This window comes from Penicillium taxi (assembly GCF_028828555.1).
Source record: "Penicillium taxi strain IBT 34144 chromosome Unknown utg000002l_segment0_segment0, whole genome shotgun sequence".
NCBI lineage: Eukaryota > Fungi > Ascomycota > Eurotiomycetes > Eurotiales > Aspergillaceae > Penicillium > Penicillium taxi.
Genome location: NW_026643204.1, coordinates 52414 through 884301, shown reverse-complemented (window position 1 = coordinate 884301; position 831888 = coordinate 52414). Strand labels below are relative to the sequence as shown.

Below are 831888 nucleotides of genomic sequence, written 5' to 3'. Positions count from 1 at the left end.
TACCAAAGACTGTATTTGGAAAATGTAGATAACAATGATAAGACCTCGGGAGAACAAGATGATACGTGCAGATGAAGGCCATAATGAACGATATATCCACATTTAAACGTTGGAAGAATGGACATGTCAAAAGTACAGCTTTCCCATCTCGAGTCAGTGAATCCAATAGACGGCGAGAAGATAGAGCGAATAGCCGAAGAAGTGAAGAAAACAAAGATCAGCGGATGAGTTGAGCCCTCAGATAGCAGAGCATATCAAGAAACCAACTATTGCCAATTGTGGCAAGACAAAGAACAAAAAACGGTAATAAAAGCCTCCGTTGTAAGAGTCCAAATCATCCTCCATTTTTTCCCGAGCAAGAGCGGATTGATGCCGGAGCATCGTGGAATTATCAGGCTGCTGAAGGTGGATCTTCAACTGGTCGAGCCTAATCCTTTTGAAATACTGTGTCAGTAAATCTTGTTTCGATTCTCTGTAACTTATGGACCATACCTTTGGGAAGCCTTAGCCTCCATGCTTTGGGCATTGGAACCCGGTACGTTTGCGAAGCTGGGACCTCACGCCATGGCAAGAATCAGTTCCTCGGCTCGCACAGGGGACTATCTCTGGTTCTTTGATGGAACAGTTGCAATCGTAAAGGAAGATGTACTGGGAGCACATGATGAGGAAAATAAAGATGAGATGAGATAAGAAGAGCAAAGGTAATGAAGCTCGAAAGGATGATGTCTTTCTTGATTAGATTGAATTGAATTGAGCTGTTTGATATGATGAGACGAAGAAGGGGAATTCTTTCTGGTTTTATGCTATTCCGTGCTTTGTCAAGGGTTGTCTGCGGCAAGGCAGGATAAGGATGGAAGAAACGGGAACGGCAGCCGGTTCAGTCTTGCCATAGACATCCAAGGGTGCGTAGATAAAATTGATGCGTGATATGCATCAACTGACTGACTGGTCACTTGTTCGGAGACAAAGCCTAGTCCGAGAAGAGTAAACAAGGGCATTCTTTCGTCAGAAATTGCGAGCGACCCCTCTTGGCCACCACACCTCCAACAGTAGACAAGGTTGGCGGTTATGTGGATCACTAAAGAAGGGCAATGGTGGGTTCCGACTAAAGATTCCGGCTTTGCGCGCGCCCACTAGCGAGGCCAGGAGGGTATATCAAAGACCAGTGGACCACCGCGACCACTCCAATCGCTGACAGAGACCCACGGCTGTCATACATAGTTGACATCATTCCATATGGTCTCCACGATTTTCGTATCTGAACACCAATTACGCCTCCAACGTTCAACAAATAGGACGGCTCATCACACCAACACTTGAAGCCCGTGCAGGCGTGCCGACATAGCGTTTCACTCACATGACAGAATTCCACATGGTTCATAGAGCAGGGCAGCTGCCACAGTCTTGGAGAGTGGAGAAACCAGACAAACTGCATGACATGATTGTCATGGTGGCTAAGTCTAAGTATCTCGGTTCCTGCCGTGCCGGATCCGGGACTGCCTTGTGTCAAAATTGTTAATCCTACATTACTATTCTTGTAGACGAATGAGCAGCTTCATGAGAATTGACCAAGGCTTCATGAAACATAGTTGGAGATGATCCACCGAGATCGGATCATCCGCAGTTGTCCATATTTCCCCATTCGGACAATTTCACGAAGAGCCGCATTTTTCGATAGAATCTAGATCGACTGAAATCTCTCATGGGCGCAGTCATTGATATGCTAGTATGGTACAATGGAGATATCAAGGGAATATGCACTGTGATGAGATGAATATTTGTTGGTATGAAGCACAAGGCAGTATCGGTCGTTGAAACAGCCTTGTATGTTGTACTAAGGCTTATTAGCAAAAATACCAGGATATTCAAGAAGTGAAGATTACAGCCTATCAGTTTAGATTAGAGGAAAAAGATGAGTCATTAATGGGGAAGAAAGAAAGACCCGTACTTCTGGCACAGCGTTAGTTCGTTAACTATTAAATAAATACTACTATTTAGTACATGGCTTGTATCGGGTTGGAGGCTCGGGACGCGGCAGATCGACTTCGGAGTTACGGAGTTGAAGGCGGCAAAACACGGCGATAATTAGTATTGGTTACCCATATTCTCTATCCTATTCAATTCTAGATTTTAGGCGCCGTTGGTTCTGAGAAGCAACTTGAAAGGGGATCAAGTCCAGACTGCTATTGCCAAGTCGAGGGTCAATTCTTATCAACCTCTACATAACAAACATGGTTATTTTCTGATCAATAATTCACATTCTAGATAACCAACTAGCTAACGTGACACCCTGCCGTTCAGGGATGTTGACCAAAAAACAGAGCTGAAATCTATTGAACAGGAGGGTCGTATGCTGCTAGCTATTGAATCTCTGAAAAATTGCAAATATGCTTCGATCCAAGCTGCTGCGCACTCTTTTGAAGTTCCACGGTCAACGCTTCAAGCTAAGATAAAGGATGTTGAGAATTGGACTAAGAAACGACCACCATGTCATAAATTTACCTCTCTTGAAGATGACTATCTATAGGAGTGGATTATCTCTATGGATACAAGAGGCGCGGATTTTACACTATCTATGCTAAGAGATTTAGCGAATCTTCGACTCCGATCGCGTTCTTCAACCACCTCTTCAATCATCCTGTATCTGATTGCACCCTATGATCCTGGATCATTATGTCATGTTCTAAATTAGTTGAAGCAACGATTCAAAAATATGGTTTCGATTCGGAGGATATCTTCAACTTTGACGAATCGAGCTTTGCTATGGGTGCGAACATAATTCAAAAAGCTGTTACCTCTGCTAAATACCACTGTCGGATGGCTCATTCACAAGCTGGGAATCTCGAATGGGTCCACAGGTCACTGTTATTGAAGGTACAAGGGCTTTTGGAGTTGCTCTACCGCCATATATAATCTTCAAAGACAAGGTCTTTTCAACATTGTTTGTTTGACTTTCTACTAAAAGAAGCTGGTTGACGAATTAACGTTCCTAAAATGGCTGGACGAGCGATGATATTGGCCTTGATTGGTTGGAAAAGCATTTTATTCCAAATGTTAGGGCAAGAAAAGAAAAATATTGTCTTCCAGTATTAGATGATCACAGTAGCCATATTACCCCTGAATTTGACCAGCTATGCCAGAAACATGATATAGATTCTATTTGTTTGCCTCCGCATGCATCGCATCTTTTATCACCAATTGATATGGGCTGTTTCGCGGATTTGAAACGTTTATATGGAGAGAGGATGGCAGGATATGGGCCTCGGCATCGATCTAAAAACAAGATTTCCTAGAAATATTTCCTAATACAAGATATGATGCGTTCAAGAGACTGCCATTAGAAGCAGCTTTGTAGCTACAGGATGAGTGCCTTTAAATCTAAATCATCTGTTAGAAATTTTGGACATTCAGCTTGAATCTCTGGCCGTTCTAGATCCACCACCAAATCGACTATTGTCATCTGGCAGCGACCCTAACTGTCTCTGGACGCTAAAAAAGCTTACAAAATCAAAACTTCGGATCGTGTCTAGAATCTTCCTCTTCTAGACCTTCTTCCGATTTACCCTCTTCGCCTACAACGAGAGACATTCAGAAGTATTATGATCGGACGATTCGAACAGCTCATCATCTCAATTTCCTGCATGATCGATATAGTCATTTAGAAAAAGTGAACAAAAAACAGACCAAAAATCGGGCAGTATATAAGAAACAGACTACTTAGGTGCCCATAAAGATGGTCTAGAAAGGTTGGAAGATATTTATAAAGTGGTAGATGAAGTGGTAGAAATATATATCTGACATAGAAGCTTGTGGAGTAGCGGTGGTTTAGCCCTTGCTCCAAAACTACCTATTGATACGGGGAACAGGGACGTCCTAGCTAGTCTGCGAACCTAGCTAAATCATGGAGTATGGTAGATGCAGCCAGAGTCCGTCATCTAGGGGCTATGTGGGAGAAAGGAAGGAGAACCAGGGGGTAGCTCAAGAAGGTAAAGGTAGTCTGATGGTCTCATATCTCAACTGAATGCTTAAATACACAATCTCCACTAATGTCATGTGACCTAGTCCCCCACTACACTATCTACTACTATTCGGCGTTAGATAACCTGTTCTGGATGTGATAAGTACCAAGAGATATCATATGGATACTAAATGCCGTGATAGAGTTGTTTAGCCAAATTTAATTTATTTTGTGCTCTAAAATCGCAGTTAAAAATCGCAGTATTTTGGAATCCTGTAATCACGTTACTCCGTACTCCGCATCTAAGATAAACAGTTATCCGCGAAAAAGAAAGAATCGGGGATGTCGGTTAATAGATTGATGATGTCATCTGAATATACTCCTACTAGTTACTACCTATGATCTAAAATAAATCAGAGTCCGGACTTGGCAGTGGACAGGATCTTTAATAATAGGGATGATTGGCGTAAATTGTGAAGATCGGTAAGCTCTAGCGTACGTAATCATACGACCGAGGTTCCTTTTTGACTCTCGGCTTGCAACGGAGGTTTGGACTTGTACTGTGTACTTTATATGACCCACCTAGGTACCAAGGTGAGAATGAATCTGATTATCTGATTTGGAAATAACTCAGACCTTGAAGAATGACCAGTGTGACAATGTAAAAATACCAAGAAAGGCCAAGGCTATGAATTTGAAAGAAGTGATATTTGTTCAATAGTGACGTCTTGGCCGAGACTGTACTTTCCCCCTTTGTCTCCTTTTTCCCTTTTTTTTGTAGAGCCAAGAAATGCCCAGATACGGAGTATGGGAATCTCAATCCTTATTATTGCGGGGGTGACTCTGCATGTATCCACTTTTGAGATTCACTTGATCGACGCTTTTGGCCACAAGAATGCTCTCAGTGTACTCCGTACTCTCCAAATCTCACATATAAAGCTACCCTGATCTGACCCATGGTTCCTCTTTCCTACTAAACCTCTTTCCCTAGTAAGCTGTCACTTGACTACTATTTTCTATTCACATCAGCCATCTTCCATCTCCATCTCCCTCACTCGAAACTACTTTACTTTCTCCCCTCCACAGCAACTTCAGTCATCACTTAATTTTCATATCGACTCCAAATTGAACTGAATAATGGATTCCAAGGCCCCCGCTCAGAGTTTCCTTGTCCTCTCGGCCCCCAGCTTGGCTCCATATGACCCTACAATTGCTGCCAACAAGTTCCTGGTCTTGTCGCCCACTGAGTTTGGTCCTGACGCTCGTGTCTTCGAGGAGGCCATAACTGAATCCAACATCGTCGACCAGGACCTTGAGCTGCACCGCTCGAACAGCAATTCTTCTGCCTCAAGCCTGTCCACTGTGAGCACCATCACTGACACTCTGCCCAATGAGTTCCTCTACCTGGGCCACGGCAAGCCCAAGACTGGGCAGTAATTGCCTCGGCTCAACTACATTATGATTACTTCTCTTCTATTTCGATATCCACAAGCTTTATGACGACATCAGCGACCTCATTTCTCGAACTCATTTCGTTTCTTTACCTTTATGAATCCGACACACCCCATCTCCCCCTTTGATTTTCACATTTGGTTTCTTCTGGACTTTGTAATTCTGGAACTGAGAACTGGGGAATGAGAAACCCACTGGCCATACAAAATATGGACAGCAAACAGGGATAACAGCGTTATCTCACCTATGCAATGAATCTAGTTGCATTTGAAACTTGCCTTTTTTAAGATCTAGATTTAAATTATCCGTAAAGTACTCCTGTAATCAGTAGTCACTGCGGGGAAATTGATAAGTCACATTTAGTTCAGGATAAGCCCGCGCGTCGACACATACTTCTGCAGATGATAAGATATCCAATTTAGGGAGGACTTCCCCCATACCTGCCAAGTTGTGCCAAGGTTTGGGTGATCTCCGCCAAGATGTTGATATGAGATATAACCGTCTTGGCTGTGAGGCTGGGAATCTGGGCGTTGCACGGCAAAGGTCAGCTGGAGTTGCTATACAAGAAAGGAGTCAGGGATCTTCAAGACCAAGACCCTTAGCGTGTGGCAACCTTCAGGACTGCCAAATCTCCTGCTTGGTAGCTTTATGCATAATCCTTCATCTCGCAGAGTACTTCGTTTTCCCTGGGCTCACCCCCTTTCATCTTGGCATATGCTACACGCTGACCTTTTTCTACCTGGGATTGGTCAGTAGCATAGTTGATGGATATCTGGCCTCATCTGGAGTAGTTCAGGCCCAGCTGTGATCTGTATCTGAGATGACGAATTCAGGATTGAACACCCCACTTTGAAGATCTGAATTGCTAGCTGACGTAGTACAGAGTACATAGTTATGCTATTTTGATTTATCTTTTCTCGGTTAAATACGCCATATCTCCATCCAATTGCATTAATGCTCCTTTTTGGCTTTTTACATGATTATGCTTATCTCCGTAAGCTAGTCTTCGGTCGAACGGCTCTATGATCTCGGGATGTACACTGTACTTATCCTCTTTAATGTGAGCTGTGTCTTTTTTAGAAATTCAATTTGGGCCGAGTCTCACCAGGGTAGTTACAGATGTGTTTGGCATCCGATTTGTATGTTGAACGTCATAAACACAAGACCCTGTTTACTTTAAGACCGCTTACGGTCGGCAGACTTATGCCTTGGTAGTTTCAGAATGATCTAAATACTGCTTAGTGTGTCTATGTACGGAGGACTTTGGATTTGACTACAATTGTTATCTTTAGCTATGTAGATTCTACAGATGTTCAGTCAATGGGCTCTAGGGCTGTGGAATCCTATGAACTGTCTAGGTATCGCTGAATGTAAAAGTGAGGTGAAGTGCCGAAGTGAATGTGTGTTTAAAGTGAAAATGAAGTGAGAATCACCTAGTATGGCATACAACAATAATCGATCCACCCAACTTCAATGCCCAGGCGTAATATTTTCTCTCCTATTTTCCAATGCCTGGGTTCTCTATCATTAGGAGGCAATAAGATTTGTTACCTATGTATCCCCCAGAGAGTTGCCGATGAGCATCCATAATCCGTAACCCAGACTTTTTTACTCTTGCTTTTAGCTTAACGGGCACTCAATGTCACTATCACCGTCACTCTCAATTTCATCTGATTCTTATTCGACCTTTGAAAGTTGGAAGCAAATGCCGAAGACCTGGAACCTCCCACATGCATCCCTATAAGCAATAAGTACTCGCCACTCCCAGCTCTTCTTCCTCCTACAACAATTTTCCACCTTTAATCCCCCATCAACATCCTCCACCCAGTTACTAACTGCTTCTTTGATCACTTAACCTTTCCCAGGTTCTACGACAACCTTCACTTATTAACTTCGATGAGCAGACGTTTAATTGGCGATCACGTGGTGGTGCGTGCGTTGTGAGTCGTCATTACCTGAAATGGCAGAAGAGGTTGTACAACCATCTTCACGCATCGAAGGAAGTCGATGACCAAGTCGATGATCAGTCATCCCGGTCCTGAGGTTCATCTTTACACATCAATTTCCTTCAATGAGCAACCAGTACTCCCATTTAATAAGTTATCATGTGGCTTTTACGGTGCGTGCCATCATGACCTGAAATGGCAAAAGAGGTTCTACAATCATCACTGAAACAGCAACCGCAACCATGGAATAAAATCCCTAGTCATATTGTATTATTGGGTCACGTGGTACGTGCGTTTAGTACGTCCAGATGTCATCATATTTGAAGGCATTGTGTTGGATGCTGTGGCACCAGCAGGATTCTACAACATTCCACCGAAACCTTCATTTGGTGTCAATCAAGTGACACCCAAATCAGTGTCTTCTGACCTTGAGAAGACCAAGTTGTTCAGTTCGCCCCAAAATGACAGATTCCATACACCATGCCATGGTGCTTGTATCTTGACGAAATTTGAGATACCTTCCAAGGTGTGGTTGGGTCCGATGGGGAATGAACTCAAGTGAGAGTGAAGCAAAGGAATATATGGGGTTTAGTAACATCGAACGAGGTGAAAGTTATATGGGAGCTCGGCGGTTTGGTTGTCAGAAAGCCTCGCCAACATGACGAAGTGTTCGGCTAGTGAGAAACAACACGCCCGATAGCGATCGGAACACGGCGCATGGCATAAGACTACAGTGCCAATGCCACCAACCGGGCCTGGTTTACTCGTTAGAATAGGCCATGTAACGAAACCAGAAGATGATATCTCCACCAGACTTTGCAGACATAATGTCTTGGTGTTGTTTTTCCTGTACCACAGGTGAGCCTGCAGCAGGTGCACCAATCTGGGGAGAATATTTGCCATCTGTCCTGGGCTGGAAAAAAAGCGCACTTACTCTCTTCAAATCATCTTGTCTTCTTTGCCTGGGGGATGATGTTAGATGGCCCCCGTGGCATTGTAATAGGCTTAGAGCTCATAGAACTGTATTTAATGGAAAGAAAAAGCAAGAAAAGATTCCATCGATTATCGGAAAGCCGCCGTAGGCCAACTACTAAGTTCCAAAAATGGCGAATTAGGATAACCGACCTGGGAAGTATAAATGGAATAGACTTTGGGATGGACTATAACAGCCGAATAGTGTTGCCGATGAAGATCTAAGATTCCGAACCATAGCATTAAATGAGGGGAAGATAATGAAAGAACTCAATAGAGAGTTCATTGCGAGGCCATACGAAGCTAATTATTGTGTATCTAAAGACTAACCAAGGCCTGGGCTAGGTCTGATTGAGGTTATAACTTCCTGGTCATCTATATTGATAGATAAATAACCCTCATGGCCCTTTGTACCTAGGTCTAAGAATCTTGGACATAATGATGGTAATACCGACGTACTGGGCCTCAACAATCTATACTAAGCTAGAGTATAAAGTGGAGTCTCAATAGCGTGATTAACGGGTACCTGCTGTGGTTTACATTAGAGGAGCTAGAAACACTAGTTTAATAATTAAGTCACCGACAAGTCCCATATATAGGGCAGAGGCATAAAGTTGAGAGATGATGAATGTCGCCGAGGCAATTCCGAATACCCGCTTATTCGGTTGCTTCTGCCGTGTTTCTAGCGCAAAGTTAAGATCCGAGTATCCTGTATTACAGAATACCTACAAAGTAGATTTCCTCCGGTGGGGCTTTCCTTAATCAGTGCCGCCGCTTTAATGAGGGTGCTCACAGTCAGTTTCAAGGAGTAAATTTCAGTCCAGGTTCAGGCTCAGTAAGCTACTCAGCCTCACCACGTGACAAAACGCTAAGACCCAGGTGATGCTCAAGGCGGTAACCCGATTACATAATGGTCACTGATCCGCTCAAGGCGTGCTCAGTTCTACTCAGTGAGTAAAAAGCGGCAAGCACTAAAACAGAAGGGGAAAACCAAGAAATCCTCTACATACACTGTACATAGTTATGGAAGAAACAGAGGTAGGGTTGTTAAGAAAGGGACTCTCACATTCTTTGGGTAGGGTAAGTAATAAATTATGTACTCCAGTACTTCAGTCACGCGATATAACCCTAAGCATGAAACCCGCCACCCTGTTTACCCCTTGCAGATTAACCCCAGATCTCATCTAATATCTTAATCTTTATTTTTCAGTATGTTATTTCATAACAATATTCAAGTAATTGAACATGAAATAAAAAAACATATAATAATTTGAATCGAAGTGGACTGGACCATGGATATCGGGATATCGGGATATTATGAAGAAAGGCAGTACTCAGTCTGTACATACATAGCAACTTACGTTCTCTTTCCTAACTCACCAATTCCGGAGAAACGGAGAATAATAAACCGTTCGAGTCGTGTCTCAGTCGTTTTATTTGTTTCAATTTGGTTTAAATACGGATGACGTTTAAACTACAAGCGGTGTGTCCGTGCCATAATCGCCCTTTCTTATAACCCCCATCTTAGAGGAATTTACCTAGATAAATATAATTCTGGCCCCCATCAGGAATAGTAAACATTATCTATCATGTAGTTATCCTTGTATTCTGGTATCCTGGTAAAAATACACTCCTTACTCTGAGTGATAAATGCGCCCCTCAATCACGTGCCGCGTAATACTATAACGACGCTAGTCCGTGAACGGACCGCCTTACAATTATTCTACAATTCTACAAATCTACAATTTAGCAATTTCCCTAAGTACTTCTACCTCCCTCTCTCCTTGTACTGAGGAGACTCTACTTCTAATCAGAACCTGGATCTTGATTATCAAGAAGAGAAGCCTCCAGAGCTCAAAAGAATCCTTCTATCGCCACTCATCGAAGGTCGCTTCATCCCACCGGCCCGCTTTAGAGCCATCATCCGAGGATCCATCTTCACCTGTCCACCTATCGAGGGGCATACTCTTTTTTTTTTCCTTTCCACACCTTCCTTTCTAGCTGCTTGATTCCTTTCATTTGTCCTCCGTCGGAGTTTCACTTTATCATCACCAACACGCGTTAACTGTGCTGTTCGCGCAGATTAGACAGGGATCAGGATTCACGCCAAAAAGTTTCTAGAACAACAGGCTCACTGCCTGTGAATCCTTTCATCTTACAAACCCCCTTAAACTCTTCCATTACATACCAGATACGCCATACCGTCACCATGGCGACTCCTATCAATATCAACTCGAGACAGTCACCGCCGGGGCAGCAGGCTTCCAATCTAACATCTGCACTTCAGCGGGCAGGTAACGACCGTGTGGGCAGTATATCTCATGCCAGTGGAGGACTCGGCGTATTTAGAGCACCTCCTCCTAGAAAGGACTCGATCGGCGCCGCCACAGCGCAATGGGGAAACGGAACGAAGCCCATTACTATGTCGGGATCTGCCCGCGATAAAGGTCGCCGGGAATCTTTGGCCGGCAGCTTGGTCGGCGGTATGAGCTGGGGTGGTATATCGGTCGGAAGCTGGATTCGTGATGAGTGAGTGGCGCCAATAAATCTTCTTTTCCTCAATTCCTCGCCTCCTCATTGGAACATGCGTCGCGGGGAAATCCTGTGCGCGCTGAGGTTGTCGCACGACATGAAGACTGACCATGAAACTTTCCACCACAGCATCATCATGACTGGCACGTCGCCTTTCACCTTCCAGTCGCCTAGTTTCCACTCGTCATCATATTTGCCGAAGCTAGAGGCCAACTTCATGCGGGACTTTTCCTGCTGCGGTGTGACGTTACCGACGCTCCATGACCTATTACAGCATTACGAAGAAGCTCATGCCACAAAGTCGCCCAACCAAGGCGAACATCGCGCGAGCCAAGGTGATCACCGCGCGGCCTTGGCGGCTGCCGCCATTTCACAGCAACAGAGCCAGCAACATGGCAACCAAGGGCGCGGCTTGCAGAACGATCGGACCCTGGACATGCAGCGTAAGCTGGGTCAAAACACTTCCCTATCCCAGCATGTGGATCTAGACACTATCGACGACATGGAGTTGGACGAGCCCATGGACGACGGGGATGGCACGACTTCTCAGCTGTTCTCACCCCAGTTACGCGAAGGAGGTCAGGGCGGTTTTGGCAACCCCAACCAAGGCCCACAATTAAATCTCGGCATGCTTCCTAGCCGTCAGGGCTTCAACTCTCCTTCTCAACCAGGTACCCCGATTGGATCTGGACGTCCTCTTTCCCTGCAGAATAACCCAACCGTTTCTTCCGTCAACACTCCCACGTTAATGGCCAACCCACTACAAACATCTCAGTTCCGAAATACTCCTGATTCGTCAGGTCCTGGAACGCCAGCTGAAATTGATGAGAGCGTCGTAGGCGGATTTGGCGACCTCACTATGCAGAATAACGTCATGGGCCAGAATCAGGGTCAGTACGGACGTTTCGCCGGAAATAATGATATGGTCGATCTCTGCATCGACGAGCCAGCCAAGAGACTGTTCAGTCCAAATGGAGGCATGGGCACCCCGAACGCCCATTTCAAGCTCAGCGGAGCCCAATATGGCCCTAACAGTGACATTGCGAGACGGATCCGTGAACAGCAGCTTCTTGCTGGAGTTCCCGATACTACAACCATTCTACCCAACGAGGAGCCAAAGCCATTCCGATGCCCGGTTATTGGTTGTGAGAAGGCTTATAAGAATCAGAACGGTCTGAAATATCACAAAGCTGTGAGTATTCAATGATTATCAGATATGAACTCGGATCTAACATTCCCCTCCCTTCCCACAGCACGGCCACAATAATCAACAGCTACATGACAATGCAGATGGAACATTTTCTATCGTCAACCCAGAGACATCGGCCCCATACCCCGGCACCCTCGGCATGGAGAAAGAAAAGCCGTATCGCTGTGAAGTGTGCGGCAAGCGGTACAAAAACCTCAACGGTCTGAAATATCACAAATCACACTCACCGCCCTGCAACCCAGACTTCCAACTGGGTCGAGGTTTGAACCTCGGCGGTGGTGTGATGCAAGGCCAGAATATCAATGTGGCAGGAGCTGGACTCCCCGGAATAGGCGAGGAGGGCCTAATGTAATTCCAACTTGTTCAAGCATAATAACGCACAAATGGCCCTCCTGAATATGATATCTGGATCTGGATCTGGATCCTTTCTCCAGGTTATCTATGAAACTTCTCACATGATGACACGACCGGTGGAGTTTTGATCCTTTGTTTCTTTTGCTCTGTGGATCTTGTCCTGTTTCTTTGTTTTGCTTTTGTCTCGCTCGATATCCCCACTCGCCGTTCCCAGTTCCTGAGCCCCTCTCCCCCGTATTGGGGGACATGGTAATAGAGCTACTACCTGAGTGACCCTCAAGATGTCTACAAGATCTAGAAGATTTTGTCTGTTACCTTTCTACCATGTTTCTTCATATGTCTTACATGTGGAAATGATCAAGGATAATTGTTTTGATATCTTGTGCGATCTTTCCTGATGTTTCCTTCCTCTTCATGAATGCGTTCTGCACGGGCTGGCTTTCTTTGGATATTGATCTTTTTTATTCTTCTTTTTTCTCTTTCTTATTTGCTTGGATTTCGATTTCGATTTTGGTTTCGATCTCTCTTCTCTATCTAACCCGCAATACGGGTTGAATTCTATCTACACCCCCCTCTTGCGACCTTGTGATTTATTCAATCTTGATGCTTGGAATTTGTTGACAAATATCTACGGGAGCTTGTACGGGGCTTGTGGTGATTTACTGCATGTTCGCTTCTCATCCCTGAGGCGGGATTAGAACTGCAACGACAAAAAAAAAGTGTGGTTCTTCGGCGTCGGATCGTGTAGATAAATGGTTTTGATACATTTTGGCTTCTTTTCGTATTATCTTAGCTATTTTTTACAATCTTGCCAACTTTTCTCCACTTCTCTAGTAATAACATAGTCCTCCGCTGTTTTCTCGTACGTCTTTTCTAAACCTGGCAAATTTGGATTATTTTCATTTTTGGGTGAATCCAATTACCATTTCATTCTAGCCCGTTCCTCGCAGTTAGCGCCATGGACCTGCGAAAGGGCCCAGATTGATTAAAGTCATTAATCAAAGATCAGAATTCAAAACTTGTCTCTCTGGGAAAGCCAAAGGAAAGACGAATTGTGAAATGAAAATAAGAAATAGGAAATAAAAGTCAATATCGCTTGTACCGATCGTTTCAGGAGCATGAGAAAGACGGGAATGTTGATTTTCGTTCGTGCTTTGCGAGGCACTCGATGTAAAAGTTTCAGGAAAGCAAAAAAAAAAAAAAAAAAAAAAGAGAACGAGCTAGTGCAGTTGTGAGTTGAGTCGATGTGATGATGGTGAAGTCGCTTGTTGTCCTGTTTACCACTCAAATTCGCCCTGGCCCTTGTGGAAAAGATATCTGATTTTGTTAATAAGATCCTTTGCGGTCACGGCGATAGACTATTAACTTACTCCCGTCCATTGCTGGTAAGAATACCATCCTTCAGAGTACACTTCCACTTGTTCTTGACACGCTGGACCTTGTCATAGGTGCAAAGCATAACTTGACCATCCGACTCATCCGCATTTTCATTTTCATTGACCAAATCATCTGGGTCATCAAGGTCTGAGTTAATGGCATCTTCGTCTTCCTCCTCAGCACCATCAAACTGCCCAGGGATTCTAGGAGCGTTAGAGATTGCGGAAGAAGTCGACTTGGGGTTAAGAGCGGCAGCTGCACGGCGTGTTGCCGGGGCGGAACTCTTGTGTTCACTCAAAGGGCGGGGAAGACCGCCAGCTTCAAGGCCGAGCATTTGCTGATTGAGATGCTCGCGAAGCAGATGGTCACCCTGGCCATTCTGAGCGGCCTCTCTGCGACGGGCAACCTCAGCCTTCCAGTCGGTCAGAGGGTCATCACCCGCGCCATCAGTCTGACTGGGATGGCCAGGATCTTGCTTAATTCGGTTCTCAGGGGGGTAATACTGGGGGTAAGAGTGTTGTCCCTCCCGGGCACGAGCCTGGATTTGGCTCACAGAGTGTGCTGCGGCAGCTCCAAACTTCTGTTGAATATGGTCTGCAGCACGTTGATGGGCGGTATGGGCTGAATGAGAGTTGGGGGGTATATGATGCATGGTGTTTGTCAAGGGCATTCCAGTACCAGGTTCCATTTTGATGTGCGGCACACCCATTGGTTGTTGGACCGAATGAATGGGAGCCGAGTGGATAGGAGCTGAATGCGACCCTGATACAGAAGGCGCATATTGATGTTGGGATTGTTGTTGAGGGCGAGGTACGTTAGAGGGAACAGTGGATTGAGGAGGGGGAGGTTGTGAGATCTGCGCAGGAGGATCCCAAGGGAACTGGGCAACGTTGAGAGAGGACAGCTTCTTCTGCCAGGTCTATAACGTTGTCAGCGAGGGAACATGGGAATATGGGAACATAATATAATAATATAGTGTGTTTGGACGGACTGATAGACGGTCTGAGCCCACTAAAGCGGGTAGCGGCGGCAAGGTATATAAGAGGACCAAATGCTGGTTCCCCTCATAATCAGCTTCGCCCCCCGCTTTCAGCCCCAGAACCCGTCAAACATGATGCCATCCAAAACACACCAAAAGAGCACTGGTCAGATGAACTTGCCTCACGCAAATCAAGCAGTGTCTTCTGATCAACACCACTTTCCTCAAAATCAACTTGAGAGGAGTCGCAGACCTCCTGAATCACCTTCTCGAACACCGGTCCCTTCAGCGGCAATAAAAGTTAGCCATTGTTTTAACACAAATAGATCTGGGACTGATAAGCTCTGGTATGGTCACAATGGAAAGGGCACATGGGAGCATCTTTGCGACCACATGCGTACGGTAGGGTGGGATGAGATGATACTTACAACAAGCTGGTTGGACATGGTTACAAGAAGCAGGATTGGAGGTTGAGAGGCGTGGAAGTGAAGCTTATCTCAAAGTGCTTGGAATTGATTTGAGATTCACCGGGGCGTTTTGACAACCGAAGGTGACTTGCGTCGCAACGGGGTAGGCCGACCGTTGGAGCGTGGTTGATGATCGCAGCCTCGGAAGAAGCTCAGAGCCTTGGAGATGTGCAGGTTGAACCCAATGATGAAGTGAGGAAGTATTGGATAGCAAGCTGGGAAGGTAAAGAGGTGGGTGGGGTAGGATGCGGATTGCGCGTTGAGTTAGTGAAGGTGGAAGTCTATCTTCTACGGTCGAAATCCTACCTGGTCGCTTAGTCATGTGACATAACCTCACTACAACAATTTAAAAATGATAGTATTCTGAGACTGATTTGAATCACTTCTGAATTTTGCAATCACAGTGAATGGTAGATATATCAGGATTCAGTAATCAGTATCCTACATATCTTAAAGTCTTACTGACAGTTACTGTTCATTCATATAGTTGTACTTTTCTAGTACAATCTGTCAGATTTAAAACTCTCCCTGAACGATCATAAACCAAAATGCCGAAGTCACTGAGTTTTCAACAGTTATAACTTGTGGCAAACATAGTTGAAGGTCCTCATTTGGTTCGTGATTGAGTGCCCAAGTGGGTGCTTCGAATGTTTCAAGGGTTGGTAGTACTTGAACACTGAATATACACCTAAGGCTTCCCAGGTTTACCCTTAAAATGAGAAATTATAATCCAAGGTTGAAATATTCGGGCGAAAGCCATCGAGAATTTGTCGATGTAATCTCCGGCTACTTTTATATTCTATTACGGTTAAAGAGACTAACCAATTAGACAGAGCCGTGAAAAAGGTCCAAATATCCTCTAAATTTGTAAAATGTATGAAAATGCTAATGCTAACCCATATTTTGTTAATGCATAAACAAACCCCCTGGAATAACCTATCCATTGAATCCCAAACTCCGAAAGGAGACGACATATCGCCAGTCATCCCATTCCTTCATTATTCAAATTCCATCAAACTAATGACTTGGATGTGGCCTCTAGCCATGTCCAACTTGGCTCTTCTTTGCTTCGATTTCTGGGCCCTTCTACAACGACCCCGTGTCCAAATAGGAAGAGCCCAAATCCACGTCCATTCCATCAGAATCTCCGTCGCCCTCTAAAAGCTCAGTCGTGAGTTGCTGCTGAGCGGCCTTCTCGGCCTGGCTCTCTCGAACCATCTCTAATTCCGGGCCCTCAATAATGCGACCTTCGGTGTCTGGCAGTTCACAAAGATCCAGCAGTTCCGAACGAGTGAGAGATTTGAAACCTTCAGTTCGAACCACACGGCCCCAATGAGTCAGGCAGAACGAGGCAGCCCGACACATCAACATATGTTCGTTGCTCCGGCGAGATCGCTCCCAGACAATGGCTGCGTTTTCCACGTCAAGCTCGCGGGTCAGCCGGTGCACACATAAAAGACGAAGTTTTGGCATATCGTATAGATTTGACATGACCAGCATGCCGGCCACGTCGTCCACACTCGAGGGATTCTCGGGGAGCCCGCCAATGCTGTCTGTGTACAAGTAGTACAAAAAGGCACGTACTACCGAGTACGGTTCCGGGATATGCATGCACTTCGTGTGATATTCCGCCATATGTGCGTGATAGACACGCTTGAAATGAGGCCATCGAAGGAGCAAAAAGATCATATGGACATTAATGGGATCAGATGTGGATGGGTTAGTCTCCACAAATGTTGGCTGAGATTGGGGTGGTGACTCCGTGGGAGTGTCACTCCTAGAATGAGGATGGTAATCATCACGAAGAGCGGTGATGATGAAATCAGTACCGGATTCGGGATCATCAAAAGCGTATGCGAGATCCATGCCCAGACTACACACTGCGTCGCCAGCAGAATCCGGAGTTTCTCCACATTTACCATTGCCAAGAAAGCCAAATTTCTCGAGGTCGATGGAGAGAACCTCACCCATAGTGTTTTCGTCGGTGTTGGCCGCCACCACGCTTAGATTACAACCTAACAGCCATGATTTAGTGCCTGTTTCGTTCACTGCACAGTAGTGCCATCGGTATCCATAGCTTAAAAATTCAGTCCCGGTGGCTACCCCCTGCCAACGCAAAGAATTGAGGTCTAGAGCGGACAATTTGCAATCCTTCACTCGCACGATATCTGACGGTGTGGTGAAGTCAAGAAGAGCTCCCGATGCATATGCTTGGAAATGCAAGCCAGCAGGTAGTAATGGAACATTTGGACCGGACTGGAACTTCAAGCAAGAGATAGGTCCGGGAGCAAGAGGTTTTCGAATGTTGCGGACAGAGATGTTTGCTGAATTGGCGGTGTAAGTTCCAGAGCGAGGGGAAATCGGCTGCGATGGACTAGAAACGCGGGAAACTTTAAAACGAGAATTAGCTGGACGGAGTCTCGGGTCCAAGGAAAGACCCGTGGACCTACGTGAGGGGGTATTTCCGGCAAATGGTGGATAGTCTTTGAGGTCAAGCCACCAGATATCGGCCGAGCGCTCCAAATTGGGTCCTATTCCTCCAAATATCCAGATACGATTATCCCAAACCCACATGGTGTGATCAAATCGTGAAGTAAATCTCCAGCTGCGAGACCAGGTCCATGTTTGTAAATCAAGGTAAGACAAATCATCGAGGATGTTACTTTCTCCCGTCAAACCACCCACGATAAAGAGTTTATTGTCGTGAACGACAGCAGAATGTCGGGCTCTTCCGCGGGGAGAAACGGATCCACGAATTTCGGGCAAAGTCCAATGGAAAGTTCGGAGATCGAGAATAACGACATCAGCGAGGTGGTCACGGTGTTCATTTTCTCCTCCAAAAACAATCAACTTGTCGCCGTAGAGGGTGGCAGTGTGTCCTGCAAGAAGTCGAGATGTCAGACAAGAGATATCACATAGGGTAGGTGCAAAAGAAAACATACCCATGCGTACACCAGGGATATCACCGAAGTTGTCAACTAACTCCCATTGCATCGAGGTCAAGTCTAATCGGAGGACGTGATTGTAAACTATGACTTCGTTAAAACCATCAAGAAAACAGAAGGTAGATTGAAGAAAGGTGATGCGTAACAGTATCCTCCACGTGGTTGATGGAAATTATCAAATAAAAGGCTTGGAGCAGGCAACAAATCGGATAAATAATAGTTCAGGTACTCACCTTCGTCGGTAAACTGATCAAATCCACCAAATGCATAGATCTGACCCTCGAAATACGTCACTGAAGCACTAAGTAGGCATGCAGGTACATGTCCCGTTGTCGTGTGTTGAGTGGGATGTGTCGCTGTTGCTTGACCATTATCGGGGTTAGCTGGTAGTAGATATGCGTCCTGTTGTTGGTCCATTGGAAGGAAGGAGTGAAAACTCCCAATGGTGGGATTGGAGACGATGATTGAAGATCTAGCTAGCCCAGGAAAGTAGAACTTGAGAGTGGGTCCTAGCGGAACGAGGGGTGGTGGGGAGAAATCATATCACGCAGGAAGAATCAAGGCTGAGTTAATGAATTCAAGAGCCACGTGGGGTATTTGGTCAGTATTATTTGGACATGTAAGACGTAAGTTGCAAGCAAAGAGATAAGAAAGTGGACAAAGACTAGTCAAGACGAGTCGGGGTGCAAGACGATCAAAGCCGAAGTGGGAACATCTCGGCATGTCATGTGCGGCTGCCACTAATCCCAAAATAGTATAGCGTTTCCGTACCTGAGGTAACGGTTGCCCCGGGGATGAAGCTTGATACCGTAAGTAGAATTCTATTTATTCCTGGTTACCCTCCTCCTGCCTCTTTTCCTCTTCACCCAATCTCCATATTCCCTACTCCCTACTTACTACATTGTACTCTTTCTGCATTTAATTACATCTCAAACTACTTTTGAACCATCTTTGCATCAGTCTGTGGCAGGTTCCACTTTTTCAAACTATCATATCATCGGCATGGCGACTGCTTCGCTGACTACTCCTAAGAAGAGCCACCATGGTCTTTTTTCTTCCAAGACCGCTGGTGGACGCATGCCCTTGACTCCATCTCCAAACACTGCTCGCGTCAGTGCTGTGACCTCCAAGCCATCTGAAATTGATTCCCCTTTCACTCCTCCGCGTCCATCCGAGTCGGGCAAATCCCAGTCTCAATCTGTCTACGGAGGAAACCTTTCTTCTCACTTTGCCAAGTCCTCAGTCAAACCCACAAAGGCTTCTTCCAAGCCGTCTACAAAGCCATCTGTCAAGTCTTCAAGCTCCAGCTCAAGTTTGTCAAAGTCATCAGTCTCGTCAAAGTCATCAGTCTTGTCAAAGCCATCAGTCTCGTCAAAGTCATCAGTCTCGTCAAAGTCATCGGTCTCTTCAAAGACATCAGCCTCATCAAAGCCATCAGCCCCCTCCAAGTCGACGATCGCCAAGTCTACTCGGTCCGCCCACCGGGACTCCCCTAAATCTAACATCGCTCGAAGCCGCAGATCGCCAAAGCACCTGGAACTGGGCGTCTCCGATTGGTCTTTGACTGGTACTGGACCTAGCTCTACACAATCTCCGTCTAAGGAGCGTCCTCGTCGTGAAGTATCTACTCGTTCAAGATCCTCAAAGACGACTATTCGCATTTCTCACAACGCCGGCGACCGGTTCATTCCCAGCCGCACCGCGAGTGAAGGTCTTATGACCACAGGTGCAGCCAAGCCTGAAGAAGGACAGCGCCCGAAGACCAGTAGCAACGAGAGCTCAAGTGTTCTTGTCTCTGCTGCTAGCGCCTTTGACATCGGCGGAGGACGTGGCGGCGGCGCTGAGGACGCACTTACTGCTGCTATGGAAAACATGGGTTTGGAAGACAGCGAACCCACTAGCTACACCCGCCCTGCGCCCGATGCAGTGGCTTACGAGTCATCACTCGCAAACGCTTGTGGTGTGAACTTGAACACTCGTATCCTTGCATTCAAGCCCCCGCCCCCAGAGGCCTCTAAGCCTATTGACCTTCGTGCCCAGTACAACCGACCTCTCCGCTCTTCTAAGACTCAATCTGCGCAGTTCCGTCGCCGGATCCAGACTGCTCCCGAGCGTGTCTTGGATGCCCCTGGTTTGGTGGATGACTATTACCTGAACCTGTTGGACTGGAGCTCTGGTAACCAGGTTGCCATTGGTCTGGAGCGAAACGTCTATGTATGGTCTGCCGAATCTGGTACTGTGAGCTGTCTTCTAGAGGCTCCTGCCGATACCTACGTGAGCAGCGTGAAGTGGAGTGGTGACGGCGCCTACGTTGGTGTTGGCCTCGGTACTGGTGAGATTCAAATCTGGGATGTCGAGGAAGGCAGTAAGCTCCGCAGCATGTTCGGCCACGAGTCCAGAGTCGGTGTCATGGGATGGTCTAAGCACACTCTGTCCACTGGTGCCCGGAGTGGTCTTGTTTTCAACCACGATGTTCGCATTGCCGAGCACAAGGTTGCTGAGCTTGTCTCTCACACATCCGAAGTCTGCGGTCTCGAGTGGCGTTCAGATGGTGCCCAGCTTGCCACTGGTGGCAACGATAATTTGGTCAACATCTGGGATGCTCGCTCTCTCAGTGCTCCCAAGTTTACTAAGACCAACCACCGTGCTGCCGTCAAGGCTCTTAGTTGGTGCCCGTGGCAAACAAATCTGTTGGCCACAGGCGGTGGTTCCTATGACCGTCACATCCACTTCTGGAACACAACCACTGGTGCTCGCACAAACAGCATTGACACTGGCTCTCAAGTCACTAGCCTCCGGTGGAGCAACCACTACCGTGAGATTGTCAGCTCAAGCGGCTTCCCCGATAACTCCCTCAGTATCTGGAGCTACCCGACTCTGGTTCGCCAAGTCGAGATCCCGGCTCACGAGACCCGTGTCTTGCACAGCAGTCTGAGTCCTGATGGACAAATGCTGGCCACTGCGGCCGCTGATGAGAGCTTGAAGTTCTGGAAGGTGTTTGAGCGCAAGGCTGGAACCAGTGCCTCTGCCTCTCGGGACGGTCATGTTGACAGCAAGGCTCAGTTGACCAAGTCGATGACCATCCGTTAAATGTGCGATGAGTCTTTCATTATCTCTTTTTTACCTTCTAGTACCTTTTTTACTCTTCTTGTTACCTTATTTCCTTCTTTTCATGACTATTACCCGGTTTCATGGTGATCTTTGGAGCATTGATGGGCTGGAACATTTGGTGCGAATGAATTCTACATGGTGCTAATGGGGGGTTATCCGGTGTCATTCATCTATTGTTTGCCGTAGGCGTTGTATCAAAATTTGACTTGTGTTATGCTGTATATCTCTTTGACGTAAATGCGCGTAAGATTTGAATTTCGCTAGTTTTTCCTCCTGTGGTTTAGCGCTCTAATAGGCCGTCATATGATCTCCTCTCCGCGGGAATTGCTAATGGAGCAAGAGGATCGATTGAAGAACTAAATCTAGGTCGGGAACTAAATATCAAAAGCGGTAAGAGCCTTCCTCATAGCTTCTTCAGTATCATAATCATGGAAACTACCATTTCCTACGCCGATGGTAAAAGCTCTGGATTCTAGGCCGGGGTGATCAACAGTAATGTCCTATATAGTTTGGAAAGTGGAAGCTATGCTTTAAACTTGATACAACTCTTCGAGCGCTATCAAATCAGATCTGAATGATTCTCAGGTCACGTCATAAGTTTTTCCAAGGACTTCAATGCTCCTTCCTCTAAATCTCCAGCTTGCCATCGATACTTTCCTCAAATCTCAAATTACCCACCATGGTCTCTCTGCATTATAATTCTGGGGAAAAGCTCTAATGAAAATAAACCACCCGCAAATGCCTCTAAGCTCCCATCCAACCAGCTCAAGCTGAAGATCCAGACGGAAAATAATCTCCCTGAAAGCCCCGATCAACGAACCTCATTGAAAGATGTAAAGTCCGCGGGACAAGCGTTGAAGATTCTCAAAGAAGCTGCACATCTTGGAGAGCAGGAGTTTTGTGTTTTGACAGAAGTCACATCAAAACTGGGAAACTCGCTGTGGAACCAACTGGATTCCAAATATCCCGCCATTCACAAGACTTTCCTTCCTGTCCAGGGAATTTTCGAGATAAAGAGGCCGGGATGGGCACATCAAGTGATCCTACCATGGATGTTTACAAATCATGGTAAATGGGTTAAGCACTTGAACCTTTTTACAGACGCAGACCTGGAAGACCTGGAGATCCGGGCTAGCCCGATAGTCGACTTTACTACCGGACCATACAAAGGCATGCGAAAAGAACTGGATCTCCTGTTTGTATCTAGCCGGGCAACAAGTACTGCGCCAGGAAAGTCTCCTCTCCCATCAATCATGGTTGAAGTTGGATACTCGCAATCATACACGAGCCTCAAAGAGAATGCCGAAAGAATTCTCATCAGAGGGGCCCCGGAGATTGGAATTGTCATAATCATCAAGTCCTACACTCGCAAACGCGGAATAGCTGTTCAGCTAGAGGTATGGAGGTGAGATGCTGCCAACGTCCCATACTGCGCCGAGTCGCACGCTATTTTCCCGGTCCCAACTCCTCCTGAGCCACCTCTGTCATTCACCCGTGAAGACATTTTGGGCAAAGGAATTGTAATGACTGGCCGGCCTACTACAGATGTTTTCCCCTTCGACCTCAAACTACTGCGGAGAAAGATCCGGTCCTACCTCTAGCTCAACAGCTATTCCGCGTTTGCGAGTGTAGAATTTTATGATCATGACAATTCCAATCTCCGGGGCCCCTCTGATGAGAATTCTTTCGGCATTCTCTTTGAGGCTCGTGTATGATTGTGAGTAGGAAAACAAGCAGTGTCAAGCACACCCTTGATGTCAGTTAGGGATACACACGATATTTTTATCGTTCAATAATGTTGGTCCGTTAACGTCGACGGTCCGATAACGCCGGGCTGGCGATAACGGACCGTTTTTATCGGAGAGCCAGTTTAACAATCTCCAATATCTAAGTACCTGAATTGGCTCGATTTGATATGGAATCTATTCGAAGGTTCCAACGTCTGGCAGAATATCCCAACGACTTGAATGGACTTCAAAATTTCAATTTTTTAGCACTTGACACCGCATGGTAAATCCTAATATAGGAAAAGTCGGTCTTTGGCATCTTGTATTACCCATTCCAACCCATCATTCAGATTATTTCCAGTCATTGCGCTACATGGTAGAATTGTCCATTTATGGGTTTTGATTAAATCCAAGCCCAGGCGCTGCAGTATCTGTCAGTCCCAGTTCTGGAGGTAGGAAAGACGGCGTCACTTACCTCGCGCACTTCTTGCTCTGTCATACAATTCTCAACATCCGTTTTGTTTAAGAAAACCAGGAGACTTGCTCCCATGAGTCTCTGAGAAGATCACGTTAGGCTCCGCATCAAACAGTTTTCTGCGGTGGGGACAAACCTCCTCCTGGAGTAGACCAGCTAGCTCCTCACGACAATCATCCACTCGGAGATGATCTGTCGCATCAACAACCCAGACTAATGTGTCTGTCTTTTCAAAATAATTTTTCCAATAGGAACGAAGTGTTTTTTGACCTCCCACGTCCCCTGATATTATTAGCCTTGTCATAGTTCTCAAAGGCGATATCTTTACTCACAGATATTGAGCTTGTATCTGATAAAAGTTAATAAAAGTCCTGTCATATCTGGATCAGGGTTTCTCACCCCATAAAATCAATTGTCTTAATAATGAATCCCAGTGTTGGGCTGACTGTGGTGACATCCTCATTCATAATTCTCTTGACAATAGTTGTCTTGCCTGCATTATCGAGTCCGCTATGTTTAGGGTCAGTATCTATTAACTTCTTTAAATCAAGGTATTTGGTGAGCTCATACAGCATCAGAATTCTCATCTCCTTGTCCTTCAGACGGGCTTTGCGTAGTATTGACAGCATTATCACAAGATGAAATTTCCAGAATTAGATGGTTGAGTAATGATACTGCTGTTAGACCTCAAATTTGTAAAATTTGCAAAATTCTAGGCCGCATCAGTCATCAATTTAAGTTCTCATGCACTCAATTCCAAGGTTGATCTGAACAAAGAGATATAGAAGAATGTATGCTCCTGATATACCAGGTGAGCGATCAGCGGATAATTCTTAGTCATCGAGATTTTTCTCTTCACCGCCCTAGGAACTTTTTTTTCTGCTATTGATTTCTTTCGAGGATTTGCGCGGGTTGAGTTCGGAGATTATTCCATTCGTTCTTTTTCATTTTTGATTCTTTACGGGGCTGTAGAGGTCGCTCAATTCCAAAAGTTTTACTCCGACTCCTGTTCTCAAAGAATATCAACATCATGGCTCCTAAGGACGACGACTTTGTCCTCACGCTGTCCGACGAGGACATTCCTCTCGATGAGGATGAGGATAACGTCGATGAATTTGGAAAGTCGCCAGCTGTGGATAACAAGAAGCGCAAGCGTGAGGTTGAATCTACCAAGGACAAGAACAAGAAGCAAAAAAAACAAGCGAAAAATGTGAAGGGCAAAAAAGGCAAAGCTGAACCCGTCATTGAAGAGGAGGAGGATGAGGAGGAGGAAGAGGAAGAAGATGATATTGCTGAGACTGCTGAAGACGACGGTGTCTTGGATCCAGAGTTCGAATTTGACGTTGGCGGCTTGGCCAACAGCGGCGTAACTGAAGGGTTCGATGGATGGGGTGCTGGTGATGACAGAAACAATGGTCCCGGAGGTGATAAGAAGGCTGTCGATATTGATGATATTATCTCTCGGAGGCAGGTCAAAAAGGACGCGGCTGCTGCGAAGAAGCAGAAAAAAGCTGCAGTGGTGGAAGAAATTGTTTCCGAAGATGATGAGCAAGATGGCATGTCTGTGGACTTCGAGGATGATGAATTGATGGCTGATGATGCATTCGGCATGGGTGCCGACGGCCAGGAAGAAAGTGAGGCGGAGGGTCCCTCTGGCCCAGAAGATGAGGAAGATTCCGACAACGCCGAGGACAATAGGAATGAAGATTCCGACGACGACGACGACGCATCCGATAATGACTCTGTTGCCACACCAGTCCGTCACCCAGATGACGTTGGATCAGACCGCGAAGAATCCGACGTTGAGAGCGAAGTGGACGACGAAGAAGCCGAGAAGCGTAAAGCTTTCTTTGCTCCTGAGGAACAGACCGACGACAAGGTTTCCGACGCTAAGAGCACATTCCAAGACTTCAACCTTTCCCGGCCCATCCTCCGAGGACTGGCTTCTGTTGGTTTCACCGATCCCACACCTATTCAACGCAAGGCCATTCCCGTTGCTCTTCTTGGAAAGGATATTGTCGGTAGTGCCGTAACAGGTTCAGGAAAGACCGGTGCTTTCATCGTTCCTATCCTGGAACGTCTGCTATTCAGACCCCGTAAGGTCCCTACCAGCCGTGTCGCTATTTTAATGCCTACTCGTGAATTGGCGGTCCAGTGTTACAATGTTGCCGTGAAGCTGGCTACTTTCACTGACGTTACATTCTGTCAGCTCGTTGGTGGTTTCAGTCTCCGTGAGCAAGAAAACATTCTTAAGAAGCGACCCGATGTCATTATTGCCACACCCGGTCGTTTCATCGATCATATGCGCAATTCGCCCAGCTTTACAGTGGATACTCTAGAGATTCTAGTGCTTGATGAAGCCGATCGTATGCTAGAAGATGGATTCGCTGACGAGCTGAATGAGATCTTGACCACCATCCCCAAGTCCCGTCAAACTATGCTTTTCTCAGCTACTATGACAGACACAGTTGACAAGCTGATTCGTGTTGGTCTTCAGAGACCCATGCGTTTGCAAGTAGATGCCAAGAAGCAGACCGCTGTAACTCTGACTCAAGAGTTTGTCCGTCTACGACCGGGCCGTGAAGATAAGCGCCTTGGATATCTCTTGCATCTGTGCAAGGAAATCCATACCGGGAGAGTCATTATCTTCTTCCGACAAAAGAAGGAGGCCCATCGTGTCCGCGTTGTCTTCGGTCTACTTGGGTTGAAGGCTGCAGAGTTACACGGTAGCTTGAGCCAGGAACAGGTATGCTATTTCATCACCACTCCTCATTTTTCCAGTACATTTTACTGACCCATTCACCTAGCGTATCAAAAGTGTGGAGGACTTCCGCGATGGAAAGGTTGCTTTCCTTCTCGCCACTGATCTGGCGTCACGTGGTCTGGATATCAAGGGTGTCGAGACCGTCATCAACTACGAAGCCCCGCAAAGCCACGAGATCTACCTGCATCGTGTTGGTCGTACTGCTCGTGCTGGCCGCTCTGGTCGTTCCTGCACAATAGCAGCTGAGCCAGACCGCAAGGTTGTCAAGGCTGCCGTCAAGGCCGGCAAAGCTCACGGAGCCAAGATTGTCAGTCGTGTGGTTGACACCGCCATCGCCGACGAATGGGCCCAAAAGGCTGAGGACCTTTCCGACGAAGTTGAGGAGGTTCTAGAAGAAGAGAAGACGGAAAAGCAGATGTCTCAAGCCGAGATGCAGCTCAATAAGAGTGACAATCTCATGAAACACGGAGGAGAGATCATGTCTCGACCAAAACGTACATGGTTTGAGACTGAACAGCAGAAACAGGTATCACGCAAACTTGGCGCTGTGGAGTTGAACGGAACCGATGTTGCCAAGTCAAAGGATGGCAAGATCAAGCTCAGCAACAAGGACAAGAAGCGACTGGACGATGCAAAGATGCGACACGAAGGCAACGGCGGATGGAAGAAGGGCAAGGCGGAGCGTGATGCTCCTCAGACCAACCAAAAAAGTAAGGGTAACTCCAAGGGCAAGGGCAAGGGCAAAAAAGGAAAGAAATAATCCTGCATAGTATAGTTTTTTTATTTCTTTTGTATAAAATCACGGAGATTTGGCTTATTACGCATATCACTCGGCCATCGCCATCTGCTAACTGGAAGACCAGTTTAAGTCTATACTAAAGTAATTCCGAGTAATGAATGACATTGTATTATCCAACTAAATCAACCGAAACCCAAAAAATCCGGCCTTGATACGCATCCGGTCAACTGCTCTTGGCTCACGGCTATTCTTTAGCCGAAAGAGAAAGTCGCACCAACACTTCTTCATATCTCGATCTGCTAAAAACAGAGCTTGGCGCATATCCCCCGCGTTTAGCCTTGCCCCACGCTTTTTAGGCCCAAAAGTTCACCGGCAAATCCCCTCTCAGCCCTGGAGATCTCTCTTTCCCCTCACAAACTTGAAAGGGGTTTTACTTCAATGTGAAGGAAATATATCACGTGAAGTCGCCATGGTGGTCGAGGGAAGTCCTTCCGACCCTAACAGTGCCGATGTGCCTGTAAAGACGAGTTTACCGCGTAAGAGCGCCTTCTCGTGTGAGGCATGCCGCAAGCGCAAGGTGGGTGCAGCACTCGGCCAACGTCCGAAACTCGATTGACTAATCATTCAACAGGTCAGGTGTAACGGAGCTAGCCCGTCATGTTCGCGATGCGCTGCACGAGGGGAGACATGCGTGTATAGTTTGTGAGTTTGTGTCGTAGTCCCTTGACTTGGAATGCGACCGTTATTGTTCATGTATGCTGACTGGTTCAACGCTACTTTGCTAGAGCCCCAACCTTATCTTATACAAAGCAGCTGGAATCGAGAGTTTCTCAGTTGGAAGATGCAATCTCTGCGCTTCGAAGTCAGCAAGCTGAGGCCGAGACTAAGAAGGTGAGTTCGCCGTCTTCGGTCGCCGAGTCCAGCTCTAGCGCTGGCCGCAGAGTCAAAATCGAGCCGGATGATTCTCACGACCTTGCGAGGGAGTTTGACGGCCTAAATGTTGAAAATGACGGTCGCATTTCATTCCACGGACCAACCAGTCTGTTTCAACTACCCAGAGTGGTTGCAAATGAGGCTACATCGGCAGCGCATTTTGCGCAGGAGCTAGAGGCTCGAAAAGAGCGGCTGATCAACAGTGCATGGCGAGAACGGGCCTTTGAGCAGATGGCTACAATACCTGTCAGCATCCAACCACTTATCTTACTTTGTGAAGGAACATTAGGGCTGATTTCAAGTACAGGAACCTTTTCAATATCTCTTGGACTCTCATTGGTGCTGGATTCAGCCACTGTTCAACTTTGTCTATCGCCCGGCCTTCACGCGTCAGTTTTGACCCCCACAATACCCTCCTTGCAAAGGTACTGACCCACCAGCAGGTGATATGAAAGTCAATGGTCCATACTATTCAAATGGCTTGATGAATGCTGTCCTTTCTCATTCGGTTCGGTGGTGTAAATCAAAGCCACACATTGGCCCCCTTCTAGACGCTTACGATGGCGGCGCACAATTCTACAAACTTTCGCTATCTGGTCTCGTCGACTGTCTCCAGGCTGGCTATGCAGATATTCCAACCGTTCAGACATTATTACTTCTAAGTGCGCAAGAATGTGGTCGTGGCAATCGAACACAGGCCTGGCTACACAGTGGCATGGCCTTCCGCTTGCTGGATGACCTAGGTATTTCAATTGACAGTCGCAAATACCCCGGCGCGGCACAGCTAAGCGATGAGGATATTGAGATTCGCAATCGTCTCTTTTGGAGTTGTTACTTCTGGGATAAAATGGTTTCACTTTATTTTGGCCGGGCCCCATCAATGCAACATTCTCGTGTCAGCCCGCCGCGCATGATATGTGAGTACCGTACTCCTAAAGTTTTTATATGCTCATACAACTGACATCGACTTTAGTGGATGACACTGCTGAGACAGAGCTTTGGACTCCTCATGGTGTGACTTTCCCTGATGGAGCGCAATACCCACCCACACAGGCTCGTTCGACCTCGTGCTTCATGAAAATGTGCGGGCTGGCAGAGATCCTAAACCAGATTTTGATTCATATCTATGACCCAATGCGCCAAAGTACCGAAGAAGAATTCTTTGAATGTGTTCAAGAGGAATCTCAGAACCTTAGCGAATGGTGGAATGGAGTGCCAAATTATCTGAGGCTCGTGGCAGACGACCTACCACCATATTGCCCACCTAGTCATATTGTGACTCTGAAGTATGTTCTCAACCCTATTGATTCCCTGGAGTCATGCTAATTTGGGATCATACAGCTCTCTATATCATACTATCAACATTCTGCTCCATCGCCCAATTCTCTGCTCTCGAGAACTTCTGAAGACGCTGCAGGAGCCATACGATAAAAGCCATTTAGTCCAGTGTATGGCATCAGCGACTACAATTTTAGCCTTGTACGATCTGTACCGCCGAACCTTTGGAGACAACCATGTCGTCCTATCCCTAGCCTATGGTATTTACACAGCAGCATCGATCTTCCTCCTAGAGATCCAGGCCCTGAAGTACGCTGCCCCAGGTACACTGGATAAGCTCAAGTTCTGCATATTCGCCATGGAGCAGATCAAGACCTCAAGCCCCGTTATCACAACCGCGCTGAACCTAGTCTACCAAGAAATCCAAAAACTCCAAATTGACATCCACGGCAACACACTCAAAAATGAAGGCCAATCCCATTTACCTAACACACAAATAAAATTCCACCCCCAACCTCCCTCTAATACCCATAGCCAATCACCCTCCCTCAGCAACAACCCTTCTCGTCAAGTCTCCCCAGCTCAGCAGCACCAGCGTCACGAAAGCCGCAGTGCACTGAGCACACAGCCCGGCACGCCCTCTTCAAATAACGCACCCGCATTGCTACCGGACTATAACCCCTTCCAACAACATCCGGTCGCAAACTTCGACCTCTCATATGTGGGTGATATACCCCAGATGCCAACAACACATCTCCTAGGCGGCATGCCCAATGCGGTGATGAGAGTCGATGACCCTGATTCTTACGATATCACGCCTGAAGTGTTCGAGGCCTTTTCCTACGCGCAGCCAATCACTACTAATATGGCTACTTCCTTTGAACAAAATTGGAGTGGACAAGGTCCATAGAGAAATATAAGATTTAATGCAAGCTGTGGTTTGATAATGGATTGTTGATGGGGATTGTCTTTTCTTCAAAAAGGATCCCAACCAGAATCTCACAGAGGTCATTAAGTCGAGGGGCTCACCACTGAAGCCCGCTCAACTGGCAGATTCAAATGAAGGATATGACTAGATGTGCTTAGTGATGCTTCCCCGGATCTCTATTTATGCTGCTTTTGCTCTCTCCACTTTCACTCCACCTTCATCAATTTTGCGACATGGGATAGTCTAATATTATCGAAAGAAGACTAAAATATGGCAAATCATATTATTCCTCTCCTTCTGATTGGAAATAAAATTCAGTCTACAGAGGAATTATTATGTTTAGAGTGTTGTATCAAGTATTCCCCGGAGTAGAGAAGCTGACGTCATGGATCCTAGTATGAGATAAAGAGGCAAAACAAGATCCCTCTCATTCCCTTCTACAACTCTTGTTCTACTTTTTTACGCAGCCCGACAAGTCTACTGTCCAGCTAGATCAAATTTACCCAAAATGGAATCACACGCAGCTCAACCAGAGCAACCACCCAAGGAAGCCGCCTACACGCAAGCTGCCAATCCAGTCTCGCACAAACCTCAGGAGCAGCGCACATCAGCTTCAATGCAGGACGGTAACGCCGCATCCTCAACACGCCGCACTGCCTACATGCCCTCAAACGACGAAACTCGAGCTGCTCTAGACGCAGAACGCAAATCGGAGAAAAAGCGTATGCAAAGCGCTGCACCCGTTGATCTGTATTATGGGGTGGAACAACAGCCCGCTGAAGGCGATATTGCTGATGCAGTGAAACACAAGGGGATGGGTGGATTTGGGGAACAGGAGGATCTTGCGGCGGATATGGATCAAAAGCGCGCGGAACATGATCGCATTTTGAGCGAGAGGGCTAAGGAAAACCCGCATTCTGATGTGGCTGAGAGGGAGGCTGTTCGGCAGCGCAAGTTGCGTCTTGATAAGGAGATTGATGTTGAGGGGATCTTAAAGAAGGGAACATGATTTAATCTGCTTAGACCCTGATTATGTTGAATATGCCATTGCTACCTGGGTAGGAAGGAAAGGATACTTACTTCAACTAGTTAACTAGGCAAGGAATTTTTAGAACTTCAACTTGGCACAGCTACCAATGATCTTTTTTCACGACTACTCCTGTCCATAGAGGTTCTCGATAAGAGAACTTCGAACTTCTATATTTCCACATTTGAATAGTCGTTGACTGGTATTGAACCTCTGGATGGCCGCAACGGGTGGGTTTGTCCCTAGGTTTTGGTCATATAGCTAGGTATTTTTTGCTACTCTAAGTACAATGTAATACTCCTGGGGTCTATCCGAAAAACCTTTCGCTCTAAGGCAACCTTGGAAGTGTTTTCATTTTTCAGCGTTTCTATGGATATGCATGTCTGGGTCACAAAATAAAGGCATTTCCGTTTGATTAACAGATTCCATCTTTGAGCAAGCTAACTAGACATTACGATAAATGACAATTCCCAACCACTTCATTACTTACGCGGTATAGTATACTAAGCAAAGCGGCCTACCTATGATCATGCATTAACCCTCCGACCACAGCACCAAGAAATAGCATAAAATACTCAGAGAGGTGAAGCGTGCCTAGTCCCGAGAAGGCAAAAGGAGGCAATCGTTGCTGGAGAGAATCTTTCAGCATAAAGGTGTCTAGGCTCGAGAATAACCCTCCTGCTCTCCTAGCCTAGTCTCATCACAGCTCGGCCATGAGAAGCAGCCAAGGACGTAACACAGCCAACTTTGGAGAAGATCTGGACCTCGAGCGAACAAATTGCGCGATTCACTCTTCGAACCCCTGCTCTGCTCCAAATATGAAGCATCTTCGGTATGGTTTTAATTTGCCTATCAGCTGGGGATATATGGATTACGCCGGCCATGCTATCGCTCCGGGCAACTACCCTCCTTCTGGCCAGCAATGATTTTAAGGATAAATAAAACACATCTTCGGAGATTATAATCAGAGGAGATCAGTAGGAGTCTCGAACCTTAATTTATATTGCTGCTGTTTTGGAAAGTGCTGCCAAGGTCGATCGAGAGAATAAATGAAATGAAAACCTTGGAAGCAAAGAAAGATCAAGACCTCGGGACATTCATGGATTTATTTTGAAACATTAGGTATCTGGAGTATTTCGAGGCTCAATAAATCTACATACCTAGGTATATTGTTAATGTTTGCTTCATGGACTGCACATGCGTTCCTTCCAAGGGACCTCAGGATTCCCCATGAATATATCAATGGATATGTTTTTTTTGGATTAGTTACAGGGCATAAGAGAGGTATTAGAGAAGTCAGCCAGCCATCCAAAAGAAAGTTGCGCCTAGAAAATAATAAACATGGCAAGATGAAAACCGGGTATACAAGAAAGAAAGTGATAAGACTGAGAGGTAAGCACATCGAGAGCACCTATTAGCTTGACTTGGTTTTATTTCGCTCCGACTCATGAGAGCCAAAGTCTGTCTCAGTCTCAGCTTCAGTCCAGACAGACGCCGAAGACGAGTTGATGTCCTTAGTGCGAGCGCGCCACCTCAGATACCAAGGATAATCAAAGAGCTCATCCATACGTTCAATAGGAACACCCTTGGTCTCAGGCATCCAGATGCCGAGGATAATGATGCCTAGCGTACATATACATGCCCAGAAGACGTAGGCACCCCAAACATTCAGTGACACGAACATGTTGGGAGTGACACGAACAACGGCAAACTGGAAAAACCAATGCAGCGCCATGCTCACGGCGTAACATACGCTGCGTATATGCATCGGGAATATTTCTGTGCCGTATAATGAAGGGATTGTGCAGAGACCAATCGACCAGCCGATGGCGTACACGAAAACCGAGGCGATAGCTGCGTCGGAGGCAGACTTGTTATTGGCTGAGCTGGGTTGCAGTCCCATATAAGCACCCATGTAGATGTGGGCGGCTAGTTGGAGGGATAGACCTGTGATAGCACAGTTACGCCGACCAAATAGGTCGATTAAGCCCCAGGTGAAGGCCATGGTGAAGACTAGCTTAACAATTCCATAGGCACCGGAGGATATAAGGGATGTTGATTGGCCAGTCATGCCAGCATACTAAATATAGGGTTAGCATAATAGTTTGAGGTAAATTCTTGGTTTTCTCACCTCGAAAATGGTCGACACGTAGTATGTGATACCATTTCCGCCTGTCCACTGAGCAATGGCCTGTATGGTCATCAATAGCCAAAATCTCTGGCGATAGTTCGGATTAGCCTGGGACTCCTTGAAGGCCTGCCATTTCGAGATAATTTTTAGGCCTGCTCGCTTTGTAACTTCGGTGATTATCTCATCAAATTCGGCTTGAAGAATCTTATCGTCGATGGATGTGCCACGAAGACGCGCGAGAACATCCTTCGCTTCCTGGTGACGATGCTTAGAGATAAGATACGGAGGGGTCTCTGGACAAAAGAACGTAAGGCCGAAAATAATGCCGAGAGGAATCAATGGTATCGATTGGACTAGGCGATATTGGGTTCGTGTGGCGGCCATATGAATAGTAGCGCCATAATTAATAAAGAAGCCTATAGCGAACGAGTTTTAGTACTAGAAGTAGAAGGAAGAAATAGAAAGACACAAAACTTACCCATTGCGAGAAATCCAAGTAAAGTCACCATAGAAAGACCGACCGACAAGCCGCGCGTAGCGCGTGGCGCCACTTCTGACAGATATAAAGGGGAAACGACAGTTAGCAAGCCTGCACCTAGCCCAGCGAATATACGCGAAAAGAGTAATAAGCCATATATCCCCGATGAAAATATTTGGATGAAGGTCCCGATTGCCCACACGAGACATGCCAGACGGAACGAAATCAAACGGCCTAGTCGATCATTCAAATCCAAGCCACTCAACGCGCCGAAAGCTGCGCCCAAAACATTGAAGGAGGTTATGTTTGCTTTTCTGTTCGCCAGTCCCGTAGCATCATCTTCCCAATGTGATGAGTCTAAATTGTAGTCGGCTTTAAAGGAGGGAAGGAAAACGCTTGCGCTAAAGCCACCCTCATCGTAACCTGATAATAGTCAGATCTCAGGTTTTGTTACTTGTTTGATAGTAGATTTGGATCCAGGTCTGTCTGATGAGAAATACTTACCTTTCGGGATTGTGCCACAGGCGATGACGAAGATAACGAAGGCATAAAATGGGGTAGTAGTCCACCTAGACCGGTCCAACCATCGCATCTCGATCGCAAATTCGATCAGAATCTCCAACAGACCCTGAGGCTGTGAGGCCCTGTGGAGACGATCAAAATCCTGGGGAAATTGTGGCGCGGAATAAGTCGGCAAGACTTGGAAGGAGTATCAGAGGTGGGGGGTTTGAAGAACAAAAGTCTCGGGATCCCGTTTGTGCTCGGTCAACCTCCGTCCTTTCAACCTCCGTCCTTCCATACCGACACTGCAACCCTACCGACTATCACTATTAAATATCAAAGCGTTTCCCATTTCATATTTCAGGTTTCGACCGTGCTTTAGTCACTTTCTCCATACTTATAAATACTTCTCAGATCGTACGCAATCCAGCTTGGTTCTCTTTACCTTCTTATATCCTTTACTCCATAGTGGGAAGCCCTGGCTTCAACGGACGACTTCCGTTTCTTTTCACATTGTCTAGCTCATCCTCCCCCCGCTTATTAAACCGGTTCACCTGTGGGTCGGAGTCTAAAGCTCTTAGTGTGTTTGTACACGGCACACAGAAAAAAAATTACCTAGCGGATTTCCCTATTCTAGTAATACTGCAGTTCAAAGACGGACATTAACCGACCATGATACCCATCAGGACTAACAGTACAGTGTTTCGGAGTATCAGACTCTGCTCGGTGAGTTGGATCATTTATCCTTCTTCCCTTCAACTTCCTACTCTATCACCTTTACTCTGTTTCTCTCTCTCTCTGTTTCTCTCTCTCTCTCTCTCTCTCTCTCTAGCATGCTGATATCTAGTCAGTCACACACTCATATTACGAGTGCATCACGACGCCTCTCTCTTACTACTGGTCAACTTTATCTTCGTAGTGAGAGACGGTCAAACCATGTCTGGGCTCATACCAATGCTCCTGTGAAGCAGAGAGTCCCTCGCTGTTCATGGGACAGCCATATGCATGTTGTGGAACCGGAACAGTTCCCAATCTCCAAGACTGCTGCATATCAACCCTCAGCTCATACCTTAGCTGAGGCTTTAGAATTTGAATCCACAGTGGGCGTGGAGAACCTTGTCTTTGTGCAACCCTCAATCTATGGAACAGACAACTCCTGTTTACTAGCCGCCCTGTCCAAACTTGGTCCGTCCCGTGGCCGTGGAGTAGTTGTCGTTGACCCTGCGACTATCCAACAAAATACACTGAAAGAGTGGCATGCTCTCGGTGTGCGAGGCTTGCGGGTGAATCTTCAATCTGTCGGGAAGGTGATGGAGAAAGCCGAGCTGGAAGAAACTCTACGTCAACATGCAGAAATTGCTCGGCCTCTGAACTGGATCATCGAATTATATCTCCCACTCAAGCAGGTACCAATGCTAGAATCAATCGTACCACATCTTGATGTGACTGTCTGCATTGATCACTTTGGGAGTCCGGATCTATCTTCCATTCAAAAAACAGAAAGCACGCCTTTCGACCCATACACGCTTCCCGGTTTCACTTCTTTAATGTCATTAATACAGGGTGGAAAAACCTATATCAAAATATCTGCACCCTACCGATTGACGAGTGACGGGAACATGAATGAACTAAAGGCGATGGCTCGAGAATTTCTGTCTGCAGCCCCTAATCGAACCATTTATGCGACAGACTGGCCCCATACCCGATTTACTGGTGTCGATATCAATCCCTTTACAGAATGGTGTTTGGACCTTTGCGATCACGAGTCCGGACTGGCAGAGAAGGTATTTCGGAGGAACACAGAGGCAATGCTGAGCGTGAACTTTGACTAGAGGTCATTGAATCTCGGTTCTATGCTCAGCATATAGCATTTTTCAACTTCATTGGAGCGTTTGATGACTATTCAACATTTGCAGCATATTTGGCACTCTTTTCTCTCGCTCTTAGCTTTGCGAAGCTCCGCTTTACGGAAGCACAAGCACAATACCCCTTTAATTCAAACATACGCGGCAGCTTGTGCCCAATTATCCTGATAATGATATAACAATGGCATTTCTTATGTATTCCGATGTTTAATATTCAACGGGCATTATTGACACCGAAAAGTTCCCGAGGGATACCTAGGTTCAAGGTTCCTTCTTTCTTCGACTCGTAAAGTATTCATACCCAGTTATCAACATGACTCCAGCTATACGCCGCATCTCATCAAACATCAGCCGCATCCATGAAAATAACGTGGGAGGTGCAGATTTTTTTCTTTTCCTGTACATAAAAATAACCATTAGCCCATGACTTGATAAATACTGTTAGTCTAAGGTCAACTTACGATCGAATAGCAGCATGCAGGCCGCGATTGATCCTCACAGAGTTGAGGCTGAGTCAACAAGTCACCTAGAAGGGAATTTAGCAGGTTGCAACCGGTGTATCATTTGCACGAGTGCCCAAAGAGTAGACGTACAGTCGTTGGCCTCGTTGACCTTAGGGTTGTTCCTAGCTGACTTCAAATCACGACAGCAGTATGGAGACTGCACCATTCCTGTCTTGTCTTGCGCGAACTCGCAGTGCATGTTGATCTTTGTGGCCGACGCCAGAGCCAGCGTAGAGGCGAACATGATAGCGAGGCGCATATTGATGAATTGATCTTTACACGATGGATGGAGAGATTTTGGGGCCTCCAGATTGTGGAAGGTAGCCAATTGTTCGAAATTTAATGATCCTGGAAAATTTACGGTGCTGGAATGATATGTTGTATATCACGAGGGGCTTGTGGGTTTTCTAGGGTTCTTTGAATTACAGGACTACGTAGGAGCTAGTGCTGGCAATGTCTTGGTTCATGATCGGTATTTTCTTTGCCTCTATCTAGGATGGAGTAAATGGGGCCTGATTGGTAGAATGTTCGGGTCCCTTGCATTCTTGTTTCTTGTGAATGTGGTCGCGGAGATAAACAAGGATTAATGCGAGGACCTTGGAAGGGAGGATTCCAGGAATAAATTAATAAAGGGGCAAAGACACCTAGGCAATAAGTCTGCCTAGTTAGAGTCGTCTATACAGGGTGGGTTTCTGATAGTACTTGAAGAACTAGTTAATCAGCCAATCAATCCAAATGTAAGGAAGGGGATGTTGTTCCATCTTATGACAAGACAGGGGACCCCATACTGGAACATTCTGAGAAGCCTTCATTAAAGCTAGCGTAAGAGTATCAGGAGTTGCAGATATTGGATGATTCTGACCAATATCTAACATTTCAGGTTGCTATGAACGAGATAAAGCAATATTGTGCCAAAAAATAACACATTTCCAATACAGGAACTAAGGACTAAACGATATTTCTAAAGAACGAGGTAAAAGGTAAGTAGGTTACTATAACTTCCGAGTCGAAGAATAATCAGCCTGAGACAGAAGTATGAGAGTATAGATCTGACGACTACTCTCACACCACTCAAACATGAAAATCTCGGGGTTTCAATAGTACTAGCGGCGAGCAGTTAATTGAGCACTATTAACTTCCCGGAATTGAACTCACCAAATAAGAAATAAACATCCAATCAGTGGGTTTGTTGAGGCCCCAACAGGATTATCTAATCGATTCGCGCATCCCGGATCACCTGAGGGAATAAGCTGGGGTTCAATGGATATGACCCCCCTTTCCCCTCTTCTCAGCTTCTCTTCCATAACAAATTTTGAATCATGAAGCGCAGCTCTCAGAAACCAGACATGGATCGCAACGTATACATCCCACTTTGCATCTGTCTCATCTCATTCGCAGTCATTGCCTACTCCCGCTAGTGGCTTGACCATCGGCTATACTTTACTTCAGCCACCGCCCCCATACAACCAAACAACCAAACAACCAAACAACCCGATGAGAGATCACAGCATTGATTTGAGCACAGATGCTTGATGCCATCTCTACAAGTGAACTGGACGATACCATCACAGTCTCAAAATATTCTATACATCCAACTTGCCTTCATCGGCTAGATCTCAGACCTCGCCAGTGGCGCATTTGGTCGCAAACAGCGCCAGGGTAATTTATACTCTTGGGAAGGCTTCGTCCATTTATTGGCTTCTGGCACCTTGCACATTATCAAGACCACACGACCCTTTTTCACCATTTGCTTCCCACATATCGTCCCATGTCCACAGGTCACAAGCTCGAATAAGAACGCGAAGGAGTACCTTGAAAACGTGGCGACTTAAGAGGCAACCCCATCTTCTCTGAGTACTACGACCATACCCTCAACAGTCTCCCGGAACATACTCCGTGCTGAATCCACACCAAGATTCCAAATAACAATTTTATTTCCTTTGTTCATCTACATTGCTCATTAATGCTTTATAAATACCGAGTAAAATTTGTCGCTGCGTAATGCGTTCTTGAAGTATAAGATCCAATTATTCGTAAACATTGCGCCATAGCTTAGTTAGTGGAGCACAATTTATCTAGTCTTAACTAGAGATCCTGGATCAATCACGTGTATCTGCTGATAAATCAATCGGGGCCTCGCTATCAGTGGTATCGTCATCTCATTTTTGTCAGCTCTGTCGTTTTCCCTGTAAATACCAAATACCCCTCCAACCCCCACCTTCCTTCATGCTTCCTCGTTCCCTCCCTGCTCAATCATCTCGGATCGGCTTTTGTAGCTTTCTGACCCGCTCCTCCCCCAAACACATTCACACAGCTCACCGACACATCGTGAACCGAACTCTGGCAACCATTAATCGTCCGTCCTCATTTATTACGAGCAATCGCCTCTCCTCTATTTCCCGTCACTTTTCCTCCTCTTCTATATTTGAGGGCAACTTCTCCACCATGGCTCCCGTAGAGACAAAACAATACGACTATATCGTCCTGGGAGGTGGAAGCGGTGGTAGTGGTAGCGCCCGCCGCGCAGCCGGCTGGTATGGCGCAAAGACTTTGATCGTCGAAAGTGCCCGGTCCGGCGGTACCTGTGTCAATGTTGGGTAGGTTAGCTCTGTAGGTATAGCGCAGAGAAAATTCCCAGTGCTAACTGGGCCCGGTTTAGGTGTGTTCCTAAGAAGATGACCTGGAATTTCGGTACCATCAATGAGACACTGCACATTGGAAAGTCGTACGGCTACGACATCCCCGACAACATCAAATTCAACTACAAGGAATTCAAGGAAAAGCGCGATGCCTCCATCAAGCGTTTGAACGGCATGTACGAACGCAATTGGGGTCGGGAAGGCATTGATCTTATCCACGGCCGCGCTGGCTTCGTGGAGCCCAAGGTTATCGAGGTCGCCCTCGCTGATGGCTCCGGTACCGCCCGATACACTGCTAAGCACATCCTTATTGCCACTGGTGGCCGGCCTAGTATCCCAGATGTCCCCGGTGCTGAACACGGTATCACCAGCGACGGCTTCTTTGAGATTGAGGAGCTTCCTCCCAAGATCGCCGTTGTTGGTGCCGGTTATATCGCTGTGGAACTAGCTGGTGTTATGAACGCCGTGGATGTCGAGACCCACATGTTCATCCGTGGTGAGACCTTCCTGCGCAAGTTCGACCCCATGGTCCAAAAGACCATGACCGATCGCTACGAGGCCTCGGGTGTCAAGATCCACCGCAAGCACGGTGGCTTCAAGGAGGTCAAGCTTATCCGCGACGGTAAGGGCAAGGACCGTCTGATCAAGCTGATCAGCCATGACGGTTCTGAGATTGAGGTCAACGAGCTCCTGTGGGCTGTTGGCCGTGTTCCCGAAGTGGAGGATCTGCACCTTGACATCCCCGGTGTGAAGCTGATCCCCAGCGGTCACATCGAGGCGGACGAGTATCAGAACACCTCCGTAGAGGGTATCTATGCTCTCGGTGATGTGACTGGCAAGGCTGAGCTCACTCCAGGTACGTATAAATCATTGACAAAATCACATTCACATCTGACAGAGTTTTAGTTGCCATCGCCGCCGGTCGCCAACTTGGCAACCGCCTTTTCGGTGGTGCCCAGTTCAAGACTTCCAAGCTCGACTACGACAACATCCCGACAGTGGTCTTCTCGCACCCTGAAGTTGGAACAATCGGTCTCACCGAGCCCGAGGCTCGCGAGAAGTACGGCGACGACAAGATCAAGGTGTACCACACCAAGTTCACCGCCATGTTCTACGACTTCATTCCTGCAGAGGAAAAGCCCCAGAACCCTACCGAAATGAAGCTGATCTGCGCCGGCCCTGAGGAGAAGGTTGTCGGTCTGCATATCCTAGGTCTCGGTGTTGGCGAAATGCTGCAAGGCTTTGGCGTTGCCATTAAGATGAGAGCCACCAAGAAGGACTTTGATAGCGTCGTTGCTATTCACCCGACTAGCGCCGAAGAACTGGTCACTCTGCGGTGAAGAAGTGTAAAAAGAAAATATAAGAAAATATCATAATCTACTAAATACCAAATACACAAACCATCCATAACGTAAGATGTAATATCTAATATCTAAGAACAGGAAGCTGAAGGCTCTACCTTTTCAGCCCCCAAGCCAAAACAGCAACCCCAACAACAATTAAAGCCCACCTGGTCAACCCCCGCCTAATATGCAAATTGGCAATACTCTCAATACCATTCCCCTCATTAACATGCGGAAAAGGAATGCCGCACGGAACCTCCAATCCCAGCGCCTCACAGAGCGGCTCCCACCCATCCCTAGCGTCAAAAAACACCAACCTCTCCTCAGGGACAACCTCTCTCAACCAAGCTAGATGCCGTTGATATGTCAGACCAGTCGGCAACGCCTCGCCATACAACCGATTCCACTGCGCTGCCAGCAGATGCAGATACGGTATAAAGTGGCGCATACCCGGCAGGGGAAACAGGACAGCGCGTAGGAACCAGAACATCGTATAGTGCATAACGACATTCATACTTTTTTCCCAGCGGCCCACGTCGCGGATAGTGCAGATGACTTTGGCGTGTGGATATAGGAGCATCAATTCTGGGATGAACTGTGAGCCTGGAGAGTCGGTTATTGCGGCGTAGCCGTCGAGTTGGCGGTGTAATAGCGAGAGGACATGACTTTGACTTTGACTTTTGGCGATATCGTCTTTTTTAGAAGAATCATTGTCTTCTTCTTTAATCGCTAGCCAGGTCTTTAGGATGCTCATCCAGGTTTTTATTTGGGCTGGTGGGCCTAGCGTTGCTTGGGTTCCGCAGTGGAAGACTGGGCCTTTGAGGAGGATCTCGAGGGCTTTACTGAATGAGGCTGTCCCTGTGCGTGGGAGGCCGGCTCCAATGACTTGAATGGTTGTTCCCGATTGTGGGACCGATGGTTTCTGACCCATTGTGCCTGGGCTGTGTACCTGGTAGAAGAAGACTAATACTGACGGAGGAGGCGTTTGTTTACATGGCAGAAATACGTAACTTACTTGTTAGCTGTTCTTTTCTTTTTTTTTTTTTTCTAAAAATAGGAATAGGATCTAGGTATCTGATTGGATGATGTTTAATCATTGCTACATAACTAGTACCACTCTACATAGTACAGTTCGTACTTGGTGCATAATTTACAAAGCTATTGTCTCTTTTTCCTTGAAAATATTGGAAACTATCGTGATGGCACAAGGCTAACAAAGTGGAAATGGGGTACAATGTGTGGTTCAGGGGATGAATCCTCAGCATTTCAAAATCTCACAGATTTGAAAAGAAGATCAAGATGTAGAATAAAATGTCAGGGGACCGAGCCATGGTAGCATGGACATGGCGATGCATACAATCCCACTATTAAAAGCAGTGTTGAGGATGTGAAGCAGACACCGATTCTGAAGACGGCGCCTGCGCCGTTGCGAGTGCCCTCGAAATATGCTGTATCCAGGGATAATATACATCCCGGAGAAAGAAAATGTAGCTGTCAAGTCTTCCTATGATACTTCTTTGAATTCATCGTGTATGGGACTGGTAACCACCTGGTCCAGAGCCACTGCATGGAGAGCTGGTTTATCCACGCCGTGTAATTCGCCGCTTTGACGAAGTTCGAGTTGCTTAATGACCCATTTGGCGACCTCCTTATCCTCCATTGCAGAGGATGGATTTATTTCGGTCGGGGCAGTTTCGCTTTCAGCATCAGCGTCAGCTTTGGCCTCTGCTTCCTCGGGTTCCTCGGATTCCTCGGCTTCTTCGGTTGGAGGTCGCAAAAGTGGTTCGAGCCACGGGTGTCTCAAAAGCATGCTGTAAGAGGGGCGGTTCTTTGGGTTCTTATCAAGACAGGCCCGGACAAATGCGTGGGCCTCTTCCGAAAATCCACTGTCTGGGAGAGTGGGGGGATCGCCATGAACGATTGCCTTTTGAGATGTTAGAATGCGGCAGGTTAAATAGCGTCATAGATACTAGATACTCACGTGAAGCTGGCTGAAGATATTGGTGAATGTTTCCGGTGGATACGGGTATCTTCCCATGGCGCATTCGATGATAGACAATCCCAGACTCCAAATATCGCTCTGCACACTATATGTGCCTCCGCTTGTCGCGCCTGATTGTTGCATGCCACCACCTGCGATACGCTCTGGTGCCATGTAGCTTTGGCAGCCGATATTGGTCTTTGCGATGCTGGCAACCAAGTTTCCACTGACTCCAAAATCACAGATCTTGATCTGGCCCTTGCTGTTGGCCAGGATATTCGTAGGCTTCACGTCACGATGAATAATGTTGTGTTCATCCTTGAGCGCTTTCAATCCCATAACAGTAGACAATGCCACCTTTCGTAGGATATTCTCTGGCACACCTCCCTCGTAGATCCTGTCGATGGAACCACCGTCCATGTACTCGACGCACATGTACACTGCGCCTTCTTGGAAAAACGCTCCGTAGAAGTCGATGATGAAAGGCGAGGTACATCGGTGCAGAATATCCAACTCCATGATGATCTGCGCAAACTTGGCCTCATCCAATTCTAGCCGAATCTCCTTCATAGCCATAATTACTCCAGAAAGATTATCGGAGATCCCAAAGTCCGGACTCGGGGCATCCTGGCCTGGCGCATGGCTCACAATCCCGCTCAGACCCAACCCAGGTTTTCGAAGGTGTGGTCGGCTGTGTCGAACCTTGTAAACTGTTCCATAATTTCCTTTACCCAGCTCGTCTAACCGATCGACTTCATCGAGCGAGATCTTGAAACTGTGTCCAGAGGAAAACTCAACACCGCCGCCATGTAGAATGGCCTTATTCTTGAAATTCAAGGTCCCAGCATTCGTGTCGATAAATTCTGAGTATTTACTAAACGCTGTCTCCCCTCCATTCTGTTCTGCAGGTGCTGGGTCTGTTGATTTTAGAGATAGTGATGGTGGTCCGCCCGTCACGTCTGACAGCTTCAGGCCTGGCTTCATGCGCTTGGCGGCCAGACCCCCAATGTTCGGAGATGGAGCGTTGGACGCAACAGAAGGTACTGTGGGGGAGGAAGCCCAGTTCTGGCTGCTCGGTCGTGCGACCGGTGGTAGGCGACCGGCCAGCGCACCACCGGTTGGTCCATTATCGCGGGCGGTAGGTATTGCTCCTGTAGACACAGCATGTGGCAACGGACCTTGTCGGGAGAGGGAGAATGCTTTCATTCTTGCCATAATATCCTGGTTCAATGCCATAGTGCCAGTGGCACTCATCGAGGCCTGGGGAAGTTGCGGGGGTGCAGCACCCCGCCGAGCAGCATTGACCTGACCGAGATGTGTCGAAGAGGAGGATATGCCTGTGGTAATATCGAGGGACGGCAAATGAGGGGGAGTTGAGGGATGAAGAGGCTTAGGAACCTCGACGGGAGATTCGATTTCCTCAGCCGGGGAATCAGCTTCGGTGGGTTCGTGATCGTTTTCCATGTCGCAAAGATGAACTTTGAACTTTAGGGGCGAAATCGAGCCGACAACGAGGGCCGGTGCAATTGAAGAGTGCCGTCTTGTAGTTCGTCTGCACCGGATAACGGCGCTTTCGATGTAATAAATGAAAAGAGAGAGGAAATGGGAGGGGAGAATGTGGGGGAGGGGGAAAGGAAGAGGAAAGTAAGAATCGCGAAATATGTTATGTCACCCGTAAGATCCCCGCTAAGGCAGAAATGTTAAAGATGAAAAGAGAACTTGAATCCACCAAAGATACCTTTCTACTAAATGCTAATAGAAATTTATTACAATTTTAAATCAGAGATCGTCCAAATCTGCGTCACTTCGAATCTACTAAAACCAACTTTTTCCATAATTGAACTTCGTATCAACCGGGCGGACGAACCAGCCAATCACACAAATCACCACATAAGGTACTCTAAAAAGCAGGTTTTCTCTTCTTCCCTCTTGTCTCTTCTCTCTTTTTATATTCTTTACCGAATCATATGGTACGATATCATGAAACAAATCCTTTGATCTATCACATATACAGGCCTGATGTAATAACATTGACCTCGGTGGTCTTGGCGTCTACCCAATACATACTAGACTATATATAACCTCATCATCAACCTGGGTTGGGATATTGACCACCTACCTAGGTATGGTAATTTCAATCAACCCTCGAGGATACCCCCCACTAATAGGTGTCTCTGAATCCATGCCAATTTTACAATTAATCTCTATTGGGATTTCCACAAGCCTGGGGTACTCTGCGGAGACGGAACTGGTCCTCTGCATTGCGCGTCTTGATCTAAATTCATAAGAGATGCATGCAGCCCACCTTTCAAGTCATACTTATGTAGGTAGGTAGGTAGATAGTGAGTGAGTTAGGAAATAAGAAGTATCTTTTATGCAATAGATGGCAGTGAATGTTAAAGGTACAACTGATCGACGAACCCATTCATTTCTCCACCTGGGCATGCTAAGGGAATACCAGTAAATGAGCTAGGTGCATATCTTGATAATTTAGGCAAGATCAGGATGACTAGGTAGCTCCCAATGTCATGATCTGTCGGATCTGATGCTCACCTGGGTTGAAAACCGCCCTCTCGAGTTGCTAGGATTTAACGTCCAGACACCTTGGTATGAAGTGGGAAATATGTACTTACATTGCCTCCAGAGTTTCTCCCAAAAACACTAGGAGACTTGAGACTTGAGGTGGGGTGTGCAACCTCCCTCACCCAGCATTCTTGAATTACATGAACAAACTTGCGGGATGTATAAATATTGACTGGACCTTTAGCTGTGGGTACTGTAGATCAACAACTTTGAAAGTGGGGTGATTCGGAAGCAAATTTTTGTAGTTAGCCATGAGTTGGCCATAGAGATACATGGGTTTGCGGTACAAGAATCTTGAAATGAACTAACATGTCAAGGTTAAATTCAAAGGCTCAAATAGAAATATATTGAAGAAAGTTTATAGATTATAGATCGGAATAGAGCAACAAATTTCAATACAAGGGCGTGTAGCTCAGGGGTACGAGCGCTCGCTTTGCATGCGAGAGGTCCGGCGTTCAAATCGCCGTTCGTCCATTTTTTTTTGCCAATTTTTTCTCTCATAATTTATCGGTAACCAAAACATGTTTTCCATGTCTGTCTAGGTGTTATAGGGTATATCGATTCTTTTTAACCTACTACGTATTAATAACAAGAACTAAGTAACAAATAAATAGTACTGAAAGTTTCCAATAAATTTTCGTATGATATATAGCGGCCCGCTCCCGAAATTTAAGAATTTCTTTGTCAAAGCTCTGGCAAGTCGTCTTCAAGATCCCCTTTGTATTCTCAGCAATTTAACATGTATTTAAGCGTATATGTATATCTGTTTAGTAATTATGAAAAGCTTCCAAGGGTTATACATCCAAACTTCCACCTCAAACTGACCTTTCCACTTACATACAGCCTAGAGTCGACAACCTTTACCCTCCAACTTTCACGGTGAAGTTTAACCTCACGTCAATCTCACTTTAATCTCACCACTAATGGATAGCCTCAACACTCCAACCTCGACAATCTTCACCCTTTAACTTCAACCTACAAACCTCTTCAATAACTTCCAACCTTGGCAACCTTCAACTGTCACTTTCAAGTACAAGTCTCGAAGCAGCAATGCCGAAATTCCTCTACCTGTCCTCACACGAATCCAAGTTCTTAGATCTCAAAATACGAAGTGATAATGCAGTTTTTCCCGTCCACCATGTGATTGTATGCCTCCAATCTGAAGTCCTAACCGCCGCATGTAGATCGGGCTTCCAAGATTCAATCCCTTGACGGTAATAAGACAGTCATTGAGACGAAAGCTATGAACTAAATTTCTGGCTATAGAGGGCAACTAGTGAAATCGACCTATCAGAAGACAATATTCGAGTGGTTAAGTGATTATCCACTACCTGTATTGTCATAGCTATGACCAGGCACGAAAAGCCTCTACAAAATGCGAACCGTCTGCAAAAGATATGATACCGGCAGAAGATGCCGTCTGTATAACCGCAAGAAGTATTGCATTAAGCAGTTATAAGCGCAGCGAACGGCAAACTCGAGAAAAGGCTTGAAGAGTTTTGAGCCACGCCAAGTTTTGTCCAAGACGTGAGTTATATGGGTTCATAAAGCATACCAAGACTTGAGCGGAATCGTTGAGAAAGTGCTGCTCATATTGAAGGTCTATTTCTTAATTTTGGTGCACACACGCTGATTGCCAATGGTATATGCGAAGGTCATTTCTTCTTGAATACGCTTCTGGGTCTTCTCCGACAGCAAAATGAGCAGTTCTCTATGGTCAAGACTCAACTTGAAGACCAAAGTGCACTCGTGGGAAAAGATGAAATATCCGTTACTCTGGAATCTAAAACACCAATTAAATAGGGTGTAGATCAGATAAGTGTTGCTTATACTAAGTGGGTAGGTAGATCAGGGATATAAGGGAAAAAAGGGGTGATTATTTCACTTCCGAGACAGTAGTGCAGTGGATTAGACACTCGTATTCTGGTCAGCTTGGTTTGAGACGTAATGTCTCCATGAAATCTCCAACAAATGTTATTTTTTGAAAGTTTTCAATCTCCTACTGGAGCTTTCCAACATTGGAAAGTTACGATAGGAGTGGGTTTTTGCCAAGATTTATAAATCTCACTCTTTCCCTTCTAATTTTCTAATCATCTTGAAGTTCATTGGAATGATTTTCAATAACGCGTAATTTGTCATTTTGTCTGCTTTTCACGTCCTTTGACCAGCAATTCGGGGAGTAAATATGTGGGGCAGACAAGAGCCTCATTTCGATACACATCACGTGATGTGCATCATACTCAGGCTTTCGTGATTATGTCATTTTATACCTCATATGTTACCTATAACCTTTATAAAGGAAATAAAGTTGCAAATGTTTTTTTTTATTTGCTGTAGAGGAGAAAGAACTATGAATGTAGAAGAAAAAAAGAAAGAACGAAACTACCCTTGTCGCGTGGGGAAAAAAAGTGGACGAACGGCGATTTGAACGCCGGACCTCTCGCATGCAAAGCGAGCGCTCGTACCCCTGAGCTACACGCCCCTGAATTGATAATTTAGAGAAGCCTGATCTTATAATCCAATTCCATTATTTCTAGAAAATCATGTATAAAATACCTAATTCAAAATCATTTGTTTGATAGAAAAACATATGATGTTCATTTTCATTTTCATTTTAATTTGCGCTTTTGTGCTGTCTAGTATTTCCATCTCTTTGTTATCGGTAAATTTGTAAGTTTCTTCACAATTTTGAAGGACTTAAACTGGTTGCTTTAGTCGGGTATCCCGATACTCCTACGGAGTATTGCGGGTCCTGGATAACCCTAAGCAATAAGTAAATATTGCTTATTAAAACCAGACTGGTTGGCCATACTGCTGGTATTCATCACCTGCACCTCGAGCTCTTCGGGTTCATTCTTAAGGAAATGTGTGTTTATTTATTGTGGCATTCAATTTCAAAACCTAATGCACTTTTTCCTGATGAAGTCGGTGACTATGTTCAGGTATTTAGCCCCTTCTTAACAATTGAGTTGGTACCCCAGCCGTCTAACTCCAATATAGTCCGGTAGTAAAGAACGGAGGTCTCGGTCTTTTCCACCAATCTATAAGTGTCTGCGTAACCATCATTAGCATAAGACAGCCACTTAGCTTCGGCCGCGCCTTCTCGATACGAAGAGTTGAGTATTCTGCCGGTGCCAAGCTGGAAAGCAACCTTGACTTCTTTCAGAGTTGTTCGCTTTTGTATAGTGGCATTCATGTTGCCGAAGCCATTCGTTGGGGAATGTAGCTGTGCAGTGCTGTCTTCAAATGCAAGGAGGGCATAGTCACGACCAACGTTATCACCCTCCCTGAAATTCTTCGACATGTATTGATAGACTAAGCCTGTTTCGCTTGCATTTTTGCCTGCTCCGCTGCTTGGGGAGTCTCATCCGTAATGGAGTCAAAATAATAGCTGTGGGTCCGGAGGACATTGTCAAGGCTTGGGTATTCATCATCAGCAAGAGATCGACGCGCTCATGTTGTTGAAATGCTTCCAGAGAGATAAGCTGGCACAATCCCATAGCCCTTCACTGCTACTCCGAGACCCAACAAAACATTGAGTGCATCGCTAACAGTGTCGGCCATTTACACGCACTCATTATTCTCTGAGACCTTACAGAGAAGCTTGACAGCTGACGAAAAAGCAGAAGCATAAGCAAGCCTAAAACCTAGCAAATTTTAATCAGTCAGTCATAGGTATATAATATAAACCCAAACTAAGTGGGAACAGTACATACCCTACTTCCATAGTTGTCGTGGCATAAATTGCATATGCTATGGTAAGGCAATCTGATCGTCGCTCTAGCTGAGCTGGAGCGAGGTCTCAGGTAGAGATTTTCCTGTCATCATACATGGCCAATGGCTCATTGTAATGAGAAGGACCAGCTACCGCTGTCTGGGAGAGAAACAGGGTGAGAATTATTTGGAAGAGCTTCATTTCAAAGAAGCAACTATATGAATAGGCTCGTTGATCAAAACAATGACACCTAACAGGGAAACCGAAGAATTCTTTGAGTTTTCAAGTTTTGAAAATAATGGATAGTCATTTATCAAGGTAGTGGGTGATATTATACCTTCCTACGTCTGATAACCCTAGAGTGCGTCCACCTGGAGGACTTCCGATTCCGACCTCAGAAACGATGGATGCTTCATTTACAAAGTACACAGTCATTCTCCAGGGCTTGACACCAATACAAATCAAGCTTCATTCCGAGGTCGAAGATAAAACCTCTCGGCTAGTAGGTAGACTTAGCTGGCGCTGCGAAAGAACTGCTCTTTGTATATGTATGCTCTTCTTGATTACCCCCACATAGTGCACATAGTGCACATGAATAATCCACATGTGGTTGTCGGTGTCGGATTTGTATTAACGTGGATTTGTAAAGGGGCCTTTTAATGGATTAGGCTTACGGTGGGCGTTCTGTCTTTTCCCCTACTGTGTATGGTGGACCTGACTTCACCTTCGCAGAATCAGATTCCTTACCTTCTCTTCAGGCTCAAAATTTTATCATACTATCTCTCCTTCTAAAAAGTTGAGACTTGGAATATCGTCTAATCTTTCAATATACAGCATGGACCCAAGATCACCATCCTCCCCTGTTGACGCCCCTATGAAATCAGATAAGGCCCTGTCTGATAATCCGATACCCCCTAAGCCTAAAGAGCTTTCCATTCACAGCGATCTCGCGGGGTGTGTTTCTTATCTAATTATGCTTTTAACAAATTGACATTACTTATTATTCCTAGTTTTTTCGTTTTGACTATATTATCTTTTGCTATATATGACTTTAGCTGTTATCGATTTTTTGATGTTGATATAGACACTTGCCATGATTATCGCTCGTGGATTCTCCAGTTCATCATCACTATTTTTCCTGCAATTATAAGGGGTATAAAAAGTTACCGGAAAAGTACCTCAAAATCGCTATCCTCTGCTAAAAATCCCCATACGAAATCATCCGAGATACTGTCTGATAATTCTCCTATGCTACCTTGGCTTGGAGATCCTCTATTCAATAGCAATGCTTTAGGGTAAGTACTTCTGAGGTCTTGAAACCATGATTTCTAGTTAACCCCGCTTATTCTTTTAAATGTCATAGTCCTATCGTTTTTGTTATATTATTCTTCGTTCTATTTAGTTTCGGTTGCCGTCGGTTTTGTGGCATTGATTCAGAGACATGTCGTCAGTATCGCACATGGATTATTCGAACGATTGCTATTATTATTGCAATTCTGAGGGGCATAAGGAAATTCCGGAACAGGATCTAGGTGTTGGAAAGAACTACGTCAATGGATACTATTAGACTTAAGTAAGCGGAGAGTAGAGCTCGGCACGAACGCGAATACTACTTTGATGTCTATACACCTCAAGTCTAGACACAAAATTCAGGCAGTGAAACCTGGAATGCATATAGATGTAAGTCTTCTGTCTTCAGAACAATAAGTAATGCTAGACACTATCTAGATCAATCCTTCGAGAAACCAGTCCCATGTTCTGATATATACTCTTTCCGGAAGTAGTCTGAGTCGGAAAGTTATCCGAGGTCCTACATCTACAGCGTTTTATAAAGACCGAATCTAATCTTCAGCCTTGGACATATAAGACAACACCCCCAACAAATCCCAACTCCAACCTCCAACCCACTATCAGAACCCCTCAAAATGACCAACCAAATGCACAAAATAAACCACAAAGACCTGGAGATATTCGTCCGCGCAATCCTCACAGCAAACGGCACACCATCACCAAGTGCAGATATAGTAGCAAAATGCCTCGTCTCAGCCGATCTGCGTGGCGTAGACACGCACGGTAGTAACCGCATTCCGAGCTACATGGCGCGAATCCGCCAAAAAGTACTTGACCCAGCCGCGCAGCCAACCCTGCGCCAAGTAACGCCTGTCGTAGCGCAGATAGACGCGGCCAATGGCTTCGGGTTCGTAGCCGCGCACGCAGGGATGAAATCAGCCATTGAAATGGCTGCTGTCTACGGCATAGGCATGGTATCCGTCAAGCACTCGAATCATTTCGGGATGTCGGCGTGGTTGGTGAAGCAGGCTCTTGAGGCAGACATGATGAGTCTTGTTTTTACGAATTCGTCACCGGCACTTCCGGTTTGGGGCGGAAAGGAGAAGGTGATGGGTGTTTCACCTATAGCGTGTGGTGCGCCGGGTGGGAGGGATGGAAAGCCGTTTATACTCGATATGGCACCTTCTGTCGCGGCGCGGGGCAAGGTTTATAAGGCACTTAGGCGTGGCGAGAAGATCCCAGAGGATTGGGCACTTGATAAAAACGGGGAGAGGACTGACGACCCTGCGAAAGCTTTAGAGGGGGTTATGTTGCCTATGGGCGGGCCGAAGGGGTCTGCGTTGTCGATTATGATGGATGTTTTCTCGGGGGTATTTTCTGGGGCTGCCTTTGCGGGGAATGTTGCTAATCCGTATGATCCATCGCGGCCCGCGGATGTGGGTCATTTTTTGGTGGCTGTTAAGCCGGATTTATTTATGTCTATGGAGGAGTTTAAGGGGAGGATGGATTATCTTTATAAGAGGGTTGTTGAGTCCGAGAGGATGGCTGAGGTTGAGAGGATTTACTTTCCTGGGGAGATTGAGTTGGATATGGAAGAGTTGAGGCTTGTTGAGGGTATTCCTTTTGCTGAGGCTGAGGTTGTGAGCTTGAATAAGGAGGCTGATCTGGTTGGCGTTGAACATTTGAAAGTGCAGTGAGCAAATCTACATAGGTAGAGATACGTTATAGGGTACTATGGAGTACCAGTGTTTGGAATGATTAAGCATGTTGGAGGGTATGAATTAATCGTAATTTACATCTATGTACACCCGTCATGAAGCGAAGACTACCGAAACAAGCAGCAGAAGTGGATGAACCAAGACGCCAGAGAAACAAGATACTGTAGATGACTAGTGTCACAAAGAGTTTCAATTACCGTTCAAGTGAACCTCCCGTATGAAACAGAAGCTAAGAACTGGGATCAAATATGGAAATAAAGAAAAAACAGAGATTGATGGGAATAGAAAGGGGGTAGTAAACTGGGGATGCAAGAAGAAAAGACAAATTCTCTGAACAAGAACATAGGTTAGGTCCCACTTTACAGCCAGAGGTAATAATAACAGGTGAAGGAGATAAAATATGAATCACACGAAAAAGGGAGTAAGAGAAGAGAAGAACTGGGGAAATGGGACGCGACATTAAGGGAAATGTTGTTCTGACAAAGGAAATAACCATGCTAGATATCGCTAAACACCCTTCGGGTGAGAAGATCGCTCATGCATAGAATTGAGGGGGGGGGGGGGGGGGGGTATTAACGCAGGTGGGATGTTTCATGGGGTTCCAACCATCATGTCCATTCAAGAGGTTAAGAAGGGAGAAGGTTGGAGTCTGCGTTTGTTTCGGGGATTGGGGACAATTATTGACCCTCGCCGGCGCGGGACTTGGACCGGCGACGGAAAAAGTCCATCACCTTGCGAGCGGCACCAGAGCTACCAGAATGATGCAGGTCATACTCGTAGGCGTCCGCAAACTTGCGGTTATTCTTTTGGAGCACACCCGGTCCACGGGTGGTCCGTCCGGCTTGCATGGACTGACGGGGCATGCCATTGTACTCGTCATAGTAGTTAGGCTTGGATCCATATGTGTAGTTATTACCACCGTATTGGTCTTCGGATGGCTGGACTTGCTCAGATGAGATGGCTCCAAATGAATCATCGACCTGATTAAATTGAGATCCAAGCTCGGCAAACTGCTGATCGATATGAGCCTCGTAGCTAAGCTGGTCGGTGGTTTCCGAGTCCTCAGGTGCCTCATCTGAAGTTCTTTCGGCGACTATGCCCATGGTGTCCTGTGTTCCATAGCTAGTAGCGCGGACACGACCAGGAAGGGAACCAGTGGTTGGGCGGTGCTGGCCGCGAGGATCAATCGTACGTGGCGTTTGCGATGTCTCCTCAGGAGTCGGAGCTCGACCAGACGAGAATGCTCGCAAGGAGAAGGATGCCGGGAGGAGGGAGAATCGACGAGGTCGTCCTTCTCCGACTTCGCTCACCTTCCGATTATGTTGAGTCGAACGTCTAGAATCCATGGACATGCGAGAATCTTCGCGGGGAAGACCACCTTCCTTCATACTAACAGGGGGATACCGCTTGCTTTGACGGTTAGCGCGGGGTGCCGCATTTTGAGAGCTGCGGCCGCCGATGATTGTGCTGGCAGAGCGTCCAAAGAGCTTCTCGCCAAGACTAGAGACAGTGCTGGATCGCTTGTGGCTCTTGACTGGAGGTTCATGTCGAGGAGTCGGGTTGAATGCCGGAGGCAATTGCTGGGTACTGGGACGGCCAATGGAACCACTTTGTATTTGTGAGGGGTTCTGGGCAAGTGAGAATTGTCCACTCGTGGGCTGTGCCAAACGACCCTCAGTGTTTGTCGCTGTGACCATGGGAGCCACTGGTTGTCCATACGATCCCCGAGAAGGCAGGCGGCCACCATTGAAGGATGCCATCGAGCCACCCGTTGTGGGTCGAGCAGAGGTATGTGCCGCTCCAGTGATAGGTGCAGTGTCCGATGTGGACCGAGGATAGTGTGTGGGAAGGGGTTTGTCGTAGTTGATGGGTGGCTTGGGCCGAGTGGCTGTTGACTCGACTGGCTTCTCAGCTTCAGCTGCACGGCTGCGGGATCCTGAAGGTTCCGGCGTATACTCACCTCTGACTGTCTGTGACTGGGGAGCTACATATTCAACTTGCACTGTTCTGCGCTTAGCGTCACGGGACGTGGATTTATCACTGGGAGAGTCCTGAGATATATCTCCAGCATGGTGGCTGAGGCCGCCAACAGTAGATACACTTTGATGCTGTTGGTGCGTCTTGTGAGGTTCGCGAACAGAGGCACTGCGAGTGAGAGCTGGTCCATCAGTGGGAGAGTCGGCAGGGACCGCTGTTTTGGCAATGTCTACGACATTCGTTGTGCTGCTGGTAATGTGCGAGACAATGTGAGAGTACTCGCTCAGCCAGCTGTGACGGGCGACTTCGAACAAATCGGCACGTTTCCGTGGGTCAGGAACCAGTATCCGTCGAAGCAGATCGCGTGCATGAGGGGTAACGTATTCAGGGAAGGTGAGAGGAGTTGTGACAATGTATTTGTAGAGAAGGTTGATGTTATCGCCATCTGGATTTGCTGGATCGTCATCGAATGGAAGATAACCGGCCAACATGGCGTACTTGAGGGAAGTTAGCTCAGATAGACACAATCTGAAATCATATCAAACATACCAGAATAACACCACAGCTCCATACATCAACTTTACGTCCAGTGTAGAGAGAGTCGCTGACAACCAGCTCAGGAGCAGCATAACAAGGGCTTCCGCAGCTCGTTTGCATTAGATCACCCCGTCGGTGCCCATCGGGACCGGTTCGGTCCAAGCGCTTTCGTCGCACGTACTCCTTATTAGTAAGGTTGTATTCGATCTCCTCTTCTAATTGATCCGAGGCATCGAAAGTGTTTGCAAAGCCGAAATCTGTGATGATGATGTTGCGGTTGCGATCCAGTAGCAAGTTCTCTAGTTTCAGATCACGGTGCACAATTCCCTTCTTATGTAGATAGCCAACACCGGAGATTAGCTGCGCGAAGAGTCGACGAGCTGAATTGTCCTTAAGATAGCGGTTATTGAGAATGTAGTCGAAAAGTTCGCCTCCTGATGCGTATTCCATAATGATACCAATGTGGCGCTCGGTTTCCACCATCTCATGAAGACGGACGATGTTGGGGTGAGCGAGTTCGCGCAAGATGTTGATCTCACGGTAGATTTTCGGTAGTCGATTGGGGTTCGATCCCAGAGATTCTCTACGAATGAGTTTGATGGCGACCTGGATACTACCGTCTCTCTTCCATCCCAGCTTGACCTTTCCGAACTCACCCTCACCGAGGGTTTGGCCGAGAATGTACTGACCAAAAGCTGTCTCTTTCCGTTTGCTGTTGCTGTGATCCTGGCGACTGCGTCTGCGGGTTTGCACTTCATCTGGGTTTTCATTTGCAAATCCAGGGGCCTGTCTTGAAACATCTGCCAGATCCGCAGCCGTTTGTCGTGATTCCTCTCGCTCGCGATCTACCGTAGGGTCACTGACCATGACCGAGTTGATTACTGAGCTTGGCTCCTCCGGCAAAGCTCCGTGTCCAGAACCAACTTCGCCTTCCGAAGCTGCTCTAGACCTGCCTGTGTCTAATGCTGAGTCCTCCGGAGAATCTGTCTGTCGAGCGCGGCTCTTGCCGTTTCGGTCGCGGTTTTCCTTGCGATCGGCGCGACTGCTTTCGTGTCGCGAACTCTTATCTTTTGATGAACCGTTGGGGCTGCGGCGGGTGTGATTTGTTGAGGAGGTCCTGGGGGGAGGAACCGGGGGTGAGCCTAACATATCGGGGAAGTTGGTGCGCGCATTGTTTTGCACCAGAGGAACTGAATGTGACGAGGATGGAGGAGTATGGGCAGGAAGCGGCAGGGTCTGCGGGCTGGAAGTGCTCATAGCCGGTCGAAGCTGATTAGGACCGGCCCTGGGAATGGCTTTTTGAAAATTAGTATTTTCGAGCGCATCGCAAATATGTTGTCAGATCGACCTCACCTTTTGATTAATGCGCAGTGATCGAACACGATCTTCGCGGTATGAGAGGAGCACCGGCGTAAAGAATATTTTGCAGTCAATTGCAAGTGATACAATTGATGCGCAGAAACACCAAGGCCTTCCGGAGGTGGTTTGGCGAAAGGGTCGGGGGCTGGGCGATCGGTCGCACTCGCGGAGTGACGACTTCAGCCTCACGAAGCTGTAGATGAAAGTACAGACGTCAGCTGATCAATCCCATATCAATATGCTTATCGGCCAAAGATGTGCAATCTAATCAGGAATAGAGGTGGCCACTGACAAGATTCGATCGGAAGAATGGAGGGGAGAGGAGGGGGGGGGAAGAATGTCACGCCAGAGGTCGCGCTCAACCAAAAAAAAAAGACAGAATCAAACGTGCAGAATTACAAGGAAGCTACAGCCACAAAGATACAGACACAGTAAAGACGCGTTGAAAGGGGAGAAAATCAAAATCAAAAAACCTCCGAAAAGACGAAGAAGGAAAGCTGGGGGATAGTTACCTGCACTGCAGACTTGGGATCCCCTCACTACGTGTGGCAAGTTCAGATAGGAAACAAACGTGAGTATGTCTCAAACGCGATTGAATTCCAACGACAATTCCAACTTTCAATTGCAATTAGTGAACATGATATCTTAGCCAAGGGCTGAGAGGGGCGGACAGGGGGGCCGCGAGCGGAGGGCGGGAAGCACCGGTCCAAAGGTGGATGAAAAAGGGGTTTAATGGTAGAGTTGCGAAAGGAATCAACAGAAACAAAAGAAAGGGAGAAAGGAAGCCCTTGGAGTTGAGGGCGAAAGGAAGAAGGTGTGGAAGGAGGAGAGGTTGAGAGATATGAAAAGGGCTCCGGTATTAGTTTCGTTTAGTCTGGGGGAAGAGCGGGTCTCCGAGCTGAGTATGAATATCGATGAGATGACGATTCTTTTTCCATTTCCTTTCCAAAAAATTGTAATATAATAATATTTAATTATAACCAAATTCTTAAGCTCAGAACTACAGCTGGTCCGTTACTTCGGGAATAAAATGAGCAGTAGTTACGATTCTAAGGGGATTTCTAGTATAGCCAAAAGAGATGAAATAGCAAATATTCCGTGGATATAAACCTAGTCGAAAGCTCAAAGTTGAAATCTGGAAACGATATTCAACATCTACAATACCAAGATACTAAATTCCTAGTATGAAGTATAAGTTCAAATGAAGTGTAGTCCCTTGCCTTGGGCTGTGATAGAACGAAACGGGAGCGAGGCCCGATGGCTGATCCTCTATGGGGCCGGCATCTATTCTCCACTACGGAGGAAGGAAAAAGGGAAATAAAAGGGAAAACCAAGGAAAAAGGAAAAAAAAGAAGGATTGAAGAAGCGGAAGAAACGGGTTGATAAAAAAAAATGGTGGTCTGTGTATAGGGCTAAGAGTCTCAGATTTGGGTAGTCTAGGACAAGGACGGACTATCCGTTTCATTAAAAAAAAGCAAAAAAAGACAAGGGGAAAAAAGGGGCTTAGGTGGATTGACTTATTCTTTCGTTAGTTTAACTAGTGACGATCGTTATTCATACTCGATCTTGATAATTATCCGATCGATTGCTGACGCAGGTAGGCTAGGTAGGGCTAGAGTACTTCACTAGGCATAGGTAGTAGGATAATTATCATGATGCTATAGTAGCTGTCTAGGTACTCGGTTCCAAGGTACTTACTTCTAGGTAAACAAACCCCTGAAAAAAACAAGGCTCACTTGTTACTCTTCATACTTCCTGTGTGACCTGTATACCTCCTCTTGGACTAGCTACAGCTAGCTACAGGAATATTGAATACGAGATACGGAATATTCAGTATGGACAATGCTACTCCTATTCCCTCCTATCTCTATTTAAATGTATTTCGATCCATGGATTCAGATCTCCTTGAATCATGATCCAATGGCTAAGAAAGGGGACCCATATCGACCCAAGGTTCAACTCACGATCTTAATTGCTTACTAATACCAGTAGTACTAACTCTCCTTTCATCTAAATAAATAACTAGATTTATTTTCTGTTTAGTCGGAAAAATAGAAAGGGTATTTTAGTTCATATTATTATCTCATATCATAAGATGTCTCGTTTCTTAGAGTGTTTGGGGTCCACGCTACTCCGTAGTGCGGCATAACATATTAACATCCATACTCCACTGTAGTACTCCGTAGTTAGGTACAGGATCCACTAAATGGCACCACAACGTTTATGTAGTCTACGTCAGTATATGAATATTAGAGAGATAGAATAAACTATAAATTCACCTACTCGTTCATACCTACCTACCTTGCTATTCAATTGGATGCACAGACCTGACAACTGTCGATGTGTTGGCAAGATTGTCCGCTACTCTGGTTTAATCGGCTAATATCTCCATAAATCCTGATCGATTCAGTACCGTCTTAGACTACCAACTAACTAACTAGTCACTCTTGAAACAATTCAATCCCCACCTTTGCCGAAACCTTGAATTTTGAGCGAGGAGATCTTGGAAACCAGAATCGAACGAATCTGTCCCTCTGATAACCGGTACTCAAGGGTATAGAATCCAGAAACATAATAGAGTAAAATTCTTCATTCTCGCGCAAATCAATCTGTTGCCTCCCAATTAAGCCTAATGATGCCAAACAATAGATATCCTCCCATTATCTCTTCTTAGCGCGTTTAGCGATTAACACTTAACGCTTCATCCCTCCCAGTGATGTCGTTCCTGATGCCCCATACGCAGGTGGCGGTGTGGAGTTTGTCGATGGACGTCGGACAACTGGATTCCGAGCCCTAAGGCTAGAAGGGCCGGCTTCTGCATTGATCTGGGTCCCTTGAGGCAGTTCTCCACCGTCGCCAGTCCCGACCATCACCTGCTGCCCATTACGCATCCGTCCGACAACCATACCCTTAGCAACTGACTTGAGTAAAGCCCGCCGACTGACTCCGGTGGCATCGATGTACACTAGACCGACATTTTTGATGCCTCCAGTCAAGTTCTTCGCAACAGTCTCTGCTTCAGACCCATATCGGTGACCAATCACCGTACTGGCTGCTGCGGTACCAGTCAGAAGAACATTTCGTGCCCCCTCCTGGATACCGTCTGCAATAGTAGAAAAGGCAATCATCGACTTATTCAGTACACCTGGCTTATAGTTCGGTGGCGGATTCCTCTTGTCATGGTTGCCTTTGCCGGCCATTCTGGCACCCATCGCCTGCGCAATCTTCTCCACTTGCCCTACGGTGCGGGACGATAGACCAGCGGCACCGTTGGACAGTGTACCCACTTTGCGGACACGCGAGTGGGTAGCATCGGAGAACGTCAGTGGCTGCGGGTTAGGCTGCACTCTCTTCGTAAAGTTCTCTGCACCGCTCGAGATGGCATTGGCCAGATATGTCGAGGTCGTGACAATCAGCCGAGAAGCTGTGGCCGATGTCTGAACAATCGTCGAGTTTTGATATGCGGGATGGCGAGACATGGCCAGGTATTCTTCCGAGACATTGCTCACATTGACTCGGTTGCCCTCACCTTCACTAGGAAGTTCAATTCCAACGGGTCCTACTTAGGATAAGCAAGTTAGATCAGAAGTCAAGCGCAGGAGAGAAGTGATAATAGGTAGGCTTCACTCACGTTTCGATCCAGGCTTTACATCGGCATCCTCGACAACGTCATATCCATCGCCCAACTCTCCAACCACACTACCATCTTCCTCATCCACTAGTACAATCTTACCATGTGAAGCTCGATTCTTGCTGTCTGACGAGATATATCCCTCGCCAGGCGCGTATGCAGCTGGATTGTAGGCAGCGTGACTTTCAGTCTTCCGTGGAGAAGGAGCGCAGTCATGGAATGCAGTGCATTGCGCGAGAATAGTCTCGAATGTATCAATATCATCCTGTGTAACATTACTGGGGCCAGATCCAATACTAGGGAATTGAATGCGAATAAAGGCCCCGATCTCTTGTGGCATGTCCCAGCGGGGGATGAGATAGCTGTTCGGTGACTGATGAAATATTTGTGTATCCGCTGGCAATGCCAGGTCAAGCTCCGGGGGAAGATACATATGTAGATAGAAATCAGTCTCTGGATCATTCTCTCCCCCGGTGCCATGTGCATGTGGGATAGGTGATGAAGGGGTCGTCGGAACCATCAGCAACGAGAGCGGCTGAGGGCCAGAGGGTGTAAGTTCTTGCTCCTCGCCATCCTGGATGTGAAAAGCGCGGATGTTGTTGACACTGTAGAGCAGTCGGGGATCGTGTAAAGCTGCCATGACGATTTATTGAGGAAAGCAAATATATGCTGGTCAAGTGTGGAGAAGTTGATAAGGATAGATCGATGACGTCGTAGGTGTGCCACCTACAGTCCGAAATCCCAAAATCCCAAATAAGACGAGTTAGGAGTTTGTGAAGGGTGAAGGGGAGATGAGGGAGATGAGGGATTAATGGTAGACTACAAATTCTCCAGGGAAGAACGTTTCTTATGAACAGTCACCTGGCGCTAAGAACTACAGCTTCGCCACAGCTCAAATGCACCGCCACATCTAACGCCACAGGACATGTAACTCGGATCCACTGGATCTTGAACTCAACACTTGCAAGTTTATGATCTCGCATCGATTTATCCGTCAATACTGATTCAACAGTGGCAACCTTTCACGATGAAATCATTCAGACATCAATTTCCAATTTCTTTCGGATCCGCATTTTGAGCATCCGCCTCAATACGATGACTGAAATTCCCGAAAGCTCCATACATCGCACTTCTTGGCAACATAGTTATAGTCAAAGAGAAAGGATTTTTCATATTCTTTGAAAAGCAGCTGCGCAGCTTTGAAATTGTGTTTTGACTTTTAGGAAAACAAGAGTCATTTCTATTGTTCCTGGACTCCGACAAAGGACACAATCCGTGAATTTACTGACTTTATTGACCAGCGCCGTTCCGGATCCTCGATTGACCTAGGTTCTTTTGTCCTTCTTGACCAGAACTGATACGATATATCGCCAAATGGCACCATACGAGGAAGCTCGCTATTTTCACATATACAAAATCAATTCTCCGTCCGTAGCAATCACGTCTACGATGTTGAAAGTTGGACGGTAGATGACGACAATGCGGTCCACGAAGCTGGTCTGAAATGGCTTAATGATCAGATAATCAGAATAGCGAGTTCAGAAACACAGCGCACTATTGTTATTCTCACTCATTACAGCCCTGTGGTTGGGGACTCGCGAACTTGTTACTCGGGTGATCGGTATGCAAGTGACCTCTCGCAGCAATAATGCTAGATGAATCCTAAAGTGGGCTTTTGGGCTTTTGGAAAGACTGATAACAACTGTCTATTTTACGACAATTAGAGTGCCCGGAATTTGGTTCTCACTCACTTGCTAACAGACCAATTCGCCCCGGAGCTCACAGCGGAGTTTATATTTTACCATCTATCTGAGGCTGGCATTATCGGCTCCAAATCGCTTGCCGGCTGGTTTATTCCGTTTTTTCTACAAGCTTGAAGGGTTGAAGAGTTAGCCTTTGTTAAGCCATATGGTTCCACGTGATCGGCTGACCGGAGCCCCTCCCGATAAAGATACAGCGGGATCGGACCAAGTTCGCCGTCACTGAAAATAGTCGAGACTTTCCAATTGACTGATAAGCCCTCAATTCTCCCGTAGATTATGAAAGCTCTACCTTCGTTACCTATATACCAATCCTAAATCCAATTCCATCGGATCCTCTCATTACCCGTAAACCTGGAATTTGTCATTATTCCTCCAACTGTCTCAGGAGCAGTTGAATTTCCATTGAGCAGTTACAATATGTCTTTAAACAATTCTACCCCGAGCTCTCCCTCAACTACATCTGCCTCAACCACTCCTTCATACCTCATCATTGGGGCTGGTGTATTCGGCGTATCAACTGCTTATCACCTAATTCGGAAATATCCTAATGCATCAGTGACTCTGGTTGATCGAGATGCATACGATGCCGAGTCTCGAGTAGCTGCATCATGGGACTGGAACAAGGTTGTTCGCGCCGACTACGACGATATGATCTACTGCAGACTGGCTCTTGAGGCCCAAGACATTTTCAAGTCAGATCCTCTTTGGCAACCCTTTTTCCACCAGACCGGCGTCTACTGGAATTGCCGTAGTAACTATGCGCAAACCGTTATTTCCCACCACAAGGAGCTCGGCCGTAGTGATGACATCATTGCACTGCCTGTCTCCGAGGCCCGGAAACTTTACAACGGAATTTTCGAGAACGCAGATTATACCGGCGTCAAAGAAGTTCTCGTGAACAGGGCCAGTGGTTGGGCTGCTGCTGGAGATTCTCTTCGAGCTGTTACGAAGAAATGCCTCGAGTTGGGCGTAAAGTACGTGACGGCTGACGTCTCTACTCTTGAATTTAATGGCCGTGGCTCTTGCACTGGCGCCAAGACGAAATATGGCCAGACCTTGTCCGCTACGCATACTATCGTCGCTGCTGGTGCTTTTACACCCACATTGCTGGAGTGGAGTGCCGCCAAGAGCGGCAATACTGGTCTCCGAGCTGGAGACAGAATTGTGGCCGCTGGTATTACAACGGGAATGGCACAGCTCGACGCGGAGGGATATAAGAAGTATAAGGACATGCCTGTTGGCTTCCAGGGCTACACATCCGAGGAGGGTAAGTATTATTCGCCTTCATATATTGCATTTCCTAACTGTTAAAAGGCAAGCCATTCATTGGTAGCATTCCTCCAACCGCGGATGGAGAGCTTAAGTGGTGGGGATCAAAAATTTTTACAAACACGCGAGAGGTATTGCCTGGACGGTACATTTCCTCTCCACCCCCCACACATGACTACAACCAGTGGAAAGTTCCTGGACCTCTCAAGCAGGATATCATTGAGTCCAGGAATCTGTGGTATGGACCCGAGAGTGCGGATTGGAACATGACGAAGCACCGAATTTGCTGGTTAGTATCCCTTACCTCTCCATAGTATGAAGATCAAGAAGTAACATTAAACAGGGACGCTTTCACCACTACCTCTGACTTCATCATATCTCCACACTCTGCTTCCCGAGGACTTTACGTCGCAACTTGCGGCTCTTTCCACGGCTTCAAGTTCTTCCCTGTGCTTGGAAAGTATATCACACAGATGCTGGAGGGAGAACTGGAGCCTAAATTGGCAGAGAAGTGGGCGTGGGACCGACAGCGACCCGACTCATCTGACAATGTCGAGTACCCTAACTCTGAGATGAAGCATCTCTTAGGCTCGACTGCTAAGCTGTAATAGAGGAAGGAATTTGAAAGTCGGTTTCAATGTTTGCATGATATTTTATGTATCGGAATACGCTGAAAAGTGTGAATATAATGACTTCACGATTGAGTTTATAGTGAGATTAAATCCCGAGTTCCTCCCGAGGCGCTACAACACAGTAAGTCAACTGTAATTAGTTATTTAACTAGTTCATCGAGATTATATAATCATTCGTTTTTTTTTTAAAGTTGAAGATGATGTCATGTCTTGATCTTCTTTACCCAGGTCACTCAGAGATAAGATTGAAGCATTATCGAGTTTAGCCCTTAAATACAACTTGATGGCCCTTACAAGTTTATACTCCGTGCACGAAATTGGACCAATCATAATGCAAATGTCGATAGCATTAAACCAATCATAGATGCTCGATTGCCGTAACAAACAGTGCAAACTAAACCTGCCGCTACGAATTTTTGAAGATCGAAGCTTGATCTTTTGCTTGAGCAATTAACTGACGATAATTGACTGACGAGCCGAAATGTCTAGTGCTGACTTGACAATGGCCCAGCCGCTGCCTGAGAACAGTAGCGATGCTCCAGTACAGGCAGACGTCAAGCGCGCAGCTAATGTTGACTCCGAGCAGCCTCCTTCCAAGAAAGTACGGGTGGAGTCCAACGAACAAGACCGCTTCGAAGATCTCCGTTCAAGAGGCATTGCACCTATCAAGGCCGAGTATGGAATCTTCAACTTTCTACAACTGAGATCGAGACAATGTACTAACGTCCATTCAATTTTAGATACCTAATTCCCAGAGAAGAGATCCAAACCGAGGATAAAGCCGAAGATGCGGAAACGGGAGATGCCGAAAATGAAGATTCCAAGAAGGAAGCCAAGAAGGATAGACGGAAGAAGAATAAGAAGAAGGGCCAGAACACCAACCGGAGCTTCGGCTCGTCCAAAGATGCTAAGGGTCTTTGCGCGTCGCGAACTTTCGCCCCCGAGTTCTCCCCCGAGGAGTGTCCATTTGGTGATAAATGTCGATGGGAGCATGACCTACGTACCTATTTGAAGGAGCATAAGCGTGAGGATCTCACAACTATGTCTATCTGTCCCGTTTGGGATGTCCGAGGAAAATGTTTCTCTGGATGGAAGTGTCGCCTAGTTGGTACGCACTCTACAGAGAGAGAAACAGAAGATGGAAAGACAGAGCTTGTGCTGTTGGAAGATGAAGAACGCATTGCTAAGGCCAAGCCACTTGTGCCATATGCATTGCCAGATGGACAGGTTAACATCATCGCTAATGATGACAAAAATGCACTTACGCGGAACAAGATAGACTTCACACCCCGTGCCAATGCCTACAATAATTGGTTAAACGAGTCATCCCAACAGCTGGAGAAATTGCTGCATGGAAGACAAAAAAAGGAAGGGGAGAATGCTGAAGCGAAGGAAAGAGCCGACCAGACCGAAGAAGAAAACAAGGAGGCCAAGGAAGCCGAGAAGAAGAATGAGATTGAAGATATTAGAGCACAGTTTACTCAACCTCCTTTCCTGGCTTCTGAAAAGAGACGCATCTACTTCGGACCCGAGACTCCGGTCCTAGCACCCTTGACAACACAAGGAAACATGCCCTTCCGAAGACTCTGTACCGATCTTGGCGCCCAGTTGACCTATTCAGAGATGGCAATGAGTATGCCTCTGATCCAGGGTGGGAAGTCTGAGTGGACTCTGTTGAAAGCCCATGAGTCAGAAATGCTTCCACCTACCATCACTCACAGTGAAAATGTGGTTCAGGGTTACGACAACTCCAAGGACTTGAAATTTGGTGCTCAGATCGCCGCCAACAAGCCAATCCAGGCACTCAAGGCTACAGAGATTCTATCGAAGTTTACCCCGAATTTACGTGTCATAGATTTGAACTGTGGCTGCCCTATTGACCTTGTTTACCGTGATGGAGCAGGATCTGGTCTTCTCGACCATCACTCCAAGCTAGAGAAGATGATTCGCGGTATGAACGCCGTCTCCCAGGAAATTCCCATTACCGTCAAGATCCGCCTGGGAACCAGAGATAATCAGCCCACTGCGTATAAGCTCGTTGAACGCCTTATCCTTGGTGGTTACGAGTCTAGTTACCTCAACTGTGGCCCACCTGGTGCTGCAGCAATCACTCTTCACGGCCGGAGTAGACAGCAGCGTTACACCAAGTCTGCAGACTGGGGATATATTGCAGAGACCGCAGCTCTCATCAAACGTCTGAACAAGCAGACAGACCTGGTCACCGACACCGTTCGGGAACCCGATGCCCGGTACCAGCCGAACGGAGGAAAGACCTACTTCCTCGGCAACGGTGACTGTTACTCTCATTTCAACTACGATGATCATATTAACAATGCTGGCGTGGATTCCGTCATGGTGGCACGCGGCGCACTCATCAAGCCGTGGATCTTCGAGGAGATCCAGACGGGCCAATACCTTGACAAATCTGCATCGGAGCGCCTTGCTTATGTCGAGAAGTTTGCTAAGTATGGTCTCGAGGCCTGGGGATCAGATGAGCATGGAGTTGGCACCACACGTCGATTCTTAATGGAGTGGCTAAGCTTTGCCTACCGCTATGTTCCAATCGGATTGCTCGAGTATTTGCCCCCGAATATCCAGGATAGACCTCCTGCCTGGCAGGGTCGTAATGAGCTGGAGACTCTGATGGGCAGTGGAAACTACAAGGACTGGATCAAGATCACGTAAGTTGTTCTTATGCTTTTCAACATTTCAATGATATTCTATCTAACTATATTTACAGTGAAATGTTCCTGGGACCGTCGCACCCCGATTTCAAGTTCCAACCCAAGCACAAGTCGAACGCTTACGACGATGAGGCTGAGGGTTAAAATTGTTAGGCAGTTTGAAAGGAATTAAAGTCAAGACGGCCTCAGGACCGTCGTATTCTGAATTCGAGTTTCGACTCAAGCACAAATCGAGCGCTTATGATGAGGCTGAGGGTTAGCTTGCTAGTTAGTTAGCTCAAAAGGAATTGAGAGTTTAGTCCATCAAGACCAATGCTTTACTCGGTACCTTAGAATTTATTCCTTAGTTATCGAATACGTCAAGCGGGTCTTATCGATGATGAATGACAGCTTCTGATTAGGGCTGTCCAGATAATCACGTGATACGCTTCCGATGACGTCTACCTCCCGGGCAAGAAATAAAGACTGCAACTGCACCAGCGGGTCTTCCTCATTTTCTCCCTCTTGATTTGAACACGTATTTCTCGCTATTCCCGTCTTACCCACTTTCTCAATCTTCAATCATTTACCGTTAGCTTCCCTCTGACATCTGGCCTTTGTTTACTCAAGTCAGATTGAATTGGAGCTCTCGATTTCACCCCATACCCCCCTTTTGGCCATCAAATAATTTATCAGGTCTACTGAATACAGTCGCCAAAATGACTCTTTACTACAGTCTAGTAAGTTTTCATGGCGAGTCCTCTGGAACTATTATGCTCTGTCTGACTGGATCGCCGTGAGAGCGGTGGCAGCCTAATGGGAGCGATCAGCTCACCCATGTCAGCCGAAGCCGCGAGAATTTGCGGTGAAGCTTTCAAATATTATCACTTGCTAACATTGAAATTATGAATAGGTTTTTATGCTTCTGGTGTTTGAGATGGGAGTTTTCCTGGCCCTCATCATCCCTCTGCCATTCACCATCAAGCGTAAGCTCTTCGCATTCATCTCGGAAAGTCCTATAATTGCCAAACTCCAGTATGGCCTGAAGGTATTTATGAGTTATCCAAAGAATGGTCGTAAACTTCAACCTGACAATTTCTCAGATAACATTCATCTTCATCCTTATTCTGTTCCTCGACAGTGTCAACCGGGTCTACCGAGTGCAGCAGGAACTGGCAGCTTTCTCCAAGGATGGAAACATCGGGTGAGTCGCGCATATCTTGAACTTATATGAATAAAGCTCAAAAATCTAATCATTAAGCCGTCCCACCTACAGAGCCGCCCACCTGGGTACCGACCGCATGGAGGTGCAAGCCCGCAAGTTCTACTCCCAGCGCAACATGTACCTGTGTGGCTTCACTCTTTTCCTCTCCCTGATTCTCAACCGCACCTACACCATGATATTGGAGGTTCTTCGCCTTGAGGACCGCGTCAAGCTTTTCGAGGGTAACAAGAACGCTGGTGGCAAGGATTCCACTCGTATCGCCGAAGCTGGCTCTGTTGGTGAGATTGGCCGCTTGAAGGAGATCATTGCCGCCAAGGACCGTGATATCGAGACCCTTAAGAAGCAGTGCGAGGGTTTGACCGCCGAGTACCACAAGCTCGGTGACGAGGTTTCCTCTTCCAACAAGGGCGTGAAGAAGGACCTGTGATGTGTCTGTTCTCTTTGAGACCTGGAGATCAAATGCTATCTACGCTCGGGCTAATTGTCAATTCCACCCGAAGAGACCCTCTTCGGCTGCCTGATGTTATTTGTATCTCTAGTATTGAAGTGCTGATTCGAGGCGTGCTTTCAATATGGCTCCAGCCTGCGGTTCTATTACGAAAGTCGCCATGGTATTTGTCTTAAAAAGTGCTTATTCAGAAAGCACCTGCGAAATTTGCCGTAACAAATTTTTTTTCATTTTAAAGAATACATCTTTCTTTACGCAGGCTCCATCATAATCTTTCCTCCTTAAAGGGTCGTACACCGTATAATAAGCTGTTGTAGTTTTTGTTTGGCATAGCTGCCTATACTAACAAGGCCGGCCGTTGATTCGTCATCGGCAAAATAAAGCTCCGTCAAGCCAAGTGGCCCGTCCGAACTACATTCAGCTTCCCCCATTTCCTCATGCATTGTAAGAGTCGCAATGCTACTCTTACTTTCGTATTATTCTAATTTATTGGCATTATGAGGACCACGTTATCTTCCTTTCTGCCAGCTCTGCGTAAGATCCACGTTTCCAAGGTTCCAGTCATCTGCTGCTGACACTCATCTTAGTGGTATTACAGACATGCGCAGCAGCGTCAAACCAAGTTCCTTTGGGTAAGACTGCATCGGATGCAGGTACTGCTCAGGCTGATCACCAAGACTATGGCTTTGCTTCAGGAGAAACGGAGCCTTGGCCCGTGAGCCGTGAGTTCATCCAACCTTGATCGCGTGTGGCTCACCTACTAATATAGCTCTCATCTCCATCGCAGAACGAGTTCAGGATGCATGGGACATTCTTCAAGCTACAAAGCCCTCCAACTCCCAATTCAAAAAGCCTTCTGGGCTACTTGGGTACACTTTCTACTATGGCCGCGAAGCCTTCCGGACTCTATTCATGAACGGGCCCACCTCAGGCAAGACCGATCACAAACTTAGCGCGACTATCACAAGAGCCGTTAAGGAGTTGAAAGTAGCGGCAGAGGAGGACTACGACCCGGATGCGATGTATCTTCTGGCGGAAATGAACTTCTACGGCAACTTCACCCACCCGCGCAACTTCGACGACGCTTTCCTGTGGTACAATGAATTGGCAGCCCTCACCGGAAACAACACAGCGCAATCCATGGTCGGATTTATGTATGCGACCGGTATTGGTAATGCAGTTGAACGTGATCAGGCCAAGGCGCTGCTGTACCATGAATTCGCAGCTGAAACTGGAAATACACGGTCAGAAATGACGCTCGCATATCGATACCATGCAGGCATTGGAACACCCAAGGACTGTGATCACGCTCTCATCTACTACAAGAAAGTGGCCGACAAGGCCATGGCCTACTTTCGGTCTGGTCCGCCAGGAGGACACGCTATGTTTAGAGAGTCTTACCGCTGGGCGGATGAAGAAGGTGGTGTTTATGGAAAAGGAGCTAGCGTTTCAAGCGCCGGGCCCAATGCGCAAGAATCTGCTCACCCCAGTGCCGATGCTAGTGTGGAAGATGTTCTGGAATTCTTGGACCTGATGTCGCACAAAGGGGAGCTCAAAGCCACTTTTACTCTTGGGAAGATGCACTATGACGGTGCTCGTAGTATGCCCCGGAATTTCCCCAAAGCCAGGAACTATTTCCAGACCGTCACCAAGAAATACTGGAACCCTAAGGATGGGTCTGTTAACAAGAATCCACCGGAGGGACTTGAGAAGCTGGCCGCTAAAACGGCCGGACATCTTGGCCTCATGTATCTCCGAGGAGAGGGTGTGAAGCAAAACTTTGCCACTGCGCTGTTTTGGTTCCGTCGAGGTGTGGCCAGCGGAGATGCACTCTGTCAGCATGAGTTGGGGCTCATGTTCCTCCATGGCTATGGTGTAGCTCAAGATGCATACACGGCATCTAATTACTTCAAAGCAGCTGCAGATCAAGATATTCCTGCGTCGGAAACAAGACTGGGCGCATTATTCTTGGATCAAGGGGATGTGGCAACTGCGATGCGTTACTTCGAGCTCGCTGCTCGTTGGGGCTATATGGAGGCTTACTATTACCTTGCCGAGATGGCGAATTATGGCGTAGGAAGACAACGGCACTGCGGAGTGGCTGCTGCCTACTACAAAATGGTTGCTGAAAAGGCCGAGATGATTCACTCAGCATTTGGAGAGGCCAACTCTGCCTATGAGGCTGGAGACAAGGAAGGTGCCCTCGTTCCAGCCATGATGGCTGCAGAGCAAGGCTATGAATATGCACAGGCCAATGTGGCTTACCTTCTCGATGAGCAGCATTCCTTGTTCTCTCTAAATGCTTTCCTTCCATGGGCTGAGAAGGTTCGGTCTTCGCTGCTACGCAACACAGCACTGGCCCTGATCTACTGGACTAGATCAGCAAAACAGGCCAATATTGATTCTTTGATCAAGATGGGTGATTATTATCTAGCTGGTATCGGTATAGCCTCCGATGCTGAGAAGGCTTCGACTTGTTACCACAACGCTGCCGAGGCTCACCATAGCGCACAGGCTTACTGGAACTTGGGCTGGATGCACGAGAATGGTGTTTCAGTGGCTCAGGATTTCCACATGGCCAAACGATACTACGACTTAGCTCTTGACGCTAATAAAGAGGCATATCTACCGGTCAAGCTAAGTTTGCTGAAATTGCGAGCACGAGGATTTTGGAATCGCATCACCAACGGTGACATTAACCCAATTCGCGATGACGAAGGTGAATAACAGTTCTCTAACTATCTTTTCTTTAAATGTAACTCGCCTCTAACGATTTTCAGATGCTCGACCCCGTCGCACCCTCCGCGAATGGATAACTGCCTTCATTGCAAATGACGCGGCGGCGTATTATGAAGAGATGTACGAGCGGAGAGATGAGGGCGACGACTACTTGACCACACGAAGCCTCGACTCAGAGCACCATGAAGATGGCTACTACGATGACATGGACTTTGACGTTGACGAGAGTGTTCTCGAGGGCTTGCTCATTGTTGGATTAGCAGCTACTCTTCTCGTTCTGGTGTATATCCGCCAGCAGCATCGACGTAGGCAGAACGCGAACAATGCGAATCGGGCCAACGGAATCTGGAATGGGAACGAGAACGCAAACGTAGACGCAAACAATGCCAATGTGAATGGCGATCGTGGCGTATTCCCCCAGCCTGGCGACCCTGAGTTTGCACAGTGGGTTGCTGGCGGTGTTGGTCATTGATTGGCTATTTGTATCTTTGTTAAGACATCTTTCTCGTAGATAAGACTGATTACCAAGTCACGTTTTTCAATTTACCAGTTCCAGCATTAGTTGTAGTTTTGACGGCTTTCTCCGTCTTCTCAGCGGAGTTCCCATCATCAACGTCATGGCTGATATTTCACCCAACAAACGTCGTCGTATGAATGCTGAATCGGTACTCTCACGACCATTCAAATCACCACTTCGTCGACCTGTTCCACCTGCGTCTTCATGTGAAGTTCTACCATCAACAGAAGTGAGCACCGTCCCAGTGACTGCAAACGATGCCGTAGCATCGACCTCCACGTCTTCCACCGTTGACAAAAAGCCCATCTCTCGTCCTTTCCTGCCAATGCTAAAGAAACAGCCATCAATTGATCCAGAAATGAAAGAGCTACAAAATGAGAAACGCGAACTTGACGCACTGCTACGAAAAACACAAGAGGATCTCGATATGGCACAACAAGCTTTGAAAATCCGATCTTCAAACAAAGTGGCAGAACTGCAAGAAGAGATCGTCAAATGGCGACGCATTGCCCATAATGTGGCTGATGAAGTTTTCGAAAATGCACAAGAACGTGTGTCGAAGATGGGCGGGATAGCTGCTTGGAAGAAGCAAAACAAGCCTAATGCATCATCGGGATTCGGCTCATGGGGATTTGACGATGACCAACTGAAACAAGATCTTGCAGGAAACGGGGAGCAAGATGTCGATATATCGGATCAAACCCACGAGGAAGAAAAAGAGGAAGAAAATGAGAACGAGGTGAGTCTCATACAGCATCTATACTAGCCATTTACTTTAAGATCTAACTTATTACAGGAGTTTAACATGGGATATATGCTCAAGACACTCAATATTGATCCCAAGGCAATCGGCTATGATGTCGCCGGAGACAAGTGGATTCGGGACTGAAGTCTGACAGGGGATCAGACAACTTTAAGGGAGCCGAGAGGAGTCAAAGGAAGTAGTGAAGAAACATGAGATAAGGGGTCTGTATTCATTGATATGATATCGGGCCTATCATAAGTATCAACTTGTACTAAGTATACATTAGCCAGTGGCACCTGCTTATCCTTATCAATGAGTATTCTCCGCTCTCCCCAAACTCTTTCTCTTTCATCTTTCTCTTTCATCTTTCATCTCCCTTATGTCGCGCCCATTGAAACAGAGAGATATTGCTTGTGCCCGCTGTTTCCGTCTCAAGCGGAAATGTGACCATGTGAAGCCTTCTTGTGGCGAGTGTCGCCGTAAAAATGCAGAGTGTCTACCGACAAGATCGCACAGAGCTGGAGATAACATTACTGTTCCGCTTGCTTACCTGAAGGAGCTTGAGAGAAGGGTGGCTGAATTGGAAGCGACATCTCCAGTAACGGGCGGGAGCACACATACCGAGCTGCGTGATGTTGGAGTTCAAACTGAATCGGTGGTGGATGTTGATCTTGTGTCAATTCCCCATTGGATACCTTGGGATACTCCTCGGAATATGTCTCTAAATTGGAAAAAGAGTACGGATGAAGAAAGTGCTTTGATACCACTTGAAACACAACCTGAGATTATGATATCTCGAACGCCTTCAATTTCTCCTCCATTGACAGGTGAATTCGCTCAATTCAACGATGTAACAGTTGAATTTATTCGCATAGACCGTCCAAATCCAATATATCCTCTCATTGGTGCTGATCCTCAATGGCTCATAGAATTATATGCAAGTATATACTTTTCTATTTCCAATCGGGAATGGCCATTCCTCAATGAACCAGCCTGGCAAAAGTGGCAAAGAGAAGAAATTGGACCCGAAGAATGGCGAATTTTTTTCTTGAGAATGGTATATGCAATTGGTGCCTCACTTTGCAGCGCCATACAGCAAGATCCCGCGCATTCAGTCCGTTCAAGAGAAATGTACGCTTCGGCAATGAATTATTACCCACACGTCGTGGCTCAGCAATCTATGGTCCTTCAAGTTCAAGCATCGCTTCTTCTGATTGTATATGCCTTACATTCTCCATCCTCGGACGAGATCACAACTAGTGTATCCTCTATAGTGCCCTTTTGCACAGCGGCCATGACGGAGATCAGGAAACGCGCAATACCAAACGGGAATGGTGATGTAACCACCTCATCTGGTGAAATTTTAACGGAGAATATGTTCATTGCTTGTTTCATGTTGAACGTGATTATCACTTCTGGGTGGGATCAACCAGTCTCTGAGGCATACCGAGCTGTGGAAGAAGATGTCAGTAACCATTATACAACTAATCTACGTGCGAGTGAGCTGATTATTTCAGATGTGCATTCTGGGAGACACTATTCAAACCCCTGTCACTATAAACCCAGCCCTAGGTCATCTCTTCCGACTACGAAAAATTCAAGCAAATATCAAAAGATCCCGATGGCAGCTTTCCAACGGCAAAGATGCCTCAAACTCTTCACTCAAGTCCGCCTTGGATATATGGAGGAATGACATTCCTCGATATGGAACCTATGATGTTTCATCCAGTTTCCAGCACCCAAATTGGATGGTGAAGTTGTATGACTACAGTATTTTGATTCTGATGGAAGAGAAGCGTAATTTCCTGGACCATGAAGATACAGAGGAGATCTTCTCTGCAGTTGTAGAAGTCTGTCTCAACTTCCGGCGGTTGCAAGGAGAAGGACATGTAATGTGCTTTACTTGGTCTGCGGTAAGTGGGTTACTGTTTTAGGAGAGAAAACTTGCTGACAGAATTTACAGTTCGTATATCAATTTCGAGCTGGAATCACGCTCCTCTACCTGATTTGGGCGACAAGTCCTCTCACAGACAAATTTAGCTCCCTACAAAATGATACATATCAGTCTCCGGAAGCAATTGAAGCCTGCACTAAGAGCTTGACGTGTTTTGTAGATCGATGGAAAGACGCAACCCCATATTTGAAGGTATTTAGATTCTTGAAAGAAAAAACTTTGTGTAGCGTGAATACCACGCTTTTGGAATTTAGCAGTCTTACCCTTGCGGAAAGCGAGTCTTGCCTGGAGCTACTCAAGAGAAAGTACCTGCACAGAGCTATACTGGGGATGATTGAGGATATGATGTATGCTCCGGGAGAGTTTGTGCGATATTATGCTGTTTCAGATGGCTTTGATCCAGATATAGCTATACATGATGTTACGATTTGATTAATGATGACTAGATGGATATCTAAAGATTTGAAATTACCAACTTTCCATAAAAACTGGTGCATGTGAGCCTCAATGTGTTTGAAATATTTACAAGGCTGTGTTGTGATTATTGAATATATATCTGACCACCAAATCACAATGCATATCTAAAATGCTTTGATTGCATGTCTGTAATATCCTTGAAGCCGTCCAAGATCCCTTGAGATGTTGGATCACCCTCTGCCACATACTCAACAGAATCCATATTGGCATCTCTTCGCACATTATCACATTTCATGACAATATACAGCACGATAGAAAGCACGATAATACCCGCATAACAGATCAGAAGACCTGTTATGGCAGAATAATAGCGCGGAGCCTCGCGGGAAAAGAAGATATTGGCACCAGCAATATTCCCAGCTGCATAGACAGCAAACCAGCTTCCATTCGCGATAGCCCGTTTGGTATGACCGGCAATATTCGTCGACAAAATGTTCCAGCAGATAATCACTGGTGCTCCAATGATGTATTGCAGCCAACAACATCCGACTAGTGTCCATCGGTGATCTAGGTCTGTAAAGCGAATTCCTAACAGGCCACCAAATGGGATGAGACAAACTATAGCAAGAACAATGCATCTTGAGTTTGGAATGTATGTTGCAATAAGTCCACATATTGGCACGGTGACTGCCTCAAATGCACCTGTTGGTAACTGGAGGAGGGTAGCATAGATACCACTAAACCCGAACCCCTTAATAAGAGCTGAGCTGAAATTGGAAACACCTCCATTAATCTGAAAGCAATTGATTTAGTATACTCAATGAAGGCTTAAAGGGAATGGGATTACTCACAACACCACAGGCAATACCGATACCCGCACAACAGAGGACCTTCGCGTCGTATAGATTCTCTAAAGCTTGGTCCAGTTTGATCTTCCTGGTCTTTACTCCAATCATATTGTCTGCAACTCTTCGCACGGCAATGATACGCTGGCGATGAGTAAGAAACCTTGCTGAGCTCGGTGAGTCTGGCACGAGGATTAGGAACACGACGCTGCAGACAAAGTTGAGTAGGCCGATGGTTAGGAAAATGAGTTTCCAGCTATGAATGGAGGTGTCGTGGGTGTGGCCAAGTCCGAAGCCCAAGAGAGCTCCAACCATTGTGGCCATGCCGTTGGCGCTTAGCCAGACAGCCATGCGTAGAGGCTGCTCGGATCGTCTGTAAAACATTGACGTTATCACCATCACTATGTTCCAAGACTTATTAGTAGTTGGATTATCTCGGTCATCTAAGATGAGTAGAAAATCATCTACTTACTACATGGACTGACTCCTGCTTCTGCCATACCCAGAAGGAAACGTAGAATCAAGATTCCTCCATAGTTTTTGGCTCCGATGTGGGCAATCACTATTATACTCCACATTAATATCATACCACCCATATACTTGGCGATAGGCAACTTTTGTATCAACAAGTTGGCAGGTATAGCCCAGAAAAGGTATCCAAAGTTGAAGATAGCAGCAACCCAGGAGTATCGTTGACCTTCGAGCCCTAGATCGGGAATCATGGTATAAGCCGAGGCATAGTTCAGAGACAGTTTATCTGGCACAATGTCAGCATTTGTTGAGGAAGATGGAAGGAATTATGAGTTTATACCCATAAACTGAATGACATAGGTCACGTAGAGCTATAGCATGGAAAATGGTTAGAAATAGATGCACATGTGTACCCGGGGACCTAGGATGGAGTAGATCAACTAACAATCGGCATCAGTCTCCAGTCCAGAATACGAAGTACTTGAGCACCCTCTCGCTCTACTTCCTCGGTGGTAAGTTGTTCTGCTTCGAGATACAAATCGGCTCCAATATCCCGAACTTCCCCAGTGGCAACATCCTTCTCTACTGTAGATGGCTCTACTGATTCTTTTGACTCCATCTCCTGGCGTTGGACGTTGAAAATTTCCAAAGATTCTGCAGCCTTTCCCTCCTGCAGATCTTGATTTAAATAAGTTGTATTGTTATCATTGCCAAGGAGATAAGTTATGCTCTAGTTACGATAAGCTATGCAAGTTCCTGCAAGTATGTTTGCTGTTTAGCCCCGCTTAGATAGATTGGCGGACAACTCTCCGCCACATCCAAAAGACAATAAGTCCTCTTTGATTTGGCGCCATGAAAGCAGGTTAGAATAAGATTTAGGAAAAAGCGAATCAACGGAATATAAGAGTCCATTCGGCTCCATTGGCCGACTGTTGAAAGGTGTCCGTTTTTCAGAGATATTCAACATGGCCCAATCAAGCTCAAGCTCTCATGAAGAGATATGAATGTAGAAGAAATACTAGGTAAATGTGTAAATGAGATAATCCTTGAGATGAAAAATAGGAATTAATGCGCGCCAAAAGCTATATGTCCCCGGGAGGCATACTATCACCTTCTTCATTCTTATACGGCCAATTACGCCAACAGAGCTCCCGCTTGTCCAACTCTGCTTGCCGATCCATTTCCATGCGAAACTGTCGATTAACCTCCACTGTCTGTCTTTTCAAAATTACCCGGCTCGGTTCCACCTTCTAGGCCGATATCTAGGTGTTCTCTAACGCGGGATAGTAACTGCCCAGACTCGTTCCATTCCTGCGATTCTAACAAGGCAGCCTCTCATTCTTCATTGCTGAAAATAACTATATAAACCGCCGAGGTGATGCGACTCTATACTAACGGTGTCGTGGCTCCTACTAACATAGCACATATATTGATCAAATCTGCGTCCCAAGAATACTCTGCTTGTCGAATGAGATACTGCTGTATTCCAAGGTAAGGAAGTTTCAAGATATCTATTTTTTTGTCACCCATATACACCTGTTGCGGCTGTATAGTAGAGGTTGGCCTATTCTAAACGAAATAAGGCTGTATATTGTCTCTGCTGATCGAAATCCATCTTATCGAAATTGTCAGGGAGAAAAGGGATATGTAGACTTTAAGGCTAAGAGGAGTCGTGCTCACAGAATGCGGGATGACATAACTATATGAAGCGAGGGGATATTACAGCATCCTGCTAATCAGTGATACTAATGCTGATGCCGCCGCTTTTATGAGGGCGCTCAGAATCAGGGTCAGGCTGTTCCTACATTGCGTTTCGGTTTATCCTCAGACCGTGATGACGATTCAAATATCAACCGCCGAAAATCTTCGTTGACTGCGACGAATGAAGAAGTTGACGGGAAGTTATTGGTTATCCCCTCGTCTGTCGGAGGGAAGTGTTTTAGCGCCTACGAAAGTGGAGTAGAATATATCTTTATCATTGGCTGCAATGCCTTACCGCCCTTGTATTATAGTAATCCTTACCCACCAGCAATAAATCGTTCTGATTGGCTTACTGCCACATGATGATGATCTTGCTACTGTGTACGCGTTTGGTCGCGTTTTACTCTACTCAAGTCAAATTTACTATGGAATACGAAGACGACCAAGGGTATCCCTTTATCAGCTCATCTGTAGCTCCTTCTTCGCCGATCCGATAATCTTCATCACTCATTGACCCAGGAGAACTTAGTCTGGATGAAATGAAGTTGGATAGTAAGCTCAACGCGGGGTTTGAGCCTCTTAAGATGCCCTCTTTTGATGCGAAGACTGATCTACCAGATGGGATTCATATAAACCCTCTGAGCTTCTTTTTACTATTCTTTACACCTGATATCTTCTTATTACTATCTAAGAATAGTAATAGGTATGCAGCAACTCAGGGTGCTGGAGGACCTCACGCACGACCATGGAAACCAACGACATCAGCAGAGATTAAGATCTTTATTGCTGTTTTTATCTACATTAGTGTACATGTATCAAAAAATACTGCTGAAGAGGAGCTTTGGTCAAAAAAAGAGAAGTCTTATCACCTTCCACCTGACTATATCCCACTTACCCGCTTTAAGCAAATTAAGCGTTTCTTCCATATCTCTGACCCTGATCAGAATAGAGAGGATGCTGAAAAGCTAGTGCTTCGGGAATCACAGATGTGGTGGCATAAAGTAGAGCCTTTAGCGGGTCTAATTCGTGCTGCATCTTTAAAATACTGACTTCCATCAAGTGACATCGCTATTGATGAGTTAATGATTCGCTGCTTTGGCAGGTCTCAACACACTCTCAAGATGCCCCAGAAACCTATTTCTCAGGGATATAAGCTATTTTCTTCAGCTAATAAAGGTTACTGCCTTTTTTGGGTGTGGGTGAGTCGGACGAAATCAATGGTTGAAGTCAAGAAACTACCCCATCTTACCAACACTGCATCTATGGTAAGCTTTATGTTCTTAACATATCTATCAATCTTACTAATATATTCTATAATAGGTTGTCTATTTACTTGAAAAAGCTTTACCTCTAGAGCGTAATCAACATGCAGCATATCTTGACAACTTTTTTACATCTGTTCAGCTATTTAAGCGCCTTCGAAATCAGGGTATTGGCGCAGTTGGGACAACACGACCATATACATCAAGAGGGTGTTTCCCGAAAGCGCTACAGAAAATCAAGGACGGCAGTAATAAGGTTACAAAACTAAAGCGGAATGACCTTTATGCTGCGCCAGTTGATAAGGTCTTATGCTTTATGTGGCAAGATGATTAATATTGTTACTGGTTTAACGACCGTACATACTAGCAATAGAGCTTCAGACTGGATCACACGCCTCCGAAAGCGCCCTGGAAAGACCTCTACTAGTGCCAAAATCGCTAGGCCAGCCTTTAATGGTGAACCTATAGCAAAGCTTGATATCCCTGTTATTATTGATGATTATAATCATAACACGGGGGGCGTCGATATCGTGAATCAACTCCGTGTGAGCTATGAGACACAGCAGAAGTGCCTTCGCTCATGGTGGCCACTGTTTTTCTGGCTTCTTGATGCGTCTATTGTTAACTCTTATGAGCTGATGAAGACTGAGCAATTGAAGATAGGTATACCAGCTAAGAAGCTGATTACCCAGAAGGAGTTTCGCAAGCAGCTCTATTTACAGCTTTTTAAACTTGGTGCAGAAGAGCTGAACCCACCACCACAACCTACACCCAATGCAGTACATAAGGTAGTGAGACTTCCAGGGATGAAATACTGTATCGTCTGTTCAGAAGAAAAGAGATCACTCAAAAAGCTAGGGGGTCCAGGAGGGAAGGGAAAACCAGCTCAGACTCAGTGGGCGTGTCAGCTATGTGAGGTGCCCTTATGTAGAGATGACCATAAAACGCGGAAATGTTGGAAAAGCTTTCATGGGTTTTAATTGGCTAGCCTAGGTATTTATCTATTCCTTTTTCGGGTGTAATTATGGAGACTGTATTGGCAGAAAAAAATGCGCTAAAACACTTCCCTCCGACAGACGAACGTAACTTGATTTCGGCGGCCTTAAATTCCAGGCAATATTATTTTTCCTGATGTTTCGGGCAACATTTCAAAACTAAGCCTAAAATGGGTATCAAGTAGTTACGTAGTTGCACTTGCTGCCCTGTTTCTTTCTTCCTCAAACACGCGTCCGAATCACGATTAACTATGGAGACCGCCCAAGAGCTATTGCAAAGACCGCTGCGGCGCTGCCAGTGCTGCGAACACTTAATGGTACATCCAGTGTGTCTTCGCCTTCTATGTCAATAAACTTGTCGTTTTTCCACGAGTGGAATGATTTCTTCCAGGACGTGCTCCTTAAGTGTGCTGGAATAGAATTATCGCACATAATCACCTCAACAGATGATACTGATACTAATGAACTTTTTATTTTTGGTAACGAGATGGGCGTTATTAGTAGATTTACTAAACACATCTGCGACGCGGTTACTAAAGCACTCTCATCGGCGGAGTTGTCAAGGTTGCGATTTGGAGACTACCAAGCCTCTAAGCGGCCACATCAGAGCGAAATCCCAGATCTTGTGGCCATTTTACCTACTGGCAATATCATCGCTGTCGGTGAACTAAAGACTTTCTGGACCGTTTCCCTGAGATTAGCCCTATAGACGCGCAAGCTTCGAATCCTAGCCTTCGGAACCACACTAGCCATTTCTATGAGAGTTTAGGCTTCTCAAAGGCTATCATAAGCTCAGTTCTACTCAGTGAGCAAAAGCAGCGAGGGGGGGTGAGCACTAATTCGGAGGGGAACGCCAAGAGTTGGCAGACGTAGGTCGTGAATTCACCTGGGCAGTCCAAAACCATAGCCCTAGTGCTTGTACATCATAAACGACCAACCGCATATGTTAATAGAAATATCCGTTATTCTCCAAGAACTGATGGCTTCATACTATGTAAATTATTGGCGGTGTGGACTGTATGTATAAATAGTTGATATCCGGGAGTACGGGAAATCATCCGCAAAACATGAAATAATTAGTAAGAAGTGTCATGAATTGAACAAAAGGAGTTCCAAGTCCGAGAAAAGGGGGAGCAAAACATGGTCATTGCTTGTTATTCCACGGGTCCATCAAGTTCCAATGCCCAAATGTCTGCGGGTCGCGAACCGGAAGAAAAAGAGACTCCACCAAACAAGCATAAACAAACATTTCTAGACTAGTAGTACGGCGAAATTTGAATATAAAATGTTAAATGTATATCTCATTTGCAACAACTACAACTCAAATTAATTCAGATAAGAAAATATCAAGCGTAGATGACATAAGGGGAAGGGCGGTGATCGGGGGAACTAATAGGAACCAATGACAGCGTTCACTCCATCTAATTTAGGCAGGGCGGAGAACAACCCAGTCAGCCCTTTGCCCACCTTTCACTCTCTTCCCACGCTCTTGCACTCTCCCCATCCACCATATTACCCTGGAGAGATTAAAGGATTCCCTTGCTGCGCCGACGAGCAACGGGATAATGACGACTCCCACAAACCCAGATGGGATCGAAGACGTTAATGATTTCTTGTTGCGCATTAGGGAATTAGGTGATAGACGCGATAAAGAAGACGAGGAACGAACCAAGAAGCTGGAAGATGAGATTCTACAAGGCCGAAAAGAAAGACAAGCCCGCCGAGCTGGTAATATCCCCCTCTATCTCGTAACAATACGACTTGAACGAGACCCCGCACTGAAACACTTTTTTGAGCCACCTTGGAATTCTTGCTGACTTTAATACTAGAGCGAGCCCGATCCATTGCCGGTTCATCAGTTGCTGGTTCCATTTCTGGTTCCATCTCTGGTTCCCCTACCCTAAACCCATTGAGACTCAGTGCTTCATCCCTCAGCCACCCATCAATTGAGCCACCATTTCAGCTTGATCCAACATTGCAAACACCAGACCCTGAACCCGCAATGGAGCCTTTTGAAACTGGAGATAGCAGACGTGGATCAGTCCAAGATACAGAAATGGAATCTTCCCCACGAGCTGCACCCGCCTTCTCTCGCAGTCGAGCCGGAACCTTGTCCTGGCAGCAACGCCCACAATCGCGTGATTTTGGCAGCAGATCTTCAGCCTCAACATCCCCCACCCGCTCCAGTCATTTGCGAAATGCATCAGTAGCTTCGGATGATCGCCAAGTGTCTAGTGCCCGGTTTTCCCAGTCTTTTTCCATGAAAGATATTCCCACCTTGCGCCAGACCCCAGACCTAGGTCCAAATTCTCCAGCACAACAGAAAAACGAAGAATTTAATAGCCAAGTGGATTTGGGATTCAGTCGACAGATGACGGGCATGAACCGTGAGTCATCAGCAGAACCAGAGAAAGCAGAGGAAGAGCGTCCACGGACTGCGTCTACCATTGGCGATAGCAACTTCAGCAACAATCGGTTTTCAAGTGTATCATCAGTCTCTTTGGCGACTGGCCTGGGGTCTCCGGCTGCTTTTACAGATGCTCCAAAGCTTGACCCTTCGCAGGCCGATTCTGAAGAAGATCCTTTGCCTGCATCTCCCACTCAACGGCGAATGTCAGAACGATCTCGTTCCACATCCCCCACTAAAGGTCTGGGAGGGTTCGTCCAAAGTGCTATGATGAGACGCTCAGACAGTGTATCCAAGCGATGGAGCGCTCAAATTCCTCAAGGCCTTAGTCGATCAAACTCAACCGTCAGCAACCGTAATAGCTTTATTGCCCCGAGCCTTGCCAGTGCTACTGACTTGGCTCATCCCACGGGATCTGGGATCAACCTTGAGAATGACCAGCTGTCTGGCCAGCGGCCTGGATCTAGTCATAGTGAGGCTACCGTTCAACCTTCTGAGTTCATCGAGAGACCTACTACGCCGTCCTCCCGATTTACTGAGAACACACGATTTGGAACTGCTAGCCCGACCAGACCATCCTCTCGCCACTCCAGATCTGCAAGCTCGGTGACCGCAGACACCCATAACGGAGATTCTTCCAGTCCATTTGTCTCGAGAACCATGGACCCCAGACGATGGAGCCCTACCAAGGCCTCCTGGTTGGAGAGTGCTCTCAACAGACCTGAGTCCCCTCGATCCCAGAGACCACCATCTCAGTCTTCCTGGGCCCGTGATCGACAATCGAGAACTAGCGTTGATATGGGTCGGGTGAACAGTTTCAAGGAAGTGACTCCGGTGGGGCTGATGCGGACCACGCCAGGCGCAAGTTTCAAGCCTAATGTTGGAACACCTCCAGTTGTTGGCAGCCCTAGTCTCGAAGCGACTAAGCCGAAAGAGACAGTACCTGAATCACCCATCTCTGGGCGAAATGGTCATTTCAAGAAGCACAGTATTTCAGGAAACACATCGATTCTTGGTAGCCCTAGCCTTGAAGCCACCAGACCAATAGAAACGGTGCCTGAATCTCCAGCCTCCGTTCGAAGTGGAAAATTCAACAGAATCAGCATTTCTGGGACCCCTTCGATTCCCGGCAGCCCTAAAGCTTCCAATATAAAGGAAGTGCCAGAATCACCGGCCTCTGTGCGAGGTGAAGATACCAAGAAACTTAGCCTTTCTGAAACCCCATCGATACTCGACGCCCCCAAGCTGGAAGAAACCGTTTCGGAATCACCACTGTCTCCTGCATACAAAGAACCTGAATCTATCACACCAATTGCTGAATCCGTAGAAAAAGACACGGAGAGGTGTTCATCCGCTATGCCCGAGGCTGAACCGCATGATGTTCCAGCAGATCCAAACGATACCCAGGTGTCTGAAAAGACCCGGCAGCTCGAAAAGTCCCCAGAGATCCACCCAACTCGGAAGCCAGTTCCCTTCTCAGGAGCCCCAAAGCCAAACTTCTCGCTTCCTTCCCGTACCGCTATGTCGTCATCGCCCAAGTCTACAACGCAGTCTCCTGTTGTCGACTTCAGAGCAAATCTGCGCAAGCGCGATGTGACGAAAGATTCCGGACCGCAGAAAGAACCGGAATTCAAGAATGTCTTTGGGAAACTCAAAAAGACCGAGACTAGCAAATACGTTGCGCCGGATGAATTGAAGGGTAATATCCTACGGGGAAAAGCAGCGTTGAACTCGACAGGTGGCCCCAAGAAGACTGAACGAGTCGATGATTTTAGAAATAGTCTAGTTTTTACGAAAGAGGCGATGAAAGCCGCAGGAGGTTCTATCAGACGAAATACTGTCGGAAAAGACGACGAGCCGCCAAAGTCAACTGAGGAAGTACCCGAATTCATTGCGAAGCGCAACTACATCAGGTCGGATAGCATTCATAGCCTCCGACGGACGAATACCGATGAACGGAGTGCCACATCCAGCCCAACACGACCTTCGCTCAATGATGCTCCCATACTGCCGCTCGCTGTGGGACAGGCAATCATCACCAATGAGGATGAAATTCAGGAAACCTCTCGTGTCGTCTATACTGCAGCCTCAGATCTGCCGAGCTCCACCCTTCAGAATGAGTCCAAGGATATTCCTAATCGCGTTCAAACGACTGAGAACCCCGAAATCCCAGTTAATGGCCTGCCTTCAGCAGCCACTGCTACGAGTCCAATTACTGCCCGTAGAGGAACGCTTGCAGGCCGAATCAACCCCGCCTTAGCAGGCCTCCTTACGCGACGAGGTTCTCAGGCCCCAACGGAGGAACCTAAGAGGGCTTCTTTTTCCAACATCCCCTCTTCTGAGCCATCTGTGCCCCTCAGCCACATGACGAAAGGTCGTGCCAAGGGACCCAAGAGGCGACCACCACAAGAGATGACTTCACCATCCCAGTCAGTTGTTCAGGATCAAGAGGTTGGTGCTATCTCATCTCCTGAAAATAAAACATCACAGCCTCTCGAGCCGGAAGTTCCTCTGGAAACTCCGTCGCAGAGCGTAGCGGATGAAATCTTCGTTCTCGATACTGAACCTGCTCGAGCAGAGAGCCCTTTCCCCGAGCAAACTCCAAAAGTAAGCGTCGACTATCGGGAGAATAAAACACAGTCTCTTGACAAGGAAATTTCTCCGGAAAACCCCACCAATATCGTATCGGATGAACCCTTCGTTGTCAACACTGAACCAGCTTCAGAATGCCCCTCCCCGAAACAACTTACGGCACTTGACATCGACTTCCGGGAGGATGAAATCTCACAGCCTCTTGAGCCAGAGATTTCCCCAGAAACTCCCTCGAAGAGTCTGGCAGACGAACCTTTCGCCCTCGATACTGAGCCTGCTCCGGTAGAGAGCCCTTCCACTAAGCAATTCCCAGCAACGAAAATCGATGATCGGGAAGATGAACAATTTGAGCCTCTTGAACCGGAAGTTTATCCGGATACCCCCTCAAAGAGTATTGTAGATGACCTCTTCGCTCTCAATACTGAACCTGCTCCAGTAGAGAGCCCTTCCCCTAAACAACTCCCAGCAACGAAAATCGACGACCGGGAAGATGAACAATTTGAGCCTCTTGAACCGGAAGTTTATCCGGATACTCCCTCCAAGAGTATTGCAGATGACCTCTTCGCTCTCAATACTGAAGCTGCTTCAGTAGAGAGCCCTTCCACTAAGCAACTCCCGGAAACGAAAATCGATGATCGGGAAGATGAAAAATTTGAGCCTCTTGAACCGGAAGTTTATCCGGATACTCCCTCCAAGAGTATTGCAGATGACCTCTTCGCTCTCGATACTGAACCTGCTCCAGTAGAGAGCCCTTCCCCTAAACAACTCCCAGTAACGAAAATCGACGACCGGGAAGATGAACAATTTGAGCCTCTTGAACCGGAAGTTTATCCGGATACTCCCTCCAAGAGTATTGCAGATGACCTCTTCGCTCTCAATACTGAAGCTGCTTCAGTAGAGAGCCCTTCCACTAAGCAACTCCCGGAAACGAAAATTGACGACCGGGAAGATAAAACATTTGAGCCTCTTGAACCGGAAGTTTATCCTGATACCCCCTCCAAGAGTATTGCAGATGACCTCTTCGCTCTCGATACTGAGCCTGCTCCAGTAGAGAGCCCTTCCACTAAGCAACTCCCGGAAACGAAAATCGACGATCGAGAGAATGAAACATCACGGCCTTTCGAGCCTGAGGGTTTCGCGGAAACTCCATTAAAAACTTCTTCAGCTATTTCAAAGAGCATAACAGATGAACCGTTCATTCTCAACGCTGGACCTGCTCCAGTAGAGAAGCCTTCCCCCGAGCAGCTCCCGGCAATAAGCTTTGACGATCGGGAGAAGCCTATTGAGTCGGAAGGTTTCTCGGACACTCTTTCAAAGAGTTTGGCAGATGAAACATTCTTTCTTGATACTGAGCCAGCTTTCGTAGAGAATCATTCCCCAAAACAACTTACCTCGCAACCTCCCGAGACGGAAGTTTATCCGGAATCTACATCGAGCATAGAAGATGAACCCTTCTTTCTCGATACTGAATCAGCTCCAGAGTACTCCTCTAAGCAATCTCTGAACTCGGAGCCTCTCAAACCGGAAGTTTCTGCGGAAATTCCTTCAAAGAGCATGGCTTATGAGCCCTTCGTTCCTGAGCCTGCTCCAGTAGAGAACGAGCAGCCTCTCGCGAAGGAAGTTTACCCGGAAAACATCTCAAGCATAGAAGACAAACCCTTCTTTTTCGATACTGAATCATCTTCGGTAGGAAGCCCTTCCCCCAAGCTCCCAGCAATGAACATTGAAGACCGAGAAATTGAAACATTTGAGCCTCTCCAGTCGGAAACTTCTCCAGAAAATCTACCGAAAAGTATGGCGGATGAACCTGCTCGAACAGAGAGTCCTTCAATCGAGCAACTCCCAGCACTGAACACCAATCTGGATTCTCTCAACAGTGACTTTAAACTTGGAACTCCCGTTTATGATAAACAAGCTCAAGATGAGGCTTCACCTCGTGAGATTGAGTCACCAAGAGACATCAGCCCAACAAGCCATTCTCCTGTTCTGCCGGATTTCAGTTCACCTCCTGTCCCACCCAAACCCATCTCGTCATCGCCTGTACCTCCAACCTCATCGTCAACTCCCGCATTCATGTCTCAATGGGCCCAGCAATCCCGGTTCATTGCTTCCTCATCCTCATCGCCATCTATCAGATCCACTTTCAATAAGAACCAACGACCGACTCCCCCTGAGAAAGATCCCCCTCGCAGTCCGAGGAGTCCTCACATGGTTCCTCGCGTGATTATTTCGCAATACGAAGATCCACCTCAGGTGCTCCTCAAGTCGAAACATTCCCACACACTGTCTCGAAAGATGTCTGCGCCTTCTCTTGTTGCACAGGCGGCAGACGCTCGGGAGGTGATTGCCAGTTTCTTCAAGACCTTCCCAAATCCTCAGAGTCGCATTGATATCGATCCTCAGGTGGTGTTGACCCCCAAGCCGGATGAGATCAAGATCCGTACATTGAAGTTTCAAATATGGGAGCTTACGGGTGACGGTAAACGACAAGAGCTGCCCATTCACCGACAGTATGTGCTGTATGAGGGAAGCATGTATTTGTGCGTGCATTTGTTTGAAGAGTCAGATAAAAACTGCTCTCAGGTGTATCTCTGGTGCGGAGATGATGTGTCTGAGTCTGCGCTGGATGCCGCGCAAGTCTCCGCACGCAAGATTTCTCGCGAAAACGGTTGCAAGTTGGAAGTGGTTCGACAAGGCAAGGAGTGTATGCGTTTCATCCAAGCACTGGGTGGAATAATGATCACCCGTCGTGGATCCAGCTCCCGCACCAACTCATCTGCCTTGTACATGCTCTGTGGTCGGAAACACCTTGGTCAAATGGTATTTGACGAAGTCGACTATTCGCTGCGCAGCCTGTGCTCTGGCTTCCCCTATGTGGTATCCGCTCCATTCGGCAAACAGTACTTGTGGAAAGGCAAGGGTAGCAGCCCCGAGGAAACCGGTGCAGCCCGTCTCATTAGCATGGATCTAGGCCTGACTGGCGAATTTGAAGAGGTTGAGGAAAGTGAAGAAACTGAATGCTTCTTTCAAGATTTTGCAGGCTCTCGAGAAGCCAACCCTGTTATGTTTTCGAATTACTGGCAGCTCAAGCCGAAGTACGCCCATTTCCGCAGCCGCCTGATCCGAGTTGATCACGAATTGAGCCAACCGCCTCGTTTCTGGATGCGTCGCCCCGGTTCCGGCTCACCGGCTTTACGTCCCAACGACACTGTGCAGGAGATAGAGCCGTACTGTTACAGAGATTTAGTTGAGAAGAATGTGTATGTTCTGGATACATTCTTCGAAATATTCGTGTAAGTGAAGTTCATCGTTCATCTGATTTCCCCTTTCCCCCCCTCTAATATTCTATGTTCGGAAGTGACACATGCTTACTCTTTTACAGTATCGTTGGCGAACTAGCCACTCAAAAGCCAGCTGATTTCGCCTCGGCGTTGATTTTCGCCCACGAATATGGCATATTGGCCGCGTCTCTCGAAGATCGTCCATTTATCCCTAAGAGTCATGTCTCTCTTGGTGGCATTCCTGATCGATGCCAGAGCGCGTTCCGTAAGTGGAGCCCACGTTCTCTGCATGCTCCCTGCGTTTTCCCTCTCAACGTGGCTATCGAAGCTATCCGTTCCACTTAAGAGGTGTCTACCAAGCTGTATCTTTCTTCTCTTTCCCTGAATCCTTCTTTTGATCTTTTTGCATTTCTTACCTTAATTTTCTGTGCATACTTCGGCTCGTAAAGCATTTTCGGCTAGGGGATCTTTTGGTGTTTTTAACCATAGAGGAGCACATCTGGATTGTATCACTAAGATCTTGATTCTTATCTGTCAATACAACCTGTACTTTTTTTTGTAACCAATTGCTCACATAGGTTGTAGTACGGAGTGACATTGGAAGACCAAACAGAATTCTAGGGTTTTGAAATCTCACGTGTATTACCTGTAGATCAGCTGATCGATCATTCTCTATATCCGAAGCCGACATCGGCTTCTCGTTCACATCGAATTGCACAGTGATCAAGATTCAAGCAATTATTCAGATTCCAGTCTGAAGAAATGCCCGAATTTACAAGACCGAAGAATGTACTAAGTGTAGAGCCAAAGCAATGCAATTGAAGGTAAAGCGGGCTTATCGCAATGTCGCCATCAAATTAAGTGCCAGGTTTTAGTGCGGTTCATTCCCACCCTTCCCCCTCACCGATATTTTCCATAGATCAGACAATGTAATTTGAAGCATTTTTGGTTTCAATTCACCTTACTCACAGATTATGGACGCCTCCATTTCGCGCGAGCTATCAAAGCTCGATAACGCGTTGCCATTCCGCGTCTCTACGGATTATCTGCATCATACCTGGGCCAAGACTTTCTTCTCGCGGCCTGAACTTTACATCCGCCCCCAGAACATACCGGAGATCCAACAGCTGGTCACTCTTGCCCGCCGATGTCGACGTCGTCTAGTCACTGTCGGAAGTGGCCACTCACCATCCGATCTGACCTGCACATCGTCCTGGCTCGTGAACCTCGATGACTTCAATCGCATTCTGCATGTGGATACCGACGCGCGGACCGTGACTGTGGAGGCTGGTATTCGACTACGCGATCTTGGAAATCGACTCGAGGAACACGGGCTCATGCTGGAGAATTTGGGAAGCATTGATAGTCAGTCCATTGCCGGTGTTATCTCGACAGGAACACACGGAAGCTCGCTACGACATGGATTGATCTCCGAATGTATTCAGGCCCTGTCTCTGGTCTTGCCTAACGGCCAGCTGGTACGCTGCAGTGCCGCCAACAATTCTACTCTCTTCCGCGCCGCACTGATCTCACTCGGTGCTCTAGGCATCATTGTCGAGGTGACGATCTCGGCGCGACCTGCTTACAAGATTGCATGGCGCCAGGAGCGATATTCATTGTCGCAAGTCTTGCGCGAATGGTCGAACGGGCTGTGGACGTCTCATGAATTCGTTCGCGTCTGGTGGTTGCCCTATGAGAAGGGTGCTATCGTCTGGCGTGCGGATCAGACTGATCTTCCGCTGCGCGCCCCTCCCAGAAACTTTTACGGGGACTGGTTCGGCTACCACGTCTACCACAATCTACTCGCAGCGTCATGTTACTTCCCACGCATACTGCCGTGGGTGGAATGGTTCATTTTTGGAATGCAGTACGGTTTCCGTGCTGGGTCAACGGTTACCGAGGCAGTCGAGCCGGCGCGCACTGGTCTATTGATGAATTGCCTCTACTCGCAATTTGTCAACGAGTGGGCCTTGCCATTGAAAGATGGACCGGAGGCTATTAGCCGTCTCTCTGCGTGGTTGAATGGGGACCAAGCGACCGCACGCATCCCGTTTAGTAGCAAGGGTCTGTGGGTGCACTGCCCAATTGAGGTACGCGTGTCAGATACGAGTCGGAACCCCAACCCCCGGCCCTTTCTCGATCCGACATCTCGCGACGGCCCCACACTGTACCTGAATGCGACCCTTTACCGCCCATACCTCCGCGACCCACCGTGCCTGTTGAGGTACTATGAGGCCTTTGAATGGCTCATGCGCGACATGGGCGCGCGACCCCACTGGGCCAAGAACTTTACGACACTGGACTCGAGCGAGTTACATGGCCTGTACGGCGAGGACATGGACTCTTGGTTAGCAGTCCGTCGCGAAGTTGATCCGGAGGGCATGTTCGTTGGTGAATGGCATCAGCGAAATCTGCCGCTGTTTGAGCTGAGGGATCTGACTAACGAAAGCGATCGGTTGCCTCTCCTGGAGCGAGAGAGTGAGCGACGCAGGTTGGACGTGAGTGGCATGGGTGATGGTATTGAATGGGTTGGGGATCGTCGGTGGCAGGGCAACTCATTCGTGCAGGCGGAGAAGGTAGCCCCGTCTGACCACTCCCCTTCCAGTCCAGCGAGCAAAGAGAGCTTTGATTTGCTTGCAAAGGGTGAAGCCAGCATCTTGCTCCCCGAGCTTAACTCCGGAGCATGAAGGGAAGAATCGGATTCTTACGGGTAAGGGATAAAAGCGCCCCCGGTGGGTTGCTTCGGGTGAACCCATATGTACGAGGAGGGGCAGACACAGAAATGCTATCAAAGATTACATTTTCCCCGCTGATCTGACGCGAGTTCTCAGGTTGGTTTCTTGCTTATTGGATGGTGAAGTGTGTGAATCTTGCTGCAGCATGAATCACCCACGCCTCTTCTTTCCTTTTCCTTTTTTCTTCTTTTTTATCGCCCCTTGTTCTTTCGGGTCAATCTGACATGTTGGGCTTCGAAAATAACAAGAAATATAACTCAAAGGAGGGGCAGAAGAGGAGAAAATAGAGGGGGGGGGATTGACCCCGGGCTCGCTATGTTTCCTTGCAAAATCAGGTCATTTAGATCTGGTCGTTAGATATAGTCATTACCATGCACCTAATACATTTTATATGGACTCGTGGATCTTTTGATTGAAATCTCCAGAGCTATCCGTGAACCTGCTTCTGCTTAATATCAGACTTACACATACGCATCTCACCGATTACTATGATAACTAGGTAGATTTCATAGGCCGCCACGGATAGATGGGAGTTCAAATGTTATCTGCGCTAAATGAAGCCCTAGGATCAATAGTGTTGTTTCGGATTATTCGATTTTTGTTATCTTCTTTTTCCTTTTTTCGTTTCTTTTTTCTAACCGGGAGGACACGGTTCCATGTCTATTCTTGGTATAGTTCGATGGAGAGTAATAGTTAGACTTGGTACTATTGGTTAGGCTCAAATACCAAAAGCAATAGCTTGAGAGAGAAGAAGAAGCAGGGTTCATGCCACTCGGGCCGCAGTCAGGATGAATAAGAGATTCAAGTAGCGGTCACACAGGTTATGCCAAGGGAGAGAAGTAATAGTACCTCTATATTCGTTCGAGGTTCTGATTTGGGCTGCCTTTTGTGCCTTTCAATCCTCCACTACATAGGATGAATCTGATCTGGTGCATTGATCTCTTGTACACTTTTTGTGTTGCCTTTCAACCTAGGTAATAGTAGGCTATACCCGTATACCTAAGTAACGTGCGTAACTACCTAGGTACCTACTTAGATACCTAGGTAGTCATAACCACCGATGAGGGGATATAGACGAACTTGAACTTGAACTAGAACTAATATGGCGCGATCAATTTCCATTCCCGATATTAAAGTTATTGTTCATCAGTGATATCTCCAGAGCAAATATCAACAATAAGAAACCTCACTCTCCCGGGATCACCCATGGTCAAAAGTCAAGGCCAACCTCGTACCACGTTTCGGTGCATGAACAGGGATCTTATTACTCGACTTGATATTTAGTACTCTTAATATGTTCCTTTGCTCCTTCAGCCGCCAGACATCACACGTGCGTTGACCCTGGCTGGCTCGAGTGTGACAAGACGTTACTCTAATGTGAACAAATCAGATCGTGCTTTATCATAGAAGGTGCTGCCTAAATGATGACCTTCAATCCACGGCTCGGACCGTACGAATCGGAGTACAATTTATCTCTTTACTGATGAATTCTCATCCCTGCCTCGTACCTTCTTGACACTTGATTCCCCAGTTGACATTCTGACAAGTTTCTGACACCGCTTCCACGTCACCCTTCGGTATCTATACCCTTTCTCTCTTTCTCTTACATCGAGGGGCACTATTATTTCATGCTGATGCGGGGGAAAGTTAATACTTGTCAGTGAACAGTCAGTGGACAGTAAGAGTCCTTGATCTTAGACCCCGGCTTTTCTCTCTACACTGGAACCGCTTTGATAATCATGATCGCAAGCTCGTGTACTCTCGTACCCCAGCTGAACCTGTGTGTAAAATTCCATATTACCCCCACCTGCTTTTATTTTATTTTATTTTTCCTTTCTTTTCTTATTTTCCCTTTCTGTTGGTCCAAGCTTTGGCTTTGCCTCTATTCTGTTGATTAATGTACTGACCCCCCCCTCTTTCCTTCCCCTCACTTGCGCCTGCTTCTTACTCTAACGTGTCTTCCAAGCTGCTTCTGCTTCTGCTTTTGCACCTCCTCCTCTTGTTTCTGGCCATATACACATAATATAGCTAGTCATGTCGTGGCAACCCAAGCTTCGTCCCAAGGGCTTCCCACACAGCATCGATGATTTCGCTGTGGCATCACTATCAGAGCTGGAGCATCGCTCAAGGACAGACGAGAAACGTGATCAACGCGTCTTTCGGGTCAAGCGCAAGCATGTCCTGAAGGCATGTGATCGTTGTCGTGTAAAGAAGACGAAGGTATGTTACGGTATCAATTTCAGTACAGAAAGCACAACTAAACAATACCGCAGTGTGATGGCAAACAGCCATGCAATCGATGTTCGGTATATAATCATCCATGTCTTTTTCGTGAGCGAAAAGCAACACAGACCAAAGTGTACTCTCGAGGGTGAGTTTTCGGAAAACTCTCGGCTCGGTCCGTAACCCTAATATAGAGTTGATTAGGTTTGTGGAAATGCTCGAATCCCACCACTCGCTGGTTGTCAAAGCCCTACAAAAACTATACAAATTCTGCGTCAATAATGAAGGATTTCCGGGCGAACCTCTTGCCGAAGCTCCAGACGGACATCCCCTCACTCACGCGATCCTCGATCGATTAGGTCTGATCAAGCAAGCCGAGGAAAATGCAGACGAGCCAGATGAAGATTCTGAAGATCTAAGATACCTTCGATTGCTATCCACCTCGACCGAGTGTAGCGCCACAGCAGAGCCTTCCCCAGAGCCCACAACACCCCCCGAGCTCTCGTCTGCAACACTATCGCGTCCATCGATCTGCATTCCCATGACCACCCCTCCAATGGGACAGAATCCCCCAAGCTGGCAATGGGATATGCAGTCCGTACAATCAGCTAATTACAGCTACCCAGACACAGGATACCAAAACATGGTCCCCATGCCCCGTTCCTCCCTCAACTCGGTAGATCTCAGTTCAAATGATATCTCCCCACATAATGAAATATCCGCTGGGTCAGGGTCGTCAGGGTTAGGTTCTGTGTCTACGTCCGCGCCCTCAATATCCCATAGTCAACATCCAAACGACCAGGAATTTCCCTACTATATGGACGGGGGTGGAAGTGCGGCTGAAGGACAAGCGGATATCAAATTCGCCGTTCGAATGCATCCTGGGATCATACCTGACCATTCCCATCATTCAGCTCACTTGTCTGCTGAACTACTCGGAGACTTTCACTTCCAAGCCCAAGACTCTCCCTTCTTCCCAGGATTCACTCCTGGCTGGTCATTTCCTTCAGGATGAAGGACGTGCGTTGTTCCACGGAGAGCAAGGATTTTCCCTTCTATTCTTCCAGTCTTCTTTCCTTTTCATACTTGACGCTATTTAGCATTTCATTTCCCAGTTTTGATTCTATGTGAGATATGAATGAATGAGACACGTCCCCTATGGCTTCGGTTTTTTCGGACAGCTTACAAGGAAAGGTGTATTGGAAGTGGCCCAGCCCAGCCCAGCCCAGCCCAGCCCAGGTTCAGGCTCAGGTTCAGGTCCAGGTTCAGGCTCAGGTTCAGGTTCAGGTTCAGGTTCCCCGGTACTGGAAATACCCAGCAAGATACTCAACTTGATCATATTTGCCACTCTTACCTTTTCACTTCCTGTTTCCTATTTCCTTTACTTTCTCTTTCTGTCTGGGTTTCCTGGTATCTAGCCTGAGATACGAGACAAGAGACATTCGATCAATGCTAGCTTTCTCTTTTGCTCTCCTGGTTCTGATCAGGTAGCTTATGTTTTATAGATCTTTTTTTCCTTTCTTTTTTTTTTTTTTTTTTTTTTTTTTTTTTTTTTTTTTTTTTTTCCAACTGAGCGTCTATGGATTCGGTTCCAAGGTTGATTTCTGGTGGCATTGAAGGGGCGTCTATGGGTTAGGGTCATTATCAATAGATTATGCTGTTCAACATTGCAAGTGTTTTGCGTCAGTCATAGCAGTACGTACCTACCCAGTTGGGAACCTGAAATCTGAATCTGATCTCTTGGTATTCAACGTCATTTAGTATACCTAGGCAGGTACTCGGTGATAGAAATAAACTACCTGTCTAGGTAGAACCAAAACCTTAGCGATATCTAGGGTCAGCATCATACCAGAGTATCCATGAACTCAAGTCGATTTACCCAAAGCAGGTTTTTTTTCGAACGATTGCTGCGTATGTAGTGGAAACATTACTGTGAGCTAGGAAGGTTGCAAGGTTGCACATGTATGCGCTTAGAGGACCGTGACCGTGATCCTGACCATGACAGTATCAAAGACAAAGAGTCTAACTAGCTAGCTAGAATCATTGAAATAATAACCATGTTGTGGTAATGTAATGGTATTCCCTCTATTTCCATTGACATTCGTTGGATTCATCCAAATGCATACAAAAAAGAAATTTGAGAAAGAAGTCCTGAAGTGACCTGGAGACATATGCATGAACAAGTATTTTGGTTTTCAAAAAAAAATAAGATATAGAACATAGAGCGTATAGGGTAGAAAGGTTGGAAAATAGGATGAGAAAGGGAATAAAGAGCAGAACTCTAAGATTGAGGAGGATTTAACTCAATCATAGGAGCGTAGTTGAAATGTAAAAATGTTGCACAAGTCTCATGTGCAATCCGTCAATCAATTCGTCAAGGCTATTCAATCCTCAACATCCGTTTCCGTGTTGGTGTCGCTGGTATCGCCTGCGTCGCCATCGGTGTCACTCTCTTCTTCTGAGGAATCGGAAGTCTTCCTGTTCTTCTTCTTCGGGGCTTGACCAGTCTTGAGAGCTTGCATCTGGCCTGCAATAGAGTCTGTAAAAACAAAACAAAATAAGTACTTGGTTCCAAGGCGACAGAAAAAAAAAAACTTACCCTCGTCTGGTTCACTGATGTCGTCCTCCTCTTCCAAGGCTGCTGCCTGTGCGGGATCGTCGATGTGTAGAATAATTGGCAGCTGGGTGTCAAGACCCAGGTAGCTGTCGCATATCATATTCATGACGAAAGCAAAGTCACCTGCTTGCGGAGGAGCCTGGAACTGCATTTTGAGGGTCAACATGTTGAAGGTGGGCTTGCCGGCCTCGTCGAGAATCGGCTTGTCAAATGTCGTGAAGGTGAATGGGGGTACAGCCATCTTTCCCTGTTTGCCATCGGCCAGGAATATGTGCCAGCGGGGGGAGTGGTCGCGGGCGAGGTACGGTGCGTGGGCGAGGGGTGGTTGGATTTGTTCACCCTTTGCAGTGCCGTTCTTGGCTGGCTTGCGGCCCATCAGGGCGTCCAGGTCATCCTCATCGGGATCGATATCTGCCAGGTCGGCCTCGTTCACAGCGGGGATGTTGGTAGTTCCGGGAGGGATAAAGCGGGCCTTAACAACCAGCTGTACCAGACTGCTTGGCGTAATAACCTTCTCACCCATCACTTTGAAGAAGGCCTTGGAGACCTCCAAGGCAGGAAGTTGTTGTGCAACATTGACGGCTTCAGCCAGTTGCTTCTCAGATAGAAGACCGGGTCCTACGGTGCGCTTTCGTCGTTCAGCTTCGGGGAGCTTCATGAACTTTTGAACTGTGAGGTGGTCCTTGGCATGTTCCCCTTCCACAGACTTCGCGATTTTCTCGGTGAAGTTGGGAAGTTGCAAGAGTGGCGAAGAGTTTGGAGGAACAGCCTGAATAAGGTTCTGCGAAGCCATGAAGGCACCAAGAATCGGTCGCAAGTTACCAAATGCCAGAGAAATGGCGGTAAATGCCTCCGTCAGAGACAGAGCGACGGTAGATGACTCGTATTTTTCAGCCTCAAGAGAAGCATCATTCAATTCAATTCGGCCCAAGTAAGCCCACAGTAAGGCCAGAGCCTTTCGGCGAGCCGAATTGTCAATCTGCTTCAGTGTGTCGCGATCCTTTGCGGTTAAAAATGAGTTTTCTGCCGCCAATACCTTGGTCTCCAGCTTCGCAAGTCCAGCGTCGGCCCGAGCACCCTTGAGCATATCATTGAACTCCTCTCCCGATGACAGAGCGGCGATAATGCCATTGTCCGTGATGTCGTCCTTGTACTCGCGGAAGATATTCCCTGCGCTAGCCACAAGAACACGCTCCTTCGTGTATCGCTGCGAACCATACCACCACTTGCCGACGATGTAGGGTAGAAGAACACCCAGCAAAGCTCCGTAAACTAACAGCACAAATTTGCCGTTACCTTCCATGATGATGAGTTTGGGAAGCGCGATACCAATGCTGTAGCTCTGCTTGCCGTCCGGGTGACCAAATTGGAGGTAGTTGTTGCGAATTTCCTCGTCAGTCAAGGCTTTGTATGCCTTCGTGAGCTCCACAAAGCGGTCATTCAGAATCTCCATGGTTTCATTCTTGGAGGGATCCGGGCGAATTTTGTCGGGGTGGTAGATAAGGGAGAGACGCTTGTAGTGACGTGAAATGGCTTTTTCATCGGCGCTCTACAATTGTTCTGCTGTCAGTACATATCAAGATGAGTAAAATGTTATGACCTACCCGCGAGACACCTAAGATATTATATGGATCATAGAGCTTGGGGGTGGTTCTAGCCGTGATGATGATCAAATAAACCATCCATGCCATGACAGCATATCCAATAATCACGGTCACAATGCGCTTTATGCGGCGCTCCTTGCGCAGGCGTTTGCGCTTCTGCGCCTCGACGATGTCGGCATGTTGAGGCTTAAAATCTGTTTTGATGCGAGGAGCAGTTGTTTCAAGCTCTAATTCAGAGCTATATTAGCATGGCTACATATAGCTAAATTGGTGATTGGGTACCTTTGCTTGGTCGGAGGAGATTGTAGGTAAGAGGGAGAGTGACTAGACCGCTCAAAGTCAAGATGAAGAAGGGGAAGAATTGACCCTAGAAGCGCGTAAAATCAATATCAGTACATGATTGTACAGCATCTAGTAACAGTTTCTTAGCTCACCTGCTCATCATATGTGTAGTCTGACGACATCCTGCGGCGTGTTCAGCGGTGGCCGCCGCTGAATTGAAAGATTGTGTGATGCAAGTCGTAAAGGGCCGTTGATGGGCAAAGAGCTAAGAAAATATGATAGGGCTCTTTTTTAAAGAATCATCACAAGCATAACACTTGAGAAGCTTGGAAATAAAGGAGTGTTGAAGGGGATGACTTTTGATTTCTTGATCTGCTGATGACCGTGTCCTCAAGAAACAACACACCGCCTTCCTAGTTTGAACGTACCTGCCGGGCGGTGAGCAGAGGACAACTTGGCTTGAATTCCTTAATTAGACTTTATCAGTAGTTTTTATACAGATACTTGGTGAGAAAGTGAGAAAGAAGAGAGTGAAAGATAAAATGAAAGTGGCGAAGTCTTTGTTTCTATCTAAGTTTCTGAACCAGCCTAATATTTCAATATCCTCTCTCTTCTTCTTTCAAAGACCTCGCCAAGCACACCAGTCTGAATAAAGCTAAATCCAAATATTGACTCCATATAGTCTCGACTGTAATACGGAGTAATCACAGATTCCTCCCGCACTCCATTAAGAAACATCTGTTTATAATTGTGTGGTTTAACCGAGCAGATTTGTCATATGCACCCGTACTTTATTGATGCTGCATATGTAGTATAGAGTCCCTTCCAAGATTCTCGAAATCAGGTCCACCTGGTGGATATGTTGAGCTTGAACCTTGGAAATTTCCAAAAAGTCTACATTCTCAGAGCTGCCTAGGTAACGAGACAAAGAGGACCTTGGAAGTTACGTAAAAAAAAAAGAACAGTTCATACAGCCCATTGCCATGTTGTACCGATGCCAACGGGTTCACAGGTATCTACCTAGCCCTGAGGAAGAATGCCCACCTGGCAGATGAACCACCGGGGCAATTGAGGGACCGCCTTACCTATGTAGGAAAGGTGAAAATACTTGATGCAGAATAGCAGCTGCAAGGATGGGAAGCGGTGTGAAGATGACAAGTAGCTTTAGTGGTTTTACGAAAGGAAATGTGAAATGTTGAAGTAATTGATCTTTAATATTCATGAAGATAGATCTAGGTTTTTATCGGTTACTTGGTTTTCTGTGTAGTGGCTAGGCACTTCATATATACAGGTCCAGGGAAAGTAATCGATTTTGAATTTCGTCGACTTTTTTTTTTTTGCTTGTATGGGCTGCCAGACATTCACAGTAGACAGAACAGATCTGCGCTTTTCGGATGAACACACGGATTCACATCTCCAGACCCTCAAAAGGAACTCAAGCGACAGAATTGACTCAGACGAGTCAGAACTGAAGCGAACTCAACCTCATTGAGTCATGTCGAAGTGAGTCCGTGGCTCAATCTTGAGTGCAAATTATTTCCAGACCACATGGCTGGGTCGAAAAGGACCAATCCAATACATCCAGTGTATCTTCATTGCTACAAGTCAGAGACCCAGGTGTTCCATGTAGTCTGGCGCTCGTTGTCAGTGGTTGCAGGCTTGCGGCAATGTTGGCAAAGTTGGCAGAGGACTTGAGAGAGTATGTTCAAGAGAGCCGTCGATTGTGAATTCCTTTTTGTTGTTTTGAATCCAAATCATCAAGTTCATCGCAGTTGAAAAATGGATTTGAGTTTTCTTTTTTTTTTTTGTGGGTCGGAGTATGTACACGGGGTAAAAGGAGTGTGTCAATCCCCGAGAGTGCTTTCTGATGTACTAGATATTGAGTCAGGATGATTGTTGTTTGTAATGACGGATTGAAAGTACTTACGGATCGATGTAGTCAAGTCCCCCGAATACTTCTAGCATGCGGTAACACAGATTCACATCGTCGCCTGGCTCGCCGCCGAAAAGACGGCATTGCTCTGCTGCTGTAGGTTCACATTGGCTTGTCGAACACCCATAGTGCCAGGTAGGGGCAGGTATTGTCACTGACAAGCTCAGTGGAAGAAATGAGCTAGCAGATGATGGGTTCGAGCGTGGAGTTGTAGGGCTAGAAAGCTGGCATTGATAGATTGAAGACGACTTTTGGTTGCGTGTAGGACGACTGCGGCGTCGATTATGCCTCTGCCCCATAGTATAGGCGAAGGGGCCAAATCAACAGAACTTTTATTCGACCATCACCCCTAAAGAGGAGAGGTGGAGGGAAGAATCTGTACGTCGGCACCAGGGGGGGGATTGAATATTATTTATAAAAGTAGGTATAAAGTGAGTCACGCAAAAGAAAGAATAAAAGGGCATTTGTGACCCACTTTCCCTTTTTCTTAAGTGGAACCACTTCTCTTATGTGGACCTTGAATTACCCGGTAGATCATGTTAGGGGCTTAAGAATTAGCAGAAAAACGACATCATCACGAAGATGGCGCCTATATTATTATCTAATATTTTAACGCAATCCAATCGCAACATTGGCTCCCTCTTACTCATCATGGCGTGCTATAAGAAAATCTCTAGCTTGGTCACTTTCTCTATGATGCCATTTCTAATTACTTTAACATGAAACAAATCCATCAGGAAATTATGGAAATCAAAGTGTCAAAAATCTCATCCGAATCACCGATCCCGGGGCGAGATTTGGACGGAAACGCCATTACCGGGCATCCCCGGGTGAGGATCAGGCAACTGGGTCTTTTTTTTCTCTTTTCGTCCTCTCCTTTTTCTCCTTACACACAAATGAAAAATAAAATAAAAAGCATTGACCAACTGCATCTCAAGACTCGCAATTCTCCGAAAGGATCACGCTAATTCCCTGAAGAATTTTACTAAGGCAGCAAGAACCTGGGGGCATTTTATCCATCCTTTCACATTCTGACACACACACCTGGCAATCCCACGCGAGCAACATGCGTATAGAACATTCTTGCCTGGGATGTTGAATTCTTGAACCTGAAACTTGACTGATTTAGGCGTCCTCAACCTGAATTCCACTCCCTTGCAGGGACCCTCTCTCATCTGACATGACGTGTTCAGTAAGGTATAACCTCTGCTAACTTTTCGCTGTGGAACAACACAGTAGATGGAACTAGAACTTGACCTGGAACTGTGACTGGCACTTCAAATGTTTGGCATCTGAATACAAATTGCAGGCAAAAACGCCCTCAACACGCCCATTCAGCCCATTCAGCCCATTCAGCCCCTTCAGCCCCTCCAGCCCAGCCTAATCGGTTCATTTTTTTCTTCACCTTGTTCAATGGGCAGGATCAAGCGATTGGGAACACTCGCATCCTTACGTGCCCATGTCACATAAATCATACACCAACAATTTCAGACTTGTTATAATCGTCCCTACTGGCTAGGCATCGGTCCCTTGCACGTCCTTTACACGTCAAGGAAAAAAAAACTCAATTCCCCTCGCTCCACTATACAGTATTCTGAGATTCAAGGATTGACAGATACGAAATTTCAGATCTCACGAATCCACTCGTGATTCTAGACTATTCAGTGCCCACAAGTAATTTCAGATTCAGAGATTGCAAAAGGGTGCACGGTTACTGACGAGAGCAAAGCTTCATCTCTTCCTGAGGTCATCTTTGTACAGAGCCAGCACATAGATTCTAGATGTACTCCGTAATGTCCGTGTTCCGCACCCGATTATTGGTGAAAGTGTCAATCTTGAAACAATGCCCCAGACAGGTCACCTAAGTATAGTTGTGGGGCCAATTCGAGATCGACTTGACAGCAATCCTGAGGGCTTTGGCTTTGCGCTGTAGTCAAGTTCCTCAGCCTCGTTCAATAGGAAGAGTTCCCCCTGTAGTCCCTCTGCGCTATTAAATTTCGACCACCACAGTGCTTTCTCGTAGGGTTATGACATATTGGGCGTTGGGGTCCGGCTTGCCCTAAGAGGAATCCACCCCAATATGCGAGTTTCAGATCACACCCGAACCTTAGTTATGTCGAGTTTCACTCGTTGACGTGCAGCCAACCTTGGTTGTAAATATAGTATTTTGTTAGTGAAAACTGATTTTAAAGTCGGCCATTTCATGTTTCCAAGGATGATGTGGTGATAGTTCGACTCTTTTTTAGATAGGGGGACGCGTGCTGCATACCCTAGCTGTCTACCTGCAATTTCAAGGTTTATTCCGTCAACACTTGGCAACGGTTAGTCACGGATGGCAACTGCAGCCAGGTGGGTCGATTCCAAGGATATACAACCTCGAGGTAGATCAGTCGTAGATCAGCCTGGCTTCTTGCTTCCAAGGTTCTAAGGTTACGTAGGAGATACGTTTCTCTCGAGGTTCTCACTTAGCCGAAGGTACCTAGGTAGCGACACAAGTTGCCCTTCAATGTTTATTTATTTTCCAATGTTAATGAATCACATTTGAGTGTGAATGGATCAACATCCCAAGGCCCACCTCACCACCTTGTCAGTCCAGCACGATCCAATATTACTTACCTTCATAGGGTCGAATTTCTAGGCATCCATCATATCCATCCATTCTATTCTCCTCTAAATTTCTCAACATTCACTAGTGTTATCAATTCCCAGGGCTGGATATCGTAGTAGGGACTTCCGGAAGCTAGTACGACTAAAGGGATTAAGATCGTCAGGTCCCTAGGCCTAGGCCTAGGTAAAGTAGGTAATGAATCCATAAGATCAAGTAACTTTGGAACCTTGGAATTGAGTATAACATACAATAGGAGCCAAAACTCCTCACCGACCTCAGGTTATTAATTACTATTCAGTCCCAACATCCCACGGTTCCAAGGTTATATATCCATGGATGGTTAGCGAAAGTGACTCACACTTTCTGATTTCTAAATCATGACGCATCTTGAGGTCTTTACTCTCATTCTCAAGCCCAGTACTCAATGTGGAATCATTCATTACAAGGCTCCAAGGCTCCATCTCAAGGTTGTAGCTTCCAAGGTTGGTTGGGCTCACAATTTGAATCTACGTAGATAGTATGATTCGAATAGACAGCTGTTCGCTACCCATGTAGGTAGGTAGGAAGGTATGTAGTCGAGTGCAGCGCTCATAGTCGAAAGCCCTGAGATTCAGAGGTCACGGGCTGGATGGAGTAGCAACTTGGTTAATTCTCTCTAGAGCTTGATCTCACCTGAGTAATTACCGTAGTGGTCAAGGCGGTATTGTATGACAGAATGGAATGGGGTATGAATAATTGTTTGGGCGAACCCATCAGGTCCCAGAAGAACAACTGTGTCAACGTGCATACAGTAGTGACCGCTTTCGCCTTCCATATCGAATACATAGAGAAGCTGTTTCAAACCCTAATCATGTGATCCACTAATCCATATTTGGTTAGTATTGTATTTCAACATCTGTTCCAAGGTGAATCGTATGACTTGGAACGAGTAAAATACCAACTAGGGTGTCTATATATATTGTGGTACAGATCAAAACATACCAAGCCCATCATTAATAGGTCTGACTAATCTACTGCGCGATATCCCCACTAGTTAGTTATACAGAGCCGAGGCTGTCGCTTTCTATGTAATTTGTGAAGTTACCTGATGACGAGATGTAATGGAAGCTACGTAGTTGAAAAGGCGTTTGAGGGCAATATGGCTGACCCAGGACTTTGAGTAAATTCCCGTGTCTTTTGTAAAATCTCTTTCCAAAGAATAGGTAGGTATATTTAGGCTTCAGTTGTATCTAGCAATTCCCCAAGGCTTGCTCTATAGTAACGTCGAGTTGTTGTAATCACTGAAGCAGACTTATATGGAGGAAATATTGTAGTGAGATGGCCATTTTTCTCAAAACCATTGTAGGTATGAAGTTTTTTTACTGTTATTATTTAAGCCATCTAGTAAATTTAGCTATAGCCTGCCGTGCCCTCTTAGAATTGAGACGCGAGACCTTTTGACTGTCTGGCAGTTCTCCCTGGTACGAATCCTCTGCATCTTTCAGCTTCCCCTGATCAGAGTAGAGAAGACTAAGGTTGTTCACAGTAGTAAGAGTGGATGTATGATCCGGACCTAGGGCTTTCTCTTTGCCTGCTAGTGCTCGCTGGTACATCTCCTCTGCCTCCTTGAGCTTGCCCTGATCAGAGTAGAGATCCCCTAGCCCATGAAATGCCCCCATATACTAATGTTCTCATCATGAAATTTACCACGAAGAATGAAATTTGCATGTGGAATAAGCCGTCGCTGACACTTTGAATAATTCCTTTCGCTTGCACTAGGAACTGCACATCCGACTGATATCAGTGCTAGCTCACAAAGCTGGCTAGGAGGCACATTCTTTTTAGTGCTAGCAATATAAAAGCACCAGTCCTATACCACAGGATGTATTGCATAGCTCCCTTCTTGTTGCTTTGTCTCAATAAGAGAGAATTCGATAAGAGGCTTCACAGAATCTTTGAAAGTAAGTTCGCTTAATATAATTTCTTGAAGCCAGTCTGGAACATTGAGGCTATTAGAAGCACTTTGGACTAACTCATACCAAATGTCCCGATTATCGAAGTAGGCAAGCAGTAGGAGAAGCTCTGCTGCGTTTGGGGCTCGATTCTGGATCTCACGGTACGATATCATCCATGTCTGTAGCATGTTTCCTTACAGATATTGACGCATAGGTATCGATTTTGACTATAAATCTGACCATGATTGTTGATAGTATTCTAAGTACTGAGCGATGCTAGTGCCAGTCTGACGCATAAATGTCGCAGCGATGACAATCGCTAATGGCAATCCATCAAGACGCTCGGCGAGGGCAAGAGTATCTAATTTTATTAGTATCATTACAAAAATCTCTGTATCAAGTATCATCATACCTAGATTACCATCAGGCTTCTTAATAGTGTTGTTATCCGATAAACCACTATTTTTAAAGAGAAGCTGGATAGCTTCCGTCGAGTTAAGCTTCTGGATCGGAATAGATTCTCCTAGTTCAGTGAGCCCTGGAAGTCGAGAGGTGATAATAATAGAGCCATGATCTGCTGCGGGAAAGAACTTTCCAATATCATATGCACTCCCAACGCCGCTATTGATTAGGGAGTATTGATCAATATTATCAAAAATGATTAACCAACGAGAGTTACCGTCATTTGCTAGCCACTATAGTACTTGTCTAGCTCGTTATGCTAACTCCTCACCGATTGCCTCGTTGGTCTGCGATTGCCTAGGTAACCTAGGCAAGATAGAACTAAGTGATTGTAGGAGCGTGCTTCGATCTTTGCCACTTAACCAGAATATAGCGCTGTAATCATGTTTATGTTCTCGTGCGAAATGAATTGCTAGCTGTGTCTTTCCGATCCCACCAAGCCCATGAAGAATCGCGACCTTTCGTTGTTGGAAATCTGCTGGCTTGAAATACTGCCATAGACGGTCTAGCTCGGCTTGTCGCCCCACGAAATTTTCGATCATAGGCACTATAGTCAGATCAAAAGGTATTTGGAAGCGATTAACTAAATATATTTAGTAATATGCCTAAAAGGAGAAGAGAGCTTAAAGAAGAAAACTTAGAGTCCCTCACCAGAGTCTACTCGAGTATCTCGTGCTAGAGGGGTGATATCAATCTGATTGATTGGAACCACTAGAAGTAGCTCTTTAGCATAGGCTGCCGCCGCTGCTGCCGCATACCCTTGCCATTACTTATTCTTATGTGAGTCAGCATAGTCACATATACCTCGAATGACCACACATGGAAAATCATTCATGAGCCCCGCCGCTTCCATTTCCACACAGTATACACCTAACTCTTGAGCCAGTTGGTCTCGCCGTCTGCCATCTTCACCACCTGGTTCGCAGATGCAATAAGTCCATAATGAATGACTGGCTCATCATGGTCTCTCGAAGGTCGAGGTATCATTTTTTATTGGTCACAACCTGCACATGTATCATATGCACCATGATCATATTCCGCTTGGTATAAACAGTCCTTTTGGATGGGACAAGTAAAATTCGCGGCTTTTCGCCGTGGTGTCTTGATGTTGATGTCTAGAATAAATTCAACAACCCGACTATCTTCTGTAAGATGATGGGCTTGTAGTGTGGCAAGAGCAGATAGTAAAACCTTCGGGGCCGATTCAATATCCCGGTCCGCTGAAATCGACCGTCGTGTAACACTTTCCCAAGATCGTATTGGATCACGCCTCCAGATGTGTCCCTTGGCTGGCTCACCACAATATCGCCTAGTCGAATGTCTGCGTTGCTGCTTGGTACACCGCCACCAATACCGACCATAAGACCGAACCTGATAGAGTAGAAACTTGAGAGCAGCTGTATAGCCACTGTTGCAGCTGATACAGTGCCATATGCGCCACCTGGTAGGCAGGCAATAACGATGTTGTGTTCCCTGATATTGCCAAGAATATAGTTGTTTTGATCGGTTGAGAGACTCGGCAGGCTGGGATGGATTGCGTCCAACATCAGCTTCGCAGCCGCCATTTCCAGCGGCAGAGCGCATACTCATCCGACTGTGTAATCGTCATGAGATAGGGTGGCCATGCTGGGTTATATAATGATAAGTTCACGTGATAATAAAAGGTTGGTTTCTCATTTAAGGGTTATGGATGTCTGTATTCGCGTCACCACGAAATCTTAGCCTTGAAATGAATCTCAAAGTTTGGTAGTAGAGGAGTTGGAAAGTGAGGCTGAGGCATCATGATCTTACAGCCAATCATCTTCGTGGAGCGAGATGGACATGATTTGTGAATCTTCGTCTCATATGCGCACTGTTCATGTTTGATAAGCATCATCGCTACAAATACTATTGGCCATCGTTGATGTGGGAGATGGGAGAGGGAGGCCTAAGCAGATAGAACCGGATGTGATTAGCAAACATCTCTGGCGTCCAATAAGATCATAAAGGATGGCATGACGATGAACATTGGCGAGGATTACAATAAGCCTTACTGTCGATCGAGCCTTACACAGCAATATGCCGCTCAACGACTGCTATGTTTGCAGGGTTTCCATAGAATCTTCCAGCCTGGAAGATCGGGGTAAATGATTGTATATTTCATACTTGTATTTTAGGATTGTGGTATAAATTACCCTGGTCAGCTACAAAACGGATTAATTACATGCTATCCATATCTGGATTAGCGGATCACATGATTAGGGTTTGAAACAACTTCGCTATGTATTCGACATGGAAGGCGAAAGCGGTCACCACTGTACAGATTAGGGCACCCCAGAGAGAAAATTTTCTTTTTTCCTGAGCAGCCGGCATTTGAAAAGCTGCCACTTCCGTGTAAATAGTACAATACAAAATACGAGGTCGCGCGTTCGAAACTGAGTGTTTTCTTTCCCCCAACCCTGGAGTATCAACGCTTAAAAAGAACCTTAGAATGCTTTCAGCATATGCAATGGATGTCCACGGGTCTTCGGTCTTCGATTGAGAGACAAATCACAGCCTTGGAAGTACAGAGGTCTACGAGTTTAGGTATGCATGCTTTGGTTTCAAAGGTTAGACAACGGCAAGTGAACAGTTTGACAAATTCCCTCAATGGCTAGGGTCATATCTTCAGTAAAATTCATAAAAATGTCTATTCTGACCCGCGAATGATCGCAAGCATTGCCTCGCCCTTGGGTGCAGTGGTAAGATTCTCATAACCATTGGCAGTGACGAGAATATCATCCTCGATGCGCACGCCACCCATTGGGACATATTTTGCAGCAATGTTGAAATTGATATATTTCGCATAGGGCTGCTTGCGTGCATTGGCAAGAGCAAGTGGTGAGAAGTAGAGTCCTGGCTCAACAGTCACCACCATGCCCTCTTCAAGCAGAGCAGCGGAAAGGGTACATGGAGATCGACAGACGGGACTGATCACCGGTTCATAGTGAGCATCTTCGATGGAAGAATATGCCATGATTGATTTTCCGGATACATCGTGCACTTCGAGTCCAACATGGTGGCCTAGGCCGTGGGGGAAGAAAACCTTAGATGCGCCGGACACACGAATCTCAGAGTGCGAGCCTCTGAGGACACCAAGAGTCATGAGGCCATCAATGGCGATGTCGTGGGCCAAGTTATGCAGGGAAAGGAAACGGGTGCCCTTGCGTATAGACTTAATGCACTGTTCCTGCATGCGCTCCACAATGCGATAAACATCACGAGTGTAAGTATCAGGCCATTGACCAGTGAGTGGGAAAGTACGTGTTACATCACTCGCGTAGCAACTCCACTCTGCGCCTGCATCAAGACAGACAAGAGGCTTCGAATGGAGAGTCTGGTTATTTTGGCTGTAGTGTAGGACAGCTGCATTCGAGCCGGCGGCTGCAATTATTTGATATGCTTGATTATGGGCCCCATGTGAGATGCAGGTGTCCAAGAACGATCCTTCGATCTCAGATTCATTCGACATCTTAGAGATCTGCTGCAGAATCTTCCGATGGGCAAGATCCGAGATTTTGTTGGCCTGTCGTATCATCCGGATTTCATACTCATCCTTGACACCCCGGGCTGTATCAATGGCAGGAATAAGCTGCTTTGAGTCAATAGGGAGCTCGAATGATAGCCCCTCGGGAGAATCTGATTGATGAACCATATATATCAAGCTATTCTGCACTCGAACACTGAGCCAAGTCGCTAGCTCTGGCTTGAGCGAGGAACTATATAGAACACGATCTACATCGTATCGATCTTGCGCTTCCTCTCGTGTGAGGGTGGGGCCCATCCATATGGCCTGGTGAAGATCGAAATCGGGAATGTATAAAGTCAAGAGGTCTAAGCTGATATCGTAGGTGAGGGAGCAATCGGCCTCATCCACACCGCTGAGGTAATAGAAATATCGCCGTTGTCGAAATGGGCGCGACTGATCCGAGTCACGCCAGTTGACCGTAGGTTCGCCCGCTAAGAATATCAAGCCATGAGTGACCCCGAGCTTTCGGGCAACGTTGCGCGCATGTTGTTTTGCTTGGGCTAGGTTAGCGGACTGATCGATCGGCTTGAACAGAAGGGAGATGTCGCAGGGCGAAGATAGGGGATTCTGAACCTTGCGAAAAGAGCCCCCTCATTCCTAGAAGAAAGCCCTACCTGGGTATTTATCGCAGGAGGTATCAGTCACCGCAAGACGGATATGATAAGAGTCTATCGAATTAATGATGACGTCTTTCTCGACAGAATCGGCGAAACCCCGAGAAGTGACACGCATTTTTGTATGTACGAGGGGCGATATCACTTAGTGCTGTTTTTGGGGAAAGTAAGGAAGTAATATAGTAGATGAGGGGAAAGAGGAGGAAAGGAGCTTATCCTGAGTAGGGATGGTCCAGATACCGCCCATTCTACCGCCATTTCATAGCTGACAGGTACGGGGGGATACACACCGAAGGGCGAAAAAAAGAAGCAAAAAGTAAAATTGAAGAGCAAACTGAAAGTAATAAGAAGAATGGAATAGTCCGTGTAAAAAGAGTCAGAATATTGTCTCTGCTATTTCTCTTTCGTGTTGAATCGGAAACGTCTTAGATAACTGTTTTTTCTATCCGCCTGCGCCCGCCCACTTATCAACTCATCTTCTTCCAACACACCATCCTCAACTTCCCAACATCCATTCTTCTTGCGTTGAATAAGCTCCCTTTTGAATTTTGGTTTATTTGATAGTCGATGAACTATGCAGGGTCCTGAGGCAACGGGCCCCGCGCTCGCTGACCTACCATCCACCCTCAGAACGGTGATAGGTAACCCGACGACGTCACTCGGGTTCGTATCGGGAATTCCAACAGTTGAAGAAACCGCATCCCCCCTTTCGCAGCAACAAATCGAAGCCAATCTTCAACATGTTCTCTCGAGTCTTAAGTCAGACTATGGGGGTGGTCTGGTTGTTGCCGCTGGTGGCGATTCGTCCGGCTCGACCACCCGAGGAGTCGTAATTGGGATACTATCGGCCTTTGGATCAGCAGCGATCGCATTTCTCGTGCTTGCGATTTTCTTTTTCTTCAAATACACTCGTCGCGGGCGGATTATGCTCGATCGCATAGGCCGCCCGGGTGAGTTCGATGATGAGCAGGCGTTCTTGCGTGAGGAAGAAGCTGCTCTGGAAGCGATGGATGACTTGTCTCGATCGGAATATCTAAGAGCCAAGGGTAAGAACAGGAATAAATTTAATTTGTATAGTATGATTCGGCCTGCTAATTTCCTATCTTTCAGCCTTTGTTCAAGTGAATCCGCCAGAGTCTATGCAAACGGATATCTCCTTATCGCAGTTTCTCGCCATTCAGGAAAAGGGTGTTTCTGCATGGGAATTTGTGCCTGAATTGGAAATCGCAAACTGCTTTGTCCAAGCACGCACTGAGATCGAATTTGATGACTCGGAATGTAGCGTTCAGACGAACCTACCTATTCCAAAGCAGAATGAAGTCTACTACTGGGAAGCAAAGATCTACGAAAAACCAGAGGATACAATCCTTGGAATTGGTTTAACTACTAAGCCCTATCCTCTCTTTCGAATGCCTGGTGTGTATTCAGGTTAATCTTGATGTGTGATTTCTTGACTAACTATGTAGGCTTCCACAAAACATCTATTGCCTACCAATCTACGGGCCACCGTAGACATAATCAACCGTTCAATCCAACACCATACGGACCTCCTGTTTTCCAAGGCGATGTCATCGGTGTGGGCTACCGTCCCAGGTCGGGCACAATTTTCTTCACTCGCAACGGGAAAAAGCTCGAGGATGTGGCCCATAACCTCCGAACGCAGAATCTCTTCCCAACTATCGGTGCCAATGGCCCATGTACTATCCACGTCAACTTTGGCCAAATGGGATTTGTATTTATTGAGGCTAATGTGAAGAAATGGGGCTTGGCCCCAATGACGGGCAGCCTCGCTCCGCCCCCTCCATACGGAAGCGAACAAGGCAGTATTCTGCTTGAGTCAGGCCGAGAGAGTGCAGCTCAAATCTCTCAGCGAGTCTATCAGGCATACGCGGCGCGAAGTGGAATTCCTTTAGCCATCAGCCCCGGTCCTATTCGATCTCCAACTGAAATATCCCTGGCTCAGCTCGCCCACATCCCTTCAAATGAGGATGCTGGTGAGGGATCTAGTCGGTTTGCCGATAGAAATCTAAGTGTTGATGATATGGCACATGAAGATGGCGATGATGAGGTTCCACCTCCAGAATATTCCAGTCCTAGAGGCAGCCATCGGGGCAGTGACGCCTCTTTAGAATTCCCCGCGAGACCAGATAGAACCAGTCCTCTTCCTGACTATTCTACTGATCTAGAAGCTCAAAACCTGCCGAGTTACCAAGCCGTGGTAGATCGGGATTGGCCTGACCATGACGACAACTAATCTGGTATTTGTTTTTTTGTTACTCCCTCTTCCACATACCCCTCACGCTCATCTATTCATGGTTTCTTTTTCAAAAAAAAAAAAGATTGGCCCTCATTCGTTCTCTTTGTCCATTCGGTTTTTAGCGGGTCCCACAGACGGCGTTCCAGAAAACCTTGGGCCGGTTGGTGATTTTGGTTTTGAGTTTCTGCTATATTGGATCCATTGATTCTATACGAAGTCATGTATAGAGAGCATCTCTGTCTCTCTCGTCCCTCTTTTGCGTTGACAGCCGGTCTGTATATTTTGTCATCTAGCACCATACTACTCTGAATGTGCAAATCATCTATAAATATCTCATCTGGCTAATAAATCCACTTGCCATGGGAACTGATCAAGTCCCTCCGTACATATTCCCACAAGGTTGTTTATGTAACACCGATGAACGGCTGAGATTAGCTGTTTGATACAAATATTGATATACCCTGTCAACCCCCTGAAAAACATAGGTTATTCTTCATAGCTCAAATGCATCAATGTTTACCTCTGACCTTGTTTATGCGATTGAAAGAACAAAATTGAAAAAGCAACCTAGGAATATTGTAATAAAGCCTCACAATAAAGTGTTCACTGTCAATTAAATATTTGTACAATGTGTGTGTTACATGAATACTTGAGTATGAAAGAAATGAAACATACTATAGTGTACTTATGTTTAGAATTTCAAAGATAATAATAGATCAGATCCAAATCTGATATTCCTATCGTTATCTAGATTCGAGCCCCATTGCGATCGGACCTGGAGTAGAACTACTTCTATTACTACTTTAAATAATTACTTTCAAGATTCCAACTGACCTCCTATTTCCATAAAATCCAGAATCAAATTTCCAGAGTTTCCAATTGAAAATTGAAAAATTGAAAATTGAAAGCTGTGAAGGACATAGTACTACCCTCACAAAACCGCCCCTTTGTAGTACAAGGGAGGTCCAGCTTCCGCCCTGTCTGGACTCCGAGCTTACTTCTCTGCACCCTGCGCTCCTTCTCCCTATACATTGCCATCAATCCTGACAACCCTGGTTACAATTCCTCTGTTCAGTGTTCGTCCCCTGCAACCTTACAAACGGGTCTCACAGCCGAGATCGCAATCCCTACTACATACGTGTTGGGGTGCCGCCGCCGAAAATAGCCGCGTTTCAACATTTTGCGCCTGGGCTCGTAGCTCTCCTATTTTTGGTATCATACTATTATAACTGCATTCATCTCTCAACCTGCGACTCTCTGAGAACCGGGATTGTGTTTCACTGGAGCGGTGCGTCGGAGGTACAATGGCAGTTAAACCGGCGTTTCAGGTGATTGTCTTGGTAAGTGCTTCGTGCTTTGCATTTTGTTTCTGATATTGGGAATTGGGAAAGGGCAGTGGAAACTGAGCAGCCGGGGCCTGTGATATTCTCATTAGAATAATCTATCGATTATAGTCCGCTGGTCTCGGGATCTGGCAGATGAAACCTCACCACTGGGAATAAACTTGAACTGACGGATTGGATAGGGCCCTAATGGAGGACCTCGCGAAGACAAGGTGACTGGTCTACTGGTACGATCGACTTCAACAAATTGGTCTCCTGGTTCAGTGGTTGCAGTCGATGCAGGTACTCTTCTGGCCGGTATCATACGCCTAATCCAGGAGTTCATGGTCAAAGGGAGGGATAAAAAGGGCGCGATGAGAGCGGGTCCCTTCGCGGGCCTCCCCCTGCCCTTTGAGACCGCCGAGGCCAACGCAGCACATGTATTCCGTGAGATTATTGGCGCGGTTCTTATCACGCATCCCCACCTAGATCATATCTCCGGTCTGGCGATTAATACACCGATCCTGGAGGCGGGAAGTGGGCCAAAGCCTGTTGCTGCCTTGCCCTCTGCCCTATCCGCCATCAAAAATCACTTGTTTAACGATGTTATCTGGCCAAATTTGTCCGATGAAGATGGTGGAGCTGGTCTACTCACCTATCAGCGTTTGGTTGAAGGTGGAAATCCCCGATTTGGCAGTGGTGAGGCCAGAGGCTACGTTCGTGCCTGCAATGGCATAGTCACCAAGTGTCTGAGTGTCAGTCATGGTCACTGTATGCAGCGATTTAATCCTGCAACTGGCAGGCATCATAGAGCTGACAGTACGGTGTTTGCCTCTGATCAATTGATGCTTCCTCCTCGGAATCTGTCTTTGGAAAATGTGGAGGCTGGCTTCTACTCCCCTGTCAGAACCCCACTCAACATCCAACCAGCTCCCAAGGAGCCATTAATGGCAAGGGTAGAGAGCTCCGCATTTTTCTTGCGCGATGACAAAACTGGAAAGGAAATCATCATATTTGGAGATGTCGAGCCAGACTCGGTATCTCTTGATCCACACAATAAACGCGTCTGGAGAACCGCCGCGCCAAAAGTCGCCTCTGGTACACTCCAAGCAATATTCATCGAATGTTCATATAATGACAGTGTCGATGACGCCTACCTATACGGCCACCTGTGCCCACGCCATCTAATCGCCGAGCTAAAAGTCCTCGCCGCACAAGTCATGGAACAACGCGATCGAACCGCAGAGCGAAAAAGAAAGCGAGAGCAAGACAGCAAGGGCGAACTCAGCTTGGAGGAAGTAAGTCCACGCACAAAACGAATGCAGAAATCACGTACAAACTCCGTCGCTGTTGCATCGAGAGAATATCGAACACAGCGCGCTGCGTCTGGTTCCTGGAGTAAAAGTGCCCCTCCAGAAGTTATGATTCAAATTGAGGATCTGGAAGACCCAGATCCTGATCAGTGGGCTGATGCAATTCCTCTCCCATTGCACGACTTTTCGGTCTACATCATTCATATTAAGGAGTATCTTACAGATGGGCCGCCTCCAGGCGATCGCATTATAAGTGAACTCAGGGCTCATGCCAAGGAAGCGAATTTGGGCTGTGAATTTTTCCTACCAGATCCTGCTGAGCCTATCTGGTTATGAAGTAGGTATCGATGCCTGCTGTCATATCTCATCTTCTCGGGCTTCATTGCGGCGTTTCATTCTTTACAGAGGCATAGATCTGTGTTTAGTGGATTGTAAACGTTCCACCAGGTGTACAATTGGACAGGAAGGGAAGGCCCATGTTAGGAATACTAGTATCAAAATTAATGAATTCATATCGTCTCATATCATAAGGTTTCAACATGAGCCCAGAATCCACGACCTTGAAAGCTTCAAATCTTCAGCCATATTTCCTTCAGGTGAGTTATGGATGTATTCATCATTTTAAAGTTGAAGTCCGCGTCATACATTAAGCAGACAAGGCTGGAACAATAATCATTTGACTATCAAGATATAGAGACTAAGAGGGGTGATAGAGGGAGTGTATGAAATGGGGGTTAAGATATACTAAACGTCAGTATTGTTCAAAATGATAGCCTTCGAGATGATATCCTCCCAATTTGAATCAATATCGGAAGGAACACGGAGACCCTGCACAGAGTGCTCACTAGAGGCCGGAGGACGATTAGCCGGCAAATCCAGAATAGCCTCACCGTCACGGGCAAAGTCAATCAAGTTCTCTTCATCTCCCCATTCACCCATAGCCATCACACCGATCGGTACACCGCTGGCATGGTCATAACCAGCCGGACAGTTAATAGCAGGGCAGCCGGTGAAATTGGCCAACCAGACATACTCCATGTTCCGGACGGAGGTCTTGCCATCCGACAGACCACGTGTAAGATCTGCTTCGCCCTCGATGTGCCAGCCCGGGAGTGGGGTTGTTGGAGTGAAAATCATCATGCCAGGGTGAATGTCGAAGAGGTAGGCGAGGTGATACATGAGCAGAGTTCGCAGGCGTTGAGCTGCGAGGAAGTCTTGTGCTTTGATTTGGTACATGCCCATTGATACAAGCACTTTGTTCGGGGCTGTCAGGTGGCGGATCTGGCTAGGCTTTACGCCCGATGCGATCTCAGCCATGATTGTCAAGACATGAGCACGCTGACCTTCCATGAGGAAGGGGATTTTGATCTCGACTATTTCGTAGCCAATTTCACGGTAGTGAGCGAGTGCTGTATCGAAGACAGCGCGAACAGGGGCCTCGGCGCGGTCGATCCAGTCGCGAACAATTCCAATAGTCTTTGGTCTAGTGCGATTTGAGCCGGCTGGCGCTGGTTTCGGGAATTGGGAGGCGATTGGATCCTGTGATGCTGGGGGTGGGGTTGCCATAATCCGATATGCGAGGGCAAGATCGTCAATACTTGCTGCCATGGGCCCGATGACACCGACAGATGGAGCGAGACTAAGCGATGGCATACCAGACACACGACCGTGTGTCGGCTTGAGGCCCCAGATGCCGCAAAATGAGGACGGGATACGAATCGAGCCGCCGCCGTCTGCGCCGAGGGCAATGGGCACTAGACCGGCGCTGACGGCGTAGCCAGAGCCTCCTGATGAGCCCCCACAGTAGTATTTATTATTGTGGGGGTTGCGAGGGGTTCCGAAATTGGGATTGTTATTGTTTGTGTCTGTCATGGTCAGTTGATCGTATGGAAAGATCGAAGATTGACCTACCGAGTCCTAGCTCGTGCATAGTGGTTTTGCCAATCACAATAGCGCCGGCGTCTTGCCATTGCTGTACACACCAAGAAGTCGCATCGATTCCTGCCGTAAAATCAAGCTTCGTTCCCAGTGTCCGCTTGTAGCCCGTGAGGTGGACTTCGTCCTTGATTGCGACAGGAACACCATCGAGCGGTCCAAGCGAAGCTCCCTTCTGATATCGCTCCGTGGACGCCTTGGCAGCTGCGAGAATAATATTAACTTGGGACTCGAGGAAAGCAGTTGAGTGCTTTCCTGAGGGCTTGGTATCGCGCCGGATCAAAGGGAGCAAGGCCTCAACAACAACAGTTGGGGTCAGGTCACTAGACAAGTAGAGCGCATGGTAATCTGCCGAAGTGTAATAGGTATTAGGGCCTTTGCGCTTCTGGACAGTAGATTTAAATAGCGGATCGGGTTGGGCAGCTTCCACGGGAATCACAGTGGGATCGTTACGGCCAGGATACTGATGCAGATTGGGAATTTCGCGAATGATGTCGAAGCCCGCATTATTCCAGAAATGACTTTGGATGAAGCCAACATTATGAATCCTAAGTACACAATAACGGTTAGTGACATTCAATCAGTGGGTCTTTAGGTTTTGACTGACAGTGTTGCCTCAATGGCTAGCGGAATGCCGCGAAATACTGGAATTGATTGAGTCTCATTTTTGTAAGGCACAGAAGGACCCTCACGGGCAGAGGGGTAATTGAGAAAGTGATCTGTCATTGTGGGGAAGGGGAAAGCAATATTGGAGAATTGGGGATTGGGGATTGGGGATTGGAGATGACTTGAAGATGATGAGCGATGCTGTGGGGAAAACCAAGAAAAATAAAATGAGAAAAAGATAATTATCGAGCTCTAGACCATTGACTGAGGTTGGATGGAATGTTGTCACCTGATGCGACCATCCATTTGTTTTCACATCTAATCTGATCATCAATTCTCCCCTTACCCCTTTTCATGGAATTATTCCAGAGCAACCGACTGTGAACACATTTTACCACTGGAATTTTCATGGGAACATTCCCTTTGACCCTCAAGGGATTATTTTTCTAAATAATCGGGATCCACGATCACAGAACGCTTCTAGGCTCTCACGAATACCCAACACGGCTCGGAATGCGATCCGGGGAACCACTTAGTCTACGGTGATGTTCGGCCTTCAGCTTTTGATTAACCGAGATCATCTGTTACGCAAATTTCCTAACTCCGTATGCGCGTCATACTCCCGGTAGATCTTTCCCCCACAGCCCACAGCCCACAGCCCGCTCATCAAGTCAAAGCTCACTCCATGTTTATCTGCACGGTCCATTGGTCAATAAATCACATGACAAGGGAAAATACATCTATTTAATCCCCTGGGCACAAGGGCTCTTAGAAAGTGCTAGTTCGTATTTGTCAGATGCGATTTATCATTGGCTCGGACTAGCCGACTCGAGTCAAAATGGGCGCTCTGGCGCCATTTGACATTAGTTTAGGGCCGGTCTCAAAATTCAATTAAACGATTGCTTTGTCTGGACCTGACGATCAATCAGGGGTCTCAGCCTTGAAAATTACTAGATCTCAACCGCGGAGTTGGCGGCTCTTCATTTAAAGATTCTAATCAACTCGATAGATTACTGTTCAATTTCAGATCCTTACAAACAATGAGATTACTCACAATTCTTTCCAAGTTCTGATCAGAATAAGGTGAGGACCTTGCCTTTTCCTACCAAGGTAACCAAGGTAAGAGTCAGGGAATAGTTGCTGTGCACTATACTAACTAGTCAGGGACTACTGAGTAGCACCTCCACCAACTGTGGCAGTCTTCAACCATGGAACCCCCAGAGAAACGTTCCAACCTTAGAAGGTTAACCGCTACTATATTAATAACTATTTGAACAAGGATCTTTAATTAGGGGGCTATCATGCACAGGCTCACGACTACGTAGTGATTGTGGGAAACTTACAGATTGGTGTCACTTCGGTATCAGACCTTACAATCAGCCTTGGAACTTCTGGAACAATTTATTGTATCCAGGGGCTCCAGATCCTGGTAATAGTCCGTTTGCTTTTAGATAGATCTCTCTTCTCAATGAACGTGTCTTTTCCTCACGTAGGAGCTAATGCCTTGATGGGGCGTTGAGACTGGATTGGGCCGAAAATGGACATTTTAGTAATTCGTCGTTTATCGGCTGAGATTCTGGGCCGCGGAAATGACCTGCGGCAAATGGCACAATCTAATATGAGTTATAGTCTAGAGAAATTTCTAGTGTCCACCTAAAGATATCCATCCCAATAGTGCAAATAGTAGCATCGTCTCCTTGGTCCCTCTTTCGGCCCCAATCCCCACAGACTAACCAGGTCAAATCTGGAACGAAACAAGTTGAAACAACGATAAGATACTAGAGAAAACAGCCGCGGCGATGAGATTTACGAATCTTACCTAAGTAGGTAACTTATCCGATTCTAATCAAACTCATTTCCATGATATATGCAAGAGAAAAGAAAGGAAGAAAAGAAATTGGGAGAAAAAAAGGCGGAAGCCATGACTATAAAAGTATAGCTTCTGGTATCCACAGGGTTCATGCGGCTCTGGATTTCCGATTGGTTCTCTATGTGCTAGTAATGCCACTAGATGAGATTGTCTGTCCTTGAATGGAGTCTGGCGCCTGGCTTGTATGCCAGCGACGATCCGGAGAGGGTGTAATTTGTCATGTCATGCGCATCAAATGACAGAAATACCGTATTTAAGCCGCTTAATCTCCTGTAGCAAACCCCTACCTTCTGTTTGCGTTCCCTTTTAAAGAAATTTGTTGAGTAGTCAGAATTCAAGTCGCTGTCTGTAAGCACATCCTAATCTTGTTTTTGTTTTTCTTGTTTTCGCCTTGGCTGTACCCCCCCCTGCTCGGCTCGGGTATACAAGGGGCCAACCCATCACGGACAATATTTCTACCATACATGCTTAGGGTTGGTCACAGCAAAGCCCGATCTCTTCTGCCGGCCACTGCAGGATCCATGCTCCGCAGAAAGGCCATCTTTGCATGGGATTATTGGGGGATCGGACGGTTTATCATCTTGGATCTGGGATTTAGATTTTGGCGGCCCAAGGTCGAAGATCGAATATGAGTAGCAAGGACCGAGGTCCACCCAAAAAACAGGACTCTCGCCTGGGTACGAGAAAGGTCTCTCAGCTATCTGCTGAGCAACTAGAAAGAAAGCGTGCCAATGACCGCGAAGCACAAAGGTCGATTCGACAGCGAACAAAAGGGCGTATCGAACAATTGGAAAATGAGGTCTCAGCCTTGCAGATCCAGATCGCCGAGATGCGTCCCCGCAGTGATCGGTACGATGATCTACTCCAGCAAAACAACATTCTAGAGGACGAAGTTGGTCACTTGAAACGACAGCTGGCCACTGTCACTGGACGTGCGGAGTTTGCTGATAGCGACGAGAGCGCAGGCTCCTATCAAGGTCAATGGCAAGCAGAGGAGAGGCCTAGTCATGTCACGAATATGGGTCCGTCAACTACAGCCATGCTATCCCCTCATATTGGATCGCCTCACCCATCATTGACGGTTCCTGGAGCATCTTCAGCCGCACCACCTTCGAATCAGCCCTCTCATACCCAGGAATGGCAGCGATACGCCACACGTTCACCACATCTGAACGAGGCAGCCGATCCAGAATTTTCGAACAGCATGTATCCGTATTCGATGGGCGGACAGATGCATCAGAGCTCCGACCTTCGCGTGGCTGGCCCCCCACTTGCATTCGGGACGGGCAGTGTAGACCAGTCCGCAAATCAGTTTCCCTCTCCACATCGGTCTATACCGATCGCAATACCCGGTGGCATCTCAGATCAGCCAGGACGTTCTCAGCCCTATCAGCAACCGGGGCCACCATTTCAGGAGCCATCATCGCAAACAGACCCGGCCTACCCCTATCAATGGCCTTCGCACTGAGCTCGCAGTCATACTCACCGTGGCAAATGTATGTACACTGCAGTTGGCATTTATCCAATAAACCGGCTCTGCAGACCGGGCGCATTCTTAACGAGGATTCCTCCGTCAATGGCAGAGTCGCATCGTGAGTCTTTGAGTCCTTGAAGTAAGTCCAACCGTCCAAGTCATGAATGGATGCACATGTGTGATAGCCCTTGTCTTACCGGTCTGTTTTCCTAGTTCAAATCCACTTCTCAACCGATCATGAAAACAGCTGAACCAATGTCGTCAAAAAAATAAAGCCTGGAAATATGCAACCAGCCTCCTCGGCGGATCGGCGCGTCTCGGCTCGATGACACTCCCGGACTCCACTCGCCAAAGTCTATAAAGCACTAAATCGATCCACTGCTGACTGGGCCATCGATCAAAATGAGTGAATACTATTGGCTATTGAATAGAGGGAGTGTCACCGATTAGTCAAAGAATGTGATACGAAGGAATTGTGGCGCGGGAATGACAGCAGCAGGTCCAGGTGGACAACGGCCCGGCCCTACATGGTACGACGGTAATTCTCCCACCTAAGGTATCTGCTCAGACAGTCTGCTCAACGTTGGACCTTGTTCGATAGTTTTTCACAGCTAGAGCAGTTTCGGAGTTATCTAGTACATAAAAAAAGCCCATAATTAGTATAGGCTTCAAGGTTCTACATTGATCTCGGAGCAGCTAAAAAAAATTTCATTTCAATGTCTTTTTTTTTGAATTATCGCTTCAGTTAAGTGACCTGTTGTAAAGAACGCCTGAGTTCTGGCGTAGCACAGAAAAGGAAAAAGGAAAGGATATGAATGAGCCTTATCATCTCTAGTTTGTATATTGCTTCTGCAACAACTTGGCAATAGTCTGCAGCTGAATGTTGCTGGTTCCCTCATAGATAGCACCAATCTTACTATCGCGGAACATCTTCTCTGCAGTTCCCTCACGCACGAAGCCCATACCACCCATCCACTCCACTGCAGAGCCAGCCACACGACCTGCGACCTGCGAGGCGTACAGCTTGGCCATTGCGGCATCTTGCACAAATTCCTGCCCAGCTTCCTTCTTGCGCGCGGCATTGTAGACAAGGGCTCGTGCGGCGGCAATCTCGGTATAAGCTTGCGCAATCTGGTGCTGCATACCCTGGAAGTCACCAATTAGTTGACCGAACTGTTTTCGGTCGTTCCAGACATAGCTGGATTGGGTTTGTTAGAATGACATTATGAAATTAAGCTGAAATTAAGCTGAAATTAAGCGTGGTATTGACCTACCGCGCAGCATTCTCCCATGCACCAAGTGCCAGGCCGGTCATCTGAGCGGCAATACCGATGCGGCCCTCGTTCAAGATGTTGATGGCGTACTTATAGCCTTGACCTTCCTGGCCCAGCAGGTTGCTCTTGGGAATAATTACGTCGTCAAAGTTAAGCACACAAGTGCTGCTGGCCCGAATACCGAGCTTCTTCTCCTTCTTGGCTATTGAGAAGCCGGGTGTGTCTTTCTCAATAATGAAAGCAGTGATACCCTTATATCCCTTACTCAGGTCGAGATTGGCGAAGACAATGAAGATGCCCGACTCCATGGCATTGGTAATCCACATCTTGGAGCCATTAATCTTGTAGCCATCCGCGGTCTTCTCAGCCTTTGTCTGCAGCGCGAATGCATCCGAGCCCGAGACCGGTTCAGAGAGACAGAACGAGCCAAGGGTTCCGGTGCTCAGCTTCGGTAGCCAAGTACGGTGGGACAAGGCGTCACCGTATTTCATGATAGATGTATTGACCAAGGTGTTGTGGACATCAACCATCACACTGACACTGGGGTCAACGCGAGCCAGCTCCTCGATGGCCACGATAGCCGCGGTGAAGTTCATACCAGCGCCACCATATTCCTCGGGGATCTCAATGCCCATCAGGCCCTGTTCAAAGAGCTGCTCTACCAGCACAGGATCCATAGACTCAGCCTCATCCATGTCGCGTACTTTTGGGCCGATTTGCTCCTGGGCAAATTTGGAGACCGAGTCGGCCATTAGTGATTCGATTTCGGACAAGTGAGAGATTGGTGTTGGGGGGATGCTGGAGATATCAACATCCCTCTGGCTTGCACTGGATGAGAAGGCATATCTGCTAGAGACTCGAGAGGTCAGATTGACTTTTAGGTTCTTTGTAATGTTCAAGACATTAGGTCATACCTCTGGTAGGTAGATAAGCGTGTTGAAGCCAAAGTCAAACGAAGTGATGGGGCTGAGCGCAGCAAAGGCCTTAAAGCACGGGAAAAAGATGCCATGTTGACTGAAGGGAGTATATGAAGGTTGCTTTGGAAGGGAGGAGGAGCATTTACATCACAAGGGAAGCTAAAAAGAGCCTCGGTTATCGACGGGGCTGGGGATTTGCGGGGATTTCGGCCACAAGTGGGGCCGCTTGTGATCCGAGGCTGTATTATGTCATCTTTGATTATGCCCCATAGATGTACAAGATCAAGAGTATCAGGTACCTATATAACTCTCGCACCTCCAGGTTCACCTCGGTAAGTACCTAGCTACATACAGCTGCCATGATATGGATAGCAAACCATCATATATGAGGCAAAAATTCGTACTCTTAAGAATTCAACATAGCGTTTGATCTGGCTGTAGCAGCTCTAATTTTGACTTAGTAGAACCAAACAGTCTAGTATTTGAAATTAAAGCAAGAAATCATTAGATAATCCTGAGGTAAAGAAAACAAAGTCAACTTCGACCTCTGAACATCAATAAATCTAAATACCAGAAAGAGAAGATATTACTCTCTTCTGAAATCAGCCTCCATGCATTCCACGGATGCAGTCAGCCATAGATTGAGGTATATCATCTCTCCCCATGTGGACTTCAACAAGACGCAGTGGTGCGGACTTATCCTCATTGAAATTACTAGCTGGCCCAAACAGCGGGTTTGACAGAAGTGTTTCAAGCTCACCCTGCGTCCGAACACTGTAAGTCTCTACAGTACCAGGCTCAGGCTGGAACACCATGGGCAGGAGTTTGAAGTCCCAAGGCTGGATATCATTATAGCTTTGGCCCGTACCATGAATCGCACGCTCAACCGCATAACCCTCGTTGCAAACGATAAAGATGACTATACCTAGTTTTAGCGAACCATTGTGCTCACTTCTTGAGCGGTCATTTGAAAACTCCCGTCACCGGTGAGGAGAATGGTACGTTGAGGAGACGAGATTTTGGTTTCTTGCTGATCGCGCTCTGCTACGGCCGCACCGACTGCTGCACCTACTGCAAATCCAATGGAGGACCATAGCAGCTGGAACAGAGAAATGGTGCCGCGAGAGTGTCGAGTCCAGACAGCACCGAATAAAGAGGTTCCGACATCCATGGCGATGATGTCGTCTTCTTCCAGCCATGAACTTATTCGCTTCCACGTCCAGTCTTGTGTCAACAGCGTGTTAACGTCTGATTTTTCATACGGGGTATGTTCGCCTGGATCACTCAGTTCAAAGATAGATGGAGCATTCTCTCCGCCTGAAGAGGAAGACCTTTCACTAGACAGAGTAGAGGCATGGTCTGACCGTGATGAACAGATTCGGTCCGATAGTTTTTCAAGAACGCCATTCATACAGAGACCCGGGAAATTCACGTTTTTCATTTCAATGCCGTCTTTCTGAAATCGGATGACATCAAGATTTGCCAGATCGTCTTTGAATCCTCCAGTATTCATGCCTGTAGATCGTGATCCGATCAGAAGGATCAAGTCGCTCGATTGAATCTGCTGCTGAACGCCGACCTCCGAGGCACCTCCGGAGTATAAGCCACGGAAGGTTGACAAACTTTCATCGATGACACCTTTGGCCATAGGGAAAATATAGCAGGGCAGTTCTGACTCTTTCACAAAAGCCCGAGTTGATTGTAGGCTGTCATATTTCCCAGCTAAGCTGTCAACCAGGATGACTGGATTCTGGGCTAGGTCCAATCGTTCAAGAATGGCATTCACCGCTTCTTTCTCCAGATCCGGGGGATTGGAATTGATGCGTTGGAGATTGAGAGGGGTCTCAAGGGCTGAAGCATCAACTTCTACGCCTACAAAATCCATCGGCAAGCCAATATACACGGGATGACTGGACTGGTAGCATTGGATGATAGTTTCATCAATCAATCTAATCGCTCCAGAGGAGTCATTCAAGATAGCTACAGCACTGTAAATGCGCGCACTCATCTCGATAAACAGATCAAAGTAACCATCTCCAAGTGTATGATGCAATGGCAGCTTCTTCGCTTTGGCAGTGGTTGAAGGTAGTCCCACAATATGGATGACGGGGACAAGCTCTGCACTAGCACCAGCAAGTGCGTTGATAGCAGAAAGCTCACCCACGCCAAAGGTAGTGACGATGGCAGAAATACCCTTGACACGCGCGTATCCATCGGCAGCATAGCCTGTCAACAAAATCAGATATTGCCATGATAACCTGTCCAACACTAAAGGTACATAACAGCATTAAGCTCATTGACATTTCCAATCCATTTGAGTCCAGATAGCTCTATGTAGTCGAGGGCTGTCAGGTTGAAGTCTCCTGGTACGCCGAAGATGGATCGAATATTGATCTGATGGAGACGACGGAAGAGGTACTTTTCCAAAGTCCTGGTTAATATAGAACGACAAAAAACGATCTAGACTTACCTCGGTAAGATGCATGTTTGTTCGGATGGGACTTCGGGAGTCTGAAGTGTGATTTGATTTTTTTGTTATCGACTACTAATACCCTTGGACAGTTCTTCAATGTTTTATACCTGAATTTCACACTAGAACTAATGCAGAGATACCACAAATTCATATCAAGAATCAATCAAAATGTTTTTTTACACCATAAAGCTCTACTTATATTAATATCATGAAGATACTCGTGGATATCTGGGACTGAAGATACGATCTTGCAGGAAGAATGTAACCAGATTGCTTAATTCAGACCCATGCCGTAAGATCAACAACGCTTCAAGTAATTTTTGGCCAAATTTCATATCTGTAAAAGCCCTAGAAGTGATTCTTTTCGGCTCTTCTTGCATAAAGCTGCATATTGTTGGTAGGACAAGCTCAAAAGACCAACCAATGAGCCGAACAAAGGCGGGGCAAATCAATTTCATCATGATACCTATTGTTGCAGTTTCTTGCTACGGGATAGATATTTCACGAGACAGAAGTATGATACAAGTGCCCAAGTGAGTGGGAGCAGAAAATAATCAAAGAAGGCGACGGGAATGAAGTCTTGCATCTACGCATCAAAATGGCTTCTAGAAAGTTGAACGTTGATCTACCTGAGGATACAGTCTAGGCAATTCCTCAAGTAGGTGGTACTGTAGTTTCTTGCTCTAGTTAAATGCCTAGACCGTTCAAGTTATTGCATAAGGAATGATCAAAACCCACTTAAGTGCATATCACGCACCTGTTCACAAATCGAAGGCGGCCCTCCGCTCCACCGAGATATTTTCTTACCTTTCTTAAATTTGTAGCTTGGCCCAAATTTAATTAATACTTTGAGAGGTTTTAATACACAGAGCTTTATGTGTGGCAGAACTGTAGGGTTTGAAAGGTGTCCAATCTTTTGTTCTTTTGTACTTCAACTTGTACTTCAGATAAAGATCCTATCCAGAATTACTTCGTGAAATTCATATTGCATCATGTGTAAAGTGAGTTAGAATTCACTATGCCATATGAATATCCTCGGGCCTCCAGCTTCCAAGATGGCCTTAAAACTTTCTCGATCAGGAAAGGTAGGGAATTTGGACTTCTAGTTCTACTAGATGAGACAGGTCTGACTCGGAATCAAGTTTTGATCTCGAGAATGCTGAGTACGATCTGAACAGCTTTAAAATACTATATAAACCGAGAATTGTCAATTGATTCAATTCATGAGTACCGCATTTTACCTTACTATAAAAAGAATATGAGGCGGTAAGCTAAGCCAGACCGGGAAAAGAGTAAACACCCAAAGTTTCCCCGCAACTTTTTGACAATCTCCCAGCCATGCCGTACCTTCGTCGGCATAACCCACGCGAGCACGTGGTGGAGGGTCAAAGCACCAATTCCATACGCGCTCAATTCCAAACTCCCCCTACTCGACACACCCCCTCCAACCCAACCCGGAACCATCCCCCACCTTCCACAGAACCTCATGAGATAACTCCCGAAGTGCCTGCCATGGCTCCCCCGGGGTTAAACCCTTTCTCAATTTTCGGTAGACAGCGCAGACAGGCACCGCCGACTCCTTCTGTTGAATTTGAGGAAGATAACTATGGCGATGAAGTTAGCGAGCAGCCCACCGAACGGGTGGAAGATGACGAGCCCGATTTGACTGGGCAGTTTGATGACGCGGGTGAAGTTAATGAAGAGGGCGATTTTGAAGACTACGAGTCAAATGAAGAGGCAGACGAGGATTTTGATGATGAGCTGCTCGAGTCGGACGAAGACATGCCCGATCGCGGTAGGCGCCTAAAGACCTCTCTCCAATATTGACCTTGCTGACCTGTCCCGAGACTCGCCTCGGCCTCACCTGCGCGAGATCTCATCGCTCGCTTCTTGGACCCTTTCCAGCAATAAACCCGATTGCGGTGTTGCTGCGCTTCGAAGCCCTGACCATTCGCTGTACTGGCAGTCTGACGGACCCCAGCCTCACTACTTGACTCTCCATTTCGCCAAACTAGTTGCCGTCGTGCACCTGCGCGTCTACCTCGACTTCACCGTCGATGAAAGCTACACCCCTACTAAGATGGTATTTGTGGCTGGCATGGGCGGTAACGACCTCGTCGAGTTCGCGACCTGGGAAGGCGAGGGCGCATGTGGATGGGTCGATATCTCCTTGGACGGCGTTGGAGGCCGGGGTGGCGGCTGGGTGAAGGATAAGGCAGCGCGCCGTCGTCTTGGGACTCAAGACAGTGATGACGAAGATGGAGACGGTTGGGAAACAACTTACGAGAATGACGACCGCGACGATAAACGTGATCCCTACGCTGGAAATGTGCTCAAGGCTATGGTCATCCAGATGCGTGTGCTCGAGAACCACCAGAATGGAAAGGATACCCATGTGCGTGGATTCCAGGTCTACGCCTTCGACGAAAACCATCGCCCGGCTCGCGATAGATCTGTTACCGCTGCAGCTACTCCTCTTCGCCATGAGATGCGTGACGGTCGTCCTGATCCTTGGGCTATTCCTCGCCGAAGCGAGAATCCCCACGCTGTCAACCCCTCTGGAACTGCTCCGGTTATCACTGAACCGGATTGGATGGGCGAACCTATCATCCGTTAAATGTTGGGCTGAACGAGGACATTTCAAAATGGCGTTAATTGGGCATTACTGGGTGGGAAAACTTGAGTGGCTTTACGATACCCAGCTCCACTTCTGTTAGTTTTGGATTTCAAACAGGAACATTTTAGACAAGGATAGCATAGCAATGTGATCTATTTGTTAAATATTTCGTCTGTAGAGTAAACCTCTGTATGAAAACTAACATTTGAAATGCTTTAATCCAAAAGTCCAAGAGGGTATTCAATTTTTGTTCGCTACAATCGTAACATCTCTAACATCTCAAAATACAAGACCAGCCCCTTTCCATTTACTTCAAGAGCTTCTCCAGCTCAGCAGCGACAGCATCGCCGACCTCGACGGTCTTGGCGGTGCCGCCAATGTCACCTGTGCGTACACCAGCCTCAATGACGTTGCTGACGGCCTTCTCGATAATGCGAGCCTCGTCAATCATGTTAAAGGAGTACTGCAGCATCATGGCAATGGAGAGGATAGTAGCGATGGGGTTGACGATACCCTGGCCAGAGATATCAGGAGCAGAGCCTGGAGATCAATAAAATTAGCATGGCTCCAAAAAAAAGAGGAAAGAGATGAGCGGGGACATACCGTGGATAGGCTCGTAGATACCGTTAACACGGCTCTTGCCATCAGGAATACCGCTCAGACTAGCACTAGGCAGCAAACCCAGCGAACCGGGGATGACACTAGCCTCATCACTGATGATATCACCGAACAAGTTGCTAGTAACGACAATACCGTTCAGAGCACGCGGGTTCTTAATCATGAGCATAGCAGCAGAGTCAATAAGGTGATGACCAAGCTTCAACTGGGGGAACTCCTTCTCTATAATCTCAGTCACGACCTTGCGCCAAAGACGGCTAGTAGCCAGCACATTAGCCTTGTCCAGACTCCACACGGGCAGAGGGGGGTTGTGCTGCAGAGCAAGGTGGCCAGCGAGACGGGCGACGCGCTCGATCTCGGCGCGCGAGTAGGGCTCAGTGTCCATAGCGTAACCGGAGCCGTCGTCTTCCTTGCGATCGCCAAAGTAGATACCACCTGTCAGCTCACGGATGATGTTGAAGTCGACACCGCGGCAGATATCGGCCTTCAATGGCGAGCTGTCGACTAGCGAGGGAGCGGCAAAGTTACAGGGTCGCAGGTTTCCAAATGTGCCCATCTCCTTGCGCAGGCGGAGGATACCCTGTTCTGGGCGGACGGCGCCAGTTCCCCATTTCTATTTCGTGCAGTATGAGTTTGCTAGGTTTGTGGTCATAGTCGGGAAAAGTCAAACATACCGGTCCACCAATTGCGCCCAGAAGGACGGCGTCAGCGTTCTTAGCAGCCTCAAGGGCCTCGTCTGTCAGAGGGGATCCGGTAGCGTCAATTGAAGCCTGTCATGCGTTAGATTCCTGTTAGTCTTCTTTTTGTCGAGCTAGTTTACTCACGCCGCCGAGCAGGTGGTCCTGTAGGTTGAAAGTGACATCACGGTGCTTCTCGATAACCTTGAGGATCTGGAGATAGTGATATTTAGTTCTGAGCTATAAGTGACAGAAATGAATGCGATTCCTGACCTTGACACCCTCGGCAGTACACTATTAAAAGTTAGTTATTTTGTCCATACCACCAAACAGTTTCGGCAAACGTACCTCGGGACCAACGTGGTCACCCCCAAATACAACGACGTTATAGGCAGGCATTTTGGAATAGTTCAGGAGAATTTCAATCGGTGACTCAAGTAGATCGAGCGAGATGGAGCTTTAAGAAAGGCGGGATGCGGGCGAAGTTGGACCCCCGCCGACTCCGAAATCGGCGGCCAAAGGCAAATCACCACTTCCATGTCAATCAGTCATAGTGGTTTAATTCTAAATCATGTCCCGACGTCGGTTATCATCGGCATCATGTCCTAGTCCGAGGCTAGTCGGGCCACCAGTATCAAAATACGTGCTGGTTGTAACCTTGGAAGATATAAATTTAGCTTCTCAAGCCTGAAAGCTGTTTTTTTCTTGCACTGCTCCTGCCAAATCCTCATCCATTGTGCATATGATATACTGATAATACAAGGACATAATCAAATAAGATATAAAAGCAACGTTGAAAATGTTCCGACCAGAACAAAAATAATGCAAACATAAGTATAGGTAGACATGAAGCGCGGCATTAGAAGATGAAAAAGAAGAACACAACCCAGTGTGTACTGTACAGGTTCCCGAATCCTTCCAGAGGAGCCTTCTAATCGTGCCCCAAGACGCCTTTGAATAGGACTTGAACCGCTAAACCAATTCTTTCCGCCGGGATCTAGGGTCACTGCTACAGTCGGCCCCTAGACTCCTGAAATCACAGACCTAAGCTCCAAAGACATGCACGACTAGAGAGAGGGACGAGAGAAAAAGACGAAAAGTGGGCAGACTTTCTTGACTGGTTCTGGACCAATCTGGATAGAATCTGACCCTCTAGGGATATTCCTGAGTTTATTTCTTGCGGTTGGCACGGCGGGCCTCAAGATCGCCTTGTGCCAGCCACCGGCTAGCATTGACTAGCTGCACGACGTTGACGAACTGTTTGAAAGCCATGACGGGGAATGAAATTCCAGTAACAATCCACGGGAATGTGCTATCGATCTTGTTCGCGCGAGCCATCTCGAGGGCACCAGCGCTCCATGGGCTACCAAAAAGACTGTTTGCAGCGGGGACGGCTGGGCTTCCGGGTTGGATGGAGGACGGCTCGGGCTGTAGGAGAGATGGCGACAGTATGGGCGAAGAGAAGGACAAGAGGTAGAGTCCGATAAAAAATGCCTCATTCAGTGCGCAGCAGATGAATAGGACGACCTAAATAAAAATGGTAAGTATCGACGTCGAACATGTCACAGTCTTGATGGCGACCATACTCTGCTGTTGTAGTACTGATAAAGAATCCAGCTACGGGTAGAATCCACTTTCTTGTGGCTCTGGTTCGATCCACCCATACTGAGTGTGGCATACATATGCATGTAGTGACTTGCCATATCGAGACTAATCAGGGCCTGGAAGACGATCGCCCACCGAGGCCAAGCGGAGCTGAGAAAGACCAACAAGCAAGCCGTGGTGCAGCGGTCCGTGACCATATCGAGCACGGCGCCGAACGTCGTAGACTGGTTAAAGTATCGCGCAGCATATCCGTCTAGTGCGTCTAGCAGACACGATACAGTATAGAGAAGAGAACACGTGCGAGGGTGTAGAGGCATGTAATACAGCGACGCAAAGGTTAAGAAAACTCGAGAGTACCCTATTAACAAAATGTTAGAGCCAAAGGATCATGCAGCTGTACAATAAACTATTGGTATTCAATGCATCTTACCAATGAGATTAGGCGCGAACAAAAACACGTTTTCTCGAGGTTCGTCGCGCTCTTTCGATGCCTTCTTCGAAGGAGTTGGAGTGAGCACGGCTCCATTCCCTTCATCACTCTCTTCTCCTTTGGCAGCCAGAGCTGCTTTTTGCCGTCGTGTTCTAGCACTCATTTTGAATAGATATGGGGGATTGAAGGGATAATGAAGACTAGAAAAGGATAGTACATTAGGGGTGCTGATAAAAACATATGGTCTTGCTTATCTAAGCTGTTTATCTCCGCAGTTCCCGATGCCAACTGTCTTTCTTACCACTTTCATAACTATTACTTGGTGATTTTAATTGCATGTTAATAATTGGTCGTACAATTATTAGAACCACGGGATTGACTATGTAAGTCAACCTCTGAGTAGTTAGTAAGCTTTTGGGCGTGTCTCATAAGAGAAGAGCGTTCTAACTAGATCTGTTGAGTAACAATAACATTGGAAGTGGAGATGGAGATCATGCGGTTTTGAATAGAAAAGATAGAAATAATAGAAATAATATAGAAGAAAAAAAAAGACTGTCCAGCTAACTGGAAAAAAGAATAACGTAGGTTCAACCCCATTATCAGGGCTCAAATTATATACAAACATCAATTCATTGCTTATTTTACAAGATACTTCACCTCCGTGACCTGCGCGGATCAGTGGCCTCCTGTCGACGCCACTCACGAGACTCTTTGGTTCCCAAACTTCCAACCCCACCTTCTAGCCGACGTTCCCAGCCACCGAGTCGTATGACAAGACAAGTGGCATTATCGCTCTCTCTACTGACCTCGGTGGCAAACCGGACAACATCTGCAGCGCCTTGGTCAGGCGTACGGGCTTCTTTGATTATGTCCACGACTTCCTGATCTGGGAGTGTGCCGCTGATTCCATCGGACATCAAGACCAAGAAGGAAAATTCCGCTGCGCCCATTTCAACGCGCCGTACTTCCGGCTCGGCGGAGACACCAATGCGCTTAGATTGCACATCGCCGAAGGCACGAGTGTTTGCTAGTCCGCTCATGCGCTCCTCGCCAAATGAGTCGGTCACAAAGCTCGTGGCATATCGGCGCAGTCGGGCCGCTTCTATTGGGGATGAGGGGTGGTGATTGGATGTCAATTGAACGGCTTCGCCGTTAATGGTCGAGCAAAGTAGTGCCCTGGTGTCGCCCACATGCGCAATAAGTAGAGTCGAGGGACCGGCGGGGTGCCAGTAAGGCGTTGGAGTCGGAGTTGAGATCATGGCGATGGTTGCTGTGCTGCCTCCTTTGAATCGGGTGGGACCACCAATTTGCGGGGTTCGCCTCAAGCTGGGGCTGTGGAGAATCTCGTCTTCGTTCAGCGGCTTTTCAGCTTGGACCATGTCGTATTCCTTCTTTGAAGCTTGTGCTTTCACAAAATCCAAGTCGGCATTCAAGAAAGCATATTCCATCAGCTCTTCGATAGACACTTGGTCCTGATCTGTACGGGTGGCGTCCTCAGACCCGTAGTATTGGAATTTCGCAGGCTTGAATCGCTTGAAGTAGCCGCCGACGAGACGTCTCCATTGTTGTACAAGAAGCTTCTCCATTTCACCGATCCGCTGACGATTGCCCTCCTGCATCACGGGTAATGAGCCGATGAAAGAGGGTATCCGGCCCCCATTCGCTAAGTGAAGCTGGTTTTTCCCGAGACTAGAACAAAGTTCAAAATCGAATGCGGCATCTTGAATATACTCGTGCAGATAGTCCCTTAGGAACTTACTACATTCGGATCCACCATGGCCGTCGAAGACACCCCAGTAAAAGACTTGTGGATCCCCAGTGGCGGTTTCTGCGGCCCTTGTTTCGGGCGGGGGAGCAGATGAATCCCGATTGCGTGATCTCCTAATCGTCAATGATGTGGGGGGTCGTTTGGCAAAAGCAGGTATGTCAATCACACCGGCCTGGTATGTATCTTCATTGGAGACACGAGTGCCGCGAGCTGTTTGAGCTCCATAGTGGTGCTTGGCGCTGCGTAGAGGGATCCGGACCACTGTTGTTTCTCGGTATCCTAGTGACTGGAATGAGGGTGGGTGGGTTGTATCTCCAGTATGCGGTACTGATGCCGAGCGAGGAAGTTTATGGAAGGGAGAGGTCGGACCTCGAGTGTCCGGATGAAGCGATGACGACGGAAGGTGAGTGACAAAATAATCATGAAACTCTGGTGGGCGCTTTGTTCCAACTGGCTGCTCACCGAGCGCTGCTGCTCTCGAGCTGTATGTTTGTAGTCTCCGAAGGTGGATGAAGCCTGTTCAAAAAATTGTTAGGTTCTCAATCTTGGAAGTTGGGACCGGGTTGCACAAGCTTACTGAAACTGGCAGCTAAGGTCCAGACCCGACCTGTGGCTCTCCTAGCTGAAGTTTCAATCATGAATGTCCCATTGATTTTTCTCCAGGGGTCGGGAGTGTTGAAAGAAGGAGCTGACTTTCAAAGATCAATAGCGTAAGCGGGGACCCCGAGGTCGGCATTTAAAAGCGAGGGGCCCCGGCGGATCCATTCCGGGTTCTAAGCTAGCACACTATTTTTTGTTTATTTAGTCTACTATTTATATTTTAGAATATTTAAAGATTCAACAGATTGATTTTAGTTCTGGTTGTTAAAAAAGTATCGAAAAGGCTCCTAAAAAGAACAAAGGTGTGAGGTTATTGCATAGGCACCTACCATAGCACCCTCCGGAAAAACCGGGGACAAGAAGAAGTTCGATCTGCCAAAAGCGTGCCATGTTAGAACTTGGGGAAAAGTGAGAATTCATGTGTCTGGGTGATAGTTCGTAAATGATGGCTTGAGAGAAAAAAGGTCACTTGGAAGTGAAGCAGGGTGCGAGGTTCGGTTGATTAAATCGCGCGGGTTCGTGAAAACAGACTGCTATAGACAGCATCGACGACAGGTTGTGCGGTGATCTGCTTTCCGCCGAAGAAGCGGCCATTGAGGCCTTTAATCGCGTTCTCACCGCCCTGGACTCGGTCAAACTTTAGGTAGATATCACCTGTCGAGTTGGGGTCAAGCGAGATGTGAACAACACGTCCGTACTTTGCTTCGCACTCAGTGCGGACATCGTGCTCTAGTTCCTGTATCCAGCTTTCTCCCGACTCTCTGTATTGGTTTGTTAGCGGGTGAAATGAATCATAGGGTTAGAGGAAGTCATACTCGGAAATATCAAACATATTGCGAAGCAACACACATCGACTCGCCATGTTGATGTTGATGGGAAGTGGTTTAAGTTCGGTCTTGGGACGAGCAAACTTTTGCTCGTCCACGGTGGAGGGGGCGTCGTCGGTACGAGCGAGTTTCTTCATAAGGGCGTCTCGGCTGTAGTTCTTGAAGTTAACTCCAACCACGTCGGTGTCATCGAGAGCACCGGCGCCGGTGCCCTTCTCGTTATCTCGGCCGCCCGCACGGTCGAAATTGTTAGATCCACCAGCTTGGATACCACGACCTCCGTGACCGGAGAAAGAGGATCCCTGGTAGTTGGTGGGGGTTGCGGATGAACCTGCAGCACGAGTGCCATTCGCTTCTGGGGTAAACTTATCGTTACCCAGGCCAACACGGATATTGCGACCAGCCAGGTCAAAACCGTTCATTTTCTCTAACGCTTCACGTGCTTTGGCAGGGTCCAAGAATCTTGAAGACTTGTCAAAACGTAGAACGATATAAGGAGTCAGGGGTGGGGTGCCTACTGGACAAATGCGTAGCCTTTGCTCCGGCCAGTGTCATCTTTCTGCAACTGGACAAATTCAAGCTCGCCAAAAGGTTCAAACACGTTCTGAAGGTCATTCTCGGTGATGCTGAAGTGTACGTTACCCACATAGAGTCTGTGGAACGGCGCAGAATGGGATGGGGCGGAACTTGCTTCGGGGTTACGGGCCTGGCGGTTCTTTTCCGCCTCTGCAAGTTGCGCAATAATGGGAATGCCAAGGAGGCGCTGTCCGGTAAGCTGGATAGCCGGTCCCACGGAATCCTCACTTTGGAACTCCACGTATCCGACGCTATTGATTTGGTTAGAAACTTGACGAGTAGGAAGGGGATTAGGGCGGAGGTTTACCCTTTGGATCGTCCGCTAACCCGATCCTTCACGATCTGAGCATCCTTGACGGGACCGACTTGTTCGAAGAAGGCGGATAGCTCCCTAGAGCGGAGTCGGGAGGCAAGCTGCTGGACGAAGACGGTACGACGATCTCGCTCGTCCTCATTGACTACTTCAGGAGTATTGTTAGAATCAGTGGGACCTGGACTGTGGCGTCGACGGTCACCGTCATGACGAGAAGGGCGATCATCATTACGGCCACGGTGCTCACGGTGCTCACGGCGTGAGGGGCGCCAGTGACGATCATTACGCGGCGAGCGCGAACGGGCATGGCCGCCGCCGCGGTAGTAATCTCCGCCACGGTCATCACGGCGGTGGGGACGACGACGATCAGTCTCCCGACTGCGGCTTCGGCGACTTCTATGGCTTCCGTTAGCACTGCCATATTCGCTGCGTGGGCTTCTCAAGTCCTGGTCGCCGTCAACATCTCGATCACGGCGTCGGTCATGGCTGCGGGATCTTCGGCGGTCTCGGTCACGAGAAAGGTCACGGTTGTGGTGACCAGAGGGGTCAGCATGGGAGGAATAATCTTGCTCATCTGTATGGGGGACTGTATCGGTCGGGGCGGCAGTCGACTCAAGAAGGGCCTCTACGTCAAGGCCAGACATGGCGTGTGTCTGGGAAATAGTGGGTTAAACTATAGTTGTTGATGAATTGAGGTGTTTGGAGCACTTTTGGTGCGAAAAATGATTGGGGAAAATTGGGGTTAGGGAAGAGGGATGAAGCACCTGAAGTGAAGTGCGAAGTGAAGTGCGAGACAGGTGTAGGGCGAGGTGGAGTGCGTGGAGGTACAGCAATCACGTGACTTGGCTGAACTTCTTTTCAGAAGGACATTTATTTGCCACCTCATTTCAGTTACCTAGATTACATTCATTACTTAATTACAGAAATATAGAATTGTAGTAGATAACCATGAAGGCTAATGAATTATTATGTATCAAATATTGCACTAATAAGTGTTCACTCAGCCAGCTTCCTCTCCAGCCTGCTTTTGATAGTGGGCCAAAAGGAATTACCGTACATTAGGATTGTATGCAGATCATAAAAGGGAAAAAAGGCACCCAAAAACGCCGTTATTGCCAGTGTCATAAGTATGTTACAAGCTCAGTTCCCGACCATCCTCCCAATCAGAGACTCGTCGTAGAATCGTAATTATGAAGAGCTTGCCACCAAATGCAATGTTTCAAAACAAAAGAAAGTTCCTACTCAGCCTTAGGCTTAGACTCATCAATGTGTAGCGCAGTGCCAAACACACCATCCCAGAATTTTGTTGTGACACCAAATCCGTTGTCATAATCAGCGTAATGGTGTTGAAGGTGGTGCTTCTTGAGGGCCTGGTAATAGACAGGAAGACTAAATAATTGTTAGCTCAAGGTTAAACTTGATAGAGATCAATGAGAAACTCACTTGCGGTGGTGGAGGAAATAGTGGGTAAGGTCATAGCAGATATATCCGAAGATTCCACCACAGTAGACCTGCAAAGCTGCAAAGTAGTTGTAGAAGAAGACAGCGTGGGCCAATTTCCAGAAGGGGGCAGCCAGGACGACGAATAAGGTAGGTGGCATGACAAGCCTATATCTGTCCATTGGGAGATAGTGATGGATGCCATGGAGTAGGAAGTGAAGGCACAGACCGACTCGGTTATCAGGAAGATAGCTGTTAAAATATTAGGTCACATTTCGGTATTTAATTGGATTTCAATGGGGAAGATCTTACTCGTCAAGGTGGAACAAAAAGCGGTGCATGAGATACTCGATCAAGGACCACAGGCCAAAGCCAACCAACCAGTACGCAGCAGCAGCAATGGGGTTACCAAGGCCAGCTGTACCGGCGATAGTGCCATAGATGACAGGTGGTACCCATACGATAGGAATCACCCACCACGCAGTCTTGCTAAGAGGCTCCAAGAAATTGCCAAAGAGAGGGGCTGAAGCGCCTCCCTTGTAATGACGAGGCCGATGGATCTGATCCAGATAGAATCTTTTCTTAAAGCCACCAAACCAAAGTTGGGGTAAGAGGGGTCGGTTGAGATCCAAGAACTTGTGCTGCTTGAAATCCTGGGTGTAGTCGGTATCGATGGTCAAATCCTCCTCCCGGGACATTCCGGTTGAAGCAAAGAGGGGCTCCGATTCAGTTGAAATGTCTGCAGAAGCAGTCACCTTGCTAGCTCCACCAGTTGTGTCAAGGAAACCAACTTGGTAGTCTTCCAGGATATCGTAGGCGGCCTCACTATGCTTATGGGAAGCAGTGTCTTTCAAGATGTCGTTCACATCCTTGCCCGCATACTCCAAGACTAGATCACCACCACCAGGGTGATCCTGCACAAATTCTGTGACATCGTAGACTTTGCGCCCAATGGTAATGTAGCAAGATTCGGCGTTGTCGTGTGATTTGACATCGGCGACGGTAAAGGTCGGTAAAACGAGTCCCGGCATGGTGAAGAATTCGCTAGTCCAAAGCAAAACAGCAAGAAATATGAAGCGAAGAGGAAAGCTCGAAGATTCAGAAATTTAATGTGGATGACCTCAAGATCTTAAGAAGTAATTTACTCAGGGGCGTGGCGTGACAAATAAAGTTTCCGCTCCGATGAAATCGGCAGAATTTTAACATTTTGAGCAAATCCCGACTCTTTTGTCTCTTATTCTTTGATATTCATTCATAACTAAAATCAGGCCACTTTCATGCACATAATATCGAGAAATTTCTATTATAATTTACCTATGAGAGAGAGAGAAGAAGAAGAAGAAGAAACAGTCAACTATTTGAATATCATCTCAACGCTGAATCTCATTACATTGAAAGTAACCTGATCCTGATCCTGAGGTTAAATAAATCCATTATTCATGGATGAGATAGAACAATCTCGGAATCTCCGCCTAGGTAGCTACTAGTATAATATCCCCCCTTTAATGCCCTTTACAATATTTCCAAGGTCAGATGATACCTAGGTATGAAGCCTGCAATCCCTCCATATTTGGACAAAGTTGCTACCTCTGATTCCAAGGTTTATGGTTCTTTATAGGCTTTGCCTTGATACCTAACGCACCTAGATACAGGTACATAGTCCTGGTATAGAGCTTGAGGGTTCCATCATCGGCTCTGAAGGTCACCTGATGATTGACTAGTAGTTAGCAAAACCATCCAATTGTTGCTATTACCAATGTCCCTCCTCCGGTCATGTGACCATCAAGCAAGACAAAAGGCTACTTATCGTCGAGTAGATAGAGCATATTTACATCTTTTACCAGTAACAACTATCCAAAAAAAAAAAAAAAAAAGACCTCCTACATATTACATAGGTATATATATAGCGTCCACAGGTGACAGGGAACGAGTTCCAAGTATTTTGCAAACATCATTCTGCTAGCGCGCCGCATTCTGGGCATAATATCTCGCCACCTGTTGGAGACTTCCCTACTTAAAATACTGCTAGATTTACAAGGGTATGGCTAGGTTACGTAATAAGGGGACATCATTCTGGATCTTACTTCCACCGTCTTCCGAAGTTCATCCTCTGACCTCCTCCAAGTTGTCATTTAGCTCAACTAGGAATCACAAATATCACAAATGGAGCAATAGTGATCATCCTACTAAGCTGGCCAAAGAAATACCAGCTGACGGAACTTAGAAAAGTTGAGCGCTGTCGAATACGAGCATTTGAACTCAGTTCATGAAGCTATCCGGTATCGTCCGCGCGTGAAAGTGTCTCCGAGGTCTAGTTTTCATATCTGCATTGGTGATGCTGTGAGTTATCGCGACAGGGAAGGCTACAAATAGAAGGAATACCCAGATCGGAAATCTTTAGATCGAGTTCGTGATCACCCGTGAGACTAGGCTTTCTCACTGCCCCAGGGGTTCTCATACGGAGATGCTGGAGAAGAGGACGAGGAATCCGAAGCAGACCACCAGCCTGAGGTAGCCTACGAATATTACAGTGAAGATGAATCTACCATGACTACCTGCACGAGTTTTGGCGGCAGTGAGCGTTAATGGTGTTGCTACTATGAACAGTCCTTGGCGATTCCTGTTTGATATTGTGCGGATATAGTTTTGTCTGCATTTTAACGAATGATGCCTATAGTATAATCTATGGTGAGCTGGTAAGCCACTCCTACCAAGTATATAAATCAACTACTCTGTACCATATCACCTAATCTGATCAAATTATACATACTACCTAGGTACTTAGGTATCACATTTGCCAGTTGAGGCCAGTCTTTCAAATTCCAACTAGTTTTTCACGAGGCTGCACGTCGTATCGGCCCATGATCTTGATAAGTCTTGGCAAGTATAAGGATCTTAAGCACGAGCCTTGGAGGTTTAGCCCTAGATATCTTGTACCCGATTTTTGTCTCTGAATCCCTTCTTCCAACATGTATCAGGTCTTTGAGGTGCTCAGTTCTACTAGTGAAAAAAGCGGCAGACACTAAAATGGAGAAAGCTATGAACCAAGGTAGATTGACACAATAGACGGCAGAATGTCGGGGAATTATTAAATTATTGTAAATTGCGTGGTATACTCGATACATAGGTAGCGAATAAATATTGTATCCGTAGATAACATGATATTAGATAAGTAATGCATTAATAACGTCGGACAAATCAACCGAGCAAATCAAGTAAATTACAAGACAATAGATATCACCGAAATAGGTTAGATCGGGTATAAATGCCAGCCCAATGTCTTCCAGCCAATAACCAATCTCGCCCCCCATTTTTCCTCCTTTTTTAAGTTGTGGCACTTTCCATCCTCGATCCCATTTCCATGAAGATTATGTCCATGGATGATACAAATGGGTACAAACGGCTATAATTGGCCCCGCTTAACAAGTATAACAGTTGAATGCTTCGGAAGTCTATCCCGTATTTTGCCTCTACTTTACCCAACATCACTTCATATTCATCTTCTCACAAACTCAGCTCTTCGGAACGATCCGCATGATAAACCGAATCTGTGGGACTTGGCCTAAGGACCAATGATTAAAATCCATGAGAAGCATAGGATCGCTTTAGTGAATCCTGTCGGTGTGGAAATATAATACCTACTCCATACGCCATACAGTCCGCTTTTCCTAGGGGAAGACTCCAGGACCGATCGCATGTTGTGAACTATTAACTTCCTTTCTCCACTTGCACCAAATTAGTGCACGCATCATCGTTGAACCCCATTTCCCGACCTTCCGTACAATAGGGGCGGCCCAGAAACACCGAAGCCTTGGCCAATTTCATTTTGACCAAGGATTAGACGTAGCGCTAGCTCTAGGTGGGGAACCTGCAGCCCCGCTGAGGCTGTCCAGCTGGTTCATATATTGAAATGTGTCTCTTTCTTTCTTTCTCCTCTCACTCTCTCCACACACAAGCTACCTAGGTGTCTCAGTACTACTCAATCATGTCGGTGTTAGACTCTTCAGATAATCCAAAGAATCCAATTCTAGATTATATTGAAAATCTACCCTTGACCAAAAAGGGCCTTCCATATGGCCAACCTGTGGGCGTCCTGATGTCCCCTTCCCTCACAGATACAGCCTCAGTCCTACGAGTTGCCGCCGAGATTGGCCCCCACATAGCTGTGTTGCAGGTACAAGGGGATATCATGGACGATTGGTCAGATGATACCATTGAACAGTTAACCTATTTAGCCAAAAAACATGGCTTCATTCTATGGGAAGGCAGTAAAGTTCTCAACGCAACTGTCAATTTCATGGGCCGCGGAAATGCAGACTGGCAAACACGAATGACTCTGGCTCAGAATGTTAAGAAGAGATACGCCAATGGCTCCACTAAGATAGCAACCTGGTCGGGAATTGCTACCTCATGGGCACCTGGCGTGAAATTGGACGCGCAGGAAAAGGATGTCTTGATTCCTACGCTTCGCAACGCTGCACGTGAGGTCGTTGCGAAGACCGTCAAGACCATTCAAACCGAGATCTCGGCTTCAGAAAGTGAAGATAATACCCCAGAGGAGAAAGAAAGCGTATCAGTACCTCTGTCTCCGAACGCCTGGCAGGAATTCTGGCCAGGATATTCACGCAAATTATCGACAATCTCTGTCACCGAATCAGTCACTATGCAGCCTCTCATTCAACCAGAAGATGGTGTGCCACCTCCTCCACTGCTGGCCCGTGGCATAGCCCTATGCCTTCCAAGCGCCGTCGATACCGCGTTCACATATGAATTCCGACAAGCTACACTAGGAGCCGCATGTGCCAACTCAGACTTCGTCTTAGGCTTCATCAGCTCCGAGCCATTCTTCACCAACTATCGCGGAAACAGTCTACTGGACCTAGCATATCAAGATGGATCTGGAGTAGTGACTAGCACAGCAGGTCGTGACCTCCTTGCCTCCTCCCCTTACATGGATAAGCAACACTCACTCGCCCTGTTCTCCCTCCTCCCAATCGAATTATTCTACGGCTTCGACACAGATCCTATCCACACTCTGAATGGTGGTCCGTCACCAGATGATCGGCCTGAAAGCGTCAAAAAACTCTTCCACGTTGTTGGCAACGCATTGAAATTACGAGAAATAAGCCGCAAAGAATACGAAGTCGGCCAAAAGGACGACGATGGTACTCATAGTCCTAGTGTTCTACAAGTCCCTTTTGTTATCTTACCTTGATATCTCCCCCACTACCCTCTCTTGTCCCCTGTTTATCTACCTATGTATCTAATGTTCCCGTGGGATTGATAGCCATGAAACCCGTGTCCATTATATACATCCCCTCTCAATATCCATGTGCATTATATCTCAACCTTGGATTCTTGAAAGGTTGTTTGGGGCCTCTATTTTTGTCATTAACGTACGTTGATTTATTGTGGAATACTAGTCAAAAGCATGAGGCAAAACTGTTTCCTAGATTGACACCAAGTAGTTGAGTCAATAGATAGCGTAAACCAAGGGGCTAGGTACGGATTCTTCTCTTAGTTCTCAGCAACTTCAGGGGTTGATCCTTTAGAGACCGAACAGACTCTTGAATCTCAGAATCATTTCCCATTGCTTATAACTCACTCTCATCTCATATTCATCTTACCTAGATACCACCTCCAGGGCTTACCTACTTCACCTTACTTCCAAGGTTTCATTTGACTTTGATATGATCATTAGACATTATTTTGCTTTTTAAAAGTTTCATTTCCAAAGTTGTATCATATCAACTTCCTTCGCCATCTATTGGAAGTTAGTTACTGTGCTCTGCGTGTGCAAGAGACGAGTGCCCAAGGTGTATTCACCTCAAGAGCCAAAACTGTGGAAAGTCCATAGTGATCTGCACGGGGATGTTTTTTACCATTGACACAAGGATTAAGGGCTGTACCGTAATAGTCCATGGTAGTTATTAATAAATTCTTATATTTGAGGACTGAGCTGTATGCACTTTCGATCAGCAGATATTTTAGTAGTTAATTAGTTACTTATCTATTTAAATAGTTAAATATTTAACATCTACTATTTAATATTAGTCGAAGTTAACACCGCTTGGCACGTCACCTGAGAGCTAATTGTCATGTGATTATGCTGAGTCATTCTATAATTTCGGGAATTGAAGTTGGTGAATCCTAATCGAGATCTTGAGCATATAGCACTTCGGGAATTTGGAATTTGGAATTTGAATTTGAATTTGAATTTTGTAGACCAGAGTGGAATCTGACGGTTGGCTCTCTGATCAAATGCATCGCCCTTGAAGTTAATGAGAGCCCCACTCATCGCATATTTGAGTTGACACTCCCGCACAAGAGCTTGAAGCCTGTCTAGTTCTTCACTATCTGCCTATGGATATCAAATTAGATGATCCAACGGCAGAGACCGAAGCATCACTTGATTCACTTCCGGTTCATGAGAACAGAATTGTTATCTCACTTCATGGGGACCTGCTAGTCGAGTATATTAATCAGTCCACCACGATCAGCTGCCGCTGGCAAGTGAGCAGTCAGATCCTGGGAGATACTAGTCCTTACTTCAGAGCTCTGTTAGACCCGGAGAAGTTTGCCGAGGGCAGGTCTATTGTACAGCAGCAGCATGCTCAGAAGGACGGATTGAATCCGACTCTACCAATTCTTCGGATTCCCTACAGTCCTTTGTTTGAAATATGTGATTCAGGCCCCATTACGCTCTTTCTGAAGATTCTATGTCTTGACACAATGAGTGACTTGGAGAGAGTCAAATTTGAGACTGATCTTAAAAAGGAATCTCCAGCAATGATTGCAAAATTGATAAATATCGCCGAATGGTTTAATTCTCCAGATATTGTACGTGCTATTGTGACCAGAATTGAATATTCGTTTGGAAGAACCGCGGAAAAGGGTATCCATCACAAGAAGAAAAAATATGAGCTCTTGCACTTCAATACCGATACGGCGAGAATGAAAGAAGACACCATTCGACAAATAATTTTCATTGCGCACTTCATGGGAAACAGTACTGTCCTCAAAACCACTACTCATGTGTTGATTGTCGCTGGTTCAAGGCTTTGGATTGATGGATTAGAAGCTCCAGAAAACCCGGCGGATCATCTGCGATGGCAATACCTACCATATGGCATTGAAGGTAGGTCTCATGTTATGGCCCCAATTGTTCCACAATTAACTGGGATCTCAATCTAGAGGAGCTGTATTATCGGAGACAGTGCGTCCTAGGCACAATCACTGACCTTCAGGCTCATTTTCTTCGAGTCTATGGAGGCCTTGACGACGAAGATATCCAAACAAAACCAAAAAACACACGATCTCTTGGCGTCGGGTTTTCAACCTCAACCCAGACGACCCAGTTTCAATGCCGAGCAGGAATGGCCAACGGAAGCCAATGTGATATCTTCCAGCTGGGCCAACTCACACGATTCTTGACTATGCGTTCAAAAACTGCTTTCATCGGATCAACTATTTTAGATCCTGAGTTCTCTCTAGACGCTGTCACCGTTGGCGAGAAAACAGTGGAGTCACCATCCAGCCTTTCGTTCATTCTGAATTCACTCAAGTCTTTCCCAGACTATCAGATTGACAGTCACCATGGAAGCTGTGGGGTCAGACGTCGCTTGATGCCGATAATTCCATGTATTGAGAAATACGTGATGGATCCGCGCGCTCTTCTGGGCATCAAACCATTATTTTCCCCTTGGAGTAAATCTCCCAAGGACTTCACGGTAAACATCCACTTTGGCAACATTACCTCGATTGATTTTCCTGATCCTCAAACTGGACGGTCGACTCACCGCCATTCCATTGGAATCTTCCCCGAAGAAGATGCAGAGCTGCTCTTCACAGTAAAGAAACGTAATTGGGAAACATAGTGCCGACAATATCCATCTATCGCCACATTAAAGTATCACCTCAAAGCTATGTCACATGATATTTGATATGACGACATTGCATAATCATTCATTGAAAGTATAGATATGTCTAGACTTGGGATGCTCTTGCTTGAAGTTCTTGTTTTAAAGTAGTTCAACTAGGTACGGATGGGATTTTAACGGAGACAAAACATCCAACGTTCAAGTAGAAAATATCAATAACATTACAAGGTTACTTGTGTTAAGTGATACCTAAGTAACCAATTCAAACAATCTTCTACTGTTGACTTGGATCTAAAGATGCATTAAAATGCTATATTTTTTTGGTCTTTCTTTTTTTTTGTCGATTTGCTTTTAGTTGATTGTAAACTCCAGTTGATTGAATTCAATAGATAGGATCATTCCAATAAGAGCCCATGTCAAAATCAACGTTACTTCCAGCAGGGAAGAATGAGCCCGTCATCTGGCCAGTAGCAGGATCATAGGGAAAATAGTCATCATAAGAACTTCTCTCAGACTCACAAGTCTCTGGCTTCTGAAATTGCTCCAATATATCCGGCTCAATCTCCAATGAAACCGGTATTTCAAGCGGAGGGCCAAACTGATCCATGGGTGAACATGCGATAGAATCCATATCCGCATTAACAGAACCTGCAGTCGGTGTGACGATGGGCAAAACTGCAGATGGATCAAAGGTAACATCATCTAGCTCCACCATCTGGCTCGCATCGGTAGTCTTGGGAGCGCCGAAGAAAGAAGTGACTGACGACTCATCATTTTCATTATCCGAAAGCTCGCTCACATCGATACCGACGTGAGGAGCGAGGCGGCGAAGAAATCCATCACACAGCTTCCAGGCCCGCTTGGACGCTATGTTCGTCTTTGACAGTGTCGAAAGCCAGTCCAGTGCCTTTTTGGCCACCTTTGATACCATCATTGCCCTTTCGGGAACATGTTGTGCATGGAAAGCAAGTTCAAGGAGCAGGACTGTAGCTGCTTGCATTAGATAATGCAGTGTGCACCACCAAGGAGAGATATTGTAGAGCATGGCCGCGTCAGGGGTATCCGGAAACAGAGTGAGCATGTGGCATGCAGCCTCAACACACTCAGTCGCTGTCTTGGTACAGGACTCATGCGTCTTATCGCCCTCTGCAGATGCAGGATCGAGGCGACACAGACAGGGACGGGTAATCCCCACCTTGGTACTGTAAAACAGGAACGCCAGATTCATGCGTTGGCTAAGAGGGCATTGAGATGTCTGCGTAGAAGTAAAATCATAGGCAGTTGGAAGGTCCATAAACCACGAGTCCAGATCAAGCATCAGACTTCGAATAGTGAACTCAGTAGTAGCCCATGGGGACTGCTGGGCCTCTGGGCCGTACAACTTGACTGTCATTCGCTTGGCAATTTTGGTCAATGAAGTCAATTGCAGGAAGTAGAGCGACATGCACGGTGGAAGGCTCTTGAGATATTCTGTGCGGCTGATCTTCGTATCGCTAGCCGTAGGAGTTTCAGTGATGTCAGAGTCGGTCGATGAGTCTAGGTTGGCTGCAATTTTGCTATTGCTGAGTGGAACTCGATCCACCTGGCTTAAAAGGCTCCGTCCGGCGGTGCTAATCATGTGGGCAACATCGTCTTTTTGGAACTCACTTTCGTCGAAGGGCACGGGAAGAGGAGTTGTGGTAGAGCTATCTATTATGCAGGATGGGCGTCCAGTCATGACTGAGAGAAGGTGCTCGATGGTGTATAGGGACCACCAAACACGGTATCTGATTTCCTTGGACGTATCAGAAGTGCATGATCCCAAGTTCCGTAGATGGAGACCAAGAGCCAATGCTCCTCGAACTGCACTGCCAGATAGCTTCCAAGCCCTAGACAAAAAAGAAACTGTGAGATTAAGATTTAGGGTGATAACTCAGGTCATTACATACCGGTTGATGTGGCCGGACGAAATCATGTAAAAGCAGGCAAGTCCCTCCACCTGAAGCTGCTGGAGATCAGAATGGCGTAGAAATTGGCCCTCCAGCGACAAAGTCCTGGCCCGTCCGAAGTAGAACTCATGGTCATCCTCGCCCTCCTTCCAATCGGCATCTGTCAGCTGCCCAAATTTGGAAGCAATTGCAAATATGAGATTGAGTATGGAAAGCCACTTGTTTCCAGGATTGAGAGTCGGCTGACTGAAGAAGACCTGGAATTGCGATACAAATGTAGAGACTCCGATGATTGGAAACGACGGGTGCACGGAAGTCAGGTAGGTATTCAGCAATTTCGTAGCTGTTTCACACGATGGCACTTCAGATGCATCGCCTGGATCTGCAGCAGGAATATCCAAGTCATCGAGGTAGTAGTTCGAAGACGACAACCAGGGATCGCTTGGATTCTCTGGGTGAGGAGTCAGCTTTGGTGACGGTAGACCATTATTATACCCTGAGTTTGACATGCTCGCAGACCATCCTTCCACTTCATTGGTGACCTCTTTACTAAGATTTTGCAGCCAGGTGATCTCGGAGCTCTTCCCAATGAATCCCGTTGCGCGAGAAGTCTCGTCTCTGTTAAAGTCTTCTTCCGTGTGGTCGAGTAGCTCTGATGGAGCAACAGATGAGGCCCGAGTAGGTGATGATTCCAATCCCGACGCCGAAGTCCAGGAAAGCTTTCGTTCCCCTACTCCTGTGCCAGCATCGGAACTAAGCTCCAGACCAGAAGACGGCTCCTAGGTTATTTTTTTTTAGATATTTCTTGGTGATAACATATGGATCGAGATTCATACCGCTGTCAAAGCAATGTTCACAAGTTTCTCATCCGAAACGCCAAAGCGATCACTCAATTTCTTTATGACATCTTCATATGCCTGCACCTTAGCAGAAAGACTTGCAAGTTGCCTGCATAACAGAAGCTTTGGCGTTAGCTTCAGCTTAATAGTAACTAGCAAGAGAATCCTACCGCTTGGACTTCTCTCTCTTCCCATCAGTGTAGCAGCAAATAATGCCTACCTCACGGCAATTGCGACAGCCAGATTTATCTCCAGTGCACTTGGTCTTTCTCTGCCGACAAGACTCACATGCTCGACGGACATGACGACGGTGGAACCTGCCTGGGGAGGTGAAGACCGACTCAGCGCCTTCTGCAAGGCGCGGTATTGCCATCTTTCTAGTACTGATCTCCGTGTCAGCTCGTTGGAGAGGAGGCACCGGTGTTTCCTAGAGGATATTATTAGATAGCAGAACTTAGTAAAGCTCAACTGTTCTCATACCATGCTAGTCATTTGGTTACAGGTCTCTGCATCAGCGCATGATAGCTTGAATAGATTTTGCATGTCGTGCCATGGTGAAAACTGATTACCACTCATGATGAAAAGCATGCGACAAATGTACCAATTGGTGGCAATCTTCAAAGTAAAAGACAATTCAAGTCAGCTCAGAACCACGAAATGCTGTATTCATATACTTGCCTTTTGTAGAAAGAAATCAATGCTACCCAAGATGAAGATATCAGGGGATTAAAACCAAGCAGATATCAGTGAGTTTATAAAGTTTGATCCAATGATTGCTCCTACAATGGATGAACCTTGAGCATAATAATAAGCTTCAAAGTCTTTCAGTGGATGTATAGTAATGATGATACTCCAATTAGGTCTTCGTGAGCGATCAGGATGGCCACCGAGCAAAGTAAAAAGGGGTTCTCTAGCTGTAAATTTGCCTCCTGTGCAGTAAATAGTACCTGAGGCGAATTTAAGTTCTTCATGTGTGTGACCCTTTTTTGCCATCAACATGGAGCGTTGCATTAGATTTGATCGGGAAACGGGCAAGGCTTGTCTGGTCCATGGGATGAGTTCCCCAGAATATAATCAATGCTTCATGTTTGGCAGTAATAACCGACAGGCTTTGGAATCCTATGCTAGATCCATGGACATGAGCTAGACAAACAGCTATGCTTCATCAAGGAGGCGATGTGTAGCAACTTCGCCAAGGTTATCCAGCGAAGGAGATTGTTGTAAGGGCGCAAAGCTTAAAACGAGCTCGTAGAAATTGATATGCGATAGCTGTCATGGTCTAGACCCAGGGTACAGTGTAAATGTGACGTTTAATGGCGGTGGCACTCAAGTTGGTTGAACGTCCCTGGTTGAAGCTTCCCTCAACCATGAGATTCGACTAAGAGTCCATGGATGATCAGCAAGGCACGGAAAGCTACGTGAAGTAGATTCCGCCGTTCAATCGCCTCTGTTAGGACTCGCAAATTCATAATTCTGACGTCGTACATTACAGATGAGCGGATTCTGCTTCACGAGATTCCGAAGCTTGAAAAGGAAGGTGAGGCATTATTGAAGATGGATTTGAATTGTGTCAATTTTGTATGAAGACTAAGACACGTTATTGGGTAAAACGTTTTGCAAAGGGCAGAGGGGATTTAGGTTAAAAAACGATGTTGGAAGAAGAGAAAAAGAAATGCCAAAAACCACGATCCGAACGTCATTAGTATTCCAACTCTATACTGGTCAAACAGTCACTTATCACTCGATAAGGAAATTATCCGCAACGCTGCGGATATCCTTGGAGAAACCGGTAGTCTCGCCATCCATATCCAGTAGAGATACGTTCGTGACATCCACGTCGACAAATGGCTGTGTCTTCGAGAAGTAAACGCTCATTGGGAAGAACACATCCTCATCACCCTCGATAGACTCGAACTCAAAGCTACCAGACGAGTTTGATTCGTCCACAGCACCGATGTTCCAGTCAAGTCTGTCACCAGAGACTTCATAAATCGCATCGAAACTGGAAACGATGGGTTCTGATGCACTGTACGGGATAGAAACAACGACATCTTGTAGGCTTTCTGAACCGGTGAGCTCATACTCCACAGTTATGGTGGTCGAGTCAGCACCCTTGTTCACCCAGACAGTGAATGTAATGGGAATAATATCGGTGTTATCAGCCGAACTGGCCACACGCCACCGCAGAACACCAATAGAGTTGTTAGTGGGGAACCTCTTGGAGGTGTCTTTGAGCTGAATTGCTGAGGAGCTGGTGAAGAGGGCTTTATCGACATTGGGGTGAGTTCGGAACTGGGCGCCATGGGTAGGGTTGGCTTGCAGTTCAAGACGCAATTTGGTGAAAGAAGCGTCAGAGATACGAAGTTGAAGGTCGCCCTTGATTTCAACTGATTTCAAGGCACCTTCGCGGGAAAGCGTGGCAGAGATGGTTTCTGCGATGGTGAGATGGATAGGTTCACGGTCTACTGCGAGGGAATCGCGAGAAGAATGGGTTTCTGGCATGGGGGATGAGACTTGGGGAGTCACAAGCGGGCTCTCCTCCTCAATCTCGTGGCCCATGTCTCCTCGGACCTTCTCATAGATATCAGTAGCCTTTGACTTCTTGCCAAGCTGCATACCCTTGCCCCGGGTAGGAATGGGCCTATAATTTAATACGTAATTAGTTTCGGTGTTCTGTACCTGTGAGATCTCCAATAGAGAAGAACGGAACATACTTGGAGAAAGTCTTTGTCTTCTCGGCTTCATAAGAGTCGAATGTATCGGGGACTGTTGGACGCGACGGAGGTGTGTAGACGGGATAGGTTGGTGTCCTTGTGGGTACACCACGAGATGATCGAGCGGCCTCCTTGCGCTGCATCTCCAACTGCTTTGCCTTACGCTTGCGCTCTTCACTGGCCTCCAATTCTTTGTTCTGTTGATAGCGTTAGCTGAGAAACAACCACACCGTCGATAACCAAACATACCCGTTCAATAATCTCTTGGATTCTCTCCTCATGACTCTCCATCTCCAGGAAAGTCTTAATCTGAGAAAGCGATAGATTCTCCCTGTATCCCAGTGTCACCAACTCATCGAATGCGCTGAGGAGCTCGAAAGCATTGCGAGTGATCTCCCGCTCATCCAGGCTCTTGCAAATGCTGGTGGTGACCTGGGCAAATAGGTGCAAGCTGTCGATATCTTGGAGGATATTCGATTGGCGGTTGGTGATCAGAACAATGTACAATTCGTCCAATGGCTGGTAGACGAAGCGCACATTGTCTTGCTCTACAGTGGTGTGTTGGGTTCCCGAATCTGCAAGCTTTGGGAAAGAGGCAAGCAGGGCCTCAATGCGCGACCGGGCAATTTCCCGGAACTGACGCGAGAGGACAGCCTTGCCTCCACGAGTGCATATCGATGCTGCCAAAACGACCTGACGAGTGAGATGGTTAATTTAAGGACATAGTGGATCAAGGTCGGAGTATGCTGCATACCATGGTGAAGGGGTCAAATTAATTTGTATTAGACAGATAGTGAAATCTAGAAAAAGTGGTGGAGCTGTAGAGCAAGACTGGATGGAGCCCCTGTTGGTGTTGACGGATCAAGTCGCCGCGGGCAGCTACTCTGTTCTCTTTGAAGTGGTCTGTGCACCACACCCCCCTTCGCTTAGTCGTCCTACATTTTCTCTTTCATTCACTCAACCTTTCACATCATTGTATTCCCTTTCCAACCTTCTCTCATCCACACCCTCTCTTCCTATCACCTTTGATCTCTATCACTCTGGTTTCCTTTCATATCCGCACTTTGCGGAGGCCTGCTCATTTAGCCATTTTGAAACACGTGCCTGAATTTGTGGCATTGGACCTTTTGACGCGTCTTTTTTTGCCATGACTGCAACTTCTCTAGCTTTACCCACAATGGAAGTCCCTGCTGAGGAAATGGAGATGGCTTCTCCTTACCAGGGGCAGGCTGATGACTTTGATATTGACATCGACCTAATGGATGATCAAGAGCAAGATCACGCCTCAAACTTGGATAGCGAGATGATGGGAGCTGATGAATTTCACAATAACTCTCAACCCTCTCTTTTCCCAAATGATGTAAATGACGATGCTGACATGGCCGAGCCTTCTGCTGAAGGATCGATGGTTGATGCCGATAATGATGTTGAATTTCAGTACGATGACACAACATATGAAGCAGAAATGCAAGAGAATGATCATGATGAAATTTTGGACGCATCCCATCCTATCGTCCAGATTGAATCCATGTCCCATCTCGAAAACGTGATGGATGAATTTGAAGAAACTACAACGGAAGTAGGCCACAAATTTATCAGCGACGCCCAAGAATACCCCCCTCCAACTGAAGACACACCCGCCGAGACTGGACAACGAGAGACTGGACAGCAAGAGACTGGAAAGCAAGAGACTGGAAAGCAAGAGACTGGAAAGCAAGAGACTGGAAAGCAAGAGACTGGACGGCAAGAGACTGGACAGCAAGAGACTGGACAGCAAGAGACTGCACAGCAAGAGACTGCACAGCAAGAGACTGGAGAGCAAGAGACTGGAGAGCAAGAGACTGGAGAGCAAGAGACTGAAGAGCAAGAGACTGGAGAGCAAGAGACTGGAGAGCAAGAGACTGGAGAGCAAGAGACTGGAGAGCAAGAGACTGGAGAGCAAGAGACTGGAGAGCAAGAGACTGCACAGCAAGAACAGGCCATAGCTTCGGAAAACACCCAAGTGGAAAATACCCAGCCCGAACTATCCCTCATTCCCGAGAATACCGAAACCACTGAGGATATTACCTCTGGCGCCGAATCTAACAAGCCCGCGGAAGGCAATATTGAAGCCGCTCGAGACGGCACATCTCCCAAGGCCCTAGAGGGCTTCGAGGACCGTCAGGCTGAGCCATCCAACGAGGCGGAAACCGAAAGTCTTGTGCCTGTCGAGGGTGATGAGTTGAAGAATCAGCTCACTCATGATAACGAGTCCCTCCATCCGGTCAAAGTTTCTTACCAGGATAGTGAGATCTCGCTTTTTCCTCCCCTTGAAGGTGATTCTGCAGAGACATTCTTCTTGCATGATGAAGATCTTGCCTACAGCTCTGTCGGTATATTGTTTGAGTCTCTTCGCACAGTTCTTATGGGTAGTATTGCTGAGAGCGATATTCTTGTTATTGATGTCGATGCTCTCGGTGTCCAAATAACAGAGGTAGATCATATTTCCCAGATCATTATTTTAATCACACTAATTGTCGGATACAGGACTCCCAGCACACATCCAAGATCACGTTGTATCAGATTATAGATATCTACCTTCGACTGTGTCATAATGACGAGATTGAGGAGCCCGAAGCTCTGTACATCACCCTCACCAGTCAACCAGCAGCTCACTTGGAATTAGCAAGTCTCGAAGCTGCTGCCAATGAAGGAAAAGGTCTATCCCAGATTAGTCCTTGTGATTATTTCGAGGTTGACTCAACCTCAGAGGATGATACACAGTACATTGAGGAGGCCCATTCCGATCCTGTCCAACATGAGTCAGGTGTAGATTCAACTTCTCCAAAAGAAGTTTTGAATGGCGACGAGAGTCGTGGTGAGAGCCATGAAGAGGGCCAGGAGACCAACGTTGGACAGGAAGAAAATCTTCAGAATGATTACCAACTCGAGTCCGGGGATGGCCAGAATGACCCTGAAAGTGCTGTTGCAGAAGTCCAGGATGAACAAGAAACTTACCCAGAAGAAGAGACCGATTTCCATGAAGAAAACGCAACTTACAGTGATCGTGAGAATGACGAAGTGGGTACTCATATCGACGAGCTAGGGTCTGGATCCACGAGCACCCTTGCCCCAGAGGAGCAACCTGATTTAGCAGACGTCGCTGAAGATGGTTCCCAGCAAGATGACTTCAATCTTGAAACTGATCAAGGTTTTGATAATGAAGGTGTTGCTGGCGAAACTAAAACCTTGGATCTTGAGGCATCTGGCTTGGATGAAGACTTCGTTGGAGAGAATGACGAAGAAAATGAGAATCACCCTGCACCTACTGAGGGTGAAGATGCCTTGGATGAACAGGACCACGCACCTGAGTATGAAGATGCCACGTACATCTCGGCTGGCAACATCCCCCATCAAGAACAGACACCTGAACCTGAGAATTATCTGCTTGGTATTGCTGAGGATTTGATGAAGACCCCTGCTCGGGATCAGCAAGAAGATCTAATTGACTATGACTACGAAGACGAGTTCCCTGAGGATGACCAAAACATTCAAAGCATTTATGCTGATGTGAAGGGCTCCTACGATGAACTGTCTGGCAATGTTGAAACCAATTCTGATTTTGAAGATGGTGATTTTAAATATGGTGATTTTGGCGAGGGCATGGCTCATGACTCCGCCCATATTGACTCCAATGTCTTGCCCAATCCTTCCGCCAAACGGTGTCGAGTGGATGAAGAGGAAGAGGAATTTGTTGACACGAACTCGCCTGATATCAAACGTCGCCGATCCTAAATCACAGATTCTCTTGTTGCCGCATCACCCTTATTTGGGGTCTAATATTTTCGATCGCGATCGTCCGACTCTTCTGGGTAACCCTGGTTTACTGCTTTAACACGACACTCGACTACTAATTCAGATATTCATATTCCCCCGTTACCATTAATACAACGCAACAAGGGACTCAGCAAGGAACTGGATTCAAACTAACTCAATAGGTACGTTCAACTTCTTTTCCCCTTCCGACCGGGTCTTCGAAAACATCCTTCTCCCACGCCATCATGATCATTCCTCCGACAATCAGCCGCAACATTTTTCCATTTCCGACTTCCCCCCTTCTATTCCTCCATCATTATCTTCTTGTATTATTCCTCCCGGCTCTGTTTTTCTTAACTCCTGCGTGATACCACTTGCCGAAAAGTTTTGAGGTTCGATGGCTGTTTTCGGCCTAGTTTAGTTTGCATTCTCGTATGGGATTTTGGCGCATGGGTTTACTATCTCAACAGCTCTAAGGTTGGATGCGATGGAAATGGTTTCTACTTTTCAACTTGAGAATTGAATTCAAAACATCACAAAGTAGAAGATTTGTAGACTGAAATACGGAGTAAATACCGGAGATGAATACCTAGTATAGTAGGGTATGAGGCGACACTAGAGGGGCTAAGCTCCCATAGTATACCCACTTTATCGTGCTTATTTCTTCTCAACAATAATTAATCTTAGTAATCTTATTTCGCTTTGTACTATGTTTAGCCCGAAAACGGCTGAACTTGAGATCGATATGAAACGGCGATCGTTTGCTGATGGCCGAGAACAGCATCAGGGTCCAAATACTTCGGCTGAAACAGTGCATGGTCCAATGCAGCCCCTGCATCTGGGGAATATTATGCCCGAAACATGAGCACTTCTTTTTCAGCCGTGTTGGAAGAACATAAACTGCAAAGAAAAAGAATGGGACGAAAATAAAAAAGGAAAGTTAAAAAAAAGCCAGGTGTTTGTTTCTAGTGTAGCTGTTGGTCCTTGCTCAGCTTGGGGGACGCGTAAGAAAGATCGGCCCCGGTCTCGAAAACGGAACCCCACCGCACGCAGGCACATCTTACCCTCTCACCACCTTGCGACTCTATCCCCCGTCTCCCCAACACCATCATTATTGGCAGGAATCTTGGGCTGGCTCATATTTCTGTTTTTGCACTTATCACACTCGCTTCTCATTGCGAGCTCTTCACGCCCCTACGCCCCTACGCCCTTTCACCCTTCGCTTACCCGAGTCGCTCGTTTCTTACTCCCCGATCCGAATCCTTTGCTGGCATTGGCCTTTCGAGAGTAGGAGCCTTCCGCTCCTCGGTGACACAACTTCAACATGCTTCCAGATAAGTATGTTTACATCCGGGAATTTTCGCCTGATAGATTGTGAAGAAAATGAAGTTGTTAACGTTGCGCGCACTGCAATAGATATGTTGGGCTATTACTGGCCATTCTGTCAACAATGGCTATTGGTATGATTTACTTCCCTTTCAAGTATAAGAATACTAGCTAATCTCTTGGTACAGGTACAAGTTTCGTTATCACCAAAAAGGTCCGTACACCTCGACGATGCCGATCAAAACATTCAGGCTAGAGTTCGGCAACAAAGGCCGGTTGGGATTGTTGATGAAAATTGAAGTGCTGATGGGTTATAGGGCTTAATGCATGCCTCTGAAGAACATGGCTTCGCAGGTGAAGGATATTCATACCTGAAAAGTCCCATCTGGTGGGGTGGCGTTTCTACATGTAGGGCATTTCCGTGAAATTCAAGACACCATGGGTGGGGCTGACAACAGAACGAAAATAGTGGCCATTGGAGAAATTGCAAACTTCGCGGCCTATGCATTTGCGCCTGCGATCCTGGTGACGCCACTTGGAGCGTTAAGTGTTTTGATCGGGTAAGCATTCAGCTTCCGAGAAATAGTTGTCGCATCTACTGACGGAATCAAAGTGCGGTGCTTGGCTCATACTTTCTCAACGAACGACTAGGCATATTAGGAAAGCTAGGATGCGCGCTTTGCCTCTTGGGTTCAGTTGTCATTGTGCTCCATGCGCCCCCTGATCAGCCGGTCGAAACGATCGACGACATCCTCGAATATGCTGTTCAGACACGTATGGATCGAAATTTGAATGGCTGTTTGGTACATCTTCGCTGACACTCGGTTCTAGCTTTCCTCATATACTGCCTGACAGTCGCAATCTTCTCGACCGTAATGATCTATCGAGTCGCCCCGGTGTACGGAAAGAAAAATCCTCTCGTCTACATTTCGATCTGCTCCACCGTCGGTTCGGTCTCAGTGATGTCTGTCAAGGCCTTTGGAATTGCGATCAAATTGACCATCAACAACAACAACCAATTTGTCCACGCATCGACCTATGTTTTCGCCATTGTCACTGGCTTTTGCATTCTTACTCAAATGAACTTTTTCAATAAAGCGTTGAACTCGTTCTCAACCTCCATGTAAGTGGAAATTAAAAAAAAAAAAAATCAGCTTGTGCCCCATGCCAGATGTTGACGGAATTTTACTTTACAGTGTGAACCCTCTCTACTATGTGACATTCACTACTGCCACCCTTTGCGCCTCCTTCATTCTCTTCCAGGGGTTTAACACTACTGATGCGGTCAACACCATTTCTTTGTTGTGTGGCTTCCTGATCATCTTTACCGGTGTATATCTGCTGAACCTTTCGCGCCACGACCCGGATGGACACAGTTTGGTGAGCTCGAAACTGGACGATGAGGGTGTGCCAACGGATGGCATCGCAAGTTTTCAAACGCGGCGCTCAATGCAGTCCCGTCGAAGCACTGATCCTCATCGCCGGAGCTCCTCCAGCATCGCCTACTTGACTGGGCAAGGTGACCGTGAGGGACTCATCCACTCATATGACCTCGAGAGCAACGGGATCGGCTTGGATGACTTAGAAGGAGAGCCAGGGCCAACCTATGAGCAAGACCGCACAGTTCGGTATACTAAACAGAACAACCTTGTCTCATCACCCCGACCTTTCTAGCAGGACTTCATGAAGTCACTGCTATCCCTCCTGTTACTTCTCAGTTATCTTCGCATTTCTTTCTGTCTTTCCTTGATTCTCTTCAGGCATCTGTATTTTTACTGTTTCCAAAATACCCCGAATGGACTACGCTCGGTGAAACTCATACCCGACACTGGATGGGCGAATATGACTCTCTATTCTCTGGAACTTGTTTGTTATTTTGTTATTTTGGCGAGAGGCATCTGTATATACCGAGTTGTTCATGACTTTTCTTCGAAAATAGAAACGCATCTTCGCCCAAAAGTGGGGCCGAGTCCGATGATGTAGTGAGATCGATCGCAGGAACAAGTTTGGACTTTTGCCAGATTTTGTTTTCTTCCCTTGTCTTCGTCATTCCTTCAGTATCCATTATTGCATTCCATTCTTACTATTTGAGGTGATACTCCGCGCGATGCCCGGGCTCCTGCGGAAATTGGTCATTGTCGCCGCAGTTGACGGGCTGATTCTTCACGCGCACGGCATAAATGGTCCCCGCCATAGCAATGGCTCCAATAATGACGCCTCGTCAATCAAAATAAACTATAAAACTCACAAAATCACTGCTCTCTCATCTGCTACTACGGAGTCCCTGGAAAGCGGAGAATCACTAGACGCCTACGGGCTCGTCGGTCAGTTTCGACAGAAAGCGCAAATAAAGAACTCCGATCCTGACTCTCCTCGATTACCATAGGTTTCTTGTCCGTTGCATCCTCCTCGTTCCTCGTCTCCATCACTCAACGCCAGCAAGTCGCTCATATTCAAGGCCATCCCATCTATGCCGTCACCAACGTTGCAATCATTCCCGTTTCCTCCCAAGAAGATGCCACCCGCGCAATAGCTCAGGCCCGAAAAGAGGTTTCGCAGGACGACCCCAACCTTGACTCGGACTCTGAAGATGATATTCCAGACAATACCCCAGATGGTGCCGAGGCGGAAATTGTCAGCGCTCCAACCTCACCCGTCCACGAGAAGTTCCATTCGCGCGGTATGAGCATGAGTAGTATAGCGGAAGATGTTATTGGGAAGAGGTTTGGCCGATTTGCAGCGACTTGGCTGTCCCGCAAACCTCTGGGCTTGCCTCAGCCCGGGCCACTGGAGCAGGATGTCGCGGAGTCGCCGTTTGATGACACGCCCCGGGTATCGAATGATGGTTCTGAAGCCGCAGAGAAATCCACAGAGGCAGGTCCCTCTCCGAAACTTGAGGCTCCGTTTAGCGAGGACCATCTTCCGGGGTCCGATCAAGCGGCGAAGCTGTTGCCGAAGTTGTTGCGGTATACCAAGTTGTTGTTCGCATCCCATAACTTCTTCTTTGCATACGATTTCGACATTACGCGGTCATTGAGTTCACAGACAGTGCGGACAGATCAGATACCTCTCCACAGGGCTGTAGACCCATTGGTATGATCATGCCCTAGTTTTAAAGGAATTCCTTGCTAACACTGCCTTAGTACTTTTGGAATAGGCATCTTATGTTACCGTTCATTGACAATGGATTCAATGGCTTTATTTTGCCTCTTTTGCAAGGGTTTGTTGGCCAGCGAGAATTTACAGTGGCGAGTGCTGAGAACCAGCCCTCTGCCGAGTCTGATGGAGATAAGCCCACAGAAGGTCGAATCCTAGGCGAAACACAGGATGCAGAGGCTGTAGAAGCAGAAGTCGCCAAGCATAATTTCCTGTTGACGCTCATTTCAAGACGATCAGTCAATCGTCCTGGTGTTCGCTATCTTCGTCGAGGAGTGGACGATGAGGGCTATACTGCTAACACGGTCGAAACGGAGCAGATTCTCTCAGTGCCTGACTGGGATCCGTCGCATAAGACTTACTCATACATGCAGATACGCGGTTCTATTCCACTCTACTTCTCGCAAGCTCCTTATTCCTTTAAACCACTTCCAGTTTTACATCATTCTGCACAGACTAATCAACTCGCCTTTGAAAGACACTTTCGCGAACTGAGCCGGCGATATGGCAAGATCCAAGCTGTTTCTCTAATCGATAAGAATTCCGGGGAATTGAAGTTGGGTGAACAATATGAGAGATATACAGATACTTTCAACAAAGCGGGTGGGATTGATGGCTCTCTATTGCAGCTGGAGTGGTTCGACTTTCACAACGAATGTCGCGGGATGAAGTTTGAGAATGTGTCACGCCTGGTCGATCGCTTGAAGGATACACTGGTTGACTTCGGATACACCACTGTTCAAGACGGCACGACGATACAAAAGCAAAGGGGCATTGTGCGTACAAACTGCATGGACTGTCTCGACCGAACTGGTGTTGCACAGTGTGCCTTTGGTCAGCGGGCTCTTGAAACTCAATTGCAGAATGAGGGCATCGCCATCGACCTCGGTGGTGACTCATCGACTCAGTGGTTCAATACTTTGTGGGCCGACAACGGTGATGCGGTATCGAAACAGTATTCTTCCACTGCTGCCTTGAAGGGCGATTACACACGCACTCGGAAACGGGATTACCGCGGCGCTCTGAACGACCTGGGGCTAACGCTCTCACGCTATTATAACAATATTGTCAACGACTACTTCTCACAGGCCTGCATCGACTACCTACTCGGGAATGTCTCCACGCGAGTATTTGACGAGTTTGCTATGGAGATGCAGACTACCGACCCGGGAATCTCCGTTCAAAAGATTAGGCAGAACGCCATTGACACGAGCTGCAAGATTGTTATTAGTAGTCCGTCCGAAGAAATCCTTGGTGGCTGGACGATGCTGACACCCCGCGAACCGAACACTCTCCGGACGCTTCCATTCGAAGAGTCAGTTCTCCTTTTGACCGACGTAGCAGTGTACAGTTGCCGCTTCGACTGGGAGACTGACAAGGTCCTTTCCTTCGAGCGAATCGACCTCCACTCCATATCGCGCATCCGCTATGGCACATACATTACTTCTATTTTGACAGACAGCCAGTCTGACGAACGTACCAACGTGGGAATAGTAATCGCGTATCAGGATGGGGTTGCAAATTCCTTGCGTGTCAACACCCGCTCTCTTCAGTCCAATGTCCGATTAAGTACGCTCGAGGCCAGTGCTAATTCTAGCGGGGAGTGGGATCTCATCTCATGGCTTCGAGGTACCAAGCGCGATAACACACGGTTTGTCGCATTGAAGTCCCCTCCTGCCTCTAACCCAGCAATGAGTCCTCGTCTTGGACCTACTGGCACTGTGCGTGAGCTTGACAGGGTGCGCTCCATCTGCTCGGATATCGAGCGCGCAATGCTAGTCGACGATGGGGATGGGCAGAATACAGAGGCTTCCTCGATAGTTGAGCAGTCTGATATTATGTCTCTGGCAGATGCAAAGAAGCAAACTGGTATTCTAGAATATCTGATCTACGATGTTAAGAAGTTGGTTTGGGCTTGAGTACTAAAGGTACAAAAGGCGTTGTGAAGGTATATACAAAGCAGATAATGATTGGCGATTAAAATTTAGCAGCTGGATCATGAGGATTGAGGAATATCTATTTGTCAGTTAATCAATACATATTGACCTTGTAATATAAGAAATGAATAGATGCTGGTACCTAGGGAGTAGTAAAAATCAGGTTGCGTATTTTGCCTTGGTCATGTTATGGTGCGGCCCACCGCCTTGAGTCGATCACACGTCTCTTCCCTCCATTACTTTCCACCTGATAAAAAGTTTCTGGCGTTTGAACTTCTTTTTATTTCTCATTTCAAATTTACTGGATTTGTTTACCGAAACTCTTGTTTTCTTCCAGTTGGAGTGAACGTGATCTGGGAATTCAGTGAAGGGACCCGATCCACACAGTCTTAGCGGCCCGCGGGGCTCTTTGCACTTCCAATACTTTTACTCCTCGACTTTGCACTCTAGCATGGATTGGCAACCCCAGGATGAGCCATTGAGGCAGCTAGCTTGCTGCCTCAGAGATTCGCTCAATGGACAGGATCCTGCAATCCGCAGACAGGCCGAAGATGTAGATCATCCCATTCCTTTTTTTTTCCTAACATACCCTTTCCCCTCTTGTTCCCCCCTCTAGCTGAAAACTTTCAAGACAAGGGGTGAGAAGGCAAAGAAAAGATGAAAACTAATATTCACTATTTGGATTAGATGCTGGCGCACGCGACGTCTTCCCCCGATTATGTCAACTACATCACCTATCTATTTTCCACTCCGCAAGCCCCCCGGCGGTGGGCATGGACCAGGTCACCTACACCGTGGTGCGCTTCGCCGCCGCCATGAATATAAAGACCAAGCTCTACATGGCGTACCACACAATTCCGCAGCCGAGCTTAATTTTTATCAGATCCGCCGCATTAATCGCCCTGCGAGACGCTGATCGACAAGTGCAACGAGGTGCTGGTAGCATTATCACCGAGCTCGTTCAGCGCGGAGGTCTACTGGCTTGGCCAGAGGTTCTTCATGAGCTCCTGGCGCTCGTTGGAAATGCTTCTGGCGACACTTCCATCACTGGGATGGAAGCCTCAATGGATGCGTTATTTAAGGTCTGCGAGGACAACCGAAAGGTTTTGGACCGAGACTACCAGGGACAACGCCCGCTTGATGTGATGATTCCCAAGCTCTTGGAATTCAGTGTTACCCGTGACAGCGCGCGTGTGCGCGCCCAGGCCCTGAAGACCATTCACATTTTCTTGCCACATCAGCCCCAGGCTCTTATAGCCTCCTTGGATATTTTCTTATCGCAATTGTTCAATCTTGCCGGTGACAATGATACCGACGTCCGTAAGATGGTCTGCCAGTCGTTCTCACAACTTGTGGAGTTTGCGCCGGGGAAGCTCATCCCGCATTTGGATGGCATTGTGAACTATATTCTAATGCAGCAGCAAAATCAGGAGGACCCGGAGTTGGCTCTCGACGCGGCAGAGTTTTGGATCGTTGCTGGGGAGCAGATGCATTTGAAAGAGCCCCTGGAACCTCACATGCCCAAAGTCATTCCGGTTTTGCTCCGAAGCATGGTGTATGATGAGGACGAGGTGATAAATCTCATGGCCGATGCGGAAGATGACGCTGATGCGGAGGATCGAGCGGAGGACCTGAAACCACAATTCGCCAAGTCTAAAGCCGATCATCTCGCAAAGAAGCAGCAGGGTGGTGACCAATCGGATAACACAACCCCCACGGAGCAGCTGGACTACGACGACGATCTCAGCGAGGGGGAGATTGAGGATTCGGAATTTGGCGACAACCCCGAAGAGGAGTGGACCCTGCGGAAATGTTCTGCCGCCGCACTGGACATCTTCTCGAACGTGTACCACGACCCCATCTTTGAGATTATCCTACCTTACTTGAAAAACACCCTACGCCATGAGCAGTGGCCTCACCGTGAGGCTGCTGTCCTTACCCTGGGTGCTGTCGGAGAGGGTTGCATGAATGCTGTCCACCCTCACCTTCCTGAGCTTATCCCATACCTCATTTCTTTGTTGAACGACCCCCAGCCCGTTGTGCGCCAAATCACCTGCTGGTGTTTGGGACGGTACTCCGAGTGGGCTTCGCATCTTGCTGACCCAGCTCAGAAGCAACAGTTTTTTGAGCCGATGATGGAAGGTATTCTCCGTCGGATGCTTGACAACAACAAGAAGGTGCAGGAGGCGGCTGCTTCGGCCTTTGCCACTCTCGAGGAGAGGTCCGATGACAACCTGGTACCTTACTGTGAGCCTATTCTTCGTCAATTCGTTCAGTGCTTTGCCAAGTACAAAGATCGCAACATGTATATCTTGTACGACTGTGTCCAGACTCTAGCCGAGTGCGTTATGACCGAGCTTGCTAAACCACAGCTGGTGGAAATTCTCATGCCAGCTCTCATTGAGCGATATAACCAAGTCGACGATAAGGCACGCGAACTCTTCCCTCTGCTTGAATGCTTGGGCTACATTGCTGCCGCCTATGGCGATGCCTTTTCTCCTTTTGCTCCCGTAATTTTCCAGCGGTGTACCAAAATCATCTATGAGAATCTCGAAGAGTCGATGAGATCAGTCAATAACGAAGGGATTGATGAGCCTGACAAGGACTTCCTCGTCACCAGCCTGGACCTTCTTAGTGGCCTTATTCAGGCTATCGACCCCGAAAAGAGTGGCGAGTTGGTTCAACTCTCTCAGCCCCGTTTCTTCGATCTGCTTTGTTACTGCATGTCAGATAGTAATTACGAGGTCCGCCAGTCCTCCTTCGCCTTGCTAGGGGACTGCGCCATCAGTATCTGGCCGCAACTGGAATCATTTATCCCCAACATCATGCCTACTATTATCAAGCAGCTTGATTTGGACCTTATCCGTGACGATGATCGCCACACTGGTTTCAGTGTATTGAATAACGCTTGCTGGTCGCTCGGTGAAATAGCCGTGAATGAGAAGGCCGCTCTTGGTCCCTACATTGACAAGCTGTACCAGGGACTGTTGGGCATCATCAACAACGGGGAGATCATTGAATCAGTTAACGAGAACGCAGCCATGGCCTTGGGTCGACTTGGTCTTTGCTGCTCTGACCAGATGGCACCCCGACTTGGTGAGTATGCGATGCCTTTCCTCACCTCGATGAGCCAGATCGATTTTACCCGTGAGAAGGCATCAGCGTTCCTGGGATTCAACCAAGTGGTGATGAAGAACCCACAAGCGATGGAGTCTAGTTTGGCGGCTTATTTCCAGGCCATTGCCTCGTTCCCGACCAAGTCCCTTGCACAGGAAGAATATAGTGATATTCAGAACTCATTTCAGCAGGCGAGTTCAACCCCCCATTTTTTGGCAAGATATCAAACTAACCCTTCAAAAGGTTTTGCAAGGTTACCAAAACATGATACCCGATTTCGATTCGTTCCTTGCGCAACTTCCGTCTGCTACAGCACACAAGCTGCGTTCCGTCTACCAGGTTTAATTCTAGACTTGGTATTTCGACTTTATCCCTGCATCGATCACGCTCCGGTATCTCGAGAGTTGCGTGCAATGTTTTAGCTCCATGACTGGCGGCGCACTTCTTTACTTCTATCTCCAGCCCGGTGGAGGGACTTGTCTTCCATAACTCTAGTCAGCCGTGTGAATGTAGCGATTTATATTTCTTTCTTTTTCTGCTTCTCGCATTCCAGGTGTACTCAAATCTTCAATGAACTTCTTCATTTGATTTAAATAAAGGAGAAAAGAAGAAACAGGGTCAAACTGGCAATCCTCGGATGTGGTTCAATACCAATGCGAACAAGCTTGATCTTTCTCGACTGGGCGTTTATTTTTTTTCAATTCTGTATCTTATCTTACTCTTTTTTGCATTTGGCAAGCGCCTATGTAGAAGAGAGCTGGAAGCAAATCCAGTGAACAACTGGAGAAGAGTGGGGGGATCATGTTTTTGTGGTTTCTCTTGCATTTGATATCACCTGGGCAGGATCGGTTCTTATGCAAGTACGTTGCTTCGTGCTGGCTTTGCTTCTTTTCTTCTTACCATCTTAGATAGATAATTCAACTACATAGATTCCTTACTTCTACGCTATACATTACAATCTAGAACCCGCCATGAAGAACCACACGCAGCTGTGGGCGCATGGACTAGATGAGTAAATCCTGAAAGGGCCTATCTACGTATGTAGAATAGCAAATTTCTACACTAAATTCCTGCACATGTATCGAGTCGGTAAATATTCCTAAGTTTGTCTCTAGCTTCCCTTGGAATATTTTACTAGACTACCCCAGAGAATACTCCACCCAAGCTAGCTAGTAGCTACCTAGACATTTACTCAGGTTACCATGTGATAGTCTCGCTAGTTAAGGATAAGCTTATATCAAGGGGTATTACCAAGACGTGAGCCTTTCCCGAAACCGCTCTCCTTCGCGAGAATAAGTCTTGGCTGTCCTGCCTGATCGCTTGGCAAGGTCCGAGTTTAATTCAAAGGCAAGAATGGACCCTGAAAACCCTCCTTGAACTCTGTTTTATCCCTATTCCTGTCCGAGGTCATGCTTATCCGCTTCTAATTCTATTCAAAGTAGTACTGTTTCATGTTTCAGTCTTTGGAATGATGTCTGGAATCTTCTGCTTACTTGTTTAAGGGGGTTAACTGGGTGGTCATGATCATGGTCTTGGTCATCGATGGAATCGGTAAGATTTTCCTGTTTCATCTGAAGATAAAGTATTACTTGTACTACCAATTGGCCTCAGAATAGCGGTGCCACGCGAGCTGACTGATCCCAGGATCCAGGTTCCTGGTTCACGGGGCCAGTGTGCGCTGTGTACGGAGTTAGGCTATCCGGGGGTTTATTGTAGTCTTGATCCCCCGACTGAAAGTTAAGGCAATTCAGCCTCAGCTGCAGTGCCACTTGCATGAGGCAATATCCTTGAAACTGTTCATTTACTGGAATTGTGTTCGATCTTGCTGCTGCCAGGGACCAGGGTGGGAGGACAGCTAGGGCTGCAATATCTCTCTATACTTCAGCTGTACATCCCATTCCAACTTTGGGACCTTCTAAGATTCCAAGATTTGAATCCATGTATTCAAGGACTATTGGTTTTTAATACAACCCCAGATTAATATATTCTTTTTTTCTCAAACTGTCTCCAAGCCCTGGAGGTATCTTTGCATGCAGAATCAGTCCACTTCTTGGCATGATCCTTCCAACTAGATTTTGTCGGATGCATGCTAATTAATACCTTAGCCCTATCAAATGCATATGTGTCATCCATGTCAATTCAGAAGGAACGGCTCGCCTTTCGGCCAGATGTATTTGAGAGTTGGCAATACACCTGAGGCGTGCTGATTATCAAGCTTGATGTCCGTAGGTATTTGTAATCCCATTGTTCCAAGATTATAATCGTGCGAGTTACTGTACATCGGACTTTGCAGAAAAAGAAAAAAAAAAGAAAAGAAAAGGCTTGCATAACAGCGCTGTCAGACAGCGATGACAAGGTCGGCTCATTGCCCCTGATGACATATATGAAAAACATTACATCGCCCGGCCGAGCAGGCCGTTGGAGCATTTACCGACAAGGGTTATGTTACTCTCATGATCTGTAATGTATGCAAATGTAAATGTGCGTTTGGGATCAGGGCCATCGGGGAACACCTAGCCCTCCAGGGCTAGATTCCTTCACAGCAGTTAGTATGGAGGCATCCATCTAGAACCAGACCCATAGAAAGTGCAGAAGTGGCTTAGATTAGGCTTTCCATCAAAAAGGATACTATATGTAAATATGGGTGCATCTGGTATTTAGAAGTCTATTTTAGGGTTAGATTTCTGTATAGGACCCGACAGAGTGGTTCTATCCAGGTCTAGGATGGCTTAGATTAAAGTTGATTAGTGTGGCCTAGTCTGTGTTTTTTCCCCCTCAAACTTGCTACCATGTGTAGATATACATGTCATCAGGATTATGGAGGAAGATGCAGGGATCTAGCTTACAGCCTTTTTCTCATCTTTCTTTACGTAGACTCCATAGTCACAGTTCAGACGGAAGATGTGCCCCGGGTGGAGTCTAGGGGGCGATCTTTCCTCTGTGACCAATCAAATATGTTGTGTCAGCCAGACTAAACTATTCCTCTTTTGGCTTGCAGTAGCGAGAGGTCTTGGCTAATTTTGGCGAAGAGATGTTTCTGGTTTGAGTCCAGAAGGGATAAGGATATTCAGGATAATCTGATTTGTAGCCATGAAAGGCAGGTGTGAAAACCATGATTAGTAACATTATTAGTAACATGATTTCACTTTTGTCTTTTTTTTTTTCCTTTTTCGCTTAACAATAAAGTAGAAGAATAATAACAAGGTAAATGGCATTGGAACCACGTGTGAGATACATACTGCACCCTGGTACTGCATGCTGACCCCCTAATTTCTAATTTTTGAAGTTAGCATTTGTACATGTATAGGAAAATAAAACCTTTAGCCACACCGACATCTGACATATGTCTGATCCCCAGAAAACGTGGAGACAAGGATGAAACTGGCGGTCACTGTGTTACGGGAGTTCTATAAGGTTAGGGGTTAGGTTAGGCTAGGTAAGCCTGCTTATTACTCTGTACTCTGTACTCTATCTGTACCTTGGGTATGCATTCCCCATTATCTCGTTTGAGTTCCCCGACTTTGACTTCTTTTCCAGGGAAATACCATGGTCAATACTATATGAGACCATGAAACCAGAAAACCTTGAAACCTTGCCATGAAACAATAGACCACAAATAAACTACGAAACTACTGACTTGTACAACATGCAGCTTCGGCTGGCATTACTGAGTTGAGAGAGTACACGTTAAGAGATGGAGAGGATTAACAGTCTTGGAGGGTAAGATAAGTAATACGTATTCCATACGAACAAAATAGAATAAACCCAGAATAGCCCTAAGATTGACCTTCTCCTTTACCTAATCTGGAATAAGGTCTTTCTTGGTCTTTCTTGGCATTTGACGTTTCGAGATCCACTATTCAAGGGTCTTTGACTCTTTTGTCATTTTCAGTTTTATTTTTTATTTTTTTTTTAGTACGATCTCTCTTGTTTGAAGAAAGCAGCTAATTCCCAATGGTATGGTACTATGTACTATCCTATTTTTATTCTTATCACCCCTCCTTTTCATGACCCCTTTTTCCTATTATTGTTAGCCCTATGCGCTTCTCTCGCGCACGTACCAAAAGTCTATGATCCAGTATCCGGAGATCGAATATCGAAGATCTGGAAATGCTCCGCTTGGGTCCCAGCTTTGAAAGTATAGCTAAGATCTAATACAAGAAATGAAATGGATTGTGAAATTAATTTCCAAGCTTGATGGTAGTAATTGAAAGTAAAACCCCCGTTCTGGTCCTGTGGAGCTGTCTTAACTAGCCCCTCACTAGGGCTATCCTAGGTTGCAGAGGCTGATAGCTTTTTCTGATTTATTTTTATTTTATAATTTATTTATTCTTATTCTACTAATTCTATTTTACTGTTTTACTATTCTTTCCTCGATTTTATTTATATTACTCACCTTTCAACCTGCCCGTGACGCGATTAAAGCTCTCTTTGCTTTTGCTTCCTCACCCAAGTCTCCATCCAATCCAAGTCCAATTCAATCCCCAATCTTCCGGTCTTTTATTTTGCTCTATTTAAACTGCGCAGGAGCTCGTGTCTTCCACGTGGAACTACAATTTCGATCTATAAAAATCATCACTTTACCTAGACCCTACAATTTACCTCACATTCGCATTCTCACTCTATTACCCTATCTACATCTCTGATTTCCTTTTATTTCCTCCTTATTTGCGCAAAATGGCCGGTCCAGGCGGTGGCCCTCCCCGCAAAAGCCACACCAAGTCGAGGAATGGATGCAAGACTTGCAAGAGGAGACACATTCGCTGTGACGAGACATTTCCGCAATGGTATGCCAGTTTCAATCCAATCTTCAATCTCATATCTAACTTAACCTTCTACAGCCGCAACTGTACCAAGCACAACTGCAGATGCGACTATCAGGATATTCCTGCTGCACGGAGAAGCCCACCAGCACGACAGACTCCGGATCTACTTGTGACTCCCGAGGTCGAAAGACAAATCGAGGACTGGCATAGAACTGGCATTCCCCCATATCCAGAGCTGGCCCAGTGCCCAAAAGCGACATGGGCTAAGTTGTCGTGGGCTGAACTCCGTCTTGTTCACCATATCATTGGGCTTTCCATCGATCTACACAGGCAGGGGTTGAGTAGCTGCACTGTATGGGCTCAGAAGATGCCAAAGTAAGTCCCTTTGTTGACCCCGGTTATGTCTAGGTCCCGTGAGCTAATTTGTCAAGTTTCCTTGTTCTTGCTTTATCCAACGACTTCGTCATGAGCGCAATATTGGCCTTTTCGGCCTTTCATCTAGCTTTCCTCACTCGAGATCAGGAGACCAGGCAGTTGGCTTATCACTACAGAGTTACCGCTCTGCGTGGCCTCCAGACGGCTATTGGGTCATTCTCCAAGGATAATTGTGAGGCTATACTGGCAGCGTCTATTCTACTTTCATGGCAGGCAACTGAACGGTTAGTCTTGGATTTTCGGAACTGTTCATGATTCGCGTTGCTGATAAATCACTAGTCAAAGCTGGGTGTCATTACAACAAGGCATCTCGACTGTCCTCGAATCCATGCATCCATTCTGGAAGCAAGAGTCTGAGCTTGTCCAGCTAGTCGAGAGCCACAGGACACTCTGCGCCTCCGAATACTGCTTCTCCACCGACGAAGACTTGGTTCAGCTTGAGCAAACAGTCCACGCATTAAAGATCTCCCAAAAGCGCGTGTCCCATAAGGCAGAGTACTCGCAACGACTGGGCGAGCTGATTGAATTTGTGCAAAAATTCCGCAAAGACTTCCCGACCCAGTCCTCAGAGCAGACTATTGAACGCATCCAAGTTTTGCGCCGATGGATCTTTTGGCTCCCAGCCTCCATGTCTCGGAGTGGAGAGACCGATCTTAGCGCTCTGAGCATTCTCGCACAATTCTTCGCTGTCGGCGTGGCGTTGGACCGCTTCTATCCCGAAATGGGGGGTGCATATCTAGGCGCCCTGTCCATCCCTCCAATCGAAGAGATCCACCGTATCCTCGCAGCTCACAGCGCATCGGATCCGTACAATGCCGAGCTACGCCTAGCGCTATCATTGATGGATTTGCCCCTCCATATCGTGGATATCTACCGCAGCAGACTGGCCTGGTCTCATCCACACCCTTCTATAGAACACTACTCTCCCGCTCCACCAAGCCCCTATCACAATATGCACGAGTACCCCATGGCCTCCTCTTCTTCGCCCGCTTCTGCTTCTCCTTCTAATGCCGCATACACACCTCCTATCCAATCACCCCCGGCCGTCACAGTTGCCGGCTCTCCCTACCACCTCGCAGATACGGGCTATGTCTCCACCGTATCTTCTCAATCGCAATCCCACTCCCACTCTCACTCTCAAACACTCTACTCCTCCTCACCACATCTTCTTGATCACCACGATCAGCAGCTCCTACCTAATTTGAGTCATACATCCATGAATCAGCATCAGCATCATCATCAACATAATGCCTCGGCTTACACACCCCGATACGGCCATGGTCCTATCTGTGTGGAAATGCCCCACCATGACGGAACTCTAGGTCTTAATGTGGATTTATATCAACAGCCACATTCTTACAAACTGCCCGGGGCGCGTATGGACATGACTGCACTATACTGAGTACCTATCTACAAAAAAAAAAAAAGAAAAAAAACTTTCAATTTTAATGTGTGAAATATGGATATGGAGTTTACGATTTCTTGGGGTTGGGGAAATTACTCCCTACATCTTTCCTTCTCTGGAATTTGTTTTTATATACTGATTTATTCACCCCTTTTTCTTTTTCTGGTTATTTGGGACTGATACTGATATAATGGATACCCGGGTTTCATTAAACCTTTCGTTGGCATGATTAGGAGCATGCGTGCTATTATTGATTATCCTCTGTTATGTGATTTCTCCAAGATTCTGCGATTAATTTGAAAGGCGAAATGGTGCTAGACGGTGCCCAGGTGGTTTCAATGCATAATGGTCTCATCTCCAAGATTCTAATTTTACCAACCAATCTAAATTTCAAAACAAATGCAACTCAATCTCATATTCTAAGTTTGGAATTCAAGCGCGGAAACCTGAACTAAGTCGCTCCAGTCCTCTGGGGTAGCATTTATTCACTATCTATTTAGGGCTACTAAGAATAGCCTGATCAACAATCCGAAGACCGGCAAACTACAGTGTGCTACTTAAAGCCAATGTCTACAACTCTTATTGGATGATAGTCTCTATTCTCCCCGGTCCAATAAACTTTCAAAGCATCTACCAAGTGGAAGCCGGGATCTCGTATTCGGCTGTACCCATTTATGGGTTTATTCAGATTCATACCCCACTGTAAACGTTGGAACTGTTACGGGACTGTGGAGTAGGTATTCTTACCCGGGTATTTGGGTACGGGGTTTGTATTTGTCTCACGAGAACTGAGGTACTATTTCTACGGAAAATAATTCTAAAACTATGCCGCTTTTAGCTCGTTATTCAACTTCGGAAGGGGCATAGAAGTCATTTTTGAAAGGGTTTCGTTTGAGTCCCGTTGACTGACTCGAATCGTCTATCCCACTGCATTCTTGACAATTGAGGTATCTAGCATGACAGTTCCTTGCTCGAGAATGAGCTTCGACATGGAGAGAATTTATCGATTATTGCATGATTGTTGAAGAGCAAAACATCAAATTACAGCTAATGACGTATCCATGGATGCAACCCTGGGCATATGTTTAAGCTTTTTCTGGTCGAGTAGCACCTTGTGTTAAGTGTCATAGCATATTTGGCTGATATAGCATTATTATAGAAGGGTCAGTTGATAAGACAATTCACCAATCACCTACATTATGCAATGCATTATGCTGTGGCAACTTTTAGCTATATTTAGGTTTTGATGTTCTTGGCTTTAGGAGGGGTAAGGATGTTTAGGGCTGCAGCTCGAATGATCTATATACAGCCTCAACATTACAGGGTCTACCTGGGCATGGAGTCAGCCTTGGGAATATTAATAACTCTGATATCGGTACTAGGTAGCTTTACGTACCGTTTTTTCTATGCCGGGGCTTTCCTATTTCAGGTGCCGCCGCTTTTATGAGGGCGCCCAGGGCCAGGCTCAGTGAGTAAATTCCAGTCTAGGCTCAGGCTCACAGAGCAAAGACTATCTGAAAATGTGTATCTTCATATGATTCTTCATCTTTAACATGGTAATAGTTAGTACTATTTACACGTACGTCGTAGATAGCATGAATCAGTCTTAAAATTGAAGATTCGTAGTTAGCCATATATTTAGGTTACCACTCCACAGTATGACAGTCTAGGAAGGCGTTGTGTAGAACGGTTACAGTATTGCCGACACTACGAGGAGTATAGATGGAAATTCGTCCCTTAGTTAGTCCATCATGCTTACATCTACCTTCTTTTTGTCCATTCTGGTCATTCTGTCACAGAGTGCCCGCTGCCATTCTCACGAGTCACTGTTGTATGAGCTGTTTCTACGTCTCTTTATAGCTGAAATGGTGCATTTTAATTGCACTATGAGCGTTCCCGTAAACATTGCGTAGGTATGATGCCGTCGCCTAACTAGTACTAGTACTATCAGTTGTATTAGTAGCTGGCAGCTACCATTTCTTTCCAACAACACCCCCAAATCTTCACCATGGATGATTTAATACCATCAATCCAACGGCTTAATCCGTCCAAAAGCAACCAGGATGCTTCAGTAGTAGACATCGAGGTGTTGAAGCACCTAAAGCTGGACCTGGACAAGGAAGTTCACAGAGAACGGCGAATTTGGAAGCTGACCGGCCTCTTCGATCAAAATTATTGCGAACAAGGAGCGAAGATCGCAAATATCTCAGTAGCAAGCAAGCGGGTCGAGAGATCCATCTCTCAAAGCAACTATACTGGAAGAGATATCGACTGGGAAAGTACTGAGGAGGCAAAGAGACTCCTAGAGCAGATCAAAGCACACGAAGTCACAGAAAAGATCCTTACCAACCGTGCCAGTGAATTGTATGAATATAAGATGGGATGGACCCTTCGAGCCAGCTTCATGCGGCTTTTTACTACTTCTAAAATGAGCATCGACATCTCGTGGACTGGATCGGGCAAGAGAAAGCCTAGCCGGCAAAAAGACTTCAAGATTGCACTCATCGCTGCTCAGAAAGCCCGTCACCTAACTCATGAAAACATGTTATGGAATGCAATCACCGGACGTTACCACTTCGCTAACGAGATGGTGGCAGCGCATCTTTTCGCGTGGATGCACGGGCAAACGACCATGAATGCAATTTTCGGAAAAGGATATGACATTTTTGATCCCCGAAATAGCCTTCTTGTCTTAAGACGATTTGAAGCTTGATTCGACTTGGGCAAAGTTGTTATTGTTCCCGACTTGGATGAAAAGCCGAAATTATCTACGTTGCTTCGCTGGGTATTGACCTACCCACGGGGATATCGAATCAATATTATCGATAAAAGTTGGGACCAGCTTGATACTCCAATCACTAGGTCACCTGTTTTAACATGGAGGGATCTTGATAACCGTCGACTTGAATTCAAGTCAGACTTTCGGCCCGCCGCTCGCTTTCTTTACTTCCACTACTGTGTGCAAATCCTCAGACGAGCATGGCAAATGACAAAGGACACCGAACGCAACGAAGCCTCACGAGACAAAGCATCGGATATTCTGTGTGCCGAAAACGGCAAACATTACTGGAGCACACCTGGCCGTTACCTCCCAAAGAATATGCTGAAAGCTCTGGTGGAAGAGCTCGGCCATGGGTATGAAGACATCCTCAAGGGATATTCCTTAGATCGTGGGGATAACGATGCCTTGGTTGCACTTGTTGCCGGTCATACTACAGCCCGCCGCCCGCTGTGCCCATTCCTACATGAAGAAGAAGAGGATCAGACAGATGAGGAAGAAGAGTAAGGTCGATGTCTGAGCCAACAGACTCGGCCCACAAGCTATTCATTGTTGAGCTTCTATGAAACACCTGGAAGACGTAAAGAGAGAAAAAAAAAATCAATTACAGAATTAGCGTTGAAAGCTACTCACTGTCTACTCCTTGAAACTTTGAAAACTAAGGTTTGAAGGGAATTAAGGATGACCATACTTGAGCTCGAATTTCAAATGAACACCCGCGGACTAGGTATCTAGGTACCCGAGTAGAGTAGATATGTATATCATGGAGATATTATGTACAAAAGTCAGACGCATAAATCATTAAGTATGATCTCGGGACTAGAGCATGGCCACAATGGCAACGGCAGCAGCAGCACCTAGCGGGGCAGCAGTGGCCATTGGCCTAGTGACAGCCCCACCAGTAGCAGTAGCAGTAATTTTTACAGCAGAGGCCGAAGCAGTTGCAGCAGCAGTGTAAGCGTAGAGACCATCGGTGACAGTGACGGTTCTATAAGTGATCTCGTCAGCTGAAAGAGTAAGATCTGACTCGCTGGCAGAGGTCGAGATGGTGTATTTTTTATCAGATACTGTGAGGTCGATACTCAGGGAGCAAACGATAGACTCAGTGCTGTGAGTGAGAGTGCATGTCTCGGTGTAGGTCTCAATACCAGTAGCGCCCTCGGTGGTAATTGATATCGTACCCCAGTGGGCGAAGGTGTTAGGGCCCTGGACCATGGTGAGAGGGTGCGGGAGTGCGCACTTTTTGGCACCCTTTGCACAGCCAAGCTCATAGGTGGTGGCATACTTGTCAATACCGATGACACGGGCCGCAGTGCTGGTGTATGCGCCTAGGTTAACATTGGCTGTGTTAGCCGGAGCCAAGTAAGAAATGACAGTCGTGCTGTCGGCAGCAGCCAAAGCCACTAGTGCAGAAATGAAGGATAAGATCATGCGCATTTTGTAAGAGTTATTTCAACCTTGGAAGACTCGGTGGATACAGAGTGATTTTGCAGTGTTATGTGAGGGGAAAGAAAAGAAAAAGGTTTCCGGCAGACTTTATATGCCTCAATTTTGCTATGCATTCAGGACTAAGAAATCTTAGAGTTAATTTAAAAATTAGCCTCTTTTCCATCACGTATGGATAAGAAGACCTTGTTTCTCTCTAAAGCTCGTTTATATCGATGGATTGGGACTAGGGCTTACGATCAATGACCCCCTTTTTTCAAAACGTGCTCGAGAACGGACTTTTACCCGAAGTAAGGATCTCTTATCCATCACTCGTGACTAGCTAGCCTACTAGGTGCAAATTTGGATTTGAACACTTTCTATCTTTTCATTTGAGGATATCAACTTTGAAAGGTCAAACTTATATGCTCTTGGTCGTTGGATATTAGATTAGACAGAACTTTGGGGACCAAATTCGTTTGAAACATGGCTTAGAGCTCAGCAGAGCCTCAGCCCCAGGGCTCACCGCTAGGGTTCTACTTGGACCCTAAATCTGTTAGCTTCGCTTTAGCGCGAGCAATCAATGGTCCATTAACTATCCATATTTATCAGTATGCCCCATGACACAGCTGAATGAGTCAGAGATTATTCGCTACCAGGACACAAAAAGTTAGCCTGTCGGGGAACAATCTATCTAATTGAGTGATTTGAATGAAGAAGGAGATACGAGGGAATTGAATTAGACTTATAGACTTTATATCTAAACAAATTAGACGGCCAGTGACATATCTTTCATTGAGCTCGATGTACAGACAAGAGGGTTGAAACATATTCAGCGTGGCTTCCAGATTTCAGAAGATGAGGACATGCGAAACCTCTTTCCAAGCAATATCACTTACGTCATTATCTTTTATCTACACTTTTGCAGTATCCATAGATGCTCAGTAACTTTCATTGAATGAGTATAGCCCTCCTTCCCATGGAAGAAATCCTTCCCTCTATACTATTCACGCCCACTGGGCTTTTGGCCATGAATTCTGAGCATTTAAAACGCTGAACCAAAGAGAACCGAAAGCATTTAGTTGAAACCTATAACTATGCCTATATTTATAGCCAAGACAAAAGACCAGCAAGACTGACCCCACAAGGTTGATTCACAAGGCTACTCTTTTGGGCCTATCGCTTAGCCATCATTTTTCACCAACGTAGTTACCTCAGCATCCTAGCTTATCTCTTGAGCCTAAACATAGACACATAGGTGGGTTTGGATTTTGGGTTAGATATGGGTCCGGATATTATACCCCCAGGAATAGTAGACATCTGGAGTGATGCCAACCTTGAATTTGGTCAATAATTTTATTGAAGGGATGTATGACTGAGTCTTTTGGATTGAATATGATTCATTTCACTGCTGCAGAGCTAGCTATCAAGCTGTGTTGGACTAGATCTCGTCGGTAGTTGTTGCGACAAGATTACCAGTAAACTATCCGTACGGGTACCTGCATCTAGCTCGTTCAAGGCTGCTATCTTCTCTTCAGGTACAACAAATTCTGGATCTTCATTCTAGGAGTTCAACAATAGTGCTAGGATCTTTTTGCATATCAGATTTGAGCTTAACATTCTTTGGATGAAGAAGGCGATCGATCATTTTGGTATTGGCATATAGGTTGCACACACGCTCTACACGCTCTTGGCAGGATTATTCAAATTGTGAGTAACAAATAACCATTTCACGCCGTACGAAGCCTGAAATGCAACGCTCCACCTCATAGCTGTTGTTTGGTCTTCCGAAAACATGTATTTGATTGCATCGATAAGATAGATGTCGCTCCCTGCCAGTTCATTGCGAGTGTTTAAGTCTGGTGTCTGGTTGACAATGTTGACAATAGGAGGGTTGGAGAACCTGTTCAAGATGGACCTGTGCATATGAAGCCAATCATGGCTTCGTCCTTTCAGTTTCTCCAGTTCGAGCCTCAGCTAATCTCCTTCCACAAATGTCCTCTTGTAATAACCAAGTCTTCTTCGTCGAAGGTCACTTCTTCTAGTTTGAAGAAGGCTTGGACCATCACGTTGCAACCTGGATAATCAAGTATTGTTTTTTTTTTTTTTTGGATGAGCGCGGTCCACGTCTGAAGTGGGGTAGTCAGTAAAAAGAGCTAAAGGGACCGGGTGGGTCTCTTACCTTGATCGGTTTTGTTTTGGCAGGAGGTTGCTCGTTTTTTGCCTCGAGCGGCTTCACCGCCTATGCTAAATAGTTTTGGATGTACGTCCATTGTGCGCAAGTTCTGAAATGGATCTGTACATTGCAAGCAGGAATGAAACTGGACTGACTCAGATAAATAACTCCTGAGTTCATTTCGTTCCTTTCCCTATGTGGCAAGAATAGGGTATTACGCGGCAGGAACCCAACCACAAGTACCGTCTCAACCAGTTACTACCTTTTCACAAAAAATACTTCTCAATCTACTAGCAACCTTACCAGAAATCATGGGCGACTCAGGTGGCTGGAGCACTATTGAATCCGACGAGGTATGTCCATCCACAAGCTTAAGCTCCATCTCCTGCATCACAGCATCGGAATCTAACAAGTACAGGGTGTTTTCACCTCCCTCATCGAAACACTCGGGGTGAAAGATGTTCAATTTGAAGAACTCATTTCTCTTGACGCAGACACAGTCCGATCTCTAGGGTACAGAAATCCAACCCTAAACCCAAACCCCAATCGACAGACCACATAAACTAACAATCCTCCAGCCCAGTTTACGGTGTAATCTTCCTCTTCAAATGGACCCGTGAAGCAGCTGGTGCCAGAGCCGAAGCCCCACTAGACGGCACCTATGACAGCAACGCAACAGAAAACAACGTATTCTTCGCAGCGCAAACGATCCAAAACGCCTGCGGCACGCAAGCCATCCTCTCCGTAATCCTAAACCATGACGACATAGCCCTTGGCAACGAACTAGCATCCTTCAAAGACTTCACAACCGGTTTCCCGCCCGAACTACGCGGCGAAGCCCTCTCGAACTCGGAGGCTATTCGCACTACCCACAACTCCTTTGCGCGGGCAAGTCCGTTCGCGGATGAGACGTCCCGCCCTGTTGATGAGGAGAACGCAGCGGATGTTTACCATTTTATTGCGTATACCCCTGTTAATGGGACGTTGTATGAGCTTGATGGACTGCAGCCGCATCCTATTAGTCATGGGCCTTGTGACGGAGATGCGTTCCCGGAGAAGATCATTGACGTTTTGAGGAGGAGGATTGAGCGATATCCGGCTGGTGAGACGCATTTCAATCTCATGGCTGTTGTTAAAGATCCGCGGTTGCAGGCTAGGGAGATTGGGGATGTTGAGACCCTTGAGAGGGAGGAGAGAAAGAGGGCTGCATGGGCGTGGGAGAATACGCTGCGGCGGTGGAACTTTGTTGGGTTTATTGGGGAGATGATGAAGGGAGTTGTCGGGTTGAAGGACAAGGCTGATCCTAGTGGAAAGGCTTATGAGAATTGGGTTGAGGGTGCGAAGAAGGAGACTAGGAAGAAGTTGGAGAACCGGAGGTAGATTGCTTCTACTACTGACGTTCGCTGACTTTTGATGACAATTCTTTATTCATTCACTTTGATATCCATCTGAAAGGATGTCATGTCGAATATACTGGTGATAAGCACCAATCAAGTCTGCAATATTATCATCAACATTCATACATTTCCACTACCTAATAATGGTATGTGTGTACTGGTAATCATAACTACATAAGCACCGAGACAATCATAGTCTCGTTTAATAATCGATGATTCGTGTCTTGAGATGTTCCAGCATGAGCGGAGGCAGGTCGTCCGCATTGACAAGATTCATCGCCAACAAGTCCGCCCAGAAGAACATAGCTCGGTCCTGAGAGTAAGCAAGATAGTCAAACTCTTCTTCTTCGTCAATATCCGAGTCAACGGGAGGCCTTTTTTCCTCTCCGTTCCCATTGTGATGACCGTTCCCGTTCTCAGCGGCACTCATCTTTGCAATGCCTTCTTTCATGCCGGAAGCCTTGGCTTGCACGATACCCCATGCCACCCACTGTGCTGAGCACATCACGCGCCATAGGCGAGTCTGTCGCAAAAGGTGGCGCATCTCTAATTCTACCTCATCCTCTTGGGTTGTTTCGATCTCGGGGGTTGATGTTCCAGTATCGTCAAGGTCTAGATGGGCAATAGAAGTGCCGGTGCGACCCCGCATGGCCGGGGTGGCTAGCGGTGACACAACACCGCCTGTGACGGCAGGTCGGTGGTGGATATAGGTCCATAAGAACCGTTGCTGTTCTTCCGGAGTGGGATAGGTACGGTTGTTGCAGGCCCAAGCTCGCTCCTCGTCGTGATAATTGTAACACCACTCCGTCTGAGATGGTCAGATAATGATAAGATGAGAGTTTTAAGAGAGGCAACTTACAAAGTGGTTAGCAAATTCAAATCCAGCAGTATTGGCGGAGGAGTATTCAAAATCGATAACTACGAGCTGTTTATGCTTGTTGGCAGGAAGGAGGAGTGGGGATTCTGTGGCAGGTTCCATGCGCAGGAGGTTGCCATATTGAGTCTGAGGGGAAGTTAGTATATATGTACAATCCAAACACGAATAATATATCACATACATCGTTATGGGCGAATACAAGCTGTCGCTTGATCTCATCAATGCCTCCACAGCTCGCAATCAACCAGATCCGATAGTTCTCTACAGCTTTGCGGAATATTGCCCACGGTACACCACAGACGAAGCCACGTTGACGCCAGGGCTCTGTGGCAGCCTTGACATCATTTTCCGGGGATTCAAGCTCCTTATCCAGCCAAGTGGTCACTTGCTCGCAACGGTCAACCCATTTGTCCCAATTCATGAAGATCGCCGGGCCGCCTTCACGTTCTTCGTCTAGAAGCTCAATTCCATCGTGAAGCTCCCTCATCCGCTTTGCGATTTGCTTTGCTGTCTCTGGCTGCCGCAATTCCCCTGGACTGAGTGGACGAGCCTCGAAGAACTCTTCAAATCGACCGTTGTTGAATGTACCCAACATGCGAGGACCGATGTTCTTGCGGCCCAGACGACGTAGGATCTGCAGTTCTTTTTCTCGATCAATTAAGTGATCTACTTGAGGACCGTAGATACGTAGCAATAGCTTTCTGCGAGGGAAGAAAAAAGAAAGAAAGATTAGCAGTCAACTACAATGCGCCTTTCGAGTTCTCAAAAACTTACGGCGGAGGTTTTCTCGCAATCAATTGGGAAGAGCTGTTGTCGTTGTTCGCAACAGGTATGTGCTTTGGTGGCTTAACCACATATACAGCGTTGGTCAATGCGCCACTCAGACGAATGACATCCATGTCTGCAGCGTCATCCATAGACACTTTGCGCCAGCCCCTGAGCTGCAATGTGTGTGCAAGACGTAGAATCTCAGTTTTAAAAACAGTCCAAGACTCCTTGTCCTTGGCCCGTTTCAAGGAAACAGTGCTATCAGCCAACTCTTCATCCAGGGCCGTACTGCTTGGGTAGGCCAAGGTTTTGGAGTTGTCAAGCCAGGCATCTACGCTGGGCACAGTGGCTTCAACATCAGTGCATTCAGATTCAGAAGCTGACCCTCGACGAAGACCCCTATGACGACGGCGAATGACGCGCTTGGCGTATTGAACCGGCTCTAAGCCAGATCCTGCATATTGATGTAGAATTTTCTCCAGCATGTCTAGGGAAAAGGAGCCATCGGAGCTACGAGATTCGTCTCCAGTACCTTGACCCTCAGGAGGACCATCCACAGAGTCTACACCAGCTCCATTCCGCCGTGCCTTGCGTATTTTCCTTCTTGCCTTCTCGTGTTCCAGCCATTCGAAAACCTGATGAAACAAATTCTGTTGGGGGTCCTCGTCCGGGATCTCTTCTATGGCGGAGGTATCAAGTCTGGCGCTAGATTGGCTGCCGAGAGCCGACGACATTGACGAGGGGTGAATGGGCGGGCGCGCAGTTGTCTTGGGCACGGGGGCACGATACTGCCTAGAAGGTGTACTGTCCGGTGGGGGAGAGGCGGTCCTACTTGCATTTGTATTCAACAAGGCCTTGTGCAATGAAGGAAAATCCAGACCAGTTCCTGAAATAGGCAGGCAGTCTACACGGAATCAGTTAATGAGAAATCTAGAAACGCGCTTTGGTCAAGGTGGGCAACGACGTCACTTCATTCGGGTCACCGGATTTGGTGGCGCATGTACAAAGGGCCACGAGTGGCAAAGTGCGCTAGGATGTTGTTGCATGGGCAGTCGCAGGGGCAGTTCAAAAACAATTGCAGAGGGGCATTTATAAAAATACACTCTGGGAGAGTGGAGAGAAAGCCTACCTGTTAGCTCGGGCTCCCCGCCAGCACGGTCTTCCAGGGACGGCATATGCAGGGTGAACTTCGGAGATGGCACAGTGTCAGCAAGGGGTATGATGAACTGTGATTGAGTAGACCAATAGGTACTTTTTAGTTTGGCTAAGGTTTGTGGTCCGATTGAGGCTGAGAGGAGAAAAAAAAAGAAATCAGATCAAAGGGGTAAACGTGGAGAGAAGGTGGGGTAGAGAAATATCTCCTCCCAAAAAAGTCAAGACAGTATCCAGTAAGTATGGAGCAAAGCTTTAAATCAGGTCAAAGCGCAAAACTTGGAATATGTGTGTGAAAGCGGAACTAGGAGGAATTGAGGAATTGAGGAATTGAAGTATGGAATAAATTCAAAGCTTCAATAGAAATAAGAAGTGGCAAAAAGTGGCGCTTATCGGCGGTCAAGCCTTCTCATGTGACCCGACAATCGGTTGAATCTAGCAGATCTACAGATATTTAGCAGCTAGTTAAGCTTTAGATATCATCTTAGTCATCCTGCTTATCTTTAATCTACTTCATACTTCATTTAATATTTCGCCTTAATCTTGAATTAATTAGTAGGTAGTCATACCTTTAATCTTTATTTTTTAGAACTGAGTACTTCTAGGTTCTATGCCTGACCACTGAAGTATATACAGATAGGCCTGAACATGCGCTCAGTCATGATAACTTACGCTATACACCTTGAAGCCCCTCGAAGCTTCTTTCTCAGTCAATTTCAAGTTCCCTTGGCCGTAAACCTCTATATACTTGCCATTGGCATATTGCAAAGAATAGCCATGGCCATTCCCAAGGAATTTGATGCGCACAAACTCGGCATTGTCGCTGTTTGAAGCGTCCGCCAAGGAGCCGTTCGGTCCTAACCAGCGGCCATCAAGGGCACTGGAGACTTTGAAGAGTTCGTTTTCTTCGTCTTTTGAGTAATGGATGATCCAGCGCTGAGATTTATCTTCATGATTATCAGTGGCGGAAGTCGTGGTCAGTTTGTTGTCTTGGCCTTTATTTGTTATTGCTGACCCGCTCTTCTCGAAAACTAGGTAGCGGCCCTCGGTTAGGTAGCCAACTACCTCCTTGAAACCATCTTCGAAGTAGAGCGTATTTTCGGTATCGTTCTGATTGCCGTATGGGACTGTTGGTCGTTGGGGATTATATGTGGACTGGCAGACGGATGAACCGATGTAGACACCGTCACTGGTGGTCTCGGGAGTTTCGGCATCTGGGATTTCTGGAATGGAGTAGTTGGGCTGTCATAGTTGGTTAGTTACTCTTGATTAATAGAAAAGAATAAACTTACATTGTCAAAATCCAGGGCGTTGACAAGGTTAGACATGTGTTCTCGGCGCCAAGTCACCATCTGATCGGTCTGGACATTCTTATATCCTCTAGCTGTAAGCCACTGTTCTACAAACAGAATCTGGGAGTTGTGATCTGCCCGCTCGGTGAAGACACGATTGCCTCGCGTCCAGGGAGAGATCATATAGAAGGGTACACGGAAGCCTGGTAGATGCATCAGTCTTCGGACTTGAGAGCCAACTTCTGTTACGTACCAGGTCCCACAAACACATCACCGAAGTATCCAAGAGGGTCTTCCATCCATTCTCCAGGAGTATCTTTGGGTGAGTGAAATGGAGTGACGTGGTCTCCAAATCCTCCAGTCTCTAGCACCAAAATTAGACCTGCTTTTCGAAGAGACCTAAGAAAAACTCACCATCGTAGCTGATCATTAAAAGGGTTGAAGCGTACTTGGGGCTTGAAGTGACGGCATCAACGACCTTCTTCTGCAACCAAGCACCATCCTTGGGCTGATACGGAGGGTGCTCTGATAGTTCTGCCGGCCCAACAATGAAGCTAACTTCTGGTAGAGTACCATTGGCCGCGGCTTCGTAGAATGCATCTAGCCCAGTGTAGGACATTCCCTTCTTAGCAAGAGGGGATGAAGAGTTGGCCTTCTGGAACTGTTGAAACCATGCGAGAGGGTTGTCGTCGAAGTTGTTAGTGTCTTGATACAGTTGCCATGAGATACCAGCCTCTTCATAGAATTCGTATATCGTCTTCCATTTGAGGGGGTAGCAATTGATACCATTGCTATCACATCCTGCAAGAAAATTCTTAGATGATTGTCTCAATTGTCATGAATATAACTGGAAAAATCATACCTGGCACTTCATTATTATCAATGTAGACACCACCTTGGCTAGCATTCTGCGGGCCACCAGGCACGTTCACAGAGCCACTAACGAGAGTCACTCGATTGGGATTAGTGGCAGTGATTTGAGATTCCTATATAAAGTCAGTGTCGAGTTCAAATTGCCTCAACTCCACAGGCAATTCATACCTGATACATGTCACCGGAGGTCCAACCCTCTGCAATGGCAAAATGGATAGGAACATCGCTTCGTTTCAGATAACCCCAGCTCCAAGGAGTGTTGTTGCGAGCCCAGTGGTTGTTTAACCCACCATTGAGAGCTGCCTGATTGTCCTGGTAGCCATTATCTCCGGCAGCCATACACTGGATGGCATCTGTTGAGTTTCCACCTTGGTAGCCCAGGTACCAAGGCAGTAGAGAAGTGGTCTTATTTGACATTGATGGATCAACTTTTCTGGAATAGAGCAGTTAGATCCTCAGAAATCCAATTGGCTTTTGGCTGCGACTCACTGGTGCCAGACAGGCAGATTGTCGTCATTGACTTGAACATTTGGATCGTTGAAGCCTCGCACGCCAGCCATAGTGCCAAAGTACTGTCAACTGTATTAGATTCATACTTAATTCTTCCCACGAAATCAGAATCTGAGAAAACGTACTGTATCCCAAGCCCGATTCTCTTGCATAAAGATGACTACATGGTGAATATCCTTCAGCGAACCGGCATTGGCAGGCGCGATGCCCAGTCCAAGCAGAAGAGCCCCCAGACGCAGAGCCATAATGCCTTAACTAGAATGAAAGGGTTGAAAAGTAGAATATTCTCTGGAAAGAGGTCATCAAAGCTTTAAAAGGAATCATCAGACATTGTTGGAAATTAGAAGTCAAGTTAGGTAATGAAACCGAACGCCGAAGGAACCCCCGCACGTTTAACTAGGGGCGTGCATCCCTTGATCGACATCCAATCTATCTTCCCACGTGAAGAACTTCACTCCATTTTCATATCCCTAATAGGAAAGGCCTCGGTACCCAATCCGTCCTTCCACTTTTATTGCTACCTATACTACATTTACTAGTATTCATTATACTAGTTGTATGTCACCTACATTACACCTGCATGATCTGCATGATCTGATTGACTGGATACCTCGCATTATTTCTTCCTCTGTGGTCCTCTGTCAATTTCCGCCAATTTTTAGTCTGCTTGTTGCATGTCAGATGTTGCAAGGCGTGAGGTCAGAGCGGGACCCTGAAGTATCCCGGACGCTTAACCCGTCCATACTACGTACTTTATACTCCGCCTACCGCGGGATTTCCTATCACCTCTGAACAGACTGATCCTTAATGGAGATGCAGAGTCGACGTCGAAGGGCTGCTCCCATGCCGGAGCCACAGCTAATTCCGCCCGTAGCGCGGAATCGCCGCCCTCGTCCATTATTGATTTTGTTATTGTTTACCTCTTTCCTAGCATTGTTCTTTCTGCTTCTTCCGGAAAACTCGTTCAGCTCATGGACTACTCCATCACTGCATCATCAGCAATTCAATGAAGTGGTGTCCCGCCCGAGGATAGTACTTCATCCTGATGATCATGTGTATCGGCCGACGGTGACACAGTACTTCAATTGGAGCGTCACGTCGGGGTTGCGCAGGCCTGATGGTGTGTTGAAGCGGATATACTTGATTAATGGTACCTACTACAGGCCTGATATTGCTAAAAAAAAAAGACCTCACTAATTTGCGAGTAGATCTCTTTCCAGGTCCTACTATCGAGGCCCGGTCTGGGGACACTCTGATTATTACTGTAACTAATGATCTGTCCGAGGACCCAATTACCATTCATTGGCATGGCCTTCATATAGCGAGTAAGTAGTATTTCATGTCCATCGCACATTTGACTAACCAAAACAGATGATATGGATGGGGCCACAGGGGTGACACAAAGCCCTATCGTTCCTGGAGGCCGATTCGTCTATAATCTCACCATCCCCTCCGACCAGAGCGGAACCTTTTGGTATCATGCCCATGCTGGTCTTGCAAGGGGGGGGATGGCCTATATGGTGGACTAGTCGTTCATTCTCCAGCCTCCAAGTCTGCTATCCGCGGTCTATGGACTCGGAACCGCAGCGATGCTCAAAGATTTGGCTATGAGAAGGAACTTCTGCTCCTTATTGGCGACTGGTACCACCGTCCCGCAAAAGATGTGCTAGCCTGGTATATGACTCCGGGGAATTTTGGCAACGAGGTATGTTCGTGATTTTGAGAATGAATGGCCTTCTGACGATGGTGTAGCCCGTGCCTGACTCGCTTCTGATTAATGGAGCTGGTTATTTTGATTGTTCCATGGCAGTTCCCGCTCGTCCCTTGGACTGTATTGAACAGGATATGAACTCTTCTCTTCTTCACCTCGATCCTGATACTGCTTATCGAATCCGAGTCGTGAACACAGGGTATTGACTATCTACAAATTCGCTAAGATGGTCACTGACTTCCAACAGAGCCTTGGCTGGCTTCAGCCTGATCTTAGATAAAGAGAATTTTGATATTGTCCAGATGGACAGTGTTGATGTTGCCCGCGACGAGCAGCAACCCGATATCAACTCCGCCGGCATCTTACATCCAGGCCAACGCATGGATTTTGTGCTTCGCCAGCCACTTCACGATTACGACTCGTCCGTTATGACAGTTCAGCTAGACGAAGGGTACAAATGCTGCTATAAATTATGAAATCAGGGCTAATAATCTACAGATGCTTCAAATATGTCAATCCGGCATTAACACCACTCCAGTCCTTCCCAATAATTTACAAATCTACCTTCCAAAAGACCATATTAACACCAGAAACGCGCAAAAAAATCAATCTAGAAAAAATTCCTTCTAGCCCCGCTATCCTCAAATCTCTCCCGCGAAGGGCAGATCAGACACAAGTGGTCTACACCAAGATCCAAAAACTAGCCCGCAACCACAACATCCCCTTCGGATATTTCAACCAAACAACCTGGAAACCACAAAAGGATCCATTCACCCCACTAAGAAACCTTCCACGCAGTCAATGGGACTCGAATCAGCTTTCTTTCAGTACGCCTGACGCTGCATGGATAGATCTGGTCGTGAATAACTTGGATGAAGGTCCCCACCCATTCCATCTGGTGAATTTGCTTTCAGTTTCTCTATACTACATTATTGACTAACACCTTCCATAGCACGGCCATCACTTTTATATTCTTGCCATCCAAGAGCCATTCGGGTGGGGTTCTTACAGCCCTTTCGAAGACATCTTTCCTCCGGGCTTGGAGCCTGATGAACATAATGATGCAAATGAGCCTTATCAGCCGTATGACCTGGCGAAGGCGTCTCTTCGGGATACCGTTCAGATCCCAAGCCGTGGTTATGCTGTGCTGCGTTTCCGGGCTGATAATCCTGGTGTTTGGCTCTTTCACTGTCATATCTTGTGGCATATGGCTACTGGCATGGCCATGCTGGTCGATGTTCAAGGTGATCCGGCAGGTCAGATTGCACATGCCTCAGGATGAGGTGCATGTATTGTCTACTAATAAGATCATACGTGAAACAAAAGCGAAGAAATGCATTCAACTTTAATTTTGAGCCGAGTTGACTGGTGACAGCTACTCCTACTTATCTGACAAGAGAAAGCAAACTCAACGCTCCTAAGAATAAAATGTAGCGTAACATAATGAGGAGTTCGAGTTGTGTGTGATAGGAATATGGACCCGAAACAGCCCCGACACAAGAAGGGGTTTCCCAAAGAATGTGAACCGCCCGGGAACGCCAAACCCTGAATAAGTACCTACAAGAAAACAAGGGGACCAATAGGAAGGAGACAGCGCATAGATAAAAGAGGACAGACCGGCGTCACCAGGTTTGGTGGACGGAAGAAATGATTCAAACAGCAGTAGCCCACTCCACCACTTCCAGGGCACAAACAACGAGAAAGAGGGTAGATGGGAGGATCCTGAAAGATTAGTTAGCATAGATTCAATTAAATCGTAATATATTGGAACATACCAGACAACATAGCTCTGGAAAAGAATTTTGGACATGGCGCCTACGTAAACGTTGTTGATCTGGCAAATCTGCGCCAGTTGCAGTGCCGAGGGGGCACCGGTGAGAAGGAAGCAAACGATTATGAAGATGGGATCGTCCAGAATACTGATCGGCACAAATTTCGCCAGCAGAGCAAGGAATGGTGCCATGATCAGAGTCGGGAGTAGCATACGAGCCAGTAACGAGGCAATGATGAGTTTGCGCTCCGCCTTCGGGTGTTCAATGTCGGCAAGAGCCTCTTCGGGAAGGGTGTTCCGCGCGAGATTGGCACCCAAAACGACCAGGATGAGCGGTACGGCGACCTGGGCATTTTGCTCGACGGCACGAGTGACCGAGTTGCGGACGAAGGTACCCTTGTCGAAAAAGAGGTGTTGCAGGGCTGGGACCGAGGCCACGACTATAGCCGTCAGCATTGCCCATAGGGGCGGGTTCATGAAGCCCCACAGGCCTAGGAGAAAGCGGGAGATGCTATGGGTGGTAGCTGAGAGGGTCTTCTGAACCCGTGTTGGGAGGCTTCCAAATACGGCCGCTGCCTTCTTGCTCGCAAATGCCCGGGTCTTTTCACAACCGCGACGAATAGACGCTTTCCATCGTTGGATCAAGGTCTGCTCTGATTCTTCGGAGGTGGTCTCCACGTTGGGGAATGACATGATGTCTCCTGTGCTTTGTCGCGGAAGGAAAAGTCCAGTTGGGGGAGACCCGATTGCACTTGATGGCCTATCAGAGTGGTGATCTTCATCTCCGGAAGTAGTAGAGTTCGTTGAGGAGATTTTGCTGTATGAATATTTGCCAGTCCCAACTGGTGTTGCTTCCCCGGAGTGGAACCCATCGCTGGGCTCACCGTGACCGTCAGGGTTGAGTAAATCATCCGAATTCCGCGTTTGGACTAGTGGCTCATCTGGGTTGTCCGTGTAGCGTGCATGGCCCTGTTCGATACGTGACTGATCGGACTCGCTATCTTCCTCTAGGTATCGCTCCTTCGGGGCCAAAAGGACATGGTACCCCCAGCTCCAGCGTACGAGCTGTCCCAACTGTTGAAAGATAAGCAGATAAAGGATACCTCGAGCCGCAACTTCGTCGTCATTGTCGTTTGGTACTTGGTCCCAATGAAGGCCTTTAAGAGTCTTGGAGAGGGAGATGACAAGGGATATAGGGAGAGAGTTAGAGTTTCCAAAGACCTATATGAGAAGCATACATTAGGTTCCAGTAAATCGCGCCGAGGAGAGGTTAGACTTACCGCCATGGCCGTCACAAAGTTCGATTGGCGTTTCTTGAACCGACAGCACCTCGTCACCACGAAGGCGCAGAAGTATGAGACACATGTTTGAACGATAAATATTAGAGGAATAATGGCCAGGTCAGTGATTTTCTCTGCTGTCAATTGGGAGCCGAGCTTGATGAAGACTATGGATTTGGGTTAGTGATTGTAGGTTGATGCGATGGGATAAATCCACCTACTCAGGCATGGGGTGAACAAAATGACGTTAAGATTTGCCACAAATTTTTGAGCATCTGCATCGAAGAGTCCTTGTCTGGCAACGATGTAGCCTGGGAGAGAGACACATACTACCTCCAGGACGGCCTCGAAGACCAGTAGGCAGAGGTGAACGAATGAGGGGTGCTTGTTGTGCATACCAGCGCCAGTAGCCATTATGCTGCTAACGTCTATCTGGTCCTGAGGGAAGCCATTATATTGGAATGACCGAGGCGCAGTAAAAATGGCCATCGAGATTGACGGAGATGGTCCTTACAAGGGAAGTTGGTGGGAGGGAAAGAAAAAGAGGTGGTGAGATAAGCAAGATAAGTGATGAGCTAGCCAAGAACACGAAGGCAAACTTATTACTAGTTTGACCACCATTCTCGCAACAGATGAATAGAATGATATCTCAATATTACAGTGAATGTGGCGTAAATGGCGACAAAAGATATGCAGTATAACTATTCAGGTCAAGTGCGACTCTCTTGAAGGTCCAGTCCAGCGGTCCAATGACGCAAACACATAGTGTGGTCTGTGCTTTTAGCCGTTTTAGCTGCAGAGTCAAAATACCATGTTTTATATGAGACTATACAATAATAATTGATGATGTTTATGTTTTATGTTATTATGGATTGTCTTCTACCTTGAGAAGATACGGTAAAGCCGTGGATTTCCGAAGTGTTGGTGCCAAGCTCAGCTCAGCCTACAATGGACCCGCAGTGATCTACTCGCTTTCTCAAAACATGCCACGTCGGGGCAAACTGCTCAGTGGGATTCAGGCAGACATCTATGGATGGCTAGATCTCCTAAAACAAGGCAGACACAGCTGCACGGATCACCAAAATCACGGAGAGAGAGAGAGACAGAGGTCCGTGGAACCAAGTATATCGAAACAACAAAATCATTCAATTGTCTATAAAAGCAACATTTCCAAGGTTCCACGGCTGGTATAATACAAGGAAATCAAAAGAAAAAAAAATTAAAAGAGTTAATATGTAATAACCTTGGAATGGCCGGTTTAGGCTTCTTCCACAAACCCTAGCTTCTCACCAACTTTGATACGTTGACCCTTCTCAACACTCCATGTCCAACCGCCGGCGTTCTGGTCCGAATCTGCGTCAACAGATTTCTTGCCTAGCGGTGCCTCGAACACAAGAACGACGGTGCTTCCAAGTTGGAATCCACCCATTTCCTCGCCAGGTTGCAAAGGATGTCCATTCAAGGTCTTGCTAGCATGGCGGTAAGTGGCTTCCACGAACCCAGGATCTTTCTCCCCTCGCTCGGCCGCCTGAGCTGCGGCTAAATCAGCAGCAGTGTCGGTCAGCAGACTGTTGGTGCGCAATTCGGAGTCAAAGTTGATTTTTATCGAGCCCACATTGGTCGCGCCCACAGGTGTGTAACTAAAGAAACCCCAGCGCCAGCGACCGAGGAGCACCACACGCTCATTCAGAGTAAATAGACCTGGGAGGTGGCGTTGCAAATACGGAGACACAGAGTAGAGCTCACCAGCGAAGTGGCGGCGGCTCTCGACCACCCAGGCAGCTGGAGAGTGGAAGCGATGGTAGTCACCAGGAGCCAGGTAAATCACCATGTAGAAGAGACCGTGATTAGCAGCCGCCTTGGGCGCGTACCATGGGGTGCCTTCCCCGCGGGCCAGTTCCTCCTGAACTTTGGCCTCAGAGGTGGCCTTAGAATGAGTAGAGGCATCAATCGAAGCTTGTTTGTGGGTGTCTCCGGAGAGCAGGGACGGGATAGTATATGAAATTCCGTTCAAGCGTGCAAAGTCTTCATCAGATATCATGTTCTCCGCATCATTTTGAGTTCCTTCTGTCTTTGAATCAGTAAGCCGATTGCTGTGGTCGGCATGCGATGGTGTAGCCGATCCCAACAATGCATCCAAGCTGTAGGTCATACCCTTGACCTGCTCCACCTCATTTCGCTCAATCGTGCCGAATTGCAGAATACGACCGTCGGATGGGGATACTAGGGCTCGTGGGTCAGGGTCCAGAGGGCGCACACCGGGTTTCAGCTTGCGATAAAAGAAGGCTGCGAGGTTGGGATAGGTGTGCAGGTCAGGCTCCGCAACCTCACTGAGGTTGACACCAAAGACCCATGAGTAAAGCTTGAATCCAGGTACACGGAAATAGTAAGGTAGCTCAATTTCGTTGAAACGACCCCACCACCGCGACATGGCCTTCAGGGGTAGAGTGGATAGGAGCTGAACCTGCCAGGACCCAGTTGGCACAACTCGCGGGCGACGAGGTGGCCTTCTTCCATCTTCCCAATCTTCTCCAGCAGCTTCACGGGCTTCACGATCACGCTCTGCGCGCTGTGATTTGTAGAAGCTTAGAACTCCTAGCAAGCCGATGCCCAGGCCCACAGGGATGGGGTACCACTCCACCTTGGTATTTCGTAGGGCAAAACTCAGGCGAGATCCAAACCCACTCTTTTTGTTGTTTTCATGATTGTCTTGATATTGTCTCCATGATTTAGAAAAATGGCGCACGCTAGTCTTATGACGGGCAGTGGCTCGGAACGAAAGGACCTCCATGGATGCAACGCCCCCGGTTCGAGGGCAGTGGAGGAAATGGGATTTGCTGAGAAGGCACTTGGCCATCATGTAAAATCACTCCATGGAGACTCGGGTTAATCGCTTCCCCGAGGCTGTTTCACAAGATGTTTGGGACATGTTTTTTTCACGCGACATTACAATCGGCCTCACCGCCTTAAACACGTGTTATTGAATTGATCCTACCGCCTTCAGGCACGTGTATACTGCCTATCGCCACCTTGACATAATGATATTGTTTGTTGATCTGGATCTCCCCTCTTCACCCTCTTCTTATTTTCGCGCTTGACCTTTTTGCCTTTCAAAATTAGCCAACCCCATCTCTTCATTCTGTTCCAGTGAGCTGAACTAGTGCGGCTTCTAATCAGATATCTTACATCAGACCAGTGCCTAGTTACCACTCACGCAACCTGGTGCTACCATTTCACTGGATTCAAGCTCGCAAATCTGCCATCACTCCTTACCACCCCATTCTTCCTAGAGCTATGACAATCTAATCACCTACGCATCCCCGTACCCACCATGGCCCGCCCCACCATCGTGACATCCGATGCAGCTTCTGATCCTTCTACTCGTTCCACTATCACTCTTCATGTCTTGGTCCCTGCCCTCCCTCCCCCCAATAAATTCACTTTCCAAGACATCCTACTGTCCTCGACGGTTGATCAACTCCGTGATCGTCTCAAAGATGAAATTCCTTCACATCCCCCGTCATTTACACAGCGGTTGATCTACCTCGGTCGATCGATCGACCACCTTGGAACTCTGGCAGCTGTTTTCCATCCCGTTGTTGTATGTTTTTCTCCAATCTCAACGTTCTTCAACTTAACCTGAACTTTTCTAGTCTGAGGAATACACCATCCATCTTGCATTGCCACCATCTCTGCTGGACCGGAGCCTGTCCACCCCATCTCGCAATTCAGAAATACCAGTTACCCAAGTCCCATCCGTCAATTTGACAAATAATACGAGTGCCAGCCCTGATGGGCCATTTGTTAGTCCCCAGCCACTGCGTAACGCTCTTGAGACGCATGGACATCGTCTCAGGCCCCTCTTTAATACGAACCCAAACGATAGGACTACCAGGCGTTCGAGCATCTCTGGTGATATAGCAGCTCCTGACGCCCCTTCTGCTTTAGATGGTCATGGTGTGACAGATCTACCACCTGCATATTCCCATCTCAACCTTAGCCGTGCTCAAAACCTTAGCCAATTGTTGGCTCATATCCTGCAAATTGAATCAGAACTCGCGGTTGGTGTTTTGCCCACTATAGAAAGTCGGCTTCAGTTGCAGACCAGAGTACATGAATGCCAGCTCTCAATGGTGTCAAACCCAATAAACCACGAATTTATGCAACGTATCAGCTCTATCTATCGTCGTATCGATGACCTTTCTCATCCGGCTGGGATACATCAATTCGGACTGGATCCTGGAAGGCGATATTATTTGGCATCAGGCACCAATGGAACCCAGTCCCTAATCGTTCCCAACGAGTCTGCAGCCAATCCCGATGTTTTGAATTTACTGACTAGTTTATACCCCGGACGATTCAATGCAAATCTGGAACCGGCACCTAGACGTCTCGAACAAAACGTTTTCCGAGCGCAGCCAATCCCCGCCAATCAAGATCTTCGTCAGACAATCCCCGCGCAACAGAATGTTCCTCAGGTACCCCGTCAGGAAATTCCCGCCGGACAGAACGTTCCTCGGGTGATCCATGCCCGGCACCGCGGACGCTTCAATATTAACGAGGCCATAATGCGCCTCATGAGCCGTATGTGGCTTTTTAGCCAATTTATGCTTATTATTTACATGGCAAGCGATTCTGGAACTTGGACTCGTACTTTTATGATGCTTGTGTTTATGATCTATGCTTTGCTTCAGGCAACTGGCTTATCTGAGCAATTCCAGGGAGCGATAATTGCTCCCTTCCAGCGCTTTTTAGAACGACAGGCCCTTCGACCTGCAGCTCATCCTGTGCAAGAAGCGAGGCCCGCAAACAACTCCCTTGGTTATGTCATGGAGTCCATTTTGCTCCTCCTGGCTAGTCTTGTCCCGGGTATTGGTGAACAACGGGTCCAGGCTCATGCACGCTTGGAAGCTGAGCTTGAGGCCGAAAGGCTGCGCCAGGAAGTCGAGAATAATCAGGAAATTGAGAATCGCCAAGCTGAGCCTCCAGAGGAAGAAGAGCAGTGAAAACTCAGGAACCACACAAAACACCTTCAAAATGAGGATGTCCTAATATTATGACAAGCGATACCCCAGCCACTTTATCTTTCAGCTTTTTTGTCAATGGGTCGAACTTTATTCTCGGCAATCTTATGCACTTTCTAAAGATATCTAATTGATCTGAAAGAAAACCCTGCTTTGTTTTATTAAGTTGAGATAGTAGCGTCGTAAGTAAACCTCAATTATTTCAGAGGCTGATTGGATTTGAATGTATTTCTTTTATTTTAAAGTATTACTCCCCACGACTTTACTCCAAACTTTCCTTAGCGAACCCTTCATCTAAGCAGCAGACTTCTCCAGATCTGACGCCCATAAAGCTGCGCCGACCGTATTGGTGAATGAGAAAAGGATCGAAGCAAACGGAACCATCTCCAAAGCAGCAGCCGCAATTCCCATGCTATATAACTCAGTTAGTATGCGAAGATGAAGACAGATCCAACCAATACATATTGACCCACCCAGTGTACGCGGCCCGATTTTTATTCACCCATTCCTCTTGGCGGCGAGAATCCCAGGCTTTGAGTTGGAAATATCTTCCGTGAAGTCCTGGTCCAAGTCTCTTACCCTGCATAAACACATACAGAACTGTACCTACGACTGGAATCAGATTCAAAGGCAAGAGAATCAAAGATTTCAGGAGCGACCGAGGCATGATTCTGGAAATGGGCTTTGAGAACGCTTTTCCCAGCCTGGCCACTGCACTTATGCCTCCGAATTTGGGTTTGACCTCGCGTCCTTGAGCAACGAGGGGCTCCTGGCCTCGTGCGATCAGTGTAGCATCAAATGTATCCATCAAGGTTTCCTCTCCAACGAAGGAGCGCATGAGAATTCTGGTGAGAGTGGAACTTTCGGTGAGAACAAGCAAGGCTGCAGAAATAGCGGCCAAGGGGCCGCTGGTGAAAAACATGATTGCGAGCTGCGGAACGTAGGTGAAGAAGAACATGAAGGTTGTCACTCCCAGTCCAAGGCTTAGAGTTTGTCCAGCTTTGGAGACGAATGGTTGCCAGAGGTCTTTATGCATTGCGAAATAGAAAATTCCCTGTATTTCGAGGGTTAAATGAATAATTGAGATCTCTCATGGAGGCTTCGTACCTTGAATGGGTACAGGTAGGCACCTGACCTGGCGACATCCAGAGCAACTGTTTGGGCGTGTCTCGCCTCGTCCATAATGGCTTTCTCAAGTTTGTCAGGCATGGTGAAGGTGGGCTGTGAAGATTTAAAATGCAGAATGACGTTACTTGCCTTTATCGATAAGATATAAGATATTGCACGACCTCGGCTCTTATCACACCGCCCTAGATTTATAGGTCCAAGGTTCCCCGCAATAAACATCCTTGGTAAATCATTGTCACTATGCCACTGGACACCATCTATCTCACTCGCCATGGGGTAAGATCTTTGATTCTTCTTCGAGGGTCCAAGGCTTAAGCCTTACATATCTATATGGTCCTTGAGCCTTCCACTGTTCCTATACGCTAACTAACAGATACAGCACCGGCTCAGTTGGACAATAGACCTCCGCACAGGCATCTACAAATCACAATTTCCAACACCAACAGGGAATCCAGCCGATCCAGTACTGACATCACATGGTGTACAGCAATCTCATGAACTTGCGGAGCATATAGCTGGTCCTGACTTCCACCCAAAGCCCTTTCGCATCTATTCTAGTCCATTCTTTCGATGTCTTCAAACAATACAGCCCACAGTTGAGGAGCTAAAGAGGAAACAACAAGTTCCAACCCCCCTGGAAAGTCAAAATAATACATACGGATCCATTGATAAGGATGCAACTTTGGATGTTAGAATTGAAAATGGGCTGGGAGAATGGTTTGGCTCAACGAGCTTCTTTTACCATCCGCCTCATCCAACAACAAACACAATGCTTACACACTTCCCAACGTTGATTCCTCAAAACCCAGAATCAAAATATACCCCAATACTCCGGCCCTCTAGAAAAGGCGAGACAATCGCTCAACTGCACGACCGCATCGCCACTGTTCTAGATGGGATAATTACCGATCTGGATACAGAAATAACAGCCCTGGAATCAGCCCTTCCGCCCGAACAACGCCCCAGCAAATCAGTGCTGATCTGCGCACATGCGGCGCCACTGATTGCCATGGGCCGTGCCTTAACGGGCATCATGCCCCCGGACAGCTCTGAAGAAGACTTTCTTGTTTTCACGGCTGGGCTAAGCACGTTTCGGCGAAGAAATCACAGAGTTTCTAGATCTAGTAGCGCAGAACTTGGCGATTGTGGGCAAGTTCTGGCAGAAGAGACAGAGCTCATTCGTGCTAAGCGGACTCCGGATTGGAAAGGCGGACGTGGTGTTGGAGGTGGATGGGATTGCGTTGCTAATGGGGACTGTAGCTTTTTGAGCCAAGGTGCTGAACGTGGATGGTAAGTGTGTCGCTTTCTTGCTTATTCATATTCTCAAATGCGAGACTAATGATAGGACAGGCACTTCAATGGCGAAGAAGCTTTCAATACGGGTCCTATGGCACCACCATCGGAGCTATCTGCTTTTTCAGAGGCGAGTAGACCTGGCACAAAGCTTTGATTGAATCATTTTATTGAAATCTTTTCCTCTACTCGGAACTCAAGAGCAAGCTATCACTATTACTACGGTTAAAGTTGGTGATACAAAGTCGCAATGATATAGAGTAGATTTTGTTCAATGTTCATCTGTGATCGATGCCCTAATTCCTCAGAAACGCCAATTATTCGGCTTATAACGGTCAACAGGGATTGACGAACTAGTTATGCATCTAGTTATGCATAACTAAATAATCCCTGGTAAATATCTAGTTACCCGCGATCTTATTTCCTCACTGACATTCCATTGGCTAGTGTGATACCATACGATTCCCACTGTCACGTGCCAGATCTTATCTTTTCTCTTAAGAGTCATCATCGTGGATTTCAAGCTTCGGAAATATCAAGATCTGCTTTTTGAAGTGTGGGACTCTTTTTACATACTAAGATCAGTTCATAGAGCCTCATATGGATCATATTTGAACCGACAGACGTAAGAACGCCCGCGACCCAATCAGAGCCAATTGATTCAATTCAATCAGATAATCAACTTTCTGCTTATACAGCACCGATAAATATGACGACGGTGACACAAAGTCTGCCAAGTACTGCAATTGAGCTGTCAGCTCTAAACCAAAATGCCGAGGGTGAAAGACAGCGAAATGTGCCCTCAGCAGTCCTCCAACCAGAGCCAGAACAAGACGATGTCATGCAGCAATCTCTGCTTGCAGACTCGCAAGTTCCAGACGGTGGATATGGCTGGGTAGTAATTTTTGCCTGTGCGGTTCTGACGTTCTGGTTCGTCGGTACATCTTATACATGGGGTGTCATGCAAGCAGCTCTGGTAGATCGCAAGGGCTATTCGTCTTCGACACTGGCATTTGTTGGATCACTCAGCCCGTCTTGTATTTCGCTTCTGGCTGTGCCAAATGCAACTGTCGTCCGTAAAATTGGCGCGCGATTTACGGCGTTGTTGGGTATCACGCTTCTTGGACTGGGAAGTATTCTGAGCGGATTTGCTGTGAATAGTATCGCCTCACTATTCATTACTTGGGGATTTGTCGGTGGTCTCGGAACCAGCTTATGCTTCATGGTTCGTCTGGGTGTTTCTTTCTTCTTTGTTTCTGATTGCTTTGGCTGATTTATTTATTAGGTTGTTTCGGCAACCCCAGCACAGTATTTTAAGGTTAAACGTGGTGTCGCGAATGGCATTGTTTTTGCCGGTGGCGGCCTTGGTGGTACCGTGCTCAGCTTTCTTATTGATTCTCTGCTGTCAAGTATTGGAATCGCATGGACTTTCCGCATCCTCGGGTTTCTGATGATTGGAACTGGGCTGCCTGCCGCATACTTGATCAAGGAACGGGCACCTATCCAACGAACTAAGATGGTAGAATGGTATGAGGGCCTATTTCCCTTCTAAAGGAAAGACTACTGACTATTATAGGCGACTCTTCCGCGATTTTCGCTTCGTTGTTTTATTCTTTACGGGCGCAATTGGTACATTCCCCTTATACGTACCGACATTCTTCCTGCCTCTGTACACAAACTCTCTGGGCCTGCCATCAAGCGCCGGTGCAGGTCTAGTAGCCGCATTCAACTTCTCATCGGCCATCGGTCGTGTATCTTGTGGATTTGCGTGCGACAGGCTAGGTTCGCTAAACACGCTGTTTCTATCGCTTCTGTTTAGTGCTCTGAGCCTTTTCGTGCTATGGCCCGTCTCTACCTCGATTGGACCCCTGATTGCATTCGTGATCATCAATGGTGCAGCAAATGGCGGCTTCTTCTCAACTATGCCGACTGTTGTAGGTAATGTTTTCGGTTCTGCGCGAGTGTCTGTTGCTATGGGCATGATTGTTAGTGGTTGGCTTGGAGGGTACATCTTGGTAAATTAGCATTTGTCTCTAGTTGAGTAAGGAGCGATTATATGCTGACAATTCTTCATAATAGGGTGCTCCTATTGCTGGTTTCATTTTGAATGCTTCCGGTGGTCAAGAGAATGGAGTTGCTGCTTACAGGCCTGCTATCTTCTATGCTGGTTCAATGGCTACTGTGGCTACTATATTGGCTGGTCTGGTGCGTATGAAGGTCGATCGGAGAATCAAGAAGACTGTCTGACGTCGTAAGAACGACACTTTGGATTGGAGGTTTTGTACAGGCCACGCAGCCATCAGCTTACAAGATTGTATGGGAGCTTATATGGGATAGATCCACCAACGCCACTGCTCTGTCTACGATGACAAGAAAATGAGATCGTTGCTAGGATATGCAACTCTTGTCCTACGATTGATTCTGATCGGAGAGGACACCGAAGCGGAGATCTAGACACAATCAAGCGCATATTTCGTGTCCTGGTAGACAGATAGATGAATCTAGGTAAATGAATTATCCCCGTCCACCGGTCCGTTTAAATGCATTAACCGTGTCACTGCCAGTTCAAAAGTGCAGAAAAGTAGGCAGAAGAAAGTAGGCAGAAAACTCGTAAACCAAATTAAGAGTGATTGAAAGTGTGAAAAAGGATGCGGAAACTTCAAATTACTTTCTTGCTCTCACCTCGTTGAGAGAGCTCATATTAGATGTTCCAGGGTTGGTATGGATGGGTCGTGAACTGGTTACGTAACATACATGCAGCGTCTCGAACTCGAGCGCGTAGAACTACAGCGGACTACGATGTTTCAGTCTCAGTGTAAGTCCAAGATCATATTCACATTACAGAGTGACACTGAGAAGATAATATCAAAGCCTATACAAGGTCAAACAGACTTTTAATTTTTGTCCCAACGGCACAGTTGGTCTAATCTAGTAGAAGAAACCAAGGAGCTTGCCAGCAACGTGCTTGCGGCGAGCCTCCTCGTGGTCCATGATACCGGCGGAGGTAGTCAGGACAACGTAACCGAATTGACGGGAAGGAAGGAGCTGAGTGGCCCACTTCTCGAGGTCACGGAGCTGGACGGGGTAGCGGGGGTTGATGACACCACACTTGTTGAGACTGGAAAGAGACATTGTTAGATGATGATGGAAACTGGCGAGGAATGGAACATACCGGCCGTTCAACTGGATGACGATCTTGCCGGAACGGTGGTCATCGACCTCCTCGAACTCGCCAATGTAGCCTGAAGAAAAAAAAATAAAGTCAGTTATGTTGCGAGGATTTAAAAGTCGCCAAAAACAGGAAAGCGCCTGGAAACGTGTAAGATCTCCGCAGATCAATATATCGGACACTTAAAGGGCAAAGGTCGTGGGTTGATTGAGACCGTTCGCCTAGTTATCAGCCCGAAATGGGATCCTCCTCACAAAAACGGTAATACAGGATTATGAAAGAGAAAAAGGAGCAAAATTGGCGACTGAAAATTATCCATGAGACGTACCGTGCTTCTGCATGACGCTGAGGAACTTGACAATGACCTTGGAAGAAGGACGGATGAGAACCTGGCGCTTGCCGGCCTTCTCGGCGTTGTTCATGGCGTTGAGCGCATCGTTAAGGACGGAAGTCTTGACCATTTTGGCGGTATTGAATCGAGATTCTCAAATCGAAGATTGAAAAAAAGATAGGAGGTATCTACTGTCGAGAGAGGGGGCAAAGTCAGTCACAACTAGTCTTCAAGCATAAAGAGTGCCCCTTCCAAAAAGGAGTTTCTTCAGCCCGTGCCGGGATGGGAGATGCGTATCATATTGACATCCGAACACGAAGGAGCAGAAATTACCCTTTCGGGTTTTTTGAACGCTTCGTGCTGGAACTCGATATGATTTTCTCTCCCAGACTAGCTATGAGACTGATGAGTGGTCGGGGCGTTGATAGAGTACATACCTCGATGGATGGTCGGAAGCGGGTTGGAGAGGGAGAAGCGGAACTCGAGAGAAGTTTGATTGAACACCGTGCGCTAAGGGCTTTCAGGCGTATAAGCCCTTATCTATATCACGTGGTGATTACGCGAGATATAATAGTTTATGCCTGAGGCCTTAGTATAGGAGTCTTGCCACACCGCCTTTGCTAGAATGTCAAGCTGGACTGGAATGCCATCGAGTAAGAAAAATCTCGAGCCTGTCATCTTTTAACGAAGTGAGTAGGTAGTCTAGTCTCTAGGAGAAGTATATAGCATAGCAGCATGGATGTTGCTGGAGAAATGGGCAGAGTATAGTATACGGAGCATGGGATCAAATGCATAGCTTTTTGGAAGTGGCCTTCCTCGTAGGGAAAGGAACGGCATCATAGTTTGGGGGAGTTACATCAATTGGGCATACATGTATTTGGTGAATTTCGGGGGAGGGAGCGTACATGAGGTCTTGGGTTACATGAGGGGAATGCTAGTGAGCGCAAGGAGTCTTAGTCTAATTAAAAAGAGACTTGGGGAAAGGACAAGGAAATAGGTGGGTAAGTTGTGTAAATGTGTAACACGTTATTTCGCATGATAAAAAAGACATGAGGGGAATGGTAAGGGGAGGTGAAGGGTGAATGACAAAAAATGGAATTCATTCGATTGAGGCATCGGGGGTAATGCATTCATATGACGGGGGCTGGTGAAATAATTGGGCAAATGATCTCAGGGAGTACCAATCTCTGGATCTTGGAGAAGGGGAATGGGGATGGATGGGGGTTGATAACGAATAAAAAAGCAGTCAAGTTTACCCGTAGGTGAAAATCATCCTTGTCGACCATCAAGTACCAAATCAACACGAGGGCCTCAGGTTGCGCTGGGCCTTGACGTGTAAAGCCGTCTTTGCAGCTATTGCTTTCCTTCCAGACCTGTTCCCTGAAACTAATACGGGGATGGGAAAAGCTATTCATCCATACGATGAAAGCGCTAGACATGAATTTATGCCATGCCACCCAAGTTGACCTGGCGCTTGACTTGCTCACGAGTCCAACGAGCAGTCTCGATAGTCCGTGGGCTGTAGTGGCGGGTGGCGCGAGTCTCACGAATGAGGGAAGTGACCCAGTCATTACGGAAGAAGGAGATGAGCTCCCCGTTGGGGTAAGCGTCAGCAAGGTCACTATTAACAGGTTAGTCTTCAGATTGGAGATCATAATTCTTTAACGAAGTCACCTACCCAAGAACACCCATAGAGGAGCGCATCAGACCCTCGCTTCGGTTACCCTCTTGAGAGATGATGTGAAGCAGCTGGAAAATGGACTCGACAAACGGTTGGAGTTGAGTAACTGTAGATATCATTAGCATGACATATTCAATATGAAATTTTAAATAGTGAACGTACTCTGAGGGGTGCCCTTGTAAGAAAGGAGAATAGCTCCCCAAGCATCCATAATGCCCTCGCGCAGAGACACAATGTAATCAACCATATCCAAGGAAAGATCAGAGCTTGTGGTCACGGATGAGGCCTGCTGGAGGACTCCGCCAACAACGGACAGGTAGTTATCGAAGTGGGGAGTGCCAATAGCTTGGGCGATATCACCGAAGCACTCCAAAATAGCCGGCTTGAGCTGGTTGGTAGAAGTTCGGAGCACGTTGAGTAGGAGGTTCATGAACGTGTCGCAGAAAGGCTGAACTTTTTCGTTCAAGGCACGGGCAATGTCGCTGACAAGACCGATGGCCATGGAACAAAGACCCGTCTCATCTTGGTTGCCCAATGCGTTGTACAGGAAGGGTGTGAAGGACTCCATGTACTTGATGAAATCCTCATCCAGAGCACTGGCAACTGAACCGACAGTTGCGAAGACGGCATCCGGTACGCTGGACTTGGGACCAACAGTTGAGAGGGTCTCAAGCAAGACTTGCATGATACGGTCAGCCTGGGGTCTAATGTCACCCTCAAAGCGCTGGACAATAGCGAGAATAACGCTGATCAAGCTAGTCTGCATCTCCTCCAGGAGCATACGATCCTCGGTGTTGACGACCTGCTGCTGCATGGGAATGGTCTTCTGGAGACGCTGGATAATGACGTCCGAGAGAGAAGCAACCATGGCGAGGCTGTCATTGGCAGAGTTCATGACGAAAGAGTTCAGAACCTCATATCCAGCAGTACGAAGAGTGTTATCGGCATCCTGTCGCTCAGTCACAGCCAAGAGAGACTTGACACTGTCCTCGAAGTGCTTCGACAGAGGGTTGGTCTGGGAGCCATCATCGCCAGCGAAGCGATCGGCAACGTTCATGAGAGCCCAGCAGCAAGAACTGGCAATTTTGGGGCTGTTAGCAAGACCGTTGAAGAGGCAGGACATCAAAGGCTGCAGATGAACATCGGGGTCCAAAACCATTGGGCAGTTTTCACAAACGCGACCCAGAGCGTAAGCAGTGGAATCCCGGACCGAAACAGAGGTGTCCTCCATCATTCCCAGAAGCACGGGTAGAGCCTGCTTGATAAGAGGCTCCAGGACTGTGGGCTCGGGGCCATCCATAATGGCACCAAATGCAGCAACAGCAGCATCCCGGCGGTGCCAGTCCTCATTGCGGATGTTCTCCTCAACGAAGGCGACAACTGGAGTGATCACCTCACCAGTGACACACTGAGAGTAGAGCTGCAGGGCCTGGTAGGCCGCACGCGACACATTGTACTCATCATCACCAGCATCCTCGTCTTGGCGGCACATAGCCTGCAGCAAAACGGGAATAACCTCACGAGTGGCAATGCGAGCAAAGCCGAAGAAGGGGCGGGCCTCAGTACCATCCTGTTGAGCCTAAATATACGACGTCAGTGAGTTATTGTTCAAAACTTTGTGACACACAATCCCGCAACATACCTCAGCGTTGTCATCCTCAATGGCAATCTCCTCCTCGCAGACAGTGCACCAGAACTCGATGGCCAACTTGGAGACCTCCTCTTCCTCGCTCTTCATACCCATGATGCTCAAGCCAAAGAGAGCCTTCTCCATGTAGAAGCTCATCTTGTCGTAGTAAGCGCCCATGACACGGTTCAGACAGCCAAAAGCACCGGCCTGGACACGCAACTCATCAGCCTGTGTGGCCTCGCAGATGACCTGCATAATGTAGTTGCGCTCTCCCTCATTCTCCATGTTGGTGCGCACGAAATCGACGGCGTCACTGAGAGCGGCAATAGCGGCGTAGCGAACCTCCATGTTCGGCTCCTCGCGCCGAGCGCCTTGAACAACGGCAGTCAAGATAGAGTTGGAGTGGGCGGCCAAGCTGGCACGAAGGTCAGGATCTTGAGATTCACAGATGTAACCAATAGTAGCAAGAGACGACTGCTTCAGGGCGTCAGTTCCGCTTGCAACGTTCTGCACAAGAGTAGGCATAAGGTCGGGCCACTCATTTCGCGGCAACTCGATCGCGGCGATCGAAACAATCAATGTAGCAGCGGCATTTCCAGCTCGCGTATTAGGTGAGTGCAAGGACTTGAGCGCAAGCTCTTTAACCTGTGACTTGGTTTCGGGGTTGATCTGTTGGATCCATCGCTGCTGCACCTCCTGCAACTTGGCCTGGTCTCGGAAAGTGAATGCGTTTTTCAATGCAATACCGGCAGCGACACGGATGTGAGGGGGGCTGTCTTCGTTTGCCAGTTCGTGGCCGAGGGTAAGAAGGTAGGTAGCCTAGAGAGCGTAAAAACGGGTGTTAGCACTGCAAGGGCAAGGGTCGAGTATGGGGGTATTAATAGCATTTTGTTCAACTCGTTTCAGAGAAATGATTGAGATGACCGAAACGGATGGGGAATGGAGTCACATACAAAGTCGACCTCAGCGGCGTGGGCGAGCTGTTGCTCAGCGTTGGTACGTTCGGCCGCATCTGCAGGAAAATAAAGCCGTTAGCGATGATTTTCAAACTTTCAGTACTCCAGAAGAGGAGAACTCTTAGGAAGTATTAGGATCCAAGATCTACCTGGTGCGAGAGTGCTCTCCAGCACCTGACGAGCGTCCATGGTGGCAGGCGAGAGATGTGGGGGTGAATGAAGAAAAAAAGAAAGGTGAGGAAAAAGAAAGACTTTAAGCGCGTGCGGTGCCTTCTCGACTTAGGTGGACACAGGCACACGAATTAAAAGTCCACTTGGGGGTGTTGAGATGGGTGGAAGTTGAATCCCTGGTGGATGTGGAAGGCACGGGGGTTGTTTGTGGATATGACGAGGCATGCACCAAGTTCCTGCGACGGGACACAGAGAAAGAAGTAGGTGCCTTGGATGCACGACCAAGATAAGAGGAAAGTAAGTAAACAACGTAGAATCTCCGGAAGTGAGATAGACAAGTATTTTTAAGGTATTTGAAATTTGTCAAAAGAGAAAGCGCAGATTTTCATCTTTCGGAAAAGACCAGATGGGGGGATGAGGTTGTAGGTAAGTTGACACCTCAGGCCGAAGTAGCAAGATGATGCGATTGGTTGGATTGTGGTTTCACGTGACTTGTGCCTGAGGTGTCGACTTCCCTTGCTCGTCTATATTTTGTGTTTTTTTGCTTTTGTTCGACAACCAAAAGCCCATTTTATTCTATATTTAATTAGCGACGATGAGACCACCCCCTGCTTATATGACAATAAAATTTTATACAACATATGATATGGTGGTGTACCTATGTCTTTTGCAATAGTAATAAATGCCCCTCCATAGCATTTGCTTGTTTTGATTTTTCCTCGTTGAAACCTACACATTGTTCTCTCTGTGGCCCCAGCGACCGATCCGTTAGCCCTGGCCACACACAATCCTTTTTCAGTGGGGAATTCAGTCTTAGTGGATATGTCAGAACCTTGGGCAGAAATTTCTCTGTTTCTAGAATAGTCTACGGAGTAGAGTCAGGCAAGGGTTGACAATAATATACCAAGTAGAAGCCACATACCTAGTTAGTTCAGATACGTGAGTAGTTTATAGACCCTGAAGAAATTCGGGATAAGTACATACTTGAGACGAATAATATAATATAAAATTAGATATTAATCCGTTGGGATCAAAGTAATCAATACTATTCCACCTAGCAACACCTAACTTCGCCATGTTTAAAGCTAGTTATTCTCTTTATCCTCATTCTCCAAATCTTCCTTCATGGCTTCTTCATCCGGCCCTTTCAGTAGCTCTTCCGGCATAACACCATCCATATCGAATACATCATATCGGAATCCATCTCCATACAAAACACAAACAGCCCGTCGGCACTTCCGGCCATTGGTAGACACATGAATCGGTTTAGACTTGAGACCCGACACTGGGAAGACATGTCGAACCATGCCGGCGTCGTACAGCATCGACATTTCAAGTGCTAGTGTTTCAGTTTCAGGTCTGAACTCGGATTTCGTATGATGGGCGCCACAGGCAGTGTAGCCTAGTGTGAAGGGTTGCAGACCGGGCTCTTCGGATGGATGTTGGGCAGATGCGGGTTGGAAGGGGATGTTGATTAGATACGAGATTCCTTCTGTCCAGGTCATTAGTAGCTAGACTTGGACTTCATGTGGGAAAGTTTCAAAGACTTACTCTTGTCCATCCAGAGGATCATAAGGGTATCATCATCGACAAATTGTAGCTGTCGCACTTCTCCCTCGCCAAGGCTGAATGCTGACACAGATGTACTGCGTGTCGAACTAACGCCGTTGCTGGAGTCAAGTACGGTGCGGTAGATGTAAACTAGGTGCTTAGATGCGAATGATCGAGTCACGGCATAAATGGAGCAAGGGCCTCCATCTTCAGCCTCCTAAATAATTGTCAGCAAACTAAGCTTTTCAAATTCCCGAGCAGATCTCACTTCATAACAAATCTTGAGGTCCAAGATGCTTTGATCACAATCCTCATGGAGTGTAAGTGGGGACCGATGTAGAATTCCCCTGCGCTGTGTCTCAGCAATCTCCGCATAAACCTTTTCAAACTGAATTTCCAGCCGCTTAGTCAAGTCATTGAGCTTAGGAGAGTCCACCGTCGACGTATCACCACCATGATTCAGGAGCTTGCGTTTCTGAGCGAACAACAACTTGACTTGGTCGTAAAAGGACTGGTCATGGCCATCCGGAAGCCACTTGTCCGTGGCCGGGGCTTGAGATACAGGTGCTCCGAGCATGGGGAGCTGACGGATGTAGTTGCGCAGCTCACTTTTTCGAAGAGCTCCTGTGATGTATTTTACAGTGGTGGGAATTTCGTAAAGATCTCTTTTGCCCACAAGTTCTTCCATTGTCTGGCCGAGCGGGTCGCTGTTGAGAATGAGGATTTCGTGCCGGAGCCAGCGAGAGAAAGCGGCAAATTGATGAAGCTCCTCGTTAGAATGAATAAGAATTTTATGGGCCAGGAGATGCAGGCAGTCTAAAGTCTCAACGATGGCGTTGAGCTTGGGTGTGTCCAGGCCAAGTACATCGCTGAGCTTTTGAAATTTCGACAATCCAACCAGTCGGCTAAGAAGAATCTGGCTCCGCTCTAGTGCTGGGATGAGAGATTCGTGCGTCAATCGTCGAATGCCTTCGTAGCCCACTGAGACAGCCTTGTCCCATCTCGCATGTCCCTGAATTCTAGATTAGTAGCCATTCGTAATACCTGATATATTGCAGCATATCTCATACCCTCTCGCCGATAATATCAACCAGGAACTCTTTCATGGGCTCAAAGCAATTGCCCGTAGCAGCAAGGTGATAGATAGCAGTGGTAAAGTCACACTGACATTTTTCTTGCAAGTCTTCGTTAATGCTGCGGATAAACCGCGCCGGCAACTCCTGCGCATTCTTCCATTCTAATTCAATACTTCGCTGCACCTGGCCAATGTACCGTAGCAGATTCTGGAGCTGCGTAGTCTTGGACGCAAGAAGAGACAAGTATCGACCCGACTTGGTTATGAAACGAAGATCCAGTGTGATGAGGTCAAGGGGAGCACGGGAATTGCCTGCAGCAGATGATGCCAGCAAGGCATGCGTCGAGCTCAGCGAATGCGAAGCGTGGTTAAGAATCTGGCATGACTCGGCCAGTCCAGTCGAGTCGCTAACGCAGATTGTGCCGATTTCAAACCGATCAAAGATACGGAGGTGGATGGTGCCGTCATCGAAGCCGACAAACAGCACATCTACCGTATCACTAGCCTCCCGTGTAGATGAATGGAAGATAGAATCGATTGACGCAAGCGAGCTGAATAAATCTTCCCCCGCACCCGTCGCGGGCAATATACTCAGCTTAGGCAGAGAGCTTTCGATGTCCAGCAACGCGAGCTCCCTGGGCAGATCAGCTTTGAGCAAAGCAGATGCTCTTGAAGGATGAGTGCTCGTATCCAGCAAGTCATCAAGCGAGATGTGACCTGATTCAAGATGGTTTTGAGCGCCTTCACTGTCGGTGAAATTGACGCCCCATCCCAAATATGTGACTCTCGGCGATGTTTTGTTATCTGAAGTCTTCTCATTATCACTCGGTGCCTTGGTGGCAGGGTAGTGGTGCACTGTCTTTCCATTGTATGCGCTCATAATACGAATAGAGCCGTCTCCACACGCGACGGCGAGGAAGCGGCCGTTCGGCTTCCATGCAAGAGTTCTTATCTCTCCATCTTTCTCATCTTCGCCTAGGTAGGGATCACCTTTCCAAGAACCACTGAACAGTTGTTGCCCATTTAAACGGTACACGCTCAGCTCATCCTTCTCTGATGATAGAGCAATCAGGTCCATCGAGGGACAATAGGCCAGGGTGCTTGTTTTGCATGCTGCCGGAAGGGACTTCCCGCCGACTGCTGTGAGGTGAGGAACTTCAGGCTCCATGATCACTTCTGATGATTTTAAATTAAATTCCAGCCCATTCTGCTATAGAAATGAGGCGCGGCACTTCGTCAAACTTGGCTGATGAAGTTGTTGATCGCGGGTGGATCGCGATTCTTGGCGCGTTCCGAGGTTGTGTAAGTGTAGAATGATCGCATTTCTCGCAGATGTGAAGTAAAATCTAACATGACATACTTGGACAATTATTTCAATATCAACTGTCAATTTACTTCTGACGTTTCATTTGAATTATTTCGCAGGCTTAGAATCATTTGTTGAACTCGGTATTTGTAATTTCAAATTAAATTTGTACAGACACAACTAGTGACCAGCACCGGGAATGTTCTACAGATGTGTATATGCTTAATGCTATTTTAGAAGGGCTCTCCGTCCATCTCAACATGAATCATGTTCTCCAGATAGCTGAGTTCGTCAATAAGCTCTTGCATCGTCGCTTGACCGCGGAACGATGCTTCGCTATGTCGAGAATGTCCCCGATAGCTATATGTATCGGAATCGCCTCTATCAGGATCTGAGAGGACAACAGGAGACCCGTCTCGAGGCTCTGATAAAGACAGTGCCGTCATGGATTCAAGGGCACTGAATAGCGCTGCATGGCGTTTAGGATTGCTTTCAACTTCGTCCATCTGCTCGATGCCGAGACCGGGAGACGATAAGGAGACGGTAAGTTTCGGGAGTGACACGGCTGTCCACGGTGGAATATCGCCAGTTGCAGAGTTCGGGGATGATGGCTTGGAATGGGCGGTGAGATGTGGCGTGTTAGGCTCGGTATTCGTTGCTGCGTCGTTCGCAGAGTCGAGATCGGGTGTTTTCCAGTAGTCCACGGCTGGAGACTGATTGACCTGATTGGATATAGATGTGTATTTGAATACCATCGACCCGGGAGAGTTCAAGCCATCTTCATCATCGGTGTCATCAGTGCTCCATTCTGAAAATCTGCTCCCCTGGATAAGACGGGAGTGGATGGACTCGTCAACTGTGAGACTAGAGAAATGGCTGCGTAGGATCTCTTCACTCATCGCCTTATCAGTCTCATCGATCGCACGTACAGCTTCATCCATGACAGATGAAGGAGTATTGGGCAGTGTAGGTAGCCGCTTTCCATTAAAATCTGTCCAGGTCGGCGTCGGCAGATCCGCCGATTTCGGTAAACTCAGCGTATCCTTCATTACACATGTTTCATCGACTGTGCTCAGATCAGCACTAGCAGCAGCAACATTTGAAGATGATCTTCCGAGTTGTGGACGTGTGACCACAGTGAGGACACTCCGAGGCTGTGCTCCAGTTCCACCATTGGCCGTCAGCGCACGACGACTTTGAATAGTCGATGAATTCAAGTTGTTGGTGAGAGCAACTGGAGGGGAACCAACACTGGGATTGAGGAAGATGCCAGGGAAATTGCGATCCTCAATGGCTGGCTCCTGCTGGTCATGATGCCGAATCACACGGGACCGTGGGGGGAAACTGAGCGTGCTTCTTTTGACTTCTTGTTTCTGTAAGTCGCGCTATTCGGCTGAGAAACACTTCGATGCATCATCGCATGGACTGGAGATATGTTGAGAGCCGTGGCAGAGCGTTGGTGAGCACTCGACTCGGAGGTCTGCAGACGGGTCGGACTTGGCTTGGGTGGTTTCCGGGGGTTCATAAACTTGTCATCCGGGTTCATTGTACGATAATCCATATTCTGTGAGCTGTTGCTGTTCGAGCGGCCATGCGAACTATCCGGCAAGATGATTGGCACGTTCAGTACGTTCACCGGCTGTCCAGGAAGCAAAGGGCATTTGCTCGAGATTACCTCTGCCGGGTTACAGTATTCCATATCGTCGTTCAGCAAGTACTGATATCTGGTTAGCTATATCCTTTCGATCCATGGTCATACCAACCTACATAGTACCAATATGTTGCGCCCATCTTGAGCCCACCTGTACGCCATTGAGTCTGCCCAGTGGACCCATCACCCATGATATCTGTGATTGTATGACATCCACGCCAATGACCGGGTCCAATGCGCCTGTCCGGATCCATAGGATATGGCTTTGAGAAATTGTCCCATGATCCAAGCAATTTCACCGATCGGATATTGGGATTGGTAATTCTAAGGACCTGGTCAGCAAAGCAAGTCCAAACAAAGATAATTCATACTTACAATAAGAAAGTCATGAGGGTAGTAGATGTCATAGATGCCAAAATCTTTTGTAAAAGATAGACGAGAAAGGAAAAAGACAAAAAATAAAAGGGTTAACGGAAGCACCGAAAAGTAAGCAAATATGCAGATGAAAAGAAGGTAGAAATGATCAAAGCGAGGGACAAAAAACACCTGTGTAGAGTGCTGTATAAAGAATGCAATGCAATACAAGGCAGGAAAGAAAAAGACAGGAAAGAAAAGAAAGGGACACAATATTGAGTAGGAAAGAAGGCACACAATAATCAAGCCATTCGAGGTCCACTCAACCTAATATAGTCTGGTAAAGCACCATGCAATGGGTCAGAATCCAAGTAAACAAAATATTATGCTTAAAGACAGACAGCTCAGTGCAGACGGGTACCTGTTTCAGAGGTAATGACAGATCTAAGAATAAAACAGTTCGTGGCTCGTTTCGAGTCGAGGAATATGGACGAATAACAGTAATGGATCACAATCAAGCCATGACTGGATGGATCCAAGACCAAGAGGAGAGAGTAGAAGCGATTGTGCTTCAGGAGCCGCGGAGTTGAAGTATCACTATTTCCCAGCACACTGCAGGGCAGCGTAACCAATAAGCGGTCGTAAAGCCGAAGCGCCGTGATATTCTTGCGTCCAAAGCCTCGGCGCTTCCACTAGACTGGTTTGTTTTAGGCTTTAGACCTTTGTATAGTTTTGTGGCGGTTTGAAGAAGGTAGGGATGTCTGATAAGTTGATTCGGTGCGGACAGTTGTAGGAGATTCAAAGGAGCAGAAGGATTCCCAAGTTTTTCGATGCGAGATCGGCGGGGAAGACGCCGATCAAGTGGAGTAGGTACGCGGCACTCGGCAAGGCGCAACCTACATGTAGTAAGTACCTAGAAGGATGAGCAGAAGACGCAAAGCAGGGATGATCCTAGAAATCTACATACAGAGTAGTATGATAATCAAATTGTCAGTAGCACGGAGTACAGAATAGAGAAATTGAATAGGGGAGAGAGGTAAGGCGAACTCATGGTCGATCACTGCAAGGTACAAAAGCTAATTGCCACTTTGAGATTACTTAATCACCTCATTTAATTAAATTAGTTATCTAATTCGGATACAATGGAAACATCTTGAAACATTCAATTTAGTATGCATATATTTAGTACCTACTCCATACTCCACTCGGGCGCTTGTATTGTTGCGGCGCTTCTATGTTTCGTCTACACTATAACTCAATATCAACCTACACATAGAACCTTATAAATGAACCTTGAACCCTTTGAAGTTTCCAGGTTGACGCCTAACTATCTACAGAATCGAAGACAGAAAGCAAAATGAGCTGGAGATTGGAACCTTCAACTGTTGGAAGGCTTGGACAAACATATTGAGGTATTTATGTCTACCGGTAGGTAGAGGATGAATATATCGTAGTAAAAGCTTTGGAATTTACCGCCTACTATATTCAGTCTAGCTAGTACCAACAAAATTGTTGATCTAATATACACAGTAGATGATATTAAGGCCCGTGATATCATGAAAACATTGAATATGTATGAATAGTAGCTAAGATATTAGACTATCAATTGATCTTCTCGATTGAATTTGAATCAAAATGCTATCTTATACCTACCTTGGTAGGTAATTCCTTCGCCGATGCCCTAGATGATATTGTCGAGAGGAGTCTCATCTTCCACTGCCTTACATCCTTGAATACCTAATACTATACCTGAAACTCCAACTTACTCTGCTCAGTCAACCGAAGCTTTCTGATGTGGAAGTGGATGATATAATCTCGTTTATCTTTCAATCTAAAGAGACTCGACAGATGCCTTATAATGATCTTATATATCGTTTAGGGCATCCTGTTTTTATAAAGGCAATATGGAAAGCTCTTGCAAAGAAAGTATATCATCGACGTAGAGCTCTTCAAAATACTCCTATGGTTGAACGTGTACGGTAAGAACCTTGGAACGTGTTCAATAGACCTTCAATTATATCTACTGAACTAGGTATAAGAGGGATGAGGTGCTTTGGGCAGACGAGGCATGTGTAAGTAGTCTCTCTCTTAGGTATGTCTGCTCATATTCATCTATATCACTATCTATCTAAGTATATATTTATCATGATATCAATTCTATATAGGTAATAAGCCAATATAGAAATATTCATCGAATCAATGTCACTCGAAAAGCTCGTGAGCATTATAACCCTACCTTTAAGATATAATTCAAACCCGTTCTTTTTAGATGTTCTGGGGTTCATTCTACCTAGGCACGGTATAGAATAGTGCCCTGCGTTTTTGGAAAAGGAATGAGGGAATATTGATCAACAGTCTTATATTGCGAGGATGGTACCTATAATCGATGGAACTTTAGAATATTTGAGCTCGTTGCTTATCGAGATGGCTCATCTTCATTTATAATTCAAGGTCATGCTCTTGATCAAAATGCTCAGGTGACAATGGATGAGAATGATATTGAAAGTGATGTATCATTCTAATAGTGACCTCCCTTTTCACCTGAACTTAATCTTATTGAGAGATTCTGGAACTAGATAAGAGACTATATCACGGATAATCACATATCAGGTGATGGCAAGCTTCCTTGTGACCAACTAACTTCGAGCAGCTGTCAAAGATTGACACAGAAGTGTGGGATGCTCTTCCCGTTGAACTTATGGAGCTTAATCTTATGCACGCGTGCTGTGAGCAACTTATTCGAAATCAGGGTGGTCTTACTTCATTTTGGTATATTTCATGCTGTTTTTTGTTTTTGAGGTTCCAAGGTTTAATTAGTTTTCACTAGATTTTTATTATTTAAAATAGCAGAATTTGAGCTGCCAGAACCTTGGAAGTATCTTACTACCGATCCACAACCCACTACCTACCACAGTATGCATGCGGCCAAGTGGATTTTCTGGGACATCCGATTCTCATTTTCTCATTTTTCTTAACTTCATGCTCAGGTAACCACATTCTGGACAGATAGGTATGGAAGCCTCATAAAGGCAACATACCTAAGACCAAAGATATTTGGATAAAATAGAAAACACATCTCATCTTGCCTATTCAAGATCTTGGTATCAAAGATTTATAAGAGTTCCCCCTGATCAAGGTTACCTGCTCCCGATCATGAGCTTGCTTACATATTTGACCGAATAGGCGATAAGGCGGAGATAATGTCATATTTTAACTGATTTTCTCGTCTCAGCCCAGCAGGAGGTAGTATAGAATAGATTGTGATCTACCAATATTATCAATATTTTTTTTACTCACCTTGGGGCATACGGAGTACCTGCGTACTAAAGTCAAGAATCAGCATTCGAAGCTCTATTTTTCAAAGTTGGGTGTGATGCCGAGATATTTTAAAAATTGGAGAGGTAGTCTTGAAAAAATGAACGTACGGGCTAGAATTATACCCCTTCGATCGTGTTAAGGAGTTGCTGCGAAGTTTCCTCCTCGGCATCATGTTGATGAACTAATCATTGCCAAGAATGAGGCTCTGCGGGTGGCGGTTAGGGCTACAACGTCAATTACAACTACCGCAAGTAATAAAATGTTTCATGAACTGCCTAGTATGGTATTCAAGTGTGAAACTAACTAAATAGTCTCAAAGTGAACGCCCACCCACAGTCTCAGACTTTCATACCGCATACTGTTGGGAAGAAATATGGTAATAGTTGTTGTTTTAGCGCGAGGTTTTTTGGGACCCCCCAGAGCTTTTGCCTCTCCAAGCAAAAGCAATTGGGGTGTTGTAACTTTGATTTTTGATGGTTTTTGGCATTTTCGTAAAGGCATACTTCGTAATGCATATCGGTCATAAGAAATATTGGTGGTAAGAGGTGTCTTTGTTTCGGGATGTTTCTACCTCTCAGGCTCATTTATGATGAGCGTCCCCTCTGGCTCACTTTGGGAGGAGCGTCTCCCGGCTCTCTTTGGGCGCAGCTAACCCTCGCTGTTGCGACGGTTGAACATCTTCCGGATGTTCTTGCCTATGCGGGTAAAGCGGCGGCGGCCAGAAGACTGGTCCAAGACCCTACCAGATTGAACGGCGACATCCTCCATCTCGGGGTGCTGCTGGTAGATATCATCCAGGTTAGTGTCTGCCCAGGCGTGACTAGCCAAGGCAGGAGTGGACTGAATACCACTCAGGATGGCCGAAGTATCAGTCACGGGGGGAGAGAGCAGTTGAAACTGGACCGGAAGAGGTGGAACTGGCGGAGGGTTTGAGACCATGTTGGGACGGGCGTCTGACAGCTGGCCAGCTGACTTGGACAAACGTATTTCCTTCCCACTGTCGCAGTGGGGAATTTTACTTTCAGTTCGGGGAAGTTTCACTTCCCGCTCACGTTCGGCGCCGATAAGGGTGCGATCAGTCACGACCCGTGGACGGTACGAGTTAGCGGCCGGGAGGTTTGGGAACTTGGGTTCATCCGTACCCATAATGAGTCTATCCGCGTCCGGCGACTTGTACATAAACGCTCCGTACTGCTTCTTGGGAGCCTGTGCATCAGATCTGCTGGGCGAGTTACGAAGAATCGACGACAGTCCCGATGGGACTGCCACACTTTTGATCATGCGACGTGGGATAGGGGGGTCTTCAGACTGTGCGACTTCGGTATGCTGGATGCGATGAGGTTCGGAAACAGTACTCTGAATCTGAGTTCGTTGGCGGGCATTAGCCTCCTTCTTTGCGGCCAGTTCAGCCAACCAGATTTTGTCGTCATCTGTAACTGGGTTCATCGCCAATGGCGATTGTTTCATGCCAGCACCGCTCCAGAAGGGCTTGCGCTCTTCGAACTTTGCTTTCTCGATGACCGTTTTCTCAATGGCAGCTTTCTCAACGGCAGCTTTCTCAACGGCAGCTCTCTCGACAGCGGCTTTCTCTATGGCGGCTTTCTCCATGGTGGCTTTCTCGACAGCAGCTCTCTCTACAGCGGCTTTCTCCATGGCGGCTTTCTCGATGATCGTTTTCTCCATGGCAGCTTTCTTTGCGGAAGCCATAGGATTGATAACGATTTTGAAATCAAAAATGTCGCTGACGGCAAACTTCACAGTATGGGTAGTACCCTGGGCATTGTGGTTGGCGATAAACTTTTCAAGGAAGGCAGTTTCATCAGCAGCCAGCGAGTTTCTATGGAAGAACTGTTTGTGGAATAGCTTCAGGGCCAGACCATTTTCATCTCTTGTAACTGGAACTGGTGGTTCGCAACGAACATAGCTGTAATGAACTGGAGGATAATCATCCTCCGACAAGTCGGTGTCAGCAATGCTGGGATTGGTCATGTTGCTGTGATTAGATGTAGATGGCGGAATGCGTGAGTCGTTGGATGAAACACGCAGAGGTTGGATGCGCACAGCAGGGCTGGGTTCGTTGATAGGAGGATTGCAGTTTCGGGATGAAGTGGTTTCGATTTGAGAATCTTGACTCAATCCCAAATCAGGGCTGAGCCGCTCAGAATATGGAGAGGTAGGTGTGATAGAAGGATTGCGTGGGAAGCAACGTGGAGAGGGAGTGTGAAAGAAGGGTGGGGTGGTTGTGACGAGGGAATGCGACAAAGTATTATAGCGGGGTGTCATAGGTGTGTCTGATATTGAAGTGAGATTATTCAAAACTTGGCGCCCTTTTTCTGGCAACTCTTCCAATGCTGGGCGCTCCTCCATCTTACCACCCTCGCATCTACTCTCACTTTCGTGCTGTTGAATCACCAAAGCTTCAGCTGCCTCATTGAAAAAACGTTGGCAGGACTCCTCTGGAGGTGTAGCTGATGCGCTACTTTCTCCAGAACCTGCAGTAAAGTACTCAGTTGATGCAGTGTTCGGGGGTTCGAAGGTGCTTTTAGTAGAGAGCGATACCGAGCCAAGGTATCTTGGAACTCGGGGCAACTGAACAGACTGGGATAAATTATCATTGGAAATGACTGGCAGGGCAGTGATCATTTCAAAATTCTCGCCGGTCTCTGAGTTCTGCCCCTCAGACAACGAGCTGTATGCACTCGGGGTGTCAGATCCATGCCAGGCCAATGGGTGCGTAGGATACGCGATATCATTCGAGCCGTTATCTTGCTCGTATGAGCGCTCTGCACTTGGAATCTCCGGAACGTTGATCACAATTTGAGGATCAACTCGCCATGCTCGCGGGCGTGGAGCACGAGGTGACATGGGAGACTGTGGGCTTCTTGGCCCGCCCAGGCTGCGAAGGGCATATGCCAGTGGGATGCCGTCCGAACTGATGTTGCCTGGAAATATAAACTTAGCATTCGTTAATCTCTGTTTACGTGATCCTGAGATGACTTACCATCAGACAATTCTGATTCAACACCAGTGGAGACAGTTCGAGGTGAAGTCTCATTGGAAACAGCAACATGGCGCAACGAGTTTCGATCGGGGCTCACACGGCCTTGAACGAGAATTAGCATGGGTACTCCAAGTTCAACAGCTGATGTTGGGGCAATGTACTTTGAAGAAAGCCCTGGGGGGCGATGTATGAGTTGTGATGCATTGTCTTCAAATTGGGATTGAAACCCAGTTAGGGCTGAACAATATATATATATATATTTCAGCAAATCGTGTTCTAACCATCACCAGCGTCATACAAGAGATGCCTTGTATTGATTAAGGTCAGCAAGGAATAAATTGAGGATTACTTACAGTCTTCGGCACTATGCCAGTTTTGGATACTCGAAGATGATGAGCTGTCACGACTGAAGTAAAACGCTCTCCAATGAGGTCTGGAGCGAAAAGGCAAAAGGTTGCATGAATTAATAGGCGTGATTTGGAAGTCCACTGAGATACCAGATGATACCTCGCGCAAAAAAGAATCGGAAGAAAGAATGGAAGAAAGAATGGAAGAACGAAATTGGGAGAGGGAGTAGGAAAGGGAGTAGGAGGGAGAGGGAATAAGTTGAGAAGAAAGAGAAAGAGGAGGAAGATGAAGAAAATCAGGTAGAAGGTAAGCATCGCTCGCATAATCGACGCCGAGGTCGATGGTTAGAGTCGTGTCACAGATGACATCGTCTGCGCCAGCGAGGGAGGCGTCGACTAAGCGTTTGAAAGACCAAACATGACTGTCAGAGATCTCGCTCACTTGGCTTGGAAACAGCATCAATCGACGTCTGGGGCTATTATGACCGCTCAGATAAAAACTCCATGTTGGGCTCCAGATGCCTGAACTTCCTGAACTTGTATCATTTGGAGTGGCTTCTTTCTCAACGATGTGGGGTTTCTATACAGTATGAGCAAACATGTATAGATACAGTGGTCAAAGTTGGCCTACCTTGTGCAGGACCCAAGCTGCAGCTTTCCGTCCAATATTAATGCTTGATTTCACCTATAGTCTGAATATTTGAGAGACTCATTCCAATGCTTGATGCAGCTTATAATCAAGCGTTCTCAAGCCTAGTGCACGAAGTTTGGGCATTTGGTTTGAACTGACTTGTGTTTTGATTGCTTTTCTTCTTAGACGCAGCTTCTCTCTGAACGTCTTTAGCCCTTGTCTGTTCATGTTGTATAGCGAGTTTTGATGGGAGTCATAGGACTTCCCTTGCTGAGCTTTATGTTGACTTAGAGCGAAATTTCGCAGTTGCGGAAAAGAATGCTGTTCCTCCATAACCTGTCCAAATATCAAGTCAGTCAAATAACCACCCAATATTAAAAATCCAAGTTCAATGTCAACTTCTAAGATAAAGTTGGAATAAGGATGAATGATCCAATATAAAACATGTGTATCTTTTGGGATTTAACGGTAACAGGATCTTGAAAAACCGAACCTCTAGATGACTTGGGTTTCAAGGTTCTTGGATTGGGAGGAGCAATGGTCAGTTGAACGATACCTGTGTATTTGTTAACTTCGAATCATGGGTAAGATATTTGGATATCTGATGAGTGACGAGTATGCAATGCCAAATGATCAAGCTTTCAAGCAAGATGCATGCTCATGTTAAGGATAGGATCTACCTGTGTGAGGATGGAACAAAAGACGATGCAGGTGGGCGAAGGAAAGGAATAAAGAGATTATATGTGATTTCAAGAGCTATATAACGTTTTTCAAGGCGTCTGGTTGACGTCGAAGTGTTAATTGGAGACCTAGGTAGGCGGAAGTCGCTGGAAGTTACGTTCAATAGGTTTCAATCAGATTAATGACTATTATTATTGACTATCTGAGCTACCCCAGTAGTTGAGTTTTATGGAATTCGGAAGTATATATATGTATGATCTTCCAATGTCCTATTTTCCTTATATGAATATATAGATGAGGTTGGAACGGGAAAGGTTGCAGTTTCCATTCTAAGGTTCTTTTCAACTTTCGGGTTACATTTTCTTGTTAGCATATTTCTCTGTTTACCCATATGAGAAGCCCTGAAGTCCATGCTCCTATCGTTTAAGCCAATGTTGAAGTCGTCTTCAGATGCTAGTATCAACCTTGGAATTATTAGATTGAACATGAAGAGGATTGACTTGTCTTTCAAAGTTATTTGATATAAAATGGCTATATTATGCTGACTTTCCTATATCCTATCGCTCGAAAATCTGCGCCTAGATGATACAATCTTTAACCAGATAAAATTCAGTAACTCAAGCCTTCAGAGAAGTCTCACTTCCCCGCTTTCTCTTCCCGGTAGAACGTCCATTGGAGTCGGAGTCATCCTGTGCGATTTCACCAATATCATCACTTTGCCATTCACTGATTTCCCATTCTATTGTCGTTGTGTTATCGTCGCTTAAGCCCTTCCCACGTTTAGCGCGCATATGACGACCCAGACGGCTTCCTTCAACCATTTCTTCGAACCACGGGATTCCATGACTTTTGCCGTATCGAAAGCTTCGAGATAAAGGGTTCTGGTTATCGAAGGAGGGGACAATAACTGTCGATGCCGAACTATTCGATGGAGCAATGACCGCGGAAGTCTTTACGTCGACCTGAGGAGTCTCCTCCAGATCTCCTGGGAGGAGATTGAGTTCTTCTAAAGCATGCAGGTCTTCCCCGAGCAAGCTACCAATAGCAATGGACATAAACTCGGATTCCTCGCGAGGGTTCTCCGTCCAACAGGTTAGATGTGTTCCGCAATATCCACAGAAGATACGCTGTGTTTCCGGCGCATGGCGTGGTGTGAATGTGCGTCGGATGGAGGTGTGAGTCTCGTCAGGAAAAAAAGATTCCGTATAAGATTGATACCAGCCCAAGGGAACTCGCAACCAAGCTGTTAAGGGAGCACCGTGGATTTGACCTAGGTTCCATTCTTAGCTTCATTTATCACTATAAATAGCGACACCGGTCTAGAACTACACGTACGATTGTCTTGACTACTGTCAAAGTAGACCACGGCATGATCAGCCACATCACTGGGGATTTGGATGCTGTAGTGGTTGCGACCACAGGCGCATGATCCATGCAATGACTCGTGGATCATGTTGTACGGAGTACAAAGAACGAGGCGGCTATGCCGGACAAGATCAATCAGATGTGAGTGGAATTCAGAGACCTTTATTGGATGAGAGAAAGTTCCCAGAACAGAGGGATAAGATTGACCTTGGGATAGGACAAGGGGATGTCCGGTGGTGCCGTTGAGGTATGAGCGATGAGGGATATCAGAGGTAAAGATATTGCCAAATAATCGAAACCTAAGAGTCTAAGGTCCGATTCTCCGATTCCGTGGAATACAAATAGAGTCGAGGACGGAGAGAGAAAAGGGAGAAACAGAATAAGCAAAAAAAAACGGTTGAAAGCCAGAAGGAACTAGAAGTTGTAGAACAAGGCGTGCGGTGGATCCACTGACATATGACGTTGAACGTGCCAAGCCTCACCGAATTGGGTTTTTCTCCACATTACTCTTATCGCTTTCTAATCTCTCTTCTACTTTTTACTCTGCTTTCGCTCCGCATATCCTCCGCTCTGTTTTGAAGCTTGGGATCGCTTCATGCGATTTATATCCATTCATCTTTTTCAGTCGTACATATTCCAATAATGAATCCCGAAGACGATGACCGGTCCTCATCGACTCCCACCACATCGAAATCAAATTCGGCTCAAGACAAGGAAAAGCCTCGGCTGACCGATCAAGAGAAGAAAAACAACCACATCGCTTCAGAGCAGAAACGCCGCGCTGCCATTCGAGATGGTTTTGATCGCCTCACAGAACTGGTGCCCGGACTGGAGGGCCAAGGTCGCAGCGAGAGCATAGTCCTTCAAAAGACCGTCGATTTCATGCATCTGAAACTACAAGAGCGGAAAGACCTAATAGCCGAAATCGAAAGCAAAGGAGGACGAGTAGATGATTCTCTTCGGCCATCATAGCTGTTGCTTCCTGTCGCCGTTTCTTTTCTTATTTGATGATTGATGTTTCTACATACTCTGCATTTCCACTTTCGCTCCTAAATGGAGATTCTATGAATGTACGATTCACGAGTTCTGAGGTGGGCCTCTGACACTATTAAGAATGAATTATACCACCGATTCAAATCCATTTACCGTCCAGGTCATACTAATTATATAGACGTGTGGTTCCAATCCAACAATCTTGGAGGCTTCAATACGCACTTCACAGTCTGCATTCCATATCCTCCTAGTAGCTGACGTAGAGGGCCCTGGAGTAATAAAATAACAATTAGCCAACACTGATAGAAAAGGCAGCGCGTACAATTTGGCCAAGATCAGTCCCTCCATTTTTCTTAAGTGTGTATATCGCCTTGATGTCTTCCCATTCTTCATAAAAAGCCATTGATTACAGGCAAATACCCTCTTTCACCAGGAATTCTCTAATATGGGCTATTTATTCTATTATCCTTCCCGGTACTAAAGAAAGATCCTATAAATACTATCTATAACCTAATTCTATAGCTATAGATGTCAAGATATCACATCCGGCGCTAAAGACCTATTGTTACGGGATGAATATCGGGATGAATATAGGAATGTCGCTGCATTGATCTGAATGTTTATCAAGGAGGTCAAATGAAGGAAGGAAAGTAAGGTATGCCAGAGCAGGCTTTTCAGGGGTTCCGTCTGGTTCCTCGCAGGAGCCAGAAGCGTAGCACACTACATGGGTAGCGCATCGTATCGGGTTATCAATCCGTTGCACTCGTTGCGGGTGAGAACGGGGTTTAGTGGTCATTTAGAATAGATGAATAAGAAACAGGTGAAAAAAGGGGGCGATAGTAAAAAGCAGACTAATCATGAAGGTAGTTTAGGGGGTTTAGAAGAGATTCGGAATGGTATTGGTGGTGGGAATGATGGTAAAGTGATATATATACCTCATGCTGAAGTTGCTCAAAATGTGTCAACTGAAACTGATTTGCCTATAATGCCTAAAACTTGGCGCCAACCAACCTGTTCTAGGTGTGGCAAAATAGGATATAAGATCAACTAGTGTCGGAATCGTGTTATTTAGTCAATTTTATAGTGTTTTGGTTCTCAAATATGGGTTTAAAATTATATATATTTTTTGAAATCTTGATGTTCCAAACAAGCGGAATCTACGCTAAGAGATTGGGCTTAGTAAGGTCGTTGAGAGCCTTACGATCGTCAGGCAGACGGGGGTGGCGCACTAGTAAAATGGCGACCCTCTTTTGTCGACAGGTTACAATGGGAAGAAATTACAGTAAATAACCGGAGATTAACCAGTACTCTGTAGATAGCCACAAAAGTGGGTCCAAACAAGCGGTATTACCATAAACGAGAGTTGACTATGTCTACTAAGTAAGGATATTACTAGTCGCCACAGCCGCTCTCATCGCTTACGGCCTTCCATCCCCCCCCCCCCCCCTCCACCTGGAACCAGTCTGCCTCTCAATCTCAAAGCAAGAGTTCCATCCTGCGGGCTCGTCAGGCGACCGTAAATCAATGCTAGCAAGATGAAACTACCCTTGCTAGAAATCTTCTCACCTCGAAGAATGTCCAGGGAAATGGATATACCACTCCCATATCGGAGTGCACTTTCGTAGAATGAGCTAAAGGAAACAGAATATCCTGGACCACCTTATGGATGTGGATCAGCAGCGAGGCCATATAACCAGACGTTGAGTATCATATCATCTTCAACGTAATTCCCGGCCATCCCCATATAATTTTCAAAAACTATAAAATTTTAACCCCATATTTTAGAACCAAAACTCCAAAAAATTGATTAAATGACACGATTTGGCACTAATTGATCTTATACCCAATAGTATGCCCAATTTCTAGAAGACTACGCTCCTAGCTCCTATACGTAGCTGGACGAACCATAAGAGCTTCTTATCCCCAGGACCCTTTTCCTCTCCTCAATCAATTCTTCTCATCCAGAAGTCGGATCTCTACAGCGTACCAATTCCTATATTTATCCCGTAACATTAAATCTCTCAGAAGTCACACGAATATAATGGTGCGCATTAAAAGACAGAGCCGAGTCTAGCAATAGTTGCCTATATGCTAATAATAGCCTCAACCACTCCAGCGGTCTATTTATCTATAGGTTATAGTATAAGCCTCGAGATAAATACGATCAGTGATAGCTTTGAGAAAATTGAACTAGCGATATCAAGGATAGATCCGGAGAAGATATTCTATAAACCTGATTAGCTTTTATATATAGATAGTCAAAGATTTAAAGTAAACCTTGCAAACCTTCATACGTTAATTAAAATCTGCAGTCTTTTCCTGGACATCATCTTTCTTTTGACCACTCTCCACTGAACACTTTTGTTCGCTTACCCATCCAGCAAGGTAGGTATCCTGAAAAGTGGAAATCTACGCATTCGTTTTCACAGCTATGAACCTTGAAATGAGGCTCCAAGATTGCATCAACCTAGGGCATTGTGGTGGCTGTGACGGAACACCGCGACTGAGTATTTCTCGCAGAGCCTGGAGGAGGTAGCGACCAGCTACACTCCCGGAGTTGTCTTTCCAGAATTTCCTCATTAAAACAGTTGAAGCTTTGGCTCTCCAAGAGAGCGTGAGAGTGAGCGTGAGAAGAGTTGTCATAGTACGGAACCCACCAATCAGGCAATCCTGGAAACTCCCAGTGGGGAAGTACTTGAGACCTCCTGCAAGCGCAGACCGCAACTCCAATTAGACCCCTATACGACACGACAAGTCAAGATGTCAGACTCCAAAAAAGCCCTGCTCTCCGAAAATGAGCTATCAGACCCCCCGCCAGCCTATGATCCAACCACCAAGCCAACACGGGGAGCACCACTCCCACGCCCACCACCACTGAACCTGCCCTACCTAAACGACCTCCGCAACAAACGAGTAATCCTAGCCTCGCAATCCCCCCGCCGAAAACAAATCATCAGCTTTCTCGGCCTTCCAAACCTTGAAATCATCCCCTCAAATGCAGAAGAGAACCTCCCCAAAACACTCGCGCCGTTCGAGTACGTCCTCGGCACAGCAACCAAGAAAGCACAAGCCGTCTACTCCCAGGAAATGGACAATGAGGAAAAAGGCGAACCGGCCCTGATCCTTGCAGCGGACACAATCGTCGTCGATATGGTTGTTGGCACTATTCTCGAGAAACCGCGCTCGGAGGCTCATCATTTTAATATGCTTCGCTCGTTGCGGGACGCCAGGGAGCATAAGGTTTATACTGCCCTTGTTGCTATGGCTCCGCTTGCTAGTGCGCGGCAGCCGGGTTATGCTATGGAGGTTATGGTTGAAGAGACTTCGGTGCGGTTTGATGGGGATGTTTCGGATGATTTGATCATGGCTTATGTGCGGACACGCGAGGGCGCGGACAAGGCTGGTGGGTATGGGTTGCAGGGTCTTGGGTCTATTCTTGTGGAGAAGATTGATGGGAGTTATGATAATGTTATTGGGTTGCCGCTTAAGGCTACGCTGAAGATTATTGAGACGGTTATGGAGAAGGCGGATGATGATGATCAGTTGTTGGATGATCCATTGTTGGAGGTTGAAGAAGAGGATGAAGATTAGATGGTATACTGACTCAATTTTTGTGGGAATAGAGAAAAAAAAAACGGACCTCATATAATAATATATGCCCAAACTCAAGTGACCAATCAATATCTAGCCCTGGAGGTACCCGACTATGTAGTTTGGCTAAGAGCTTGAATTTAGACGACTGGAAAAATTGGAAAGAAATTGAATTTCAGCACCGGTTAGGTCTGTCAGACAAATGAAATGGTTTCAAACGACATATACATAGGCGGAACACCTGATAGAACAAAATAACCCAAAGAACCCTTTTCAAATCACTTAAGCGTTCCAGATCCGGCGGAGAGCCTCAGTGATACCAACGTCATTGGTCTCAAACTCGTACAGCCCAACAGCGGTAGTCAACGTGAAGCCGCGCAGGAGCCACTTGCAGAGGGCGTAAGTCTTGGGGACACGCTGGGGGCGGAAGTAGTCGACGATGCAGGCCCTACCAAGATTGTCAGGACGATATATAGCATGGAATATGCGACGCGGACTTACTGGAAACCAATGTGGGAGTGGGCAACTAGGAGGGTGCAGAGAATGGCGTCCGTGACGGGGTTGAGGGAGCCGGCGGCGAAGGGAGCGATAGATAGAGGGACCAGACCGACACAGATGGCACTATATTCTGTTAGACTTGCGCGACAACATGATGACATCTACAAGGACGAACCGCTCGAAAGTCCAGTGGTAGCTACCCTCGGATGGGTGAGGCTCGGGAACGGGAACGGGGTCGTTCACTATAACGAGACAATCAGTATCATACGCAATTGACGTTTTTATTGGTTTATTTTTATAGGAACGGATGTGTTTTCTGCGCAAGTTGCAGTCGAAATGGGTACAGTCGAGTTTCGGGTGGAGTAGATGTTGGAAATTTGGTATTAGGTCAAAACATACTGGTTCCTTCAATGGATTCTTTTTAAGGAAAGATAGGTTAGCTCATACATCCAAAAGACCAATCCTTCGCCTCCAATCTCGTTTTCCTTTTCTTCAATGTCGCAGGGTCTCTACTTACGAGGCGGCGGAGGCAGGATCTGCTTCCGGGCGGAGGCATGGAAGGCCACAATCTGCGACACGCCGACATTTTGGCGCAGGGGCGACCGGGTGGTCGTAAGGGTTTGCCGAAGCAGTGATGGGCGCGCAAACGAAGCCATCGTGACGAGTTGGTCAGAGAGTGAAGGAAAGAAGATCAACTTGTCAGGATGGAGTTGGAGCCTCGGGAATCCGACTCGGTATGTCATCGATTTGCGGGTCAGGTGATTGGTCAGGAAGATTCCGTCAGCCGACATTTGCCGATTCTGGGGTTATCAGTACGGAGTATAGCATGACTTAGGGCTTGACTTCTCTCTTATTTCACCATCGAGTTGATTACTTCTTTCACTATTAGATATTTTGAAATATTTTGTTCATTTTGAAATTACATTTCAGCTAAAACAGTTGTTACATCTCTAATCTGCCTTAACCGAGGCAACAATCACTCAATTCAAAATTCGTCGCGGTCATCATTTCAATCTCCCCTCCAAAGCTTAGAACTTCAGCACAGCCTTGCCCTTGTTTTTGCCGTAGAAGATACCAATGAGACCGTCAGCGGCATTGTCAATACCCTCAGTCTCGTGGGTAAGAGCCTTGAAAGAGCCCTCCTTGATCCACTTCTGCACATTGGCCTGGTGTTCCTTGGTGTAAACATTGGCAAAGCCCTCATCACCGACAATGAATCCACGCATAGTAATGCGCTTGGTCAGGATATAGGTGATGTTCTTGATAGGGTAAGGGGTGGTGGCGTTGTACTGGGAGATCATACCGCAGACGACGACACGTCCGAAGTTGTTCATGGCGTCGAGAGCAGCCTCAAGGTGCTCACCACCGACGTTCTCGTAGTAGATGTCGATACCCTCGGGGGCAAGACGGGTGAGAGCATCAGCGGGCTTCTCGTTCTTGTAGTTGAAACCAGCATCGAAGCCAAGCTCCTTGGTGATGAACTCGAGCTTCTCGTCTGAGCCGACGGAACCAATGACACGCAAACCCTCATGCTTGGCGAGCTGGCCAACCAGTTGGCCGACAGCACCACTGGCCGCGGAAATGAAGATGGTCTCACCCTTCTTAGGCTTGCCGATCTCGTACAGAGACGAGTAGGCGGTCAGACCGGGCATACCCAGAGCACCGAGGAAGACACGGATGTCCTCAATGCCGAGAGGGTTGTCCAGCTTGGTGATGCGACCGGCCACGTTAGGGCCGTCAAAGGCAACATATTCCTGAACGGGAGCATAGCCAATAACGACGTCACCCTTCTTGTAGGCGGGGACATTGGAACTGACCACCTCGAGGATGCTACGACTTTCAATGGGCTTGTTCAATTCAAAAGCAGGAGCGTAGGACTTGATGCTGGCATCGCGCATGCGACCACGCATGTAGGGGTCGAAACTGGTGTAGAGCGACTTCAAGACAACACCGTCGGCGGGAGCGGCGACATCAGGGCCGTATGAGGCAGGCTCGATGGCAAGGTTCTCACCGGGGACGGGGTATCCCTGGGGGAGCTTCTTAAAGAACAGAGCCTTGTTGGACATGATGGTGGTTCACGGGTATATAGAGAGGGATAAAGGAGTAAATTCAGAGAAGACAATTGTACAACATGGAATCCATTGCCTTATAAAGAAAAGAAACATAGCAGGACGGGGTTCAATTTGACCGAGGCCAATTACGAATCAACATAAATATGTCATATTATAAAGCAGACTTTGTCCGGATGCGGGCCGACTTCTCGGAGAAGTTTCTCGAGATGGTTATGGTTGATACTATAGAGGTCAATCTTATGTATCCACTCTTTAATGCTTTTTATTATGTACTACTACTATAATACTCAATACACGTATGATTCGTGGAAAACATCCTTACCTCGGCATAGAACTATGTAGAATCGTCTAAAAATCTAGACGGAGACATTTATGTAGTGGATCTCTCGGAGGAGCTCGAAAACAGGGCATTTCCGAACGGGATGCCACCCTTCTGGGTAATAGGATCCGTTGTTGCCTGTTGCACCATTAATTCCAATGTAAAGAACACTGTATTTCAAAGCACGGAGTATATTCCATTTATGGATTGGGTGGGTATTAATTTTCACGATCTTGATCTCTTTCCCTGGTTCATCGGCACCTGCACTAGTGTATTAGTAACGAGCTTAATTCTTACTGCTTACGATCCAGGTACTTATTTCGACTTCCTACACACTCAGAAGAAAAACAAGAATCAGATGGTATTAGTGAGTATTAGTGCTAAAACATTCCTATACTGATCATTCGATTCATGAAAGCCCTTCACTTCACTCAACAAGGGCTTGGCTATGACTTTCCAGCAACGGTGGCCGCTGCCTTCGACACGAAGTAATCACCGCCCTTAGCCATCTTCACCAAGAAATTGAATGGAACGAAACCAAAGATCTGTCCGGAGCCTCCAGTTGATCCCACAGGGACCATCATCATGATACTGTCTCCCTGGTCATAGGACTTCCGCGCCCCCTTGCCCAGGATATCGACCTTGATGTTATTTGCGGCGATCTTGGCCTGCTCGACAGCCTTGAGGCTGAGTCGCATGCTGTTGTTACCAATGTCGCCAGCAGCATAGATCGGTAGAGAGTCACCCACCACGCGCAGCTCTTTGTCGATCTTGACCCAGCCATCTGCGTCAAGGAATTGTTTTGGAATGAAACTATTGTTTGGGACATCACCGGTCGTGGGAATATACAACTCAGTGGAGAGAGTCTTGCCATTGTCAAGGGTAACGGTCCAAGAGTTCTCTCCCGAGGTCTCTGCTCCGAGAACTCGCGTTGATGTAATGATCTTGACCTTCTTCTGCTTGAGTTGCTTCTCCGCAGTAGAGCCAGCAGATGGCTTGAGCATAGGGAGCACGCGATCTGCCGAAGAGACAAGTGTGATGTCCACCTCTTGACCATTCGCCGCGACAGCCTCTGCAAGCTCGCCTGCTACCTCCACCCCAATGGGTCCGGCACCACCAATGACAATGTTCTTGACACTTTTGATTTTCTGCTGAGCCGCCTCGATAAGCTCCTTCATGTCATCGCGGTTCGAGTTTTTGAATGGAATTGATAAACCGGAGAGTTCGCCGATGGTAGCAGGAGTGGTAGATCCAGACGCAATCAGCAGGTGGTCATAAGTCACCGACTGTTCGCTACCACTCGAGGTAATAGTAACCGTTTTGGTGGAAGGATCGATGGCCGTCGCAGCGCCCAAAATAAATTCAAATGATTCAGCAGGGTACTGAGAAAAGGCTTCCTTGATAGGGATAAGGTACTGATCCGATTTGAAAGCTGAGGCTTTCGCGACGATACGAGGAGCGGCAATCATCCAGTAGAAGTATGAGGAGGGATTAACGAGCACAATTTTAGCATTAGGAACATCTCGTAGCAAGGCATGAGCCGCTGTCAAGCCAGTGACTGAAGCTCCGATGATCAAGACAGTTGGAGCCATGTTGAGCGATGGAAGGAGAAATGTGATGTGTTGTTTTCAGACAAACCTGGAGGCTGGTGGACCATGGGCCTTTTATATAGCACCCAGACCCCCTCCCAATCAATAAATTTTAATGCATTCTGACCCTCGCAGCTTATCAGGATTTAGGCTTTAGCCCCAATAGCCATTAGCTAAATAGCTTACCAACATTTGTAAGCCTTAAGCCAAATCGAAAGAAGCTTATGAATCCTTGGTCCTTCATATCGGCTGTCGGAATTTTGAGAATCCGACCTCATAATCTTCGGAGGCTTGGCTTTGGCTTATCCGACTAGATAATCTTATAGTGGATTTGGTACAGAAATTTCAAACGTGAATGAGATCATTATTTGGAGATAATCTTTTAAATTCTTTAAATTTTAGATAACAACAAACATACGGAGTAAGATCAAATAAGAGTTATTTGGCAACTTGGTGCCTCAGGCATCAACATCAAGTTTTTATCTTATCGATAACAGTCATGTGACTGTTGTTTTAATTTTGCGTTTTTCTTTGCGCGCGCTGGCCTGAAATTCTCATCATCATCCATCAGCTTTGAAATATCATCAAGATGTTCAGCGCTGTTCGTCGATTTGGTGTTGCCAGTGTCCTTAGGACATCTGTGCCTCGCACTCTGTCCGCTCGATGGGCACCACAATTGTTGAAATGGCAACCCAAGTCTGCGGCATCTCCTGCCCTGGTTCGCTCGTTCCAAACATCCTTCCCTGCCTTCAGCGAAGCCACTGCTACTCGCACAGCCGAAGAGGGTGTTGAGTCAGCTGTGCCAGAATTTATCACTGAGTTTGAAGATCTGAAGACGCAGGGATTGATTGATCCAACCATCATTCGCAACATCGTTGACTCCAAGCGTATGGGCTTGAAAACCATGACTGATATCCAAAGTCACACCATAAATCAGGCACTGAACGGTGAAGATATGTAGGTTGACACATGCTATTCCCCTCTTTTTAGCTCGATTCATTTAATAACATCATTTACAGTTTGGCTCAGGCAAAGACCGGAACTGGAAAGACACTTGCTTTCCTCGTCCCGACTATGCAAAACATTCTCAACGATCCTACCGTTACAAAGTCCCTTGGTAACAGCCGTCGCAGCTCTGCCAACGCATCCGATATCCGCGCCATTATTATCTCCCCGACTCGGGAGCTTGCGGAACAGATTGCAGAGGAGGCGAGGAAGATTGCATCCTCAACGGGTCTGGTTGTCCAGACTGCAGTCGGTGGCACCCACAAACGGAGCCACTTGCGGAATATTCAGAATGAAGGCTGCCATCTCCTGGTCGGCACCCCTGGCCGTATCCAGGATATCTTCTCAGACCCTTCCAGCGGTGTTTCGGCTCCTCGCCTCAACACCTTGATCTTGGATGAGGCTGATCGTCTTTTGGATGCCGGATTCTCACAGGAGATTGCTCAAATCCAGAAACTGCTTCCGGATCCTCACAAGGTTGAGCGCCAGACTCTCTTGTTCTCTGCCACTGTTCCCAGTGAGGTGATGCGGGTGGTGAAGCAGACTATGAAGAAAGACTTCAAGTTTATCAAAACTGTTCAGGAAAATGAGATTCCTACCCATTTGCGTGTGCCGCAGAAGATTGTGGTCATGAACGGATACGAAAACTGTCTGCCATCTGTCATCCAGATTGCCCAGGATTATAATGTACGCCGGGCGGAGGATCCCAGCCTGCGACCATTCAAGGCCATTGTCTACTTCAACTGCACTAGTGAAGTTCAGCTTGCCTCTGAGTTGTTCATGCAGCTTCCCCGTGATCGAGGCCACACCCTTTTGGGCTCCATGAAGTTCTACCAAATTCATTCGCGTCTCACCCAAAGAGGGCGTACCTGGGCTGCAGACACCTTCCGCGCGTGCAAAGAAGGTATTCTCTTCTCGTCCGATGTGACAGCCCGTGGTATGGATTTCCCTGAAGTCACCCATGTTATTCAGCTTGGTGTTACTCGTGACCGCGAGACTTACATCCACCGACTGGGCCGTACTGGTCGTGCCAACAAAGAGGGTGAGGGCTGGCTCCTCATTCACGAGGATGAATTCCAAAACGCTCAGCGAAAATACCGTGACTTGCCCCTCCAAGAGGCTGACTTGGCTGCTGCCACTCAGGATATGAGCCAAGACGTTTCAGCTGCCCCTGAAGCCGCAAAGGAGGCTATCGAGGCAGTCAAGTCAACCATGGCCGAGCTTCCCACCAACGTTCGGGAGGCTACTTATCGCTCTATGTTGGGTACATTGACCATGTCCTTCTACAGTAAGCGGGTTGCCATTGAAGCTCTTAACAACTTCGCCCTGCATGGAATGTGTTTGCCCGAACCCCCAATTGTCAGCCGTAATATTGCAATGAACCTTGGCCTATCCCGCTACAGCGAATTGAGAACCGGACATGTTCCCCGTGAAGATTCAGGCAGCTTGCGTTCAGGGTCATCCCCTAGTCGCGATTTCCGTCGTGCCACCCCAAGTGGTGATCGTCAGTCCTTCGGTGGACGTCGTGGCGGTTCTTCTTTCGGCGGAAACCGTGAGCGTACTCCGTTTGGCGGTCGCGACAACGGCCCCCGCCGCACTTTCTCTCGTGATGGACAGCGTGGTGACCGCGGCGGTTTCGGTCGCGGTGATCGTGGCGAGCGCTCATTCCGTCCCCGCCAGTCCCATTTCGACTTTGGTTCTGAATAAATGATCCGAAGTCAAAATTTGTGACAATTTTATTATTGACGCTACGCGGTGATCGAAAAAAAAAAAAAGATAGAGCTACCATCGTTGTTGCATTGGGCGGCGTTTGTGTCTTTCCCTGGGCATATATGTACAATACTCCCTTGTTGTGTCAATTATTCTCCTTCCACTTCTCACCTCCTGTTTTTATATCGCTACAATTTGGGACTATGATGGAGATTCTTTAATTGACAATTTGTCATATGTACTACTATGAAAGTCTATATTCCAGTGTATATTAATCGCATTTTCTCTCAACCCTTCAAACTGTATACACCTACCTAGGCAAGAAATGTACCCAAACTTCAAAATCTTGAATTCGCCCACCTAAGCCAGGTGCAAAGGAGATGTATATTCATTTACCTGCGTAGAATTTTTCGACATCTGAAGAGAGAAGCAATAAACAGTCAGTTAGGAATGACAAAATTGAAATACTTCGATCAATACCTAGGTAGCTATATCCAAATAATAGAACTGAAACAAAGAAACATCTACATATCCCAAACAGATTTACAATAACCTCCTAGAGCCACATCCTTTTTTTTTTTTTTTTTTCTATTTGCGAGCAATCATGTGTTCCCGAGCAGGACCAGTACCGATCCACTTGATGGGAACACCGCCAATCTCCTTCTCGATGAACTCGATATAAGCACGAGCATTAGGCGGCAGCTCCTCGTACTTAGTCACACCCATTGTGTTAGATTTCCATCCAGGAAGGGTAACATACTCAACCTGAATCTTCTCGACGACCTTTGAATCAGCCGGGAACGTGCAAGTCGTACGCTTGCCATTAGGCAAGATGTACGCAACGCCAACCTTGATCTCATCAAAGTCATCGAGGACATCCAACTTGGTCAGGTTCAGCGCAGTGTAGTGGTTGATAGAGTGCGAGTAGCGCGCAAGTACGAGATCGAGCCAACCGCAACGACGACGACGGCCAGTTGTCACGCCGAATTCACGGCCAACGCTTTGCAGCTTGTCGCCTTCGGCGTTCAACTGCTCGGAGGGGAACGGGCCTGAGCCTACGCGCGTTGTGTACGCTTTGATCACGCCGATTACCGACTTGATGCTTGATGGGTTCAGAGCTAGTGCTTGGACGGCTCCGCCGAGGCCGGTCGAGGATGAGGTCACGAAGGGGTAGGTGCCGTGGTCGAGATCCAGCATGAGGGCGTTGGCGCCTTCTACGAGGATGTTGGGCGAGTTTTTGTGTTCTTGCAGGAACTCGAGCTGATCGACGATGTAGGGAGCCAGCTTGGTGCGGTATTCCTAGATTTGGTTAATATCGGTGGGTTTATTTATATACTATGGCGGTTCCGTATTGTGCGGCTTGCATGTGCAACGCGAACCCCAATATATAGTCCCGTTTTCAACCTACTTTGAACCGAGCGATTTCTTCCTCGACATCATACGCGAGCTCGCCGAAGCGCGCGCGGTACGATGTGTCCAGAACACGGAGCTTGCGCTCGAATGTCTCCTCATCTAGAATCTCACCGACACGCACACCGCGGCGGGCGGCCTTGTCGCTGTAGCAGGGACCGATACCCTTACCGGTGGTGCCGACCTTGCGGCCACCGAGACCGGCCTCCTCGAGTCCGTCGACGACGGAGTGGAGGTCGAAACAGACGTGTGCGCGGTCAGAGACGAAGATCCGCTTGCTGGCGGAGGTGAGACCCTTGTTTTCGATCTGGGCGAGTTCCTTGAAGAAACTTGGGACGTGGAAAACGGTGCCGGCGCCGATGAGGTTAATACATGAAGGGCTGACTAGACCAGAGGGCAGAATGTGGAAGTCATAGGTCACATTGTCGTGAACGATAGTGTGACCGGCATCTATAAGTCGGCAGAAAGACAAAATTAGTCAGTGGCTCAATTCTTGATTTCTTCAAGGTCTCGCAAAAATTCGAGGAATAATTAGGACCCGGAAGAGGTACGGCATTAGCTTACTGTGTCCACCAGCGGCACGGCAACACAATGATGCCTGTTGCGAAAGCACATCTGTGATCTTCCCCTTTCCTGTAGATTTATATCAGCATTGAATCATCGACTGGATCATATGCAGTCGCAGCAAGAGTCGCACCTTCATCTCCCCATTGAGAGCCCAAAACGATGGAAACCATTGTGGATGGTTATCAAAGGCGAGTTGATAGGCGAGTTGATAGTATACAAAGCGTGGAGAAAGTGCTAATTGGCGAACGGGGTGAAATTGCTAGTGGCGGGGTTTGGGGAGGAAGAAGTCCGTCCGGCTTCGGATTAGCGGGGCAGATATCGATCTTCGTTGGTTCTCGGTAAGTCTTTAGGCGCTCAACACATTAAAGAAGGATCGATTGGAGAATATACTTAGTATTCTTTGATTGAATGGCGAGTTAGTATAAGCGTGGACAAAAAAGTAAAGACTACTTTTTTATGTGACTCACGAAGGATGGAGTGAATAAGAAATTACGCCGTCATCGGGATCGGTTTATGCCTCAGGCAGCTAGGGCAAGGTTTAGTCATTGACTAAGACGAAAAGAGTAAAAACGTAGAAGCTGATTTTGGAAACCCCGTCTTAAAGCCTTTGGAGGTATGAATAGTGTACATAAGCAGTATTAAACAGGCCAGATGGTGAGAATACCGGCAAGAAATCCATCAGAAAACCCCATTTAGATGCAAGCACCAACCCATGTTATCGTGATAATCGTAAAACTGAAGGGAATAGAAAGATTTACCATGGCCTAGACCAGGTTGCCTCCCTTTCGAATCCATTCCCGGAGTCGACCGAGGTCGAGAATAGCCTCGCGGTGCATCTCCTCTGCGACCTCCCAGTGCTTACGTACTAGGATGTCTTCTTCAATGCTCCGTAGGTAGGTAGCGAAGCCACCCTTGTAGCTTCCTGGGAGAAGCTCGTCGGTTTTCGAATCACCATCTTCACCTTCAATATCTAGCCTAAGCGAATCCCCGAAGGCGCTGATCCAGTTTGGCGAAAGACCTGTTTCGTTCGCTTCTTGTCGGGCGGTGAAATGATCCACCATGCGGCGATTAAATAAGTTCCAGTCATGCATGTATGATCCCATTGCCGAAACGTAGAAGTTCCACTTTTTGAGATCAAGTACTTTGGTCGCGGCTCCTGGATGGGGACTGACTGGGACTGGCACCGTGGGCCGCTTGGGAGGGTTAGGCAAATTGAGAGTCCGGGGCCGGATATCACGTTCGGTTGTTCTCTGTTGCTTTGCCTTTGACTGGAAAGGTAGCGTCGTATGGATATCACCTAGGTTGTTAATGCCGCCGTTGTTCGTAGCGGTAAAAGGTGCTGTATTTCCAAGATGGCTTAGATTAAAGGGAGGACGATGAGATTCTCCTGAGTTACCTTGAGATGATGGGGGCATCCTAGCGGCACTTGGGGGAGGGACGAAGGGATGCTGAGTCCTGGATTGAGACCCTTTAAAAGAACCTGGAGTTTCCATGTCGACATCCATGTCCTCTGCCTCCGCAGTAGGTCGACTAGGCTCGGGATGAATATTGTTATTAACTGTTTCTGCAGCCTCTTCGGCCTCGGTAGACACACTTGCTGGCTGCGGACCGGTTCGCGATCTAGTCGAGGGCTTTGATGTCCTATTAGGACTCCGCATCCCAGAGTTTGCGAAACTGCCCTCTGGACTCCATGTCATATTCCGCAACCTTTCAGCCCATAAGTCTGCACGGAATGATGCTGGTTGGAAAATGGGAGTTCCACCAGCTGGGTCACCAGTAGACAGTCCGGGTGTTTCTGATTTCATCGGTGTAAAATTAACTGAGGGCTCATTTGAGCTGAATTGCTGCCACCGAGTCGAGTCTCTAGCAGCGCCCTTTGAGTTTGAGTGGAGACCTAGATTATTGTCAGTTAGAGGGTGTCATAATCTCTAGAAGTTATCATCTTCGTCAAGGGGGAAAGCGCCATGTCCCGGGCAGAAAGGCCCGCAAAATAGAGCGTGCCTCCAAAAAAGAGACGGAACTGACTATGGACGAGACTTTTACGCTGCTGAAGGCGGCGATCCAGTAGCAGAGGGGGAAATCCAAAAGAGGAATGGTCTTCATGAGTAGGGCGATGAGACCTACCAGTCTCGGGAACAACACCCGCTGATTTCTTGCCAAGGCGGGACACGGGGACGGCCTTTGGCTTAGGATTTCTGGGAATTGATCCGTCATCTGAGTCTATTCCACTGGAGCTTGTAGCATCGGAGGCGTGCATTTGCGTGGGCCGAGCGTCGGACTTGTGCTGTTTCTTAGGCTTGGGATTCGGGGGACTTGAGCGGCTACTATGGTTGTTTTTAGTTGAACCAGGCGAAGGACGCGTGCTGTGAGGTCTTCCAAAGGTTGAGGCGTTAGAAAATAACGGGATATGAGTAATAGGGATGGAAGAGGTCATACTGGCGACTGAAACGGTCAGGCTGAGGATCTGGGTACGGTGATTTCTTTGCAGTTGGCGGGGGAGCAGAGGAGTAGTCATAGTACATGCTGCTTGGCCGGCTGCTTGTGTAGTTTGAGGTTCCACGGGCCATTGGCTCATCTCCGCCGGGAACGCCAGGTGCGAATCCCTGTCTCTTCTGGTGAGAATTTGGTCCCTGTGCCGGACGAGTGGTATTTCCATTCTCTTTAGTCCGCTCATACGCGGATCGGGGCCGTGTATTCTCATCATTCTCTGCATATGCCGATTTAGGACGTTGCCCAAAAGGCTTGTTATGCTGCCTGTCCGGAGTTGCACGCCCTGTCTTCGGATCGAATGATTGCCAGCCATTTGCACTAGCTCCTGTGTTGGCTGTATTGCCCGTGCTTGGGTTTCTCATTCTAGAGAATCCTTGCCATGCATCGGCTCTCGTATTAGCGTTGTCTTCCTTCGACCATTGGCGGGAATCGGCAGGACGCCAATTCGAATATCGTTGAGAACCAGTCGAATGTCCATCCGTTGGTCTTTCGGGCCGGCGAGGGGTGAATGGCGTTCTCGCTGGTTGAGGTTTCGGAGGCGCATTGCGCGGAGTGCTGCTCTTGGGCGGAGCAGGGGCCTTGCCATAGTTTGCGCGCAGTCGATCGGCGTCGTACTTTTCTCGTTGGATGGGATCGCTTAGGATTTCATTTGCGGATTGGATGACCTGGAATTTCGCAATGAATTCAGATTCTTTGCCTGGATTCCTATCAGGATGAAGTTGAAGAGCTAAATAGAAATTGATAAGTCCTGCCAGTTTTTCGGTTGCGTCGGGTGAATTATTTACCTAATTTGCGAAACTGTTTTTTGATCTCCTCGGCATCTGCGCCGATCTGCAGCCCCAGATCCGCATAGTAATTCCTGCGCAAGTCGATTTTCACCATTGTCGCGTTGATGCAGCAACGTGATAAATGATCAGAAATCAAGGCGCATTATCAACAATCGGACAAAATAATCGGTGATCACATGCATGCGTAGACTAGAATTTCAGTTCAAGGATTTCAGTTCGAGGGTATGGATACACCCTATGCGCGTCGCATGTGGAGAGAATTGTGCTTGTTTTCAAGTTGGTGTTTGGTGGGGGTCGAAGAAAATAAGTCCGAAATTAAAAAGTGGGTGTGTTCGCGAAGATAGGGTCGGTTGACGGGCTATATCGTAGGACGAAATCTCGATCTAGGTAAGCCCAGTGGAGTTGTAGTGCTTGAAATTGCGACAAATTGGAATAGTGCAATAATCCAACAGGTGATGAAGGTGGATGTTGGATCAAGGGAGGTTCAAGTTAGAGCGAGGGGTGCTAGTCTTGAGATCATGGGCACCTGATGAGGTTAGAAAGTCAGGCTGTTGGGTCCACGCGCAGAGACTTCATCTCACTCACAGGGCAAACAAGGCAGCACTCCTACCAAAAGAATGTAATAGGTCAACCCCTTTCAAGTGAATGTCGTCGGCATTGTATTGTGGACCTGGTTGGTGCGTTGTTTGTGGGGATGGAAAAAGCGGGTTTGTTTTGGCTGCTGCCCAAGGCATTCGCCGAGATCTATAACTAAGGCCAACGTTCACATTCTCCAACTACAGTTTGGTGATGCTTAGGTGATTATTGCTATGAAACACTTGGATTGAAATGTAAATGAATATGGTATTTGGAGCGGGAAAAAAATAACAAGCCCTTTTATGAAGTCATTTCTTTTTCCATAATTCTCTCTGTAACTATATAGACCCCGAAAGAGATTGTTGCGGAGATGGCAGACGCCAGAAAGATAAATCGATCAAGGAAAGAAAGACCAAGAGGAGTCATATGAAGAATCCCTTATACATCACTAGCAGCACCTGCCCCAGAACCTCCAAAGAAATATCCCTCCAGAATATCGTAGCTGGGATTTTCACTCCAGTCATGCTGGAAATCCATCGCCATGCCAAATCCTAGGTCGATTCCCACATTCTGATCTAGGTTATGATCGGCATTTAGATGTGGCTCCGTGGCCTGGGTTCCTGCATCCCAATCTAGGAAGTCAAGACTCATACCTGGCTGGGATTCTGGGTCTGCATATGGAGCAGGATGGGGTCCATTTCCCATACTTGCAGGAGAGCCACTTTGCTGTGGAGAGTTTGAGTAATAACAATGTGGCGGTGGTTGTGGTGACTCCGAATTTTCATACTTCAGGTACTCCACTGGGGGGTTGTGTTGAGGATATGAGCGAATGGGACGGTCTGTGGCATAGCCGCTATGTACTGATTCGGGATAGAAGGGCTGACCCCCCGGCCTATTGTCTGGACGGGGGCGATCGGCAAATGGTGCATTGTCATTAAAGAGATCCCCTAAGTTCATGTCAAACTTGGGGACCGGCCGTGCCGTACGGGCTTGTGCTGGTCGCCGCGAGGGGACTTGACCTCGCTGTCTCTGTTCCATCGGCGGACGACGTCCCAGTTGTAGAGATCCAGATGAGCTAGATCCTGAGTTCACAAGAGTCATGTCGACCTGAGATCCAAAACCGGTCGTTGACAGAGACATTTGGACCGTGGCCTTGCTCATCCGCTCAAAAGCATCTCGACAAGCTTCAGCTGGTGGACACTTGTGCATAAGATCCCCCAGAACAGAGGTTGCTGCTAGAACTGTAAAGTCAACCTCATCAAGAGTCTTTCCAATGATACATCGTTAGTATTATGAAGAGAGCGAGAGGGTACAATGTTACATACCAAATGACTTCGAACTAGCGGTGAATGCCAGATAGCATATAGAAAAGAAATTCCTATAAGGACTATTAGCACTGATTCAAAAAATCAAAAGAGTATTATTATACCAGCCATAAAAATATGATGTGTAGCCAGGTAGGTGTAGTTGACCAGCCGAACCCGGTGGAGCTGTCGATATATCCGAATCACTTTCTGACCGGCTTCTGCCACATTATGATAAACATGGTCTTCATCATCACCACCGTCAAAATTTGAAAAGGACGGGCTGGATACATCATCAGCCGGTGTCAACTCTCCAGCCAACTCAGCAGGTACAGTCAGGCTCTGTTGGTATAGCAAAATAATAGCTTGCCAATAGTTCAACTCCAGTAATTCGATGGAAAATTGCACGCCAGTATCTGCCCGTGTTGGAGCAGCACCGTGCCATTCTACCAAACGATTATGCACATCATGGCGCCATGAACGGAAAGAATCAAAGCCTTGCAAGAAAGGCGATGTAAGCTCAGCATGAGGAAGAATTATCGTACTATTAGGTGCTCGTCTTCTCGAGGCGCTTGCCTGCTGGTATTGGAGAACGTCGTGGATCTCGGACTGAAGTAGACGTAGCTTAAAGTAGTGCAAAGCTACATGCTTGTAGGTCGAAGCACCATCTGGAGGTGTCAATAGTCCAGACTTTGTAATATATTTGTCATCAATCATGGACGGGAATTCAGTGCTGATGGCCTGGTCGTTTATGCCAAAGGGCCGTCCAACACAGGTGGCAACGAGTCGGTCAAAGCTGTATACACACCACCACAGACGGCGGCGTAGATCACGCACCCATTCTCGTCGTCCTCGTTCGCGATCATCGATGCGCGATCGGACTTGATTGCCGTCTTTCGAAGTGTCAAGGCCTACACCATCTTCGTAGTGCAGTCCAAGATCGACAGCCAGGCGCGTGGCAACACCGACAATGTACCAGAGACCGGGAGCGACAGGACGCAGCAGGGCAAAGCTGGCTAGCAAAAGCACTGCCTGAAGTTCTTCCAACCCCCCAAAGCCCTCGCTCGATGAGGAGCCGAGGAACGATTCCAAGTGAACAATTGCAGATGCGTGATATTCTTCAGGCTGGTATTGATAACTAGACAGTCTCGGCCTCTTTGCCGTGGACGAAGCTCGATCACGACTCGCGCCGTTGTCCACATCAAGGGTTTCGGGCTTTTCCTCAAATATAATTCCCGCACCAATGGCAAAGACAATATTTAGAATATAAAGAGCTCGCGGAGAACGATACTTCTCTTGCATCTGATAAGTGCGGTCCAGCAGTTCCATAAAATCGACTCGGTGAAGAATCGGCATTTGAGGATTCGCGTGTTCAAAGTAAAGACCAATAAGCCTTTCAGCAAGCTCTCGGTCTGGGAAAGACGCCCGTTTCATCATTGGCCTAGTCTGTAGTCCGAAGAATGAATCGCGCATGGAACCCGCACCGGGACCGGCAGCAGCTGTCTGTGGCAGTCGCTCACCTGTGCGAATAGAGGCCCGCTCGGGCATATTTCCGGGGAGCGAGCTCCGGACTGCAGCAAAGACGACTCTTGCGAATGAAATGCCAGATGCTGACCCAAGATATCGAGGATCGGACGTCCCTTGCACCGAAACCATGCCAATATTTGACACGAGATTATTAAGACGCCAATTCTCCTCACTGGCAGAGTCTCCATCTCCGCGAGTTTGCTCTCCCTCTGATTTCACAACTAGATCATCTTTTGCGCTATTATTCTTTGATTTACCCGCGTCGCCAACCTGACCGTCGCTGGTTGTACATTGCGCCAGATAGCCTTCAGTTCCATTTTTGATGGCTTCTTCTTCGTCGAACGGGGCTGCTTTTTTGAACTCAATGTTATGTTGCGCTAATTGCTTTTCGAGATGGGCGACACGAGTCTCGAGGAAATATACGTAGCTGCGCGGGATTTCTCTCTTAGTGATAGGGTCGTATCCGACACAGCGGACTCCGGCTTTTTCACAGGATTGGCAGCGTGGGAGTCGTTGATCGCATCTATTTTTGCGCAGTCGACACCGATTACAGGCAGAGACGTTGCGGAAAGATGACGAGGCAGAAGCGACAGGCGCGGCTGGCTTGGGGACGTCAGAGGTCGTCGAGATAGCGGGGTCGATGTGGGTCGTTTCAGTGGAAGGATGCGGTCTCTTCCTCCCTGAGGAGACCGGCGACTTCGGCGAAGAGGCGTTAGGCATGGCAGGGAACGAGTGGCGAGAGCCGCAGATGTGCGATCATCTCTTGGCGGAGTGTGGTAGAGAACGCGGTCGGGTCACAGCGGAATTATCCCTCCGATCACATCAAGATTCATGGTATATCGGAGCGATTGGGACACGGAGGGCGTGTAATATCAAAGAATGGGTTCTTGCGATCTAAACCAGCTAAGAAGCAACTAGCCCGCACTAATAAAGGTGGTTGGCTTCAAGGTCGGTACTCTCCGCAGCGCAAACACGCTACGGTGAGATTATACTCAGAACGTGACGAGTAGGTATCTTTAGAAATTCATTAAACTGCGCTTTGAATAGTCGCAACAGTTCACACGACCAGGCTATACAACTGGTGTCATAGATAGTGAAGGGAGGTGGAAGATAAAAGTGTAACAAATAGTTAAGGTGATAGGCTTTGAAGTGGAGTCCCGGAATAACAAATTAAGGCTCAACAACTGACATATATTTCTCCGCCCCAGACTTTACTAGTCAAGAGAAGATCTATTTTAGATCGTCCAAGACTCAGTAAATTCTGGGCGGCAATTGGTGACTATGATTTAAAGCCCCATTGCAAGTGTTGTTAACAAGTGGAGTTGATATGAGCTGTCATTGGCGGAGACAATTAGGTAGAATGTAAACAAGAGGGAAAGATAAAAGAATTAGATTAGATAAATTACAAATACTGTGTAAGGGCTCCTACTTCGTCATTTTATTCAGAACGTTCATTGAATTCATGATGAGATCAAAGTAGGCAGAAAATATGAAATACCTAGAGCGAAGAGAAAAAAAACAATCAAATATCCACCCAGATGCATGAGTATCATCGTAACATAGTCCGTTAATGCTCCATGAGAAAACGCCGCCAAAAGTGAAAAAAAAAGGATAATGCACCCAAATCTATATCAGTTGCGCCAAATCCACTCGAATCAAGGAATGCTTTCGAGAAGGACCATGTATAAAAGGATCGAGTATCATCGTAGAGATCAAATGAAAACCGATGGTCAAAAATGCATCATTAAATCGCCATTTCCACGGGCCCTTCCGAAGATATCAGGTATAGTAAAAGGAAAATTAAAGCAATATGCCATTGAGCAGCTTATGCAGATCGAGCGTTTGAAACTTCATAATCTTGATCGATACTGGAGCGAAGAGAAAGAAGTCGTTGTTCCTCTTGCCCAACAGAGACCTCTGACATGGTCTCTCGCTTCATTTCCGCCTCGCTTTCTTGAGAGTCAGGGCGTTTGAAACGCTCCGGCTCAGGAGTCTCCTCCATCCAGAAACTCTCGATGGCGCCGGTGAGGCAAACCAAGCCACAGGCCCACCAGGCTAGCACAGAATACCCATTGGCAAGGCCCTTGGCATGCAAAAAGCCGGTAATGGTTGGACCAAAAGCACGGCTCAGGCTGGCAGTAGATGCAGCTGCACCGTTGATAGTGCCGAGAACCTTCGAAGGGGCGGAGTTGGCCAGCAAGATAGACGTAGCTGGGAAAGCGATGACCTGCAAAGTAATCTTACTGATCAATGCGAGGTATACAGCCGGCATCTGCAGTGCCGCAGGGAGAAGGATCAGATATGGTACTGCGAGATAAAGTGGCGGCCAAACAAGTAGAACGAAGCGGAAGGTACGCAAAGTTCCAAAGTTCTTGACGACGAATGGGAAGAGCCAGAGCTGGGCTACCATAGAGTAGATACCCTGTACAGCTAGCATGAAGCCAATGGTCTTTGTTGGTAGACCTAACCCGCCAGTGAACTTAAGTGGTAGTTGTACTTTATCATTGGATTCGGGGGTGCTCAGGAAGACCGGCATCAGCTGATCAAAAGATACACTATGACTGCAGGTAGAAGACGACACAGTTAGTTAATTGTAATAAATAAGATAAGGGATTTATGAAAGGTGCCAACTCACTATGCCAAAATACCGTAAGCAACGATAGTGAAGATGATTTGACGAGTAAACACTTTGATAGGAGCTTTCTGCCCCTCCAAGTCACACTCAGTTGCGACGTCATTAACAGGAATGCAGGGCGTTGATTCGGCACTTTCATAGTCGGGTGGGAGATCGCCGTAGGTAAAGTACTTTGTCTCCTTAACCCCCACGTCGGAATCGTCCGGAAGTTGTACTCGCGAGTACCAGCATTGGTTAATGAGCCATTGGCCCAACTCACGACCGGGGTCACGACGAAGCTTCTTCTCTGGATGGGTTTCTTCCAAAAACAAGAATCCAACCACAATGCCGCAAATCAGCACGACAATACACACCAGGTTGGGCAGCAGAAATGGAAACCGGTCGAAGAGGGTGTTACGCTGGAAGAAGCCCGGGTAATTCTCGCAAGGTTGGGCCAATGCACCGCCCATAGCCGGGCCAATGATTGATCCCAGGCACCACACAAAAGGCATGATCGAGTATGCCCGCGGCTGGTGCTCTTTGACCGTCACAATTTCTGCCACGGTTGTCTGAAGCACACCAATGTTGCCATTTAGCAATCCGCCCAGTGCGCGCGCAATCATCGCTGTTGCAAGGTTGGGCGCAAATCCGAATACAACCATGCTAATTGCTGTTCCAATCAAGCCCATGATGAGAACTGGTTTGCGGCCGATGCGGTCACTAACCCGTCCCCAGAACATGCCGGCTGTAAATTCAGCGAATGTGAAAGAAGAAGTGATCATTCCGGCGTAAATAGCGATTTTTTGGTCGTTATCCGTTACATGGAAAGACTCAACCATGTGATAGACGTAAGGGAAAATGGACATGAAAGCAATCGGCTCACAGATTCGGACAAGTGCTAGGAGAACATAATTAGTGTTTATTCTTACTCAACGTTCTCTTAGATTGAGCTGTATAGATCAACCCGTGGACAAAAGTACCAGCCGAGGTTACTTACCCAAAATGAACAGTTGTCGAATAGGAAATGTAGACCAGTTCTCGCCATTGCGCTGTCGCCGGCTTTGAAGACAAGCCGGTAATTGGAACATTATGAATATCAGATGAATAGTATGGATATATTACCAGTTGACAAGATGAAATGTCCCCGCCTTTTCAATATAGGTGGGGGAAACAACAAGGGCCACAATGCTGGCAAGAGATTACCCCAAGCTTCCACGGTTGTTCAGGGTCTTAAAAAGGTGGAAAAAAAGCAATTGGCCGAGTAAGGAGATTTGGTGGATGTTGATGTTAGATTTAGGGCTTCAGCATTGCTTGTCCCCCCTGCGGTTGGAAATGCTATCTTCAATCCGATAATGCAGGTGGTAGATCACCAGGTACTCAAACTATGAGACACCTGCAAGGAAGGTACAAAAAGACTTGAAGCTGACAGATCGAAAAAGGATACCCTTTGAAGCGGGGGATATAAGCTTATAAGATGTGGGAGTGAAAGAAGAAAGGGCGGTATCAAGAATGGAGAAGGGATCTATGAAGAATCTTTCCTCTGAGTATTGGAGTCTCGAGTAGAAAAGGCCTGGAGTTTAAAGTAGGAATACAATGGGGAAAGGGGAGATATTATATTAGACGAGTACATAGTGGATAGCTCCATCTATACTCCTCCGATGTGATCAGGCGGCAACGAACGAACTAAATCAACAGAGGAATTTCCGTTACAGCTGTACAGAAGGCCGCAGGATGCATAGAGCAAACATTGAATTCAGGAATAAAGACTAAACGGGGGTACGGCGTAGTGGGTCGTAATATTTTCGGGAATTTCATTTTATTTTTAAAAGGAGTTTTAGTATTTAGTATTTAGTTATTTTGAATTTTTGGGACTTTTTTTATTCTTTTTATTTTCCCGATTCTCTTGACAAAAAGGGCGGATCGGAATCATCCGACTGGGGGATCTAACCTTTTACAGATTTGTGATCTGTTCCGTCATGAAAATTAAAATATATGGAAATAGAGAAAAACAGGTAATACCTGAAAATAAAGGGGAAAAGATCGAGGCAAGGGAAGAAAAGGGTTGAGTATCGTCATTCAAACTCTGCGGGCCAATGGAAGCACTTCCGGATTCTAGGAGAGAACCCGATTGATGATTAGATTAGGGAATGCATTCTAGATTAATATCTACATAGTAGTCCTTATTTTCGAGTACTTATAAATACACGTTAAGTAGTCTACCTAGGTAGACGATGGTAGATAAGTTATAGGCTACTATAGTATAACTTCCTATACTACTGTCAGTGAGCCCCAGATAATAGCAGTTACAAGTTTCAGTTACTACTCTTACACAATACCATGACCCACAGCTGGGGAACTGCGCTAGGAATGTTCTCCCGTAAAGTGTACCTTCGGCTTTTCTCTTACTTTCTTCACTCATAAGCGTCTGATTTTAGTACGATGTAGTGAGATGATAGATCTACTTCTAACTTCCAGAAAATTAGGTTCATAGACACTAAAGGGACAGCTGAATTGACTGTCAAGAGTACCTTTCTTACCATGATGTTCTATTTGCCGTGGAAGAATTGGTAGAACTGTTATCATATCCCCCCTGTCATTCTGTTTGACCCACGATCGGTCCACTTATGGAGTCTATGGAGCCGCAGTTTTCGGGGAAGCTCAGCCGTCTTTCCACAAGCTTAAACACGTCGAAACTTGGAACTGAATCTCGAAGGTAAAAGAAAGAAATAAAGATGGAGCCCGGTGGAGTCAGCCTCTCTATTTCTTTCAAAGAAACAACACATCAAACAAAAACAACACTTAAATCATGTTTCGAATTGAATTTAGTCCAATTATGAGGTCTTGTTGCGGTAAGGCTTTTAGATGTCATCAAGCATGAGAAAATGCAAAATATATGCATAGATGTGCGTTCAATAACAATATATAAATTCAAGATAGGAACCCCAACCCGTTGTCTGTCATCCAGACTACTGGGACTGTAGCGTGGGACTGTAGCGTGGCCTTAAAATTCCGGACATAGCGTACCTTGAAACCGTTTATCAGAGAATCTGACCACTGATTATTGAGGATTTGATCATACGGAGGGAAGTATAAGGGGCGCTAATACCAGTGGATTCCTGTCAAAGCGTATACAATACTAAATACGGTAAGCCCAGTACAGAACTTATTTTTGGCGCCAAAGGCTTCTCGAAAACTTCCATATCAGCTGAGCTATCCACTAAATTCACCGACAATCTGGCTAAGACCCACTTATGGTAGATCGTTTTGTTTCTCGTTTCTTTTGTATTATATAAACTTTGTAAGCTATACAATTGTAAAGATGGACATGATGAGTACGGCAGTAGATACTACAGAACAAGTAATTGGAAATTAAGAAGTATAATGGAAGGAATTATAACGGATTACGGGAGACTTGGATTGTCGACCCAGTAGGTAGGAAGGGACCCAAAGGGGCTGGGGCTTGTAAGTGGGACCATTATAGAAAGAGTGCGTAAAGGAAGCCCTTGTACTAAAGACTAACAGGTCCGGAGTACTACGTAGTAAACGTAATAGAACCACGTGAGCCAAGCGGGGCTTGTAGCATCAAAACCGGTGAGATGTGCGCAAGCGTATAAAAGATAAAGATAAGAGATCATATATTATGCCTCCTTGGATAACGTCATTTTGTTTATAGTCCAAAGCTAGTCACGTCAGTTTCCCGCACTATTGTGTGCGAGATACTAGTCCACAGCAGTCCATTTACAAGCTCACTCACAAGCCCAGCGGGTGAAAACAACTACGGCTACTGATGAACGAGGGGTTTTTAAATGAAGGGTCCGAGGAATGGATGTAGTGGCCCAAGTGTCTCTCACTTTTCTTGTCATCATTTTCAAAGGCTAGAAAACAATGTTTCGTGAATTGTGAATTCAACGGAGTGAAGAAAATGGAGTATGAGTATGACTACGGGTATACAGAGTAGATCATCATCTACCACTTGAACCAATCAAAAAAGCACTGTACGAAAATGTACTGGAAGAGCACATCATTGATGATTGTCTCATTTATTCTACGGAGTATGCATGATGCATACAGCATACAGAGGGAAAGTTCAAGGCTCGAACTATAGTATCAAAGACGGGCTTAGGTATGAAATAGATTGATATTCCGAGCATCCCCGAGTATCCGTGCGTCAACTTCAACGTCAAGTCAATGTAGCGGTGACCAGAGACTAGTAGTGTGACATCTTTCTGTTTTCATGTGCATCAACAAGTTTCAACGACCATGTTCACCTTGATCAATGATATCAATTCGGAATGTTCGGAAAGTTAGGCCAAGGACCCCGTAAGATTAAGGCCTGACGGGCGGCTACGGGACGAAGTTCCTATTTTACGACTTCTTTTCGTTTTTCTTCGCTAAGAGATCCGTTCCAGTTCCGCTGCAAGGTGCATGATCCTGGACCCATACTCGGCCCTCGGCTAACAAGTAAACAAAGAGCAAGATTTTGAATTTTGACGCAGGTCAGGCAGAATCCTGGAGGTATTTGATACATAGTGCTAGGATAAAAGGGTTGCGGTGAGCTGCTTGGCAGCCTACTTTGTAAATTCATGCTCTTATCTAACTATTTGACTCTCCAAATACACTGAATGCATGACTCACCCCCGCTGCTCCCAGGTGCTTCTTCTGCAAAGAAGATCGATCAGATGATTTATCCGAATTCCGAATCAAGGCGGTGCTTCTCCCCACCCATTTGAGTCTGCACCGCCGGTAGCCGGAGGGGTAATACCCGATTGGAAATGAAACTAGGGCTGCTTTACTGCGTATGTAGGCAATATCAATATTTTGACCTCCATTTCTTGTTGCCCAAAGATCAAAGAAAAGACGGTGAGAAGCTACAAGTCAACTCTCATACACCGCATTGCGCAATGCTACACAATCGAACTTGGAAGCAGATTTCAAGCTTCCGTAGATTTGCGGACAGGTCAGGTGTCTAATATGTCCATGCATTGCGTTAGCCCACTTTCCTCGGTTTGGGTAGTACATATGTGTAGAAATTACCGTTGTCATATATGTCCGTCCACGGCCCTGAGCCAGTCTTCTTCACCGTACCTAGATGGATTCACCAGACTGGGTATAATTGTCCTAACTGACTGAGAGATTTTACCTCCGACCTCGGATCTGGACCTACTGCATTCCTTTCATTACGAGATGCCCTTCATTCCAGATAGCTATCCGGTTTCTGGATTACCTCATATTGCGCTCCATTTTCCATCCATAATGCCAAGGGGCCATTTCTTGATCAAAATATTGAGATATGGATTTATTGATCGCAACCTTGAAAACAAATAAGCCCCTGGCTCTAGCTCAATCCTGTATTGCACTTCACGACTCTTGAGCTATGGCTACGATTGGTCAATCTGCCACGAGCCCTAAGATATTACAGCATATGGATCGATATTAAATTGCCCCTGACCCAGCTCAAAGAAAAAAGGCGTATGATCGGCATCCAGCGCAGCTACCGAGGGCCAATCTCCCGGGATTTGACAGTTGCTTGGACCAAGTATACCTTCGGCAAATTCGGTTCATGACACGATAACTCACAAACCGAAGACGGCACAACGGAATATTTACCCTAATACTTTTGATAGGATAATTTATTCTCGATACTCCGCATTTGACTTAAAAGGCTGAGAGGGTGCTCGGGCCTTTTCAAGTATTGTGAGTGAAAAGAACCGTTTTGGGAAATGTGATGTATCAACAACCTCTCGGTGTAATGAATCAAATTCCAGTGCTATAGCCTATCATAGAATCGTTCGCCAGGCAAGAGCAGGGGTTCCTGGTGGGGCATGAAAAATCTTCAATGACAGGGGTGAGGGCGTTGAGAGAGATTTCAGATGTTTATGGAAGTTGATACCTCTTTATATCCGTGGGACTAATGAAAGTAGTCAGCTAGCTTCGTAGGCATCTCGGTCTATCTCGGTCTATTCAAGCTGAGACCTATTGCACACATCGATTAGGCTAAATGTTGAATGTTTAGACCAATTGAAATCTGGAATCGTGAATCAGAATATTTCTCGATTTGGAATATTCTTATAGGGCCTTGTACGTAACTTCCCGGTCCCGATCGATCGAGAAGGCGAAGTTAATCGTTGACAGGTAGCGGGGTAGTAAACAAGATCTAATACCTACGACGTATGTATATCCATATGAACCTTGGAATTTTCGGAACAGCGTCATTGAGATGATAGATCTACACAGTACAGAGAATTCCAAGATTTAATGCATTTCAATGATGCATCTAAGGTACCTAATTAGTTCTCCTTTTGTACCTCTATGGTAATCTTGCCACTTAACATGAGACCTCAAGGACCTGGTCTCGAACATTCAACGGAACGTATCTGCAGCTAGTAGACTGGGGGCGCAGAGTCAGATTCAAGTGGACCACTTTAAACACTTGCGTGGACCTGAATTGTTGACAGGTCCGCTGAATGCCGGCTTCTAATTACCGATCTAAGAAGTTAGCATCCAGACGGGGTTCGGCCAGGTACTATTTCTAGCACCAAGGTTGCAGAATAAAAAGTCCCAGTAGTGGATCGAAAGCTAACAGCCGCGTACTTCTGGAAGATGCAAAAGCACGAATCTCAAACGACGATTTATGACACTAACTGATTGTAGCTTAGGGCTTTGTAGATCTATTCAATCACGTGATTTACCGACAACCACCTCCGATTGTATTCCGTACTCCGAGCTTCCTACTTCTGTTTACTTTGTAAATCTGGAATTTAATGACCATGAAACCTTCCAACAACGGCCAAGCTTTGACTGAATTGAGAAACTGGTACGGAATCCCAGATTTACATCCGCGAACCAATAACAACTAATATAACGGTATAGTGGGGGTCTGGCCCGCCGTAACCGCCAGGGGAAGTTGGGTCCTCGGGTATATTGGACCATGGTTCATATTCCATTAGTTCTGGTATAAAAAGGACGTAATGCGTAATGCGTATAGTAGGTATTAAATACAGTGTTATCCCGTCGTTTCATACGGGTTCCTTCTTGACGCTTCCCCGACCAACAGGAACAAAGCCCACCCCTGGATCCCCCCGGTTCCACCAGTGGCAAAAGGCCCCATCGGAATGCAGGATCCAGTGCCGCGATGACGGGTACGAAGAAGCCCTGATTTCCTCTTTTCACTTTTTTTCTCCCTTTTTCAATTCATTTTTTCCTTAGTCATGTGAGGTCTTGATCTTGCAGCCACATCTGGGCTGGGTTCTATAGGTTCGTGTGGCGCAGCGCCCGCTTTCTTCTTAGTCTTTAATCTTTCGCTCGTCTACATTTGATTGGTCGACTCGTACATTGTACTGTATGTTTTTAGTTTGGGCTTTCTGTGTATGGGATTGAGGATTCTAACCCCCGATGCCTGGGGAAGGTACTAAGGCGCGTGAAATCCTTACCAGTTGATGAATCCAAACGCCTTACAGGTGCTCTCTCCTTCAGCTGGTACTAGTAGTTACTTGCACTAAATAAATATTAGTCTTACTAAGTCGATCCGTTTGTTCTGATTCCCTTGCGGATTTAAAATTTGACAATTTTTGGGCCCAGGTTAACTATTAAGCTGTAGTGCTTATATTGCTTAGGAAAGGGGCATTATTTTTTCAGCGCCACTCTTTTGCATAACTCTATACTCTTGTAAATATCAAGACCAAGAGCTCTTTAATTAAGTCTTCCCATGGATACTAAGTCTAGTTATTCGAGGACCAAATAGTCCTGCATGATACACAGGTTTCGAATTACTCAGGTACCTCCCAGGATTTCAAATTCTTTTGTACAAGTGTTGATAGCAATAGTCCTTAGTCGTTTATCTATATTTATCGGTAGACGCGGTACTTACTTCGTACACAAGTAGTTAGTCAATTTATGAAGTTGACTTAGTACTAGAACGCTAGGTACTTTTGATAGAAGGTATTACAGAACCTGTCGTTTTGAAATCTGACTGTAAGGCCAAAAGTACCTCCCAGCCCCAGTCCTACTTCTGATCGTACTTTTGCCATTTCTCTATATCACATACTTCGGCAATTCATCGTGTGATCAGCTCTAAGTAGGACAGCTGTGACAGTCGATCTTCTTCTCGAACTGTGGGCCAATCAAGGATTACCTGCCTGCATACAAAACCACAATGGAGCTAAATGTGGATGTTGCACTGTTTTGTCCTTTTTAGTCCTTGGATTTCATGTCACCAAGATCGATACAACCGATCCGTTTACCCTGGTAATAGCTGCAGTGTATTTATCCACTGTTCCATTGAAACCTAGATCATTAGAGTCTTGACTACAGTGGAAAATGCACATCGTGTTGCTCTAAGATTACGGATCTCCAGGGCTGCAAACACCTGCATATGTACCTACACGAAGTATTGAAAGGTTTTACGTTATGTCTATTTTATTGATCTAAACAATTACGTTATTAAACGCATCATACATACCTTAGTAAGCTTGATAATTGCCAACTTGGGCACAGGGAGGCAGTGGTGAGGCTACCAGACAAGCGAGTAGATAAATGAAGAAAAGTAAAGATAATAACAGCTAATGCTCGTTCGACCATGCCATACGTTTAGATCAGACCAACCAAAAATCCACGAAGCCCCTGTTATAAAATTAAGGCACGCCAGGGTAATCCTTGTTTCCCGGCATCCAGTCCAGGAGACGTTCTCATCGTGCTGATGCCCAGGCGAGCAAGGGTTTAGATCCCAGCTACCACCATGTCAACGGTTCCCGGTCAGTCCGGAGCTAGTAATTAATATAAACTACGACAACTAAAGATTATGCGAATCCGAAAAACAGTTTCAATGGCAAAAGTACAAAATGCACCGCCCAATCGGGTTTAATGTATGGCAAAAAATACAATTTGCTTTGGAGCTTGGACTAATCTGCAATGTGCCGGCCATCAACTTAAATCATTACAAACATGAGGTACGATCACGATCTAGAAGAATTTATTCCAAAATTTCCGTATAAAATTATATTTAATCGAAAATACAACCTGGAACAGTGCCGGGTGCCGAAAGTCTCCCACATCAGCTTTGAATCCATGTACAAACTGGGTCAGTTGCATCATGTACGTCAACGATCGAGAAAATCGACAACCTTGGGAGATAAAGTCTAGTGGTTAGTCTGGTGATGATGTGAGTGGAACCGTGACTAATGGAGCCATCGATAACCTGCTTAGCCAGCCTTGCTGCGTCCATGCAGTTACGGAAGACGCCTGTCATATATTTGCCCGATGAAGACAACAAATCCATGTGAGCATGTTCCGAGGTTGATGGCAGGTAGTGGCGATATGCAAGAAGATAATGTGCTGGCTTCTGCTAGCTTGTATTCTAAGTATTTCTGGAGATGTGCCTGTGGTATGATGCTGCATGTACTCCGTACTATTGTAGGGCTTGATTTGGAGGGTTGATGTCCAGGTGATGATACTACAAGGCTAGTACAAATTTCCAATAATCAGGCTGTATCAGGCGGCAATTGAGCTACGTCCTCTTCTTGGACCGACTGTTCTGACAAATAACTACCTAGGAGATATGCATGGCTCATCTTTTAGCCTCGAGTCGATACTCATGCCTGCAGTACGAGATTGATACAAGACGCTAGCTCACGAGGTTTTGACTCAAAGGCACGTATTTACCCGCTTATTCTATTGGAACACCATTGAAGTCGGTGTGAGCACGTGAAGTGCTGGCTGAAGCCTTTGCATTTGTGCATTGTACTGAGACCAAACACCGGACAGGACTCGTATGTATAATTAGTGGCGGTGAAATAGAGGACGAATTGGCATCCAATGACCAGCATCCGCTTTAATTCATGGCTAAAAATTTCCTGTTTCTAAGGGTTTACCCACCTCCAGAGCTAAGTATATTGACAGCTGATAGTAAGCACTTATGGTGTACGATGTGTTACTTGGAACACCTTAGACTACCTAGGATAGTCCAAGCAAAACTTGGAAAAGGAAAACTCTAACGGGGTTTGGTACCATTTGTCATAAGGTATAATTAATGAGCTGAACACTCTATCTGAGCCGTTCAGCTTCTCTTCTCCCTTCCAATGTTTCTTACAGAGTAAAGACGACTGACTCAGGATCCATGGATGCAGGACGAATGCATGAATTGTCTTGATAGGTCATACATAGTCATCATATGAGTCACACCCTTTAGCAATGACCTCGTCATATATCGCTATAATAATATTTGAAATACCGGAATTGGTGGGTCTACGGCCAAAAAGACGGCATTTAATTCCCGATGTCCTTCTCAGTCAGCTTTTGTCTGTGTGTCTTTAGGGCTTTCATCTGGTCAACATAATAGTCGGAGTAGAAGCACTTGACACGATCTCCATAACTCCCATTATCGAAATTGGCCATCGATGATGTACATCAAGTAAACTACCCAGCTTCATAGAACTCATGATTGTCTTCAGGGAATAGACATCTTGATGGCATGGAGCACTCCGCTTTAGTATCCTCAGTTCTACTGGAGATTTTATTTGTAGGACGACTAGTACGATACTTTCATAGGCAAAGGCCAAATTGAGCGTGGAAAAAAGTAACGAACTCTATCTTAAACATTTGGATTTCATTAGAGATCGAAGGACAAGTCAATCGCGAGCTTGGAGCCTACCGTCGAAGGATAACAGACCTTCCACGCCTAAGAGGTGAGAACAGAAGATTCGTTCTCGAGGTCCCCACCTCCACATTCAATATAAGATTCAAGGTCCGAGTCAAGATTTTCAATGATGGGGTGTCCCATATCATTTAAATTCAATGATAATACTCACGATTCTTTTACAACCAGAAGGCGGAATCTGATGAGATTATCGATCGTCAAATGGACTACCTAAGAACCCTTCAGTAACCTCTCTCGTGCTGCCGCCCGCATAGCTAGGTTCGACGAACGACTAGTATATAATAAATAGCCCTGGGGGAAAAAACCCCCTTAAATAGATCTGGGAGTCTGAAAAACGGGTCTGAATCAGTCGTTTCAATAATTTCAAATCTGATGGATTTTCACCTTGATCTTTATCTAATATTCCAAGTTATCCCATCAGGTAACCCTATCCTATTCTACAAACTGTTATGTATGCTCTGCCTACCTCATAACCTTAGAATATTTACCAACAGTAAATGTTCCAAAATTTCATTCAGAAATGGATTTGGCTTCGAGAAGTGAAGCTTACAATCCATATTAAAGTGGGAAGCACATGAGACATCTTACCCAGTTAAATGAATGTTTCCATTTATCATTTTTGAGATATTATTTTGAGAAGAGATTAGATCGCAGAGATTTCTCTCTCTTCAGCAGCCTTGGAACCGAAGTTCTCTGAATTGACATCTTAACTTTTGAGCAAATCGATCCCTTCAGCATGGGCTCGGGAATTGCAAGTCCGAGTATTCTTCACTATTCAATCTGTCATTCTCTCGACTGGCAAAAACGACAGGGTCAGTTTCAAAATTCATGCTTTCATCTTTGCCTGCTTCCGAATTTAATTGATCGTTGATATTCAAGGGTTAGCTAATATCAAAATATCTACACCTCCTAGGATTTAACTACAAACACGCCCACTATATTAATAGTTTAACAATTATCTTGTGGAGATGGCCGCCCTGCCCGCAATGTGGTAGATCCATGTAAGTCCACGCGGAAATTCAAACCTTTAAAAGAATATCGCGTCAAGATTTGGGCAGATTACTTTCAGGGTTTCAATCGGTATTTCCGGACGTTTCCAACTTAAGGGCCAGCAGTCTCAGGGTAAACATCAAGTTGGGTTGAGTTTAGAGAAGAACGTCTGAGGGAGCGATGTGGAGAGAAGAAGCTAAGCACCCTGAAGATTTGTACTCGATGGTGCCAAACTACCTGGTTGGGTAATGGATTGGTTTGATGGATTGAAACCTTGGAATGGTTAGAATATTATTAACTCTAGGGTGGAGCTAGGTTGCTATTGACGATTTTAGGGACGTCTCGAAATAGACTCGGTATACAGTTCACTCAAAGATAGGAGTAGACAAGGTAATAAACGTGGGGAACTAACCCAGACCCACCAACCTCAATGCTATTTCAAGATCCCGGAACTTCATGACTACGCATGCATTGAGTGCAATAATGGATAGTAGATGCTAATAGGAGCGATTTCAGTGTCGAATGTAAAGCTAGTGTCAACCATTTTTATAAATACAAAAATGGCAACTTCTCCAAATTGACCTGTTGAGGAAATAGATTGGTGGACCATGTTGATTGTCTGGTTTTCCTAACAGCCGGGGATAATGTTTGGGTCAACCTGGTTCATTTAGTAACTATGCTTCATTCTGCCAGGTGACACCGCTTTGAATACTAGAACCGATCTTAGTCACCGCCGATAAATAAATATGGATTATTTAGTTAGCGGTTACCTTATCATGTCAGGGGACAATTGTTGTCATACCCACGACGCTGTGAGAAACCTCCATTAAGTGCCTAGAGTGGGTCATACAAACATATCAAACACAGCCCTGAGCTGACATTATTATAGTACTATTCAATCATTTAATTGAGAACAAATATTCTATACAGAAGCTATAGGGCTGATATAAATCAAGGAATAAATTACAAAATAGAGAGGCATGTTTATTGCGGGGATATATGTTCGGCATGGCTGCTTACAACAAATAATAGCCTCCTAAGCATCACACCACTTCACTGTCCTTCGAAAATGGAATTCGCTCACATCTAGAGTCTTGTCATAAAAGTACCAAGTTTGTGAAGTTGTGGCTATATTCATCGCCCCCTATGAATCTTTCCTTGGCCATCAGTCACACGCTCTCTGTCATCGCCACACCCGCTTCTGACGACCCAATTTTACAATGCAACGACCAGCTCCTCGACCTCCTTTTCAATGAAACTGATGAAGCCCTAGAGCTAGCAGATGCAAAGCTACATGTTTTTCCTTTCAAGGATGTCAAGATCTGCTGGCGTCGACTGTACACTGACGCGTCTATCATCAAGGCGTGTTTTGTCATCATCAAAAACCGCGAATTAAGCCAACAAACTCGCAAGTCTGGTGCTAAAATTGACATTCCCCTACTTATACAAGAGGTAAAATGTCTGAAAGAATCAAGAATCAACCACCGGGCCACTTGGGTGTCCGAGGTTGTACATATCCTGGACAAGGCTTTGATTATGACGGGCGCACCGACACGGGAGAAGCTCATCGAGTCATTGCTATCCACATTGCAGAATGCTACAGAGGAGACAGAAGATGATGATATGCATAAGTATTCCGATCCACCGCAGAAGCGAAGGAAGCTATCATCACCTCTCTTCCCGCCACAATCTCTCCCTGAACCACGTCTAGAGCATCCAATCCCGCGCGTATCATCGCCATCCTTCGAATCCATTCAGAATCATATCCAAGATGTCCGCACTCCGCTCATCATAACCGATGATGTGAAACACTGGCCTGCCATGTCAACGCGAACCTGGAGCTCTCGCGATTACTGGTGGGCTCGTACGTTCAACGGTAGTAGGCTCGTCCCGGTCGAAGTGGGCAGATCGTATACAGACGAGGAATGGGGCCAGAAGATCATGGAGTTCAGAGAATTTGCCGAACGGTATCTCTGGCACGGTCAGGCACATAATGATACTGACGCTTCCACGGGTGATGGGGAGACTGGATACTTGGCCCAGCATGACCTTCTTGCCCAGATACCAGCTCTGCGGAATGATATCAGCATTCCAGATTACTGCTATATTGATCCCCCAGGGCCAGAGCCGGGTACGCCGGTATTCCTTAGCAAGCAGCGCGACCGCGAAGCGGCATTAGCCAAGCAGTCTGACCAGGATCTGCCAGCCACGGGCTGTGAAGATGAAGATGAATCAGCTACAGGCTCGGTCTTGGGTCTTCCTAGTAACCCCATTATCAATACATGGATCGGTCCAGCATGGACTATTTCACCGCTTCATCATGATCCTTACCACAACATCCTTGTCCAGGTGGTGGGGACCAAGTACATCCGATTATACTCGCCGCACACGCCCGCAGAGCAGATTCATCCCCGGTGCAAGGAATTGGTTACTTCAAGCGAGAAGGAGACGCACGGCATGGGACCTGGGTCTGAATCCGCATCAACGAATGAAGAGTCTGACGGTCAGAAATTGATCGACATGTCGAATACATCCAAAGTCGACGTGGCTGCGATTGAGCTGTCCCCTGCTGAAGCTGAACAGTGGGAGGAGCTGTGGCCTGGGTTTATGGAGGCGAAGTATGTTGAGACTGTTCTCCATGCGGGTGAGAGTTTGTACATCCCCGTTGGATGGTGGCATTATGTGCGTGGCTTGCGTGCTGGGATTAGTGTCAGTTTTTGGTGGGAATAATCCTACAAGGGCATACATTAGGACTTATTTTAGCCAAATAGTTTCATTTTCTATCTAGGTTTGTCCGATTATTGGCTTAGTACACCTGGCAATACGATACAATACAACAGTAACGTCTAGTTCCAACCTTCTACTAACTTATACAGAGTATTCTCTCCCTCAACATTACCTGGTAATACAACAAAAGGAACCACTCGACGCCAGGAAGTTGGCTCGTCGCACCGCCACAATGGCACACCAGGCACGGCTTGACCTATAACGAGCACGCTTGATATTCAAGCCTTTCGTAGCAGCATCTGAGGAAGTAATAACTCCTTATTAAAGTAAGCACTCCAGGAGAAAGAGCAATTATCCCCCAAAAAACATACCTTCGCAATAATACCGCGGCCGCACTTCAATGCGCTGCAAAACACCTACCAGCGCCTTTGCTATAGCCGAGCCAATATTAAAAGAAGACAGTTCGTCCGAGCCTGTTATCGGCTTCCGACTGTTCATAGCAAGGATATCCTTTCAAGCCAGGAGATTAGATTCCGCTTCTTGAACAATACTAGTAACAGCGCGCGCGGCAGTCTCAGGTGAAGCGATGAACTCTTCGGCCTCCATTTCAATGACAGCCAATTGACCCGAAGCGCCGAGACAGTCTCTAAGCACTTTGAGCTGGGCTGTAGTCTTAAGCACGTAGGGTCCTGCAAGTATCAGCCCGCCCGTCTAGCGGGGAGATGGGAGCTGCAGTTCTTCTACAGAAATGGGTGCTTTGGAGCGGATTCCGAGTCGGGTAGAGACGAAGGCTTCGCCTGCGCGGTAGAGGGAGTATTTCCTCTTAGGCTCGGCTGTAAGTTAATGAGCTTATTACCTCTAGATTGATATATGTGATTTATATAAGGGGACCAATTCCTACCTAAGAGCAAGGCGGCAACGAAAACATGCATATCCGATTCTGCGGCGGCATTTACAATGATCACGCCACTAGTAGGTGAAACGAGTAGCTTCTCGCAGACAGCATCCGGGCCACCGTGACGGATATTGTCCATAGTTACAAAATACACCTGGAAGAGGAATGAGAGCCTTATATAGCCAGTGAGGGGAGCAAGTTGGACATCGGAGAATGCCGATATACAATGGCAAAATTGCTATAGATACGAACCACTAAACATTTCGCATGTTAAATCATCCAAGATTAATTGAAGCAAGTTCTTCATAAAAGAGTCCAATTGATGATACTGAGATTCATTGGAGATAGATGGCTACAATCCTGATTATATGACACAATAAAAAACACCAAAAACACCAGGGCCCGTGCAGAGTTAAGATGCAAGATTGAGGATGAACGTGAGAATGCAAATAGATCTTGAAGCTCGCAAGAGTTAAAAATGCAACGCATAGGTCGTTGATCGTGTAGCCCTCATCGCTTACCCCCTGAGTGTCCTGTTCCCCTTCGTTACCATCATTAATATATCCGGATGTCCCCCCTCCCATGCCTCGAAACGCGTTTAAAAGAGTAAATGAGGTCGTAGACTGCGTAAATAAGTGGGTTTCACCAAGGATGCTTCTTAGCCCACCACTTCGCGGAGACTCAAAGTCTCCAGAAAGTTGCCGAGATCGTCCTTCCGTACTTCGACCACGCAGTGCTCGAAGCTGTCAATGCGGACGCGGGCTTTGGTATCATGGACCACTTCTTGGAAGGCAATACCAAATCGATTACGCAACAAGTGTCTCTTCCCACTCTGGTCTTCTTCATCTTCTGACTCGGATTCGGATGAAGACTCAGACTCATCAGAATCCTCTTCCTCATCCTCTTCGTCACGCTGTGCACGTTCGGCTGCTCGCTTGGCTCTTCGTTCAGCACGCTCTTTTTGTTTCTTTTCTCTGGCCGCCTTCTTCTTGACACGCTCCTCTTTGCGTCTTAACAAAGCAGCATGATCAACCACACCCCCACCACCACCAGTGCCCACAACCACATAAAGGTCGCGTTCCTCATCAAATCCAGCAAGCACGAGAGGAGTGCCGGCAGCTCGCTTTCGGCCCATCTTGTAGGTGTCTTTTTCACGTTCCTGGACTCTAATAGCTTCCGCAAGCCACAAAGCCAACTTGGTCAAAGCTCCCGCATTCGAAAAAAGCTTTACATCGGGTCCATCCTTGACGACAGCAATACGGAACGTCTTGAGATGGCGGATTTGATGCTTCGAAAGTAGAGAGGAGCCAGTTCGAAGGATAGCACGGTGGAGATGCTGGGCTAGTGGCAATGCTTCCATCAGAAGAGTAGGCGACTCAGATGTCAGCGAGAGGGCATCATATGCACTCCAGAATCGAGGTAAAAGACTAGTCATATCAGATTCCGCAGACCCTACTTCGTTCGCGGTCTCTGTTCGAGGGGCACGCCTGGCATCCCACGGTACAGATGCTTTGTGTGGACCAACTTCGAGTATGGCACCCAGAAGAACACCTACGTCGGTGGCAGAAAGACACGCCTTCCAACCCCAGCATCGAACGAAACCCCAACCTTCACGAGAACTGGCAGAACCTGCGGAAGCCTCGTTAGGAACGAGGCCGTCCAGACCATACATAGGCGCGTATTGGAGAAGCCGCCCTCGTAGCCCCCGTTTGAGTTCCATATCCATGTGCGTATAAAATTGATGACATTGAGTCAGGCTGATGCCCATCTTTGCGAGAAATTTGTGTAATCGTTTACGACCATATTCTGTCCAGACGTGCAGCTTCGGGGCAAGGAAAGGGCTATGAAGCATGCTCTCGTATAGTGACCAGTGCCGTACAAGCAAGAATCGCGGCTCAGGAGAAATTCGAATAGATGTGTCGGTAGGGGATCTAGCAGTCGTCGGAATGATACCGTTGATTTCACCCCTGATATCTCGATCGCGCTCCAATGGGTCTGGAGGGTTCAGTCTGTGTACTTCATCTCTAAGAATCTGACGAATATGTTCTCCCCGTTGTCCACCCCAACCCGCAGATCCTCCCGATTCTGATGTGTTGGAAATTCCTACACCAGTCATTGTTCGGCCGCTGAGCTCCAAGCTAGCGACACCGACAATCCCAAGCCAGAGAAGGTCATTGTCTTCACGGCCAAGTTCTGAGGCCAATGAGTATATTAGGGAAGAGATCGGCTCCGCATATGAGGTTCCGTTAGAGTAATAAGAGTGCAAAACGCCTTCTTGGTCCCTCTTGATCCCAATGAGGCGCCGTTTTAAAGCTCGTGCCGATGGCTGTTTTGGTGTCGGGGAGCCAGATGATTTTCTTGATCGCGTTGGAGATGAAACCAATGAAGAGCCCTGTAAAGCGCGTAAGTACCTAAGAGTAGTGGGGCGTACATGAGCTTCCTTACCGAATTACTTCGTACCCGTTGATGGGGAGGCTCATCGTCTTCATCTGAGCCGTCCTCATCTTCACGGCCAGACCATGATTTACGTTTCTTTCCAGGCTGCGGATCGTCGTCATCCATACCATCTTCACTCGCGTAATCGTCGTCGTCATCCACCTCGGGCATCTCCAATAATGCGTAATAGGCCTCTCGTTCCTTGCCCAATTCCTCTTCAATATCTCCATCGTCAAACACGATGATACCACCATGTTTCGACGTGTAGGCAGGAGTGATGCACCCGTTGTCTACTCCACGTCCGCGTCGACGTGCATTACCATCCATCTCAGCCATAGCAGAGTCCACACTGGGCTGTCCGCCAAAGATGTTCGCTAGGTTCCATGGCCGGCGCGAGTCGAACACCCAGATCTCCACACCACCAAAATCATCCCCTCCCTCCTCCGTATTATGCAAGGACAGAGTCTCTGCGAGATCGACTAGACCACCTACTCCAAGGCAGATCACCACACCTCCAGTGCCACCATTTGTAGTCTGCATCGGCCGAACCAGCTCCTCCCCTGCGCGCGACAAGTCGCCATATCCGGCGACAGGCTGGATCTTGTGGGGGATGTAGTCGCGTTTTAGTAAAGCTGTAAGGATCCGACAGGCGCACAGAGCATCAGGCTCAAGAGCCACAAGAAGAAGTACTGGTGGAGAGAGTGGGTGATGAGATCGGAGAAGTTGCAGGTATAAGTGAGAGATGAGCTGCCGTGGAAGATACATGGCCAACTAAGGAGGAGTTGAGATGCATGCGAGCATGAATAAAATAATAAGAATAATATAATAACAAACAAGAGGGAAGTAGAAGTTGTTTGGGGCCGACTTTAACATGAAGACGCGCGACGGAAGACGCGTTGGAAATTAGTGGTCTGTGCGGAAATTCTTTGGTCGCCTCGACACCGAATTATTCCAATCTCCCCTACTTCGTACTTCGCACTTTGCACTTTCGTGTCAGATCTATTATCTTAATTATTGTTTATTTGAATTCAAGTGCTCCAGTATTTATGACATCATGCATTTCCATACAAATAAACATATTCAATTTGTTTATTTATAGGTACATCTTAGATAGGCCTAGACAGACCCCTCTGTACTTCATTCGATGATTATACAGACTTCTGAAAAATAAGTCACTATTCAGTGAAAGGCATGTATGTTCTAGGAGTACTCATGATGAACGCCGAGCACCGATCATATGCTATTTAAATCAAGACAAGACCGCCAGAACGATAAGAGATTCAATCAGAACTGTTAGGCAGTTGAGCGACCTAGGATCGACCCGGCTACCCAGACTGCGGTACATACGCCCACAACAGATAACCCGACCAGTCGCTTGCCCCAACTACTATCATCGGTCATTCGGGTAGGCCCGATGGTCTTCTTGGGAGTCAATGGTATAGCTGAAGGGTTGGCATCGGGTTGTTGAGACGAGTTACTAAGAATGGACGCATACTCCTCGTCGCGCTTCTGCCACTTCTCAACTAGACGCGCGATCTCGGCCAGGTCTTCTTTGAGGGAACCTGGATCCGTCGCATTGGCGTTCTCGACTTCGACATTTTGGACATTGCCGAAGAAATCTACCACAGTACGCAGGCGGCCTTCTTGCTCGCCTCCGGGGAAAAGATCCCATCTGACACCAGGTTGTGAATGAATCTTCGACTCGTCGTACGAGTCAAACAGATCACCAAGATTCAACTTTGAGTTGGCGCTGGTCACTTGTGTTTCAAGGAACTCGAGCACGTAGTAGGTCCAGCGGTCGATCACGGCGACCCCGACGTCGTTGTCTGCGTGGTGGGAGTAGGACGATTGATCGAGTTCACTGGAACCTGTAGCCACAATGTTCGGTGAATAGAAATGTGTGTACATGGTGTTTGCCTGGCAGGTATCAATCATAAAAAGGAGCTCATGGTAACGTTTTTTCTCCCACATCTGTCCGAATGCGTCGGCCAAGTCCCATGCGCCAATCTCCTCCGCATCCTGGAACTTGAGAAACTGGTCACCACCGTGACCTGTCATGTATACTAGCACATTGCTTCCAGCATCCGAACCGAGACGCTTGCTACGTGGGACGTCTTCGTCCAGACGGTCTGTCAATAGTCGAATAAAGTTCTCCACTGTTACTTCGTAGCCCCTGTAGTCCACCTCGATGTTGTCGCCGTACAGATCTACTGCACGATCTGCATTGCTGTATACAGTTCCTGGGAAAGCATTGCGAGGGTTGCAGGCCATGTCATCGGGAAGCATCAGAATGATCTGGGAGTCGGGAATGCCAAGTCGCTTGACGGTTCGGTACAGCGAAAGGACATTGGCGAGATGGCGATAGTTAAACCAGAACCGAGAGGTGGAAACCAACACCGCCCAGTTGGAAGTGTGTTCAGCGGTTGCTGCACCAAGGAGCAGCAGTGCCAAAAATGCCTGCAAAAAGCGGAAGAAAAGGGTCATAGTGAAAGGAAAGGTCTAGATCATAGTCCAGAAAGGAGAGATAGCTTCAACTGGAGTAATTGGTTGAGAAGGTATGAGACACAAAGTAAAACAAGTAGGTAGCGAGCGAATTTCTCTGGCTGGATATCCAGACAGCACTCATGCCATCCCTGATGAGAGAATTAAGAGGTATGATATATTGACCTAAAGATGAAGCTGCAGCGCCCGTGATGACAAACGATACTCGAATTGGCGCCTGATATACCAGGTGTTAGCTCCCCGCGAATAGAGTTCTGGCAGAAAATACATACTAACCCTTTAGGACAGGCGGTATCAAAGGCGGTGTATTCTGGACAATAATACCGGAATAATTATCTCGTCAGATCGACCAAAGTACATCCACATTTTCCGCTTGCAAGGTTGTCCTTGACTATCCATCGGATTTTGTACAGGATCTTGCCAAAAGCTGTTGTACACTATTTGATCTAATTATTTTACCAACATGGCAGGAAAGAAAGGTGCCGAGAATTCCAAGAAGGCCGCTGGCAACGCCAGAGTATGTTATTGACCCCGCCCCCACCAACGACGTTATCAATTAACACTAGACAGAAAGCCGATGCTGCTGCCTCGAAGAAAGCTGGCGAGGATGCCAAGCGTGCTGCTGAAGAAGACAAGCAATGGTCTAAGGGATCAAAGAGCGGCGCGAAGAAGTATGTGTTTAGTTTTTTTTTTTTTTTTTTCTCTCTCTTTCTTTGGCAAGGTTACAAAAGCTAATATGACCTTCGTTTTTGCGCAACAGGGAAGATGCTGAAGCTAAGAAAGCCGAAGCTGCCCGCAAGAAGGCTGAGCGCGATGCCATGCTAGCCGCCGAAGAAGCCTCACAACCTGCCAAGGCCAAAGGTGCCAATGCGAAGACCGCACAAAAGAAGACTCGCGGCCTCGACCTATCGCAGTTGGATGACGCACCCTCAGGAAAGTCCTCTGCACTCAACGCCAGTGGTATTGACAATGCTCTGGACGCCCTCTCTCTCACAAACAAGGATACCTCCAAGGTCGAGCGACACCCTGAGCGGAGATTCAAGGCCGCCTATGCTGCGTTCGAGGCACGACGCCTTCCAGAGATCGAGGAGGAGAACCCAGGCTTGCGTAGACAGCAGCGTGTTGATCTTTGCCGTAAGGAGTTTGAAAAGAGCGAGGAGAATCCCTTCAACCAGGTGCACGTGGCGTCCAACGCTACTAAGGAGGAGATTGCTCAGGTCCGGGACCAGGAGCGACAAAAGACCGAATCCCGACTGAAATAGACTATTTCTATCCCACTGGACTTAACACTCAGAGTCTAAGACGAACCTGATGTACACTTTACACGACTTAGTTTTGAGGTCATTGTTTTGTACAATCAACAGCCATAGCCATGGCCGTTTAGCACTGCAAGGAAGATTACATTCAGTTGCATTTGTGAAGAATCTGAGTGGAATCTGAAGCTTTACATTAGCTTAGATGCATAGACATGGAAAATTAACGAATTGCAATGAATAAAAATGGGTATCGCCAAGTCAATCGACCTCGAGGAGCTAGGATTACAAGACAAGAAAAACGTTCATCCCATAACACCTCGCACATCCCAAACCTTAACAGACTCGTCATATCCGACACTGGCGCACCAACCCTCATTACCAAATAGACACCAGTCAACGCCGGTTACAAACTCAGTATGTCTGTCCATAACTCCTAGTTGCGTTCCAACCACTGGACCAGAGCGCATTGGATCTGAATCACCTACGTTTGATGCATCATTCCATACACGACAAGTCATATCGTAACTTGCACTCAAGAGAGTGTCTGGTAGATGCGGCGACCAGGCTACCTTCTTAACAGCAAAGGCATGACCTACCATACGAGATAGTGGTCCCTGTTGCGGAGCGCGGATATCAAATGTACGAATACAGCGGTCAACGCCTCCTGTGGCCACTACAGTAGGTCTATATTTATTCCAATCGTGAGTCAGAGCTTCGGATGGGGCATTAGTGTACGCCGGCTCCCCATTTGGATAGTTGGGAATAGCCTGCGCAATCGGGGAAGCGTGAATATGCATTTGGAGGACGAGGTGGTTGCTGGCCGATGCTGGAGTGCGAAGATCAAAAAGGCGTAAAGAAGAGTCAGTGGTGACGCATGAGAGCAGGTCGGGGTTGTGTGGGCTAAAGGCAGCTGAGTAGGTACAGCTGTGGGTTGGGAGGGTAAAAAGAGACTGCTGGCGATGTGGCGACCATATACGTATAGTGCCATCCCAGCTACTCGAGCAAAATGTGTCTTTCTTGACCATATTCCAGTTGACGCTGAACACTTCCCGGTTGTGTTCTCTCCAATTCATAATGGGGAAGTCATCGGCGGTGCAGTCGAACAGCTTAATGCTGCCATCACCTGATGCTGTCAGGACTTGGTTTTCGTGAAGCTCTGACCAGGCCAGGTCATAAAGAGAGTCTTGAGTGGTAAACCTATATAGAAGAGGTTCCAAGGTTAGATAAAATATTGAGAGTATTCCAGGAAATCCTACCATTTCACTGGAACAATTCCATTAGGTGTAAGCTCTAAAATGTAGACACGGCCATTTCCAACCAGGGCATAATTTGCCGAGGATGCAACAGCGAGTCGGTTATCAAAGAAGGGAGAGTATTTGACTGCGCAACCCTGGAAGCCCTCTGTGCGGAAGTCAAGCATAACGAATAAGTGATCGGGATGTGAATAGGCCAATCACTTGAACCTTAATCAACTTTCAACAGTGTTGTCTGACAACAGATGAAAGAAAGTATTCCGGTTGACATGGAAGAAAAGAAGTTTGTGACATTCCCGGTGGGTTTAATGAAAAACAGAGCGGGACTGCGGGGAGAATCAGTCAAATGCGAGCCGAGGCTCGTACCCGTAGAATATTGGTGATGATTTTCATTTATCATTTTGTAGGTTGACATAATTATTTTCTAATTTGATAATAATATTTACTTTGATAATGATTCTGCTGTCTTCATCATAGAACACCACTTGTGCTATGTCAACTCAAGGCTCTAGAGCGGTGATATAAGCAGTATTATAGGGCAGAACGTACTACAAGAGGTATAAGCACCAAATTTGGCCCTTCGAAGAAATAGTCAGATGGGCAAATACAGAGAAGATGAGCATAGCCCCTGCACTAAGGATGATACGCTCAATCAAAAAGAAGTCACCAATTTTTTTTAATTCAAAGGCCTTAATTAGGGTGTTATGAGGTTATTCCCGTTTTATTTAAAATACGAGGTTACGCGTTCGAAACCGACTGCACGCTTTTCTTTTCTTTTCTTTTTTTGTACTCAGACTAATAATTTAATGGGCATCTCGTATGGACCGTGATGAATATGAATCAGAATGATGGATACAACTATTGGCCGGTTTTGATTAAGGCTATCGAGGAGAATTTTCCAGATACTCGGTTTGATAATGACCCGTACCTCTCACTACCCGTCTTAAATGAGTTATATGGGGCTGGTGATCACTGTGGCATATACCAGGGTTGGACAATGCGCATTGGTGGAGTTACTCGAGGCTTTTGATGAGTTGAGATAGGTCAAATATTGGCGGAAAATCTTCGCCAAGGACGGGTCTAGAACAGGACAAATGGGGCATAAAGTTCCCCAGGTGGCAGAGATAAAGTGCGAAAATGACAAACAAACACATACATCAGACGATATTTGGAACAACTATAATTTCCGAATGTAGAATCGGAATTTTAGTCCATAATCTCAGGATTTGCAAGGATTGTTTTTAGTAGCAGGATCGTAGTTTTCCAACCTCCAGGGCTTGGAATACTTCTCTGCTCAATCACTAGCAGTTGATTTGTCCTGACAACCCGTTCCAAATACTGTGCAAGCCGCCAGATCTACGCGTATACCCCAAACTAATAATTTTGGCCTTCACCCTTTGGGCCACTTGCCCCGTATGTCGCAGTGCGGGTTGGATTGATAAGAGGTATGCCGCAAGACCGGCAACAGTTGGTGCAGAGAATGAGGTACCTTCCTTGCGTACAATGTCTGAATTGTCGGTGGAAGATGCACACTGAATTCCAAACCCTTGAGAGCTTGATCCTGCAGCGGAGCTGACAGTTCCTGGAGCTGAAATTTTAACCAAAGAACCACCTTGTGTAAACTTCGATGGAAGACCATCAATATCGACCGACCCAACCACAATGATATCAGGAAACTCTAGAGCAAAAAGGGCCGGGTAACGGTTCACGGAAGTTTTCCCATGCTGTCCACTATTCCCTGCAGCAATGACGATAACAGCATCTAACTCAACTAGCTGTTTAATCCGCTTTCGGTAGCCGTCTAGCTCTTTTTGACCCATGTTTGCTGAGTATTGGTAACTGAGGTTCACAACTGCCTGATAGTCTTTATCGTTTTTTCTTCCTGCTTTGATATCCTTGATGATAATTTCCAGGCCGGCTTCCATCCAACCAGAGTCACTTATATCAACAAAAGGAACCATCTTGAGATTAGCCCCCTTAGCAATACCAAAGGCTTGACCCACAATTTTGTCCGCAACACATGTACCGTGTCCTATTGGATCTGATATCGGTTTAGGTCGCTTCTTCAAGAGTCCAAGTGTTGGATACAGCCATGAGACAGTCCCTTTTGTCACACCAGGAGGCGCATCCCATGTGAACTCATCGTGATCAATGTTGATACCGGAATCGTGTACATATACAGTCACTCCTGAGCCCGCACCAGCCTGGAATGCGTAGTCTTCCATATGCCATGCCTGATAACCTTCAGGGGTTGAGACGAACTTCATCTCAGGACTGGCCCCGTTCTGGTAAAGTATGTCAGTGACGGCTCGCTTGGCATAGACGCTCGACGCATCATCCGTCACGTTCGTAGAATGTAGTGCTTCATCTTGGGCCTCAGAGTTGTCCAAGCCACGCTCGAATATTGCCAATGCCTCTCCAAAGGATTGAAGCTGGAAACACCCGGCAAGTAGAATGGCCGTATACGATATCAACATCTGTGAAATAACGCGAAAATTAGCCCCCAATTCTTCCAAGGTACTCAAGAAAAAGTCGTACCCTAAATGTCAAAAAATGTTAGGTATGATACCTAAGCAGCCCTGGAGGTACAGTCTTGGTAGAACCTTGGGAAAATTTGACTTGGATAGGTAGCTAGGTACATGTTCTTAGATAAGTAGCGAAATAGCCTTCAGGATGCTTCAAGGGGATCTATGTGGTATGCTACTCTGCTTATTACAAAAAAGAGGCCCAAGGATCAGTAAATGATATGGAAGCCCCATAATCCAAGGGATGTGTCCATTTATAGAAATGAGATGTTGAGCTTGATAGAGAGTTATGTTATTGATTAATATTCTGCCAACTCACTGCTCCTTCCGTTGTCTGCTATTTTTCTGCCATATCTCTACAAAACCTTTTCCTAATATACTCCCTACCAAAGCGTTTTTAGCAAAGAAAAAAAAGAATTAAATTAAGGGGATGTTATAAAACGATGTTTTCTACTGCGGTGGGTCTAGCGGAGCCTTATGGTTGTTGGCCCCCTTCACTGACCGCTTCTAGGGCATTGGCGCTTACATACTACCGCCTAGCTTTAGTGTAGAATGATTCAACACGGCTGAACGACCTTGGGAAACTTGGATTTGGATGAGTCTGAGCAGTGAACATCTGATTAACTAGTATGATGAAAAATATCAAAGCTGTCAGGAAAACCTACGTAAGTGTGTTTGGTATACTCCATAGTAGAAATCAATTGGATTATTTTTGATGTTTCCAACGTTTCTGCCCGGTAGTAAAACAAATACTAAGTAAATATTTATTTAGTATTTACTCTATGAGATCTGACTACGGATACAGCCCTGGAGAGTATATTTAAAGCTAAACCTGATTAGTTGAAGACGTCCCCGAATTAGGCTAGGGTAGTTGTCACAAGTAATCGGGAGGCCTGTTTCACCTCTATTAATAATCGTTTTATTTAATCATTAGTTACTAACTATCTTATGATAATGCTATTTGCGAGGCATAGTTGAACATCTGCCTGATTTTAGGCGCGGTGCACTAATGAGAGGCGCAAATTACCATACTTGTAGATGATTCTATCTGGTTCATTCGTGTTCCTCGATATGGCATTTCATCATTTCTTGTCAAATACTTCATTCGTAATGAATTTGTCACTCTTAAGTTTCTCAAAACGACCAAAGTGCCCGTGCCTCAAGGTTTCGGTTACAATATTGCTAGCGATAAGAATAGAAAAGTCGGCGTGAGCTACATAGTCATACAACAAATTCCAGGAGAGGTTTAGTATGGGAAAGGCCCAAACGAAAAACACGATGTCGACGAAAAAGATAAAGAGAAAAGAGAATATTCAGTACCCTAGCAGATATTCTGATTGAGTTCCATCGCAATCCCTTTCTAAAGGTTGGATCTCTTCACCTTGGACCTTTACCTTCAGAGCCACTTGTATCTGCTCTTCCTAGCGAACGATTTTTTGTCCAGAGCATGTGCGGGCGTTTAAATACAGCCAGCAACTATTACAGCTCATTCATAGAGCAGGATATGGCCCTTATTGCTGATGGCCAGTTATTTCCATTTTTTCTCGTGAATGCATATCTATTGTTTTCTTTCGTGAAATCCTACATCGGGGATTTAACAGCACATTCGAAACCAAACCCGACAGAAGATACAGAGTAGTTCTTTATCAAACATGTGGACTTTTCTTGGGATGAAACTCTTCTTTTAATTCATGGCACATGGGCAGCCTTTGGGCATGGAATGAAATTGGTGCAAACACCTTATGAACCTTCTCCAGACCTCGAGATTTATCAACAATATCTCCCAATCGTTCATCACAAAATATGCTTCTCCAGAATGCTCACCTTCTAGGAACTTCTTCTTTATTTTTGTAATTAAACTTCCAAGTCAGAAAATAGAAGACGGAAATATTGGGGAAAGTAACATCTACAGAGATGGGCACATAATATATGCGAAACCTGCGCCCTTAATAATAGCCCCCTCAGCGAGCATGAAGTGGCAACACAAGAGGGCCCGCAGATATGAAGCAAATCTGGCATGTTCAAACGCAATATCGAATTTCCCATTTATAGATGTTTATTAAAGATCGAATATCTGAATTCCTGTGGGTCCGGCAGGTGGCAAATTTCAGCGCCCGATCCTCTGAAACTAAGTAGTATTCTCCATGCATCTTGTCTATTCCATTTATATTTCTAAAAACTCCGTATGGATACCGGATAACTCTTGCGTGTCTTTCACCACTATCGTAGATCTAATTTGACATCTAAGTCGGTTTTACTGTGTTCTGGATATATTTCCTAACGTAAGCCACTTAGGTCTTGGGGGCAGTTCGAGATTACCAGCCCCGAGGATGCCTATGTGATCACCGATATTCTAATGTAGTAGGTTAGGAGATCGATTCAAATTCATGTACCTCATTCAGGTTTACAGCTCCAGTTGCATACCTACGTACCTAACTAGTCTTTAAATACTTACCTATATCTGTGAATTGAGATCTTTCGGAACGACATATACTAAATTTCCAGTTACGGCAGGTATTCTTAGTAAGCGACTAAGCGACTAAGCGACTAAGCGACCCACAAGGTTGGCTCCACAATCGGGAACTAGTTTACGTAGATCGTCGATAATTTCGATCTCCGTCACTTAACTAGTCAAGGCTTGCTTTTTACAATATGATGATAAAGTTGATATTAGATTAATTACAGTTGGAAGTGCATTCTCTTATTAATCACGATATTGGGGATCCAGATCCTACTGGGCTGAAGCAGACGTAATCTTAGCCTTGGCTTACTACCCCTTTGATCGCCCCGAAGGAACCTTCTATATCATGGTATCAGTGATAGAGTCTGCAGCACTTTACTAAGAAAGGAAACTGCTAGTTTATTCAGTGTCATATTAATCGCCATCTGAGAGGAAGAAAGTGGACTATACCACATGGGGGCCGGGCCAGCGGCGGCCATTGAACAATGAGCCTCATAGCCCCCACGTCAGCACTACATGATTCTGTGGATAGAGTAATTGCATGCCCATACCTGCACGAAAGGGCTTCTATTCCTGAAGGATGTCACTTGATACATGTACTCCACTGTAGCCTTCTCTCACCTCATAGCGTCCTTCCTAAATTTAGCCCCAGAAAAGTTTAGTCTTGTATAAAATATGATATTCCAGATATCGTGCACTGGTAGCTGGTTTGTACTCTGTAGTAAAATTCTGCATCGTCAATCTCAATGCTCTCCAAAGGGGCCTTTTTGATGCTGCTCCCCCTCTTGCAGGGGGTTAGCGCAGATTGGACTACGACCATTAATGCTACTGTCGCCGTGTCGAATGGCTTGGAGCCAGTTATAGACTTCACCACTACGGCGTCAGGTGTTACACATCACTTACCGACCACTGCATTGGGAACATTTAACCACAAGCATAGTCACAAGGAGGTTTTCACCACTGTCGTTACAGTTCCTGATGGCAAGGTTCCTGTCGTTCACTATATCACTAAGACCGATCATGAGAAACACTCCAGCCAATCTTCTGGAGGTGCGTTGTCCCACTCTAAAAAACATCCCAACCCAAAATATACCCACACCAAATATATCTCCCCAGGAAAAACCCATACCAAGTCTTCCAATCCAAAACATACTACCCCAAGAAAGACCCATACCAAGTCTACCAATCCAAAACATACTGCCCCAAGAAAGACCCTTACCAAATCTTCCAACCCAGAACATACCACTCCAAAAAAGACCCATACCAAATCTTCCAACCCAGAACATACAACCCCAACAAAAACCCATACCAAATCTTCCATCCCAGAACATACCACCCACACAAGGTCTGAAGACCTGAAGTCTACAGGCATGAAGACTGAGAGCCAGAAGTCGTCAAGCCCGAAGTCTAAAGGTGCCGCAACTGAAGGCTCGAAGTCCAATAGTCTAAAGTCGTCAAGCCCGCAGTCAACAGGTGGAACTACTGAAAGCTCGAAGTCATCAAGCTTGGAGACTCCAGGTCCGAGATCAATAATCCCAGAGTCTTCAACCACCGATACTTCCATTACCAAATCTTCAAGCACCACTCCTCAACTCTTGCCTGGAAGCTCATCAGCCCGGTCTTCTATAGTTATAGCCGCGGATCCGACAACCTCGACAAAGGCCGTCAACACACCGGCCGCAACTAGTACTCAAAAGATGAGCACCGCCAGTGAGTCGGCACCTACTGTTCGCGCTTCTAGTGCGCCAGCAGATACTTTGGATGACACTACGACTACTGCTTCAACTGCTCCCAAAAGCCAATCCAAGGTTGCAAGCACGGCATCGGGCTCTGTTTTTGGTGGTGTTGGCGTTGGAGGCTTGGGTTCAACGTCTCAAACAGACTCTGCCCTGCCTATAGCCGCCTCATCGGCCAACACCGGTAACGGATCCCAAGGAAAGACAGCCACAGCCTCTGGAGCAGCCACAGCATCTGGAGCAGCCACAGCATCTGGAGCAGCCACAGCATCTGGAGCAGCCACAGCCTCTGGAGCAGCCACAGCCTCTGGAGCAGCCACAGCTTCTGGAGCAGCTACAGCCTCTGGCACAGCCACAGCATCTGGAACTGATACGTCTGGAACTGGTACTACGACTGGAGCAAGTACCACAGCTGCATCAGGCCTTGCAAATGCGCCTGAGATCACCTCACAAACCGGTGATCTCGCTGCGTATGCACCTACCGGTACTCCAGTTCCCGAGGCATGGCCCGCCGCCGCGATTATCTCGTCTTCTGGTCTCGACACAGCAGCAGAGGTTGCTGGTGGTGCAGCCCTTGGAGCTCTTGCCGGCTCGCTTTTCAACAATATTGGTACTCTTTCTTCAGACCCTGTAAAGTATGCGAGTGAAGTCGGGACTCTTGGAAGCCAAGCTTCGAATTTTCTCTCTGGCATCAATTACTCAGGTTCTTCCCCTTGCTCTGGCACCTTGAAGAAGAGAGGTCTATTCAGTGCTATCAGTGGCATTGCCAAAGCTGCGACTAGTATTGGTACGGGTGCTGTAGGTGACGCTTTAAGCGTTGCAGGTGATGCAGCTAGCTGCCTCGAGTCACTTGCCGGTAGCGCAAAGAGCATCATCCCCGATACGGCGGAAGCTGTCACCCCAGATATTGAGGCCGAGGTCAAGAAAGCCGCTGAATATATGGACACAATGGGTAGCGTTGTGGAAGATATGACGAACAAGGCCAATGAAGAAGAGCAAAAGTCTCAGAGTGAGGAATCGCAGACCAAGACTACGCAAAGCAAGACTACGCAAACTCAGACAACTGAAACTACAACATCTGAAACTTCTTCCTCTTCTTCTTCTTCCTCTTCTTCGTCTTCGTCTTCGTCTTCGTCTTCGTCTTCGTCTTCTTCGTCGTCTCCAACCCCGACTTCGACTACAACCTCAGAATCCTCATCATCGTCGTCTTCATCATCGTCGTCTTCATCATCGTCGTCTTCATCATCGTCATCTTCATCTTCGTCGTCTTCATCTTCGTCTTCTTCATCTTCGTCGTCTTCATCTTCGTCGTCTTCATCTTCGTCGTCTTCATCTTCGTCGTCTTCTTCCACGCCTTGTTCATCAAGCACAACTTTCTCTGACTGCACAACATCCACTATCTTGATTCCCACTTACATTTCCTGGGGAAGTTTCACTTCTCCGTCGACCTCCACAAGTACCACAGTTACTTGCAGTACCGGCACTGCCTGCAGTGCCACCCCTACCTCGACGACCGTTACTACGACCAAGGCTCGAAGACTCTCGAGTAGGGTTAGTTCGACCTCGAGCAAGGTCAAGTCTTGCAGGCTAAAATCAGTCACTGCGAAACCATCAAGTGTTTCGGCATTCCCACTCACGTCTTCTCCTTTGTATTCTACTTCTACTGCACCGGCTACCAGATCGTCTGGTATATCCTCAAAGGTCCGCTCGTGCTCCGCCAAGTTCAAGACCCTTAGCGGCTCGTCGATCCCCTACTCGACATCGCCTCCGTCCTCTATACCAATGTCCTACGCGTCAGGCTCAAAGATTCGCTCATGCTCCGCCAAGTTCAAGACCCTTAGTGGCTCGTCGATTCCCTACTCGAGACTGCCTCCATCCTCGACACCAATTCCCTACGCGTCGGGCTCAAAGATCCGCTCATGCTCCGCCAAGTTCAAGACCCTTAGTGGCTCGTCGATTCCCTACTCGACATCGCCTCCGTCCTCGACACCAATGCCCTACGCGTCGGGCTCAAAGATTCGCTCATGCTCCGCCAAGTTCAAGACCCTTAGTGGCTCGTCGATTCCCTACTCGAGACTGCCTCCATCCTCGACTCCAATGCCCTACGCGTCGGGCTCAAAGGTCCGCTCATGCTCCGCCAAGTTCAAGACATTGAGTGGCTCGTCGATCCCCTACTCTCCGTCCTCGACACCAATGCCCTACGCGTCGGGCTCAAAGGTTCGCTCATGCTCCGCCAAGTTCAAGACGTTGAGTGGCTCGTCGATCCCCTACTTGCCGTCCTCGACACCAACTGCCTACGCGTCGGGCTCAAAGATTCGCTCATGTTCCGCCAAGTTCAAGACCCTGAGTGCCTCATCAACCTCGAGATCACTACACTCTTATGGAATTACTTCCTCGCCAACTGCAAGCTCGACAGCGATGACGACATCTACAGCAACCCTTCCCACTACCATCCCTATGTGTGTGATTCATTCAGGCCCCGATGTTCCCACAGCTTACTGCACATGTTCAACCACAACTGAGGGGCAGACCTTCTATGCCTCGACCAGCCTATACACCAACGGCCAGTGCTACGAGTACACCAGCTTCCCTACAGCGGTTACTCCGACAACAAGTACACCTGCACCTACAGAAACTACCCTGGATACGCCTTTGATTTACTCTACCGCTACGGATGGTCTCATTGTTTCTTGGGCAGAGGAAATCGTAGAACCTAGTACAACGGTTGGGTATGGCACTGCTGCGACGTTGCAAGTGGCCATGCCATCAGTGACCTCCCACAACAACAAGGGCGCGTACAGCTGCAAGAGTATTGGCAGTACCTGCAAGAATGCCGTTAAGCAATATATCAACGACGGAAATGACGCCAGAGTTTTCAACCAGTACACGTCTTTCGTCTCGGACGCTAGCAGTGGAATCATTGTGGCAGCAACTTTCGGCAAGGCCGGTTGTACAGCCCACTTCAAGTGCAATAACGACGACTATGGCTTTGGCATGACTGGAAGGCAGATCTATGAAGGGTGAGTCCAATGACCTTATATGTGTTTAAACGTTTCTAACCATTCTTCACTTTAGTGCTGAGTTCTTGTGGGACGAAGGCAGTGTTAAAAGCTGTGGAAGTGTATACTGGGACAACGGCTGTGGTCTCACAATGAACTACTGCACCAGCTGCAAAGAGAGTAACCAGTATTCTTAGGCAGGCACCTTTTAAAGCTATATAGCACGTCCAATTTTTGGATATGGCCTATTCACAGCTTTTGAATAAGCCTTATTTTAGGTGCTTTTCTTCAAATATTTCATTTCATTTTTCAAAATCATTTTTCTCTTTTTTTTAGATCGTTAAATACTAGGGCTTATTCTTCAAAATTCAAATTAACAGAACATGGCGCATTGATGTAAGCCCTGGAGCAATCAGGACATACCGGATAATTAGCATCTGATTGGCCACTATTTAGATTGTTAAAATTTAGAAGAGGGTGGGACAAAACCTCATAGGAAACAATGAATGAAAATGCATGCGTGGGTAACTAATGTAAAGTATTTCACCACTGAACGGGTCACACTACTGAACGGGTCACCCCACCAATTTTACGCGTCAGTCTGGTGTTTCCATTTTCAACTACCCACCATGCCCCCCTAAATGCTCTATATGTCCAAGACAAACAGGATCAGGAGAATAGGGTCTTATTAGCTTACCAAGCTTACAAGAATGGCGATATATCATCAATGCGTAAAGCTGCAGCTATGTTTAATATACCATTTTCAACCCTCCAACGCCGCCATTCTGGTGTCCAATTTCGTCTTGAAACACACCCACCGCAGTCTAAACTGACTGAATCTGAAGAGGATTCATTACTTCAATGGGTCGTCTCTCTAGATGATCGCGGCTGTGCTCCTAGAACTAAAGATGTTGGTAGAATGGCTAATATCCTACTCGCCGACCGCGGAACCAACCCTCCTCTTACGATCGGTAAAAACTGGGTTACTAGGTTTGCGACGCGTTTACCTGAACTTAAGACGACCTATTCAACACCGCGCGATTTTACACGTGCGCGTCAAGAGGACTATAATGTGATCAATAATTGGTTCAAACTGGTTGAAAACACGATCGCAAAATATGGTATCACCACCGACGATATCTATAATTTTGACGAGACTGGGTTTGCGATGGGACGATGTGCGACCGCGAGAGTGGTTACTAGAGCTGGTTATTATGGTAAACGCGCAAAAAAACAGCCTGGTAACCGGGAATGGGTTACTGTGATAGAGTGTTTAGGCGCGTCTGGTTACGCACCTCCACCCTGTATTATCTTTAAGGGTAAGGTGATGATGCAGAGCTGGTTTGCTCCTGATCTAGGTTTACCACCTAATTGGCGTCTTGAGATTAGTCCTAATGGCTGGACATCAAATCAAATAGGGCTCCGTTGGCTTGAAAAGCTCTTTATACCTGCTACTGCTCGTACTAAAGGACGGTATCGCCTTCTGATCTTAGATGGCCATGGTAGCCATTTAACACCTGATTTCGACAAAATCTGCCAGGAGCATGATATTATACCATTATGTATGCCTGCGCATGCGTCTCATCTTCTTCAACCTCTTGATGTTGGGTGTTTTGCGGTGTTAAAACGCTCTTATTCTCGGCTGGTTGAGTCTAGAGTAGAGCTTGGTTTTTCCCACATTAGTAAAGGAGATTTCCTAGAGATATATCCTACTGCGCGTATTGAAGCATTTGCATCTGCTTCTAATGCGTTTGCTGCAACTGGAATCGTGCCACTTGACCCTACTAGGGTGTTAAAAAAGCTTACTATGCGCGTCGATACACCACCACCACCACCCTCTATAGGAAGCGATTCAAGTCGAAATTGGACACCTAAGACGCCTAGGACGCAGAAAGATTTACGACGTCAACACCAAGCTATATTACGCACTGTATCTCGAACGCCACCAACACCATCTAAGAGAGCATTAGACCAGATAGTAAAGGGTGCAAATTACCTATATCAAGAGAATGCTCTCTTACGCCTGGAAAACAGAGATTTACGCGCCGCCCATGAGAAAAAGAAAAAACAAAAAGAACGTCCGAATCGTCAATTAACAGTAGTAGGGGGTCTTACAATTCAGGAGGGATTAGACCTGGTTGACGCGTCGAATGGTGGCCCTAAACTTAATGATGCCAATTTACAAGAGGGCCAGGCGCCTGTAAGGGCGCCTGTAACCCAACGCCGGTGTGGGATATGTAAGACACCTGGACATAGGAGGGAAACCTGTCCTAGTAGGCCCATTCAGTAGTTTTTTTTTACTATATTACATAGTAAATAATGGAGTTATTGGGATTCATAAAAATAAGTGGGTCAAACTGACCCGTTCAGTAGTGTGACCCGTTCAGTGGTGAAATACTTTAGTGGAATGCTGAGTAAATAACTAACTAACCAATTAAATAACAGATCAATCAGGTGATGATAAGGTCTTATCGGATACAACTTCTTTCTAAGGTAACCATTCAGTCATACTCAAGGATGGAGTTCAGCATCCATGGATGCATTTCTTGGAAGGAAAAGGCCACGGCTATCTTATACAGCTGAGAGTACAGTGGCTGATGCCACCGTAAACCATGAGAACACGAACCAAGATGGGGACGACTCTACAGACATAAAGCTGGCTATGCTAATGTCACTCCATCCACAAGTCAAGCAAGATGATATTCTAGATATTCTCGTCTCATGTGACGGATCTGTCAATGCTGCTTCGTCAATTCTGTCATCCCAGGGAACCTGGACCAATAAATCGGCCAAGAAACGCGCCACCCCAGGCTCCGCTATTGGCGTACAGACCTCTTTATCAGCTCATATTCTGAAAAAAGCCGATGATGGATCTCTTACCTCGATGCTGGAAACCCCTGGAAACAGAAAAATTATTTCCCCTAGGAAAGGACAGACCCTGCATTTGTTCTCTCCTGAGGATATCGCAGCCTACACACCCTGCACGATTATCCATAACTTTCTCTCGCCAGAAGAAGCGAATGCGCTCCTCACAGAACTCCTGGATGAATCAAAACACTTCTCCAGATATGAGTTTCAACTTTTCAATCGTACCGTACAAAGTCCCCATAGCGCAAGCGTATATGTCTCAACGCCTGAGGAATATCAACAGCAAACTTCTGAGTACACCTACGGCGGTACATCGCGATCGAATGTGCGCCAGGCCACAACAAACCTTCTCTCTGTATCGCCAAAAGTGCAGCAGACAGTAAACGAAGAAATCCAAAAACGCATTCGCGATGTGTATTCCGACGGAAAGAAACTAAGATACCAATCACCACATGAGTGGCGACCCAATGCAGCATTTGTCAACTGCTATGACGGACCTACCGAGAGCGTAGGATACCATGCAGATGAGCTAACCTATCTTGGTCCACACCCGGTGATCGGCAGTCTGAGTCTGGGCGTGGAACGAGAATTTCGAGTGCGCCGAGTCATCCCCGATGATGAACACGACAGCGAAAGTAAAAACAATGAAAGTATTGCTTTGCTCAAGGAAATCAAACCGAAGAAACTATCAGCGCCCACATCGGCTGTGCGCGCTGATGCCCAGGGGCAGATCTCCATCCACCTTCCCCACAACTCACTCCTCGTCATGCATGCAGAGATGCAGGAGGAATGGAAACACGCAATAAGCCCTGCCCAAACGATCTCCCCGCACCCGATAGCAGGAAATCGCCGCATTAATATCACGTATCGTTGGTACAGGGATACATTGCATCCTCGATATACGCCCCATTGCCGCTGTGGGAAACATGCCATTCTCCGGTGTGCGCGGCGTAAACAGGAGACGCGAGGGAGATACATGTGGATGTGCTACGCCGGGTATGATCCGGGTCAACATGGTTGTTCTTTCTTCCAATGGGCCGAATTTGACGATGATGGAGATCCGATCTGGGCCAAGGGACAAAAGAATAGTGATGATGCTGCTCCAGTGTTAACAAATTTTTCGACCTGAAAATAGCAACCAGAGAAATATCTCATTTTTTGTGGGTTAAGCAAAAACTGCAAGCTTCAGAAAAGGTCAATGCTTAAAATCACTTTTTTTGGATCCATCACTTCTAGACTGTGGAATATTATGCAATCTTTTCTCTGGTGACTGGGTAAGTATCGGACATGAAACTTGAAAATGAAAACTGATGGTAAATTGGAGTGATAGCAAAACTTAGCGTCGCTACTGATAAGAACCGGATCTATTTGCGTGCATACTAGGAAGCACTACGCGCAGAGTGCGGAGAGGGCCATAGTAGTTCATTTTCTTCTGTTCCAGTGAAATTCATTGATCAATACATTATACCTATATACATTTGGCTAGAATTGTATGTTAAATTAACTTCTGATTTAAACTTACCATAGCGGATGCGTCCGTCCCAACAAGTGCCTTTGATACGAGCATTCTTCGCATTTTAGTGATCGATAAAAATTCAGCAACCAAATGGAAACAATTATTTTGGAAGGGATACTTGTAAAGCATTCTGGACTAGATTATGACAATTAGAACGCCCTCTGTCCCTACTAGCTTCTTATATTATAGCTTCGGGCGTTTCCCCTTGTATCTTCTAATATCCCTTTTGAAATGCTGGCAATTACCCCCAGCCGCTTGAACGCTTGAACAATCCCACAATGTGCGGTCACTCGTCCATATTAGTCCCATAAGCAAGCTCCATCTCTGGCGTCGGTACAAAACACGCGTCAGCTATGGTCACAGCATCCCCCATCGAGAATTGCCCTCCATATCTGACCAGTAGCCTTTTCATACGCCATCAAGTTAGCGAGGAAAAACCTCCGTCACAAAAGTGATATGGTCCTTCGCTTCACCTCAAATATCACATACTCTTTTGGCAATCCTTAATTAGTGATAGTTGAATATCATTGCTGATTATATTCACCATCTCTCGTATCCGGGCACGCTGTACTAGATCCGCAGCTCGAGACATCAGTGGTGTCGAAGTGGGGAGGATTTCTTCTAAATACCCCAAGATAGCGACTGACTGGGTGAGAATTGTCTCAATTCCATCGCTTTCCCTGATTACGAGAATCAACGCCTGGAACGCAGTGCTTTCGTGCTCAGCAAAAACACCCTTAAGATGCATGGCAATCATCACAAGACTCGAGCATTTCGAACAAAAATGTGAAACAAGACGATATCTTTTTTCTCGTGGGTCTCCATTTTAGGATTTATTTGATTTGGTGGAGGGTTTTTGGTGTGTGATGAGTAGGTGTCAGAATGGCAGAGATATCAGGAGTTCCGAGACCATAAATTGCTGCTGACGACATCTGAATTAAAAATGCACAAATAAGATAGTATATGTTCTTCTCGTCTTCATTTTCATCTCTGAAACCCAACAGCTTGCGCTTGAATTCATTGTCCGTCGGTACTCCGATGAGAACAAGGATACCTGGAGCTGAGAGTTCTTTATACGCTGGTACTCCGTTTTTGGGTCCAAGTGCATCGGGCTTAGTTCTTTTTCCCTCTCCAATTTCACTTTTACGATATTTAATAGAAAACTAATCGTATCATTTAACTAGAGAAATGTAGATTATGCTGGACATGAGTTATTTAAGTCGTCGGCAACTTCAAATTTGACAATCTGTCGATAGGTGATCATGATCAAGAGCTTGGTTTCTATTGAAAGGATACTTATCGCTCACAAAAATCTCAGTCTGTATCGAATTCTTTAAGATCGCTTTCGAAAAGAAATCATCAAGTCCCCAAAGCCAATCGTGAAGGCATCCTTAGCGTCGTTCTCGAATCTCTGACCATTCTCGCCAGGCGCGAACGATAAATCGAAGGTAGTTATCAGTCTGGCAATAGTTGTTCGAATATTAAGTAGAGCTAAGGGTCTACCTATGCAACCGTAAGGGCCTATAGCGAAAAGGAGTCAGCACCTGTTATAAACTCATAGGAAAGGGAACCAGCACCTACCAGTGGAAAATGGCGCAAATGCGCTTTTCTCTATGATCAAGTCTGGGCGGGTCGACCAGCGCTCGGGGATGAATTCGCTTGGATTCTTGTAAACGTCTTTACCTAATATTATTATTAGCATACTCTGTAAACATAGCATTGATCTATTCACTTGAATACTCACTTCTTCCTAGCACATATTGTGGGCATATGACTGTGGTGTCCCCTGGAATAAATACATCACCGATGGTGATACCCTCTGGTGGAGTCTTTCGCTGTATTGTGGTTGGAACAACAGGGTGTAAGCGAAGTGCCTCGTTTATCACTCCATTCAGATGTTCCAACTTGGCAATATTTTCGTTTAATACTTCACCCGATGGCTCCACGTGCGACGCAAGTTCTTGTCTCAGTAATTCAATATGTCTGGGGTTTCGTGCGAGCTCGTAAATGATGGTCGATAGAGTGGTTGCAGTAGTGTCACTGCGCAGTTTCTATTAATATACGTAATTCAATATTGTAACTCGAATATTCCCAGTCTCACCTGCCGGCGACCACAATTAGCTGAGAATCACCACGTAGTAGGTCCCATTCTTTGCGCGTAGGTTCTTTTCCATTCAAAGGTGCGGATAGAGCTGACGTTATATCGGGAGTGGCTACAGGATTCTAGCCATAGGTCAATCGAATGATCAGAAGAAGAGGCAGTACTTTTTAAACGGGAACTTACTTCAAGTCGCTGCTGTATCTGATGAGCGCAGAAATCAATGAACTTCCACCAGTCCCGAGTCAATCCTGGAACTGCGGTTAAGAGCCTGAGAAACCACGCAGGAAAGCCAAAGCTTAGGGCATGAAAAGCATTCTTGAACAAGTCAATTGCTCCGTAGTCCTGATTTTCCAACAAGTCAAATGATTTCCCAAATGCCAAATCGCCCATAAAGTCAAAACTATACATGTTAAACCACTTTATGACGTTGATAGGTTGACCGTTAAACAGTATGATATGGTCTATTAACTTTTGTTGGTATTTCTGCAGTCGTTGCTCGTAGCCACGGAGAGCTTTGTCGCTGAATGCAGTACTCCACAGCCGACGTCTCTCGTCGTGCAATGATTTAACCCGAAGGGTATGTAACGAGACCATTGGCTGAGTCAGGTCATATAAAGCAGCTTTGGTACACTTTGATCCAGCGCCATGAACAAGACTGACAGCTTCTGGATGCGCGATAGAGAGGTAATTTGGACCGAGGCGAACAAATGGTCCATGCTTAGAGTGCAGTCTCTCAAATTGCCGAAAAGCATCGCCAGCTCGTAGAGTGAATGGAAGCCAAAAGTCGGAAATCTTGGCACCGAAAGAGCCAGGGAAGCGATTCAGTGGGCTCAAGAACAGGCGGTAAGATATTATACTAGAATAAATGCCAGAAAGGAAGCATGCTCCGAGCTTTAGGGCTTCAATCAAGGATGGTAAGAAGTCTTCTCCGCCAGAATTCAGAATAAAGGCAGCAAAGCCAATTGCGATAAAGAAGAATCCAGTATATGAAACAACATGCAGATGATGTTCTCCCCGTTGGAAGTAAGCGGGATGAGACAACAATCCAGCCAAGAAGGGGCCCGTGTATCTCCAATGGGCTATCATTCTCAATATTGGCCAGGTGGCTCTACACTTGGGACAACGATGGATGCTTGGGAGAGAGTTCACGCTCGTGGGGATGTCTTCAAAGCAGCTTAAAGGATTTCAGAATCTTGGAATTACTACCACCGCTTCCAATGAAAGACACTTGCATATAATTTGCCTCTTTTCCCTGTGCGGGGTATTACCCCAGGGGGTGACCTTGCATTGATTTGGTAATGGAATGTTTGCTTTTCAAATCGGAGATCTGTTCTTAAGTATTTACGTCATCGTACGCACCAGAACCTTAGAAACAGGCGAGGCAGATCTATCAAACGATATTTAATAGAGTACAATAAGCCAGAAAATGACAGCAAACGCGAATTTCTACCATGTGAAAGGCTAAATGAAGTCTACTAGACTTTTCATACTAATCATATAACCATTCAACGGCCCTTTGATAAGCTAATGATTATTCCTAAAGGGGGGGGGGCTTAGTTTTGACAACAAAAATAAGTACCGTTTGTAAGAGGGTACTGGTGCATGTTTTACGATGGATGCAGGTATCGATGAATATCACTGCTTGCAGAGGGAAGCTCTAGGTGGGGCTGGAGGTCTATCTAAGTAGGTCCCCTCACCGCTTCCTCCCAACTGGGGATTTACTGCAGTGAATCTTCGAGAACCCTCACCCCTTCCTTCTCTCTTCCTCCAAACACTACGGGTACAACCCGCTACCAACGTTCGGCATATAGAGTCTTGTATTAATATTATCGAATAATGACAATGCCCTCTGTGCTTAGTCAAATATGAGGGAAGTATAGAGTCAAAAAGTAAATTCCATTTCATGGTTGATGCAGAACGCCTTTAGATGTATAAAACTTGGCTTCAAAAATATGGATTCCCTCAGAAATAGTACGATATCTCTACGTACACACATCATACAGAGTGAAAACAGCGTATCTAGCTGCTACCATAGACTGGCTGCAACTTTGTAAGGTGTGAGCTTGTATCTACCGTTAGATAAACAAAAAATAGAAAATGAAAGCAGAGAATTTTGACGATTCAGCGTGGTATAAACGTAGCTAGCTAAGGCTTCAAGATAGAAAGTTGGGTTATTCCTGAAACACCGAAAAACCGAAAACACTCAACTCAATGCCGCTAGCCGTATATAGTCCATCAATTGCCGGTAAAACAAGTCTCTTCTCCATGATATATTCAGGCAGTTTGATTCGCGGCAGTCTGATTCGCGGTAATTTCTGTCCCAAATCTACTGCAGTAGGAAGAGGTACATTCACAGTAAGATCTTGTAAATATGTCCCCCAAACTTGACGGCAACCATGTTTCACTAATTACTTGGGTTTCCGCAGTCGTGTTCGTAAAATATACATCACATAGAGAACTCAAAGCACCGCCATATGAGCTCGCTGTGAGGACGGGGAGATTATATAAGCAGGTAGGAAGCGTAGTAGAATAATCTTCCAAGATAGATATCGACTGACAGGGCGCTATAGTAGGCATTTGTCGAATTTTGACATTCGTAAGAGTTGTTGTATAGATCTTCCAGGGCCACTTTGTATGTGTTGGTCAATAACGTCAAAGAATCATTGCTGATTTGAGTTGAAAATGATCCGGCCTCAAGAAAGTCACCTATATCCCATCCAGAAGTTGGATACTCGAGAGTATAGCAGAAGCCATCGATCACGGTACCACTGACCTTGTCAGAGCATTCGCTCGTTATGTAAGCGCCCTTAAGGATATAGTAGTTTACAAAATCAAGAGCCACGCCAGTCAGGGTCTGCAGGTATCGCTTGCTCATTATCTCTTCGATCTTACTCAACTGTGCGCTACTTATTGAGTAAATGAAACGTCCGTTAAAGAAGTTGGAAAGATCATTTTTGAAGTCACTCTCAATGAGATCGCTAGAGAATTTTGTCAAATTACCAGTTACAAACACATCTTCCAGTAAAGTTGACCGAGCAGCATAGAATTTTGTGAGAATTTTGGAAGCTATGGCACCAAGTTCTGAGGAGGTTTCGTCGTCGGCATCAACAAGATCGCTACTGACTTCAGAGGAAAGGCCCCCTAAGACACCAATAATACTAGATGCAACTCCGTATCCCTCCGCAGCACCAATCCAGGAGCTTGTTATACTTAACATTAAGCCGAAGTTGCCCAACAAAGTCGCCCAACTAAGGGGTTGGACAGTCTACGCTGGAAAGTCTTCTAATAATACGTTGACTAAGTTGGTAATGTTCAGGCTAGCTATTTAGAACGAGTCGGAAAGTTCTATGACGTATCGATGGAACATGGCAGAGACATGCTGCGTCCAGTAAACAGAAGGGTATAGTTAAGTCTTGGCATGGGTATGGGCGCACTTTTTTAATCGGGCAACTGTAGGAACCTTAGTTTCTAAAATAACCATCAAAACCTCTATAGAAAGTAGACTAATTAAGGCTCAAAAGCCCCTTTCTAATTATAAATTTATGTTTTTTATCTATTCTTTTACTCTCTTTAAAACAACTGTTTATTCACGCAAAAATACAACTCCTTTAAAATGCGTGTGATTTCGCTCTTCACTACTTTGTTTGTGGCTCTGGCTACTGCTGCCGATAGCACAACTGTCATTTCCTACTTCGCCGCGTCCTTTGAGAACTATTCCCGTCTAGGTGCATACACCAGCACTATAGCCCGAGTCATCGGCATTGACAAGTACGCTACTACCTACGAGGTAGGATGTGTGAAGAGTGCTGCAGAGTGTGGATTCCCGCATTCTTTGACGATGATTCAGGCCCAAACACTTTTGCCCATTGGGGTGTGGAATCAGTAACTACTGATGGTGCCACTGAGCTTCAGACATTCTTCGAAACATGCAAATTCACCCATTACACCGAGTCTATTGTTTGTGGATACAGTAATACAATCACTGTATTTGATTCAGTTGTGAGTTCATTCTCTCTCTCTCTAGTTCTGGCATCAATGTTCCGGCTAGTTTGGTCTCTTATAGGACTGTCACTGTTACCAATGGTCTTTAAGCTTTCACTGCTGCTGCTACTGCTTCAACTTCTGCTGTCACAATCACTGCTACTTCTTCAGCCTCTCCTATTCAGATTCCTTCTACGGGTGCGGCTTCTCAGGTGAACCCTATTATCACTGCCGCGCCATTTGGTGCAGCAGCAGCAGCTATTGCCGTGGCTATCTTTTAATCAACATGAAGCTTGATTAGACATAGACATTAGTACGGATGTGCTCAATAGTTACCATAAGTAATTAATGAGCTTGACCCTGGCCTTATGGGGGAATATATGGGCCAGACCCGTCAAAACTCCTGATTGAGTAGTCTTCGTTTTCTGCACCACAGTACAACCCTATATCATGGAATCATATAAAGATTTCAAGTTATTTAGAGTTTTTGGCACACATAGGTACATCCTTCTTAGTGAACTAAGATTGTATCTTTACCCTGGTCCGTAAGTTCCAACTGTGCACGGTAATAGGGTAGGTGGCAGCAGGCCATCATTCCGCGTACGAATGAAAGAAGCTTTTTTGATGCCAATAATCACGTCCGCCTCAAGCGAGTCATATCCAATAGAAAACCGTCTATATAAAAGCCACTTCAGCCGCAGATGTGTAAGTCGCTTTCAACAGCCGAAGTGTCTAACAGGAAGCTAAACTGAGGTAACCAATTATTAAACTTCAAAACCCAGATAACATAGAGACTAGATTTGTGTTGGCCAATGGGATATGGGACATTAGTCCGTAAATTATTGATCCTGCAAAGCCCCATAGACCAAAACTCCGCTGACAGAAAGAAGGCTAAGCTTTGGCTCTAAATAATTTTTAGTGGTAAATTAATTAACGTTCCACGGTTATCCGTGTCTTATCAGCACACTAAACACGTGTTTCCCGTGTTTAGTGTGCTGATAAGACACAGATACTTTGTAATTTTTTCTTGAGAACCATCCCCTATCACGGAGTATGTCGCTAGCAAGTGCATTAGCGATTTTTTTTTCTGGCTGTGTAGTCACCCTCCGAGGTTGGGTGTGAGATAGACACCTGCTCCAAGTTGCTGGCCACCTCTTGGCTGTGACCAGACGAGTGTTTTGGCTTTGGTGTAGATTGCAGCTTGAGCCTAGCACTCACTTGGTCAATGAGATGCCCTACGTGAATGGCGGCTAGAAGTTCAATGAAAGTTCTTACCTTGCTTACGGTTCGGTAACTGATTCTGTGTTGGTGTAGCCGCTGAAAGACCAACAAGAACTGCTAGAAGCAGTGGTTTCCATGTGGCCATCATACTTCCTAGCAAAGGAAGAGAGACATATGGACACCTAGGTGCAGTTTTTCCAAGGTAAATATGAAGTAAAGAGTACCGGAAAGAATTCATTACGCTCAAGTTTTTTCCAGGCCTTATAACGTTCAGCTGGGCTATCTTCGGCGCTAACTTGGTCTGTAGTACTACGACAGTCTGTACTAGAAGTCATATTAGACTATTACTTCTTCTCCTTGCTGCAATCCACTTCCTGATATGGATTAGCATATTACGACACTATTATCTCAAGCAAGATTTGACCCCCATGCTCACATTCCTAGCAATATAACATGACTTCTAGGACATACCGTCGTAGATAACCCATGATCTGACGTTCATGAGGTGAAATTAGTCATGGTTCAGAGTCTATCTGTCATGGTGCTAGCCTGGTATCTGTCGGAACATGGATATTGCAATCGTGCAATACCATAAACCCGGAACGGAACAAACAGACCCCCGAGTCACGGGGGAACAACTATATTAGGAACTCAAGTAGCTACATGAATCGAACACATTTCACACCACTTTGCACAACGTATATACTAAGAATCCAGGACGAACCATACCCTTTTCCAGTGTATATAGTGCAACGTGTGAACCCTGTCCTTTCAACGTAGTTGATCGACAGTATCAGTGATTTAGCGACCCACACACGTCCCTTTGTGGCGATATCCATTGAACTCCAAGGCTGTTGTTTTCCAGGTGTGCTGAATTTTGACCCCACAAGGATATATACATGGAATTACAGATCATACACTTCTTCGATTCACTAAAGTTATTATCAGGTGACGGGTCAGACTCATGAGTAATTAATTTGGGGTTTCTCGCAAAAAAGGCTTAAATAAAGTCAAGTAGCCAATTCGATGAAGACGATATCGATAAATATCACGTGACAGGCCAGAAGGTCATGTGGTCAGGGTCATAGATATCAGTGACTTTGCGACCCACTCACAGATAAGGCGTTATGACGCCTCGTGACCTCTACCTCCAACATCCTCGGCCCCTTCTGTTGTCTATTGTACAACCTCAGGACTCAGTAGAGATAATACGAATATGTCTATCCTTCGCCTCTCTACTGTACTCACATACATCGGTGCGGCCGCCGCGGCCACTGCCGGCCAAATCCCTCTCTACGCTCAACCGGCCACCGATAATACAGCTAGTCTCGGAAAGAAGGACCTAGTTTCCACTTCTGGACTGCAGGGAAACATTGACATCGATAATTTGCTATCACGCGCGAAGGAACTTTCCAAGATTGCTGATCTTGGCTACGACGAATACAACCATCCAACCCGAGTGATTGGCAGCAAAGGTATCTAAGCAAGCTACTTCGTGACAACTGTGAGCCATGTTTACTAATGGAAAATACTAGGTCATCTTGCCACCATTGACTACATTTATTCGACGATTAAAGAATTGGGCGACTACTACACTCTGTCGAACCAGTCGTTCGACGCGGTGACAGGCAATGTCTTCGAGTCACGTCTCGTCATTGGTCAAGATGTCCCGAAGTCAGCCACCGCAATGAGTCTTACACCGCCAACTGCCCACAAGGAGCCAGTCTACGGACCTTTAGTATTGGTTGCAAATGACGGCTGCTCGCCAAGTGACTATCCTTCCAATGTCGCCGGAGCCATCGCCTTTATTCGTCGTGGTAATTGCCCGTTCGGAGACAAATCAAGTGGCGCTGGAAAGGCTGGAGCTGTCGCTGCCGTCATATACAACAATGAGGAGGGTAGTGTTTCTGGAACTTTGGGCGAGCCAACGCCCGACCACGTAGCAACTTTCGGTCTATCCTCAGAAGAGGCTGTGCCTTATCTGGAAGCCCTGAAAAATGGAACCAAGGTTGACTCGATCGCTTATATTGATGCCATTGTCGAGAAAATCGAGACTGTCAATGTCATCGCCCAGACCAAAGGCGGAGATTCTGAAAACTGCGTCATGCTTGGTGGCCACAGCGACAGCGTGGCTGAAGGTCCTGGCATTAATGATGACGGCTCCGGCTCCATTTCAATACTAGAGGTGGCAGTTCAACTGGCACAATATGAAGTGAATAACTGTGTCCGCTTCGCATGGTGGGCTGGAGAGGAGGAAGGCCTACTGGGCTCTAACTACTACGCCAACCATCTTTCCCCCGAAGAGAACCACAAGATTCGTCTCTTCATGGACTACGATATGATGGCTTCGCCAAACTATGCCTACCAGATCTACAATGCCAACAACGCCGAGAACCCCGTTGGTTCTGAGGAGCTGCGCGTGTTGTACGAGGAGTTCTACGAATCCCACGGCCTCAACTTCACATATATTCCATTTGACGGACGTAGTGACTATGTCGGCTTCATTGACAACGACATTCCTGGTGGTGGTATTGCCACAGGTGCAGAGGGTGTCAAGACGAAAGAAGAGGCTAGCATGTTTGGTGGCTACGCAGGCAAGTGGTTTGACCCTTGCTACCACCAAATTTGCGATACAGTGGAAAATCTGAACCTGACGGCATGGGAGGTCAACACAAAGGTTAGTAAAACTCGAAAAACAGTTCATCTTTTGTTTTCATCTAACAGTAATATAGCTGATCGCCCACTCTGTTGCAACATATGCGAAGTCATTCGAGGGTTTCCCTAAGCGTAAGAGTACCGCCTCTGTCAAGACAACCAAGCCCCGCAAGTACCTCGGCCACCTTCTTGCCATGTAAGTTGATGGGGTCTAGCAGACAGTGTGGTTTATATACACTATGCAACTTGGCTACATAGCTGTAGTCTGCACGCATTTTTTTTGTAGAGGGAAAATGGGTGAAGAGAATATAGAATGTCTAAAGGAGTCCAGCTTAGACCTCAGTGTGATCTAGAAACTAATCCATGGAATTTCGGAATTACAATTTTTTTGGGTCAATGGTATATGAAGTCTCTAACTGCTAAATTACTGTCATATTTTCCTAGAGTGACTGGTCTTTGACTATATTTTGCCTGGGCAAATGGCTGCATCTCCGACTTTGTTCTGCCGCTCTCTCATAGCGGCATATTCAAGTCTCGTGTATAACTTGACTGCTATTTTGAATGGCGTCTCCTGTAAGAGTTCAGTAGATGAGGCGCTCTCTTCCTCTGCCCATGCTGCATATTTGTTTAAACCCATATAAGACGAAAAACGAAAGATATTAATTGATTAGTGGATACCCACTGAAGATTCAAGAATTGCCAAATCAAACTCTTCGCAATTTAAAGCAGAAGTTAACCTACAGGGTTTGCAGAAAGATACCACCTAATAGTGCTTTCTTTAACCTCATGTCCATTCTTTTCCAACCACTAAAGTATTTCCACTCATTCCATGGTCTCTTTAGGATTAGAAATTGAAGCCTGATAAATCAAACGAGGGTATTCTGAAGGCCTCCTAGAGAGACCGATTGATTTGATGACGTTCCCTTCGTGAAGGGAATTCGCTTATTTATAAAGGATAAAAGTAGGAATTTCGGAATGTACGACAGAATGAAGAGAAATTATGCGGCTTGGAGCCTTTAGAGAAAATTTCGAATGCGCAGCCATGTAAATACCTAGTCTGTTGATTCCTATTTCACCCCGAAGTTCTTATAAAATCTCTATTAAGAGAATTTGAAGACTTTTGGCATAGCATCTTCCGAAACTAAGGACAAGCAGACAGTATACTCTCGGTTAAAGAATTAAAACTTTTCAAGGTTAACATTCCAAAAACAGAGGATTTGAATGCAGCTTCTTATTCCTCGCTTCTAAGATCGTCATTGAGGTATTTCTGGAGACGAGGAAGAAAGAGAAGACGGGGCCATTTCCAGATTTCGGGCAGAGTATGCCACTCAAACGCTTCACGCCAACGGATTCAGTTCAGTCCGCTTCTAGGATATTTTAGCGAACTCCCGTGTAGCTGAAATCTAAAGTTATGTGATCTTATGGTATGCTAGTTTCTAAATATAGGCAACAAACAGACAATTCACCGCAAGGGTCCATAGTGGTTCCCGATCGTTAGCGGCTCTAAGAGTCTTTTCGTTCCTTACAATCAACGTCTCTGGCTATGATAGTGATCTCCGGCTATGATAGTGAATTGAGAATAAATTATCGATCAGTTCTCGGAAATATTTGCCAGTGGAGAAAAAGTGTGTCCAGGTATTTGGGGCTTCAATGTGTAGGAGGTAATCGGCCCCTTTCATAAATTACTAATTTATTACGGACCCGATCTCTTTCATATATCTGCCAAATGCCAGATGAATCCTTTAGCTCTGAGAGTATTTCTCGAAGATATTGTCTAGACTGCAAAGGTTGAGGTAGCACTGAGGTCTTCAAGAGCGATATAACATGTTTGGTGTTTTTGGCCCCTTTGTTCCTGGAGGAGCCGCCTCTCTGCCGCCTCGCACTAGAAATTCTGGTATATTCGATATTCTTTGTTCATACTACAATACTCAGTCAGAAGCCATGGATTCAGGATTCGCCTCTATCCATGGTATGATATATTTGGCCCTTGTCTCACATGGATGGATCTCTCTCTCTCTCTGCTCCTGAAAAGTCTAGCGCCAAAGAATAAATAACCTGAAAACTATGTATAAATATTCAGCGTACTTCCTGATTGTGCTTGATCCGTACTCGACAACAGTCATTCTATTTTGCCAACATGCTCTTCAAAGGAACTTTCTTGATGCTGCTTCCCCTCTTAGGGATCAGCGCTGCGCTAGATATGCCGACAATGACCAGTTGGAACCCTAAGGGCTCTTCAATGTGCAAGCACATGGGAGATCACTGTGAAAAGGCTGCCACAAATTACTCGTATCATAACAGCACGGTCTTTAAAGAGTACACGTCATTTTACGATGCTGCTACTAGTATCTCGTTATTTACTGGCAGCCATGATGACTATGGATGTGCAGCCATGTTCAAGTGCAAAGATGGCAAATATGACGATGGTATGACTGGAGAACAGATCTATAACGCGTGAGTTGAATATTGTTATGACTACTGGAATACATCTGTTAATTTTATTAGTTTTAAACAATTGAGTGCCTTGGGTGTCAACCAATGCGGATCGATCTATTTCGACAACGACTGTCACCTCACATTGAACTACTGTTCAAAATGCTCATCAGCAAATAACAACCCATAGACCGAACTACAGGAGAAATTCCAATAATTGATTTTTGGATGTATTATGAGGGGTGACATCAACAAAGGGCAGCTGAAGTCACAAACTTATGCTTTGGGCCTTGTTGGTGAAGTAGGCCTGAGATTTTTATTGCGGCAGGATGAAGTCATGTTTTTAAGCCAGATCTAAGAAGCGTTTGAGCGCTAGATAATTTGAATATTATAGAATTTGAGTGGATATCTAGGAATTCTTGAACTGCCTATGGAGGTATAAGTGTCGCTGCGACAACAAGGGCTACATGATTACTGAACACGAGCTGGATCACCACGCGGCTACCTTATCGTTGTCTGCCGCTTCCGTAGTATCTGGTTGAAGTTCTTTTTGCGGTTGAACTCGAGTCTGAAGTTCAGTCGCAGCTCTCTACAGACCAGTAGGCCATACAAGTCTGTCAGGGCTAGCGAGTTCCTCCTCCTACCTCCTGTTACCTTCTTGTCCCGCGCTATATCCTAGGCTCTTCTTTTCTGGGTTTGTTTTGACTGGCCTCCACAAGACCCCACTACACCTCCAGTGACCCCAGCCCAGATCCCTTCGCAGATAAGAAACTCTTCGACGACGATCCCGTTATGGACTCCGGAATGATGCGCGGTGGTTGTATATTAAGGAGGCTGGGGAGCAGAGCGTCTGGATGGCCACAACATCTGGATGATAAGAACATCTAGATGGTAAGAAAGTCTACGATAATAGACAATGAACACGATTTCTGATATTTCTGGAACTGGTCATCATGATTCAAAAACTGGTACATAGTTCCGTGCAAATTGTCGGTTTATCCCGCTGGTCCATATGCGTCTTAGTGTCTTGGCATGGCTACTCTCGAGGGCATAAACAGGAGAAAATAAAATTGGAATGACAGGTGAGCGTGCGATTTACCGTATCGCGTGGCTTTACGCTTAAGTACTAGTGTGGGGTTTCGACCTTTACACCCACACCCCCTTCAAAGTGGATCAAATTGAAGATGATAATTCGATGAAGAACTATGTACTTTGTAAGTCATTCGCTAATACAGTCAAAGGACTAACCGACGAAGGTAGTTTCAACTCAATAAGCGGTACATCCCAGGCCCTGGAGTGGCAACTAGACATCTGTGACACTACAGCACAGCACGATACTATTTTTGGTGCCAGCAGGATATATTCATCTTACCAGTCAAGAAGGAAACAAGCTTTGGCGTATCCATGTCAGGAAATGAATAATGGTGACACTTTATTTCAAGCTTGACCCCGCAGCCCTCAAAGTACTTGTTGTAGCGCAGCTCTGGCTTTCAGCTGTTCCCAATGGCAACATTGATATCTGAATTGATGAATGAATGAGAGGTGAGCTTATTTCCGATTTCCACGGAATCCTTGTAAGGCTCTAGTATCACTAAATGAACTCCCAGAATTCCTGAGAATTGCTGATGCTGTGACTGGCTAGTTTTCCTCACTAATCCCCTTACTGATGTCGCCGCCAGAAGTATATCCAATACTATTATTACTATAATTATTTGAAGTCACATCCCTGTCATTTTATACTTATCCCGAGGCCTTTTGTAATGTGAGGGGTCTCGATGACACTTGGCTCACTGCATTTGGTATCTGCGGACTGAGAGTTACTCAGTGAGCCTAAGCGCTAGTATATGTAGAGTAAAATCGCCCATGCATACTCAATCCCCTTTTCTGAGAAGTTCTTGCATATATTTGTTTTTCAAAGATCATCATGGCTGAAATCAAAAGTGAATATGATTATATCATCTGCGGGTAAGTAATAACCGGACTTTAAACTCTGTAGCTAACAAGCATTAACAAACGTAAATAGAGGCGGCACAGCTGGCTGCGTGATTGCCGCTCGCCTGGCCGAAAACCCCCAGGTCAAGATCCTTCTTCTTGAAGCTGGGCAGCACAATAAAGATCTTGAAAATGTTCACATGGCTGGCGGGTAAGTTGATAGCGACTGTTCCCAGCTGTTAGCCGGTCGCTAACGGACCAGGTGGTCGATGAACTTTGATACGGACTCGGACTGGAATATCATCACGCCACCTATGCCTGGGGTGGAGAACCGACAGGTGAAATTGAGTCGTGGCCGGTTCTTGGGAGGGTCTAGTGGCTGTAACGGGACTCTATGCCTTCGCGGTTCCAAGCAGGACTACGATGACTGGGGGATGGAAGGTTGGAGTGGAGAAGATCTTTTCAAGTACATGCGAAAGGTGAGAAACGGGTATCAGATCATGTTATGTCAGTAGCTAGTGAAGCTGATTATGGAAAAGGCAGAGACTTTCCACTCGAAACCTTGGTTTCAAGCGGATGAGAAAAGCCATGGCTCTTCAGGCCCTCTCCATATCGAGCCGCATGATCTTGCGCCGATCTCGAACTTGATAATGGACTCATTTGTCTCTCAGGGCTTGCCGCTGAATCATGATATGTTCAGCACGGGCGACGTTCCTCATGGATGTGGCCACGTGCCTCGAACTGTGTACAAGGGCCTGCGAACGACCGCCGCAGATTTCGTGACAAACCAGAATCATCGTGAGAATATCACGATCAAAACAGACACGACTGTTGACAAGATCACGTTTACCGAGGAGCGCGGTCAGCTCCGTGCTTCTGGCGTTGTCACAAAGACATCGGATGGTGTTTCGAGTGTTTTCTTTGCTCGTATGGAGATTATTATCTCTGGTGGCACATATTGCAGTCCTACTATCCTGCTTCGTTCTGGAATTGGACCCAAGTCCGAGCTGGAGAATCATTCAATTCCATGCATTGTTGATTTACCTGGCGTTGGAAAAAACCTCATGGATCATCTGGTATGTACCCCCTTTTCTTCAATCAACAAACCCGGCGCTGACAATAGTCTAGATTGTTTTCATGTTCTATGAAACCGAGAAATCCGGTCTCACAAATGACCTTCACGTCTACCACGACAGCAACTTCGAAAAGACATATCAGTTGTACAAGGAGAAGAAGACGGGCTTCTTGTCCTCAATGCCATTCGGTGTATTTGCCTTTGCCAGGCTAGACGAGCGTCTCAAAGATGACCCACTCTGGCAAAACGCACCGCGCTTGCAAGGCCGTGACCCGATGGGCCTGACTCCGAAGCAGCCTAATATCGAGTTCTTCACTACAGAATGCTACGGTGGCCCAAAGCAGTATGATCAAGTCCCAAAAAGCAACCAGCATGCTTTCGCTATGATTGCAGAGCTTTTTGCACCAAGGTCGCGTGGCTCGGTGACTTTGAGATCGAAGGATCCTATGGAGAACCCCATTGTGGACTGTAACTACCTGGATGATCCTTTGGACCTGTTGGTATTGAGCGAAGCATGTCGGTTTGGAAATGAGATTGTGATGAATGGATCTGGGACTAAGGATATTGTCAAGGGGTCTTGGCCCTCGGGCTTGAATTATCATACTTATAAAACACGGAAAGAGTGGATTCCTTATGTGAAAGAGCATGCTACGACTTGTTACCATGCTGCAGGTACTTGCGTTATGGGAAAGAATGGTGATAAAAATGCTGTACTTGACGAGAAGCTGCGAGTGAGAGGTGTTTCTGGGCTGCGAGTGGCAGATTGTAGTGTCATGCCCACATTGAATAGTGGCCACACGCAGATGCCGGCGTATGGAATTGGTGAAAAATGTGCGGATCTTATCAAGGAAACCTGGCAGGAGGAGAGGATTTTGTATTCCCGCCTTTGATGAATTACTGGTCCAGTTTGATTGGCAGAGACTAGGGTGGACGAGGGAGGACGTGGATTCATTTTCATAAATTTTCATTTGACAGGATGGATGGTTTAAAAGGTTGAATGAGACATGGATAATCCAACTCCAATCAGACTCCACCCTTTCAAATCAAAAACTACCATCCTATCAGGGAAGCAAAAGCAGGATTAATAATAATAATGAATAAACTGACGTAGTTGGTTGTGACCGTGGAGCACAGCCAAAGATTTGAGATGTACTCAAAAATCAAACTGTCGCCGGATAATGGTAAACGAGTTTTCGATGTGAACTGTGCTAGACGTTGGTAGAAGTGAATGCTTGTATTCAACACATGCAGTAAAGATTGGTTGAATCATTTCTTCAGGAGAGTCATCCATCAACAGGTAATCGATTTCAGTAATCAATTCTTGGATGATTGGATGGTTTGATTGTTCAGCCTGGTAATATGTATGCCGAAATGTAGCTGGTACATGAAGCTGAATCGGGACGGTCCAGGTTTCTCCAGGGCGAAGTGAGATGAGTCCAAAGTTCTCAATTGCTGACGTGATCTCACATCCCTCGTTGGGATGGATAAAAAGTTTCACGTCACAAATAGACCCTGGATGTATCCCAGTGCGAAGCTGACGAAAAATTTGAGAGGCCACTTGTACAAGAGGGATTTCTTTAGAGCCAGCACATGTGCCGACGTTGTTAGGGATATGGCACCCAAGGTTCAAAACTTCCTGTCCCACAGGGAAAAGAGAATGAGGAGTAACAGTGTGGATACCAATGGCTGGGTTGATTGAGGGAACGGACAAATGCTCTGGAGGTGTCGCAGAGACAAAAAATATATGACAAAATGACTGCCGCGGACAAAATGAGAATAAAGAAGAGATTTGTCGAATGACACTTCCAACATCGGAATAAAGACTTCCGCTCTTCAAGATCTGGTGTTGTGAAAATGTGTTCAGAGCGGTGCGGATAGTATCGATGGTATGGAATCCCAATAAGAGTAGCGGTTCATAGCCACAGCCTGCATTGGCATCCACATATGCTAGGGCAATCTTGTCGTGATTTTGAGTCAGGTTTGAAATTAAAACAGATGATGCTGATGTCAATTGTGCAAGAAGAGACAGAGATGGCTGGGGTCTGGAAAACAAATCAGTTTCACATATTGTTTGGAGAGGACAGAATAACCAATACAATTTGTCAAGGAGAATAATGATATCTAGTGGTGGATTGATTGAATTCGCTGAAAGTGGAGGAGAGCTGATATCCACAGAAACATGCACTTGAGTCCATAGAGATGTGGCAGACATGCCAATTTGGGTCCTCTCGGCTACTGATTGCACATTGGCACATGCAATGGGCAAGTTCATTATAGCAAGGGAACTGAAAGGCTTGGGTTTTGAGTGCCCATGCTTGTGCTTTTTCAACAATTGTCCATAGGCTGGTGCTGGAGATAGTAAATCGGCAGAGGAAACGGCAGAAATTGAAGACAGCAGCGGTCCATTCATGTTCCATGAACCGGAGCTCCAACGCATAATCAACCTTGGAGAAAACCAGTGTCCATGGTTGCTCTTTATCTCGGACTGAGATGGCTTGTTAGAATTCTGCGTTATCTATAACGGTCAGTAAAAAACGGGACTTCAAGGACAGAGATGAATTGAAATCACCTCGTCAACAAATTCCTCATCAAATGAGCCAAGACGCACTGTGTCTTGGGGGGCCTTGATTGCAGGTTTTCTGATCTTCTGGACATGGAGCTGATACATTGTGTCATCAAGAGATGGAGTTCTAGTTGATGTTGCTGGTCCGCTCCATCCGCTGCTCAGACTTGCACAGAGCGACGATTTGCGGCGAGGTATGAAAGGGAATGATCCCGAAGAGCTCATACTTTGGCTTCGCGAAACCTTCCGAATTGTAAGCGGCTCCGGAAATTCGGCCATCCTGACAATTGCTTTACACGTGCTTTCTTTCGAGGATCGACAGGCTCTGCTCACTCCAGTGCTGCTGCGGGGGTTTCTGTTCCTTCAGAGGCAGTGGAGCTCTCGATATCGGAGCGAGATACCTTCTTCCGCTGTCGACGTTGTCGGCGGCAGCAATGAAAAAGCCACACTTTATGAGATCGGGTGCTCCAGAATTCAGAACAAGCAAGGGCCACGGCAACAGCGCAAACAAGAATGACGATGGGAATCAGAATCAATGAGATAAGTAATGCAGCGCTTTTAAAATGCACGGATAAGGTATTGGTCATTTTGCTAGAATATGTAACATGTCATTTTGGGTGTCCTCAGTGGAAGTTCTTTTAGTTCTCGATTTCCACGTCCGGCAGGAGCGACGACACCCGCAGATCGTTGGGTATATTGGGCTAAGCACAGGCCATTATTTTTTTTGTTATGTACTATCATGAACTTACACTAAGTTCGCCATGTTCTCTTTCACCGAGCTCACCGTTGTGTCATCCAGCTGTGAGAAACGTATCTAATGCTTGTTAGCGCCTGTACAATCTGACATATGCAGTGGTCTTACCAATTCATCCCCACCCCCCGACCAGCGTTTCCAAAGAGAATTGGCTCAGAATGACTGACGGCTATTTCGTCCTGTACCCGTCTTACCCAAATGCCATCCCAGTGCCAGTCCCCAGGAAGTCGAGTCTGCGGGCTATCTCGTCTTAGCGTGCTTGGGGCGATACCATCCCGTCTATGAGCCCTCCACGCATGCCATGCTCCGGGGTTTGCTGCAGCCTCCACCGGCAACGAGTCCAGGACAGCCTCGTCGTCAAAAGTTGATCGAATATAATCCAATAGCTCTGCGACAGGGACCACAGTTCTCAGTTCGTCAAAATGATTCATGGAAGGCATACTTGAAATACGGGTTTCTGTGTTTTCTTCGCCTTCTTGGATATCTTGATCATCGATAGTATCACTCGGAATATCTAGTGTGGTAGTGACTTCGGGCTCTTCGTCCGGTGCCATAGGATCCTTTGCAGTTGTTTCTCCCTCATTCACGACAGTATTTGTCCCACTGACCTTCCGCGAAGAAGCTGCCGATGCCAGGTCGTTCCGCTTGGCCCGACCAAACCAGTGAGGGAATCCATGACGAAGACTGAAGCCACCGGGTGGTAGGCGCTCATCGTCTGTGGCACTGACTGGGTTATCGCTTGCTGAATTGGTGCTGAATGTATAAGTGGTGAGGGGCACGATCAATGGATGGAAAATATCTGTATTGAAGGTAACCGAAGGGGGTAGATCGGGGTAGACATCTGGGAAGCGGACTTGGAAGCGGAGAATAGCGGAGGCATAAGGGCCTACCATGGCGGTCAGTGACATGTCAAGGTTTAACAATTGACAATCATCATCTTCATTCACTCACCGGAGCGAACAAAAATCACTCCAGTCCACAGAGTTGGGTCGCCCGGGGCAAGGCTTACATAGACCCCTGGTGGTGCTGCATGTCGCAAGCTTATGCTACACAGAAGAGTCAATTCTCATTCCCTCTGATGTGGTAGATGATCTCACAATTCTAAATGGAGCTGCTGCTTTCTGACAGACGGAATGCAGGGTAATGTAGTAGTAGACATTGCAAATGAATTGAGGTCAAGCTTGCTCAATGTTGGGCGGAGAACTGCAGAGGCTCGGACAACATTCAACGCGGCTTATCGGGTCTTATCGCTAATCTATGTTCTTGGAACACAACCTCACGTCCAACCTTTACATCCTTTATAACAAATACCAACAGCTTCTTATTTCTAAGTTGCTTAAATCTCAATAATCGATTTCTCTTAAGCTCTTAGGTCGGACGATCAATCGTAAACAAATGCCGAGGTCAGATGAGAATGCGAGGCGAAGCATCACTTATCCGCAGTCCACACCCCGCTATACATAGGTACGATTCAATTCTATAGATCATAATCATTCTAATTCTGTTCTATCTGTACCAATCTATCAAGCTCTATTCCTGGTTGTAGCAGCCCCAAATACATCATTCCCTCGCCAACACCTTCATAAATCCCTCCTGCTATACCTTCAATCCACCAAGCGGCTAGACTTCCCACAACAGTAGCAACCCTGCCCTCATTGAATTTGCAAATTGCCGCTCCAACATTCACACTGTTCTTGCCCAACCCATCTGCAGCACGTAATATACTCGTCATAATTCGCTGAGTGACGTGATGCGATCGCTCGTATTCATAGATTTGGCGCAAAATAGACCTGAGATACGGTAAAAGAAACTGCACGATAATAAAGATTTGAATGATGACGGTGGCCAGAAACCTGTGCAGATAAGACTTGGAGCGTGGCAGCTGGTTTGTTTTCATTCCCTCTTCGAAGCCTATCATGTTGTGATGTGGGGATGCGGTCATCGATTCCTTGATAGTGGCTGGTAGGCGATATTGAAGCATTAATGCTTCCTCTTGAGTTAGGTCTTGAGGTAAAGCATCTAGCAGATACATTAGAGCGTTGATATAAAGTGATCGAGCAAGACGGCTGTCAGCCTGTGGTTGCTGTCCTTCATATCCAGCGTTTCGAAGGAGATTCAATGCTATGAACCTTTGTCAGCGGAGCGGGGTCATTGGACGCTGCATCAGCAGTGTTCTCACCTGGCAAGATTCTATTCCATCGTAAGCCAGAACCCTTTTCGTATTTTGCGGGAAACTCGCCCCTTTCGACTCCATCTGATCCAGAGCCAGAACTAAATGTCTGTGGATCGACGATGGTAGCTGAAGGTCGCTCGGCTTCAGCATCGACGGCATCAGGTAACCGGTCAAGACATGGAAGGTGTGGCTCGGATGAAGATATGAAACCACGATGTAGAGCCACAGATTCAACTCTATGAGATGCGTATGGCTTCGTATAGCCATATCTTGATAAACGACGTCGAATAGACGCAGGAATGAAAAATATGGGAAGCTTTGAGTACTCCATTGAGCCTTGGAAAGAGGGAGAAGAGGGTGCGACTAAGTAGAGGTCAAGGCGGGGAAATGAGGGACACATGAGATGATTTAGATATTTAAGATGTAGATTCTGACTGATAAGAGGCAAGTCATGCTGATATTCCCTTGAATCTCAGCCTCCAAGATTTATTCTCTTTCTTTTATTCTTGCCCATAGCTTCCCTTAATTCCTTGTTCACTTGTCTCAGAACGCTGGGTTCCTTCTACCTTGAGGTTTTACTCACGCTCCACTTGTACTCTGCAAGATTGATAATTCTCCGACTGCGCAGCGTTTCACATGAAAAATGTCATATCTTGATTTGCTCAAGTGGACATGTGACATAAACGAAACAGTAGTCCATTTGACCTTCTGAGTCTGCGATACCGCTGGCTTTGACCTCGCTTTGAGCCCACCCTCCGGCTTCCAATTGGGATAGCTATCTGGGACTGCACCTAGAAAATATTTGAGAAATTAAAAATTTAATCAAGTCAGGGGTACTTTCCTACCCAGGTGAGAACTGCATGACCATTCATAGAAAGTCTTTCACACATGTGCAAGCTCCAATACCTACTCTGTTGTCAAGATTTCGGAAACGATTGGCTGTCAAGCCAATATCCATGAAGACGACAGCTTCATCGAAGAGAAGATCTTTCTTGAGACCGCTGTGCCAACCATACTTAATCAATGAGGGATATGAATCTCGTATCAACAAGAGGGGATATAGAAGAGAAAAGCACTGACATTAGGAGAAAAAATAGGCATGTATTCATAGCCTGGCATGAATTTCAACAAATGTCAAAATTTCGTTGTAAAGATGACCTCGGGATATTCCTGACGTAATTCCTGAAGATTCCATTGAAAGTGAATGACAAAGATGACCTGAGGGTTCATATATTCGCCGTTCAGCTGATGTACCATTCATTCAACCCCTGAAAAATCAGGCCTCAGCCATCAATTACTAGAAGCCCACTCTCTTTGTTTCTTCCAGTCTCTTCCTCTTCAATCTTCAATGACTTGATCCATTTCCAATGAGTATTGTGAATGGAATTATAATATAATCCGACACTTCTAGGCATCTGGATTAGTGCCTAGGTGTTGTCTGTTGAGTTGCTAGGACTTGATATCACGTATAAAAGCTGAATATAATATTATACTCAAGACAAGATTAAAGTAGTTCGGATTTTATTCCGAATTATGCACAGAATTGAGATATGAGTGGAATATAAGCCAATGAAACCCAAGGAGGGAAAAAATAATGAATAAAGTGGATTAGTTCGGTAAGATTCAGGGGGCGGATATGCCATAAAACAAACTTTGTAGCCGAAGATGGAGTTTTTGTGCCGTTACCCGGTTTGGATCTTACCGCCGTATATGAATCATATCTTGATGGATTTGAAATTCAGAACCACTTCTCTCACGGAAACATCAAATGGCGGATGTAGAGAAGCATATTGACCCTTCTGATAATGAGGTCGATACTAATCTTGTCGATTGGGATGGTCCTGATGATAAAAACAACCCTTTTAACTGGCCTACATGGAAAAAAGGACGTCAACTGTTTTTGATGTCCTTTAATACATTCATAACGTGAGTTTGAAATTTCAGTCAATGTTTGGTGTGAATGGCGGTACTAACTATTATAGTCCCTTGGCCTCATCCATGTTCACTCCAGCAGTTCAAGATGTCATGAAGGAATTTAATATCAGTAATAGTATGCTGGGTTCCTTCGTCGTCTCTGTCTACATTTTGGGCTATTGCTTCGGTCCCTTTCTGATTGCGCCGCTCTCTGAGATTTACGGTCGCGTCAAACTGTATCACACATGTAACTTGCTATTCCTCATCTTTACCATTGCCTGCGCTTTAGCACGCTCCATGCCACAGTTGATTGTCTTCCGTCTTCTGGCTGGTATGACGGGTGTCTGTCCATTGACTATCGGCGCCGGTACCATTGCCGACATAATCCCCAAAGAAAGACGGGCTGGAATCATGGCTATCTGGGCCTTGGGTCCTACTTTAGGCCCGGCTGTGGGCCCAGTTGCAGGGGGCTTTTTAGCCGAAGCAGAGGGCTGGCGCTGGGTATTCTGGGTAATATCCATAGTGGTAAATATTTCATCCTCTTTGTTCTCATTTGCTTTGGGATGAATGTTATTAACAGTTTGATCTAGACTGGTGCGATGCTAATCCTGACATTCATCTGGTATCGGGAATCATATGCGCCTGTACTGCTCGATCGAAAGGCTGCTCGCCTACGCAAAGAGACTGGTAACCCCAAACTCCAATCAGTTCACCATGCGGGAAAACTCAGCGTTCGTGTTTTCTTAAGAGCACTGGCTCGCCCATTGAAATTGCTTTTCGGCTCACCAATTGTCTTCTTAATGGCTCTGTTCTCTGCCACAGCGTACGGCTATCTCTACCTGATGTTCACCACTATGACCTCTATCTTTGAGGACGAATATGGTTTCTCTCCTGGCGTTGCCGGCCTGGCATACTTGGGCTTCGGCGTCGGGTGCATAATAGGCCTGCTCACTACCGGCTTCGTCGCTAATAACATCGCCCGGGTTCATATCAAGCGAGGCTGCTTTAGACCCGAGTCCCGTTTACTGCCTATGATGGTCGGCTGCTGGTTCATGCCCGTAGGCCTGTTTTGGTACGGTTGGTCAGCCGAAGCACACACCCACTGGATTGTGCCCATTTTAGGTACCGGTGTCTTTGCCATGGGGTTGATGATCTTGTTTTCGTGTGTCAGTACCTATTTGGTCGACTCATATCTACGATACGCGGCATCTGCTACAGCGGCTAACACTGCTCTCCGATCACTGATTGGAGCTGTGCTGCCGCTAGCCGGTCCTTCGATGTATGCGACGCTTGGTCTGGGATGGGGTAATTCAGTGCTGGCATTTATTGCGCTGGTGTTGTGCTCCGTGCCGTTTATCTTCTGGAGATACGGCGAGATGATCCGAACACGTTTTCAGGTGAAGCTGTGATACCCACTAAGTAGTTTTAAAATAATGTTTTGATATTCTTTCTGCCATTGCATTTTTTAGACCAAATTCTACGTGCATTCGAAAAGGGTGGTGTTCGGCCATGAATTTTAATTGATCACAGATACAAGTGTTAGGCTAAGAAACATCTTGAATAGGCTTCCAAAGCTTAGAGTATAAGGATTGGTCTTGGGATAAGTGGAAGAGAGTTATTTGGAGTGATGAATGTTCGGTTGAATTAGGAAAACGGAAGTGTGACTGGTAGGTCTTTCGTCTAAACCGGCTTCACGAAAAATAGGGCCTTGAAAATCTAACATATTGCACCTTACGTAAAGAGTAAATGTGCCACTATAATATTTGGGGGGCTTTTTTTGTGGGTGGCCGACCGAAATGTGTAGCGATGGATCGAGATGGGGTCGAAAAATGGGGGTTATACGCAAAACTCTTAAATTGCTGTTGGATGATATTACGTTATATAAATCCTGAATGGTTTTTCTACAATAACGCTCAAAATTAAACAACGAAGAAATACAGAAGTGGTTTGATTAAAGTGATCGGCTGGCCGCTCTATACATCCATGGATGTCTAGAAAATTCTGGAAAAAGTTTATTTATGAGCTTGATCTTCGTATTGAAAAATGTACTTATCGTCTGAGGAATTCAAGGATCGATTTGAAGCGCTCACTATAAAGGAGTCGGAGAAGATACTGAGGAGAAGTTAGACAACCAACTTCATGAAGTCGATGGATTCAAGGATCAACGCTGTTATCAAGGCTAAGGGGTTATACACTAGCTAATCAAATTCATAAAATAACATGACTATTTTTTGAGCCATTTTTATTTATAACACTAGATTTTCATATCATATAATCAATGCATGGTTGTGTGGTAGTATATAACAAGCGGTGTATACATACGCGGGTGGTGTATACATACATACTAAGCATTACTTGGGGGCGGGTAAACGCTAACTTTTGCGGTATAACTATACGGATATGTAAGAGGATTCTGGCTACAAAATAATGATACGTTCGCCTAGATCTGACTAGTATGTGGGTCTTGTACTCCAAGTGTATCGATGGGGCGATTGATCAATTGAAAGCCCATTCAGCATCGGGATGGTGAGGTCTTGGTCGCAAATAGGTTATAACTTCGGGCCAATATTTTAGTATAAGGTTCCTCTTCAGGCCGCTCTTTAGTCCTCCAATAATTATCATTACCTTTCCTTTTTGTATTTTTCGTTCCGTGTGGTCAATTTCCGATCTGTGTTCCAAGTACAAAAAAGCATGCTTTTCTTTCCTACTGCTCTCGTTTTCTCTCTTTCCTTGGGAATAGTTGCCGCACATCCAAGAGCGGAGCATAAAAAACACCAAGAAGAGCAGCCTGTCATCGAAAGTCGTGCTTATAAAAAAGTTTTGTCATGGAAAGATGCTTTGGCAAAGGGGAAGGAACTAGACTGTGCAATGATCAATACAGCTACAGCGGCAGCAAGCTGTTTTAGCGGCAAAACAGTCCAGATAACAAGTGACTTTACTGAGTATAGTGACTTATCAACTTGGGGGTGGGAATCTGAGGATGCGGACCTTGATGATGCTTCTGGGGCCGAAAGCTCTGAGCCTTCCTTCTACGAGTCGCTTATCTCAGAAAAGACTTCGAAATTCATCAAATGGACCCAGAAAAATACCGTCACAGTGGATGGTGTTGTCTATGATGTAAGTGCCTCAAGTCACACTTCCATCAAGACTCTTTCATCCTAACATTTGAATAATATTTTGCAGTACACAATGGGGGAATATAACAATATCTATGATGTTGAGACCGGAACTATTGTTGCGGATAATACCAACAGTCCTGAATATGCTGCTTCTATCTGCCCTGTCGACAATCTTGTCAAGCTTCGAAAGTGGTCTGATGTAACATATCTAGAGTGGCAGAATTTATGCAACAAAGCAGGAACTTCGGTTGACAGCCTGAAATATTTGATTCGGAGTCTCATTCAAAACCAACTCACGGCTAGTATTATCGCACAAGCACTCGGAGAGGAATCAGACTTTGACGAGTGGAAGAATTATGAGGATGGTGTTACTTTTGAGCACGGTTCTGAGAAGTTTAATGCATTGCTTGGAACTCCAAATGGCTCGGGTTCTGCTTGGATTCTTATCCAGCATAAATCTCAGCTTGGGCTGAAGAGAATCTCGAAGATCAAAGTTTACGGTCAGCAAATTGGTGCTTCAATATGGGAACCTGGAATGTGGATGGAAGTTGAGGATGTAAAAGGAGATAGCCAGTCTTGAGAAGAGGGGCCCCTTTTACGATAACAGATAATCCTGGGCAGCCCGTTCAAGGATTGTATTGATATGTACTTTTATTCCCCTTCAGCTCTGAAGACCTTCAGATAGAAGCAGACTTTGAATGATCTCTGTTTCGACACTTCTGATATGGCTGGCTCCATAGTTGATTACTTCCTCTCGTCATCAAAGATCACTGCAGACCAATTTTGGCCTTTGATAGTATCTGTGTGGATTATTGGCAAATAGCATGATTGAATATGTACTGATCACCATCTGCTCTTATCTCCAATTCACTAATTATGAACGTTGAACCACTGAGCATGTGAGGCTATTATGGAGATCGCTAGCGCGTTATGTGCGCGCTGATACGTTTATTTCCTGAATAAGAGTCATGATTTCTTTCCTTTCCGCTTCTTTAGCAGCAGGGTCGTAACGCTCATTCTAATCAGACCAGAGAAATAAATAGCCGCTTCAATGCTTAGATTTGATAAACAAACCTCCCACTTTGGGCATATATGATACTTTGGTCCTAAATGTTTGGCACAGAGATAGAGATCACAAATAGTGCAGTCCCCATTTGCACAAACAGAAGGTCTGTCACAACCATTGATATCACAATACCAAATCGTCGTCCTTACGGAATAAAATGGCACAATCAAATGATACGTCTTAACTTTATCAATTATGGTCCTAAAATACCCTCCTATGTTATAGATGAACGTAATAAGCGGGCTGGGTCTAGTTGACATATGTCCTTTACTGACATATCGATCATAACGCACATACCTGTAAGACTTAGCACCTCGTTTAATTTTTCTAGCACTTTCAGCCACGGTTCCTGGCTTATAGATTTTATGGTAATATCCCCTTGTTTGTATTGGGATAAATCATAGAGGGGGTGAGGTTTATTTATATTTTTAGTAGTGTAATGATATAGACATCAATTACATCGTCTAGTTTTTCGTTATTTAGAAATACATCTCATATTTAGAAAGGATGTTCAAATACAGAATAACCATATAAGGCTTAGCATCTCATGTGATTAAGGTTTGAATGAGATTCTTAATGTTGTTTAACATGGAAGGCGATATCGGTCGCTACTGTACATTAACAATCGTTACTATAAAGCAATCAGCGCTCTTTCAGCCACCCCTGTGGCGCTGCTCATGATATTTGTGGTCTTTTGTGACTCGTCAAGCAATCAGAATTAATCAGTTGATTTAGACCTCTGCTTCCCAGTCTTCGTTGATTTCGTTGACTTCCCCTGGCTCGTCATATACCTACATATTTCTTCTGATGGATGTACGACGTTAGCTTCATACTGTGCACTGGATATTTGGAGGCGCGATAACCTTATGCGAGTTATGGCATAATAAATACGGTAAGATTGCAAATTCGTCTGTATGCGCAGCAAGGCTTCTTGGAAGAGAGACTGCTCAAAAAATAGCAATTTTCCAAGAGCTATGGAAAGATGGGATTCTTCGCCTCTTTTCTTCAGGCGAGCTTGAGCAACTCAGTTCCACTTTCGATTGGTATAGGTTCAAGCAGCCATGGATGCTAAGCATCGAAACAGTTTCCCTTTTTGGGTAAGTGGAGCAGTGGGTCCATCGTATCCACTAGGCTAATCAACACTCTCAACCCAATTAAACATCAAAGCTTGAAATCTATTCTCAGAGACCATTATTTCTTTTAGGACTTCCTTTCGACCTAAAATGATGAATCATTGTAGTAGGCTTGAACCAGACAAATTAAGGACATGGAAAGTGGGCCTGTAGAGCGAAGCTTACTTTCGAATGCGCCAACATCTTCCGTTTCAGGAATGCCGTGGGCATATTCCCATCATGGAACTCAGAGCTTTGCATATTTCTTTTATAGTTGCCCATAAGTGTTTCCTATCAAAATAGATTTTACTGTCTTCCTCAGGTATAAAGACGTTCCAATTTCCTCTCGAAGTCCGTATAATTCGTAACGAACTTAATTCCCTACAGATTCGGAACCGTATAGATCGAGTCCTATTTTCTTACTTTGATCCTTGCATTTATCAAATTGTTGAATTTACCACAATGGCAGTTATTACTACGGAGCACATCGCTATTGCAGAGCTGGTCATATACATTCCAGTAGCCATTCTCACGATATTCGTGGTCTTTCGTCACGGCTTTCACAAGCAACTAGGATGGATTTACCTCGCTATATTCAGTGGCATTCGGATTGGTGGCGCTGTCATGGAGATTTTAAGTCATAAAAATCCAGGCAATGCTAACGACAAGGAGTGGGCCCTCATTCTTCAATCTGTCGGCCTTTCTCCACTACTTCTGTCCACCTTGGGTCTCTTGAAAAGAATGTGTGTTTAGTGCTCAAATGATCTCGATTCATCTGAATTTTCTTAGCGCTGACCATTTTCATAGATTTGATGAAACATCCACTCATCTTCCTTCTGATTCAACCTCCACCAAAAACGTTATCCTGCAGATATTTGGTGCCATGCTTGGAATATTTGGTAAAATGTGAGTAATATCACGATTAAGAACTCTAAGGGTAATAAAGGATTGTCCATTAATCTTTTCTCGTTTACAGTCTATCAATATACAAAAAAAGAGCGACCGCTGCATCCCGCCGAAGCAAACTCGTCCAGCTACTTCACATCCCTGCTCTCATTGCTCTCATCCTAGCTATCAGCGGTGGTACAGATCAAGCGTCTTCAGACGCCTCTGATCAAGCCAGTGGGAAGACGGAGACTCAAGCTGCCATTATCATATACCTTATTGTCTACATTGTGACCTGCTTTTTATGGGTCATCTCAGTGAAGAATCTACAAGACATGCAATCAAGCCAAAAACGCATGTTTTTCTGTGTTTTTATCGCCTTGCCACTCATTGCCTGTCGTTTGATATACAGCCTTATCAGCGACTTTGGCCACAACTCCCAATTTTCTTTGGTTGACGGCGACCCGAGGATTCAACTCGCTATGGCTACGATTGAGGAGTTGATTGTCGTTTTCATTTATACTATTCTGGGACTCGTCACTCCCCGTTCCACTATCTCTCAGGCTGTTGGGGGTGGAAAGGTGCCAGCGGAAGCTCGGGCTTATACTGCTGCCCCTGTATACGACAACTCCTCTTATCTGCAAAATTCCCACTCACAGGCTCAGCAGATGTACCCCCAACAGTATGCGGAGCATCAATATAGATATCCTCAATCATACTCAAGAGAGGGATGATGATTTATTTTTGGAAAAAAGCGACTGTTTAGATTTCGTGGGATTTGTCAGGCTGCAGCGACTTGATCCGATTTAACTATAGTGTTTATTCTTATTGATCTTCTTACATCTATTCTAAAGCACATCGATTCCTATGCTCTAAGTAATATTCCAAAGTTACTTCCTCCGTATTAAAAGGACTCAGTGTGACTCGCGAGGTCAGCTATCAGGCCCTGGGGAAGGTTTTAAAAGGTCCCAATGAATTTACTAAGTTTTCACACGGGGCATGATTATGCATTGGTAATTAGGCAGTAAATACTGGAGACTTGTTCTCCGGCGATAACCAAGCTCTTGAATTCATTCCTCTTCGTAGTATATGCGCCATAGCCAGCGCCTGGTTGATACCCATGGAATGCCCAATTTTATCAAGACAGTCCGTAATCCATTTACGAAGTTCATACGATGCGAACCCTGTATTGGCGGCAATGAGCAGTGACCAGATCAGCGTAACACCTCCTGCGCCAGAGACTTCAAATGGACTAGAAGTATAATCCATGAAAACGGATCCCGATCTTGGACTTGTCGTACTTGCCGGGAAGAAATGAGGTGTTGAATTGCTGCTAGATGAGGATATTCCTTCCATAGATAGATGTTGAGGCATGTTTTGCCATGGTGATGGAAATGCTGAAATATTTCCAAAGAATGGATTCCAAAAAGAGGAGGAATCGGGTTGATCTCCATGTTCTAGAGTTGAAGTTTGAAATTCGGCACCTTCTTCTATACCTGCGCCAAGATGAAATGGAACGCTGGCGCATATATCTTCAACTAACTGGTGCAGAACCTGCAGGCTCTGATTGGACAAGTTCCTTTGTTGTTGCTGAGCAGTTTCATCGTATCCAGTAACATCTAGACCCTTCACAGTTTCAAGAATCAACTCTTGAATGAGGATTCGGGCGGCTCGGTAATTGTTCCATGCTTTGCTGGCAGCAAGATCATGGTAGACATGGTATTTATCGCCCCAAACAGCTTTTGTGATAGGCACACCGTCAAACATCGGCACTTTGACAACTCTGTAGCTCCATCGAGGAGGGACATTGATAAATATTGACATGAGCTCGGCATCAAGTGTCATTGCGGTGCGCAGTATCTCCCTAGGCTCTGTGATCTCCATGTTCTTCAATGCCGCATAGAAATCACTAAGCTTATACACCACAAGACCAAGGTGATCAACAATTTGGTCATCGAAACTCTGGCGATATTGCTTTGCGGTCTCTGTAAGCTTAGTAATCATTGGAGAGCTGGCCTTCTCGTAGTAAAGATTGCTAACGTTCTGAAGAAATTAAAATATTTAGAAATATTGTAACAGGCTATGCCGCTTCCTTCGCACGAGGTATCAGTGACTTACAATCTGCGCACGTAGCTGTGTGAACAATTCCAACCCCTCTGGTCGGGTCAATTGCTCTTCGCCCCGATACTCTATAAGCCTTGCGGCACCTTCCATGTGTTTCATCCAACGATCAATGAACGATTCATCGCTGCAGGTCATGACCTTCATTTAATTAAAAGTCAGCCAGTGTGGTAAAATTGACCACGGTGGATCTACTCACTTCAAACATGCCAAGTAAAACAACCGATCCCAAGATATCATCTCTCTTGGCCATGACTGGATCTCTCAAAGCGCTATTGGTCTGTGACAAAGCTGTGGTGTATTCTCGCCGTGCCTTTAACATCATCTGTGGAGATAGGCGGATATTGGATAAGGCTGCCATTCCAACGGCATTCAGAGCAGCATTGATCGCTGAGTTTCGCGTGTCACTGACCAGAGGCAGTAAATATGACATATGGCCACCACGAGGACCTGCTGTTAAGTAGTGGCTAAAGATATAAGACTTCGCCAGCTCCTGTGCTGGGTATGTAGGCATACGCAGTGGAGACAGAGACATGTCTCCACCTTCATCAATCGGTAGTGAAGAATTGCTTGCAACATGATTTTCAACATGGCTTGCAACAGTGGCTGTGGTAGTACTTGCAGTAGTGCTGTCAACAGTGCTTGCCTCAGCACTGGCTTCGGCACTGGCTTCAGTGCTAGCAATGACTGTTGTTCGCTTTTTACGTGACAGGCGTTGCGACCTGCGAATTACTTCATCATTCTGGTCACGAAATCCTAATTCGAAAAGATCTCGATACCCTGGACAATCAACCCCGGCTCGCATACACTGGGTGCACGCTGGAGACCCTTGATCGCACTGTCCAAATTATCAGCCTCATTCCTTAATCTGGCTCACCCCGCTTTTCAGCCAAGCATACCTTCAAACGACGACCACGACAGCGTTCACAGGCGCCGCTTGGCTTACCACGATACACCATCTAGGACCCTGTGGAGTAACGTTTAGAAAGAGTGTTGAACCACGCTAATTGCTGAAAGAAGCAGGGGATGCGGTTTATTCCGGAGAAGGACGTCGACTCTAGGAACACTTTATAAATTGATCAACTTTGGGAAATCACTTCGATGCGGTACAGCAGCCTAAAGTTCCCCATTTAGCCCAGCTGTTAAATCCCTGGAAGGCGGCTGGTGAGATCCGGGGGTTTGGTTTTTTCATTTCAATAGCACTTTCCACTTAAGGTAAGTGTTTCGACGCGGATCGGGATGTGATGATTGGTGAGATCTTACCGCTGACCACTTCTCTATTTAAGCTCAACTAAAAGGACAATTCTCCATAAACAGATTAATTTTCTCTGGGTAGTTTTTCAATTCTTTAATTTTCCATGGAGATAGGTTATGCTACAGGCGAATGAATATCTGCGTGTGGTTTTGTACCACTTTATCTTCGCAAGATGCGGGATACTTCATACCTGTCGATTGTGGCGCACTTCCGAAAATAAAACCTTGTTAGTACCGGTTGATAATGTTTGAGCTAATAAACCATGACTCAATAATATATAATAAGCCTTTGGAATGCCACACAAAGGGAAAATTAGGGCTTACGTAGGATAATTGTTCAATCCAAAATGGAGGGATTATAATCTACAAAGATTAAGCTTTTTTAGACTATACCTATCTTAAATGTTACATCACTATCTATTACTAGCACTATATAATAATGTCAGTTGGGCGAATCATGCTATTACTATAATGTTTCTGTTTTCTTTTCTTTTTTTTTTTCTTTTTTTGAGGAGGTAATTTCTATAGCCCTTGAATTCAAGTTCGAGGCGCTCCTTGACCGCGGCCTGAGTTTGAAGAACCCAAGGCTGATCGATAATGGCGAAACCTCAGCCAGAGCACGAACTGATTTCTTGTAGCGATCAACATTCGTTCCTGACCACTTCATGAACTGCGAGCAAAATGGCTTCCGGTACGAGTACAAAAGATATGATAGAAAGGAAATGGAATGCCGCTCAGCACACAACACAATAATGTTATATCGCAATAATATCAACCACCCTTCAGTGATGTTATGTTATGTGTCACCTGAGGTACCCATACAGTACAGCTATCCTAATAGGTACAGCTATATTGATGCATTACAGCTATATTCGAAAACAGATTCCCCTGGAACAGATACGCGTTGTTTTTCGGCCCGTACCCGAAACCATTCTAATCCGTATCTAGCTAGGTTGTAAATTATTATTTTCTGTCAAACGAGAACTGAATAGTGGATTCGTGCGAGCAAATAGGGACAGAGTAGTCAAAATATGTGTGTGTGTATTCGCTGCAGTAAAATTTGCTGCAGTAAAGAACGTATGAGAGCTGACTAATAATGCACTAAACTAAACTTGGAATCGGTCCTTTGACATTTTCTAAAAATCTGTCACTTTATTTCTAGTACGGCTACATGACGAATAGTACTATATTTTACACGAAACTTGATTACCCCCCACAGTAGAGATTTCATAATTCTGCTGCATATCACCGCCTATTGATTGATTGGCGTTAGCAGGGTTATTGGAATACGAACTTTAGATACGTGATATCACATTCGATAAACCAATGATTGTAGTTCTCCAAGTGCTGAAATGCTCCATGAATCACAAGGCGCATCGCCGCCAGGGTAAGCCCAAATAATTTCAGTCAGGTGACCGACCCCTCTTTTCTCTCGATCAACTGTTAGTCGTGGCTAGCGCACTTGGATATAAAGGCTTTCCTCCTGATTGATGTCAGTCTTATTATCTCACCTGGGCAGACCATGCACTGATATGATGAACTCGACAGCAAAATTTTCCGGCAATAATGCTGGAGTACAAGTTGGCCAAAATGACGGTCAAATAACCTGCAATTACTTCAACCAACCAGCTGATTCAAAGGTCAGCAATCAGCATCATCAGTAAATCCAAATATTATATTCTTGTGTGACGCTCATATTCATTGCGTATAGGTTATTAATCCTGAGCTTGATAAAATGCGAATTGAAGAAGAGAAAGGCGGCCTGCTTCGAGACTCATACCGCTGGGTGCTCAACCATGATGATTTCAAAAAATGGAAGAACACTACAGATGGCCAGCTGCTGTGGATCAAAGGTCAAGCTGGCAAGGGCAAGACTATGCTGATTTGCGGCATCATCGATGAGCTTTCAAGCACAGCTGTCCAAGATAATGTCAACATTGCCTACTTTTTTTGCCAAGCCACGAATAATCGTATTAACAGTGCTACAGCGGTTCTGCGAGGACTGATCTATATGCTTGGGAAGCAACAGCCTCTTCTCCAGGCCCATGTTCCTGCAAGTTTCCCTAACAACGAAAACGAATGGTTCATGCTATGTGGCGTCTTTCGGGAGATACTTCGAGACTCTGCCATGAAAACCACTCACTTTTTGATCGATGCGCTTGATGAGTGTACTATTGATCAAGAGAGACTTCTCAAATTCCTTGAAGAGCACTCAACTGGCTATTCACGTGTGAAGTGGATCGTTTCCAGTCGCAATTTGCTACGTATTGAGGAATATTTAGACAATACAGCAGGAATTCGGCTTCAGCTGGAGCTTAACGAGCACAATTTATCTGCTGCTGTTAGTTCCTTCATCGATTACAAAGTGGAAAAATTAAGATACACCCCTGAAAATAAAAAAACTGTCCATGATCATTTGACAAAAAATGCACAGGGAACATTTCTCTGGGTAGCCTTGGTTTGCAAGCAATTGAAAGATGTCCGGCCAAGACATCTACAGAAAAGGCTCAAGGATTTCCCTCCTGGGCTTGATGAATTCTACGGTCGAATGTTAAGCTTCATTCAGAACAAGGATGATGACACCGAGCTATGTCTGTCGTTGCTCGGAATCGTTACAACTGTTTATCGTCCTATCACATTGGATGAGCTATCGTTGTATCTTGATTCCCAAGATGAACTCACCAGCGATGATCTCCAAGAGATTGTAAAGCTCTGTGGATCTTTTCTTACTCTACAAACTTGCACAATCACCTTGATTCATCAGTCCGCACAAGATTTCCTCTCGAAGCATTTATTTAAAACTACTCCTCCTAATGGGATACAAGAGATACACTATTCTATCTTTTCAAAGTCTTTAGAAAGTGTGCATGCAAATTTGAAGCGGGATATATACAACCTTGGGAATGATACGGTTTCTATTAGTGAAGTCAAGCAGCCAGAGCCGGATCCACTAGCCACAATGCGGTATGCATGTCTCTTCTGGGTAGATCATCTCAATGACTACTTTCGCAACAATGAGACAAGTGAACAGATTCAGGATACTATGCTTCTTGATACTTTTCTTCGCCAGGACCTACTCCATTGGCTTGAAGCTCTTAGCTTGATTAGAAACTTGCCAGAAGGAGCTAAATCTATGCTAACGCTTGAAGGATTATTAAAGGTATATTCCCATAAGTGCAGATAATGTTTTGATCTAACTGGATTTTAGGCAAGAGCAAGAGATACAGAATTGATCCCTAGAGTCCAAGATGCGTACCGGTTTATTATATACCACAAGGCGATGTTAGAGGATTATCCATTTCAAGTCTATACTTCTGCAACATTTTTCACCCCGCTGGCAAGCATGACAAGGACTCAATTTGAGCCTAAGGACCTATCATGGATAAGTGGGAAACATATTGTGGAAGAAAGCTGGAGTGCGTGCCTACAGACGCTGCGGGGCCACGAAGATTGGGTCAATTCGGTCGTCTTCTCGCCCGACTCCACGCAGGTCGCCTCCGCTTCCGACGACGAGACCGTCAAGCTGTGGGACACCAGCAGCGGCGAATGCCTACAGACGCTGCGGGGCCACGAAGGTTGGGTCAATTCGGTCGTCTTCTCGCCCGACTCCACGCAGGTCGCCTCCGCTTCCGACGACGAGACCGTCAAGCTGTGGGACACCAGCAGCGGCGAATGCCTGCAGACCTTAAATGATTATGGTGACTCAATAATAATATTTGACACCATAAACTCATGTCTTCAAACTAATCGAGGTATTTTTACCTTACCTTTCCCCACAAACCTGGGATCTTCTCAAAAAGGTTTGGAAGAACCATACTCAGAAGGATTTGGACTGAGTTCTGATAGAACCTGGATCACATGGAAATCGGTGAATCTATTGAAGTTGCCATTGGTACACAACGTTTCAGCCGTTACTTTTGCTCGATCAACTATTTGCATTGGTTTCCAATCAGGACGATTCTTGATACTAAAGTCTGATTGATTATCACTAACTAGCCTTTTCTTCCTCGCAATGCAGTAGTAATATATGGACTTACAATATTTTCTTGTAGGTACTCCCTTCTATCTTTTAATCTGTTTTCAAAAAGGGGATATCTATACAAGACCTTTCGCCGCCTTGGTCACACTAAGATTCTATCAGCTTCCAGCCCCAAATTATCCGATTATGACTTGACTAATAAATATTTCATCTAATTAGATTACATTTGACTTCATGTTCATCTGTCAAATTAACACTAGTCTCGCATTTTACCACTCGAAACTTAGGATGAAACTATGCTGCAGAGTAGAATTTGAACGGCTCTGATATCTCTAGGAGAACAAAACTTCTATCCCGAACAAAAAGATATCTTAAAAATCAAGGCACAACAACCTAACCTGATTCCCCAACCTATTCCAGCTGAAATTCGGATTCAACTCCACAATATACCTCGAGCCAACCCTTCGATATCTCTTGTGTTTTTCAACTCGATCACGCTGATTTCCAAACCAAAGTGTTGGAACATGTGTATTGCAAATACGCCACTTTGACGCTGGAGCGCTTGGAGCTGTGAACTGCTTGACTATAAACGTCACGAGGCCGTAGCATCGGACGAGTATATATACTCGTTCCTAGCTAGTTTAGATCGACACACATCTACGCACTTACATACACTACGAATTCCCACTGTATCGGTCGAGTAATCTCCCATCAGGCTGGACTTGTGGAATGCGTAGCATTGTCCTTCAGGCGTAGTCTGTCGATAAGCACCCTCTCTTGATACTCGAGGACTATCTGAAATATCGTCTCTGCTTCATAGTATCGCCCGTCATAGCTCAGACAACTCCCACAATTTTCCGCAAGATTTACCTTTTCCCTACTACACTTACCACTTCTCCCCAGCAAAAGTAACATAGAAAGCACAAGTGACACCGAAATCAAAGCTATCTAAGCTTCACCTGTTATGTGAATTGCCGAGGAGCAACGAGAAGGTAATTTATATTGCGAAGTAGACTGAAACCGATATTTCACGGTTTGACAAATGCTTTTGTCTTCGAAGATTTTATCGAACAGCTTCTTCAGCGCTGTGTAAATTGGCCGAGACCAAGATCTGTACTTGTTATGGAAAATGCGTCTTTTTATCGTTCAGAGCGTATCTCATAGAACGTAGGTATTAAGCTGATAAATCTCCCGCCTTGGTCTTTGACCTGAATCAAATCAAGGAAATCTTTGCCGAGCTCAAGATCTTTATACCCTCAATATTGTGCGCAATCCAAGCAGGAAGTTCAAGTTTTGGCGTGATATCAGGCGCGGGCTCGTCTGACGCCATAATGGCCTCAGCGTCTGTGGCGCTCGTCATATTAAAAGAGAGGTTTCTCGCTCCATCTCGAAATGAAGTTAATGAGGTTCAGACAAGCAGGCTTCTGTAAAGAAAATTCTTTTCCTTATTGCTACATAATCCTCTGCGAATGATTTTAAGAGTTGTGGAGTTATGTCTGGTTCGTCTTTGGAAAAGTTAGCATAGGCCGCTTCTTTTCGAAAAAAAACTAAAGTCTCCATCTGCTGATTGTTGATGGTAGCCCGTCAACTGCAATTAGACAACTTACAGAGTCCAGATCAAGACAGAGTTCTCATATTTGTCAATCGTAGCGGGTGTTAACTCTTTATAGCATATAATATTGTCCTCTAATACTCGCTAGTGAAGCCACATAATGAGGCACGTGCAATAAGCTCATCAAGAGCTTTCTAGAGATCTTTAGGAAACATAGTCTTGAATGCCAGGGGAAATAACGAAAATTACGACAAGCCGGAATCAAAGCCCTAGTGAGCTACTTATCACCCTGGCATAGGTAGATGTGCATTGTGACGTCCATCATCTTGTCACCCCTTCTCACTCACCTTAAGACAAAAATTTTCGCCAGTTTAATTTTCAAGGTGTCTTGAGAATTGGTCGCGTAGAATAATGGGCTTAAGTACGGCTGAGCGGACGGGAAGCCATGTTCTCCACACCTTGTGATCACATGTGGAAGGACAGATGAGAAGTGAAACTATATAGATTAATAATTTTCACATCTACAGTGTGAGTGTTGTTTGATGACTTTCTAAGTCTTAGAATTTAACCACGTCGATGACTCTATTCGTATGCCTAGGTAGATCTCATAATCATACACCGTGTCCCTACATCGATACATGATTGGACTCGGATCTGTTCAGGCACGGCGCAGGTGAAGGCTTGTCGATGATCATCCACATCTGGGCACATGCCTCTTGATTGAGTTCGCACTCTATCCATATGTGTAGTTAGGTGGACTCTTTAGTTCGTACTTACTACGGCGTACTTTAGTTGAACGCCTAAGTACTGAAAGACCCACCTCGCAATGTTACAGGACTGCTCTCCTCCACTCCGGGAAATTTACCAGTGTTTCCTTCCCCTGATTGTGATTAGCTTTTTCTTGAACGCATGCTTCCGAGCCCAAGCCCCCTCATGGATTGATGAAGACTCGCGTTCTTGTAATTATGTCCGAGTCTGTCAGCTAAATCTATCCAATAAGACTAATTAGGTACAGGCATTATATCTCTCCAGGGCTTCCTTTATCTTGGCATATACTCCGTACTTCGTGATGGGTTTTTGATTCTCCAGATGTCCCAGCTGGACTATCTCGATGGCTCTTTATCCAACGCTCCAACGCCTCACTCGACTTCGGGACCCTTTCGGTCGGGTTAAAAAAGAATTTCATCTCTGTTTCAAGCCCCACTTTTCAGTTTTATTATTGAAGGGTCTAGGGCTATGAACATAATTTCCTTGACGCCTTGAACATTCTAAGGTTTCCGTTGAAGTCCGGAGTGGGCCTTGAAGGGTTAGTGCAAGGTGATGAATCCTGTACACAGTAAAAACAATGACGCAAGTCTATTTAGACGGCCCTAGTCAATACTTAGTACATCTGCAAGACTTCTGTTACCAATCAAATACTCATGTGGGTAGTTAGTACCCCGGCGCTGTCGGAGGGAGTTGTTGTAGCGTTTACCAAGGTGGAGTATAATATATAGCTATGACTGGCTAATGGCCCTGACCGCTTTTATAAAACAGTAATACTTACCCACCAATAATAAATATCTCTTATTGGCTATCATCGCCTGAAGATAATATAAACCCTCAAGCTTCTTTTCACTATTTTATATCTCACTTACCCGCTTTAAGTAAATCGAGAGCTCTGTCTATAATTCTGATCTTAATGAGAATAATGAGAGTGTAAAAACTAATGCTTCCGGAATCATAGATGTGGTGGCACAAAGTAGAGCCTTTGACGGGTATGATTCGTGCTGTGTCTTTATAACTCTGGATTCCTTTAAGTGATATCGCTATTAACGAGTTGATCACTCGCTGCTTTAGAAGATCTCAGGCTCTTAGCATACTCTAAAGATGCCCTAGAAACTTACTCCTTAGGGATATAATTCGTTATGGCTGGTGGTTGAAGTCAAGAAACTACCGCATTCTACCGAAACGGCCCTATAGCGCATATAGTAAATTTTCTCCTTCTAACCTTATGTGTTAACCATACTAATATATTTTATAATAATTTAAGCATCTACGTGAAAAAGCTTTATCTAGTTAAGGCGTAGCCAATATACAGCGTATCTTGATAGCTTTTTCACATCTGTTCAGCTTTTTAAGCACTTTCAGGATCAAAGTATTGGCGTAGCTGGGACAACATGACCAGATATATCAAAATGACGTTTTCCAAAAGCGCTCCAGACGATCAAGGGCGGCTATATCAGTGTCCCTTATGTAGGAATAACCAAAAAACGCGTGAATATTGTAAATATTATAATAGGCTTTAATTGGCTTTACTACGTATTAATATATCCCTTTTGGGTGTCATTGTGGAAACAGTATTGGCAGAAAAAGGTGCTGAAACAACTACCTTCAACAGCGCTGTCAACTTCTTCAGCTTCGAGGCTAACCCTGAGTAAACTTATGAAAACAAACAATTGGCCCTAGCGTTGTGGCAGGAAACATAATTGACTACTCCATAAAGACGTTTCAATTAAGTTGATTCCCATGGCCATGATAAACTGCCGCTAGTCTGATCGTGGTAAAGATTGAATTTAACTGAAGTGTCAGGTGGGGTAATATCCATCGGAGACCGTTGGAGGCCCGCTCTATATGGTCCTTTGTCTCAGAACAATCTTACTTAGTACCATACTTCCTCATGCCGAGGCGGGATGGCGGTATGAATGGGAATACAGCAGCGAAGTCGGATATAAAAGAGCACTCAATGGCTGCTCCTGGAGCTTTTGCTAGCAGAGAAACGGTAGAATCTATTCAATTCTACTACTCTTTGTCTTGCTTCCTCTTCCTTGGTCCTTAGCATGAGACTTTTCGTTTTGCTTCCCTTTGTGGCCTCCGTACTGGCAGCCAGCCGTACGACTGCCCCATCTGGGTCAATTGTAGTTGCTAAGTCGGGTGGCGATTATGACACGGTATGCATATGGAAGAGATGTGGTCTCTATAAATACTCACAGTGAAATATAGATCAGTGACGCCGTTGCGGCTTTGAGCACGTCAACTACAGAGGAGCAGATCATCTACATAGAGGAGGGCACATACAATGAGCAGGTCTACATTCCTCCTCTCGAGGGAAAGCTGTACATCTACGGTCAAACTGAGGAGTACGTCTTCTAATCCATCAAAATTCATCTCTTCAAATAGTAGCTAACCTTCAAATTCTTCAGTGATACATCCTACGCAGACAATACAGTCACTATCACTTACGACCTGAGTCTTGCGAGTGTATCTACGGATGACGAGTCTGGTACGAATAACGCCAGTAGTCTGCACGGCTCTACAGAGAATATTCACTGACTATTGATGCAGCCACACTGCGAAACTGGTCTCCTAAGACTCAGGTTTACAACATCAACGTGCAGAACACCTACGGCAAGGGTCATCAAGCTCTCGCTCTCAGCGCCTACAAGACTGAACAGGCATATTATGGTTGCAATTTCACCGGATGGCAAGGTACTTTTTATTTACAGAACTTCATCTTAAGCAGAGGGGCTCCAACTGACACTATCACCAGACACTGTCCTCGCTGAGGCCGGATACCAATTTTACGGAAAGTCATATATCGAGGGCGCTATAGACTTCATCTTCGGCCAGACCAGTAACGCTTGGTTTGACGGCTGCACAATCGGTGTTGCTGACTATGATTATGGAACTATCACTGCCCAAGGCCGTCCTTCCAGCTCCAGTGACGGATACTATGTTCTCAATGAGTGCACAGTCGAGGCCGCGTCCGGTCAGGATGTTGGATCGGGAGATTACTATCTAGGTCGCCCTTGGACAGAGTATGCCCGTGTAGTCTTCCAGAAGACCAAACTCAGCAAAGTGATCAACTCAAAGGGATGGGTTGAGTGGGACACCGATGAGCCCAACACTGAGCACGTTACTTTCGGTGAGTATGACAACTCTGGAACTGGTGCTAGTGGTACTCGTGCCAGCTTTGCCGAAGAGCTCTCTTCTGCGGTTAAAATCACTACCGTCCTGGGCAGCACCTATACGGACTGGGTCGATACCACCTACATTAGCTAAATTGCATGGTACCTAGGCGGTTCACACCGCTCATGGAGGCAATTGGAGAGCCGAGGTCGCAAACTGCAGTCTCGCGCTCTCTTGGTCGTGAATTGAGGCTTTAGATGATCTTTCTTTGACCATTAAGTTTTTTTAATTTCTTGCATCATATTCGTAAAGAGTCCCTAACAACTCTATGCAATGTAAAATTTGTTTTGAGAAGAAAAACCGCCGTAGTTAACCCAGTATTGTAAAAGTATAGGTATGCTTCTTAACCACTCACAAGGGCGTCAGGGGTAATAGTTGCGGTGTCAGTGGTAATACCATTGAGCAGAATGTCGTTCTCTGTGGAACTCGGAGCATCGTCATCTACCGACTGTTTTTCTTCCTTGGTCTTTGGCACCTTGCCTTTTGCAGTCAAGGCTCCATTCTCCAAAGCTTCCTCTGGCAGGGGTCGCACGTGAGGTTGACAAACCCACCAGGGCCGTCCATACTCCGCGATGGTGGCCTTTGACCCAGTAAGGGTGGCGTCTTTTGATTTCTCAAACTTCTCTGGTGATATCTCGTATTCCTGTAATCCACCCTTGATGGCTTTCTCCACAAGAGTTAAAACATTTTCGAAGGCAGACATGTCCCCGGGACGCGACATAGCAAGTGCATCCCGTACATCGGTGTGAGTTGAGACCATAGGTCGAAGCATTTGGAAAAGGTGGCCTTGCATGACGCCCAGACTGGCAGAAATGGGTTTCTTATCTTTATTTTTATTTTTGTTCTTGCTTCGCTTCTGCTTCTTTCGTGGTGGGCCGCCTTCATCTTCATTATCTTGATCTTCTGTCTGAGAGATCTCTGTCTCCTCCACAGGATCCGAAGGCAGGAAAAGTGGTTTTCTTTCAGGGGCTGGTTCTTCCAGAACGTATTTGTAGATAATATCCAGGTATCGTCGCAAGATTGCATCGATTCTGTAACCACCTTGACCGTCACGGCCTCGCCAATACTCGCGCCCTTCACTGCCGATCGGGGGTGGCTTGCTAAAGATTGTTGGGTCGGAGAGGTTTCCCTCCGCGCTCATTACGCCGTCAGCGCCTGTTACCTCGAGGCAACGCTCAAGGTCATCGTAATTGAGAATGTTACCATTGGCGAAAATGACAGTCTCTTTTGGTAGGTTATCGCGCAGGTAGCGAATGTAGCTCCAATCAGCTAAGCCTGTCTCGTGGCCCTTTTGCTCCCGCCTGCGTCCATGAAGAGTGATGATATTCGCACCAGCGGAGAGAATCATTTTCGCATACTCAAGCGTTTTCTCCTTGGTCTCTTGAATGCGAAACTTGGCAGTTATCGGCACTTCTAACTCTTTATGAAGCTTGTTGATGAGCTTATAGATCAGATCCCAGTCTTCTTGAAGGAAGGCACCGTAGTGGCCCTTCCTAGCGATGCCCTGTGGACAACCCAGGTTCAGGTCCACCGCATCACAGTACGGAGCCACAATACATGCAGCCCGCAAGAACTCATCTGGATCGTTGGCACAGAACTGGACGAATAGCGGCCGATCGATCTTTGGATTGCCGTCGAGGAACAATTCATTTGACTCCTCCGGATTCCCACTGGTTGTACGGGTTGGTTGGAAGTGTTGAGATCGCATGCGCGCTACTTCACCAAAAAGGCGCGCATGGTACATAGGAGAATAGGCTAGCAAAGGCTTCGGGTCGTCTGCTGGCATGAAGGAACGAGTGAGCATGCGCCAGGCCTAAAAACATGTAAATTAGCTTGACTTCGACAATTCCTTACTCCAATGATTGAAAGGTGAAAACTTACAAACTCTGAGCGATCAACCATCGGAGCAACAATATACTTTGGACTCCCAATACTTTCATAAAATTGTCTCCCCGATAGTTTCTCGCGGGGTGCAGGCGCAGAGGCCTCGCCGTTTTGAGCAACCTCAGTCACCATAGCATTGAACGTTCGAGTAAATTGAGAAAGGAAGCGCCCCAATTGTGGGGCGAAGCGTATTATGCGACCTATTTTGACTTGTCGGAAAGAAATTAAAAGTTTCTCTGCAGTCTGTTGTCTACGAATCTTAACATTTTTACTTATCTCGGTCTCGGAGCGGATTTAATATATGCCGTTATCTTATCGGACAATTTAGAATAGCGGTGTCACCCGGCAGAACGTAGACGGTAATATCATAATATCACCCCTGCATAAGGATGAGAATCCAACCGTTTTTCTTTCCTTTTCTCCAATATGCCAAAATCAAGACGTTGCCATTTTTGTAAAGTAAAAGGGTGGTTGATACTGGTCATGCGTTCGAAACCGAAATTGCGCTTCCTTTTTTCCCTCTCTATATCAAGGCGGTATTATGTGGCAGAATTGGCAGAATGATGGCATTAATCAACTACCGAGTCCTATTAGCTAGTATATAATCAGCTTAAAGCCTTTATTTTCCTCTTCTGATAAGGAACAGATGTAGAGGTATTTGCATATCACCTATTCTAATCAATCTATGGATATAATCATGGCATGTTCCATCCAAAGATCGGTTGCCATTTTGTTTAAATTATAAACTACTCAATTGTTTTGATACAAATGAAAGCGGTATCACTTGGCAGAATCACGGGGCTGTAATATAATTGGTCCCATCCACATGTAATCACATCTACGCGTCTTTGAATCAAACAGCCATGGATGTTTCAATTGGAGGTGGAGGTGAGTACTCTAGATTAGACTAAATAATACTCTATATATAATCTCTTCTATCTAACCAATTGAACAGCTCCACTTGCTGCCTCATTGTCGGATGACGGACTTTATGCAGCCCATGTCAACGGAAAGGAGTTACTTGTTTACTCGAGCCCTGACTCAGAGAATAAGAGAGTCCAAGTGGCAAAAGTCAAAGAGAACAACCTGAAATCAATCAAATTTTACTCTTCTCGAACATCAAATGACGTCAAAACACAGAATCAGAGCAAATATCTTCTTACTACCAATTATTCTCGCATCTCAATATGGCTGTTGGAACCGTTGCAGTTGCTTGCTGAGATTGAAAGCATCGAACCAGGGGTTCTCAACGTTGAATTTGGTGGCAATAACATGGAAATCCTTGTTTTCCATGCATGGCATACTAAATTGGCTATTCACTCGTTGGACAGCGGCCGAAGTTTGGTGATTAAGACGCCCAAGTTTACTCACCACCTTGGATTCGGATATCGCCCGCGTACCAGACATCTCGCGATTCTACTGAAGCCAGAAACGTCAGATCTGCTGACTATCCACGATCCTCATTCTTATGATGTGACCAACCGGGTAGTGCTTCCAACTGTGGATGCTCAGGGTCTGAAATGGAGTCCGGATGGGAGGTGGATTGCGGTCTGGGATACTGCGAGCGCTGGAACCAAAATCATGATTTTCACAGCTGATGGACAGCTTTTCAGGTCCTACACTGGACCAACAGAAGTAGATGATTCGGTTGATCTAGGAATAAAACAGATTGAATGGAGTCATGCAGTTGAACGTGATGGTGTCTCTGAAATTCTGGCTGTTGGCAAGGTGAATGGAAATATTGACTTGCTTGGGTCTCGAACGGTGCATTTCCCTTCCTATGATGCTATTTTCATGACTTTGACTAATTTCCCCTAGTTTTCTTCATCTACTACGCTCTCACATGTCTTCAGAACTGAACAATCTCCTCCTAACATCTGGCGTGAAAGATTCACAAGCCCACTTGGAGATGCAGAGTACGTGGAGGCCTCGAGCTCCTCAGCATTTCATATGAGCGAGGCCTCAGGCCCGTCACGAGGCGTGTCTATCATGACATTCAGCTCCGACGGAACACTACTAGCAACAGTAGATTCCCTCAAATCCAATGTGGTTTGGATCTGGTCACTGGGTGCCACGACTAGGCTAGCTTCTATCCTCGTGCATGAGCAACCCGTTCGTCAGCTTGCGTGGCATTCCTGCTCGCCCCAACTCTTGATTAACACTATTTCCAATACTCTGCCTTCTGTGAGATGGTGGTCATCAAAAGGGCAGCCGGTAATCTCACGAGTTCCTACTCACAAAAGTGAAAGTGGGAAGTATGATGTCAAATGGCTTGTTGGATCAGATGACGACTCGGTATTCTGGTTTGGGTCAGCGGAGGAATACGTTGTGGGGTATCTATCCGCTGAAGATGGGGGTGTGAAATTCGAAGTATTGAATTCAATAAACAAACAAGGTTATTCTAATTACGCAGGAAGTATGAGCCGATAGGCTGAAGAATAAAAAACTATTCAGATACCCAATATTTCAAGCTGCCAGATAGATTTCCATGGTACTTAAAGCAGTCTATGTACAATTCGTATGCTGTATATAGTAGTTGTACCTTGCATTAAGAGGTATGTCAGAACGTGATAATCTCAGCTATGATGTCCAAGATTTTAGCTCAGATTTGCCGACCTTTACGTCGTAGTTTCATCTTGGACTAAACAAAGTAGTACTTGCCATGGGGCGGGATGTGGATATAAGATTATATAATCTGTCCAATCACAGCTATCTACACTAACCGAGGGGAAGTCTGACTTGGGGCTTAGGGCTCACCCAGCTTAGTCACGCCCCACTGCCATTTTCGCATTTGATTCCCCGTCTGCCGTTGCTCTTTCTTTTCGAACATCCACCCAACAATCAAAATGGTATGTGGCCATACTATGCCCTCACTATAGACGCGAATTAACCATGTTTTCATAATAGGCTCCCGCAGCATCGACCGGTGGCAAGAAGCAGAAGAAGAAGTGGTCCAAGGGCAAGGGTACGCTATCATTTCCTTTTCCTATCGACATGATCCGACCGTGACAACGACCTTTCTACTTTGATCGATTTTCCGCCACAAAAACGAAAGAAGAACCGAAAATCGTTGGAACGATTGGACCCCCCGATGTCGAGATGGAATATGCCAATGAGCACCAGAAAAATCGCTAATTTATCTTCCGTCATATAGTCAAGGACAAGGCCCAGCACTCCGTCGTCCTTGAGAAGGCTACCTCCGAGAAGCTCAACAAGGATGTTCAGTCTTACCGCCTGATCACCGTTGCCACCCTCGTCGACCGTCACAAGATCAACGGCAGCCTTGCCCGTCGTGTTCTTGTTGACCTCGAGGAGCGCGGCCAGATCAAGAAGATTGTCGGCCACTCCAAGATGAACATCTACAGTGCGTTATCCTGAAATACTGCGACTCGAATGCGATTTACTAACTAACAACTTACAGCCCGCGCCGTCGCCGCCGAGTAAACGTTACGTCCCCTCGTCAATTTTTTCTCGCGGTTCTCTTTTCCTTGTTACGAATGATATCATTTCATATGGAAAGCTTCGGTTGGGCGTGATGCATGAGGTTTTATAGTTTGAGATCTCGGCATCGTGGAAGATTTCGCCCTCCTGCACATGTGTCAGGTAGAACGAATGGAATAAAAAAGTTACAAACTTCCAAATCTTCTCAATATTTCTTCTATGAGCTATTGAAGTAGTAGTTTTCGCCAACTTGTTATAAACCAGAGCAGCTGTAGTTCACGACCCCTCTTACATCTCACTCCGCTTCGGTCTCTTCTGCAGCGCAGCTTCACATAGCTTCCGCTTTCCAAACTCCGGATCTCGAGTCACATCAGCACCAACAACCTTTCCAGCTTGGAAGTAACGCTTGTGGTTCCGGAAGAACCTTTCCCAGCCGTCAACAGATGCCCATACATGGCTCCGCGCCTTCTTCAGCTCCTGCTGTCGGCGGATCTTCTTCTCACCCGAAGACAAGCTCTCGTTAGGCACGTCTTCGATCGGCATGAACATTTCCTCAACGCCAGTCATGTCAGGCGTGAGGTCTTCGTCAAAACAGCCCGTTACAAACGCGCGCGTAGCATCCCTTCCAGAAAAAAAGTTGTAGCCTCCGCCTGGACCGTAGATTCTCGGGTTGGCGGAGACGTCGAAGATGGATCCGTTCACAGCTAGGTAGATGGGGAGAGACTCGTCTACGCCATTGAATAGGGCGAGTTCGGCCGGTGTAAGATTTACAGGACCATTCTGGAATTTCAATTGTGTGAGTATGTTATTCTGTGAGGGGTGATCGATGAGGGGCGCTGTACAATGTAGTTCTTCACTACTGGCCACCGTGTGTACCAGGGCCGATAGCCATAGAGGAAGGATTCGCCTTGAGTGATGTAGTAGGAGAGTCCGGCGGTAGCAATGACAAAGGTAACGATAAGGCGGATAATATCCGTGACGCTGATGCCGGTGTCTTCAGCTTCGTGGCTTTTTGGTTGCGGTGACGTCTCGGGGGTGTTAGACTCTGATTTCACTGCGGGCTGTCGCTGACGCAGTTCCGACATTCTCGCGGGTTGGTGAGGGAATGAAAGGTGGGAGGTCCAAGTTTTGAGAGCCAGTGGGTTAGGAAGGTGGTGTGACTATCAATTTCGGGATTTTCTTAGAGCTCCATTCATGTGTCCATTCAAAAATAGATTCCAACTAATCTGGACGCCACAATGACTACACCGTACTCCTCGTACTACTACCATTACTTTGGATCTTATGAATAGCTACAATATTATGGAGAGAAAAAATTGGAATTTCTCATTCAGCTCATAATTTTACCCTATTTGCTACATTACATTGAGTTCTCGCGAGCTTATTCCAGTAGAGCAACTTCATCACCCACCTCCCAGCTGCGGTTGAACACATCGTTCAGAGCCTCTTGAAAGGTACGGCAGTTCAGGTCGATGAGACCCCGTTTCTCTTTAGCCTCGGGGTTGCGAATGACGGACACCAAGCAAAGGTATCTGGATCAAAAGGTTAGCGGGGCTCACAAAAAGTGACAGTTTCTAGCCTACTTGTTCATTTCCATAAGATGAATCATGGTCTCATCGTGCAGCACGACGTGAGCCTCAGCTTCTTGAATCTGCTCTCCTTTAGCCTTGCGCTCCGGGTGATCCCAAGAGTAAAGCTCGGAAATATCGACAATTACGTCGATGTAGTCAGAGCACATTTCATAGCAGGCCATGTCGACAGGGCGAGTGTCGGAGGCAATGTATATCTTGCTCAGGACATCAAAGAGATACGTCTTCTCAAAGCCACAGTTGTTGGCGACGGTGTTGATCAGATTTTCGAGGGTAGAGAGGTTAGGGATCAGTTTCTGAATGACCTTGCTAAAGGCTTCGAACACGGAGTAATCGTAGATGGATGTGAGGTAATAGTGGACAGGCGCATTCTCGTATCCGGCATCGCTGAGCTCGTCGGAAATCCGCTGCACAATGTCCTGGAAGGTGTCGGTGCGGTACTCATCGGAAAGTCCATCAACTTTGTGGATGAAAACTTCAACGTTGATGCCGGGGTAGTATTGCTGAACTGTCAAAATAGTTCTGTTGAGTCGTGCGACCGAGTCCAGGTAGTCATCCTGTGCATCAATGACCCAAACTAGTGCTCCAAGACTACCAAAGATGTCTTCCAGGTCAAAGCTAGGTTCAAGGTATTCGAGCTGACCCGGGAAATCCCAGACTTGAAAGTCCATGAAAGAACTTATAAAAACGTCAGCAAATAATTTGGCAACGTTTACGGTTCAAGATGACTGACTGAATTGAATCCTTCTGGATTCTAGTAGTTGACTCCAAAAAGAGAGTCTCATTAGGGGGCATTTTGTGAAACACTACACTGGCGATGGATGACTTGCCACTCCTTGGATCCAAGTTAGCTTTCGAATGGTTTCAAGAGAGTAGAATATAAGCCTACCGGCGAAGCCCCATGAGAAGAAGGCGGGGCTTAGCATCTCGGGCTTGGGTATTTGGTACAAGGACTGATCGGGGTGCCGGCGCACCAACACTGGTGTTTCCCTGTAATAGATTCTCAAGGCTTAGCTGGGCATTCGACTTGTAATGAAGGTAGTCAGGTAGTGGAGCACGATTATAGTCAGATCGGGGAGGGTAATTGGTCAATCGACGAATTTCCGTGACAGGATCAGTAGACAGGGACATTGTAACAAATGGGAACGGCATTGAAAAGGCATGTATATACGCTCAGGGAAATGGCGAAAGGGACAGAATAAGTCCATAGAGACTCAATCGCATCAAAATTTGATAAGAACAGCATCTTATCACATTTTAATGGAGATTGGACGCCAGAAAGTCAATACGCTCCGAGGATGCTAGCACCACGGCTCACTCCCGGTCATCACTACCGCTGATGGCGGTAGATTCTGATGGGTGTACATCCCCAGGCGCTTTGCTTATTCCTTTGCAGGGATTCCAGAGAACCCTCGGCCGGTATGGAAGGCGGTTATAGGCCTTCCATTATCGCCGAGTGAAAAGATTAGAGTGTTCCGGAACCAAGCATCTGTCTCACCCTCGATGGCGGTTTTGAACACATGATACGGTCGAGAGATATGAGAAATGACCGAGCCAAATCACCAGACGGCAAGGGTATTGATGGGAAATGAACATCGTAAATTTCGCGAGGGACAGGGTAGATCTCACCTCCATGAATCAATCCACAAAGTCGCGTTCCCAGGTAGCTTGCAGAGATTCTGTTGGTAATCAGATAAGGTTAGCATTATGTGCGCACTATGTACTCGTCCAAGCCAGGCATAGAGGTGTCAATGGATAGACCAAGTTTCCCGGGTATTCTACGAAGAAAAGGGAGCCCAGTGGAGATCAATTGCATGCGACTAACCGCCAATACCTGGACTGGGCCAGGATAGATGTGGCACAGGGATGGTACAAGCTGCAGTTCAGGCCAACATCTCCCCTCGATGCTGGATGGTGATGGGCCCAGGTTTAGTTGCGACACGAAGAAGAAGGTGAGGGATGCAAGATGCGACCTCGGGCGCCCCATCCTTATCCTTATCTTTATCTTTATCTTTATCTTTATCGCTCCACATATATTCCCATTGGTCATCAACACTATTTAAACGGTTGAATTAGTTAGTTACTTATTGCAACTCTTTGATAATGAATTGATGTCAACAACAACCTTGGAGTCTATCGAAGAAAACCCAGACAATATGACAGTGACCCCCAATAACGGCAGCATCCTCAAATAAACTACAACTCCTGCTAACTTCCGTATGACTCGGTATGTAGTACTAGGTATGAGATTGACTGATGGTGGCACTTGAGATCAGACAAGAATCCTACCTAGGTAGTGATGGGCGTAAACCTCTTTTTAATTTACACAAAACCTTTGGCCTTGAAAATTTTGAAAGAAATGGATGACCAGACTTCGAAAGACCTCTCGACATCGGAACCTCAGCCTTCAATCCTTATTGATCTACTTACGAAGTATATACATGTGCATATGCGAACATCAATTTGAGTTCTAAGGTTCCGAGTGTATTGATAAGTATGTATTCATGGGTAATCGATCAAGCAACCTGGATGGATATAATATTGAGAGTCGAGAGTCCCGAGGTCGTATGAATTTAATGTTGTATATAAAAGATGAGGTCTACATAGGGATGTGATATTAGATGAACTCCGATTATAACGGAGTATCGGGCCGGCATTCGCTCTCTTGCGCGCACCGAAGGCCTGCGCTAGTACCGGGCAGAAACAGACATCCAATAGATCGACCCGATCATATTGGCGGTGAATATTGAAACAGACGGCATTTCCACAACTATCCATGGATACGATGGAATGTACATCATATATAAAGCGTATTCCCCTGTCCTCTCTATTATAGACTATCCCTCCAATTGCTTTAAATTCAGGAGATAAACACCCAAGATGGTCCAATTGACTCCAGAATACTTGTCAAGCCTGAACCCGTTCACATACATCGGCATCACAGCTGCAACATACATAGCCTACAAATTCACCCGCCAAGCAACCCTCTTCCTCCTCCCCTCAAAGCTCCAACGCTACAACTCCACCGGCGAAATCAAGAATTGGGCTCTGGTAACCGGTGCCACAGACGGAATTGGCTTCGGCTTCGCGCAGGAGCTCTGCGCACGCGGATTCAACGTCCTTCTCCATGGGCGTAATCGCGAGAAGCTGGAGCGCCGCGCGCAGGAGCTCGCGGCTGAGTTTCCAGAACGGAAAACTGCTCTTGTAGTGCTGGACGCCGAGGGCGTGACGGGCGTTGTCGATGCTGTTGCTAATCAAGTTCGTGATGTCCTTGCTCAGAATGGGGGTGGCTTTTTGTCGGTTCTTGTTAATAATGTTGGCGGGGAGACGAAGCCGTTTCGGACCATTGATCGTCTGAGCTTTGATGATGTGAAGGCTACACTTGATAAGAATGTTTTGTTCACTGTTCAGATCACTCGTGTGCTTTTGCCTCTTCTTATGGAGGGGTCTGGACTTGTGTTGAATGTTTCTTCACATTCATCCTTGGGTATGCCGTATATCAGTGTTTATTCGTCATCGAAGGGATTCCTGGATACTTTTACTTATGCGTTGGCCGCGGAGTGTGCGGCGGAGGAACGCAATGTGGAGGTATTGGGCTTGCGAGTTGGGTCGGTGAGGACGGCTGGATATGATATTGAGACTAGTCTTTTTGTTCCTGTCGGTCGGACGCTAGCATCCTCTGCTCTGAATCGCGTTGGCTGTGGACGTTTGATTGTCTTTGCTTATTTCTGGCATTGGGTTCAAGGTATGGCGTTTGATGTATTGCCCCGGTCGGCCCTGGACAGCATCACTAGTCGAGTCATGAAACAGCTCAAAAAGAAGCACGAAGAGAAAACAAAATAAAAGTTTGCTTATGGTAGTGCACAATCAATATCTAATCTATCTGATCTATGAACTATCTGATAACAAACTCAGGCGTATCCAGCCAGGATCTGCTCCCGGTCACCAGAGCCAAACAGACCCTCGCGTGTATTTTGTGCACACTCAGTAATCCAGCTTTCAGGCGTGAATTTGTCGACAATAGCCTTGAAAGCATCTAAGGTGCAGAAAGTATCGTCGCCAGCAAGATGGTTCTCGGCCTTCGCTGCACATCCTGGAATGCGCACGGGGCGGTCGTTATAACGAAGACGGACATAGTGTTTACGAAGAGTCTGACGAGATTCCTCAGGAAAAGATGAGAGACTAGAGCGTGCGGTGGCAGAGGGAGCAGGTTCCTTGGGAACAGAACTACCTCCATGAAATAAGGACGAAAGAATGCTTGGCTTCTTGGGAGCGACTGGCGGGTTTGAGAATTCTTCAAGCATGGTGCCAGCGTCAGAGGTTCTACCAGCTTGAGAAAAGAGCTCAATGGCGATAGAAGAGGTGAATGGGGGCCAAGATTCGTTCTCAAAACCACCCAAACTAGTCAGGATTGCCGCAATGGTGGTGTCATGGCAGCCGCTCATAGCAAACTTGATTGACTTGGCTGCTTCTTGGTCAGCAGAATCAAGTGTTCGATTCTGGCTGCGCCATCCACCGTCCACAGCAGTGCTGACCATGCGGTCGACAACGTCACCCATGAGAGCACCAATACCCAACTTGCGGTATTCATTACTCTCATTGTAGCCTGCAAACCACTCCTCTACGGAAATCCGATCCATAATACCACGGCCTTTCTTGTCATAAAATTCAAACGGAAGCTTGGTGGCCGGCCCATGGGCATCGGTTGCATTGACGGTGTCCATGATACCGGAGAGACGGGGATGCGAGTCCACTGCAACATTTGGTGAGCTTTCAGGCATATATTTAGACCAGATCTTGTTCAGGTAGTCCATTTGCTCGGATTTGTTCCCTGTGCAACCGTCAGCTATAAGCATTTATAGAAAGAACGAACATAGTACATCTTTGTGCAGCACGATCAGCAAAAAAACGGGCCAGTTGTCTGAATCGTCGACAGTTGCCTTCGTTTGGAAATAGGGTTTCCTCATTTATAGCTCTAGCCCAGATTACGGGTGGCTCGAAGTCAAGGGTGCGTGCGCTGGACGGGTACATGCCCCAAAACGCCTGCTGGAGGGACTCAAGGGCACGGGGGATCGGTGTCGCTCGCAAGTAAATATCATCAGAATCTTCCTTGATTTGAGGCATAAAACCAAGCTGGTCAACATAGAGATGGCGTAGGCGCCGGCCCAAGGCGTAGGTCGTTTCGCGGCCCTTGTTTGTAAGTTCACCATGTTGGCTTGAGGCAAGGGTCAGCTCATATCTATAACACCATGGCCTAAAACTAACCATATACCCTCAATCTCGCCTCCTGCTCCAATAGCAACCAAGGATTCATCATTGTCGCCGAAGGTCTCCATCTTACGACGCCATTCAAATCCGTTCCAGGAGGATAGGTTTTCGCTGCTCGAAGCCATCTGAATCATGCGTTTTGCAACGCTGCAATACGGCCAGTCTAGAGCCAAAGATAAGCTATTGATTTGGGGGAATAGGACGTGGGAGCGGGTTACATGGACTCAGGCCTGTCTATAGAGTGCATAAGCATAGGCCCAATTGAAATTTCGGTAATATTTATTAACCGGGGTCTTACATTTTGGAATCGTGAAGAAACGGGCGTGCGTTCACCTGGGACAATTAGAATAATTCCGATGGGAAATATGAGCTTCCTTACCATGACGCAGGAACTAGAGACGTTAGTTACGTAGGCGGGTATTGCGGACCTGTCAACTTACGACTTGCACCAACTGTAGCTTCAGTCCTTTCGGATAAAGCTTCTCAAGCTCCTCCGAAGAGTAAGACTCACGGGGGATGAGCGTTGTCATGCTGGACTGCAAATGTGTGTTGAGGTCAAAAGCAGGAGCTCCTTTCTCATTCAACCAGAAGATGACATCAGGCGGTGAAGCCAACGGAATCGTGTGGGGGTGGGGGTTGACAGCGAAGTCAGTATGGTCGATCATGATTTCCAATTTGTTTTACAATTAACTACTGTATGGATCTAAAATATCGTGGAAAGCATTATAATCTACACGGTAATTATGTTTTTGAAGTAGAGAAAGCTATTGCTATGACTTGTCGATCGATATTCATGAGGTAAAGGCGATACCGAGTGTAGAAAGAAGAGTGGTAAATATCAATTACCCAAGTCTTCGTAATCGCTGGTCTCCCATCCGTCTTCACTCTCACTCGCACTGAACGCCGAAACCACAGGTTCTTTAGGTTCAGCTGCCACAGGAACATCTTTGGTCTTTTTGCTTTTATTTTTGATGATCGTTTTCTTCGCTGCCTGAGCTTTCAATACAGAGGTTTGAGAAGCTTGTCGCTCCAGAACCTCGATGAGCTTCTCCAGCGCCGGCGCATAGGCCTGGGCTAAGGGAAGGTCACTGACCTTGACCCTCATGTAGTCCATCGCAGTTGCAACCGGAGTGATGATACCAGGAACGTACAAGGGTTGTTCAGATTTTGAAGAGAAGCGGATATCGTCCGAAAGTGCCTCGCCGAACCCAGAGGAGCCCAATGGCTCTTCTGGGTCGTCCAATGGAATGTCGGTGTCTCTCGCTTCATCAACACGAGGGCAGTCTGTCATGGCTTCGACCTTGGGAGACGATTTAAGATTATCGTGCATCGCAGTACCAGCACGCTGATCAACGTGGGCAACCTTTTGGTACCGCTGGCTAAAGTGGGTGAGCAAGATGGAACGGGCGTTCATGCGCCGGCCAACTTCTAACGCTTCGCCAGTTGTAGAGTGCCGCTTTGCAAGAGCCGAGCCAGCCATGTCGTCCTGGAAAGTAGCCTCATGGATGAGTACCGTCGAGTCACGGCCAATCGAAGCAAATTTGCCAGATGGTCTGCAATCACCCGAGAAAGAGATCTTAAATCCGTCCGGAAAGACGAGAGACAAGGCTAGAGATCCACGACAGTGTTTTACGTATGTCGTGAGAATATCACTCAAGCCGGTAGCCGACTTCAACAGCGGTGTGAGAGGAGAAGAGTTGTCTTTGAAATCAAGGACCGTTCTGCGCGGTGGGATCAAAGGCGGCTGCCCAGCAATTGTGTGCCGGTAGGTGAATTCAGTGACAATGGAGGTCTTGGATGATCTAGGGTGAGCACACAGAGAAACCAGCTTGTGCGCGCCGTAGTTCTCCACAGCAGCATACTCCTCTAACCAAGAAATCATCGCGTCATCAGAAACGATAAACAGGCGCTTTTCTTTAAGAATCGCTTCCAAGTCGGTTTCCGGTTCGCTCACTGGAGTAGTGTCGGGACCATAGTTTTCGCGGTACCATGCCTTGATGACCGAGATTGTACCCAAGTGGTGGTCGGCATGCAAGTGACTGATCCAAATCATTCGAAGGTTTTGGAGCACAACACGTAGCTGCTCGGGCTCGAAGACTCGTTCGAGTTGACCCAGCGTGTTTTCGCCACAATCCAACAGGTAGTAACCAAATCCAGGAGCATGAATCAATGTTGCAGAGACATTGCGGTACTTGGAAGGCGAAGAGGAGCCAGTGCCGAGTGCAATGATTTCAGCTTCTGGGCTAGGTATAGTTTTCCTGAATTCCCTCAGCTTACGCTGGAAGTTCGGCTTGGAGACACGGGTGCGTATGACTGCCATCCGTTCCTCAACAGCCTTTGGGATTCTGAAGATAGTCTGCGCCGTATTCAGGCGAGTCATGACCTCGCTATCGTTGAATTTGTATTCCGGCTCCATGTCAATTATAAACCCGGGATTAAGTGGCTTGAATATAGCAGAATCATTGGATGCGGCGATGTCGAGTGAAGGTGGCGTTGTGGCTCGGACCTGGGGAAGAGTCACATTGTCATGGACAGGAATTGAGTAGCTGTCGCCTTTGAGGAGAGCAAGTCGAACAGCAGATGAGGCGGCATTTGTAAGGGCCAGGTAGTTTGGACAATAGTCCGCGCTGGAAACAGTATGTTCGCAGTGGGACATAATTGCTACAAACTCTCTCAGTTTGGGATGGTCGCCCACCCCCGGGCCAAGAATCCATACAAATGCCTTCAATTCGGTCATTACTGCGGGGGACTTCCATTCCGGTCGATTCAAGAGGGACTCGATGTACTCCACAGACGGGAGTTCCATGATAGCTAGGCCTTTGCCTGGCGTAGTCGGGTTTAAAACCATGTCGGAGGTGATAGTTTTCCCATCCATGGACTGGACACTCTCACCTCGTGTCAAAGCAGCAAATTTAGGGCCTGGTTCAACTCTCAGATCTTTAGCCTTTTTCACATCAAATTTACCGCGAATGTCATGGCCACGAATGATGTAGCAAAGGGCCTCTTTTGAAGGGGACGTGGGCGGCAGGCTGTCCACGTTAGCACCAGGCCATGGTCGTCGCACAAGTACATTGATTTTAGGCAAAGGAAATCCTTCACCTGGCTTCGGGCCTGTGTACACTTCGATGTCTTTTGTCTCGGCGTTGCGAACAAACAGAGCTGCAGGCATGCTTACATCTGCCAGAGGCATTTCATGGAGAGTGTCCTTTCTCCACTGGGAATTAAACATATCCGTAACAACAGACTGTCTCACCAAGTTATCCATGGTGTGCTGATCAAGACCATCCACGGATGTATCAGTCTCTTTGAATTCATCCAGACTCCTCTTTCGCGTGCTTTGCACCGAAGTGGTCTGGGGACTGTCTGAAGAGTATGGTCTAATCGGCAAGGCCCAAACTTTGATATTGGAATCGGACCAGGTAGGCTTCACGAAAGGATCCTTCAAATCAGCGGTTACTTGCTTCGCAATACTCTCAAAGGTATATTCCTTAGTGTACAAGGGCATTCCCTTGCGGAAGACGAATCGTCGAGCGGTCGCCAATGTGTGCGTCAGATTTGTGGATCCATGAATTGTCAAATTGACTTGCATCAGGTCAACATCTTGACCGACGGGCAGTTCCGGGGAGTTCTGTGTTTTCTGAGAGGGCTGGGGCTGGTTGACCGCTCGTCGGAGTGCCTTTTGCTCGTTTACCGACTGAATCGCTCCATTAGCCGCCGCGATGGAATCTGCCAAGGTCAAGATCACCCCGATCATACCTCCCGTGTTAGCCCATTCCGTACGTCCCGTGAGAAAGATATCAGTCAAGGAGGTGATCTTGATCCCACGTTCTGTGCAGGCCCGTTGAGTTCCCTCTGACAGCTGGCCAAAAAAGTACCGCTTGTCGGGATAGTGGAGAATGATTGTCGAACCGGGTGTGTCTGCTGTCGGGGTTGTGATCACTTGATAATAGTTCTTCATCTTCCTGGATCCCGCTGTGTATTCTTTGGGTGGATCAATCAGTGAGGAATTACAAACAATATATTGTTTGCGCCCGTCGGGGGATATAGTAGGAACAAGAATAGACTTGTTTATTGCAGCGGCGGCTACTTGATGCCGAGCTAAGATATCTTTAGCTGAAGGTGGTGGTCGAGTCCGAGATGATTTTGGTAGAATCTGAGATGATTTTGGTACCCAAGATGATCTAATAGTAAATACTGGAGCCACTCGTTCTGAAGATAGACGAGACGGTCTTTTTGGAGATGATTGAGGTGGTCGCTCTGAAGATGGTTTATCCCAAAATCTAAGCGAAGATGGTCGAGCTGAATGAGATTTAGCCGGATGTGACCTCGGTGAAGGTGGTCTAGTAGGTGGTAGGCGCTTAGGTTTTGAGGCAGATCTAGCAGTTGCGACGCGATTCAAGCCTGATGCCGGTCGTACTTGCGCTAGGGTGACGCGTAGATGTCTAAAAAGTGAACGGACTGCGCCAAAGTTTGCGGTAAACAGAGTACCGCGGGCACAGAGGGAAGCCAATTTGGCTATGAGGATATGAATGATAGGATAACTCCAGAGTCAAGAGGAAGTGCATAGGTTGAAACGGGACAGTTGAGGTCGGGAACTTTTTTTGCTAGATTTGCGTCACGGCCCACTTTTATCACAATCGTAGTCCAAAGCATTTGGCATAACAATATAATTGGCATTATAATTCTCTAATTTTGTTATGTAGGTAATTATGTAGTCTAAATCATGACAATCAAACTTATCATACTTGGTACAATAATTACCTGGCGCTTTTCCTTGATAAATCAGAGTGCAAACACTGCCATGACTAAGGTCATCTTTTAAGCTGAGCAGACATGAAATGATATCAATATCATAATGTAGGAATCAATTTTGACCTCTTGGCTAATACTTTATATGCACCAGCTTTGGAGGAACCACTACCAAAGATCCAACCGAAATCCCAGCCCAGGAGATGCACAAAAGTTGAAGACAGGAATAAGCACCGTGAAAAACTCCCTAGGGCACAGACAAAACCATAAGATAACTGATAAAAGATAGGAAAAGGGTGATGTACTTGTCTACTCGAGGTACATAACAAAATGAATAAGGGGAATATACAAAGAAAATGATGGTCAGACGATTGAACGCTAATGGGGATATCACTGTAAGTGGGATGTGACTGCGGAAATCCGCTCAAAGGCAGGGTTAATGCTGGAACAAAGGAAATCAAGACGATTCTGGGCATCAATGTGAGCTTCGATCGTGTTGAGATCAAGCTCAGAATCGGATGTCGTCTCAGCTGAAACGGTGTTGGAGATAAAATCGGGGGAGGAAACAGGGGATGAGGGGGAGTCCACAAAGAGAGCAAAGGCAGGGTCAGATTCATCAATTTCGACATCAGGATTGACAACACCAATGTCTAATTGCTGCATCTGTGCCTCTGGTAGGTCGAGGACGGGGGACTCTTTCTTCGAGCACGCAGGCATATATGGCGAGGACGACTTGCTAGAGAGGGCCTCGAAGTCAATAGCAGGACCTTCGGGAACCTCCAAGACTGCGAAAACAGGGGTGTTGCCATAGTTCATATCGATGCCGGAGTTCCAGCCTCCGGCGTTCAACATAGAATGATCAATGGCTTGATTGGGAGCCATGGTCATGCTGACCTGTGGGTTCTGCTGCATCTGGAATTCTTGACGCGGGACGTTGGAATCCTTCGGCGCGGGTGTAGGCATGGGTGGTTGAGGAGCGGCCTGCTGGGGCTGAGGTTGCTGGCGGGGAACGGTGTCGGGCATTTCGTTCAGAAAGTTGGCAAAATGAGGCGACCCCAAAAGCATACGGGCAAGGTCATTCAACCGCGCGTTTTCTTCGAATAGAGCACGGTTTTGCATGCGAAGATCGTGAGCCTCGTTGGTGCGGGCGGCTACTTCACTCTCAAGTTGACCAATGTACTCTATATAGACCTTGATTAGTTTTTTATTTAAATGAGCAAAACAAGATCCAGCCAAATCTTACCCTTACGACGGGAACGGAATGCGCGAGCAGACACCTTGTTCCGTAGTTGACGGCGCTCCTTACTGCTGAGCTTTTTGCCCTCTTCACTGGCAAGGAGACGCTCATCCTCATCCATATCGGCATCATCCTTCTTCGCCTTAGCCATCTGGGGCAACATAGACGAGCAGTCGGGAGAAGCCTCGCCAGCAGCGATAGCGTTCTGGCGCATCTGTTGAAGAAGACGGGAAATTCGCTCCTCAATCACGGGATCTGTTTGACGGATGGCCTGGTTGGATGCCTCCTCCGCGCGACGCCGTTGCATCTGATGACGAAGCATCTCGCTGTTCTTTTGTTGCTGGGCGGCCTTGGCAGCCATAGCAGCCTGCTGCTGATGCATACCAGGGTACATGCGACCGACCTGTGTTGAAGGACCGACCTGAGCCAGCTCATGGCCGCCGAGAGCGTTGGGGTCGACGTATTGCGTGCGGGTGGAGTTCGGCCCCAAGAAGTATGTGGTGTTCATGCCATCGGATTCCATATCAATTTCCGAGGGGTTCCGGGGTGGTGCTGTGTTAAAGTCGAATGATGAATCTTCACGCTTCATAGATGTGTACATCTCACCATTCACTGGATATCCGGGGTTGCCGCTGTTGAAAGTCATCTGGGGCACCTGGTTGTAGGTCATGGACAGCGCACCGGGCGGCAGTCCAGTCTGTTGACGGTGCTCCTCGTAGTGGTGACTGGGGGCTTGAAATGAGATTGGAGATTGTCCACTTGAGGCGTAACTGGCACTTCGAGCATCGCTGGCACTGTACTCTGTGCTGGGGATGGAGGGCTGGCCAAGCGCGACCTTGGGGCGGGCGGAGTCGGTCGTGTAGGTGATTTGGTCAAAGTTGATAAATGAGTCGATATCTTGTTCATAACTTGTCATAGTTGGCATAGGAGAAGCATGGGCTAAAGGGTGTTCAGCGAGGGTGGCCATGATGTGTTAAAACCACAGGTTGTTTAAGGCTTTTTGTGGGGGCCAGTGGTTTTATAGGTTATAGATTAAACTAGTAAGGGAAATAGTTCTAGAAGAGGGGCGTGTTGATTGATTAACAACGATAGTGTAGAAGTTGGTAAAGGGGAATAACAGGTTGAATATCGGAGACGGGGAATAAGGAGCAGTTCAGGATCCAGAATAGAAAGGGATTGCGTGGCCTACCGCGCTGACTCAGCGGGGCAGGTACTATTCAACCTCCTATTGGATCGATTCCTACTCTAGTGGGTGTATGTGGGAACCTTCACAGTTCGAGTGATGGGTCTACTCTTTAAGCGCGACCTATTTTCTGATTGTGATGAGCGCAGACTATTGATTGGCCTTGAAATATGAAGTACATGAGACTCTCTAATTCATCTTTATAGCTGAGAGCTGGGAGTACAATGATTCTCAATCTCAATTTGTTGAAGTATTTCCCTTCACCGAGACTACCGAAACTGTTTCATACTCAGCTAGGTACATATGATTTGTGCCCTATCTTATGCAGAGAGTAATTTGCTCAACCTCGGCTTACTATCCTGCTTTGGGCCGGAAGGTGCGGCGAGTCTCAAACTCAATTATTTCTGAATATGAAGTCCTTATGTGAATACTGTTTACATCATAGCTGTACAGAGTACGGAGTACTTTCATTGTGAAATAGCAACCACGCGGCCTCGAACCAGTGGATCATGAACCGAGCAACTTTGATCAGTCGAGCCACTATCAATGACGACTGACTGACTATTCTGAGCAATGTTAATTCAAGAAGTAGCAGGGCTAGAAGCACCCTAAAGCCTGATAACCGTTGGACCATTGGACTAATCTTATGCAAACTCGTATTAACTCGGAGCTAAGCTCATAATTGGATTTGATCTGCACCTGCGCCCCTACATACGCGGTATTTCACTATGTCAAACGTTAATTTTATATATTCTTTATTTTTACTATTAAATACATAAAAATCATGAAAAATAGGCTAAACTACGAACGATTACAGAGTAGACATCGCTTAAACATCGATACGAACACATGGTTTCATGGGAAGTCGGCAGAACTTGGCCAATCGGGAAATAGTGGACATTTAGGGTAACGGCAGTTTATAACCGCCCTTTGTCTCCTTCCTCTACCGGCCCTTGGACCGTCTGAAATACTGAAAACCGCGGGTATAATTTCTCTTTGTCGTGCCGCGGTATTCCGTATACTCATGCCAAGCTCCACCCGGCGGACTTCCGAACCCTGAAGCTACAAGTTGAAAATCTCAAACAGTTCGTATTAAGGGTCTAAACACTAGACATAGCGCCCAAACCCATTGAATTTGACCCTGATTTCGTGATTCAAAATCTGGTTGGCTGATAACGACTCTCCAGACTCTGGAGAATAGGATTGAGAATTCCAAGGTTGGAACTGTTTGATTAGTTACCTAGCGAATCGTTCTAGGATCTGGGATCTAGACCTCAGGACCTCACGACTCTTAACCCTGCATCCACACTTCTTAAATTCCTATTAGTTCCTGGGTATGGATTCTTTTTTCCTCGCTTCTAAGACATGTTGGAAACGGGTCCACTATGCACATTCGAGAACGATAAATTTTCACGTTCACCTAGGTACTGCATCTTACTCCAAGTGGCCAAAGTACGTAAGTGAAATTAAAATCGATCCCACTAGCGTGTTGGTTCTAGTAGCGATATGATCTAGTTAATATTATCCCTGGTCTCCGAGACGTCTACCGTGACAGCCTGGAGAAGATTTATTGCTGCCGCATTGACAATTCCTTCGTCTTCATCTTCCCGGAGATTTGTGTCAGAAGCTACTTGGCGACAGAAAAAAGCACCCAGTCATGACATGCCGCTCTCTGCTCCATGTGAGGCGTGCCAAACTCCACATTTCAGTCCCAAGCCTAGAAGGAACGTAATTTCCGCGAGATCATGTTCATTACACCTGGGGCAACCCCATATCTTTGGCGAGTCCCCGCAAAGATGGAAAAGCATGTTCACTTAGCAGCAGTAACATGTATTTTCAAGAGTTCGACCCCACGCGACCAAAATATCCGCTGTGAGTGTATATACGAAAAATTCGTTTCCTTCCGCTTTGAAGTTGTTTGATGTAGGTGATGTAAAGGTACTAAGAAGAGAATTGAGGTAACAATAAGAAGCCGAATGGGCCGAAGATGCCCAGTTGGTTAAATACTGTTCACCCCTTCGCGTAAATTAAGAATGGGAAAGTAAACAACCGGGCGGTAGATTCACATATTCGCAAATAGTGGGAAGTAGAAATTCTAGGTATTCAGCCTAGAAAGCCAGACCGTGCATCGATGCCATCGAGGCCTAGGCGATTCAAAGTGGATGGGGAAATTCAGTTGTTTATAGAGGACGTCGAGATATTCTTGAGGGAAACCTTGGCAGGAAAAGCAAGGTAAAGGTAAACTCGAAAATGAAGTTGAAATTTGAAGTGAGATTGAAGGAAGAAAAGGCGGAAAGAAATATAGAGAAGAAACAAATTTCTACCTAAGTAGAGCGATAACATCCATGAGACCACGGCATACCCGGTGTAAACAATGGGCCCGCGGACTACTCTCTAGCTACATGGCCAGTGGGCATTAAATAGGTGAGATATTCATAGGTAGGGTGGAGTATCATGGAGCCCTCATAAAAGCAGTGGCAGCTACCTGCCTAGTGAAATGGGGAACGCTCTAGGTAGCATAGTCAGAACGTGCAGGTCGATTCAGCTTGGATGGTTCAAGGATTATGTCTGTCTGTGAACTAGATAGACCTAAGTATCGGCGTGGTAGGAAGGAGATGAAGAAGGAGACCTTGGAGAAGAGAAGAAGAAGAGAAGAAGTCTAATGGTCTAATCACTGAAAAATATCACTTAGTTATGTTAACTATACACATCCTGCTTGGTCAGATCACACTGATCTCCCCACTACTCTAATTAGTATTTAGATATAGTATGAAAACTCCTATTGACGGGAATAAGTAGACCTCAAGACCTTAAATTTGATAGGACACCTATTCTAATATATGATAATATTTTTCAGACGGACGTACAAGTGTGTATGTGGCCATCACTTCCAAACTTGGAAGGTTGTGAATGTGAAATCCACACCTGGGCACTGAAGCCCCCAATATTTAAAGGTGAAGGATCTACTTTTAGACTCCCGTAGGGGCCCGGCCCACACAATTAATCAATTTAGTAGGTAGTGTCAGATGCAACGGATCTAATCAAAAATGATCTCGGGGTTATTTTTGGGGGCTTTTATGCCTAAGTATCCATATATGATACTGCAATAAAAGTGGGCAAAAATGAGTCTGAGGGATCTACTAGGCATTTGAATTGAGGCGAAATCTCGGAAATTCCTGCACAATTCCTCATAAACGAGCTAAGCCTTCCAATATTGCGAACCCTAGAGGCTCTTAGATTGATCAGGGCAAAAAATTAGCTGACCGATTGAATCTTGGAACATTATCAAACATCTTCAAGGCTGTTAAATTTATTTCAAACTAATATGGAGTAAGCATTTGAGATTATTTCTAACAGAAAAAATCCAACAAAAGTCTCCCACTGGCCGAGAAACAATAATGAGTTAAAAAGTGGCATGACCTGGAGAAGGTCGTGCCACCTATTCCAAACACAGGCTCGGTCACATTAATTAAGATCTACGCCTATGCAGGTTTTTAATTTACATTACCTGTTCGCAGTATATCCGATGCAATTAGCGGTCCTTCTAGAAAGATCTTTGCGCCCGGCTAGATGTGGTCCCAATTATCTAAATCCAACGATAGAGGTAACTTGGGGGCGAACATTAGTTTATAAAACTGAGATTCTTTGACCAGTTAGTCGCTATGTCAAAGATTGTGCATTCGGGAAAAGCGAGCTCTGACCATTATGTGGGTAGAAAGTCGCTATTTTCTGGTCGTGCTGGCTGTTATCGCCACAGTTCTAGTACTCGGAGATCCATCCGCAGGTAAGAATGTTCTTATTGGATCCTTTTCTACAATGGTGGTTTCATGTCCTAACAAAGGGTCAGATAAATCCATATCGTCTACCAACATGGCTGGCTTGCCAGAGAAACGAGATAATTGGGGGTCGTACAACTCGATATACGTTATCACCACCAAGGATGGCACTTCTCTAGCGGAGTTTAATTCCAAAGTCAAGGGGTTTGACAATGGAGCAGGGACGGAAAGTGTCAATGATGCTGTCAACTACCAGGTGTATAGTACCCGCCTCACGGCAGCCCAAGCCGCTGAGATGAAGAAGATTTCTTGTGTTCGATATGTTTGGGAAGAACTTGACCCAGATTATGATAACGATGATGACTCCGAAGATGAACGAGCTTTGCCGCCATTTTTGGAAGAGCCGTCCTTTCAGCGTCGAGGAAGTGGAGGCAGCGTTTCTCGCAAGGAAAGTGCCTCTCAACTGAAGTTGCTATCATGGAATAAGCCTGGAAAGCCTGGTGGAGATTATTTGGCTGATAGCAGCCTGGGGAAGGGGACCACCATCTATGTGATTGACACAGGGTTTAACCTGGCAGCTTCAGTAAGTCTTCATATGTTCTTGAATTTCGCCAATTTATTGACGAGATTGAATCAGGACCTTGCAAGCACCAATGATAGAAAGGTCACCCACTATGTGGTTGATAATGAAAAAACTCTCCCCCTTGATAGTTCCCTCACAGATGCGTCATGGCGGAAGCCCAGTGATATAACAGACTGGGGAGATCATGGTACAAGTGTTGCATGTGTGGCTGGTGGTTTGGTGTATGGTGTGGCATCAAAAGCCAATCTTCATCTAGTAAAAGCGAAGAACGCATGGAAAAAGCCCGGTAGCCCCTTAAAGGTTGGGCGTTACCAGCTAGCTGCATTGTCAGATGCATTTATTCATATCCTGGGCCACATCAGAACCAACTCAAAGGGGAAGGCTGTTGTTAATATGTCTTGGGGTAAGTCATTTTGGTTAAATATGAAGCTTGATCTCACGTTAACCTTCGATGCAGGCATAGAATCCTCCCAGGATGTGACAAACCTTCTTGACATGTTCATCAAGAACTTGGAAGCACTTGATGCTGTACCGGTCACCTCGGCTGGCAATACAGGAGATGAAGACGATAGCGGGTTAGAAAAGAAGGTCCCTACAAATTTAGGCACAGATGATAATACGCTGATTACCGTCGGCGGCACCAAGTCAGATGGTGACCTGTGGTCTAAGACCACGCCAAAAAGAGCTGGCAAGGCAGGATCAATAACAGTATATGCACAGGGAAGTAAAGTGACGACCCAGAATGGTGAAGGGGTTGTGAGCTCTGATCATTCAGGGACGAGCTTGGCATCGCCAGCTATTGTAAGTACCAAACATCACCCGTGGACTTCTTCTACCTGACTCCTTCTAATTATTTGGATAACCAGGCCGGCTTAGTTGCCTATTACATGGGACATGATGATTTTAATCACAATTTCAGGACCGGTCGTGTTGCAACAGATGTGAAGGATTTTGTGACCAGGTTTGCCTTTCAACGCGTTGAAAAGGTTAAACTTGCCAAAAATTATCCAAAACCAGACAAAGTGCTGGTTGGATATAATATAGCGAGAGGAGCTGCTCAACGTAAGAATCCTTCTACCTTTAGTTTGATCCATTGAGATGACTGACCTTCAAAAGAATGCAAAGTTTACAAGCGTGATGGTTTTCTCACACGTCGATGTGAGCTAGAGGATGTAACAACAGATTCACCTTATCTGGTTGATGATTGTGAATAGTGACTATGACTATAACATTTATATATATATACATATAGCTAGTCAAAATAAATATCCAATCTTCAAAAAAAGGGTTATGAGTTCATAGTTCTAATATCTATGAATTACGAAGACAATCGCAGCGATAAACTCATATAACAGACAATCACTCAGCTAAGTGGTTCAATTAAATGAGCTCCGCTCACTTCATCAATGGAATGTGCTTCAACCTAGCAGGTAAATCCATGCATATGTTAGATCATAGATGAAGATGCTAGATAGCAAAGTAGGGAACGTTACTTTTTTTGAGATCTTTAAGCCCTCCTCCTGGGCAGTCGCGATGATAGTCCTTGTCGCACGGCTATGTACCATACGATGTTTCACCGATTGGGAATATAATTTTGTATAGATAAAAATAACACCATCTGCACCATGTGGCCGGTAGAATGCATACTTCAGCGGGTCAGGGGAGACGTGAACAATCACGGAATCAAGATCAATTCCGCTGGTGGAGTTTAGGAAATTGATTGCTTCCTCTGAGACATCAATTTCCTATTCAGGTTGTTAGCTCTTTCTAACGGCCCTGAAGCCGGACTTACTAGGTGTAGAAGAGTCATCTCTTGCAGCCCTCGAAGGGCTGCTTTTGCCGAATCATCCACAAGCATGTCGAGGCCGAAACAGTAGCTACCTAGGTAGAAAACAAACTATTGTATTTCGAAAGAGCCGATCATATTTTAAGGCGAAAGCAATATTAAGGCCTCAAACATGGGGCGAAATACGGCTTAAAGCGGAGACAAAATGGGGCCAAAACATATTAACGGCTTTAAAGCTTATTACGTCAGCACAGAGACCCTTGAAACTCTTTAACTATGGGCTGTAAAGATTACTACTTTGGATCGAAGTTGATTGGACTAATTATTGCGTTAGAAGATGATTCAGATGAGCGCTTTCTACCAGGTCCTTTTCTTATACTAATCTTTAATACTTCCATACCTTTCACCTTCGCGGCTCATCGGTCCCTTCGATCAATTCATAAGCCTGATCTTGTCATGACCCACATCCATATGTACTCTGAACTTATGTTTGCGGGCGAATTCCTTGAGCAACCTCCTGTCTACAGCCTGCTAGCCCGCCTGAATTTTATTAACTATTACTCTGATATCTGAATCCTTCTAATGGTTCTGAATATCAGCCTATCCCGCCTGCGCGGTGACACAATGAGATCATGTTGCTTATGTGGAAGTATGTTCTCACTGTGTTACACTATAGCCTACGTGTGGACGTGGACAGAGGAGCAAAAGAGGAAAGAGATGTCTTCTAAGGAAGCTGAGCGGCGGCACGCTATCATGTGGCCGCTGACTAACTCTATGTGGCTAACACACTGAGAGGGATGGTAACACCTACCTAGAGGGCAAGTCGATAATATCCTGAAATCATATGAATTTTTACAAAAGAACGCTATATTTCGCAGCCTGTTTGCAAAAACTCTGTATAGACCTAGAGAACGTTCGACCGTTGCAGAATTTTATACCCAATTTGCGAACGCGGCTAGAGTGTAATTTCTGGATATCATCAACGTATCAATTTCTAGATTTTAAGGGTCAGATTTAGGAGTTATGATATAAACAAGACGATTTATAACAATTCTGCCTCAAAAAACTCATCAAAAACTTCGCTTATGCGGACGGCTGGGTATATCAGTGGGATCACAGGCATTATGGGGTTGCGGGGAAACCTAGGAAGTACAAGGCAAATGTGTTGGTTGTGAAGGGCATCAAATTGCAGCCATATTGCAGATATTTACTGTAATGGAAGGTCTTATCAGCCTGAGGCATGCTATGTTATTAGGTTTATTTGGGCAGTAATCAATCAATTCATTCACATTTCTGATTGGCCATCCAGACCTTTAAAAGTCGACTTTAGTGACTCACGAGTGCCAACTTTGGAATGCAACTAAACCAAATTGGGACCCCGAATGTAGTAAATTGACCCACCTTGATTCTTGACCTTTCATAATTCGATATCAGATTGCAAGATCGCGAGATCGAAAAGACTAAATGGGGTTTCCATGACTCACTATAGTAAAAGGTATGGTTTAATCCATGCTGTGGGGCGAGACCCTGAACCGAGGTAACCTTTAAATGAAGTATATCTGAACCGTCGTATCATTTGGCATTTGTCGGCTCAACTGTTCTAAGGTTGAGGTACGAACAAATTTCATCAGAATAGTTGAATAAATTCAACGATATATGAATGAAAGCTGTGCATCATCATCAGCTATGAGTTCACCCCCAAAGATCCTTGCAACATGCAAGCAAACTCGATTCCACCTTGAAGACAAGTCTTCATCTGAGGTTTGTGAGAGCCAACTCCCTGATATTTGAGCTGCATTTTCATTTCTTTCCAGATTGATGTAGAGGGTCTTGTAATTGCTGTTACCTCATCGACTCTAGAACCAAATGAAGATCCAACATCGAGAAAAACAAAGTCAAAGTCGAAGACTAAAGCTGCTGGACAAGAGCTTATTTCCGACGGTCACCTCCGTCTCAAGGCAGGCGTTCACTATGGGTTGATAGGAAGGAATGGGACCGGAAAGTCTAGTGAGAACCTTCCTCGGCTCTATTCAGTGTTCATATGCTGATACTTGTCTGCAGCACTGTTGAAAGCGATGGCTGAAAAGCTTATTCCTGGAATACCCCATGCTACGCGCATTGCTATTCTCCAGCAGACGAACGACAATGATGATTTTGAGAGTACCATAGGACCAAAGTCAGATAAAACTGTCTTGGAATCTGTATTCAGTAGTGATGAAGTTAGGAATGAGGCTGTTCGAACCGCCCATTGTAAGTATTCTATTTCGTTCGCGGTTTCACCATTTTAATGAATATTTAGTACTTTCTACGAGCTTTGAGTCGGAGGATCCTCTCGAACCGGTGCATGCAATCAGGAAATTCCGGTGTCAGCAGGCTGAAAAAGAGCTACAGCTAGCTCAAAAGAATGTCAGCCTGAAGAGCGGTGCAAGGGGTTTGCAAGCCAGAAAGGATCTGAAGACTGCTGAATTGAACCTAGATTCTGTACGAGAGTTGTAAGAAAATGACAGCCCACTCCTTTCGCTCATCATCTCACATTCAACAGACTTGCACAGGAACCAGGTGCTATTGATCCTGAAACAGTCCAGGTGGACACACAACATGCAGCTGATATGCTGCAGATGGTACAATCTCAGCTAGAAGACGTAAGTACCACTGATTCCAGCTCATCCCTCTAGCTGACAAGCTAGCAGATGAAACTTGCAGATATTGAAAAAGAAGCTCGTAAAGCACTTCTGGGCCTGGGCTTCAAACTTGAAGGACTTGGGAAAAAGGTCTCTTCGCTGTCAGGGGGCTGGCAGATGCGATGCAAACTGGCAAGCATTCTAATTCAGAGACCCGATGTCATGATTCTCGATGAGCCTACAAATTTCTTAGATCTTCTAGGAGTGATCTGGCTCGAGACTTACCTTAAACGAATGCGCGAGATTTCTGAGACTACAGTTGTTCTTGTCTCTCATGATCGTGACTTCACTAACACTATCTGCGAAGAAATTATTATCCTGCGAGATCAGAAACTAAATTACTTCCGTGGTAACCTTGCTGCCTACGAGAAAGATTTTGAAGATCAAAAACTATACCTAGGGCGAATGAGAGAATCACAGGAGCGTCAAATCGCCCATATGGAAGCGAGTATTCGGGAGAACCTGAAGGTCGGCAAGAAAACCAACGATGAGAATAAGCTCCGTCAAGCGAAATCTCGACAGAAGAAAGTTGACGACAGGATGGGTCTGCAAGTCAGTGCAAATGGAGGCAGGTTTAAACTGAACCGGGATTTGGTTGGGTATCACTTGACTAGCCGGGCAGAGATCGAGGTGCCGACAGACGAGAGGGGCGCGATGATGAGTATGCCCGATGCCACGGAGCTTCGGTTTCCAGGACCACTGGTTTCTTTAGAGGGAATTACCTTCCGATATGACAAGAATGAGGGAACGATTTTAGATAATGTCAATCTGGTCATTCATATGGGTGACCGGGTCGGCATCATGGGTATCAACGGATCGGGGAAGACTACTCTAATCCGTATCGCGACAGGACAAATCTCTCCTACTCGAGGTAAAGTCACGACGCATTCACGGCTGAAAGTAGGATACTACGGCCAACACTCTGCCGAAGAATTGCTTGAACGCTCTCGAGGTGAGCCTGGCCTGACTGCATTAAGCTTACTGATGGCCGAGACTGGTGGAGCACTCAATGAAGGTGAGGTTAGAGGGCTGTTGTCATCAATGGGATTATCAGGCCGCATTGTGTCTGATGTGCCAATAGCCAAGCTATCCGGAGGGCAGCTAGTAGGTTCACAATTTTGTTCCAGAGATTTCAAAGTACTCATATCTGATTCTCATAGGTCCGACTTGCTCTGTCACGAATAGTATGGAGCGCACCGCAACTTCTCATTCTTGATGAAATTACCACTCATCTGGATTTTCAAACCGTCACTGCCCTTGTGACAGCATTATCGTCATTTAACGGTGCAATCCTACTTGTTTCGCACGACAGGTTCTTAATCCGATCGGTGATTGAAGGTAAACAGGATATGGATCAAAGCCTTGACGAGAACTTTGAGGGGGTGAACGAGGAGAAAGTGGATATCAATACTCGATGCCGTTCAGTGTACGTTGTCAAAGCGGGCAAGTTGGTCGAGCAGTCAAATGGAGTAGAGCAGTTTGAGAAGAGCCTGGTGAAACGAGTTCAAAAGGGACTCTCAAGTTAATTAGCCAAAAGATGTTGGTCGTTGGTAGGATCACGTTTGTCTGTCTAGATCATGTGAACTCGCTGCCTAGTAGTGTACCAGTGATTTGAAAGTACGCTAGTTCAGTCCATTAAATACCCCATCCATTTCTTCTTCTCTCTTTCCTTTCTTCTTCACATATCTTATTTCTCTTATATTTGGTCCTGTCGACAACGCCCCTAGGACCGGGCAGGAGGGCTAGCTTTCCGAGACCATATGATGAGAGCCGTTTCCTATTGCCCATTCCCCTTGCCTGTTTCTTTTGGATCCTACACTTTGCTCTGTTTTTGATTTCTGTTATTATCTCTGATTTTTGTCTGCTATAGCGTGAGTGCTGTTTTTTTGCATTTTAACTATTTCATGCTTATATAGCCTCGAGCGGACGGTTTAAGATCGAAGAATCCGAAACTGATGTATCAAATTCCGAATTTTCAGTGGTAATAGAAGATAGTAAATAAATAACTAAATAGTTAACTTAGTTATTTATATTCGATGACTAAGAATAAGTCAAGCTCCACCTTTAAACAGCATCATTCTCGATCGTTCAACTACTACGGGCAACAACTCTGGCAAGCATGCTGTACAAATTGGTCTCACCCCGCCTACGGGCTCCCTCTGTCCTATTGACTACTGCACAGTGTCGCCTTCAAAGCACCAAATCCAACCCCACTCACTCTCTCCCCACGACCTCCGACCCCGATCTTCCCCACCTTACACAATCCCAAACGGTGCATATGACCCAGATCACCGAGAAGCCAGAAACCAAACGTGTAGCCACAGCTGCCTGTCAGGTATTCTTCTCGAATTCCAGACCATGGGAGCTTCTTCGACAGGGCAAGGGGACGCACAAGGGCGATGTTTTCAGTGTAGCTCGCATTGCGGGGATTATGGCTGCTAAGCGAACACCAGATCTTGTCCCATTGTGTCACCCTGGTATTGGGATTACAGGTGTGGAAGTGGACGTAGAGCTAGAGGAGCCCAACCCTCATACACAAGATCATGGAGCTATGCAGATCAAAGCGACTGTCAGCTGTTTTGGGCGGACTGGAGTGGAAATGGAGGCTATGACGGCTACTACTGGGGCTGCATTGACGGTGTATGATATGCTCAAGGCCGTGGACAAGGGCATGGTTATTGGTAGGGTGCGGTTGTTGGAGAAGCAGGGGGGAAAGAGCGGGCACTGGGTAAGAAGTTCCGAGTGACCTAATAGGCAGTTACAGCAGTGCAAGTAACTACTTTGTACTATTTACTCTACATCAATATGCTACACACCAAGCATCGTCTTTTAGGAAAGCTGTGGTCATCACTGTCGCCGCCAAAATTAGCCGCTCGCCCACTTTTTGTCGATACATATACAGACCACCTGCTCTCAGCCTTCATATTGCCATGGTAACCCCAGAGGACAGGTTCCGGCCCCATAGCTAGGGCTACTTCTGCCCAAGCTAAACCTCTCTTGCCAAAACTTGCAGCAATGTTCGGGATTAATATCAACTTTAAATAGTCAAGTTCAAAGGCACCACCAAGCTATTCTAGCTCGACTCAGATAAAGAACTCTCTATTCTGGCGAAACTCGCTGATCATCTCTCCCTCTTGCTGTTTCGACATGTCCCGAAGTGGACGATGTTATTTTCCCTTGCATATCCTTCCTTCTCACTTTATGAATCGTCACCATTGTCGTACAATTCAGTACTCTAAACTCCAAGAGATCGATCGGCTTGCACCGTTCGTTGCTCTTGCGTGGTATGAAGATCGAATCCAGTCCTTAAAAAGCCGCTTTCAAGTTTAATATCCTATGACCTGGGCGCGTTGTACTTGAAAGACAAGGAGTCTTGAGTGACTGCGTTCACAACTAAAGTACGTTTCAGACGGAACTCTAGCTAACAACAAACTCCTTCGATTTCAGTGGCTAGAACATCTTACTCAAGTTGTGGACTTTCTCAACCTTGAACTAGGCTTATTTTAGGTGACTACGGTCCGGCCGCCAGGCATATATTGATGTCTTATATTTCAGGCAGGAAATTACAGCAATTCTCTAGTTTAAACCCAGTACCTGTCCGAGCACCATAACCACCAATATATTGCACTCCGGAATCTGCTTATCGATCCTAGCACAAGAGATATCGTTCTATTTGACTTTGACCGTGCTGCATGTGGAAAGAAGCACCTGTATGATGATTGAGATGACGTTAGCAGCGTCGTATTCACACTTCACGAGTTTACCATGAACGATAAATTCTTCTCTGGTAACCCCACTGGGAACGGAATACCGATAAGGTACAGAGTATAGAGTGGAGCTGTAATCGCGAGCTAGACTCTGAACTAATTAGCTTTCGCACCTTTTTGAACAGAATCGGACGGTTATATGGATCGATATCTCAATGTGCCACACCGGCTTATATGACCCGATCTACTAACAGCGCCCTATTGCAGCATTTCATTCGAATTTGGCACAGAGGATAGAAAGCCAAACTAAGTAACGGGCCATCAGCCTAAACGCACCGCAATGAAGCTAGGACAGTATTTCTTTGGCTAGGAGAGGACACCACAGAGCCGCTTGTTGAACGCTGAGCAAAGTGCGAAATAGCCGAAAGTCACATTGAATGAAGAGTGAACGGAGGTTACCGCAGTTCTCACCCTTTACGACTTTAATTTCCAAGGCTCAGTCTTTACTTGGAAAAAAAGAAAAAAGGCAGGAAAGCCGAATCCACGGGAACTAAATACAACTTCACGTTGTTTCGAGCTCTGTGTTCTCATTAGTAAGAGAGACAGAAAACAAAACTATCAAGTTGAGAATCTTCAAAAGGATCTTTCAAAAAGACAGTTGAGGTTGAGTTTTATCGGTAGAAAAGAGCGCCATCTCCGACTTTTCGAATGGTCAGTATTAGGTACTTCTATTATGATTGATGCATTATATCGGCTCCTAAGTGGCTCATACTACACAGTAAGTAACTTACTAAGTACACAACATGAATAAAATTCCAACGTGGGGCTGATCTAGATAATTTTTTTCTCTCCCCCACAATCTTCGAGTTTTCTAATACTCTCAAAATGAGAGTCTAAAGACTTTTCAATCCCAAGGTTGGCGTTGTGAGGTTGTAGCCTGCTGCTACTTCCTGCTACTTGTTAGTTGGCACACCGACTTCTTACCCGAGCTTTATCCGGCATACACTTCACTTTTTTTCCTTCTTTTTTCTTGTCCCTCTGCAGGTCGGGAACAGGGGATGAAACTTCTGACAGGTCTCAGTATGTATGTGTTTCAATTACTTCTTTTTTGCCTCATGCATATTCTTACTGAAAAAGTCCCAGTCCCTTCCCACGGATGGCAAGGCCCCTTGAACAGGCTGGAAGGGCTATCATGGCTGTCTTGCCACCTTCTAATTTCCTAACACTACACTACATATATTTTATTATTACTTGTGTCGTTAGCAGCATCGTATTCTACCTTACATCGACACCATGGCGGAGTGTTTCATATACCGACTCAATTTTCCTATGCGTCAGTGCGATGACCGGTGCCGGCATGAATACAGTAAGTTAACTCGCTCTGTCTGGTGTAGTTATAGATTCTAACTCCTTGCAGGTGGACTTGTCAACATTACATTCGTTTCAGCAAGCGATTCTATTCGTACTTATTATTCTTGGATCCGTTGTTCTGGTCTCTAACGTTGTGCTGCTGGTGCGCAAACGGGCTTTCGAGAATAAACTGGCTTCAACTCTGGCATCGCGGAATGAAGCCTCAAGATCCCCTCAAAATTGCAAGTCTTCGGGCTATGACCTTGAGCAGCAGCAGAATGGTCATGCTCGTGTAAAGACTCTGGGAACGGAGGAAACCCAAGTCTTCTCTGATTACGGTAACCAGACTGAATGGAGGGATGACGACGAGATCACAATGGCCGATGTGCAACGTCACCATCATCATCCACATCGCGTATTCCCGATGGCCGGCGTTGGAGCCCGACCTGATTTGCACAATCACCCACGCGATGTAGTGCCAGTCACTCCTTGCCCTGAAGAAGCACCATACTCGGGATTGAAGGGAGTGATCCGAGGAACACAAAAGTACTTTTCTTCAAGAGGCTTGATCGGGCGCAACTCACAGTTTCACGGGCTAACTGCAGCTGAGCGGGACAAGCTTGGGGGCGTCGAGTACAAGGCGGTCTCATTTTTGACACTAGTTGTGTTTCTGTATCTGGCCATGTTTCTCGTCATTGGAAGTGTCGGTGTGGGCGGATGGCTGCAGTTGAACCATCCAGATATTACACGCACAAATGGACTCGATCCTTTTTGGACTGGAGCCTTCTTTGCTGCGTCTGCGTTCGCGAACAGCGGCATGTCGCTTTTGGATGCCAATATGGTCGCCCTGCAGTTGAAGTATGTGACATTTTGATACAGGAACAACTGTATACTGACTGCATTTTAGTGCGTATCCCCTATTAACCTTGGGTTTCATGATTCTTGCCGGAAACACGCTATATCCTTGCTTCCTACGATTGATCATTTGGACAATGAGAAAACTGCTTCCAGATAGACCAAACTGGCATTGTTGGAGAACAACTCTCGATTTTATCCTTGATCATCCCCGAAGAGTTCGTGATCATATAAATACAATACTCGGCTTTTTATTAACAAGACCAGGTTTATACCAATCTCTTCCCATCACGCCACACATGGTATTTGCTCGGAACTATTATTATCTTAAACGGTGTCGACTGGGCCGCGTTTGAGATCCTTGCCATAGGAAACAAAGAGATCGATGAACTACCCACAGAGTACCGCGTCCTGGATGGACTGTTTCAGGCATTAGGTACACATCTTCTTCCTTATCTTTTCTACAATTTCGAATCCAGCTAATCGAGTCTGTAGCTGTTCGCGCTGGTGGATTCTATGTCGTTACTATTGCTAATCTGCGACAAGGACTGCTTGTACTTTATGGTAAGTTGCTAGTCTCTGTCTATACATGATCATTATACTAACCAGCTTTCTAGTCCTTATGATGGTGAGTCGCACTGAATCAATCGCATATTATTCTTCCCACACGAAACTAACAGCACCATTAGTATGTCTCTGCATTTCCAGTGCTAGTGACGATCCGGTACGTACCAACACCTGGCTGTCCACACATTACAGAAAACTAACCTTCCAATCAGCAACACAAATGTTTACGAAGAACGCTCTCTGGGAATATACGCACATGACGAATCCCCTGACGAACCAGCAAATACGAGCCGCAGCAACGTGATAACAGATTTAATCCGCTACCACCTAGGCCGACCCAGCCTATCCGAAAAATCACGCGGCTACTTCGTTCACCAACAACTACGCTCCCAGCTAAGCCACGACATTTGGTGGATCGCACTAGCAGTGCTCTTCATCGCAATTGCTGAATCCGACCACTACACAAAGCAACCCGTCGCATTCTCGACCTTCAATATCATCTTCGAGGTCGTCTCTGCCTATGGCTGTGTCGGCGTCAGTGTCGGCTTTCCGGGGAAGAACTATTCTTTTTGTGGTGCTTGGCATCCTGTTAGCAAGTTGATTCTTGCTGCTGTCGCTTTGCGTGGAAGACATCGTGGTCTGCCCGTTGCCATTGATAAAGCTATTATGCTTCCTACTGAGTCTTTGGCGTGGGCTGAAGAAGAAGATGCTGCTTTGAGAAGAGAGAGGACTAGAGCCTGGGGACAGGATCGCATGCCTGCTGGGTCTGTTTAGATGTTCCGAGGTTCATTCTGAGCTTTGCATTTTGGTGGCTTGGTTTTGCTTAACGTTGCTTTTTACTACTTACATAGACATGATACACGACCGTGAATGAGGACTGAAGAATCAGATTAATGAAGATTAGAACCCAAAAATCCAATGAAAAACTAAAACACACAAACGCCATATTCTTTTGATGCGGAATTTCCCGATAGTCCAAGGTTATAGGTCAGACATGAAAGATATACACAAGGTTAAATAGAGCAAAGGAGGAGAACTATCTACTCAAACTCCATTTCATCCTCATCTTCTTCTTCCTCCTCTTCCTCTTCTTCGAGTTCCTCCTCGCTTTCCTCCTCTTCACCCTCGTCACTGTCATCGTCGCTTCCATCTAATCCAACCTTGCCATTCTCCTTCTCCTCAGCCCGACGCTTCTCATCTTCGAGGCGCGCCTCCTCGAGGATAGCAGCACGCTCCTCGCGTAACTGCCGCTGTGACTTGACAAAAGCGCCAAGAGGGGTACTCTCCCAATCCACATCCTTGAGGAAGTTATCGACCTCAATACGGTTGCGAGGGGTGAATGAGACGTTCAGACGACGCTCCTCGATCCAGCGGGCGTTAGCCTCAATCTTTTGCACAACCAAAAGAATCATTTGGTTGATCTTGGCGTTTTTGTTGCCGCCCGAGCGGGCAGAGACCTGCTTCAGCCAGCGCTTGAGTGAGACAACGACCGGGACGGAAAGTTCAGGGAAAGCGATGTGCTTGGACCACAAAACGAAGAACTCCGACAGAAGCTCGGCGACCTGCTCACCAACACCATCGTGGTAGGTACGCGAACGGAGGTAAGATTTCGGGGCGCGGATGGCAGTGTTGAAGTCGAGGGGCTTGAGAGTGCTGGACTTGGGAGCCTTGCGCATCTCTGCGGAGTTCAGAACCTCCAGGAGAGAGGACGCGAGCGGGATGTAGGTTCCAGTGGCGCGGGAGATTCGCAGCAGAGAGCGCGTGAGCTGGAAGCGGAGAGGGAAGTACTGTGCTGTCGGGATCAGGCGCATGGCACCCAAAGTAATCTGAACGACCGGGTAGATGAGGGGGCGCAGAGCGGACTGCTTTCCGGCCTGGGCCTCGACGAGACCGTCGCAGTGCTGTGAGAGCACACGCGACCAGAAGTCAAGAGAGTGGATATACTGCCAGTTGTAGATGGTTTTGTAGGACTCTTTGGAGGTGTTGGTAATGCTGCTGCGCAGGTGCATGGCCAATTGACGGATAAAAGTGAATCCAGTGGTGTATGCGACGTTCTGGTCGATACCCCAAATCTCTGCGGCCGAGTTCTTCATCAAGTTTACACCGGCCAGAGTATGCACAGTGGTGTTGCGGCTGCCCTTGACCACACCCTCGTAAGTAGTTTTGAGGACAGTCTCCTTGATACCTGCATCGCCAATGATCATAACACGGCGCAGCAAAAGGAAGGCAGTAATTCTGGTGGCATCGGCGGTCGATACATCAGCCCAAATACCGACAATAGTCTTGATCAAAGTCTTCAGAACCTTACGGAACTGCAAAAGGTAAGGCAACATGGGATCCATAGCGGCCAGAGTCATTTTGAGAGTCTTTGCATCCGAGAGATTGATCAGGAGATGGTGGACCGAGGAGGTGTGAGATTTGATCAGAGGAGTGAGAGTGTTAAACTTCTTCGAGTCAAGAGATACCCTGATCTTGCCGGACGCGGCCTCCTTCACAGGGAGGTGGTGCGCCAGAACCTTGGGAACGACAGTCAACGCGGTCACAAGCACTTGGTGGTAGACACTTGGATCGGAGATGGTGTATTTTTGCTCTGGGGCATCAGGGTCGTTGACGTAGGCTGCGGAACGGAATGCAAGAACGGATTGGCGCATAGCACGGATCGAGTGCTGTTCCTCCATCAAGCTTTGCCACTTCTTGACCATCTCAATGGTCAGAGTGTTGTCGATCTCTGCTACCTCATCCTCATCCTCTTCTTGCTTCTTGGCCTTCTTCTTCTTCTTTTTTGCTGGGCCCTCCTCTTCGGCAGCCTCACCTTCACTCAGCTCATCAACCTCAGCCAGATCGCCATGGTCAGCGAAGTCGAGTAGTTCGGCATCGTTTTCCTTAAGATACTTGTAGAACTCAGGATCTTTCTCCTTCAACGCCTCGAGTTGGGTATTGTGGTCATCGAATGCGTTGGTGCTGCTGGCATCGTCATCATCGCTTATAGCAGAGTCGGCAGCTTCGTCTTCATCTTGTGCTTTGTCTTCTGAACGCTTGCGTTTGCCGATCTTGGGGGTGATGTCCTTCTTGCTGGCCTTGTTATCGCTAGTAGGGTCAGCAATATCGAAGCCACCGGAGAAGAAGTCATCGACATTCATCTTGGCAAAAGCTTCCTTCTTCTTCACCTCCTCGGGATTCGGCTCGTTGTCTTCATCTTCAGCTTCACGGCGCTTGGCACTTGCGGCCTTACGCTTGTCGTTCAATTGATGGCGCTGCTTGATCTTTGCGCCGGCCTTGCGGCGCTCAAGGGTATCCTTGAGATGGTTCTTCTCGAACTTCTTAGTAGATTTTTTAGCCATGATGGACGATTGTCTGTATATGAGCTTTGATCAACAAGTCGTTGGCCGCTGGAAAGAAAAAAAATTTAGCTCGGGGACAATCAGCGGGACCGCTTTCGCGACCGCCTTTGGGGCTGCCGATAAGACCAGTCCTCCCCGCGCAGCTACTGCTATTAGGATTGTGATTTATTCTTGTTAGTTATTCAGAATGTATTCTCAGCGACCATTATCTTATGCTCCGACTCCCTACAGCTACACACCAAACCCTGCGCGGTCTGCTTCCATCAATCTAGATGAGGTATGAATCCCGTATGCAAGCAGCAACGCGGGGAAACCTCACCCTAACAAAGCTATAGGAAGTCAAGTTGGTCTCCAGTTCAGGAGAAAGAGATTTATACGAATCTCTCGCCGAGATATACAGCATAATTGTTACCCTTGATGGGTTGGAGAAGGCATACATCAAAGACGTTGTCACGGAGGCGGAGTATACCGAGACATGCACACGACTCCTGAAGCAGTACAAATCTAGTCTGGGGGATGAAACCGTGTCGCGCGAGTTCATTGATTTGGAAACTTTCAAACGAACATGGGGGGTAGGTCTCATGAGAGTGCCTTGACCATTTTAGGGTGAATGTCTAATCAGGTCACAGATGGAATGTCCTCGGGCGACTGAACGACTGCGAATCGGTCTTCCTGCGACTGTTGAACAGGCCTCGCATGGAGCACCCACTTCTAGTAGTGTGACAGCTGGGAACTCAGTCGGTGGTGCATCCGGCAGTCTAATTCTAGCGGCGACAGAGAACTTCATCACATTCCTCGATGCATTGAAGCTGAATATGGTTTCGAAGGATGCACTACACCCGTTGCTATCAGAAGTGATTCAGTCAGTCAACAAAGTCACTGACGGAGATTTTGAGAATCGCGGCAAAATCATTCAATGGCTGATTGCGCTAAATCAAATGCGGGCTACGGAAGAGCTGAGCGAAGACCAAGCACGGGAGCTGGCATTTGATATTGAGCAAGCTTATCAGGGATTTAAGGCTACGTTGAACTAACAAAGTCAGGTTTTCTTGCATTTGGCGTGGCGTTTTAGAATTCCTTTATATACCACTCCAGTATACGGAGTATCCGTAGTACTAGACATTCGTTGTCGGTTTTTTTAGGTGAAAGAAGAGTACTATCATCGGGTACGAATTACTCTCTCTACTATGATATCCATAGCACATCATGATACATTATAATTAAATACTCCGTAATAAAGTATTTCACCACTGAACGGGTCACACTACTGAACGGGTCAGTTTGACCCACTTATTTTTATGAATCCCAATAACTCCATTATTTACTATGTAATATAGTAAAAAAAAACTACTGAATGGGCCTACTAGGACAGGTTTCCCTCCTATGTCCAGGTGTCTTACATATCCCACACCGGCGTTGGGTTACAGGCGCCCTTACAGGCGCCTGGCCCTCTTGTAAATTGGCATCATTAAGTTTAGGGCCACCATTCGACGCGTCAACCAGGTCTAATCCCTCCTGAATTGTAAGACCCCCTACTACTGTTAATTGACGATTCGGACGTTCTTTTTGTTTTTTCTTTTTCTCATGGGCGGCGCGTAAATCTCTGTTTTCCAGGCGTAAGAGAGCATTCTCTTGATATAGGTAATTTGCACCCTTTACTATCTGGTCTAATGCTCTCTTAGATGGTGTTGGTGGCGTTCGAGATACAGTGCGTAATATAGCTTGGTGTTGACGTCGTAAATCTTTCTGCGTCCTAGGCGTCTTAGGTGTCCAATTTCGACTTGAATCGCTTCCTATAGAGGGTGGTGGTGGTGGTGTATCGACGCGCATAGTAAGCTTTTTTAACACCCTAGTAGGGTCAAGTGGCACGATTCCAGTTGCAGCAAACGCATTAGAAGCAGATGCAAATGCTTCAATACGCGCAGTAGGATATATCTCTAGGAAATCTCCTTTACTAATGTGGGAAAAACCAAGCTCTACTCTAGACTCAACCAGCCGAGAATAAGAGCGTTTTAACACCGCAAAACACCCAACATCAAGAGGTTGAAGAAGATGAGACGCATGCGCAGGCATACATAATGGTATAATATCATGCTCCTGGCAGATTTTGTCGAAATCAGGTGTTAAATGGCTACCATGGCCATCTAAGATCAGAAGGCGATACCGTCCTTTAGTACGAGCAGTAGCAGGTATAAAGAGCTTTTCAAGCCAACGGAGCCCTATTTGATTTGATGTCCAGCCATTAGGACTAATCTCAAGACGCCAATTAGGTGGTAAACCTAGATCAGGAGCAAACCAGCTCTGCATCATCACCTTACCCTTAAAGATAATACAGGGTGGAGGTGCGTAACCAGACGCGCCTAAACACTCTATCACAGTAACCCATTCCCGGTTACCAGGCTGTTTTTTTGCGCGTTTACCATAATAACCAGCTCTAGTAACCACTCTCGCGGTCGCACATCGTCCCATCGCAAACCCAGTCTCGTCAAAATTATAGATATCGTCGGTGGTGATACCATATTTTGCGATCGTGTTTTCAACCAGTTTGAACCAATTATTGATCACATTATAGTCCTCTTGACGCGCACGTGTAAAATCGCGCGGTGTTGAATAGGTCGTCTTAAGTTCAGGTAAACGCGTCGCAAACCTAGTAACCCAGTTTTTACCGATCGTAAGAGGAGGGTTGGTTCCGCGGTCGGCGAGTAGGATATTAGCCATTCTACCAACATCTTTAGTTCTAGGAGCACAGCCGCGATCATCTAGAGAGACGACCCATTGAAGTAATGAATCCTCTTCAGATTCAGTCAGTTTAGACTGCGGTGGGTGTGTTTCAAGACGAAATTGGACACCAGAATGGCGGCGTTGGAGGGTTGAAAATGGTATATTAAACATAGCTGCAGCTTTACGCATTGATGATATATCGCCATTCTTGTAAGCTTGGTAAGCTAATAAGACCCTATTCTCCTGATCCTGTTTGTCTTGGACATATAGAGCATTTAGGGGGGCATGGTGGGTAGTTGAAAATGGAAACACCAGACTGACGCGTAAAATTGGTGGGGTGACCCGTTCAGTAGTGTGACCCGTTCAGTGGTGAAATACTTTACTAATTGGTTAATGCCCCTTTCTGCCTTATAAGGCATCCAACGATCCGTGGAATCAAAGTGGGCCTTTCCTCTTTAGGATTTTCTTTTTCGTGGAGGCGATAGGATCCACAGATAAATCCCCAGTCACCGTTGCCTATACGATTGCCTCAGTCGATGAGTGTTGGATAAACTATCGAGTATTAACCATGATTACTGCTACTGACGAGCCCCTCCATGGTGAGTGATCCAATCCACACTGAGGTAAGATAGTGAACTGATAAGAGTCTATCAGTGCTGGACTTGCCCCAGATCTACCAAAAGCCCTCGGGAACGGATCTCTTAAAGACGCTAGCCTTGTTGGCCCTTCAACCTCGTTCGTTTGGAATCAGTGCTGAAGCAGTCAAAGGACCTGCGGTTCAGCCGGCTGGAGTGACTCGGTATCTTACCTCTATAATTTCGAGCCCACTGTCATGGCTTGATACTGAGGAGTTGCGAGAAGCTGTATGGGATGCGGCTGCTTCCCGCCTTAGCGAAAGGTCCGGTCGTACTGGTAAGTATATCCAGATAGAGCCGTATGTATAGTTGAGTCAAGCTGACAACGCCTGTTCGGTATAGCCATGCCAGCCATGTCGCGCATCTTCGACATTCCAACCTCTACTGGCGAGGAATACACGCTTACCCTGCACGAACCCTCCTCTCACATCAGATAATCTGGGTATGAAGACGTGGGTTTCTTCATACCTCCTGTCTCGTCGGCTGCACAATTTCTCCATTGAACCCTCAGCAGGTCACTCTACCACATCATATAAGAAACCGCTCCGAGCCCTGGAGCTTGGTTCCGGCACAGGACTCGTTGGACTTTCTTTTGCCGCTCTCCAGGGTAAAGCAGCTACTGTCCACCTAACAGACCTTCCCGAGATCGTGCCGAATCTCGCGCATAACGCCGCCTTGAATGTCGAGCTTCTCAATACTACAGACGCAACTGTGACAACAGGTGTCCTGGATTGGTCTGTAACACCATCGCCGCTACCCACAGCTGAAGAACGATTCGACGTGATACTCGCTGCCGACCCATTATACTCGCCCAAACATCCGCAGTGGCTTGTAGATACAATTCAACCCTGGCTAAGCCGAGGCCTTGACGCGAGGGTTTTAACGGAGATGCCACTTCGGGACGCGTATATACCACAGGTGCAGGAATTCCGGAAGCGGATGATGGACATAGGACTGGCGGTCGTGGAAGAGGGCGAGGAAATCGGGTATGATGACTGGGAGGGTTCCGATGGAGAATCTTTGGCTGTGAAATGCTGGTGGTCTGTCTGGGGTTGGAGCGAGAAGATATGACTGGACGAGACCTCGGGGGTTATATGACCATGTCGCACGATATGAAATCACGAATAGACGATAAATGATAGACCTGGAGTAGACATATATCAAGTTTTTCAGTGTTTAGACCCAACCTGTATTCATAGAATGAATCTCATTCCAAAACGAGTGTTTTCAGAATACGTCTCAAATTACCTTGAAATGATGGACACCCACGAACCCTGAAAAAAATCACGTGCCCTATGACGTCAATCAACCTCGCATCTAAATCGAAGGTTAATTTCCTGAAATTGTCAAAATATTCATGCTTGATGCTTCCTGATTCATATTCAACGTTGTAATCATTTCAAAAGTGATTATATATATATAAAATAGGCGAACACGTCTACGAGATTCCTGAAATACTTCAAAATCGCATGTCCGAGGGAAATATATATTCGAGTCTTTTAGACTCAACACCAGATCTCAGTGCGTTATTTACAGCATTGAAAAAGATACTACTTTAACCTTGGAATATTGTGCATCGACACAGTATCTAGGTATAAACTGCTCAGCGCTCATAATGATTGGACTTTTGGCCATCACTTCCATCCCCACTGTCACGGGCGTGTCTTTTGCTGTGACAGAGCAGCGAAAAGCAAACCAACGTCGCGAAGATGCGCGTCGAATGAAGAAATTCAACATCGACGCAGTATGCACAGGCGATACAGACGATGACCGGGATTTAAATGGAAGGAGAGTGGTAGTACGAGATGAAAAAGTGAGAGATCAGCGATCTATTTCCATTCATTTTGATTCAAGCTAATCAGCCCTCAGGTCTGGCTCGATGACCCCAATCCTTCCAAACGATCTATTCCCGCTTTCACTGCTTTGGCATTTTATATCGAATATCCGGAATTGGAGGAGACGAAAGGTCGAGATCGTGGTCTCGGGCTTCCTACACATGTCTCTGACAACCCGCCCCTGCTTAATTGGATCTATGCTGATAAGGATACGTATGAGTTGAAAACTGGGAATCGGTCGCAGAGCGTGGAGCATCTGGTTGGGCCGTGGGACTGGACGGAGGATGAGACGACGATTATACTCGAGGAGAAGGACAGATTCATTGCCGTTGAGGAAGAAGAGGGCCAGTGGGCTTTATACTTTGATCGTCACGGCGATGAATTGGCGCGTGTCTTGGAGGAACAAGGGAAGCTGGATAATGCTTTTGTGCCTGTTTCTATGGTGCGGAGTCCTGTGGAGGAGGAATAGAACAATACAGGACGAGTAACTATGGAAGTTCATGATTGAATGCGCTGATGATAATGATTACAAATTGGTATTTAACCCGGGTAGTAGACCTAGGCGAACTTTTGGATATTCTGGTATCAATGAAACATTTACTCGGCAAGACCATCCCAGATGCCTCCATCACTATCGTTGCCTTCTGCTGCCTCTGTAGCTTTCCTATTGCGACTGGCTGCAATGGCACCCTTCTTGCGGTTTTCCATGCGACGCTCAAAGCCACTCTTAGTACTGATTCTCATTGCGCGCGCATTCTTGCTATCCTCCTTGTCATTTCCATTTCCATTGCCGAGTTGACGCGCCTTGACACCGTGTTGCTTGAGTTCTTGCTTGTCCTTCTTGGTAAGACTTGGGAGGGAGTTGAGGAGCCACTTCTGAATAGACTTCTCGCTCTCTGGGGCACCACGCAGCTTTTCGCTGGCATCGATGACATTGGCGATACTCTTGACGTACGGAATGTCCTCTTTGGTGTAGTAGGTTACTGCAATACCACCCTCGCGACCAGCGCGGCCCGTTCGCCCAACACGGTGGACATACACGGCAGCAGAATTGGGAATATCGTAATTGACAACACCGTTGATCCCACGGAAGTCGACACCACGCGCAAGCAAGTCGGTAGTAACGAGGATCCAGATCTCGCCTTTGCGGAAGTCGCGCATGATATCTGAACGTTGACTATCGGAGAGGTCGGAATGCAACACGGCGATGCGAGAGGAGCCACCTGCTTCGGTAGGGATGTCGTATTTCAACTCGGAGTGGAGAGCAATTGCTCGAGGAATGGTTTGAGTGAAGATGAGGAAAGGAGGTCGGAGACGGACATCTGAAGCAGAGGCAGCGGCTGGGTGCAGAAGCTGGCGAAGACCGAGCAGCTTACCCTGCTCTGTTGCTGCGTAAACGAGTTTGTGCTCGATGTTGGGAATGGCCGAATCCTTCAAGCCAACAACAAGGCGCACCAATGGGTGTGGCGTCTTAGGCTGTTGCTCAAGATCTTCTAGGCGCTCTTTAATAGTCGATTGAGTGAGGTCTTCCACGTTAGAACCCATGGTAGCAGACCACAGACTGACGCGTAGATCGGGGTGTACACATGAGCGCCAAATGTTGAGGGTTTGCTCTCGGAATAACGGGTCCATGAGCACATCAGCTTCATCCAGAACCAAACTTCGCACCAACGGCAAATGTGCCATACTTTTTGTTTCATTAGCAGACAATGCATTTACCAGCATTAGAGGAGTAGTAACAAGGATATCGCTCTTTGTGATGGGAACGATGCTGGCAGCCTTCTTGGGGTTGCTCTCGGATTCCTCATCATCATCGGATCCAGAAGCGTCGCTGTCTTCATCTAAAACGTTGCCCTCGTCCTCTCGATCCACCACTCGCATGCCCTTCCTCATCAGGGTAATCTTCACACCAGTTCCAGCAACTAATTTCCGACCTTCGTTGACAATCTGGCTTGCCAGCTCTTTTGTAGGTGCCACAACTATCGACAGGATACCATGCTCGTCAGAATCAGACTTCGAGTGGTGGTGCCGAACGATCTTGTTAATCACTGGGATCAAAAACGAGAGAGTCTTTCCACTACCCGTCGGAGCAATGACCAGCAGATCAGGCTCCTCTTTTAGCAGCAGAGGTAGAGAACTCAGTTGTACTTCTGTAGGCACAGTAAATCCCTGATCGGCGACGTTCTCGGCGAGCCGGCTAGAGATTTTGTATTTGGATCGCAGCTCCTTGAAAGAAATTAGCGGCTGTGGATACATGCGTCTTGCGCGCTTCTGCTCCTTCTTGCTCAACACATGCGATTCTTCCTGCTTTTGCTTCTTCTTTTTCTTCTTGGATTCCTTCTTGGTAGGTTCAGACTGGGCCTGGATCTTATCCAAGTCACGCAGATCAGTGATTTTGATCTTGTGCGAGTTCAAAATAGTTCGGCGCTGCACTTCATCCATCTCGTCCTCTTCATCTGATTCCTCTTGATCAGATACATGATCCTGTTCATGCTTGGTCGAAACAGTGATCACAGCTGGAGTCGGCGCAGAACGTTTTGTAGAACTGAAGAAATCCAGACCAGCTTCATTATCTTCGGGATGATCATCTGCTACAGCATTGCGCTTTCTTTTCTTTCCATTCTGGGCTGACTCAAGCTTCTCGCCTTCAGCGGTGCGGAAGAGCTGTGGATTGGCAGCTTTTCCCGTTGAAGGAAGACGCGCGGCATTTTCTTTGGCCGGCGCAACAGCCGACTTGAATTTCGTCGACCTCGTCAATAATCTGAATGCATCCATGATATATGGAAAAGACCCTTGGCGGTTCCGATATTTTTCTGGCAGAAAAAAGTCGGGACCCGCCGAATGGGATCCGGGCCAATCAGATGGCACTATCAAACAGAGCAAAATACTGAGTGAAGTGATATACAACAAGAATGAGAACCAAGATGCAGATTACCTCGACCCGATCAAAATGAAACATTGTTGGATATTGACGAGGTTTGATGAATTTGGATGAAGAAGTGTGCGGCGTCTACAATACTGCTAAGCTCGAGTACTAGGGTATTTTATAGAGAGATTTACGTGACTTGGGAAGGAACGACCACGTGAAGGAAACGAGAAAAGAAATGCTTTCTATCTCAGACAACAGTTTTAATTCCATCGTCTATCATACATAGTACAGCGCGGCGAAAATGGTGACGGGGTAACAAAAGAAACAATTCACTAATTTAGTGGTGAGCCGGCTCGCCGCGGTAACCGATCAAGTTGAAGCGACCAATGATCTCGCCGACAGTGAAGAAACCAATGACCTCAGCGGTGGTGACGGTGGCCAAAGCAATCTCCTTCTTGTTGGCGTTGCGGATGCGGGCCAAGAAGGTCTGGGGCGAGGGGAGGTTGAGACTCTTAAAGGAGGTAGGGTTTTTGGCGACGTTGATCAAGGGCTGGAAGAAGGCCTGGAAAGTGGCCGAGGTACTTTAAAGGGTGTGGTATTAGATTTCATCCGGAACCTTGAAAGTGGTGTCATTCGACGATCTGGGTAGACTTACGGAGGAGTCATGTTCTGGCCACGGAAGACCAGCTTGGAGAGCTCAAGACCGACACGGGTATAGTAGATAGTCGGGGGGATCAAGGCTGGAGAGAAGTTCCATGTTAGTTCGGTTTCGAAGAAGAATTGAAGACGACGGGTTGGATGAGAAGTTGGATGTTAACAAGGAGAGGCCGGAATATATGAATTGAGATTTGGTCATTCTCAATTGATATCCAAACTTCTCTTTCCTGATTGTTCCAAATTTCTCCATCTGATCTAGGGGGCTAAGGAAAAGGGTATCTCTTACAGTCGACAAACTTGACGACCTTTCCGACAGGGCCGCCGACCTTGCGCAGGGCCGAGGCAGCGTTGTTGAGGGCAGGACCGGCGACAGCAGTGGCCTTGGAAAGACCCTCCTGAGCCTTGGAGGCAGCCTGGGAAGCAGCCTGGCTAGCCTTCTCAGCGTTGGAGGAGGCGTGTCTGACGGCGGTTCTCCGAGTCAGGAACTGCGATTGCCGCAGGACGGCACGGGTAGCAGCGGGCATCTTGAGGAGGGTGAGGGGAGAGAGAAGGAGCGAAATGCAAGATCCAAGCACAGATCACCCAGGGCAGTCGCTAGTGTAAGGACGAAAAAGTCCAATGGCGGTCTAGTCTAACGGCAACGAAGAACAAGAATCTGCGGGCCTGCGACTCGGGAACTTCAGGGAATTATGGTCACGTGAGCACCATCCGATTTGTGCCTGAGCTATACATATTTCCCAGGTAGGAAACTGAATAATATGGGAATAATATTTGGATATTGTTTGACTGGAAGACAAGATACAGGTAATTCACAATTGATAGGAATTATACAACCCTTAAACGTGGAAAACGACGTGGCAGTCGATGGAATTGTATGTTGTGATGTTATCAACTGCTAGTGGTGGGCACGGGCCCGAGTTCCACCAGCAACTATGAACACATCTTTCCACTTCCTCAACGGAGTACAAGCAACGATAACAACTCGACCATCCGTTTCCATGTGCCTGCTGAAATTGAAGCTGCCATTTATTGAGCAATGAACATGGCATATTTGGCATCGGCTGAAACTTCTCATACCGAACCTCTTCCTGTCGATCGAACTGGTCAAGTGGCCCCTGGGCACATCCCAATCCACACGATATCAAGTTCCGACATGTTAGCCATAACTGCATAAACTTCGCCTTACAAGTCCATTCAATTAGCAATTCATAGACCATCACATTGTTAGGAAACGATTATGTTTCTTGGCACCTCACGCTCATATGAACTGGCTGGGAGCCTGAGGCTGCACTCTTAATAAAAAAACTTCACTTAGACGTTTAGTGTGTCATTACTATACTCCGAGACTTGTGCTCTCAGATGGTCAGTGCCTGTGGGCTTTTCGACTTCCGCATAGCGCACTAACCCGTTCGTTGCAAATAGCGCAACGCACTCAGCGTTTGAAGGTGAAAGTTGCCATAAAAACTTCAATACTCATCAAATCCATGCTAAGCACAATTCAACGGTCTCGGGCATGACGAGCTCCAGATCACACATAAAAATACCATTATACTGCTTGCACTACGAATACATTCAACACACCCAGAATAAAGGAACATGCCTTCTTTATGATGAATCTTCCAAATTCCATGGTAGTATGTGGATGGATTGGTAATTTATTTCAGAAGGCTTCACTTCCTAACATCTCCGAAGCTGAATAGCGGAGGTTTCCATGCAGATGCGCAAGCCCTGGCGAAGAAGCTCAATATGATTGAGGGTGATAATATCGTATTATAGTACAGGCAACGAACATTGGCCACTTATACTGAGGCGAAAGTGACTAACAAGCATGAGCACAGTGGCCGCTTAGCTTAAGACCAGGAAAAACCATATGGACTCGTTCTTGGAACAGAAAAAGCGATGATTTCCTTGACCTGAACGTGATATTACTCAGCTAAAACAAAGTCTGCTAGGTCATGTGGGAATCTGGTTGTACAGCTGTGATTCTCGGAGAGAATACTCTTCGCTGGTAGCGCAGATGAGTTAGACTGAAAAGGTCAGCGACAGGGCCAACCCAGTTCTTATACAAGGCAGTGGCAAGGAGAATGTAGATCTCGGTGCCATAAAATGCCCATCGATTGATCTCCGGAAAATTAGCCACTTCTGGAATTGTACAACTTCAAACCACGTATACAACGTTGGAGGGATTGAATCTGCACTTCGAGTGAATCAGTGAGGATAATAGTGTCCATTTTACCGATCTTGAACAGAGAAGATGGCACCCAGACTTTATCAAGTTCTTATTGTCAAGGCTAGGTAGTATATGTGAAACATAGATTTAACCGATAGCCGATATACTTTGGGCAGGCTCGGGCCGACAGTTGGCCGTTCTTCGGGGTCTTTTGGGGTTCTTGTTAGGCAATTTAACCCCGCGGTTAAATCACTTGCCCCGCAACTCCACTTTTTACTATATTGATCACGAGTACATCCTTTAGTTCCTTTTATCCCATTAGTTTCAAAAGTATTAAAGTGTCCTTTCCGTAGAGTCCTCCTTCTCTTCCCATTCATTCCACTACACTTCTCTCAAGTCATTATGTCTGCTACAACTGTAACAAAGGCAAACATTGGTGTATACACCAACCCTAAACACGATTTGTGGATTGCTGAGACCACTCCTACATTAGAGGATGTCCAAACTGGCAAGGGATTGAAGTCTGGTGAGGTCACTATAGAGGTTCGCAGCACTGGTATTTGCGGGTAAGTCATCATGCTTAGTCCTGTATCCATATCGACCTAATTGAGGTTATACAGATCAGATGTCCACTTTTGGCACGCCGGCTGCATTGGTCCTATGATTGTCACTGGTGATCATGTCCTTGGTCACGAATCTGCTGGCCAGGTTGTTGCTGTCGCACCCGACGTTACCAGCTTCAAGATTGGTGACCGGGTTGCAGTTGAGCCCAACGTAATCTGCAACGCATGCGAGCCGTGTCTGACTGGTCGTTACAATGGTTGCGAGAATGTGGCTTTCCTGTCTACTCCCCCTGTCGATGGTCTACTGCGGCGATATGTCAATCATCCTGCCGTTTGGTGTCATAAGATCGGCAACATGAGCTACGAGGATGGAGCTCTCCTAGAGCCTCTCAGTGTGACTCTGGCTGCAATCGAGCGTAGCGGGCTACGCCTGGGCGACCCCTTGCTCATCACCGGTGCCGGTCCCATTGGATTAATTAGTTTGCTTAGTGCGCAGGCTGCCGGTGCTTGTCCTATCGTCATTACTGATATTGATGAGGGCCGTTTGGCATTTGCCAAGTCACTGGTCCCGGATGTGCGTACCTATCTCGTTCAAATCGGTCTTTCGGCGGAGGAGTCTGCTGCCGGTATTATCAACGCCCTGAATGATGGTAAGGGCTCTGGAACCGATGCTCTTCGTCCTAAGCTGGCTTTGGAATGCACCGGTGTCGAGAGCAGTGTCAACTCTGCTATCTGGAGCGTGAAATTTGGTGGAAAGGTCTTTGTTATCGGCGTTGGCAAGAACGAGATGACTATTCCTTTCATGCGTCTTAGTACCCAAGAGATCGACTTGCAATACCAGTACCGTTACTGCAACACTTGGCCTCGCGCAATTCGCCTTGTCCAGAACAAGGTCATTGACTTGCGCAAGCTGGTTACTCACCGTTTCCCATTGGAGGATGCACTCAAGGCTTTCGAGACCGCTGCCAACCCGAAGACCGGTGCCATCAAGGTCCAGATTATGAGCTCTGAAGAGGATGTCAAGGCTGCTTCTGCAGGTCAGGATATCTAGAATGTCTTAATCGGGAAGGTCCATGCGCCCAGGTGGTGATGAGTTCCATAAATCATGAATAATATTCATAGATGCCCTTGAGCACAATAGAGCGAAACAAAACTTCATTTTTTTGCATTTTTCCAAGTTCAGTATAGATTAAAAGATCAAGTAGCATTGCCTAGGCAGAATGAAGGGCCCTCGAGCTTTCATAGTCTTTCCTCATCTGGTGAATTACTTAAATAGTTCCTTCTGTATGAAGCAACTTATAACACGGTGACCCTGGTCTTACGTCGGGGTATTATCCTCCTGCATCCTGGAATAATCAACTTTAAAGTAATAAGTAGGCAAGGGATTCCTAGTTTGTTTAGGCCCTGCATGAGCCAAGAGGGATAAACCGATAATTCTCCGTCCATGATTTTCTTCGTATGGGGTAAGTATGATATAGTATGGGTAGTGCAAATTGAAAACAACCATCATGGGAACTGCAGCCTGAATTCCAGTTTATTTACTTGCAAACAGGGAACTTTTCCCACTTTAAATTCCAAAATTAATCCCAACCTCTTCTTATTTCTCACCTTCTCCTTACCATACTTTCCCCCTCACATTGGTAACACATTGTGATCACACCCAGCCTACACTGGAATACTTTAACCTCTCTTATTCCACTCACATCCCATCATTCATTACACCTTCAACGCTTTTCCAGTTGGATTTCCAACATGAAGAGAGTTTTTCTCTTCTTTGTGTCCCTCGTGGGCGCTGCAGTCCTGGGTCCCCGGTCTGGAATCCTTGACTGTCCTGGTTACCGCGCCGTTAATGTTAAGGAACATGAATTCTCTCTGGAAGCTGACCTCACCATCGCTGACGATGCCTGCAATTTTTACGGAACTGACATTTTGGACCTCAAACTTGTGTTTGAATATCAGTCTGGTCAGCTTACCTCACTGATCATCTAGATTCATGCTACTGACACCCGCTTAGATGACCGTCTCCACGTTATGATCTTTGATCAGAATGAGTATGTTTACCAGGTTTCTGAGTCGGTCTTACCCCGCCCTTCTACCGAGGGTGTTCACAACAAGGAATCTCCTACTCTTCGCTTCGACTACCAGCCTGATCCCTTCGGCTTCAGGGTCATGCGTGGTGATGAGGTACTTTTTGATACTACCGAAACCACTCTAGTGTTCGAGTCACAGTATCTAAACCTCCGTACCTGGCTTCCCGATGAACCAAATCTCTACGGCTTGGGTGAGCACATAGATTCGCTGCGTATGCCAACCACAAACTACACTCGTACTTTGTGGAGTCGTGATGCTTATGGAGTTCCTCCCAACACCAACCTGTACGGTAACCACCCGGTTTACGTGGACCATCGGTTTACTGGGACCCACGGTGTCTTCTTCTTGAACTCCAACGGAATGGATATCAAGATTGATAAAACCGATGATGGCCGCCAGTATCTAGAATACAACACTCTCGGTGGTGTTATCGATCTCTACTTCATGGCAGGCCCGACTCCAAAGGATGTCAGCAAGCAGTATGCAGAGATCGTTGGGTTGCCTGCTATGCAGAGCTACTGGACATTTGGAGTAGGCCTCAATCTACTTGGTTTCACTGCAGTACTAACCTCAGAAAGTTTCATCAATGTCGTTACGGTTATCAAGATGTCTTCGAGGTCGCTGAGGTTGTTCTCAATTACAGTCGTGCTAAGATCCCTCTGGAAACCATGTGGACAGACATCGACTATATGGATGAGCGCAAAGTATTCACGCTGGACGCCCTACGTTTCCCCATCAAGAAGATGCGTGAACTGGTTACCTACCTTCACAAGCACAAACAGCGATATATCGTCATGGTTGACCCCGCTGTCAGCCAGAGTAGTAGGTTCCTGCTTTGATCCCGTCGTACATTCTTGGTTCTTTTTGACTCTAATTTTCCCACAGATAATGATGCCTACAACCGAGGACATGATAGCCACATCTTCATGTACCATGACAATGGCGACATTTACCGCGGAGCCGTCTGGCCTGGTGTGACTGTTTACCCGGATTGGTTCAACCCAGATACTCAGGAATATTGGAACAACGAGTTTGACCTCTTCTTTGACAAGAAGAATGGTCTTGATATTGACGGGCTGTGGATTGATATGAATGAAGCCTCAAACTTCTGTGTTTATCCGTGCTCTGATCCCGTTGGCTTTGCTCAAATGAATGACTTGCCTCCCAGTCCACCGTCAGTTCGCCTTCCTCCTAGTCACCTGCCTGGATTTCCCGATGACTTCCAGCCAGAGAGCTCGTCTCAAAAGCGCTCGGAAGATGTCAAGAAGGTTGGCTTGCCTAATCGTGATCTCATCAACCCTGAGTATCAGATTGCCAACGCCGCTGGATCTATCAGTAACAAGACCATAAATACTGATCTTCACCATGCCGGCGACGGATATGCTGAGTATGATACTCACAACCTTTATGGATCAAGTAAGTCCTCTTCTTTCCACTTTTGAGTTGGCATGTCTGACTTTGAAATAGTGATGGGCTCTGCCTCCCGTGAAGCAATGCTCGCACGTCGTCCCGATGTGCGCCCCCTCGTCATTACTCGAAGCACCTTTGCCGGTGCAGGTGCCCATGTCGGTCACTGGTAAGTCAACAACACTCCACGATAATCCACGATGTCCCAAAGCTTTTGCTGACTCGATTTTTCAATTAGGCTCGGTGATAATATCAGTCAATGGGATAAATACCGCGGTTCGATTGCTCAGATACTGGCTTTTGCCTCGATCTTTCAAATTCCAATGGTTGGTGCTGATGTTTGCGGATTTGGTAGTAACACCACTGAGGAGCTTTGTGCCCGCTGGGCTACCCTCGGTGCCTTCTACCCATTCTACCGTAACCACAACGAAATGGGTAGTATCTCTCAGGAGTTCTACCGTTGGGATGTGGTTGCAGAGGCTGCCCGCAATGTCATCAGTATTCGCTACCGTTTGCTTGACTACATTTACACAGCATTCCAACGACAGACCACAACTGGAGAGCCGTTCCTCCAGCCCTTGTTCTACGTGTACCCCCAGGACTCAAACACGTTCGCGAATCAGGCTCAGTTCTTCTACGGCGACTCCCTCCTTATTTCACCCGTTCAAGATGTCGGCGAGGAACATGTCGATGCCTACTTCCCCCAGGGTGTATTCTACGACTGGCATACGGGCAAGGCGATCCGCAGCGACGGACAGATTATTCGTCTCAACAATATCGGCCTTACTGATATTCCTATCCACATCCGTGGCGGCAGCATTATTCCAGTCCGCTCTTCTAGTGCGCAGACTACAACTGAGCTCCGCACCCGCGGTTTCGAGATTCTTGTCGCGCCCGATATCAACGGCGTTGCCTTTGGAACCTTGTACATGGACGACGGCGACTCTTTGAAGCAGGACAGCACCACCAGTGTAGTCTTTGATTACTCCAACGGCAAGCTCCACATCCATGGCAAATTTGGTTACCAGGCCAATGTGGTTATCGAGGCTGTCACATTGCTCGGACAACGGGAGGGATCCGTCCGGCGTGATTTGGAGTTCAACCCCGAGCGACAGACTGTGACTCAACTCACTAACATTGAGTTGAACGGACCTGCCGAGGTTGAATTCCTTTGAAATTAATCTAATAGCAGCTTTTCGGGACTTGGTCAGACGTGGGTGCAGAGATTTCCAAAGTGTCTTCTTAGTATCTCCGGTCGGGCCGAGCCCTAAGCCAGTTTTAGAAGTATGTCTTAGGGCCTAAAAATGGAAGGATGATAGGATGTGAATACTACTCCGTAAGTGTGAGACAGTAACTACTAGTTAAATTAGCAGTGAATTATCAAGCTTAAAAAATCGATCTGGTGTATAAAAGAAAAATTATAAAAAAAAAAAAAAATTAAAAAGAAAAATTAGAAAGCGAATCATGCACAACTAAAAATGGAACCACTCGCCCCATGGTTTGGCTTAAGATGGATGACTGAAGCGAAGACCTATTAATAAATCCTAAGGTACGGGGTAAGGCAACGGCGGTACCTAGGTAAACCTTGCTCAGGACGTACTCCGGACAGTCCGTATGTGCAGTTAAACGGCAGAAATGAATTGAGTGGCTTGAACTGTTCAGCACGGACCGCAAGTTCGTGAAGTATAAAAACGGGAATAAGGGCAAGTCAAGGCGATGAAAGTAACAAGAAGCCAAGAAGCCAAGAGATAAAGGAGGTTGACTTTCTACCATAGAAGAAGGATTTCAGGATCTGAGGATCTGATCACAGGTTTCAGGAAGTGAAGGGATCTGAACAAGTGATATAGGCTACGGTGTGAGTGTAGGCATATGTACAGGTACTGGAAGGGAAGGGATCGTTTCGCATGTATTGAGTGGGGCCAATCATATTGTGAGTACATATGTACTCCTGAGTTGGTACGTTATCTACCTTGGTACTTGGATACGTTATACGGAGAAGTCCGTCTAGGTTGCCATATTAATTTTCTCACTAACATCCCTTGAGTCCAAGACTCTACCCATCTGGGAATACGAGGGATAGACTACTCAAGTAGTTAATAGACTATAGACTCATGTCTTGGTCCCTTCCTGCCTTCTCCTATCAGGTTGGACTGATTTGATCTACTAAATCCGGTGGCGTTGACTATTGGTCTTTCATCCAATCATGTTATATCGATCCCTTAAGGGCCTCAGGGCGCATTTAATCATCCCATTGAATTTCTAGCCTCCTGGCCAATCCCATCCACTCTCAGCCTCCTCTTTTTTATGTCTTCTCATATTAATATGACAAAATGGATCCATCAACCGTGGTGCCTTATCTAAACTTACACTGATCCACTCTTTCAGTAATATCTCTTAGACTCTAGGGCCTCTTATTTATTCCTCCATTATTCCCTCTGAGGACCCTTGTATTTTTTATTTCCACTTGTACCCCTGACTAGCGCGCATTATTTACTCCAGGGTTTTTATTCTCACAATGCCTTCTTTGTACAAGCTCGCTGCTGCTCTTGCCGTTGCCTTACCTCTGGCTTCTGCCCAAACATACACTTCTTGCAACCCATTGGAGAAAACATGTCCCGCCAACGCTGGTTCCACAGAGTCTCGGCTGAGCTTTGACTTTACTCAGGACTCTGCTCTTAAGCAATGGACCACTGCTGCTGGCACTGTCACCACTGGCAGTGACGGTGTCGAGTTCACATTGAACAAGCAAGGCGATGCGCCCACAATCGAGTCTGACTTTTACATCTTCTTCGGCGAGATTTCAGTGACTATGAAAGCTGCCCATGGCACTGGTGTCGTCAGCTCGATTGTCTTTGAATCAGATGACCTCGATGAGATTGATTGGGTAAGAAATTCTCCCCTTTCTTTTAGCCTTTTCTTTATACTTTGCGACTAACAAACCTTAATAGGAGGCTCTTGGTGGTGACACTACCCAGATCGAGACAAACTACTTTGGAAAGGGTGATACCACCACTTATGACCGTGATACTTGGCCATCTGTATCTTCTCCCCAAGACACTTGGCATACTTACAAGGTGTCATGGCAGAAGGATGCTATTACATGGTACATTGATGGTGCTGCCGTTCGTACCCTCCTCTACAATGACGCTACCCAGGGAACTCGCTTCCCTCAGACTCCTATGCGTGTCCGCCTTGGTATCTGGGCTGGTGGTGACCCTTCTAACGGCAAGGGCACCATTGAATGGGCTGGTGGCGAAACCGACTATTCCCAGGCCCCATTCACCATGTATATCAAGTCTGTTGAAATTGTCAACTCTAACCCGGCCAACTCATACGTCTGGTCTGATAATTCTGGCTCTTACGACAGTATTAAGTTGAGTGGTGCTGCTGCTGTTAGCTCTTCAAGCTCTACCTCTTCTTCCTCATCTACAACCACAAAGACTTCCAAGTCTTCAACTACTACTACGTTGGCTACAAACACCCAGGCTTCAACTACTTCCAGAACCACATTTGGCACAGCCACCACTTCTTCCTCTGATGCTTCCAGCACTGGAAGCAGTGGTTCCGCCACAGACTCTACCTCGGGAGCCACCACCACCGGCTCCGGCTCCAAAACCAGTTCCTCCTCTTCTTCATCAAGCTCAGGCTCTTTATCCAGTGGCACTGATGCTGCACCCAGTGCAACCCCTTCTTTCAACTCAGCCGTCACCCTGGCTACCAGCCACATCGGCTTCCTCTCCCTACTAGCCCTGGTTACTGTTTTCATCCAACTATAAAAGTTTGTTACGCATCTAATTACGTCTTATGGATGAAGCAAACTGGGCTGGATCCAGGCTTTTGAATGAGCGATGGCTTTGTTTTATATCTTTGTACCTCCTAAGGCCTTTTCATGGCCTTTAGTCATTTTGAACGGCCGCACGGATTCACATGGGGAGTTTTTTTTTTATCTATATCCATGTACCTATATCTAATCAGCACAATTATTTCTGAATCATTTATGTCTTTTAGATGGGTAGTACCTAGGTAGATGATGCATTGATCGGACTGCGGGATTAAACAAACTTGCTTAGAAAAGAGAAACGAAACAGTAGCAATCTTAGAAGCCCTTATTGGTCGCTTGTCACCTGGACCGCCTTCTCTTCTGTATTAATGCCGGATATACGTTCAAGGCTTGCTGTTGTAAGCAGGCGGTGCCGATAAGGAGAGGGCCCAGCGGCGATAGTGGACTTTATTATGGTTATGTTTTCCCTTTCTTTCCCCTCTCACACCCCATTTTTGCTATTCCACCAAGATTGGTCACAAGTATTTCATTTCGTGTGCCACTTTGGCGCCTCCTCTCTTAAGAGAGTTGGGGACGCTATCTCAATGGATAATCCTGCTAGTTATGACCACCTGTACCGAAGAGGCGCACCATGGTACCTCACGCGCCAGCTGGCCGAGTTTCATCACCTCCACAGAGAAGGTCATCCATTTAACATCCATGAAGCCGAAGTCAACCGCACTATGATGACCTACCTCCTGAAGAAAGATTTCCGGCTAGATGTGACCTTCGCGGAAGACCGTCTCACCCCCGCCATTCCCAATCGTCTGCGCTACATCTTGTGGATTCATAAGCTTTTGGATTCCACCACTAAAAACATTTCTCACGCCTATGATCCCAGTCGTCAAGTTTTTGGTATTGATGTCGGTACTGGACATTGCGCTATTTATTCTATTATGGGATGCAGGGTCCGTCCCAGGTGGAAGTTTTTGGGCACAGATATTGATGCGCAAAACATCTCCACAGCCCGAGAGACTGTGAAAGCCAACAATCTTGAGGACAGAATAACTATAATGGAAACCTCTGCCAGTGAATCATTTTTCCCGATGGAGAAATTTCCGGAACACAAGTACGATTTCACGATGTGCAATCCACCATTTTATGCTTCCATCGATGAGATGAAAAAACTGCTCGAGGAAGTGGATATGGATCATGAATCTGCCTGCACCGGCTCCCATGTGGAAATGATAACCCCCGGCGGTGAACTTGAGTTCATTAAACGCATGATTGATGACAGCCGAGCTGTTGGGGACCGCATCCAGTGGTTCACCACCATGATTGGACAGATGAGGAGCGTTAGACCTATAATCAAGTATCTTCAGGACAAAGGAATGACGAACTACGCCATATCGTGTCTGCAACCGCATGCAGAGATAAAGCGCCCAGTCATTGCTTGGTCCTGGCAGGATAAGCGCCCGCCCTCTGATTTTGCTCGCGACCTCCCCAATGTCGAAGGAAAGCTGCAGCCTCCCCTCTCGCAGTTTCATCTGCGACTGGTGCCAACTGCTCATACGGATGATGTCATTGAGTTCCTAAACAAAGAGCTCACCTCCATCGCATGGTTCTGGGAGTGGGACGAAAACCTTGGAGTAGGAGTTGGCTACGCCGAGACGAATGCCTGGGGCAGGGTTGCACGCCGAAAGGCTGCTTTGTCTCTTTCCAGGACTACTTCCCTTACAGAAATCCCGAAGGAAGTCAAATTCGGCGTCAGGATCTCAGTTAAGGAAATCCTCGTGAAAAAGAAGGGTGATACCCAAAACCAGGATCTTGCTAAGCGGGATAGCATTGAAGCTGACGATAACGATGTCAACAGCACGATAGTGAACCCGTCCGGTCTATCGGGGTTGGAGACCCCGACGGCAAGCCCCAACCCTTCGATCGACTCGAGCCCCGATTGTTACGTTCAAGTGACAATCCAATGGAACCAGGGTTACGAAAAACACATGGACTTGTTTGATAGCTTCCTTGGAATGATTAGAGGCAGGCTTGATAAAACGTTTGGTCTCTGTTAATTCTGATTATGGGGGGATTCATCCCTAATTTTGTATTGATATTGTATTATTATTGTCTAGATAGATGAATTTTGTCGAAGCAGTGTATGAATGAATGACAGTTGCTGGATTACTTTTGATATCTATCTATATTCTTCATCCGGATTCTATGATTGAATTATTCATGCCTTGAAAACATGTGAGATCTGCAGGCGCATGGTTCAATATACATAACATTTTTTAGAATCTCAATAACTCCATATCCAATGGCTAAACGGGGTAGTTAGATATTAAATTCTAGCGACAGTTCATACCTGCGATCTAACTTAATTGCCCAAGTTTCCGCGCTTTCCACCTCTCTTCTTCCGGTCGTGGTGTGCCTTCAACACCGCGCGCGTCTCAACCAGACTACGCTTGTTCTTGCTCTTTGCCTTGCCCAGGGTCATGAAGAAGTTCTTCTTGCGAGCCTTCTCCTTGTTCGTGGTACTCTTACCCTGCTCTTCCTTGCGTTCCCGACGCTTGGCTTCCTTACTCTTGTGCTCTGAGCGGTCCAACTTGCCCTCGCGAGCGTGAGCAATTCTCTCCTCGCGGGTTTGCTTTGCAGCTGAGAGGGCCGCGAGACCCTCGATCTCTTCGGCTGTCAATGGGTCGTCTGTGTGACGAGCGCTGAGGGCTTGTGCTGCACGGCGGGACTTGGAGCCTCCTGACACGGCAGCGTCAACTGACGCTTGAGCTCGAAGCTCAGCAAGCTTGGCCAAATCGGCAGGTGTGAGAATGCGGGTTGTGGCGAGCTTGGAGAAAGTAGACTCCTTTGTGGCGGGCTCCTTTGAACCTTCAGCGGCTGCCTTGGGTTCTTCATCATTTTGCTTGGTCTTCTTCGAGGGCCGGTCCTTCTCGTCTTCCGAGTCACTGAGGTCGATCTCAACGTCACTCTGGACGTTGATCCAATCGCCAGAATCATCACTGTCGGAGTCATCCTCGACATTCCAGGCATCCCAGTTGTCTTCTTCATCCTCATCCTCGTCATCCTCGCCGTCGGACGGAAGACCCTTCTCACGTCGCTTCTTGCGGCGTTCTTCTTCCTTCCACTGCTCCAGGAGCTCAATTCCCTCAATGCCTCCAGACTCCTGTTGGCCGAATCGTCGCTGTTCCTTGTCGCCGGCACGGAGGCTCATGGAAGCCTCCTTACCACGATCACGTTTCTTAAGCATCTGCGCGCCAACATCACGGAACAGACTGAGCAGACCCTTTGAGGCCATGATAACACCCTTATCTTTACTCTTCTTGTACATGACGAGATCTTGCAGCAAAGTCTCATTCATTGCCAGAGGCTGGCGGACACAGATCTCTCTGATGGCGTTCAGACCAGCAGTGGCGACTTCTCCTGCCGACGCCTCGGAGACGAACTCATTCGCGATCTTCTGGACCAGAGGCTCAAGAACATCCGGGGGCACTAGATCGTGAGATGCCTGTGCTAGGGATGCCAAGAAGGATGTGACAGAGGGTTGGCGAGGAGTGAGGAATTTCTGGAAGTAGGAGTAGAGCGACATAATGTGAAGTTTGTGCAAGCCAACCAATCGAGAGACCAACTGGAGAACTAGTAGTTTTTGCTCCAGATTCAACTTGGCCCTGCTGTTTTGCAAGTGCTTGGAGAATAGGGTCTCTGCAAATCCTTGCGGATCATGCAGTAGGTGAAGCGCAGAGAAGTTGAGCGGATGCGGTTGGTTCTTCTTGTGTTCCTTTTTCTTGTGAAGGGCCATGGCTTTCTGGGCGACACGGGCCTTCTTTTTGGTCTTCTTGTTGATGCCAAGCTGATGCTTGATGCGGGCCACATCCACTTCCTCGTCACTGCTCTCGTCTTCCATTTGCTCGCGCTCCTTATCTCCGCCAAGGAAGAAGCGTACTCCACCAATGATGACCTTCTCATTCTCAGACAAACTGGCCTCCTTCATAATCTCAACAGTCTTAGCATCGGTCCAGATTTGACGCTTCCATAGCTCTCGGGTCAATTTTATTGCCCAGAGGGCTTTGGATGAAGTACGATCAGATGTAACCAAGTTGAAGAGAACTGTCTGCATAGTACGGTTAAGCTTGTGGTTGGTGGTTTTCAAATTGGACATGCGAAGCTCAGAAAGAATCTTCTGGAACAGGAAAGCGCGGAGAGTCTTGCTGGGTGTCGTAATGAGAATCGGGAATAATGTATGAAGCAGCCTGCGACAGAGGTTAATTGAAATGAAATTAGTAGAGCTAAGAGTATGATACGTACGTTGCTGAATCGACAAGATCTTTCTTCTTGAGAAGCACTATGCTACCAACCAGCTTTTCTCTTAATTCTGGCTCCAACACCAAGTGATGCTGCATAAGCATGTCGATAAGCTGCTGTGGGAAATCTTTCAAGATCTCCGGGTAGCAATCGGCAACGTGAGAAATGAAATCAATAAGATCACGCAGCGAGATGATACCGGTGTCCGTGGCCGACGTGGGCGCGGCCATGAAAATTTCACGATGCGACTCATATTGGTAGTGTTGGGCGCGGAAATCTTCAATGTATGATCTAAAGCAATTCAAAGGCTTGTTAGTCTTGCTCGAAGGAGGTAATTTATTCAAATGGCTTACTTGGGATCACGGCGAATTTTGTGCTGCAGATTGGGCCTGTGATGAGAGTGTTAATAACCAAGAATGTCCCGCCATGGCAGCATTGACCGCAAGTCAAGGGAACTTACAGATCAGCCTCGACCTTTTCCAGAGCTCCCAGCTTTCTTTTCACCATCTTGACGGTATTGAGTGTGGAAGAAAATGGTGGTGAAAAGAGGTTTGCGGTAATTGTCCGCCTCCAAACTTTTTTTTTTCATCCCGTATCGATAAGCGACCCCAAGGAGTACCCGCTCAATATGGAGACAATATCGACCGCCTATTTAATTATCATTATAGCAATCTTTTATCTCAAATTTAAGATTTATATGTAACAAGTCTAGTTTCTACGTCTGCTGCTTTTATTATCTACTGGCTTCTCCAAGCGATCGAGAACCGGTCCGCAGTCAAAAATCAGACGGCTCTTGATATAAATTTCATTGCTTCGTAGGGGCCAAACATTTGACTGCTTGAGTGGGATAATCAAGGTTATCTAGAAGTTTAATGATACCTGGTTACAGAGAATTTGTCCTTTTTATGTGCAATTCACCAGCCTGGGGGCAGATAATTTCAAAATAGCAAGCGATCTACAGAATATGATACAACAAGGGGTATATGGACGACTAAGACATCAAGGCATAGCAAAACACTTGTGCTGCAGGGAAGAAAAGTGGGAGAGAAAGATGAGATACAGGGCTGGTTGAACCTCAGCTCTTCCTCCATCCTAGGGATTAAGACGGATATTTACGACAAAAGCGGATTAAGCACAATCCATGTCGTAGTCCAGGTCAACCTCTTCCCGCCGACGAAGGAAAGAAGCCTCTTCAAAGTCGCCATCCACCTCCATGTTTTGCGTAGTGAAACCTGGCTTGCGTGATAGAGGAATAATACGGCGTCCTTGTTGGCCCATGGGAGATAGTATGGTTCGCGAATGAGGATCTTGCCAAGAGTCCACATCATCGTCTTCCAGGTAAGGGAACTCGTCCGCAAATATATCATCTCGATTAAATCGCCGCTTCTGGCCGTTTATCAATTTTGGCATGGAAGCGGCTGACGTCGTGGACTCCTGACTTCCCGGAAGAGAATACGCATCACCATCATCAGTCTGAACGACGTGCGATCGTGGGAAATTAGAGTAAGGAGTAAGCTCGGTGTAGTTATTGTTGGTGGTATATGATTGAGCGGTTCTCGTCTCTGCCATTGTAACTGGTGGTGCAATCTTTTGCTCTTGCATGGACATCTGGGTCTTGTATCCATCGGCTACAGATTTGCGGACTCGCATTCCAACTGAGAGAAGCGAGGACTGTACTCTATCCGGCACTACCGGGGTGGCCGAAAAGGTAGCAGCAGCATAGTGGTGATGTGAGACGTCATAAGAGCGTGGCTCTGTGGAAGTTGAGAAGTAGGATGTGATAGGAGGTTGGAAGCGTCGGCGCTTAGGCAGCGTGCTGTTCGTGACCGGCATTGTGAATGAGAGTTTTGAAATGAGGGGTTGATAGGCCTAGATTCGAGGGGTAAAAAGGAAAAGAAAAGAATGCAAGGAGAAATGGAGTGGCTGGGAAAAGTGGCAAACGCGACGCGGGCGAAACGCGTCCCAGCCTTGATTAAGGGGGAAAAACCCAGACCAGCACTAATATGAATTGTGGGCCATCTTTCCAAGGCACCAAATATAGCTATCAATCTAACCTAATTAGGAAGTGAAGATCACGGCCACTTTTCCTGTCATTGATCATAGACAGCTCTCAAGCACAGATGCTTTTTTCTTTCTTTCAAGGATAAGAACTTGGAAAGTTTCCCAAAATGAATACCTCTCTGCATTTTTTAGCCATGTTTTTCTCTTCTTCATCTCAAACCTAAAGCCTCTCTGAAGGTATACACCACACTCTGATCGGTGCTCACTAGGTAAGCATGCAGGAGCCCTGGAGACAAAGACTTTCCGAGAGAATCCCACTAGGGATGAGGAAGCTAAAGGTTTCTACCAAGATATCGAGTATGAGACCGATGTGAAATTTTTATTGACAGTTGTTGCGGATAAAGTCACCTGGGCATTCAGGATGGTCACCGTTGCTAACCGTTGCTACTCCCTGTTATAGTTACGATGACAACCTTGGAGGAGACAATACTTTTAGCCTCACTATCCAGCGCGTACGCTTTGTAGAGTTTGTCTTGCAAAGTTTAACACATGAACACAGCCGTCAGAGGTCGAATGTGTTTGTCGATACCTTCCTTGTTTATTACCTTGCTTCTGAACGATGGGTTTGATGTGGCACCACCTGTTAATATCTAGTTAGGCTGTTATACATTGGATGGTGTCTTTTATCCTAATCACATATTCTACTTTGCAGACTTTGACGTATCAGCATAGCCTTTAGATATTGAAGGATTGTTGACGAGATCGAGTCCGACAAAAGAAGCAAAAGTAACTTACAACAGAACATTAGAAGCTTCTAACCCTGACTGATAATTTGATTTTCTAAACCATGATTTAGAATTGATGCTGACGTACCAATGATAAGAAATGATATCAATTTCACCACCGGGGAAATCAACCTTGGAGCCAGCGTGCCCCAGCCGAGAGTCACACCCGACTTTCATTACAATGAATTCAGTGACTGGAATTGAAAGTCTAGATCTTTTCTCTCTCATCTTCGTAGGTAGTGGTGGTATACCAATATTCACGACTATACGTAACCACGTGGGTATGCACGGAGTGCTATGTAGAAAATGGGGTTCGAAATGGAATGGCCCTTGAGGCTACATGATAGGTTTCTTGTCCCTCTACCTAAAATCTCTCTCATTTGGTTCCCCTTTATGAATCTTAGTGGCTTGATTTTGTAATCAGATTAGGACATTAGTTAGTCGTTTGTCCACGCTGGAGTCCTCTTCACTCTGCCCCTATCAAGAACCCTGAAGGCTACAGGTACGCTCGAAGCTAAGATCGAAGACTTGCCGGGCCTGAGACTGTCGAATTCTCCTGAAGCTAAGCCTACACGGCCATCGAGCTACCATGTTTGAATAGCGCTTTAGATAGGGCTTAGGGCCAAAATATCACGTGTCATATATAAAAATTCTAAGGAGAAAGCAGTTACTAGACTGGAGAAAGCAGAGTGATTAGACGGGGTGTAGTAGGATGTAGGCACCTATGTCTTTGTCCTAGCAATATCTAGCAGACTCGACGGGCGAAGGTCGAGGTTTAGGAAGAGTATCGTAAAGATCCCCACCATATCAAATAATAGCATCGAGATCGCGAGAGGGTTGGCTAAGAGCAAAGAGGAATGAAATTCATAATTTGAATTAAGAACACTTGGGCTTGATAATCTTAATTTTAATTTAAGGCAACCATAAGAACGTAAGTAACTAATGGAAACCTCGGATGTCATTAGCCCCGAGTGAGACCAGACATTTTTAGGTACGAAAAAACCCAATAAACCCAACACCAAACACACCCTTTACCGGTTGCTCTTGGCAACACGCTCAAGCTCGTCCTTCTTCTTGATGGCGTACGAGTTGGAGCTACCCTTGGCAGCGTTGATCAGCTCCTCAGCAAGGCACTGAAATTTCCATGTTAGTACAATTTCATAATGACTGATCAAAACGACTTGAAACAAACCTCAGCGATGGACTTGATGTTACGGAAGCTGGCCTCGCGGGCACCAATGGTGAGCAGAGCAACGGCCTGGTTGACACGGCGCAGAGGAGAAACATCGACAGCCTGGCGACGGACGGTACCCTGGGAACCGATACGGGTGGAGTCTTCACGGGGACCGCAGTTAACAATGGCGTCAACGGCGACCTGGATGGGGTTCTGGTCGGTCATGACGTGGATCTGGAGTAAATCGATTAGAATTGAGATATCGCGCAGAATTTGCATGTGGCGAAACATACGATCTCGAAAGCGTGAGCGACAATGCGGACAGCCATGAGCTTCTTTCCGTTGTTGCGACCGTTCATCATGATAGAGTTGGTCAGACGCTCAATGATGGGGCACTGAGCCTTGCGGAAACGCTTGGCGGCATAGCGACCGGCGGAGTGGGAGGTGTAGACCGGGGAGCGGATCTGGATGTAATCGCTGCAGACAAACAAAAAAAATCAGTATTTCGTTACCAAGCGAATTGGATCAGCCCTCCAAGCGTGATATCCTGTTCTGGTTGTGGTTTAGGCGAATTGCTGAGAAGAGATCCATCTGATTTCGAGTGTAAATAGGCGTGGCGTTGTGTGTGTGTGTGTTTGTGTGTGTGGGTATCCAGTTCTCATAAAAATGTATCGATGTGTCCAATAACCCCAAAGTTCTATGCCTCGCAATCACAGAAACAAGATATCGCGCCGAGAAAAGCAGATTTCGTTTGCGGAAAGAAACTCACGTCAGGGAGATGTCGCGGACCTCGACACTATTGAAAATTCTTGTTAGACGTTGATCTTGGCTCCTAGGCGTTGTGCATAGTTACTCACTCGCTGTAATCCCACTTGCCGAAAAGGCGAACGACACCATCAGCGACGACGTCCTTGGGCAGGACGGAGTAGGAGGCGACCTCAACTTCCCCGTTGTCAGACATGTTGGCGATGGATTCGTGGGAATGTCGTTGGGTGGTTGAATTCGTTGATTCGAGGCTCGACTCACGGATTGAAATTGGGTACGTTCGCTTAGGTCAGTGTGGTGTGTGGTGTGGGTCATATGAGTTAGGGCAGAATCAAGTCCACCAATTACGATATATACATCATGTGATCTGGACATCCTCCATTTTCTGCCTTAAGGCAGGAACTGCCCTCGACTTGGCTTACATTTCTTGGTACTTGTCTTGATTATTGCTCCAAATCAATTTCTGTTTTGAAGAGATAAGGATAGTACCATCTACTCAGTTCAATTGTGTACTATACTCGTGCAATCATTTTTCTAGGATGTCAACATTGTACAGCATACTTCTAGAACTAGCACTGTACATGTCAAGTATGCTTGGTACCTGAGAAAGACACAGTTTTCATCCTGACCAGTGACTCCGTACTTTGAACAAAATACCTTTTCAAGCAAACCTCAAACCTAGCTTGTATTTCTCTTCCGAAAATAGCCCTGGAAATTGCCTTCGGCCCCTCGTGTCTATATAAAGTTGGTTCAAAGGGTTGTCTGACCGCCCTTGGTGACGTTACGGCTGTTCGGCCCCGAGTCCAACTAAGACAAGACGACGACCTCTGGGAGTAGTCCACTCAACCCCCCTAATATTTCACAAAATCCAACAGGGGTCTCGGTGAATTGCGCCCCATCTATTCCTTCACAACTGTGGCTCAAGTCACTCTTTGCGATGAGTTAGTCGTTACTCACTGCGATACTCCAAAATCTCCCCGCGTTCGATCCACTTTCTCTTGAATTGATATCTTTTCCGAGCCCAAATGGCGGAAAACAATCCAGAGCTCCAGGCTGCACTGCGGCAGCTGGATCACGAATATGAGGTATGTAAATAAGCTACTGAAAGCAACCGCCAACACTCATGATCCTTGCGCTAACATGATCTCGTGATACTTACAGGAGGGCGATATTACTGAGAAAGGGTAAGCCTTCTCTCCCAGAATCCATATAAATTGAGCCCAAACCTTGGAGGCCCTGGAAACACAATTGTCACATCTCAATGAGAACGTGGACTATCGGATACGGGAACTAGCTAAACTAATCATATCCAAGGTATCAAAAACGACGCACACTTCTACTCTCGCAATTTCTTGGCCCCAACAAACCCCTCGGGGTCGTCAATTACTCCGAAGACCCGTCTGGTGACTCGTATGCAGCTCCTCCGGCTATATTAAATGTTCGACCGCCCACGGCCGAGTCTTCAATACCTACCATCGCATCTCCAACCTATGACGGCGGGTACGACATCATGCAAAGCGGCGGAGGGTTCGGGAACAGCCATGCTGACAGCATGGGCATGCATAGTCCTTCAACAACGCTAAATGCGCCTTACAACAGAGATAGCGCAAGATTGTCACTGGCTTTGGATCGGATGCAATCAGCTTCATCGTATGATTCACTCTTTCTCCCCAAGCCTCCGATCCCAGGCGGTCCGCCGCCCCCGGAGGACTCAAGAACCGCGACTTTGATGAGCCAAAACTACGCTTTCAATCCAGATGCTCAACCCGAATACATGGATGATGGTATGGGGGCCTTTGATCCTGCCTCCGGCGGAGTCACTCGACAATCAACTATGCTTGACTCACAACAGGGATTCTTCTCCGACTTTGCTGGACAACAGCGCGAAGATTATCGAGAGAGCTATGGTGGTGGGTTTCATCGCTATTCCCAGTCAGGGGAGGCCTTCTCGCCCACTGTCAATATGGTCCCGCCATTCATCCCACCTTCTGAACTGGCTCATGGGCCAGCTATCGAACATCTGTTGCCTCTAGAACCCCGTGATATCCCTTTCTCTATTAACGACCCACATGACAAGAACATTCCAATGTCAAATTTCGAAAACCTTCCCGCCGTCCTGCGCTACCGTGCTCGTATTCATGCAAAGCAGCCTGCTTACTGGGTGCTTGATAACAAAGGAAAGGAGATTGCCTCGATAACGTGGGATAAGCTGGCTAGTCGGGCAGAAAAGGTTGCGCAGGTGATCCGTGACAAGAGCAATCTATACCGTGGAGACCGTGTGGCTCTGATTTACCGCGAAGCTGAGATCATCGAATTCGCCGTCGCTCTCATGGGTTGCTTCATTGCAGGGGTTGTTGCTGTTCCAATCAACAGCTTGGACGACTACCAAAGCCTCAACCTGGTGCTCACCTCGACCCAGGCCCATCTAGCCTTGACCACTGAGAACAACTTGAAGGGTTTCCAACGTGACATCACCACACAGAAACTGAACTGGCCACGAGGCGTCGAGTGGTGGAAGACGAATGAATTCGGAAGCTTTCATCCCAAGAAGAAGGACGACACTCCTGCTCTTGTAGTTCCGGACCTGGCATACATCGAATTTGCGAAGGCCCCAACAGGTGATACGCGCGGTGTTGTAATGAGCCATAGAACTATCATGCACCAGATGGCCTGCCTGAGCGCAATCATATCGACAATACCCAACGAAAATAGGACAATTGGGGCCAAAGGCGAAACGATCGTCACTTATCTTGACCCAAGACAAGGAATTGGTATGATTTTGGGTGTTCTACTCACTGTATATGGCGGACATACAACCGTCTGGCACGAGGACCGCGCTGTAGAAACACCTGGTTTATATGCTCACATCGTCACCAAATATCGGGCAACGATCATGGCTGCCGACTACTCTGGACTCAAGATTGCCGCCTACAACTACCAGCAGGACCCAATGTCAACACGTCATTACAAGAAGAATACTGAACCCAATTTCGGGAGTGTCAAGATTTGCTTGATCGATACACTCACCCTCGATCCCGAATTCCACGAGATTCTAGCCGACAGATGGCTGCGACCTATGAGAAACCCACGGGCAAGAGAAATCGTCGCACCGATGCTCTGCTTACCTGAGCATGGCGGCATGGTCGTCAGTGTTCGTGATTGGCTAGGTGGCGAAGAAAGAATGGGATGTTCTTTAACCCATGATATGGACCCAGCGGCACGGGACAACGCCCAAAAGGAGGAAGAAAAGGCTGAAAAGTCTGACACCAACACCGGGTTTGGTAGCAGTCTGCTAGGTGGTGGCTCTCGTGTCACTGTGGCCAAGAAGAATACAAAAAACGAATTGAGTGAAGTTCTTCTCGATAAAGAAGCTTTGAAGAGCAATGAGGTTGTTGTTCTAGCCATGGGTGAAGACGCTCAAAAGTACGCCAGCAGTATGCCAAATGCTGTTCGTGTTGGAGCCTTTGGCTACCCGATTCCGGATGCAACTCTTTGCGTTGTCGACCCGGAGACGAATCTCTTGTGTACACCCAATGTTATTGGAGAGATTTGGGTAGATTCCCCATCCCTATCCGGAGGATTCTGGGCCTTGCCGAAACATACCGAGGCGATTTTCCACGCCCGTCCTTACAAGTTTGAAGAGGCCAACCCGACTCCCATCCTTGTCGAGCCCGAGTTCTTGCGAACAGGCTTGTTAGGATGTATTATCGAGGGAAGAATCTTTGTGTTGGGTCTGTATGAGGACCGACTGCGCCAAAAGGTAGAATGGGTAGAACACGGCCAAGAGATCGTCGAGCACAGATATTTCTTCGTTCAACATCTGACTGTCAGTTTGCTGAAGAAAGTACCCAAGATTCACGACTGTACTGCATTTGATGTGTTCGTCAATGACGAGCATTTACCAGTGATCGTGTTGGAATCCTATGCCGCCTCAACGGCACCTACAACTTCAGGTGGTCCTCCACGGCAACTAGACTCGGTTCTTCTCGATTCTTTGGCAGAGAGGTGTATGGAAGTTCTTCTTCAAGAGCATCACCTTCGCGTTTATTGTGTTCTCCTGGCAGCGCCAAACACTCTGCCTCGTGTGACAAAGAGCGGGCGACAAGAGATCGGCAACATGCTCTGCCGCAAAGAGTTTGAAGCCGGTATGATGCAGGCAGTGCATGTCAAATTTGGCGTTGAACGATCTGTATTGAATCTGCCTGTCGGTGTCGACCCCGAGGGAGGCATCTGGTCCCCTATTGCGTTGTCTTCGAGACAAGAGATCCTCGCCTATCAAGAGAAACAGTATTCTGGAGTGGACTATCGTGATGTCGTGATGGATGATCGCACATCTACACCTCTCAACAATTTCAAGTCCATTGTCGACCTCCTCCAATGGCGTGTTCAGCGCCAAGCTGAAGAATTGGCATATTGTTCTATTGACAGTCGTGGAAAAGAAGGCAAGGGCATTACATGGAAGAAGTTTGATATGAAGGTCTCAGCTGTTGCGACCTATTTGAAGAACAAGGTGAAGGTTCGACCCGGTGATCATCTTATATTGATGTATACCCACTCCGAGGAGTACATTTATGCCATCCATGCCTGCTTTTGTATGGGTGTCGTCGCTATTCCATTGGCGCCGATTGATCAAAACCGCCTCTCTGAGGATGCCCCTGCATTCCTGCACATAATCAGCGATTTCAATGTGAAGGCCATCATCGTGAATAATGATGTTGACCATGTCATGAGGCAAAAGCTTGTCTCACAGCACATCAAGCAGTCTGCACAAGTTCTTCGGATCAGTGTCCCCTCCATTTACAACACCACCAAGCCATCAAAACAGTCTCATGGCTGCCGTGAGCTTGGATATACCATGAAGGATGCCTGGCTTCAATCCAAGGCTGCGCTAGTGTGGACCTACTGGACACCGGACCAGCGTCGTATTTCTGTTCAGATAGGACATGACACAATACTTGGAATGTGCAAGGTTCAAAAGGAGACATGTCAAATGACAAGCATGAGACCGGTCCTAGGCAGTGTACGGAGTACTTTGGGTCTTGGTTTCCTCCACACTTGCTTGTTGGGTATCTACATTGGTGCTCCTACCTATCTCGTCTCACCCGTCGATTTTGCTCAAAACCCCATGACCCTCTTTGTGAGTCTCTCGCGATACAAGATCAAGGATACATATGCCACTAGTCAAATGTTGGACTATGCAATGAGTGCTATGGCAGGAAAGGGCTTCCAGCTGCAAGAGCTTAAGAACCTGATGATCTCAGCGGAGGCCCGGCCTAGAGTTGATATCTGTAGGTCATTCCCAATAACTTGAATTGCCCAGACTAACAGTTCTATACAGATGGCAAGGTACGATTGCACTTCGCCTCCGCTGGCCTAGATCGTACTGCAATCAATGTTGTGTATTCACATGTCCTCAACCCCATGATTGTGACCAGGTCCTACATGTGCATTGAGCCGATTGAGCTATCTTTGGATCTTCGAAGCTTGCGTCGCGGCTTGATCTACCCTGTGGATCCCGACTCAGACCCCTCTGCTCTTTTGGTTCAAGATTCTGGAATGGTCCCAGTCAACACACAGATCGCGATCGTGAACCCAGAAACATGTACCCTAGCTCATGTGGGAGAGTATGGTGAAATCTGGGTTCAGTCGGATGCCTGTGCTACTGGCTTCTACCGATCAAATAATGAATTTGATGCAGAGAGAATGAATGGCCGAGTTGCCGATGGCGACCCCAACGTGCCTTATGTTCGCACTGGAGATCTGGGCTTCCTTCACACTGTTACTCGGCCCATCGGGCCTGGAGGTCAGTCTGTCGAAATGCAAGTGCTTTTCGTTTTGGGGAGTATTGGCGAAACTTTTGAGGTCAATGGTCTCAACCATTTCCCAATGGATATCGAGTCCTCGGTGGAAAAATGCCACCGCAACATTGTCAATGGAGGATGGTGAGTATTTATTATTTTCAGTCTGAGGCTCTTGCTAATATTTTCCTTCTAGTGCTATCTTCCAAGCTGGTGGCTTCATTGTAGTTGTGGTTGAAGTTACTCGAAAGGCGTTCCTGGCATCTCTCGTTCCCGTCATCGTGGACGTGATTCTCAATGAGCACCAAGTCGTGGCCGACATCGTAGCCTTTGTATCAGCAGGTGACTTCCCTCGCTCACGTCTAGGCGAAAAGCAACGTGGAAAGGTTCTAGCATCATGGGTTACCCGAAAGTTGCGCACGATTGCCCAATTCAGCATCCGTGACATCGAGGGTGAAAATCCATTTGCCGAGCTACCCCAACATCGTGCTAGTCGAAGTTCCAAGCCCGGAAGCATGGTGGGCAACAGCGTTCGGCAGTCGACAATGAACCGCGATAGCGAGATCATGGCGTCCCGACCCCCAGCCGGAGTAGTTCTTGACGAGACTTATGTGCCTCAAGAGTCTTTACAAGTCCACCAAGAAATTCCGCCGCCAGTTCTTCCGGAGCTTGACTCTCTCGATCACCCAGATGCAGCGGCCGCTATACCTTATATTGAGGAGCCAAGGTCTGCTATCTTTACCGCTGAACATGATGACTTTTTCAACACTGCAGACCCTGGTCACGATCAGGCCGCAGGAGGCCGTGATTTCCGTTTTAGTTTCGACATGGTCAGTAATACGGAGCCACATGGAACTGATAGGCCCTCAACCGGGGAGAGAATCTCTTACTAGTAGCCAGATCAATGCAATCTACGGCGATGAAGTAGGCTCCTCCCACGATGAAATGCCCCGTTCAGGCACTAATGAGAGTGGAGTACTTGACGACTGGCCACAAGAGGCCCTAAAGTACCAGTCTAACTTGAGCGAGGCAGTTGCACGGAAGCCCCTCGATTAAACATTGAAGTCCAAAGCAGTTTGGTCTTTGACATACTTTATGCATTATCTTTGACACACGTTTGACATCCGCTTCTTTTTTTTAGAGTAAATGGGTTAGGGTGGATGATATCTGGGTCATATCTTGTATTTTCCCTCTTCAAGCATTATGACTACGACTCTCCCGGTTTACCCTTTTTTATCCCTTTACACTTTATCTCATCCTTCGAATACCTCATATGCCCTTTTAGCTGTTTTCCCATTTAAGCATCGTTAATGCTGTACATAGCCATACCCTATTTAGCCTATCACAAACCCTCTGTCAATTCGGCTAAGAGCCGCAATGTGACAAGAGGCTTTATTGCGATAATTCATATTCTCTTATCACGTAGGATATTAGTAGATTGCTTCTGATATGGCGAAAATAAATTCAGATTTCTCCACATAGAGTGTGGTAGTGTATATCACCAATATCCATTATGTATTCGTTGCTACAACAAATAAAAACACTTTTTATAGCCTACTGGGCTTCAGCCTGTTTAGTCAACTGCTCAATGTTGACCTGAGGGCCACCGTTAGCATTGGCCTCGGTAGTCAGCTGCTCAAGGGCATGAATGTCCTCGTTAGTGAGGGTGTTGGAGCGGACAGGGCGGAAAGGAGCAGGGGAGCCAGCTTGAGAGGTAAGGAACTAGAAAAGGTATAAGCTGAATGAAATGTGATATTTGGGCTGTATGGGGAACTTACCGAGCTAGCAGCACTGAGCAGGGCGATCAGACTGGCTTGGACAACATCCTGGTGGATACCAACACCCCACACTTGTTCCTTGCTACCAGCGGCAGTACACTGGATATATGTAGCAGCCTTAACATCACGGCCCTTGTTGCCAGATGAGCCACTGATTGAGTGCTCCTTGTAGTCGACAACATCGAGGTCGATTCCGAGGGAAGACAGAGCAGCTGCAAGAGATGAGATGGCACCGGGTCCAACACCAGTGATGGCGTGCTGGGTATTGTCGATCTCGACAATACCAGTGAAGCGACGCTTAAGGTTCTTGGTGTTGAGAGCCTTCCCAGGCTCCGATGGAGGAGCCGGGGACTGCGAACGATCTGTGGTAATGTTGTAATCGACTAGGTTGAAGCGGGGATTTGTCTTGAGGTGGTAGGACTGCTCGAAGAGGTTGACAATTTCGGCGGGCTTCAGCTCGCGGCTGAGAAGTTCGGTTTCCTTTTGTACGACCTTGCTGAACTCGACCTGCAGCGCACGGGGGAGATCCAGCTCCAGGCTGCGCAGGATAACCCATGCGGCGCCACCCTTGCCACTCTGTGAGTTGACGCGGATGACAGCCTCGTAGGTGCGGCCGATATCTGAGGGGTCAATTGGGAGATATGGGATAACCCATTCATCGTCATCAGTGGCATTGGTGTCCTTGCGAATTTTGAAGCCCTTGGCGATGGCATCCTGGTGAGATCCACTAAAGGCGGCAGAGACCAGGGATCCGCCGTAAGGCCATCTTTCATTCACAGGGATCTGATTACTTTCCTCCACAACCTTAATGACTGCATTGATATCGGAGAAATCAACATTTGGTGAGACACCTTGTGTGTAAAGGTTGAGGGCCAGGGTAACCAGGTCGACATTTCCGGTTCTCTCACCGTTACCAAACAGGGTACCCTCCACACGCTGGGCACCAGCCATCTGAGCCAGTTCGGCAGCAGCGACAGCACAGCCACGGTCGTTGTGTGGGTGGAGCGAGACAACAAACTTCTCACGCTCAGTCATATTTGTGCAGAAGTATTCAATTTGATCGGCGTAAACATTGGGGGTGGACATCTCGACAGTGGCGGGCAGGTTGAAGATAATAGGGTTCTCGGCAGTAGGCTCCCATGCAGCCTTGACAGCTTCGCAGACTTCAATTGCGAAGTCAGGCTCTGTATCCGAGAAGGTCTCTGGCGAGAACTCGAATTGCCATTCAGTGCCGGCCATAGATGGATCATCCTTTGTAATTGAGCGAGCATATTTGGCACACGCAACAGCCTTCTCCAGGGACTGTCTCTTATCCATTCCAAAGATGATTCTTCGGAAACAAGGGCTGGTGGCGAGATAAATGTGTAGAATAGCCTTCTTGGCTCCCTTCAGGGAGTCAACAGTCCGGCGAATGATCTCCTCTCGGCATGGGGCGAGGACTTGGAGCCAGACATCATCTGGAGTAAGACCAGGCTCCTCAACGAGGCGGCGGGTGAAATCGAAGTCGACTTGGGAGGCGGCAGGGAAGGATACCTCAATCTCCTTGTAACCAATATCAACAAGCATCTTAAAGAAGCGGAGTTTTTGGTCGCCATCCATTGGATCCGGGAGACTTTGGTTTCCATCTCTGAGATCAGTGCTGAGCCAGCGAGGCGCAGACTCGATTTGTTTATTAGGCCATGTTCGGTTGGTAAGGTTCAATGGCTTGTAAGGCTTATATTTCTTGGAAGGATCTTTGAGCATCGGCATGGCGGGGAAGTGGGGGATGGTATGATAAGGACAAAGAAAAAAAAAATAAAAGGACTAGAATTGTCCGGATATAATAAACGCAGTTATTTCGACCCAAGGAAAAGAATAACTGGTTCTTTTGAATATGAAAAGTGTCAGGAATGGGTAAGTGGTTCTTATGAGTCAAAACAGTCTGGAAATCATTTGATGACGCCGAGTTTTTCGGTGCGAGAGCGGAGAGTCACGTGGGATCCATTCTTAAGATCTGCTTTCTTACGGCTTCTAGACCTGCAAATCAACACAGTTTGGACTTGTAATTTTCTTCAAATGATATCCAACACCGCCAATTGATTAAAACTCCTAAAATTCCTTATTTGCGTGATTTGATCAATATAAATAAAGATACAAGACTATACTTCGGCGAGCCCGAACTCGGAGTTAGAATCAGGACTAAGCCGACTCTAACCGCATACTTAACATGAAGACCCACTGGCGCCCTTCACTTTACATATGCATCTCCCATGCAAAGCATTGATTAATTGACTCATAACATGGAATTGCTCCATGAAAGGCTTGAACATGAGGATGATACCTCAGGACTGAATAATTCTCTTGAGATATTGAAACATTGAGATATAATTGTACAGATATATAGGGTTAAGGTAGATTTCAAAAGATATATAATACAAACTCGCTTAAAAAGAACAATAGTATCACCGAGACCTCGACAGGTGGATTAGAACCCTGGAATGTTCGATTATATGAAGTTCTTCTCAAACTGCACCAACAGTGGATGGACTTGGTCCAGCTTGAGTTTGACAGCTCGTGGATTTTTCTTGGCGTCGTCACCCAGCTGGTTTTGAATGAGAGTATGGAACTCTTTCACGTACGCATCTGTCTTATTCTGCATTTGTCCAGTAATGTCAACAGTAATACCCCCCCTCGGCAACATCCCGAGAGCCTAGAATGAATATCAAATTATACTTCATCTGTTTGGCACGCTGGATCTTCTTGCTAAGGGTTTGAGCGCTGGTGTCAACGTCAACGAGGAAAGTGGAATCAACCGATGAAAGCGGGCGCGGCGACTCCGATGTACTATCATGAGCAAAAGCACGGAATCCGGCAAAGTCAGCCGCTGCTTTTTGCGCTTGGTGAATGACCGCTTCGTCCTGGTTGACAGTCAAGATGATAGCCTGTCGCGGAGACAGCCAAAATGGCCAATGTCCTCCTTGGTGCTCAATGAGAAGTGCCAAAAACCGCTCAAGGGAGCCGAAGATGGCACGGTGTATCATGACGGGGGTAGCTACTCCGGGAGTAGTTGGATTATAGTCCTCTTCACCCTCGGCGACTTGGTACTCGAGTCCAAACCGTTGAGGAAGGTTCATATCCAGTTGAATTGTCGAGAGTTGGTGAAATTTGCCAGCCTGATCTTGAAGCTGAATATCAATTTTTGGTCCATAGAAAGCACCATCACCATCATTTAAAGCCCATTCGCGCCCAGTGCTGTCCAATGCTTGCCGCAACTGGTTCTCTGCATTCTCCCACATTTCTAAGGTTCCAATGTAGTCTGTCTCCGGTCGAGTCGAGAGAACCAGTCGAGCCGGGCCTAGTCCGAATGTCTTCATAGCCATATCCACAAATCCCAAAGCTGAAGCAATCTCCGACTTGATCTGCTGTGGCCGGCAGAAGATGTGGCCGTCATCCTGGTGGAATCGACGCACGCGGGTCAGACCTGTGAGCGACCCAGAGACTTCGTTCCGATGAAGTGGGCTGAAGTCGGCATATCGCACAGGCAGATCGCGGTATGAGTATTTTTGCGACTTGTACAGTAGGCAGTGGCCTGGACAGTTCATTGGCTTCAGGCCATATGACTCGTCTTCGCCGACTTCTCCGTCTGTCTCACCGGTAGCACCCCGACCAGTGACCTCGTACATGTCATCTTTGTAGTTTTGCCAATGGCCAGATATCTCCCATAGTGACTTTTTGTAGATGGTCGGGGTTAGGACCTCGCGGAAACCGTACTGAAGGTATTGGGTGCGGAGGAAGGAAATGAGTTTATTTATGACATGTGTGCCATTTGGCAGGAAAAGAGGAGATCCAGGACTGTATATAGACGAAGTAAATAGCTCCTGGGATATACCCAAAGCTCGATGGTCGTTGGCTGGTAGTGTTGGAGCTCCGCTTGGGTTGTTGGCTGCTTCAGCACAAGAGCAATTGCGCTTTACAGTGGTTGACAGCCACTGAGCTCGTTGTGGCTGTCGTAGATTCCACCGAGTAATAAACCCCGTGCAAAGACGCGGTTGGAGCCGTGTGAGTGGGCGCATTGTTGATTGCGCCGAGAATCCGATTTCCTGCCGCGACTTTCTTCAACTTTTCCCACCGCTCTTGCACGATAAGGGCAGATCATTCTCATTCCAGCATTCTTCCAGCTGTGCTTGGAGATATTTGAACATTGTCATCGTACCTAGAACGAACTAGCAAAATTTACTACCTGAAAGACAAATTACCGAAACCCAAACTTCTCGTTGGACGGTCATGCTTACAGCGCGATGGCGGAACAACCTCGTACCCCACGTACCCCTCGCGCCTCAGGTTCTTTGGTGTTGGGAGAGTCTTGGGTGATGACCGACATAGCCTCTATCAAGGAGACAGACTCAAAAGAAAACCAGGCACCAGAAACCCCAACCCCGCAGCCGAGAGAGCGGCGTAAATTTAACCAAACATCAACTCAGCCAACAGAGTCGCCCAAATCCAGTTCATCGTTGTCCATGTCGGGTCCGGAACTCATCATGCCCTCAATATACGAAACCCCCATCTCAGAGGCATCTTGGGTAGCGCCAAATCTGCGCCCAAGAGCCCGACTATCAAAGAAGCAATTCAAGACCTCTCATCCAGGGTCGCAGCCAGATCAGCTGCAGCCTAGCCCTGTGATCGACCGTACAGACTCGGACTCATCAGTTCCAAAGCACCAAATCAAGCAGCAGAGTATATTCATAAAGCTCGAGGTGGTCTGTCGTCAGCATAGTGCTCTTATCCGCAAAGCGATCAACGCACTGCTGATAGCCCTCATCCTCCACCTCTTAGTCCTTCCTGAAATCATTTACCAAGCCCAAGACCTTTGCCGGCTTCCCACCTTGAAGACCATGTATCGAGATAGCTGCGTGCAATTTAACCCCAGTCCCTTCCAGTCCTATCCCTCAAACCCCAACTCCCCCCAACAAACCATCATCGCATCCCAGAAACATCTTGAGACCGTTTTTGATATCTCCCTCCGAAATTTTACTTCCCTCGCGCTCAACCTCAAGGAAAGTGAAAAGATGCTGCACGATCTACAAGACCACCTGGAGTCCAGCTTCCCGAATGTGCGCAATGCCCTAGATCTCGAGTTCCGAGGCAGTGATAAGGCTGTGCGGACCGCAGCCTGGGAATTTGACTCCCTCCGTGCGGATCTGCGCTCTGCAGTTGACAGTCTCGTTGCATCTCAGCCATCTCTTGAAACGAGCGGCTCGATCGCTCGTGATGCCCGGTCAGCAGCCCAGATCCAGCGACGTGGAGAGTATCTAGACCGGCTGCGATCACAGATCAGTACCAAAGCTGATTCTCTCGGTAACCGGCTCAGCACTCTCGATGACCACCTGGAAGCAGTAGATAGTATCATAGCACGCGAGGAGCGTAGGGCTACTTTGCTGGGTACATCGCACGATGGCAGTGGAACTGGCGCTGTAGCTGGATTGCAGGCTATTTTGAATTCTATATTTGTTTCACGTCCGTCCTCATCAGCAGAAGCGACTGGCTCAAATGACATGATGAGTGATGGCCAAATCCAGCCCGTGACTACTGTGGTATTATTGAAGCTCGCTACAACGCACCACCACCCTATTGCTGATTCTGTGCTCCATCTATCCCAGCAGCTACGTGATTTACGTCCTCGTCTGTCTCCTTGGTGAACGACCTCTATAGGATTTGGTAGATGAGACTAACGATAATGATGATGAACTTTTCTTTTCAGTCTAGCGATTGCATGCAATGTTTTATTAAAACCCATTCCTAGTATGCTTCATGAATCATTCCAAGATGGTCGATCATGTGGAAATGAACCTGTATACTATTTACCACCTAGATACGCAGGTGGGTACTAAAAAAAACCTCAATGCCACCTCCAGTGCTGTTCAGGTGAGGTCTCTATAGAACTGCTCATGTGCATATATGAACGGCAGTGAGAGGGATTATATTGGTTTCCCTGTCATAGGTGTAGTTTTAATGAATCATTGATTGTTATTTCTACTCAGGCAAATTCTAAGGAAATTCTAATATTTGAAACACGCATTCTAACAGTAGTAAATCGTCACTAAGAACATCACAAACGAAACTTACCTAGGTATGATCCTGAGGTCTATAACCTATTTAAATGTCAGATTTCCCGAACGCACGTTCTCATATAAATATAAAATCTAATGAGCATAACTACCACACCAGCCCTGGTATAGTAATCCCTGGTGATCACCTATAGCCCTCAAAACATACCGCGTCCTTGGTGAATCTCTCTCGGGATTCGGGCCGTTGGAAGCAACTTGTATCGATTTGCCCAAATTTTGCACACTCCCAATGAACATTTCCCAGTACACAGTTTTGTAGCACGTTAGATTGGTTGTCAAATCGTTCATTGTTTGTATAGCTGTCGGGAGCGACACTCGCTCGTTGCATGCAGTAAGTAAGCTTGTACGTACGTAATGCGAGAGTTGTAAGAAGTGTGTGTATTTCTATCTACGACTCGAGTAGAAATAGTCCTCGATCAGGCGATCGAGGATCCAAGTGCTGCCCAGAATTAGCTGGATACAGACAATAGCTCATCTGATCCTGCGGCGACATGGTGCGCGATTGTCGCGTACCGCTGAGCTACGCAGAACATGTTGTCGGCAGTGATGAGTCGGTCGTCTTGCTCTGGGATATCCGCGATGGCAAATCGTTCATTAAGAGTCCCTGGGCCAATTTCTTGTGTGGAGTGCCAAGAGAGGTAAGCCTTTTTGCGCTTACTATCCACGGACTCGTCTTTGATACCATTCATCGGTCTGGCCACTTGACTGTTGCGAGTGGCCTGGTGACATAATAGCCGCCTGGTGTAAGAAGTGCACAAAAACTCCGAGCACTTCTTTGTAGTCTCAGTCGCGGATGGCTATGATTTTCTCACCCCACTATTGATGTCTAAGTCATAAGCGTTGGCGTTGATCTTGCTACCATCGATCTTATCCATGATCATATCCTAGACGGAATTACCATTCAAAGAAGTGCTGGTAATTTGTGATTTTGAAAATCTCCGGTGCTGCGGTGAGAATGCCGTAGGGAAGTGAGTGGAGGTAGTCCATGCAAATGGGACACGTAAAAGTTGTGTCTTCGTTTTCCAGAATTCGGCTTACAACTGTTGGGCTCAGCATGTTTGCGTTGTCCACTTGATTCTCATCTGATTCTTCATCGCATGTGCTTCAGGTCGTGCACTTTGTTGAGCGTATGTGCTCTGCCTTCAAGAGGCCTTGGAAATGAGACAGGGACTTCGTTTTCACTGAATGACAAGGTCACCGATTTCTTCCAGGGTATCTATTGCGGACTATGATTCTGATACCTGCGCAAAGAGTTGGACGATCTCCGTCTCGAGCGTGGCTAAGAGTGGGTGGATGATAGTTCGTGAAGATTGGAAACATGGTGACATGGTACATCTCCATCTGAGTGTTATTATCCTGAATTTAGCAGCTCCTTGCATATTTCATCTTCAAACTTCACACGGCTTAGAGTATTAGCCGGCACCGTAGGCCAATTGATGACAATTTCTTCTAGCTGGTGAACGCATTCACCAAGTATGTCATGATGTTTAGTTGATGCCTTCGGCCTCGCTCACCAGCCTCTCCCAAGTAGGAGGGCGCGTAGCAATCCTTTCACCAAGTAGACAAAGACTTCGACCCAAAGCTTCACGCCGGGTGATCTCCAAGTCCAACCAATCTTCGCTGATACCTAGGTTCATTACTGGAGAATATCAAAGGCAACGGAGACTCTAAGATCACTGAACAGGAGACAATTTGACACTTGCCAGGGTAACTGGTACCTGATCGGGGTGAACAGAGCCTGAATGATTTCTTAGCAAAGTTCCTAGCATATCAAAGTAAACCTCGAAAATCGAGGGCTGGTGCTAATTAAGCCGCCTTGTGTTTGATATTGATTCCGATACAACATGCGTTCCCGACAAAGTCTTGATTCAGGAGCAGGGGTCCATAGATCTGCCAGCTCCGTAGTCTGGTACTGTGATATGTTGCGCTGTAGTCAACTGAGTGCAAGTCCTGGACAGCGACGGTGCTTGATTTGACACCCATTATGCTCGCCATATACTGGCTACAGCAGCAGCCGATTCACACTGCCGGGTTGGATCTGGTCGTGGAATGAGCTAGCTTTTCCATGTGACCAAATGAAATAACAATACGCTTCGAGTGGGGATCCGAGGAGAATTTGATTGCAGAGATAGCATCGGTAGGTAGCAATGCTACGGTGAATTGTTCTGAAAACAATCAGAAAATGGATGAGATATGGATAATCAAGTGGCGATTCAAAAGTAGAGTGAGCGTGCATCCTGAATTCGCATTAAGCCGCTCATTGGCGATGTGAGACCAAACATGAAAGCATTTCCTTGTAGTGAACGGACGCCCATCGATAAGAGAGAGGCCGGAGAGGTCGCTGATTGTCCCAGGCCATTATCAGAACTACAGTGCTGATCTTTGCACCTCCAACTTTTGCTGTAAGGAGCAGAATCCATATTGATCCTTGCACATGTCATAGTGCTCTCTTATGTATTGCTTTAATGTGTTATTGAAGAATTCAATGAGTAAAGTTGACGGGTGATAGTACAATGGCTTACGGCCTCCAGTTTGTTGATGTCAAATTCGCGAAGACAGCACCGTGTCGGCAATGAAAAGCAAGATTGCGCACCCGGAAGAAGCGCCAAGCTCATGTTGTTGTGCGAATTTTTGGCAATTTTGGCATCAAACTTGAGAAAAGAATAATCCAATCTCTGAATGTCATATCTGTGACCTCTGTAGCCGGAGTATCAGGTGTCATACCCGGCGGTATCATCATACCCCATGCTTACCTCATTCTCAGGCCCGAGCTGGTCAGGATTTCGTGAGTAATTTCTCGAATTTGGGCCTTCAGGGTATACTTCAGGGTAAAGTTCCAGTATAATTTGCCGAGGCCTTGGTATTATTCATATTGTGTATCTCCAGATCATGATCTGGTTCTGGTTATACCTATGCGTACTTGCAAGTTGATCCTGCATTGTGACAAACTCAAGTTACAAACTAGGCGGCTTGTCTCAACATCCTCTAGTTTATCGTCATATCGGACAGAATCAAATAATTGCCCCCAATATCAAAGTCATAGAAGATCGCTGATAGTTCTGTGTTGATGGTAAGTCTGCTTTGGTGGCTGTTCTGGGAAGACAGGATTCACGTGGAGCGAATATTGTTTCGTTGAACCTATTGCTGAGCTTGAGGAATAGTCTGGGATCCTCGTTGATTGATCACAATATGAAAGTGTTGTTGGACTTGCAAGAATCGAAGTCACTCCCTTTGGCACGCACGGAGCCTGGTATTCCAGGACTGTGCAGTCGCTTCAACTAGGTTCAGACCATAAAATACGCACACCACAGGTGAACACCGACAATCATTAGCCATGGGGAGGAAGATTCCCAGGTGTTGGAGTTCAAAGTTGCAAGTGGTCAATGACCTCGAGAGGTTGGCTAGTTGTAAGAGATGGTTGTAGTAGTAGAAGTCTCAAATGCTCACTGGCGGATTGAATCCAGTACCTCAGAAATATGTTGCTGTGGAGTTATGTATGATAACCTTTGAAATTCCATGATTGTGGGATGATGAGGAAAGAAGAAGGATGGGAGAAGATTTGAACTTATAGGAAGAATAAGAAGAATTATATGGCAAAAGGAGGATGGAAGTGAAAGTGAAGGTGAAGGTGAAGGTGAAGGTGAAGGTGAAAGTGAGGCAGAATGGAAGGACAATAAACCCAGAATATGTAAGGTGAACAGAAAGAGGTTCCAAAAAACTTTGAGAAGGCCTGGTACAACCTTCCGATATTGGAATGAAGATGTGATGGATATAAAAGGCAGATAGAAGATGTAAGAGAGATATTGAGGAGAAAACCCTGAATTCAGCGAAGAGTAAGGATCAACATGAGGAAATTGTTGATCAGGGAAGAAGATGTGAGAAAAGAACCTTGAAAGGAAGAAGATATGAGAAAAATTCCAAGGTTCCAATATTTGAAGAAGGATCCATCGACGCAATCACTAATGCGATTCCCATTTCGAATGAAAAGCCTGACACAGATGCAGTGTCTTGAAGACCGCTCGTTAATCTGTGCGGCAGCGGAGGCTATTACCGTCTTCCAGGCTAGGTATTAGCTTCCAGGATCGGGAGGTTGTTCCCAAGGTTCCAATGGTTCAAGTGGGAGATGAGTATAGTAGTAGAACTTCCAGGTAGCTACCGACTGGCCAGGTGGTAGATATGCCTGGGTAGTCAGATTTGGTGGACATTCAGGTGTCGGTAATCTGCCAGGATGGTCGTGGAAGGTAGTTGTAGTAGTAGAAGTTCCAGTTCTATTTGTCTGGTTAATATAGGTGTTCCAAAGGGTGGTCATGTGTTTATGTGGAGAGTGAAGGTGAAGGGTAAATGTGAAAGTGAAAGTAAAAGTGAAAGTAAAGTAAGAGAAATAGTAACTTTGTACATGACAATTGCCTACGTAGCTTCAAAATTATAAAGTCAAGATTTTGAATCAAATGAAGCATTTGATTCCCATACATTCATTCAAACCCACGTATTTTAATCAAACGAACCATCGGAATCTATCACTAGCTGGTCCATCCTGGAGATCCTCAGTAGGAATATCCTTCGCCTTCACATGCAAGCCCTCATCCCGATCTCTCCTTTTATTATCCCACATCATCCAGAACCCAAGAGCAAGAGTCAAAATGATACCAGTGCCCCCAAAAGCAGCCGTAGTAATCAATGCAGGAAAGTATTTAGGAGCATCTTGACTTCGGAAAATATTAGAGCTCACAACACCCATAAGATTGGCGACGGGAACCGCAATACTCGTCAAGATAACTCGACGTCCCTCGTTTGCGTTATTATTGTTGTACCATGCGTCTAATAGGACTGAGGGTGCTGATGTGCCCCATGTCATGAGGAAGGAGGCAAAATAAGCTACGCTTAGATCGTGCTCGACATCAATAGCTGCATAGATTATGAAGCCAATGAATGTGAATAGGAACCCGAGTGCGATGAAGGGAAATCTCCATCTAGTCCAGTCGCTGCAGAAAGCCAAGATGAGCAGCACGACTGCGCCTGAAACATTAGGGGCCACAGTGTATAGATTTGTCTTGACGGTGCTGTAGCCCAGGCGCTGAATAATGACCGGGAGGAACAACTGAACACCTTGGAGTGGCACACCAAGACATACTTGAATAGCGAGAACAGCCCAGCTGGTCCAGTGCTTGAAGACTCGGAATGCGTCGCGAATGTTCAGCTTTTCGTCAACGATGGAGGAGCTGTCGATATGTAGTCGGAGATATGCTAGTTCTTTCTCTGTGGGCGTAAGGAAAGTTGCTTCTGCTGCTGATCTTGGGAGATACCATAGTGCAAATAATGCAAAGAGTACAGTGCATGAACCCTCGATCAGGAACAGATAGCGCCATGGTGCTAGTGGGCCAGAGTGTATTTGGAACACTCCGAATGCGAGGAGTCCTGAAAATGCAGAGGCAATACTCTGAGCGGCATAGAAAATGGCCAGGCGGCGGGCCAGTTCACCTCGACGGTAGAAGCTAATATTGCGTAAGTTGATATCTAGCATCCGGAATAATGCATTTCGACTTACGTAGTTAAGTAGTAAATGACTAATGGGAAGAAAGCACTCTCTGCCATTCCCAAAAACCACCGAATTGCAAAGAGGCCGCTGAAGTTGAACACGGCAACTACTAGTACGGTGCACATGCCGAAAGTGAGCATCATACTTGGCAGAACGAGATTCGGGCCATATTTCTTGCCAAGAAGACCCAAGAAAGGTGCCGTCAGGACGTATGGAACGAAGAAGATACTGAGAAGAATATTGTATTGGTTGCCATGGAGGTGTAAGGTATCTACAATGGAAAGTGAGAATGATACCGTAAAATAAAAACTGGGGTACAAACCTTCAAGCCCTGCTGTTTTTGCATTTCCAAGATTGGATTTGTCCAGACTGTTGAATAAGTACATAATTGCCAGCACCGGTAGAATGAGAAGGTCGAATTTCCAGACCAACACCCGTTCAGCTTGAGGGTCGATATCGACACTTATAATAGTAGTAGGCGCATCTTTCTTAGCGGGCGACTCTAAAGAGGTCGACATGGCTAATACGGTAGATGAACCCCGAGTGCTTGTAATAAAATTCACATTGTAAAACTTGGAAGAGGGAGAACATCGATTATAAAATGCTTATCTGATGCCTAGAGACTTTATCATGAATTTATTGCTGATGAACGACCTAATAGCATGACAAAGGATCAACGGCCCATTATAGTTAACAGATAAGGCTCTTCCAAGGTTCTTAGCGCATCCTAGTGATAACGTGCTAAACTTGCCAATAAAATAGAAAAGAGAATGAATTGATCCACATAGATAAGTCAATCCAGATTCCCCGACTTCGGAGTGGAGTAGGGTTTCATCGAGAAGTATATACAGACTTGGAACGTACACGCCCATTTCTTGGCTTTTTTTTTTTTTACCCCGCTTAGATTAAGTAGCGAGGCTACTTTGAAGATAAGGCCATGGTATCTTAAGGGCGTTCTGACCTATTTAGGCTGGTATCATCCTCTCCTAGTATGCGACTTTGATTAATTTTATAGGCACAGCATACGGTCTGACGAAAGTTGCCAGATTATTTTATCGCTCTTCAAACATACATTTCAGAGCATCAGATGTCTGAGCCGCCCTGAAAGCGAACTTGAACAAGATATTGTTCAGGAAATTGTTTTTGTGAGGGTGAGGCTCTTCATTGACATCTGTCAATGTAACGACCAATTGGATGTTTAGTAGCTTCAAATTGAGATCTAAAGGGTTCCGCTGCGATCAATTCCAATACCTTTTGTTCTATCATGGCTAGTTTCTAGAAGATAGAGTAGTTGGTCAAGCCAAGTGGAAAATGGTTATCTAAACTCAAAACTCCGCAATTCTTTATTCTATAGAATATTGCTGTGCATGATCATACATGGCATGATACAGTGTAGTACATAAAACATGAAAGGGCACTCACTGGGTTGAAGACAAGTGGAGGAAAATAAATGCGAAAGAAAATGCACGTAGCATAAGGATATCTTCTAGAGCTCATCCTTTCGCTCATCTTCCGGGAAAGTCTTGGCCTTCTCTTTCTCTTCCTCTTTTTTGTCTACTTCGGGCTTCTTCTCCTTCTTCTCCTTCTTCTCCTTCTTGTCCTTCTTGGTTCCGCTGGTCTTTTTGGTCTTTTGGCCTGTGGCGGCAGTCATGCGCTCGTACATGCGGTTCAAGATACGGTCAAACTCACGCAGACGGTTGTCGATCTCCATGACTGTGAGGGCTGGATCATCTGATTCTGTGAGCGTGGCCTGGACCGAAAGCTGGGTTTCCAGCCAGGGCTTGGTAGACTCGTAGACCAATGTCAATGAGGTAAGATCGGCAGGAGTGAAGAGCGTGTACTTGGGTCCGGTAGGTTTGGCCGGGGCGGTGGACTTGGTGGTGCTCTTGGAGGATGCAGATGTCGAGTACGAGTCATCGTCAAGATCATCCAGGGGATCCGAAGAGGCGGCCGGGGTTGGACTGGAAGACACTGACTCCTCGGTGGTCGATGTGCTAGAAGCTGACTCAGATGAGTAAGCCTGCTGATCGATTTCAATCTGACTTTCAATCAACTGCTTCATGGATTCAGCGTTCTTAAGCGTGTCCTGCAGGAGAGCCACACGTGCAGGCCGATTGGTAGTTTCCTTGATGCGCTTCAGAGCTGGGTTGACAATGGACTTTAGCTCTTTGAGCTTAGACTGGAAGTCGGCTGTCTTAGCGTTGTCGCTGTCTTCGTAAAGCCAGTCGCTGGTCTTAGCAACCTTGTCCTGAAGGGTAGCCAGTTGGTCTTCTTTGATGGCCTTGGCAAAATCTTCACTCTCAATCAAATCGCGGCTGCGATAGACGAAGGATTCAAGTTCATTGAGAGCTTCTTCACGCAGAACGCGATCCCGATCGGAGGCGTCAAAGGCCGTCAGACGACTGTTAATACGAGCCCATTCAGCTGAAGATGGATCCTGAGTGCCAAGAACTGTTGATTTCAAGCCAATAGGAATTATCTCGAGTTTAGTCTGGATAGTGGCCTTCGCACTTTCCTTGGTGGAAGTGGTAGTAGAAGCGTCACTAGTAGAGGTTGTGGATGACTCTGTTTCAGACTCAAGAGTGATAGATTCAGCAGGCTCGCTGTCTTCACCCAATGGCTGTTGCTGATCTTTTTTACCAAGACCAAAGAAGCCCTTGACGTCTTCCACAATTCCTTTTTTCTCCAACTCAACAACACAGCTCACGTCGCCCCCAGTGACATCAGGAAGACCATCAACGGGACTAAGGCGGATTGAAAATTTGGCCGTGATGTTAGCAGCTGAGCATCCAAAGGTATCCTTGAGCTTGGCGACCGAGGCAGTAAGGTTCTGAGTCTGAACGCCAAGAATCGGCAGAGCATCCCCATCCTGCTGAATCTGCTGGTAGAAGCTAAACTCAAAGTCATCCAAATTCTTGATGGTGACCTGTTTCTCAGGACCAACCTGCGAGGTGGCGGTGAACAGCTTTTGGCTACGCTGTTTGCCATCTGATTCCCACTTCAGGATAACAGGGTAAATGGCAGCATCATGGGCACGGATTTCCTTGACGCGGAAACTAGGGCTGAGGGCGGCACCTTTGAATGCAGCACCAAATACAGCGGCCTCATCGGCATTGACATTGGTGCGGATTTTCTTAGATGATCCGCAGATTCTTTCCAGCTCCTTTTGAACAAAGGGAGTTCTGACGGCACCTCCGTGCAGAACAACAGAGTCTATGTCACTAAGTTTCAGTCCAGCAGCCTCAAGAGCAGTCTGTAAGGGCTTTTCAATGCGAGCGGCATGCCCGACAGCCATCTTTTCAAGGTTAGCGCGGCTGAGCTTGTACTTGAAGTTGAGATCCTCATCGTACAATCCCTCAAAGCTAGTGGAAGTTTCCGTGTTGGCACTGAGAACCTGTCGGAGTCTTTCGGCGTCTTTCCAGATGCGTGCCATAGTCTTTCCATGTGCCTTGACTTGCTCAGGAGTGACTTTGTCTTTGAGCTTCTTGTCCTCGACCAGTTTGGCAACTATATCGTCGACGATAAGATCGTTCAGAGAGTCACCTCCAAGAGACCTATCCCAGCCTGCTCCAAGAACATGAATCTCTTGGATAGTCTTGTTGAAGCGGCCGATGTCCTTGATTTGGCGACTCTGGAAGCGCAAAACACTAGCGGTAGTCGAGCCAGCACCCATATCGAATACAACGTGATACTCAGGCTTCTCGCCATTTGAAACGCTAGGGAAAGTACGGGCAGTGGCGTAGTTCAGTCCGACAGCCAAGCCATCACTGATAAGAGCCTCAATGTTGAGGCCCGCCAGTTTGACAGCCAGTTCAAGGCTCCGCTTTTCCTCCGCAGTGTAGAAAGCTGGATACGTGATGACGACATCACGAATGTCCGAGCCCTTGCCAGCCATTGCATCCGCATTGGCCTTGACCTCCTTCAATTGCATGGCCAGAATTTCTTCAACCAAGAATGCGTCCTTTCTCTCTGCCTCTCCGAGTCGATTACTGCGCAGAGCGACAGAACCGCGGTCATTGGGGGCACTTTCAAGTCTCAAGGCTGGATACCGGCTCCAGTAAGTTTTGATTGTCTCATCATCGACATTGAAAGGTAAACCCAACAACGTCTTTAGGTTGCTGTAGACATCGTCTGGGTACCGAGCCGCCAGGGCGAGAGCATTTCCACCGTAAAATCGTTCAGGGAAAGGTTCACTACTATCTCTTGTCGGCTTGAAGGCGATAGCAGCTGATTCTTTACGCTTGGAATCCTTGCTAAGCACAATCTCGAGGGGAATGCCGGGCTTCACTAGAGCTGATTTGAAATATTCTGTGCCGATATCAATACCGATGACGGCAGATCCAGCGGCGGAGGCTGGTCCAGCAAAACTAATGAGTAGAGTAAAGAGTGGTAGGATCAAGAAAGACAGGATCGATGTAGGTAGCCGATGCCGGCTCGCGCGAGCCATGGTCTGTGTGTTGTTGCTAAACAAGGGCCCAATTAGTATATACGGAATAGAGATGTTCAAGTCGATCGCACATTGATCACAGTATATTAAAAAAATAATTCCACTCAGAGTTTGAACTGCTCTGCTAGCTCGCCAAGAGGGTTTGTCGGTGGAACGCCGGCGTTGCGCCAGTCAGGAAGCGGATATAGTCGCCTCGGGATCGATTTTCGAGGAAAATCGAATGAAATTGAGTATGGACAGATTACCTCGGGGGTAAAAACGCTGAAGAAGAAGTCGCAATTATCTCAGTGATCGAGGGATTACAATGGGCCACTTGGCAAGAGAAACACAACGAAGCGCATCCATCTAAGGCCACGGGTCCGATTGCATGGATGCAGTGGGTTTGCATTGTTTGATTAATTACGTAATGGAACTACAACACGGCGCTACGTCATCTCAAGGAACATTTGAAAACGAGGGTTTATCCTCATTCATTATTACGCGCCTCTATATAAGATGGCAGAAGCTATTAGTGCAATTGATACACAGAGATTCAGTCTCATAGAACGTCCTTAGCCATGAGTACCATCACCCTGACCCATCCGGCATTTGATTACATTCAACTATTTCCATACAAATTCTGCAATTCAATTTGCCACGGCGCAGAAAATGAGCATTGAGTGTTTTCGTATTGCGTGCAGTCTGAAATGATTAGATTAGAGCCATTGCGATGGCGAGACCGGGGATAAGCCCGGCTAGAGATTTCTGGAGAGATGAAGCACCATTGAACACGGGCATGGTGCTCTCTGGAGTGGGTTGGACCAAGGGGGTAGACCAGACTCTACTGGAAGCCCCGCTCCCGTGTGGCGGCTCAGCGGGAACGACGACTCCTGTTTGAGGTGGAGGGGTGAGAGTGGCAGTGGTCCAGCACCAAGTAGTTGTTGGAGTCCTCGTCGTAGTAGGCATAGGCGTACCTAGTTCACAGTTTGCACATGGGTTTTTTTCTTTCGTATCACTACGAGCGACAACGACCTTGTCAGAGAAATTTCCAGAGACCACATCGGCATTGACCGCAGCCAAGCTAGCGCAGAGCAAAAGGATCAAAGTGAAACGCATGGTAAATGAATGGTGCGTCTCTGAGCGAGGCCGAAGGACGGGAGGAACCGTAGTGAGAGAGTTCCTAGCACGGATTTCTTTGGAGATCAGGAATCGGACAGGGGAATAGAGGGCCACATGGACATTTATACATCGAGCTCTCCACAAACTGCAGTACCTAGGTGCTTGATGTCAACCTTTTTTTCCATTTGAGTAGTTGTAATTGTCTCTCAAATTGTTTGGTACGAGAGACAATTGGAGGTCGAATGATTCCACTCAACTTAGAAACCCAACCAGAAATCACAGGATACAATAATTTTTGTTGCAAAGTTCTAGGTCTAGCGGTGATTTCTCGGGCCTGGGTAATCATCTCGGCTGGTGTGGTCAAGATTTTTTGTTCTTTACCCAGATCAGATCTTACTGATTCGATTAAGAAATAGACTTGTATAGTATGTATGTGGGAGCTAAAGGCTCTATGACTGCTGAGATTTTTTGGGGCGATATAGCGCCAACCGGGGTTGCCACAAGCTGAGTAGTTGGATAACTTCAGGCTGAAATATAGACATCACTGCTGTATTGATAAATCTTGGTAAAAGTCAGAAAGGTCCAATAACTCCTTCAACTCTATGCATCCAGTTTATCTGGCGGCCGTGTCAGAAGATGAAATTGAGGTCCTGAGGGCTGTATCCTGACAAGATGTGAGTAAACACTGAGATCCACGGCTCATCTAGAGCTTAGACAGCCCTATTAACTCCCTTCTATGGCTCCTGAAGCCTGGAGGTAACGTTACATACATGCAAAAGGATAAAGCAAAATAAACCACGGATGTTGAGATGTTGAGTTTGACATGAGCGAGTGCGTTGCATTTGCATCTACAACGGTTATAACCGGAAAAATAATCCTAGAAGACGAGATTATCGCGATTCGAAATCAGTAAAACTTTCCAGGTATCAATTTTGCTTGATTATCCGTCAAGGTTAATCCTGTTGTTTCGGATCTCTGCGTTATTTTGAATCTTTTAGAACTACGGTTCCTTGGGACTTTCCATAGATAACATCGGGAGCATTTTTGACATCGCAGTAAGGTAGTAAGGTGAAGAGTGAAAGAGTCTAAACAAGGCCCAGCCCTGGAGTTACGGAGAGGAACCCCTTGAACCTTTCTTGCATTTGAACTTCTACTACCCACTACAAGGTAATCTGAGGCCCCTCGCATGACTATCTAGGTGGCTAATTACTTATTAAGGCCCCAAATATTTGTTTCATACCTAGTTGTGTTCCAGAGTGCTAAGTATCCTCACATCTTGTGGCTGGAATAGTATCAATTATTGATGGCCCAGTGCAGTCGGGCGAAGCCGCCGGAGTAAGCGACAAAGTAAATTTAGTGCTTCATCCTCGTGCCTCCTTCGCCCGACAAAGGGACCTCCATCATCCTTGGGTTTATTGCCCTAAGCTGAGAAAGTTCTATACTTGGCTTTGTTGGTGGGTCCAGTATGGAAGGGTCATCAAGTTCTAATCCAGGCCGCGGGCATCTCGAACAGAGAGTAATATCCTCAGCCTTGGATCATTCAGCCTTGCAATCGCGTTCATTGTAGGTACTATTTACGTTTGATGAAAATAGTCAGTGGAAGGACAATTAAGTGTTATCTTTGGCACGCCGACTACGGGGCCGTTTCGGTGAAATCCTGCGCAAATAGTCAGGCGAGAAGCACTGCGCTAGAAATTATTGTGCCGCACATCATGATCATCGAAACTGGTGTTACCACCTATGTACAGTCTTTGACTATTTCTCCAACCTTTATGACCAAGTCACACTAGTGCATACTGGGAGTCCATCCGAACTATCTTTTTTTTTTTATAATATCTAGTGAAGTGGGTGTATTAGCTTGTAACTTTACATCTCACACCTCCTAACCCCACTGTAATAGTTTCCCTCAATGAAACACAAGTGGGCACCTCAGCATGGCGCCAAATTTAGCCGCTGCAAAGCACGAGTTTATCAATGACATGACTCACAGAGAACTCTCTGTATGGCAGATGTCACAGGCTGCTGGCTGCAGTAAGCGTACTCCGTACCATCTTGAGAATCACTTCTAATATACGGATTTTTGGCAGCTTCAAAGCACCGCCAAACAGAGGTGGTCGACCACGGGGCATCACTTCAGTCATGCTAGAAGCTCTTTACGATTATCTACTCGAGAAACCTAACTTATATCTCGACGAAATGGCGATTTTTTTGTGGGATGAGTTCGACATCCAAGCAACAAAATCTGGCACCAGCCGGGCTCTTGCATTCAAAGGCTAGTCAAAAAGTACCGCCCGAGTCAAGGCTCGAGGGCGTAATCAAGAATTAATGATGAATATACCCACTTTATCTCGGCTTTTCACTCATATCACCTTGTCTATGTGGATGAATCTGTGATAAAAGAATAGGCTTTAGGTAAACGGGTTGGTTCCCGCCAGTTCAAGTGTCTAAATTCTATCATGACCAATGATATCAGATACTCCCTGCATATTCTCAGGATGGCATTCTTTTGTCTCGAGTGTTCCGAGGCTCAACCGATGCATCTGTCTTTGAAGACTTTATTGAGCGGCTTTTCCGGCATTGTGGGAAATGGCCTGAACCAAAGTCTGTCTTGGCCATGGATAATGCATCCATCCATCACTCCGACCGATTACAGCAGATGTGTTACGCAGCCGGCGTGAAACTAGTATATCTGCCTCTATATTCTCCAGACTTGAATCCTATAGAAGAGTTCTTTTCAGAACTGAAAGCCTTTGTTCGGCGCCATTGGCATTTTTACAAGAACCCTAATCAAGGATTCGATAACTTCCTTGAATGGTGTGTTGGCACTGTTGGTACGAGAGGGAAAAGCGCAGAGGGATACTTCCGCCACGCATGTCTGGTTGTAGAGATATAGGATAGTCACGGCGGGATATGAGACCAACTTCACCAGTTGGCTTTCCTGCGGTCGTATGAGATCCTTGAAAACTCAGAAACCGTAATATATTCTAGATAAATAATCCTACTCAAATATTTTCCCTAGTGAATCCTGTGTTGAAGAAACGTAGTGCAAATGATACGTATTTCTCATTTTTCACTGCCTTTCCGTTGCCAATCATAAGAAGTTAGGAGCGTGTGGTAAGTTGGTACTATTTTTACAAAATATGAATTTTTGGATAGAAGATGGGACGATCGACCATCTCGATCATGGCCATCACCACTTATGCCAGTATCCTTGATATTAACTCAGTCATCCCATGAATACAAAAATTATATGCTAATAAGGAAAGCAACCTCGGCTAGTTTCAAGTAGTTTATCCTAGAATAAGCAAGCTTCGGCGTGCATGAAGTCACCTGATGGTGAGGCTGACGAACCCGCTATTAAGAGGGCTCACCATCAGCCTTCTCTAAGATATCACAAAAACTACGTATGACCGTGTTAAACATGAACGAGATATCGTTTAGCGGCGCAAATGAAGGGTTACAGGTGGGCATCAGTTACGCACCGATAAATATATCAGCTAGTAGGTTCTTATTAACTTTGAAATGGGTCCAGATTGTATTAGCTGACAGCGCCTTATATAGAGCCACTGGAGCCCCTCCCTAAGCCTCTATCAACCGTGCCGTTCCCGCACGACCCAGACTTTGTTAGTCGGGAGTTGTACTTTAACCAACTCCATGAAAAAGCCTCAAGCCCGGGGTCGAGAATAGTTCTCGTTGGACTCGGTGGTGTCGGGTAATGGCAGCGTGTTATATGAGCGTTCCCTTGATGCTGACTAGTTACGTAATAGGAAAACTCAACTTGCTATCCAATACTGCTACTGGGTTCGTCAAAAATCACCAGAGACGTGGGTGTTCTGGATTCATGCGAGCAACGCGGCCCGCTGCGAAAGTAGCCTTCGGGACCTTGCCGATCGAGTCAAAATTCCTGGACGTCAAGACCGCAACACCAACATTTTTCAGCTCGTTGGTAATTGGCTACAAGACAAATCGATCGGAAAGTGGATTATTGTTCTAGATAATGTCGATGATGACGAGCTACTCCGACCTTCCATGATTAATCAGAGTCTAACGAGTGACCAAAGCAATGTCTCAACGCAGCCATTACTAAGATACCTCCTCACAAGCTCAAATGGCTTTACCATCATCACAAGTCGAAACAAGACTATAGCGTTGAACATCACCGGTCACTCAAACATAATTGAAATGTCGCCCATGAGCAAGGCCGAGGCAGTCGATCTATTGCAGAAAAAGATAAATATACCAGCTGAGAGGGAAACGCTGGTGGATCTGGTTACGGCGCTTGAATTCATGCCGCTCGCGATTATTCAGGCGGCTGCTTATATTACGCATCGCTCACCCGGCTGCTCAGTATCACAATATTTGGAAGAATTTCAAAAAAGTGACCATGACGCAATACAGTTACTAAAGTATGAAGCTGGTCTTCTAGATCGAGACTGGGAGGCCAAAAATTCGATTTTATTCACCTGGCAAATATCTTTCGAATACATTCGAAGGATTCAGCCCTCTGCAGCAGACCTACTTTCTCTTATGAGCTTTTTTGATCGACAGGGAATCCAAGAGAGTGTTCTTCGAGTTCGACAAGACAGGGAGACCAATAAAAACTTAAGGCTACACAAGGGTCTTAGGAAGCTACTTAAGAGGTTTAAAGACTTGACTCATTCTTCAGATAAAGGTCATACTGTTATGAATGACGCCAGTGTCAATCAACGGTTTAAAGAAGACATTATAATACTTAATGACTTTTCGCTGATTTCATTCGGGGAGAACCGCCAAGTACTCATGATGCATCGACTCATTCAATTGACAGTGCATATGTGGCTAAATTCTCATGGTGAATTAGAGCGGTGGAAGAAAAGATTCATTAATAATTTATATCACGAATTTCCAACTGGCGGTTATGAAAATTGGGAACGGTGCCAACCGCTCTTTCCACATGTTAAAGCAGCAATGTTACAGCGACCAGAATCAAGAGACTCCCTACGGCAATGGGCTTCACTGCTTTATAGAGGTGCTTGGTATAGTCAGGAAAGGGGGCATATCGCGGAATCAAAGGAAATGGCGCTTAAATCAAGAGAAGAACGGCTAGCAAGCTTTGGGGCGAGGGCTGAAGAGACTCTTGATAGCAGTGCGATGTTAGCAACAGTATATCGACTTGAGGGGATGTGGAAAGAGGCTGAGCAGCTCGAGGTGCAGGTGATGGAGACTCGCAAGACGAAGCTCGGCGCGGACCATCCCGACACGTTGACCAGTATGGCCAATCTTGCATCGACTTACCGGAATCAGGGCCGGTGGGAGGAGGCTGAGCAGCTCGAGGTGCAGGTGATGGAGATAAGCAAGACGAAGCTCGGCGCGGACCATCCCGACACGTTGACCAGTATGGCCAATCTTGCATCGACTTACCAGAGTCAGGGCCGGTGGGAGGAGGCTGAGCAGCTTAAGGTGCAGGTGATGGAGACGAGCAAGACGAAGCTCGGCGCGGACCATCCCGACACGTTGACCAGTATGGCCAACTTGGCGTTTACTTGGAAATCTTCAGGCCAGCATACCGACGCTATTGATTTACTCAAAGCTTGTGTTGTGAAGCAGCAACAAATCTTAGGTCTCTCTCATCCTAGGACTAAGTCGAATTCTAATACCCTGCTAGAATGGGAAACTGATGCGTTAGATATCGACACGTGATTAATTGAATCAAAATTTTTACCATCTCCGTTATAAGCGCCTATTTGTGTTTTATATATTTTTTAAGTTTGGCGTAGAAGCCTCTGCAACCGTACTGACTGGATCAGGCCCAGCGTATTTCCACAAAGATTTCAGACTCAATCTCTTTAAATTATAGAAGCTATTTTCGGATTAAGCGGTACACCGCTCGAAGGTGGTCAGTCTATATCTCAAAGCCAAAGCAATCCTTTGAGCTGACGAGAAGTTCTTATTATAGCGGCCTACTATTGGTAATTAGTAACAATTGCATCGTTTTTCTACCAATCATTTGATATCCTCGATTCAAATCGATAAAAAGGCTATATTACGGTGATTATAAGCTACATATTGAGGTGAAACCAGTTTTTCAGCGTTGGCGATTCACTATTTGCTAATATGATGTTATGTATAGATTGAATCACTATCATTCTGATGGCAAGTATTTTCTATCCGTTGTTTCACCCAAAGGCCAATATCGCGTATAAACTGCCGGGCAGGACCTATTTCACGCCATTTTTCACAAATTTTTTGGATCCTGGTCCTCATAAACCTCTGTAAGATCGAGCCGGTTGTCAAGTGTCACATCATGTGCTTCGATGATATTATCCCTAAAAGCCTCGTTGCTCACCCTTGCCAGCTGCCAGTCGGTATATTCTTCTATAGCTACATCAAGTAGTCCATGAACCAGGATTGGCTCGACACTACTGGCATTAGCTAACGTGGCATCGTTAGCGGATAAAGTAGGCACTAATAGTTGAGATGATCCGGGTGGAAGGAAATGAATGTCGATTGGATGACACGTCGAACCGATTAATGAGTTGTCCAGTTTTCTTCTTTTTTTCGAGTCGTTGGTTCTCCTCAGCATAGGGCTGCTCGCAAACACTGTCAGAAACATCATCATGGGTCTCAAGGGCCCCTACTTGCTCCACGTATTAGCGAGCGCCTTTAAGTGATGCGTCCTCACTCTGTGGTGTCTCTTCCCCTCCGGATCTTGCCAGCAATATTGTCCTTCATGGCGACATAAAGACCCAGGACATCGCATGACTCGATACACATCACGCCAAACTGATTGCTGGCCAGATGCTTGCTCAGCATAAATCTGCGCGTCTCGGTCGGCCAGCATACGCGTGGTGACCGACGACTTACCTCTTTTGTCTGTTCTAGAAGAAAGGGGCCCGCTATCCTCTATATAATTGATCGATATCTGAAGTCGGATCTTCTTACCACGACGATATAGATGAACCCATGCTGGTAGCTATTTCTATACTGCTGCCCATTCCACATTAGTATCTTCAAAGTATTTGTCAATGTCTCGTTGGGAGTTCACTGATAACACCATGTCTGTGTCATCTAGTCTCAGCCGTCGGCTACGGGCTGTCGTTCGTCGTAGGACATTACCAGAACCATCTTTAATCTGTTCACAGTAGAAGCTAGGCAGTCGAGTCAGGTCTTTTTTTGTATCCTTCACCGCAACTCGATTATTCAATCTGACTCTCCACTCGATTTGGTAGTGATTATAGTCAGGTGATTGTTCGTCCCATAAACTTCCATCCTCAATTCGACTAAAGGGTGAAATCCAGCATTTTTAGACTGATATCCATGCAAGGATGAGCGTACATCAATTACGCCCTCGACATCGGGCGAAAAGCATGTTACTGGTGGCGTGTGTTCTTGGTCTAGGTAGCCAGGGGTGGGGGCATGCGAAGGAGTTCGTTCCCATAGGTCAGGTAGTTCAGGTTGGTATGTATCACCAATATCGGAAGGAGTGTACGTCATTCCCCTGAGGCTGAAGATGCCGATAAGGAGTCTAGTAGCATCATCTGCTATTAGCTTCTGAGAGGGGGTATGGAGCGGGAGTAAAGGAGAGCTATGGCTGACAAACTAAGTGCTAAGATAAGCATTTTCATAAGGAGGTCTACAAGTAATCGGGGACGTAGCCACCCAGAGTCGCACTGAGAATTTAGATCAGGGCATCCAGAGGTCCATGTATCCTATTTAGGCCCAGACACTCTGTCACTCTCTGATTTGAAGGCTAGAATGATGTGTTCGTACTGGAACGCGTCCATCAGCAATAAATTGTATGAGTTTTGCTGTATGGATAGGTGGGGGTCATAATTGCAATTCAGCCTGTGGTCATTGGCGCAGATAGCAAAATGATGAAGCATGTGTGGGCTTAAGAAGAGCCAAGGAATTGAAATGCTCATCACTCATCTCAAGGATTATGAAGTATAAAATCCAGTGCACTAGTAAAAAAGAGTTGTTTTATTGATATTCCACGGAGAATAACCAGGCGTGTAAATATCTATCAGCTCTTATAGACTCTTGGAATGCAATGATAGCCCAAGGTTCACTCTCACTTCTAGCGAAGAGTGAGCATGTTATCTTGAAGAGAGTAATCTAGTAGCTTGCCTAGTATCTACAGCCCTGGCTCCTGGTGTCAAAATCATCATGGTCTCAGAGCAAAGAATATATCTACTTCTACTTTGGGACTGCCAAAAAAATGTGACCAATGGCAGTCGTAATTGCGGAGCTTCAACCTCTCTTATTCGCTATAGATTCCCCACTTGTATATTTAAGAAATAACGTGATCAGACAAATCTTCCCACTTATCTCCTCCAGGAATACTTAGTGGCTTGATGAAGTTGGGAGGTGATTGAAGGACGCAAAAAAGTGACGAATTGACAATTTCTAAAATTCGTGTAACGAACTTGAGATATATTGGGAAATGAGAGGGAAGAGGGTAGTGAGAGCTTCCAACCTGGAAGTTTTTATATTGACTTGCTACCTGGATAATTTGCTAAATAGTCGATGAATTTACAAACTATCGTAAAGGCTGGATGTATGAACAGCATCAATAATTCTAATTTCAGAGAAATTCGATTACAGAGAGATCAAAGTCACTTTGAGCTGTTTGTTTCAAAAGTCTCCATCCATCTTGCGCCTAATCGTTCAATCATCATCGCCATCAGATCCACTACTCCACCCATCCTCGTAGGCTTCCCGAAGCTCGCCGAGTCCATTAACCATGGCCTCTCGCTCATCAACAGCCAGCGTACGCGCAGCAGTAGACTCCAGAGCCTTGATTCTCTCAGCTGTCCGGGTGGATGCCGTCAATGCAGCCAGAATTCTTAATCCCTCGCCTGGCTCTGTCTTCGGATAGAGTTCATGCGGGAAACTGTCCAGAACAGGGAAGCGCAGTGATGTGTGATAGCTATAACAACCATGTATTATTATACAGATCAAATGGCAGTATTCAAGGATATAAAAGGACTTACCTCTGAAGCATCGATTGTGAGTTGTATAGTCGGAGTTTGCGAAGGTGTCCAATATCGTTTCCCTGTGACTCGCTGGAGGTTCCAAACTCGCCTCCACGATTTACCTGTACTTGGTTGAAGATGTGCACAGTCTTATTGTGTTCGCCACCATAGGTGAAGTCAATGTCAAATTCAGTTTCCGGCTTTGATGTCTGCTCGTCAGTTTGAGATTCCTCCTTGTCCTTTGGATTAATGGTAGATTGTAACTCGAAAATAGTATGTCTGCCATCATCACCAGCCAATGAGGACTCAAAATCATGGTACGGCCGCAAACGTGACGGCATAGTCACTGTCTCGACAGCGGAGCTCAAAAGAGCGGTCGTTTGCCATTGTGATTGACGATCTACTTGGAGATATCCGGGAAGTTTCTGGGGGATATCAATGACAGGCACATAGAGCGAGGACTGTGGTGCGATTGAATATAATGATTTCGCTTTGCTCGTGTCCTTTTTTAGCTGACGATGCTAGTAAAATAGGTCAGCAGTTCGAATCTCTCTCTGGGTGAAGGATGAAACATACCCGTTGCACCTTGGTCCCGTCTTCAATGGCCCAGACCCAAATACTCTTCTTTCCGTACTCATCACGCAGTCGATCAATATATCGCGATGAAAACCCACCCCATGCATCATCTGCTCCAGTAAAGATCTGCAAAGCTCGCATTTGATCACACTCTTCGGCAAAAGGCCTGACATCCCGATCAAGTAGGTCATGCTCCTTGTCGAGATCATTGAAGAGTTCTTCACCAATGTTCCAGTCCTCAAATGGCATGATCTGGGAATTGAGCTCATAATCATTGATTTGGACAATGGAACGAGGATGATAAAAGACTCGGTTGAAGTCCGACCAGTAGCGCACAGTCTCTGATGTCAATTTCGGGGCTGTGGTGCCTTGGTCTAAGCTTTTCTGATAATCACTCTGTGGAATCGGTACTTGTCTCTGTATCACTTCCAGACCATCCCTTGTTTAAAAGATTAGCATGCATATTTACCAATTAAAGTAGGGATCGCCTACCAGAGGCCCTGGTCTGCTGCCGATGTCTCAATTTCATAGAGTGCATTGTACTTGCGCAGAGTACCAAATCCACCTTTGAGGTCATAAAGGACTGTCCGGGGGGTATAGGTCTCAGATCCATCGGCACCCACTCCTGGTCGGAAATGAACATCATGGTCGATATGTGACTCTTCATTTTCGCTGTATGTGAAATATGATTCCTATCAATAGATGAGATATTGAAGTAACCCATGCTGCGAAAAGAACTGTACCTGGAGATTCCAGAAATGAGTTGCCAGGTAGTTAGCCCGCTGGCCAAACTGTAGTGTGACAATTTCATGCATCTTCTGATGATCTTCGCAGGAATCAGTCGACCTTGCTGTTGATGTATTTCTTGAGCACGAGTCCAATGGCGCACAGACGTGACCTGTCTATATCACGCTAAACCTGATTTGCATTTTGAGTGCATTTGACTCACACGTGACCTGAATAGCTCCCGGTGTCCAGGGCAACGGTCACGTGAGTAGTCCCAAGATGGCAATAAACAACGGTCTGTGTGCTGCGTCACTCCTTTAACTAAACCCAACTTGATTTTGTCTTGATCACACAATTTTTATCGACTTGTCATGTCCCCATGACACTTCGAAGTTTCTTGTCAACATAGCGATTCTCTCGACAGGATGGCGTCTCCAACGCGTTTGTTTTTTAGCCCTTCAAAGGCCTTACACTCGATTTCGCCAGAACGGATGAATCAACAAAGTGTGCCCGGAACGCCCACTCTACCCTCCGAACTCTTATCACTCCACCATAAAAGTACAAAAGGAGTCTCTGAGGTTCAAGCCAAGGTCGCATTTCTAAATCGACTGGCAAAGGGTGGTGCTAAAGGCGGCGACGCGGCTTCCCCCACAGCAACAAACAATGCCGCGCTTCAACGGGCCATCATCGGTCGCGAAGAGGCCGAGTCATGCTTGGAATCAGTTCAAACAGACCTTGCCGAATCACAGTCACGAGAACGACGTATCAGCGAACGACTCGACTCACTGATGGAAGAATTACACAGCGCCAAAGAGCGCCAAATCCAAGAACGGTCAATCTTCGAAAAAGAGATCCGAAAATCCCGCAAAGAAGCCTTCCGCGCAAGTTCCACGGTAGTCAAACTGCAGGAGGAGCTGAACAATGCGAAATCAGAAACCAGGTCCTTAAGAGATGATGTCGCGGCAGAGCGTCAGTCCAAAGAACGGGCGAAACAAGAATCTTTCGAACGCGCCTACACCATTGCCGGTCTTTCAGAAGAACTCGAGGATCTAAAGGGAAAACTGCGATCTATGGAAGCTGCCAATCACGCTAGTAGTCTACAAGTCAAGGCCCACCAGATGCGCGGCCAAAACGCCGGGCGGATCTCGATAAGCGAGGGTGATCTCGCGTTTCTTGCGACTCCACGACGACCGAAGCGAGCCGCCGAGGACGACTTCAGAACCCCTGCGTCAGAATATGAGTCTGCTGATGCCCATCAGGATACGCCGCCAAAGCGACAGCGTCTATCGGAGATTATGCCAGCTGCAGATATGGACATTGAAGTCACCAACGATCCTTCCGGTCTCAATTTTGAAGCCATGGAGGAACTACAAGATGAATTGGACATTGAACGTCGTCGGAGAGTTGACGCTGAGGAAATGATTACCTTCATGAACATTGAGTGCCAATTTAAACGGTGCTCTTGCCGAGTTGCCGAGCGTGAGGGTCGCCGTTACGTTTTCGACGCAGACTACTTTAACAACATTCAAAGGCCCCAATTGAACGCTGACACTCAGGCCCGAGTGAGAGCTGAGGTTGAAGCTAGAGCTCAAGCCCAGGCGGAAGCTGAGGCACGGGAGCAAGAAGACGCCAGAAGTCAAGCACAGGCCGAGGCTGATGCCCAAGAAATAGAAGATAGAGCCCGTGCACAAGCTGAAGCTGAAGCACGAGAGCGCTCAGAAGCTAGAGCTAAAGCTCAAGCGGAAACGGATGCACGAGAACACGCAGAAGCTAGAGCCCGCGCACAGGCGGAAGCCGAAGCACGGGAAAAAGCAGAAGCACAGGCAAGAGGTAAGGCTGAATCCCGGGCTCGTGCTGAGGCTCAAGCTAAGGCACAAGCACAGGTGCAAGCCGAGGAACGAGCGAAAGCCGCTCGAAAGGCCAGGACCTTGCAACTTGACATTCACTCAAGCCATACGCCCGAATTCGAACCCCCACCGCACCACAACCTTTTCCATAACCCTAGGGTCAAGCATGAACTAACAGCGCCACCCGAAGTGATGCTGATGCCTGAAGAGCCGTTAGTCACTTTCTCGCCAGAAACGGGCACCTTTAAGACCTTCCCTTCTCCTCTGAGGGACAATTTCTGGCCCCGACGCACCGAGGACATGTTTGGCAGCCCCGAATCACCCATCCCACCACCCCATGCCCTTAACCAATGGCAGAACCCAGAAACCGCAAATAATGAAGATATAGAGGAGTCATTTACTCCAAGTAGTAACTCTCGATCGTCTGGAATGGCCCAGATTATTTCCGACGACTCCTATGAATCAGACCAAAAGCAGGGCGAGATCTCTCCCGACTTCAACCCCTGCAGAGAAGATGTCGAAAAGAGCGCGTACCACTCTAAACCCTCCACTCAACCCTCAACCACTATGATGGCTCCTCTTCGCGAAGGCACCGTGTCAAAGCCCTCTTCTTCCATTGTCCCTGATGCGCCAATCAACCGCGAACAAGCCTTGGCCCAGATCAGAGCGCGACGTGGTCGTGCTCGCACCAATCGATCAGTGAGCGCGTATGAGCCAACTGGACGAAATGCCGCGCCTGCTGCAACCACAACCACGTCCACAACAGCTCGAGGCGGTCCTCGACGCATCCCAAATCTCCGCACAGACGCAAAAACCGAGAAAGATCGGCGAGACATAAGTGCTCCCGTTCGTATGTTCCGACGGTAAACTTCAATGTCGTGGTCTAGCTGGCCTGCGTATATGAATCTTATGTCGTGATGTTTTCTTCAGCCGGTTCTTGTCCTTTTCAAAATACCCTGGCGCTGGTTCGTCTTGTTCTTTTCACCTTTTATGCTCTCTTTTCATGTTCTTTTCTCATGATATAGCATTTCTATGTTATCTCTTCTCCTGGTATTGCACGCAATAGCTGTGCCGCTGGTCGATGTCATTTTCCCATTATGGCACTCAGAATGAACTTGCGCATTTTATTACTTTGATGATTTTATCCCGAGTCCTTTTACTCAATTTCAGCTTCGGCTTCACTCAATTATCTCTTTTGTCATATTTGTCCTCCTCTGTACATACACTGGTTTTATTACTCTACACTATGCCATGATGTTTCTTGAAATAGTCTTTTCTCTACCTAAAGAATGTTTGACTCCCCCTAAGATGAAGCAAACATCAAGAGACAGTGTATTATAAAAAATCTGCATCATGTACAATCATTGCTAGGAGATCAGAGAGCTCAACTGAAAAAAAACCCATAAATCGGGACACATCAAGAGGCCTGACTGTGTCCGAAAACAAACATAAAATGACATATAGAATGTAAATGATAAACAGATATTCTACAAGATTAGAAGGCCACAGCACCGAATACGGGCACTATCAACATACGCAGAACGTCCCCACCAAAGAGCAACCAGTTCCTGTACGAAAATTCGATCCGTGGCACTCCAAACGTCAAGTCCCATCTCTGACATGTCTGCGATGGTGATAGTCACTGGATTCTCAGCATCACCGGCAGACTGGACCGAGTTAGAGTCATGTTCGGTTGTATGCGTGGCATGTGATCTGTGGCGTAGGATGGGGGTATTTTCGTCGTCGAAGGCAATAGACTGACGTGAGTTGAAACGAGTAAAGTCAGTGTCATCATCGGCTTCGTCGTTGAACGGTGCATCACTGTATTCCATAGTGCCTTCCTGGTCTGGATTGTCGGCGTCGTGACGTGCAATCGCACCGGCGAGAGTAAAGAATATCTGGGTGGTGAGGCGGCGGAAGTAGGCTACCAGCGCGATTTCCATTGGTTCGTGGGCGATATTTTGAGAGTTAAGGGGTTGACGGCTTGTTGAGTTAGGGTTTGGGTATGCAAGACTTTCCACGCTTGCCAGAAGTCGGGCGTCTTGTTCGGTTTGTTGCTCCTCTTCTTCTTCCGTTAGGCCATCGCGGTGCTCGCCCGCGGATGCCCACCAAATGAAGGACGTATAAGCTAGCCTGGTCCAAGAGAGAGGTTCTACAACTAAATTCGATGAGTAGGTTGATCTAGTATCGGATCCATCATCTTCTGTGTCTGGGGTCGATCTTTCGGAGGAGAATTGTCGGAGGCCTTGGCGAAGCATAGTGTAGCGGCGGGCATCTCGCTGCGTTGCCTTCACTTGAATGGTTTGATTCACGTTTTTCTTGGTGTTTGAATGGTCCATCAGGCTTATTTTAGGGAATACTCGTTCAGCGGCATGTTCGGAGTGCGGTGGAGGGAGAGCGACGAGTGTGTCGTAAAGCTCAGGCTTCATGCTCAAGACACTATCTGTTGTGCACGCAATCCAGCTAGGGTCATTCTCAGGAATCAATACGTCTCTAGAAGGATCAAAGGACGAGAGGTAAGGAATATCATGGATGCCGATATTGAAAAGTGGACGGGGGCGCAGTGGCGGAATGCCGTCAACTGGAAGGACCTGCAGCAGAGAATTTGGGAGGGATGCCAACAGGGATAGATCATAGACTTTGACTCAGGTCAATAGCGATCAAATATCAGATGTCAAAAAGAACATACCAAAGTTGCACGGCATATGCACTGGTGCTTCGTTCATGAAAAGAATTCGTTTACGCAACAGCGCTGCTCTGTATAACGGGAAAACCAATGGTCCAAAGGAATCGATGAAATCAGGAAGTGAAGAAGCCGGATGGAACGGTGTCAGGGCCGGCCTGGCCGTTTCCAACATCATCGTATCAGTTGAAGCGCGGGTTCGAGGATTTGACAGGTCGGGTCCGAATCGGAGGCTCAAAGGGGAATCAAGAGGCGACTCAGGGTCGGCAGATTCAGTGCCTTCGATTCGACATGATTGCCAATAATCAGATAATGGCTGTGTTTCTGCCATATTGCCCGCATACTTCCTGTTTGATGAAGGGTGTTAGCCGAGTGCATCGGTTGAAGACTAAGATAACACATACAATGTCAACTCCTTCAATCTTGAGGCGTGGAGCCAGCTCTTCCCAAGTCTTCCAGATGTTAATGGGACTAAAACTCCAATCGCAAACATATTAGCATTGCGCTCCGCTTCTGTTGCTGGTTGGTTAAGGAACGCGCTAATTCCTGCATATTGTTCGTGTACGAAGTACCTGGAAGCAGTGGAATCTGATTAGTATCATTCAAGAAAGCTCCGAAGGAGAAAGAGAAGTCTTACACCAGGTCTTCCGTCACGTTGTGTAGTCCAGATGGTAAGGACTTGTATTCGACCACCCCTTCAATTTCAACTATGCAGAATCCATGTCAGTAACTGCATTGCCTGACAAGCCACATATTTGACATGTCACCTACCTCCTGGAGCGGTTTCTTTCCACGAAATCACATAACTAAAATTCTATCGGCATCAGCGTATTGCCCCTCCTTGCCAGCTTCTTAGCACGTACCCAGCTCTGATGTCAAAGCGAATGACGAACAATGCGTCAATGCCTGGGGGAGAGTCCATTGTAGAATGGCGCGAAACGTCGATAGCCCGAGGCTTCCTAGACGCATCGGATGCCATGGTGGATGCCATGGTGGGGGAAGGATAACGATCGACGTGACGCCATCTAAGGAACCTGAACTACGTAGTCGGGCAATCACGGTTGAGATGAGGTGCTACAAAGTACGGCACCGCGGTTACATTTGTTTGGCGCCTGAGGCAGAAACTGATCTATCTTCACATGTCATCCTGTTCTGACAATTTGTGTGGTTATATCCTCTGAATCAGCTTAGGTAACTCTTCATATATCAACTCGAGAGTACTTTTGGTACCTACACAGGTTGGTTTTTCTCGTCAACTGGTGGATATTAGTAGCATATAATCCAAGTGGCTGTTTCTTATGCCAAAAACGAAACATCAGATTTTGAGGGCTTGGAAAATTAGCCCTATATTGATAGTTAGATCGCGATTTACGATGTCAACATCCATAATTACTGTGTATATCATCTTATTAAAAACATTCCACAAAATAATTTCTTCTGGGCAGCGTCATGCCTCGCGCCCATTGGCCCATCAAGATCCCTTTAGATCCACCATATTGCTGCACTCAGAACAACATGGATCGATTTAATTGAGCATTACAAGATCCCCTAACCGAAGGTATCAAAAGTTGATGTCTCGAGAGCCAATTGATGGTCATCTCCCTGCAACAAAATCAAGCTTTTGAGATCTAACTCATCACTTTACCATGTCTGCATCAACTTCCCACCCCTACTACCCACTCGGGGCCAAAATTGTTGGCTATACGCCTAACCAAACCCCATTGCTTGAGTTGCTTGTCTCTGCGGGTGGCGGGTGTGCAGTCCTGCTCGGATTGACGTTCTCCGTGGTCAGCTATGTGCGACCAACTCTGCGCATGGCGGATCGGATCGCTATCCTGTGGTTTGTGCTCTGTATGACCTTTCCCAGTCCATTAAAGAATCTAGGAAAACCTCCAAACTAACAGGTATCCAACGCAAAGCTGGGACTCTCCATTGTTTCTTCGAAGGCTACTTTATGATCAATCATAACCAAATGGCCTCGGCCCAAGACCTATTTGGGCAGCTATGGAAAGAATATGCACTGTCGGACTCCCGATACATGACCTCAGACACCTTGGTGCTCTGCATGGAAACCATGACAGTTGTAAGTGGACCAGCCACCAGCATTGACCCCAAAACCGGCTGACCCAAGTAGCTACTGTGGGGGCCTCTTTGCTTCTTGACGGCGTATCTCACCTCTAAGAAACACTCGCTGCGTCACCCGATTCAGTTAATTGTATGCATGAGCCATCTTTACGGTGATACACTTTACTATGCCACTAGTCTTTTCGATGACTTTCATGGAGTCCCATATTGTCGACCAGAACCATACTATTTCTGGCTATACTACTTTATGATGAACTTAATCTGGATTATCGTGCCACTTTGTGAGTTCACAGGTGATCAATGTATTTTCCCATATGAAACGTGGCTAACCTAGTACCAGACTATTTATGCGATAGCGTCTCACTCATTTCGGCTGCTATGAGGGGCCAAGAAGGGTCGAGCGGGAGGCGCAAAACCCAGTAGCGACTCTTCCGTCATTACCGTGCTACTAATGTATAACAATGTACCTTAGCTATTTAACTATTTAAATGGAGTATAACCAGTAGTTGAAAATTGATGAATATCTCAGACTGTGTTTCTACGAAACTTGTACATAATGCTTGTTTCGGAAGTGAGGTCGAGGGGGCTGGGGATAAGAAGCATAGACACATCAGCCTCTTAAATGCTTCTAAAAAGACCCCTAAAGGATTGGGATTTCAACCAGGATTAACCTAGGTGTTTAGGAAGTCGGTGTACAAAAGTACAGTAGGAAAATCAAGGCCAAGTCTTTCCAAGGCTAGAAGATACCTAGGTCCTATATAGGTCGTGATAACCTTGGAACCCTAGTACAATAAGTGGACCACCAGGTCATGGCAGGTACAGGAGACATTTACCTGCACAAATAATTCAAGGCCATCCTTCTCCCAATTCTTCGAGACTCTGGCTGTGGAATTTCTCCCCTTCATTCTTCGCCGTTTAAAGGTGATCTCTGGCGATGCCAAGAGCATCCAGACTCGTGCAGCCCCGAGCAGACCTGAAGACGATCAGTGCAGGCATGAGATGACAAAAGCAGTCTGACCTTTAAAATCACACGCGCATGGTGAGTGATGAGACCATTTGATCCTCACAAGCGCGGGTTGATTACGGAGTCGATCGGTTTCCCCGGCAGCCGAATTTAGCGTTGAGACTCTTATCGTTAGCTCACCGCGCCTAATCGCCTTGTTTACAACAATCCCGACATCTCGACAAAAAGCAAATGCTGCGCTTCAGTCGCTTCTAACCACATTTAGCTCTGTGGCGTTTGGTAGGTCTATGTGGGTCGTAAATATTGAATGCGTTCGCTGACTTGGCTCTGTTTATCTTTGACAACAGGCATTCGATGTCGCCTCCAGTGACGCCGCAACGTCCCTCCAAGGCGGGGGGAGATACACAATCACCGACTAGAATCTTGGCTATTGGGAAACCCCTAGCAGTCCATGACACCAACACAGTTCGTGCGCGGGTGCGAAACTGGCAACAACAAGGCGGAGGAGTGATCACGGTCAACGATGGGGTATGCGACGAAGAGAGCGGGGATGTCATAGAGGAGATCACGCCCAAAGCAAAGCCCAAACCGAAGGTCAGGGTTGAGAAAACAAAGTTCGGCGTTCCGGTTCAAGTCAGGAAACGCAGCAACAGCACACCGAAGAAACGAGTCATCAGCGATGAACACTGGAGAAAGAATAGATCTAACACACACATGACTACTCGCAACCTACCAATGCCGAAGCGCATCAACGAGTACACTACGAACGAAGGATCGCCGCGAAGAAAGAGACACGACAAAAATGATCTTTCTCCTCCCCGATCCAGCGAAGGTGGTAGTTCTAGATCTTCCGCTCGGGATGTGACGGAGATCATCACGATTATCCGAAAACCCGAGTCTGTGGCCGATAGCGACTTGCTGACAGACCTGTCAAAGGTCCCGGACAATATGAAAAGACGGTCACCACCTCCCGAAGATATCGACTGGACAAAAAGTGAGGCAGACTTCTCAGAGCTGTCGCGGAGACGTGCCCGAGGTCCTGCGAAACAGCCGCCCAAGAGTGGCATTTTTGCACACGTGCTGGATGAATCGAGGAAGATGTTTACTCGACCTGAAGCTGAGCCACCTAAACCCCAGCCGACCCAACCGTCAGGTCACAAGGTCGAGTCATGGCTATCAGAGACATCAGATCCCTTTGTGGATCATGATACTAAGAGTGTTATGCCTGTCCCCCTCGACATCAAGTCAGCAAAGGCCAGGCGATCCAGGAGATTAGCCGATGAGGAGACAACGAGCTCTATTGTTTCAGACTCCGAATCCCGTCCTAGTCGCTCCCACAGCCGAAAATCTAAATCTAGGTCGCCCAAAGAAAAGTCCCGCAAGTCTTCAGACTCAAAACCGACTCGAGCAGACACGGGCAAGAAATCACCCAAGTCCGCCGCTGCTAAAACCTCACACGACAAATTATACGAAGAAAGCATTGCAACTTCTGACGGCTCCGAAGTCTCCGGAAACAATGCGCCGGTGCCACTCGGCATCAAACGACCATTCCCTAGCACTGGCTACCATCGACTCTCGACCATCGTCTCCATAGAAACTCTCAGCTCTCATCAAGGGACTACATTATCTGCCGCCGATAATATCGTTACCGTGGAGCCGGGTCAAATTGACGAAGAAGCTGCGGAAGGAGAGGATCAGTTTGATCCTAATTCTCTCCCTGCAGTCTCGTCGCAGTTGAAAAGACGGCTCACTACTCACAAGGACTTGATGTCTGTTTTGTCAGTTCCTGCTTCAAGAAGTCGAAGCATTCGGTCCAATCGAAGCACTCGTAGCAACAAAAGTCGCCTAGCAAACGCAACGGTTGCGGACATTCTGAGTGAGCTCGTCTTAGACGAGGCAAAATATATGCGTGAGCTCAAAACACTCGTTGGCGGAGTGATCCCCGTACTTTTGACATGCGTTCTCTCTCGTTCCGACTCAGCTATTGCAGCAGGCTTGTTTAATCCTTCGCTGGATCCGAAGGATGACTTGAACTTCTCAAAGCCAATTGTCAATATGGGAGTGGCCATAGAGCGCCTCAAGGCACTGCACAAGAGAATTCCACAAAATAATGCGGATGCCCTACTTACATGGGCGCATGGCGCCCAGAGAGTTTATCGTGAATACCTCAAAGCTTGGAGACTAGGGTTCAAGGATGTCATAGTGAATCTTGCTCCCTTAGAAGAGGACCAGGCCAACAACGCTGATACAAAGAGCCTGGACGAGGGCATGGAGAGGGATCAGAATGGTGATGTGATTGACAGTGATGGCGAGAAAGTGGATGTCGCATACCTACTCAAACGACCTCTCGTACGACTAAAATATCTCTCGAAGAGTTTCAAGGGTATCAATATGCTTCAACCTTCGACAAAGGCCGAAGAGATCTCCAACTCCTACCAAGATCTTGTGATCGAGGCACGAAAACGAGCCCGAGATGAACGAGCAAGACTAGAAGATGAATCCGCTGCCAGTATTGACTCGACTCGCGCTAGGGATCCAATGACGCTGGGTGTTCTTCGAGACGTTAAAGTTGACCGCACTCGACGAGTCCGGGCTCGTGATTTCTTCAATTTATCTCTATATCACTCAAGCGGCCAATTGGTCGACTGCCGTGCTGAGCTGCTGTACAGAGACAATGCATCAGGCAATGGACCTGGCGGTGACTTGATGATCTGTGAGATCGATCATGCAGACCGATGGTTGCTTTTCCCACCTATTGATGTTCGATGTGTTTCGGCCCGTAATGGCGACAGCAAAGGAGAAATAGTTATCATGCTGCGCAGTGCCCCTGAAGATGAGAAATATTGGCAAGAGTTGATCTCACTGCGCATCGATGATTTTGATATTGGCGTCGAATGGGTTCAGTTGCTGGGCTCTGACCCTAACCCACCGACTCTATGCCGAAGCCAGAGCTTCATCAGCAGAGCCAAGCAACACAGATCTCGCAGATCTATTGATTCTCCCCCAAGAGTGCTCCCCATTGATGTTGATATTCCGATTGGAGAAAGACGACTCTCTTTAGGTTCCAAAGAACACTATTCTGAGTCAAGCACCGTGAGCTCATCTGCCACTGAGACTAGAAGCTCCCTGTACTCTACAGCTACCCGGGAAACAGACTATACTACAGGCAGCTCCGATATTTACGAGAAACAGAGCCGCACAGGCTTGTCTTCTTTGCCGTCTATCGCTACTCCAGAAAAGACAAGTGGGCTAAAACGATCCAAAGCCAAAAGAATATCGCGCTATGGGGAAAGTCCGTCTTCAGATCCCGCAACTCCGAAGCCTCTTGTCATAGAGAAGGAAAATGAGGATCTGCCTTCCGGTAGATTCTATGGCGAAGAAAGCGATTCTGGGCAGGACAGCTCCTATAGACCGAAGACACCTCAAAAGACACCCCAAACACCCCAACAACATGAATACCATGAGCCCGAGTCTCCACGGGTTTCAACGACGCCCTCGGCACGTCTCCCCCTCATTCCCAAGATTCGGAGTTCCAGTAGCCAAACGCATATTTCGGCACTGACCAGCAATGTAACTGACGAGGAAGAATATCCTCCCCTTAAATGTCTGCCGGAGCCAGAACCTGAGACTCGCAGATCAAGAAGAAGAAAGTCTCGCCGAAAGTCTGGAAAAGAGGATGCTCCTCCGCCACCTCCGCATCGCTTGCCCAGCTCTGGAGCCGGAAAACTATCAAACTCCAACACTCCAGTGCTTAGCCCATCCGGTCTTCGGCTTAAGCGACGTGGTTCATCCCCCCTCAAACACGAATATGAACCTTCCACAGCTTCTGATTCTTATTCAGAATCAGACTCGGATGCTTCAACTGTCCGCCACTACACGTACTCCTCATCCGAATACTCACGATCCGAATTTGATTCGGACGAATCTTACTCTTCGGCTTCTGACGATGATTTGGACCTTCCCAAACCCAGGCCATTCGCGGCCGCCTCATCCGATGCAAGTTCGCTGTCACCTTCCAACTCTGCCTCACAGGGTGGTTATCGAACTGTTCCGCTCCAACCTACCAAGTCATCGACCGCAATTGCATCACTCTTCGCTTGGTCAGACAAGGGGACCTGGGATAGCCTGCTCCCGGATGAATGCAGCATATCTATCAGCCCCGGTCTTATCGAAGCTTTCCAGCTGAACGCCGATTCTAACAAAGCGTCACCGCGTTCATCGAGGCCCCTCATATCAATGGAGCTCACACCACTCGTTCCCATCCGCCGGGGTACTGCCATTGACATCAGTATCCGATCGCCCCCCACTTCGCGGTCCACAATTATGACGAACAACAATATAATGTTCCGGTCTCGCAATCCTGATGAGTGTGACACTCTTTACAGCCTCATCAACCAAGCTCGCATCAACAATCCAACCTACATTGCCCTTCAAAACGCTCGAGGTTCCTTCAAAGAAACTCAGCTTCCAGCATTCGAACCTGCCACCAAATCTGGAGGCAGCTGGTTTGGTTTCCCGCGCCGTCGGAAGAGCTACCGCGCATCCAGCTCTCCACGCTCCCTCGCCGATGGATCAGAGAGTAGTGTCGGGAGTGTGAGCACAGCCTTTTCCGCCTTGAAGCGCTTTGGTGGTGCCAGTAAGATGTTTAATATATCCCGCTCAACAGTGACTTCCCGTGCTGGCCGCGCAGAAAGCATATACTCTGGCGAGGACGATGCCTCCCATCCCCCATCTCCACCTACACGCATTGGTGGGATTGCAGATATCAAGGGTGCCGATGGAATTGGCCTGTCCAACTCCAAAATCCGCATATACCTACGTGAATCTGCCTCCAAGTGGCGTGACATGGGCGCTGCCCGTCTAACTATCATGCCTGCACCGTCTTCTCAAACCTCCTCGCGCCCCGGCACCGCTGTGAGCGGCCGAAGCAGCAGTAGTGGCCACGGTGACTTAAGTGGCACATCCCCTCCTAGCTCAGGCGCAGCCACCCCAGGATCCGAGAAGCGTATCATAATCCGCGGCAAGACGCGCGGTGAAGTCCTTCTTGACGCGTGTCTTCCCGAAAGCCGATTTGAACGAGTCGCACGTACTGGAATCGCTGTATCCGTGCATGAAGAGAACAACGAAGGTGGCTCTCCTGCCAAGAAGGAGGGTGGAGTCACCACCAGCTGTCAACGGATCTACATGATCCAAATGAAGAGTGAGGTTGAGGCCGCTTATACCTTCGGTCTTGTGGGCAAACAACGGTACTAAGCCTGTGGGGTTCAATCTTGGAGTATTCCATTCTTTTTAACGTTTCTTTTTATATCTTGTGCTGATAGACTTTTTGGACGTTTGATTGTTCTCTGGATTTTGGTCATGTTTCTTCAAATCAAGGTCTTCTTGTGTTTATACCTTTTTCTATCCAAGCACATAGCATAGTATACATCTAATTCATTAATTAAACTGATAAAGTGTTATCCCATGAATGATAAATACTTTAAAAATCAATGGAAACCCTTAGAACTGCCACTATCCGATTCATCTTGGACAAGATGTTGATTGACCGTCTAATTAGGTACCTTCAAGGCTAGCTACTTCGGTTTTTACTCTCGAGGTATCACATCCACTCTTCTCTCTCACACTTTTCAGTGCTCGACACATATCCATTTTAGATTATCAAGTGTTCCACGTAGCTTACACAGGTACCAAATATATTCTACTGATAAAGTAATGTGATTCTATACTATCTAGATACCTTTGTATAGACATGGATACATTCCTTCTCAGCCCAGCTCTGATATTTCCGTCTTGGACCACCAAAATTCCGTCTCCTTTATTGCCCACTCATCTTTCACAAATTTGGCCGCAGGAGCTGGATGACCGCCAATCAACTCCTCATTCCCTTGACCAAATACCATAATGTGCGGATTATCCGCCACATAATGACCCCACTTAGGACGCTCGCTATAGCGGCCTGCTAGAGTATTCGGATCACCTGTACAAATGAAGCTGCATATATAACTATGCAAAGTCTCAGCCAGCTCTTTCTGCGACTCTGACACTTGAATGATTTCCTTATTCATAGTCTCATAGTTCTTGTTGTCGCCGTGGTTTGCTCGTCCTACAACTGTTTTAGGAAGAGCCCAGTTGTACAGATAAACTCTTACTTCCGGGGACGCGAACAGGGCGGATTGCCTAACTGGTGCAATGTAGGCGTAGTGTGCATATGCCGCTTCGATTCTTTTAAATTGAGGTCCCAGGCCATATCCTTCTCTTGTCTCGACATAGGGAGAATCTGAATTGATTCTAGGGTCTGGATAGAGCCTGTCGATGGTATCTAGGTCTGAAGACGACAGTTCCGGAAGCAGTTCACTCCAGAATAAGCGGAATTGTTCTGGTTTGGACATTTTCTTATCCACATACATCGTTCCCTCGTTGCTGCAGAATCCTGTCACAATTGGGACTTTGTGCCAGTGCCCAGCCTTCCATGCATCCAGTGGCGCGCGAGATATGATATCGCCGTCAATCACTGGCTGGAAAGCCCACCGGAGGGAAGGATTATATTTGTCGAATATCTTAGTCTGGGCCGTGGTAACTGTGGAACTTGGCAACGAGCGGAGAAAAGGGAAAATCTCCGACTCGGGAAGATCTGATGGAAAATTGACTTCTTTGAGGAAGTCTTGGAACTGTTGTTCGTGAATCTTCGCATCGTAGGGACGAACGGCCCTTGAAGTCGGAGATCCAGACTCCAGTATAACGCGATCGAACAAAGGCTTGACGTCCTCACTATAGTTCAGAAGATGATGACCAATCTATTGATATCGAATGTTAAAACAGGATAATACTTGGTTATCTACAATATCTTACCGAGTGACCTCCAGCAGATAGCCCAAATAGAGTGACGTTCGCAGGATTACCTCCGAAGTGGCTGATATTTTCTTGAACCCATTCAAGAAGGTGCACCTGGTCACGTAAGCCAAGATTGAGAATTCCCTCCTTCTTCGCCAAGCTCGAAGGCAGGAATCCCAAGGCTCCGACACGGTATCCAAAGCTAACACCAATAAACGGAAGCTCGGACCAAGCCACCATCGATGCAGTATTGTGACCTCTAGCTGATCCGCGATTGAAAGCCCCGCCGTGGATATAAACGGCGACAGGAAGTTTTTCTTTGAGTTCATGTCCAGTAGGCCGAAATACATTCACGGTCAAGCAATCTTCACTCTGTTCAGCAGCCGGCCCTTCCACGACAAAAACTTTGCCTGGGGCAATTGGGCCGAACTTCGATGCATCAATTGTCTCCTTGGACAGATGGACTTTCTCTGCTGGTCTGAATCGCCTGTCTCCGGTGGGTGGGAGGGCATATGGGATCCCTAAGAAAGCTTCCACGGGATGTGGAGATGTTGTCTCCAGGTGGGTTCCAACTACATGACCTTGGGGAAGTATAACAGAAGGGGGATCCATTTCGAAAGCCGCTATGAATAGTAAACTGATTGCGATGTAATGCTTAAGAGTTCAAGTGTCGCGGGATGCTTTTAAGTGGTTCTCTTCGGTGAAATTCCGTGTGTGGGCCAAGATTGAAATGACACCATAGTAGTTGGTAGATGTCTTATCGCAGAACGGTAATCACCTAACATCAGCTGGTATTGCGGAAGCTCCGATAAAATCGGTACTTTTTTATATCTCTAGTGAGAGTACAAAGTTGGGGGTCTTGCTTGCAGAGATTATGAAGATAACAGACAACAGCCTTCAATACCCCGTCATCTTTGTTTAATCTAATAGAAATCATGTTTCAGTTCTTCATCTCATTTTATACAACATTCAAAGCCCTAGTTATGGATATTGAGACCAGAAAGTCACATATCACGAATACAACCGAGGATACAGATATTGGTATCATCGGCCTACTTAGCCATACTCGACTCGCTTCCAGTCGACCTGGAAGAACGGTGTGATCAATCACAAAATCAAATTGTATCAAATTTGGGAGGCTATCATTGACCCTCAAGTCTAGATATTATTCTTTTTCACTGTTCTCAACAAGATTATCAATGGAGGCGTCACTAGTTTCGGCAAGCTGATCATCAAAGGCTTGACCCACGATGCCTTTGTCTGTTCCCTGGTACTGGCTATCCAGATGCCCACAACCATGGCTAGCTATACTAAGCGCAGTACAAATGCTGCTTTGGTGTTTTTGGCAGTCTGCGTGCGGATTCTTCTAATGCGTCAAAACAGGTAGCGAGACTTAGCTGTTGATGGAGCTGTCGACCCAGACTCACATACTGATGATTCAGCCGATCTAACCGATTTTGAAGTAAGCAATAATCTAGCGAAGACACCCATGGTCTTGAAATCATATTCTGACCTTCTCATAATCCACATTTCCGATGTGTACTTTGAATGCAATACAAGACTGGGGTAATGTAGGATTGTCTAAATAGGTAATTTTTTATTTTTATCCGGCCATTGGTCTTCAGCTCAAGCCTATCGAACCAACACAAAAGGTTAGGAGATATGAAATAGCTGGGTAAAAAATGCTTAACGCTATATATTTCTGTAATCTTATCATTCCATGGTATGTTTATTTGATGTATATAGTGGGGTTTGGCCGACGTCGGGATGAACTCCAACTCCCACGAATCTACCTTCCTGGCGTATATTCGCTTTCTTCTACTTAAGAACTGAACTACCACAATTTGAAATCAGATTTCTCAAGCTACTCCTTCTGATATCCCTAGGGTCTTGACCAATATAAATATGTCTATCTTACCTCCCTTTCAAGCTCAGGATATCCAGATTCAGCCCATATCCTGCGTGGAGATGCACACAGCCGGCGAACCGACCAGGATTATCTGGTCTGGCTTCCCAGACCTAACTGGAACATTAGTCAAACAACGAGACCAAGCAAAGGCAAAGCACGACCAGTTTCGTCGCCTGCTATTGCTAGAACCCCGCGGTCACTACGACATGTACGGTGCCATTCTCCGCCCCAAGACAGAACTCGTAAATGCTGGCAAAGCAGATATGGGCGTTTTGTTCTTGACAAATGCGGGTTTCTCGATGATGTGCGGGCATGCGACTATTGCTATGGGCCGGTTCCTCGTCGATACAGACGACGAAAGTATCTTTTCACGTCGGCGCCAGCTGGAATATGATACCGATTCTGGCACAACTCGTCTCAATTTACATGTGCCATGTGGGATTGTCGAGGTGACTGTTCCCACCCTTCCGACGGGCAAGTCTGATCCATCTCGACCTGTCACGTTTGTCTCTGTCCCGTCATTTGCAACGGCTCTCTCTTTAGAAGTTCCACTGCCGGAAACACACCGGTGGCCAGAACTTCAAGGTCGAGCCTCTGTTACGGCTGATTTCTCGTATGGTGGGACTTACTATTGTTTAATTAGCACTGAGGAGCTAGGATTCCCCAAAGGTTTGGGCGAGGTCGAGCTACAGAAGATGGATAACGCAACAAGGCTATTGAAAGATGCCGTGATAAAAAACGCGGCATTGGAGTACGTCTTTCGGCATCCTGAAACTGGAGATTTGGGCTTCTTGTATAGTGTCATGATCACAGATAGTCGTCTTGGCCATGTTGCTACGGCAGTAGATACTCCATCATTCAGAGCACAGCGGGAGTCTAAACTTGAGGAGACAGGCCTCTGTTTCTTTGCAAACCAGCAGGTCGACCGATCTCCAACTGGAGGGTGTGTTGCTGCGCGGATAGCTCTTGCGCACGCAAAAGGTGCTTTGAATTTAGGTGAAAAAAGGCTTTATAATTCGTTGATTACTCGCCGTTATCCGGCTCTTTCAGGCTTCTTGGGGTCTGTGTTTGATACTGCTGAAGATAAGCGGTCGGTAAGAGTCCAGGTGGAGGGCTATGCATTTTACACAGGATACCATTCTTTTGTCGTTGAAAAGGAGGACGGTCTTGGGGTGGATGGGTTCTTGCTGAAGTGATCAATCATTGAAAAGATCCAGGTCGTGGATATCCTGAGGTCTTATGTGAATGAACTTACTGCTGGTCTGAAAATTAGAAGATTTACCTACACAACCATCAATATAAGTGGCCATAATTGTATTCATTGATACAGTGATCATTAGCGGCCTCTAAACAGACAGACGTGTGACCCTATATATCAAATGAGGGAATGGCTGTTGCGCGAAACCATTCTAAATCCAGAAGCAGTTTATCCTCCAGGAGTCTGAGCATAAAGTTTCCCAACACCTCGCCTTGGTGAGAATTGTGGGGCTTGGATGTTATTTGTGAGGATTGGGAAGATGTCTCATCTGTCAATTCCCTCATTGTTCGTCGGCTTAGGAACTTTCTCACCGGCATCCCCTTTGTGTAGTTCGATATAAGCGTTGATGTGAGCGTTGCCTTGTGCTGCCTTCAATGAAAAGGCATATTTTGCTGTGCTAGCTTTGTTCAAGTCTGACAGCGGTCTGTCGGGCCAACAGCGCCTATTTTCATGACTCAAAGCACGCCACAGACTATAAGTACTTATATAGGAAAGTAGAAGTCCCGAAGATCGGTGACCTACTTCTGGTATTCAGTCTTGGCCAGTGCTTTCGCGGTAATGGCTATGATCACATAGTTCAAGTTTTGAAGGCCCAGCTGGTGTTGTTTTGCTGGACCTGGTTTAGTGGTATTTAACGGAGCTATAGTCATCCTGATGCAAGATGACAGAGACGTTAATTTTTGTTGCTTTGGTATGGGACCAAATTTGGCAGGTTCATCGTGTGCGTGCGCTCTTTGACTCTTGACTTCAAGATAGTGGCATAGTGGGCAGCAAGAATAGGGTAGTAAAAGAGGAAGATCCCCTATATACCCTTATGTTTCATCAGACATGTCCTTCAGCTTCATGATGAAGGAGTGATGTGTAAGGAAGAAAGAATATCATGAGAGAAGCACCTTCATATACCATTAGGTTTCTTCCAGATTTCACGTGCGTCCTTGTGAAAGTGAAGTGAAAGTACATCACGGAGCGTGTTTCTGCCGTTGATGTAAAGGAGTCAAAGCTCAGGCATATTTAGATGAAATCAATTTACTTAGATGTGAAAGTGAAAGTGAGGGTAAAAATGAAAACGATGAAATTGACACAATTATAGTATATCCAGACAATAGGCGTAGAAAAAGTTGAAAAAGTAGGTCATAAAAAAATCCGTTGCATGATCTTGAAGAAAAACTGAAAAGTATTGTACATCATATAGTAATGGGGATGGACAAGGTCTTTAACAAAAAATCTAGGGGTAATTTCTATAATTCTACTGAATTTACAGAACGAGTCCTCTATTTGGGGATCTCAATTCCGGCGGAGGCACCCAATAGACGCTTGATGTCACCGTAGATGGCGAACTGTCCAGCAGTGATACCACCGACCATGACGAGACGGGCACCAATACCAGAGAAGGAGCCACGGAGGCCAAGCTCCTTACCAATGGAGATCAGACGGGAGACAATACCCTGGCCGGGGAGACCCTGGGTCTTGTTGATCTTGGAGAGCATGGTGTCGGCAGGCTGGGAGACGGCGGCAGCGGCAAGACCGGCAGCGAGACCGGAACCCAGGTTGATAGCAGTGTTGGTAGAGTTGCTGACGTTGGCCTTGTCAACCTTGGTGTAGACGAAGTCAACGACCTTCTCGTAGACGACGAACTTGGTCATGGTGTAGGGGACCCTAGTGAGAATGTGAGAAAAGAAGAAATTGACATGTGATATCCAGATAATGGGATACTTACTGCTTGAAGAGAATGGGAGCGAAACCAGAGTAGAGAGCACCGAGACCCTCCTGGGAGAGGATCTTGGAGAAACCACTGACAAGACCGGAAGCGAAGGTAGGCTGGGAGACGAGACGGATACGGGTAGCCTCAAGAGGGCAAAGGGCAATGTCGGCGAAGAACTCGGCAATACCGGCAGAGGCGAGGTAGACAGCAGTGCGGTTGTTACGGGCATTCTCAGCACCGATGAGGTTGATGGACTGCTGCTTGAAGAACTCGTAACCTCCGAACTTCAGACCACCCTGGAGGAAGTAACCAGCAGCAGTAGGACCGAAACCAGTGAGGAGAGCACCAGCACCCTCGTTGCGGACAACCTGGCCGATACCACCGAACAGACCGCGGTTGTAGGTAACGGGGTCGAGCTGCATACGGGTCTTGACGCTAGAAAAGAAGAGCACATTAGGAAAACCCCATTGCCATGTAATCGTGGTGAAGACTTACACATCAAGAGGAGTGGCAGCACCGTGAGTGATGGCACAGCACATGGCACCAGCGAAGGCAAAGCGACCATAGAGCGCAAGGCCTATTTCAACGTGTTAGGAATTATAAGGAATACCATGGAAGTGATTGGGGATGTACCGGTGGGAGCCTCAGAGGGCTTGGTGACAGAAACAGCAGCCATTGTGAAGAATATTAACCGCGATGAAGGGGAGAAGGGACTGAAGCTTGAGGAGAGAAAGAGGAAAGGAGGGAAAGAATTGAACGGGATGGGTCTCAAGCCGAGGATTTTTCGGGTCACGGACCAATCCGGGATCCATCTACTGCGCAGCCATCGGTCATTGCCCGGTCAACCGCATTTTAATTAGTTATTATGCTAGGATGGTCATTATTTAGTACATAAAATTACTAACTTTTGTTATTATATGGATTAGTTATGAACAGCATTATCTTCAAATCTATTCAATCAAGAGGTTAATGAGAGAGATCATATTGGGTCGGAGCTTAGCAGTCCGAAAGTGTGTTTGTTTAGTTTCAGAACAGAATAGGATGTTTATTTACATCAAACCTCCATTCTAAGTTCCCTTCCTTCTCAAGAATATGAGACATTTTCATATTGCCGCAGTAATTAATACTTTGAATTTGAACTTACGGAGTAGTGGTGATTTTGCATAACTATACGTCACAGTGGATCTCGATGGGGAAAATTCTGATACTGTTTTGGCAATACTCGTCTCCGCCAATCATAGATCGCTATCTTTGTCTTATATAAACGCACCGATTGGTCAATTCGGATCGGATCTCGGCCATCAGGAACTTTAGTTTCTATACAATATACAGTTCAAGTATAGTAGTCGAAAATATTCAAATTTTTTTCACGAAAGATGGATAGAAAAGGATGAGATTTTAATTATAAATAGTTGTTCGTTCTAAATGCTAGGCTATTCCTCTATACCACCTGGGCCAGTAGGTACCTAGGTACATGGATGCTGCTCAAGGAGTTGACAGTCGAGACTTACCTAGGGCTATAGCCCGCATGTTTAAATTATTCACCTCTCGGAGCGATTAGGGTACGCAAGCTCTTTACATTCTTCAAAATAACTTGACGTTTTGCCTCTTCAGCTGCCTCTCGCTCTTCATCTGTCGGCACACCAAAAAGTTCCAACACGGGGCCAAGCGTCAGCGAGAAAATAATCGCTGTAAGGAAAAACCCCCTCTTATTCCAACATTTCTTGTCTGGTTTAATCTCTTTAGACTGTGTCCATGGAGATTGGCCCATGCCATCGAGATATAGTCCATATTCATGCCAAAGAACATCTATAGTGTTCCCGAAAAGATCCTCCCAGAATCCTTTGTCAGTAGTGCAGAAATTTGGATCTTGCAGCTCTTTCTCTGTATAGCCTTTTTGCAACAGTCGGTCATTAATCCGTGCAACGGCGCCTGGTCCAACCCACACATGCTCGAGGAATATCAAGAAATTGGCTGTGTAGACATACCCTTTATCCCAGTCATAAGTAAGTTGTGATGAATTGATTGGAATTCGAGAGAGTACGGCCCATGACTTTGCTTTCAAGTTAGACTCTAGCACCACAAACTCGGCAATTCCTTCAATAAGGCCTACCGGTGTATGCCATACTTGTATACTGCGCTTCTTTCCGTTTACCCACTTCCAGACGTTCTTCCACACATCCCAATGTTTCACGAATATATTCGAGCTGGGGAGAGGGTAGTAGTGCTGGTAGCAGTGTACAAGCTCATGGGTCATGACATAGGCTAGATAGTCAAGTAGCCTCGCATGGTCCATCCAGGTGACATTTAATCTCTCGAAATCTGACAGCTTGAGGTTAATGGTTCTGTGGTGATCATCACGGCTCTTAAACCGATCTGTCTTACCTACCCAACCTGGCTCCTCAGAATACACGAAACGAATAGCTATCGATGTAGTTTTGGGGATCGAACCTCTGAAATCTGTGGCCGGACTCAGCCCCTGTGGTGTGTAAAGAGTATTTGTGATTATATCTAATGCGTTAATGATGATGGGATTGAACTCGGGGAGAAGAGATATGCAGAAAATGCTGGTTTCTGGACATTTAACCATCACTTCAACTTTGAAATGGGGTGTAACGACGGTCATATAAGCAGCACTGTCGTCCGCTGGATCAACTTCGTTGGCGGAGGACATTGCCGCGAAGAGGCAAGCAATGAATATTTTGAACTGCATTTTCAGTATGGTACTAGAAAATTTGGGATTAATGATATACTCATCGGGCTGTAGGGCAACAAGTATTTCTTCGAGATTCTGATCAACCGAACATTGGGGAACCAAGGGAGTTTATACTCGTCGATTCTTACAGTAAAAGGCAAATGCGCCTTCATACTGTAAATATCTTTCAAGGTATTTTTCCCCTTTGTTATATTCATAAAGGAATACAAAGCTTGGTATAATAGATATCAGGATCAAGCCCTTTGAGAGGCCTAAGACACCCAAAATTGGATGGTTACGACGTCATTGTTCATTTGGTGGTCAAAATTGGAAAGAAAGAAAGAAATACAATGCCATTAGTCTATTTTGATTGATAAACCTTGAAGCTATTGAACTCCCAGTAGGCATTAGTGAAGTTGGCTGCAGATGTAGCTGCCCATGTTGTGCAAGTATCTGGACAGTTATAGAGATCTGTATAGTAGCTGGTAGCCGCAGCCAGATCACCACAAATATCAATATTTGCAATAATACTCTGGTTCTTGAAATGTGAGCTGATGTCACAGTTAGTGCTGGGGAAATCAGCCAAAGCTTCGCCCCATGATGAGGGGTCTGGTGTTGAGGAATTGGACAGATCGGAAGGTATGTCGCTGCGGGCGAACATCCACACTCGAATTCCAGCATCTCGTAGTTCCATCGCATATACCTGGAGAAGTGATTAGTGTTTTATTCATGGCTTTGGAAATAGGGCAATTCGTACACCTCCTCCATTCTTATTGAAGGCTTCCCCATACGTCGCCGTTTTGCCTTCGACACTGCATCCCGAGTTGTCATTGGCCGTGTTGAGGCAGTCTTTGTATTTTGCAGTACCCGTTTCTTTCCGCTTGACATTCATCTTACATCCGCTGGATGTATGCAGGGTCATTGCGTTTCCGTGTGTCCCATTGTTGTTTGACTCCATAACATCAATTTCACCATTATCCGGCCAGTTGCTGGGGTCGCTCAGCCATAACGCTGGCCATGTCGCACATCCATATGGAGCATGAACGACGTCGAATACAAATAATCCATTATCGTACGTGTTAGTAGAAGTAATGCGCACTGACATGCGGCCGGTTGAGTCACGCTTTTGATGATTTGATTGGCCGCCTTGGCCTTGCTGATTTGATTGAGATTGCTGATTTGATTGAGATTGCTGATTAGTGGTACTGGTTTGTGTGGAGGAATCGGATGTAGATGTGTCGGTTGAAGAGGAGCCGGTTAAGGAAGTATCAACTCTGAGCACGGCGGATGTCTCTGACGCATATGTCAAATTGTACTGCGATGCCGTTGCTGAGTCTACGTATCTTGAAGTTATTAGTTAGGGAAGTGGTGTAGATCTGTGATAACACATACTGTACAAAGCCATTGGTTGGATCGGTCGCGGTATAGTATTCGAAGTTGTCAAAAAAGAAGTACCGGAGTATGTATCGACCAGCGAGTAACTCAGTTTGGAGTAATTAGGATATTTATTGACCTTTGTGCCTTCAACTGCTCCCACAACCACGGCGACAATAATTATCACAGCGCAGGCAGCAAAGATAAGCCATTTTCGCAAGGACCAGCCTCGCGGATCAATACACGACCGGCTGGAAGTTTCTGCTTTCATTACTTCGTCGTAGCTTGGAGGGTTTGTCGGGGCTTCAGGAATATTATTGTATCTGGGGTTGCTGAAGTCGAAAGGAGAAGATCGAGCGTGTTCTTGCATGGGATATGCTTCGTTCCTCATTATAAACGTGAAAAGAGTGATAACGTATCTCCTTCACATAGTCTCAATGTGGAACAGGAATTTTTATTTATTTATTCATTCGACAACAAAATGTTAAGTATCTTAATGTTTGATCCAAACCTGCCGCGCCGCGTCATTCTCCACGCAGGTTCTCCACTATTGTAGAAATAAGTACGAAAGCTCTAGATTTAAGACAGAACACCTTGAGTTCTACTATTCTATTGGATCAAGCAGATCCACAGGTACCCAAACCTTGAATAGAATATGCAAGAACTAGAACAGGGATCTGTATCTGTGCACCCCCGAGTCTCCGACATTGCCCGTTGGGTACTGCTACACGACGACGGATAAGGTGTCAAAGTGGAGTGGAGTTTTTCATGATTCCTCAAATAAGCTTCCATGGTTCTAGCTTATGTATCTATGCTAGTTTAAGTATTTTTGATCAAGAAATCATCCATGCTTTTGCTACGATATGTACTATTATGGCTGGCTAAGTTGGTGAGTTGTTTGAGTGCGATAAAGACCTACGTCATGCCTTATCGTAGTTTTTGAAGTGTCAGCCTTGTCTATAAATAGCAATCAATACATTATTCCTGCTATGATTTCATGGTACAGAGTTCTCAAGTTCAAGTACCAAACAGAAGAGGAATCGGAGTTCATGTTCATACTGATTACCCGTTCCATTTAGGGTTCTGCTCCACGTGGTCTAACAACCTTATCGATTTCCTATCTGAGCCTGATATCTTCTTTTACATATAGTGCCCCTGCTGTCTACCTCCATCTATTTCAGTCCAAGATGCATATATGTTGATTCTGTGGAAGTTATCATTTACACTGAACGTGTCTGTGACTTTACCTAGGCAGAAGCTCTACTATATACCTACATAGGTCGGTACCTAGGTAATGTAAGTAGCTTAAAAGCATAATAGCTCTTCTACTTATGCCTGGGTAAGTAGGGGCTTTATAAAAGAATCGTTTCTGTTAATGATTTGACAAGGGCCATTCATAGATAATAGTCAAGTACCTAGATATCTTGATTATAGAAGGACATTACCCATCAATCAAATGTGAAAAAAGCCCTTCAATCTTGGAAGCCGACTTTCCGGTTGCTATCAGACGCCTTTTTTCGGCTTCTGGCGCTGTAGCTTGGAAAATTCACGCTTTGGGGCTTTACGGGGGTTGCACAGGATGGGGATGCGGCTCGGTATGCAGCGTTGGTGGAGGTTGAGCAGAGGTAGAAACTTATAGATGTTGGTTGGGATAGGGGAATACAGGTGGGCATTTTTAAAGGCATTTGGGGAAATATCTATTTTAAGTATGAGCGTTCGGATTGGTATGTACCTGATGAGGAGCCGGTTGTTAGTCCGTTCTCTGCTTGTTCGGAGGTTACCAGTGATTATTTGACGACCGAGTCGAGTGATTGGTAGGTGAAAGTCCATTATTGGTTGTTATGCGATAAAGTTTGTGTAATTCGGGGTTGATGTCTCTCGTGACTGTTCATGTCGAGTTGCATCGATGCGAAGCTCGATATCTGAGATGATCCACGAGCAAGCAAATGAGCTTCCAAGATTCTCATTACTAGCCCTAATATATTTTCTACTACACTGATTTGATGGTGACTATGCTAACATTGCGATATATAGTTCAAATTGAAGTGATGCGTCATCCTCAATAATGTAAATTGGAGAGTGAACACCGTGTAAGAGATTGGGGTATCACAACGATACACCCGATGTACCAACCTAGTACTACACACTATCCACACTGTACAGACTATTTCAAGTCATCTTGATAGTCGCAGCATTAAAGGATTTGATAGCCGCCCCCTCTATACTCCACTTACCCCTTTGTAGTTGAAGTAGGGGCCATCTACGGAGTCTCAAGTGAAGCTATCCTCAGCGTCGGTGAGAGAATCCAGGATTTAGGCCGATTTATCTAGGTAAACTAAGCAGCACTTAAGCTAGACACATCGGGTGAAACAGTGAGTAAATAATTCGAATATTCGCATTATCTATACTAAGGGTTCGTGAGAGTAGTCGCTTGAACGTAACATGGTATGGGCAAGGAATAAATATAGCCGAAGCTTCTGATACCGAGAACTGGGGTACTAGAAATGTGCTGAGCGTGAAATGAGGGTGAGAGGATAGAGATGCACCGAGAGGAGATGATTGATCGTCTACCGTAAGTTGGTGGCTCGGCGGATTTGGCCGAGGTTAGGGGCTAAGTTAGCGGCCAGGTTGGGGCCGAAAGTGGATGCTCGGCGCTTCGGAGGATGATAAAAAGACAAAACTCGTTTCAGGTGTGGCGTGAGGTTGCTCATCATTACTTCGTAGGGTGGAGAGAATGCTGATGCAGTTCAAATCAAATTGGCAATATTCATGCGTGAGGTGCAAGAGCCGCTAATAGGCGGGTGAAGGGTTGAAGAAGTCGCAGATTCCGGGGTAGGCATTCCGGAAGACTCCTGTTCTGATTCACGATTGTCATTCTCCCGCTGTGACTTTTCAATTATTAGTCGATGGACTGTCTGCTCGATCCAGCTCCAACCTTGCTCGGCCTCTGACTCTGGTTCTGCTTGTAGGGGCTCCGTTTGTGAGGGCTCTGTTTGTACGGGCTCTGTTTGTACAGGAGCATTGGTCGCCGTGACGTGGTCAACGCCTGTCTCGCTACCCTGCCAGATCCAGCTGCCATTGCTTGTTCCCTGCATATCTCCTGATACGTAAGCGATCATCTCCTCGTCTTGATCCATATCGTCGATATCGTTGTGCTGGGATCGACCGAGAAGATATCGGAGGAAGAACTCTAGATGCCGACCACAGGCTGCATTAATGGCACGGGCGTCGCCGATGGCTGCGAGCCCTTGAATGCAGATCATAGCTGTGGCGTACTCTTGTCGGAAGAGGAGCATAAGCGCGCAGCGCCAGATGTGTGTACAGAGAAGAGTTCCGGCCGAGGACGCGAATAGGGATAGCTTGTCCTCGGCGGGGATATTACGTATGCAACGCGAGAGAATATTAGCGGTGTCGGTAGCGATTAGAATGCAGTAGTCTATCGCGGTGGAGCGGACGGCAGGCTGACAGTCGGGGGATATGTTGTGACGGTGAAGCAAGAGTCGCGCATTCTGATAGTAGATGATAGGAAAAAGGGACCTGGGGTCAAGGTCCTGATCGGTCTTCGGATTAAGGTGCACAGGGAAGGTTGAAAGGCATGAGTTGAAGTGTCTTTCGAAGGTGTCAATTGTGACAGGGCTGATAGAGGGTGATTGAAGGTTTCGAGTGAGCTCGCCGATCGAGCGAACCATATGGATGGTTGCTAGCAATGGAGACGTTTGTTGTCCCTCAACGGCCTGTCCTTCTTCATCCATATATTGATCCTCGAGAGGGCAAGGAAGATCAATGTTGCAGTCATGATCGTTGATCAACACTGGCTTGCCCATCTCCAGAGCAAGCAGCCTGTAACAATGTAAGCATAGATCCTTTCAAATGTCAAGGAAATACAAACCTGTCCCAAGTGTATAAACCCCACCAAAGACGTTTTCGCATCTCCGCTTCTAGGGGAGGCCTTGAACCCGAATCAATGTGCAGCCCGATCTCTTGAGCCACACGCACCGCGGAACCAATCCACACCCAGCTCGAGGATTTGCAGTTGATCTCGTAGAGGAATATGCTCACTAGCAATGCCGCCCTAGCTCGATCCAGGATGAAGTTATCTTCCCACACATCAATCAAGCTACAGGATACCCGCATAAACTCTTTGCCCTTCTCCTCGCGATTGACTTCATTTGTATGAATTGCCCCGCATGCAAGGATCGCAAACAAGACAGCCGCCCATTCGCTTGAGACGCCCAGTAATGTACCCAGCCGATAGACCTCGGCGTATTCCGCGGCGAGAGTGGGCCAGTGAAATATCGGCAGTACTGAATGAACGTGGTTGAAATACTGAGCCAGGAGGTGATCGGCGACCTCCTTCGGTGGCAATTTTGGCGCATCACCGGTCACAACAGACTTCGAGACTAAATGTTTATAAGGTGAAGGCGCATTTACAATGTTGCGGCCATAATTGCCGATATTTTTTCGCACTTTGGAAAAATCCTGAGAATTGCCCACCCTGCGCCGGCGCAAGGGCTTGTAATCGAGGTCGGGTAATTTCAACAAGGGCTGTCCCACAGTATCGTCATGGTCCACACCTTCTGGGCGAAGCAAAAGGGATCTCAGATGCTGGAGTTCTTCCGACATGGAGGCCAACTGCCTTTCGAGATCTTGCACCTGTTTGATGGAGGACATTCGCCGATTTGTCTCCTTGGTAAATTGGCAGCGCACTTTTCGGTTGGAGCATTCCGTACAGCTTGCGGATTCCGAAGCGTCGCATTTCACTTTGCGTTCGCGACAGGCATCGCAGCTGGGGTCTTTGCGACGTTGTCGGTAGGCTCTTTTCTGCTGCAGATGCGCCTGGTTTGACTGCGCATGCCCGATCGGACTTGTTTGGAACGGACCCTGGTTTCCGGGGAAGGAACCCAATGGAGGGGCATCTGGAAGAGCACCGGTGTCGGTGGGAGAACCGGACGCGGACTCGTAGAAACGCGAATATGGAGAGGTTGAGGGACCTGGGGCAGGTGGTAATGGTAGTTGGTGTTGGGTGGTTGGTGGAGGTGGGCCCAGAGTAATTTGGTGGGGAGTTTGCGACATGGGCTGTAATAGATGCGACATCTGCATCCCACTATCGGGTCTACTTGGCGGAGCCGAGAGCATGACTCCAGGGGCCGAGTAAGATCCCGTCACGGACTGCACCGAGGGTAGTTTCTCGTACGAGCCACCAGGATTCTGGGGCGTGGTACGAAACGGAGAAGGGTGCATATGGGGAGTACGAGGGTAGTCCGTGGACTTCGAAATTAGAAGTTCACAGCGGTATCAAGTGATTGAAAGCCAAGATCAAAAGCGAGCGAATATGCGAGGTAGATGAAGATCGAAATCCGGATATTCGAGAAGAGAGGAAGGACTAGACTATTTCATGGGCGCTATCGCCACGAGAATGCCATACTCATTCGAGGTGTGATTTAGATTCACAGTTCAGATGAATATTGAGCGAGGTTGGATTGGCGGAGAATAAACAAATTAAGAAGATCAAGGCGTGGAGTAAATGCCGAGGAGCGAGGGCGAATAAAGAGGCGAAGATCGAAGAATCTGACGGTACGGGTACGAGTAGAGAGGGGGGGAAGAGGAATAAAAAGGGAATAAGACTACCACTAAGGGGCTAAAAAGGAAAAGGAATATCGACTACTCTTCAGTCTTCAGTATATTAAGATCAACGGTCTCCAGATCGCGGAGGAAGAAAGAAGGAACCATTGGATTTAGGAATCTTCAGCCGAAATGATACCTTGCAAGGTCAGGCCCCGTATATAATACCCGGTATGGGTATTTGTATTGACAGCCCCGGTATCCGAGATCGGCTGTCGATAAATACATGCAGTAGTTGAACGCATTGGCACTAAATTTCCGGGCCCACGTTATCCACATCTGACAGGACAGTAGTAGATATACATAATACAGTAGGGAGTAAGTGTACAAGGGTAGAATACATACTTAGGTAGATAAGTATTTGAGGTACATGTAGTTTCGGTACATAGGTACAGAGATAGCCCTATTACGATCTGTATATCTTACTGACCCGCTGTTGCATGGATGATCGACCTCGGAAGTTACGCGGACCACATGGTAACTTAAGAACCCGGATGTTGGCCCGAGTGGGGTTTAGTTAACTCAAACCACTTCTTACTTAGTAATTATAGGAGTCTCTTCTCTTCAGGACATTTAGCCCCGAGTGTCTTCCGAATTAGCTTTGCTGTATCATTGGGTCCGGAGCAAAGTGTCTTAATTCTAACCTCTTCTGTTTAGATAGATAGAACACGTCGGCCCGGAGAATTTATCCGTCTAATGTATTGGAGACAGTGTATCCCACAGCTCTGGGTCAGTTCAGCCTAAAGGCTAAGGGAAATGAAAAGACCAAAAAGAGAAAAAAAGAGAAAATAAAAAAAGGAAATAGAAAGGAAGATAGTCTATGTTAGGTGAAATCTCCGCTGATCTCCATTAATAGCATAGCCTACTAAGCCCTACCTTGGAAGGTTAGTCTTGGCATTTAATTATGTAATACACACGGCTTCCCCGCACCTTTCGGTTACCCGAAAGACTCAAGAGAAAAGACCCAAAGACCCTCTGATACATGATCGATTTTTTGAGTCCATGCTCTTTTACTTTCACCGAACACTTGATCTAGGCTCCACCCTCGCATGATCTCTCCCCGATGCCTCCCGGCATTTACCTTGGTCATGACAGACCCCACCCTACTGTCTCTGATAGACTACCTCATATTGGGGCTGAAAGGGAATCGACACAGGAAAAGCCAAACACTTCACGCTTCATCGGCATCATACAGGATCCATGGATGGTGCAGTAAGTAACATCTCGGTTCAACTCCTCCCAAGGTTTATCTGTATGTTTCTCGCCCCACAGCGGGACGACCGATCCGAGAAGCTGAAACAACGCCGGCTGCTAACCGAGCCTTTCCGATTTGTCCTCGTCCCGGACCTTTTGTCATTTCTGACACCCTGTCTATCAGAGACCGGAATCCTCCGTGAATTAGTCTAAATCGCGGGAGTCTCAGCTTAAAGGTTTTGCTGTTACCAGGAACCTTTGAAACCACGTATGATGGATCGTAAGAGCAGGATGATTGCTGTATGGAACTATATGATTGGTTTGAAAACTGTATTGCCCACTGCAGTTGCTATTAGTTCTGCTTCTATTCGCCCCCAATCGCTTAGCGAACCTTGTAAACTTTGTATATTGTACAAAGTACTTGCATGAAACATTTTACTTTTAACTTTTACATCGGCTACAAGATGAGATACACTAATGTACGGGGAACCTAGGTAAGGGAATGGTAAGATACGGAGCAGGGACGTCCGTATGTGAATTTGACTCTGGGTTTAAGATCCTAATACAGTCCTAATGCTAGTTGCCAAACTTACTGCAATGCGGACAGGGACAGCCTGGATCGACATAGTTAGCACTTCTCCAAATGGTCTGCAACTCATGAAAGCCAAGAGGCATTGGACTATGTTTTCCATTATACAGTTCATCCAGATTGAAGATATACCGATCCATTACATCAGCATATGTATCTTCGATTCCAGCAAGTCGCAGTCCTCCAATCTGCGCACATATCAGTAAAAGTCCGTCATGAGCTTGACGAGCTAGATCAGCCTCAAGCATCAGTTCGAGAACATCGATACATTCGATTATCTCGCCGATCCTTGCCTCCGTACACTGCGCTCTTTTAGCGCTGCGGCTTGGATCATGCCGTACTAGTAATGCAGTTATCATTGCTTTTTCGGTTTCTAATAACTCGCTGATCTCTGAAAAGGGTAGGCCATCTCGGTCCGTAACGCATGTTTGGTATCTGTTAATTGCGCTTACGATCTTTGATCTTTGCGAGAAGAAAGATTCGATGTTGGCTTCCATTTTGAGAGTAAGATAGAAGTCTGTTTGAATCTAGTGTAGCTGAGAAGATGATTCTTTCTAAACACTGAGTATGCCTATTTAAGGGCTCCATCATCATATCCCATTAAGGTATGCAAAGAGAACAAAGGTCATTGTTTGGCTAATTCAACAGGATTCACGTTACTTCCAGGGATAAAGTGCATTGTTCCACGAGTGAAGGCAGGATGAAGTCAGAGGAGACATTTGAAACCACTAACAAAGGCAGACTCAGAGTGACAAAGCCCGAGTATCCTCTTCCTTCAATGATATCATTACACAAAATCCCTCACTGTGACCAGTTTGAATGATATTGCAACCATTATGGAGTAGTACTGCATCAGATGGAAACCTTCATTACTATGTCTGAGGCCAAGCTATTGGCAAGAAGCAATATCTGATTTTTTATCAATGTAAATAGATACTCGGACAATTATTTCTTTTGTGCTTCCACTCTCTCAACAAAAACGTTCACAATCTGTCGCAATCCTTCCATTTCCTCCTCGACCGTCAGACCGAGTCCGTTAGGATCAATACTACACCCAACATAGACAGGCAACTTGATCCTTCGGGCGAGAATCTTGGCCACACGAGTTGTATACTCGATGCTAGAGGATGATGTGTAGAGTGTAGTTGAAATGGTGTTGTTTGATGTTCGCTATTCAAGGATTAGCGTTTCATATAAGATGCCGAGCTTTGTATCTATTGACTCAAGCAGATATTGACGTATATGACCGCGACTCACATCTGGCATAGCATAAACGAAGCTTCCCAGGGGCTTTATAGACCCAGCTGAATCTCCTGGTGTCGATGTTGTCAAGAAGACTGTAACACAGTGGCCCAAAATGGTCAAGTGAACATGGGCAGTTGTATGTAATGCTTTGGGCAACGGGAATGAGATCTCCTGGGGATGAAGATCGGGGGAGACCAGCTCCGTTTGTGGGGCAGCTGAAGCGATGGATGCCATCTTGCTTAAAGCTTTATGAAATTATTCAAAGTTGATAATCAAAGATTTTTATTAATCTGTCCAGGCGTGAGGTTGAGGAGATGGAGAAGTGAGGATTGAAATGTCCCGCGATGCGGCAAAAACAGATGATCCACCATCCCGCACCAACTTCCGAACCGCACTCACCTTCTCCATATTTACGATTTACCTACAAATTGGAAAATACGACAACTTGGATGCCAGTTTCTGGTATGGCAGATCCAACCCCAGATAATGAGGAGGAGTGGGCCGGTGAATTTGACCCCTTCGCGGACCCGGAGGAGAGACGAGTTCTGTTTGCCGCGCTTGACTCCTTCAGGTGCGTTGAGAGTAAAATACATTTATAGCGCTACAACTAAGACCTGACCTCAGGCAATATCGACGAACAGCTCATTTGAACACAACACATAGCCGTCGGCAGTCATTCTACGCTCTGCCCTCGGAGCATTGGCAGATGCTCTCCGAGCCGCCATTTTCTATTTTGGACCAGTTCAATAAAGTGGATGACGCTATTGATATCAATGCTGATATCGCAGATGCCATTGTAGCTGTGGGAATTCAATCCTTTGGTCTCTCTCCCAATCCTGACAAGACTGACTCGGCCCAAAATTGGCATGGCACAGCCACTTCTTCGGATATCAACAAGGCGCACTCCACCATCCGCCAGTTCTATCGCGATTGGAGTAGTGAAGGAAGAAACGAGCGTGAAGCCTGTTATGACCCTGTCCTTCAAGATCTGGTCCGTGAATTTCAACCCTGTCTTGATGCCGGTGAAGAGATCCGTGTTTTGGTCCCCGGCGCCGGGCTCGGTCGATTCGTCTTCGATCTCAGTCTAGCTGGATTCTCTGCCGAGGGCAATGAAATTTCGTACCATCAGTTAATGGCCAGTAGCTGGGTTCTCAACCATACCGATGGACCACTGAAACACGCACTCTATCCGTTCGCTTCTCATTTCTCCAACTCGAAATCGCGTAACCAGCAATTGAAGGAGGTTTTCATCCCGGATGTCCACCCTGGTATGGCATTGCAAGAAGCTGCGGAGAAGAAACAAGCAGTTGGGTCAATGTCCATGACCGCTGCGGACTTCGTTATACTGTACAACGAGCCTGACCAGAAAGAGTGCTTTGACGCGGTAACAACGGTGTTTTTTATCGATACAGCCCCCAATATTATTCGCTATATCGAAGCAATTCGCAGCTGTCTAAAACCAGATGGACTATGGATTAACATGGGTCCGTTGTTATGGCACTTTGCCGACAGTCCTCCCAAAGAGAGCAAGGAGAGCACAGACTCTACAGGGATCGGCGAGCCGGGCAATGTGGAGTTGACAGAGCAAGAAGTCCTACAACTAGTGGAACGTATGGGATTTCGCATTGAAAAGGGACCAGAAATGGGTAGTGAGTGTGGCTACATTCAAGACCCTGGTAGTTTATTACAGAACCTGTACCGGCCATCATACTGGTCGGCACGTAAGGTTAGAGAAATGAGATGAATTGTGCGTACTAATCACTAATCAGATAATGTGGGGGCTAAATTGGTAAACAAAGGTGACATGAATAAGATTAGAACAAGAAATTACTTAAGAATATTATCTAGACTGTCCAAATAGTAGAATAAGAAATACGATGAGGTAAGTGTAATTATAGAACTGAAGTTGAACTTAGACTTGAACTTGATCTGGTACTGAGTGGGCCATCTCAACTTCATCTACTCTGTACTGCCACTACTCCCATATTCCTTCGAGAATAGTCTGACTTGTTACTTCTCAGCCTCACGGAGTTAGCCCAACCTTGGAAAGGTCTCCCCTCCCCCCCCTTCCTCCTTCCTTTTTTCCTTTCTTTTTTGCCGTGCTGACACCGAGTTTTCATCCGAAAATCCCCACACCGTTTGTTCGTATCCCCCCTCCTTCTCTCGTTTCCCTTTCTTTCCTTTCTGTTTGAATTGTCGCGCGGTCGCCGTACTTGGACCTCATGAGCGCCCGCTTCAGAGCATTCGGTTTTTCCAAACGAGACAAGGACAGGAATAAAAACACGTCCTCCCCGGCTCCCTCTATCCCTGTCCACACAACTACCCCCTCTCTCACACCCGCATCTCCTCCTCCCTCAAATCGAAGTTCATCCAACGCAAGCGTCTCTATGAACAGCCAACACCCAGGGGTCCTTCCCCCAACTTATCAAATGAATAATCGACCTACAAGTCCTATGGTCCCCGGTCAGCAGCAGTTGGTCCAACACCCCGCTCCACTAAGCCACCACAATATTCCATATCAGCCTGGAGGTCTACAACAGCAGATGAATCCCCCTGGCTACGGTATGCAGCAATCACAGCAAATGGGCCAAGGCCACGGCATGAGTATGGCGCAGGGATTTGCGGCACGGAATCCCGCCGAGTTCCATAACACGGACCGGAACAGGGCGCAGCTTATCGTTGGTATCGACTTCGGTACCACCTTCTCAGGTGTCGCATTTGCCTTTGCGACAAACAACGAGGCCAGAGAAGACATTATCACAGAATGGCCGGGCGCAGGAACACATACCAAACAAAAGGTTTGATCTTATGTCAACAACTTCCCATTGCGTCCCCCCTCGCTGACCGTTTTGTCTCATTCTTTAGATTCCCACCGTTCTCTATTATGATCAGTACCAGAAAGTCGTGGGCTGGGGTCCAGATATTGCCGAGGCGCTGGCGCCCACCGGGTACCCAAAGCCTGGCGTGCAGAAAGTGGAATGGTTTAAATTGCAGCTGATGCTGTCTGGGAACACTTACATTGATCCTATCAACTTGCCTCCACTTCCCCCGGGTAAGACGGAAATCGATGTGGCTGCCGACTATCTATTCAAGCTGCGCCAGGCTATGCGGGCTCAATTACAGAAGACACTGGGTGAAGTCTTTACTCGTGAGGAGCGCAACATCCGGTACTATCTTACTGTGCCGGCCATCTGGAACGATGCGGGCAAGGCGGCTACCCGTACTGCCGCCATTCAGGCAGGTTTCCTGCGTGGAGAGGATGACAACCGTCTGACCCTGATCTCGGAACCAGAGGCAGCTGCCCTGTTCTGTGCTAAGACTGGTCTGCTGAACTTGAAGGTTGGCGATGCCATCCTTATCGTCGACTGTGGTGGTGGTACTGTGGATTTGATCGCATACGAGGTTGAAGAGGAGCAGCCTTTCAGTGTTGCGGAATGCACTGCAGGTTCCGGAGATTCTTGCGGTTCAACGGCTCTCAACCGAAACTTCAGCAACATCCTACGCGCAAAAATTCGCAAGATGAAGCTGCCCGATGGCTCTCGAACAGCTGGCAAGGTGTATGCAAAGTGTATCATGGACTTTGAGAACCGTATTAAGGCAGACTTCCGCAACAACGGCCAGAAATGGGCCGTGGATGTTGGTATCGAGGCAGACTTTCCCGATGCGGGAATTGAGGAGGGTTACATGACGTTTACCAACGAGGAGATCCTCCAGTGCTTTGAGCCTGTAGTGAACCGCATTCTGGAGCTGGTCCGGAACCAGATCATCGCTATTCAAGCACAGAACAAGCTGCTCCAGGTATATCAGTTCTCGTCATCTGTTTTGTGGCATGACTAACTTGATTCTTAGAACGTTCTTGTTGTTGGTGGATTCGGTGCCTCGGAATACCTGTTCCAGCAGATTAAGCTTCACGTGCCTCCCCAGTACCAGACTAAGGTTGTTCGACCCATGGACTCTGTGGCTGCCATTGTCAAGGGTGCTGTGACGGCAGGTATCACGGAGCGCGTGATTACCCACCGTGTCGCCCGTCGGCACTACCTGATGGCCACCCTCCAGCCCTTCAAGGAGGGATACCACCCGGAGCAGTACCGGGTACCCAGTCTGGATGGTCGTGACCGTTGCAAGTACACTCGCCAGATTTTTGTGCAGAAGGGCGAGCGTGTCAAGATCGGAGAGCCGGTCAAGGTCAGCTTCTTCCGACAAGTTGCCCCCGGTGCCACTCTCATGTACGAGGATGTGCTGTATGCCTGTGACGAAGACGTGTGCCCGGAATACACTAAGGATCCTCGTAGGTCATTTCTCCCTGCTTGTTAGGCTCCCGCTGACCCCCAATATAGGTATCAAGGAACTAGTCACTCTCACTTCGGACTTGTCGCGCAAGAATCTTGAGACCGACTTTGAGCGCATGGATACTCCTCAAGGTGTCTTCTACCGTGTCTACTTTGACATCTATTTGACCCTTGACGGCAGTGAATTCAGCGCCGAGTTGGTCTGCCAAAACGAGATTATGGGTCGCTGCCGCGCCAAGTTCCGTTAATTGGACATCGTATATACATTTCCCAGGAATCGAAAAGGTTGTGACTGGCACGGCCTCGTAAAACTTCTTCCAGATTTAAGCGTCTACAGTTTGCACTGGAGAATGGGCATTGTCTTCCCCTAAAAAACATGCCACAGCAAGTTCTTTTCGGATGATCGGAGGCCCTCGTATTATGTTTCTCTCATTTTTTTTTTTTTTTTTTCTCTCTGATTCTCTAGATACCTCTTTTATATTTGATTTGAATGATTTTGACGAACTGTGGTTTGAACACATTGCATTATTATTTTGTGACGAGTAAATACCGAGGTCCATGTAAATCATAGATCATACTCATGAGAACTCTGACTGTCAAGTCTCGAGATTGATGCTCCGACCGAATCGAGCGTACAGGGAAACCTTCAGCTCTTGCAACTCATCTCGCAATTCACTCAGCTTGTCCTCTAGCTTCGACACATCTGCATCAATCCGATCGGAAGAGGCCAAAAGCATAGATTGTGCGTCTTCGAGTGGAAGCTGGAAGAACGAGTCACCAATTTTGTATCTGCACCCTGTTAGATCTGGAATATCAGAAGAGAGCATAGATAGATATCCTTACGGTACGAGCTCATCCTCATCAGCGAGTTCAAGCTCCATAGAAACCTCTTCCAGATCCTCCTTATCTTTCTATAAGAAGAAAACAGTTAATATACAGATGTCGAGGGGTAACCTGCAAGTGCAGAGTAGGCGTGTCGACACGTACCTGCTTCCCCTTCAACTGATCCTCAAGCACAGTTTCACGCTGATGAAGCCGACTAAACCGATTGATCTTCTCCTGGTCCTCACGTCGGACTTCATTCTCTTCACTGCCAGCTGTAGCACCCTCCTCCTCTCTGGAGAGCTGATGAGAGGTGTTAGTTGTGATTCTTGAGCAACTGCTGCGGAATGGGCCCTTCGCCCCGCAATAAGTTGATAGATTTTGATAGAGGTTTGATGCTTACCATGCGTGGTTGGAGCATCTTTAAAGAGTGTGGGTTGGAGATTGGAGATATCTTGACTCTGAAGTGAAGAGGCTGTGGCTTCGGTGTGATGGTGGTCTGTGCGGCCCGGGGTTTTGGCGTTAAGTAGGCTTGATAGAATACTTTCTATAAATTGATATACTAGTTCTGTTTCCTCTTATGAGTCTGATCATATACTATCAGATATACTACTCGTATAGTGCTTTCTACCTATGAGAGCACAAGATGTAATTCTACGATAATATCATTTTGTCGGGTGACATCATCATAACTTCGAGAGACTTCATTTCTCAGTAGTAAAAGTTGAGTATTTTAGTACACATAGTAAAACATTCTAGAACTAGTACTTCTCTATGTAGGAATAATTCATTTTGTGCCTGGGTGTGACTCTGTACTGCAGCTACGGGTGAACCGCGTCGTCCGTCGGAGAACCGAAAACCGCGAACCCAAGTCTGTCATCTTCATCTTCTTCATCTCATCTTCAGCCACAACTTCATCCCACAATCTCCCACCAACCCCCGCATATATATATCTGATTTGGTTCACGTGTCAGATCTTCGACCTGAGTTCCATCACTCGGTGGCTCCTCCACAAATAATCTCTGCACATACTCACCATGCGAATACAATCCAACGCACTCCCGCTGTTTCTATCTGCACTGCTTCCCAGCTTGGCAACGGCTGTTACATTCGACTGTGCCCACATCAACACAGATGGATACCTCTACGACCTTAGTGCGCTGGGCGGCGTCCACCAACTCAACCATATCGTACTGAACGCGACACAAGGCTACACCCAAAATACCACCTACGTCTTGAATATCTGCCAAACTCTCGGCAAAGCCGCTAACCGTCCAGAGGGGAAATGCGGGCTGAGCAAGAATGGTAAGTGTGCTATCTCTCCTACAGGTCGTGGTACTTCTTTCTAATCTAAGCCTTTTTCGTCCAGTGTGTGGCTTCATTCACGATATTCCAGCGGACGGTAACGGTGACATAAGTTGGGGATTCCCTATCGCCGGGCTTGATCCCATGGGCCACGGCTCTAAAGACCCGGAGTTCACGCGACTGCAGAAGCTCGACGAGAATACTCAGGGTCTGCGTGTTAAGCTTTCTGGTGGTAATTACCGCAGTACCTTCGATGGTCCGGATCACCCCACTGCAGCTGTTATTGATTTCCAATGTGATCCTGACCGCTCTGGCCTCGAGGGTGTCAGCACATCTGAGGATGAGGAGGTTGAGGAGAAGAAGCTCGTCCGGCGAGAGAAGGAGAAGAAGCCGAGCAGCTTGCAGTTCAAGAGCTTCGGTGTCGAGGACGACGATATTTATGTCTTGCGGCTGGACTGGCAGACTCGGTATGCTTGCGACGATTACCAGCGCGGCAAGCAGGATAGCTCGAGCCACTGGGGTATTTTCACTTGGTTGATCATTATGTGAGTTTTTTTTTTTTTTTTTTTTTTTTTTTCCTCTCTTTCATTCTTTCTACTTGCCGAAGCAGAATCGGGAAATTGACCTTCTCTCTTCTAGCCTCTTCCTCGCTGTTGCTGCCTACCTCATCTTCGGCTCATGGCTCAATTACAGCCGCTACGGTGCTCGTGGCTGGGACCTTCTACCACACGGTGACGCCATTCGCGAAATCCCCTACATGCTCAGAGATTGGTTCCGCCGCGTGGTCAACACATTCCAAGGCTCTAGTTCTAGAGGTGGCTACAGTGCCGTGTGAGTTTACCGGCCATGCTTTTGGCATCTTTCCTTATATGGGATTTCCAAGTAGGCTACATCTACTTCAAAGCAGGATGACGTGTATGGGCATTATAGATGTGTGAATTATATTTCGGTTTGATGTAAGCTGTCAATGTGAGAATAATTGAATGTTATGATTTTCTCGGTCTTTGGAGAGAAAAATAGGATTTCTTCATCTGGACAGTTTGTCTGCAATTGATGCATGTAGCCATTGCGGTATATCCTGAATGGGTATGATCATGAAATACACTGTTCTACTACATAGACATGCATTCCATTGGAAGAGCATTAACTAGGACTCGTACAGTCTATAAGTCGGTGTAGCACACACGATCAATCCATGCTGATCTCGCTGGATTTGGTGAAACCGGTGGAGATTGCGCCATCGAAGCTAAATTGTTCTCATGAACTTGCTCTCTGGTACGTGGAAGTTGGCCAACGCAGATAAAATAATATAGATCAATTGAATAAGACGGGTTGTGCCACCATTTCGTGTCTGTCCTCGTCCCCGTCTACTTCCCTTCTCTTCTACCCCATACTCCCCTCTCTAAAATTATATGATATAACTCTGATCGCTCTCCCTTCTCTACCTTCCTATGCAGTTGGCACCTTCACGGCAAACTGCTTTAGATAAAGGTAGTCGGCCATGTTCCTGTCAACAGCTTCACGGATGAGACCAGCGCCCTTGGGGCCATACTTCTCCAACCACTCAGCATCATACTGCTCTTCAGTCTTGACAGCATGTTTCTAATAAAGCAAATTAGCCTTGAACTCGCCTCCCACGTCATCTAGAACAATGCTTCATCCCATCCTCAACCACTTACATGAACTCTCGCCACGAGACCCTTGGACTCAATAGCATCGTTATGGAAACCACGCCACTTCTCAAAAGCCTCGCATGCATACCGATAATCCTCCTCGGTATCCCACTCCAACAAATCAGTCGAATACGGCAAACCAACACTATCACAGAAAGCCTTGATCGTCGGCGCCGGTGCATCGAGCATGTCGTCCGCATCAACGACACAAATCTCATGCACGGTGCTAGCGTCCGCAGCCGATCCTGCTTCCGGCGAGAGCTCAGGTCGCGTCGCTACTCGCGGCCCGACAAGTCCCTGCGTCCGGAGATAGTCAAAGTGGCGACGCAGCTCGTCGTACCCGGCTTCTGAGGGGTCGTAGTTGAAGAATCCTGTCACTTTGTCTAGTGGCGGGATTGTGCAGCGGTAGTACGACGGCACGCTGTGGTGCGGGTCGCGGATCAAGAATGCGAAGTGGAATTTCTCTTGCAGCTCTCGCGGAATTACTGTTGGGTTGCCTGGCTCCGCCGCAGTGTCATACGGGTATGGAGTCTTTTTGATGTTGGCATGCCCGTTGGCATGCCCGTTGACACCGTTGGAGTGGCCGTTGGCGTGAGTAGTGCCGTTGGTACCATTCACACCATTGGTCTGGGGTTTATCGGTGCCTACACCACGCTTGAGGCGTAACAGGGATGGGGCTATACTCGCCGGCTTCCCATGGGGTGGAAGGAGATAGTGGTCAATGTCCTTGATGAAGACTCTTTTTCCCTATATGACGGTTAGTAACTCTCCATTTTTTACTCTATTTTCATGAGTCTAGTGCAGGTTCGAGGAAGAGTCGGACCTCAGATGCTTCACGCTCAAATCTCTCCATTATGGTGAGATATGTTGATTCACTGAATCCACTGTCCAGGCGGGCCTGTTCGTCATTCTCGAAACGGGTTGAGAGACGTTCTGGGCCATAGTAGAAGGCATCGCCGAATGGCTCATGGACACATTGAATTGTGTCTCTTTGAGTCATAAAGACCTACATATAGTTAGATGGTGGTTTTTATCTTTTTATCTTGTCCACTTACTCGTTCAAATGCTGTGGAGCAAGCGCGGGGGTGAGTCGCCACAAAAATAGGTTTACTGGCCATGATGGGATATTGAGTCGAGTATAGTATATATGGTATCGAATCGATACTTGAAGAAAAAGAATACTCAGCTGCAGGGCTAACCTCGAAGCGCTTGAAGCCGGGGGAAAACACAATGCAAGAAAAGAAAAAGAACCGACAGAAATAATATAACCTTGGAAAATCACTTTTGGCTAAGAAAAAATAATTCAGCGGATCCGGCGTTAAAACCGGGGGGTTTTTTTTTCTCTCTTTCTTTTCTACTATTATCATTTACAGATTCTTAACCCTAATCATGCTAAAGTACTTTTCTCTCTAATAGTCTATGCCCCATTGCCCCGCTGGATCTGTCTCTCTTCGGGAGATTCAATTTCCAAGGTTGGACGCGGTGAAAAACGGAACCTCTTTCGGCAGTGATTTTCTCGTCTCGTTTCTAAAAAATATCTGATCCGAGGTTCATACCTGGTAAAGCCTAGTATGTTGGATATTGACGTCATGATTGTTCTAGATCCCCAGCACAATAAAATACAGTAGTAGAAGAATATCTAAGTCATCCAGATCATACTGTTTTAAAGCGCCATTTGTGTTTAGGGCTGTTTGAGTCTACAGGGTTCAGGAACAAAACTCCAAGCCGTGATTGAATAAAATCTTGATGATCGCGGTATACGTCAAAATTAGGCTTAGCGTAGGGTATTGAGACAGAAAGTTGAAGTTGAATTGGATCATCCAGTGATATGCTATGTATATTTAATTGTCCATGTACACAGTAAGCGAGACTTGATCAGGGTCCGCTGTATTAGGCGGGGCAGGGAAGATCCACGTAAAGCTGCTTACATATGGACCTCGAGAATCGAGTTTGCGGATGGGCCATCCAGATACTAGATAGACTATTCAGGACTATCATCGCTGTAGGCAACGAAAGAGTCACCGCATAACGCAGAGTTCTAGAACTTATTACCACGCGACTTAATATGAGTCGGGATGTTTCTGAATCACAGGTCGACGTATGATGACATAACTATATATAGTCATTGACAGTCTCGTGTTCAAATCTAAATCCTTTATTCTCTGGAATGATGCGGAAGTAAAAGTTGGTGGTTCCGCTTGTCTTCACTAGTCTATATAAATCTGCAATTAATGCAGGTCCAGAGTGCGAAAAGTTAGATTAATATACAAATCTTGGAACCACCAATCTATCGGACAGCCGGTTGCCTTCGATAAACCAAGCCAAACGTGTATGCCTTCTATATCTCATCAGGCTTGAAAAACCATGCCACTCGGAAACTGTTGATATGCCTATAAGTTGTTCTGTAAGTTAAGGGCAATCTTCAAGAGAAAAAAAAATAGATATCATATACATACACCTCGCCAGCAGATTCATCATATATAATTTTAGCTACAGTGGACCGACTGGCGGTGTAATGACCAAAAAAACAAAATAAATCACAATTTAACTGAAGTAAACTAGAATAGCAGACACAAAACAAAGTAAAAACCAGCTCAAAAATACCAAATTTCTGCTCAAGGCGGTGGCGTCCAAACTTTGTACTCATTTGTGCCTGCATCCCATCGCGCATTGGAGATTTGAATGTTGTCTCCTGGAAGTCGCTCAGGTATATCTTCGATGCCGACCAGCCTGTATTCATACTGGGGATCAGTACGGCCCTGACCAAGAACTCTTTTAACTCTCCTCCTCAGCCTCTCTCTTCTGCTAGCTTCTGCCTCCAGCTCTCCAATTGCTCCACCTATGATACTGTTCTCCTGTTTCCATGGCCAACGTCTTTCATAAGTCTCGTTGCTGACATCGATGTCTGGTAAGATATCCATCAGATCATTTTTGTCAGTGCTAATATAAGCGTGTCTATCGCGCTCAGGTTCCGGTGCTGTCGCTTGGTAAAGCTGGCGTCGCATCCAAGGGCCGCTAAGTCTTTGACGCGGCTGACCATCTTCGGTTATTGAATCGACAGTCTGGTTGACAGCGCACCGTATTGGGGTCCACTCATCCTTAAGAAATCGGCGATTTTCATCGCCATCATCTGCTACCCTCAAGTTATACATATTGACTTCGACAAGGTAAATTGGCGTGGCAGTATTTTGTTGGCTTGCGTCACCCAGATAGGCTAAACCCATGACTTGCTCAAATGGCACACGGCTCTGACCAGGTAGTATGTCCGGAGGAGGAGGACCCTGGAGTATTTCTAGGTCATCTCTAAAAATCAGCATCACATCAGCCCCGGTGTCGTCCCTAAACTCCAGTTCAATTGGAGCGTAAGCACGTTCAGGATTTGCACTATTTGCAAGATCTGGACCGAGTCTGAGGCAAAATTCAAACTAAAAAGTTATGTTAAGTTGAAGGGAACATAAACACATATATGCTGAGATGACATACGCGAGTTTGATATTGATCATAGCAGTCAGTAATATGGGCTCTGAACAAACTCATGGGCTCAGGGCCATCAAGCTGTTCAGTTACGTTTAGCCATTCATGTCACTTGATTGAAACGAACATAAGAACTTACTCCTTCTACCCAAAACCCTTTATGTCCTTTATTTGCCCTATTGACTTCTCTAAACTCTTCCACTGTAAATTCCTTTGGGCCGCCAACTAGTTTTCCATGTGACCAGTAAGTAACCAATCCATCCAACTTGATTGTCTCCGACTTGTAGGCTTCTATAATAGCTTGGATATTGGAAATCTCCTCTAGAGGATCACCATCCTTCTTTGTCATCTCATGTATTGAGTCAAGGATCTTGATACGTTTTATCACAGACCATGGCAGCTTAAGGTCCTTATACGGGGCATACTGAATACTAAACAAATCAAAAATGTTAGTCGCCACTATGTTATCATAATCATTGCCTGGGTTCACCTCACTCGCGCGAAGCCTTTGCTCTCATAAGCACTTTAAGCCTGTTTTCGAAAATATAGGTCATCATATTTTCTTCGATTCTCTCATGACACCGTTGGATTTGCGCCTCTAGATCTTGAGGGTCAAGATCGCGCTCAAGATTGGTCCATCCTGGGGGTAGCTTGGTCCAGTCATTTAGAGGCTCATCTCCTTCGTATTTCCACCTGACATTCTTGGATGACTTGGAACTCTCTATCTGATCCTTATTTCCCAAGTCTTCATTTTTGGGAGCTGAGATTTTCTCCTTGTCTTTCAATACAACCTTAGGGGGCTCCCGTTGGGCAGTCTCGACCTTCCTCTTTATCTTGGGCCCTTTTCTTGCTTCCCTCTTTCTGTTTTTTATTTCTTTCTTCATGATGAATAAAAGAGGTGACTGACACTATAGTGTTCATGAGAGCAGAAACAAAATCTTGGAGATTCAACATGAGAAAGGAGAGTTGTCCAGGGTCTTTATGCACGAGAATATGCTGATATTTTTGTGTTGTTTTTTTCATTCTCTACTTTGAAAGCACTAGAATATCAAAGAGACCATAGATTAAGTGTGTTCATGGACATGTTTTTCTATTTTTGTTTCTTCGAAATCTTGCCTTCTTTATGCTGAAGCGCAGAGAGTAAAATCTTTATATGCCCAATTCTCCACCAAACAGTTTTCGACGAGTTATATTCCATTGTCTCTATGAGATCGAGGGCTGAGTAAATCTACCAAGAAACCAGGGACAATTAAGTATTGGAAATTACATGGTTGTCTTTGTTAGAACCTCATATATTTAAAGAAACATTCAGAATATTCTTTGAAGGATAGTCCTCATCTTATTTTGGTTCTCGTTGTACAGTGAGGTCCACGAGACTTAACCGATTTTGCACCTCGGTAATAGATCTGAGCATGTGATATGTATGTCGTATCAAGTCAGTAGAGTACGTTGAGATAATAAGAAATAAAGGAGTGATTCAGATAACCAGGATGGTGACGATGGACAATTAATCAAAGCCAGACTATCTTTAGATCTTGAAGCGTATTTGGTTGGTCTTATAGATGAAAGAAAACGATAAAAGAAATAGCAGCTTGCGCATAACATATCCCGATTCGAGTTTCAAGTAGTCATGAAGGGAAAATTAATACTTGAATTAGGTAGAAGATTTCTGTGGTTTACATTGTACCTTATGAGTGAGCAGTTAAACTACTGCGATATATAGATGCTCGTTTTGGTGTCACTCTTTGTCTCTACACCCCCAAGTTCTAGCTATCCATCTGAATTCTATTAACCAGTCAATATTTACTTGCCCCAAAAACTTAGTGAATCACTATTCCAGGCGAATGTTAGTGCCAGAGAGGAAGCCAAGATTTAAATAGTGAACTCATAACACTGGTCCAAAGAGCAGTCTGTAAAATGTCGCCTAGTGGTGTATCTCCGTTTTTTCACGATTGTGACCTTCACCTTCTCCCGGTCTTGCCAATGTCTATCAATAACCTCTGCCATACAGGAGGTGTTTATGATCTCTGCTAGTCGCCAGTGGCATTCTAGGAGGGTTTTTGATGGCAGAACTAGCTCCTCTGGTATAGCGTCATCATCAGTATCATATCCGTCAACGATGTCAGCCACTGCAAATTCCACTTTGTGGTTTTAGGGCATGCTTGGTTTTGCAAGGACAGAAAAGAGATTGTGATAGATTTTCCACAAGTCATCGTCCGTCGGGGCCTCCAAAATATCTCTGGCCAGGACCCCACGGCCGCCTAAGGGAAGCCAATCTACCATTACACAGAACGATTGCTTCAAGACGAGGTCGTCGGCACGGCTACCTGGCGGGGGAGTGGCTGATACCTTTCAACTCTTTCTTTGGTTTGAGCGGCCTGCAAATCTGGGTCTTTACCGTCATCAGCGGTTGACAGGGTTGATAGTCCTGATAATCCTCTTTGCATTTCAGTCACTTCATCCTGACCCTGCTTCCGGGGAGATCTTCGCGGGGGTTGCCTTTGTTCTTCTTAGCCTTGCCCATGGTTGGTTCAAAAGTGGCGTTTTACAAGAAAATTATTGCCAAAGAAAGTCTTGAGTTCTGTCAGCTGAAAACAACAGATCCAAAGGTTACGTGGTCCCGTGTGCTAAGCATTTCCTAGTACTGTTCACTAAATTTCAAACTATCACCACGTCTGAAAGTTAAAGCTGATCTTTCTAAAATAAAAGCAGATGATAGAGAGTAGCTCCATTAAGACCATTTCATTACTTTAAGCTGAGAGAGGGATCTACCTTGACATTGATAAGCTCCACTGCCACGGATACCTCCTTGATGATGGTTATCCTAGCTTAAGAAGTGATGTGGGATGAGTACTCGTGGGAGACCGACTTCAGCCAACTCCCGATGGAAAAGAGTTTTGGCTGGCCTATATTGCGCATTACTGGGATCGAGAGATTTTGAGGGTGCCTGCGGTGTCATCTCTTGCTCTTGAAACCCTCATGAATGCGATTGGTTACTTCCCATATTCATTTAAGTCTTGATCCCAGTATTCATGTAAATATGTTTGTTAGATTTGATCTTTGAGTCCTTGAGAAGCTGGGAATACCAGTTTCAGCCTTGGAAATTGATACTTATCCATCGGTTACTGCTGTTCCTCGGCACCTGAGGATAGATAATAGTTCGATTTTATAGAAGTATCTGTCTTCAACCTTCCAAAACTAAAAGTTTGTAACTCGTGCATGAATCATCTTCTATGTAGGCTAAAGTTCTGGATTGATACATCATTTCGTATCACCCAACTGTTTTTCCTTCCACCACCTTGCAATATCGCCAGTTTGCAAAAACTCAACCTCGCCTTCACGCTCCCAATCCTTCAGCCATCGAAGCATACGCTCCAACATACCAATTACATGAGCCATACCACTAGTATCCGGATGCATTAAGACTGGGAAGATAGGCTCTTCCTCGTTATCACGAATCCACAAGAATCGATCGCGCCACAGATTCTCAATTACCCGCACATCGACATACCCCTGGGAATTCTCTGTATGTGGGAGAAATTGCATAGGTGTCATGTCTTCCATGTAGTAGTTGCAGGGTACACAGACCAAGGGACGTCGATCTGGCACGGAGGATGATTGCTGAACGGGGTGCATCCATGTAGAAGCTGGTTTCGAGAAGTCGATTGGTTGAAGAGGGGGGCGCTTTGGTGCGAAGAAAGGATGGCAGTCGTGATCGGTGAGTGAGGCATCTAAACAGGTTTTAGCGGGTTGTTAAAAGAGAGTTCGAATGTAATTGCGAAGCGAGGAAGTCATACCATATTCAAATCCGAACTCTTCGAGGAGATCTAGCGTGGATTCACGCAGCTGATACAAGGGTGCTCGGTAGCCTACTGGCTTCTTACCAGTTAAATTCTGCGCAATCTCCATGCACTTTACCAGTACGTCACGCTCTTGCTCCGGCGTGAGTTGGTAGGCGCCCTCGTGTGCATATCCGTGTAATCCAATCTCGCAGCCAGATGCGACTACCTGCTTTACTTCCTCCGGAAAGCTCTCGGCGGAATGGCCTGGAATAAACCAGGTGCAACGATTGGAGAGATCTAGCTTTTTCAGCATGCGGAGCAGTCGAGGGACGCCGACTCGCGCTGCGAAAAAGCCGGATGAGTAGTCTGCCAGAACGTTGTCTGGGTGAGAGTCTATTCCAATGATCATCAGCTTGGAGATATTATAGCATTGAACGGACCATACTTGTACCCAGCCATCCCGAGACAGCATCTAGATCTATTGAAACGGCCACACGGATCTTGTTTCGTTTTGGCTTTGGTAGTGACGCAGGAATTGACTGTGTTGCTTTCGTAGCCTTTTTCCTACACTCGATGGCTTTGACAGAAGACTTAGTGGAAGACTCGGTGCCTTCAACTTGGATACACTGTCCAGAGATGTGTCCAGCTGCCCGCTTCGAGGCTAGAAATGCCATTGTACGGGCTACATCTGCCGGTGTGGCGCTTTTCTCGCCAGTGTTTTCACATGAACCGATTGAAACAGCGTTAATTCTTCCTTCTTCATTCAGCAGAACTATTTCATCTTGCACGCTTTTGAGAAGACCATAATGAAGACCAGCTTTTCCAGCAGCAAACCCGGTACTAGCTACAGCTTCGGTCACAATAATAGCTGGATTCGCTAAAGTAACTCCCGAAGCCGCCTGGTAGTCGCGTACACTTCGAAGGAAATGTTTAATGGCCAGGAATGCTCCGCGAACATTTAAGGTATAGTTCTTTTCCCATTCCTCTAGAGCCAGGTCCCAAATAGGATATTCATGGGAAGTACACTTATTTGCAGAGTTGACGATCAAGATCGTCGGGGTTCCAAAACGCTTCGCGGCCTTTTCGAAGCCTAATTGGATGGAGTTCTCATCAGTGACACCGCCATTCAGGATATGCAGTCGGGTAAACCTTTCGGCATCAATGCCGGAAAGTTGTAGAGGGAGGTTATCGTATGTTGTGACTCGGCATCCGTGATCTGTAGACGGTTAGTTCATTTCCAAGGGTCTTTTGCGGTGACAAGATAGGGCTCAATCTATCCAGCCTAGCTCAAAGTATCTACTACAAATATTGAAGCTACAAAAAAACCTACCCAAAAACTCTCTAACAGTCTCTCCTCCAATATCACCCGCAGCCCCTGTGATAAAAACATGCTGGCCTTCAAGGCCAAGGAATGATCTGGAATTGGCCTCCGACATTTTGCTTTCGATTTGGAATCGTATCAGTTACGAGACGTATCCAATTTTGAATCTACAGCCGTATATGGGTTTGGCGGTCGAATCCAAATCACCCACAAAGCCACGTGAAGTCTCACTTGAGATGACCGGATCTGCAAGTCATGCAGCCACGGAGTTTCGAGGCTCTCTCCGTAACGGATTTTAGTCAAATCTCTATCACCAATGAGAAAATTGGTACGGAGCAACGCCTGAATCAAGACAAGGTTAGATCGGTTCAGAAGTCTAGGTCTTTCGATCTCAACTGAGTCAATTCTGGTAGTCAAATCTGGCAATTAGGCTTTTCTTGGCGAGTCAATTTGGTATAACGGCAGGAAATAGGCTTCAATTAGGCTGCCGTAAGGCTTCCGTAAGGGCGGTTGAAGTTTCAATAGTTCACAAAGTCTGTATCTAAATCGAGACGTCAGATGGGTTTGCTGAGTCATCATTCCTTTGCACACAGTATTTAACGAACAATTTAACAAGGTAAATATTTAAATAAGGTATGGTGGTTACTAATAAAAAACAAAGGACTTAAACTTGAGATCTCACATCTTTCCGAGGGATTTCAAATTATCAAAGAAAGGTCTGGGTGGACCCGAAGATTTCCCGGTGAAATCAATAAGAAATGAGGCATCGGGAAAATCTACGGAAAGATCCAGTTTACGGGTTGATATAGTTCCAAGGTTTCTTGTATCACTGAGTAGGGCTAGATATAGATCAGAATCACGGACAGTGACCTGAAACTCCTTCTAAAGCTATTCTAATTTATCCAAGATTGCGGTCCGGATTGATTTTTTGGGTGAATAATATTCAAATGCTAAGTCCAATATATTTTAGCGCCTGAAAACGGCGCGAGAATGGAGCTCGCTAAGATAAATATAGAGGAATAAACCAACCTTATTTCCCGTTCCTTCATTTCTCCATTTCTCTATTATCAACTCCGCCCCATTTCTCCACTCACAGAAGTGGAAATAACTGTACCCGGAAAATCTTAGTCATAACTGTATATGTACCATGGTTGATACTTGTCTGCCGTAGAACGTGGGAAAATAGAGTCGTACTGAATAACAGTGGATCTTCAAACGTTTTATGACAGGCCCAGGTGAACTTTGAGTTTGATCCACACCGGGTGGAAATGAAGCAATTAATGAAGCGGGTTATATTTACTTTGCCCAGTAGCCTGTTCGGGAGACCTTCTATTGGGGTAGATCTGGAACTGGAAAGATTGGAATAGATCTTGTATATCCAATTTCTCTCGCTTCTAATGTTCCATTGTTGCCCAGGTGGATACTGAGTGAGCCCCTTTCGGGTCCAGGGCTTTTTTGGCTCAATCCGGCAAATAAGGGTGTCCAATATTGATAAGATCCACTCTCTCTCTGACGCAAGACAAGTGGGTGGATACTGTTAGAATTAACTTTGTCGAACGATATTTACATTCCGTAGAGACTATTGAGAATGGGTATAATTTATAATTCTCTATACAAATCCAGGGCTCTAGGTATTATCTATTGTCTATGAACAAGAAAAGGTGAGTAGTTTAAGTACAAACAAAAGGAAAAAAAATGACGGGTATCAGTCCCATGATGTCATGGTACAAGGCTCTTCTTTTTTCGGTAGGAGCTACACTCAGACTGGAGATTCCTGGCCGCGGGTAACGTGCGCGGTATTGGCTTCATAGTCTGATGGCCGCGAGTTGCGTTCCACAGTTACCGTAAAGTCTTGGCGTATCCGGAAAGCACGATCAGATCCGTCATCGCTCATATCTCGCTCGTGCTCGTCACTGTTGTGTACGCTGGCATCAGAAACTGCCGGCCCAGACTTGTCTAGATGCTGTTCATGAATGGCTACTGTGTACTGGAACTCCTCCATGTGGTGGTCTGCTGAGTAAAGTTGACTGACGGGTCCAAATGATCGAGAGCCCTTGTTGGTAGTAGTCCATGCACCTGACTTGTATTTGTCGGTACCCTTCTTTGATCCTCCGGTCCAGCTCTTGAGTGCAGGGAACACATCTCTCATGAGAGACCAGATCAATGGTAGATTGGTGACCAAGATAGCCACGGTTGCTTCGCGGAAGTACCAGTTCATGTAGACGTATGAAATGAGATCAGGTACCAGGCAGTACACCTTGTTCAGTACTGCGGAGACAATGACGAAGACTCCCATGCCGAACAGGAGTATCAGTACCAACTTCTGGCGCACCGGAACGCGGACCTGCAGCAGCAGTGGAATGGCTACTAGTAACATAAATATGTCTGCGGAAATGGAGAAAACTCCTTGAACGATTTCGTAGTATTGATAGGACGAGCATTGATCTGAAGGATGTTAGATCCATAGGCATGGGTACACTTCCAGAAGTGTGGACTTACAGTTTGTCGTAGGAACAGCCCAGTAATTTTGAATAGGTCGACAGATGAGGAACAAGGACAGCTCAGTCACAATAAATCCAAGTCCCACATAGATGGAAATGTAGTTGATCCATTTTCTCTGCGCTAATCCCTCGGTGATACGAGCATATATCACCAACATGCATGCCTTCATACCCCAGATACAGAGAATGAAAGCATGTTCTGACACAAACACCCATTTGCTGCCCTTTACTCGATCATTGCGTTCTTTTGCTGACATGCTTGAGATATTTGCAAGTTGGTCGTCCGTGAGCAAATTTGATCCTCCTCCAGAGGCCACTTCATTAAGGGCGACACAAAGTATGGTGTACCATACAACGGAAAACATCATCAAGTAATCGTCAACTTGGAGGTGTTGCCATCCCAAACGTCGTATACGGGCCGTACTGTTCAAAGGACGTTAGACAAGGCCGTTCACCGTCGGTAGCAATATCATATACCCACAATCTCAATACACAGCCAAATACACCAACGGCATACAGAGACCATGTCTCCCGCGTAAACTCACGACTGAATGCACCTCCAAGATTAGACATGGTGAAAGAGCGTGATTGAAATCGTTAAGAAACCATGAGGCTTATTCTAAGGGCAGCACCATGTCTTTTTAAGGAAGTTTCTTGGCTATTGCATAGATCTACCGAGAAAATTCCCCAGGGGAAAATCTATAGTGGATATTTACCAATAAATTAGTATTGGCCCTGTCCTTTCCGAAGTCTGTACTGTGTAAATAGGCTAAGCATACGCACAGATACATATTGGCCAGTGACAGTAAACAGCCGACCGCCTTTCCTTGTTTGAGTGGAGTTGAGAGTGAGCCATAACTAAACTGCAGGAAAGGATCCATGGACGTGGATGGATCCAGATCCTTGGACAATCATACTGCAATATTGAACCATTGAGGAAATGATAATCTGTGTCTACCTTGGCTCACCTCTCAGCTCTCACTATGGGTTTTGTATCCAGTAATAGGTAGGCCTTCAGTCTTGAGAACCTTGGAAGATTTATGATTCTTATACAATTTATAAATGGTACATGGGTTTTGTGGTAGTTCTTTAAAAATGAGTTTTCCCCTGTAGCTTGGCGGATTCCAGTGCCAGGGAATATCTAGGTACTGTTCCGTAGGAGGTAAGAAAAGATTGTATGAAGCCCCGATATAATTGAAGTACGCGTCTTTGTTAAGCTGTGGGCTTTCAAATTAATTTCCCCCTGATCTGACGGGAACTTTATTAGTATAGGTGATGTTTCAACTTTCTACAAGATTAGCTCTTGTAGAAGAATTGTGAGACATATCTAGGTAGATAGAGGCCAATATGTAGCCCCAAAGCCATCATAGATCGAGTAACCCAAGCCTATGAAGAATCTTGAAAAAGTAGAACTTCAATATTTGCCACACATGTATTTGTCGCGATGAGTTCGACGTAAAGTCCATCGGCGTATAGAACAAGTGGGGCATGTTGAGTAAGAAAAGTAATTGAGGGATTTGGATGGATTTATGGATGTGGACCCGGTGGATCCCTACATCCGGCATCTGGGGGTTTAAAATGATCTTTTTCATTTCTTTCGAATCTCACTTTATTAGTGTTGTCTGAGAATTCAATACTCTTGTCTTTCGTATCGCGCTAATCCTGGAAGGTACTTGATTAGCGAGTTTATGGATTTTTCACATATTGTACATTGCCCTCCAGGGTTCAATCTCCACATCACCCCATACTATGTACGTACTCCGCCGTATGCTCTGTATACTCCATACTGCTTCACGGATCCACTCGCCACCCAGGATCCAAGATCTACATAACCAGCTAGGTTAGATCATTGGCATTAATATCATCGGAGGTGGGGCTCGAATCCTGTTATACAATTCATGTACCGCATGGAAAAACCCCAAAAAGACATCTCCCTTGGGTCAAAGAGAAATCTCTGTTCATACTTTACGGTTGTTCTAGACTCTTTCCTACTTCTCTTTGCTAACTGCAGGTGATCAGATTTTTCGTTGTTAGAACCTATCTAGTCGAAGTAAATAGTAGTAGTCTAGTAGTACATAGAGCCCTAGAGATAGATCATTAGCAAGTTAGTGGATTCAAAGTGCGATTATCGATCCACACCATAGTTTGGCATTTCATGAGAACATGTCAGCTCCATCAAAACAATTACACGATTTATGATTACAGCAAAGATATATGCTTAAGTCCCTATCTTTTGAAAGGACCTAATTCTAATCTGGGTAGAGTAGAAAAATGTCTCCTGAAGCTCCCCTTCTAGGTAAAGCATTGCCTATTACATGTCTCGTTCGCCTGCCCAGATTCTTAAATATCCAATTAAAGGCCAGAATGACCCCACTTGGTCCAAAAAGGATATAGCCAGAACAGAATATAATTGGCCGTATCTTGACGTTGTGGATTTAGAGTCTTGATTAGAGTGGTTGGAAGTGTGGAGTTATTAATTTTCTGATGTACTTTAAGGTAATAGTCTTGCCTCGCTGCTGTTTAGAATTTCAGACTTCGGTCCCTTTTTCAAATCACCTCTTGACTTGTCGCTCGGGCATATTCCCACCCTATTCAACATCGATCTTGTTGACTCCCGGCAGGAGCTGCGAACTGCCTCATCATGTCGGCCGACATTCCCAAAAAGGCCCAGGTCTTCGAAAACACAGCTGATGATTCTCACGAGGGTGAACTTATCAACGCGTCTGGCCATCACCAGGAACTTGACAGGAACTTCAGCCTTCTGAGCATTTGTGCTGTGGCCGTGACGACTGGTAACACTTGGATTGCTCAGGGTGGTAGTGTGTTGGTGGCGTTGAGCAACGGTGGACTTGCAGGATGTATCTATGAATTGTATGCACCTCACCCAGCCTTCAATCTTTGAGCTTTCTCTAACTTTAAGTCTACAGCATCGCCGTATCTTTCTGCTACTGGTTAGTCGCCGCATCTATTGCTGAGTTAGCATCTGGTATGCCCTCAGCCAGTGGTGTATATCATTGGTCTTCCGTGACTGCCGGCAAATATGGACGTTTATGTGGCTTTTTTGCTGGTTGGTGGAATTGTCTAGCCTGGATTCTGGGCGCTGCCTCTATGTGCTTGATCATGGCACAACAGCTGGTGTCTATGTATGCGCTTATGCACCCTGGGTTTGTGGTGCACACATGGATGACATTCGTAACCCTCCTCATTTGCACTTGGGTGTGTTGCTGCATTGTCCTCTTCATGAATCGCTTCCTGCCCATGATCGGTAACCTCGGACTATTCTTCATTCTCGCTGGTGTCTTCGTCACTATCCTTGTGTGTGCCATTATGCCCCACGTCAATGAATTGCCGTACAATTCCGATTTCAACGTTTGGGGGGAATGGACCAACGAGACTGGCTACACTCAGCAGGGCTTCGTCTTTGTGATGGGTATGCTTAATGGTGCTTACAGTGTCGGTACTCCTGATTGCTCATCTCACTTGGCTGAGGAGATTCCCAAGTAAGTCTACTTTACCGTTCATTGTTCGTACCCTAGTTTTAACACCCTGTCTAGCCCGAGCCGTAACATTCCCAAGGCTGTCTTGGCACAAATGAGTGTCGGTTTCGTCACTGGTCTCCTCTACATGATTGCCATCTTCTACTCCATCCAGGATATCGACGCCGTCTCCAACAGCTCCTATAACTTCCCCCTCGCCGAGATCTACCACCAGGCTACCGGAACTCGCGGTGGTGCCCTTGGACTTTTGATCGTCGCCTTCATCCCCACCTTGGTCACAGCAACAGGATGTTTCCTTACAGCAGGTCGCACTCTATGGACTATCTCCCGTGACCGCGCCACCCCCTTCCACAAGTGGCTGGGCCACATCAACTCCACATTCCAAAACCCCTTCAACGCCACTTTTGTCTGCGGCTGCATCGTCACCATCCTGGCCTGCATCTACCTCGGGTCGACCACCGCCTTCAGCGCCTTTGTCGGATGCTTTGTGCAGTTGTCCAGTCTGTCCTACTTCCTAGCCATCTTCCCTCACATCCTTACTCGCCGCTCCTCGTTCGTCCCGGGCCCCTTCTTCATGAACAACTTGATCGGCTACATTATCAATATCCTCTCTTGTATATATATTCTCGCCTTCGTCGTCATCTTCTGTTTCCCTTATGCCTTGCCTACCGATGCTGCCTCGATGAACTACGCCAGTCTGATGACCGGCGGTCTGACCATCTTCGTTTCAATCTGGTGGTTTGTCCGCCGGGGCTCCTATGAGGGACCAAAGAATATTCCTCTAACAGATAAAGCCTTGCTGAAGGAGGCTCGCTGAATCTTTGCTGTGTTTTTTCGAAGTGCGGACACGATTTTCTTTGCAAATATAAATTATATTTTGTATTATATTTTGTTTTATCTCTACGACCATCACATGCAATTTCTGACGTGACCTATATGTGACTCTTCCATATATCGTTGGGCATGTAGGGCTGGGGCTCTGTATATATCACCTGTATGCAGGTGCATGATTTTATGAAGAAAGTCTCTACAAAATGACACGACTTCAATTTCGAAGCATTAATTAATATCAATATGTTTAACTACAAATTTTGATTCAAGATTTATAATATTATCAATTCTAATGATTCATCTAGTCGTTATTCATATCAGTCTATATACACTGCAAACCCCAACTCTTCAGCCTCTATCTGGGTATAATCCCTATGCAAAGTTCGCTGATGACTGAGAGAAACGTGTTCAAATCAACTACAACAGGAAATCAAATACCTCCAGGATTCTTCAAGGCATCATCACAGCTTAAGGCTCAACAGAAGGCTTGCTCAACCGTCGGCCCTGGTTCTCCTTTCGGTCAGCAGCAAGTGACTGCGCGAACTTGCTATTTTCGCGCACCTGCGGGCCAAACCAATAGAAGACGTAGATTGGTAGGACAATAAGACAAGACAGACATGCCAGAATCGTACTGGCGTATTCAACATGCCACCTGTCGCCAATGTTGGTGTACATCGGCGTGGCATACATGGCCGAGATACCAGCCAGAAGATCTCGAGCGAAGGCATTGCCACCACATGCTGATGCTGAGTAGACACCATATGCGGCGATCATATAGTCAACTGAAGAAAGGTAGATGGCAAAGTTGGCTATTCCAACCATAGTCGAAAAAATCATAGATGCGATCCAGGGGATACCACGCTCTTTACCGAACGAGGTCCAAGCGAAGCCAAACAGCCCGATGGGTTCGAATGGTGCGAGGAAGAGAAGCCACTTTAGACGACGTTCTGGAGATAAGGCATCTGTACCCTGCGTCTTGCGAATGTGCTCGTCTCGCCAAAACCAGGGGAAATAGGAGAAATATGCCAGGATGTAGGCGAGGTTGATTGGAATAACGGCCCATGCTTGTGCTAAAATCCCAAAGTCCCAGCCATCGCCGTATACGAGCGTAAAGCTCTCGAGGAAAGTGAAAATGAGCGCGTCAGAGAATCCGGATAGAAGGGATAGACAGAAGACGATCGGTTCACGGAGCAGCATGTGGAATGGTCGGATCCAGATCTTGCCTGCCTCTTTGAGGGAAACACGGGGATGTTTCAACTCGTTTGGACCGTAGATGTTAGGATCTTCTCCTGATTCTCTACGACGCTTTGCTTCCCGGTCGATGAGGATTGTAGATCGGCTCTCGGGCATGAAGAAGATGATTGCCTGGACAACGCCGCCGAAAATAAGTTGAATCCAAAAGAACCATTGCCATCCAAGGACTGAGAGGTAAGGCTATTAGAATTTTTCTTTTTTTCTAAAAAAAAATGGGATCTTGGAATTGCTTACATCGCTCAATCGGACCGCCAATGACTCCACCAATGCTAGTTCCTATGCAAGAAGAGAGCACAATAAAAGCAAGTGGGAATTGCTGGGTGTCTGACTCGTAGATATCGGCAATCAGACCAAGTGTCACACTACCACCGGCAGTAGAGATTCCGCCCTAAATAATGTTAGTTATTTCACACTCCAAGATTTAAGATGATTGTTACTCACCAGTCCACGAGCGACAACAATAGTACCCCAGTTAGGGGCCAAGGCGCAAGGAATTTGCCAGATGTTGATGAGAAACATAGACAGCTGAAGAATAGGCCAGCGACCAAACTCCTCACTCCATGGAGCCCACAGCTCACATCCAATGGAGTAAGTGATCAGATAGATCATCTGGCCAGTGCGAGCTTCCTGTGCACCGATATTGAAGGCCTTAGAAAGGGGAGTTACTGCATTGGGATAAACTGATGTATTGAAGTTCATAGACACTTGGACACATGCCACAGCCATCAGATATGTCCATTTCTTCCATCGTGGCCAGCAATAGCCCAGCTTATCATAGCATTCATGTTCCTTGAGTTCACGAGGCTGACTTGAAGGGATTTTTTCAATTTCTTTGTTTGAGTTAAGAGAGTCCTCTCTCAAGGACTCAGCTAAGGAGAGTGAGGCGGATTCTCGACCAGCCATTTTGCGTAGAGATTGAAAGATTTCATGCAGTACATTATGTTCCTTTATCAGAAAAACCGAAAAGTCAAAGATCTACTTTCATTATATCGTCATAGCACCCAAACCGGATTTACTGAGATGCTTTGACGATCGGTGGGGACTTTTATATGTACCTTGTACCACATTACATTACTTGAAGTGGATCTTCCGTTCTTCCTCCGTTCTCAGCATCTTCCCCGTGGTCAAAACTCAACTACTACCTGGTACCTGGTATCTGGATTTGAAGAAGCTGCTCAATTGGATGATTTGGATCCATCTCGCATGGCTAATACAAAGTAGTGTTTAGTGTTTTTCAATGTTCAAATGTTGTGCAGTTCATAAAGTCTTATCTTTAGGGCTATAAAATCTACGTCATCAGCCCAGTTCCACCTTTCGATCTTTTACTCTGACGTCAGTTCGACGCATCGGTTCCTAGGTTGATTATGATTCTATAAAACAGTTGCTTTCAAGTCCCGGAAGTAATCCGAAGTTCGGTTGAGTCCTCTATAGTTATTAGTCTACTGCTTGCGATCGCATTCCCGACAGATCAACAGTTAACAGTCAATAACAACTAACGTGAAGAATTAATTCGAGATTGCCTTCCTTACGATAGCATGAATTGTCTAATTAAGCCCAGTATAACATGCTCTACTTTGGCTGTATCTATACCAAGGATAACCTTGGAACCCTTTAGGTAATTGATTCCAATGTTGACATTTAAGGTACACGAATAAATCATAAGAAGTTACAACTTCCAAATTCCAAAATGGCCTCTCTAAATTCTCAGTACGCTCTTTCCCTCTAAGATGAGGTGTCAGCAAGGAGCCTTATGCCTAGGTGGTAGCTGGCTATAGTTCTAGGCTTACTAGTGTTTATGAAACAAGTATTGCTCTTGGTTTGTTGCCTAGGTGTACTTAAAAGTTGAAATTAGTCAGGCGTAAGTAAGCTATAGTCAAATCTGATATTCTCACTTGAAGTTGAATCCATCAAGCATTGACAGTAGAATATTGTTTTGCGATCGATTTACTAAATTGATCACGTGGTCACGCGCCGTGACTGATCGGTCGCGTTTGCGGAACAATCTCCAGGGCTTTGGTCTCATTTTCAAGCCACCATGGTTTTAAAACCCTTCAAACCTCTTTCCATCAAAAGACCTACTTCAGCAGAGGTCATTGATGTCGACAAATATCCAGCCAAAAAGCCCCGCCTACAAGAGGATGAGCCTGTGGTGACTGATGTGAAGACGCGGCCAGCACTGGGGGCTCGAAAGCCTTTAATCCAAGTCCGAAATATTAGCAAGGAATCTACAGCGAAGCCAGCATCAAAAGCGTCGATACCTCAAAATTTTGTAGGGGATGAGAGATTTTTCAATGCTCTCTGGTACGTTCCTAGTCGCTGATTTCTTTGCCCGCAACACAACTAACAATATTTCTCTTGGCTAGGAGAAAGCCGAGTACCAAGAAGAATAAAACCTGGGACGGCGATGGTGTACTTATTTCTCGTGCGGGATTCGTCACCTTGCGCGACATTGATGGCAAGGAAATGGGCAGGACTATGTACGAGCAGGATCTTGAGCCGGGAAAGATGCTGTATGTGAGTGGAAAGGAAGTAGAGGTCGACTCTGAAATACCTCGCAAAGTGTATTATGCCTCGAGAAACCTGTCGGTGGAAAAAAATCCGACCCCTTCATCAAAACCGTCGAAGAAACAGACTGTGTCGGTGTCAAAAAGAAGTGATGGCCAGAAATCATCCTTGAGCCGGACTGCTTTAGGGACGGAATACAGTGCAGCTGCCAAAAGTAACTCTGGTCTTGGCGCATACAAGAAACCTTTGCTCGAAGATACGGTGATGGCAAGTACAGGTTTAGAAAAGGTGGTCCCGCGTCATGATCCCACTGCACCTGGGGCATTGGTTATGCCGAGACCGACTTCGGTTCCTAAAGGCAAACAAATTGTCGACGTGGTTGTCGACCCTTTATTGACAAAGAGTCTCCGACCACATCAGCGGGAAGGTGTCCGGTTCCTCTATGAATGTGTCATGGGAATGCGGTCATTTAACGGCGAAGGTGCCATCCTGGCAGACGACATGGGTCTGGGAAAGACACTACAGACCATCGCTCTGCTATGGACCCTTTTGAAACAAAACCCCATTTATGGAGATGCTCCTGTGATCAAGAAAGCACTCATTGTTTGCCCGGTCACTCTTATCAATAATTGGCGCAAAGAATTCCGCAAGTGGCTCGGGAACGAGCGCATCGGAGTCTTCGTATTTGACGATAACCGCAAGCGTTTGACTGATTTCACGAGGGGAAAGTCTTACAGTGTCATGATCGTGGGATATGAGAAACTGAGGAGTCTGCAAGAGGTCTTGGCGAATGGTAAGATCGATATCATCATTGCAGATGAAGGTCACCGACTCAAAACATTGCAAAATAAGAGTGGTATGGCCATTCAGTCACTGTCAGCTATCAAGCGAGTAATTCTTTCCGGTACCCCCATTCAAAACGACTTGAAGGAGTTCTTTGCCGCCGTGGATTTAGTCAATCCCGGAGTCCTGGGCACCTTCAAATCTTTTATTCGGGAATTCGAGGTCCCAATTGTTCGGAGCCGACAGCCCGAAGCCACCAGAAAGGAGATCGAAAAGGGAGAGTCTAGAAACGACGAACTCAGGGAACTCACCACTAAGTTTATCCTACGAAGAACCGCGGATATCCTCGCCAAATATCTTCCCCCAAAATCTGAGTATGTGCTCTTTTGCAAACCGACTCGCCCGCAAGCCAATATCTACCGAAGCGTCCTTGCCTCACCGTTATTCCAATCTGCCATGGGAAATTCCGAGAGCGCCCTGCAATTAATAACAATCCTGAAGAAGCTCTGCAACAGCCCATCTTTGCTCACGGCCAAGAACAACGACAACTCCCCCAACGAAAATATGACCGCTCTCCTAGCTTCCCTTCCACCCAATCTCATGCGTCACTTCTCCCCGGCTGCAAGTGCCAAAGTCCGAGTCATGGATCAGATCTTAGATAGCATACATGCAAATACATCAGAGAAGATCGTGCTGGTTTCTAATTATACATCGACTCTAACCCTCCTAGCCAACCTACTTTCCTCTCTTGGCCTCCCATTCCTTCGTCTAGATGGAAGTACCCCAGCTCAAAAGCGCCAGCCTCTCGTGGATGAGTTCAACCGTCTCCCCGCAGCAAAGTGCTTCGCCTTCCTGCTATCCGCCAAAGCAGGCGGTACAGGTCTGAACCTCATCGGAGCCAGTCGTCTTATTCTCTTCGATGTGGATTGGAACCCTGCAACAGACATACAAGCCATGGCGCGTATCCACCGCGATGGCCAAAAGCAACACTGTCGCATCTACCGCGTTATTCTCAAGGGCAGCCTGGAAGAGAAGATCTGGCAGCGCCAGGTTACCAAGCTCGGACTGGCTGACAGCGTGATGGGGCACAAGGATAACGTTGCGCAGTTTTCTACTTCCGAACTGCAAGACCTGTTTCGACTAGATGAGGACAGCAGCTGTCAGACGCATGACCTATTAGGTTGTGACTGTGGCGGCAAGGGTATCCCTTCTTCTTCGGAGATTCCCACTCCAAGCGAAGAGCAGAGCGTCATAGACCTAGACTCGAATACCTCAGTGCTCAGTGACGCATCTGATGAAGACGGACCTAATTTCCCGACTCTGGTGAAAGCCTCCGAAGTCGATATGGAGGAACAGGAACGCTCGATCCACAACTCTTCCCGTCATGGCCGGAAACAGAAGGATAAAATGCATCAGTCTCTGGCGCAGTATGCTCATATCGACCCTGCTCTTCTTTCTACGGCTGAGGATGAGGAGGAAGTTGCAGCTGCTATTGATGACGACGTGCTCGTTGGACTGCTCAAAGATGAGTGTAATCAAATCGGCTACATTTTCAAAAAGACCAACGGTGCTGAAGTTGAAATGGAGAGTCCTGAAGCTGCCTCTGAGTCTTGAATGTGATGAGTTTGTTTATACTTAGGTTATTCTTCATATCGCATCCATGGACTAGAAAGTACATTGCATCATGTACGGAGTATGAAATTAAAGCTAGCTATATATGGATTTGTCGGCATTATTGAACTCATTTCAAATATCAATTCCATGAAGCTAAGTATCAGCCACTTTATAAATTGGTCAAATGTCTGTCCCACGGGTCTAGTCTGTAGCACTCAGGAGCAGGTGGTATCTTACAAATCATTGATACCAAAATCTAGAATGTCTTGATAAGATACAACTTTATGGTTTAATAGAAATATTTAATCGTTCCATATTTCTGTCTTTGCCTTTGAAGCTCATGTACAAACATCATATAACACTTCAGGTAAACAGGTCGGGATATGGATGACCTATCAAGGAGTACGAGTACACACAATTACAAGCGAATTTACAAGATTATGGACAAAAAAGATATTAGCCTATCTCTTCAATTAGACTTATCTAAACATATGATTAGACTATCAGCAAGTTTACCTAGTTGGAACATGAGTAAACTGCGGGCCTAAAACCCCATGAGCACAGGAAAATACCTCGAACACAAACAAGTGTAGGAGTATGCGACCACAGGAATGAGTCCACTCAGAGCTCTCCTAGAATGAGAGCCTTCTTCTTTCTACTCTCCAATATGAAGTTTTGGTCTTTTCGGGGTCGCGCTAGCCAGGACATCGCTTCACTCAATATTAATATCGGGGGCGGGAAGTAGCCGCGGCGTGAAGAGACTAGAAAAACAAACCTTCGGAGAAGCAATGTTGAGTTAAAAGAAAAGGGGGGTCTTAAAAGTTCGAAAACCTGTTGGTCTTTTTGAATGTGTTCTGGGTATCCAGATTTTCTTTCGGTGTGCTAAGGGTGGTGGACGAGGACGAAATTTGGATTAATGGGGACCAGCCCCTCGGTATGGGGCAGAAGGGGTATGATCTAGACTGGGGTCGAGGTGTTGGACATGGTGGTTGTGGGGCCTTGTCGCTTGGCAGAGCCTTGGGGGGAGATGTCCTAGAAAAATGTATATTAGTTAATTCGAATTACTGGGGCGCTGTTGAGTCGGAGTGGAAAGCTGTAGGGGGATGATTTTGCTTATCGATGTCTTGCTGAACCAGGCCTGAGGAATCACCACTTACCTCCAAGTCATTTATCTTGCGCTTTTGGCCGACTGGCTTAGCTTTCTTCTTCGGTTTGGGAGCGCAAGTTTCACCGGGTTCAAACACGTCGTCTGGCAAATCAAAGCTGGGAATATTCAGTAAGTAAAGAGAAGCGCTTGAAGGGGATTCGCTTACTTGCGGACATGGGTGACGGCTAAATCCATCACCTCGAACTGATATCCGGGCCATGACGTGCACATGGACTTGAAAACTTCGGAATCGGTGGAAATATCGAGAGATCGCGAAGCACCTAGAAAGAGTCAGCAAAGTCCAAAAAGGGGAATACGTCGAATCAGGTCCGCGCCAAGTCGATAGTTACCAGGTTCCAGCGGCTTCAACTCCAGGCCGATGTAGTAAGAAGTCGTGTAAACAGTCATGCCGTCGGCTTCGGTTTTCTGTTCTGTCGAGTTTGCCGTTCCGTTCGGAGTTGCATCTTGAGTAGCATCCTTGACTACACCAGTCATGCTGTCATCCTCAAATTTCTGATCGGGAACCGGGACTGCCTCGTTCTCTGCCCCGTGCACAGCAGCAGCTTGGTGTGCAGCATTGTTGACCTCGTCAGTCATCTCTGTTTTAGTACCTTGAGCTCGGTAAGAAACGGAGCCAGCTTTCACAGCATCCATCTCCTTGTCATTGTGGACATGATGAATTCGCTCGAAGCCCTTCGGAAATGGATGCGCTATGGCGATGATAGATTTGCGATCGAGGGCTCCGACGAGGTGTCGCAACTTCGATTCGACCAGACCAGACCAAATTCCTTCTGCTTCTTTGGTCTTGCTTGAGGCCGTGATACATAGATAGTATTTGTAATCCTTCGTGAAGAAATTATGCCGAACGAACAGGTCAGTCCATGGTCGTTTCTTCAAAAAGATCTCGTTGATGAGAATCCCACCTCTTCCAAGCTCCCGAAGGAGGACGGCTTTGGTGGACAAGGAGATGTTATGTGTCGCGCACATTGAGGGATAGGCCGGTGTAATAATCGGCATGAGATGGAATCGGTCGCCATGGTAGATCTATGTCAATCACTGTAAGCAACTATCGCACAATGGGTTCAAAAACATTGAGCTTACCGATGGGTTCCAAACTTTGATTTGAAGAGGTCCATCTTCAATCTCCTTGAGCATTACAGGTTGTGGCCAATTCCATTTCCTCATGATAGTGAAGAATTTGCTGACAATGACAGCGCCTGTGGCTTGGGGGTACAGTTGGCACACTCTCGCCACAAGCATAGCCCACGCGACACCTCCAGGGAAACCGACAATATTTGCATAGATTGCTCGACCTGCGTAGAAGATCAAAAATTAGTGTTTGAACTCGCGAAAAATCTGAGCAGAACATTAGAATGCCACTCACGTTGGGCCCAAAGTTTGACTGCACGCAAAGCCAGGCGAAATGTCTTCTGCTGCGGAACCAGTGCAAGAATTTCATCTGTGACTCGAGTTCCATTAAGCGATCTAACTTCTTTCTCATCCAATCCTCTCAAGTAGTCATTGTTTTTCAAATCAATATTCATGGGAACGGAAGAGATCAACAGTCGAGCGTAGATCAAATCGATGCTGATTCCAGCCAGCTCCAACTTGATGATGGGAACATACGCGTCGGGCACCGGCGTCATCTTTTCAATGGTCCCCGGTGGGGCCAGCTTCTCAAGAATGGGTGGGAAGTCGGAAAAGAAATCATCGATTAGCACATATTTCGGACCAACAACCAGGGTATCAATATCGGAACCTAGAGCAGCCAGTCATTAGCAAGTGACTTAATTGGTATACGAATCAAACGTATGTCCACTCACCTGGACCATAAACACCTAGGCGATAACTTCCGTAAGCAAAGACCTTTCCGCCAGCAGCCTCGATGGCAGCAGGAGACAGCCCCTTCTTGCGACAAACAGATTTGACAAATTCGACCGTGACGCGCTGCAGTAGTAAGAGCATTTGTTTTCTGCGCAAAGGTATCAGCTCCTATGTATTTAATAAATGCGACCTCTATCAACCTACCTACGCTCAGTCTCTGTCGGTGGTTCAAAATTGTTGTGAAGTTTGAGAGCTGCGATGAGATCATCATCAGCAGCCATTTCGTCCGCAGTAGGCAATGCGAAGGTGATCGAGGGCGTCACACCCCATTGTCGGGGAGGGGGTGTAGCCATCGTAGGGTTGAGCGATTAATTTCACGTCAACGAAGGTATCGAGACGTCGAACGTGCGAGGGAAGGAACCGGTTGGAGATTGGAGCTTCGAGATCAGATAACGGCAATTTCGTTGACGTCACGTGTTCAAAAACTCGCATCAAATCAATTGCACATACGCAGTAAAATTCTGGAAATAAGGAACAGCCGAGAGAACAACGAAAAGAATGGGAAGAATGATGTCAGAAGAACCTGGGAAGTGGTTGGAGACCACGCCGGCGCTCAAATCTCGCTTACTCATTAGAGATCACATGATCATTTGTGCATTTTTTATACTTCAAATTCAAATTATTCTAAAGTTGGTTTAAATTGCCTTCTAAGGTTAAATAAATGGGAAGACCTAGATTCTAGATTCAAAACTCTCAGCGAAGACTTTCTAAATGGGAACCGATCCTATCATTTATTATTATGACCATACGGTAAGTACCAAAATCACGTTCACAGTACACCTTCAAACTTCTCCGAAAGAGATGTGATACCATCAGGCTTGTTTTCCGAAAAGAAGCGGGACAACTGCTTGTCGAGCCAAATCAAATCCTCTTTACTATCACCGGGACCGCCTGCCCAGTCTACAAATTCAAAGCATCATATGTTAGCCAAGACTACGCAAGGTGGGCTGGAGTACTTACGTCCCCAAATTGAAGGGAAAATATCCAGCTTTCCAACTCCTGGTTTCATGTGGGAAACCTCGTACTCAGAATCCTCCGGTCTTTCAAAATGTTAGCCAGTATCTGCGACCAGTTCAAATAATACTTTGATCTTACGGGAAATAAAGGTCAGTCTTTCCTGGCAGCACTAATGTTCTAGCTTTGATTGAGGCCAGAGCCTTTTCAAAGTCTCCATTATATGGCTCCTGCAAAGAGACGTCGCCATTCTGCCAAGTCTGAAGCATCACCAAGATGTTTTCCGGATCTAGTCCAGTGTCAGCATGAGTTTGTTTGTTGATCGCAGCTCTTCATACCCTTCGAACAAGCCCATTTCTCCCAGAAATTCTGCATAAAGTCTTCGATTCCGGTGAATCCCAGGACTGTCTCATATAGCTTGTAACGATAGAATGCCTGGCTGAACCCCCTGTTGACAAGATAGGAGATCAGCTACGCTATTGAATAAACCATAACAGTGGGAATACCTACCATCCAGCATAGACTCTGCCCATGGCCTTCAGACCAATTTCCTTCTCCTCTGTGGTCCAAGTACGCACCTTGGAATCAGTCTTTTGTGCTCCGATTTCACCTATTCCTGCTGACCAAATGGATTTGACGCTCAGTAGGGCACTCTTGACTCCCTCGATGAACACTTTGTTGTGCAAGGAAGTTTTGGCTGCTCCACAGAATGGAACAGCAATGTCCATAAACTCTGGATACTGTGTCGCCCACTGGAAAGTCTGGCCAGCTCCCATAGACCAGCCAATAACGGCACGTAAGTGCGTGATGCCGAACTGTTTGGTGACGAGCTCATACTGGGCACGCACATTGTCATACAACGAAACTTTCGGAAATGGCCCCGGCTGATTAGATGGCGAAGAAGATTGACCGTTGCCGAATAGGGCTGGGATGATGATAAAGTACTCTTTGGGATTGAGTGTCTTATCTTCTCCGATCAGCCAGTAGTTGTCTGACAGTACTGAAGTGTTGAAGATGTTCAGTTAGTGAGAGGATATTGTACCAATTCATAAATAGACATACAGCCCGAGAACCAAGTTGGATAGACAATCGCTGGGGACTTGGGATCACCAAAGGTCTTGTATGCAATGTGTGCATCGACGATCTGCTCTCCGCTCTGCAGCTCCCAGTTCCCAAGCTTAAAAGTCTTATAATCCTCATTCGACATGGTGAATGTTCTTATTCTGAGGTGTAAATAGAGTGTTGTTGAGATGTAATTGTCTAAAATTCCATCTACCCTTTTATAAGATAACGACCCCGCTCCCTCGATCCTACTTTCTAAAATCTCTGACTACAGTTATTTCACGATTTGTAATATTTGCTTTGTCCTGGTTGCCAGGTGTAAATAACTAACTGACTAGTTATTTAACGACGTAAATAGTTATCTGATTTATAAGAACTGTTTTTTTTTCACGGAGCTGGGTACCAAATTAGATCTAGGGTGATCCACGGGTGACGCTACTACTGAAAATTGCAGGATTTGGGCGCTTCGAAAATATTCCGTAGATTTGAAATCAAGTAAGATGGAGAATAACCTTGGAATGGCCCCGTGTATATAATATTTAAGCTGTACAAGCACCAGGTCATAGCTGGCTCAAACTTCCACGTACTTAAACGCCCAGTCTCTAAATTGTAGGACGTGGGAGCTCAATGACATCTGTAGTGCGGCCATATGTAATCCCACCCAGCCGGCTGACAGGCTTCAGAATGTTCAGATCAATCACAGTCTGAGCTTCATCGATAGCATCCTCTCTCACCCAGAAGCGGACCCCCTCGATAATAGCCATTGCACTAGTCTTTTTGCCAGTTGATTTGCTTTCAAACTCCTTGATCTCGACCAGCTTGCCCTCAATCGCCAGGATAGACTCCTTGACACGAGCAGGGTTGACCACGGAGGTTGGAGCCTGGTGCAAACCAGAAACATCCCATTCAGAGGTTCCATATGGGGTATTGATAGAGGTTGAATTGGCAGCTTCGAGAAAGTGCTCAGATATAATATTTATAACACATTCTTGCGTCTCATGGAGGTTTTTCAAGGTGTCCTTGGGCTTCTCCAGTGAAGCAACAATTCCAACCACAAAAAGCGGTGGATCGTGATTGATGAGTTGTGCGTAGCTGAACGGAGCCAGGTTGGTGGTCTTTCCATCCGTAGACTTGGTACTGATCAGGGCGATGGGTCGTGGAACCATACCGGAGATCAAGAGCTTATAGTTGGATGAAGCCGGTCGCCCCTCTGCATTTGGGTCTATCTCAACATGATCCTTTTTCAGACTTTCACCACCGTCGTTTGCGCCGTCTCCTTGTTTCCATGTTGGGTTCGGGGGCTTGGTGAAGGTGACCTCGGCATCACGAAACTCCGGTCGAGAAGCTTGAAGCTTCTCGAAATCGGGCCTGGGTGCGGCCATGGCGGATTTATGGCTGAATAGTCGGAAGGTTTGGTAGGAAAGACAGCGTAGGTCGTAATTGGGTCTTGAACGACTGAGTGGTTGCAGTTAGCCAGTAGTTGTCTCAGTTGTCTGAAGCTGCCCCGCGTTTGGATGTGACGTCGCTCGCAGTGGTAAGCTGTAACACGCTGTCATTGCGGTAGAATTAACACTCACCGAAATTGATGTGTCACATAGAATTTTGTTGCTCTGAGAGATGCTGCGAGGGAAATCATTGAGGTTGTTGGAAAAGTGTCAACCTTGGTGGAAGCTAGCATTAGTTACAAAGAGCTTATTTCCACTTTGTGTTAGTTATATAGTGGATAAAGTGCGTGGCATTAGTACCGAGTCACATGTATTGGCATATCTCAGGAATGTTCTATTCTATTCAAGTCTAGATAGAAATGAAACATAATGCCCTAGCCCTAATTCAATAAACAATTAACAATAAAAAAGAAGACTCGACACAAAACGTGGAGAAGTAGGCTAAAATGCGGAGCCGAAATGTGGATGGATCTATACAAAATACACATCTTAAATTGTAAGATTGACAGCTCTTGACTCGCTTAATCTCCGATCGAAGTTCATCCGAGTTGATCTCATACCTCGATCTTTTATAATAGTACAGGTATAGGTATAGAATCGACAAAGAACAGAAGGACCTCATGACCATCAGATATTGAACTTCTAGTTCTCAATGGAATGTAATTTGTGTCACAGAATGAAAATGGAAACTAAAGAATAAAAAATAAAAAATAAAAATACCAGGCGGTCAAGGTTAAAGATGACAGGAAATTGCACGATCTTCTAAGTGCCTTTTCCTCCCCTCATCTTTCTACCCCCACGTTCTTATTCTCTTCTCTTCTATCCCTTTATCCCGTCTTTGTTCGTCTAATTCCACACCCTGACCCAATATAACCATTGCCGTTCTATGATTTAATCTGTCCCATATTATCCATAATCTGCCTAAGACCTGTCTGAAGCCTCTCCCCAACTCATAACCTGGGCTCATAAGCGCATGCCCAATGGGTCGGGGTCACGGCTGAACCCTCGCTCGCAATGAGCCTCTCTTCTCCCAAGAAGAAAAACGGCGGCAATACTTCCGGTCAAAGACAGATTCGCTTCGTCTCAACAGACGGCCAGCCGCAGACTAAGCGTCGCCGAGTTAACGCCGCGTATGTGAATGCGCACTCTACAGGTCAATTAAACATAGACTAACATCGCTCCGTTGCCTACAGCTGTCTTACCTGTCGCCGGCGCAAAATCAGATGTTCGGGAGAACAACCAGGTACGATCTCACTTGTATGCTCCGCAAGCCCTCGGTCATTGACTCATAGTACTATAAAGCATGCAAGACATGTTCTGACTACAAGCATGTATGCCTTGGGTATAGCGAATCAACCGCTCACCTGCGATCACAACCCGATTCCACGTCGCGCATGTCCGGCTCCAATGATCGATCAAAGCAGCACAGCTCTCAACTCGAGAGCTACTCCCCAGATTCAAAACTAGCTCCAACGTCTATACCACAAGCAGAATTCGGCGAACCACCTGTACAGAAAACATCGGACGCCAAAGAACCCCAATCATCTCTCAATGAGTCTGCGCGCATGAACAAGGAATTCAAATCGCAAGTAGTGGACGACAGTCCAAAAAGTAGTACGTTGCTCCAACGATACTGGAGGCTTTTCAGTACTCTGAATTTACCCTACCACTTCTAATTCCACTCCACAGACCATACATCCGTGACCTCCAGTAATCGTACGCATGTTCCATACTTTCGATACTTCGGTCGGACTGCCATTGTGCCTGGTTTCAAACAAATGGTTTGAGCATCTCTGTAATTCGTACGATTTAGATTTTCTGACCAATTTTAAAGGTTGTCCAAGTCCGAGGGTCTCGCAAAAGTAACCCATCCATGTCATCAGGTCAGTTTCCACCTTTAATCACCGTAGATGACAAAGTCGACTTATTTCAACAACTTTTATCAAAAGATTCAAATTCGCCGTTACGAAGCCCTAAATTATCTGATGCTCTCACTGGAATAAATGCCGTCTTGACGCACAATCACGACAGCCGCGATGCCAACACTATTCCCTTTTATGACCGTGATGATACCCTCCCAGTCTCTAATCTAGTTTCTCATTTGAGCGATCTCTTCTTCGATCATCTTGGCTGCAACTTTCCATTTCTTCAGCGTGGGCGTTTCCTTGAGGATCTTAATGAAAAGAATATGGACACCATGTTGGTGGATGCAGTCTGCGCCTTGGCCGCCAGGTTTTCGCCTCATCCACTACTGGGAGCTCCTCAGGCACCATCCATTGATGACACTCAACCCCCGACTGATATACACATGTGGAATCGAGGGCTCCCGTTCGCTCATCGAGCTATGAGTGCGGTTGTGGATTCATTATCATGTCCAACTCTGTCTGCCGTTCAAGCCTGCTTACTGCTGGCATATGAGCAGTTTGGCACCAATCATGACAGTGGTCTCTGGATGTATCTGGGTATCTCCATCCGGATGGCGCAAGACTTGGGGCTCCAAAAACATCAAGGCCTAAAGCATAATTACGGGCAGAAAGGTGTGACACCGAGTGAAGTCATGACTGGGCAAGCGGGTAAGCTACGAGAAGATCAGTATGACGATCTAGATGTCTACCAGAGTCCCCAGGCCTCTTCTCCCGTCGTGGGTGGTGAACGTGCACGAGAGCGGGAACGGGTGGATTCTTTCTGGAGTATATTCTTCCTTGATCGCGTCATATCATCAGGCACTGGACGTCCGGTCACCCTTCGCGATAAAGATATCGAATTGTGCTTTCCTATTCAGTCTGAATCACAGTTGGTAAATGGATGGCCTGCGCCCTTCCCTCCTTTGATTCGCATCATTCATCTTTATGGAAGAGTAACGGACCTTATTAACGGCATTCAAGACGTCAACCATGTCACTCCAGATACTCTCCAAAGATTAGCAGGAATGGAAAGCGATTTGACAGGTACGGCGCCCGATCTCTCTCGGGCACAATAAACTGACAAGGCTTTAAAGGGATATACCAGCGGCTATCACCAAGGCTTCATTTCAATGCGGCGAACTTCCAGGAATATGTGAAAGCACAAGAGGGTACCAACTTTATCCTTTTGCATTTCGTACGCCATTCCCTTTTGAGTTACTAAACAATTCTAACTTTCACAGTGGTTCCATACCCTCATCGTGCTTCTTCACCAACCAACTTTGCTAAATTCCTTTGGCGGAACGATTCAGCATCTCTATCCTAATAGCCGCGAGCTATCGATGTCTTCAGCCAAGACAATCGCCGATATCCTGTCCTTTGCGGAGCTTGTAGACGGGAAGAGCTTCATTGGTAACCCTTTTACAAGTCAACCGATGTATATCGCGGCTTGTGCCTTTCTAATGGAGAGTGCGTATTACGCATCGCCCTCACGATCTTCTTCGCCTCCGCCGCAACCATTGTTAACCAATCAATCAAGCGGCTTCGTGATGCCCGCAATGGAGTCTTTAAATGGTCCAGAAAGAAAGTCCGCTGCGAAACACATTCTTCTTGCATCTGTTGCAAGGGAAAATTACCAACGCTGCTACAAGGCGCTCAAGGCTTTGAACACGTATTGGAAAGGTACTCGGTACATCCTGACAGTGTTAGATCAGAAAGCCAAGGGTATTGTAGACCCTCTTCTTTATACTGTCGAAGATATGGAAAACACGGCAGCGAATACCCCAGCACCTGCCGGCTGGCTTGGTGGCAGAATTTTAGGAGACTCTATGGAGGCGCCTGAGCATTCTGCTGTGGCTGATATCCCATCACATTGGAAGTGGTCACCAAATATTGATCCTAGTCAAGGTAATTATATACTCGCTAGTCATGCTACCACTTTGATACTGATAAGTTTTGCAGCCATCGGATGGGCTCTTACTGGAACCACAAATTCTTCACAGCCTAATCTAAGTGTACTTTACCAAATGCCTACAGCGGAGGCTGAGACTGAGTCTGGACCCAGCAAGCTTCCATATTCGCCCCATTTCAGCCAGAACTATTCAATACCTGTTCCAACAACATCTGGTCCAAGCGCGAGTTCGTCCTTCCATCAAACTTCTGGCTCCCATGAGGAAGCCGTACCATCTTCCCTGGTAACCAACGCTAAATTCTCCCAAACTTCAATAATAAATCCAGACTCTCCCTATTATATGGGCATGAATGCACCCTTTGTCGACTCAACTAATCAAGCTTCTTTAACCTCCCATACACGGTATAATCAGAGTCTACGCTCCACACCGATGGAAAATCCACAACCGTATACATATCCCATTTCTTCAGCAATAGAAAATCATGATCCAAATAATGGACAAATGGGTTCACGCAAACCTGATATCCATTCTATGGGCTCACATGGTGGTGGCATGATGATTGAAAGCCACGATGTCGATATGAATTCTCTGCAACAGCAGGAATCTCAACCTCTTTCCAATGATGAGATCTTACCGTGGTTAGAATATTTACCGCAGGAACTTCTCGGCTTATTTGGGGATCAACAAAGTTTTCCTCTCATGAGCCCCGACGACACATCGCAGCCCCCTGCATGATGTCTGACTGACTTTCCACCTGTACATATATGGTCGATTTTAGCCAATTCTGCATAAATTTGCATCTTTCATCCAATGTCTTTTCAATATATAGTGACAAAGCATCTATCCAGCTGGGAATATCCTGGGAGTAAACTGAGGTGATAGTCATAACGGCCCCAAAGTTGGACATTGTCAAATGCCCGTTGTAAATTATTGGCTTAGAGCTGTTCACTATTTCAAGCGCTAGTCCCTAAAATTGATAATATGAAACTTATAAATCTGAAGAACTACTCATCTCCAAGACTAGTAGTAAAGGCAGCAGAGAAGACTGGAGCGGAGATCGCCGGCCGTGAAAGAACATATTCCTCCAGGATACAGTGTGCGTTTGTGCCACCAAATCCGAAGATACAAATTCAACAGATCAACAGGTCAACAATGGGTCCTGATCCGGAGCGAAAAACCGTTGAGCTTCTTTAGTAATGGGAACATATCTGTTGACACTTGCTCTGCGAACTTGGCCTTCGCCAGTCGACCACCACGGTATTGCTATGGTAGGAATATGTAGATTGAAAAACAGAGCCACCTTGTCTCTCAGGTTTTGGAAATGGAGATTAGGCGGCACCATTCTATTTTGTAAAGCTCAAGATGTACCGATAAGGCTTGCTAATCCTGCTGTGCTTTCGGTGTGGCCGATGACGGTCTTGATTAAGCCGACGATCAGCTTCTGTGCTGCCTAGGCTGCATGCGACCTAGTAGGGAACAGAGCGCTGGAAAAGCTTCGGCCTTTTGGGGATCATCAGCTTGAGTGCCTCTTCCGTGAGCATGGAAAAACTGGGGAAGGTCGTGAAAATTGTTAATAGGGTCAAGGCCCGCACGACTATAAGGTGATAGATATCAATACTTACTGAACCATGCCTATTTGGGACCGTCTATAGTTCTTAGTGTACCATGGTTGGGCCCGTCGACCCACAGAGCCTAATCGAAGCCCCACGTTGCCTGGGAGACGCGGTTAGACCATCATCAACATCTCAAAAAACGACCAGGATCCTAGCCTGAATCCTCCTACTTCCATCCTACTTCCTTTCTTCTATGCGATCTCGATGTCTAGACTGGGTAGTGAAACTTACTCATCTTCCGGAGCATGTCTCTCGGGCAATATCTTAAGCCCTCAGCCCTACGCTCCTCATAACAAGGACTTTCTCGCTTCCTTCGAAACCTCCCACCCTTCAGCCGGCGACAACGGATCAGCAATTGATGATGGTCAAATCTCAACACAAGGCTCTGAATACACTTCTTCTGGATCATCTACGCGAAATTCCACTGGTGACATCTTCGGTCGTGACTTGAGTGAGATCGAACACGCTAAATCAAGAGCATCCAGCCGATCGTCTCTATCTTCAATCCCAGCATCAGTCCTCGTTCATCCACTTGACCACAAAAAGCCGATCGCAGCCATGACTCTCCATGAGAAAATCACCGGGTATAGCCCAGAAGATGATGAAGCAAGCTTTGGCGGGTTCGACGATTCACACAGGAACATTCGCACCATCAGACAGCGCGAAGCCGTGTTTCGCAAGCCAAGCTCTGTCAGAGCTATGCAGATGTATACTGAGGATGAGGGCGAGGATGACGAGTACCTGACCCCACCACGTCGTCGACCCGGCATGCGGTCTCCGGGATCCTCGTCGCTGAAATACTACTCACCCAATTCGTCGCTCAAAAAGCCCAAGGTGAAGAAGGAGTATCCGCTTGTACTTTTGCATTGCAATCTGCTGCCGCCATCGCTGCCTGTACCTGGTGCCTCGGAGCCGTGCAATCAAAAGCTTGTCGAAGAGGTTCTTCCACTTCAGTATTGGAAGCGATGGCGTCGGCTGAGGGATAGAGTAGGGGCTGGAGTTATACGTGACCGGGGTGTTTTGATTTCCCACCCTGAAGACCTATACGATGTGCTCGAAGAGCGGCTACTAGAGAGTCTTGAACTGCAGCGTGCAAGACTGCAACAGGGCCATTTTCTTGGCCACGAGGAAAGTGCGCCCGGGTCAGAGGGTGAGCTCTCAGACAGAGATGAGAGTGAGACGGATGGCGAGCAGGGTGATGAGTGTCCCGACTGCGGTGGACATATTCTTCGACACAATGACGATCCTAGCCGCAAGTGGGAGATTCGTGTATATGCAGCGAACGGGTTGATGCGCGCTGGTGCCTGGGCCGCTGCGTGGAAAGAGATGGAGAAGGTGGATGTCGAAGTCGGACTTTGGTTGCCATCTGATGTACGACGAGCACTTGAGAGGCGACTTGCGGAGGAAATTCAAGTTGTCCCGGAGCAGGAAGTTCCTTCCCCTACGATACTTGAGGAGAACATGCAGCCACGATCAATCTCGGTCAATGACAAAGTAGTATTATCTGCAGAAACTCTTCCCCAGTCTGCATCGGAAACTTCTGGATCAATCTCAAGCCAAAAACCCAAGTCTGAGCAAGAAATTGCCTTGCAAACCCTCCTTGTCAACTACATCCGAGTTCTGGTCTGCGATAAACGCAATATTGCCATCTTTCTCTTAAGTGCCTTGGTAGTGTTTCTTTCCATCGGATCTCATCTCCAACAGCCTTTCCTATCTTCTTTGTCAGCTACGCAGGGGGCTGTTGAGACGACCGTTTGGGATATGGATACAGCTGAGTCTGACACGAGTCCTTCGGTTGTTGTGTCTCCATATATCGTCAGTGAACACGCTACATCTATCATAGATACTCATACCCCTGTGCTTGAGTCCATGATACCCTTTGAGACTATAGAGACTCTCATGGAACCTCATGCCTCCGATGGGACACACACCACTAATGAAGCTCCTGATATTGACGAAACTCCTGCTGTTGATGAAGTTCCCGCTGTTGAAGAAACTCCCGATATTGAAGAAACTCCCGCTGTTGATGAAACTCTCGCTGCTGACGGAGCTCCTGATGTTGAAGAAACCCCCGCTGTTGAAGAAACCCCCGCTGTTGAAGAAACCCCCGCTGTTGAAGAAACTCCCGCTGTTGAAGAAACTCCCGCTGTTGAAGAAACTCCCGCTGTTGAAGAAACTCCCGCTGTTGAAGAAACTCCCGCTGTTGAAGAAACTCCCGCTGTTGAAGAAACTCCCGCTGTTGAAGAAACTCCCGCTGTTGAAGAAACTCCCGCTGTTGAAGAAACTCCCGCTGTTGAAGAAACTCCCGCTGTTGAAGAAACTCCCGCTGTTGAAGAAACTCCCGCTGTTGAAGAAACTCCCGCTGTTGAAGAAACTCCCGCTGTTGAAGAAACTCCCGCTGTTGAAGAAACTCCCGCTGTTGAAGAAACTCCCGCTGTTGAAGAAACTCCCGCTGTTGAAGAAACTCCCGCTGTTGAAGAAACTCCCGCTGTTGAAGAAACTCTCGCTGCTGACGAAGATCCTGATGTTGACGAAGCTCCTGATGTTAACGAAGCTCATGCTGTTGACGGAGCTCCTGCTACTGAGGAATACGACAAAGTTTCTGCTGGCGATGAAACTCCCACTCCTCTTGATGGAACTAATTCAGTCTTTCCATCGGGTGCTCTTGACACCAAAACCGAGTTAGCTCATACTGCACTGCCTTCTCAGCCTTCGCCATCATCTCACTCAGATGCTGAGTCTACCAACTCTAAGACTGTCACCTCCACTGAATTGGAGGGAAAATCACAGCTTGAGACAGATAATGCCGATGAAAATGAAATCAATCAACGCCTCATGGAGCCATCCAGTGAGTCAGCTGAATAAGATTTTCTGTTATTGGATGTGTTTAGGAACACGATAGAAACGAAAGAAAATGAAATGACAACGAGTTATTTGTTACATTACGACTGGAATGACATGAGAACGAATGGAATTTACTTTTTATTACCGCAATTTCATATTTAAGCGTTTGAATTTTACTTAGCCTGCTACATCCTTGTCTTATCTCAATTTCTCCACCTTCTCATCTTCCTTGGTACGATAGTAGATTTCAGTCCTTTAACTTCGCGATTTAAGATGCATTCAAAATATCTAAAATTTCAAAAGTACCCACAAAATAAAATCTCAACTATCATGCTACTCCATCTTCAATCACCAGAAAGCATTTATCGAAAGGCAGCTTCTTTCGGCTAAAAACACATGCGCCACGATTCCCCTCAATGACTCCACAACCCACCTTTCTGCTGGGGATCCAGTGCAGTTAGCCACTAGTAGGTGTCTGGGCTATAGTCAATGTAGCGTACGTCCATGCCAAAGCGGCTGAGGCCACCCTTGTGAAGAATTTAATGTCTGACTTCAATGGAGTGCATTCATATGTACGAGAGAAAGGCAACCAACTAGGCTATTTTGGCCCTAATACTTGAATGGAATATTATCACGAGTTTACTGCCCAGGGAATAATCGCTCTCTTCGAAGCGAATCTTGCCAAGAAGAATATTTGTTCATTGCTCGTGTTAAGTCCCGCTGCATCATTCAGGACGCACTTCTTAAGACAGGAGGTTGAAACACGTGATATGATTGGGCCTACATAAGGTGATATGTCAGCATTCATGAACCCTTTTCTACTTTAGGTTAGCCCCGATGGGTCCATTTTCTAACTAAGGGTACTCCCGAGAGAAGGCGGAAGCTAAGATTAAACTAGTATTCTGTTTCCACTGAAATTTACCCAGTAATTATTTTGAATCATAACAGCTTTCAAAAAATCAAAAACTCCATTGTTGACAGGTCCGATTGGATATGGTCATTGGCAGCATGTCTTTCATGAAAATGAAAAAAGTTGTATTATTAACCATATCTTAGTATCCAGGTGATTCAGGACATACATGCTTGAAGTTGTGCATATGAGCCGCCTGAATGAAATCCTTGTTAGTCTGCAAATCACCACTGCAGGTATGACCACATCAAATAGGGCGCTTATTCTTTCCATACGACTTCGGGATGTATACCGCTGACATCGCATACAGGTATGGTGAATATACCCTTCAAGGCAGCGCCCTTGGAACTGGCGCCTGTCGCGTTAAGAATGGCCTTGAATGTGTGCTCTTCGGATTTGGCATTGTGTAATTGAAGCCGTCTGCTTTTTGTGAATCCGGAGCGGATTTGATAACATCATGACAGGAATTTATTAGCAGGAAAGGAAAAGATTTATTCAAAATCGCTTACATCGATTATGCCATTACCATATGGGTCAGTTCCCAGGTCAATTGCTTTGGGAGGCAAGGAATTACATTGATTCATGATTATAGTGATAGAAGAGTCCTCTTGCCGATAGTACAAGTACCATGCCTTGTCATCGCGGCACACGACGGTATCCTGGGGCACCAATACACTGGCCATCTACAGGCACCGCCACCCATGATAAAAATCTTTTGGGCGCGTCGGAGCTTGTTGATGGAAGCATTAATAAGCATGTTGGTCAAAGTTTTTGTGACTGTGTTCTTATCCATACCTTCAAATACGAGTAATGCACCACCTTGAAGGTAGCTGCTAATGTCTGACCCTTTTTAGGACTTGTCAGCCTTATTTATGAAAGTGAAAGACTCGAACACGCTGACGATGACGGTGCTTAAGAGATACCACATAGATCGGCAGATCTCTCAAATGTTTCGTCTAGGCTGTGATAATATAAACCAAAATGGTAACAAATAAGCTATCAAAAGAATAGAAGTTGAGAAATACTGCGTTCCAGAAGTCGCTGAGACCGATTCACTGTGGAATATTGAAGCAGCAGAAGCGAGAAAACCTGACAGGACTTCTCTGAAGCCAGAAAGAGCAAACCTAATGCCGAGATTATCAAGATATCCCTGAATCGGACTTCGGGATCTGTTGGAACCAATGGAATCTGGCCTACTGCAGTGAATGGACTCGGGAATAATGAAACAAGTGAATGGATTCGGGAAGTGAAAGAACTGGTGGAATCGGGGCATATCCGATTCCATCGCGGGAACTTAGAATAAACACGCATCTTACCGCACAATTTATTACACGTATAACGTAGTATTAATAATGCATCGAGATCCCTGTGAGCCGACAGGATCATATTGGGTTCGTACCTACCCAGATAGTACCTCTGGATGGGGTTATTGTGTAGAGATTTAGGTAAGGTTCTTGTCTCCCCACAAAACGAGACCTTGGAATTCTTCGGTCAGTTCGTAGATTTCTCGGTAACTTGCAGGCCAACGTGTAGGTATAATGATAATAAAAAAGACGAAGCTCACCGCCTTCCTTCATGTCTTCAGAAAGTGAATATCTTCATTCTAATTTTATTGCGCCCGGGCGAAATATCGGGTGAAATATAATTGCGTTATAGTGATGACAACAACGCAGCTCAACAGTGGAAATCAGCAAGTGGAGGGAAGGCCGCGCCAGCGCTTTAGGCACGTGCAGGATATTCAGGTGCAAACAGTAGCGTTCAGGGCATTCAGGGCGAACAGCCTGAACGGGCTGAAGACTAGGGCGGCAAGGGGCACTTTTCCAACAAATGAAGAAAAGCTGGTGAGCACAAACATACAACAGTATAAATTCACTCCTAGTCAAAAGATATTGTTACAAGATCCAAGGAGTTCGGCAGAATTCTTGAATAGGAATTGGCAGGATTGTCCTTAGCAATATCCCCTCGCTTTAGAAGTAATCATTGCTGGACGAAAGGCTGTGTGCTTTCTGGTATCTTCGAACTGTGGCGAAGTGCAGATACCAAGAGATCTGTTGTTTGGAGGCCCGATTATATCCCTATCAGCCTATCAAGTCGAGGTGGCCGAGTTCTTCTGCATTTTAATTGGTCAGTTGAGAGCGGATAAGTCAGTAGTAGCTTCTTCACCATATTCAACACTCTGTATTACAATAATTTATTTGCACATTTCGCTTTTACTGGTGAGTGAGGTCTGTAAGCTGGACGTCGGTGCTTTGAATAGATGTGATATTGACCCCATTGACAGTCACGAACTCCACTATCATCTCAATGGATTTTTCATAACTTCCGGACATCAGTGACTTTCTCGTCACGCCAGATAACCCTCCACGGGATGATCTAGAAGGAATAGACTATGTACGATGTGCAGCTCTACATAATTACTTGATCCACTATACCTGGCTCGCTGAAGGGCGCACCCTGCAAACTCTGAAAGACCAAAGCAGCAACTTTTTCACGTCCTCCGGGGCTGAGGCTCAGGCTGAAGCTCTTCGTCCAAGGCTTCATTCGTCGGTAGTATCTTTCCTTGAAAATGCCCTGGTATTGCCCTATGAGAAAATGGAGGATTATCTCCCACTCTCTGTCTTTGCATGGGCCATCGAATCTCCAACCAGACTTATCGAGGAATTTCAAGGGGATCTTCACGACCAGCCGGTTGACAGCTTGGTGCGATTGTACAATGCCGACACGCCCATATCGACTCTAGGGGACGATGGCGCCGTTATCTACCACCAACACTTCAATCGCATCGCGCTCTTCATGAGTGCCGATGACTTTGACCTCGCGTTTCCAGTTCAGGAGCATCCAGAAATTTGGACCTCACTAGAGACAATGCTCTCCCACTGGATCGACTTAATTCGTCTTGGGAAAGTGGTGGCTTCCCCTAATAAAGAACTAGCCCTATTCGAAATCGAGAAGGTCGGGCCCTGGGAGTGGCGGCCGTACAGCGAGGCCCAGGTTACTTCGTGTGTCGCCGAGTGGGATCAGCTGTGTCAATCTATCGAGGCGCGTATCCCGCAGGTGCTAAATGTACCATCATTGATCGACGAGACTTGTGCGACCGACCCAGAACCCCTAGCTACATCTATTGTCCTGGACGCCGCTTTACTACCTGACCCTTCTTTTGCGCGTTCCTTTTTGACGCGAGCGAGACGGCCCTGGTTCAAATACATCGCTCCGGGCCTTCTTCTACCCCCAGTCGACCCATCTGCATTTGTGGCAACGCAACCATTCGCCGTATTACCCCGCTCAGAGTACACCGTACCGCCAGTTTGCCTTTTACCCGCCGATACCGGAGACCAGCGTCCCGTCCACCTCGAGAGAATAACAAGCCCATGGCTATTGGAGCCCTTTTATTCAAGTTCCACCCAGACATGCAACCCATCCCATGTCCCTGCAGGCCTGTATAGTCAGGGAGTGGGGAGAAACTATTATGATATGGCCGAGGAGGGATTTCGGTTGTTGCTCCCGTTCACCTTCAATGATGGTTTTACCAGGAGTGCATACGCACGACAAAGCGATATGAGGGCTGTTGACAGGGACGGCGTTGGAGAGCTTTTTCAACATGGATTCAAACCTTTTGGTGGTGCTTACGGACGGCCACAACGACTGGAGCGTTTGCTGGATTGTTGGCGCAAGCTGGTTGAAGATGGGGTTTGGTCTGTTGGACCGGAAGGGGTGGAGGGTACTATTGATACTTTCAAGGACGCTGAGACCGACCGGTGGAAGGATTATCATATCCCTCCTACATGGTAGGTGTCCTACATATAGTGCCATCTCGTCTTCAATCTATGAGCACCTCACATGTGCAGTAAACATTGCAGCACTTAGGAGAATTTCTGTGATATATTCTGCTATGTGGTGGGAATGAAGGTGTTGGGCCTAAAATATGTATGTGAATGTTGGAAAACGAGGGAGATTGATGGAATTTCACGAGAAACATTTGAACACATGTGCATGCGACGAGAATAACGCACGTGCGATCTTCCTAATCCGACTCGGAGTCAATTCATGTTTATTCAAAACTGTTTATTTACAAATTCAGTTTCCACCCTTCAATTATATTCCCTTTTTACCCTGTCAACCAGGCTGAGAGCTACTCAAGGCGAGGACATCAATCCAAAAGAAAGATATGCGGAAAGCTCGATTGACCTATTGAACACAATAAGGGTGCACATACGGCGCGGGAGTCACCGTGCTCAAAACGCCTGCCGATCTTGTCTCAGACCCAGTCGTACTCGCAGCGCGTGCATAGGTCGGGACTCGCTGCCTGGCGCACCACCCGTCGTAATAGTGACAGTGGTGGGATCAACAGTCACCCTGTCCGGATCAGAGCTTTTAATTGGTTCCCTCGTCCACGACCCGGCACCTTGGTCGCCCATATACATATCAACGACATTACCATGCTCGTCCAAGATAATACGCACTTCTGCGCGTGGGTCGCCATCCTCGTAGATGATGTTTTATGTCCGTCCGTTAATAGGCTTGCCATCCAGATCGACAAAGAGGAGATTGTCATAGTCAAGGTCGAGAATGGCATCCTTTTTGCCATTTCCAAGTGATCTAAGGTCGGCGTGGCAGACGCCGGCAGGGTCGCTATCATCCTCATACAATATGTCGTTTCCGACAAAGTCTCTTTGGAAGACTGATGGTTGAGAGTCAAAAGGTCGGTATTGAGCGCTGGCTATCGGGGCTGGATTGACTTCCCAGGACTGTCGAGGCCATCCATACGCATTACCGTACATACTTATCATCATATTCCTGTCAGCGATACATTGACTAAGTAGTGAAGTTGGGGGAGGGAAACATACGGGCCATCGTCAAGAACGCGGAAGCCATGATCAACAGGCGTGGAGGTGCTGATAACTCCACCTTGGTCGGTGTAAGTGTATATAGCCCAGAAAAGCGAGTTTGCCGTTTGATCATCGAAGCCATAAGCATCTATGAAGTGCTTTGCATTGCCAGAACCACGACCAGCGGGTAGCGGCCCGAGCTCCCTGTTCAAGGTCAGATATGATTGCATCATGACGGTAGGTTGGGTGCTACATACCAGGTTACAGGTGGCCCATCGTCAGCAATCTTGCACTTGCTAGAGCGGTAGGTCGAGCAAGGTCTCCATTGCGCCCTCTTCCAAGCCGAGTAATCACCGCCCTGTCTTTGATTCGCAGGACCATTGACTAGACGACAAATCTGCGGAGCGTTCTTTCTAGATTCCTTTAGGTCGCCCATAGGAAACTCATCAACCTGACATCGCCATTGGGTTTCTCCAGCTGGTTTTTGCTGTGCTGCACTTAGGTATGCCGCTATACGCTGCTTTTTCTAATGCAGTTGGTTACGATCAGTACCGCGGCCAATCCCCGGCTGGACATGATAAACAGTCTGTCCGTTGAGCAACTTGTCGATCCCCCACCTTTGGTTATCACAAACCTCATCCCAACCTATGCTATAGCGGCACGTATATGTAACCTCACAATCGCAGCTAGTTGACGTGTCACCGCCGTTAAAGTCGAGAATCGACCACTGGCCATACGCAGTTCGGCCCGTGACTGTTGTTGGGACGCCAACATTGGGTGTAGACATGGATCCGCCGAAAAGCCACCCAACTATGTTGTAAATAATTGAAAAGCCGATGATAGCAGCGGTAGCGATACCGGCAGCGGCCGCAGTAAGGCACAGTGCCCCCTCCGAAATAAGGGATAGCCCGAAAGTCAACACTGCTCCCAAGGCGGACGGGATAACGTCAGCGATGTAAAGAGCGGCCAACTCAGCGAATATCAAGGGAATACCACGTTTGTCAATGGCATGGCCACCTGTATAGAGACTCAGACTATGAGCAGAACCGCCTCGCTTGCTGAGCACAGTCGTCGACGTCCCATAGAGCAAGAGGTTGCCTGAATTGGTGATCGAGGAAGGGACGAATCTAGTGCAGCAATATGCTTGATATCCACCCGTGCAGGTCAGGTCTTGAAGCTGCCCTCCATCGTTGAGTTGATACGAGTTTGTACTACGGGCGACGATTGTGGCGTCGGGGTCGGAGCATGCTGGCGAGCAAGGCATTCCCACTCCTCTGAAACCCTCCCATTGACAGGTGCCCATCGAAGTTCCTGGGGCGCAGCATAGTGTCTGGACCTCGTCCGTATCACAAACGGGATTCTGCTGATAGCCAGCAATTTGACCGCGGGCGGCAGTTGCGTCGAAATACCCAGATGTACAAGTCCCTCCACAGAGTGACCAGTAGCAACTAGAGGCAACAGCGTTCTGTAATGAAGCATTGGCCATCTGTTCTTTGTATAAAGCGGCCGCTGCCTCTGAAACCCCGTTCGCTGTACCGATGCCCATCAAGTCGTTCATACTATCGCCAGCTGTGTTGTTCTGGTCGATTGACCACTAAGAAAAGCCTTGATTGGATGTTCTTTTTTCTTTTTCTTTTTTCTTTCACGAAAGGGAATGGGAAAAGGTGGTAATAGTAGTCTCTTACAATCATGATATCCCCAAGGCACAGGTTATTAGCAAAGGATATCTTCTGCTGCATTGTCACACCGTCGTCAAAGCTCACCCACTGGTTCGAATCAAAGGTGAGCCAACGGACTCCTGCAGTGGCATCATAGGATTCAGTTCCTGTTCCGGCCGCCAGAAGACGTTTAATCTCGGCGTTTGAAAGCGTTCCGGATGATTTCGTACACTCCCCTACATTACCTCCGGTAGTGAACTGGCATACGCCATTGGGAGTGGTGCAGGACGAATCAGCAAGCGTAAAGGAGCGTCCATACCACCCCAGTCCAAGCACAACCTTAGATGAATCAACTCCTGCCCTCCACAGCAGGGACAAGCCGTCGTTGATTTCAGTGAGGTTGGTGTGCGGGCGGATATAAGGCCCCGTGAACTTGTTGCTCGAGTCCCAGACGCCATGGATGTCGTAGCTCATGAAGTTGAACCAGTCGACGCTAGCCTCCATGTTAACAACATCAAAATGCTGAAGGTACCAGTATGAAGATGGAAGTGTAGTACTGATTCCCAATCCGCTACCGAATGAAGCCCTCAATTCAGCAAGGAAAATTGGGAAGTTGGCGAAATCGGCTGCAACACCGCCTCGATCGTTGGCAGCAGGGTATTCCCAGTCAATATCGACGCCATCAAAGCCGTATGTCTGCATGAAATTGCGTAGGGAAGTGATAAAGGTTTGACGATTGGCTGAGGAGCTGACCATGTTGTGTGTCCGGTGTATTGGTTGCATCATTGAAAGACCAGCCGCCAATTGACAGCCACGCTTGCAGTCCTGGTTGCTTTGCCTTGAGCGCCGTGAAACGTGAATAAAGGGCGCCCGCATTCGAGTCCATAGGCGTGATCTAAAAGGTAGATGGGTCGAAGAATGAAAAGGCAAAATTGATGTGCGTCAGACCAGTTAGCTCGAGGTCTTCAGGTGTAAACACATCACATGGTCGCTCCGTCGCCCAGCTCTCATAGTAGCCGATGCGCCGCGCAGATGTAGAGCTGCCACCACTAGAGCAAGAAGGAGTCGGTGCATCTCCACAACCACCATACCCTTCCTAACAACCAGTGCCACAGAAGTCATCAGTACTACCGCCTAGGAGGTAGAAGAAGCGTCAGCATCTACTCTCAAGAATAGGCTATATCCAAAAAAACGTGAAACTTACAGAATCCATATTATGAACAACATACGTTCAGTGGGCATGTTGCGTTATCCGTGTTGGCGTATTCTCCACACGGAGCTTTGGCGTCACAGTTGGAAATGCAGACGTCGGCTCCGCAACTCGAGGGCGCGTAGGAACAAACACCAGTGTTTGAACAGCATGCCCCATTGGTACAAGGTACTCCAGGTGCGCAAGTACCCACTGGAAGGTCTCTTTTACTCAGAGAGCCAGAGCCAGAGTCAAGGTGGTCAAGTCTTAGTCCCGGATGCTGAGACAATTGCCGAATCAGGCCTCATTCTCGAACTTGGGTTTGTTCTTTGAATAGGCCTCGTAAAGAGGCGGCAAGGCTGAAGAGGAGTTCTTTAGCAACTAGGGTGCTGGAGTGAACTTCGGCAATGGTGTCGAGTGGCCGCGTCGCCCATCGTGGTGCTGATGACCTTGGGCAATCCCGCAACTTGCGAGAGCAAGAAGCGCTGGCAGAAGAATCTGCATTGAAGCTACTGCCAAAGCTCAATGCTGAAATGGTATCAGTGAGGGACTAGTGAACAAAAGCCACTATGGGCTTTGTCGTTAAAGACTTTGAAACAGTGGGACAGCAACCTCAGCCTCTGGAAAGACAGGAGTAAAATTTCTTTTAACCCAAATACGAGGTGGGATGACGGCAAAGAAAAGGCTAGGAGCTAGTCGCATGCCAGCGCCCTTCATCTTCCATCGATGGTGGATGCATGTCCGCCACGCGCCATCCTGGTCCTCGAACTACCACCAAATTGCCCAAACGAGCTAGTTCCCCGAAAGGCCCTGTAGAGGCTTGCGCTAAGGGCTGAAGTCAAATGGTCCCCGGTAATTAGGTACAATCCGCGGAGGTCCGGACCGGTGTGAGTATAGTCATATTCTCGTACTCGATCGTTCCTGACGGCCCCGGGGGCGGAAATAGAGGGGCTTGTAGAAAGCGGACTCATACCGACGGAACATTTTGAAGGGGTAGCCGTACTCAGAGCAGCGCTAGGCCAAATAAGGTCATTGGGCATCACTTCTGGCTCGTTCGGCCTGTTCATGATAGGATGACTCGTGTAAGTACGGGAGAACATCGGTCTCGCTTCAACCAAAACCATCCATGACTGACTGACTACCTTGGAAGCATCTGCGAAGGTTATCTTAAATCTGACAACGCTTAGCTGAAACATGCTATGCAACCTTTACATGTGCAAATGTGACATTGGACCCTTGTTGAACCCTTGCTGGACCCTTATTGGACCCTTGGGAAAATTCTTTACCCAACTGCTCGCTTCACAATGCCTATAATAAATAATACATGGAACCTAGGTGTTTGCAGGATATAATTGTGTTTTGGTTTATACACTTAGCCCTCTTTTCTCCTTTATGGTGGATTCAATTCCCAATGTATATATATATGTGTCGGTACACCTGTATCAAGTGTGGAATAGCTATTCGATAGGCTAACGCCCACTTCTGACACCTATCGCAGGTAACGCTTTACGCCCCTATGATATCTATGTGTCCTTTGAAGTGGTTGTAAAGTCTGGGTTTCATTCTTAGTTTGCTATCTATCATAAAGTAACAATTTGATCACATGACTGCTTTGTTCCATATTCCAACAATATGTATTGCATAATTTGATGCCGAAGTAACCAATTGCACAAATCGAATCTCACATGTAATATAATATGGCGTGTTGAGTTGTCAACAGAGCACGCATTATTTTCAACCGTGGGCCCAGTCATGTTTACTAGGTACATCTGACCTCCTGACTCGGATTATCGAGTTCCATGAAATGCATATCAGAGTTGATAGATTGCGGGGTGGGCCAAAAAGAGCAACAAAAAATTTTATCGAGGTCGTGCCCGGGATCGAACCGGGATCGCCAGAAGACAGAATAGTAGATCAGAATCTGGAATGATAGCCATTACACTACACAACCTGAGGTGCTTGAGGGCTCGAAAATATTAGTCACTTTATTTGCAGGGAAATGCTACTTCCGACGTCAAGGTTGAGTTATTGTTGAAACCTGAGATTATTGAGACTAAAAATTACTGCCCTTGCGAAAAGTTTTCAAATTATGATCTCAACTTCAAGTATATAGAATATTCCTAAGTTTTTTGTTAAGTACCATGAGACAACTGAAATATAACCCCATAGCTCAATGTAGCAATTCGAATTGATTTTTTCTAGCATTAGTGAGCAGTCGATGAAGTTCCCACGGGCGGTCACTGATTGACTAATTATTTCGAGGAAATAAAAAAAAAAAAACGTGCGCAGGAAAAAAGGTCGTGCCCGGGATCGAACCGGGATCGCCAGAAGGCAGGAAAATAGATCAGAATCTGGAATGATAGCCATTACACTACACAACCTGTTTTGATGACAGAATTCAAAAACATAATTATATATACTTAGATAAAGAAATCTGACATTCAGTACCTAAGTGGCTCGGCAACCCCATGCAGTGATTCCTAGGCCACGAATTGTTTCCGTTGACGGTTTCTCTAAGATATTAGACTATTTGATAATTAAATCACTAACTTTAGCAATTAATTCGGATATGTGAATATTTTTAGCTTCGAACAGAGTCATCGGATTCAAGTATCAATATTTTCTACGCTCCTTCACCACCTCAGGTTGTGTAGTGTAATGGCTATCATTCCAGATTCTGATCTATTATTCTGTCTTCTGGCGATCCCGGTTCGATCCCGGGCACGACCTTTTTTATATTATTTTTCAGTCATTTGGAAATCGTGGACCCATTTTCATTTTTGTGTAAACAGCGGGTGAATTGCCTTTTGCGGTTAGTTTAGCCTTTTCAAGTTTGGCAATATGTTATGTAATCATAATCCCTTGAAAACTGCCCTGCACCTAGGCCTTACTTAACTACGTTGGAATGTTCTATGACTTGGTTAGTTTTAAATTCTTTTATATCTAGAATTTTAAGTAATAGGTACTTTAGAATCGGCATATGCCTTATTTTAACATGACATCTGGTCCTCTAACATAGTCATGGCGACTCTAGAGAACTGTCTCTAGTTAATGCAAATATTACCATATTTTTTTGTCTATTTAGGTAGTTTCTGCCCAGATACCGATCTAGATACATCTACCCTGAGTAAGTGTAGGTAGATCATGGTAGATGGAAAAAGTCTACCCATATGGTAGTTTCAGGTGTAGATAACACCTAGGTAGTAATAGTCTCATGAATATAACTAGACTAGTCGGAATCTTTTCTTTGCGATGACTTCCTCTAGAGTTGTAGTTCTTAAATGACTTACAGGAGCACCTGTGAATTGCAAGCTATCTTTCAGGGTTAGAAGTAATTTTATAGTGAAACCTGGAAATATGACACAACCTGTCAAGCTGGGAGGTTGAGTAGTGAAAGATGATGCATTATCTCTATGGGACTATCCCACTATCTAGCCTGGGTTAGCTGAAAATCATGTAAAACACCTAGTATGGACATCATCTCTATAGTAAACTTGGAACCTTGGAAAGTGTAAAAAACCCCGGCAATTCCAAGGTCTATTCGGAATTTTCATGTCCGTTCCATCACCGTTTTCATCACAAGAATTACAGTACAAAACCTCCAGGATTTGGAAGTAGCTTCCTAGCTATGGATTACTCAATCGAAGAACGTCATACATGAATGGCTACGGACTTCCAAGGTCCTCGCTCACAGCGTCCCTTCTTTCACACAAATTCCTCCAGGGCTGTGATTAATTGACCTACCTAGGTAGTTCATGAATTATAGCTCCGGGAATGTATTCGTATTGCAAATCTCCCGAGGTACTTAATTAAACACCTAAGCATGGCCCACGATTCCAGGGTTTAAATATATGAATTTGAGTGCTCTTGAGGCCAGGCGCTAGATGAAAAGTATTAAAAAGGCGAAATTAAGTATGGGTCCATAGATCTCCATCTTGCCAGATATAGATTCCAAGGTTCCAAGGTTCCAAGGTTGGAAATGTATCTACAGCTGGGCACCAGCCCTGGAGAGCTGTAGGTGTTGTAAAAATCCCACCTACCTACTTAGCTAGGCTACTATCTAGGCCGACTTGAACAGTTACTCACTAGTACACCCCTGGGCGGATTTCCGAGTTGAATATTTACTTAATGTCGTGATTGTGATAGGTTGTTACTTTATATATACCTGTTGTGACACTCAAATGGGTAGAAGGTTGAGAGTAATATTCTGGGGTATAATTGTTGCGACAGCCGAGAAACAAGGCCATCAACAGACGGAAAGTATTTCGGCCGAAAAAGCTTCTGCCAAGACAGTGACTCTGGAACTAGATTAGTATATCACGGCATCCTTGAACGATACGCATTCATCGCAAACGACACCCTTGAGCGATGCGCATTCGCGACAGTAATGTCCCGTCTTCACCGTCTCTTCTGTCTCGAACGAATGTTGACATTCGTCCAGGGCAGAGGGGCACCCATATACTATAAGTAGCTAGTTCTTTCATCAATGAAAAAGCAGACTTCACAACAACCACAATATTCAGTACTGTAGAGACCACTACACTTGGTGGTTTGTCTACGGTGTTGAGTAGTGGTTTGTTGAAGCTCACCAACTCCTTTCTACTGCAGTAAACTCCAATTCCCTTTTACTGCAGTAAGAACTCGAGCACCGTTCTCAGTTATCGGCGACTAGCTAGCTACGCTCGCTAAGCAAGCGACAATAATGGTAAAAATTGGCCACTCTTCATCAACCAACGGTTGTGTAGTGTAATGGCTATCATTCCAGATTCTGATCTATTATTCTGTCTTCTGGCGATCCCGGTTCGATCCCGGGCACGACCTCTTTTTGCTTTTTGCTTTTTTTCCTTTTAAAAACTTTCATTGGTTATAAACTAGTAACGCGGGAAAGCCTACGGCAGAAAACCCACCAACAAATTTTTATTTGACCGATCCCGGGAAGGAATTGGCGGGAAATGTGGCGGAAGCCCTAAATGGACTGATTACTATTTTGACATTAGCCAGACTGTACTGTACTTCCTCAGCTGAACTTGAAACCAAACTCCCATTCCAGTCCTAGAGGTTTCAGTTGAAAATACAAGGTTTTGTTGATGTTGTATAGCATTGATTTTGGTTCTTTCTCTCATTTATGACAGTATACTTAGCGATCGAACCCTGAAAAGTACAGAAAACTAAGATATATGCTCTACAGTCCGAGACGGACATGTGCCAGCTCTTATGAAAGGGTCGGAGGATTAGAACTAATACCTATTTTATAACCTTTCCAGAGTGATCCCATTCTGCTCGATAAGCCTAGAAGCGGATAAGCTTTTGTTTATACTTATGGCTGTTTATATCGTAATTTAGTAAGACTTATTCCTTCTGTAACTCTAAGAACTGTGTTACTTTGAAAATGCATACAAGGCCAAAATAGGGGTGCTTAAGTATGAGTTACTGGAATGTAATAGTAATGGATCAACAGAAGTTAATCGCTACCTCTGGCCCCATCATAGAGAGTATAGCTACCCAGGTGCACAATGTCAGCTGCATATCCATGCTTCTAAAGTTAAATATATGACTCAGAGGAAAATAGTAATGGAAGCTCTTAAGAGAATCATGTACCACTTCCAATGTTCCAAGAGTAATTCATGAGGTTAATTAGGATTAGGGCTCACCCGTGCCCTACCAGGATGTTACTCAAAAGCCTGATATTATGCATTCTGGCTATCTCTACGTGAGCCTCTTCCTTCAATACAGAAAGATTTATCTAGATAGGACAGACCGATCAGCAAGAGACACAGCTCATGGACTCATTTAGCGAATATATTGAACTCGGCACCTTCATCTCTCGTCGACCCCATTTTTCGAAAATATTTTCATCAAGCGCTCGATCAGCTATCTTTGACTTATCTTTACTTTCATTTAATATTCAAGATCAAAAGTGATAAGTCCTAACTACAAAACATTGATTCAGTGGTTTGAGAAACCATTCGAATACAACCGTGGTAGCTAGAGATGATATATCACACGCCTCTAGTAGCTCGAAGCTGGTCAAAACATATATGGTCCCAGATATTGACGATCTAAAAGACGATTTTACAGTTGCTTCAGAGTGTTCGAAGAGGAATCAACTGGCAGAGATGTTTAACGAAATATACTAGGCGTATCACCTTTCATAGTCGTTTGCAAAAAAAGTTCGGACTTGGTGGGCTTGATAAGGGAAATCCTGCGGTCAGCTTCGTCAACTGCGATAGTATAGGAAATGCAGCTGAATTTGTGATATCAATGAAAGCACTTGGTATGGCGATATTATATGAGTATACGCATTGAAAGAATTTGATGTCACCTTCTTTCGCGAGGGAACGAGCGAGTTTGTTAACGAACCTTGGGGATACCAGCAACTTGATATGAGAGAGTAACGGTTTAAAGCGAAGTTCAATGCTTATAAGGTCTTAGCCTAAATAATAGCATATATAGCTGATTTGCTCTAAAATTGTTGGCTAATTCCACGTATGGTGTGGAGCGGCACTTCCTGAACTCCGCGACTTGTCCATACTCAAGACTCTTGTTGACGTCTACCACCTCTCATAACATGGCGCGCTGTCCCAAGACCATCCCTTTTAATATTTATCTTCTTCCATCGCCAAGTCTCTCTCGATTTTCAACGTTGCTCTTACTCCCGCTGCCCATTTACCGCCTTTGGAAGCCAGAGATCTGTCGGCACGGTGAAGAACATTCACAAGGCCGTCGTTTTAAATATGATCGGATTAATGGTGCAGAGTTACTTGAAAAGTATGGTCTAGGGGGCTATCATCCTATTATGATAGAGATGTACTTCGCGGACGATACCGTATCGTTGATAAGCTGGGATTTGGAGGTTATTCGACCGTTTAGCTAGCCCTGGATACTTACATGCACCGTTATGTTGCTATTAAAATTTGTGTATCAGATTCAACTTCTCTAGAGACCGATATTCTCCGAACTCTTGCAAAACCAGGACATGATTCTATCCCCACTCCACTAGATCAATTTAAGCTGAATGGCCCCAATGGAACACACATATGCCACCCTATGACACCCGCACGATGCAATCTTCGAGATTTTTTCTTTAGTCATCTTTTTCCTCTCGAAGTTACGCGGGCGCTGTCAGGTTGCCTCACGCTAGCTATTGCATATATGCATTCCCAAGGTTATGTTCATGGAGGTAAGTGATTCTATAGTTGAGTTTATTGGTGGCCCGATTCGTTCTCTATAGCTAATATCCATAGCATCTTAATCAGATATCCATCTCCGCAATATTCTTGTTAAATTACCATCGAATCTTGATCATCTTTTGGTTGAGTAGCTATACGAAGAGTATAGCGAGCCTCAGACAGTCTCCATTACGCAACGTGATGGGAAACCGCTTCCACCAAATGTTCCAGCGAAGGCAGTGATACCACTTTATCTTGGGAAGGATGCAAATGAGTTCTTTTTGTCTAACGCACACATACTCCTGGGTGACTTTGGGGAGGCTTTTTCTCCATAACTGGAGTGTCGCCGTGGGAAAGACTGCCACACACCATTAGCAATGCGACCTCCGGAAGCCCAGCTCGAAACACGATCGCCTCTTTCATATTCAGCAGATATCTAAAACTTGGCCACAACAATATGGGAGATGCTTGGCATGAAGGCAATATTCAGTCCCGAATTTGCTTCTGCAGATGTGCACCAGTATCCTTACAACTGACACCACTCTAACACCACTCTGACACAAATTTATACATCTCCTATTTATCTAGACATAATCTTCTTCTCCTTCCTTTATTTTGACTATCATTTAGTATTATGGTATATAACTATTTCGTTATTGTAACCATTTATACCCTGTCACTATTTTGAGCCTGATACTATGGCACTAATGCTTTGGTAGTTAATTAGTTGTTGAAGTTGTCATGGTTTTGTTTTGTCTTAGTGGCATGATTGTAATATGGTAGTGGCAAAAGGACTATATTTCCCTTATTGGTATATATAGTTATTCTCAGGTGCTTAAGCCGCAACGAAGTCCCAATGTCAATTCAACCTTTTCACCAACATTGAATTCTTGATCAAGTCCAAGGATAAAATGCTGGATCTTCAACAACCTCAAGAGCCGCTGACTGATAGTCCAACCGAACCTCGGAAGTAAATAGATCATGAGTACTCGCCATGTAACCAAAAAGTGACAGCAATTCAAGTTTTACTCAGTGCAGAAATGAGAGAAGAATTACATCAATTGGCCCGGATGGTCTAGTGGTATGATTCACGCTTTGGGTTAATATCCTAACTGTGTGAGGTCCCGCGTTCGAATCGCGGTTCGGGCCTTTTTTTTCTTTTTTTTTCTTCTTCCCTGTTAATTCCTTAAAATGCAACGTTGTTTGGCATGAATGATTTTATTAAGAAAGGATATATTCACTCACCGGTGAAGTAGCTTTTGCTTGTTTATTGTTGGCGGTCGCAGGCAATTCGAGCCCTAATCATTTACTTACTTAGCCTTGAAGGACCTCCCCATGACTTTAAATACCTAGAAGATCCACAGGAACATGTAGACAAATAGGTAAATGATTTTTCAGCTTGACTTTACAGGTTGTTAGTTATTGTGGTATGTACGGTTCTTGAGCATATTGTCGATGTCAACTAACTAGTTGCCGATACTTTAGAGCAAGCATATGCCATAATCCAGCTGACAGTAAGACATATTCATTAAAAAGCCTGTTAAAATCAGAGAGGCGTAGGATAGGAGGACTACATCTACACAATTTATTGCCAAGAAAGCAGTTAACAAGGGTTATCCACTGGGTCAATGCTTCAAGTAGAACTCCCAGTAAAACTTCAATCAGAGCGGGGCATGCTGAGACCAAGGAGCCAAATTTGGTGTGTGAGTGTGCGTCGACGTGGGGCTTGAAAAGGTCAGAAAGAGCAAGACTTGTATATTAAAGAATCAGCTAGGGAGTAGTAAATAATCAAGAGCCGTATCGAAGCTCATATTATATTGCCTCAAACATTACCCAGTACGATATAAGGTTATCGCAATTATCATCAGTAGACAGTAAAACAGAGTTCTTGACCTCCAAACTAGAATTCCTTGAAAAGCCAACAAATGCTTCCACTGTTCTCTGCTTGAAATTTAGTTACCTATAGTCTGGAGCAAACTATGAATACTCCAGACCGGCAAGTTTGCCCCAGGCTAGCCATATTTTACTCCAAGGAAGCAATTGCCAAAACATGTGGGAAAGTGAGACGGATTATATGCAGATTGGAATACCTGATCTAGATGGTTCTACTCCGAGATCGCAAAAAATCACATTTACCCCACTAATCCACTTTTAACCCAAATAGGTTTAGCGTTGACATTGGAAGGGCGTGAAGTTGCGTGTCCTTGATTCTTGACACTATGTTTGCTGATTAGAGGCTAAACCCTTAGTCTTATCTGATTATTCAGCCTTGGACTCAAAACCATAGTTCCTCTGGTCAGACCGACTCTTTCCTTTATCTCACTCTTGGTTCCCTATTTTACTTTCTGATTCTCCATTGAGTAACGAATTCAAGTTGTAGCCGAGATTGTCTCGGTCGCTATGGAATATTTCGACTTTGAAGGTGCTTCTTCGGTTCAGTCGAACAACCACAGTGATGATTTCGCCTCTATGGACCATGAATTTGAAGCCGAAGAGCGGGCTGCCAACTTACATTTGATGCTCGAAGAAGGACCATTGGAATTTCCCAATGACCCGCCCGCCCCGGCTACAACTGAGCTGCTCATGGGCGATACTAGCACTGAGGCATACCCCATGCTTCGCGCCGAAGAACCTTGTGACTTGTGTCAACGTTTGGGCTTGGATTGTGTCATCCCTAAACGTGGAGTGATGCATAGTAATGGTGGTTGCACCTGCTGTATCAGTCTCTGGCGTGAATGTAGCTTCACCCATGCCAAAGCCCGCGGGAAGTTCCTTCACACATTACATCCAGTGTCCGAGAATGCCTTCATCTCCACGGGCGGTTTGACTGGAAAGAAGGTGCTCAAGTCAGCAATCACCCATGGGGATGATTCAGATTCACGATCTCGTCGATTCTCACGCGCGGCCGCCAATATCTTGAAGGCTTGGCTCCGTGAACACAACGACAATCCTTATCCCACCGAGTCGGAAAAGTATGAGTTGCAGAACACAACTGGTCTCTCTAAGATTCAGATTTCAAATTGGCTCGCCAACGCTCGAAGAAGAGGCAAAGTTCGTCCTGCGATTGGGGCTGATTTGCCAGTGCCTGGCACGGAAGCCGTCAACATTCCAGGTCAACAAGATAGAGACCTGTCTCTTATGACTCCCCCTTGAACGTTGGAAGTACTCTCCCCCCGAAAACGAGCCGGCTGCGATGACAGATATTAACCGTGCTTTGGCCAACCCTCCTTTCGATCCATCCCGCCCGCGCCGTCAACCTTCAGGTCACGTGAGGCACCGTCATCCGGGGTCTAGTACCAATGACTCAAGCCACGCGAGTTCTGAACATAGAAGACGCCCTTCTGTCAGTAGTTGGGATACTAGTCATTCATCCATCTCTGACCTTTCATTTGCTTCTGCTTTTTCCCATCGATCCTCAATTGGATCAATGGATCGAAAGGAACGTCGTCGCCGCCGCAAGGTCTCAGTCCCAGTCGATACATTGAGTCGCCAGAAAGCTCGCGCTTCTCGTCCTTTCCAATGCACTTTTTGTACAGACTCCTTTGCTGCCAAGTATGATTGGCAACGTCATGAAAAATCAATGCATCTTACTCTTGAAAGGTGGACCTGTTGTCCCCATGGCGGTGTTACCGAAGATCAAGGTATACTTCGTTGCGTCTTTTGCTCTGTAATCAATCCAGACCGGGATCATTTGGAAACACACAACTACATTGACTGTCAAGAGAAGTCAATACAGGAGAGGACTTTCTTCCGGAAAGATAATCTGAATCAACACCTTCGACTGATGCATGGTGCAAAACTTCAACCTTGCATGGAGAAGTGGCATAGCAGTACCACCGATATAAAATCTCGTTGCGGTCTCTGTGGATCTATGTTGAGCACCTGGAAAGACCGCGTGGACCATCTCGCCGGTCACTTCAAGAACGGAGCCACCATGGCGCAATGGCAAGGCGACTGGGGCTTTGAGCCCCATGTCCTTGCGCATGTGGAGAATGCCATGCCGCCATACCTCATCGACTATGACTCAAAGACTCCCAACCCCTGGACTACTGCGCAGGCACAAGGGGATGATGTATCACCCAGGTTAAACGTCCCCAACGATGCCAACTGCCACGCACGCCTCTCACGTGAGCTCGGCGCGTATATTCAAAACCAAAAGGCACAAGGTGTCATTCCAACAGATCATATGATACAATTTGAAGCTCGCCGAGTCATCTTCGAGGGTGACGATGACCCTTGGAATCAAACTTGTGCCGACAACGCCATGTGGCTGAGCATCTTAAAGCGAGACAACGGTCTTGAAACCACCATAAATGACGACAAAATCCAGTATGACGACCTCGGACTGCAACCTCCATTCGTAATGTGTGGTCTCCCGAAAAATAAATCGCGAGCAACCAATCCACCGAGCAAAGTGTATCCCAGTCCCGCAATGTCAAGTCCTGGTTTTCAGAGCCCTGCTTATCCCACCCCTGGGTTCTCTTCTACCACACTCAGTGGACTTAACAGCTTATCAGGAAGCTATGCTGCCAGCTCGGGCATCATTTCAGCAGGTGTGCCGGCTTTTGATTCTGATTGGGGTAGCAGTGTCCACGGAAACGCTTCTGCTTACTCTACTCCTGTAACAGGAGCACCTGACCCGTTGGTGCAGATGGGATTTGACCCAGATTTCCTGCAAAGATTAAACGACAGCTACAGCGAACTCACTCCTCCCGAAATACCTGACTTGCCCATAGGAGCTGGTCATGAAATTCACACCGAGAAGCAGACGTGGTTGGATACAGGATTCCAGCAACAGACGGCTCCCATTCCGGACCCGAATGCTTTCTTTCATTCCAACGAAGACGGCCCTTTTGTGTCTGATGCTGCTCAACAGGTCATCCCTGCATTCTTACAGCATTCTACGTAATTTTTATTGTTCCATCACGATCTATGCATCAAATTTAGTAAAAAGCCTAATATCTGACTCGGTTATTGGAAATTACTACGCATAAGCATAATAGTTACGAATACTAGATTGAATTGAATCCTATTCCATATTGTTTCTTTTCCAAGAATACTCTGTATCCACCTCGGATCTTGTCTTCGGAAGCTGTTTGACTCATACCCGAAAGAAATTGTGGATACAACTCCGATCGGAATCTCAGATACATCTTATCAATTTGTACGAAGTATGTATGACACATGAGTTTTCTTAGATTAGGCCAATTGGCTCCACAACCACGGAGTGCTCTGTGCCGAGGTAAACCATCCCCCCTTTTAGGTCTTAGTTGCTGGCCCTGTTCTACTCATCAAGACATACTAGACTTTGATAACCAATTAGAAGAACGAGAATAAAAGTGACAGTAGCGATGTTAGCGAATGAGGAATTCATTTTCAAAAACCCCTACTTCCAAGGTGAAGCGAGACAGTGCACACAGTTGCAAGTTGGTTGTTGAGTGAAGTTATAACCAACTAGTTTTCTACTCAAAATTTCCATGGTTTATGAGAAAACTGAGCCGGTGGGTAGTGTATGAGTCAATATATGGTATGAGAGATATGGATGAGAGAGGAACATCGTCTCCAAACGTGGATGGAAAACGCAAATGCTCCGGTATATAACCAAAAAATGTATGGCGGCATGGGAGAACGATAGATCATAGGGTTGAGAGCTCCAGAAGATATAGCTCCCATTGTTGACCGATATACAAAATTGGAAGCTCTTGGGGTAGCATTCATGAATGATACCAATACAAAATTCTTCAGAGTATAGACTACGTACTTGGAGATCTAAATAAAGTGGAAGGTGTGACTGTTCGCGGCGTTATAAGTATTGAGAAGCTTTGATAAACTAGGACTCAAAGGTTGCGTTTTTCGTATCTGAAGTATCGCATGCTGTCTATACGAGGGATTATGGTATCGACACTTAAGCTCATCTTCTTTCTGGTTGTGACCAATCGGAATAACATAGCGTTTTTAGAGACTCGCGATGTAAAGAAGGGGAGAGGCGCAGCCGCGGAAGAGGTCGAAAAAAAGGAGGAAAAGAAAGCTGTTATTACAGAGTTATTAGACTTTCAGTAACATCATATGACTTATAGCTTCCGAGCTTCTAAATTCGTACTATATTATCTCAATATACGAAATAGCTTAGTGCGAGTTGTTTCCAAGACTATAGCATACGGTGTCCTCTTGTATACTATGTAGAGGGGGCACTGGGGCTTCCCACCAATCTCTCGCTCGATGGGAATCCTTTAGAGTATATCATCGACCGATCCTGAAGTCTTCGGATGGATCTGAGTAAGAGTGTAGCTATTAGGACCCGAAAGATGGTGAGATATGCCTGAATAGGGCGAAGCCAGAGAAACTCTGGTGGAGGCTCGCAATAGTTCTGGTTCCTGCTGAAGTTTCCTTAACAGTAACGAGAGTTCAGGTTTATGAATTAAAGTGAACCTTGGAATGATTAGAGGCCTCGAGTTTGAAACAACCTTGAATCTTTGAAGCGAAAACATCCGGTGGAAGGATATTGATTCATTCTGTATGATAGCTACCTCTATAAACTAGGCCTAATGTGGACTACAACTGTTTTTTGTCACCATAAAACCCTAATTTTTCCCTTTCAATGTTAAAGATGTTTCATTGAAGATGTGAGAGCATCCATGATGCTAGGTGCTGGATGAGAATCTTGAACGTCTGCCGCAAGAACCATGCCGGCTTGAATGTCTCTTGCTGGGTCACTGGATTCATCAAACGTCTGATTCTCGATCAGATCATTAGGAATCTCACACCCTGAGATGCACCGCGCAAGGGTCTGAAGCGTCGACTTTTGGAGGTAAGCACCTCCTGAGGGCCAAAACTTTCGGGCATCTGTCTTTTCGGCCAATATATTCATCGCGTTAGCAGTTTGTCGTCGCTTCTGCCACAGGTATGAGACAATAAATCGGAAGTATAGGTATCGGCGACGAGGGCGATTATCATTGCGGAATTCCAGGGCCTTGCCATCAAGATCCTTGACACGGGTGATCTCTGGCTTTTCCCTTCCAATTCTCTCTTTCTGCCAGACGATGTCGTCATCAAGGGCCGAATTCAACACGACAACTCTCCACGTGGTCGGATCAGTTACCTTGCCAAGCATTGGAATGATGGCAATATCTCCCTTGTTTAGGAGGGACTCAACCTTGTGATGTAATGACAGGCCTAAGACTTTATTAGCGATCTTTCCTGAATAGCCAGAGAATGGGGAAAGTTATGGAATCTTACCATTTTGGGGGATGCTGGTGACAACATCACAGTCGCCAAATATATGAGCCAACTCGTTAGGCGACATGCTCTTCGGGATTAGGTGTGCCACTTTGACATGAACTTTATTGATCCAGCGACCCAAAACATGGCAATGGGTCATTTCGCCGTCGCTCACATTGTAATACTCGTTGACCTTTTTCTTGAAATCCGACTGACTAAACTTCTGTACCGGTTGCTTGCCAGTAGCACTCATCACTCGCTGAAGAATCATGTCGCGGTATGCTCTCTCAAGCAGACCTTCATCTAACGGTCCATCAATTCGCTGGCGTTTCTCCGCAACAGCATCGTCGAATTCTTCGGTGAGGACCTTTCGTTGTCTTTTGAGAACGTTTAAGGTGGACGACCTTGACCGGAGCGTGCGGATCCAGGGTTCGATTTGCTGGTAGTACTCAGTGTTGTTGATGGCTCCACTATCTTTTACCTCATCTAACCCAGCCTTGACATTGGCGATGTAGGACGTTGGGTCTTCCAATTGAAGAATCTTGGCGGCCATGAAGTCTGATACCGTGGTCTCGCACAATGATTGAGAGATATCTGAGAGGTTGGAAGCCCTACTCTCACAACGGGTTTGTAGAGCAGCGAGAGAAGCTCGGCGGTTTGGTGTCATAAGTGATGACACCCGCTTGGGGAGAGGTTTGTCATCGACCATGATGGATGGGAGAGGTTGATAGTCCATTGCCGTAGATGAATGATGACGAATAAAGTGAGCAGTGAGTGAACAGTGAGAAGGATGGAGAAAAGGATGAATGATAGTGTATCTGACTAAATTAAATATCGGAAGTAGCTGTTATTGACTAAGCCTATTTAGGCATTGACATTATTTTTTGTCTCTGAAGGTTTTGTAGGATTTGTGATCTTTTTTTGCAACATGGTAGGGCTGAAAGGTATACTTGCGCCTGTTGTCCTCGTGGCTTATTAGAAGGTGACCTTTTCCTTATTCATAATTTTTTAAGATCTTTTTTCCTTCTCTTTATGCTTCACTATTACAAGATCTTCTATCATTGAACAATTATAGATTTCTATTCACATGACGACTGATATACCTCTCTTTTTTTTCTTTCCTCTCACTATTTCGATACGCGTATTGATGATCCATTTTCTCTTATCGACGAGGACTCAATCACCAATACTCTACTTCTTTTACGTTTGTCACCTTTAACTTGTAATGGTACCTTGCTTGGAAGGCAAAGCACCTCCATTTTGCATCGCCTCACATAGTTGGGATTTGACGACCTTCTGTTCCACTTCTGCAGCCGTGAGACTGCCTTGCAATTTGATGACTGGAAGATGAAAGGCGACTCTACCAGGAACCAAATTTTCGTCGAGCCACTTTTAATGAGCGCTGTCGCCGCAAGCTACTAAACATGGACATCGCGAGGCATCTTGTTGATGTCCTCGGTGTCGACATAGGCGCACAGGGGAAGAGGAATGCGTCCCATCACGGAAATTACCAATCAGCTGTTCATGAACTGACCAGCGGGAGACATTGGTGGCATGTGGCAGAAGCCTTGCCGGATCTGATCAAAAAAGGTGCCTATCTTGAGGTTCGGGATAGCAATGGAAGGACCCCATTGCACCTTTCATGCGGATCATTCAGAGTTGAAGTACAATTCTGTAGGGAAGCTGCAAAGGTTCTAATTGAAAATGGGGCTGACATAAATGCCATCGACGATCATAGTTGTACTTTTTTATCCATGGTGGGCGATGATGTGTTGTTAGTCAAAAAACTCATTGTCAATGGTTCTAATGTCAACGCAGCGGCTGTTTTCCGTGCTACAAAGTTGATGCAAGTTGAGATTCTGGAACTTCTTCTGTTTCAGGATGATGTATGTCTATAGCATAAAAGCGCAAGTTTTACGCTGATACTTAACTTACTGAGGTAGTATTAACTATCTGCGGCTAGTGGTTGGGTCGGTGTCGCTTGAATGAGAAATAAGTGAGCGCTTTAGGGTCGCGCGTGAGCAGTAATAAGGAGACCCAGGGGGCTGAAGTGTAGTCGCAACCTCCCCTCGCTATTCAAAAGTCAAAAACCTACTCTTGCTTGGATCTGCGAGATAGGGTCCCTTGCTCAAGAGAAATGTATCGCGGATGTGAAAATCCTCGATACAACTCCACTTTGTCTTTATATTGAAGCTCAACTACTAACTGAGTTGATCGTCTACTGGGTGATGATAATATGAAAACAAAATTAAAAAGGCAGAGAAAAAGCACGAGGCCATGTTGGAGATTTAGGATTTCAACGAATAATTCACTCACTAGTCGTTCCTCAAGACCTGAGGCTTGTTTTTACTCAACATGTCACCCTTGGAGTGTTTCCCTTAGACTCTCTCAGTACTGCAGATAATAGCATATCAAAATTTGGATTGAAAGAGAAAGGAAAGGTAAAATTGAAGAGGGAAGGAAAAAGAACTCGAAGGCCTCCGATCAATGGATCATTCCTGTGGATCTACAAGGAAACAACAACATTTTACAGAGCGGCATTAGAGTTACATAAGCATCAAGAAAATACGTTGCCAGCCACAATATCAGACCTAGTTCCGAGGTGGAAAAGAGGAATGTGCTGGATCGGGGCAGGCACGGTGACTGTCTGACCCCCTGCATAGGTCTGGTTGGTCCACCAGTAGGTCCATGGTTTCGCCTCATCACCTGTAGTCTGGGGTAGGTAGACGGACCATTCGGTAACATTTGGCCGGGTGACAGGCGTAACCAATAGCCGTGGACCGAACATGTATTGTTGGGTTGTGACGTTGCTGTTCTCCCGTGTCAAGTCTGGAATCCGGGGATCTGAAGTCTCAAAGTCCATGTAGAGCGGACGCATGATCAAACGGCCGGTCTTGTGAAACTGAGAAAATATTTCACGGATGTATAAAGCCAGCTGATAGCGAAGATTGATGTAAGAAACGATGATCGGAGTGTTCTCTACGCCATATGACCACGGCTCATTGGCGCATGTGTAGGCATACTGGCTGTTGCAAGCTCTGGAACCATGTGTGCGCATGAAGGGCAGGAAAGTTGTCCATTGTAGCCATCGGACGTAAAGTTGACGATATTCTGGGGTATCAATATTACCGCTCCAAGGCACAGTTGAATCTACTTGGAAGCCACCGGCGTCCAACGTCCACCAGCCCCAACCTGTTGCCGCTGCAGATAGACCGCTAGCTACCTGTGCACCAAGAGTTTCCCAGACAGAAGTAGTGTCGCCTGACCAGATTATACTGCAAAATCGTTGGGAGCCGATGAAGCCTGAACGACTTAGAGAAAGATAGTCACACGGGGTTCCTATCTCAGTAGATGTCGCATTTCGGAGCCCCTCTTCTATTGCCTGCTGATGGGCCCATGGATATAGCTTGCCGACGCTGCTTTGCGTACCGGCGGCATATAGCACATCTGGAAGAGCAAATGGGATGGATTCAATATAGTTGCTCTGACCATTATTCTCGTATGCCTCGCCAAGAGCCCCTCCATCGGCCTGGTCAATCCAGAAGTTTTTGATTCCATTGTCAAAGTAATTCTTTTTCAGGGTATTCCACAAAAAGGACCGGGCGCCTGGGTTTGTTGAATCATAGTTGCGGATGTAGGATCCATTCCACGAGTCTGTTGTTCCGGGGCCGGATCGAGTAGCAGACAGGAATCCTTGCGCCATTAGGTCAGCATAGTTCACGCTGTTATCCTCCACACTTGGCCACAAGGATGCCATCATCTCGGCATTTGTGAGATTCTTGACTGTCTGCGCCATTACAGCCACATCGGGCCATAGACGCGGGTCGAGGCCCCAGTCACCTTGATGGGCCCATGACTGGTAATCGATGACAATCATCGAGACTGGAATTTGACGAGACTGGAACTCCTCGGCAAGAAGAATCACCTCTGTTTGATTTTCATAGCGTAACTTAGATTGGATATAGCCAAGTGACCAGTCTGGTGGAATCGGACCTCGTCCAGTGAGAGCGGAAAGACGTTGCTGCAGTGTGTTATAGTCACCAGGCGATGAAGCTACTATGATGTAGTCAACTACTGTTGCTGCGTCTGCGGTGAATCTGTTACGCAATTGGCCAAATTCCATTCTACCGGTCGAGGGCATGTTCCAAATAAAGCCATACCCTTGGTTACTTATGAAGACTGGGGTTGGGATATTTCCATTAAAATTGATGAGATCAATGGTCGTTCCCTTTTTGTTGACCATATGATCCTGCTGGGTCCCAGTTCCATAGATCTGCTCCTTAGATGTCGTGCTAAAGGAGAATTCGGCAGAAAACTCGCTGCCAGGGCCATTCCATGAGTAGTATCTTGGATTGATGGATTTTAGCGGCGCATATTCATTCGTGAGTAAGGTCTCCGAGCCGTTTGTCTCCACGCGGTAGAACGCCAGGCGATATCCACCGGCGCTTCCACCCCAGCCAGACGTACGCACAATTATATTGCCATTGCGAATCTCTTCGGATTGATTTCCTGTGAAGGCGGTATCGAAGCTCAAACCATGGGCCTCCCCATCCTCAGGCCCTTCAAGTGGAGGATCATAAATGAAGCTAATCTCATTTCCTGTTGGGGGTCGAAATGGCCAGGCACGTACTCGAAAGCCATCATAGCCAAAAGGCTGCACAAGGACGGTCTCAAGACCATGTTGCATGCGAAACCCTTTCGAAGTAGGTTGGTGATAGGCCTGTGCTGAAACCACTAGGGCACTCCCAATGGAGAGAGCGAGCAGGATAGCAAGAAAAGATAGCATCTTTCTCTAGAATACTGGATTGTCGATGTTACTGAATCAAACATCAACCGAGACCTGGCCTTTTAAAATTGGATCATGCTGCTCTTTTAGCCTGAATTAGAGGAACATGTTATGGAGACTCCGCTATGAAAGATACAGATCGGCATTTCCGATTACTCTGAATGTAAATATAAACAATGCGAAGATAGTTAACAGGTGACTTTCAGGTTCCGACTATGTATTGATGAGGGGAACGGGAAAAATTATTCCGACACTGTTTGTCACAGTGCGGGGTCGCAGCCTCACAGGGTCACGCAGGTCATCATCGTGACGCTATGCTGATCATACTCAATGAATTGGACCTCGGTGACTGGGATGCATAGTAAGCAGTGGCACCATTCCTACATATGCCCTGCATCTCGGGATCTCATTTATTCCATGATTAGGAAGATATTCACCATCATCAAATAAGCGAGACAATACCTTTTTAAATTATTTTTGCGATCTCGAAGAACCAATGAAGATGTGAAGATGCAAGGGAATCAAATTACCTAGAAGTATATAAGTGGATAAGTGGTGCAAAAACTGCATATTATGTTGGCAGTGACGGTCTCTATATTATGAGATCCATCCTTATACCCCAACCGAGCATGTTCCCGACAGTTTGCCCATATAACTGAGCGATCCGTGGCATGAGCAGAGTTCTTAGTATTTCTGAAGCCATTACTAGAACACTCGGAGCTTCTTCTGTTCTGAATTCAAAATTTATTGTTAATATAACCAAGCGTTCTTTTCTATAAGTAACTAGGAATTTTGTCCAGGTGTATATTGCTGAAAAAAAATTCGGCCTTTTGTCTTAGAAGTGATATTTTCGCCTCTGGTTAGACGCTCCATATGCTTTATTAGTCTGGACAGATTTTGTTGATATCGGAAGTAGTCTATATGCCAATGCTAATCAATATCTTCCGGTTTTCTTTAAGACGTCTCAATGTCTAGTAGATATGTGAGATAAAAATAGCCTCACCAAGTTTTGTACGATATTTGGTCTTAGCCCTAACTATGAGTATATTGTTACCATTTATTTACCACCTTTGGACATATATTTTCTCCAGAAGTTAGACAGTAACAAGCTTGAAATTGTTTTGCAAGGGAGATACTTTACTCATCCTGATGGGTTGAGACAAGCTAGATACATTGAAAGATGCCATGGGAGTTCAGATTCCTCTACCTTTAAAAGGCATCTCTATAATGGGCTCACAAAAGGTCAAGATAGCCAACGCTTCCATCATCACCCCATTCAAAAGTGTCCCAACCAATACCCTGCCACTTCATATAGCTAGAATAGTAGGGCATATCGTCAATGCGGTTACTCCGGTAATACTCGTGGTATGCAACACCGATAGCCTCAAGAGGCTGTGCGGATTCAGCGTAGTTTCTTCCGCGGGATGTATTTACCAACTTGTCATATATTTCGCCGCTTCCAGGACGGATTTCCTTAGGTTCCCAGGGAACCGTGTCATCCCCACCGTTATATCGAGCCCAGTACTCGTATCCAGCCAGGAGACGCGATGAGTTTTGATTATAGAAGTCAGAACCTCCTTGAATTTTGGCCGTAGTTCCCATAAAGGCAAGACCGCGAAGTGTACCCATTGGATGAGCTTGGTCGCGGCCCATCTCTGTCACTTGACCGTAGTAGTCAGAATCTCCGGAGATCTAATGGAAGTAAAGACTTTGTTAAGGCAAAAATTAGTATGGTTGTTGATTCTCTCATTGCTCACCTGAAGAGGAATGGCATAGTCGATAGAAGAGTCAGGATTTTCTCCAATAGTGGCTTGGCGAACCATCTCGTCATATAGAGTGCGGTTGTTACTAAAAACAGCCAGGCTCATTGCACCATTATTCCCGTAACAGCCCTGGTTCATGAAGAAATCATTTCGAGCGATACCATAAGACGAATTCCAAGTGGATGTAACAGTATCGATCATTGTCAACCATGTGGTCGTGTTTTCAGAACTCCACCCCGAGTCACTAGCAGTAGCGCGGAGGATTTCAGCTGCTGCGGTCATGTAACCAATCCCTTCGCCTCCTTGGATTTGCTCGTTCAAATCCTTCAGTGTTGATCCCCATGCTAGGACGATCTCCTTGGCACGCGACAGCCACAAGCTATTGCCAGTGGCGTACCAGCCAAGCGTCAGAGCATACGCGGATTTGCCATCAGTCTGAAGAGGAATATTGTGACCATCTCCACCAGCCCAGTTTACGGATTCGTAGGGTCCTGACATTTCCCAGGTATCGCTCTCTTGGAGAGCAGATAGACGAGACTGGCTACTCGTGAGCGCGTCAGCGTATGCAGAGCTGTCACCGTTATAATTGGTCTGGATGCGGTCAAGAGATGTGCAATTATGGTATATGCCCGGATGTTTGAAGCCATCTTCCGTCCAGCTTTCACATTTCGGGAGGGCGACAGTGCTGCCAGCTAGGGCAAAGACCAGGTGGAGGATCTTCATTGCTGAAATAGTACGATGGTTGAATGAAAACAATAACTTTTAGTACCAAGGTATCTCCTGTATCTTATATATCTGTAATTGGCACGGGAGAGATATACCGTAGCTACGAAGTCATAGGTCACAATGAAGGGGAGACTACGTTTCAGACGGCTGAGTGGGCGCAACTTTTGCGCTAGTGTATTACGATAGGTGGGAATGAGATTTCCCTTCAAGCCTCTTGCGCTCAGTATGTCTTCAGGTAGGGAGGACACATTGTCCGGAGTAATAACGACAGAAAAACCGGGGTATGATCTGAGAAAAGTGAGAAGATCTTATTTTTGGCATTGAAATGTACAGCAGATCTTCAGTAATAATATTTGTGATTAAGCATTCCTGGCTGTGACGAGTGTCTAGGCACGGAAGTAGATGCTCCGTAAACAAATAACTCTAGAGCCAAATAGAATTTTTGCCATATCTCAGGAACCAAGACTGTCAAATAGAATTTCGACCGTCCAACCACCATTGGTTGACGAAACTGGATTGTCTATGTAGGGAGTAAAATCCGCTTAAATACACACATTGTGGATCCTGCAAACAGTACAAACATACCCCCTTATATCGGTCCTTTGACAAAGACTACTTATCATGTGACTTAGCGCCAAAAGTAAGTTCGCATTACACAAAAAAGGCTTAGCACTGCAAATAACGCCACTAATACAATATGAATTATATTATCTGCCCTCCATATGGCACTTTAGCCGGTTTATGACCAGCCGTTAATATTGATATTTCTAAAAAAAGTTCTATTTTAGATACCAAGTGTTGAAGGATGGGAGGAAAGCCTTAACAAATAACGCAACGGTGTTCAGCCTCCAGCTGAAATGACAAGACACTAGTTACTCTAAAAACACGGTTAGATGAAATGAAATATCACCCTATAGTTGGGATGAAAGGTGGAAAAACATAACAGAGAGGGGTAAAAGGGGTAAGAAAGGGGAAAAAATAGGCTAATAACGGGCTGATAATGCAGCCTTCTGAATGAGGTAGAACACATCATATATATGTAACACTAATATATTAGCGTGGACATTCTGAGATGAAAGGAATATCGTGTGACGAAAATTGGTGCAAATGGAGCAAACAATTGGAGGGTAAGCTCCTGATAAGTGGTGTCTAATTGGTTCGGAAAACCCGGTCAAAGATGGCAGAAACTCCCAGTGATGAAGGGGTAAAACCTGGCTGCTTTTTAACAGATATTTATCCCTAACTAGTATCAAAATGTAGTGCAGGAGTTAGATTTAACTTCCCGCTATTTAAAAGCTGGTCTGTGCCTTACATATCGTACGTGGCCGTCATCACGTGGTTTCCCGCTGTGTTTTTTCTCCTTTCTCAGCTTATTCTTCTGCTCATAAGGCACTCCTAACTCAGCTACTAGTCTAGCAGGTGACAAGTAACCCTAGATACGTAAGGTACCACTCTTAGACAAACAGAGTATGCTTCTAAGTAGCTTCTTATGACAGGAATGCACCGTTACAGAAACAGGGAGAGAAGAGGTTACCATTTCCAATAACTATTGAAGATTGGATTTCACGTTGCACTTCTATAAAGATCCAGAAAACACTCAGTTGTTCTAGGAGTTCATATGGGGCCCACTTTCAACAATCAACCACCAGAACACGGTCAGAATCCAAAATAGTCGAGCTGATGTGTAACGGCCATGATTGTGTGATCACGGAAATGTGATCGAATTAGTCTTTGTATCAGCTCCTACAGATCTACATTCACACTAGAAACAATTTGACTCAATACCCGTAATTTGAAGATTAACAAGATTGTTCTGATCTTACCTGCTTGTCGCTTCATCCAATACCGAAATATTTCCATATCGAACAATGGCTCGTGCAAGACAGACAAGTTGCTGCTGGCAATTTGAGAATGTTATGTCACTCACCACAGTCTCGAGGCCGCCTTACTCTTCGATGATTGCCAAAGATTGACCGCTTTGAGAGCATCTATGATTGTGTCATCGTAGCTTAAAGCAAAGAAGTCAATGTTATCACGGATTGTTCACCCATTTAACAGAAATGAATCTTGTGACAGTGCATTCAAAGAAAATCAATAGAATTAACTATATTTCAAAGAAAGTTGCATATCAACCCACGAGAATCAATACTTAGGTATGCCATAACTAATGTATGTTGCAGCTATAATAAAGCGGGAGCTGATCAGGGCACTCAGTTCTAAGTTCAAAAGATAAAATTCTTCCGAAAAATGATGCTGATGAGGTGTGTTTGTTTTTTTGTACCTGGACAATGCGATTTAAGTAAAAGGGCCGGAGGGACTTGTACTCATGAGTCCTCCGGCTAGTAAACACTCAATTGTCGTGCCAACAGTGTCATTTACCATCTACATTTTCGTCTCCCGATCGAAGCCTGAAGCTATTGGTGCTCTCGATAGCCGAAGTTTGATGTACCGAGTCCAGCATATCCACCCATATATTGGAAACTCTCATCTCGGATTTGCTTGGTATCAGAATCTGTCCACCATTTCAGCCAGATGCTTAGAAACCTGCTGCAAAAGCAGAACCTAATGGATGCAACAAGTATTGAAATGATGAACGGAAGGCCTATCTCTTAAAGATATAAGTGATAAAGAGTGAGATCGCCGGCTTTTCTAGATGCCTCGGAGACCCCCTGATCTGCTTTTACATCTCGAGGGGTTTCATGAAGCACTGAGTCAGTCCCAGAAGAGTCTAGCTGTAAGGCGTCTCTTTCTTGGGGTAGATGGACTGGGATTTTATCCTGGGCTTGGTCTAGGATCTGATTCGGAGTTTGAACCATGTAAGCTGAACCATCCTCTTGGAGCTCGATGATCTTGTCCACAAAATGATTGAAATAAGCTTTATCTGTTAGTATGCTGAATCATAATAAATCTTAATTCAGTACTCACATTTATGTGTTATAAGAACAACAGTCATGTTTTCTCGACGACATAACCCGTTTCGCCTAAATAGTCTTTGGGTAATAGTACTCTCTGTAGCTGCATCGAGACCACTGGGAACATCATATACCCCGTTTAAGATGCCAAAACTTCCTAGAAGATAGTGGATAGTAAATTGACTCTAAAAGGCTTGGTTTTTGGTTTTTGGTGTTTTAGGTCAAGAAGAGAAATTTAACAAGGAGTCTAAAAAGTAATCACTATGAAATATGAAAGGGGGTTCTTTCAGGGCGTTGACTCACCTAATTATGCGGAGAATAGATTCATCTTTATCTTAATTTAATATAGAGTGATAACGTGGTTACTTTTCGATACAATCAATAGGATAAGCTTCCTCATCACTACTGTCAGGTAGACTGAGGCTATATTGTTGTAGAGGGCGTTTGGGGTGTGATATTTATAAGTAAATGATTATGTAGATAATACAGTTAGGGACACGGGATTGTAATTTCTATTTTAGTATCATATAGGCAATGGCAGAATATCCCGGATATAGGCTCTCGACTACGATTACAGATACAGACAATCCAAAATCTTACGGATATGTGTCAGTACCGACCTCTATGCCAGAATAATCCTTTTAAGGCAAGTGGACGAGAGGTGTACTACCTGAATTATCTATGACTGCGTTCAAAAGAACATAGTATGTTCTAGACTAGGCTGTAAACTATAAATCGTATGGCAATTCAATATTTGATTCCTGGTACCCGCAGACATATCGACATGATAGTATAAGAGACACATACTTGGATAGTTACTAGGTCATAAATCTCGAGGACTTGGTTAAATCAAACTCGGTCAATTGGTTGGTACCGGTCTTTATCTACGTGGCAAAAAGTTTTCATACTCAGCCAAGAGCACAAAGTAAATTATCGATAGCCAATAAAGACAAAAATGGAACCCACAAAGAAATGACTTTTGCTTTGCGTCTACTTAAGTACGAGGTATTTCCTCAGAACTCCGTGGACCCAAGATTGCCTAGACCTCAAGGCAACTGGAAGCTGTCGACGTGTCTTACAGAGATATCACCCAGTTGAAATATGACCCCATACCTCGTATGTACGTGAGATATGCCAATGTCAAAATGAAAGGATATCCTTGCCGACTCCGTAAATGCGGGGCCTCTGCATTACGTCATCAGATATTCTTCAGCAGTTGTCGACTTTTGGAGTGGGCAACCAATTAAAATATGAAGGAATGATTTGTTGAGTTTTTATAACTGTAGTAAATAGCTAAAGATAATGCAAACAGAACAAATAGCGCACTAGTCTGACAGCTATTCATCTAATAAGGTTATCTTTGACACCCATGATTGGCTCCCAGTGTTCCATAATTAAAAAACAGTGTACGCAGTATCTAGCATGGAATGTTTCCATACATCCATAGAATTTTACTTCTAGTTCTTATTGAAATTGGAAAAAGGCTTAGGCTTTATCAGCTTCCAGCTATAACAGGTCAAAGCCAATCTAATTGATAATGACTAGAGATAAGATAATGCTTCATGGAGTCGAGCTTATGCTGGACTACAGCCCATGATTATACAGGCGAGTGACTGTTTTTGGCCCTTTCGCTTTGAAATTTTTCTAAATGGATTATCTGGGGCCCAGAAAACAGTTGCCACCACTAGTTTGACGGCTTTCTGTCATTGAAATTCTTCAACAGGCATATCCATGGTCTTGGATAGCCAAGAAACGCCTCTCGTGTAAGAGTTGATGACCTATCTTAAGACACCTTTAACGGGAAATAGCGCAGACTTTAGAAATTGAATATGTACCCCGCTCTAGTTCGTTTGACTGAAAAAGGCATATGCTGTGAAAGTAGTGGCAAAGATACTATAGGGAGACGCCTAGAGCGATCTAGCCAGAGGGATGTCATCTACGACGGTCTGTCCTAGAAGTCACGTTAGGTTGGTACCTCCTGACTTATTTGTCAAGATCATTTGACACATGGACATTGAATGACGTGGCATACTGTAAGAAAACTATACGCCAGTTATTTACACTTCAGTCCACTACTTGTATCTCAAGAATGTCTTATATTTAAAGGCATGCCCAGATGAACGGTCTTACATTTAAAGCTCATATGAGTCTCAGTTCCTCCTAAGTCCTTCTCCCAATCATTATAACTCACCACTGTGCTCACAATTTCGAGATATCGAAGGTTACCTCACCGAAGTTTTCGTTTATCGGATGTGATGATGGCTCCCTATTGCACCATTATACCGAAATATGTCCTAGAAGGAATCATCGAAAAAGGATTAGCGCCACAGAACATCATTAATCGGTGCCAATCGACAATAGAACAAACAGACCAACTCCACAATGTCCGTGGAAGCTTCAGGCAGAGTATTGCTGCGGCACAGCAGCAACAGACCTCCCAAGGTATCATTCCACCATACATCCTTGAATCAATTTCTCGCAATGCTGTAGATGAACAACAGCGCGAAGCCGCCCGTCACACACTTGCACATCGTACTGAAGCTCGAGCAGTGGCAGGAAATGTACGTCGCCTATACCGTACAGTCTATGATGCACAGAATTCACGCAGAAATCCTCCTCCAAAGGATAAGACTGTGCTCAAAGAAGGTGATGAGCTTATCTCTGCCACGGCCGATCCAACCAATAACGCAAATGAATGCTACATTGGGCTTGGAAAGACATTCGACTTTTTTTTCAATTTCTTCAAACGAAATTCAATTGACAATAAAGGCATGGATCTTAATGGTTTTGTACATGCTGGAGATCTTTATAACGCTTTCTGGGACGGGGAACAATTGGTTTTTGGTGATGGAGATGGTGTTGTATTTAATGGCTTTACAGATGAGCTCGATGTCATTGGTCACGAGCTTAGCCATGGTGTTGTGCAGTATACAAGCCCACTCAACTATCAATATCAAAGTGGTGCTTTGAATGAGTCTATTGCCGACTCTTTTGGCATCATGGTCAAGCAATGGGGTGAAGCCACCCCTCAGACCGTTGACCAATCTAATTGGCTTATCGGGGAAGGATTATGGGCTAAAGGCATAAATGGGAAGGCGCTTCGAGATATGAAAAACCCTGGAACAGCCTACAAGGACAAGAAGGTGGGAGAAGATCGCCAACCTGGACACTGGAGAGATTTCAAGAGGCTCCCCTTGAGTGACGATGGTGGTGGCGTCCACATCAATTCTGGCATCCCAAATCACGCTTTCTATCTTGCTGCTACTAAGATAGGAGGATACGCATGGGAAGGTGCTGGTCCTATATGGTACCGGGCTTTAACTTGCGGAAAGCTTCGAGAAAATGCTACATTTAAAGAGTTTGCCGACCTTACCATCGAGAATGCTAATGAGCATGTGGATGAAGTCAAGGAAGCTTGGAGGCTTGTCGGATATCCGTTTCCTGAAAAAAATCATGAGCTCTAGTGGACTTGGACCTCAATTGGGTAACTTTGTGTTTTGAAACTTTGGAAGTTTTGGATTTGAATTTCGCTAATGAATTTTGTTGATTCGTGTTCATATATCAAAAGCTGTATTGTCTTTCGAGGTCACCCAAATTGAACAATTTGACCATTAATCATTTTAAAGTTACACATGAATATCTCAATTTATGTATCAAACCACAACGCCTAATACGCTCGAACACTAGGATAATCTTGTAGCACGTTTCCTGCAAGAGCTTTGGGCACTTCCATATCTGGTATAATTGAAATAAAGCCTACTGTGCAAGTCATCCAGGCGAGCTCAAAACATCTCAATCCCGTCAATAATCTGAATACGAAGAGACAAAAATGTACGATGAATACATACCGAATAACTACTACGCCAATAATTGCACCAGCTACTGCTACGCCAACTACTACACCAACCACTACGCCAACCACCATACCAACTACTACGCCAACCACTACACCAATTCGTGCGCAGGCGAACAATAATCCCTTCCTTCGCGATATCCCATATAAACACAGCACTGCTCAAACTGCTCGAAGGAGCTATATGGGACTTAGTCCCCGTCAAACTTGTCCACTGCCTTCTCGTCAACCTTCTCCTCCTCCCCCGCCGCCGCCTGAAACATATCCAATATTTGTACAGCTTTATGTATGGGAGAAGCCACTAGAGCTTTATCGGCTCAACATCACTGCATCTTTTGAATATCCTTCTTATTTGACGATATTAGATGTCAATGAGTTTCTTGAATTCAAGATATTTGTAAGTGATGGTTTCAATGAGGAAGAGCTACGAAGAGCCGGTCTTGAGAGATAATACAGTGATCAATTCAAGATTGTAAGCAGTGTGAACCTTGTTGGGAGAAAACCTAATAGTTATCTTTAACCTGAGCTTCTTCTTGGCTTATATTCCAACTTTCTCTGTTACCCATTCAAAGATCTTTGCGAAAATCTGACGCTTAATAAAAAGAAGCAGCATCAGCTCCATATTATCATTGATCGTCGCAAAGGGATTGAATCCCAATCTCAATCTCAATCGATTGAGCCTCAATCAACTCTGCAATCTTCATCGCACAGGGAATCTCTACGAACGCTCTCAGCCATAGACCAGAATGAATCTATGACTACTCTACCAGATGAGGATGAGGATATACAATGGTACAATGGTAGAAGTGGGATAGTAGTATCGCCGCCGCCACCGCCGTCTACATCTTCAACTATTGAGCTTAACTATCCCATCATTTCTCCAGATACTCTCACTACTCCAGCTGTATCTAATGGCTCAGCCAAACGCGCGTGGCCAAGCCGTCAAAGCGAGCGGACTCTGAGAAGAAGAAGAAGATGTTGAGTTGCTTTAGATCTCATTGGTTTTCATATATGCCCGTCTATTTTTCTATATTTGCTTTAAAGGTGCTTAAATCAATGCAATTGAATGCGTTATTATACCTGATTACTAGTAAATCGTAATGGTGTTGGAGTTGGAGTTGGACTTGGTCGAATTTCAAGATTGGGATGACTTAACAGAATTAGGGCGATACAGGTAATAAAACATTCTGCCAGTCGTAAAATACGTATTATGTTTTATGTTTTTGGGATTTATTCGTTTTTGCGCTTATCGGCTTCCGTATACATAGTAATAGGTAGTTGGAAAAAAAAACTTTCCTCGGGGATGGCGCAAACACTTCCCCGAGAGGGCCTATAGGAATAAACTCATGACTCTGGGACGGTGAGTCTGTTACAGGACCCAGATGAATCCTGAGGGACCCTTAGGATGCCCAGGACCAGTTCCTATGTGAACACTCGCTTGAGCTGACGGCATTTCGTTCTCTGAATGCTGGTATGGATCAGCCGGAGAGAGTGTCGGTCAGTCAATCAGCAGGCGGTATATTCGTTGAATGGTAGAAGTCGATAAAGGCAGTAGACTTGCATCCTGGTCGGTGATCGGTGAGCGCACCAAAAGACTAGCCCATCCCCGTTCCCCGTTTGGAGACCAGGTGGTCTTCGCGGGTATAAAATGTATGCTGTTGACTGATCCTTGAAGCTCTCCTTCAAGGATTAATCACTGTACTGTTGTGAATATAATATACTGCTGGACCAGCTTCTGTACTCAAGGTCTTGTACGATTACTCTCTCAGTTTACGGATTCATAAAGTATACTGGAACTCAACCCTTACAGAGTTTCTCCAAATCCAGGGGACGTGGTAGAATTGCTGGCCGAAGAGACAATGCGCTCAAGCCATTTGAAGCGCGGGAGTTAATCCCAGAAGTCAGAGTTGCTTTCAGATAGCTCTGAAATTGGTGTCAGGGTGCGTATTAAAAATAGTCAGATAGGGAATGGGACAGAACCAGTTAGCTTTTAGACAGAGGACGAAGATTGAGATTACATAGCTACGTAACCTACTTCCAGACCTAAGTGTTCGATATTATTAGGAAGCATTAAACTAGGCCCTAGTCCTCTCCGAAAAAGAGATGGATTACTTTAGGTAGGAGGTGCGCAACACGTTTAGAGAGAAGTAGAGTCAATTCAACATATCTAGGCGTGACGCTACGACCATCTAGAGAGAATATTCATCAGAAAAGCATATTATCTTCGGTTTCAGTTAATAGACATAAATTTACGAGCGATGTTTCCTGTCCCTCAATCGACCGCGGAGCGTAAAGCCGAGTAATTTAAATAATTTAAATGTAGTAATAGCTTTTACCCAAGTAAATCAAACTTGCTATTTTTAACATCTTTCATTGTACCTAGTACGTAGAATTTGACCTTCCTGCTCCACTAACTTTGAGTGTTTCGCTCGCCTATGGAATACATCGTTATCCGTTTGGCAATTTTATGAACTATAACTAGTTCTTGCCGCAGCAGATGTTCATAAGCGAAGGGGACTACACACAAATTTGAGTTCAGCTAGAATACGACTATCGATTATAGAGTTAGTGGAATGGAATTACATAAATGATAATGGATTGCCGATAGATAAGCTTGTAGGGTCCATGGTTCCAATGATGCCAAGCAAGCCTCACTCAATATACGAGTGTTACCCCTGAATACTACCCCTAAATATTACCAAAGTCTCTGTAAGTAAATATCTTGCTAAGGTTTCACGTGTGGATGTGGAAGATCGCATGGCATCTTGGACCGGCTATAAGTAACCCTTACAGGCAAAATTTGGCGAGCCAAGGTCTGGTTATTCCCAGATCTTATATAGACAGGCGCAGTAGCACTTTAATATATACTCCGTCCTTCTATCTAGGTGCTATACACTCATTAGCCGATACGGCAACTTTCACTCGTTTTACCTGCGAAAGCACCTTGGTAGTAAGCTCAACACCATGGTTTTCCGGAATTGGTGGTCACTGGCCCTTGTAACTTTCCTCTGTCCACTCGTTGTCCAAGCTGAAGAAGTCGTCACTTGTTTGGACGTCCCTTCGCCGAATGTGGTAGTAAATCCTTCTTTTGAAAATGGCTTAAGTGCATGGTCATTTACTAGCCCTGGAGGTTCGGTCTCGATAAGCAACGCATACTCCAGCGACGGGTCCAATTCTCTGTGAGTGCTTTCCAAGCTTGCTTCAGACTCGAACAGTTTCCACTGACAATGCCAAGGCTCGTTCCTTCAAGCGCTTCATACCTCTTAATGGGACAGACTATCAGCAATCTGGAGGTTGGCCATGAATATGCCATCTCTATGGACTTCTTTGGCATAGTCTCCCAAGCGTACAGTATAACAGAGCAATGCGTTGTTTATCTTCACCATGATAGCTTGACCACAGCCAACTTGATTGGTAATTATGGAGTCAGACAGCTCAATAAAGCGACTACTGCTCCGATAACTTACAGTGGTACATATACACCAGTGTCTAGCAGCATGAATCTCAATCTTTATATATCCTGTACACCGTACAAATCTTCTCTGATTTTCAACGTATACGTCGACAACTTCAAAGTGGCTCGTGTTTCTCCGACACAATCGTGCACAACGACGACTCTCACGCCAACTCCTACGCCGACACCATCGGTCATAATCTCTTCGTCAGCTTCTGTGCCAGTCTCGTCTTCTGCACCAGTCTCGTCTTCTGTGCCAGTCTCGTCTTCTGCACCAGTCTCGTCTTCTGTGCCTGTCTCGTCTTCTGCACCAGTCTCGTCTTCTGTGCCTGTCTCGTCTTCTGCACCAGTCTCGTCTTCTGTGCCAGTCTCGTCTTCTGTGCCAGTCTCGTCTTCTGTGCCAGTCTCGTCTTCTGTGCCAGTCTCGTCTTCTGCACCAGTCTCGTCTTCTGCACCAGTCTCGTCTTCTGCACCAGTCTCGTCTTCTGCACCAGTCTCGTCTTCTGTGCCAGTCTCGTCTTCTACACCAGTCTTGTCTTCTGTGCCTGTCTCGTCTTCTGCACCAGTCTCGTCTTCTGCACCAGTCTCGTCTTCTGCACCAGTCTCGTCTTCTGCACCAGTCTCGTCTTCTGTGCCAGTCTCGTCTTCTGTGCCTGTCTCGTCTTCTGCACCAGTCTTGTCTTCTGTGCCAGTCTGGTCTTCTGTGCCAGTCTCGTCTTCTGCACCAGTCTCGTCTTCTGCACCAGTCTTGTCTTCTGTGCCTGTCTCGTCTTCTGTGCCAGTCTCGTCTTCTGCACCAGTCCCGTCTTCTGTGCCTGTCTCGTCTTCTGTGCCAGTCTCGTCTTCTGTGCCAGTCTCGTCTTCTGCACCAGTCTCGTCTTCTGTGCCAGTCTCGTCTTCTGTGCCAGTCTTGTCTTCTGTGCCAGTCTCTTCTATTGCGGCCTCTTCAAGCCGCATTCTGACACAGACTCAAACCTCTGTTACAATTACTAGTCAAGTCATCACTCGCACACAAAGCACTACTCCAAGTAGATCAACAACGTTGATCAAGAATTCTTCTTCATCAGCCTCTGGGGCACCGATCTCTTCTTCTGCTGAATCTTCAAGCCCGATTGTTCTACCTAGCTCAGTTACTAGCATTCAGCTGATCCCATCTTCAAGCTTCACACCTCAGTCTAGCTCGTCTATGAATATACCAGAAACTTCACCTCTGAGTTCAGTTGCTGTTGGCTCGTCAGGCACACTCACAGCCTCCGGTAGTGCCACTCTGTCTGGTAGTGCCACTCTGTCTGGTAGTGCCACTCTGTCTGGTAGTGTCACTCTGTCTAGCAGTACCACTCTGTCTAGCAGTACCACTCTGTCTGACAGTGCCACTCTGTCTGGTAGTGTCACTCTGTCTAGCAGTGCCACTCTGTCTAGCAGTACCACTCTGTCTAGCAGTACCACTCTGTCTGACAGTGCCACTCTGTCTGGTAGTGCCACTCCGTCAGATAGTTTGCAGTTGACGACTTCCACTGTTCTGACGACCCAAATTGCTACTATAACTGCCTGCCCATCTTCAGTAACTGACTGCCCTGCAAGGTCGAAGACAACCTATACCACCACTGAGATAATTGTACTGTCAACAACCATCTGTCCAGTGACTGCAACGGAGACCGCTACCATAAGTGAGGCTACGACAACAGCTACTTTAGCTTCCTCATCCACCGATCTATACACTACATCGACTTTGTTCACTACCCGTACGGCTGCCGTGACTGCTTGCCCATCTGGCGTGGATGACTGCCCAGCATCTTTAAAGACAACTTCCATGACCACGGAGACAATTTTGCTGACGACAACTATCTGCCCGGTGACAGCAAATGAGCTTGCCGGATTTCCTACTACTGCAACTGTGATGCCTACTCTGACTCGATCGGCCGCTCACACTACCGACCTGACTACGTCAACTGTTTTCTCGACTCATACTGCTACTGTGACTGCTTGCCCATCCGGCATTCATGACTGTCCAGCATCTCTGAAGTCAGCTTTCGTAACTACCGAGATAGTACCAGTCTCAAATACTGTCTTCTCAGTGGTCGAGAGCTCTATCGCTTCAACATTATCTTTGGACTCCTATTCTTCCATCGCCACTTCTATTGACACTGTTGATGTTGCTGCTACCGCTACTGGCGAGGAAGAGGTTACTACGAAGATCATTCCTGGAGAGAGTACCTCCGCAACTCTCCACAGACCTAGTGCGCCTGCAAGGGGAGCTAGTAGCCTGGGAATTTCCACACCTGTTTACTCAACTATGATTACTAACTCTCCTATTGCCTTCACACAATCGGCTACTAGTACCGGTCCTATCGCTCCTTCGTGGACTGGCGGTGCTGGTTTTACTCGGCCTGCCAATCTCGTTCAAATGCTCACCGGGCTTGCCTTGAGCTGTCTGGTTTTCTTTCTTTAATTAAATTCTTCCTATATTTTTTCGAGACTATATCTAGAACTCCTGGAATCAGAGGAGCTTCTCTCACGTTTTCTTCTCTCCATACATATCTTTTTATCATCACCACTTCTTCTTACGAGCATGTGTATCCTCTCTCTATAGTATCTGATAGTCAAGATTATAAAGTAGTATGATGATAAATTGTCTCCAACTTCCAGAATCTAAACAAACCGTGTTTATTTCTAATTAGAATTTATTGAATTAACCTATTGCAATGCAGGAGAATTATAATAGAGACGAAAGGTACATTTTCTGGTCTCAGTATCTCATTTCTCTCTAAACATACTATGTATCTAGTAAGTTCATTGCCTTGACTGAATTTGTATAGGAATAATCTTAATCCTACTAGAGTCCGAACCTTCATGTCGGGAAATAGACGAAATTTTTGAACCAGCCTTGGACAGTAAATCAATAAATGCCTGACCATCATCCAATGTTCCCTCCGGAATATCGAATATCGGATGAATGGGACGAAGCTATTCAAATATAAATACTCGAGATTATTCTCCACAACCTTTACGAATATGGCCGAGAATCTCTATATATGCGTCATCTAGCCAGTCGTTAAGAACTCGAAAAATACAGTACATCAGCGCCCCGTTCCGGGTGAGCCCTGTTAATATATAATACCTAGGTATAGAGGTAGGGCTGAGAAGTTCGATCTATATATTTTATAGTGCTTCAAATATACTACATTTGACTTTTACAACTAGTTAACTTATATAATACCCCTTGGAAGAATAACTTTCAAGGCTTGCTCCTCACCACCTGCTAGAAGGGACCAAAGATTGGGACTTGGATGTTGATTTCCCCATCATTTTCGCTTTCCCGACAGCTTTTGATGTATCCATCCGAAATCATATCCAAATTAGCATATCACCAAACGATTACCTTTGTACGGTTGAAGGCAGTTGATTTATCCGGTACGGTTTTCAGTATCTCATGTAGAGATTTATCAGGTGTCCCAGATGCAAAGCTGAGTGGCTTTGAGAAGTATATTGGCTCGAAAAGGTCATACTGGCCAAAGTAATCAGGTCAATGTGACATGGGCACGAGGAAATAGTCAAATAAGTCTTTGTAAAGCAAGTTTGTTCTGCTGTTCTATAGTACCATACCAAGGTAGATGTGGGTGTATGGTTGATGGTGGTTTCGGGCTTTATTTTCTTGTAGAGATGAATAATTATATACCAGTTGTGAGAGCAATGGTGTTACCGCCGGTGTACTATCCAATGTTAACGTCAATTGATAGAATCTTGATTCATTTATTTCATGTGTAGAATAACACTAAGAATTCATGTTGAATGAAAGAATGGAGGATTGTGTTTATTGAACCAAGAGCGATGGATTTTACCTACTCCCTGTCCACTTGGGTAGTCCTTTCCAATTTCCGTTGTTCAATCTCCAAACATCATCCATTTCATTTTTCTCACAACTTCACAATTTGCTTCATCTCTTCAAAAATCTCCAGTTGCTCTGCAATCATGGATCCAGCGAAGAGTCTCCCTCGACTGACAACTAACTTGACGAACCTCCCCTTGGCTAAGATCCCTGAGACAGGCAACATACTGCGACCAAGCCCGCTGCCTTCGTTGTTTCCTCGAGACCAGCACAATGAGAATATTGCTCACTTCACTCGTTATATTGCAGACCCTCAGCTGCTGTGTGCGACTCCCGACAGTGTCGTCTCACCGATCACAAAAACGAAGTCTGCCTACTATGAGGAGGCTTTTTCAACCCGTGGCTCCTACAACTCTCCCCAGGGCCAGGTTGCACGTGATGCAGTAGTAGTGGCGGAACTGAAAACAAACAGCAAAGTCAGTCTCAAGCTTCCCTTCCTCTTTCACTGCTCACATATCTGACACTCACCGTTCACTCCAGGTCAAAGAGAATGAACTCAAGCTCCTCGGTGATCTGATGTTTCGTCTGGCCCAGATCTATCAGCGGCCTGAAGCATCCATTTTGGTCACCGTTCAGCAGAATGTCTTGCTGTTTTATGGCACCACTACAAATGCCGCTTATCTGTTGAAGATCTCTGCCATTCCCAGTTTCATTGCCCCGATCACCAACCTTCGCAACACTAGCCTTCTTCAGAGCGCTCTGCAAGACTTGCTCTCTATTCCACCTAGCAACGGTATCGTCATCTATACCGCAGTACCCGAGGACAATCTGGGGTTTGGTGGATCTACCGCTGGTGCTCTGATCTCAAGACTGGACTGCAGCTATCAAGATGCAAATGTGGGTCTATTCAAGACCATCTCTCGCTCCGTGTCCCGGCGTATGAAGTCGAGTAGTGAGGGTAGCGCTCCGCCCTCTCTAAACTCGATTGATACGGACAACTCACCATCTGTGCTTGAAGATGCTGCTCGATCTTCACTCTTGGATGAGAGGCTTGGCGAGGCAATGGATGTGTACAATGGACAATCTTTCGGACGAGAGACTTTTCGAAATCTTGTGCGCCGTCATCTAAAGGGAGGTGTGCTTAGAGACAAAGCCAAAGTGAAGGACGAAGAGCAAACCCAGGACAAGGATACGAAGGACCTGGGGCCGTTGTCTAAGACACAGATACTGACCGAGGAGCACAAGGCCGAGTCGGTTTAATTATGGATTACGAAGCGTATGGGCATTGAGTTTATTCCACGAATTATGACATTAAAGGAGACCTAGCAATCGTTCAGTTCTTATCCTAACAATGGATATCTTTGTATTCTTTAATGTTATACTTGGCCATGGACCAATAGGCAGACCCTAAGGAGTGGAGTCTCTGACACCGAAACACCCGTTCATTTCTATCTTCACTATTCATTCAGTTCTGCGGAGTAATCCGTACCAGTCAATTATACTTCTTCTGAATCCTTTAACCAGAGGAAGGCAACATGGATACATCCTCTATATCACAGAAAAGTTACAGTCAGGCGAAAGAGGTTCCAGGCAACCTGTTCGACGCACCTGAAGGTTCAGCCTTGATTCGTATGTGGATGTCCCTTCAGGCACTAAAGGGTTGAAGCTAATAAATCATAGATGCTTGCAACTCTCGCGGGATATGGGGAAGTGGCATTGCAAAAGAATTCAAAGAAAGGGTTGGTTGAGCGCCAATACCATCCATGTCGAGTTCTACTGACTTTCGCAAATACGCAAGTATCCCACCGCATATGGAATCTATCGGAACCACTGTCTGGGACATATACGCAACCGTACCATTCATGACGTGGTCAACTTGAAGGCTGAGAACAATAACGAGAGCGACAACTTAATCTCTGTTCGACGCCCCGTTGGCACAGCTCTGATTATCCCTCCCCAGACACTGGACAGACGATATGGTGGAAAAGGACATTGGGTGATCTGTCTATTCACGTCGTTCGACTATGGCAAGCGAGCTGATCCGCCTGATCTGATTGTCAACAGCACTTACGCTGCACTCCATCACTTGAAAATACAGCTCAATACCCTTGAAGAGCGGAATTTTTATCTTGAAGAAGCCACCCCTGGACAATTAATGGCCTGTCGTTTCAATTCTGGCCTTTTCGGGGTTTTTTGGGAGAGAACTAGACGCCTTTTAGAAAAAGTTGACCTTGATGTGGCTGTTGTATATTGATCCCAGCCCAGCAGCCCTAACGGCGAGTTCACAGCCTATGAGTATAAGACATTCATATGGCTAGTATTAATTCTATAATAAATGCTTCCATCAAGTTTATATCGAATGGTTTAAGAATGTGTACTCGTTCAAGTTTCGTGTCCGAGTCACCTGATGACGCGTCTCCCATCGCGCCCGCGTTTCTTATCTTCAACCTCCCATCAGCAACCTGCAACACCATCGATCCCAATATGGTTGGTGAAGCCCAAAATACGCAAAAGCGCCGTCGACTCCCGTTCAAACCTCCCAGTCGCACCGCCTCAGCAGGGTCATCGGTATCACCAATCACCGCAAACATTAAGGGCAAGGGAAAGGCCAAGGCCAAACAGAATACACAACCAACAAAATCCTCATCAAAGTCACTCTCCAAACCTGCCAACGCCCCAAATCGCTTCAAGCGTTCTCGTGACCAATCTGAATCCGAATCCGAATCAGCAACACCACGCCCCGAATCCCCCAGAATATTACCTGCTACTCCATCCGAGTTGGCTTCGGACGATGAGGCCGAAGCTTCAAATAATGGCCGCGAACGCTCACCATCGCAAGAGGCAGACTACATTCTTGCAGAAATCATTACAAAAAATACACAGGAAGATGTAGCGTTGGAGGAGCCGGCAATACCTCCCAAGTTGATCACCAAACTGCTGCATCATCATTTCCAGAATGAAAAGACGAGGATCTCGAAGGATGCCGATGCTGTGATGGGGAAATACATTGATATCTTCGTGAGAGAGGCTATTGCTCGTGCAGCGCTTGAGAGGAATCTCGCGAATGGGAAAACGGGCAAGAAGGGTCTCGTGGATAATTTTCTAGAGGTATGTCTTACACTCCAAGCTCATTGCATTAGATCGCTAATACTAGGATAGGTCGAAGATCTCGAAATGCTGACACCGCAGCTTATCATGGACTTCTAAGGCGTGCATGAATAAAGAAATGTGCAACGATACGGCGATACGGCGTTGGGCCTTTATATCATGCTCTTCTTTCGGAATACCCTTTTGTACCAAACACTTCCCATCCTCATGAAAAATCCTCAATGTACGAGACTCGCAACATTGTAATATCTCGTGGATTGCGATATGCTGGAGGCTTGCCCAGCGAATGATCCTCCGTAAAGGGCGGGATAGTGCCGAAGCCGTTGGCGTTATGAAGCATTGCTATATCGTGATTGACTCTTTGCGATACCCATGGATTCGCTTTATACGCCAGTCTTTTCTTACTGAAACGCGCGACATCTACTGGGAGTCGGTTTTGTTCTGGGAGATGACCTAGTGTCGCATCGTAGTCTGCGTTGGCGATGTCGAAAACGATGTAGATGCGTGTTGGCCAGTTTTGAACCGCGAGCAATCGTGTCTCAATTCCTTCTGCTCTCATGTTGCTTTTCTTCAAGAGTCGAAGGGCCAGGGGTACCATATCTTGCGGTGAATCGCGCGCTTTGGATATTAGTGTGCTTCTTTGTGAGACAATCACCAACACTCGAAGTGGGCTTGTTGCCATGATCTTTCAATTGCAGGCTTTCCAAGGATTATTCTTTATGCGAATTTGAAAGGGAGATCGCAGTTAGGGTAGAAGGGAATAAGGAATAGCTACGGTTTACATAGTTAGTGACTGAATCGATGGCAAACTGAACCTGAAGTCAAGAAGTTGCCAGACATTCATCCGATATTTCAATTATCCACGTCGCCATCTCGGACATGGACGGGATTAGAGTCCAATTTCAAATATGTACGACAACCAGGCACAAATATTGAATCATTGAATCAGTAAATCAGCGATTCCGGATATCTAAACATCAAGAGAATTAAACCCAGCACGACATATTTTAAATCGAAGTTGAGTCCAGTTGGAAAATCAGGTGAAGAATGTTTGGGCAAAGATAAGGATCCAAAAGCGGTCTGCGTCTTTTCGTGTCTTTCCCTCCTCAACGCGTCGATCTGAACAACACACCATGAACGATGCGACCACTTCCCTGCTCACCGAGCATTTCAGCTACACGCCCTTGGTGAGTCGCTCTTTGAGACCTTGCGCTTCCTGCGAGCAAAAAAAACAGCTAGCTCATTGGTCAATTTTATGGCGTAGTCTCTCATAGATGATATTATCAACTCGATCAATAACCTGATTTATCAAGCCATTTCAAGCTTGGAGTCGGGCTTGTTGAATACTCCACCCGATCGCTTGGGCTTTGCGCACGCCAGCAATGGTTCCACCATCCCAGATACGGATGAGGATGGCAACGTTGTTTACCCCGAGGCGAAGCTCGAGATTGAGAATGGCCTGCACCAGCTGGAAACTCTCCTAGAGGCCAATGCGGACAAGGCTTTTGATAAATTTGAGATCTATGTGCTGAGAAATATTCTCACTGTGCCCGAGGACTTACTGCCATGGGTTAGGCTCAAGCATTACGAGGTAAATGGTGATGTCTATTTGATGTTTGTACGGTTGGAATTGACTTTACTGTTTTGGTTTTGTAGGGAATCTCATTTGAAACATCCCCCGATGCACCCACGCCGGAAACTATTCATGCGCTGCGTAAGAAACTACTTGAGACTCGGAAGTTGAATCGGTCTCTGGAGGAGGAACGTGCTCGAAATGATGCTGTGATCTCTCAACTGAGGTCTGTCCTGTCCACCGTTGAAACCACCAAAACAGACGGCGCTACCCAGGAGACCAGCTCTGCAGAAACTCTGGATTTGTCCTTCCTGACCTCGAGCCCAGCTGCACGTCAACTCCGTATTGGAGCCGATGCTGGATCAAATGTCAAGCACACCCCGCTCACGACAAATACGACGTTTATTCTTTCACAACTCCCCGCATTGCAAGCAACCCTTCTCAACATTCGGCCGAAGTTGGCATCATTACCAAATTCTACGGTCGCAATCGAGACAAAAACTAAGCGCAATGAACGGCAGGAATACATCGAAAGTCGGATCAAGCTACACCTTGAGCGGGCTGGACAGCTTGCCATGGGTGATGATGGCAACTCGGTTGTCGCAGGTCGTCGCATTGACATTTCCGAGGCCCAGGCCCTGGAACACGTGGCCAGCATGTTCACCCAGGAGAAACGATCCTAAATAGTGATACAACTGCGCTCTTAAGGAAATGTGTTTAAATTTGAAGTTGACATATTTCTACGAAGACCATGATACGGTCCATGTCTCCTGATTCTTGCGGAAGGGGACAACGTCAGTTGTCTCAGACTGCAGGATCTGTGCAATCTTCTCGCCCTTCTTCTCCAGGGTGATGAATTCTTTCTTCTCATCACCAATTCCATAGAATGCCCGACCGAACCTGCTCATGAATCCCTCAAAAAGCTCCGGGGTAATGTCGTTTTCCTTCAGAACGCCGTTCTCGCAGGCCTGCTCAAAGGAATCGAGGACAACCTGGGTTGTGTACGGCTGAGTGAACACACCGGCGGCGATTTTCTCCCCACCGCGCTTAGAAGCTGCGGGATGTGGTGCGCTGTCAGATCCGAAGAAGAACTTGGGATTGCCCGAGGCTGCCGCCCGAAGAAGAGCGTCGCGGTCGGCAGGAGTCTTAGCGACAGGCTTGCAGAAGCAGAATGGGTCTCCCGCCCAAGAGTCGATGATGATGGACAGATGGTGGGCAGTAATTGTACCGGCAACGGTAGGGCCACACTTCTTGACAGCCTCCACAGCTGCGGCAGTGGTGCAGTGCTCCAGGATGATACGGAGCTTGGGGAACTTGGCGTGGAGGTCAAGCAGAGTTGGCAGGAATCTTTCCTCGGCTGATAAGACAGTCACATCCCCAATGGAAGGGCACTCGCCGTGTAGGTTCAGAATCAGGTCCTGACGTTCCATCTCAGCAAAGACGGGATAGAATTGGTCGTAATCGACAACGCCCGAGCTCGAGTTTGTCGTCACACCAGCCGGGTAGCTCTTGACACCAGTGATGCCACGCTTCTTGGCATCAATGATTGTCTCTGGGGTGATTGTCTCGTGCAGGTACAGCGACATGAGATAGTTGACATTGGGCTCAATGGCCTGCAGGCGCTTCTGGTAGTCGAGGGCACGGTCAACAGTGGTGATGGGTGGTACCAGGTTGGGCTATGAATATTGTTACAACATTGTTCTTATAATTGCATGAATCTGAATTCAATTGACTGTCAAATGTCCCTTACCATGACAAAGACAGTGTTCACTCCACCCTGACGGATGGTGGGAGTCACCAACTCCATCATCGGACCGTCACGTAGGTGGACTAGCCATCGTCAATATTTGTTTTTTTTTTTTCAATCTTCGGTCTGATAGTACATACCATGAAAGTCAGCGGACGCGGGGAGCTTAGCCCCTTGCAACTTAGACAAAGGCATTGTGATGGTCTAGATCAATGAAGAAACAAGCCAAGATGCTGATGATTCCCCGCCAAATTTTCTGGTTCTGCCGGGCGGTGAATCGTTTCCCCGCGATACACCGCATTTTAGCCATTGCTCTATCGAATTGACTAGACTCGGATGCCAGGATTTGATAATGAACGATCTTACACAGTACATGTAGATTTGAAGAACCAGATGGTAATGGACGAGATTTCCTTCCAAAGCCGAAACACGATCGTCCTCATGTCACAATCCAATGCCGGGCGCTTCGCTGCGGCCTATCAAAAGCTAGAATCACTCTGACAATTCAGAAAGAGGCTTTTCATAAGCACGAATGAGAGTCTACACTTCTAAATAACAGCCAAAAACTACTGACGATCATTCAGCTGCTTCTAAAATTAATTTCATTAGCGCTTTGCTATCCAATCTTCCTGCCAAGTCTGCAGGCTGGCGCCCGACTTTTGTCAAACACTCCAGCCTTATGGTTGTACTACGCTGTGTTTCCCCCACAGCCCTGGGAATTTAACTTCTGCAGCTATGCAGCTATGCGAATCAGTCTTCGTTAAATTCGTTCATCCTGTAACTCGTTCTCCTGGCTAGCTACCTGCAGATGACCCCCTATCCTGTTCCTCGGATACGCGCCCATGTCCTCACGATAGGAAAGCGCTCGCCAAAAATGATGTGAATTGACAAAAAAGAGAAAAAACCGAGATATTAAGTTTGTAATACATATTAAATCTCTATGCAGTCTCAGACTGGACTAGGGCTATATCTATATCTTTACCCCGACGCCGTTGTTTTCAAGGTCATCTCTGTCTTTCTTTCACCCCCAGCGAGGGTCTTTCGACTCTCTTTCTATCTTTTCAAATTCTAGCTCTAAGTGATTCTTGCCGGCAAGATACTAGGCTCTAATTTACTTTACATTCTATTTCCCCCAAATTTCAACCAGATTCAAACATGAGTTCCAACTCATCAATTCTAGGATCAGGACATGCCTACTCATCCGATAGAGACGAGGCAGATTTCTTGAAACGTAGCCGTGCTCTACAATGGCCGAGACTGGGCCTCTCATTTCTGATCCTCGCCGGGTCAGCTGCCCTGATTGCGTGTGAAGCTGTGCCCTTGCACCACTACAAGACCACGTCACAATGGGAAAGTACCGGGCTTGCTCTATGGCCGCAGAACTTTGATCTCCGACCAACTGTGGCAGGACTTTCAATAGGCTGCGTCATTGGATTTCTGAATTTGATATACGTTGTTGCAGCTCTACTTCCATCGGTAAGCGATTTCTCCTATACGTTCATTTTGGCAGATTGAGCTAATCCATTACTCTGACAGCCCCATTCAAACATCAATTTGCTTAATGCATACGCATCTGCCTCCGCTTTTGCTGGGCTCATCGCATCACTTGTCGGTATCTTGTTCACCCTTTACTTGCCTTCTTCTACCTACCCAATCGGTTTCACCGAGAACGAAACTCTCCACACTTGGACTTGCAAATGGAAGAGTTCCTCTGAAGATGTCTCATCTCCTATCTACTTTTCTCGTGACTGTATTGAAAGCCGTGCGGGATTCGCTCTGCTCTATGTGCTCCTTGCTCTAGAGATTCTCATGGGCATCACCGCGGCGGTTGGTACCTGGCTGCAAAGGGATGTCTCACGTCGGCGAGAAGAACAGGCACAGTTGGAAAGACTGGAAATTACCTCGAAGCAGGTATATCGAAACTGAGTATTCGTCATTATGATCCTGGTACTTGGGTCTGTTGAGACGAGAAATGTTTTATTAGGTGTTGTTGAACAACAGCTTCCATTTTCCCAATAAGTGCGATTATTCCCTGGGTATTTCATCATTCATTCTGGACATAGGAGTCGAGTTAAAATATGTTAGTGGCTAGACCATTCTGAGTTCCTGTAACTATCTTCTTTCTTGTCCAGATCGGTAACTGCTGATTTGATCTCTCAATTCACAGCCTAAGCCCCCAAGGCTGTCTCAACTGGTACCAACTCATTTCGACAGAAGCTTCCTGCCCTGAGTCCAAATTATACGATACATTTACCATTACCAAAGGTACTGGGTCAAATCATGTCTATTCTTTCGTAGGTGAACTCATTCTCTAAGCATGAAGAGATCAGAACTTGGCTGGTTTCACAACAAAGATTGTTAGGTGTTAAATCGTAGGTAGCTGGAGTGCATCAGAAGTCCCGTGTCTTTAATACCGACGAGTTGGATTTGTGGTAGGATCACTTCAAGCAAGTTTCGGGGATTACTTGAGCTAATATAGGTCATGGATAGAGCGGATGTACCAGTATTATAAAGCCAGAAATTCATCTCAAAAAGAAGTTAGGTCCAATTCATTTGAAAGGGATAGTTAACTACTAATACAAAATAAGTAACTAGATAATGAAACGGGGAACGCTCTAGGCACGGTCGGGACGTGCAGGTCGATTCAACCAAGAAAAACTAACCACAACCACAAAAGAAAGCTCAATGAAAGTAGGGAGTCAAAAAAGTGAAGAGATGTGTAAAGGTGTCCATTATGTAACTATCGCAACTTCTACGACGTACATCCCCCCTAAAGGCTGGCGTAAAGCATGAAAATGATCCCAACATGGCCTTATATCAGGCCTACATAAGGGAATTTTACAGGCTTTACAACCCCAATGCGTTCGAAATTGTTTAAGAGTGTTTCCCTAAGCCGCTACCTTCCGGGCCTGTTGGGCGCAGAATTTACAGGCTTTTAGGCCCTGTATCCTCTCAAGTATTCTAATATCGGGATAAAAGAATTAGCGCCTGTGGAACAACGCGACCAAAAGCATCTACAGGGCGTTTTCCAACGGCTATTCATATACTAAAAGAGCCCAAAAAAGCTCAGAAATGGAATTTCTTGTATGGAGCTTCCATTGATTAGGTCTTATGTATTGCGTGGCAGGATAGTACTATCCATAAGGCTTCAAATTGGATTAGACGCCTTCGAAAACTACCAGCGAAGACATCCACAAGCGCAAAAATTGCCCGAGAGCCTTTCAAAGATTCCCCTATAAAAGAGCTTCCTATCCCATGTTTAATCAATGATTATAATCATGAGATGGGAGCTGTTGATCGAGCAAATCAACTCCGTGCAAGTTATAAGACACACGAAAGGGTAAACTCTGTTTTTGGCGAGCTATCTCTGCAATACAATAAGCATTTACAATAGATATATCAAGAAGCCAGTAAAATATTGGCTACCAGGAGCGTAGAGACTTTTGATGGGTCTTATAGCTTGCGCAGATTTGATTTGCTCGATCAACATATTATAATCATTGATTAAACAAGTGAGGGGAAGGTCTTGTAAGGGAATCTTTGAACGGCTCTCGGACAATTCTTGCGCTTGTGAATAACTTCACTGGCTGTTTTCGAAGGTGTGTAACCCAATTTAAAAGATTATTGATAGTATGTATTGTCGATAGAGTTGTAAAGATCCGATTGTTAAACAAGAAGAATTAACTAAGGAAAGAAAAGGTGTCCAGGGGTTCGGACGCTTTTATGGCTCGTCCGGCTCCGCACAGGGATCATGAGCGCATCTCCTGGGATAAGTCGGTTTTACCGCAGCAGACCGCTTTCCTGGTTCACTACGTACTACTGCATAGTAATAGGTAGGGCCTGAATTCCCACTAGATATTTACAATACTTTGTAGTTAATATTTATTGTCTCATTATATTTGTATAGTTTGCATTAGTCTAGGATTCTTGAGACCAATCATCTATTCTAGGTCACGTGGATGTAAGCGCTGATTCAGTATCCTTATCAGCACCGCCTTCTGGCAGAAACAAGCTCCGAGTTCTATTTACGTTCGCGAACAATTTAACATCCCCATCAACACTTCCACGATGTCCAACGATAAGATTGGTCAACCGGCTACTGACCTGGATGATGAACCATACGATTCTGCCGATGATGAAGATTTCCAGTTGGATGATGTACAAGACGATTCAGAGCTCTCCGCCGACGAAACCGAGCCTGCGAAGAAGAAGAGGAAGACCGACACAAAGGAAGAAGTCGCAGCTGAAGGGCTAGACTCTGGCGATGAAGTCACTATACGAAAGGCACGGGATAAAAAGAATAAACGGAAGGGAAAGAAGGCTAAGGGAAAGAACGCACTCGGCGATGATGATCTTGATTTCGATGACGATGAAGAAGGAACCGGTGGGTTTGTGCGGACGCGCGCCATGAGATTGCAAATGTGAGTATCTCGAGTGTTATGTCTCTATCTTGCAAGCTTGAAAGCTGACTTCCGATTCCCGAAATAGCCAGGAAGACAATCGCAAACCGCTGGCCAAACTCGATGGTGCGACTGTGGATGTAGACGCTCTTTGGGAGCAGATGAATGCCACCGGCAATGAATTGGGTTTGCTACCCAATCAAATTGCAAAAAAGGAGACGGCCCCAGAACCCGATCGCTCAGCTGAAGATGCAACCTCGAAGGACAATATCCCAGACTCAGAGGCCAAGTTGCCCGATACCAAGGACGCCCAGCAAATGATAAAGATCAAACGAACCTACAAGTTTGCTGGTGAGATGATCACCGAGGAAAAGATGGTTGCAAGGGATTCAGCAGAGGCAAAGGCGTTCTTATCTAGCGAAGACAATGTCGATGGCTTGGGAGATGTCGCCGCAGATGCTCGCCCCATTTTGCGCCGGCCACTGCGCAAGATATCGCGGTTTGATCCAAATCCGACTGGCACAATTCAAAAGAGCTGGGAGAAGCAAGTGGTCGAAGAAAATCCCAGTGGTCCCAAGATCAACACCGTGGAGAAGTCTCGGCTTGACTGGGCGCAGTATGTTGACAAAGCTGGAATAAAAGACGAACTACGCGTGCACAGCAGGGCTAAAGAAGGCTATATGGGCCGTATGGACTTTTTGGGCCGTGTGGAAGCCAAGAAGGACGACGAGGCACGACAAGCTCGGCTCAAGGGCCCGTGAAGCCCTGGTCTGCTTATCGTTTTTTAAACCCGAGAACGAGAAAAGACTCCAAAATATATTTACCCGGTTGGAAGTGCACCATCATATGGAAAGCTTCGACATATTTACATCGACCAAAAGATGATGCATCCAAAATGGTATTGCAAGACTCTTGGGTCACATACGTCTACGGGGTCTAAGAGTCTATCAAGAAATTCGATTCCGTGTGAGCGCAAGACAGTAACTCTCGACACCCCAATCTCGCCTGCTTCGCATCGTCAGTGGCAGTGCTAAACGAAAATTTTATGTCTGACCGATTATTGAGGACCAATACTCGACCTGTATTTTTAATGAAAAACTATGCTAAAGCAAGCAGGATTATTAATTTAACCCGAGAACCAACCACACTGATCTGTACTATATCACTCAACACTAGCACCCCAGAACCATTATCTGCCATGTTCAACACATCGGACATAAATAGGCGTCTTAATGGATGCGTTCCGGAGTTTCAGGTGCTCTTGGGAACATATCTTATACCGCTATCAGGGCAGCTAGTCGTGGCGACTGCAAAACCAGTCAGCTTGTAATATCAAATTCATTGAATCTAACGACTTACGTGTATCAGACGCCTCGTACTGGCCGGTAATCGCATTGCCGCGCACATTAAAAAAGTACTAAACCTGCTTCAGCTCATCAGTCTCGCAACCAACGTAGGCCTTAGAGCCGTGAAGGGCAGACAGAGCAGACTGGATCTTGCTCAGACTGTATGTTGTCGATCTATCAGGAGTGATTCCAGCATTTGATAGGGCCTGTTAATTGTTAACACCGCGCACGAAACGAAACTCGGGATTGTTTACCTTGTACGTATCAAGTCCCTTGAACAGGTCAACTACCTTCTGGAAGAAATCGCCAACTTCTTCTTCGGGTGTATACTCGGTGTAACAGCTTGGCTCGATGGTATTGATGCATGTGCCGTGCTTTTGCCACTCGTGCTCCCAGAAGGACTCATCATCGCCGTTGATATCCAACCAGTAATGCTTCATATAGGAGAGCAATTCGGTGCGGTTCTGCGTCTGCAGAATTCCTGTGACGCTGCCGTAATTTCTTGATGAGTCGCAGCGACTTTGGTAAGTCCCATCGCAATTATCAGGCCTAACCCATTTTCAGTATCATGCTTTGAATGGGCTCAGCATTGCCGATGGCTTCCACTTACCACAGTCCATGTATGGTCCATGAATCAGCTGGACCAGTTGAAGGATCGTTATCCCAAAACTGTGTCTGTATTAGAGCACCACCGGGGTAGTTATAGCAGCAGTTGGGTATTTCGGATGAACCGTGGCAGCTGAGTGTGGCATTATTGTTACAGATTGTCGAATTCGCCGAGACGCTAACAATAAAAGCTGCGATAGCGAGAACCTGGAATTTCATTCTGGTCCCTATCATCGCGATATTGCTGAGAGAGTGTCGTAAATGTATAAAAATAGTCAAAGCATATCTCTTTTGGGAATAAAACACCGTGAATCTTGGATCCAAGGTATGATGTCACTCTTATCACTTCAGATATCAGGGATCATGAGCTAAAGGTACAATCTAGCTATGCAAGCTTGAAAGATGAGAGTTCCGTTTGCTATTTCTAATCAATATCAGATTTTAAGTTGACGAGGAATTATTTTATGTCATCAAGGAAGCCATTTGGTGACACAAGATTAGGAAATAGGGGCCCAGTAAGTCTATGATGATGATTGTTGATCCTCTGATCGCGAAAGCCGGGTTCGCCAAACTGCAAGAGTTGCAAGAAAAGAGAAAAACGCCGCAAATAGAAATGGCAGGCCTATCCATGTATAGCCTAGATGCATCCCCAGCTGGAAAAGGTAAGCTGAGAATGGTCCTGCAAATAGCTGACCCAGAGACCTGGAGATGGAAATGGCTGAATATAGTGTGCCGACATGGTCGGGACGTACAAGCGCAGTTATCAGACTGAGATTGGTAACTACGAAAGCCGAGCCTACAGACGCGACTACCATTCCACCAGTCAAGACTGCTGGCACGGGAGCTATACCGATCATTAAGAAACCGACGACCGACAGCATTCCCATAATCTGACTCCAGCGCCAATCTTTGAATTTCCCATGCAGGTCAAAGTACTTGGCTGACATGACAGAAAGGACCGGCATGACAAGCAGGAAATTGATGAGGCTGAAGATTCCACGCAGTGTGATCAAAAGACTAGACTGTGAAAGAGTTAGTCAGTGCTTTGATGAAGGGGAAAGGGTCTAATTACGCGGGCGAAGCTCCAATCAAACTTCTTCGAGGCATACTGTAAAAGCAAAGTTGTCGTTTGTGGTCTGCCCAAGATGGAGACAAACATAACAATAACCATCAAGAAGACATTGCTATCGTTCCAGATGAACCGAATGGAATCCTTAAACTCGTGCACTCGAAGGAGGATTTCTTGTGTCGTATTTGTTTTTTTAAGAGGCTCGGTCAATTCGTTGTCCACTCCGCCTTCGCTGCTACCTCTCATTGATTTGGAGTATTTGAGTGTTTCAGGCAGAAAAATGCAAGGAGTTGCTCCAATTACCATGATGATTAGCCCCAAGTTGTAGGGAATCCAATCACTAAATGTCATCATATAGGCGCTGACCGGCGTTGCTACTATCTCTGCGATTAACACACAGGATTGAATACGAAAGAGTGCCGTTGATCTGCGATTAATCAGAGCCAAAGACTTCACCAGAGGATGGGATGGTGAATATACCTTTCTTCTTCATTGAAAATGTCGGCAACCATGGTCAGTATCACAGATGAGAACATCAGGTCACCACCACCAATTATCTTCCAGAATGAGGAAAACCAAACCAAGCGGAGAGGCAAGACACTTGGAAATAAACCTGACTATAATCAACATCTCATTCTAGACCGGAGGGGTCCAACTCACAAACCAACCTAATCCAAACCTCTGCAAGAAGTATACCCAAAACACAAAGATATAACACAGGCTTTCGTCCCCAATGATCTAAAAGAACTCCGTAGGGAAGTGAAAGTAAAAGAGCTAGAATTTTATTAGTACAAATGGAATCTAGGCAATAGGTTTCGGCACATACTGGGCAGCACATCGAGCCCATCTTTGTACCCTAAAACCAATGCGAGTTCACTCTGCACCAGATCAGATTTGCAGAAGTCTTTGAGTGGAACATCAGCTATATTATTGAGACGACCCTCGAGGTGTTTTCGGCAGATGATTTGTTCAAAGATTGCAGTTTGAGGGGCTTGCGCCATGTAGGCTCCAAGATCGAATGCCATGGCAGTAATGCCACACACTATCAGAAAAAACAGTGGGTTGACTCTTTTATCCAGAGGCTTTACTCTGTGGCCATTGGGCAATAGAGGTTGAATTTCCCCACGGGTCCTATCTATGGCCATTTTGTGGAAACTAGAAAAATGTGAGAAATTGAGAAACTAAGAAATTGAGAAAATGAGAAATTGAGAAACTGAGAAATTGAGAAAGGAAATTCCAGCGCTTAAAATTGTTCTAGAATTATTCCTCTAATGTTTATCAAAACAATGAAACGTTCCGATTGTTCATTGGGTTCAAAACGTGATAAGACCGCGTCATCTCGACTTTTAGCTTAAACCAATTAGGGCTAAGCTGCCACTTCATGATTCGGAGCTCGGAGTTCAATCTTTCAATGGGTAGTAAATAATCTAGATTCGGAGTTCGCTATATGTGTCAGGACCTTGGGATCATAAGGTTTGACCTACATTTATTCGACGGTTCTTTTGTACACTTTTTATGCAGCATCAATAACGGTTAATCATCAGTTGCAGCAGTATTGGTTTAATTTACCGGGCCTTGGCTTAACTCACTTCCCATGACTTTCTTTGATATTTGTTTTTCAATGACCACTGTACTGTAATAAATTATTCAATGAGATCAGGAATGGAACCATATATCGTCGAGTCTAAAAAGAACCTTTCTCCACACCCTCTACTGCTTTGTTTGCACATCTAAGCCAATCAATAGCACTGTTCTGTCTTAATTTTCAGGCCATTTAGCGGTCAAGTTTCTTTGGCGTATTGGGCCGTCATCTGGGAGTGTTGTCTTGCTGACAAGTGAAATGTGCATAAAGTACGGGTGCCACGTTAATTTATCTAGCATCATCAATGAGGTTCATATCACAACATACATGATTCTAATACCAAAAGGTCTACGTGTATTTACTCATTCTGAGACGACGTATATTGCGATTTAAAGGATTATGGAAGATCTGATTAGCAGGCGCTGGGTTAATCGAATTGAGCATTCAGAGGCGAAATTTCTTTCTCAATTGGCAGAATATATCCAGTAGAGGCTGGCCCTTCAGCCCCCAGAAGACAGGTGTGTTGGCTGGTTTGACGGCGACTCACTCAAGACTCCTTTCATTTTGGTCCTTCTAATACCATCCAAGACTTCCATCGATATTTACGCACAGGCCTGGAGTTGGAGTTGTTAGGCTGCTCTCTCTCGGAAGCCGACCCAGAAAGGAAAGACCGTGCTTATTAAGCAGACTAAGAGATTCCGACGTTCTGCCTTCTGATCTTTTACTTAATTGGACACTGGATAATTTACTATAAGCCATATAATGAGTGTTGAAGCTTTGCGAGCTGTAAGTGACCTAGTGGCAACTACAAATCGGAACTAATTTGAGTGGAGTGCGATCTCTGTTATTCACGAAAGGTATTGAATGAAGGATTCCCGAGGAGAGTGGGAAAGAAGTCATGAGTCTTAACATCTAATTTCTGACATTCAAACTTAGGTCCGGTGTGATAGGCAATCAGTTTGTGCAAATTGTATCGACTCTGGTCAGGAATGTCTTAGACTAAGGCCTGATCGTCCCCTTCGCCGCAAAGCACCTTCTGCGTATGTATTCACCATAAAATACAAAAGAATATACTGACCCATACTACCAGTATCTCTACACTTGGAGAAAGGATACTTAAGCTTGAGAGTGCTTTTTCCCAGCCAAATGGGTGCGATACAACCTTGGAACCAAATATTCGCTATATGTAAGCCTGCTAACCCAAATCTAGAGGCGAAGAGTCGATCCCATCTAACACGACAAATCAAGGAGACTATGGTCGCCCTTCAAAGAGAAAGAGGTTTGACCAATTATCAGAAACCAGAGACTCCTCCAAGTCTCCTCATGGGAATCGTGGTACCATCACCCCTGATGATTCAACCCACCACGCTGAACATGCTAAGTTCATTATCCAAAGTGAACTGTACCAGAATGACAATATAAACCATGAGCGACAGGTTATCTTGAAGGCTGCACTAGAATTTATGAATAGCATGACACAGGACAAGACTTCTGGCGATGATTTTCCACCACTAAATGCACCGTGTGACGGTCATGATGGCCGTGGTGGCATTGATGGTACACCTGAATCAATATCTCCATCACCGGAGCTAATCTACATGCTATTAGAAGGTACCTGAAAACTCCAACTCTGTTTCCCTTCGCAATATGCTGATAGAGAGTCGCAGAGCAAACTTTTGCGGCTGAAAACTCCCAGTCCATAATATGGCCTAGTCATATTTCAAAAAACACCTTCAAAAAGATGGCTCTGGTACTTCTTGATGGTGAAGCTAAAGGCCAGTTGTTCTACCAGTATTGCATATGTGTTTACCAAAGAGCTATAGGCTACATGTATCAAATGCCCAGGGTCCATACGGAACCACGCATTGAGAAGCATTTCTTCAAGTCGAAAAAGCTGTATGAAGCGCGCTCTCTTCATGCTCTTGCGAATCTCAATTTTCTGAACAACCCAAGTCTTCCCCTCGTCCAGTCACTTATATCTGCCGTATGTTAACACGAGGCCCAGTCACATCCAGCTTCGCTCGAACTTCGCAACTGACTTTTGATCTAGGCACTGTTGATGCAATGTCTTGGGAACACGAGTCAGGCATGGGTTTTTACCTCTTATGCTGCTCGTCTGATTATTGCTTTGAAATATCATGAATTCCGTGACACTGCTGCCCCATTAATCATTGATGAGGATATTCGCAGCTGTTTATTCTGGTGCTACTGCCTTGATCGATCTTTGAGCTCTGTTCTTCGTCGACCATTATCCTTGCCCGATCTTCCAGTATCGCCTGCCAAGCTCATAGGCGCCGAAACACCATTACCATATGCTCCTTTAATACGCATGATCATAAACATGGCTGAAGTTCAAGGGAGTCTTCTGAGCTGCAAAGATGCGGGTGATACTCGCCAAATCATATCCAGTCATACATTTCTTCAAGATCGAATGTTTGAGATCTACTCAGAATCACAATCTGTGAGCGTTACCCCGGGAGAGTCCTCAGATAATTTATCTAATCACATTTACTGAAGAGTCGAGCTGCTGCTTCCGAGTTTCTCGATACGGATTGGATCGCCATTGATTTCTGCTATCATTCTATTTTGGTTGATATATTACGATCGCGCTTGAGATATGCATTCTCTCCATTGACACATCGGGAATGTGTGGCCTACGCCCGCAAGTCCTTGAAGTCCTTGAATTCCCTTCAAAAATTTTATTTCAAGGGTGTCGGAATGCCTGGCTTCACGGATCCATTTCCCTCTTTCTTAACTTGGTTCGTCTTCCCCTCTGCTAGCTTACTGCAACTATCTTATACCTTTTCCTTCTAGGACTGTTTTATACTACCCACTATCTCCATTCTTTGTTCTCTTTTGCAACATCATTGGGGAATTGGAATTGGAAGACTACAACTTGATCCAAGAAGTAACGCAGAGCCTCTCTCATTTTTCCGCAAGTCCATACATTGCAAAGCTACTCAAGCTGTTAGATTCTTTACTGGGGTTCTGTATCCCATTGATTCAGGCTAAAGAACGACTAGATCAACAGAACAAAGCTGCACCGACTTACCCATCTATGAACGGGCAAGATAACTGGAGTGGTATCAATGATGGTTTGGTTTCAGCTGAAAATTCTTACATGGACCCGGTTGTCGATCTCAACCTTCAGCAGATGCAAAGTCTCAGTGATGAAAATTACCCTATGACTGATGGACTGATGCAAAACCTATTCAATAGTCAGCTTTCACTAGAGTGGCTTGAGTCGGATTTGTTTTCCTCAGAAAATATGAATTGAATAATTAGACAAACATCTTGTTTGCCACTATTTGGCCTCGGAATAATAAATCTTGCTCCTAAGGCCATTCTCGTTCACGTACTTTGGCCATTGAATCTCCTACTTCCGATACACTATCTCCATGTGCCACCTCTTTCATGGTCTAATGCAGCATACCGCATCATAAACGTTATCTTGTTTGGCACTTTTAAAGTGGACGCGAAGTTTTAAACTGGCCCGGCTATCTTTTCAATGTTAGATGGGGTTCAGGGGCATCCTCGGAGGATTTGTGTTGCAGTACTGAGTATGTAAGCGCTATTTATTGCTTTTCCCTCCTTTTACTTCAGCCTCCGAAAGTTGAAGCTGTTCCATATCGGCAAGATGCATGAAGAACCAGTCCTGGGAGCCTTCCAATCCTGCCAGACTCGTATTCGATTGGAGATACCCGGGGATCTTAGTTTGTTCGGATAAGTGCAGCAAACATTTTCTAGGAAACTATTCCAATGTTGTGATTCATCACAGATACCAACCTCCAGGACCCGAGGTCTGTAACCCATGGGCTTGCTTATCTTTCAAACACCTTATCAGATATGGACTGTTTCGTCTCGCTGAGCTCTTTCAAGTATTTTTCTGATATTACTGAGAGATTTTTTGTTCTCTAACTCAATTTTCCAAGACGTTCGAAAGCTGTCCAAGTGCAAGGCTAACTAGGTTACCTTCTATGATCTTGGTAGATGCCAAGGTGTGCAATATTCATATCTCAACTGATTCGATACCCTGTATATACCTGGGTAGTTCCCTAAATGGCTGTTTACGAGGCTGATACTTTATCTAGGTACATACACGAGTCTCAACTGCCCTGCTCTGGCGTCAATCTCAAAGCTTCTAAGGTTCAGACGGGTAAATTCAGATTCAAATCTTCTCATAACTTATGAGACCTGTATCTATGTATAGTACATACTGCTTGCTACCCGTAGATCTATGTGCCAGGATTAGATGTATTTTCAACATTGGAAATATCCAGGGCTTAAACCCTTCCAAGGTTTGTATTATTCTATATCTAGCCCATATATATCAGTGATCAGTAAATATAAATCTGTATGCGCTATATTTAACCTTCGTGCTTCTGCCCAGGTGGCAAAGAACATGGATTCAAGTAAAGTTTCCGAGGTTGTGCCTGTACCTACTCAGCTGAATTTAGAAAATTCAACCACCTGAGTGGGTAATTGAAGCCTAAGCCTCAGAGAATGTCCATATTCATTCAACTCATTCAATCGCAGGGCTCTCAAGCGCCTGCTGATCTAATTTTCTACTAGTTTTACCTAAGCTGCAATATTCTCGCCATTACCAAAGCCCGAAAGCATTCCAAGGACTCTTGGTTAAATACTGTGATATCAGAAAGGCACTCTGAAGTCAAGCATTCATGACCTCAATAGATGATTTGCGTTGAGTGACTCGCGTTGAAGGATAAAAAATTCAGTAACCTGAGTCCTCCCTTCAATCCCAAGGTTCCGGTCCATACCAATTGCACAATCTATTGAACGCGAACCACAAACCCACATCTCAGTTTGCAGTCAATGGATTCCCAAAATAAAACAACCTCAAGTGGCGCGATGTCGGTAGACAAAAAGGGAACCCACATTGGTTATCTACAGCAAGGGCCATCCATATACATGATGTCACTTGGATTCTCCTTGGAGGGTGGACCAGCCGCGTCTCTCTTGCCCAAGACATCCTAACGCATACCGTACCTGAACCGCGGAGCTCCCCCTATCTATCGGGACGGTGTCTGGCATATGTGCAGTATGGATGATCAATTTATTACGGTTAAACTTCGCTTTCAATGAGCCTGGTATGGATTTCATGTTTTAATGGCTCTATTGAAGTGTGCATAGCAAGCCTCGATCTGCGAAGTATTGAGTGAATTGATATGCGCATAAAGCTTGGGTGCTATGACTTTTCAAGATAACACCAAATTCGTATTTGAGACATCCCGACGTCTAACCCCATAACCTGTAAGATACCCAATGTGCGAAGTCTGTATAGTAAGGTTCTGCTTCCTTGATGCCCCCTCCTTCACGACCTTGAAAATGGTGGGGTACACGAGGAATAGAAAGTACGACCTCCTGGCAAGGTAATACTGAGGGGTAAAGAAATTACCTCCAAGGAACCAACACAGACGCGGGCTACAAGGGGCTTCATTCATCTTCTAGAACTATCTAAGAAGAATTGCGTATCTAGTGAACCGTGACAGACGAAGCAAGGCGACATGACTCGCACTGCTTTATGCAAGCCACCATTAATGGCAATAGGATTTGCTGAACCCAGCATCTGGGATAGAAAACAGTTAACTAGCATTATATTAATGGTTCCAAGTGCTTGAGCCGTAGATACCGTCGAAATCAAGCGTTGAAGGAAAAGAAAGTCAGATATGCAAGGGGGTGGAGTAAACATCAAAGGGGCTCCAAAGCTTTTATTTAAGGAACTACTGGTACCTTTGCAGTCCTATAATATCATCTTTTCTAGGTTCGAAGCTTCCTTCATAGGACGGAATTTCTAGCCGTACGCACCTATACATGACAAAAAATGTGACACCATGGCAAATAAGACATATCATTGTACGGTAAGCTAGACGATAATAATATTAGAAGATAGGTTCATATCTTGAAGATCCACTTGAATATAGATTCTTCTTGGTAAATTGATCTTTTAATCTTCACGTATATCGACGGTTAAAACCGAAGACTTAATACAGATTTCAAAAGTAGGTATTTACAAATTCTGTGTTGATAGAGAGGAACTACGACGTCTCTGGGCTTTGAATGACGTCTGTGTTGGCACACAGCGTGCTCTTTACATGCAGTAGATCATTCAAAGGAAGTCGGCCCCTACTGCTTGATATCCCGGAGAATGTGAATCGGCGGGTAGGCGCAACTGCGTAGCATTACCTCGGTATGCTTGGTCAATTGGCTGCATGAAGCTACTGTCTTCCCCGCAAAATGATCGCCAGGTCTATGCAACTTCTTTTGGCTATGGCGCACAGAGGCTTGCATACTACATAGATCGACATATTCCAATGTATTTATGGAAATGGTGTCGATATATGGAAAAGGGGTCCATGGTTGAGAAGAACTTCAAATCGACAGTAAATCACGTGAATTAATAGCATGGACTAATACTGGGACTCTGAGAATAGGTAGTAGGGATTGGACCCAAGTATGAAGGTAGATACAAATGTAGCGGTCTGCTGCAAGCAACCTTGAAACATGCTTAATCTTAGCACACCTCCAAGATTCCAAGGTTACATACATATGTAGGGGAGCTTGCGAGTTGAAAATGCTCCAGACCCTGAGGTTAAAGATGTGGAAGAAGTCGATGATTCATGCTCGAGCGTGAATCGAAAGACGGTGAATAATGGCGTGAGATCCATTGGTGGCAAAGGTGAGAGGTTGTATAGATAAAGCACAGACACTCAAGCCACGGCATGTTCGATTCCCAGATAAGCCACAGTTGACCTCAGGAATCGCCACTGGGAATTGTTGGCGGCAACTAATTAGTACTACATAGTACTTGAAGGCTAGAGATGATTGTCAGAAACCTGCCACGATTGGAATGGCCTGCATATTCGGCCATGAAGATATACTATCAAACATATCGATGGTCTGAACCCCCAGCATGGAACTAGGATAGCATAATTGTCTTGGCAGTATTAAATAATCAGTACTCAAAGTATCCCTTTGGACGCAGGGGCCGAGATAATAGAGAACTTTGGAATCATGCTTTCAGGCCCTTGCGGACGGCCCGTGCTTCTTGATTAGATGAAGATTGGAGATCGGATGACAAAGTCAAATATGAGGGGAAATATCAGATGAAGGCAGTTGAAGCCTTCCAAGGTTGGAACTCGGAAGAAAATTTCACCTAGGCATGTACCTAATGTACCTACAGGCGGGCTTATGTAGCCGTCTAAACCCGGGCTCGGCCCTCCAGGACCTAGACGACTTGAAACGGCCTGGAGACGACATTGCTCAAACATATATCTTCATACCCATACTACGGATTAGCTTGGGTAAGTATCAGCTGATGTATCGTATCAATTTACCTATAGACATCAATTTCAAGATATGGAACCTTGAAATAGCGGATGAGTCGCGAAATTGAATTGAACTTAGAGTTAAAATGAGAAACATTTTTGGATCTAAATCCCATTAGAGATCATGTTCCAGATTTGAAGAACGGTGGAGTAAGGCTTTCAGCCAATGGATAAGAATTCTCAGGCGTTTGAGCCCCATCGATTGCGACTATCGATAAAGTGACTGATCGACTCCCGACAAGATTCGGCTATCCGAGAGCGAGAAATGACTGGTAATCCAATCAGGACAGTCATCGGGGCTTTCAGAGTTAAGTTGAAGCCAAAGCTCATTACAGTTTAAGAAATTATGAATCTCGGTCATGACAAATGTGAAGTTTCACATCTCATGAAGGATTTTCCCTCTCAACGGATGATCTTAGACTGATACACAGTGAGACATTTGAATGTATTCTCAGCGAGTAATATGTTCAATCTCAGCATGTGCACGGGGTGGACTGAAAAGTCCATCGCCACTGACTCTATCCTCGAGCTCGGGAGAATAAAGAATGCACGGTAATAGAATGGAGCTAAGAAGAGTGGCGCTTAAGCCATCGAACCACTATATTGGGGAAAAACAGGTTCCCAGAGTTGTGGTTGTCTGACGCTTGATAGATCAGAAAGTCCCCTGAATCAGAATGCAAGATCCACTAGCGCCCACCATTATTCTAAAAGAAGCACAATTTCAGACAGCCGTTGAGGCGTACGGCGAATGATCCGGTAGGCGATAATCACTTTTTTTGCCAATGGTTTGAATGTCGCTAGGATTATTGATGTTGAAATGCACGACATTCCATGCCAAATGACGATATCCTGGTATCATTAAGCCCTAAGCGGTATACAAGGGATGATCCATACCAGTCTGAAGAAAGAGTGAAGTGGGAATTTGCAATGTTACAACGTTCTCTCATTAAATCTAGATAAACAAAACTTGAGAGTAAAGAGCACGGACCGGATGGATCTCAATCTGACCTATCGATCTAGATCGATCAACTTATTTTATAGTTCCAGTAAGCCATAGATCTAGAGAGAAGAGTAGTAATTTAAGAGTTAAATCCAACACGAATAAATGTAAGTGTGGAAGGTGAGAAAAGTAAACAACTCAAGATCACGCAAATAGTGTAGATCTAGATCGAGTTTGGACTCTACTCACATTGTGCGGAACGTAAGAGATACAGCCGAACATTCCTGTTAAACTGCATGAAATATAATAAACAATTAGAGAAAAGAAAAAAAAAAGAAAAGAAATGTTAGGGATGGAGGCAAATCTGCCGATCACAACCAATGTTGTGCTCCAGATCGACTTCCTTTTCCTTAAAATCGAACAATAAGATTCTCCCAAGTATAAGCTACGAGACACCGGGCCCTTTTTATTATTATTAATTTATTCTAATTATTATTGGATTATTTGAATATTTGAATATTTGAATATTTGAATATTTGGATATTTGGATATTTGGATATTTGAGTATTTCTTTATTCCTCTTTCCCGCTACAATCTTAAATCTACTTAATCCTCCTTACTGGTCCAAACCCTTTCATATAGCCCTTCCCACCCCTCCCCTTCCCTGCAATTCAATCAATCTGAGACCCAACCACCGCTCTGAAACCTCTCCTCACCCTAGTTTGATTGAAGTCACGGCAGTTCTAGAGTATCGATTGTGAAGATACTCATAGATCCACGAAGTACAGTACCTGTGGTCCCAGCCACGGTTCTAAATCCCACCCTTCATTGGGAAATTTGATTACCGGAGATTCAACCAACGCGACTTTCAGCAAAACAAGGTCGATCCTAGCCCTTATTGAGCTTCAGTTTGGTTTACCGCGGTAACAAGACATCTGCATTCCTGGCCTTGCTTTAGGGTTCTCAGGCACGCGACGCGCTGCCGCTCGCTTTGGATCTGATCCAAGTCATGGCGTATAGCTGTAAGTCCGATCTCCACTATTCTATGCTGGCCCAATTTGTTTATTTCTGCTCGTTTGTCCCCTTCCCTTGTACTCTTCTTCACCACTCATCCTTTCTTTCTTCTCATTGTACTCTCGCTTCTCATCCGTTCCTTTCCTTTTTGTTCCTTTCCTTTCCATTCGCCCTTCAACCCTCTATACATTCCCTTGTAAATCCTTATCAGGTACCCGAACTAAACAGTTCCATCTTAGGTGATTCAATTGTCGACGTGGTCGCGCCTCGAGACCTCAAGACTGAAGACATCGACGATATGAGACCTCACGGGCAACACATATCCGATCGTTTGACAGTCGAGGTCGACTGCCACTCTCTGGGACCTAATGATTGTCCCTCGATGACTTCGAGTTTCTCTCCCTTGGAATCTCCTACTCCCACTCCTACTAGTCTCTATAGTCAGCACTCGCTCGCTTCTCCAGTTTGGCATGATGCTGGACACTATCATACTCTTCCTATGGAGCGTCGCACTTCCGCTACACCTCTTCGAAGCGCATTTCGAATGGGCGATTTGAGTCCAGCCGATACAATGGGCATGCCCTGTGGCTCAATGGATCGCCAAGATCAAATCCCTTTTACTGAATATCTCCCTGCGTACGACGAAAATGTCGACCAGTTCTGGATCCAACAGGACGTGAAGGCCATGGATCACCAAAGTTTCCCGTATCAGGCGCAAATGCCGCAGTACAATCAAATGGCTCGAGGCTACTATCGTCCTCAGCAGACTTATCTGCCAGAATCAGCATCAAATCCATGCTTATCCCGTCCTATTTTTAACCAACCTGAACGCATGCCAAATTCCGTTTCCATGTCTAATATGCTCCCATGGATCCCAGCGAACGAGCCTATGGCTCCTGAAACAATCGCTCCAGCGCAAGCCTTTCCTGGACAGGGCCCTGTGACTCCACCATCCTCTTCTTACTCCGAATTCCCTACCAACATGCACTCGTTCAAGAACCACACTCCTTCAACTCCCGTGCGATCTGTCTCATTGGGTACACCCTCAGCTTCTGGTACCCCAGTCAGTCACATGTCTGGCCATGGCGAATATCTGGAGGATTTCCCTGTATCCCCTGGTTTCCGAGATGGTATGATGCGCCCTCATCGCCAGGTCTCCCGCAAGTCCTCGAAAAAGCAGTTGCTCAGATCAAACTTGACCCTAGAAAATCTTCCTCGAATCATTGAGACCGTCCAATTCAAGTGCAAAGAACCTGGTTGCAAGGGTCGATTCAAGCGCCAAGAACATTTGAAGCGCCACATGAAAAGCCACTCGAAGGAAAAGCCCCATGTTTGCTGGGTTCCTGGATGTCATCGCGCATTCTCGCGCAGTGATAACCTCAATGCGCACTATACCAAGACCCACAGTAAGCGCGGCGGTCGTAATCGCTACGTTGCCACTTTGGACGACACCAGCCCCGACTATGACCCCGAATTCCGTGGCCAGCTTACGGCCGATGGAAGACCTCTTTACGGAACTAAACTGGAGGATACCATGGTTGACTGTGGTGATCTGAGTGTTGATGGCTGGGATGACTAGTCCAATCAACTCGAAACGCTAAAAACAAACACGAAGTCGATATATCTTTCCTACGCTGGCAACAATTTACACGGCGCAAAACATAATACGCGAAAAACAAATCACACAATATTACCAATACCATACCAAATAAACAGCAAAAACTACGGAACCCACTGGGCTCTTATTGATACCCCTTCGTCGGAGGATCGGCCTTGGGCATTTCTCTGCCAGACCGGTCGCTACGGCGTTGTACATCGGAGACGGACTCTTTCATTTATCTTCTTGCATACTTTCTCTCTGGTACGGGACTGGTGCGGTACTCTGATTTTTCAGGCGTCTTTTTTTTGCGGGGAGAATCTGGGGCGAACCTGCACAATCAGCTTATGTGCTTTTCTTTCATTTTTGCATTGTACCACCAACTACTACCTGCCATAATAACAATCCACATCATTACATCGATGTTTGAATACATACAATATCTTCTATTTTCTTCTTCTCTTAGGACCCGGTGACACGTTTCCGTTGACTCTCGCCTTCGAATGTTACACATCACAACCGTACATTTCGAGGCTGAACTCGGATCGGCTGAACTAACGCCTTATGCGATGTATCTTGTCCCTGCACCTTTTAACAAATTAGGTCTAGGGCTCATGCATCTGCACTCTGCAATTCGACAGGCCGTTCGCCGACTCGCTTATGATCGTCCCTCAACCTCTTTTCTCCACATTCCAGTCCCAACGGGCTGTTTCTATTCTTACCTTGTTTTACATGTCATTATTCACGTATGCAATTCTTCAGGCCTCGTTCTTGGAGAACGTGTCTCCCAATGAATAGCAGGAGTCATTGACTATTGGATCTAAGGATTCCAGCATTATTAGTGATTCCCTCAGCAAGCGGTAACTAGTTAATCCTGCATCTAATGATCGGCTCTGTGGCTGGTTAGGGCAATCATAGATGATAGTGGAGTCCGGAGTCCGGACTACGGAGTACGACGTCCAACCGTCCTGTTCCTATTAGGATCTTATTTCTATTTCTATTTCCTTCTTTTCTTTTTCAATCTCTTGCCAAGAAACGCTCGGCCCTAATGCAAGTCTCCATATCGGGTTTCATGCTTCTAAAATCTCTCATTTCCACTGCCTCGGTTCCAATAAATTTATTATTTCACTTTTTCACTCAACCTCCCAAGTTTGTGGGGAACTTTCAGGCATTCCAACTTCTTCCCGAGTTCAACAGATCCTCGATTCTTCTCTTGATCCCCTTTGCATATAAGTTGCAGTGAACATCCTTTTTCTACGGGATGATCAATGAGGCCACTCCTTTACCGTACTTTTGCCCTTAGAGAACAGAGTGTATATCAATCAATTGGCCTTTCAAATCGCTTCCTAGTACGAAGTACACAGAGTAGATGACGTCGGCTTCTAATTTGATACTCGGGCTTGATAGTTCTATATCACAAAATGTGGTCCCCGTTCTCCGGAATGTTATCCTCATGTTACACTGCGCCAGTCCCAGGTACTCTGTTCTGCCCCTGGTTCTTTCAGCTTTGCGGTGAGTAGGAGAATAAGGATTAACACTAAGCTCAATGCTTGCTATTTTCATGTTATTCTGGAAGCTTGAGTCTCTTCCGGCTGCATATCCGAAGGCGCTATTGCTATATTTCCTTTTTTTCTCTTTTTTTTCCCCCTTCCTTTCTTTTTGGCTCTTTTATCATTATTTTCCAAGTTTCTTATCTTTAATTCTTTTTTTTTTCCTATTATTAGCATTGGATAAATATCCACGTATATAATTACCTATTGACTACTTTTGACGGAGTATGGCGGAGCGGATTCCCGCCATCAAGCGATGTCTATCAGCATCTAAGTCCTATATTTCTGCCATTCTTGAACTGAGCATCCGACTATTTGGAACACTACCTCCACATGCTTCGGCTTCGGCATGTCTGTGCACCGGCTCTAAGCAGTATGTGCATTGCTGTACAGAGTACCCTTCCTACTTCCTGTAGGTACTGAGCCAAAAGATCTCCAAGCTGTACAATCTTTTCCAAATCTGCCCTCTACCTTGGGAGTCCGACGAGATAATGTGGCTGCCATCAATGTAACCCTCCACACGACTCCGCTGTTCTTTCTGTGCGTTGGACATGGTGCATTGGAATGTGATCAAGTTTGAATAGTTATGATCGCCCGTACTATAAACAAGTATCATGATAGACGAAGCATAGTGTATGCAGACTTTATCAAATCATGTTCCTTTTCATTTTTTCGATTTGCTGCGATGCGCGGGAATAGAATGCACTCGTCATCCCTCGCTTCTGAGATGGGCATCTTTGCATTATAGACGTTGATATTCAGTTACCATTCTTGATCGGATTGTCCTCGGTGATCTAGGCTTTAAGATGGTCTCTGGAGTGGTACATACCCCGCGCGATTTTCCCAGAGGACAGAAGAAGGATTGGTCGGCGCAATTCTGCTGCGACTTGTCGGTGTAGCTCCGCGTGTTCCGGGTTCCTAGCGGTGAAGCCCATGGAGAGTTGTCCTCGTACTCCTATGCAACTGTCTTGTTTTATCTTTCTATCGCTTCAAACGAAGTCACCTGCAGCATTCGAAGCTGATGGTGGTAATATGAGTCTTTTATCTTTCCTTGACTCTTAGACATCTATGGTTGTTAGCCCTAAGTTGAACTTGGGCTTATGTTACTCCTTTATGGTAGTCGTTGGTCATCGCTATCTAGTTGTCGCTTTTACGTGGTAAACCAGAATAGGGGGAGTACAGCTATTCTAGAGTAGCATATTTTTATTCGAGAGAGCAATATGATAATGCCGGACCTTTTTTCTTATAAGCTTCTTTGCTCCGGAGTATGTCTTGACCAGTATCGAGATCCAACCTTGAGCAATTTTTTCCAGTAATGGCATAGAATCGAAGCGTAAGATCTCGGGAGCTCATAACCTTGAAGATCAGCAATATGACTTATGTTCTTTTGATCTTCATCATCTTAGTGAACTGTCCCAAGTGCTGGAATTCAAAGCTCCTCACGTCGTAGAGATCGATCACACAATTCACATCAATGTTTCGTTGCAAATACAAATTCAATAACCTCTGGCCATTCCATTTGCTGATAAGTGGAAGAAATTTATTATCAAATCTGATTTATTGCATCAACATTTACTTTCAAGCTTGGAAGGTTACAGCAGGTACTCTATGTCCAATTAATTCAGGTAGTCAAGTTCACAGAATACTACATGCTAAAAAACCGAGGTATTAAAGGCCAAAGGGGGAGAATATATATCCAAATCCGTAGAACGCCATGATCTCCATAAGTCCTCTTGAAAACTCCTAGCTCCTAGAAAAAAAAGAAATATTTGGAAAATGGAGAAAATTTGTCGAGATCCAAAACCTCCCAAAGTCAAGTCGTTGAAAATTTTACGTGAATATGTAGTGAGCTCAGTTGCCCATTCCGTTGTGCATCATATTCTGTTGCTGCATTTGCTGGGCTTGCATTGCCACTGCCCGCTGCTGCTGGGCAAGTTCTCGCTCACGTTGAATGATTGTCTGGACCCATGATTTGGCAGCCTTCTCTAGACCGGCACCGTATTGTTGAGCAATTTGAGGTGGGTATTGAGAAGGAGGCCCATACTGTGGCAAGAGTCGTTGGGCCATCTCATGTCGCGTCTGAAGGATCCGCTGGTGGTAGAGTCTTTGGTATCTGGCGTTCATAGTGCTCGCCATGGTGCCCTGTGCTCCATTGGCCTGAGCAGCTGCCGCCATCCTCAACTGCTGTTGTTGTTGCTGCTGCTGTGCTTGTTGTGCTTGTGCTTGTTGTGCTTGTGCTTGTTGTTGCTGCTGCTGTTGTTGCTGCGCTTGTTGTTGCGCTTGTTGTTGCTGCTGCTGTAACTGAGGAGTCATTTGTTGCTGCTGAGGGCTACCATGGTTGGCCTGTCCTTGAGGCATTCCACCATGTTGAACCATTTGCATCTGAGCATACTGGGTTCGTAAGAGCTGCGATTGATACGACTGCTGCTGAGGAACTTGCTGCATGCCTTGTTGTTGTTGTTGCTGCTGCTGCTGCTGCTGCTGCTGTTGTTGGGCCTGTAGCATTTGCTGTTGTTGATTGGGCTGGATATTTTGCCGGGCATGCGCATTGGCTTGCAACTGAGCAATCTGTTGTGGTGTAAATTGAGCGAGCTGCTGGGGAGTGAATTGGGTCTGGACCATGTGTCCCTGCTGCTGGGCAATAATCTGCTGTTGTCGATGCTGTAGTAACATCTGTTGCTGTTGCGGTGTAAGGTTCATTCCATTCATTTGCGTAGTAGCTGGGTTTATCAACGGGTTCTGTGGCATAGTTGGGTGATTGGGACTGCCGTGGCTCATCCGCTGGGTTGGGGTGACGTTGCGCATGATTGGTGTGGCATGAGATATTGCCGGTGTACTCTGTGTCATCTGAGGAGTGCCGTGTCGACTGGGTCCCTGCTGACTTCTCGATGGTGCCATTGGGTGGGTCATCATATTCGGGTGGGCATGTTGGAGGGAAGAGGGGGGTCGTGGTGGGCTTCCAGATTGCTGCGATGTATTGATACTCATCGGAACCGCCTGCGATCCCATATTGTGCCCAACAAGAGGTGATGATATGTTGTGGGGAGTTTGATGGCGTAAAACTGGAGAAGATTGTTGCCCTTGGCTGACACCGTTAGGCTGATTCATAACATGTCGGTTTTGCTGAGCCGCAATTTGCGCTTGTGCCTGCTGGGCTGCAAGTTGTTGCCGGCGCGCCTCCTCCCTGGCGTGTTCCTCTGCCTGACGCTGTTCAACGACCCGGCGCCGGTCTCTCTCCTGCTCTTGCTGCTGTCTCTTGCCCAACTCTAGCTTCATCTTTGCCTCGTGCTCGCGCTTAGCCTTGTCTTCAAGTTGCATTCGGATTGTCTCCAATGTCTTGAATCGGGAGAAACGTGGCTCAAATGGCGCCGCACCAGCAGCGTCATCCACTGCAACAGCCTTGGCTGTGCCGGCAGCACCAGAAGTTGCAGGCTCGATGCGTTCATCCATGATAAGCATGAACCTCTCTTCTTCAGCTGCTTGGGCCTCATCCGCTGCAAGCTCGGCAATTGTTCTCTTGCGACGCTTGGGTGAAGGCAAGGGGTCGCTGTGTAGCGGGCTCGCCAAAAACTTCAGCAAATCTTGGGAAGCGGAGAAACTATCCACAGCATCCAAGAAAAGCGGAGGGGCCAAAGACTGGACGAGGTTCGCTTCAAATTCCGGGAGCTCGTGTGCTTCGACAATCATCCTTTTCCTCTTCGCCAAATGGCCAGGATCAGCCTGAGGGCCTGCAGTGGTCGGTGACTGGGCCATCTGTCCAGCGGTTGATGACTTTGCAATCCTAGGGTCAGGTGTTGTTGCAAAAAATGTCAATTCTGACAGTAGTGTACGAGCTGTGGGGTGAAGCACTGTGGTGAAAACTCGGGGCTTCGAGGGAGTCGACTTCTGCCTTGACTCCGGGTCTTTTGACTCTGAGATCTCGCCATTGGGCTGCTTATCGGATGAGGTTTTGTCAGGGGCTGGAGTTCCTGATGTCTTGGAGGTGTCGGCAGTGAATTGGTTCTGCTTTGGGTAGGGTACATATGGAGATGGCGTGATGTGTTCGTTGTAGTTGTGCACAGAGAAGGGGATGTTGTTCTCGTTGGGTGATGACGCGGAAGCCTTTCTGGTTTGCGCTGACACCGACTTATGATCAACCACCCGAACTATCAGGCAGCCTATTGAGTACCAATTAGCAAGAGTTTATTGTAAATCCAGTAAAGGGTAAGCTTTACCTTCATAGAACCGCACATTCGCACGGAGAAGCTCCTCAATGAGGTCATGGGGAATGGTTCCGGCGCGGATGTGCTCAATGACGACTTTCATCTCTGAATTGTATGAAAAACTTCCATCTTGCTGCTCAAACCGAAAATGTGTCGGGTGGAGATGGACGATAAGAGACGGAGGACATTTGGAATACTTTTTGAGGATATAAGGAGTGGTTTTGACTAAGACGCCCATGGAAAGGCAAAGATTAGTTTTCGTTCTTTCGCCATGTTGAGTAATATGATATGCAGGGAATGTAATACCGTATGGCTCGGGACTTCTTTTGGAGATGCGGTTCTCATTGCCCAAGGCAGTCCGTGTTACTGGTCGGCCCAGGCGCGAGCCTAGGTCATTGGGTCTTTGCGCCTGGTTCCGAGTCCTGCTCAGAGGCGCCTTGGAGGTGTTTGCCAGATTCAACATCCCATTGGTAAGTTGCGGGTTTGAACCAGTGGGTTGGTTCCCAGAAAGGCGATTAGAGGTGGTAGGTGGAGAGGAGGAGGGTGGTTGAGGCTTGACCCCGTTGACCCGAGCCTGGGGGAAAGGCGGGGGCGGTCGCTTCATTTTTGCGGCATAGGAAGGAGGCTTGGAGATTGCAGTGGCCATCTTGCCGGGACAGCTTGCATCAAGATCAGGTAGTTAACAATGGATTTATCGCGTAATGAATATGACGATGGGATAAAAGCCGGGGCCGTTGCGCGCAAGATGTGGGGCGTGATTACATCACGTGATAATATGCATTTGGAAGTTGGTATTACAGTTTAGAGAATTTTGGCTATGTTTCAGGCTTCAGAATATCTAATTTGAAAATCTTCGCCATCACTGTATAGTGAGGCCAAATTTAAATCAAAGTGATATCAAAGTGAGCTCGAAGTGGACTCGAAGTGAGAAAAGTAAGTCATATTAGAACTATCAAGTAGTTGTGAAACAACTTGCTAACTGTCGTTGACTTGGCAAAAAGAAGTAAAAAGACAATCAGGGGAATCAATACATGAAGCATAGTCATAACAAGGGGATCAAAGCATTTATAGACACGCGAATATGATTAAACATCAACATAAATGGTATAGAGCAAGAGCTAGTCCAAGCCTCTCACACGACGTCGCCAGTCATCACCTACACGGAGGACATCAACAACATCAATTCGTTTTCCAATACCAGTGGTGCCTTCTTTTTGCCACCATCGTTCGCCCTTGTCGGCGAGGGCCGACTCATCATCACTATCAATGAGTCCTCCACGGCCACCCTCGTCTCCAACAACGACGATGACTTGTCGAACCCAGCCAGCGATGTGCTGGACTGCGTCACCGGTGTCGCCAGTCAGGGATTCCTGAACGAAGACTAGATCAGGCGCAAGATGGCGCACAAGGTGAACGTATCCAGTGGCTGTACTGAAAGGCATAATCATACTCTCCTTTTCGACGAGTGTTTGGGCTTGCGTATAAAGATTCCGGAAGAATGGGTTTGCACCTTCGAAATCATCTTCTTGGCGAGGATCCACGGCAGATAGATTCCCATCAATCATTTCCCCTGGAGACGTGGCTTCCTCAGTCGCGATATTTGAATACGAGGAGGTTATTGATTGTGTCGGCTGGGAAGCACTGGCTTGGCCAACTGCATGCTTCAAGCCAGGGGCATAGATCAAGACAAAGATACGGGAATCATCCAGATCCACATGTTCAGGAAGGTGAGAAAGAATTGACTGAGTTCGTTAGTAGGAATGTTCAAGTCATAATGCGTACAATGAATTACTCACTGCATGTTGGGAGGAAGTAAATTCGTCAGCGTTATCGGGTAAGAGGGAGGATACGACTACAGCCACAATCTTCTTCTTTTTATCAAATGAATGCTGTCCTTTTCCAAAATGAGGAAGAGCGCCGCTCATAGTCGGTTCAATATCAGCCTCTTGCTGGACCCTTTCGGTGGCCCTGGATTGGGCCTCTTCAGACCATCTGGAATGATCCTCAAAGTCGCCCCGATTCTCTTCCCGGATTGATGTGAGTGCACCGCCAACAAACTGTCCAGCAGCGGTTACTCCGGCCACAACTCTCCGGCTCGCGCCATCGAAGATCTGCTGTGGACTCGGAGTCCGGCGCAAAGCACCCTGCATACGAGCCATGAAGCTAGGATCGTAAGAATGCTCGCCATGTGCTAGTTCGTCCTCCTCTGTGCCCCTTGTATAATCTTGTGTGGTGTATGAAGGTGGGCAGCTACCTTCGACATTGACCGGCGGCGGCGGCCGGTAGTGGCCTCCTTGGTCATAAGGGTGGTCGTCGTCATCGTCTTCATTTCGTTCACTCCAAACCCATGCTGCAATGCTGATAGTTGCGACTCCCACTGTGAGTGCTAGAGGAAGCCAGTACCCCAGTGCCGTCCGTCGGCCAGTTGCGCTGAAGCCAGCGCCAGCTCCACCGCGGCGGCGTTGATCCTGGGGAAAAGACATTGAGTCTTTGTTTCAAACCCAGCACATTGATATATTAGTCGCAATCACAGTGACTGACAGTTCACATTTCACTCCTGCAGGAGATAGTATGTGGAGAAGATGCAGGAGGAAAGGACCTTCAACCTCGGGAAGCATGTGGCTGGTCAATGGGGGCTCTCAGATGCTAACTCGTTATCAGCACGTGATCTTATCTGACAAGGCTGAAACATGTTAACTACAAAGTGGGACTTCCTTCTCAGCCAGAATGAGGCATATTGGGCATAGGTTAAAAATATTTTGGTTTCATATGAATAAGTGCCCCGCTAGAAGAGTAAACTGTCACAAGTGTCAAGTTACAGCACCATCGCCAAAGCTTCCAAGTGGGAGTCTTAGATATAGCCTGGAATCTCGATCCACTCCGTATCGTAAGTACACATAAATCGGCACTGATGTACACTATACAACCGGATATCAATATCTAAATTATGAATTTCTATCATCTAGTCAAGTAACTAGGTAGCTGTAGCTAAGTCTGACCGTAATGCGTGGCGAAAATCTCGTTTAAAAAGAAAGGAAAGGAAAACAAAGAAGAAAACATATGGCTACTTCTAAAGTTATCTAGACCCTTAGGCATCGAACTCAACTTCTCCGCATCTGATTTAAGGTAGCCTTTTCTCCATTACCTCACGTTAACCATACAGCAAGGCAATGGAGGTCAGTTCGGTTCTCCCAACTCCCGAGATCCACTATATAATCACCGTAAACCCACTACCAAGGTGGGTATCATGTACCGCGTTACGGAGTATATCATGGGGTCTCTCTCAAGGTTGGTGGGGTTTGCAACTGGCCCACAGATCCAGTCAGCAATGAAGAACGTGTCCTTGTACCTGTATGTTGTACGCTTTATGCCGTACTCAGGCATCTGTTATCGAAATGCAGTGAGACCTTGCTCCATCGGGGAAATGCATCATGCAGTCATTGACAAGGTTTATCTATTCCTTAAAATCTAATACATGGGTTGATACTTACATATGTGTATACGTAAGTCGGAGATTGGCATTCAGCTTCTTTGCCTAGGTACTCTATATTCTGGTTTCTCAGGTAAAAACTGAGCTGGGTGATTACACAGTACGTAGCCCTGTAGAGTAGATCTATATAGGTATGGAGTAAAGATCGATTTTTCCCAGCTTGAGGCCTGGCTTGTATGATATAGTTCATGACAATGAAGATACTGTGATGGATTTTCGGATATGGCGACGGAAGAAGCGGAATCGGATCAACGTTAGTCAATGCCAAGGGAAAAGGGACTAAACTAAGGAGTACGGAATACGGGTTATAACCCTGAATCTGAATATCTGCACCCTTTCCAAGGATCTAGGATGGCTTTAAGTAACAATTACTATGTGCAGTGCGTTCTCCGTGGTGGAGTAGATGGATTGGCTAAAAATACCATCGTACGATAAGTGGATACTTCCAATGTATGGGCTGATGGCAGATCGTGCCAGCGTTTGGAATAAAGGTTACAGGTATTATTGAGCATTAATGGAGGGGAGACTCCAGGACTAGGGCTTCAACGGTAAAACAGCAAGTCAGCGACAAAACTACTAACAACAACACAAGGTTCCAGGATTCAAGGATAGACAGTTAATCTGCTCTAATGAGTGGAGTAAGGTCAATCACACTGACCCTTGGTTCTGCAGCCGGGCACCGAGTGGCGCTGTGATCATCGCTAGGCCTGCACGTATCTTCCCTGCAAATCCTTCCCCAGAAACATCAATATGACGGAGGAGGAACCTTGGAACGTAGTTCAGACGGCATGTGGGACAAAGTAAGAGTATGCTGAGCTAAGTAAGAGCTGATCCAGCTGGGAATCAGGATATTTTAAGTTGGAGTTTGTGTTCTACTCCTAGTTCCTTATATTGTACAAAGTACCTGGTTGAGACCGTTGAACACCATATCATCCACTCGGATGCATCAACTTGCAGAGATGACGGCCCACTTAAGCAAAAAGCGGACACTACTGTGTAGAGAGAAACAGAGACATTGAATTCATTTTGAGCTGTGTAAATTTGTTACGAGGCTGGAACTTCAGTAAGCTTAAAGCTTTTCCAGAGAATGAGTTTACCAGATGCCAAGAGAGAATACCAGGATTACAGATCGGTGCCAGACCGAATGGGGTAAGAGGCTAATGCATTCTTTTATTTCTTTTTTATACAGTTGTACACAGTAATATTGCGCATCCATAATGCATTGTATCAAGTTGGCTAGTTATGTCGATCAAACGGTTGAAATATCGGATCGGCAGTGGTGTGTGCTTCAGTGGAGAAAAGATGAAAAGATAAAAGATACGGAGAGGGGAAGATAAGAAGGATTTGTTTTACATTGATAAGCATGAACCTCCCCGTCAGCTCAGCTACTTTCAGCTTCCAGCCACCGGTACTTACCATACACATATAGCGTCATAGGGGGGGGGGGGTCTCCTTTGCCAATGCACCGCTGGTTCAGCCTCGTCGGTAATGCCAAGTGGTTCGGCCCGAAGCACCTACTGTGTGCTAAGTGATATAGGACGACATGACATTATTTGGAAGAGTTTATTGTATGGGGAAGGAAGTATGGTACCGTGCTCCATGGTCTGACCATGGAACCATCTTGATCAAAGTTTCAAGGTACTCTTGTATATATGATCCAGATATGGGTAGGTAGTGTACCAATGATGTTGAGGGTACGTGCCTACCATGGAGGCAGATGGGCAGAAAGAAAATAGCAAGTAGTAAAGTAAGTAAAGTAGTAAAATAGTAAAAGTAGAGTATCAAAGGTCTATAAATGAATATCAAATCGATAACAAAGCACGTGCGGTGCACGGAGCAGCTCAATGTTTCGTAAGTAAAGTGGATTTTGGTGGAGTCGATAGCGTTGCATTTTAGTCTCTGCTTTCTCTTTTTCTTTTCTTTTTCTCTTTTTCTCGCTTTCTCTTTCTTTTCCGTTTCCTTTTTCCATTTATCTTTGTTTCTCTTTCTAAACAATGGAGTACATAGGTGTAGAATCCCGAGATGCTGGGAGATGTGAGGCGTGTAGGCAAGTCCAAAATAGAGGTGTGTGGAATTAAGTGGCTGGGTTGCATTAATTCCGTGCTTTCCGAATATTTATGGGACTTTGGCCCTGAGCTAAAATTTCAAGAGAGGAGTTTAGGGGCTGAATCCCTTTTGATTGGTAACTTCCTATTCCTTCTACCCCCTTAATGGAGCGAGAACACCCGCGATATAAGAGATAAAAATAAAAATAAAATACAAAATACAAAATAGAAATAGGAAATAGAAAATAGAGAAAACATTAAAAAGAACAGTTACTGAAACACGGCACCTTCTCAGGTTTTTATCTTATTTTATTTTAATTATCCCGTTTAAGGGGAAGAAGACCGATTTAACCCCTCCTCCTATTTCCACTGCCCCAACCTCAACCCCAATCTCTCTCTCTCTACTTACTCATCTCCATATTCCCAATCTTCTCTCCTTCTCCCTCTTCTCTCCTTCACTTTCTTCTCCCTCCATTCTATGTAAACGACTAAGTCGTTCAATACAACGGGTAGAATCGGTTTCTTCTTTTCTTGTACATGACCTAGCTGTCAATCTTGGTCCAAATCTGACCACCTTTCGTTATTATCGAACTCGCCTGGTTTCGAGTTTCTCTGCATTCTATTTGGCATCAAGCGTCTTTTCTTTTCTTCTATTTTCTTCTCTCTTCCGATCTCTTCTCTTTCAATCTCTCTTTAATCGTTGTACTACTATTAAGTTTTATGCCCATGCAACTTTAGAACCAGGTATGATTATGATTCCTTGCCCCCTGGCTGACGCGTCTCATCTTGCTTCCCAACGTCGATCAGAAAAAAAAAAGACATCTTCCTTTCCTCATCTGAATTCCATCATTCACTCATCATCAAACGATAAATTGTACTACAGAACCGTATAGACTGACATTATCATCATTTAGCACCTCAGGTCTCCCACGTTCTGAAAACAACCCCCATTTCTTCCACGAGTTGCCTTGTCGCAGCCCTGTCACACTCGTCATATCCTATTCCTGAGGGAATCAATATGGCTGCTTTGGTTCAAACGATTTCACAACAGAGTGGCACAGTTCCCGTGCTCCAGACGCGTCCATCTTCCTCCAGCACCTTGACTTCATCACAAACACCAGTCCGCTTCCAGCAGAACATGTCGTGGACCCCTTTCAATTCGGGAAATTCGGGCACCTATCGAGCAGGTCAACAAGTTGTGGCTCCATATTCTTTCGCTCCAAATATGAATCATGCCCCCAACTCCCAGAATCGAATGTCCTGGTCTCCCCATTTGCGACCTGAGCACCGCACCCTCTCTGCCCCCGTCATCCCTAAGGGATCTCCCAATCCGACATACTCCGGTGCTAATCCACGAGTCGCCCACGCTGCAGCTGGTTCTGTAACGACTTCATCCAACTCTTCTTCTCGCTCCTATGTTTCCAAAGATGACAGCGCTTTACCATCGCGGAATCCAAGGATAGACCAATCTCTTCGTCCACTCTCAACTGCTAATCCTCCTTCCCCCCGGCCTTGAGTGTTCCCTCTCCATCCGCTGCCAAGTCTTCCCCCAATCGGTATCGCCGGACCAGTCACCGAAACGATAGCGCCCGCTCTCAATCTCAATCTCCAGTACCAGCCCCAACCACGGCCGCTACAGTAGATGATTCAGCGGGCAGTACGTTCGTCCCTCAACCGATTACACGACCGCGTTTGGTTGGCCACAGCCGTGTCTCCAGCATGGATGACACATCTCACTCGGAACGCCCGCAGCTGGATATAGCTCAACGGTATCGTCGCCGAAGCGTAGGAAACATGGATTCTTCTGCATATGCCAACCTGCAAATCGAAATGCCGGTCTCAACACCCACGCCAACACAGTCCAGCTCATACGACTTTATTGCATTTGACTCAAACTCATCGAAACCCGCACCTCACTCTCCCGATAGCCAGACCAGCAATCACTCGCCCAAATCTTCGGCTTCATCGGTAGTCAGTCCCCCTTTCCCACTGACCCTTTGACAATCTGCTAACAAACGTCGTTCAGGCACGAGGACCATCACCCGACTTGGCTCAATCACTTAGCAAGGCCGTGAAGCCCGATGAAAAGAAAACAAGCAAAGTGTCACCTTTATCAGCACCGCCCACGGCTCCTATGTCCGAGCCAAAAGCCAACCCCCGTCCTAATACCGCAACTTCACCACCAACTGCAGATTCTCCGGCTGCGAGGCGTCTGACCGAACTGAAGAATGATACCCGCCGCCCCGGTAAATCACGTCTGCGCCGCGCATTCTCCTTTGGTAGCTCCTCTGAACTTCTCAAGGCATCCTCGCAGACCAAACGCGAGGCCCAGGCTGCAGAACAGGCCCGACGGGAAGCTCTACGTGAGGAACTAGGCGAAGAACACGCGGCAATCGCAGAGCAACAGGAGGCCAGTGGGCTGGGATCAAGCATCTACACCAACCAAGGCCAAATATTCACTGGATCCACCGACGCCTTGTCCATATCATCGACAGCATCATCGGCTTCAATGATGCTCCGTAAAATGGGCAAAGGCATGAAGAAATCGACTCGTTCCCTCGTCGGTCTTTTTCGTCCCAAATCAGTTGCCAGTGTCGGTTCCATCGATGCCCCTGTGGAATCTATGACTGCTCCCAAGGTCTCTGTCGTCAACGTGGAAGCTGAGCGAGAGATTGTTCCGGCCAATTCGAACCCGCATGACCTCACTCGTGGAGCCACGGTCTTCCCCACAGTCGAAGTGAATGGAGATATTCGGCGGTCTATGTCGATTCGCGAGCGACCTCTCTCAGAAGTCTCTCAATCTCGTAAAAGCATTCTCGGAGGGGAGAAGGATCGGGCGGAGGTGTTGAAGTCCATGAAGAGGGGCATTCTCAAGAGTATGTTCTTTTCTATCACCAGCGGTACGATTGATTTACTCACCCATAAATAGAAAGCTTTTCTGATGTGGGAGTCTCCACACTTGTTCAAGCCCCAAGCGACTCGCCGCATTCCAGCGCTCCTCCTACTCCCGATGAATCAAGTCGTCCTGGACCCTCTGTGGGCGAGCAAGTGACCATCGCCGGTGACGACTATTTCATTTCGGATGCAGCACGATTCTCAACCGCCGAATCGAAAAGCGCCCCAATCACTCCTCAACCTGTCGGACGAAACATTGTCTTCAGTCCTCGCATCCAGTTCCACGAGACCTGGCCCAGTGGCGAGTATGATCGCCGTGGAGAGATTGCGACTTGCAACCGCCTCACACCACTGCTTGCTCAGCAGATCCGGGAGGAGATTAACAACTTCAAGATGGTTCGTACCAAATCACCAACTTTTACTTGTCTCGGTACTAACAAGATCGATTAGGAGATGGAGGTTCATGAGAACTCTAAAATCTACACACACTTCATTTAAAATTGGTTGGCATTTCCCTTCCAGGACTTGCTCCCATCAGATTCAGTTCTTCAAGCATTACAACCTTGTCCATAAACCTGCATAAACTTCGGCGCGGTGTTTTGATTAAATTCTTTAATTTTTCCTCTTCATTTTTATCATCTTGTTCTATCGGCGTGTGGCGAAGCGACGAACCTAGGATTTAATTGGTGCCATGAATAATTCCGCTTCCAATCTTTCTGCGGCCCGAACCAATATTCACATCGACTCTGATTATCCCCATTTCATCTCTTTTCTCTACCTTTTCTGTTGTCATCCTCGAGGTGAACAAAATGATGCGGCTAGTTTTGAATCTTGATGCCCTCCCATCAGTTGCTTGAGCTATCTTCCTTCGCGAATAGCGCCCAGTGCTTCGAATTCATGGATGTTCTGCTCTACCCTTGCCACGCATGTGTAGTTCTCTTCCTACTTCGATGAAATTTCCTCTTTTCATTTTTCTGTCTTTTCCGCTTGCATTTCATCGAGTCTTGGGAGCGTAGGCACTTGAACTGTTCTTTCTCCTTGTTTTCTAGCACATTATTCTCCACTATGTGAGCCTTTCTCTATTATCAGCTCCGAATTCCAATCGAGCCTTTCTGCATCGTCTGCATCTCATTTCTGTATCTCAATTCTTTCTCTATTCCACATGTTCCTTGTAGTTGGGATGCTATGCATCTGCACATAGTCTTTCAGTACTTATCCAAGTTATCATTGTTTCTAGGTTTAGTTTGGACGTAAATTTCTGTACCTTCCCATGACACTTTATCCATGGTTGAGATAATAGGTTTATCCCGATATTGGGAAAGGGGTCCAGTCTTAAATGCCGGTTAATTATTCCAGGTGAAAAAGACTCTTCCGCGAAAAGTCCCGGTACCAACAATTGGACCCTGGTACACCCATTCGATTCCACCCCCACGCCGTTACAACTAGCATGAATTGCCTGCATGGTATCCCGTATCGGTCGATCATTACCAAACTTGGTCATATAAAAAGGGTTCTTGCGCTTTATTTGCCACATTCTGTCTATGGGGCCAACAGAAAATCATGTCTCACTCGGGTATAGTTCGGCTATACCCCCAGTTTTTCTCTCCCCCCACGCTTCCGGCCCACTACCTTGTTCCGCCATTGGTTCAACCCCAGACTCTCGGTCTGTTTCCGGCGGGGTTGTAACTTTACTCACCTTGCCGAGTGCTTGGAGATACAATCGGCCCTTTTTCCCTCTCGGAATTTGCCCTTTTCCCCCGCGTGATTTTCTTATTTCTTGGGGTAATTCTTTACCATGGTTGCACGTCCAACTGTGGTCATTGGCATAAAAGCCCCTGCTTTTCCCCCGAGTTTGGTTTTTGTTGTCTTCGTTTCCCCCTTCTAAAGCCCCTTATATCTCCTCCCCCTCGGAATCTCGATTTCTTTTCCGTGAGGAATTTAAAATTACCTCTACGAGATTCCTTTGTTCCTTTCTCACTCGCCATAGCGCAAGAAGAAGCCATCATGTCTCTCAAAGCTTCCGCAGATCTCGAAGCTAATCTCGACAAGGCCCAAGTGGATAATATCGAGATCGTTACAACAGACAAACCGCGGCCAAAAAAGGATGTTCCTGCCTACGTTGCTAGTTTGTCCGCCGCGGAGCGTATCGAGGCTGAGAAGGCCCTCGTACGCAAGATTGATATTCGTTTGTTGCCGATGCTCATTATCATGTACATTCTGAACTACTTGGACCGAAACAACATCGTATGTTCTCGTTTCTATGCGCCTTTGCTTTGATATTGACTTCTTTTAGGCTTCTGCTCGCTTGGCTGGTCTCGAGGAGGACTTGGGTCTTGTTGGTAATCAATATGCGGTATGTTCACGTATAGTTGTATAGTTAGGTTACATTTTGGTGCTGACTTCCGTGCTAGACTTGCGTCAGTATCCTTTTCGTCGGTTACTTGTTGATGCAGAGTGAGTCGCCTGCATTTTTGAGATAATAGGACAAGCTGACTGACAATCATCCAGTTCCCTCCAATCTGCTCTTGAACAAGATCGGTAAACCCGCCATTTATTTACCTGTGTCTATGATTCTCTGGGGTATAATCTCCACTTGCACTGGTGCCGTTCGAAGCTATGCCGACCTCGTGGCCGTTAGATTCTTACTCGGCTTTGTAGAGGCCGCCTACTTTGTATGTACCAACTAACTGCGAAACTACGAAAATGCATTATTCACTAATTCATCCTACAGCCCGGTTGTCTCTACTTTCTCAGTGCGTGGTATACTCGCAAGGAGCTGGGATTCCGCACTGCAGCCCTCTACTCTGGTTCATTGCTCTCGGGTGCTTTCTCTGGGTTGATTGCCGCGGGAATTACAAATGGAATGAAGGATGTCAGAGGTCTCGGAGCCTGGTAAGTCCTGAGCCCACCCTTTGACCAGCTGGTATCAAACAGCCCTAACCGTTCCAACTTTCCAGGCGTTGGCTGTTCATCATCGAGGGCGCTATCACCATCGTCGTCGCATTTATCGCTATCTGGGTCCTTCCCAACTTCCCTCGTACCACGAAGTGGCTATCGGAAGAGGAAAAAGAACTAGCTGCCTGGCGTCTGGAAGAAGATATCGGCGAAGACGACTGGGTCGACAGCGAACATCAGTCATTCCTCTACGGCGCCAAGCTAGCCGTCACCGACATCAAGACATGGATTCTGGTAAGTCAATCAACAATAGTTGAAAGAAGTATTTTACTGACTGACGGTATAGACACTTATGATAATTGGCATCGTCTCCTCCGCCTCAGTAACAAACTTTTTCCCCACAGTCGTCCAAACCCTGCACTTTGATAGAATCACCACTCTACTACTAACCGCACCACCCTACTGCCTGGCCGTCTTCTCTGCTTTTACAAACGCTTGGCATGCGGATCGTACCGGTGAACGCTATTTCCACATCACTCTGCCACTCTATGTATCCGTTGCGGCCTTTATCCTCGCTGCTACCACTACGGCTACTGCTCCGCGCTATGTCGCTATGATGCTTATGGTCCCATCCTTCTACGCTTCTTACGTTGTCGCTCTTGGTTGGATCTCGTCTACGTTGCCGCGTCCTGCTGCAAAGCGTGCTGCTGCGCTTGCCGCTATCAATTGTGTTAGCAATTGTAGCAGTATCTACGCTAGTTACATGTATCCGAAGAGCGACGGCCCTCGTTTCAGTAAGTCATGCATCTCTTCCTCTAAATGGTTGATTCAATTCTAACCGCTTTTCAGTTCCTGCCATGTCCGTCAACTGCGGTACTGCCGTTCTTGCTATCCTTGCAGCAACGGCTCTGCGCTTCATTCTCGTCCGTCTTAACAAGAAGCTTGATCGTGGCGAGACGGTCGAGGGTGCTGTACCTAGCGAGGCTGGAACTCGTGGCTTCCGCTTCCTGGTTTAAAATTGCTCGTTTTAGCTTGCCCTTGCTCAACGGCCTCATGCTGCTTCCTATTACTGGAGGAAATTACCTCCACCTCTTTAATGAGATATGTAGCTCAGACATTGCGGGCATGCCTGAATTCCCTGTTGATATGTAAATCGGGCTATTCAGGCACCACTTCATGTAGATTACGTCCAGATATGAAATTATTAAGGTTAGCAGATATGAAACATGTTTCACGGCCTTCAAAGCTTAAGATTTGTAATTCATGACCAACGTAACAGTGCTCCGCCTCTCATTTAGAACTGGGCGGGAAGATATTGAAATGAAACGAAGAAAAATTCACTTTAACTTCCCAGTATAATATACAGTATATTCCTCTTCCATGTATCGCAATAATAATCCATGCAAGCGAAAATTCAAATCAGAAACTTCAAAAAGACTCCGAAAATCAAAGGCCCCCTTTGAACTGGTTAGGCGTGACGCAGCGAGAAGAAGCTCCTGCGCTAGGGCTATCTTGTTGCCAACAGGTCTTTCCTGCCAGATGGTGATGACATTGCTGTCATCACGAAAGGCTAGACGGGGCGCCAGATGTGGAATATCCACGAAAATGAGTTGATCAAAACCCGATTTTTACAGCAACGAGCTGACAAATAGGGGGTGCAGCATCCTAAGCCACACACCCTTGTCACTGTGCATGGAAGCGGGGGTTCCTGAACTCCAAAACTCCAAGACTATGCAAATCCGCATCATTTTTTCAAGGATTCCGATCGAGGACTTCATATGGGTTTTGTGCCGTTGGCACGTCTGATGCCTCTAGGTCTTCCTTGGTCTGCTTCTTGGCACCCTTCTTTGCGGGCACTGAAGAGAAACCTTCAGCTGATGCAGACTGAGCCGCGGCTTTAGCTTTATTGGCAGCAGAAGACCGGGTCCTGATGGGGGAGTTCTGAGGGGGGATCTCCTCAGCAACCTTCTGGACACTTGCGTTGACGACCTCGTCATCGGTGGTACCCTCGCTGTTCTCACCATCGACGGTGGTCTTTTGAATCTCGCGGCCGAGACTTCGGAGAGCATCCATACCAGCTTTCTCGGCAGCCTCCATGTGGGTGGGTGGGTTGGGGTCCTTGCGCCTCAAGTAAGAGCGCACAAAGAAGCGGCCGAAAAGGTAGGTGAGAGGCAGAAGGTAGGTAACATTGAGCCAGATGGCAAAGGCCTGGCCAGTGGTGTCCATGCAAGTGACCATCCTCTGGGTGTTTCCAGAAATCGGAATAGGAATGTCACCCGCACTGCCAACGTTTCCAGCAATGCCTTCTGCGCCGGCAGCGCGGAAAGCCATCTTCTTCAGCCAAGGCGCAAGGCCGGCATCATTGGTAGCGGTGGCGACGGCCTGAACAGTCTTGGACAGAATGGCGTTACCCCCGAGAGTTGGAACTGTGTATTCGAAGAAGAGGTAGGCCGCGGCCATGTTGGTACCAAGAATGAATTGGGTGATCTGCATGGTAGTCAAGCTACGTTTGACGGCGTTCGGAACACGAATGCGCAAAGCCGTGAGAGTGTAGTAGGAGTACTAGCAATGCCAATCTAGTTAGTCGCGATTGCTTACATTGACACAGATTTACATACCATCAAAGCATGGATAGCCGAGTTGACCAGTGCGAAGATCCAGATGGGAGCCGCCACTAAGAAACGTGGTTAGTTTCTTTGAAAAAAAGAAAATAGTGAGCCAAAATAAACATACTGTAGCGGATACCCGCCCACATGCACATCATCGCACCTGCATGGTGATAGGTCTGCAGGGTCGAGCTCTTCTTGCCCTTGGCCAAGATGATAGCGGTATCGACGACCTCATAGAACTTGGACAGGTAAAAGATCCAGCCAAAGTACGCTAGACCCTGGTTCCAGAGTCGACCCACATCAGTGGAGTCAGGCAACCCATTTGACAGCTTATAGGTAGGGTTGGCAATGGACCACTGTTCGGTGATAGGGCTGTATGTGGCCGCATTTCCGTAGCCTCGAGGCCCGTTGATCTTGCACATCGAGTCTACGAAAGCCACCCATCCATTGGGGTCGTCGCGATCCGGGAAAGAGTTGGTGAAGGCCTGGAACATACCGACAAAGGTCCAGGCGGAGTAAACTGCCAGGAAGACATTGTGGAGGATGACGAACAGCTTGAAGAGTGGCGCTTGACTGAAGGCATATGGCTTATATCCGCGGCTTTTGTTAATGCGATTGATCAGGATAACGGTGATGGCATAGACACTGGCGATGGTAATTGGAACGCGCACGTCCAACACCTGATTATATAGGGAGTGAGGAATATTAAAGGGCTGTTTCCATGTCGGTATATCCACATGGGGAGCTGGAATGGTCTCGGGCAGTGACGACGGCGGGAAATTAATGAGGTAAGAGGGAGGAAGGCCAATTCTGATTTTGGCCTCACCAAACTGGGTTGGTAGGTTGAAGTCGTACATCATTCAAGATTGATATCTGAGTGAAAAACAGATCAATCCAAATGGGCAAAAGCTGAGAGAAAAAAGTTGAAATGACAAGACTTTTATTCCCCATCGCGAAGTGGATCCGTCGTTTGTTGGGATTTCAGAATTGGGGAGACCGAGGTTCATGACGCTTTAGGAAAAAGTCGTTTTTCAAGTATTTTTGTATTTTTTCATAACTGGTTTTTCATATTCCACTATTCCACTATTCCATTATCATAGTACATCAGGTTTTTGTATTTCCAAGTTGAGATACTATTTCTACACTAACGATAGAAATACTCCGTAACTACAGTGTACTCACTACGGAATAGCCCTACTTACACATTTTCTTCCAATTTCACTCATATACCATTTAGATATCTTTTACATTGAATTAGAGTTTGAGATAAAGAATATTTTTTAAAACCACTATTATTGTACTTGGTATGATTGTTGGGAATCAATGACATGATTCTAAGGTGCACAGCAGTTCTCAACCTCAAAACGACCAACCAGAATCTCACGCCCGAAAGGATCGGCAAGTATTTTTTTTTGTTTACTAAGTATATAAGATACATGGCGATTGGTCGTGGTATGACGATGATAAGCATACAGATTAGTGAATCGTTAATGGATAAACTGGATATTTTCCCCCTTGCTCCATAACGCCATAGACTCCGGGCCATGTCAAAAAGTGGTTAGTCAGGAATGTGTACTCAGTACAAATGTGAACACGGCCCCGCTCAACGGGGTTTCGTGCTTAGTGGTACAGGCGGTGGCGTCGGAGATGTCGAAATATCTGAAGGAGTGTTGATTGGTGTGCGCATCTCTGCTCTCTTCGGGGGTGGAGGAGGTGGTTTTTTGCGCTGAGCCTGGGCTCCGATGCTCGACTCAGTAGGCGGGCTTTGAACAGCTCGACTTGGAATAGCGGGGCCAGGGACATGAACAGGCTTTGGAACGGGTTTTGGGGCAGGGCTTGGAGCAGTGCTTGGAGCAGTTGAACTTCGCGGGAGATCGCCCGGCCGAGGAATACGTTTGTTTGCCGCGGCGGAAAACTTTCTGTCTTCAACAAAAGTATTGAAGCGTGAAGTTACTCCTCCCCATTTCTGCTTGCCCAAATCAATCTTGTCCTGGTGACGATCCCGGAAGGTTGGAAGTGGTGGAAGTGAGGAATCGGCGCTCATGGGATATGGATTGTTGGCCGAAGGACTATGTGTCGTCGAGAAGCGAGACTGCATATTATCAAGCGCCGGATCGTTCTGGCCATTTGTGATGTGGGCAGACTCTGTCTTCTCTCCTATGCCGAGTGCGGGAACTGAAACGCCAGCACGTGAAAGCCGTGTGGCAGCTTCCCGATTAATGTATCCCTCGGGCGTTGGCGGAACGGGCGAGTAGGCAGGTGGAGGAGGGAGGTCAGTCAGGGCAGGTGATGCGGTTCTTGAAGGGAGTCGAGGTGGCAGCTGGGGCTTTGGCTTCCCAGTGGCAGAAGAAGTGGAATTCGGCGAGTCGAGGCGTCGCACTGGTGGAGGAAGATGATTTGTAGATAACCCGGTCGTATCCGCACGATATGGTACTGGTGGTGGCCGAGGTCTCTGGGCCTCCTCCTCTGCCTCCATTGCTTGTTGTTGCTGCAAATTCTGCTCATAGTTCTGCTCCGACAAGGGAGTGCCGGTGCCTCTTCGGTCCGGAGTGGTCTCGTTTGGCAATGCGGCAGCGCCATGGTAATTGATATGTTTGGGTGGAGGTCCAAAGGAGGAGGGGTCCTTAAGTGATGAAAGTGGTCTGGAAACATGCTCCTCACGATCCTCGTTTGGATCCTTGCCCTTGCCCATCCATCCGGCCTGTGTTGTATAAGTGAGGGGTCTCCGGGAGTAACAGATGGGATACTAACCACTTGATTGATGCCCTTGAAGTCCCCACGCCAACTCTCCCTCTTCCCATCCTTTCCCTTGGAGTGCCAGCCCTCCTTCATTAGGTTATTCAGCCCACTCATGATGGGCAATGTAGTTCTAACAATGGAAGATGGTGTGCTGTCAAGAAGGGACCCCGCTTAACTAAGTGTTGTGCTTAATAATGGTGGGTCCCATTAGTTATCTATCCTCTTATCATCCCGTGACATGCTGTCGAAAAACAGGCCTATTTTGCTGTGAACGCTCCGACAGGCACCAGCTGGAACCTCGCCCCCAGAGACATCAAGCTATCGTGGCAATTGGTCCCTTTTCTGGAGTACAGAGGGAATTTTATCAAGATTCCCAGATAAACTGATACAACAACATCATTCTCGACGTGGTTTCCTCTTAACTGATCGGGGTCTATGAAAGTCCTCATTCCCCCTCCAAAATGTTTACATCGAAACAGAGGACGTAAAACCTAGTGACGGCATTCATATAGCCACTCTGGTAGGTATTGGGATTGCTGTCAGAGGCATCATGATTTTCATTACTCTCTTCATTACTCTTTTCATTACTGTCGGGAACGACACTCGCTCGTTGCATACAGTAGGTATGCTGGTACGTACGTGATGCGTTGAGTGTAAAGTGTGTTGTATTTCAGTCTATCTATTCCTGAACTAAAAGAGACTCTGCTGCCCCACTTGTGGCTGGTCCGTCCAATTAGGAGTGAGGATATCCGTCCAATCAGAACGGATACATCAACTCCCATTGTACCAACAATTACTCTCTTCATTACTCTCTTCATTACTCTCTTCATTACTCTCTTCATTACTCTCTTCATTACTCTCTTCATTACTCTCTTCGTACTCTCCTTGCAACCATCTTGGTCTGTTAGTAGTGTGGTGAGTGACCACGTGCAAATCCTAGCTTTGCATGCTTTTGGTCTTTTTTTTTGTTTGACTTTTACAAGACTTTAGGATCTATGCACTCATCTCGAAGTCCAAGGAATGGTGAGACTATTTCACCAAACGTATTCTGCCTAGGTAGAGACTGCACAAAAGGGTCAGTGACATACTTGGCTCTGAAAGGATATTTATATCCCTCGCCGAAAAAAAAACATCAACGCGGTCATCTAGTCATGGACCTATTAAGTGTTTCGTATTCTCATTTAGCGCGTGGGTGATTCTGAGGAATTCATCATTTTGTGATGCTAACTTTATGCAATCTTTGAAATCCTTTAGCCCTTTAAGAGCGAGCTAACACAGTGTTAAAAAGGATCACTAATGCTAAGAACATTCTGTAGCGGCCACAGGCATTCTAGGTAACCCGCGATGAAAACATCTTTCATATCCGTGGCACGGCCACTTTATAGCCCTACTCTATACGGAGTTAATCTTCTCCTATCCACTGCATACTATCTCCTAGGAGTAGCATAGCAGTTTGCTCACGAGCAACAGATTGCCAATATCAGTACTATTTCGGAGTGATGTAATCTTGTATTCTCAATTGGGTGCTTAAAGAAGTTGCATTTTGTCTGGATTTGGCTTAGTAGATGTTAAATATTTATTCACTAACTAATCGTCTTTTGAGCACTTTTCACCTCAACTAGCCGGAAACTTTATCTCCCCACTAATTCCGAAACTTCTAATTTTTACTGATCGATATGTGTCGAAAGCGAAATTCTTCTTAAAATGTGCTCGGACTCCAAGATATTGAACTCGGATGAGCGCAAGGAGCGAGAGGAGCAGTTCTCTAAGATCCCGGCATTTGATGAGATGTTAAGAACAACTTTCTTAGAGCGCTGGAATTTATAAGATGATTTCATGGTTTCTGGAAATACTGAAGCACTTCAGGTTTATCGGTACACTTTCTGGACGTCGGATAAACGCTTCGATTACGACTTCGCGATCCTACTCCGGATTGAGATTCAGCTTCGAGAGAATTTACAGCGCCAGTCAACCCTTGAAGAGATTTTTAGAAGTGGAAAGGACTCCCAAAGCTTAACGAAAATGATTTTGAAACTTCGTGAAAATTACTGGATGCTAGAACGTAAGTGATGGCACGTTCAGCTAGCATTCCCTGTTAATCACCCAGTTACACGAGGATATCGTCTCTGGAGAGCATACCCAAACTGGTATATGCATCATCTGCTCTATGAAGACTGTGCTAAAAGAGGTGGATGCTGTGGAAGAGACTGTAACTTTTGCTTTAACCGCCAATACCAAAAACGAAGACTTGCGGCTGGCCATTGTACTGTAGAGTGCCTATGCTGCCAGAAAGCTCCAGGCTTGAAGCTCAGCTATAAGCAAAAAGACTTAATTCGGACTTTATTCACAACATCAAAATGTATCTTGAAAGAATCAATCGACTGTGGACACTATCGATTTCAGCTCGATGCTGCGGCTTTATTAGGAGTCACCAGGTTGACACCACAGGCCCCCCATTTGATCAAATAGTTGCCCCTCCTCAAGGCTATATACCTCCTCTAGAAGAGGATGAAATATCGATCTCTAAAACCTATGAATATTCGTTGTTGGACACTTTCAAGAGTACACCATGGATACATTTCTTGATCAGCTTTGCTTGTCTTATTGGGTGGCTCAGAAATGAATTATACTAGGGACTGCGAAGCTTCATTTATCAGATTCTGTTCTATTTTGATTTTGTCATATTTGCTGTATTCTTGAACTTAGCTAATTGATTTATCAATCTTGATATACCTGTCCAATATCTATGGGCACCTAGAACCTATAGAGCCATCGTAAGACACTACGTATCCAGGTAGTACCCAGAAAATCTCACCAAGGCTGAAACTTCTCTTATTAGAACCTAACTCGGGTGCTCTTCCCCTTCATGAGCCTCTCTTGAAGGGTCGAGCGGTATTACAAATTCTCCCAAAGCTAAATCTAAATCCCGAAGCTTTGCCTGAGGCTGGTAAGTCTTTGCATGAATTGGAAACACCATTCAGCAATAGAAAGAGACGATTGATACGGCTCAGTATTCGAGGACGAAGACACATAAGATAAACTGGATTAATCGCATCGCAAGCACTATTCTTTTTGTAAGAAGAGTTTGTCTGGGCCCGAAAGGGTGTCATAATTTGTGGAGCGGACGATATGGTTGATTCAGATGACTCAAATAATTGAGATGATCCGGGTAGAAGAAACGAAGAATAATCGTGGTGGCTTGGCTAGAGAAGTAGATCAAGATTGACTACGCCAACTGATTGTGGCTTGAAAGAGGCTAGCGAAAGCTCTATGCGGTCATTGGCTCTAGAATGCAATGTGATCTTTGCATGAATAAGATCTGCAGGTTCTGAATTCCAACTATCAGTACCAACACCCACATTTTACCCTTGCATTTCTCGATTATAATGGCCGTGTCAAGGTCGAGTTTTTTTTCCATAGATTGCTGGCTTTGGCAATGTCATCTTTACCCAGAGGTAACGGACTGCTTCATCAAAATGGCTATTTCCGCAAAAGGATATGTGATTGGCGAAGGATAATAGGCAGCTGGAACTGGGACCATGTAGAGCACACCAAGCATCTCATTTATTTGGCATATAAGCAATGCTGTCGCAGATCGATTGGATTTCAACGAGTCATATAATCCCCAGTATCGGTTGCTGTGACTACTGAAGCTTCTCTTGCTGTAGCACTAAATCTGCTCGACTTACATCGGCCTTCTAAAAGTTCGTCCGCGCTTCATCCTTTATTCTTTTGCGATGCGGAACGATGCCGACAAGGCGTCAATGTAATGTGCACATAAGCCGGAATACATTCACTTTTGTATTTGTAGGAATGGGGTGCAGACATCGAGGGCGTTGAAGCGACTGTAAGTGTGGATGCTGACTAGACTGTTTACGCTGGAAGATTGAAGTCGGATTGCTATGTTTTCATCTGATCGTCATCTTGGCTCATAACAAAGGCTTAATTTCGAGGCTCTTTGCTGATATGGGGTAGAGAACTTTCGTGGCAAACTCGCTAGTTCAATCAGGGCATAGACAATTCTGTAAACCTGTAAAAAGAAGAGAGGAGCAGAAATAATATCATAGTCTTGAAAAGTAGTAGTATGCAAGAAACTCTAGAGGTTGAGAGAAGATTAAAGGTTATTAGAAGTAACAGACAGCAAAAACTAGAAGGTGGTCAGTAGGAAGGGGAGGGCTTGCGCTGATCTTTCTAAGACTGAAAGAGGTGAAAATATTACTGCGGTTGAGCATATCAGGATTGCGCAAGAACAACTTCGCCGCCCAAAACTAAACGACAGCTTAGGGGGCTTCATGATGCTGACGTGTTACGTGTACGTGATGCAAATCACGCAATTACAACTACGAAAGCTAAAGAAGATGCGGCAAAAGAGAGGAAGTAGGGAAGAGTATAAAAGAAAACATGGTCATGAGCCACCAAAACAGGAGGAGGTTGAGGAGGAGGTTAAGATAGAAGATACGCCAAGATTTTATAATAATCTTTCTTAGAGACGATAGAGAGAGATATGCTCTATTTTGAACGAATGCGGCGTGAATGTATAGAATAGGTGGAATTGGAAGTTACGGTGCCGCGCGCCCACAAACGGGACGTGTGTGGGGCAGGCACTGATATGAGGTATGTCAACCTAGAAAAGAGGGTTGTTGTTTGCACTATTTGCAGGGTCCACAACTCCAAAGTAGATAGAGAATTCAGTTTCGTCAACGAATGACGATTGGACAGTCAAATTTCAAGTGGACAAGAAAGCAATATCACGTGATCTCATGCTAATCCAAAAGTAGTTATGGCCCCCATAGAGGAAAGAACCGCCTTGATAAATATAGGATCAAAGTCAGCGCTTATGTACCATTTTACACCAACTAGATCCCTCGAGTGGAGCCTTTGCGCGGCGGTCAGACGAAGCAATCATTTTCATTGATCTTACTACTAAAGAACTATGCTAAGCCCCGACAACACATCAATCCCATCATCCCCATCCCCACTCTTTCGGCTTTTTTGTGTCTACAAAATATGGTGAACAGAGGATGGAACAAGACTCAGATGATAGAATGGTCACTCTGTAAAATCGATTTTCAGTTCATAGAACAATGAGTAATCTAATTAAGGACGCTTGTGCTGTTAATGAGAACTTCATACTCTAAGAAAGAGACCGGGGTTAGGATAAAACATCCCTAAGCCCCCGCTCTCTGTGCCGCCTTGCTAGCCCTAGAGATCTACCGTTTGTTTGTCACAGGATCTTTCTCTTTAAGAACTTTCATTCTCTACCTAGGTATTTTTGATCTCCCATCGTCGAGTCTACAATGTGGACTTTTACGATGTTAATCAAGAGATTAACGATGCCAGAAGACGACGAAAGTAGCTCGCTCTGGGACAAAAATCCGAATCAAGTTATAGAGACAGAGAGTAGTTCGTCTACGGTCACATCACCGATTGAACCGAGTATTCTATATCCATCGACTCCAACTTCTGATTCAACTTCAATCTCGATAACATTGGCTACAACGACTCCATTCCCCGATACGCCTGAATTGCCCATATCTACATCAACTACATCACAACAACTTGAACCTTCTGCCATAGCCCAACAAACAACAAATACTTTCAGCCCCTCATCTCAAAAAACTCCAAATGCTACCTCGTCCCAATCAACCACTTCAATCTCATCGGAAAAAACCACGACTTCCACGGCCACATCGACTGCAGATGCAGCCAGTGCAGCACCTGGCGCTTATTCAGGCGGAGGCTCCACAACTAACAAATTGGCCATCGCACTCCCGATCGCCATTGTGGGGGTCCTGGCCATCCTAGCATTCGCTTTCTTTGCTTTACGCCGCCGTCGACGTCACCGGAATGCACTGCCTTCGTACGAGTTCGCCAAAAGTCAGACTACAGCCATGTCGGCGTCGGAGTTAGTCTCCGTTCCGAGGACTGTAGATCGGGAGCCTGTTGTATCGGAGTTGCCTCGGTTGCCTGTGCTTAATATTCCTGTCAATGTTCCTGATGAGCGGAGGAGTGAAATGGGTTCTGCTTTGACACCCGCTTCTGCCTCCACGCCGAATGATGCTCAAGTGGGCGTTGCTGTCGCTGTGCCTGTAAATCATCGACTTAGCACGACTACACAGGATATGCATCGAACAAGTCGGCCCTTGTCCGTTCCTGGAGCTGCTGTAATGCCTGTTCCTGAGACTGGTACTGAAACTCGTTTACTTTCGAATGGTGGTCATGGTCATGGCCGTGATGATGATGCCGTCTCGGTTATTTCGGATGAACAGAGAGGTGATCATGACTTTGATGATATGTCTTCTGTATCGTCATTTAATGATGATGAACATGCTGGGGGAGATCACAATCTTCCGTTCCATTGATGAACCTTGGATGATATTGGATATAATGTACATTACATCGGTCGGTTCATTTACGCGGTTTATTTGTAATTTCAATCAAGTAGACCCATTTATTTTTTTTTAAAAAAAAACTAGTTTCCCTTTTCGCTTTGAGTAGGACTTCCAGGTAAAGGTATAACCCTGATCCTCTCAACTACTCTGAGAAGTAGCTTATCTGCCTCCGCTCATATCCTGCTTGTGCTCAGTGGCCTTGCCCTTGGTTAGCTCTCGAAGGGCCATGGTCGCATACTGGCTGGATCCCAATTGGAACTTCAACACGATGGCGAGTTTGTCGCCAGTCTGAGGCCCAGTCTCAGTGGATGTTTCCTTGATTTCTTCCTTCATGATATCCATATCTGTCTGGACGAACTGGTCATGGTCTGAAGAGTACAGCTTCACGTCAAAGGAATACTTGGAGCCCACCATGCGACTGAAGACCTTGCGATAGTCACCACTGAGATTGACGTCTTTGTACTTTCGCTTCATGTCGAACGGGTCCAGGCCACCACCTTTTTCACTGGCCATGAAGGTGCGGTAGAAGTCGGTCATCTTGTTAGCGGGGTAAATGACATCGAAACCGGGCTGGGGGAGCACGATATCGAAGATAGAATAATTGCCGCTCGCAGCCTCCTCGGCAGTCAAAGCACGTGCACGCTTGAACTGGTCCTGAGCAGCATTGGCACTGTCAGCACCCTGTGGAACAATAATAATCTCACCGTCGGCATCGACAGTCTCGGTGGGCGCAGCAGGTACGGATTCTTCCTTGTCCCGGTGCTCCTGGACAATGACCAGATCACCCTCGACGACTTTGTCGCCGTAGAGTCGCAAGCGCTCGCTAACAGCAAAGTTGAACACGAGTGACTGGTACGCATGTACATACATGAGACGCAGGTTACGAGGCACAGCCTGCAGGGCTCCGAGATAATCAGTGGGAGCCCGAGAGAGATGGCGGATCAAGGCGGCCTCGGCAGAAAATTTCCGCGGAAGCTTATCCAGAGCATTTCTGGATTGGTGACGGGCCTGGAAGAGGTGAATTGCCATGGCGCGATCCTTATCGCGACTGCCGATCATAACAGACTCATCACCAGTTCGGGCCGCTTCCAGGACATGGGGACTGTAGTGGAGGATGGATTCACATGCTCCCTTGAAATCACCTTGCAGCATCTGCAGTCCAATGGTATCAGTGCGAGTTGAGAAAGATCCAAAACGTTGTAGGCCGTAATAGTTCAAGTAGCCACGATCATACAAATTCTTCAAAGACGATCCAACCACCTCAGTGGCTTTGGCAAGGGCAGCTTCCGGGTCTTGGAGGTCGACTCCGGGGATCTGGCAGTCGCGCAGAGTGATTACAAATTCGTTGCCTGAAAGATCTCCTAGATCGAGGCCATGTTGGTGGTACTTATAGTCACCAATTGCTGCATTACGAAGGCTCTTGTTAATCTCCGCAAGCCGGCTGGCATGGACATGCCACACGCTGGCGCGTTGGGAAGTGACACCGCGTCGGTCCTTGGTGCCTGCAAACTGGAAATTTTTGGCATTTGTCTTCATCAAGCCACTCATGAACCCGATAACCTCCATTGTGTCCTTGTTTTCTTTGTAGATGGTGAAATGCAGGTGGCCACCACCCAGTTCCTCCCAGCTCATCCGGCCACCAGTTCGCTGCTGGTATCTATCGCGGCCATCACCTTGGCCACTAGATTTGAAGCGTGAGGTGGATGCCTTGATCGACAGGTTTCCATTTTCATCTGTGGTGGAATCCAGCTGTGACTTGAAGATGCGACGAATAGCTTGGTGAATCTTGGTACGGAGCTCTCTGTCAGTGGTCACAATTGCCACGCTACCGAACTCATTGGGTCTGGCCTTGCTCGACATCGCACGCTTGTGAAGGGCAATTATCTCCAAGGCTTTATCAGCACCAAAGTATTCCACCAACAAGACATTATCCTCGGCCGATACACTGAATTCAGCCGCGGCTTGATCGCTAGTGGTGGAGCTACCAGGAGCTTCAGTCGGAGCCGGAGTATCCTCCACCTTTGGAGTCTGGTGCGCGGGCGCCTTCAAAGAAGCTGGGGCCTTCAGATTCCGAAGGTGAACGACTTCACCAGAAGGCATGATCTCGTTAACCATAAAGTCGGAATATCTACAGAGAGTGTCAGCAAAAAGATAAGCAAAAATAGAAGCTCCAGAACGCACCTCTTCTTAAAGACACCGGAGTACCCAATATCAGAAGTCACAAACTCCGTGATGCCGACATTGCGCTCCTTCGCAAGCTGAGCATCAACCACAGAGAGTTCAACCACAGAGGGTTGGACATTCCTTACAGCAGTCTGAGGCAATTCAGCAGACTCAACCGCAGAGGGTTGGACATCTTCCATCACCTCGGTCTGTGGTAGTTCATCTCCCGTACCATCAGTCTGCGAAATAGAATTAATCTTCTGCCGCTTCCGCGGAGTCTCCTCAACTTCGGGTCGTTCCATTGTATCGAGTTGGTCGTTGCGTTGCAGACGCAGGAACTTTTGAAGGTTTGACCGATTGGGACTAGCGTATATTAATAGGTTATCATGTGATTGGCTTAGATTAGAGTATTTAGCTTATCATTTGCCGCGGAAAGCTGATAAGCCTCTTGGCAAATAATAAACGAATCTACATTTTTTAGACGCAGAGTCCTTACTAATCTCAAGGACACTTCATACGAGGGCATCGTATTAATTCGGTGAAAGCCGTACTTCCAGAGCTGATTCCCTGGTTTGTATCTGGGCCCCTAATTCTTACACTAGATCAAAGGAAAAATCTGAAGTAAACGGAAGGTTTGTCATTGTGTGAACATTCGAGGTATCTTCTAATGGAAATGGAAAGATATTAACATGAAAGATGTCTGAATTCAACGAGCGACTAAACTGATTCACGAGCGACCCATATGATCACAAACCTCATCACCATATCATATCCATCTCGATGACTTGTTCATCTTTGTATCAATACCCATGAAGTAAACTCGCATGATTCGAGAATTGTAGGTCTTGTTGGAAGGATCATTAAATGCGTGCCAAAAATGTTTAGCAGAAGTGTTAATCACTCATATCAAATCCCTGAGTATAATTACAACATTTGCAGTACACAGTACAGTGACCTGCGCCATAAGGTCTTTCCAGACTCGACGCACGTTTTTCACAACATCCGCATAGATGGCCACAGCATCCACCTTTTCCTGCTCAGTCCTTTGATAGCTCAGTATGGACATACCATTTTGGATTAAATCTCCAAGTATGATAAGCCCTATAGAATCAAGTTGTCTTTGAAAATATATGCTATATCGCGAGCTTTATGCATTAAACGGTTCTTGGTCAGTCCATTCTCGATCAGTCCCGACATGTTATAGAAGTAAGAGGGGTATTGAGCAACAGCCCAAATTTCTTTTGTATTTGATTTCGACATGGAATTGGAAACAATTTTGCTTCAGAAAGATGAAGCGCCTATATAGCATATGCGAGACCGTAATAACATATATCGTCATCTCTACTCTGTGGGAGCCTCTTTTCTCCCGCATCGTCGCTCCTTCCTTCCTTCCTTTAGTATGCCTAGTAGACTCTCCTCCTCCCCTCCCCTCCCCTCCTCTTCTCTTATCCTTTAGTTCATTGTGTTTTACCTCTATCTACTTGACCTCTCCCCATCTTCGCAATGACGAATTTTACTGAGATTGAAGCCATCCTTGGCACCCTTGGGGGTATAAGCCTCATTTTCGCTGCCTTCGCAGTCGCCTTCCTGTAAGTAAGAAGACATATGACCGTACTAACAATCATTATAGCCGAACCCCTGCCGACTTCTACAAGGGCAGTAACCTTGTATAGACTTCTACCAAATTATGGCAGTATAACTCTACCCATTCTTGTAAGTTCTCTCTTCCTATGAACATTGACTATATTGGTGCTGACTTACCTTCTTTGGTTTCTTGGATCCGCCGCTTGCGAGGCCGACAGGAGCCTATGCCTATCCTCATCCAGCATAGCCATGAAAGTGCCTATTATCGGGAGATACTCAATGGTGCCACTCCGATCACCCCAATCACCCCCGACCACTCCGCAAGCGTAATTCAAACCACCGGGTGGCAATAGTGGCGAAGTGAAGGTGGAGGAGGCTCCGGTACTGCAGGAGGCCACCGTGCTGCAGAAGCTGCAGAACGGCCGACAGACAATCATCCCGGGGGGACCCAGCTGGCCCCCGGTGCGGCTGCTACATTTTTTCCAGGAGAGAGTATCCAGATGAGTCAGAGCAGTGGAGTATAACATGTGGCAGCCGTCCCCGTGGCTACCACCGATGGGACCGAGCTGCAGCCACCATGAAGAGCATTAATTCAATTATTTCTATATACAACATCAAAAAAGCCTCGCCTTCCCCCTTCCCTCTCTGGAGAGCTCAGCAGTCAGTTGACAAAGCCAGAAATAATTGAACTAATGCTCTCCATGGTGGCTGCAGCTCGCGGCAGCTCGGTCCCCTCGGTGGTAGCCACGGGGACGGCTGTCACAGGCTGCACTCCGCTGCTCTGTCCCATTTGAATATTTTCTACCGGAAAGAATGCTGCAGCCGCACCGGGGGGCAGCTGAGTCCCCCCGGGATGATTGTCTGTCGGCCGTTCTGCAGCTTCTGCAGCACGGTGGCCTCCTGCAGTACCGGAGCCTCCTCCACCTTCACTTCGCCACTATTGCCACCCGGTGGCTTGGCTTGCGCTTGTGGGGTGATCGGGGTGGCAGCATTGAGTTTCTCCTGATAATAAGCACTGGCATTGGTTCCTGTCTATCGCGCAAGCGGCGGATCCAAGCAACTAAAGAAGGTAAGTCAGCACCAATATAGTCAATGTTCATAGGAAGAGAGAACTTACAAAGACGAGTAAAATTATACTGCCACACTTTCATTGAAGTCTGTACAAGGTTACTGCCCTTGTAGAAGTCGGCAGGGGTTCGGTTATAATGATTGTCAGTACAGTCTGTATACCATGTCTTCTTACTTACAGGAAGGCGATTGCAAAGACGGCGAAAATGAGGCTTATACCCCCAAGGGTGCCAAGGATGGCTTCAAGCTCAGTGAAATTTGTCATTGCGAAGATGGGGGAGGTCAAGTAGATAGAGGTAAAACACAATGAATCAAAGGATAAGAGAAGGGGAGGGGAGGGGAGGGGAGGAGGAGAGTCTACTAGGCATACTAAAGGAAGGAGCGACGATGCGGGAGAAAAGAGGCTCCCACAGAGTAGAGATGACGATACATGTTATTATGGTCTCGCATATGTATGTAGGCGCTTGGTCTTTCTGAAGCAAAATTGTTTCCGATTCCATGTCGAAATCAAATACAAAAGAAATTTGGGCTGTTGCTCAATACCCCTCTTACTTCTATAACATGTCGGGACTGATCGAGGGACTGACCAAGAACTGTATGATGCATGAAGCTCGCGATATATCATATCGCATATGGCTAGGGCATCAGTGTTTTAATCTGATTACTTTTTTGGCATCAATGTCGATTACATTGTTTTTTTTTCCGAAGCCTGGTCGTTAAAAGAGCTCTTGCTTTTTAGTATCGAAATGGAATAGTTATGGCGGCTGTGTAGCAGCGCTCGGAAGTTCCCTGTAATCAATGATTTGGGTTGACTGATAGTTCAAAAATAAAATACCGTCTCATTCTATCATTCAATATTAACAATGATAAAATACGCTCTATAAAGCTCAACCAAACAGATATTTCTTCCAGCTCTGCCTCCAGGGCTTCCAGGTTCCGCTGAACCGATGGTTGATGCATGCCTGTTGACTGTTGAACCCTTCTGAGCCACTATGTCGCTGTCCATTTCCCCATGCATTCACAGGCAACACACATAATCCACCAAACTGCTTATCTGGTTTGACATTTGAGTCATCCACACATAGTGGCTGATTAAGTCGGTAGAAAGGTGCCCAACTCACACGTTGGATTGGCGATTCAACTCCTGGTGGAACAAGGTCTCCTAAGTGTTCATCTGCCTTCACTGAGTCAGAGATTAATGGGTGTGTGGCAGGAAGTGTTTCAGACAAGCAATCAAGGATTGCATCAGTAAAAACTCCTGGACCGGTCACTTCGAGAGTGGTCATTTCACTGTATTTTCGAAAAATAATACTCTTGTTGCTTTTGGTGTGCGAAAGCACCCGCACTATCACTTCTCTCAGCAGCGGGCTGAATCGGTGAGGCGCGTACATTGTGTATTGAATGAATCCGTAGCTTCTGACCCAGTGCCAGTTGCGCATCTTCTGCGGCGAGGCGAAAGGCTCATCTATTTCGATTCCCACGACAAGCGAGACGTTAGTGTGCTCGGGCGCAAACACCGAATGTTGTAGTGACGGGCATGATTTAATGGTCCGCTTAGGGAAGACATCCATATCCGCGTAGTATCCACCATAGTACCACAAGATGAGATAACGTAACAGGTCGGATCGGAGGACGTTGTGAGGGTAGGAATGATACATGCTCGCGAGACCAGGTATTGATGAGAGGGTGATGGTCACGAACTCCTCGGCCCATTCGCTTGTCACGATCTGTTGATGAGAAATGCAAGATAAGCAATTGCCAAGATGTGCCCCACGGCAAGGGGGTTAAGCTTATTTTCCTACCTTGTACTTCCATTCTGCATTTGCGGCCTCCAAATTGAGTGAGTCTTCACCTCTTTGTTCGGGAGTTGGGGTCTTTCCTAATAGAATCTGCCATAATGTGTCTGTATGGCCTCCTAATCCATTCAGGGATCGTTCACGGTGTTCGAGATCACGCAGCGCATTGGACAGTCGCAGCTCGTAGTCGGTGTCAGGATTGGTACGGAATCTGGAGTGATACAGAAAACGTGGGCGGTCTTCCGTGTCGTTGTCCGTGCTTTTCAATGATAGCAGACCACGACCCAGACAGATGAGTAAAACGACAACTAGAACGACATACTTGTGTCTAGATCCCACGAAGGGTAGCCTCATAATGTGTCAAGAATTGAGCTGAATCATGACCAGGCGGGAGGAAAACAGAGATTGGGAATAAGCGTGAAACAAAGGGTTAACTTTGGGAGACCAGCCATAATATCCTATCTCCACCGGGTGCTCTCCACTCTTGATCCCTGATCCCCACTCTTTCATGACGTCGAAACTTTGCCATTTCGTCTTTTCTCTCGCAACCCGTTGAGGAATTCTTTGAATGGCCATCATATGGCGTGTAGCAGCGTCGAATATATGCTTCCCCAACACAATGGGCCGCATCGACGCTGGGGTCCTTCACTCGTACAACTTTCCCGGATCCCTTAAACGCATAAGAAATTACTTCCTCGAAGTCTACCCGTGGAATCACTGGGGAATATCTGTCCCACCTTGACTCTGGTCTCATCAAGGAACTTCGCTTCTGTTTCATGGTCGAGGTAGCGCGTGTGCGGCCGCGTTCGACTGTGACAGCGCCAATACCACCGCATAGATACTCTGGTAGACACCTGGTGGACACGAATGCCTGCCAGCTTCTGGATAGTTCTAGTCTTATTGAGTTTCCTGTCAAATTCTTTTCTGTATGATGGTCAGATTTGCTGTTAACTCTCTAGGGACCAATCGATGGGCATATAACAGATACCTTGTTAACCATTTCGTTCACCACATACACCGTGATAACTTCTGTTTTTTTGTTACATCAGATAACAGTATTTAGTAATGTGATTATTCCCCTTCGGCGCAAGGAAGTAACCATCTTCAGCTGGGTCAGTATCTAAGACATTTCCCAGTTGAGCTGGTTTCTTACAAGAGTATGGAGCGGGACTTGAGCCGAACGTTCGGCTTCCTGTTGAGTCTTTTTAGCCTTCTGAGCCTTTAGAGCCTTGCAATAATGGGCATGATTGTACTTGGACATCATTTGCATTGATACTGAGCATGCGCACAAGGGAAAGTTGAGGTGAACGCCAGGCCGGTTAGGTCCACATGGGCTCCGGGGCTGTCGTGACATAGACAAGCCATGATTGGAAGATGAGAAGCATCATACATACTACTCGACCTCGGGAATACCTCTAATGGAGAAAACTTAGAAACTTGGTGTTGTCATCTATCAGATATTGTGACTAGACTGCAGTCACCTTCCAAAATTATGTACAGTCCTACTCCAATGCGGACGCTAACTCGTAAATGTGGTATAATAATCGCAGCTTAAGCGTCTCCAAAACAACCTCGGAACCCTGGGTACTCAACAATACAAAGGCAAAGGCAAAGCCTGAGAACAAAGCGAGGTAAAAAAAAAAAATGATAAAATAAAGACCATGAAATGAAACATCGAAGGTCGCCTTCGCTCGAACAAGTACCAGGGAAATTTGCAAGAAGTCGACCTCTGATACAGGAGCCCTTTGTTCCGAGTCAATGTCAACCTTAGACTCGAAAGTCCGAAAGGTAAACCAGAATTAAAAAGAAACAAAAGAAGTAAGAATTCACATCATAATCATCAGTTCCCCCATGTCGAGAAAAAAAAACAAAAGTATATAATTCAAAAAAACACCGTCCCTCCATAATGATAATTACCCAAAGATATCAACTGTCTATCCCATAATGGGACCCTATCTGACGCCGGTGATTGAACCTGGATGTGGTAAAGCTGAAAGGATGCAGAGAGATCAGAGCATGCCGGCATTACGAAGCATTTCGTTGCCGAGTCGATGTGCTTCTGTGCCATCGTCAATCAAACTCTCCTTGAACCATGGGTGTTTTAATGCCTCCTTGGCTGTGATCCGGCTCTTTGGATCATAAAGAAAGATCCGACGCAAAAGATCCAGGAAAGATCGGTTGAATGGCGTTGTGACAGGTATAAACTCCTGAATTATCAGATTTAGCTCGATCCTATACCTACTACAGATTCAATCAAGTGGGGGGTAGTTCTGACGCTTACCGGCAAATCCTTCATCGCTCGAACATACTTCCGAGAAGCCCGACTTGTTTCCGAATTGGGATAGTCAAGTTTGTTCTTCAAAAAGTACCTATATGGTAGATTAGTATTGGAGATAAGAGAGGGACGCCATGAATCGCTTACTTGTTTGCTGAGTTGTGACTCCCAGCTCGGCCACTCATCACCTGCCGTACCAATTTCGCATCGATCTTCTGACCGATCACTGCCTCCATCATCGCCAAGTGTTCCAAATTGTCGTGAGTCTGGAAGAGTGCATCGCCGGTGAAGAATTCCACTAGAATGCACCCAATACTCCAGATATCACAAGGGAAGCTCCAGCCCAGGTTCAGAATAATCTCAGGAGCCCGGTAATGCCGCGTGGAAACAACTGAAGAGTGGTATTCATCATCAAATGTGGCAGATCCAAAGTCAATGAGTCGAATTTCACTGTCCAACAAGACCCGACGTTGGCGAGCAACGCGGTGATTGGCACTGGTAGAAGAGGGGATGGTACGGCAGTAAGTGAAGGTCTGGTAAGCACTCTTGACAAGCAGAATGTTTTCGGGTTTCAGATCAGTGTGGATGAGGTTCAGGTCATGGAGGACTGCAAAGGAGTAGTCAGTGGTCGATCCCAGATACGGATCTTGCAAAAGTAAAACTTACAAGCAACACTCGTGAATAGCTGGCGAGCAAAGCTTTGAATGTGACTGCTTGGAAAGGGAACAAATGCGTTGCCTTTCAAGAAGTCGAAGACACTCTGGCCGAGTAGATCGGTCACAATGCAGATGTGATTCCGGAAGTCAAAACAGTCTCGAAGATGAATGCACTTGTTGCGGTTGGTTTTATCGTTTGATGCCAGAGTGGATAGTACTCGCAGCTCAATGCGAGATGCATCTCGATATTTTTGGATGGAACGAATAATCTTGACTGCACATCGCGATTTTCGCTGTTTATCATATGCTTCGACCACCTTACCAAAGGTTCCTTGTCCCAGCAACTTTATGATGGAATCTAGAGAGATATTAGTCCGATTTGTTTTTCGAGGGATCCGATAAACTCGAACTCACATCTGTCAGTCAATGGGGTGTCAGGAGTCACGATATAGTGGCCATCGTCGTCGTCGAATTTGTCTTGGCGCGAGGCAGCGCTCTAAGATAAAATTCCAAGGTTAGTTCCAGTTCCACTCAAATGAGGAGGTAATAAGATAAGATAAAAGGTTCACATACATCACGAATGACAGGCACTGGAACATCCTTGGATTTGATGATAGGTTGAGGTGGGGGGATGTAGCTAAGAAAAGCATCCCCAGCGTTCTCAAGTTCGATACGCTTTTGCTCATCTCGAGTGGATTTCCGGGTAGTGCGCTTGCGCTTTTGACCAGTCGTGGTACCATCCTGACCGTATCCGTTACTGGCGCCTGCACTCCCTTGAGAGCCAAGTGAGGTGGGGGCAGTGGTGTGTAGGGATGTAGTTCTATCTGTTGATAGAGAATTTGAGGAATCTGGTCCAAAATGCTGGGGGTTGATTGAGTAAGACGGTCGGTCATGGCCCAAGTCATGGGCAGTCTCAATTCCCGTGCGTCGCCTCTTGTTCGCAGGTTGAGTCACTTTTGACTGGGCTGCATTGGCACGCTGACCTGGAGGATTAGTCGCTTTTGAAGATTCAGGCTCGGGACTGTCGTCAATCACAATGACCTCCTTGGGGATGCCATTCTTGTAGAATTCGCCCCAATCAGGTTTCTTTCTCCGACCTCCTTGTGATGGGGCGGAACTGGAGCCGCTCTGATGAGATGTCATACCGGATGGCGTCGAGGCTGCTGGCGCGACTCTCGAAGAAGGAGTGTAAGGAAGAGTGGTTGTGGATGTGGGAGAGGGAACAGGGTAAGGGTATTGATTGGAGATTCGAGCCCCTGCAGCGTTAGAGGGAGCTGAATAGCCAGTAGGCGCTTGATATGAGGAATGGGGATAGCCGTAATGCTGGCGAGAAGGATGGGTTGCAGTAGCCGTGGAAGGCGTTGACATATTGTGTACGGAGGAGTGCCGTCCGTCACACGAACAGCTTTTAAGGCGCGGACAGGGCTCAGATCGCGACTGATTTTCGAGGGCTGGAGGGCCCTTCGAAAGGGTAAAGTGTCAAAGATACAGGTACGAAACGTTATGTTGCACCTGGCAGATTCAGTGCGACGAGAGGGGGAGGTGAAGAGAGGATGTGTCGGAAGGGATTCGCTTGGGACGTGACAATGACGAGGCGGTCGGAGAATGCGACGAGTGAATATTTTTATTCAATATACTTTCTCCAAGAGTGACAGAGATTTGATCTTAAGAAGGGGATTGAACAGATTGAATCATTGGATCAAGAGGTAGTGACATGGAGGAGGTAGAGAAGGGAAGAGGAAGAGGTTGATGATGATAGGAAAATGGTGGAGTCTCTACCGGGAGTTTGGGGGACGTAAGAGTGTTGCCGATCCCATCATCCTCACACCTTCCACTTCCCACGCTTTATTAGTCTACTAAGTAATTTATAATTACTGATCACTTACTACCTCTAGTTTTCTCTTCCTTGAAACTACACTAATTTCTAATAGAGATCATCCTATCTAATTTGTATGAGGGTTTTTTTTTGGAAGTGGACTGGTCCATGCGCGGAAAGGGAGAAAAATTCCAAGTAAGAAACAGACGGAAAAGGAGGGAAAAAAAGAGTCTGAGGGGAAAAGGCGGTAGATTGCTTTTCTCATTCCAATTGCACATAAAATTGTGACCTCAGAATGGACTATTCGCCTTCTACTATGACTTGAAACGTACCTAGGTACTTCATGCTTAGGGCTTATACACCTACCAACTCATTGGAACAAGCCAGGTACAAGAATAATGTCATTAAATACTACCTCCAGGGTTATATCTGCAGTGATAAATAGAGATATTAGATTACCCAGGTAGACTTGGCCGATCACCTGACATTCCAGCTGATTCATCATCTAATTTGGGATTTTGATAGACTTTCTACACTTGAGCCTTGCCTTGAATGCATCGAGAGATCTATTACACAGTCCTCACACTAACTGTTTAGTCTCTGGATGATCCACCATCACTAGATTCACTACTCTACGACGTACACGGTCCATCTGCAAGGGCTCCGCCTTGGTGACGTGGTGAGCCCCTCTTCCAGATGAGCTGGCCACATATCGAGTATCTGCACGGAGTACTCGTGGGTATTTAACCATTGAAGGTTGGTCTGTCTCGAGTGGCATCAATTGCAGACTTCTAGCTGCACACTCTCCATATACAGCCCTCACACCAAGACGGTATACATTCACATCTTCCTAGCTTCCAAAACGTTCAGCAAACCAGATTTCTCCAAAGTTATCATGACATGGGTCTGGAAGGAGTTGTTCGTTTCATGTTTGCTGACATCTCAGAATGCAAACCTTGGAAGATAGCTGATTCGGATGGCGACCTCCAGGGCTCTTACGAATGGGCTTCATTCTCTCCAATATTGGAAGGGCTGAGTCGGCACCAAACCCTTGGAAGTACTCATTGTATGACATACGCATACCCAGGTACCATGTGTATCTGTGGTCTGGATATGACTTCCAAGGTTGGCCAATGTATATCTTTATCTAAATTTCAGATGTAAATCAAGCAAAATACCCCATTTCATGAAGCCTGACCTTCTATGTACAAATAACATTTACTGGCATTTGACGTTGAACTGCTTCTAGTCAGGTATGTGTTACTACTTGATATCGTGTCCTAGACTCTTACTCTTCAGCGTTTGCGGGGCCAAGGTTCCAGGGATCGGGGGAAAATCGGAGGAAGGCTTAGTTGCCCCCACTAGGATCTCAAGTGATCTGGACTAAGACATATGATCATTTGTATGATGCTCACGAGTTCTAGAGAACACTTAGGTGAGCGAGGCTGGGAGAGTACTTAGTTAGTTCAGTCCAATTATTATTCTCAAGTTTTCGTTTCATTTCGAGTGCTAAGAATATTGTGCTTAATTTGAAAACAACAGCAGTAATAATATTATTTGGTCTCCTTGGGATCCTTCAAACAGGCTCGCTGCACATGTTTGATGCCGCGGCCATCAGCCTCAAGTGTAAATAGGAGATCCCGGATCTGGATGCCAGCCCCCGACGCCCCATCTTCGCGCCAGGTTCCAATACGCCGTTTGGGTTGGCTGGGCGCAGCCTGTCCAGAACGGTTCATCTTCTCAGTCGGAGTAGCAGTAGGAGTTGAAGGACTCGGTCGCGCGGGCGACGAAAAGCCACTGGGGGGGGCACCTCCCGGAATCAACCAGGAATAAGTCTTTTTGGTACCAAACATGCGACCAGAAAGCATGCTATTAGTAGCCATTCGGGCCGTTTCCACAGACTGTTGATGCTGCTGGGCCTCGCTGGCCTTAGTATCCACCATTTTTCGGGCTTCTTTCTTGGTAATAGATTTTCTGTCAAAGCTGGGTGCTCGATCGGCAATTGGAGTTGAAGGGGCAGATCCAATGTAATCGACTGAATCAGATCGCATTCCAGTGACTTCGCTCAGAGTTGCATCGGCACTGCGCTTGGCCCGCCGAGCGGCTATTTTTCTCTCAAAGGCACTGTCCTTGTTGACACTTCCTCGATATTTCTTCGATGGCGGCTCCTGGCCTGGCTCAGAGTTGCCGGGATTAGGCCCTATATACAATGTCAGTATGCAACAATCACTTCTTATACAATCAGGATGCGTACGTTTGGAAGGAGTTGCGATATTGTCAGTCACTAAGCTGGAGGTCTCAGCGACGTCAACCCACTCCGCAGGAACAATACCGTCCGCGTGTGCTCGGCGGCTTCGAGCAAGAATAGCGGCATAATCCACTGTTCCTCTTAGTCTTTCCTCACAAGAGATAGAAATAAGGTTCAGAATGTCCACTAAAGGGGCACCGTCTTGGTTGATGATGGTCTGACCGGTACGCACTACCGACGATCCATCTGGCCCAGTCACTTCAATAGCCTGAGGCCGACCAACAGGATGAAAGACACCCTCCGGAGGAATACGGACTCCGAGATCAAACGCACGCTTTTGAATCTTCTGTTCAAGAAGCTTGGACAGTAGAAATGGATCCTGGAGATGATACTGTGCTCGTCTCGCAGCCTCACTATCTTCACGGGTGGGTTGATTTGGGTCTTTGTAGGGCATGGGGGTCTGTAAAGATCCAGAAAATGATTCCTGTGATGCGGCTGGTTTCAAATAGGGCAACTCGCCAAAACTGCTGGACGCAGAAATTGTGCCGTTTGTGGATGTTTGAGAGGCGAAAGAAGTGTTAATGCCGGGTGGTCGCTGCAACTGCTGACCTCGGGGACCTTGTTGCGCCTGCGCAGTAGGCCCTGAAAAGCTGTGCGTCAGGAAGGCCTCTTCTTCGCGAACATCGATACCTGAGCTGGCCAGGACATCAGTCAGCTCAGACGCATCTGTAGTCTTATCTGCTGGACGAGAAGGAGGACCCATGGTGCCCGGCGGAGCTGGCGGTGCCTGGTTAGAAGGGATTTGGTTCTGGTGAATCCCATTCGTGGTGGCTCCGTTCATGGGTTGCTGGCCTTGGGGAGATTGCATAGAGTTGAAATTGGGTGAGGCGTAAGGTGATTGTGCTTGAGAGGGAGGAAGAGGAGACAGGCGTGGCCTTTTAAGAGGCGGGGGTACACTGCTGTTTACTGGAGAAGCAGCATGAGGAGATGGTGATGATACAGGAGGGAAGGGTTGAGAAGAGAATTGCGACGGGGGTTGCTGCTGCTGCTGCTGCGGGTGTCGCGTTTGAGCCATGATGGGTGGATTTTCCAGAAACAGGGTTGAAAAGAGCGTTCGTGTCAAGTAACTCGAAGTCGAAGTCGAAGTCGAAGTGGACGTATGTCCAAAGTGGATACACGCGCGGAAGTAAAAGTTGAATGGAAGTGAGAGCGTATTAGTCGCACCACCAGATCCCACGGAGCGTGATCATTTCTTTAATTGTTGAAAGATGTTTATGCCCAATGTGATCACTATTCCGTACAGTAGATAGAAAGAGAGGCTATAGAAAAGTGGGATAAAGGAGAGAGATAACTAAGAGCAGGTTGATGAGATGCCCAAGGAGCTTGGCCTTGGGAGGTTTGGCTCCGCGGATTGCGATGGGAAAGTCATGTGACCATTAGTCAGTCGTTCCGGCTATTGTCTCGTTAGCTACTGTTTCATTCCCATTCACTCACCTTATTTCTATCTTTGATTATTAAACTCACAAAATCAACTGTCGCATAAAGCCACGGGAGCATCCATGATTCCCAATTGAGTTGCACGATCACCTAACTCCCGTGACACGGGCGACTGCGCCCTTAGAATTGAGTTATTTGCCGACTGCGACATAGCTCTACTTTCCCTTATACACTCGGTTAAGAGCTCAAGTCAACATGTCAACCAAACGTAAAGCCTCAGCTCTTGGAGCGACTGCCGATGATGAACCGGCTGATCCCTCGGATGAGTTGGCATTCTACTGCCTGGGTGGAGGCAACGAGGTCGGGCGATCTTGTCATATCATTCAGTACAAGGGAAAGACGGTCATGGTAAGCTTGGCTTGAAAACTGGTATTTTGGGAATGCGATTTGGCTAATTTGAACTCTGGAATAGCTCGATGCGGGAATGCACCCAGCCAAGGAAGGCTTCTCAGCTCTCCCATTCTTTGACGAGTTTGATCTGAGTACCGTCGATATACTATTGATTAGCCAGTACGTGAAATCCTATCATATAGCCTGATATATGAATACAACAGCATAAAAAGTGATGCTGTTGACTCCCACTTCGAGTTAAAAGTTATGCGACATAAAAATTAACTCGGGGATCAAAGCCATCGCTTTTCAATTTAGTCGCTCTCTCTGATATCTTGATTCTAGTTTCCATGTCGACCATTCCTCTGCACTCCCATACGTTCTCAGCAAAACCAACTTCAAAGGTCGTGTTTTCATGACACATGCGACCAAAGCCATCTACAAGTGGCTCATCCAGGACAACGTCCGAGTTAGCAATACCTCCTCCTCTTCAGATCAGCGCACCACCCTATACACCGAACGTGATCATCTCTCCACACTACCGCTAATTGAAACAATTGATTTCAACACCACTCACACCATCAATAGTATTCGGATCACACCGTTCCCCGCCGGCCATGTCTTGGGCGCTGCCATGTTTTTGATATCAATTGCTGGCTTGAATATCCTTTTCACCGGTGACTATTCCCGCGAGGAAGACCGTCATTTAATCCCCGCGGCGGTTCCGAAAGGTATCAATATCGACATTCTAATTACAGAGTCTACTTTCGGCATTTCATCTAATCCGCCGCGATTGGAACGTGAGGCAGCTTTGATGAAGTCAATCACTGGTATTTTGAATCGTGGAGGCCGCGTTTTGATGCCGGTATTTGCACTCGGTCGTGCCCAGGAGCTTCTTCTGATTCTTGAAGAATATTGGGAGAATCACCCCGAGTTACAAAAAGTACCCATATACTATATCGGTAATATGGCCCGGCGGTGCATGGTTGTGTATCAGACATATATCGGTGCGATGAATGATAACATCAAGCGGCTTTTCCGTCAACGCATGGCCGAGGCAGAGGCTAGTGGAGATAAGAGTGTCACTGCAGGTCCGTGGGACTTCCGCTACGTCAGAAGTTTGAGAAGTTTGGAGCGGTTTGATGATGTCGGGGGCTGTGTCATGATCGCGTCTCCGGGTATGCTGCAAACTGGAACTAGTCGAGAGCTGCTCGAACGATGGGCACCCAGCGAACGCAACGGTGTTGTGATGACTGGATACAGTGTTGAAGGCACTATGGCAAAACAACTCCTAAACGAGCCTGACCAGATCCCTGCAGTTATGTCAAAGGGTGCCATAGTTCAGGGTCGGGGCCGAGTTCCTGGTGGCAATGATGAAGACCAGAAAGTCATGATCCCGCGTCGTTGTACCATAGATGAGATCAGCTTTGCAGCTCACGTCGACGGCGTTGAGAACCGTAATTTTATCGAGGAGGTTGCCGCGCCAGTTGTGGTAAGAAATAATGTGCATTTTTCTCTTGTTCTTACTAACAGCTGACCTTTTATTCAGATCCTTGTCCATGGTGAAAAGCACCAGATGATGAGACTCAAGTCGAAGCTTTTGAGTCTCAACGCAGATAAGACGGTCAAGGTGAAAGTGTACACACCCGCGAACTGCGATGAAGTGCGCATTCCGTTCAAAAAGGATAAAATTGCCAAGGTTGTCGGCAGATTGGCACAGATTGCACCACCTTCAGACCAAGACGAAAGTCAACTAATGGCTGGAGTGCTTGTTCAGAATGGTTTTGATCTATCACTTATGGCTCCAGATGATCTCCGAGAGTACGCTGGATTGACGACAACTACTATCACTTGTAAACAACATCTTACTCTTAGCTCCGCAAGCATTGACTTAATCAAATGGGCGCTTGAAGGTACATTTGGGGCAATCGAGGAATTGGACAACGCGAGGACAGAAAAGAAAGAGAATGCCGACTTGGAACATTTAATTACGAAACAGGAGGCTGCCGACGAAGAGATCCCATTGGAGGAAGCACAGACATTCTTAGTGATGGGCTGCGTTATCCTACGACATCATCCGCGAACGCGCGAGGTAGAACTCGAGTGGGAGGGTAATATGATGAATGACGGAGTTGCCGATGCTGTCATGGCCGTTCTTCTCACAGTTGAGAGCAGTCCAGCCTCAGTGAAACGTAATGAATCCCCTTGTCCCTCGTTCATTACATCAATACTGACAAGCCTTTTCCAAATGATTAGAATCCGCTAAAAACAAGCACCACCACCACCATCATCAAGATAACGGTAATGATGATATTGCTGCATTTTCTAACCCTCACTCCCACCTTGATGCTGAGGATCGTCTTGCCCGTCTCCTGATGATGTTGGAGGCGCAATTTGGCTCTAATATTGCCCCTATAGAGCGTCCCCGTATCCCTGCTGACCTTATAGATGGCAATGCAGGAGACGAACAGCCCGAGAACGTAAAAGAAGAGCGTATTGCTGATATCGAATCAGCAGAACTCGATCGTCTTCTTGCTTTGGGGATACCGGTTCCGGGCATTGAGATCCAGGTTGATAAACACGTTGCCCGAGTGTGGCTCGAGACCTTGGAGGTGGAATGCGCTAGTCCCATTTTGCGTGATCGAGTCCGCATTGTTGTTGAAAGGGCAGTAGAAACCGTTTCTGGCCTATGGGCCACCAGTTCCATGCCCAAAGAGAGCGTGTCTAATGGTTTCGTCAACCCAAAAACGGATGTGCCAGAAAAGGCAGTCGCCATCCAGGCTCAGGGTTGATTCGCCATAGATCTTATGAATGTATTTAATTACTGGATACTCAATTGTATGGATTATTATGCCAACGTTATGGACTGCTTCAAATTTTATTGCTTTATAGGTATCTTGCGTTTTGTAGTAGACTTAGTTCCAAAGTTTCAAGGCATTTTTCGAAGTTGACATTATTCTCGGTCAATCCAATTCTGCAAATACACTCTCCAATACTCTGACAGTAACATTCACTGTCGATACCACTAGACCAAAGTGGGGCACAGGTCCAATGAGAAATGGTTACGATGCTGTTGGTCCGACATGAAGTGAATCTAGCGAGTTTTACCTATTTAGTTACAGCGAGGACAAGATTGAATAACACACCTCTTACAACTTCGCATCGACGCACCTAGATCTATTCCATCGAGAATACTAGTTGCATATGCACCGTAAGAACGTCGCCGTTCCGACATCCACAATCATATCAATCTCTTCCTTGGAAATGTTGTCAGGTGGTGCTACCCCGTATGCTCTATGACAAACTCAATCTTCATATTCACAAAAAGAATAACTAACAGTATCCAGCAATTTTCAAATTAATAAGATGATATCTTAACCCTCACCCAAGAATAGCCCTTTGCTTCGGATATGTCCCAAATTTGGATGATCACCTAGATGCAAGCGGAGTTACTCCCCCAGAAGATTGTCTATCTCTTGCACGTTATCCAGCAGCAGTTCCTTCTAAGTTGTCTTTTGTACGGTCAATGATGCAGCACAGGAGACGGGATGCACTCGGTATGTTTTCTCATGCCGGAAACACCACTTCCCTGTCAATAGTCCGCACAATAGAGTCACTTATCAATATACTAGAGATTGGAGTGTACCAACCACCAAGAGTTTACCCAATTGTTTAAATGTTTGGGGTAACACCTTCCTGTTCCCAGGCGCGAAGAGTTCCAGAACATCCCATTCCAAACATAATTCATCAAGAATGAACAGAGCTCCGAATTTCACTCAGACGGTTTTTATGGCTGCGAAATAGCCAGGTGCGGCTGAAACACAGCCAAGGGACTGTTCATATCAGTTAATGTATCTGGCTTGAGGTTCAAAGTTTCATATAACTTACAGCACCAGCCACTGACTCGGCAATGAATGCGCACACATTGTCAGATCCGCATCCAACTTGGCTGCAAGATGTGCAACATATGCTTCATTAGAGTCGCTATATCTAACAAACCAGTGGAACAAGAATCGCAGGACGGTTTTTGAACTAGGCCCTGAGGCTGTATAGGCTGCTTTGAAGCTAGCTCGTCAATAATTTCTTTAGTCGTCAACCCCCGAGCTACAGCGCACCAGGTTCATTGCCCGCCTCTCCTCTTATTACAGTGCTATCTTTCGCTCCCTTGCTGTGGGAGGTCGTTTCATGCGAAGAAAACCATTCGGGCCACTACTGGCAAGAATACATATCATGTATTTCCATGCTATACATACCATCACAAGAAGGATAGTGACTCCTGCCAGATCCTCAGATGCGTTAGCCCCAAAGAAAGCTGAATGGCAATAAGAAATTTGGTCAATTTGGTCAATTTAGACTTTGATTGCCTGCTGGACCTGCTCATAGCTATGATTCAGTCAGAAGGCAGTAGCACCGCCGGTTGAATCAAGAAACTTCGTACCATGCTCGAGGAAGATATATCTTCTTTTACCTGCTGCTTTCTGGGGGCACAAAGTGACTATTCCTGTGCAAAATCGCACTGCGATCAAGGGACCTCGGAAGCCTTCGTATGATATCAGCGTACCTATTTATGTAGCTTTAATTAGGTATAAGGATCTTTCTAAATTGTTCACATACCGGAGTCTGTCATTGTTACCCAAGAAGTATCAAAAATAAACCTTGGAAGGTTAAAAAGTGTTCCAAGGTTGAGAACCTGGAAAAAAATTGTGAGAACTCAGAGCAATATGGAATAGTACAATACAGCGACATTCTACGTGCTTAGGTCCTTTTTTATACTGATTTTAACCCGAGGTAATTAATTGCACACGGGTTGAATGGGCTCGGCATGCCGATCGGAGGAAGCCGTGTATTCTATAGTGTTTTCGGCATACCTATACATGAGAAGCCGAGCAGATGATTGGCTTCTCACTCAGCGGTCATTGAAGAGAGGAAATTGGGAACTGGGGTCAACATCTGTTCGATAGCCCTGATTGTAGAATCTTTCATTATTGAGGGACTAACTCAAACTTGGAAGCGAAAAGGTCAACTGTTTGTTGATTCTACTAGAAAAGTAAACATGTGACTCCACAGAGTTGATGGCTGGATCCATGCTCCACGCCTAAATCCCATCGCTTCCTGCCCAAATCGGTAGCTACCCAGTGCCATAAATTAATTGGACCTACGGAGTAGAAAGTATCATATTACATGTCTAGGGAAACTACTTAGCTCTGAATACCACAAAAGGCGTACATCTTATCAGCTACATCTATAAATTCATGAGTGATTTCTAACGTTAGGACAACTTTAATCATCGAATATTCATAGCATTCTTGTCCAAAAAAAATATCAATAGAGAAGCAAAGGGGAAAAATAAAGTGAATGCCAAGCTAGAACCTGACACAAAAGGAAAATAGACATTATTGACAGTAAGTCACGGAAAATTCATAGCAAAACCCATAAACCCATTTACAAAGAAGGCCACAATCTGAAGTTATTGATACAGCTGGAAAAGCCTCACTGTTCGTGAAGCTCGTCGTTCAGCACCCATAGGGACAGGAAAAAGGAAGAAAAAAAATAAAATCATACAGCCGAAGGGGAGTTGGCCAGCAGCTCCGAGGCTGATGAGATGATGTACAAGCAAGTGACTATTCTCGGGGTTTCAGCCTCAGTTGTGCAGTACACTGCCTGGAACACCGTGGCTTGTCCCCTTTAGACTATCGACAGTCTTCCGGCGCAGACGAGTTCGGGTCGCCGGGCCATCAGTTGATACTACAGTAGGCTCATGGTGAGTTTCAGCGGGGGACACGGCCTTGGAAGCTTCCGAATCCACCAGTTTCTGGGCGCTTTCACGACCTCGCTCATAACGAAGTTTGACTTCGCCCTTCCACTGAGTGCCAAGCAAGCTGTCCCAGAAAGTGAAGAAGGGTTGGGAGAAGTTCGTCTTGATTCCCCAGCTCTGGTGGTGGATGTCGTGATAAGCAGCATTGTTCGTCGTGAGGATCTGCAGGGGGTCCCAAGGGAACGCATAACCGCAGTGATCATCTACCGTCTTGATAGTCGAGAAGGTGAAGAACCAGATGGCTTGACGGTTGGTCATGCCAGCAACCAAAAATCCAATGCCAGTGCCGAGAGTATCCAACAAGAATCCTTCCACGGGGTGGTTATATAGAGCGCCAAAAGCATAGGGAACGTAGAGACGGTGGTGGCGAGAATGGAAGGTTACTGGGAATTGACGTCAAAATACGTATTGTGGATGAGGGGTCTCTAAACTCACCATATAGCCAGGTATTCATGTGCATGGCCCGGTGCAAGACATACTGCCAGGTATCGACAATGCAAACAGCGAGTGTGAATTGCAGACCCGGGACCAAGTACCAGTAGATGAAACTAGCCAGTGCCAGCTCCCAGCTTGTGAACGCCGGAGCAGTAATCTTTGCACCGTTATCTAGGGTCAGTGACTGTAGAACGTTCGGATAGGAACCGCCGGCCAACGCCCCAGCTAATATCACATGTCCGTTCTGAGACACGGACTTTGCCAATCCCACCGCATCAACGCCGACAAGTGTCAACAATGAGGGAATGGCTTTTTGGGCAATACGAATTCGACGCGCCCACACGGTTACATCGTACTCCTCGTGCCCGGCCATTTCAATGGGGTCGAAATGGGACACAGCCAAACCTGCAATGGTCTGGATGATCTGTTGCAAAACGACATCGCGTACAACTTCCCATCGGGTTACGCGGTTTCGCTTCGATAGCTCAGCAGGAGTGTGTAGACGGTATTTCTCAAACAAATTTAATGTATCGCAGACGTGGTACATCATAGAAAGAGCCCAATAGGCGATAATAGGCAACGCAAGGGCGCAGATGGCATCAGACACGCCTGGGACGAGAGATTCTCGAGGGTAGAGATTGTATTTCGGGAGGGGCGGAAGGTCCAAGGCGACTGACGTGTTGACAGCCATGATGGGCGAGGCAAAAAAAAAAAAAAAGGGTATGCGATCCTTGAAATATGTTCTCTGGATGTTTACGGATGTCAAAGTCGACGAGGAATTGGGGGGCAATGGCGATGAAGAGGAAAAATCGAGGGTAACAACTGCCCTATGGGCACAGGGTATTTCCAAAAGCTCGACAACAATCTAAGACTAGAGTGAATCTGTCGCGTACTGCACAGAAGGATGGTTAAATAAAAATGAGGATAAGGACAAGGTCAAAAAGATTCTCAGAACCAGGAGGCGAAATGGTTCCGGTTTGCTTAAAAGTGGCGCCAGTTCGGATCCGGCGTTGCGAGTGGAGGCCTGACTGTATTTTACGTATTTAAACCAGGTCCTAGGCCGTTCTGGGTGAATATTACGGTATTATTACAAGATATTGTACCGGTAACTCCAAGATAAAAGTGCCTAGTTAGTTATTAGTTAGTAGCTTATTGGATCATGATATTGTTCATACATAGGTATATAGAGACAACACCAGGGACACCTCCTTATTGAGTGGGATGATCCAGTATACATAAATATCGACATCAGTGGTGTGATAACTAGCTTCGGGATCCGTATTGAATTGACCTCCGGATATCAGTTATACGAGCTCATTCAAGGAGAAATATCACATGGACATATGGTGACGCTAGATAACCAATCTCCAGACTGGTTAATCTCCGATATACGACCAATTTCCAACAGTGAACAACCTCGGAGCACATCAAAAGTACATCAGCATGGAGTTTCCAGGTAGCCTAATTCTGGTTTCTTTTCAAATATCTGACGTTGTGGCTGGTTTGAATGTTTCTTTTGAGTTGGTAGCAGGACACATTGAATATACTGGTCTGCTGAAATCCAACATGAATTGTAGTGAAAGATGGAAGAGTCTCAGCCTGTGTTTGTACTCTGTATATCTCCCTCACTCCGCATTCACGCTAATCTCAATTGGAAAAGACAAACAGTGCAAACATCCCCCACCGCTCCTGGAGCCGCCGCTAGAAAAAAAAAACTTCGTTTTTCCCCTCCTTTTTTGTTGTTCCCCCGTTCGCCTCTCCCAATTCCCTCTTTTCACCCTTCTTAACCCTTCAAAATGATTATCTACGCTGTATGTTACCTGTTGAAATATTGCTTTCTCTCAAAATATCCCAAGGATCAACAACTAATGATATTTAGGACATCATTTCCGGTGACGAGATCATCTCGGATACCTTCAAGATCGCCCCTAGCGCTGCCTGCCCTATCCTTTGGGAGGCTGACTGCAAGAAGTACCTCAAGAAGGGTAACGAGGACTTCCAGCTTGAGGGTGCTAACCCCTCCGCTGAGGATGGTGATGCCGATGATGGTGGTGAGGGCGAGTCCACCATGGTCCACGACATTGAGGACCAGTTCCGTCTTGTCTGGTTGAAGGAGGACGAGGGTCTTAAGCCTTCCAAGGACGGCTTCAAGTCTCACCTGAAGGGCTATGTTAAGAAGGTTCTCGAAAAGCTCACCGCCGCCGGTGCCAGCGAGGAGACTATCAACGAGTTCAAGAAGGGCGCCGCTGCCGCTGTCAAGCACATCATTGGCAACTACAACAACTACGATGTCCTCATGGGTACCTCCATGGATGGTGATGCCATGTAAGTCTATGTCATGCTATTTTGCTTGCTTTCTTTTACTGACTCCTTTTTCCCAGGCACGTTCTCATTGACTTCCGCGAGGACGGTGTCACTCCCTTTGCTACTGTCTGGAAGCACGGTCTCAAGGAGATCAAGGTCTAAGCTTTTGCATTTATGCGGCGACCGAAATTTTGTACTTGACTTGAAGAAAGAAAATGATGAAGAAGCGCGAGTCCCGTATTATGGGTTGAGCTCGATTCTATCTATACCTTCAGGCATTTATTTGTCTGTTCTGGCTCTATGCGTCGCATCTTCGTATCATAATTGACTGATCACTCTGATCGTCAAGAGTTACGCCTCACGAATCAATATCCTATTATGTCTTCCCATTGTTAATTGAGTCATAAAAATGTATCAGGGAATTCGCGATTCCCGAGTTATTATATCGTAAATTTTCAACTTAATTGAGGCGTGCCCTCAAGTTCAATGCTGTGATAATGCTACCTAGTCTTCCAATGCAAGTTTATGTACAATGTGATTTCGTGATCCATTAGCAGAGTAGGTTACAAATAGTTAACATGAGTCTTATTCTCATAATCAATACCTGTCCACTCAATAGAGGTCATTAAAGGGTTACTTGACCCGTTGTCTGCCCAGACAGGCGGAAGAATCGTATCGCGAAAAGACGGTGCTTCAGGAACTGCATTGGAGTTGACAGCACCACGTGTGGGAATGCCAATATTGGCAGACTCCAGCCCAGAAACAGCGTCAAGTTCCATGAGATCATCAGCGAAAGGGAGATGCTGCCCAAAGACAGCATCCCATTGGTCCCAGTCAAAATGGAGGTTTGGATCAACCATTGAGGGCGGAGTGGAGAGTCCAAGTGGTGGTGGATTGGGAGAAACTGGTTCTATAGAGAGCATCCGTGGAAAGGTTCTGTTGTTTGGAGATTGCAACGGCCGCTGTATTGGAATGTGCGAGACGGCGGTTGGAGAAAGAGCTGGAGAGGAGAATCCCACAGGTGGCGAGGATGGTATGGTGAATGCGGCGGGGAGAGATGCGTATTGTGGGTTAGGAAGGGATGAAGAGTCTTGTTGAGAAGGTGATCGGTAAGAGTATCGTAAGGGGCTCGATCTGATCCCCGGCGATGAGCCTGAGGGGCTCGGTATATGAGAGCGGGTCATGTGGTAAAATAGACGGCCGAATTCACTGAGTCGGCGCTCTGGACGAATGGCCGAGTGTGAATCTGCGTTTGATATGAGAGGGGGTCCAGGCCCCCAGTAAAGTGTTGGGTTGCGAGATTCTCCAGCCGGCGATGTAATGCCTGCCTGGATCTGGTCTTGTTCAGTCCAGAGCATTTCTGGATTCAAGCCCGCTTTTTGCCAGGCTTTCTGTCGAAGACGACGAATCATGTCCCAGGCTTCACGTCCGCCGTCTTTCAAAGGTCTCTGGCTGGATATACCATCTTCACCGCCCACAACGCCTCCATCTGGGCCTGAGAGGACCAGAATGCGGTCGATAAAAGCACGTGATTTTGAAGCCTCAGGGCTGTATGGCCTTTCATAAAGATCAATAAGCATAATCCTAGTCAATGTTAGTTTGAAGTATACGAATGAGACGAGAGGGAAGATAATACATCGTCGCATGCATGGGTTGGTGATTGCTAAGGGCGAGTTAGTGAACATTCGAGTTTGATAGGGGATGATGAGATAGCGTACCCTGGCCAACTCCAGTGGAATGGTTGAAAGTCAGGATCTGTCGCGAGTTGAATGAACTTCTCCATGAATCCATGGCAATGACGAAGAGCACTATAATCGTTAGATTTTTGTATCTTTATAAATTCTGATATCAATTACTCACCTTTGTCGAGCTACCGGCCATATTCGACTGCGAGCGTTCTTGAGAAATGGTTGATATGCGACACAAAAAGCCTAAAATTCCAAAGTTAGAGGGAAGGATCTTGATGTTTCCTGTTACTGGAAAGCGAACCTTGTCGATGTACAGCAAAAGGATAATTTTGGCCCATTTATGAAAGGATAAGAGCACAGGAGAGTGGTATTGTTCGCGACACCCATTCAATCCTTCACCTGGAAGTTCTGACTCGGTAGAATGAGGTTCTGTTGGAGACTTGGATATCGACAAAGCTCGATCAGACAACACGGATGCACTATCAGTCATCATTCCCTCAGGAATCCTGCTGGCTATTGCGTTTAGTTTAAGCTGGAGATCGAGAAGAATGGCTCGCAGCTCTTCCATATCTAAGCGGGTAACAGGCTTTGTTCCCAATTGGATTTTTAATATTCGACGAACGGCGCCTGGTGTGTTCGAGTTAGATGGATAAATTCTCGGCTGTAGACTGTAGAGAACTCACGAGCCATGATGTATTTGCCTTTGGCAGCGAGATAGAATACATTCACCATCGATGGGCCTCCGCAAACAGATGGGTCATCAGGGTTATCCGGAAGTTGCTGGTTAGTTGCAAGTAGCTGCTCATAATGATCGGCAGCCGGGGTTCCAAGAAGCGTGTCTTTGATCTCACTGATTTCTTGCACATCCCAATAATCCTCGCCACTTATCAACGGAGGAAGTCCGCTTGACATAGCGACTACACCATCCATGTGCAGGATATGCCACCATAAACGACGCCTGCACTCTGCCTCACATGGTTCAATACCAAATTTGGCTGGGTCCCGATGAAGGCCCATTGACTGTGCCACTCTCATAGCAAGAGAGACGAAAAGACTACTAGCCAATGGTTCTTCCTCCTTCGCAAGGATAGTTTGAACAATGAGATAGGCTGACAGCCCTTGCAGCGAGGGGCTTCGAGGAAAGGAAATCTTTTTCAACCACCGAGTCACTTCTTCGTTATAGACTGTGGATAATGGACATCGTGAGATTGCATTGAATTCGGTATTTATAGTTCGAATTGAAATCGTGACGGATCCACCATACCATATGGCGTAGAGAAGGGGTATAAATGAAGGGTTTGGACACGGCTCTCCGGAGTAGCTACTAAAGTCATACCAGTTCCAAAAGGCATTATAAAATTTGAGAATGGTTGGTGGGTGAATAACAGGACTGATCGCATGAATACCAGACATGAAACCTTTGTAAAGAATGTGGCTCTGGCGCCTCGTGGGGACATTTTCGAGCATCTCAGGCTCCACCACCTTCTCATTCAATGACGGAGAATCTCCAAATGGAGATAGTATTGATTGGTGAAGATTTCCACCGCTGGATTGAGAGCTAGTCGAGCGTGAAGCATTGTGGATGGAATTATCTCTCGCTTGGCGACCTTTCATGCTGGAGTTGTTAGAACCTTGGGTGTTCTCGGTCAACAATACATCGGGTGACCGATTCTGATCTCGTAACAACTGATTGAGATCGTTGATCTGTGTACCTTTGGTTAAAGGATTATATCATACTATAAAATGAAGACTGCGACATACCTCATGAGAGATATAAGCCCAGTATGTTGTTCCGACGTATCTGGTCTTGGTCAGATATCTTCTCCAGATCCGTTTTTCCATGATTCAGTATTTACCGTGACCTTCCGCCATCTTCCAGACTCAAATGGCCCAAATTTAAACTCCCAATAGGGTCGACAAGATCGTTCGCTGGGCCCGAAGGGATAGGGAATTCGTCTCCGCTTGACTCTGCTGCAGCGCGACGTGAACTGGCTGACTGAGACGGGGATCTCTCGTTTTGTGCCTTTCTATGTCGCAGTTCCTCTAATAGAGACGATTCAATCGTTCCTTCTGTGGCTTCAGCGCGCTTCTCGGCTGCTTCCAAGGTCTGCGGGTTTCCACTGAGGGTTTCGATCATCGACCTCAGTTTATCCAATCGATTTTTGATGGCGCGAGGATCCGACTTCTGGGTTGGGGATGATTCTGCTTGTCGCAAATGTCCATAGATTGATTGCAATTCTTCTATATCCCCTTCATTCACCAATTCCTCTTCATCTCCTCGTGGGTTCTCCCGTCTTCTTTTTACGCCTTGTGCGATTCGGGTGGAACTATCCCGCTCCTCGCGCTTTTGCGACGACAGGTCGTAGATGCATTCGCCTCCGGTCTTGGAACAATTTCCGCATATTGGATGAATCTACAAATAACGTTGATAAGTAAGCGACGCGAAATTCAAGCCTATGGTATGACATACCTTATCGCATTTTACTTTCCTTCGTCGACAGGTGTGGCAGCTGTAGCTTGCGCGATTCCTAGTGATTTGACGAACTCCTGCTAGCGGTGCACGTGCCGATGACGAATAGCGCTCAGAGGAGGACATATCCGGAGGTTAGACTACGGTCCACCCCTGAACAACGGAGTTGAATGGCGACGACACAAGTCGATGGCGAATTGCGGGGAATCACTCCATTGCCGTCAATGAGCCAATGACCGCATCGATATTAAGTCTTGTTGCCTGAACAATCAGGCATAAATTCGGCATCTACATCATCTCACTTTTCTTGATATTTTACTCCATTACAATCGCTAAAACAACGAAACAAGCCTGAGGAAAAGGATCAAACTTGAAACTTAGAACTCTGGAATCGGAGGCTAAAACTTGGAAGCTTGATAATATCTCATTTGACAACATTGTTGGAGCTTTCGAATGTTGGAGCTATATATTACCAGAAGCCTACATACTCAAGTCGGGACTTGAAATTTCCTCCAATCTTGGAAGGTTTTCAAGGCTCAAAGTCCACCTAAGTAGATTTTGGAAGTCTTTATCTAGTAAGTAATCATAAACACCTGGACAAACATGCCGGCAGCTGCAATCTTCTCACTAACTGACTTTTTAAATGAGCCATTGCTAAGTTTTTTGGTTGGAACAGCTGCTCCATGCATCTCACTCCCACTACGGTAACATGATCCCAAGGTACCGGCTGGAAGATCGAAGAGCGCATATCCTTCATGATGCTTGCTGACTTGAACAAAGTAGTTGGCCCAGCACCTGCGAACAGATCCACCCACTCACCTGGATCCCATGTGCTGACTGAAATTTTGAGTAAAGTCATCGTAGATAATATTTGGCCCATATTTCTCCAGGTGATAGTCATATACACCAGTCAGTTGGCTTGAGCCCTTGTTGAGCCACCAGTACCTTGTGCAGAAATCAATATAACGTCGATCATTGAGATAAAGCGTTCGATTTGTTAATTATCCCTCGGTAGTGGCCAGGACAACATATTCCAAATCGTTACTCACTCTCGGATCCACTAAAACCAGACTCAATCGGGTCTAACTCAAAAGCATGATTATTGAATAGCGCTTGCAAGTCCACCGGAATGGGTGGATTTGTGCCTGTCAGGGACGGGAACTCGTTCTGTGGCTTGAACATTACAGCATTGCACACAGATGCAGACACAAGCGCATAGAGAAGATTTTTGAGAATCGCCATCGTTGAAGATACGTCAGTAGCTTTAAGAGCTATATTGCTTAGAAAATCAAAAGTCTCGGGGGTATTTATACCACTGATACTAAACTTTGCCCTAACTATGCTATCAGTTCGGAGTACCTCAGAGATAGTAACGATACCATCTCCCCGTAGATACTGAAGGCACTAGTTTAGTGCTGTAGCATTGGACCTACGATCGGGTATTTTAATACCCTGATTTTCGATCGGAAATAGTATCTTTTATTGGTAAGAAGATAACCCGATCGGTGGCAGCCGACTATATCAGTTTTGCCATAACCAGCGATCTGGAGAATTCTGCCAGAGCAATCAACTCATAAGGAAATTAAAGGATTTGAATAGAAAGAGACGCTATGAATACTGCAATTAAGGTAATTGGACAACCTTGGAACAAAGTCCTTACTTGGACGTCCGAGATGAAGGGCGGATATCTCCCTTAATTTCATCCTCCAGCAGGTACAATGCTTCTTCGTACTTGCGCTGGAGAGGCTTCAGTAACTCCGGTTTAACTTGAACTCGGTCAATGGCAGATAAACGTGTGAGGCGACCGCTCGAGCTGGCTGTAATTTCTCTGGAGAACCAAAATCCTTCGCGATGGGCGACTAGAGTCCAGGCCGAACCCTCACGGTTTGCACGGGCAGTTCTTCCAACACGATGCACGTAAGTCGTCACACTAGTGGGAATGTCGTAGTTCACAACGTGAGTCAATGAAGGCAGATCAAGACCACGGGAGGCACGATCCGTGGCAACAATAATGGTGATACGACCTTGTCGGAAGGCCGCTAAGGTCTTGCGTGATGAGGAAGACTTGTTAGATTTGATAATTCTTCCCATACGAGAGGCGAGGGCTGGGTTTAGAAGAGTAATAAGGCGGCAAAGTCGAGATGCAGATTCGGAGGATTTGGTGAAAATCAAAACCGTTTTACCACTTTGTGGCTTGCTAACAGAGTCGGAATCTGAGTCTTCGGAGTCGCTGGATTCGTCCTTAGAAGAGTCACTAATATCGAGCTCAGAGTCCGAGTCAGAGTCCGAATCAGAGTCTGAAGACTCATCTGAACTAGTGCTGTCTGAGTCGGAAGTATCGGCGACCGCTGCAGATTGCGGAACCTGGGCAGTCGTATCGATCTTGATAAGTGATACCAACAGGTGAAGCAAAAACAATGGCTTGTTGAAGCCATCCCCAACGGGAATCATATGCTCATATAAAGTCGGCGGCAGTGTGAAATGATCGTCAGTGTGAGTGGCCATAGGATCCTCCGGGTCCGTGACATTTTCACCCCCGACAATGACCATTTTGGGATTTTCCAAACGCAGTGAGTTCAGTTTCGAGATATCACGAGTCATGGTCGCACTAAGAATTACCTTTCTTGGAGGGATAGACTCGATTGACATTCCAAGCCTGGACAGAAGCTTGCCACCTTGCCCAAAACTTTCCGGAGCTTTTTGTTCATCCAACGAACCTGTTATCACCTCAACCCATTCTTGGAAACTTTCATTCAGGAGACGATCGGCCTCATCGATCACAAGCCACTCTAGGTGCTTGAGAGTGAAACCCTTGGTGTAGCGAATGTGATCGACCAATCTTCCAGGGGTGCATATGAGAATATCCACGTTGATCTCGGGCTGCTGAATATAGCCAGGAAGGAATCCATTTGACTCCGTTGCTTGTCGCACACAGTCTTCTAGGCTGAAGTCCATCCAGTCATTTCCTTGCAACCCGATCTGTTGTCGTTTTGTGGTCAAAGGGCTGTAAACCTGATCCATTCTCATCAAGAGCTTTTGTTCCTCTTTTATGGCCACATTTCCGACAGCACCTCCAATATGAAGACCAGAGCCCTTAGCGCAGAGCTCGCAAGCTTCACGTGCCTGCTTCACCAACTCTCGCGTAGGAACCACAATTAATGCTCTCAGTCTCGATGCAGGTCTCGGTTCCAAGGATGAGACCATAGGGAGTACGTAAGAGAGGGTTTTACCGGATCCGGTAGCAGCAGAGACGCAAATATCACCTGGGTGGTTGTTTTTGCCATTCAAAAGGAGAGGAATCACAGTAGACTGAACGGCGAATGCCTCAGTGTATCCGCTTTTCTGGAGAGTGCGCAATAGATCAGGTTTTATGCCCAGGGTATCAAACTTGGCTCGCTTGGTGGCTGGTTCTCGCAGGGGATTGGCCAACCAGGAAGGCAAGGATGAGTACGTCGGTGCCTGTTCAAGTTCTGGGGGGTTCTCTGGCTGTGGCAATGGTTCAAGGCCCTTGGCAAATACAGGCTCGACGATCACTTGAGGTGACTCGTCCATACTGGGCTTCTTCTTTTTTGACTTCGTGCTGGCTGCGACTTTAGTGCGCTCAAACTTGGAAAGAATTGAGGCATGTTTGTGTTTGGTGGCTGGATGGTCCTGCTCGCTGGATTCTTCCGCATCTTTTATAACTGGAGAATTTTCATTCTTTTTATGCAACTTATCAGATCTCTTTCGCTTGCCATCTTTCGACTTATTTCCCGCTGAATTATCGAGGTCGAGTGAATCTGAAGCAGGCGTTTTGCTGCACTTTGTCGCGACAGCAAATTTTTCCCTGATTTCTTCCGAATCCTCATCTTGGAGTGCATCCTTGAGACGCATTGGGCTCTTCTTGTGTTTTTCGCTTCGACGATCAGCAGGCGATGCAGCTGAGAGATTTTCGCGTTTCTTGTGTTTTTTGGTCGGGGTTGGGGTGGTAACGTGGATGCCATCATTACCACCGTCTCGCTTCCGCTTATGAGACTTGGATAAGTCTGGCGTTTCAGTCATATTATTTGACCCGATTGCAGATTTGATTTTGACCATTTCATTCGATGATGCGGGTAAGTTCTTCTAAAGATCAAATCCTTTTTTTATCTTTTTGTGCCGGCAGATCTGGAATCTTTGTGACCGCTTTAGTATTCACCGCCCGATGCTTAACGCGATCGCGCTTCTGATAAAAAGGGATGTCAGTCTAATACATGAGCATGGATTGACTGATCAGAGCAATTGTGATCTGCTCACCATGGAAAGGACCTTAACTGTCAAACACTCCTCTTCATCGGACATCCGATAGCTACCATTACTTTACCATGCCGTATAACATTGCGTGAGTACTATACAGCTCTTGATCTATCATCAATAACTGACATAGCCCGATATTGCATAGTATGGTGAGTGACTTTTTCTTCCCCCAGTCAGGTATGTTATCATTTCCAAGTCCAAATTTGGTTTCAGTTACTGACTTGTCCAGGGGGAATTGAAAGTCATATCTACCAGCTATCCTCTGTAGGTCACCATGAATAGCTCTATCTAGTCTCTGGTATTGATGCACATTCTGATAATGATTTTACTTAGAAACTCATTGATCGTGGGCACAAAGTGATTATAATTACCCACGCATACCAAGGTCGGACAGGTGTCCGGTACCTCACCAACGGATTGAAGATCTACCACGTCCCATTCTTCGTCATCTACCGCGAGACTACCTTTCCAACTGTCTTCTCCTTCTTTCCGATATTTCGCAACATTGTCATCCGAGAGCAGATCAAAATTGTCCACGGCCATGCAAGTCTTAGTAGCTTCTGTGCGGAAGCCATTCTTCATGCCCGAACAATGGGGTTGCGAACTGTTTTCACCGACCACTCTCTGTTCGGGTTCGCTGATGCAGCCTCAATTCTCACCAATAAACTCTTAAAATTCACATTGAGCGATGTGGACCATGCAATCTGTGTCAGCCATACTTGGTCAGTAACCAGTCTCCACATTTTTATGAGCTCCCTACCAACTAAATGAATAGCAAGGAGAATACTGTTCTTCGAGCCTCGCTAGATCCACTCATGGTATCGGTCATCCCCAATGCTGTCGTTGCAGAGAACTTCCGCCCGCTTTCATACACTGATCGTGCCTCGGATCAAACACCTATCTCACCTACGGATCGACGGCCTTCTCCTGGACCAATTGGGCCTGACGACCCTATAACCATCGTGGTCATCTCCCGGCTTTTCTACAACAAGGGCACGGACCTTCTTATTGCGGCTATACCACGGATCCTCGCTCTCAACCCCAATACTCGGTTCATCATCGCAGGCTCAGGACCTAAGGCAATTGACCTGGAGCAGATGCTGGAACGCAATGTGCTTCAAGATAAGGTCGAGATGCTTGGCTCCGTTCGGCATGAGGAAGTTCGCGATGTGATGGTGCGCGGCGATATCTATCTCCATCCCAGTCTGACAGAGGCATTTGGTACCGTAATTGTCGAGGCGGCTAGCTGCGGGCTGTACGTGGTTTGTACACGAGTCGGGGGTATCCCTGAAGTACTACCCCAGCATATGACGACATTTGCGAAACCAGAGGAGGATGACTTGGTTGTCGCCACAAGCAAGGCTATTGCCGCCCTGCGCTCGAACAAAGTGCGCACCGACCGATTCCATGATCAGGTTAAGATGATGTATTCTTGGCGGGACGTGGCTGAACGCACTGAACGAGTCTACCAAGGCATCACGGGCGATATCAGCCCCGAAGAATTCTATGGCTTCTACCCTGGCCAAGGTTGGGAAGCTAGCGGAGATCGAGTGCGCAGCTTTGCTCTCATTGATCGCCTGAAACGGTACTATGGCTGTGGTGTGTGGGCGGGCAAGCTCTTTTGCTTATGTGTGGTAATTGACTTCTTGATCTATGTCTTCCTGGAGATGTGGTTCCCCCGTGCAAACATTGACATTGCTCGAAGCTGGCCGAAGAAGCAGCCAGCAGATAAGAAAGCTGCTCGAGGCACTCGATGAGAACTAATAACACGATCTAATAATCTATAATGGTCTCCGTGATGACATGTACATATCTTCTGTATTCTTCATACCCATCAGCAATGAATGTTTTTTTTCTCTCTCTCTCTTCCTCTTCCAACGAAGGTTTTCTGTTTTCATTTTGTGACATTTTTCGTCAGTCATGGATGAGATCGGAATTATAGAACTTAAGACCGGATATAGAATGTAGGGCTTAGGGTTCGGCCTGTTCAAGCCCGTTAATTTTTATTTTTATTTCAGGTCAAAGCAAGGTTCAAATTTGTATTCATTCAATTATCTATAATTCAGTTACCTAGATGAATCGACGATTCTGTTTGGCTAATATTGAAGTCCCTTAGTGGACATGGACATGAAGTACCACGGTTCCTTGATGTAATAACCATCATACGAGATTCCCCACTTCGGCTTTTCATCTTAAGTGCTTGGTAATCTGAGGGGAAAACTCAGATCATTCCGATGTGTGTCACAAATTAATCTACAGATTTCCAGGGCTGCCAATTGAATGATTTCTAGCCAAAGAGAGTGAAGAACCTCAGACTTCAGACCTCAGACCTGGGTCGATCTTCCCCGCATATATAACAAGAATGGGTTAATCCTCCGGTTCCTTCGCATTGGAAATGGAAACTGACACAGTTATCGTCGGTGAGTTCTAAATTCTCGGGTGAATCGCATCGTGGATCTAGGCTGATTCACTCAGGTAATGGGCCCTCGGCCTTGATTCTCTCATATATCCTTCATGGCTATCTTCCTTATTATTTGCCAAATCCTCCACATCCAGATCCTTTGCTACATGCCAAACTACTGGACGCACCGGATCTCTTGCATCACAATGTAGATTCTTTAACTGCGCATTTTGCGGCTTCGCGACTGTCATATTCAACACAGGCGCTGCCTGTCAATGTTCTGCTGGATACGCTAATGTGTCCAAGCCTCGACATTGACGAGTCCGGTACTACTTCTAATCTCGAGTGGCGTCATGTTCCTGAAAAGGCCATTCCTCACCTTGTCTTCGGAAAGGCGCCATATCCAGGAGGTCAGTGGACAGAAGATCCATGTGGCGCAAGTTGGGATATTCAGACATTGAGCTATGCGGCAATGCTATCCTTGCCCGGATACTCTTTTGCAGATCATCACCGAAAGTTGTTAGGGCAGGATCTACCGTCTTTCACACGCCCAACAAGACGTGCAATCGCCGAGTATTATCGTGCTTATCCGACAGCAGTCGGCATTGATGATGGCCTTCGGAATGGAGAAGAGTTGAATGGAATCTCCCGTACCAGTAACGGATTCTACATTAAGTCTCACAATCTTCATTGTAAGCGCCTAGTTTTGGCCAGTGGAATATTCTCCGAAGTTCTTCCCCCGGGGCCCATCTTACAACCTTTACTGCAAACAAAATCTACACCCGCCGTCCCCATGCTCGTCATTGGCTCCGGCTTCTCTGCTGCGGATGCCATCATCTCCGCTACGCCGGACCAGAAAATAATTCATGTATTCAAGTGGGCTCCCAAGGATCGTCCGTCTCCGCTCCGAAGCTGTCACCAACAGGCCTATCCAGAATATGCTGGTGTATACCGACTCATGAAAAAAGCTGCGCTAAGTGCGGGAAGTGCCACAGGGAAATTGCAGTCCAAAACCCGCCGAGGCTCATCAACTGCTTTTTTAGAAAGCCGAAATTGGGAAGATCAATATGAAGGCTTTGCCAACGTGGAAATTACAGCTGTTAATGTCCAAGGTGATCTTGCGCAGGTCACATTCCGCTCAGATGATGGATCCACGTTATTCCGGTCGGTTCAGGGTCTTGTATATGTTGCTGGTAGGCGCGGTACCCTGGGCTTCTTGGACCCTGAACTTCGCTCCGAAGTCTTAGGAAGTGATGGAAGTGAAGGCCGGGAAGAAATTGCAATTACTGGTCAAACTCTTCGAGCGAAAGCCATAGAAGACGTGGAGTTGGCCCCAGAGGTGTATATCATCGGCAGTCTCACAGGTGACTCGCTGGTTCGATTTGCATACGGAGGCTGCGTCTCTACCGCAGGCCATTTGATTAGCCAAGATGGAGGACGTGAGTCGCATAGTATCAGCAGCAGTGCCATGTCGACCCGACCCCAGTCCTCATCTCTAGTTGCGATGAATGGATTGGACGGCCATCACGTCTTTCCCAGTGATATTCCTGATATAACACGCGAAGATACATTAAGCAAAATCTCTACGCGAACGGCTTTGGAAAGCCGGTGGAAGACACTCATACGCATGTGTAAAGACTTGGTATCGACTTCAAGTTCATAGCGTTTATTTTGTAGATGCCATTCTTATGCGTATATAACAATATCATTATGTAGAAAATATATGAAGATTATAATACTCAAATTGATGCCTCGTCAGGGATTTCTAAATTTCGCAGTGCCGTCGCTCGCGGTTTTGAGAACTTCCTGGATCTCAAATTTCTCTAGCATGAGGAACTCGACCGTGAGTTCCTCGATAGTTGTGCCCTGGAGTTTTATAACTATTATGGTATTGCCTTGAGTATTGCCAATAATCGCCATGATGATCACTCCTACTATTAGTTATGGAGTCTTTAAAGTAGTGTGCAAACATTGTTGGGCCAATGGACCGCTATCATTATGTTTCGCAGCAAAAAATCAACTCGGCCATTCAGATCTTTCATCGATAGATTGGTGAATGACTGGTGACTGGTTTTGAGATGGATGATTAGGCTAATGGAAAGGTAAAGCAATGAATTGCTGCATCCGGGGTTTTCGGATATCGAGGTATTAGTCTATCTATCAAGATGCCATTGAGCCACTGAGGAAATAAATCTATACACAGTCTAAACTTCCTGCTCTTTCAATAACTCTGAAACAGTAACGACTTTATATCCTCTGCGCTTCATCTCAGGCAACACAACCCGCAGCATCGGCACTGTCCACTCTCTGCGATCGTGGCATATTATGATACTGCCTGGACGAACCATACTCAGGATATGTCTCACATTTAGCCTTGAAAAGGGCACTTGGGGATCATGTGGATAGACATCGCCTAGGACTATTCGGTATCCCAATCTCTTAACCAGGCTTCGCATGCGAGTACTGAAAAATCCCGACCCAGGTCGAAAGAACCAGTTACTGGGCCCCTCATCGATCCTAGCTGCGTTATAAGCTTGCTTGATCATAGACTGAACTGCCAAAATTTGCTCTTCGAGCGCTGCATCGGACAACGTTCGTGAAGGTTCATCGTTGAGTGCATGATTAGCTAGTTCGTTCTGAGAACGCACTAACTCGACTAGCACTTCTTCATGATCTAAAACCTGGGAACCAATAACAAAAAATGTGGCTGTTGCATCGTGGGTTTTCAGGAGGTCAAGTATGGCTTTGGTATGAATTGAAGGGACGTCGTCTATAGTCAGAGCGACGACCTTTCGGGCGATAGGATGGCGGAACAGAACGTCTGGCCAACGTCGCTGGGAGAAAGTGATGAGGAAGTTGGGAGGTTTATAGATAAAATAGAATGGGAAAAAGAGACAAAAGGTGGTCAGAAGTCCTAATAACATGGTCTTGTTGACCCTAAGTATAAACAAGAATTGAGGGGGCTGAAGTGATTTTTACAGGTACTGCAGGGACCCACTAGCCCAACTAGGTACGGACGTTTGTTTTAATACTGAAAGATGGATTTAACTGCAATATTATGGGATTGATTGCATCAATTGATGTGATGTGTTGAATTGAATGGACCTTGTTCTTGGTATTATATATCGTCATACTTCGAGACTCCATATCCTAGCCCATAATCTGCAGCAGATCCTCCGGTGGCCACCGAACTTGCGCAAAACTCAGGCACCGCTTGATACTCTGTAGGTATTTGCGAGTCAGTTCATCACTTAAAATATGTGCTTTTTGCTCGCTTTGATTCAACTTTTCACGTGCGCTTCGAGCGTGGATTCCTATTATCGGGTTAGAATGAGATGATAGACTGGAAATGATAGAGATCAACATACCAACTTGCGTAACACCGATGGGCCACGCACTAAAGAGACGGGTTAGAATAATAGGATTTAAGAGAGGAAGATCATAACTTACGCTTTTCCAATGCTAACCCTGAGATAGGCATCATTAGCATCGACGTATCTCCGTTGCTGCGCCTTGTGCACAATCTCGACAATAGGTTCCAGCAGCCCTTTCTCCAAGTCTCCTTGCTCAAATCGACGGAACAAGGGTTTCATGCTTTCGCGGGATTGTACAAGGGCATTGTGTGCTTGTTTTCCCTGGAAGCTCTGACGGACCGACAGATCACGCTTCGCCAATGCAAGCTCCCACTCTGAGAGAACCATGTTGAAATACGAACCCAGCTGGCGAAATAAAAATAGTTGACCTTCTTTCTCGTCTGGGATCTTGGCCGGAATAATCATCTCTCCGCCAGAAACAGGTTCTAAGATGGTCGGGATAGGTCCATCGGTCGTCTTTTTCAACGTGGCAGCGCGCAGGACTAGACGACGATATCTCCGGAGCCGGGAGCGATGATTCTCTCCAAATAGTCGCGTAGGTTCGTCGAGCTCCCGTAGCCTCTCGAAAAGCTCATCCTCCTCGATATCCTCCTCAGCAGCATCGGTGGCTGCATTATCGCCCACGTCCTCGCTCTTTTCGGGGAGATCAGGGAGACCTAGTCTCCTTCGTCGGGCACGTTCCTCTCTCTCTTCCTCCTCCTCCCTTCGTTTCCTCGACGCTTCGGCGAATTTCTGTTTTTTCATCTCTTGTTGCAGCCGGTGTTCTGTGGTTTCGTCCTCAAGCTTGCGTTTATTTGCTAGACGTTCCTCGCGTTCTTGTTGTAATCGATCTTGCTCCTCTTGATATGCGGCAACCCTTGCAGCCTCGACTTCACCTCGGCGCATGTACTTCTTCGCGGGAGCCTTTGTGTCCTTCTGTGCGTCGGATGACTTGGAAGTGTCGCCCTTGGCCTTGGAAATCTCCTTGCTCATTAGAGCTGCAAAATCCATAGTGGCGGTGGCTACTGTATTTAAGTGATACTGTGAAATTTCGGGTTGGATCGCGATGGTGAGCGCTTTAAGTGCAGCTAAGAAATGTGTTGATTAAAAGCATGCGGGGGTGTAATTGGTTGGAATTCACCAAGTCTTTTTTAAACTGGCAGAATGTTACATCTTGCTGGGACAGACTGAAGTTTGAATATTCGAAGGATGTTATTGATTTGAAGATAGCGACAGGTTCACTGTATCAAGTAGTAGTTTCTAAGTCTTTTTATTAGCATTTTGTCACTTGATCATCATATTACCTACTAGATTATCTGTAAAGACTATACTTGGTGTTATACCAGTAGGCGGTGTGTCCTGGCGGTGAGCCATTTGCATCGAGGAGCTTCGTGAATGTCGTAGCTCCCATTTATTTCAGTTTTCACATGAATCTGCTTCCCTCGTTATTTTCGCTTAATTACCTGAAAAATACCAGCCTTTTCAAACTGGCCATCTTAATCATCTAATAACGCCCGAAATTGCACTTTGCGTTAACTCGGCGCGACATTACGCGACAGCGCTTTGCAGCCATGTCTACTCCCCCGCGAGGAGGTCAAAAGGCTTCAATTAATCGCCAGGAGACAACGCCGTTCCATTTGAAATTGTTTTACCGTGTCGACAATTTTCACAATCTATCTGATTTCACCCCTTCTCCGTCAAGAAACCATGGTGGACTAGTCAGTGGATCGAATGCGATCCAAAATTCATCTGCTCCTCTTCCTCCGCATCTCGAGATCTACACATGGCACTCGTGCACACTGACCGAACTTTCACACCTTCTTACCTCAACCCTACCCAAATTACTTCCTGACACTCCTATCGGCACCCGCCTTTGCTTTCGCCTGCTTTACCCCGATGCGCGCAGTGCAGCAATTAATGGACCCGATGCAGTCAGCCGCTTCTTGAGCAAGGATCTAGGCAGTGTTATCGTTGCGCCTAAGGAGAGCCCGTACCGAGATGAGAAAGAGGCGGACCGGGATGAAGGGTTGCAGTCTCGCGCAGTCCCGCTGCGATTTCAAGGCTCAGATGCTGATAAAGAGCTGCAAGACGCTCGCTTTATTATTGGTGACTACATAGAATGTGCTATTCTACCTCCACTGGAGGATGGTTCGATTGCGCCTCCGCTACGTGGTTCATCTGGTCCCTCTGGTCCCCCGACCGGCATGCGCGCGTTCAGAGACAATGGCTATGGACGGTCTGATCGTGGGGGACCTCGCGATCATGGAGGACCCCGTAATCGCGGTGGTGACCGTGGTGGTCGCGACTTTCCACAGGGTGATTGGAGCAGAGGAGAGAGGTTGCCTTATGGAGGACGCGACAGAGGTGGAGGCCGCCGTGGGTATGCCCCATATTAAGATAAAGATCTCTGAGATTGGCGGGCTCTGCTTTCAAATAACCTGCAAACGGGGTCTTGGATACAAAGCTAGCTCTGTACTTCTGCGGATTGAAGAAAGCTTGGATTCAGTGAACAATCAACCTAGAGCAAAATCATTATGTTCTATCATGCAGTTTCTTAACGTAGACATGAAGATAGAGGAAAGAGACAGAAGAAAATCCATGCTGTATATGCTTGCAGTAAGATACATAGTCCAGCCGTAGCGGACCCTGCAGAAAAAGAAAAGTGGTTTGTCGGAATCTCCTAATACCAGGCGCATGTGGCCACCTTGGTCGGCGACAGCATCCAGCAAAATCAAATCATCACGCACCCAAAATCTACCACTCAGAGATGGTATCTTGTTTGCGTTTGCCGCGCAAGTCGTACTTGCCCTGTATATTGTCAGCGGGGATTCTGTAACCAGGGGTATCCGTCATGAACGGGGAAGGGCAGTGCGGGTGGGCGAGATACATACGTCAGTATTGAGGGCAATGTAGGTCAGAATGCCGGGAATCACGCCGACGAAGACCAGGTTGACGAGGGCATGGCGTGAGTTCCACTTGAAGTACTTGTAGCGGTTGGCGTTGAGCTCTGTTTAATCGGTCAGCGACTAATTCGGAGATGGTCGGATATGAGCGGCATGAAGAGATTGCAGCAGAAAGGTGTTCAGCGATTGATCGTTCCACATTAAGTGTCGACGACATTTGGTATACGGAGCGGGAGAATCGAAAAGCATGGATTTGAGGAGGATGTACCATAGTATTTCTGGAGAGCCGGGTCAAGGATCAGGGCTATGTAATTGATCAGTGACGGCAAAATTGAGTGTCAAAGGCCGGCTACTTACACTTGTTAGGGCCTGCCATTGTTGCGATTGATCTTGAGGTTTAAGCAAGAGCCGCTTCAGTGACGAACGGAAGTTGAGGTTCAATGTCACATGACTATGTATTCGATATATCACGTGATATATTTCAAAAATTCCTTCGATTTGGAGGGTGACTGCTGCTGAATTGGGTTTTGATTTGGATCTTCACTTGTTTTTTTTTCTAATCTAGCTCTTAATATCGGGCTGCAGTAACCATTTTGTCTTTGGGAGTCATATTTGTGAAGTCATTATAAGCCCTCAGCTTATAATAGCCCCACCAATCATCGTGATTATATTACGTGCTGCAAGCATAAGTATCCTTGAGCGGACATAAAGCCGACAGATATAAGTATATCACTTTGACTGAACACAATGGACAGTTGTCAGTACTTTCATTATTTCACCTCCAAGTTCTAAGGTTGTTTCGTAAATCATCAATCATATGAAATACAGCTTGACAGCATCAGTTAGGAACTTGGATGAAAAGGATATATTACATAGAGGCCGAGAATGTTCCCTCAACTTGCTCAACTTTCGCCACGGCCTTCTTGTAGCCGTCAGCAGTCTGCAAGCGTTCAGCGTATGCTGCCAGGAGAGGATATTTCGCCTTCTCCTCTCCCTTCAACAATCGTCGACTGATCGCGATTATAGGAAAACTCAACAAGATGTCGGCAGCTGTGAGTTCCTTTCCGCAGATGAAGGGACCGCCTTCAGGAGCAGTCTTCAGTCTCTCCTCGAGGAAAGCTAAATTACCTTGAATATTGCGATTCAAGAAGGATGCTTCTATCTGGGAGGCCACAAAGCCAGTGAGAGGTCGAACAAAGAAGGGAGGAGAGTTACGCAATGCTGTAGGGGTTGTTAACTCGAAATTCCAGAACGCTCTATAAATCTTGGGATAAACTCTTACAGTCATTGACCACTTTCATGACCATAAAGGGCATCAGCGAGCCTTCTACGTAGTGCATGAAATAGCGGAAGCGCATCCACTCCTCACGTTCCCCGCCAACCTGGCCCTCACGACCAGCCACATAGCGCTCCGGTATCAGTGTCTTGTTCGTGCCGAAGTGATCACAAAGATACTCGATAATTGCACCGGACTCGGCGAGAACCATTGGCTCTGAGGATCCCGGAGCCTCAATAGTGATCAAGGGTGATTTGCCCAAAGGGTGAACGTTCTTAAGTTCTGATGGGGCAAGTTTGTCGGCTCGGCGTTTGAAGGTCTTCAGCTCATATTCTAGCTGGAGCTCTTCGAGCAGCCAAAGAATGCTTTGGCTTCGAGATTGCTCGAGCCTATATATGTGGTCAGTTGTGTTTGAAATTATCTAGGAAGATGCATACCAATAAAGGGTGATTTTGCAGCCTTGATTGTTTGCCATATTTGAGATTAGTAGAGATGGTAAAGAAAAAGAGAGAAGTTGGCAATGGGGATGACGGATGATGTCAAGCCTCCACATTTATTAGTCTTGATCTCCACATTCTCCACATCGTTTGATCTGATTTTCAATACTGGTCAGATACGCAATGTAAATCTTGTATCTAAGATGTACTCCTGCAGACTTCACCAGATGCGGGGAAATGACCGTTTGCAGCCGTCATCACTGTGCGACGACAGTCAGACTCCATCCTCACTTCCAACGCTCATACCACGACTATCAATCAATAATCACTTGATAATATGAAACTAGCAGTCTTCAGCGCGAAATCGTACGATCGCACTTACTTGGACAAGGTCCTCAGTGAGAGGTACCCCCAGCTGTGCTCTATCGAATATCACGCCTTCGCCCTTTCTGAAGAGACAGTCCCATTAGCGAAAGGAAGTGATGCTGTGTGCGTCTTCGTAAACGATAAAATTGACGCTTGTGTATTACGTGCCCTTCACGCAAGCGCAGTACGTGCGATTCTTTTGCGCTGCGCAGGCTTCAATCATGTCGACCTGGTCACCGCCAAGAGCTTGAATCTCTTCGTTGCAAATGTGCCCGCCTACTCACCTGAAGCAGTGGCTGAATTCGCAGTCGCTTTGATACAGACCCTGAATCGTAAGACTCATCGTGCCTATAATCGAGTTCGAGAAGGAAATTTCAATATTGAGGGTTTGCTGGGAAACACCTTGCATGGCAAGACTGTTGGCATAGTGGGGGTTGGAAGAATTGGTCTTGCTGCCGCACGTATATTTCATGGGTTCGGATGTCGACTCTTAGCACACGATCCATTCGCTGGTGAGGAGTTTGCCCAGTTTGGTACACTAGTCGACCTGGACACTCTGCTCCAGGAGAGTCATATTGTGACTCTACACTGTCCACTAGTCGAGGGCACTCGGCACTTGATCAATGAATCCACATTGGCACGCATGCGACCGGGTGCTATGCTGGTGAACACCTCACGCGGGGGTTTGATTGACAGTGCCGCTGTCATTGAGGTTCTCAAAACATGTCGTCTGGGTGGTCTGGCATTAGATGTTTACGAAGCTGAGGGGGAACTCTTCTATAACGATCACTCCGGCGAAATCATCGACGATGATGTGCTCATGCGCTTAATGAGCTTCCCCAACGTCTTGCTCAGTGGTCACCAGGGGTTTTTCACGCGAGAGGCTCTCACTGAGATCGCAGATGTGACGCTGGCCAATCTCTCTGCCTTTGTGGACGAGCGTCCTTGCCCTAACTCCTTGATCTCCGAGAGAGATATCGTCGTTCGCAGGGAGACAGCCCCAGTGCGCTTATAATGCCTCTTGGACAGTACATCAGAGAAAATCATTTGAATCATATTCGTCATTAGATCGTCTATATAAGTATTCACATTCAATGAGGGTACAGACTCTCAGTTTGGCAATGCCCGCATAAACTGAAATCGCCTCCGCACAGTCTGCCAAGCTCGAGGCAGGAAACGGTGACCATGTATAATTAAAGGCACAACCGATATTAGCCACATCCCATGAACTATGCTGACTGCCAGCGCGAGACAGAAATATTCCACTGCTGATGAAATGACACCAGACCGGACTCGTGACCTTCGGCCTTGCCCTTGAGACTCCTGGTCGACCTCGGTGAGCGCTTGGGAGATTTTCCAGGATGCTCGGAGGTTAATCTTCTCCCAGGTCATGTTTTTCGCAAATTCGCGTGCGGCTTGAGACAATCCAGTCCGTAATTCTGTATTGCCACTAACTTCACGGACTATACGAGTGAATTGTTCCAGATCTTGTGGAGGCACGAGATATCCAGTGCCCTTCTGAATGATATCGTGGGGTCCGCCCTGATCGCGCGCGATTACTGAAATGCCGCTAGCCATGGCCTCCAAAACAACCAGTCCAAAGGTCTCCGTGATGGAGCAATGAAGGAAGATATCAGCCGAGGCATAAATTCGAGCCAGTGAGTTCCCAGTTTGAAACCCAGTGAAAACAACATGGTCTCGGACGCTATCAAACAGCTCCTTCACTTGGTTCTCCACCTCTGGATTTCGATTCCCGCCGACTATCACTAGCTTGAAGGGCACTTTGGTATTGACCAAATCCACAGCTACTTGGGCGAGAAATTGGAATCCCTTTTCTGGGGCAATGCGACACACGCAGATGAGAATTATCTCACCATCTGGTGCGATTTCCCTGCGATAGTCTTCATCGCGCTTCTCCGGTGTAAAAAGGGTTGTATCTACTCCACGGCCTAGCTGGACCAGGCGATCGACAGGAGCTCCTGCTTCCTCGAGATAGCTGCGAATGTCGGAGCAGGGGTAAAAGATTGTACGCACTGCTCGCGCACGGAATAAGAAGCCCTGTACGACGGCCAGGAGCCAGACGCCGAATTTGTCTAGTGGCGAGGGCAACATGATCTCCGCATATGCAGACAGATCTGTTTGGAAATTCAAAATGACGGGTGGTGGTGATCGTAACTGTCTGATCTGAAGCAGCATTTGAAACCCAAGCGAGGCTGGGCTGGCGAGATAGATGATGTCGGGCTCAAATCCCTGGTACGCATCTCTCAGGTGGAATGGATAGACCACAGTCAAATCCGGGTTATAGGGCAAGGCTACACCTGGGAGCCGACGTTCCCAGGGACTGGGTTTAGAGACGTCGCCCTTGAAAGTGGGCGCGACCAGAAGGAGCTCGACACCATGCGCGCGCAGGTATTCAACAAGACTGCGCGTAGTACGACTGACTCCATTTACAGGGCCCCAGGATTCAGTCGCCAGAAGGACTTTCTTTCCCTGGAGGGAACTTGGAAACTCCTCCTCCTTCCCGGGAGAATGTATAGCAGAGAGTAACGGAGAGGTTTCATCCATGATTGAGTAAACAGAGACAGTGCACGAAAAAAACCATTCACAGGGTAAAAGCTTTCGATCTTTAAATTGCGGCAATACTCAATATTCGATGCACGTGGTATTTTGGCTGAATTAAACGTTGTTGGTTTCCAACCACTCACAACCCACATCGGGAACTCGTGTTTTTCGATGCGCTCAGAATTAACGACCCAGTCCACCACCGAAGATAAGAATCATAACACGCCCTTTTTTTCAGGAATTTGGACGTCGCGTGGTCAGGAGGGGCGTGAAGATCAGCTGTATCATAATTATAATTATAATAATGTATTCATTCCGGCGGTCCTCACATGTGCCGCTTCATTTTCACTTTCCCCTTTTCAACTACTGAGCCCTAAGTCTAATATTCTCATTTCTCTGAGAACTTGTTGTGACCATGTCATACGAGGATAGTTCTATGGATACTTCATCGGACAGTGGTTCTTTTTGCTCCACTAATCCGACTACGCCAAGTTCTAGTCCCCTTTTCCGTCCTTCGGAGATCGAAGATCTGAAGTTGGCCCAACTACCACAATCCACAGCTGCGATCGAGTCCGATCCCACAATCGTGAAGAATCTTTGCGTGGTTGGTGCGGGCTATGTAGGTAAGGGATCGTCGTTGATATACCGAGTGGTTGTGCCAGAGAGACACTGACAAATTCATCGTATAGGTGGTCCCACGGCTGCAGTTTTGGCTCTCTACCACCCTTCTCTCACAGTAGAGGTTTTAGATCGTGATTCAAGTCGCATCAAGCGATGGCAGTCACCGCATCTGCCCGTGCATGAGCCAGAGTTGAATAATGTTGTGCGAGTTGCTCGCGATGGCGCGCATGCCAGCCAAGTAGCTATACAGGGTCCACGCGACCAGAACTTGTTCTTCACCTGTGACAGTAATGCTATATCTCGTGCCGATATCATCTTCATGGCAGTGAACACCCCGACCAAGACTTTCGGCGTTGGTGCTGGTTGTGCGACCAACATGACAGCGTTCGATGGAGCAATGCTCGACGTTGCTAAGCTCGCCAAACCTGGTGCGATTATTGTGGAGAAGAGCACAGTGCCTGGGGGCACAGCGGAGAGAGTTCGGAAAACAGTAGGTGCTGCCTAGTTCCAAATGTAGAATATCGCTGATCAGGGTCTAGCTTGCCACATATCGACCGGGAGTGCCGTTTGAGGTACTCTCCAACCCCGAGTTTCTTGCCGAGGGCTCTGCCATTCAGAATCTCACTGTTCCCGACCGTGTGCTTATCGGATGTGCTCCAACTCCGCAAGGGTACCGAGCAGCCGACGCGCTGGCCAACCTTTATAGAGCGTGGGTCCCTGCATCGCGTATTTTGACAACAAATACATGGTCTTCGGAACTTTCTAAGTTGGTGGCCAATGCTATGCTTGCACAACGCATCAGTAGTATCAACTCTATTAGCGCCATATGTGAAAGGACCGGTGCAGAGGTAGACGAAGTGGCTAAGGCCATCGGTATGGATATGCGCATTGGAAATCAGTTCCTCAAGGCTGGTCTAGGCTTTGGTGGCTCCTGTTTTCGCAAAGATATTGCGAGTTTGGCATATTTGGCCGAATATCTGGGACTAGACGATGTGGCACATTATTGGCGACAAGTGAATGTGATTAATGAGCACCAGCGGGACCGTTTTGCCCGCAAGGTCATCGATCGCTTTGAAGGCAACTTGGTTGGGCGCAAGCTGGCAGTGCTCGGATTTGCCTTCAAGAAAAACACCGGCGATACTCGAGAGTCCTTGGCTGTGGGCGTGATTCAGTCAATGCTGGAGGAGAGACCAGCTGAAATTGCCATTTTTGATCCCTACTGTCACGAAGATGACATCCTAAGAGAGCTAGGGCTTGAATCTGCCTTGGGTGGGACGGTCAAAGTCTATAAAGATCCATACCAAGCTTGTTCAGAGGCACACGCTGTTCTCGTTGTCTCCGATTGTGACCAATTCCGCAATACCCCCGGCACTGTCAGCACATTTGAGACTATTGCTCTGCCGTGCCCTGCTAGTTCTGCCTGTGTCCGACCTGAGCAGGAAATGTGGACACATTCCGGAGTATCTTATGAGCTCAGTCCCCAGAATTGCGCTGAAGATTGCTCTGATTGCCGTATGGTTTTGACTCGGTCGATAGCCACCGACGCCATGGAATGGTCGCGCATCGCGTCGAAATTGTGCGAACCCAAGTGGGTTTTTGATGGGCGAAACATACTCAACTGTGAAAAGTTAGCTAACTTGGGTGTTCGCGTGGACACGGTCGGACGTCGGTCTTAGTTTGATTCTTCGTTCTCACGATACCCTGCGAGTGTTCTTTTTGTGTGTTTTGTTTTGCCATTCATTTCATTAATAATAAAATACCTAGATAATATCTGTAGCCCTTGAATCAATTTATTAATATACGTCGGAACATTGCGACATGCTCAATGCCTTCTTCATCCCAGCAGCCCAATGATTTATCCGTTGTAAATCCTAAGTAGTATTAAGCCGTGTTTTATGGACGAGTCTTTTGTGGATCAAGTTACATACCTAGCCTTTCATACATTTTTTCCACTTCCACTTGCGCGTGGATGAGGACCAGACCCTTCCAGCTAGACACTGGATCGGTCCAGTTCAACTCACTAGCCCACTGAGTCGCTGCCTGGTCGATCTCTGCTGCATGTTCTTGAGCCCATGTAAGCGCGATTTCTACCAATCGGCGCCCTAAGCCTAGACCTCGATATTCCGGCATGACCGCTACACGAGTCAATTTGATACATGGCTCATGGGTCCAATCATAAGACAAGGTCATAGTGTCTGGGTGTGTGAGGAGCTCATGTGGTGGATGTGGAAAGGGAACCAGTCTAATCACAGCAGCTGGGGCTCTTGTGGACTTATTATGTATTACGAAGTGCCAGCTGCGGGCATCGTCGCTGTCAATTTCAGCTTCAGCAGTGCAATTCTGCTCGTCGACAAACACCCGCACTCGCACGATCAAAGCGTCGTTGAATATTTGTGGGTTGGTGGCTGCTTGGTTGGGCAGTACCAGCTCTACACCTGGGCCAGGAGGCGGCTGAATCGCTGTCGAGAAATCGGAAGCCATCTTGGAGTTTCGAGGGGATACTGGAACTTTGGGCTGAGAAGACAACGTCAGATCACGTGATTTCAGGGTGCGTTCTAAATTCCAAAATTTACATTTCTTTTAACCGCGATCTTAGAGCACAAAATATAGTAAATCTGGCTAAACAGCCCAATCAGGGCATTTAGTGTATATATGAGCTTTTTAACTTGCTGCCCATTTTTCGATCTGTTATTTGTTCGCTTCTTCTAAATGACCACTTCTGTCATACAGAAAAATATGATGAACTCCTCGAATTGTCCGATTAATTTTATAATGCTATTAAATCTCTCTTTTTGTAGGCGAAGAGAGTACAAGAGAGTACTTTTATTAGTGTTGATAAGTTGATTTGTGTCGGGATACTCAGGTCGTGAGTATCTACAATAGCTTGCTATTGAACTTCAGCTTACGCCGCAAGTGGTCTACCTATGCGTGTAGTACGTGCGGTAGTTGTAAGTTGTAAGAAGTGGTTGATTATCATGAACCTGCTGCTATGGATATGGTACCTGGAAGTCACATGATAAGCATGTGCCTTCCCACCCGATAAGCGGCGAGTGATCCCATGATAAGCATGAGATGATAGTACCAACAATTTGAATTAGTGAAAGGGTAAAATTAGTTTAAGGCTAATAGTCTTAGTATTGCTGGAGCTGGACGGCCATTGCCTTTTAAGAAGACGAACTTTTAGGAAAGTGTTTGGCTAAGCCACGGCCTGGTTTTGGCCCCTCGAAGCTATACCCTGGCGAGACAAACTGAGCCTTGCTCCTTCTGTTGCGACAGCCGAGAAACAAGGCCATCAACAGACGGAAAGTATTTCGGCCGAAAAAGCTTCTGCCAAGACAGTGACTCTGGAACTGGATTAGTATATCACGGCATCCTTGAACAATATGCATTCATCGCAAACAACACCCTTGAGCGATGCGCATTCGCGACAGTAATGTCCCGTCTTCACCGTCTCTTCTGTCTCGGACGAATGTTGACATTCGTCCAGAGCAGAGGGGCGCCCATATACTATAAGTAGCTAGTTCTTTCATCAATGAAAAAGCAGACTTCACAACAACCACAATATTCAGTACTATAGAGACCACTACACTTGGTGGTTTGTCTACGGTGTTGAGTAGTGGTTTGTTGAAGCTCACCAACTCCTTTCTACTGCAGTAAACTCCAATTCCCTTTTACTGCAGTAAGAACTCGAGCACCGTTCTCAGTAACGAGCGACTAGCTAGCTACGCTCGCTAAGCGAGCGACACCTTCCTCGAGTATTTATTCAGCTGACAGTAAACTTGTCTTTCACAACTCATGACTTTGTTAAAGGAATGAAGGACAAGTGAGGATAATGTTATCAAGAACTTTAATGGACGCTGAAATCTATGCCAAATATGAAAATGGGGAATGTTTGAATCAAACCTTAGGTAGGACATTTATAGAGATTAGAAAGCTTTAGGGAGCCATCTAGGTAGGTAATTTGTTAAGATGCCTTGGTAATTGGTAGCTTCAAAGAAAAATTTGTACCTTTGACGCTCTAATGTTCATCCTGAAGAACAGAAGATAATGACTTTGAGAGGCGAGAGATAGCCATAAAATAGAGCTAAATTATCCAGGTGTCTTGCTTCAAGGTAAAGGGGCACACCTAACAGTTGAGTGGAACGGACATAGCTGAGTATTATGTTATCATTACAGTGAGGCTGAAAATCATCAAATAAAAATGCCCGTATGCTGACTAGATATTCAAGATACTTCCAATTTCCCGTCCTCGATATCGGTCGATGTAGCACCGGAATCAAGAAGCAACTTCACCACTTCTGAATGGCTGTTCGCTAATGCCCATGAAAGCGGAGTTCGTTGAAATTCATCCTTTGAATTAACGTCGACATCGGTTCCAAGAAGTAACTTCACTACTTTCGAATGGCCGTTCTCTGATGCCAATGAAAGTGGAGTCCGTTGAAATTCATCCTCTGAATTAACGTCGACATCAGTTCCAAGAAGCAACTTCACCACTTCCGAATGGCCATTCTTTGATGCCCATGAAAGTGGAGTCTGTTGATATCTATCCCCTGAATTAACGTTGACATCGGTTCCAAGAAGTAACTCAACCACTTTCAAACGGCCGTTCTCTGATGCCCATGAAAGTGGAGTCCGTTGAAATTCATCCTCTGAATTAACGTCGATATTGGTTCTAAGAAGTAACTTCACCACTTCTGAATGGCCGTTTTCTGATGCCCATGAAAGTGGAGTCTGTTGATATCTATCCCCTGAATTAACGTTGACATCGGTTCCAAGAAGCAACTTCACCACTTCCGAATGGCCATGCTCTGATGCCAATGAAAGTGGAGTCTGTTGATATTTATCCTCTGAATTAACGTCGGCATCGGCTCCAAGAAGCAACTTCACTACTTCCGAATGGCCGTTCTTTGATGCCAATGAAAGTGGAGTCTGTTGATAATTATCCTTTGAATTAACGTCGACATCGGTTCCAAGAAGTAGCTTCACCACTTTCGTATGGCCGTTATACGATGCCCATGATAAAGGAGTCCGTTGATATCTAGTTTTTGAATCAACGTTGACATCGGTTCCAAGGAGCAACTTCACCACTTCTGAATAGCCTTTCTCTGATGCCCATGATAAAGGAGTTCCCAGCTTTTCAGGATCATGATATTCTAAGTGTAATAAAGAATGATGAAGTAGCAGTAGCTTTTGAACAGACGCCCCAATTCCAAGATAAGACGCTATTAATAAAGATGTCACTTTATTCTGAAACTCAGTAAGTGGCCATTCGCGATGTTTACACCATCTATGAAACTCTGGCGAATCAGAATCACAGAGCTGGAGACATAATTCCACGATGTCCTCATCTTTTTTTTCGCAAGGATAAAGAAACCGAATATGATGATCCCAGTTCATGGATGCATACTTCATAAACACTTGAAGAGTTGGATCTGTTAAATCTGAAAGAAGAAACCAAGTGCATCTTCTCCCAAGGACAGTATGAGACTCATATGTTGCAAATGAAGCTTGCCAATTAGATGCCGTAGATACCCTTGGATCCACAAGAGTATTGTCTAATGAATCTTTTGGGACCAAAAACTCCTTTAAGGTTTGATGGAGTAGATAGACCTTTCCGCCACTGATCGACAGCAATAGACCACATAACTCCCGCACTTTTATTTTGAAATTCTCAGCTGAGTCTTTGTAATTGAAAACCTCAACATCTGAATGGTGTACACCTCGTAATGCATAACAGACAGAGAGTTCCTCTAAAGATAAAGGTCGTGTCGCAGCAAGAACGATATGCAGTAGTAAAGTGGCTTTTTTGACTTCTTCAGGGTCTTGATTTTGGCTTAGTATTTTTTCGTACGCTTGATTCACACTAGCGGGCAGAGATTGTAGGCTGTCCTCAACCTCTCCTCTGTTGAAGCCCTTCATTTTCTTGATGATGTCCAAAGTGAGAGTAACCCAGAGATAAGTTCGGTTGATAGGGTCGGATTCCGGGTGCATCTTCTTGATGAGGAAATCAATCTCACTTGGATCGAGCTTTTTCTTATGACCAATCTCTTTTATCAAACTTCCGACTACAAGCCCAATCTCATCAGATATTTTCTCTGGTATACCCTGAGAATCTTCATCATCACTCAGATGGAATTCTGGAAATTCACTTTCCAGATCAAAAAACTCGGTGCGAATTCTCTCGTATGTGCGACTAGTTATCAAGAATTTGACCCATTTTTGTCGATGTTGTTTTAAACAGTAGTCCGATATCGCTTTAATAAATCGATTCCGATCATCTTCGTCGGAGCATTCATCTAAAGCATCGATAACAAAGACCACTTCACCTGCCTTTGGATCGCTCACGATGCTCTCAAGAATACCCCATAGGTCTTGGAAGGAGCTGGGGAGCTTATCTCCGAGAAGTCTGAACTTCTTCTCGGCTAACTCTGGTAGAGAAGGCAAACCCGAAATAAGTTGATGCAAGAGGCATGAAAGAGCACCGGTAGCTGTGTTTTGGTCCTGCAGATCATCTTTAAAGAAGAAGTAGCAGATCTTTCGATTCGAGCTAGGCAGAATTTCATCAATCAAATACCTCGTAAGTACTGATTTTCCACAACCTGGATTGGTCGACACCCACAAAAGAGGGAACTTGGATTGTTCGTCCCAGTCCTTTTTGAAACGATCTTGGCTAGTGAACCATTCGCAGGTCCCAGGTACGCGCTCGCGATTTAGATCTTTGCGGTCTCCATAAGGGCAGGTATAGAGTATATTCAGGAGAGCCGACCTATCTTTTTCCTTTTCAGCGTGCATTTGCAGTGTATTGCTCTGTTGAATCTGTTCTTGAATGTTTTTTTCTCTAGATTCCAACTTCTCCACAACAACGAAGTTGATAAATTTCGTTGCTTCGCTTTCAGTGCTTTCCAAGTCTTTGGTCAAGCTGTTCCACAAATCCGGATTCAAGATATCTTCAGTCCACTGAGACAATGTTCCTTTTGAGAGGTAGCATAATGCCCGGGCATGTATTTCCAGTACCTTTTTGCAAAGCTCCGTTAAGTATTTCATGAATTGCGGCATAAATCCATCAGCGAGCTTTATCTGAGAATCTAGATATATTTTCTGCATCTGGACAATTCGAGGAAGCAATCCACATATTTTATCAAGGCCTTGCAGGAGAATTTCTTTCTCTTGACTCGCTTTTATGCAAAACTGGTAATGAATAAGTATGCATATACACGAATAAATGTAGCAAAAAACTGGTCTTACCTGTAAGACAACCATAAATCCAGCGCAGGCAATTGCGGCAGGAGAGCTTGCAGATGCGGCTGTAGTAATAATATCTTTGAATGATTGAATGTTTTGGAGAATTTTGTATAAAATCCCTCGTGAAGCAATTTGTTTCTCTAGCACCTGAGATTGATCGTTAAGAGGACTAGAAATCTTTTGGCGCTTTTGTGGGTCATTATCATCAAATTGATAGCCATTGACCCGGAGAATGTTGGCGGCAGTTTTCATGATATTTTTCGTTGCATCATCTTTTTTGAGCAGTTTTTCGGCTTTCACCCACACATCATCGTCTTCAGATATAGAGCTTGCAGGGCTTACACTGATCGGTGCCGAAGCATTGCTGATTTGTAGCAATTGCTTTGGTTCTTCCGGACTCTTGTGCGTGTCCGGTGGTTGCTTCTTTCGACACCTGTATATACAAAAGCGGAATGGCATGGCTTTTCTTTCGGATCCAAAATGTAACAATTCAAGGGCGTTGCTTGAATATAAGAAAAGGAAATCGTTCAAGTGGGTAATCATATATAATTTAAGGCTGGGTGTGAGGGGTTGGCACAGATTCAGCCCACCTCTTATCATTACCCCTAACCTTTTTGATACGCTGCTAGAATAAGAGGCTAAGGGATTTTAGGCATAACAGACCTCTATTTTTAGACCTGCGTAGCCAAAATGGCCTGTAGAATTTTCTTCTTTTGCGCCCACTGTATTAATAGGAAGACATAAAAACCCTGGTCAGGATCTCCTTCATACTAACTCTAGTTAGACTTAATAAAACTTTTGAGCTCAGCAAAAAACTTTTCGATCGGATTCAGGTCCGGCGAGCAAGGAGGCAGATAAACCAACTTCGCCCTAGTATCTGCACATATTTATACAATCCTCTGACAAGGGATCTTCTAATACTAGAGGTTGTGACCATATTCTGGAACTCATCCCATAGGATCCAGCTCATTTAGGCAGAGATCAGGATTCTCAGACAGGTGGTTGCAGAGAACTTCTATCATCAGTGATGTCACTGTTTTTTTTTGACCTACTCGAGTTTGGGGAGCGTAGATGCTTCCAAATTGTCGCAAGTTTCTGCGAATATTGATAATCGTTAGCTTGTTGCATTTAGCTTCTTCGGCCATCTGAGAGGCGAAGGACTGGCTCTCTATCATATCACGAATAAAATGAAGCTTTTAGAGCAGGAAGCCTTGGAGCAATATCGGTTGGATTGAGCCTGTATCAAATCCAAGACGGCGCAATGGTGAATGATAAGCGAGGGATGAGGGGCACAGAGGTACAGAACGTATGGCTGTTTCGTGTAAATTACATTCTTTGACGTTTTTGAGTAGTATTGTAAAAATACGAAAACTATTCAAGAAAGCGGTCTAGAATCAGAGTGGATATCCAATTTCCGTATTAGGGTTAGCGCACTTCGGATTCTTTTTGGGAATTAAGTACTCCGTAAAAAGAGTGTGGAGGTAACTATGAATGTAAAATAGAGAGGAGAAATTATGACAAATATCGCATTAATAGTTATTCCAGGCCGAATTAATAATTCCGGCAGAATAACTGTCTGGCAAAATAATTATTGCTAAAATGGTGCCTAATTACGCCGTAAAAACCTTAGGAATAAGGCATGAGGGGGGGGGGGGGGGGGGGGGGGGGGTAAGATTAGCAAGAGGGGAGTAAGAATATCAATTCCCTATTTTAATCCAGTAAATCTTCGTCTAAATAGTAAACAACTTCTCTTCTCGCCTCCTACTATCTAGGGTCGATAATATTACGAAAAATACCCTAAAATCCAAACTTAATATGCAGCTAATTCTCTTGAGAATGTGATGAATGAAACTCGCTATTCTTGAATGTCTAACATTCATGCCAATCAAGAGCATCCATCAAGTTTAGAAATCAATCTAGATATGTGCCATGGCTACTAGTCGATAAAACTTGGAGCAAAGACTTTCACTTGGGCAGACGCAAATCTCTCTCTAGCAGGTTTGATTTAATGTGACTTTGCACAATTTGAAATTCTAATCCATGCAGGTATGCTTTTGAAAAATCATTGGCAGATCGGCATGTAAAGTAATTGGGGATGGAGCACGAATACAACATTCAAGGGCTCTCCAAGTGACGAAATTACATGATGATTACTTTGGAGCCGAAATTTGATCGATAAGAGATCAACTACTATTAGAGTTTTCTTACTGCATACAGATTGAAAATTGCTAAAGTAAAAGCTGAGTACGGTGCAGCAGAGCAATAGACTATAATGCAGGGGATCCTTTGACATGCATAATATTGCATTAATTCCTGCATTCGAGTATGAATTCTTCAAAAGGCGAACAACACCCAAGCACTGCCTAGATATAGGATGGTTGTTATTACGCCGCATGCAACGGTGAATCTAGAAAATCTAGTACAGAAATTTCAAATAGCTCTTTAGATCAATATCAGTACTCATTGAAATGCATTGCTGAAGTGTTAATTATACAAGATCATCCATCCTTAGTCCATGCACCTCGTTCCCTATGATACGTCATATTTGATGATCTCCAAGCCAATCGCAGTTAACAACGCCAAATCTCACCCTGCATCAAGAAAGTAGATCCTCATGAAAAGCTACATGCCATCCTCAATAGTCTGCTCTTCAAGGTTGCAGATGATCAACAGGGGTTAGACTTGTCTACACAGCAGCGTCAGTCTGTTCAAGTAAATTGAACGAGTAACATGATATCTTTCACAGTCCACAGTGCCAAGTGCGATACTGACCAACTGGAATCCCCGCACATGAGAAAAAGAAACTATTCACGATCGCCACTGGGCAGGGTCCTCCGATTTATTGATTTTCAGCTCGCAATGCATTTGAAATCTCGAATGATGAGGAGATTTACTAAAAAATGAGAGATAAGGAGAAGTATAGACAGAACAAAGCATGATGGGAATGGATATAAAATGACCAGTTATTCCTGCTCTTAACCCGCTTCCTCACCAAGCACATTCATTCATTATCTTGTCTTCTCTCAATCAGACCATTCCAACCAACTTAGTCACTCTTTTGTCTGTAAATCATCTACAAAACATCCATCAAGATGAAGTTCTTCGCCACCGCCCTTCTCTTCGTTTCCGCCGCCATGGCTCTGCCTTCAGCTGTCAGCAGCATTTTCCCAGTGCCCCAGGGAACTACCCTTGACCAGGCGCAGGCCAAGTGTGGAACTGATGCCAAGGTGTCTTGCTGCAACAAGACCACCTTCACCCGCGATATAACCAATGACAATGACGGCATCCTTGCTGGTGTCCTTCAGTCAGCCCTTGGTGGTGGACCTGGTGGTGATGGTAGGTTTCAAATGCCTCACTCGATTGATCATGGGCAATATTAACATAGTTCAGGGCTCGGCTTGTTTGGCCAGTGCAATGACCTCAGCCTTAGTGGTAAGTTTCTATTCCTCAATCAAGTACTATGATCAACTGTCTAATTCTCTTCTCTACAGTGCCCGTTCTGGATGTTCTTGGCCAGCTCACCCAGCTTGACTCTCAGAAGTGCAAGCAGACTGTTGCCTGCTGCCAAAACACCCAGTCCACTGCTGTAAGTTCATATCACTTGTCATTTACTAAAAGGTGGAACTAATCCAAGTAATAGAACGGAGACCTGGTCGGTGTTGCAATCCCCTGTATCGCCCTCGGATCACTCCTGTAAATTCAATCGATCCCACATCATCGGAAACACGATCCATGACTTTGAATCTAGGTCTGGATTTCCGATGAAGATTCAAGGATATACATAGGATAGGAGGACATATTACGCTTGAAGTTCACGGGAAAGGGTCTTGCTTTTTGTGCCGTTAGGAGCTTGAATGATTCTTTCTTGTTTTCATCATGCCCTTTTGGAAGTATCTATCATTTATCTTTCATTTGTTATCACTTTTTGGGACGCTTAATTATGTATCTAGCCCCAGTTTAATACAAGGCCCCTGTGAACTTCACATTCTCAATAGCTGTCGGTACACCTGTACCAAGTGTGGAATAGCTATTCGATAAAGGTGATGAGGCTAACGCCCACTTCTGACACCTATCACAGGTAACGCTTTACGCCCCTATGATATCTTTGTGTCCTCTTGAAGTGGTTGTAAAGTCTGGTTTTCATTCTTAGTTTGCTATCTATTATAAAGTAACAATTTGATCACATGACTACTTTGTTCCATATTCCAACAATAGCTTTTCATCTTCGTTAAATTCCAAGAGCCTCTTTTTCTCCATGTTTTTTTTCATATATAGGCAATTCGCCAGTAAAATCTGAGGTTCTTTCACTCCCAGTTCAATATTTGTATACACGTTTGCAGTAAAAGAATGCTTCTACTTTTGATATCCTTGATCCTGGATCTTGCTATCTTCCAGAACAAAGAATGCCCCGATTACGGCAAAGCCAGAGCCAATGAGGTACCCAGAAGGGTTTTATTATTCGATGACGTAAAAGTTCATACACTCATACCTAGGTTAGTGGGACTTGCATCTATGGATCTATCGAATTGAAATTTCATAGATATGAGATGAGGCTCTACTTGCTTAGATGTAAAATGAAAAACACTCTTTTGGGACCTATTATTGAGAAATATATAATGAACCTCAGAACCTTGAACCCCCAGGTCTTCACATGAACATTATCATAGCATATTCATGTATATACTTCGACCTTGAAAGTAAGATTTTCTCCTATTTCTGCTTTTTGTAAATGATAACCGCTGTGCCATCAGAAAGGTGATCATGTTCTGGGACCAGGTGATATTTTCCAATAGCTGGGAGGACCTTTTGCCAGATAGCCCAGTAAACGACGCCCGACAGAAGAATAGCAATTCCAACGACAGAGGAGAGCCAGTATGGAAGGGAAGTATCTCCAGTTCCTCCTGGTGGTCTGACGAATGGAGCAACCAGCTGGAAGGCCTGCCCAAGCATAAAGAAAAAGGCTACAGGCCACCAAACTTTGAATGGGCGATGAAGCTTGGGAGATTCCCACCGGAGGTAAAACAGTCCCACCACAACCAAGAAGTTGATCACACTAGCCGGATATCCTTCCAGGTCGAGAATGAAATTGTATGCATCTCCAAAGGGAATCGCGATAATGACGATAAAAGATGGGATGAAATGTAGCAGTAGGCCAGCGGATGGAGAACCGAAGGGCCAGCTTGAAGCCCAAAATTTGGGGAATGGAATGACTCCTTCCTTTGCTAGCTCTTGGTTGACACGAGCTTGCGCGAATGTAACGGTCAAGACATTACCGAACGCTGAAACAGCAACCAGGGCACTATTACGAGATTAGAATAAGTAGCTGTTCTGCAGAAGAGGGTGAAAAATTGACTAACCTTACTGCCCTTCCAGCTGCCTCTCCAAACACCTTGGTCATGAAAAAGGCAGCGACCGTAACTCCACTTTCTGAAATCTCCTCTGGAGTGGCCGCAGCGTAGTAAGCAACGTTTGCGAGGATGTATAGGGTTCCGCAGATGGCAAGACCGATCGGACCGGCGATCTTAAGGGTGCGGACAGGATTGCGAACTTCGTTCAGAACATAGGCGGCATTCGACCATCTAAATCAGGTTTTCAAAATTAGTTCTTGTTCGTTCACTGTGAGTGGACTTGAGCACGTACCCAGTATAAGAGTTCAAGACTTTGAATAGTGCAATCGCATAAGGATTGCTTGACTGAACAGAGCCCTTGAATGCGTTGCGGAAGTTGACGTGAGGGTCAGGGATGCTTGCAACTCTTCCGCTCAAAACAACCCAGCCAGTGACAACAATGAAGAGGAGAAGAATGATCTTGTATACACCGATCACGTTCATACCATGCACACCCCATTTGGGTAAGAAGGTATGCAGACATGTGATGGACACGATAACTGCAATTGCGACGCCGCGCTCTTCCCACTCCGAGGCTACTCTTCCAGCTGCCTTCCAAATATACGAGGCAAAGACAACGCATCCGGAAGCTGTGAATCCCAGAAGAACAGCTTGTACAGCGAAAACGACTGTGATCAACAGTTTAGGCCGACGATAGACAGCCTCCAAGTAAACCTTTTCTCCACCACTTCGTGGAATCAAACATCCCAGTTCAATCCAGACGCAAAGACCTGCGCCAGCCAGTAGAAGACCGAGAACCCAGAGCATCAATGCAGCCCCCACGCTACCAACACCATTTGTGACGGACGAAGGAGTTGAGAAAATTCCAGTACCGATGATGCGACCAACACTATTTTTCGCGGTTAGGAAGATGGTATCAGAAGTGGATTAGGGCCATTCATACATCAAGAAGATTGTTGAGAAAACACCTAAATGGCGACCAAGACCTCCTGCGGTAGATTCTTCAAAGTTCAGCTCTCCCGCTTGAGTGTATTCGCCCTCATCTTTGAGATCGACGTCGACAGGTTGAGATTGACTATAGAAGTTCTTTGGAGAGCTTGGCTCTACACCTTCTTGAACCGTTGCCATTCTTTCTTCCCAGCTTCACTGTTTTGGGGTTGAGAAGGTTGAGGATGAAATAGAATATTCTAGGGTGGAATAAAAGACTTTAAATGGAATTCTAATGAATCGAGTGATGTAAGGTTGTCATCAGGATGCTGATGGCGTGATTTGGGGCAACAATTCTGGAACAAAGACGATGAGATTTGCTTATTTTGACACCTCCATTGAACCAATCCGAGTTGTGGTTGCCGATGCGCTTAATCCTCATAAGATGTTAAACTGGAGAAATGTGGTGCAGCCACATTGAAAATCCCTCGTCGGTGAGATCCTTCGCAGCCGCAACCGAAAATGTAGGAATGCGGTCGCCCATTATTAGGTAAATTTTATTACAGCTTCGAATTTGAGTTCTGCGGGGGAAATAATTATATGAATCCATAAAAAGCAGATTACAAAGTACTTAATCTCATTGTGGGTCGGGGCATGCGACAGCAAAGTACTTATTACAGAGTAGCTAGAGCCTAGTATTCTTCGATAAGTCTAAGATTCGTTAAGCTAAGATTTTCAAAGCTTATCGATCTTACGAATGAAACCAAAGTCTGTAGATAAAACCTTACAAGTAGGTAGCTATTTCCCCCACTTCTTCTATCAGTATTCCATGCCTTTCCTACGAACACCTCCAGGGCAATTTCTTTAGCAGGGGCCACCATCGCCCGGCGACTATCTCAAGCTTGGGCCACCCGTGGACTGGGCACTTTTCCTTTACTGTGTAACAGCTTTGTGTATTTATTGAGTTACAAAAGACTTAAAATAGTGGCTGCATCACGTGATAACACTAAGTAGCCCCCACCATTAGGGCTACAGAAACCAGGTTCATCATGCTGCATAGTAGACCTCGACTAACACGTTCATAATATTGGCCAAATCCAGAAGATCTTTTTTCAGAATAACGATTAGAGTATCTCTCTGCTAGCTCCTGAAACAACTCAAATGCATTCATCTAAATTCCCAAATGTTTACCTATGGAATGGCCCCACAATCAACGTGGGTACCAAGCGGGTCTTTCCGTTGCCCGATGATGCGCCGCTTTGAACCTCTGGAGATTCGTCAGAATAGCGGCAATGAGGACATGGTATAGTTCGCCACTTTATGCTAAGCTATTCTGAACTTTGGTTTTACCAACTTTGAGATTTCTCTCAGCAAAGCTTTAGTTGACACCAATAAATAACCTCGACACTATCCGTAGTTGTTGTGTAGGAGTACTTAGTCTTGAAATTAGGTCGACTGATCGAAATTGCATTTGACTTCCAAGAGTCCTACTTCAGATTTGCCACCTTTTTTCTTTCATAGTGATAATGAAGCCCTGCATCCAATCTTGGAAGCTAGCAGATGAAACTAGCCACCTTTAGGTAAAAGCTCATCCTTGCTTCGAAAGTTCTTTTGAGCTTCCCTCCATCGAGGCCCAGAGTCATCTCTCCGTTATGTGTTATTTTCAGTCACAGTTCTAAATTTACTAATATTGAAAGGGAAGTAAGCATTATCACTGGAATTTGATTGGGGGTTGCTAAGTAGCCTAGAGGCTTCCAAGGTTGTTCATGCGGACAGGTGGGTAGCAATACCGAGGGCTACTTTCCATCATAGACATCATAAGCATATTTTTTGCCAGGATGATCGTCTCGTAATCCTTTTTGTCCCTTTCCATAAACTCTCTCACGCATAGTTCCACTTTCATTCTTTGGAGCATAGATTCCTCTTCGCCTTAACTCAGGAATGAGAAACTCGACAACATCTTCAAATGTTCCTGGTGTCTCTACATAACCAATGTTGAACCCATCAATATCTGCTACTCGAACCCACTCCTCGAGGAAGTCGGCAACTGTTGTTGCACTTCCAACCGGAACTGGACCAGCACCACCAATCGAAATATGCTTTCCAATGTTTCTCGGAGTCCATTCTGAAACTTCTGGGCTATGATAGGAAAGGGTGTTGATCGTCGAATGAACTCTAGCATCAACATGGACATCAGATGGCTTTATAGGAGTGTCGAGATCAATTCGACTAAGATCAATGCCGCTGCCCCCAGAAAAGAAGGCCAAACCTGCCTCTTCACTGGCATTTTCCAGTGCTAGGCGATACTTAGCCTGGGCCTTCTCATCTGTTTGGGCAACAATTGGAGTTAAAATGGCGAAAACCTTCACTGAACGTGGGTCACGTCCTGCTTTGGCTGCTTCATCGCGAATAGCTTTGATCCTTGGAGCAAGAATATGCGGTGATGGGGCAGACACAAATATCCCTTCTGCATGTTTTGCGCCAAATGCTATACCTGCAGGAGAAGTTCCCGCTTGAAAAAGGAATGGAGTACGTTGAGGCGATGGATCAAGTATATGTGGGCCGTCCACATTGAAGTTTTCGCCATGATGGTGTACATATTTGATTCGATTAGGATCAGTATATAACCCTGATTTGGCGTCTCCTTTGAGTGCATCGTCTGCCCAACTGCCTTCCCATAGTCTGCCAGAGTGTGACGTGAGCTGATTGTTCTGAAGTGGAAGAATTTAAATAACCACTCACTTGTACAATACGGTCAAATACTCGTCAGCAATCTCATATCGCTTGTCATGATCAATCAGAGGTAAACCCAGCTATGCTTGTCAACTTCATTTCCCCCTTTTTGTTAAAAGTTTGGGGAGACCGGAGGATTCCGAGGTCTACCCTGGAGCAATTCACTTACCGCTTTTGAAGCAGACGCCTTCCATGACGTGACAATATTCCAGCCGAAACGACCGCCAGTGAGATGATCTAATGTGGAAAATCTCTTCGCGACAATGTATGGAGCTTCATATGAGGTAGAAGTCGTGATTGCAAACGCGAGATTCTTAGTGACCGATGCCATAGCGGAAATTGGCTGATATATTAATTATTAGCACGACCATCATAGAGAAAACTGGGCGAATTCACTCACAATTGAGGGGTCACCCATCGGGTATTGAGCTGCATTGCGAATGGCAGGCTCCGCGCTCCCTTTGTACGTATCATACAGGCCATAGGTATCGGCCAGGAACAATGCGTTAAAGTCTCCCTCTTCGAGTATTTTCGCTAAATCCGTCCAGTACGAGAGATCGCGGCGTTTTGTCGCAGATCGGTCTGACGGATTCTTCCATTGACCGAACGACAGATGACCAACGGTGAACATATCAAATCCATTGAGGTAGATCCGTCGCTTCGTTGAAGAGGTTTCGCTTGCCATTTGATTTGACGTCAGCACGATATCTGAGATAATGGGAAAATTGATTATGAAGTTGATTTTTTGAAATAAAAGTCTTTGCTCGGATGTGATGCACTGATATTGTTCCTTTTCTTATGCTATTGAATAGATACCCCCGCTTTGAAATTAGATTCCATCATATGTATAGAAAGCACGAGCCAAGGCCCCTGGCGTATCAAAGCGTAGATATCATGAGTATATGAGCATAATTGACTGCATTGTACTCGTGGGTGATCGCTCGGGTGAACTCCGAATACCCCTCCCCTCTGTAGAATCACGTCATTTGATATCATAACAGAAGGTTATAGGTCACAGATTTTGAACTGTAGTAGAAAAGCTCGTTAATACTGCTAATAATCTCCGGGATGGCGTAGCTATGCTTGCATATACACGCAACATACCACGAATCTGACACCTTCGGCCCGATCAAAATACAATCTTGAAATAACACCATCTGCCCTAAATCTACGCTCACTATTAGTTCAAGAATCTAGGTATTAGGGTGTTCTTATCAAATGTACCTAGGTAGATCGTACATGTATTAAAGGTACAGGATTTAGGTATAGTGATATTAGGTTCTCCAAATACTACCTATCCATCTTTATATACCCAGGCTGCACAGCTCCTTGTTTCTTTCAAGATTTTCATATTATTCAACTAGGAGATGAAAGTTTTCACACGCCTTGAAAACGCGATACGATGGTTTCCACCAGAAATGCCCCTGGCAGAAAGAAAACTTGTCAACAAACTGGACTGGTTGATTTTACCCTACGCGTGTTTATCGTTTTTTGTCAAGTATCTTGACGTGTCAGCATTAAGTATGCAAGATGATTTCAGATGTTATTATTATCTTAAGCTAATATCGAATAGCCAATGCCTACGTTTCGGGGATGAAGCAAGATCTTGATCTTTATGGAAACAGACTGAATTACATCAACGCTGCTTGTAAGTGCCGTCAGGACTTGAGAAGACTTACTCCGGGAACTTCTGCATGTCTTCTCCAATATGTTGCGATTGCTCCTAATATATTAACAGATGAGGTCGGCTATGTTGTTTTCCAAATTCCGAGCAACCTGGTACTTATCAATTACCCGTAAGTAAATATGGGCATGAAAGTCGATCAATCCTTACGATCTCGTATAGGGCACAATATTATCTTCCATTCGCAGAAATATTCTGGGGAATGTTTACTCTTGGGACTGCCTTCGTGAAAACGTATGAGCAGTTAGTGGCGATGAGATTTTTCGTTGGACTAAGTGCAACATCTTGTTATGTGGGTCTCGTTCATGTTGTCAATTCGTAAGTCCGCAAACCAAAACACGTGAGCAAATTGAATACTAAAAAAGAAACAGATGGTATAGAAAGAAGGAATTGGGGCGGAGAAATGCGCTGTTTTGGATCGCAAACCCCCTCGGACAGATGTTTGCGGGATACCTACAAGCAGCAGCGTATACTAATCTAAACAACTCCCACGGGCTACAGGGCTGGAGGTAAGTTTTGAAATATGGATCTGAGAACTTCCATTTGAATATTACTTTGATGCTGAGTTTTTTCCGCGCTGATAAAGGTGGCTTTTCATTATTTGCACAATCATAACGATACCAGTTGCTTTTTTGTAAGATATCCCAACCGGTGAACAAACGATATCTTAACGAGTACTCAGACTGACATTTTTAGGGGCTTTTTCATTTTCCCAGATATGCCAGGTCGTACAAAGTCTCACTGGCTCTCCGAAGACGAAAAGGAGCTTGCCGTAAAGCGACTCAATGAGGAAGGATTCAAACCCTCCACGGGCCTGAGCAAAACCATTGTGAAACGTCTGCTAGGATCATGGCATGCATATGCTTTCATTCTTCTTCTTGTTATATTCTGCAACATGATTTATTCTGATGGGACCCCTTTCATTCTCTGGCTCGACTCACAACCAGATAAGTACTCTGTGGCACTTGTGAACAACATGTCCACGATAACCAATGGAGCGGCCCTCGTCGGAGCGTTGGTCATGAGTTTTTACTCGGATATTCGAGGGTCACGCATTGAACCTATTCTACTCTCGGGGTTTCTCTGTATCCTTGCCAATTTACTCCTTGTAATTTGGAAAATCCCTGACGGTCTGAAGATTTTCGCTTATATTGCGATTGGATGGTCTTCTGGTGCACTTCCTGTGGTTATTACTTGGACAGCAGAAGGGTTGGCAGGTGATCTGGAGGTCAGGGCCATAGCATTGGCAGCCTATAATTGCTTTGGTGAGATCACAGCCTTGGTGGTTCCATTGGTTGCGTGGCCAGTTTCCAAAGCACCAGGGTTCCGAGGCGGATTCATTTGGGTAAGTGTGATTCATCAATTGTTTTTTATTACGTTCTATCGGCTAAATCGCTCTATACAGTGTACTGTTCTGAGTTTTCTCTATCTTCTGAATGTGGCATGGATAATTTTCAAGAAGAGAAGAAGTGAAAAGGGAAATGTGGTGGAGGATAACACAAGGGACGAAAATACAGACTCAGATACACCAGCCGATATAGTTGTCGTAGAACGAAGGGGAAGCAAGGAATAAACTTCTTTTGGGGAGATCCCATATGAGTAAAGAAGATGAAAGAGCCATGTTTTTTCCAGGATGTCTTCATGGAAATCGCAATACCTGATAGAATAATCAATAGATGTAGGCCTTGAATATGTAGAGTTTCTCGACAGCTTGGCATCTCAATTTCCAACTTGTACAGTATCATCTTCTCAAGGGAACTGTGGGTAAGCGCGGTATGTATTGATTTATAATCTACGAATTTATATTCAAGTGCAGTCATGCAGGTTGATTGATAACAACTGCACTGTCGTCCAAGCCTGTTTAAAACCAGCTGCGTGGTTCTCAAGTGCCGGATAACCTAGCTCCTCCCCTTGCTTGAGACATTTTCTACCCTTGACGCACTTGTGTTTAGGTCTCTTACAGATTTTTGCCACTCCACTTGTGCCCTATAGGCTATTATCTCAGGCATCAACAAACCGCACACGTCAAACTGTGTCCTATGCTCTTAACTTTAGTTACATTGGAGGGGTTTGGGTAGGGATGGTAACGGATTGACGGATTGAATCCGTCAACAATTTTTGATTACGTAAAATCCGTCAATCCGTTATCCCTGTGGGGTTGAGAAATGATGTTTGAAGGCATTTTCGAAGGATTACTCCGTAGCTAAGCATAAGTTGGACCCTGCATACGGATTTCTGGAATCCCTTTTAAAGTCAAAGTAACGCGCCGCCCAGGTGGATCTTACGAATGAATCCCCGCAGTGGGTCAACCTTATGGCTTAACTCAGCTTGCTATGATGGTTGGCGAGGACGTACAACATCAGCCTGGCTACATATTTCTACAACCACCAGAGCGCTTCTCATTGCCAGCCTATACGATCAGCTGAAGGGTATATTGGAAGACCTCAGGACGGCTCGTGCTCAGTCACGCAGGATAGAGTTGGTCACATGCAGAATACCTGCTATCAAGGCAGCTGAATCTAAATTACCAAGGCCTTTCACAATATAATTGAAGCATTACAAGGTTGGTTTTTCGATCTTGTTAAATTATCACGGCTGTCATTTTAGAAGAGACTATAGCTCTAGAACGCCAGAATGTCCTATTTTCAATGAAAGTCCAGGTCGAGTCGCGTATATCACATCCGGGTGAGCTACATACAGCCAGCTGGGGTTCTCATTCAATCTACGAAGACAACTTCCGTATGCTTCAGCCCGATCCCTACTCTCCACCTTGAGACGCGCCTCTTTGAATCGACGTTGTAACTCATCGTCGTGATAACCTAGCCACCATGTATTTCGTGACTCACTTGAGATCTTGTCATCCAGGACACGGAAAGTGCTGTTAGGCGTCGAATCAAACAGTGCTAGGTCTCCAATATGCTTACGCAGGCCGATCTGCCGCGCGTACTCTGGTCGATTAGTCTCAAGCTCGACCTCGACGACAAAACCAACGGCCTTGAGCGCTGACGCAACAAAGCGCGAGATACGTTGCGCATGCTCGGGCATGTAAACCGGTGTACGCAGCTTCAGGGTAGGCGTCGCACCCGATCTTAAAGCCTCTGATAGAATTTCACGAGCTCGAGTTGGGTCATAAGGAATTGGTTGCAATGCTGCCTCATTAAAGCCGAGATGATGAGGGCTTACAATGGTAGATGCAGGTGTCGCCAGGTCCTTGTAAACGCTCTTCACAAGTGCCTCGTTATCAATGGCCAGGTTAGCAGCTAGGCGCACCTGGGATGACTGGAAGATACCATTTGTGCAGTTGAGGTAGTACATAACGGACAATGTGCTGTTAATCCTGCCCCAGTTCAGGCTGGGGTCAAAAGTCAGGAGATTGAGATCATCGATGCGCTCGAGGTTCAGCGCAGCATCTACCTTGCCTTCTTGAAGGAGCTTGAGCCGCTTGGCGGCATCAGGCTCATGAGTCGCAATTATGATTTCCGGGCCTTCATGTTTGCTGTGGGGTAGACGATGCAGAACTGCTTTGCCAATTCCTTCTGTTCGCTCAAATTCTGTGACTCGGTACGGGCCTGTGCCGAGCACAGGCTTGCCATCGGCAGCGATACGCGATGGCCAAAAATCACAGAGTATATCCAGTATATCTGCGAAAGCCTCTGGGTTTTCAAATTTGACAATGCGATCACTTTCTGCTGAAACTGTGGCCTGCGCGAAGTATCTGCTGTAGCTCCAGGGCATGTTAAAGTAGTCACGCGAGTTGAAGAACCCAATGATGTAAGCCACTACCTCCTGAGCTGTACATGGCAGCCCATCGTGGAAGATGGCATTGTCGCGGATCTTAAAGCGCCAAGTGCGGCCGTCAGGAGAGTTTTCCCAGCCCACAAACAGGCCAGGTCTCACACGGCCCTGTGGCTGCCACCATATGAGGGGCTCAAAGACGAGACTCTTGAGGGCGACGACACTATTGTCGTCGGTGACCTGCGTGGGTAGGCGAAAATCGACGTTCTCTAGAACGATGCGAACGGTTTCCTGCGTCATCCTATGGAGAAATTCTGAAACGGGTATTTTTCTGAGTTTTTGAAACTTCCTTTTTCAGATATATAAGGGTCCAAAATTATTGGACTATGAAAAGGCAAAGAATAAGAACAAGAAATCGCAAAACTGCACATGTGAGGCATTGGAAGTACCTTTAACTTGATAATCTGTTGCAAAATGACTGTAAATTCGACCTTGACTTTTCTCGCTCTTCCATAAATCCTATCGGGAATAAGCTATAGTGGCCTGGTGTCGTGATTAGTGGCCACAATGTGGAGGCCACTAAAAGTTGCCCGCAAGTCTGACGTTTGGTTGTGGGGATAAGTCGACATGAAATAAAGTAATCACGATATCACCATGTTGACTCCAAAAGTTTATTTGCACTTATTCCTTTGCCATCAGAACTTTTAGTCGATAATCCTGCGGAGAAGATTCCCGGGTTTTGACCTACATCTGGGCAGGCATAAATTAGGCATATCTCTAAAATATCCAAAAGTGGCAATTGTTCTTTAGATAGGACTTTGTATGGCTCATATGGTCCTTATCTGCAGTAATCACATTAAGAATAAAGCGGGGTATATACCGAATTTTTATGGCTGGACCTCAGCAGCTGCATTAGTGGCTCAACTTGGATATCCATATCTTGACTAGTAAATCTAGAATTATGCTAAAGTGCAGGATCAATTTGTCTAGGATCATACCACGGACAAGTTACAGAGCAGTGGAATTTAAAATTGTAACATCATTCGACTCGCTGCTTTGATTGGAGCTAGATTGGACTCCATCTTCAATGGCCAGCTTTTAAACGATCTGTACCTAGTTAGAGCAAAAGGATTTTGTACAATTACCGGTCAGCGGAGTAGTTCCGACAACGAACTAGTATGCGTATATTTACACTTACCTTAAGGTCCCTGCTAGCAGCCACGGTCCAGTCCCTTTCAAGATTGTGGGTCATCGGGTGGTGTCCGAGAATGTGGTAGATAGTATCTAGTTAGACTTGGTACCTAAGATCAACTCCTCTGTTCCAACAACATGGGACTAGTTTAAAAGGGGGCTAGAAATTAAAATCTATCTACCGCCCGATATTGACTAGCTTTGAAGGTATATAAGTCTTGATAAAGGAAGGTTTGCGTGATATGAAGGCTACTTTTGAGTCGCGAATACTAAGGTAACCCAGGTAGAACTTCCTCGATCGAATCATCACCTGGCACTCTATTGTATTGCACAATGGTTGCTATTACGGAAGCTAGTCAGGCTGTCATGTCCAAGTCTGATACTTCCTCCTCCAATGACCACGAATCCATCTCGAAGGAAGTCGTATCAAATGTCAGGGAGGCAAGCTCCGAGAATGATGAAAAACAGATTAGATCTCGGTGGCGCAAAATTGTGGGCTTCGTCTGGGATTCCGTCGAAGGTGATTCAGAATACCGAAAATATGTCTAAAGATTGGATTTAATTTTCTTGTTTGTAGCCCTAACTTCATCGTGGTCGACATATGAGCTGACTGACAATATCGATTCTGTTTAGTCCAACCGTCTGTCTGGGCTATTTTATCAAATATCTCGACCAGACAAATTACAGTATGTGAAAAAATTCCTGCGATTTGTTCATATAAACTAAGACTTATTCAGGTAATGCCTTCGTCAGTGGAATGCAGGAAGACCTCCAACTGTACGGCAACGAGCGTAACTGGTTAAATACATGGTTCAGCTTGGGTATTATGGTTGGCAGTGTACCTGCACAGATGTCACAGGTCAGCTTCATCAGATCATCTTACTTGCTGCCCACTTGTGAGCTCATCTGGTCTGCTTTGGTTATTGGTATGGGTTTCGCCAAGAATATCAAGACGGTAAGCTGGCGTAGCCACCTTCAATATGCGAATGAACTACTCTAATACTATTTACAGATGTATGTGCTGCGATTTTTTATTGGCCTGTTTGAGGCTTGCTCATTCCCTGGCTATATCGCCATGCTTGGTGGTTGGTATGGCCCTAAAGAGTTGACCAAGCGCTTGGCCATTCTGCTCCAGATCGAGTCCATCGCTTCCATGTTCAGTAGCTATCTCCAGGCAGGCTTGTATAGCAGTATGGATGGCCACGCAGGTCTTGCAGGTTGGAGGTGGATGTTTATTTTCGATGCGGTCATCAGTATTCCAGTGGCCATCTGGGGCTTTTTTTGGTCTTCCTGATCTTCCCCATAATACAAAAGCTTTCTACTGGCGTCCTGAGGTGAGTTCACATGTTTTTTTCGCTTCATAACTTTAATGTTGACGTGTGTTCAGGACGTACGCTACGGAATTGAACGAATCGAGAAATTGGGACAGAAAGCTCAGACAAAATTGACTAAAAGCGAGATCAAGCGTATCTTCTTGGGCTGGGAGCTTTGGTCATTTGTGGTACCATACACGTAAGTCAAGACTTTAAATCTGTATTCTGGGTATACTTCAACTAACAACTTCATTATAAAGTATGGTTGCTGCATGCCACTCGGCAACTAGCTACTTCAATCTCTGGTTGAAAGCCGCCGGGTATAGTGTTGTGAAAGTTAATGTCTTACCCACAGGTGGCAGCGCCTTGGATATTGTTGTCACTATCTTGTGGGGTATGATTGCTGATCGATATGGAAAACATTACTGGTTAATCATCAGTATACAACTATTGATGATGCTCTCCAATATCCTGCTTTCCATATGGACAATCCCTAAGGCTGCTCTAATGTTCGCCTTCTACCTCTCATATGCTGGCTCTGCGGCTACTCCAGTTCTCATTGTGAGTCACCCCTTGATACGATTGACCACAAACAGTGCTAACCCAGTGACAATAGGCGTGGGCCAATACGCTCAATGCAGCCGATCCTACTCTACGACATCTTTTAGTTGCCGTCGCCAATGTTGTATCGTACGCGTGGGTGTTGTGGGTACCACTTGTCTTGTTCCCTACTCAGGATGCACCCAAGTACAAGTATGGATACCAGATCTTGATCTTATTTGGTGGTCTGGCGATCATCAGTGTCACTTTCATGGGTTACATGCATAGACGAAAAGCACAAAATGCAGCTTCTCAAAGTACTGCATAGTCTATTTATACAGACTTTGAGGTAACTGTTCCTCTGAATGTTCTGCTGTTTTCTCTAGCTGGTATTATTCTGCTATTTTTCTGATTTAAATTTACATGCTTTGCGATGCTCAGTACTTAGGAGGTCTGTTAGTTAATAAAATGGTTAAACAAGGTTCAATATTTATTATAGGCCGATATGTAAATCCTAGTAATAGGTGTCTAGATCCTCATTTAGAAGACAAGTCTCAATTTAATTTCTAGTTAATGTCTCATTTTCAGAGCCAAAAGATAGATTCCTTCCGCAATATCAGAACTCCAATGATAGCTCACTCAGGTGCCAACTTTAGAACCTTAGAAGGATGATTTTCTACTCCAACTTGATTCTACCCCAAAATCTTGAACTGTTCAACCTTGGAATTTCTACCCCGATAAATCCTTCTCCTTAAAGCCTCTATGATCTCCCCGGGATCAACTGCCCCATTACAGCTAGTTAATAGTGAATCGCAGCAATATGGGGGGGGGGGGGGGGGGGGGGGCAGATTGCGTTTAATGGTAAAGTTTGTAGACTAGGCCGTACCTAGACATTGGACATCTATTCTCGAGCCCTTATTGACATTTCCGTCAATGCAAGTGGAGCTACCAGTACTATAAAGCTATTGAGTTGTATTTCCTATAAGTTGTACTGACGGTAAACCCGAATTATCACGCCATCGGCACTGTTTAGCCCCGGGAATCGCTACTTAAATTAGTCCAGGCAAAGAAAGATTTCTGCAACGGCATTCCATACGCAGATGAGGACCATGAATCTCACTGAGAGATTGCGGTCCGCATCCATTGGTTTTGGTATTGAACCACTGCTACTACTACCGGGCGATCATTTCATAGACCTCGTTCATGGCTACATCCCGCTGCTCGTGGGTTTCACTCACGAAGACAAGGAGGCTAAAGGTCTACGAAAGCGCAAGCCTGGCGAAAAGCCTAAACCGCCCGTCTATTTCTCCGCAATGGAGGTGGTACGCGATGAAAGAATCCTTCTATTGAGTGGGGCAGCGGGAAGTGGCAAGACGAGCTTCGCGAAACACCTGAGTTACTGCCTGGCTAGAGGTGGCTTCAAGTCTCGGCCACTAATACGCAACGAGCTCGGCGAAGTCCACGAGGAGAGTTGGGTCGCAAATATCCTACCAAGTTTTTTCACAATAGATGACTTGGCGACTTGTCGGACGTTGAGCCAAACTACCTTGCCGACGCTGGTGGAGACATGGTTACAGAGCTCTTCTCAGGGCTCTTCAGAAGGGTTATTGATCATTCTTGATGGAGTAGAGAATGCACAATGCCATGAAGGCCATGAGTTGCTCGTTAATATAGTGACGCTTGTTGGTCAATCGGATAGCATACGTCTCCTCCTGCTTGGTCAGACAGAGGCACTTGAAAACTGGATTCTTCCGCCTGGAGTAGTTCGCCATGAACTATTACCACTACTGGTTTCACAGAGGCAGTATGCAATAGAGACACTTAGCCTATTGGAGGCGGCTAAGGCCACAGATCCAAGGAGGATCACTACAGAAACAAGGAAAATACCACCAGGAACAGGATTGGGTACTTCAGCCGCGGTACCTGTGGTTTTTGCGATGGCACTCCAGGCTAGCCGATCTGGGGACAAGGCCGAAGAAACTCTCGATGAATGGCTAGCAGTCGTCTGTCCTACCCCAGAATTGGCCAGCAAACTGTCAACCGAAATCTTCCATCGCGCTACCGCTACATTACCGCTAAGTAATGATACGCCGCTAGCGAATCGGCCAATACGGAGCACGCCATTTCTAGCCTTTTCTAACACCGTTCAACAACTGCTGGTCGCTCGGCACCTGGCAAGCCTCAATCCCAATGTGACAGTAGATCTCTTTTACCGAGCGTCTCTGCAAGGAGATTCAATTCTGCAAGTAGATTCGATTATACGCAGCGTGTTGGTCCGTCTCACAACATCTGGAGAACAGCAGCAACGTGATGCGCTTATCGAAGGTCTGCTAGAAGGCCCAAGCGCGCATCTAAGTGCGCTTCTCATTGCAGATTTCGTTGGTGAAGAGCCTAAGTTTCGTACTCAAGTGACGAAGTATATCCTTGACATCGTCCAGAACGGCCTTCTGTCTATTAATGCGCGCCAGAAAGCTGGTTGCATCCTCTCAACACTAGGCGACCCCCGGGATCTTACAGGTCTAGCAACTGTACCGGCAGGATCTTTTACATTTGGCTCCTACGCGCATCCTAACTCGGAACCTGTGAATCCTGCGAGCTTAAGTAGCTTTCGAATCGGGCTTTACCCGGTGGTTAATCGGGATTACGCGACTTTTATTCAAGAGACGCGACGAGAATGGCTTAGCCCCGATTGCATCATCCCCAAATACCGTAATGCGCCCGCTACAGATCTTACTTGGCACGATGCTCGAGCATACTGCGCGTGGTTAACAAAGCAATGGCGTGCTAATGGTCGAATTGAGCCGACTGAGGAGGTGAGACTACCCACGGAGTTGGAGTGGGAGCGCGCTGCGCGTGGTGATCAGACCGAGACCGGAGAAGATGGAAGAATAATATATCCATGGGGAACAGAGTGGCGGAAGAATGGGGCCAACAGTGAGGAAACTGGGTTTAATCGACCTTGCGCAGTAGGGATTTTTCCACCATCAAAATTCGGTTATGACTTTACTGGGCAGGTTTGGGAGTGGGTAAGCACTTGTTGGGGAGAAAATATGGCCACGCCATTTTTCAAGTATCCATACCGGTCGGAGGACGGTCGTGAGGCGCTTGAGGGTGTTCCCAAAGAGATACGTCGAGTTTTACGCGGTGGATGCTTCTCGAGTACACGAGCCAAGGCCAGCTGCACCTACCGAGGAAGTTTGGAGCCCGCAGGATTCTGGCGAGGTAACGGGTTTCGCATAGCTGTTGCAACTGTTGGAGTTGATAGAGATCACATGATCTAAGAACCCTGTCAGAAAATTGGGCGGAAGGAAATGTTAACGATTGATTGATTGGCTAATTACGTGGGAAATCCACAGAAACTAAAGTCCAAATAACATGCAAACAAAGCAAACAGTAACCGTCTGACAAACCCATATTTTTTTAGCCAATGGATTACGGTTTTCTCTTCTGATATCCATCAATATTAGTTCCGTAGACCTCTATTTCTGAGTTTGAAATCTTATAGAATCGATGTATCTATCACTCGCATTTTATTCCATACATTTGAATACCGCTTATCGGCCTTCAAATGGTTTGCGAATTCAATTCCTTTTTTGTTCTGCGATACGCCGTAGGTAAATGGATGTCAGCAATTTCTTTCTCTGGATTCAAGTGGGTCATCTTTTTCACAGTTGATGTTTTCGATGTTACCACTTTTGTCCTAATTAGCTGATTTTAGTGGACCCGTTACACCCGTGGACGACGATACATATTTAGGCCATATATCCCCCTTTACTTTCTCTTCCATTTTCAATTACTTTCACAACCTTGGAGCCAATTGAAGGGAAAAAATTTCACTGAATTATTCCAACTGTCGACATGCCGGTCATCACTGATTTCGTCTTCCCCAGATCACCAGAGGCTCTTACTCTGCCCCAAAATGAAGAATCTACATTCTTCCTAATTTTCACCACATCAAATGATCCGAAAACCGGACAATCATGGTGTCCTGATGTCAGGGCTGCCCTACCGTATCTGAAAGCCTCATTTGCCTCTCAAGATAGTCCACAGGCTGCCTGGGTTGAGGTTGGTCAAAGAGACCCGTACGTATTTGGTTTCTCGAACATAACAATATCCAATCGCTAATAGGGATGCATTAAACAGGTGGAGAGTCTCGACAAATGTCTACCGCACCAAATGGAATGTTCACAACGTCCCTACCTTGGTGCGCTACCAGCGCATTGATGGGCAGGTAAAAGAGACTGGGCGTTTGGTGGAACGAGAGATTCTGGATTCCAAGAAATTGAAAGACCTGATTAAACCAGAACAACAGATATATTCGGACTAGATATTTCTATTCCTTTTGAGAACAATATGGCTGAGGCCAAAGGCAGGAACAAAACTCAAGGATAAGAGAGAAAGGACTGGCCATATTATTGGAGTCACACAGGTCTGGTGTGTTTGACTTTTGATGACTAGTTATAGATTGGAATAAGTGAGAACTCCCTTGAACAAATTGTCAATATTTGTATATGATGATTGCTTAAAAATATCCATGGATGTCCCAAGATAAGACCCCGATAACTGCTAACTACGTGCTGCGTCGGAAAAGTGCCATGTCAGCCCTATTCACTGCTGCGGCTCTGGTATGCCGCTCTATGTACAGGCCGACCTGCAGCATCATGCTCCTGATCCCATACCTCAACGTTAGCGTTCTGGACCTTGACAAGTTTATGATTGACAGATCCGTCTTCATGCTTCTCAATGGTTTGTCGATAAACATAGCCTTTCCACTTGGGAATCAACACGATCCAGAAAACGTAGTAAATTCCACAAACAACCAACCTGTCAGACTGATTAGTCTAAGAAAAGTTACAAGAGCGGGTTTGAACTTACAGCGCAATTCCAACAACCAAATATGTCCCATACCAAAAGCTAACGTCGCCTCCATTTCTCCCCTCGGTAGGAGGATACCAGGGTGCCACAAGCATGTAAAAGTTCGTCAACAGTGCAAAAGCAATCGCAATGTTCCATGCTTTATACTCCGGTCTCGGGGCATTAAGATTCTTGCGGCGCCAACGAATGATAATGAGGCCTAACACGATGAGGAAATTGAATATATTGCCAGGGTAGTTGGAAAGGTCGACAACTAATGGTAATAAGATGTCAGTCGAGTTACCAACGAAATCAAAGAAGGGCTTCGTACTGAAATTGAATGCATCTCCTGCAGGAGGAGCTAATATCATTATGATAGTAATGGTCCATTGGAGAATATAGGGTCCCAGTGGAGTTCCCCATGGCTTAGTTGAGGTCCAATATCTGGGCCACGGGAGAACACCTTGTCTAAAATTCATGTTAGATGTGAGTCTTTGTTGAGACATACTTCAAGCAAGGAACTTACCTGCCTGTCTCACGGAGCATTCGTGAGTAAGCGATCATGACAGCAAGCAGGTTTCCGAAGGCACTGAGAGAAACGAGCACATTCAAGCCGTGGGCAACACGAGCTGAGCCAAATACCTTCTCGAAAAAAACTGCAGCTGCAGTCTGTTTGGACAAGAGGATTTCTTCTCTGGATGCTGCTGAGAAGTAGGCAACATTGACAAGTATATACAATATAGTCACCAGGATGCTTTTTGAGGAAAAAAAAATTAGTCATTGCTCACGACATGATGAGGAAAAGATATAGATAAGTGGGGTGGGGGAAATTTACAGAGAGCTAGAAGCACTCCAGCGGAGAGTCTTGATAGGATTCTAGAAGATTGATGTCACAGTTAGCGCTCTGCATTTCGCATTCAAGTGTTGAGAATATTCTAACCTTGATTTCATTGACCATACCAAAAGCGTTGGTATATCCCGCATAAGAAAATATCAACTTGATCATAGCATTGGTGGCCCCATAAGCAGATGCATCTGATGTACCTACCCATGGATCGCGCCAATTTAACATCGGGTCTTCAACTCGTGTATGTCCACCGAGGACAACCAGACCCGTGATTGAAATTCTGGGTTGACAAAATAAAGTCAGCATTCATACTCAGAGCTGTCAATCTTGGAATCCCTTAACCATACAATAGCAAAGTCGCAATTTTGATAAATCCAATCCAGAGTACCATCCGCATGCTCAATTTAGTATTGATGCTCACCACTAGAGGATTAGTTAGCCATCAGTAGAAATCGCAAGATTCGGGTATTCATCTCAACAAACCTATGAATGCAACTGTATACCCAGCCACAGCAACACCTTTGAGTTGCCAGTTTGTATATGACAGCCCACCAATACCAAAGATGTACTCCGCTAGCACAATAGCATTACTGCTGGAAAATGAGAAAATAATATGCTTCATGGCGAAAGTCGTCGGGAAGAAGTATTTCGGCTTGGGATATGCCTGTTCAAGATAGACAACCTCGGCTCCGGACCGACTGGGAAAATAGGATGCCAACTCTAAGTACACTGCCAAGGTGGAGTGCGAGAGAAGGTATCCGATAAGCCAATATATCATACTGAGGCCGACTGAGCCTACACCTTTAAGAATTGACGCAGCTAAAAGAGAAAATTGAATTTCAGTACCCCGGACAGAGATTTGTTAGGTATAGCTGGTGAGACTCACGTGTTGAAAAGATACCCGTTCCAATCATCTGGTTGACATTCAAGCACAAGCTGGTCCAGGTACTGATAGAGTATCCCAGTGGTGAGTCTGTCTCTATAGGTGCACCTGATGCATCCTGGTATGTTGCATTTGTAGAATTCATACCAACAGTGACGGTGAATTTAGAACCACCATTATCAATGATACTTTCGGCTGATTCTGTAGCAGATGAAGGTTGAATATTGGCCGATGGCCTTTTTCCTTCTTCATAATCCAGGCTCATTGTCACAATGCCAAGGCCTAAACTTTGTTGTCGTCTATGAGGGTGGAATGCCGGTTGAATAGAGTATTTCCAGCGTTTATCGCCCAGTAATCATGGATAGGAATCCTCTTTAAGTTCAATTCCAAGGTCTGAAGCCAAGGGAATAGACGATGGATATACTTAAGTGAAATCACCCGATCTTCAAGATAGAAGACATAAAAGCACGCCATCCACCAAATGAATTTGAAGGTGAGAGCTTCTATATCCTAGTCTAGAAAAAGGAATATCCCCGTATAAAATGTTACGTAGTCTTCCACTTAGCTATGGCGAAATTTGGTTTCATGCCTGCATCATACCTACCTAGGTATATGCATGGACAGTCCCTCGAAGTACTGTTGTGAGAAACTAGGGATAAAGATACAATGCTACAGGGATGTTTCGTGATTTGAAATACCGATTGATGGTGCGCATAACATACAACTTGATTTATGTAAAGCTTAATATTCGAACATCTCAGTCAGCTTCAGAGCATGTGAATTGTATAAGTATACGGGCCTTGCCTTACATACGTTACAGTTCTTCTTATAGCGACGCCTAAGTGAAATAGTTGTCCGAATTCCCCCTAGCATAACCACTAACAATCGATGAATATATATATGTTTTATCGGAAAATAGCTCTTTCAAGAATAGTATTGGCTATAACTCAAATCTATCCTCGATTAATTAGTATTTTCAGATAGCAATCTTCCGCCATGCCAGCACCGAAGAAGCCGGCCGCGAGGACTGCTAGTTTTAGCACAATTCTCACGATATTAGGCTTGATTGAGTAGTTATAGAAGGGTTCAGGGACTTAGTCATCTGACCTCCTATATATTATTTCTTATGCATTTTGGTAGAGCCATCGATGAAGAGAAATTGTAGGAATTTGATAGCGTCTGTAATGAAGTGTAATTTATGTATGTAAAGCTCAGTCACGTATCAAAACAGAACAATAATCAGGAACCAATCAACTGACTATTATCTGATACTGCATTCCAAGCTTTGACCCCCGCTTTTCAAAAGTCCCAACGTTGCATTTCAGATGAGACTAACGATCACTTGGGTAAAGATTAACGGATTTTTCAAGCTGATCTATCACGAATATTTTCGTCATTTGTTCAAGAAGTGCCAAACAGGCTCGAGAGAATAGCTACCAGGTGGAGTTTAGAATATCTCCCCTCTTATGTTACAGCTTCATATCTGATTGATTTTACCACAACCAATTGACTAATTGGTAGGTACTGAAGTACTTAAGTACTAATGTACTAAAATCACTGTATAATGCATATTTAGATACTCACCGGTGTAGTTTTGCCGTATGACTTAGGAGGCCAATAAGTGGATGCAACTATCAATGCAGTCTCGAGCATTTCCATACTAGAACTGCAGAAAAATCTTGGAAATTTGGAAGGTCCGTCAGTATTCCATACGGTGGTCTCCTTCATAGCCCATATCCATATGATGGATAATATTTGAAAACCGCACCTCCACTGAACGGCAAAATAGATATGAGCTCACCTACCTAGGTAGATAAAGCCTTGAAGGCGGCTGTACCGTGAGAATAGGCGAAGTGGATCAGGACGTATTCTATCTATAGTTAGTTTACGTGGTGGATACGTAGAACACAGGCTCTGATCTAGGCCTGGGCATGTCGAAATGCCCACGGGTCTATAACGTGCCCAAGCCAAGGTTTGTACCATTTTTAAAGGTCTCCATGTACTTACGTGGCTAATGTAGTATCATACCGAGGCATATCGCGGAGATCTATCCTATAAGGGGCGTAATCAGTTAAATTTACATAGCGATCGAACTATGAGATAAACACGCTTGCAGGAAGGCACATAGACTAGTACTAGTATTGCCGAGGTACATACTTTTATCAGCATCTTATAAGTCGATGTTCCAATCTTGGAAAGCTTCCAAGGGTGATGATGTTTACGAGGTCCAAGTTCAAATGATGCTCATTCTTTGTGCCAAGATGGAAGCGATGATTTTAGAAGTATGGATCAGTTGAAGGCTTTTTTTCTTGAAGTTCTACGGTTAGGTAGCTCGTAGCCGACCAACGCAATGCGCAACGCGTGGACTTTAGAGCAGACGTGTAAACCGCTATCTTCTCATCTGGCAGCAGCCTAGTATTGCATCAGATTCCTCCACATCGCGCAACCCAGCTCTGCATTTTCCATGACATAACTATAACCACCTGGGGAATTCTTCCCTATACGTAAGCCGTCCAAGGGGATAGCTAAAAAGGTTCTCCTGGCACTTGAGAGGTGAGACTACTGCACGAAGCCCGGTTTGCCGTCGCTGCTAGCACGGGCGCTTTCGACTTTACGCCCGCATTCGAGGACGCCGTTCTCTGCATCGTCCCCTCGGCCCTCTTTCTGGTTGTGGCCCTACAGCGTCTCTTCTGGCTCGCGAGACAGCCTCGCAAGATTGCCAAAAGCTACCGGCCAATCGTGAAACTGGCAAGTCATAATCATAAATCTTTTCTGGGTCCATTGGGTCCGCAAAAAACAACTACTGATTGGTTCAGTAACTGCAGGGATTGATCGGCGTCTATACGGCTCTACAACTTGCAGTATTGCTGTACTGGGCTCTGAATTCAGAGAAGTGGCATTTTTCTCAGTTGCGGACGTCGGCCGCCGTGCTCGCCTTCGTCGATGGAATTTTGCTCTTGTTCCTGTCTCACACCGAGCACGCGCGCTCGGTGCGACCATTTACCATCATAAATGTTTATTTACTCTTTACTTTGCTCTTTGACTGCGTCATCGCCAGAACCCTGTGGCTTGCCGATCATGACTCCACCATCTCGAGCCTCTTTACCGCAACTGTCGCGATCAAACTCTTTGTCATGACTTCGGAATCTTGGGAAAAAAGACCTATACTCCTGTCCCAGTACCAGTATCTCTCCCCAGAGGCAACCAGTGGCATACTGGCCCGGAGTGTTTTCTGGTGGCTGAATTCGTTGATGCGAACCGGGTTCACCCGCTCCCTCATCGATCATGATCTGCTTCCCATTCATGACAGCCTAGCGGCACGAACACTACCCCCCAAAGCAGGAAACTCGTTTAGTTCATCAAACCAGTCCAACCGCCATGCCTTGGCCTTCTCCACGTTGTGGGCCACCAAGTATATCTTTCTGGCTGGCGTGGCACCCCGGCTTGCATTGGCAGCTTTCAAGTACACGCTGCCCTTTCTCATTACCAGGACGACTCCCTGAGCGGCCGATCCGTCGCAGCCGGATGCAATTGGATGGGGACTGACGGGCGCATGGATGCTGGTCTTCCTTGGGCAAGCGATTTCAAACGGCTTTTATTACCCAGATGACATATCGATTTGTCACTTCGATTCGCGGCAGTCTCTGCAATTTGATCTACACCAAGACATTGGATCTCAGCAGCACGGCTCTCGACGAGTCCGTGGCGGTATCGCTCATGTCCACGGACACCGAGAGTATCTGCCAAAGCGCCGCAACCTTGCACGAGCTTTGGGCCTCGCCGATCGAGTCTGCAGTCGCCATCTTTCTCTTGTACAGGCAGCTTGGCCTTGCCGCGCTGGCCCCGGTCGTTGTAGCAATCATTGACACTACTAGCATGTTACAGCTTGCCCAGTTCATTGGCATGGCTAAGAGGAGATGGATGAGGGGTATCCAAACGCGGGTCGATGTAACGGCTTCTGTCCTCACATCCATGAAGGTTAGCATCTAGCGCGAACACATGGTAATTGATGTCAGGTTACAGTACTAATCGGTTCGTTGCAGGAAGTCAAAATGCTTGGCTTGTCAGATATTGTCGCGAACATGATCCAGAACCTCCGCGTCACAGAGCTGGACTTGTCCAAGCAGTATCGCAGGCTGTTAGCCATACAGACTTTCATTGGTAGGTACCCCAGTTATGAGCCCTTGTTATCCCGCGTTTTCAACGTGTCGTCACGCTGCTACTAACTCCTTTGACTGAGTAGCAATGAATACAGCGACCATCGCTCCTTTGGCGACCTTTGTAACCTTTGTTATTATTTCCAAGAGCACTGGTCAGCCCTTGAACACGGAGTCTGCTTATACTTCCCTCTAGCTGATATACCTGTTGTCGGACCCCATGGTTGTCGTATTTCGTACCATACCATTCGTCAGTGCCGCTCTCGCGTGCTTTTCTCGCATTCAAAACTACTTGTTGTCTGAAAGCTGTACCAATTACAGACTGCCCTTGAGCAAGCGGGATAATCATCCAAGCCAAGACGATGAGAAAGGAGACACGCTTGTGGCAATATCAGGAGCCACTTTTGGCTGGGTTCCCGGAAAGCCAGACATCCTTAACGACACCACCTTTAATATCCGCAGGTCTTGCTTCACCTTCATCTTCGGGCCTGTGGGCTCGGGTAAGAGCACCCTCATGAGAGCCATTTTGGGAGAAGCCCCGCTCCGAGCGGGCTTCATCCATGCCGATCCCGGCAACATTGCTTTTGTTGGTCAGGAGCCCTGGATCCAGAACCTGACGATACGCCAGAATATCCTAGGTCGTGTCAGCTACGACGCGGAATGGTACAGCAAAGTGGTCTACACGTGCGGGTTGGAGCAGGATATTGGCGAGCTTCCAGACGGAGATGCGACGATGGCGGGCAGCGCGGGTTTTTCGTTGAGCGGCGGCAAAAAGCAGCGGCTCGCCTTGGCCCGAGCCGTCTACTCCAGAGAAAAGATAGTTTTGTTAGACGATGTCTTTGCTGGACAGGATACGGCCACCGAGGAGCACGTCTTCCAGAATCTTTTTGCCGAGACGGGTCTTTTCCGGCAGATGAGCATAACTGTGGTCTGTGTCACGAATGCCATCCATAGACTCGCCTATGCCGATCATGTGGTCGCTCTGGATGTGAGCGGCCATATCGTGCACCAAGGCTCATTCGCCCAACTTCAATCCGATACAGATTATTTACATGGGCTGGCAGACGAGCAGAACGGCACAATTGACGCATAGGACACAGCTAAAGCTTCGGTGCAGTATCGCCACAAAACTGTTCCAAAGGGCCGATACGAAAATGATGCTGGTCAGAACAGCGACAACTCTGAATCGGCCGGACAAGTCCTCGGCGAGTTTGCCACATATGCATATTACTTTGGCTCCGTCCCTGTATGGCACACCATACTGTTCGCTTCCCTCATAATTCTGTACGCGGGAGGTGATAAGATGACGGCACTCGTACTCAGCTTCTGGACGGACACTGGGGAAGAACCCGGCCAAGCCACCAATGATTACTACCTTGGGCTCTTCGGAATGCTCACTGGGCTCGCTGTCTTGGGTATCACAGGGACCGCTTATTTCTACCTGGTCGTCATGGTGCCTTTGAGCTCTGAGGTTCTCCACGCTCGGCTTCTACATTCCGTCATGAATGCCCCTGTGGCCTTCTTCTCGCGCACCGACGTCGGAGTCACCACAAATCGCTTCAGCCAGGACATGTCGGTCGTCGACACCGAGCTGCCCTTCGCCTTTGTAGATTTATGCGTCAATTTTTCCCTCATCATCATGTCGGTCATCCTGATGTGTGTCTTTTCTGGGTATTTTGCAGCCACAATTGTACCTTTTGTGGCTTTTTGCTGGTGTAAGTTTTGACAGCCCGCCCCTTCATATGACAAAAAATCATGGCACGAACCCTAAGCTAACTATGCTATACGTCAACAGTGCTGCAAAAGTTCTACGTACGGACGTCTCGGCAGATCCGACTGTTTGATCTCGAAGCCAAATCTCTCCTCTTCACGCAGTTTTTTGACCTTTTCCAGGGCCTGTCCACGGTGCGAGCGTTCGCGTGGGGGCCGCGCTTCATTGAGCGGTACCTGGACCTTCTCGATGCCTCGCAAAGACCCTTTTACTTGCTCTTCTGCATCCAGCGCTGGCTGGGCCTCGTGCTCGATCTAATCTCCGCTGTCTCGTAACCGTTATGATGATCCTAGTCGTGGAGCTACGGGCGCAGCTGTCGGCGCACGGCCACGTCATCATCAAGGATCTTGTGGCCTCATACGATGCGCGCAGCGGCGGCGAGCCCGTCCTGCGCGGCGTTAGCCTCGGCATTCCCGCCGGTGCCAAGGTCGGCATCTGTGGCCGCAGCGGGAGCGGCAAGAGCTCGCTCTTGGGCTGCACTCTGCGCCTCCTCGAAGTCGGCCCCGGCTCGCGCATCACCATCGACGGGGTCGGTATCACGACGCTACCACAGCAGACTGTGCGCGCTGCAGTGGCTGTTGTGCCGCAACACCCTTTCTTCTTGAAGCATACGAGCCTCCGCGACAATCTTATCGTCCTTCACCGACAGCAGCAGCAAACCGACGACGACAAGATCCTCCAAGTCCTGCGCCGGCTCAAGATGGACGATATCGTGGATCGCCTGGGCGGCCTAGACAGCCTACTGGACGCCGATCAGCTCTCGCAGGGCCAGCGCCAGCTCCTGTGCATTGCCCGGGCTATGCTGGCGGACAAACGGATCATCCTAATCGATGAGGCCAGTAGCAACGTCGACGAGCGGTCCGAGCGGCTCATAAGGGATATCATGCGCGAGCAGTTTGCCAGCTGCACCGTCATTGCCGTTGCGCATCGCCTCGGTGCTGTCGTCGACTTCGATCGTGTTGCTGTCATGGGCGGTGGTCGGCTCTTGGAATGGGATAGTCCTCATGCCCTCCTGAAACGGGATAGCGAGTTTAAGAGGCTTTGGCATCTTGGGGGGAGTTAAAGAAGCGGTAAGATATTTAGGTCTTGTGTGTCTGGCCTTCTTTTAAGCTCAGGGCTAAGATCCACATCGCATCGGCGGTATTTTCATAGTATGCTCTATCAACTACCAACGTCGCGCTAGGTGTATATAGGACCTATGTTTATGATCGTGCATATATACCTGCCGTCCAGCAATGCCAGGACCCTGCAAGTCGACATGGGACCGGTGCAGCTCGAGAGGGTCGTTACGTCTCCGAACGCTCTCCCCGCTCTCTACCTTCAAAAATCAACCACCTTGCCGCCCGCAGCTGATATCATCGACCCTTTCTCCCACAATACTTTGGATATGATCTGTTTCTGAATATTTTATAGGGAAAAGGCTATATTAAATTGAATCCAGAATCTATAGATGTCTCACGTCGCCCGGAGTTGAATTACCCCTATAGCGCGTATATCGCGAAAGAGGGCCTCTAGCGAGCAGTGCTATTGTCACCAAGAAACAAATCGGCTTCAGCTTTAGTCCTCTCTCACGCTTTGAACAGTCTTTTCTTTCTAACTCTTACATCATGAGCGACCTACTTAGACGCTTACTATTATTCACGCTAACAAATACTACCTAAAACTTATCCTCCAGCCAAGACTTGAGTAACTACGTGACCCCTAGCGTGATGTAAGCTTTCAGTGATGATTACTCAAAGTTATTACGGATGAATATCCCTATACAATATCTTTATATCAATGTTCATTGTAGGATTGAGATTGAAGTATATAAGTGGAGCTTGCACATTATTTTGTGAGAGCAAAATCATAATGGTCTTTTGTTAGAAGCGTTTAGAAGATAATTGCAAGTATTCCCCTTAACAGAAGCTAGTAGTGTGCTTTCGTAAAGCTTCCAAGGCTTCAAGTTCGTGAAAGGGGTGTAACGCTTGCTCCCTTTCTAGAAGATTGTAGATGCTCTTCCCAAGCTTTTGACTGACCAGATCGTTGAATTATACAATCTTGGCTCGAAATTCACGTCGAGTCCCTAGAATATCGCAAAGTTCTTCCACCAACCTGCTCTTGCCGGACTCAGACAGTCGAGAAAATCTGTAGATTGCCTAGACTGGATGTAATACTAGCTAGAAGGGCGGATTCTTCGTGTTGAACCTATAGGACCATATAGAATATAGTGTTTTCCATGACTTTGTCTAAAAATAAATAGAGAAAAAGTGGGGGAAGTGAATATATTCCATTGGCTCTTTCTCAGCGCCACATCCGCGAGATACTCTATCTATCTATCAAGTTTAGACCTTCGGTCTGAAAAATTGTTACAGCATATACCCTTGTGCGCCCTGATACATATATACATTAGATAATACCCTTGTGCGCTCTGATACATATACATTAGGCATGGCTTTTCAAAATTTCCACTGCGTCTTGGCCTTCTCAGCGATAAATGCCATGCCTGGAACACGGTAGTCGTCGCGCTCGACGTACGAGGTAACATTTGCGTCAAATACAAAGTTCTCACCGACACCCTGGTCATTCAAGGTATACGCAGGCCATACCGGGTACCCTTTCAATCCATGATTATTAGGATCAAGGTCAGTCGCAAAAGAGGCCCAAATGCGGCTCATTAAGGTTGAGACCTCGACGTAAGCCGGCCTGTCAATAAGGCTCCCATTGAAGGGATTCGTAGTGTAGCCGATACCATCGATATTGTTAAAGACCCAGGCAACTTCCTGGTAATGTGTGACGCCAATGGCCGCAGCTTCACCTGCAGGCTTGACATTGAACCGGTAGCTATAGGCTGTGATATTGTTCTTGGCAAATTTTTGAACCACCTCACGCCGGGGGAAGTGCTCGACCATGTCCCCAAAGAAAGCGGCGATGCGCTTCCACTGGGTGCCGTACGTGGCCTCCTCATCGGTAGTCAAGGCATGCTCTGCGGGGATGCCGATCCCAGGTACGTTAGGGTATAAGTACTCGATCATGGTGATGGTCTCGTTATCTGGGCCTCCCTGCGCAACAGCAGCGTGGAACTCCTCGTCCGTGTTCACTCCTGAGGGGCCGATGGACGTTCCCTCATCTGTGTTGGTACCGTAGAGGATTGGTACCTTGACGAATCTACCCTCGGCAATCTGCACGCTCTGGTAGTCTTGCAGGAAGTCACCGTCAATGACAGAGATCCAAGGACCCAAACCGGTGCCAGAGATCCAAGTATCTGTGATATTCAGAGCAGTATTTAGGGAATCGAAAGAAAGCCCCCTGAGACACTCTAGAGGGCTAGTCGCGTTAGCACACCCTGTGCTACTAGTAAGATTGCTGTATAGATCCTCGCTGTAGCCATCCGGGTCGGGCGTCGCATATGGCCATCGCTCAAGTGGGCCGCCGGACTCCATAATTACCGCACGGAAGAGATTGTCATCTCGGCCACCATAGGCAGTAAGGTGGCGGCCAATGGCGATGCCTCCGGCACTCTCACCGAACAAGGTAACTTTGCTAGGATCTCCTCCAAACCCAGCGATATTCTCCTGAATCCAATGGAAGGCAAGGCGCTGATCTCGTAGCCCGTTATTGGCCGTGCCATTTGCCTTGACTTCCTTGCTCCAGAGGAAGCCAAATGCAGACAGACGATAATTCAGAGACACGGCGATGATCGGCTTGCTTGCCTCGACAGACTTTTGCACCAAGCGGGAAAGGTTGTATCGGGGATCAACAGTACCTCCTTCGTAAAATCCACCACTACTCGATGTCAGATTATGGACAAAGATTGCGCTATAGGTATCATAGTAGGGTTAACCTTACCCGTGAATCCAAACCAGGACAGGAAGCGGTTCTGAAGGTATGCCAGCCGGGCGGACAACATTCATGGTAAGACAGTCCTCAGAAGACTCGAAGTAATTAGAGTCCGACTAGACTCGGTGGATAAGATTAGTATATCGAGTGGAATACCTGAGTTAGAATTCTCGGGTTTTACTTACGCCATAACCCACACACTATATGACTCGAAGTTAATAAACTGTATTTAAGAGCGATAGCAGCTAACATGGCATTTCTTACAATAGGCGAGTACTCTGTGGCATTTCGAATTCCCTCCAGGAGGTATTCAGATTGACTGGGGCTCTGAATCTCAGGTCTCCAACAGGCGGTTGCGCATATGGGATACCGAGGAACTGATCTTCGTGATAGTGGGCATTATAAGTGCCCAAGTATGTTCCATTTCGCGTCGTGGCACTCGGCGCATAGCACGAAGTAGCACTAGCAAGAGGCAGCAGTAAGCCAGCGAGCAAAGCTTTGATACCCATTCTTGCGGGTTCACTACAAGTAACAGTCACGTACGTATGTATGCCTGTATGCCTGTATGCCTCTATGTTTAATCGTGGAATGCGAATCTTTATATCATGACAAGTACTATAGGTTTGTCTTATCTGCGGCAGTGTCGGCGCAACTTAAAAGAGTGGAGCACTGATAACGATATTCTGAGTTATTCTCGCCCCCATATTCCCACATCCCGAAGGGAAGATAAGACCCTTACCCGATAAATTCAGCAGGCATTCCAGAGAATCAGGACGGAGGACTTATAGTTCATAGATACAGACATTAAATACAATAAACAGGTGACAAATCCATTTCATAGGATCTGGGACTTCACGATTATATCATCGGTTGATCAATCATTAATTTGTCGCCGACTCGCTTGGTTCCCGACCGCGAGTTCGACTTTTCGGCAGAGGCCCGTAGCCGATATTGATTCCTTGGCAAATAGGAGTCGGCTCGGGGATGGGTCAACCTAACAAATACCCGACCCACGAAAACCTATTACCTATATCAAAAAGTGTTGTGAATGTATCAATTCCTGTTGGAACCAATGGAATCTGGCTTGCTGAAGTGAATGAACTCGGGAAGTGAATGAAACTAGTGGAATCGGGGCATATCCGATTCCATCGCGGGAACTTAGAATGAACACACATCTTACCGCATAACTTATTACACGTACAACGTAGTAGTAATAGTGCGTCGAGATCCCTGTGAACCGACAATTCCCTAAGGCTGCGGAGTATTAATACCGTTCCCTCAAGAACTAGTTTTGATACTAATTCATACGTGTTGTTGTTCTATTCTATCTTCCTATCAGTATATTACCCAATAAAACTGGCAAGACATATACATCAATAGTATTTATATATGATATTTACTTGCAATGGATTCAAGTCAAATTCTCTTTCCGTTTGGGGGTCTATTTGTGTAAAGTCAATCTCCATATGGCCAATTTAAGATGGAGACAGGGAGAGGAATAGAAATTAGCAGATCACAAGCCATAAATCCATGGTGGCTTTCAGAAGAAACGGATGGAAGCGGGATGGTCTGACTGGACGGTAGCTTAGGTATGGAATAGCTAAATCAGTCTTGGGGCCCGATTTATCGAGTCAAAAAGTAGTGCAGTCCCTTTCTCTTCTTTTGCTATTGGCATGCTGTGAAAGCCACTTGGGCAACCACTACCGGAATGAGCTATTATTGGCGAAGTACATTGATAAGGCCTAGGAGCACCAAAAACTTTCTACGCTGGCAGCTTTTGGTCTACAATGCTTCAAGTACCAAGGCATTAGTCTAATAAGATCGCGCTACAAGGTAACTCAACAGACTTTATGCATCCGACGGTAGTTGTATGCAGCTACCAAAGCAACAACATGAAAAGCACCGCCAAGCACAGTAAATATATGCCAAAGCTGATGTGAATGACTCCAAATGTCAAAGGTCCCGGGGCTCAGTCTCTCTGGGAATCGACAGACGAAAACACTCACTCCAGTCAAGAGGGAGAGTGCTTCTGCGAGGTACCACCCAGCCCCAATTTCATTACTCGCCCGCGTCCAACCCAACTCAATCACACCTTGGAGGATAGGCAACATAGCAGAGATAGCGAGTAGTGAGAAGACACCTCCTCGCAGAGTCCTCATTTTGTTGCCTCCACCGCCGGTGTAACGGCGTGGGTTGCAAGAAGGCTGAGAAAGGCAATGGACTCTCTACATAAGCTGGCTGAACCAGCCCAGCGGCCAGGGAAGCAGGGGTTCCCCGGATAAGCTAGTTAGAGATTTGCCACTTCCTGATGTATTTAATTCTCTGAGGTCTTTGGACTCTTGGAGGAGTTCAAGAGTTGTTCTTGTCCCCAATTTACCCTAGTGGAATTGAGCCCTATGGGATACCACACCCACACACCCGTCCTCTGGTAGCCTTCTCATAATAGTTCTTCTCTTGTTTACGGTAGCCCAACCGCATTGGACTCTAACCCTTACAGCCGGTGTCAAACAAAGTGATGGCAGCGCCAATCGCCGAGAAAAGATTGAGCCCCCAATACACCCGCTGGATGAAGGGTCTGCAATAAAACGCGTAATACGTCATGGATGTATTAGCTCCAAGGGCAAGGAAGCAGATTCCGAGGATATCCATTCTGCCCTAGAGATGGTGGATATTGTAAGAGTGGCTTCTTAGGGTGTGAAATCCAGCACTTAGGCCAAAGCAGATGGCTGCCGAGGCTATGAAGGACCCGAAAGCAAATACATCGCCGCGGGCGAAATTAAGGTCTTGAGAGCGCGAGACAGTGATTCAGTGCAAAACCAATAGTAATGAAGGCCATTGATGTAATAGGTTGAATCCTGGTTGTCAAAGGCCCGATTCCATTTACAGTTAGTCTATTTTAGTCAGCATTGGAATCCCACCATTCCTACCATAGTTACACACACACACATACACTTTTCATACGCATACTGCACTCTCATTTGCCCACTAGAATCCACTATTCCTTTGGTAGTCAGACCTCCATTTGACATTACGTAATAGCCACATGATTTCCGGGAATTGATAGGGACACCCCAAAAAATTGATAGGGGCACCCCAATTATTATGTAACAACTTATTATGTAATATTCTCACCCCATCCAAAATTCCTAACGTATTCCCCGCAAATGTGAAGGGCTAAAGCCAATCTTAGTGTCGGTACACCTGTACCAAGTGTGGAATAGCTATTCGATAAAGGTGATGAGGCTAACGCCCACTTCTGACACATATCACAGGTAACGCTTTACGCCCCTATGATATCTTTGTGTCCTCTTGAAGTGGTTGTAAAGGCTGGTTTTCATTCTTAGTTTGCTATCTATTATAAAGTAACAATTTGATCACATGACTGCTTTGTTCCATATTCCAACACTTAGATTCAGAACTAGGTCACAAACTGTGAACAAAATTCTTAAGGGATGTGAAAGAGTCGGCATGGAGTTGAGGATGAAGGGTCCTCAAGTCACGTGATATTTATTGCACCAAAAGTATGCGTAATGGGCAGCCGAAAAACTGTCGCACACGTGATATTTGCCAAGCCTTACTAATCTCAATAGCATTACTAATTCAAATTAAGTTCAATTCTTCTAAGTCCGATTCTAACTACTGTAAATAAACACCTAGTGGATGATCGTGCTTCCGCCAAATTTTAGGCATCGTCCGCATGCTCCGAATAGTTTTAGCTTCATTAATCAGCTTCTGGGTTTGAGCCCTTTGGCTTTTGTCGCTCGCTTGGCGATATTCGAATATCTTGACTAAGAACGGTGAGCTCCAACGAACCGCTACTCAACACTATAGACAATCCACCGATCTGGTAGTGGATTCCTACTAGTTGAATATTGCGATTGTTGTGAAGTCTGCTTTTTCATTGATGAAAGAACTAGCTATTTATAGTATATGGGTGCCCCTCTGCCCTGGACGAATGTCAACATTCGTCCGAGACAGAAGAGACGGTGAAGACGGGACATTACTGTCGCGGATGCACATCGCTCAAGGGTGTCGTTTGCGATGAATGCATATCGTTCAAGGATGTCGTGATATACTAATCTAGTTCCCGAGTCACTGTCTCGGCAGAAGCTTTTTCGGCCGAAATACTTTCCGTCTGTTGATGGCCTTGTTTCTCGGCTGTCGCAACAGCTTTTGATATACTCAAGCCACTTCTTTGCAAACCTTTCTCCTTGATCATCAACCATTGATATAGTATCAAATTGGAATTGGCCCCAAGCTATTAATTGAGCTTGAATATCCTCCTCATCTTCCTCATCCTCCTCTATTTCTTCCTCACTATCTGATGCTGAAGAGGTATCGCTTTCATAATCTGGTAGTGGAGTAGGCTCTTTACCACTGCGTTTGAACTCTGGTTTAAGTTCTAATCGCTCATCCCGCCAAAAAGGACAAGTATCATGGCGGGAAACAGTATTAAAGAATTGAGGAGGTGGCGTCTTAAAACAGTAGATAATATGCTTACAGCATAAGAATCGACTAAGTAAGAAGGCAGGACAGGCACAAACCCATTGATAAGGATCTGTATGATGCTGTTTTATCTGATCTAGACAAACAGTTTTTCTTGCATCCTTTTTCCATTACCTTTTAAAGGCTTCTCTCCATCGTCCTTTAAAGATCCGCTGCTCTCTACCTAATATAGCCTTCATTTGATAGACCATATCAGGGACGAGACGACTTAGTAGAACTGTCGCTCGCTTAGCGAGCGTAGCTAGCTAGTCGCTCGTTACTGAGAATGGTGCTCGAGTTCTTACTGCAGTAAAAGGTAATTGGAGTTTACTGCAGTAGAAAGGAGTTGGTGAGCTTCAACAAACCACTACTCAACACCGTAGACAAACCACCAAGTGTAGTGGTCACTACAGTACTGAATATTGTGGTTGTTGTGAAGTCTGCTTTTTCATTGATGAAAGAACTAGCTACTTATAGTATATGGGCGCCCCTCTGCTCTGGACGAATGTCAACATTCGTCCGAGACAGAAGAGACGGTAAAGACGGGACATTACTGTCGCGAATGCGCATCGCTCAAGGGTGTCGTTTGCGATGAATGCATATCGTTCAAGGATGCCGTGATATACTAATCCAGTTCCGGAGTCGCTGTCTCGGCAGAAGCTTTTTCGGCCGAAATACTTTCCGTCTGTTGATGGCCTTGTTTCTCGGCTGTCGCAACACTTACCTAATGCTGATAAGTTGCCTGCTTTAAAGATCTCTTGGTGGGCCTGATACCTTCCATTCTGGAAATCTGCCTCATTTAGAAGCATTTGAGCTGAGGTAAGAGGATCATCATGGCGTCGCCAGTTCTTTGAGTTTGCCTTATGCCAGATATAATAGACCTGGTGCCTTGACACTTCCTTTCCTTTAGGATGCTCCCTAACCTGGCGGGAAATCTCTGCAGGAGCATGGGTCAAGACAAGGGAGTCAATAAGATCGTGTATGACTTGCGGAACTTGAAGATCTTTATAAGGCGGGTGCCAGTGATGTTGAATAGAAAGACGGAGGGTCCGATCAAGTAAGGATGGCTGTATAATAAGCTTACTTCCACAAGGAAATCGCTCTATACGGCGGCCATCTCTCTGTTTTTCAACTTCTACCTTAGATTGATAGCTTCGGGTATGCGCTTCATCCTGAGAGCAATGATATCTATACCGATGATATTGGGAATCAGTTGAGGTATGGCGGAATCGGAATCCACCTTCCTGCCAGATCAAATCTGAAAGACTATGCATTGCTATTCCCATCTCCTCTTTATCAAACTCAGAGCCAAATTTGATAGGCAAAGCATCAAGATCAAATTCAAAGTCATGATTAAGAGGCTGAGGCTGGGAGAGAAGCATAGTAAATTCATCCCAATCATCGCGCTGAAGAGAACGCTTCTTTGTATGACGATTACAAAGGCTTTTTCGCTTCCCTTGCTTATTAAGATCAAAATCCTCGGTCGGACGGGGATTACGGCATTTCGAGCAAAAAAAGGTAGTGGTATCCATGGTGCAGGGTAATTTTTAATGACGCGTGTATAGATAGGGCGTGTATAGATAGGGATGAACACCTAGACGCGATTGTAAACATTTACGCCAAGACGCTAAGCCTGATAAAAATATCACGTGCGCGACATTTTTCAGGAGCCCAGTCCCCCCATGTTATGTCAAATGGCCAGTCCTATTTTAGTCTAGTGTTCTTTATTAGTCAGCTTCCGTACGCTCTTTACTGTAGTAAGATTTACTACTGCGAATACACACACATATTGGAGATTGTGAAGTCTTCTGATTGGTTCCTATAATCCCACTTCCTCGCCCAAGTTGACATGTTACTTTATAATAGATAGCAAACTAAGAATGAAAACCAGACTTTACAACCACTTCAAAGGACACATAGATATCATAGGGGCGTAAAGCGTTACCTGTGATAGGTGTCAGAAGTGGGCGTTAGCCTCTTATCAACTTTATCGAGTTGCTATACCCACCGGTGTATCGACAGTTTCTTTCGTATCGGTAGCTGAAGGACTTGCTATCGACCCCATTGCTCAGTATCCTGCAGCTGCAGGACCTCTTTCAGGATCCCATCCGAGGTGAATGGTGTTTGCATCCTCTTCTTCAGGACGGAGCATCAGGTGGCTTTCACTACCAAGTAATTGATGCAACTAGATATGAGAGGAACTGCTCAGGTGGCTCATAGATGCTCTGCAGCATCCGAAAATCCGACTCTTTTATTGGTGGTTGCTAGACATGTTCATTGGGTTGGGTAAACCCATACCCAACCCAACCCAACCCACAATGGGCTGGGTATGGGTCAGAAATTTTACCCAAAACCCATATGGGTTGGATATGGGTTTGAAGTAAAACCCACACCCAGCCCATAAACCCATCTTTTTGCCAAGACTTTTATTTCACGTGATATTTGTCACCTAGTTAGTACTAGATTGAGGCAAAAATTAGGCACTAAGGCACTAATTACCCTAATTTAGTTTAGGTTGAGGCGAAAATCAGGCATTAAGGCATCAAAAATACCCATATGGGACCCATACCCAACCCATACCCACGTGGGTTGGGTTGGGTATGGGTATGGGTTTACCTTACCCCTGATGGGTTGGGTATGGGTATGAATTTTGACCCATACCCAACCTATGCACATGTCTAGTGGTTGCCTACCTAGCCATTTGCTATGTGTCTTGGGCACTTAGGTACTTGATATATACTATCAGCAACATAGATCAGATGCCTAGGTGGTTGGGTGACTGACTGTCTTTAACGTCGCTTCGAATTGATGGAGCGTCAATTTAATTGGTTATGAAGGGAAGGATGGAAATGTAATAAACCATCTATCGAGGAGTAAATACAATACAGTTCTAAGGGGATCAAAAATTTCATGGTGTAAACCTTTAGTCATTTCAGGCTCCCAATTTCGGATGAAGGGTGCAGTCAAATTTCAAAGCTAATATAGTCCCCACTCAACTTGCTCGTTCTTGACATCAACTTCACAGCCCATAACCCCCTTGGAACCAACCATGCCGTTACTGGCAAACTTTTCAACCGACGAGGTGATGATGTCAATAATGTCTTGGCCGCCAACATAGAAGTTGGTATTTCCCGTTAAGCCTTTACCCTGAACACCAAACTTAGAAGTGCCAGACTGAGCAATTGGGTACTACTCTTCCACAGCGTTTTCAACTTCATAGTGATATGGGGAAATCTCGTAGGCAGTGCAGTCAGAATGCATAGGTCAATTCAGCACAGAGAAAGAGAAGAACAAACTAAACCAACTGCGAACTGGAAATGTCGTCTAGAGAATGTAGGGGTAGGGTCAGAGAGTTGTGGAAGGATATTGTATTCTGTCAAAGGACCGATTCCAAGTTTAGTTTAGTGCATTATTAGTTAGCTCTCATACGTTCTTTACTGTAGCAAATTTTACTGCAGCGAATACACACACACATATTTTGACTACTCTGTTCCTATTTGCTCGCACGAATCCACTATTCAGTTCTCATTTGACATATTCGTACTATGAAGCTATGGTATATATGGTAGCTGGAACTATACTGCCGAAGCTAGTGATAGACCGCTTGCTTATAATAGTAGGGGGCATACTTCCCCGCTACAATAGGTATTCGGTTCAAGCGCATTTTTGAAGTTGATGGCTATTTGTTGGCAGTCAGTGACCAAGGGTGAGGCGTCGCTGGTCTCGTCCACAAATGTAGAAGTTCTGCAGTCATTGATTTGTGGCTGAGTCGGTCAGATCCGGCTTGCTAGCACCGTTGGCATTGCCGTTCCCTACATATGTATTGAGAGAGCTAGTGATAAGGTCTGACAGAATGACACCGCCAAAGATCAGGCCATCAAGTGTGCTGAGCCCTAGAGACTTTGAGAAGATGCTGTCGTAACATGTTCCATCTTCTATATCGCGGCAGCTGCTAGCTTTTCCCATCGGAATTAACAAGATAGTACAATTGAGAGTCATGAAAAGCCCAGTTGAGTTCATCAAGTCTGTACTCAGGTATATATCCTCAGCATTTTCCAGGTCGATTTCGATATCACAATCGTAGCCTGAGTTGATAATGAAGGCACGTGTCCCTGCAAAGGACCAGATATAAGGAATGGCATAGGCAAAGAGCGCTTTAGAAATGGTGCCCTCAACTGTGTAGATATCAGGTTGTAAGGGTGCTATGACCGCACCACTTGGTCGCATAACCTTAATGAGTTGACCATCCTTAAAGGTGTCGGTCAGTAAATCCAGAGTATAGTCTGAGGTCTTAGCCATTGAAAAGTCTTATGAGACTTATGCTGGTCTAGTTCGCGATGCCGTCAACAAAACTCATCCTGCTTTGCGATGGTCCAGTTTGAGCTGAAAGGTGTTGTATGTTAACAAGAGAAGAAAAAGAGAGGTGGCAAACACAATATAAAGAAAGAGAGGGATTTTTACCTTGATGTGTCCTAGAGGTCTTCAACTAAAGAAACACTGAGGATAACCAGCTCATGGCCCACATCCTTCAAATTGTTGGATGCGATAGTATGGCCTCCCAGTATGGGGCAAATTTGAAGACTAAGGAGATAATTTTGCGTAAGGCACTGGCGTGATATGTGACCTCAGTCGTACGGCTGAGTACCGAGTGCACTCCCAATCGAGATGCAGTTACACTAAGCTCAAGATCGATAGCGTAGTGGGAGATGAAGAAGGAGACCTAGGAGAAGCTCGAAAGAGAAGAAATCTGATGGTCTGATCTCAACTAGTTAGTTGTACACATTGTGCTGAGTCGGGTCACACCACTACACTAGATATCTGTATAGCTAGGCAAAGTCTTAGCGACTGTGCTAGAGAGCTCAATAAGGCCGTCTGCCGGACAGCCGAGGATTGATAAATGGACGATAATTTTTGGGTGGGTTGATAAACATGTAATGCGATTATAGTGCTAAACTCCATTCCTCAATTCTCTTTTTAACCCATAGAAAATACCATCATGACCTTCTGAACCTTTCTAAATCTCCACTATCAAGCTTGGCATTCATTCTTTTCGTCTAAGATCAATGCCCGGGTGATTTTGTAGATCTTGTGGAGTCCCAGTTGGGGTCTGTGTTGAATGATCAAACAAGCGACTTCTGAGTCTCAATCATATAACCTTCGGCCAAGATTCCTTGCATAACCTACTCTTGCTCGTGGCCAGTTGCGCTACAGAAGCCAATGTCGAGCCTCCCAAGATGTCAAACACGGCCATTTCGGCTTGAAGTTCTCGGTAAAACCAGCTCCGAAGCTCCACTGCAACAAGTGAATCTACTCCGTACTGATGCAGCGGCTTGTTGGCATCAATATCAGTCGTAGAAATTGAGAGAGTGTTCGAAAGCTTTAATGCAATAGCCCCGGTGACTAACGCAGTAGCGCTTTCCAGAGATTCTGCCTGTTGAAGAGATGTATTGAAAGAATCCGATGTGCCAATACTACCACTGGCAATATCATGACTCTTAAGCTGCCAAAACATCGGTTTCTTTAGCCACGACGCCTGTGTTGCGCTTGGAGACAGGCCCACGGTGACTTGGCAATCTAAGCTATTATGCAGACTGACTTGAGGATCACAGTAATGGTCCAACATGGCATGGAGTTGAAGCTCAGTCACTGCCTCCAATCCCATATTGGCAATCAATTTTTCGCGCAGCTGAGCATCCTCGGCAACAGCTCCTGCGAATTCGACCACCCCTAGATCAAGGGAAGTCGCTTTCTCGCCAAGCCCCACGCGATGATAAGCTAAGGCGTCTTGAAAGGTGTTTCCAGCCGCATAATTGGCCTGTCCAGTAGTTCCTATGAGTCCAGCGATGGATGATAGCATGATGAAAAAGTCCATTCCAAGGGGGAGAAGTTTGTGGAGGTTCCAGGAACCTTGGACTTTAGGAGAGATTGACTCATGCCATGATTGATAAGAGATATTCTCGAAAAGTGCGTCCTATAGTGGTTAGCAGTGTCTAGATGTTATATCTCAAGAGAAACTCACCCGTAACACCATGGCTGCTTGGATGCATCCTTTGATAGGAGGCATGTGGGACATACAAGCTATTAATGAATTCTGCAAGAGCACTCGGTCTGACACGTCACATTTTGGGGCCATCACTTGTACACCTCTTCCCTTAAGATGATCAATCAGACAACGGCTATTTTCACCTTGTGCCCCTGAACGTGACAATAGTAGCAGATGACGGGCACCTCGATCCGCAAGCCAAGTAACAATATTGCGCCCTATTCCACCTAGTCCTCCGCAAACGACAAATGTGGAATCGGGGTCCAGGAAGTAATTAGTTTTAGTTTTCAGCACAGTCTGCGTCAGAGTCAGCTTTTAAGCCTAAAGTAGTTTTGAGAAGATACCCACAGTCACTTCGTCCTCTGAACGCATTTGAAGCACCATTTTACCCACATGCTGTCCGCCTTGCAATAGACGGAAAGCCTTTTCTATTTCACCCACCCCATACTGATGGATAGGCTGGGATGGGTGCAGCTTACCTTCCTGCACTGATGCAAAAATCTTTTTAAGAGCAGCGGCACACACTTCAGGTCGCTCTACTGTCATAGCAGCGAGGTCGACACCACTGTAGGTAACATTTCGAAGGAACTGCAACATAGGAAGTCCCTGATTAGACAGTATGTCCCTCTTGCCAATTTCGAGAAACCTGCCATATGGCGCCATGCACTCCCAGGATGCTAATAAACTCTCTCCAGCCAGCGAGTTCAGAAGAATATCAACACCCTTGTTGCCTGTGCGATGCTTGATAGCTTGAGTAAAGAAAGTTGTTCGGCTAGAAAAGATGTGTGATTCGGGGATTTGATAGGTATCGATAAGGAATTGCTTCTTATTTTGAGAGCCGACAGTCGCGAAAATAGTTGCTCCAGCATTTTTCGCAATTTGGATTGCCGCTTGGCCAGTACCGCCTGTTCCTGAGTGAATTAAGACGGTTTCGCCAGGCTGAATCCGTGCTATATTATGTAAAGCAATGTACGCAGTAGCATAGTTGACGGGCAAGACTGCTGCCTCCTCAAAAGACATACCAACAGGAATCTTTATAATAGGTCCGTTTTCTTGCATGCGTATTGAGGTGGCGAAGCAGCCGTCTCCTAGTGCGGCAACTGAATCGCCAACCTGGAATCTAGATACGGCATCACCGACTCGGATGACAATGCCTGCGCACTCAGATCCAGTATGACTTGCCTTTAATTGCCCCACTGCAATCAAGACATCACGGAAATTGACTCCTGCACACTTTATTTCGACTTCAACTTCATTTGAATTCAGTGGCCGATCTCCATCCGGTTTCTCGATGAATTTGAACCCGCTTATTAGCCCTGGTGAAGTGGCATCCAGCTGGAGAGGGACCTGGCACTTAAAGCTTTGGATTTTTTCCTGCTGTTTGCTGGATTTTCGAGACACAGTCTCGTTAAGCCAGCTCGGAGTAACTAATCGAGGAATATGGATAATGCCGCCCTGTTCGAGATACTCTGTATCTGCATTATTGTCTGCTTGTGAAGTAATGTGTCGAACTAGCTTTGCAATTTGCTGTGGTGCTGCAGTGAGACCTTCGGTAGGATCAATTGAAAGGAGGTGAAGCTTGCGACGACCATCTTCCTCCATCAGAACGCGTAACAGTCCATCGGCTAGACGAAAATGTGGCTTGGCTGGAAAAATACCTCCTCCTTGGGTGATCCAAAGCCCATGTAGTGTCGAGGAGAGAACCGCTTTAATTGTTTCGAATAGCTCCTTTTGAACATCCGACCAGACAGAACGCTGAAGCTCAAGAATAAACACTTGCATTGTTTCGTCATTTTTCTGGCCTTCAAGAGCCTCATTGACCGAGACGATATAGGTAGGGGAGCATGCAAGAAGCTCGCATTGTTTGACAATGGAATTTGCCAGCGCAAGTTGGTCGGTGTGAGCTGGATCATATACAATTTCGATTCTTGGAAAAAAGATTTCCTGCTTTTCTTCAACAGCAGAACAGATCATCACGCTGCATTCATTCAAAACTTCGATGCTGATATCTGGAAGCTTGATATCGAGGCCGGAGTAGCCAGTGAGTCTCAAGAGCTCATCCAATTGACTCTTATCACGATCTCGCCTGGATTTGCATCGTGATTCAAGATCTGCGCATTCTAATTTAGCTTTCACCGAGAGTAAGAGCGAACTGTCTGACTTACCTTGCCACCATTGCTCGAACACGCCGAAGATCAAACTCGAGCGACCATCTAGTGCAACTCCATCGTGCAAAACAAGTTTACCGCCACTAAGCAATATAGTTAGAAGATTATTGATACAAAACAAATTTTCATCTCACGGTTTCAGAAGCTTGCGTATATTTTGTAATGACGTTTGAAGAGTAGACGGCTGATGTGGGACCTGCACGATATAAGTCTGTGAATGAAAGCTAGATGGGGAGTGTTAATACCAGCGAAGCCACGACCATGTCGTATGTGCCGCAATCAAAGTCCTGTGTTTCTGGATCTTTTTCAATATTCAAAATTTTGAACCTAACTCTCTCTGTTGCAGGAGAAAGTTTTGTTTTGGCTTCCGCGACATTTTCTGGAGACACATCGGTGTAGTCCAGGCATTCGAAGCGCCAGTCGCTTTCATCGCCTCTCAATGCATTTATGAGAACCTTTGTCACTGTTCCGAAGCCTCCACCAACCTCTAATATCTTCATTCTGGGATGACTATGAGAAAGAAGATCGAGGTATTTGCCCAATCCACGAAGACCGTTAGATTGATCAACCTTTGTTATTAGACAAACGAAACATATTCGCGGAATACATCACTTACAAGATCATTGTAGGCCGCGTTTAGCATATCTTCGTCCTTGAATAAGGCTGAAGGGTCAAGCTCACCAGATAGAACTTTTACTATATTTTGAGTAATGAAGTCAAATAAATGGCCTTGTTTGGTTCCTAAGACACGTTTCTCGACTTCACGGAAATAATCAGAATCGGCTATGAGGTTGTCACATCCGTTAGTAGAAAGTCCAATCCAGTGCTCTTCAAGCAGCTTCTGACGATCAATCAGCCAGTTGTAATATCTCTTCAGATGTGGCTGGGGAGCTTGAACCCCCTTTTTTGATGTGTTGGAGAGTGTCTCTTTGATTCGAACTGTGATAAAAAAATCCAACACACTGGAAAAACTATCATGCTCAGCGTTATTGGCAAAATTTGACGTCTTGCACAGCTCCATAATTTCAACATCACTCAGAAGTTTCAGATCTGGCTTCCACACAATTTCATGGCAAAGACTATCTAGAGAATTTTGAGTATTTCCTGCTAGATCTGGCGAATCGACGATATTCATGCGTAAGCCTTGGACAGAAACTAAGGTTTTCTGTAGCGTATCGTCGAGTGCCACGATACCGATGGTTGGACCAAGAAATTGAGATGTATCCATGGAGGAGCCATATATCTTGAAACTCTGAGATGTGACCGCCTGGCTATCCACCCACAGTCTGTCGATGTGAGTAGGAACAGCAGTGGAGATCTTTTTTGTGCCTGAGGGTACCGTCGTCCATATAGAAGTTTGAAAAATGGCGTCTAATGTTGTTGGATGGATCGTCTCATCCGAGGAGGTCGAGAAGTTCCGGACCACAGCTGTCAAAAACTCGGCAGCTTTATCTTGGGATAGCTCCGTAACCAGCTGGAACGCTGGACCGTAGCCATACCCGTTGTTCTGTAAGATCTCATACATCATCTCTCCGCGCATACTCGACTTACAGGATGCCAAAGCAGCTGTATAAGTATGTTGTCGAGATTCCTGGACTTCCAACTCTAGTGCTTTATCAATCTCCTCTTCCTTATCACCATACAAAACCTGGATGGAGCCTGTGCAATTTTCTACCCAAGTTTCGCCATCCAGGGTACAAAGCCTGAAATTGAACCATGATGAGCGTTTTGATTCCAAGCTGTGAGCCGGACGCAGGTGAAAACTGGTCTCGACACCCTGTGAGCTCGATGAGATGCGAATTGCCGCGGGGAATGTCACGTTCTCCACATTGAAACCGGAGATTGGCCTAACTTTATCTGCTGTCTGTTTGGCTGCCTCAATAGCCATGACTATCATACCAGCCCCTGGGTAGAGTATTGTTCCATTAATCTGATAATTGATTAGTTTTAGGAGGGAATAAATATTCGAGAGAAAAGGCTCACCTTATGATCCTGGACCCATGGCATTTCAGATATCCGAATGATATTTCTCCACCTTCCTTCCAGGGGATTCTGGTTAGGATCAGGCAGTCCCAGAAAACCATTCCGAGCAACTTTCCGTAAACGGTAGTTTTTGCTTATCTTGCTCTCGTGCCAATAAGACTGATCGTGATTGAAGGGATACTCTGGCAGATCTGGCAGTGTCTTGCAGCTGTTGTAATGCTTATTGAGCAATGTGAGATTAATCGGATACCCGGCTGCATATAGATCACCAAACACAGAGAAAGCAGTTTCAACAGCGGACATATTTCGCACTAGCAGAGCCAAGTACTTGATAGATTTTCTTCCCTTCAAGATGTCCTTACACGCCCCCTGCAAGACGGAATGTGGCCCAATTTCTAGGATATGGTTGATCTTAGGCCTTCTACGGTGACTGCCATCTAGAGATTTTGTAGGATCTGAAGATGCGGAGCAAAGGGTTGCTAGTCCGTCGGAAAAACGCACAGGGGATATCATATTACGCACCCAGTGAGAAACTTGACAAGGTGCGTCTGGATGAATCCAGTCGCCTGTAATCGAAGAAACCATCTGTGGCCGTGTATGGTATGCAGCACCACTCCCTTCCAATTCACCAAGGGCTGTTAGGTAATCGGCCGCAATCTCTGCCATCTGGGATGAATGGTAGGCCAAATTCACCTTGAGTCTGCGACAAAATATCTTGTCTTTGTCGAGGAGAATCTTCAAAGCATCGAGCTGAATACCTTCGCCGGAGACTGCCACACTTTGAGGGCTATTGATGCATCCAACGGTGAGTCGAGCGACCTCAAACTCGGCACTAGCTGAATTTATGTAAGGCATGATCTCATCCTCTGAGAGTGCTACTGCTAGCATTGATCCTTTCATTTCTGCAGATTTCTCTAGCTGACTGCTCATATTCCCCCTGTAATAGGATACCTTCCAAGCTGAACGTCGAGATATTGCGCCAGAGCAGTATGCGGCTGCAACCTCTCCGGATGAATGGCCGAGGACTGCTGCAGGGACAATATTGAAAGATTGCAGAAGGTCCACCAAAGCTATTTGCAGTATTGTGCACAAAATCTGGCTGTACTCAGTTCGATTGACATTGGTCTCAGCATCAGGTTTCTGGAGCTCATCTACCGGGTTCCATTTGCATCCCAGAGTATAGAGATATTTTCCAGCCTCTTCAACTCCCTGCATAAACGTGGGATATAAGTAGAGGAGATCTCGCCCCATGGCATACCACTGAGCCCCTTGGCCGGAGAAGATCATAGCAATGTTCGGTGATTCAAGCGAGTGACACGCTGGACTGAACCGTTTCACTAGTGATGCCAAGTCGTCTGATGGCCGCGCGATAACAAAAGATTTCCACGGTAGATGTGTCCGTCTAGTACTCAGAGTATGCGCTAGATCTTGAATAAATGATGTTGTATTGTGAATGGGTTTGGTCGACAGGAATGAGCCCCAGACATTCTGTATGCGGGGGATGCCTGCTTCATCTGCTGCTGACCAGACAAGAAGTTTAGGCGCGTCAATATCGGCCACGTCCTTTCTAATATTTGTTTCTGGATGAACTGTAATATTCTGAGTTGTCTGTCCGTTACGAGCTGAGGAAACTGTCGGGATTGTGTTGTGATTTCCATTCAGCTGATGAAGTCGAAGGAAATTGAATGCATCATCCAAGACAATGTGTGTGTTGGAGCCTCCGTATCCAAAAGAGCTGATAGAGGCTCTTCGAAGTCCATTTGTAGGCCATGGTAGAGCCTCTTGGGGGAAATTCAAGTTCCAAAATTCATCATCAATCCTTGGATTAAGGTCATGCAAATTTTCACTGTTTGGTGGAATGACGCCCTTTTCCAAAGCTAATATAACTTTCATTATAGCAGCAATACCACTGGCTCCTTCTAGATGTCCAATATTTGACTTGATGGATCCTACATACAATGGTTCGGCCGGCGAACGATGTAGGCGGAAAACGGAGCCAATGGCCCTGGCTTCAATAGGGTCTCCGACAGCAGTTCCAGTTCCGTGCGCTTCAAAATACCGCGTCATCCCCATATCGAGACCAGTTTGATGATAAGTGTCTCGGATCAATGTTGCTTGCATCTCCGAGCTCGGCTGCGTGATGCCTGGGGTTTTTCCGTCCTGATTAGATGATGCAGCTCTGATAACAGATCGAATCGTGTCGCCATCACGAATTGCATCCTCCAGCAGCTTAATCACTAGCACACCTACACCTTCACCCCGCGAATAGCCATTACTGCGCTCATCAAAACTGTAGCACCGGCTGTCCTTAGACAGGAGACCGAGATTGTTCATCATCAATGTTGGCTCTATGGCCAATAGAAGGTTGCTACCCATCGCGAGTCCCATAGTAGACTGGCCACTCCAGATGGATTGACACGTCAGATCGACCGCAAGCAGACTACTTGAGCAAGCTGTGTCGACGGTTACGCTGGGACCTTTAAGGTCAAAAAACCAACTGACGCGATTTGCCAGCATGTTCGATGTTTGCCCCGTGATGCTGTACTTGTGCTGGTTCAGAGAATCCTTGACTTGTAAAGCCACCCAGTCATTACCAGAAGACCCTGCAAAAACTGCAGTCTTAGATTTGGCGATTTGTGTCAACGGGATTCCAGCATTTTCCAGCGCGTGAAAGGCTGTTTCGAGGAGCAGCCGCTGCGGAGGCTCCATGGCCTCAGCTTCGGTGGCAGTTATGGAGAAAAAAGGGGCATCAAAGTGACCCAGATCATCTTTCAAAAAATTTCCCCCACGAATTGACAGACTGTCCAGTCGGTCACCCTCTGGATGGTAATGTGCATCGATGTTTAATCGGTCTGGGGGGAACTCCATAGTGGTGCAACGGCGTGCTATTATCATTTCCCAGAATTCCTTTGGGCTCACTGCATCCTGAGGAAGACGAAAAGATAACCCAACGATAGCCAGTGGCTTAGGTGATTTGTCTGATGATTCTATCATAATGGTGCTTTTTGATCAGAACTCTCAGATTGAGACTATACAAGAAAAAATCAAAATTTTATCGGGCTGAAAGGCTGCTACTTTTCAGCTTCCCTCTACTATATATGTGTTTTTATAATCTCTCTCGTTCAAGTCAATTCCAGGTTTCTTGCATAATTGGAGTTAGCGCCCAGGTATTGGTTGAGTACGTTTGCTGATTCTTTCCAAGGTTAACATCAGAACATACAAAAACCGAAGAAACCGTCGGTAAGAATTACAGTAGTTGGGCTGCATTTCTGGTAGAAAGAGCTAGAGCGAAGAAACCCTGGAAAGCAAAGTGGATACGGTGGACTGCCTAAACCTGACAGTGTATGTGATACAGAACTTTTTGCATGCTGATTATTGATTCAATGCATGCATAGTACTTGAGAGCTTTTTATTTAATTAGTCCACGTATAAAATGTCTCACAAGTTGACATGCATGGAGAAGTGATGTGATCAGAGGAATTTCAACGAATTTAATACCAAGACACAAATGCCATGTTGATAAAGCGTACTGGCGTGGAGAACTTATTGTTCACTTTTTTGCCCTCTACTTTAAATCTCATTCCCACTCAATCTAGTACAAGAATCAAACAAAGCACACATATCAATTATTCTTGTGACCTTGAGGAGCACTTATACACTATCTTCTACACTTGGTCATACTAATTTCTCGATATGCGTTTTTTATGGTGGGTTATTCTCTATTATTTAAGATTTGATTGCTGATTTCTTCCAGTTTGCATGGAATGGGAAGCAATTCTCGCGTGAGTATACCCAGGCCAATTAGAAAAGACCTAATCTAACTATCGAAAAAATCGACTGTCCAGATATTCAAGCAGCAAACTGGTAAGAGTTCCAAGCTGTGAGAAACTAAATAGAGCTAACAGACTAGCAAGCTGCTCTTCGATATGAACTTGGCGAAGATCATAGCTACGACTTTGTCAACGGACCTATCCCTTGGGAAATGGACAGAGGTGGGCATTAGAAATGTCGCTCGGGCTGAATCATACTAACACCACCACAGAACTAGACCAGTTCGTGATGGGTGAAGAACAGACTTACGCTATGTGCGATCCACTGTCGGCCTTATCCTGTATTCAAGCGATGGAGAACCTCGAAAACTACATCGTAGCCGAGGGTCCTTATGATGGTATCATGGGGTTCAGTCAGGGCGCCAATCTCTCCCTCAGCTGGATGATCAAAAAGCAGCAAGAGGCCAAAAATGGCAAAGAAAAGCAGCTTCCTTTCAAGTTTGGGGTATTCTTTTCGAATCCCTGGGGAGTGTACAATGCTAAGGCACTTGCAGATGGCCAGCTTGTTTATTTGGATAACAGGACCATCGAAGGCCTACTGGATCTACCTACCGCACATATCTGGGGTTTGGCAGACAAGGACCAGGCGCTCGCCCAAATGATCAGTACTACCTGTGTAGAAAGCAAACGGTCAATCTTCGTTCATGATAGAGGGCATGAAATCCCGCCTAAAATTGACACAGTGATATCTATGGCGAAAATAATCAATCGAGCAATCATGCAAGCTCAATCTATGGAATTTTAATACAAAATAATCATTGATCCTTCCATATCGGGCATGTGTGTATCTACAATATTTCCTTTCCATCAGCCGGGAATCGAACAGACCCTGTATAGCTTTCTACACCTCGGGCTAAATCATTTCGCTGGCTCGCTAAATAAGATGTATTCAAATCCGAGTGTAATGGACTCACTGTACGATATCGATAGACCCATTTTTTTCCTGAAGATGCACTGGAGCGAAAAGAATGATGAATGATGGATCAGGAATTATTACCCGAGCCGCAATTTTGGTAAGATAGCTGGATAGATAGTGCCAAAGCCTCAAATGGAAATTCCTCGTCAGAATAAATTCAACCTCTTAGATTCAAGAAAGGGACCTGGTAGCACGGAGTATGAGACATCGACGTATCCATCGTGATGCTGGTGGAGATAGCAGAAGTGGCTGGACGTCGAAATTTCTAAATACCATATTGTAATGCATATCTATGCTTGTCAGCTGACTGCATGCATTAGTGCACACCTGTCAGTAACGTTTTTCATGCATAATGAATGCCCCGAGTACGACCGATACTAGGACGTATCGAAATCAGAGAGTTTGCAATACATCTTACCGTACTTGAAATACGCGAGTGTATTGTAAAATGTGCATAATATACAATATGATGAGTGGATGCATAGGCAGCATCCTTTTAAGAAGAGTGCTCAAGTGAGGTCCTCGAGAATAAAGAACTTTCAAATCATCCCTTGGTCATGCCATCGCGAAGTACTGTCTCCGTGGCCCAATATCTCTTTGCCCGAATCAAAGAGCTTGGCGTTCAATCAGTTCATGGCGTACCAGGTATGGATTGCTCTTCCAACTAATCACAGAATAAGACATCGCTAAGGCTGCTCAGGGGATTACAACTTGGTGTCGCTTGATTATGTTTCTAAAGCTGGACTGCGCTGGGTTGGCAATTGCAACGAGCTCAACGCTGGTAGGTTTCCTGTCCAATACCGACCAAATGAAACTGACGCCTGGCAGGCTATGCAGCGGATGGGTATGCTCGCGTCCATGGGATTTCTGCACTGATGACAGTCGCCGGAGTCGGAGAGCTGTCAGCCTCGAACGCTATTGCGGGGGCATATGCTGAGTACGTCCCGATTGTGCACATTGTAGGGCAGCCAAGCCTGAAATCGCAGCAACAGAAAAAACTACTGCATCATTCGCTAGGCGATGGGAACTTTATGGCGCTTGCCAAGATATCGGAGAGGACAGTAGCCAAGAGCGTACAGATACTCTGTGCAAAACAAGCCCCCGGGATGATTGACGATATCATCACCCAGTGCTGGAATACTAGCAGACCGGTTTCGATCATTCTTCCCACTGACATGGTTCATACTCCAATTTCGGCGGCTAATTTGGCTAGGCCACTACGCCTATCGGGCTCTGAAAACGATAGAACGCATGAGGCCCACGCAGTTGATGATATTCTCGCGGCTCTTCGGGCGGCACAGCAACCAGTGCTTTTGGTTGGGGGCTATAATATGCGATTTACAAGACGAAGAGAGGTGATATCGCTCAGCGAAAGGCTGGGACTTCCAATCTTTTTATCCCCATCTGGGCGAGGTATCATTGACGAGCAACATCCCAACTTCAACGGGCTCTACTTGGGAGATTGTTCTAAGCCACATGTCATAGAGATGGTCCGGTCGGCTGATTTGATCATATCAATTGGTAATATCCATTCCGACTTGAACGTCGCTTCTGTTTCATGGGACTTTGATCCATTGAGGATGGTCGAGGTTCAGAATGAAACAGTCCACATACGAGGCAAAACTTATAGGCGGTTGAACAGTGACGGCCTTTTACAGGCTCTCCTCTCTCGCTCTTCAGAGCTTGTTCCGACAGGAAGTTGTGAAGCAGTGGCTTTGCCATCGACAATTAGCATCCTGGAATCAAGCAATGTTCGCGTGCCGGCTGGTCCCTCCGCACTTATAAGTGCAGAGCCGGTATATGGAGGCGGTTTTATGAAGGGAGTGCTGCGACGGATGTCACATACGCTGAGTAATAGCGAGGACTCTGACCATCTGAGTCATGACTGGCTATGGCCCACATTGAGCGCCTGGCTACTCCCCGAGGACACAATCATAGCCGAGACAGGCACCTCAAACTTTGGGATATGGTCTACCAAATTTCCTCGCGGCGTCACTTTTATCAGCCAGTATGTTTGGGCGAGCATCGGCTACTCTCTAGGCGCTTGCCAGGGAGCTGCTGCAGCTGTCCAAGACTCGATGCATCCTGATCGACGGACTATATTGTTCATCGGTGACGGGAGCTTCCAATTCACTTGTCAGGAGCTAAGTACAATTATCAAGAACAGTCTCACGCCCATCATGTGAGTAGTTCCCCTCAATCCATGATGCGTGGCAGACACATACTGATTAATCTGCGCAGTTTCGTGATCTGCAACAAGGGATACACCGTCGAGCGGCTCATACATGGCATGCATGAATCCTATAATGATATTCAGGAATGGCAGTACCGAAAACTGCTAGAGGTGTTCGGTGCAGAGCGCAAATCCTACCAGACGCATCAGATTCGGACCAAAACTGAATTTTCTGCTCTTCTGAAAGATCCGTCTTTCAATAGTGATCGGGTTCTGCGAGTGAGACTCTTCATCTCTTACAAAGCTTCAATTTCTAATGATTACTTCAATAGTTTATCGAATTGCACATGGATCAGAACGATGCGCCATCTGATCTCAAGACACTCACTGAGCAGCTCATAGTTCGAGACTCACAGAAGTCGAAGATTGACGAAGATGAAGCTACTTAGAGGTATTAATCAATCAAGCAATATATATAAACAGTAAGCAGATTTCATATAGGATGACAATTATGTTTTTGCACGGGCTGTCTCCGCACGAGAAGTCGACAATTGGAAGCTTTAGGTTAATTCAATATTACTCATACCTCATACTTCTGTTGGTAAACACTTGAAGGATGTTTTGGATTACGGTAACATACGTATGTATTACAACTAATACACCAATTCAGCGAGTGTTTTACTCCGTCTTTGATACAGTTTTTGTCTTGCTTCAGGCACTAATGCACCTACCTTTTGTGCTGTCAGCGAGAAGTGTGCGTTCAATGGGACATCGCCAGCCCACTAGGGCTGGTTTGCTACTGAGTAATAAAAAAACTTGATGTATTGTATTGGATAGCTGTTGCAGCTGGGATCCGAGGAAAAACCAACCCCTTTTCTTAAACATCATACACTTGCTCTAGATTAACAGAATCTACGCTTTTGAGTATATTCAATATTATACATCTATCTTGCTAAGACGTTATGGCAGAGCTGTCGATAGTCTATGGGCCAAATGAACCGGCTCTCTGGCCCAAGAAGCTGGGAGATCTGATCGAAGAACAGGCTGACAGATTCGGCGACCGCTGCGCGGTGGTAACCCCATGGCAGGAGAAGAGACTTTCATTCTATGACCTGGCTCAGAACAGTAAGATCCTGGCAAATTCCATGGTCCGTGCCGGATTACGACTTGGTGATTGCGTTGCAGTTATGGCCGGAAACCGATACGAATATATTCAGGTGTTTCTGGCTGGAGGGAGAATCGGGTGCCCAGTACTACCAATTAATAACGCGTACACACCAGTGGAAGTTTTGAGAGCGCTGCAGAAAAGTTGTAAGTTCGTCCATTGCCATGAGCAAGGGTTAACAGTGTTGCTGAAATTGGATCAAACGCAGCGTGCAGATTACTTTTCGTCGCATCAAATATCGGTCCTCGTACTTTGTCCGATCATTTGCAATGTGTTTTCGACTCCAAATCAGATATGGTGCTGCCCGAGTTATCGGGCATTGTTTGTTTCGATGAATCTCACCAGAATATACCCATTCAGGGCTACGAGGAATTTCTGCAATCTGGGGCTATTAATGAAGACAGAAGTGGCATTCTGGATTCAGCTGAACAATTGGTACAGCCTTCCGACAATCTCAGTTACCAATTTACATCTGGCACGAGTGGAGAGCCGAAACTGTCCATGCTTTCACATCGGTACGAGACCTGTGTGTTCGGGGCTATTTATAGGGACGTCTGTTAACTCTTTCAAGGGGCCTGATCAATAACGCGCGTCTCGTCGGCGATGCCATGTGCTTAATCCCGGAAGATATAGTCTGCTGCCCGCCACCATTATTCCATACTTTTGGGTTAGTACTTGGGTTTCTCAATGCATTTACGCATGGCAGCACAATAGTCTTCCCCTCAGATCATTTTGACGCCAATCTAGTGATCCATGCGGTCATACAGGAAAAAGCTACGGCCTTGCTAGGGGTACCGACCATGTTCGTGGCGGAATTGGAAGTCTGCGAAGCCAAACAACTGGAGATCACAACAGTGAGGACTGGACTTGCCGCTGGATCACCCGTATCAGAAACGCTTCTGAGTCGGCTAGAATGCCGGCTTGGTATAAAAGGGATGCTGGTTGCGTACGGGATGACAGAAACTAGTCCCGTTACATTTATGACTTCGCTGGATGATCCCAGGGAGAAGGCAATGACTAGTTTAGGCAAGATTCTCCCACATACCTCAGCAAAGATTGTCGACCACAATGGAGCCATTGTCCGGCGGGGAGAGAGCGGTGAGCTCTGTACCAGTGGATATGGTTTACAGAAGGGATACTTTAAGAACGAATCAAAGACTAGGGAGGTAATGCGCCGGGATGCAGATGGTAGATTGTGGATGCATACCGGAGACCAATGTTACTTTGACCCCGAGGGCTACTGTCACACCAGTGGCCGGATAAAAGATATTATTATCCGAGGTAAGTCTCTTTCCATTCTGTATATCTATCCAGCAGTATTGAAACTGAGAATTTTCAGGCGGCGAAAACCTCTTTCCGCTTGAGATCGAAGAGCGATTGCTGCTTCATCCGGCTATCACTGAGGCTAGTGCTGTGGGAGTTGCTAATCAGAAGTACGGCCATGTTGTGGGGTGTTTCTTAAAGCTGGCTCAGCATCACACCAAGCCTCAGGACCAGGAAGTGAGAGACTGGGTCCGTGCTGAATTAAGCTGGCACAAGGCGCCTCAACATATATTCTGGGTTGGTGAGGGGGAGTCTGTCCCGATTTTCCTAAGACCGCCAGTGGCAAGCACCAGAAACACCTAATGGAGAATATTGCCAACAGAAGTCTCTTTGAGCAAAGCCCCAGAGCCAAGATATCACCCACTCGCATCGGTTGCTCGGTTTTTGGCTTTTCAATGTGTTTGATTCCAGTGCTATTATTGTATCTATCATTATCGACGTAATATCTTTCGATAAACTTCATTACATCTTGTTTACACTCTTTCAGTTGAATCTAATATCGAAACTTTTCGTTTAATGCAATTTGAGGCTGGAGTATGAAATTTGATATGTTAGACTGCATCTACGAGACCACAACAGCACCATTGCTGTCTATGAATTGGATCTGATTGTCTCAGAATTGACTGTTATTGTTGGAATATGGAACAAAGCAGTCATGTGATCAAATTGTTACTATATAATAGATAGCAAACTAAGAATGAAAACCAGACTTTACAACCACTTCAATAGGACACACAGATATCATAGGGGCGTAAAGCGTTACCTATGTTAGGTGTCAGAAGTGGGCTTTAGCCTATTGAATAGCTATTCCACACTTGATACAGGTGTACCGACAGTTATGCAATCGCTCAGATTGAATGATCTTTCATTTATATAATAATCCTAGTTTGATTATAACATAGAGAGTTCGAAGATTATCCAAGTACAGGGGACCTCATGATTTCGTGCGCAACGTCGACCTTCTCACTCGTCAAAGCAAAAAGCGACCACATAACTGCAAAAGACCACACCATCATGAAAGCTAGCCAAGGCTTATTACCTAGGAGATTATTTAGGCTTTGAACAGGACCAGCGAGGTATCCTTTCTTCCAGCTGCTCGGGGTCGAGGCGGCGGAGGGAACTAATGTTCGGTACGAGTTGATACGCCGGTCCAGATCGATCGACAATGGAGTTCGGGCACCTTTCTGCGCTCGCTCACGATAGCGATCCATCAAGGGCACAAAGATGAAGCCTCCCGTAGCGTAGCGGCGCAGGAAGGGAGCACTGGGCTGGAGGTCGAGGAACTCAATACATCGGATGTAGAGCCAGCGCAGTTCACGCTTCAGCTGGGCACGATCGTGGCCGGCAACGGACTCTGTTTTCTCCCCTTGCAGGATACCCATCGCCTCCTTAGCAATGTCCATAGATAGACAATCGCAGATGGCGGCCATCTCGACGGCGGCATCCGTTAGCCCACGAGATCGGGCGCCACGTGCTGCTAGCAGGATGATGGCCACGTTGTGCACGCCCGCGGTCATGACACGGAACTGGGTCATCAGAGTAGTATTTCCCAGGAGCAACGGGCGAAGGCGGCTGTCAACCTTCTCCACGTACTGAATAATGTACTGACGCCAGATTAACATCTCCAGAAGCTGAAGGTCGTCTGGGTGGACGTTCTCGGCGCGCAAGCCAGACAGTACATCAGCCAGTGTGTGGCCCAGCAGGCGGAAAGATCCACTGATCAAGTCCTGCGGCGGTATTACCAGATCGTCTGAAATGGTGCAAAAGGCCAAGTAAATATGTTTCCATTGGTGGTGTTCCAGCGAGCCATGCCATATTGTCCACCACTGCAAAGAGTCCCGCATGGCATATTGACAGACCTCTTCTGCCGTCTGATCAATCTTGCCGCTGTGCAGGCTGTAGTCTTGCGTTTGCTGGTCCGGTGACGTGCGAATAAAGTCATCGATGTGATGGCAAAGCGCATCGATCTTGTCACACGTACATGGGGGTTTACAAGTATCGCCGATGGCAGAGAAGAGTCCCATTACATCTTCAGGGATCTCTACGCCGAAGTCGATATTCTCATTGCGGACTGAAGGCGTTTGAAGTTCACAGTAGTGGATGTGCAGACGGATAGGATTCTCTCCGAAGTAAGTCTTGACGGCTTGCCACATGGATTCCATGATGGAACTTCGGTCAATTGCAGAGGTTTAGGTTGTATATATGGGGTAGGGTATCGCAAAGTCCTAACTGGCACCTGTTGGGAGCGGCAAAATGACCGACTATGTCTACCCCGTCTGAATGAGACTTTATCATCAGGCTGTCCTCCTGGCTGTCCTCCTGCAGCCCATACTTTTGCTCAATGACACAACGTACCAGCTAGAGTGAGGCGCTTTCCGCATCCTCATGGCCAGTATGTGTAAGCAAGCAAGGCCCATTTGCGAGTTTAATGGTATTTTTCGTCCTTTTGCCCTCGTAAAATGGCATTTGGCCAGATATCAAGAGAAAGAATCCTGCTGATATGGCTTATCTTGCTTCCCGAGAATCCTATTGGCTTCGCTTCGGGGTTTGGGTTAAGATGTCCCGTCTTGGCGTCGACGGGTCGAGAAATCATCGGGCCCCGCTGCACTAAAGACAAATCGAGAGCCGTGGCTTGGTACAACGTCGGTAATTATATGATGTATCTCTGGTATTGATGCCGTTTGGATAACTTGCAAATTTCCCGCGCCGTATCAAAAACCTTATTTGCACTCGTTTCGTACTTTGTTTTGTTTGACATCCATCTTTCATGCAGAACAATGGGAAAAATGGAGAAGATCACATATTTTCCGACTGAAGCATGCTGACTGCATGAATACGGTGGTATTCCATCCACTGTGGAAATATGCCTACTGTCAGTTGTTGGCCGGCTTGTTCTTAGGAATGCCTGTTTATGGAAGTTGCTCTCTTCGCCTACATGTCAACCAGCAGGACCCGCAATGTTCTAGACTTCATTGTCTCTCATAAATACCTATACTAGAATGTATGATTAGCAAAATAGACAACTTGATGCATTGAGGTCTCTTACTGCATTACGCTAACGGCTGATACGGCTGGTAATCGCTGTAAGTAACATATCGATGTTGATGGAGGGGGACCCGGGAATTAACCAGGTATCTCTAGGAGCAGAGTATCAGCATAGAGAGGAGGGGTTGACCACTTGTCAGTCTTTTTTCCAAGGGACATATTTTGGCGACTGACTTTTGCTCTAGCCTCCCTTCTCTCATCGGATATGTTCCTTTTTTAAACACTGATTCTGACCTCTCCTCGCCCTGTAGATCATTTTCTCTTCTTTTATCATAGACCTCGACCTTGTTCTACGCTTACAATGCAGTTAATAGTAGTATTCATTCTCAAATTGCTGCTGGTGATATTCATTCCCGTGAGGGCACCTCAATTCATGCGTTTTGGCTAAGCTAACGAGACTAGTATTACTTCATCTCGGCCATTTACAATGCATTCTTTCACCCGCTCAAGCTTTATCCAGGTCCTCGTCTAATGGCTGCCAGTAGAATTCCCATTGTCTATGGAGTCCTCACTGGCAAATCGACGGGGTGGTTGGTGAAGCTGCATGCAAAGTATGGCCCGGTAGTGCGCGTGGCTCCTAATGAACTGAGCTACTCTGATGCAAGTGCCTGGAAGGACATATACGGGAGCCACCCATCGCGCCCAGGAGGCATGCCGCGCGATCTTACCTTTTTCCGGGCAGTCGAGGACGAGAAGGGGATTCACTCGATCCTAACCGCCAACAACGAAGACCATGCGCGAATGCGCCGCCTATTTGCGCAAGCTCTATCCAAACGAGCTCTTGCGGAACAGGAGCCTCTGATCCTGGGCCATGTCCATCACATGATAGATAAACTCAAAATCCAGGCAAAGCAGAGCAAACCCGTTGATATCATTGATATATTCAACTTCACGCTGTTTGACGTCGTCTGTGACCTCCAGTATGGAGAATCTTTGCACTTGCTGGATGATTCAACTTACCACCCGTGGGTGCATAGCCATCTGGGAATCATTCGTAGTGCCTCCCTCATTGCATCGTTGGCGGATTTCCCTGCCCTCCGGTTCCTTTTTCGACTGATCCTTCCAGGGCTGGTTAAGGCAGGGCGTGAGAGTTACTTCCATATGCTAAATGAGCGACTGGATAAGCGCCTGGCTGCTGGTGTTAAGCGCCCGGATATCGTGCACTTCATTATGGAGGCCCGCACCGAGAACGATGGAATCTCTGAGGGAGAGCTGCGCGCAACTGCCCCAATCATCATGCAAGCCGGCAGCGAGACTAGCTCCACTGCGCTTAGTGGCTTCATGGCCCATATTTTGCAAGAGCCGAAGATCTTGCGCCAGGTGCAAGATGAAATCCGCGCAAAGTTTCACTCTCAGGAGGATATCGTGATGAAAACGCTAAAAGACCTCCCTATTCTAGATAAATGCATTAAGGAGACACTGCGCGTATACGCCGCAGTGCCAGGTATCCTCCCTCGGGTTGTACCTGCCCCCGGGGCCACGATCGCGGGGCAATGGGTGCCCTCGGGCATCAGAGTCTACGTCACCTCTTTAGCTGCATTTCGTTCGGCTGCCAACTTCCACGAGCCGGAAATATTTGCGCCGGAACGTTGGGACGCGAATCCAGATGCGAGATTTGCTCATGACAAGCGTGATGCCTGCAAGCCGTTTTCGGTTGGAACTAGGGACTGTGTGGGTCGCGAGTAAGTTTACCTTGAGATAGTGAACCTAATAATCATATTAACGAGTGTAAAAACAGAATGGCGCAGTATATGATGGCCCTGATTCTTTGCAATTTGATATTGAATTTCGACTTTGAGGCCGTGCCCGAGAAAGAACCCTGGTTCGCCAATCAGCGCATCTGGACGATTTGGGATAAGCCACCTCTGATGGTGAAATTGATTCCGGTCCAGAAATCTAATTGATGCAAGAGGTCAAAGGAGGCCGGACGTATACATTCACAAAGTACATGTATACTCGAACATCCACCAATAAGATTTTGGCAATTTTGATCATCCTCCACTAGCAAGCTCTAGTTCCAATTACCCAATAAGATCCCTTACTTATACATGACTCCATTTAATACGATACTGAGAGCTGTAAGCACTTGTAATGGGCAGCATCATCCCACATGGCCGTCAGTCTTGGCATTAATACTTATAATGCTCTACATCTCGAAAACGCATCTGAATTTAACTTCCAATTCTTCTTACCCAGCTGTTGTACAGCTGGTAACCTTGGAAGATGGAGCCTACAATTCCACCCACCTTTGAGCCCTACCTTCTCACCCCCCTGGACTATCTCCCTCCTCCGATGCACATGACTGCCTTTTTAACATTTGTCACAGACGATACTTCTCAGGCTATTCGAGTCTTGACAGCCGGGGTTTCACAATTGGTTGGTCACTTGCCTTTCCTCACTGGAAATGTCTCTCCTTCGACCACCTCTATTCCCGGCCGGCAGAACGTCCGCGAAGTCCAGCCATCGACAGCGGCAATTTTGGAGCAATACCCCATGTTGTCAACCAAGAACCACCACCAAAAATACACCTCTGTGATAGGATATGGGCAAAAAGTCTGCTACGATGATATCTTCACAGAGGAATATCTACCATTGCCACTACATATGGCCACTGCTACTGCCAGCCCAGTGTTCCGATTTCAAGCCAACATCCTTGAAGATGGGATCATCCTCTGCGCCAGTGCCCATCACATGGCTCTTGATGGGATTGGCCAATGTCTTGTTCTTGAAGCGTTGGCCTCCTGTTGTCGAGCCATTGGGGGCGATCTGTCCTCTAAGGACTTGCTCACTACACCTACTGCTGAGAAAGGCACCCGTAAGTTAATTCTGCAGGCGGCAACGTCCATTAACCCACAGAAGGGAAACTCTGGGGTCGGCCAAACTTGGGGAAAGCCCCTGCCTGGGGGGATGCAGGACCCGGTTAGCCGCAAGTTTGTTCTGTCGCCTGACCGTGTGTCGCAGCTTAAAAGCTTATGTTCTTCCCATCTCCTGCAAGACATCAACTCCGATAAAATCCTCTCGCGGAACGATCTCGTTCTGGCACTGATTTGGTTGTGCGTTATACGCGCTCGTACTTTGCTTGCCGGCCCTGGCAACCACATGGCACAATCCAGCCTGAGCACAGCAATTGATGTGCGTACGGCGCTGCGCCCACAACTGCCGCGTACCTACCTTGGTAACGCAGTGATGACCATTCCGCTTATAAGCCCCTTTTCCAATGCCGAGACGGTGGATTTCGATGATTCATCGCTTATCAAGGAGCTTTTGGGTTCCACTTCGGGAACCTCAGCCGTCGGACCCCGTCTGTCAGTCAATGCGACTCATCTGTCGCACTTAGCGCAGCTCGCTCTGCTCATTCATCGTGGGAACGCCTCTGTTGACAATGAATACCTGCGTCACCATCTCGCACAGATCCAATCTTCGCCTGACTGGTCCATCTCGGCGGCATCACGGCCAGCCGAGTTCGGACTAAGTAGTTTGCGCACGATCGGCACCTATCGATTGGACTTTGGGGCTGTGTTGGGCCAGGTGAAGGATTTTGATGTGCCAGATCCCCGGTTCCGGAGCGCAGCGTGGATCCTCCCAGCACGGTTCAAGGATGCGCCTTGGGATATCCGTTTGGTGCTGGAGCCCAAAACTTTAGATCTCGTGAAACGGGATCCAATGTTTCGGTGGGTACAGGGCGAAGAGAAATCAAAGTTGTAAATGCAAATCTTCCAAAAGTCGAATTAGTGGAAATGAAAGACTTGTTCTTCGAATATTCCTCCACGTGACTGATTGATGAATCTTCTCTACATTTACCAAAGATTTCATTGAAATCTGGCCGACACCGTTAACTGATTTACTTAGCTCTCTGTCATCTACTTGGGTTTCTATGTTTCATGCAATTCTTATAGTTTTAAATCAACCAATAAATTCATGATCCGATGACCTCAATGCTCATCTAGTAGATAAGTAAACACCAAGGAATCATTATTTACTTGACACGTCATTTAACCGCACCATCAATGCTGGTTTGTGCCAAATGAAATATGAATGCTGATCGTTCCACTTCGCGCTCTGTGGACAAAGCTCCAAATCGAAGTTGAAAACCAACTTAGCTAGTGTCAGTCGCATCTCAAGGTATGCCAGACTAATTAAAACCTGTTAGCAATGCGATATACCTGCTAGGTTAAGACTCAGCAATAGGAACAACTCACTTTTTCCCTAAACAATTCCGAGCTCCCATAGAAAATGGTTGCAAAGTGTCTCTCTGGTCGGCTTCAAATTGTGGGTCGGATTGTAACCATCGCTCTGGGAGGAATTCTTTGGCGCGGAGAAAGTTTGAATCACTCATGTATGATGCGTAGTGCGGAACGTGAACATTGGTCTATCTAAGTAAGTCATAGTCCCTCAGCTAGTATGATGAGATAGACACCCACATTCGCAGGCAAAAAATTGCCAGCAACCGTCGCGCCCCCAGGAGGGACCACTCGGGGCAAGTGAGCAGCCATGGGCGAATACAGTCGTAGGGACTCGTCAATGACGGCATCCACATATGGTAAACTGGCGCATTTGGCGTTTGTGATGTCTGAGTCACGAGAAAATGTCTTCCGTACGAGCTGAGATAGCTGTGCTAGTGCATCGCGGTTGATGCAGAGGTAGTAGATGCAGCCGGAAAGGGCCGTGGCGGTAGTTTCGCTCCCCGCAAGAATGATACTACACATACTATCGTTAGCTCAATTACCAATATTTGCATCCGAAGCGAAACTGACAAGGTTGCATTGGCGTGGATCTCATGACGAGACATTTGGACTACATGCTTCTCTTCCAGTCTTAACTGTGGTGAGCTTTTTTCATCCGCGAGTCCATTCTTTAGCATAGCCGACATAAAGTCTGACCGAGTCGTTCCTTGCTCCATTCGGCGATCAGATCTTTCTGCACTAAGAGCAAAGTTTTGTTTCAGCTGTCGACGGAACCAGGAAGGGGTGCAGACTTCCTGCAGTGCAGCGAGGATGGGGAAATGGCGTATAGCGCTGAGAATAGTGGTTCCCATTATACTATCGAAGATGAACTCAATCCACGGATGGAGCTGGCTGTCATAAAGGCAGTCAAAGGTTTCGCCGAACATCAAATCCCCCGTAATATCGAAGGCGGCGAACTCAAGCCACGCCTTGATGTCTACGGCCTTGTGCTGGTGCGCCTGGCTGCGTAGGCGGGAGATGAACATATCAATGAAAACAGTGAGTCGTGGCTCCAGGTCACGAATCGCTCGGTCAGAGAAACCGTGCGCTAGTATTCGCCGCTGCCTGCTATGATCTTTATTGCTGAGAAACCCACCAACTGCATCTCGGGTAGGCATCAGTGAAGAGCCATAGACCTTGGGGTCTTTAGGGAACTGTGACACTCCTGGGCGAAATCCGTAGATGTCTCGGAACCCTTGCGCAGTATTGAACGACAGAGTAGTGGGTCCGGTTCTAACAACAGAACCGTAGCGATCATGAAGGGCAAGCATTTTCAAGTGATGGCGTCCTCGCATCAAGCTGAGCTGAGAGGGAAGATAAGAAAGGGCCCATAGCCTCGGACCAGGATACTGCGCAAGCGGAGACAACAATAACTCGTATACTAGCACATATGATACCCATAACAGAATCTAAGTCCATCAGCTCAGTTCGTATCATTTTTCCAGCATCAAATAACACTTACTGTAATGGAAATCGCAAGAGTCCCCGACCAAGAAAATAATATTTTCGTTGCTATTTCCACAATATAAACCATTATGCTTGCTACTATTCTGAGAATGCGGCTGTAGGGCTATGGTGTAAACCAAAGTGTTTGACTTAACAGATGAGGGGCAACTTATACATTCACGAAGTCCAAGACTTACAGTGCCTTTTATCTCTCACATCAGCTCGACCTGCATATTGGAGAAATTTTGACGTGTATCCGTTTGAAAATTTCCGAAAATACTTGTATATTTCACCACTTGAAAATTTTTATTACACGAGCCTGTTTAGGGTTAGGACAGATATTTTTAGACGGGAATTCTTGCTACACCTTCTAGATGAGGGTACCTTAGTCTAATGCTGTCAAAGGAAGTGGTTTGGGACCTACTTTTAGGTGTGTATTTAAGCCAGATTACGTTCAGTCTGTAAACAACGCAAACATAGACCCACATTAATAATTTAGCAAATCATGGTATTTTTACCATGCTTATTTGACAGGTGGGTCCCAGGAGAGTCCCATTGGAGATCTTCCTTCCAGCGAATTATCTCCTCTTCCCCGGTCGAGCTTTTAGGCACTTCTTTCCTAGTGCGCCCCATCACCTTTTAGTGGGCGAGTCGAAGCAGGACTAAGTACCAGTCCCGAAGCGTACACCCAATAAAATTTGGGTCTTGCTCAAGAGGGGGAGATGGATAACACGGCAGAGCATGCATGCTCCACGTTTTTGGCGTTCTTATATTAAAAAGGTAGAGGCGTCGCTTCAGGGGCTTTTCAACTTTCCAGGGTTCTTGTGAGCCATCATCATCTTTGCCTTCTCGTTCACACAACAAAAGCAATACTCATACGAAAAAATCATGGAGTCGGACTCGGTGACAATATCCACTTTTCGCATCAAGGATAGCGCAATCCTCCTTATATATGCACTTTTGACGGCTTTGCCCGTTTGGTATTTGACAGCGTATCTGGTTTCTCCCCTTCGCCGCGTTCCTGGTCCTTTCCTGGCAGGTAAGCCTCTAAGTACCTCCTTGCCTCTGAGTGGACTTTTGGCTCCGTTTGATTCATCGTCATCAACTGACTTCTCTTCCAATTCTAGGATGGTCTAATTTGTGGCGAATTTTTCATGTGCGGCGGGGAAAATACCACCTCGTTATTGCAGATCTTCACAAACAGTACGGCCCGGTGGTTCGTATCGCTCCAAACGTGGTGGATCTTGATTTCCCGGAGTTGACAAAGACTGTATACAACACGAAGCAGAATTATGTCAAGGTACACGTCCTATACTGAGTATAAAGGTTATCAATATTGACTTCATTAGACTAAATTCTACCATGGAAGCAGTGCCAGAAATAGTAGAAAAATCATTTATAATCTTTTCAGTGAATGCAAGCCAGAAATTCACGCCCGCGAGAAGCGACCTATTGCCCAGCACTATTCGATGACTGATATACTATCGCTGGAGCCACATATCGATCAGATGATTAGCTACCTATGTGAGCGCCTGGAGGAGAATTTCATGAATGGATCTAGCTCCAGTAAAACCTGTGATATCGGCGAATGGATCGCTTTCTGTGCGTCAATTACCTCGATAAAACTTCTCTACTACCATGCTGATATCAACAGATACCTGGGACGTTGTGGGAAAAGCTACATTCAGTCAGCCCATTGGTTACTTAGAGAAGGGCCACGACTTTGATGGCACCATCAAAACGGCCGATCTCGCTATGGACTAATTCAGCATGGTGGGCCAGATTCCTATCCTGGATCACCTGATGGATAAGAACCCAATTTACCGGATCGGCCCCCCAGCCTTCGGAAGCATTACGAATATCTCCATCCAACATCTTGTGGATCGACTCCAGGGAAAGGACGGCCATTTCAACGACCCACAGAAGCCTGACTTTCTTGATAAGTTCATCGAGGCCAAGGGAAAGTTCCCGGATATTGTAGACGATATGCAGATCATTTCATACTTGATGATCAACATGATTGCAGGAGCTGATACAACAGGCATTGCTCTCAATGCAGCTTTATATTTCTCTATGAAGAATCCTCGTGTGTGGAATCGTCTGAGAAGTGAAATCCCGGCATACAATCCAACTTCTGCAACCTCTGTTGTGCCCTTCAAAGTCGCTAAGGAATGCAAATATCTTGAAGTAGTGGTACGTGAATCTATGAGATGCCATCCTGCGGTCGGAATGCTTCTTGAGCGGTACGTTCCAGAAGGTGGTCTTAGTCTCCCGACCGGACAATATATTCCCGCCGGCTATGTTGTGGGTATAAACCCCTACGTCTTGGGGCGAAACCAGTCTGTTTGGGGTAAAGACGCCGATGAATTCCGGCCCGAACGATGGCTTCGGGATGAATCCCAGGAGACCGAGGAGCAGTTTCAGGACCGTCTACGCGCAATGAACAACGCTGATTTGGCGTTCGGTGCAGGCAGCCGTGTGTGTATTGGCAAGAATTTGGCCAACTTGGAGATTTATAAACTTCTTGCCACACTGATCTCACTATATGACATGAATCTCGCCCATGCTGAGAAAGAATGGGTCACCCATAACAGCTTCTTTGTTCGCCAACATGGTATTGAGGTCAAAATTTCTCGTCGTACCTAAGGATATATGCAGATACATGATTTTTTAGCGATTGGGGACATCTTATTCCGGCCGCCGCTGCTTTAAGTAGATCAGGAGAAGAGTGTCAATGGCGGAACATATGTTGGAGAAAATGGTTACATTATGTAAAAGTCGGATGGTTGAGATCTCCCTATCGCCTATCAGTTGCAAAAAGTGGTAAAAATTGATGTTCATTCTTAAATGAACCTCACTTATCTATAGAGATGTTAAGCGATCTGCGGTCAGATCGCAGATCGCAAATTTATTATATTGTCAAATGGAGGTCTGACTACCAAAGGAATAGTGGATTCTAGTGGGCAAATGAGAGTGCAGTATGCGTATGAAAAGTGTATGTGTGTGTGTGTAACTATGGTAGAAATCCCATGGTGGGATTCCAACATGGAAGCCAATTTCGAATATTGCTGTAATTTTCAATCGCTTGCAGGATTAGTGTAGTTTCTCTCGCTGGTTAAGTGTGGGTCTTGTAGTCCTGAATAGCGGGGGGCTAGCATTAGTGTATGATTTCCAATGTTTTGAGCCGAAACCCCCCTTCTCCAACTACCAAGTCTCTTCCACTTTCCAGCCCCATCCCTATTCGCGGAGCTATTCATTCCAAATGTCTTTCACGAGTCTGCCTCTAGAGATCTTGTCTCATATTTGTGAAGATCTGGAACCTCAGGAGTGGGGTGCGCTCAGAATCACTTGCCACCAAATACATAGCAGTACACTGGAAGCCTATGCAACGCGCTACTTCAAGGTTTTGCCACTTCTTCTCACTCGTGAAGGCCTTGACGATCTGGAGGATGTTGCAGCAAGTGAAACTTTACGAGGCTGGGTTCGAGAAATTCGGATCATCCCAAACCTGTTCGAGGGGTGGCCAGAATATGATAAGGAACGTTTCAAAGAGCCAGGATTGTCGCATCGGAAAGTGCAGAGGATGTTCCGAAAAATACGCGGTGAAAAGGAAGAATCAACATCGAACAATGATGAGGCTGAGCTTGACGCTCTATTTGCCTCTTATCAAGCTGCACTAGAAGGACATCGTGCTATTATTGACTCGGAACTTGCTGTAGTTCTTGAAAAATGCCTGCCGCGCCTCAAAAACGTCACCACAGTCTGCTTATGGTGTTACCCTTTTGAATTCCTCATAAAAGCCAACCCTCGATTATTTCGCTGCCTTGGCTTGCGTGAAATAAAGAACCGTTTCAACATCGATGAGATGAGTGGTAATATAGACTTCTGGGGCTTCAAGCAGAATATGTTATCCATGCCTCTAGGCTTAGCATTTTCACAAGTGGCCCAGGCTATAATCAAATCTAGCCACAAGGTCCGCGCCCTCCACACGTGCGGCAATATGGAATGTGGCATAAAGTTGGGGTCTATAAAACTATCAGAGTCGCAGTATCAATCACTGCTACCGCTCTTGACCGACCTGACTACTCTACATATGTGCATTCGCATTAAAGATAACGAGAACGACATATTTGATGAGAGCGCCTTCAAACATCTTCTCAGTATGCTGGTCACAGTCGCACCCAAGTTGAAGGTTCTGACCTTCGCTTAATGGAGTCCCTTGGAAGAATTGTCTCCTCTCTATTTTCAGGATCTCTCCCAGAACATCCAGTTTTCCCAGCTAGAAGAACTTCATCTTCATTCCGTCGAGCTGACTGTGGAAAATCTCAAGCGCTTTCTTCGGACAGCAGCGCCAACCTTGAGGCGGCTAAGTATGAAGAACGTCAGCCTGACAGATACGATAATCGGAGCACGAGATCCAGGCCCTCTCACAGAAGAGAGGAGTAGTTGGGGTTCTTCGCTATCTCTCGAAGTCATCGACAAGATCCAGGAACTCTGGAAACAAAGCTTCGAGTTTTTGGCAGATAGCCCCAAGTTGCAGTTTGTCCAATTGTCCAGTATTGGTTACCGTGGAAGAGAGATCATTTTGCATGATGACCTGTATCTGGAACGCGGGCAGCCGGATGCGCAGCCGGTTTCAAATGCGAAGCATCCGGTCATCTGGTCAGAGATCTATTCCGATCCTACCAGGGGTCGTTCATTGAACATAGCTTTCAGTTTCAATGCTGAAACGGCGAATATATCACTCAAAGGATGGATCATGCAGCTGAGGATGGAGATGTGCAATCCAGCAGGCCGTATAGTTACCAGACTTCCGGGGACTAGCGGTTTGAGCTTCAACCAAGAAGGTGTTAGGTCCGAGTCCTCTACTACGCTCCCACCGCGGGGACCGGGAGACCCCAGACCGATGACTTTCGTTCATATGCGACAATAGACTCCTCTTTATTATCCATCAAATGCATCCCTTCCACAGCAAACTCTAAGCTCCAATCCATCCCATAATGATGTCTTTCTGGTGGAAGGCCATTTTAAAGGAAACAGAAGGGAAACAGAAGGGAAAGAAAACAAACATTTGATGGAAACGTATGAATAATCCTGCCTAAAAGGGTAAAGCACTTAATGTCGACTAAAGTCAACACTACAGTGATTTTAGCAAGAAAGGGAGTGATTGTAGTAATTCCCAAAAAGAAATGAAATATCATCGGGGCTAGATGACATCGAGTGTGAAGGGCTAAAGCTAATCTTAGATTCAGAACTAGCTAGGCATATGCTGTTTACAAAATCCTTGAAGAACGTAAACAATTCGGGGTGGAATCGTGAGGTATGCGGTTTATCAAAGGGCCGATATTAAGGGGTGTGCTGCGTATGTCAGCAGGACCCATAATGTAACGTGCGTCACGGTTGACCGAGCGTCCCGGTTGATCGAGCGACGCATTTGGAACTTAAAAAATCTAAGATTTTCAACATCAACTTTTAACACCAAAACATGAATTAATTATCTATTTAACGCGTGTAGGACACTAGGTATATATATGGCCTTTGGTTCCACAACCTGAACAGGTGACGAGTCGCCTAATAGTAGGTAAAGTAGGCAATGGAACATCTTCTATAGGTTGTCCAGGAGCATCCTCTAGGGATATATATTCAACTCTACCATTCTCCTGAGCAACCACGCTTTGCTGCAATTCCTCCAAACTCCGAAGACTCCCTTCATGGCCTCTGTGCTTCTTGCTAGCCGCTCTCTTTTTTATCTTTCTCTTCGCAGTATTCTCCAATCGCTGAATACGGTCTTCCATCATCATCATCCGAATCGCCATCTGAGTATGCGCATCTTGCGACCGATAAATTTGTCGTTTTAGAGGTGAAGTTAAAGCTCCTGAGGAAGATTCGAGTTCTTTCTTGATAGCAGAATTCGATTTTTGGACTTTTGAGTAGCTCCAAGGCCGATTTGAGTCACTGCTGCTTGAAGAAGTAGGGCGTTGAGGGTGGTCGTGAGGGGGGTCTTGAGGGGGGTCTTAAGGGTGGTTTTCGACCATGATATTCAGCTTTTCTAAAACATGATTAGCATCCAGGGGTACTAAACCAGCGCCCCTGAAGCTATTCACTATAGTAGATGCTTTAAATGTTGCTTTGCGTGTATAAGGATAGATTTGGAGGAAATCATCCTTATCAATAGAATCCACTCCATTCTATATTTCAGCACTAATCAGGCCTCCATATACCTTTTTAAGCACCAAAAAACATCCTACATCAAGAGGTTGTAATAGATGGGATGAATGAGCTGGCATACATAGACAAATAATATCGTTGTCCGCGCATAGTTGGTCGAATTCTGGCGTACGATGCGAAGAATGACCATCTAAAACCAACAGAATATATCTCCCTTTCTGGACCAAATTAGGTATAAAGTGGCTTTTCAGCCAATCTAGACCTATTAGATTTGTAGTCCAACCAGTTGGGCTAGTATTTAGTGACCATTTAGGGGGTAGATGGTCAAACCAACGCTCCATAAAATGTTTCCCTTTTAGGATGATATAGGGCGGAAGCGCAACACCTTGGGCGTTGATAGTCTCAATAACAGTAACCCACTCTCGATTTCCAGCTTGAAGAAGCCTTCGTTTACCATGGTAATCTGAGGAGCATATAATATACTCTGAAGATATAACACCTATCGCAAATCCAGTCTCATCGAAGTTATAGATATCCTCTGAAAGGATACCATATTTTGTGACTATATTCTGGACGAGATTAAACCACCCTTGGATGACTTATGGATCTTCTGTCTGCGCCCTCTGGATATCAAGCGCCCGAGATTTTCGCGTATGAAGAGATTCGGTGCGTTAAAGGAATCCTGTCACCCAGTTTTTGCCAACTTTAGGGGGTGTGTCGGAGGGGACAATTTCGCGGGCGCGGAGGAGCAGATTCGCCATATTTCGGCACATTTCATGCGAAAAAGCGAATCCTCTAGCGTCCATATCAAGGAGCCATTTTTCCATCGATTTCTCCTCACCTTTAGAGAATTTATGGCGAGAATGGCGAGTTATGGCCTTCGATTTGCGACCTTGGATTCGCGCTTTCAAAGTTGAGACAGGAACTGAAAAGGCGCGAGCAGCGGCAGCAGCAGAGGAGTATCGTTCATCTTTAATAACCTGAATTGCTAATAAGACTTTACTCTCCTGCTGCTCCAAATCTTTCGATTTTTGAGTGCGAATTAGAGGCATTGTTGGTGTTAGAAAAAGGAGGGTCGATTTCGGGGTAAATATTTTGAGGTGTCGCTCGGCCAACCGGGACGCTCGGTCAACCGTGACGCACGTTAGGGATGTTAGGCAGATGGCAGATAGTATCTGCCATCTGCCAACTCTGCCACCCCTTTTTAGTATAGCAGATAAAATGGCAGATATTAGTCATCTCCGCCATCTGCATCTGCCATCCAAAAAATGGCAGATATATCTGCCATGCCAAGCGGCAGATATGGTAGATATGGCAGATGTATCTGCCAATTATCATACGATATCATGTGATTATAATATCGCTAGACAATTTTCTTCTACCCTAGTATAAACTTGTAACGGCGTGGGTTGCAAGAAGGCTGAGAGAGGCAATGGACTCTCTACATAAGCTGGCTGAACCAGCTGTCAGGGAAGCAGGGGTTCCCCGGATAAGCTAGTTAGAGATTTGCTGTGAAGGGCTAAAGCTAATCTTGAATTCAGAACTAGCTAGGCACATGCTATTTACAAAATCCTTGAAGAACGTGAACAATTCGGGGTGGAATCGTGAGGTATGCGGTTGGTGGGTCACGTGGTACAACCACGTGATCTGTGTCATGTGCACACCCGACTCGTTTTTTACGAGTCGGGTGTGCACATGACACAGATACAGCTAGAATACTAAAAATACAGCATATTTTTCATAAATTATGTAAAAAAGGTGTCTCCACTTTCGTGGGCCTAATGGGCTTTTCGTGGGCTTTTTGGGCTTGGGCCGGCTAACCAAAGCCCACGTGGGCCGGCCCAATGGGCTTGCAGAAGCCTATAGGGAGGATGGGGCGGGTTCGGGTGCGGGTTTCTGCGGGTTACGGCATAGCCTACGCCTGGATAAGGGGCTATGCTGTTATAATAGAACTGGAGAAACGTATTTATAATCAGGCGAAAAGCGCCGGCCAGTTAATCGAACGTACATGATTGTGATAAGACTCTTCCATGACTGACGCTAATAGGCAGATCCCCACAGTACACGTACGCGCCGGAGTCGACGAATTATTTTACTGGATTGCTTCGTGACCATTTCCTGCAGGTGGGGGCGCACGGACCGTCTATAGTTCTGCCACTTCACACCGTGGACACAGGGATTCATAAATTTAGCACAGCGACGTCTGTTGTATTCTTAGACAAAGATATCCACAATCTCTGGCAGATTTAGAGCCAAAGTGGTGTCATGGTTGTTAAGAGTTGAGGGAGAATGAAGTTGATCTAGATGGAAAGTGTAGATTCAATGTTCCAAGGTTGTTAAAATAACATTTGAATGCAATTAAAGCACTTGACCGCAAGTCGATCCATAGCCCAGTTGCGGAAACTCCTTATTTCTGCGACGCAGTATACAGCTTATGAAACTCAGAGTCGCGCCCTAACAAGGCCTCGGGGGTATCGAACTCCACCACTGTCCCCTGCCGCAGAAGCGCCACGCTGTCGAAGCGCCTAATATGCCGCAACCGATGCACAACGGCAATAACCGTCTGTCCCACGCACTCCTGCTCAATTATATCCAGCATTCGGGCTTCGGTTTCCCAGTCAACATTGCTAGTCGCTTCGTCCAAGATGAGAAGCGGGCTCGGGTTCATCAAGGCCCGGGCCAATGCTAGCAGCTGCTTCTCGCCGTATGACCAGTCCAGCTCGTCAAGAGTCGCGTCTAGCCCCCCTTTCCGGTGATCGATTCCCAGAGGCCAACTATCTTTATTGCTATGACAATCCGCTCCTCTGACAACTTGCCCGTGGGGTTGAAGCTGTCGCGTATTGTGCCAGGGAGAAAAAAGGGGTCCTGCGGGATAACGGTGACCTTTGTGCGGAGTGAGGCTGGGTGGATGGTAGATATATCCACACCATCAATGGTAATGCGGCCCTTGGAGACTTCGAGCATACGCAAGAGGGCCATGATGAGGGAGGTCTTGCCGCTGCCGGAAGGACCACAGATAGCAATCTTATGACCAGACGGGATGTTCAATGAGAGACCTGAGAGAATAGGGGTTGCGTGTAAACTAAATCACAGAATCGTTGTTAGCATTTGTTAGTGAATCACCCTTCGTCTTTACATACCCATATCTTACATCCACACTATCAAAGCAAATCTCTGCGCGTGATAGCCAACCTGTTTCCACTCCCTCCGACGCCTCGATAGGCGTCTCTATCATAAATTCTTGTACGCGCGCTACCGCCCCAAGTGAGATCTCCATCTGGGTCCACGACTCGATGGCCTGGTTTAGGTTCTGACTGATAGAAATGATCAGAGTCAGGGCCACTCCGATATCACCAGCGCTAAATTGGTCCTTGAGTGTGGTTACAATCGCGACAAGGATAACTGCAAAAATCATGACTAGCAGATCCAACACCAACTTAAGGCCCTGCTGTATGCAGAATAGCATATAGAACGGCTTCTGGGTCACGTCAAGTTTGGAAAGACATAGCTTGTGGAACTGTGGCTGCCACTGCATGCTTTGGATAACCAAAAGTCCACTGACAGTCTCTTGGAATTGGGAGAAGAGAAGTGCTTTGGCTTCGATATCTAATAGGCGGACTTGGCGGGATGTCCGGAGGTAGCCATACTGTAGAACCCAGATCGCGAGTAGCATAAATGGGAGTGCGATAGTGATGTATTTGCCAACCACGCAGAGGATTACCAAGCTAACGATGCAGAGACTGAGGGCTAGATAAATGGTGTCAAAATAAAGACATTGGTCGTCTGTATTTAGTGCCGACTTACCTTCCGTGAAATTCAATGCAGTGACCGGGAGCGAAAAGTCGATGAGCTGCATATCTTGACTAAAGCGGTTCATAATGGTTCCGCTATCGGTCTTCTGGAAGAAACTAAACGGGGCACTAGAAGTCATTCAGTAAATAAAGAGCCTCAATAACTGATTTTTGGTTAAGGTACCTTAGAACAGATTGTAATAGGTCTGAATGCAAAGCAAGCGAGGTGTTGCCGACGATCTCGACGATCAACATCCTAAATCAAATAAGCAATCCTTTACAAATCTCAGCGGGAGAAAATAAGAACCTACCAGCACCCAGCTCCGAGGGAGAGAACTGCTAACAGAGTAATGACTGTATAAACCCCGAGGTATTTTCCCAGATCAGAATTCGGATCAGTTTTATTTGCATTGGACCACCATTCTAACCAGATTGCTAGAAAGAACCATTCATGAGCTTTATTACTCGAGACCAGACATAGCAGCAACTTACAGGAGAATTGAGTCGTGAAGCCATACGAAATTGAGAGCGCAATAAAGAGGCCGACTTGCAGAAGCCCTGCTTTGCGCCCGTAGTAGCTGTAGACGGACCAGCTACCGTTTCGCCTTGCCAGGTTGTGCTTCAACAAGGTTGATTCAGAATCGCTCTCATCGCTCTCTTCGCTACTTGACTGCCTGGACAGTGGCTTTGTTTCCGTTGCTTCATTGGGGTCTTGGCCGCACACTTCGTCATGTTTGTCATTTTTATCAGGTTTCTCATCAAGGTCAGACTGTGTATACTCGGGTAGCTGGTCTATCAATTCCGGGTACGTGCATTGCAGAACCTTGTGACCATTGTCGAGAAGAATAACTTCATCGGCATACGGAAGGAGTGACCCTAAAACTTCCACATTAACAGCAATAAAACAAGAGCTTTGAGGTATACTCACGGGTATGAGTCGCAAGAATCACAGTTGTACTCGTCCGTCGGAAAATACCATTTTGACCAAACAGCTTCTCGCCTACCAGCCGGGTATTTTGCGAGTCTAGTCCACTGAATGCGTCATCCAGAACCACATTTGGGAGACGAGAGTAAACTGCGCGCGCAAGAGCCTGGATTCGATCAGCACTTGTTAGGGAATATATGTGCTGAAGTTCCTCTCACCACTCGCTGTTTTTGTCCTCCGCTGAGAGATATTCCACCGCTACCAGCCATGTGCATACTTCCCTTGGGGAATTTACTGATATCGTCCACGAGTCCACATGCTACGATGCTAGCATTATACCACTTCTGATCCAATGCTGTCCACCCGGTGATGTTATCCTGGATAGAGGCGTTCATAATCCAAGGGCTCTGTGGACAGTAGGCTATATTTGCCGGAGCAAGATGCATAGTGCCACTTGCAATTTGGGTTTGGCCCATAATTGTCTCCAAAAGAGTGGACTTTCCACAACCAATAGAGCCCATGACCATAATGATCTTACCTGTGGGAATGGAGAGAGTTAGGTCGTGAAGAACGGGGGTACTTTCTGCTGTCCAAGATATGGATGCGTTCTGGAATGATAAGAACTTATCGCATGGAATCGTCATAATGGGGGATTTGACAGCCATAGAAACCCTGGAAAGTTCGATATTGTCATCCATTGGCAGTGAGTCGGTTTGTGCTAGGAGAAAATCCCTTGATCTTTCTAGCAGGCAATACTCCTGAATCCGATCGAAGCAGCCAATAGACTGTGCTAGTGTGGGGAGCGACTGAATGAATGTCATCAGAGGACTTGTTAAAATGGAGATGAGAGATAAGGTCGTGAATGCCTGCGTGGTGAGGATCTGGGTATCATGTTTGACCACAGCGATAATCGAGTATAGTAGAAAAACCGTATACGGTGCAAGGTCCACAGAAACAGACGCTGCCCGAAACAGAATTAAAAGATGTTAGTGCTTTGCTCAATTGATTCTGTCATTTAATCAATCCCCTCCACACAAGCGGATTGAGGAGCTTGTCAATATGATCTGACAGGTAGGAAGCCCACGTGGCGGAAAGTAAAGAGGAAGGAAAGGAATTTGCTCTTATAAGAAGGGGAATCAACCTCGACTTACATAGCATGACAACTCCCACAATAAGCTTTCGGAATCGTTTGGAGGCACTGAGTTCAACCTTCCGGTACTTATTAATAATGTCAAACAAGACAATTTCCAATCCAAGCATCTTGACAGCTTTGATATCCCCAAGCATCGCAGTAGTAACTGCCAAACGTTCCTGGATATGTCCTACCCATTTCTTTTGGGCCTCTCCACATCGAGCGGATACCGGGGTAGTGGCAAGAATACATACCACGGCAATAATAGCCGGGAGAATACAGGCTACATACACTTGTATCTCTAATAGCCAGATGGCAATGATTATAGACAGGAGAGAGGCCCAGATCTCATGCAGTGACCGCATACTGGATGTAATACGCGTCGTGTCCGTTCCCATTAGGGCAACCGCATCTCCAGCCTTTGAGCCGGTGCTTTGCAGCGCCAGTGTCTGCTCATGAATCATGGCGATAAGACCTGAGCGGACGGCAGTCGCGAGCCGACTGGCCTCGCGATAGTATGTTGCTGTAGAGACAGCAACACCAGTATAGACAAGTGCGTACGCTCCAACTAACGCATTTCCGTATCGCTGTGTCTCCGCTGTCGTCGGATCGGCCATCCAATTAATGGTGGCTGATAACAGAAAAGGCTGACAGAAAGTGAACCCCGCGAGTAGAATACGGGGGATAATCGCAGAGAGAAGGGGCCGGTAGTATGCTCGAAAAGTCGCTTTGATCAGTCGATATTTGCCGTGGGATGTGGACCAAGTCTGTGCCAGACGCGCCTCTGCGCAATCTCCCAGTAACTTGGAATCAATATCCGGTAGATCTTGTAGGGAGATAATGGAGTGATAGGCGTTTCGGAATAGCGGGAGGACCCATACGAAGAGGTTGCGTCCCCAGAAACCATGGAACATTTCAACCGAAACATTTCTCTGGAGCGGTTGGAGGAAACTGACTTTCCGAGCAGATTCCAGGATGGTAATCAGAACAACAATAATATAGATGGCCGTGAAAAGCCCTCGGGGAATAGGAATTGAGGGGATGAGCCATAGGGTCCGCACGTGCGGTATAATGAGAATAGACAAGGCCGAAAAATATATGACGAGTGTGTCAGAAGGCCGGATTGTTCGTTGATCCTCAAGAAATGACAAAATTATTGCTGCGAGGGTGGTGGCTAAATTAAGTGCTGCTGCTGGAGTTGAAACTTTGGTGTGTAAAGCTTTGGTCTGCACTTGGTATACCGTAAAGATGATTTGCAAGACAAGAAGGACCGTCAAGAGCAACTAAAATTTGGTAGACACTAAATAGATGGACTTCATGGTCATGGAAAAAGAAAAAAAGCATACATACCGATTTGTAGATAGCAAGTTTAAAGGATTTCGACTTCACTGGCGAACGTTGCAAAATCGCGAGTCGAGGCATAAGCCATAGTAAGAAAATAATGGACGGCAGAATACTGAAAAGAATCTCCTCAAAGACAAGAGTAAAGTCGAATGCTCGACAATTGGCATCAACTCGAACTTCGAATAGATTATCACTATTGACCGGGCAAAGGTTCGACGCCATCCTTACCCGAATGTTGTAATTGTATCTCAAGGCTCGAGTGACAGTCTCAAACTTTTCTAGTTATGGCGGGGAAATGGCGAGTTTTTAGTGCTCTGAGGGAGATAAGATAATACGACCAATCACAATGCACTGAGCTAGTAGCTTAAAGGAGGCGGCTTTGACCCGTCGGACCTCCGGTTTAGTTTACCAACAGAAGAGCATTCTCAAATCTCATTTTTACAGAATCAATTTTCATATCTAGCTTACAGCAATTCGCTTTCATCTGGGATGATTAACGGGTGCATTCAGTTGATTTTTTTTTTTTTAGAAATTGAACAAGGTAGATCAGCCCGCCCCGCTTACAGTGGAGACCAGGCGAGTGGGGTACTCTTGTGGATCAAGCTATACATTGTCTCTGCGAAGGGCTAATACTAATCTTGAATGCAGAACTAGTGATGCCGACAAACTGTCTTTATTAAGCTTGAAGAGAAGAGTGTCATAGGTTAAAAGAATACCTTGACAAATGATGTTTAGTGTAGGATCAAGAGTGGCACTATATAAGTAGAACCTGCGTATGATTTCTTGAGAGCGAAATCATTATAGTCTTTTGGCTCAGTGGGATGGACGTGGACGCAGGCACGATCCCTTCACAAAGAGAGAGAGACTAGCTATGGACATGTGGCAATATAAGGGATGCGGGTGCGGGTGGCACGTGACGAGCATGAGTGGCACAGGCATGAATGCTAAAGCAGGCACCAGCCTGGATTTAGATCTTCGATTGGTCCTAGAGATTTCCAAATGGTTAGTAAAAAGGATGTTTCGAATAATATGTCTTATAACACACCATAACAATATCCTAGACATGTGCATGGGTTGGGTATGGGTCAAAATTCATACCCATACCCAACTCATCAGGGGTAAGGTAAACCCATACCCATACCCAACCTAACCCACGTGGGTATGGGTTGGGTATGGGTCCCATATGGGTATTTTTGATGCCTTAATGCCTGATTTTCGCCTCAACCTAAACTAAATTAGGGTAATTAGTGCCTTAGTGCCTAATTTTTGCCTCAATCTAGTACTAACTGTAACAGGTTGAATCCTGGTTGTCAAATGGAGGTCGACTACCAAGGAATAGTGGATTCTAGTGGGCAAATGAGAACGCAGTATGCGTACTAAAGTGTGTATGTGTATCGATTGTAGAATGGAGGAATCCCATTGTGGGATTCCAATGCTGACTAAAATAGACTAACTGTAAATGGAATCGGGCCTTTGACACACCCCTTCAGTTTTCACCCCTCCAAGGTGTAAACTGGCCTTAAACACAGGGCCGATTTGGGCTGTTGAATCGCCTCAATTCCCTCTAAAAACACAGTCTATATCCTGATTTAGGCAGTTGATGCTCTAAATCCTCTGAATCTAGGGGTAAGACCCTAGATTAGAGCAGTTCACTTATATCTTCCAAATTGAGAAGACGAATCCAGGCGTCAAATCTCTGTTTTGGCAAGATTTTCGTGAAGCCATCTGCCACCATAAGCTTTGTTGGGACCCATCTGATCTTAATACGTCCTTCCTGCACCTCCTGGCGTAGCCAGCTGCGGTGTATGTCTATGTGACGTAGCTTGGTCTCAAATGCTCCCTCTTTAGTGAGCAGATCAACTGTTCTCTGGTTGTCGCAGTCGAGAGTTATATTATCGTATTCCATTTCTAGTCCAACATGGACTAGTACTCTCTTCCACCATACCAGTGTTTTGGCTGCGTCCGATAAACCAAGCAATTCTGCTTCGGTAGTGGACGTCGTCACCGTCTTTTGTTTAGACGCCTTCTAATCTATAGGGCCGCCGAAGAGCATGTATATCATGCCTACAGAGCTCTTACGGTCTTTATGGTCACCATAAGATGCGTCACTAGCGATGGTTAGTGCCGATGTGCCTATAGATTGGTGGGTTGCGTCGTTGGTCTAATCCTTATTTCGGCCGAAATCAGGGTTAGAGGTGTCATCAGAATGGTGTCCTAAACCATATCTGAGTGCTCTGTTCTTGGTGTGGAACAGATAAGTGATTATCCTGTCTGCCGCAGCAGAATGCTGCGGACCTGGGTTCTGCAGGAATTGGGCCAGTTTAGTGGCTGGTTTAGCTACATCAGGCCTGGTTATAGTAGCTGCATACTATATTAAACCAATCTTTTCCTGGTAGAGTTTGATCGCATCAGGCGATGTAGTTCCTTTATATAGTAAGAGTTCTTCAATTGGCATTGGTATAGCCATTGATGGTCGGTTATTTAGGCCGAAACTGTAACAGGTTGAATCCTGGTGAACTATCACGTGGTTGTACCACGTGACCCACCAACCGCATACCTCACGATTCCACCCCGAATTGTTCACGTTCTTCAAGGATTTTGTAAATAGCATGTGCCTAGCTAGTTCTGAATTCAAGATTAGCTTTAGCCCTTCACATATGAGATATAGTCTGGTTTATAGTAAACACCATATTTCTTGCTGGGTCCTAGTCTATATTTCGTTTAGGGAGGGTTCGTTGATCGTCTAGGCGGTTATTTTATAGGGTTTATATGTATGAACTTCCTTTCTATAAAGTTTATTATAGGGAGTTCCTCTATCTAGAATATAGATAGGTTGTTGGTGGTAGGCTCCTTATATTTTCTCTTATTTTCCTAGGTAGTTATCGATATCTATATTCCGTTGATGAATCCTAGGAGGTTTAGTAGTAGATATACTAGGGTCATTCGGCATACTTTAACTCCTTTATATACTGAAATCAATTTTTTGTATAAGTATTCATCTATTCGCCATAAGGGATTGATTATATATTAGAGCTTATAGAGCTTATTAAGTAGTATCTTGAAGTATTGGTGGAGGCTCTTATTAGGGTTCTTTTGGATGGTTGTTCTAAGGTTTTAGCTGTCCTATAGTTATTTCTGCCTTCTATAGAACTCTGGTCCTTCGAAGAATTCCCTAAGTTTCTCGCACGACTCCGCGAAGGTTCTCTCCTATAGGGAGTTCGTGAAGTAAAACTCTAATGCCGGTCTGTCGGTTGACTAGGTTATTACCGAAGCAGACAGCTATTGATATCGTTTCTGTACGTATATAATAGGTGTATGCATATTGGGTAAAAGTGAAGTGTCATTCTAAAATGCTCAGATGAAAGAAGATATAGTAGCTGCCATGCCAAGATCACATGATCTTGGTATGTCAGCTGATATTCGTTCCAACACTTTCTTTATTAACTATACTAATAATATAGAGATATCTACGAATCGTGGTATAAATATCTAATAGAAGTTAGCGAATCTAATAAAACCACATACTTCTCGGATATTAGTAGATGCTTCCTATAACTTAATAGCTTCAACTTTCTTCGGGTGTGAAGGGCTAAAGCTAATCTTGAATTCAGAACTAGCTAGGCACATGCTATTTACAAAATCCTTGAAGAACGTGAACAATTCGGGGTGGAATCGTGAGGTATGCGGTTGGTGGGTCACGTGGTACAACCACGTGATAGTTCACCAGGATTCAACCTGTTACATCGGGTCTATATATAGACCTTCTCTAGCTTATATAATAAACCCTAGGTATTTCATAGAGCTCTATTTAAATTCAGATTTCTCGATATTATATTAAAGTCTAGTATCTCTTAGCTTCTAGAGCACCTCGCGTACTTTTCGTCTATAATCTATGATCGATCTATTAGAGTAAATAATAATATTATCTATGTAAAGGGCTAAAGCTAATCTTGAATTCAGAACTAGCTAGGCACATGCTATTTACAAAATCCTTGAAGAACGTGAACAATTCGGGGTGGAATCGTGAGGTATGCGGTTGGTGGGTCACGTGGTACAACCACGTGATAGTTCACCAGGATTCAACCTGTTACATCGGGTCTATATATAGACCTTCTCTAGCTTATATAATAAACCCTAGGTATTTCATAGAGCTCTATTTAAATTCAGATTTCTCGATATTATATTAAAGTCTAGTATCTCTTAGCTTCTAGAGCACCTCGCGTACTTTTCGTCTATAATCTATGATCGATCTATTAGAGTAAATAATGATATTATCTATGTAAAGGGCTAAAGCTAATCTTGAATTCAGAACTAGCTAGGCACATGCTATTTACAAAATCCTTGAAGAACGTGAACAATTCGGGGTGGAATCGTGAGGTATGCGGTTGGTGGGTCACGTGGTACAACCACGTGATAGTTCACCAGGATTCAACCTGTTACAATACCCCCTCCTATTCTCCTGTTTTCCGGGGTCCATTCGAAGTCGTAATTGGTCCGTATCGTAGTTCAAAGGTGTCGAGAGCTGTGCAGTTTTCCACTGCGTCGATAGGTTCCTATGTCAGTTCTGCGTATCCTCGCCATTTCACTAATGCTTCCCTCCGCGATCCACGTCCAATTTTTCGTGTCCTTGCTTATAGGATCTCTTCAATTTCGTATTCCAGATCTCCTTCGACTAATAGCGGAGGCGGTTGCGAATCGTCCACGATTTGTGACGGTAACGGGTCCGTTGCCGCGGGTCTTATTAACTTAATATGGAAGATAGGATGTATGCCGCTTAGCACATCCAGCTTCACTGTATGAGAGGATGGCACTTCTAGAACTATGTATTTGGCGTGAAGCCAGTCTAGTTTCTTTGAAGGCCGTATCGTGCGTATATTCCGTAGGTTTAGCCATACTTTATCGTTGATATTATAGACTGGAGCGGCTCGTCTTGAATGATTCGCTTGTTCCTGTTGATGTTCTTGGGCGATAGCCATCGCTGCATTTGCCCAATCGGTGGCGTCTTGTAGCTGGTTCGTGAACGTTTCCGCTACGATCTCTGGTCCTCTCTCTGCTTAGACTTCTATTACTTCGACTGGATCGATATGGTATCTATGTGTGAAGAAGAATGGAGATAGTCTAGTAGAGGTTACATCTCGGTTATTGATCGCTATAGCTACGATAGGTAATAAACTTGCCTAGTCGTCCTATGTGTATATAGTAAAGGCGCGTAGAATTTGTTCGACTTCTTGATTTACGCGTTCCGTAGCTCTATCAGTTTAGGGGTGGAATGTGGTAGATAATCGGCGTCGAATCTTTAGCTTTTCGCACACGATTCGCTAGAACCCCCCTATGAACTATGGGCCGCGGTCATTGGTGATCGCTATCAGTAAACCATGATATATATAAATATGCTTCATAAAGACATCTACGACGCTTTCCGTAGTAATACTATATATATCTATTAGGATCACTCCTTTAGATAGCCGATCAGTAATTACTGGATAATTCGTCGCTCTTTCTTTCCTAGTGGGTGGAAGTTCTGTGATGAAATCCATGGATAGTTCGGCCTAGATTTGTTATAGAATTGGTAACGGTTTAAGTAGGCCTTGCTTCGAATCTCTCTAAATTGTGTTTCGTCCGCAAATCGTGTAATTCCTTAAGAATCTCTATACATCGTTCGTCATTCCTAGCTAAAAGAATCTACGGGCTAGTATTATATAGGTTGCGTCCCGTCCTAGATATCTAGTCGTGTAGGAATCGTGGACCTTCTAGATCAAGGTTGTGCGTAGTGGTTCGTTGTCTGGAATCCATATCCTTTTCCTAAAGCGTAGAAGATTTCGTTCATCTAAGTCGTACTCGGATAGGCTTATTTTCAGGTTCGATTTGGTAGGGATTCGTCGGTCTCCTTTTTTAAGTGCGAGTGCGAACTACTAGTATATTTGATCTTCCTTCCGCGCGTTATTCTATGCTTCCTGCGTTTCTGCTTCTTTAAATATCGCTACTAGTATATCAAAGTCTAAAGGTGGACTTGGTTTAGTGCTATTGTTATGGATTATTACTGATTCGAAGAGTTTCCAGAAACGATTCGTGAGCCTCTTATCAGAGATTCCTTTAGGTTCGTCTTGTCCTCGCCGGGATAGAGCATCTGGTTGGATCGCCTGTTTCCTAGGTCGATATCGTAGCTTAAAGTCGAATTCGGCCAGGATGTCTGCCCATCTTATTTATTGTTCGCTTAGATCCTGCGCCTTATGAAAGTATTGTAGATTTTTATGGTCTATTAAGACCACGAATCGCGGGACTATCTTTAGCTCTGGCTTCTATTCCCGTAGCGTATAGATGATAGCGAGTAATTCCTTATTGTGTATTATATAATTGGTCTCTATAGGTGAGAACTTACGCGAGAGATAGGTGTATGGTCTTAGCGTCCCATCTTCTTGTCTTTATGATAAGACTGCTCCTATCGCCTATCTAGATGCGTCTGTTTCCACTATTGTTTCGGTGTCTTCTCGGAAATAAGCTAATATTGGTGTAGAGATAAAGAGGTCCTTTAGGGTCTCGAATGATTCTTGTTTCTCCTTATCCTATTTGAATATCGTATCTTTCTTTATCAACTGCACCAATAGTGTAGAGACGTCTGCGAATTATGGTATAAATGTCTGGTAGAAGTTAGCGAATCTAATAAAACCACGTACTTCTCGGATATTAGTAGGTGCTTCCTATAGCTTAATGGCTTCAACTTTCTTCGGGTCTATATATAGACCTTCTCTAGCTTATATAATGAACCCTAGGTATTTCACAGAGCTCTGTTCAAATTCAGATTTCTCGATATCGCATTAAAGTCCAGCATCTCTTAGCTTCTTAAGCACCTCGCGTACTTTTTGTCTATGATCTATGATCGATCCGTCGGAGTAAATAATAATATCGTCTATATATACTAACACAAACTCGTCGAGAAATTCGCGTAGAACTTTATTGATATACTGTTAGAAGGTTGCGGGAGCGCTAGTTAGGCTAAAAGGTGTAACTAGCTACTTATAGAGCCTATATTGTGTTCGAAACGCTGTCTTCTATTCTTCGCCTTCCTATATTCTGATCTTATGGAAAGCTGCTATGATATCGAGTTTAGTAAACTAGCGAGCCTTCGATATATTTCGTAGTGTTTCTTAAATTAGAGGTAGGGGGTAATAGTCCTTAATGGTTATAGAGTTTAATCCTCTATAATCGATATAGAATCGGATACCTCTACCAGGTTTTCGTACTAATAACACTAGTGAAGCTACTAGCGATTTACTGACTTGTATAAATCCTTTTCCTAGTAGATCGGTAAGAGTTTTTCGTAGAACTAATAGCTCTTCTCTATTCATTCTATATAATGGCCTATAAGGTGGTGTCGATTCGTTACTATTTCTATCGCGTGTTAAGGGTATCTTATGATCGATCCCTAGGCGATGGCTCGGAAGCTTGTCTGCTTTCTCCTAGCTAAAAACATCTAACTAAGGGAGATATTATGGGGGAAGTTTAGCTCTTGGATCGGTGAATTTCTTAGGTTGTAGCGCCTTATCGATATCGTCTATAGTTACTTTAGCTATTTAGAGGTAGTCCGGCGACGAAACGCTATCGAATAGTTCTTTGATTTCTCCCGTAGATAATTACTATACTTTCAATCTCTTTACTTTTGTTAGACCGATTGATAGGTCGATGCGGTTCTAATAACGAATGCGCTCTCTATTTCTCGAATAGATATCTAAATACCCTCGTTTCGTAGTGTAAACTCCGTCGACATCTTTTAACTAAGGCGTCCTAAGTATCATTTCGTCTAACTATCTTGGAATGATATAGGCAAAGACTTTCTGCTGTTATAGTCTATTAACATCAAGATCGAAGTATATGGCCTAAGTAATCCGTCCTTGATTCTTGATGACTCTATTTAGGATTCGTGGTGGAATCGGGATACGTAGAAGGTTAAGAGATTGCGCTAGGTGTCCGCTGATAGATATATAGCTATCGCTTCCGTTATCTACTAAAGTCTTCGCGAATTGAATTCTATTAACTCTAGCATCGATATAGAATGACGCCTCTTTCTTTAGTAGCTTCTTAACCCCCTTCTGCTCCTGCTCGCGGTTTAGTATAGGAGCTAATCTTTTCCCGAATCATTCTCTGCTTTATCTTCTTTAATCGCTGGCGAATACTCCCTTCTTCGGGGGTGGCTCGATCTTGGTTCTTCGACTACTATATTCTATACCACCACTTAGTTCGGATTCCGTGCGGGTAGTAAAGGGCATACACTTTACTAATAGTTGTCTCGACCATATTGTAGACATCTCTTTTCTATACGGTGATATTAGAGTTCTTCTTTCTCGATCTATTTTGCATGTTTTCCTATAAGATATTGATCCTCTTTATAAACCTATCCTTTTTCGTTCACGAATCGGGACGAATTCGTCTATATGGTGTTTGTGTTTATTATTAGAGTCTAGTCTATCCTATCCTCTATAGCTGTGGTTGATTAATCTCTTTAGATTCGCTAGCGAGTAGATAACTAGCGTCTGCCTAATACGATATTCAGTATCTCGCTATTAGTGTCGATTTCGTGGAGCTATATGATAAGACCTATAAAATCATAGGGAACACCACGATTTATAAGCGAATTCGTTATATCTTTGTTAAGAGTATTTAGTAAGAGTTATTGTTTTACTTCGTCGTGCTATTCGGTTACACTAGTATCTACGAGCTCTCTTTCTAACTAGGGAAGGAATCGTGAAAAAGGCTGGTCGGGCTTCTGTTTAAGCTGATATAGACGCCGAGCTGCTCGTGATCGAGCGTTAGGGTCCCTATACATCCTCTCAAGATATTCTAGAAGCATATATAGGTTGCCTTCGCTTTATTATGTCTTCATAAACATTCCGGTGTTCTTGGCGGCTATTTTCTCTAGGCGGGAAAATATATAGAGGAATTGCTCTTGTGGGGTACCGATGGCAGCTCCGTCTACTAGCAATTTGTTCTCTATCGAGATTCTCTAGGTTGGCCAATCAGAGATGTTTCCTGTATATATCGCGGGGTCGGGGAGACGAGGGCGAGGTCGTCGAATCTGGTTATTATCGCTGGTTGATTCGATTGGTATCCCTTATGGTTCCGTGGGTGGTTCGGGAGCGGCTCGCTCCTGGGACCGAACCACTAATTCTTCGAGTCTTCTAATTCTCTTATCGGTACTAATACTTATCTGACTGATGTGCTGCATCAACGTCCTGGCCTACTCGGGTGGGCTCGACGGTTCGCTTATAGTCATGATGATGAAGATATTCGTTTTCTTCTCGTGTTTGAATCGGATGCTTTCCGTCTTCAATTCGTTTGTCGGATGCTTAACTAGATACTTTCTAAGAGCGATTTCGTATTCGTAGGACGCTCAATTAGATACTTTCTAAGAGCTTTTCGTATTCGTTGGTATGCTCGATCGGATTCTTTCCGAGAGCGATTTGTTCGTCTGTCGTATGTGGCTCGATCAGATACTTTCTGAGAGCGCTTTTCTTATCGTCGGTCGTGGGTTTTACTCTCGTTAGAGGAAAGATTTTGTATGTGAAGGGCTAAAGCTAATCTTGAATTCAGAACTAGCTAGGCATATGCTATTTACAAAATCCTTGAAGAACGTGAACAATTCGGGGTGGAATCGTGAGGTATGCGGTTGGTGGGTCACGTGGTACAACCATGTGATAGTTCACCAGGATTCAACCTATTACATCCTCTAGGTCTTTAAGGGTGAACCTGAATCGACCTAGAGATTTCCTAAACTTCTGGCAGAATGCGCAAAACTTGGTTAGATGCTCTAATATTGATATATTAGGGTCATGTCCTGCGCTTTAGAGCAGCTTTTGAAGTCTAGGGACTAAAGGATGGCCGAAATAATGGTGTAGTCGTCGTCATTCGATATCTATAAGGTAACATAGATTCATGTCGAGTGAAGAAATAAAGTATGATGATAGCGTTAAGTTCTAAAGTAGAAATAGGTGTCTAAATCTTCGAATCACTAGTACTTCAACTGACTTAGAGGTGATCAACATGTTTTTGATGTTGTTATAATATACCCCAAGGTTATCTATATCTATAAGATATAGTAGGAATGGTGTATCTGCGTTAACGATATAGAATTAAATCTTGCTAATAGGAGTAGTGATTTTTGCTGATCCGATTAAAGAAGTTGTTCTAATTCCGAATTGGACGTTAACTTCGCTAGCTATGGAGGGATCCAATTTGACGTTCTTAATCCTCTAAAGCGCTTAGAACTGACCAACTCCGGCTGTAGATTTTCTTGAGGCGCCGGTATCGATCATGATTCCCATAAATGTTTAGGAATTATATTGGCTGGTGGGCGTGGTGGTGTAGCTAAATAGGTTAATGTCTTATAGCGGAGTGTCTCCTTATATAGGCGATGGTTTCTCTGATAACCAGTATAAGAGTGCTTTATTGGAGAGCTCTAAGCTTATTTCCGTACCCTGTTCAGCATTAATTTGGCCAAATGAAGTAAAGAAGCTATCGATTAGATCATATTCGTCTTTATTGGAGTCTATTTCGTTGGTCTAGAGGCTAATTATTTAAGCGTTAGCTAAGAGAGCTTCGAAAGCTTCAACTTATTCGGTTTCGTCATTTCCTTCGCAATAGAGCATGTATTGCCTATATCTCCTATTGAAATCGCCGTTTTTCTCCTTATTCTGGTTGAATCCTTAAAGGAAATTTTGTTTTGATTGCTTTTGTTCTTCTTCGGTGTGTCTCCAGGATCGATATGTTGGTTTTTGGCAGATATAGCATTTTCCCTATAGGTTTCTTTTGGTCTGATTCCTGGTAAGTCCTCTTCCTTGATTGCCGTCTCTATAGTATCATCTATCGGTGTAGAATATTTCTTCCGAGGCGAATGCTGCTTACCTCTCGGGGTTTTCTTTCTCCTAGGTGGTGATTGATGACTATAGTTTATTGATCAATAGTACGAGATCTTCTAGTGGGTCAGCTAGTGCGTTACTATATATAGGGATTCCTCTATATATAGTAATTAGCTTATTGATCAACATCATATTGCTACGGAGTTCTAGATAAAGGCCGTGTTGTTTTTTAAGTAGGTCGTTAAGCATAGTTTGAAAGTTCTAGTAGATAGAGTTTAACTTATTATGGTTATTGTTTATCACTCTTTATAGTATGATATCGTTCTATTTAGTCAAGTTCTAGTGGTAGAACTCAGGACCTTTAAAGAATTAGTATAAATGGTTATATACTTCTTGAAAAGTTCGCGAAGGCAAATCACTACTATAGTAATAATCTTCGGTAATTCTAGTAAGTATTATTAGTAGTGCTGTGTTATATCTATCTAGTATTATCCTAACTCTTTTATAGATAGTGTAAAAAATGTTGAGTTTCTAATCAAAGCTGCTATTATCTATCCTACTATATCTCTGTTTCTTAGTATAAATCTTTAACATAGAGTTGATCTCTTTAGTGAAATCAGTCTTCAACTTCTTGGTTTCAAAGATAAATAGGCTAGTCTCTGGAGAAAACTGATTGGGAACGCCTAGAGTGTCCTCTGGCAAGGATTTGTCGCTTCCTTAGTCAGGATGACTACTTCTAGGGGCGGATGTATTGATTTTTGGTATAATCAGGCGGTCCGCTTATAGGGGCAGAGTACCTTATAAAGGCTGCTTCAATCTAGTATAGGTCGGGTTAAGGCGGTGTCTTAGTGCTCTAGTAATCATTGGCATCTTAAATTCCGTGAAGAAGCTTTCAATATCTTCGTCTGTCTATTCGTGGAACTCCTCTTGTTGGGCTATTGTGGATAGTAGGGTGTAAATTGCTATTCCTCGACCAAATCGTGGAACAAATACTCCATGCTGAAGTAGATTCGTCTATAATGCTGTTCGTCTTAGAGGTGCGACTTGCTTAAAGTGTTCTGGTTCCCAGTTTTCGAAAAGGTCGCAGTATGTTGCCTATAGGTTGTAATCTGATGTTCTGTTATCGAAATGCATGTTCTTTTCAATGTAGTCATTTATCTCTCGCTTTATGGCTGTCGCTAAATCGATTTCCCAATCATAGTCATCGTTGATTGATTAAGCTGATTCAGCGGCTAAAGGTGGTGCAGATATAGTGTAAAGTAGTATGGGTTTTTCAGAAATGTTAAGATGGTGTAGCAGTATATGAGATAGGTCACTTTTGGGTTTCCTGGATTTTGAATGCAGGGATATGCAAGGTTGGAGGGCGAGGATGAGGGGATTTAAGCGGTCAAGGATATGCAAGTAAGAGAAATAGGATGAGGGGATTTAGGCGGTCAGGGATATGCAAGTATGAGAAAAATGAAGGGATTTGAAAGGAATGGAGGAAAATGAGAGGGAAGTATGGTAGTGTTTTTCAGTGTTTTTCAGTGTTTTTGGACGTTCTTCATAGACCTTCGGGCTTCTATGAAGTAGGTTTCTTAGCAAGATGGTGCAATTATCGGCGATCGTTCAAGCCTCAAATTGTCACGATCTTCTCCTTCGACTGAGATATGGCAAGAACTTAGCGAATCTGGAAAAACAGCTTTTGAAGACTGTTCAACGCGCTCGAGCTTCGTAGATGCGTATTTCCTGATCTGTACGTCTACTGATCAGTGTCGGTTGATTAGGTTATTACCGAAGCAGACAGCTATTGATATCGTTTCTGTACGTATATAATAGGTGTATGCATATTGGGTAAAAGTGAAGTGTCATTCTAAAATGCTCAGATGAAAGAAGATATAGTAGCTGCCATGCCAAGATCACATGATCTTGGTATGTCAGCTGATATTCGTTCCAACAGTTGTAGAAACCTAGAAAGACTTAGATATCGTGGAATATCTAAGGAATATCCTATTCTTTGATAGCAGAAACCTAGTATTTATCCATTTACACGCTATTTCTAGATATAATAAACCCTAGGAATTCCACTTCTTCTTAGTAAAACATATATTTAGATAGCTTATAGAAAAGCTAGGTATTTAGGAGTCTCTTAAATATTACTCTAATATCCTAGGTATAAGATTATTGGTTAGTCGAAAAAACTAGGACATCATCGAGATATACTATATAAGTAATATCGAGTAGCCCCTAAAGGGTGGTATAGATATAGTTCTAAAAAGTTATAGGCGTATTAGTTAAGCTAAAAGGTATAACCATATATTCGAAGTAGCTATATCAGATATAAAAAATAGTTTTCTATTCCTCTCTTTATATAATCTAAACTCGATAGTAGGCATCCTTAACATCGATTTTAGAAAAGAACTTCATTCCTTATAATTGGTCGAGGATCTCAGAAATCAGGGGGAGAGGGTAGTAGTTTTTAACTAAGATCTGGTTAAGGCCCTAGTAGTCCACGCAAAGTCGTAGGGTGCCGTCTACTTTTAGGATAAAAAGAATAGGGGCGCCTATAAGGCTCTTAGATAATTAGATCCTTCTATTAGCGATGTTCTTATCTAAGTATAAGCGGAGTTCTCTAAGTTCTGTTTAAGAAAAAGGATAGATAGGTCCGAATAATAGAGCTATACCTTCTTAGAGCTTAATTATATGATCGGTTTCCTTAGTATATAGGAGGGTTTCAGCTTAGGAGTCGTCGAATACTATGGTAAGATCTTTAAATTTATTTAGGATTTATAATAGATCTTCTAGGGGTTCGTCGTCTCCTAGAATATAGATATCATTAAGAGTATTCTAGGCTATATATCGCATAATTATATATACCACTTTTTTGTTCCGGCAGAGCTTTATAAATCTATATAGAGTAATAAGCTCGAAACTCTATCTCTAATAGATAGCAAAGACCTATTAGTTCTGATATAAGATAAATATAATTCGCTTATCTTCGAGAGTGGTTTTCGATAGTAATATCGGGGGTTATGCCGGATCTCGTTTTACCATAATATATTCCCGCGTAAGACTTTAGGTAGTACCACAAGAATCTATCGCGATAATTAGGATATAGTATACCCTAAATATTAGAATAGGGAGGTTATTAAAAGTAGTAATAGTATAGGGCTTAAGTTTAGATTACTATAGACAAAGTTTTCGCGTAAGTACGAGGTCGATATAATCAATACTAGTATAAGAGTCGAAATTTACCCTAATAACTATTTTCCCTAATCAGGGGTCTAGTGATTCAATATTAATAAAAGATTTAAATATATTAGTTCCCCTAATAAATTAGGTAGGAGCTCCTAGAGTAGGGGTTTCAGGGGCTCCTATTAGTTTTCTAAGTCCTTGCTTATTTCTTCGTGAACTTAGATAGTATTGACCTAGGTCGATTATGTTTCTCCATCCTATTATTTCTTATAATAGTCCTTCGCGAAATATCCCTTTTAGTAGTAATAGAAATATTCCATATCTCGATTATAAGTAGGTTTTTCATTAGTAGAGGTTTTATTAGGCTGACTAGAGCAATCATGGTTCCTAGGGTCATTTTCTTTCCTAGAATCGCGGCTATTTTATTATAGGTCCTTTTAGTCTTAGGTATCTATCAGAACATGGATATTATAATCATATAATACCATAAACCCAGAACGGAACAAACAGACCCCCGAGTTATAGGGGAATAACTATATTAGGAACTTAAGTAGCTAGATAAATCAAACACATTTCACACCACTTTACACAACATATATACTAAGAATCTAGGACGAACCATACCCTTTTCTAGTATATATAGTATAACATATAAACCCTGTCCTTTCAACATAGTTGATCGACACTAATCAGTTGACGAGCTAAATCAGACTTAGAGGTTATATCACTAAGTTATTATAAAAAATCCTTAAAACCACGAAAACTCGTTATAATAATAAGCTAAATTCGATCGAAGAAAATACGATAAAACACTATTAAGAGCACGAATTAGCACCAGTAAGCCTATTCACTCTTCTAAAAACACAATTTTCAAGTTTGATTTAGAAAACTATACCCTAGTTTCTACCTTTCAACACCTCCTTTACGACTACTTCTCGAAGGACATTCGACTAAAATTTTTCCTTTTCGCATTAGAAAAACTAGGGATACTCAAAAACCCCTACATAACAATTTGCTTTTGTGCTGAGGTAGCTGATTCTGGCGTCAGAAGCGGCCGAAACTGGCCTCCTCGGCACAACCCTTTCATACACGCACCTTCCCACTCTGAACACACACACACACACCATACCTCTGCCTTTTGTAATACCGCGTATCGATTACCATTCGGGAGCGTGGTCTTCAGCTCACCCGTCCTTACCCCCCCCCCCCCCCCCCGCCTCAGCCTTCTTGCGTTCTAGAGCATCTCCACCCTCTTCGTCCCCAACTCTTCCATTCTGCGAGAGCGCAAAATCAGTATCTATTTTTGGTGCAAGCCCTTATTTGTCGGATAACAGTGAATTATTTAAAACCGCCGACTTTCCCTTTCCTGTAGATCTGTTCCCCGGCTTCACAATTTACTCCTACCTAGACCTTTCTTTTCAGCGATATTATCTCGTCATCCCTATCTCCTGTTTACTATTGAGTTTATAACGCATCTCAATATGCGTCTACCCCGTCCATGCTCACCTTTGGAGGATGAACCTTTTGATATGGACAGTGACTCATCGGAGAAGTCTTTTCGACCTGGCTCAGATTCCTCTAGTGGGTCGGAATCAGAAGCAGACCCAGCCACGATGCATCCAATGTCACTCGAAACCCCACGCCTTTCCTTGAATTGTCACCAGTCTAAGCGCCGCCAGAGTCTCAGCACTCCGGAAGACTATAGCGACGATCCAGATGATGACACTGATGAAGATATACAAGATGTCCCTCTGGATTACGGGCGTTCAGAAAAAACGAAGGCCCGAGGGGACCGGATTGAGCGGCGATGGCAAAAGTAAGTAAGCAATCGAATTATTGATACAAATAAACATTATCTAACATATGGTATAGATATTGTAGAGTCAAAGCTAGCGAAGTGGACGCACTACAAAAATGGAACGACCCAATTGAGGCTATTCGTCTCCTTGAGCCGAATGATGCCCATCGATTTCTCAACTACTGCCTGAAATTGACGACTGGTCAAGACCGTCGTCGTCTAAAAGGTATCAAGAAAGCGAGCGCTCTCATTGCTGAATGGAAATCTTTTCGAGGCTTTTATCGGAGGAAAACGCGAACCAGTATTACACCAGAGCATAGTGAGGAAATTAATGCTGTGAGTTTCCTAGCATACCCGAAAGCTCCGAGCTGACATGGCCTAGGGAATTCGGAAACTCATAGATAAATATAATCTCGATCGGCTTGATCGAGAGAAGATACCGGTATATGTTCAAGATCTCACTGAATTCAATGAGACTGTGCTTCGGACTTCAGAGAAGCGGTTCCATTATGGATACGAGCGCATCCAAATTTGTCTTTTTACAATGCTTGGAATATTCACAGTGAACCGCCTTAGCGCTCTCCTCGCGCTTCAATTTAAGCATTTACAATTTTCAATCCAGAAAGATCCTGATGGGGGCCCTCCCGTTCTCTTGGTGGAGATTAAATCTGAACACACCAAGAAATTCCTAGGCACATCACAAATGTATGTCTTAATCCTACTATTGCATACCTTACTTTGTTGAGAAAGACTAATACTAATATTCGCCTAGGAACAACTTCCCTCTTCCTGAAATCATTGATGATCCCACACTCATTTTCAGTCCTCATGTATTCATATTCGGTATCTTGTTTTGGCTGCAAGCTTCGAGTTTCCTGGTCTTGACTCGATGGAACAACTTCGACAGCTCTTTATTCAAAATGGCCGCCAGCAGATGGAACTACCTCTGAAGACTGAAGTTGAAAACAGCTATGTCTTCTGTAAGACTAATATAGTGAATGGAGAGGCAGTTCTTCAGTGGGATAAGCCAATGACTGAAGGCGTTATGTCTGGGCGGTTAAAAACTCTCGGCGAAATTCATGGATGGCTCCACTCGATGTTTGCGCACCGTTTTCGTTATGGCGGAGGAAAGATGCTGAACGAGAACGATACAGTTAGTGAAGCACAGCAGAATTTGATTATGAAGCACGCCAATATCCAGACTTTTCTTAACCATTATCTCCCACGAAACATCGATACGGATATGCAGAATGTTATGAATGGCCGCGCATCTAACAAGAATATGATGCGTGCGATTACCCGGATGAGCAGATGGATCGATAGAAGACGACCCCGCCACCTGACTGTGGAGCAACGAGCGTCTCTTCGTGAGCACCCAGACTATATGGAAGCCACACGCAAAATGAATGACCAAGCAAAGCTTTGTGTGGGGACCGCTAGTGACAAAATGCAGGCACGTTTGGAAGAATTGACACGCGAAAGGGCCAACACATTGAGTCGGCTAGGAAGGGCCTTGCAAAAGAAGACAAGGACAGAGTTTGACCGGAAACAAGCAATCATCGATATCGGAAATCAGCTTTCTGGAGCTTCAATTGAAAAAAAGGAGGCGAAAGAGGCTCAAAAGACAGAAGACGCAATGCTGCCAGAGCAGATAGAACTTGTCGGAAAACTTTTCACATGGCCAATCAACCCTTCCTTAGAGGCAGAGTGCCAACGCCGGAACACCGCTGTAGCAGCGATATCACAATACTGTCCTACCCTTGAAGGCGGGCCTCTACGCGGCCGGCGAAAACGGAGAGCCCCAAGTGATGGTTTTGACAAAGAAGTCGCTGTGGTAAAGCGCCCGTCTGGAACGAAATGTGAGTCTTCTGTGCCTTGTCACAGAGTGACTCTCTTAGAAGAGGCCGAAGAGCATATCAGGACAGCAAAAACGCCGCAGCGCTGCTTCCAATGCTATGGTAATACCCTGCTTCCCATACATCGTCGCACGCAGGAATGGAGCGCATACAAATCGACTCTGCGACATTTCCGGGAAAGGCATTTGAAGGATCGGCATTGCAATATGTGCAACGAAGATCTCTTACATGAGATGCATCTTCGGAGACATGCTCAGGATGTCCACCGTCTTTGTACACAACGACCGGGCTATGGTGAGGTGAAGTAGTTTGGTTGATTGATGCCGCGCCTAAATCATCAGCTTATAGGAGTTGCCAGTATTTAGTATAGAATGGAAATTGTAAAATACTCATTTTTAAATAACTAGCATACATAATGTAATAAAGAAGAAGAAAATAGATTGATCAAGTATACATATTGAAAATCTGACATATACCACTTATCACCCGAGATATTCATCGCATGGTGGTGACATCTGTGACTTTCCGGGTCCTCTGTAAGTCTTGGTCTGTAATCAGACTTGGGACTGGATAGTAGGAGCCCTATGGAGTCAGTTTATATCAAATACTGTAAGATAAGGTAACGCACTAATTTTGAAGCAATGAAAGCCCAGAAACCCGAAGCATCTGCAGACAAAATATGTACCTGGCCCGTCTCCCGGATGCGAATGCCTACGCATACATCTGCATCACACATTTTGCTATACTCGCAAGCTTTTCTCATTAGACTGGTTTTACGACGACATTGCTTTTGGCGAACCAGCTTTCTTTTTGAGGAAGAGTGACCAGACCGAGCAATTTTCAAAGAAGTCATTACGAGTAGTTCCCCTGCCTGAGTATTATGAATTTATGAGACTCAAAAAAAACATAGGTAATAGACGAAGAGAACGATTGATCTTTAAGGTACACAAAAGTAGACCGAAGACCATGCACAGAAAGTTGCGGTATTCTAGTTCGAGGGTGAGTATGTGAAACAACACTGCGGTCCCAAAACAGGCGCGGTAAGCTTTTTTGCTATACTAACAAATTTTGCTTGGAATTCAGAATCCTTCAAGGTAGAGCACCATTTCTAGTTTTACACATTTTCTTACCAACAGAATCTTGAAGGAGGCTAGGCTAAACACAGGTAAACGGTCCCACAGCGCCGGGTGAGCCAGGTGAGATCGGATGAGATTGGATGAGATTAATTTCTCATGAAACAGTGCTGCCTTCGCATCTGCACATAGCCACATTGTAAAGCTAGCTAATGCATGGTTACTGCATATTTTGTTGGATTCTGAAAGACTATTTGGTAGTGTTGGAAAAGAGGCAAGTTTTCCCCCATTTTCGACTGCAACGAAGTCTCTGCCTATCCGCATATGGAATTACATTATTCCGAAGCCGAGGGATTCCCCGATATTCCTGCACGACTTAATCAACTTGAATTATGCAATGTTCGTATAATGCATCAGGTAAATTAACTCTACTACTTTCCCCACTTTCTCTCTTTTTATTTGATATCAATGTTTATTGTCCAAAGTTATTTATTCCCTCAAAGTTGAAGTGACAAATTGACAGTGACATTTAGATCACGTGACTGGGCTTATAGTCAGCGACCCGTTGGTTGTCACTGATCCCACATTCACTGATCAACATCAAATTCGGAATGCCATTGACTATTTGGGCTCTAAAAATACGGGGGCTTTCGATATGCTTCACTATTGGGAATTGGATATGGTCTTGTATATCTTCGCTACCGCGTCTGATCAATCGGTCTCCTGTTAGAGATGTCGAAACGGCCTCATCTCCTTGTTCAAAGTCAGTTGATGAGTATTCGAATGATATCGAAACCAATGAGCGGTATTCCAACTCGAGGAATGCCCAAGGCGAATTTATCTCAGGAGGCATTACAGGAATTGTGGAGCTCCTTGATGACGGGACTGTGCTCAAGGCACCATATCCAGGTCGTGAGATCGAGAACCACATCATAGACATCGCCAAAGAAGCCGACATCTATCGGCGTATTGGTCCGCATAACAGGCTTGTTCGGATGATAAGTCATTCCCGGGAAGGTCTAGTGCTTGAATACATGAAAAACGGTGACCTCAAGACATATCTTCAGGCTCACGACTCAATATCGACAAGCCTCAGATTGAAGTGGGCATCTCAGATCGCAGAGGCTGTTGGCATCTTACATAGTAACGGGGTTATCCATTGCGATATCAAACCACGAAATTTTCTTTTGGATCCCGCTTTCGATATCAAGATTATTGACTTCTCTGGTTCTTCGCTGGATGGTTCAAAGCCGGCCTCTGGTGAAGGAACGCGATTTTTTCTTCCACGCTATTGGCAAGAACATCCTACGGTGGCTACGGATCTTTTCGCATTAGGGTCAACTCTTTACGAAATTTCGACAGGCACAAGCCCGTATGAGGAGATCCCTAGTGATGAGGTTGAAAGACTTTTTCTTCAGAAAGAGTTCCCTGATATTTCTGGTTTGTTATGTGGACAAATCATCCAACAATGCTGGCTATCTCAAGTTGATTCAGCCGCGGAGGTGCAAACTGCCATCCAGTCTATTATCTCTCTTGCATAGTCAACGTCGACTAAATCCTTCGTCTCGATGGTCTGGACACTGCTCAGGATATGTTGATTGGCCCAGTGGTTGATCTTTCGGGCTAGGGCAGTCCACACCGCCATCTATCGCCTTTTTACATCTGGAAAGTGTCCTCGAAGTTTTGTCGCATGCTGTCGGGCAACCACGATAGTGTGTTTTGGATACAAGGATGATGCACATACTAAAGAATTTAGATTCTTAGTCATCTGGAATATGCTCAATTTATAAGATAATCAATACCTCTAAATGATCTGCAAAATCAAAAGACAGAAGATGGAGATGGACGGTTTGTATAAGGACAAATTAATGTGCGAATTATAGAGCCAGAATGTCTCTGTTTCGAGCTTTAGGCTTTAGAGAAGTAATGTCAGATGTGGGTCGGCAGTAGGTCAGCAGTTATTAAATAGTAGAGGATCGGTGCAGCAATATATGGCTCGTGTTTAAGGGAGGGGAAGTGCTTATGATGCTTGCAATTAGAGCTAACTCGTGACGCGGTAGCGGCTAATCCCTGCATCGTAGCTGCAAGTTGCTAGGCTTAGCCACCTTCCATCATGTCTCCCGCCCTTCGTGTGACGCTATCAATGTTTTCTAAGGTGACAAAGTAGGAGTGACTGGGTGTTTGACTCGTAAGCTTAGACCAAGTCGAAAAGCGCCAAACTAATTTGATGCCATTTTTAGGGCCACCATCTGAGCGGCAGTAAAAATCCTGATCAGGTCGATAAGTGGGAGATAACCTTTCGTGGTAAATCCTGGTGGTAATGATAATGTCAGGCAGGGAACAATCCTTCCCCATCTTCTACAGTAGCCCTTAGATGCCTTGATTGCACAGATACCTCACCTCAAAACATAATCAGAAAGTTCTAATTATCGATATCGCATGATCTTTACCGCTACCGCTATATAAATAACTTTTTCTGAATTACCCGGTGCGGTTATAGTATGCTTTACATGTGGACCCAGTCTATATAATAGTAAGAGCTTACTTATCCACAGAATCTTTTCATAAAATATTGTTTATCTAGCAGTTGGAATATAACTCCATCGGAAAATATACTAAGGTGGCTAAATTCGGTCTGAGTCTGCGAGGTGGGGTTAGTCGAAAATCCATCATAATTTGTCATTTTCGATTTGGGATATTACTGACTTGATAATTGGTTATTCCTTATTGAGTCGCTACACCAAAGATAAGCCTACAAGTCTTAACCATGGTCCGTGGATATTTGCCAGGTCATACAGCAGTTCTTTCGCTTTTCATGATACGCTACTAGCATAGGTTACCCACAACACGCCCGTGCTTGACAACCATATTTTATCTACTCTATTATATTTACGTCTACTCTCCAGGGCTTACGCGTTTATTTAAAATCGAAATTGATTATCTCTCAAAAGATAAACTCATACGATGGCCGGGATTCATTCGTCACCTCGTGAGGTCCTACCTTCCCGTATGAATGCGCCCGATAGCAAGGGTGTTCTGCTACATACTCGTACAAGAATGGCCGGAAATCAAGTTATGAAAGTTGAAGACTGAAGATTCATTCTCTCCGTGGTAAGAATGCTTCAATAAGCAAACAGAGGGTATACAAAAAACTCAAGCGTGGCTTTCGGGAAGCCCAAAATGCAATAGAGCTCAAAAAATGGTTCTACCCCACTTTAATCCCTGATGCTTATTAGTATTCAGATTCTATATTATATCTAATCAAGAGACTACCGATGTATGTTTCTATCTTCTAAGGGTTGTTAAAGTCGCTGATACACACTACATTAAGCACTTTTAGGAAAAATACGACAAATTAATGTGTCTTAAGATAGCACTCAATCTTAAGAAAATGAGTGATGGGTTATTTGTCTAGCGCTCCTTTTAGATTACAATCCAGGCATTGGTGATGCTGTCTTCGCATCAGAGCTCAGCTATCTCCGTACATTTAGTAAAGCTAATGTAGAGTGCTGCCTTGGCATCTTTGAGATTGAAATCTGCGAGAAACGAAGTTGTTGAATGAGCAGCACAGGTATTTACCGTCCTACTTGCAAGAGAAATCAACACGATTAAGGAAACAATATTTTAAGATTTGGATACAATTCGGATCGATAATAGCCAGAAAATCAAAGTTTTGGTCTCATTAATGCTTCGAAATACAGACAGAGGAGGCAACTGTTACTATTAGCTCGATTATGAGTCAAGTGACTATGCAAACAGTCCAAACACCCAAGTTAGCCATTTTTTGACATTATTTCAAATGTTATCACGTGAAATTCGGGCACCATCATGTGACAAACAGTCTTGCAGAAATGGCGCTACTGGTTGCAATGGGCACCCATAATTTATACCCCGCTGACTCTTTTTCCGAACCCCACTACATTCGATTCTTGCTTACCACGTATATTTCTCTGTATCGCCGACTAGGAATCTACTGCGACAGGAGCTTGCGCCTTAATACGCTTTGGCTACGCATAAAGCTCTTCCTCATTCTTCGTAGGTAAGGAAGCTCTGTTATTTCATTCTGGACAACGTGATAGTTAGACGAAAGTTGACATCTTAACTGGTTTTTCTTGAGTCTTCTAGCTCTATGGATCATCTTGCCAATTTTCTTATCGATGCGCAGTGGCAGCAAACGGGCCAGAATACCTTCTTTTGTGATGACCCTCAATTGGAACATATTTGGATTAAAGTGGCTGGGCAACTTCCTTCTCAGTTAAGGGGGTGTGGATTGCAGGTGTGGAAAATTACGGGCACAACGAAGATGGTAGAGCTGATGGGTCTGATTAAGCCCGTCTCCGGTAATGGCATCATTGTAGGGGGACAAACTCTTACACCAGAATCACAACCGGTATTATTTGAAAAAGAGGTGACTTTAAGTGGCTCGCTCTCTTTCATTCTGGCCATTCCGAAGCCCCTGAAGCCCTTGAGCCCTCCGAATCTACTCAACTCAACATAATCTTACTTCTTCAATTGTCAGAATTTAGGGGAAGGAGGATGAGAGTAGATTTCAAATTGAAGTATCCAGACATTTTGCCAAGCCAAATCACGCGCCTACTATGTTACCAATTGGAATTGTGCTGGAAAGCTCATTCTCAAGCTGAAAAATACTTGGTGTGCTTGCTTCTCTATTATCGTTGGTTGTGAATTGTATGTGGCTTGTGGGTGCAAATGGTGCGGAGTTAAAGAGAGGAAAGTTGGAAGAAACCATTACATCCGCAGGATCAGGGTATGTCAGATCTTCGGTGTTAATTGATGTAGGCAAGAAATATGATGCAGGCAAGAAATGCTGTGGTAACGTGAAAGAGGATGGGAAGACTGTATCGGGATGCGTGGTCATATCTGTATTTGGCTCGGATTGACTCAACGGGTGCGAGTTTTGTGTGCTTTGATGGTTCTGATCCCCGTTGATTGTGGTGTGCCTGATTTGGCTGACTAAAGGAAAGTTCGACGGTTGTTGCCATATACATGAATTGTAGTCGGCTGTATCACGTTGTGTATCCCGTAAATTGAGTCCTTGGAAGGGGCTCGTTGTATGATGAGACCGATATGAGGACGCTTCATTCAAACTCTGATCAGACTTATGGCTAGAGCGAAACATCAAGTCATGATTGGTGGTTACCATGCTAGCATGGGGTTCGTCCACATTGATATGAGGCTCTCTAACTCTTGGGGGAGCAAGGCTTGGCCAAGATTCTTGAACGCTATTCAAACTTGTCAGGTCGTGATTGTTCGATGAACTAAACATTAATTGTTCAAAAGGTGGAAGAAGATTTGGTGGGTCAGTAGGATTCGCTGATGGTTCCAAAGGCTGGTTTGTGAGGGCTGGAACCCTGGCGTGATGTCCATGAATTGACCTTTGAAAATACAAGCTTTCGGCCGTATTATCACTTGATTGAATTTCTTGGGCGCGTTGTATATTTTCCGCCGGTGTTCTGTGGTCTGAGGAAGTAGCGCTGGTTATCCGTCGACGTTTCTTCCCTCGACAAGATTCTTGCCAATGTATCTGGTGCTGTTGCCACATTCGAATTGATTCTAGCAGAAAAGTTAGCGTGGATAGGGGTAACAAGATAATAAAGCTTAATTACCATCATATAGAGCTTGATATTGGATAAGCCAGTTTGTTCTTTCTCTCGCTACCTTATTCCAAGAGGTACGCTCAAATAAACCCTTCAGATTGGGGTAAAGCTTATATTTCACCGAACGAAAAGGCCCATATGTGAATATGAAAATCGAAGAGCTGCCGGCAGCGCCATACATTTTCTCAAAGACAAGAAGTCTTATTCCCTGCTTGATTCCGTGTAATGTAGTGTTTTTGTCCTTGAATAGGGGAGCGTGGGCCTCGATGAATTTTTTGATATAGCCTTGGTGATCATTTGAACTTGCGGGATCTTCAGAAAGTTCGGTGATTCGGGATGTGCTAAACGTTTTTTTTTCCCATTTGTCGTACTCAACAGCCAGTGATCTCTGACTTAACCCTCGACGTAGCTTCGCTCGAAACCTTATATCAAGAGTTGACTTCGAATGACAGGAAAGACGAAGGTCAACAACACGAGGGTCTTCTCCGTACCAATCCGAATTATCATTTTCTAAAAAATCACGAATAGGAAATGACAAGAAATCCAGAATATCGTTTGATTTCTCATGAGACAAAGCTGAGAGAACCTTCTGAATCATGTGGTTAACCTGATGCTCAGAGTTTTCAGGTTGGGTGCTGTTATGCTCAGAATTTTCGGGTTGGGTGTCATTTTCTAGATTAGAAGAAGCCAAATTTGATGAATTGCTAGAAGAAAGCTGAATACTGGTTTGGATAGCCCGTGTTGCTTCGACCTTTTCCTGAAGGATGCATAAAGCGTCTTCCAGCTTGCTCATGTGAGGAAGCAGCTCCTGAATATTGATAAATGATAAAGCTGAGAATACATCCGCTGCCTTCAAGACCGCTTTAATATTGGGCATTGTCGACCAAACTCCTATGATTTATCTATTGATCTTGGATGGAGTATTCACGATGGAAGGAAGAGCTGAGAAGAATAGAGATTTGAGAAGAAAGGAGTGAGCTGAAAAGAAGGAAAGGCGAAAAAGACGGGAGGTGAGAAAGGGGCGAGGTAAGCTGATCCAGCCCTAGTTCTCATGATATGGAGCGGGGAATCCGCCGGGTCATCACATAATCCCTGTCACTCTGGCACAAATTTTGATTTTGTGCCGGAGCGACAGGGATTTTCCTGCAGCCAGCTGTGCACCACATACTTCTCATCGATTGGGTGTAAAATAAATTACGTACTTGACTCATCTCTCGGGCTCCTATAATTCAATCCTAATTTATCCAGACAATGCGCATCTTGTTCACTTGTTGTGGATCTACGGACGACATCCAACTCGATATTCGAAGGCAAGGTCTCAAAGATATGGTTGTTTGTATCATCAAATTTGACAATCTTTGCATTCATCATCAACCACAAGATAAATACGGCAGAACTCAAATTACAATCCAGTGGACCTGGTAGTATTAGAGACTGGCAAATCACGAGTTCAAACTGAGTATGGGCTAGGATATTATTCCTCTAGGCGGCTCCGATTGTTTTACAGTAACCAGGAAAAAGTCTCGAACAAAAACAAGGCGTTTATTACAAGAACCTTGCCTCCATGTACAATTAGGAGTTTTAAAGACTAAGTTTCTATCGGGAGTCCTAGGATATGAGATAAATGAGGTTTGGGACGGGTGGTATAATGACAACCTTCGAGCTATCCATAATGATTTTCATTCAAAGTAATGGATTCCTGTGTTCATTTCAAATCTTACAATCAAAATGACAGTATTAAGCGTCTAAGTTCAATTTCTAGTAACAGTATATGATAGGTCAGCCGATCACCTAGCAAGAGATGATCAGAGGTTTTTTTATCAGTGGGAGCGGCAAATCACATAGAAGAATTATGCTCTGATTACGTCTATCATTTAGTGACGTATGAAAAACATAATTTACAATCATATAGTCTTCTCTTAAATAAGATTCCAGGCTAATCTATAGCTCGCGGGCGGAATCTACGTAATATTTGCAGTAAGTGACCAGAGAAGCCCTAAGCTGATAATATCTTTAGATGATATGACGGGAGGTTATTTTATGAGTATTCCAAGAAAGATAGATGCTTTTAATTTTTGAATGGCTATTCTTTACAAGAATCTACTAGCTTGTCATTGTGATATCTGCTCTTCCTAGCTATGATGCCAATAAGGGTGAAAAAGACTTGAGGTACGTAAGATCTACGCTCTCCATAAATGAAAGATTCGCTACCACTTTCAAATCTTCTAGGCAGGAAAAATATTCAGGGAGAGAAAAATATACCGTGATAATGTTGAGAAATATTTGGAGTTACTTGAAGTCAAGTCTAGTCTGCCTAACGGGACAGGACACGGATGACTGTAAGATAACAGGAATATGAATCAAGAGGCTTTCTGCTAACCAGACGGTAATGGCAGTAACCAGTTTTGAAGTTCCTGACCAATTCAGCTTATATGCCAATCCCGAGCTTCAAGATCAAGACAATATTCCTCTGCCTGATCGTCCTCATCCCATCCTATCGTCTTCAATTTCAAACCCCCCAGGTGCCCTGTCTCCTCCACAAACCCAACTCCAGCCGTCTCAGCGAGGCCATAATAACGAAGCGTTAATATCGGATACGAGAGTCATCTTCCTTCCTTCGCCACTTTTTCCTTCTCATATTCGGAATGGAATCGTTCTTTTGGGCTCCACGTAGGTTTCTATTCCTGGGCTATTTATCGAACTTATTCTGAATTTTTTAGACAACACATGTGGATTGGTGTTGAGAGGGATACGCCTGGAGTTTTTAGGACAATCAGCTCTCGGAAGTAGAATATTGGGTTTGTTACATTCTTTTGCTATGTTTCTTTTTTTTCTAACTCTTGATATTGCCCTTGTAAATACCTTCTAACAATTTTCTATTTATGCGCTGATAATGTAGTGTAGTGTAGTGAAAGCTCTATCTCACTTCAAATTAGAAAATGAAATAGTTCAAGAAGTTAATTTGGTTGTATTCCAAATTACTGTGAAATGACCTCGTTGGGTATAGATATAAAATTTTGTTTTCGTTTCTCCTGTTCATCAGTAAATCTATACTTACATAAATTGTCTGCTGGTAGTACTCGAATCACCTACTACTGCTGCCTTTGCCGCTGAGTGCTAGGGGTTTATCTCCTCCCTGAGACTAGTTACATAGTTTCTAGTTTTCTATGATAACTATCTCAGCCGCAGTTGTATCTATCCTATTATGTTATTGGACTGACATGATCAATATCAAAGCCAGTCTAGAGTAGATAAAAGCCGAGGATTCCCCTGGTGAACCCTATCTAGGTACTATACGAATTTCTTCCAAGGCTGCCTTAATTATACGACAGATATACCTAAGTAAGCTTCTTTTTCCATCATAATAATTAAGACCCAAGGTTTTAACATATCATTCAGGACAAAATCATGTGCCGACTAGTCGTTTACGGCCATGACAGTTATACCATTTCTCCTGATGTGCCAGACATAGAAAAAATACTCGGAGTATTTCGATGCCATAAAGAACATCAAGAGGACTCCACAAACCTTGAAGTTCAATGGTTTCGACACCCCTACGTGGAGACAGCTCAAAGTACGTGCCAGCCTTCCTCTACGCAAAATGTCTAATAGCTAATACAACTCAAGATTCGGCCTCTACAAAAGACCATCACCATGTGTTGACCATAAAGAGTATACAGGCGGCGGGGTGGCAGGGTCGACCCCGCCACCCTACCACCCGACGAACTTTTCGTCTTATCGGCCAATAAAAACTCTGTATTTCATTTTTTGTGGGTAATATGATATATCATAATAAGTTTGTCGGGGAGCTAAAAAAAAAAGGTCGTCGGGTAGTGGTAAATAGCCATCTTATGTGGTAATATGCAAGATTTGACTTACGGTGCTTCAACCCTACCACCCCGCCACCTAGCTTCAATTTTCGATAATTTACCAGGAATTTGTAAAATGTTTCTTCCTTCATTCAACAATAAAACAGTCAACTTAATTCAGATTTTGATAATATAGATATAATTATTAAAGGAATTCCTAAGAATAATACTTTAGAACTGGTTTTAGGAACTTATTATCATTTTTTGAAGTTTTCATCTAAAATTATAAAATTTCATAACAATATATCTATATCTGTATATATATCTGTAGACTATATCTATTTATATCTCAGTCCTTGTAAATCGATTCCTATCTTTTACCATCTTTTACTGATCCTTACTATTATTTACTAGACTGAAGATTTAGGTATTTGCTTTTTTTGTCTATTTATACTTCTCTATATATATCGTTTAATTTCTAAGAATATGATCTCTCATAATTCAATTTATGAACCCACAAATTCCCTTCTATTTGTACAGATTTCTCTTTTTTTTCATTTCTGTTTGCCTTCACTTTCTTAAGAATCTTTATAATTATGGCTTCTGCTATGATTTTATCTTGGAAGAAAAATCGATCAATTCCATTTGATGAACTCTATGATCCTGATCATTTCTTGAATCTTAATGACGAAAGGGAAAGCCTAGAAACCTTCTCTCAATCCCCTACTGACCTACCTACTCTTACTTAGGAGAACCCTCACGGCTTCCAACTTTCCTCTGTTCCAATATCTGGTGGATATAATAAAGTCAGATTCCTACAATACGCCGCATGTCTACCTGAGTACCCTCAGACGCATCCAGACGGATTTACATATCTTATGCCGATTACTGGTCTAGATCCTTCAGATATGATCAAAGATATATAGTATGGAGCTGGAGGTCGTGAAAACCAGCATAAGCGCTGGCATGGGGATAAGAAATCACCACTACTTGGGAATATCACTTACACCTTTACTAAGAAGTCATGCTCTAGTATCAAATCTTGTCCGAAACTCGCAAATGATTTCACCTCTGAATTTGGTCATTCTGAAGTCACTGCTGATCTTTAGGATCATCTTGAAAATAGAAAAATCGAAGTCAATAACTACTTTCAGACCAAGTTTAGAGATGACCGAGCGAACGCACGTACTTACGCATTTTATCATAAATGCCGTCAACAATGGGATCGAAAATATGGGAAAACATATAGAGATTATTCCCGAATGATTTTGAAGAGGTTCTCCTCAAGTGCGTTTAAAACAAATCAGTATTATCTTAGGTGTAGTATATAGAAGCCAGAAGATGAATCTGGTAAGCACTACTTCCATAGGTTTCCGGTTCTCGAAGGCTATGATTTAGTCTATCTTAGAGAACTTGTGGAAGGCCATGCTAGCCGCGATATTACTATGAACTCTCTCGCGTGCGCAACGATGGTACCAGCAAAATCAAGGACTTTAAAGTGCCAGTACCATGTGGACATGAATCTCTATTATATCCCATATAATACTATCTTTATCTCAGTGATTCTAAAGGAGACTAAGAACTGCCTATTTATAATCTTGGCATCTTGGGGCACCTATACACATCCACCTCCACCAATAAGCAAGACGCCGTCCAACATCATAAAGGATATGACTCAACTAATTCAAAGGACCGATCATCATTCATTATCATATAGTCGATTCATCCGTAGTTCTATTGTGACTGAGTTTTTGCAAGCACAAGGTGTTGCATCACTCCCTGAACTTCACCCATCTCTTGGCAATAGAGATCTTATTACTTCTTGGATTAAGAAGCAAAGAGTGATTTCCTGTCCGCTTGGATAAAACTAGATAGGTATGTTATATATTATTTATCCTATAGTCTAATCTTGATTTAACCAATCCTTACCGATCCTTACCGATCCGTATTGTATTTAGTTATTTTATACTAATTACTATTAGGTGCTTTACTTAAGCATTGTAAGCAGCAATCAGGACCTAAGGAAGACCTCTATATTCGCGAGATGTATAATGATGGTATAAATCTCCGGATTATGTGTCTTACCGATGCCCAAGCTCGCTTTTAGATAACCATTGAATACTTTCAGGTCGATATGACTTTTAAAAGAGTTGCAGGGATCTTGAACGAAGTTGTATTCGTCACAAAAGATCCTGACTTAGAGCAAACTATCTACCTGGCAAGAGTCCTTGTTAGTAGTGACTTAACCGAATCCTACCAATTTCTTTTTCAAAGTCTGTTTAACATACTTAAGACGATTAACGGTAAAAAGATTGATTGGTTCCATATTCATTGGAAAGGCATCATCGCTGTGATGGTTGATATATATAGGAAACAATCTAGTGGGTTTGGTCAATATCTGCATTTAGTTGATGGCAGTTACACTTGGCAAGAACATATTCAACATATGTTTATATATTATAAGGTTTATTACCATCGGAACCTTACAAGATATCAAAATGAGATTGAGTACCCTATGATGCAACGGCTCGAGAATATAACACCTAGGAGCGCTTATGAAAGTCTTATTACTACCCTTAAGTCTTCACAGTCGAAACATGTTCGTGACTAGGTTAAGAAGATTTCTTGTCGTTGGTTAATCTCTGGACTAAATGAGTTAATGACTAAGATAAAAAAAGAGCATTTCCGTGCATTTGTTAAGCACACCAATCTAGTCGAGAGTAGTCATGCTGGTAGCAATCGTGGAGGTATCCAATTGTAACTACTCCCAGCTCTCAAGGAATCGCAAGCTCGAGATACACGCCTACTTGATGATATTACCCGAAAAAGTCGTTATAGAGTCAATCCAACACAAAGATCTCGGACTTTTAGTAGTCATTTCCACAGAAAGCGCCCTAGATCTTTCCTAGAGACACCAACACCTATCCGGCAGCTTAATTTAGATCATATCGATCTCACTTTATCACCTCCATTATCATCAGCTATATTACAACAACCACCTCTTTATCATGAACCTATAACTAAATTAGCTAGAACATCTCATCAAGATTTACTAGTACAATTCGTGAACAGAATACCATAAATGATGAATGTTCTATAGAAATTAGAGCATACCGTCGAACGCAATAATGCTCGTATTAACAAGTTTGAAGAGATGATGGGTGAAGTAGTAAAGGAGAAGGATAGTTAGGATCAATATTTATCAATTAAAGTCAGTCAGAATCAGTCGAAATTAGTCGAAATTAGTCGAAATCAGTAAGAGTTGGTAAGATATGATCAATCACATTTCTTTTTAAGAAAATTTATTTCCTTGTAATTCTGGTTTTATCTGACTTTCCCCCTTAATTATTTCTATCTTTTACCATATCATTGGATTCTCTCATCATGCCATATTCTACGAGATCTAGGACTAACGCCAATCATCCTGATGATGAAGCCCCTCCTATAAAACCGCAGAAACAACCACGACTTCAGATAAGGGGTATATCGAAAACGACTATATCTACCCTAAGACGAACGAAATCAATTAAACCTCCTCTTCAACAAACTAAAGCAACAAGACCTACTATAAAAAAAACTAAAGTAGTAAAGCCTCTTCAAAAACAAACGAAAACAACAAAACCTCCCCCAAAACGAACGAGAATAACAAAACCTCCACCAAAACGAACAAAAACAACAAAAACTCCTCTGAAATCATCACTTCAACCGACCGATGGGACTAAGATATCCCAACAGCTCACTAATCAGGCTGAAGTAATCCAGCAACCAACCGACCAGACTAAAGTACTCCGGCAGCCGACCGACCAGACCGAGGTACCCCAGTAGCTGACCGATCAGGCTAAAGTAATCCAGCAACCAACCGATCAGGATGAAGTGATCCAGCAGCCGACCGATTAGACAAAAGCACTCCAGCAGCCGACCAACCAAACTAAAGCACCCTAAGCTAGATCATGGCCTCTTAAAGAATCACAACCCCGATTTAAACCAATTATTGGTCTCCTAGATCTTGGCCCACCAAGCAATACTATTTCTTTGGTCGCAAAAGAATGTGGTGAAATCTCACAAGAGGAAAGAGTTAGAGGAAAAAAGGAATTATATCCAGAATTGATTTAAGAAAACCAGTCAAGAATCAGGTCCTTTAAAGTCTGCAAGTATCAGGAGTATACACATAATACTCGATATAATATCTAGAATTTTACTAGTCCTATTATAAGCTCAACTTCCTTTTCTTAATACTATTACTAATTTCTTTAGGCGATTCCAAGTTACGCAACTAATTGCCCATATTGTTGTTACTCACCAGAAGGTATTAACAAAAAGACTAGACAGATAAGAAAATACCAGGCTTCTACAATTCGAAAGCATATTGAAAATATCCATACTATAAGTCATATAATATCTTATTACTTAATTATTTATATTGATTAAGATTAATAAATTTAGGTTGATAAACGGTTTGCTGGACTCTACACTGTTTCTAACACTGTTTCAAAATCCTATTTTCGGTATATTGAGGGAGATAATAAAGAGGCCTTTAAAAAAGCGAATTACTTCTACTAGATCTCTAAGGAACCTGAATAAAACCTGAAAACTGCTGGAAAATGAAAAAGAGACTTGAAGTTGTTGTTCTTTATATTTGTTTTTGTATTATCCTAAAAATCCTATTTTCTTTAGGCTTTAATAAAGAAAAGAAATTTTAATCATATGATCTGATGTTTGTCTTTGATTCTACCTAGATAGGTCTTTAACCGATTTATTGATCTAAAGATTTTCCTAGAAAATATTCAATTATTCTAGAAATTACTTTTTCGACAATAAGGTCATTTTGAGCTACTTAATCTATGAAGTTTCCCCTAAGTCCTCATTATCTTTTTCGATATTTTTTATTCTCTATCAAGCTTATTATGGCCAACATAATAGTTAACCCAAATGATCCTGACGATATTCCCACAGATACCCCTAGTGGTCATTAGTGGTATAGTAGGATAGATGGGATACCAGGAAGCTTTATGTAAGTATAAGTCTCAATATTGATTCCTGACTATCAAGATAGAATAGTACTAATCTATCTCTTATTTTAGGAACCCTGTTAAAGTTTGTAAATGTCCAGAACATCCAGCACAAAGATGGCCTTGTCAAAACGCAATAATCGAGATTTATGGTTGTGTTCAACGATGTCCTTATTGCTCTTATACACCAATAAGTACTAGGTGTGTAGCAGCACCAATCCGAAAACATATTAAAATGTCATATATTGTGAGTTAAATTTGATATTACTAACATAACTCAATCTAATATCTATTAGAAACCAAACTATGGAGGTAAATAGAAGGGACTTCATGTCCTAGACGGTCGGAAAACTGCAAGAAGGTGAGAATTGATTATCGAAGCCCTTTACCATCCCTTACCATCCTTTACCACTCCTTACCATCTTTTACTATTACTTACTAATATATATATCAATTTTCTAGAAAAGAACGCAGCCATAAAAAGGTCGAAGATGAAGAAACTGCTGGCGTAGGCCAAGAAAGTGACGAGGAGGAAGAAAATGTCTTATAACTTGCAAAAACGAAAAAACGAAAAAGAAAATCAAGATTCTATAAAGATGACACCGATTCCGACGATGATAGTCCATCTGAATCAGCAAGAGACCGGCGACAGCAAGACAGAAATAAAAGACGGAAGCGACAAGAACGAGAAGATCGACTTCAGAATGCAAAAGAACAAGAAGAAAAAGAATAAAAAGAATTTGAAGAATAAATGGCTAAGATTCAAGCTCAAAAGAAGAAGAGAGAAAAGGAACTAGCTGATGCTAAGAATCCTAAATCTAAGAGCATATCTTCAAGTTCTATCACGAAGGAAAGAAAAGGTAAAGAGAAAGCTGACATTGAGCTCCCTTCAGAAGCTGAGTGTGATAGCTTTATTCGTTGGTTAGAGTCGCGGACGAAAGATGGTAAAAGTTCTAGGGGGATTTGGGATTTTCTGAAGCGACCTGAACTTCATATACCAGAACTTGAAGATAGACTTGATGAGTTGATAGATGAAGCATCTATTAGAGTGGATATGGAAGAGGATAGGAAAAGAGAAGCTAAGAAGAAAGAAAGAGAGAAGGCGATTACTCGTGCACAAGCAGAACTTGAAAAAACGGATAAAGAAGGGGCGAAGAAAATAGCTGCTGAAGAGGTAAAGAAAAAGGCTGCTGAAAAGGCTGCTAAAGAAGCTGCTGAAATTATTAAGGATGATAAGGATGATCTAGGATCCGAGGAAGCAGGAGAATGATAAATAGTAGTGTAATGGTGCTTAGTGATTAGTGCTTAGTGCTTAATATTTTAATTTTAAGGTTTTTGATATCAAGTGATTTAAGAAAAGACTATTTAAGATGTTTATTTTTATATAGATATCCTTAACATTAAGATTTATAAAGATATTATATTTAATTTGGAAAGATAATAGTTGATATGTTTCAAGAAATCATAAAATCTAGTAAATAATGGTAAGGATCAGTAAAAGATGGTAAAAGATAGGAATCGATTTGCAAGGACTGAGATATAAATAGATACAGTCTACAGATATATATACAGATATAGATATATTGTTATGAAATTTTATAATTTTAGATGAAAACTTCAAAAAATGATAATAAGTTCCTAAAACCAGTTCCAAAGTATTATTCTTAGGAATTCCTTTAATAATTATATCTATATTATCAAAATCTGAATTGAGTTGACTGTTTTATTGTTGAATGAAGGAAGAAACATTTTACAAATTCCTGGTAAATTATCGAAAATTGAAGCTAGGTGGCGGGGTGGTAGGGTTGAAGCACCGTAAGTCAAATCTTGCATATTACCACATAAGATGGCTATTTACCACTACCCGACGACCTTTTTTTTTTTAGCTCCCCGACAAACTTATTATGATGTATCATATTACCCACAAAAAATGAAATACAGAGTTTTTATTGGCCGATAAGACGAAAAGTTCGTCGGGTGGTAGGGTGGCGGGGTCGACCCTGCCACCCCGCCGCCTGTATACTCGACCATAAAGGGGTACAGGAACTGCAAAAGTAGTGATGGTATGCCAATGTTACAAAATTGTGTGAAGGTTCCGAAGAAAATTTGGCAGACATTGCACAAACAGAATTTTCGGCTACAGGTAGAGGTAGATTGGGTCGACCAGCCTTGCCAGATGTGTGTTGAATGAAAAAAGAAGTAACAATGAAATTGGAGCATATAAGGATGTTGTGAGGACTGGAAACTCTTTTTTATTTCTACCGTTTTAAGTAAGGTTCCAATATCAAGTGGCTTGAGTATGTCCTAAAAGTCAGAAAGCTATAGATCCGGGTCCTTGTGAAGAGGGTCATGTTTTGCGTCTAGTGGAACTAAGACTAAATCTTTTAAGCAAAAGAATAGAAGCGTTCAACTACTACACACAGGAGGTATGATCCCTCAATCGTAAATTTACAAGAAGTCTGACACATGTTTTGTTTCTCGCGCTATGTGAAGTTTTCTGCCCAGGCCGCGTGGCTATGACATGAATTTCCTAGAGGAGCTTGCTACCTCACCATATCTCATCGTAGTTCAATATTTTCTCGGACAAATGTGACTTGGCAGACCCACATGTTGTTCTAGAGCAATCCAGAGATAGGTAAATCTAGTATTGCCGCCAGTCCAAGCCTGACGTAAAAACACCAAGTGCCATATTGTTTGCAAATCACAACGAAATTAGGTCAGTCCCGAGGACGGCCACCATCCTACCTAGAGAATGAACGTGACCCTAACGTATAAAGTAATAGGAAAATTGAAGTTAAATCTTGATCAAAGTGAGACAAGCTTGAAGAGTCCCTTACCAATGAACGAAGCGCGAGATTGGCGTACAACATATAAGTGTATTGTTAGGTCTCGCATAAGAACATTAATAACCATAGAATACTTACGCATTCAATAGATATAGAACTAGGTGATGGTGTGGATGTGGGGGATTAGAGATTCGGACTAGAACGATGGAATGTAGTGCTTTTTACCCTAATCAAGAAGAAACTGGGATTCTCCTTTCAAGTCTGCCGATCTCGATTCTGCTAGACTCAATATGCAGAAATTATCTGTAGTAATGAGATATAATTGTGTGCGAAAGTAGGCTACGAAGCAGTCGCAGAAAACGAAAATTTTCAATTGATAGACACTATGTGATCAAAAAAAAAAAAAAACCCTCAAGATGGAAAAGTTAATAGTTACTTCGTTCCAAAATGTAGATATCCTCGGGAGGCATTCTATCATCTTCTTCATCCCGATATGGCCAATTACGCCAACAGATTTCCCGCTTGTTCACCTCTGCTTGCCGAACCATTTCCATACGAAACTGTCGATTACCCTCCACTGCCCTTTCAGAATTGTCTGACTCAGTACCACCTTCCGGATCGATATCGAGGTGTTCTCTTACGTGGGATAGTAGCTGTTCAGACTTGTTCTATTCTCACGATTCTATTAAGGCAGGCTCTCGTTCTTCATTGCTGAACATAACTAGACAAACTTCCGAGGAGATGCTGCTCCATCCCGATGGAGTCGTGATTCCCACTAACGCAGCACGTAAGTTGATTAGATCCGCGTCCCAAGGATACCCTGTTTGGCGAAGAAGATACTGTCGCATTCCAAGGTAAAGAAATCAAGATGTTCTTGTGTTTTTCATTGTGTACGCCTGTCGTGGCTGTGTAGTAGAGCTAGATTTTTCTCAACATGTTATTCCAAAAATAACCAAGCAATTTCTGACACTAGTACAAGTAGGAATGGGACTTAGTTGTCTAGACAATCGAGTCCCATCCCTGTTGCATTAGTGCTATGGATCATATTTTCGAAACTAGAACATGCGTGTTGCGATACGAGAATACCAGAATCAGAAACTCAAATACAAAGTACAAAGGCCGAGTACTGGCTATCAATTGTCAGCGCTAATGCAGCAGGGATGGGACTCGCTTGCCTAGACAATTAAGTCCCATCCCTGCTACATTAGCTTTTTAGGTCACACGTCTGTTCTAAAACAGAAAAGAGGATGTCATCCGGCAAGACCAGGACAACAGATTACCCAGGTCCTACTGTTCTTCTTCAATACTTGTTCAAAAAAATGGACCACTCAAACTCCCAAGTATGTTCTAACCAGATATTCTGAGTCGCATAACTAACCAGGTGTAGGTCAATCAAGGTATACGCGAGAACCTTCTTGAAATTAGTCGACTGATTCGTCAAACTGGTGATGATGTACGGAATCCAATAGCATCTACTGAGCTCCGATACTGATCATATAAGGACATTTACCACTTAATTGACGAGATTGTTCAATCACCCGATCAAATCCAGGCTCTCTACTCTGCATTTAGTAAAAGACTAAAGCGCCCAAAAAACACGAAGAAAGAGAGCGAATTGGAATTCAAAAAAAATCAAAATTGGTTTCGAAGCTTCACATCTAGAGACGGTCAAAGGCTTGAAACCAATGATGTCGATACACTTGCACGTATTACAACAGGCTGGGCGCTATCAGCAGAGCAGATGAATGCTTTATTAGCATGCTCCGTAATCTGGGCTTCTAAGCCGCGGCTGTTTTGGAGTAATGATTCACATGATGAAGACATTTTGCGAAGATGCTATAATGATCTGGAGAGATTGTACGAAGTTGATCCATTACGACGAAGGATTCTTTTGATTACCCTTTCAAAGAACGTGCAGTACCATCAACAGGCATTTCATGTTGAAGGCAAAACCAGAAGAAGAGAGCGACAGAGAAAACCGAAAAACGACACGGCCCGCCAGCGCAAAAGATTGTTTCTTCCTACCGCGCTGCTTTCCATTACAAAGCAGCTTTGGCCCAATGTCAGCCTCGAAAATCAGAAGAAAATTAGGGAAAGAGTTACCCAATATTCTCGATCCGGGTGGAAATGGCAACAAATAGCTCCTGTGGAGATGATACTTTCTCTTCATGACAGCACTACAAGAGGGTATGTAATGCAAACTAAGAGAAATCGCATGAAAGCTTATTGTTTTAGGTTTGAGAGACACGGTTGGTCTCCTATTGAGGTTGAAGCGATCAATTTATTCATGAAAACACTTCCCCAATATGAACTCCGCTCAAAGCTTGAGCAGGCCTTTATTTCTATTATTTCTTATGATCCGAACGCACCAGCCGTCGATCATGCAGCAGTAACGGCGAACAGCCAGCCCCTACAGACCTCTGAGTTCTCTCAAGTCCAAACATCTAATGATGATTGCCAATGTATGTGAATAAATTTCAAGACACACCTTTGACTGACGTTAGTTCTAGCACGAATTTCCCCTCCAGTTGTTGTGCATCATTCCCCCACTTGTCTCCCGCTCTCGAGGAGCGACAAATCGAGGCTAAGAGTATCCACCGATACACATGCACATGAGCAATCTTTGAACGATACTGAAGCCGCTGAGGTTCTATCCAGTATCACGATTTTTCCGCGAATCATGCAGAGTGGTCAGGAATTTGCTGTACCCTACCAAGACAGTCACATACCACCGCATACATCACTGAATGAACCGACAGCAGGAGACCAGGAAGCTACATCATGCCAATCTTCATCTAATATATCTGAATGCGAGATATCCCCTCCAGCGGCCGTCGCCGCAGAATCTGAATCTATGCTTGATTCATTTCAACATTTCCCGGCATCCTCAGCCCAAATAAATATTGAATGGAACCGGTCATCTCCAGAATTCACAGAATTAAATATTCAACAGGAGGACTCTATCTTGGAGATAGCTAATCCGTTATCATCTTTCCAGATAGAGCCATACCAGAATTTGGTAGATTGGGGCACTTCATTTTCTGAAAGTGCTATCGAAATTTCCGCAAGTGATAACAATATTTCTGAATCAGTATCAAACCCTCTTCCCCCAAGCGACAATATTCCTACAATCGATCTGCTAGACTGGAATATGCTTTCTTCTGGAATGACTTTCGAAGAATCGGTTTCAAATCCGCTTCCACCCTTATACCACGGAGCAATGCCATTTCCGGTTGATCTATCAGCCTCAGATCTCTCGTAATATGATTCCAGAAATTATTTGAACACCTTATCCAATGGAATACTTCAAGTCCGTCACATGCTCAATAATAATAACACGGCCAACCCTCCCGCTTTCCCAGAGAAAGTTATTCTCTCATGACCATCCAGACTCATATCCTGCCCACTTTTCATTTCGCAAAAAAGCCCATTATCGAGACCGAGTTTTCCTAGTGCAATCCAAACTATGATCTTCGTTCGATCATCTGGAGACATTCCCTGGATCATGGTACCTTGGCGTGGCATTTCAGCTGTTGATATCAGGAACCACTGCAACAAATGCTCCCTCGGATCGGGGTATATTGGTCGTTTTATTTGAAAATTTTTTGCTACTCTCTCGATATTTGACCGCTTCTGTACATAATTAGAGATGTTGACGATAGAATGATGTGAGGGCCTAACCTTGAACCATTCTACAACCACGCGTTCGACAGATTTGTTCGCTTGCAGAATACGAAAGGGATAGTATTTCCCTGTCTGATCCAAATTCTGTGAGGTCAAATCCTGTCCTGAATTTCGGACCGCCTGCTCGGCTTCATCTGAGATTGCCGAGCTAACTGCTTCCTGAATATCTCTGGTCTTCAACTTTTCTTCGGACTCATAGTTGGTAGATTGGGTTTCTATTGCCCGTTGTATTTCATGATTTGATGACATTGTGCTTTTCAAGATTTTAAAACCGTTGGTCAAAGAATTCTACCAAATATTTGGAAGTAGCCATTTTCCGTAGGCGGGGCTTATTGCGCGGGGCTTTCCATCACATGATGTAACCGAGATTAGGCTGGTGGCACGTGATTGTCGGGCAACAAGAATCCACTGCTACATACTCCGTAAAACAATATTCAAAGTACTCACATGCAAGGGAGATCTAGTTTGGGACTAAGCATTGAAACCTAAAGTATAGTGGTCTCGTATAGTGTGGCGTACGCTATGCAGTCACTGTATCCTTGATCTTAGATCTTATTGAATACACCCTGCTATCGAGAAATAGAATTTCCTCCGTCTCTGCCCATAATTTGCATGATCGCAAAGGTAATTGGTGATAATCAAAGCAGGTAATAAGTATAATTTTTTCCCTGATTCTATCTGATCGTGTTGGTCTTCTCAAAAACTAATAGCAACTCTTCCTACATTGGAGAGGGTAATCCAACTAAAGAGAGAAATGTTATAATACCATATGCGCAGACCAAAGCCGTATATCAATCTAATTTTTATTAGTGTCAGATTTCCAAACTCCCTAACTCGGGTTGTCGACGAGATTCTCCTATAAACGTTGAAAGTTATCTCGTACATCTTTGACTCTGCACATCAACCATTCGTCGAATTACTATCTAATAAAAATCTACTGCTAGTACATGATGCTCTTTATTAGTTCGCCAGAATGCTAATAAAATGATTCAAATTAAGGCTTTTTCAAAAGCATTTCAGAAAGAACAGATTCGTTGACTTTTTTTAGAGTGGCTATGCTCTCTATACAAATCTATTTTGGCCTGGCATTGTGACTTAAAATTTCAATAAATGTGACAAGTACTTGAGGTATATAATATATACCCTGCTGATAAATAAAAAAATCACTTTCATTTACAAAGACTTCTAGGAAAATTCCCCATAATAATGTTGGGAAAAATTTGGAATTTCTTTAAGTCCAATTTGGTCTGCTTTACGGGAGAGGATACAGACGACTGTAAGATAGTTAGAATGTTGATCAAGAGGGTTCCTGCTAACTAAAAAGCTATTACAGTAACCTCTTTTGAAGTTCCCGACTGATTGAGCTCCTATGCTGCTTTTAGGCGTCAACATGGAGAAGAGATTCCTCTACCTTATCGTCCTCATTATGTCATAACCTCCTCAGTGCCAGATTCCTCGGCTACCTTGTTTCCTCTTCTGCAGGCTCATATTCAGACTTCTCAGCAAAACCACAGTGACGAAGCGTGGATACCGAACAGTGAAGTCATTGTTCTTCCTTCACCACCATTTCCTTCTCACATTCAGAGTTGGATCCTTTTTTTGGGTTCCAAGTAAGCTTCACTCCTATAATATTCAGTGATTTTTTTTTAAATCTTTATAGAGAAAATATTTGGATTGGTACTGAGGGAAATGGTTCTGGCGCTTTGAGCGTAATCAGCACTCGGCGTTAGTTTTTAGACTGGATACGTTTTCTCGTATTTCGATTTTTTGTTTCTTTTTTCTAGCTGTTCATATTTTCGCTGTTAAAGATTCCGAAATCAATTTGGCAGGTTGTGTAAAAAGTATCGACTTTAATGGGCGTTGAATTTAGGAAGGAACAAGAATGAAATTGGGACAAACATCAACGTTGTGAAGACTAGAAAATTCTTTCTATTTTTCTCATATCTAATGGAATTTTCTTATCAAGTGACACGGAATAGCAATTCTTCCCCTATATCAATCCTATAATTGGCAATTAGAATGATCATCTACTCTGGCTTTATCATCCAACTCATCCCAAGTCCACTACCAGACGTTATCCATCTATAAGGAATATCAATATACTAAGACACTCAAGATGTATATATTTCTTGATTATTTTCTCGAATACCTAGGGACATCGATACCTTGGTTAGTCCTGTGGTGGTTTCTGCTCATCATCTCTGTTCTTCCCACCTATTGGTTCCGTCCACGATCACGCACAGGAACAATTAGGTACGAAGTTCCAAGATCAAATTTTTCATTATTAGCTTTTTGACATTAATTTCAGGTTTCAAATGCCTTTTTCAAATTTCCGAATTACAAATCACCGCAACGAAGGCCTACTCCCCGCCTATCAAATTCCCGAGCAGCCATGAAATTTTATTCCTTAATTCAGTCTCTGATGAAAAAAAAATGGAAGTGAAAACGATCTTTAGAAATTGCATATGGACCCTTGAAAACCGTGAACATCCAAGTTGATCAACATACCAGTATATTAGAAATCTATGCTCCTTCTCCTTACTAGGAGACAAATGCACTATTCCACATCCAGCACTACCTGGTTATAGATGCAAGTCTTTTATAAGAATCATATGCGGCCTTTCTGTTCATGATAGTCATAGATCTAGATTGATCGTCTAAGCCGTCAAAGCATAAAAGGGCCAATTAAGCTTGATATCCAATGGCTTAGCTATCCATGCAGAAAATGTAAGACGTGTGTGGGAAAAGTGGCAAGTATGTTCCTTCTAGAGTCTGGTGAAATACTACCCGGCTGATAAACACAAGGCAAAACTTGCCATGGATTCTCGATTCAAGGGTACAAGAACTGCGAAGATGCTCGCGGCGACAAAATCTTGCAGAAGGAAATTTAGATTCCATATCCGAGGAGCTCCGAAACCCACTGCAGGTACAAGTGGAATAATGGGTCTCCGGACCTTGCAAGATGAATGACTGTGTCAAGTGCAACACTCACTTGAGTTGATCTATGCTGCTAGCATCAATCGACAACAAGAAGTGAATGACTACAATTATTGAGATTATGCTGAAATATTACAGCTTGTTGTTTAATGAGAAATTTCGCAAGACGAATAACTTTTGAGGTCCGAGTCTGTCATGTAGTAGTGCCTTAGCCTAGATCCTTCCGACTTTCACATCAATTCTGATTCTAGGCTCATCCAACTCATCAGTAGCCAAAAATTCTATCTAGCCACCCGGCTCTTTGAAATACTAGGCTATCTAACAATCACATGGTCGGTCATCGGTCCATTTGATTATGTCAAATAGACTGTGACTGGCTGGCCAATCATTCAAATGACACAAATGAATGAAACTGAATTTTCTAACTAGAACGTAATCTGGCTTAAATACACACCTAAAAATGGGTTCCAAACCACTTCCTTTGACAGATTGGCCTGATGATATGACAACCTGATTGGTTCGGTAAAAGTGGGGAATGGGATCTAGTCGAATGGGATCTAGTCTTTCATCAACACTTCTTACACACTCTTCGCAGCTACACTTAACGTGAAGAGAGCATATACATCCTATAAGACTTCAAATACTTACCGACACACATAATTTATTAGCTCTCTCCGTCATTACAGCAGGGATGTACTTGGGTGGAGCATCTATGTCGTTGAGTTTCGCTCGATTTTACAAAACATATTAGATCATAGAGGTTTTTTTTAATGATCTCGTTTCAGCCCAAAACGCTCATATAACAGAGATGAAATCAAATTTCCGGATACCCAAGTCCATCTTTTCTCCAGCTAGTGCTCCAATAACTCATCAGCTTTCTCTGTTGTTGATAAGAAACACGGGCTCTCAACTATTTATTCCCTTGTGGTATTTTTCTTCGTACCCAATCCCATCTTCAAATATGGAAGAAGTGCATCGAGCCAAAAGAGAGCGCTGTGCCTGTAAAAGCTGCGTTGAAAGTGGAGGGAGTGCTAAAAATATATGTCAATATGTCCCTCGGAAGCTTACCCAGCATCTTGAGAGTTCTTATAAAGTACTCGACGGAAAGGCATCGCTCTACACCCCATATGAGCAACTGCTAGAAGTTCTTCCATCCGCTCTTGTGATTGAAAACTTGATTCAAGAATATTTTACAAATTTCTCTATGGTATGGGTTACGCTGTTAAAAAACTCAAAATTTTTTTTGCACTAACGAAGAGGTAGTTTTTTTGCGTCATCGATACCGCCACCTTCGAAGCCGAATATGAAAAGTTCTGCCTTCAACCGAATATGGCGACTACCTCTTGGCTCTGCTTGCTTCTTGCCATTTTAGCAATAGCTTGTCTAGCAGAGGATGATCATTTGTCGATGCGGTACGGGGATGTCGCCTTGCGCTATCTATTCCTTAACGACCTGCCGATTGAACCATCAATACACTCACTAAAAGCAATGATACTCATCATCTATAGTCGCGTGCACGATGGAGAGAATGTCTTGCGCTATCTGGACCTAGCTCATCATATGGCAAATTCTATCGAACTTTTCATCCGTACGAGTGATCCGATAGTATGCGAGGAATATAGCCATCTTCTGATTGGCCTGAAAGCGCTTTACATCCTCAATACTCAAATTCACGACTCTAACCACCACCGGGATCTCACGCGATATAGTAAGATACACGATTTTATATACAACGACATTTATATAGGATCCAGATTATCACCAAGGGCCGAGGTGTCATCTCTGACGCAAATGACTTTCACAATCCTAAACTTTGATCTTTTGATTATATCAGACGCAATTTGTCTGGAAATAGAACAGGATCTGGTTCCGGAACAGAAACTTGCTGGATTTGAAACTAAGCTAAAGTACATGTGGCAACAGTGCAACAAACTTTATGCTGAGGTTAACGGCTCTGATTTGAAGTTGGAATCTCATCGAGTCGGCCATCATTTACTTCGATACCATATCTGCTATCTCATGCATCTTCTCTTCTTACCTCATCTACAGCGATGCTTAGAGGGTGACATCAGGCCTAGAACAAGATCATTTTCATTCAAGTGCACTATATTTGGCATGAAGACTTTACAAATGTTCATTTCTTTGGCTATGAACAAAAATTGTCAACAGTATGCTAGGTATATCCGATGTCTCGGAAGCTACTATGCCTTCAGGTCAGCTGATACTGTTCGAGGAGCTTATAAAAAGCTTCAGAGTAGAGAGAAGCAGCAAGAGGCCAGGTTCCTACTAAACCGCACCTACAAAATATTCTCTGAGACTCCAAACCGCACTCCTTTCTTCTCTGCTCCACCTACCGACGTCTCTGCTGTGGCCGAATCTCCATCCTCTACAAATCAGCGCAGTTCCCACTTAGAGGAAGTCTCATCGAGCTTGCAGACGAAAAGATATATACTGGCTCAACAACAGCTTCGAAAAGACCACACTCCGGCTGCTGATGCAGGAGAGCGTCGCTCAACACGACTAAGCGTTATAAAACCCCCAGAAAAGCAGGGTTCGGATCATCCATACTCATACTGGGTCTATCAGGCTTTGAGCTCTAGCTTTCAAAAGGGAATGCCAATTCAGGAAATCTATACCTGGCTTGAAAAGCGTGTGTATCATACAAGGGGCGACAAGGGATGGAAAAATAGTATCCGCCATAACCTGTCCATGAACTCTGTACGTTGCCTATTACTATTGATTCTAAGAGTTTTACGCCTAGCTTATCTTGAGAGATTGTCCACTAATCTATCAAACTGTTTTGTTCTCGTCTTATAGGGCTTCAAAATCATCCGAATGGAGAAAGCCGGCAAAAGGACCGTCGGCTGTTGGGGCCTTACAGAAGAGGCAATCAAAAATGGCAAAGTTCAGCCAACCACCCGCTATCGAAATGTCACCTAGTATGCCTTTTGAAAACTTGTCTACTCAACCACAAGGAGGCTGTTCTTACTACAAGTATTGGACTATGTGCCAGAATTTGCTTTGAGCACTGCTATGGATAATTTCTCTTCTTCTTTTCTTTTTTGAATTTGTTCCGCTGTCGAAACCCATGACTACTTAATCATATGGCTCTTTGGTTTTGATCCGTCTATCTGCATATATTCTCCTGGTGATAGCGTATATTTACTTAGGTTGATTAAATTCAAGCAAAAAGATTAAGTAAAAAATCAAATCAAAAGAAGTGAGACCAGCTCACACATCTTGAGGGTCTTAAAGATGATAACAAAAACCTTAAGAATCGAATCAATAGAAGTCCGCTACTGTCAAATAGTGGCTCAAAAGAATAGTGTCAGCGCCGTTGGGTTCCCATGCATCAAACTTCGAAGTGGTCGCCACTGTGGTTTGGCTGCCTCCCCTTTCAGTTAGATGCTTCCTCTCTCGTAAGATCTTTGATCCTTTGTTGAAGCATATGGATTTCATTTGAATTTTTTCCCTCGAGGGGTTTTGACTATCAATTTATCGAACAAAAGCCTTAGTTTGTGGATAGGCTACACCCCGTGCTGGCTAAAGAGTTAAGAGAGGATCGATATTATTTTATAAATCCTCTCTACCTTTCTGAAACCAATTTTAACCGTAATCCTTCAACATTTCATAGCATGAAATGAGCGTGATCCACCGCTCAAGACGTAAGTAGATCATGTTCATAGATATCATGGATAGAATGGATAGAATTACACTTACACTCTTCTTACTTAATTCCTAAGCATGAAACAGAAGTGCGCTAACCTAGTATAGAAATGTGATGTTACTGTCGTAGGATATGGGTGACTTCCTTTACACGTGTATTCGTAAGAACTGCAGTTGTAGAGATGATGTGAAGTGTAGATTCTACTACTGCTAATTAGACATGTTCATTGGGTTGGGTAAACCCATACCCAACCCAACCCAACCCACAATGGGCTGGGTATGGGTCAGAAATTTTACCCAAAACCCATATGGGTTGGGTATGGGTTTGAAGTAAAACCCACACCCAGCCCATAAACCCATCTTTTTGCCAAGACTTTTATTTCACGTGATATTTGTCACCTAGTTAGTACTAGATTGAGGCAAAAATTAGGCACTAAGGCACTGATTACCCTAATTTAGTTTAGGTTGAGGCGAAAATCAGGCATTAAGGCATCAAAAATACCCATATGGGACCCATACCCAACCCATACCCACGTGGGTTGGGTTGGGTATGGGTATGGGTTTACCTTACCCCTGATGGGTTGGGTATGGGTATGAATTTTGACCCATACCCAACCCATGCACATGTCTACTGCTAACTGAAACTAAAGAAGATCTCTGCCCCACTTATTTGGAGGCTGTGTCCAATGGGAGTCGCTGGTGGAATCATCCAATCAGGAAGGATGATTCCGACTTCCCATATTTGGACAGTTACTCCACTTCCAGACCGCTTTTAGGACGGGATTCTGATTTACAGCGTGGGTCGATTTCAGTTTCAACTCAGCCTCATCCCGTGTGAATAATCGATCAGTCCAAAGTACCACCTCAGTGATTAGGCGCCACTGCTGAAAAAAATACATAGTCAGGTGCACCCGGGATTTCACCCAAGTTTTCCCTCTGAAGCGCTATCAACCATGCTGATTATATCCCATCCCTGTTGCATTAGCGGCAATAGCGTATGTGATAACACGAGAAAACTGGAGCCCGTGCTCAAGCTGCACTTTCAAATTGAGTTTTCTCAGATTATTTCTAGTCATTTCATATCATCAAACGCAAATTTCTACTGCAGCAGGAATGGGATTTGATATAGTACAATACGAGATAACAAGAGCCGGCACTCAAAGTCTGCGCAGTGGCCGAAGCGATAACACCACCTAATGATTTTCTAATAATTTTCTAATATTCAAGAATTTATGCAGTATGGTAATGTTTCAGGAGGTATACCACTGTCGAATAGCCTTCAACTTTGAAGGGATATTTTCTCACATGCATTATCTTAGTCTCTTTACAAATTCTTACTCTCTAAACAGCTCAGCTACACAGAATTTCTATCATACGCCAAGACGCTCAGACTAATACGAACTAGCCAGGGCTCATAAAGTATTTCACCACTGAACGGGTCACACTACTGAACGGGTCACCCCACCAATTTTACGCGTCAGTCTGGTGTTTCCATTTTCAACTACCCACCATGCCCCCCTAAATGCTCTATATGTCCAAGACAAACAGGATCAGGAGAATAGGGTCTTATTAGCTTACCAAGCTTACAAGAATGGCGATATATCATCAATGCGTAAAGCTGCAGCTATGTTTAATATACCATTTTCAACCCTCCAACGCCGCCATTCTGGTGTCCAATTTCGTCTTGAAACACACCCACCGCAGTCTAAACTGACTGAATCTGAAGAGGATTCATTACTTCAATGGGTCGTCTCTCTAGATGATCGCGGCTGTGCTCCTAGAACTAAAGATGTTGGTAGAATGGCTAATATCCTACTCGCCGACCGCGGAACCAACCCTCCTCTTACGATCGGTAAAAACTGGGTTACTAGGTTTGCGACGCGTTTACCTGAACTTAAGACGACCTATTCAACACCGCGCGATTTTACACGTGCGCGTCAAGAGGACTATAATGTGATCAATAATTGGTTCAAACTGGTTGAAAACACGATCGCAAAATATGGTATCACCACCGACGATATCTATAATTTTGACGAGACTGGGTTTGCGATGGGACGATGTGCGACCGCGAGAGTGGTTACTAGAGCTGGTTATTATGGTAAACGCGCAAAAAAACAGCCTGGTAACCGGGAATGGGTTACTGTGATAGAGTGTTTAGGCGCGTCTGGTTACGCACCTCCACCCTGTATTATCTTTAAGGGTAAGGTGATGATGCAGAGCTGGTTTGCTCCTGATCTAGGTTTACCACCTAATTGGCGTCTTGAGATTAGTCCTAATGGCTGGACATCAAATCAAATAGGGCTCCGTTGGCTTGAAAAGCTCTTTATACCTGCTACTGCTCGTACTAAAGGACGGTATCGCCTTCTGATCTTAGATGGCCATGGTAGCCATTTAACACCTGATTTCGACAAAATCTGCCAGGAGCATGATATTATACCATTATGTATGCCTGCGCATGCGTCTCATCTTCTTCAACCTCTTGATGTTGGGTGTTTTGCGGTGTTAAAACGCTCTTATTCTCGGCTGGTTGAGTCTAGAGTAGAGCTTGGTTTTTCCCACATTAGTAAAGGAGATTTCCTAGAGATATATCCTACTGCGCGTATTGAAGCATTTGCATCTGCTTCTAATGCGTTTGCTGCAACTGGAATCGTGCCACTTGACCCTACTAGGGTGTTAAAAAAGCTTACTATGCGCGTCGATACACCACCACCACCACCCTCTATAGGAAGCGATTCAAGTCGAAATTGGACACCTAAGACGCCTAGGACGCAGAAAGATTTACGACGTCAACACCAAGCTATATTACGCACTGTATCTCGAACGCCACCAACACCATCTAAGAGAGCATTAGACCAGATAGTAAAGGGTGCAAATTACCTATATCAAGAGAATGCTCTCTTACGCCTGGAAAACAGAGATTTACGCGCCGCCCATGAGAAAAAGAAAAAACAAAAAGAACGTCCGAATCGTCAATTAACAGTAGTAGGGGTGTCACGGGGCGGGCAGGTGAATAGAATTATACTAGAACTGGACAGACAGTATTGCATTGACTGACAGGCTAAGACGAAGACGTAGCTTGAAGAGCTATATTCAGACAAGGTTCTGAGTTTACATGAGGTTGCGGGTCACGTGGCCCGCACTATCTAATCAATCAGTAGTCGTCTGAGCTGGCACCGTGACAGTATCCCCCTCCTTAGAGCCGAGCTCTGTAGAGGCGTAGATAGGACCTGGCTTGGACGGGTAGCGGAGGTGGAAGTTCTTCACTAACTGTCCATAATTTTCTAGGTGAGCAGCAGGCTCTTTAGTTGGGTCATCGTAACCGGTCCACTTAACCATGTATTTTAGACGTGGTGTTCCCCGGCGACCACGTTTCTCCCAGCGGGAGTCTAGGATCTCCTCTACCTCCTACTCGTCGATTCCGTCGACTTCGACAGGTGGGGCAGGTTCTTGTTGCTGCGTAGGAAGCGGGTTGTTGTTGGTAGGGCGTAATAAGGAGATGTTAAATACTAGGTGGATCATCATTCCAGGGGGAAGCTGTAAACGGCAGGCGTACGGGCTTAGAACTTCGGTGATTTCGAAGGGGCCTAAGTTCTTCTAGTCTAATTTCTTCTAGGGGCGACGGGTCTTGATATTCCGGGCGTCTAACCAGACTTTCTGTCCTTTAGTGAATGTTCGGGCAGGCTGGCGGTGACGGTTGGCGAATTCTTCGTGGCGAGCTTAGGCGGCCAGGATCTAGGCTTATATAAAGTTTGTGATCTCCTCTATATAAGCCGCGAACCTCTCTATATCGTGGGCGGCGGGGTGATTACTTAGGCGGACAGGCTCGAATCCAACGACTAGGTGTTGGCTGTAATTAGCAAAGAACGGGGTGACGCCAGTCGACTCGCTTTATACAGAGTTAGAGGCGAATTCGGCTAGCGGAAGCTAGTTAGCCTAGTCGTCCTATAGGTAGTTTATATAGGCTCGGAGGTACTGTTCCAGGATAGTATTAGCTCGCTCGGTCTATCCATCTATTTCCGGGTGAAAGGTAGTAGATAGCAGGCTCTTAGTCTTTAGGCGGGTCGTCAGGTGTTTCCAGAACTAGCTTATAAACTAGGGGCCTCTATCAGATACAATTATATAAGGGAGTCTATATAGCTTCTAGACGTGTTTTAAGAACAGGCAGGCGAGGTCTTCAGCGTTATAGGTCCTATAGCAGGCCAGGAAGTGTTTTATTTTAGTTAAGCGGCAGACTACTACCAAGATTGCGTTAAATCCTTGGCTCTCGGGCAGGTGTATGATAAAGTCTATTAATAGATCTAGCTAGGCGCGGGCAGGGATCGGGAGTAGTTATAAGACTCCTTAACAGGCTTCTCGGGACAGGGTAATTCTACGATAGGTATAACAGTTTTTGGTCCATTGCTCGATATAACAGTAGAGGTTCGGCCAGTAGTACTCGCGAGATATAAGCTTATATATCTTTATGCGACCTAGGTGTCCTATTGCTGGGTTGTTATAGTAGAGTCGGGCTAGTTCAGCTTTAAGGTCGTCGTTGTCTGGGACATAAATACGTCCTTGGTATAGTAGGTTGTTCCCATCTCTTATATAGTACGCGAGTGTGATATCTAGGTGCCGGGTTTTCTTTTCGTCTAGGGCACTTAGGATTAACTATAATATCTAGTCTCTTTATAGGGCAGACTCGTATGCTTCCTTCACAGCGACTAGTAGTTCTAGCTATAGTTTATCTACGAAGCGTATACTTCTTACTATTTCTATATCAGGTGGAGGTGGGTTAGGTTCTAGGCCTATCAGGGCGTCTAGTTTCAGGGTTAGAGGGGAGTCAGGCGGTAGTAAGGCAGGCGGGGTCAGTATTCCTAGTTCTCCTTAGATCTAGCTGTCCAGGTTTTCGCGCTTCAGGATTATATAACTCTAGTGCTTTAGTCGTTTATCCCCTTCCTTAGGTAGATCTTCTGACCTCCTGGTCAGTGCATTAGGCTTCGCGCCCTATTTACCTAGGTGGTAGATAATCGTAAAATTGAAACGGGACAGGAACTTAGACCAGCGGGCTTATCGGCGGTTTAGTAACTTAGTGCTTATGAAGTGTTCTAGGTTTCGGTGGTCTATGATAACCTTGATCGGGGAGGTCGTGCCCTCAAGTTCAGGGCGCCATTCTTCGAAACAGCATATAATAGCCATAAGTTCCTTATCATAGATTTCGTAATTATACTTAGCTGCTGAGTGCTTCTTAGAGAAGAATGCAACGGGATATAGTATTCCTTTTTCGTTGTACTAGGAAATAACGCCTATAGATACATAATCAGACGCGTTGGTTTCTAGGATCACATCTTTAGTCTAGTCAAATGGTGCCAGGATCGGGGCGGATATAAAGGCTGTCTTTAGGGTCTTAAAGGCTTCTTTATAGGCGGGAGTCCATTCAAAGGCAACATCCTTCTTTATAAGTTCGTTCATATGGGCAGTCAGTTTCGAGAAGTCTCTTATAAAGCATCGGTAGAAGCCAGCAAATCCTAGGAATGCTCGGACATCAGTCGCGTTCGTCGGCGATTTCCAGTCCATGATCGTCCGGACCTTCTCAGGGTCTATACGGATTCCTTCGCCTCCTACAATCAGGCCTAGGAATTTGGTCTCAGAAACACAGAACTCGCATTTAGCTAGTTTCACGAATAGCCCTGCTTCGCGGAGGCGGGCGAGGACCTTACGGACGTGTCCGATATGTTCCTCCCTTGTACGACTATATATCAGTATATCGTCAAGGTATGCGGTATAGAACAGGTCTAAGTTGTGAAGGGCTAATACTAATCTTGAATGCAGAACTAGTGATGCCGACAAACTATCTTTATTAAGCTTGAAGAGAAGAGAGAGACTAGCTATGGACATGTGGCAATATAAGGGATGCGGGTGCGGGTGGCACGTGACGAGCATGAGTGGCACAGGCATGAATGCTAAAGCAGGCACCAGCCTGTTACAATAGCCCCCTCCTATGGGTCGTCGTCGTCGGAGGCGATGTAAGCTGGAGTTCTAGAGCGGGTTGGGGTTGGTGAACGGCTGGATCGTGGGCTAGTTAAATGGCAATCCTTTATATAATGTGTTTCGGAACCGCAATAATAACATAGACCTAGGAACTGTCGCGTATCGTGGCGTACTTGGGCACGTTCTTGGGCCTGTCTCTCGGGGACGATGTATGGTTGGATCTGAGCTGTTCTTATCCTTACTTGGTTGCTTGGTGAAATCGGGCGGGTCTTAGTAGTGTTGACTGATAAGTCCATTGGTTCGAGTTGGTTTATGAATTGACTAGAGGTAGGCTGGTTCTGGGACTGGTTCTGGGACTGGTTCTGGGGTTTCTTCTGGAAATTTGGCTGATTTCTGGGTTCTGGCTGGGTCTGGAATCTTGGCTGGCGACGGTCGTATCGTTGTAAAAACTCGATATAAGCTTCATACGAAAGGCTAAATAGCGAATCGCTAACTTGTTCGAGGGTCTCGCGAAGAGGGCGACGGAGTCCACGGTGAAGTGTGGTTATCGCGAAAAGCGCCTGGTCCACGAGACCTATACTTGCTTCATGCGAAAGGCGTTCAAATCTAGCTAGATAGGCGATGAGGCTTTCATCATCTCTCTGCCGGATATTGGCGAATCGAAGAATATTCTCTTGTTTCTCGCGGGGGTTATAGCATAGACGCTGAAAGTACTGGAAGATCTGATCGGGGTTGGCTTTATCTTGAAGATGTAACACTGATGCTTGTTGAGGTGGTTCTAGGCGATTATAGATATAGTTGAATGCTTGTCGTCCTGTAAGGCCATCGGCCTCTAACTTGGCTTGTATTGCTGGGAGCCATGTACGTAGTGTGAAGGGCTTGCCGTCAAATCGGGGTGGGTCAGGAAGATGGTAATGCTGGTTCTGGTTCTGTTGCGAAGCGATCGCTAATAACTGGTTTTGCTGGTCTGAAAGCTGCTGCTGTATCTGCTGCACAAGAGCTAAAAGGTTGGTCTGGTCCATCGTGGAAAACTGGCGGTTCGTGTACTTCTCGAAAAAGAACCGGAACCGAATCGAAAAGGAAGCTTAATAAATGTGAAGGGCTAATACTAATCTTGAATGCAGAACTAGTGATGCCGACAAACTGTCTTTATTAAGCTTGAAGAGAAGAGAGAGACTAGCTATAGACATGTGGTAATATAAGGGATGCGGGTGCGGGTGGCACGTGACGAGCATGAGTGGCACAGGCATGAATACTAAAGCAGGCACCAGCCTGTTACATAAGTAATCTCGCAGGGAATCGTTGATAAATCTCTGGAATATAGCAGGGGCGCCTGTTAGGCCAAACGGCATTACCAGGCTCTCGTAGAGACCTAATCTCGTACGGAACACTGTCAGGTACTCCTGCCCCTCCTTCACCCGAAGGTTATTAAAGGCAGAGATGATATCTAGGCGAGTAAAGTATTTCATCCCCTTTAACTGGTTCAGGGTTTCTTTAGTCAGGGGTAGGGGATAGCGGTCCTTGACCGAGATCGCGTTAAGGGCTCGGTAGTCTACACAAAATCGGAGACCCCCTCCAGGTTTCTTCACAAATAGGACAGGCGAGGCAGTAGGCGAGGAGCTTAGGCGGATAAACCCTTTCCTTAGGTTCTCGGAGATCCATTCCTTCAGAGCTTCTAGCTCAGGGCGGGACATAGCATAGAGGGGCCCAAATAGCAGGGCCTTCCCCTCTATTAGTCGAATATCATGGTCGTAAGGTCGGTGTGGGGGCAGTCGTTCGGCTTCCTTAGGGGAGAACACATCTCCAAAGTCTTTAAATTCGTCAGGTAGGGCAGGGTCAGGTTTCGGTTATAGTATCTCGTCTAGTATCTCTATAGACACGGAGAACAAATGATAGCCCTTCTCGCTTCGGGCGTACGCGGCGTAGGCCCTTAGGCTTATAGACTATATATCTAGGCCTTCTAGGATAGAGGGGCGATCAGGCAGGTTTATAGGGCGGGTTTTCTTCGGGACATCATATAGGGCTCGGATCTTCGGGGCCCTACTAGGGGTGTTACAGAACTTCTGGTAGTATAGGCTATTTAGCTCGAGGGTATAGTTCGCGAAATAAATACTAGGATTATGGATCTTAAGCCAAGGCAGGCCTAGTACAACAGGGTAGTAAGCGATTTTCGTGACAAGGAATAGGGCCTTCTTCTTATAGTGGTTCTCTACCCTTATGTTTATTCGTACAAAATAGGTGATATAGCCCTTCTTGGGCTCTCGGCCGTCGAAGGCCTCTAGGCGGATAGGTTCTTTCAGGGTTTCGAATATAAGGCTCTGGTCTCGGGCCTAATCTTCATCGACGAACCTCTTCCCTTCTACACCACTATCTATTATAGTATATATAGGGATCTAGGTCTCTTTCTAGGTCAGGGTTATAGGCAGGATAAAAGCGTCGGCGCGGAGGTTCTCTTCTTCGATAGAGTCTCCTAGTATAACTACGGATAGGCGGAGCACGTGGTTAGGTTTCACCTAGTCGCGATTTAGGCCAGGCTTACTCTATTTATTGGCTGGAGTATAGAGTAGTCAGACTCAGCAGATTCAGCGTAGGCAGCGGAGTCAGCCTAGGCGGGGTTCTCTATTCGGCTAGAATATAGGTGGGCAGGGGAATAGGGGCGGGTGTCAGGTAGCAGGCAGTCCCGGACTAGATAATCCTTAGATCCGTATCTAAAGCACTCCCCCTAGTCACGCCGGGTGAGCTTAGCCTTAGAGAGATCCATAGGTTCGCTAGGGCCTTAGGCGGGAGTTAGGGTCCTAGGTAGTATATTCGTTATCGCGGCGGCTGCGTACAAGGTCCTTGCGATTTTCTCCCGGGGTGTACTACCTAAGGGCGTGGGTTGGCGGGCATAGTGTATCTATTACTAGTATTGGCGGAAGTGGTTATCGAGCGACTAAAGATAGGCTGTGTAGCTATGAAACTAGTGGGACGGAGCTAGGTTATGCAAGAGCATATCCTGGAGCTTGTTCGAGATAGCTTATATTAGGAGGGGAGTTAGAGCTTCTTCGTGTAGTTCGCCCTCTAGGGCTAAACGCTGGAATTCGGATAGGAAGGTGTTAAAGTCGTTATTCTTCTAGCGGAGCTGGTATAAGCGGTTCTAGGCATTCTGGACTCTATCAGGGTCGCCGAAGGCCTTCTCGAGATATTTAAGCATTTACGGGTAGTCTATAAACTAGGGAACTCCGTACGAGATCTTTAGCAGTACTAGTTTGTACACTTTACCAATAAGTCTCCCCGCGACATAAGTAAGTCTGATAGTAGCTATTAGGAAACGGTCCTGGTTCGCGTTCATCTTGCCATAGATCTGCTACATAAAACAGCGGAGGTCGCTGCGAGTTCTATTAAACTCTTTTAGGTTAGGGATTCTTTCACTAAGGGAGGTAGACCAGGGACCCAGGGTAGGAGTCGGTGCAAGTTCTCGCGTAGGGATATCTACTAGGTTCTTAATACCTTGGGCAGGAGTGTTTTCGGTCGGGGGGTTCGTACAGCAGGCAGGGCGGAGTTCAGGATCTGATTTTTTTCGACTTCGAGCCCAACAATCTTGTTATATAAGCTATTGATGCGCTCTTCCTGATATCTAATAACGCCCTCCCTATAGTGCCGAGTCTCCTCGCTTTCAGTCGCGGCTTAGCGGAGGGTTTGGTTATCTTTCTCAATTTCTTGAGAGTAGCCCTCCATAGTCCGGAGGTACAGCACCCAGACGTCGGGGTGTTCTTGGACGTGAGCCAGGAATTCTTCAATAGAATCGGCGTTCAAAGGCGGTTCAGGATGGGGCATGCTGGCGGGTGGCAGCTCTAGTATAGGGTAGAAGCTACATAGTGTCACAGGGCGGGCAGGTGAATAGAATTATACTAGAACTAGACAGACAGTATTGCATTGACTGATAGGCTAAGACGAAGACGTAGCTTGAAGAGCTACATTCAGACAAGGTTCTGAGTTTACATGAGGTTGCGGGTCACGTGGCCCGCACTATCTAATCAATCAGTAGTCGTCTGAGCTGGCACCGTGACAAGGGGGTCTTACAATTCAGGAGGGATTAGACCTGGTTGACGCGTCGAATGGTGGCCCTAAACTTAATGATGCCAATTTACAAGAGGGCCAGGCGCCTGTAAGGGCGCCTGTAACCCAACGCCGGTGTGGGATATGTAAGACACCTGGACATAGGAGGGAAACCTGTCCTAGTAGGCCCATTCAGTAGTTTTTTTTTACTATATTACATAGTAAATAATGGAGTTATTGGGATTCATAAAAATAAGTGGGTCAAACTGACCCGTTCAGTAGTGTGACCCGTTCAGTGGTGAAATACTTTATTCAACAAATCCATTAGGTCACGTGCCCCAGCCCCTTATATAATTCTCTTTCTCCTCCTTCACCTCCCCATTTGACTTTATTATTCTTATCATTCTCTGCAGTATTTATTCTATGTGGTACTCGTCGTCAGGCCTGTCATTCCTGTGTTTTCATAGGACTCTCTGATTTCACTTGATGATTTCCAGATTGGGCAGGTACTCGTGACCAGGCTATAAGAACTTTTACTACATAATCCCTATTTTTTCTTGCTATTTTTTCCACCATATCTAACTCAAGTCAGGGCTGCTTCAAGCTGTTCAAAAGCCTGGGTGGGAGGGCTACTCGATTCATCGAGGGTTATCCTTTTATGTCTTCTTTCTTAATCAATATGACGACTACCTCCCAAAACTCACCATGGGCCTTGAAAAAAAAAGTCCTTGTTCATGCACCTGAATTTGATGTGTCCTGTCCTGTTCGACTTCGTGTTGCCCATGATCGCACCGCCAAACAAGGATCCATCTCCCTTTCCATTATAGCAGACCTCGCTGACTTCAGCAACAGATCACAGGTGCATCTGAATCTCCGTCCAGAAATAATCAATAATTGCGTGGCCACAAAAAGCAACGATAAGCTCATTCCATCCAGTTTGATTTCTTTGCTCCCCGTAACTGTACTCAATACATCGGAAGCCTTTACACTGATTCTGCACCTTGATGAGCCCGGAGTCGTTCTTTGTCCGTCTAAGACAGACTATATACGTCCAGCCAATCCAGAAGACACAAACCTCCTCTCATTCTCGAAGATCTGTCAATCAACAGTTTTGCATCTTCATCTTTGTAGACGACAATTCGTGGATAATCAGCTTGATCTTCTCTACAACTTCTCTTATGCCCTAAAAGCTCGCAATCTTCGACAGTCAAAAGCTTTTTATGACACAAGCCATGATCTGTTTGAGAGGCATTGTCGTGTCTTTGATCTCTCGTTCGACCTACCCCCATGCTACGTCGAACCTACCCCTAGTTATACCTCTACAAAACGGCGCAGAGGTATATTCTCAAAACTTTATCATCATTCAATAGTATACTGATATGATTCAGAGCCATCGTCGCCTGATAATGCAACAAAAAAACGGGCGCTTCTTCCATCCTTTCAACAGCTAGATCAAAAACTTGACTCGCCTACTGAAGTCAACACCCCGAGTACCCCTTCCCTATCACCGCGGTCAATTTGCCCTTCGCATTTTACACATCGTCTCTCTCCTAGCAGCAATAAACATGATGTAGTTATGCGTCTCAAACGTGAGCTTCATGGTATTTCTGATGAACTGGTTCGGAAACTGTTGGTTGAATCAGGACGCCAGCATTTACTTGCCATTCCAGAAGATATCAATAGTGACCTGCCAACCAAATCTGAGAAGATTAGTGTTGCTGAAGTCGATAAGATGATTGAGTGCCGGTTAAATCAATTTATCGAGGAGCGCCTAACTTGCTGCGTCAATGAATTTTTGAACGAGCATTTGGATGGCATCGCAGAAGATTACCGTGATAAGCTCTACGCTGATAACAAGATGCATGAAGACGAATTTTATGAACGGGTCGACGATATCAATTCAGAGGTCCGCAACACAGCAAACGAATGTATGCAGGAAATGGAAGAACTGGCGCAACGGTGTATGGATAAGATCGAAGATCAGGGAACTAAGTATACTGTATCTAAGAAAAAAGAAGTCGACAAACTCAAGCTATTGCCTAAGGGTCTGGTGCACCCTTTCATTGATGGTAAGGCATGTCTTATCTTTGATCCAGGTACTCATGCCAGGCGCAGTTCCATCTAGATCATGATATCAAAATATTGAACTCGTCGCCCAAAATAGATTTGACAAGGTAGCCTAGGTGTGTAGAGAGGTAATCACGATATCAGCTAGCATAGATGATAATGCAGCGCTGTTTCAGAAGGGGGTCGTATTATCAAATAGTAGTTGATATTCAAGTATTGGTGCAGTAGTAATGCTTTAGCTTAGTCTCACCGCAATCTCACCCTGCTTATTCCAAGGTTGTGTACTCACCCTGGTGACATCCACCTGTCGGCTAGACAGCATATGCTACAGAGGAGCATTCTTCTCTCACCTATTCCGCGAACAAAAGATACATGCTTTTTCTCATTATTCAGCTTTACTAGTAGCTCTTTACAGATGAAAAGGCACCATTGTTTCAAACAAAGTGACATTATCTAATAGTCTTTTAAGATTCAATGATTGGTGCAGTATTATGCATTTGCTCTAAAGGTAAGTCTCCTTGAGCGTCGTACGATCAGGATAGAGAAAGGTGAATGCAAATGAATAGGGTGAGCATCGTGTGGAGTAGGCTGGGTTTCGAGATTTCTAGAATACAAACTGTCCGGGTTTCTTCCATACCGTTATGTCGTTGTTGATTAATTGGGATGTGATAAACAGGTGGGATACCAACGGACTAGTTGGTCACCACTAGGCATAAAACCGGTCCAAATATCTCAATTTCATCGCGGCCAACACTGAGGTGTGGTTTTTGAGTCTTATTTGTGCAAATTCCCCAGCGCTATGGGAGGTGGCTGGAACCAAAATCTTGATTGTTATGGATAACGCCTTATTAAAAGGGTTTGGTCGATATCTGAAGAGAATCTAGACCAGGAATTTCATACCCCCCACCCCCCCCTTGGACGATGCGTTCACGATGTTGGTACTTAACATGACAGCACCGAGGAATGTTTTCAACAGGCAAGTGTAATCATAGAGAAAGAATGTTCAACCGTCTTATAGTATTTAAAAGAGAAGTAAAAGATTTCTCAGTGTCGAAAAAACGGCATTGCTCGCAAGTTCATGGTCAGACAGAATTCCAGACAGTGTGAAAGAATGCGAGCCAGGCTAGTACTGTATTAGAATTGAAAAGTCATGCATTTATTGACGAACAAAAAGTAGTTATATGCCGTGCCATTTGGAGAGCTATGGGAAATACACCATTAAATCCCAGTGGTGCCGCACGCTTCCCCAAAATCAAATGTATACACAAATTTCACCGCTATTTCCTCGAAACAGCATTGTGTTGATATGCTGCAGGTATGCCGCACGAAATGTGCGATTCGTATTCGACGTTTGATGAGGGGTTCACTCTATTATAGGCAAAATCAGTAAAATGTACTGGTTGTTCCAACAAAATCGAGGCGTACTATGTGCAGAACAAAACTTCGATCCACTTTCAGCCCAATCACCACAGCCTTCTTTAACACATCTAATGGCGGGGCTTGGCATCTCGGGTTGGTGAAATTTGGAACTTTCAAATTATTAATGAAGTCTTATCAGAGAGCAGTAGCGAAAAAGTAGCTGGGTATAGTCGAGTAAAATCCTTTTTGTCAAAATTGATGAAGGCTTCCGTGTAAGAAAATCCGCTTACTTATAGACCAGCATACGACCACTTCTAAAATGCTGTCAACTGATCCATATGATAAATCATAAAGGACCGATATTACTACTGCATCAATCACAGTGCCAAGGGGAAATTACCCTATAGGATCTATGAGCTAGACGCCGTGGCTGAAGATGCGGGAAAAATTCAAGTAAATTATCTAGTCTTGTAGGTATGTGCGTTATGATTGATAAGTTAGGAAAGGACACGTGTCGACTAGACTTAGCTCGATTACTCTTTTCATTCATGATATGGGAGGGTTAGTATTTGAGGACTATTATAAATAAAGTCAGGGCGCATCATTTGATTGTGCTATTATTCATTCCTGAAATATGGTAATTTGGCATTGTGATATCGATGGTTGCGACAAACCGTCTGTTCGGGTAAATGGGGACTGCACTCTTTGTGATCTCCATCTCTGCGTCAAACATCTAGGACCGAAGTATCATACATGCCCAAAGTGGAAGGTGTGTTATTAAATCTAAGTATTGAAGCGGCTACTTATTTCTACGGTCTGATTAGGATGAGTGTTATGACCCTGCTGCTAAAGAAGCGGAAAGGAAAGAAATCATGACGCTGATTCGGAAAATCAACGTATCAGCGCTTACACAACGAGCTAGCGATCTACGTAATGGTGTCTCGTGCTCTGTGGTTCAAGGCCTACAATACGATAGAGCATTACGCAGCTCAGTCATGGGAGGCATGAATTATCATGTTGAGATTCTTTTCGAGGATGGAATTAGCTGGCTTACCCGTATCCGAAGGTTTAATGCTACATCCCCACCACCAAAGCTACGGGATTATATAATCGGTAGTGAAGTCGCAACACTACAGTTCTTAAGCAAGACAAACGTTCCTGTACCGAGAGTTTTTGACTTTAATCTGGATGAAGCTAATCCTATCGGTGTTAGTTATATCCTTATGGAGAAACTACCAGGAAAATCTTTACGCTGGTCTCTTACTGCTCTGCAGCAGAGGCAGAAAGTTATTAGCCAACTTGCAGATATCTACATTGAATTGAAAAAATTCCCATTCTCGATGATAGGCTCGTTTGATCCGGAGAACTCTTCTTATATTGGCCCTCTTGCAAGGGAGTCTTTGACTGACTTTCAAAATTCACAAATGAGAATGCTTGGGCCTTATTCGTCTTCGGGAGAATATTTCGACACAGAGATTCAATTGATATTGGATCTGATATTACGTCAAGAATTATACGTTGACCGTCCAGTTAATGCTTTCTTGGTACATCGTTTCCTCCTAGAAACTGTCTCTAAAGTTTTCTCAAAAAGCCCTTTCGATGATGGAATGTTCTATTTGAAACATGCGGATGAAAAGGGAGATCAGATTCTTGTTGATGATGACTTCAATATCACAGGCATCATTGACTGGGAGTGGGCGCAAACAGATTCAAAATCATCAGCTTTCAATTCGCCTATTGTCCTTCTTCCTGTTGCCGATTTTTACAATGGAACCGATCATATTGGCCAAGATGAGATTTTTTTTGCTGAGTGCTTTGAAGAAAAAGGACATGCAGATCTTGGGCAGATAGTCAGAAATGGCCGGCTTCTCCATCGGATCCAATTTTGTTGTGGATACGACCTCGATGATTGGGATGGGTTTGTTGGATTATTTTTTGGTCTACTCAAAATGCTTGGCATCGAAGAGAACTTAAATTGGGAAAATTGGAAGGCCAAGGCCTTGGAAAGCTATCAAGAGGATTCTCAGCTAAAAGAGCTCCTCAAACTGAGTCAAACTTAATAAAATATGACGCATTTGCAAACATTTAGGACAGACTTCATGTAATATTCTGTGGCTCTGGATCTAAACAGTAACCATCCTATTTTCATGTGCTAACGTGAACTCATTTTCGTTCAGGGATATTTTGAATAATGTTGGTCTCTGATGAGAGGGCTAGTACAATGTAACATATTTTGATAAACTTGACACTGCCTTATTGCTCCAATGGAATTAGGTATCATACTGGTGAACGGTCTTTCGAATTCTAAAAATTCCTGACCCAGAGAAGTAATAATAAATAGTAGACTAAAAGTAAGTAGCAAATTGCTGCCAAGTTTGGCCTCTACCAAATTCACACTCTTTCGCTCTTTCTCAGCGGCACATCTTAAAATCAAAATTTGGACCCTTAAGCTTAAGGTTTTGAAACACTTCCCATTTGTATAGGCCCGCCTCTAGATTGGTAGGTGTGTTTTACAGTACAGTAGTGAAGACACCACTAGGTGTAAGTGGGCCGCAGATCTCTGGATTATATGTGTTTCCATGACACGTCATTATCGCCTAAGCCCTGCCTGGGATGGCAGGTTACTCTCACAATGCGTAAATTCGAGCATATAATATAAAATATCTAAAGACTCCACAATTTTGTCTAATTCTGTCGCTCAATGGATCCGCCATCCACTCGAACACATGAAAGCCCCGAATCAACTGTTTTTACCGAAGGACCGACGACAGAGGTCACGACTATATACCACGAGGTTGACTGCCAAAAAACTCCTTATACAACTATTCAGAATGGTCAGATAACTATCCTCTCTGTGTGCCAGGGATGTATAGTTACCGCCATAGGAAAGAATGTCAGAATACGGCCATGGGAGGACAGCAATCAGCAGAAATGTAAAGTTGAAGCACACCAAGGGCAATTCGGCTTCCGGAATCTATATAGCGGCATGATACTTGGTGTCTAATTCTTCGGAAATGTCTTTGCTGGTAAGCGGCACCTCAATGAGTGAAAACTCTTTCTTTTGCTATGAGCCAAGGCTTTCATAAATCCCCATCGTGTGCACAATATGATTCACTTCTTGGAAGCTCTTTCTAGAGTCAAACTATACAGTATCAAGAATGGCCTCTAGTATAAATGCATGGGTACTCTTTTGACAGTTTTTTTTTTTACTAGTGCTAACTCGAGAGTGAGATAAAATGGGGAACGCCAAAGAATCTAGTTTTATTTCAGGTATATGGTGAAAATGAACTATTAGTGAGACTTGCTTAAGATCAAAGTGGTAAATTATGGTAGGATAGCATCGACTTACTGGAACCAAGGACGATGGAAGGAAGCTGAAGAGCTCGAGGTGCAGGTCATGGATACCCGCAAGCGGGTGCTTGGGCCAGAGCATCCTGATACTCTGACCAGTATGAAAAACCTAGCATTGACCTACTGGACCCAGAGACGATGGAAGGAAGCCGAAGAGCTCGAGGTGCAGGTCATGGAAACCAGCAAGCGGGTGCTTGTGCCCGAGCATCCTGATACTCTGAGCAGTAGACATGTTCATTGGGTTGGGTAAACCCATACCCAACCCAACCCAACCCACAATGGGCTGGGTATGGGTCAGAAATTTTACCCAAAACCCATATGGGTTGGGTATGGGTTTGAAGTAAAACCCACACCCAGCCCATAAACCCATCTTTTTGCCAAGACTTTTATTTCACGTGATATTTGTCACCTAGTTAGTACTAGATTGAGGCAAAAATTAGGCACTAAGGCACTAATTACCCTAATTTAGTTTAGGTTGAGGCGAAAATCAGGCATTAAGGCATCAAAAATACCCATATGGGACCCATACCCAACCCATACCCACGTGGGTTGGGTTGGGTATGGGTATGGGTTTACCTTACCTCTGATGGGTTGGGTATGGGTATGAATTTTGACCCATACCCAACCCATGCACATGTCTACTGAGCAGTTTGGCCAACCTTGCGTATACCTTGGAGTCATTAGGCAAGCATCGCGCTGCTTCCAACTAATGACAGTATGCGCCCGACTACGTGCCCAAGTACTAGGCCTAGAGGTCGGCACGGATACATATCCGTAAGATTTTGGATTATTCGTATCCGTAACCGTAGTCGAGAGCTTCTATCCGTAACCGTAACCGTAGAAATTCTACGGTTACGGATATGGATTACGGATATCCGTGATATTATGCCACCGCCTAAATAAATCATACGATACTACGATAGAAACTTATCATCCGAAGTCCCTAATTTGATATCTAAATAGTTATCCATTCATTGATAGAATGAGTCTCCTACCACGCCCTAAACGCGCTCCACGACAGGATTACCTTGTTCTAAATGATGGTAGTGATGAGGAAGCTGATCCTAGTGATCGTATCAAAAAGCAACCACGTTATCACTCCCCATTAGATGAAGATGAAGATGAAGATGAATCTATCTCTCCGAATGATTCAGCGAGTCAAATCCCTGAAACAACCTCTTCTATAGTGTCTACTCCTTTAGACTCTTCTTTGCCCAAGACACCAAAATCCAAAAACCAAGCCCTTTAGAGTCAATTTACAATCCGCAATCTTCCAGGGAAGTTCTGGCATCCCAAACGGGGTAAAGGGCCGTTACAGGACCGAGAGATTGTATGTATTCATTGTGGAGAATGGAAGATCTTGGATTCCCAGAGAGATACATCAACTTCTAATATGAAAACGCATCTGATGAAAAAACATGGATCAATGATATCATCAGCAACTCAGCAAGCATCTATTGTTTCTATGTTTCGGACAAAAACTAGTCAATCTATGTTAGAGGCATTAGAGGAGAATTTGATTCGATGGATAGTCTTGGAGAATATCCCTTTCACTGCTCTTCAGTCTACAGCATTCCAGCAAATCTTCAGGGTAAGCTCTCTCTCTCTCTCTCTCTCTCTCTCTCTCTCTCTCTCTCTCTCTCTCTCTCTCTTACTAACTTTAATTATTCTAGGAATTACCAAATACCCCTCTACCTTTTACGTCTGCTCGCACAGTCTCTCGACGAATCAATATGGAGTTTACTCAGTATCGTGCCTATTTGGTTAGTGAGCTCGCGGAAACATGTTCAACAATTGCTTTTTCTTTAGATATATGGACATCCAAGAATCAAAAAGCTATTTTAGGGGTTATTGGACATTGGATAACCCCTGATTTTGAGTACCGTGAGAGGATTCTTGATTTTATAGAGCTTATTGGAGCACATACTGGAGAGAATATGGCAAGCCAGCTTCAAATATCTCTTCAGGAGCTACAACTTGAGTCTAAGCTACTTACTATTACTGCTGATAATGCAACAAATAATAGTGCCCTAATTAAAGAGCTTTACTTCAATCTTCAAGGGTTAAATCTAGCTACACTACAGTTTCAAGGTAAGATTCTCTTCATCTCTCTCTCTCTCTCTCTCTCTCTCTCTCTCTCTCTCTCTCTTTAATTATCTAAACTCACTTAAGATAGGTCTTGATAGCTATATTAGATGCCTGGCGCATATTCTGAATCTCATTGTCCAAAAGATTCTATCAGAGTTGAAATCTGGCGATTATCAATCTTCTTTAGATGCCTGTGGTATCCTAAAGGACCATAAGAGCCTACCAGCTGGGCATTCTGCGCTAGCTCGTGTACGAATCTTAGCCCTTTGGGTATCTGGAAGTCCTCAAAGACAGCAGCAGTGGCAAATCATTTGTCAGACGCATGGATTACCTGATAAGCTCGTTCGGTAAGCAAGATTCCTTTCTCTCTTTCTTATATATACTTATAGTTCTAGGTATGTGTCGGAACATGGATATTGCAATCATGCAATACCATAAACCCGGAACGGAACAAACAGACCCCCGAGTCACGGGGGAACAACTATATTAGGAACTCAAGTAGCTACATGAATCGAACACATTTCACACCACTTTGCACAATGTATATACTAAGAATCTAGGACGAACCATACCCTTTTCCAGTGTATATAGTGCAACGTGTGAACCCTGTCCTTTCAACGTAGTTGATCGATACTGATCAGTTGACGAGCTGAATCAGACTTGGAGGTTATATCACTAAGTTATTGTGAAAAATCCTCAAAACCACGAAAACTCGTTACGACGATAAGCCAAATTCGATCGAAGAAAATACGATAAAACACCGTTAAGAGCATGAATTGGCACCGGCAAGCCCATTCACTCTTCCAAAAACACAATTTTCAAGTTTGATTTAGAAAACTACACCCTAGTTTCTACCTTTCAACACCTCCTTTACGACTACTTTTCGAAGGACATTCGACTAAAACTTTTCCTTTTCGCATTGGAAAAACTGGGGATACTCAAAAACCCCTAAAAATCTTCCCCTCTTTGAATTGTGGGACACCAGAACCCACTGGTGACTTGTTCAACTTCTCCATTTGTGACTTGTCCGGCTCCTCCACAGATCCATGCTGGAATATAGCCAATCTCCCCCTAGCATCACCTGCAGGAGCTATATGGCACCACCAGTATACTAGACACCACAGTCAATCAAATCTGCACACCGTGAACGAAAGCGTAACAACCAAGGGCAATTCGCACGCCATTCCCCAATCACGGAAGAAGACCTGACCCCACGAGACGACGACGAAAGTTTAGATCCACTCACCATCATTATGGACGGAACACCGTCGTATAGACCACGCACTCGGGGCAGCTATACACGAGCAAGTATGCCCGGATCATACACGGAACACACTAGCCCTACACCCGCTTTTAACCAGAGCAGAGGCCAAGGGTACCCCGATGAACATGTAGATAGGGACCAGACCTACCGAGAGGCGCACGAATCATGGGGCAACATGACACAAGAGGAGAAAATCAGATTCTACCACAGAAATGGTTTTGACCCATAGGAATGTAACTGGGATCAGCGTGAGGAATATATAACCACACGATTTACCTACTATATAACCACGGGAGTTATGGACCGCGGACTCTGGGCCGACTTCTAAGCAGACTTCAAGAACTGGACCGAGGAGGACTTTACGAAACTCGAACGAAACACCCTCCGATTAGTGTACTATACACTCATCCAGCGCGGAGTTTATGTGAGATGGACACCAAAACTGGCCGACTCCCTAACGGAATGCCTTATAAGGGAAGAAGAACATGAATGGACGGACGCAGAAATCAAAAACGCCTTCAAAGACATCAATGGCGCTATAAGAACTCTAGCACTCTAGGACAAGTTGAATGACACACTGGATGGTCTAAAGGGAACGACCGCCACCCGACGCCCACAAGATCCGGTCAATCCAGCCAGCCAGCTAAGCTAAATACCGAAGGAAATACCCCCCACCCAGCGCAAGACCCAGAACTGGACCTCGCATGTTTTCTCATCACCTCGGCCGGAACCACACGCGTATATAAACGTCCCAAACAACCGAGAGTATATGCGTAAAAGCCAAATTGGAGGCGTACCACCTGCGACCTACACCGGAAACTCAGGAGACGATCCGGGTGACGATGACGATGATGATGATGAGAGTGATCGTACTCCAAGAGGAAACAACGACCTAGATAATAGTCGTTATTCCCGGACACCTCGATCTACTCCCGACCTTGCCTCAGATAACTACGTAAGGCAAACGACAACAGTCATGAAGTCGATATCCGAGAGCCAAAAATACGATGGAAGCACTAGTCTCGACTTCAAGATCAAGATCTTCACCGACATCTGCCAACGTGTGAGACTCCCGGAACAATCGTACATGGACGCATTTGGCAGTTTCCTTAAAGGACCGGCATTAGAGTTTTACTTCACGAACTCCCTACGGGAGAGAACCTTCGCGGAGTTGTGCGAGAAACTTAGGGAATTCTTCGAAGGACCAGAGTTCTATAGAAGGCAGAAACAACTATGGGACAGCCAAAACCTTAGAACGACCATCCGAAAGAACCCCGATAAGAGCCTCCACTAATGCTTTAAGATACTACTTAATGAGCTCTATAAGCTCCGATATGTAATCAATCCCTTATGGCGAACGGATGAATACTTGTACGAAAAATTGATTTCAGTATGTGAAGGAGTTGAAGCATGCCGAATGACCCTAGCACACCTACCACCGAACCTCCTGGGACTCATCAACGGAATGTAGACGTCGATAACTACCTAGGAAAACGAGAGAAAATATAAGGAGCCTGCCACCAATAACCCATCCGTATTCCAGGCGGAGGAACTCCCTACAACAAACTTTATGGAAAGGAAGTTCATGCGCACAAACCCTATAAAATAACCGCCTAGACGATCAACGAACCCTCCCCGAACGAAATATAGACTGGGAACCGGCAAGAAATGTGGTGTTTGCTATAAACCAGACTGTATCTCATATAACCACACCAAGGAAGAAAGAGACGCGGCCTGAGAACAATTCTAAAGCAAATTTCAAAGAAATCAATAAGGAAGCTATAAACCCGTATACCAGCAATTCATCACCGATATGGAAGGACCACTGAACCAGGAGCCGACACCCGATGATGAGAGCGATAAGGAAATGGATATATTCCTGAACAACTACCTAACCACGAAAAGCATAGGACCCGAAGACGACTCGGACTCAGAAAATGAAATCCTCTTCACGACTGGTTACGGAGCCTTAACGCCAGGATTTGCGGAATAACTTACAACAGAGCTCTCTAATAACATTATGTTAGAAACCCTCGCAAAAACTCCCTATACATAATAGGAGAACTCCATGGCCCAAGGACCAAACACACCCTGGACAGGAACCGAGGAGGAATCGCCGTTCAGTTATAACGCAACCGCAACGGCAAAAACCAGGTATACAACGACGACTTTCATAGGAATAATCATTGATACGGGAGCAGCCCGTGTATCAACCGCCGGGCACAACCAATTCTTGGCCCTACAAAATTCGGACCCCTCAGCGACTCTAGATACTTCCACAGCCAACCAGATCAAGGTTCGCTTCGGAATCGGAGAAGCATTGTCGGCTGGTTCGGTCACATTAGAGACCCCGATCGGTACACTCACCTTCCACGTTTTCTACTCGGATACACCATTCCTCCTATCCCTTACAGACATGGATAGACTAGGCATCTACCTGAACAATCTGGAGAACCTCCTTGTCCGAAAAGATGGCCTAAAAGTCCCGATCATACGCTAGTTTGGACATCCGTTCATGGTTTGGGACTAATCACTCAGGGCCTATTTGTCAAACATAACCGGAAATGACACGATAGAGAGCCGATTGACCGATATCGTATGCTACTTAACTGACACGGAGCTGCGAAGACTACACCGCAGATTTGGACACCCGTCCGTCCCTCGCCTATATAGGCTGCTACGCGCCTCAGGACACGAGAACACCAATGTCGCAGCACTCGAACAACTCACAAAAGTATGCGAACATTGCCAGAGATACGGACGTTCCCCGGGCAGGTTTCGGTTTACCATCAAAGATCTAGACACTGTTCGCTTCAATTACAACATTATCATCGATATAATATATATTGAAAACTCTCCAATCCTCCACGTGATCGATGAAGCAACCTGCTTCTAAGCAGCACGATGGCTACGCGACCTGACAGCGAAACATACTTGGGATATGTTACGCCAGTGCTGGATTGACATATACCTTGGTCCACCAGACCTAATTACCACCAACTTAGGCACGAACTTCGCATCCAGGGAATTCAAACAGAATACGAAGACACTCGGTACCCAAGTCAAAACTGTCCCAGTAGAATCCCATAATTCTATTAGACTCGTCGAAAGATACCATGCTCAGATCCGAAGGGCATACGAAATCATTATGAACGAGATCCCTAGTACTAATAGGGAAATCGCCCTTCAGATATCTGTAAAAGCCGCGAACGACATATCCGGCCCACATAGTCTAATACCCACCCTTCTCGTCTTTGGAGCATACCCACGTATGACAGAACTGGACGCCCCATCACCCACGATTACCCAACGAGCAACTGCCATTCGAAAGGCGATGGGGGAAATCCAGAAGATGCGCGCCACAAGAAACGTGTCCGAAGCCCTAGCGACACGTAACGGACCCAACGTCACCGCAATCCATAACCTCCCACTAAACTCGCCTATATTAGTATGGAGAGAAGGAAATGGCGGACAACTTGGGAAATGGGACGGACCTTTCGCGCTTTTGGCGCTTGAAGGCGAAACTTGCACGTTGAACCTACCACATGGCCCGACTCCCTTCCGATCGGTTGTCGTAAAGCCATACCACATAGACATCGAAGATGTTGCAACCGAAGCGCAACCTGAACCAACAAGGGTACAGACAGAGAACCCAGCCGACCTAAGGCCGAACGTGGCGGGAGAGAGGATGGAGACAAGAGCATCGCACAAAGAAAAAGAGGAACCCCCTAAACCAAAGAAACCTCGCCTCCAACAAATGCTGCATGTTGAAATCCCGATAATCCACCTATAAATCGCACAACACACGCCATTCAAGAAATCTAGGCAAAAGGAGATTTCGGGCCTACTAGAAAAAGGAGTGTTTGAATTCGCAAGACGAAGCGACGTCCCACCAGGAACCCGGATATTCAACTCACGGTTCGTGGACGAAATCAAGCACCCAGGCACTGAGAAAGCCTTTAAGAAATCGAGACTAGTAGTCCAGGCGTTCAACGATGCCGGCAAAGAGACGATTCTCACCCAATCACCCACCATCCAACGCGCAAGCCAGCGAATCATCTTGGCTATAGCGGCGATGTAACCGGATATGAAACTTTACCTCCGCGATATCTCCTAGGCTTATATGCAATCCACAACCAACCTGAACCGAAAATTCTTCGCACGCCCACCGCGTGAACTCCGGGAGTTGTTCGGATTACTAGAGGACTCGATACTCAGGGTGATCAGACCATTATACGGGATCCCTGAAGCTGGAAATCATTAGTTTAAAACATACCATTCGCACTATATCGAGAAACTGGGAATGACAATATTGATATATAACCCCTGCTTATTACACTAGAGCAATACAGGGGAATTTAGAATCGTTGGACTATAGACGGATGATACACTTTTCCTAGCCAACCTGGCCTTCGCAACCAATGAACAGAAGCAACTAGACAAAGCGAAGTTCTTGGTAAAAGACTGTGAGACACTCGACCACGGAACATCCTTGAAGTTTAATAGAGGAATGATTTCTTTGAACCCAGAAGGAATCACGCTATCCCAAAAATGGCAATATAAAAAGTTGTCCATAATTGGAAAAACCCAGCACGAACCGGCCAAAATCAAGGAGCAGTACATTGCCTAACGCGCGAGAGGTGCCTACATCGCGACCGTCTCACAGCCAGAAGCCGCGTTTAACTTAAGTCACGCAGCTTAAATCATCAACCTAACAGCTGATGATGCAAATAACCTGGATAAGCGGTTATCATGGCAGATTCAAAATGCAGCGAGAGGATTATCATTCATACCATTATAACACGAATCACTCCAAATATTGGCATTCGTGGATGCATCGTTCGCAAATAACCTGGACCTCACATCGCAAATTGGCTTCGTTATTGTCCTTGCAACCCCAGAAGCCGAGGGCAAAAACGCTAACATCCTACACTAGGCATCCGTTAAGTGTAAGAGGGTTACCCGGAGCGTGCTCGCGTCAGAGCTATACGCAATGGCCAATGGTTTTGATGCTGCTATCGCCATCAAAACGAGCCTAGACCGGATACTGAATACCACCCTCCGACTCACCATTTGCACAGATTCGAAATCCCTATATAACTGTCTCGTGAAACTAGGCTCCACAACGGAAAAACGACTCATGATTAATGTGATGGCACTCCGTGAGGCATATAAGCGAAGACAAATAGAGATCCTCTGGATCGAAGGCGACTCCAACCCGGCTGACGCAATAACCAAGTCAAAGCCCTACGACGCACTGACGAAGTTGATAGACTCCAATAGAATCAACTTGAAAACCGTCGAATGGGTCAAAAGAGAGGAAAATCTCTCCACATAACCCACCATAAATCGGGCATCACCCGGCGATAACAAACGGCCCTAAAAATATCATCGCCAACCACTTTCTTTCAACCATTTTTCGGTATCCAACATACTTCTTTCATACACCCATTCAATAACAATTCGGCGACGGAAACACCAGGCCATTTTTCCTTTCAGAAAACCAGATCACACGATACCGTCAAAGGAAAAATCCCTGATTTCCCCCGCATCAGACACGGAAATCGCCCTTTTTCCCAGAAATAAAAGAAGAGAAAAGCCCCCTTCTCCTTCTCCGTTCGTCTATCACCCGAACACTCCTCCACCCATTATCTGAAGACCCCAACTGCCGAAAACCTTCCTTTTCCCACAAGAACGCCACCCCCAGAAGCCACTACAAACCACCCGATCGATGGCCGGAAGGGTGACGAAAGCAAAAGGAAAGGGAGCAAGAGGACCTAAAAGAGCGAAAGCTGCAGGTCTAGTGGCAGGTCTAGCGGCAGGTCCAGCTCCAGCAGCAGACCCAGCCCCAGCCCCAGGAGCACCAGCAGTGCCAGCGGAACCCGCCATAGTATTATCGCCGACAACCCCACGGGCGATACCAGAACAGCCAAAGTTCATGACGTGTATTGGATGCATTGGACACGAAAACATAAACTAGGAAGGAGAAACATTTCCCACGTTCAACTGCCTTTTCGATACCATAGCCAGCAAGAAATGCAACCGATGTAGAGGGGCTAGCAAAGCCACATGTCACCCACCACTATTCGGAATCTAATACGATAGCTAGACATTCCACATACTTATGGACTACGCCAGAAATACAGACCCTGCCGCAACACATGCGAGTCAAGGACTATCGGCACCATTTGGCACACCAGGAGCAACCAACGCAGCGTTCACCTAGGCAGAAACCGCACCCGAAACAGCCCAGGCGGCAGCTAGCAACCTGATAATAGCATTCCGATAGCTAATCACAATCCACTCGACGGAATCGGGGATCGAAACGGACAAGAAATATGACCCAAAGCTTATCAGGGAATACATAGCCGTCCAGCGGGAAAAGCACAACGCCCAAATCAGACTCCTACCGCATCCGATTCGCTTCCCGAACACCTTATGCAGACTGGAATCCTCAGAAGGAGGGTACACCATGTGGCAGTCCGCCATATTATCCTTTTTCCGGGAATTAGCAACGGCTCAACCTGCGAACGCCGCCGTTATCATGAATAAGGCAACAGAATACCATTTGCCATTCTGATCTCAGGGGATCAGTAAAATGCCGCCAGAGAGGACCACGGATAGAAGACGAAATAGAGACTAGCTTCTCTAGGAAAAGCCCACTTTCGTGTTGTCCACTTTTTATTATTTTTTTTTCCACTCACCACTTTCTTTACCCCGCATAAAGGCTGATTCTTCAACAAAAATCGGCCACCCAACAGATACAATATGCAGGGCACTCGGGGGCATATCGTGCACCTATCCACATTCATTTATTTTATCGATCCATGTATATAGCGACTCGAGATTTTAAAGTTGCTCCAGTGTCGGAACATGGATATTGCAATCATGCAATACCATAAACCCGGAACGGAACAAACAGACCCCCGAGTCACGGGGGAACAACTATATTAGGAACTCAAGTAGCTACATGAATCGAACACATTTCACACCACTTTGCACAACGTATATACTAAGAATCTAGGACGAACCATACCCTTTTCCAGTGTATATAGTGCAACGTGTGAACCCTGTCCTTTCAACGTAGTTGATCGACAGTATGATATCGAGACACGTTGGAACTCGACATATCTTATGATTCAAGATGCTATCCTTGCTCAAGAGTAGATTAAACATTGGAATAATGTTCAGAATCAGCTGATACCATTTTCAAATGATGATTGGTCTAATCTTCGTGATCTTGCCATGGTTCTTTCAAGATTCTATGAGTTTACCCAACTTATCTCTCAGCGGCAACCTCATATAAGTCTAGTAATTCCTATTTACTATGAATTGCATGACCTCCTTATAGAAGCAGCTTCTTTTGAAGGCGACTTTACAGGGCTTAGTCCTGATATCTCTTCTGCTGTCTTGGTTGGAATGCAAAAGTATAGGAAATACTATGATCTTATGGATATGCAAGATATCTATTATATAGCTCTTGCTCTTGATCCACGTGTCAAATTTGCTCTTTTAGAACAAGAGCTTGAAGATGGGGTTATCCAAGGTAGACATGTGCATGGGTTGGGTATGGGTCAAAATTCATACCCATACCCAACCCATCAGGGGTAAGGTAAACCCATACCCATACCCAACCCAACCCACGTGGGTATGGGTTGGGTATGGGTCCCATATGGGTATTTTTGATGCCTTAATGCCTGATTTTCGCCTCACCCTAAACTAAATTAGGGTAATTAGTGCCTTAGTGCCTAATTTTTGCCTCAATCTAGTACTAACTAGGTGACAAATATCACGTGAAATAAAAGTCTTGGCAAAAAGATGGGTTTATGGGCTGGGTGTGGGTTTTACTTCAAACCCATACCCAACCCATATGGGTTTTGGGTAAAATTTCTGACCCATACCCAGCCCATTGTGGGTTGGGTTGGGTTGGGTATGGGTTTACCCAACCCAATGAACATGTCTAATCCAAGGAATCATTCAGAGCATTAAGGTCTTTCTTCATAAGAAATATCCCCCTTTGGCTACCTCCATCTCTAGTTCTACTTCTAGAACTATGGATCCTCCTGCTCGACCAGGTATGAGAGCTCGTCTTCTACAAAAAGTACATTCTCAAGAAGTATCTCGGGCTTCTGATATTGATCGCTATTTTGATGAGCCTCCTATTCAAGTAGAAGGATTAATAGAAGACCAAGATGACTCTAAGTGGCTGCTTTCATGGTGGAACGCTCATAAGGATCAATACCCCAGGATGGCAGCAGTTGCAAGGGACTACCTTGGTATTCCAGCAGCTGAGGTTTCAGTTGAAAGACTTTTCAGTTCTGTAAGGGATATCCTGGGTGTTCGTCGACAATCTCTGAACAGTAAGACCATGAGAGAGTTAGTTTTGTTAAGAGATGTATATAATATTGATTCCTAATTGAAATTTCTTTTACTTGAGAATTACATGAGATTTATAACTCTATAGACTTGGAAATATATATTAGAACTGCATGTGGTTCTAGACACGTGATATAAGCTACGGATAGAGGGCATTTATTCGTAACCGTAACCGTAGAGATTTTATTCGTATCCGTAACCGTAGAAATTCTACGGTTACGGTTACGGATACGGATATCCGTAAAACCGTGCCGACCTCTAACTAGGCCCTAATCACCCTGTCTTCAATGTCTACTTTCAATGACTGGTGAAAGAAGCGCTTTTTTGCTCGACCTGGCCGATACCGCAGACGAGCATTCTTTGCCCGCCTCTTCCGCAAATACTAGAATTCTGTTTTCTTTTTCAAAAGGGCTTTTCCTAGATTAGGGAAAAAAGATGAGTTCTTACCAGTGCAGACGATAGCATTTAGTCTTCGATCGGTATAAATGGAATTCGCTATATTGCCAAGACTAAATGATCCAATGAAACTTTCGAATTTTTATTTGGTATCTGTGTCATGTGCACACCCGACTCGTTTTTTACGAGTCGGGTGTGCTTCACCGGTTCTGCCAATTTCACCGGTTCTGCCAATTTAAAATATTATTTTACTCTCTCTCTATCAATTCTGCTTTAAATACAATTCTGCTGCATCTGTTTAAAATATAGTATATCCCTTTCCATCGCCTCCAATATTTGGCCATTTCCCCCTGAATTGTCTCCTGAATCTGCTCCTGAACCTGCTCCTGAACCTGCTCTTGAACCTGCTCCTCGGCCTGTTTTTGAGCTTTTAGAGAGCTTCTTGGGCCTGTTTTGTAATTTTTTTTCTAGTTGTAACTCCTCCTTGGTTTTCCTGATTTTCACAAAGCGTTTTATATGGTGTAGGTTTAATACACCAGTCTGCTGGAGGGGTGGTTGGTTAAGCTGTCGTTTGGTTTTAGAGCGCCGAATTGGTTCTTGCGCAACCCTAATATTCTCAACCGTAATCTTAAGATTTCGATACTCTTCTTGGATCAATTGGGAATGGCGAGTAAGATATTTAAGACCCCTTTAAACCCTTAGTTTGAGGAGGTCTATATCAATATGCTTGATAATCTTCTCTTGGTTCATCTGAAGTCGTACTAAGGTTTTTGGCGGAGTATATTCAATACTAGAGGAAGAGAGTGGTAGAGATGGTGTGCGTTCATCATTGTGTTGACGAAGAGGACCTATAAACCATATTGTTATGGGATCGTGCCTATGTTCACGTCCATTCTACTGAGCTAAAAGACTATAATGATTTCGCTCTCACGAAATCATACTTAGGCTCTACTTGTATAGTGCCACTCTTGATCCTACACTAAACATCATTTGTCAGGTGTTCTTAACCTATGACACCTCACTAGGTTGAAAACCACACTCATCAAAGTTATAGATTAACCGCGAAGGCATACCACGAAGCAGATCATACCAATGACCTATCTTAGCTGGATTTTTAGCCATCATTCGCTTAGAATCCTTGACTTTCTGCTTCTAAGGACCTAGTTTTAGACCTTTAGGAAGACGCTTAGTAAAGCGATATACCCAATTTGGCCCAACAGTTCTAGTATCCTTAGTATCTTCAGAACTAGAATCTTGAAGTAGGCGATTTGCCCACATCTCAACCTGTTTTGGTGTTGGTGGCATACGCCAATCAGTTAGCTGGGTAATTTAGCGTACTAAAATCTCCTCCTGGATATCGGTAAAAACCTTATTGACTGGTTTTTGTTGAGTTTTCGCGGTCGCATTGGTTTTAACGCGGTTATGGAGAGTACGTCGATTGACACCAAATTCGCGCGCAATCTTAGAGATATTTGGGTTTTTTTCGCGTTTGGCGCATCAAAGGCCTTAGAGAGATGGGCCTTAGTCGATTCAAAGGTTTTAGGCATGGTGGGTGGGAGATATTGGGTAAAATAGAATGGAATGTGGAATTGGAAGAACCGGTGAAAAAAAAAAAAATTGGCAGAACCGGTGAAGCACACCCGACTCGTAAAAAACGAGTCGGGTGTGCACATGACACAGATACAGTTTCCAGTATTTTACATTTTGTATTTATAAACGCGTGGTTCGTACATTACAAAAACGCTATCCAAATACACTTTAGAGAACTATTAACCGTATATGGGTTAGAGCGTTTCAAGACAGGGTTTGGGAAAGAAAATGTGCGAATTCAGTATGGAAACCAATTTTGAATCTCACTGTATGGTATGGAACACACGTACCTCTGATAAAAAAAAAAAAAACCTTAAATATTCGACTGTACCTCATCAGCGAAAATGACGGGACGGGCCGAGGCGCGAACCCCTGAACCGCCCGACGGCAACGAACACGAAAACTCTCCACCGCGATTGTTGAGACCGAGACGCTCCACTAGACCGCCTAACAATTTTGCCCAGGAGCAAGAACTCGATATCGAGCAAAGCAACGCACGTCCGCTACGGAAGAAGACCCAGGGCAAGCCAGTACCCCAACGTGAAGTGGTAACATCGGAATCAGCATCAGAGAGCGAGGACCCGAGCGCTTCAGAACTGTTAAAGGAACTTGTCAAGCTCAGGAAGGAGATCAGACGGCGAGACGAATTGCACAAGGAAGAACTTCAGAAAGTCAAAGAAGAATTTACCGCCGCCCTCGCAGAAGTTCGACATGAGCTACAAAACCTGACGGATAGACCCCTTACACCGCAACCCATTTCCGAACCATGCGCCCAGAAAGGCCACGATGAGATCCTTCGCGAAATCCAATCCTTGCGTGATGCAATCAGCCCTACAGATCCCACCATGGGATCTCCGTCCTATGCAGATGTTGCCCGCACCCCTCCAACCAGCCACCTAAGCAATATACGAACACTCTCATCGTTGAACACGACACCGTCCACCTTCACCGACACGTTGTACTGCACAATAGACACCTCGAAGATGGTCAATAATGAAAGTGAAAAGAAGTCCGCAGGTCCGATCCGGGCGGCGGTTGAAACAGAGATCCGGAGTATGGAAGAGCATGCGCACTGGCGCTGCCGCGCCGTCACAGTGGATCCGAAAAACAACCACCGGATCCGAATAGTATGTCGCGATGAAGCCGAACACCAGCTAGTCAAGAAAGTGGCGGAAGCGAAGATCGGCGGAGGAGCCCGGGTGCTACGTGACGAGCTGTACCCGATCAAAGTCGACAGCGTCAACAAGGGTGCAGTTTTGGACGAAAAAGACGAGATCCGAGCTGGTGCCATGGCGGCCTTCAGCGAAGAGAACGAAGTCACCGTTGCTAAGATTGCGTGGCTTAGCAGTAAAGAAAGCGTAAAGGCCTACGGGTCGATGGTTGTCTACCTAACCAGAGGCACTGATGCGCGGAGGCTCCTGGCCGACGGACTCTTCCACGCTGGGGGAGAATCCGGCGTGACTAGCACATTTAAATATCGTCCACGACCGAAGCAATGTTACAATTGTCAGGAGATTGGACATAAGGCATTCCAGTGTAAGAACGTCCAGAAGTGTGCAAGATGCGCTATGGAGGGCCATCGCCATAGTGACTATAACCAAACGGTTCTAAAGTGTGTTCCGTGTGGAGGCCCGCATGAATCGTACAGCAAGAACTGCCGGAAGCTCTACCCGTCAAGTCATGAGTAAACCTTTCCGTATCATCCAACTGAACGTGAGAAAACAGGGCGTGGTACATGACAGCTTGATGAATGACGAACAAACTCGAGACGCAGCGGTGTTAGCGATCCAAGAACCCCAAGCGAGGAGAATCCATGGTAGGCTCTTAACGACCCCGATGGGACATCACAAGTGGACGAAGATGGTTCCTTCCACCTGGAGGGAAGGCAGATGGGCGATCCGAAGCATGCTTTGGGTCAATAAAGAGATAGAAGCGGAGCAGGTGGCTATAGAATCGCCGGATCTTACGGCGGCGGTCATTCGGCTCCCCGAGCGACTGATTTTTATGGCATCAGTTTATGTCGAGGGGGGAGATGCCTCGGCATTGAATGACGCGTGCGATCATCTAAGAAAGGCAGTTGCAAAGGTGCGGCGAGACACAGGCGCTATGGTGGAGGTCATGATTGTGGGAGACTTTAACCGCCATGATCAACTCTAGGGAGGAGACGAGGTGTCCCTGGGAAGATAGGGCGAAGCGGATCCAATCATTGACCTCATGAACGAGTTTGCTCTTAGCAGCTTACTTAAACGAGGTACAAAGACATAGCACGGTAGTAGACAGAGTGGGGACTACGAGTCGACCATCGACCTCGTCCTGGCCTCTGATAATCTAACAGGTTCAATGATCAAGTGTGCGATACATGGGACAGAGCACGGCTCAGATCACCGCGCTATTAAGACTATGATTGATGCACCATGGTCAGCCCCGAAGCATCAGGAACGACTTCTGCTAAAGAACGCACCATGGAAAGGGATTAATGCTAGAATCGCGAATGCTCTGACCGCCACTCCATCAGGACGCATGGTATAGCAGAAGACTGATCGACTAATGATGGTGGTTAGTGAGGCGGTGCATGCTTTGACTCCAAAGGTAAAGCCATCACCACACGCGAAATAATGGTGGATAGCTGACTTAACATAGCTACGCCAGATATACATATACTAGCGAAATCATGCTCGCTCGGAGCGCCGGGTGGGACGAAATATACCGTACTTGGAAAAGATAGCCCAAAGTACGGCGAAACAATACCACGATGCCATCCGCAAACAAAAGAAGAAGCACTGGAATGAGTTTCTCGCAGACAACGATAATATCTGGAAAGCCGCTAAATACCTAAAGTCAGGAGAGGATGCAGCATTTGGGAAGCTACCATAGCTTGTTAGAGCAGACGGGACTACCACCACGAATCATTAAGAGCAAGCAGAAGAGCTGCTATCCAAATTCTTCCCCCCTTTGCCTGATGTTATTGACGAGGAGGGGACTAGGCCATAAAGAGAGCCGGTGGGAATGCCTGCTATCAGCCTAGAGGAGGTAGAACGATAGCTTTTTACAGCGAAATCATGGAAGGCGCCGGGTGAAGATGGTCTACTAGCGATAGTCTGGAAGATGACGTGGCCCATAGTCAAGCACAGGGTTCTCGACTTGTTCTAGGTGTTACTGGAAGAAGGCAAGTTGCCGAGATAGTAGAAACATATAAAGATTATACCGCTCAAAAAGCCGAACAAGGAAAACTACACCATTGCGAAGGCATGGAGGCCAATTTCGCTCCTCGCGACGCTGGGCAAGATACTGGAATCCGTGGCTGCAGAAAGGATCTCGCACGCTATAGAGACATAAGGCTTACTCCCGACCAGCCATTTCGGAGCCCGAAAACAACGGTCCGCGGAGCAGGCGCTTGTCCTCTTGCAAGAGCAGATTTATATAGCTTGGTGTGGCCGACGGGTGTTGAGTTTGATCAGCTTCGATGTCAAAGGCGCCTACAACGGTGTGTGCAAAGAACGACTGCTCCAGAGAATGAAAGCGCGAGGCATACCAGTTGACCTGCTTCAGTGGGTCGAAGTATTCTACTCGGAACGAACGGCGACCATTCAAATCAATGGGCAAGTGTCAGAGGTCTATAGCCTTCCATAGGCTGGCCTACCTTAGGGCTCACCCCTGTCCCCGATCCTCTTCCTCTTCTTTAATATAGACCTCGTTCAACGTCAGATTAATAGCTAGGGCGGAGCGATGGCGTTCGTGGATGATTTTACCGCATGGGTGACCGGGCCCACCGCTTAAGGCAACCAGGAAGGCATTGAAGCAATTATCAATGAAGCACTCGACTAGGAGAAAAGGAGCGGAGCGACTTTCGAAGCAGATAAAACAGCCATTATATACTTTGCTCCTAAGGCTCATAAATTAGACCAAGGGCCATTCACGATTAAGGGATAAACCATTGAGCCCAAGGAATATGTCAAGATCTTGGGCGTCCTTATGGACACGAAACTCAAGTACAAGGAGCATATTGCGAGGGCAGCATCTAAGGGCCTAGAGGCCGCGATGGAGCTTCGACGACTTCGAAGTCTATCGCCAGCGACAGCGCGGCAGCTATTTACATCAACGGTGGCGCCGGTCGTGGACTACGCGTCTAATGTCTAGATGCACGCTTACAAGGATAAGGCCATGGGGCCGATAAACCGCGTCCAAAGGGTAGGAGCGCAGGCGATTATAGGAACATTCCTTATAGTTACGACCAGTGTAGCAGAGGCAGAGGCCCACCTTGCCACTGTTCAACAACGTTTCTGGAGACGAGCTGTGAAAATGTGGACGGACATACATACCCTGCCAGAAACCAACCCTCTCCGTAGGAATATAGCACGGATCAAGAAATTCAGAAGATTCCATCGTTCGCCGTTATATTAGGTAGCAGACGCACTAAAGAACATTAACATAGAAACACTAGAAACCATCAATCCATTCACATTAGCACCATGGGAAGCACGCGTATAGACTAGCGCTAAAGCAACTTCGCAATCACCGACTATACCAGCCGGATTGATGTAGATCGTAACCAGCAGTTCAGCACGGAACGGGCTGGTCGGATTTGGGGTGGCAATCGAGAGGCAGCCACCTCGGTATCGAAAACTGAAACTGAAAACCTCTTCCGTCACATTGGGCGTAAGAGCAGAGCAAAATCCTTTCTCCACGGAGCTAGCAGCGATGGCACATGCACTAAGCATAGTAGTTGGACTGAAACAGTATAGGATTACGTTGCTAACGAGCAATAAAGCGGCGGCTCTGACACTAAGGAATCCTCGACAACAGTCAGGCCAGGAATTCGTCTGCCAACTATATAAGTTGATGAGAAAGCTATAGAGAAATGGAAACCAGATCAGTATTCGGTGGATCTCAGCGAGCGAAGACAATAAACTGCGAGGTCTGGCTAAAGAACAGGCCAGAGCCGCGACACAAGAAGATGCTCTCCCGCAAGAACGCGTCCCGAGAATGAAGTCAACAACACTGAATATTGCACGGTCCCAAGCAGTCCCCAGCAATGAACTACCAGTAAACATAGGGAGACACGCAAAACGAGTTGATGCAGCACTCCCTGGCAAACACACCCGACAGCTGTATGACCAATTATCGTGGAAAGAAGCGAGCGTGCTGGCTCAACTCCGAACCGGCATGGCAAGACTCAATGGATATCTCCATCGAATCAACGTAGCAGACACGGACCAGTGTGCGTGTGGACAAGCGAGAGAGACCGTGGAACACTTCCTATTTCGATGTCAAAAATGGACAGCGCACCGAACTGAACTACTACAATATACCAACACCCACCGAGGAAATATATCCTTCTCCCTAGGAGGAAAGTCGCCTTCCGATGATCAAAAGTGGACGCCGAACTTAGAGGCGGTCCGGGCCTCAATACGATTCGCCATGGCCACGGGCCGACTCGAGGCCACCTAACCATGCCGACGAACTTAAAATTCCCCTCCCTTTTTACCGATCTAATCCACCAACCACCTCGTGTTCCAGATGGTAGACGCGCTTCAACTGCCGAAGATAGGATGTTGAACACTTGGAGAAGCGCCTTTAAGCCAGCCTACTAACCAAATTACTAACCCACGAGAATCCGCTGCGATATGGAAATCTGAGATGACATTTATTGCAAGGCTTTATGTATGGGCTCTGAGGAGACATAGTGCTATATTTTATATGACATGTATAGTAGATCAGAGATAGTTGCCCTTTCGGCTTAGCCGCCGGGCGTTAATAAATTGTGTGTGTGTATGGTGTGGAAACCATGCCGACGAACTTAAATCCCCCTCCCTTCTTGCCGATCTAATCCACCAACCACCTCGTGTTCCAGATGGTAGACGCGCTTCAACTGCCGAAGATAGGATGTTGAACACTTGGAGAAGCGCCTTCAAGCCAGCCTACTAACAAAATCACTAACCCATGAGAATCCGCTGCGATATGGAAATCTGAGATGACATTTATTGCAAGGCTTTATGTATGAACTCTGCGGAGACACAGTGCTTTATATTATATGACATGTATAGTAGATCAGAGATAGTTGCCCTTTCGGCTTAGCCGCCGGGCGTTAATAAATTGTGTGTGTATGGTGTGGAAAGAGATAATTTGAGTAGAGCAGCTAAACTTAAACATACATAAGGCCAGCTTATATGTGAAATCTCAGAAATATCAAACATAAAGAATCAAAATAAGCAGAACAGGAGAGCACCATACTCAGTATGTGAGCCTGGAAAATGTCCATGGCGTTCGTTTTCAGGCCATTATATCTTCTCGTGTCTATTACCCTGGCCTGCTCCCTGTCTTTTCTTTTGTCTTGGAGCTTTTCCTTTATTCTTGAGCTTTTTGAGTTGTTGCTCAAGCATGAGAATCTGATCCTTGGTTTCCTGGCTCTGACGACGGCTCGGAAGGGGCTCGCTATACATTCTCTGGGATCTTTCCCTCGTACGATGATGGCTTCGAGGTGGCTCACTGTATGTCTTCTTGGGCTTTTCCTTCTTGTAACCATGGCGCCGAGGCCTCTCATCCGATGAATTGTGTTTCTTCTTTCTATAATAGTCTCTCTTCTCCTCACTGTCGCTATCAGTATCGCTATCAGCGTCGCTGTTATTGCTGCCATTGTTCTCGTTATCGCTGGTACTGTTACTCTCACTGTTCTCATCTCCTTCACTAACCACTTGTTCGTTAAAGTCACCATGTAACTCCCGGTAATCATTCTCCATTTCCTCGGCCTTTTGATAAATTGCGTAGTCGCCTTTTTGAAGAGTACGACGAATGAAAGCTCTTCCCTCGAGGGTTTTTGTGCCATCTTTCCAAAGAACCAGAGCTCTGGTTTGTGGATAGACTACACCCCGTCCAGGTCGAAGAAGTGAGAGAGGATCGATATCACTCTCATCATCATCATTAATCTTCCAAGCAACCCCAAGAATGTCAGCCACATCCTCCCGATTATACTTCCATAGTTCTCGAGCTGGGGTCTTCGTCTCATCCACTACCTTGGCTGTGCCGCGGCACTCTGAGGTGAAGACCTGCGGAACTTTCAATGGATTATAGCGCTGGTAAGACCCAGCTCGAATACGAAAGATTGACGTGTCTGGGTCTCCATAACGGACAAAAGCTTGTGATCCTGTACCCTTAGGCCACCAATACAAGACCTCTCCCTCTTTATGACGACTGTACTGCCCTGCTGCCCGAGATTCGAGTAACTCCAATGGTGAAATATCACTCTGACTAGAAGTTTTGTCTCTTTCAAATCCTTCTTCTGGAGGTGCTGCTTTCTTTTCCATTGGACTAGAACTTGTCCTAGGTCAGGACCCCAATTTTTCTCCGCCCAACCTTCAGTCAAGTTCCAAGACAGGGGTAAATGATATCTTTTATTGAACCCATCTAGTATGCTAGAGCATGAATCGAATGCGGCCCAACAACCTTTAATATCTTTTTTATCATAGCAACTGCCTGCGTGCTCCCGGAAGGTGCGAATATTAACAATGAAAGTTTCTGTGTCTATTTTTCCTTCGGTAAGATCGGCATCTTTCTCCTTATTAGATTCTTCAATTCTTTTGTTGAGGTTATCAAAAAAGTCCTGGCAGTGTTGGTAGTCTGGTGTGGCCTGAAGGAATTCTTCCTGAAAGGCCAGACTCGAGTCCACACATAATTCTTGTATGATCGTGATCAGCCGCTGTGGGAGAGGATCTGGTTCACTCTCGGTAGGCCTGGCATCGTTTCCTTCACTTGCCTCGTCCATTGATGTATCACCTTCCTCAACAGAGGAAGTTCCATCATCTTCACTGATGGAAGGCAAATTCGGATATACAGACAATTTGGTTTCAATGGCATCCGGCTCAACGCTAGGCTCAGGTGTTAGGAGCCGTCCCCGTCTCTCCATTTTTTTGGCTTTTGAGTTTTTATCTGAGGGCATTTCCAGAATGCTTAGATTTTAGAATGTATGAGAAATGATTTCAGTGATTCCAAGGCTCAGTGGTTCTAGACAGTGATAAACCTAGGTATACCTACTTATATACTAGTCCGAGAGCTCGTGAGCCTGCAGGGCTGCCTCCAGGGCTACCTTTGTGTGTGACCCAATCCATGTATAATAGATTTTTGAAACGGCGCGGTGGAGTCCCAAGATCTCCTCTCTACGGCCATGGAAAGGACCTAAAACGGCGCGGTGGAGTCCCAAGACCTCCTCTCTACGGCCATGGAAAGGACCTAAAACGGCGCGGTGGAGTCCCAAGATCTCCTCTCTACAAACTATGGGCAGGACCCGAATTTCCTTTCCTTCACCAGCAACCGCTACTGACGGCATGTTTCTTCAGCTTGGGGAATATCACACTGTAGCTGATACAGTAATATTCGAAATCAGATTTACTTCTTACCTCTTGACTTTCCTTCCCAAACCCTAGCTTAAAACGCGCTTATTTAATTTTAGCCATTGCCTAGTAATCCCTGCTTAACTGTAATATACTCCCTGATATCTGTGAATGAGTCGCTCCAGGTTATAGTGCCGTTTTTTGCCTTGGAATTCGAGAAAACTATCCATACAAAAGACACAAAATAAAGGGAATATTCTAGCAATATAGCAAGATGAAGATCCCTATAGCTAGGTGTCTGACATTTAGCTACGAAATAGATAAAAAAGATACGTAACAGGTAATATTCAAATCAACGAGCAGATTCACAAAGCCCAATTTAGTCGATCAAAGTCTCTCAATTGAAAGATAAATATGCAACTTGTTGACAAAGTCCAGGTTGATTTTGGGAAATATTATCATCCAGAAACTCTTCTAGAGAATCTTCAAAAGTAGCTGCAAACCATCGAAACGCAAATAGTTTAGCAACATTGTTAGAGAAAAGGTCATATTTTTTGCTCGGATGCTTGCTCTCAACCCTCTCATAAGAGAGATTCAGATTGCGAAGTAGGCTATAAAATCTGTTCTTTAGTCGTTTTGGGAGTGTTTTTGGTTGTGCAGATTTTTTGAGCAGAAGCTCTAGATGGTAATAATATCCAGGACCACTAGAGCTGCTGAGTTTAATTTTTGGCCAGGCTTTTTGGCACCAGCTTTGAAATTTATTTAGTAATTGTTGTGGTACCTTCGAGCTCGCATAATCGTCATCGCAAAGTTTCTCGAGAATCCAGGCAATATAGCAGCATAGCCAAGTGATGCTAGAGCCCTCAAGGCAAACATAAGTTATCTCGGACAAATTATCACCAACGTCAGGAAAGAAACACTTTTCAAAGCTTTTGCTCAGGGACGCAAGAAGAACTTCCCAACGCTATTTAAGATATTGTGGATTCCAACGATTTTGATCGTCTTTGACTATATGATTCGATCAAGTCAAAACTAGTAATAACATTACCACCAACTGAAGTGTGACTTACCATCACTAGTATTTCTGGCCATACAGTGGCATTCATCTCTCAGCGACACCATCCATGGCTTTTCTGTCCATTTATGCCTTGAGAGAGCAAAAGCCTTCGTAAATTCCAGAACAAGTAGCTGTTTAAAAGAGCAAAATATCGGATAACGATTGACCGCATAGCTCGGATGAAATGCATTGACGCGCCTAAGACACAGTCCTGGCTCAATAGGCTTTGGCGTGGTCATATCATCATTAAAACTCTTACCCACCCCACGACTGCAAAGTTGGCGAGCAAGTGTATTGTGGGTCTCTGTCTGGAAGCAGCATAGCACAATTTCTGGACGTTTAGCTTTAACCATGTCCGCGAATACGCTGTGTGCATCTTCAATACGTGTTGAGATTGAGATATTTGGGCCCTGGGCGGTCTCGTCGAGGAGCGGTATGGCATCAAATACGCTGATATCGTCAAAGCCCAACTTGGCATTACTCACTGCAGTTATCAAGTCGGATAAAGCTTCAAGAGTCTTGCAGTCGCGCCTGTCTGCCAGAAAGCCGTTCGAGTTGTCCTGCTTAGAGTGGGGCTGTAATAACACGATCGATACGCCTCCCTTCGATTTCGGCCGCGCCATATCAAGGATAAAACTAAGGTCATATAACGGATATTCGTAGTCACCAACTGTGATGTACATCCCAAAGTTTTAGAGAATTTTGATGTGCTTAGAATCTGCCCCATTCGTATGTATCAACGGTGTTTCACGAATGATGCTCCGTAATCGATGGTCAATAGGGATACCTAGGCACTGCATTCTTGAGGAGAAATGCTAATAATGATCAAGGCTAGTCCCGGGTTTAACGAAATATCGCTAGTTAGAGGGGAAACAGATGTTCGGTTTCGATTGTTGGCGCCGCTCAACAGTCATTTCCAAGGGAAAGAAGAAGGGGAAAAAGAGTGGGTAGAAGAGGGGGTAGAATAGTATTGTATATACAGCAGTTTCCTGTAATTTACAAAAACAAAGTACCCGCATCATTTAACATACGCTTCTATTATATAAAACCCGGTGATCAACGTATATACCACATCTGAATTAGTATGTTTCAATTCAGGGTTCGGGACTCCAAGTCGAAGAGTATGGACGTAAATCTGATTTCGAATATCATTGTAAGAATATCAGCAACCTATTGCACAGTTCTCTCATTACATACATAGCAGTAATGGCTTTAATATGGTGAAAGTTTTAATCTTTGGGATGACGCATCTCGATTTTGGTATTGCCGTAATTTAGTTGAAAAAGAGGAATGAAATGGATTACAGTACGTGTATAAGAGGAACTATTGAATTTTACAGGAGCCGAAAAAGGCGCGCTACTGGGGAAGCTGTGATGAGCAGCTTAAACTTACTAAATATCTTCAGGTTTTTACATTTTTAAGATTCTGTATAATATCTTTTTAAACATGGCGCCGCATAGCAATTTTCTAACAAATTTACCTATAGAGATAATGCAGTTGATTGTAAACAATCTAGTCGATTCATCAGTGAAGCAGTTTTCTACTGTGAGCAAGCGATGTAGAATCGTCAGCGCATTTCGCTTATTTCATACTATGAAGGTTTGCTTCTCAAAGTATTCTTTGGATTCTCTTGAGGAGATGTCTCATTCACATTTCGCTTCATATGTGAAAGTCATACATTACGAAGTTTCGGAACTAGTTGACCCTTGTATGTTACAACCTTTGGTTATTGAAAATAAGCTTCTTAATTTTGACTATCTTCTCTAGCTATTCGAGATGTGAGCTACTTTAGAGCTTGTATATACACTCCACAAGAATACAAGTGCGATAAACTTGATTTCAACTGGGATGTTCGTGGTATCGAATCTAAGCATTCCTATACCGCAATTCAATCTCATTGTGGCTTGCTTGCAGAAGAGCAATACAGGGTCACCAGACACGGGATGGACATCCAGTCGCTCTGCAATTCTGTCTTAAGATTTCCCTATTTATCAACCATCAAGCTAATATTCGATGAAACCGACCAACTAAGATTTCTATGGTTCAGAGCACGAATTTTTCAGAACTGGAATATCTCCTTTCTACATCATTTTGAGACATTATGCAGATCGATCATCACTGCACGTGCTCAGGGGATATTCATTGATTCTATTGAGATACGAGGGCTCCGTGAAAAACCAGATATGACTAAGAAAGCTTTCCTTGAAATGGCTAGAGACGCATTAATAGGGTTGAAGCGTCTGGATCTTGAAGAGTTTTCACTTTTTGAATTTTCTACTCGAAGTGGATGTGCCTTCTCTCCAAAAGTTGAAAATAAAATACTGTCGGGTTCAGGGTGAGGAGCTTAATATATTCTTTGAAAGGCAACAAAACATCAAATAAATATATTTACAGAATGTTCATGTTGCGGACGAAGAGGCGCTAGGGAATCGCTGCTCAGAAGTTATCAGAAAGATAACGACTGAAGATGGCCATATTTTAAGGCATCTCGTGAAATAAGATAGGGTTCAAATTATCGAGGAATAACGGCCAGATAAGCCAACGGTACTGAAGTTATTCAAGACTAGCTTTAAAGTGCGATTCCCTTCTATCTTTTATGTTTAAAGTTTTTGCTTATGATACTGAAGTTGTTCACGTGAGCTGGCCTCGCAAATCTCACTTTTATTTTATTTTTATTTAAATCCCTAGATCCTACCATTGTCTAGACCCAGAGCCTTCTCTTTGCCTAGAAGTGCTCGCTGGCACAACTCTTCTATTTCTTTCAGCCCCTTCCAAAATCCAAGACTAAACGCCTGTAATCACATCGGATCCCACCATAGTGGCTAAAAGTAAAGCACACCAGTCCAGGATGCTGGGCGAGTTTGTAAATCCCTCTTTGAGCAAGGTGAGGCTAGGTTTTTGTTTCTATTGAATCAGAGTTCTGAATCGCTAGAATGCACAGAGCCCATTAGACTTGCATCCACTCTTTTTCGTTTAGGGGGATGCTGTATCGAGTGCCCATTCCTAATACGCACTTCTCGATCACGTCTTGTCTGGTTCTTTCTTTTTCGCTTGCCTATCACGGTTTTACCATGGCTGAGAAAATACCAAGTACGAATGGTGTGAATACTATCGATATCTGCAGGTCTCGTAGGCTCTGTGCCACTTTTTCTTTTGGTAGGCTTTGCTTTCCTTGCTACTAACAGTAGCTTCTCACCAACTGCTTTTTGATAGACATCTCTTAGGTCCAGAGCACGTACACCATAATCATCAATGACCAAAAAAAAGTGGTCAGTCATGAGATTTTCAAGAGTGTCTTTTAAACTCTGACCCGCTCCAACCTCAAATTTACAATAAGCGCGAGACTCAAAAAGATATAATACAATGACTGACTTCTCAGAGGAAAACCAGACATCAAGAATACCGTTGACAGGATCAGGTCCTGAGATGATGTTTTTCTTTTGCATTGGGCCGATAGTCGAGATGTCTTCAAACCCAGGAGCCATTAGCTCTCTACCAGGGGTTCCTGGCGGATGAGGCTCAAATTCGACAGGCTCGCTTGCTTCAAAATTTTCAGTTGAGATTCCTTGGCCAGGAGATCCAGCTGAGCTCTCATCTGCCTCAGAATCCAAGGTCTCTCGATTTAGGGGAATTGGCTCGCTTTCAATCTCAGGCTCAGAATCTTCAGTTAAAATCTCTTGCATAGGAGATCCAGGTGAGCTCTTATTTCCCTCGGAATTCAAAGTCTCTCGATTTAAGGGAGTCGGTTCGCTTTGATTCTCGGGCGCATTTTCACTAGGGACATCTGAAAGGTAATCAAAGTTTCCAAAAAAACAAATCAAGATGTCTCGTACAACCCCAAGAGATGTGGGATACTTTCCTGTACTTTCGTGTGCTTTGAAGACCCCTTCAAGAAACAAGGTTTCTCTTATCTCTTGTTACTGTTTTAAAGATGGTCGATTATATCTAGAGCTGGCTCTTTCGCCGAGATCATCGCTTGTGAAAGGGGAAGCTTTTGCCGAAAGCTGGTGACTTCTACTTGGAATAAGTTCCAAGAGCTTGCAGAACTCCGCTGATATTGACTGGAAATCATTATGTTGGAGGCTGTAGAACCCATCTCTACATATATCTTGGCAAAGCTGACTGGCGACAGTTCTGCTGATATCTTCACTTTTGAGCTTGCTGATTTGAGGAGAAGCAAATCCAAGCTGCATTGCTAAAGTAGCGAACCCATGAAGGCTAAGTGCCTCGCTCGACCATGTCAAGACCTCTTGATGACCCTTCTCCTTGTTTATCTTCTTCTTATGCATAAAGTGACGTAGTCCAAATAGCCATAATTGCTGTATACAGACAGAAAGGGCGTTTTTTGGTGTTTGTATTGTCTTGAAGCTATATTCTGAGATTTGGATTTTGATGATTTGCTCCGCTTCTTCATTATGCCATTGATGACGCAAAGCTTCATTTAAGCTACCGTGGAATTTCAGGGGACAAAGCTGGTGGATTGCCTTTGCTGGGCTTTCAAGGATTAGGGTATCCTGTAGAAGAGTATTGATTGTGACCAGTCTCTCTGGAATGGCGAGTAGACACTCCTGTAAGGCAGCTCTTTCATCTGAATTTGTTAAAAGCGGGAAAATTCTTTTAGAACGTACTAGATCAATTAGGAGCTCGCGGTCCTTAGATGAGCATTTTGGCATTAGACCCTCTACTAAAGATATAGAAATAGGATCCACTAAGGACGCCTTGCTAGTGTTAAAAATAGTTGACCATTGTTTATGAATCACTTGAAGGTAATGGTAGATATTCTAGAGAATTTTAGATCAAGACTCTTGAAGATCTAGTAGCTTAATTACTCAAATCTGGGCACTTTAGGCCTAGTATTCTCTCTATCTGAGAGCATTTCAGTGGTTGCCAGAGACCAATATATGGTAGCAATTCGTCGAAACCTTTGAGAAGCAGCGGATTCTTCTGCAATCGACGAATATCTTTTTTTCTTCCCTTGGTCTTAAGTCGAGCCCACCATTTTTGCTCCTGAAAAATGTTTTGATCAAGCTGATATTGCCTCAACATGCGATATATCTCACCGTCTGTAAATTCTAGACTATTAGAAGAATCTTCTCGAAGCTGGATCAGTGCTTTCGATGGCAGATCTATATATAAATACTGGTATCAAAATTTGAGCCCTTAAGCTTAAAGGGTTGAAACACTCACTATCTGTATAGAGGTCCACTAACCATGCAGTAACTCCAAATTTCCCTCCTGCTTTAAGGCGATGGTGACCATAGATACACATAATATGTCCGCTTGTTTTAAAGTTTATCTTCAGCTGGTTTTTCGGATTGAGAAGCTCCTCCGGTGATAGGAGCGACTTCTTAAGTGTTTCTTGCAAATTCTTTGAACTAATCATAGCTGCAACACGATTCTCAGGCTCTAGATTTCCACAGCCCTCAGTCTCAAAGATCTTTACAAGCCTTGCTATGTTTTTTTCTGAGATTTGACGACAACTTTGAGAATCAACTGGTTCAAACCGAAAGTGCCTTAAGTCGATGACCGCAGACCCACGATAGTGACTCAATACAACATGGGCTAAATGAGTTCTCTCATCGTTGAGAACATCGGCAAGGGACATTATTATAGAGTCGATAAGAAATTTCAAGCGAGATCAATTCAGGAAAAAATTGAAAGCAAAATGCAGATTGACACTATATCCCTAAAATAATTACGAGCCATTTTCGGAGCGACAGCCCCCTACCCTTCCTAAGAAATTAGCGGGAAAAATGAGGATCCATTTTCGGCGCGGTACATTATTCTTCTCCAGACACAGTGGCCTTTCTGGACCTAGTAGTCTCTCCAGACCTAGTAGTCTCTCCAGACCCAGTAGTTTCTCCAGACCCAGTAGTCTATCCGGACCCAGTAGTCTCTCCGGACCAGGTAGTCTCTCCGGACCCAGTAGTCTCTCCGGACCAGGTAGTCTTTCCGGACCAGGTAGTCTTTCCGGACTAGGTAGTCTTTCCGGACCTAGTAGTCTCTCCAGACACAGTAGTCTCTCCGGACCCAGTAGTCTCTCCGGAACAGGTAGTCTCTCCAGACCTAGTAGTCTCTTCAGACTCAGTAGTCTCTCCAGACCCAGTAGTCTCTTCAGACCCAGTAGTCTCTCCGGACCAGGTAGTCTTTCCGGACCCAGTAGTCTTTCCGGACCTAGTAGGCTCTCCAGACACAGTAGTCTCTCCGGACCCAGTAGTCTCTCCGGAACAGGTAGTCTCTCCAGACCTAGTAGTCTCTCCAGACCTAGTAGTCTCTTCAGACTCAGTAGTCTCTCCAGACCCAGTAGTCTCTCCGGACACAGTAGTCTCTCCGGACCTAGTAGTCTCTCCAGACATCGTCTCTTGAGATTCCAAAAATTGGAGAAGACCTCAACTATTTTCAATTTATTCTGCTATGCATATCACGAAAAATATTCAATTAGAAGCTTATATATCTATAGATTGGGCTAGCTAGAGTGGTCCCCAATTTGAATCCCTAAAGGAAGTGCTTCGAAGTAGTGCCTTTTCAAACTCCACGAGCCACCGGGGTTTGCAAGACTCAAGAATTCATGCTGACAACTATCATTAGTCTTAATTTTGTTCGAGATTATAATTTAATACCCACTCTGAGAAGTTTCATAGCTGGTTCGCTTTTCGTCTTCTTAACAAATGAGCGTGCTATATTTGATAGCTGCGATGGACGAGTTTCCGTTGAGCCTCTGAGCAATCCTAAAGGATCACTAAGAGAAACAACCATAGATCCCACCCTTTTCAGATCCTCTTGGAATAATAAATGTTCTTCTGCTCTCAAGAAACTATCGCCTATGTTCGCTAGTGAATATTAGATATATTGCTTCCAAGGCTATAGGAGTATGGCTCACCAATCTTTACTTGCCCCTTAAATGTAAGAACAATGTTGCTACAATCAATGGATCCGTGGGCAATGCCTTCTTTTTCATGCAAGAACTGAACTCCTTCTAGTGTCTCTTTGCAAATAGTAGCTATATCAGCCTCAATAAAGTGCGCAATTCCCGCGGCGCAACCTAGAGACATTGCGAAATGCTCATATTCATAGACTAAGTTGGTAATCTCGCCATCAGACAAAAAGCAATCGATAAGGGAAATAAAGTTCTTGTGGTCAAAAGGTAGTATTGATGAATGATCATAACGAGCATTTCGCTCCTTGATGAGGCAGACTGGGAATCCTTCAGTGTCTTGTAGAGCTATTACCCCTTCCCCTGCTTGATTCGCAAAGTATGATCTATGGTACATGGCTTTTTGTGTCGTTCTGATGTCTTTGTTAGTACCAGATGTTGCTGGCTTAATTGGAAACCGAGTTTTAGGGCCCCTCTCGATGTTTGTCGTTTTGCTCTGTTCTTCGCCTGCTCCCTGTTTAACAATATCTAAATCAGATAATGAAAGGGGAAGAACAGTAGTTCGCTTTGAGCTCGTAGTCATTCTTATGTTTTATTGAAAAAATGTTGATCGAAACATCTCCGACATCCATAAGTATATGGGTTTATTATATCCACGCACTTTTTGTCGGCCTATAAGGTGCGCGCCGTTTTCGATTCCCAAATGTTACTACGTGGTTTGAAGGTTACCTGTAATATAACACTTTGTGGTTAATTTTTTTTATCTAGTGTATCACTTTCCAATTTTTACATTTCAACGTCAAGTACTACCTCCTTAGGTAGCTAACTTCAACAAATTAGAATTAAAGCTACCTGATAAGCCCTAGAGTATATCAATAAAATCCCCTGGACAGGCCCGAGTTTTTAGTTGAGACCTAGGGAAGATAACTTTTGACTATACGAAAATAATTCTATTAATATGAAGGCCAGACTATCTAAATACACATTCTCTATAATATAGTGATCACAACTTAATCTTGAGCCGCCGCCAATCCATGCTTTCCAGCTTGCGATCTTAGGTTATGCCATATTCCATTTCCTGCTGCTTATGAGCTGCCTGTAAAGCTTTGAGCTTGAAAAACTTATATGTCACAAGTAGATAGAGAGAAAAGATTGTAGAAACTCCGGACGTGAGGATTGTGAGGAGTGCCATGATCGACCAGGTTCCTTCATGTGCAGTATACATATTAATTATGGTTGTTAGAAAGCCAGCTACAGCATTTAAAAAGGTCGGACTTTTCAGTTCAATATTTCAGTGTCAGATATTGCTTTTCCATATTTGATATTTGACTCACATAAATAAACGATTAATCAACCAAATATAGTTTTGTTTGTACTTCCAAGATAACCAAAGCATAATTGTAGACCCTATGATAAAGAAGCAACAGGCTAGGGCAAGCAGAGGCGGGTTCTGGATTGTATTCAAGAGGCCCTTTTCTGTCTTATTGCTTGCTAATGTCTTGAGGATATTAGACTTATCCAGTGATGTAAAAGTCCCTGGGACTACCAGGTACCCAGCTAGTAGGATCCAGTTGGCTCCACTGGCAAGCAAGTTATATTTCAATGGGGCCTGTTCAGCTTCGATTATCATTTGCGTATAGCGAGTCTCAAAAACCCTGGGTCGCTGTGTAGGATACAGAGCAGATTGCATAATGAACAGTGTACAAGAAAGGTTGACACCATTGAGGGGTACCATAGCATTTATATCACTTCCTGGATAATAGGGAAACTGAAACAATTTAGTATGGAGTAGCTCCACAACTACCTAAGTATGGTTTAATCTCCTTTCATGGTCCTTGATACAAGCTGGTTCTAGGATCAAGATGTATACCACCAATCTGCTTGGTTATATTCTTTATATATTATTACGAAAAGCAAAGTCACCGGAGAACGAGACACTCGAGAGGGAGTTTAGTATCTGGCTCAGGTATCCGCCAATACCACCATAGATATACATACCGAAGGACCTAGGCAGTTGAGAGGTTTCCCATTATTCTTCTGGAGTAAGATCATGGTATTCAGGCAGTAGATTTTCTCAGCCTTATATCAATCTTCTTACTGTCTACGGGTAAATCTATGGCCATTATATTTTTCTCTCAAGGCCCTACACCGATTCCCGTACGTAGTTTTCCCTCTAGAGAACTCTGGTATAAGATAATTGGGCTTCATTATAATAAAGCTAGCTGAAGTTGAAATTCTATGGTCTCAAGAACGAAGATAAGCTTCCTGTTTGACCCCATGGCTGAAACTCTTGCTCATAAAGCGCGATCTTTTTTGCTACACGATTCCGAACAAGTTCTCTCATCTCATTTCTCACATTAGCTCGTGCAGACACTACTTGATTGTTATTTTTATACCTCGATAAATGATGTCTAAATCTTACCAGTGACCAAAAGACTGCCAATCTGATTCTGTATTTCGGACTCAAGCTGGTTTTCCCAGTTTATGAGGCCATTATGAATCTTAATAAGGTTATTTTGTCCAATTTGAAGGATGGAATCACTGGCTCCGGAAGTAAGTGTGTCGTAAACTGTGACGTGGAGCATCTTTGATCAAAGTTAGGGATTTTATTTCGACTAGATTAGTGTAATACTCACTCGACCATTGTCCTGCTCCACTAAAGTTTGTAACCAGTCTCGGGCACTCTCCCAGTCGCCAATTTTGTCTAACTGCCAGACAAGAGATATTTTCTGAGTACAAACTTCTGCGCGATCATGACCGTCAAGCAACGCTTTGATGTAAGGAAGTTGAGCAGCTATTCCAATTCCTGTTGCAACCATGAATATATGACCAAAGATCCCAACATTGACTGGAGAAGGGCCAAATGGGCCATCAATCCAAGCGCCACAATCTCTATTAGGCAAGCACCCGATACCTGTAACTGCCCCTGTCCCTAAAGAAGCGCAAAAACGTGGCCCAGGTCGCCCGCGTAAACACTTTCCGCCCATAACTATCTTTTTGCAAGAGGAGAGCAGCACCAATACTCAGTTCCGAGATTCAAGACAAAAAGAAATCAATGGGTTACTTGAAAAGGGAGTCTTTGAGCTTGTCACAGAAGCCCCACCCGGTGTGCGACTATTTAATTCAAGATTCGTTGACGATATCAAGAATAAAGGCACAGAGCGGGCTTTCGAAAAATCAAGACTGGTCATTCAAGCATATAACAACCAAGAGAAAGACCTGGTTTTGACTCAATCGCCAACGATTCAACGTGTCAGTCAGAGACTAATCCTTTGCATCGCTGCAAGTCGCCAAGGCATTGCCGCTGAATCCAAGCTATTCCTCCGCGATATCTCCCAGGCGTACGTCCAGTCAAAGACCACACTAAACCGTGAATTTTACGCACGCCCGCCGAAGGAACTGATAGGCCACCTCGGGAAAAACACACTTCTGAAGGTCATCAAGCCACTCTATGGCATCCCCGAAGCAGGAAACCACTGGTTCAGGACATATCACTCCCACCATTTGATAAACCTGAAAATGAACCAGTCGACATTTGACCCATGCCTTCTACATACAACAGATTCGAAAGGATTCGGTATCGTCGGACTTCAAACAGATGATACTCTTATCCTTGCAGATAACGAATTTGCAGAAGCAGAAAAACAGGAGCTACAAAAGGCAAACTTCGCGGCAAAAGAGCGCGAGCAACTAACCATTGAAAATCCACTGAAATTCAATGGTGGAGTCATCGAATTGGTAACAGATGGAAGCATCACCCTTGCGCAGAAGGGCCAATGCGATAAGATCTCCCTTGCCAACACCAAAGATGAATACATTGCCGAACGCGCGAGAGGCGCCTATATAGCTTCAGTATGTCAACCTGAAGCTGCTTTCGACTTGGCATTCGCTGCTCAAGCGACCGACTTGAGCAAAGACGATTATAGGTTATTGAACAAACGACTGCATTGGCAAAAAGAGAATTCCGCCAGAGGACTTAGCTTTGTCAACCTAGACTTAGACTCCCTGCAGCTAGTGGTCTTCACAGACGCATCATTTGCGAACAATAAAGACCTCTCATCCCAGATCGGCTATATCATCGCGCTAGCCGATAAGAGAGACGCCCTAAAAGACAATGACACCACGGTAAACGCCAATACCATCCACTGGAGCTCGACCAAATGCAAACGAGTCACCCGCAGCGTCCTAGCATCAGAGCTATACGCTATGGCTCATGGCTCAGACATCGCTTTCGCAATAAAGTCGACTCTAGACCAAATGCTACAGGCCAATGTCCCAATAGTTCTCTGCACTGACTCAAAGTCGCTATATGACTGTCTTGTGACACTGAACTCCACACAAGAGAAACGACTGATGATCGACGTGATGTGCCTTAGACAAGCATACGAACGTCGCCAGATCACTAAGATCAAATGGATCGATGGGAACTCGAATCCTGTAGACGCGATGACCAAGGACAAACCCTGCGACGCGTTAAAGCAATTGATTGACACCAACCGCATTAATTTACAAGCTATCGGTTAGGTTGAACGTTCTGACTGAGCGGGACAGAGAGACTTTGTTTTCAAAAGCAGAAGACTGGATTTTGTGACTGCTGTACGAGTTTGTGTTTCTTTCTTAACTTTTGTGCTCTGACCGCGTTTTTCATCCCTTCTTTAAGTTTGCCCAGTGTTGGAACGAATATCAGCTGACATACCAAGATCATGTGATCTTGGCATGGCAGCTACTATATCTTCTTTCATCTAAGCATTTTAGAATGACACTTCACTTTTACCCAATATGCATACACCTATTATATACGTACAGAAACGATATCAATAGCTGTCTGCTTCGGTAATAACCTAGTCAACCGACAGAAAGATATAATATTTAAATAGGATAAGGAGAAATAAGAATTATTCGAGATCCTAAAGGACCTCTTTATCTCTATACTAATATTAGCTTATTTCCGAGAAGATACTAAAATAATAGTGGAAATAGATGTATCTAGATAGGTGATAGGAGTAGTCTTATCCTAAAGATAAGAAGATAGGACGCTAAGACTATGCGCCTATCTCTCGCGTAAGTTCTTACCTATAGAGACTAATTATATGATATATAATAAGGAATTACTCGCTATTATCTATATATTATAGGAATTGTCGGAACATGGATATTGCAATCATGCAATACCATAAACCCGGAACGGAACAAACAGACCCCCGAGTCACGGGGGAACAACTATATTAGGAACTCAAGTAGCTACATGAATCGAGGACATTTCATACCACTTTACATAACGTATATACTAAGAATCTAGGACGAACCATACCCTTTTCTAGTATATATAGTATAGCATGTGAACCCTATCCTTTCAACGTAGTTGATCGACACTGATCAGTTGACGAGCTAAATCAGACTTAGAGGTTATATCACTAAGTTATTGTGAAAAATCCTTAAAACCACGAAAACTTGTTACAACGATAAGCCAAATTCGATCGAAGAAAATACGATAAAACACTGTTAAGAGCATGAATTAGCACCAGTAAGCCTATTTACTCTTCTAAAAACACAATTTTCAAGTTTGATTTAGAAAACTACACCCTAGTTTCTACCTTTCAACACCTCCTTTATAACTACTTTTCGAAGGACATTCGACTAAAACTTTTCCTTTTCGCATTGGAAAAACTAGGGATACTTAAAAACCCCTAAAAATCTTCCCCTCTTTGAATTATGGGACACCAGAACCTACTAGTGACTTGTTCAACTTCTCCACTTATGACTTATCCGACTCCTCCATAGATCCATGCTAGAATATAGCTAATCTCCCCCTAGCATCACCTATAGGAGCTATATGGCACTATTAGTATACTAGACACCATAGTTAATCAAATCTATATACTATGAATAAAAGCGTAATAACTGTAACAGGCTGGTGCCTGCTTTAGCATTCATGCCTGTGCCACTCATGCTCGTCACGTGCCACCCGCACCCGCATCCCTTATATTGCCACATGTCCATAGCTAGTCTCTCTCTCTCTTCTCTTCAAGCTTAATAAAGACAGTTTGTCGGCATCACTAGTTCTGCATTCAAGATTAGTATTAGCCCTTCGCAATAACCAAGGGTAATTTATATACTATTCCCTAATCACGGAAGAAGACCTGACCCCACGAGACGACGACGAAAGTTTAGATCCACTTACTATCATTATAGATAGAACACCATCATATAGACCACGCACTCGGGGTAGCTATATATAAGCAAGTATACCCGGATCATACACGGAACATACTAGCCCTACACCCGCTTTTAACCAGAGTAGAGGCCAAGGGTACCCCGATGAACATATAGATAGGGACTAGACCTACTAAGAGGCGCACAAATCATAGGGCAATATGATATAAGAGGAGAAAATCAGATTCTACCATAAAAATGGTTTTGACCCATAGGAATATAACTAGGATTAGCGTGAGGAATATATAACCACACGATTTACCTACTATTGTAACAGGTTGAATCCTGGTGAACTATCACGTGGTTGTACCACGTGACCCACCAACCGCATACCTCACGATTCCACCCCGAATTGTTCACGTTCTTCAAGGATTTTGTAAACAGCATGTGCCTAGCTAGTTCTGAATTTAAGATTAGCTTTAGCCCTTCACATACAAAATCCTTCCTCTAACGAGAGTAAAACCCACGACCGACGATAAGAAAAGCGCTCTCAGAAAGTATCTGATCGAGCCATATACAACAGACGAACGAATCGCTCTCGGAAAGAATCCGATCGAGCATACCAACGAATACGAAAAGCTCTTAGAAAGTATCTAGTTGAGCATCCTATAAACAAATTGAAGACGGAAAGCATCCGATTCAAACACGAGAAGAAAACGAATATCTTCATCATCATGGCTGCAAGCGAACCGTCGAGCCCACCCGAGTGGGCCAGGACGTTGATGCAGCACATCAGTCAGACAAGTATTAGTACCGATGAGAGAATTAGAAGACTCGAAGAATTAGTGGTTCGGTCCCAGGAGCGGGCCGCTCCCGAACCACCCACGGAACCACAAGGGATACCAATCGAATCAACCAGCGATAATAACCAGAGTCGACGACCTCGCCCTCGTCTCCCCGACCCCGCGATGTATGCAGGAAACATCTCTGATTGGCCAACCTAGAGAATCTCGATAGAGAACAAATTGCTAGTAGACGGAGCTGCCATCGGTACCCCACAAGAGCAATTCCTCTATACATTTTCCCGCCTAGAGAAAATGGCCGCCAAGAACACCGGAACGTTTATGAAGACATAACGAAGCGAAGGCAACCCGTATATGCTTCTGGAATATCTTGAGAGGATGTATAGAGACCCTAACGCTCGATCACGAGCAGCTCGGCGTCTATATTAGCTTAAACAGAAGCCCGACCAGCCTTTTTCACGATTCCTTCCCTAGTTAGAAAGAGAGCTCGTAGATGCTGGTGCAACCGAATGGCACGACGAAGCAAAACGACAACTCTTACTAAACGCTCTTAACGAAGATATGACGAATTCGCTTATGAATCGTGGTGTTCCCTATGATTTTATAGGTCTTATCACACGGCTCCACGAAATCGACACTGATAGCGAGACACTGAATATCGCATTAGGCAGACGCCAGTTATCCACTCGCCAGCGAATCCAAAGAGATCAATCAACCATAGCCACAGAGGATAGGATGGACTAGACTCCAACAGTAAACACGAACACCACACAGACGAATTCGTCCCGATTCGTGAACGAAAAAGGACAGGTTCGTAAAGAGGATCAACATCTCGTGGGAAAACGTGCAAAATGGGTCGAGAAAGAAGAACTCCAACGTCGCCGTATAGAAAAGAGATGTCTACGATGTGGTCGAGATAACTATTGGCAAAGTATATGCCCTTTACTGCCCGCACAGAATCCGAACCAAGTAGTGGTACGGAATGTAGTAGTCGAAGAACCAAGATCGAGCCACCCCCGAAGAAGGGAGTATTCGCCAGCGATCGAAGAAGATGAAGCGGAGAATGATTCGGGAAAAGATTAGCTCCTGCACTAAACCGCGAGCAGGAGCAGAAGGGGGTTAAGAAGCTGCTAAAGAAAGAGGCGTCATTCTATGTCGATGCTAGAGTTAATGGAATTCAATTCGCGAAGACTTTAGTAGACAACGGAAGCGATAGCTATGCATCTATCAGCGGACACCTAGCGCAATCTCTTAACCTTCCGCGTATCCCGATTCCACCGCGAATCCTGAACGGAGTCATCAAGAATCAAGGACGGATCACTTAGGCCACATACTTCGATCTTGATGTTAATGGACTACAACAGCAGAAAGTCTTTGCCTACATCATTCCAAGACAGTCAGACGAAATGATACTTGGGACGCCTTAGTTAAAAGATGTCGACGGAGTTTACGCTGCGAAACGAGGGTATTTAGATATCCATTCGAGAAATGGAGAGCGCATTCGTTGTTGGAACCGTATCGACCTGTCAATCGGTCCAATAAAAGTAAAGAGATTGAAAGTACAGCAATCATCTATAGGAGAAATCAAAGAACTATTCGATAGCGTTTCGTCGCCGGACCACCTCCGAATAGCTAAAGTGACTATGGACGATATCGACAAGGCGCTGCAACCTAAGAAATTCACCGATCCGAGAGCTAAACTTCCCCCACAATATCTCCCTTGGTTAGATGTTTTTAGCCAGGAGAAAGTAGACAAGCTTCCGAGCCATCGCCCAGGGATCGATCATAAGATACCCTTGACACGCGATAGAAATAGTAACGAATCGACACCACCTCATGGGCCATTATATAGAATGAATAGAGAAGAGCTATTAGTTCTACGAAAAACTCTTACCGATCTACTGGGAAAAGGATTCATACAAGTCAGCAAATCGCCAGCAGCTTCACCGGTGTTATTAGTACGAAAACCTGGTGGAGGCATCCGATTCTGTGTCGATTATAGAGGGTTAAACTCCATAACCATCAAGGACCATTACCCCCTACCTCTGATTCAAGAAACACTACGAAACATGTCGAAGGCTCGCTGGTTTACCAAACTCGATATCATAGCGGCTTTCCATAAGATCAGAATGCAGGAAGGCGAAGAATAGAAGACAGCGTTTCGAACACGATACGGGCTCTATGAGTGGCTAGTTACACCTTTTGGCCTGACTAGCGCTCCCGCAACCTTCCAACGGTATATCAATGAAGTTCTACGCGAATTTCTCGACGAGTTTGTGTCAGCATATATGGACGATATCATTATTTACTCCGACGGATCGATCACGGATCATAGACGAAAAGTACGCGAGGTGCTCCAGAAGCTAAGAGATGCTGGACTTCAATGCGATATCGAGAAATCTGAATTTGAACAGAGCTCTGTGAAATACCTAGGGTTCATCATACAAGCTGGAGAAGGTCTATGTGTAGACCCGAAGAAAGTTGAAGCCATTAAGCTATGGGAAGCACCTACTAATATCCGAGAAGTACATGGTTTTGTTGGATTCGCTAACTTCTACCGGACGTTTATACCACGATTCGCAGATGTCTCTGCACCATTGGTATAGTTGATAAAGAAAGATACGATATTCAAATAGGACAAGGAGAAACAAGAATCATTCGAGACCCTAAAGGACCTCTTTATCTCTGCACCAATATTGGCTCATTTCCGAGAAGACACCGAAACAATAGTGGAAACAGACGCATCTAGATAGGCGACAGGAGCAGTCTTATCACAAAGACAAGAAGATGGGACACTAAGACCATGCGCCTATCTCTCGCGTAAGTTCTCACCTACAGAGACTAATTATATGATACACGATAAGGAATTACTCGCTATCATCCATGCGCTACGGGAATAGAAGCCAGAGCTGAAGATGGTCCCGCGATTCGTGGTCTTAACGGACCACAAAAATCTACGATACTTTCATAAGGCGCAGGATCTAAGCGAACGACAAATGAGATGGGCAGACATCCTGGCCGAATTCGACTTTGAGCTACGATATCGACCCGGGAAACAGGCGATCCAACCAGATGCTCTATCCCGGCGAGGACAAGACGAACCTAAAGGAATCTCTGATAAGAGGCTCACAAATCGTTTCCGGAAACTCTTCGAATCAGTAACAATCCGTAACAATAGCACTGAACCAAGTCCACCTTTAGACTTTGATATACCAGTGGCGATGTTTAAAGAAGCAGAAACGCAGGAAGCATGGAATAACGCGCGGAAGG

At 45.9% G+C, this 831888-nt stretch overlaps 295 protein-coding genes across 295 annotated transcripts, besides 1 other annotated feature; 137 read left to right on the top strand and 158 right to left on the bottom strand.

Moving 5' to 3' along the window:
• Positions 1-1105: 1105 nt before the first annotated feature.
• Positions 1106-1435, bottom strand: N7495_002262 (uncharacterized protein; the record flags this gene model as incomplete). The annotated part of the gene is made up of 1 exon (XM_057204931.1): positions 1106-1435. One exon carries the CDS (start codon positions 1433-1435, stop codon positions 1106-1108), a length of 330 nt encoding a protein of 109 aa, XP_057065538.1.
• A 3660-nt stretch (positions 1436-5095) lies between these two features.
• Positions 5096-5395, top strand: N7495_002261 (uncharacterized protein; the record flags this gene model as incomplete). The annotated part of the gene is made up of 1 exon (XM_057204930.1): positions 5096-5395. The coding sequence occupies one exon, from the start codon at positions 5096-5098 to the stop codon at positions 5393-5395; it is 300 nt and encodes a 99-aa protein (XP_057065537.1).
• A 5124-nt stretch (positions 5396-10519) lies between these two features.
• Positions 10520-12422, top strand: N7495_002260 (zinc-coordinating transcription factor SFP1; the record flags this gene model as incomplete). Its single annotated transcript, XM_057204929.1, has 3 exons — positions 10520-10857; positions 10990-12052; positions 12114-12422. Coding segments are annotated over 3 exons (1710 nt in total), but the record flags the coding sequence as incomplete, so codon positions are not given.
• Positions 12423-13701: 1279 nt separating this feature from the next.
• On the bottom strand, positions 13702-15226 carry N7495_002259 (transcription initiation factor IIA large subunit; the record flags this gene model as incomplete). Its single annotated transcript, XM_057204928.1, has 5 exons — positions 13702-13741; positions 13795-14720; positions 14793-14887; positions 14934-15063; positions 15209-15226. The coding sequence occupies 5 exons, from the start codon at positions 15224-15226 to the stop codon at positions 13702-13704; spliced, it is 1209 nt and encodes a 402-aa protein (XP_057065535.1).
• Positions 15227-16333: 1107 nt separating this feature from the next.
• Positions 16334-18609, bottom strand: N7495_002258 (Kelch motif domain protein; the record flags this gene model as incomplete). The annotated part of the gene is made up of 4 exons (XM_057204927.1): positions 16334-17637; positions 17698-18126; positions 18190-18276; positions 18426-18609. The coding sequence occupies 4 exons, from the start codon at positions 18607-18609 to the stop codon at positions 16334-16336; spliced, it is 2004 nt and encodes a 667-aa protein (XP_057065534.1).
• A 585-nt stretch (positions 18610-19194) lies between these two features.
• On the top strand, positions 19195-21282 carry N7495_002257 (WD40 repeat domain-containing protein; the record flags this gene model as incomplete). Its single annotated transcript, XM_057204926.1, has 1 exon — positions 19195-21282. The coding sequence occupies one exon, from the start codon at positions 19195-19197 to the stop codon at positions 21280-21282; it is 2088 nt and encodes a 695-aa protein (XP_057065533.1).
• A 156-nt stretch (positions 21283-21438) lies between these two features.
• On the top strand, positions 21439-22904 carry N7495_002256 (uncharacterized protein; the record flags this gene model as incomplete). Its single annotated transcript, XM_057204925.1, has 3 exons — positions 21439-21485; positions 22016-22688; positions 22743-22904. 3 exons carry the CDS (start codon positions 21439-21441, stop codon positions 22902-22904), a joined length of 882 nt encoding a protein of 293 aa, XP_057065532.1.
• A 416-nt stretch (positions 22905-23320) lies between these two features.
• On the bottom strand, positions 23321-24134 carry N7495_002255 (ADP-ribosylation factor-like protein 2; the record flags this gene model as incomplete). Its single annotated transcript, XM_057204924.1, has 6 exons — positions 23321-23452; positions 23506-23586; positions 23642-23787; positions 23838-23854; positions 23905-24015; positions 24076-24134. The coding sequence occupies 6 exons, from the start codon at positions 24132-24134 to the stop codon at positions 23321-23323; spliced, it is 546 nt and encodes a 181-aa protein (XP_057065531.1).
• A 401-nt stretch (positions 24135-24535) lies between these two features.
• Positions 24536-30129, top strand: N7495_002254 (putative C6 transcription factor; the record flags this gene model as incomplete). The annotated part of the gene is made up of 9 exons (XM_057204923.1): positions 24536-26251; positions 26313-26979; positions 27455-27585; positions 27640-27710; positions 27794-28187; positions 28249-28330; positions 28385-28858; positions 28915-29227; positions 29283-30129. 9 exons carry the CDS (start codon positions 24536-24538, stop codon positions 30127-30129), a joined length of 4695 nt encoding a protein of 1564 aa, XP_057065530.1.
• Positions 30130-30655: 526 nt separating this feature from the next.
• On the top strand, positions 30656-31156 carry N7495_002253 (uncharacterized protein; the record flags this gene model as incomplete). Its single annotated transcript, XM_057204922.1, has 1 exon — positions 30656-31156. The coding sequence occupies one exon, from the start codon at positions 30656-30658 to the stop codon at positions 31154-31156; it is 501 nt and encodes a 166-aa protein (XP_057065529.1).
• Positions 31157-31887: 731 nt separating this feature from the next.
• N7495_002252 (uncharacterized protein) lies at positions 31888-32100 on the top strand (the record flags this gene model as incomplete). Its single annotated transcript, XM_057204921.1, has 1 exon — positions 31888-32100. The coding sequence occupies one exon, from the start codon at positions 31888-31890 to the stop codon at positions 32098-32100; it is 213 nt and encodes a 70-aa protein (XP_057065528.1).
• A 488-nt stretch (positions 32101-32588) lies between these two features.
• On the bottom strand, positions 32589-34375 carry N7495_002251 (uncharacterized protein; the record flags this gene model as incomplete). Its single annotated transcript, XM_057204920.1, has 4 exons — positions 32589-33254; positions 33306-33721; positions 33784-34206; positions 34288-34375. 4 exons carry the CDS (start codon positions 34373-34375, stop codon positions 32589-32591), a joined length of 1593 nt encoding a protein of 530 aa, XP_057065527.1.
• A 742-nt stretch (positions 34376-35117) lies between these two features.
• On the top strand, positions 35118-36116 carry N7495_002250 (putative TIM barrel metal-dependent hydrolase; the record flags this gene model as incomplete). The annotated part of the gene is made up of 1 exon (XM_057204919.1): positions 35118-36116. One exon carries the CDS (start codon positions 35118-35120, stop codon positions 36114-36116), a length of 999 nt encoding a protein of 332 aa, XP_057065526.1.
• Positions 36117-36489: 373 nt separating this feature from the next.
• On the bottom strand, positions 36490-36911 carry N7495_002249 (uncharacterized protein; the record flags this gene model as incomplete). The annotated part of the gene is made up of 3 exons (XM_057204918.1): positions 36490-36546; positions 36611-36675; positions 36743-36911. 3 exons carry the CDS (start codon positions 36909-36911, stop codon positions 36490-36492), a joined length of 291 nt encoding a protein of 96 aa, XP_057065525.1.
• A 1967-nt stretch (positions 36912-38878) lies between these two features.
• On the top strand, positions 38879-40631 carry glr1 (glutathione-disulfide reductase GLR1; the record flags this gene model as incomplete). Its single annotated transcript, XM_057204917.1, has 3 exons — positions 38879-39249; positions 39312-40147; positions 40198-40631. 3 exons carry the CDS (start codon positions 38879-38881, stop codon positions 40629-40631), a joined length of 1641 nt encoding a protein of 546 aa, XP_057065524.1.
• A 115-nt stretch (positions 40632-40746) lies between these two features.
• Positions 40747-41565, bottom strand: N7495_002247 (sulfotransferase family protein; the record flags this gene model as incomplete). The annotated part of the gene is made up of 1 exon (XM_057204916.1): positions 40747-41565. One exon carries the CDS (start codon positions 41563-41565, stop codon positions 40747-40749), a length of 819 nt encoding a protein of 272 aa, XP_057065523.1.
• A 573-nt stretch (positions 41566-42138) lies between these two features.
• Positions 42139-44079, bottom strand: pbs2 (mitogen-activated protein kinase kinase PBS2; the record flags this gene model as incomplete). The annotated part of the gene is made up of 2 exons (XM_057204915.1): positions 42139-42558; positions 42616-44079. 2 exons carry the CDS (start codon positions 44077-44079, stop codon positions 42139-42141), a joined length of 1884 nt encoding a protein of 627 aa, XP_057065522.1.
• Positions 44080-48136: 4057 nt separating this feature from the next.
• On the bottom strand, positions 48137-48502 carry N7495_002245 (uncharacterized protein; the record flags this gene model as incomplete). Its single annotated transcript, XM_057204914.1, has 1 exon — positions 48137-48502. The coding sequence occupies one exon, from the start codon at positions 48500-48502 to the stop codon at positions 48137-48139; it is 366 nt and encodes a 121-aa protein (XP_057065521.1).
• Positions 48503-50838: 2336 nt separating this feature from the next.
• Positions 50839-51900, top strand: N7495_002244 (Ldh family oxidoreductase; the record flags this gene model as incomplete). The annotated part of the gene is made up of 1 exon (XM_057204913.1): positions 50839-51900. One exon carries the CDS (start codon positions 50839-50841, stop codon positions 51898-51900), a length of 1062 nt encoding a protein of 353 aa, XP_057065520.1.
• Positions 51901-52598: 698 nt separating this feature from the next.
• On the bottom strand, positions 52599-55692 carry N7495_002243 (putative serine/threonine protein kinase (Kin4); the record flags this gene model as incomplete). The annotated part of the gene is made up of 2 exons (XM_057204912.1): positions 52599-54395; positions 54448-55692. The coding sequence occupies 2 exons, from the start codon at positions 55690-55692 to the stop codon at positions 52599-52601; spliced, it is 3042 nt and encodes a 1013-aa protein (XP_057065519.1).
• A 106-nt stretch (positions 55693-55798) lies between these two features.
• On the top strand, positions 55799-55993 carry N7495_002242 (uncharacterized protein; the record flags this gene model as incomplete). The annotated part of the gene is made up of 1 exon (XM_057204911.1): positions 55799-55993. One exon carries the CDS (start codon positions 55799-55801, stop codon positions 55991-55993), a length of 195 nt encoding a protein of 64 aa, XP_057065518.1.
• Positions 55994-58487: 2494 nt separating this feature from the next.
• On the bottom strand, positions 58488-60065 carry N7495_002241 (senescence-associated domain-containing protein; the record flags this gene model as incomplete). Its single annotated transcript, XM_057204910.1, has 2 exons — positions 58488-59353; positions 59426-60065. 2 exons carry the CDS (start codon positions 60063-60065, stop codon positions 58488-58490), a joined length of 1506 nt encoding a protein of 501 aa, XP_057065517.1.
• A 1540-nt stretch (positions 60066-61605) lies between these two features.
• N7495_002240 (NAD(P)/FAD-dependent oxidoreductase) lies at positions 61606-63065 on the top strand (the record flags this gene model as incomplete). The annotated part of the gene is made up of 3 exons (XM_057204909.1): positions 61606-62455; positions 62503-62746; positions 62801-63065. 3 exons carry the CDS (start codon positions 61606-61608, stop codon positions 63063-63065), a joined length of 1359 nt encoding a protein of 452 aa, XP_057065516.1.
• A 505-nt stretch (positions 63066-63570) lies between these two features.
• dus3 (tRNA dihydrouridine synthase DUS3) lies at positions 63571-65917 on the top strand (the record flags this gene model as incomplete). The annotated part of the gene is made up of 3 exons (XM_057204908.1): positions 63571-63813; positions 63852-65770; positions 65830-65917. The coding sequence occupies 3 exons, from the start codon at positions 63571-63573 to the stop codon at positions 65915-65917; spliced, it is 2250 nt and encodes a 749-aa protein (XP_057065515.1).
• Positions 65918-66471: 554 nt separating this feature from the next.
• Positions 66472-67404, top strand: N7495_002238 (putative BAP31 domain protein; the record flags this gene model as incomplete). The annotated part of the gene is made up of 4 exons (XM_057204907.1): positions 66472-66492; positions 66666-66800; positions 66856-66956; positions 67029-67404. The coding sequence occupies 4 exons, from the start codon at positions 66472-66474 to the stop codon at positions 67402-67404; spliced, it is 633 nt and encodes a 210-aa protein (XP_057065514.1).
• Positions 67405-67922: 518 nt separating this feature from the next.
• N7495_002237 (ubiquitin ligase complex subunit HRD3) lies at positions 67923-70636 on the top strand (the record flags this gene model as incomplete). The annotated part of the gene is made up of 4 exons (XM_057204906.1): positions 67923-67959; positions 68013-68147; positions 68195-70144; positions 70206-70636. 4 exons carry the CDS (start codon positions 67923-67925, stop codon positions 70634-70636), a joined length of 2553 nt encoding a protein of 850 aa, XP_057065513.1.
• Positions 70637-70781: 145 nt separating this feature from the next.
• N7495_002236 (putative DNA repair protein Dds20/Mei5) lies at positions 70782-71570 on the top strand (the record flags this gene model as incomplete). Its single annotated transcript, XM_057204905.1, has 2 exons — positions 70782-71420; positions 71478-71570. The coding sequence occupies 2 exons, from the start codon at positions 70782-70784 to the stop codon at positions 71568-71570; spliced, it is 732 nt and encodes a 243-aa protein (XP_057065512.1).
• A 235-nt stretch (positions 71571-71805) lies between these two features.
• On the top strand, positions 71806-73812 carry N7495_002235 (uncharacterized protein; the record flags this gene model as incomplete). The annotated part of the gene is made up of 3 exons (XM_057204904.1): positions 71806-72891; positions 72944-73339; positions 73390-73812. The coding sequence occupies 3 exons, from the start codon at positions 71806-71808 to the stop codon at positions 73810-73812; spliced, it is 1905 nt and encodes a 634-aa protein (XP_057065511.1).
• A 136-nt stretch (positions 73813-73948) lies between these two features.
• Positions 73949-75732, bottom strand: N7495_002234 (putative MFS allantoate transporter; the record flags this gene model as incomplete). Its single annotated transcript, XM_057204903.1, has 5 exons — positions 73949-74590; positions 74649-75043; positions 75115-75399; positions 75454-75484; positions 75559-75732. 5 exons carry the CDS (start codon positions 75730-75732, stop codon positions 73949-73951), a joined length of 1527 nt encoding a protein of 508 aa, XP_057065510.1.
• Positions 75733-78031: 2299 nt separating this feature from the next.
• On the top strand, positions 78032-78410 carry N7495_002233 (O-methyltransferase; the record flags this gene model as incomplete). The annotated part of the gene is made up of 2 exons (XM_057204902.1): positions 78032-78079; positions 78135-78410. The coding sequence occupies 2 exons, from the start codon at positions 78032-78034 to the stop codon at positions 78408-78410; spliced, it is 324 nt and encodes a 107-aa protein (XP_057065509.1).
• Positions 78411-80636: 2226 nt separating this feature from the next.
• On the top strand, positions 80637-87696 carry N7495_002232 (putative gelsolin repeat protein; the record flags this gene model as incomplete). Its single annotated transcript, XM_057204901.1, has 3 exons — positions 80637-80799; positions 80901-87363; positions 87453-87696. The coding sequence occupies 3 exons, from the start codon at positions 80637-80639 to the stop codon at positions 87694-87696; spliced, it is 6870 nt and encodes a 2289-aa protein (XP_057065508.1).
• A 629-nt stretch (positions 87697-88325) lies between these two features.
• Positions 88326-90038, top strand: N7495_002231 (D-arabinono-1,4-lactone oxidase; the record flags this gene model as incomplete). The annotated part of the gene is made up of 1 exon (XM_057204900.1): positions 88326-90038. The coding sequence occupies one exon, from the start codon at positions 88326-88328 to the stop codon at positions 90036-90038; it is 1713 nt and encodes a 570-aa protein (XP_057065507.1).
• Positions 90039-92120: 2082 nt separating this feature from the next.
• Positions 92121-93324, top strand: N7495_002230 (uncharacterized protein; the record flags this gene model as incomplete). The annotated part of the gene is made up of 2 exons (XM_057204899.1): positions 92121-92457; positions 92504-93324. The coding sequence occupies 2 exons, from the start codon at positions 92121-92123 to the stop codon at positions 93322-93324; spliced, it is 1158 nt and encodes a 385-aa protein (XP_057065506.1).
• Positions 93325-94693: 1369 nt separating this feature from the next.
• N7495_002229 (J domain-containing protein) lies at positions 94694-96994 on the bottom strand (the record flags this gene model as incomplete). Its single annotated transcript, XM_057204898.1, has 5 exons — positions 94694-94848; positions 94909-96475; positions 96531-96757; positions 96813-96897; positions 96965-96994. The coding sequence occupies 5 exons, from the start codon at positions 96992-96994 to the stop codon at positions 94694-94696; spliced, it is 2064 nt and encodes a 687-aa protein (XP_057065505.1).
• A 1662-nt stretch (positions 96995-98656) lies between these two features.
• N7495_002228 (uncharacterized protein) lies at positions 98657-99044 on the bottom strand (the record flags this gene model as incomplete). Its single annotated transcript, XM_057204897.1, has 2 exons — positions 98657-98684; positions 98740-99044. 2 exons carry the CDS (start codon positions 99042-99044, stop codon positions 98657-98659), a joined length of 333 nt encoding a protein of 110 aa, XP_057065504.1.
• Positions 99045-102008: 2964 nt separating this feature from the next.
• On the bottom strand, positions 102009-102343 carry N7495_002227 (uncharacterized protein; the record flags this gene model as incomplete). Its single annotated transcript, XM_057204896.1, has 2 exons — positions 102009-102197; positions 102335-102343. The coding sequence occupies 2 exons, from the start codon at positions 102341-102343 to the stop codon at positions 102009-102011; spliced, it is 198 nt and encodes a 65-aa protein (XP_057065503.1).
• A 377-nt stretch (positions 102344-102720) lies between these two features.
• On the bottom strand, positions 102721-103475 carry N7495_002226 (tetratricopeptide repeat protein; the record flags this gene model as incomplete). The annotated part of the gene is made up of 3 exons (XM_057204895.1): positions 102721-103014; positions 103040-103126; positions 103209-103475. 3 exons carry the CDS (start codon positions 103473-103475, stop codon positions 102721-102723), a joined length of 648 nt encoding a protein of 215 aa, XP_057065502.1.
• Positions 103476-104739: 1264 nt separating this feature from the next.
• N7495_002225 (uncharacterized protein) lies at positions 104740-105339 on the bottom strand (the record flags this gene model as incomplete). Its single annotated transcript, XM_057204894.1, has 1 exon — positions 104740-105339. The coding sequence occupies one exon, from the start codon at positions 105337-105339 to the stop codon at positions 104740-104742; it is 600 nt and encodes a 199-aa protein (XP_057065501.1).
• Positions 105340-106417: 1078 nt separating this feature from the next.
• Positions 106418-108028, bottom strand: N7495_002224 (aminopeptidase P family protein; the record flags this gene model as incomplete). The annotated part of the gene is made up of 2 exons (XM_057204893.1): positions 106418-107869; positions 107942-108028. The coding sequence occupies 2 exons, from the start codon at positions 108026-108028 to the stop codon at positions 106418-106420; spliced, it is 1539 nt and encodes a 512-aa protein (XP_057065500.1).
• A 456-nt stretch (positions 108029-108484) lies between these two features.
• On the top strand, positions 108485-110164 carry N7495_002223 (SSH4 family protein; the record flags this gene model as incomplete). The annotated part of the gene is made up of 3 exons (XM_057204892.1): positions 108485-108956; positions 109021-109326; positions 109377-110164. The coding sequence occupies 3 exons, from the start codon at positions 108485-108487 to the stop codon at positions 110162-110164; spliced, it is 1566 nt and encodes a 521-aa protein (XP_057065499.1).
• A 1307-nt stretch (positions 110165-111471) lies between these two features.
• Positions 111472-113138, top strand: pdeA (3',5'-cyclic-nucleotide phosphodiesterase PDE1; the record flags this gene model as incomplete). Its single annotated transcript, XM_057204891.1, has 2 exons — positions 111472-111507; positions 111693-113138. 2 exons carry the CDS (start codon positions 111472-111474, stop codon positions 113136-113138), a joined length of 1482 nt encoding a protein of 493 aa, XP_057065498.1.
• A 408-nt stretch (positions 113139-113546) lies between these two features.
• On the bottom strand, positions 113547-115463 carry N7495_002221 (amidase; the record flags this gene model as incomplete). The annotated part of the gene is made up of 3 exons (XM_057204890.1): positions 113547-114667; positions 114714-115285; positions 115345-115463. 3 exons carry the CDS (start codon positions 115461-115463, stop codon positions 113547-113549), a joined length of 1812 nt encoding a protein of 603 aa, XP_057065497.1.
• Positions 115464-117841: 2378 nt separating this feature from the next.
• N7495_002220 (bZIP transcription factor) lies at positions 117842-118681 on the top strand (the record flags this gene model as incomplete). Its single annotated transcript, XM_057204889.1, has 1 exon — positions 117842-118681. One exon carries the CDS (start codon positions 117842-117844, stop codon positions 118679-118681), a length of 840 nt encoding a protein of 279 aa, XP_057065496.1.
• Positions 118682-119518: 837 nt separating this feature from the next.
• On the bottom strand, positions 119519-120970 carry N7495_002219 (acyl-CoA dehydrogenase; the record flags this gene model as incomplete). Its single annotated transcript, XM_057204888.1, has 3 exons — positions 119519-119885; positions 119962-120810; positions 120876-120970. 3 exons carry the CDS (start codon positions 120968-120970, stop codon positions 119519-119521), a joined length of 1311 nt encoding a protein of 436 aa, XP_057065495.1.
• A 510-nt stretch (positions 120971-121480) lies between these two features.
• Positions 121481-123363, bottom strand: N7495_002218 (uncharacterized protein; the record flags this gene model as incomplete). Its single annotated transcript, XM_057204887.1, has 4 exons — positions 121481-121797; positions 121863-123072; positions 123162-123296; positions 123349-123363. The coding sequence occupies 4 exons, from the start codon at positions 123361-123363 to the stop codon at positions 121481-121483; spliced, it is 1677 nt and encodes a 558-aa protein (XP_057065494.1).
• A 1326-nt stretch (positions 123364-124689) lies between these two features.
• Positions 124690-125968, top strand: N7495_002217 (anaphase promoting complex subunit DOC1; the record flags this gene model as incomplete). Its single annotated transcript, XM_057204886.1, has 2 exons — positions 124690-125146; positions 125199-125968. The coding sequence occupies 2 exons, from the start codon at positions 124690-124692 to the stop codon at positions 125966-125968; spliced, it is 1227 nt and encodes a 408-aa protein (XP_057065493.1).
• A 307-nt stretch (positions 125969-126275) lies between these two features.
• On the bottom strand, positions 126276-127662 carry leu2A (3-isopropylmalate dehydrogenase LEU2; the record flags this gene model as incomplete). The annotated part of the gene is made up of 6 exons (XM_057204885.1): positions 126276-126508; positions 126572-127199; positions 127261-127356; positions 127411-127503; positions 127537-127557; positions 127612-127662. The coding sequence occupies 6 exons, from the start codon at positions 127660-127662 to the stop codon at positions 126276-126278; spliced, it is 1122 nt and encodes a 373-aa protein (XP_057065492.1).
• A 771-nt stretch (positions 127663-128433) lies between these two features.
• On the bottom strand, positions 128434-129461 carry N7495_002215 (CDP-diacylglycerol--inositol 3-phosphatidyltransferase; the record flags this gene model as incomplete). The annotated part of the gene is made up of 3 exons (XM_057204884.1): positions 128434-128790; positions 128850-129226; positions 129299-129461. The coding sequence occupies 3 exons, from the start codon at positions 129459-129461 to the stop codon at positions 128434-128436; spliced, it is 897 nt and encodes a 298-aa protein (XP_057065491.1).
• Positions 129462-129951: 490 nt separating this feature from the next.
• Positions 129952-131704, bottom strand: ptcA (type 2C protein phosphatase PTC6; the record flags this gene model as incomplete). The annotated part of the gene is made up of 2 exons (XM_057204883.1): positions 129952-131582; positions 131644-131704. 2 exons carry the CDS (start codon positions 131702-131704, stop codon positions 129952-129954), a joined length of 1692 nt encoding a protein of 563 aa, XP_057065490.1.
• Positions 131705-132168: 464 nt separating this feature from the next.
• N7495_002213 (putative RNA splicing factor (Pad-1)) lies at positions 132169-134026 on the bottom strand (the record flags this gene model as incomplete). The annotated part of the gene is made up of 4 exons (XM_057204882.1): positions 132169-132427; positions 132482-132955; positions 133012-133320; positions 133377-134026. The coding sequence occupies 4 exons, from the start codon at positions 134024-134026 to the stop codon at positions 132169-132171; spliced, it is 1692 nt and encodes a 563-aa protein (XP_057065489.1).
• Positions 134027-134620: 594 nt separating this feature from the next.
• On the bottom strand, positions 134621-135853 carry N7495_002212 (fatty acid alpha-hydroxylase; the record flags this gene model as incomplete). The annotated part of the gene is made up of 3 exons (XM_057204881.1): positions 134621-134771; positions 134826-135074; positions 135135-135853. The coding sequence occupies 3 exons, from the start codon at positions 135851-135853 to the stop codon at positions 134621-134623; spliced, it is 1119 nt and encodes a 372-aa protein (XP_057065488.1).
• Positions 135854-138807: 2954 nt separating this feature from the next.
• On the top strand, positions 138808-140037 carry N7495_002211 (uncharacterized protein; the record flags this gene model as incomplete). The annotated part of the gene is made up of 1 exon (XM_057204880.1): positions 138808-140037. The coding sequence occupies one exon, from the start codon at positions 138808-138810 to the stop codon at positions 140035-140037; it is 1230 nt and encodes a 409-aa protein (XP_057065487.1).
• Positions 140038-141185: 1148 nt separating this feature from the next.
• On the top strand, positions 141186-142699 carry N7495_002210 (uncharacterized protein; the record flags this gene model as incomplete). Its single annotated transcript, XM_057204879.1, has 2 exons — positions 141186-141960; positions 142017-142699. The coding sequence occupies 2 exons, from the start codon at positions 141186-141188 to the stop codon at positions 142697-142699; spliced, it is 1458 nt and encodes a 485-aa protein (XP_057065486.1).
• A 385-nt stretch (positions 142700-143084) lies between these two features.
• N7495_002209 (CeGAL family transcription factor) lies at positions 143085-146045 on the bottom strand (the record flags this gene model as incomplete). The annotated part of the gene is made up of 5 exons (XM_057204878.1): positions 143085-144570; positions 144631-145409; positions 145467-145578; positions 145640-145896; positions 145950-146045. The coding sequence occupies 5 exons, from the start codon at positions 146043-146045 to the stop codon at positions 143085-143087; spliced, it is 2730 nt and encodes a 909-aa protein (XP_057065485.1).
• A 1161-nt stretch (positions 146046-147206) lies between these two features.
• N7495_002208 (coatomer subunit delta) lies at positions 147207-148940 on the bottom strand (the record flags this gene model as incomplete). Its single annotated transcript, XM_057204877.1, has 4 exons — positions 147207-148110; positions 148184-148380; positions 148433-148876; positions 148938-148940. 4 exons carry the CDS (start codon positions 148938-148940, stop codon positions 147207-147209), a joined length of 1548 nt encoding a protein of 515 aa, XP_057065484.1.
• A 420-nt stretch (positions 148941-149360) lies between these two features.
• N7495_002207 (uncharacterized protein) lies at positions 149361-151957 on the top strand (the record flags this gene model as incomplete). The annotated part of the gene is made up of 2 exons (XM_057204876.1): positions 149361-150656; positions 150710-151957. The coding sequence occupies 2 exons, from the start codon at positions 149361-149363 to the stop codon at positions 151955-151957; spliced, it is 2544 nt and encodes an 847-aa protein (XP_057065483.1).
• Positions 151958-152723: 766 nt separating this feature from the next.
• Positions 152724-153316, top strand: N7495_002206 (uncharacterized protein; the record flags this gene model as incomplete). The annotated part of the gene is made up of 2 exons (XM_057204875.1): positions 152724-152796; positions 152988-153316. 2 exons carry the CDS (start codon positions 152724-152726, stop codon positions 153314-153316), a joined length of 402 nt encoding a protein of 133 aa, XP_057065482.1.
• Positions 153317-153428: 112 nt separating this feature from the next.
• Positions 153429-154978, top strand: N7495_002205 (DUF803 domain membrane protein; the record flags this gene model as incomplete). Its single annotated transcript, XM_057204874.1, has 7 exons — positions 153429-153438; positions 153493-153518; positions 153622-153712; positions 153774-153864; positions 153918-154078; positions 154136-154427; positions 154501-154978. 7 exons carry the CDS (start codon positions 153429-153431, stop codon positions 154976-154978), a joined length of 1149 nt encoding a protein of 382 aa, XP_057065481.1.
• Positions 154979-155411: 433 nt separating this feature from the next.
• On the top strand, positions 155412-158379 carry N7495_002204 (uncharacterized protein; the record flags this gene model as incomplete). The annotated part of the gene is made up of 3 exons (XM_057204873.1): positions 155412-155628; positions 155691-156397; positions 156448-158379. 3 exons carry the CDS (start codon positions 155412-155414, stop codon positions 158377-158379), a joined length of 2856 nt encoding a protein of 951 aa, XP_057065480.1.
• Positions 158380-159170: 791 nt separating this feature from the next.
• On the top strand, positions 159171-161859 carry N7495_002203 (putative importin beta-2 subunit; the record flags this gene model as incomplete). Its single annotated transcript, XM_057204872.1, has 2 exons — positions 159171-161705; positions 161758-161859. The coding sequence occupies 2 exons, from the start codon at positions 159171-159173 to the stop codon at positions 161857-161859; spliced, it is 2637 nt and encodes an 878-aa protein (XP_057065479.1).
• Positions 161860-166191: 4332 nt separating this feature from the next.
• Positions 166192-168117, top strand: N7495_002202 (putative C6 transcription factor RosA-like; the record flags this gene model as incomplete). The annotated part of the gene is made up of 4 exons (XM_057204871.1): positions 166192-166301; positions 166356-166655; positions 166712-166939; positions 166995-168117. The coding sequence occupies 4 exons, from the start codon at positions 166192-166194 to the stop codon at positions 168115-168117; spliced, it is 1761 nt and encodes a 586-aa protein (XP_057065478.1).
• A 2011-nt stretch (positions 168118-170128) lies between these two features.
• Positions 170129-171406, top strand: N7495_002201 (uncharacterized protein; the record flags this gene model as incomplete). Its single annotated transcript, XM_057204870.1, has 2 exons — positions 170129-170809; positions 170879-171406. 2 exons carry the CDS (start codon positions 170129-170131, stop codon positions 171404-171406), a joined length of 1209 nt encoding a protein of 402 aa, XP_057065477.1.
• A 312-nt stretch (positions 171407-171718) lies between these two features.
• On the bottom strand, positions 171719-172336 carry N7495_002200 (uncharacterized protein; the record flags this gene model as incomplete). Its single annotated transcript, XM_057204869.1, has 1 exon — positions 171719-172336. One exon carries the CDS (start codon positions 172334-172336, stop codon positions 171719-171721), a length of 618 nt encoding a protein of 205 aa, XP_057065476.1.
• Positions 172337-174004: 1668 nt separating this feature from the next.
• N7495_002199 (uncharacterized protein) lies at positions 174005-174250 on the bottom strand (the record flags this gene model as incomplete). The annotated part of the gene is made up of 1 exon (XM_057204868.1): positions 174005-174250. One exon carries the CDS (start codon positions 174248-174250, stop codon positions 174005-174007), a length of 246 nt encoding a protein of 81 aa, XP_057065475.1.
• Positions 174251-174297: 47 nt separating this feature from the next.
• Positions 174298-174597, bottom strand: N7495_002198 (uncharacterized protein; the record flags this gene model as incomplete). The annotated part of the gene is made up of 2 exons (XM_057204867.1): positions 174298-174401; positions 174507-174597. 2 exons carry the CDS (start codon positions 174595-174597, stop codon positions 174298-174300), a joined length of 195 nt encoding a protein of 64 aa, XP_057065474.1.
• Positions 174598-174811: 214 nt separating this feature from the next.
• On the top strand, positions 174812-175880 carry N7495_002197 (putative 26S proteasome-associated ubiquitin C-terminal hydrolase; the record flags this gene model as incomplete). The annotated part of the gene is made up of 3 exons (XM_057204866.1): positions 174812-174853; positions 174919-175013; positions 175079-175880. 3 exons carry the CDS (start codon positions 174812-174814, stop codon positions 175878-175880), a joined length of 939 nt encoding a protein of 312 aa, XP_057065473.1.
• A 219-nt stretch (positions 175881-176099) lies between these two features.
• Positions 176100-178276, bottom strand: N7495_002196 (uncharacterized protein; the record flags this gene model as incomplete). The annotated part of the gene is made up of 4 exons (XM_057204865.1): positions 176100-176705; positions 176757-176900; positions 176956-177475; positions 177549-178276. The coding sequence occupies 4 exons, from the start codon at positions 178274-178276 to the stop codon at positions 176100-176102; spliced, it is 1998 nt and encodes a 665-aa protein (XP_057065472.1).
• A 1072-nt stretch (positions 178277-179348) lies between these two features.
• On the bottom strand, positions 179349-181614 carry N7495_002195 (nonhemolytic phospholipases C family protein; the record flags this gene model as incomplete). The annotated part of the gene is made up of 8 exons (XM_057204864.1): positions 179349-179936; positions 179987-180189; positions 180240-180350; positions 180401-180787; positions 180849-180972; positions 181028-181292; positions 181349-181431; positions 181495-181614. 8 exons carry the CDS (start codon positions 181612-181614, stop codon positions 179349-179351), a joined length of 1881 nt encoding a protein of 626 aa, XP_057065471.1.
• Positions 181615-182176: 562 nt separating this feature from the next.
• N7495_002194 (multicopper oxidase-domain-containing protein) lies at positions 182177-184362 on the top strand (the record flags this gene model as incomplete). Its single annotated transcript, XM_057204863.1, has 8 exons — positions 182177-182519; positions 182578-182694; positions 182741-182860; positions 182914-183074; positions 183122-183279; positions 183328-183531; positions 183579-183978; positions 184033-184362. The coding sequence occupies 8 exons, from the start codon at positions 182177-182179 to the stop codon at positions 184360-184362; spliced, it is 1833 nt and encodes a 610-aa protein (XP_057065470.1).
• Positions 184363-184732: 370 nt separating this feature from the next.
• On the bottom strand, positions 184733-186620 carry N7495_002193 (Auxin Efflux Carrier superfamily; the record flags this gene model as incomplete). Its single annotated transcript, XM_057204862.1, has 4 exons — positions 184733-184802; positions 184856-186072; positions 186132-186298; positions 186353-186620. The coding sequence occupies 4 exons, from the start codon at positions 186618-186620 to the stop codon at positions 184733-184735; spliced, it is 1722 nt and encodes a 573-aa protein (XP_057065469.1).
• Positions 186621-187389: 769 nt separating this feature from the next.
• N7495_002192 (phosphatidylserine decarboxylase 1) lies at positions 187390-188988 on the bottom strand (the record flags this gene model as incomplete). The annotated part of the gene is made up of 1 exon (XM_057204861.1): positions 187390-188988. One exon carries the CDS (start codon positions 188986-188988, stop codon positions 187390-187392), a length of 1599 nt encoding a protein of 532 aa, XP_057065468.1.
• Positions 188989-189462: 474 nt separating this feature from the next.
• N7495_002191 (uncharacterized protein) lies at positions 189463-191137 on the top strand (the record flags this gene model as incomplete). The annotated part of the gene is made up of 2 exons (XM_057204860.1): positions 189463-189732; positions 189785-191137. 2 exons carry the CDS (start codon positions 189463-189465, stop codon positions 191135-191137), a joined length of 1623 nt encoding a protein of 540 aa, XP_057065467.1.
• Positions 191138-191449: 312 nt separating this feature from the next.
• N7495_002190 (uncharacterized protein) lies at positions 191450-192364 on the bottom strand (the record flags this gene model as incomplete). Its single annotated transcript, XM_057204859.1, has 3 exons — positions 191450-191567; positions 191629-192209; positions 192263-192364. 3 exons carry the CDS (start codon positions 192362-192364, stop codon positions 191450-191452), a joined length of 801 nt encoding a protein of 266 aa, XP_057065466.1.
• A 159-nt stretch (positions 192365-192523) lies between these two features.
• N7495_002189 (uncharacterized protein) lies at positions 192524-193733 on the top strand (the record flags this gene model as incomplete). The annotated part of the gene is made up of 3 exons (XM_057204858.1): positions 192524-192559; positions 192663-193573; positions 193634-193733. The coding sequence occupies 3 exons, from the start codon at positions 192524-192526 to the stop codon at positions 193731-193733; spliced, it is 1047 nt and encodes a 348-aa protein (XP_057065465.1).
• Positions 193734-194285: 552 nt separating this feature from the next.
• N7495_002188 (uncharacterized protein) lies at positions 194286-195823 on the top strand (the record flags this gene model as incomplete). The annotated part of the gene is made up of 4 exons (XM_057204857.1): positions 194286-194801; positions 194862-195103; positions 195153-195591; positions 195656-195823. The coding sequence occupies 4 exons, from the start codon at positions 194286-194288 to the stop codon at positions 195821-195823; spliced, it is 1365 nt and encodes a 454-aa protein (XP_057065464.1).
• A 681-nt stretch (positions 195824-196504) lies between these two features.
• N7495_002187 (40S ribosomal protein uS8) lies at positions 196505-197206 on the bottom strand (the record flags this gene model as incomplete). The annotated part of the gene is made up of 3 exons (XM_057204856.1): positions 196505-196694; positions 196749-196818; positions 197074-197206. 3 exons carry the CDS (start codon positions 197204-197206, stop codon positions 196505-196507), a joined length of 393 nt encoding a protein of 130 aa, XP_057065463.1.
• Positions 197207-198519: 1313 nt separating this feature from the next.
• Positions 198520-201532, bottom strand: N7495_002186 (karyopherin beta; the record flags this gene model as incomplete). The annotated part of the gene is made up of 6 exons (XM_057204855.1): positions 198520-198697; positions 198755-198863; positions 198920-200336; positions 200400-201206; positions 201341-201399; positions 201493-201532. The coding sequence occupies 6 exons, from the start codon at positions 201530-201532 to the stop codon at positions 198520-198522; spliced, it is 2610 nt and encodes an 869-aa protein (XP_057065462.1).
• Positions 201533-202599: 1067 nt separating this feature from the next.
• N7495_002185 (uncharacterized protein) lies at positions 202600-205308 on the bottom strand (the record flags this gene model as incomplete). The annotated part of the gene is made up of 4 exons (XM_057204854.1): positions 202600-203006; positions 203066-203282; positions 203334-204077; positions 204136-205308. The coding sequence occupies 4 exons, from the start codon at positions 205306-205308 to the stop codon at positions 202600-202602; spliced, it is 2541 nt and encodes an 846-aa protein (XP_057065461.1).
• A 371-nt stretch (positions 205309-205679) lies between these two features.
• On the bottom strand, positions 205680-207514 carry N7495_002184 (uncharacterized protein; the record flags this gene model as incomplete). Its single annotated transcript, XM_057204853.1, has 4 exons — positions 205680-206750; positions 206774-207163; positions 207214-207429; positions 207473-207514. Coding segments are annotated over 4 exons (1719 nt in total), but the record flags the coding sequence as incomplete, so codon positions are not given.
• A 3764-nt stretch (positions 207515-211278) lies between these two features.
• On the top strand, positions 211279-212632 carry N7495_002183 (uncharacterized protein; the record flags this gene model as incomplete). The annotated part of the gene is made up of 3 exons (XM_057204852.1): positions 211279-211307; positions 211348-211567; positions 211805-212632. 3 exons carry the CDS (start codon positions 211279-211281, stop codon positions 212630-212632), a joined length of 1077 nt encoding a protein of 358 aa, XP_057065459.1.
• Positions 212633-216046: 3414 nt separating this feature from the next.
• On the bottom strand, positions 216047-216882 carry N7495_002182 (uncharacterized protein; the record flags this gene model as incomplete). The annotated part of the gene is made up of 2 exons (XM_057204851.1): positions 216047-216699; positions 216765-216882. The coding sequence occupies 2 exons, from the start codon at positions 216880-216882 to the stop codon at positions 216047-216049; spliced, it is 771 nt and encodes a 256-aa protein (XP_057065458.1).
• A 554-nt stretch (positions 216883-217436) lies between these two features.
• Positions 217437-217766, top strand: N7495_002181 (uncharacterized protein; the record flags this gene model as incomplete). Its single annotated transcript, XM_057204850.1, has 1 exon — positions 217437-217766. One exon carries the CDS (start codon positions 217437-217439, stop codon positions 217764-217766), a length of 330 nt encoding a protein of 109 aa, XP_057065457.1.
• A 2781-nt stretch (positions 217767-220547) lies between these two features.
• On the top strand, positions 220548-221378 carry N7495_002180 (nucleotide diphosphatase; the record flags this gene model as incomplete). Its single annotated transcript, XM_057204849.1, has 1 exon — positions 220548-221378. One exon carries the CDS (start codon positions 220548-220550, stop codon positions 221376-221378), a length of 831 nt encoding a protein of 276 aa, XP_057065456.1.
• A 282-nt stretch (positions 221379-221660) lies between these two features.
• On the bottom strand, positions 221661-222532 carry N7495_002179 (CybS family protein; the record flags this gene model as incomplete). Its single annotated transcript, XM_057204848.1, has 4 exons — positions 221661-221826; positions 221880-221999; positions 222052-222118; positions 222394-222532. The coding sequence occupies 4 exons, from the start codon at positions 222530-222532 to the stop codon at positions 221661-221663; spliced, it is 492 nt and encodes a 163-aa protein (XP_057065455.1).
• A 372-nt stretch (positions 222533-222904) lies between these two features.
• On the bottom strand, positions 222905-223942 carry N7495_002178 (MDR family NADP-dependent oxidoreductase; the record flags this gene model as incomplete). The annotated part of the gene is made up of 1 exon (XM_057204847.1): positions 222905-223942. The coding sequence occupies one exon, from the start codon at positions 223940-223942 to the stop codon at positions 222905-222907; it is 1038 nt and encodes a 345-aa protein (XP_057065454.1).
• A 771-nt stretch (positions 223943-224713) lies between these two features.
• Positions 224714-225859, bottom strand: N7495_002177 (NAD(P)/FAD-dependent oxidoreductase; the record flags this gene model as incomplete). The annotated part of the gene is made up of 1 exon (XM_057204846.1): positions 224714-225859. One exon carries the CDS (start codon positions 225857-225859, stop codon positions 224714-224716), a length of 1146 nt encoding a protein of 381 aa, XP_057065453.1.
• Positions 225860-226445: 586 nt separating this feature from the next.
• Positions 226446-228568, top strand: helA (putative DEAD box RNA helicase HelA; the record flags this gene model as incomplete). The annotated part of the gene is made up of 2 exons (XM_057204845.1): positions 226446-226813; positions 226876-228568. 2 exons carry the CDS (start codon positions 226446-226448, stop codon positions 228566-228568), a joined length of 2061 nt encoding a protein of 686 aa, XP_057065452.1.
• A 591-nt stretch (positions 228569-229159) lies between these two features.
• Positions 229160-230718, bottom strand: adB (adenylosuccinate synthase ADE12; the record flags this gene model as incomplete). Its single annotated transcript, XM_057204844.1, has 4 exons — positions 229160-229870; positions 229980-230431; positions 230546-230614; positions 230679-230718. The coding sequence occupies 4 exons, from the start codon at positions 230716-230718 to the stop codon at positions 229160-229162; spliced, it is 1272 nt and encodes a 423-aa protein (XP_057065451.1).
• Positions 230719-231312: 594 nt separating this feature from the next.
• On the bottom strand, positions 231313-233920 carry N7495_002174 (uncharacterized protein; the record flags this gene model as incomplete). The annotated part of the gene is made up of 4 exons (XM_057204843.1): positions 231313-232442; positions 232673-232872; positions 232985-233765; positions 233824-233920. 4 exons carry the CDS (start codon positions 233918-233920, stop codon positions 231313-231315), a joined length of 2208 nt encoding a protein of 735 aa, XP_057065450.1.
• Positions 233921-234840: 920 nt separating this feature from the next.
• N7495_002173 (Zn(II)2Cys6 transcription factor) lies at positions 234841-237953 on the bottom strand (the record flags this gene model as incomplete). The annotated part of the gene is made up of 3 exons (XM_057204842.1): positions 234841-235668; positions 235728-235780; positions 235832-237953. The coding sequence occupies 3 exons, from the start codon at positions 237951-237953 to the stop codon at positions 234841-234843; spliced, it is 3003 nt and encodes a 1000-aa protein (XP_057065449.1).
• A 1105-nt stretch (positions 237954-239058) lies between these two features.
• On the bottom strand, positions 239059-240935 carry N7495_002172 (MFS transporter; the record flags this gene model as incomplete). The annotated part of the gene is made up of 3 exons (XM_057204841.1): positions 239059-239794; positions 239869-240745; positions 240845-240935. 3 exons carry the CDS (start codon positions 240933-240935, stop codon positions 239059-239061), a joined length of 1704 nt encoding a protein of 567 aa, XP_057065448.1.
• Positions 240936-252634: 11699 nt separating this feature from the next.
• N7495_002171 (putative JmjC domain protein) lies at positions 252635-254218 on the top strand (the record flags this gene model as incomplete). Its single annotated transcript, XM_057204840.1, has 1 exon — positions 252635-254218. One exon carries the CDS (start codon positions 252635-252637, stop codon positions 254216-254218), a length of 1584 nt encoding a protein of 527 aa, XP_057065447.1.
• A 165-nt stretch (positions 254219-254383) lies between these two features.
• N7495_002170 (uncharacterized protein) lies at positions 254384-255249 on the bottom strand (the record flags this gene model as incomplete). The annotated part of the gene is made up of 5 exons (XM_057204839.1): positions 254384-254532; positions 254587-254725; positions 254762-254887; positions 254960-255048; positions 255117-255249. The coding sequence occupies 5 exons, from the start codon at positions 255247-255249 to the stop codon at positions 254384-254386; spliced, it is 636 nt and encodes a 211-aa protein (XP_057065446.1).
• Positions 255250-255768: 519 nt separating this feature from the next.
• N7495_002169 (cell division control 45 family protein) lies at positions 255769-258311 on the bottom strand (the record flags this gene model as incomplete). The annotated part of the gene is made up of 2 exons (XM_057204838.1): positions 255769-257502; positions 257556-258311. 2 exons carry the CDS (start codon positions 258309-258311, stop codon positions 255769-255771), a joined length of 2490 nt encoding a protein of 829 aa, XP_057065445.1.
• Positions 258312-258839: 528 nt separating this feature from the next.
• N7495_002168 (GPI-anchored transamidase) lies at positions 258840-260030 on the bottom strand (the record flags this gene model as incomplete). Its single annotated transcript, XM_057204837.1, has 1 exon — positions 258840-260030. One exon carries the CDS (start codon positions 260028-260030, stop codon positions 258840-258842), a length of 1191 nt encoding a protein of 396 aa, XP_057065444.1.
• A 481-nt stretch (positions 260031-260511) lies between these two features.
• On the top strand, positions 260512-261310 carry N7495_002167 (DUF1014 domain protein; the record flags this gene model as incomplete). Its single annotated transcript, XM_057204836.1, has 3 exons — positions 260512-260565; positions 260619-260719; positions 260809-261310. The coding sequence occupies 3 exons, from the start codon at positions 260512-260514 to the stop codon at positions 261308-261310; spliced, it is 657 nt and encodes a 218-aa protein (XP_057065443.1).
• A 296-nt stretch (positions 261311-261606) lies between these two features.
• pex7 (putative peroxisome biosynthesis protein (Peroxine-7)) lies at positions 261607-262724 on the bottom strand (the record flags this gene model as incomplete). The annotated part of the gene is made up of 2 exons (XM_057204835.1): positions 261607-262501; positions 262561-262724. 2 exons carry the CDS (start codon positions 262722-262724, stop codon positions 261607-261609), a joined length of 1059 nt encoding a protein of 352 aa, XP_057065442.1.
• A 1134-nt stretch (positions 262725-263858) lies between these two features.
• N7495_002165 (uncharacterized protein) lies at positions 263859-265034 on the bottom strand (the record flags this gene model as incomplete). Its single annotated transcript, XM_057204834.1, has 1 exon — positions 263859-265034. The coding sequence occupies one exon, from the start codon at positions 265032-265034 to the stop codon at positions 263859-263861; it is 1176 nt and encodes a 391-aa protein (XP_057065441.1).
• A 3255-nt stretch (positions 265035-268289) lies between these two features.
• On the top strand, positions 268290-272475 carry N7495_002164 (uncharacterized protein; the record flags this gene model as incomplete). Its single annotated transcript, XM_057204833.1, has 4 exons — positions 268290-270280; positions 270469-270636; positions 270959-272299; positions 272355-272475. The coding sequence occupies 4 exons, from the start codon at positions 268290-268292 to the stop codon at positions 272473-272475; spliced, it is 3621 nt and encodes a 1206-aa protein (XP_057065440.1).
• Positions 272476-274811: 2336 nt separating this feature from the next.
• Positions 274812-276275, top strand: N7495_002163 (putative CUE domain protein; the record flags this gene model as incomplete). Its single annotated transcript, XM_057204832.1, has 1 exon — positions 274812-276275. The coding sequence occupies one exon, from the start codon at positions 274812-274814 to the stop codon at positions 276273-276275; it is 1464 nt and encodes a 487-aa protein (XP_057065439.1).
• Positions 276276-277143: 868 nt separating this feature from the next.
• N7495_002162 (maleylacetoacetate isomerase) lies at positions 277144-277410 on the bottom strand (the record flags this gene model as incomplete). Its single annotated transcript, XM_057204831.1, has 1 exon — positions 277144-277410. The coding sequence occupies one exon, from the start codon at positions 277408-277410 to the stop codon at positions 277144-277146; it is 267 nt and encodes an 88-aa protein (XP_057065438.1).
• A 585-nt stretch (positions 277411-277995) lies between these two features.
• N7495_002161 (cytochrome P450) lies at positions 277996-279357 on the bottom strand (the record flags this gene model as incomplete). The annotated part of the gene is made up of 5 exons (XM_057204830.1): positions 277996-278183; positions 278244-278345; positions 278407-278702; positions 278764-278885; positions 278947-279357. The coding sequence occupies 5 exons, from the start codon at positions 279355-279357 to the stop codon at positions 277996-277998; spliced, it is 1119 nt and encodes a 372-aa protein (XP_057065437.1).
• A 1906-nt stretch (positions 279358-281263) lies between these two features.
• On the bottom strand, positions 281264-281980 carry N7495_002160 (uncharacterized protein; the record flags this gene model as incomplete). Its single annotated transcript, XM_057204829.1, has 1 exon — positions 281264-281980. One exon carries the CDS (start codon positions 281978-281980, stop codon positions 281264-281266), a length of 717 nt encoding a protein of 238 aa, XP_057065436.1.
• A 396-nt stretch (positions 281981-282376) lies between these two features.
• N7495_002159 (uncharacterized protein) lies at positions 282377-282649 on the top strand (the record flags this gene model as incomplete). The annotated part of the gene is made up of 2 exons (XM_057204828.1): positions 282377-282550; positions 282611-282649. The coding sequence occupies 2 exons, from the start codon at positions 282377-282379 to the stop codon at positions 282647-282649; spliced, it is 213 nt and encodes a 70-aa protein (XP_057065435.1).
• Positions 282650-283815: 1166 nt separating this feature from the next.
• Positions 283816-284110, bottom strand: N7495_002158 (uncharacterized protein; the record flags this gene model as incomplete). The annotated part of the gene is made up of 2 exons (XM_057204827.1): positions 283816-283994; positions 284020-284110. The coding sequence occupies 2 exons, from the start codon at positions 284108-284110 to the stop codon at positions 283816-283818; spliced, it is 270 nt and encodes an 89-aa protein (XP_057065434.1).
• Positions 284111-285181: 1071 nt separating this feature from the next.
• Positions 285182-286820, top strand: N7495_002157 (uncharacterized protein; the record flags this gene model as incomplete). Its single annotated transcript, XM_057204826.1, has 3 exons — positions 285182-285440; positions 285501-286642; positions 286698-286820. The coding sequence occupies 3 exons, from the start codon at positions 285182-285184 to the stop codon at positions 286818-286820; spliced, it is 1524 nt and encodes a 507-aa protein (XP_057065433.1).
• A 1937-nt stretch (positions 286821-288757) lies between these two features.
• On the top strand, positions 288758-289078 carry N7495_002156 (uncharacterized protein; the record flags this gene model as incomplete). Its single annotated transcript, XM_057204825.1, has 1 exon — positions 288758-289078. The coding sequence occupies one exon, from the start codon at positions 288758-288760 to the stop codon at positions 289076-289078; it is 321 nt and encodes a 106-aa protein (XP_057065432.1).
• Positions 289079-290977: 1899 nt separating this feature from the next.
• On the top strand, positions 290978-292950 carry N7495_002155 (GMC family oxidoreductase; the record flags this gene model as incomplete). Its single annotated transcript, XM_057204824.1, has 5 exons — positions 290978-291018; positions 291077-291196; positions 291248-291464; positions 291525-292061; positions 292114-292950. The coding sequence occupies 5 exons, from the start codon at positions 290978-290980 to the stop codon at positions 292948-292950; spliced, it is 1752 nt and encodes a 583-aa protein (XP_057065431.1).
• A 263-nt stretch (positions 292951-293213) lies between these two features.
• On the bottom strand, positions 293214-294902 carry N7495_002154 (uncharacterized protein; the record flags this gene model as incomplete). The annotated part of the gene is made up of 3 exons (XM_057204823.1): positions 293214-294102; positions 294157-294575; positions 294630-294902. 3 exons carry the CDS (start codon positions 294900-294902, stop codon positions 293214-293216), a joined length of 1581 nt encoding a protein of 526 aa, XP_057065430.1.
• Positions 294903-294952: 50 nt separating this feature from the next.
• N7495_002153 (putative ubiquitin-conjugating enzyme) lies at positions 294953-296536 on the bottom strand (the record flags this gene model as incomplete). Its single annotated transcript, XM_057204822.1, has 5 exons — positions 294953-295178; positions 295373-295437; positions 295572-296263; positions 296329-296423; positions 296475-296536. The coding sequence occupies 5 exons, from the start codon at positions 296534-296536 to the stop codon at positions 294953-294955; spliced, it is 1140 nt and encodes a 379-aa protein (XP_057065429.1).
• A 336-nt stretch (positions 296537-296872) lies between these two features.
• On the bottom strand, positions 296873-297881 carry N7495_002152 (uncharacterized protein; the record flags this gene model as incomplete). Its single annotated transcript, XM_057204821.1, has 2 exons — positions 296873-297498; positions 297557-297881. The coding sequence occupies 2 exons, from the start codon at positions 297879-297881 to the stop codon at positions 296873-296875; spliced, it is 951 nt and encodes a 316-aa protein (XP_057065428.1).
• A 1437-nt stretch (positions 297882-299318) lies between these two features.
• On the top strand, positions 299319-300873 carry N7495_002151 (MFS transporter; the record flags this gene model as incomplete). Its single annotated transcript, XM_057204820.1, has 3 exons — positions 299319-299476; positions 299533-299989; positions 300055-300873. The coding sequence occupies 3 exons, from the start codon at positions 299319-299321 to the stop codon at positions 300871-300873; spliced, it is 1434 nt and encodes a 477-aa protein (XP_057065427.1).
• A 1459-nt stretch (positions 300874-302332) lies between these two features.
• N7495_002150 (uncharacterized protein) lies at positions 302333-302626 on the top strand (the record flags this gene model as incomplete). Its single annotated transcript, XM_057204819.1, has 1 exon — positions 302333-302626. The coding sequence occupies one exon, from the start codon at positions 302333-302335 to the stop codon at positions 302624-302626; it is 294 nt and encodes a 97-aa protein (XP_057065426.1).
• Positions 302627-302653: 27 nt separating this feature from the next.
• N7495_002149 (uncharacterized protein) lies at positions 302654-303163 on the top strand (the record flags this gene model as incomplete). The annotated part of the gene is made up of 1 exon (XM_057204818.1): positions 302654-303163. The coding sequence occupies one exon, from the start codon at positions 302654-302656 to the stop codon at positions 303161-303163; it is 510 nt and encodes a 169-aa protein (XP_057065425.1).
• A 526-nt stretch (positions 303164-303689) lies between these two features.
• Positions 303690-303767: a sequence feature (Short protein (N7495_002148, KAJ5901620.1) was converted to a misc_feature.).
• Positions 303768-305223: 1456 nt separating this feature from the next.
• N7495_002147 (uncharacterized protein) lies at positions 305224-306380 on the top strand (the record flags this gene model as incomplete). Its single annotated transcript, XM_057204817.1, has 2 exons — positions 305224-305504; positions 305759-306380. 2 exons carry the CDS (start codon positions 305224-305226, stop codon positions 306378-306380), a joined length of 903 nt encoding a protein of 300 aa, XP_057065424.1.
• A 283-nt stretch (positions 306381-306663) lies between these two features.
• N7495_002146 (Zn(II)2Cys6 transcription factor domain-containing protein) lies at positions 306664-308726 on the bottom strand (the record flags this gene model as incomplete). Its single annotated transcript, XM_057204816.1, has 4 exons — positions 306664-307689; positions 307765-307908; positions 307967-308605; positions 308667-308726. 4 exons carry the CDS (start codon positions 308724-308726, stop codon positions 306664-306666), a joined length of 1869 nt encoding a protein of 622 aa, XP_057065423.1.
• A 1830-nt stretch (positions 308727-310556) lies between these two features.
• Positions 310557-313003, top strand: N7495_002145 (WD40 repeat-like protein; the record flags this gene model as incomplete). The annotated part of the gene is made up of 3 exons (XM_057204815.1): positions 310557-310661; positions 310733-312181; positions 312230-313003. The coding sequence occupies 3 exons, from the start codon at positions 310557-310559 to the stop codon at positions 313001-313003; spliced, it is 2328 nt and encodes a 775-aa protein (XP_057065422.1).
• A 4368-nt stretch (positions 313004-317371) lies between these two features.
• On the top strand, positions 317372-318593 carry pmeA (putative pectin methylesterase; the record flags this gene model as incomplete). Its single annotated transcript, XM_057204814.1, has 5 exons — positions 317372-317482; positions 317535-317671; positions 317735-317814; positions 317877-318020; positions 318082-318593. 5 exons carry the CDS (start codon positions 317372-317374, stop codon positions 318591-318593), a joined length of 984 nt encoding a protein of 327 aa, XP_057065421.1.
• Positions 318594-318843: 250 nt separating this feature from the next.
• On the bottom strand, positions 318844-320618 carry N7495_002143 (tRNA-dihydrouridine synthase family protein; the record flags this gene model as incomplete). The annotated part of the gene is made up of 2 exons (XM_057204813.1): positions 318844-320313; positions 320382-320618. Coding segments are annotated over 2 exons (1707 nt in total), but the record flags the coding sequence as incomplete, so codon positions are not given.
• A 629-nt stretch (positions 320619-321247) lies between these two features.
• On the top strand, positions 321248-322814 carry N7495_002142 (WD40 repeat domain-containing protein; the record flags this gene model as incomplete). The annotated part of the gene is made up of 3 exons (XM_057204812.1): positions 321248-321272; positions 321340-322148; positions 322203-322814. The coding sequence occupies 3 exons, from the start codon at positions 321248-321250 to the stop codon at positions 322812-322814; spliced, it is 1446 nt and encodes a 481-aa protein (XP_057065419.1).
• Positions 322815-323230: 416 nt separating this feature from the next.
• N7495_002141 (40S ribosomal protein eS25) lies at positions 323231-323828 on the top strand (the record flags this gene model as incomplete). Its single annotated transcript, XM_057204811.1, has 4 exons — positions 323231-323233; positions 323292-323349; positions 323539-323748; positions 323806-323828. The coding sequence occupies 4 exons, from the start codon at positions 323231-323233 to the stop codon at positions 323826-323828; spliced, it is 294 nt and encodes a 97-aa protein (XP_057065418.1).
• Positions 323829-324113: 285 nt separating this feature from the next.
• Positions 324114-324910, bottom strand: N7495_002140 (putative heme/steroid binding domain protein; the record flags this gene model as incomplete). Its single annotated transcript, XM_057204810.1, has 2 exons — positions 324114-324635; positions 324686-324910. The coding sequence occupies 2 exons, from the start codon at positions 324908-324910 to the stop codon at positions 324114-324116; spliced, it is 747 nt and encodes a 248-aa protein (XP_057065417.1).
• A 296-nt stretch (positions 324911-325206) lies between these two features.
• On the bottom strand, positions 325207-326545 carry N7495_002139 (GTR/RAG family Ras-related GTP-binding protein; the record flags this gene model as incomplete). Its single annotated transcript, XM_057204809.1, has 4 exons — positions 325207-325357; positions 325409-326092; positions 326148-326249; positions 326304-326545. The coding sequence occupies 4 exons, from the start codon at positions 326543-326545 to the stop codon at positions 325207-325209; spliced, it is 1179 nt and encodes a 392-aa protein (XP_057065416.1).
• Positions 326546-327119: 574 nt separating this feature from the next.
• On the bottom strand, positions 327120-327401 carry N7495_002138 (uncharacterized protein; the record flags this gene model as incomplete). Its single annotated transcript, XM_057204808.1, has 1 exon — positions 327120-327401. The coding sequence occupies one exon, from the start codon at positions 327399-327401 to the stop codon at positions 327120-327122; it is 282 nt and encodes a 93-aa protein (XP_057065415.1).
• An 893-nt stretch (positions 327402-328294) lies between these two features.
• Positions 328295-329257, top strand: N7495_002137 (putative short chain dehydrogenase/reductase; the record flags this gene model as incomplete). The annotated part of the gene is made up of 1 exon (XM_057204807.1): positions 328295-329257. One exon carries the CDS (start codon positions 328295-328297, stop codon positions 329255-329257), a length of 963 nt encoding a protein of 320 aa, XP_057065414.1.
• A 68-nt stretch (positions 329258-329325) lies between these two features.
• On the bottom strand, positions 329326-331347 carry N7495_002136 (putative acid phosphatase; the record flags this gene model as incomplete). Its single annotated transcript, XM_057204806.1, has 7 exons — positions 329326-330245; positions 330295-330629; positions 330680-330845; positions 330901-330916; positions 330981-331015; positions 331062-331074; positions 331123-331347. The coding sequence occupies 7 exons, from the start codon at positions 331345-331347 to the stop codon at positions 329326-329328; spliced, it is 1710 nt and encodes a 569-aa protein (XP_057065413.1).
• Positions 331348-331520: 173 nt separating this feature from the next.
• Positions 331521-334640, bottom strand: N7495_002135 (ribonuclease Z; the record flags this gene model as incomplete). The annotated part of the gene is made up of 1 exon (XM_057204805.1): positions 331521-334640. One exon carries the CDS (start codon positions 334638-334640, stop codon positions 331521-331523), a length of 3120 nt encoding a protein of 1039 aa, XP_057065412.1.
• A 1181-nt stretch (positions 334641-335821) lies between these two features.
• On the bottom strand, positions 335822-337635 carry N7495_002134 (bZIP transcription factor; the record flags this gene model as incomplete). The annotated part of the gene is made up of 2 exons (XM_057204804.1): positions 335822-336612; positions 336675-337635. The coding sequence occupies 2 exons, from the start codon at positions 337633-337635 to the stop codon at positions 335822-335824; spliced, it is 1752 nt and encodes a 583-aa protein (XP_057065411.1).
• A 4086-nt stretch (positions 337636-341721) lies between these two features.
• Positions 341722-343424, top strand: N7495_002133 (S8 family peptidase; the record flags this gene model as incomplete). Its single annotated transcript, XM_057204803.1, has 5 exons — positions 341722-342210; positions 342265-342613; positions 342668-343011; positions 343077-343272; positions 343327-343424. 5 exons carry the CDS (start codon positions 341722-341724, stop codon positions 343422-343424), a joined length of 1476 nt encoding a protein of 491 aa, XP_057065410.1.
• Positions 343425-343628: 204 nt separating this feature from the next.
• On the bottom strand, positions 343629-344068 carry N7495_002132 (uncharacterized protein; the record flags this gene model as incomplete). The annotated part of the gene is made up of 2 exons (XM_057204802.1): positions 343629-343955; positions 344003-344068. The coding sequence occupies 2 exons, from the start codon at positions 344066-344068 to the stop codon at positions 343629-343631; spliced, it is 393 nt and encodes a 130-aa protein (XP_057065409.1).
• Positions 344069-345682: 1614 nt separating this feature from the next.
• Positions 345683-348203, top strand: N7495_002131 (ABC-F family ATP-binding cassette domain-containing protein; the record flags this gene model as incomplete). The annotated part of the gene is made up of 7 exons (XM_057204801.1): positions 345683-345757; positions 345811-346003; positions 346058-346246; positions 346296-346488; positions 346539-346638; positions 346687-347781; positions 347838-348203. The coding sequence occupies 7 exons, from the start codon at positions 345683-345685 to the stop codon at positions 348201-348203; spliced, it is 2211 nt and encodes a 736-aa protein (XP_057065408.1).
• A 593-nt stretch (positions 348204-348796) lies between these two features.
• Positions 348797-349423, top strand: N7495_002130 (molybdopterin cofactor biosynthetic protein; the record flags this gene model as incomplete). The annotated part of the gene is made up of 1 exon (XM_057204800.1): positions 348797-349423. The coding sequence occupies one exon, from the start codon at positions 348797-348799 to the stop codon at positions 349421-349423; it is 627 nt and encodes a 208-aa protein (XP_057065407.1).
• A 2117-nt stretch (positions 349424-351540) lies between these two features.
• N7495_002129 (uncharacterized protein) lies at positions 351541-353930 on the top strand (the record flags this gene model as incomplete). Its single annotated transcript, XM_057204799.1, has 7 exons — positions 351541-351750; positions 351802-352592; positions 352642-352807; positions 352857-353025; positions 353085-353153; positions 353298-353313; positions 353369-353930. The coding sequence occupies 7 exons, from the start codon at positions 351541-351543 to the stop codon at positions 353928-353930; spliced, it is 1983 nt and encodes a 660-aa protein (XP_057065406.1).
• Positions 353931-354196: 266 nt separating this feature from the next.
• Positions 354197-356497, bottom strand: N7495_002128 (mRNA-binding ribosome synthesis protein NOC2; the record flags this gene model as incomplete). Its single annotated transcript, XM_057204798.1, has 1 exon — positions 354197-356497. The coding sequence occupies one exon, from the start codon at positions 356495-356497 to the stop codon at positions 354197-354199; it is 2301 nt and encodes a 766-aa protein (XP_057065405.1).
• A 187-nt stretch (positions 356498-356684) lies between these two features.
• On the top strand, positions 356685-357531 carry N7495_002127 (ESCRT-I subunit protein VPS28; the record flags this gene model as incomplete). Its single annotated transcript, XM_057204797.1, has 3 exons — positions 356685-356774; positions 356833-357069; positions 357127-357531. The coding sequence occupies 3 exons, from the start codon at positions 356685-356687 to the stop codon at positions 357529-357531; spliced, it is 732 nt and encodes a 243-aa protein (XP_057065404.1).
• A 2255-nt stretch (positions 357532-359786) lies between these two features.
• On the top strand, positions 359787-360924 carry N7495_002126 (S-adenosylmethionine-dependent methyltransferase; the record flags this gene model as incomplete). Its single annotated transcript, XM_057204796.1, has 4 exons — positions 359787-359817; positions 359873-360130; positions 360196-360240; positions 360287-360924. 4 exons carry the CDS (start codon positions 359787-359789, stop codon positions 360922-360924), a joined length of 972 nt encoding a protein of 323 aa, XP_057065403.1.
• Positions 360925-361468: 544 nt separating this feature from the next.
• Positions 361469-362157, top strand: N7495_002125 (uncharacterized protein; the record flags this gene model as incomplete). Its single annotated transcript, XM_057204795.1, has 2 exons — positions 361469-361666; positions 361723-362157. 2 exons carry the CDS (start codon positions 361469-361471, stop codon positions 362155-362157), a joined length of 633 nt encoding a protein of 210 aa, XP_057065402.1.
• Positions 362158-362285: 128 nt separating this feature from the next.
• rok1 (RNA-dependent ATPase ROK1) lies at positions 362286-364463 on the bottom strand (the record flags this gene model as incomplete). The annotated part of the gene is made up of 1 exon (XM_057204794.1): positions 362286-364463. One exon carries the CDS (start codon positions 364461-364463, stop codon positions 362286-362288), a length of 2178 nt encoding a protein of 725 aa, XP_057065401.1.
• A 431-nt stretch (positions 364464-364894) lies between these two features.
• Positions 364895-365738, bottom strand: N7495_002123 (F1F0 ATP synthase subunit g; the record flags this gene model as incomplete). Its single annotated transcript, XM_057204793.1, has 3 exons — positions 364895-365138; positions 365213-365297; positions 365501-365738. 3 exons carry the CDS (start codon positions 365736-365738, stop codon positions 364895-364897), a joined length of 567 nt encoding a protein of 188 aa, XP_057065400.1.
• Positions 365739-367786: 2048 nt separating this feature from the next.
• N7495_002122 (NAD(P)-dependent alcohol dehydrogenase) lies at positions 367787-368998 on the top strand (the record flags this gene model as incomplete). The annotated part of the gene is made up of 2 exons (XM_057204792.1): positions 367787-367950; positions 368005-368998. 2 exons carry the CDS (start codon positions 367787-367789, stop codon positions 368996-368998), a joined length of 1158 nt encoding a protein of 385 aa, XP_057065399.1.
• Positions 368999-369699: 701 nt separating this feature from the next.
• Positions 369700-372620, top strand: agdC (putative alpha-glucosidase; the record flags this gene model as incomplete). Its single annotated transcript, XM_057204791.1, has 6 exons — positions 369700-369910; positions 369962-370569; positions 370617-370860; positions 370924-371454; positions 371506-371614; positions 371684-372620. 6 exons carry the CDS (start codon positions 369700-369702, stop codon positions 372618-372620), a joined length of 2640 nt encoding a protein of 879 aa, XP_057065398.1.
• Positions 372621-373960: 1340 nt separating this feature from the next.
• N7495_002120 (glycoside hydrolase family 16 protein) lies at positions 373961-375221 on the top strand (the record flags this gene model as incomplete). Its single annotated transcript, XM_057204790.1, has 2 exons — positions 373961-374329; positions 374394-375221. 2 exons carry the CDS (start codon positions 373961-373963, stop codon positions 375219-375221), a joined length of 1197 nt encoding a protein of 398 aa, XP_057065397.1.
• Positions 375222-375810: 589 nt separating this feature from the next.
• N7495_002119 (DUF890 domain protein) lies at positions 375811-377277 on the top strand (the record flags this gene model as incomplete). The annotated part of the gene is made up of 1 exon (XM_057204789.1): positions 375811-377277. One exon carries the CDS (start codon positions 375811-375813, stop codon positions 377275-377277), a length of 1467 nt encoding a protein of 488 aa, XP_057065396.1.
• A 305-nt stretch (positions 377278-377582) lies between these two features.
• Positions 377583-380026, bottom strand: N7495_002118 (SDA1 family protein; the record flags this gene model as incomplete). Its single annotated transcript, XM_057204788.1, has 4 exons — positions 377583-379467; positions 379523-379810; positions 379873-379908; positions 379980-380026. 4 exons carry the CDS (start codon positions 380024-380026, stop codon positions 377583-377585), a joined length of 2256 nt encoding a protein of 751 aa, XP_057065395.1.
• A 621-nt stretch (positions 380027-380647) lies between these two features.
• On the bottom strand, positions 380648-381352 carry N7495_002117 (uncharacterized protein; the record flags this gene model as incomplete). The annotated part of the gene is made up of 1 exon (XM_057204787.1): positions 380648-381352. The coding sequence occupies one exon, from the start codon at positions 381350-381352 to the stop codon at positions 380648-380650; it is 705 nt and encodes a 234-aa protein (XP_057065394.1).
• A 1984-nt stretch (positions 381353-383336) lies between these two features.
• N7495_002116 (40S ribosomal protein uS7) lies at positions 383337-384440 on the bottom strand (the record flags this gene model as incomplete). Its single annotated transcript, XM_057204786.1, has 5 exons — positions 383337-383438; positions 383498-383713; positions 383773-383956; positions 384249-384275; positions 384337-384440. The coding sequence occupies 5 exons, from the start codon at positions 384438-384440 to the stop codon at positions 383337-383339; spliced, it is 633 nt and encodes a 210-aa protein (XP_057065393.1).
• An 884-nt stretch (positions 384441-385324) lies between these two features.
• N7495_002115 (putative AMP binding domain protein) lies at positions 385325-391098 on the top strand (the record flags this gene model as incomplete). Its single annotated transcript, XM_057204785.1, has 5 exons — positions 385325-385392; positions 385559-389522; positions 389591-390186; positions 390239-390861; positions 390923-391098. The coding sequence occupies 5 exons, from the start codon at positions 385325-385327 to the stop codon at positions 391096-391098; spliced, it is 5427 nt and encodes a 1808-aa protein (XP_057065392.1).
• Positions 391099-391596: 498 nt separating this feature from the next.
• On the bottom strand, positions 391597-393569 carry N7495_002114 (2-isopropylmalate synthase; the record flags this gene model as incomplete). Its single annotated transcript, XM_057204784.1, has 2 exons — positions 391597-391764; positions 391821-393569. 2 exons carry the CDS (start codon positions 393567-393569, stop codon positions 391597-391599), a joined length of 1917 nt encoding a protein of 638 aa, XP_057065391.1.
• Positions 393570-394305: 736 nt separating this feature from the next.
• On the bottom strand, positions 394306-395872 carry N7495_002113 (threonine--tRNA ligase MST1; the record flags this gene model as incomplete). The annotated part of the gene is made up of 2 exons (XM_057204783.1): positions 394306-394452; positions 394499-395872. The coding sequence occupies 2 exons, from the start codon at positions 395870-395872 to the stop codon at positions 394306-394308; spliced, it is 1521 nt and encodes a 506-aa protein (XP_057065390.1).
• A 225-nt stretch (positions 395873-396097) lies between these two features.
• N7495_002112 (uncharacterized protein) lies at positions 396098-397495 on the top strand (the record flags this gene model as incomplete). Its single annotated transcript, XM_057204782.1, has 1 exon — positions 396098-397495. One exon carries the CDS (start codon positions 396098-396100, stop codon positions 397493-397495), a length of 1398 nt encoding a protein of 465 aa, XP_057065389.1.
• An 878-nt stretch (positions 397496-398373) lies between these two features.
• On the bottom strand, positions 398374-398613 carry N7495_002111 (uncharacterized protein; the record flags this gene model as incomplete). The annotated part of the gene is made up of 1 exon (XM_057204781.1): positions 398374-398613. The coding sequence occupies one exon, from the start codon at positions 398611-398613 to the stop codon at positions 398374-398376; it is 240 nt and encodes a 79-aa protein (XP_057065388.1).
• A 3380-nt stretch (positions 398614-401993) lies between these two features.
• N7495_002110 (uncharacterized protein) lies at positions 401994-402233 on the bottom strand (the record flags this gene model as incomplete). The annotated part of the gene is made up of 1 exon (XM_057204780.1): positions 401994-402233. One exon carries the CDS (start codon positions 402231-402233, stop codon positions 401994-401996), a length of 240 nt encoding a protein of 79 aa, XP_057065387.1.
• Positions 402234-402419: 186 nt separating this feature from the next.
• N7495_002109 (putative MFS transporter) lies at positions 402420-403978 on the bottom strand (the record flags this gene model as incomplete). Its single annotated transcript, XM_057204779.1, has 3 exons — positions 402420-403416; positions 403470-403731; positions 403783-403978. The coding sequence occupies 3 exons, from the start codon at positions 403976-403978 to the stop codon at positions 402420-402422; spliced, it is 1455 nt and encodes a 484-aa protein (XP_057065386.1).
• A 968-nt stretch (positions 403979-404946) lies between these two features.
• On the bottom strand, positions 404947-407907 carry N7495_002108 (Hsp70 family protein; the record flags this gene model as incomplete). Its single annotated transcript, XM_057204778.1, has 1 exon — positions 404947-407907. The coding sequence occupies one exon, from the start codon at positions 407905-407907 to the stop codon at positions 404947-404949; it is 2961 nt and encodes a 986-aa protein (XP_057065385.1).
• A 690-nt stretch (positions 407908-408597) lies between these two features.
• On the bottom strand, positions 408598-409002 carry N7495_002107 (uncharacterized protein; the record flags this gene model as incomplete). The annotated part of the gene is made up of 1 exon (XM_057204777.1): positions 408598-409002. One exon carries the CDS (start codon positions 409000-409002, stop codon positions 408598-408600), a length of 405 nt encoding a protein of 134 aa, XP_057065384.1.
• A 1937-nt stretch (positions 409003-410939) lies between these two features.
• Positions 410940-411282, top strand: N7495_002106 (uncharacterized protein; the record flags this gene model as incomplete). The annotated part of the gene is made up of 2 exons (XM_057204776.1): positions 410940-411036; positions 411101-411282. The coding sequence occupies 2 exons, from the start codon at positions 410940-410942 to the stop codon at positions 411280-411282; spliced, it is 279 nt and encodes a 92-aa protein (XP_057065383.1).
• A 1144-nt stretch (positions 411283-412426) lies between these two features.
• On the top strand, positions 412427-414684 carry N7495_002105 (uncharacterized protein; the record flags this gene model as incomplete). Its single annotated transcript, XM_057204775.1, has 3 exons — positions 412427-412505; positions 412567-412717; positions 412773-414684. The coding sequence occupies 3 exons, from the start codon at positions 412427-412429 to the stop codon at positions 414682-414684; spliced, it is 2142 nt and encodes a 713-aa protein (XP_057065382.1).
• Positions 414685-415219: 535 nt separating this feature from the next.
• Positions 415220-415597, bottom strand: N7495_002104 (uncharacterized protein; the record flags this gene model as incomplete). The annotated part of the gene is made up of 1 exon (XM_057204774.1): positions 415220-415597. The coding sequence occupies one exon, from the start codon at positions 415595-415597 to the stop codon at positions 415220-415222; it is 378 nt and encodes a 125-aa protein (XP_057065381.1).
• A 21-nt stretch (positions 415598-415618) lies between these two features.
• On the bottom strand, positions 415619-416583 carry N7495_002103 (uncharacterized protein; the record flags this gene model as incomplete). The annotated part of the gene is given in 3 exon segments (XM_057204773.1): positions 415619-415957; positions 415970-416254; positions 416266-416583. Coding segments are annotated over 3 exon segments (942 nt in total), but the record flags the coding sequence as incomplete, so codon positions are not given.
• A 1068-nt stretch (positions 416584-417651) lies between these two features.
• On the bottom strand, positions 417652-419350 carry N7495_002102 (misato family protein; the record flags this gene model as incomplete). The annotated part of the gene is made up of 5 exons (XM_057204772.1): positions 417652-417913; positions 417978-418480; positions 418536-418974; positions 419028-419227; positions 419279-419350. The coding sequence occupies 5 exons, from the start codon at positions 419348-419350 to the stop codon at positions 417652-417654; spliced, it is 1476 nt and encodes a 491-aa protein (XP_057065379.1).
• A 336-nt stretch (positions 419351-419686) lies between these two features.
• On the top strand, positions 419687-421975 carry N7495_002101 (uncharacterized protein; the record flags this gene model as incomplete). Its single annotated transcript, XM_057204771.1, has 1 exon — positions 419687-421975. The coding sequence occupies one exon, from the start codon at positions 419687-419689 to the stop codon at positions 421973-421975; it is 2289 nt and encodes a 762-aa protein (XP_057065378.1).
• A 620-nt stretch (positions 421976-422595) lies between these two features.
• Positions 422596-424782, bottom strand: N7495_002100 (uncharacterized protein; the record flags this gene model as incomplete). The annotated part of the gene is made up of 6 exons (XM_057204770.1): positions 422596-423746; positions 423798-424138; positions 424196-424363; positions 424429-424498; positions 424563-424597; positions 424655-424782. 6 exons carry the CDS (start codon positions 424780-424782, stop codon positions 422596-422598), a joined length of 1893 nt encoding a protein of 630 aa, XP_057065377.1.
• A 655-nt stretch (positions 424783-425437) lies between these two features.
• On the top strand, positions 425438-426210 carry N7495_002099 (EXPERA domain-containing protein; the record flags this gene model as incomplete). Its single annotated transcript, XM_057204769.1, has 3 exons — positions 425438-425642; positions 425711-425874; positions 425926-426210. 3 exons carry the CDS (start codon positions 425438-425440, stop codon positions 426208-426210), a joined length of 654 nt encoding a protein of 217 aa, XP_057065376.1.
• A 984-nt stretch (positions 426211-427194) lies between these two features.
• Positions 427195-432093, top strand: N7495_002098 (uncharacterized protein; the record flags this gene model as incomplete). Its single annotated transcript, XM_057204768.1, has 1 exon — positions 427195-432093. The coding sequence occupies one exon, from the start codon at positions 427195-427197 to the stop codon at positions 432091-432093; it is 4899 nt and encodes a 1632-aa protein (XP_057065375.1).
• A 512-nt stretch (positions 432094-432605) lies between these two features.
• On the bottom strand, positions 432606-434283 carry N7495_002097 (putative extracellular lipase; the record flags this gene model as incomplete). The annotated part of the gene is made up of 2 exons (XM_057204767.1): positions 432606-433634; positions 433690-434283. The coding sequence occupies 2 exons, from the start codon at positions 434281-434283 to the stop codon at positions 432606-432608; spliced, it is 1623 nt and encodes a 540-aa protein (XP_057065374.1).
• A 371-nt stretch (positions 434284-434654) lies between these two features.
• N7495_002096 (Major facilitator superfamily domain general substrate transporter) lies at positions 434655-435058 on the top strand (the record flags this gene model as incomplete). The annotated part of the gene is made up of 2 exons (XM_057204766.1): positions 434655-434768; positions 434864-435058. 2 exons carry the CDS (start codon positions 434655-434657, stop codon positions 435056-435058), a joined length of 309 nt encoding a protein of 102 aa, XP_057065373.1.
• A 518-nt stretch (positions 435059-435576) lies between these two features.
• N7495_002095 (putative proline racemase) lies at positions 435577-436776 on the top strand (the record flags this gene model as incomplete). The annotated part of the gene is made up of 1 exon (XM_057204765.1): positions 435577-436776. One exon carries the CDS (start codon positions 435577-435579, stop codon positions 436774-436776), a length of 1200 nt encoding a protein of 399 aa, XP_057065372.1.
• Positions 436777-437102: 326 nt separating this feature from the next.
• Positions 437103-437488, bottom strand: N7495_002094 (uncharacterized protein; the record flags this gene model as incomplete). Its single annotated transcript, XM_057204764.1, has 2 exons — positions 437103-437310; positions 437361-437488. The coding sequence occupies 2 exons, from the start codon at positions 437486-437488 to the stop codon at positions 437103-437105; spliced, it is 336 nt and encodes a 111-aa protein (XP_057065371.1).
• A 621-nt stretch (positions 437489-438109) lies between these two features.
• On the bottom strand, positions 438110-439216 carry N7495_002093 (putative mitochondrial phosphate carrier protein (Mir1); the record flags this gene model as incomplete). The annotated part of the gene is made up of 4 exons (XM_057204763.1): positions 438110-438494; positions 438556-438975; positions 439036-439117; positions 439174-439216. 4 exons carry the CDS (start codon positions 439214-439216, stop codon positions 438110-438112), a joined length of 930 nt encoding a protein of 309 aa, XP_057065370.1.
• Positions 439217-440077: 861 nt separating this feature from the next.
• On the bottom strand, positions 440078-441253 carry N7495_002092 (uncharacterized protein; the record flags this gene model as incomplete). The annotated part of the gene is made up of 1 exon (XM_057204762.1): positions 440078-441253. One exon carries the CDS (start codon positions 441251-441253, stop codon positions 440078-440080), a length of 1176 nt encoding a protein of 391 aa, XP_057065369.1.
• Positions 441254-441596: 343 nt separating this feature from the next.
• Positions 441597-443000, bottom strand: N7495_002091 (uncharacterized protein; the record flags this gene model as incomplete). The annotated part of the gene is made up of 3 exons (XM_057204761.1): positions 441597-441938; positions 441993-442570; positions 442628-443000. The coding sequence occupies 3 exons, from the start codon at positions 442998-443000 to the stop codon at positions 441597-441599; spliced, it is 1293 nt and encodes a 430-aa protein (XP_057065368.1).
• Positions 443001-445356: 2356 nt separating this feature from the next.
• Positions 445357-447850, bottom strand: N7495_002090 (transcription factor domain-containing protein; the record flags this gene model as incomplete). The annotated part of the gene is made up of 2 exons (XM_057204760.1): positions 445357-446449; positions 446499-447850. The coding sequence occupies 2 exons, from the start codon at positions 447848-447850 to the stop codon at positions 445357-445359; spliced, it is 2445 nt and encodes an 814-aa protein (XP_057065367.1).
• A 1444-nt stretch (positions 447851-449294) lies between these two features.
• On the top strand, positions 449295-449638 carry N7495_002089 (uncharacterized protein; the record flags this gene model as incomplete). The annotated part of the gene is made up of 2 exons (XM_057204759.1): positions 449295-449443; positions 449476-449638. 2 exons carry the CDS (start codon positions 449295-449297, stop codon positions 449636-449638), a joined length of 312 nt encoding a protein of 103 aa, XP_057065366.1.
• A 363-nt stretch (positions 449639-450001) lies between these two features.
• Positions 450002-450511, bottom strand: N7495_002088 (uncharacterized protein; the record flags this gene model as incomplete). Its single annotated transcript, XM_057204758.1, has 1 exon — positions 450002-450511. The coding sequence occupies one exon, from the start codon at positions 450509-450511 to the stop codon at positions 450002-450004; it is 510 nt and encodes a 169-aa protein (XP_057065365.1).
• Positions 450512-450959: 448 nt separating this feature from the next.
• Positions 450960-451493, bottom strand: N7495_002087 (proteasome assembly chaperone 4 family protein; the record flags this gene model as incomplete). Its single annotated transcript, XM_057204757.1, has 2 exons — positions 450960-451184; positions 451272-451493. 2 exons carry the CDS (start codon positions 451491-451493, stop codon positions 450960-450962), a joined length of 447 nt encoding a protein of 148 aa, XP_057065364.1.
• Positions 451494-451603: 110 nt separating this feature from the next.
• N7495_002086 (uncharacterized protein) lies at positions 451604-453003 on the top strand (the record flags this gene model as incomplete). Its single annotated transcript, XM_057204756.1, has 2 exons — positions 451604-451830; positions 451884-453003. The coding sequence occupies 2 exons, from the start codon at positions 451604-451606 to the stop codon at positions 453001-453003; spliced, it is 1347 nt and encodes a 448-aa protein (XP_057065363.1).
• Positions 453004-453688: 685 nt separating this feature from the next.
• N7495_002085 (Hsp70 family protein) lies at positions 453689-455796 on the top strand (the record flags this gene model as incomplete). Its single annotated transcript, XM_057204755.1, has 4 exons — positions 453689-454057; positions 454125-455057; positions 455109-455547; positions 455597-455796. The coding sequence occupies 4 exons, from the start codon at positions 453689-453691 to the stop codon at positions 455794-455796; spliced, it is 1941 nt and encodes a 646-aa protein (XP_057065362.1).
• A 348-nt stretch (positions 455797-456144) lies between these two features.
• On the bottom strand, positions 456145-456791 carry N7495_002084 (tubulin-binding prefolding complex subunit GIM3; the record flags this gene model as incomplete). Its single annotated transcript, XM_057204754.1, has 4 exons — positions 456145-456337; positions 456392-456459; positions 456536-456673; positions 456774-456791. 4 exons carry the CDS (start codon positions 456789-456791, stop codon positions 456145-456147), a joined length of 417 nt encoding a protein of 138 aa, XP_057065361.1.
• Positions 456792-457407: 616 nt separating this feature from the next.
• On the top strand, positions 457408-458510 carry N7495_002083 (autophagy-related protein 27; the record flags this gene model as incomplete). The annotated part of the gene is made up of 3 exons (XM_057204753.1): positions 457408-457675; positions 457740-458220; positions 458315-458510. The coding sequence occupies 3 exons, from the start codon at positions 457408-457410 to the stop codon at positions 458508-458510; spliced, it is 945 nt and encodes a 314-aa protein (XP_057065360.1).
• Positions 458511-459124: 614 nt separating this feature from the next.
• Positions 459125-460466, bottom strand: N7495_002082 (uncharacterized protein; the record flags this gene model as incomplete). Its single annotated transcript, XM_057204752.1, has 4 exons — positions 459125-459277; positions 459355-460095; positions 460172-460354; positions 460404-460466. The coding sequence occupies 4 exons, from the start codon at positions 460464-460466 to the stop codon at positions 459125-459127; spliced, it is 1140 nt and encodes a 379-aa protein (XP_057065359.1).
• A 1497-nt stretch (positions 460467-461963) lies between these two features.
• Positions 461964-463706, bottom strand: N7495_002081 (uncharacterized protein; the record flags this gene model as incomplete). The annotated part of the gene is made up of 3 exons (XM_057204751.1): positions 461964-462773; positions 462962-463246; positions 463347-463706. 3 exons carry the CDS (start codon positions 463704-463706, stop codon positions 461964-461966), a joined length of 1455 nt encoding a protein of 484 aa, XP_057065358.1.
• A 2377-nt stretch (positions 463707-466083) lies between these two features.
• Positions 466084-468040, bottom strand: N7495_002080 (SDR family oxidoreductase/polysaccharide deacetylase family protein; the record flags this gene model as incomplete). Its single annotated transcript, XM_057204750.1, has 4 exons — positions 466084-466553; positions 466620-466997; positions 467050-467820; positions 467935-468040. 4 exons carry the CDS (start codon positions 468038-468040, stop codon positions 466084-466086), a joined length of 1725 nt encoding a protein of 574 aa, XP_057065357.1.
• Positions 468041-469684: 1644 nt separating this feature from the next.
• On the bottom strand, positions 469685-470999 carry N7495_002079 (uncharacterized protein; the record flags this gene model as incomplete). Its single annotated transcript, XM_057204749.1, has 3 exons — positions 469685-470370; positions 470425-470849; positions 470908-470999. The coding sequence occupies 3 exons, from the start codon at positions 470997-470999 to the stop codon at positions 469685-469687; spliced, it is 1203 nt and encodes a 400-aa protein (XP_057065356.1).
• Positions 471000-473067: 2068 nt separating this feature from the next.
• Positions 473068-474740, top strand: N7495_002078 (uncharacterized protein; the record flags this gene model as incomplete). Its single annotated transcript, XM_057204748.1, has 3 exons — positions 473068-473297; positions 473354-473926; positions 473981-474740. The coding sequence occupies 3 exons, from the start codon at positions 473068-473070 to the stop codon at positions 474738-474740; spliced, it is 1563 nt and encodes a 520-aa protein (XP_057065355.1).
• Positions 474741-475222: 482 nt separating this feature from the next.
• Positions 475223-476911, bottom strand: N7495_002077 (sugar transporter; the record flags this gene model as incomplete). Its single annotated transcript, XM_057204747.1, has 3 exons — positions 475223-476175; positions 476243-476396; positions 476450-476911. 3 exons carry the CDS (start codon positions 476909-476911, stop codon positions 475223-475225), a joined length of 1569 nt encoding a protein of 522 aa, XP_057065354.1.
• A 1132-nt stretch (positions 476912-478043) lies between these two features.
• N7495_002076 (DEAD/DEAH box helicase) lies at positions 478044-480910 on the top strand (the record flags this gene model as incomplete). The annotated part of the gene is made up of 2 exons (XM_057204746.1): positions 478044-478309; positions 478372-480910. 2 exons carry the CDS (start codon positions 478044-478046, stop codon positions 480908-480910), a joined length of 2805 nt encoding a protein of 934 aa, XP_057065353.1.
• Positions 480911-481867: 957 nt separating this feature from the next.
• N7495_002075 (polynucleotide adenylyltransferase) lies at positions 481868-484234 on the bottom strand (the record flags this gene model as incomplete). Its single annotated transcript, XM_057204745.1, has 8 exons — positions 481868-481942; positions 482068-482173; positions 482224-482338; positions 482408-483101; positions 483159-483370; positions 483442-483816; positions 483881-484029; positions 484086-484234. The coding sequence occupies 8 exons, from the start codon at positions 484232-484234 to the stop codon at positions 481868-481870; spliced, it is 1875 nt and encodes a 624-aa protein (XP_057065352.1).
• A 476-nt stretch (positions 484235-484710) lies between these two features.
• Positions 484711-486102, bottom strand: N7495_002074 (homoserine acetyltransferase family protein; the record flags this gene model as incomplete). The annotated part of the gene is made up of 6 exons (XM_057204744.1): positions 484711-484841; positions 484902-484981; positions 485037-485184; positions 485234-485343; positions 485406-485895; positions 485958-486102. 6 exons carry the CDS (start codon positions 486100-486102, stop codon positions 484711-484713), a joined length of 1104 nt encoding a protein of 367 aa, XP_057065351.1.
• A 457-nt stretch (positions 486103-486559) lies between these two features.
• Positions 486560-487339, bottom strand: N7495_002073 (flavin reductase family protein; the record flags this gene model as incomplete). The annotated part of the gene is made up of 1 exon (XM_057204743.1): positions 486560-487339. The coding sequence occupies one exon, from the start codon at positions 487337-487339 to the stop codon at positions 486560-486562; it is 780 nt and encodes a 259-aa protein (XP_057065350.1).
• Positions 487340-488416: 1077 nt separating this feature from the next.
• N7495_002072 (fungal specific transcription factor domain-containing protein) lies at positions 488417-491951 on the top strand (the record flags this gene model as incomplete). The annotated part of the gene is made up of 8 exons (XM_057204742.1): positions 488417-488536; positions 488571-488645; positions 488695-489016; positions 489092-489183; positions 489237-490350; positions 490401-490501; positions 490548-491211; positions 491266-491951. The coding sequence occupies 8 exons, from the start codon at positions 488417-488419 to the stop codon at positions 491949-491951; spliced, it is 3174 nt and encodes a 1057-aa protein (XP_057065349.1).
• A 1082-nt stretch (positions 491952-493033) lies between these two features.
• On the top strand, positions 493034-495694 carry N7495_002071 (uncharacterized protein; the record flags this gene model as incomplete). The annotated part of the gene is made up of 1 exon (XM_057204741.1): positions 493034-495694. The coding sequence occupies one exon, from the start codon at positions 493034-493036 to the stop codon at positions 495692-495694; it is 2661 nt and encodes an 886-aa protein (XP_057065348.1).
• A 3481-nt stretch (positions 495695-499175) lies between these two features.
• On the top strand, positions 499176-500372 carry N7495_002070 (uncharacterized protein; the record flags this gene model as incomplete). Its single annotated transcript, XM_057204740.1, has 1 exon — positions 499176-500372. One exon carries the CDS (start codon positions 499176-499178, stop codon positions 500370-500372), a length of 1197 nt encoding a protein of 398 aa, XP_057065347.1.
• Positions 500373-500815: 443 nt separating this feature from the next.
• On the bottom strand, positions 500816-503823 carry N7495_002069 (CAZyme family GH18; the record flags this gene model as incomplete). Its single annotated transcript, XM_057204739.1, has 6 exons — positions 500816-501064; positions 501119-501362; positions 501428-501613; positions 501667-501935; positions 502044-503003; positions 503095-503823. The coding sequence occupies 6 exons, from the start codon at positions 503821-503823 to the stop codon at positions 500816-500818; spliced, it is 2637 nt and encodes an 878-aa protein (XP_057065346.1).
• Positions 503824-503962: 139 nt separating this feature from the next.
• N7495_002068 (Glycoside hydrolase superfamily) lies at positions 503963-504309 on the bottom strand (the record flags this gene model as incomplete). Its single annotated transcript, XM_057204738.1, has 2 exons — positions 503963-504159; positions 504297-504309. 2 exons carry the CDS (start codon positions 504307-504309, stop codon positions 503963-503965), a joined length of 210 nt encoding a protein of 69 aa, XP_057065345.1.
• Positions 504284-504810, top strand: N7495_002067 (uncharacterized protein; the record flags this gene model as incomplete). The annotated part of the gene is made up of 2 exons (XM_057204737.1): positions 504284-504576; positions 504675-504810. The coding sequence occupies 2 exons, from the start codon at positions 504284-504286 to the stop codon at positions 504808-504810; spliced, it is 429 nt and encodes a 142-aa protein (XP_057065344.1).
• Positions 504811-504969: 159 nt separating this feature from the next.
• On the bottom strand, positions 504970-505452 carry N7495_002066 (uncharacterized protein; the record flags this gene model as incomplete). Its single annotated transcript, XM_057204736.1, has 1 exon — positions 504970-505452. The coding sequence occupies one exon, from the start codon at positions 505450-505452 to the stop codon at positions 504970-504972; it is 483 nt and encodes a 160-aa protein (XP_057065343.1).
• An 8373-nt stretch (positions 505453-513825) lies between these two features.
• N7495_002065 (putative homeobox and C2H2 transcription factor) lies at positions 513826-516334 on the top strand (the record flags this gene model as incomplete). Its single annotated transcript, XM_057204735.1, has 2 exons — positions 513826-514524; positions 514589-516334. The coding sequence occupies 2 exons, from the start codon at positions 513826-513828 to the stop codon at positions 516332-516334; spliced, it is 2445 nt and encodes an 814-aa protein (XP_057065342.1).
• Positions 516335-518026: 1692 nt separating this feature from the next.
• On the bottom strand, positions 518027-519352 carry N7495_002064 (uncharacterized protein; the record flags this gene model as incomplete). Its single annotated transcript, XM_057204734.1, has 2 exons — positions 518027-518598; positions 518662-519352. 2 exons carry the CDS (start codon positions 519350-519352, stop codon positions 518027-518029), a joined length of 1263 nt encoding a protein of 420 aa, XP_057065341.1.
• Positions 519353-520067: 715 nt separating this feature from the next.
• N7495_002063 (ankyrin repeat domain-containing protein) lies at positions 520068-520541 on the top strand (the record flags this gene model as incomplete). The annotated part of the gene is made up of 1 exon (XM_057204733.1): positions 520068-520541. One exon carries the CDS (start codon positions 520068-520070, stop codon positions 520539-520541), a length of 474 nt encoding a protein of 157 aa, XP_057065340.1.
• A 659-nt stretch (positions 520542-521200) lies between these two features.
• Positions 521201-523429, bottom strand: N7495_002062 (uncharacterized protein; the record flags this gene model as incomplete). Its single annotated transcript, XM_057204732.1, has 1 exon — positions 521201-523429. One exon carries the CDS (start codon positions 523427-523429, stop codon positions 521201-521203), a length of 2229 nt encoding a protein of 742 aa, XP_057065339.1.
• A 1233-nt stretch (positions 523430-524662) lies between these two features.
• Positions 524663-525915, bottom strand: N7495_002061 (uncharacterized protein; the record flags this gene model as incomplete). The annotated part of the gene is made up of 2 exons (XM_057204731.1): positions 524663-525082; positions 525187-525915. The coding sequence occupies 2 exons, from the start codon at positions 525913-525915 to the stop codon at positions 524663-524665; spliced, it is 1149 nt and encodes a 382-aa protein (XP_057065338.1).
• Positions 525916-531088: 5173 nt separating this feature from the next.
• On the top strand, positions 531089-532294 carry N7495_002060 (M4 family metallopeptidase; the record flags this gene model as incomplete). Its single annotated transcript, XM_057204730.1, has 1 exon — positions 531089-532294. The coding sequence occupies one exon, from the start codon at positions 531089-531091 to the stop codon at positions 532292-532294; it is 1206 nt and encodes a 401-aa protein (XP_057065337.1).
• A 3353-nt stretch (positions 532295-535647) lies between these two features.
• Positions 535648-538586, top strand: N7495_002059 (uncharacterized protein; the record flags this gene model as incomplete). Its single annotated transcript, XM_057204729.1, has 3 exons — positions 535648-535786; positions 535879-537049; positions 537506-538586. The coding sequence occupies 3 exons, from the start codon at positions 535648-535650 to the stop codon at positions 538584-538586; spliced, it is 2391 nt and encodes a 796-aa protein (XP_057065336.1).
• A 1520-nt stretch (positions 538587-540106) lies between these two features.
• On the top strand, positions 540107-541223 carry N7495_002058 (MIF domain protein; the record flags this gene model as incomplete). The annotated part of the gene is made up of 2 exons (XM_057204728.1): positions 540107-540439; positions 540504-541223. 2 exons carry the CDS (start codon positions 540107-540109, stop codon positions 541221-541223), a joined length of 1053 nt encoding a protein of 350 aa, XP_057065335.1.
• A 275-nt stretch (positions 541224-541498) lies between these two features.
• On the top strand, positions 541499-542217 carry N7495_002057 (uncharacterized protein; the record flags this gene model as incomplete). Its single annotated transcript, XM_057204727.1, has 3 exons — positions 541499-541592; positions 541644-541702; positions 541762-542217. 3 exons carry the CDS (start codon positions 541499-541501, stop codon positions 542215-542217), a joined length of 609 nt encoding a protein of 202 aa, XP_057065334.1.
• Positions 542218-542333: 116 nt separating this feature from the next.
• N7495_002056 (CENP-X/MHF2 family protein) lies at positions 542334-543170 on the top strand (the record flags this gene model as incomplete). The annotated part of the gene is made up of 2 exons (XM_057204726.1): positions 542334-543071; positions 543123-543170. The coding sequence occupies 2 exons, from the start codon at positions 542334-542336 to the stop codon at positions 543168-543170; spliced, it is 786 nt and encodes a 261-aa protein (XP_057065333.1).
• Positions 543171-543276: 106 nt separating this feature from the next.
• Positions 543277-543753, bottom strand: N7495_002055 (uncharacterized protein; the record flags this gene model as incomplete). The annotated part of the gene is made up of 1 exon (XM_057204725.1): positions 543277-543753. The coding sequence occupies one exon, from the start codon at positions 543751-543753 to the stop codon at positions 543277-543279; it is 477 nt and encodes a 158-aa protein (XP_057065332.1).
• A 451-nt stretch (positions 543754-544204) lies between these two features.
• On the top strand, positions 544205-545327 carry N7495_002054 (MIND complex subunit MTW1; the record flags this gene model as incomplete). The annotated part of the gene is made up of 3 exons (XM_057204724.1): positions 544205-544258; positions 544336-544662; positions 544728-545327. The coding sequence occupies 3 exons, from the start codon at positions 544205-544207 to the stop codon at positions 545325-545327; spliced, it is 981 nt and encodes a 326-aa protein (XP_057065331.1).
• Positions 545328-545384: 57 nt separating this feature from the next.
• Positions 545385-546586, bottom strand: N7495_002053 (dihydroorotase; the record flags this gene model as incomplete). Its single annotated transcript, XM_057204723.1, has 3 exons — positions 545385-546320; positions 546395-546474; positions 546532-546586. 3 exons carry the CDS (start codon positions 546584-546586, stop codon positions 545385-545387), a joined length of 1071 nt encoding a protein of 356 aa, XP_057065330.1.
• A 960-nt stretch (positions 546587-547546) lies between these two features.
• N7495_002052 (uncharacterized protein) lies at positions 547547-548317 on the top strand (the record flags this gene model as incomplete). The annotated part of the gene is made up of 2 exons (XM_057204722.1): positions 547547-547867; positions 547928-548317. 2 exons carry the CDS (start codon positions 547547-547549, stop codon positions 548315-548317), a joined length of 711 nt encoding a protein of 236 aa, XP_057065329.1.
• A 2142-nt stretch (positions 548318-550459) lies between these two features.
• Positions 550460-551552, top strand: swc5 (putative Swr1p complex component (Swc5); the record flags this gene model as incomplete). The annotated part of the gene is made up of 2 exons (XM_057204721.1): positions 550460-550812; positions 550880-551552. The coding sequence occupies 2 exons, from the start codon at positions 550460-550462 to the stop codon at positions 551550-551552; spliced, it is 1026 nt and encodes a 341-aa protein (XP_057065328.1).
• Positions 551553-552208: 656 nt separating this feature from the next.
• Positions 552209-552977, bottom strand: N7495_002050 (T2 family ribonuclease; the record flags this gene model as incomplete). Its single annotated transcript, XM_057204720.1, has 3 exons — positions 552209-552343; positions 552392-552686; positions 552748-552977. 3 exons carry the CDS (start codon positions 552975-552977, stop codon positions 552209-552211), a joined length of 660 nt encoding a protein of 219 aa, XP_057065327.1.
• A 287-nt stretch (positions 552978-553264) lies between these two features.
• On the bottom strand, positions 553265-554957 carry N7495_002049 (MFS transporter; the record flags this gene model as incomplete). Its single annotated transcript, XM_057204719.1, has 5 exons — positions 553265-553765; positions 553816-554239; positions 554293-554425; positions 554473-554586; positions 554639-554957. 5 exons carry the CDS (start codon positions 554955-554957, stop codon positions 553265-553267), a joined length of 1491 nt encoding a protein of 496 aa, XP_057065326.1.
• A 1199-nt stretch (positions 554958-556156) lies between these two features.
• Positions 556157-558671, top strand: N7495_002048 (fungal specific transcription factor domain-containing protein; the record flags this gene model as incomplete). The annotated part of the gene is made up of 8 exons (XM_057204718.1): positions 556157-556180; positions 556331-556434; positions 556485-556544; positions 556605-557005; positions 557062-557378; positions 557445-557855; positions 557912-558153; positions 558209-558671. 8 exons carry the CDS (start codon positions 556157-556159, stop codon positions 558669-558671), a joined length of 2022 nt encoding a protein of 673 aa, XP_057065325.1.
• A 6018-nt stretch (positions 558672-564689) lies between these two features.
• On the top strand, positions 564690-566273 carry brlA (C2H2 type transcription factor BrlA; the record flags this gene model as incomplete). The annotated part of the gene is made up of 2 exons (XM_057204717.1): positions 564690-564702; positions 564934-566273. 2 exons carry the CDS (start codon positions 564690-564692, stop codon positions 566271-566273), a joined length of 1353 nt encoding a protein of 450 aa, XP_057065324.1.
• Positions 566274-569692: 3419 nt separating this feature from the next.
• On the bottom strand, positions 569693-572689 carry N7495_002046 (uncharacterized protein; the record flags this gene model as incomplete). The annotated part of the gene is made up of 2 exons (XM_057204716.1): positions 569693-571998; positions 572056-572689. 2 exons carry the CDS (start codon positions 572687-572689, stop codon positions 569693-569695), a joined length of 2940 nt encoding a protein of 979 aa, XP_057065323.1.
• A 472-nt stretch (positions 572690-573161) lies between these two features.
• Positions 573162-574526, bottom strand: N7495_002045 (uncharacterized protein; the record flags this gene model as incomplete). The annotated part of the gene is made up of 2 exons (XM_057204715.1): positions 573162-573785; positions 573840-574526. 2 exons carry the CDS (start codon positions 574524-574526, stop codon positions 573162-573164), a joined length of 1311 nt encoding a protein of 436 aa, XP_057065322.1.
• Positions 574527-578494: 3968 nt separating this feature from the next.
• Positions 578495-580971, top strand: N7495_002044 (uncharacterized protein; the record flags this gene model as incomplete). Its single annotated transcript, XM_057204714.1, has 5 exons — positions 578495-578995; positions 579121-579549; positions 579605-580454; positions 580508-580869; positions 580924-580971. Coding segments are annotated over 5 exons (2190 nt in total), but the record flags the coding sequence as incomplete, so codon positions are not given.
• A 1506-nt stretch (positions 580972-582477) lies between these two features.
• On the top strand, positions 582478-584384 carry N7495_002043 (putative MFS transporter; the record flags this gene model as incomplete). Its single annotated transcript, XM_057204713.1, has 8 exons — positions 582478-582717; positions 582767-582826; positions 582885-582927; positions 582982-583145; positions 583205-583365; positions 583431-583662; positions 583715-584162; positions 584218-584384. 8 exons carry the CDS (start codon positions 582478-582480, stop codon positions 584382-584384), a joined length of 1515 nt encoding a protein of 504 aa, XP_057065320.1.
• Positions 584385-585120: 736 nt separating this feature from the next.
• Positions 585121-586837, bottom strand: N7495_002042 (elongation of very long chain fatty acids protein; the record flags this gene model as incomplete). The annotated part of the gene is made up of 3 exons (XM_057204712.1): positions 585121-585930; positions 585987-586042; positions 586102-586837. The coding sequence occupies 3 exons, from the start codon at positions 586835-586837 to the stop codon at positions 585121-585123; spliced, it is 1602 nt and encodes a 533-aa protein (XP_057065319.1).
• A 743-nt stretch (positions 586838-587580) lies between these two features.
• N7495_002041 (uncharacterized protein) lies at positions 587581-588830 on the bottom strand (the record flags this gene model as incomplete). Its single annotated transcript, XM_057204711.1, has 2 exons — positions 587581-588678; positions 588729-588830. 2 exons carry the CDS (start codon positions 588828-588830, stop codon positions 587581-587583), a joined length of 1200 nt encoding a protein of 399 aa, XP_057065318.1.
• Positions 588831-594013: 5183 nt separating this feature from the next.
• N7495_002040 (uncharacterized protein) lies at positions 594014-595078 on the top strand (the record flags this gene model as incomplete). The annotated part of the gene is made up of 1 exon (XM_057204710.1): positions 594014-595078. The coding sequence occupies one exon, from the start codon at positions 594014-594016 to the stop codon at positions 595076-595078; it is 1065 nt and encodes a 354-aa protein (XP_057065317.1).
• A 189-nt stretch (positions 595079-595267) lies between these two features.
• Positions 595268-597573, bottom strand: N7495_002039 (pseudouridine synthase PUS7; the record flags this gene model as incomplete). Its single annotated transcript, XM_057204709.1, has 2 exons — positions 595268-597236; positions 597290-597573. The coding sequence occupies 2 exons, from the start codon at positions 597571-597573 to the stop codon at positions 595268-595270; spliced, it is 2253 nt and encodes a 750-aa protein (XP_057065316.1).
• A 1428-nt stretch (positions 597574-599001) lies between these two features.
• Positions 599002-599379, top strand: N7495_002038 (uncharacterized protein; the record flags this gene model as incomplete). Its single annotated transcript, XM_057204708.1, has 2 exons — positions 599002-599181; positions 599209-599379. 2 exons carry the CDS (start codon positions 599002-599004, stop codon positions 599377-599379), a joined length of 351 nt encoding a protein of 116 aa, XP_057065315.1.
• Positions 599380-599668: 289 nt separating this feature from the next.
• On the top strand, positions 599669-599944 carry N7495_002037 (uncharacterized protein; the record flags this gene model as incomplete). Its single annotated transcript, XM_057204707.1, has 1 exon — positions 599669-599944. The coding sequence occupies one exon, from the start codon at positions 599669-599671 to the stop codon at positions 599942-599944; it is 276 nt and encodes a 91-aa protein (XP_057065314.1).
• Positions 599945-600810: 866 nt separating this feature from the next.
• N7495_002036 (uncharacterized protein) lies at positions 600811-602073 on the bottom strand (the record flags this gene model as incomplete). The annotated part of the gene is made up of 2 exons (XM_057204706.1): positions 600811-601650; positions 601726-602073. The coding sequence occupies 2 exons, from the start codon at positions 602071-602073 to the stop codon at positions 600811-600813; spliced, it is 1188 nt and encodes a 395-aa protein (XP_057065313.1).
• Positions 602074-602149: 76 nt separating this feature from the next.
• On the bottom strand, positions 602150-602980 carry N7495_002035 (uncharacterized protein; the record flags this gene model as incomplete). Its single annotated transcript, XM_057204705.1, has 2 exons — positions 602150-602638; positions 602873-602980. 2 exons carry the CDS (start codon positions 602978-602980, stop codon positions 602150-602152), a joined length of 597 nt encoding a protein of 198 aa, XP_057065312.1.
• Positions 602981-603728: 748 nt separating this feature from the next.
• Positions 603729-606018, bottom strand: N7495_002034 (putative protein kinase (Lkh1); the record flags this gene model as incomplete). The annotated part of the gene is made up of 6 exons (XM_057204704.1): positions 603729-603926; positions 604001-604088; positions 604142-604601; positions 604661-605008; positions 605065-605146; positions 605224-606018. The coding sequence occupies 6 exons, from the start codon at positions 606016-606018 to the stop codon at positions 603729-603731; spliced, it is 1971 nt and encodes a 656-aa protein (XP_057065311.1).
• A 2001-nt stretch (positions 606019-608019) lies between these two features.
• Positions 608020-609789, bottom strand: N7495_002033 (uncharacterized protein; the record flags this gene model as incomplete). Its single annotated transcript, XM_057204703.1, has 1 exon — positions 608020-609789. One exon carries the CDS (start codon positions 609787-609789, stop codon positions 608020-608022), a length of 1770 nt encoding a protein of 589 aa, XP_057065310.1.
• Positions 609790-610406: 617 nt separating this feature from the next.
• Positions 610407-613333, top strand: ysh1 (cleavage polyadenylation factor subunit YSH1; the record flags this gene model as incomplete). The annotated part of the gene is made up of 5 exons (XM_057204702.1): positions 610407-610559; positions 610624-610721; positions 610887-612033; positions 612091-612733; positions 612798-613333. The coding sequence occupies 5 exons, from the start codon at positions 610407-610409 to the stop codon at positions 613331-613333; spliced, it is 2577 nt and encodes an 858-aa protein (XP_057065309.1).
• A 2849-nt stretch (positions 613334-616182) lies between these two features.
• On the bottom strand, positions 616183-617482 carry sur2 (sphingosine hydroxylase; the record flags this gene model as incomplete). The annotated part of the gene is made up of 2 exons (XM_057204701.1): positions 616183-616739; positions 616792-617482. 2 exons carry the CDS (start codon positions 617480-617482, stop codon positions 616183-616185), a joined length of 1248 nt encoding a protein of 415 aa, XP_057065308.1.
• A 1105-nt stretch (positions 617483-618587) lies between these two features.
• On the top strand, positions 618588-619257 carry N7495_002030 (translationally-controlled tumor protein; the record flags this gene model as incomplete). Its single annotated transcript, XM_057204700.1, has 3 exons — positions 618588-618602; positions 618671-619116; positions 619173-619257. 3 exons carry the CDS (start codon positions 618588-618590, stop codon positions 619255-619257), a joined length of 546 nt encoding a protein of 181 aa, XP_057065307.1.
• Positions 619258-619658: 401 nt separating this feature from the next.
• N7495_002029 (putative C6 transcription factor) lies at positions 619659-623379 on the bottom strand (the record flags this gene model as incomplete). The annotated part of the gene is made up of 7 exons (XM_057204699.1): positions 619659-620758; positions 620814-620903; positions 620952-621410; positions 621467-622487; positions 622545-622584; positions 622640-623196; positions 623254-623379. 7 exons carry the CDS (start codon positions 623377-623379, stop codon positions 619659-619661), a joined length of 3393 nt encoding a protein of 1130 aa, XP_057065306.1.
• A 446-nt stretch (positions 623380-623825) lies between these two features.
• Positions 623826-624112, bottom strand: N7495_002028 (uncharacterized protein; the record flags this gene model as incomplete). Its single annotated transcript, XM_057204698.1, has 2 exons — positions 623826-624022; positions 624073-624112. 2 exons carry the CDS (start codon positions 624110-624112, stop codon positions 623826-623828), a joined length of 237 nt encoding a protein of 78 aa, XP_057065305.1.
• Positions 624113-624294: 182 nt separating this feature from the next.
• Positions 624295-624495, bottom strand: N7495_002027 (uncharacterized protein; the record flags this gene model as incomplete). Its single annotated transcript, XM_057204697.1, has 1 exon — positions 624295-624495. One exon carries the CDS (start codon positions 624493-624495, stop codon positions 624295-624297), a length of 201 nt encoding a protein of 66 aa, XP_057065304.1.
• A 414-nt stretch (positions 624496-624909) lies between these two features.
• Positions 624910-627294, bottom strand: N7495_002026 (putative ATP-dependent RNA helicase DBP6; the record flags this gene model as incomplete). Its single annotated transcript, XM_057204696.1, has 1 exon — positions 624910-627294. The coding sequence occupies one exon, from the start codon at positions 627292-627294 to the stop codon at positions 624910-624912; it is 2385 nt and encodes a 794-aa protein (XP_057065303.1).
• Positions 627295-627596: 302 nt separating this feature from the next.
• Positions 627597-629285, top strand: N7495_002025 (phosphatidylinositol N-acetylglucosaminyltransferase subunit A/GPI3; the record flags this gene model as incomplete). Its single annotated transcript, XM_057204695.1, has 5 exons — positions 627597-627613; positions 627674-627705; positions 627758-627792; positions 627862-628250; positions 628304-629285. The coding sequence occupies 5 exons, from the start codon at positions 627597-627599 to the stop codon at positions 629283-629285; spliced, it is 1455 nt and encodes a 484-aa protein (XP_057065302.1).
• Positions 629286-629923: 638 nt separating this feature from the next.
• On the top strand, positions 629924-631592 carry N7495_002024 (uncharacterized protein; the record flags this gene model as incomplete). Its single annotated transcript, XM_057204694.1, has 2 exons — positions 629924-629948; positions 630004-631592. The coding sequence occupies 2 exons, from the start codon at positions 629924-629926 to the stop codon at positions 631590-631592; spliced, it is 1614 nt and encodes a 537-aa protein (XP_057065301.1).
• A 541-nt stretch (positions 631593-632133) lies between these two features.
• On the bottom strand, positions 632134-632853 carry N7495_002023 (chitin deacetylase CDA4; the record flags this gene model as incomplete). Its single annotated transcript, XM_057204693.1, has 1 exon — positions 632134-632853. The coding sequence occupies one exon, from the start codon at positions 632851-632853 to the stop codon at positions 632134-632136; it is 720 nt and encodes a 239-aa protein (XP_057065300.1).
• Positions 632854-633079: 226 nt separating this feature from the next.
• On the bottom strand, positions 633080-634293 carry N7495_002022 (mRNA splicing protein PRP18; the record flags this gene model as incomplete). The annotated part of the gene is made up of 3 exons (XM_057204692.1): positions 633080-633243; positions 633298-633326; positions 633380-634293. 3 exons carry the CDS (start codon positions 634291-634293, stop codon positions 633080-633082), a joined length of 1107 nt encoding a protein of 368 aa, XP_057065299.1.
• Positions 634294-634853: 560 nt separating this feature from the next.
• Positions 634854-635678, top strand: N7495_002021 (SAP18 family protein; the record flags this gene model as incomplete). The annotated part of the gene is made up of 1 exon (XM_057204691.1): positions 634854-635678. One exon carries the CDS (start codon positions 634854-634856, stop codon positions 635676-635678), a length of 825 nt encoding a protein of 274 aa, XP_057065298.1.
• Positions 635679-636036: 358 nt separating this feature from the next.
• N7495_002020 (uncharacterized protein) lies at positions 636037-636561 on the bottom strand (the record flags this gene model as incomplete). The annotated part of the gene is made up of 4 exons (XM_057204690.1): positions 636037-636090; positions 636174-636289; positions 636454-636489; positions 636543-636561. 4 exons carry the CDS (start codon positions 636559-636561, stop codon positions 636037-636039), a joined length of 225 nt encoding a protein of 74 aa, XP_057065297.1.
• Positions 636562-637053: 492 nt separating this feature from the next.
• N7495_002019 (glutathione S-transferase) lies at positions 637054-637936 on the bottom strand (the record flags this gene model as incomplete). The annotated part of the gene is made up of 3 exons (XM_057204689.1): positions 637054-637406; positions 637468-637850; positions 637899-637936. The coding sequence occupies 3 exons, from the start codon at positions 637934-637936 to the stop codon at positions 637054-637056; spliced, it is 774 nt and encodes a 257-aa protein (XP_057065296.1).
• A 299-nt stretch (positions 637937-638235) lies between these two features.
• N7495_002018 (2-hydroxyacid dehydrogenase) lies at positions 638236-639279 on the top strand (the record flags this gene model as incomplete). The annotated part of the gene is made up of 1 exon (XM_057204688.1): positions 638236-639279. One exon carries the CDS (start codon positions 638236-638238, stop codon positions 639277-639279), a length of 1044 nt encoding a protein of 347 aa, XP_057065295.1.
• A 95-nt stretch (positions 639280-639374) lies between these two features.
• N7495_002017 (glycosyltransferase family 4 protein) lies at positions 639375-640829 on the bottom strand (the record flags this gene model as incomplete). The annotated part of the gene is made up of 1 exon (XM_057204687.1): positions 639375-640829. One exon carries the CDS (start codon positions 640827-640829, stop codon positions 639375-639377), a length of 1455 nt encoding a protein of 484 aa, XP_057065294.1.
• A 412-nt stretch (positions 640830-641241) lies between these two features.
• On the top strand, positions 641242-643123 carry ugd1 (UDP-glucose dehydrogenase; the record flags this gene model as incomplete). The annotated part of the gene is made up of 3 exons (XM_057204686.1): positions 641242-641449; positions 641516-641937; positions 641987-643123. 3 exons carry the CDS (start codon positions 641242-641244, stop codon positions 643121-643123), a joined length of 1767 nt encoding a protein of 588 aa, XP_057065293.1.
• A 244-nt stretch (positions 643124-643367) lies between these two features.
• N7495_002015 (GNAT family N-acetyltransferase) lies at positions 643368-643928 on the bottom strand (the record flags this gene model as incomplete). The annotated part of the gene is made up of 1 exon (XM_057204685.1): positions 643368-643928. One exon carries the CDS (start codon positions 643926-643928, stop codon positions 643368-643370), a length of 561 nt encoding a protein of 186 aa, XP_057065292.1.
• A 1743-nt stretch (positions 643929-645671) lies between these two features.
• Positions 645672-649148, bottom strand: N7495_002014 (uncharacterized protein; the record flags this gene model as incomplete). Its single annotated transcript, XM_057204684.1, has 2 exons — positions 645672-648635; positions 648693-649148. The coding sequence occupies 2 exons, from the start codon at positions 649146-649148 to the stop codon at positions 645672-645674; spliced, it is 3420 nt and encodes a 1139-aa protein (XP_057065291.1).
• Positions 649149-649360: 212 nt separating this feature from the next.
• N7495_002013 (uncharacterized protein) lies at positions 649361-649626 on the bottom strand (the record flags this gene model as incomplete). Its single annotated transcript, XM_057204683.1, has 3 exons — positions 649361-649459; positions 649506-649559; positions 649594-649626. 3 exons carry the CDS (start codon positions 649624-649626, stop codon positions 649361-649363), a joined length of 186 nt encoding a protein of 61 aa, XP_057065290.1.
• A 2155-nt stretch (positions 649627-651781) lies between these two features.
• Positions 651782-652386, top strand: N7495_002012 (conidial hydrophobin Hyp1/RodA; the record flags this gene model as incomplete). The annotated part of the gene is made up of 4 exons (XM_057204682.1): positions 651782-652025; positions 652080-652121; positions 652181-652275; positions 652330-652386. The coding sequence occupies 4 exons, from the start codon at positions 651782-651784 to the stop codon at positions 652384-652386; spliced, it is 438 nt and encodes a 145-aa protein (XP_057065289.1).
• A 1013-nt stretch (positions 652387-653399) lies between these two features.
• Positions 653400-655165, bottom strand: N7495_002011 (uncharacterized protein; the record flags this gene model as incomplete). Its single annotated transcript, XM_057204681.1, has 4 exons — positions 653400-653988; positions 654047-654268; positions 654330-654926; positions 654981-655165. 4 exons carry the CDS (start codon positions 655163-655165, stop codon positions 653400-653402), a joined length of 1593 nt encoding a protein of 530 aa, XP_057065288.1.
• Positions 655166-656760: 1595 nt separating this feature from the next.
• N7495_002010 (uncharacterized protein) lies at positions 656761-658382 on the bottom strand (the record flags this gene model as incomplete). Its single annotated transcript, XM_057204680.1, has 4 exons — positions 656761-657646; positions 657707-657777; positions 657867-658040; positions 658098-658382. 4 exons carry the CDS (start codon positions 658380-658382, stop codon positions 656761-656763), a joined length of 1416 nt encoding a protein of 471 aa, XP_057065287.1.
• A 733-nt stretch (positions 658383-659115) lies between these two features.
• Positions 659116-660954, top strand: N7495_002009 (uncharacterized protein; the record flags this gene model as incomplete). Its single annotated transcript, XM_057204679.1, has 7 exons — positions 659116-659218; positions 659271-659345; positions 659436-659493; positions 659544-659699; positions 659753-659890; positions 660078-660726; positions 660787-660954. 7 exons carry the CDS (start codon positions 659116-659118, stop codon positions 660952-660954), a joined length of 1347 nt encoding a protein of 448 aa, XP_057065286.1.
• Positions 660955-661994: 1040 nt separating this feature from the next.
• Positions 661995-663416, bottom strand: N7495_002008 (uncharacterized protein; the record flags this gene model as incomplete). Its single annotated transcript, XM_057204678.1, has 1 exon — positions 661995-663416. The coding sequence occupies one exon, from the start codon at positions 663414-663416 to the stop codon at positions 661995-661997; it is 1422 nt and encodes a 473-aa protein (XP_057065285.1).
• A 1224-nt stretch (positions 663417-664640) lies between these two features.
• Positions 664641-666488, top strand: N7495_002007 (pantothenate transporter liz1; the record flags this gene model as incomplete). Its single annotated transcript, XM_057204677.1, has 7 exons — positions 664641-664827; positions 665045-665262; positions 665320-665560; positions 665622-665641; positions 665695-665819; positions 665881-666181; positions 666237-666488. The coding sequence occupies 7 exons, from the start codon at positions 664641-664643 to the stop codon at positions 666486-666488; spliced, it is 1344 nt and encodes a 447-aa protein (XP_057065284.1).
• A 772-nt stretch (positions 666489-667260) lies between these two features.
• Positions 667261-669441, top strand: N7495_002006 (formylglycine-generating enzyme family protein; the record flags this gene model as incomplete). Its single annotated transcript, XM_057204676.1, has 1 exon — positions 667261-669441. One exon carries the CDS (start codon positions 667261-667263, stop codon positions 669439-669441), a length of 2181 nt encoding a protein of 726 aa, XP_057065283.1.
• Positions 669442-670018: 577 nt separating this feature from the next.
• N7495_002005 (thioredoxin reductase) lies at positions 670019-670487 on the top strand (the record flags this gene model as incomplete). The annotated part of the gene is made up of 2 exons (XM_057204675.1): positions 670019-670242; positions 670289-670487. 2 exons carry the CDS (start codon positions 670019-670021, stop codon positions 670485-670487), a joined length of 423 nt encoding a protein of 140 aa, XP_057065282.1.
• Positions 670488-670764: 277 nt separating this feature from the next.
• Positions 670765-673009, bottom strand: N7495_002004 (uncharacterized protein; the record flags this gene model as incomplete). Its single annotated transcript, XM_057204674.1, has 8 exons — positions 670765-670984; positions 671036-671482; positions 671541-671768; positions 671850-671890; positions 671955-672141; positions 672209-672284; positions 672345-672680; positions 672748-673009. 8 exons carry the CDS (start codon positions 673007-673009, stop codon positions 670765-670767), a joined length of 1797 nt encoding a protein of 598 aa, XP_057065281.1.
• Positions 673010-675094: 2085 nt separating this feature from the next.
• Positions 675095-676247, top strand: N7495_002003 (ABC transporter integral membrane type 1; the record flags this gene model as incomplete). The annotated part of the gene is made up of 3 exons (XM_057204673.1): positions 675095-675123; positions 675303-675483; positions 675570-676247. 3 exons carry the CDS (start codon positions 675095-675097, stop codon positions 676245-676247), a joined length of 888 nt encoding a protein of 295 aa, XP_057065280.1.
• Positions 676248-676350: 103 nt separating this feature from the next.
• On the top strand, positions 676351-679735 carry N7495_002002 (uncharacterized protein; the record flags this gene model as incomplete). The annotated part of the gene is made up of 6 exons (XM_057204672.1): positions 676351-676722; positions 676788-676909; positions 677223-677889; positions 678019-678616; positions 678697-678917; positions 678974-679735. The coding sequence occupies 6 exons, from the start codon at positions 676351-676353 to the stop codon at positions 679733-679735; spliced, it is 2742 nt and encodes a 913-aa protein (XP_057065279.1).
• A 1375-nt stretch (positions 679736-681110) lies between these two features.
• On the bottom strand, positions 681111-683000 carry N7495_002001 (uncharacterized protein; the record flags this gene model as incomplete). The annotated part of the gene is made up of 4 exons (XM_057204671.1): positions 681111-682437; positions 682501-682607; positions 682685-682691; positions 682756-683000. 4 exons carry the CDS (start codon positions 682998-683000, stop codon positions 681111-681113), a joined length of 1686 nt encoding a protein of 561 aa, XP_057065278.1.
• Positions 683001-684329: 1329 nt separating this feature from the next.
• On the bottom strand, positions 684330-685140 carry N7495_002000 (uncharacterized protein; the record flags this gene model as incomplete). The annotated part of the gene is made up of 2 exons (XM_057204670.1): positions 684330-684572; positions 685051-685140. 2 exons carry the CDS (start codon positions 685138-685140, stop codon positions 684330-684332), a joined length of 333 nt encoding a protein of 110 aa, XP_057065277.1.
• A 5586-nt stretch (positions 685141-690726) lies between these two features.
• Positions 690727-691275, bottom strand: N7495_001999 (glycoside hydrolase family 18 protein; the record flags this gene model as incomplete). The annotated part of the gene is made up of 1 exon (XM_057204669.1): positions 690727-691275. One exon carries the CDS (start codon positions 691273-691275, stop codon positions 690727-690729), a length of 549 nt encoding a protein of 182 aa, XP_057065276.1.
• An 847-nt stretch (positions 691276-692122) lies between these two features.
• On the bottom strand, positions 692123-700164 carry N7495_001998 (type I polyketide synthase; the record flags this gene model as incomplete). Its single annotated transcript, XM_057204668.1, has 7 exons — positions 692123-692947; positions 692996-693316; positions 693368-695270; positions 695322-695383; positions 695433-695756; positions 695804-697117; positions 697171-700164. 7 exons carry the CDS (start codon positions 700162-700164, stop codon positions 692123-692125), a joined length of 7743 nt encoding a protein of 2580 aa, XP_057065275.1.
• Positions 700165-700934: 770 nt separating this feature from the next.
• Positions 700935-701745, top strand: N7495_001997 (uncharacterized protein; the record flags this gene model as incomplete). The annotated part of the gene is made up of 3 exons (XM_057204667.1): positions 700935-700952; positions 701081-701162; positions 701213-701745. 3 exons carry the CDS (start codon positions 700935-700937, stop codon positions 701743-701745), a joined length of 633 nt encoding a protein of 210 aa, XP_057065274.1.
• A 728-nt stretch (positions 701746-702473) lies between these two features.
• Positions 702474-704538, top strand: N7495_001996 (alpha-keto acid decarboxylase family protein; the record flags this gene model as incomplete). The annotated part of the gene is made up of 5 exons (XM_057204666.1): positions 702474-702561; positions 702617-702697; positions 702745-704098; positions 704158-704368; positions 704422-704538. The coding sequence occupies 5 exons, from the start codon at positions 702474-702476 to the stop codon at positions 704536-704538; spliced, it is 1851 nt and encodes a 616-aa protein (XP_057065273.1).
• A 513-nt stretch (positions 704539-705051) lies between these two features.
• Positions 705052-706880, top strand: N7495_001995 (acetyl-CoA synthetase-like protein; the record flags this gene model as incomplete). The annotated part of the gene is made up of 4 exons (XM_057204665.1): positions 705052-705400; positions 705463-705769; positions 705826-706535; positions 706594-706880. 4 exons carry the CDS (start codon positions 705052-705054, stop codon positions 706878-706880), a joined length of 1653 nt encoding a protein of 550 aa, XP_057065272.1.
• A 611-nt stretch (positions 706881-707491) lies between these two features.
• N7495_001994 (uncharacterized protein) lies at positions 707492-708739 on the bottom strand (the record flags this gene model as incomplete). Its single annotated transcript, XM_057204664.1, has 1 exon — positions 707492-708739. One exon carries the CDS (start codon positions 708737-708739, stop codon positions 707492-707494), a length of 1248 nt encoding a protein of 415 aa, XP_057065271.1.
• A 1184-nt stretch (positions 708740-709923) lies between these two features.
• On the top strand, positions 709924-711526 carry N7495_001993 (cytochrome P450; the record flags this gene model as incomplete). Its single annotated transcript, XM_057204663.1, has 3 exons — positions 709924-709977; positions 710025-711304; positions 711361-711526. The coding sequence occupies 3 exons, from the start codon at positions 709924-709926 to the stop codon at positions 711524-711526; spliced, it is 1500 nt and encodes a 499-aa protein (XP_057065270.1).
• A 319-nt stretch (positions 711527-711845) lies between these two features.
• On the top strand, positions 711846-713327 carry N7495_001992 (uncharacterized protein; the record flags this gene model as incomplete). Its single annotated transcript, XM_057204662.1, has 1 exon — positions 711846-713327. One exon carries the CDS (start codon positions 711846-711848, stop codon positions 713325-713327), a length of 1482 nt encoding a protein of 493 aa, XP_057065269.1.
• A 267-nt stretch (positions 713328-713594) lies between these two features.
• On the bottom strand, positions 713595-715254 carry N7495_001991 (cytochrome P450; the record flags this gene model as incomplete). Its single annotated transcript, XM_057204661.1, has 4 exons — positions 713595-713754; positions 713822-713991; positions 714044-714320; positions 714377-715254. Coding segments are annotated over 4 exons (1485 nt in total), but the record flags the coding sequence as incomplete, so codon positions are not given.
• A 925-nt stretch (positions 715255-716179) lies between these two features.
• N7495_001990 (cytochrome protein) lies at positions 716180-717055 on the top strand (the record flags this gene model as incomplete). Its single annotated transcript, XM_057204660.1, has 4 exons — positions 716180-716330; positions 716419-716591; positions 716641-716893; positions 716946-717055. 4 exons carry the CDS (start codon positions 716180-716182, stop codon positions 717053-717055), a joined length of 687 nt encoding a protein of 228 aa, XP_057065267.1.
• A 6-nt stretch (positions 717056-717061) lies between these two features.
• On the top strand, positions 717062-717937 carry N7495_001989 (uncharacterized protein; the record flags this gene model as incomplete). Its single annotated transcript, XM_057204659.1, has 1 exon — positions 717062-717937. One exon carries the CDS (start codon positions 717062-717064, stop codon positions 717935-717937), a length of 876 nt encoding a protein of 291 aa, XP_057065266.1.
• Positions 717938-718553: 616 nt separating this feature from the next.
• On the top strand, positions 718554-720224 carry N7495_001988 (uncharacterized protein; the record flags this gene model as incomplete). The annotated part of the gene is made up of 2 exons (XM_057204658.1): positions 718554-719483; positions 719541-720224. The coding sequence occupies 2 exons, from the start codon at positions 718554-718556 to the stop codon at positions 720222-720224; spliced, it is 1614 nt and encodes a 537-aa protein (XP_057065265.1).
• Positions 720225-723866: 3642 nt separating this feature from the next.
• N7495_001987 (ABC transporter integral membrane type 1) lies at positions 723867-728873 on the bottom strand (the record flags this gene model as incomplete). The annotated part of the gene is made up of 11 exons (XM_057204657.1): positions 723867-724178; positions 724235-724541; positions 724600-725206; positions 725264-725379; positions 725435-725506; positions 725562-725685; positions 725743-726126; positions 726179-726341; positions 726394-727136; positions 727327-728590; positions 728658-728873. 11 exons carry the CDS (start codon positions 728871-728873, stop codon positions 723867-723869), a joined length of 4308 nt encoding a protein of 1435 aa, XP_057065264.1.
• Positions 728874-744156: 15283 nt separating this feature from the next.
• Positions 744157-746637, top strand: N7495_001986 (DUF3435 domain-containing protein; the record flags this gene model as incomplete). The annotated part of the gene is made up of 5 exons (XM_057204656.1): positions 744157-744491; positions 744548-744809; positions 744856-745178; positions 745246-745303; positions 745345-746637. 5 exons carry the CDS (start codon positions 744157-744159, stop codon positions 746635-746637), a joined length of 2271 nt encoding a protein of 756 aa, XP_057065263.1.
• Positions 746638-746824: 187 nt separating this feature from the next.
• Positions 746825-747065, bottom strand: N7495_001985 (uncharacterized protein; the record flags this gene model as incomplete). The annotated part of the gene is made up of 2 exons (XM_057204655.1): positions 746825-746911; positions 746958-747065. The coding sequence occupies 2 exons, from the start codon at positions 747063-747065 to the stop codon at positions 746825-746827; spliced, it is 195 nt and encodes a 64-aa protein (XP_057065262.1).
• Positions 747066-748013: 948 nt separating this feature from the next.
• Positions 748014-748943, top strand: N7495_001984 (serine/threonine protein kinase; the record flags this gene model as incomplete). Its single annotated transcript, XM_057204654.1, has 1 exon — positions 748014-748943. The coding sequence occupies one exon, from the start codon at positions 748014-748016 to the stop codon at positions 748941-748943; it is 930 nt and encodes a 309-aa protein (XP_057065261.1).
• Positions 748944-753021: 4078 nt separating this feature from the next.
• Positions 753022-753897, bottom strand: N7495_001983 (uncharacterized protein; the record flags this gene model as incomplete). Its single annotated transcript, XM_057204653.1, has 1 exon — positions 753022-753897. One exon carries the CDS (start codon positions 753895-753897, stop codon positions 753022-753024), a length of 876 nt encoding a protein of 291 aa, XP_057065260.1.
• An 18677-nt stretch (positions 753898-772574) lies between these two features.
• On the top strand, positions 772575-774185 carry N7495_001982 (uncharacterized protein; the record flags this gene model as incomplete). Its single annotated transcript, XM_057204652.1, has 3 exons — positions 772575-772953; positions 772993-773963; positions 774063-774185. 3 exons carry the CDS (start codon positions 772575-772577, stop codon positions 774183-774185), a joined length of 1473 nt encoding a protein of 490 aa, XP_057065259.1.
• A 6838-nt stretch (positions 774186-781023) lies between these two features.
• N7495_001981 (uncharacterized protein) lies at positions 781024-781900 on the bottom strand (the record flags this gene model as incomplete). The annotated part of the gene is made up of 2 exons (XM_057204651.1): positions 781024-781050; positions 781121-781900. The coding sequence occupies 2 exons, from the start codon at positions 781898-781900 to the stop codon at positions 781024-781026; spliced, it is 807 nt and encodes a 268-aa protein (XP_057065258.1).
• A 3695-nt stretch (positions 781901-785595) lies between these two features.
• On the top strand, positions 785596-787041 carry N7495_001980 (uncharacterized protein; the record flags this gene model as incomplete). Its single annotated transcript, XM_057204650.1, has 2 exons — positions 785596-786253; positions 786305-787041. 2 exons carry the CDS (start codon positions 785596-785598, stop codon positions 787039-787041), a joined length of 1395 nt encoding a protein of 464 aa, XP_057065257.1.
• A 2296-nt stretch (positions 787042-789337) lies between these two features.
• N7495_001979 (uncharacterized protein) lies at positions 789338-790402 on the top strand (the record flags this gene model as incomplete). Its single annotated transcript, XM_057204649.1, has 1 exon — positions 789338-790402. The coding sequence occupies one exon, from the start codon at positions 789338-789340 to the stop codon at positions 790400-790402; it is 1065 nt and encodes a 354-aa protein (XP_057065256.1).
• A 641-nt stretch (positions 790403-791043) lies between these two features.
• N7495_001978 (uncharacterized protein) lies at positions 791044-791943 on the top strand (the record flags this gene model as incomplete). Its single annotated transcript, XM_057204648.1, has 2 exons — positions 791044-791176; positions 791702-791943. 2 exons carry the CDS (start codon positions 791044-791046, stop codon positions 791941-791943), a joined length of 375 nt encoding a protein of 124 aa, XP_057065255.1.
• Positions 791944-805751: 13808 nt separating this feature from the next.
• N7495_001977 (uncharacterized protein) lies at positions 805752-807564 on the top strand (the record flags this gene model as incomplete). The annotated part of the gene is made up of 2 exons (XM_057204647.1): positions 805752-806959; positions 807021-807564. The coding sequence occupies 2 exons, from the start codon at positions 805752-805754 to the stop codon at positions 807562-807564; spliced, it is 1752 nt and encodes a 583-aa protein (XP_057065254.1).
• A 183-nt stretch (positions 807565-807747) lies between these two features.
• N7495_001976 (uncharacterized protein) lies at positions 807748-808281 on the top strand (the record flags this gene model as incomplete). The annotated part of the gene is made up of 2 exons (XM_057204646.1): positions 807748-807930; positions 808072-808281. 2 exons carry the CDS (start codon positions 807748-807750, stop codon positions 808279-808281), a joined length of 393 nt encoding a protein of 130 aa, XP_057065253.1.
• Positions 808282-808560: 279 nt separating this feature from the next.
• Positions 808561-808764, bottom strand: N7495_001975 (uncharacterized protein; the record flags this gene model as incomplete). The annotated part of the gene is made up of 2 exons (XM_057204645.1): positions 808561-808729; positions 808751-808764. 2 exons carry the CDS (start codon positions 808762-808764, stop codon positions 808561-808563), a joined length of 183 nt encoding a protein of 60 aa, XP_057065252.1.
• An 868-nt stretch (positions 808765-809632) lies between these two features.
• On the bottom strand, positions 809633-810125 carry N7495_001974 (uncharacterized protein; the record flags this gene model as incomplete). The annotated part of the gene is made up of 2 exons (XM_057204644.1): positions 809633-809698; positions 809868-810125. 2 exons carry the CDS (start codon positions 810123-810125, stop codon positions 809633-809635), a joined length of 324 nt encoding a protein of 107 aa, XP_057065251.1.
• Positions 810126-811685: 1560 nt separating this feature from the next.
• N7495_001973 (uncharacterized protein) lies at positions 811686-813307 on the bottom strand (the record flags this gene model as incomplete). Its single annotated transcript, XM_057204643.1, has 2 exons — positions 811686-812712; positions 812805-813307. The coding sequence occupies 2 exons, from the start codon at positions 813305-813307 to the stop codon at positions 811686-811688; spliced, it is 1530 nt and encodes a 509-aa protein (XP_057065250.1).
• Positions 813308-813442: 135 nt separating this feature from the next.
• On the bottom strand, positions 813443-813727 carry N7495_001972 (uncharacterized protein; the record flags this gene model as incomplete). The annotated part of the gene is made up of 1 exon (XM_057204642.1): positions 813443-813727. One exon carries the CDS (start codon positions 813725-813727, stop codon positions 813443-813445), a length of 285 nt encoding a protein of 94 aa, XP_057065249.1.
• A 1048-nt stretch (positions 813728-814775) lies between these two features.
• N7495_001971 (uncharacterized protein) lies at positions 814776-815411 on the bottom strand (the record flags this gene model as incomplete). Its single annotated transcript, XM_057204641.1, has 1 exon — positions 814776-815411. One exon carries the CDS (start codon positions 815409-815411, stop codon positions 814776-814778), a length of 636 nt encoding a protein of 211 aa, XP_057065248.1.
• Positions 815412-817700: 2289 nt separating this feature from the next.
• On the bottom strand, positions 817701-818471 carry N7495_001970 (uncharacterized protein; the record flags this gene model as incomplete). The annotated part of the gene is made up of 1 exon (XM_057204640.1): positions 817701-818471. The coding sequence occupies one exon, from the start codon at positions 818469-818471 to the stop codon at positions 817701-817703; it is 771 nt and encodes a 256-aa protein (XP_057065247.1).
• Positions 818472-818705: 234 nt separating this feature from the next.
• On the bottom strand, positions 818706-819461 carry N7495_001969 (uncharacterized protein; the record flags this gene model as incomplete). Its single annotated transcript, XM_057204639.1, has 1 exon — positions 818706-819461. One exon carries the CDS (start codon positions 819459-819461, stop codon positions 818706-818708), a length of 756 nt encoding a protein of 251 aa, XP_057065246.1.
• Positions 819462-820763: 1302 nt separating this feature from the next.
• N7495_001968 (uncharacterized protein) lies at positions 820764-821144 on the bottom strand (the record flags this gene model as incomplete). The annotated part of the gene is made up of 1 exon (XM_057204638.1): positions 820764-821144. The coding sequence occupies one exon, from the start codon at positions 821142-821144 to the stop codon at positions 820764-820766; it is 381 nt and encodes a 126-aa protein (XP_057065245.1).
• A 2929-nt stretch (positions 821145-824073) lies between these two features.
• On the bottom strand, positions 824074-824481 carry N7495_001967 (uncharacterized protein; the record flags this gene model as incomplete). The annotated part of the gene is made up of 2 exons (XM_057204637.1): positions 824074-824247; positions 824299-824481. The coding sequence occupies 2 exons, from the start codon at positions 824479-824481 to the stop codon at positions 824074-824076; spliced, it is 357 nt and encodes a 118-aa protein (XP_057065244.1).
• Between the last annotated feature and the right edge of the window lie 7407 nt (positions 824482-831888).